Source organism: Penicillium antarcticum, assembly GCF_028974205.1.
Source record: "Penicillium antarcticum strain IBT 31339 chromosome Unknown utg000008l_segment0_segment0, whole genome shotgun sequence".
Classification (NCBI taxonomy): Eukaryota; Fungi; Ascomycota; class Eurotiomycetes; order Eurotiales; family Aspergillaceae; genus Penicillium; species Penicillium antarcticum.
In genome coordinates, this window is record NW_026695306.1 from 1 (window position 1) to 1,068,148 (window position 1,068,148).

Genomic DNA, 1,068,148 nt, shown 5'->3' on the forward strand with positions numbered 1-1,068,148 from the left:
CCCTAAACCCTAAAACCCTAAAACCCTAAGCCCTAAACCCTAAGCCCTAAGCCCTAAGCCCTAAGCCCTAAGCCTTGATTGCTATCACTACTACAACCCTTACCTCTTATACCGCTAGTCCTTAGCCTTCCACTACGATAACCCTCACCCTCTATACTATGATTTCTATATCTATCATACTCTCTCGTTAAATCCTATATACGCCTTTTCCAAATATCCTACACTAAACCTACCCTCTAAACCACTAAACCTTACCCTCTATACTACTAATCCTCACCCTCTACACCACTAGCCCTCACCCTCTACACTACTAACCTTACCCTTTATACTTATAACCCTTATCCTCTAAACCACTGATCCTTACCTTCTACACTCCTAACCCTCACCCTTTTACTACTACTTATACTCACTACTAAATTCTAACAGCCGTTACCCTTTATTACTTTTTTGACCTATTTATAATAACTCTCACCCTCTTCCGTTTACTACCCTATTACTACTTCTTATATAGCTACTATACTCTCTCTTTTATACCTTATAGCCGTCACTAGTTCTTTACTAATATTACTCCTCTCTGATTGCTGTCACTCCTTATATCTATCTCTTATTCTAATCCTCTACTTCTGCTACTTCTTTTTGATTGCCGTTACGCATTATATATATCTCGTATTCCAATCCACTACTACAACCCTTACCTTTTATACCGCTAACCCTTACCTCTATACCGTTGACCCTTACTCTCGAAACCACTGATCCTTACCCTCTACACTCCTAACCCTCACCCTCCACCACTAGCCCTTACCCTCCACCACTAGCCCTCACCCTCTACACTCCTAACCCTCACCCTTTTACTACTACTTATGCGCTTTTTCTAAACCTCTTATACTCACTACTAAATATTAACAGCCGTCACACTTTATTGCTTTTTTGACCTATTTATAATAACCCTTACCCTTACCCCTTGACTACTAACCCTCTCCTTTTGATTACGAACCCTTACCCCTTGACTACAAACCCTCACCCTTGACTACAAACCCTCACCCCTTGACTACAAACCCTCACCCCTTAACTACAAACCCTCACCCTCTACACTACTAATCGCTACTAATTGTTATCTCTTCTATAATAGTTCCTTATTCTTACTACTTATTTCTAATAGCCGGTACTATTTATATATATCTCATATTCTAGTCCTCTACTTCTACTACTTAATCCTAATAACTATCACTATATATATCTCGGATTCCAATCCTCTAATACTACTCCTCTCTAATTGCTATCACTATATATATCTCGTATCCCAATCCTCTAATACTACTCCTTTCTAATTGCTATCACTATATATATCTCGTATCCCAATCCTCTAATACTACTCCTTTCTAATTGCTATCACTATATATATATCTCTGATTCTAAGCCTATATATCTACTACTACTACCGTCCCTTTGCTATATTCCAATCCTCTAAACTATACCCTCTCGCCACGCTCGATCCACTGCTTTCGAACCCAAATATACTCGTGTACTAATTTCACCGTGTCTCCGTCATGCCGTGACCCCAAAAACCGTACAAGCCCATTCTCGTCATCGATATAAACCCCCTGCGTACGTAACCGGCGTGCCCATGCTTCCTTGATCTCCTCACTTCCCTCGCCGTACACCATAACAGCCAGCCCCGATAACAATAACCCCCGATAAACGCAATGCCCCTGGCTCCCTGGATTGATAAAACGGCTGCAAATCGTCTGCGGCATTCCACACCCGTAACAGCCACTAAATGCGGCAAATTTGATCTGCCGGCGTACCCGAATCCACCAGTTCTTGGCTGAATCCTGACTAGTTCGGGGCTAGATCCCACACTCGTACAAATCATGCCGGTCATCGAGTCCACGCTGCGTACAAAACCAGCATCGTTCATGCCATAACTAGGCCTACTATTGCAAAAACTCTAGTTCACTAGCAATGTCTTGATGGGCTTCCTGGTATACGACTCGGGCCGCCTGTCTCTCTCGGTCCTGGCGCTGGAAACGTTCAATAGCTTGTGTTGGCACGTAAGTTGACGCTGGCTGTATTGCTGCTGGCTGTATTGCTGCTGGCTGTATTGCTGCTGGCTGTATTGCTGCTGGCTGAATTGACTGCGTTGCCGCTGGCTGTATTGCTGTTGGCTGAATTAACTGTATTGCCGCTGGCTGAATTGACTGTATTGCCGTTGGCTGAATTGGCTGAATTGGCTGTATTGACGCTGGCTGAATTGACTGCGTTGCCACTAGCTGAATTGACTGCACTAGCTGACGGCGTATCACTGGCTAACGGCGTATCACTGGCTCAATACTCCGGCGATATATCGGACTAACGGATCCGACCTAGGATCGAAATCCAATAGATTCGCTATCACTTCGCTGGCCACTCGCTTCCGAATCGGCTGGAAACTGGCTCAGTTCTTCGACACCCTGACCTCTCTCCACGGAGCTATACTGGACGTCTTCCATGGGCTCCGTACATAATGCTTGCACGGGGGTCTCCGCTGACTGATTCAAAACATGGGACAAAACCATGGGATCCGATGCTGGAAATGGCCCATTCCTGTCACTCTCACGTTCACTGGCCATTTCACTGGCCATTTCACTGGCCATTTCACTAGCTATCTCACTAGCCGTTTCGCTCATCACTTCTTCATTGACTTGCCAGTTCTGATCACACTGATCACACTGCTGCTCCGTAGTATCACAATACTGCCGTACGTGGCCATCCAAATACTCATCCAATATCACCCGTCGGCAACATCCTTGATATATATATCGGTTCAGTCGGTCTTGCTCGACATCCGCCTTCACTGGGTCTTCGTGAATGGGATCCCACGTTGGCCGTTCAAACCCGTCGGGTTGGATGATAATGGCCTCACTACGTAGCCCGTCTCGGCCAGCCCGTCCGCTTTCTTGCGCGTAATCCAATAAACTCCGGGGAAGTCCAATGTGAATGATACTCCGAATATTGGGGATATCCACGCCCATTCCTAGCGCACTAGTCGCCACTACTACCCCCGTAGCATTGGCCTGAAAACGGGCAAGTACGCCCTTGCGGTCTAACGTGCGGCTGTGATATGCTTCACTGTTAATCAGCTGGGCCAGTTGCTCCACCGTCTTGGTGGTCGGCCCGTAAATCACAACTCGGCCTGTCTGCACACGCGCGCGCGTGATACGGTCTCTGATAAAGCTGGTCACGTCGGGGCTCTCGATCCAATCGTAGCTATTACGATATCGATTCGACAGCGTGGGCTGCCAGATCCGATATGCCACGTTTGTCCGATTCGTCCGCGCTCGAAACATATGGGCCTTCTCTCGCGTCGTCCGTAATCGCTGTAAAAGCTGATCCTCCGCGGTCGGTGGCAGCGTAGCGGTCAAGTATATCATCTGAGCCTGAGCCACGATTAAACGGCCTAGCTGGGCCATGGCGGGCCGGAAATTGGCCTGATCATTGAGCACCACGTGGCATTCGTCTATCACGATCCGATCAAGCCGATGGCCGAGACGCTGTCGATTCAAAAACGTCATAAAATCCTCTGTAATGGCCGATTCGGGTGTCACGAGTACGATGGATGCCTGATCGGCCGGCCGACGGCTCTCCCACTCTACGCACGAGATGCCGAGTCGCTGGCACCGCTGGACCATGTCTCCGCGTAATGCAATTAGCGGCACGACCACCACCGTCACCCCACGGGGGCTGATCCACGCGGGTAGCATGAATAGCAAGCTTTTGCCACCCCCTGTTGGTATCACTGCCACTACCGGACTCTGGCCCTGCTGAATAGCTTCTAACGCCGGTGCTTGCACCCCCCGAAGCCGCACCGCGCGATTCCCCATCATTCGTTGCATTTCGGGCTCTATAGCCGCCTGGGTTAGTTGCCATCGACGTTCTATACGGCCCATTTCGGCTTCTTTTTGCCACGGCGAAAACTGGCCCAGTCCTAATGCGCTCTCGGCACCCCCGTCATCCGTGGACACAAACCCTAAAAACCGATGCCAATCGGTGCTGCTAAGCCGAAACATCTCTCGCCGGTGGGCCGTCGTACCGGGCTGTTCGGTGATCCCACGGCCGTAAATCATGCCGGCCACGTGGGATGAATGGGCCGCTTGTAGATCGGCAATATGGCCCATCCATTGCTCCGCATTCATGCTCTCTTCGTCATCCTCTTGGGATGCCTCCGCTCGTACGTCCTGACGCGTGTTGTTCGGGAATACGCTAGATGGCCGCATAAACCGACGGCTAATGCCAATAGCAATATCACGATACGCGTTCAAATTGATGGCGTGCCCGTTGAGTCCAATGGTGGTTTCACGCTTTAGCACTTCACGGAGTCGTTCGGATGACCAATCCCGGCCAGTACTGGGGTCGGGGGACCATAAAAACGCCTGTCTCTGATGACTGATTGGAATTAGCATCGAAACGTGATATAACGGATCAGTGGCCAGTGGCCTAATAAACTCAGTATATATAATGGAAACCCAGTAATTCCGATATATAACGGATCCGTGGCCAGTTGCCCAATAAATCCGGTATATATAATGGAAACCCAGCAATTCCGATATATAACGGATCCGTGGCCAATGGACCACATGACTTACACTTCAATTTCGGAATGGCCCATCCTCCGCACCTTCTCTACGTACGCCTCCAATCTCTCGACAAACGGCAGTACTAGCCACAAATACCAGACCACTAATTCACCGACTTCTCGGGGTAAATACCGATGAATCACCTTGGTGTCATTCGATGCGTAAAACCCTTTGTGATACTGCGTCACAAATGCCACTAGCCCATCCTCGATGAAAATATTGCGATGGCCGCCGCTATTCGTATTATAATGTCGAATACTTAGTAGCTCTGGGGCACGTGCTGGCTGGCCCCCACTGATATGAACGGCAATAGCAAGCTTCTCCCGAAAATGGGCCACCCGTTGAAGATACACGTCAATCGCCGTCATTCGTAGCCGGCCTATATTGCTTTCAATAAAACGATGCCGTAGCGGTCCGTTTCGCACCTGATTCATCATCCATTCACTGCTAGCCACGGGCCACGGCGTACGGGTGTTATTCAAAAAACTCTATCCCTGGGCCGTCTCTGTGGGATCATCGCAGATATCCTGCCACGGAATCGCGGGAACTAACCTAGTCTCCGTGCTCAATAATAGCTCGTCACGGAGTATTTGCCGTGTCGAACTAATCAGCCCGTGGACGAAACCCCGGAAGTCCCCCATGGAAAAGTTGTATTGCTGATACAATAGCTAGTCTTGATTCATCCAGCCAACGTGGCCAGTTGTCGTGCTGTTATAATGGATCTTCAAGCCGTAAGTACGGAGATCTAACAGCTATTGCATCGGGCTATTCGTTCCACGGACCATAAATTGACTGACCATCTCAGCCACCCACTCACGAAATGACCGCTGGCCCTGCTGAGCCTGGCTGAATTGGACAAAATGGGATGACTGGGTCGATACTAGAACTGGGCTAGTCTCGAAATTGTAAAAGTCATCGTTGGATATCGGCGTCGGCGGCGTCAAAAATGCGAATTCAGGTGAATCTAGTGGACTTTCGGTATCCCATTCGCCCGCCATTTGATGCTCCGTAAGCTGAGACAGCATTGCCTCCGCTGTCGGATCTAGCTTCAACGCCTTATAGACCACCATAAACCGTGCGATCTTAATAAGCTTCGATAAAATGGGTGGATAGCTCTGCGCGGTACGCCAGCTAGCCTCGCCCTGACCAAGCACTGCCGTGGCACAAATCAGCGCACTTTCGTAGTCTTCCACCTTGGTCCGATGGTTCAGAAGCTCAATACAAAAGTCTAGACACGCGGTGTCAATGGGCGCTAGTTGAAACGGCGAGTTGCTATTGATGCGTCGATTCGCTATTGATTCGCTGGCGATTCGCTGACTATTATCATCTAAACCGGCCCTGTCGGAACTAGCACTGACTAGACTGGCTGGACTAGCTGGCGCGCTGAATCCTGGCTGGGCTAGTTTCCAAAGCGAATTCCACGCTAAACGCTGGCGTTTCGAAAACCGGTAATACGGACTAGCCCATTCGTGCGACGCCTGCGTACGTACGAAAAACATCAAGATTTGCTGCCATGGGATCGTATGTCTCTCGATATTCTCGGCATCTATGTACGCTTGCAATGGCTGATGCGGCAATCGGTCCCGCTCCGTACGGACGGCCTCGGTGCGAATGGAATGGCTAGTTTTCGTACAAATCAACTGGCTGATTCGGGCTACTGTAGCCATTGAATCCCAAATAGCGGAAGCAGCTAATTCGGTCGAATCGGCCGATTCGGTATCGGGTGCCATAACGCTGTCTCGCAAGTCTTGGGGGTCGATTCCACGTAGATACACGGCCCACTGGGTCCGTCGAAGCCATGGATTCGCGTCGTCACGCTGACTAGCCTCGATCAACTGGGGCTGTTCTTGTTTTTCGATGAATGCTTGTTCGATCTGATCCAAAACCTGATCACTGAGTACGGTCGGTGCCGATTCGGCCTCGGGGACTACCTCTGCTCCGACTATACGTACGCGGATATAATAAGACCCTGGCCCCTAGGCAAACGCGCGCTGGCATTGGACCGTAAGCGTAAACTGCTGAATCTGCTGCTCGGCGGCCGATGGCCCTGGCGGCTTTCTACCACCGCCATAGTTGATAGGTGCAGTCTAGCTATGTTGATCACGCCAGTGCTAGCGTATAGTCTTAACGGTTCGTCCGATAAACTGGCAAGCTAGGTCTTTTCTACACCAAAGACCGTCGGAGTAAACTGGTAGATTGGGGATTGGCTCGTCTATAATAGCGGGAACGTCCCACTCGATATATTGCTGAATACTGGGCCATTGCTATATCTAAGTGTAGATACTCTGTGCATTTGCGCTGTTTAAACGATGGTGTGATCCCCGGAGGTGTTGGGTAATAAACTGCGGCCTAACTACGACCTTGCATTTCTTACAAATGATGACTAGGGCAGTCGAAGGCTGGTGAAATATTTCGAGTTCCATGTTTAGTACTCGCAGAGATATTGTACGTAGATAGAATAGGTGAAATCGTGAAGACTGATCATCTGTATAAAGCCCCTGAATCACTGAATGGTCCGGTGTAAGATACGAATATAGCGTAATCTATTTAGTAGTGGCCGCCATACTTAAGGCTAATACAGTGCTTACGGTATTGACACCCGTCGGTCGCACCCCATCAAAATAATTTCCAATTCTTTGCCAACCAACCACACCCTATCTAGCGGTCCAATCGGGCTGTAATTCAAATGGGGGGTACTTTAGATACTATATTAGAACTGAGCAAATTCTGAGACTGATCGGTTCAAGCTTGGCAGCGGCAGTCGGGGGTAAGCCTAGTTCACCTGCAGTGGGGGGTCGGGCCCACTTTTCCTGCCATAGTTAAGAAATAACCCACACCTGCAGGGTGCCCCGACTGCCCCCCCCGTGGGATAGGGCTAAGAAGCGATTGTTTCCTACGGATGGTGCTATAGATAGCGCAGTAGCTTACGGTCTAGATATATGGCCACGCGATATATCAAAGGAATATAACCCGTGTACTATTTAGGCTGACTTTGGTAGGGACGGGTAGACCTTGACATTTCCCATGGGACGCCTCCCATAGGACTGTCCATGGGAATTCCCATGGGACTAATTTTGGTCCCATGGGAGTGGGTCCATGGGACTAAACATCTATAGGAAATTCCCATAGCGGGACTAGACTCCCGTGGGAACTCCCATGGGAGTTATGGGAATTCCCATAGGACTGTAAACAATGCAAATATGAGCTATCTCGTGACTTATATGAATTATGCATTTCTTGGCGGTTCTGAACGGTATTTCATTTACAATAGCTTTTTCTAAACGATAGATGATTTTGGACCAAGTAAAATTTGGATTCTTATATATATACAAAATCTTTATCTTCTCGCCTTGGCCGCTTCTGACCTCGATTTCTTGTTGCCATCCTTGTCTATGTATCATTTCCCACCGCGGGTTGGTTCTCCTTATTCTCCTTATTCTCCTTAGTATCTAATATAGACGTAGTGCTCTTTCGTCTCTTTCTAAGGACGCGTTCACTTAGTATTTGAATAACTAGTTGGGCTTATGTCTCGCTACTTGGCTCTTCCTTATCGTCACTAATCGTAGTCAGGATTTCCTATAGAAGCTCTTCCTCCCTATTCTCCTTATTAGCCTGCTTCTCTTCACGAGTATAGCCTCTATCACCTAATCCAATTTCGTCTTGTTTTATCTAGAAGTTCGAGATACAGCGAAATATCATTAGATCCTAGATAGTAGAAGCTTGAAGGGAGCCACGCCGATAATGGCATATATCACGGGCGGAGTTAAAAAGGCGCTTAACGCTAGCCCCTATGGCAGGAATTAAGAAAATATCCCGTGCTAGACTAGTAAGTGTAGGATATTGGTGTTAGTGAGAGCGCCAATAGTCATAGGGGTTAAGATCTTTCTGTCGTCCTATATAGAAGGTTAGACTATAAGCTTTGAAGCACTAAAGCGGGTATTTATACCAATATTTAGATAATCACTAAGCTCACTTTCAAAGCCGGATCTCTAGGGCTAATTTTGTAGAGATCGATCCTCGTTAAACAAAACATCAAAATAACTCGCTAGTTGACTTAAAGTATCTAGTGGCGAGGGTAGCGAGGGTAGTAGAGGAGACTCTTACTAATATTTAATTAGATACCGCCGTAGAGATTCTTTATACCTCCGACGCTATTCATAGTTATTGTTAGCCTAGTCTTTCTCTAAGAAGAATTCGAGCTTATATTCTAGGGCAAGAATTGTCCCAATCGCGAAAAGATAGCTATGAACTTGCTCTGTCTTATTGTAGTAGACAGATAACTTCTCCTTTCCTGCATAAAGGGCGTAGAGCATTGCTTTTTTCTAAGCCACCCTTTTCCGTTGAAGCTAACGAATTGACTTCTCAAAATGCTCAAAGAGTACGTTATATACCTTGAAGATATTGTAGATTGTGACATCTTTGATTTTTGATAGACCGGTTGTCTATTTGTAGAATGGCTATGTGATTTGGAGTAGACCTTGACATTTCCCATGGGACTAGCGAAAATCTAGTCCTATGTCTATAGGACTTAGTCCCATGGGAGTTCCTACAGAGGTCTAGTCCCGTGGACCCACTCCCATGGGAGTAAAAAAAAAAATTGGTCCCGCCATGGGAATTCCCGTGGGACTCCCATGGGACTAACAAAATTTCCTATCTATACATTATTTCCATAATAATAATGGATAAATTGCTGAGTTATTATAATAAAATACGGTAATTTAAAGGTGTTTTAGCGAGTATTGAGACTAACAAATATTTATTACTTTTGATATATTTTGACCATAGTTTTGTGATTATTTAGTATATCTTTAATTTAGAAAAAAGCTATTGTAAATAAAATACCGTTCGGAACCGCCAAGAAATGCATTATTTATACAAGTCACGAGATAGCTAATGTTTGCATTGTTTACAGTCCCATGGGAATTCCTATAACTCCCATGGGAGTTCCCACGGGGGTCTAGTCCCGCCATGGGAATTTCCTATAGATGTTTAGTCCCATGGACCCACTCCTATGGGACCAAAATTAGTCCCACGGGAATTCCTATGGACAGTCCCATGGGAGGCGTCCTATGGGAAATGTCAAGGTCTAATTTGGAGAAGGTAATCGATCTATCGCTATTCTTCTAAATCTAGTTTGAACCGAGGCTGGTTATGCTCGATATAGTATTTATCGAAGATCGATGTAAGACGTTTTGCTCGTCTTAACATAAGAAATATTGAGTTCTAGCGAGTTCGAATATCTTGTATTGGAATCAGCTTCGGCTCTTGTACTTAAAGGTTGAGAAAAGTATCACGGCGTTAGGGACTAGTATTAATAAAGATAGCAAGGCCACGAATCTATATATGATATATTAGAGAATAGTACCACGAATAGGTTTATTGAGATTTACCTTTGAAAGTGTGTACGAAATCCCTTACTATTGTTGGATAGCGCGGAGTGACTACTCTTGATCTTCTGACCATTGGCGGTCGGTCGTGTCATTTTTTGGGTTAACCTTTATTGAACTAAGGAGATCACGTAGGCTGAGTTAAATAACATACGCGAGGCAAGGAATCCGGACGATTGGTGTTTGATTAGGTATTTCAAGAGAGTTAATCGAATGTTGGATACTCTCAACTATAGTAGTGTTATTCGACGCATTATTAGTGGTTACTGCTAATACCCGATCAACAATACTATGCTTTTGGAGTAGTGCAAAAACCGTAGCACCAAGATTAGCACTAGAGTGTATTCTATGTAATAGCTCGAATCCGAGAAGGACTTCACGAAACTTCTAGTCACAATCAAGAAAGTACCTAGTGATAGCCATAAACGCCTATTAGAACGGTGATGTCTAGCAATCAAGCGCGATTAAGAGTTTTGCGCCTTGCGGTAGTGCCGATAGAACCTTTTCCTGGTCCTCCTTTACTATCGTGTAAAGTCGACGTCGTGCAGTTTTAGGTGAAAGTAGTTTAGGCTTTGAAGGGCAAAGCTAGGCTTCTACAATTAAATCTTCAAAATCATGATGCGCGAGGAATTGGAATAGAAGCGAGGATTTTGCAATTAATGTAACTTATATACGTTCCTACCGATCGATATCGAAGACCTTGCTTTTATTCGGGGTATATTGAGCCTATGGATAGAGATAATTATTTAGTAGTAGTTCTGAATAAGTAGGTAGTAGATTATTTATACCGCTGATTCTAACGATGTTTGGATATTCTGTTGCCTTAAGTTCTTCTTGGAAGTACGCTAATATAGGCCTACTACTTTATAACGCTTTATAGAATTGGTCCTATTTGAGGTTGACTAAGGATATAGAAATATCTTTCCACACTTCCGACATAAAACCTTTGGCTCACCGGTAATGAAATAGGCGACTTGGTCAAAATCGTCCTAAGTATCTAAGGTACGTTTCGTATCCTAGCGAATCCGTTTCTGTGTCTCCTCTACTTGTGTTTGTACCCACCATTGAACGAATTCGTCTTTATTTATTTCGGTTCGGATCACCTAGAATTGCTTATTCGGAGGCCCGCCACGCTCGAGAGCGAGAGGAGCGGAAATAGGGGTAATAAATTGAGACCTAGGTAAAGAGGTAGAAGTTCGCTAGCTATCAAAGGGTTCGTATATAAGGGATTGGTTATCTAAAAAGAGTAAGGTAAGATTAGGCGTATCGCTTAGGAGCTGCGAGAAAGGGCTAGCATTAGAAGACTGACTTAATTCAGATATATTAGCGTGAATGTAAGAACGTGAAGGATTATCTTACTAAGTAGAAATTGTAGTATACGACCGTAGAAGATGCGATAGGGGTATAGTCTCGGACTAAGAGAAGTGTTTAGATCTATTATACAATAAGTAACTACCCTATAGTAGACGATAGTCTAATTGGTAGATTGGATAGGATTTCCTATTAGTCCTATAGGAATTCCTATTAGTCCCGTGGGAATTCCTATAGAACTCCTGTTAGTCCTATAGGAAATTTTTACAGTCTAATTATCCGCTAACCATAACACTATAGAGTTTAAAATCAATGTTTTAAGTACTAGATCTTATAACTAACCGTAAGCCGCTATCTAGGGCTATATATAAAAGCTAGTAGTGAGTTGTAGAATAGTCGGATATAGATATCTCTATTACTCTATTAGGCAGAATAAAAAAGGCCTTGGATTCTGAAGAAAGTCAAAATCCCACCTTGGATATATATATATCGTGGTAGTGAGACTACTATATATATTACACTACCCTTCTAACTTCCTCACTTTCTGACTTACCTCAGAAATAGAGGCTACAAATAGTAAGGTACATATTTTGATTTTTAGACTTAGATCAGAATATAAGGTGCCTTCTACAATTAAAGGGAAATAGTTATGTTCGAGCTAGTGGCCCCTTGTTTTTCAATTTTTTTTGGTAGTTTACATCATTTTAGACTAGTTTTTCCGCAGCACCTATTAGTTATTTCCTAGAAGAAGAAATCAAGCGAGTCTTCTGTGCAAGAATCTGTATCGTGGGAATCTTCAAAAGAGGACTGGTCGTAGTCCGAGCCTAGATCGGAGAGGACGAGCTTCTCGAACGAAGAATAGGAGATAAGCCAATTATTAGAGGCCCTATCTCCACTAAAGTTAGCCTTGCGGGTCGATAGGTCATAGTCTTTTGATATATCGGGTGACTAGGTGCATAGACTGTTAGCTTTAGCGCCCTCTATAGCGCCATCTATAGGAAAAGCACGCTTCTTGCCCCTAGTGCTTGGCGTAGTAGACTCGGTTAAGGTTCGGGAAGCTTTAGACGAGTGGATCGGCACCCGCGGGGAGACACTATTAACCTCTATATAGTCAGTGTTAAAACACTGGCGGTCGGTGAAATGCACTAGTCCTAGGTTGTGATAGTCCTCGAACTCGGTTCGCGTAGCATAGCTTAGAGCGACGCCTAGTATATCACGAAGAAGTATCTTAGATAGCCGGGGGACGTTTAGTAGTTTAGCTTCAAGCTAACCAGCCTATGTTGCTTAGTCGAGGGGAGCGGGATTGCTGTCTTCGTCGGCCGAATTTTCCTTAGGCTGTGGCGATACCCACTAACTAGGGGGACTTTGGGTTTTGTGATAGATCGTATTGTGGAGTGTCTTAACGTATACCGCTAGACTATCCCGGAATTGGGCCGCAATTTGAGGAAGAACCTTCTTGGTATAGTTTGCTTCGATCCACCTCTGGATAGTGTGGTCTTGGAATAGTAGCTAGGTAGTCTGGGGGGTAGACTGTCCAAGGCGATAAACGCGCCCAATAGTCTGAAAAAGGGAATTGTAGTTAAGCGCGGGCTCAAACAGAACAACTCGGCTGTATTTGTGATGCATATTTAGGCTAGTTGACCCACAATTGTACGTCGTTAGGAGGACTTAGGCCGTCGAGGCGGCTTCTGTAAAGCGGGTCACAGCGGCCGTGCGTAGTTCAGTGGGCATACCTACGCGGATCTCCACAAAGTCGAGCGAAAGTGCGTCAAGGAACATTGACACAAGCTATATTGTCATAGGCTAGTTGCAAAACACCAAGAAGCGGGGGCGATCTCCCACTAGATTGAATGCACCCTCGGTGGCAAGAAGGTGTAACAGATAGCGTAGACGTGGGCTCTCGTGCGCGAGGTAGATGGCCTAGGCGGCACGACTAGTCGGTCTGAAGATGTCAGGGTTATAGGATCATGTGATAAGAGGAAAGGAAGTAATAAAGAAGAGAGTAAGAAGAATAAAGTGAGAGAGAAGAGTATAGTTGTTTATTTCAGTCGGGGTATCACTCTCTATTTATGTTATTTCCCCTAGGTGGCAAATGCTCTTGCCACCTAGTTGATTTATCAGCATTGGTAATTTGATTTATCAGCAGATGCTTCTAGTTCTTTCTATTAGCTTCTATTGCCGATAGTATCCGAAGGTATTCGGTTATAGCCGAGATCTCGGTTCTTATTGGTTCGGGATCTTATCTTATAGATAAGATCCACTATATTATAATTGGTCTTATAGGAAAAAGTGGCTTTTTCCTACCCTCCATTATAAAAAGGGTTCTTTTATAGTCGTATAGACTTCTTATATTGATAGTCGGCACTTGAGCACTGCGATCTTCACTTGTGCGTTCCCAGAACACTCCAAAACCATGGTCGGCACCCGTCGAAACATAGGTAGAAATGTCAGCCGACAGCGCGTTAGTAGGGTCATTGCGTAGAAACAGCTCTAGCTTGGGAGAAACGCTGAGGTGACATAGACGGCGGAAGATCGCCTAATCCATCGACTAGCCCGAATCCTGAGACTCCGGATTGCTGTCTTCGGGTTGAAAACTCTTGAGGCGCTTATGTAATAGATGATAGATCTTATTGTGGTTACGTTGCGCCTACGCGGTGTATCTTAGCTCTACCGTCTGCACGGTAAGCTCGGGAATCTCGGATCCAATATGCAAGGTAGCTCCGTTAGCACCGATCATCTGTTCGCCTATCTCCCTGCGAAGGCAACTGAGACGAAGGATAATTGGGAGAACCTAATATCCCTCGGTCGGGGTAAGGTGGGACTTCGTAGCAATTGACACTAGTCCTTTCGGGCTTAGGAGATAGTATAGTCGCTAGGCCGCCAAGGCTAGAACCTCTTTCTCCTAAGACCATAGGCGATACTAGGAAAGAAGGTCGTCGCAGTGGTTAGGTGGAGCCGTAGGTGGAAGCTTCGCCGGGGTTTCTTTGATACTAGCCCACTCCTCCTTCTAGAGAAGGCTAAGGTATCCTACAATATCTAGCGGCTTATTCCACATTGGAGTTGCCGTGAGAAACTAGATAGTATTGCGCTATAAGGCAGACACGCTCCGATGCTGGCGGGAAGAGATAGTTTTCACACGGTGTCTTTTATCGCAGATCACGCGTTCAAAGTGGAAATTCAATAGTGGCTAGAACTAACGGCGGACCTTCTTCTTCTGAGACTTTTCGAGAGCAGCCTCGGGATCTGACAAACCGGAGGTGTCGTTATCCTGCAGGACGGCAAGAACTTTAACTACTTCTTGGTAGGCAGACATCATAGGTGGAGTCCCTAGTAGAGAGCTAGGTAGAGAACTAGGCACTTGGTCGTTATCTTTATCTGCAATATCCAAGTTATCCTCATTCTAGTAGTCGTGGTCTAGCACCGCGGTATCCTTATTGTGATCCTGATTGACTCGCTTTAGAGTGGGTTTCGTGGTGCTATCCGGAAGTACCTCCATAAGTGTGCGTTTGGCCTATGTGGTGTATAAACTAAGAATGATAGTGCGGCTAGTAGCGGAATCATTGGTATCTATCAAGGCGAGCTCTTCGCGGAGACGAGTAAGGGTATTTAGCGTCTGCTTTTTGCGTATAGCATCGCCTATACGGCCAGTAAAACCGTGAAACACCTAGAGGGTAAACGCATTACCGAAGTGAGCTTGGATTTCGTTCGCCTATATATCGATTAACGAGGACGGCACTAGGATCAGAGTGGGTCGGAACGGAGCCGGATCGGCCTATGCGATTTGGTATTAGGAGGCCTGCCACACGAGAGATAAGGCTGTAAGTGTTTTGCCTAAGCCGTATATATCCGCTAGGATACCACCGGCCACTAGACTTGCTTCCTGGTCAAGCATCCACGATATAGCCGTGACTTGCTAAGGCATAAGAGTCGTAGGAGGCACTCTATACGTGTTCGGGGGGGCGATAAAGCCATCACTATTAGAATCAATCGAGATATAGGCATAGGCGAGACTATCCGTGAAGCTTCGCGGGGTAGCAGAGACGGTAAGACTTAAGCGTTGTTGATAGACCCACTCGGGTAGATCTAGGATCTATAGGGGGCGATCGTTATAACTAGTCTTTAGCTACCGGTCCCGGTAAGTGTGCTTCTCGGCGTTTTTATTGGCAATTTCGGCTAGTGCTTCGCTCGACGAGATTAGCTTATTGGCGGAAGGGGTTTTCAGATTAGCTAGGAGGTCCGATACCTAGGAAGTCTTGGTAGAGGGAGCCTAGTAAAGAACATATTTCTATGCCTATTTCCCCTTAGTGAGGGCGTGAATAAGGCTGTCACGGTTAGCGGGGATAAGTGGGGCTCGAGCCAATAAGCTTGTTATAGGGTGAGCTAATATATGGGCAATACTAGTGAGTAGGGATAGGTAAGGGGCGCCGTCGAAAAGGGTCATATCGAGGAGGTCGATATCTGGTGGAAAGGTGTCTTCGGTGTCAATAGGATCTATTTAAATGCTGTTAAGGATAATAGCGTTCTCCACACTTGATATAGTAGCTATAGTAGCTACGGTAGAAGTCGTGCTAGTCTAAAGTTTGGGCATAGCTGATTGCGAAGACTAGGGTACCGTGTTAATGTAATTCTTGTTCTTCTTGATGTTGTTTGCAAAGAAAATAAGAGTCTTCTATACATGTAGAACCTCTTTAGCGTCAAACGAGAAGGGGGATTTAGTGACCTAGGATACCTTAAATATATCGGTATTGCGGGTGCGCATCAATCGAACAATCTACTAAAGTGTGCGAATCTCGAAGAGGTAGGACGCATCGATATTGTGCTTTCTAACCGTGGGGCGCTAAAAGTCAGCGAGAGTAGGACTCTATTTTAGGGTATTATTAAAGGCGTGTTTGATGATAGAGAAGCGGATCTACTTCTAGCTAGCGGAGAGATTTGGATAATCAAAGGAGTTGGCACGATCAGCGGCGAATTGATCGATGATATCGCGAGAGTGTTTGAAATTTGGGTCGAGGCTATAGATTTTGTGCAGAGAGGCTGTAGTTAGGAAACCATAACAACTAGCAAGCTTTGAGGCTGAATTCTCGATAGCCGTGATAAAATCAGGAGCATAGTTGATATTACTAACTAGCTTAGAGCGGCGGGTTAAAGCCATAATAGTGTATAACGCGGGGAGATACAAGAAGGGTGATTCTAGTAGTCAAATAATAGAACGGCGATAGTGTTGGTAGTAAGGATGCTATAACGGTGTTAGTGATGATTCATAAAAAGCCTTGAATTCTAACGGCCGTCAAAGATGTAGGCTAAGGGATATCAAAGGTAGATAGGTAGGAAATAGCCTTAATTTCTGACGTCCGTCAGAAATATAGGCTAAGAGGATACTAATAGTGGGTAGGTAGGAAATAGCCTTAAATTCTGACAGACGTCAAAAAGGTAGACTAAGAGGTATCAAAGGTAGGTGGGTAGAAAGAGCCTCAAATTCTAACGGACGTCACGTACAGTAGTGATAAGGGTGGGGAAAATAGAAGATAAGGTTTGAAAAGGGGGAGGACTTCGTATATATACCTTCCAATCTAGCACTTATGAGGTTATTAACCTCTACAAGCTTACTTTCTGATGGACGTCAGAAAGTCTAGGTACGGGATGTTAGTCGATTTATGTCTTTAGTATAGTCTCTACACAAAAATATGCATATATATAGTATCCACAAAAGAAGTTTATTCAAGTTGGTTGCAGTGTGGTGTGCAATAAAACAGTGATAATATTAAAGACAATGTGTTAACAGTGCGATAAACTTGACCCTAACGACGACTTTGCAGTAGACTATAGAAGTTGGTCAAGCAGTTCTTGCCTTGGACCTTATCAACACGGAGCTTGACCTTGCGGAAAACATGATCCTCGTTATTCTAGAGATCGGCTAGGAGCCGGCGGCTCCGAGCCGCCGGTGCGGTTGACTAGAGTCTTGCCGCCTAGTAGCTCCTATTGAATTATAAAGAAGAGAGAATTAGAATAAGTGTTGCATTAGCCAATTTATATCGTTAGTGATATAATAATATTAGAGTAGGTTTACTTGATACTCAGAAAAGCTTCACTTTCTGATTTAAATTGAAGTTTCTTTCATATGGATGTCTCTATTTTAGCCCTCACTTTCTAAGATACGTTAGAAAATGTGATAGATTAGTATTAAGGATAGTTAGATAACGAATATTGATATTGGAATAGGTGTACTAGATACTCATAAAAGCTTCGCTTTCTGATTTAAATTGAAGGTTACTAGGTATAATATCTCTATGTCAGCCCTCACTTTCTAAGGTAAGTCAGAAAGTGTGAAAAAAATAGGATCAAGGTGACGAATGTTCATATTAAATGATACTGAAGCTATACTAAATAATCACAAAATTATGGTCGGAATGTATCAAAAATAATGAATACTTGGTTGGTTTGGATACTCGCTGAAACACCTTTAAATTACCGTATTCTATCATGATAACTCAGCGATTTATCCATCATTATTATGAAAATAATGTATAGATGGGAAATTTTTTTAGTCCCATGGGAGTCCCACGGGAATTCCCATGGCGGGACCAAATTTTTTTTTTACTCCCATGGGAGTGGGTCCACGGGACTAGACCTCTGTAGGAATTCCCATGGGACTAAGTCCCATGGACATGGGACTAGATTTTCGCTAGTCCCATGGGAAATGTCAAGGTCTATACAGAGGCATAGACAATATCAAGTTCCTAGTCAATAAGTAACAATATCTCTGATATTAATATACTTCTAAGACCTACTACCTCTATCTAGTCAAGACCGACTACTCTAGATAAACTCACAAGGTATCTTAGAAGTAGTAAGTTTAATATCCCTCTCTCCTATTGTATATTAAATCTTTGTTTTTGCTAATTTTATATCTCTCTAGGTACTGTCCAATCAACACCCCTAGTCTTCTAGAAGGCTTATAAGGCAGAGTATCCTATCTTAGCAAGCCTTACCCAAGATATCCTTACAACTCTAGCTAGCGGCTCTAGGGTAGAGAGACTTTTTAACTCTGCTCGGGATATATGCCACTATCGCCGGGGCTTATTAAGACCACAGACTATTTAGGACCTAATAATGTTTATGTGTACAACTAGATTTAATATATAGTCTAAGTAGCTTGCGCTAGTGGATAAGTTCCTCTCTACCCAAGAGAAGCATTCGAAGAAGGAGTAGGATAATACTAAGCAAGAGGATAAAGAGTTTGATCCTATTAGCGATAACGAGGAAGATCTTATAATAGAAACTTCTGCAGAAGTATCTATTAAGCAGCCTAGCCTACGAGCGCTAGGGAAGAGAAGGGCTATTGATAATGATAAGATCCCTCTACCTAATTTTGATATTCAGAGGCGTTCGTCAGGGCGTATTCCAAAGAGACTAAGACATAATACGGATTTTGTATATAATTAATAGATATAAAGGACAATTGATCCTTTTAACATAAATCATGCATATAAGTAATTTCTAGAAAAGTACTCAAAATTTCTGGAAAGAATACGTTTAGGCTACATATAACAAAGTATGACAGTAAAATACTAAAAAATACCAATAGATTCTTCATAAATTATGTAAATCACGGGGTTCTACATATTTGTCCCGTTTGTAGGACCGCAAGACCGGACCGGACCGCAGTGGTGCGGTCCTATAAAAGTTGGGACCGCCCAGCGGTCCTGATAGTAAGGACCAAGCCCTACATGGTCCGGTCCGGTCCGCGGTCTGGTCCGGTCCCTTGCGGTCCTTGCCGAGGTCTATTAGTATCGACCCGTCTGCTATGTCAGACTAGACTTCCGCAGAACCCAGCTCAACCCGGGCCCAACCCGGGCCCAACCCGGGCTGGGTTGGGTTCTGGGCCGGGTTCTCCAACCCAGTACTGGGCCCGGGTCGGGATTTCTGGCCCAGTGCTGGGCCCGGGCCCCTAGCTGGGTTCATAAACAATGCAAACATGTCAAGACTCGTGACTACATAACTTGTGCAGTTTTTGGCTGTATTTTTGGGTATTTGACTTGTAAGCAAGGCCTCTTTCTATAATCACTGTTTAATTTAATTGTACGTTTAATAGATTCCTAAGGCTACAGGGCTACAATTCTGACGGCCGTCAGAAAATAGGGTCATTAAGCTATATTGCTAGTTTTTTTGACGGCCGTCAGAATATAGGGTTATTTCGAGGCTTTTTTGAAGATCTATGAATTGGAGAGCTTTAATCGATTAACCAACTAATAGTACTCGAATATATCATTATCGCAATTCTTTCGCTTCCGTCCTGACGCACGTACTTGGGTGTTATTCACTGGCAATGGCACCTAGGGTTCACGTACAGTCGGCCCTTCAAATGCAGTCAATAAAGCTTTATCTAGCTCTGTCTCCTTATCAATTGAAGTCTCCTGTTCCTCGGTATCACTGATTGGCTCGATCTCAATGTCGTCGAGGTTATCATCCTTCTCTTCCTTTGCTGCTTCTAGCTCATCATAAGAGAAGAACTTCTCAAGAAGTCTCGCCTCTTGTTCTTCTATGTCAAACCTTGAGGTGCAAAGAAACATCATTAAATCCTCGATTGTATAAGACTTTATTCTTCCTCGACGGTAATGGCAGATATCCCGAGCAGTATTAAACAGCCGTTCAACGCCTGCCCCGGTTGCAGGGAAAGAGAGGATATCACGCGCAAGAGCAGCAATTGCTAGGAATCGCGCTTGGTTCTCTCGCTAGAACGTAAGAGGAGCAATTTGAATAGGATCTAATCCGAAGTTAGTTAGAATTCTGAAAGGCTTAGCTTAAACGTACCACTATCAAGATAACGAGTTATTTCATTAGTAGCTATGCTTCCCTAGGCATTGCTCCTATCTAGCATCGTATCAAGCTTCGATCCTAGCCGAGCTATCATTTGAGAGCTATCTAGTGACTGATTAAGGGCTGAAAGCTGTTCTTGATATAGAATTAGAGCTTCCTGGAAGGATGAGCGGTACGTGTCACGCCATTTCTGATCCTAGTCATTGGTAAGAAAGAACTTAAACTTGTTCACGAGCGCTAGCATTGTGCCGATTGCATAGATATATCCTCGAATATTATCGGTTTGGGAGTAGTACTTATTAAGCTTTAACCGACCAGCTTCAAGTGCGTGAAGCATCTATTTCTTCTATAGCATAGGCTTACGTCGTAGCTGCTTTATTGAACACTCAAGATGCTCAAAGAGTTTATTGTAGATCTTGAAGACGTAATACGTAGTAATATCTCGAGTCTTCGATAGCTAAGTTGTGTAGGCGAAAAATGGCTTAGTGATACAAAGAAGATAGTCAACTTGACGCCACTCGTCCTTATAGAGTAGCATCTCTTCGCAATCATACTCTGCACAAAATAGCGCAAAGATCGGACGTAGACGCTTTGCCCGACGTAGTATTAGAAAGGTTGAATTCCACCGAGTCCTTATATCTTAGATCGGTACTAGCTTCACGGTGCTTGTCTGGAGATTGTAAAATGTCTCCCGGCGCTAAGGGCTTGCGTTCACATAGATAGCAAGATAGCGGACCTTGTTCAATGTAAAGGATATCTCACGATTCCGATGCTGCGCATTTAAATAAGCTAATCTTGATTGCTTCTCTGTCTATTTTGTCTTAGTTAAGTCATTCAGTGGAACTGCTTTAATGCGATCAAGGAGCTGGTTTAGACTGAGTTAGATAACGTGAGCAAGGCATAGGATTCGAACAATGATAACACTATCTGATAGACCCTATTGGAGGGAATCAAATAATGTCTTATTGTTTGAAGCATTGTCCGTTGTTAACCCAAACACTCGGGCTTCAAGGTTATGCTCGATTAGAGTTTGAAGAAGAACATTGCTTAGATTCGCGCCTGTATGCGCACCGTAGAGAGGTTTGAACCTAAGTAGTACCTTACGATATACCCAATCAATATCTACAAAGTAGCCTGTGATTGCTATAAACGCCTGTGAGAATGGAGATGTCTAGCAATCAAGTGCAATTGAGATTTTCGAACCAATAGGCAGTGTTCGGAGCATCCGCTCTTGCCGATCTTTAACAATGCTCCCTAGTCGGCGACGAATTGTATTAGTAGATGGGATGATCGGAGGTGACGGAGCGGTACGAGCCCGAGAAATAAGACGCTGAAATGCTGGATGCTCAATAAGATGAAGTGGAAGCCGATTGAGTGTGATAAATTGTAGGATGTCTTCTTCCTAGGCTGCTTGCGAGAACGGTATTTCGATATCTTCCTAAGTTTAGTATTACTATTAGTAAATGAAATCGAATAAAAGGGTTACTCCGAACGTACTGCTTGCTTTAGAAATTTGGTAATCTGTGATTTCTTTGTATGTCCGCTCTTTAAATAAGCCGCTGTCTTGAGATGTCTCTGCATTGTCGATATGCCATGATATTGTATTTTACCTGTGGCCTTCGTATTGACTGTATTAGGGTGCTCAAGAATATTTCCACAACGTTGGCATATAACCTTTGGTGCACTATCTATACTATGAGCAACCTGATTGTAGTGGCTCCAAATCTCCGAATGGCGCGTTAAGTCCTAGACAATCTTGCTCTTCCTCCCAAAGTCGGTTTGTAGCCACTATTCTACCCATTCGTTATAGGTTATTTTATCGTAGAGAATAAACGCCTTCCTTCGGTCGGGTCTAACGCGTTGTAAGGAGGATAGGAGTATTGGCGGAATTGTCGGTCGGAGGAAGTCAGTGTCAAAGGGATCGATCGTATGCTGGCTGCTAGAGGGAGTCGCTAGGTGGTTTGATAGCGCAAGATAGCTGATATTATCTATATCGCCATCATAAAGAGAGGACGCGAAGTCAGACTGCTGGCTTTGTGACATGATAAATTGAACAAGTGTAAAGTAAGTGATAGAGGGGGAATAGAGGACTTACGGAGCAATAATATCTAATGACGGTGTGTAAATAAAGCAAACGCGATAGATCAATTTAGAAGAGGACCTTAAAACGTATCCGCGTGGTTTATTGGTTATATTACTCCACCTCCGTATCTATCTAGCCCAATAACCTAGTAAGAACCCAGAAAGCCTAGCAAGAACCTAGCAAAACCCCAGAAAGCCTAGCCAAAACCTAGAAAACCTAGCAAACCCCTAGTAAAAACCTAGCAAAAACCCAGAAAGCCTAATTCCCACCCTAGCTTCCACCTAAGATCGTCAAAAAGTTTTATCCTGCCTTACCTATCCGGGTTTATACAAGTACTTAAAAAGACCTGCAATCTATATAATCTTACTAGCTACTAGTCGAATATAGTGGAATAATAAAGAATATAATTAGTATATATGATATATAAGATTTAAAGTAACAATACCCGAATTCCATAGTGGTTTTTTCAAGCATTTATGGGTATGCAAACACTGTATATTGTGAAATATATATCCGCACACTATATATATTTACACCATGATTTCTGACGGCCGTCAGAAAACCTGTAGTGTCGCCTATAGAACTCATCTACGTATATCTAACATGAGGTCAATAAAAAGGTCATAAGTCAAACACTGTGAAAACCATAGCAAAGTCTGACCTTTCTGAGCCTAAAGAACCATAACTACTTATTTAAAATTGATTCTACGCGTTTATAGCTTTGAACACACTCTAGTTATACTAGAAAAGTATGGTGGTTCAAGGTATAGATCAAAACCGATGTAAAAAACAGTGAGTTATCTTGATGACTGAGCAGTTTTATGATTGAAATAATGCAAAAGTTGGGCCGAGTTGGGTCCAAACTGGGTTTACTGGGGGCCCAGTGCTGGGCCCGGGTTGGGCCCGGGTTAATGAAGTTCAACCCGGGCCCAGGCTGGGTTGGGTTCTGGGCCGGAACCTTGGGCCCAAAATGGGCTTTGCGGAAGTCTATGTCAGACTGCCATCGTGCCATCCCCATTTCAATGGTTTTTTTTTCCTGCCGCGTTATCTGCTTCCTACGGCAGACGATAGCGGCTATTGGCAAAACCGCCCCCCATGATCCAATAATATGTCGTTATCTGTACCCACATGTTTTAACCGCCAGCCTGACCGCTCAAACCCCGATCTACCATCAGCGAAATAACGTTGGGATGGATAAGTCGGGTCCTGTGTGAGGTATGCCCATGCCTTGGGTATCAAAGTATATCCTATAAATGGCTATAAGAGTAGGGGAACGATAGGTATTCTCCTTCCAAAACACTAAAGGCGGTATATCTATAGTGGCTTATATATACTCTTTGTCCATTGAAGTCTGTTTCTAACGTATCGCGCGCAAGCAGCTCTTTCCAGGAAATTGCTGGATTCTCTGCATTCCCAACGTGGACTGTCCTTTGAGCATCAACTATCTTTTGTCAAACTCACCGCGCTCTAGACGACATCTGACATATTGCTATTCCAATATACTAACTATGGTGGTTATGTCTTTATCAGGTCTCAATTCAGCAGGCGCTTTCTCTGGCGTTGTTCGTGTCCAATTGGCAGCGGAGCATAGATGATCGCATGAGCTCTAGTACAACGCCTCACGAAGAGCAATGGCCATCTCGTTGATCGCAGTAGTGAATTTTGATCTACGGGAGATTGGGGCTTTAGGGAGACTGGCTCGAGTATACCTTCGTAGCTACTGACGAGAGTTTACTCCGGGAGCCATCGCAATAAAATGGATTATCTCGACTAATTTCTTGGCTTGGAGTCCTGTAATAGTAAAAGGTCGCAGTTCACTTGCACTGAATCGGCACATATGGTCAATTAAGCCACTGTTATGCCAAGCCATTCTTTTCTCGGTAAATACGATCTAAAGCAAGAACAAAGACGAACGTACTACAAAAAGTAGGTCAATATTCCAAACACAAGCTCATTGGCGCCCCAATGTGAACGTAATCCCTAAGCCTTGGTGGCGTGCTCGGTAACGGCGAAGCTGTAGGAAGGCTTCATGTCGTCCTTGACAGGGTAGTAGTTGGCACCCTTAAGACGCATGTCACGGGCGTAGTACTCAAAATTCAAGGCGTTGTAGTTGATGTCAAGAGTCACAAAGCCGTTGGCGGCCTGGTTGGCGTCGGCACCGAGCCACTTGGCGTAGGGGCCGATAGGGACACCGTAGTTGCAGTCGCCGGCCTCGGCATAACCTGCGCCACCGGTGAGAACAAAGTCAGTGCCTTCGTACTGGTAATGAGCCATGCAATGATCATGACCGTTGACGACGACGCCATTGTTCTCGCGAACAATATCTATCAGGGGGGCCAGCTCAGTGTAGTTGGAAGAGGAGGAGATGTAACCGTGGTGAATCTGCAGGATCTTCCAGGTAGCGTCGGACTTAGCAAAAGACTCGCGCAAGAAGTCCACCTGCTTCTGGGTGTCCTTGTGGCAGGCGATCACATAGTCGGTGTTGTAGACGGAGGTGTCTTTCTGGTATTTTTCGATAAAGCAATCAGAGTCCACGACTACGAAGGTTGCAGTCCAGTTGGAGCCGGTCAGGTCGTAGGTGTAGTAGGGCAGATGCTCGTGTCCAAAATACCAACGATCATCGATCAAGGGAGCAATACGGGTTTGGAAGTCAACGCCGGCCTGGCCAGCGACGATGTCGTGGTTACCGAGAGCCTGGTACCAGGTCTTGTTGTCGAAGGCCTCGCCGACGTACATGTCAGCCCAGCCCTCGTAGAAGCGCTGGATACCCTCCGATGTGAAGTCGACACCGCTATCGTAGAAAGAGTCGCCGACGGAGATGAAGGCAGAGCAGTTCTTCTTGAGACAGACCTTCTCGATGTAGTGAGCCGTGCGGGCTATCACAGACGTTAGTATAGATGCACTGTTCCCTTTCCAAATTTTCTCCCTTTCCCTGGTTTTGAGGGGTCCTATAAGATATATGACTTACTCTCCTCAATGGTGGCATTGAAGATAGCCTGACGGTCACCGGCGTCGCAGTCATTCTGAAGCTGTCGGGGAATCTGCACGCCGTCAGCCTCCAGCTTCGACAAGGCGTTATTGCAGAAATCCAAAGGCAGAGGCTGCCAACCAGTCCAGCCGTAGTCTTGAATCCGTTAGTATTCTTGTTCAAGGATTTGATGTCCCAATTTTTAAAATAGCGAGTACTTACCACCGAGGATGCCCACGGTGAGGGTCTCAGCACCTTTGGGTACAACGATAGAGTTCGGGGCGGCAGCAGCACCCAGGGTCAGACCCAAAGTCAGGGCAACACGAGACATAAAAGGCATCTTGAATATGAGAAAAATAACAGACGAGATAGTTGAGTGCTCATATTTCTGCTGATCCCTTAGCTACTCGCCCATTATAAGGTGAATTTAGGGTCAGGCAGTCAGGAGACACGGAAAGTCACCCCGACAGGCTTCCAGAATCCAACCATAATATCGCAACGTGTCACGTTCTTGGTTCTTAATTCCTGATTTTTGTCGTGGACGGTAGACTCTGGATGCCATAAGCAAAAGCCTGAGTTCGCTTCTAAAAAGCTTCGCTGGTGCTGGAGCCAATGAGGGATCAAGATTTGCCGTTGAAACCGGGAAGTTCTGGGGCAGACTATCCATTTTGAGAGGTGCTCGGACAATACAATCTCCACCAGCGATGCTAGTCGTTCTATCGGAGACGAAGAGAATGAAGCCACGGCACTCGTTGACGGGAAATTGCTCGAACCCGAGATGCCAATGAAGCTTAGCATACCAAACCACGGGCATCAAGGCTTCCTTGACTGTCGGGTCTAATGAGATTAGTCACTTAGGCGACTCATAGGGTGGAGTTTGCACCAGTAAACAAGCTTGTCGTAGACTGCTATTTTCGCAGAGACCATTCAAATCCGCGGATCAGGAGCACGCGGTGAACCATGAATTAAACAGCCAATTAACAATGGCAAACGTCGACTCCTGTTGACTAAGCAGGATCCAGGAGCTAGGAAACTTACCGACAAAAGAGGGTCGCAATTTTACTAGCGCGCCCGAGGAATATTCAGCATCCATACTCGTAACTAAGCACAACCCTCATTTACTCTACATTTTCCATATTATATAAAATCCACTTTCTCAAATACTTATTGGCTATGCCCGTAGTCCGTACTATGACGACCACGTTCCGACAAAACCTCCTATCATTGGAAGGAAAGGTAGATTGAACTCCCTCAAGGTAACCCGGGAAAGTGAGTACCTCCGCGATAAAGAAATTGGTACATAGAGGTGATGTTGACACAAATGTGTGTTAATATATCTTATCGTACAGTACGGGTGAGGTGGTAGAAAAATCTCCGCGCTACAACTGTGAGACGCTAGTAAATCCCATTTACCGCCCGGCTATTAATTAGCGCTGGCAGCCAATTTTCGGGCCAAGCCTCTCGTCAGACAGATGGCGGACCCACCCATGGGGCCTCCCGAGCCTCTAACCACACTAACGCACGAATAGGCGCGATACACCGGGAGACGCTGAACCCAAGACCAGAGTCCGGACCAGAAGACAAGCACGAGTGGAAAGCGAGCAGACCCATGCGGCCCCGCAACGCGTGGAGCCGACCAAAACGGGGACCAGCAGCGGACGAGCGACAACGAAAGAGATTCGGCAGACCATTGAGCACTTGCAACGCATCTTTGAAGAGCAAACCACACTCATCCACGGCACCCAGGCCAGACTGAGAGAAGTGAAAAATAACCAGAATAAACTGCAAACCCATAATGAGAAGCTGCAAGAGGAGGTTCTAGCGCTACGGTCGCAGGTAGACGGACTGAACGCACCAGTAGATGAGAATTAATAAGCAGGGGTAATAATTCATACGCAGAGTCGACCCGCACTCAGATCCACAGTGCAGACTAATGCTCCAGCAGGTCACGTGATTGGACAGCACTCACAGCCCGAGCGAAGCAAGGGCAGAAAGCTTGTATACGTAAACCAGACTCAGCCATCCTGCTCTGTCCGGATCACGAGGTATTAGCCTCTTGAAACAGGTTAACCAAAAGCAAGCCTAGTACTGTAGCAGCCACTACCGACGAGAGTAGAGGATGCAGTACATTCCGCTGTGATCCTCACCCTTCAACTCTTCTTTGAAATTACCTGTAAGTATCCAGTGAGGAACTCATCTCTACCACCCATTCCTGGACAAGCAGAACCACTCAGGCTTCTCCGAACAGCAATTTCTATCTACTCATCATCGCGGATATCGATGACCGTCTGCTTCCATTTGCGAGCCGGGACATGACGCCGGAACAGAATGTCGATCTCACGGAAGGACCTGTGCTTCATCTCTGGAACCCAGATCCAAGACATGACGGTGCAGAAAAAGGCGGTCCCAGCCCAGACGTAGCCGCTCTTGCCACCCAGGTTCCACTTTTCAGTGTTGAGCATGTAGCTGGCAAGGAAGATGCAAGGAATATTGACCAGATAATAGGCACCTCGTCCAATACCGGTTGTCAGTGGCCTAAGACGAACGGAAGATGTCTCGCCGATGATGACCCATGAGGCAGGAGCGGGTCCCAAGCAGAATAGGACGGAGACGATCAAGCCAAGCGATGCTTGCGCATTGCTAGCCGCCTTACTTGCGCCACATGAAGCCGCAATACCGAGCGCAACCAAGAATGCGCAGTTGATGAATTGACCATAGACATAGAGGGTGCGTCGGCCGAGGTATGTGGTGAGGACCCAAGAGAGCATGACCATTATCCACTGGAGGGCAGAAGTGATGAGACCAAGTGCAAATGCGGTGTTGTCTGCCATGCCGGCCTCTGAGCTGGTGTTAGTCTGTTATGGGGTTGCAGGAAATGGCTCGACTCACGTTTGAAAAAGTAAACCGCTTGGTTAGCAATCAGATTGCCCGTCAGATTCTGAGATGCGTACACACCGCACACAATCAATGTGCGGTAGCGATCGGTACCTTTCCACAGTTCAGTGAGACTAGGCTTCTTCTCAGTCTTTTCGAGTTCGATCGTGCGACGCATCATTGCGACTGCGTCAGCGGGGTTATCATTTGCACTCGCGCGTCCAAGGCGTTTGACAGCCTTCTCTGCCTCAGCCAGACGCCCCTTTCGTACAAGCCACCAGGGCGACTCAGGCGCAAGGAAGAGTAGGATAGCGAGGGGGGTAGGAAAAATCCACTGAAGTGCAATGGGAACTCTGGGATGACTGTTAGTACAGTGCTCCTCGATGGCATCTATGGGAGCGGACGTACCTGTACGCTGAGGAGTCAGGCTTGGATTGGTAGTGGTAAGTGATACCGCCGACTATGATCGACCCAATCGCCCAGAACATCTGCAACATCTGCGTCGCTGGAGCTCTCAATCTCATTGGCACAATTTCGGCACAGTAGGCGGGTGCATTGGCAATGAAAATGCCCCACGGGATGCCTTCCAGGATCTGGGACGCGAAAAACATCCCCTGGCTGTTGCCGAAATAGAAGATGAAGATGAAGCCGTTCAAGAACATGAGACCGCCAATGGTTGCCCATCGATATCCAATCCAACTGGTGATGGGACCTGCGACGAATACACCGATGAAGGCACCGATTGGCCCGCTACACTGGAATGCTGACTGCCATGAAGCTTCGATAATCCACTCTTTATTTTTTTCGCTGTATACACCAAAATGCTCGGCGAATTGAGCTGTGGCTATGAACTGTCCCATTAAGAAAACACAATATGACTCCATGATCTATGGCAACGTTAGAGAAATGATCTGTCTATCAGGGGCAAGAGCTTACAATGGTGCATGACATCACGAATGCCCACCAGCTGGCAGCGGGATAAGCCTTGACAGCCTGGAGCACAGTCATATTATGTTCGGCCTCCTCGGCCTCAATGGCGCCCGCTCTGTCGTAGTCGACCTTCTCGCCGACATCGTAAAGAGGCCCGCCTATGGAAGTGGGCTGCGCCTCGACCTCCGACGCTGAGGTCTGTTTCTCTGTGATGTCACTATTCATGTTGACGATTTCTGAAAGAAACGGGTGAATGAAAGAGAGGCAGGCACGACTGGGGGTTTCAGATCTTTATACCTGCGACAACATGCTTGTGATGGTGATCCCGATCTTAGCTCGATTGGGTGGAGCTTGCTCCGGACCTTGACCTCCTCAACCCAACATCTCCACTCATAAAGGTCATTTTTCCGGGCACTACGGTAGCTGCGTCGCTTGATTATGGTGGGCTCTTGTCGAGCGAAGTAACCTGATAGGTACTAGCCGGGAGAAAACGTACTGGTTCCTTTGCGGGGTCTGCTGAAGTGGCAATTTGGTGGTAGGGTGTGGTGGTCTGCGTCTAGATGTGGCGTTCCATTCGCCGGAGAATTTCCTAATTTGGGTCGTAGGGGAGAGTTCAGAATCCTCCCTCCTTCAGCTAGTGCGAGGCTTGCCTGTGCGCCGTCCCAGGTTTTTCTTGTTGTGCACTCTGAAATCCGAACCTCCTGATACCCTACCAGGGTGGTTCAATTCTGTTGAGCCTATCATAATGAGCAAGTAAATTTAACCGAGGAGCTGGGAGAGAATAAGCGCTAATTATTAGTTAGCGCTGTGCTTGACTCCGGGTTTCGAGTACCATGGGCAAATCTTCAGTAAACGTGACCCATTCAGAATGTCTTCGAACGCTGGCCTACGAACATGAAGTCGGATGCTTATGATGCTTGATCTCTCTATCGCTGTAGAATACCATGCTCAGTGGGGGACAATTGGACGTGCAGGGTCCAAGATAAATATTATCGATCCTTAAAGAACCTGATGAATCCGAGAGTCAGACACGGCTCGGTGTTATCTCATCCGCGCGCTATGGGCTCAGCCAGTATTACCCCGGACGGTCATTACCCCGCGCCATGACCCCGGACGGACCCCGAATCTCCTCCAATGGAGAAAAGAAGAAATACCGAAATTGGATACTACAAAATATGAAATTAAATGAGAAGGGGCAGTACGGTATGTGTGTGTAGTTCATTTACCCTGACCCCTCGTCGAAGTTGAGACCTTGGATTGAGGTCCAAGTGTGATAGTCATTCTCTGACTATGCGAGTAGGCGCGGTAGCTGCCCTCTGCCCAGAGTGGTGATGCAGCAGCCTAATAGGCTGCCACTACGGAGTACTGTAGATCAGCCCATCTACTCATCTTCCCCAAGATCTATCAACTTCCCAAGTTTTCAGCTAACTAGCTTTTCATCAGACTTCCGTATGACCTAAGTTGGGTCGAAGGTCTCGACCCAAAACCCAACCCGGACCCAATACTGGGGCCCCAGTAAAACCCAATCTGGACCCAACTCGACCAAACTTTTGCGTACTTTTGATCTTAAAGCTGCTTGGTCATTAAAATAATATACTATTTCTTACTTCTGTTTTGGTTCATACCTTGAACCACTATACTTTCCTAGCATGGGCCCTTGGAAAAACGAGAAATATGTCTGCAATCTAAAACGGTAGTTCTTCCTTGTAGTTAATTACTTATTCAAACTTTAAGTTTAGGGTGAGAAAGTAGTGTTTTGGGGAGATTATATAGTTAGTCTTAATATTTGGGATAGGTAAGTTTGAAATGGACCTTGACCTTTCCCATGGGATGCCTCCCATGGGTAGACATCGCCAAAGCCCACGCCAACCCGAGCCCAACCCCACCCAACCCGCAAACGGGTTGGGCTTTGGGCCCAGTTTTTGAGCCCACGATGGGCTGTAGCTTTGCTTATGGGCGCGCGGGCCCACTGCGGGCCCCCTGTCATGACCACTGACTAACCAGTGAAAACTGGCCTGAGGCGTGAGTGCATGCCATCCACCGATGTATATACTCTACAACTCCATGCATTAAAATTTGCTAATCTCCCCCATAGGCTTTCAGTTTAGTCGCACACTTCAACTCCAAGAACAGTCAGACATCTCTGTGGCCAATAACTTAGCGAGATGGCGTCCAGTCCATTATAAAGCCTCCCATATTGGCTCCTCATGCAGAGCTACTATGCGACGCATGGAATAAGTTTATGCCACAACATGCCAGCGATTACATACCTCCGATTGTGAAACAAGCCGGGGCTACTGACAAATTAAACAGTTGTGGTACTCTTCATTTTTCCCCTCAGATTTACTGAGTATATAGCATCACCATCATGCTAAATTAGCGATTATCGCAGAAGGGCGTATACCAATTGGGGCCTTTTGAATTTGCAGTGACTTCCAAAAATCGGTGTCACCATCTACACTCTTCGGTTGTCTTTCGAGATCTAGTGGAAACCTCTTAGTCTATATTGGGATTGTTTCAAATGAATCATGTCCCCGAGACTGATCCATACAGTAAGCTAATAAAAAGTTTCAAGGCGTCAATTTGGTAGTTTCTAGGTGGAGAAGTCCATGCCGAAACCCGTAAAACCGCTTAGTTGGATGTTTGGCCAACTTTCAAATCTGGAAGGGGCTATATGTCACTCGCATTACACAATCCCAATTCTCTCACTCGCTTGCTGGCGTTCCGTGTAGAAAGACAATGGTAAACTACTTGAGGAATGTTCATAAAAGCTTCACAACGCCGTCTCTGCTTTAAGTTTCGTCATTTAATTTCGCTTATAAATTCTGGCCATAACAGAGGCGACTGCGAGGCCTACAGTGAGGGATACAATGATTATGATTCCTATACAGTGAATCTGAACAATGACTTGACCAGTATAGATATAACGCTGGGGAACGAAGGAGAAAACATATAGACGGTGTATATAAAACGGGTTGGGTTACATCCTTGGGACCAGCCCATGTTTATCCAGCGATGTGGCATGTGTTAGAAATACAATGTTGCTCTAACATTTCCAACCCTTTCAGCGCCTGTGGCACTTAGATAAACACCATCATTCCTCCGAATCCAATATTCAAAGGCAATAGGGAAACCAATCTCATCGTGCACTTCTCATTAAACAGGCTCTCGCTAGCTATGGGAATGTAATAAGTCTTCAATACCAACAACTGCTTGTGATACCCTTGTGAGTAACATTAGATTTTTTGTCATAAGTTGCTCCTCAGCTTAAGAAAGGCTAAGAGGCGGCAGATCATACACTCTTGTGGGAGGAACTGTCGAGGTCGAAGGCAATCTGTCAATATATTGATTTTCCACCAACGGGGATCGCAGCAACGCAAACCAAGTTTTGCAACCGTCCATTGACTGGTACCGGCCTAGCTCTGTAGCTACCTCTGTTACTAGCGCAGGAGACAGTAGATCCCCTCAAAGCATCATGGATGCTAGAACTCTAGGTTCATCTCCATTAAATGGGAAACAGAGAGCAGTCGAATCCTCGATTCTCCCACGAAAACTGGGGACTCAAGAGGTGAATTGGAAAAGCATTTCAAAAGCTGTAGAAATCAGCACAAAGATTATAAACAACACCATTCAATATCTACAGGCGATATTTGATTATATCTCATCTTTCGACATAATTTGCTCTAGGGGAATGGGCCATGATGCAACTCACCACATAATTGCTACTTAAGTATATACAAAGGTCTTACCGCGAGCAACGGAATGAAATCACATGCTGTTTCCGATTTCCTTTCTGCACAGACACTAGGAATACATGGGCCGGATTTAACCTGCCGCGGATGAGGAGCGGCTGTATGATTGAGAAATTCCTCCTTCTTCTTAGCTAAACTTTGTAGCATGACTAGCCATTGCAACAAGTTGAACATGGCCATGTAGGTCTCAAATGCAGAATTATCATATATTGAAGCAGCTTTGGGACTTCCTCCCAAGCGCTGAAGCAAAGCAACAGATATAGTATGGACAAAATATTAAGGTTCAATCGATTGAATATGACTAGGTGCTTGGAAGCGCCGTCGACCTCGAGCACCTCCTGGACAGCCAAGCTCGGAAGACGAAGGAGTTGTCACGAGAGGGAAAGAATCGCAACGGGGGCCTCAAATTAGCAATTGTCTTCCAAGCTCTTCGCCTGGAGAGTCCACGAGTGACCTGCATTGAGATTACGGCAGATAGAAATCGAGGGAGAGCGGCAGTTCTAGGTTCAATAATTGCGGCGGAATTTCTCTAGGCAGCGTATGTTCCTCTCAGAGAAGGGCAAACAAGGGGGAGGTAGGAAAAGCAAGCTCAGCAACAGGCACGGCTGGTATGCGAGCAAAATTAGCACGGTACGGACTAATTTGAGCTGCATGGTCGGTAGCTTCGGTAACACTTGTGGATTGTCGCCGTTGCCGATACTGTCGTTGAATCGTGCGAGCCTTGCGCCTCTGCTCCGCGGTCCATTGTATTTAGGGATGAGAAGCACAGGATCCACCCTCACAAAACAAAATCCAGAGGGTAAATGTAGGAGCAGCAGTGTATAAGTTCAGCTTGGACTAATCAAGGATACTAGGTTAAATAGATCAAAGAACAATCTCTGACCAAATTAATTTAAGCTAATAACAAGCAAAAGTGTTTAACTTGGCACCATTCCAAAAGCGGTTTACCTGTCGCCCGAAACCTTACCTTCAAAAAGTCCCTAACTTCGGTACCTTCGTTTGGCCCACCCAGAGATTTGGAGACGTTTCAACTGCGAATTCCGACTGCGCAGGCCTTTTCTGATTTCCGTACATGAGGTCAATTCACTGTGACCCCCTGATGTGTCTCTAGTTCTAGGCTCTAGCTCTAGTCATAAATTGCCCGTTAGATATGATCAAATGATTAGATTTAAACTCCTAGCGGCACCATAATCAGTACATTTCTTCCTCTTCATTGTCACTATAGTCACTAAAGTCGTCCGCTTTCCCAAGAGATAACACCATCTCTCTCCCACTATCACATCGCTTTTTCCAAATCATATTCTTGCCATCATCGCTCTGCGAATAGTGATTGGCACTTCCGTCTGAAACCTTCCGCTGCAAATCACGGAAGAAAGTCTCCGGAAGCGCAACCTCGACTTCAAGATCCTTGCGCATTCGCGAAGCAATCTCATCGATGGAACTGATAATTCTTTCTATCACGGCAGGATCTCGATCTTCACGGGCCTCGCTAGAGTGCAGAACCCCGAGGGAGATGTATGAATGACGCAGCGATGGAAAGCGGTTTTTCAAATTGAACCCAATTCTTTCAAGTCTCCGGTACGCCCAGTGTCGCGTCGCAAACTCCATAGCCCACTCAGGTAGGTTGAACAATTTCCCATCCATCATAACTTCTAGAGCTGGTATGTGAATCAGATGTTTTGCTGGCAGTACCACGTCTATATTCTCCAATAAATCTTCGTCATCGAGGAAAAAAATGTTGGTGGAGTAGAGAATGTGGGTACCCTCCATGTGTCTGGGCATTCGTTAAACCGAGAAGGGGGTGCTGTCAGTGGTTGTCAAGGACTTACCCAAGCCGAGAACTACAGAGCCAACCGATCACACCGAGCTGACCTGATCGGGGATGTGTGTCCTGAAGTGCAAGCCTGCAGTCGTCGTTGACTGGTTTTCGATTCGGGGGACGATCGCAAACACGACCGAACCATTCAAATCGATCGGGATTTCGTATAACATCCCCAACCAAAGCGTTTGCACTTCTTGCCCCGCCGGCAAGATGTAGATGAACTCTGCAGTCTCCAAATGCCTGACGGAGGATGCGCAGTCGTAATTCTGGAGGGAGGAGATAAAAAGGACTCTCTGCGACTGCTTCATAGAGATTCTCAGTTGAGAAGTCGCTTGGCTTGTGTTTGTGAAGTCTTTCCCAAAGCCATTTGCGGTCTCTTGGGCCGATGTTGTTGCCAAAGCGATAGTCGTCGGGGCTGGCCATGTTCCTAAAGAAACACCTGGAAGTTCTTCGTTAAGAAGCTTAATAAATCTCCTGGGAAATTTTCACGTCCGCGATCGCGTGGATGAAATCTCAACTTCCCGGCGCGGGAGTGTGTTCCACAGTGGGTCAAGGTTTGGGGCAACAAAACGCCGTGTTGGCCAGACTATACCCTATTGAAGGTTCAAGAGACACACGAAAGGCCTTCGAGCCGACAGGCAGCACATTTGAAAAAGTCAATTACTGATTCTGATGCATGGCTACTGTAAACAACTGATATCGATAAGATGGAAGAATAATGAATATATATCCAATGTCTATAGCCTAAGCTAGCTACATATTCAAACATTCGTGGTAGTGAGAATGTCATTTTAGTCCAGTATCAGTTCGTCACATATAGGACAATGGGACAGGCGCAAGTATCATGATTTCCGGGGGAAAAAGTGGTAAACGTAGGTGGTCAAACGGCCGATCAAGCTATAAACGCGGCGCCAAATTGCTCGCTATCCACGTACATTTTGTTTCGCATCGAGCTGGGCCTCTCAATCAACAAGCATCCGTCGTATGCCGAAATATTTATCTCTCTTCTCCCCTTTCCGTCTAGTGGATAGAGAAGTGAAAACCTCTAATATGTAGTTGAGAGAGACCCTCAGCGTGAGTCTCTTTCCACGACAGAACTGACTCAGCCACATCCGGAGCTGTTCCCAATAAGAGCCTAAATAATGTCGGGTTTGTTGAAGTGCTTGGTCAGATCACGCTCAGAACGATCATTGACTAACACAACAATCACTATGTTCATCGACCCTAACTCTCTTGTTAAGGGAGACTTTCTCTCGAAGGAGAATTTGAAGTTTCTGTTTTAGGAAAAACTGCCAGCTGACGGTCGGTGCTAATACTAGGCCTTCTTCGGTATCTTTGATCACAGCCTTGTTGTTAAGGGTGACTTGCCAACCTATAAAATAGTGGGTACGGCTTAGCGCATCCTTGTCGTAGATCTTGTCTTCTTCTTATTCAGGTTCCTGCAGCAGAGGTACAGTATTTGGTCGAGGCTGGCGTACGACGTTGAGCTCATCGTCAAGCAGGGTAGATGGGTAAGTACTACAGTTGGACTGTGTAGCATCAGTTTTCTTGTCTTTTTGAATAGGCCTTGAACGGGTTTGAAAATGTCTTGCTAGGGTATATCGTTTAAAGCTATTATATTTACTCGGCTAGTGGACTAGAGCCTGTTCAATTTGTTCGAGCTGTTAGGAAAGGTACATTCCCTGTCTTCATCCACAAAATGACTTAATACTTGGGGGCCAACATCGCAACGAAAATTCTAACCGTCGTCGTGAGCATCTTTTATATGGCTCCTTTTGTTCTTGAGTAGTACGGAAAGTGATATTGACAGTGAAGTAGGTGTGCTAATGAGAGATGGAAAGTGACCGACCAAATGGGTATGAAAATTGATGAGCCTGGGAATGAGTGAAGAACTGAAGGTAGGATGAGCCCAAATCCACGCCTTTCATGATTTGCATTTGCACCATCACTCACCTTGATGCTCACTCACGTTTATAGGCACCCCGATATGTGAGCGTTGTTGGGTCACAGGTGAAGCTCAGAGGTTGAAGGGTAGAGGTGTGATCACGAGTCAACGCTATGGAGCAATAATCTAGAACTTGTAAAGATATCGTGTCAATGCTTTGATGAACGCCACTACACTGGATGGAATAATTTTCACATGATTGAAATTTTCTCACAAATCAAACTGCTATGTAATCGTTGTTCGAAAGAAAAAAAGCAGTACGCCTCAATCGAAGAATCATATCTCAAGAGATTTCCATGGAGATCGATACTGCAGTACTGCTATCTGTATCTTTTTCAACCCTATAGACACTGCGAGTAGTAGTCATTCTGCTTCTGGCAGGTGTAAGGGCTGGAACAGGACGTAGCTCCGTTCCATCCAATGCCACCACATTGAGAATAGTGCTGAGCTACCGCTGTCGATCCAGACGCTGTTGTAGTGGCTGTAGTCTTAGTAGTTGTCGTACTTGTAGCTTTGGTTGCTGTGGCCGTAATAGTAGCAGTGGCAGTGGTTGTAGAAATCCCACCGGCTGAGCCTGGGAAGTACTTCTTGAGAAGGTCCATGTAATAGACATAAGCAGTTCCTGAAGGAGGCTCAAAACTATAAATATAGTTTCCCCACCAAGGGCCAGCAGCCCACCAAGTTGCACCGAGCCAAACGTCACTGTTTGCTTGCAGGTATTCGAGCATTCCAGTCACGGCACTTTGACAGACGGAATTAGCGCCTCCCGCAAACTCTCCAAGGAATGCCTTTTTTCCATTGTCTTTGAGCCATTTCGTCGCGGCGACAACACGCTCTTGGCCAATAGTTGAGCTAACACAAGTTTCTGAGGTGCCGGAGCCATCGGAGTCGAGATATTGGTGCATCTCATAGATGATCTTATCTTCCGGGTCTGTCAGATTCTTCATATTGTCATTGACGGTGGCCCATGTCCAAGCTCCGGTCCAAGAGTTCCCTTCCACAAATATGTACTGCGAGGTGGCACCAGCTGCTCGAATAGCGTCGATGGCGGCTTGATTGAGTTGTAGGACAAGCATTTGATCCTCCGAGTTGAATTCATTGTCTGAGAGGTTAGCGGAATTGACAAAAATTGAGAAAGTCCTCATTTACTTGTATCAAAAATGACTTTCTCGTTTGATGCAAATTCTGTCGCTAAAGTTTTCCAAAATGCCGCAAAATCACTTGTTGATGAAATGATGCTACCATAGCTAGAATCGAGTTATGTCAACAGCAACTTCATGGTTTGCGGACCATGGCAACTTACTAGCGCCCATAGTTGTGTGGATCAAGAACAGCGTAAGCACCAGTGGAGGTGATGTAGTTGACAGTCTATTTTATTTACCAAATATCAGCAAATATCAGCATTGTAGAAAGCCCGGCTCTGTATGTCGCCAAGATTTACGTACGTTTCTCAAGTCTGAAAGGTATGTTGCATCCATACTAGACGTCAGTGTTCCTGGAACTAATCTTTCCATAGCAAAAGCTACGCGGAAGATATTCATTCCATCACTACGTAGAGTCTGGATTGCTGACGTGGATGGCCACATATAATCTGTTCCCAGTACTCCTGGAAGATTCTGGTTTCCAAACTCTGCACCGGACTCATTGGATCCAAACCCTGCAGGATAATTGATCAATATGTGAGTCTGCCAGATGTGTATAATACTCATTACTCACAGAGGAAGGATGAAGCCCTTTTGACTAGTGATTTCCCAGGTGCGGCGAGCACAAGGCTAGCTATGCTCAGTGTAACAAACAGAGGTGTGAAATGCATCTTGTTCAGGAAATTGTGATTTGGTTTAACAAATTGGAAGAATCGATAACCCCAACTAAGTTATATCAACTTTTCTTGGAGACACGAACGGAAAGACTGTAGCTAGTTAATACAAATACCCTTCGCAAAGCCAGCCAATCGTTTAGTGTGCTGGGGTCAAAAAGGAACCCCGCATAGGGAATGATGCCCCAAGCAGCGTCTTCATAGACCCGTGCTTGCGGCCTATTCGGGCCGTCTACCGTAGATAATTCTAATTCAGAATACTTTTATGGTCATAAAATTTTTTTTTGATACGGAAGAAGAAAGGGACAAGGTGAACACCAATTTAGGCACGGCGTTGGAGTCCCTGGTGGCTGAAGAATCGGAAATTACTTATGCATGAAGGAGGGCACCACTCTAGGCGCTAGGTTCGACAGTGCGGCCGTGCAGAAATGTAAATGCGGGGATAAGCACGATTGGTGACTTACACCAGAAGCTAAGCGAAAGCGATCGCATCATTCTCGTGAGGCCATATCACAACAAACCGGACAAGACTGAGCTACTGTGTCCGTGATACGGTCAGTCACAATATGCTAATCTCGATGCATGGCTCTCATATCCCTCCTATTAATTATTGTTATTCATCTGCCAGTTACCATGTGCTGTTAGAATCTGACAGTAGCAAATGAAACGTTGGTGGTGGGTATCACTGTAGGAGAGGAATCCACATTACGACAGAAATATACAAGCTTCGCGCGCAATCTTGGCTAGAGGTTTGACTGATTTATCCAGGTGTTAAATAGCCTCCGCTTTACTATTGAACGAGCAAATTTTTGTCTAGTGTTCAGAGATAGACACCTAGTCATAGAATACCTAGGCTTAATCTAGGGGCCTAGCTCCTATGCATTGGTTGTGAATTTGATTGTGAATCTCAATGTAGCGGTTTCTTTTTCATGCGACCCTGATAGACAGTCATATGCAGCTTATATCCCCGAGAACGCATAGCCCCCTGCAGATTAAACGATCACGCACCTACTCTGCATGGAACTAACGCCCGTGTACGTCAGTAGGGTCCGGATATTGAGGTTTCTGTTTAGCGTGCAGAAAGGTCAAGCGACGTGGCTTGACTAGTCGGAGTATTCTCCGCATGGTGGCTATTGAATAATTTCTTTAGTGTGAACTAAGATATCGCCACAGGCGCCTGTTACTCTAGGGTCCATGTGAACTGCTCTGCAGAAGGCGTCTGGGTACATGGTATATGCATTAAGTTGGCGCATGGTACTACAGTAAGGTCGGAAAACCAGGCAATGAATGTTATTTTGATCTCAGTTGGGAAAGTTCATTTCACTATATTTGCAATTATCAACATAGATATGAGTATCATACATTGGAAGAAATTCATCATCACAAGCCATCCGAGAATCTTGGGCACAAATGTAATATAGGCAAATACGCATTCAATTCACTAACGCAGTAGAACTCATATGATCAACGAACTTAAATAAGCAATCTAACAAAGAGCGTAGCATAGGCTTTCCTTCGCGTGTTCTGTTCTGTTCTGTTCTGTTCCGGTTTCCTTTCCTCTCCCTCAAGCTTTTCTCCCTCAAGCTTTACACCAATGATCTACAAGCACTGAGAGTACCAATCGTTCTGCTTCTGACAGGTGTAGGGGCTGGCGCAAGTAGTCGCGCCAGTCCATCCATTTCCACCGCACTGCGCAAAGTGAGCAGCCCCAGTGGTGCTCGATCCTGCTGTGGTAGTTGTACTGGTAGCCTTTGTGGTAGTACTGGTTGTCTTTGTGGTGGTAGTACTGGTGGTCTTTGCGGTGGTAGTGGTTCCCGAGCCAGAGCTACCTGAGTTGTAGGTCGAGCCGATGGGACCGACCTTGATATTGGAGTAGATCACATAGGAGTTTGCGTTATTCTCCTCCACATCAGTGGGTTCACCAGAGGAGATGTCACAAGAACCGCGAGCAGCACCCGGAGTGGTAGACGAGGCAGTAGTTGGGTAGGTGCTATCGAGCCAGAGCATGTTGGCCGCGTGATCATCCCAAAGGCTCATCACAAGAACCATGCCTTCGGCAAGTCCGGCGCCCATGCCTGCAAGACCTCCGTGTTTGCTGAAAACGTCGGTATCTTTGAATGCGGTCTTCTGGGCAGAGCAGAAGGAATCGGTGATGGAGTTGCCAGTCACACCACTGATGGTAGACGATGACTGCGAAATGACCTTTCCATTTTGCACGTAGAGGCGCTTGATTTCTGAGAGGGTGCCTGAGGATGTGCCGTCGTTGGTGATGAACTGAGTCACCACCGTGAAGGGAGAAGTAGTGTCGACAATCTTGCTCGGGCCGTAGAAAGACTGGTTACCCATTCGGTACGGGTTGAAGTCACACCCATCTGGATCGCAAGTGCCAGCATAACGTTCAGCACTGTATGTGCCACCACAAGCATCACCTTCACATTTGACCTGAGTCGGGGTGTCGCATGGATGAGGCGTAACAGCATTTGAGATCGAGTTGGCTTCCCAAATGTCCATTTCGGCACAGCACGAGCCGTACTTGCCAGTGCCAGCATTGACATCATTGGAAGATGGCTCCCATCCTTCCACATTGGCGGCCCCGTCGATGAACTTGAGATCGCGCGGGCACTGGGAGTCACAATAACCAGTACCATATTTGGCGCCGGCTTTGTTGGCTGGGTGTTTCGCCATACCACCATCGGCGTCCATGGACACAAAGTAAAGGGCACCGTTCAGACCGCAAGGGAGGTGGGATACATCGACATCAAATGTGAACTCCTGGTTCAACAGCTGGAACATTTCATAGGAACTGTCATCCTCCATCAAGTAAAGACGAGAGCCAATGTTTTTCTGAGATGCCTGGGTGACAAAGTTCAGTCGCAAAGAACTACCGCTGGTGGTCACACCGTACGTTCCTGAGTAGTCGGCACCTTCCACGGCGCAATTTGTGGCGCAGGTTACATCGTCAGGGCAAATTGAAGTATCCCACGTATTGCCGTTGTAGCAGTTGGTGTATCCACTGGTGGAGTGAAGCCAACGCCAATTCGCGTCGATGACAACTTTGCCAGATTGCGAAGTGCAGCTGCCTCCGCTGGTGCACTTCTGCCAGGTCAAGGACGGATGGACTTCAGCGGTATTGGTGCCAACCTGCTGCGCCTTTGCAGTGCTTAGCAAGGCAGCGAGCAGTAGAGCATTCTTGTAGATCTTGAAGGAAATAGCAGATGCCATGATGTTCCGAGACGATTTTGGCTGCAATTGAAACTTGGAAGGTTGGGAAACGTTAGTGTGACCTGGATACAGGAGCCTTTTATATTCCACTGTGGGCTACACAACGTATGAACCTCGCCGATTGAAGATTATGCCACGGCTCGACGGCCCGGATGACCGCACGATGAGAGACTATCAAATTTCCTAATGGAGACATGCTTTGAGCACTCCGGGGACACGGAGGGACTTCCCCAGACCCCGCGAACGAGTGCTGGAGTGGGTTGAACTCATTTCCTGCAGGGGCACTTTCGGCCTCGGTTCTGGCTAAATAACAGTCAGCCATCTTGGGCACTGTTCTGACCCTGGGTAAGTCAGCTCACAATCACCAGATCGGCCGCCTAATCAGTTCCACACGCAGTAGCGGCTAAATAGTCAACCTTCCGGTTTGAGATGTGCCAAGGACTAAGTGTGCATCCAAGATATGACATCGTAGCATATCCGCATGCGGTATGTTTTCAAGATCCGTGACCAGGTAGTCACTGCCCCGGTTTCTGAGGGATATTGATCGCGGGGCAGTCAGCGTTCCAGTCGGTAATTTGGGTGGCGTTCACTGGCTCATAGGGGGTGCATTAGCGTAGTCAGGGGTATTAATTCGACAGTCGGGATTCATTGGTAAATGCCGAGAACAGTTCTGCCAATGTATCTGCACATCACAGGTTCAACGGGGGCAAGTGGCTGAAAGTCGCGTAGACTAGTGGCAGGAGGGGGTCAGGTGACGGGAGTTATCTATCTGCAGTGTGATGTAGGTGCTACAAACATGGTCACAGATGCAAGGAACGAGACGATGAAGAAGCCAAAGACATGAACAAAGACGAAGATGAAGATGAAGTTGAAGTCGAACAAATAAAGATGTCGAGTGGACCTCGGGTACGCCGATCTCCGATGACTCATCAGACACAAATTGCGGTTTCGAAGACAATTTGAGATCTCGTCTTTCTCGCTCTCCAATTTTACGGATTCAACACCGTCTCTTCTCAACATGGCTCCCAGTTTTATCCTTACTCTCTCCGGTCCTGACCGCGCCGGTATCGTCCACGCCGTTACTGCGTTCCTGGTGGAGAACAACCTCAACATCATCGACTCGTCGCAATTCGGTGACCCAGTCTCGCAGCGCTTCTTCATGCGCACTCAGTTCGCAGCTACTACCGATGAAGTTCCAGAACTCGGGAAGTTGCGCACTGCATTCCAGCCCACTGCGCAGTCCTTCTCCCTCGACTTCGAAATCAACCCCACCATGAAAAAGCCCCGCGTGCTGATCATGGTCTCTAAGATCGGCCACTGCCTGAACGATCTGCTCTTCCGTCAATCAACTGGTCAATTGAGCATTGAGGTTCCTCTGATCGTGTCCAACCACCCCGATTTCGCTACCCTCGCCGCCACATACAACGTTCCCTTCCACCATCTCCCCGTTACTGCGGATACCAAGTCCCAGCAGGAATCCCAGATTCTGGAGCTGGTGCGCGAGCACAACATTGACTTGATCGTGTTGGCCCGTTATATGCAGGTTTTGTCTCCTACGCTGTGCGCTGCCATGTCTGGACGCATCATCAACATCCACCACAGCTTCCTGCCCTCCTTCAAGGGAGCCAAGCCCTACCATCAGGCCTACGACCGTGGTGTCAAGATCATTGGTGCCACAGCTCACTTCGTCACAAGCGACCTTGATGAAGGCCCAATCATCGAGCAAAACGTTGTCCGGGTCAACCATGGCATGAGCCCCAAGGAGCTGACCCATGCCGGCAGTAACGTCGAGAGCAACGTTCTTGCCACTGCGGTGAAATATGTCACTGAGCGTCGAGTGATCTTGAACGGACACAAGACTGTTGTCTTCAACTAGAGCAACAATGGCTCACGAGCGAGCAATTTACCATGTAGATTTGGCCACGCATACTCCAAATCATTGAGTGACTTTTTCGTGATACCTGTATGGTCGCTATTATAGACGACTGGGACAGCTGGTGCCCACAGGGCATTCTGCGCCAGACACATTCAGATTCAAAAATAGAACAAAAGATTTCCACTTTCACTCTGGTTATAGTTGTATCGTCTTGGTATTGTTTGCTGGCGATATACTTGTCCTCGTTGTCACCAGATGAAAGACAGCAAGCTCGGTTGTGAATGTAGCTCAAGGCACAAGCTCCAGAGATCTCAGCTGAATCAAAAACACAATGGCTGCCTTGTGAAATGACTGATATTCTCTGTCGCGTGACTCAAACCGTTCACATGAGCTCGTAACATCAAAACATCCTCTCTCCCCCCCCCCCCACCTTCCCCCCAACCAAACCCTCCCTCTCTTCCTCCTCTCCTTCCTTCTACGACTCTGACCTCCTCGTCATGTCGTATTCTGTTGCCCCTCATCTCAAGTATTTCGCGGTGCGATTTGCGGACTTTGCGGATGCCCGTCCCGAATTTGACGCGTTCGGGGTGGGTGCCTACATTTTCTCCGGCGACCGCGTCCTTCTTCTTCAACGTGCACTCACAGACTCTATGCCTGGTTGCTGGGAGGGTCCGGGGGGTGCATCGGAGCCCCAAGACGATGGAACATTACTCGATGGAGTTGTACGAGAGGTACTGGAAGAGAGTGGGTTACATGTGACGCGTATCCTTGAGCTGGTCGCAGTCGATTGCTGGGAGCATCATCGCCGAAGTGGAGGCAAGATGCGGATCGCCAAATATTCATTCTTTGTCGAAGTTCGTGAAACGCGAAACTCGCTGGGGGAGCAGCTATCGCCACTGGAGGTCCCGGTACAACTGGCGGACACAGAGCATCATGCATTTGAATGGGCCACAGAGGAGGATGTCCGGCATTCTGTTGAATCACAAGGTCGATATAAGTTCCCTCTTCCTTCAATCGGGCATCAAGCCCAGAATATCCTGCGCGCTTTCGAACTCAGGCGACAAAACAGTGACTGAGAACATGTATAGCCTGTGGGGTTCCCTGGGGGTACTTTTTGTGTAGGCCTTTTTTGTGTTCCATTCTAGCATTTCAATTGACATCCATGTTTTAATCCGTGCCTCTCGTAGCTGCTTTGGAGCTGGATGAATTATATATTCCCAAATAGATCCCAAATAGATTGTGTCCGAAATGAGCTCTGAAACTGGATGTTTTGCTCCAGGACTACATGGATCACATACTGATTCAAGCTAGAAATTGCATCTATGTTACAGGCTTAGTGGCATACGAGGGTGCTTTCCGGTTCAAAAAGGTACATTAAGTAAATCCTATTCGTAGCTGGCATGATATGTACACACAAAGGTTTGACAAGAAGCTTGTCAGCAATAAAATATCTTTCAAGATTACTCCAGGAGGGAAGACTAAAGCACAGTATGTTCAAAACTTAACCTTTGCTGATCCAGAGCTCGAACCGCCGCCAGCGGACTTTGTCGACCTAGCTTTGATCGCCTCGAGCGGGACTTCGCCAGGAAAGGGTTTTCGGGCCCACACTCTTCGCCTGCAACGCAAGTCAGTGGTGTGATGAAAGAATACAAGGGTCAATCAACACTCACGTCTTATGATATGTGTGATAATGAGGGTTCTTCATTTCCGAGCGCATCTTAGCGCAGAAGACATGAACCTGCTCTTTCGTCCATGGCTCAGGCTCGCCGTATTTTGTCAGCAGCCACATACACCAGCCCTCTATGCCCGACATCCAGTGTTGGATGTTGACCATACCCGCCTCTTTGAACTTCTGGTCTCGCGGCCATGGGCCCAGGGGCCATTTGTAAACCTTTTCGTGGACGTCCACAAATCCTGCTTTCTTGATACTTTCGCCCATGGTCATGACAATATCACAGGGACGCCCAGCGCGTGCACCGCACGCTTCCATAAGCGGGCCCCAGTAAGCCAAATTGCTATCAGGGGGTAGACTTCCGTCATCGCTTTGAACAAATGGACCAGCTTCAACTTGCTCGATCCAACCTCCAGGGGCCATTTTCCTATCACGACGTTAAACAGGACAGATGCCACTGGAAAGACAAAACTTACTCAAAGCACTGTTGGTAGACCCGGTCCCATTCGCGCTGGTCAAAAGACCCTAGCATGTTCCGCATATGGATCAGGTCAAATTGTTCGCGCCAGGTCCAGTCTTCTAGAATGTCGTCGACTTCAATCACACAATTCGGTGGCATCCAAGTGACGGGGGGCGGGAAAAGATCCACTCCCCTCACGGTTGCATTCGGAAACATATCAGCGACATCGCTTGATAGCATTAGTTTGTGATTGATTTGTAGACGGAATTTCAACCTACATGGCCCACGTTCCCTTGCCAGTCCCGATATCAAGAACCTGCAAATACTTTTCTCGGTCTGCTCCAATCGGCGAGCGGAACAAAGGATTTTCTCGATCTGAATCCAAGATAAGATCCACGAGATGTCTGTAATGGTTAGCGGGCGAGCTCCATGCCGGGAGGGTAAACATACCCGGCTTCATAGGTCTCAAATTGTTGCTCATCAGATGGAATACTGCAAGAAGATCAGTTGCAATCCATGATCATGATTCGAAGTTCACATACAGATATTCTTTATCCGAAAGCGACTGATATCTATACATTTCGTTAGCAGATGAAGCCTCACCGCCTTGTGGTACTCACCGCCTTCCGTTGTCTATCAAACCGCGATAAATCGAAGACCCGATCGACGTGGTCTCCCTAATAACGCGTGAGCCCCTTTTTCTTCTTTTCTCCCTCTCCTTAACTCACGATTGCCAGTCATCGGGACTGTAGGTAGCATCTCGGGCATACAGATCCGGATCTACAGCGATGGCCTCCATTGCGAAAAGGTTGCAAGGAGAAGAAGGGTCAGGGATCGGGAGTTTATTTAATACAAAGACAGAGCGTTGACCCTGGCCCCGCACTCGACTTTTTCCCGCCTAAACCGAGCTGATTGGGCGCGGAAAAGTACACCCCCTCCACGCGGAAGACAATTGTCAACCCGTTATGCACCTGGCCAACCTTACGTCGCCCCACCCTGTCGCCCTTTTCCTTCAGGATTTCTGCTATTTTTACGTAGGCATATATCGGATTTTACACTGATCAAATACTCGATTTGTCTGTACGATTCGTAATCCCACCCTAGCCGCACCTGCATGGAACTGTCACGGGCCCGAACGCAATGGCAGACATGGGCCGCTTCTTCACCCTACGCCATGCAGCTTGTCAATTTTAGGTTGTATATCGGCCTACACGACGAACTTTTGGTCACTGACTCTTCGTCTTTTTGTTTGTTTGTCTTTTCTTATTCCTTTCCCTTGACGTCGCATTGAGTAACTCGTATTGCAACGACCGTAGAAGGCTTCGCATTTGCTGTTAAAATTCGAACTGGCATCGCCTTTTGGGGGATCTTGAAACAAGTGCCTTATCAATTATGGCTTACCCTACTTTCTCCATGTTAGTATGTTGGCCCAGTTCCTAACTAATCCGATCCATCAAAAGCATTAGGACAACGTTTTCAGTTGGTTGCACCGCTCAATTTAAGGTGACCCGCGGAGGGATACCGATATATATCTCAATCCATTTCAACCACGTAGTGCAGCGCTCGTTCTACTGTAGCTTGGCTTTCCTCATTGCACTCCTGCTAAATGGCTATGCTTGCCATGCGCACTAATTTCACATCCAATAAATTGAGTGTTCGAGCATGTTGTTGTTATGTTGCCGTGGCACTAGTTTACTGTAGTTTTTATGATTTTATGATGTTACCCATACCAATGATTTCATAAGCAGGGCACGCCTAACGCTCTCCCTCCTCCTCCCTCTTGTTTACATCTACAATACCTGACAATTGGTGTGCCGAGGCTCGGATATACATCTCCCGTCCAATAGAAGTTAGTAATGACGGTGGACAAAAGTACTCGGCCTATTCATAGCAGCGGATCACAAACTTACGTTCCGCTGGGGCTAGTGGCACAAACCCTCAAACACGATCACACAAAAAATACGATGCGTCAGGTTCAAATAGCTAAATGAAGCGACCCGCATAGTTCTCCTGCAGATCAGCGTCTTTTGCAGCACGGGCCTGCCGCAATGATGAACACACAAGTGTCATGTCAGGCAATTTGCATTACCTATTCAACTCCACCATCCGTTATGAAGAGTAACGTAAATGAATCGCCTGGCTCTGCATATTCGATATGGCAAAAGTACGATGAAACGGTTCCCTGACAGCCGAGAGTGCGCCTATGACCTGAGTACCCAGTAGACTTTTTATCACCTGCAAGTTTGGAAACAGTGTGATGAAGTGCAAGTTTGGAACAGTGTGATGAAGGCAGTTTCTCTGCCTATTTCTTCTTTTATTGATTTTTCCCCTCTCAGGAAAAAGTACCGCATTGACAGTGTCCTGGTTTATGGACGTGTAGAACCTTGCCAATTTCATCGCAATTGTTGTGGAAAAGGTAGACTCTGTGCTCTCTCATTATCTTGGTTGGGGCATCTCGTGACTACAGCTGCCACACAAACATGACTCATTTGTATATTTCATCGGCCCAGCCCCACGGCAAACATTGGTGACCATCACGCATTCAAACATTGTTGAAATTTTGCTCGAAGGAAAGTTACTTCGTACGTTTGGTAGAATTTCCGTTCAAAGTGTACGTATTGTCTGATTCGTAACCAGATCCGCAATGGCTTCCAAGCCAACAAAACACTGTTTTGCTACGCCCTCCCCCTACGAAGAGCAAATTGGATACTATCGAGCCGTCCGTCATGGGAACCATATTTTTGTTTCCGGGACAACCTCCGTCGACCTTCTTTCTTCCGTGAACACACCGAGAATATTGTTCCCAGGTGACGCCAAGCAGCAAACCCGCACTGCACTTCAAGAAAGCATCAACGCGATCCAAGGCCTAGGTGGTAAGGGCGTGGAAGATATAGTCCGTGTCAAAATGTATGTCGGTTGTCACGAAGATTGTGCGGCGGTCGGCGAAGGGTTTCGTGAGATATTAGGCAAGCAGAACCAAGGAAAATACGGTCTTGTAGGAGCAGCTGCCACTATGATTGTGGTCAACGGTGGTTTCATCAACAAAGATATGCTTGTCGAGGTCGAGGTTGATGCAATAGCTGGTTAAGGCTAATCAGACTGCCTGTACGACCCTGATTCGATCCAAATGTACTCGACAATCACATTGAATCCATCTAAGCATGTCTAGTGGAAAGTCTGAAGTGGATTGAGTCTACATAGAAATGTCTACCGATTATGAAATCATCAAACTAGAAAAAATAGTTCTCCAAGCTTATTCATGATCATCGTGTCCATGAAATGACAATTCTTATATGCTTCAGGATGTTCTTTCATCACAGTGAGTCATCCTCCGCATAAACTAGATCTAGGAACCCAGCCAGCACCGTATCAAATTTGCCAGGCAGATAAAATATTGTTCAAGTTGATCGAAACTGGAGGAGAGAAGCTGTCTGAAGCTAGGTTGCATTGGTTGCCTGGCTCCGATGAAATATTGAACCGTCACGTCATAAATAACACAAAAGGAAATGTTATGATATCTTTTCAGATTGCTTTCCAAATGGGTGTGTCCAGATAAACCTTGCTCAAAAGAGCTTTGACGCCTGGAAGGCTTCCCTTCTACACTTTTTCACCCCTTTTATTTCTAGCAGCATAAAGAAAGCACGCAAGCCTTTCACATTCATAGGAGCATCCTTTTCACGGACCGGTAGCTCTAGTGGGGTCCATCGACCGTTATCCTGCCGACCTATTGACAACGACTGGCTGGCAATAATGGATTGCGAAGAGTATCCAGCTGCTAGTGAAGTGGAAAGACTAACTTGGCTTAGCCATGGATAATACACAGTATAAACCTTCAAGGCTGGATCTGGGAAGCCTTTTTGTGAGTCAAATAGGTTTATTAAAGCAAGTTCATCTCACACTCTACTGATGGCGGACTGCCTCCAATATCATTACAAAATCACCGTGGTCACTCAGAGTGCAACATTCACGTGCTCAAACTGGGTGGTCTGTTTCCAACACCGTCAAAACACTTCGGCCAATTGCGAACCATTCACAATTTCTGATACTAAAATTAGTAAAGCATAAAGTTGTTGGAACCATCTTAGTTCAATGGCTGGTTTGAAAAAGGGATGATCTGTGCACTGAGGTCAGGGTCGTGGGAAAAGTCTTGGTCAAATGGCCACATGGGCCGGCGTATGCGATGATGCCCAAGCCGCGGTAGATCCTGATCGACACCACCCGGAGTGAGAGCAAGAATCCAGTCGGCTGCCATGTCGAACAATTCTGGTTCGAGGTATCCGATCTTCACGATGACGATATCTGATGTTCGAGGTCTCAAATCAAGCTCGAGAAAGTCCTTCTCGAGATGATATGGCTTCCGACGTCTGGTCAAGATCACATAGATATTTTGAACTTGCAGAACAGCTTCGACCTCGGCATGGATATCGCCATATTTGATCGAATGAACTTTTCCCGTCATGGTAACAGGCCCCGAGTGAATATTATCGACCAAAGCACCTGCGGTGACGGTCACCGTCGCACCAACTCCGGCATTCGCTATGATGGCCAAAGCCTCCGGCCCGGGAATACTTGCATATATTGCAGTTGGGCCGCCTTCCTGGCAAAATTCGGCTCGGCCTAGCAACTGGATCAGGCCATAAGTCACGTCCCCTGCTCCACCGGCGGTGGGGTTGTCCCCTGAGTCTGAAATGAAGAATGGCCTTGATGACGACAAGAGTGCCTTGTCAATAGAGCTCTGAAGAGATCCGCTTGGCGCCACAAAATGAAACTCTTTGTGTGACTCCCAGAAGAAGGAGGCAAGTCTCTTAGCTTGCGCAATTATGACGTCCTCAGCCCATCCAGTAACGACTACCACGGCGTGGTTGCGCGGTTCATCGGCCCAAGCATAACCAACCCATATGGCGGCATCTAAAACATCCTCCAGGGCTTCCACTTCAGGTATAAGAGCGTAGAGACTTTTTGCGGGCTCGATGCGAGTTGATGTCTGCTCTCCAGGCAGGAGGATTGGAATTGGAATCCATGCTTTCAATGGCCGTTTCAATCTGCCAGTGCGGGATCCCAGTACATTAACAAGGTTTCGGCAAGCGCGCTTTTTTGTTTCCCAAGCATCTTCATGAGGCGCCATGCGATAGCATGTAATCAGGTCGGTTTGATGTGCTAATTGGCGAGACACATTTCCGTGTAGGTCCATCGATGTCGATACCAGAACATCAGGGCCAATGACAACCCGAATGCGGCGGAGAAGCTCTGCTTCAACATCGGCCATGCCCTCAACGCACATTGCTCCATGAATATCAAACCACAGTCCGTCAATGGGTGTCGTGGCGACCAAGTCAGTCACGCGTGCAATAATCTCGCTGCATAATGATTCGAAATCAGCTTGTACCACGGTCCCTCCAGGAAGTGCATGACCGATAAGTAGACCTTTCCATTCTGCAGCCTCTGCAAGTGGAGTTCCGACATGAAGAAAAGGATACTTGTCGAGTATTTCTGTGCCCCGACGAGGATGAAAGTCTGCGGCCAGTGTCCGTGCTGGGGAGAAGGTGGAGGTTTCACAGGCGAGTCCTGCAATAGCAATGACTGGGCGCGACATGATAAAAGTGAGGACATGTAAATAGGCAAGTCACTGTAAAGTGGATGATATCGGGACGGTACCATGGGTTGCATCCACAAGTGGATACAATACGATACATGTATTGTACTCTGGCACGTGACCCCGGTGATGGTCTTGTGTGATCCCGGGGGCTTGGCAGGGTTGTTGGTCAGACTTTTGGATGCCTGGATGCTAAGGCATCTACTTGGGCAAGTGATATAGACCTACTTGGCAAGCCTGGCATGTCAGTTATGTAAGTAGGATTTATTTAAATAACTAGCTGGCAGCGGCCACATAATAAAAACCATGCGATCCACACAGTATCTCACTTGTCTGATGCTTCGGAAACAAGTCGAAAAATGATTTCTTGGCATTAATACCTGGGCCCTTCCTCACTAGAACTCCATGGGCTGACGCTGCTATCCGGAATCTTGGGATAAACTTGGGTTTTACTTCTTAATAAGATGATCATGGACGCATCGGATTCAGGAACAAGCACACGAGCCGCACACGAACCTCTACTTAAGTACTCAACATAAAAGACAATGTAGTTATTGGGAACCCTGTTGAAGCGTGAGCAAGCCGCAGCAGTATACGCTTTTTAAGCAGTGTTAACTCGACTATAACTGGAACTATCACATAAAGAAAATGTACGTGCCTCTCATATATGGAAACCTCAGCCTGTCCTCGATCTTTACCCCGTGGTTCATTGCCAGACCGTTGGAGATACGATCCATACTGTCACAAGTCGGACCCCCGTGGGAATAGTGGTGAGACGTCCACTCACGCGACCCCAGCTCGGAGTTAGCCTTGTCCGGTACAATTCAATTCGGAAAATAGAGGTCGCTCTCCCTCCATAGAGAGGTAAAGCATCCGTAGCGGCCATCATTCAAATAAAGCATATCTGGTAGCTTGATTTCAATACCAACCTGAGTCCCCCGCTCAATCACCCGACAGACCATGGTAAGGAACAGATGTGCGTAGAATCGTCCCGAATTTGCGATAAGAGTCACAAGAACTTCGCACAGCAGTCCTACAATTCTCTCGAAGTTGGGGTCATCAGCCGCCTCCAATGTCTAACAAGTGCATGTCAAATCCAAGAGCTTTCCCATTGTTGAAAACACACCTGAATTGCTGGACCGCGATGACGGCGTTGGGATCAGCCGCGCCTGCCTCTAAACATTGCTAGAAGGAATTAAATCTTCCTGTTGCATAGTTAATTCCTAGGGACATAACTACAGACACTGGTCACTTTCAGCCCCAAGCTTTGCGCCCTTCTCAGCAATGCCCACGTAGCCTCCATGAGAGTTCCGAATTTGGCACGCAGAGGGACCCTGGCAATCGGCTCCTGTGCATGAATACGCGATTTTGGGATTGACTTTCTGGATTTTGTGCAACTCATCGATACTAGCGTGGGTGCCGGCTTGTGGGTACGAGCAAAGATAATGCGTTTTGGATAGACTCCAATATCCAGGACTTGCTCAATCTCTGCGAGAGGTACAGTCAAAGTGGGCACCCATGTCTGCTAGCAACCCCAGAGGTCTTTGATATGATTTACAATTTACCGCGGGCTTTTGTAGCATCTGTATTCGTGAAGTCGAATTCAGGTTCACTGGCCGTAACAGGATTGCGTTCCAGGCAAGTTTTGTATTCTTAGACAGATGTTACACCAAAAGTTTTGATGACTGCATCAACGCAAATTGCCTACCAAATTGCCCTGCAGGTTGATTTCCATAGACGAGCTCAAGAATGTTTCAAGGATGCTATGCGAAAAGGAAGAAAAACATTTGGCCAGGGTCTCTTTCTTGCAACGTCCAGGCCGCTTACAATGGACTATACCTCATCCCAAACATACTATTCTTTGGGATTTCGTCAAGCATTGTGAGCGGTAGTAACATCGTACTCACTTATTCGCGAGCCTCCCGTTTACAATTGGACAGATGTCGCGCAACATGCTGGCTAGAATGAACCAATTTATGAGTCTGAAGTCGCGGTGTAGGGCTTCGAGATGAAATACAGCAAGCTATTGATACTATATGTTATGTATGCAATACGCGGCCCGGACCACTTTCTTCCGTTCCCCCGCCCTTCCCCTTCCTCCGTTCGAATACATTAAATGTGCAAACGTGTTTCCGCCATGAGTCCACGCATATCAGACAGCCTCCTGGAAATAGCGTGCTTTAACTACGAATCGGCCTTAGCTGCTGCGGAAGGCGGGGCAGATCGCATCGAGTGAGTATTTCATGCTTCATTTTCCACCTTTGATGGCCATGTCTGAATTTGACTAATCATAATCAAGATTATGCAAAGACTACACTTCCGGTGGCTTATCGCCTGACACTAAAACCCTCGAACAAATCAAGTCGCAAATAACAATCCCCATTTACGCGATGATTCGGCCACGGGCCGAAAATTTCTTCTATGATGAAGCAGAGTTTGAGTCAATGAAGATAACACTGAATAGTTTAAAAACCAGCGGAGCCGATGGCTTTGTCTTCGGTATTTTAAACCAATTTCCTCACAAAGCTTGCAATGGGACGGAACATTGGATCGATGTGTCCAGAAACAAAGCGCTTGTGCAATTAGCCGAAGGTCACCCTTGTACCTTTCATCGCGCGTTTGATGTTATCCCTGAAGCTCATTGGGCGACCGCGTTGGCGGACATCAAAGATTGTGGCTTTGCATCGCTCCTCACGAATGGAGGCCCATCGGGAATCAAAGCAGCTGAGTGCACTGATCAGTTGGCAAAGTTAGTGGCCTGGAAGCAAACTAGCGACCATCAAGCCATTTGTCCTGTTAAAATCATTGTTGGTGGTGGAGTGAGATCATCGAACATCGGCATGCTTCTTGAGGCGACAGGGGCTTCCGCATTTCACTCTGCCGCTCTCCTGGACTCAAACGGATTGGCCTCCAAGGATGAGGTGAGAAAGATGAAAGCCATGACAACAACGGTGGGAGGCTTATTGAACGAATGATTCGCCTCATAATGAACTGGTTTCTATGTCGCTTGACCAACCAAATAGTAGCATTGCGGTGTCTATATATTGTAGTGGTTACTCCCGTGACAGTATCATGTTAATGGCCTGAGGTATCATAAATGCCTTAGCAGACATGCAATCTTCTCCTGCATGGAGATCGCAGCATGATCCAACAACTTCAATATGACTACAGTTATTCACCAAACTCCTTGATTCATGATATAGCATCGGGCTCAGTGCGATTCACACCTTCAGAGAGTGCTCTCTACGTCTACATCAGGCCATGGGAGTGGTTGTGTGATTTCTTCGTTAGTATCGCCCCGTCTGCTATGCCAGACTGCCATCGTCTAGGTGCATCTCGAGTATAATGCCATAGTGCTGCCACTGCAGTTCTCAACCCTTGATCAGCTGGACTGCTCAATGTGGGCAGAGCCATTAATGAAATAGACTTTTCCTAACATGTGGACGCACTTGTATCGCAGTTTTAAATTATATACCCCGGCTGCAGATTTCGTAAACTCGGTCGCACATCGTAAAGATTTTGTGATTGATTGGAATTTAATGAAGTAGAAGATGTTCTAAAGATTGCGAAATTGAATGTTAAGGCATTCCTCAAATGAGCGGACATGTCGGAGATTTTACACTTGGTTCAGACTACCAGACCTATTGTAAACAAAAGTCGTCAAGGCTTAGGGACGAGCTCGAATCAGTCTTCTAGACATCTAGCCGTTGATGCAAGGGGCTGAACTACCAGGTGCTTAACCAAATATTTTGACTATCTACTCCATATCGACGCTAATTTTAGAGGAGGTATCTGGGCGCTTGGCTAAATGTTCAATCCATTCTTCAGTTATTTTGGGTCTTTCAGCGCCTTGTGATATTGAGCATGTCTCAGATTGAGCGCTATTCCAAACACCTCAGGTTTGGTGACCTAATAATACTGTAGACGTTATCATTCTTGTAGCGCCGGAGCGGTCAATATGGCGATGCTGAGATATGCGCTAGCCTGTAAAGGGTTGTCAGGTACGCGAGATGACGCAGATTAAACTTTTTTCCCCCGGAAACCGCGCGCCTAGCCATCTTTTCCGGACAATTCTCCACACTTGTCTGTTTCATTCAGAAGAGAGTGACAAGGTTCCTCTACTTCAAATTCAATATCTGCATATTCGTATTTAGTAAAAAAATAGAAAAAATAGATAAAAGATAAAAGACGGATGGTTTCCTCGTTTCGCTTTGTCCATCATATGGCTGAAAGCTGAATGAAATTAATGAGGATGATGTTTGAAAAGGAGAGGTTACCAACAAGAACACTATTTTCAATAGAGCTGCGCCCGTAAAGTGAGCCCCGGGCTGCACATGACCCTAGAGCCTGAGAGATCAAAGAGTCGGATTTTCTTTCATAATTTTGCTTACCGTCAAGGTGCGCACCATCCGCCTACGAGGACCTGAACATTGAGACGTGGCACTAATATATGAGAAATCGCTAATCTCTTATCGAAATGATCTCCTGTAGGTCGCCAAGGGTTGAATCAAATGAACGGAATTCAAACTAACATCATTTCTGACAGCGCCTCAAGATCATCGACCCATCGTCATCTCCGGTCCTTCAGGTGTCGGCAAAGGGACACTTGTTCAAAAGTTATTCGATAAACACCCTGGCACGTTTGGATTCACCGTATCCCACACGACGCGAAAACCGCGACTGGGCGAAGTGGAGGGCGTCGCTTACTTCTTCGTCTCTCTCTCCGAGTTTTCCTCCCTTTGCGCCCAAGGTGCTCTCATGGAGCACGCATATTTCAGTGGCAATTACTATGGCACGAGCAAGCAGAGCATTGACGATCAAGCTAGTAAAGGGTTAGTTGTGGTGCTAGACATCGAGATACAGGGCGTCAAGCAGATGAAGGCGAACCCCAGCATCGATGCGCGATGAGTTTTTATCAAACCACCGAGCCTTGAAGCTCTTGAGGCGCGTCTCAGGGCCCGCGGAACTGAGAACGAGGAGGACATTCAGAAGAGGCTCACCCAGGCTCAAGTCGAACTTGATTACGCCGACTCTCAGGGCAGTCATGATAAGATCATTGTCAACGATAGTATTGAATCGGCGTATGGGGAGCTTGATATGTTTGTGTTTGGATCAACATAGCGAGATAACACTGCAGATATTTTGCGATCAAATTATTAGGTTTCGACCCACCATGTCTCCTTACGTCTTGAATAACACATTGATCGAGTTGCAATTCGGAAAGCATGATTCTAAAGAGAGGCAAATAAGACACTATCAGCTTACCAATAATAAGAAGCGCCAGTCAGAGAAGCCAAGACGTTCTCGCAATCCGGCTCTGCCAGATATGAGTTTTCACCGAGTTTGATCACAAGGCTGTACCACCAAACGTCATCCTGTACGAATCTCAACGTAATAGTAGTCGGCATCTCGACTTATAAGTACTTTCTTCCATCTCTACAGGTCTCCTTGCTATGGTTTCCGAGTACATTTTGGTTTCGTTATGTGAATCGCTTTATCTAAAAATTGAATTGATAGCGCTGATGCAGGGAAATTTACAATTGCCGTATCTGAGATTTAGACGGTGGTCTTGTTTGGGCAAGTCTAACCAGATATATACATAAATACTCGGGATGGTTGATACCACTTTCTAGTCAGTATCACAATGATGGTAGTGGAGAGCTTAAAATACGGGTTGCGCAAGAATGCCATTTCGCCCAACACATACAATTCTTCAATTGAGTCTTTATTATGTGGTTTCTCCAGCGCTTCGAACTCCCCAGAAATACACCGAGTCATTTTCAAACGGGGATGCCCTTTGAAGAAAATTTGGGTAAGGATTGGCCTTCATTATTGCTGATATCTGGTTCAGTAGACGATATCAACGTTGGGGTATCGATATCCCTGTCTGTTCAACGCGCCAGGCCCACCCGAATATCGAGCCAGAGACGTGATTTGCTACTGACTGAAGAAGCCGGCATGCACCCGCTTGGGTCCATTTCAAATCGGAGATGATTCTCGAAGTGAGTTAGTGCGAATTAGCTTCTCCGAAATCCTCTTCACGCGCCCGTGGCGGGGGATATTGAGTTCTTTTGCATTTTGAAAAACGCATGGCTTTGGCCAATGATTTCTTGATGATATTGTTTTCTATTGGTTATTCTTCGCGTGTAGAGCATAAATTTTCAATGAGACAATAACATTGGAGGTCTCGTGTCTTTACTCACTTCTTGCTGTTCAATGTAATTGCTTGTCAAATGCTTGGTAAGCTTATCACTGGAAGATCCGTGATTATTTGGGCTGCAGTTGGCTAGGATGCACTGACCTGCAAGCCACAGTCACATCGAGCGTGCGTGGCTTATCGGCATTCATTCAATGCCCCTTTTGCAGCTGTAGATCGCTTCCAGATTGAAACTTTTGTGGCTTGTTCGATCCAATGGTCACATTATGCATTGATCACTATACAGTAGTACCTCTTCACCTCATTGAACAAGTATCACGACCTTATCACTCGGTTAGGGTCCGTCGGGAATCCGATATTGCGCAAGTTTCAATGTTGCCAGATGCACTACCGGGCTCTGGTCTTACCATGCTAAATCCCCACGGATATTAGGCATCTGTTAGCTTTATTACACCAAAAGCTTTCTTGACCAAAGAAACGCTAAAATTCATTTACACCAGTATATTTCACCACGGCCATAGATATTCTTGGTCCAAACTCAGCTGATGAAGACCAGTTTCTTTGCGCTCAAGTGACTGTGAACTCATTTAACCAGTTTATTACATAGAATATTTTCTTTTTAGCTGCGTCTAGTGTAAGTAACATCTAAGAAAATGCTCTATGTTAGTGGGAGTTTGTCTCAGGGGACTTTAAATAATGTGTTGCACGACTAAACGCTAAGCTCTTCCAAGACCCTATGTAGACCTTGCTCTTTGGGATCAAGCTTTGCAGAAATGGCTTATCCGTGCATAAATTGGCCTATATCATGCTATTGTTCTTAAAGTGAACTCTCGGTCTCCGACGGTGACGGATCATCCGAGTCTGTGTTTCTTACTTTTCTCGCAATGGCGATGTTGCATCGGCAAGAAACTCCGGAATTCCGGTATCCTGGTGTGTTAGATGAGATTCAATATTGCGTGAATGGACTTTATCCTATTGGCTTCAAAGAAAGTGATATCCATGTCGCAGAAGAGTGGAGGGGAAGCATATAAAGGACGTTGTCTGCTCACATATTCATCAATTCATCAGAGTCAGTTATCAATTCCTTCTTCATTGCCGCATCTTGCCTCGCATCTTGCTCGGTCCATTCAAGTTGAACATAATCATCACCATGAAGTTCTCAGCATTTGTCGGTACTGCCCTGCTCGCAACCTCTGTGGTTGCAGCCCCCCTCACCTCGGAACGTCAGGCACGCCAGGAAAGTCGCCGAGTTGCCAGAGCTTCAGGTCGCTCCAGTCACCCACCCTACAAGCCCGGTACATCTGAGGTGCTGCACTTGAATGAGACATCCAAGGCAGAGTATAGCACCAACTGGGCCGGCGCTGTTTTGATTGGTACGGGGTATAACTCTGTGACTGCGGAATTCACAGTTCCAACACCCAAGCTTCCCACTGGTGCCTCCTCGAGGAGCCAGTACTGTGCCTCTGCGTGGGTCGGAATTGATGGCGATACCTGCTCCACGGCCATTCTGCAGACTGGAATTGACTTTTGCATCCAAGGCAGTAGCGTGTCGTACGATGCGTGGTACGAATGGTATCCTGATTATGCCTATGACTTTTCTGGCATCTCAATCTCGGCTGGAAATGTGATTAAAATCACTGTCGATGCCTCCTCCAAGACTACTGGTACTGCCACCGTCGAAAATGTGTCCACTGGAAAGTCTGTCACCCACACCTTCAACGGTGGCGTTGACGGTGATCTCTGCGAGTACAATGCTGAGTGGATTGTGGAAGACTTTGAGAGCAACAGCTCTTTGGTGCCATTTGCCAATTTTGGTACTGTTAAATTTACAAATGCCGAAGCCACAACCGGTGGAAGTACCGTTGGTCCTTCTGGTGCTAGCATTCTCGATATCAAGCAGGGCAACTCGGTTCTGACATCGGCTTCCGTGTCTGGCAACAGTGTCACTGTCAGCTATGTCTAGATTCCTCAAATGAACGAACGCTAGCTAGGTTTCTCGGGTTGAATTGAGATTGCCGTGGTGGCTGAATATATCGTGTTCGAGTGTCATGGTGGAGAGTATTGGAATGATGAAGAGTTTTGCTAGAAAAATGAAAAGCGATTTTCACTGAAGTCGGCCGCCGTGACCTAATATTAGTATAACATGTATACCATTGAGCTTGACCGTAGACTATGTATACTTATTAAAATTACATTAACTATGCATGGTAGGCCCCTCTCTGGCCAACGAGGCTTGTTCTTGTTTCTTAATAGTGAGCTCAAGGTCCCCCTAATAATTTATGCAAAGATCCACACCTGTTCTGTTTGAGAATTTTCGGACATGTGTTCTAACACATCTAAAAAGTTCAAAGGCCAACGCTATGTGTTTGGTTTATCATAAAGCCAACTGGAGGTACCGCTAATATCACTGCGTACATAGTGGATGAGCCCATGCTTACTGGATCAAACCAAGGTGACGCCATTTTAATCTAACACCATGCCAAAATTACATTTTCTAAAAAAAGAAATCAATGAATAAGTGGTGAGACTTTCAGCGGGAGTCTAAGGTTGCTTTTTCAATTTACAGTAAAATAGCTGGTCCAATCATATGAGAAGATGTTCGTAACATAAGAGCGTCCGAAGAGATATTCCTGGAGGCCATCCATGTGGTGAGCCTTTGACCTGATAGCCCCGGGTTAGTTGACAGTATCTGTCTTCTCGACCCTATGACCGGAGAACAAGACTGGCTTTCCAGGATCATCGGGTATTTTGATCCATAAAATCGCCGTAGCGCATCGTGTAGCACATAATAACAAGCACCGTATCTCAAAATTGTGCAAATTTTGAGACCAATCATGGTTGATGAAAGTCGAGGGTGGTGGAACTTTTGCTTTCGGTAGTCAATAATACTGTCCGCCCGCTTCAAAACCTGAGGTTCAATGTTCTCGATTTCAGACTTTGTTCCCTTCTCCGTGATGTTTGCCGAAGAACCTATCGGAGGGAGTTCCTCTATTGGAGCCAGTCGGGATAATTCTTCCTGCAATGCACCACCATTGAACAACATTGCGATTGTTCCCTTAGCAACACACTGTTCTAACGTCTTGGGTGGGATCTTTCTTATAATGGGATGATTTGATCGGTAAGGGGCGATGACTCCAATGGGGACATCTAAATCTACGCCCACGAGCTTGACCATGCTGCTCGGGATTGGCGGAAGTGCATGGATGTCACAATGAAAAGCGTGACTGCCCGTCATTGCGTGTCGCTTGCATGGTTGACGTTGCTTTGAAAAAAAAAAACCGGTTCAAAGCCTCAGGGTCGATCGCGACAATTCCGTAGCCGACGTTGGCCGGAATTATTGCAATTCCACCCTGTTTGAGAACTTCAGATACCATCCTGGCATCATTTTTTGCATTGATATTTTGTTATTTCACTTCAAATTTGCAGGATTTGAACGTAAATTGGCAACTAAATGTAGGATCAGCTGTCTTTGCATGCAAGGAACAAACTTCGCAAGACATCCAGTTCCCCAAAATAAGTTTGCATACAGCAGAAGAGCCAGGCTACTTCAAACCAAAAACATGATGTTACCTGTCTATCAAGAAACGTAGCATCACTTCTCTGGGGTTATACAGTCTGTGTGACCGAAAGGAACAGTGACGAGAGAAGTCACGTAGCTCCTGTGCAAAAGAGCCAGATCAAGGACAAAAGCCGATTCTTAACCATATACCAACGAACAGGATTTGCCAACTTGAACACTTCTCAATGCGACTCTCGGTTTTTTTGAGAGCTAACCCAAAGACACCCATTACTCGATCCTCACATGCGAGTCATTTGAAAGAAACTCCCCACGACTTGCCCCCTGAGTATCCTCTAATTGTGATGCAGTGATATTCACTAATTCAGTAGGCCATACAGCATGCCAAACACCTCGGGCACGGATAGCATATTCATTGTCCTTGTCAAGGTTCATCGTTGGCAAGTTGATTGTGGTTTGCAAGGTTTGACGTGGCAGTAATTCCACCAGATCATCTCTAGAGGCAGGAAGCTTGCGTGATACTTTGATGACAGGAGCCGGTATTGTCTGATGTGTTTTTGTGTCCCAAATTTCAAAGATGCCTAGGACGCCGGCTTGCGGGTCTAACGGGGTAGCCCATTTGAGAAAGGTAACTGGGAAGTCCGCCGCATTGTGAACTGATGCTGTGATATGGATAGTGGGCGGTTCCTTGGCTCCTATCATTGGGGCCTGAGATGCCAATGTGACCTGCAAACTCAAGCATGAGTCCATGACGTGGTGTCACTCTATCGCGGAGAGGGAAGTGGTCGGACTGTTGATTCCTCGCAGTTATGGTAAAGAAGATGCAAGGTGAAGATTTTATTCGAAGAAAGAACGAAAGGTGAAACAAAACTATTGTACACAGGGTGAGCATGTTCCACATTAATGGAAAGTAGCCGCTCATCTATCCTTGCAGAATTTTATATAACCAATCAAATATAAATACCACGCCAAGTCTTCTCCTCATGGTGATCTCTGCCTCATCTTCACGGGCTCCGTCTCGCTCCCGTCTCTCCAAGGCTTGGCCTCCGAGTCATAATGTGTGGGGTTGCTCGACATACTGTAAAGCCAAGCCTCTGTTTGCTCTAAACAGTCATGCGACCGAGCTTTCTAATGGCTGAGACTAAGCATTCTATCTATAATCAAGACTACGGCGCCGTCTTGGGTTGTATCTTGGCACCGGAGTCCGGCGATGAATGCAGGGTCGATGGCTTGGCACGATATCACGAAGAGGAGAAGTATCATACAGTGAACATAGCTAGCTGAGGATTATTTTGCGGTATTCTGCGAAGTAAATATGTTTGTTTTTGCTTTTTTGGCGCAACAGGGATCTATATTGACTACTCATGTCTCTATTTTGTCCTCCGGTGGGCATAGTAAAGTATTTTGGCACTTAGAAGATAGTCCTGTAGGCCTCAAATACCTAATTTGTATGGCAACGAAAGGAGGGTTCTGTACATTCACACCCGGACTAAACAAGTAACGGTCTTATCTTTTTACCTTTTTCCTCAAACATGCCAAATGCCAGCACAGCCGACGGCGTTGCGTTTACTTCCCCTCAATCTCGATATACAGGTTGCTTTGCAAGGCCTATTGAAGATACGGGATTCCGCCGGGCCAAGAAGACAGTGTATATCGCATCTGCAGAGCGATAGCTATCTTGAAGAATCTAGGGCCAGTCAGAAGCCTTCCTCGTGGCTTCTGCATCCTGTTCAGGATTAGCCACGAGTGATCACGGCTGTTCAATGCTATGGAATACTACCTTCGGCCTTCCGCTATTGCAATGGTCAATCGCAATTATTGAGATATGCGGCAGGCATTCTGTGTTGTTATCAATGCCATATAGGTATAAGTATCAGCATAGTCCCCCCTCGTGATGAAGTTATCCAAGCATCGAAAGGCAATCGCAAGTCATCAGATTTTATATTCACCAATCAGCCATTGCTACCTACAATGCGTTTCGCTACACTGTCCACTGCTCTCCTGGGTCTTGCCCAATACGTGCACAGCTTACCAGTCGACGCTGATGGAGCATCTGTGCTTGATGTTGCATTGACTCACGTCAGTGACACTCGCATCAAGGCTGTGGTGAAGAATTCTGGCAAGGAGGATGTTACTTTTGTTCATCTGAACTTTTTCCGGGATAGTGCACCTGTGAAGAAGGTTGACGTCTTTCAAAATGGTATGTAAAGATTTCGAGCGAACTCATACACAATGCTAACTTTTGAACAGACGCGGAGATTACCTTTGAAGGAATCAAGCGCCGTTTCAGACTTGAGGGTCTCACCTCAGAAGCTCTTACCTCGCTTGCGGTAGGAGAGACCTTTGAGGATGAGTTTGACATTGCGAAGACCAGTGACCTCTCGACTGGAGGTCCACTGACATTGCGGTCGAGTGGACTTGTGCCAATCGTCACCAATGGCACAGTCACAGGATATGTGCCTTACCGCTCAAATGATCTCAAGATCGAGGTGGATGGTGTCAAGGCATCTCGTGTTTTGAAAGCTATCAAGCCTCTCGATCGACGCACAAGCGAAAGCTGCAGCGACTCCAGCAGGAAGTCTGCACTGGACAAAGCTCTGAGCAACACCGTATCATTGGCAAATGCTGCTGCCTCTGCTGCGCTCTCGGGGTCTGCTTCCAAGTTCAGCGAGTACTTCAAGACGACCTCCACCTCCACTCGCCAGGTCGTGGCCGCTCGGTTGAAGGCTGTTGCCAAGGAAGCTGCTTCCACTTCTTCGGGCTCGACTAGATACTATTGCACCGATGTGTATGGGTACTGTGAGAGTAACGTCCTCGCCTATACACTCCCGTCTCTGAACGTCATCGCCAACTGCGACATCTATTATTCCTACCTGCCGGCTTTGTCAAGTAGCTGTCATGCACAGGATCAGGCCACCACAACCTTGCATGAGTTCACCCATGCCCCAGGTGTCTACAGCCCTGGAACTGAGGACAATGGATACGGATATTCTGCTGCCACTGCTCTCTCGAGCAGCCGCGCCGTTTTGAACGCAGACTCGTATGCGTTGTACGCGAACGGTAAGTTATTGAATTACAGACTCCTTCGGGAAGACTGAGACTAACGAGCTTATAGCAATCTACCTTGGATGCTAATCGCCGGTCCTCAGGAAAGGGAGCCGCCCGTGGAAGACATTTGGGATCATCTGAGCCTGTGTCTTGGATTTGGTGTAAACAAGCTCGAAGTGATGTTGATGAGTTGAAGTTTGTAGCTATGACAATGAGAATTTGAAATTTTGATCGAACTTGTTGCTCAGTCGGAGAACTGTAGTAGGAGTCGTGGAATTGGGGAGCGTAGATCCACTTCGGGGTAATGTCGCCTAGTCTTGATGTTGTGCAGTTGTTAGATCTGAATAGCTGGGTATTAGCATGTATTCATCTAGTTTCAAGGCAGTCAATTCTAGGTTATCACGGCACCTTTCGAAGGATGTTGGAAATCACCATTCTGGCATCCACGATGTAAATCTGGCTCAATTGGGCCACATCCACATAATACCTTAAATGACTCAACGCCGCTCGAGAATGTACATCCAATGAAATATTTCCGGCACATAGGTCGAGGGGGTAGCGGGACCAGCAGGTGCCTTTAATGGGATACGGGCCTGAAGTGTCCAGTGGTCCGCTAAGTGATGAAGTCCATCGAAGCGTATAGTTGAGTATGAGAGGGCAATCCATCTCGAGCCCTTCTGGGTCAATGGGAAAAGCTGCAAGGCCAGTAGCTCGACGGGCTTCAGCGTGGTTGCAGCGTTCTTTAAAAGTATTTTTTGGACGGCAGGGCAGCTAGTCAAAAAGTCATTTTGACGTGACAATTGGTGGTCTTCGGACGTGGCTACAGCATCGCTAGTGCTTTTGTCGAGAATCACATCGAATGGAGCAAAGTCAGACAGAGTAGACACATCACTCCAGGACCGTAAATCGACACGTAACCAAGGCATGGCATGTGCCGATTCCTTATTACTTTCCAACTCTTTACCACGACGAACAGCTTCGATAGAAAAGTCAGCATTCTATCATAGACAATTAGTAAAGTACCGCAACACTGGACTTAATATTACCCACCACGATGCCATTGCCCTGCCATTTTCGCTCGATAAATCGGTCTCGTAGCTTATTTCCAAGTTCGGAAACACCAGGACCAAGGTGCAAGACACGAGGTTTCCTTATCATGTCCTTCTGGGGAACAATTCGGTTTTCTAAGTTTGATAGCACTGCATCTATGAGCGCTTCACCAGAGTTCAACCATTCACCCACATCAGAGCCTGTCGCAAAGCGGGTATCCCAAAATTCTGGGTCATCGTAGTCTGGGGCCCCCTTGAGCTTCGTTTGTATCCTCATCATCCTGGATCATGAAAGTCATGAGATAATGGGTTCGCAATGAAAGGACCAGATTTTGCTTGGCGGTCAGGGAAGCTGACTAGCGTATTCTGGCGGGGCGGCATGCCAAGACTCCGCCCAGCCAGAAACTATCGGAAAGCCAGTCGGGTACTCCAACCTGCACAATTGATCCGTCCTATTGACATTTCTTTTGGAAATTATTTGAGAAAAATCTCAATCGACTTGGCTTTGCATGTCACAGAAAATGAGGATAGATTTCTCCTGAGACAAAATTCTCCGGTTCTATGATATAGTTGCTACTATCGTGGCTGTAGGGTGTTTTGAGTAGAACCCCCATTATTGATACGCTAAATGTGATTTTATTGCAAGGCAGCAACCAACTCGTCCACGCTCTTCATCTGACGAGCATTGTTTTCTCCCACGTCCAATGCAACCAAGAACCGACTCACACAGTTGTACCCAGCGATACCAGTGGTAAGTTCCACAATCTCACGGTCATCATATCCGACTGTCTTCAATTCAGCAAATACCGCATCTTCCACAGTAATGGTCTGGGTCATTTGGTCGGTATAGCGCAAAACGGCCCGTTGCTGTGGAGTAAGCGCGCTCTTCTCGAGCTCAGCAGTGTCCCCCTTGGCGGTGGAAGGTAATGTGCGAGCAGCTTGCAATTCAGCGGGCTTAATACCACCCTTGAGAGCTAGCGGGGCGTGGGCATTCCATTCGTAGATAGCATTGTTAAGCACAGCGACCCGGCAAACAGCGAGCTCCATGACACCAGAATCGACAAGGGTGCGGGAGCGAATAGCTCCAATGAAGCTGTTCCAGCCATCAGCAACGGGTGGGCTATGAAGCAGAGACAGATCAAGTGGAATCAATGGGCGAGGGTTCCTGCGCTCAGCGATGCGGGCATAGGTGTCAACGGTTTCGGCCGAGGCATCGGCCGGCGGGGTGGAGGGGGCGTAGGGCAGACGCATGTTGCGGGTTTGATTGACAGATGTACGTGTATGTCTTAAAGAAGGATTATATAGCGACGCAATAGAACTGCGAAATATGCGCATGTTACTAGATCCGTAGACGGCATCTTGTCGATGTCATAACCGAGCGGGAGTAGATGGGGGAAAGATATTACCCGGTGTGGGGGAGGGTTTCTCCGGGACCGAACTATGTGAACTTGTACGTAGACCAGACGGTGTGAACTGTTAGAATTGCAGTTTGATACTACTGCGCTCTGTAGACATGCTCACAGACTGTAATCTGAATACAAGAAAATCTGAATATCAATTGCTCTCCTTGTAAGTTGTAAATTCTCTATCGGGTATATATCCTTCGTACTGAGTGTAGTCCATTGAATTTCGTAGACAGCAGATGGCCATTTTAATTCCATCTTAATAACCCCAGACCAACCCGACCAAACCATAAAAATAACGGAATCAAACCCGAGACCAACAATGGCAGTCAAACGTGTCGGCAGTGAGCAAAACACACTCCCGTTGCCGCCCCTCGATGCCGACCTCCCCGCATGCGGATAATTTACTTTTCAACTTCAATGCTTCGTCCATTTGCAACTGTTCCTCGTCGCGCATTCTCTGTCTCAGCCGCCAATATGAAGCACCACTTGATGGTCGGCACATGGACGAAACCCGGTCGCATCTATACCGTGCAATTCGATGACGAAGCCCTCACTCTGGAGCTGGTCAAAAAGACCGACATCCCCGAAGCCGAGCCAATCTCATGGATGACCTTCTCGCACGACAAGAAGGCCATCTATGGTGCTGCCATGAAGAAGTGGAACAGCTTCGCCGTCAACAGCCCCACTGACATTGTTCACCAAGTGTCGCACCCCGTCGCCGGCCACCGTACGTTTCCAAGTCCCTTGCAGATCCCCCGCTGACCTTCAGCAGCTCTCGCTCCCAGCAGCGAGACCAACACCCGTGCCATCTTCGTCCTCGCCGCCCACCAGCCCCCCTACAATGTCTACGGCAACCCCTTCTATAACTACGCCGGTTACGGCAACGTGTTCTCTGTCAATTCCGACGGAGCTCTGGACACCAATGTGCAGAACTACGAATATGACCCCAAGACCGGTATCCACGGCATGGTGTTCGACCCGACAGAGACCTACCTCTACTCGGCCGATTTGTCGGCCAACAAGATCTGGACGCATATCAAGGACCCCCAGACGGGTGAATTGACCCTCGTGGACTGCCTGGAAGCCCCCGACCCCGGTGATCATCCCCGCTGGGTCGAGATGCACCCCAGTGGCAAGTACCTGTATGCGCTGATGGAGGCCGGCAACCGCTTGGCCGTTTACGTGATCGATGAGCGCACCCACAAGCCAGTGTTCACTCACATCACTTACCCTCTGCTACCCTCTGGTGAGTGACATGACCGTTCCCACTCGCGACTTTGCTAACTCAATAGGCCTTCCTCCGCGCAACAAGTACCGTGGCGATGTCACCTTTTGCACCAAGAGCGGAGAATACCTCTTTGCGACCACTCGCTCCAACCACTTCGACGTGACCGGCTACATCACCGCATTCAAGCTTGGCCCACACGGCGAGATCGAGCGTCAGCTGTTCATTAACCCCACATCTACCAGTGGTGGTCACTCCAACGCAGTCAGCCCTTGCGACTTCAGCGACGAGTGGTTGGCGCTTTGCGATGACCAAGAAGGATTCGTGGAGATGTATCGCTGGCGTGATGAGAAGCTCGCACGCGTGGCGCGTGTGGATATTCCGGAGCAAGGATTTGGTATGAACGCGATCTGGTACGATTAAATGATAATGAACAAAATAGAAGTATATATTATAGCGTGTTGTATATTTATAAATGTAGGACAAATGTAGTATATCGTAGTCCATAGTAAAGAGTAGCGAGAGTATAGAAGTAGTGGGGGATGTCGGCAGTCGAGTTCGGTTGTGCTTTGCTTTCATCCGGAAAGGCAAATCCAATGCCGAACGATGACTTGATGGGATTATCTTACGAGTCCTGGTGTTTGGATTCTGTTTCTTGATTGATTCTTGACTCTGAACTCTTGACTCTTGACATCCTCACATCCATCATGCCTACTCCCGGTCTCCTCTACGTCACCATGCAGCCCAAGGGCTCGCTGCCAGACACTCAGTTCCACGACTGGTACAACACCGAGCATGGCCCTTTGCGTCTTCGTCTGCCCTTCGTTACCAATGGCTTCCGTTTTCGCGCGACCGATGGCGAGCAGCCCGAGTATGTGGCGCTGTACGATATCACCGACATGGACGAATTGACCCGCGAGACTTACTTGTCGCTGCGCACCAATCTGATCAAGACCGAGCGTGAGAAGAAGACCATGGCACAGATCGACGTGGGTCGCCTACTATACGACCTAGTGGACGAGCGCAGCAGCCCCAACTTCCGCCCGCTGGAGGACCAAGCCGACACAGATGCCGAAACCCGGGGCAGCGTTCTTGTCGCTGTCCGAGTTGCTACTGACCCCACCAAGGAAGCTGATCTGGAGCAATGGTATCGGGAGGAACACTTTGACATGCTCTCTCGTGTGCCTGGATGGCGTCGTAGTCGCCGCTTTGTTACTGCTGCTATTGATCCTGCTGCCCCGCGTGAGCACCTTGTCCTGCACGAGTATGCCCCGGTCAATGGCCTCGGAGGTGATGCCCACAAGGCTGCCATGAGCACCCCTTGGGGTGCTCGCCTCATGAGCGACGTGGTGACCTCCAAGAACCGCCGTGTGTATGAGTGGTACTATACGTTTGGCCCTGCTCCCCGTGAACTGACCTCGTTGGCTGCCCCGGATGTCGTTGGACCCTGGAACTCCAACGATGGTCGCACTCGTACATTCCCATCGTCTACCCGCCCAGCTGTCGAATCCTTCGTCACCACCGCTGATGGTGTCGAGATTCCTTACCGTCTGGAGGGTAGCACCGACCCCTACGCACCCGTTGTGGTGCTGAGCAACTCCATCCTCGTCAACTGGAGCATCTGGGACCGCTTCGTGGATGCCTTCTTCGCCCAGAAGCAGAACCAGCGCTACCGTATCGTGCGCTATCTCACCCGTGGTCGCCGCTCTGCAAGCGGCGAGCAGCCCGTCAACATTGATGTGCTAGCCTCTGACCTTGCCACCTTGCTGGAGGCCCTGCGTGTCCCTCCCAAAGCCGCCCGTTTGATCGGTGTCAGCCTGGGTGGTGTGACCGTACTCAACGCTTCTCTCCTCTATCCCGAGCGCGTTGGAGCCTTCATCGCCTGCGACACTAACTCTTCCGCTCCCGAGTCCAACCGCAAGGCCTGGGGTGACCGTGTCGCCATCTGTGAGAAGGAGGGCTCTGTGGACCCTGAAACCAAGGAGTCCATCGTCGGCGAAGAGCTGGCCGAGGTCACCACTCGCCGCTGGTTCGTGCCCGAGTCCTACAAGACCCAGCCTGAGGTTCTCGCCCCTGTCAAGGAGGCAGTGCGCACCAACAGCCTGAAGGGCTTCGCCCACAGTGTCCAAGCTCTCTGTGCCTACGATATCCGCGATCGCATGGCTTCTGCCACTGTGCCCGGTCTGTTTGTTGCTGGAGCCAACGACGGTGTCCTCCCCCAGACCATGCAGAAGATGGCCGCTGATCTGAAGGGCGGTGCTGAGCTCAAGATCATCGACCGTGCTGGTCACTTGCCTATGGTTGAACAGCCCCAGGCCTTTGCTGATGTTGTGACTGAGTTCCTGGCCAAGATTGATGGTTGATTGCATTTATATAAGTTCTCTATAGATATATTTGTCCCTTCAAAAGATTATATATTGGGAAATGACGGAATGTCTTTGATGACCATCCCTTGAGCATATTTACCTCCATTCCCTGTAGCATATTCTAGTTGTTCTGCGCAAGTGAAAGTTGACAGGTATTATCACCGCACAGCTTCATGTACAAATTGATTTCAGCGACTGGTTCATGTGCCAGATTACCCTGGATATCGAAACTGACGTGGAGAAGTGATCTGATCAGGTGGTCAGACAAAATAAACATCACTTCAGGTGAAGTCAACTGGTCAAGTGGGAGGTCGGGCGGACGACGGCGACCAACTGTGAAATACGCATCTTGCGGGGAAACACACTCTTCTTCGGAGCAACTCTCACGCACTTCCCTTCTCATCTTTCAATCACCATGCCAGACAGCAAGATCCCTCAGCCAGGGCCAGCTAAGCTGAAGCGCAATGCCGGCCCTGATGAGTGGCTGGAGGCCGCCAAGGACTGCAAGTACCTGTCAGAACCGCACATGAAGCAACTCTGTGAAATTGTCAAGGAATACATGATGGAAGGTAAGTGAGATCGTTCTTTGGCCTCATCTTACCGTACTGACATGTGCAGAATCCAATATTCAACCAGTCTCAACGCCGGTTACGGTTTGTGGTGACATTCACGGACAATTCTACGATCTGCTCGAACTGTTCCGTGTCTCTGGTGGCATGCCCGATGGCACTGAACTAGACTCCCCGAAAACCTCCCCCTCCGTGATCACATCCGCCGATATCGAACCTCCTTCCAGCATCACAGACCCAAAGATCCGCAAGAAGCTCCGTGGCCCTAGCGTGAGCTCCAAGGACGAGAAAGAGACGGGCGCACGAAGTCGATCAGCCAGTGATACTTCTGCGGACCTTCAATTGGACCGCAATTTTGTGTTCCTAGGAGATTATGTGGACCGTGGATACTTCAGTTTAGAGACTTTAACGCTTTTGCTCTGTTTGAAGGCGAAGTGAGCGATCCCCGGAAGTGTAGCAATAAGAGCACATCACTAACCTACTTTTGCTAGATATCCCGATCGAGTTACTTTGGTCCGAGGCAACCACGAGTCGCGACAAATCACCCAAGTCTACGGTTTCTACGAAGAATGTTTCCAAAAATATGGCAGTGCGTCAGTGTGGAAGGCATGCTGTCAGGTCTTTGATTTCATGACACTGGGCGCTATCATCGACGGCAAGGTGCTGTGTGTTCACGGTGGCCTGAGTCCCGAGATTCGGACACTGGACCAGGTTCGTGTGGTAGCACGCGCACAAGAGATTCCCCACGAAGGTGCATTCTGTGATCTGGTTTGGTCTGATCCAGATGACGTAGAGACATGGGCTGTGAGCCCCCGAGGAGCAGGTGAGGCTGAACATGGTTCCTTGATACGAGCACAGCTAACGATACTCAGGGTGGCTCTTTGGAGACCGAGTTGCGGACGAATTCTGTCATGTCAACGATCTCTCGCTGATCGCACGTGCACACCAACTCGTCAACGAAGGCTACAAATATCATTTCAACAACCAAAATGTCGTGACCGTGTGGAGTGCGCCGAATTACTGCTACCGGTGTGGTAACTTGGCCTCGGTCTGTGAGATTGGAGACGACCTCAAGCCCACCTTCAAACTGTTCAGCGCAGTCAGCGATGATCAGCGACATGTTCCGACCTCGCGGCCAGGCCGCAGCGAGTACTTCCTGTAAGATGAGCTGAGTTACCGGCGCTGGCGTTCAGGTATTTCGAGGGAGCATTATATAATGATTTAGACCAGACTTAATGATGCATACGCCTCTTGGGAAGGAAAGTATTGTCATATATGTACGGAGTAGGACGAATCAATACCTTTCACGAAATCAGCATAAGAAGAGAAGAGGCAAATGGCCGAGGTCGTGTCCGTTCCGAGCCCGGGATCAGTTCCGAACTTCGCGGGTTTCATCCCGAACTCCGCATAAAAGACCCCAGTATATGCACGCTGACCACACAAATCTTGACAGTTTGACATGGAGAAAGTCGACGTACTTATTTGTGGCAGCGGGTCTGCCGGTCTCTGTGCTGCTACTTGGCTTGCACGTTATGGCGTACGCTGCAAGGTATTGGAGCGGCGCGATGGCCCTATGAAAATGGGTCAGGCGGATGGCGTCCAATGCCGCACCGTGGAGATCTTTGAAAGCTTTGGAATCGGCGAAGAGCTTCTTCGTGAGGCTTACCATGTCCTAGAAGTCAACTTCTGGGCCGACAATGGTGCTGGCGTCATCAAACGGACTGGCCGAACAGCGGATACCCAGCCAGGTCTATCGCATCAGCCTCATGTTATTCTGAACCAAGCCCGAATCAACGGGCTTCTCATTGAGCTGATGCATCAATACAACAATCAGCAAATCGACTACGGGTATAATGTCACCGATGTTGAAGTGAACAGCGCCCTTGTTGCAGATCATGATGCCCATCCAATCAAAGTCACCGCAGAGAAGAATGGAAAGACAGAGACTTTTGCTGCAAAGTATGCCCTGGTAAGCATCTATTCATTTACTGTCCAATCTTTACTCTAACTCATTTGTAGGGCTGTGATGGTGCACACAGTGTTGTCCGCAAAGCTCTTGGATACAAGATGATTGGAGACAGCAGTGACGCCGTCTGGGGTGTCATGGACATGGTCCCACGAACAGATTTCCCTGATATTCGCAAGAAATCGACCATCAGATCTCAGGCTGGGAACATTCTGATCATCCCCCGCGAGGGTGAGAGCAACAACCTCACACGCTTCTATATTGAACTTGCCGCGGGAACCAACCCGAAAGAGGTGACCCTGGAGAATCTGCAGGCTCAGGCACAAAGTATTTTCCACCCATACAAGGTGGAGTTTGTCGAAACTGTTTGGTGGTCTGCCTATGCAATTGGTCAACGTCATGCCGATTTCTTCCACAAGGACAACCGAGTCTTTTTGGCCGGCGATGCTTGCCACACCCACTCTCCGAAAGCTGGACAAGGGATGAATGTCAGTCTTCAGGATGGCTATAACATCGGCTGGAAGCTTGGTGAAATCCTCACCGGTCTTGCTACGCCCTCCCTCCTGGAAACTTATGTCCTGGAACGCCAAAAGGTCGCCATTGATCTGATCAACTTCGATCGCTATTTCTCCAAAATATTTTCATCCGGAGCTGCAACCTCGCCTGCCGAATTTCAGGAGGGCTTTGTCAAGTCTGGTAGATATACGGCGGGTTTGACAGCAAAGTATGAGGTCTCGCCAATCACATCTGCATTGGAATCGGCCAAACTCGCCTCAAATGTGGTCGTTGGCATGCGACTGCCGAGTGCGCAGGTTGTGCGCTTCTGTGATTCCCAGCCCATGCAACTCATGAAGTGTCTCAAATCGGATGGCCGATGGCGCATCATGGCTTTTGTCGGTGATCTAGGGGTTTCAGAGAATCAATCGAAATTGAGCAAAGTATGCCTGTCTATTTCTTTCAATGTTGGCCACCGTCTAACTTTGCTTCTTTTCAGCTTGGTGATTACCTTTGCTCGGAGGAGGGGCCAATTCATACGTTCACACCCAAGAGTCAAAACATTGACAGCCTGATCGAGACTGTCGTAATTGGCCATGGGAAGCGCCACGAAATTGAACTTGAGCAGATTCCCGAGTGCTTCTATCCACTCTCTGGGAAGAACCAAACGAGAGGTATCCTTTTCTGACAAGACTACACCGGCCATTGCTGAACCCTTTCCAGATCTACACAAGATTTACTATGACGATGAAAGCTATAACCAAGGTCACGGCCATGCATACGAGTTCCTTGGGATTGATCCTACACAAGGTGCTATCATCATTGTTCGCCCTGATCAATGTACGTGATGCTTCACCGCAAATCAGCTTATAAACTAACAATCATGACTACCAGATGTGTCTGCCGTTATGAGACCTGCTGACTATATAGAGATCGGCAAGTTCTTTGCCGGATTCCTCAAAGCCCAAACGTAGGTTGGCACCTGCGGGCCTTTAAAGACAAATTAATCAACTGAATAATTTGTTATAGGGGCACTGATGCTAGATATCCATCCACTGGCCAATTTGGTAGCAGACTTTGATATGCCTTGCATGCATGGATAAATTGGAAGAAACTAGGGAGTTGTGACGGTGACTATCCTTTCGTAGCTTTGTGGGCACGGTGATGTACAAATCGTCGGAGTTCAGGATGAGAATTTCATTTTACCCAACCAAATCTATTCTATTCTCGAGTATATTACCTTCATCCGCAGGGGCAATGGCATTTATGATTATACTTGTGAAGTCATAATATAGTAAGCAATAATGCAGTCGTTGAACGCTGCTCACGGACTAAAATAAGATAAAAGAAAAAGGACATCAATTGAACACTGTGATAATACTATGGCCAGATGCCCCATCAAAGTAAGTATCGGAAGCTCTCGATCTCATGATCAGTCTTGTTGGACAGCTCGTCCTGCAACTCTTCTCCTTCGGTCATGTCTCTGGGTGAGCCGTAAAGTCTATCCCTTCGACGATTTTCATAAACATAAAAGACGTACAGGCAGATCAGGAAGAAGATTCCAAATGCAAGACCTGACATGGCTGCCTTGATTCCGGTCTTTTCATTATTAGCCATGAATTAAGAACAGGGATGGATACTGACTGACCTGGTAAGAAGGCTCTTCCGAAGGAATGAAGAACTGAGGACCGACAATGTTGCCAATACAATATGCTGCAAACATAAGAGAGCTGACAGTACTCTTCTTTGTAAATCCGGCCACGTTCGAACTAATCAGACTCAGTGATAGAGGGATATTGGCAGCAAAAACACTGCCGAGACAGAGCCCAGTCATCTTGCCCGCTCGGTTGTCAGCATCCAGCTTCCAGATAAGAATCATACCAATCATTGAGATTGCTGTGTTGATGATCATCATGATAATTCGACTCTTTGGAACGATAGAAGCGAATCCCGATGTAAGAATGAGAAAGACGAGCTGCGCACCACCAATTGGCATCTGAATAAGAAGGGACTCGAGATGACCGAATCCAAATCCGGAAATGATGATGGCAGAGAAGCTGGTTAGACCACCATTGCAGAAGTTGACACAAAGCGTGTAAAGCACGAGAAACCAAGTTTGGAGATCTTTGACTGCCATCCAAACCTGTCCCCATTTGAAATTACCTGCGTCCAGCACACCTGTCTTATTCTTCAGCGTTCTTTGTACAGCAATGGAACGCTCCTCTGGCTTGAGGAAGACTGCTTTGGCAGGCGAGTCTGGTAGTGCGAAGAACAAGACCAAAGCGTAGGCAGAGGTGACGGCGCCGAGAATAAGAAACAACAGTTGCCATTGGGCAATACTGGTGATGTGGATATTACCGATACCATATGCAATCAAGCCTCCCAGGAGCACAGCAATCGAATTGCCAAGGAACCAGGCTGCCTGTCTGGCTGGCTGTTCTGCTCGAGTATAGAACATACCGGTGATGAGAGCAAAGCCAGGAGCGATCGAAGCCTCTGAATTTTACGTCAGCCATGCCATAACGTGAGAGCAGATGAACATCATAGCGTACCTCCGACGCCCAGGAAGAATCGGGCTGCCATGAGCCCACCCCAGTTTGTGCAGGCCGCATGGCACATTAACACCCCACCCCAGACAAAGACTGCAATGCTGAGGTATTTTCCCAATGGAAGTCTGACAATCAGATACGAGCTAGGCCAACTCCACCCAAAATATCCAAAGTAGAAGATGGCCGATGCCCAGTTGTATTCGCTGCCTTTCAGGTTCTAATTGAGGGACACTGTTAGTATGTCATTCGGGCCATGCAAAGAACCACTGTATCACATATAACGTACCAAATCTTGTCGAAGGTTGAAAAGTGTTGCTTGGCTGATGGCCAACTTATCAATATACTGCAGCATATAGCATGCTCCCATGAGAGGGATTCTTAGATGGAAATGAGTACATTTTTCATTATCGGATAGAACGGAATACTCACAAAAACATGTCAATCTTCTTCAAGACCTTCTTCTCCATCTCAGGGTTTGTTTCAACCTCAAACACCTGACCAAAGTCTACATCGCGAGCGGCAGAGTTAGACTCATTCTTGAGCTTCCCTAGGTCGACTTCGACGCCTCCGGATGGCGGTTGTTGCTTTTCCATGATGAGATAAACTTTCAAGATAGAATATTGTGAAGATGAATCATGTAGAAGGTAGTCAGTACTTGTAAATAAAGTGTGCTATATCAGCGACAATTTGATTTGTTTCTTTCTATCACTTGGGGGTTTTTCAGGGGGACTATATCACTTTGGAGACCTAGGCCGAGCCCTAATCTCCCAAGCATGGCGGCATTGGTGGCGACGTATAGATCACGAGATTTTGTGATAGGGAAGTCCTCCGCCCTGATTTCCGCAATCATGAAGTTAAGATTAGCGATGATTACGTTGAGAAACTTCATTTCTCCTCTCATCCCAGGCGGGGTTTAGGCGATATCACCCGGCAGGAATGCACGGGCAGGATTGACGGCAATGCGAGGCGGCGGAAGACATTTCTAGATGCCGAAGTAACAATCTTCGTACAGGTAGATACTGAGTTCTGCCTATTGTACCCCTCGCTGTTTGTCAAGAATAAGACTTGATATCAATTGACCTGAAAGCTAAATATTAACCTCGAATCGGCTAGTATAGCGAATCAGCAGTCTTCATCGGCAACCCACTTTACCTATCTTTGGCCCGACGAGAGTAGACACATCGGATAGGAGACTTGGCGATTGATTAGCGACTAAAGACAGGTGGCAGGTCATTCCCCACACTCGCGAAACCTGGAGAAATCCATGTGTCAATAGATGATTGCCGATGGGCTATCCTTCATTGGCCAAGCACATCGCGGGAAGATACCGTTATTTCCGCTTCATACTTCCCCCTCTTGTTGGCATAGGTCTGTTCACAATTATGGTCTTGACAATAGGCTGGTATGATTCCACTCGTCTCGATAACCGCCTGAGCCTGTCGGCAAACGCCACACGAATACTACCTAACTGATTATCTTTTGTAATGAACAGCATATCATTAATGAAGGTCACATAAACGGCTACATCGGATGTCGTCTAGGAGAAGTCTGAGACCTTGGTCATAGTTAAAATATGGATTGTCCCTCATAATGAAGTCCCATCAAACAAACTTAGCAAGAGTGTAGGAAAACGTTCAACCCACCATGACTGTTACAGCAATCGATATCGAAGAAGTAAGGGTTTCAGTGGATGCTGCCCTCCAGGCACTTCAGAAGGAATTGCGAGGACTCAATCACCAGGTTTTTGATCCCCTTATGTTCCGCTTTCTGTCCATGTCTAACCTTGATCCGACCTTCAGATTTGGTCCAATCCCGAGCTTGCATATGAAGAGCACCTTGCTCACAATGCAATCTGCGATTTCCTCGAGTCCCAAGGCTTCTCTGTCACTCGTCACGCGTATGGCCTGGATACCTCCTTTGAGGCACTGAGCGGATCTGGTGGACGGTTGATCAACTTCAACGCCGAATACGATGCCTTACCGGACATCGGCCATGCATGCGGTCATAACCTGATCTCTACCAGCAGTATTGCAGCCTTTCTCGCTCTTTCGTTCGTATTGAAGAAATACGGAATCCCTGGTCGAGCTCAACTGCTGGGCACACCCGCTGAAGAGAATGGAGGTGGAAAGGCCAAGCTTATCGACGCTGGGGCCTACAAGGGAGTTGACATCTCTCTCATGGCGTAAGTGCCTGCGTTAGAACAGCACTGGAGTTATGATGTTCTAATTGTCATTGAAGTCATCCAGGTCCTCATAAAATGTATCCGGAGGAGGGGGCTTGCGATGGTATTGCTGGTACTTTGATGAATGCCCGCAAAAACGTTCACTGTAAGCTCCTTGACCTCTTTCTCATTCTATTAGGCTAAAAAGTGGATTTGATTGCAGGCGAATTTACAGGAAGAAATGCGCACGCTGGCGGTAACCCCTGGGAAGGAATTAATGCTCTTGATGCCCTAGTGTCATCCTATAACAATGTTGCAGTTCTGCGCCAGCAACTGCTTCCGGATCAGCGCATTCATTGTGCTTTCCTGGACACGCCCAAGGTTGCTAATGTGATTCCGGCATACACTAAGGCATTCTGGCAGGTTCGCAGCCCTACACTCAAGGGGCTCAACAGCCTGATTGGAAAGGTGCGCAACTGTATCGAAGCCGGCGCGCTTGCCACTGGTTGTGAAGTCACAATCGAAGAGTATGAATTCCCTGAAATCCAAAGAAGCGCCATTGGCTGATGAATCTGCTTCAAGGGATGAACTCTATACCGATGTCCGTCTAAACGACACTCTGTGCGAGCGATACTCGGCGCATATGGGACGATACAATCGCAAGGTACTCAAACGCCATGAGAAGGTTCTGACTGGATCCTCGGATATTGGTAGGTCACCCCCATAGAGTCCATTGAGCGTCCGGACTGACTTCAATAGGCAATGTCAGCTACGAGACTCCCACACTCCACACAATGTTCGCCATCCCGGCCCCTCCAACCTCATTCCCTCATCATCCGACGTTTGCTGCAGCGGCTGGAACGGATGATGCTCATGCCGAAGCAATTATTGTTGGAAAGTCCTTGGCGCTGATTGGGTGGGAGATGGTGGCTGAAGCGACCCTATTTGATACAGCGCAGCTACAATGGAGAGACGAGATTGCCAAGGAGTAAATATAGAAGTATATAAGGAAAGGTCAGGTATGCACAATATACAAAGATTGAAGAGTATGAAGTTGAATAAAATAAGGAGCTTAAATCGTGCACGTCATGAATGACTCAGCCTTCCCCGCGTTATCGGCCTTATCGGCTTCGGTACTTCTCAGACCCTCAATTCTTCCACCTTCACTTAACTTCATCCTTTTGTCGTGGAGGGGGGGACAGTCAATCCATGTCCTTGCAATCTGGGCGTAACGGCCCACGTTCGAAGAGTGGTGAGTCCCTTGTCCAGGTTTCTCTCAAAGCCGGCTAACCGCTTTCCCCCCGTAGGCTGTAGTACCTGCCGTCGGCGCAAAGTGAAATGCGGCGAAGAAAAACCAGTTTGTGGACGATGCTCCGCCTTACGGCTCAATTGCGAATGGGGCATTCCAGTCAAGCGTGGACGAAGCACACAGATCAGACATCTCGAACCGGCACCGAGTGCGCCCGATCAGTGGCCCTTGTCCAAGGTCGAAGATCTAGTCGATACCCAACCAGAACTCCTTTATACAAGCCCTTCACCAGTTTCTTGGTCAGGCGACTTTGTGCCCTTCGACACAACTCAATTGACACCCTTCCGTCCCAACCTCGTTCCGACCCCGATTTATCCGGCGTTGAATTTCAATAATGTGCCTTGCGCCAATTCCCTGGCGCTCAATACGCTCGATCTCCAGTACTTTCAGTACTTTCCTTCATCCTTCCTCGTTTATTACTATATGAAAGGTTGGAAGTGGAGCAGTTTTTGGTGAGTTTCTCCGTTGCAAGGCAAAGGGCTGCACGTTCTTGTCCTGCATTCGGAGTTGCGTCCTGCTAATGCAATGCACATTCTATAGTCATCTATATCAAGGCCCTGCCGCATCCAATAAGGTAATAATGCGGATGATCTTGGCTCTATCCGCATGTGACATGCATCGCAATGGCTTGGTTGTGCGTTCTCCGGGTCGACCAACAGCAGATGACCATGGACGATATCATTATAGTCTGGCAGTGAAAGAGTTTAGGCAACTTCTCGAGACACCGCGTCAAGTTTCTTTAGATGAGGTCGAGACAGTCTTTGCAACGGTCTTCTTGATGATAGCTTGGGAGTGGCAGTTTGGACACTCGGTGCGTCACGTAAGGCTAACTCCCTCTAGGACTTCACCATTCTCAATGATCTTTCGGCTGATACTCCCGTAGTTACAACTTCATCTCCAGGGTGTTCGCTCCCTTCTGGAAACACACCCTCAACTTTTCCGCATCAAAGATGTCAACGATATGTTTTTATCTCCTGGGCCTGGTAGCCCATCCGATGAGCCTGGAACCGTTGCCAAGGTGTCTTTTATCCCTGAGCAATTCTTACTGTGGATATTGTGAGTATGTCGAGCCCTGGATTTGGTTTACAGCACTCACATCACCCAGATATATCGACTCCAGCTGCCAGCCCATGGGTTTGACCGAGTCTTTAAATGATTATGTTGCAAAATCCGGGAATCCCGCTCTGCAGCCAGATCATCTGCACCGCTGCGCTCGTCTCTGGGGTAGGTGCTTTTGGGGCGAACAATATCCCGATGAGGAGGTCCTGGATGACATTGAGAACTACCGGGCCCTGGAACTGCTGCATGACGGATTCTGTCTACGTCATAGAACTTGGAAGGCTCTCGTGGACTCTGCGGCTGGTACCGCCGACTCTGCGGATGTCATATTCCGTGAAATCCTCACTATACGAGAAGTGAGTGCATATAAAATTCGAGAGTCTTGGTCTTGACTGATTGTGTTAGAAATTCTCCGACCTTTTCATCACTGCCAGATTTTCCGCCGGCGTCTCTGCTCGCCGGACGGTCAACACCGTCTATATGGCCGTCTCGACCTTCTACGCCCAGGTCATCCTCCACCGTCGCCTTCTTCGTGTAGACGCCTTTCCTGCGGCAATACACCAGCAGGCCACTGCAGGAATTGTAGATATTGCGCAAAAGCAGTTTCTAAGCGATCCCAACCTACTCAGGCGTCTACACTGGCCGTTACTGATGGCACTGATTGAGATCAACGACCCGACCCAACAAGCTTGGCTCCGGCAGCGCTTATGGGAACTACGCGAGTTTCATTCAGAATACGTGTGGGTGCATGATGTTGCCGAGCAGATCCTGGCTCAGCAAGATGTGAGCCAAGGCCGATATGTCAATTTGGCGGAATTATTACTGCAACGTTTTCATGCACAGTAAAGCACTTGAGCATATTTGTATATGTACGCAAATGTTTATAGATCAAAATTAATGTCTGATGTCCCAGTCTGCTGCGTGCAGCAGTTAGAGCAAACTCTTATTCTTCTCTACTTCTGCGTCGGAGGGGTTTTCCAAAAAGTAAGCATCGTAGGCTACTTCGCCCTTCTCTCTGGTCGCACGTCCAACAATGACACGATTGTTCATCCAGCGGTACCTTTCATGGCCAGTCTCAATCTTCACGTGTAGATGAAACCAGTACTGGCTGGGGTCCACCGGTCCGCCTTCCATTAGCGCCCGAAGCACTTCCGGGGGACCAGCTCTGGTGCCTTCCGTTCTGTTCTTGGTCAGCCTGTGGTCTTGGAGCCCCGGTATTTTCATTCAAAGAGATCCTACCGAATGTAAATATACGCCCCGTCATCACTTTTGATCATATAGTTGGTATTGACGTGTGTGGTCTGGTCCGCCTCAACCAACCTAGTCATTACATTAGAACATGTCTATAGTTCTGGGGTCATTGAACTCATACATGAAGTCTGCGCCTCCTGTAGGCACAACCTCGCCGTTGATGTACTTTCCCTTCACCGATCCAGACTTGATCGGAACACAACGCCTTCTTCCATAGGGGCCATTGCCGACCTCCATCGGCGGGTCTACCGCACAACGAAGAGTAAAGAGGTGGGTGAGCTTGGGTGGCGGTGACAGGGTTTCCATCGTGAATATCGAGATGTGTGAAGAAGAGAAGTTCCAAGTCGGGTGGGTATCGGGCTACGTCAAGCTTCTCTCCACTCTTCCCCATACCCCGGATATCTCGGCATTGCCCTAGTTTGATCTATAGATCGTGAGCTTGTATTTACTTCATCATCTGCCAAATTAGAAATATTGATTATAGTCATATTCTATGGATTTGATCTAGCATGATCAAACTGTTGCCTTGGTTTTTCCGGCTATGGGTATCTCAATTGGAGTCTTGTATCCACCAATATGCGAATTGATTTCAGCATTCTCTTATATTACTCGCTCCCTGAATACGAATGTCTAGAGGCCAACGCATGTAGGAATCGATGAGTTCTTAGACTCGAGTAAAAGCTCCAAACATCAAGTATCAAGGCAGATTCAGTCATGTGATGCTTTGTTTATGAAGAGATCAGACGAAGCTGCTACACTGACTGTCTTGCACGTCAGTCTGTATGTGGACGCTTCCTCGCTCTCCCTCTTCCTTTTCAGCTTAACCCACCCTCTCACTCATCACTGATCTCCTCTCCTCTCATTTTGGCGGCCCATTTGGGCCTTTTCTCATCTCTATCACTTCACGACTAGCCTGACTGATCTATCTCAGATTTACTTACACGCTTTCACAGGAATTCAGTTCATTGCAATGTATAATATCACATTGACCCGAATAACTAGCTGAGCTCGACTCCCTCAGTCTTCGCCAGACCCCAAATCACCATGGGTTCCAAGGGTCCGCGAGGTGCAACTTTACCCGGGCACGAAACAAACTGCGCCGAACCGCAGGCATTCGAGAACAGTAGTTCTCGGCGATGACTGTTCTCAATAGAATGCCTTCGATCGTTGTTAGCCACCCTGACGTTGCGAGACTCCTTTCGGACGAGATATTGGCTGTAGGCCATTGGAAACGCGAAATCGAGGAGGCCACAAAAACTTGCTCGCAGCAATGCATTTACTTTCGGAGGAGGAGATGTTATCCTTCATTCTCTATTATACAGATGAAATGTACCAATATGGTACCATCTACGAGGCTCCAAGTCCACCATTGTCGGCGGGCGATCTGTTGGGCGTGGACGTAGTGAAGGATCCGATCTAAGCTAAAAATGTTGGGAATCATGACTTACGATATTACATGAACATTGAATTGAATGCGAAGATTGCAAAGGCTGAAGACTCTTGACTTCAACAGTAGCGATTGTATAGATCTGTGAGGCTCTGATTGGTCGATCGAACATTGGGACCCCTGACATCACCGATTCACGGTGACATCAAGGGATGCGAACAAAATCTTGTAAATTTCACCATTTGCAAGTAACAACATGTCAAAGAAAATCGCTATTGTCGGGGCTGGTGCTGCGGGCATGTCCTGCGCTGCCACCTTGGCCAAGCATCCCGAGTTCTCAGTAACGCTGATCGACATCGAGTCGCATACCGGCGGACAGGCGACATCAATCCCACTAGATCAGTCTACCCACGGAGCGAGCTGGCTAAACGATGGCGTTCAAGGTGGTTCGCAAATCTTTCGGCACACTTTCCAATTTTTCCGTCGTTATGGTTACGAGCCCCAGCCGGTCAAGCTTCAAGTCGCGTTTGGTAAAGGGAAAAACTTCTGGACCAACGTGTTCCCAAGCCCATTGGTTGATCAGCACTCGGCAGAAATCAAGAAGCTCTCACGGGTGCTTACATGCATCAAGTATTTGATGCCTATTCTTGGCATCATGCCAGTGAAAACTATTTTGCGTCTATTTCGTTTTAGCACCGATTTCAGCAATAGGATGGTCTTGCCACTCCTGGCTCTGTTTCTTGGAACAGGGAATCAAACACCCAATGTCTCAAGTGTCCTGTTGGAGCGCCTCTTCAATGACCCGCAGATGAAGTTGTGGGAGTATGACCCGGATACACTATTGCCAAATCTCCCTCTCATGTATACGTTCCCAAACTTGAACAACTTTTACCGAGACTGGGCAGCAGACCTTCGCGCCAAAGGTGTTGATGTTCGACTCAATTGCGCTGTGACCATCTTTGAACGAAGCAAAAAGGGTATCGTACTGCAACTGCAAAGTCATGAAGACGGACAACCGACGGGGCAACCATTGACAGAATCATTCGATGATCTAGTCATGTGCTGCCCAGCAGACGAATCTAAGAAGCTCCTTGGTCAATTAGCGACCTGGCGCGAGAAGTATGTCCTGGGTGGAGTCAAGTTTTTCAACGACCTCACCATCACCCATTCCGACTCCAACTATTTCCAGCAGATCTTCGAGTCTCTGTATGATCCAAAGCTCAGTGCGAAGCCCACAACTCAGGAACGCAAAAATCAAATCGCGTTTGCCGAACAAGAGCCCCATAGCCAGAAGGATGGTTGGCTGGGATTCCGACCGATGTACTTCATGCATTCATACGAATCGGACCCTACAAAAATCGAAATGGGGTTCAATTGCAGTAACTACCAGCATCAGTTCCGTGAGGAACTGGGCGAAAACAACTCTCCTTTGCCTCAGGACCAACAGGTGTTCCAGACAATCTTCTTGGTACCAGCCCCTATCCCAATCTCAATTTCGGGATCTAGAAAAGTCCGCTAAGTTGACTGTGACTAGAATGATCAAGAGAAAGACCTTTGGACATGGAATGCCATTGATCCATCCAAAATAATATCGTATGTGGTCAATCTATTTGTCGAGACTTAGGCTGATTCACTTTGACAGACGGAAATGGTGGCATCAATTCGGCCATCGGTGGCAGCACTATCTCAGAGTTGTTCCAGGTATGGCGTTCATCAATGGCACTAATCGGACGCTATACGCAGGAAGTTGGACTATGGTGGTAAGTTTTGCCGGCTTGATAACTCCTTTTTTTCAGACCTAACGAATCACAATACAGAACATGCATGAGATTGCGTGTATCTCTGGCATTGCTGCTGCATACCGACTTGGCGCTACCTATGAACCTTTTGATGACTTTGCTGAGGACTTCTTTGCGAAGTACCTGCTTTTATGTCACGGAACCAGGTACAAGAAGGCCAAGCCGAAGAATGCATAGGCCAATTAGTCGAGTCGTGTCTAGATGGACCAGATTGAGAGCACCTTCTATATCATAGACAACTTATCGCAATAAGACATTTGAGCTGTTTCAACATTTAGGAAGATTCTATTCCATGCTATAGTGAATTGACATCCAGATAAATACGAAATGCTAACAGCTTGGCATTCGAACTTGACAATTCAGCGTTCTCTTGTCTCCTTGTCAGCAAGTACAACCTAAAATTAGTCCTCGGCAGGAAGGACTCCCTCGGCCTGCATTTGGAGGGCTACTTCATCAACATCCGCCCAGACTCTCAGCAAGTTGCCGCCTGCCACCTTGCTTGCATCCGCGTCGCTCACTCCTCGTTTCAACAGCTCTGCGATCAGACTTGGGAACCTGGAGACATCTTCGAGCCCACGAGGAACTGTCGGAATACCATCAAAGTCACTGCCGATTCCAACATGTCCAAACCCGACGAGCTTGCCAATGTGAATGATATGGTCAGCGATGCGTTCTAATGTGGCATGCTCAGTGTCCTCGTCGGGGATCCCGTCATCGCGATCAGAGAGCGTGCAGGAGATGAAGTCTGGCGAGAAATTGACCATGACTAAAGAGTTCTTTTCACGCACCAGCTCCAGGATGTCATCGGGCACGTTACGCGGGTGTGGGCAAAGTGCATAGGCGGAGCTGTGGCTGTATATCACTGGAGCACGACTACCGGCCCACTCGGACTTTCCAGCGCCCAAAACATCTCGCATGGTTTCTGCGCTCACGTGCGCCAGATCAACAATCATTCCGAGGCGGTTCATCTCCCCAACCAGCTTCTTGCCGTCCTCGCTGACACCGTGCCAAAGAGGTTCGGCCTTTTGGATACCCCCTGGGACTTCAAGAAGAGCGGCATCGGCATACCGGTTGTGGCAGTTGTGTGTCAAAGTTGCATAGGAGACACCCAGTTCATAAAAAATCCGAAGGTGCGCAAGGGAATTTCCGATGGAGTGCAGGCCCTCGATGCCCATGGGTGAAATGATCTTTCCTTCGCGGAAAGCTGACATGGCCGTGGTGCCATTTGGAGGCGTTGAGAAGATCTCAGGATAGGCTCGTTGAACACGCGACATGACATCCACCTGCTCCATTGTCTCACGCACACCTATAACTAGATGAGTATACCGCGTTACGGTCAGCCTGTGTTTCTCTTACTTGCTGCATAATTCTCGTCGGAGAAGTCGGCTCCATCGGCAGGGCATGGCACGAAGACACTCCAAAAGGTACCACCGACGCGACCCTGCTTCAGCCGAGGAATATCTACATGGCCGGGTAGCGTGCCCTTGACAAAGGCATCGGTGAAATTGCGATCATTGATGCGATTGTGGAAGACCTCCCGAACGAAAATGGGGAAATCATCATGGCCGTCTGTTTGATCGGTCAATGTTTATCATCCACGCGGATTCGATAGATACCTACCGATCAAGGGAGATTGTGAAAGAATTCGCTCCACTCGGTCCTCGATGCTAAGTGGAGGTGAACAACAAACATACGGCCAAGCAAACCAGCCAGTAGCTAAGGCTGTGCAGAACAGTATCCACCATCCTCGTCTGGGAGATTTACTCTGCGCATATCGCTGGTCTTCCAACTGGTTTTTATCCATGGTGAGTTGGGTGTTGGAGAGAGGAGAATGGTCCAGTTGGGGAAATTATCGATAAGCACGTTACGTCGCTTACAAACATTCATTACTTCGCCTTGAGGGAAACAACACGATTGAGACAATATCAAGTCTTTATAAACGGGTTTGACTCAAAGTGAGGAGTTCACTAAATATCCCCAAATTCTCCGAGATCTCTGTGGAACCAAAATGTTGGCTGTGCAGACATTGTCAGTGTATAACGAAGCATGATCAACATGGGAGTCAGAATGGATAGACTCGATGCGGTATTCGTTTATCATTTCAGTATGTTTCCTTCAAGTCATTTCGTCAGAATATGTCCTTTTCATAGCTGAATTGTATACTTTTTTACTTTGTACATCTCGAACCTTTGAAGGCTTGGCGGTCTCGATCACGTGTGCTACCCGCCTCAGGCTCTCCCGGTATAACAAGACCTTCGATCAGATGGGTCGTTTCTCGTTTTACATCACTCCTTTCTGGTTTTTCCCGCAACTCAGACCAGGATGACGCAGCCTGGAAAACCCAGAGCGGGTGTTCTTCAGATCCCCGTGGCGGCCACACAGAAGTCGGGCTCCGGAGCGCCTCCAAAGAAGGCTCCCAAACCCCCCGCTCCACGTTTGAAGCTCTTGATCCGACGTCTACCTCCAGGATTGACTCAAGCCGAGCTTGAGGCTGCTCTGGGAGACGAATGGAAGGCCGGTGCCGGAAAGGTCGACTGGCTTCAGTACAAACCTGGCAAAGTATCGAAAGAGTATGAGATTACTCCACCCACCTGTTATGATGATCATGACTGACAAAAGATCCCAAACAGTCCTGCCAAACCTTCCCGTCCCTCGCGAGCCTACATTCATGTCGTATCCACCGAACATGTCACAGCACTTTCGGACAAGGTACACCAGGAATCGTTCCAGGATGCCCGTCACACTTCCAACGATCCCATTCTGCTTGGACCTCCATCGCTGGAGTATGCAGCTTATGCCAAAACTCCCGGAAGTCGCTCTCGCAAGGATGCCCGCCAGGGCACGATTGATCAAGACTCAGACTTCATTGCGTTCCTCGAAAGCCTCACCCAGCCCATCACGAAGCCGGCCCCTGTCGATTCAATGGCTGATGTCGAAGAGAAGAAGAAGGATTCTGTTACAACTACCCCTTTGGTGCAATATATCAAGGATAAGAAAGCAAGCAAGTCGAAAGACGGTGGCTCCAAATCCTCCAAGCACAGCCGCGCGGAGAAGGAATCCAAGCAGGAGAAGGTCGTGGCGAAGAAGCTTTTGCAGCGGGCCGACAAGGAGACCAGCTTAAACTCCGAGAAGAAATCCCGGGGCGAGAGGACAAGCAAGGAATCTACGAAGACAACCAAACAAGCAGCCGCCAGTGCCAAGGCAGGTAAATCGGCTGCTACGGCAAGCGCTACGAAAGAAAATCCCCCGGCGTCAGAGCGCAAAAGAGAACGCGGAAATGTTGCGGCGGCTACTAAGATCCTTCAGCGCGATCTTGGAATTTCGACCTCTGGAGGCCGCCGGCGCGGCAAAGGTGGTGCCGGTGATACTGGTTCTCCCAAAAATGAAAGTTCTCGCGATTCCGCCGCTCCATCTACCGATGTTCCCAAGAAAGAGTTTGCCAAATCTGCCAAGAATGCTTCTTCTACAAAGCCCAAGGAGGAAACATCCTCGCGGGTATCCCAAGCCAGTCCTGCGCCGGCCACGAACCCACCTGCCAAATCCTCCAAGGGTACCAAAGCGAAACTGGCCGCCAGCCCTGCACCCACTGCTACACAAGCGTTCTTGAAGCACGCCAACCCTTCGCAGGGTGTCACTGAGGCACTCTTGGAGGTCGCATTCACCCCATTCGGAACAGTGACTAAGGTTGAGATTGACAAGAAGAAGGGATTCGGATACGTCAGCTTCGCTGGACCAGAGGGACTTCAGAAGGCCATTGCTGCCAGTCCCGTCTCAGTCGCCCAGAGTCAAGTGGTGGTGTTGGAGCGCAAAGCCAATCCCCATCCCAGTGCAGAGAAGTCTCGCAAGGGTCGCGACGCACCGGCACCCAGCGCCAATAAGGACAAGGCCAAGGCCGGTGAAGGAGGTGCCAACAATGCCGGGTCTTCACGTGGGTCTCGTGGAGGACGCGGATCGCGCAACAAGGGACCTAAGGGAGGTAACGGAGGCAGTGCAGCTCCAGAGAAGACAGGAGGACCGGAGGCCACCTGAGTACACTAGTAATTGTTTAGCGGTTTATGAGACATGAGATACCCGAGCAATGAAGAAATGCAATGCCCTACATGTGAGGAGACAAAACATTCCAAGTCCTTGTGTAATGCAATGTGCCAGGCACATTCACAGCGAGCAAACGTGACTTGACTAGCATTTCGAAGTGCAGGTCTAAGCGCTCGAGGACCAGGATCGACGGTGCGCAGATCAGTCCACGTGTGAATCACGTTATAGGGATTTACAATGGAAAAAGCTGCAGGTAGATAATTTGATTGAAGCTAACTGGACCCTCTCACATCTCACCATACCATCGACCAAAATGGAAGAGGACCTTTCAGACCTCCTCGACACCCACCAGGACCGACCGACCGAAGTCAGACGTCGAGACCAGGTCAAGATCATCACCACTCCCTGGACCGGAACACAGACACTGCGAACAGCACGCGTAACAGTCGAAGCGGGAGTAAAAAGGTTTCACTTTAGGGCATCGAGGACATAGCAGTCATCAGCAAGGGTGGAGATTCTGTGGCTCTTATAAAGAGCTTAGAAAGAGGACGTCTACTCTAAAGTGATTCTTTGAACTGTGGGAAGAGGTCAGTAACATGCTTAGAAGATATTCCCAGAGATTCCCGGAGATCTGTTTGGGAGGGGGGGGGGGGGGGAAAGAACATACGTAGAGTCGCTTGAAAAAAAGAAGAAGGGACGGGGAGGCAGCGGATATTTATATGGCTCAATGGCCACGCTAGTGCTAAGCGAGACTAGTGAGTCTTGGGCTGGTGTGTCTGGAATAGTGGGGACTTGACGGCAATCTGACCAATCACAGGCTATCATGAGCCTCAAGTGGATCTACAAACAGAGTTTTCATCTCGTTGCCGGGTCAAGATGATCTATCCGTTCTCATTACTTGATCATTTGCGCGTTTTTTTTTGTGTTAAATGGTCTAAGCTCGGTCTGAATTGCACACCGACGGTCCATTCTGACTTTTCCCACCAGGAGCGACGTTGATTGGTTGATTCAATAACCTTCGGTATACTTCGGTTTGCCGTCCTGCCGTATACATCAGTGTGGTGCTTGATATTTGATCGCTCTCAACAATAAGAGATGGAATTAAACAGTACGAAATTTAAGTTGATCTTGGTTAGACAATTGATCAAGAACAAAAAAAACCAGCTTTTGAGTTAAAAAATCATATGTCATAGACTTGGGCTAGAGATATATATCTGCACCTCAACATAACCGTACACCATCTTTTCACCAGGAATACATATTTTCGATTGATAATGTAGTCAAAACGGACCCTTGTAGCTAGAAAACAGTATTAGTATATTTTTCTGCATGAAATTTATCAAGAAAAGTGCTATCTCTGAATATTTGCATGTCGGAAAGTCTAGAAAACCCTATAAGTGACGGAAACAGCGTTTCAGCATGTGTTTAGACTTATTGTATATCGAACAGAGCATAAAAAACTAAATTCCGAACACTTTGATCCAACAATACACCATTTGCTACATGTTATCCGGTGCGTCTTCCGAATGTCGGGCCGCGCACACCCGCTCCCCGCTTATCCTGCGGGGATCTCCCCAGACTCCCTTCATCAATCATGGCGCGCCCTAAGGTCTTGCCTGCGAACCGTTTACGCGCTAATACTGCATGTACTGCTTGCCGCTCATCAAAAAAACGCTGCAGCGGCTCATTCCCATGCACTAATTGCATTAACAAAGGCCGCAGCCGAACGTGTACCCCGTTCAAGTCCTTGGATACTAGCCTTCGCAATCGCCCTGTGCATGCTTCAAGACCTGAAAGCAGTGACCGGCCGACATGGAGGGAAATAGAACCCGAAATGCAGAGCTCTGCAAGGTCACAGACACATGAGATCATCACCCCTAGGCGCGAGTCCGACACGTGGGAACCGGGTTCGCGCTCTCCCGAAGCTACACATCGGACTCATCCGCGGATGCTCCGCAACTTACAAGGAGAACGAGGTCTCGATACATACAATTGGACGTTTAGCTCATCTACTGACTTGGCTCGCAGTTTTTGTCGGAAAGGCTGCCTCTTTATCGTTCCTGCAGTTGCTGCGGGATACAGTCACCCAGCATATTGGGCCATCCCAATTTTCTCACAATGTCAGAAGTGAGGATATGTTAGAGACGGAGGCACATCATGATCTACTGAAGTTCTCCGAAGAACGTTGTAGCGTGGACGAGAAGCGCCAGTACATCCAGAACTATGAGGCAGCGGTAAGACAACCAATCTGTCTGCCAAATCACCTTCTAACAATCCCCTAGACAAGCGGCTTCGTGTATCTGGGATCTAGCGATGGTATTGTATTCACACTAACGGACTCAGTGGAGCCGAAAACCGACAAAGAAAAGACAAGAGCGGCCATTGTAGACCTGATGGTTGCTATCGGAGCTCAGACATGTCTGAATGAACCCGATACTGTGCAAGTGGAACGATTCTACTTTGCTCGCGGTCAAAGTAGGACATTTGCGAATTTTCTGGAAGACCCCAGCATGGATTTGATACGAGTCTTTCTATTGATGTCATTCTACATGCTCGGAGCATGCCGCCGGAACGCAGCCTTTATGTATTTGGGTGTCGCTTCACGCGCCGCAGTGGCTCTAGGCTTCCATGTAGACCCTTCAGGGTCAATGAGTCGCAATGAGCACTGTGAAAGGTGGGTTTGCTCCCCACAAGAAGTTTGACCGGGGCTGATGTAGAACAGATCACGATTATGGATGAGTCTATGCGTCCTTGATCTCATGGTCAGCTCAATACTTGGGCGTCCTTCCGCTATATCGCCTTTATTACCCGAGAATAGACAAAATGTCAGTCACGCAAGGACTGACTCCACTGCTACAGGTTTGGTGGCTTCGTATCATTTATCATTCATCCTGGACGAGATAGTCAACCGCTTATACAGCGGCAAGGCTGCATCTACAGAAACAGCAGATCTGCTGTTGGGAAAACTAAACTATTGGAGCGAAAATCTCCCGCACTCATTACGAACCATGTCTTTGGACCAAGAAGATGAGAGTGCCATTCGGAAGCATACAATTGGGAATATGCACGTAGCATGTTCGTATCACTTCGCTGTGATCTTAGTCACTCGACCCTTTCTCATATCAGCACTGAGTGTCCGGTTAGCCCGGTTGCACCAGAGCCTCTCAACTGGCGTGTCCAGTGAGCTCCCCGAAGAGGACTCAGCTCATTCCCGGCTAGCAGCTGCCTGTATTGACTCCGCTGTCTACATGCTACAGACATGTATGGAAGTCCTCCAGTCAGGGCTGCTTTTCCGTAACCAGTGTGTTCTAAAGTAGGCATCCCCCTACCTCCAAGCATTTGATCGAAAACTTACGGTAGCTGGCAGAGCCTTTGTTTTTGCCGCAGCTCTTGTACTCGGGTTCTCCATGTTTTCCGATCGTGATGTCGATGCAGAGATTGACGGTGCGTTCCGCGGTGCTCTTACTATCTTGCGCATGCTGGCTCCACAGTCTGCCCAGGCAGCGCACTACCTCGAGATTACAACTATGCTTGAGTCTGCCATCACTCAACAGCGCCAGCAACTTGCAGCCCATGCGCGACAGCGAAGGAGCCAATACGTGAACCGAATATTTAGCCTGAGTGAGAACCCAGCAACACCGCGAGATCAGCCGGAAAGTGCCGACCAAAAAGGAACCTCGACCCCACGATTCGCGCAAGGTGCGCCATACTCATGGTTACAGTCGGAGGATGGGACAGGTGCTGCCACACCCCTGCTTGATGGGACTTTACTCGAATGGGAGGGCATGGACTTGCCACTATGGGACAGTTTTCCATTTCTCACCGAAGCATCGATAATTTGACGTTGTATGAAGTATGTACGGATAAATAAGAGTTTGATGAACCGAGGCACGATCATGCTTAATTAGACCGCCCCCAAAACAGTGATGACCCAACAACTCTCTCAAACAGAGGACTTCACAACGGGCGACACAAATCCAGAAGGATAAAGGTTCGAAGTATCCCAGTAGAGTTGGTAGATATCGGTGACATTTGTCTCCTTGACACGGAAAGAATCGCTCAGAACACCACTCTCATCTTGCCACATGATATATCTGCCGTAGAAAAGGAAATCATCAACTACTGCGTCGCTGGGAGTCTCGATACCATTTCCAGTGAAGCCAACAGTGAGTATCTGGTTGGGAGTGGGACGGATATAGAAGGTCGTGTCATCATCCAGGGTGACATTCATGTTGGTGGCAGTAGCATATAGCCGGGTATCAGTGAAGATAACTAAAAGAGTTAACAGAGATTCTTGTTCAATAGAAGACTAAACCGAGAGTTATACAGGTAATGTCAGTAGTCACTGATCCCTCCCACTTGGAAGCGTCGCCAACATATGCAAGCCCTGATTGTTGAGTTAGATAGAAACCAGAACATTGGGATAGTGCTGAATACCATCAGAGTAAAAGACATTGACCCCTGATTCAGCGACACCGTAGGCAACAAGACTGAAAGAGCCCGATGGAGAGCGCTTTTCCAGCTTTTTAGACATGGAGGGCACAGCAATAGCATGTGTCGCCCAAGCTAGAGTGGCCGCGAAGAGATGGAACTTCATGGTTGGAATTTAGAATAGTCCGAATAGAATATGATAGGCATGACAGCGCTTGGTCAGTTGTCTTTATAACTTTGCGTACTGCATCAAACGATACATTCCACATGCGTTTGGATGATGACGCGGCCAGGCCTTGCGCTGTCGAAAGGCTGAAACTAATCCCAGCTAATGAGATTACCGCAATGAATCCTTCGACTTTGTTTCGGCTGGCGACCGAAGCTAAGGATTGAGGCGAGTTTGTGACATCTCATACTTTTACAATGACACTCGATGTACGCAATCTATGGCCCTCAGCGCGACCCACGTCCGAAATATACTTCCCATCGAGGCTATTTGTACCTTGGGAATAGAAGCAGGATAGGTGTTGCAGAGGAACTACGCTCGGAGTCCCAACAGAATGAGTAGAGCGTTGTAGAAGCGATTGGGTTATAGTGCTTAGAAAACCACAATAGGCCTAGGATGCCTTCTATTGGCTGAGTCACTTCGCAAGTGGTTATTTTCGAGGTCGAATAAGCAGTAAGTGCTTACTCTCCACCACGGCGCTGTAACCCCTCAAGTTTAGTTTCTCCGTATGATTGCCGATGTGAACGTGGCTGAAATTGCCACGAAGAGTTTCTTGGCACTGAGGAGTTAGACCAAATATTGATAATGAAGGATTATCTGGTCTTGACCGGAGCACCGGTGGTCTGATAGAACACACTGACTGACCCACAGACACTGCCTATCCACCGCAGGAAATAGACCAAATGCAACATTCCTAACACCATTTTTTAACCTGCTAGTGCACCTAATCAGTGGACTTGAATGCCCCTGTTTGATTCTAGGAATCAGTATCTCCGTTAACCACGAGGTGGAGGCTAGATTTTGCCCCGGCTTGTCCGAGGGGGAAAGGGAAGGGATTTCCCCTTGAAACACAGATGTGCTCGTGTCAGTCTCATTAGGGGTAGCAGAGAAAGTAATGTCTAATCCATATTTAAGTGTCCCAACTGCGCATTACGATAGGTACACAGAGCACTATGTCGAGCACGTTTCGAGTTCATACATCTGCGATGATCGTATTCGTACGTTAAGCAAGCAAATATCTGATAAAATCTAGGACGCAGGTTCTATTGACGGAAACAGTCCGCGCTGGAAGGATGAGGCGCCGTCCCACACATGATGGAATACAGAAGCAGACTTACGCACATGAAGGAAAATGTATGAATAAATCTCTACACGTAGAAATATAATCATCAGATGACGTTAATATATCGGAAGATTGATAAGGCCAAGTCTAATTAGTCGACTGGTAATGTAGGTATTGTTGTTAATTACATTGCTAGTCTTGCGGCTAGGATTCCGTTGGTTAAGCTGCTTAAGTAGCCAGTCAACCAACTACATATAAGAATTAAGTTATTTACGAACGAAAGATGGGGCTATTGAGCTAGGAAAAATGAAAAATGTGATTCAATTAAATTTAATTAGTAACATGTGAAATAAAATCACTTATAGAGACTGCTAGAAAGATAATGGTTAGCCTCTCTACTCCTGTTGTTAACGTTGACTGCCTTGGTGTGAGTGTGAAGACGCTCGAGGTCAGAGGCAACCTTGTGGTCTTCGGTCGAGGTGGTTCTAAGAGTAACGATCACGGAAGGAAGTACTGGCATTATAATTCTGCAGAGATTAAGGTCAGTAGATTTCACATTCTGGAACACTTCATTAGTGGCCATGATTTCATTCATCTCGCAGCGGACTTTTTCAAGCTGCTCCATGATCCTCAGACGATGATCCGGGAAATCATGGTGCTCTGGATTATGGAGACGACCTGGGTAGTGCCTCAGACTGTTGACATGACCTCCGTAGAGTATGCACGAAGTGATCATGTTTTGTCTTCATGGTTAGCTCTGATCCAGATATCGTGAACTAGGCTAGGTTAGTGTTTAACAGATGTTTTGAATGATATTTGAAAAGGCAATGGCAGTGAAGTAATTTATGCATTTCTAGCCAACGGATGGACTGGGATCACACTACTAAAGAGGACAGTAGGCATTGTGACATTGTTTGTGACATCCTTTGGCCAAATATTCTTTTTACTTTGTGGTTCAGGTGACAAAGTCAAGGCAAACTTACTAGCCCGTGCCGATAATGAACTGTTTGTGTTCTTTGTCAAGGCCACACAGAACAAAATCGAGGCAATGACATCGGAGTAAGGGTATAGAGATGATAGCGGACCGAAAATAAGCGTGCGCGGCCCGCTGTCGGTTCCGCCGAGTGCATCATCCGATCCGACATATAGATAAGTGATGAACACATAAGAACGTCTCGAGTCCAGCTGCATATCCTTACTTCACTTTCTATTGAGACTCTCACATCCAGTCCTCTATCTACCCTTTCTACTACCCCTTTCAGCTCACACACACAGCAAAATGTCAGGCTGGCGCAGTCTTAACGTCGGCGTTGTCGGCGGTGGCATTGGCGGCATGTGTGTCGCAGTTGCGCTCCGTCGCGCCGGACATCAAGTGACCATCTATGAGAAGTCTGATTTTGCAGGCGAGGTTGGAGCTTCAGTCTCATGCGCCGCCAACGGAACCCGTTGGCTTCACGAGTGGAACATCGATGTCGCCAAGGGTGATCCCGTCGTTTTGAAGAAGCTTATCAACCGTGACTGGAAAACCGGCGAGCCAGTCAGTGTCTACGACCTTGATGACTATGAGAAGCGCTGGGGATACGTCTACAACATGTTCCACCGACAATACATGCATGCCATGTTGAAGGATGCGGCCCTCGATGAAGGAGAAGGAACTCCAGCGACACTCAAAGTGAATCACCGCGTAAGTGACACTATATTTGACTAAAGCTTGACATATGTACTTATCCATCTTGCACATGTAGTGTCGCGATATCGATATGGAGACTGGCAAGATTATCTTCGAGCATGGAGAGAAAGCACAACACGATCTGATCATCGGCGCTGACGGAATCGGATCTGCCGTTCGTGGCATTCTTGGAATTACACCTGAAAAGCGCGCATCGGATCAAAGCTGCCTTCACACCAATGTCACCACCGAAGAAGCAATCCGACTCGGACTAGTTGACTACTCGAAGAACAGCGCATTGGAATACTGGGGCGGCCAAGAAGGAAAATGGGACAAGATCGTGCTATCTCCCTGCAACGGCGGCAAGCTCCTCTCATACTACTGCTTCTTCCCTCGCGAGCAAGGCGACTACTCAACACAGGCATGGGGTGCCGAGGACCGCCCAGTCGAGGAACTTCTCAACCCATATCCCTCCTTGGACCGTCAAGTCTTTGAGCACTTGAAGATCGGAACTGAGATCAAGCCATGGCGCCTCTGGGTCCACGACCCCTACCCTTACATCCAGCGCGGAAATGTCTGTCTCCTCGGTGATGCCGGACACCCCATGATGCCGCATCAGAGCCAGGGAGCTTGCATGGCTATTGAGGATGCCGCAGCTCTCGGGATTCTCTTCAACAAGCAGTACTTCAACGGAGATATTTCCCAAGCCTTGGCTGTTTATGAGGAAGTGCGTCTGCCCCGTGCTACAAGAGTGCAGGCCGCAGCAGCAAAGGCAGCATACAACATCAACGAGCGAATTGGTGAGTATCTTTGATCGCCGGGTGTGGTGCAGTATGCTGATGATTTATAGGATTCTCCGTCAATAAGGATATCCCCACATATAAAGTCGAGGACGCAAAAAAGGTTCTTACCATTGAAGAAATGAACGCGTGAGTCCCGTATACCCACATTGACCCGATCCCGAAACTAACAATGCAGTTATGACATGTACCGAGACATCGAAGAGAAGCTTGCAGCCAAGCGCGGGACAAGATATGCCGACAAGTTCATCTCCGGGCTCCCGATCGGACTAGAGCTACCAAACGGAATCACAATCGGCGAATCGAAGCTATGATTGGAGGTTTCATCTAGACCCTGAACCCATAGACACTCCTGCATTGACAAAGCTTGTACATACAGTTTGCATGAAACCATCAATACCCGAATGTATCATTCTGTTTCTTGTAATATTGCATATTAAGCCCCGTATGATGTGCGTGCCCCACGTCAATCATTCTAGAATAGAACAATGTCCATTTTATTGAGTGGTTTGATACCGAGTCTCTCGGGGTATCTTATCCCGACCGGGGTTCTTTAGCCCGGCGGGACACGCGAGAATGGTTCGCAATGAAATCCGACCCTACATGATCAGTATGAACAATTGTAATTGGTTGGATTCGGTGAGATTCAACAATGAAATGATATTATACGCTATCGAGGTCCAGCTTCCATGGATACATATACATTGTAGAAAGGGGCGCAACAGTACACGTTTACCCCGCCAATACTCCGTACTCCAGACTCTGTACTCTACAGCATACTACAAGAATACAATAGACAGGATCCAAGCCTTTCAATTTGTAGTATGTACAAAACGAACATTTCCAATCATGTATCATCAGTGCGTCGGTTTTTATTTAATTATTTTTTAAGTGTTTAACCGAAGAGGGCGTCACCTAGGCGGTAGTGAACCGTCTTAACCTGGGTGTAGTTCTCCAGAGCGTAGGAACCGAGCTCACGGCCAAGACCGGACTCCTTGAAGCCACCGAAGGGAGCCTGGTAGGAGATTAGGTTGTAGCTGTTGATCCAGACGGTACTGCATGAATGTTAGTATTGATCTTTGCAAAGAAGTAGACTTGTCACTTACCCTGCCTTGAGAGCGTTGGAAACACGGATGGCAGTGTTGACGTTCTTGGTGTGGACGGCAGCAGCCAGACCGTAGTTGGTGCTGTTACCAATGCGGATGGCATCGGCCTCATCCTTGAACTTGGTGACGGCAATGACGGGACCGAAGATCTCCTCCTGGGCGATCTTCATGTCTGGGGTAACATCAGTGAAGATGGTGGGCTGGATGAAGTAGCCCTCGCTACCGTGGCGCTCACCACCGACGGCGACGGTGGCACCCTCATCCTTGCCGTGCTTAATGTACTCCATAATACGGTCGAACTGGAGCTGAGAGACCTGAGGACCCTGGAAGGTGTCGCCCTCGAAGGGGTTGCCGAGCTTGTTCTGGGCAGCACGCTCCTTGAAGCGAGCGACGAACTTGTCGTGGATACCCTCCTGAACCAGCAGGCGAGAACCGGCACAGCAGCACTGGCCGTGGTTGAAGAAGATACCGAAGTTGGCCCAGGAGATGGCGTTGTCAATGTCAGCGTCATCGAAGACAATGTTGGGGGACTTGCCACCGAGCTCAAGAGTGACCTTCTTGAGGTTGGACTTGGCAGCGGCCTGCAGAATCATACGGCCAACAAGGGTAGAACCAGTGAAGGCAACCTTGTCAATGTCCATGTGGCTAGAGATGGCGGCACCGGCGACACGGCCGAAACCAGAGATGACGTTGATAACACCGGGGGGAAGCCAGCCTCAACAATGAGCTTAGAGGCGTAAAGACCAGACAGAGGAGTCTGCTCAGCGGTCTTAATGATGACGGTGTTACCGGCAGCAATGGCAGGACCAATCTTCCAGGCCCACATGAGGATGGGGAAGTTCCAGGGGATAATCTGACCGCAGACACCGACAGGCTCGTGGCGAGTGTAGGAGAGGGTCTCAGGGTTCGTGTCAATGGTCTGACCAGTGATCTTGTCAGCCCAGCCACCGTAATAGCGGAGACAGCCAGCAGCATTGGCGATATCAATCTTGGCCATGGTGACAGCCTTGCCGTTGTCTAGAGCCTCAATGGAGGCGAGGGTCTCCATATCACGCTCGAAGAGGTCGGCAAGCTTGGTGAGCATGCGGCCACGGTCTGAGGGGGTCACCTGTTTCCAGGGACCCTCGAAGGCGGCACGGGCAGCCTTGACGGCGACATCGACATCCTTCTCGGTAGCCTCGTGGACGGAGGTGATGGGCTTCTCGTCGGTAGGGTTGAGAGTCTCGAAGGTCTTGCCATCGACACCCTTAACGAACTCGTTGTTAATGAACCTGGCAGGTGTTAGTGAAGCTCCAAAAAGTGGGGGTGGGGTAGCTCACAAGCCGAGGGGCTGCTCATAGGTCACATTGGGAGTCTTGATGGTAGTGGAAAGCGACATGATGAAGATGGGAAAAGGGGTATCACTGAAGAAAAGAAGAGAAGGGGGAAGAAGAGAGTTATATAGGGACCAAAGGTGAAGTGGCAGGTCGAAGACTTGCGGGGTTGACGCCACTTGGAGCTGCCGTATTGTTGTATGCGAGCTGTATTGAAAATTACCTCGGGGTGATTACATCGCGAAATCCCGGTTTGATCACTTTCTCTCCTTTTCTCCCATTCTCTTTCTTTTGATATCGATTCCCTTCGCCAACATGTCTCCGATCTTGGCAACGTGCCCCAATGGAGCCCCAAAGGGGCCCCTCGGTCTGAGACCGACGCTATCCGCGTCAGACCCCGAGGGGGATTAGCTTCCCCGGGTCTATTTCTAAGCCGGGCATATATGTGAGTCTAATCCGAGTACCTTGAGCGGTCAGTAGGATGAAACAGCGTTACTATTGCCTCTTCGGGACAAGCTTGACGCTCCTTCGGGCCAAAGGGCGAAATGAGGGGCTGTGGGCCAAATGTGATCATCGTGATGTTAACACGGGCCAATATCTCCCCGGCGACGTAGTGGGGTGTACTGTATTGTATACATAGTTTGATCGGCCGAGACATCTTTAATAATTTATTTAGTGTGATTAGTCTACCAATATAAGTTATTGAAATCTTACTTTATGCTTATGCAGGTTGTAGGAACCACCTACGGAGGAGGTTGGAGATATAATCCGGTCACCTGACCCTATACTTGTAACTCTCGCCTATGTATAAATGAACCTTCCCCTTCTCAATAATGAGTCTGTCCAATCATCATGTTGCCTACTCAAAATGTTTCCTCGAACTCTATATGTATACACTTCGCGGAACCCCGCATCACAGCTTTCCGCGGGTTAAAAACCGTATCGGAAGATCGACGTGGCGCGCTCTGAGGTATTCCGCCACATTCTTTCCTAGAAAGTCGACTGTGGTAGTCACACCGACGCCTCGGTCTAGCAGATTGCGGAACAAGAAATGCACGGCATGCAGACTGGGTAACTCAAAGCGTTCAATGGCTAGGTCAGGTTGTTGGCGGCCCGTGTCTCCCAGTAGTACCTTCGCCGTATCTACAGACAGCAACACCCTTAGCCACTGATACTCATCGCGGTGCCGCACCCAGAAGCCGCAGTTGGCATCAGCCCCCTTGTCCCCTGAACGGGCATGTACAATCCAGCCAAGGGGACCGCGAGTTGTCGGCCCAAAGTCGCGGGCAAGGTCGACAGGCTTGTTAGTCTGTGTGACTGGCTGCGATGGCTGGCGTGCTGGGTAAGTCTTGGTGTTGGGTGGGGGTGGAATGTCCAGTGTCTGCGTAGATGCTGTCGGCTTCCAAGGCATGTGAACACGGTGCTGGACTGCGGACTGCGGCATTAAACTAACATAGTACTCGAAGACCGCACGGGGGAATCCCTGACGCATATCCAAGTGGAAGGTAGCACCAGGGTATCCTTGCATGATGTTATCCGAAATTGGCTTCAGGAAACGAGTGGGTGCAATGTCCTCTGCGCGTCGTGCCTGCACGACAATGCGCAAGGGGACGGTGGCGCGGTTCTGGTCGTGAGGATCGGGAAAAGCAGAGCCCAACAAGTCAAAGTTGAGAGATGTGTATTGATCTGAAAAGGGCGCCAGTTGTCGAACGATCTGTGCCTCCAGCATGCGTGCTTTGGCTTCAATATCCAGGCCAGTCAAGAACCACCATGCCTCAGCCTGGAACCCACCCCGTGCGGTGATACCGACCTTGGTGGTAGGCGGAGGAGGACTAGACCGAACTCCAAGGACAGCAACCCTGTTGACACCTCGCTTTTCGAAATAGATGCCATCGAGGACCGCTGTGACATCGGAATTGTAGTACCAAGGTCCTTGGATTTCATAGAGCAGCTGTGAAGTGCAAGTTTCAACAGTGACCGCGCCACCGGTAGAATGCGCTTGCTTGGTGATCACAACCTCGCCTTCGGCAGATATCTCAGCGATGGGATATCCAATGTTAGTCCAGGCATCTCCACCCGCTTGCTCCAGTGCTTTGAAACCTGTAAAGTTCCCACCACAAACGTAGTTGCTACATTCAATAAGATGCCCGGCCACAAAGGCGTTGGCTAGCTTGTCGAGGTCCTCGCGCTGCCACCCATGGTACCAATAAGCAGCCCCGATGACAGGCGAAGCATCAGAGACTCGTCCGCAGAGCACGATATCAGCACCCTCTGCGAATGCGGCTGCAATGCCTAGGCCGCCGAGGTAACACTGGGCATAAATCGGCTCAAATGACCAATCTGCCAATCGTTCGCCAGTGTAGATATTGCGGAACTCAGACCCAGAGGTCAGTCCTTTCTGGAGGCTAGTCAAGACTTCATCCCCAGAGACCCATGCGACCTATATAAATTAGCGGTTGATCATTACCACCATAGAGAGACATGACTAACCTTTAAATCCAGCTTCTTTGCTTGCACCATGCGCACCACCACCTCGTAGAGACCCTTCGTATCAGTGACTCCAGCATTGACCGCAAGCTTAATACCGTGCTTAGCCAAATCCTCCAGGGCCGGCTCAACAGCCTCCAGGAACGAAAGATCATAAGCAGGCTGCGAGCTGGTCTGGTCCACGCGCCGACCCGCAGCGGTGGCCATATTGTACTCGCTCATGAAGTCCGCAATGATCACATCGATTGGGTCAGTCGGATGGTGACGCGCGAAATCAGCAATCGCTTTGCGCCGGTCCGAGGTAGACCCAGAGGCACCTGGACGGTTAGTTGGTGTACATGTACATCGAAAATCCCGGAAACTGACCTGCAACACGAATAGATCGACCCTTGGTCATTTTGATCAACTTGTTGAACAAGTAGAAGTTACATGTCGGATCAAAAGTTACATGTCGGATCAAAAGTTACATGTCGGATCGAAAGAAGGGCAGGCACACCGCATGCGGCCGAGGTGACTTTGGTCCTCGGCTTGGAATGCGGGGAACAGTGAAGTACTCGGAGTAAATGAGATGCAGAATATATCTATACAAAGAATAAGCAAAGAAGCAAAGAATAAAAGAAGTTAGAATAAAACATACCGCAAATTACAGTACGATGTTCAAATCAGGTCTGTTCACCGCAGCGGCATCAAAGTGAATATCAATATGTTCCGAGTAACAGACAGCTACTCTGGCCTCATGGAATGATGTTTTGATTTGTCTTTCCAAAGTAGATAATATATGAAAGTGATTTGAGCAAGTGATTTGAGTGATTACTCTTATTAAATACAATTGGAAAAATATTGGAAGAAACGCTACTTATGCTGCACTGGGTTCCAGTAACTCCATACATGCAAAGCAAAAAAAAAATCACCTTCGTCGACGAGAATTAGTACTTGGCATTTCTTCAAAGGCATCGTCGTCATCGTCATCGTCATCATCATCAACACCATCGCTTATGACACTCAGGTTACGCGTGGAGCGACTTGGCCTCGATGACTGAGGTGCACTGGCCTGAGAACCAAAGTTCAACGTGCTTTGGGCCTTAGCTCGTGGCGCAGGAGCCCGACGAGAAGCACGGGTGCCAGCTGTAGCTGTGGATGGGGCTGGGGAAGCAGCAGCTCGCCCACGGCGCTGGGTAGTTGTCGTTGGTGCAGCCTTCCGCGACTTGGCAGTAGTAGATGGCTGTTTGACAAACAGCGCCTGGGAGTCATCATCATCATCATCATCTGAAATGAAATTGGCAGCGTGATCATCGTCATTGTCATCTAGCATGATCACATCTGATTCATCTTCCGAAACGATCTGCTTCTTGCGACCCTTGGTGGCTGCGGGTGTTGTCTTGGGCTTGGTGGTACGTGCAGTGGCTGCTGCACCGCGACCACGACCCCTGCCACGGCCACGACTGGGTGCGGCTGCAGCACGACCGCGAGCTGGGGCTGTACCATCTTCTCCAGCTTCCTCCTCGGCTGGGTCACCACCCTCGTTGTCAGAGTGAATCAGCGCACCAGGCTGATCCTCCCAGACACCATCAAACTCAGTATCCCAGCTGTCTGGCTTAGGCTTAAAACGCTTCTTGCCTCGAGTTCGCTTTTTCACGCCCTTGGAGAACATGTTCTCCATTTGACCGCGGTATTTTTCCATGGCGGTAGTCAATGAGCTATGTTCCTGCTCCTCATCATCCATACCATCGTCGTCACGATCCAAGGCTAGCAAATGTTTGACTTGACTCTCAAGGGATTCATTGACAAACATTTCCATCGCATGCTTGTCGTCCTTGTCGATAAACTGAGCAACGGCATCACCGAAAGAATTCTGCGGCAAAATACTCAATGACTGCGAAGAAAGGAACTCGCGCACAAGCTGCTCGACCTTCACAGTATCAAGTGCTGCCAGATGGGAGACAGCAGCTTCATCAATCGAGGTATCACCCTTGCGCGAAGTGGATGCTGTCTTCTTCTTCCGGTAAAATTGTACGACGTCATTTACGTTGGCCACCTTGCCCACGAAACGGTTTGAAAAGCGCTGCGGATTTTCACAGTCGTAGGTCCCTCCTTCCGGTGTGGATGTCTCGACACGTAGACGGATGAGAGGAAGGGGAGGCTGAGGTGCATCTTCGTCATCCTCATCCTCATCACGCTCGCCTTGTGCGTCAAGCCATTCGGCATTGGCTTCTTCAATTAATTCTTCCACAATGGACATAAGGAACCGTGTGACCTCCGTCCGGTTGTTTTCCTTGCGGGCAAGCTTCTGGGCATCTTTTTCCTCTGACATCACAATCTCGCGCATCACAAATGGCCGCACGGTCTTAAGCCGAATGGGCTCATTCTTGAACCTTCGGCCTGTAACGCTGAGTATGGAAACCTGTTTTGTCACGGCCTCTCCAGGTACCAGGGATGTAGCGACAGATGATCCTGGTTGCATAACGTGGAACTTCGTTTCAGGATTAAGCTTGGGATCAATTAGGCATTCATGCTCGTGCCCCCAGACAACCAGGTCGAGGAACTCCGGGAGGAAATTCTCGGGCAAGTAGCTGGTCTCGGTATGCGCATGGTGATTTTGGTGAACGGACATCAGATTGAACCAATCGTCCTTCTGAACAGATGGCTGGAAGAACTTGACCTTGCCATCACGGAATGTGCGAAATAGTCGCTCATCACGGACATTGCTCATCCCGTAGAGTGCCAGCTTTGTTCGACCCTTCTGTAACAGGACTGGTTTGATCTGAATGTTGTCTGATTCTGGAGTACGGCCATAGTAATTGAGAAGACCAGATACTTGCAGTAGATCCAGCGCAGCCAAGTGACCTTCTCCAGAGGGATCGTCATGATTGCCGTGGATGGAGAAAATGGGGATAGCCACATTCATATCCAGGTCTTCATAGTTGACATGGTTAAAAGCTCCCTGGAAGTTCTCACTAGCATCACTGAGCATCTCCAGCTCACAAGGCTTATCTCCAAAACAGTTCATACGGATTGACCGCATCACCTGGTACATAGATTTGCGCGACGGCTTGTTCTCATGGAACAGATCTCCTGCCAAGAGCACCATATCGACATCTCGTTCCTTGGCCAGGCACATTATCTCATGGAAACTCTTCCAGCTATCATCTCCACGGATGGGATCTCGCTCGTTATAACCAACATGATTGTCAGTGGAGATGAGGATGCGGATGGTTTCCGCCTCTGAGATATGTCAGTCGGTGTCCAGCATTCCCTCTATGATAACTTACCATTTACGGGCATATTCGAAGATAGAGTTCGCGTCTCATGCAGAACTGGCTGTAGGATATACCGAAGATGAGATATATACTACTTTGTAGATGGAGGAAGATTCATCAACACGACTTCACGTCACACTTGGCGATGCTTCGCGTCGTCACGTGTCAGACGCGTGAAAGTAGCGACCAACCAGCAATAAAACAAGACGTAAAGAGATATGAGTTTGATACTGAGAGAGAAAACAGGGGAAACAGCAGAGAAGAAGAGAAAAAAAGGGAAGAGATATGGCGAACGGAAAGGGAAGCAGAGCCGCATGGATGTGAATGTGCGGGATGGCCACTGCGCCTCGCCTTCCGCCTCTGCACCCGTTCATTCTCTTCTCTTCATCAACGCCCACACGCTTCGTACATTCTCCTCCTACCTTGTATCTTATTTTCTCGACTGATCCAGACTCTACTGGCTCAGTCGCTATTGCTCCAACCTTTCCTCAAGACCTTTTTATGCAACCAGAGCCTACTGCCGTATTTCAACGTGCGACCCCCGTTGACTCATCCCAAGTCGATCCCAGTCCCACCCAGCATGGACATGACCTCGATGACGCTCAAGTCTCTGACCTTCTCCAGCGAGAGAAGGCTACAGTCTCTGTGGATGTCTCCGACATGTCGGTCCAAGGTGAACAGCACGCGTCCGTGAATATCGACGGTCGCCCTGCCCCGCCCCCAGTCGATCGAGTGAGTCAGTATGAGAACGCTGGAACTCCCGGGACTCCCCCTATGCAACAAGAAGAACTTGCATTCCAGGTAGTGGCTTCCAACGGCCAGTCGCAAGGATCTCTTGAGACCTTCCCCAATGGTAGGTCCTTCTCAACCCCGCAGCGCATTGCTTTCTGACCTCCATCGCCAGAGGTCCTCACTCATATCCTCTCGCACCTTCCTCCGCAGTCCTTGTCGGCTATCACCCTGGTGTCTCGTCGATTCCATGCACTAGTCACAACGCCACACGCCTGGAGGATCGCCTTTTCGCGTTTCTTCCCGGGGCCGCAGGCTGTAGAGGATGATCGTCATACCACGATCAACGATGAAGACTTGCTGTCGGACCGGCGGTACTTCTCAAGGCTAACTGCACTGGCATCTTGGCGCAGCGAATACATTTTACGCACCCGCTTGATGCGATCTTTATCCCGAGGCAAACCTGCGCAGTTCGAGCCGCCTAAGAGGAATGGCACCGTACGAACGGCGAGTGCTCGTCATGGGAGCGCGATAGCGACATACACTTCGAATCTGCTCTTCCCAGTTAGCCACATCCACGGATCTTTCAGCCCGGATAAGGACCCCCACTTCATTCATGGCGCTGCTGAGCAAGGCATCGCATCTGCAAGCGATCCCTCGACAATTAAAGTCGGCACCTGGGGTGTTTCCGATCACCAGATGTTCCGTCACTTTGCGGACCTATTCCCTGCAGAAGCACAGTATGGCCTGGGAGCCGGCGACGTGGTTGGTCTGCCCAACGTGATGGATGTCAGCCAGTTATATGGTATGGTCTATGGCGAAGCCTGTCCGCAGGGACGCAGCTACTTCATTTCAACGACGGAACAGCGTGGTCGGTTCCTGGTGCCTTCAGAATTGGGTTCCCATCCAAAGCTTGGAATACCTGCGGTGAACATGATTACCCATGCTGTTTGCTCAGTTTGGATTGCCAAATCCTCTCGCATTCTCAAGATGACAGAGGGGCTCGTCGGAACGATGTCTGGTTCATCCTCCGGGGTGCTTACAGCGTATTCTCTGGGTCCTAATCCGACTTACGAAAAGCGATATGAACGAGGTCAGCCGACTGCTAAATGGGTATTAAGTCCTGGTGTTCCTATCATTGGAATCGCCGTAGATGAACAATATTCGACCAAGCGCCATTTAGAAAGACGTATTTGGGCTGTTGCTCTAAATGCTTTGGGAGAGATCTTCCATCTGACTGAACTTCCTCGGCAGCCGAATGTCCCTTTTACCGCCAAACTCGATGCTGAGCAACTTGACGAGCTAGCTTGGAAGACTGGCAGAAGTGCGCGCTGGGAATTGGTCGAAGCAAGCAGACGTGTGGCACGCCCAGACCCCTTCAACCGTGAACTTGTTGATGGCAGCTACAGTCCGCGCTCATCCTCCGATTCCATGGCCCTTAACGAACATCAGATTGCGGCTGAAACAAAGGAGATTGAAAAGTTTCTTTCGTTCAAACCTAAGCACTTCCGCAAAGTCTGTGAAAGCTGGAATATGCAACGCGAACTTGAGGTGGACTTTGCTGGTGGTGATGGTCGTGGGGCTGGCGAGTCGGTTATTGTCATTGCGCGTGGTTCAGGTGAGGACGAACAGGCATCGATCAAGCGATTCATGCGCTCTCCCCCAAAACTCGATTCTGCCTCATTCACACCAGAGTCTCGTCCTCTCGCTACGCCGCCACCGCCGTCACTTTTTGGTGGCCCAACATCGACTTCGCCGGTCAACAGTGTCCCTTCTTCTCGATCTTCCAGCCGAGAGGCCCTATCGACTTCTACAAGCTATGAATGGCGCCTATCAGAGTTCGTCTTCGGCGATTGCAAATCTGTGGAAGTCAGTACCACCGCACTGGATACTTCCGACTTTGCGAACATCACGGCGGAAGAAGACCCTCTTTTAGCAATGTCTGGGAGCTCTCACTCGTCTGCGACTTCTTCGCCAATGCTGCCTCACATGGACCAACCGCGCTCCAGTCTCGATGTTCCTGGACAACGCGCTCGATATCTCGCAATTGGAACCAATAGTGGAATGCTCTTTGTCTGGAACATTCGTGCACCAGCAGCACCATCTACTGAGATCATTAATTCCATATCTCCTCTGCGCATTATCCAAACGGAGTCGCCTCAAGTGTCTTGCCTGGCCGTCACCTCGTTGTACCTGGTACACGGTGGCAATGATGGCCTCGTGCAAGCCTGGGATCCTTTGGCGTCTTCCACCAGGCCGATTCGAACGATCAACTCCCGCTTCTCATCCCGCGCCCGTCGTCGTCTTGTACAAGCCGAGGCATCTGTCCTAGGCGTTGGCAACAATTTCTACGCCACGGGAGCCATTTGCCTTGATACAGATCCTACTGTTCTACGTGGAATGGTTTCGCTGGGCACACACTTGCGCTACTGGTCATACAGTTCTTCTTCGGCTGATCAATACAAAACCAGCAAGCGTCGCCTGCGTCGCTTAATGCGCGGTAACAACGGCACCCCCGAAGGTCAACGTTTCAACAACAGTGGCCGTGGTGCAATCCAGGACTACATCGAAGACGAACGTGTGGAAATGGAACGACAGAAGATCGCGGATGAGAAGGAGCGAGCCCATCTGAGTCAGCGTTTCGGTGTGGATCTGCTGGGGCCAGATGTTGACGAGGAGCAGCTCTTGCTCTATGCCCAACTTCTGAGTCAAGAGGCTTACTCGGGCGACGCCACCAAGAGCGATGAAAATGCAGCAGTTTCTAGCTCGGTCACAAGTGGCTCCTTCCCAGATATTGTTGGTCCCGGTTCCTTTGGCCCTGGCGAGATCTCATCCTCTTCATCCCCCTACCAAGATGCGGTTGATGACAATGATGACGATGAACTGGCCGAGGCAATTCGTCGCAGTCTGCTCGAAGAACAGGATGCTCCTCCGCCATTTGATCTCACGTCCTCTATTCCCATCAAGTACGCGAAAGGAATGCAACCACGCCAACCATCGCCTCGGCCCCATGAGGCCGAGGGCAGTAGACAGCAAGAGATCGATGATCTGGAATTTGCCATTCAGCTTAGCTTGGCCGAAGGCAAAAGTCGGGAGGAGGAAAAGGAGTGGGAAGAGTTCCCATCCCTCGCACCGCCTGTGTCGACCTCGCCATCGGGTAAGGGCAAGGGGAAAGCCAGAGCCGTTTGGGATTGATTTGAGGATCGTGTGCCATTTTGAATTTGTGTGGTTTAGACTTTGTGTGGTTTATTGTGTGATTTTCGGTGCTCCGATTTGGATTTTAATAGTTGGGAACATTCTATTGCAATTCTGTCAAGTTTGTTAAACATTCAAGCATCCTGCATGATGATATAGAGGAACCTTTGCATGTCCCCAGGATCCTCCGGGAAACGCAAATCTCACCCTAGCATCCCCCTTCGTGAACCCTATAGCCCACTCCACGTTGATCTTCAATATTTTCATTCCGAATCCCAGTGACATCACACGGGAGGCCGGACTCTCGCGATCCCGCACCAGAAGATGAGCTCTTCCGCGCCGGTCTCCAAGTCCGCCGCGAAGTCCTAGGCGATGACTATGTGAACAAAGCCATCCTAGAGCCAAATGGCTTCACGGAACTTCTCCAGGATCTCGTAACTAAAGTAGCATGGGCCATGGTCTGGACAAGGCCCGGCTTATGTCGAGCCACGCGAACCATGCTCACCATTGCACCATTGAGTGCGCTTAATCGCCTGGATGAACTCGCTCTACATCTTCGAGGCGCACTCAGAAATGGAGTCACCAAAGCCGAGAACCAGGAGGTTATGCTTCATACGTCCATGTACGCTGGTATGCCTGTCGCAGTGTCGTCGTTTAAGCTCGCCGATCGGGCTTTGAAGGAGATGGAAAATGAGCCAAAGAGGTGTTCTAAGCTTTAAAATGGCCGCGACAGGCTTAAAAGCATAGGCTACATACTCTGTACATCTATGGCTATATCTATTAGAGATGTTCTGAATGTTGGCGGGATCCGACTTTGACCATCTCAATGAATCAGCCTCAAGAACTTCCTAGAATGCAATTTTTCACACTCGCAGCATTGACGAACACATTTTGTGACTAGACCAATGAGAGCTACATCAAGATAATCGACTCAGTAAGCTTTATATTTCTATTACCCGATGTCTAGCGACGATGATCTTGCGTCATAGAGGATACCTGTGAACCAAGGCTAGACCTAAGTATCAACTGACATACCAGGCCCAGTAAGTGAAGCCGAATAGTTCTGGGACGGTAGTCGACGGTGGCCTAGTTCTGGAGTTGTGTCTTTGCCGTTCATTCGGTCAAACTCCACGGGGAGCAACTGGAAGAGATCTTCAACTAATCTCCAAAAATGAATCCCACTCTCCTATCGGCTGATATCTGGGACTGTCTCTTCGAAAGGAAGGAAAAGTCTTTCCAGACAACCATGGTATGTACATCCCTCAGTAGTTGTCAGGGCATGCTAATCCGAGATAGTCATCTTCAAACCCGGTTGGGATATACGCACCTATAGCGGTTTTCGCTCTGGTGAGCTGAGCTTTGGTGCCAATTTACAATGCACATTGGGATGGAAGAAGGACGATGTTCTTTTAGTATTTTCCCTCAGTCATATTTATATACGAGCTGTACACTGGGGCTGTCTTGGGCTGGAGGCGTTGTCTCACCTGCCAACCCGACATATACTACAAAGAGGCTACTGTATCAGCTTGCTGATAGTGGATCAAAGGCACTGGTTGTTCACTCTTCACTCATCAAGGTTGCAACTGCTGCTGTGCGATAGGTTGGATTGCCTGTGTCGAATATATGGGTCGCTGGCGCCCAACCTTCAAGAACAACAGGACCGCAGCTTTTCGATCTATCCTTGAGAACAAAGAAGCTGGAACCATACGCCCCAGAATTGACTGTCACAGATACAGGACTCTTGGTCTACTCATCGGGAACAACTGGACGGCCCAAGAGTGCAACGGTCACTCATACCAATGTGACACTGCACAGACAAGTTGATGGACCATATATGGGCTGGAGAAAGACCGAATTCTTGCAGTCTTGCCAACCTTCATATCTCTAGTATGTCAACCTGCGATTGGATTGTCTTCTTTGGACCCTGACCAGTCTAACGGTATACAGATCTTGTATGTCTGCGCCGACAACCATAATGAGGAAATACTCCATCGCGGGTTTCCTCCGCGATGTATACAAAGAGTCCATAACCACGGTTTACCTTGCTCTCCCAGACACCTGGCCAAAGATCTAGCAATGACACGAGCTCGCCTATCATCCCTGTGAATGGTGACATCAGGTGGAGCACCCCTGCCTCCAGACCTGATTCGCGCGGTATATGATCGACTGAAGATCCCAGTTCGCCAAGCATTCAGATTGACAGAATCGAACTCGCCGAGCCATGTCCAGGTGATACATCAATATCAAAAGCATTTACGCTCCGGCTAACCCCGTCAAACAGGATGAGGTAAATGGAACTATGCAATGAGATCTAACGAGCCACCATTACCCACGGTCGAGGTAAAACTCCTCAATGAATCAGGAGACGAAGTCCAAGGTAAAGGCGAGCAGAGACTTCGTAGGTGTATAAATTGAGTTGATGAGGATCCTAAGGGACCCTCTAGCAAGATCCTTAAGCGTGTTCTGAGACAACGGGCTGAAGGGGCTGACCAAGGAAAGGTAAATTGGGGCTGCTGTTTACGAAGATCGATCATCCAAGCTATGATTCGAGCATAAAAGGTCATAATGGGAAAAACGCGCATTAGAATACATAATGCTACCTTGCCATGCTATGCTAGGAATTCCTTCCAATCTATGCGGGCGGGTTAAAAAACAACAGAACAATAGACATGAATTGTTCAAAAGGGTAAAATAATCATGTGAGAATACCAAATGAATCACAAGAAAACGCGGATGCGAGTGAACAATGGTCAGGAAAAGAAGTAAAGCCTTGAAGCTTATATCAGCTCCTTGGTCGTCTCAAAAGCCAAAAAGAGAGAGAAAAAATTGATGCAACACATCTAAGTGATTACAGAAGGGAAGCAAGGAGCATGAAGATGCCACCCATGCCACCGAAGACGACCGAGGGGGAGCCGCCGTTGATAGAGGCGGCGTTGGTGGAGGTCGAGGTACCGGAAGCGCTGGAGCCGGAAGAGCTGCTGGAGCCGGAGGTAGAAGAGGGAGTGTTGGCACCGGACTTCACCTCGAACTTGACACCGGTGACTTCCTTGCCGTTGTGGTCGTAGACCTTCTGGGGAATGGTGGTGCTGGAGACAGAGACCAGCTTACCGACGGGAGCATCGGGGAGACCGTTCTTGATGTAGTCAGAGACCTTGGAGGGCACCTCGGGGAGATCCCAGGCGTTGTAGAAGGACTTGTGGGTGACGAGATCAGCACTGCACTCCTCGGCCTTGACACTAGTCTGGCTAGAGTTGCTGGAGGTGATGCGGTCCATGTCGAGCTGGCCGAGCTGGTCCTGGAAGTTGGCGTAGTCGATGAGCATGGTGATGGTGTCGCTGTCGTTGACGCTGACCAGACCGTACTCGTTATCCTCCTGGGTCCACTCGTAGACAAGACCACCGGAGAAGGCCTGGGTCATCTCCTCACCGTAGAGGGCCTGGACCTCGGTGAAGACACGGGGCTTGACTTCGTTGCAGCCGTACTCGGAGAAGAAGACGGGGATGGTGGCGTTGGAGAAATCATCGGTGAGAACGTCGTAGCCACTGGCTTTGTAAGAAGACTTGCCGCACCAGGAGTAAGAGTTGAGACCGAAGAAGTCAGCACGGGAAGAGGTCGAGTTCTTGAGGTCACACTCGAAGTAGTGAACGGTGTCCATGAGAATATCACGGATGTCGGCAGCGGAGTAACCAACGGGAATGGCGCGGTCAGAGTTCTTGGCGATGTAGTCCTTCATGTCACGAACAACAGCGCGCATGTACTTGGGAGCAGTGTAGGTAGCATCCTCGTTGATAACCTCGTTTCCGGCGAAGAAACCGAGAAGGTTGTCGTAGTTCTTGAAGCCCTCGATGATACCGAAGACCTGCTTGTAGTAGATAGCGCTGTAGGTGGTCCAGGGAGCGCTGCGGTCGAGATAACCACCCTGCAGAGGGTTGCTGACATCGAGAATCATGTAGATACCGGCGGCGTTGAAGATGGAAGCGCACTCATCGTGGTTCAGGCTGGGCTCGAGGTTGTAGACACGGATAGTGTTGATCTATAAGATATGAGTTGCTGAGTCGCATACAAAGAAGCATTTCAACTTACACCCAGGCGCTGCATGAGCGCGGCATCGCGCATACAGACCTTGCCATCGCTCAGAGGGTCGAGCTTCGCAGTGAAGCCAGAGGAACCACCGGGCTGGTAGTCGACACCAATGATCTGGAAGCGATCACCGTTGTCGGAGTTGACGAAGTCCTGTCTGGTCAGCTTATGCGAAGGCTGATCGCGGGGTATCGCTTACCTTTCCCTTAACCTCGAGAGGTGTAAGAGCCAGCGCAGAGCCTGCGAGGGCGAGGACAGAAGAGAAGAGCTGAGAGTAAGACTAGATAAAGCATTAGTCCGAGTTCCAAGTGCACTTAATCAATTCATGCGACAATGCGACACTCACAAGCATGGTGTTGAGGTATAAAACGAGGGAACTGCGCCAGGCGCGGAAGTATAGAAGTAGCGAACGTGAAACACCAAAGAGCTTTGAAGAAAGAAAGAAAGAGAGGAAATCAGCATTAAAAAGATGAACCCAGGATCAGCTGTCTCAAATGTCTATTGTGGACCCGATAAAGACCCAAGCCACTGAACAATGGAATAGGGGGCGCGTTAGGGGTCTTAGGGTCTTGAGAGTCACTTAGGGCCTCTAGCGGGGTTTGCTGCATTCCCTAATTTCTTGTTTCAGGCTTTTGATACCTGCTGATTAATTTGAATCAATTTACATCATACGTCTATTTGAAAGGGATATTGTAGCGCTTCTCCTTTCCGATTTTCCCGTCAGAAATTTCAACCAAATTTCCACTGAAACCAAACCCCCGCCAAGTGGACGAACTCGCGGGAATTGCCGCCAAGTCCCCGCCAAGGTACGTTCCTCCGCTGGCCAACGCTGGGCCAAGCTGTGTTGCCAGAGGAGCCCAATAGCGGAAGTCGTTCTTCACGCCACAACACTGCCACGGTCTTGGAGTAGGCGCTCGAATTAATTGTCTGCTATTCAGGGGCCACTCCAGAAATATCTTCTTAGCGAGCCCATGTGCTCATCCAAAGCTCTCTTGGACATAACCCAGAGATGACAGAGAGAGATAGACTCCGCCAAGTCTGCAAATTCCCTAGATGTATCACAGAGTGAGAACTTAGGGCTGGAGGTTTGTCCTTTCTGCCATGTCTTCCATATGAAGTTCAACTACTGCAGTCCTTCTTGCTCATACCTCAATTGGTCCAACCTGCGACCGAATATTTATAGATCATCGGACTATCATAAACAGGAAATTAGGTATATGGGAGACCCACCATTTGAGTCACTAGTGACCTTTAATTCATCCTTGTCTCCATTCTTCTCCCTTTTCGCTCTTGCCTCCCTGACTTTGAAACTTATGGACGCAAGAGCAAGGGTTTGGATGATCAAAAATTCCTTTCGAGTCCTCCCCTGCAGCTCAAACACATCATGATTTTGACCGCTCTGTGATTGCTGCATGGGGTATTCCAGACCCCATCATGGTGGACTTGGGTGTTTCAATATCCAAGATTGCCTACCCTTTGTCCGTGTTCTCGGCAGATATAGGGTAGACTACTTCCCGGGGAATATGATCGGTAGTCTGACACATCTTTACCTGTTATTGTCTGCCATCAAATATGTGACTCGAACCCAGATACGTATCACACTTGACAGAGAATCGTTATTTTTGAAGTCACAGTCGTTGCTATTTATCGGTTCGAGCGCTTTTTTGAGAGACTAAAGTGCGAATATGACCAGGAGAGAAATCGACATCACGCACAAAACGCGGATTGAGATGATACAGTAGCTTGATCAAGCAATCCCATCATACCCCAGACCTAGTAGAGACAATCTAAGCCATTGAACATGATAAACCCTTTGTCAATTTCTCTTTTCCCGACAATAATTGAGTTCATCACAAGTTGAATGCTAGAAACTAGTGGGGTGCAGCATAGGGCCAGATAACTATAGCTTAGAGAGCCCAAGAAGCATATGTTGGAGGATGATAGCCCTGGTTTGTCCGTTTGATGATACTTTATAGCCATCGAATTTTCTTTATAAGATATCAATCCAACCCGTTTAGTTCCCACGGAGGATTTCAGGGCTATAAGTCTAAAGTCATTTGGTGTACATGCTTAAGACGAGGAATTGAGACTGTTGTGTTGATCTGATTTGATACTTCCCCTATCCCCACCCGATCTCGTCATCGCAGCCCCGATATTGCTAATCTTCTTTACTTTTCTGGTGTTTTAATCCGATGTTTCTGTTGGGGGAAACAGAAGTATGACTTCATCCTGAAATAATCATTTACTCGGCCGACTGCCATGTGGTTTTCATCGCGTGCAGCCGGATGTTGTGCTACAGGAACTTTATATACTTTCTCCGCAATGTCTTCTTTCGCGTTCTCGCGCTCTCTTCCCAAATATGGTACTGGCTATCAAGGCTATTATGGCTTCGGTATCTGGAAAATACGAGGGTGACCCCAATGTCAAGAATGAGGTGAGCTGCTCTCCTTCCTCAAGCAGCGTCGCCGAGGCCGTGGGTATCAACGAGAAGGCATGGCTACGGAAACTTGACTATCATCTTCTCCCACCCCTCACACTACTGTATTTGCTCTCTCTTCTAGATCGCAGCAATGTGGGAAATGCGCGGCTCGAAGGAATGGCGGATGATATCCACATGTGTATGTTATATACTGTCTTCCCTATCCCAATATGGACCTAACCTATGTCATTTATATAGCCGGAAATCAATACCTAACCGGCTTGACACTATACTTCATTGGATATGTCCTCTTTGAGCTACCCTGCAACGTCGTTCTTAAGAATACCACCCCGAGACAGTGGCTCCCAACATTGACTCTCGTCTGGGGCGTGGTCGCGACTCTGCTGGGAATTGTACAAATTTATCCGGGATATTTGGCATCAAGATTTTTTCTTGGTGTGGCAGAAAGTGGCCTCTTCCCAGGCGTTGTCTTCTATCTATCCATGTGGTACAAGCGCAATGAGCAGCATTATCGAGTAGCCCTATTTTTCAGTGCTGCCTCGCTGGCAGGCGCCTTTGGTGGTATTCTAGCTTGGGTTAGTTTATCTCATACCCAACCGAAGAAAAAGCTAACGTATCTTTAGGCAATTGCTCATATGGAAGGTGTTGGCGGGAGTACATGATCAATCATTTTTGCTATGGTACAATGAACTAACATCTGATAAAGGGCCTAAATGGATGGCGCTGGATTTTCATTCTGGTACGGCTCTAAATTGAAGCTTCATATGTTCCATACCAATGGCTTTTTTTCGGTTTAGGAAGGGCTGTTGACTGTTGTTGTTTCCATACTCGCCTACTTCTGGGTATACAACTATCCATCCACAGCCGAATTTCTGGCAGAGGAAGAGCGACAATTTATCCAATTTCGTCTGAAGAATGACAGTGATGCGACCTTTAATGAAAAGTTTACCTGGTCTGCAGTGCTAGATGCGTTCAAAGACCCCAAGGTTTGGCTTTACGGGTTAGGGTTCCATACCATGTCGCTCCCCCTATACACCCTCTCACTCTTCTTGGTAAATACCCGCTCTCCTATACTGTAAGTCAAGTACTGAATTTTTCTCAGCCCACAATCATCAAGGAATTAGGGTTCTCCGCCGCGAAGGCCCAACTACTTTCTGTACCGCCATACGCAGTCGCATTCGTACTCACTATCGGCGTTGCAATTGCTTCTGAAAATACTCGCATCCGTGCACCATTTATCATGGGTTCATCTGCTCTTGGATGTATCGGATATATCCTTCTGCTGTCACAACATCGCGCTGGCGTATCTTACCTAGGAATTATATTTGCGGCGGCAGGCATTTATCCAGCTGTCGCAATTGTACTGTCTTGGCCTGCCAACAATATATCTGGCCAAACAAAAAGATGCATTGCAAATGCCCTCCAGATCTCAATTGGTAATTTGGGGGCCGTTCTTGGAACGCAGCTCTATCGGACTGAGTCTGCGCCACGATATTTCCTGGGCCATGATGTGTTGACCTACCGATTTATATCCATATTGGTATAGCGCTAACAATATTTTCTCTTCAGGCTTCGCATTGGGCTATCTTGTAGTAAATATTGTCGTTGTTGGGATCTTATGGTTAGTTCTTCGACGAGAAAACGCCGAAAAGGAGCGCGCCAGAGAAGCGCAGGGCCTGACACCGTTGATGGGAGATGTCGGTGATGCTGAGGGAGATTTTCAGGGAGACAAGGATTCGCGATGGGTGTTCCAAACGTGAAACTTATCCTGTCAGATATCTATTTACAGTCCATACTTTCTCGCAATTTGAGGTCAACACTACGCCCGACTATTAGAACGCCCGACTATTAGATTGACAACCTCTGTCCAGCTATAGACTACCTTGCAAATACCGAGATTAGCGAAGTACTTAATCTCCAAAAAAGAACAAAATCCTCTGAGCGAATGAAACAGAGCATGTGAATATCCTCGGCTAGCGGAAAGTATTTAGGATCCAAAATGGGAGTGTCTTCGTTCTTTCTGTCTATAAAGAACGCAATTCAGGTGCTCTCTAATACATAAATTATGAAATGTAACATTGGAAATTCCATAAGTCTTCTAAAATACAAGTTGTTGAGGGGGGATTCACACCGAAATATCTTACTCCACAAGGTCTTCAGCAGGGTTCGCACCAGCGCGAGAGGGGGGACCGTCCAAAGCAATGAGCTCAGCAAGGACTTCAAGGGTTTCCTTGGGAACGGTCTGTATTGGGCATCTGTCAGTCGTGTTCTCGCAGATTGAAGGATGAAAGCTTCGAGGCTGTGGATCGGATAACGCACCTTGTCATAAATTCCAATGAGATCAGCGGGCTGGGGGTAGACCTTCAATGCCTTCCAGAAGGCGACTGCGGCCTCGACCTTGTTGTTGCCTGAGGGAGCGAAAGTGTTAGCAATTGACCTCCAGCATGCGCCATTAAATTAGATGCAAAGTGGCAAGTGAACGTACCATCAGCACAGAGCCCTTCACCCATGGCTACTTGTTGCATGAAGAATGACTGCGAAAGTGTAAGCTAAGTTTCATACGGAACCCGCAAGCGTATACTAACCTCCTTCTCTTCAAGGTCAGTGGGCCATCCATCCTCCTTGGCCTTAGCAAGGGCCTTCTTAATCTCATCCTTCTGTGCGCCCTCGGCGGCAGCTTCTTGCTCCTTCACAACCTTCTCGATGACCTTGTTCTTCTTATTGATGGACTTGCGGAAGGTAACGTCGGTGCGGCGGCGGTGATCAAAATAGACGGCGTAGGCTGTCAGAATAGAACGGTTAGTAGTGAATTAGGTCCCAGGCGACATCAGATCGATCCATACCAACGAGTCCAGTCAAGACTGTGCCGGCAACAATCGCAGTGTTACGGAAGGCCATTGTGAAAGCGGGTAGGCGGAGAGGGTAAAGCGGAAGGGTTTCGAGTCTAAGTCACGAGTATGTGGGACTTGGGAGGATGGATAGTCTGGACAGAGTCTAAAGGAGAGACTCAACGAAAGCGATGATGGAGTTGACGTGTTGGATCGCGTCTTAGGCCGATGAAAATGTTTAACCTCCGGGACCAGCGCTGACTAAGCCCGAAAGTGACCTCACTCCCTTTCCTGCCAGATCACTCCGTTGACAACACTCTTCACGATGGAGGGCCGAGGATTGACTTTGCGAAGTAAATCTCGCCGGCAGCGGCCTCAGATCAGTGCTCCTAAGCCTATCTCCGGGCCATTGCCTGCGAATACCAGGTCACCCGAGTCCAGCCAGGCCGATGTCCCCTCTACTCGAGAGCGGGCACCCCCAAACGATGCGACTTCGGATTTAGTGAAACGACGATACTCGACGCGATTCAACAATGTGCCTGAGTTCGATGCCGGTGCTCCCCCTGTTCCGGCACTCCCAACACAGATGCCTGGAGGGTTCGGCCTACCTCCACAAGCTGTGCTGAGACAACCATCCCCAGCCGATCCCAATTCCCCGGTGCCGAAAGTAGATCTCAATGTGCTACGAGACCCCAGTCTTCCAGTTGATCGATGTTGGTAATTTTTGTCCGTTGCACCTGCATTGAAGCTAATTAGGGGACTTTAGATGTCGCCAGCCTTCTCGCCAACGCGTCCGAGGAAGACATCCAGAAATACCAAGAAAGTCTGCGCAAAGTCAAGAACCGAACCTCTACCGACTTGCAACAGAATGTCTACCAGAACCGCACTCAATTCATAAAGATCAGTAAAGAGGCCGAGAAGCTCAAGGATGAAATGCGGACTCTTCGTACCCTCATGGCGGAGCTTACAACGGCGCTGGGACAAACAAGCGTGGGAAATACACCAAACCCTATGTCCCCAGTCGAGGACTCTTTCCCAAAGCGCAATGCCAACCGTAGTTCGGTCGCCAACTTGGAGAGCATGTGGAGTGTGCAGCTCCAGACCCTATGGAAGACGGTTGAAGGATCGCAGAAGTTCCTACCCGCGGTGCCCGGACGGCACATTGTCCTAGAGACAGGCAACTGGGCTGAGCTGGACTCAGCCACGTGGAAACCGAGACGGCCTGTCCACCTGGTGCTATTAAATGACCATCTCCTTGTAGCAGCGAAGAAGCGCAAGCGAGTCGACCAAAGCCACCCTCACCATCGCGGGCCCGTTCCAACAAAGCTAGTAGCGGAAGACTGTTGGCCTCTACAGGACATCGACATGATCGATCTTGGGGCTAATTTGGGAACTGGAGAAGCACGTGAAGAAGCTTTAGACCGGGGCATTGGTAATGCCATTACCATCCGAGTTGGGTCATCCAAGCCCTTCACTTACAGAAATGATAAGCGCGATCCGTCGTTCAAACAAGAATTGCTGGCAACCTTCCGCAAAACCGTCGAGGATCTACGCCGTAACTTGCGATCGGAGACTGAGGCGGCCAGCAAGCCTTTGGAAGGATATGGATACCTCGCTGGCCGACACCTTTCGCATTCACAAAAGGCAGAGTCATTCGACCTTCCGGATTCCACCAGGGACAAGTCTGATTTGCGAATCGACGTGGATGGTAAACAACAGAACCTCCGGTGGGTGGAAGGACAGGTAGATGAGCTTGATATCGATATCGCTTTACAGCGATTCGAGGCATCTGTGGCCAGCATCGAAAGGTTACGGAAACTGGCCAAGGGACTGAAGGGCAACACTATCGCACAAGATGTCATCAATGTCAAGGTTGATGGACGAGCAACTCGATTGGGTGGCATTCTCTCACGGGCGCTCGTGGACAAGCATTCTTTCCCAGCGGCAACCAAAACCCATGTCAGTTGGTTGACCCGCTTAGGGTTTGAGGATCAGGCGCGCGAGACTTATCTGAAAGCTCGCTCCGACGTGATTGCTCAGCGCATCCGGTATGTTATTTCTACTTTCTATCTACTGCTGGTTTGATATGCTAAATCCTATGACAGAGCTTGCATTTTCGAGGGTGATCTTCCTCTATACATCTTCCAGATTTCCTACGTCTACTTCACTCTCATCAAGAATACCATTGGCATTTACCAGCAATGCTTCCCTAGCGTCATGAGCAGTTCTTGTATCCGATGGGCTAAGCATCATCTGGATGGATTCAATGCTCTGCTTAGTCGACAGCTCAGCAGCGTGCAGCGGGGCACCTCTGTCTGGCAAAAGTGCCTCGACATAGTGCACGAGCATGCAGCTCTCTTGATGGAAGTCGGTGTGGATTTTACGGACTTGGTGGCTCGAGGGTTGGAGGAGAATGGCGAGGGTTCGCCTGACGGGCCTCGCACCGTTCAGCCAGGAGAGCTAGCGCAAGCACCCTCTCCAGCTACCATGATCTAGACTATAATAGGACGTTAAATTGCGAATTAACGACGTGTTTTCAACTTACTATCACCCTCGCATGAAAGATCTTGGGCGAGGCTCAGGTGTCACGGGGCCAGGCCACGGAATTCGGAGATAAGACATAAGCCCGAGGGCATCTATTACCTACACCTCCTTGCGCAACAATCCTTAGACATCATTGCATTAACGATGAAAGTGATTCTCACAGGTTCAACTGGCTTTGTTGGTGGCGAGGTCCTCTCCCAATGTCTACAACATCCCGCCATCACCTCTATCGTAGCGCTAAGCCGTCGTGACTTGCCAGCACACGAAAAGCTCCAAGTCGCGATAGTTGAGGATTTCCTGACCTATCCAAACTCAGTCCGAGAGAAAATCCAGGATGCTGATGCATGCATTTGGTACGATAGGCATAGGGACTCTGTCACGAATCAATCTCATTGAGACCAGACTAACCCCTTGTTGCAGGACACTGGGCAAGGCTCGCATACCCGATAACGACACAGCTCGGCGCGTGAGCATAGACTATACCTTGACTGCAGCCCGAGTCTTCCAAGACACCTGCCAGAAGCCATTCCGTTTCATATACTGTAGCGGGGCGGCAGCAGAGAGAGACCAGACCAAGCCGCTGTGGTTCATGCAGGATTATCGACGCATTAGGGTAAAAAGCACTCTTGTCTGGAGATGGGAATCAACGATTAGGCTAACAAATAACAGGGTCAAGTCGAAACTGAAACCCTGGATTTCGCTCGTGATCACACTGGTTTTGAGGCGCATATTATGCGACCTGCTATGATTTTGACGCGAGATATGAGTCTGCAAAGACTTGTCTTTAGTCTTGGGCCTTCTATCAAGGTTGATGATCTTGCTCGTACTATGTTGGATTTGGCGCTGAATGGTGGACCGAAGAATATATGGGAAAATGCTGATATGAACCAAAGGGATGATAGCTAGAGAGGCCCGAGAGAGGATGGAAGATAATGCCATAGGCTCTGATAATGGTATACTTCCTTGATCTTAGTATGCTTAGATCCTGGGTTGTATATGATCTTTGCATTTCTTTATACTTCTTAGTATACGCCAAGCTTTGGCCAAGGTCGAGTATATCCACGTAGTTCGATACAAGGGATTTCAATGGGCCTTGTTTATGGTTTATATATATTCCGGAAGCACCAGTTTGAGTTGTATCTCTTTGAAACAATCAACTTACAACGTTTATCTTCACATATATCTACGTGTAGGTAGTCAGTCGCATCGAATAAGCCGGAAATTACTCCACATCGGCAGTTCTCCGCACCGGCTAAATGTTGTAAGGGGTCAGATTCTTGTCTTTCCTCCTCCTCTTCTTCTTCTTCTTCCTCTTCAATTCTATACTATCTTAAGTCACTCTTTGGATCTTTCGCAATCAGCAGAGAACAACACATTTCACCTCTCCCCATGCCGATACCCACTCTGCCCCTCTTCGCCGCGGCAGAACAGCATGCGCGCGACGACCCCAACAAAATCGCGGTCATCGACGCCACGAAACAAGAATCCTTTACATTCGTTCAATTGCTAGCCGATGCTGCAGCATTAAGGAAGCGCATGGTTGAACAATTGGGTCTGACTGAGGACCTGGACGAGCGGCGCATTGCATTCTTAGTCCCCAATGGGTATGATTACGTCGTCACGCAATGGGCTGTGTGGGCAGCAGGAGGTGTCTGTGTTCCTCTATGTGCGTATTGAAGACTTTAATATGGAATCACTTGGCTGACCTTTTCGATTAGGCACAAGTCACCCAGTGAAGGAGCTGTTATATACCGTCGATGATTCGGACCCCTCGTTGGTTATTGTTCACCCAGCTTTCGAGAAGATGGCACCAGCATTGCGCGAGGGATGCACTACCGACATTCCATTCATGGGCCTTGAGCCATTAAGTCGCAACGATGCACCGACTATGCCATCCTTCTCTCCACCTTTTGCCCTTACCCGTCGCGCTCTGATGATCTATACTTCCGGAACCACCTCAAACCCGAAGGGCTGCGTCACCACCCACGAGAATATCACTTTTCAGGCAAACTGTCTGGTCAAGGCTTGGGAATATAGCCCCTCAGACCGTCTCATTCATGTGCTGCCGCTCCACCACGTCCACGGTATTATCAATGGTCTAGCCGCCAGTTTCTTGAGTGGTACCATTGTCGAGATGCACCCAAAGTTTGACCCAAAAGTGATCTGGGAGCGGTGGCAGGAGGGCGGCTCAACTTTGTTCATGGCAGTTCCGACCATCTATTCCCGCCTGAATGATTTTTTCGATACTCATATTCGCGGCACTGAACACGAGAGTGCCGCACGGGCTGGAGCTCGCGCTCTCCGACTGGTGGTCAGCGGATCTGCAGCCCTCCCCACTCCTATCAAGTCGAAATTTGCCGAGATATCTGGCCAGATATTGCTAGAGCGATATGGAATGACCGAGATCGGCATGGCTCTCAGCTGCGGGCTTGAGGTTGAAAAGCGAGTTGATGGCAGCGTTGGATGGCCTTTGCCCGGTGTCGAGGTCCGATTGACCGAAAAAGAAACAGGCAAGACCGTTGAAGGCGTGGACGAAGATGGCATGATCGAGATCAAGGGTGGGAATGTTTTCCGCGAGTATTGGCGCAAGTCCGAGGCAACTTCCTCGGAGTTCACAGCAGATGGCTGGTTCAAGACCGGCGATGTCGCCAGACGGGATTCCACTGGCGCATACTTTATCCAAGGCCGTGCTTCTGTTGATCTGATCAAATCCGGCGGTTACAAAATCTCCGCGTTGGAAGTTGAGCGCAAGATGCTCGCTTTGGATGAAATCCAGGAAGTGGCAGTCGTTGGTCTCGCAGATCAAGAATGGGGCCAGCGAGTCGCAGCAGTCGTCAAGTTCCGCTACGGAGTAAGTTGACATGATCTTAAAGATCACAGATTTGTTTTGCTAATACATATGCAGGCTGTACCTGTCGAGCTTCCGGCCCTCCGTGCGAGCCTCAAGAATGAGATGGCCCCTTATAAAATTCCCACTGTCTTGAAGGTTGTGGATGGAATCGAGCGCAATGCTATGGGCAAGGTCAATAAGAAAGCCATTGTGCAAAAGTACTGGCCAGACAAGGCATAAATCATGCGATGAATGAATGAATGAGAGATGAGTGAGGCCCTGTGGATGGGACTGGTTTGGACATGAATTAGCGAAGACACATATAGAGCACTACACGTTTTACATCGAACATAGATCAGATGATATCTTTGTGCTTATGACTCAAACGAAATACGTCAAGATTACAGAACGGTCGCGAATCACCTGTACAAATCGAGCTTCTATTCCGGCCTGAGACATGATATCCAAATTCCTCGCCTCTTCATGCAGATGTGGTGTTCCCGAACTGAGTCGCGTTCCAATCGGACGCAAACTAATCGGAAGGTCAATTACCGTGTTCGCTATAACAGTGAAAAGAGATCTGCACATCTTACATTCCAAGCATCAATCCGCAGCAAGCTAATGTTTTTGTTGGTTGTCTGATTCGATGTCAGAATGCCAATAGCTGGATCGAACTGTATTAGACGGAGATACGGCGATTGACTTCGTGTGCGATACTCACCCACCACACTGTTCAACCAATAATACTTTGGACTTCCAGTCTCAAAGATAAGACGCAAGTGCAAATGATCATCAGGGGCCTTAGGACCAGCAGTCTGGAGGAAGATATCGGCCCCATCATCGGTACGAAAGTTATACCGAGTATCCGCAGAAAAGATATTGGTTTGGGGATCAACGAGGCCCCAATCAGCACCGACATCGAGAATCTTGCCTAGGTAGAGACAAATCATGTTAGATCACCACTGATATAGACTTGGAGTTGGGATCATACCGGAAAGATGAGGGCCGCTGAAGTTTCCACCGACGATGGGAATTGACTTCCGAATTCCATGGGGTCCAGCAGAGGTAGACATCAGATTAGAATCACACTCTACAAATGCTGTGTAAAGAAATGAGAGCTTGGGCACAGCGGGGACTGAAGTCGTAGCAATTCCGGTAGCATGAGAAACATGTAGCTAGAGCAAGCATGCTAGTAGCCCATCCCTGGGAAGAGACAGGGTGCAACATTATGGTTCATGATATATCAAATCTGTGGTTTTTCTTTCAATGATTGAACCAGTAGGAAAAGAAGTCCTGTACACTGGAACGGAGGCAATAGTTGTATAGCCGGGTATACTTCGGATAATCCGATCCATCTGCCGAATCCCCGCCTTTTCCACGCCTCAGTACGTCGAGGATTAACAGGAAATACTCGAATTGACCTGTTTCCCCAGAGAAATCAACAGGGTTGTGACTGGTAATGTCTGAGATTGTACCTAGGCTGAGCTGTTCACTTGCCGTTTTCCCCTGCCGATGGCGATCTGCAATACTCTCTGAGTGCCAGTACATCAACTATTCTTTTTAATTGTAAGTGGAATGCAACGGTATTTATTTTTGATGTTTGATTGTAATTCTAGTTGAGGAAGGCAAGAAAATAGAAAGAACGGGACATTCTGCATCCTAACTACGGCAGGATATGGCTTTGTGTAGTGTCTGTTAAAACCTCGCGCTGGACCTAAATACTAAGGTCCTCCTCATCAGCTTGCAGATTATCGCCAAAGAGTACTGTAACTTGCAATAAAGATTTGTGAGCTATCTCTGGTACGACAAAAAAAAAAAAAAAAAAAAAAAAAAAACAAGAAAACTCCAGCAGCCACGCAGAATTAGCTAAAGAACAGGAGGAATGTGCTCCTAACTGATAGAGACAAGCATCCGAGGAACGACTACTCTAATGATGAAGTTAGCCGGCTAGTTGTTTGAGGTTGCAAGACTGACACTGTTTACTGGCCTGGAGCTTGGAAAGACCTCAGCAGGTAGAACCCAGGCGAGAGGGTCATATGAGATGGCATAGCCGAACACATAGATATTGAAATGGGTGGCACATACTGGAATATCAAAAATTCGTAAAATTGATTCAGACACAGCTGATCGAAACTGATATAAAATGTCATGCAAATAAATCGCCCAAAAGAAAGACATGCCAAAAACACAAAAAAAAAAAGAGAAAACGCCAAGCCAAATCCAAAACACACGCCACGCAAAACACGACACACAGAACACACACATAACACACACATATAAAACCATAAAATATAAAATATTGACATACAGAGGAGTTCATGATAAGGAGATTCATCTAAATCTATACAGCTACGGGCATAAAACTTTTCAAAAACATAACGAAAAAAAAAAAGGAAAACATGTCTTGCGTGATCAAATGCATGGCGCTTTTGAATGCCCAATCCCCAGAAAATTATAGTGGCAGTGGATATTCAAGTTCTCATGCCAGGACCAGAGCGAGCAGGGCCATGCGGCAGTAAAGGCCGTAGCGCATCTGAGAAGAAGTTAGTATATAATCTTGTGAAGGGGGCGAATTGAAACATACCTGGCGGAAGTAAGCAGCCCGCTGGTCGAAGTCGACCTCCTCAGCGATCTCGGCGTTGCGAGGCAGAGGGTGCATGACGACCATGTGGCCCTTGGCGTGCTTAAGCAGAGCGTTGTCAATGACGAAGCTGTTCTTAAGAGCCTCGTACTGGGCGAGATCGGCGAAACGCTCCTTCTGGACACGAGTGGAGTACAGAATGTCAGAGCGGGCAACGATCTCAGGAGTCAGCTCCTCCGACTCAAGGACCAACTGTCCGGAAGTAATGATCTGCTGGCGGACCTCCTCGGGAAGAGCAAGAGCCTTGGGGGCGACCAGCTGGATGCGGACATCGTAGAACTGGAGGAGCTTGATGAGGGAGTGGACGGGGCGGCCGTACTTGAGGTCACCAGTGAAGGTGATGGTCAAGCCGGTGACGGTACCGAGCTCCTCACGGATGGTAAACAGGTCCAGGAAGGCCTGGGTGGGGTGCTCGAGGGAGCCGTTACCACCGTTGATGACAGGGACCTGGGAGAACTTGGCCGCGATCTCAGTGCTGCTGGCGTCGGGGTGACGCAAAACAATGGCATCGCCGTAGCAGCCGAGGGTGCGGATGGTGTCCTGGAGAGTCTCGCCCTTCTTGGTGGAAGAGTGCTCGGTCGAGATGGCGATGGTACGTCCACCGAGGCGCTGCATGGCAGCGTCGAACGAGGCCGAGGTGCGGGTCGAGGGCTCGTAGAAGAGAGTAGTCAGGACACGGCCCTTGAGGATGTCAAGGACACCCTGGCGCTGAACACCGAGACGCATCTCCTGGGCGACAGTGAACAGCAAGTGCAGGTCAGCACGAGTGAACTGGTTCACGGACAGGACGTGCTTGCCGCGGATCTTGGAGCGCGAGAGCAGGTCGGCCATGTTGGAAGAACCCTGGGACGAGGGGTAGAGAGGGGGTCCAAGTTCACCAATGGCAGGCACGGTGTTGTCCATGTTCTTCTGGCGGCGGCCAGGGGTGCCAGAAAGAGACTGGTGACGGTCGAGGGAGCTCTCAGGGCGAACCATGGGGGTCATCGCAGGCGAGGCAGGAAGGATGCGGTGGGCAGACATATCGGTACCTTTGATAGCATCCTTGATGATCTCGCCATCGAGGCAAGAAGTCTTGCCCTGGAAGATAACACGCTGGACGGAGCCACGCATCACCTTGCCGTTGAAGGGAGAGCTGGCATCGGGGCTCTGGAAGACGTATGGGCGGTCAACCTCGATCTCGAGGGAGCTGTCAGCCTGGTCGTGCAGCTCGAAGATCTTCTTGGGGTTCTCGTAGAGGCGAGCGGTGATGTCCTCAACGGTCAGACGGCCCTCAGCGACGGCAGTGAACAGGAGAGGAAGTGACTCCGCAATACCAGTCTCGGGGGTTGCGGCCTTGCCAGCAAGCTGGAAGGGGATGCTGCCAATCGAGAAGACATCGATGGTGCTCATGTGGTCCCACAGTGATTTCTGGTCCTCAACGGTAGGCAGGAAGCTGGAGGCCGGGTAGTCCTTCTGAGAAAGGAAGAGGCAGTAGATGGAGACATCGCAGGTCACCTTCAGGCCCTTTTCCTTGCTCAGAGCAATGAGGGTAATGTCCTCCTTGGAAGTCACGTTCAGAACGTGAATGTTGCGACCGTGGAGACTGGCCAACAACAGAATGGAGGCAAGGTCAGTGCTCTTGGCATCGGTGATCAGAGGCTTGCTCGAGGGCCAGGCGCTGAAGTGGTTGGTGACAGTGGCGACCTTGTTGATGTTGCCAGAGAGGTGGTTGAAGGGGATGAACAGAGATCCAACCTCACCGGTCACCTGGATGATCTGATCCGAGTTGGTGGCGGTGGCAGCGACGGAGAGGTTGAAGTCACAGAGAGACTTGTCCTGGGCGTTCTTCTGGACAATCTTCAGGTCGCTGGCCTGGGTGACTGAGGTGTCAACGCCAACGGGCATCACACGGATCATGCTGAAACCACCTGCGAGCGAGGCCTTGGAGACAGCCTCGAAGTCGTTGGAACCAGCAGAGACCAGGTTGGGGACAAAGGCCGCAATGTTGATCAGACCGGGCAGAACAACAGTGCGGTGGCTGGTCTGGAAATCAGCGGTGATGATGTTCAAAGGGAAGTGGCGAGCAATGGCCTCAATCAGGATCTTGGCGTTCTTGACGTTGGTGACCAGAGGAGTCTGGTAGTCAACAGCCATACGACGAGTGCGGTAACCCTTGGACATGTAGTTGGCAGGGCGACGGAAGCGGTTGTTCGATGGCAAGTTGACGTACAAGTCAATCAGGTTGTTGGACAAGTGCTGAGTGAGAGAGTACTCGGACTTCATGTCCTCTTCCTCGTGATCGGGAAGGTGCTCGAGGTACTTGACAGTCACACCGTGCTCCTTCAGGAAATCAGCAGTACCAGCGGTGGCAAACAAGTTGTAACCGAGCTGGGAGAGCTTCTGAATGGAAGGCAGCATCTCCATCTTCTCCTTGTAGGCACCAATGGAGAACAGGATGTTGCGACGGGGCAGCTTGAATCCGGTGGACAGCAGGGCCTTGAGGTAGGCCTCGTATTTGTCACGACCGAACGAAGCGACCTCACCAGTGGAAGCCATCTCGACACCCAGAACGGGGTCAGCGCCGGAGAGACGGGAGAACGAGAACTGAGGAACCTTCACACCAACGTAGTCCTTGGGGACGTTGACAGGGGGGTACTCCTGGAAGGGAGCACCGATCATGGCCTTGGTGGCCATCTCGATCAGGTCGACACCCATAACCTTGGACACGAAGGGGAACGAACGCGAGGCACGAACGTTGCACTCAATGACCTTGATGTCGTTGTCCTTGGCAATGAACTGGATGTTGTAAGGGCCGGTCACGTTGAGGGCGTTTCCAATCTTGCGGGTGGCCTCAACAATACGACGGACAGTCTCCTCGCTAAGATCCTGGGGAGGCAGGATCAGTGTAGCGTCACCAGAGTGAACACCGGCGTTCTCGACGTGCTCAGAGATGAAGTGACCAACCATGACACCATTAAGGGCAACAGCGTCCATCTCAATCTCCTTGGCGTTCTCGATGTACTTGGTGATAACAACGGGGTGCTCACGCGAGACATCGGCAGCTTGGCCGAGATAGCTGGCGAGATCGTGCTCGGAGTAGACAGTGTTCATGGCAGCACCAGACAGGACATAGGAAGGACGGACCAGCACAGGGTATCCGACCTTGTCACAGAAACCGCGGGCTTCTTCGATGGAGGTGAGTTCCTTCCAGGCGGGCTGATCGACCTCGATACGGTCCAACATACGGGAGAACTTGTAACGGTTCTCGGCACCGTCGATCATCTCAGGAGAGGTACCAAGGATGTTGACGTTGAGGCGGTGCAGGGGCAGAGCGATGTTGTTAGGGGTCTGTCCTCCCATAGACATGATAACACCGCTGGAGGTTTCCAACTGGTAGATGTCGAGCACAGTCTCGAGGTTGATGTTCTCGAAGTACAAGCGGTCGGCCTCATCGTAATCGGTACTGACAGTCTCAGGGTTGTAGTTGACCATGATAGTCTTGTGGCCTTGCTCACGGAGAGTACGGATAGTGCGCACAGAACACCAATCGAACTCGACGGAGGAACCGATACGGTAGACACCAGAGCCCAGAACCATAATGCCGTGATCGTCGAACGACAGATCGTGCTCGGATGCATTGTAGGTGAGGTAAAGGTAGTTGGTCACAGCGGGGAACTCAGCGGCGACAGTGTCGATCTGCTTGACAATAGGCATGATACCAGCCTCAACACGCATACGGCGGACAGCCAGCTCGTTGGAGTCCAGGAAGTTGGCGAGCTGGCGATCGGAGAAACCGAGCTGCTTAGCCTGGCGGATCATAGGCACAGGCACAGAGGTAGCGTTGAAGGTGGACATGGACTTGCCGAAGTCGTTCAAGCCCTTGAGGCGAGAGAGGAACCACTTGTCGATGTTAGTGAGCTTCCAGATGTCATCAACGGTGTAGCCAGCAGCCATGGCGTTGGCAATGGCGAACAGACGCTGGTCGGAAGGAGTCTGAAGCTCGGCGTCGATGGACATAAGGGCATCAGTGGCGCTGAAACCAAGGTTGTGGAAATCAACGGAACGGATGGCCTTTTGAATGGCTTCTTCGAAGGTTCGGCCAATGCTCATGACTTCACCAACACTCTTCATGGAAGAACCGAGCTGGGTGGAGACACGAGTGAACTTCTTCAGATCCCAGCGGGGAATCTTGACCACACAGTAATCGAGTGAGGGCTCGAAGCAAGCACAGGTGGACTTGGTGACCGAGTTCTTGATCTCGTTCAGAGGAATACCGAGACCCAACTTGGCAGCGATAAACGCAAGAGGGTAACCGGTAGCCTTAGAGGCCAGAGCCGAGGAACGAGACAGACGGGCGTTGACCTCGATAATGCAGTACTCCCGGGAGAAGGGGTTGAGGGCGTACTGGATGTTACATTCACCGACAACCCCGAGGTGTCGAATGACGTTAACAGCGGTGGTACGCAACATGTTGTAGTCCTCGTCGGAAAGAGTCTGAGAAGGAGCCACGACAATGGAGTCACCAGTGTGGATACCAAGGGGATCGAAGTTCTCCATGTTACAGACAGTGATACAGTTGTCCTGGGCATCACGAACAACCTCGTATTCGACCTCCTTCCAGCCCTTCATACTGCGCTCAATCAGAACTTGGGGACTGACAGCCAGGGCCTTGGTGCAGAGCTCCTTCAGTTCATCCATGTTGTTGGCGAAACCAGATCCGAGACCACCAAGAGCGTAGGCAGCACGAACAATAACGGGGAATCCAATGGCCTCAACGACCTGGAGAGACTCCTCAAGGGTGGAAGCGGAGGCAGATTTGGCACACTTCTCGTTGATGGAGTCCATGCTACGGGCGAACAGCTCACGATCCTCAGTGGTAATGATGGTGTCAATGGGGGTACCGAGAACCTGAACGCCGAGCCCCTCGAACTCATCCTTGAGCTGGATACCAACAGAGAGGGCAGTCTGACCACCGAAAGTGACGTAAATAGCATCAGGACGCTCGTGCTTGATGACCTTGCGGACAAAGTCGGCGTTGACGGGCAGGAAGTAGACCTTGTCAGCCAGACCCTTGGAAGTCTGAATGGTGGCAATGTTGGGGTTGATCAGGATAGTGTAGATACCCTCTTCCTTCAGAGCCTTGATGGCTTGACTGCCGGAGTAATCAAACTCTCCAGCCTGGCCAATGCTGAGACCACCGGAACCGAGAACCAGGACCTTCTTGACCGAGACACGGGGAGCAGCAAGGACGTTGTCGGCCTTGGCGCCACCGGGGAAAGAAACGGGCAAGTTGAGAGCCTCGGGAGAGGCAATGGTAGACTGGATAGTGTTGATGAAGACATCGAACAGGTACTCGGTGTCGCGGGGACCGGGGGTGCTCTCGGGGTGGAATTGCACACTGAAGAAGGGACGGCTGGTGTGACGAATACCCTCGTTGCTGCCATCGTTGGCGTTGACAAACAGCTCCTCCCAGCCGTTCTTGAGGCTGCTGGCGTCCACGGCGTAACCGTGGTTCTGAGAAGTGATGTGACACTTGCCGGAGAGCATGCTTGTACAGGGAATGTTGTGACCGCGGTTACCGAACTTCATCTTGGAAGTCTGGGCGCCGACGGAGCGGGCAATCAACTGGTGACCCAAGCAGATACCGAAAACGGGTGTGCGGGCATCCTCGAACATCTTGGCGAGGTTCTTGATGGTGACCTCCAAGGTGGCAGGGTCACCGGGACCGTTGGACACAAACAGACCGTCGAAGTCCTTTCCAGCGAGAGTAGGGAAATCGTAGTCCCAAGGGACAACCAAGACTTCCACACCGCGGGAAAGCAGACAACGCAGCTGGTTGTACTTCATACCAACATCCAAACAGAGCACACGGACTCCACGGCCTGAGGGGTGCTTGAGGGCGATGTTCTCGGGTGGTGTGAATAGGCGGGGCTCGCGGATGGAGACTGTAGTTTAAGAAAGATACAGTCAGAAAGCCAATTCTTGTTTCCTCGCAACTTAACCTGGTAGGTCACTCACCCTCAGCCACGAGGTTCTTTGTGTTGGGGTCGACCCATTCGGTCTCCTCGAAGTGGGACTTCCAGTTGGCACCGGCGATGCCAGCGGCATCGGCGGCACCATCCTTTTGCAGCAGCATGCGACCCAGCATACTACCGGTCTGACGCAGGCGCTTGGTGAGAGCACGAGTGTCAACACCGTGCATGGCAGGAACACCCTGCTCCTTGAGCCATTGACCGAGCGAGGTCTTGGCCAAGAAGTGCGAGTAGTCCTCGCCGGCGTAGGCTGCCACCACCAAGCCGGCAACGTGGATCTGGTTGGACTCGAAGTGCTTGGGGAGGTCCTTCAGGAGCTCATCCATCTCATCCTGTGCGGGGACACCGTAGTTACCCACAAGTGGGAAAGTGATAACCAGGATCTGACCGCGGTATGAGGGATCGGTGATGGACTCGGGGTAACCGACCATACCGGTCTGGAAGACCAATTCACCAGAAATGCTTTTCTCGGCACCAAAGTTGTAACCCTGGTAGACTGTGCCATCGGCCAACTCGAGGGAAGTCATGCGGCCGCTGCCACCCCGGACCGGGATGGAGGCAGGCTTGATCACTGTACCGCGGACAGAATCCATGATGGGCAGAGAGTCTTGGTATGCAACAGGTCCTCCCAGCTTGGGACTAGTAGGCAAAATTGTGTCGTCGAGGGAATTGGCGTGGGACATGGCAATTGGAGGGGACAAGTCCTCTCGAGGACGAAATTCGTGAAAGCAGGTCCTAATTCAGCATTCGCTATAGGAGAGGAACTTTTGGAGTAAACAGAAAAAAAGAAATCGCAAAAAAGGAGTATAGATAAAAAGAGTAGTGCTGCAACCAGCTGGTTGGAGGAGGAAGAGAAGAAATCTCGGCAGAAAATATTTTCATGCATTTTGAGCCCCACTTCTGTTTTCGGTACATTTCACCGCAGAGATTTCTGGTATGTCATAGTCCACTACTTAGTACTGTTGTTACTTACATTCTGCCTATTTGGCTAGTATTCTAGTATTCTATATGGTATCATAACAGACATTTTCTTGTTCACCCAAAAGTCCCTAGCTTAAGCTACCTGCATGCATATGATATATTCCTAGGCGGTGGGCCGATAACAGTATCAGCCCTGTTTGATATTAATTAACGGCGATTTATAGTGGAATTAGTCAGTGAACACCGTGAATACATGGTGCTATAAGCATACAGCCAGTCGACTATTGACAGCTAATCTCCAAGTTTAGATATATCAACTGTCCTAGGAGGTGGCAATTTGAGTTACCGGTATTGCCCGTCCCACCTGCACGCGTGATCGAAGTTAGATGTACTCAAAAACCAGTATATGCGACAATTGACAGGCAAATCACACATTCTTCACTACAAAAAAACCGTGCTACTGAAATCTGTACTATGACGTGGGGGAACACAGCACTAAGATAGCTCCGACTAGATCCCGCTTTTTGTCTCAACTTCAACCTCATATCTTCGACTGTACTGTGTTTTTCTTTTTTTCTCTTTCTTTTCTCACACTAGCCTCCGTGATGCTCTAACGCTCCTCTCCCTTGATTTACCTCGGTTATGCAAACCCTGACCACCGCCTACCACCATGTTCGCGTCGCTGCTGCGTCCCAAACGCCAACGCGATCAGGTTGATCAGTCGCCTTTTTCAACCCCTTCTCCATGGTATCGTGGCCCGCGCGATGACCCCCGACGTGTCAACAGGTCCGGCGATAGTAGCGAGGATGATGCGCCGGAGCTTCATGGGATCGATGAAGAAGACATGGACGAGGACTGGGACGGAGAGGAAGAGGAAGATGGCCCACTCGAGTCAACACCTCTCTTGCCCATGTTCTCTGCGTCGCATCTCGGTACCAAATCTCCCTGCTGAATGCCCAAGCCTATATTAACAATGTTCGATGACTAGACGCGCTGCCCGTTTACAACATCACTCATGCCATCCGTCCATTGATTGCCTCTCGATGCGAAACAACCTTGACATGGGATCAATTACGTTCGCCGCAGGTGTCCCAGTTCCTGATCAAGCCGATACTGCAGAAGATTATGTCAACTCAGTTTTCACGCGCGACACTCTACGCACTGATGGCCAATTGTCTACAATTTGAGAAGGAAATGCATCTGAGTCCGGGGAATAGCGGGGCAAATCAGACACGGGCCATGGTGAGCGAACTATTGGCGATCAAACTGCTCAGGGAATATTCGACGCGTGAGTTGATTGATGCGTTGTCGTATGAGTTCTATCCGCTCCAAGGCCAAGACTCTTCCACTGCATTGGCACCCGGTCCCCAGAGAAAACGGGTAGTTGTTGCCCGCGTCTCTTGTCTAGAGGTGGCTATTCGCGCACAGGCTAAACGGTTTTTGGCCCATCCTGTGGTTGTGCAGCAATTGGAAGCTATTTGGGCTGGAACAGTTGTCTTTCACTCGGCTGCCGACAACTTACATCGCCGTGTGAATAGGAACCGAGGAGATATGGACTATGGAACATCAATAGACCAGAATGGAACCCTCGGAACAACACCAAGCAATGGAACCCTTCGACGCTCAGTGTCTCTTTACAACCCCCGTGATGCATCTCTGTTCAAGTTGTCACGGTTGCGAGTGCCACGCTATCGACAATTTCTTTCCACCTTGTCCTATGCAGTGCTCTTAGGGCTGTTTCTAGCTGTGCTGGAACAGCGCAGCCGTAGAATCACATCACTCGAGGTTGTGTTTTGGTTCTGGAGTACCGGCTTCATGCTTGACGAAATTGTGGGATTCAATGAACAGGGATTCAGCCTCTATTTAATGAGTTTTTGGAATCTTTTCGACTTGGGCATCCTGCTATTGCTTTTCGCGTATTATTGTTTGCGGATCTACGGATCATTCTTGACCTACCCTAGAAGCCAACTGGTCACAGACCAAGCTGTAAGTATCGCCATGCTTCTACTCATCCTGCCTCCATACTAACTGATTCAGTTCGATGTTCTTGCGGCCACGGCACCCTTGCTATTCCCTCGGTTGTTCTCCATCTTGGACCATTATCGCTACTTCTCGCAACTGCTGATTGCGTTCCGAATCATGGCATCTGATCTGATTGCAGTCTTTGTCCTCATCGTCATTGCCTGTTCTGGGTTTTTTGTCGCATTCTTAAGCTTTGGTGACAGCAATTCCCCAAAAGTGGTGGCATATGGTTTGTTCCAAATGTTGATGGGCTTTACACCTACTGCATGGGCAATGTGGGATGAGTACAATTTCTTAGGAAAGGCGATCCTAACGGTTTTCCTATTTATTTGTCATTTCGTCGTCGTCACGATCTTGATTACTGTTCTGACCAACTCCTTCATGAGGATTGTCCAAAATGCCAATCAAGAACACCAATTCCTGTTTGCCGTCAACACCATCTCGATGGTCAAGTCCGATGCCTTGTTCTCCTATGTGGCACCGGCAAATGTCATCGCCTGGCTGGTGACACCGTTCCGATACTTAATGCCTTTCCGGGAGTTCATTCGGCTGAACCGGACCATTATCAAGATCACCCACCTACCCATTCTCTTTACAATTTTCCTCTATGAGAAGACGATTCTTAGTGCGCAATTTATTCAGCCGATGGATCTTATTGAGCCGACATCACCAAATGTGACTTCAGCTCCCAAGCAATGGGGGCCTAGTCGATTCCGCGGGTTTAGCAGCAGGGTATCACGTATGGTACGAGCACCATCAGTGGCCACTTTCCAGAAAGATCAAGCATTAGAAGAAGTGTTCCGACGGCCATACAGTGACGATCGAATTCGACGTCCACCAAGTACTGTGCACGAACGCCAGACCGACAATGTCATCAAAGACTGGATGCAGGAAGTTGGTTCTGGGCCAGCCAACGGCCCTGATGAGCAAGATTCTGTCGTGGTGGACCATCTTGAGAGGGACCCACGACGACCCAAGCTTCCCTTCCGCAGTCAATTGACCTCTCGCCCTCGCAACTTTACAGAAACGACCCGGTCAGTGGCCTCAAATCCCGAAGACCGAACAAGTCGGATCGCAAGTCCAATGATTCGGCCTCGGCGCACAAGACTTGGCTCACCCAGTCACAAACGAGCGCCCTCGCACCATACGGATATGGAGGGCGATGATGAGTTGACCAGCAATGATGGAGACTCAAATGACGACAAACACTCGGCCCCAGGATATATCGGTAACACTCTGGATCAGGCCGAAGCCTCCGAAAAACCTTCGCCTAAGTTCTACAGCTCTCGCCCGTCTACCGCAAGGATGATTTCTCGCCGCAACAGTCCGACCAGACGTCCCAGACACAATCGCAATGCTTCTGGTGTCACCATGCTGTACAACCCGGTAGGATCCCCGAACGAAGAGACCGATGGCCAGACTACACCTCCACGACCCAACGCAGACTCCTCCGACGAGGAGCGTATGCCTGTTGTCTCTGCTTCAATGGACCAGGGCACCATGAAACGACACATCCTGGACGTTTCTCGGCCTCGAAACTCCCCCCTCGCACTCAATCAGATGTCCGTCCCAGAACTGGACAGCATCTATCTATCTGATCGACAAACAGTGGCACAGCCTCGCTCCTCTCTGCTTTTTGATCTCGGTTCTGACCTCGGCGACAACAAGGCAGTAGCAGGCGGCTTAAGCGGTTTCCCTGGTGCAGTCCCATCCAGCTTCCAAACACAGATGGGTTTCGCTGCAGGATTGCGTCGCGATATTCCAAACCAAACCCAAGACATGCTCAGCAAGCTAGTTTTAGCTCGCATGAACAACATCGAAGAAGGATTTCGTGAAGTCATCAAAGAAGTCAAAGATCTCCGCCGCAGCGAATCTAGTCGCAGCCCCAGCCGACCGGATGAAGCTCGCGGAGCAGCTCGTGAGAAAAAGAAGCGTGGGGATAAGAAGAAGCGGAGTCATCCCTCACCTGGAAGCTGGGCCGGCAGTGGTGGAGAGCCCTCGAAGGGCGATGGACCGGGCGATGACACATTGCCATCTACATAATTGTGCATTACGCTTTGCTTTTTCGTGACACCTTGTACAAACCTGTATAGTGTGGAGGGGCTTTTTGATTTCTGATACCTGGCGCTTTAGCTTTACCGCAGATACCATCTCATCCAGCATACATAACGCGAGACCACATTCACTGGTTATGTTCAATTCCGGTTCCAATGAGGTATTTGAATACAAAGGATCAAGGAAACAAGACACTGCTCGGCCTCAAGAAAGGGATATCAAGTTCCCCCGAGGAACCGTTTCGGAAGAATCACTTGTACAACAGAGCTTAGACTTTATGCAGTGCAACAGAACCTTGTCGAGCATGTGGGGATGAGACAATGCATTGTTCACACATTTTGCATACTCTCCACACGAGGGACGTGTTTTTCGGTGCTCTGTGCCATCATTGCAGCTTGGTGGCTAACCGACTATTTGATTGAAGAGTTTGCCACTGAGTGGTTCTTGGTCACATTTGGCATGACTGTTTATAAAGGTAAAGACTTTCAGTTGAAAAGGCAATTGCTTACCGATTCTTCCAATGGAGCAAGTTGGCCATCCTCGGGGCCAAGTAAAGTGGAACGTGTTCTGGGCATCTTCTGGGCATCTTCTGGGCATGACATCGTGATAAAGACCCACGCCACCAAGCCCTATGCAAATCACGCCAGTTGGTAGCAGAAAATCATCATTCTTTTACCATCCGCATTTTAATATATTTTAAGAGGGTTACATCTATCTTGATCACCGGAAGTTACTCTCAAAATCCGTATAGCAAGCCCGAAAGCCCAGTGCTGATGTCACCGACTCGCCGCACGTGACATCCGAAGTGGAATAGCCAAGATGCCCAGAAGTCTCGGCTTTGAGAAGTTTTCTGTGCCTAATTTCTTGTTTTCGATTCTTGTTTCTCTCAATCCTCAACTGAGTTGAACAAGTGGCCTCGTGATGGCTGGTGGTTTCCTTGCGTACCACGAACCTGGTAGTAAGTACAGCCATCACCCCAAGACCCCCGATACGACTTACTCAAACAGAAATTAGTTGTCGAGATCCTAATCATTATCTCGTTCTTTTTCTTCTTATCTCTGGCTGAATATGTCTCTGCTAAGATCATTCGTGCCGGTATCATTGGCCAAATAGCTGTCGGTATTATCTATGGAAAGCCTCTGGCAAATATCCTGGAGATGCCATGGCAGGAAACATTCCTCGCCGTTGGTTATGTTGGCTTGATTTTGATCATCTTCGAGGGTAAACAATCCTCCTATGTCAATTATTGAGCTGCTGCTAATCTTTTTTTTTTTTTTTTTTTTGGTAGGTGGACTCACTGTTCGACTTGACCTCATGAAACAAAACTTCCTTGTCAGTTGTCTCGGAGCTGCAACAGGTGTTTGTTTCCCCATTGGGCTATCTTACCTGCTTTTGTATCTTGGATATGGATATGGTAAGTCGAATGGTTCTTTTTTGTGGTGTTTACTCAACTGATTGTATAAAAGGCGCAGTCGAAACATTCATCATTGGAGCCGCATTATCTGCGACTTCCCTAGGTATGCCATGCCATCCACTTCTGATCGAGATTTTGGTACATTCGGATGCTAACAGGGTATATCAGGAACTACTTTTGCTGTGATTTCGTCGGCTGCCAAGTCCATAGATCTTTCTCAGACTAAAGTAGGGTCAATTCTTGTCAGTGCTGCTGTAATCGATGATGTTGTGGGCCTTGTTCTATCCAGGTAAGTCATCTCTGACTATTTCGGTTTTTCTTGTTAGCATTTCTGGTGCTAATATACTCCCCAACAGTATTATCAGTCAATTGCGTGAACTCTCTGGTCCCGGCGCAGGCGATGTCAATCTTGGTTGGATAATTGGTCGCCCAATCGTGGCTTCTTTTGCCATGGCTGTTCTTACTCCCATTCTCACCAAATGGTTCTTTGCGCCTGTGTTTCGACGATGGATTGAACATTCTTTTGCGAAATACGACCACATTTCTAACTTCATCTTAATGGTCTTGGTGCTATCGGCATTTATCAGTATCGCTGCATACGCGGGCACCTCGGTTCTATTCGGCGCTTTTCTTGCGGGCACATTCCTTACCTACTTGCCGAGCAAGCACCCCGAAGGCCCTTTCGTTGTTCTAAATCGCGAGGAGGGGGAACGCGAAGCTAACAAAAGCCCTACCTTTGTCCACACCTTTGAATGCTATCTTCTGGATGTTCAGAAGTACCTCATGGAACCTCTTTTCTTTGCTAGTATTGGATTTGCAATTCCATTCGTGTCACTATGGACAGGTGAAAGGATATGGAAAGGCATCCTATACACGCTTCTTATGATGTTTGCCAAGGTAAGCTAACTTTATTTTCGGTGCGTTATAGAATCCAGGTTAACAATGTATGCAGTTCGTGGTTGGCGTATGGGTTCCTCTCTGGAAGTTCCTAACACCATCAAAGACAAAGCAAGGTCCCAAAGAGAAAGTCAATCTCCGCGAACAAGCAGATAATTCTACTGAAGTCGAGAAGAGCAAACATGGCTACGGTGCCGCATCTCTTGCTGGATTATTGCTCGGCTCAGCCATGGTGGCGCGTGGGGAGATTGGCCTTTTGATCATTGAGATTGGCTACAATGAAACACCGTACGTGACTGAGGAGGGCTTTATCACTGCCATCTGGGCAATCCTGCTAAACACCATCGTCGGACCTGTCGTCGTAGGTTGTCTTGTCAAATTCTATGGCAAGAAGATTGGAGAGGGTGAATGGGGATTACAGCGGACAGAAATAACGCGAACAGAAGACGACCATCCTGTATAACATACGAGGCTTTAGGCACTCGCGTCTCGGTCTGATGGTCAAATTAGAGAATGCAAGGTCAAGTACAATGAACAGCAACTTGATCAAAATCATGTTCAATAGATCTATGAAGCCAAATTTTGCTAGTTCGTATGATAGCGTTTGATCACAGGTGTTTGTCGGAATTGCCTTCTTCTCCGGTTTGGATCTTCCTCGGTATCGTCTTCCACCAGGCGTTCGCTCGGGAGTACAATGGCACGATCAAGCTTGTATGGCAGTCCTCGGTGACGGCCTCGAATCATCATCGCACAAACAACAAGCTTGCTAAAGACCGTGAACTTGCCACTGAGGGATGTGTTCACTGTCGGATACCCAAGACTTAAGCCGACATTTCCACTGTGAGAAGGTCAGATAAAATTGGAATTACTGTTCAACTGACATGTCAAAAAGAAGGCACTTACTAGGCTGAGACTACCTCGAAGAAAACCGAGAAGACTGAAAAGGCCTAGAAACCATAGGTTAGCAGTCTGGTCACATCGAAAATTAGTGACAACTTACAGGAATCGAGTTGTCTGAAATCTTTCCTGCTTCGGCAATTGTGATCAAAAAGACCCCAATGAAGATGTACCATAAGTCAAAGGTGAGCTGATTCCGAATATGGGCCATGATATAGGATTGACCGTTCGTTTCATCCACGTCGTTTTCTTTAATGTACACCCCCAGGGTCGTTTCTTCGTAGATGTTCGATGCTCTCACGCTAATAGCGATAGGGAAAATGGCCACATACATCATGACCACAAGGCTGAACTGAACACCAGGGCTGACATCCGCCAAATTGAAGGTAGATGTACCTGTATGTCTTGAAGATGCCGATTGGAAGATGGCAGCGAGAACGCGGGGCCCAGCAGCAAGATTGTTCACCGCGGGATTATTCAGATCCAAAACGATAATCAAGAGAACGTCAACAAAATTCATTGCGAACAAGATCCCAAAAAGAATCCATGTGGGCCGACTTGGAAACAGCAGTGTGTAGCATCGTCGTGGGTGATCAAGCAAAAAGCTGAGCGTCTCTTTCATCGATGACTTCTCCGGGCAAAGTTTGTACATGATCCAGATCACAAGTCGTAGCAGACATGGGTAGCAGGTGTTTCCGGCATATGCAAGGAAGCTCATGACAATCAGTGGAAACGTTGCATCTTGAAAGGAAATCATCGAGTCTGGTGTCAGGGTGAAGCCGAGATTGTTCACCATTGTTTGAGCGGAGTAGAATCCCCTAGATCGCGACTATGTTCAGCAAGGTTGTTGGTGTTCAAGGGGAACAGGTACACTAACCACCACACATCACCTTGTCCACATTCAGCGAGGTACTCGCGATACTTCGGATCGGCATGCTGAATCCATCCCACAAGACATATAGCACCGAAAAGGTGTATCCCGATGAAGTAGGCCGTGACAATTTTGAACAAGAGTTTCAAACTCCGGTACTCAATCCCTCCGAGTCTCTCCCGGTCTTCAGTAGTCAAATTGTAAAACTGTGAGTTCCGGCCCATGGATGCTTGCGAGGAGATATTGGGAAGTGCCAACGCTTTGTAGGATGGTTTCTCTTGGGGTGATCGTTTTTGGGGCTTTGTATCAAAGCCTTCCGATCCACCAGGACGAAACATTATCGAAACAACACGCTCAAGCTGGCGTGTGGTGGATGTGATCGTACTGGCGGTTCTCTGGAAGGATGATGGCCTGGGGATATTTGAGTCTGTTGGTCTCAGTTTCATTGACACTGCATCATCTATACATTTGTTAGGATCGATAGTGTGCGAGAACAGACGGATAGCTCACCACCGTCGTTGGTTTCATTCTCGATTTCCACAATGGGACTCCCTAATTTTGAAATTAGAGCTCGGTACGGGTATTGAATATCATTTCAAACTTGCCTCGGTCACGTTTCCATGGAGGAGGGATGTAGAGGGCCTTAGTTGGTCCATCATAATCCGGGACATCATCCCCAAACTGGATAGTTCTTGTAGCAGGTGGAGAGGCGGTTTGAGCTCCATCATCTCGCTTGATGTTTTGCGGCTTGTGTCTATCATTGATGAGCAGCTCGTCGAGAAAGGGACATGGGGCACATAAGTAGCACTGACTTTGTGTTTTTTTGGTTCTCGGAATCCAAAGCAGTCTCCTTTGCGTGTTCTTCAGTGGTATCATAGCGAGACTCGGGCTGTCTCTTGTTGTGTACGCCTTGCGTCTTGTGTGCCTCCGCTTCCACGTCGATGCTGGGGTTTCGACCTCTGGGTGCTTCGGGTCTCAGAAGCGATGAGGCTATAATATTCATCAAAGTATCAGTATTCAATCAGTCAGTTTATTCGGTTTGGGTTAGGTCGTCCTACAGACAGATCGGAGGTGCTTCTCAAACCAGTGAAGTCGCACGACGACCACAATGATATTGACGAACCCTAAGTTGCCCAGGATTGGAATCAGGTAGAGATAGACCTGCTGGTATGTTTTGAGATCTTTGATATCAATACTAAGCTAGTATGTCAGATCGGCCATTCAGTATTCCCTTTGGTTTGGGGTTATGAAACGAACGTGTTGAGCCCCGACTCTGTAGAAGCGCTTGCGCCGAAGAAGAAGGCATCTATTGCCTTCAAGTTCCCATAAGGATAGATAATAACCAAGCTAAGAACGCTCAAGGTAATTATCCATGCATCTGGCGATTTCACGAGTAAGCACAAAAGCAAAAATTATTTTCAACGCCGATAGGCTGTACGAACAATGCAGAACAAGGAAGTTGACTGTGGGCTTCCACATGGCGGGCGTAGAGTTGGAAAGAATGCGCAAGGGGTTGGATGGACGCATGATCCCTTTTATATAATTTTCATCGCACAAAATCTACATGATTATGGTGACATAGGGTGCTGTTTGTGGGGGCTAAGCCACTGCGCGATATATCTACACAAATCAAACCGACCTTGCTACACTTTGGGTCCTGATACCACTGTGCTAACTGATACGTTACAATGAAAAGTTCGATAAGTTATCACCCACGAGTTATTGCCATCTTAGTGTGTATGTCAAATGTGGGTGACAACGTTAATCTTGATTGATACCTTGGTTACATGGTTGGAGATCTATGCAGGCATTCATTCTAGTCATGCAATATGCATGTACACATCTGTAGCTAATTTATTGCAATGCATGATAGTTTTCCAACTGGTATTTTGTGACTCTTATCTGTAAAATCAAATTTCCTTCGCACATTAGCTATTAGGAGAGCTCTTGAATGTGCCGATGCGCGATATTTCTCGACCAATCACTGCCGCTTAGCTATCCGCAACGCCTCCCGCTAGCAACTGCTCTGGTTTTTTATTTTCAGCAGGGAATTCATAAATTTCATTTACAATCTACGGAGGCTGGTCAGAGAATAAAGTTAATGGACTGTGGAAAGAACATGGCATTGAGCCTGTTTTGATTCTGGTACATTTTGATCTAGAGAGAAATGAGAGCTTTATCATCACTTTCCACTAGATTGACGTAGGCCTGAGTTGGTTTCTACATCGCCTTCGCCTTTTTCAACGATTCTACTCTACTTTTCCGGGAATTCATTTGCTCTTCTTGCTATTGTCCATTGCCAACAGCAGGATATACTATCCTCGACCAATCAGAGCTCTTGTGCTAACCCCTGGTTGATGACTCAGCTTTCCGCCGGCGACCTCCAGGGCATCAGGTACTCTTTCAGGCATCGAATGACTTGAGATATTCAGAGCAGAAGGGTACTCTAGACTCTGCTTGGAAATCGCTGGCTTTTTTTGATCCCCCGCCGTCCATCTCTTCTCCACCCCAACTCCAAGTCTCAGAATCCCGCCCACTGACATCATATCATGGCTTCATCCTCGAAGACGAGCTCTTTGCTCTAGTGAGTCCTACCAGTTGGATTGGCAGGTTTCATGTCCATTTGCCAAACTAACCATGCTATCTTGCTTTTAGCTCCTGCATCGCTCATCGAACCACCATCCTGGCTGAGCACTCCTCGCCAGGCGCATCATCAACCTCCGCTTCGTCCCTGGCCTCCATTATCCTCCCAAAGATCACCCATGACAAACCCCAGAAGCTTACTTTCACTCATGAGCGTCTCTTTGTCCACTACATCGCCGACTCGCCAAAAGCAGGTGACGATAGCAATCGCTCGGAGCAAAGCTCGCAGGCACCCCTGAGCTTCCTGGTAGTCGCGTCCGCCGAGCAAGGCCGCCGAATCCCTTTCGCCTATCTTCTGGAAATGAAGCGCAACTTCCTGTCCCGCTACCCACCCTCCACCACAGAATTCTCCTCGCTCCCAGCATACGGCTGTGCCGCCTTCAACGGCGAGCTCCGCTCTCTTCTGCAGACATACAACACAGCTCCTCCAGCCGACTCACTTGCCTCGGCTAAGCGCGAAATTGATAGCGTGCGTGACATTATGACTGAAAATATCGAGCGGGTTCTAGAACGAGGAGAGCGCATCGACTTACTCGTCGACAAGACAGACCGGCTTGGTGGGAGTGCACATGATTTTAGAATGCGCAGCCGGGGGTTGCGGAGACGGATGTGGTGGAAGAACACCAAGCTGATGATTATGATTGTTGTTGTGATTATCTTCTTGCTCTATATCTTTATTGGGATGGGATGCGGGCTTCCTGCATGGGGAAAATGTGTTGGGCACAAGCAATAAGCGATGAACAGGTTATTTTCGCTGGTTTAAAGTCCAATTTTCTTCAGCTGGCTGTTTCAAATTTTCACCAAGTGCATTCTTGATTCTCGATTCTTCGGGCCTACTTCGATTGCCTGAGTTTCTCATGAGATACGATACCGTGTTTTCTGCTTTTTCTTGCATATTTGCTCTATCTGGTACCTTTGATATGTATATTAAAGCCATTTCCTCGTACCACGTTGTGATTGTGATACATTTGAATGCACTTTGTATAGTTGCAATTTGGTTGAAACGGTATACTGGTAGAGTGCATTCATGGCTTTGCTGGAGGAGTGCAATTTTGAGATCGAACAGAGAGTATAAGCCTGAGAAGGTAGGGAGTATTAGATATAAGTATTCAATCTTGCAATATCCGTTTCTGTGGACCCTAGTACCCAAGGCTGCTAACAATCAAGTATCTATGCCATTTGTCTCATAGTTCGTGTGGTTTCGGTTCTCTACATGACAAAATCGCAAATTATTTACGGGCGAGTGGCTGTTAGGTGACAGATAAAAGTTCTTACAGGTGGACTCATTCGGTTGCTATCTCAAGCCTGATATATAACCTGGAATCAACCGGATGTGACATCCACATTCTGATCTTACACCAAACATGACCAGGAACCTTCATTGAGAAAGACACAAAATTGATCAATAGGTTCTCTTGACCCGAAAGTGCCGCATTCTTATTTTGTCCCCACTGGTGCTAGGTTTCAAAGTACACCAATTTGGCATATTGGCAGCGGGCGAGACCCTTTAGGTTAATCATCATTTCCCCATGTTTGCCCCTCAACTGAATTAACCTCTAACCGGTTGGAGCCTTTTGGCCGATCCACCACGGACTGTGTATTAAATTCCCATTGAGTTGTGATCCACACGTTAAGCCGGACGACGAGGCCAACTGCTCATACAGCGAAGACGTACGAAAAGCGGGATGTGTTATCTCAACGATGATTGGATTGACGTGATAGTTTGATAATCCTGATACCCTCCAGCAATGAACAGATCTACAGCTTACATACTATACTCCATCTTGGAGAATCATATACCTCACTTTCAAACCCACTGCGTCCTTGCCATAAGGCTCAGAGTGAGTCTGCAAGCGAGACAGAACGATCCAGCTTCCCAGAAAGTTCTGCAATTCTCTCTACGCCGTTCGTTTACCTCGCCAACCATAGAGTCCGTCCCTAAGGAGCGGGATTGATGAGGAGATAATCTGGCGATACTTGCGGTTCAAGTGAAAGTTTGGAAACGGAAGCACATAAAGTGTCGCTACGAAATCGGAGCGTATAAAAGATCAAACGAGCCGATTGAACACGAAACGAAAGAGTGGTTGAGATCGTAGTGTAGCATTCGACGAAAGATCCTATATGCACATGGAAAGTGAGGAAAGAACGCCAGCCTTGCAGAACAAACTGCGAGTACCAACTCCAGATAGAAAAACAAAAAGAAATTTTTCATTTTTCATTCATCACAATGCACCTGGTTTCATTGGTATATCCTGATGATTGCAGGTTGGACCTCCTTTTCTTGGAGTTCCTTTTTGCACCCGCGCGGTCAAACCGCCATTGCAACATGAACCTAAACCCTACACATAAATCCTTTAAGCGGACTTGTTCTTGACGGCCTCACGACCCTTGGCGGAGCGAGCGAGGATCTCCTCACGGTCCTTGTCGAGGTGGAGCTTGGTGATGACGACGTTGGAGGCGGAGATACCGAGGGGAACGCTCTGGCCGTTGGACTTGTCGCGGACAACACGCTCAACGTGGATAACCCACTTGAGACGGTAGACGGAGGTGATCTTGCCCTCACGGCCCTTGTTGGAGCCACGGACAATGGTGACCTCGTCGTCCTTGCGGATGGGGATGGAGCGGACCTGTCACAAGGTGCTGGTTAGTTTCGGTTCCCTGAGAAGGGGTGTCCCATATCTGATTTCACAAGTGAAAATTCAGACTGGCCGGACCCGAATATGGCAAAATGGAAAAGACGTTTGGTGTGTACGTACTCCGTACTTCTCGCGAAGCTCCTTGGACAGGCTGGCGCTCATGATACGGCGGCGCTCGCTGGAGGGGGCCTGGAAGTGAGCCTTGCGGGACTTGCTCCGCGAAGAGGCGAGGGCTGTGAACATCCATCAGTATTGGGAATTGGCGAAAATCGACAAGGCGAGCGCAAAGCGAATAGGTACACACCTTGGTTGATAACAGTCATCTTGACGGAGCCTCCTGAAGGTGTCGTGAATGGGCGGGTTGTCGTTGGTCGAGGAGAAGGAAATCTTTTGTGGTGGCCGAATATTGGATGTGGGTTGTGCGTCACATGATGCTCCGCTTAGGCTAGGGCTGCAAGTTGGACTGTGATTGGCTGGGAAGATTGGCCCACTTGGACGCGCTTTCACTGCGGTCTTGGCTTACCGCGGTCTGTTTGGACTGCAGATTTGGACTTGAATAGGCTACAAGTCTGAAGGTCTTTCAGAGGGTTTTTTTTCGAGGTATCTTTGAAGATCTCCTTGGAGGGTCTTCTTAGATAGCTTCCATTCTATCCAAACACTCATATCGCCATACCCTACCCAGCCCATTTGATGCGTGCCAACTCTAAAATCTCCCTAGAACCTCAGCGATGTGATACTAGTCTGAAATGGCCAACGGAGACATGGATGGAGTAGATTGGCCGCAGAACTTTCTTTCGAGCGACCAAGCCAATGCCTACCAGAGCGCCAATCAGAACCAAGGTGTCTACGATGCATATCAACATCCTGCTTTCGACGATGCGGCTCAAGCTACGTATATGTACCACCAGTCGCACTCACGGAACCCGGTCTCCTACCTAAAGGCTTCAAACCCTGCAGTTCCGTCGAGGCCAAGCGCGCGACCTACTCCCCCCTCACAACCTATCAACTCCAACAACATCAAGTGGCGTTCCTACCAACACATGATCGGACAGCAAAATCAGCGCACAGTACCACTGCAGTCCTCAGACCCCGACAGTCGCCAACCAAATCCGAGTAATCAGACTTGGTCTGCTCTTGCCGGACAACCGAGTCAACAACAATATCGGCCGACGGCAACACAGGGTTCAGGCTACGAGCGTCCTCAGGCCACTCCGAATAATCAGAATGGACCGATATTCAATCAACATCCGGATCAACAACAGCGGTCGACAGCAACACAACAAAGCTCTCAGAATGCGTGTCAACAGCCGATTTCAAATAACCAGAGCCGATCTGTTTATAATCAACAAAATTCACATGTTTATTCACAGCCATCGAACAACCAGAACTGGCCTCATGATGACCAAAATAGACCCCAGCCACAGTCAGCCATCTCAGACTTGTCGCTCTCACACCAAGCAACCAACTTTATTGACTTGACAAGATCTTCAATCCCCGGAAATGCTCCAAGTTCAGTTGCCAAGCTGGCTCCGATGGTATCACAGCCAAGCACGACTAGCAATAAACACGCTTTTTATCCTTTGCCTGCTCCTGGGTATCATCAGCAGACTCGAGGTCCTCAGACTTCAACGCAGGATGATATTCAGGGCCAACCGCCTGCAAAGATACGGCGCTTAGATAACGGGACTGCTCATGTTGAGTCTGACCAACCGGCACCAGTCAAGTTCAATCAGCCGCCAACCCCGTCCTACCCGCCAACTAACCCGCCGTCATATGCACCTTCAAATTCGCCTGCGCCGATCCAAAACAAGCCAGTCAATCCTTCAATTGAGACGGCTCCCAACGTGCGACCTGCATATAAACCTAACCGCAAGGCAATCAAGAATCGTGATGACCTGGTGAGGCCAATTCGCATGAGTGATGCATTGGTAAAAGTATCATATGACCCTGCTACAATTGCGCGCGATATCCTTATCGCCGCCGGAAAACATCCCAAAATGAAGGGACTGAACCATCACCTACACACATTGAGGGCTAATATTCCTCAAGTGGATCTCAATTCAGACCTGGCAACCTTTCGCTGGGACCTGGTGGATGTTGAACAGAAACCCAGCGCTCTTCCTCCTGCAAAACCTGCTGTTGTTAATGCAAGACCTGCCCCGGCAGCTTCTGTTCCATCACAGTACCATGTTTCTCCTTCTGTCCCTATTACCTCAGCAAGCACCACTCCAGCAGGCTCCATTCCCCAATGGCAGCATATGTATACATATGGGCCTCCTAATATACAAGGGCCTATTCAATCGCAGGGACCGGTTTCTCTGGCACTTTCTGGTCATCCACGGCATTCTGGGCCTCCGCCAAGCTTTGCTACTCCATCAAGTTATGATCCTCCGTCGGGCTTTATTCCTACAAGACACGTCCCTCCCCCACGGCTCTTTAACCAGAGATCTGTTCCTTCAGCGATTTCCGCTCTTCCTGGAGGTTCTGTTCCTGGTAAGGCCATTCCTCCACCTGGTGCTATTCCTCCTGTGAGGACCATTTCTCCACTAGAGCCTACACAGAGAGATGTGCCTTTGACAAGCTCTGTGCTTCCATCGAGCTCTGTGCCTCCACAGGGCTCTGCTCCGCCATCAATTCCTACTCCTACACAGAAGGCCGTTGAAGGGCCTAGCGCGCCACGTGACCCCAACCCTTCACATGATCAGAATAGTTCCCCGCACGTGCCTAGGATCACCGCCTACTCTCCACATGACACACCGTCAACGCGTTCTGCCAGAATTGACGCGCGCGCCCCTCCCGGTGGGTTAAGCTCTTGGGGAACTTTACCCTTCCAACCCCCAACGTACCATTCTCCAAAACGTGCGACAGATCCTTCCAAGTTCCCCTCTGGACTTCCTCGTCTTGATCCAGCTCCAGAACCCTTCGTCTTATCCGACCCACACCCAACTGTTTCACACTCGCCACATACAGAAACAACCAACCCACCTACTCCCACCGGGCAGACTCCCAAGGCCACGCCCAAATTAGGCAAAGGTCCGCGTACCACTAAACCGAATAAAGCCAAACCTACCAACCCGGTCGCACCTAATCAACCTGCTCCGGTGGAGGTAGCTATTGTGACGCCCAAGGCGACTACATCTAAGACTTCATCGAAGGCTACACCGACTTCGGTCACTACTTCCAGCCAGAAGACCAATCCCAAGCTATCCTGCCCACAAGTTGTGATACCGCCGTCGCCAGATAAAATGCAACCAAAGCGAAAGCCCGGTCGACCTCCCAGGGCCAAAGGTGGATCCGCAATGATTGAGGTTGCGATTCCCCTCACACAACCCGTTAATTACCCAATCTTCCACTGCCAATGGGAAGATTGTGTTGCTGAACTTCACAACCTGGACGTACTGCGGTCCCATGTGTCCAAAGTGCACATCCCTTACCACCTCCAGTGCAAGTGGAAAGACTGCGAGGATAAGGAATTTCGGGCTGCTCAACGTCTATTTGAACACATGGCAGAGACTCATTTTGCCAAAATGGCCTGGGAACTTGGCGACGGGCCGACAGTGCCCAAAACCGGTGATTCTGCACAGGCTAGCATCAATGTGACCGATCCGAGTGCGCGCAAAGGAACCATGGCCTTGCCTGTTGATGAACATCAAGTAAAGGCTTTCAGCAAAGCCCACGGGACGTCAACCGAGAAATTGAAGGCTCGCGATTTGTTTCAAGCTGGTCAGCAGTGGAAAAAGAGGACGGGACCAGCTCTAGGACCGAGTGACAGCCCTTCCTCCACACCTGACCGACAAGTCAACCTTGACTGCGATGAGGTGTGCTACATCAGCAGCGACTGAGTTCCAATCTGAGATACCCTTGATTTTCATTTTCATTTTCGGGCATTGCATGAGGTGTGGCGTTGATTAAGTTTACAATTGAATGACGCTTTATGATTTACATGTCCTTCAGGTTCGGTTACACTGACGAGTTTACTAAAGCATTCAAGTCATGACAAAGGCGGTTGCCAATTGCTGGATGAACTTTAATTGTAGTGTACAATTGGCTTGTGCCTGACTCGCTGGTAACGTAAAACAAATGTAGACAATGGTATCTTGATTCTCTGTCCTCCCTTCAGCCCAATTCGTATTCATGCAGTGTCTGCGGACGCCAGCGGCGCAGAGTTCTCAGTCTTCTGGTTCACGGCATCGGTAGGCTCGTCCTCGGTGGCATTGACGTCGAGGAAGTGGTATAGAACGATCATCATCATGGCGCAGGAGCCAAGGAAGATGGCGAGGCGGTAAAGGTCGTCGTCGGAGATCATTATGAAAGAGGGATTCGCAGGGGTGCAGATAGACGGGTCAAAAAATGTCGTTGATTGCGAGACCAAATTACGGTGGCCGAGAGACAAAGGATTGAGTCGGAGAAGACACGTCGGCCAATAGTTCGGGTGACGCAACACAAGGTAGCTTGGGGATCAAGTCTCAGAAGCAAGCTAATTGCTTTTTCTCGGGTTGAAAATGGATCAATGGAGAAGCAAACGGGACTTAGAAGAGTAGAGGCAGAGTCCGAAGGAGTCAATGAGGGAGAGAGTCGGAGACGGAGAGAAGGGAAGTTGATAAGATCCGGCAAAGTGTATTGGTATGGTAAAGGGTACTTATTAGCTCGTGTATTGTAATTATGTATGGTAACACCGAAACGCCAAGTCACAAGATCCCCGCTGCGTTTGATCTCAACGGTCTCCTTCCTTCTCGTCTCTCTTCCCCTAATCTTCCTTTTCCCTTTCCCTCTCCCTTTCCCCCTTTCATGCTCCCACCATGACTGAACAGACTTCGGGGAAACCAAATGGTCCCTCACCATTAGCGTGTTTGCCGTGCCGCCACAAACATCTCAAATGTGATGGCAAGATACCCACTTGCGGTCGTTGCGAAGTCAATGGCCAGCCTTACCAGTGCGAGTACACCAAATCTCGAAGAGGCTACAAGGGTCCTTCCAAAAAGCGTCGCGCCAACCCAGATTCCCCAGAGCAGTTGCCGATGGATCCCGGCATGGTCAACCCCGTGGATTGGAAGAACATGCAGACAGGCTATGGCTATGCGCCAGCCGTCCCGTTCCCCTCGTCCAGGTCAAACAGCCCCGGCTTTTACGATCTCTCGATGTCAATGCCGCAATCTGCTCGCCCAGTCAGCGGCCCGTTAACTCCGGATTCCTCCTCATCCGTTGGTAGCAGCGATGCCTACTTGATCGATATATACTATAATTATTTCCACGCCGCACATCCAATCCTGCCACCCCATCGGTACCTTAATCGCATTTATGTTCCCGTATATTTGGAACAGGTGATGAAGTTCGTGGGCTCCCACTTCACCTCGGCGGCCTCGAGCGAGACATACCGCCAGACAGTGGTTTCAGTGGTGCGAGAGCAGGACCCCACTGTGGAAAAGGTCCAAGCACTGCTCCTGCTGGCAATTGTACTGCACTCGCGCAATGAGCGTTCTGAGGCTGGCGAGTGTCTTGCCTCCGCAGTGGACCTGGCTTTCGAAATTGGCCTGCACCAGCAAACCTTCGCGTTGATTGCCAGCAACGGTGACCCGATTCGGGCTGAGTCTCTGCGACGTACCTGGTGGGATCTGTTCGTCATTGAAGGTCTGCTGACTGCCCTTGGTGTACAAGCTGAGTTCCGGACCAATTCAGTCCCGCTCGAAGTGCCACTTCCTTGTGAAGAGCGCATCTATCAAGATTGTCTGTTTCCTCCACCATCTCCGACCATTGAGCAATTCGATCAGCGTGTATTTGCAGACGAGGAGTTACATTTCTCTTCATACTGCTACCGAATCGAAGCCATCCGGATTCTTGGTCGCGTGGTCGCGATACAGAGCATGACCGAGGGTCAGCAGGATCATGTGGAAGCTATTGATGCGCGTATTGGTAGCTGGGGCCACCACTTACCGGAGTCCAAGGAAGAGCTTTTGCGCCCGGACGGCACAGTTGATGAGATCATGTTCCAAGCGACCATGATCTTGAACGGCGCATCGATCTATCTGAACTTCCCCCGATCCGACCTTCTCTCATCTCCCGCGGTTGCCACAGCCGTCATCTGTGGTAGTTCTGGACCCATCAGTGTGCCCGCATTCTCCCATAACGAGCATGCCATGAAAGCAGCCAAGGCAGCCCGGGAATTATCTCGGCTGGCCTCATTCCGTCTACCAGTTATCAAGCACACTCCATTCTTCATCTGTGCCCTTACGCTCAGCTCCATCGTTCAATTGGCCGCTTGCTCCGTCAAGGCCGGTCAGATGCCCGACCCCAGCCGCGACCGTCTTACATTAACAATCGGCGTGTTCAAATCGCTGGCTCGTACTTGGGCCATCTCGCAGTCGATTATGAGGCAGATCAAAGCCGTTTCGCGAGATGTCATGGAGATGGGTCTTCGTCCGACAATGGCGATGGACTCGCTTTATCTGACCACGATGCTGGATAATAGTCAATTCTGGGTTGATCAGGGCCCGAGCTGAAGAAGTGAAGATATCACCCATCTCGATCTTCTGGTCTACTCTTCGTTGTCCCCAGACCTCTATTTTCACAGCTTGGTGTAGCACCCACCCAGATCATCAGTGCTGAATGTGCCTTGGGACAATTACATGCGCTCAGGTTGCTGCTGGGCTGTCCCCCGCCTGATCCCTTCCTGCAGACCCCGGTTCCCACAGCATGGGGCCCATTGGGTATAAATCTGACTCCGACGCTGACCGGGATCTTCTGAGCATGGTGCGTGGTCTGCATGCAGTGCCGCCCCATCTACTGGAGTCAGATGGCATTGGCTTCCTGGGAGCTTTCATTGGATGATCCGACATATGTGAAGAATATAAATACTAATCATGAAACTAATCATGAAAATACTCATTCAAACCCTCTTACCACAGCCAGGCTTACTATTCCAACCTATAGATTGGCTTAGCATTATAGATTTAGGGCTATACACATATCCATATGCAGTGTAGATCAAACGCCTGTTTACACCCCTGACTTACTGGCCTCGAGGACGATAGATGGCAATGATTCCACAGACGGCCATACAAATATCAAAACATCCCACGATTGGGAAACAACACTCCTATTTCTGCTGACTGAAATGACGAAGAAACTTCAACCGCACCATAGCACGTATAAGATCCTCATCAGTATTGATCGCCTTGTTCTCCGGTCCACCAGGCATAAGCGACATCAGCTCCTTCACCTCCTTCAACTCCAAGTCCAGTATCTCCTTGGTATTATATTCGGGATGTGTAATCTCACAGGAAGTTAGGACTCCTACAACAGAGAGAAATGATTAGCTCACATCCGTAAGTTCGGCGGATCTAGTGTGATCTCACGATCTAGTTTCACAAGGTGCTCGTTGGCATCCACAATTGCAGCCCATAAAGCGCAGACTTCAGCCATGTTTCCGAATGTTTCGTTACGGACCCAGCCTAGGAAACTGTTGAGGATATTTGATCCTGGATATGTTAGTCTTTGTTGGAAGCTGAATGTTGGAAGACCCTATACCTCTCTCGCCTGATGCGACTTGGAATACGGCGGGGACTTCATTTATAGCACGTTGGTAGTTCATTTTTTTTTTGACTCAAAAGAATAGAAATGCCACAGAGAAAAGAAGAGACTAGGCCTGCGAAATGGTCGAAACTGTCAACCACTACCAGCCTTTGGCTTTATGTATGCTGCACGGTAGTTTTACTCAGAAGCTAGCGTTACTGGCGCGAACATAGCGCCAGGGTTGTCTATACAAGTCTATTCCGGGAACAAAGAACTCGCAACCGAACAGGTTAAATACCCAACCCCTTCAAACATACCGTCGGTTTCGAGCCCTGGAATCCAACACGAGAACAAAGAAATCACATCCATGTGGTCGGATTACATGGGGGAACAAAGAGGACGACGAGTTCCAGTCTCGAATCAAATGAGACCAGGCTGCGCAGAAGAAAAAAGAATGGGAACTCCTAATACCAAGGCTAAGTCAATAAGTGTACCCTCGCCTACACATGGTTCATCTCGTCTTTCTTCCACGATCGGCCTACGATCATTAACTACCTTCCCCAGAGAGATCTTTTGCAATGTCTCCAATCACCGAAGAATCTCTGAACTTCGTGAACCACATGGAGAATGTCCCAGCGCCGTATCATCATGCCCAGATGGCATATAGCAGAGATGGTAGGCTCAAACCTCAATCACCATCTCCCCTGATATTGACAGCAAATAGGTCTATCCTGTGCAATGATAGCCTGGATGCTAGACATCGACACACGAGCAACAACAAAGAAGCGCGAGTTCCAACGCACATATCAAAAGCTCTGCCTACGCATCAAACACCTGGAGGGCGAGTCTACCATCCACCTTCCCAGGTATCATATCAAACCCTAACACCATATAGCAATAATGAAAAACAACAAAATAAGATGCACCTCATACACCGCCGACGAAGTCGTCCGAAACATCAATCAAGCGAGACAAAACTTCAGATCCCAAGTCGAGGCCAACTTTATGGATAATGCGCCCTTCCCAATCACGGCACCTATTGATCACGAGACCGAGCTAAATAATACGGTTCCCGATGCGCAGACTTTTGAGCGTAAACTTCATCAATTCGAGATGTTGCGGTATATGGAGAGGTTTGATTTGGAGGCTTGGAAAGACGTTGAGGCTACGCCGAGGGGGAGTAAACTTAGTATTAAGTCGAGGTCATTTTGAGTGTTTGAATGGTTTATGCTGCAAAGGCCTCATGTTTCTATGATGTTTCTATGCTTTTATATGAACGGGCGCGGGTCGAAGCAAATTGGGTGGGATTAAGTCTGATATGGAGTTTGAGAAAGCGAGACAACCGGCAGATTTTAATTCTATTGTATGTTCAATGACGTTCCATATGTACAACACACGCAGACATGCAGATATGTAGACATGCAGCTGTAAATGTGCGTTGGTTCGTCTCGAGGAGGACAGTTCGCAAGTGGAATCCGAAACGGAACTCTGCTCGGCCATCTCTCCGAATCTTCGGCTTTCCTGCGTCTTCACCTTGTCAATTCGCATATGATAATTGCGGTGGAAAAGTATCACGCACAAATCGTCTACTGCTCCGTACTTCACTTCCACTCGCATATCTCGCGTATCTCGCATTGTGATAGCCGAGTACACAAGCACCATCGGAGACGCTCCGTATAGATCGGTGGGAAACAACTACCAAGGCAGATCCTGTACTTTCGCCCTGTGAAGCTGTAAATTAAGACGCTTCGCTATCGTACAGATTCGTGCCTTATACTTCGCATCCCATGTCCACGATATCAATATCACTATGGAGTCAGCGACGCAAGTCAGCATGGCCGACAAGCCAGCCAGCTTAGCTGTCAACCTTGTCTCCATGCCAGACGACCTCTTGACTGGGACAAATACTCCGGGGTCAATCATGCCAGGGACACATTCTCCAGGAACAAGCACTCCGTCCAACCTGGTAACCTGGGATGGACCAAACGACCCCGGAAATCCCCAGAACTGGCCGCGGTCAACAAAACTCCTCAGATCTGCAGCACCACTAGCGGTGATCTTCTCAATAGCCTTCACATCCAGCATATTCGGTTCCTCATCAAGCATCACAGCAAAGGAATATGGCGTATCAGAAGAAGTAATGAGCCTGGGCGTAGCCCTCTTCGTCGCAGGCTTCGCCGTCGGCCCACTCATCTTCGCACCCATGGCAGAAGTAGTAGGCAACGCACCCCCAATGGCCATCGCCCTAGCCGGCTGCGCCATCTTCCAAATCCCACTCGCGCTAGCCAAAGGTGTAGCCACAATCCTCGTCAGTCGCTTCCTAGCAGGAACCTTCGGCGCCGGGGGGTTAGCAGTGGGATCAGGCATCCTGGCCGACATCTACGGTCCGATCACACGAGGCGTGGCAGTCGGCATGTCCGCAACGATCATGAATCTGGGCAGCATAATCGGGCCAATCGTAGGCGCACACATAGTCGACCGATACGGCTGGCGCTGGACAGCATGGACAACACTCATCCTCTGCTGCGCAGTCGGCATACTATGCATACTCCTCCTCCGCGAATCATCCCACAACCGCATTCTCATGCGTCGCGCTGCCCGTCTGCGCCGCGAAACAGGAAATGAGAAACTGCGCGCACAGGCTGAGATGGCATCTCTAGACCCGAAAGTCTTGCTGCGGAAGTACTGCACGAAACCAGTGAAGATGTTCATCCAGGAACCGATTCTGATCGTCATGACTACCTACCTGACACTGGTATACGGCTCCTTATATCTATCCTACCAGCTCTTCCCACGCCAATTTCAAAGCCGAGGGTGGAGCAAGCCGGCTGCCACGCTTCCATTTATAGCCGTTGGTCTGGGCGTATTGACAGCGCTGGGACTGTTCTCGACGTTCACGATGACAGTGTATAAGCGGCGGTGGATGGCTGCACATAAAAGCAAAAGTTCGGGAGAATCTCAATCTGGCACATCTGTTCGTATTGCTCCCGAGGGTCGATTGCCGCCTATGGTATTTGGTGCTGTCTTGCTGCCGCCGGCTTTGTTGTGGTTTGGGTGGACGGGGAATACGCATTGGATTGCGCAGGTGATTGCATGTTATGCGATTGGCCTGGCGTTGCAGATTATCTTCATCAGTGGTATTGTGTACATTGTAGATGTGTACCTGCTCAATACTGTGTCTGCCATTAGCATTCATGTCATGGTGCGGAGTCTGGTGTCGGCTACGTTTCCACTGTTCGAGGGACCGATTTATGAGACATTGCATATAAACTGGTCGGCGACGCTGTTGGCTGGGTTGTCGGCTATTATCATGGTGTCTCCGATATTGTTGATCATTTTTGGATCTCGCATTCGAAGTTGGAGTCGGTTTTCTGTTGGGGGGGGGGGGGGGGGGGGGGATATAGAACATAAACCTTAGAACTTAGATGGGAACATAAAAGCAAGGTTCATTCGAAGAAGTCTAATGTGCTGCCTCCCAAGCGTAAGATCCAGGGGGTATCTTGAATGCGGTGATGTATGAGACGGGCAAAGGGGATATCGCAGGCTATGTCAACATGTGTTAAAGAGAGAATATGAGCGCCAAATAATGAAAGAGAAAGCCAAAACTCCTTGCCTTATGCTCGTATCGGCATCGTCAATATCTAGAAGAAATGAAGAAAAAGATCATGAGACCCTCAAATAAGAAAGAAATGGACCAAGAAATTCTAGTTGCTATGACCACTGCTCATTTCCCGCATTTCCTGCAGGGCAACAGCTCGGCGCGCAACCACGTCTTCTCGACGGACCACGTTGCGCAGTGCTTCGCTGGCTTGGATCAGGCCATCAATGCTGATCGCGTGGTTGGTCATCTGGTGGTTGATATATGTGTATAGCGCAGCGGGCGTCGAGCAAGTCGTCAACAATTGCTGCTCGTTGAGTTTAAGGAGAGCGAGTGCAACTTGGAAAAGGAATGTGCTTCCACCTCCGCTGCCAGAAGCGTCTTCGGTCACCTGGGGGGTCTTGTCATTGCTTTCCTTCGTATTGGCAGTGGGACCAGGGCCGTTGACAGCGCTGGTCACATTGAGACATAGGACAACGTCCCATACGCGATACAGCGCCTCTGCGGAGAGACAGTCTGTGAAGACTGAGAGGAACCATTGGAAGGTGAGCGCCTCTAGTTCGATGCCCAGTTCTTCCAGATGAGCTGAAAGTCTGGGAAGTAGCTCCGAGATGTACTGTCGCAAGACAACTTGATCAGCTCGTGAGGCCAGCAATCCATGATCATAGTAGTGCTGGGGTAGAATAATTTCGATCATCGAAGTCAGAATCCAGAATGCATCTTCAGCAGTCGGCATGATGAGCAGCAGAGATCCGGCTATAAGGTTCATGCCTTGACAGTAGCCGACTTCAGGGTTACGACGTGAGTACGCAAGCAACACCTCTTTGAGTTTGCCAACACCAGGACCCTTGCGGAAAAAGACATTGTCGGTAAGAGTGCGACGGATATCCATGTCAATCTGTGATATAACAGACGGGTCAGGCTCTGACCCACCAACATCATGGACAAGGTCATCATAGTACCCGGGGATTCGCATGGCAGAAGCGCCGCTGCATTCTGACCAAGTTTTGGCGCGAAGGGCGACTGGGATACCGCCGAGTACGAGCAGCCGGAATTCGCGCCACTTTGCTCGACCAACCTTGCCCTTGTTGCCCAGGCCGGCAATTCCCACAACCTCGCCATCTGCAAGCGAGGCCTCGGGAGTATCAACGGCAGCTACAGAACGTTCAGGTGCGGCTGCTGCTGCTGCCTCGCCTTCTTTTCGGCGTTCTGCGCGCACCTTGCGGAGGAATTCGTTCCACCGCACGGTTCGGTCGCGCTGCAGCGTATCATGGAGCTCTGTCAGTTGTTCTAACAATAGCTTCACTGGCTCAGTCTCCGAAATTGAGATCTTGGCAGCCATGTCATTTGCTTGATCAGATGATAGACCCGCGAACTCGGGGCTGTCAGCTGTGATGGCCGAGGTAGAAGCCGATGGCTGTCCGACAGAGCCAACAGATAAGGACCCATCTTTGTCAACAGAGACAGATGAGCTGTGGGGGCGATTTTCTCCGGCGGTGGTCAAGGAAATAATTGGACCGGCGGAGGGCGTATGGGAAAGAAGTTCTGTTGGGCGGGATGGAATCCTCAAGTAGTCCTGCCAACGGCGGATGGAAATCGCTCCACTCTCAGGATCGTCTGGTGAAGTGGGAGAAGAGGGTGTTGTTTCAGGGGCTCTCTGCGTGAGGCTTCGGACATCAGGATCATCTTCTGGATCCGACACATCAGTCCGTAGGGTACCAAGAGTCTCGCCAATACTCAAGCGATGACCACTACTCTTGGATGTGTTGGCTTCCCTTTGACGCTTCTTCCGACGTTGATCATAGATGAACCCAAAGCGGTCTGTAAGAAATTCACCTGACTGAGAGTTGTTGTAAACAGGCGTGAGTGTGGGAGGCTTTGACTCCATGGGCAGGATGGCATCCATCTCAACGGGTCCAAGGTTTGTAGAGCTTCGGTCTGTGGTCTCAGATGCTACACCTTGCGAGATGCTGCCTGCTGGATTTCGTCGCGAGGCAGGAGGGCCCATTTTTCCTTGGACACTAACTCCACTGGCAGAGCGAGCTGAAGGCACACTGACATTGCTATTGATTCTTTTCAATGCAGCCACTGCCGACATCCCGCCTTTGCCCGAAAGAGTAGACGGAGCGCTTCGGTCCCCGCCTGGAACTTTAGACATTGGTTTGGTTTGATTGGCCTCCGAATCACTTGCATCCTTGCTTGCCTGAGAATTCCCAGCAAATAACTTGACAGTCCACGAGCCGATTGACCGCGAGGATTGGCGCGAGTGCGTGCTTGCATCGTCGCCGGTCACTGACGGGCTAGCAATCCGCTTTGCTGGTCCACCAACCCGTGTTAAAGCATCGGGTGGCTGGAAAAGCTGCTCATCAAGAGCTTTGCGCCGCGAGGGATTGCTGGGCACTCGAAGGCGCTCAGTCTCTTCATCCTCATGCTCCCCAACATCGCTCATGATGCTGCTGGCACGACTCGTTTTGCGACTGGTGTTGGTCGAGCCAAAGATGTACTCTTGCCAGCCGCGAATTGAGCTCTGACGCTTCCGGGTGGTGTCGTTGCCGTCAATCCCACGGCCATCAGCCTCCGCTCGCTGAGCCCGGATTGTAGCTTGAAGATCAGACCGAGCTTCTGATTTGTCAAAGGGCCGCGAGCCCACAGTGTCCTGCATGGCTTGAGACATCAGCCCATTCAACCCGGAGGAGGCCTGGCCAGCATGATCACTACTGTGAGTGCTTTCCCCATCCGATATACGATCTCCAGGTGAATTTTCCAGCTGATACAATCGGCGCTCAATATCCTGGTTGCTGACAGAGACCTCCCGGAGCATTCTCTTCAGCTCTCGCTCCCTTGCATCAGCGCGTTGGCGGAGAGCCGAGATCTCAGCATCCCGCTGAGCCAGGTCGCGCGCGAACTGTCTCACCATCTTCACAGCGCCTGTACTAGCAACAAGACGCTCAATATGCGCATCATCGGCCAAATGCAAGGCTCCTGGGATATCCTGAGTCAGGACGGAGTCGGCGAATAGGGCAGATCGACCCGACTTGTGAGAGGCTCCAGTTGTTAGCTTCGCCAATGTTGCTTTCCGTCCCCGACCACTCCCATTGGCCTCCTCGCCATCTTCGCCAGATAACAAAGTATTTGTCAAACCACGGGTGAGGGTAGTGGCTTTATCGGGTGGTGAAAGGGAAGGAAATGAGGTCAGATCCGTGGTTGTGTTCGAGGAGCCGGAGTGGCGTTTCTGGGCTTTGGCACGAACCATCTTAGCATTTCGACTCCTGCTTGAGGCGCTGGAGGCTTGCGATGACGACCGCCGCTGGGGCTGGTCGGACTCTGCCATGACTCAACGACCGGGCAATGGCGTGGACGGAGAAATCGTCGGGTAATGACTTCATGAAGGCTTTCCGCAGGTTTGTTCAAGGGTGGATTAAAGGCGTTCGAGCTAAAATAGATAGTCGACTAGCTGCTGACAGTTTGGCACTTCCCTGTCGCGCGTCCTTGGCGATCCCTTGAAACCGGTGGATCGGTGGAATGAAGGGAGATCGACGCGATTTGAAAGGAGAAGAAATGTCAACCCTGCAAGCCCTGAAATCCAAGGTGGCCAAAGGTGCACAAAGAGTTGCTATTTTTGCTTTCTTTGAAACACACAAAGCTGTTGATGGCCTGGGCACATGACGTTACTGGTCATGTGACTGTGTTGGTCCACGTGACTGTCTGCCTCGGCTCTCCGCATAGCCGACGCAGTGGGGAAGCTGAGCTCGTATAAGTTACAGCTAGCTGCTATACTTGCATGTAATTGATTTAGTTTCTATTCTCTGTTCCATTGTCTTCGATATTGCAAAATAAATATCATGTCTGCAGCAGCAAAGCAACGTCTCCAAGCCCTCAGCAAGCAACTTGTCGAGGGCATCCCCTTCGAGGGTACATTTGAGGACATTCCCAGGATTCGCCATATTGCTGGAGATTCAGCTGGACCGTAAGTAGCTTGGGTTCATGGTCAATATATGTATTAGCTAGTCTGCGCATGAACTTTTTCAATTCGTCATTCTATCTCAGTTATAACTAACATTGATACTTGCAGCCGAACACAGGACAAGGTTGTCATCGTGACCGGTGGGTTTCATTAGTGTCATTCTAAGGTATATTGACTAATAAAAATATAGGTGCCAACTCACCCAACGGTATTGGCCGCGCCAGCGCACACCAATTCGCCAACAATGGCGCCAAAGCAGTCTACCTCTGTGATTACAGCGACACCCACCTGGCAACTCACAAGCGCGAGATGGAGTCCCTCTACCCGAATGTTGACGTCCACGTACGGTCATTTGATGCCGCAGACGAAAAGGCCTTGACAGCAGTCATCGACGAAGCGGTAGCCAGATACGGCCGACTGGACATCTTCTTTGCCAATGCAGGCATCGTCGGCCAACCGAAGCTCTTCACCGATATCGACGGCGACAACTTTATGAGAACCATGAGAACAAATGCACTCGGGTATGCTTACCCCATTTTGTTACGAAAACAAATTAAACTAACTTCCACCAGCGTCTTCCTAGCAGCCAAACACGCAGCCCCAGCAATGAAAGTAACATCCGCAACAAAACCCTACCCAAGCGGCTCAATCATCGGAACAGCATCCGTAGCAGGCCTCCGCTCAAATGCCGGCTCAACAGACTACTCGGCCTCAAAAGCAGCAGTAGTCTCAATCGCCCAAACAGTCTCGTACCAACTCGCGGGAACGGGCATCCGCATTAACGCCATCTGCCCGGGCTTGATCGAGACAGGCATGACACAGACTGTATTTGACCGAGCGCGGGAACGCGGCACTGAGCGGAAGATTGGACAGTTGAATCCCATGCAGCGGGGTGCTGTTGCTGATGAGGTTGCTCGTGTTGCACTGTTCCTTGGGTCTGATGAGGCTTCTTATGTTAATGGGCAGGCTTGGGCAGTTTGTGGTGGGCTGAGTGCTGGACATCCTGTTGTTCCTGGAAAGCTTGCATAAGTACTTCATAGCATAGGCACAGCGGAGCAATATACATGATATCGGAAGATACATTTTCTGAGTGGAAGACCTAGTATAGCTGAAGAATGTAAAGAAAGTCAATTCACAGAATCCATTTTCGAGTAACAGGGAACTATATAACCCTGAGCAACTATGAGATCAGTCCAGATCAAGGACTGTAGACAAGGAGAAAGTGCATGACAGACACAAAAAGGAAATCTCATCCGCGACAGTATGCGGACGGCGAGTGCAGAGTGGGTGGCTCTCTCGACAACACGAGAATGAGCGAGTAAAAACAATAAAAAATAAGAAAATCAAGCCGATCCATCCCAGACGGCACGACGATAAATAATAGACAGTAGAATCCCGGGTAAAAAAGCCATGGTAAAGACAAAAATGACCAGAATTATGGGACAAGAAGACAGAGAGATGGTCGGAGGATATAAGGGAGTATCAAAAGAAATCGACACGACGAAGCGAAGCAGTAAAAAAAGAAAGAAATAGAGAAGAGCTACGCCAGACAACCAGAGCGCAAGTGCGTATTCAAGATACAGCACAGTGAAGGAGTAAAAAAGGGAATGGGCCACGCCAGGCAGAAGAAACAGGGAATGGACAGAGGGGAGAAAAGAAAACCAAAACAAACAAGGTCGTCTCAGTCAAGCCGTTGCATCATCTAAGCTTATATAGATAGCTGATGGAACCTAGGAGATGACCCGAGCGGTGTTTGGTCGCATGAGGTCCTCGCTAGCCTGCTTGGACAGAGTGCCAGGCTCGGTCTGCTGGTCATCGACATTCTCCATCTCGTGGGCATGTTCGTCGTCATCCTCGACGATACGAGTAGGGATGTCGCCCGGTCCGTACTGCTGACTTGAGCGCTCGGGGAAAGTCGAGCTGCTCACCATGGACATAGAGGTGCTGGAGCGGTTGTGGACCAGATCCGGGGTCGGGGGGATACTGGAGTGACGGTTATCCGGGTGGAGGGAGTTGTTGTCGATGTCGCTCATTTCGCTGGCGGCACGGGTGGAGCGGCCCTCCTGGGTGTCGTAGTCGGAGCCAAGACGGTCGGAGGACTGGAGCTTACCCTCCTCGTCATCTTCGGCGTCCTGGGCGAGGTGGAGACCCTCGACGGCGGCGGCACACTGGTCGCTGATGCTGCGGATGATGTCCGCGATAGCATCGGTCTTGTCGCGTAGGTAGCGGTCTGCGACATCTGTAATGCTCAAACGAGCAAGGGTCTTGTGGTCCTTGCCGAGGTTCAGCAAATGCTGCTCTAGAGCAGGGTTCATGTCATTTACCAGAGATTTTTGACCATTGACCTCCTCTGTCTTGACGGGCTCCTTGGGCTTGGGAGTCTCTGCCTTGCGCTCCTCAGGAGCGTCTTCGTAACCCTGCTCGACCATTTCAGTAATCTCTGATGTGCTGCTGATGGAGCGTACGATGTGCTCCATGTGGTGGCTCTGGCCGTTGATGAGGCTGCGCAGGTGAAGAACCACGCGCTGGGCGTCCTCGCGCTCACGGGAGAGAGTTGAGTTAGTGTGAGTGAGGGCGGAGATCTCCTTCTGGTTGCGCTTGCGCTCACGCTCGAGCTCTTCGGCAATCTCCTGCTGGAGAACGAGGGCCTCGAGGGCGTCGTCACGCTGCTTCTCAGTACCAGACAGACGAAGAGTGAGACGAGCCACATCGTCTTTCTGTTGGTCAATGAGACCAGTGAGGCGACGGTTCTCACGCTTGTGGTTCTCGATCTTGACCTTGAGCTCCGTGGTCTCCTTGGTGAGCTGCTCAGCAAAGGCCTGGAACTTGAGGAACTGCTGCTTCCAGGTCTCGAGCTCCTCGACAAGGAAGTTGTTGCGCTTGGTAACCTTGCTAAGCTCGGTGTCCATTCTTCCCTTGAGATTGATAAAGTCTTGCCAGGCCTCCATGGCGTCCCGGGAATATTGGTTGCGCTCGCGGACAATCTCGTTGAGGTGACGCATCGAGACCTTGGTCATCAAGGGCTTCTTTACGGAGCCACCGAAGATGGCCTTCATACCGGTGTTGCGACCCTATAAGGAGTTAGTTTAAACTGCAGTTAGTTCAACATTCAAGAGCAAACATACCAGCTTCTCACACACATGGTCCATGACACTCATGACGGCATCCTGGTTCCACCATTGGGGCTCCTGGATGCTCTCGACCTCGCCGCGCATGACGATAATCTGACCAGCGGGGATGAGCTTACCCCCAGCGTAGGCAGTGCGCAGGTGAGTAGGCACGCCGGAAGGCGAGACATCACCGTTCAAGGATTGAGTCATGCGGTTGATGAACTTGGTGCGCTGACCCTGGTTCAGCACATTGGGCGGGCTGGAGGTCAGAACGAAGTTACGGTCGAGATCGACAACGAGGGCGTCAGATGGAGCGTTGAACAGAGTACGGCACTCGGCGGTGACACCCAAAATGTAAGGACCGGGCTCCTGGACAAGCTCCTTGACGTGACGAGCGTGCACAACGGGCACGTACAGGCCGCTCCACTCGTAGACACGAACACAGTAGCGAATGGTTTCGGCAGCCACGGTCAGCATCGCAGGGTAGTGAGAGACGAAGATTATACGGCGAGTAGGGGAGACAGCAGCCTCAATGACTCCTACGATGTTGGGGATCGACAGACAGGTGAACAGGGGCCACATGGAGAAGTTCTGGAATCCAGTCGGCGAAGAGGGGAATTGGTAGCAAAGAGCGTAGTCCTTCATATCGATGCGAACCAAGTCGTTGAGACGCGGGGCCGGGAAGCTGAGAATACGCGAGACCTCCTCGGCGTGGAACAGGTTTGTGGCCTTGTTCCAGTGAATCCACATACCGCGGAGGTAATCACCCAGTAGGTCGTACAGGGGGTAGCGAGAGAGGAAACTCAAGCAGTAAGGAATCCAGTAAGTCTCATCGGGGTTGTCGTAGAAGTCCGGCTCCGTCTTCTTGCGCAGCTCGCGAATAGTCTCCGCGCGCTTCTCGTCCGCACGGGACCAGACGCGCAGCGCGATACCGTACAAAGTGTGAGAAGAGTCCTGCTGCAGCACGAACGCGTGGTGTGCACAGTGAGGCTGGCTCTTACCAGTGCAGATCTCCACGTCGTGAGGGAAACATGCCCGCATGGCCGAGTGCAGGGCTCGGGCAATCTCATTGTCCTGCTCTAGTCGGGGGCTGCTTCCCAGAATCTCGGGCAGCCAGAATTGACCGACAGCTCCCTTCATATGGCCAATCTTACCCTGTTCTGGGGCTGGGGCCTTGACCCATTGTGAGGGTTCGCGCCCGACACCGCAGACCATATAGGCATGGGTGAGTGTTTTCGGTGTTCGCTGGGCGGGCTTGATGTTGAGAGTAGACGGAATGGGTTGAGTGATGCGAGAGTGCAGCGACGACGTGCGGCTGGGAACGACCAGCGAATTTTCCCCTTCACCGCGTGTCGAAGGCCTATCCCGGGTGGAAGGCCGGACAAAAGAGCCATGGTCGCGCATTGAGTGGCCCATTGTGTGTGTTTATATGGGGGTATATGGGTATATGGGGGGATTGGAGGAGACTCCTAAGAGTCGAAAGCACTGCTCGAGTGCAATTTAAAGGAAGGATTTACCCAGAAAGAGAGGCAATAGTTAAGAGAGTGTAGAGATAGGAATCCGACGTGTGAAAGGCAAAGAGGAGGTTTAGGGGGTTAGGAGTGCGCTAAATCCAAAGGGGGAGAACTGCCTCCACTTTAATTTCTTCTTTTTCTTTACTTTACTTGTACTGTACATGAACTCGGACTATTTTTCTATTTTGCTGCAGGGTTCTATCCCTCTGTTCTGCTACTGTGTCAGTGCATCTACGTGATAGATGCCCGTGCAGTTCACCAGTTCACCGTTAGCCGTTGACCGCTGGTTGTTTCGTCCCCATGTTCTTCCTCACATCTGATATGTCCATTTTTATGTTTTCTACTGGTGTTTCACCTGAACTCTTTCTTTGTTTCCTATTTCCTGATAATAGCATTCATTCGGACAAATATCCAAGCCTCCAAGTCCAAGTCTGGACCTTCTGCAGTACAACATAATGCAGGTTCAACCTACATGTATAGTGTTTCACTGCGAGCTGCTAGGAGCCTCTACGCGTACCACCCCCAACTGACAAATACTACTGGGTCAGGATCGAGGCGTGCAGTGCCGATCGCAAGATTTCATTTGGAAACCGATCATATCCCGTCCCGTCCAGGTGTTGTTATTGGTGTCTGCCACAGTCTCCCAGCCCCCACTGCAAGAGATTTGTGTTCGATCTTATGCAGTGTCTGCTTACCCCTGAATTGCTAAATTGCTGGAATGTATCATGAAACAAGCAGTACAGTAGCATTCTGTCTATGTCCAGGCCCAGTGTCATGTCAACTTCGTTCCAGGGCTTTTTCTTCCCGTGACTCCACTGCTGTCAACCCGTCAAACCTACCATACTTAGTCTCGCCTAAATACACTGCTGAACACGAACGGTCCAGATACGATACTTAATCCGACACTATTTCGGTGTCTCCGATAGTTCTCCTCCGTGCTGAGACCTTTAATATACATAAGGGATAAAATTGAATTCTATTAATGATTATTATCCAACAACGTATTACCCCTTAACTATCACCTCCATAGTATATTAAGGAAGCATGAACTTCCGTTCCGAACACCCCATTGAACTCAACAGGAAGATGAAGCTGTCGATCGTTCGGTCCACCCGTCCAGTGTTTCGCCTGAGTGGAGAAGAATCCACTGGCTGGACAGGGGTACCCGGTACCTTGGTCTCTGCCCTGACTGTCGCGTGGGCCGAAGTACCCGGTACAAGCCGGTTGGTTTTTGTCGGAGCTATTTGGCTGCTGTGGAGGTGTTCGGCAGTGATGTTCATGTCTATCCGAATTTTGGAGGTAATACAGGCTACGTTTCTGGTGAAGTTCGATTTTTTGTTCCATGATTCATGCTTGTATAACACTGTAATGTACAGTAGTCGTGAATATATATCCCTCCGTAACGAATGCAGTCTCGACTCTTATTTCTTGCTTGAAACCTAAAGACGAACACTCTTGAGATAGTCATATTCAAAACTCTGTACAGTCCTAGACACACCTAGGAGAAAATGTAAACCATCCCTGCCCGATCCACACTAACAATCATTCCATACGGCACCCGCAAAACCGCCACATCCTGAACAATATCCAAATGACTCTTAAGAAGCATCTGCTGCTGGAGACTAATAACCGTACTACGCGGGGGTCTCGGACTAGCCTTCTTAGCATCACGAAAAGTACTAGCAGAGGGCAGATGCTCCGTTGTAACAAGGAGACTGGGGCCCGGCTGGGATTGCTCATAGTGTGGTTTGCCACTGGCACTACCATCCGAGACAACGTCAAGACCACTGACGATCGATGACAGATCTGGTCGAGCGAGGTCCCAGAAGCGGATTTTGCGGTCGCATCCTGCGGTGATTATGTACCCGCACTTGGTGCTAGAGTCTTTGTCTTCGTCCGGAGCATTGAGTCCAGCGGCGAACGCCCAGATGCCCAGCCGATCGCCTGCGGGGTTATTATTCGTGGGGATCCCTGCATCTGCGCCGGTCTTCGCGAACCGACTTAGCATCCCCTCCGGGCGGTCGCCGTCCACGCGCCAGGCTTCGTAGTCGGCTAGCGTGATGCGGGATGGATGATGGGGCCGGGAGGGGTGGTGGCCTCCGTTGGGGGAATTGGCGCTGCCTAGTGGGGTGGCCTGGTAGACTTCGCGACAGCGGAACTTCTCGATGTCCCAGACGGTGATTTCATTGCCGTGACTGCCACTGCACGAGACACAGACCCAGCGGCCACGAGCCTTGGTTGGGTGGACCTGGATTCGGTTGATGGCGCCCCAGCCTGGTAAGCCCCAGGCCTTCAGCCGCACGCGAAAGCGCAGATCCCAGAGGTCCAGAATCCCGTGGGTTGTGCCGACCAATAGCCAGTGGTGTCTGCGATCGCAGCAAAAGGTGGTTAATGTGCCGTGGTGGACTGGGTTCTCTAGTGTGTAGATCGGCAACATGGTCTTCATGTCCAGCGCGAGGATACGGCTGGTGTTGGTCGCCACAAGTAAAGTGGACTGCCCCTCATCGCGGAAGTGCTCTATCCAGACAGCATACTCAGTTGATCCATCTTGCGCGACAGGCAATTGGTATTCGCGAACGAGTTGAAGCTTGCCATACCGGACAGCCGTCTGGCCGACTTTCTGATAATCGACTCGAACGGCATGGATGCTGCCATCAGTAGCCGCACTGATAAAGGTGTAGGTATTCTCTACAAAGGTCAAAGCCTTGACACGTGAGCCTGTTGCGTGACGATGAGTTTGACGAGATCGAGGGGTCAAGTTTCTCTCGAGGCGAGTTGTGTCCCAGATCTTCACGGTGCTATCATCAGAAGCAGTTGCAAAGAAGGAGTGGTCCGGGGCGACAACGACCCGATTGATTGCCGCGCTGTGTTCACCGAATGTCACGATGAGATTACCCTCCGGTTTCCAGACCTTATTTGGCTCTTGGTCGGCAGCGCTGCGAATGGGTAGCCGGGTATCCAGTTCCTTCACATACGGACCCAGGTCAAACAGGTCTGTTGGGTAGTTCTCTGCAAAGATATTGTCTAGCAGTCGTAGAACCGCAGGATCATTGCCCTGATATGAATGGTTGGGTCGATATTTCTGTGACGGGAGTTGAGCGGCCTTGCGCTCATCTGAAAGTAAAGATGTCGCTGGCTGGGGAGTTTTTCCTCGATGAACCGGTGCATCTACCTTACCGAAGGCATTAGCAGAGCTTGTGCCGGTTTCTGCGAAGGCTTTGGCAGTGTCCTTGCGATTCAGCAGGTTGATTGCGCTGGACTTTTTGCTAACCCGATCAGACAGGCTTCTCAATTCCGGGGTATCAGCTCTAGTGGGTGTTGAAGAGTCGTCTGCGTCCGGGCTTTGACGATGGGTGGAATGTCTGCGATCAACATCCGAGCCCGGGGGAGATAATGGACGAGATGATGTGCCAGCGGCGGGCGAAGATGCCAATGGAGATGACGATAGCGAAGAAGAATCATGTCCATCCAGAATAGGAATGCCCGAGGGTCGTCTTGTCTCTCTATGAGCTTGGCTCTTGGAACGTAAGTGCTTACGCTGGGTACTGGGCGCTCGTTCAATAGTTGTAGAGGCATCGAGTAAAGCATCTGCGATAGTTCTCGGTCTCGTATCGTCGGCATGGCCATCATTTCTGTCCAGGGACGCTCTCCGAGGCGAATCGGGTATTTCCTTGTCAAAGAACACGGTTTGAAGTTTGACTTGTTGTTGAGTCAAACTGACAATGTCATTTATCGGCAGACTCGACTGGGCATCAGATTCTCTCGAGTGCCGTAACGAGACTCTCCAAATGTAGTCCTTGAGAGCGACCAATTTAAATTCATCTTCGGAACCCATACCAATGTTTCTCAACCGGGTTAGCCATTGTTCGTCTTCATCGTTCCTTGACTGTGCAGCCATCGTCAAGGAAGGATTTCGCTGTCCAACACGAGAACTAAAAGCCCCAGGCTCGGATAGGCCGAACATGCCATCCCTGGTTGTTGACTTCCAGAATACACCTCTGTCGGACTTGAGGGCCCAGAAGAAAGCAGTCTCGTAAACACTTCGCGGCATTGGTCGCTTGAGTGAACCAAGAATTTTGGCTTCTGAAAAGTCGATGATTTTGATTTTGAGGAAAGGTCGGAGGAGGGGTGCCAATATAGAATGAATGTCTGCTATCGACAGGAACTTGGCCGAATTGACTACAAGGTTCACAGTTGCCTCTCGGATCCAGATATTTGGATGTACCAGGAACCCAACGGTGGTATGTAGGAGATCCCATGTTGTTGAACGCTGGAACAAGCCGAGATCAGCCATCGCTGCTAGAGAGCGAATCACTCTTTCCACGACAAATTCCTCCGGTTCGGTCAAGGATTGAACCATGAGTGGCAAAATGTATAGCTCAAGATTGATTGTTCCCACATATGCCGCGACACCAACCACGGCTTTGAAAAAGGCACACTTTAATATCCAATCGGGATCGTTTAGGTACGTGTTCAAGTGACTGAGAACGACCTCATTCGCTTTGAGGTTGCCAAAGAAAACACACAAACTTGACACAGAGCCTAGGAAAGCCCGCCGAACCGATGCATCTGTATCTGTCAACAGAGCCTTTGTATGAACTTCAAAGTATTCTAAGAGATCGATCCGAGCCACGTCGTAAAGATTGTGATATGTTGCATCTTCAGTCCATCGTGGCTCAAATCCGACAGGTATCAAAGCTGCTAGACGTGTATCTGAGCGTAACGCCTGGATCATATCTAGAAACCGCAACGAGGACTGGGCCAAAGACGCAATGCACGAAGCATATGCGGCGCGGACCATGGCACTTGGATTTGTAGGCGATGTTGCAACAAATGGCTGAAGCCTTGGGAAGATGTATTCGGAAAACAAGTAGGCGTTGACTGGGGAAACTACTTGGACCATTTCCAGTAGTTTTGTTAGGGTGCGGATTGCTGCAACCCTGACAGTGTCAGTTCGATCGGTCAGGAGAATCATGACGTGGGGAAGAACTCGGTCCAATTTGGCTTCATCTGACAACCTTTCTGCGAACGCCAGAAGAATGTCGCAGGCCTGGACCCGAGCTGACGCCTTGGATGTATTTCGCAAATTGGAGACTACGAGAGTGAGGAAAATCAGAACACCTTCGTCGGTCTGTGAAGGCCGTTTTGATACCTGGGTGTCACCGTCGGGTAGGTCATGCCTCACAGGGAGAGTGTTTCCTGTCAGCCTGGAGACTGGGGGATTGGACGAAGTACCGGGACGGGCATTTGAACCAAGAAAGTACGAGATCTTATCAAAATCCAAGTAGACTCGCTCAATTCTTTCATCCGCCTCGCCTCTGTTGGCTGATTCTGTGTCCACATCCGTTCGCCCGGAAGAAGGATCTGTCATGAGAGACATGTATTGATGGAGAAAACTGTAAAAGTATTCTGGGAAGGCCTTTCTTTTCCAGAAATTGAGATACTCATCAGCAGAATATCGGGACTCTGGTTCAAGTTGGATCATGTGTAGGATCAATTCTCGAATTTCCGGGTCTTCGATTTTTGCCAGCTGGCTGTGCTGTGGGCTGTATTCTCCTTTGCGGTACTTGTACATTTGGCTCAGATTAAAGATCGGTGACTCAAGGAAGAGTTCTGCAATGACACACCCGGCACTGAAGATATCCATGGCCCAGTTGACACCGCTATCGCTAGGCTCTTCTCCGGCGATGCAGAATCGCTCGGGAGCCAAGTAACAGGTTCGTCTTCCAGAAATGTCAAAGAAAAAAGAGAAATCAGCTGGGTTGTCCTCTGGTAGAAATGTTGGTTTGAAAGATGATGAGAAATCGGAAAGGTAAAGCCAATTCCAGGCCGTTACCAGGACGTTTTCTGTCTTGATATCGCCATGGTAGATGTCCAATGAATGACAATCCCGAAGAGCACATAGCAGCTGAAATGCAATCCACTTTTTCTCAATGTGCTCTAAGAATGGACGTGTGCTGAGCGACTGTTAGACTTGGGTTGCAGAGAACAAAGCGACAGGCATACCTCATTCGATCATATAGAGAGCTGTGGATATACTGGCGCACAAGGTATCCACTCGTGCTGGTCTCAAGAACCCTCTGATAGCTCAATGCATTTGGCACGTCCAATAGTAATTTGCGTTCCCCTGGGCTGAATGTTAGAATATCGAACCGATGAAGAGGGGTCAAAACATACTGGTAATGGCTTTAATGTATGGCTCCAGCTCCATCGTTGGAAAAGGTTTCATGATGACTTTGATAAAAACCAAGCCATTCTGTTGTCTCGCTCGAATGCTCTTCATAAACCTGCCCCCACCCATGGACTTCTCATACACCAAGTCGGACAGCTCCGGTACATCGATTCCCGCCGACCCCGCCGACAGGGTTGTGAGGGAGTAGCCTTGTCCCATTTCGACTGTCCCTCATCTCCTGTAGAGACTGTAAAGACAAATAAGACAAATATTCGAGGGACACCCGGTGTAGAGACTTGCGATAAGGAAGCTGAGGCTATGAAGTCACTGGACGCGTCAACACGTGATAAAAAGGCGGTCAGCGATGCCGACAGCTCTCAGCTCATTCCTGGACTTCTTCCTGGGAACAATTCTTTCTTTGGGTTTAATACCTGAAGGGCTCTGTTGTTGCAATGATTTGTGTGCGCGCCAATTGAACATTCACCGACATGAGCCTCTCATCGGAGATACCTCGGTCTTGACACCGACATACAATTCTGCCCACAACAAAAGCAATATAAAGACACGCTTGGCAGACTGCCTGAACAGCTATTTGAGAAGCAGGCTAAGAGAGATAGTAATTACAAGGCGATAGGTATGTATTGATTCTTTTACATCTGATGATCCTGGGGGATCCGCTAACCGTTGAAGTGGAGATTCACGCTGTCAACGATGGAACCACATACAGTCAACATGGATCATACTGAGATTCCGATCATCGACACCGATGAATCTCTTTTTGATGTTCTGCCTAAGCTGTTCAAGTGAGTTCTATCTATTTGTCTCTACAGCAAGACTAACAAATCCATACAGCTTCATTAGCATGGCTGTGGGCGACATGGCATATACATTTGAGCAAATGCTGTACGGCTCCCAAGGGCACCGTCTCAGACAGCTAGTTCATGCTTTAGCCGAAGATAGCCATAACCCATTTATCATTGTGGCTTTGATGTAAGCTGCGCATCCATGGATTTGCCAAGCTTGTGGTGCTAATGAATGCAGGATCCTGAAATGGGAATTTGACACTGCCATCGAGGACGACTGGGGTCTCAATGAGAGCAGAGGTGCAGCATGTGAGTTCGTTGCTTGGCAATTCTTGTGTCATCTGAACCAGCATGAGACAATAGAGTTCTTGCTGGAGGAGCTTCCGATCCCACGCCGCAATTCTGCAAACTCCTTTGAAACAGAGGCAGGTGTGACATCTCGAGGTGGCACACAAACCAGCGAAAACGAGACCACGCCCCTTTTAAGCTCATTCTCTTTGAGTCGTCTTTTCAGTGGTAGGACGAACGAAGTCGGGTCTCCGGGGAACTCACAGGGCACAAACTCGCAGGACGAGACCTACGCTGCCCAGAGATATTCCCAATTTTTCGGATTGAATGCATTGGAGATCGCAACCATTGCCCACGCAAAGCGATTTCTAAGCCAACGAGTTGTTCAGCGGGTTGTTAATGATATCTGGAAAGGGGAGATAGTGTTCTGGGATTCTTTGACAGTGCATTCGACCAAGAAACCCCAACTTTTCAACAGAAGGTAATATTTCACACTTCGAATATTGACTTCGGCAGAGATGCTGACATACTTTTAGAACAGCAGATCCGTACTCACGCTTGAGGGTGCCCATTTACCGCAAAATTTTCGAGGCAGCTTTTTTCGTCTCATTTCTTTTCCTCTACTACGCCGTCCTTGTTGAGAGGAAGCAACATGCCGTTGGTGTTTTCGAGGCTGTGATGTACGTGTGGATTGTTGCCTTTGCGTATGACGAGCTGAGTGGGATCATCGATGCCGGAGTCATTTTTTACCAAATGGATTTCTGGAGCCTGTGGAATATCAGTATTATTGGAGTCGGAATGGCATTTGTCATAACCCGTGAGTCATTCGTTAGAATCTGCCTTGCGGCTCTTCACTCAGGTCAGTCGATGAGCGGCTAACGAGGACGCCACAGGAGTCATTGGGCTAGTCAAGGGTGACAACTCCATGATTGAACTATCATTTGACATTTTATCTCTGGAGGCTCTGTTTCTCGTGCCAAGGCATGTTATTCGTGGAGCATGCATGGTGGCGACAGGGCTGACCGGATGAACAGGATCTGCTCCCTCGTGAGCTTGAACTCATACTTCGGCAGTCTAGTAAGTGGATTCTGCATGAAACACATTTCTCGAGAAAGGTCAACTGATTGTGGCTGTGAATAGATACCGGTATTGAAGGAGATGGTACGGTGATCTCTCTAGGCTTCGAGCCCAAGGCTGACCACCGAGTGTTTCAGACGAAAGCGTTCTTTAGATTCTTTCCTGTGGTGATAGTTTTGTATATTGGTAAGTGTGGCTTAGCAGATGCAATCCCCGAAAGAGCCACGTCTAATGGACTGTAGGGTTCTTGACGACATTTACCATGCTCGCCCGTGACCGCTTGTCTCTCGATACAATGTCACATTTATTAGTGAAGGTGTTCTTTGGGTATGGCGGTGACATAACCCCTGTTACGCCCGTTTTTTACTAACATCTATTGCAGTTCAAGCGTTCTTGGCTTGGTGGGTGCTTAGCTTTTATGATCCTTTGAGGATGTGCACTGACGGTGGCTGAATTGATTGGATATTAGGACACCGCGTCTGAAGTAAGTCTGCGCACTAGGCGGCTGTTATGCAGTCCAAATCACAATATCCCCGAGATTGGCAAAATGGTTGGCTGTCGCGTTTAGTTGACTGACACACTAAAATTTAGATCTCCCCAATCTTCGGCTACGGCTTGATGTGAGCTTCCTTTGATCTTATTACGAAACCTCGCATAGTCGCATACGTTTTCAATCACGTTCTATGCGTGTGACGTTCGGCCCCAGTTATGCATGGCGTTGAGTTCCTCGGACAGGGCAACGCAGTGTTCTAGACGGTGGTAGATGCAGCATTTACTGACGGATATTGTTTGCAGGCTTATTTTCGCATTGATGACCAATACACTCATTCTCTCATCCTTGATCAGTTTGATGAGTATGAGCCTTGAAGGGGTATGTTCTCTCCGCGGACCGTGGGAGCCACCATTGACTTGTGCCAGGTAATGCGTCATGCCCGAGAAGAATATCTCTTTCAGTGAGTATACACCCCAGTCACCCTGATTTTAGAGAAACAGGGCACTGCCTCCATGAGAATTTCATTCCGCTGATGCACCAATCAGGTTGGCGATCTATGTTTTGGAAAGCAGTAATTCTCGACGACTGACATACTTCATGCCACCCCTGGTCAGTTAGCGTCTGATCCTTCAATGAAATGTTTCTTTGTGTGTTCTGAAATGCTTCCATGCTAATGCCCGGCAGAATCTAATTCCCCTGCTTTGTATCCGCCCCATGCGAATTTTCTTGTCTGCGGGAACTGTTCGCCGCGTGCGCATTGTCTTACTTCGGGCCACGCATCTTCCCTTTGTCGCGTTGATATGGGCATATGAGTCGAAGTGGCAACAGCCGCGGCGACACAACAGTCGGCTGCCCCCAATGTCGGCACGCGCCTATCGTACTTCTGCAAACGAGGCGACTGTGTCTAGGTGCCAGGACCCACACCACCCCTCCGTAAGGACAGTTGAAACAAGTCTGGGCCCTGGAAAAGAACGCAGTGTGGATCAGCAAGCCGCGCGTGAATCTGGCATGGAGCAGAGGCAATCACAATTTACGGACTTGATCGACACGATAGAACGATTACGAGCTCAAGTGGATGCAATTGCCGCACGACAAAACTAATTCAGGGGTCAAATGACTAGTGACTTCGCGCCGAAGTGCGCAAACAGCGCGGCAGGAGGGGTCACTTCCCTGGCGCTTAGGGCCACGCACGCCCCCCTGCAGCACCGGACTAGCGCTAGTTGGCTTCGCGGGCTTAGTTGCGGGTTTAGTGGCACCCTGACAACTCGAAAACCGTTCGAGATGAGCATATCAATGCCCTGGACGAATGAGACGAGTCGATCATTTCAGGCGCTTTTTCTGTTTTCGTTTTTTTCTTTTCTTTTTATTATTTCCCCCCTGTCGTGTTTCGGATCCGACTCCTTCCTTTTTATTACATCCATACTGTACAGTCTGGGAGAAGCAAGTAAATAGACGACATAGATCATGTTCCCTGGAGCATCATTTCCTTTGGAGCTAATGTGGAGTTGCGCTATGGTATACATGAAGCCGAAGGGATCGAGCGGTACGGGTTCGGAAAGTCAGACCCGCATACCGTTATGGTCACGATGGTCATGATGCCAATAGTTACGAGAGGCATTGCCAATTCGGGCACGATGTGATCAACTTCATTATCTGCTGGGCTCTTCATACATGTACATGTCCTGCGGCTGTGTTCATCAGTGGTCAACAAACCCTGGCATGCACGTCGCCAAGCTAACAGCCAGAACCTCGGGCTCTTTTCATGCTTCTGTATGGCTACTGCCTGCATGGGACACGTCGCGGTTGGGCAGACCAGCCTAACGGTGGTGAAAGGGATGGTTAGTCTGTCCCAGGGCAATCGTTATGCATCTATGGCATATCAGTCTACAGCCAGTTGCCCCCTTGTGAGGCTATGATCGTTCTATGACATAGTCTCTCTATATTGATCTCCGGCGCTAATCCTCTGGTGTGTAAGGACACACTGTGCAGACCTGGGCAATCGATCTGGTCCGGATTAGCCCCGGTCGTTACCTCCCCCCACCCTTTCTTCTTCCACTGCAATTACAGACCCTTTTTTCTCTCTCAAATCTGCCTTGTCTATTGAGGCGTCAGGTCATCAAGTCTTCACTGATTGTCGGTGTCGATGCGGCGCAAACTCTTCTCCAATGAATCCATACCCCAATCGGTATCCTCTCAGCCACCGTCCATGTATGCTGCCGCTGTTAACCAACAGCGAGGCTGTTGACTTAAAACAAAGGCTTTGCTATATATACTCCCTATCGCCAAACTTTCTTCACTCCGATATAGACTAGCTTTGGCTGGCTTTGTCTAATTCTTGTTACCGTTGTTGGCAGCTATCAACATGGATCGGACCCATCCAGTTCATCATGTCTTTGTCTCGCGACCCGAGGGTACACAGTCTCTCGAAACCTCGTCGGCATACTCGTCCCCGGTCTCGACAATAGGATCCCAAGGAGGCTTTTCGCCAATCGGCTTAGGGATCTCCAATTGTGGCATTGAGAATGCCTTCGGCCAAGTGAGGCTCTATGCCCCATCCATGCCTGTCCCACCTGCAGGTCCATCACAACTAGTTCCTGAAGCGACCCCCTACGATTTTCAATTCAAAGTTGATGACGACCGCTCCGAATACGCAATCTACAATAAACTCGCAGATGCCTCGGAGTCTTCACTTGGCGTCTACAACCCAACAGCCATGAGCGCGTCCTCTAGTTACGATTCCGTGGAACTAGATACTCGCCAGTGTACATTTCCGTCCGACGTTTACTCTTGGATCCAAACGCCTTGCTCGGCACCAATAACCCCATCAGAGCTTGTCCCCACTGTTGGTAGCGGAACTGGACAATGGGACCAGAGTCTATTCTCCGCTACATGCGCCCCAGTCAACATGCCCATTATGCCAGTCACCGATACCATCTACCCCGCGATGCAAGAGGACATGTCATTCGGGAGTGCCTCTGGACGGAACATGACCCCAGAGCGAGTCATGACTCAGTCCCGAACAGCATCCCCTGGTAGGACAGAAACGGATTCAAAATCGGTCAAAGGAAGTCGTTCTCCCCGCAGCAAACTTATCTCTGCCAGTGGTCTCCAGTGTCCGATATGTGGTTCGAAATTCACTCGGCGCTCCAACTGTAAAGAACATCAAAAGGCACACGATCCTAGTTGGAAGACGAAACACCCGTGCAAAGAATGTGGCAAGACATTTGGCAGGATGTCAGATCTGAAAAGGCACCTAAACAATGTGAGTCAAACGGCATTTTTACCCACGAGCAGTCACTAATAAGTACAGGTCCATTTAGGGATCCGCCGACGGAATTGAAGCAACCACTGGACGACATGGATGACAGAATATACCTAGCTTATACAATATGTAACACCTCGTTTTCTCTGATCCTCTTTTACCCCCTCAACGTAGGACCCTTCACTAAACCCCCTTCACCCCCGGCCCTTTTTTCCTAGTCTCCCCCTTAACATATCACGTGAACCTCTAGAAATACAAATCAAGAAATATATTAGTAATAAATGTGATAGAAAGTTGGACTGGGGATATAGGAATTGCCCTTTAGCCTGGGCTCCCTATAGCTATCATGCCACCGAAGATCCCTCTTTTCATTCTGTCTCTTTATCTTTCAGCATCGCTGCACGCCTATAAATTGGCCTGCTGAAACACTCCGTTTGTCTACGGCATGGCACCTCCTTTGTATCTTCTTGTGACCCCGGAGGAGCTGCTTTTGTTGGTCTGCTTAGGGGGAACCACTCTTGACCCGAAAGAAGTGCTCCTGTGATCCACATTGTTATTCAATCATTGGCTGCTCAATCTCTGAACACCCTCTTCGTCCCCAGCTCAGGATGCAAACGGAATACAGCATCCACTTGTGACCTTGCAGCCTTGAGATTCTCTTCTCTCTGTGCACGATGCATAATAACAAATCTCTCATGGACGCCTCTGAAGTGGAATGCTGATTGGAAAAGCAGTCTCTTTCCAGAGTCACTTCGCAACGTCGACCCTGTAAGTGGGAGATATCGGGAGATTTCTCTTTGCTTGATCGCTTTCGCTTTCTGCCACACCGTCATGATTCCATCCGGAAATATCGGCCATAAACCAAGGGCGGTGGATGACAGCTGGGAGTTGTGATATAGGCATCCAATCCCAGTCTATAACCCTATAATTGATTCATGTTAGCCAAAGGGCTTGACATCAAAGGGCTTTTGATACTGGCCCTGTCAAGTGAAAGTCATCGTCAATCATCATGTGATGTGCGTTCAAATCTCATGGGCAAAGCCGAAGCCAAAGTAACTATCGAATTCGGCAAACTTTGGAATCATAGATCGCATAATCAGATAGTCAATAGCATCATTCCTTCTAGTAGTGCCATTTAGAGTCCGTCAAAGACCTCGATCTAAGCTATTCGTGAGCCAGGTAGAGTAAAGAGAAGTTTTGTCTGGGACAGGAGGAATAGCAGTAGTCCATAGTTGCAATTGAAGCTCTGCAAGGTCACCCAGAAGGTGTTGCCGCTTAAATGAAGGAATTTGGAGACTCCAGATTCCTAGTAGATTTCCACTGCCCCAGTCTGAGTATAGCACAGGGTATTCTGGGTTGACTTAAAGGTTAGGTGCTTTCATCTCCGCGTGTTGTTTTTTTAGTCGGCTAAAACTATCGAGAGGCATTCAGTTCGGATTTCCAGTTGTTGAGATCGAGGTTTACTCATGCTGCCCACCGTACAGAGTCTTTGAAGATGATCTTGAATACGCGGTGTGAGCCACCATAGTATGGACTTCCATCGGCAGACTAACATGGAATTACTTGACGAAGACGGCTAGCTAGCCTCGGAAAGTATATCAGGTGAGGCTATCATGGAGCTCAATATAAAGTACAACAGGTAGATGCCAGAAATAGTGCTACAGTACTGAGGTGTGAACACCCCAAGACTGAGGGCATCAGGATGACTAACCATGCCGGGCTTACAAGGATATAAAATAATATAGGTCCACAGCACCGAGTCATTTCAAATATTGATTCACGAATTTATCGAAACTGCTGTTCAAATCTGAAGAAATGCGGTATTGCCAGTTCATCTCGCTCACCAAGTATCAACCGAGGAACCTAGGCAGCAGGCAACTCAGCCCGGAGGAAAGACAAAAGAGATCCATGGAACGAATTCAAGAAGCGCATGAATGGCAAAAATCGGGGTATTTGCACCGCATCAACGCCAGTTTCACTGTCTCGCAGTTCTTCAAGGCCTAGCAAGGCGAGAGTCATACGCAACAAGAGATTCAGCCCTCTCAGCAGAGTAAGGAACATCATAATGTAAAGCCCCCAGGGCATTAAACATGCGAATAAAAAGGCCAGTGTCACGGTCCATATGAACAACAAGATCATCAGCCTGAACCTCACGGCCAAGGAAGTCGTTAACGGTATGAGCATTAGCATCATAGAACTGACGGGGAGTCCCAGCATAAACACGAATGGTGATGGGAACTTCTGTGAAGCAGTCGCACAAATCACCCAGGGTAGCAGGGTCGGTGGTCCATCCATCCCACCCGTTGAGTACGATGATGCATTCCTTCATGTTGGCACGGGCTTCCTCCAGCACCGCCCATATGTAATGAGAGATCTTGGAGCCGCGGGAGATCTTAGCGTTGGGTTTATGGACGATTGTCTGCATCTTCAAAGGGCGGCACCCCAGCACACCGTATCTCTTGCGGTGCTCAGCGGCGATCAAGATTAGGGTGGAGCGGAGGTATTCGTGCATTTGGACCTCGGTCAGAGTGGTGCCGAGACCTCGGGCGTAGGGATGGTCATTGAGATCGCTAGCCCTGGCCATGAAGAGGACCACAGGGCCGGCGGGGAGGGTTGGGTCACCCTCCATGTTGACGATTGGGGTTTGTTTGTCGAAGAGGAGTTGTGGTTTCGGAGAAAGTGAGGATAAGAGAAAATGAAAGAGGAAGGGAAAGCGTTGAAAGGGCAAAAACGCATTTTATATTGATTTTTGTACCTTCTGCGTTTGGGACGATTTATGTTCAGTTGGGAATCGTGTGATAGTCAACGCTGTCCACCTAGCTCTAGGCTACGAGCAGAGCACATGTGCCTCAGACTACGAGTAGCAATGATGTTTACCATCTGACTGGACCTCAACACAAAAGGCTAGGAAGTTCACATACAATGCATTGATTGATGTCCTGTGGGACACTATAGAAAATGAAGAATATCAAAACAGGCCATGTGATATCTATCGTTTCTTGATGCTGACATCGATCTTTCCAATGCCCCAAGCAGCAACAAAGACTGTCAGCAGACCGGCAAAGATGGTGAAAGGCTTGCGGAGGGCATCCATCATGGTGTGGGTGTAGGTAACCACCAACTTAGCATCACGGGCTTCATCAGTCAGACTGTCAACCTCCAGGGTCAAGGTAGTCCGGCCCAGAGTATCCATGTAGGTCTTGAGGGAGCTCAAGCTAGCGTGGATCTGGTTTGCACCAGGAAGACCGTTGCTGGTAGCACCCTCGATGATCTCGAAGCGGACGTTGTGAGCACCCTCGGGAAGAACAACGCGCACGACAACACGCTCATACTGGATACCTTCCGCCATCTTAGGGCCCTCGATCAGAGGGACCTTGAGAACGTGGGAGTCGGAGTTGACACCGGCAGCAAGACGCAGGAATGAGGAGAGATCGTTGTTCCAGCCAACGCGGAAGCTGTAGTTCCAGCCACCGAAGATGGGGTAGCGGGGCTTCAGCTCCAGGTTAGCGGCGTTCTTACCCTTGCTAGGACGGTAGCGGCTAGTTGACACATTGCCAATGTCGTCAATAAAGTAGGGGTCAACAGAGCCGGGCTGGAGAGGGTAGGTGAGCTCGCGCAAAGCCGAGCTGGGCGCCTTCTGGTAGGCGGCCATGGTCCATTCAACACGCGAGAACTGGTTGGCGAGTTGCGAGCCGTTGTTGCGCAGCCAGTATCGTTCCTCTGTGGCAAGGTTTCCACCCCATTGCGAGACCTCCAAGTCGCGCTCCAAGAGGTTGACGGTGATGACGGGGTTGGTGAATTCGTAGCGGACGCTGACAGGGTACTCGGTTCCCGGGGCCAGCTTAGCTGTGTCGTAAGGGCCGTAAGTGTAGGTTGCACCCTTGCGCTCGGGATCTGAGCCTGATTTGAGGCCACCGGTGGTAGTATAGTCAGGCACGTTGGTGCTGGGGAACTTCAGCTTGGTCTTCTGGGTGACTGTTGTGTAGGCGCTTGGGGTATAGGCGGAGAAAGAATAGGTAAGGAATTGCTTTTCGCTTTGCTGAATGGTTGCAGGAAGCGGGCTGAGAGCAGAGAGGACCGAGTATGAGATACCAAGGGTGATCTGGGCCTTGGGGGCCAATGGCTCTGGAAGGTGAACCACGAAGTACTGGTTGCCGCTGTTTCGACTGTTAGCTCATGGACCATCAATTGCATGCCATTGAGCCTCCAATTGATACTCACCTGGAAGATACAGCCTCAGTTGTATCGACCTCAAAGCGTCCCTGCTCTGGAACCTTCTTGTCCCTCACTTCGAAAGCTCCAACCTGGTCAAACACCTCTGAAGGGAAGGGAACATAGTAGTCGGTCTGGGGCTGCTTGTCGATATTTTCCACCACAACGTTGATAGTTTCGCGCACAAAGCCTTTCTCCAAGTTGGTATTCCGGACCAGGTTTGTGTTCTTGAAGACCTGTGGGGGCTTGAAGTCGGAGGGAAGATCCAGTCGACTCGGCGTGGTGAGGTCGGACGCGGCACACAGGCTAGGCGCAAGAAGCCCGAGCACCGTGGCGGTGAAAAACCTCATGTTGACTACCCGACAATGATGTTTGCAAAAAGCAGGGTATTCAGGCGTGAACGTGAGTTGGCGATGGAGGACGTGAAGCTGATGAGGTGTCCCCAATGTATACGTACGGTGGCCGTAGCGGCCATCGCGCGCACTCCGGCGCTTATCGATAACAGCTTCTCCTCTTCTACTTTGTCGACTTTCTTCTTCTTCTGTCTCTGTTTTGTTTCTGTTTCTTGCTCTTCTTGCTTTGCAGAGCTTTTATTCCTGCATTGCATCGGGTATCATGCTGTCAAACACAATGCTCGCTTCGCGGGCTGTCTTCAAGTCCAAACTTGTTAGAGGAGTACGACTGTCGCGTGCTCGTTACCATGACTTCGCCCAGAGCAAGTTCTTTAGGGTGTCAGAAGAGGTACGAGATGCAGTTGCTACAGGGAAACCAGTTGTGTCCCTTGAGACAACCATCTATACACATGGTGAGTCCCTACATGTCCTAGAGATGGGCATCTCCCGCTCAAAAGCGGGGAAACATTGGCTGATCACCTGCAGGCTTCCCATATCCCGATAACATTGCTCTTGCTGCGTTGCTGGAGTCTGCTGTCAGGGCTAATGGTGGTGTTCCTGCAACTATTGGCATCGTCGGTGGTGTGGCCAAGGTTGGTCTCAATGCGGAAGAAATGATCGAGCTGGCCTCGACTGCGGAGAAGAAGAGTGCTTTGAAAGTGTCTCGCAGGGACTTGGGATATATTTGTGGCTTGGTACGTTTCTTCCCTCATATGTAGAAAGCCTGAACTAATCCTGGTTAGGGTCTGGCTGGCAAGAAATTGCACGGCGGTACCACGATCTCTGGCACTATGATTCTCTCAGAGCTAGCTGGCATCAAGATCTTTGGTACCGGTGGACTAGGTAACTTTCACCTTCAAGGTCAATCAATGATATCTAACCATTCTCAGGTGGCGTTCATCGCGGAGGAGAAAACTCCATGGACATTTCTGGTAGGAATGCGCACGATCATCCTAAGACCCAATACTGACATAACGTGTAGCTGATCTTACCGAGCTGGGACGAACCCCGGTGACAGTCATTAGCTCGGGTTGCAAAAGTTTCTTGGACATTCCTCGAACTCTGGAATACCTCGAGACGGAAGGCGTTTGTGTTGGTACCTTTGCAGATGGCCGAGAGGGCCCTGTCGATTTCCCTGCCTTCTACACCCGTGAGAGTGGAATTCGCAGCCCAAAAGTTATCCAAAATGAAGCCGAAGCTGCTGCTATTGTTTGTAAGTATGCGTTTCATTTGAAGGTGCTCAAATCTGTTAACGGAATATATAGATGCCCAGTCCAAGCTCCCACTATCCTCTGGGATTCATTTCGCCAACCCTGTTCCTCTGGAATACTCAATCCCCAAGGCTGACATGGATTCTGTCATTGAGGAGGCTGTTCGTCTCGCCGACGTAGAGGGCTACCACGGCAGTGACAACACACCCTTTGTACTCAGCAAGATCAAGGAACTGAGCGGTGGAAAGAGTGTAGTGGCAAACCGTGCTCTGATCGAGTCCAATGCCAAACGTGCAACCCTTGTAGCCGTGGAACTTGCCAAACTCGAACAGTCTGATCGAGCAGAGGATCGGTGAGTTAATGTCTAGCCACGAGATATGAGATACGCGAAACAATCAATGCTAAGTTCGGATATCTTCTTCCCTATAGACACATGCCAGCAATGCCAGGCGTAGTCTCGCCAGCTGCAGATATCTCTGCAGCGGACACTCCCAAACACATCAATTCAGCCCCGACCCCAATCGAAAACGCAGATGTCATCGTCGCCGGCTCCCTCGCCATCGACCTATCCTGCGACTACACCCCCTTCGGCGACGAACTAACCCAAGTCGCACCGGTCCCGCATACCTCCAACCCAGCAGTAATAGCCCAAAGTCTCGGCGGCGTCGGCCACAACGTCGCTGTAGCAGCCAACTACGTCGGCAGTTCAGTGATCTTCTGCAGCGTGGTCGCAGACGACCTAAGCGGACGCGCCGCCCTCTCGGCCCTGGAAAAAGAAGGCCTAAGCACGATAGGTGTATCCATCCTTCCCGCAACACCAGGTACGCGCACAGCACAATACATCGCCATAAACGACATCAAAAAGGACCTGCTAGTAGCCATGGCAGACATGGGCATCGTCGAACTCCCCGAATCCCAACTGGACTTTAACGGATTTTGGGAGCCGCTCATCGAGCGCACGAAGCCAAAATGGGTCGTTGTTGACGCGAACTGGCGTCCGGAGGTGATGGCAAAGTGGAGCGCCGTTGCACGCAAGCACGGAGCCCGCGTGGCATTCGAGCCCGTCTCCACGGCCAAGGCGCGTCGTCTTTTCGGCGGCGATGCGAGTGGCACTGGTGCTGCCATCGGACCTAAGCACACTGTACCTGATAATGTCATCAGCATGGCTTGCCCGAATAAACTAGAGCTGGCTGCTATGTTCACCGCTGCACGCGAGGCACAGTTATTCGAGTCGACCGGGTGGTGGCATGTCATCGATTCAATGAACATGAGTCCAGCAGGATCACGAGAGCGACTCGTACAGTTGACTTCGCCAACACTAGTGGACGAGGGTCTTCCACAACAGACTATCCAGCTGCTTCCGTTCATTCCTTGTATTATTACGAAGCTTGGTGGCGCGGGTGCTCTTCTCACGCAGCTTTTGCCGCCAGGCGATCCTCGTCTTACGGATCCGGAGTCTGCGCCCTATATTCTGGCACGCTCGCATGTTGAATCGGATGTGCCGTTCGGAGGTGTTTATATGCGGCTGTTCTCTCCAGCTACTATTCTTGGTGCACAGGATATTGTTAGTGTCAACGCGGCTGGTGATACCTTGCTTGGTGTTGTGGTGGCTGGTCTGGCGAAGGGTGAGACTGCGCGTATTGAGGATATCATCCCTATTGCTCAAGAGGCAAGTCGGAAGACACTTGCTAGTGCCGGGGGGTTAGCAAGGATCTAAGGGAGTTGCGGGCTACATTAGGGCTGTAGGAGTAGCTAGTCTGTATGCATATACTTGATAGCGTTTTTATATATTTCAAAAGGAAAAGTCATCTAACTGAGGTTTGAACTTATTCAATCTGGATCAAAAGAGTTTATTTAATATGGGCTAATTAATCTGGATATCATTAAACTGGAACAGGCTGAACTGCCCGCGGCAGAAGCCCCGGATCCAACATTCCAGCTTGTACCAGCACGCTGGCCTGATCCCAGTATATGCTCTGGCGCGTAATCTGGCCTGCACAGAAACTTGCAACCACAATGACTATGACTTGGATATCTCGACCTGTAGGCGCAATACCAGGTAACAACCAGGGTATTTCAGCAGTATGGCGACAAGAAAACTGGATCTCATCAACAATCCGATCAGATCCCACAGTCCTAGTTAAAAGACGAATCTTTTGATCCTCGGGACCATTAGGAATAAAAGTCTGAGCAAAGAAAGATTTCAGACTCGATATATCAGAAGCTAAACCCGTCAGCGTAGCCCTAACCAAAGAGGAAAACCAAAACCCACCACCGGCAAACGTAGGAAGACAAGTAACAGCCGACTCTCCAACAGGACAGCCGACCTCACCAGCATGACTAGCAGCAAGTAGCTCAACGGGCTTCTCGACGACCCGCTGATCCCCGAACCGTCGCTCATCGGCCTCAGCACAAATCCGATCCCAATATTCCTCCCAAACAGTTTCAATATCAACAACCGCCCAATGACCCCCAACCCCAAAAGACCTCTTCAAACAACCAAGCACCCGACTCCAAGCCAACTGCGACCCAACCTCATCCTCGTATGTGATATCCATATCCTCATCCTCCTCTCCAAACCTCTCATCCCCAATCTCCTTCTCTGCGAAACCAGCTGTACACCCAGGATACGAGTAGACGTGACATCTATGCCGTTTCTTATATGTGACATCCCCCTCCGAAGCACTGAGGTGAATCCAAGGCCACAGGGCGCAGGGTTGGACTTTCGGTCCCGGCATGTGGACCTGGATAGGGAGGAAGGTGGTCTTGGGACCAGCCTCAAAGATAGTCGAGGTATCTGAGCATCCCGGTGGTTCACAATTTTCTTTCCGTTTGTATGTGTATTGGTCTGACGAAGGGAGGGGGTAATATGCTATCAAAGCACATAGACGTGGGAAGGGGTTTGTATTGCTTATTGTCTGGTGGTGCGCGGATAGAAGAAGGTAAGCTGGTCGGTGGTATGCTACATAACAAAAAGTAAGCATGTCTAATCTCCAATTGGGTAAACCCGAAAGGCATATACCGGCAATCGCAAACCGCTCCCCGGTCTCAAGCTCATCTTCTTCCAGACGGATGACATTCTCAAGAGCTTTACGGTCCTTGTCTAGATCCCCACAGCCCGTGAAAGGAACATAAGTCACATCAAAGCCCTCAGCTTGGAAGCGCTGAATGACATGCGGATCGAATTGCACCGTATCAGAGACGATGATGAGATATCTGTGCCAAGGATCTTCATAGCGCCGGCCGCACCTGCCGGAACTTGTACTGACCGTTCGCTGTAAGCCATGTGGATGAGATACAGCGGAATTGGGTCCTGCAGTCTCGGCTCGGTCTACCTGGTTGCTGCCGGAGCTCTGGGCTCGGCGTCGGGTGAAGCGGTGGAAGACGTTTACCATTGTGGTGATGCAACAGTGTTGGGGGTATATTGAGGATGATGATTGACAGGACGCTCAGCCCTACTCAAGGCTGAAAGAAAAGTCCTGGTATTACATAGGTCAAGTAGGGAAAATGAATGCCTGGGATGCCAATGTGCCAATGCTTAGGGTTTTTTGGTGTGACGTCGACGAATGTCACATTCCGATAAGATAGCAGAATGCGGAAGGATAGCTTCAGTTTTATATTAGAATAGGTATGTAAGTATGCAGGGATAGTGAATATCTATTCTATTACTAGAAACAATGCAGTCTCTTTTTTCTTGCTATGTTCAATGGCACCGGGTCCATCCATCACTCAAAACTCACCAACCAACCTCGATCTTCAGCAACCTTCCCAGTCGCCTTCCCGTCATCAACAATATAACACTTATAAGAATCACGCAATAAGCTCTCGCGCGCAACTTCACAATCAATCCGAATATCTTCAACAAGCGCCTCCAGCGAAACATAATCAAACTCGGGACGAATATAACCCAAAATCAAGAGATTGAGCTTCGTTTGGTAGAAATCTGGCAAGCGATTGAACTTAGTCTGGCCCTCAGCTGCAGCTGTAGGCGATGGTTCAGTGAGAGGGGGCATGATATGGATTTCCTAGACTAGGTCAGCAATGTATCCAGAAAACCAAGGCAATATAAACAAATCACTGAATAAAACAGCAACCAGAATAGAACAAGTGTGTATAGCGTACCACTGAGCGCACGGTATTCTTGTAGAAAGGGTTATATCCAATGCTCAGAACCGCGGGCAGAATAACAGCCTCGGAAGTCGAGGACTCATGTTGATATGTCTTAGGGTCTAGCGCGACAACACCATAGTAGACGCCCGATGTCAACTCGGGATGCTTTTCGGAGAGATCGTCGGCGGGGATATTGGCAGTTGGAATTCCTAGCTTGTGGTTGGAGTAAGAGTAAGCTATATGGTCAATACAATAGGTGTGACCAATCGTATCCTATGCGCCAAGCGCGCTGGGACAGCGGATAGGAAGGCAATATCTTGTCACATACGTCTTTGCTGCCACGGCCGAATCCTTTAATCACTGGCCCTGACAATCGAACGGGGTAGGGTGTCTCTGGGCCTGCATCAGGTCCGGCAACGGGGTCGCGCGGCTTGTCGGGGCGCATGGTGGATTGTGTCGGATAGGGATAGATAAGATGGTATTCAGGAGGTCGGAACAGAGATGAGGTTGTGTTTGACTGATTGTATTTGTGTCAATGAGTGAGACTTGTTAAGGTAACATCGAGTGACTGATTAATATGGTGGGGTTATCGTGATAAGGACTTGTTGGCCTTATTTGTCAGGTGTCGACTATCTCGTCTTCCTTTGGATTCTATAGAGTCACGTATACTCTAGAGATAAGTCTTGTCTAACTACTCACTACTTGATCAAGCTTAAGCCTGAGGTCACAAGTGACCTCACTCAATATCATGGCATTAATGCTCCTTACAGTAATCCTATCCCGGAGATAACATTTTCCCTTTTGAGCGCCGCAAGAAGACAGAAAGAAAGCATATCGACATCCCCAGGAATGAGTTCCAGAGGCTCAAACAAACATATATACGGGAATAAAGAACAAGACAAACCCCCTAGACAAGAGCCGGACGAAAGAAGAAAACCGGGATCGGGGGAATCATACAGTCCCAGGGTCTGGAAATATGTACCGGAGTAAAACAAGAAATGTGCAAAGAAAGACAGGCGTAAAGTGACAAATTTGTCGAGGGTATGAAAGTCTGAAAGTAACAGAAGCGACAAAACCGATAATAGACAAGAAATCAAATGCAGGGTAAGAACTAAAGAGATTAGCATCACATCACACAAGCCACACCACCTATGGATGGACTCACATTCATCACAATAAGCATCGGAATATCGAACACATCTCGCTTGACTGTCCAGCAGTACGCGCATTCGACCTTTCCATCCTTGAACCCAAGCTGGTTCATACCAGCCTCACCGGCAATACCACCCTTGCGGAGATGGCTATTCCACTTGCCATGATCATCAGACTGGGCACCGTCCATATCCTCCTTGGTCTTATATTTAAGTAGCTTGCACTTCGTCATGACACTACCACGAGAGTCACCAAATGCCAGACGGGCAAAGTCCTCATAGAACTCAACGACGCTGTCGTCGTCGAGGAGTTCAGCCAGGAAAACTGGCTGCGGGCGTCCGCCTTGGTTCTCTAATGTTGAGCTGCGCGGTGTGAAGCTGCCGCGGGATGTTGTCCCGGATTGTGGCACACCTGATCCGCCCGTGTTAACATTGAGGTTGGCTTCTTTGCCAAGGAGCACGTCTTTCTTCCAGCCGGTCAGGATGCTGAATTCTTTGCCTACGGCGGCGATCTCGCCGGTGCGTCGGCAGACGATGGTCGGTGTACCGCATGCATTGATGAAGTCTTCGTATTCCCAGAGTGTGCGTTGGAAGCACTTCTCCATGAAGATGAGATCATCGCGATTAAGAGTTTTAGTAGTTGCGATAAAGGAAGGTCGAATAGATGCGAGGGCCTTGGCGATGCGCACGGTTTTTTGTGGTGTGAAACGCCGTTGTATGAAAGCAGTGAGATTGTGGAAACCACTGGTGTAAGCATATGGCTCCTTGACACTCTCGTATATTGACGAAGGATTACGTTGACGCCGTTTAGAGCCGATCTGCAGGTTCGGGTGTTTCAGGATCGAAGCGGAAGTCACCTGGCGTTGTCCATTGGGCGCCAGGCTGTTAGACTTGGAAGGAACATTGTTGAACGTGCCATCCTCAAAGCCAGTTGCAATGTTCGGACTTTGGGCCGAGCCAGGGCTGGTAAAGTTGGCAGGGCCACTCTCGATGGCAAATGCATGTGGTGCATTTGCTTTCATATGTTCGGGGAGCATGCCGTTCTGGCCATACACACCGCCAACATTCACATGTTGACCCGAGGCCGGACCAGTCGACCATTCGTTTAGGAGAGGGTCGCCAAACATGAATGGCTGTTGATTCCCCGGGCTTTCCCCAAATCCAGGAGCTGGTGTGGAGAACTGGGCTGATCCACTGCGGCCGATCGATCCTCGCTGCCCTGCGGAATCAGTCGGAGAGTCTCCAGCCCCAGTGGCCATGTGGCCGAGCATGCCAAATTCCAAAGCGCCATAACGGTTCTCGAAGTTCATGCTTGATAGGTCGAAGTTAAAGAGCGCGGGATCGCTAGGGTCGAAGAATGGTCCTGCAAAGGGATTCGGGTTCTGGGGTTGATTGGCATCCCCAGGGAGAGCGGTATTGGGAGTTGGTTGCTGGTTCACGGTGGATGAATGACTAGGAGTGCGGCCATTGGTGCTGGTCTTCATGTTGAAGGTAGGCGACACGGGGGATTGTGTGGTGAAAGGACTTTGACTCAGAGGAGGATCTTGGTATACATTGTAACCGGGTTGTGGCGGCGTCGGGTAGAAGTTGTTATTGGAAGGATTCGTTTGCTGTTGGTTCGAGCTTGTTACGTTCGAGCCATTTCTAGAGGGCAGATTATTGCGGAGAGTGTTGTTGTATAGGTTGTTGCCACTCACGGCTGGCATGAGTGCTCCATCTGGAGCATCGTGGAGGTACTTGGCCTTCTTGCGAACGCCGTCATGGCATGCGTCTTGAAGGCCACGCTTTATACAGCGTTGACACGGTCGTTCGTCGCCTAAAACACCAAAGATTAGCGACTTGTCCGATATCGGCTCTCAATCTATCATACCGCATGTCAAATGAGCCCGCTGGCATGCAAAGCAAGCTCGGCGGGCCTTCTTTCGTCGCGGTCGCGACGGGTCCTTGGCATTGGCAGCTTTGCGGCTCTCCGCCTTGCTATCGCCATTAGACTTGGACTTTACAGAATCCATATGCTCGGAATATTCGGTGACATCAGCGGAGTCGCGATCCCCGAGGTCTCCTACGGGGGAGCCGTTCTTAGCATCCACGTTCATTTCAGCATGTATCCCGAGGTGGTTGTTTCGTGAAAATCGTCCCAAGAGTGACGACTACCTATATCTCAATGCGCGTCAGCCACTTCCACTGCTAATGGTGTTGATCTGGATGAACAAGACGTGGTGGCGACAATACCGATAGCATCCGCGCTTCGATCTCGGCGGACGAGCGGATCCACGTGCGCGATATCCTGCCCGAGTGTAAGACGCAAGAACCACGATCGCACGGTGCAAATCGATCCTGTTGAATCTGCGAAACCACTTAGGTCTCCTCTCGGTCCGGTCCTCGACTCCTATAATCGCGCGGCTGCGACGCTGGCAGTTGAATCGGGGGAGGAATCGGCAGAACGGCGAGTCGAGTCACGGATGTAACGGGGGACAATCGACAGGGAATGCGAAAGAACGACGATCTGACACATTGAAGGATTCTCAAGGAATGCGAGAAATTGGCGCAAGCTGACAGAAAATGCCGCAACGGTTGGAGTGGAGAGAAGCTGCGGGGGAGGCAATACAGAGACAAGCTCTCCGTATAGACGTATACCGATCTGAAACGGATCTCTAAATCGGATCACAGAACCGAGAGAATGAGGAGAAAAGAAAGACAGTTCAACGTATGCGCGGGGGAAGCGGATGACTCTGTTCCCGTGACTGGGGTCAGTTCAATTGTCAAAGCGACAAGGTGGAATTAAATGTGATTTTTCGTGATTTAGTGTCGTTTCGCACTTTCGAACCCCCCAGGGCTGAATATACTTCGTAATAGCCACCTTTTTACCTAATTAATATGTAATTTATGTTGCTACCCAACCTAGCCCGCAAGGTAGACTACTCTAACACGTCCATAAACATATAATATGTACTGTAATTGTATATAATAGATGCTGTAGACCATGTATGGACTATCTCCTCACATGCTGACGTTTGGCAGTTCGGCCACTGGACGAGAGCCGGCAGTCAGCCCGATGGTAATACCGTTACCGTTATTTTGCCGGAAACGGGTAATTCTGGCGCGTCAAACAGTCTCTAATTGGTCGATTTACAATACATAGATCGCAATACCAGCCGGAAGACTGTAACCCCGCGAGGCAATAACGCACGTGCAGAGGACGATTGTATAGCCGGACGACGACATGATACACTTCTACTTCTTTAAACAGTACTTGCATTCTTCACGGTATGCCGAATTGTATCTCCACTTCAGACTTTTCAACTCATACTTTTCATCCCGGAATCCCCCTCCGGTCCCGTTTTGTTCCGAGGCTGGGAGCTGCCGAGGCTAGAACGCAGCTTGGACCAGTATATCATGTCCGAAAGGAGAGAGACAATGATGTTTGGTTGCGGAAGATTGCCTGTGAAGAGAATCCAAGACCACATGATGCTCGTATCCTTCGCAACTGGCCCGACTGGGGTGGCCGGAGAATTGAAGTTGGGGCTGAGCTTGAGTGTTGCAATGCGGTATGGACCTGATATAGTATTTCTAGTTCAGGGTCTGGGGATGGATATCAAAAGTGTGGTAGTCTATTTCCGTAAACCCTACCTGCGTATACAAATAGAAGTGGACCCATAAGAAAGTACATCCTTGCTTCGCATACGTATGCATTCTTATTGTCTGCATTACTTTTCCAACTGCAGGCGGTACAGCAGCTATGTCGTTGGGTCTTCTACCTAGTATTCCGGTCTAGCTGCTGACCCTTCTATCTCCAGTGGTCAGAAGTCATGGGATGCGAGAAGTGCCCACGACACATATCCAGGCGAGACTGGCAAAGTGTTGAGATCCAATGGCACCGAGGATAAACCTGTGGCTGCCCTCGTCAAGGTGATTCAGCCAGCAACTAACCTGAATCGAGAGATGCGTACTGAATCAATCTCGTCTATCTTCGCCATTTTGATTATTTTAGCTATTATTGTAGATGTATATCACACCTGCGACGTTGCGAACCGGCTCTTCTTTCGGATCTGGCTGCCATATTTATAAAAGAGATACCTAGCATGGATGTTAGTTAACTCATTCTACCTTTCGATTGCCTGCCATGCAGGTGGAATATCAGACTTCCATGCTTGGGGCAACCTCACTCGAGGCCATGATGCAGGGGGAAAGTAAATAAATGGGTCATAGCGCAGACAATCAAGGTGTAGTTCATAGTCGAATTGACACTTACGGGAATGGAGTCATGACAAGGGTTAAAAACGCTAGCAAGGAAGTCGCCCAGTGATATCCGAGATTGTTATACACTGCATGGCCGTTAGCTATTATCTTTACTGGGAGTTGGAGCTTTCCGATGCTTGAACGCTACAAGTGGGTTGTTCAACGTATGCATCAACCCGCAGCTGGAACTGCATGCAGAGCACGGATACTCAAGTAGTCGCAGCATGGAGGCATTGCAGGCAAACTTACTTTGGATTCCAAACAGAGGGAAGATACCTCCAAAAGACGACCGAGTGAAGCTGTTCGCTGCCAGAGCACTGGCGGCAAAGGTTGGATATGCATCGACCAGGAATGTAAAGATCCCCGAGTAAACCAAGATGGTTCTAGTAACACGAGTTAGTATCACAGGATTAGAATTACACAGGTCAGGTGAGAATGACTGACCCTGCTCCAAAAACTCCACTGCCAATGATGGGTGCAATCCAATGTACGTCAGGGTAAATTGTCCAAGCAAAGATGAATAGACCTATTGTGACCAAGGGTCCACCCAGAATGGCTTCACACTATCAGCCACTATTCTTCAGATCATCCGCGGGAAACTTACCTGGGGGGAGCCGCCACTCCGGCTGGAAGTCATCGGTCTTGTTTGTGGCTTTCTCATGGTTGCGCTCCAGGCGAATATAATTCCGGCGCCAGATTGGATCTGACAGAATGGCAAATACCATACCAACAAACAGGCCAAGGAAACACAAGCCTCGTTGCCAGATGTCCAGTCCATAGACGTTGGAAAAGACTAGCTGGAATGCTCCAAAGAAGAGGTACAGAATACCCAGCAGAATGGCCGAAAAAATACAAAGGCACAGACACATCGGCTCCAATGCCAATAAAAGAATTGGGCGATACATAGATCGCAGGACAGTCTGCGCCACGCTGCGTTGTAGCTTTTCGATCGGAGCTTTCCATCGGTCATCTCCGGTTTCCTTGCGGAGCCTTTGGGCCTTGCGCCTCAAAAGTCTAAACTTATCAGCATTTCGTTTCAACCATTTAGGGCTTGACATACACTGGGTGGTAAGTCTCCGGGACAAGGAAGATCATTGAGACTAGCAAGACACCAGTCCAAATCAGGAGCACATAGAAAGTCCAACGCCTGTCAGTCATGTTAGCTGCAACCTTGACAAGATTTGGGTTAAAGGCATACCATGTGGTAAAAGCATTGATGAAACCACCAACACTGGATACTGTTAGTTATGCTGATATTATGGCAAACAGAGGTTGACTCACAGAGGACCGACTTCGGGTCCAATGAATGGACTCGCTGTATAAAGCATCATGGGGAAAGCAAGCTCATGGCGATCAAACATATCGCCCACAGTGCCACCAGCGACACTCAAGAATGCACTACCGGACAATCCATTGAAGAAACGAGAGACAAGCATTGTTGCAGTGTTCTTGGCCACGGCACATGGAATTAGCCAGATGAGGAATAGCGAAAATGAAACGATATAGATGTTTCGTCGGCCATAGAACTAAACAGAATCAGTTACTCAAGTCCCTCAAAGAAAATATTCTCTAACAAACCTCAGATAGGGGACTCAAGAACAGCGGACCAACTCCTAAATCGCAATGGTCAGCTCATACTTCAGCAACAACCAACCTCGCACACGAACCAAGACCCCAAATGAAAAACGACAAGCCAAGAGTCGCAACCTCTTGCGAACACCCGAACTCATCCATTAACTGCGCATATGTCGTCGTATACATAGACGAAGTACAAGTCCTATACCAAGATCAGCAACCCGCGCAGACACACTGAATATAGGAGTCCAAACTCACACACAAAGCGATCCCATCGAAACAATCATAGTAACCATCCACCTCCGTGCAGTACTCATATTCCGCGGATTCAAAGGATCACCCGCATCCCATCCAACTGTAAAAGAGTCGTCCTCATTGGCAGCTTCATCAGCCTCAACATCATTCCCACCAATGCTAACACCATCATTAAGCGACCAACTACGCTCCAGCGGTTTCGAAGCATTAGACTTCTGCTTCTGCAATGGCGCACTGCGTTTCTCATCTGCCGCCGCGGTAATAGGAGCGAAAGTCATATCATCCGAACTGGCACGCTCTATTTCAGCGCTTTTATCGCTAGATGCACGTTCCGAGTCCATATTGATTTCTTTCTCTTCAGACGTTGAAGACAGAGGCGGGTCTGTGCTCCGGGACATGGCGGACAAACGGGCCTTGTTTGTTAGGATGAGATCATCTGCGATATGCGATAATTGGGATTTTTGGTGCTTCGATTGATGATCGATTGATGATCGATTGATGGATTAAATGGTAAGACTATGCGCCTGAGTCATTGTTCGGGGTTAAGATGTCAGGGGATGAATGTGTTTCTAATCGGAGGTGTAAGTGGCCGAGCTGATCAATCACGGCAATCTAGCCGTGAAACTACGGAGAGGCAATTCCGAGTTTTCGGAGAAGCCGAATATCATTCCGATTCTTTCGCCTATACATCTTGGGGTTTATTGGGATTTAATTTACTCTTCACAATTGATCACTTTACTACTTCCTGACCATGTATACATTTACTGAGATCAATAATGCGCCAAGGCCTGACACACGTGGCGGTGAATTCTCCGATAACGTGCAGGTCCACTACCACTTTGGGACTCCGAAGTACTGTATACCGATATTGCAACGAGATATTGATATGTTCAATTAAGCTATTTCAAACGCAATCATATCGCTCAATGAACAATTGTCCCAAAAACTACCCAAAATCCCATTCTCCTAGCACTCCGAACCAAAACACCTGATAGTCAATGCTATCCCAAAGCCAATAACCAACCCATGAGCCATGCCAAAGTGAGCTGTACAAGAAGAAAATACGCCGGTAAATCCCAGAATCTTTGATCAAAGGACTGCTTTACAGAGCCTGGCTCAGTTGGCTCATAGCACCAGCGGCGTTCTCCTCAGCCCAAGATCCCCAGAGGTTCTGCTTGCCACGAATGGCGAGGGGACCACCGATAGACTTGGAGCCCTGGTCAACCTTGACAGCATCCTTGGTGGCCAGGACTAAGACCTCGAAGAACATCTTGGTGGCATCGGCCTTGCTGGAGCGCTGCTCAGGTAGAAGGTCCTGGAACATGACGCTCTTGTTCTGCGAGGACTCAGCATCGCCGAGCTTCTCACGGAGGATGTGGACAGCGTGCTTGGTGCCCATGGAGACAGGCTCGGTGTCAATAGGGTGGGCGATGGTATCGTCCAACTCTTCGAGCTGGTCCATGTTGTCATCCTCGCTCAAGTGGAGCTCCTGCTGGTCATCACCAGGGAATTGAATCTCGGAGTGCTGATTGAGAGTGGTGTCGAGAGCAATACCCTCGTCAACGGGGACAATAGCTTCATCCTCACCAAGTTCGAGGGCAGGAACATCAGCGCCAGCGGCCTCCATGTCAGAGATGCCGCTGTCACGCTTGCGCTTCAGCTCACCAGCTTTCTTGACCGAGTCCAAAGACAGCAATCCGCGCAGCTCAGGAGCCCATCCACGCCCGCGGTCCTCACCAAACACACTGGACACGAAGTTGCCGTTTTGCTGGCGGGTCATAAGAGCGAGCAGAACGGGGTCACGAGGCAAGAAAGTGGCAGGCTTCATGATGGAAGAGCGATCATTCTGCTGCTCTCTGATGTCTTTACTAGAAATGGCAACCGAGCTGTCCAGTTCCATAAACTTCTGGCGCTTAGCACGATGAGCGTGCTCGTTAGTAACGACCTCAGTAGTGGCAGACTCTTCACGGTTGAACTCTTCCTCCAGCTGGTTCATCTGGTCAGAACCGGCATCCGAAAGAGGGCTTTCCGAGTCACGTTCAAATCGGCTTTCGGTGGCGCGAGGGGTTTCGCCGCCAAAGTCGTTTTCATCGGCAAGATCCATTCCACCGTCCGGGATCAGGTCATTCAAATTGTCGTGGCCATCGTCGAGATCCATCTTGTCCATGCCATCATCCTCTCCAATGTCGAGGTCCAAATCGGCGCCGTCATTGAACTTGCCGGCGTCGCTGAACAGGTCCTCCTCAACAGGACGAGGAGCCGGGGCGTCTCGACCAACTTCCATAGTCGGGTCGTTTCCAAGAGGCAATTCATCCTCACCAAAGTCAAGGTCAACCAGGGAAGGGTCTTCGAGGCGTGCGGGTTCCTGAGAGACAGATCGGCGGAAGCTGCTGTCGGGGAGGAGGTTGTCACCTCCAAAATCCATGGCGCCAGGGCGCTTGGCAGCGGGCTCCAGGTCGAGGGTTTGAGGGAAGAGCAGAGACGTATCGAGGTTGGTGAAGAGATCAGATTCAGTAAGCACATCAGGAAGGGTGATGCCACCCGGCGCGACAACAGTGGAAGTCAGGTCATTGTTGTTCGTGAGGCGGAAGGCCTGATATGGGTTAGCATGACTCGTGGAAGTGCGTCGAGGAACACACCATCTTAATTTTCATCAAAGCTTCATTGCAATCATCAAGGAGGTAGCGAGCTTTGCGGCTGTAGATGCGAACAACACCCAAGAGCAACTGTCCACTCAATCGCAAGGCCATGGGGGCCTGGCCCTGGTCGACAATGGCATTGACACTGCTCTCGATATCGGACTGCAGGATGTGCGACTTGGAGAGTTTGCGTTCGATATTCGCCGACAACCAAACGCGAGCCAGTGGCCCGGTTTTCGACAGAAGGGTCTCGGAATAGAACATGGTCTGTGACGCACTGGATACAATACAGAGACAACAGGTGGTTCACCAAGCCCAAAAAAAAGCAGAACCCGCCCGGCGCGGGGATAAGGCGTAACAGGGTGACGCGCTGGACCGGGAAAACAATTGACTCGGCGATGACACGCACGCAGTTTCAGATAACGCGGATAGATATACAATCAAACGAGTAGTAAATCACCGAATCGCGTGAAACGACATCGAAGTCAAGTATAAGAGGGGCGCGCGAGGGATAACGTGAGTTGGCAGAGAAACCAAAAGGAACGGGAGAAGCGCGTGGGAATCAGGCGTCAACGGATTCCTGCTGACTCAGGAATTGAGGGGGCTGGAATGTGGTCATGTGATATTATCCAGTGTATTTCTCAGGCATGAATTCATGCCTCACATTAGTCTTCATACGGCACCGGATTAACTGCTCATCCGGTATAACTAAGCCGCAACGGGTAAAGCATCAGCATGGCCTTAGCCTGTTGGAGAGGACTCGAGCTGTGAACGTAGTCGTTTTGCGATTTGGTTCTCAGCAAACAGATCATCTGGCAGTTCCCTGGTTTTTCCTGCCCTACACTGCTAGTCCCCTGTCGTTACACTTGCGCCTCCACTCTTGTCGGTCTAGCCCCGTTTCAAGCTGCTGCCAGATCGCATCTAACGTGGCCTACCGCAGAACCAATTCTCATCGAGACGGGATGAGAACCCATTTCCGACATACCTAAAGCGCTATACTATCTCTTTTCTTTCATATTACAAAGCATGAGAAATGTCAAGGTCAGCGACACCTTCATTACCTTTGCATAATGCATCCAACGACTCCTTACGACCTCCCTCAACCAACCCTATGAGCGGCCGGCCAAATGCCCCGTCATCGGTAAGTATGCAGTAACGTTCTCTGCATGACATTTACATCTGACATTGCTTGTGGTCGTTATACAATTACTAACAAATGGTTCCCTATCCCCAGACCTCCACCTCAACATATTCGTGGCTCGAGCCTCATGAAACCGCCGAGCGACTACGGACCTCCCTTTTACACGGCCTGACCCCCGCCGAGGCAGAAGTCCGGTTTGCACGCGATGGACCGAATGAGCTTCCCCATGAAGAGCCAGAACCGCTCTGGCTGCGGTTCCTCAAGCAGTTCCAGGAGACGCTCATTCTTCTCCTGCTCGCCTCTGCGGGGATATCATTCTTGATGGGAAACCTCGATGATGCTATCAGTATTACACTCGCGGTGACAATCGTTGTAACAGTTGGCTTTGTTCAAGAGTACCGGTCGGAGAAGTCCTTGGAGGCATTGAGCCGCTTGGTCCCCCATTTCGCTCATTTGATCCGCGACCTGCCTACTGCAACATACGCGGGAGCTGAAAATGGCGGTTCACCATCCCCAGAGTCTGGGGACGAACTGCAGGAAATCCGAAGCAAGAGTCCAGGTTCGGCGGGTGCCGCGATCAAGGCGTCTTCGACCGTTCCTGCGACCGAGCTAGTGCCTGGAGACCTTGTCCTTTTTACTACTGGAGACCGCATCCCCGCCGATATTCGAATCACCGCCGCTACAGACTTGAGCATCGACGAATCGAACTTGACTGGTGAGAACGAACCTGTGTCGAAGTATGCGGAAGCTCTGCGCACCTCATCCAGTGGACTTGCCCCGGCGAATGCGCCAAATCCGCCTCGATCTCCGTTCTACGATGCACCTGCTACCGGGGCTGTTGGTGCTGACATTCGTTTGAATGAGCAGCATAACATTGCATTCATGGGCACATTGGTTCGCTCGGGCTACGGTCAGGGTATCGTTATTTCGACAGGTGCGAAGACAGAGTTTGGCAGTATTTCAATTTCCTTGCAGGAGATTGAAAGTCCTCGAACACCTTTGCAACTGTCTATGGATCGTTTGGGTCAGGAACTAAGCTACATCTCCTTTGGTGTCATTGGATTGATTGTGGTAATTGGTCTTTTGCAAGGTCGCAAACTGCTCGAGATGTTCACTATTGGCGTTTCGCTGGCAGTTGCTGCCATTCCTGAGGGATTGCCTATCATTGTTACTGTTACTCTGGCTCTTGGAGTTCTGCGCATGGCTAAGAGAGGAGCTATCATGCGGAGGCTCCCTAGTGTTGAAACCCTTGGTTCTGTCAATGTTGTCTGCTCTGACAAGACCGGAACTCTCACCCTCAACCACATGACTGTGACCAAAATGTGGCATTTCGACTGCGCGGAACCATTTGACATGCACAAAGACGCAGCCTCGGTGGTGACTCCTGGTCCAGCAGCGCAAACTATCCTTCGTGTTGGAAATATTGCCAACAACTCGCGGTTGTCGCGAATTCATGCCAACTCTCCAGCCACCGCCTCTTCTGCCGCAGTGCTTTCGTCTACTGTCGATAGTGACTCTGCTGCCGCTAAAAGTAGATGGGTGGGTCAACCTACCGATGTGGCTATCCTGGATCTACTGGACAACTTAGGAGAGGATGATGTGCGTGATCGTATCAGTGCTCGCGTTCACGAAACACCTTTCAGTTCTGAGCGTAAATGGATGGGTGTGGTGATTGGTAGTTCAGGTGAATCCTATGGCAACTCCCATGTTGCCTATATTAAGGGTGCCCTCGAACAGGTTCTGGCACGATCGGACACTTATCTTACGAAGGATGGCCGTGAGGTCATTCTGGATGAACCCCGGCGCAGAATCATCCGTGACGCGGCAGATAGCATGGCAGCTGAGGGTCTGAGAGTCCTCGCTTTCGCCAGTGGAGCTGTACGAGACACCTCCAGGGGTAGCAGAAGCTTCGGCAGCCGCTCCGGCACACCTACGTCGAAGCCAAGCCCGGTTGACGAAGATGATCGATACAACAGTTTGGTTTTTGCTGGACTAGTCGGTATGAACGATCCCCCACGCAAGGATGTCCACAAATCTATTCGACGTTTGATGTCCGGCGGTGTTAGAGTCATCATGATTACTGGTGATGCTGAGACAACCGCTGTGGCGATTGCGTCCAAGTTGGGCATGCCAATCAACAAGTCTCCTAACTCACGTTCTGTCATCCGAGGTGATGAACTCGACCGCATGACTGCTGCCGAACTTGCTCAGGCGATCTCAACTGTCTCCATCTTCGCCCGTACAAGCCCCGATCACAAGATGAAGATTGTGCATGCACTTCAATCTCGCGGCGATGTGGTTGCCATGACTGGTGATGGTGTCAATGATGCACCTGCTCTCAAGAAGGCCGATATTGGTATCTCGATGGGCAAGCTTGGCACCGATGTTGCCAAGGAAGCCGCAGATATGATTCTCACCGACGATGATTTCTCGACCATCCTTCGGGCGATTGAACAGGGCAAGGGCATTTTCTATAACATTCAAAACTTCATTACGTTCCAGCTTAGCACCAGTGTGGCTGCACTCAGTCTCGTACTGCTGAGCACGGCTCTCGGGTTCAAGAACCCGCTGAATGCCATGCAGATCTTGTGGATCAATATTCTGATGGATGGCCCACCCGCCCAGTCTCTAGGAGTTGAGCCAGTCGACCCAACAATCATGAACCGCCCACCCCGACCCAAGACAGCCCGCGTCCTTACAAGACCTCTGATCCAACGAGTCCTCACCTCGGCCATGGTAATCATGATCGGAACACTATCAATCTACATTCACGAAATGGGCGACATCGACGACGGCTCACCAGTCGACAAGCGGTCCCGTATCGTCACAGCCCATGATACCACCATGACATTCACCTGCTTCGTCCTCTTCGACATGTTCAACGCCCTAACCTGCCGTAGCGAAGGCAAATCTATCCTCCGCGGCGAGATGCCGCTCTTCGGGAACAAGATGTTCAACTACGCCGTTCTGGGCTCCCTAGCCGGTCAGGCCTGTGTTATCTACCTACCATTCCTGCAGCGCATTTTCCAAACGGAACCTCTTGCCTTTGGTTCGCTGGTGAAGCTTGTTTTCATTACTAGTTCTGTGTTCTGGGTCGATGAGGGTCGCAAGTATCTGCATGCTATCCGTCGTCGCCGTGGTGTGGGCTCTGGTTATAGTGTCAATGTTTAATGTTGTGTGTATGTTTGGATGTTTGGTTTCCGGTCACATAGACTTGTTGAGGCTGGCATATGTAGTTTATCATATTCGATTGATATCCCTATATACATAATAGAGTCTTCCGTGCATTTCTTTTACACTGTAGTCAGTCACCTTGGACGCGAGGGAATAAGCTTGATGTGTATCTTCTGGTATTCGACGCGGGCCATTCTGGGGAGCTCGGCAAGGGAAACAGCCCTATTTGCCTAATGACTTGCCCAAAAAAAACCACCAGTCCTTTGACTATGTAGTGATAGTGTTAGTGTGTTTCAGGCATCATTAAACTATGTGTGATCCAATGGTACCTGATCCAGCGAGGCACGCATTCAGACCAGTCTAGAATCCGCCTCTCATATATGACCATGATCCTATTTATGGGTGCTATACATCTTTTCAGCCGCAAAATGCCATGGAAGCTGTTCTAAACTCGGCCCAGTGGTCTCATTCTCTGGTGACGGAGATATTGGCAGATGGACTTCGGCAATTTAACCTCTGTGCTCTCTTGTCTCAACAATTTCCGGCGGTGGTAGTGATGGGACATTTGATGTACCCATTGCCTATTTCGAATCATGTCATATCTGTTCACGTTACACAGACTATCCAATTCATACTTTCGGGTAGTACAGGTGTATGACGGGTGTGTTTCTCTGGAGTGAAGTAATTCTCGGTGTGGGCAGGACCATACAAGTAATCTTTGAACTTCAACAAAGGAATTGGACAAAGAATCGTGCGACTATACAATGCCCTCGACCGATTTACCCCGACCAAAAAAATGAGGAGAACATTATATCGCTATATTAGGGATAAGGATGTGATAAAAAACAAAAAAAATTGACCGACGCAGGGGTCGAACCTGCAATCTCTTGATTCGTAGTCAAGCGCCTTGCCATTGGGCCAGCCGGCCTACTTGTTGAATTAAGTGGTCCATAAGTGCTATAAGAGCAAGAACAAAGTGGAGCAAGCTAGGTCAGCTAGTCCTGCTTCTTACCGAGCAGCCATCTTGGCTTAACATTGGAACAGGGTTTATTAGATGATCTACAATCATTGAAACATAATTTCATGTCTAATGGCTCAGGTCTATTCGTTTTGCCTCGAAATTCGAGTTGCCACCCAGGCTAGACAAAGTTAGCATGGTTCGTTCCGGGGATATATATAACCAAAGACACCACATAGATGCGGTTGCGCCACCCGAACCCCTAGGATCGAGACTTGAATGTACATGTGCCCCATTGTTATTCAGAGTCCACATGGTAAACAACTAGCACATAGACTAGAAAAACTAGATGCACTGGAGAAATTAGAAAACGAATGCTATTTTTACCTGCATAAACAAAAATATCGATTGGATCTGGCCAGAGGCTGAAGACCCAGTCCCGCGGGGGCGGATCACTGAGCCTAGCGCCAGTTGAAGTGACACTACTGCAGAGTAATTTGTGTCAAAACCAGCGGAATGTTCCTATCATTCCGGACAGTGTCAACAATGACGAGGAATCTACAGCTATAATTATATCTGTCTGAAACAGTCTCAGTCTGCTACAAGCACAGAACACAGAGCAGAGAGAGTATAGATAGGGTAGACACTCCGGCACCGGTGCCCCGAGTTCGGGCAACCACTCGGGATCGGGAATATTCGGGAAGTGAGGCAAAACACCTTATCTGTCGCCAATCGTTGACTCACTTGGATATCTATACACTAGTCCACATGCGGAAAGGCTTGGCGTCCAGCGGGACCCACATGGTGCCAGTGGCAACAACTGCTTTATCTGCAGCCAATGAGAGCCCAGAGATTCGAGCGTCAGCGGTCCAATTGCTGGTGGCGGATAGAAATTCGAGGTCGAATATCCGCGTTGGGACAGAAGTGGGAGATAAGTGCCTGTATACTCCGTCGCTCCTCCGTAGCCATCAGGACTCGAGGATAGGGAAAGGGTACCTGCATATGTAGTTGGGAAGATAAGCTATCTATAGGAATATCCAATATTGAATCTATATATACTAGGTAGACCCTATATGTCTTGAAAGGGAACCCACTCCCCTGACACTGCCCCAGGAACTCTTCCCCGGAGTGTAGGTCACTGCCGAGAAGTGCAGGTCACCGGAGTGATCAATTGGGCAAGGCATCATACGAGAACTGCCGGCCAGCTTGGCTACCCAGCTGCCTCGGGAATTACCACCGCAATACGAAGACTCGCCACATTTCCAATAACTCAGGCTTACGGCCATTGAAGCCGAGGTGAGCACGTTGCTACCAACAGTACAGGTACAGTCATATGTTATAGGGATTCCTATACAAGGGAGAAAGGAAAGGGGATCATCAAGGCGGTGATTGGCCGTGTGGACTGATTATCCCATTGCTATTGTCACAATCTCTGACTACACCACTTTTCCCGACTTTCTCCTGTTTAACCGCGCCAACCTTGATAGTTTATACGTACCTCACAAATCTACTGCCTATTCTCTCTATCTTTTCTTTTCTTTTTTCCCTGATTTCCCTCTTACATTTGATTGCATCCAATTCGATAAGGTGGGGACTGTCGATCCGACTTATCACTGAACTTTCGGTCTCTCCACGCTTCCAGATTTCCTTATAATCCGTGGCGAACTTTTTCTTTCCACTATTTCTCTCCTCCTCACCTAACACTCGGTCGTTTCTCACCAATTCGTGAGACACCAGATCTCACGATGTCGTTCAACGGGAAAGCTCCATACGCCCCCGACTACGCGTCTTACAACTGGGTTGGCGCTCCCGCAAACTACGACCTCTCAACTAACACCGACCTGGGCGGCGATTCCCGTATGCAACTCCTGTCATTCTAGTCAGCCTCTTTCTAACCACATATTTTGCACAGGAATTGAAAATGTCAACAAATGGTTCCAATCTGGTGACCAGGCCTACATCATCGTGGCCTCGGCCATGGTTATGGTCATGATTCCCGGTCTCGGCTTTTTGTACTCCGGTTTGGCTCGCAGAAAGTCCGCCCTCAGTATGATCTGGGCCTGTATGGCTTCTTTCTCTGTCGTGACCTTTCAGTGGTACTTCTGGGGTTACTCGCTCGCCTTCTCGCCGACCGCTACCAATGGATATATCGGCAACCTACGCAACTTTGGGTTGATGAAGACTCTGGCTGATCCTAGTCCGGGCTCGCCCTTGGTGCCAAACTTGCTATACGCCTTCTACCAGATGCAGTTCTGTGGCGTGACTGCTGCAATTGTCATGGGAGCAGTTGCCGAACGCGGTCGCCTTCTTCCCGCCATGGTCTTCACCTTCATCTGGGCTACAATCGTCTACTGCCCCTTGGCCTGCTGGGCCTGGAACGTCAACGGATGGGCTTACAAGTACGGTGTCATGGACTACGCCGGTGGTGGTCCCGTCGAAATTGGATCCGGTTTCACAGCTCTGGCCTATTCGATGGTTCTCGGTCGCCGACAGGAACGCATGATGCTCAACTTCCGCCCTCACAACGTCTCGCTCATTCTTCTCGGTACCGTTTTCCTCTGGTTCGGCTGGCTCGGATTCAACGGTGGTTCTTCCTTCGGTGCTAACCTGCGTGCTACCATGGCTTCCTGGAACACCAACCTGACTGCCGCCTTTGCAGCCATCACCTGGGTTCTGCTCGATTGGCGTCTGGCTCGCAAGTGGTCGATGGTCGGCTGGTGTTCCGGAACCATCTCTGGATTGGTCGCAGCCACTCCTGCCTCTGGATTCATCTCCCCGTGGGCTAGTGTGATTCTCGGGGTTGTCACCGGCATTGTTTGCAATTACTCCACTAAGATCAAGTTCTGGATCCGCATCGACGACTCTATGGATGTGTTGGCTGAGCACGGTATCGCTGGTATCGTCGGACTAATTTTCAACGCCCTTTTCGGTGACGACGCCATCGTCGGCCTGGACGGCGTCAACACCGGCACCGGTGTCGGCGGTTGGGTCATCCACAACTACAAGCAGCTCTACATCCAGATTGCCTACATCGTCGCAACCGCCTCCTATGCCTTTGTCATGTCCGCCATCATCGCCTATGGCATCAACGCCATCCCCGGTCTCAACCTGCGCGCCAGCGAGGAAGCCGAACTCCTCGGTATGGACGACGACCAGCTGGGCGAGTTCGCCTACGACTACGTCGAGGTCCGTCGCGACTACCTCGCCTGGACCCCTCAGAACCACGACCAGCTCGAAGACGGCCACCAGATCCCCGCCGCCCAGCGCTACGGTATTGGCGAGCACAGTGAGATGATGCTCGGTAGCCCCCCGCGCGAGATGATGCTCAATGGACACTCGCCTAACGGTGAGATCTCTCACAGCAGCCACGGCGGCAGTGAGGGTGACATGGCCATGCATGAAGTCAAGATTGCGCCCGCTCCTCGCCAAGTCGCTGAGCAGCATCCTCCTGACACGAACCCAACTGGCGAAGTGCCGGTGTTGAGGCCTGTTGATGAGAAGACTGAGAACTAATCTCTTCATCGCATTCCGTCTTGGCTTTCCAATTCGCCACCATTCAGCAACTTTTGTTTTGTTCGCCTCTTTATTCGATATCCCTTGAGCGTGTTTCTTTCTGCGATTAAAAGCCTGGGGCTTTTTTCATCTCAATTATTCTGGTTTTATCCCTCGACACTACATCTTACCATCTCTTTACCTCGGGCCTCACCTCTTTTCATCCGTTCCTACCTCACACTACCATCTTATCCCTACAACATGCACTACTACAACATACCATACTCCCATCCGCGAATACACCTGCTTCCTTGGGAAAAGCAACTCGATTTTTGGCTTTTGATTTTTGGTTTAATGGGCCTGGCGTTTTATCGTTGGGCTTTGGGATATTAAACTAGGTTGGATCTGTACATAAACTGCGACTTTTTGTAAGCGTGAGCTTACGATATTATTTATCATTTACACTACACTTCTTCTCTTCTGTAAATTCCAAGTTACAACTTTACGTGTACAAGTTTTGCTCTCACATATCAATGGAAAGAGTGTTGTAGATATCATTGTGAAGAAGAATACATGGCACGGATGCATGGCACACAGCCGAGCTCACATTCTACGATGAATACGTCTACACACACAATTTACTAACGCCCGGCGGCTAAGCCAAAGGGCATCCATCACTAATTACAGACGTTCTTTTGGCACAGTTGTGCAATCATTGATAATTGGAGCAGCAGTAAATTAATATTCGTATCAAGCCTATCTATTGTACAGAAAGCAAATCATTGCACCGCTTCGATTCCAAGCCACATGAGCCTCGCAGAAAGGCCCGTCACGTTTATGCCACGGCGGCGATGTTATTGTCGATGAAACGATCCGCCTCTCTCTTCAGCATCAAGATACAACTCGCCACACAGAAAGCCTCTACACCCTCAGCGCCGGCATGCTTCTCATCCTCCCACATGCGCAGATCCATCACCAAGCGACCGCCATTACCGCCGGAGTACCTGACCGAGCCGGGGGTGCGGAATTGGTCGTTTCGAATCAGCTGAGCGATTCTGGCGCCGCTCTTGGTCTTGGTGCCGTCCGGTAGTACGCTGCGATCCATGCGCTCCAGAATAAGAAGCGAATCTGCGTTCCATGCTTTTCTTTCTTCCCGACTACCGTAGCGCCACTCGAATTTGCCAAGCGACGTGTCGAACACCTGCGCACGGCTAATCATTGACCGGCTTTTGACGTCGACCAATTCTCCCCTCAACGTATCGTCGTCTATGGCCTGCTCAACCGAAACGCTGGCGTCGCGGGGTAGGATGCGCATTCTGGGGTGTCTTCCCGGGCCCCAACGATAAACGGTTGAAACGAGAGCATTCTGACGTGGATCGGATGGGCGCACCAACGCGCACGAGTTGGAACTGCGCTTGAGGCGGATAGAGGTGTACTTTTCCTGCATGGGGGCTCCGGATTCCACGCCGTAGACGGAAATGTTCTCCAGCGTTTTACTGCCGCTGAGGGCCTGGTTGGTGCTGTATCCAATGGCTTCTACCTGAAGCTCGCTGGTGGCGAGAAAGCCGTCGGGGAAGGAGGATTGGCTGCTCGCGTAGTCGGATGCAACAACCTCCTGGTACTCGGGGGAGACTGGGACGTCCAGTCACCGGTTGCCTTGGAAGGGCTCGCCCTTGCCTTTCGTGAACATGTCAATATATCCATTGTGTTTGGTTCTTGACGTTTGGAGTTTGGATGGTTGAATATTGAGGTGTGTCGCGGAATAAAAGCCTGGTAAAAGAGCCAGTGCGACTTTGGAGGAAGTGCCACTTGAATGTGCGAATTTCCCTGCACTGATATATGTCCACAGATATATGCATGTATGTGTGTATTTTTGCGACGCTCAAGATGATGGCATGTTTCGTGCTGCGTTGAGTGAGCTGCTGCGCCATGTCGCGGTGACCATTGATAGGGTTCAGTGGCGCCAGAGGCGGGAAAGCGACCACTCACGTCTTGCATACGCTACTTGAATGTAGTTAGCTCAGAGCCCCTGTTGCTGCGGACTGCCAGGGGGCTTAGCCGTGTGTCGGAAAGGCACCTCGACTCTTGCTGCAACTTTCCCTAAAAGGGTATCATCTGGCGCTCAAGGGATCTGCGGCTGTGTCGCCGATCGAGGCAATGCTGTGCCAGCATCGGGCCCACAGAAGCTTCAATCGAAGACTGGTGAATAGCCCTAAGCACCGCCGCGCTGCGCATACGAACCGGCGAGCACAGAGGCGCTACGTAGTACATTAATCGCGGGAGCTAATTGTCCATCTCCAGTGAGACCCAGTCTCTCTTCAACTGATCACGGTTCACTATGCAGTCGGCAATTGCGTCTAATTTTGATACGTGATGAGACAATAAACAATAGCAATACAACGCATAGAACCATATGACTCTCTCACTCCAAGGACTAAATCACCTCCTTACCATCCCTCTCACTCTCACTCTCTCTTCAGCCCCAAGCTTGTCAACCACCTCGGCAGCCTCGCCACCTCGCAGAACCTCATCCCACTCATCCTCATCCATACTCATAACAAGGGTCATTTGCACACAACGAGCAAAGACCTCACGATGGCGATACCGTCCCGGCGCACCGGCAACATATCCCACATCAACAGCAGCACTAACCAGACCGGCGATATCACGCTCAAGTCTTGCCGCGCCCAGGGGATTGATCCTCGAATGGTAAGAGTATAACCTCTTCTCGAGGAGGCGGGCTAGATATGCGATGGTAACTACTAGTACGCGGTCAAAGGCCGTGGGGGTCAGGATACGGGCTAGTGGGACCAGCAGGTCAGACCAGGAAGCTGTGAAGCGGGGCTTGACTATTTCCTTCGAGGAAGAACCATCGTCCATGTGGGTATGGGATGAAGGATCGTTGTCTGGGGTTGGGTGGTATTCAATGTCGCGGAACGCATCTGCCAGAATTGGGCGGAGACGAGGTTTGATGACATTGTTGAAGATTACTTGGATGCCGTCATTGAGGAGGTCTGTGACTTTGCTTTCGAAGGACTGTGCGAGGGAGTGGAGGGTTCCGGCGACGCGGGTGGCAGACGAGCGAGCCGGGAAGATCGACAGGAGGTGGTCGGTTGCGAGGGTGGACCTGTCGATTGTGTCGAGTTCGGTGTAGACTGGGAGTTGTTTTGAGCCCGTGTTGTTTTGCACAATGCGGCGGATGTAGTCCACTCCCAGGTCGAGGTTGTTGATTTGGACGAGGAACGAGATGATGATTTGTTCCGGGGGACTGCCACCGTGGGCTGGGGCACGAGGATAGCATTCGTCGCGCATTTTACGCTGGGTCATGCCAATGAAGTCGGAGCCGAGGACGCGTGATAGAGTTGGGATGACGTTTGTCACGACTGCTTCTTGCGAGGTGGAGATGGATTGCTGGATGACCTTGTTGACAATGTACATGATGTCGTCGACAGCCGAGGTGATGTGTGGCGGATCTGCCTTGAGGGGACGCTGGGGATTCAAGGTAAGGCCTGAAGGGGACTCGTCCAGCTGGAAGGCCTTCTCCACAGACCGGCGGAAGAAGAAGGTTGTCATTGCGTTGAAGGGAGCCACCAGGCGGTCGTTGACCTTGTGCGCCAGAGGTGATTCTCGCAAGAAGTCAGGCAGAGTGAATCTGTTTTCGTCATTTTCATCCTCCATATCCGTAGTCTAAAACTGTCAGTGATGATTTTATATCCAAAGGTAACAGCACGTACATTGCACTTATCAGCCAGGAACCGACAGTAGAGTGACCACCGGCTCAGCATGATCCCCATTTCGTTCAAAACCCCGTCGATCTCTTTCATGTCTACTCCCTCTTCTTCTGCAGCAGTCGCCTGGGCCGGTGAGCTTGGGTGAGGGGGGGCCAGGACGCTGTGCGGGCAGGAAGCTCTGAACCAAGAAAGTGAAAGCGTAGGATTTGATGTCCATCAGCTTGCGGTCGATATGGCGTTCATCGCCCCAAGTGTCAAGGATGATACCACCTTGAACATCAGCCTCGATCTGCAGCCGTTCAATGACCCGTCCCATCTTGTGTGGACCGTAGTGATGCTCGACGAGTCCACCGTGACCCTCAACAATCTGAGCGATATGCTCAAACAGCCGAGAGAAAGCATTGGCATAGAAGAATCCATCCTTAGTCTGAACACCTCCAGTAGCTCCATTGAGATTGGCCCGAGCCTTGGCCGCCACACCCTGGCAAACATAGCGACCATAGACATCAAGTCCAACCTCCGAACGGCCAATAAGAGGGAACAGCTTAAAGAAACGAGTAATCTTGGCACTGTCATTCTCCTTGACAGCCTTCTCAAACTCACGCAGGAACAGCCCACACAGCGACTCGGCAGCATTATCCAGCGTGACACTCGGTGGGTCAGGCACCTCGGCTGTAGGAACCATCTCCGCAGCAAAAGCACCATTGACGACCTCAGCTGGAATCTGCGCAGCGCGGTGTAGATAACTGGCAGCTTTCTCCCAGTCCTGAGGCGCACCCATAGACCCAGCCACACCCAACGCACAAGCCTTGAGCTCGGCAACCTGCTCAACAACCTCCAGTGTAGCCTTAACCCGAGCTTGTTCAAGATCCAATCGGCGGACAGCGCTGGAGATGCGGTCGGCGGTACCAGCGGCTTCGGAGAGCATCCCATGGCTAATGGACCGGGTAGTACTGGCATGTGTACCGATATTGGCGCGCATTAGATCCAGCCGGCCCAATTCCCGGGAGAGATCTTTCTGCGATGTGACCAGGGCATCGAGGCGGGCTGTCACGGAGGCTTCCTGGGTGTGGAGGTGGGACAATGTGGCTTTGATTTCGGCGACGGAGCTGGCGTTGAAGATGTCGGGGGCAGTTGAGGCGTCTGTCGATGAGACAGGACTCAATGGCGGGCGATGCCCGTTGGTAGCAGCCATGCTGGGCATACCCAAGGGTAGCTTGTTGATGCCAAATACGCCAGACGTAGGGGCTCCGCGGGCGGTGAGCGGAATATCAAGTGTGACAAAGAAGAGAGATGAGAACGTTCTTGACTTGATCTCTTTCCGCTCTCTGTTTCTTTTGTTTCTTTGTCTTTGTCTCTTTAGTTTGCCTATTTCTCTTTGTTTTCTAATTCGGCGAATCAACACGACTTCATTTCGTTTCCCCCCACGCTCTATCAGTTTCACTTTTTTTTTTTTTTTTTTGTGAAGCTCTTGTCTTTTGAACATCCCCATTTCTCGGAGGCAGAGACCGAGACATATCTGTCCTTCATCCTATCATCATTGGACGCCGCAGAAACCGCTAACCCCGGTGCTTTGCGATGGGCAACGAAGAGTCGACCATGGATGCTTCGACTTCCCCCTCTGTTCTAGAGGCGCGCACAGTTGAGGCTGTGGTCAAATACGTCAAGGAGCACGATGTGAAGCGTGTTGTGGTGATGGCAAGTGCTGAATATCTGATGCCACTGCAAAGCTAACAATGCACAGGTTGGAGCGGGCATCAGTACCTCAGCAGGCATCCCGGATTTCCGCTCTCCGGATACTGGAATCTATGCCAACCTGGCTTTCCTGGACCTACCAGAGCCCGAGGATGTCTTTGACATCAGCTTTTTCAGGGAAAACCCCAAGCCATTCTACGCCTTGGCGCAGGAGCTGTACCCTGGTCGCTTTCGCCCAACCATCGCTCACTCTTTTATTAAGCTGCTCTACGACAAGGGCATCTTATTGAAGCATTTTAGCCAGAACATTGACTGCCTTGAACGCCAGGCTGGTGTTCCAGGCGATGTGATCATCGAGGCCCACGGCAGTTTCGCGTCACAGCGCTGCATTGACTGCAAGGAGCCATACCCCGACGCTGATATGCACGAGAAAGTCTCCAAGCAAGAGGTCGCACACTGCGCTTCCTGCAACGGCCTTGTCAAACCCGACATCGTGTTCTTCGGCGAAGCTCTACCCCGGGCTTTCTTTGATCATGCCGATAAGGTTAAGGAAGCCGATCTTTGCATTGTCATGGGAACCAGCTTGTCTGTTCACCCATTTGCCAGTCTCCCCGGACTGTGCACGGATAACACACCTCGCGTGCTGATCAATATGGAGCAGGTGGGCGGCCTCGGCTCACGAAAGGATGATGTATTACTCCTCGGTGACTGTGATACTGGCGTTCGCAAGCTTGCCAAAGCCCTGGGGTGGGAAGAAGAGTTGGAGACTCTGTGGGAGGGGACCAAGCTCGAAGTCGAGGAAGAGCAGACTATTCCCCAGACGCGGGACGAGCGCCTGCAGGACGAAGTGGATCGGCTGACAGAAGAAGTTGACCGAACTCTGGGGTTGACTGATGCATATCAGAGCAAAGTCCGTGAGAGGCTGGAATCACACGACGCACACCGCCAGTCGGGCCTCGCACATGTATTTCCCCATTTGGCTTGAGACTTACGATTTGATGATTGATGAGGACGGAGTTTGAATAGAGTATTCCAATATCACCAATACCACCACTACTATCAATACTACAACTGTTGTCTGTTGACTGGTGACTATAAAGTGGGTTATGCAAGCCACGCCAAGACATATCCTGTTTGGCGATCATTTGAAGTCATAGACAGGTCAATACGCCAATATTGCCAATTTTGGCTGGCTTGGGGAAATTTGTCATTGTAATTCAGCCAGAAAGATACATAGTCCATTTTCCGTCGACTCAGCTCGTATAAATAACCCGAGAATACCCCAATTGCAAGTGAAACGGTGAATTGACTTTGTTTCGCCCACCGCAGCCAAATCAAGCAAGGCTCACCTTGCCCCACGTCCGTCATCACCCCTCAGGACTCTTTTCTTCTTCCTTCTTACTTCCTCTCATCTTCTAAGATTTCTATACAATTCACCATGGTTGGACTCGGACCTAAACAGCCACCCTCCCGCAAGGGTGAGGCTCTCTCCATCCCTGTGCCTATCGTGTACTAATTATGTGGTACAGGGTCCATGCAGGAGCTGCCCCAGAACCTTCTGGGGCCCATCAAGGACTTCGAGAAGGCCTTTACTGTCGATACTGCCAAGCTGAAGGAGGTTGTGAACCACTTCGTCAAGGAGCTCGAGAAGGGTGAGCTGATCCGCAGCTCCCGGCCAACGTCATAGCTAACAATCGCAGGTCTGACCGTTGAGGGCGGCAACATTGTGAGACGATACCCCCCCCCCCGAAATCATGAATTCAGACTAACTAGTTAGCCCATGAATGTCACCTGGGTTATGGGCTTCCCCGACGGCGAAGAGCAAGGCACCTACCTCGCCCTCGACATGGGCGGCACCAACCTCCGTGTTTGCGAGATTACCCTAACCAAGGAGAAGGGCGCCTTCGATATCACACAATCCAAGTACAAGATGCCCGAGGAGCTCCGTACCGGTACCGCTGAGGAGTTGTGGGAATACATCGCCGACTGCTTGCAACAGTTCATCGAGACCCACCACGGTGGTCAGGAGCTCGCCAAGCTACCTCTCGGTTTCACCTTCTCCTACCCTGCCACCCAGGAGTACGTCGACCACGGTATCCTGCAGCGCTGGACCAAGGGCTTCGACATTGATGGCGTTGAGGGTCAGGATGTTGTTCCTCCTCTCGAGGCCATCCTCAAGAAGCGCGTATGTATCCCATCTCTCATCATGGTGCATAGATAGAGCTAACCGCTTACAGGGTCTCCCCATTAAAGTTGCTGCCCTCATCAACGACACCACCGGTACTCTCATTGCCTCTGCCTACACTGATACCGACATGAAGATTGGTTGCATCTTCGGTACCGGAGTCAACGCCGCCTACATGGAGAACGTTGGCTCCGTGCCCAAGCTCGCCCACATGAACCTCCCCGCCGACATGCCCATAGCTATCAACTGCGAGTACGGCGCCTTCGACAACGAGCACGTCGTCCTCCCTCTGACTAAGTACGATGAGATCATCGACCGCGACTCTCCCCGTCCCGGCCAGCAAGCCTTCGAGAAGATGACCGCCGGTCTCTACCTCGGTGAGATCTTCCGTCTTTCCCTGGTCGACCTCCTCGACAGCCACCCCGGCCTCATCTTTAACAACCAGGATGTCTCCAAGTTGCGCAAGCCCTACCTCTTGGACGCCTCCTTCCTCGCCGCCATCGAGGAGGACCCTTATGAGAACTTGTCCGAGACCCTGGACCTCTTCGAGCGCACCCTCAACATCCGCCCCACCGTCCCCGAGCTGGAGATGCTCCGCCGTCTCGCTGAGCTGATCGGTACCCGTGCTGCCCGCCTGTCCGCTTGCGGTGTCGCTGCCATCTGCACCAAGAAGAACATCGACTCCTGCCACGTCGGTGCCGACGGCTCCGTCTTCACCAAGTACCCCCATTTCAAGGCCCGCGGTGCCCAGGCTCTGCGCGAGATCCTCAACTGGGCTCCTAACGAGAAGGACAAGGTCGACATCCTGGCCGCCGAGGATGGTTCCGGTGTCGGTGCCGCCCTGATTGCCGCTTTGACCCTCAAGCGCGTCAAGGCCGGCAACCTGGCTGGTATTCGTAACATGGAAGACATGAAGACCCTGCTTTAAGCGGGTGTAATGTTTTTTTTTGGTTCCACCCCTGAAATCTCTTGCGATAAATGACTCCCTATTGGGATGGAGTATTTTTTTTTTTTGAACGTTTGTTATGCCACTGGATGGGGTTTTGATGGATTATGATTATCGCTTGTTGGCCTTGGTCAATAGAATATAGGTGTGTTGGTGGTACCTATCAGTACATACCGAAACAATAAATGCACCTACGGGCTACTATCCCCTAGAAATACTCTTGAAGAGACAGGTAATGTTGGAACTAGAAGATATTGTCCCATGAACCATGTTTTCACCTTTTAACAAGCAGAACTGTCTCAATAGACTCGATAGAACTAAGAGATTACCAGCTTAGATTTTACACTATTCTCTACTATCATTTGTGAGAATATAAGAATCAACGCATTCGGCAGAAAACTCATCACCAACAAAATGCAAGACATGAAAGCCCTGCTCCATTAAATTCCCGAATCCTCCTGATCAATATTGTAAGTGGCATCATAAGTCTTCCACGCCGCACAATGTTCCCGCAAGGCATCAAAACCAATCAAAGGTTCAATCTCCTCCTCCCTTTCCAGGAACTGCAACGCAAAGCCCTCATCAGTATGCCACCCATTATGACAATGCATCAACCAAGCCCCAGGATTATCCGTCTCAAACCCAATAAGCAAATAGCCATTACCAAACAGCAAAGCCGTATCTCTCCGTGGGGGATTGTTAGTATTCACACTCCCATCCCACGGATTGGAACCCTGCGCCAAAACAAAGAAATCATGCCCATGCAAATGTATCGGATGCGTAACGGGAATCGAAGTATTGATCATGAGATATACCCATTCATGGGCAACAGGCAGGGTGATCAACCCACTCGACTCACTGTAGTCAGTCTGGTTATTGAAAACCTGCAGCAGGGTTGGGTCTTCCCAAAAGACTTGCATCGTCGTGCTGTTGAGGTACCAGCGGAAGAGGTTCGCCGAGTTACGGCCTACCGTGACATCTGTCATGTTGCTCCAGTCTGCAGCTGAAACGGTCTTGGACACATAGGGGACTAGGTTGGCGGCGGACTCGTCCAAGCAGCCGTCGTCGAAGTTCCAGGCGTTTGTTGTTGGTTCTTTGGCTTTTTTGTTGTAGTGCATAATTCCTCTGATGTTGTCTGGGTTGGCATTTTCTGAGCATGCTTCTTGGGGGATTGCGCGCATCCAGAATGATTCGGCGACTTTGCGTTGGTTTGCTGTTACAATTACGTCGTAACGTTGGCCTGGAGGGGCTTAGTAAATTGTCAAGTAGAAATGCCGGTGAGGCAGAAGAGACTTACCCATTCCGATGTCGATGTAGTTGGTGGTGAATGGGTTGATAGGCACAAAGTCGGCCGAAATGACAGTCAAAGTATGATTGTCAACCATAAATTTCCAGTGCGTGTCAACAGCAGAATTGACAATTCTGAGTCTGTACGAAGAGCCCCTCTCAACTCTCATTGTAAAGCGCTCACCAGTTGCAGTGGAACCATTGCCATAGACATTAGTCCCGTTAAGCAGGCCAGTATCCAAAATTGGCGGACCAACAGCCTGAGCATACGAGTAAAGCTCATCAACAGTGCGATGAGACCAATCCGTCAAGAACAAATTGCCCATATCCACATCATAATTAGCCGTAGCAGGCCCATTGATCACAATACCACCAAAGACACCCTCCCAAGCCTGAAGACCAATATGAGAATGATACCAAGAAGAGCCATACTGCACAGCCTGCCATTTATAGGTCATAGTATCACCAGGAGCAGTGGGACACTGGGTAATAGACACAACACCGTCCTGACCATTGGTATAGTTCTGACGAATACCATGCCAGTGAATACTGGTTCCATTCATGGATGTGTGCAAGTTATTAGTGACATGCACGACGACCCAATCGCCCCAATCTGCGATGATTGTCGGGCCTGGAATTGACCCGTTGATGGCCATTACTGGACGGCTGAAGCCATCTGGCGCGGCGGTCAGATCGTCCAGTGTCAGCCAGTACTCACGGGTTACGCCTGTATCTGGCACGACCTCGGTGTAGTCGGTGCTGATGTCATGCTTGCACCATTTGGATCTGTTGCTGGCTTTGTTGCCGGCACAGGGTGCTCCTGTTGGCTTGCTAACCTTGGTGGTTGTGGTTGTGGTTGTGGTTTTGGTCTTGGTGCTTGTGCTTGTAGTTGTGGTAGTTGTCTTTGCCTTGGTTATCTTGGTCATAGCTGTGGTGGTTGTTGTCTTGTGGTTTGCAACTGCGGCTGCATGTTGCTCAACAGAGATGGTGGCAGCAGCAGCTGTCAAACCAAATGCAACGAAAAGAAGGGGTTGGAGCTTCATGGTTGCTGTATACACCCAATTGGGGTATGACACACTATTATTGTTTGAACAGAAAAGAATGAGATGTATATAAACTCAATGCATATAGCAAAGGCAGACGAAGCAAAATGACTCCACGATATACTAGGAAACGACGGAAGCTTGGTGACAAGAGGCCAAGAACTATATCCCGTAGTTAAGCCATGTGGTTATATGTAAGACTCTCTCAGCACCGCACAGGTGGAAAATCATGCCAAGGGTAAAGGTCCGTCTTCCAATTTCACAAGGTGACCTCCATCTGGAGCTCGCTAGGATATGCCGGTCAGCCCTACTGGCATGGCCAAGATAGACAAGATGTCAAGCTACAGATGCCGAGCCAACGGAGGAATTGCGATGATAGGCCACAAGTTCCAGCCCGAATCCCAATCTATGTGTCTATACTACTGCAACTAAAGAGCACCGTTTCCAGCTAGTATTGCGGCGACCCAGTCAAGGATGGGACGATAGTCGGCTCCGAATGCTTCTCAATTGTCGGATTGGAGAAGTTGCAGCAGCGCTTATGGTACCACCCGGGCTTTGACTCCTCGTATATGAGTAGACTGCATCTCATATTCGTATCAGTAGAGCTAGAAGTGGTGGCAGTCTCCAACAGTGAAACTAGGGCTGAGTCTGATAGTGCCGAGAAAACACGAGTGGACCAATAGCGCAGATTTGATATTGCCAGAAGCGTACTTCTCCTCGCTCAAAATTGGTCAGATTGACTTCTATAGTTTGCATTATGGTTATCTCCCCGAGTGGCCGCCGCGCCCGCTTCGTGTTGGGGTACCTTTGCAGACTCTCTTTATACGAGCTGCAGCAAGCCTACGACGTGTAAGGTACAGGAGCTGAAGGGCCTTACTGAAACCCGCATAATTCTCCTTGCTGGGTCAGGTGCGCATACAGAATTCGGATAATGTTGCGAGTCAACGCTGACGCAGAACATGCATTATGGGATTGCATCTGACTTTGGGGGTGCTTTGTGGGTTGCTTTCAGAGTGGAATAGTCGGGATTTGAACATTGACATGATAAGAACAGCCAGGGCACCTCTGATATGATCAGGGGTGATTACATTTACTATGTGATATCTTGGCGACGGTTCGCATAATTTGGGTAGTAGGTCAACTTGTTCCAGTCCAGATCTAAAATGGGGCTTAGATCGCGTGGAAAAAGGAAGCAATTTAGCAGAAGCGAAACACGATTTCATTGGAGAGGTCACTTGAGCGCTCAATGTCTGCCTATCTACATTCATTTATATCTCTTTTGCTATACCACGGGCATTCCCTCATACTCGATCTATAAGTCTTGCAGCGCATAAACCCCTGAAGAATTGCTATATCTCTACTCTGTTTTGTATCATTTTCCATTTGCAAAATGCCCTTACTCTCTATTCTTTGTCTCTTTCTAGCCTCCGCGATGGTCTGCGTTACACAACCGCTAGAGGTGCGACAATCGACTAGTTCCTTCGGTCTGTATGCGTACGGCGAAGGCATCAGCGGATTGCCGGTTTACTACAAAGATGGTAGCTTATGCCTTTTGTTCCAGCTTATCTTCATGACTCAGGAGCTGTCTGATTCTTGATCTTTTCACAGGTACTGCTCAGGTTGTGGATTCATCCAAGGTCGACACATCTGCATTGACCCAGGTCTACTGTAAGCCCAACTTCTTCCCCTCACATGAAAAATCCAGAAGATCATAATGGTAATTTCATACTTTCATAGTCACCGCTTCCGACAGTTCTTCGAGTACCTGGGTAGCACATCCTGGTTCCAGTGACACTACCGCCGTCGCCAGCTCTGCCCCCTTCACGACCAACTTGATCTACCTCGCTCAAGGCTTAACGGCAAACCCGGTCAGATTCACTGGAACATCCGAGTCTGCACAGTCAGGTAAGCTCACTGACGTGTGGTCTCTGTACGGCAATTATGTCCTCGTCAGAGTAAGTGGGGCCAACTTCTACGCCAAATCGACCGGCACGGACGGCTTATATTCCCTGCTCTGGAGTACTTCGGCGGAAGCTATGTCAGACACTATCTCGCTGACTCTGCGGACTATCGAGCCGGCGACACAGTCCGTGCTGAGCTGAGCGAGTACGGGCGGGAAGGATTTGGGCGAGATGTGCTGACGAGCCGAGTCGAGTTTTGCAGTAGCTTGATCTTGTATGTATGTGCTGGTAAAGAGGCTCGGCTCGATCTACCTTAATTTGGGTTCGATAAGAATGTTCCGCATGTGGTAACTCGTTCCTGTTGTATCCTTCCCTGTTGGGCATCCTGCTAATATTGATTCTTGAGGCATTGATATGATGATTGAGGATTTTGCAAGACTTTCTTCTGCTTTTCATTCCCTTATCTCATTTTCTCTATTTTGGTTCGTCTCAATCGCATTGCTATTCATTTTATGTTTAGTCTTGAGCCAAGCAAGCAAAGCATTGTAAGTCTTACGTATGCCTGCATGGTTAGTATATCTCACATGAAGGATCCTTAATCAAATTGTCCGGCGAAGATTCAAATTTCTCTACAATTCTTGAGTGATAGCCAACATATGTCAACTCCGAAGTTCGGCTTGGTCTTTTCTGCAAGTGGGGCCACGAATCTGAGGGGGGCCAGATCTGGCTTAGCGTTGAGATCTAGGCCGCGATCAATGAACCATGGTTTAGCCGAGATCCTAAAGTATGTATCAACGTCCCGAGGCAAGTACATACTCATTGGTTTGCCTCATAGTTCCGACCCAATGGAGCTAGCGAAGTGGAAATAACTGCATAATCATAATGGCACTCCAATCACTTTGCCAATGAAGTAAGTTGTATAGCCAGACATGGCCTTTTACGAGCACACCACACCTCCGCCGGTCAAAACACCATCGAAAGTTGATAGGGCAGATATTCAATGGAAGCTCGAGCCCCTGCGGGATTGGACCATCTTCTTCGGACAGATATACCGAGCCTATGCCAGGACGCCGGTGGACGAATAGGTCCGAAAGGACCTAGAGGGCGGCAAGCTATCTGGACCAACGGCCCATCTACACCGGTATATGTTGAGTATGTCAAAGTCGAGCAGGGCCCAAAGATGTTACTATGTTACTATATTCATAGGTCACAAGTCCTTTAGCTACCCCACCTTCATGTGATCTGGATTGTCAATTGTCGTCAGGAAAGAGGGGGAGTAACAAAGTAGATTGAACACAATGCATGAGACGATATGCTTGTTTCGAGGATTTCGTGTAGAGCTTTTCCAATACTTCGTAGTACTGCGTATGAATTGTCACCCTCACCATCCAAAAAATGTGAATTAGGCCAGGAAGGCACAATCTAATGTCTAAGTAATATTTCCAACAATAGATGCCATTAGTAGATAGTTTTCTGAATAGAAAGCTCAACATCAAAATTGCTACAAAACTAGATTCGGTATAGTATATTCGTGAGAGAAAATGAAGATTATATCAAACAAATGAAGCACAGGTAAAGCAGGAAACGCCTGATGGTTATACGCAACGCAACCTAAGGCGAAAAAAGGAATGCCCAACACCCATTAGCAAGCAAAGTGTTGGTTGTGGAGTGGCACCAGGAAAGGAAACACAGAATCCAGAGAAGATGGAATAGAATAAGGAATGCACTAGACCAGAGTGAAAAAAAAGAAGCTGGAATCACACAGCAAGGCGAAAAGCCAGATCAAACAAGGAAAATAAACCTGATGCAAAGAGCATTGATATCAAAAGCCAAACTCCCCAAGTCTCCGAGACTCAGAAAACGCCAAACTCAAATAACATGAAAAAATTACCATTGAAAACACCGAATCTCCTTCCCAATCCTTGGTAAACTGATACCCCTAGTAATCCATTGCCTTGACCGAAAAGAAAAAAAAGAAAAGAAAAAGAAAAAAAAAAAATAAGATAAACAGGAAAACATCCCCTGCTTCCTGTCTCCTGTACCAGAACACAAAAGTGAGTCCCGCTAGCAATAGATCCCTGTTGACTTATTGACTCAAACGCGTGTCGATCGTTTCCGCAGACCAAATTCCTGCTCCTGAAGCTCTCGGATTAAACGGAGACTTTCCTCGTCTGCGTCTTCATCTCCGGTAATATGCTGGATATGCTTGTGCTGACGAGGGGACAGTGAGGTGGGGGCGTGGCGATTGAAATGTTTTTCGTACATTGGAGAGCTCTTCTTCGCATGAGAGGAAGAAGGGCGCGATGAAGGCTTTCTTGCCGACTGTGGAGGGGCAGGGGTTGTCTTGCGTACGCCAATTGTGGAAGATGTTGCTCGCCGGACGGGTTTGGAAACCCGAGAGGCAGTATTGTCAGGCGCATATCGATCAACGTGTCGAGGCTGGCGAGAGGAATGCCGAGAGCTGGAATTTGGTGTGTGAAGCGCAGTTGACGTCTCACCTTCCACGGACTGAACGGCATCCCCCTCTTGAATCACATCCATTTCATCGACCAGCGACGTAGGCGGCGAGACCAATGACGTGGCTGGCTTGGACGACGAAACCGAAATGGAGTTCAGGTCCTTTGTGTCCCCAGAGTCGGGCTGGAAAGCAGGCGGTGATGCATACAAAGCCTCACCTTGAGAGACATCGTCTGACTTGAATTGAGGATTGCTGGGGTTGGCGTGGTTGACTGGTTCCTCATCATAAGCATCTGTGAACTCCGGTTGCCTTATGGATTCTCCATCATGATGATTGTAGAAGACAGCTGGCCGTGCCATAGGGGATGTGCTCTCCTGCTTTGTTTTCTTGGCTGATGCAGGTACTCCATCATCTTCAGCAGGACGTGCTCGCTTTGCGGAAGCATTCGCACGAGGCTTGGAACGCTCTTGGGCCTTGATAGGATCTATGCGACCATATTCATCATGAATGCAACGACGCTAGTCTCATGTTAGCAGCTGAAATCGGAACAAAAGAAGACCTCGGTATACGCGAGGAACCACATACCTTGCTCTTCCGACAATCATCACATGCTTTGCTACGGCCCTTCTTTCCACCGGCTCCATCAGGACTCAAATCCATGAGCCGGTTGGCAGCAGCCGTGGAGTTACTCATTACCGCAGATTGGAATCTGGCAGAGTTCTCGAATCGATCCATGTCAACAAGATGATTATTGCTCTGAAATCCAGTCTGGGATGCAATCGCTGCTAGAGAGTTCAATGCAGAGACAGCATCCTGAGCAAGAGAAGATGGCGTGCTCACCCCAGAGCCAGGTGTAAACGTATTGACTGTGACTTGTCCATTAAGCATCATATCGCCTGGCTCATCCTTGTGACGGCATCGAATCCGTCGCTTGCGACATGCATCACAAGCAACACGCTTTGGACCAAGACCAGAGCCTCGTTGCACCGCCCGGGTTTTGGGAGTAGCAAGCTCTTTCATAGTAATATCTGGAGCATGATTGAACGGCGCCGGTGTTGAGCTCTCGTCTGACGGCCCATCCGATGGCACATAGAGACCACTGCTGGATGCGGGATTTGGAGCCACGGAGACCTCATCCGAGGGCCACTGGACCGCTTGTCTTTCAGCATAGGTGCGTTGATTGTCCATGTTGCGATCAGATCGGCGGCTGGGTCGACCTGCCGGCTTCTTCTCCGTAACTAAGACCTTGGGATTGCTTTCAATGACACCAGGCCTAGTCCAGAGGGGTGCTTTCTCGTTACCACGCTTCCATGCCACCCACATTCCGAAATGTCTGATAACATCCACGGGATCTCCGACAACCTTTGGAATAGAACGTCGGACCGCATTGCGAGCATCAACGGTGACTCCTCCATCGACAGTATAGCCGCCTGCAATGAGCGCAGTCCGCAGCAGATACCGAGTCAGCTCAGGTAGACCTTCCAATTCGGCTTGCGAATAGAAACGGGCATTGTGATGGGAAGAGCCACGAGGTTCCTGGTTGGCACGCTCTCCGAATTCGTAGTAAATTGGATGTTGGCGGTGAAACCGATAGTGCTCATCTTGGATAAAAGAGTTCACCACATGTTGTGGAATAGGGTCATCTTCCAGGTACTTCAGAGCCGTATACCACTGGATCTTTTGGAAAAAGGGGTATCGGAATTTCCTGGGCACTTTCGTGTCCTTTTCGATACCAAGAATCTTAATTTGCATCCCGTAATTCAGTCTGGTCAAAAAATTCCCACCGATGACCAAGCTATTTTCAGGAGTCCAAACTGCGTGAATCCAGCCTGACGGAATCAACATGGTGTCTCCTTCCGACAGATCCACGCGGTAGCACTCCTTGGTTTGATTGCCAAGGAAGATCGAATCTTGGGCGGGAGAGTTGCACCACTCTTCATATTTCTTGAGGTGTTTGTCTTTAGGAGGAATGAAGAAGAAAGTCTTCTTGCCCTTCAAGATATGATAGTAGACTGAAGATCCACCGAAGTCGATGTGGAAGTCAGTGTAGCAGTCGGCAACAGACATCAGACAGTAGAACTGAACCTTGGGGTAGTCCCCGACGGCCTGCAGTTCCTCTGGCCATACAGAATCCTGCAGATCTAGGTCACGCACAACCTTAGGTCGCTTAATGAGTCTGCCCAATTTGCTTTGGGATACCTCGAGACTGATAACATTCCTGACAGGCTTTTCCAGCTCGGTGCTTTCGTAGTAATCGGCCCATTTCTGCATGTTCCACCTCTTGTCCTCTCCTTGTTGAGACTTGACATCGATGACCTCAACTCTCTCTTCGGGACCGTAGAGTTCGGCGACGGCACGAACAGTGAGGCCTTTGGGGATGACCATATCCAGGAGATCTTGGCCACAATCAGCTGTTTCTTGAACGTGGGTATCCTGCTCTGGGTGATTGTCGAGTAGCTCATCGAACATCTCTTGCGATGTAGCCTCTTCAACCAAAGATTCGAAGTCCGGGATTCCCGAGGAAACAGGCTCGGTGGTGTTCCAGCAAGCGGGAATCACGATTGGTTCCGTCCAACCGTTTCCTCGTTCAAAATATTCCGCAGTAACCAACTCGGGCTTCATGCGAGGGAATTTTTCTGGCTGGAAGCGAATCTTGCCTTGGCGAATTGGCTCGAGGTAGTGGTGCTCCAGTGAGTCGCTGGCCGCCTTGACAAGGCCTTGGTTGAGGCCCGCATAGTCAATGGCCGTGCGAGCCCGCGAGGACTTGCGCACGAATGTTGTTTGGCCATAAATTGAGCGGCACGGTCGACAAATAAATTTATCAACGGTACGAACTTCCCGGTCACTCTTGAAGCCAGCGCAAACAATATGGAACCATCGTTTGCATCCATCACAGCTGATCCATGTGTCTTCCTCTTGTTCTTCCGTTTCGACTGGAATACGAACCATATTACATGCAGCACAGCTTGCTTGTGTAGTTTCACCTTCCTCTTCCACTTTTGGCGGCACAGCCAATGATTTTGAAGTCTGAGGCTCAAGGACACCGGCGGGTTTAAACCCCACATGCCCAGCATGAGTTTCATCAGCTGGAGGATGCCAGTTGTTGCCTTCATTTTCATCTTCCCAGACAATAGGCGGGAGGGTACCTGCGCTGGTAGTTGGTCGAACACCTCGGATCACAGGACGGGAAATGAAGGCTGATCCGTCTGAACGTGAACGCATACGGGATGTGGGAACATGATCTTCGGTATCATCGCCTTTCAAATCACCTTGTCCCGGATATCCAACGCTAGCAAACCCCACTCGAGCTTGACGAATCGCATCGCCGTGGTGGTAGGACTCGTCAATGCTGACTCTCTTCGTCGAGTTACTCGGGTGAAAGTTTGTGGGCCGCGCAAGGTTGAGGAGAAGCTCCGCATCCGTTGTCATACTGTCAAATATGGGATGTGGGTTTTCCGAAGGCATTCCTGGTCGAGGGCGATGGGGCGAAGGATTTCTTGCCGACCGTGCACGCTTGGCCGGCCGTTCGGAGTCGGCAGATTCATGAGGAAATAGTGGCACGGCTGATCGGAAGCTGGGGGAGGGCGGATTTTGAGGGAGTGGTGCAAAGGTGGGACTCGTTGCGAGAGCGATCGTCGCAAGCGTGTCGATGGTCGAGTTTGATCGGCCGTGCCCTGTCCGAGGTTGTGAATTGTTTTCAGTGGCAGTTCGGTTGTGATTTGATGCACGCTGTTCGAAATCAAGGCTTGCGGCTCGAGGGCCACTGCGGCCGGTCAAGAAGGAATGAGATTCGGTGGTTGTGGATGGAGTGATAGGTTCAACGGCGCGTAGCGGAGGGGACGGAGTGCGGTACTGCGGCGGGCGACCGCCGATGGGGCTCGCGAAAGAGGCCGCGCTCATCATCTTTGCGGCCCAGGATTGTATCGGTCAGAGATGAGATGAAGGATTGGTGGTGCGAAAAGTTGCGCTTGCGGTAGGTGGGTGCAAAGCGGGGATGCAGACCACACGGGCTAGCGAGAGGCCGCAGAAGGGAATGTCATTCCTGGCAGAAGAACATGCGCAGGAGAGACCGATCGCGAGATGGGAGCTTGATATTGATGGCGGATTGAGGCCGGAGGAAGTGTTCGCTGAGGTCGAGTCGCGGAGCACTGCGTTGAGGGGGTTTCGAGCGGGAGGACAAAGGCGCCGAGAGTCGCGCCGCAACCTGCGGGCAGGTAGGGAGGAAGGTGAGATGAAATCCAGTAGCCAGGAATCGATTCCTGCCAACTGGATCAAAAGTAAGAAGTATGCGAATGGATAAAGCGCCAGATGAGATGAGCGCGCGGTGTTGAAGGAGGAAGCCGGAGCCGAGTAGAGTAGCAACTTTTGGTATGCACGCGGTCCGTCTCCAACGCTACATCAGCCAGTTGAGTTGTAGCTCTTAGATGAGGGTTGAAGAGATGATTAGAGAGTAGTTATTACTCTAATTACTTTTGTAACCAAGTCTACTTGCTCAAATCTCAACTTCTCCAAGCTATTGCGCTGAGAGCCTGCCAATACCGCCCGGTACTGTCACGTGCCGGATTCGGCAGCTTCCACCCGCTATATAAGTCACATGATCCGTCACGTACTGTCAGCCACAACTGCCACTAACCAGGATAAGTAAGCGCCAAGCCAAACCTCGTGGTTCGTTCTTGCGTCGCTGTCGTCTGTTCCTCTCTCTTATTCTAACACCAATCGATACCTTGCGTATCTTTTCTTTCTACTCTAATTCAACATCTATCCCACTTCTCTCTCGCCCTGAGAATGAGCCGCAAGCTCGCCCCCGAAGCCAATCGGTACGTGAGGTTACTTTTTCATGCCCCTCCCGAAGCCGGCATGCCAGACACTGCGCATGGAATAGCTGCTAACCCGAGTCTCTTCCTTAACAGGATTCTCTTCGCCAAGAACCTCAAGTACGTTTTCCGTCAATCGCCGCTTTGCTTCGGCGTGTTCCCCGAGATTTCAGCCCTACAACCTGTCATCTACAATCGTGATCAAACAGTGATAAGACTGTGATCAGTCCGTAGCAGAATCGCTAACCTTCCGCCATCAGCTACAACGTAACAGCAGAACAGCTGTTTGACCTTTTCGGCAAATTCGGGCCCATTCGGTAATACTTCCCCAATCTCGTCTCCTAGCTCCATCTAACGCTTTTCACTTGCAGCCAAATCCGCCAAGGTATCGCCAACAACTCCAAGGGCACTGCATTCGTGGTATACGAAGACGTTCACGACGCCAAACAGGCATGCGATAAGCTGAACGGCTTCAATTTCCAGAACCGTTACTTGGTTGGTACGTGTTACACATGGGTCATCCAATTATCCACGATCGCACAGAGATGACTGACTTTCGGGCTTTTAGTATTGTACCACCAGCCAGAGAAGATGCTGCGCACGAAAGAGGACCTCTCGGAGAGGCAAGATAACCTAGAACGGCTCAAACAGCAACACGGGATAGAATGATGTGACGACTTTCTTCTCATGATGCCCTGCTCGCACTTCGCTGCGCATGGTGTTGCAACGACTCTACTCGATTGCGGCTTGGTTGAGGGGTTTCCGGCGTTTTTATTCCCTGGGTTTCTTTTCTATTTTCAGAGGGTATGGTGGGAGGCGGGCTCTGGTCATGTATTAAACCAGATTGATGCGAGAAACACACCCCGCGAGATTTGATTTCTTCTCTGTTCATTCTTCTTACTTTACTATTATTCTTTCCCAATCCGACCCTCTTTGCTCTACCGGCTTCTATCAGGAGCTTCCCGGCGCGGACAGCTTACCTGGGATATGATCGACCTGTGATACGGTCAACCCCAGTCATCCTAGAAGTTTCGAGCTGTCACCGGCAGTATGAAATCTCCAAGTATGTTGGCCGTTGAGCTGTCAAATTGAGCCCTGGGCTTTGGATCTGTAAATCAGCGTCTAAATAGGTAAGGCTGGTACAGGACTGGGGCAGCAGTATCCACCCTGATACACGAGGACCCTCGAGACTCAATAAGCGATATAAAGTGAAGGCAGCACGCTTGGGGCTAAAACAGCTGCCTAAAAAGTGCATTCAAGATTGCCAAGGCTGTAAAAATAAAAGAAATATCAGCCTCATCCCGCTGCGGGGGCACCCTGCCACCGCCCCAGGGCGCAGTAACCTCAGTAACCTCACTTCACCTCATTGGAAAAGTGGTCCCTATTCTTTTTATCTTATAACTTTTTAACTTGCTACTATCTCTACCCCTTGCGCTTATACTGTCTTTTCGAGGTCATGCGTATGACGCTTAGTCGCCTCCTTTGATAAGCCTATGCGCCAGCTGGACCCTTATTCGACCCTGGTTTCCGCACATGACGCATTTCTTTTGATATCCCCCGCCATCTTCTTTTTGGCTGAATGATGGAAGACGCGACTGCTACCCTGGCTACGATAGCCACATCCACCTTGATCGCTGCTACGGCCAATCTCGCCTCTTACGGTACCGCCTCTCCGACGCCATCAGACATGCACACATTATATTATCATGGATCAACCTCGGGAGAGGATCCAGACGAGGGAGGGGGGAATGCAAGTTGCTTGGTCCGTTCTCTGTATTTGTGCAGGTTGCGCTCGGAGGACTTGCGCTATTATCTCTGGTCTTCAAGAGATGGAGAGAACGGCCCCAGCGACCACTCAAGGTGTGGGCCTTTGATGTATCAAAGCAGGTTTTCGGGTCGGTGATGCTTCACATGGCAAACCTGCTCATGTCTATGTTTTCTGCTGGCCAGCTTGAGATACAGAAGCAGTATAAGCCGAATCCCTGCTCGTTCTACCTGCTGAACCTGGGTATTGATGTGAGTCTTGATACTGCTTATCTATGAGGACCGCAGGCTAACTATGTCGACAGACTACTCTCGGTATCCCGATTCTGATTCTGATTCTCCGCGTTCTCAACTATCTCGCCTCCTACACAATACTCGCCAACCCGCCAGAATCAATAGAGTCAGGAAACTATGGTCACCCTCCGCGCGCCACATGGTGGCTCAAACAGTCCATTGTCTACTTTATGGGACTATTCGGCATGAAGATATGTGTATTCTTCATCATTCAGCTCTTGCCTTTCATCGTCAAGTTTGGCGACTGGGCGTTGCGATGGACAGAGGGAAACACAGCCGTTCAAATCTTCTTCGTGATGCTTCTTTTCCCAGTCATCATGAATGCGATTCAATACTACATCATTGACATATTCATCAAGAAACCGATCTCACATGGCATGTACACGACCGACGGCATGAGTGGAGATTCGACCGCTGCCGACGATGCTCAGCGCCGGGAGGCCCTCCTCGATGGCCTGGACGAGTCATATTCAACTGACTCAGATGACGAGTCGCCAATACTGTCTAAACCAAAGGCTACTGTGCATAGTGTGAAGGAGTCGGAGGACCAGCTTACAGAGGATCAATCATCTGTTCCTCCATATGAACCTACCAGCTCGAGTAGTAGTCGTGTCGACCCTGACTCAAAACCTAGTGTTACACACCATTGAACAGCTTGCTTGAGATGCGCCAGAGCCTTGGGGCTTGGATCTCGACTCTTAACATATCTTTGATGACTTTGAACGTGTATACGATTTGCTTCGAATACGAATTCGATTTATAGTTTCTTTCTGTATGGATTATCCCAATTAAATTTCCGGAACTACTTATCAAACCTGACCCGTATAGCTCAATTAAGAAAACAGCCAATTAAGAACTAAAAATACAATATCAGTCGACACCTGAAAGTACTCGCATTGTAACTTACTGCAGGCAGCCAAATGGAAGTACATAGACCGCCTGTTATACCGCTCTATTCTGCCACCATTGGAAAAATCAAAGAAGAAAAATATTCTAGCTCCGCCTTAGGATCGCGAACAGCATACAATTGCTTAATTGTATCCAAATATTCTCGCCTGGCCGACCCTGCAAAGACCTGCATTCAAATTGCAGTACTTTGCATACCAGCCACCATGCCTAAAACAGGGCTGAAGGAAAAGACCAAGCGGTCGACCAAGCAGGCTTCGCTCGAGACAGCCAAGTTCCGCCCGGAAGATTCAGATGTCGACATGAATGACGAAACAAGCTCTGATGAGGAGAGTGAGGCTGAGAAGGATGAGGCCGAGAAGAAGCTTGAGCGCATGCTCTTCGGTGACGATGAGGGGTTCATGGGTGCATTGAAGAACCAACAAGCCCGTGAGGCCGGCATGGCTCTTACTCTGCACAGCGACGATGAAAGTGGAGCCGATGAAGATGCTGAAGAAGACCAAGAAGCCATTGATGGAATGGCCGACTCAGACGTATGCGATTGTTCCGCTTTACCAAAGCTTTAAACTAACATCTGTTTGATCTAGCTTTTCTTCCTTGACTCCGGTGCCCCCGCCACCACAGATATCACTCCCTCCGAAACCTCTGATGCCGAAGAAGAGGATGAAGAAGAAGCCGAGGCCGCCGTGTGGTACGACAGTGACGACGACCGCCTCGCCGTATCGCTAGCAAGCCAGGCCCGCCTGCGCAAACTGCGCACCACCGAATCGGAAGATGTAGTCAGCGGCAAGGAATACATTCGACGCCTGCGCAGACAGTTCCAGCAACTGCACCCCACACCCGAGTGGGCTACCCCCGAGCTCGCATCGAAGCGCCGCAAAACCGACTCAGACCCGGAAAGCGATATGGAGTCGGACGATGACAACGAGCAGCTGTCTACGCAGCCCTTGGCCAAGATCCTCCAGAATGCCTCCGACCTAACCCGCATAGAAGACAGTGCAAAGTCAGGCAGCAAGCGCAAGTTGCGCCAGGAGGTCCTGGACATCCAGAGACTGAAGGACGTCGGCAAAGCGCAACCAGTAAGCACCTCAACCTCAAACCAACCACCAGATAAGCTAACATAAACCAGTCCTCCGTCGACTCTTTGACCTTCCACCCTCACTACCCCCTCTTGCTCTCCTCCGGACCAGCCTCAACCCTCTTCCTGCACCACATCTCCCCCTCCGCACCCGCACCAAACCCCCTCCTAACCTCCCTGCACATCAAGCGCACACCAATCCACACATCAGCCTTCGCCCCACCAACAGGCAACAAGATCTTTGCCTCTGGTCGTCGCCGCTACTTCCACATCTGGGATCTGGACACAGGAAAAGTGGACAAAGTAAATGGCTCCTCAGACCGCAAAAACGAACAAAAATCTATGGAACGTTTCAAGCTCTCGCCCTGCGGCCGGTACATCGGCCTAGTCGGCACATCCCGCAAAGGAGGCGGCCTAATCAATATCCTCGACGCAAACACAGCGCAATGGACCGCACAAGTACGGGTCGACGGCCGCGGCGGCGTAGCTGATTTCGCCTGGTGGTCCGACGGCGAGGGAATGACAGTAGCAAGCAAGAATGGAGAAGTATCAGAATGGGACGGACGACTCGGCCGGGTCGTCGCGCGCTGGGTTGACGCCGGTGCAGTGGGCACAACAGTATTGGCGCTGGGCGGACGATCAGGCCGTACCCATTTTGGCGGTGATCGCTGGGTCGCGATTGGGTCCTCTAGTGGTATTGTCAATATCTACGATCGACGCGAATGGGCCGCGGCGTATGCCAATGCTTCTGCTGCGGAGCGTGAGGATGCCGCTCAGGTTGGAATCCCGCGTGCGCCTATGCCTACGCGTGTTTTGGATCAGCTTACTACGCCAATCAGCCATCTTGTTTTTGCGCCAGATGGGCAGATGATGGCTATGGGTAGTCGGTGGAAGCGTGATGCTCTTAGACTTGGTATGTTTCTGTTATCTTCGTTTCGATTGATTGATTGGCTTGCTAACTGGTTTTCAGTTCACCTTCCTACTTGCACCGTTTACCGTAATTGGCCTACTTCTAACACGCCTCTTGGTCGGATTTCCTCTGTGGCTATCTCGCCTAACGGAGAACAGCTGGCTGTTGCTAATGAGCAGGGCAATATCCGTATGTGGGAGATTCGGGGGTAGAGTTTACATGTGTATGTAATCTAAAATATAAGTTCAAGTTTTGTCATTATCCGTGGTGCTTGCGTCATTGTAGATTGAGCTACTTTCCAAGTATGAGTTAGGGCTGATATATAGTGTCGAACATCCTCGGTTTGAACATGATTCAGAATAGTACCTTGATTGACTTGAAATACAATAAAGATCAAGACTTTGTAGCAAGGAAGACGAACACATATCTGAAATTGCTGATGACTGTCTAGCAAAGGTGAAAAAACACGCAACGCCAAATAAAACCCGAAGAAAAAAGACCAAGCAAGGGAATCTGGGAATGGAGATGAAAGATCAAAAGGAAAGCCAGTAACACGCCACATCACATGCAAGTCGTGTTGAAATCAGATCAAGAGTCATGGTATCGTTCGTAAGGAGAAGTCTATACTGTTGGCCTTTGGTCAAGGGGCTCAGTAACATAAAGGGGGTATATAGGGGAGATGTAAAGAAGCAGAGAAACATGACGAGTGAAGAGTGAGAGATATCTAGCAGAAGAATCTCCAGTAGATCTAGGCTGGATATAGATGAGTGAGTTGTAAGGGTATGGTTCAAGTGTAGGTGATGGAATAACGTGCCATTGATAGCTGGACCATTCATCAATAATCAGTCTCCTGGCCCGCTAGACCCCCAGCGCTGTGGACGCTTTCCCTGTTCGACGTAGTTCTTGATAATGCAGGGAGCGCGATCAGGGCCTTGGCAAACCTTATGGCGGTTGAGATGCTTGAACCGGGGCCCTGTCGGGCCATTGACATAGTGATATTGGCCAGCAAATCGATATTGGCGGGGGTCACTTAAGTGATAAAACTTATCACCCCAGTGGCCTTTGAAATAGAACCATTCTGTCGGAGCAGAGGGACTGAAGGTAGAGGCTCGCAGATTATCTTCGTCGAAATCATAAGTGTAGGCATGTGAATTGAGTAGAGGATCCCATAGTGGGCCGCGGTCTGTCACATCGTGGAGGAGGCCCCAGGGTAGAATGTACTCATGTACCCCGGTCGTGGCATACATAGCGTGACTGCCCTCGGCGGAGTAAATGACCGGCTGCAAGGGATGTTAGGTTTATATGGATAAATACCCGTGATACTTACTCGTTGCCCGATCTTTTCCACTGCTTCATAGCTATATGCTTCTCCGCCTTGGTGAGCACTGAAGAAGAGGGATTTTGGTTTGCCATTGTAGAATCGGACCAGGCAATGTTCCCAATCGCCGACGTGGTTCCCAAAGCGCACATTGGCGACGGTGTTGCCGAGGTTGAAACTGTAGAAGTAGAACCAGAAGGCATCGATGATCCCATTGCCTTTGTCCATCACGACCAGGATTGCAGGGGCATCACTTCGACCGCCAGCCCCCTCATCCCGGATCTCCTTGCCGCCGTATCGTTTGCGAAGCTCCTCCTTGAATATGCGCTGCGCTTCGTGGTGCTGATCTGGGGTATCATCCGTCGGAATCGTGCCCGGTTGAGTGAAATCGTACCACTGGGCACGATCTTCCTTGGTATCACCAGGGATGTCCCCGTCCACCCGTCCATCCCAATCGGACCACGATTCCTGTTTGCCTCCCCCCTGGGGTATATTTCTCTCGCCCTCCAACCACGGCGGCCGACTCTGCACATCATCATTGCTGGTCAAGTAGACCGGCCAGCCCTTTTCCCACTGATTCAGATCATCCAAGTTGCTGAGAGTAGGATGATCCCAATGGGCATGAATGGGAGTATAATTGAGCGAGGGAGTGGTGTGATGCAGATGCTCAGCAATATCGCCAGGCCAAAACTGCTCGCCAGAATAAAGATGCACGAGTGGGGCGTAGTGGAAAACAAAGTCGGGGATCTGCCGAGCCCGCAGTTCAGCGTCCCCGCGCCAAAATGACCGCCAGCGATCAGACTTCGAGTCCGTCCAGCCTGCAGGATCGCGCTGTCCAAATGTGCCCTTGGCAATTTGTAGATGTGCCGCGCCGCACACACCCAGCCATCGACATGCCTTGCGGTCGAACCAGGACTGTGAACTCGCAATCCAGTGCTGCTCGTCCCGGTCTTCCGCATACCACACAAACGCCGCAGGTCTAGTGATATGGGCTATGCTGTTGATGGAGACATAGGCGATCAGGGTGAGGAGCAGGGCAATAATTGCCTTGGCCTTCCGGGTCATCTGCTGGATTGAGCCGACATAAGACTGTGGCCGTCAACAAGTTAAGATCGAGGCCAAGGGCTCAATGGTGGGGAAATCAGAGAAGGGCAGGGCACACTATATAAAGAGCAAAACTAAGCACACCAAAGAGAAAAACTTAGACAGTCAAAGGGTCCAGAACAGCAGACCGGGAACGTGCGGAAATACAAAAGGCAATAGGCCCGCGACTGCATATGCTTATCCGCCCAAAGCCGGTGGGTTTCAATGCGAGTGGGTTGAGAGCCATAAGGCTGAAATATGCGAACTCCTTGGTATTTGTCTCTACGAGGCGATTATTTGAGGGACAGCCCTACTGCAAACAGAAGCAATTGGCATGTATTTCTTACATTTGCCACATCACTGACTTGGTTATTTATTGACAGGCCAGGGGAGTTCTCACCGCTTGCAGCTGACTCCGATCTTATCTCCGTCCACGGGGTTTGGCAATCATTCATCCCTTCCTTCATCATGGACTCGGATTCAGAATATGAGTATGAGTATGGGACTGAGACAGAGGTAATCAATTTCATTTTGTTGTCAAATTACTTGCTTACCCTTCACCACAGTCCTTCTATCTCAACCTGGACTTGACCTCCCACCACGGCGCATTACGACCACCTCGCCGTCGCGACAAATCCTCCGCCGCGAATACAGACGACAATGGCTTTAGCAACCAAGAAGCCTTTACCCCGATCGACACTACCGAGAGGGGTGTCCTCCCAGATGAGCGAATCCAGATTCTCGGTCTGCACACGTGCAACCCAGTGGTATCGTACTACAACCAAATCTTCAGCTGCTCCTGGGCGGACCAGATCGGCACCGAACTAGTCTTCGCCAACCCCGACACAGACCCTGATATGGATAGCCACCCCACAGAGCCGTTGCACCGTGGACCCTCCTACGAGCTTATCGCCGCCAACAGCGCAAAGATCATCGGTCGCAAAGCCACACTTATCACAAGCTCCAAGGGAACGGACCCAAACCTAAACCTGGCTACATCTGCAGAGGCGTCCTCTCAGGGTCCAGCATCCCAAGGCGTGCCCCGACGAGCCGCACCGACGCACCAGACACACTTTATTCAACGACTGCAGGAGATCAAGTCGGCCAAGGGAGAGTCGGATCCTGTCCGTACGGTCATGAGTCAAAAGCGCAACGTGAACATTGGCGACCGGGTGAGTGGCTGGGCTCGTACCGAAGCGCAGATGGCTGAGATTGACCGACTCAACCAACGTGCTCTCCAGGGAGACCCAGAGGCTCAGGCGACCCTGGAGCAGCTGATCCAGGAACTTAACGCGTCTGAGAGTTCTGAATCAGATGGGTCTGGTGATGAGAGCTCTGCATCTTGAGCGCAGATCGACTTTAAGCGAACAGATCTAGACTCTGTCTAGATCGATATCAAGAGACAATACAGAGTATTGTCACGGGTGTTGTCGCTGAAACTGAACAACAGCTCGGCTCCTCGGGGGTGACCGTCTGACCCGATATTCCAAGCATTCGTCCCACGGAAGCCCGGCGTGGAGCACGTCAACCTTACTCCGTCCACGGATATCGGTTATCCTTGATATCCACGCTATGATTTCATAGCCCGTAGAGAATTGCCGGTGAACCGAGGGCACTAACTCGAAAGAGAGATATGCTCCATCTTCAAACGTACGGAGTTCGGAGTAGAGCGGTTCACCAAAGAATAAAGAGACATCAACATCCATCAAGAGCAATCTACAAGAATAACACATTTACATTAAATCTCCAGGTGCTGTGTATCATGCAAGCGCAGGTACCCCGATGCCGAGAACTCCCTACAGACCCCACAACCACGCGAACAGTGCTGGACCCTGTCAACTTAGCATGTTAGCTCTTGTAGCTTCCCGACTAAAATCGTAACAATGAACTCATACCCCCTATAGCCGACCGGTAACGTCATGCCTAACTCAATGCATGGTTACTATCCCTGATCTCGTCTATAATCCCCGATGAAGGCAAACACTATCCCACCCTCGAGTCCGATACACTCTCTGTTTGTTCCAATCATGTTTTTCTCTCTTTCTTTCTTAGAGGTTATTCTCCCGAAACGAGCTCTTGTAGACTTGTTGCGTTCCTTGAAGATGTGACGTCGTGATCGACGCAATCCTCACACGAGTAGATCTCGTTGTTGGGTTTAGGGAAGGTCATTCGTTCTGTACAAACGATGGAGTAGAGGTACTTGTATATGGTACTTTGGGTGTACGTAATACTTGACATCGGTGCAGGTGGTATGCAGCAGGGGGCCTGAGTATGTGTGCTTTGTGTGTCAGATTGCTGTCAGATTACATTAAGTGTTCAGGATAAAGACTAAGTCACCCTACAGCGTAGAAAGAGAATCTTACTGGGATTACAGACAGAAGAGTAAATATAATAATATTCCAATTATGATAATACGTAGAGAGTATCAACTATTCCATTTCAAAGAAACCCGGGGGATTCAGATAAACACCAGAGACTCCCCAGACTTTTTGAATTCCCCAGCCATAGAGAAAGATAAACCAGGGAGATAAATGTTCACGCCGCCATGCACTCGCTAAATCCAACCGGCGACATAAACAAAGACAACACAAAATCAGAAAAAGACATAGGCTAAAGACATCGCACATGTCAAGGACATGAAATGAAACAAGTCAACATCGAGACTTCACTGCATAATATATAACAGCATTCGACACCAACGAACGACCAAAAACAAGTAGAAAGATGTTGATACAAACCCCAAACCCGAGAACAGCAACAACAGTAAGAGAGAGGAGAATGATATCTACTCCAGACTCAAACTGGGAATATCGGCAAAAGACCCTTTCTTACTCCCCTTGGCAAAAGCGACAGGCGAAGGAGGAGGTGCAGGAGGCATACCGTCCACGAGGGTGGAGCGGGTCTTTTCTGGCTTTTGGCTTGAGGCTGTCATCATAGCGCGGGAGATATCTTGCGGGAAGAAAGCTGGAGGCATGACGGGAGTAGCGGTTTTGGTTGAGACGGAGGCCATGGTATTGTTTTGGAAATGTTAAGAGGTGTGGTGAGGTGTGGTGAGGTGTGGATATGAGGATAGATATCTTGTAGAGAGGTGGGTTTGGATGGTGGTGTAAGGTAGGAGTAATAAATTGTCCGTCGAGAGCAGGTGGATGATTAAATATAAAGCCGGACCGAGCCAACAGCACTTTTATACAGAAGGTATAGTATGTAGAGTTGAAAAACCGATATGCCGGGCGTGATGGTAAAGCGTGACCGAACAACCTCGGTAGAAAGTGTGGCAGAAGCTTGACGTAGAGTAGATCTTTGCGGGTATGAGCTGGATTCACGAGATCGAATTAGCATCTGATGTGATATGTACAGCTTTTGTACTTGTCTGGCATATGCTTCGTGTTTGGAGGCAAAAGTTCCGAACTTGCCCGAGCAGGACCCGATTCTCGGTGGATCGGATCGGAGGCGATGTGTGTGGGTATGGGTGAATGGAGATGGAGTAGGAGATGCTTACTCACGTGGAATTAGAATTGATCTCGGATTGATTTGGGTGGGAAAGTGAATGGGTGTTTGTGTTGGTGTGAAGTATGTGGATAGTGAAGCTGTATAGACCGTGGTATAGACGTATAGCGTATAGACTGACTTGGACAAGTCGATAGTTTGGTGAAAATAATAAACGGAAGATGAAATTGAGAAAAGAGAGGACCGGGTAGTTATATCTTCAGGAGAGTATATAAATAAGACAAAAAAGCCAGTGTGGAGGTACATGCCTGGGGAAGTATCCAGTACATACCTGGGGCCAGACCCATGGCCTCGTAGATCTTCCCGCCAAGCCCAATCGCCTCATTCTAAATCTCCCACAGGACCCAATAATTCATGAAAGTAGGGGAACATTCTCCATCGGAATTGCGGGAGCCCAACCCGGAGCCTGTCGGGGAGAAAAGGGGTCTGACGCGTTAGTGTGGGGATTGGGCTAGGGATCAAATCGATTCACTACATTTACAGCTTACTTTAGCCGGCTGAAGCGGCAAGGTATTGGAACTAGGAGAACTAGCAAGCAATATGTCTTGGGTATTCCTTTCTTCTAGTGCTTCTACTCCGTTGTTAGTGCTTCTATGGAAACCCGGGGTCAACCTCGGCATGGATACGGCGATCTTTTCTCGAACAAATGGAGGCCCGGCAACCAGTCTGTCGGATACACTTCCCCATCTGTTGCGGTGTAGAGAAGTGGCGAGAGTTTTTTCGTCTGCAATACTCTCTTCCGCGGTATCAACCCGTCTTTACCCACCGCTGTTTCGGATTAATTTTTTGAAACCGAAAACCGGGAGATGCGCGATGATCCAGTCGATCGTCCCGAAAATTGAGATAGTCGGATACAGATCATTCGTTTAAAAGGGTGATACTATACCCTATACAAGTCGAAGTATACGGAGTACGGAAAACACGCTCCACCCGGGCACACACACACACACACACACACACACACACACGTTCGATGACTATTGTAGAAATTGATATAGTAACACAGCAGACGCCACGAATCAAACACAGGATTAGCCATACTGTACTCTGGTATCCCATCACAAGCAGAAGTGGGACGCCAGGGGCCGAAACAGTCTGGGGCGCATATATTCTTTGAAAGGACAGGGATAAAGAGTCCGGGGATTAACTTTTGCCAATGTTTCCTTTCTGTATTCCCTTGATCGTCCTTGATAATATTCAATATTCAGGGGCGCCCTTAGCGAAAGCGATACATACGTTAAGCGAACTCTCAAACAAAGACAAAAGTACCCCAACCCACCTGCAAATGCAAGCGCTGGAGGCTGATCGACAAGTAGAGTCTGAAAAACTCCACCATTCTTCCCCCGGATTCAAGGGGTATATATGGATAGACTCCTCTATTATTCCCTATGCACTCTGCCACCTACGTAGGAGGATCCGGGGGGAAGGGGGGACTCCATTCCTTCGATAACAACGTTACCATCTACAGTTCCAGTTTGTTGGGGCGCATACCTCGGGAATGGCCCCTTTGCTTCCACTTCCAATTCTGGATTATTGATACTGCATGGTAGTACCTATGCATTTGGATGTATGCGTACGCCACTACTGAAATACAAATCAAGCACAAAGATAGATCCAAAGATAAAGAAAATATTCTAATGTTGGGCCCGGGGCACTCGATTACCTCGCGCATGACTCTCTGACTTGTCTTCTACACCGCTCGTTTCAGCAATCTGGGGAGAAGTGAGAAGGGGAAAAGTGGTGAGTTGTCTTATGTCTCTATGCCCATGTGGCGCCAACTGGCTGGTGGATTCGTCAGGTACACGAATGTACAACACAGCATCCATGCATGATTATCAATGCTGACCATGTACCGGTACTTGGTAATTGTTTGCTGTAGAGGTAAGTGATCCCAACGGTTAACTTCGATCGTGCCTGGTTTGGGTGCATAATGTGATTGCATGGGTTTGCTGCATCCTGCACGGAATTTCTGGGTTTCGTGTTAGGTTGAGACAGATAACAGGACTGGACTTGGGGTTGTTCATGGGTACGTGGACTGGTACTACCCCTACCCTCCACGCCCGGACTGCGATCGAGCGCAGGGCTGGTCGATGTAGGGGATACTTGTGGGATCGAGACCCGATGATCAAGGGCTGTGTTGGGGACCTCGGGAGGGTGTCCGATCTACCATCTGCAGATTGTGGTTGATGTGCTTCTGCACTTGTGGTTGCACATGTGCTGTAGATGTTACAGTTTTAGCTGATAGCTGATAGCTGATTCTGCTTGTGTACCCAAGATGATTTCAGGAACAGCCTCGCAAGCTGAGGTGCTGAAGATTTTATTTGTCCAACGTATACAGTAGATTGTGCTTGGATCGGGATTGGCCCAGATCCTGCGATCCTATCTCAAGTATCGAGTACTCCTAGCGCTCCCGATGATGTCGAGATATCCCATACTTGTGTTTGTGTAGATAGAGATCCAAGTCGGGATGTCTTTCCTAAAGAGGGCAACGAGACCAACATATTGGCCTGAACCCTTAGGCTGCAAGTAACCTCAGGCCCAAGTCACGGGAGTGATTACCTCATCTCGGATGCATCTGCCAATCGCACGCCCGCCGAGAGTCCGCAATCACGTAAAGCCCCGCCGGATAACTTGGATTGCGTGAAAAATGTGCAATTCACGTTGGAGATAGACTCCGTATATTGGGCCAGATGCGCTATTTCTAGCGAATAACATTGCGTGACCATCAAAACGTGCAGGGCTTGGATCTCAAGGGCAGGGCCATGCCGGTTCAATACCCCGCAAGTCGACGATCCAGGTACCAGAGCCCCTCCGGTTGGAGATTTTCTTCTGTCACCGGCCCGGTGATAGGGCCAGACTGGAAAGTCTTGGTAATAGTTGAGCATACCCCAAGGCGAGAATCCCCCGGACTGGACATTTCAACCAGTGAGAGGCAAAGCGAGAATCCGGGGATTGATCAATAACCTTGTGAAATGAGGCATTTAGGATACATTGTACGTGATATTGAAAGTCTGAGGCAATTGAGTGGATTTATGACACATTGCATTCCACGATATTCCAAGAACATCATAGTATGTGCTTTGACGAGGCGACTGCTTTGTATAGAACACTCAGGTGATCTGGCTTGGACTCTAATTTTCAGTGTCACCTGCCCGGTTGCCCCTGTAGAAGCAACTAAAATCTCAGCCACGTTCCAGAATTGAGGCAATTGTTTCGGCCCGCATGACGCATTGCTATCTTGTTCGGCTCGGAGGGCATTTGGCTTCCAATGAGAGTGGCGTATGTCGCCGGGCTTTAGTCAAGTTGAGTGGAGCAGAAGTCGAGACGCTGGTTGAACCGCCTAGCGTCGGTGATGACAGAGTGGACCGAGTAAGAATAGCAGAATCAAGTTTGACTATAAAAAGATCAGGGTTCCCCGGATTTTCTTCAAATCATCATTTCAGTTTCTGTCTTCCATGGCGACAGTCGATTCTCAGTAAGTAAAGTTGTTGAAGGGTCGGAGTGTCGTCCCTTGCTTCAATCCTTATCTCCAGAGATAACCACATGCCCCACGTGAGCTCTTTACTAACTCTTTACTTCTACTAGACTTCTTCGTCTTTACTTTACATGTTAAGAGATCACTCTCAGCATGTCTTCTCCTATTTCTACCCCACAATCTGAAGCTGGTTTGCCCTCGCGGCCCCTTCCTCAGGCTTTTGTTAGCCAAGATGGAAGCTCCGGCGCCGGCACTCCCATTGGTTTCCAGCGCTACCCTCCTCACAACAAGCACTTGGACCACGCCGTTGGAAATTCTCTGCGTCAGCCATCACCACAGCCTACCCACCTCGGTATTCCCGGTACCCCTCAGCACCGTGTGCTGTCTGAAGAGGACCCGGGCTACATTGCCGCTACCTTCGAGGGCAAGCAGAAGCAGATGGAACAAGGTCAGTAGAAATACTCAAGTTGATTGCAAACGAATATAGCTAATTCCGAGTAGTCATGCTTCAATTGGAAGAGAAGGGTTTCTTCCCCAGTGACTTCATCGAGTCCGAAACTACCTGGTTCTACAACAAGCTTGGCATCGACGATACCTACTTCCAGACCGAAACCGTGCCTGCCATTGTGACCCAAATCCTCTCCCTCTACGCCGCCAAGGTGGCTGCCTATGCTCGGGATGATAGACAGCTGGAGATCCGTCTGGACAAGGAGGCCGAGGACCACGCTGTGTACATTGATACCAGCCGGCCCGGTATCTCCACCGTTGATGGCCCTCGTTACGAGCAGCGCATCGACGAGAAGTACGTCAACCACTCTAAGGGTGCCAACAGCTACCGTGTCGAGACGTTCCGTTCGCCCAGCACTCTTCCTGGCAATGACGGCCAACAGCTGCGCTGCTACTTCGTCTACAAGTGTCAGTTTGTGAACCCTAACCCTTCACCAAATGAGACCGACATCGAGATCATTGGTGAGAAGCGGTTCCTGCAAAAGGCCACCCCCAACACCAAGGCGGTTTACCAGGAGATCATCACTACGGCTGTCGGCCGGTCCGGACCCGTCATCGAGATGTTCGAGATCGAGGGCAGCCGCGAGAAGCGTCTGGTCATTGCCTACCGCCAGGGTTCCGCCATGGGTCTCTTCAGTGCTCTCTCGGATCTGTACCACTACTACCGCTTGACTAGCTCCCGGAAGTACCTGGAGAACTTCTCCAACGGTATCACCGTTATCTCGCTGTACCTCCGACCCTCAGCCGACTCTGGTGTCTCGGCCAAGTTCCCTCCCATCGAGGCCGCCATCCGCCAGATTATGAAGGAGGTCTCCCTTCTTTACTGTATTCCCCAGAACCGCTTCCAGGGTCACTTTGCTACGGGCCGGCTCAGCTTGCAAGAGACTATCTACGCTCACTCCGCGTGGGTCTTTGTGCAGCAGTTCCTCAACCGTCTGGGATCAGAGTACACTTCGTTGTCTGCTCTTCTGGATAACAACAACAGTGTTCATGCAGAACTTCTGTCGAAGATCAAGAAGCGTCTTCGTACCGAGACTTTCACTGCCGACTACATTTTCGAGATCATTAACAAATACCCCGAGCTCATCCACAAGCTCTACCTTGACTTTGCCAACACTCACTACGTTCAGACCCAGGGCCCTACTGGCGATGACTTCCTTCCTACCCTCAGTTACCTCCGTCTTCAGGTTGACGAGGTCCTTGATGGTGCCAAGCTCAAGCAGCTGATCCGCGGCACTGCTGTCAACGAGCACGACGAGATGGTTATGAACTCTTTCCGCGTGTTCAACTCCTCTATTCTCAAGACCAACTTCTTCACCCCCACCAAGGTGGCCCTCAGTTTCCGCTTGAAGCCGGACTTCTTGCCTGAACACGAATACCCCCAGCCCCTGTACGGTATGTTCTTGGTCATCAGCTCCGAGTTCCGCGGTTTCCACCTGCGCTTCCGTGATATTGCTCGTGGTGGTATTCGTATCGTCAAGAGTCGGAATGGTGAAGCATACAACATCAACGCCCGCTCGCTGTTCGACGAGAACTACAACTTGGCCAACACCCAGCAGCGCAAGAACAAGGACATCCCCGAAGGCGGTGCTAAGGGTGTCATCCTCTTGGACGCTGACCACCAAGACAAGGCGCGGGTTGCCTTCGAGAAGTACATCGACAGTATTCTTGATTTGCTCCTGCCCCCTGTTAGCCCCGGTATCAAGGACCCCATCGTTGACTTGCACGGAAAGGATGAAATCCTCTTCATGGGTCCCGATGAGAACACTGCCGAGCTCGTCAACTGGGCTACCGAGCACGCTCGCAACCGTGGCGCTCCTTGGTGGAAGTCGTTCTTCACTGGCAAGAGCCCCAAGCTGGGCGGAATTCCCCACGACACCTACGGCATGACCACCCTATCGGTCCGCCAGTATGTCCTTGGTATCTACCGCAAGCTCAACATCGACCCTGCCACTATGCTCAAGCTGCAGACTGGTGGTCCCGATGGTGATCTTGGATCCAACGAGATTCTGCTCTCCAACGAGAAGTACGCCGCTATCGTCGACGGCGCTGGTGTCATCTATGATCCCAACGGTCTGAACCACGAGGAGCTTCTCCGTCTGGCCAAGAAGCGCGCCATGATCTCCGAGTTCGACATGACTAAGTTGTCCTCCGATGGTTACCGTGTCCTGGTTGACGAGAAGAACGTCAAGCTCCCCAGCGGCGAGGTTGTCCACAACGGTATGATCTTCCGTAACACATACCACCTCCGCTCGCAGGAGAATTTCGACATGTTCGTGCCTTGCGGTGGCCGTCCCGAGTCCATCGACCTGTCCACCGTCAACAAGCTCATTAAGGACAACAAGTCCATTGTTCCCTTCATCGTCGAAGGTGCCAACCTGTTCATGACCCAGGACGCCAAGCTGCGCCTTGAGAAGGCCGGCTGTATCCTGTACAAGGACGCCTCCGCCAACAAGGGTGGTGTTACCTCATCTTCCCTGGAAGTCCTCGCCTCGCTGTCCTTCAACGACTCCGAGTTCGTCGAGAACATGTGCATCCGCGAGGACGGCACTGTCCCCGATTTCTACCAGGCCTACGTCAAGGAAGTCCAGGAAGTCATCAAGCAAAACGCCGCTCTCGAGTTTGAGGCTATCTGGCGCGAACACGAGCAGACCGGTGTGCTGCGCAGTGTTCTGAGTGACCGTCTCAGTATCGCCATCACCAGGCTCGACGAGGAGCTCCAACAGACCGAGCTCTGGGACAACGTTGCTCTCCGCCGCTCAGTTCTCGGTGATGCTCTGCCCCGTCTGCTTCTTGGTAAGATTGGTCTCGAGACCATCCTGGAGCGCGTAAGTTCCCATTCCCTCTACATTTGACCCCATTGAATGATTACTAACATCTACCAGGTTCCTGAGAACTACCTCCGCGCCATCTTCGGTTCTTACCTGGCCAGCCGCTTCGTCTACGAATACGGCAACCAGCCCAGCCAGTTCTCCTTCTTTGACTTCATGACCAAGCGCCTGGCCCAGATTCAGTCTTAAACCTGAATGTTGGATCTAGAAAACAAAATTCCCCCTATGCCTGTCGTTGATTTTGCGTTTTATTTTTCCACTTTGGATAACTCGTCTCTTGCATGATATATATCTTAATCCGGAACGAAAAGAAGTAATTTGTTCCTTGACGAATGTATGGTTAGAAAAGTTCTGGTGATGTTGTGGTTTGGAGGGTGAAGAAAGAGATGAGAGTATTTCGGGCAATTGGTCCTAGAAATGGATTATTTATTGGCTTTTGGATATGAAAGTTAAGGTAGTTGTAGAGCACTCAGTAGTTTCAACAATTTGATGTCACAGAGGAATCTAGTTATCGTTCGATCTCGGTGGCCTTTTGGAGTTAAAAGGTCTTCACCTCCAGTTGTCGCGGCAGTAGGCCGGCAGTATGTTTCCGTTGTAATGATCTACATAGCATCTATAACGATGTGTTCAGCAGGCCCAAATACAGAAGAGGCATTTCGTTCAATAAATCAGGCGCTCTGTACCGAGAGGCCTTGTTAAAGCAACCCTTCATATTACACTCACACTCCGATATCATCGCAGTATCCTATCCATAAACATGGGTCTTGTTGGTAAGTCCACCCTGGAAAAAGCTTAAATACTCAGTTTAATCCGATTGTACAGACTTCTTCGAAGGCGACGAGTTCCAAATCTCGTTTCCCGAAGTAGAATTTGGCGAAGAAGATCAGTGGGCTGTCGCTTTCAAAGCCCCTAAAATGTATGATCAACGTTGCGAAGATCGTGATATGTCAGTCTTTTTCCTGGTCTCAGTAAAGAATTGAGTAAACCTAGAACATCAATCTTAGGCAAACCAGATCCCAAAGAATAGGCAAGGGCTCTTTTGACGGCTGGCACGAGCGCCTACACTGATCGCTGGATTGAAACCAAGGGCCTTGGCTATTTGGACTCAGGCAAGGCGAAGGATGATTTCAATAAGAAGGTAGATGAAGCATTCGAGCTAGCTGAAGAACATGACAATTAAATGGAGTGGCAGCTTCGTCTTTAATCTTGGCTGTTTATAGTGCTTGCTGCTTTCTACCACTCGTAGGGAGAGGTCCGTGTCGATTGAAGTGGTTCATGTGTACAAAATAAGTAACTTTAAGCCTGTTAGTTTTATAACATGAAGATATTACCGCGCCTAGTCTAAATCTAGTCCGAATGATCTGTAGTTCCATAACCGTCTATATCTCATCCCACATGTAATCATAAAAGCCCATTGGCAAACAAATGCTATATTTCCAGTCCCTCAAACATTGCCCTTGTAACCCAGGAAGGGACTCTTCTTTCCAGGTGACTTGCCCTTAAAAGCGGTTTCTATCTCAGGGAATGTGCGACCTTTGGTCTCGTGCATGTAAAGGATGCCAACAACCGCAGTGATAATACTACACCCACCCCACAAAAAATAGGCACCGTAACTACTCTTCGCAAGTAAAATTGGCGTAGTCAACGCAACCAAGAAATTGCACAACCAATTGCTCGAATGGCCAAGTGTCGTAGCTGATGCCCGTGTTCGTTGGGGTTGGATCTCAGCCGCGTACACTTTGACGGCAATACCCCAAGAGACAGAGTAAAGAGCGGCAAACAGGAAGATGCAGACAATCACAACCCAGCGACCAGCGCCGGTAGATTGATGGACGGCATTCCCAGCATACAGGCCACCCATCAGGAACATTAGAACGGCTTGCCCGATGCCGCCGTAGACAATGCTGCTTCGGCGGCCCCATCCATCGGCGTAGATCAGACCTGGGACAGTCACAGCGAAGATGACGATGGCTGAAACACCGGAGGCTAGGAAACTTGCTTCTGACGAGGCGAGGCCTGCTTTTTGGAAGAGTTCAGGGGCATACTATCGGGTTCTGGTCAGCTTATGTTCGTGACAAAGTATGGCATTGGACATACGTAGAGGACTCCGTCGATGCCACTCATTTGCTGCATGCCCATCAAGAAGACAGCAAGGAAAGTCCTGCCTCTCACATCCTTGGAGAAGACATCCATAAGTTTCTCCATCGTGGTCTGGCCATCCTGTTCACTTTCAGTGCCAGGCTCAATTTCCGTTGTCTGCACTGAAACTTCAACCTTCTCACGGTCCGCATGAGTAACGCCCAACTTATCCCAAGCCTCTTCAGCCATAGCATAGCGACCTTGAAGACCAAGCCACTGCGGTGACTCAGGCAAGAAAATCAAAGAAAGACCGCAAAGAATCATGGAAAAGGCAGAAAGAAGAACGAAGGGCATCCGCCATGAAAGCGAAGACTGGATATTCGAAGTTCCATAACAAACAAAGTAGCCCACAACCAATCCAAGTGTTGTAGCCAGCTGAGGACCAGTAGTCAAAGCACCTCTAGTGCGTATCGGTGAAATCTCACAAATCAGAACAACAAGGTTCCCAAGGAAAAGACCCTCCCCGAGACCTTCAACAATACGACCAACGATGAACATGGACAGCTGAACAGCACCTGCTTCAATCGCGGCTCCAATACCGAATATGAAAACCCCGATACTGATTCCCTTTGGTCGGCCTAGCCGGTCGGCAACGTAGCCAGCAAAGAAGGAAGAGAGAGCCGCTGGAATCAAGATACAGGAGACGATCAGGCCGTGGATTGTTGAGTTTTCACTACCGCCGAATTTTGCTTTGAAGTCTGTCATGTCGGTGACTGGGCCGATGATTCCCGTGTCCATTCCGAAGAGGACGCCATTTGCTGAACAGAGAATGCAGGCTAATAGGTATCTTGGTGGAGTTTTGAAGTGGATTGGGAAAAATCCCATTTTGGCAGGAGTTAGGGCTTGCGGGTGAGTCAGGCAAGGTACTCAATAGCTTTCTTCAGATGCTTCGGAGGTTTGATCTGATGTATTTGAAGGATACTGGAATGCAATTAGAGACTTCAAGAATGGCAAGAGTGATTATTATAAGAAAGCGTGGGATGAAAAATCTTCTGGAAGTTCCCTAAATACTCCGGTAGTACATGTAAATGCCCCACGTGGCAGTCTTATCTACTGGACATGCATGGAGCATGAAGTATGGAGCAGGTGAAGCGACCTGAGAGCTCATCACTTGGTTCTGATGTGTTGTCATTCTTGCTTCTAGATCTATGCAAAATCCCCTGTACAACGATCAATCAGAACTCAAAATAGCAACATGTACTCGGTTTCAGGAACACACTGGCTAAAACTTCGCAGGGCTGTCCCAGGAAATGGGTTTCCGGGGTGTCGAATTCCTCACGGCCCGAGTTGGGAGGAAAGCGAACCGAGTCTTTTGTGGGCCATTTTCGCGTCGTTTGCTATCCCGGGCGATTCATTGGATCCACTATGGCTGTTAGGCTTGTACCTAGTGTTCTTTTGAATTGAGCCGGGCAGATCTTTGAAAATTTCGATTTGATGCAGATTAGATGGCGCTTATAATTCCCAAAAAAGGGCAAGGAGCCGAGTCTGGCAGTTATAGCCAAATTGTCTTATTCAGTGCGATTCAAATATGTGATTGCATAGAGTTCGCGTACTACGACTAAAATCTTCATGTTCTTGAAGCCAAATTTTAGAAAAATAACCGTTAGTTATGCCGTGATCCAAATGTTTTGAATACGGTATAGAAAATCGATTGGAAATGCTTTGGGTAATATGTACTCATCTCCTGCTATAATCATCTAGTTTTGGATCACTCAGTCTCGCTAATCAAGTGAGCGTCCAGACCTGTCGGCCTGTCCTCTTTGGAACTTGTGTTTCCCGTTTCCTTCAAGTGAGCGTTTTCTCCATTTGAGTCCTCTGTGAATTCGAACTTTCGCCATTCGCAATTTTTCCAACCAGTACCTAAGACAACATCATTAGTAGCTGCCATGTAAAGCTTGCTCAAAATATAAAGATGCACACATACAGTGAACTGTATCATAATCAGCCCAGTCCTCCATGAGATAGTGCAAAAACCCACCATGAGTCACCAGAGCAATATGTTCCTCAGGTCGATTCCAAAGCCATTTCCGCAAATCAGCAGCACGCTTGCGGATAGCGGAAAGCGTGTGGGCATATAGCCCAGCCTATGTAAGGGATTGAAATTAGTTGTAGCTCATGCCGAAACAAGTACCAGCAAGTACCTTGGAGTTCCACGTTTGATCGACTAAAGTGGCATCCAATCGACTAAGCTCAAAACCAGGCGCAGCTTCAGCAATCAATTTTGGAGCTTGCAATTTGACGTGCTCCTCATCCCAGCCATGATTACAGTTAAGTCCGCTGATCTCTTGGGCGCCAGGGACGAGAATGAACAGCAATTGGCGCTTCTCCAATTCTGGTCCGAATACCCAAGCTGCTGTTTGAATGGTTCGCTGAAGAGGAGATGCAAGGACAGCAGAGATGTCTTTTGAGAACGGAAATTCCTCTCGAAGTTGAAGGCATTCGTCTTTGCCCGTTGCGGTTAGCAATGGATCGCGTAGGTGACTTGAATTCTGTGAGAGTTATGAGAAAAGCATTTTCCACAAAGGTGACGGGATTAGACGTACATTGACATTGTGCTCGCCTTGCCCGTGGCGGATCAGGTATAGAGTTGGTGGCATTGAAGCAGATTGTATGTTCAACTGATCAGAGGATTTGAGCTTACCTTGGAAACTAAATAGAAAAAGGGATTAATGCTTGAATGTAAAGGCTATTATGATTTGTTCTGTCTATAGAATCTTCATTCGGCTCAGTGTCCGCATTTCGTAGGTCTTGCTCATAGAGCGAAGCCGGGCCGAGCATCTTTCTCAGGAACTATATACTACACTCCTATACGGAGTACTCCGTGTACGGCTACGACATGGAACATGGCAATTAAAGCGACAACACCTAGCCACATCTATGTAGAGATTTCGCATTGATTCCACACCAAAATGGGAAATGTTGCCGAGCCGCCACAAGTGGGACCTCAAAACGTCACCCAATTCACCTTCAGGAACAGAACAAAATGGAACTTCAAGTTTGAGCCGATTATAGTATTGTTTCCGAGCATCTACCGACAAAGGAGAAATGCGTTCTTATACAGGCTGGTACGTGCATACGATCTGAATAAAGGTGCAATCGGCTAATTGTCCGTGATAGCCTCACATGCAGAGGTCGCAAATTGAAATGCGATGAAGCCAAGCCAATCTGTGGCCCCTGCAATAAGGCAAGTCGGGAATGCAAGTTTGATCAGCGATGTATCTTCCGTAGTCAAACTTTCTCGACGCCGAAGCCTAGACATAAACGCAGAGCTGGCTCGCGGGGCAACGATACTTCAAATGTGCTCGATGAAGGTCAAACCTGGGTTGAGGTACCGCATGATCGTTAGTTTCCAGCTAAAGCCGACACGAGCACTCACTAATTCAAGGGCAGTTACCTTTATCCAAATAGATGATCCATGGTCGCCCGATGGTGCACATGTTCTACATGAGCCCTGTGAAGACCGAGAAGAAGAAACCTCCTCTGTGCAGCAACATACAGACCCAAGGGTCAATTTTGGCCTTGACAAGCAGCCTCCTAAATCATCTACCGATAACTCTCTTCAGTCCACCCCTATATGGCACACGCCAGTCCCGGAAGTAATCGCAGATACCCCGGATAGTGTCCGCCTCTCAATCCCAAGACCTCAGAGATCTGGAAAAGATGTTGACCACAATGTGGTTATCTCTTACATGTTGCGACATTTCAAGGAAGGACCGGGCCAGTGGTAAGTGATCGTGGACAATGAATGGAAATAGTCACTCATAAAAGCTAGGATGGACCTTTTTGATACCACAGCATACTTCTCATCCAAAGTGCCCGTGATAGCAGCTGTGCGGCCTCTGCTAAAATCTGCAGTCTGCGCTCTCTCGGCCAAGCACCTACAACATCTTTATCATATCTCGGACGGCATCGACCGCAACAGTTATATTCTTTCGCTGGCAGACGAAGAGACTTGGCATTACCAGTCAGCAAAGCACTACGATCAAGCATTAGGATATTTGAAAACCGCAATCGATCTCGAAACTTATAATGACAGTCCCTCCGAAAAGGAAGAAATGTTGGCTGCTGTGGCAATCTTATGTCTCTACGAATTGATGGATGCACCTGGTACTTCTTGGAGAGCTCATCTCAGCGCCCTACCTCTGTTCAACGAAACTTCTGCCTCGATGCCCGTCCACTCCTCGGTTATCATTCCTAGGACGGCAATCAAGGGGCCGATTTTTTGGAGTCTTGCAAGGCAAGACCTGCTATGTGCTTGTAAGCCTGGAAATGGGAAAGGTCTCAGAAAAGTGCTAACGATACTAGTTATAAGCGAGACCTCAACCCGTCTTGATCTAAAAGACATGCGTCTATGGCAAAATGCCGGCCTAATCACAAATGAACACGGAACCTTGTTACCTTCCACCGCAATAAGCCCATTGGACGTCCAAAATTATTCAGGAATTGAAGAAGACATGAAAGCCAACGAACTCACCTGGCTCCTTGGAAAGATTGCAAACCACCTGATCATGGGAGACACAGTCACTTTGGAAGACTTTGTGTTGCCACGTGAACAACGAGCCTACCTTGGCCTAAATCAGCAGCACCTGCTCGACCGCTGGAATCTGCTTATGTCCGAGCTAGAACAGTGGTACGACTGCCTCCCGTTAACATTCACAGAAGCTGCACGGACAAGGGCAGAGGGTAGCACCGATCCACGACACAAACTCTCCCTGGAAGCCTTCGAACAAATCTGGTTCAATTTACCGTTATGTGCTGCAACAATCCAAAGTTATCATCAAGCTAGGATTCTATTATTAGTCAATCAGCCACAGCAGTCAACGGCAATTCAATCAACTGTGTCCTCGCGGCTGAGGGCATATCGAAGTGCGCTGAAACAGGCCCTATTCCATGCACGGGAGATCTGTGGCATTAATCTCGCGAATCCAACAGATCCTGTACGAATTAATTCGGTGCAGGCTTTGTTTGTTGCTGGGCAGGTGTTTCAAGGGCGACGGGAGCAAGATGCCGTTCTGGAGATACTTGCTGGCATCGAGAGGGATTTAGGTTGGACAACTCAATTCCATGCTGCTAAGCTGGTTGATGAATGGGGGAGGGGAGGGGATGATAGTCATGGGCTTGGCCGGGGTGGGCGTGGATACAGGGATGATTGGATGACTCCATAGATGAAGTTTATGATGAATGATATACTGGCATGTATTCATTGAGGCAAGAATCAATTGAGTAATATATTTATTTCAAATGAGAGTCTATCTAGTCGAGTAAAAAGGGTTGTAACCATTTTTCAATTTTGGGACATTTTATACTTTGGATGCAGACTGAAACTTACAACGCTTTCCGCTCAATCTTCTTATGAGCTTGAGCATGCTCCGCCTAGCCTATAGCCTCAAAGAGATCAGCGATGGCGTTGGAGACATACGTATCATAGTCTTAATCACGGTCAGATACAGCTTCGGCGCGACGCTAGAATCCTTAGGCGACATCTCCCAGTTGATTTGAATGCGGTTGGACTCTCTTTGCTCCCCGCCAGGTAGTTCATTTGAATAGATGGCATCCCACATCTCGGAGACAATTTGGAATCCCTTGTCAACCTCAGGCTCACAGAGGCGCCCCTAAGCCTTCGGTCTGCAAAGAGTATGCCTCGTAGCATGTTTTGTAAGTCCTAGGGTAGATATAGAATGGCTGATGTACGCGTTCGCTAGGCCTCTAAGCGCTCATTGAGCATTGTTTAGGAGTAGAATAATAAGAAGGCGTGACCCTCAGCACGTTCATGAAGCGGCCACACTCGGGTTGGGGAAACACCACTAACAGAAGTCCATTATATACATCGACATGTTGACATATGCGACACTCCAAATATACTCTGCACAAAAATATGGCGCCAAGAAAACAACCAACAATTCCAACATTGTTCAATGATCACACTTTGTTGTCCATTACAACTATATCCGGCGCACCCGAAACCCCACGTCAACCGGCATTCAGTTCTTCGCCTCCACGATTCTTCACAATACCTTCGAGACGAAGCAAGGGATCTTCCCTTTTAACAAGTAAAAAAAAAACCTGTACCCCACAGCTTAATGCCCCGACAAACATATCCCCTCACACCCCCCACAACTCCAATAGCGCTATGCCCCAATAACCTCCTCTCTCCACCACCAGACCGCCTAATCAACACCCCAACAACCCTCTCAATAACCCGCGAAACCCCAGGCCGAACGTTCACTGTCCATCTCGTCCGCGCGCACGAACCCCTTGATAGTCCAGACCGACACACGTTGCTCTACACCGTATCGGGGAAACCATGGCCGCACACGCAACACCGTCAGATATGTGATGCGGATGGGGTGCCGATTCTTGAGCTTAGACGCGTTTGGATTGGATCTCGGAGGTGGGCTGTGCGGTGTCCTGGTGGTAGAGCGGACTTACTTGAGGCTTCTATGCCTTGGTCTGGAAGTGGGAGTGGGAGTGGAAGTGCTGGTTTTAGATTTGATGTGAGGTTCTGGAATGTGCTTGGGACCGAAGCTTCAGACATGGGATTGCATGCACATTCATCTGATCCGGTATCTGATCCCGTGTCTACTGTGGATTCTGGGTCTTTACGCGGTCTTGGTGACGAGCCGCCGCCCTATGCTTCTGTTGCTGGCGATATAGAAGAAGAAGATCACGGCGAAGCGAACGAAGTCTGGAGAAACGAAAAAGGCGACTCATTTCCTAATCCAGAAGACGAACTAGGTCCGGAACCAACGCCACAGGTTGGAAAGGACCAAGACTCGCACACTGTCCTCCCATCTTATGCCTCTGTCCGCAGGAACTCGCCAAATTCCATGAGAGATCTCCTTGATGCTATAGAGCCACCGAATGAGCCAGCCCCAGCCGTACCATCTTCATCTTCATTCCAGGCTCCAAATTTAATCTCTGCTGGCACTCCAACCGGCTCAAAAGTTGATCTCAAAGTGATACAGCTCCAGGCATCCGGGATAGGCGTGATGATGGAGGACCAAAAGATCATCCATATAGCGAGGCATAATATTATAGACTATGGCAAATCGGGAATCAAGTCGAAATGGGAGGCTGAAGTTGCCGAGAGAGTGGATTTACTGCTGGTGAGTTTTATATTTCCTTTGTGTTTCTGTTAAATGCTAACTTGATATAGGCGGTGAATATTGTACTGATCATGGCAAACTCGGCATAGGCCTCTAATGAATAGGAACGTATAATGCTTTTCATAAATATAAGTATTATATTCCTCATTTGTTGTAGTGCATACACGTCTCTGATATGACATCCGAACTGCCGAGGCCATAGTATAAAATTGAAATATACGCTTGGAGCTGAATATATAGATCTAGATTCCTAATGCTATGCCGAGTGCTAAATCCCTATCGCCTTTTTAATCTCGTTCTAGACGGAGTGGGAACCATAACCGTCCTAAATAAAGACACTTCCGAGAATTGCCTTTCCTGTCAATAAAGTGGGACTATGGCCCACTTCGCGCCGAGGTAATAATAGCCCGAGGCGCAGTCCAGACTATGGAAAATTTCTGCAGGTCAAGTGGTCGGGAATAAATTCATTTTATAGAGGTTTGGGGACTAGTTTGAGAATACGTGCTGATGTGTGCATGTATGGCATGAGGCCAGTAAAGGCGAGATCAACGAGGAACCGGTTAGCGCGGGCTAGTGGCTGGGGGAGAAGCTTGTTTTTTTATGAAGATATGATATAATTCATAATGCATGCATGGCCTTTGGCCTCTGATCTCCTATCCGTTCTTTGTTGCTGTGCTCCTAATTCCAGCTTGGTATAGTTCCATGGGCCGGCATCAAATTCTGTTTCAGGACCAATAACCTCGCCCATTTCTCAATTTCTCAATGATGGCCACGTTTCGGATCCGGCAACTGACGCGTTCCCCTGGATATGACCTCAATCTGCATTAGCGACGTGGGTCCGGTAAGTTGGAGACAGCGCGGGTGAAGGACCGGGGATCCTCATCTTAGAAAAAGAACGTCCTTCCCCCTTGCTCGTGCCTCAAGAATATGAAGTGTCACTGTCCGTGGGGTGTTTTGACCGTTGCATGTTGGGCTTCCTGTCGTGCGAGTCTAGGGTTTGCTAAGAGATATCTTCCCCTGAGTGTCAAACCCATCAACTGTCTAAAAAGGTAGCTTTATTTCCGGCTACTTCCGGCAGGGCCCAATTTTGCAGTTTTAATTGCGCGAAATGTCGAATGCGCAGGAGAACTTTTCATCTATGCCTCCCCACTCCTCTGAGGATGAGGAGAGAGACCGCGAGGGTCACGGCCACCTTGGTGATCATGGCGACAATATGACTAATTCAGAGACTCTTTGCCAAAAAGAGGACAGTGAGAACGTTTCGAGTATCTCGGATTACTCGCATAGATAATAAGGAAATGGGTGGTATAAAAGGATTTGAGACCTCTAGTACGACGACCCTCTTGTTCAAGTTACGCAGCAACAATGCAGAATACAATACGATATGGAGCATCACAGCGTCAAAATAGCACCACAAAATGCAATCCAAGCAGGCAAATCGGCAAGAGCCATCCTAACTCGATGAACACTCAACCACCTCTCCATATCAACCGTAGCACCAACCCCACTCTCCCCCTGATCCTCCTTCACGGCAGAATCCTCAAAGATCCTCTGCACCGGCCCGGCGACAAAAGGCACAAAAGCGAGGTGCCCAATAGCACCCACAAGACCAACCCAGTAAAAGAAAGTAGTCTGCAATGGGCGACTCTGAGAGGGACGATATCTATTCATGAATAGCGTTGCAGCAGCCGAGGAGATCGTGCTCATATTTAATGCGAGAACGGTCCATACGCTTCGTTTGAAGACTCGCTCAAACCAGGTTGGGAGGATTGTGTCTGAGGGTTGGCGGATTGATGGTGTTAGGAAGGCATTGAATGTAATGTGTTCTAGTATCGCGTGTGCGAGGGTTCCGGTGCTTGTTGCTAGTGGGATTGTTTGGAGGAGGATTTGTGGGTTGAAGATGAGTCCTGACGCCATTTTTGCTGTGGATGAGTTTGTTAGGGGAGGGGATTTTGGTGATATATAAAATGGGGGTTCATGCAAAAATGGGCTGATGTCGGGGATTAGTTGGGCTTGGGGGCCAAGCTCGGGCCCCTTTTTCCGAGGATCGTGGTTAGTTGCATTTTAGAGAATAGCTGGGAATGAGGGTTCTATCCTACGATATCAAATTAGTGTCCAAGAGGGATCCTTCAAACCCATTATCTACATATTTTGCTACAATTGATGCCGGAGAATACAAAACAACATCTATGGGTAGAAGCAATAATTGCATGATCCATATCCTATACATTGGGGTACGCGGTGTCGAATTATACATATACTAAACCACCACCTCATTGATGATGCCATCGAACTTGAGTCCTTCTTCGTGCTCAGTGCGATTCGTCTTAACCAGATGTTCCCAGAGCTCGGGATACTTCTGGATTGCCCACTTCTCAACCTCATCCTTCCAGTACTGATACGGGATTGCGTTGTAGAAAAGTCCGATACTAAGATTATATTAGCGGGGCTCACAAGTTATGAATCACAAAGTAGTACTCACGTATTACTGGTTGGAAGGATTCCGACCTCGGCTTCCATGTTGTCGATGGCCTCGGTTGCCAGATCGAATTCGCACTGTGCTGCCACGGCTTCCATGTATGCCGAGTAAAGCGGGCGATCAAGGGTGATATCTAGCTTCTTGACTTTGGAAATCATTTTCAAGGCTTCTTGAGCACCAGTGTGGTGCTTCTCGCAGACCTTGAAGAATATTCTGATAGTGTGGCGAGTAGGACCTTGTTCAGACTGAAGAATTTGTCTGAAAATATCCATACTCTTCTCTGGCATTTCGCATGCAGTATAGGCCATCATTAGGCCATTCAGAATTCTGGTAGTCAGGTCAACTTCAGTGTCTAGCTTAAGCATGTTGTGCACAAGTTCCAGGTTGGTGGCATCGGCCGTGCGAGATAGTCCTTGGAAGCAACGGGCGTAGGTGTCTGGTCTGGGGCGACGGGGCCATTCCTCCGCCTGGCGCATATGTCCAAATACCTGGACGGCAAGATCACTGCGCTCGCGTTCGAAGAAAGAGGACATGATCTTGGTTCGCATCGGGACACCGGTCTCTGGGAATGCAATTTTCAGAAGCTCATATACGTTCCATGCCTCTGTATCGGACTGACTCATGTCCAGAATGAAGTCTGTGAGCGCGGATCGAACCCACATTTTCATTTCATCGTCGTAGTCTCCCAGCCTTGGACGTAAGAGATCTGAGACAGCCTCCAAGTCGTGGCGATAGAGAAGTAGGTGTGTCAATGCGGCAACGGTCTTGGGATCAAGACGAACATTGTCCTGGAAGAGAGGGTCGAGGAGGGATGAAATTTGTTGGAACAAAGCGTCTTTTTCCTCGGAGCGGCAAAGCATCGTGATCAATTTGTTGGCAAGGGGTAGATTTCCAGTTGTGAGGGAGTTCGGGTCGACCTTCTCCTCCAAAAGCTTCAAGGTTTCCTTGACATCACCAGCCTGGATGCGGGATTCCAATTGCAAAGTGTAAGTGTGCTCATCCGGCGTGAGGGCCCATTGTTCTGCCAGCTTCATGAATTCGGCAGCCAATTGGGGTCTCTCGAAAACATTGGCAAACTGAAGCAAATCATTCACAGCTTCAATTGTGATGGATGACTCGAGTCCGGGGTTCTTTGCAAGCCATGTGTCAACCTTCATTGCAATACTAGAAGCGTCGCTCTCCTGTGCTGCTTCCCAGAGCAGCATGATCCTCGCAGTTTCCGGGCTGGGATCACGGGGCAGAGTCTCGTAAATGGTTGAAGCCCATTCAAGTTGAGACTTAAAGATACAATACTTGATGACAGCCTCTTTTGCAGCCAGGGAAGGTTCGGGTTGGTCGGAGATCGAGAAATTGTAGACAGTCTGGACTGCATGAAGCTGGTCCTGGTCAATGAGGAATATGAGCAGTTCAAGATGAGAATTGCTGTCAAACTTGTTGCCATGTTTCTCGAATTCCTCGACGATTCTCCGGACCGGCCGCAGATCGTCTTTCAGGGCAAATCCCTTAAGCACAGTGAGCCAAGGCGATGGTTTGGCGTTGCGCAATTGGCCCATATACTTCAGCACTGTATGTCTCGCTTCTTCGGGGTTTCCATTCATGGCTGTGAGATTAACGTAGAGAATAATAGCTTCTCTGCTAATCTTGTTCGCGCCAAATCCATGATCCGCGCAGAGTTCATTATATGCGAATCGGCCGAGGCGCAGGACAGTCTCGCGAGCCTCCTGAGGAATTTCACATTCATTGAGCACATACAGCATCTTCTCAAGGTTCTCAATTGAAAAGACATTCTGATACTCGTCTTCTTCCAGCTCGGGTTGTTGCTTCTTCAAATGTTTCCACGTGATGTTCAGGTGGCGAGCTTGGAAAAGATTGATAGTTCCTGGTGTTTCGAGTCGTGTAGCAAAGAATACTTCAAATGCCTTTGCGAGGACGTCATTGGGAGGGGGTCTGCTTCTATCGACGAGAGACCTCATCAAATCCGCCATTGGCTTCAGGCCTTTCTCGGAGGGTAGCGTGGTCGACTGTCCCTCGGAGTTTTGGGACAGATTAAAGGCGAAGAGTGTGCGTCGTGACATATGCGGCAGACCTGGGAGAGGACCTCGTACACGTAGAGGAGCTATGGTATGTAGCAGACGGTACCGACGGCATTGCGAGAAACGAAGCGGTTCATTGTTGATGAGTGCCTGGAAGACCCGTCTGGTGAGATGGGACTGCATGATGAAATGAGAGCAGAGCTCGAAGCTCAAGTCGAATCAGGAGAATTGGTGTCAATGGAAGAGGTCGCGACGCGGAGAGATCTGGAGTTTGCTAGGCGGAAGAAGTCTTGGCGAAAAAAGATCTCAACTCCGCGTTGATCCCGGACTCCCTGCAGCCAACGTCTATCGTCGAGGATTCAGTCAAGATGTCGTTGAATCTCTTTTCGTTGTCTTTATTGCGCAATGTCGCCACTACCGCAAATGTCGGTCTTTCGATCAGTCGCTCCAGCTCAACTGCAGCCATGAGCGCCTTCACTTCGCAGCGCAACACAGGCTCACAGGGTAAGTGTCACCCGACAGTACAGATCTACTGTTGATATCTCACAAATTGGATATTGGAAGAACTGGGTCAATATGAGAACGGCCGCTGACGTGTTGCGATAGGCTCCAATGTGCTCCAGCGACGCCGTCTACCCAGCCGTCTGAAGTACCTCGAGGACCAGAAGGTGCAGGGTGAGAGCCGCGCTCTCGAACGATTCCAGTCTCGCGAATTCAAGGCCGGAGACATTTACGCCCCTCACGATCTGAGCCCAGCAGAGATGAAAAAATGGGGAAAGCGCAAGAGCCCTCACTCGGACGCTTTCGACGCATTGAACTTGAACCCTCTCGACATGTACAAGGTATGGTTCCTGACTATCCAGATATCCTCCGATCACCTTTGCAGATGCAACATATTCATCATATCCATATGACGAACATTGGCTGACGCGTTCCTCTGAACAGAACTTCGCCGTTATGTCCGAATATATGACCTCAATGGGCCGCATTAAGCCTCGATCCGAAACTGGTCTGCGACCTGTCAACCAGCGCAAGTTGGCCAAGGCCTTGCGACGAGCTATTGGCATGGGTCTCATGCCCAGTGTTCACCGACACCCTGAGATCATTGCATCCGAGATGCGGGCACGTATGGAGGGCCCTGGTGGCTTCTTCTGATTTGAATATATCATTTTGGGGGCCTGGGATAGATCTTGGTAGAAGATGTTCTTGTATAAGTACAGGCCGGTGCCTGATTGAAGGGGCACTTCGTGTATTATTACTCTTAGCGCTATGCATTTATTTCTGAGTTATTTCAATCTTGTATGGCATGCCACATAGATCGTAGATGTTGTACTGCACTCTGCATTTACTACAGACAAAAAGGCTGAGACGTGGCTGGTGTTCCCCGCTAAGTGGCCGGGTACGTCAGTCGATAAACACCCTCCCCTCCTCAAACACTCCCAGAGTGCACCTCAGCAATGTCACTTACGAACGGTGAGATCCTGCAATCCTTATTTAGTGTCTTACCGTCCTGACATTCTCTAAGAGTCCATCTGGGCTGCGAGCCCCTCCACCGCCCGCGGCCAGCCCACGCAGCTTTCCTCCGATGCCAAAGGCGAGCGATTGGCCTATGCTGTATGTCTTTCAACCTGACAGCCCACTACAATGGAATTGTATAGATCTGACAATATCTACTACAGTCCAACAAATCGATCTTCCTGCGTTCAATTGACGACCCCGCCGTCGCTAGGCAGTACACCGAGCACAAGGCCCAGACAACAGTTGCACGTTTCGCCCCATCTGGTTTCTACGTTGCCAGTGGTGATGCTGCTGGAATTGTGAGAGTTTGGGACTGTGTCGGCGAAGGAATCACGAAGGGCGAATATAGCATTGTCAATGGACGCATCAATGATCTAGCCTGGGACGGTGACTCTCAGCGCATAATTGCTGTCGGTGATGGCAAGCAGCGATATGGACACTGCATCACCTGGGACAGTGGAAACACTGTTGGCGAGATCCACGGCCACACGCAACAACTCAACACTGTGTCCATTAGGCAACAGAGGCCTCTGCGTGCTGCCACTGCTGGCGACGACCGAAAGACGGTCTTCTACCACGGAGCGCCTTTCAAGTTCAACATGGGAATTGCCGACAAGCACTCCAACTACATCTACGGAGTTCAATTTAGTCCAGATGGCTCGCACTTGGTCAGTGTTGGCGCAGACCGCAAGATCTGGCTCTACGATGGCAAGACCGGTGAGACCAAGGGCCAGGTTGGTGAAGGCGAACACAATGGCAGTATTTTTGGTGTCTCTTGGGCCAAGGACTCCCGAAAGTTCGTAACCGCAAGTGCCGATCGGACTGTTAAGATCTGGGATGTCGAAGCTGGCAAGGCAACCCAGACCTGGACTTTGGGAGAGGAGGGTGCTATGGCTGTTCGCGACCACCAGGTTGGCGTTGTTTGGCCCCCTGGAAGAAGCGATGACTTGCTCATTAGTTTGTCGCTCAGTGGCGACCTCAACTATCTGGTCGAAGGTACTCCCAAGCCCCGCCAGGTTATCTCTGGACACCAGAAGAGTATCACCTCCTTGAACCAGACCACTGTGGACAATAAGGAAACTCTTTGGACAGGTAGTTTCGACGGAAGAGTGTGCAATTGGGACGTGGCCACCGGCACCGCCGAGGAGATCGAGGGAGAGGGTCACCCCGGTTACGTTGCCGGGCTTGCGACGACATCAGAGGGATCTGGTAGAATTTACAGTGTCGGCTGGGACGACACCATCCGCTCTGTCGATGTTGCCGCCAAGACCTACACCGGTAGCGCTTCGAAGCTTAACGGACAGCCAAAGGGCGTTGCGGCTGGTGACGTGACCGTCCTGGTCGGTGAGAGTGAAGCTGTCGAGATCTTCCAGGATGGGAAAAAGACTGGAGAATATAAGACCGACTTCCCTGCTACCACTGTCGCGGCGCACGGCTCCATGGCAGCAGTCGGAGGCGAGAATGGATCAGTTCAGATCTGTGCCATCTCCAGCTCTCGACTTTCTCCCCGAGCGGACATCAATGCCTCTCGCAACCCGATTTCTTCCCTTGCCTTCTCTCCAGATGCCTCTCACCTGGCAGTCGGTGACTTGCGGGGACGTGTCCTGGTTTTCAAGGTCTCAGATGGCAGTCTGGTTACTGACCGCTGGACAGCACACACCGCACGAATCACATCCCTTGCCTGGAACCCAGCGGGCACACACGTTGTGAGTGGATCACTAGACACAAACATCTTCGTTTGGAGCCTGGCCAAGCCTGGCGACTGGATTGAGCTGCAGAATGCTCACAAGGAAGGTGTTCATGGAGTCGCTTGGGTCGAAGGAGGCGTGAAGATCGTCTCTGTCGGTGCTGACGCTGCGGTGAAGAAGTGGAAAGTGGAAGGCCTGCAATAGAGTGTGTATTCGCTAAGAATAAATTACCAAAGCCGGATTCATCTCAACTCCGAGCCAGTTTGAGATAAAGCGTTTAATGTCAGGCATAGAATTGGGCAGAGTAAACAGTGCGTGGCGGTGACAAACGGGAGGTGGCCGTAAACATTGTTCCAATCGTAGCCAGCCAACAAATTGACCTGCATAGCTCTGCGTGCCTCCGCTCAACTTTCTGACGTTTCGAGTCCCCAGAAAACAATCTCTTCTCCGCCATGAGGCTCGTACAATGAGTTTGCGCCAAGTCAGTGACGTGAGAACCTGAAGATGCCGTCTGGAAGCTCAAGCTCAAGCTCGCGCCGCTTGCGCCCTACAGTATGCACTCACATTCTCTCCCGTGTGGAATCTTCAAGACCCGCTTACATCCGCCGAAGCTGCGCCAGGCGACCTTTGTGCTCCCAAAAACAGGCCAGCGCCTCAGAGGCCTCGTGAACCTCCGCAATTCCACGCCAACCGACGAACACGATGAACGGCGCGGACTCCTCACGAACGAGATTCAGACACACTACGATGGGTACATCCCAAGGATCTCGCGTTACATGCACGATAAATGGGATCAGGCGAACCAATTTTGGAGGTCAGAGCTGGGGATTGGAGTGCTCAAGTACAGTCTCGCATATTTCATCGGTTCTCTTGCAACGTTCATCCCTGCAGTCTCAGCGTTGCTTGGACACCAAGATGGGAAACATATGGTGGCTACGGTCACTGTATATTTTCACCCGGCCAGGTCCCAGGGTGGCATGTTCAAGGCCTTGATCTGCGCGTTCCTGGCGTTCTGCTATTCCTCCGTACTGACCATCACGAGTATGTTCGTGGAAATGTTTTTCCAAGATACACTTCACCGGCCTGTCCTTGGCCATGCTGTGGTTCTGATTGTTTTCTGCGGTGGTGGACTAGGTTTCGTCGGCTGGACCAAGCAACGGCTCGGTGATCCTTTGGTGAATGTTGCTTGCTCACTCACTGCGCTTTCAACAATTACTGTTTTGACTAAAGAGGGCGCCGTGCAAAGCGGTGATCTTTCTCTTGCGAAGATCTTCCAGGTCCTAAAGATGGTCCTGATGGGCGTGGTAGCTGTCATGGCTGTGTCTTACTTCATCTTCCCCATTTCAGCGCGAAGGAAGCTGCGCGCGAACCTCGTCACTGTAACTGATACGTTGGCCATCATGCTGGCTATCATTACGGAGAGCTTCTTAAGCGGTTCTGAGGAAGAGCTTAAATCGGCCGAGTTTGTCGATGCAGAAGCTAGACACCGGAAGGCCTACGGACAGCTTGACAAGCTTGTCCGAGAAGCTAAACTGGAGCATTATGTCTTTGGCACCGAGAAAGAGTACAGACTTGAGAAAAAGCTCGTACGCTGGGTGCAAGATATCACACACAATATGGGAGGGTTGCGCAATGCAGCGTCCCTCCAGTTCAGTTTGATCCGCGAAACCATTGCCCGTGAGTCTAGCTCCGTGGATGATCAACAGGTTAGCTCGGCCCGTGACTACTTCACGCCAATTGAGCGATCGTGGTCATTCCCTGACGGGTCGTTCTTGGAGCCTATCGTTGAGCGACCAGAGGAGGAATTGTCTCCCAGCGGCTCCACGTGTTCTCGTCAAGGTGAAAGCGCCCAGGCGACACCCAGGCCATCACTACTCCCAGCGGATGTTTTTACAATTTTCATCTCGCACTTGGGACCATCGATGGTAAGTTGGAAAGCCAAAGTATTCCTTGTACAAAAGCTGACTGGATGAAGCGATCGTTGGCATTTACATTGAAAGAAATATTCAAGGAGATCCCATTCGGGCCTGCTCCGAACTACAAGGTCTCGGTGAATGGGCGGCTGCGGATCAGCCTTGATCGAGCTTTAGAGCTCTACAAAGATTCACGCCAAAGGACACTCGAATCTCTATACCAGCAGAAAGAAACGATGAACATGAAGACCCACGAAGCGGAGGCTGACCTTGAGGAAGTCTCAGCAAGTTGCGGTCATTTCAGCTTTTCCCTCCTTGAATTTGGAGAACAGCTCCAAGAGATGCTGGCTATCTTGGATGAGCTGCAGCTCGAAGTTGAGGAGCGGCCTCATGGACGGTCCTGGTCCTGGCTTAAAATCTGGCAATGGTCAAAAAGCACAAAGGCCGCCAAAATAGGTGCTTTTGGTGCTGGTGAGCCTACGCAACACGCCATAAGCTCTTTGAACATTAAATTGACCCTCGCAGAACAGGATTCCATTGCCCATACAAATAATCATATCAACCACCGTCGTCATGCATCCGACGGACTGATCCCACACGACAGAGTGCCTATTAACATTCAGGCCCACAAAGCACCCTCTTCAGGAGAAACAACGAAACAAAGACTCGGCTACCGCATATGGAAAGCCCTTGGTTTTATCCGAAGAGATGACACAAAGTACGCGATCAAGGTCGGAGCAGGAGCAGCTCTTTACGCCTTACCAGCGTTTTTACCCTCAACTCGTCCTTTCTATACACACTGGCGAGGAGAGTGGGGTTTGCTGTCCTACATGTTGGTTTGCTCAATGACAATCGGTGCTTCGAATACGACGGGCTATGCTCGTTTTCTCGGTACCTGCCTGGGGGCAGTCTGTGCTATCGTAGCATGGGAGGTAACGTCAGGAAACGTATTTGGCCTTGCATTTCTAGGATGGCTTATGGCTATCTGGACTGGATATATCACCATTGTTCGAGGCAATGGTCCGATGGGCCGGTTCATCATGCTCACCTACAACCTTTCCGTGCTATATGGCTACTCTCTTGCCCAAAAGGAAGCAAACAATGATGAAGATGAGGGCGGTGTGAACCCCATTATGAGTGAAATCGCCCTTCATCGTGTTGTTGCTGTCCTGTCAGGCTGCATTTGGGGAATCATCATAACTCGCATGATCTGGCCCATTAGCGCAAGGCATAGACTGAAGGAAAGCCTGAGTCTTCTATGGCTGCACCTGAGTCTCGTTTGGAAGCGGGATCCCCTTTCAACCATGGCTCAAGAGGGGAAGAATGTTGTTTATATGACTCCGCGAGAGAAGCTCGAGATCGAGCGATTCTTAGCCCGCTTGGAATCTCTTCAAGGTGCAGCTGGTTCCGAGTTTGAGCTGAAAAGTGCATTCCCCGAAGCTTCGTATGCCAACATCGTTCGCCGCACCCGCATAATGGTGAACTCATTCCATACCATGAACATTGAGTTGATGAAGAATGATCCTGCTACTGAAGGCGAGATCAGTCTTCTTCGATACACCGCAGCAGAGCGACAGCAGCTCTCTGCTCGCATCAGTCATCTATTATCAGGTACGTTTCTACGAGCTGCCTGTATCTCGTGATTACGTACCCTGCTAAGCAATCTTTCAGTCATGGCTTCATCGATGAAGCTTGAATACCCCTTGAGCGATGTGCTTCCTAGCATTGAACATGCCCGTGACCGGTTGCTAGCTCGCATCTATCGCTATCGTCTGGACTATGAAGTATCGCAGCAGACCACAGATGAAGACTGTTCTTTGCTCTATGCCTACAGTGAGTTCAAACTTTTTATTCGTTCAATTCATCTCTGACTGTTATATCTAGTCCTTGTGACTGGCCAACTGTCAAACGAGATCATGGAGATCATTGCGGAGATCGGACAACTCTTTGGTGTATTGAGTGAAGACGTAGTGCAGCTAGCTTGAAGCGTATTATGCGTCTGTTCAGAAAATCTTTTCAAAATGCAATTGATATCGACTCGATCTACACTGTAGATGCCAAGACCGTGGAGATCAATGCGGAGATTGAGTAGCTTGGGGTATTGAGTGAAGATACATTGTAGCTGGCTTGTGACTCTATTCAGAAACCCATTGAGAAAACTTCTCGATAAGGCCATTGACAGAACATTAAGGCGATGTTCAATGTAAAATATAGGCTGAGTTCGGCGCAGGTCGATGTATCCGTTTCTGGCGGGGAACTCGCAACTCGGAACCTCCCTTCCACCCAAACCCATCGCCATCTCTTTCACCTCATCGATTTCCATCGTCTATTCCTCGGTTACTTGTATGAAACTATCGTCTCTTCAATTCTACCCGATTTGATCACAGGAATCCTCCTTGATGAAGGCGTAGGTGCCGATATACCCTGCCCTTCGGCGTAGCCCGTCGCGCTCTCCAACCATGCAGATCGATCCGGCCGCCCTGAGTCGGAGTGACTCTGCATCGAATAACAAAGGCGCTGCGCCAAACGGTGCGGCATCAATCAAGACATCCCGAGCTTTGATATCTGTGCCGCGGCTGGACCTGGAGCATGCCTACACGGACCTGAAGGCCGCCATCGGAGACAAGTGGAGCGAATACAAGGAGTCCACGGCCCTTTTCCTACTAGGTATGAGCTGGATTGCATTGGATGTCTGGCCAGAGAACAATATCCGAAGCGCTGTGAAGACTGTTCCTTTTCTCCCCGCGAATTGGACCTGATTAGCTGACCTCCTGACCTCTTGCCCGATTCTAGGACATTACAATCAGAACGAATACGCATCGCGAGTCGACTATTTCCTATGCGCAGATCCGAAAAATGAACATCTACACAACAATTTTGTATGCGCGCTCATCGGAAACCTCACACGCGACCTCCCCGATCATGGCGTCGCAAATTGGGTATCGGCCAACGATAAGCCATCGGCCGTCTCGAAACCCGTCTCCGGAGATGCTGCGGAACAAAGGTTGAAGACCGAGGTCATGCAACTACCTCCGAGGGACCGCCGGCGCATCAAGGCAATCACCGAGGTAGGTGTTCGCGACAGCGATATCTTCGCACTCACCAGCAGCTGACAAGTCAACTAGCGCGAGAACTACGAGACATTGCCCACGGAGCTCGAGCAATCCCATCTGGTCAAGCAAATCAAACTACCCAGTCAGGTACCCGCAAGTGCAGGCGGGCTGAACAAAACCAGTAAGGCACCGCCACTCCCCTATCGGACAGGATACCGTCTTCGTGCCCGTGGACATCCCTCTTCCAACAACAGGCCCTAACAATTTTCCTTCACTCTAGACTGGGAACTGGAAATCCGGAAACGATATGCCCAACCCCTCGCTGCAGAAACCGGCGAATTCCCCGACGCCGAATCAATCTATTCACGAATGGTCCCCATATGTTACGAAGAATCCCTCCCCAGTGGTGCTGGTCTCCCTTGTGCTGAATTTATGGCCATTGCGACGGAAACATTTGTCAAAGAAGTTTTGTCCGCGGTCTTCTCACGCACACGTTCGAACGGTCCATCGGGTACAATCAACAACATGATGATGCGCAAATATCGACAACAACTTGAAATGGAAGAACTTGCATACACACGTGGTGAAATTGCGAAAGATGCTGCGACAGGCTTGCTACCTGTTGAGGCACGTGAGGCCAAGCTTCGGAGACCTCTAGGCGTCAGAGACCTGCGGCTCACTCTGGAGCTGGGCGGCGGTGTTCTTGGTCATATGCCACTCATAGTGGATCAAATCATGGGCGGATACTTTGAAGACGAGCTCGAAACAGAGAAACAAGATCGGTTGGAGAACGGAGTTGAACTGCATGAGGATATCAAAGAACCCGCAGAAGACGAGATGGACCTGGACGAAGACGAATCTCTCCTGGACTGGGAAGGAGGCGGTGTTGGTGACCGAGACCAGCTGAGCTCATTGCTTGACGAGTGTCTGTCCATGGCCGCGTGAGAATTTTATACCCCCTTTTTCCCTTTTTCCATTTCTCTTTGTTTTCATACCTGCTGTCACATTACATTTTTCTTTCTTCGTTTTTGTTCTGTTCCCGGTCTGGAGGAAGGAAGGCTCACGGCGTCTAGGTACTACTGAGGGAGGCTGTCACCGTTGTGGCGCCGCATGATTTGCATATGGATTCGGAGTTTGAAGATATGTCTTTGCGATCCGTTCTCGAATGTCTCTGTCTTGTCCTACTATTCCCACACATTCCTCTGTATCTCGGTCGCTTTCAAGACGACTTGGCGATGTATAATATCACACTTCCTATCGAAAGGGCAAGGCAGAGCTGTTGAGACAGGGAAAAGCTCGAGGAGGCAAGAGAAAAAAAAACCGAAACAATAGCCATTCCCCCCTGCTGGGGGTAGGAGGTCAAGCTTGTTCGATACCCATGCATTCCATTCGTTTACTACATTTCTTTCATCCACGTTAAGGGCTGCTAAATAGTCCACTTCCCATCAAATCTGTTAATTGATTGTCGTCTGGACATAAGAGAAGGGCTATCTGGACAAAGTGTAGACCTAGCGAATCGCCCAATCCGCATCGAACGCATCTTGGACCTTCTTCGCTACACCATCATGCGGAGAGGATCTTCCCCGCCGCACATGTCATACCCCTAGCGGATGCGAGACATTGCAAGTAAGCATCCTCACTTCCAGCAGCAGCATTCAGGCCAGCAGTGAGGTTATATGCCCGTAGCGCTGTCTCGATGCTGAATCCACTATGGAAAGAAGGACAAACATAGGACACATTGCCTAGAAGGATTAGCAATCGAATCAATTCAGTGTACTTACATTGATCGGTAGATCCGAGAGTGGATTTCTCCAAGTCACCTTCGACCTCTGTGTCAAAGCTGGCCATTTCGTCAGCGTAGAGTCAGCAAATGGCCTGTTTTAGCCTCGGATCTGCGTATTCGAAGATTCTATGGATCAATCAATCAAGCAATCAAAGTTCTATTGAGCTGTTGGAGCCTATCTAGTATTGAATAGCTATGCAGGTGCTTCTTTCCAGTTGAAGCAAGAACTCGTGTCCCGTGCGCCTGATCATGCTCCAGTACAGAACTTGAGCTGGTCCTCGAAGCGAGAGAGAGCACTGGCCCTACATGTGAAGTCAAACCCATAATCTCAGTAAACAAGAAGCTAGTACGAATGAGAGTCTCAGCGCTGTAAGCCTCTAAGTACAAAATGAATGCGTGGATGCACCGTCCACCTCCCCTGTCCTCACCTCACATCCCATATAAACACCTCTCGATCTAGATGCCAGCCAATTCCTGCTACAGCAAGATCAAACCCTGTTCTTCGGCGTCCTCACTTCAGCCTCAATTGCTGATTATCGTTCGTCAGGCCGAGCGTGGGCTTGAGCCCCGTCCGGCAGCGCGTATTCGAATAGCACATCGAGGTTCTCTCCTCCCTCGACGGTGTTAGCAAGCATTGGGTAGTGCCCAGCGTCTTCGGGACCATGCCTGCCGAAAAATTATGAAAATCCACTGTTCTAATCAGTATGCAAGCCCATGAGACAGAAAGAAAGAGTATGACTACTTACCCTCCATGGTGCGATTGAGTTGTCGATGTGGCCAATTTCATATGCTAGCAGACCACCAATGACTGACGCACTCTACAACCTGGACACCATCGCTGTCGAATCAGTATTACATTCACAGGACATACTATTCTCAAGCAACTCGCGCAGCTTATCTCTGGAAGTAGGACTCATTGCGCGCTTCATCATATTCCTGATGGGAACGGATGTCCAGGTTGCTTTTGAAGGATGTGGTAGGGACCTAGCAAACTATCTGTACTCCAATGGCCTCTACCGAAGAATACTCTCATCGCAGTGGTGTGTCTAAGAATAATTTTGGGGATCCTCCTATCCGGACTCTGAGCTTCATCGGGAGATATTGAAGTCTCTATATCCTAGCAGATGGGTTTCGAGATTTCCGTCATAATTTAAGCGGCAACTGAACTCGGCCGGTCGTCACAAGGGTTTTATCTGTCGAGATTTCAAGATAGAGAGGAATATCCAAGAGGTAGAGAATGTAAGTCCCTTGGATTCCCTTTCCTTCGTTCAATGACCTTTGTCGATTCACTACTTGTTCAATATCACTTCCTCCTTTCATCTCACATTCCAGCTTACCCGTTCTTTAGGAATACAGCGCCATCATTCGATTGGCAAACTCAACCCAGGCGCGCAGATCATATGCAAAAGAGAGTGCCGATACTGCATTACCTTACCTTCATTTCATACAGATCTATTATTTCCGCACAACCATCGACGATTATGGTCAACAATGTCCACCCTATATAGTCAGTGCAATATCAACGATACTGAATATTGCGCACAGGGCGTTTACATCAGGCCAAGAGCGCACAAATGATCTGCTTGAGCCCCCCCCCCCCCCCCCCTGTTTATTGTGGGAATAGAAACTAAGGATAGGATTCATTTGGACTGGATTCTGAAAAGGCCACCAACAGCGCAGTACTCATCTGCGCTTCGACACACCAACCTCGCTCAGCATCAGACGGGAAGAAGGCTTGCCATTTCCGAAATTCAGTATCAGCTGCGAAGTCCCGATAAGCAACGCGGATACCTTGCAAGATGTAACTAAATCAAGTCATTGTCCTGCTGTTCTGTTAGCTAGGAGAGCCAGCCAACTAGAGATAAAGGCCGTTGTAGCACGATAATTGCGGTGGCTATCCTTTAGAATTTGAGCCACTTGATAATACGTATAGCGAATGGCTGCTCTTTCACTCAGAGCCAACTGTCTGCTATCTGTCCAAGGTGGTCTAGACATTATTTATTTGACCTTCATGAAAATTATGCGAACATTTGGCAGCCTCATAGATTGAACATTGGCGAATAGACTCAATGATTGGGTGGGATAGCCGATGTCTTCTTGCCTCGGCTAAGCTGGTTTGTCCGTGTACTACAATCTTCATCTGATCGATATAAATGTCCATGTCATAACGGTATTCATGTCTTACCACAAAATCGGGCATCTTATTATGTCTAGTCTATTTAAACAAGCCCAGATGCCGGTTTGTGATTGGATTGCACTGACCATGGTTCAAGGGCGAAGAGCAGAACATCCCTCTCTAACCCAAGCCTGGGGTTTTAAGTTTCCAAATCCTGTCACTAGATGTGTATACTTGTTAATTGGCTTGAGATATGATAGCTTTATCGTGTGATACAGCCAATTCGAGTGGCATGGCAGTGCCGCCATTTTGCATACAGTGAAGAGCTAATTCTCTGCTACTTAATAGGATAGTGCTGTTAGATGTGAATTGGTCGGTCTCTGCAGTACAGGCTCATTTATACTGGAACACATTCTATGATGTTGGAGAAAATCGCTTTTGTCGCTAAAGAAAAGTACTTTTTCATGAACCTAAGGTTTTTCCTTGATGCCCAATCTTCAATCTGCATGGCCCAACGCTTTAAGCCCGGTGCATCCAGTGGTGCGCGAGTGAAAGATTTGTAAATCTGTATTTTATCACCCAGGAGTACCGGTGGACCAGCGTTATTGTGTGAGCTTCGAATTAATGCTATATCCTCGCAACAGTGCCAACGGTAAACACTTTTCGCTGGAGGGGTGGGACCACAGTAGGGATATCCCCAGAGCTCCCAGCAAGACGGGCCCCGGCGCATTTGCAATGCACTCGGGGCATACTTGGCTCCTTAGAAGTATATCACGTTTGGGATCGAACCGGCGTGATCCAAGTTGATCGGTCTTCGGGGATGAGGTTTTGGAAGGTGACTGAACTACTTCTCAGGAGAAAGAAATAGATATCACGGTTGTGAGTAATGGCAAATCAATGACAGTCGATTGGACCTTTGTTTCTCCCACAGTACCTCACAGTTTGACCTGGAACCGCGGATGAGTGCGAATCTGCGCCCCATACTTCCAGAAGAGAAAAGGCACAGAGCACATCGCTAACGCAATGAATGCCAAGAGAGAGTTGCCCCATCCCAGTCCCAATGCAGCATACATCGATGGCCCAGCCAGAGGCAGCAGTGCTCCAACTAACGAGCGCAGCGCCGTGTTAGCTGCCGTGACAGATGCAGCATAGCGCAGGTATGAGTCAACCAGGTATGTACTGGCACACATAAAGACTGTCATCAGACCAACAGCAAACACGCCAGTACCAATAATGGGCACAATCCAGTGGACACCCGCCTGGGCTGACCAGCCATACCAGAATAAGCCTACAGGCATAAACCAGCAGCCGACCATCATGGGTAGCAGACGAGATTCAGGCGTGAAGCAACCCCGATGGATATGGTTCGCAGCGATGCGATTGGCCACAGCGCCAGTGACGACCAAACCCAGCATACTCCCGATACCAAAGCCCAGAAACGCCAGCCCCGAAATTCCATGAGAGAAGCCGTATTTTTCTTCGACAATGGAGGAAATTGTGGTGAACATGAGGTAGAGATAGCCGTATGTGGTGGCGGCGAACAGAGCCATGAGGAACACGATGGGTGAGCCGAAGAGCAGCTTCAGCGGGCGAGCCAGCGCCGAGAAAAACAGCTTCGAGTCAAGTTTGCCTTTGTCATGGATTGATCGGAGGTCGAGATTTCCTGTGGATTTGCGCAGACGAGCAGCCTTGCGCTCAAGGACGACGGGACCATAGGATTCACGATACCAGATGATAGTCAGGATCATCATCGCGCCAGTCTATCCCTTGTCAGTTATGCCTGGAAAAGAGGGAAACATGGACATACCACAATGGCAATAACCCAGAACACCCAGCGCCAGCCTTCGGCTTCGGCCAAAAAGCCGCCAGCGACGGGGCCAACGACCGGACCGAGGATGGGGCCCATAGCCCAGATGGCCATGATACCAGCTCGCTTCTCCTTGGGCACCATATCGGCGACGGTACCAGAACCAATAGTAAGCGGACAAACACCTGCCATTCCAGCAAGTAAGCGAAAGACGATGAGCTGCGGCATAGTTTGAGCGACGGCGCAGGCGATGGTGAAAATGAGGAAGAGCAGATTGCAACTGTGGTAAAGCGCTACACGGCCATAGATCTCAGAGAGAGGAGCGATGAGAAATGGACCGAAGCAGTAGCCCAAGATGTAGACGGAGACGACGAAGGAACCCAACATGCTGCTTGTGACGTTGAATTCTTTCATGACATCGCTGACTCCTGGTGTGAACATTGATGAAGCTAGAGGACTACCTAGGTGTTGTGGTTAGAGTAGTTCGACTCAAAGTGCTAATATAACTCACGTAATGAAGGTATTGAATGCCATCAAGACTAGTTGGCGACCTTTTTTCCATGTGGGCCAATTGAATGGATTCTCTGTATCATCTGGGCCGTCGAAATCGACGAGATTGGAGTCCTGTTTGACCTCCTCATCTCGAGGGATGATTTGTTTCTCGATGTCGGCCATTGTGTATTGAATATTGAAGTCAAAGACCATGGCGACATAGCTAGACATATATAGAAAACCGGGTACCGGCACGACTTCGGCTGTTGTATACATTTACTCCGACAGATTCTCCACCAGCCTATCATTCGACCAATCGCCGACTTTTCTGGAGCAGATTGTGGCTTATGCTCGATTTTATACAGACTTATACGAAGAACTCTGGCCCCTTTCTAGAATTTTCATATTAGTATCCATATTTGGATGCTAGAAGGCTCTAGGCTTGTTGATGTCTAATATATACCGGAAAATGCCACTTGAACTCTCTTTTGGTCTGATTTAGGGCTTCCGTTTCTTGATGACTAAAATCGAGCACGCCCTTGACTTGATTAGAGCAACTGTGACCTTTATCCTAATCGGGGACCTGGAGCCATCATTCAAATTGATCCCAAAATGCTAAGGGCTTTGGTAGTATTGTCAGGTTTCGAAATTATGTTGGTCTTCCTCCAGCTCTGCGTTGACACGGGCGAGGTCTTGCAGTGAATCGGCCCCAGCGACAGTATAACACCATTTTAAAGAAAGAGCATGTTTAATATCATAACAGATCACGTCGATATGCGTCATGCTGTGTATATGATTTAGTGCGTACCGCACCATATCCTGTTCGCAGGTATCAGATCCAGTTCGCAACGCTTTTTTCACGAAATTTGCAAGGTCATTGCTAAATTGCGCCCTCACAACTGCAATTCTATCTGCCAATGCTATCAAGGTACCTATTCACTTGAAACTACGTTCAACTTGACCGTGCAAATCATGTTCTGACCTCACCAGAATGTCACCCGCTAATACGAATTGCACAATTGCAGTTTGTACTGGATCTCTAGGAAAGTATTGCGCATCAAATACGCCAATGACTCTCCGTTAGAATTCTGGAACACGATATCCTCTCCTTTGGCTATCCACACTCAGCTCTTGCTACCAAGGCGAATCCCGTCGGGTACACTCCTTCTGGCCACACCAAAAATCCGTCTCTTGATCGGTATTTCTATATCACAGGTGAGCCCACCTCAACAGGAAGCCCCCCATGCGCCGGTATTATGTTCGCGGCCAAAACCTGGGACCCACAACGTCTTCTGATCATTAAATGGACGGACGCCGTTTGCCATTGGGAGCTCTGTTCGGCTGATCACTGGGAGTGGGACCTTTTTCGAAACGCCACAGACCTTAGGGTAGACGACATTTGGAGGCTGCCACGCTTTTGGTAAAAGGTAGGATGGTGAGGAATAGGAAAGAAATATTTGACCCGGGCTGCGTGATCCAGGCCAAACCCTCAATGGAAACAAACTTGAGGCCAAAGTATTAGTTCATCATTGTCTCAATATGGCCATTGTCAGGATTGACTGATACGAACTCGCCGAGCCAATTTCGAGAGTCGTCACGAAGGCAGGTGAATACACACGACCCTTGTGAAGTACCCAAGATTGGGATTTTCCAGAGCTTCGGGAGAAGTCAAACTCTTGATCGTATTGTGTCGGTCCGTCGATTATCAATGTTCTGTACCACACCTCATTGCGATCTTTTATCCAGACGCCTGCTTCAGTGGCGAAACTTGCCTAGCGCTCTCATACCAACTTGATAGTCGGGTTTGGTCCAATGATTGCGAGAAACTCATCGTCATGTAAGATAAACGGCATATCTGTGGCTAGATGCAGTACAGAATTGATGGTCGTATTCGTTGTGTTGGTTCCATTGACAAAACTGTAGGAAAGATCGCCCATGAAGGGTGAGGGGAGCAGATAAGTGTACTCATCGGGGATAGACGCAATAGCCCTGGTGCTCAATGCAGAACACAGCAGCATTGGCAAGAGGTAGAAAGCAAAGAGATAGTAGACGCGATGCCAATTCATGGCGGTTGATTGACGTGACCATAAATGGAACGACCTTTGTGAGGACATGAAATACGAACACTTCAAATGTTGCGAAGATCTCTCTTGGCATAGCAGAAATCGGATTACAAGATATTGAGTAACGACCTGCCTGTGCGCTTTTCCCGCGCGCCGTTGCAATATCAAGCAACCTTGGCGTATGCTTGGCTCGGTAGACAATATTGATTGGCACGGAGAATAGAAGAGGGCACGAAGGCAAGTTGCTTACTCTGTACATGTCATTCGTGGATAATCGTTGACACATACCAAATGGGTTAGCTCAAAGCCCTAGTTGGAATTGCAGATCAGTACATATATTTCCCAGCATCTAGAGTCGGCCCTTGGATTGTCTGGCAGATCAACCAGGCTGTGACGCGGCATATTCCATCATCTAGGTGAAAACCACTGGCTGTTCGTCGCTACGTCGTTGTCGCCCGGAGTTAGCATGCAATCCCCGCTATGCTGACCAGTGGAGCTTGCGTAGGAGCAATCCACAGCTTGACCATGTTCTATGATTCGGAGCTAGAAATATTCGCTTCACGAGAGTAATGTACTTAGATTGTTGAACTATCCACGTCATGTTCAGTTCTCAGTGTTCATGTTCACGTTCACCTAAAATGAGCAAGATGGGAGTTTCTCGGGGAAATACACTCAAATAAATGTCTATACTTCCATAAAGCTTCTCAAACTACTTCCGATACAAGTGAGTTTTAAATCTGCCTGGCCATACTTTTGATTGTCCCCAACTGATACTTGTTTTGCCGAAAAGGGAATGTCATTCAATTGATATCAATCAGAATTCGGTAGGCTCCGTCATGAAACTCAGCTTTATTTTCATTTAGCAATCGAGCAACGAAAATTTATCTGCTAGATTCAAGCGTATTCTAACAGGATGCCCGGGCAATTGACACCACGAGAATATGCACCAATCTGTTCAAGGTAGCCTTGATCAGTGCGGGAGCATACACACGTTATTATTGACATAAGGGTTGCGCGCGTTTAGACTTACCCTATGAACGACAATGGGAAAAGCTCTTGCTAGAATTCATTTTACCGCTAGAGTTCTTCATGCTTATAGAAAATCAATTGTCAGACAACAAGGACTGCACATTATGGCTCATCGAATGGCCAAGATCTTTTATAACTAGGTACACATCGGGGGCCTGTAGGTGGAGAAAGCGAGATACAAGGCGATCAAAGTGAATACAATATCATATAGAGCGATGGTCGAGATGAGCGTAAAAAGTATGCCAGGTCGCATCTATTCATGCAGTGCCCAGAATATGGAACGGATTGCCTGATAGAGGCTTATAACCCATGTTTTAACTTAATCTTTAATACGAGGAATCCCGGTCTTTTTCAAGTTTTTCATGTTAGTCTCCATATTCAAATAATGGCAGACACTAAACTCTTCATATCTGATACATGCATGCAGGTAAACGTTTCAATTCCTTGGGCTCTATGCGCCCATAACGCCTCTGGAAGTCCAAAACAGCTATCAAAACAACATATCAGCTAACTGATGGTATTCGCGACAAGCTTGAGGATTTCTTCGGTAGATCTGTAAGCATTAGTCGGGTCCTTCGCAATGGACTGCCAGATCTCGCCATGCTTGGGTTCCATCGACACGCACTTGGAGACGACATCTGATCGTTTCTCCTCTGTGCCATGCTGCATAAGGAACTTGTAATACCAAGCCCAGCCATCACCGTAATCGCTATCGGCAACAATGGCTTTCTCAAACCAGGTCATAGCCTTGTCCAGTCGACGCTCGCCCCAGAAGATGCGGGCTACAGTGATGAACAAGATGGGGTCGTTCTCAACCTTCTTAATAGCCTCCAAACTGCGAGCCTTGCGCTGGGCCCGGGGCTCGAGGTGCCAGATGCTCTCGCTCCATAAGAGACCTGATGTGGGGACTTCTTGGATGGCACGCGCCATGAGGACCTTAGCCTGGGCAATGTTGTTGGCGCGACGTTCAACGCGCACACTCTCAGTCCAGAGCTCGGCGCTCTTGGGTACAGCCAGGCGAGCACGATCAAGAACAGATCGAGCCCGGACGACGGCACCAGCTTTTTCTTCCAAGCGGGATGCGAGAAGCCAGAGCGCAACAGACTTGGAGCAGGCCCGGGTACCTGTTCCATATGCCTCTCGTGCTTGTGGGAACTTGTTCTGTGCTTCGTATAGCTGGCCCTTGATCATCCAGAGCTTATCGGCCTTTGGGAATAGCTGCAAACCTTGATTGACCAGGTCGAGGGCATCGTCAGTGTTGCCAAGCTGACGCTCGAAAGCAACACTCTTGACCCAGACACGATCTGTGCCTGCCTCGCGACGAGCGGTGGCAAGAAGCTCTCTAGCCTGGTCGGTCTGCTGGGCGTCGGCCTCGAGCTTGACAGCAGCCAGCCAGATGTCTTCGTTGTTGGGGTTTTGGTTGAAAGCGCGTCCAAGGACTCGGCGTGCGTCGTCGATCTCGCCGGACTGCCACTTTTCCTTGGCGAGCTGGAGCCAGAGCTCTTCGCTCCGAGGGCAAGCCTCGACGGCTTTCTCGAGGACCTGCCAGAGCGCTTCTTTGGTGCCGTGATTACGCTCCAAGTCTGCTGCTGCCAGCCAGATTGATCGGCGGTTGACAAAGACTCGCAAGGCGTAGGCGTAGATGGCCCGAGCAGTCTCATATCTACCACGCGCAATACTGGACTTCGCATCATCCATCCAGATATCCTTCCGGTCATCATCCTCATCCAGTCCCCACCCGAGCGTCTCTTGGATGATACCGCCACAGGTGAGAACAGCACCTTCCGCTTCACACTTTTCAGCTTCCGTGATCCATTCTTCTCTCTTCAGCATAGCATTTTCGCGAGCCAAAGCCTGGATAGCACGTTTCATAACATTGACCTTGGCAAAAGTACCCATCTGTTCCTGGAGTCGAGCTGCGGCAATCCAAATTTCATAGCTGGTAGGGACAGCCTTGCGAGCAGCGTTCAAGACCTTCTGTGCGGCATCTGGTGTCTCCAGGCGAGCAAGGGCAAGCCACAACTCGACTGATAGAGGGATCATCTCAACAGCCTTGGCCAGGAGTAGACGCGCATCAGCGGGATCTTCTTCCAGGTTGACGGCTTCCTTCCAAATCTGAACAGATTGAGGGATGTGCAAAATGGCCTGTCTAAGCACGTTCTTCTTGGCACGAGTGTCGGTTTCTAATTTCATGGCCTCAGTCCAAAGTCTCGTAGACCGGTCATTGTTCTTGATGGCGTTTGCTGCAATGACCTTGGCATTGTGGCCTTCATTGAGTCGAATATTCTCCAGCCAAGCGTCTTCGCTCTTGGGGCAAAGCTCACATCCCTTAGCGATGAGGTTTCTGGCGGCCACGATCCTGCCAGCGAGCTCCTCAAGGCGGGCGAGTGCAATCCAACCAGGAGCGTGCTTCGGGTTGGTCTTGGTGACGGATTCCAACAAAGTTCGAACTCGCTTGATATCACCGACCTCAACTTCACCGGCTTTGACTTCGGACTGTGTCAAGCTAGTTAGGTATCCCTTAGGGTCGATATTGGTAGCACTTCCTGATGATGTATCGGCAGATGATCCCAGCGCAGCCTGGTCAAGTCGGACCTTCAGCACTTTATCGCGCGCCGCACCAATGTCTGCGAAGTTTGTCATGGTGCCATCGGCTTCTCCGTCACCGCCATCAGGTTGCGTTCCATCGTCGGCGACTGATGTATCGTATTGGGCCGAGTCTCGAGCGCCAGCGATGACACTATCCGGAACGGCATAGAAACGCTGTCTGAGGTTCTGCTTCTCTCGTCGATTCTTGCCCGTCAAATCACCAACCTCGGGGAGGTTGGCCCAATCTTCTTCGGACACCGAAGCGAGGGTTCGTTTCAAATCGGCGAATTGTTGTTGGATCTTTGGGTTTTTGCGATTGTAGTCTTCTTCTTCGAGTTTTTCTCGGGCTTCCCTGTAGGTGGCGAGCGATTCAAGTCGGTACTCTGTCCAAACAACCGGGGCTAACCCGATGAACAAATGGTTTGAAGGGAAGATTATGGGGTAAGACTAACCTGCGAGCTTTCCGACGCCTATCCATCTTCTCATCTACCTCTTGGTAAATGCGATCTGCCTCATCGTCCTCTTGATCGAACTGTCCGTATGCGAACAGTCCGACCTCGTTCTCAGGATCCTGGAAGCGCTCATCGTCTTCTTCCTTCTCGTCTTCTTTCCCTCCTTTCTCGCGTGACTGGTTTCCGTAGGCAGTGGGTGCAGCGGCTCCTAGTTGCTGTGCCCTCTTGTTTAGAGCAGCTTGGATTTGTTCAGGTGTAGGGCCTTCGCGCGCCGGGCCAAGATCGGAGCGAGTGGTGAAACCGGTCGCACCACGACCAAGACCAGCAACATAGTTTTCAGGCGCCTGCTGGCTTAAGAAATCTTTTCGTCCGGACGCCATGTTGGGCACGACAAGCTCAGGAAGCTCGAGGTCAACGGCGAAGGAAAGGCGGGCATGAGAAAAGTTAATCCGGCGCCGGCAATCTTATCGGCCAAAAAAAGTTGCCCACATTGAAGTCGATGCGCAAGACTTCTTCTTTCCCTCATACCTGAATCCTTGAGGTTGTTCCTTTCAAAATGCCTAAAGTCGTGAGACAGAAGCGTAACAACGCTTCACAGGGTCTTTCAGATGCTGCCGCCAAGACCAAAGCTGCTCACAGCATCTTCAAGATGAACACTGATATTGGCCAGCACGTTCTGAAGAACCCTGGTATTGCAGGTAGGCTTCTCTCTGTCTGCATCATGTTTGCTGTGGCTAATGATTGACTGTATAGCTGCTATTGTGGAAAAGGCAGAGCTCAAGCAGAGCGACGTGAGTACTCGAGGCGATAGACTGAACTTCAAACACTGACGCTATACAATCTCCAGATCGTCCTTGAAATTGGTCCCGGAACTGGTAACTTGACAGCCAAGATTCTCGAAAAGGCGAAGAAGTGCATCGCCGTGGAATTGGATCCTCGTATGGCTGCTGAAGTCACCAAGCGTTTCCAATCCACCCCATACCAAAAGCGCCTGGATGTTATTCTTGGAGACGTGATGAAGACGGAGCTCCCATATTTCGACGTCTGCATCAGTAATACCCCCTACCAGGTATGTACAGCCCAATTTTGCAAGGGTCACGACTGTTCTAACGCAATATAGATCTCCTCTCCTCTCACATTCAAGCTTCTGGCTACATCTCCGGCTCCTCGCAGCTGTATTCTCATGTGTGTTACTGCCAACGCCCTCTTGCACAAGCTATTTTTATCATTGAGATCTAACACGACTCTCATACAGGTTCCAACGTGAATTCGCTCTGCGATTATTCGCTAAGCCCGGCGACAAGCTCTACAGTCGACTTTCTGTCAACGCGCAAATGTGGGCCAAGATCGACCACATCATGAAGGTCGGTAAGAACAACTTCAAGCCCCCACCCCAGGTCGAGTCCAGTGTCATCCGAATGGTTCCCAAGAACCCACGGCCACAGATCAACTACGAGGAATGGGACGGTTTGCTGCGCATTGTTTTCGTGCGTAAGAACAAGACCCTCCGGTCTAGTTTCATTGGTACCATGAGCATCATGGATATGCTAGAAGGAAACTACCGAACGTGGTGTGCGCAAAACGACATCCCCGTTGAGGATGGCCCGGCCGAGGTCGCCAACGACGATGCGATGGTAATGGATATGGGCGAAGAACAGGAGCAGGCTCCTGAGGAGCCCGCCGACGAGGTTATGGACATGGACGATGACGATGTCCCTGACTTCTTCAAGGAAGAGACCAACGCTCGCATTGAAGCAGCGCTTAAGAACGGAGCGTCGCGCAAGAAGCGAGGCAAGGTTGCGGAGCTCGTCCGTGAAAAGGTGCGCCAGGTCTTGGAGGATGACACTAACCTCGGCGAGAAGCGTGCCAGAATGTGTGACGAGAATGATTTCTTGAAGTTGCTGTGGGCATTCAACCAAAAGGGGATTCATTTCAATTGAGCGAAGCAACATGTCTCTGCCCCGAAACATCGATGATGAAGCCGGGAATTTGGATGATGAATTATGATTACTATCAATAAAAGATACCATTTTCAGCAGGTACATCCCCAGCAGGCCGAAGATGAGCGCGTGAGTCTTGGAACAGGCTCTGCCAGATGAATGCCTCGCTGAGTAAGAGCTCAATGTCTTTCTCAGTCCAGTCCTTCGTAGGCAATGCTTGGAGGAACATCATAACCTCCTACATTGATGTTAATATCTCAGGAGGTTGGCCATACAGATGAGCGTTCGTACCTGGAAATCCATCTTGACTAATTGATCCGTCCACTTGACCAAAAATGCGGCGCAGACATAAAGGTGGAATCGTGAGAAGCCCTGCTCCTCGGCCTGTGATGATGATGGTCGTTAGGCCTTACAGTTAAGCAGCCACGGAGGAATGGGAACGTACCATATAAGTATCCCACATGCGTATCGTGTTTTTGATGCTCATTTCCCGCATGAGCAAGCAGTTCATCCATCGGAAACTAAATTGCATAAACTCCACGCCCTCTTGTTCCAAGTGCTTGGCGAGTGTCGAGTCAATGCGCATTGTCAAGTCCCGTAGCGCCCTAACCTGTCGATGAATACCGGGCTGAGCATAAATGTAGTTGTCCTGGATTCCATCCAAAAGCTTTGTGAGACACCAGAAAGTGTCGGCTTCCACCGCATCTAGCACGCTTCGGGGCAACTGGCCGGGATCCATGCCTTGTTCAATATTCAAATCCGTGATGTAAACACCTAAGAAGACCTGCCAGAATGGGGTCACTAGGTCGTTTATACCTTGAACGTAGCCACTTGCCGGATGACGTATAGCCCAGACGTAGAGGATACGTTCCAATGAACGCTGAGTGGCTTCATATCCATATAAAGGAATATGGGGACTGGTACGCGGAACATCAATACTGATCTGATGCCAAACTGCTTCATCCAGTCCTCTGCCACGACCCTTTGTTGAATCAGGCGGTTTTGTGGAGCTTGCTCCACTGCCTCGCTCAAAGGCCTGTCGAACTCCATCAAGGTATTCTTTGCGCTTCCGCTCTAGCGTGGAGATACGGCGCTCGCTATTTGTAGGTAAATATCCCAGCAGAAGTTGCCAGGTCATTGGCCGGACTTCTTCTGGGACACCTGACCAAGCGAGGTTCCGCAACTCAGTTGGAGATACCGTGCTTGCCTGTAGGATGCGCTTGAACTTGTTGATTCGTGTAATGCGACTAGAGTAGATATCTCTTTCTTTCGGCGTTGCATTTGTGGGTGGTGGGGAGTGATTTATGAGGTTCAAGGCGTTGGCTGGATCTAGGGCTAGTTAGCACGACCCCGTCTTTTTACCACAGCCATACGTACCTTGCAGGATGTCCTTGTATTGAGGCCGGAGGATCTTGCCCTCTCCCTTCCGCGCGGTTGGATACATTGGTGCACCACGCTCTTCCGCAATGTCTGCACTATCGGCTCGGCTTCTGTTATGCGAGGCCAATCCATATCCAAGTGTTGAGAGATTGCCTCCAGCCCCGCCACCAGTATCCAGGTTCTTGGGTTTTAACGGCGCAGATCGTTTCCTTCTCATACTAGCAAGGCTCGGAAGGCCGAATTCATCTTCATCGTCGTCGTAAACAATCTCATCATCATCATCATCATCATCTTCATCATCTTCAGTGGGGTCGCGACTCCACTCATCCACCCCTTGGGTCATAATTCCAGGATAGGGTTGACGTGGAGGCGATGCGACAACGTTTCCTGGTCTCCGGTTCAATTGCGATGCAACATTCGTAGCCGATGACTTCGGCGGGGTTTTAGGGCGTGAGTGGGATGATGTAGCTCTGCCAAGAAGACACTTTGTCAATCATTATTTCCGGTGGAATTGTAAGGCGCGCAGGGGTACACACTGCACAAGATTGGCATGGGAGTATGAGGCGCCAACAACGGTATTCGGTCCGTATATCTTCGATCCCTGGTTTAGAGAGGTGTTTCGGCTTGCCCAGAAAGGTGATTCTGTACGTCTAAAAAGATGGTCAGCATTGCATGCGCTTTATAGCTTGTGTACAGCTGCAGGATAGATAATGCCAGGCTTGCGACTTACTCCGAATTGTCTGTCCAGTTGGAAAGGAGACTATGTGAGCTAAACTGTGACTGAAATGCAAGGGGACAAGCACTCACCAACCTGGACCATTTCCTTGGATATAGTTAGCTTCAAATGACAGCAATGAAGTGCAAGATCAATACAAGCAGGCATAGAACACTAACCTGCCCTTTTTTGTTCGCCATGATGGGGATTCAAAGTGATCGTGATCTCATGGGGCTAATAGACGTGCGGGGTGGCGCTGCAGCCAGGCCATATAGGAGCTCAACAGATTAGAACAGCATTGTAGAGCATGTCAATAGTAAGAGAAAGTAAATCAAAAGCAAGCGGACAGTCTGACCATAACTGACAAGATGCGCTCAAGTTCAACCGTTGCCAACTTTCAAGTCGGGGTCATCCTTGTTAGTCAGCGCACCTCATCCCTTGAAGTTCTTCACTTGCACGGGTTTCCGCTCCCTCACTCCTCAGACTTCGATTTTTGTGCTTTGAGCACTTATCTCAGTTCGCAGTTCTTACTCAATCGCTAATCATGGCTGACCCTGAGGATGGCGAAGATCTTTTCGCGGATCTGTATGTCTTCCATTTCGTTTATACTTCGCGAAGCCCTCAATTCTAACGCTTCACAGTTACGATGCCGATGAATCGACCACTCGCACTACCTCCGCTGTTGAGGCTCCCAAGCCTGCTGCGCAAGAGGAGGCCCCTCCCGCCCCTGCTATGAATTCCGATTTGGACTTTGCGCCCGCCCCCGTCGAGACCCAGGATTCGCACAATGGCGGCCAGGCCAACTATGACACCGGCTACCAAAATGGCCACGGAAATGCCTACGGTGCTCCTGTTCATGCTCAGGCACCCCCTCCTGAGCCCGAGTCTCAAGGAACTGGAATCAAAGAAGACGGGTAAGTCGACTGACCCTTCCATACCCCATTTTTCGAACCATGTATCAATTGCTTGCGCCTCTTTGACATTGGGCTGTGCTTTGCTGGCAATTACTATCGGTCGCCACTGCTATTCACGGGTTTGAAAATGTCATGGACCCTGGGAGACGAGTCCCTTGCTAAGAAAGTGCCTCGCTTGAGAGGTTGTTGAAAAGAGATGACATTGGGCCTTTTGATATGGCAGAAATTTATGGAGGGAGCAAAACTGGGCTCGGTTATCGATCAGCATGTTTATTCGGGGAGAATCATGACGGCCCTCAACATTTCGAATCACCCAGCCCTGGGCACCTCGATATCTGCATTCCGCAGAGGCAAAACATCTCGAAGTCCTGGACAACAAATGCAAGAACACACCCACGGATCTTTATCAAGCGATTATATATAGTACACCCGATACTATATAGCTTCTTGTCGGTATACCTTGATAGAGCAGAGCAAGAAGTAGCTACACTGTCAGAGGGAAGATTATCAAGCCCTATCTACTTAGCTTTGCACTTTGTTAGACAAGGCAGTGGGTTTCCAGGATTCCCAGATCAGACAGACAGACAGTGACAATTCACTTTTTACGACTGAACTACTTGCGCCTCTACGCTATTCATCTTCGCCCGGTTCGAGCCAGAAAGAGGAGGACGCAGGCTTTCAGTCTTGGCTCATGTAAACCAATGGGCTTCTCGTTAAATCCTATGGGAGATCAGCTTGGTCGGATTGAACGTATACTGGGGAATCAGGCCGCAACAGTGATCCTGTGAAGGACTTGCCTTGGACTTGCCCTGACAAGACTACGGCATTTGCATTAGCTGTACTCGTGGATAGCAGCATAGCACCGCCAGCCCAATTAGCCAGGACACGCTTGCAACTTTGATCTTGTTTCACTTGCTTTTGTCTATGCACATCGATTCTTTAGGGGACCGCTAATCATTATGGATAGGAAAATGTTCATTGGAGGTTTGAACTGGGAGACTACCGACCGTATGAGCATTTTGATTACCGCGCGAAAATTTTCTGACGTTTGTTCTAGAGTCTCTGCGTGATTATTTCTCTGAGTTCGGTGAGGTCCAGGAATGCACCGTCATGCGCGACAGCGCCACCGGTCGCTCTCGTGGTTTTGGTTTCTTGACCTTCCGCGACCCAAAGACTGTCAATACTGTTATGGTCAAGGAGCACTACCTGGATGGCAAGATTGTAAGACTTCCGCGCTGTATTTTTTTTAGTGCGGTCACTAACAGCAATTGAAGATTGATCCCAAGCGTGCTATCCCACGTGATGAGCAGGAAAAGACGAGCAAGATCTTTGTTGGTGGTGTCAGCCAGGAGGCTACCGAGCAGGACTTTAAGCAATTCTTCATGCAGTTCGGACGAGTTGTCGACGCTACCCTCATGATCGACAAGGACACTGGTCGTCCCCGTGGATTCGGATTTGTGACTTTCGACAGCGAAGCCGCAGTGGAGAACGCTCTTTCTCGTCCTCTCGAGATTCTCGGCAAGCCCATTGAGGTGAAGAAGGCTCAGCCCCGTGGCAATCTGCGCGACGATGATGACCGACGTGGCGGCCGCCGTGGTGGATACCGCGACATGAACCAAACCGACGGACCAGGCCAACAGCAAGGTGGACAGCAAGGACCCGCCAGTGGCATGACCCCTCAGATGATGGCCCAATACTGGCAACGTATGCAGCAATACTTCGCCATGATGCAGCAACAGATGGTCGCCAACCAGGGCGGTGGCATGCCCAACATGAACATGGGCGCTATGAACCCAGCCATGATGCAGCAGATGCAGCAGATGCAACAAATGAGACAGATGCAGATGGGTAACCAGCAGCAGGGCAGCATGAGCCCCAACCCTCAGAGCCCTGGCTCCCAGCAGCAGATGCCAAACATGGGTGCCATGATGCAGAGCCAGCCTAGCAACGGCGGCAGTGACAGCGCCAGTCCCGGCCCCAACGCCGCCGGCATGGCCGGAAACTTCAACAACAACGCCAACCGCCAGACCGGCCCAGGTTACAACGCCCACGAGCAGATCGCCTTCGAGCAGCAGAAGTACGAGCAGCAACAAGTTCGGCGCACTATGGACCCCCGAGGATACTCCCCTTACCAGCAGCAAGGCGGCCCCACCTCTTGGGAAGGCATGTACGACGAAGTACCCCAGCCAAACATCCCCACTGGACCTGCAGGTATGAGACGCGTCGGAAGTTCTGGTAGTGGTATGTGGTTCTTTCGAGGCTCGACATAGCATATACCCCTTTCGATCCCAACTCCGTCTTTCTCGCAAAACTAATCAAAACATCAATAGGATCCACCCCCCAGCCCCAGGGCACCGCACCCGCCAATGCTCCCACTGGACCCCGCAATGCAGGCAAGCCCGGTGCCAACTACCGTGGCGGCGGTCGTGGAGGTCACCGTGGCTTCCACCCATACCAGCGTTAAGCCACTCAACATGTATCAATGTAAATGTTGCTTGTGCCACTTGTGTCTCTTTTCTTTTCAATCTCTGTGTTTTTCTACGTCTTTTTTTACCTGGGGCCTGGCTTCGCTTGTAACAAGAGAGGGAATGGTTAGGTGATCTGTAATATGTGATCTAATGATTGTAGCTCAACGTTCGGTTTTGAGCTTGCTTAGACACTTTCTTTTTTTCAATTTTTCTTTTTTTTTTTTTCATGTGCACCCAGTCCTGTAATGACATATGTTCACTTGATTTAGTACACGTAGCTTGCTAGGGTTCTTTAGCCTTGGTGAGATAAGTCAGTTCCATGGAGGGCGTAGTATATAGTGATAAACGATATAGGGACACTCGAAGCAGACCACCTACTTACTGCCTTGAATATTTACGGTTGCTATTCGGCGTCCTTGCGAAATGCCAGTATATCAAGGAATCCTGTCGATCCTTTGAAATTGCTCCATCATCTACCATTTACTACCCTGACTTCCAAGATGGCTCAGGCAAAGAAGCTTGACACTTTGCCATCTTTAACCGACCGACTCAAGCTCGCTTGGGAATCATTGTCACCCGAAAAGCCAACAGCTGGGCTATCCTAGGCTCGAGGTGTGTCGGTTGGACGTAGATGCGCCGTGGGCTACGCACCGATCGCATCGTCAACTTGTTTTTTAAGTGACAGATCTGTCGCAAACGCCTCTTTGATAGCGGCGGAGAGGAAGTGTGGCTGAGAGGGGAGGGAGTTGGCGAAAACTAGGATTCAAAGAATGGCGACGGGGAACATTCTTCCCTTGATGCGTAGACAAAGAACCACAAGGCAAGCTTGACCTAGGTTCCTCTAATAGCGAGTTCTAGTTCATATCATAACTTGCCGGGAAATAAATGGTAGTAGACTTGATTTATATCGCTGTTGTAAGTTGGTCGCTCTTATAATATGAGGATTCATCTTGGGTGCTATTCATCTATGGTGAAAATGGTCTCAAATTCACATATGCTTACAGTATGGAGGAAGTAATGCAGGGATTTAGGAGGGGCATGGAGTTGTCGATATCAATCGTATCAAAATTTCAGGTAATTTACGGGAGTCCTCATTATGTGATTATCCTGACAAGACCGAACGATATTTTAAAAACCTCTCCTCAAACCCGCCCATTCTACAGTGGTATTCCACCGGCACACACCGTTCCACATCACAACGATCAGCCTAATGACCGTATCCGTATCTCGACCACCCACGGCACTGTCGCCGCCAGGGCTGTCTCATTTCATGGATAACTGCTCAACGGCGTCAACCCTCTTCAACTAGCACAGAATGGCCTGTATTACAAGCCACTCGGGTTGGACAACCGAGCTGCATGCTGATTTGCCTGTGGAACAACAATCCAGGCATGAAACTGAAAACTAATGGCAAATAGGGTCTCTTTTGATAATGCTAAGACCCTGAAGCCGAAAGCCAACTTCATTAACGGAAAGTGCCTTGGAGGACTATTTGCGTGGGCACTGGACGAGGGTGGCCCCGGTTCTCTTGGTAATCCAAATGACCTTGGTCCATCTGATACCTCAATGACAGGTGCAAATATAGACGGCGGCAGCGATTGAGCTGGGGATCCTTATATTAGAGCTCTGTATATGACTGTATTCACTGTAATCTCACAATATTATTGAAAACATTATCCTACAGCCTGAAATGTAAACTTCAATGATGACGATGTCAAATTATCGTCACGTGATACGACGTGCCCTTATATCGACATGCTCACTCGCTCTCTCTTACGCATAAATAATATGTCGTCCTTGAATAAGGCTTGGTTTGGCCTAGTATTATTGCATGGATTGCTAGATTACTCAATTTCGGGGCTATGATTACAGCTCTTGGGTTGAGCGGTTACTATCATCACTTTTCTATAACCAATTAATCTGTCTGGATGTTAATGAGAGTAAAGCTAGTTTCTAGGCAATTTGTTATAAGATCCATCAGTCGCAATGCTTGAGGATATATAAACTTAGAGAAAAGGAGAACACAGTATAACATTAGCGTCAATGTATTCAACAATCCATAGAGATGGGCAATACTACCAAGCAAGTTAGAACCATACGACGACACATCTAGGAAAGAAGCTCATAAATTGTAAACTGAAATAAAAGAGTGATAAATAAAGAACGAGGTATGTATGGACAAACGCAATATCAAAGAAAGAATGGAATGATATCACAAGAATATGGAAAAAGACAAGATATAAGGCCCAACCGCCATTTCAATCACGCTAAAAACCGTCAAAAAATGAAAAAGAAAGTGCTCGATCGCTCGGTCTAAGAATATATAGGTAGGCAAGAATGTCGAGAAAAAGGTGTAAACAAGAAACAAGGCAAGTCCGCGTGATGCCTTAGAGTTTTTTTTTTTTGGTTGTTCTGTTTTGTTCGTTTTTAATATGCCATACCATAGCCAGGCTGTGTGGGATGACGGCCTTCGATAGAGCTGCGTGAATGGCTGCTGTCGCGGCTTGAGCTGCGAGCATGCGATACACCATAGTCGTTTCTGACCAACCCATCGTGGCTGCTGTTTGACCTTGTTCGGCGGGGTGCGTCGCGGTAAGGCGCGTATGGGGCGTTGAAGTTGAAGTTGCTCATCTCGGCATATTCCTTGCGCTTGGGGTGCTCCATGAGGAGGGATTCTCGGGCGTCCAGAGGGGTGAGGTCGTCGAGGTCGCGGTTTGCTTTTTCTATAGGAGGCATATGTTAGCATGTTTATGTGACATGTAGGGATATGTGAGAATGAGAAACTTACCAGCTTCTCTTCTGCGTCGGGCATGAGGGTTCTCGCGGCAGCAGGTGATGATAGCGTTGACTGCGATGAGGATGGCGAGGACGGCAGTAAGGGTGGACTGCACGACAATGAGGACAATACCGGTGACGGTTTTGGTGGTTTGGGAAAGGCCAAGTTCCTCAACGAAAACAAGAACACAACAAATGGACAGGACACGGACGACCTGGACGGCGATGTTGATTCCCATGGAAGACTTGGTAGCGTATGGGCGGTTCCAGACAAGGATGATCAGAAGGATGGCTTCGCAGACCAGTTGGCCTGCACTTTGCGCCAGACCGTGGCCCTCGGCTCCGGCGATGATACAGCCCTTTGCCAAGGCGTAGATGATGACCGGGATAAAAATCCACCAGAAGTCCTTCTTATAGTTGTCGTAGAACAGACTATACTTCTTCCAGGTCTCCTTGTTTTCGTACAAGCTGTCGGCATCGCCCTCGGCCTTCTTGTACTTGCGAGCCATGTATACGATGCGAATAGCGAAAAAGAGGAGGACAGAGGTGAAGACAGCTAGGGTAATAGCTGCTAGGAGCTTTGCTGCCCACGAGTCACCGTTTCGCAGTTGATAGACACAGTAAAGCACCCAGATGCTGTAGAGCACAAGAATCATGTTGGTGATTGTACGCGCCATCAAGCCCCAGTAGTCCTTGCGGAAGTCGGAAAGTTTATTGGGGAAAGTGCCATACAGCGCCCACAGTTCAAGAATGACCTTGACAAGAAGGATACCGACGATGACCACAGCAACAACAATGGCGAAAATGAGAAGAACGGTCATGAAGATATTGGCAGAAGGAATCATGAGTTCTTCGGAGAGCTTTTTCAAACTGTTAACTGTCGAGCTAATGCCATCGTCACTAGTTGAAGAGCTGTTTGAGACGCTCGCATCAGACGATGTGTCAACCGAGCGAGCTACAAATTCACCAAAATGAATCGCATATTCCAAGCTCCGTTTGGTGGTGTTACTCGATGACCCGCTGCTTGTCAGACTAGCGTTCTTCAGGAAGACATAGCTCTCCTCAGTCAAATTGCCGCCGGTCGACTTCCGGAAGCTGTCAATGGAGTTTTGCATACCGGACCAAGGTATCAAACCAGTACTCCACATGAAGTTCTTGGAGAAGCTGCTGTAAACAGTCGGATAGCTGACACTTAGCATGCCGTTGGTGGCCATGGAATGGAACCAGCCCATTACATCACCGAACCCAGGGCTAGCCGACGGTGCTCCAGCAGCTCCAGCAGAGCCAATGGCGGAGATACCAGTCAGCGCCAGAGCACCAGCTGCAATACCAGCAGAAACATAGGAAACGGCCTTGACGTCAGTACTGTGACCGTTGGACAAGTCCGATTCGACACAAGCCACATTCGAAGTGTCGTTTGATGTCAGAACCAGCTTGGCCTGACCGTCCAAGTCAGGCATTTGGAACGCGATAGCCGGGATTTGGCTTGCATATTGGGAGGGAACCTCCCATGTTCCCTGGGCCTGGAATCCCTGCTTGGGGACAGGGCAGAGCTGAGACACATGGATTTCCGTACCACATGGGTCGAATTCTTTGCTGTAGAGGTTGTTGCCGTAGGCAGTGACAGACAAGGTCGCTGTCACATACTGTTCTTTGGCGCTGGTACCAGCCACGTCAAAGGTAACAATTTGCGAGGAGCGAGAGTAAGAGACGTCCAATTTCGTGACTTTGATGGTGGAATCTTGCATACACAGGTCGAAACCGTTGGTGGACAGGGTATCGCCTGCAAGAGCCTGAGGCACCACAGCCAAGCCCAGCAGAGCCCAAATGAAGTTCCGCATGTTGGCAATATAGATGAACTACAAAATACCAACAGGGCGCGTATTCATAAGGATATAGGGATCGAAAATCGAGAATCGAGGGTCGAAAACAGTAGCGATTGGATTATAACGGTGGGTATATCGGTCAGGGCAGGATCAACCTGCGCGAGAAAAGCAACAAGAAATGAGCTGTATGTGGTCGGATAGAGCGCCCGATAGATAAAGACACTGGTTAGTCGACCAGAGGCGAGAGATTGTAAACAAGAGGATGAAGAGAGTGAAATCCCCAGAAACGCAGAAACATGAGAGAGGGAGGGAAGTCTCGACCGCGAGACTTCCCAGGGCTGGAGATTTGAGGAGCCCCCTGAATTTACGATTGGCCGCGTTTCAGAGTCTAGACCTGCCCTACGGCTTGTTCTATATCTGTTTTTCTTCCAGTATGATTTATTCGACTATTGCTAGTATTTATGCCAATTTAAATTCTCATTTCCCATACAATTGACCTTATTACACTGGGAATAGGAGTAAACAATGAAGCTATTGCAATTTAAGCAAACTCTCCATCCGTGGGAACAGTGTTGCCCTAAGACAAATTGGGGAATGAGATCCACATTAACATTACGCCACAGGAGATGCCACTATTGTCTCTAGTCCTGTCGAATTGGTCACTGATTTTTGTGCATATCCGTCCCTTTTTACACGTATCTATGTCCCTACGTGTTTGGAATGACGTTGCCCAGGGATGTCCAACCGATTCCCAAGATTTACGGGCTCGCCACACTGCCGATCGGTGATCCTCCAAGCTCTAGATGTACAGTGGACCCCTTACAGCTCGGGTCACATCTTGTTCCTGGTGAAAATCCTCTTGCCAAAGTCCAGACATACTATTAGCATGCACAAATCAAACTGGAATTTCACAGAATTGAATTATGTGAAAAGTGTGAATTGAGACAATTAGCCTCTGGTGGGCGCTATTCTATCCTATCATCAATGTGAGACAGGCCAAGCGCTCGGTGCCCCATCTGACAGATATCTATTTACAGTGCGAAGCTGAACCTATAGCACACGATCAATGATGATCACTGCCACCCATGGCGCTTGCATATAAGTGCCTGTCCATACATATTCCAGTATTTACAAGTACCCAGCCTGTGGCTGGTGATCAGCGAGACAACTGTGCAGACATTTCTTCAGAGGGTCAGTTCGGGTTTCAGAATTATTATCAGAGCAAACCCTTTACTAAAAGGTGGGTACATGGGGGTCTGTACTTTAATGAAGGAGTGGCATAATAAATTGTAGCCGAGTTTCTACGTGACAGGTATATTTCAACACAGCTATGTCAAGGGTACGGTAATTCAGGGTAGCAGATCTAACTTTAGGTGAGCCACAGGATCATCCGCTGATCTTTTGAACGAGAAAATGTATAGTAACAGTGAACCTAGGAGATATACTCCGAGACCCGAAATAGAACAAGGGCAATGGCAGAAAAGCCAGCTGTGTGCCGCGTTGCTACACCGCCTGATATTTTAGACTCAATGCCAAGGCTCATACTTAGATACAGTATGTTCATTGCTAGGCAGCTTACGATAACATCAATGGCTTGGGAGGAGCTGGGCAAAGCCCAAGAAACCCGAGAAGTCAGCTCGTCGAGAGGCTCAAATAAGGTGGGGCTAAAATTATAGGGGTCTCTGCATGAACCATGGTTGAACGGATATTTCTAGTGCTTATGTGACTGCATATGCATTGAATGAATTTGTTATGTTCAAATCCTGGCTAACTGAAATATAAGGGTATAGTATATCATGAAAGAAGAGAGAGAGAGACTCGGGGCTTACCGGCAATCAGACAACTTACGGTGTGCCCATTCGTATGCTCCAAATTTGAGTTGAAAGGTAAGAATATTCAATTCGCTCAATGTATCTGGCAAATTGCAATGCAACACAGAATTCAATCAGAGATCATAATTTTCCGTAACAGCCGTAGGCCGAAAGACAGATGGATAAACAAATGGTCCATTAGAGGACTACTCCAGACGCCAGGGTATTTCCTATTCCCGAAAAGCCAGTCGCCATGCACAAAGAAAGAAAATCGTAAGAGTAACCACAAGGATAAGCTCATGTCATCGTCACATCCTCCGCCGGGGTGGCGGCAGTAGAGGGCAGGCCAGAGGCATCGGTCATAGCATTGTCACCATCTGCATCATCTGCAGGGGTACTGCCGTCCCGCATGTTAGAGTCAGCAGAAGTCGCATCTCCTGCAGGGTCCGAGCCATCTTCAGACACCTCCTCGAACAAGCGAACTGTTTTGTCCATTCCACAGCTCACAATCATGCGCTTGCCGTGCAAAGTGCCAGCGTGGACACCGAGAACAACTCCTTCGTGAACATCGATGCGCTGTAGGATCTGCTTGCTCACAATATCCCAGAATATGATAGCGCCGTCCTCGCTGCCGCTGACAGCGAATGCCAGTGGCGGGTCATACTTGATGCTGGGTGATCCATAGATACCAAAGCATCCGGACAAGCTGTACTTGTTGTTAACGTGTCCCTGGAAGGTCTTGATAACACGACTCTCGAGGTAACTCCACATGCGGATACAGCCATCCAGAGTCCAGGCCAGTACATAGTGACCATTGGGGGAGAACTTCACACACGTAGCAGGAGGGTTGTCTTCCATGACCAGGGTACGAAGACACTGGCCACTGATAGTGTCCCATATACGAATGAGGCCATCCAAGGCGCATGAAACGATAAGAGTTCCGTCATGAACAACATCAATGCCAGCAACAGGGTCGGAGTGAGCTGGGAGGGAGCGCATAACTGATCCTCTGCGGACATCCCACATGAATACGGCTTCATCGTAGGAACCGCTGACAAGAATGTTTCCCTTGGGTGTAAATGCAATTTGATACACATAGTTGTGGTGGCCGTTGAAAATCCGGGGGTGGGCTCTCAGCTGTAGGACAATATCAGAATCAGTTCAACAGATGCATCGCAAGTAAATTTCTTACAGTTTTGACATTCCAGAAACGGATTGTCTTATCATCACTGCCAGTCGCGATCCATTGGCCATCCGGGGTCCACGCAAGTGTCGAGATACCTGCGAGGTGGCCTTCGAAGGTGTGAATGAGTCTGCCAGTGGCAGTGTCCCAGACCTTGAGATCCGAATCGGCACCTATAATGCGCAGGTCGGTCAATTGATTCTACCGTCGGCGGGTTTGATGCAACATACCTGCACTCGCAATCATAGTACAATCCGGTGAGAACTGAACAGCAGACACTCCACGGATGTGGCTGCGCATAACAAACTTCTCCTTGTAATTCAAGTGGTCGGGCTTGGGAGGCGGCGGGGGAGGTACCGGGGTAGCAGAACGGTCAGACCAGGCGTCGGCGTCGCCGGGGACCTCTTGTTCATGAGTGCTTTCCATATCTTCATCGACGAGCTCCTCTGAGCTCTCCTGGGGCTCGCTGACACGGCGGGCAGGGCGGACGGGTGAACGGCTGCGGCGACGGGTGCGCGAGGTGCGCCAGTACTCATTGGCGTCAACAGCCAGCTCGTCGGTACTCTCTGACTCACTGTATCGGCGGTCCTGTTGCTGAGGGCGCTGTGGAGTGAATCCCTTTTGAATCGTCCAGCTGGCTCTGCGGCGCTCAGCTTCATCATGTTCGGAGCCCGCTGCGAGTTCATCGGAGGACGATTCAGCGGGGGAGATGGCGCGAGGGTCGCGACGCCGAGGACGAGCCTTGGTTTTGTCCATTTTCAAGGATTGATGCTCGGCGCATCCAATAAATAAAGGCGAGTCGAGGCAGTGGTGCAAGCAATTGCTTCGCGTTGCGATGGGAAGAAAATCATTCGAACGCGTGGTGCGTAATAGGAAGGCGGTAGGTATACTGCCAGAGGGCGGTGGGAGCATGGGTATCAGATTGCGTCATAGGGATCTATAAGTCACTGGGTTAGAGACTTGGACACCGTCCTAATGCTGGTAACAATGGAGAGAAGACCCAAGACACAGATAATGTGCTGCATCTTTAATACCAAGGTTTAGTGTTTTCTTGGAAACTAGAGATCGGGCGCATCAGATCACTTTGACCTTCCCTTCAACCACTTTGGTCGCCCTGAAAGGCCTTCCCAAAATATTTCAAAAATAAGATGGTTATGATCTAGGCTTACCTTTTCTGTGGAGATGTTTTGATGAAACTAAAACCTACAGGCCATGAACAACATGGTTTTTTATCGGAAAAGTTGATCACTGGGTAATACGCATGTGTAAAGGAACCCTATTGATCATTTTAAGGACAACTAAAATCTCCTCGAAAAACATCGGCCTGTATTCATAGTGATACCACGTTGGTCTTTTTTTCTTTTCTTTTATCCGCCTTTGTCGTGGTTGTGTTGCTGTAGTTTCATAGAAGTTCGAAATATATATGTGCAGTACAAGAATTATCTAATGATATGATAGAAAAAGATGATTGCCATGTCCAACTCCTGATGCTAAGTTAGATATTACTAATAGTTATACTCGTTATTCAGACGTCCACTCCGTCTATTATAATGAAATTCAGGACTCGAATCCATTTCTATACACCACATCACATGACCGTAACGCTTAAGACCAAAATTACATCATGTCGAATCAACAACTTTCTACTCGACAACGTGAAGCTCACCACAGTCAATTCCAGGCCCAATGGCCCCATTTATTCCACCAGAGGCCCCTTCAAGCATTCGAATCCTTACTCTCAACTGCTGGGGCCTCAAGTACATCGCCAAGTACCGCAATGAACGCATGTCAGAGATCGGACGGCAACTGGCATTAGCCAGCCCGCCGCCGGAGATAGTTGGACTACAAGAATGTTGGACACAGGAGGACTTCGAAAGCATCCGTGACCAGACTCGACACATCCTACCTTACGGAAAATTCTATTACGGGGGCATATTTGGTGCTGGATTGGCCATTCTGTCAAAATGGCCGATTGAGGAGAGCAGCATGTTTGGGTACCCGTTGAACGGCCGACCAACAGCGTTTTTCCGAGGAGACTGGTTCGTTGGAAAAGGCGTCGCAAGCGCGAGAGTTCGATTTGGCCCTGGTATTGCAGATGTTGCAGAAGTGTTCTGTACACACTTGCATGCCCCGTACGAGCGCGAACCGAACGACTCCTATCTATGCCACCGGACCGCTCAAGCATGGGAGATTTCAAAGTTGATGCGCGGGGCTGCAGAACGTGGCCACCTTGTCATTGGTCTAGGCGACTTTAATATGCTGCCCTCTTCCTTCGCCCACCGTCTCATCACAGCCCAGAGCCCCGTCCGTGACGTCTGGCGCGTACTCCACCCAGACTCTTCCCTCGCAGCAGCAATTAATCCCATCGAAAAGGCACGAGGCCTGCCCATTCCTTCCGCCGAGTTTAACCTCACCGAGAATGGAGCTACATGCGACGGCTCCTACAATACCTGGCGCTGGACCGAGGCCATGCGCAAGCGTCTCGACAAGGGCGAGGAGATTGTCATCGACAAAGACACCCCAGATCCCCGTGGAAAGCGTCTCGACTATATCTTCGTCGGCGATGGTGGCTACCCGCCTGCTTTCCCACCTTCTCGCTGGTCCGTCGAGTCAGCCCAGATCGCCATGACCCAGCGTCATCCTAAACTAGGATGCTCTCTGAGCGACCACTTCGCTGTCGAGGCTGTAATCACTCGAGCTTCGAACAACTACCCTCCCACCCAGTCCAGCGATGACATGCCAGCGGATCCTGACTCTCCCACCCTCCATAAAACAACCTCAAAACAAGTCTCCCCCAACGCCGCTCTCTCCCCAGACACGTATGACCACATCATCGATATGACGCATACATATGTACGCCGTGAACGGTCTCAACGCCGCTGGCGCATGGCGCACTTCATTGCGTCTATTGTGATTACCATTGGATGCATGGTCGGTGTCTGGTGGGTTGGCAGCCGCACATACATTGGCTTTATCCTCATTCTAGTAAGCACTCTCAACTTTGGTGCTGGAATTTTGGATGGCCTGATTGGCGGTTTGTTCATGTCGAGTGAATTGCGTGCTTTGAAGGAGTTTGAATGGGAGGTCAGGAATGCCAGAAGCTTGGTGGTTGCTGCTGAGGGCGGTGCTCCTTCGGAAGGCACGGAGAGCAAGAAGGACGATTGATCGACGTACGCACTTTTTGCGTCGTAAAAGAGAAGGATTGTGCTATATGCTGTATCCATTAGTTTGAAGTTGATACTATTTACGAAGTTTGTACATACTATTCCAGCCAGTTGTACTGCAAACGGCCAAAACTAATCCATAATGTTGAACCAAGTCATTTACTTATTACTTTCTACATTTTGAGAGTGTTGTGCACAAACGAGTGTGGAGTGCATTTGCTAAATAGTCATCATCAGAGCTAAATGAACGTCCACCAAAACCATAATCATAAGCAAGCATAAAAGACAAAACGAGTGGACCGACAGGAGGTACGATTTTACTCAGCACACTCGCGCTTGCGGGCGTCGAAGACACTCAAAGTCTCCTCGGCAGCCTTCACACCGCTCATAACCATGGCACCGAAAGTAGGGCCCATACGGTTGAAGCCATCGATCTCAGACAGCTCCATACCACCAATGATGAGACCCTTAGCAACCTCACGGGTGTTCTTGACAATAGCGTCCTCGGCGGCGTTCATGTCAAGACCACGCATGCCACCGAGCTTCTCGATGGAGTTCATGGAGACCAGACGCTTAGCACAGAAAGCACCGAACGGACCATCGTGGCCGGTGGTACTGACGATGATCGGGGCGTTGATGGTGTTAGGGTCCATGCACGAGTGGTCGTCGTGGTGGAGGGTGACGAGGGTCCAGTTTACCACGACACCGGCGAGACGGACGTTGTCGCCGTCACGGCGGGTGATCAGGTCCTCAACGCAGGTGGCGTTGAAGAGCTTGACGTTGGGGAAGGACAGGACCTTTGACAGGAGAGTCGAGGTGAACTGGGCGGCGTGCTTGACGACCACGAAGTTGGGGTTGTTGGGCTCCTCCTCGAAAGGGACGCCGAGCTCGGTCAGGAATGCATCGGCGGGTCGGCGGAGGACCATAGCGGAGAAGAGCTGGCCACCCAACCAGGCACCACCACCTATAGAGGATGTTAGTTGAGGTAGATGTGGCTTCCATGTAAGCAAGACTAACCAGGCGACACGGAAGCCTCCAGAATGGCAATCTTCAGGTCTGGACGGGCCTTGGCCAGCACGTAGGCAGTGCTCAGACCACAGGAACCAGCACCGACGATGACAACATCGCTCTCGGCATAGTTATCGAGGTCCTGGAAGTAACGCCGAGTCATGGCACGCGAGACTTGGCTCTCGCGGATAGGAGCGAACTTGAACTCATCCCATTTGCCGCCGAACTGTTCCAGAAGCTTGGACTGGCCCTGACCGGTCAAGGTGGTGGTCACAGTCTCAGGGACGTTGACCTTACCCTTGATGCCGGTAGGGGCAACAGCGGGCTCAAAGATAGCAGCGGGAGGAGACATAATGGGTTAGGGATCAAGTCGAAGTTTTGACTTGAAGCCTTTGTTAGTTTGACTACTCAAGTGGGGGAAGAAGGGGAGAGTCATGATCCTTTCGCTGGTATTATCCAGATCAAGTTGACGCCGTATAATCTCAGAACGAACCTGCACCGATGATGACCGTTCATCTAGACATGATCTGGATGAAAGGATGCACCACCGACACAGGAACGAACACCGGCCCATGCTCAAGAGTTACCTGAGATACCTTGACCCCAGAGGGATAACGAGCCCAGCCAAAGATTATCCATGGCTCCCAAAGGAAGGGCAGTATGTACTTGTCCGTTTGGGATCTATATGAAAGTCAGCTCTGAAGGGGAGAAGGAAACAAGTAAATGGCGGATAATTACTGTTGTAGTTTTGTCAATGTAGATTGATGATGATGAAGAGAAGAAGAAAGAGGAAGATGAGGAGGGGCAGCTCGACTTTATACTCAGACCGACCCCACCATTGTAACGTCATACATGAGTACGTACTTCCCGTTTCGTGTTGATCTCTCGCCGCTTTTTGCTCTGCGTACAGTTGGGCACGGACCGGATAACCCTAACCTCAAAAGTATATAAATCTCAGTTGCAGAGATGCCTGAATGGGTTGTGCTTGGTAGAAATGACACTACTAAGGCAGCGATCATAATTGCTTTACGCGGTCTTACGCATAGTCTCGCACTGGAGCAACGGAAAATCATGTCTGAGCATGCCACACATGTGTTACTCTCATAGTAACCTGGTGAGGATGCGACAGCTACAACCGAGACTAGGAAACATAGCTACGTGGAATTACTGTACCAGATTGCCCAATTCACCTTGACTGGAAGCATCGACTCGGACTAATTGATCTTACATTTTACAACCATGTGCTTCCTTTCTTACGACAGAAATCGCTAGAGAGTTCTTGCACTAAAATGTTGGGTTTTCTCGTCACAGTCACTTTAATGCCATCTACGCAGAAGCTTTGGGGGTTCATTCATAGGCATATACTTCAAGCCATTCATCAACTGTAACCAAGCTCGGGACTTGCTTCTATACAGCACTACATATTTTCTCATCAAATAATAATTCCATAAGGCGTTCTAGGTTTCGAGGTAGGCAGTCTGAGGTCTACTTAACGAAGCCCAAAAGCGGCAGCAATAGAATACAACAAAGTACCAAGTGTAATACATTAACAATCCGACTCTCCCCGCCGGTGAGCATCTCAACTGCAGATCCAACGGACTAATGACGTTCCACGCTGTTCTGGCTCTGTTTGGCTTCATCGTGAGTGGACCGGGGCAGAAGGCTCCGGGCGCGCTGCCATGCCCCACGGGCAGTCAAGAGTATATATACAGTATCAGATGAAGAAGACACACATGAAGAGAGATAGTTCCATGATATAGGTGAGAGTATATAAACTCAATTGATTAACAATTCGTTTGCGAGATCGACAATGTCAAGTTTGGACAGTATAGATTTCAGTGTTGGTGCGCTTAGGAAACGGCGATCGCGGAGAGGGCCAAAGCAAACCTTAAGAGCAAATTAAGCGATCCACTTGTTTCTGTTACGCTCAAGTCGGAGGGCATCGGAGAGTTAGCTGGTTAGACAGATTATAATCAGTGACTACATGCACGCATGACCTTGTTCAGCATGAAAATCTGGAGCTTCCTGACATCATACATGTATCAATCATCAATGCTTCAAGCAGAGGTATATATGAAGCTATCCTATCAACTATGAAGAAAAACGGACTATACTGGAATCAGTATAATCCCCCTGTACTCCGATCACAACACGTAACGGTAATTAGCACCGTAATTATCCTCCGCGACATCCACCGATTTCGCCGGCACTTCCTCAATGCGGGGCCCATACTTCTTGTCAAGGCATTTGTTCTCCCACGCAAGGAGAACACGCAGACACAAAGCCAGGAATGTCGTGAAGAACATGAACCCTGCGCAGATTGCCATGCCCTTGACAAAGCGTGGAGCCTCCTCATCTGGGAAGATGTTTGTTCCTAAGAAGGGACCACATTGGCCGACTATGTTGAGTAGGATGATGCCTCCTCCACGGCGAGTATCGGATCCTTGATTATCTGTAATTGATTCCGTCAGTTGATTTGTTCCCATGTCTCTTCCAAGAGGTGAATGCCTTGGCAACGCCCCATTTATGAGACAGCTCTGGAACCTTGGAAGAATGAAGAAGGATGACTCACTCAAAACCCAAGGCAGGATATTGGCAATCGAGGGGAAGATCCCACAGGCCGCTAAGAAAACACCGAAATATCGGACACCCACTGATGTGCACGTAGCGCAGAGGATGTACCCCACGCCACCAACCAGTGATAACGCAGCGATCATGAGTCCACGCTGCTGAAGACGATCCGCCACCCAGGTCGTCGCGATCGTCACCAGGAATGATGCAAAGAACGGAGGCGCGGTGAGACCCTGGGCATTGATTGCTGTGAAGCCCATTTCCCTAAGGATAGTAGGCAAGAACACAGGCAGGGACGAGAAGCTCACATTGCAGCTGAAGTACATCAACTAGTTATTATTAGCACAGGATATTCTATTTCGCAAAGAGATAAGCTTTGCACTCACTGCTGTAAGCCATGCTTTCACGTCAAGAAGCGTTGCAGCCAATTCCTTCCATTTGACTCTACCCTCGCGATCAGGTTGACCGGATTGCTGCAGCGAACGAGCACGGGCAACAGCCTTCTCTTCCTCAGTAAGGAACTTGGCATCCAGTGGACTATCCGGGACAAAAAACCAAGCCAAAATAGCAGCAGCACAGACCGGGGCACCCTCGACCAAGAACAACAACCGCCAATTGGCAATTGAAGCATGACCCGAGGTGATACCGTAAGCCAAAGCACCCGCGAAGGTATTCGCCAGCGGGGCCGCCGACAAGAACATACCGCATCGCAGACCCAGCTCATGGCGCCGATAGAAGAATGATAATAGGTATGGAACACCAGGACCGAAGCCGGCCTCGAAGACGCCCATTAGAAATCGGAGGGCCATCATGCCTTGCCAGTTCTTAACCGCTGCCTGGCATGTTGCGACCAAACCCCTATCATCGCATCGTCAGTTTAAAATATCTTCCATAACTGTTCATGGAGGCATACCAGGAGAACACGACGAAAGCTGCCCATTGGTGTGGCTTGACGATTTTCCACATCAGAGCTTGGAATTCAAAGACTGTGTATGAGATGTAGAAGATAGTCAAGAGCCACGCGTAGCTCTTCCCCGTTAGACCAAGGTCCTCTTCCATGCCGGCGATTTTCGCATTGCTATACATCTCATCAGTTTTCGCTCTTCGGGTATATAATTATGGGACCGAGTCAACGAACCCGATATTACTTCGATCGAGGAATGCGAGAAGGTCTAGAAACGCAGATTATGGTCAGCGCACAATTCCAATTGACTAGCCATCTTGGCAATATAATTTGGAGCTTGAAAGGGAAGCCATACAGAAAAATCCCATCAAAGTAGGAACGCGCAAGTCCAATTTCCTCACCACACGACGCTCAAGCTCCGGATCGATGGCTGGGATATCAATAGTCGCCGTAGGTGGTTGTTCGACATGAGCCGGGACAGTACTTTTCTCAATATCTTCATCAGGAGCCGTCTGAATGACGTCCTCGGGCAATTCAGCCTTCCCGAAGAACCCCATGTTGATATAGTGTAGAAAGGATGCGCAGAAGAGGAGTGAAAGAACTTAGGGGGAACTGGGGGGAATAGCTAGAACGACCATGTGGACTATGCGGGGTGTGTGAAAAAAGAGCCCATGATCGGCAGAGACACATCGCATGGCTGGTTACATGAGGTTCTAAGTAAAATGATTGGATGGGACGCATGAATTGGAGTAGATTATTGGCCGCATCGGCACTTGGTCAAGCTCTGATTCTCCGAGATGAAGTGGAGAATGGGGAAAATGCGGAGGATTTGGCAAAGCTTAGGTGGAGCTGAGTCACTCGTTCTCTTTCTCTTTCTTTTTCTTTGTCGGTGTGTTATAAGAGGGCTGTTTCCTATGCAAATTGTATGGCCCAATTAAAACTTCACTACTTTCTTCACTACCCTAGAGACTATTTAAGATACAAGTTGGAAAAGACTAGTGCGATGAAGACATCACAGATCGCAACTAATAGAAGCAATAGTCAATTACTTTCATATTACATGCAATGAATAAATCACGAGTCTTCTGAATGGAATAACTAACTTAGTAATCAACTAATAATAAGTTGGTGCCTGAATAGTCGGGTGCTCTGCATTTGAGGTCTCTATTGAATGCCGTATCAAAAATCTCCCGCGTCAGGTCGCGTTGTCCGCTATCCGCTGTCCGCCTCTCCAGCGCCTTCCACTCCACCCCAATTCCTTTGTCCGCCCCATTCAATCTAGCAAATATCCTCTTGATTTGGGCCATCTGATATTCAAGATGGATGACCCCGCCGCTCGCATCCCGGGGCAGCTGGTATGACCTCCCATCCTACTCCAACTCCCCATTGCGCAATTGGTCAAGCTAACAATTACTGTCGCAACCATGATAGCTCCCCCATATGCACCTAATCTCGCGCAATCGCTACCCTAGCATGCATATGATGCCCACGGAAACTGCCGTGGAGTATCTGACAAGCGCACCCAGGATATGCCAAACCCAGCCCATGCATTGGACCTTCTTGGAGGCTCCTCCCGATGGAACTGTCATGCTCACTTGGCAGCCACTTGCTCACTTGGGCAACAACTTTGCCAGTGATGGCTATGTCTGGGCTGATGCTGAGCAGGCCTTCACCTTTGAAGCTCGCGGTTATGTATGACACTCCCCTATGCACCGCTTCCCATCTGAATCGCCTCCTAATATAACTTGATATAGACCGTCGAAATGTATCTCCAACGCTGCGGTCTCCACCCTCCAAATGAGCCCATGGCCACCCACTGTCGTAAGCGCTATCGCATTACTTCATGCAAAGTGCCGAACGCTCCCCAGCCTGATCCATCGCTATGGATTGTTCATTACTCTCGCGCTGCGCCAACAGACCACATCCCTGGAAACCGGGTTCCAGTGACACCTCAGATTCAGGCCACAATGGCTCAGCGACGATTCCTTCAAAGTCAGGGACAGCTGGCCCGCAAGGACTTTTTGCTCCATGATCGCAATAGCTGGCCCACTATCAACTTCCCCCAGATGGCTCCCCAGGGCTTTGCCCAATCCCCGGCTCCCTACCCCGGCCATCCTCAGCAAAGACCTGGCTTCTATCCTCAGGGCCACCCAGGCGCAATGGCTGCTGGAGTTCCTGTTGCCAAAGGGCCGCGCGGACACCGTGCTCCTTCTGCTGCTATGGGCGCCGCGACTGCTGATTTCGCCATTGAAGACGAGGACGTGTCCAGTGGCGACACTATGGATCTCCTGACACCCCGTGAAGTGAGCAAGATGCGTTATCAGCAGCACCACGAGTGGATGGAGGAGATCTTCGCATCACCTTATGCTATCACACAGATCACTCCCGTTTCGCTTGGCTTGGGCCGAAAGGGAGAGCTGGAGTCTCTGACAGCAGGCTTCTTTGATGCCCCTGTTGGAACATCTGGCGGTGAAGGCGAAGAAGCAGGCGACGGCCAACCGGCCAACAAGATGGAGCCCGCTAAAGCCGAAGAATTTGCCGAGCGTGTTTCCAAGAAGGTCGCTGATATGACAGCCGAGATCGAAAAGATGAAGAAGCAACACGCGCGCCGCATGCAGCGCTTCAACCGTACTTCATTACTCAAAGATGCTGAAATCCGCCTTCGGGAGTCTGCTGCTGACCCGACTGAGAAGGGCCCGGAGATTTGGCGACTGGAGGGCCGTGTTGTCATTCCCACGGAAGATGAACCTCCCCAGCTTGACTACGTTGAGGACAAAGCTAAATACAAGGTTGACGACATTGTTCGGGAAGTTGAGACTGCCTGGAAGAAGCAGATTGTATCTGAACCCAAGGTCTCTTGTGTTGAAAAGGGTGGCTTGCTTGAAAAGATTGAACCCGAACACAAAGAGGAGCCTGACTCATTCACCAATGACATGGTCATGGACCACGACGATGCCCATCTTCTGAATCAGTTTGGCAGCCCCGGTATCGGTGGCACAGGAATGTCCAGTGTTTCTGTCAATGGGCAACCAATCCCCGCTGGCATTTCAGCCGATATTGACATGGATTTGGGTGACCAACTCCACGGTGCTCCTAACGGCGAAGCCAACGAATGGGTGATGGTAAATGAGCAGAAAGACCACGGTCCAGTGGGTGGAGAGTTCGACTTCACCAACATTGACAGCGCGGGTGATGCTTTGGCGGCTTATAGCGAACAGAACGACGGGCTGGATCTTCCTGATCTGGACAACTCGGCGTTCGGAGACGCATTCCATGCGTCGGATAATGAACATTCGCACAACCCTGATGCGGATGAAATGTCATAAAGTGGCCAGTACCTCTCGACTGAGGCGCTTTTTTAATGAATGATTCCGCGGATCATGAATCTTTCAGGTGTTGCGGGTTCTATCTCTATTCAACTGCGGTTATGGGGTTCGGATTTCATGCAGGTTCTTTGCTTTACGGTGTAAAATAAGATTGCCCAAGGGAACTTCCTTTGGTACTTCGAGTTTCATTTTTCTCGAGCTTGTGATGGGCGATGGGATGTTTAATTATCATATCCCTATTTTATGATACTGCCTTTTCTCAACCTTATCTTCAATTTCTGTACTCTGTAAAACTAGAAAGCAAGGGGCTTCCCACTTATTAGGTGTGATCTATGAGTCTTTAGCTGGGGAAGAGATGAAGATGGCTTGTTTCCCGATTAGGCAGGACCCGTGGACTTCAGAGCCTAACGAAGACACACATTGTCATGTCGGATCAAATTAGCCTTTGCGACATCGAAATTCCTGCCAATTGGGTCTTTGCCCTAATCCTCAAGTATCATGACATCCATGACCGTGGCACTTTGATATCGGGAAGCCGAGAGTGGAGTATGACGATCAACCGGTCAGTCGACAGTTCTCAGACCCTAATGACCAGTTACCAGCAATTCACACTAAATCTCTATGTATGACACTACTCTTTTCTGCAATCGGAAAAGATGTCAACTTCCGCGCATCCCGTCATGACGTCAACCGGGACTACACTTCCTATGGGGAAGAAGGAATAGGGTTCGAGCATCGTCATCTACAGGAAGCCGCCTGCTGTACTTCTTTCCTCCTCATTTTCTCTCCTACATACCTCATATTCCTTTTCCACATAGGCACTTTGAGAAGTTATTGAGTATTCCACAATGTATGTCGTCCGCTATCTCTGTACACATTATAGCTAACAACTCCAGGAACCGTAACCTCTCATTCCGATCGCGCAAAGAACCCCCTGCCAACCGGCACCGGTTCAGCATCTCGACTTTCCGCGGGATGCAAGCGCCCGAGCTGAGCAAGAAGATGACCAAGCTGATCAAGAACGAGAACTCAGCCATCGGCGCTCACGAAGCCGCCGGCCGCGAGCGCAGCTCGATCGCCGGCCAGCTCTCTGAATGGGGCGAGGCTACTGACGATGACAACGTCTCCGACATTTCCGACAAGCTCGGCGTGATGCTCGCTGAGATTGGCGAGCAAGAAGACGTTTTCGCGCAGAATCTCGAGGACTACCGCACTATCTTGAAGCAAATTCGTGACATGGAAGCGTCTGTGCAGCCATCCCGCGACCAGCGCCAGAAGGTCACCGATGAGATCGCCAAGCTGAAGTACAAGGATCCTTCGAGCCCTCGTCTGGTTACCCTTGAGCATGAGCTTGTTCGTGCTGAGGCTCAGAACTTGGTTGCCGAGGCCCAGCTGTCCAATATCGTACGTCACCATTCTGATCTTTTTTTATGTTATACAGTCAGATGGAAAGTATAGTTGCTTACCATTTTTCATCTGTAGACGAGACAAAAGCTGAAGGAGGCCTATGATATCCACCTCGCTGCTGTGATCGAGCGCTCTGAGAAGCAGACCATCCTTGCTCGCCATGCTCGTCGTCTCCTCAACTACATTGATGATAGCCCCGTTGTGCCTGGCGATGCGCGCCAAGCATACGACCATGAACTCGAGGCACGCCAGATTCTCGAGGATGCCGAGAACGATCTCCGCGCATGGGAGCCCAGCGTTGAGCCCATTGAGTCTTCTGCGGCCCGTGAGTCTCGCAAGAACAGCTACAGCAACAATGTCAATGGACTCAACGGCGTCGAAGAGAATGACCAGGAATCGGATGTTCTGGAGCAGACCTCTGCGATGGAGACCGGCGGTGTCACTGCCCCCGTGGATAGCGGCGCACCACCAGCAAAGATGATGGTTGAAGCTGTGTAGTGGACAGACTCTCGAGGTCCGATTCAGTGGGCCACTGTTTAGTTTGTGGACATACTGTAATGCTGTGTAAACTCAACTCTTCTCTCAGATTGGGCCGGGGCAAGGGTTTTCGGACCGGCGTTGGACATGCGGGACTATACTAGGAAATATGCAAATTGTGCATGATAAGTGGTTTAGTTATTAATTGTCAATTGTATCTTTCAAGTTGTTTTCTTCTTCCAAGTTTGTCTGTTCTCTATAGTGGCTGCACGTGACCGCAGGCGCCAGAGTGACGCGGAAACCCGAGCTCCAGCGGAGCTTCAACCATCGCCGTCTCACCACACTTCCTTTGTCTTTCCAGCATATTTTCTCTACCGTCTTATTCCATCCCATACAACACATCATGGATAAGCTCGTCGCTCAATATTCGCGCCCTCCCCATCAGAATGAGCTCTACAACGAGCAAGAACAGGAGGACCTCTCTGCGAGCGTCCCTCCTCTCTCGCTGAAGTTCTCCCTTCCTCCCGTCGATAACGTGAGTTTCAAATGAATCTATAGCAGATTCTTCATGGCTCAGATGGCGCTTTGATCGAGAGATGTTCCTCTATCCTGACGTCAAGACAACCTGCGGCGCCATCGTAGCTGTCCGAGATTCACAGCCTACCTTTCCTCTCATTGATGCAAGTAGAACCATGTGCTAATTCTTAATCCTCGTCTAGCGATCTGCTTTCCTGCGTGCCATGACCGATGACCACTCCAACCCCAGCTGCCCCATCAAGCTCGCCCACGGAACAACAACCCTCGCCTTCCGATTCCAGGGTGGTATCGTACGTTCCCCTTTGCCTCCATAATACCCGGTATCTATGACTTTGGGTTCAGTTGTACTGAATTATATCTTGGTTAGATTGTGTGTACCGATTCTCGAGCTACAGCCGGCAACTGGATTGCCAGTCAGACAGTCAAAAAGGTTATTCCCGTATCGCGGTTGAGCCGAGGTGAAGACAAGCCTTCAAATGACCCCACGCCAGGTCTTCTGGGAACGATGGCCGGTGGTGCTGCTGTAAGTTGGATTGAGTGATGGTAGGTGATAGGCTGGGCTGATGTTTTGAATAGGATTGTCAATATTGGTTGCGGTATTTGAGTCAGCAATGCACTCTGCATGGTAAGCAGGAGCTTTCTCCCGCCGAAGAAGAAGTTTGCTGATGAGTTCTCAGAAATCCGACACAAGCGCCGTATCACTGTTGCGGCTGCCTCGAAGATTCTCGCCAACCTCACCTACGCTTACAAGGGATACGGACTTAGCATGGGAACCATGTTAGCAGGAGTACGTTGCATACACTATAGTGAAACTGAACTGAGACTAATGATTCCCAGGTGACGCCCCAAGAAGGACCCGCTCTCTACTACATCGACTCCGATGGCACTCGCCTCCCCGGTAACCTGTTCTGTGTTGGATCTGGTCAGACTTTCGCCTATGGTGTGCTGGATGCCGAGTACCGTTACGATTTGACTGAGCAGGAGGCATTGAACCTGGGTCGCCGATCCATTCTGGCTGCTATGCACCGTGATGCCTACTCCGGTGGTTTCATTAACTTGTACCATGTTAAGGAAGAAGGATGGGTGCACCACGGCTTCGATGACATGAACCCTATCTTCTGGAAGACGAAGCTCGACAAGGGCGAGTTCTCCAACGTTACGTCTGAGCTGTGAGCGAAAGGAATGTGTGTAATATTGATATCGATATGTCATTGAATTGGATTATGCTAGGTTATGGGATTCACTGTGCAGTTAGACATGATACATCTGCTCAATATTTCTGATTCTGGTATATAAAAGTAGCGGGCTTCCTGCAACGGCTAAACAGCCAACTGCGAAGCAACCTCGATATGTGAAAACCTCGCCCGAATGACCCGAAACTTATCCAACAGAATATTCTTCGACATGACCTGCAAATTATGAAACGAAAGAACAACACCCTGCATGAAAACAATATCATCAATGCGACAAGTCGTCTCCTCACGCGTCGCCTGCGGAACATGAATCACAACATCAGCAATGGTATTAATAATCTCCAACAGCTTGCTAATCATCGACGAGCCATGCACGCGAATAGTATTCTGCGAGATCTTAGTCAAAAACCCCCTGAGCTGACTAGACAACTGCAAAGGCATTTCCAGCTCCAAAGAAGGACACGAAGCATGACTAGACAACAAACAATTCGACATGGCCATCTGCCAAAGCAAAGTCCGCATCCACTGCCTCGTAACAACAAGATCAGCCTGCTGAAGCTCACTCAAGGTTGAAACCTCCAATTCCCAAAGCTTATCATCAAGCTCACGATGCTTAGCCTCCACCCAAGACGCAGTAACCTGCGACCGATCCCCAATCCAAAGACTAATAAACGAAGCATCAAGCATACAAAACGTCTTGATAACCTGCGTCCAGCCTTGCTGGATACCAACGCCAAGCGAAAGCGAGACAGGATCTTCCTCGGGGAACTGCGCGTGCGGAGGCAATGTCACAGGCGAGAAGTATACAATCGACATGAAACGCTCGTGGATGAAACATTGCCAGTAGAGACGTTGGCGGCGAGCGCGCTCTGTTATGTCCAGGTCGGAGAGGTTGGTTGTTTTGTCTACGCCTAGGATTTGGATCATTGTTATTGCTTCGCGGAGGTAGAAGAAGCCTAGGTCGTAGTGGCCCTGGCTCATCGAGCACATTTGGATGAAGATGCTTGTCATGGCGCGTAGGATTGAGGGGCGGAAGCCTATTGAGAGTGGTTGTTGGGATTCCACTGATTGGCGGAGGAGTTCGGAGATTTGCGTTGATGTTGATGTTGTTGAGGGTGGTGAAGCACAGTGGGATTGGGATGCCCGTGTTAAGTCCAGTGTTACTGCTGTGAAGGCGTAGACGAAGGCTGCATGTTCTCTTTCTGTGTCCATCTTGTTGATGGAATGGCGGACTTCCGTGTCCGTTATTATTGGGCTGAAAGGGTATACGTAGGTCATGTAGTCTGGGATCAGACTTGTGAAGTATGAGGGTGGGAGTCGGGAGGTTGTCAGGGGTAGTAGTGGTGTTACGTTTGTGGTTTTTGGCGTGCCACTTTTGTAACTTGATATCACTGCACCTCGACGCAGAGCATTTTTTCTTGACCGCGCTGAGTGATTCTCTGTGTAGGTGCAGAGGAGGTCCAGATGTTCACATTGTTGGCAGCGATGTTGGCCATTGCAGCGGACTTTACGGCGGTTGCAGGCATCGCATGCTTTGGGCACGCGCTGAGATCTCGGACTGGCCATAAATTTCGTAGAGACTTGAGAGTCAAGGTGAAGATGAATCTCCCCCGCGTTTGAAGTTGATGTCTTGGCATTTTATACTGTTTTGGCGTAGTTCGGAGCCTCCTCCGCAAGTTTGTTCCATGTGAATTGAATTTATCCAATAATATGGTGAGATCGCTTATTAAGACTTGGACTGAAATTAATAGTATATGTACGTCGGATCATTTTGGCCCTAGTCAAAGAGTGTGGTCAGTACAAGCGGTGCATACAGTCAGGCCATAGGTCCTTTCAACCCCCCCTCCCTGTCTTTATATGACCGAAGATGATTGGGCCGGAGTCCTCGAGAATCTAAACTAAGAGTGGCCAAAAAAAAACAGAGGTAGAATTAGGACATAATTAACAAATAGAACGGTTTACCGATAGAGACTATCAAAAACTTCAAGGGGGCCCTGTTGTAGATCGAGATATACATTGCATCTATCTATGCGGTAAGCTATAAATGTAAGACAATATAATCCCATGTGCAGTCCCATGTGCAGTTATATAGCCGAAAGGTAGTGTATCCAGCTCTAAATCAAAATCACCCTTCCTTCAAACGCGTGTAATTCCTCACTAGGATCTTTGACATTACCAACCAACAACTCCCACTTATCACCCTTCAATGTATCCGGGTTCTCAAACTTCTGTGGCTTATCTGAGAAATTCAGAACCACCAATAAGCTGTTATTCTGACCCTTCTTGGTATATGTAAAGACGCTCTGGTTCGGCTCGTCGACGATCTCAAATTCTCCAAAGACCATGGCGTCGGCATACTCCTTGCGTAGTCTGGTCATCTGTTTCCAGAATGATAGAACGGAGGCATTATCGACCTCCTGAAGCTTCACATTAAGCTCGGGATAGTTGTCGTGCGGACGCATCCACGGCTTCGCGGAGGAAGAAGGCGAAAAGCCTGCGTTGGCGTCAGCGCTCCATTGCATGGGAAGTCGAGAGTGATCCCGAGCCAGGTGTTGCAAGGAAGCCATTGCATTTGACAATTCGACGGGGTCATTATTCGTGATATTGCTGGTCATCTGATAGTAGTTGGTGCTATCGATGTCTTTGTATTCGTCAATTGTCCATTCCTTCGGGGCGTTGACCATTCCAATCTCCTGGCCCTGGTAGATGAATTGAGTACCAGAAAGAGTACTTTGCATCATGGATAGCATCTTTGCAGAACGCACCCGTAGCTCAGGTGTCTTGTCCGAACCAAAGCGTGTGACCGACCGGCCCTGGTCGTGGTTTTCCATAAACACCGTCGTCCAGGCATCGGTGCCTTTGATGATATCCTGGGTGCTCTTCACTGCTGATTTCAAGTCTCGTAGTGTCCAGCCAGGGAAGTTAGTAAGGAACTTGTAGTCTTTGCCCATGCCCAGATCCACAAGGTCAAATTGAAAGACCATGCTCAATTGCTTTTCAGCTGCTGAGACATAGCGAAGCACACCATCCAGTGTATGTGTATTGGGACACTCCCCAACAGTCATGGCATCATACTTGGAAAGGACATCGTTCATCTCACGAAGGTACTCATGAATGCGAGGACCGTTGCAGAACTGCGAGAAGGCAACCTGCGTGTCGGATTTCGGGTCAAGAACTGGCGCATCAGCAAGACCAGGCTGCTTGCTGTACATATTGACCGTGTCAACACGGAATCCATCAACCCCCTTCTTCAACCAGAACTCCATCGCAGACTCATAGATTGCCCGACGAGTCACGGCATTCTCCCAGTTGACATCGGGTTGCTCAACGCAAAACAGGTGGAGGTAGTACTCCTCCGTGGTCTCATCCCATTCCCATGCAGGACCACCAAAGATACTGCGCCAGTTATTGGGAGGTTGACGCTTTTCGTTGGCATCATACTTTGCCGGTCTCCAGATGTACCAGTCACGCTTTGGGTTGGTCTTTGAAGAACGGGACTCTTGAAACCACTTGTGCTGGTCGGAGGTGTGGTTGACCACCAAGTCGAGAATGATACGTAGTCCTCGCTCGTGGCATGCATCGATGAGAACTTCCATATCTCCCACGGTTCCGTAGGGCTCATACACCTTCTCATAGTCGGCCACATCGTAGCCCATGTCAATCTGGGGACTGTCATACATGGGACATAGCCAAATCACATCAACGCCGAGACTTGTGATGTAGTCAAGGGATGAAATGATGCCTGGGATGTCGCCAATGCCATCATTGTTGGAATCTTTGAAGCTGGCAGGGTAGATTTGGTAGATAATGGAGTTCTTCCACCATTTTTCACCCACTCGAGCTGGAGACATGGTCTTTGGAGGCAGCGAGGTGAAAAGAAGAATAACACGACGGAATTGGAAAAGAAGAACTGTTCAATGAAAGGACAGGCAAGCTATATACCCCAAGCAGAACCTGTTTCAGATCATCAGTGCACCATGGATGATCGAGTCCAGAGCCCTGCGAGGTCATGCTGTAGGGACGGCATATACTGTGATTGACTTGATGTCGGCCCGAGTTAGCGAATTGATTCCACTCGACTGCATGCGGGGGGGTTATCAGGCGAATGGGGGCTGGTGAGTCGTGTCGTTGGCGAGTAACTCCGAGATTGCCCCAGAATTATATCAAAACCTGGAGAACTCTTCAGACTCGGCCATCTTTGACGCTTCAAATTGACATTTAGACTCTGCAGAAGACGTTCGATGAGGGGGAAAGGCGTATGTCGGCCCGACGGTTTGCCAATGAGACGGCGGTGTCATGTCCCCTCTCTCTAGCCCCTTTTGGGAGAAGTTGCAGCCCTTCACTCAACACAAAACACCAAGTGGCCACAACTGGTTCAAGATGTCTGTCTCCTTGCCATTCCGGCCCGACATCAGTCTAATCATTCAGTTCCCTCAGACCCCACGAATCCGGGGGTTAGTGGGCTGATCACCGAACAATCTGGGGAAAACTCTCTCTGCGCCACCGGCCTCGCTTGAAAAGTGGTCTCAGCAGCCAATAGAGTCCCCGGCCCTATGCTCGCTCAGTATGGACTGCCCCAGAAAGCCGTTAGACAACTTGCACATAAATGCCCAGGGATTCCCCACACGAATAGCTTATATTCTATTCATCTCAACAGCCAGACAGTGACACAAATCCAACATCGTCATTGAGAATCCAACAATGGCTTCTGAAAAGAAAGCCATGGCCGAACATGTCGAGAAAGAGACCTCGATCGACCATGCATCCCACTCCGAGGTCGACCAGACCGACCTCAAGACAAGCAATGAAGCCCACGCAGCAATCGAAAAAGAACACAACATGACCCCCTTGCAAGCCGTGAAAATCTACCCCAAAGCAGTTGGCTGGTCCCTCCTCCTATCCTGCGCCATCATCATGGAAGGCTACGATGTAGTCCTTCTAAACTCATTCCTCGGCTTCCCCGCCTTCAACGAGAAATACGGAAACCTCATGTCGGACGGGACCTACGGTCTAACCGCATCCTGGCAAGCAGGCCTAAACAATGCCATGGCCTGCGGTCAGATCATAGGTCTCTTCCTCAACGGTATCGTCTCCGAACGCTACGGCTACCGCAAAACCCTCATGGCCTGCCTCGCATCAACAGTCGGCTTCGTCTTCATCCTCTTCTTCGCACCAAACATCTCAACCCTGGTCGCCGGGGAACTCCTCATGGGTATTCCCCTTGGCGTTTACCAAACCCTTACCGTAACCTACGCCTCTGAAGTCTGCCCAGTCGCTCTGCGCGCCTATCTGACCACATACGTCAACCTCTGCTGGGTTTTCGGTCAGCTCATTGCCAGCGGCGTCCTGAAAGGCCTAGCAACACGTACGGACCAATGGGCCTACCGCATCCCGTTCGCCATCCAATGGGTATGGCCCGTTCCAATTTTCATCGGTGTATACCTCGCACCTGAGAGTCCATGGTGGCTGGTCCGCAAGGACAGACGCGAAGACGCAGTCAAGTCCCTGAAGCGTCTCACAAAAGCAAACAGTCCTGGTTTCAGTGCCGAGGAAACAGCCTCAATGATCATCTACACCGATGCTCTCGAGAAGCGCGTCGAGACTGGTACCTCGTACCTAGACTGTTTCAAAGGTATTGACCGCCGCCGCACGGAAATCGCATGCTGCGTCTGGGCCGCGCAGAGTCTCTGCGGTGCAGGACTAATGGGCTACTCAACGGTCTTTTACCAGCGTGCCGGACTGGCAGTTTCGCAATCATTCACAATGTCCCTGGTACAATATGCCATCGGAGTGATTGGAACACTCAGTTCATGGATCTTGATGACCTACTTCGGTCGACGAACCCTCTACGTAGGCGGACTATTTCTGCTTGCAATTGTCCTACTGGTAATCGGCTTTGTATCAATTGCACCATCAACATCAGCGATATCCTGGGCGACGGGCTCAATGCTGCTCGTTTATACATTCATTTACGACTCGACTGTTGGACCAGTTTGTTTCTCGCTTGTGTCTGAGATGCCGTCGTCTAGACTGCGGACGAAGTCGATTGTTTTGGCGAGGAATGTTTATAACATTTTCAATCTTGTTACTGGAATTATTATTCCTTACATGCTTAATGTTGATGCTTGGAATTGGAGGGGGAAGTCTGGTTTCTTCTGGGGTGCGCTTTGTATTATTTGTCTTGTTTGGGCTTTCTTTAGGCTCCCTGAGCCTAAGGGTCGATCTTATGCTGAGTTGGATATTCTGTTTGAGAATCGTGTTCCTACTAGGCAGTTTGCTACTGCTAAGACTGGATTGGTTCAAGAGGATTTTAAAGGGGATGGGTCTGCATGAGGGCTTATTTTTACAAATTGTTATATTGGATCTAGTATTGGCCATGTCAATTGATAATCTATCTTGTTATAATAAGATATTATAGTACACTGCGTACCAGCTGCTAATTCCTTGAGCAGTCTTAGTCTATTTGCTGAATCCGCTTTGACTGGGTTATAACAGCTTCTATTCTAAGAAAACTGGTATGACCGGTCTACTAGAATGGCTCTTTTGAACACTTGATTCTGTTGTATGCTGTTCGTACACGAAGAAATATTTGCAATAAAGAAACAAAAGCATCCGAGTATAATCATTAAAAAAAAGACCAGGTATACGCCACCTATGACAATCAAGCAAAAAAGAACATTGATTTTTTACTCCAGCCAGAGAGAGAGGCTGGTGTATCAGTTATCCACCCAGAACTTCATGCGGATACCCATAGCAGCCAGCTCAACATCCAAGTAGCGGAGGACACCAGGCACAGCAACAATAGTGACATTGTCACCGCCAACGAAGCGCTGGCCATTTCCATCCTCCCAGATCTCAGCACGGGAGTCATCGAAGACAGCCTCACGGGCACAACGACGACAACGCACAACACCAGCCACACCACCAACAGCACCGACAGCACCGGCAGAGTGAGAGTGACTCTGCTGGTTAGGCGCGGCCTTAGCCGCGGCAGCAGCAGCACCAGGGTTAATAGCCGCACGAGAACGGGAAGAACCAGAGACAGCAACTTGGGTGGACAGGAAAGAACCACAAGAGCGACAGATCCAGGTATGCTGGGCGTCGGAGCAGTTCATCAGACGATCTTGAAGGAGGAAGGCGGCACCGTGAGCAATCAGGGAATCACGCTCCATCTCTCCGACACGGATACCACCACCCTTGGCACGACCCTTCACGGGCTGGCCGGTGAGGGCGTTGACGGGACCGGTAGTACGCACTTGGAACTTGTCGTTCACCATGTGACGCAGACGCTGGTAGTAGACGAGACCCATGTAGATGTCGGCGGAGAACTCGCGACCTGTGATTCCACTGTACAAGGGCTCGTTTCCGTAGTAGTTGTAGCCTGCTTTGCGGAGCTGCTCACCGAAGTAGTCGGTTGCGGTGTTTTCTTCGGAGAATTGGAAGGGTGTTGAGTCTTGAGGGAGACCGTGCATGGCACCGGCCTTACCGGCCATAGACTCAATCATCTGGGCGATTGTCATACCTAAGTTTTGTTAGAGATGATTTAGAGCGATGTGTGATGAGGAACTTACGAGATGGGAAAGCGTGAGGGTTGATGATCAGATCGGGCTGCATGCCGCTTTCGGAGAAGGGCATGTCGACCGCAGGCCACAACTGTGACAAGACACCCTTCTGACCGTGACGAGAGGAGAACTTGTCACCAATGACGGGCTTACGGGGAATGCGGTACTTGACACTGAGAGATTGCATGGGCTCGTTGCCGTTCTCAGATCCCATGATACGAATGCTGTCGATATATCCCTCCTCGGCATCCTTGTACTTCATGTAGTGAGTGATACCGTCAACGTTGACAAACGAGTCAGAGGCAGGATCGAAGCGGACGTTGTGCCAGGCGGCGACCTTGTCACCCTCCTTGACGCGGGCACCCAAGTGAGGAAGTCCATCCTCGTCGAGGATGGCGCGCACCTGCTCCTTGATCTCGTCGCCGGGAGCGAAACCAAACAGCTTGGTGACATCGCGCTTGGACTTGCTGCGCTTGGAGTCGCCCTCAGCCAAAGTGTGAACCTTGGTCTTGTAGACTGTACCGTGACCGAAGCCGCGCTCGTGAGCAGACTTGTTGATAATCATGGCGTCGTCCATGTCGTATCCGGTGTAAGAGATGATAGCAACAACCGCGTTCATGCCGTTGGGGAAGTTGTCCAGACCGTAGGCGTTGTACAGAGGTGGGCGGACAATTGGCGTTTGACCAGTCTGAATACGGTACAGCTTGTTGTCTGTACGGTATGCGATGGAGGTACCCGGTGTACCCATGGTCTGTTTGCTCATCTGACACTGGTACATGTTACGGGGAGATTGGTTGTAGTCGGAGAAGGGGGTCATGTTGGCGACAATCGACAGGATGTTGGTCGGGGTGAACTCGATGTGTGTTGAGAGACCAGGGATCAGATCAGACTCAACACAGGCAATCTCCATGAAAGGCTGCTCGAATGGACCCACGTAATCTAATTTGTCGGAAGCCAGATACTTGACAGGCCGGTACATTCTTGCGGACTGAGAGAACATGTAAACACCCGGGTATTGTCCACCGGCGGAGTTAGGGACGTATCCAACTTCCAATTCACGGGGGATATTGTGCTTTCCTTCGACCTTCCAGTGACGGACAGTGTCGGCGATTCTCTGGGCTTGCTTAGGGGAACAGTACCCGATAATACGGCCATCCAATTGCACTACCACACTTTCGTCAATTGCCACAGAGGACTCGGACCGGATACCAAGCTGGACCAAAAGTCGGGGGAGATGGGAGACTTCCAAATCACCTGTAGAAATCAAACACTTGTGCGCCAAATGGTTAAGCAGACCACAAGGCGATCCATCAGGGGTGTGCACAGGACAAAGGAAGCCCCAACTCTCTGGTAGCAGCTTACGGACGGTAGTAGTCTTCAATTGGGCGAAGAAACTACCACGGTGAATCATGCGGAAGTGACTGATGAAACGATAGAAGTTGATCTTCTCGGCAATAACGGTATAACCGGAGGTCTGTTGCAAATCAAGACCAGTAGGACTGACCAAGTTACCGGTGGAAAGGAAGTATTCGAGCGCATTACCAATGTTCTCGTTGGATCGTTTCACGATCTTGGACAGGAAGTCACGCTCGAATGCGGAGTCTGTGAATTTGGCGCCGTTGTTGCGAATAGACCAGTCTCTGGCGATAGGTCCGAATGATCGAATCCATTCCTCGATACGCTCCTTGAGGATCATACCGTACAGGAATCCACCAAGCAGAATTTCCTGGTTGGAGACGGCATCGGGGTTGTCAGGAGCACAGTCACCTGCAACGGTGGAGTACAATTTCCGGATCATGAAGGTGATCATCTTGAACTTGTCCCAGTCTTGAGACTCGGTGACATTCTCGTTTCCAAGGTGAGGGAGAACGACCTTGCGGAGGAACTCTGTGCCAACCTCCTCATCGGGCATGTCTGCAGGAACACTGAGAACAGGGCGGAAAGCCTTACCCAAGTGGGAGCGGCAGTCGTACTGGCTATGCTTCTGGTAGGCGTGGTAAGTTCTCAGGAGAAGCTCGACTCGGTCAGTGACGAAGGTGTTTTTCATGCCCTTGGACTGGGCACCACCGACGATAGATTCGAAGATTTCGCGGTCGTTAGTCTCGGCGAGGGCCTTGAGAATCATCATCACGGGAATGAGATATTCGTTCTTGCGCCATGAGAAACGGAAGGTGACGTTTCCATCGGAGAGGTAGTGGAGCACATTGGTCTGCGAAGTCTGATCGGGACGAACTGAACGTATTTGAACACCGAACTTTGTGTAAGACTGACCACGCTTCACGAATGAACCACGAATAATGGACATGGGGAAGTTGCGCTTGCCGACGATCAGCATACGAATCAGCTTCTCGTTACCGTTAACAATGTAAAAACCACCGAGTTCCTCGGATTCCTCCTTGTGGCGCACAAGCTCCTCGGGAGTGGCCTTCTCAAGGTGACACCGGTTGGTGCGCACCATGATGGGGACATTACCGAGCTCACGAACAGACTCCATCCAGTCGCCGTTGTTGACCTGGTACTCAAGACGAGCACGGAGCTTACCACGGTATGTCGCATGGCGCTCTCGGCATTCTGAGGGGTAGATTTCACGGTTGCGGGTTGCGAACTTGTTTGTGGGGGGCAGGGTGGGCTTTTCGAGGAAGATTTCGCGCACGCGAACGTTCAAGCGGTTGCGCTTGGGTGGGCGGAGACCCTCGGCCTGACGGGCCTTCTTCTGTTCGTATGTCTCGAGCTCTCCATCGAGGAAAGTCTTGGTGCCGATATCCCTCAATCCTGCCTCCATAATCTTGCTATCCTCGAAGAGAGCATTGAAAGAATCGATATGCGGCCGAATCGACTCGGCCAGCGACGGGTAGGCAGTTTGATCCGTGGGGGGATTTTGGAACAAGTTCTCCCGTCGCAGGGTGTCGTATTCCACCGACCACTTGGTGTCTGTGGCGGTAGGAGCCATGGTGGAAATTCGCAGCTCTTGGCTGGTATGGTATAGATAAAAACCTTGCAAAGGTCACGATAATGGGGGAGATGGTAAAAAAGTATCAGGGGAGCAGTTCCGCAGTCTCCCAAGAGTATAAAATGCTTGAACCCAAGGGGATTGAACCGACAATGGCAGCTGCCAGACGACAGAGAGACTAGTCCGTTCTGCTTGGGGAAATTTTTCGAGGTGGAACCCATTATCTTCACGTGGTGATATGAAATGTGGCCTTACAGTTCAGGTCACACTACCCGTGACATCAATACTAACGTTAACTTAGTCTCCTCGTGTTCCTTGCCTTTGGATTCATGTGCCTGCTTATGTATAACTTAGTTTATTTTCCTTCAAGTCTTAAAGCGCCCGTATTTTCTCAGCCCCATATAAATTTAAAATTTATACTAAAGATAAATGACGAAATAAGAAAATATGCCTAAGCGCCTGAAGTTTTCACCCGCGGGCGGTTATGTCCAAACCTCATCGGCCTCGACCCCACCTCTTTCATAAGCCTCTCCGCTGCTGGCAGCTGAGCTTGTTTGGTTTACTTCTCTTTCTTTTTTTTGTATTTCACCATGGCTGCCATTTTCCGCACTATCTATGACTGGCTCCTGAGGGTATTCTGGTAAGTGGCCGGCCCGTCCCAGAAGCCTTAACATGCTAAGTATTCAGGGCCACGGAGATGGATGTCACCATGATCGGCCTCCAGAATGCCGGCAAGTCCTCCCTGCTGCGTGTATTGGCGGTATGTCATCCCTCATTCTAATCTGAAAAGATCCCATATATGTTCCGTCCGAACAGACTTGCTGACCGGTGCGCAGGGTGGCGAGTTCACTGTCGAGTAAGTGATAATCATCCCAACCTGTCAGCTGTATCTCATCACAGTTTACTTGACAGCTCGATCCCAACAATCGGCTTCAACACGAAAAGAGTCCAAAAGGGCCATGTGACCCTGAAATGGTATGTCCCTCCACCCCCAACAACCGACATCACTAATCTCCCTCTCAAGCTGGGATCTCGGTGGCCAGCCCCGGTTCAGGCCGATGTGGGAACGGTATTGCCGAGGCGTCAACGCGATCGTGTAAGAGCCCGTATCTATTAGTAGCTCCCGGGCCTCCCCAGACACACTGACGCAAAAGATACAGGTACATCGTGGACGCAGCAGACCGAGCCGCACTACCTGTAGCGACAGAAGAGCTGCACGACCTAATGAAGAAGCCCACGCTGGACAGTATCCCGCTACTAGTCCTCGGGAACAAGTCCGATCTCCCGGATAAGTTATCCGTGGATGAGCTGATTGAAGCGATGGACCTGAAATCAGTCACTCATCGCGAAGTAAGCTGCTATGGAATTAGTGCCAAGGAAGAGACCAATCTTGATGCTGTTCTGCATTGGTTGATTCATCGGGCTAGTCGATGAAGAGCCGGGTTGTTTGGGGGTCAGCTTTCTATATTCTGGACTTTTTTCGACTCACGATATCCCTCTTGTACGTTATGCGCTTTTGATGTCTTGCATTTTTGGATTGTTTTCATATCTTGTAGACTCTAGCGTGATTCTGTTTGATTTTGATTATGATTTTTCTGGCTTGCAGCGGTTATAACGATTTTGACAATGTAGTCTGGTTCTTTGTGATTTGCATGTTGATAATGATACACGTTGGCCATGTTTCTCGTTCTGCTTCGGATTGAAGTCTGAGGGGAGTAGAAGGGGAAATTGACAGATAAATAAGTTGAAACACGGGCCACCCTGCATGGATGCGCTGGCAGCCAGCGCATAAGCACATAGACGTTAACGTATATGCCTCGGAGGGACCCCGTCTCTACACATGCTACGCAATATCACGTTTTTTTTCAAATGAGAAATCAAATGGCATTAGTCGTACACAAAAATATCTAAGATCGGTTTTGTTGGCCAGAGCAAGTGTGCCCATCCTGTCGCGCCCTAGATAGCGCAAGAACGCCCGTAAACATCAAATCAAACCAGATTAACAGGACTAAGATGTGAAAAGGTGAGCTTATTTGCAACGCTTCTCCACGATGTTAGGTCCATGTTCCTCGTACTCCTTCTTGGAGATCCACATCTGGTGGAAGGTTCCCAGGCTGGCCAAGATACTTCCTCCGATCCAAGATCCGAAGCGACGCTCTGAGGTGTTACCAGGGGCGGTAACACGAACTCGGGGGCCAGGGAACATCTGCATCAGCTCATGGTTCAAACGGTCTGTAAAGCCATAGAGCAAGCTTGAGCCGCCGGTCACAACGACATTGGCCAGCAAGTGGGGACGGATATCCACATCAACGCCAGCCAAAGAGGCCTTGATAAGTTCTGGGATGGTTTGGGCGGGAGTAGGGGGAGCGAAAGAAGATTCGGGATCGGGAATGGCAGCCTTGGCATCGAACAGCGATTCCACCACGCGGAAGCGCTCGACACCAAACACCTGGTTGTATCCATCGGGGAACTCGAAGGGACGGCCGGGCGAGGTACGGGCCATATCCTCGTTGGAAACGCCCGTGGGTCCAAGGGCAGAGAGTCTGGTTGGCCCGGGCCACACCTGAACGACACATTCTTTGAACTCGCCGAGTGTACGCTCCTCGAGAAGGGCGCGGTATGACGCATCAGGTGCCTTGTCGGCAGGGAAAGTTTTGTATTTCGCCTGGGGAGCTTGACCAGCTTCGACGGCAGCCTTTGCGCTGATAAGGTAGTGTGGCGTAATTGTAATCGGTTGCGGAGAGTTAGATTTGAACAATGCGTTGATCTGCGACGAAATGTAGTCACCTCCAAACGGAGAGTGTTGCACACCACGTTTCAGGATCATACCGTCGTGGATCGGAGTAATGGAGATGTTAGAAGCGCCAATGTCGACAACGAGGGCAGAAGCCTTGCCAGAAGCAAAACTACAAACAAGTCAGCGAATAACCAGCACAGCAAATAGAGTTGATACATACGCAGCAAGAACACCTGTGCGCGCCAGGTAAAAGGCTGGGGTATCCCATTTCTCCATTGCGATTTCAATGGTCTTCTCACGCGCCTTGGCCGGGTTCCATCCAGGCTCCGTCATCAACAATGGGCTGTCCGAGAGAGGCTTCTCCTCCGACTCCACCTCCATCTCTGTTGGGAGCTCTTCGCTAGGAATGTCGTTCAATCCATTCTGGAAAGGGTTGCCCGGTTTCGTTCCGGTGAGTCGCGAAGTGAATGAGTGCTCCCACACCTTCTCTGCCATATCCCAATCCTCGACGATTCCGTCCTTGTTGATAGGGTTGTGGATGGACAGACCAGGTCGCGGGGTAACGAAGATATCATCGCCGTAGATGAGCTTTTCTTGTCCGTCGGCGTTGTACTTTCCGTAGTAGGTGGGGATCAGTGACTTGGGAGCATCTTCACCTGCGAAGCCTGCGCGAGTGGTTGCGTATCCTGGGTCCAGGACAATTGCGGACACCTCGTCTATAAACATGGGATTAGCATCTTGTGGGGCGGTGCTTGACCAATTATCCAGATCGCAATCGGCGCAATTGACGGGCCATTTGAATCACGTACCTCCGCCATACTCGGCAGCTTGAGGTGGGTTGGAAGGGTTCATTGCGTTTGCGCAGGGATGTTGAGGGCTTTGGTCGCGGTCACGGTTGTCTTATGCAACAATATTATACGAAAGGTCCAAAGGGTCGTTCGCATGCGAAAGCGACGAACAATGGAAGGGGCTGGTTTGAGGCAGGGAAGGGCCGTCTTTTGCGGTTGTTAACTTCCACTGTCTTGTCAATTGGCATCACCCGAGAGCTTAGTCATCTGTATCAACCACGTGACTCTACATCAGCTTCAATGTTTGCCATTCATTCAAAGATATTGCATAAACTGCGCTAATTTGGCTGTCAAGTCCTCGGGTAAATGCTGTAGGCTTAGTTGCATATATTTTATGCTGTTGGTATTCCATGAGCCAATATCTGAACTCATTACATATATATTTACTCCATTAGGACAAAACCAAGAATAAGTAATTCAACTTGTAGATTTGATATTCTTACCAAAGAATGCTATTTAGAAAGAGAGCATAAAATATATGGAATAACGGAATCAGTCGGACGAGCTAAGTCATCGGTTCTAGCAAAGCAGCCATTTCCCAGGACAAGACCAGCAAGGCATATCTGAGTCCACCAATAACCCGGAAGTTTTGCCATGTCTGTAAATAGTCTCCATGAATCTAGTATGTGGTTGACAGGGAATCAAAAATTATGTAATATCATGATGGTATCTTGTAGGTATTAAGTTTTAAAAAATACATGCCACATCAGAGACATTAGAATCATACAAGGGCTCGTTCGCCCGCAAGGACCATGAAAATCATTTGTGTCCTGGTTTCGTCTGTGTTTCCCGCATAGCAGCTCTGGCACTCCGACTGCCTCCCAGCTTTGGTCCACGAGGCCCCTCAGCAACCTTGGGTGCTGGTTTTGCCGTCCGGCGACGGGTCTGAATCGCATCCATAAAGTCACGTCGGAATTGCTCAGCAATTCGATCATCAGCAGCTTGGTCATCGAACTGTGTTTCGTCCTCGGGATCATCATAGACATCCACTATAGAGGTACGAGTTAGCAAAAGATACTCCACAATTCAGAGTGCCACATACATTTGCTTTCGCGTAGAACTTCCTCCACAAGGCGATCTCTTTCAATGTCCGCATCTGCCCTCTGCTTGCGGTTCCGCCAAGGCTTTCCATCCGGACCAGAGCGACACGTCCCTGGGGCTGTGGTTTCTCCCGGTGCCGGTTCATCTTCATCTCCTGCAAGTTTCCGAGTCGCAGCTTCTGTCCGCGCAATGTTTCGCAATGTTGCTTCCTGACCGAGATCGATTTCATGAAGTTTGCCAAGTGATGCAGGTTCGCGTTGTTTATGACCGGACACTGATAACCCGCCAGCTGTTTGTTCATGGTTTGATTGACTGGCATCTGCATTCTCTGCCTGGAGTTCAGGTTGGTAGCGCTTGGCCATTTCAGAATCTATGTATGCCATCCTTATCTCGTTAGCCCACATCGAACAAATCGGATATCAATTGTAGCAAGGGTTCATACATGTGCCTGTCAACATCCACAGTCTGGCCGGTATACCCTGTGAACCGTTCATTCATAGCTTGGATCTTCTCTTGGTCGGGATCACCAGATACCGGCCCGAGGGCCTGCTTTCGTGTTTGTTCATCTCCTACTCGCGATGTGGTAGAGAACCCAATCCCACCCTTCCGAACTGGACGTAAGCGCCGGGTTGCTGCAGTTTTCGTGGTACTGGGTGCATCGTCCTGCGATTGCCTGTCGGGACCTAAGTTGTTTTGGTTTGCGGGACTGGACGCTAGATCGGCATCGGATGCTTCTGGTGTTTCATGATCGGGACGCCGGCGCGTAAACTTGCGCTTTTTTGCTGGGCGAAAGAGGGACTCATACACAACATCTTGTTCTGGATCCATTGTGGATTGTGGCACAAACTTGGGGAGGCGACAAAGGCAAGATTCCCGGAAAGCAATGTGAGGTCATTGGGAAGAAAGTTTGTTATTGGTTCAATTACAGACCGCTCTACTATTCTGCCCGTCTGGTATCAGATGGATTCGGTTGATGATTGGCCAATTTATATGCGACTACCTTCATTCCACAGATGCTATCTGTGACAGCAGAATGGACAAGCCTTTATGTTGCATATAGGAGAGGCCTGCTACGTGCCACTATACTGGAACCCTAGTGGGGCGCCCGTTTGAGCCTCTTATAAAGGCGCTCAGCCTCATCCTTGGTTAGGTGCTTGTTGAGATGCCTCCTAGTTGGTGTCTAATAGATAAAGCTCCACTATGTGCCCTAAGACTTGAGGCATTGATGTCCTAGTTCGAGGTTCCATCCAGACTGAAGTCAATACCCAAACACGCGCACACGCAAGCTGGAAGTCCAGCCTCGTTGACAAATAATTCAATCTTGTGATATGACTATGCGTGGCCAGATATAATCTACCTGGGTTCAACTTACAAGATTTTCAATGCTGGCAATTGAGACTTTTGGATGGGTAACCCATGGTGGGAATAAGGGACGACTACGAGGTATACATATATGCGACTTGGTCACGGTCAGGTAGCTGCGACGACGACCTCGTCCCTGACCTACTATTTAAATATGCCAGAAAGATTCTTGCCTATTACTGTCTATTTTAAAACTGTGCTTCGGAGTCTACGGATAATTTCTATGACTTCAAGGTTATGGTTCGAAGATTAGCTAGGCTGAAACATGCCCAGAACTTTCTATTCGAGACCAAGATTCAATAAAGAGCTTAAGCCCAGCATATATTCACCCCAAGTTAATCATAGACTATTCACACACATGAATGTCAAAGATGCGATCAGTATAGCGTTTGTCGACTGACCTAGATCTTCAGATCACTACTGTCATATGCCAACCACTTTTTGTTTAATTACAATTTTTGGTAATAGAATTGCACCTCCAGGATGTCACCTCGTTGGTAATATACGAATTGTATATACGCGCTTTGCTAGGCACCGTCTTCCTACGCGGTGATTGAAAAAAAAATTTGAACCAGTCATGAATCAAAGTCATAAGACGAGTCGACATTGAAGTCCACCATTTGAAAGATATTGATATATTGGATGCTTTGGTAACGCATGAGACGATTTTATTTTGTAAAGCACCAAGGGGAATTGCTTAATAGTGGCAATAGGTTTCGGATTGTCTCGAGTTTGAATAGTTGCAAGGATACTTAGGTTTTGTCAACATACGGCCATAAACTTAAACCTTGCTCCACACTGCTCTAATCATACTAGCATTAGAGCTAGAGTTCAGGCCCGCGACACATTTAGTTATACGCATTCTGGCAGTGTACACCATCACTATCCTAAGGACCAAAGAGGTCCTACTACCTCTAGCATACGCACGCCAAGATACTACGAATGTGCGGCCCAAGCTGCCCACCCCTGGAAGGATTAAGAGTACGGATAATATCGGAGACATTTCTGGATAGTCACGAGTTCAAACCTGTATCGGGAAACCATTTTCCAACATGTTCTCAGCCCGAAGTAGCCCAGTAACGAAGGCTCAACAAGGAAATTGTGCCGGCACTTTTTCTCTTTCTCTTTCTCTCGTTCTAGCTCTCCCTTCATCTTGGCAGGATAATGCCGTGAAAAAAGAAGACTTCATTCAATATATGTGGACAAGAGGCGTATGTGAAATTCGCCTGTCTTGACAGGCGCCGAAATCATTGTGCCGAAGAATTACTTCCAATCCAAGGCTGCAAACCGCGAGAGAATGCCAAGAATAGACACGTTGGACTTTACATGTATGGCTATACCTACTTAGGCAGGCTCTTTGGGAAAGTAGAAGCCGGGGTATCTGAAAGAATAATGCATTCAATTGGACTTATGCTCACCCTTGCACCGACGCGTAGACAATATAAACTGAAACCGAAAAGTCTCGAACTTCGAAAAATGGCCATCTTATCGACGCCGTCTCCGCATGTTAAAAAAAACCCTTTTTGTTTCTGATATCCACTCGCCTCCGCGCTTAGAAGACATCGCACGTCATGTTGGCTTAGGCCCAGGGTCTCCCGAAGGGTGATGTCGGAAGCTCAGCTCCAGATGTATTAGATTGATACGATAATTGGCTTAGAATCCCATTGAGTGACTAGATGAGCGGGAATACGTAGGTTAAAGGAATGGAACCCGAAAATAACCCGGGGAACTCGGCGGGCTGGGGCAATCAAAATGTCGAAGGCAAGCCCCGTGGGGGCCAGGATCAACATTTGCGGAGATCGGACATTTGGAGACTCGGGATGAAGCGAACATTGGCAATGTCTTGGTATCGCTCAAGGAGGTACTAGGATTGGAACAAAGCGAAGTGATGTGGCTTGAAATATTTTCAAGCTTTAAGCCCTGGTGAGTGTGGTACGGTAAAGGCGGTGACACGATTCGGGCCGGAAGAATCGGAGTTCGAACCCAAACTTCAATATCACAATGGTAAGCCGAGATACAGCTATGGCATTGACAGGTCGTAAAGGGGACCAGTGTTCTATCGCGACATCAACCTGGGGCCCCGGGATGTACCCCATCTCCGAATCTCCAAATCCTCAAGTCTCCACTTGAGATGAGGTGGGTGACTCGAGACGGACACCTGTTTCGTTTGCGCAATTCGATTACCCAACCTCATGCCATTCGCTATTACCAATCACTATCATTTCTCACACACGGAAAGTGACCGAGCCGGTGGGGATTTTGTAGGGCTTTAAGCCAAGCCGCCAAGCGCGTCTACGTTGTCTGGGGCGCAGGCACACCGAAATCAAGCCGGAGACAAGCCTTGAGAGCCTCCGATATTTGGCCCGAGCTAGGCAATGACCGACCGAAACCCCACGCTTGACGCCGAGAGCCAAGACACAAGCTGCGTTTCCCCGGCATACGATGTGGTCAACGGAGAATATTTTCCACCTGTATCCCGGGCCCCCTCCTCAAGGAGATGTTAAGGAACCTATGCGGGATACCTCCGATTCTCGCAAGATGATTTGACCGAGATCAGCCCTCCACACCCCTGATTCTCGGTCCCAACCCGTAGATCAGGCGGTATGTTGGCTCGGGAGTGGCAAACCGGCCCAGTTCTCACCGGGGATCAAAAACTTTACCGTGGAGTCGGCGCTGTGACCGAGTCACAGTCCAGTTTTCAAAACCTGACGAGCAGCAATGGCTAAATTGATCCACTGTGGACTTCGTCCTCCCACGGCCAGAAATTACAACGATTACATGATGCGGGGTCTCCACGGCACCAGCAAGGAAAAAGGGTATAAACCTGTAGGCGAGACCTGCCTTGCCTGCCCTCGATTATTTTCCCTACCAGAGTGACTTTACTATACTCAGCTCTCCATCTCGGTCATGTTGTTTCGAGGTAAAGCCCTGCGCGTAGCGCAGGCGTTGCTTATCGTTGCACCCGCCTTCATTGTTTTCGGTTATAACCAGTCTGGCTTGGGACCTCTCGCTACCCTCCAGAGCTGGGTGAAGGTGTTTCCCGAAATTGACACCATCGACACCGAGGGTGCTGTGCGTGCCACAAACTCTACAAAGAAAGGTGCTGTTATTGCATCCTTCCAACTAGGTGCTCTTGTTGGAGCTCTATCTTGTACATGGTTCGGTGAGCGTCTCGGTCGCCGCTGGACTATCTTCTTGGGTGCTATTCTCACTATCATCGGCCAAGTGCTGCAGACCGCAGCCTATGGTATTCCTCAATTCGTCGTCGGCCGTGTTATTCTCGGATTTGGTGTTGGTCAATTCAGTGTTGCCGTCCCTGTATGGCAGTCTGAGTGTACATCAGCCAAACATCGTGGACAGCACGTTGTCGTGGATGGTATTTGTATTTGTTTAGGTTATGCCCTATGTAATTGGATCGACTTTGGTCTTAGCAAGATCGACGGTTCATTGGAATGGCGTGTCCCACTGGCCATCTCTTTCTTCTTCTCTCTTGTTGTCCTTGTCTCGGTCTTCCTCCTCCCCGAGTCTCCTCGCTGGCTCGTGCGCGTTGGCCGCATTGACGAAGCCACCCATAGTCTGGCTGCCTATAAAGGTTTGTCCGACGACGACGAGGCCGTTCGTGTTGAGATCTCCGGTATCGAGACCTCCCTCGAGGTTTCTGTCGACAGTGCCTCACTCATGGACATCTTCAGCTTCAGCAAGCCGGACGAAGAGCGTCTGCTATATCGATTCTGCCTCTGTGTTGCATTACAGTTCTTCCAGCAGATGTGTGGTGGTAACCTGATTTCCACCTACGTGTCAACTATCTTCGAAGAGAACCTCCACATGGACAGCGACTTGGCTCGTATCCTGTCCTCGTGCGCGATGACCTGGAAGTTCCTGTGCAGTTTCATTGCCTTCTTCGCCATTGACCGTCTCGGTCGCCGAAAGATCTTCATGATATCCGGTGCTGGTATGTCTGTCTGCATGATGGTTCTCGCCATCACCAACAGCTTTGGCCAGAACCACACTGCCTCGATTGTGTCGGCGGTGTTCATTTTCCTATTCAACTCCTTCTACCCCGTTGGATTCCTTGGTGGTAACTTCCTCTACTGTACCGAAGTTGCTCCTATGCGTCTTCGTGTCGCCATGTCCGCTATATCTACTGCGAACCATTGGCTGTGGAACTTTGTGGTTGTCATGATCACCCCCGTCGCTCTAGACACCATCGGTTATCAATACTACATTGTGTACACCGTTATATCTGCCTTTATCCCTATCTCGGTCTACCATTGGAAACAGAGTAGCAAAAACCCGAATTTCCTCCGACCTGTCGGTAGCATGGTGCTCCCAATCAAGCTCTAGCGCCGCTTTACCAATCATGCCCGCCATAGAGAGCGGCACATACTTCCTCGCCAGACAATCATGAGGCCCCGCCCCGAACACAAGCCAGTTCTTAGTCTTGGACTCGGCATCCCCGGATATCCAACGCTCCGGATCGAACGTGTCGGGGTTGGGGTAGACATTCGGGTCGTGCAGGGCAGGGTAACAAGACGGGATGATCATCGACCCCTTGGGGACAGTGTAGGAAGGTGTTACGGGGAAGTTCTTCGTTGCTAGATAGGGGACGAAGATGACGGGTGGTCGGTGGCGGAGGAGTTCTTTGATTACTGCGTTCGTGTAAGTTAGGGACTCTAACATGGGCAGGTTGAAGGGTTTGGTCTTGTCGCCGTCTCTTGCTGCGAGATTCTCTTCGCGGAGTCGGTTGAGCACGTCTGGGCGTTGGGCGAGGATTTGGAAGAGCCATGTTGTTGCGCTGCTTGAGGCATCTTGCGATGCGAAGAGGAAGGTGAAGAGTGTTTCACCAATTTCCTCGTTCGTAAATTCGCGGATCATGTTCGTTGGCTTTTCGGCGTCTGTTTCACCTGCGGCCAATTTCTCTTGGTATTCTTTCGATTTAATCATGTGCAGTACCCAGTGGTCAACGATGCATGTGGGTGTTGCACCTGTTGCCATATTTGTCTTGCATACTGCTGCGCATTTTGCAAATTCGGCGTGCACTGCATCCGCTGTTCGCTTTCCTAGCCAGGGCTTGGTGAAAGGGATGTATAGTGATAGCGGAACATTGACTAGTTCCAGGGCAGCAGTCGCAAGGTAGAAGTCGTCTGCGATCTTCTTCACCGCGGCTTGGGAGATATAGTCACCGAAGAACGTCCGCAAGGAAAGAGCACAGTTGATCTCGCGGAACATGGACATGAAAGGAAGTGCCTGTCCCTTGCTCGCATCACTAGTGGCGACGAATTTGTCGAAGTAGTCGGATAACACCTTTTCTTGTACCGGGAGGTAGGTGGAAATGGCCCGGTTTGTAAACAGAGGCGTCAAACCTCGTCTGTACTCCGCGTGTGCCTTTCCTTGGAGGAATACCCATGCTTGATGGCCGAGGATATCTTTCGCAATCGGTACAATGCATGGTTCGGCGTAGGAGGGTGATTTGAAGACCTTGTGGGCGATGTCCCGGTCGGAGGCTAGTACGACAAACCTGTAATTGAACATGTCAGTACATGCAACGGTATATGATTGCTCTCCATTTAAATTGAAGTTGTGACAAATCTTACTTATGGAAGACAGATACACAACTCAATGGACCACTAGCCCACTGTTCAAGATATGCCTCGAACTTCGGATGGAGTGCCTGGATGAACGGACCCATGAGTGGGATCTTGAGGGGAGGCCCAGCAATAGAGCCTTTCCGTTTGATATACATCACTAGAAATATCAGCTGGCTGACTTTACCACTTGAAGGAAATATCCGAAATTACCTTGGTCGTAGACTAACACGGCAAGTAGAAAGGTCAAGATATATTGCAAGGTAGACCACCCTGTAAGAGAGCTCAACCAGCTTTCGACATGATGAGATGGATTAAGAAGTAACGTCTCTGACCCAAGCTGGGTTATCGAACTGTTAGAGATATCAGAATCCATCTTGGAGACCTTGGACTCTTCTGAAAGATACGGGAGTAGAGAAAAAAAAGGGTGACAGACCGGCAGCAATTGAACTAAATAAGATGGAGTCCCCTAGCATGTTAGTACGGGCACAAGAGTGAGGATTCCTACAAAAGAGAGACAATGACTGCTCGTTGTATGGCCCCATTGCAGTCCGACCATGTAGGGCTTGTCCTAATTAGGACTAGACTCCGATGTCAATCGGGATCTAGTCCTTTTTAGGTTAGTGGATGTTTGGCAAGTATATGCCGGTGTGTTGCACTGCGAATTCTGATAGGTACGAAATGTTGCTAAGAGGAAATTAGGATCCAAGTCAAAGCTCCCTTTTAGACATGCGGAATGTTTTCTTTTAAGATTTGTTAATTTATTGCTCCGGAAAATCCGACGCGTGAAACACCTCGATGGCAAAGGCGGTGTGCTATAGGCTGGGCAATCTATTCCGCTGACACTCCTGATTTTAATGGCTCGATCCCACGAAGTCTCGTAGCTTCAATATGCCCCAATCGCTTCGCCGAAGTTGTGCGGCTTGTGCTAAAGCAAAACACAGCTGCGACCTCCGTGCCCCTCGCTGCTCTCGCTGTATTAAACGTAAAGTCCAGTGTGTTTATGCAAACATACCATGGACCGTTACGGCAACGCCCGGTCTGGACGACAGACTAGCCAGTGCTCTCAATACAACCAGCAGTTTGAACTGCAGGTTTGGGTCTATCGATCCATTTGATTCATATCCTCAGACTAGACTTCCCCGAGTCCAGGTCCAACGCCTCATCCATAGCTGTACGTATGTCTCTAATCCACGTCGATCAATACTGAGACTTCATGTACAGTCCTCCATAAAATCGCATTTCAGTACTACCCGCTTGACCTGAACGCAACTTCAAATCCATTCCTCATTTCCTGGTGGCCACTGGCTCTGGGTGACCCAGCCTTGTTTCACGTTTCGCTGCAGACGGCATGTCTCGACGAGGAGCTTCTTGCCCAAAAGGGCTTTCAGTCTTCTGAAATACTCATGGCAGACTCCGTGTCTCTACTCAGATCCAAAATCGACGATATGTCCCTTGCCGTTCAAGACGGGACTATGAACTCCGTCATCACCCTGGCCACGATCGAAGTGAGATGCTCAACGCTTTACTAATTTCTTTGAACCGACTACTGATCATCAGTTTCTTCAGTTTGGGAAAGGAAACACGGAATTCAGTGAAATGCACGTGAATGGGGTTAGGAGACTAGTAAACATGAGAGGCGGCATCAATTCAGTGAGACAAACCAGTCCACTGACCGCCCGAATGATTAGCTGGTAAGATGGCATTTTCCCAAAAGCTGGGCTTGCTACTGATGTTCTTCCAGGGTATCTATGCTTATAATGGGTCATCCCCAATTCGCGACCCAGGATGACACCGGCATTGGAGATGGCATACCCCCCATTCCTGAATGGCAGCTGGGCTCGACCGCTCTATCCGAGAACCTTTATGATATCAGCGACCTCAACATTGGCGAAGAAGTCAACAATGTATTTATCCGTCTCCGCAACGTCTTTCAATGGGCTCAGCAGATACCATTAACAAGTACCAGGCTTCATGATCTCACCTGCTTTGTCGTACATCGACTGTTACTGTCAGCACCAGGCACAGACACAGCAAACTCATCCCCCATAACTGAACGCATTCGCTACGCCATGATACTTTATATGTTCCTCGTTCAAGGACCGACGTATTACTCGCATGCAGTAATTATGAACACCATCGTCACTCGGCTGCTGGGTCATCTAAATCAACTTGAATCGACACATCGGGTATATGATTCACTCGATATCTGGGTTCTTTCAATTGGTATGGTCGCATCAACTGGTACAGCGAACTACCCATGGTTTATGGAGCGGGCGGGCGTATTGAGCGTTTCTCTACGGCTGGATAATTGCGATGACATTCTCTTTCACATAAAGAGAGTCCTTTGGCTGGAGATATTGCAAGGCGAAAAACTGTTTCGGCCTCATTGGGACACGGTATTTGGCGATAAAAGTCCGCTCGACTCGTCAATCTATGCAATTTGTGCCTTATCCAGCCGTACTTTACCGAGCTGAGCTGAGCAAATCACGCAATCTAACATCGTGATCAAGTTCTTTGTCCAATCAGACAAAGGGTAGAACCTGATGCTTGGCAAGGATGTTTATTTGATGGTTCCCTTTGAGGGAAAAGAACGCCAATCAGATAACCTGTGCCCTTCACCGAGAGTCAGGTTCGGGCAATATCTCTGACCTCATGTGATTCCAAATGCCCGACCAGTGGACCCTGTCGGAAGCCAGGATGCAACCCACCAAATCAATATCGAAGTGTAGGGTCGAAAACCACATGGCCTCAGGGCACGCCATGGGCTCCGCGATGGCATGGGCTCCGGGTTGCATGCGAACAACATCTTTCCGCTTTTCAACATGGCATCGTGACCCCCTGCACGTTAGTTGCTTTCAAGTCTCTAGCGGCTATTCGTGGCACGAGGAAGGAATTTCCAGACAGCCACCAAGCCATACGGAAGGACCTCCGAACAGGCGCGATATCCATTCCAGTGAACTTCTAGAATCTCGACTTTGTGGCTGGAATGCGGGGTCTTGAATGTAGGGCGCTACATGCAAAGAAATGAGGAGCCTTAGTGGCCACCCATTGAATGGGCTGAAAGAGATTCAGAAAATGCTTCTCGCGTCAAGGGAGACCACAACAATGATCATTTGTCTTTTCACATCGCAAACCTCATATGAGCTATTTGATTCACCCGAGGGTCTCGATAATGGGCATAGAAGAGGTGAAGGAGATGGAAAGGAGAGGCCAACTTATGGCTCAAACAATGCCTGAAATGATATACCCATTTCCACGACTTCGTATGGAAATAATCTAATACTCCACAGCATTTTAAACAGTTCCGTGGCCCCTGTTGTAAAGCAACGCGTTGCATACCCTAAGAAAAAGTGGCTTTCAATCCTAACGGAGGCGTCCAGTTCACGCGGGGTTTGCAATGCAATAGAGAGATGGCGCGATAAGGAAACGCTTTCCAGCCGAAATGGCTTGATAGAGTGAGCGATAAGACCACCTCAAACACACCAATGCAAGGTCAATGTAATTTTATACCTCGCGTCGATTGTCTCTGAAATCGACGGTCGCACCCGGGCGCGGGGAAGGTTACAGTGGAAGCATGGCGAATCCTGGCGTTATCGTTTATCTGAATAGAGACCTAAGACCAAGAATTCTAATCACTTGGCTTTTCTTTGGGGGACGAATAGAAATCGCCAGAATGTTGGCCCTAGTTTAAGTGTGGCGCTGGCCCGACGGAGCAATCTTTATACTCCGTCCCGCATGGACGGGGTTTCCAGGTGGCATTGAATCGGACAGTATATTCTAGAAGATAGGTAATCGACTTGAGCTAATTTGATCAACACTTTCTGTGTTTAATTGGCCTACTGGTCTCGTTCAAAATGCCCCGGTCTCATCTATGAGGACCGAATTAAAGGTTGGGGCCGAGTACCAAGCGCCGCCTTACCTTCAACGCCACAGGTTAGCACCAGCGTCTAGCGCCGAAGTACGCTAACCCGCTAAATTGTGGCAAAGATACGCTCAAATATTGTATGCGTTATCGCTGCAATCGGAAACATCATATTGGTTTACACCCATAAAAAAAGCGAGATAAACCGTAGGGCTTGGAAACCGCGGGGCTGGACAGGGGCCAAACTGCAATAGATCCGTGTAAGAATTTATCTCCTGAGACATTTCATAATATTGACCTTCCAAAGTGGGTAAGCGTGATGGCCTCATTTTGGTCCTTTGTGGTATCAGCCTGGTTCATATAAGAAGCACGAGGAAGTATCAGTCCGAAATGCATTCTCGAGTTCTCTGGACACAGTAACTGAACATGTCACCAGTCCTTGCCGAGTCTACGGGCATAAGCCTGTCAGACTCCCAGGATTCTGTTCAGGAGAAGAAGACCGCTGTCACTGTCGCTACTGGGGACCCGTCAAAAGACAGTGAGAATGACATTAGCGGCCAAGATGAAAGCGACAATGAGAATGCAATTATAGTTACTGGTGCAGATGCCTCTCTGCATTTGCTACCACTACGAGATGACTTTGACAGTGTTTTGACTTTTCGAAGTATCCTCCTGGCCTCCGGTCTGGCTTGTTTCCAGGCTGTGATGTATCAGATTTATCAAGTGAATGAACCTTGTTTTCCGTTATAACCCCCGAAGTTTCTGACAGAGTTTCCCAGTTTAAACCTACTGCCATCACTATCCAAGGAACCTTCATCGTCCTCATCGCTTACTTCTTGGGAAATGCCTGGGCGAAGTTCCTCCCCCGCGGCGATAAGTACGAGGCTCGCTGGAGGGAAACAGGTGGCCACGGACAATTGCCCTTGTGGATTAGAGCTCTCAAGGTTCTCAATAATGGAGAATGGAGTCTAAAGGAGCATTCAATTTGTGCAATCACTGCAACCTCGGCCTCAAATGCTGCTGCATCCACGACAGTCTTTGCGGCGCAAGATCTTTTCTACAACGTTCCCCTTAGTGCGACTACTGTCATTTTGAGCACTATCTCTATTGGTCTGTTTGGGTATGGTCTCTGCGGGATTATGCGTCCCATCGCTGTGTGGCACGTTGAGGCTGTTTACTGGAGTACTTTGCCGACTGTAAAGACCCTCCAGGGTCTTCATTGGCAACAAGTGAAGAACTCAAAGCCACTCAGATACTTCTGGTATGCCTTCTCAGGAATGGCTATCTATGAGGTTATTCCTGCCTACATCTTTCCGTGGCTGAATTCTGTCTCTATTCCGGTAAGTGGCATCAAAATCAGTCCAAATGGTCCGTTTTGCGCTGTTCTAATATATCTACAGTGTCTGGCCGCACAAAAGGCAACCGGTAGCAAGGGCGCCGTACTCAACAATATCTTCGGTGGCTCTACCACAAATCAGGGCCTCGGTCTCTTTTCTCTTTCTTTCGATTGGCAGTATGTAAGTAACATCTTGCACGGCTCTGTTTTGACACAACAACAAAGCTGACACCTGCAGATCACGTCCTTTCAAACATCCCTCCCTTTCAAGCTGCAGCTTCACCAGGCCATAGGTATTGGCAGCTGTTTCATTGTCATGATCGGAATATATTATGGAAATGGTTGGAATGCGCAGTCGCTGCCTTTCATGTCAACGAAGTTGCACATGGCCAACGGTACCACCTACCCGACAACGGAAGTATTCCCCGGTGGTATTCTTGACGAAGCCAAGTTGTTTGAATTCGGTTTGCCGAAGCTTACAGGAACATTTGCCTTTGCCCTGTTTATGGCAAATGCTGCAGTATGTTTTACTATCGCATATCCTGTTTACACACTGACCATGCTCTAGATCGGCGCTCTAATTGTTCATTGTATTCTCTTCTGGGGCAAGGACATTAAAAAGGCATACCAAAGTGCCAGACAAGGAAGATATGACGACCGCCATCATACGTACATGATGAACCACTACAAGGAAGTACCGTGGTGGTGGTATGCTTTGATTCTTGTGGGCAGCTTTGTCCTAGGTATCATTGTGGTCACAAAAGAGCACGTTACTCTGCCTGTGTGGGCATACGTGGTTGCCTTAATTGTTGGAATCATCATTTCACCTTTCGTGAGTACCATGCACAGCTTTTATTGGCTTCCTCTGACAAGAATTTTCTCTAGAGTACCATCCTGTATTCCCGTTATGGCAATGGAATCGCTACCAACAACCTGTCAAAGATGTTAGCAGGGCTCATGATCCCTGGACGTCCAGTCGGCAACATGTATTTTGCTGCTTGGTCGCACAATGTTATTAGCAATGCAGTCAATCTGTCAAATGATCTGAAGATGGGTGAATATCGTAAGTGGTCTCTGCGTTCGACTTTGATTCTAGTCTTGAGCTGACATTGATTTCTACTCAGTCAAAATCCCTCCCCGAATTATGTTCATCACCCAAATCTACGGCACAATTCTTGGTGGCTTCATCAACTACGCCATTATGATTTCCATCGTGTCAAGTAACCGAGAACTTCTCACCGAGGGCAACGGAAATGCCTCCTGGAGTGGTGCGACTATTCAAGCTTTCAACAGCAATGCAACGTCGTGGGCTCTTGCGTCATATCTATACAGGTCTGGACGTCAGTACTCCATGGTACCTATTGGCATAGCCATTGGCGGAGCAGCTGTAATTGCTCATCGCATCTTTTATCAGGTATGGAGTTCCTCAACCAAATCTCTCACACATTGAAAGCTGATGCATGTTCACTGTCTAGTTTGTACCAAAGATTGGGAAATTTGATATCGCAGAGATCAACATGGCACAATTCATTCAATATGCTGGATACATCCCATATAACCAAAGTCAGACCTGTGTGCTCTTCAGTTGGATTCTCAGCGGCATGTATGTTCAGTACTATCTCCGGAACTACAAGCCCCGCGTCTTCAAGGATTATTCATACCTCATCACTGGTGCATTTGATGGTGCCAGTCTGACAATTCTCTTCATTCTTTCATTCGCTGTCTTTGGAGCTGGTGGAATATCCCATCCATTCCCAACGTGGTGGGGGAATAATGACCAAGGCAACTACGATTGGTGTCCGGTGGAGTAGTGAGAGAGCGGTGGATAGGGCAGTGGGTCGATCTTGACGGAGCTGGTGATGCATCGATTCATTACGGCGATCTTATATACAATCAAACAGATCGACGGTGCGTTTGATAAGCCCATAGTTTTTACGGAGACGTTCGTTCTTCAACCTATTCCGGACCAACTCGGTGGATTCTTTATCTATTGCCAGATCTTTAGATTGATTTTGGCATAGGCAAGATAATTGCTCCGTCAGTTACGAATGTTCTTATCAATATTGGTATAGCACAGAAGTCTTCAACCGCATCATGAAGGGCTGGATGGATTTGGCAGTTTTAATTCTATTATACCAGTTATCTCATCATATATGACTTTGTTTGAATCCTCGCATTAGATTTGGCGCTTGAGGTTTGGACCGTAGACGTCGTTATGGGAGGACGAGGAGTATTGAGATTTTGATAAAAAGCTTAAGAAGTCTACTATGAATGAAATTATATTGGAGCCAAAAGCCATAGCAGAAATTCGTGGTCTAAGATCAGGACTTCTGTCATCTTCTAGCAAATTTTCCAAACTTTTACGGGCTTTGAACTTTGTACACGTGGTAGTTATCGCTTTGAGTCACCAACGGTCTATCCCTCGCCCCTGCAGTTTTGAAAAGCTCCAATCGTAGGACCAATAATAGACCAAGGTTGCCTGCCCCTCAGGCCATCAAAGAACGCCAGTTTCTGCCAAGTGCCTCCATTCCCAATCAAATCATTCTTATGTCGCACGGTCGGGACCAAGCCACGTTCCTACAAATGGGGACCAGCCCAATAACATGACATTTTCGAAAGGAAAAAGAAAAAAAAACATCATCATATTAATGGTGATTATCAATATGGAATCTTCTCTACGAGTGGATCGCAGTTTCGTGCAAAAGATCTGGACAGAGATCAATCACCGTATCAAGTCTCATACTCTGCTCTTTTTTCTCTTTCTGAGTTTATAGTATAGCTATCGAGGTTTGAACTACGGATTCCATGTAAAGGTGGACTTGAATGCAGGTGCGATCACAATATCGAAGATCGCGGGGTTTATTTGAAAGCCTGCACATTTTGTGGAGGCTGACTGGCGAGGAGTATAGAAGATAGGCTACTCATGCAACTAATAAATAGCTCAATGCTGGAGGCCAATTGCGTAGCAAGATGCGTATTGTTTCCGTGTACTCAACTACTACCAATGCTAAGACCAAGAGATCAATATAGGATGCAAGAGGTATACGTGCGATATTGAGCCACATCCAGTAGTCGTATGTATATTATTTCTCATCGTTCAATTTGAATTGGAAAAACATTGTTGACATAATTCATTGTGCCAGGGGGAGTCAGGGGAGAGCCAGGGGCCATCGCTTGCGATATAATACATTCTTAGGCGCAATCAGGGCGCAATCATAAATAACACCAATGGCAGGGAGCGATGGCGCACTTTCAGTGTCTGAGAGCAATGGGAAACAAAGAAACTGTGTCGCTTGGAGAAATCCTAATCTCCTAGGACTTCTAGCGTCGTAGTAGGGTCTTGTCAGATTAATTCCCGCGAATTAGCGACGACGGGAATTAGCGCTACACGAGGAGGACAGCATCTTCGAGTTAATAATTGGCGATAGAAATTGACGGCGCGATATGTTCTTTGTTTGGATTTCTAGCTCAAATTCCTCGAGGTCGAAATGCATAGCGGCCGGTCCTGCCTTCCTGGGAATTCTACGAAAATCATAAAAGCTACACGTTTCCTGTAGAATTCAAGTCATTCTTCATTATTAATTCACTGTTATTATTCCCATTATGCGATTATCGTGGGTCTTGTCGATTCTAGCTCTTGGTGCTAATGCCCAAAAAGCATCAGAATGTCCCCTTCAAGGGCCAGCATTCCCGGCACCCACTGCCCTGTCAAAATCCAGGGTCTTCCTCAAGGCGGCAGAAAGTCTAACCTTGCACCTCAAGGAGGCGATTCATAATGGAAGCCTCCCATCCACCTCATTCTCGGTGCAAGTTTTCAGCGGCCAAGAGAGTCATTCAGCGTTTACTTTTTCGCATACGGATGATGGAGTTGCAAACGGCTCAGTAGGTGTTCAAGAAGTGACTGAAGACTCTATTTTTCGCATTGGCAGCATATCAAAATTGTGGACTATGTTCCTTTACATGACCTTGGATGGAACAAAATACTTCCACCATCGCGTGTCCAAATACGTTCCTGAACTGCAAACCAATCACAAAGAACAGCAAAATGCAATTGACCATGTACAATGGCATGACGTGACCATCAGTGAGCTGGCCAGCCACCAGGCTGGTATTTTAAGAGACTGTGAGTTGTTGAACATGCAATGTGATCTGTAGACTAACGAATCGCAGATGCATTCGGAGACCTCGGGTTCCAGTCGACTACCCTCCAAGCGCTGGGATTACCCGCCCTCCCTAAATCCGACCAACTTACCTGTGGAAGTACCGTTGCGTGTGATAGAAAGGGTGAGTGCTTGATCCACCTGCTGTTATCATGCGTGATTGACTGATGCACTATTATCAGAATTCTTTGAAGGCGTGCTCAAAGCGCGTGAGTAAATAATATCGCGTGGATTCTGACCTTAGTCTAATGGGGCATTCGCTATAGATCCACTCACTTCAAACTCTCACACACCTATCTACTCTAACGCAGGCTACCAAATTCTTGGATATGCATTGGAGGCCATTGCCAAGGCTGACTTCGAAGACATCTTGATTGATCGTCTGATCAAGCCACTCAACCTGACTCGGTCTGGGCTTCAACCAAAGCCTGAATTTGGGGTTATTCCTTCCAACGAGACTTACAGTTGGTTCAATCATACGGTTGGTGACGAAAACCCGTAAGTACCCAAGCAGAGCGTAGTGCGCAAATAACTTACCCTTTACTAGGGCTGGGGGGGTGTTCTCGTCTTCAAAAGACATGGCAACCGTTGGTCGGGCTATACTTTCAAGTGCGCTGGTTAAGCCTGCCATCACAAGAAGATGGCTAAAGCCTGCCACACATACCTCCTCCTTACAACACTCCGTTGGAGCACCATGGGAGATTTATTCTTTCTCGACAGATGATCGTCGAGTTGACATATATAGCAAAGCTGGGGATATTGGAGTCTACTCAAGCTTTATGGGTCTTTCTCCGGACTATAATGCCGGGTTTACCATTCTACTTGCTGGTAATAGCAACCCGCACCAGCTGACGGCGAATGTTGCCGAAATGATTGCAGACATTGTGCTCCCAGCGCTCGAAGAAACTGCCAAAAGTCAAGCGGCGCAAAGATTTGCGGGGACCTATTTTGTGGCGCACGATGGTTCCAACTCTTCGATTACCATCACGGCTGATGATGGCCCGGGGCTGAAGATCACTGAGTGGACTAGCAACTCGGTAGATATGCTTGAAAGCCTGATGTCATTGCAAGGGTTGACCGACCGTTCGAAGCTAAACATCCGTCTACAACCGAATGGTCTACAGACAGCCGGACGAATCGCGTTCTCGGCTGTCAACCTTGTTGCTAACCCGGCAATAAATGGTGGACCCATTGTCGGCTCATGTTTGTCCTGGATCCTCCTTGATTCATTTGTATACGGCAACATTGGCCTCACAGAGTTCGAGTTTGAGCTGGATAACAACGGATATGCCGCAGCCATATCCCCCCGCGCACTACGCATTACTATGACTCGGGCCTAGCGTGCTAATGGCCAAGGTCGGATTGGGTTACGTGTAATGCATGTTATTTCTCAAATCTTGTTCTGAGAGACCGTGGTGATAGTAAATAAGAAAGAATGAAGAAAAATGTTACAGTGTTGTGATTCAAAGTGAGGATTAGAGCGATCGAATCTGACAGAAGGTCTGTCTGCTTGAAAGGTCAAACAAGGGTTACTTCGATAATACAGTAGTAGGCTGACATGAAGTATCTCATATGCAAGGGTCACGAGACTGAATTTAGTGTTTCACTTTTCTCTCCACCCATGGATGCAGTTTAAGCATATTCGAGCCTAACCTAAGCCCACTAATTTGAGATTTGTTCCTCCTAGATTCATGGAATTTGACGTAATTCTTTGGCATGAGTGCAAATTCGACTAACTGACATTCGCGGATGAGAGCTTAGTCGGCTGTAGGAGAGGTCCCCACATACTGACTGACCGGTCGGCCCGGAAGACTGGACTATTATGGGGTCAGTGCCGACAGTTTAAAGTGGAAATCTGGTTCGAGGGTATGATGTCAGCTATACGGAGTAGGCACTATTATTCCGGCTTCTAGAAACGTGGAATGTGGGGTGACCCCAGACGGCATTAGTATACTAACTCCATGTGTGCGCATAAGGCTACGTGGTTATGACGCGCAACTATTGCGATAAATTCACATTTGTGCCGACATCACAGGAAGGGGAGGTCTGTATAAGAGAACGCCAAGTAACGCCAACCCCGGCCAAGGAAGGTTGTGGGTAGCTAAGACGGCAAGTCTGAATGGAGAGCAGGTTCGGATAGTGAACGGCATCGGAAGGAAACAGCCAGACCCGGTCGGTCCCATCACGAATCGACACCGAAGGCTTCGGGCCCGAGACCGGTAATATCTTGGCGGCTATTGGCTGTTTGACACAGGCCAAGTCAGAGTTGAACCACGTCCCTACGTGCTATGGAGTTACTATCAGATTTTTTTCTAAGTCTTATGAGTTTTTAGCTGATTGAAGCCATTCCGTTCTGTGGACAGGTGTGAGTACAGTCCCCACCAGTCACTAATGGGAAGTTATCAAACCAAGCAAGGGCCCCTATTGATGCTGGCCGCTATACTTGCCTGAAAGAATTAAAGGCATGCCAGTGGCACCTAGGCCATTCCGGACTTGGGAGGTGATGAGCAGACAACAACGCTCGGACTTTAAAAGGGTCTGGCTTACGGCCGATCAATGCTAAGCGAATTCAGTTTATGCCCGGGGATCTCCCGAGCTAGCCTCATTGTGGTTGGCCCGAGTGGTCCCTTTTTGTCCTCGTCGTTTATGGCGCATAATCAATCATGTATGACTTCATTTCCTGCTTTCATGCCCGTGCGACTCATAGTGAGCACGTTCTATTGAGATACAATGTGACATATGATCAGAAATCAATTCCGAATATGATGCCCTTGAAAACAATGAACACTCTAGCTGGTCGCCGGCGAGCTAGTCCAGGATTTTGATCGCGCAAAGAGACTAAGATGAATACAGAGTTATCGGCTATGTTTCTCAACCCGGTATTGACGTCAGCGTAGAACTCGGCTGTGGGGCACGCCAAGGAAGCATAGCAATCCCTTGTTCGGTGATCGCCCTTGGCATGATATGACGTAGAACTTGCTGAACAGGAGCCAAGTCTAACGAACATCAACTTGTCCCTTATTCTTAGCACCTCAAATGTCACTTGAACTTCTGCTCGAGATCTTCGTATAAATCTTAGCGCTATCTAGCAGTAGATCCCGAACAGCCACCCTTTCATTTTTATGCATAGTTACGCCAGGGGGACCCACTATTTGAACTGTGTCGATCCACTATAAATCAGGTTTGAGAGGCAAAGTGAAAACCGAAACCAAAATTCGAGCGCGTGTTGTCCGAGGTAACATGCAAATTCTGCGCAGATATAACAGCTGGGGAAGGTCCACAAAATTTTCTCCTTTGTTCAACTCCTTGTTTGCTCCATCCGCAATCCCCCGCATACCAGGATGTCTCCCCCAGAGCAACAAGAAGGTCAGCCTCAAGCTGCCCACGAAGAGAGCAGACCAGTCTCTGCCAATCCCAATGGCACCGACAGCGACTCTAGCGAGCCCGTCGATATCTCCGCAGAGCTCGCCGAGAAGCCAAGTGAGCGCTCGGACGGAAAGCGCGAGCTCAAGGAACAGGATTGCTACGAAATCCTAGGCTACTCATGGCCGCGATGGAAGAAATGGACTTACCTCGCTGCGGTCGCGTTCGTCCAGGTTTCTATGAACTTCAACACCTCGGTCTTCCCCAATGCTATCAAGCCCCTTTCGAAAGCCTTCAACATCAGCAACCAACATGCCCGAACTGGTCAGATGGCCTACCTGGTTACTTACTCAATTGGTTGTGAGCTTTGGGCGCCTTGGAGTGAGGAGTTTGGTCGCTGGCCTATCCTCCAGCTCTCGATGTTCTTGATTAACATCTGGCAAATTCCTGCGGGACTTGCTCCCAACTGGGGAACTGTTGTCGTCGCCCGTGCATTGGTCAGTATTTTCCAAAATTATCACATTGGAATGATGAACTGACTCTGGATATAGGGTGGTATTTCTACTGCTGGTGGTAGTGTTACTCTCGGTCTGATTGCCGATATTTACGAACCTGAAACGCAACAATTTCCTCTCGCCTTTATTGTCTTGTCCTCTTGTATCGGTACAAGTATCGGTGGTGTGATTGGTGGACCCATTGAGCGATGTAAGACACTTCTATACGACTTTCCTTCAGGCTGTGAGATATATACTAATTCATTTATTAGTCCTTGATTGGCAATGGTTCTTCTGGATCCAGCTCATCTTTGGCGCTGTCACCCAAGCCATCATCTTCTTCATGCCCGAGAGTCGGTCGACTATCATTATGGATAAGGAGGCCAAGCGTCGCCGTAAGACAGGTGAAGACCCCAACATTTATGGCCCCAACGAGCTCAAGACTCCTCGTATCTCTTTGAAGGAAGCCGGCAAGATCTGGATGCGTCCTTTCTACATGCTTCTGAAGGAGCCTATTGTGCTCTGCCTGTCTCTCCTGTCTGGTTTCTCCGATGCTCTGATTTTCACCTTCCTCGAAAGTTTTGCTATTGTGTACGAGAAGGGATGGGGCTTCGGAATTCTTGGTCAAGCCTGGGCTGTTATTCCCATCAACGCTGCTTATTTCATCGGTTACTTCAGTTACTTCCCTTGGTTCTTCCGGGACCAGACACTTCGTCTCAGACACGGTGATGCGGCTATTCCTCCCGAGCGCCGTCTCAAGTGGCTCCTATTCCTTGCCCCACTCGAGCCTATTGGTCTGATGGGCTTTGCTTGGACATCCTTGGGACAAGAGTACAACGTGCATTGGATTGGATCCATGATCTTCTCTGCATGTGTCGGTATTGCCAACTACGCCATTTACCTGTCCTCGGTGGATTACATGGTCGCTTCTTATGGTGTCTACTCTGCGTCTGCGACCGGTGGTAATGCCTTTGCTCGTGACCTTCTGGCTGGTATCTCCGCCATGTATGCGACGCCCATGTACGAGAACATTGGCGACAAATTCCATGTGGAATATGCCAGTACCATTCTTGCCTGTCTGTCCTGTCTTGTTGTTCTTCCCATCTACGTCTTCTACTGGAAGGGACCTCAAATTCGCGCAAGGAGTAAGTTCGCTTCTACCCTTGCCAACGACCGGGCGCAAAACCAGGGCCGTCGTGTCAGCAAGATCAGCCACGAGCCTTGATTTGCGAGTATGAACATTCATATGCATATGAGAGAGTTGTGATTCAATGCGTGTATATTTGTCTGCATATCTGTATATATGACCCCTCACGAGTTGGACGGATAATTTCTTCATGGTTGCCTTTATGTCAACCCCATGGGGTTTTAATTCATGTTGAATTTTGATTTACCTTATATACCGCCGTAATTGTCAGTCCATCTGATTGCTACCTTATCACTAAAGTCTGGGGCTACTAGACTGATGGTATCATCCAAGGGCTTTCTTGTATTGACCGGTTAGGCTTGGGTTTCCTATATTTAGGTAGTTTTGAGTTACATTTATGTGATCCTCTCATATTGATTATCTTTGCTATCCCACAGTAAGGCAGAAGAGATTATCGGAACCCCCCAAAGACGTCACCATCGGCCCCTTTAAGGCATGTAAGCCTATCTGCAGCCACAATGGACGCTAGCATGGATCTAGCAGGGATGTGCACTTATACTAATTCCACGCTCTGTCTCCCTAGTTTTAAGTAATCCCCTCGCCCGCGCCTTCGACCTTTCTGATTGCTACCACCGACACGATGATTACCAGCACGATTGAGATTGCCGCTCCTCCCGCGAAAGTTCGTGATATTGTATGTTGCGGCCCAGTGTGAAGTCGTGGCCAAAATGAGGCACTAATCCACCTCCGATCGCAGTTGCTTAATTTCTCGGCATATCCCGAGTGGCACACGGAATGGCTGAAGGAGATCAAGGTCCAGGACAGCAACAAGACCCCCCAAACGCTCAGCGACGGAGATAAGATCCAAGTCAACATTGAAAACTTCAAGTTCGTGGCTGATGTCAAGGTAAACAATCGAATTTCAACCCATAACCACGAAAAATATGCTGAAGATTACTTTTCAGGAGAACACTGAGAACATATTCTCTTGGCAGGGCCCGCCTGTCTTCACCATTGCTGGTCTGCATAAATTCCACATTGAGCCAGCTGACGATGGTGCATCCACTGTTTTTACCCAGACTGAGGATCTCAAGGGTCTTCTTGCATTCATCATGAGCCCTTCGCTGCTTGGAAAGAAAATGGCTGCCCATTTCGACATCTTCCACCGGGATCTTAAAGCTCGGGCCGAGCAAGCCTAATTTTGGGGACAATCTTGGATGGGGCCATTTGCTTATAGGCACGGCTTCGTCGATTTATATGCACGCACTGCTATTTTGTTTTCTATGACCTTTATATATCCTGCCCCTTTTATTGTTCAAGTATCGTGAAATGGAAAATGAATAATCTATGCGCCTATTCCGAACCAACCTCCCTGTGTTTATCCGTAAACTCGATCCACGAAACATACGCTTTTCGTATCCGGTAAATGTCTCTAGACTGAATTCGCCAACCAAGCAGCTGTTAAGTCGCGCAGTGCTCGACGAGAAGAGGGAGAACGTGAGCAAAAGTTATTACAGTCTTCAGGATGGCCGCCCGGTTTACACTGCATTCACCTCTGCCAAGCTTCGTTATCTGTCAGAGTGAAGCCCAATTGTTTCAGATACACGAAGCTGTGCGCTCGCAGATCATACATGATGTAGATCGTCCACTACTAGTACTGATCTGACCTAATCGTTATTTTCTTTCGTATCTTTGCTGTATTAGAGCTTCTAAAGCCTAGCATCGACACCATCCTCCAGCTTATCGGTGGCGTCTGAAGTTCCAATCTTGGTAGGAACCCATCCAGGATGCACAGAGGTGACCGAGGTGCTCTTGAACCGCCTCGCCACCGCATTAGCAAGAAGCATGACATGGAACTTCGAATCGCAGTAGGCTGGGAAATCCTTGAATTCGGTTTCCCCGCGCTCAAACCAGAATATATCCTTCAAGTCCGTATTAGCCTCTCTGTGTAGGACAGAAGCAATAAAGGTAAGTCGTTTGGGGGGTGTCAAGAGACAGGTAAGAATATAAGGTGCGAGAATATTCACGAAAACCATAGCTGGCACGCCAGTATCTGGCGTCTTGCGGAATGGTCCGTAGAGTAATCCGGCATTAAGAATGACAGAGTCGAAGGCACCAATCGTGTTTGCTTCCTCGGCCATTTTGCGCGTCTCTATCACGCTTGTCAAGTCTGCAATCAGGACGCCAGCGGCTCCAGGGCATTTTGCCTTGGCATAATCTGCGCGCACTTGGTTACGCGCATGAAGATAGACTGTGTGACCTCGCTGAACCAGCTGACGGGCAGCCTCAAGGCCAAAGCCATCCGTAGAGCCTGTTATCAGAACACGGACCATTCTTTAGCAAACGGTACAGTTGAGATGAGAATAGTGGTAGAAAGATGTATCTGCAAGGGCCTCAACAACAGGGCTGACAAAGGAACTTGATTGGGGCGAACTCGCGTCCAATTCTGTGAAAGAATATATTGCAAAATGTGGAAAATTCTCAATGGAAAAAGAAAGACTTGCTCATTGACAAGTGGAGGAAATGGGCTTCATAAGTTTAGGTCGGTGGAAGGGGGCAGAATAGAGAATTGGCCCCCATCGGGGAGGTTTTTAGGAGCAGGGTGAGACATTAATCACGCAATCTGTCTCCGGTCCATTCGAAAGATCCCGGCTGTATGTGGCCGGACAAAAAGACATCTGAATTGTGGTTTTATACCCGAATCAATCACATTTCCTTACTAGGCTTTTCTCACCCGTCCCCTTCAATAACGGCCAGACACGATACGATTTGGAAGAAAAAGAAGGCTTCCCCGTCGATGGGCTGCCACTGATTATCTCTCCGTATGATATCATGCAGCAAAACGTCGGGATTCGGAGACGGTTGTAGGTGCCGCAGAAATTGGGTGTCATGCTGGTAATGAATCTGAGACGGCCCTTGAACCCAGGTATTTAATGTTTTACTAAATTCGTTTCTATGATCGGCGAGAGCGAGCCACTTTATTTTCGGATATTTCTCTCGGATCACCGCTAACATCTCCTGATAGGAAAAGTAAACAATCTCTGGTGAGGTCAATATTTGGGGCTGCGACGACAGGTCCACCCCGTCCTTGGGCATGCAGTACAAATTCCGCAGATTGCAGTACGAATTCCGCAGATTGCAGCGTTCCGTAACACTGATCCGTAGGTAGTCATGCTGGTGATGAAGTTTACCCGTGAGAAATTCCGAGAAAGGCTTGATGGTAGGTTCGTCAAAGGATCGCTGACGCCAGGATGTCTAAGGAGGGGTACTGGTCAGATTACGTGATTGCCAAGGGGGTTCATAAGGACCTACAGAAAGTACCTCACTTGGTATCTAATGCAGAAGAGGTTTTGATAGTGCGATGAGCCCGAAGATTCTGAGATAGCCGAAGTAGGGATACTGTTCGCTTCGTGAATTGATGCTGGCCCATAGTTGAAAGAAGGGGTTTCTTTATCCGAAACGAGATAAGTTACTGATAGAAGTAGAAATGATCGCAGCCCAAGCAATTCTCAGCATAACGAGGTCTGAGCGCAATTCCAACGCATCATGCACTTGTTATTCCAACCGGACGTCAAAGCTAGATTACATTTCTGCTGAACAACAGATTAGTTAATGTCCAATCATTGGCACCCTTTGTACTTCTCAAAATTGTTGTATAATGAGCCACCAATCACAACTAGGACGGTATCAAGACCCTAGAATAAATCAATCGGTCTGAAGAAGCGATTTGTTCTTCGTCCGCCCTCAGCAAAAAGCTGCGGCTTAATCACAAGCGGTGAATTCCTCTTGGATGGAAGATACCCAACAGAATTTGTCAATAGTCCTTCACATTATTCTGAGAGCAAGGGGTTTCCATATCCATGCCAGATAGAATCATTTCGAGGAATTAAGTTTCAAAAAGGTCAAGATACTAGCTGGGGCTTCCTCCACCTCGCGTCACCTAAATGAACGGGATTTACCTGTCAAAGCCGATCTCTGCTTAGTATCTCGAAAAGTTGGGTACTTGTTTGATTTTTGTTTGATTTTTAATGTATCCTTTATTTTCATTCTTATCTTTCAGGCATAATTCTTGGATTGACATGCACCAGTATTGTGGACTAGTTCGAGTAAAGTCATGAGGTCATGGCAATACTTAAACATCATTCCTAGGCCACCGCACGAATCTCACTGGATGTGGTCTAAATCTGCACCGGAACGAATTCCTATGTGCCGCTAGGGGTACCTACCGGAATTTCCCACTCCCAAAAACGTAGCATGACTGACATAAGAAGCTATTGGGCACCCCTTAGATGATTGCCTCTCAGCCAAAAGACCACGATAACATTCACAATATCGTACGGCTTGTGATACATTCTACTTTACTATTGATCCACCATGGAGTTGTCAGCTGAACTGGATACCACCAATCGTCCTGATGAGTGGAAGATTGAACAGGGCATGGCCGGCGACAAGCTGCCTATCCTGGACCAATCTGAAAGTGAAACTGTCCACCTTTACCCTCCCCCGGTGTCAAAATTGATGAAAGATGAAGAGGCGATCGCATCGGTGGGTGATCGCGCCAAGCTTTTCACCCGCGAGCGTGATGGTTGGAAAGGGTATTGCTGGCCCAATCACATAAAACACCATTCTCGTGACCATTAAGCTAATATATTGTATGGGAATATAGATACGTAGAGTGGGAAAACTACCCCGAGAAAAAGGCCAAAGCGAAAAAGATCCTCAACTCGCAGACATTCGACCCATGCCCTGATTTCCAGTTCGGACCAATCCCAGGGACCAACCCCGTTCTTCCGGGCGATGATTTCAAGGAGTGGCATGCTGCACTCGGAGGTGAACTCGCCACTGTTGCAGATGATTCCTGGAGGTGCGTTCTTCGTGAGAAACATGCAGATATGCTGCATCTCCTTCAGTTCCCTTACAATGGGGAGCCGCCCAAACGCCTGGTCACCTCGAAAGCGATCACCCCAAATCCACTCCATTTCGTCAGAAATCACGGCGGCATTCCTATTATAGACAAGGAAAAGTGGGATCTGTCGCTAGATGGGCTGGTGAATCACCCAAAGACTTATAAGTTCCATGATCTCATGGATGAGACTAAGTTCCCGCGCATGGAGAAGACGGTCACTATGCAGTGCTCCGGAACTCGTCGCATTGAACAAATTTCCTTATATGGTGGTCAAGGAGATGAGGTTCCCCAAGCACCGTGGGCTGAGGGTGCTATTGGGACAGCTCGGTACGTCGGTATCAGCTTGAAGAAGCTGATCAAGGACTGTGGTGGTCTCGTCAAGCCTGCGAAACATCTCGAACTTTATGGCGCTGAGACCTACGTCAAAGATCTTGAAGTAGGAAACTATGTTGTCAGCGTCCCATGGTCTAAAGTGAAGGCCAATGAGGTTATCCTAGCCTGGGAGATGAACGGTCAACCTCTACCCAAGATCCATGGATATCCGTTACGGGTGGTGGTATTAGGATATATTGGAGCTCGAAGCGTCAAATGGCTTTACCGCATCAAGGCAATTGAGAATCCATCCAGCGCCCCGGTTCAGAGCAGGGAATACCTGTACTTCAACCAACAGGTTGGCAAGTACAATCTGCGACCCACAGATGGCATCCAGATCCAAGAAATGCCAGTCAGCTCGGCTATCATGAGCCCATGGACAAAACAAGCGGTCGTGCACACAGGCAAGATTCGATGCAAGGGCTGGGCCTACTCTGGTGGTGGTCGATGGCCTGAGAGAGTCGAATTGTCCGCAGATGGCGGTTTCAGCTGGTACGATGTGCCGCCAGAGCGTCTGTCCAAGAAAGGAAAATGGACCTGGCGCACCTGGGAATTCGACCTACCTTGTGATGTCGAAGGATGGATTGAGATTGTCTGCCGATGCTGGGATAACTCCCTCAACACACAGCCGCTCAATGTTCGCGCGGCGTGGAACTGGGGTCTGCATGTTACTTCTTCGGCTCATCGTATCAAGGTATATAGCATCAACAAAAGCCGGGAGCTTACGAGGAAGCGGTTGGATAAGTATGAGCAGCTCGGTATCCCTTTGGCTCCTCTCACTCGCTATGAGAATGTCTCGGGTCAGACACCTGAGGAGTACGAGCAGTATTGGAAAGAGCATGATCCACGGGATGTCGATGAATAGTTCTTCTCAACTGCAATTGTTTGACTATGCCTGAACAATTGACTGAAGGACTCTGGTGACACGATAATACCTGTGAGAACCTCCAATTTGTGAGCTAAGAGGAGTTAGAACGGAATGTCGTCGAACTCACAAAAAGCACGATGATCAAAGAGACATATCCAGCAGCCATTTTTAGGTATCTCTCTATCCTGAGCAGCCCCCAGAAGAAGATACACAATGACCAACAAGAACTGGGCTGGAATAGTTCTGCCGTTCACAATTCTCTCTCTCGCTATTTTCGAAGATATAGAGCCATAAAATTGTGCAAATATACGCCAAAATGGTAGCACCAAGACTGAATTTGGAAGGCAGGATGCTCGGGGCAATAAAATGGGATGAAGTTCTCATATCTAAAACGTGAACTCCTTGAGTTTGCTACTAAGAACTATATAATGCGACTGTATCTGGTCGATGAAATGAAGCAAAGACTTCTGCTCATGCTTGGAGAAGAATAGCGGGAGAATCATGTGGTGAGTTCACAAAACCCTTCAGCTAAAGAGATGGGACAAGGAATGGGGTTTTTTTTTTTTTTTTTTTGGTTTTACTCTCGAACTGGTCAACATTTCTTGTGTTGCTTCCAGCGTAGGCATTCCTTCTAGTGCAGGCATATCTCTCTCTGCCGATTGATATATACGCTGCATAATCGGCCTCATCTAGTACAAGAATAAAATTTGAAACTAAAGTAACATTCATCGCTATACAGCATTCCAAGAAAAGTGGACATCTAAGCGTAAACCTCATAATCTGTACATAAAAAACAGGCTACACATGCAAGTTCTCTTCAAGCCGAAACAGGGGTAATAGTAGTAGTCTCCTTCAGATCCCGACTGCTAAAACCAACCCGGAGAGTGAACTCGCCCTGAGGAATGAGCCACTTCTGTGTGATGACATCCCAGTAACTCAAATCACGACGCATCAACTCAAAGCTGACATCACGCGACTGACCAGGAGCCAGGGAGACCTTCTCAAAGCCGCGCAGCTGCTTGATTGGTGTTCCCTCAGGGGCACTGTCAGGGAAAGTGACGTACAGCTGGGGAACGGTTGCGCCCTTGACGTCGCCGGAGTTGGCGACTGAGACGGTGACGTTGTAGAGGGTTTCCCAGAGGGCGGGGTTGCCACCTGGCCTGATAGGCCGCTCTTCGGGGATGGAGGTGATAGAGTCTGCGACGGCTTCGGCTTTGATGTCGGAGATGTTGAAGGTGGTATATGAGAGACCAAAGCCGAATTCGTATTGAACGGAGATATTCTGGGCGTCGAAGTAGCGGTAGTCAATTTCGAGCTTCTCGTCGAACCAGGATTGCCAGTCATCCGCGCCCTTGGTGGATACACCGGTGGTGGGAGGGGCGTTGTAGTCGCTGCCGTTCTTGGCGATTGTGTAAGGCAAGTGGCCGGCGGGGTTGACGTCTCCGTAGAGGACGTCGACAATGGAGTTGCCGGATTCCTGGCCGGGGTAGTGGGCAGCGAGGATGGCAGTGACATTGGGGTTGCTGGCGAAGGGGAGAGTGTTGATGCCGGAGGAATGCGTGACGACGACAGTGTTGTTGCAGGACTTGGCGACAGCCTCAACGACGGCGTTGCCCTCGTAGTCGATGGTCAGGTGCTCGCGGTCAGCACCTTCTTCGGCCCAGGTCTTGAGGAACACAAGGCAGACATCCGGGGTGGAAGTCCAGAAGCTGCTGACAGTGGCGGTGGCAATATCGGTGTTGTTCAACCAGTACTGAACAAGCGACTTGTCTTCCTTAGCGCGAGACTTGACAGCCTCCAGAGGGGAGACCAGGTATGTGAAGCGTCCAGTTCCTGAGCCACCACCGGCACCGAGAGTACCATACTCGAAAGTAGCTTCGTTGACAGGACCCATGGTGTTCTCACCAGCATCGTTACCAAAGACAGCGATGCTCTTAGGAGCATTCAGAGGGAGAGCACTGTTCTCGTTCTTGAGCAAAACAGTTGCCTCAGCTGCGAGGTTGCGGATCAACTTATGGTGGTTTCCACGGACATCACGGCTTCGCTCGCCAGTAAGGTTGAACTCGCGCAACCAGGTCGAACGAGGCGAGAAAGTGTTGAGATCGGCAGAGGAAGGATCCACACTGGGGAAACCCTCATCCTGGCCGAGCCAGTAGTAGGGTGTCATGATACGAAGAATCATATCATTCACACGAGACTCATCCACGGTTCCGTTCTGGACAGCATAGGTAACATTCTTTCCGAAGAAGGAGCCGGCTTCAGGGACCTTGCCATAGGCGCCGAGACCACCGGGCATGTTCATATCAAGACCACCCTCGATAGAGGCAACTCCCGAGTGAGTACCACCCCAGTCAGACATAACGTAACCCTGGAAGCCAAGCTCCTCCTTGAGCAACCCATTGAGGGCCTTGGAGTTCTCGCAGGCATAGGAGCCGTTAAGGCGCTGATATGAGCACATGAAACTGGCAGCTCTGGCGCGGACTGCGTTAGCAAACGGCCACAGGTATAGTTCATGCATGGTTCGGTCATCAATGTTAGAGGAGACGGCCTCCTGAATGACATCTGTAAGTGTGCCATTGGAGTCGTAGGTAGGGTTGCGCTGTGTCTCTTGCTCGTTACCGATGAAGTGCTTTGCGGTGGCTTGCACGCCGGCATCTTGGTGGCCACGGATAGTTCGCTCCATGGCAACACCTGTCAGGTAGGGATCAGCCGCGAAGCCTTCCCAGTTTCGGCCTGCGTAGGCAGAACGTCCGAGAGGACCAGCCACGGGACTGAGGGCAATATGAGCACCCTTGGCCTTGAACTCTTGGCCCATGGCATATCCACGTTTGTAAAGCAGATCTCTATCCCAGGTGGATGCGACGGTTACACCGGCGGCGAAGACACTGGCATAATCGGCTACTCGGATGGCCAAGGGACCGTCCTGCAAGCAAAGACCGGGGAAGCCCAGACGGGGGATGGCGACAATGTTTCCCACACAGGGGCCTGGCTGGCCGGTGACCATATCAGCTTTTTCCCCGATAGTCAATTTGGCTACGAATTCTTGAGCTCTGGAGAAGGCTTCATCCCAGCCGCCTGATCCGGTAGCATTGGCTATAGTTCGTGTTAGCATGCACGATTGAAATGGGGATTGACTAAGAAGAACATACGTGAAGGAAGGACGGCAGGAGAGTGCCCGTAGGGGCCCAAGATGGTGGTGTTCTTGGGCTGAACATAACTGAAAGCATCCTCACTTCGAGATGTCCCATCGAATGATTGGCCGTTAACCACTGTGGCAGCCAACAGGGCCGAGAGCATAAGTTGACTGATGGCCATTGTGTCGATACTGCTTGCTGAAGAGGGGATTCATATCGGGGATCAACAGTACTACTTATAGTCTCAGTCTGTATCAAAAGTAAAGAGGGAAATTCGACTGCCGGAGTTCTGCCGTAATTTGGTCCGGGGTTCTACCGGGCAATTTCTTAGCGTGGGGACCCCACAATCTCACATTCCCCCCAACAATCTGGGGATACATGCACACTGTCTCCTGCATGCAATCCCCATATATGACGCATTAGTGCCTTTCTCTTCGGTTCTGGCGTCCCTGAGCCATCGGTCCAGGCGGTTGCCAAGTGCTGGCCACTCACTTCGTCGGCTACCCGGACTTCGACCCCGTGAGGCATTTTAAACGATCACCATCTTGGCACCTGCAATAAGCTAGCCGTGGTCTTATTCCGAGAACTTGATCGAGGAGAAAAACGCTAGTAATTGCCAAGGAACGTAATTTGTGTGCACTCCGGCATTACTTCGGATGTCATGCCAAAGTTTCTGAGCGCCACCAGGTCACTGCGGGGAATATCACGACTCGTAGCAAATTCATTTGACGGCCCGATCTCGGATTGCCTCCGTAGAGTCATTTCTCAGTGGCCGGAAACGCCGTTTCCCACCGAAATTGACCACTCTCGCGGATTTTGAGCACGGTTCTTCGGTGTCGGATACCTTCATCGCCGGTGACCTAACTGCACTTGGACAGTCTACCGAGAAATAATCTCGGCATGTCGCAGCAACGTCTAAAGTTGAATAATTAGAGATGGAGAGTATGAAACAATCACACCCCCACAAAACCATTGCTGTTGAGATTGTCACATATCAAGGGACCAGCAATCAGTGTTTTCTCCCGCAACTTCTGTCTCCATCTAATCAAGGTTCACTTTCTTACATTGATCCTCTCTGTTTACGGATCTAGGTGCTATCCCATCGGGTTCGAGTAGATGGATTTCGGGTTCTCGACTGTGGGGAGTTAAATTAGTGAACTTGTACACGCGGCATAGATCACCCTAATTTCCGGCATCGAGGTCATCACCAGACCGTGTCTTCTCGGCACTGCATGCCCCGACGTGTTGTGGTGGGGGCTAGCAAAGAAGTTGCGGAGAAGTTGTAAATAGCGTGATTGTTGGCAACATTGAGTGTGGGACAATAGTGGGTATTGTGTTAGAAATTTCATGTTCAGGCACTGTTGGAACGTAGAGGGTCTTCCTGGCGAAATAAGAAAGCATTTCGGTATTGAGACCTTCCTTTGGCGGAAGAAGCGAATATGTGGGGAAGGTAGGTGGGGGTCGGTCCGGTTCGTCCAGATAATGTAGACATAGAAGAGCATTTACCACAGTGCTGGCACCTAAGCTCCATGATTTCTCCCATTTAAACAGTCGAATGATGTGTGATATCGGTATGTTCAGACAGCCAGGGTAAAATATGGTTCATGTCTCCCTTGGTAGGACAAGCAAGGTCAAACTCACATGACACATAAAGAAGCGGAATTATTATAGAAAGGTTTAAATTAACCCGTGTTAGTAGCCCGGCCGAATTCGCATATGGCCCTGGCCGGTATCGCTGGGACTCTGGAAAGCGAGGTAGGCTGCTTCGCCGTGGTCAGCATTGCTCCAGAAGTCAGGCCAAAGACTACAAAGCAGAGAACGCTAGAAAGCATGAATGTAGTGACAAACTCATGAAGACTCATGTTCGAGAGAAACTCGGGTGTTGTGAACAAATATCAAAAAAGAGCAGGCAAGGAGACATGGCTTGGAGCAAGAAGTCGAGACTGAGCCATTCTGGCTTTTTCTTTTTCTTTCTTTTTTTTTTTTTTTTTTGCTTGCTATAATGGGCAAGTTCATCACTTTGAAAGAATCCTGTTGCCACAAATTTTTGAAAATAATGGTGTTATAGTGGTGGTACAAATCTAATAGTAAGATATAGATATATAAGGGGACGAATTGTCGTTCAGCAGCGAGTCGATCTGCTCCACAAGTTGTTATTGCTCAGTTTTTCGTCTTGATCAAGCCCTTAATCTTCTGAATAAGCTCCTGAGTACCGTAAGGCTTGTGAATGATGTCATCCATTCCAGCACTCATCATTTCCTCTTGTTGCGCCTCCCTCACATTCGCTGTCACGCCGAGCACTGGAACATGCCCTCCAGTCTCCTTTTCAATGTCACGAATGACTTTCGTTGCCGAGTTGCCATCCATCACAGGCATCTGTTGGTCCATAAGGATACAGTCAAATGCAGTGTTCTGGCTCATATCGAGTGCCTGCTGGCCGTTGCATGCCTCAGTGATAACAAATCCCTGTGCAGTCAATTTGCGCGACACGATTCTCCTATTGATGAAGTTGTCTTCGACAAGAAGAATGCGCTCGCCGGAGCCTTCTTTCTCCATGTCGAAATCACCTGGTGTTCTTAAATCATCACGACTTAACTGATCATCGTAGACCTCACGCGCGATATTCTGTGTCCGTGTTGTTCTTTCGTCATCTGGCGCGCCCGTTTCTGCCTCTGCAACCTTACCGACTGGAGGATTTTCAGAGATGTCAGGTTCTTCGGTAGATTCGTTGACTCCGTTCATTTCATTGCCGAGCATTTGAATGTCTGAAGATAACTTGTCCAGCTCGGAAGCATGAAGCTTGCCGTGACCTTCCTCAGTTGTGTCGGTTGTCCGGCGGACCTTGAAAAAGAAGCCGAAAGTACTTCCGTGTGCTTCCTTCGAGCTGACTCCGATCTCGCCTCCATGTAAATGGCAGAGTTGCCTGCACACGTTGAGACCGAGCCCAGAGCCACCGTAGATACTCTCAGTTCTGGGAGTGGCTTGATTGAAGCGCTCGAACAGTCGCTTCTGGGCCTGGTCCGTTATCCCGATACCGGAGTCCTTGACGGCAACCATGATATATACAAATTCACCCTCTCCCCACTCGGGTGTGTTTGTTGCGTCTTTGCGGAGTGCTGCTTCACCAGAATCAAAAAAGACGACATTTGGAGGGTAGGAGGAAGGGCGGTCGATGGCAGCTCCCATGGAGACTCGCAGGGTTCGTTCATTTCCAGATTTGGCGGTGAATTTGATGGCATTTGAGAGAATATTAATGAGCACCTGGCCCATGCGATCAAGATCAGCCATGACCCAGTCAATCCCGCAGTTGCCATACGAGACATCAACCTTGTATTCAAACTTGATTCTCTGTTTTCTAATTTCGGGTCGGAAAATGGAGAGTGGAGTGGTCAGGTGTCTTTTCGGTTGAACTTTGTGGGGAGACAAGGAAAGCATAGAGGCGTCGAGTTTGGAGAAGGTGAGAACATCGTTGACGATTTTCTTTTGGTGCGTGATGCAAAGACTAATAGTCTCGGTAGCTTCGGTGATGTCAGATAATGAAATATCCTGTCCCTTCTTCTTATATATTGCTTCCTGAATGTCTTCCGTGCAATGAAGTATGGCGGAGAGGGGGTTTCGAATTTCGTGACTGATCATATCGATAAACCGCTCTTGTTGCTTCTTGCGATCCTGTGCCTCCCGCGCAGCCTGCCTCTGGACAAGCTCAGCCTTCTTCTCAGGTGTGATATCCGCGATTGTACAGATGAATAGTCCATCCTCGCTCAAGCCGAAGCACTGCACATCTTCGTTGTCCAACGGTTCCAATGTCATGACGCACCACATCGAATCCGGGTTATGGCTATGGTATTCGATCCGCAGGGGCTTTTTTGATTTGGCAACTTCTTGGTACTCAGTGGAAACTCGTTCATAGTCATCTGTATGAACCGATTGCAGCCAGCATTCGGAGAAGTTCGCGCTCGCACATGGTATCAACCTTCGGAATCGACGGTTTACGGAGATCAGTTCGTATCGATGGTTTAGGATGGCGACCCCGTTCGGGAGAATATCGGCCAGCTGTTGTGCCGTAACATTTCGATCGAAGTTGAACGTCATTGATTGTCTCGGAGATAACGGATCGTGCTTCTTGTAGGGATGAGGCGAGACCGTTGCTGTCAGGTCTTAGATGGCCTAGTATATACTGCCCTCAAAAGATACAGCTGACTCGCATTTCAGGCAGAATGGCAGTCCGTGGACGGTAACCGAGTTCGAGTTGAGGTTCTCAACCGGGACGACAAAATGGGAAGTATGACTTCAGGATTAATTGTATCACAGTCTCATTCCAAAGATTCACAAATTTACAGGAGGTGACTTTAGAGGTCGTGGGGATATACTATGGTCGCTTGACTCCCCTCCGAGTTTGTCTTATACGTCATTAATGTGGAGTTTGAGACTTCGATGAACTTCCAATTGCACTTCTGGATGTAGAGCTCCATGAGTTGTTATTGGACGGGAAAATTAGCCTGAGTGCCCAATAATTCAGGCAGACAGTATGACGTCAGTGTACCACTCCGCTTTCGGCAATTTGTTCTGTTTGCCTCGTTCCTGACCCTGGCCATTCTCAGCCATCGCACGCTGCAGTACTACTCTCCTTTTCCTTCCAGTCCAGACTCTTTTGATGCTCTGTTTCATTGTTGTGCCACTCATGCATCAGGTATATGTGAGTCTAGCCCAAGAATTTAGTTAGCCCTCGGGCATTCCGGTATGAGACCCATTTGGGCCTGAATGAATGTTTCTCCTAGGGAGGAATATTTGCCAAGTATCATTCTTGAGACATCTCGTAGGGAGAAAGCAGACCAAATGAGCAATTAATGCACTATGCTTGCACCACAAGACTCAAAAACCCACCGTATGACTCAATTCCCGACATGAGAAGTGTGCCTGGGGTTTGAGATTTCCTTGCACGTCTTATCATATCTTCTCTCGCGATTAATCTGCTTTGGTTGAGTTGTACGTCCCTACATGTCTGAGCGACTTGTGGTGTACCACTTGACAGTGAGAGTCTTGATCGTCGAATGGGAATTTGAAGCCTCCACTCGTGGGTGGAGTAAGTCGGGAAGAGGGCGGGGGGTGAATGTTGGACCCTGAAACAGTCTTGAACTAATTTCAATCCTACCAAGCTTGTGACCTCGCGCAACCAGTATCATAGTATGTATTTCAGCCTTGGGGATAGGAGTGAAATACTAATGGGTTCTCTTAGCAGCAAGAGGAAGATGGAACATTGCTTGCGCAGAGTGGCTGATATTTTGACAGCGATATTCTAGACTGCATGATAAACAGAGCCCAAATTGAGATTACCGGAGCCCAAAATTAGTGTCAGTGAGCCACGTACATTGATTGCTACGGTGAGGCATTTGTCGAAATCATAAGAGTCTCGAATCTATATTTTGAGCAACAAAATACCCTCGCCGATGATCACCGACTTCCATTGCTTGCGAGGTAAGCGCTGAAATGCGAAACATGTTGAAACTGCAGGACAAATGCACTTCGTGCATATGCTTATGCAACGTGATAGCCCGTGAAGCGTATCGCAGGTTAGTATTGGCGAACTGTGTTCAGGGCAAGGCTCAGTCCACAGATCTATGCACCTTAGACAAGTATTTGACAGATGAGGTGAGTATTCGACATAGTTCTAAGATCTACGGTTGAAGATCAAAGACCCAATATAATATTCTCACGGAATGGTGCTTAGATCTCGCAATAATTGCCGATCCTCGGGCGGTTGCGGATCATTTGGTCTAGGCTTTGATTGCGTTCGGCAGTTTGGCAAAGCTATATAGAAGGTTCCCTCAAAATATAGACCTGAGTGAGGCTTCTCTGGGTTGTTTCAGAGCTGTTATTACTATGACAAAAGTCAGAGCATTCAGACATTATCGATAGCTATGCACAGCCAGTGGGGCATCAGCCGTCGGTCCACCTCAATGCAGAATTTAGGAGGGCTGTGCGCAAACTGCTAAACGCAAAATCGGAAAGACCTTGATTGATCGGAATTTTTGAGAGCGGAGCAGACAGTACTCCACTAGCCCAGGAGAAGAGTGATCTAGAAGTCTGCCAGGGGCGACACGTCTGGGATGAGCTGTCGAGACGGGAAGAAAAATCAGCGTGGCGAATCCCGTCGAATCTTTACTTACAAACCAAAGATTAGTTATTTCAAATTTCGAGCTATTGAATCGAACACAATGAACAGGAGAAAAAGAAAATAGATTTTAAGACACATACAGAGTCAGCATAGTTGAGCATATTTTTTCGTACTTGTAAATGCTTACGGAGGTAGAAGCCCTAGGAATTTGGCGATGTGCGGGTAATTTAGCCCTACCACCGGGATCCCGGACCACAAGAGTTCGGCCCGATAACATAACGCTCGGGTGCCGCAAACTAAGTTTTTTAGGGTAACCCTACAGTCAAGACACTATGTCAATAGCATTTCTGATGCATCGGTTCATATTCGTAAGCTTTAAGCTACAGATAACCTCGATGCGAGCACAAGAATTGGGCTGAACATACACAATGCGTTATCAATGCACGTTTTTTTAGCCCAATCCATAGATTTATCTCGCATGTGTGAGCGACGGCTAACCAGTGGATCATCTTATCCACTCCCCGTGGGTCGTCATCTTCTCAAAATGGTAACCCGAGTATCTTGCTCCAGTTTAAGATGTTTCTCAAAAGGGTAATCCGAACAACTTCAATCCACTTTTTAAATTGGAGCGATTGAAGATTTTGATTTTTTCGACTATAGTAGATCCTATATTAGTATGGGAGTAGATGCCAGTGCTACCCAGCACATCCGTTTTCATCTTCATTCAATTTTCACATCCATAATGGGCATTGTTGACTATTTCAGTCGACCGCGTGGCCACCAGGCACAAGATGGTGATGGTACTATCACCCCAAGCGAGCCTAAAGTAATTGAGCCTACCATTATCTCCAGTCCTGAATCTTCCGGCACTGCTACACCTGCGCTTATGCTTCCCTCTCCTGCTGGCAGTGAGGACCCTCTTATCTTTGAAAACATCCCACACCAATTTGGTCGTCTCGGTTCTTGGAGAGGATGTTTGATCTTGCTTGTCACTTCCGGATCTCAATTCCTCGATAATGTATTCATGACAAGCGCCAACATTGCTTTGTCGTCAATCCAGCAAGATTTCAAGGTTTCCAGCACCGACCTGCAGTGGATGATTTCTGCATACACTTTGACATTCGGTGGCTTCCTTCTGCTTGCTGGCGCTTTATCTGACCGGTATATCTTTCTGTCTTTCTATTTCTCAGTAGAATATTCCTTTTACTGACTACCACAGATACGGTCGAAAGAAAATCCTCTGTATCGGTCTCGCCTGGCTATCTATTTGGACCCTGGCCATTGGATTCGGTCAGTCCTTCATTCAACTAACAGTCTTCCGTGGAGTTCAGGGAATCGGAGCAGCACTTACTGTCCCATCTGCTATTGGAATCATCAGCTCCTACTTCAGCGGTGTCGACCGCACCCGTGCCCTGTCAATCTATGGAGCATCTGGCACCCTGGGATTCTGCACTGGGCTCATTTTCGGTGGTTTCCTGACTTCCTCCTTGGGATGGCGGTACATCTTTTATCTGATCGTCATCATCACTGGCTCATTGGGGATTCTTGGCTTCATTGTCCTGCCTAGCGATGTTCCCTCTCAAAAGAAACACGAGCGTATGGACTATGTTGGCGCGGTGATGTCTACTGCTGGCCTCATCCTGCTTCAATTCGTCCTCTCAAGTGGCGGTACCTACGGTTGGGATCAGCCATTTATCATTGTGTTATTGATCATCGCTGTGGGTCTTCTGGTTGGATTCACCATCCTCGAGAAATATATCAGCAACCCCATCATGCCATTGTCCTTGTGGAAGATTCGCAACTTCGCTGGCCTCTGGGTTATTGGTTTCAGTAAGTCCCTTCATACATCAACTTTATGCCTGGGCATCGCTAACAATCACTAGCTGGCTATGGTACCTACCAGAACGTTATCTATTACATTGTCCTTATCGCGCAAGAAGTTGACAAGCTTAACGCTGGCGATACTGCCCTTCGATTCTTGCCCATGGGAGCCATTGGATTCATTGTCTCCCTCGGCACAGGCAAACTTCTGGAATACATGAATGGAAAGCACCTCCTCATCGTTGGTCTGGTTCTAGCTGTGGTCGCTCCCATCTCCAGTGCTTTAACTTCGAGCCCGGAAACAAACTTGTATGTAAATCTACATTGTTTGTGAAAGAGATATATTAACGGTCGCAGCTGGCTCAATGTTCTTCCCACATCACTTATCAGTATCTCGTCAGTCTCATTCATCTTCGTGACGACTAGCACTGTGGTGCTTACGAGTGTACCCGTCGAAGTCAAGAGCTTGGCTGGCGGAATGGTCAGTTCTCTTATTCTCGATAATTTTGAATGCAAGTTACTGACAATGTGAAACAGCTCAACACTGCATTCCAAATTGGCTCCGGAGTCGCATTGGCCATTTCCGCTGCCGTCACCGACGCAGTTGATATCCAGAAAGGACATAGTCTCGCAGAGCAGTACGCTACCGGCCTCTGGTGCTCTGTCGGACTCGCTGGCTTTGGACTCATAATCGGATTCCTTGCAGTTCGACAGAAGGGCATTGGTCCGAAAGACAGACTCGGGGCCGGCCCAGTCGCTATCTAATATCGTTTCAATGGCTTTTTAGATGCATATTCATAGATTTTAGACGATAGATTATTTGTTTTTGTGGTGCCCCGTCATGTGGACTTGTCGCGGATCAGCGTTTGTTAGGAAGGAAAGGCGGATTCAGCATGCGGTGTCGTTTTAATATCATTATCAATTGCTCTTTTTACTTGGACAGTGACCGTTTGATTCTCCCGATGAAGTAGTTCAATACGTCCATGTACAATCTATTTGAAAAATTCAGACAGAGTCCTTACTCCACTTCCACCGTGCCTGAATTTGCCTTCCCTAAAAGAAGAACAGAAAAGGAACAGTGATCAATAAGGCAGCAAAACATCCAAAAATCGTGGTACCCCACACAACGCCAATATCACGATGCATAAGCATGATGGATAATGGGAATGCACTTTCAGACATGGGCCTTACGAATGTATTGGAAGCCACAGCACTGGTACTAAATCGTGTGATAATGTCGACCAACTAGTTAATTGCAGCCTGGAAGATACTCATAAATATAAATCCGGTCAGACCAATACCTATAATTAAAGGCGAATAGTTGATTTTAGGTGACGATGTCACTACCAGGAAAAGCCTGAAAGTAGTTTCCAGAGTGAAGCTTAAATTTCAATAAAAATAACGAGACCAACCGTAAAAGAAACCCCTCCTACCATCATGGGTGACAGACCTGCTTCTGGAACTGGTCTGTTGCCATTCGCCTTGAACTGTTCGAAATAATATTTGGTGTTATAAATTTTGACGCCGGCCGCAAAGAAGATTCTAATCAGCAGGGAGATGAAAGGAAGACTGCCAAGAACAGGGCGCCAATGATGAACTTGCTAGAGTTCCAAAAGTTCCAGGTAAGAAAAAACTTATGTGAGCACAGTCCGGATGTCTTTTGCTGTGGGTCTTTTGAATGAGAAAATGGCAGCAACGAAGTAAAGCTGTATATAGTCAGACTTTTGAAACGATACACCATTCAGAAAGACGGGGAAAGCCTACTAGGATAACCACCCCCCTTACGACCGTATATTTCACTCAGAGGTGCCCAGACCAAGGACCCGAGTCTGAACCCGAACTTGAGCATACTGATACCGGACGCTGCAACCTCGTCGCTAACCTGGATCTTCTTCGAAACTTGTACCAGCACTGAAGCGTGAATGGCCGGTACGAAGGTTATCCAACAGGTAGTGAATCTGTACAATACTGCTGTGGTGACTTTCTTGCAAAATGGCCAATTCATGGGACGGTAGGGGCCATCTTTGCCGTCGAAGTCAACTAAGACTGTCTGTGGTATTGCATCATATAGAAGGGGATGAGATAGGTTCTTGTGTTCCAGTTTTGATTGGCTTTCTAGGACTTTTTGGTGCTCAATGGACAACTTGTTGGCACTATCTTCAGATGCAGAGGCTGATGAAGGGCTGTATTGTATCTCCGTGGCGAAAATATGGCTGAGCAGTTAGATGCTGAAACATCTGGTATCAATCCTGTGAGAGATTTAACAGACGCAACTGAGTGAAATTGATCGAAGTGCTGTCTCAGGAGCCTGAATGATTATCTCACAGCCTCGCCAAATAATGTTTACCTTGATTCGATGAGAGCAATAAAACAAATGTGTACCAAAGTGTCTCCCAAATTATGCCCAGCCAATTTTTTAGTACTGTTTGTTTCGCGGACCCATAATCAGAAAAGAGAAGCTTTGATCAAAAAGTAGAAATACGGGGAGAGACAACCTCTGAAATTTGAAAACATGGTGCTCATTCACACATATTGGGTGGCCATTCTTGGCTACCAGCAAAGCTTCACTTTTAGATAGGACGTTAGTTTTTGCACGAATAGCCAATAGACGCAATAATCTCTTTTTACTTCGTATTACAGTAGCCTGAAGAAACCTCAACTTTCGATGTAGTCTTCCATTTAAAGCTATCCGTCAAACCTTCTGGGATACCTTTTTTTCCTAATCGGGACTAGTGATTAGCCGGAGATGACCGGAATTCCTCGACAAGGTGAACGGCATGATAGAATGGAGTTTGTATTTATTGTGTTTAAGTTTTCGCTGTCCTGATCTTCTGACCACGCTGAAAAAAATAGTTGTTAGTATTTGACTACGAGGTTTTTTACTTTCGGGTACTACAGGAAAGGGGCTGGCGTATCATTCCATCTGAAATTCCTCGCCCCTTGGCAGCCATATATAACCAATCAGGTGCAAACCTTTGAGCTTTGATACCCTACTTCCTAAGGTAAAGCTCGGTTCAATTTGCGTTTTAGTTCCGGCCAGATTAAGGTTGCAGGGTTGTTCGAACCTAGACAGGGGTAGACCCGTTAGTCTACCATGGTTGAACTCTTCGTAGCTTCTATTCAATAGTGGCGCCCTTGAACAAACTTTCATAGGTTCTCGCCTTCGAACATAAGTTTCATATCTTACGTGCATAACCTTAACACTGCTCTATCAGTCTAAAACTATCAAAGCCCCGGGTGACTCCAGTATCAAATTCAACCCCTGCGGAGGATAACTTTTCTCTAGCTTCTAGCCATTTTGACAAGGCCCCTTGCTTGGTACTTGAATGCCTGTCAGCTCCCCGCGCTCATGCCCGTGGCGAACAGAAACAAGCAGTCCAGGCCCCTTTTCATTTTCTGGTCACTAATCGTGTCTCCTCCATTTGTCTCCTTTTAGACATTCTTAGACTTAATCACAAGTGCCACCCAATTTGGCTTTTCTGCGCCGGACAGGTATGTCTCCGAGTCGCCTGGCCTTCGAGTGCCCTGGCCAGATTGGTCCAGGCCTACATGTTTTCTTTTTGGACATCCACGCTTTTGTCATTACCTCGCTGAGGGAATATTGTGCAAAAGACACGGAATGCTCGTACGCCCGCCCCAGCAAGCCGCGTTAGCCGGATTTCATGCACTTTCCGATGTCTTAAATATCGGAAAATTCACTGATCTGACAGCGATTTATACTGTGATTTCCACTGAAAACATCCTCATCGCGTGGATCATTGTCGATCACGCCGATCTTGCACTTGTCAATCTAGTGACGCGTACCTTATATCTACCAGGCGTACCAATGACACGATATCTTGGCCTTAGGGGCAATAGCCTCAATATTGCAGCAATACTGGGTGTTCTTATGCCTGGAATTCTCACAGTTGGCTACAATGCCTCATCACTCGGAGGTGTCCTAACTCAAAACAACTTCGAAGCCCAGTTCCCGGAGATCGATATCGTCAATGCCGAGAACCAGTCGCAAGCATCAAAGCTCCAAGGCACTGTTGTAGCTGCCTACACAATTGGAGGATTTCTGGGAACACTATCCTGTATCTGGGTTGGTGACAAGTTTGGCCGTCGCCGCACCATTATGGCGGGGTCGATTATGCAAGTGATTGGGTCTATTCTCATGGCTGCTGCATGGTCACTCGCTCACTTGCTTGTTTCCCGGATAGTCCTTGGTTTTGGTACGGGCATTCTTCTTGCCACAATTCCTCTTTGGCAATCTGAGATCTCCCCAGCCGAGAAACGTGGTGCACATGTCGGCATGAAAGGAATTTTTAGCGGGCTTGGATGCGCTCTTGCTCTATTTCTGGACTTTGGGATGTCTTTCACTCGTGGAAGTGTTGCCTGGAGATTCCCATTTGGCTTTGTGGTGTTGCTTTCCCTTGCTATTTTTGGCTTCATCATCCTGCTTCCGGAGTCCCCTCGGTGGTTGATCAGAGAAGGCCGCATCTCTGAGGCGAGCGAAGTTCTAGCGGCTTTGGAAGACACTTGCGTTGATGACCTATCCGTTGAAACAAAGATCAAAGATGTTCAAATGTCTCTTGAGCTGTCTGGCAAACCGTCCATCGGGCAATTCTTCCACATGGGTCCCCAAAGAACCTTTCATCGGGCTATACTTGCTGGTATGGTCATGCTGTTTCTGCAACTTACAGGTTCCACTGTGACCACCTTTTACAGTACGTATATATGCCTTGAAAATTTTATAAATGGAACAGTTCGGCTAATTCTATACGCGTTCAGCAACTGCGATTTTCGAAAAGAATCTCTCACTTGGTAATTCAACATCTACCGTTCTTGCGGCGGTTTACCAGCTTGTTGGCCCAATTGGAGGTACCTTTTGCGTTCTCAAAATTGAAGGCTTTGGTCGGCGGGTCCTACTGCTAGGCAGTGCAATCGGAAATGCTGTGTGCTTGGCCATGGTAGCCGGTCTTGGAACCCAAAGCGAGAACCCGCTCGCAATGCGCGGTGCCGTCTTTTTCATTTTCCTCTTCCATTTCAGTTATATCATCGGGTTTGGTGCGATACCATATCTCTACGCCACAGAGATTGCACCCTTGCATCTCAGAACGACTATCAACAGCTTCAGCATCAGCATTTCCTGGGCCGTCAGCATCCTCATCACTAATGTCACGCCACTCGCCTTCAATACTATGGGGCAGACATACTTCGTGATATTTGCAGGATTCAATGCGGCTATGGTTCCTATAATCTACTACATGTTTCCAGAGACTGCAGGACGCAGCCTTGAGGAAATGGACAAGATCTTTGCCCTCTCTAGGGGCATGTTTGATGTTGTGAAAGTGGCCAGGCTTCTCCCCCATGGGCAGCCAAGCGATCTTTCTATTGAGAAGGATCTTGTATCCGAACTCAAATATCCAGAACTTCAGCTCCGGGAGGTTCACTCAGTTTGACACTATCCTTGACAGAATCGGAAGAGGTACATAATGCCTTATGAAGCAATGAGGAACACATTAAGATATGAAATTCTAGAAATGCTACTGGTTGTATCAATGTCACATTTCTTCCTAGTTGAATCAATTGATGATGAAAGATTATCAATCTCCACAGCTTCCACCGGAGTTACTCCCTTTCAGGGTAGTAGCATTCCAGAGCCCGGGGCATATGTACCGCCAGTTTCCACCGGATGGGATCGCCAGGCTTCATATAGACATTCGCTTTGCACCGAAAGCATGAGATCAAAGAATCGATCAAAGATCCTTTCGGGTCGGACTGTCTGTTTCCCGGAGAAAATAAAGCTGAATTTTTGATACGATCAATGATGACCAACTTCAATAACTTGTTGGACATAAACTGGTTCAGAAATCTTGCTTGATTCCGACTTTTGTCAATCTACACGAGTTGATAATTCCATCGTCAATCGATATCTCGTATACAATGCAGTCAAATTCACTCTAACACGGATTGCCCGTTTTCCCCCGGGAACAGAATAGGCCGACTGCGTTCTAAATGCTACAATTTTGAAAGATCTCTGAAAATGGGTACCATGGCGTACCTGATTCGGCTTTGTCACCTTCCTGCTTTCGTGAAAGAAATCTCTCGCACTTTTCTTGGTTACTTTGGAACTTTGCCGCAATGCTTTCATGAAGAGGTCTGAAAAAGCAGGTTACAAAAGGTAGCTTCGAATATGTCGGGGAGGGGGGAGGCAATGATGCGGGACTCACGTTTCAGGATGCCTCTGGCGCTCCTATCGAAAGCAAGTCCTCATTGCGATACTCTATCGGACCCATCACGATTTCCTGCTCAATATCACTATGATGATTGGTGCTAATATCTATTTCACATGTGAGTGCGACACCCTCATGCTGAGCCTGACATCGCCAAGCATCATCTATTATGGCTAGTAGTTGTTCCATTGGCTTCAGCGGACAATATGCAGGCAATGTGAGCTTCTGGTACGCTACATATGCTGCTGCAGGTATTAGAATATGAGTGAATTCTTGTCCCTAACGACCTGCTTAGGAGTCACGAGGGCTGCAGGTGGGACACGATCTTAATAAAGAGCGGGTAGATCCTTGACTTTGGGCGCCGATAAGAATTGCCACATCCTCTCTCTCTCCGGGCCCACTTAAACCCCAAGATCCGTGGTATCTATGTGCAAAATGTTTCTTGGACATCTCCTCTGCATGCTTTTTTGAAGAGGATCAGAAATTTCAAACCCCCACAACAGTGAATAAGCTAGTGGTTACCCAACCAACTACTAACTTACCGGTGTGTGGCTTGCATGAGGCCGATAGTCGAGTAGGTTCACCTGGATAAGTTGAGATTGAGAGCTACTTTGCGGTCGCACGACCAGGAGTGAAAAAGTGAGTCTTTTATTGACGTAGTGGGCATCAAGGCGAGAACCCCATAAGTTGCGCGACTACCGCACTATAGTGACATTGTAGCTTCCTCACTTCGTAGCATAGTGCTACAAAGAGATAGGGAACAATTTTCACCGTGCGCGTAGCGTGGCAGTGCAATTAAAGCTTTGGATTCTGGAGTGGGTCAAAGCCTTGGTTAGCGATTAATTTTGCACAGAGGAAAATATTATCATGCGGCTTAGAGGGGCCTCTTCTGGGCATGCATATCTAGCAAGGGCTTGAAGGGTATGAGAATGTGGATAAGGGCCATTCTCAATCGATGGTAGTGATAGGGTGCCACGTCTATCCCGTGTCTCTAGCGGATCATCGTAAGCCGCTAGCCCGCAATTAGCTCCATTCGCTGCCAAAAGGACAGGCAAAATTCATGCCTATCGGGCTTCGTGCAGGGATTCTTAGCGTGGCAACCGTGCGATTTCGGAAAAATTGCCAATCAAGGCAAATGCTATAGACTACTAAAGTAGCGTGCTTAGCAATTGGGAATACCTAGTGAAAAGACGGTCTAAACTGGTCCCACATATAAAAATTCAGGTTCTCCCTCAAGGTGACTGACCGATCTCTGTTACTTTTCAAGATGAATTTTATCGTTTTGTTGAGTTTAACGCTGGGATTCACTGTCATCTATGCTGCTCTTAACTCAAGGCGTAGAAAGTCACAGCGGCTGCCCCCGGGGCCCGCGCCGATGCCTATCGTGGGCAACGTAAAGGATCTTCCACCCAGTGGCAAACAGGACTGGGTACACTGGTTGAAGCACAAATGTACCTACGGTAAGCTGATCCACGAAAATCTATGTTGCCGAGGACACACTAATTCCAAATCCCTGACATATTTGTAGGCCCAATTAGCTCGATCACAGTATTGGGACAAACTATCGTGATCGTAAACAACTCGAAAATCGCACTGGACTTGCTGACAAAACGTTCATCTATTTATTCGTCGCGTCCCAGAATGACCTTCGCGTCTGAAATGTGAGACTTGAGCCACAGAAAATGAGGGAACATTGTTAATTCATTTCTTCGTTAGGGTGGGATGGGAAAATGGACTTGCATTCCAAGGGTACACCGAGCGATTCCGCGCCTATCGCAAAGCCATTCAGCCAAACTTTGGCTCGGACTCAGCAGTTGCGCAGTATACGCCCCTGCAAGAAGTGGAAACCCGCCGATTTCTTTTCCGCGTGCTGCAAGATCCTACAAATCTTTTGCAGCATGTCCAAACGTGTGTTTCATCCCGAGTCCAAACTTTTATACGACCGGAGCCCTGACACAGATCACAGTGAGGCCGGAGCCGTGATTCTTAATATCGCCTACGGCTACAGAGTGGAGCCTTTTGGTCGAGACCACTTGGTCCATATCACCAACGAGGCCCTCGATGAATTTGGCAAAGCTACGGTACCTGGTGCCTGGCTTGTGGATATCATCCCCGCATGTATGCTATCATCAATCTTCGCAGTCCAAAGTTCCTGTAACTAACCCGAACAGTGAAATATGTTCCCAGCTGGTTCCCAGGAGCTGGTTTCAAGCGGACTGCCAAGCTTTGGAGGGAGCATCTTGTCGGTATTGCCGACAGACCCTATGAATTTGTGAAGCAACAAATCGAGAGTGGAAAGTACACGCCGTCCTATCTTGGTGATATGCTTAAGGACGGTTTCCCTGAACCGGGGTCGGAGAAGGAACTGGTCGCGAAATGGACCTCGGCCTCGCTCTATACTGGTGGCGCAGACACTGTACGTTATCTGCAGCCGTTTCTTGAACATTGCTAATAGATACAGACCGTCTCTTCTATCAACTGCTTCTTCCTCGCCATGGCTTTATTCCCAGACGTCCAGCGTAAGGCACAAGAGGAAATTGAGCGTGTGGTCGGACAGAATCGCCTTCCAAATGTGACGGATCGTGCAAACCTCCCTTATATCAACGCCGTGGTGAAGGAGGTTCTCCGCTGGCATCCTGTCGCCCCAATGGGTCTTCCGCATATGTCGAGCGTCGATGATAACTACGATAACTACTTTATTCCGAAGGATTCTATCATTTTACCCAACATCTGGTAAGATACCCACTACCCCCAATGTGTGCCAAGGTCTAATTGATCATGAAAAGGGCTATGATGCACGATCCTGATGTCTACCCGGACCCCATGGAATTCCAGCCCGACCGTTTCCTCGGCGAATATCCCGCGCCAGACCCCAAAGTCATTGCCTTTGGATTCGGACGTCGCGTTTGTCCTGGTCGTTTCTTGGCCGATAAAACGGTATTCCTGACTGTGGCCCAATCTCTTGCGGTTTTCGATATCAGCAAGCCTGTACAAAGTGGTGTGGGTGTCACGACACCGCACTTCGATCCTGGCGTTATCAGCCACCCTTCCCCTTTCCAGTGTGAGATCAAACCTCGCACTCCAGAACTTGAGGCTCTCATTCTGTCTGTTGAGCAGGATCATCCTTGGGAGAAGAGTGGTGCGGCTGATTTACAGAAAGTTGGGTATTGAACAATAGGCTGCAGCTATCAATCAATCAATCAAAGTTCTATTAGCCTGTTGCAGCAGATATTACCTTTGGCGTATCATCATATTTCTCTGGCGACCCGCATGATGAGGGCATAGACGGGAGCGAACGAAACATCCGGCGATCTCTCAGGACGGGTAGCTTGTTTAGCAGCGTCTGGACCTTGGATGAAACCTCGCTGGTTGTGGATGGAGAATGGGGAGACTGTACGCTTCTTTTCCCATTTGCTGTCTATGAGGCAAAAAAGAACCAGTCATCGGAGATCACTGTGAGAATGCAACTGAAGCTAGCATTCAATGCTTATCCCCAGATGCTGGATAAACTAGTTCGACAACCTGGAAAGATGGACGAGTATCATTCTCCTTCATCGGCCGCATTTCCTATTTTCGGATTTACATTTAGTGGAAGTACCTGGCGAATAAATGTGGGTTATCTGCCAAATTACGTCACGGATGACTCCGAGGACGATCCATTGTTCGACGAAGATAGTGTGGGTACTGAATCTACTCTTCTGCAAAGAACCAATTCAGCTGATAATCCGCCTCTAGCATATGAAACTGATCTTGTGGGGCAATTTTTCCTGTCGCCGGGATGCTGGGGAGCTTCTAGCTATGGTAGACCAAATCTATGAGTACGCACTTACCACCCATCGTTCTTTTGTCGCCCATCATCTCAAAGTATGGGAAAGGTTCACCAATCCTCGGCAGATTATGTGTCGTGAGAGCCCCCACAACTCCATTTCGCCAACCCAGGAGAGAGAGCTTGAAGACTGGTATTCAATCAAATGCAATGGTACCCAGGTCAGCAAACTGCTGAAGGAGGAAAGAAAGCGCGGTGTCTTACGGATGATGATACCAAGCCAACCACTCTCGAGGCCCGGCTGAAAACATGGGACAAAAGGAGGTCGAGTTTGACAAGTGCAAGCATCCGTCGACGAGTGAGACCGCAAATAGCCATAAAAGCAAAGTCGAATTAGACCTTGACATTTCCCTCGGGACTCCCACCATGGGACTGTCCAAGGGCTCCTATAGGACTAAATTTTGGTCCCGTGAGAGTGAGACCACAGAACTAGACATCTATGGGAATTTCCACGGCTCTCGGTGGCCCATCACTAAGTTGCGGCCCCTCAATTAGTTGGCAGCTACAGGGATGGTAACATTTGTCTTAGGGCAAATCCTTTAGTGGTCTTAAGTTGCTTCGGAGTTTTCTTGAAGTCACCTAACTATAGTGGATGTATCTTACTCAGGCTTTAATTTAGCTCCTATGTGACTCCGAATCTCTTTTGTGGTTTTCTCGGATTTGAATTCTATTCTACCTTGTTCCGCTATCCGATTTTTGCAGAAATCGGTAGTCAGGTTTCATACTCATAGTGTTAATCACTACGTAACCTTTAGTAGGTTAGTGGGGTATATATCATGTAACCCGCCCTATTTATCTCCCTTCCTCCTCCACTTACTTTTCTTCTTCTCTAGTACCGAAAATATATGGTTTTCACACCAACCGTTTTCTACCTTATACACTCATGACCCACACTACTATTCACTACCACCTCTACTACGTCCCCAGTTCATTTATACTTGTCGTTCTTAAGCAGTGGAATCTACGTGCCTCAGCTGTGAGGTTATTCAAGATTAGCTGCTGCATCCCGAACCAACTCACCTTGCTACACGCCGCACTTCACTCGTCGACTCTTTTTCTTACCATCATCCATGAAAGTGACACCCATGTCATTAATGACAGCTGATAAGATGTCCTGGTCTTGCTTGCCTGCAGAGATCCGGGTTCTGGTCCTAGAAGCCTTACTGCAGGATGATGGCTGTAGCCTGGCTGGCTTCGCTATAGTGTCTCGAGAGTGGCAGATGACTATTGAGCTGCACAACTTCGCCCATATCAACCTCACACTGTCACGCCTCGCAGATTTCGGTCCAATGATTCACCGCAATCGGGCTCTTGTACGCTATATATGGCTTTGCTTGGAACTCCAAGAATATGATTGTACCCAATGTTCACCTCATGGTCTGGAAATGATGGGGATCAGCAGCACAGATAATACCCTAATTACCACAGCCTTCCAGGATTTGTTCTCAATGCTCAGCACATGGGAACCAAATAGCAACTTGCTGCTTGATATCAGTGTTCACTCTCCTAGTGACTCCGAGCACTGGTTCAAATATCTAACCTTTGAGCCTGATATCACCTCTGATGAGTGTGGTTTGGGTCAATACACTGAGCAGTCAATACAGGCCAAATTAATGACCACCAGCATGGTTGGATTGCTGGGAGTCAAAATTCGACTCCATCTAAAGCTGGTATCCACAAGGTTTTCGATGAAATCATGGGTGAAGGACCCTTTAATAGTGGTGAAGAGGAAGACCAGTGGTGGCAGCAACTACCGTTAGTCCCAGAAGTAACAGGTGTGCTTCTACGTCAACAGAACTGCCAACGGTGGAAGCCAACTGCATTAGCACAGATGTTTGCCCGTTTCCCCAGACTCCAGGAGATTTGCTACGAGCCTTGGAGAGAATGGTGTGATATCCAGCAGGAGTGGACAGATCAATGTAAGTACCGCTATTCCAGCTCATAATTCTCTACCATATATACGTTTATTGCTGTATTACTTATCACGGATCTAGCTTTCCGATCACTTTTGAATCGCTCGCTACTAGTAAGCTACGAAGACTCATACTCTTCGAGAATTTCGCTCAACAGTACGCGATACCTTTTATGGGTGGTTTTAGCGGTTGCAGTTCAATTAGCATCCCGACCTCTGATGTCAGCTACGCAGTTGCCAAAGCCAGTCTCAAACTTGAGTGCCTCTCAGCATCATTTATTGTGGGTACCAGCTATTTCTTCAATGCCTGTGACCCTCATTGGAAGTGGCCCAACATGACTTCACTTACGCTGACTTCTCATCTGCTCACACCTGATGAGAGCCTAATTGAGATTGATAACATGCTCCAGAAAGCGGCAGCAGTGGCCATGAAAATGCCAAATCTTACATCAATGGAGATATGGAATGGACGAGAGGGATTGGCAATGCTCTTCAGATACCAGCCAATTGGGGAAGGGCAGCCTGCTGTGTTAACCTGGAGAGGAACATGGCAATTCACCCTGCGAGCTCCTATTGTTCAGGCTTGGGAAGCTGTGGCGCTGAAGCATTGTATTCACAAATCTATTATTGTCGAGGAGGTGCTGGACGCTGGTGTTGTTGTCAAGTCTCATGGTGATGCAATCCACCATTTGAAGTTTTTAAATCTTGTGATTCGCCCCGTTTCGTTGCACCAGATTCGGATGGAGCACAGAATTCGCGAGGGAGTACATGACTAATGGCACATTTTCTGTTATCAAGTAACAAATTTTAGGAATCGATCGCTCGCCTCTCGCTTCCCGAGCTGGAAGGGGTTCCGTACATAGCTCTTGTATATAGTTGATTGCTAAAGAGGAACCCCCCCCCAACATGGGCAATAACACTAATGAATTATCTGTGTATCGGTCCATGTCCGGTACCTTCTTTTCCAGTCTACCAATTATCTCCCATCTGCGCCGACAGGGTTGCTATGTTCCGTACCGCTAACGACTGACCATCGTTCTACCCACAGCCCATCATGCTCCCATAACGCATGACCGATGGGACTAGACGTACGCAAGGGGAAACCGAGGGGAATGAAGTGATAGATGAAATGATGATCATGGGCGCTCATGGCGATAAATAAAGGAGAGAGAATGATGATAGAAAGTGGGAATGGATGACGATGAAGAGAGGAGATGAAGTGTTCGGAGATGGCTTAAGAGTCAAGCCCGAGATAGATGCCGAAGTCCGATGGACCTGAATCCTCAAAGTCCGCTTGGGAGGAAACTTGGAAGTCGAATGGGAGGTTTGACAAATTAGGGCGACGGGAATACGACTCGAGGTTAGCCATTTGGGTAACTCACTTCAGCGTGGGTCCACTGCCTACTAACCCCGTCGCTTATCCCCGAACTATGGAAAGAAAGAGTATATCAATCGACACATTTTGGACTTTCTGATCTTGTATCCAACCAGTTCTATCATCTAGATCAACGAAGATTACTCAAGCTTCCAAATCAGATCTACTTCTTGCGATCGGTCTTAAGAAATACGTAATGTCCGCCCCTCTTGAGAGAGTTGCTATCGTCGGTGTAAGTGCGCTGCTTGATCTCTCTTTCACACTATTTCTGACATATTTTAGGCCACCGGTCGCATCGGAGGTGCCTTTGCTGAAGCACTGGTTAAGACGGGGAAGCACACGGTCACAGCCTTAACCCGCCCTGGTGGCAAAGGCAAGATCCCAGACGGTGTCGACTCCGTTGAGGTGAACTACGACGACCAAGCATCAATCATCGAACCTCTCAAAGGCCAGCAGTTCCTCATCATCACCCTCGCCGTGAGCGCTCCTGATGATCTTCATGCCCGAATTGCTGCCGCTGCAGGCAAGGCTGGAGTCCCCTACATCATGCCCAATGTCTTTGGGTATCCCATCGACCCCAAAGAAGTGAAAGATGAAGACCGGTACAGTCAGTTGATCTTGAGCCGAATTGGCGATGTCGAGAAGACCAACTTCTCCTCCACAATCAAGATGTCTTGTGGGTTTTGGTACGAATGGAGCTTGGCGCTGGGCAACCAGTGGTTCGGCTTTAGCATCAAGGACCGTAAGATCACCTTCTTTGACGATGGCAAGCGAACTATTACAGTCAGCACGTGGGACCAATGTGGTCGGGCGTTGGCAGCGCTGTTGAGCCTCCCCGAATCTGATGGGCCCACCTCTGTTGCTAGCTTCAAAAACAAGGATGTTCTCATCAAAAGCTTCCGTGTTTCCCAGCGCGACATGCTCGATAGCCTCCATCGAGTACTGGGTACGACAGATGCGGATTGGAAAATTGAATATGAGCCTACTGCAAAGCGCATGCAGGATGGGGCCGAGGAAATGAAGAATGGCGTTTTTACTGGTTTCCCTAAGATGCTTTATGGTGGCGTATTCTTGACTAGCAGCCAGTTCAGTGATTACGCAGCTACCATGCCTTTGGCGAATGAAGTGCTAGGCTTACCCACGGAGGATTTGGATGAGGCGACGAAGAGGACGGTCGATATGGTCGAGAGTGGCTGGAGACCCTTTCCTCAACTTTAATAGAGGCGGTGCAAGAATTTGAGAAGTGATTCGGATTTGTTGTGGTCAAGCTCTGTATATTATCTATTGCCATGGGATTTTCGCAGGCAGAATGCTATAACAATGGAGAATCTGACAGAGTACTGAGACATTAGTCGTTCGCAGCAATTGTAATTGATCATTGATGAGGACTAACTCAATGAACACCTTAGATTTCAACCAGAGAATGGAAGCATCCGGTGTTCTTAGTGTGAGCATGGGATCGGGGCTCTCTCTTAGTCCGTCGCTTGGTGGGGGTTTCAGTCCGTGGTGGGATTGACGAAAGGCTGGTGGCATATTTAGCGACGGCGAAAGCAGTGGCCTTTGAATTGATCAAGAATGCCTCATGGTTAAGATTGGTGGTGTTGTCCCCGGCAGCATGATAATTCACATCGTAGGAGACATTTGCTTGACCTCCGAAAAGCTTTGCCTCCTCGACGGTCTTGATACCCTCCGCGCCTGTGAAAATACCACCGGCAGGAATACCACGAGAGATGAAACCATCGTAGTCGGAGCGGCCATCAAACGCGGTTGGAATATATGCCAGCTTCTTTGATTTGAAATAGTTCTGGAACAGGGCCTCGATCTCGGCAGAGCCTGCTGGCCCGGTCTGGTTGAAGGCGTCTCCGTCGCCATCATAAATCATGAGCGCATAGTTGGGTGAAGCAATCATGTCGAAGTTGAGGTAGAGCCTTATTTTCGCTAGTTCCGCAGAGCTCAGGTGTGAAGTATAGTATTCGCTCCCTAACAAGCCGAACTCTTCACCAGTCCAGAAGCAGAACCTCACGGCATTCTTCACAGAGAATTTGGTCAACGCCTTTGCAACCACGAGGTTACTGATGATCCCAGAGCCATCATCGTTGATTCCCGGGCCGGCTTCGACTGAGTCGGTGTGACCTCCCAATGAAACAACGTTATTATGATCACCACCTTTTGTCTCTGCAATCACGTTGAAGGTCGTGCGGTTCTCGACTTTACTATCAATCTCAAGAGATAGAGTCACAACACCGCTGGCTGCCGCACTGAGCAGAGTCTCGCCGTTGGCCTGGGAGATGCCTCCAATTGCAGCATACGCATCGGATACTCCACCCAAAGTTCCACTCAGAGAGCCTGCAGCGTTATTGTAAATAATCACTGCAGCTGCATTCGCCGTACCAGCCAGCGTCGCCTTCTCTGCGAAAGTGCATTCTCCACGCTGGACCAGGGCGATCTTACCAGCCACCTCGGTTGGGTAGTCCGATGCAGTACACCCGACGTTTGAAACCACAGCCACCTCTGCAGTAATATCAACGCTGGGGCTGTATGTCATCGAGGTAATCTCAATGGAGTCGCCGTTGAAAGAAAGAGAGGCTTCTGCGCTGGTCCATGTGTGGATCTGTGGTTGCTTGTATACATCATAATACCCGGTCTTCTTCAACTCGCGGTAGAGGAAGTCAACAGTATCATTGTGTGCCTTGCCACCAAAGACCCGGTTTCGCTCAGGATGCGCGTAAGCAAAGTCCTCGAGCTTTTGCGTGCCCTTCAGAAGGTCTTTCAGCCGGATCTCAGAGGAGAGTTTATCCTGTTAAGTCAGACTATCTGGCGGCGACGATGGAGACAAGCCATGTGTGCATACCGGTGAAACAAGGTGCTTTGGCCGGTTAGCCAAGACCACAGAGATGTAGTTCAGCAAAAGAAACAACTTCATCGTTAATCACTGCAGGATCTGTTATCCCTTCATAGCCAGCGGCAAGAAGGGGATTCTTATACCCATGCCGCGGGCTATCGGTGTCTACCTGCATCACGCGATAACAAAAGCAATGGTGTGTGATTGGCACGGTCCTGATGGAAAACCAAGAGGCTGCCTGTTCTTGGCAGAAGAGGAGGCAATTTCATAGGGCCGGCTGGTGTCCGCAGCCAAAAGCTCAGGCGGGACTCCGACGGTACTTTGGAATGTGAGGGCTGAGGTTACAGTGCCAAGTACGGTCTTCCGCTGCTTGGCGTTAGAAGAAGGGCAATTAAGGTGGCAAGATAGTCGGGACAAGTAATACTGGTGCGGGGTTGAGTTCAGTGCCCTGACTCTAAATTGTTCTCGAGCAGCATACATCAGCAGTTCCCATAACTGAACAGGTAGCGCCATCTGAACCAACCTCCAAGATAGACTGCATCAACACAGAATCTAGGCCCGAGGCAGGTTGTGGATATCGGCTACTTTAAAAACGGCTTATCATCCAAATGGATAAGCTTAAGTGTAGATTGAGCTTGGTTGGTGCCATGGGTGATTTCGCCATTAGTAGATTAGCTCGAGGGGGAATGTTGGGACGTGCACTCGTGGCAGGTAATAAACAAACACAATCCGGTATTGCAACAGACAAACGCCAAGACATCGGGGTTTGCCTAGGACTATGCTCTGAGCAGATTAGTGACTCTTGTACTGAGCAATCATGAATAATACTCTAAAAAAGGATCATATCCTAAAGGCGAAGTATTAGAATGTCTGAGTTATCATAAAATATTCATGATTTTCTGTTTCTTTTTTATGCTGAACGATGCTCATCTTAGTAGTTCTTTTTGATGGTGGGTGTTCAGACATATATTGTGAGCCATGAAACAGAAATACTCAGAGCACAAGAAGAATAGCAATATCTAAGGAAAGTATTTTATAATATACGATACCTCATTTCCAGGCTTTTTGATCAATGAAACAGGAAATATATAGAGCCTCAACGACGATGTAGACTCTAAAGAATTGGACGTCAGCAGGATGTTACATTAAGTTGCAATTGGAGCGTTCTTCCAATTGAAAGGAAGGATTGAGGCTCACATTGTCTTCATTCGGAATGGTTTTTGGCAAAGTAAAATTAGTCGCTTATATTAACGAAGTCCTTTGCACATATTCAGTGTCAGCTGCAAAAGAGTAGCAAGTTATCCGGGAATATACTGTTTGTCGCAAATCGATGTCTTGTAATTGACAGTTGCTGGTCACTGCGGAGGCGCGGTCAAAGCGCCGCTAGCCAGCAACACCACGAGCTCGCTTCATATTTGTGTTCTTATGAACATTCTGAGCATTCCACAGGCTTTGAATTCTCCCGTAGCTTTGTTTAGACCACTGAGGAAGGATAACTTCAATAATGGTTTTGAGTTATTCCGATGATTCTGACTAAAGACAAAGTAATTACAATACATGTTACTGACAAGCAAAGCGTTTCATTCACCTTCTCCTTTCAAATCTTCTTCCTCTTTTCCTCATTTCCCTCGTCTTCTTCGCTGTCTTCTTCTCCGTCTTCTTCTTCTCCTTCCTCATCTTGTCCTCCGTCACTTTTTTGTGTTTCCTCCGGGAGAATATCTTCCTCCGCCGTCGCCCTCATCCTCTCATTGCGTCTGCGATTGGCCCAACTATACATGCTCCAATTCTGCAAAAAGACCGATGCCCCTCTACTCTCGATACATATCACCGGCTGACCATGCCTTAGACTGAACCAGACCCGATCGTTCATATCCAGAGCTGCTGCCGTCCCAAGTAGACATATCCAAGTGTGTGCTTCGGGGGCCGTTCTCACCCAGGTATCCATGCTCCCCCGTGATAACGCATATTTCAGCTTCCGAACGAGGTGTTGAAGAACAGTCATACTAAATGAGGCAACATACTCGTCGTCAAGAAAGAAATACCAGAATATTAAGGCCGCAGTCTGACAAGCCTTCGTTATTGCGTCGGCGTCTGACTTGATGGACCCATCATCAGTATTTTCCTGAGTTTGTTGGTAATCTATGGACAAAGAAAAATCTTCCATTTTCGCTGTCCATTTGGCTCGAATGTCCACGGCACCAGGACCGTCCGGCAAAACATGAGTGATGAAGTCAATATGTTCAAAGATCTCGATTACTTCGTGAGAGAGGTTGTAGTAACCTCCCTCTCTATTTGCTGCTCGACGGAGGACGGCAGATGTGAAATATGTTGGAGGCATGAGAGGGGTGGGAGGGATATTCAAGAAAGGTATCTCGAGCGCCGAGTCCATGATGATGGCCTCGGTGAGAACGCATCTATGACCAAGAAAGAAGATGAGATACTATTCTTCGCTAACGATTGATCTGATCGAGACTATACGCACACTGTGATAAGTCCTGAGAGAAACGCGCCCAGGGCAAGATGCTCGAGACCCCCTTGTACTTTGATCATTTGCATCAATGCCATCTTATGCATTTTGGATAACCCTTTGTCGCCAAGAAGGGCCTAATTTAATCAGAAAGTGCTCAAATACTAGGAACTACAGCAACTTACTTACCGAGAAGAAAACTAATGGTGCAATACAAGCCATGAGAGACTCGCTGAACATCGCTTCCGAGTCATTTATTCTCTCCTGAAGTAATTGAAGTGCGATTGTGTGGTGGTATAGTGTCATGTTCTTATTTTTGACTCCTCGGAATGCGTCTAAGTGGGCTGATGCAGCATAAAGGGTGGTGTGGAGCGCACAAGGGTCGGACAGGGCTTGTTGAATCCACGACGCTCTTAGAAGCCATGCAAGACTACTACCATCAACAGGGAGCGGTTCCATTCCAAAAGTTTCAATAACTACCGAACCCACCTTCAGTATACACCCCAAAGCGGAATTTCGGAGGGTGTACGTACAAGAGTGAATAAGCATAGGCATATGAGGCCGTGACTCAACTGGCAACGGCACTGTGACATCTACCCGGCTGATCTTAAGCGAACGAAGGAATGAAGCACCGGGGCTATTCAGCACAAGAGCCTGCTTAGGATAGACACAGTCTGTGTTTTGTCTACCAGATTCTGTCAGTCGTTTGGGTACGTTGGGAGCTTCCCACCGGGCAGTGATACCTTGAGCATCGGTTGCAAGTCGGCAATATTTTGTCACACTTTCTCTTTTTTGCGCGGCACTGAAGACATGCCCCGACAACCTTCACTGCATCCGAGGTTAATGTGAGAATTGCTGTCTGACTGATACTGTACTGCGGGTACATAGATCCATCTAGGCCTCGGTCTGTTATAAAACGTCGCCTGGGAGAGCGGCTAACGCTCTGCTGTGCCGGCATGGTGGAGGATGGTGCATACCAACATTGTCGCTTTTGCCTATCAAGGTCAGCCTGGACATAGAGCCAGCCAACACGATCAGGGCACTCACTTGACACAGGCTGAGCATAAAGGAAGAAGACGATCACATTTTCTCTTTTTCTGGGCGCACGATAAGCAAGCATGACCAGCCCGAAGGGTCATCTCGAGCACAGCAAACGCGGGTTGGATTTGGAGATAGCAGATCTTCGAAATGCCGATGTATACACATGCATGTTACGGGTAGAGCGTTTGAATGTTCAGCAGAATATACCAGCAGGGCATACCCAGAACCGAGATTACTCGATAAACACCCTTTCCATCATCCCTTCAGATGCAGATTTTGACCCTTTTCCCCCCTGACCGATTAAACTTCTGTCGATTGCCGTGTCCAGTTCGGTTAACAGATACCCCCGCCGCTAACCTGATCTGGCTATTGTAAGTCCGCCAAAAGGATCACATTCAAACCGAGCTAATCTTATGAGCCAGTTTGTTGCATTACACTTACAATGTAATGCACTTGATATACTTCTAAAATCCTTCTTAAGTCCAGGGCTCTTTGATAATTTTGTGACGTGAGAAGGGACAACGTCCAAGATTAGGGCTGACAGTTTCCCCAGCCGAAGGAGGTTAACGACCTCTTACCGGTGCATAGATCTCAGTCAGAATTTGTTGAATTCGGCCGCTGATCATAGAATAATGCCAACCCTGAAGTAAATTTGGCACAAGGACAGAATAATTTGGATTGCGGTAGGTTCGTTTCAACCGCCAGGCTTCTAAAACTGCAATTCAAATAATCAGAATCTACGACTCCATGATCTCTCCTGCATATTTCTGAGACTAAATACTTCATATAAATAATTTTCATCGAGATGCTCGTACCTAACAACGGGTCATTGGACAACAGGAGCTTGCTCACAACATGGTCACCAAGGTCAGATTTTAGAGAGCATAGCACATTTGATCCAGGAAAAAAACGTAGATCTTATCACACGGGCCAGGGTTTTTTTAAAAAGACACATTGAAAGAGGAATCCAAGCACTAAAAGTTTACGTGCAAAATGACGCGTCCTCATCCTCGACGAGTCTCACATTCTCACTACCTCGGATAGTAACCTCAAGTTCCCCAAGAAATGATCTCGCCAATCATGAAGGCATCACACTCTATCCCGAGGACTCGTATATTAATTGTACGTTTGGTATCTATCGGTGTAATAAATCTTTGAGTGAAGTCATGTCTCGTTCATTTTTCATGCCTCGTACTAGATATGTGTCCGTTTGACTATGTCTGCAATCGGACACAGCCGATGATGTAAACGCGAACACACCCTCACTTTGAAATTGCCTTTGAAGAGCTCAAGACTGGCGGTTTATATATTGAATTGATATTTGAGCCGCTCGTATGCCATGAAACTAGTGGCAACCATTGGAACTACTTTGATATATCCAATGCTCAATCCAACCCAGAACCCCCGAAACCCCCTTTCTGACCAGATCTTTTGGCAAGTTCTTGCAATCCCTGTACCTCCCTCGCCCTGCATTGCCCCGCTAGCTTGTATGCGGCGCCGAATAACCTCAAGGGGGTATGAAGTAGTCTGAGCAATCGTGCCAGCGAGCGCCCCAGCCGTTAATTGTGCCCCAATTTTAAGTGGAGGACGTTGTGATACCCCGTCTTCGGTAATCTGTGCGACTGTGGTGTGCTTGGCAAGCTCAGGGCGCCGTAGCCAATCACTCACAGTGTCATGGGTGAAAAAGGACATCCCAGCGTAAGGAAGCATTCCGAGCATGGTCGGACTAAAGCCACGGTAAAAGTTGCAGAGCTTGGATAAAGGGAGCACTTTCTCAATGGCATTAGAAAGCGTAGTGTTGATTCCTCTTACTGCAATACCATGGGATTGCAGAGCACCATTTTGTTCGTGGTATATCTGACGGCAAATGCTCTTCAAGGATGATCGATGTGATCGACTCTCAATGGCTAACCGTACTCGCACAAGATCAAGCGGGTAAGTGAAGAAAACGGACGTAGCACCGGAAAAACTGCCGGATAAAAATCGACGGAGCGGTGTCTCTTTTTCAGGCGATGAGATAAAGAGAGCTCGCATCTGTTCATACATCAGAAAATTGATGGCCGCGTAAGGGAACTTCTGGAGGAGGGTCGCGGAATGCCCCTTGAACAAGCCTCTGAATCCCTCATGACTGTTGATTGATGAAAGAGCAGACACAAAGCCTTTCCAGCTGCCAATGTATCTCTCGTACGCGGGAGTTGATGTCTGGAACAGAATCTTGACGCGATCAAGTGGTGCAACTATCGTTTTTGCCTATCAAAACTGTCAATATTTGTTTTAGGCAATCCGGGTTACATTTGACCCACTGCACATCCCGCCAGTCCTCCAGCTAATCCGCTCTTTAGCACATATTCGAGGCTTCGCTTGTTTTTGGCTTTGCCCTGTATTCCTTGCTCGGCCTTTAAAGTCATAGCCAGCACCCCTCGCCCTACCACGCAGTCAGGGTCACGCGAGGTCGTGATAGATGAAGCAGGGATATCGGGAGAATTCGCGTAGTCAACAAAATCTACGGAGTACACCGCCTTGGCGTAGAAGTCAGATTACCTTTAGTTTGGGGCCAAAGCTTGCCAAGGAATGTGTTATGATTTATCTCCGGTGCGCAATGGCTTATCTCCGGGTCTGCCTCGGTCAACGGCGTTTGTTTCGCGCTCAATCGAAGAGATTTAAATTGTTCCCAGAGAAAAAGAATGAACATTCCTTTTCTTTCGAATATACTTTCAATTATCTTTAGAAGTCCGTGATAGGCTTTTTATTCGCTTGGAATTTGATTTGAACTATGAACGGGAAAGATCCCACTCATTAAAGGTGCTTTTTCAACGCACTTCTTAATCGAGGAGAAGACCTTCAAACATTCAATTGCATAATAAGAAATGCGCTATTTGGTCTAGGTGTTGGGTCTTTGCGATTTATGTGGAGCGATGTTCACCGACGGGAGTAAATATTTTCTAGAACTGGATCTAGCCACTTAATCATATTCCAACCAATAAAACGTGAGTCACCACCCGTCCACGATCAAGTGCTCCATCGCAGAATATCTCATCGAAAAATTTGACGCGGAAAGCACCTGAAATACACGACCCTGTCCGAGCACTACCATCTCAAGCAGTGGCTGGTTTTCAAAGTTTCTGGCCAGGCACCTTACTACCGCCAGGCGTCCTGGTTTATCAAGATGCAAACCGAAAGGATCCAGGGTGCCATTGACCGGTACCATAATGAAATCTATCGTGTGTGCATTGTTCTAGAGTCTGCGCTCAAGTATCGCGACTGGCTTGTCGGCGATATGTGCACCTACGCTGATCTTTACTTTATCACCTGGCAGCGTTTGGTCCCTACAGATATTGGCAGGGATATCTCTGCAAAGTCCCCTCTTGTGGATGCGTGGATGAAGCGGATGGAAGCTCGGCCCTGTCAAGAGGGTCTATGCAGACCAGGATCGTGCCATTGCTGACAGTGAACAGAGTAAAGATATTGTGCTTACATGTCAATGTTTCCACAAGATCAGTGTAATTAGACCGCAAGAGCATACAGCTGAACATAAACCGCCAATGAAATGTTGGTGATCCAGTGGCCACGCAGTGATTATGCCTAAGGAAATCGACCTTAAAATACTTCTCGCATTGGGCCTGCGGCTTACTCGCTTGGCGTATGCAGCCTCACTGTCAAGGAGAACGGCTTTCCATATCCCGAATGTGGTAAGATCTTGATTTGAGTCTGGAACCAGTTGACTTCATGACGTTCAAATCCTGTATATGCATGCTATTCCGTAAAGGACCGAGTCGCGTGCCCCGGTTTGTTAAAACGGTCAGCAGGATCTGTATCTTGGAATGTCGAAGGATCGAACTCAACATCAGAAAAGGGAATGAATATCAGACTCAAGTATCTGGTTGGCAAGAAAAAGAACTGCTCGTTGATGTGGACTAATTGAAAAACTCTTTACTGGATAACAAAATGTAACTAAGGATAGCTACGCCCAGTGGGACGCCTGACAATATAGGTACTGTACCACTGTCCTAGCAAGAAGTAGTGGAGATTGGACTGCTCTACCAAGCAAATCTAACAGAACATAGCATTGTAATGTTTAGTAGCTACGAGGAAATTTTTTTCAAGTATTGAGAAAAGCGTGTCCCGTTCGCTCCGCTTCGCAGTTACTTGGACTTTTGGCCAATAGGCTTGCCTCAATATCTCTGACACAACAGAGCGATTGAAGTCATTTTTAAACTTGAAACCGAGGACGGTGGCCGCTTAGAATAACGATATTGCCGTCGTTATCGATTAGGTGACTTCGTTCATAGTGTCGGGTTTTGTTTACGCCGTGTTCATCCTGGTTGCCCAAGTCAACGAAACTGCCAGATTGCATAATGATCAGTATTTTACTCGGATTAGGTATAGAACAGATGATAATATGGCCAGAAAAGAAGTAAATGCTCGTATTTGCGCAGCTTGATGAGAGCGACTGAGAATTATGCATCAGGCCCACTGCGGGTCGGGACGGGACGAAGGTCAGTACTATGGCGGGGAGAGGTCTGTTTGCCACTCAGGTTTTCTGAAGTTCATGCAGAGATCATCCTTCAGGAAACCTGATATTGATCACCGTGCGAGATGTTGTCGTTTACGTAAATGGACCCCTAGCTGGACCCCTAATCGGCCCATGAGTTGCTTAAGCGTCAGAGGGAAGGCGTTGTACTTTTGTAGCTTGTCCAAACACAGACCTGAAAAAAAAAAATATCTTCTAACCTATGAGCTGGTTCTTCAACTTGGGGGCTATGCAGCATCAGCGGATTAGGCGATGCAATGTAACCTCAATCTAGGTGCAGGTCAATGTGAGCCAGTCAGTCAATAGCTTCAATGTATGAATTCACTTCCTAGGCGTCCAACTCTGAGAGACTCCATTCTACATACCATGCTACAAAGATACTCAAGGTAATTGCTGTAGTCTTGAAAAGGGGTATAAATACATCAAGACCTACCCTCCAGAAAGTCGTATTCTCAAACATCAAGCTTTGCTGAACAATCAAATCTTCGAAAAGAACGCCTTTAGCAACATGAAGTTCACCGCACTCCTCTTCACTCTCATGGCTGCTGCCACCGTCAGTGCTTCACCGGCCGACGACCCACAAATTCTGGACGTTTGTGGCTCCGGCTACGGTGGTGACCAAAGACGTACAAACAGTGGTTGCCAATCTTCAAACGGAGACCGACACTTTTGTGGTTGTGACAGGACCGGCGTGGTACGCTCGGCATATCTATATTAAAACGTAAGATCATGTTTGCTAACATGCTTTTTCTACGAAAAGGTCGAGTGCAAGGGTGGAAAGTGGACGGAGATCCAAGACTGCCACAAGAGCTCCTGCCACGGTAGCAACCAAGGTGGAGCCGTCTGCTAAATGGAGAGAAACAAGTTTATTGAATGTTGTTTTGGGGTGGGGATTTTGCCAGTCTCTTGCCGGAATGCTCGAGGGCAGATGAGGGATTCAACATCTACCAATCTGCTCTCCTGTCTCTGGAAATATGTTTAGTGCCTGAGCTTGATCAAATTCTTACTTGTCGCTCGTTACTCATGATTTTGTTTACCTGGAAACAATGATGGAAGTCGTCAAATACTGCGAAATGCTCTCATAGTATTCCTATTCCCTGATACATGATTAGTGGATTCAAGCCATCTATCTGTATTTTGCTTCTTTCTCGGGCTCGAGGAATTAGTAAAACATTTTTCATGAAATTTAATGTTTCTGTTGATGCATGCTTGACAGGAAGCTGAGATAACGTAAGAATCGCATGGTTTTCATTATGCTTCGTGGCCGCTATTTAAACGTCTAATTACATAAGCCACTTGTCTAGTCCTGGCAATTGGATGCCTCAGGAATGAGGCAGCAAGCTGACTGATAACCTTGGCAAGGGCTCGGGACCTCAACGCGTGTCGTATTTGATCACGTGAAGGCCAAATGGCAGGAGTAAAATGAAAACAAAAACTCAACTCCAGAAATCACGACATAAGCGGAAGTCAAAGTTCTTTGACAATTATGGTGGAACTCCATTTTACTGTGGTAAAACCAAGCCTTCATCAGTAATTGCTTTTACTGACCATCTGCTTCCACCACGGGACGGGGGAAATACCATCTGGAGGTTTGTGCATGGAAAATGGCACCTGAATAATGTTTCAACTTCAAAGCTGACTCACTCAAGGCTTTCACGAATGGCATACGCAAGCTTGTCAGAAGAAGAAGACAATGCCTTCAGTCTTAATATACGTAGGCAGTGCATATATGTAATCACAACGAGCTAAACACGTACATCAGGGCTCTCATTAGTGGGGTATTGTATGTGTAGCTATACATATGTTAACCCCAGATCTAGGTGGAGAAAGGTTGTTATCACGCACCTTGTCAGCCGTGAAGCTAAAGGTGGGGGTCATTGATGTTTAATTCACAGCCAAACCCAATCCCCCAAGATTTTTCTCACCTTTGGCCTAGATTCGTTCTTGAATTTCTCAGCATTGCTTGTCGAGGCTTTTCTTGTAAGAGTGGGACACACACTCCCGTCTCTATCGTATCTGTTACGCGCCGTCACACCGGCTAAATTTGAGCACCAAGAGGACTTCCCTTGTCTTTACCTAACTCGCGTGTGATGAGAAGAGGACGAGCTGCGCATTTATCGAATAAACAGTCCAAAACGAGCAAAGCACGTTCCTGTGAGGCTTGTCGGCGGTTGAAAACGCGATGTGAGACGAACGGATCTGATCGATGCCATCGTTGTGATGTGCTCCGGTAAGAAGGATGCCCAGAAACTGCTTCATCTGGTCAAGGCTCTGAAAACTTGCTTTTTGCTTTTTCAGGATCGAATGCTCTCTCCAAGCCATGGCCAGCAAACATCACTCCTCGAGTCTAAGAGAACCTGCATCTACATTGAGCTCCAATGATTATAATACCCGGTGAGCTCATTGATGACTTGACAACATGATTATTTAAACGTTAGCTCATGATAAAGGCTTCGCGCTGTCGAAAACACTCTAATGCAGCTACAAGCGTCAATATCTGCTAGCAGCCCAGCAATCTCCCACGAGAAAGCCGAGGTAAGTCCCACGGAATGGTAAGACGAATAAGACAGCTAATCGTCAACTTGAGAACCATTTATCAAGTGTGGAGCGAACAGCTCGTGATGCGCCCATGAGTCTAATTCAGGAAATCAGAGACAACATCACCTACGAAAACCAATCCAACACCGAAGACTGTACGGAAGATATGAGATTCCAGGGCATTGTCTCCGAAGATCGGACACAGGCACTTCTGGAAGAGTAATTGTCGTTCTATGGGTTTCGTCAACGTGTTTTCTGACATTACATGTTTAGGTTTTTCAAGTTGTCGAGTCGATGGCTATTCATGAGTACCGATCCTGTCCAACTACGCACCAAGTCGCCACTCCTTTACGGAACTTGTCTTCTAGGTGGTCTTCGTGCGATTCCAGCTTTACATGGATCCGAAATACATCAAGCATTGTATCGCCATGTTCACGGACTCTTGGGCCAAACTCATCTATCTTCCGCTAGCTCGCTGGATACGATCCAGTCAATGTTCATTCTTTCTATGTGGGACCTGCGACCCACTCTGGGTCATGAGCATGGGAATTCATGGCTGTTAAGCGGAACAGCCGGAATGCGAGTGATGATGACGACTTCTTTCGAGCAACTGTTGAAGCCAAATAGCAGCGAACAAGAAGCTCGAGCACAGGAACTGATGCGTACCTGGAACTTGATTTGTCTCTGCCAGCTACAGTAAGTTAATTACCTTTTTGACCCGTTTAAATTCTTGTCTTGGTTGTTCTCTTATTCGTCGCTGTTTTCAAAAAATGCAATCCCTAACTGGCACGCAGGTTCTCTGTCGGTTCTGGTCGTCCGCCAGTTATCTCCGGTCAGTACTTTGACGAATGCGTTAAAGTTCTTGGATTCTCGTCATATAGTGCGCGCGATGAGCTTGTACTAGCTGGTGTCAGATTGTATCAAGTCCTTTGGGGATTGATGAGTTCAGATGGCATTCAAAAGACAAGCCCTATTTGGCCAGAGATTGATAGTTTGCAAAAATCCCAAGAGAATATCTACAGTGCGTGTGTCATCTTGAACTTCAATCTGACCTTTGCTCATATTGAATCCAGAGCTTGACTCCTCTGAACCCCTTCGCTTTGCATATTCTTGTGCCTATTTGATGCTGGCGCGTCGGACGCTCCAACACATAAATCACACCGAATCCAGCCAATGGGATAACCCCGGAGTATCATTTCAGACATCTGCAGTCCAGTTTATTGAGTGTTCAATTCATCACTCTATTCAAATACTGAACCTCTTCCTATCCATGTCGGAATTGACCGCTTACATCCACCCTGCCTATGAGAATCTTCTATGCTCCTTCGCAATGGTAACATTAGCCGAGTTCGTCACTCATCTAGCTGATGTTGGTCAAACAATGCTTCTGATGGAACAAGCCTTTTCACATATCCAATGTGTGAGCAAGACAGAGCCAGTGAGTCGATGGTGTCTCAATATCATAAAGCGACATTTCGTGGAGCATCATGGCCCAGTCCATTCTGGACTGGTTGGAGCAAATGGATCGGAAACATTGATATCGCAATCGGTTCAAGATTTCTCGGAGCCTTGGGATGATAATGAGTGGAGTATCCAACAAGAGTTTCCGTCGCTTGAAGACATGCTCTTTGGGAACGTTATTTGATAGAAAGCCTATTGACAACCTTTGTCATATACACCACTGCTTGCCAACTTCAACTGTGCAAATAAAAGCAAAAAGCGCCCTTAAGCGTGATTCCTCAGTCTGATACCCGCATAGCACTCTTTGGGTTTCTTAGAAAACCCCTCGTGAGACTCCATCGTCGGTTGGTACAAAGCAAACTCATATCGATGAAACAGAGTCCCAATAATCAGTTGCAGCTCCATGATAGCAACATTCTGCCCAACACATGCTCGAGGACCATATGAAAATGGATTGAACGCGATCTTCTGTTGGGGAGTAAGATTCAACCAGCGATCAGGTTTGAATTCGTCAACATCATCGCCCCAGACTTCCTTCATATGATGAATTGTATATGATGGCACTGAAAGAATCGTTCCAGGTGGTAAGTGAAAGCCTTCAAATTCAACACCTGCACATGAATCAGCTATCAGACGCGGTAGACCGATAGCCGAGGTCGAATGCAGGCGCATTCCTTCGTCAATGCATCTGCGCAAGAAGGGAAGGTCTTTGACTTGTGAGTAATTCACAATATCTGCGTCAGAACCAATTGCTTGATTGAGCTCTGTTTGTAACCGAGGGATTATTGTGTTTGGTGCGTTGCGTTCCCCGTCAAGTATCCAGTAGAAAATACCACAGGATGTGTTAGAGACCGTATCAGAGCCAGCGATCAGTTGCGTCAGTGCCTCTGCAATGAGCTCATCCCGACCCATAGGTTGTCCATTTGCATCTTTAGCTTGCAGCAAACGCGACAGGATATCATTGCGAGAGTCTGCGATCCCTTTCTCTGCAGCATCCAACCGAGATGCAACAGCAGCGATAGCAATTCCAGTGAGATTCTCCACTGCCGCGACTCCCTTTGTAAAGAATGGATCGGGGAGATATCTCGCCCATGGCCGCAATGCCGGAAGAAGACCTAAAGTTGAAGAGATCTCACCACGTCGATTGATAGCCTCAACCGCCGACGCGTAGGAAACAGGCCCTCCTTCCACAAGTTGTGTCTGAGTCTCGTCTTTTCCCCGGTTGACCATGCCAAACGGAGATCCAAATGCCAAGTCTCCGATAATGTCAAATGCAAGATAGCTAAACCAAGGCATCGCATTGAATCGGCCGAATTCCTCCTCATTGATTTGGGGTCGAGATGCGGCGATCCGGTCCAATTGTACAATCCAACGCCGCAAATTATCAGCCATGTGCGGTTCAAAATCCGCAACTGATCTTGGTGAAAAGGCATGGGAGATGATCTTTCGCTTGCGTGTATGCTCTGCTCGATCGCGTACGTTGAACATGCCTGGTGTTCGTGCGACAAATGCTTCGTAGTAATAACTGAGGTTGTTGTGTTAATGACCGTCGCTCAACATATCAGGCTCATCTCACATACTCTTTCAAAAACCCATTTCCGTGTCCGTAAACAATATTGAGTGCAGATTCATCTGCAATGGACACATGGTTGAACCCTATACGCACAACCTTGCCGTATTTTCGGTGTGCCGAGTCTACCGCGGCGTATTTCTGGCCACGTCGGGCACTTGATCCGACCCAAATATTGCTGAATTTGGCAATAAAGGGCCCCGGGACAAGGTGTAATGAGCGATACGTCACGTAGTAGGGATAAATGTAATAAGTGGATAGCCACAGCGGAATGATCCCAACAATGGTCCATGGCGAAAGTAAAAGATGAAACAAGGCCATCTGGAAGAGACGTAATGAACTAGGAACTGATTCAACAGGAACACGAAAAGGAATCACCATTCCTGATCTCATTCTGTATGTTTAAATGTATTCCAGAACACTGGGCACAGTTCCTATCACTCCGACGGAGGACATGCAACACCGTCGGAGACGAGATAAATGGCCATAATTGGGGTTGGTTGATGTGCAGTTAACGTAGAACCCCGCAAAATGGAAGATAAAGCAATCAGAAGTTGTAAGGATGGAATAGACCTATCTTTATTGGGCTTAGATGTACCTTATTCGGATTTCTTGACCTTTTGACGGCTCTTCGATCAAATCCGAAAGATTCTCCCCACTGAGGACTCCCCATTGTTGTACCGCGTAGGAGGTTATAGTGCCTTCTTCTAGCTGTGGTCAAATTTGGCTTGGTTCTAGTCTTTATTGCCCGTGGTGTAGTCCTCTGCGACCGGATGTCGCTTTGTGCACACTATGTCTCCAATCGCGTAACATACGGACGTAGGAAGACTCGGTGTTACCTATTCGTGATCAAAGAGTACTCGACCCTTCAATCAGTCTACCGGAATCACATTTCGTCTTCCAAAAAAAAAGAGAGGCTGATTAGGTATACAATAGCAAACCTTGACCTATGCTTTAGATATTTTTTGTAGCGTGACTGTTTTCTGTTATAAATTATATGACATGATGATTTCTAAAATTCACACATTTACCCTAAGAATCCCAAATCTATCACTAGAACACCAAATATCCTCACTTCTCAATCCAACAGCGACAACATGAAGATCCCTCATATCCAACGCGACAATGGGAAATAAACTCTCCAGGAGGCCTTCAATGGCAACATTGAAATACCCTTTGAAGTCCTGCCCGGCAATATCCTCTTCTTCGTCTACAGGTGGCAAAGTCCCAGTAAAAGAAGCAATAGTAACAACAAACGGTATCCTAGACCGTTCGCGACGGGGCGCAGAGGACGGCAAAGGCGACTCTAGAACAGATTTTAAAGCCGGTCGGGTAATAGCCAAGCAGACACTATGATTCAAGCCTCGAGATGGGGACATTTCCCTGTATCGTCTATTTCTCTCGATATCAGTCTTGCATTTCGACAAAGTGACAGTTCCGCAGAAAGGAAAGATCACTATAACAACTTACGTAGCTATTTCTGCCGGAGATGCCCCATCCAAAGCGGGATCCTCAACCCACTGAAACCGAATCAGGTCAATAGCTTTATCAACGCGCGGGTCATTGCCACGAAGTGGGGCAAGGAGATCATCCATAATCTCGTCCCAGCGCAGTCGGCATCGTTGCCATTCGTCCTCATGTTCAGGGCCATAAGCTGTTGTGCGGAAGATGACGAAGCCCCATTCTTTCCAGGGAAGGTTGAATCGGAAGACTTTATCGAGGATATTGATGAAGGGGGCCATGATGTATTGGACGAATCGCTCCTCCTCGGTCATTTCGGTTGATTGTGGATCTGTGGTCATGTTGATTGTGGTTATCGAGAGGAATTGGCAGCAGTGGTGTTATTTGTTGGATTCAATATGACTTTATGTTTTGAGGGTCGTGTTAGACATGAAGTTGGAGTTAGGAGACAGGACGTCTGCGGATAATTTTGTCTAGGCTGACGTTAGGCCTGAGGCCGCTAGAAAATAAAGTTTTGAACTGGATGTATTTACATCAAGACCTCATTTGAATAAATGTTGATTCCCAGATATTCTTCCTGGATCTTGGCTAGTTGGGGATTATATCCCATTGTTCAGTCGTGGTGAATCACATTGGTCACGCTGTAGCACCTCGGGTATTTCAAAGTCTTGATCACCATACCATGTCTATGTAGACTATTGAGTAGAGTGTATTTATCAAGTCCATTGTCCTTGATGCAATACCATCATAAAATCTCAACCATGAGCTCACTTTCTGCCTTGGAGTCTCGGCCGGATGATCGTCCCCAACGTCATTGTAACCCTGATTTGAACACCAATTCACACAATGCCCCAATGAAACCCAATACAAAACCATTGGCCATTCTGCAAGACTATGAGAGGAAGTAATTCAAAATAAATCGGAGTTTGGATATTTGCGTGTACTCCTAGAAAATATGAACAGAAATTCATAAAAGAACCCACAAGACGACCTCGCGCCACTAGATCCGAGGAAGATAACAAATAAAAATCCAACCTATAATATCGCTTTTCGTCACATTCGTTTGCACCTTACTTACACTCATACTCTAGTTAGAGGTAGAAGTGTAAGCAACACCAGCCTCGTTGAGAGCGCTGTTGGAGAGCAGGTAGTTCTCAGCACACATGAAGTAAGAGTAGCGAGTGACACCAGCCTGCGAATCCAACCAAGGGATAACCTCGTTCAGGAAAGCAGTGGTAGTAGCCAGATCAGCAGAACCGTTGGCATCAGCAGCGAGAGCGAATTCAGTGATCCAGACCTCGGAGAGGTTGTGGTTGCTAGCAGTGCTGATAGCCTCGGTGACGAAAGACTTGAACTCATCGGCAGTGTTGCCATACCAGTGGACGGCCATGCCGGTGATGCCACAGCTGGAGCAGGAGTCCATGAAGGAGTTCATCCAGGAGAGACCCTGGCCGTCGCTGGTGGAGGAGCTGGTGGCGGGGGTGATGAGCTTGGCCTGGCCAGAGTACGGGGTGATGTAGGTCTGGTAGTAGCTGGCGGCATCGGAGGGGCTCATGTTGGCCTGGGACGCGATGTCGGGCTCGTTGAAACCGAGGATGTAGTTGCTGCCGCTGGACAGAACGGTCTCGATGGTGGTGACCCAGCCGCTAAAGTCCCTAGCGCCCCAGAGCATGGGGATGAACTCGACATCGCTGGGAAGGGATCCGGAGAGGGATCCGGCCCAGTTGTAGGCCCACGAGATGGTGTTGCTGCTGCTCAGAGCGGAGACGGTGGTGATGTCGTTGTAGGCGGCACCACGCTTGCTGGAGCTGCTGCGCTTAGCCTGCTGCTGCTGCACTGGGGCGGCGATGGCAGAGGTAGCAACGAGGCCGGCGGTGAAGAGCTTGGTGAAGGAGACCATTTTGAAGATTGAAGAAGTCACAAAGAAGTGGACTCTGTGGCTAGATAAGAGAGTGAAAGAGAAGCCTGTTCTCGTAAAGAATGTATAAAGCGTGAGCTTGAAAGAAAGTGAGGACTTCGACCGTGCACGGCACAGGTGATAGACCAAAAAGCAAAGTAGAATGAAGGACTGTGGATGAAGAGAGAGCAGAAGAAGAAGGAAATGAACGAGGCGAGGAGAGGGTTTAAATGCTTTCAGTGGCACAATGCATGTCAAAGCTACCATTCAATGCGTCGGGCTGGAACAATTTGAGCCACACAGTAGATTTCTTCAAGTGGAGTGAATGGGACAATTGCCATTGGACATTCGGGTGTCATGCGTGGTGGCCATATATCATAACCATGTATTCTGTCAGGGCAGCAATGCCTGCAGGCTCTCATTGGCAGTGAGGACCAGGGGGAGGCGAAGGATGGGGGAGCCGGTATGGGACGGTTGGCAGCCACAGGAACCACGGTGATTGGGTTGAACCGAGCGTTCTGCGCATTTCCAATGAGAATGAGTGTGCAGACGCCAGAAAGAGAGAGATTCGCATCTCGTCTTACTCCACAGCCAAGATCGTAGTCCGCTTCTAGTTCACTCCACAAGAGCCTGGACCGCAATGGAGTATCTGTTACATCGATTTTCATTGTCCGATAGTCCAGTCCAATTTTGGGGAGACGCCAGAGTCATTTAGAAACTCCATGGTGTTTGACAAAGCGCCAACGAGTCGATGGGCGTCAAGAAAGGTTATCCATAATTGACTTACCCCTGACAGGAACAAAACGAGAGAATGAATATCACACTTGAAGTGGAGAATATGAACCACGGTTGTGCTTGCGTAGACAGTGGATGTCCATGCAGTTACAACGCAATTCCCTGGTTGCCGGTCAGGGCATCATATCTGATTGGTTGATCCGGGATACATCATAGCTGGATCCCCGAGCAGCCAATCACAATACTTATCTTTTGATCTAACCCTAGGTACAATTAATGAAATAAACATTACACACTACACTAGGTCTCACTAATTTTTGAGGGTTACATTATTGAGCCCTAGAGAGATAATGAAGAACTACGACTCCGGAATGGTCGTGTATATCCGCCAGATCGCATTTCAAATATGACACACCGCACAAGCGCCACAATGGATCACTAACAACCACTCAAAGCGATTCGGGACAACTACCGATCGACGTGTTTCACTAAGGATCAGCCTTCATCTTTTCCCAGTCCCTCCTTGCTGGATCAACCGGGGCCAGTTCCTGGGCGTTTGAAACCAACCTCTCTCAGCCCCTGCCGATCGATGGAACCGCCCCAGCAAGAGGGTAAAAACGGCGTGACAAGCCTTACCGGACTTTCTACCGGTGTTTCTGCTCGGTCTATCACCTTCTAGCCTTCGGTGGAGTTCTAGCGTTCTTTGGTGGTCTCTGCTATTCGCCGGTGTTGACCAAATGAAGACGCTGGGCAATGGAGGCGTGCAAGATTCTTTTTTACCGGGCTTTTTTCTTGTGCCGCCGAGATCTCGTGTTGGAATCCTTTGAATGGGGACTGAATGTATTCCCGGGTTCCCGATAGGTGGGCCTCCGAAGTACAGGTATGATGTGGTTATAGTATGGCAGACAGTAAACCAAATCTCGGTTCGCGATTAGAATCTCAATCTCAGTGAATAATAGTGTACTCCCCGGGTTTGCCATGTTCTTTGGGTTTCCAGCACTCGCATTTTCAGCATTTTCAGGAACCCGCCACAAATTTATGAGATCACAACTCAGTAACCCCACCTCATTCGGATACTATTCCGAACAAATGCTGCGAGTCTTGATGGTTCTTGTTCTCTGAAACATGAAACACACTATAGTCCTTTGTCTGTATTCCCTGCAGTCCACGTGGATGTAGACGTAGGCAAGGACGAACCATGATGTCTAATTTGACCCGTATCAACCCTATAATTGCCGAAAGAATTTTTGTCGAATTATAAAGTCCGAAAATGAAAACATCATTAGCCTTGGGTTGTGCTGCTTCAATTACTAACGTGGCTCTGCACTCGCCTCCCACTAGCGCCCACGTCATCCGACAATTCGCTTCACGGAAGTGAACGGAGAGCACTTTCTACGTTCTCAACCAACTCCTTTCGGTGTTCCATTTCCATGCAGTTTTAAATATCCAAAATTCCTCAAAGCCCCGAATAGTCGAATAGTCGAATAGCCCCCGAGCTTCCAGACACATGCACTGACACTATTGAGCACCATTTTTAGATTAGCACCGCGCGGCCTATAGCCTTGTCCAAAGACGCCTATGGCACCACTTTCCACATCATCGGGCAATGCGACTTTATTGCATATCTGTCAAAGGTACGGTCGCCGATACGAAGACTGGAAAGTCGCTGTCGTTGTCACTGTCGTCGACTAAATCGAAACCGTGCCAGCGCATGATGTGGCAATGAGTGATTGCTTTGTCGCCCGATCTTATCACCAGGTCTTTGTCGCTGTCTCATACTTTTAATACTTTTTTTCGGCTCTTGAAACAGAGACAGATGTATACATCATAAATTGGGGCCAATAATGCAGGATTGGGGCGGGTGTCGTTCTTGTCCTCGACCTCGGTGCCGGGGACCAGGCTACTATGGGCTACACTTGCCTACGCTTGGTCTGTGTCCTGCATATATTGATTGTTATTCTAATTATAGGTCTTGAGGAGCTATTGCCTAGCTATTCTCCGAAAATACCTTCCTGCTCGGCTTCGCCGTAGGATGGATCCTGATGTGGTCTTTTGGGCTAAATTCCTCGAGCCGGTGCTTCAAATAAATGTAACAGGGGCAATTCTTGACTTTGGGGGGTCATTCAAGACTGCTTTTGCTCCAACTGTTTCTCTTGGATAGTATGGCGTCCTAGACTCGGAGTCTTCGTTCTTTTGTTCCATGCCCCATACTTTATCAGCTATTGTCATTCAACATCCTGAGATATCATATCCTACTTAATACTCAAAGATCTTTTTTCGAATTTAAGATCTTCATTTCGAAGCATGAGATCTCAGAATATGTTCCTCTCTGCCTAGATCTACACTTAGTGGTCCGCCGCAGGCAGTGTCCCCAATTGTAGCCCAACCTCTCATATCAAACATGTCTATAAAACAGCAATCTTGAACCTGACCGTATTTCAGTAGACAATATACATCTCCACATATGTACTCCCAGCAACAAATACACTACCGCATTGAGCGAACCGACACTGAGTTTATACCTCGCCCAATCAGAAATACTGCCCATAATCAGCCATAATAGGAAGGCGGTGATACCGATGATGTAAATTATTCCCTCTCCACATCATCATAGCTCGACCTGCATAGCTCTCTGCAACAACTCTCTCCACACATCTGAACATTCATTCACTTGTTACTCAACAACAATGCTTTCCCGCGCAGCCCCCAGAGCTATGCTCGTCACTCTGCGCCCATCCATCCGCACAACAGCACCTACCAGCTCAGCACTGCTCTCGCAAACCCGCCCCCTCCGTCCCAACTCCGGGTCACAATTCACACGCTTTTTCCAATCTTCTCCGGTCATTCGCAAGGGCATCCACCCTGAATCTCAAGACCCTCCTGCTCCTAACCCTCAATCTGCACCCGTTGCCGGTGCCGCTGCTCATATCACTGAGCCATCGCCGTTGACAGCTGAGGAGTACTACGAGTACTCCGAACATTATTTCAATGTGCTTCTAGCCGAGGTGGAGAAGTCACAGGAGGAGGGTTCCGATGTGGAGGCCGAGTACAGTGTATGTTTTCTATTGCAATTACCCAAACCGGTATCCCGAATACATTATCTACCTTCATTCCACCATCCCCTCTCCCCTCATTTACCAAACTCCCAGCTCAAACTAACACCTCCACAAAAGGCCGGCGTCCTCAACATCTCGGTCCCAGCAATTGGCACCTACGTGCTAAACAAGCAACCACCAAACAAGCAAATTTGGCTCAGCTCCCCGATTTCCGGACCAAAGCGGTACGACTGGATCGTCGAAGGCGACTATATGCACGAGAAGCAGGATTCGCGACCCTTCGTCAATGGACAATGGATTTACTTGCGTGATGGATCGAATCTGACTGACCTGCTCAACTCGGAGTTGACGTTGCATTTGCCTAAGGACATCTACAGTGAGGTTATTGAGTAGATTTTTCGTGCTAGGCATTTACCTTGGGAAATTAATTAGCATTCAGGCAAGATTATGATAGGTGGGCTTTGGTCTGCTTTGTTGTCTTTTGTTACATAACATATTGTATGTCTAGATTTATCGCAATGCGATTGCATTTGTGTGGCTTCTTCGGTGTGATTTCCTGTATGAACAAAAGACATCCACTACCAGATAAAAAGAAGAGCTCTGAGATATGCTAACGTATGTATGAACAGTGGGTATCATTGAATGCAACAGCCGGGTATAAATTAGTCTCATGTCCATACATGCCGAGAATGCGAAGGAATAATACAGATATATCCCGTTCAAAAGAAGGGTAAAACAGATGATCAAATTTGCTTGTTGTTTGTCTGTCTAAAACAGACACAGAACAGCCAAAAGACAGTCTCAGATCGAGTATGAAACCATGTCTCATGTGTTGTCATGTATATCCACGCCCTCGGCGCAAGACTCGACTGAGACAACGTCGACGGTATCCGAGGCAACGTCGGGTATGCAATCACGGTGGGAAGATTCAGGCAGGATAAGAATGTCTGCTGTATATGTATTCATTTCGACAAGAGTCGGGTGCACGGCGGGTGTGCTTGGCGCAGGATTTTGAACCGCTGCGCAAAGGCCATGTTCACAGTGCTGAGTCGCATCTAGCAGATTTAGCAGGCAATGCACTCAGCACCATCCATACCATCACCGATGACGACAGCCGAGGGTGTTTGCGGTCGATCGAATGCCCGATGTCCTTTGCGCCGAAAGGATTAACCTGCAAGTCGCAGCCGACCCGGAAAAGCGCCGACAGTCGATAACCATCGTAGTCGCGGGTGTTGTCGCCACGTCCCCAGCTATATCCTGCACAGGGTCTCCCCATACCTGTCATAAAGCTTGCGCCAGCCAGCTCACGAAGCTTTAGGAAGATCGGCCTACCAACCAAAGATTAGCCAGGAGCTACGGCTACCCAAATCAAAAAGTATCATACCTCGTCAAAGATAACCCGAATCATCAGGCTACAAGAAGGACAAACACCAATATCCTCCCCATCCCTCAAATCATCAATAGCAATCTCGAAGCGATCGCCACACGGGCATGGATAAGTGTAGATCTGGAGGTTTGGATCGAAGGTCATATCCTCGATTTCGATTTCGTCGTAGATGTTTAGTCCTTCGTCGGCCATTTTGAAATCGTGGATGAAAAGAGTCGAAGTGTGGCGAAATGATCGTATTGAAGTCCGTGAATTCGATATTGACTCTTTTTTGGTGGCGTGGAAAAGTTTGGATGGTCATGTGATCACGGGGATAAGGCGGGGTTTAGATCTGTGTACTTCCATCTTCGTTCTTCGTTTCCACTATATGTCTTCTATGAAGATTCATTGTGAACGCGGTGTATTGAGTGTAATCGTAAATGAGCGAATTATTTTGGGAATGTCTATTAGTTAAATATTCGAGGAACAAAACGAACGGCATATGAAGAGGAACTCGCCGAGTAGGGATGTATGCTTGGACTACTGCCCAGGCTGAATAGCCTATATAGATGTAAGCTATTGGTCCCTGTATATCTTACTGGCCTCTGATTTCAATCATGCTATCCCCACTACGTACGTATGTACGCAACTGAGCTCTGGATACATGTACCTGGCACGCAAATATGCATCATTCGCCAAGCCGGGCGATTTCCATCTTGACGGTTTGGACGTCTCTTGCGAGAGCTCCATACTGGCGAGCAATCTCCGCCAGAGTACCTCCATCCGCAGGAATATCTCCAGCTGACCCAGACACCTCCTTATCTCCATACGTCTTCAACTCCTCAATCGCCATCTCACGCGAATCGTCCAACCGCTCCTTCGTCTGCCTCAGATGCAGCTTATACCTCGTAAGCGCAGCAATAGTCTCAGGCGTATAGATAGTAGCCGCAATCTCAAGTCTCATGACCCTGCAACAAAACACCGCGTTAGCAAATCCCAAATCAACAGTAGAAGATCAATCAAAGGAAGGGAACAACATACTCCAATTTCCCCTCAATGCCTTGCGCAACCGTCGCTAAGTGATCAGCCTTGGCCCTAGTAGCCCTAGCCAAAGCCCCATGCTTCGCCCGTTCAAGGATAACAACTGTCCTCTCCAGCACCTTCGCGCGCACAGCAACAACCCCTGCCGCCGTAGCAGCCAGTTCCCTCCGCGCCTCAGGCAACTGAGACAGTTGGATCTTGCGTAGCGCGCGAAGCCGCTTCCCTAGTTGCTCTGAGAGGAGTGGGACAGGTGCCATAGACGTCCGGACGCGACGGTCACGGGCTCGAGCGCGGGCATTGTGATTTGGATGTGATGGGGCGGATGCCCCTGACCCTGAAGCTGGGTCTTGGTCTGTGGGGGAGTCGGCTGTTGCGGCTAGGGCACGGGCATCATGGAGGGATGCGGAGAGGAGAGTTGTAAATGGTAAAATGAAGGCTGGGATGCTAGAATAAAAGGTTTCGAAGTCGGCGGCTAGGAGGGAGAGTACTTCGTCCTGTTTTGTGTCTGTGTTTTGATCTTCGGGGTCTGGTTTTGGCGTGTCGAGTTCCAGAGCGCTGCGGGGGGTTTCGAGGTAGAGGGTTACTATTGCGAGGTTATCGTGGCACTAGATTTTCGTCCATTGTGAGTCCGTGTCTGGTGTTGTTTGCGCGGGGCTGTATCGTACTGACCTCCGCGGGTAGGCCGCTGTCTGGGGCAAATGCTAGCTGGCGTAGTGTTCGCTCTTTGATCCGTTTCTTTGCGCTTTGGGTTTGGCATTGTTTTAAGTCCTGGTGGGCGAGTGTTAGAGGCTTGGGTTCATGGTGAGACTCGAACTGATCTCTGGTGCGTCGGCGACTTACTTCCACAACAGCTGTGCGCGCTGAAGTTGCGCTTTGGGAACGCGTTGAGCCATCTGGATCGAGAAGATTCTTCGTTAAGTTTTCATATAGTCGTTTGAATTGAGGATTGTGCTCAAGAATGGAGGGGTCGCAGGGAGGAATCATGTTGATGTTGCTGGAAGGGGGAGGTCACCGCCGGAAGAGAGCCGCGCCAATTATAGAGCAGGCTGCATACAACTACAGATTTATACACAATAGAGTTATATGAATTACAAGGTAGAGTACATATTCAGTTTGCATTTGCGCGTTTCTTTCGTAATCATACAAGATGAAGCTCGAAATCGAGTTTCGGGTCAACTCCCGTTTTCCACCTGCAACCTCGGAGAAAAGAAAAAAAGCGGCCTCATCCACCAGGAGTGAAGTGACCATTTTGGAGATAAATTGTGCACTGGGGCATTGGGGAAAGTTCAATCCAGTAAATGGAAAATGGTTCGGGGAAATTTGAGCAAGAGGTTCAACGGAAACAGAACCTTGCCGAATCCAGGGTTTCAAAGTATGTACAGACGTTGTCGGTGAGTTGCAGAACAAGTCACCAATTTCAGTGTGATTGAGAAAGAAGGGGAAATATCAGAAAAGCACAGGGGAAATCGACGCTTAGAACGCAAATCAACGAAAGGCCACCTTTGACGGGAAAGAATGGCAAGGTTTGACGGAGTATCTACTCCTCCTCGCTCTCTTCCTCGGAGGAGTCCGAATCATCGTCGCTGCTTTCATTGTGTTCAACCGAAGGCATGGGCTCAGGGGAGTGGCCGCCACCACCCTGGAACCGGGAAAGATTGTTCTGGAGCATGTTAATCTGAGCCTCCTGCTCAAACTTGCTCATTGGTTTGTTCTTCTTGGGCTTGGGCTGCGCAACGTTGCTGCTGGCAGGGGTGTACTCCTCTTCGAGGTCATCGCCGAGACCAGGCACGTTCTTCTTGACAAAGCTCAGGAGCAAGAAGAGGACGTTGTTAGGAAGCTCATCAATGTCGAGCTCAATCTCGGCTTCGTTGGTACCCTAATGATGAATTAGTAAATTGTAAAAGACGCGAACATGTCCATGAAACTTACCTTGAGTTGAGGAACATTGTTCTGGATCAGCTGCAGGGCATCCTGCATCTTCTTGTCTGGAAGACTACTGATGCCCTGGGAGATGAGCTGCTTTTCAGCGTAGGTGACAGGGCGAGTGCGTTCGGGCTTAGCACTCTTGACCTTCTTGTCCCGCTTTCCGGAGGTGCTCTTGCGGGAATCTTTCTTGGATGACTTTGCCTTTCCAGCCTTCTTAGACGATGGGGGTGTCTTCTTCTTCTTATTGGTAATAGCCTCAACCTGGCGGGACATCTCAGCGATCTGCTTCTGGAGCAAAGTAAGTTTCTCGTCATCTTCCTCGCTCTCCTCTGCATCCTCGTCACTATCCTCATCGGAGTAATCGCTGTTCTGCTCTTGTTGGGGTTCGTGCGCATCGAGATAATCCGACTTCTGGGCCCACTTCTGGTTGAAGATCTCTTCGGCTCGCTGGCCGCACACATAGGTGGGATCACCAGGAATGTTGAATCGGAAGCAATTCTTAAAAATGAGGCGAACATCGGTTTCAAACTCCTTGGCGTTCTCGTATTGACCAGTCTTCAACTTGGACTGGACGGTGGACAGATCCATGGGCTTCTTGATCACGCTGTGATAAGTGGGGATGTTCAGAGCCACTGGGTCGACCGGGTAGTAGAATGGCATGATCCAGTTGTAGTGCTTCTGTTTGTACAGCTCATCCATAACTTCCTGGCAGAAACGAAGCTCCCACTGGAACTTCTTCTTCTTGGGCTTGGTTGAGTAGGGCAGATCGCGCTTCGGGGGGTGGATCGAGCGCTTTGGGCGACCATCAGGGTTAGAAGAATCACGGCGAATGACAGGCAGTCCCTCTGGTCCCAGTGCAAAGGTCTGAGCCTGGGGAGACGCAGCCTTGGTGCTTCCCAGCGAAGTCCGGGGCTCCCGGCGGGCAGCCGAGGTCTTCTCAGTCAGCTTCTTGGGCTTCTTTTCTTCGACGTCTTCGGGCTTGGGGCAATTGGCCATGAGCTTCTCAAAGGTCCCCTTCAGCTTGATACCCTCTTGAGTGACCAGGTGGTCAGGGCCATTGAAGATGGTCGTGTTTTGGACCATGAGAGCAAAGTCCTCCAAGACAGCCTGGGGGGAGGAATATTGGCTAGTCTTCAATTTCCTGTCCATGGTTTGCAGGTCCATGGGTTGGGTGATAATAGTGTGATACTGCGGGATATTCAATTTGATGGGATCCACAGGCTCGCGGTAGAAGCGCGAGTCGTGCAGGCGCTTAAGGTTGGTGAGAGTCTTGGAGATGAATCTGTGTTGCATCTTAGTGAGTCCATTCTGGCCGGTGTAAGTGGAACCTTGGGATTGGGAGTCGGCGGGAGCCTTGGTTGTAGTGGTTGGAGTGTGGAAATCGGAGGCCTTGAACTCTAGCGGTCCAGTGTCCTCGCCATCAACCTTGGTGCGCTTTGCGGCTGGCTCCTCGCTGAGGTCCGCGTCGCGTTGTCTGGAGATTTTGGAAGGAGACATCGGAGGTTCCGGCGCATCCTTCATCTCCTGGTCGGCGGGCGCAGCTGGATGAGAAGGGTGGGTAAGATCCGGGGTAGGGTGGTGAGGAAGTTCGGTCTTCACAGCAGTTGAGACACTCTGTGGGGTATCGACAGCCATTTTGTCACTCGCGCCGTCAGTCGCACCAGTGGTGGGCGCAGCAGCTGGAACCTGTAGAGTGGGAGAAGCGGCCTTCTCAGTACCGACATCGGCGGCAGGAGGAGCTGCAGGAGCTGTGTCCTGAGACAACACTGGATCCTTGCTGTCAGTCTGCTGGGTCTCCGCGGGAGTGGCAGATTCGGCAGTAGGTGTCTTGTCCTCTTGTGAGGCGTGGTCGGCAGGCGCAGGGGCGGGGGATTTAGGAGGGGATGCAGCGGTGCTTGTGCCGTTGGTAATTGATGGCGCGGGACCGTGGCCGTTCAGCGCAGGAGATTTGGCCTCGGTATTGGCGGCGCTATCGGATTTGGGGACTACTGCATCTTGGACACTGCGCACATGTCAGGTCAGGTTAAATTAAAACAAATCGCTTTCAAATCGCTTTGAAGGCGCTTCTGAGGAGCTTACCTGGCAGGCGCGACATCAGGCGCAGAGAGACCAGTGGGAGACGGAGGAAGCTGTGGCTTGTCCTCCATTGGAACTGGAGGTGCCTCGGGAGGCGGAGTCGCCATTGAGGTCGCGTTGGATGAAGAATACGAGGGAGGCAAGTGAGACGGTGGGAGGTGGAAGAGGTGAGAGTCGCGTTGTTTGGAAAACGAGTGACCAACCGAATGCGCTATCACACTTTGACCTCGAGCGCGTCACAATTTGATAAGATGATCAAGCGTGTCGAGCTGGAATCGAAGTGATTTGATATGGAGCTAAAAGACGGGAAATAGAAAGAGTGGAGAATGCGATCGGAGAGGAATTTATACTGCCAAGAAGGCGGTATGGGATGAATCACGTGAGTTGAGAAGTGAAGCGTGCCTGAGGCCAAGTGAAAATAATTATGGGGTAATAAATAATAAAAAAGATGTTTTAAAAAAAAAAAGGGGGGTGACGCGAAGACGCGTTTGTTATGTTTGAGGGAAGGGGCGGTCAGAGGAGAATAAAAATAGGAGAACCAGGAAGCAGAAAAATGCTCGGGGGAAGAATCCTTAAGTACAAACGGCCGCCTTGCTCTTGTCCTGCCAGTTCCACCAGCCACACTAGTCCGGATTCTCCTACCTTTCCCCCTTGTTGATTGGTTCTGTTCCCACCCCTGATTGGACTGGATTTTCTTCTTTTCTTTTCTTTTCTTTCCCTTACTATGCCAGGAATGATGCTGATTTGTTATTTTTCAATATATCGGAGTGTCATTGGGATATTCTTTTCTTTTCACTTTTTTTTCCTTCTTCGTTCAGGGTTTTGATGTCCCAAGTCCATGGGTCACGGATGACTCATAACCCTAGGGTTCTGGCCGATTCCGGGTGATCGATCGAGCCCGACGTCACCACTGCACGTGACCATAAGTACACGTATATTTAGCTGGCCGACTACTGAGTAGTGATTACTACACAGTTTATGTTCTATACTTCAGGGGTTCCCAATCGGCTCTTTGCCTTTCGACTGCCAATAAGATATGCTGCACCTGGACCCTTACAGATTAGGCAGAGGCACGTCTATCACATGATTCGCGCGTCCGACCCTGCTACATTTGGCGTCTAATATTCGCCCAATGATGTTTCACCCTACTACAAGTATGGTTTCTTAGTGCCTGATACTTTTAAATGGCTCGGGCTTGTTTGAAGTGCACCCAGTCGACCCATCTGTCTGGCTTCGTTTTGATTCGAACCAAGCTTCCTTACCTGTACATAGTGTCCCGTCGCTCTACTCAACCTTTTTGATTCTTCCATACACATTCTGGGCCTCCGTTGGGTGTACGAAATTCTGTTGTGCAACCTAAGAGCAATAGTTGGTTCGAAATCAAGTGACCTCCAAGCAAGTAAGGTTGATAATAGGCACCAAGATATTCCACGATAAGCAGGTTATCAGTTAATGCGTACAGTAGATCGCTTCATTGTGGAAAGCCATATGGTTGCGGGAAAGGAGTTCGTCCGTCTGGTGGAGATATACTAGTCGATCCACGGATATGGAGATCACTGATATTGTATCTCTGTACATATTTATAGAGGGATAAGCCACACTGATACAGGCACAACATATTATACTTCAAGGTGGAACACTAGTTCAAGGTTACTCTAACTCATGTAAGGGTCTGTTAGCTATAATGTCAAATGCATTTCATAGGGATATACCCAAAACAAAAATAGATTCGGCAGACGAAAGATACAACCTCCTCACTGGTAACTGTCAACGCATCAAACGCTAAACTTGTCTCCCGACTAGCTGACCCCACGACCGTTTGCTCTTGTTCCTTCGAGCATTTTGGCTACATATTACCGAATACCACAGCATTATCGATCCTGAACAGACACGCTCTTTTCAAAGTGCATCTCATCATCAAAATCATCTCATCCTACTATTATACTAAGTAAACGACTAACTCTACACATACAAGTTACCATACAAAGTTGAGCCTCGAGTTCTGACTAAGTATACCTCGATGCCGCCTATACCATTTCGGGACTAGCGTCTCCAGTCTCCACCCGAACATTTTTTTTTCCTTGTCGGCATCAACTGCGCAACCAACCTCAACCCCAACTGTTTTCTTTAGGGGAGAAAAATACGGTCATTTTAGGAATCTGCTGTCTTTCTTTTGACTGGGTTCATTGAATTAATTCAACCAAGCCTCAGCCCCGAGGTCAAAAGACTATCGCCAAGATGGGAAAGAAGTCGTCTCGCCCGTCGAGCAAGGTCGCCTCGGCCGCCGCATCGCCAGCAGGCGGTCTGATGCAAGCTGGAACCAAGTCGTCTATCTTACGAGCTGCTTTCTCGCCGTCGGAGTACCAATTGGCCCTGTTTGCGTCCGTCATTCAAGGTCTCGATGCGCAGCATATCCGAATTCACGACACAAACACAGGACGTCTCCAGTGTGAGCATGCTTTAGGGCCGAAGGAAACAATCACTTCTCTGGATTGGGGATACTACGGTGGCTCTGGAAAGGGCCGTGACCTGTCCAAGAAGAAGCGGAAGCGTGGCTCCGATGTCAACGGAGCTATCGATGGCCTGGACCAGGGTGATATCGTGGTCGCATTCGGTACAAGCACATCGGACATCCGCATGTACTCGCCCGCCGAGGACAAGATTGTCGGAACTCTGACCGGTGCACATGACAAGGGAATCAAAGATTTCAAGTTCACAGCCGACCGCCCTGGCCAAGAGGCATGGAGTATCGGCGGTGATAACAAGCTAGTCCAGTGGGACCTGCGCACCGGACAAAGCATCAAGTAAGATTGTATCTCCGTGAAATAATTGGGATTCTGAACTAATCATATGCTAGGACCATTCACCTCCCTGCATCCTCCGTCTTCTCTGCTCTCTCCCGCCCTGTTCCCTCGAGCCTCCCTCTTATCTGCGCATCCCAAGCCCCGTACTTAATAGATGCCGAAAACGCCGACGAGTCTCCAGTCCAGTTCCCTGCTATGCGCAACACCATCCACACTGTCGTCTCCTCCTCTACAGTTTCTGCCGGCGAGGGTTCTTTCCTCGCCTCCGATGGTGACCGCTTCATCAACGTCTTTGATGCCGCTACTCAGAAGCTTGTTCGGAATCTTGTCGCTGAACAGGAAGTTTCGTCCATTTCCCTGCACACTGATGGCAATGCCACCCCGGAGAAGCAAATTCTTGCTGCCATCACCGAGGATGGCACTATTGAACTTTTCTCGAAGCCTTTTGTCCAGCCTCAGAATGCGCCCGCCGCCAGCGCCAAGGCTAGCCGCAAGCAGATGACCCAAAAGGCGAACGCAGCTCTCAAGATCACACATAACGCATCTTCGAGCGCCTGTGTACCAGTTGTTTCTACCATTTTCCAGGGCCCCAACCTTGTTGTTGCATACTCTGAGGGTGGTGTGGTCCCCGTTTTTGAGCGCGTCAAGCTCATCGATGAGACCTCTGAAGAGCTCGCCTTTACTGGAACCAAGTCTGTCGTGAAGACCAAGTCCAGCTCAGCACTTTCCTCGGTCACCACAAATGGTGCCAAGGACTCTGGCGAGAGCCGTGTTGATGAGAGCCGCATGGTCGTGGAACAAGGCAACCTGGTCGATAACGATGTGGAGATGGAGGATACCCGGCAAGACGCCGATTCCGAGTCTGACAGCGAGGAGGACTCTGACGACGAGGACAATAAGAAGTCCAAGGCTTCTACCGAAAAGAAGACTAAGCCCGCCAAGCAGGCCGTGGCAGCTGAGGATGTTGAGATGCAAAACGCATCCGAATCCGAGGAAGGGGAGGAGGAGGAAGGCGCCGAGCCATCATTTGGAGAGCTTCTCCGTGCCAATTCCGGCCAAGAAGTTGATGTTGAGGCCGAGCTTGAGGACGATGTTCTGATGGGCGCATTGGTTCCTGGCAAGCCCAAGGCTGCCGTGCAACAGATTCCCACTGGTGTTTCGCTCTCAACCGTCCTCACTCAATCCCTCAAGACCAACGATGCTGGTATGCTCGAGTCTTGCTTCCACACCAGTGACACCACCATCATCCGCACTACCATCCAGCGTCTCGATTCTTCTCTCGCTGCCAACCTGCTCCAGAAGCTCGCTGAACGCCTCGCCTCTCGGCCCGGTCGCTACGGCCACCTTCTCGTGTGGGTGCAGTGGACCTGTGTCGCCCACGGCGGTGCCTTGGCCGGTCACCCCGAACTGCTGAAACGCATGGCCACTCTTTATAAGGTTATGGACCAGCGCTCCTCGAGCCTGCCTTCCCTGCTCCTGCTCAAGGGTAAGCTTGACATGCTCGATGCTCAATTGGGCCTGCGTCAAGCGATCCGTGGCGGAGACGAGGGTATGGACAGCGAGGACGAGGAGAACGTCATCTACGTCGAGGGCCAGGACGACCTCGAGGACAGCGAGACTGAAGCCAAGACCCCCCGCACAAAGTCAATACGCGACCAGGTATACGATGAGGACGAGTCCATGATGAACGGCATGGACGACTCCGAGGATGAGGAGGATGGCAGTGACGACGAGGACGACGACGAAGAGCCCGTTCTGGACATTGAGGCCGCAGAGTCCGTCGGCTCCTCTGATGCCGAGGAGTCGCTCGAGGAGAACGAGGATGATGACGATGACGAGGTTGACAGCGATGGCTCAATGGTTGACTTCATCGCCGATACCGAGGACGACGAGTCTGACGACGGCGCACAGGCAGCCCCGCCACCAAAGAAGAGCAAGACATCCAGCAAGAAGAGCAAGGGTGGCAAGAAATAAGCGTGTCTTCACTGTACGAATTTAGAGATGGAAGGGTAACGGTCTTCAAAAGAACATATTCATTTTTTATCGATGCATCCGACCAACTTGGTCTGCATTTCCTTTTCTTGTTTTATCTATTATCCACTGCTTTGATATCTATGCGTCTACCGAGCGCCTCTGCGTCTCTATCAACCATTTCTATTCAATTGATCGTCTTCAATCTCTTCAACATTCTCGATCTAGCTCGATATCGAGGTATGATTGCTTAGTCCAGCAACTCATCTCCCTGACACGCTCCTCCATGCAGCACGTGATGATTAGGAATTCCATCTTCCCCAAGAGGAATCTGCAAAGCAACAGTCCGCTCTTTAGAAGGGTAAACAGTATAGTGACCCAAGGCACTGACATCAGCAGTATCAAGCGCTAGAAGTGCACCATTCTTCCCACCCTCAATCCAAGCCTCGGCGGTCGAGTTGGGCAGAGTGATATGCGCCAAGCCAGAAAGGAAGACAACCCATCTATAAACATGATCAGCACAGAACAGGCTCAGCCAAACAATACATCCACCAATGCAACCACCAAATCAACCATGAAGAGAAAGAAAAGAAAGGCTCACTGCAAAGCAGGCGCATTATGCCGACCCCCATCAAATCCTGCCGCAATAGCCGTGAAGGAAGCATTTCCAGTCGCAACCCCCATATCCAAAACCGAAGAGCCCGACGTGCCGGCCTGCGCCGAAGTCTCAAAACCAGGCTGAAGAGCCCAGCATTCTAGCGTGGAGCGGTTGTGGCGCGCGCCGAGTACTGTTACGTTCAGTGTGGAGCCGAGGGTTGGATCGGCTTGGCTGGCGGTTGATAGGGCTGGGAGAGTTAAGAGAAGGGTTAGGGAGAGGGGGGAGAGGTGCATTTTGGAGGTCTGATGGGAGAATCAAGGGTAGGATTGGAATTGGAGCTGAAATTGGGGGGAGTGGAATAGCTAGATTCGGGTTGTTGGAGCTTGGTCGATGGTGTGGAGTGCGATCTGCGGTTTTGGGATCTTTGGCTGGTGCTTGGTGAAGACGCTAATGTATGTTGTTGAGATATTGGATTCGTGCAGAATTGGTGGAATGTGGATTTGTTGGTTTGTTACGGTAGAATATGCCTGAGCTAGGTTGGTGTGTTGTTTACTTCGCGGGATTCTGTGTTTTTATGTTTTGGGTGCACTAGCTATACTTGAAATTGTGTATATATAATCTGGTGTTAGATATAGACATTGCTCTGTGTTTTTTATATCGTGTGAGGATCGAAACCCTTACATTCCAATACACTTAGGCGGGAATATATACTCTCCATCCAGACCTTCTTGTACTTGTATATCGCTACAGTAACATGAAGAACAGTGTTCCCTCCTGCATGAGATGCACCAGTATATCATGCAACAATTACGTACTGCACGACATCTAGTGAACGGAAATTATTTCCCACTGGTTACAGAGCTGTCGAAACACACACGTAGTGAAAGAAAGTAGGTTCATTCACCGGAATATAAAGAGATAATCCTCATAGCACCCAGTCTCTACGGCAAAGCTTGTAAAAATATAGGCTGCCAATGATAGTGTTGTCTCCCAACGAAAGGAGAAAAAGTACTAGCGAATGACTTCCTCACCAGACTTCTCAATGCCCTCCGCGCCCTCAAGAATATCACTGCCCCCAAAAAGCCCACAAACGGAGCTAGTGCTTATCCTGCTTCCAGTCCAGACCTCGTGAAACTTGACAGTCTGATCACTAGACGCCACAATGATACACCCCTCTTCCATGGTTCTTGTACACCACATTCCACCTTCTTTCTCCTTTGGACTCACTATCCGGGGCTCGGTCCTGTGCCCGCGAGATCGAGGAGGTCGAGTCGGAGATCGTGACCGACTCAAAGAAGGTGACTGTGAGGAGGATGGACTAACTTGTCTACCAAAGGCAAAATCCGGTGGATGATGGAGTCTTCCTGGGTATCGCACTGCCCACAAGGCTCGTCCGCAATCGCTACTAGTAGGTGGATCAGATCCATCCCAGCTGGCCCCATAGGGACCCCAGGGAATGACAGCGACCTGTGCGCAGCTGGGCCAGGCAAAGACGGCAATTCGGAAAGGATGATCGGGCTGCGAGTAGCCAAAAGTAGCAGCAATCTCGCGCCGAGTTTGGCTCCAGATCAGACTGGTGACTTGTGCAAATACGCTGATAGTTGCTAGACAGGCTCCGCTCCGTGTGTGATAGAAGTGGATGGCGCGATCATTCGTGCCTCCCCCGGTTGCGAGAAGAGATGGCTGCCATGGCGCAAAAGCAATTGCCTTGACAGCCGCCGAATGTAGCAGGCGATGCTTTTGACGATTGAAAGGGACCAGAACTGTGCGTCCACTTCCAGAAATCAGTGTCCCCGCATTGCTCAACAGTGGAGTTCTGACTGGAGGTTTAATAAGAGGTTTGACCCATGATGGGAGAAAGTGATTTATAGCAGGCCGTCTGTGGAATAGCCGTCTTGTAGCTGTACCCAGGGCGAGATAGGGGAAGGCGCCAAGGCTGAACTGACTTGGAGAATCAAGCGGCGTCACGGGTGAGCCTGCATCGAAAGGCTGTACTGGAACGATCTCGCCCATTTCAAACAAAAGACAGCTATTGTCATTACCGCCCGTGGCGAGGTATCTGTCATCGGGTGACCAGGCCAGTCCACAGATCTGCTGGGTATGGGCACAAATTTTAGCAAGTAGAGTCATGGATCCATTCCATTTCCACTCTTCTCGGTTTTCGGCGTCAGGCCACTCAACCGAGTAGTACCAAACGTTGCCGAAGTCATCACCAGCGGCTAGCTCTTCAGTCTCGACTTCTCGATGGATGAATCGCTCTGAATGTCTCCGAGATGTCTTTTGCTTGAATGCCACGCATGAAATACTGTTGGGGTGGCTGATCTCGAATCGAATATCCGCCTCATATGTACTCCACAAAGAGAGTTGACCAGACCGACGAGCCACCGCAAGGATGCTTCTCCCACCAATATCAGACGAAAATGACAAAGAAGTCACATAGTTTGAGTGGTGCAAGTCTGGAAAGGGCGGATAATCTACCCCTCGGCCTTCTGACCAAAGAAAGACCTGATGCCCAAGGCCTACTGCCAGGATGCCAGATGTAAATGAGTATGCCAGTGTACTGCAGTAAAAGTCATCTCGAAGAAAGGGAGCATCCAGTATGCGGAAGGGCTTCGGTGGAACGACCTCTTTTTTATCACGGACTGTAGGCCCTGTGATCAATTGCAATGTTAGTTTTGCCTGTAATTAGTATTTGCTATAGGAGAGTTTGTGAATTTTGCTTATTCCGTTCCCAAGTATGGGCTATTATGTTATAACATGAATGTTCCTGTTAAGTGGTAGTATGTCCCGAAGTGACGAGGGCTCGGGGATGGCAATTGCAAGTGCATCGCTTACAATGTTGCCTTTCCACTTTCTTCCAAGCACTATCCTTCCAAACGAACGGAGAGAGCCTTTCGTAGTGCAGAGACGCTGGACTGAGTGGCACCTCGAAACATGGTTGGGTAGTACCGAGCAATCTGGTGATTGGATCTATATCCAATGCAAGCGCAAGCCTCGATTCATGCCTTTCCTCTTCGTCAGGCGTCGGCTTTTTCGGCAGAAATCTGGCCACATAGTTTGGTGCAGCTGGTCCATGGCCCGTGGCGATGGATGTATCGCCTGGGGCTGTGGAAAGGGGACCTCCACGGACTGCAGATGCTCCACCCACGTTCCAAACTGCGCCAGCACTGACTTGTCTCAATGTTGCATCCGGAATATTGCTCCCTGAAAATGCAATTCCGTTGACAAGATTGGGTCGTTGACGAGGAACCTGCTGCAATCGGGTTGGTTGCTGCGGTCTGGAGACAATTGGAAGTCTGCGTGTATTTGGTGGCAGAAACGGGTCATTACCCGGTGGGCATCTTCGTAAAAGTTTCTCCCGAGGTGAAAGACGAAGCGGATGTTTGGCCACGCGGAATGCTGCTGAGCTAGACTCCGCAAAGTCTCGCTTAGGGATGAATCTATCTGGCGAAATTGAGCCACCGAAGGGACTTCGCACTGCTGGTGAATTTGAAGCACATCTAACTCTGCTGCGTCCTCTCTCGGGAGACGATACTCGATTTTCCTTGAAACGAGGAGCAGGTATGGCAAAGACCGGGGCTATTGTTTTGGACAACAATGGAGAAGTAGGTGTTTCAAAGAATGGCAGATTTAGCGTGGCAGATTCGGTTAGCCTGATCGACCCGTTGTCCCTGGAGGACTCAGATCGAGAATGTGAAATTAACAGGTTAGTGTGAGTGCCTGGAGAGGGTTCCAGGAAGGATTGACATGGCGAATCCACCATAGTTTGGATGAAGATGGATAAGTAGGATAATTAACGACCTTAAGCTAGGAAATGAGTGTATTAGAAGGCCTCTTCCAAGGCACAATAAAAGAGAAATGGCGATGAAGCAGTTGAAGTACAAAAGTAGAAAGAGACCGCCTGGTCACGTGATCAAACAGTGAGATTATATAATCCGTGACGAGTTCCGCCTGAGGCAGCACATGATTCGCTCTGCGACATAGATGGGACTAACCACACAACTTCATACTTTGCTCATTTCTTGATATTAAAGTTGAACAGTATTGAAAATGCCCAGCGTGCGCTCATCCACCCTATATATACTGTGACACTGGGCTAATGATCCTAGCATGGTGTCCCGCGGTACAAACCCGTTGAGAAGTCACCTGAAGCACGACAACAAGAGCAGGAGAAGATAGCAAAATACCAAGATCTCGAGCACTTAGTCTCCAAAAAGGTGCCTATCTATCACACACCGGGAACGAAGCAAGACTGACAATATAAGGTGGCCGAGCAAGAATACACAATCGACACATTGCAGAAGATCTCTGAGCTACTGTCCAGCAACCCGGAATATTATACGGCCTGGAACTATCGCCGGAAGGTCCTGCAGCACCAGTTTTCTCAAGCAGGAAAATCAGATGAGGCTCCTGATACAATCACACAGTTGATCAAGAACGATCTACTATTCCTGCTGCCCCTCCTCCGTAGCTTTCCCAAATGCTACTGGATCTGGAACTACCGTCTCTGGCTGCTAGATGAGGCACGTCGCTTACTATCTCTCCCAGAAGCTCGGCAAATCTGGCAAGAAGAGCTCGCCCTTGTGGGCAAAATGTTGACCTTCGACAGTCGAAACTTCCACGGGTGGGGGTACAGGCGCTTCGTGGTTGAGACACTGAAGGAGCTTGGCACTGCAGAAGAAGCAAAGAACATGACCCAGAAGGAATTCGAGTATGCAAAGAAGATGATCGGCGCAAATCTTTCCAACTTTTCCGCGTGGCATTACCGAACCAAGCTTATCCAGGGGCTTCTGGATGAGCAAGGAGCCAGCAATGACGATCGAAGAAAGATGCTAGACGATGGTTGGTCGATCGATTACCAGAATGCAGGATGGGATGCTAATGAATTTATAGAGCTATCACTGATCCACCAGGCTTTTATCGACCCTTATGACCAGTCGCTTTGGTTTTATCACCAGAATCTCATGAGTGTGTTTGACCCGTCGATGGCTGAACGCACTATGGCGCCAAACCTGAGTGCCTCCGACCGGTTGGAGTATATCAGAAATGAGATTGAGGAGCTTCAGGAGATGTTGGATGGGGCTGAAGACTGCAAATACATCTACCAGGCCTTGATCGACTGCACCCTTCTTGCATCTAAAGTGGAAGGCAACTTATCACAGGAAGACCGAGATCAAATTCTGAGCTGGCTCTTAGAAGTGAAGAAATTGGACCCATTGCGACGCGAACGATGGCTTGATTTTGAAAGGGGCCTACAGGGGTCATGAATCTGACCACAGTAAAGTATTAGACCATATCTATACGAGATTAGATGCTTTATCTGTTCCCTAACTTGAAATCTCTTCGCCTCTCTTGTCCATTTTCGAGTGGTTCGGGCGAATCAGCCAGATCTGACCCCTGTACAAAGGAGCTATACAGTAGATGTGGTTGTTTTTACATGCCCCTTGACCCCTTTTATTAGATCGTGCCACCTAAACCCAGGAATTTAATAGCATTACAAGATAAGACATAACATAGTGTATTTCGAATGAAATAACTGAATGTAAATGTATGCACATTCCAACGTCCGATCGACAGCTCCGCATTTCTCGGGCGCCAATCAGCATTTGTGTACTTGGCCTCGAATTCACTTGAAACTGACAACCCAAATTCCCTCCACTTCACTTCATTCCTCCTACACACCTCTGAGCGAGTTGAGCCTCCGTTTCAGTCCTATGGGTTACATCTTCTGATTGTGAGGTCACCGTCTCGAGAAAGAGCTATATCCGAGATGTCTACCAACAACCACAGTCCAACTGAATACGAAGGGGTGAGTGATTCATGAGTATCCTCATTTATCTTGGCATGAGCTTATCTACCATTTCTATAGGAGTCATTCGACAACGCCCTCGAAACTGCCCAAATCCAGGAGAACCTCAATGTCGACATCCCCAAGTCCACCTCCACGCGATCGTTAACCGACAGTCCACCAATCGGCACAGTTACATCTCCGGACACGACGGAGAAACCTCCGTTGTCTTCTGAATCGCAGGACGAGAAGAAGAACGAGGGTGTCGATCAGAGTGGCGAGGAGGGCCAAAACGACAACAAGAAGAATAATAAGAAGAGGAACAAGAACAAGAAACAGGGGAAGAACAAGGACGAAGCAATTGATGGGAATGAAACCAACGATGACGCAAACACCGTGACAGATGAGACCAACGATGCGGACATGCCGGAGCAAGAATCCGGGGTTGCTCAAACCGAGGTCGGAGAGGTAGACAATCAGGTGGAACGCGATGAGATGGCTCCCCAAAAGTCACCTCTACTTACATCCCACCGACTCTCAACTGCGTCGTCGCTGGACGAAGTCAACCTGATGAACACCAAGGAAGATGAATCGTCAAACAAGGGGCCAAGCTCAGGAGACAAGATGAACTCCCCGCCGGTACCTCCCAAGGACGACACAGCCCCAAGCTCCGGCTTGATGGGATTGTCAGGAAGTCTTCCTTCGCTGCCATGGGGAGCACCTCCAGTAAACAAGAATCCTCCTCCCGCACCGCCACCGCCTCCTACTCGCAAGCCCAGCGGCCCATTTGCATGGTTCTCTCGAAGCTCGAGCGGACCAAAGGACGTCAAATCGCCTCAATCGGCCGCTAGCCGACGAAACACTGCGACATCCGTATCGACCCTCGCCAGCAACCTTGAAGGTGGCGACGACGTGTCGAGCGTCGGCTCCAAGAAGCCGAGAAGGAACAGCTTAAAGGATCAATTTAAGATGTTGCGCTTGCGCGAGGAGAACCATGTGCCCGAAGTCGACGAGACGAGCTTGCGATCTGGCAGCATCAGCCATGCTGGAGCCAGTCCCCCGATCATTCGCGAGGAAGGAGAAGACGGCATCCTAAGCGCTCCAGAAGAGCCTCTATCAGCAACATCACCTTCAACACTGCATCCTCGAAAGGGATCTGTATCTGATGCTTCTACACCGGTCGATTGGGAGATGTGGCAGCAGCTCGTGAACAACGGAGCTCAAGCACTCGCCAGCTCCGAGGAATTGAATGCAGCCATCAAGCGTGGTATCCCACAAACGATTCGAGGAGTGATTTGGCAGATTTTGGCCGATTGCCAGCCCGCCGAATTGGAGGATGTGTACCGAGAGCTTGTGGGACGGGGAACAACACAAGATAAGGACGGACGAACATTAACAGGCGCCGAAACCACGTCCTCGCGTTCGTCAGTTCGCTCTGAGTCTGGGTCACGGTCGAGCAGCGCTGCTCCTAGCCCATCCCACGAAGCGGACCCTGATAAAATGGCCAAGGACCAGGCTGCCAGCGAGGCCGAGCGAGCCAAGAAGGCCAAGAGCGACGTCGTTGCCTTGCAGAAGCTAGAAAAGGCCATTCGGCGGGATCTGGGTGCTCGCACAAGCTATGCGAAGTATTTCGTGTCGCAGGGTAGTCAGGAGGGTCTCTTTGGGTTGTGCAAGGCGTACGCTTTGTATGATGAAGGTGTTGGATATGCGCAAGGCATGAACTTTATTGCTATGCCCTTGTTGTTCAACGTGAGTACCGTTGGTTTGAGTATCGTTGGGATTGCTGACTAACACGATATACAGATGGACGAGGTTGATGCCTTTGCAATGCTCGTAAAGCTGATGAATAAGTACTCTCTGCGAGATATGTTCATTCAGGATATGCCCGGGCTTCACCGTAGCCTGTACCAATTCGAGCGACTCTTGGAAGACCTGGAGCCTGCTCTTTACTGCCACCTCCGGCGCCGCGGAGTACCTCCCCAGCTCTATGCCACGCAATGGTTCTTGACGCTGTTCGCCTACCGATTCCCACTGCAGCTGGTTCTCCGCATCTACGATTTGATCTTTGAAGAAGGGCTGGAAAGCACAATCCTCAAGTTCGGCATTGCAATCATGAAGCGAAATGCCGAGACTCTCCTCGAGATGAAGGATATGAGTGTGCTCACTACATTTTTGAAAGAGCGTCTCTTCGACGCATACCTTGACAAACAGCCATCTACCTCATCGATCCTGGAATCAGGCTTCTTCGGCAGTTCCGGTGCTGCTGACAAGGAGGTCTACCGGTCCGATATCCTGGTACAAGATGCCTGTGAAATCCCCCCTCACTCCCGAGATGCTTGCCACATACACTATCGAATGGGAAGAGAAGACACGCACCGAAAAGGAACGTGAAGTCGAGCTTGAACATCTCCGACACACAGTCAGCACACAAGGCGCACGTGTCCGACTCCTGGAAGAACGCGCCGAAGCATCTGATAAGGAACATGTGCAGCTAGCCTCGGAGCTGGTGCACGTCAAGGTAGAAAACGAGGAGCTGCGCGACCTCACTGATGCCTTGAAGCTACAAGTCGGCGAGCTCAAGAACGTGGTCGACAAACAGCCCGCCGAAGTGGAGGAGAAACTCCGGATGGAAATGGAGCGGATCATGAAGCGCAACATCGAAGTGCAAAACGAGAACCGCGCTATGGAGGAATCAATGTGCGAGATGGAGAAGGAGTTAGTAACGACGAAGATGAAGTGGGCAGAGGTAAAAGAGCATCCCATCCTCACTACATGGAACCTGACACCTAACATTAATCAACTCCACAGATCTCCGAGAACCACGAGACCCTGCGCCAAAAGTGGAGCGACCTACGCCGCGCCCTCGACTAATACCTTCACTTCATTCCTCCCCTCACCGGATAAGAACCGGATCTGTATATTTGCAAATGTCCACTTGACGGAGGGTCTGCGATCCCATCTAGTCGACATTTGACCTCGTCTTACTGTATGGGCCGGATTGTCTTGCTGCCTTTGCCTGTTACCCATTCTGTACGTTGCTTCTCGTTTTGAGCCAATGTTATGATTTGCGTACACTCCCCTGTTTTATCACCACTTTGGCTTCCACTTCCATTTCCACGTTCCTGTTCTCCAAGTCCAGCATGCCATTTCTAGACGGCATCGGTGTTTCTGTGTGTGTAATCATGTCATGCTTTAGTGTCTTGTATGTCCATGTATACCCAAGTAACATTAGGGCTGGGCCGGGTGAGGCGGACATACTTGATGTATGCAGTGTACATCAATTGATAGTTTTATCCCTTTCCTTCTCTTCATCGTCTGCCTTGTCTTCAAGAGTCCTGGTAGCACGTCTATCCTCTACGATTGCTACGATTGCTACAACACGCGTACAATCCCTACCCAACCCAAGAAAATAAAGAAGTAGAAAATAAAGAAGTAGAAAATAAAGAAGAAAATAAAGAAGAAGAAGAAGAAGAAGAAGAAGAAGAAGAAGAAGAAGAAGAAGAAGAAGAAGAAGAAGAAGAAGAAGAAGAAGAAGAGAAATGTAACAATTCAAATCAAATCAATTACAAGACAGACTCATAAAAACTCGTCAAAACATCCTCCTTGACAGGCCCAGCAACAGCCTTAAGCGCCTTATGAGCCTCACACTCAACATCATAATATTTCATATCCTCCATCGAAGCAAAAGTAGTCTTCACAGAGAGATTGAAGCCCTTATTCCTGGGGTCCGGGAAGGACGCGCCAGCTGCCGCAGCGAGGATGTATGGCTTGCCGTCCTAGACAGAAATATCCGTTAATACCCGTTCGGCTGGCATCGGATCCCGCTCAAGCAGAAGTGAGGAGGTAGCTAAGTGGGTGTTAACTGGTAATATGTACATACCTTCGTGGCAGTCTTCGCAAGAACCTTGTACTGCTCCAGGACACGGTCCCGATCTGCCTCGTTGGGGATCTTGAAGAGGGTGATTCGTTCGATGGGCGCCATTGTAAATGGGGAAGTGTGCAGAGATCGGGGGTGCAGGGTCCAGATTGTTGTAGAGAGGCGGGATATGGACATGGGGATGGCGGGCTTTAAGTAGAAGTCCGAGGTCTAGGGCGGGGAATTACGTGGAGAGACGGAGGGGATGTTTCTATTCGGCTCGGATGTGTTCTCGGATTGGTTGGATGTGTATGAGGGTTATGGTATGTTGGATTACTGATTCGCTGTTTCTATTGTAGTGACTTCTCACTGTTTCTGCTCTCAATTGAGGGCATATTTTTGTTGTAATGCTTGAAGATAGCGCGGAATGTGTATGTTGGAGAGCGCATAATTCCGCACGGGGGTGAGATTAAATCCGAGGGCGGAATTGCTTCGGATATCTTGATTTATACTTCATTTTCCATACTTCATACTCTATACAGTTCGATTTTAGATCCAATATAGATCCTTGGTATAGTCTGCACTTGATGCAAGATCACGAATTCACACGCAACGCCTGCTCCCTCTCAAACGCTTCAGACAAGCTCTTGAAATTGCCAGCTCCAAAGCCATCAAACGAATTTCGCTGGATGACCTCCGTAAACACCGTCGGTCGATCTCCAACATGCTTAGTGAAGATCTGAAGCAAATAGCCACGTTCGTCGAAATCATGCCCATCAACAGCAACAATGCGCGGCTCAGCAATAGCCCCCGCGCCTTTCTCCACAGCCCGCCTGCAAACAGCATCGATATCACCCGCAACCCGAAACGCAACATCCTTAACCCCATCGCCATGCGTGGAGGGATACTCATGGGTCTCAGCTAACGTGACGCGCTCGTCATCCGAAGCGCAGCGCAAAACGTTGTCAGCCACATCCCGCGGTGGACTACATATCGGTCCCGTGAGAATGAATGTCGCAGCCCCGTTGGACACGACATAGCTGACCACATATGGAGACCCGTTCTCCGGATCCCGATATGCTACGGTTCGAAAACCCATGCGCGTGACCCAGTATGAGGCAGCTTATTTTGGATTCCCGACATACCAGTGGATATGGTCGAAGCCGATGTATTCAGGACCCAGTTTGGGAGTGATGATACCTTCGTTTTGGGAAATTGTCATTGTTGCGGTTGTTCAGGATGTAGGTTTTCGTCCATCCAGTTCGAAGGCAGGTCAACGGGAGTGGAATTGCGGTCTGAGTATTTATGCGCAATTTGATGTGGGCGGCTTGTTTCAGAGGGAAACCTTGGAAGGAGGAAAGTAGATTGATGGCATCTCTGTCAGACGTGTCACATTCTTTGCCCTGCAGCTTTGGATGGAGTGTTTTTCTATCTGATTGCAGGCATGAGGCAATGTTGAAGTCATCCATGCACGTCTGTGAACATGGACCCCTCCAGTAACCTTTGAAATCGTTGCCCAAGAGGGGGTAAATGCTGTTGATCCTCGTAGGAAAAGAATAGGGCGTTATGGCTCTGCCCGAGTTCTCTAATCGAGGGTTGAGGCAAAGGACAGCCAGGCTCTGTGGCTTCAACACCAGGATAAGGAACACCCCCAGATCCCTTCCTTCTGCACTTTGTGTACCCTAACGGATTGAAGATGTAATCTCAATCCAATCCCAAAAATCCACACAGTCCTCAAACATCATTAACAGGCTCAGGTCGGCTCTTGAAGAAAATCTTATACCGCACAATCTCAACAACCTCCAATTCCTCCCCACCCCCCTCGCCCTGATGTCTCTGCAAAACAGCAATAGGACGGGGCAATTTCTTCACTTCACCAGTCATACGCTGGTACCGGCCAACATAGAGATACGCGCGCTTCATCCATTTCGTGTCATCCGGGTTGTGCACGGAGTAGTCCGGGAACATGAGTTTTCCAATTGGGGTTTCGAAAGTTGATGCTGGGTTCGGGGCATTGGGATTGGGGCTGTCGGTCATTTCATCTTCGTTTGAGGTGGGGACATTGATTGTGCCTTGGAGTTCGAGGATGGCCAGGCCTGTTGGGGTTTGGAGGAGCGATGGGAGGGGGTTTGGGAGGGTTTGGGAGTTTGGTGCTTTTGCTCTTGATGAGCCTGAGGAGGGATGGAGTTTTATCGAAGGCATTTTGGGTTGGTTTTGTGTGTTGGACCGTTGACCTGTTGGAGTGTGATTAGTGAAGAGTAAAGTGGTGAGGCGCGTCGGGTCGCGTTTCGGTCTCCACTGCTTATCGGAGTATCGATGCGACTTGAGTATATGCGCTACTCTAGGCATTTTACACTACTTGTACTCTGAAATTAGAGTGATATGGGGTATGTAGGTTTTGATTATTGAAAACTAACCGCCTTTTACACCTCGTAATTCTCTGCACTGAGCCAATGTGTAAGAGGTCAAGCAGTCCAGGGTCGATACATGGGTGACCAGGTTGAATTGAAGCCAACAGATTTTGAGCAGCATGGACTTGGACGACGGGAGCGTGGGGTGAGGGCATTGAGCTATTCCCGGAGTTTGACTTGCACCCGCTGCAGAGCGACACTAATGTTCCGGGACATCCATCTCATCTAGCATAGATGGAGATGAGTCTATTTGTCAACTGAGGCAACAAGGCCAAAGTAGGCTTGACGGATGGGGCATTGATAGTGCCAGACAATAGCTGAGGTTGACAAGGGGTAGCGCTTGTGAAAAAGGCTTGGGATTGAAGCACACATAACTTGGGTGCTTGGTTAGGTAGAAGCTGTATATAGATCAGTCAAGGTTCTTCAATTGCCAGATCAAAACCACATACCTGCTTTCTTCAAAGAGATTACTCAACACTTGGTGCAGACACGTAACCGGCGGTTGATCAAGACATGCTATGCTTATAGCAAGAATCTTCCAAGTTCTGCAGACCCTTGATAGCCTCATTGGCCATATCATCAGCAGTCCCAGCTGGACCCTGCAATTTGCCATAACGGAGATCACTCATATCCCCAACAGTAGTAGTAAGTTGAGCCAAGATCCCCGCCGCCTCTCGGTCAATGGCAGCAATTTCCTGCTCAATATTGGTGCTAGCAGTCTCCATTGCAGCCAGCAAGCTATCCACCGAGTGATAATCTTCCGGTGCGGCAGACTGCGTCTGACCAAACAGATGAAGATCCATGTCGACCTCGCGCTGCTCATTGTTACTCGAGACCTCGACTCCAGTGGCAAGATAGGCTTTGCGTAGCTCAGCTTTCTGCTTGTCACTTTGCTTGATTTCATTGTCAATGTTTTCATTGACTCTGTCCATATCCTGTTCGCGAACTTGTTGTAGCTCCCGGTACAGGGTCCTGATGTGCGGGTGATTGCGAAGGCGCTTTGGAAAGAGTTCTGTGAACTTCTGCAGCGACATCATTGTCGGCAGCGGTGCTGGCGAGAGCAGGAAGTTGCTCAAGATGGACTCTTCTGTTGGTGCCATGATGACTGGAAGTTTCTTCTTGTTCTTGATTAGAGCAGTATTGAAGTCTGAACACGCGCACCACAGTTGACGCGAATAAGATTTCACGTGCAAAATGGGCAATACGATCAATGGAACATCAATCGTATAGATCGAAGAATGAAGTTATCGTGACAAGCGTAGAAAGTCGAGATGGATGCGCGTCGATGGTTGAGCGTTCCCGCCTTTTTCTTCAAGGGGTCGCGTTTCCTCTTCCAATCTCCTCGCGACATCGTCAGCCTCATTTCCCTCTCCCACCTAATCATCTTCTCTAACTTTGAGCTGGTCTCTGGTAGGACACGGATTGTGCACTACATTTTGACTTAATTTGTATCGACATCTTGCTCTACAATTGTCACCGCACCTGTTCTCTTCTTTTTGAACACGCAACGACCAATCAATCTCTAAAATTAAACAGAAAGTGCGTCTACGGATTTAGGCCATAGCAAGCTTTGACCGCCAGCTTCCACTTACTTTCCTGTGAGATCATCGCGAGATTTGCGCGAGAAGGCGAGCGTTTCTATTTCGCGAGCATTCGACCTCAGGGCTCGGAATCATCGCATAGATCGCCTGCACCTCCAACCCTTCTATCTTCTTTCTAATTCATTTACCATGGTTGTTTCCATGTATTCCAAGGACGAGAAGGTCCTTTGCTTCCATCATGACATCCTCTACGATGCCAAAATCCTGGATGTCCGCCACAAGGACCCCAACGACAAGAAAAGTGCCTTTGAGTACCAAGTCCACTATAAAGGATGGAAGAACACGTAAGTCTGACTGTCTCATCTGAAGTGCTCTCTGAATGTCCATCAACGGTCGTGGCTGTCGAGCCTGTCGAGCCTGTCAAGCCTGTTGCGCATGTCGTCGCCACGCGGGATGACCTGGAGACCTTGACCTCGATCTATATCCGCTCCATCCCATGGGCAGCCCCCTGCCTCTATCTACGTGGAGCATGCTTCCAGATACATTTCTATGTATATGACAAGCTCAGTAACTGGGATCATCATACTGACATTGACTAGATGGGATGACTGGGTCCTAGAAGACCGTCTGCGCAAGCACACAGAAGACAACCGTGAGCTAGCCAACAACCTACGCCGCGAAGCCGAAGCATCAATCCGCCAAAAGTCCACCAAGGCAAGCGCAAAGAAGCGCGCCGCTTCCGACCGTAGCTCTGTGCGCGACAGCGAAGAACGTGGCAACTCGGTGCCGGGCCGTGGCACGAAGCGAGCTCGCGACAATGACATCGAAAAGGTAAGAAAAAACTACTCCAATCAAAGCTGACTCCATAAGAAAAACAAAAGATCTCTTAAACTTTGAAGTCCGACGGCTAACAGCCCCCCCCAGGAAGAAAGCTTCCACATGCGCCCCTCAGTCCGCATCGTGATGCCAGACAATCTCAAGTCCCTCCTAGTCGATGACTGGGAACAAGTAACCAAAAACCAATGCGTGGTCTCGCTTCCATCCCAGAGCCCCGTCCGCCAGATCCTAAAGGACTGGTACGAGGAAGAGCAGCCGAAGCGAACCAGCTCAGCAGCCGACCAGGACGTGCTTGAGGAAGTGATTGCAGGACTCCATGAGTATTTCGACAAGTGTCTTGATAAGATCCTCTTGTACCGCCACGAGCGCGCGCAGTACCGCGGTCTGCGGAAGAAGTTCGAGGCTGTCACCGGGGAGTTGGCTAATAAGGGACCTATTGATGTCTACGGTGCCGAGCACTTGATCCGTCTTTTCAGTAAGTTTGCCTGTTTAATTCGAGTCTTTTGTAATTTCCCGCTTAGATTGGTTGGGTTCCTTTTTCTTTTGGATTTTTTGCTAATCTTCTTTTCTTTGGTAGGCACCATGCCTGAGCTCATTGCTCAGACAAACATGGATATGCAGGCAACTAACCGTCTGCGTGAAGAGATTTCTAAGCTTGCCATGTGGTTGAGCAAGCATTCTGAGAAGTACTTCACCACACAATATTTGCCGGCGGAGGAGACTCACTGAGTTCTGGGTTTGATGTTTTTGCTTCATGATGGAGGGTGACTTTCGCGACAATTGATATCAGTTTGAATTGATTATTTAGATTTCAGCATTCAATTTTCTTTTTACTTCTTCGCCAGACAGCCGAGGTTTGGATCTTCTTCTTTGATTGTCGTATTTTCGGAATTCGTCACTTCTGTTCGTAGCGACGGAAGGTGTAGATAGGAAACAACCTTGAATGGATAAGAATCAGGCAAACGCACTATTCATCTACACAATGAAGAAAATATCCAACATCAAGAAGGAAACGTACGTATTCTCAACTGGATGTCTCAATGAAAACGTAATGAAGCCACCACGACCATCACAGAGCCAGAGATCAAGACCTTTCCCCTCAAATACAGTATCTCGAATGCAAAAAAATCCAATCCCACACAATACACAACTAAAAGAATTCACAATATCCACAACCCAGCTAAGCAACAAGCTGCCTAGCATCATCAACAGCACACCTAGCCGCTTTCTTAAGCTCACTCTTCCACTCGGCCTCACGCCATTTAGCCCAAGTACTCAGTCCCTCCGGCGGCTGAATACTCAAAGTATCATACCCCTGCCTGATAATCCGATGAACCTCGCGCGGACTGAGATTCTTCTTCCGAATAGAAGGCAAAGGCACAGAAGCCGGTTCATCGGGCTTAGGACTTGCAGCAGCAGCAGCCGCCGCCGCATCACCGCCCTCCGAATGGAAAAGCAGGGTATAGAAATGCGTCGAGACAGATTGGAGTGTATCAATAGCTGCAACAGTCTGTTCGACACCGGGCTCGGCCCTGGATGTGCTTGAACTGGTGAAAGCATACGCAGCGCGGAACTTGGAGATGATGGGACCTGTTTCGACGAGTTTGTAGAAGAGGTCGTCATAGGAAGATGGGTCTGGGAGGAAGGTGTCGCCGCCTGAGACGCAGAAGGCGATTAGATCGGCCAGAGAAGATGTTAGGGTTTGGATCTTTGGGTTGGTTGTTAGGTCGCTTGCGTAGGTTGTTAGGAAGCGCATTAGAGAAAGAAGGGTGCGCCAGAGTTCGGACCAGTGGTATGTTAGTCTGATTTTGTTTTTTGAGAGGTGGGTTAGGAGCCGGAGGGTTATTGCGATTGCGTGGCTGGATTTGTTAGTTTTTGCAAACAGGGGCATGGAGAAGGTGTGTTCACCTATAGAGATTGACGTCCAGACGTCGACGGAGGTTGTGGGTGATTGTATCGATCATGATGTCGAATATGATTGTTGCTAGGACTCTATCTCCGCTGACTAGAGGGAGGTAGGGCTGTTTCTGTCTGCATATGCGGACTTTTCGTTTGCCATCTTCGTTGCAAATGTGTTTGCAGATTGTTGGGTCCTCGACTAATATGCGCAGAGTAAATAGGGTGAGTTCGGCGTAATGTCCAACCCGTGGGGATCGGTACGCATGTTGCAAAAGATATGAGGTCAATGAGAGGAAGCTCGAGAATGGCGATTCTTCCTCGTTCTTCTCGGCTTTCGAATGAACAAGATGGTAGCCGAATAGCTTGTTGGCGTTTGTGAAGTCGTATGTTGCCATGAGAATTGCGGCTTCTTGGGCAGGACTGGTATGATGTTAGTCAAGAATAGCAAGTGATATTCGGAGAAGACTTGCAGTTCAGCGAAAATTGCCTTCGCTTCTTCCGCGGTAGGAGGATTGGCCTTTTCTCTGGCACCGGGTGCAAAGGCTCGCAATCCAAAGAAGATCAATGTATTGGTCAAGTTCCAGCCCTCTGGGATGTCATCCTGTACGGCAATGTAGCCGTTACGCAGACCGCCACAGGCGAGGCCGACGCCTTTGGCAATCTTTTCAATGCTTGACTCGTTGACAAAGTCGTCAAGTCGAAGCTGGTAGGGATTTTGGAACTCAAACTTGTTGTAATTTGCCAATAATCCCAAAAGAAGAAATGGGTCAAAGACTCGCATTGGGGTATCAGATTCGGATACATACTAAGTGCTGTTAGTGATCCATTATAATAAGAATGGAGAGACTAAGTACCTTCATCAGTGATGGGAAAAGATCTCTGTGCGTGAGATAGGATACCAGGCTGGTTTTGTAGGCCCCGCTGGTCATTGCGACGGCTGTCCTGATGGCTTTGGGCCGCACATCGACTAACAAAGTTAGTTTCATATATTCAAAATCACATCAGACAGGAAGCTCACAGCTTTTGCCACTGCGGATAATCCCATCCAAGACGGCCACAAAGTCGGAGATGACATGGTCCACTTCGTCGAGTCCTGCAAGAACGGTGATGACATCTGAGCTAGGGTTTGTGTACTTCTTGCCCAGGATACTGGTCAAGAAAATTGTCAAGGTCTAGAAAATTGAGTTAGAGCGCCCCTTTAAACATTCCATCAAGGACACTCACATCCAATGCATAAGAATCCGCAGGGGCAACCCCTGCAGCTGCCTCGCGAATGGCACGGGTGAATAGCAGCTGAGTTTGAGTCTAAACATTGAGTTAGCCAGGTAATCTCCGTGGCAATGGGTGCAGCTTGCCTGTAAGCTTAATATATCATCTGGACTCAAATGGTCTAGAATGGCATGCAGTTGGTTCCGATCCGGGGGGAGCAAGAAGAACTCCCTCCAGAAGCCCTCAGAAGGGTCTAAGTCGTCTGCATTCTAATTATCAGGGCTGAGTTAGTATTGCAACTCAATTGATGTTCTGGAGTTCATACTTTGAAGAGGTTCTCATAGAGCTGCACAATCTTAGGCTTGAAGGACTCAGGTCGACTCTGCAGGGTCAAGGGAGAAGCTTCCATGGTTCAAACAGAGACACGGGTGATCTGCAGTTGAATCACCAGCATCGGCAGAAAAGAGGTTAAATTGCAGAGTCGAGGTCTATTCACGAGCTTGGAGTTCATTGAGCAACCGTCTTGGGCACCAGCCACTTTGTCAGCAGATCCAGCCACATGTCCTTTCTACATTGATACTTGGCATTTACGAGTGTTATAAGAGGTTTGAATGTAAAAATCTAGTATGACGGTCTAGGGGCATGTCTGGATAATCGTCATATGCACTTTGATGCCAATCCCCGCCACTTAGCTGCATTTGGAGCCCTTGGGGGCTCATGAGGGGTGAGCCAGGCACTCCGAAGAACGGAATGCCCTGTGCCTGGTGATGACTCAGCTTCCGAAAAACGCAGAGTCACTCTCACCTGATATATTATGATCTCACAGCAAGTAAGAGGTAAGATATGAAATGTAGCCAGCCGAGCCCTCCAAGGTTGTCGTACTGTCAAGGTCCCCACGGCTGAGTCAAACATTAAGAGAAAAAGAGCAAGGCGAACAGTGGCGCCATTGTGTGTAGAAACATCTCAATGCTTATTGGTCGGTTCTGCGTCATGCAACTGGTTTAGGTAATCCACCCGGGGCCACGGGGGATTCTCAAAACAGTCAGAGATTCTTCTTTCAACTTTGGTCTTTCACACTACCACATCCACCTTTACTTTCATACAGTATCCTATGAGTTTATAGCATTTCTCTCTGAGACGCTTTCTCTCTTCACATTGCTCCGAAATCATGAGCTTCCACACCATGCAGCGCTCAGTGACATCATCCGCCACACTCCTCCGACGGGCAAAGCCCTCGGCTGGACACCTGCGGACTTTCTCATCATACGGAAATGCACACCTCTCCTCCAAGCGGGACATGCAGACTGCAACAGCTTACCGTCCTCACACCCTTCCCTCCTCTTTCCCGCCTCCCCGAAGTAGCGGTGGCGCCGACACTTCCATCTCCGCTGAATTCCCTCCCTCCGACTCAAAATCATCTCAGACTACCTTTCAGAACGGTGCATCACCCAATGTGAGCCTTCGGGAAGGTGAAGCGCAAAAATCGAAACCCACCTCCGCTTCCCCGAAGACTTCCCCGAAACCCCGTCGGCCACTTCGGCCAAGGAAGGCAGCTATGAAATTGTCCGCGGTGGCCACTGAGCAACTTCGGAAATTGATGGCCCAGCCTGAACCCAAGTTTATTCGGGTCGGTGTCAAGAACAGGGGCTGCTCTGGTCTTGCTTACCACCTGGAGTATGTGGAAAAGCCGGGCAAGTTCGACGAAGTCGTTGAACAGGACGGTGTCAAGGTCCTCATTGACAGCAAGGCCCTTTTCAGCATCATTGGCAGTGAAATGGACTGGCATGAGGATAAGCTGAGCCGACGCTTCGTTTTCCGCAACCCCAACATCAGTAAGTGGCCCGTGCATCTGCCATCCCATCATTTTCAGTACTAACCTATCACCATAGAAGAAGAATGTGGATGCGGTGAATCCTTCATGGTCTAAGCCTTCATACATGTTTCTTTTACGGGTTCCTCGGCGTCTTCTTACCAGTGCATCGGATGGCGTTTTCAAAGGGGGTTGGGATACAATCACTCTTTTATTTCAGTACATACGCTTGATACCAGTCGATACATTTCACGTTTCCATTTATTTCGGCATTCTCTCTTTCACATTTCAATGGCTCTGGCTTGATTCGGGTACTAGCGGGCTTTTTCATAGAGACAGGCTCCATCGCTATTGTTTTCTTTTGTTGCTGGACATTCTTTCGAATCCTGCCACAACAGCCATCGGATATCACTAGATATCTTTATGTACAACGCATAGATTAGTCTTAGGACAATGATGACATGTCATATACACCTGTTACATCCCACCTTTATCTGATCTAGATGATCAATCTGATGGACTCGATAATAGGCAAAAAAGAGGCCAAAGAGAAAAACAAAGTAGGTACCGTAGGCAATATCAAGAGTCGTATAGTCGCTCTGCAGCTTTCGTATAGAATCGTCCAGTAATTTATGGCATGATGCACACTTATGACCTCGGTTCAAAATTCCCATACTGTACCTCAATACGTCATCTCTGGTAGATCTATTCACTTTCAATGTCCAAACTATATTTATATCTGAAACAACAGCTTATACTGGTCTAGGTATCACATGACGTGATATTCTGGGGTCCGAGGCGCGGAATGGGGTAATCACCGCATCTCCAACATCAATTACAACCGCATCCACCACAAATACATTCTACGGTCTATCTACATGACTGACATCCGACTACCATGGCTTCACCATTCCTATCCCCCTACACATCAAGCGACAAACCCACAGACCTCCTAATAACAGTCCGCTTCTCCGCCTCGATCCCCGATCTCCAACTCGACGTACCAGACCCGGAAATTACAACAGGCGCAGGTCTCAAACAATTAATCCGCGCCGAGCTGCCCCCAGATCTCTCACCACACCGTCTCCGTCTCATCTACGCTGGCCGGGGTCTAGAAGATACAACCGCCTTAACAGTCTCACTCAAGCTCCCGCCATCCCCAAGCCGCAGTCCAGGCTCTATATCAGAAACAGAAGAACAAAGCGAAGCCACAACCGACAGTGTCAAAGGCAAGCAGCCCCTACGAGACACACGACCGCGACTTTACATCCACTGCTCAATAGGCGATATCGCACTCTCCGAATCGGACCTAGCAAATGAAGCAGGAGTAGCCTCAACACACCTCCTCCAAGAAAAGAAAAAGAAAGCCTCAAAAGATGCAGTCTCAACTCTCTTCCCGCGCTCCGGCCAATCCAACCTCCAATCCAACTCCAACTCCCAACCCACACAAACCAACACAACAACCCCCGCACCACGCGGCTTCGACCGCCTCCTAAGCGCAGGCTTCACAAGCTCAGAAGTAACAGCCCTGCGCTCCCAATTCCTGGCCGTGCAATCCGTCTCCCACACGCGCGATACAATGCCCACAGGGGATCAATTACGCGATTTGGAAGATAGATGGATGGACGAGGGGTCGACGGCGGCGGGTGTGGCGGGTGGTAGTGGAGGGGGTGTAGCTGGAGGAGATGATGATGGGAGTATTGGGGCTGGGTCGCGCGGGGCGATGGATGATATGTTGTGGGGAGCTGTTATGGGGTTCTTTTGGCCTGTTGGGTGTGCTATGTGGTTGAGGAGGGAGGAGGGGGTTTGGAGTTGGAGGAAGGGGGTTGCTGTTTTTGTGGGGGTTGTTGTTAATGCTGCTTTTGGGATGATGAGGATTATGGGGTAGAAGAGGTGTATAAGGGGATCTGTGGATAGGTTGTTCTTATATTTTGGTTTTGTGTTTACTATGAGATACCCCCATTTGAAATTATTATATTAGGTTATGCAATGGTCATCAGTTCTTTCGCACATCCATATTTATATGACCTGGATCTTTAATTTGAGGCTTCGAAAATAGATAAAGAGAGGCGGAAAAGAGAGGGCAAATGTGTATGGACTGTCCGAAACTGAATGGCACTTGTTCTGTTGCATGGACTTGAAGTGTTGTCACTTGGTTTAGATATCGAGTGTTGAGCTAGAGACCAGGCAGTGAAGCTGTATCAAGTCTCGCCGAATGCTATCATACAAATGGCAAAGATGCGACAAAGACAAAAGAGTCTCGCATAGAAGAGAAAGAGACATAAACATAAAAAACACCAGTATACAAAACGCCAGCTTAACCCCAACGCTAATGGAATTTGCTGTAAATAACGGCGAAAATCAACAGCACCAAGACAGTAATGATAGCAATAGTAATCATCCGATTCGTAGCCATCCTACGTGGACTCGGCGTCAGCAACATGCAACAAGATCAATCAGGGAAGGGCGAACAGGGAGTCAGTACCTACGGGCCATGCCCCTCAAAGTCTTGATACTAGTATCAACATAACCCTCACTCTGCTGCAGATTGTTGCGCGCATTAGTGATCTGCTCGCGCTGCTCGTACAGCGTGCCGAGCGTGCCGCGCGCAACATCCTCTGTATCAAGCGCCATGCGCTGACTCTGCTGCAAGCGGGCAGAGCTGCGTTCTAGCCTGTCCGTCCCGGAGAGCAACTGCTGTCTTTGTTCGAGGTGCTCATCCTGCGGCTCGTCGGTGTACCTATCTCCGAAGAGGGCCTGTCGATCATCCGAGAGGGACTTGAGCTTGCGCTTAACTTCGTCGATGTCTGTTGAGTAGTTGCGGAAACGGACGTTTACTTTTGACCGGGCTGATGAGGGGATGTTCTGCTTCTCCATGCGTAGTTGGTCGAGCTATTGGGGGGCGGGTCAGTTAGCTTTCCGGCTTCGTTTTTGGTCCACTGGGACTTGTTCCCTTGCGGCGCATGAGTGCCTTCCTCGGGTACTGTGCACTCACCAGTTCTGTCGCTTCGTCGAGGACTTGCTCTGCATTGGCGATTGCGGATTTCCGTTGCTCGCCGCTTGCCTCGGCGATCTGGTCCAGCTTCTGGTTCAGGTCGGCTTGCACCAGCTTCAGCTCGTTTTCGTAGCTGGCGAACATCTCTGAGCCGGCGTCTGTATCCATGGTGTTTGCCATAATGATTGTGAAATATGTGTCGGGAGAACAAAGGTGTCAACGTGGTTGATGTTGATGAAGGCTCCACCTTTATCTGGGGGGCGGGTGACTTTCAATAGCGCTGAGTGGCGGTTCGGTCAAACGTGCCAAGACTGCCCTTGGTGATAACAGAGTGAACAATGGCTTTCGCAAAGAACTAGAAGCAAAAGACTCAAATTGGAAGAAATATCAATGCGATAGGATTAGTTGGGACAGGAACGGGTGATGATGCCGAGTCACACGTGATCCCGATTTGGGTTGCATCGAATAATCTCTACTTTTCTATGTGCTATCCGACTACGTCGAGTAAAGAAATAAGTAAAATGAAATTTGATACATAGCATTAGCGTAAACCAGGCCCACAAAGCAATTCGCCTTTTCCATAAACATCCAACATACCCCAACGGTATACAAGATCATAGAACTTCAAATGTGACAGCCAGTCATGACAGGAACTTGTCGCTATCCTGGCCGACAATGATAGCACTTCGCTTGGCATCCAGGAAAAGATCCTCACACTCAGCAACATCAGCCTCCTCGATGCCACCGGGGCGGCCGTTGACGCGCGCAAGAATGCTGGCGGGGGTCAACAGCTGCAGAGCGTAACGCAAGCTGACCTTGCTGCCATGTTCGGAGACCTTGTTGAGGGCAGGTTCGGTGATATTGAGACCCTCAATCTTGGCGCGCAGGCGGATGATGGTCTTAATCTCATCAGGGGTGTAGGGGTTGGTGGGGATGATGAGAAGGCGGGCAAGGAGATCGGGAGGAATGCCGTGGGCAGCGCTGATATCGTCGGTGCCACGGATGACTGTGTGGCCACGGTTGGAGGCAAGAATGACGATCGGGGAGATGGTCGATTCAAGAGCACGGTTCAAATATGTGAAGCACTCAATGTCGAGCATGTGAACCTGAATGTTGTTAGCTACAGTTTACGATGAATAAAAGATATTGGCTTACCTCGTCAATGAACAAAACACCAGGAACCAACTCGGCGACACCCTGGTCAATGTACCGGTTGACAACCTTGTTGATCTCCTGGCGTAGTTTGTCCGTAATTTCCGTCTTCTTAGGCTTCATCAGCTGGCCCATCATGCTCATCACATCCTGACCACCCTGTGGCCGGGCGTTGGCCATATCGAGATCGTGAAGAGTCACATCCTGGACAATCTCCTTCTTCTTGTGGACCTCGCCCTTGGGAACAGGCACATACTCCTCTGCCTCGAGATCGAATTCAGTCGCATAGGCATCGGATCGGCCGACACGCTTGCATGCGCCGGTGTTAGCTTCAATGTAAATGACATCTCCGACGGTAACACGCTCCTTCTGGATGGCCTCATAGATGCTAGGATCCAGGCGGAGCTTCTTGCTGCCCTTGGCGGACTTCAGACCGATGACCAGGTGGCTAATTGTGCGTCCATATCCACCCAGAGGGTTCTCGGTCTCTTCGGGGGTAAGTTCGGTCACTTCACCCTCGTACACTTCCTTGGTTTCGCGAACACGGAGACCTATCATGGTTAGCCTGCTATCCATACTCGCTCGGCCTTGTCGCATTCATACCGATAGCTCTCCGGAAGTTCTCCATCAATGCCTCGGTCTTCTTGACCTCTGCGGAGTAAATTTCGCTGCCGACGATGGGACAAAAAGGAACCTTGGTTCCCAGCTCCTGTGATACAGCAAGAGCCAGAGCAGTCTTTCCGGTACCGGGGCCACCAGCAAGCAGAACAGCACGTCCAGCCATCTTTCTCGCCTTGATCAAGTCCACCACAATACCGCATGCCTGTATCGATCGATAGGGTTAGCTATCTTTCCTGCACCAAAGCCAATGAATCCAGTATTGCTTCCTTACCTCACGGGCAGCTGCTTGTCCCACGAATCCATCTGCAGAGGTTTCCGAAGTACCATCAGAGCGCAATCCAAGGCCCCGAATGTGTGTATGCGCCGCGGTTCTGTTCTCGCGCGAGTTGCCCTTAACTTCACTGATCTGAACCATGATTGGGAGAGGTGTGACCGCGTGAAGCCACAGGTATCAGCGAAAGTTGAATCAATGGGTTGAAAAGTCGAAAAGGAACGAAAAGCAAAGCTTCGAAGAAACAAGACAGATAGAAAAGGGAGGTAACGCGATGAATCTCAGAGGGACATGCTTCTGGCCGAAATTCGCGAGCAAGGGATCGTCAAATGAGAGAGCCGCGCCAAAGGCGGTGAACCACCCCAAATTCTTCCCTGGCTTCACTTCATCTCCGCTTGTTGTCCGACGGCTTATTGCACTCTCGACGACCCAGAGTTCAATCTCCGATCACAATGGCAGGCCTACTACCACGATCTGCCATGGTGGCCCCATTCTCCCTGGCCGCGGCCTTCCGAAGCCTTTCCATCGCCGCTCCAAAGCGAGCTTTCTCAACGACACCAGCAACGCAATCAGTCCCCAAATTGCCTGAAGATGCCCCCGTCTACCCCTACGGCCCCAACCGATGGTACAAGCAGTCCAACAGCGGTCTCTACGGCGGAGCCATGATCCGATTCGGTAACAAGATCTCCAAGGGTCGCAACGAAGGCAAGACACGACGAAGCTGGAAGCCCAACGTTCGCCGGAAGAAGATTCCCAGTGAAGCACTCGGCGAAGAACTGTTCATCAAGGTCACTCGACGCTCATTGCGCTCAATCCAAAAGGCAGGCGGTCTAGACAACTACCTGCTCTCTGATCGCCCGCGACGTCTCAAGGAGCTGGGTCCGTTCGGTTGGAGCCTCCGACACCAGGTCATGCAGACGCCATCTATCCAGGCACGTTTCGATGCGGAGCGCGCCCAACGGAACATTCCCAAACCTCCCACTTTTGAGGAGTTCCTCGCGAGCAAGAAGACGGAAATGGAGCAGAAGATGAAGGACTTGGATATTGATGCCCTGACCAAGCCTCGTCCTTTCGGTCGTCAGTTCAACAACGTGCGCACGAAGGAGTAAGCTGGACGGCAGACGATTGAGTTGATTCCTCGCATGTCGGGAATGGATAGGCGCTTGTATCATTATCCTAAAGAGCGGCGGATGATTTCTTGAGCACCACGAATTTTGTCATCTTCGCCCTATTCATTTCTAAGAAAATGATGGTGAGAAAGATTTCGCCTGGGTGCAGTGTTTTTTTTATTTGAATTTGCATATTGGGTCTTCTATGTACTTATACTCCAATCTTACATCGTGTTTACTATTAAGACCGTGATCAGCTCCAGGCCATACCTAATACTTGGATTATATTGAATATTGCTGCAGCCTTCTGCTTGCAAGCATGTCAAAACTCAGCAGACCCGAAAAGAAGAGGAAACATCAAAGTCTCATCATCAACCCCAAATCCACCCCTAATCCCACCCTCGAGCGGATCATACCCCGGAACATCAACAGCAACGGGCGCAGCATGACCAGTCCCCCGAAAGAAGGGACACTCAACAGAACACAAATGACCCCGAAACCCACCAGACAAAACCTGATGGTGCGGCTCGGCAAAACCACTAGGGAAATCCTCCGTAACCATCTCACGAATCATCCGCAAAACTCCTCGATGCATGATAATGGACGTAAGTAAAGGCATCTGGGACTTAATGTATGAAGCAGCCTCCACCGAGATTCGTCTCGGTGCATCATCAACGACCATTCCATACACTGGGATTTCCCGTGCTAATGTATCAAACACATCACGCAAAGGCTCAGCTTGGGTCCATCGCTCGGCGAGAATAGCTAGTGCGGTTGAACAGGCTCGTAGTGCTTCGGGGACTTCGCGAGATTTATATGCTGGTGTTTGGTGTTGGAGTGGTGTAGCCCAGAAGCAGTAGAGGAGTGTTATCCCTACGGCAACTTGGCTTAGAAGCTTGATGCAATAATTAGCATATGTAAGAAGGGAGGGATATGGTATCTAGTACATACGCCGGGCCATAATTGAGCTGTCTGTCGATCTTTCTGAAAAGTCCTGAATGTCAAGACAATCTGAACACAAGCCGGGACGGAACGGTCTCCAAAGCCGTCGCAGACGTTTTCTTTCGTGGGCTGGTGTAATAAGAGGATGGTATAGTTGTATGCCATACCGACCCATCGGTCACTCGTGTAGCTTTTCGATGCTACATCGCTCAGTAGACGGAGTTGGGATCTCCAGGCATCTAATTCTCCGAGCATGTGCTCTCGCCATGTTGTTGAGGTGTTTATCTCTTCAAAGTCAGACCGCATCATTGTACTGATGATGCGGGATTGGATTCGCCTACATCGGAATAGATGTAGAGCGGGTGAGACGTGGGTTTTCTGGGATGGTGTTTCTATTCGGACGCAGCTGTCGTCTGAGCCGTGGCGGTGGAGGTCTGCGTCTCCGACGTCTGAAAAGAGCTGTCGTTGTTAATTCAATGAAAGAGCCACATTGAAAGAGCCATAGGGGATAGGGATTATGACGGTACCTCCACGCTGATATGCTCGTCGACGATATTGTTTGGGATATGATAGATCCAACTGATAAATCGATCCAGAGCATAGGCAGACCAGAATACTCGACGGCGGGTTTGGACCTCCAATGAAAATACTGGATTCGGGACTTTCGGCTCGCTCTCAAATAGGTGGAGCTGGGCCATGACACAGTACCTCATCGTTGCGGATACCATGGTGATGATCATTTGCGATGAGGGTGAGTGAAGTGCATGTAGTGTTAGGAGTAGATACGCTTGTGCATGCAGGATTAGATCAGGCTGCGCGAAGACGTAGCCGAGGTATTGCAAAGCAGTATTATATAAAGACTGAGCAGTCAGGTCTTGCTCTTAGTTCTTTCGGCTTATATAATTCGCACTTACCTGAGACGTGGCGATATCACTTTCTGACACTCGAGGCGTCAAAAGTAGGGCAACAGCATGCACCTAAGAGGATATTAGTATAATTGGATATGGAAATAACCCCAACATACTATGGTAATGAAATAATCCTTCCATAGACCTTGCTGATGCCTAACCCTATCCAGATGTGAATGAGCCTTCCACGACTCATACCAGCCAAGGAATGTATCGCGATGAAGGAAAGGATATCGTGGGTTGACTCTCTCGAGGTAAATATGAACCAGTCGATCAGATGCTTCCCTTGAAAGGCTGATTGGACGATCTGATTGGGATATCTGATCTGTGAAAGGAGATGGTATGCTGACGTCCGGGGTTTTAGTCTGTGCAGCAGAAGATACATAAGAATTGGAGTTTGCCAGTGTGGCTAGTATACCGATCAACAAGCTTGAGTGCCCGCATTGGCCTTGTGGAGGCGGTAATGTCTCTCTCGCATTCGAGGATGGTAACGGTGGTGTCTGGCGTGGGCCAGTGGATGCTGGGAGAGGAACCTGAGCCGCTTGGGGATTTGAAGATGATCCATATTGGGACAAATTTTGATATAGTCGCCGTCTTGAAGCACGAGGATCAATGTCTGATTCTGGCTCTGAAATTGCGCGCTCGAATGTCCTCTTATTCGACAAAGACCCATCGTTTCTCGAGCGTGGAGTGTCCTGCGCTATTCCCTGTCGGCTGACTGGGGAAGTATGCTCTGATACCCGTCCTGCCTGGGATTCGAGATCCATGATCCTCTCCTCGAGTGCTTTGGCATATCTATAAACAGATTAGTAGTAAATTCCGCAACAGACTGGTGGATCTTACTCGGCACTGACACGAGCCCTGCGTGTCACCGGATCAGTCGATATACATTCTATCAGATATCAGAGAAGTGCTAATTCCTCTTGCATAGTAGAGAATCACCTTCGCCCGCCGTTGCACAGTTCTCACAGGGTCTGTTGCCAGTACACTAAACAGGTTAGTCCGCAATGGCATCCTGCAGTCAAATAAGCTTACTCTTTGCTTCCGAGAGCGACACCTTTGACAGGCCAATGGTTTCTGTCTCTTGGCTGAATGATCTCCCTCCATCGGCACTTGTCGGCATCGAAGTAGATGCATCGGAGAATGACATCCGACTTTTCTAGAGTATGAGTGCACGTGACGATGACTCTTAACAAACTATTAAGGAAAGTAGACGACAGACTTTCTTCTTGCTGTTTCAAGCGTTCTCTCTCAGATAGTTGGTATTCCAATAACACAGAGCGCTCTACTCAAGCATCTAAACTCCATGTCCGAGTGCCAAGAGTAAAGTGCCGAATAGTCAGTCTATCGGCGTCTAAAAGTCCGTCGGGGGTTAGATGTCCGACAAGAACCCCGGATTAAGTACTTAACAGATGAACCGTTATAAAGGATAAAATATCTTCGCCTCTTTCTCTCTCCTGCCTCCAAATCCTTACTCTAACAGAATCAAACAATGCCTCAAAAGATCACCGTCGCAGTGGCGCAAGCCCGCACACTCTCTACACTAGAGACAACTCTAAATGCCCTGAAGCAAGTGACTCAACACGCAGCTTCAAAGGGAGTACACCTCCTCCTCTTCCCAGAAGCCTACCTAGGAGGGTATCCCCGCACCTGTGATTTTGGCACAGCAGTAGGCGCCCGTGAACCACATGGTCGCGATCAATTCCTGGAATATTTCCGCTCCGCAGTCGACCTGGGCGATACACCTACTGGAGCTGGTGATGACTGGGTTGAGCGGAAACTACCAGTGGCAAAAGGGCGGGATTATCGAGGTGATGGAACTAGAGAGTTTCTTGAGAAGGTGGCGCGCGAGACTGGAGTGTTCATTGCTACTGGGTTGATTGAACGGGCTGGAGGCAGTTTGTATTGTTCCGCTTTGTATGTCGATCCCGTGCGGGGTGTGTTGGGGAAGAGGAGGAAGGTTATGCCCGTATGTGACCCCCTTGTTGTTGTCTTTTTTTGTTTTTTTTGTTTTTGATGATATTTGGGAGACTGACAGTTACTTGGTACTGGAAAAGACTGCCTCGGAGCGTCTTGTTTGGGCACAGGGTTCGCCTTCCACCCTCAAGGCTATTACCACTGAGCTGAATGGTGTCAAGCTTACCATTGCTGCTGCGATCTGCTGGGAGAGCTTCATGCCCATGCTTCGGCAGAGTCTTTATTCGCAGAATGTGAATCTCTACCTCGCGCCCACGGCTGATAGTCGTGATACTTGGTTGCCTCTTATGCGCACGATTGGTGGCGAAGGTCGCACCTTTGTGCTCTCCTGCAACCAGTGTGTGCGCTATAACGAGCTTCCTTCTTGGATTACCCAGCAGGGCAATGCTTCCAAGGGTAAGACACACCGGTTCTCCAGATAACTTGTAACACGAACCTGACTGTCTCTAGACATCCCCGATCACTATATTTCGCGCGGTGGCTCTTGCATCGTGGGACCCCTCGGCGAAGTCGTGTCCGAGCCCATTTGGGAGGTCTCCACTGATGACGCCGACGGTTCAAAGATTGGAGATGGGCTTGTGATCTCCGAGATTGACCTCGAAGATTGTGAGCGTGGTAGACTTGATCTGGATGTCGCGGGAAGCTATTCGCGAAATGACGCGTTCAAGCTGTCGGTTGAGGGATTGGATCTGAATCCTCCTCCGTTCTAGACGTGTGGGGCCTCGGGCTTATATAGTCCTGTATGCGTTTTTATATAAAATTCCAAATCTGTATATGTTCTATTTTAACGTTCTTGGGTTTTCGAAAGATAAGTTAAAACCTTAGCAAGTTTAAAATCATAAGTGTGAGTCGTAATTCGATATGAAGCCAGGAACGCGATGGATATATATAGAGGGACACAGGTGCACTGTATACCTCAAATTGAAAATGATAATCAATGTAATCTCATTTGATTTCCGAGTATAAAAAGATAACACAAGTAATAAGCCAATCAGTCATAAACCCTGAATCAATTACTCTCTGGATGCAGATGGAAGCCCGTTGGAATGCAAGTGACGCATTCGGAGGGAAGCTCGGAACGGGATCAACTTCGGGATGATCTCCCTCCTTCACACTCCAACATCTCCAACTCAAGTCAACAGTATTATGATTTGAACCTGATACTTGATTACCCTTCCAGTCTGGCACTGGGGAGAATGCAATTCGCCGTACCTCCGCGGAGGAGTCCGCTCCCAATCGCACGATCATCGCGAACACCCTACCGAAGAAAGCAGCTCAAGACAATCGCTATCTTCAGCTTCGCAATCCTCTCCCTCCTCTACCTCTTACACCACTTCTTCTCCTCAATCTCGACATCCGTCGCCGCATCAGCAGGCACGTCAGGCGTTGTCATCGTCACACTACTTGATCGCAAACAATTCAGTGAGAGCTATGTGAAGAAGATCATCGCAAACCGGGAAGATTATGCAAAGCGCCACGGTACATATCCTAACCCTCAAACAAAAACTAAACTAACTCCACACACAGGGTATACAACCTTCTTCGCCAACACAGCCGACTACACCGAAGCAATCGGCGACGCCCCACAAAGCTGGACCATAGTTCCAGCAGTGCGCCACGCACTAGCAACACACCCCAAAGCAGCATACATCTTCCACCTAAGCCCGCACTCCCTAATCATGAACCCGAGCAAATCACTCAAATCCCTTATCCTCGAGCAAGGCCGGTTGGAATCGCTCATGTTGAAGGATACACCCGTCGTCCCACCAGACAGTATCATCAAAACATTCACACATCTCCAAGAAAAGGACGTGGATCTGATCCTCACGCAAGACAAGGAGGATCTCAACCCTGGCAGCTTCATCCTCCGGAATGGAGAGTTCGCTAGATTCTTCCTTGATATTTGGTTTGATCCGTTGTATCGCAATTATAATTTCGCCAAGGCGGAGATTCATGGGTTGGTATGTTTATCTCGCTTTCCTGTGGTGGTGTGTTAGAGATTGTTGGCTGACTTGGGGCTTGCTATTTAGGATCATATCATGCAATGGCACCCAACTGTCCTTGCCCGCACTGCCTTGGTACCTCAGCGAACATTGAGTTCGTATGGAAAGGATTCCCCGGCTGCGTCGTTGGATGGGGTCTACCAGGATGGTGATCTTGTTGTTCATTTCCAGGGCTGTGAGGATGCCGAAAAGGGCCGTGATTGCGTGTCCGAATTCGAGCCGTATTATAAGTTATGGCTTAAGAAGGTTAAGAGTGACTAGACTCATTGTCTTGACTTTTGATTCTTGACTTTTGACTCGCTTGCTTGCATGATGGAATATGAGTGGCGTCTGGGATAGATGGGATTGTATTGATAAACTAGACTGTTTGATTATTTGTAGGATTGGCGTTTGTGGGATATTTCTTGTATAATGTTCCGGGTTTTGTCGCCATTTGGTCGAGGGCTTCAACATATAGCGGTTGTCTTTGCTTTTACATTGCATATGGTCGAATGGTGCACTATTATCATTTTCACTATTTGCTATGTTCCCTATTTTGGAGTAATACATTGCTTGATGTTATCAGCAATTGGTAAATAAATCTTTTCTCGTGACCATCGATGTCGATCGATAGCCTGCTTGAGAGATGACCATCTCTCGAGTCCTCAATTAAGACACTTTGATGCCTTATTCCGGTCCACAAAACTCAACTCGACCTCTCATCACAATGCCACAGACATTAACCATTGACCTTGGAAGCCACTAAAGAAGGCCAGGCAGGATAACACAGCGCTTCTTCTTATACTTATCACCAAACTCCTTGCGATAGCGCTTCTCCTTCTTCAAAGCCCAGCCCCACATCTGCAACCCACCAACCAGGATAAAGAACAATACACTCCAGTTGCACTGACTGACAAGGTAAACACCAATCCAAGCCATAATCTCAAAGAAGTAGTTGGGGCAAGTGACCCAGTTGAAACCAAATCCAGAAGGAATACCACGCTCAGTTGTACCCTCACGACGAAGGTTCCGCAGAATCAAGTGCGCATTCAAGTTAGCCAGCTGACTGAAAGAGAACAGACCCAGACCAGCATACACAAGAGCATCGTTGGGTGAGTCAGTCGCAGCAGACGAATCCGGGCGGAAGACCCAGTAGGAGATGTTGAAGCCGGCCAGGGCCCAGTAGTGGGCGCTGTTCTTGACGATGTTGCGGGCGGGCATGGTTGCGTTGCTGAAGCGATGGACGAAGAGGGTTTCGAACTCGCGCTTGAGGAAGTGGGCGGTTAGGAGGGCGCAAACGAGGAGCTGCACGTCTGTTGGTTCCGGAAGGGGCTTGTCATAGTTAAAGTACAGGAGGGGGCGGAGGGGGAAGAGGAAGAGCGCGGGGATCAGGAGGGGGCCTAGGTATTCGATGATGAAGACTGTGCGCCAGGCAATCTGGGGGCCTGTTTTATTGGACGATCGGTTAGCTTTTTTTCGGGTTGTTGAGTTCGGGGGGTTGTTTGATCTCTAGAGACCGCGGGGCATGGGTATGGGCATGGGGACGCACCGAGATCCTTGACGTGAATGACGCTGGAGTTGCGCAGGCCTGTTTCGTCAATGGTGGTACCGTTCGAGTTTGGTACCACGCTGCGGTCGCTACCCTTGGTGATTCTCATCCGGTGGATTGAGCATCCGGAGGCTGCGGAGAGCGCGGTATGCAGTTCTTCTGTCGAGGCATTGAGACTGATCTCAACCTCCTTGGGGAGCTTGCGGATGGGTTTGCCTGTATAAGAATTAGCTATGTGCTTTGGGCGCTCTCGGTTGTTTCGTAGAGCTTTGGGAAATAAATAGGAGCTTGCTTTGCGTACCCCTCGGCTCAACGGTGAGCGTGATGTTCGACATGACGGATGGTTTAGTCCAAGCTACTGTAAGACTTGAAATATGATGCTAGATCAAGCCAAATCAACTTGCTCAGGTTGCAATTGCACTGGAAATTGTGCAGTCCCAACATACTCGGCAATGGGACCTCGGCCGACATCACGTGTAGACACCTGAGGCCAATAAACTAAAAGTCTTGGCAGCTGACTGAAGAGAACAGCCTTGTGCACAGGTCCACAGGTGGGAACAGGTGGACATTTGTATTGTCGCACAATTGTTACTTAGTTCACGCATGGCTCGATTTAGTCTTTCAGATAAACTCGGAGTACGAGGGCCATGCGACTGAAATAAGTAGCTCAGATGGGCATGCCTCCTTTCTCCCAGGTTTGAGGCTCCGTCAGCTGGCCCCCAAAGTACTTTTTACAGATGCACTACGGGACAATGGCAGTGCACAGCTGAAGACTAGTTCAACGGGCAACTCCTATCAAATCAGAGGCAAACGATATCAATGGACGGCCCCGCTGGGTCTCAGCTCGAACGGCTAGTCCGGCCGACATCGCCAATCAACGCCTCATCCGTGACAATTCCTGGTCTTTTCCAATCAAATTTAGTCTGACTGTGATTATGAACACCTTTTTCTTTTCTCTTCCCCCCCCCCTAAGAGGCTATAGTTAGCCTGCGGAGCCGAGACTCATGCATCGCATATCTCCGGGTCTGTTTAGCCGCCATCAACACTCCAATCACATAGTTCAGACCATATCGTGTCAAGAGACAAATGCATGTTGCTCCCACACTAGGCCCTCGTATTTGATTCTCGAGCCGTCAATGGCTCGTGAATACCAATAGGGATCTGACAGGGACATAGAATTCACGACTCAGCAATGTCTCATTGCTCAACGGTGGGGCGTTCGTCTGTCATCTCAGAGCTAGAATGCGCTAAGAATGACCATGGAGGCACGGCTGGCCTCATGTGGGTGAGTTCAGCCGTACTGCTCGGCTGATGGGCTTGCGATTACTCTGCTTTTTTGTTTATATTCTGTCACATTCCCCCCGAGGAATCGCATGTTACTTTAATGCTTGACTTCTTCTACCTCTTATTTTGTCTGTCGGTGGTGCTCTTACTCTGCTGTCTCTTTCCCGTGTACATCATTGCAACGCTACCCAAGTAGTTCCTCACGACATTTGCTAGTCCCCTGCACGTGGTAATAGGCTTCTTAATTTTCACATTCCCTTTCATCCTTTACATCGCTTCACACACACACACACACATTGAACCCCAAACTAACTCATTGCAGTTATCACCCGACCCTCTCGCACTGCTCTTCTTATCCTGTACTATATATTCTCTCAATTGAAATGGGCGAGAAAGACTTTGCCAATGGCAACAAGATTGCCCAGGTCGAGCAAGTCGTGGCAGCTGCCTTGAGGCCACTGCCTACCCAGACCGGTGATGGCAGCTACATCCAAGCGCCAACCGTGACAGGTCTCGCCAAGGACCTGCTCCATCTTGACCTGAAAGATGCCAAAACCCTGGCAGAGGTCGCCAAAACAGCCGTCACTGGCGAGGCTGTCAATGACAGAGACTACATCATGGAGCGTGTGATCCAAGTTTGTCAACCCACAAAAGATTGACGAGAATAAACTAACCATTTACAGCTTGCTGCTGGCTTGCCCGCTACATCTCGGAACGGCAAGGAGCTGACCAACACCTTCTTGAACCAGCTGTGGGGGGATTTGGAACACCCGCCTATTTCGTAAGTTGATTCACTTGGACCAAATGATCGTGGGTACTGACCATCAATAGCTACCTTGGGCGTGATTCTGCATACCGCAAAGCTGATGGATCTGGAAACGTATGATTTACCAACCTTGAGCCTCATGAACCCAGCTAACCCAACCTAGAATCCTTTCTGGCCCCAAATTGGATCTGCTGGTACCCACTATGCCCGGTCTGTTCGACCAAAGACCATGCAGCCAGCTGCTCTTCCAGAGGCAGAGGCCCTGTTTGATAGTCTCTTGGCCCGCAAGGAGTTCAAAGAGCACCCGAACAAGATTTCCAGCGTGCTGTTCTACCTTGCTTCTATCATTATCCACGGTATGTGAACTTGGTCTGTTGGGCGATGAATGGTGAAACTGACAGCAATAAGACCTGTTCCAGACCGATCCCAGGGACCAGACAAAATCACTGTGTTCTTCATATCTTGACCTGGCTCCCCTTTATGGAAATAACCAGACGGAGCAGGATGCAGTCAGAACCTTCAAGGATGGAAAGCTGAAGCCAGATTCCTTTTCTACAAAGCGGATTCTCGGATTTCCACCTGGCGTCGGTGTCCTTCTCATTATGTTCAACCGATTTCACAACTCTGTTGCCACACAGTTGGCGGCCATCAACGAAGGTGGTCGGTTCACAAAGCCCGATGTGTCCAACACTCAGGCCCTTGCTACGTGGGAGAACGACCTCTTCCAAACAGCACGCTTGGTCACTTGTGGACTTTATGTTAACATCATTTTGAAGGATTACGTCCGAACCATTCTTAATGTTAATCGGACCGACAGTGTGTGGAGTCTGGACCCTCGCGCAGATATCAAAGATAGCTTGCTTGGCGATGCTGCTGCCCAGGCTACTGGAAATCAAACATCGGCCGAGTTCAACTTGGTTTATCGCTGGCACTCATGTATCTCGGCTAGGGACCAGAAGTGGTCAGAAGATCTCTACAAAGAGTTGTTCCAAGGCCAGGACCCAAGCACAATCTCCATGCAGGAATTCACTGGAGGTCTCAGACAATGGGAGACAAAGCTTCCAGCCGATCCCCAGGAACGCCCGTTCGCTGGACTGAAACGCCAAACAAGTGGGTTGTTCGACGACAATGACCTGGTCAAAATCTTCCAGGAGAGTGTCGAAGATCCCGCTGGAGCGTTTGGTTCTCTTAATGTTCCCGAGGTTTTCAGAAGCATTGAGGTCCTCGGCATCAAGCAAGCCCGTTCTTGGAATCTGGCTACCCTGAATGAGTTCCGCCAATACTTCAATTTGGCTCCATATCAAACCTTTGAAGAGATCAACTCCGATCCGTACATTGCTGATCAGCTTAGACACTTCTACGACCACCCTGATCTCGTCGAGCTGTACCCAGGGCTGATTGTGGAAGAAACCAAGCAGCCCATGGCTCCGGGCAGCGGTCTATGCACCAACTTCACCACCTCTAGGGCTATTCTTTCGGACGCAGTTGCTCTCGTCCGGGGCGATCGCTTCTATACTGTTGACTTCACCCCGAAGCATCTCACAAACTGGGCCTTCAACGAGATCAACCATGATAACTCCATTGATGGTGGTCAAGTCTTCTACAAGCTGGCCCTGAAGGCGTTCCCCAACCACATCCGAGGCGACTCGGTTTATGCCCACTTCCCCATGGTAGTGCCTGATGAGAACTACAAGATCCTGAGCAGCCTTGGCACGGTCAAGTCTTACAGCTTCGACCGGCCTTTCTACAGGGCTCCGGCCCTCTTCATCAACTCTCACTCTGCTTGTGAAACCATCATCAAAGACCAAGAGAATTTCAAGGTTGTATGGGGCGAGAAGATTCAGTTCCTCATGGAGAATAGCGGCCAACCCTATGGTCGAGCCTTTGCCTTGTCGGGTGATCTTCCTCCCAATGCAGGCTCGCGGAAGATGCTCACCGCTGCACTGTACCGGGATAAGTGGGAATCTGAAGTACGATCCTTCTATGAGGATATTACTCTAAAACTTCTGGAGCGCAACTCATACAAGGTCGCTGGCGTCAACCAAGTTGATATCGTCCGCGATGTTGCCACTCTCGCTCAAGTCAACTTCTGTTCCAGCGTTTTCTCCTTGTCCCTGAAGACAGAATCAAACCCACGAGGTGTGTTCAGCGAGCAGGAACTGTACCAGATCATGGCTGTAATCTTTGCCTCCATCTTCTATGATGTCGACGTCTCTAAGTCTTTCCAGCTTTGCCAGACTGCCCGCAAGGTTGCGCAACAGTTAGGTGAACTGACGTTGGCTAATGTCGAGCTTGTCTCCAAGAGTGGCTTTATCTCTGCCGTGGTCAGCCGCCTCCACCGCCACGATATCCTGAGTGAATATGGTGTTCATATGATCCAGCGCCTGCTTGACAGTGGTCTGCCGGTTAAGGATATTGTGTGGTCACACATTCTCCCCACCGCTGGTGCAATCGTTGCCAACCAAGGCCAGCTCTTCTCCCAGTGTCTTGACTACTATCTCTCTGATGAAGCGGCCGAACACCTTCTTGAGATCCAGCGCTTGTCCCGAGAGGACACCCCCGAGGCTGATGAGATCCTCGTGCGATAGTAAGTCCTCTGATCTTTTCACCCCAAGGATACACCATACTGACTGCATCCAGCTTCATGGAAGGTGCTAGACTGCGTTGCTCTGTTGCATTGCCTCGCATCGTGTCAAAGCCAACCACCGTTGAAGACAACGGCCAGTTCGTCAACCTGAAGGCCGGCCAGGAGGTCATCTGTAACTTGGTAAGTCCTTGCCATCTCCTCGACTGACCCCCATACATGCCAGCATTCGGATCTAACAAATCTCAAATTATAGGTTGTCGCAGGCCGTGACCCTGTCGCCTTCCCCGACCCTGACAAGGTCCGTCTTGATCGTGACATGAGCCTGTACACCCACTTTGGCTTTGGTCCCCACCAATGCATCGGAGTTAGGATGTGCCCGATTGCGATGTCTACCATGCTGAAGGTTCTGGGTAAGTTGGACAACCTCCGTCGGGCTCCTGGCCAACAAGGTCACCTGAAGAGGCTCGACGGTCTTGGTGGAATCGCCATGTACATGGATGCTCAGCACAGTAGCTTTTCTCCATTCCCCATGACCATGAAGGTTCAGTGGGACGGAAATCTGCCTACCAGAAGTGAGTAAAAGAGATTGACTTGCACTGATTTGTGTACGAAGAGCGAAGGTGTTTTATCTGTATGGTGTGATGTATTGTTTCTGGGCGTTATTTTAGCCTGATTTTGGCAAATATTTTTTTTCAAATCTGATACCTAATTGAGTCAAAAGCCGAAATAATCAAGTGGTAGTCCTTAAACCTCAATGCTGTAGAAGATAAAAAATCGAATTGACATCATATGTAAAACAAGAGACCCTCAGGCACGAGAAGTGCTGCCTGAGGCCCAGCGGGGGGAATCAGCCAGAGCCGCCCTTCCATCTGCCGGACCAGCTCCATTCAATCTTCCCTTTGGTCTTCCTTTTTCTCTTCTCTTCTATCTTCACCTTTCCCTTTTGACCTCCTTGGATATAGTATCTGCGTCAGAACTTCAGGGCCAACGACCTGCACCCGTTTTCCCTGACAGCTTTGACCAACCGATATCTCATCCTTCAGCTCTCAGATTTGAGCTCTCTCCAAATCGCCAGCTCCCCCACGATTGAACAATAAATTCAACCCAGATTCCCGCCGGTTGAAATTATCTATCTGACCGACTATTGACCGTGGGTCTTTCGTGTTGATTCCATTCGCTTTTCGTTAAGGCAGAGCGGCACCAAAAACGTCATAAGGCATTCTCGCGCTTGCTTCCGCGACACTGGTCTTCACGACCTGCCCACCCCACCTTCTAGGGGATAAGCCTCCTGGAATATCAACACTCCCTCATGTGTGACTGTTGATTCGATAGTTATCATGGGGAGAATTAAGAAGGTAGCCAGCCAAAAGCATGAGGCTACAATCGTGAGTTACCCTACGGTAGCCTGATGTGCAACCCAACTAAAAAATTTTCTTCTCTCTACAGTCACCTTTTTTGCAAGAATTCATAGGTCGTGCTACGAGTCTTCCTATTTCCGAGCTCCCGTCCCTTTTCAACACATTCCCGAAGCTATGGCCATTCCCGCGCGGTGATCTCTACCACTGGATCAATGTATTGGACCGGTTCGACGAGATTCTGGCCTCGGCCGTCGAGAAATACTTCCTCAACACTGGTCCCCAGACTCAGTCATTCACTCGGAGTGTTTTGGAGGATTCATACTCGGCCGATGAGAGCAAACAGCCGACAGAGGGAGTTGATGCCAAGTTGAATGCTCTGGGATACGGCCCCGACGGAGACCGAGAGCTTCTGGAAGCAATTCTGGAATTCTCACGTCTTTTGCTGGAGAAATGTGGTAACCGCAGTCTCTACAGCAGCAGCGATCGCCTGGGTGACTTGTTGAACACAACTTCTTTGTCTCTTCTCCAGTCTACCTTGCGCCTCTCTCTTTGCCTAGCTCAAAGATATCACTCCCGCCAGCGTGGCGCTCACCAGCAGTCAGTTTTGCAATCTCACTATGCTCTTGACCTTGAAAAGTTGCAGAAGATCGCCGCACCTTTCCCACGTCCATTCCTCGCTGGTAAAGCGCAGCCCACCTCTTCTCCTGCCGTTTCCGCCAAGGGCAAGGAGAAGGCCGTTCAAACGAAGATCAATGCAAATGAATTGGTTTCTCTTGTGCGTGACAGCGAGGGTTGGGAGGAATGGGCCGATGTTCGCGTTCTCTATTATCCCTCTGGGTCATCTGAACAGACGAGAACGACATCCGAATATGGTCAGACCGAACATGGCTCACACATCCCAACTACACCCACTCCCTTGCGACGGAGTGCAACACATCCCGCTTCTCAATTGAGCCGCACCGATGATTCACCAGCTGCCCCAGCCACAGGAGGGAAGGCAGATGAGGCAACTCGTGGGGGCAAGGTCCTAGAACTCACCTACTCAAAGGTCTCTTCTGCGAAGTTGGAGGACCTTCTTGCAGCTAACCTCCCCCACCTGCCCCTTGAGTCAAAATATGAACTGCTTCACAAACTCCGAGTTGCTCAGGCATTGACAGGCTCTCGTGCCACTCGCGAACAGATTCTATCCATCAAGGCGCTGGCTGTGACCAATCTGGCCCATGTTCAGCCAGAGAGCTCTTTTCAACAAAAAGTTCTTCAATATGATATGGAACAACCGAAACGCCTTCAGCTTGCTTACCAGCTGGCCGAACTGGTTCATCTCGGTGCTAGTGGTGACCTCGAGGTCTCCCGACTTGTACAGACTTTGGCGATCCAGACACTGGACTCATTGGCGAAGCACAAGTCTCGCGCCGTCGATGTCTGTGCAGCTTTGAGTGTCAACGTCAACCACGGTGTCCTCATGTTCTTGACCCGAAAAATGGTCAATGAACTTAGCGCAGAGGGCGAGGACACTGATGCTGCATACTATGACGAATGGCGTGATGCTTTGCTTGCACTCCTGCGCACTCTTCCAAGCTCAAGCACACGTACACCAGACACACTGGTTGCAGCTGGTTTGATCCCCATGTTTGTCGACATCCTAAATCTGCGAAACGAGAAATCGCGCCGCGTGTATTCCCGTATTATGGAGTTTCTTGATACCTTCGTGCATGCCGTCCGGGATGCCCTGGGAACATTGACAACCTCCAAGGGCTTTGACGCCATGTCTGATCTGATTGACTACGAAACCAAAACCGCCTTTGAAAAGGTCAACCGTGGCGAGGGATTCCCTGCTCAGTACAAGAACCCATCGGTTGATTATCAAATTCCGTACTTCCAACAGCAGACCCTGCGTTGGATGTTCCGTTTCGTCAACCACATCATGCAGCACAATGGTGGAGGCTTCGATCGTGTGCTCCGCAACCTGATCGACTCCCCTCAACTGCTGACTTCTCTCCGCCTTGTGTTCGAAAATGCGCGCGTCTTCGGTTCGCATGTATGGAGTACTGCTGTCAACATCCTCAGCAGCTTCATTCACAATGAGCCCACCAGCTATGCCGTCATTGCCGAGGCTGGTCTCAGCAAGAGTCTTCTCGCTGCTGTTATGGGCCGTGAACTCCAGGTTGACGAAAAGCCTCCTGCCGTGGAGCCCGAGGGTTCCGCAGCGGCAGGCGACTCTGCTTCTCAGCCGCCCACCGCTGAAGCTGCTTCCCAGTCCGAGGATAAGAAGAAGGACCGCGAATATGCTCTTGTCAGGCCGAAGGGTACTCCTCTTGCCCCTGGCATTATGTCCGCAGCCGATGCTCTTGCTTGCATTCCCTCTGCATTTGGAGCCATATGTCTGAACTCCTCCGGTTTGGACCTTTTCCAGTCTTCCGACGCCCTTGAAAGCTTCTTCGAGATCTTTGAGAATCCTGATCACGTCAAATGCTTGAAGGACGACCCCGAACTTGTCCGTTCTCTAGGCACAACTTTTGATGAGCTTGTTCGACACCACCCGGCATTGAAGACCTCTATCATGTCTGCCGTTCTCGTCATGGCTGCCCGTGTCAATGTTCTTGGTCGCACTAAGGCCTGGGAGCAGGGAATGGGAACCAAGATGTGGACTCAGGATGCTGATGGCACCAAGCGCCTTTCCGGAGATATCTTCTCGTTGTTCCGCGAAATCGGCACACCCGCTGATGCATCCGTTGATGACCCTGCAACCTTGGGTGCTCCTCTGCTCAATTCCCACGACCTCCCCAATGGCGCCAAGTTGGTCGTTGGTGACCTGAGTCATGTCCTTCCTTCGCCTGGTCCCGATTTCGAGCCTCAAGACAAGGATGAGCATGGTCTTACTGCCACTGATTACTTGTTCCCGGCTATGCGTTTCCTGGGTGCTTTCTTCGAGAACCAGATTAACTGTACTGCCTTCATCCAAGCTGGTGGTGCAGAGTTCCTTTTGGATCTCGCAACCCTCCAAAGCTTGGCGTTCGATTTCCACAACACCAATGCTAACCAGGAGATCACCGTGCTTGTTCACATGCTTGCGGAGACAAAGCCTCACCTTATCCTCCCTTCTCTCCTTCGCCGCGCCCAGTCCGCAGTGGAGAATCTTTCCGCCTTCTGGACTGCACCTAGCGGATCTGGATTTTTTACGTCGTTGATTAAGCCAGCGGACTCAAAGGACCCAGCTCTGGAACCTACCGCCGCTGCTCAGTCTGGAACATTCTTTGTCAGACATTTGAATGCCGTTCTTCTCCTGACTGATGTCCTTCGTGAGACCTTCGCGTTGCCCTTGTACCAAACCCGACCTGGCCAAAACACTTCCATCTTCAGCCAAGTCAACCTCGCGGATCAATATTGTATTCTGATCAACTCGCTGAGCAACCTTCTTGCTTCTTGCGTGTGGGAAGGCATTCTGCTGGAAAAGAACATCCCCGAGAAGTGGCTCAAGGCTACACAGGCCAATGCTGATAAGTCCGCCTCTGGGAAGTCCAAGACTACTCCCCAAGAGCCCCCAGCAACCCCTGGTACTGATTCTCGACCCCAAAGTTCCAGTGCTGCAGAGGCAGGCGCCCCAGCTCAATCAGGCCAGGAGCCCAAGGAAGACGACACTCCCGTTGACGAGGAAAACGTCAACTTCAAGAATGCTCGCACACTTCGCTACCTACTCAGTGCTTTGCCCGCTTCAATCACAGGATTCTTGCACAACCTCGGACTTGGCCTTATCGGCAAGCGCCGCATGGATCCTCTCCAGAAGCAGAGACAGAATGGTACCTTGGTTGCGGAGGCCATCGCTGAGGGTGTTCTTCGTCAGTTAGAGTTTGAGCCTGCGAACTCCAGTGACAGCCCCAAGCATCGTTTCGCCTATCTGATTGTCGTCCTGTCCCACTTCTCTCATCTTCTTTACGAAATTCCCACAGAGCGTCCCAGCTCAAACTACTTGACATCGGTCCTAATTGCCTTCAAAAAGAACAACGGTCTCAAAGTGTTGAAAGACATTTGTGACGTTTTCCTGAACGACATCAAGTCCCTTCCCTCTCCCGAATCCATTCCCGACGAGGACAAAGAGCTTGCTAACCGGCTTGCATCGGGATATGGTGGAATCAAGATTATTCTTGGGCTTTTCGCGGACCTGACTACTGGAAAGTACATTGTGGACTCTAGCCAGACACAAGCCTTGACCAGTCACCCCGAGCGCGACCGTGACCGCCCTGAATACTTCCAACCAGGTCAATTCCTGATTGAGCTTCGTATGGAAATTTTGCCCTTGGCTCAGGATATGTGGAATTCGGACTTTGCTACCCAGTCGTCGAGTCCTATCGTCAGATTGTTGATTGACATTCTGCGGGCATCTTTGGATGGTGAATACGAAGTCAATGTCATGAAAAGATCAGAGGTGCGGCCTGTTTTGGCAGAGGCACCCAGGAAGCCTTTCGTTGTCCACAAAGACCGAGCACACACCCTGGTCGAGAAAGGATTCAAGGATGTTGACCTCAACAAAGAAGCCCTCTATCGTTGCAACAATGTCTTGAATGCGGCCGAAGAATACTGCAAGGCACAGAGCTGGATCCGAAACCCTCCTAGGGTTCATCCGAACCCCAATGATATCCAAACTGGTACGCCTGAGGTCGCTCCTGGTGTTGACCCCCTTGAGGATCCTGGCCTTGGAGATGGGATCTCGCCTTTCGCCGGCGGCGACCTGTCTCGCTCTGCTCTGACCATGCTTCTGGCCCAAGCGACCGGTGGGCCATTGCCCGAGTCGATGCGCCGCATTGATGGAATGGTGACTGGAAGAGATGCGGATGCTGACCGGCCAGCTGGAAGCATTGGCAGAATCCTCGATGGAAATGACATGGAAAGTGAAGATCGCGCCGGGTCATCGAACCAGAGTGCACCCGAGACTCGCCCTACCGAGGGAAACTCCTCAGAAGAACAACCAGCAGTCCAACACCGCCAGGTCATCACCATCGAAGATCTTGAAGATGAGAGGGAGAAAATTCGGTCCAATCTTATTGAGCGGGCCCTGGACATCCTCAACGAACATCATGATGTCTCCTTCGAGTTGTCTGATCTGATCTCGTCAGCCATCAGAAAGCACCCAGAGCCTGAGAGTTTCCGCCGAGACATTGGAGAGACCCTTGTGCAATCCTTGGTTTCCCTGCAGATGGAGAACTTCCAGACAGCTGGCAAAAAGATTGCCGCCTATGCCCACATCCTAGCTTTAACTCTTCAAGATCGTGAGATGTACACCGCAACTCTCGAAGAGCTTAAGGATTGCTTCTCGACTTTCCTCGGATTCATCAAACTCCCAACACCCGAGAAGGCCGACCAGGAATCATTCCCTTGGGTTGGACATGTTCTGCTCATCCTTGAGAAGCTGCTGTCTGATGACTGCCAGCCACCCCAGATCTCCTGGACCCAACCAACAAGCGTGGACGATCTCGTTGGCAACGATGAGCCCGCCAAACTCGAAGAGCCCCTTGTGTCAGCCGATGAAAAGACCCAGCTCTTTGAAGCTCTTGTTGAGATCCTACCCCGAGTGGGCAAGGATGACACACTGGCCCTGTCTATTTGCCGTGTTCTTGTCATTCTTACTCGTCAGCGTAGCATCGCTGCCCGCTTTGGCGAGAAGCGTAACCTCCAACGCCTCTTTGTCATGGTCAAGCAGCTTTCAAGTGCTACCAACGACAAGCTGCAAAGCGCGTTCATGCTGATCCTCCGCCACATTGTTGAAGATGAAGCTACCATTCGCCAGATCATGCGGAGTGAGATTGTTGCCAACTTTGAGTCCAAGACTTCACGCCAGGTTGACACTACTGGATACGTGCGCCAGATGTATCACCTTGTGCTAAGAGCTCCTGATATATTTGTGGAGGTGACCAATGAGAAGCTGCGGTTGCTACGCTTCGACCCTCATTCTCGCCCGCAAGTTCTTGGACTCAAGGCCGACAAAGAACGTCAAGATCGCGTGCGTCAAGCCAAGAAGCCGGAAGAGAACAAGCCCGAGTCATCTGAGACAGGTGAGGCCGCTTCTACCGAGGACAAGGACACTGAGAAGGACAAGAGCAAGACCCCAGCCAAGAGTACAGAGATGAAGGCGCCTGTTGTGGAGAACCCAGACGGTGTCATTCACTACCTGCTGTCCGAGCTCTTGTCCTACAAGGACGTGGATGACAAGGAGTCTGCCCTTGAATACTCGGAGCAGCCCGCTGACCAGCAGTCCGACACTCAAACCGACGTTGAGATGGCTGGAGATGAACCCACCCCCTCCGTTTCTAGCACCGCTGAAGCACAACCCACTCGCGGCTCGAAGAAGGGAGAGAAGCCCCAATTCAAGGCAGATGAACACCCGATCTACATTTACCGCTGTCTGCTCCTTCAGTGTCTCACTGAGCTTCTCTCTTCCTACAATCGGACCAAGGTTGAGTTCATCAACTTCTCTCGCAAAGCCGATCCTTTGGCCACTACACCTTCCAAGCCCCGGTCTGGCATTCTCAACTACTTGCTGAACGCTCTTGTTCCTCTTGGTACCATGGAACATGATGAAACCTTGACATTCAAGAAGCGCAGCATCACATCTACATGGACTATGCAGGTACTCGTTGCTCTTTGCACCAAGACTGGTGAGTTTGGTGGTGTTGGCCGACGCCGCACTGAGCCCAAGTATGAAGAAGACGAGCCGGAGCTTGCTTTTGTCCGCCGCTTTGTGCTGGAGCATGCTCTCCGGTCCTACAAGGACGCAATGGCTTCAACTGAGCCCCTGGACGCCAAGTACTCCAAGCTCATGTCTCTCGCCGACCTCTTTGATAAGATGCTCAGTGGCTACTCTTTCACCAACGATGCAGGCTTCCCAACCTCCACCAGACAGCTTGCAAAGACTATGTTCGAGAAACACTTCATCCCCGCCCTTACTGCTTCGGTTGCCGATGTTGACTTGAACTTCCCGTCATCAAAGCGTGTCATCAAGTATATTCTTCGTCCATTGAACAAGCTTACTCAAACTGCCGTTCTTCTGAGCGAGAATTCCGATATCTCTTCTTCCCTTGGCGAAACTGAGGACGATGAGATCTCTTCGGCAACCTCCGTTTCTGACATGGAAGATGAACGTGAGGAAACCCCCGATCTTTTCCGCCACTCCACTCTCGGTATGCTAGAGCCTCGCCACGAGGAAGAGACCAGCAGCGAGGAGTCCGAGGGAGAAGACGAGGACATGTACGAAGACGAATATGAAGAGGAGATGGACTACGATGAAGACATGCCCGAGGATGATGGCGAAGTCGTCAGTGACGAAGACGACGATGGCGTTGGTCCAATCGAAGGCCTCTCTGGTGATGCGGTTGAAGTCATTCTCGACGAAGATGATGATGATGAGGATGACGACGATGAAGACGACGACCACTCGGACATGGATGACGACATGTACGCTGATGAAATCCCTGGAGACCGCGACAATGAAAGTCTCGAAGACGGAGAGGAAGATGAATGGGAGAGCGAGGAGATGACTGAAGACGAAGAAGAGGTTGAAATGATGAACCAGTACGAGGATGAGATGGCCGATATGAGACAAAACCGTGGTCACGGTGATGAACACCGCATTGGCGACCTCTTCCGCGCCCTCAACGAGGCTGCTGGAGGCGTTGATGACCTCCACGGAGACGGTCTCGGCGGTGACATTCACGAAGAAATTCTCGATGACCTCGACGAAGATGGTGCGCCACCCCTTCCTAATACAGGACCCCCTATTGTAGAATCCCTATCTGCAGGATTCCCAAATGCAGGACCTCCCATAGCCTCCGCTACAGCCGTCACTGCATTGAATTCTGCAGTCATCCCTGCTCTACACCAACTTTCAACACTGTTGCTGACCACCCATCTAGTTGAGGATGAAGACGAAATGGACGAAATTGAAGAAGACATCGACGGTTTCGACGGTGAGGAAGGATCCTACGGTGATATGGAAGGTAACGCAGCATGGCTCAGACTCTTCCCGGATACTTTGCTAAATTCCTTCGCAGACGACGATCTTCTTGAGCCATGGGGATGGGAAGGCGATGAGCCTCCTATGCCTCGGGCAGGACACCACCACCATCGTTTCCGTGGCGGTGCACCCCCAGCCTGGGCTGCTGTTACTGAAATCATGCCCGGCCGCGGCTCCGGCCTCGTCCCTATCCAGCCTTACCAGCGTGTCCACCGAACCCAGATGCCCTCGCGTGGTGACAATGACGGAACTAACCCCCTACTTGTTCGAACTGATCGCCCAGAAACCGCCGTTCCATCCCGTGGACCCAATGCTGACCCCTTCGGTGATTGGGGCCAGTCCATGGATCAAGCTGGTGGCCGAGTTGTTGCAATGGACAGCCCCATCAGTTTCATGAACGCCATCATGCAGGCTATCGGCGGACAAGCCGCTCCTGGTTTCGGTGTGGTTACTCGTCCAGACGGTATCCATGTCCATGTTGACAGGCGTGCAGTCCTACCCGGCCGCATTCAAGACATGCTTGGAATTCCACGCGGATCAGGCCCTCCAGCTCGCACTCGTGGCGACGACCCCCACACTGCCGTCAAGTTTGGTCTTGGTACCACCCGAACCCGCTGGCAAGAGGAGGCTCGCATTCTCTTCAGCAGCCAGTATGTTGAGAGAACTCAGCGTATCGTCAACTCCATCATGAAGTCCCTCGTTCCTGCTTCAATGGTTGAGGAAAAGATCCGCAACAAGCAGATGGAAGAGGAGCGCAAACGCATTCTGGAAGAGCGCGCCCAGAAAGATCGCGAAGAGCGCGAAGCCAAGCGAAAGTTCGAGGAAGAAAATGCTCGCCTCGAAGCCGAGAGGCAACAACAGGAAGCTGAGCGTCAAGCTGAACGCCAAGCCGCTCAAGTCGATGAGCCCATGGAGGATGTCCAGCCAACTGATCCTCCTGCTGAGGCCGCCCCAACTGCTCCCGCTGACGCCCAGCCCGAAGCCCAGCCGGCCGAGCCTGCTCCTCGGGTTCACACCAACATTAGAGGCCGCCAGCTCGATATCACCGGTCTCGAAATTGACCCCGAGTATTTGGAGGCTCTGCCCGAGGAACTCCGCGAGGAGGTCATTATGCAGCAACTTGCCGAACAGCGATCCCAAGCTGCCGCCGCTGGTGAGGAGCCTACTGAAATCAATCAAGAATTCCTGGAGGCTTTGCCTGCGGAGATCCGTGAGGAACTTCTGCAGCAAGAAGCTGCCGATCGTCGCCGACGTGAACGTGATGCTGCCCGCCGACAGGCCCAGTCTGCTGGTGCTGGTGCTGGTGGTGCAGCTCCTCCTCCTGCTCACGCCGAAGACATGGACGCTGCTAGTTTCCTTGCTACCCTCGATCCTTCATTGCGCCAGGCCGTCCTTGCCGATCAGCCAGAGGATGTTCTTGCAACTCTGGGTCCTGAGTACTTGACCGAGGCTCGCGCTATGGGTGGCGGTGGCCGACGCATGGCCCAGTTCGGTGACATGAGCGCCGTCGACCGACAGAGAAATGAGCCTTCCGGAGACCAGGAGCCAAAGAAACAGCAGAGACGTCAAATTGTTCAGATGCTCGACAAGGCTGGTGTTGCAACCCTCCTTCGACTGATGTTCATGCCTCTCCATGGTAATGCTCGCCATCAATTGAACGACATTCTTCACAATGTTTGTGAGAACCGCCAGAACCGCAGTGAGGTTATCAGCCTTCTTCTGTCGGTTTTGCAGGATGGCAGTGTTGATTCTACCGCCATTGAACGCAGCTTCTCTCACCTTTCCCTGCGTGCAAAGGCACCAGGAGCACCAAAGACACCCCAGGCTGTCAAGCGGAACATGGCTATTCAGACTTCTTCCAGTGTTAGCAGTGATGTGACCCCGATCATGGTCATCCAACAATGTCTTGGAACACTCTCGTTCCTGTCGCAGTTCAACCCTCACATTGCTTGGTTCTTCTTGACTGAGCATGACTCCGCCTCATCTGCTAAGCTGAAGGCATTCCGCAAGGGCAAGGGCAAGGAGAACAGAGCTAACAAGTTCGCCCTGAATGCTCTGCTCTCTCTCTTGGATCGCAAGTTGATCATGGAAAGCCCTAACTGCATGGAGCAACTGTCTAGTCTTCTTAGCAGTATCACTCAGCCACTTACTGTCCTCCTTCGCCGCGAGAAGGAGCGTCAAGAAGAGAAGGGCAAGAAGCCTGAGGAGGCGCCGGTCGAAGGTTCTATTGAAGAGCCTGCTCAAGTTGATGACTCTGGCATGGATACATCTATGACCGATGCCCCCCTGCCCACCGTGGAGACCACTGAGATCACTGGCCAGGAGACTACCGAGGGCGGAGAAGATGAAGACAAGAAGCCCGCCGAGGATGAGAAGCGCAAGAAGCGTTCCATTGAGCCTCCTGTCGTTCCTGACCACAACTTCCGTCTGGTTGTTCACATTCTTGCTGCTCGCGAATGCAACGGCAAGACGTTCCGCGATACCCTTTCTACCATCAACAACCTTTCTGCTGTTCCCGGAGCTCGTGATGTGATCGGCAATGAACTGGTCGCTCAAGCACAGGCTCTCAGTGATACCATCTTGGGTGATCTGGAAGATCTCCTCCCTCACATTCACCAGGCCAAGACTGGCACCGACATGCAAGGTCTGGCTCTGGCCAAGTTCTCGCCCGCTAGTTCAGACCAGGCGAAGCTTTTGCGTATTCTGACGGCTCTCGACTATCTATTTGATCCCACTCGAGTCGATAAGTCCAAGGGTACTGAGCCCGAGTCTGCTCCCAAGGAGGATGTGCTCAAGAGACTTTACGAGAGCGCAACCTTTGGCCCCCTGTGGACTAAGCTCAGTGACTGCTTGACTGTCATCCGGCAAAAGGAGAACATGCTGAATGTGGCTACTATTCTCCTACCTCTCATCGAAGCACTGATGGTTGTCTGCAAGAACACTACACTTAAAGATCAGCCCCTGTCTCGCGGCAGTCGTGAACTGTCTGTGAACAGCGCGCCGGCCGACAATGGCCTCAGCATGGAGAACCTCTTCTTCAAGTTCACCGAGGAGCACCGCAAGATCCTCAATGAGCTTGTCCGCCAGAATCCTCGTCTGATGAGCGGCACATTCTCTTTGCTGGTCAAGAACCCCAAGGTTCTGGAATTCGACAACAAGCGCAACTACTTCACCCGTCGTGTCCACTCCCGTGGTGCCGAGCCTCGTCACCCTCATCCTCCTCTCCAGCTTTCCGTACGGAGAGACCAAGTCTTCCTCGACTCTTTCAAGTCCTTGTACTTCAAGAGCGCGGATGAGCTGAAGTATGGCAAATTGAATGTGCGATTCCACGGCGAGGAAGGTGTCGATGCTGGTGGTGTTACCAGAGAATGGTTCCAGGTTCTTGCCCGTGGCATGTTCAATCCTAACTACGCTTTGTTTATTCCCGTTGCTTCCGACCGAACCACATTCCACCCCAACCGTCTCAGTGGCGTCAACTCTGAACATCTCATGTTCTTCAAGTTTATTGGACGCATCATCGGTAAGGCCTTGTACGAAGGCCGTGTTCTCGACTGTCACTTCAGCCGAGCTGTCTATAAGAACATCCTTTCTCGATCTGTGTCCATCAAGGACATGGAGACTCTCGACCTGGACTACTACAAGTCACTCCTCTGGATGCTGGAGAATGACATTACCGATATCATCACCGAGACTTTCGCCATTGAAACCGATGACTTTGGTGAGAAGCAAGTTATTGATCTGATCCCCGGTGGTCGCGATATCCCTGTCACCCAGGAGAACAAGGAGCAATATGTCCAGCGCGTCGTTGAGTACCGTCTGGTGGAGTCTGTCCGCGAACAGCTAGACAACTTCCTGAAAGGCTTCCATGAGATTATCCCCCGAGACCTGATCTCCATCTTCAACGAACAGGAGCTGGAACTTCTGATTTCCGGTCTTCCTGAGATCGACGTTGACGAGTGGAAGAACAACACCGAGTACCACAACTATTCCGCCTCGTCGTCGCAGATCCAATGGTTCTGGCGTGCCGTTCGCTCATTCGACAAGGAAGAGCGTGCCAAGCTTCTCCAGTTCGTCACTGGAACCAGTAAGGTTCCTCTCAATGGTTTCAAGGAGCTTGAGGGTATGAACGGTGTGAGCAAGTTTAACATTCACCGCGACTATGGCAACAAGGATCGCCTTCCCAGCTCGCACACATGCTTTAACCGTAAGTTTACTCCACCCCATTATTACGTGCAATTACTAATGTCTATTACAGAACTAGATCTTCCTGAATATGAAAGCTACGAGGATCTACGCCAACGTCTCTATACGGCCATGACTGCCGGAAGCGAGTACTTCGGATTTGCATAAACTGGTTTTCAGGTGCTCGACATGACGATGGTTTCCAGCGAAAGCATTCCATGGCGTTTCTCTTAATTCTTATGGGAATCTTTTTACTGGGGATGGATGAGGAGGGTATGGAAAGATGCTGGCATAGGCCCGTGTGGAGGAATTTCTTTATGAGAAGATGAAAAACAGAGACTTCAGAGGATTCGGTTGAAGTGCAGGTCAACCTTGTCTTTTTTGGAGATTCTCTCTTATGTCTGTACTTAGATTGCTGCATGTTTATCTCGTTTTTGTAATGACTTTACAAAAATTCCTTTTCTCTGTGTACCTCCACAAGTAACTTAGTACCGGTAGATATCGGACGTAATCACAGGCGGTGAGCCCGTCACGGGACTGCAAAAAGTCATGCGGGGCCGTGAGGCGGAAACGATTTTTTGAGCCGAACACGGTCATCGCGGAGAAGAGTGTGTTTGTGCTTCCTTGAATTGAAGATCTTTCTCTCTCTATCTCAGAGGACCCATCCTGCAATATGTCGACCAACTCCATCAAGCTCTTGACTGGCAACAGTCACCCGGAGCTTGCCAACCTCGTTGCTGATCGGTATGTAACTTGCAGAAAGTGTACCCAATGTCAGCCAACTAACCTTGAAATAGTCTCGGCATTGAGTTGACCAAGATTATGGTCCTGCAATACTCCAACCAGGAGACCAGTGTTACAATCGGTGAAAGTGTGCGAGACGAAGATGGTACAGACATCCCACTTTTATCCCACCTTAACTGAAGGATCCCGACTCACATGTATATGGTATGGCGCAGTCTTTATTCTTCAATCGACGAAACCCAACGACATCAATGACGGACTCATGGAGCTCCTGATCATGATCAACGCATGCAAGACTGCCTCCGCCCGCCGCATCACTGCCGTCATCCCCAACTTCCCCTACGCCCGCCAAGATAAGAAGGACAAGAGTCGTGCTCCCATTACCGCCAAGCTCATGGCCAACATGCTCCAGACTGCTGGCTGCAACCATGTCATCACCATGGATCTCCACGCCAGTCAGATCCAGGGCTTCTTCAATGTCCCCGTTGACAACCTGTACGCCGAGCCCAGTATGCTCAAGTGGATTCGCGAGAACCTGGATGTCAGCAACTGTGTTATCGTCAGTCCTGATGCTGGTGGTGCTAAGCGGTAAGTATATTCAGAATTGATAGGTCTGGACCGGAGACAGTACGGGGACTAATGTGGATTGCTTCTAGTGCTACTGCCATTGCCGATCGTCTGGACCTGCAATTCGCTCTCATTCACAAGGAACGTGCCCGTCCCAACGAGGTCTCGCGCATGGTCCTTGTCGGTAACGTCAAGGACAAGGTTGCCATCATTGTCGACGATATGGCCGACACCTGCGGTACGCTCGCCAAGGCTGCCGACACCGTCATGCAGCATGGTGCTCTCGAGGTCAACGCCATTGTTGTCCACGGTATCCTGTCCGGCAAGGCCATCGAGAACCTGAACGGCAGCTGCCTCAAGCGGTATGTTCACACTTCAGTCCCAAGTCAACCAGTAATATACATAGCTAACATTTCATAGCATCATCGTGAGCAACACTGTTCCTCTGGGTGACAAGCAGGAGCGCTGCGATAAGATTAAGACCATTGATATCAGCCCTACATTGGCCGAGGCATGCCGGCGTACACACAACGGCGAGTCGGTCAGCTTCCTGTTCTCGCACACCGTGGGGTAAATCACAAGTCCATGAGACACAAATGAATGATTCCATCAATACCAAGACGGAGGATCAGTCCACGGGTGCTTTGGTGCTTCTATTGAATGTGCACTAAACCGTGGGGTGAGCGGGAAACAAAAAATACGATTTTTATGACCCTTTTTTATTAGCCCAACGAGGATTTTAGTCCCCGAGTGTTTTATTATTGTTCTACTATGCTTTTCCCTTTTTGTTCCTTTCGAAGAGAGGCCGGCTTTCAATGCTGGTTGTGTCTTTTCTAGCAGAGGTTGGTTGTCCGTGGGGTTCAAACGCATTTTGCATCTGTTGTACTTGGTACTTTGTGCAGGCTCTGTTATTATGGGTTTCGGTCAGATCAAAGAGACCTCGCTGGTCATTTACTTTTGAAAAAGATATGGCGTATAACTCTTGAATTGCCGTATGTCTGTAATAGTGTTGGAAGTCATCATTTGATACAACACGTGATTGGTATAAAACCCCAGGCGCCCAGGCGAAGACTTGACTGATGACGATGATAACATGATGATTGTTGTGGGGGAATTAGAGTGCGTATATTACTAAACTAGTGTATGCCATAGGCAAGTAGCACCATGCCGAAGTGGATTCGCACAAACAAGTTACGACCAATGTATACAATGCATACGAGACTACGCAGACTCTAATCTACTCATTTGCACAGCAAAGTCGAGCAGAACAAGAATTGACAGAACAGATATTGAAATTTGCATGCACTCCATTCAAAGAAAAAGGGTTGTCAAAAAAGGTAGGTTCAACACAGATATTGCATCGCCACTCCCGAGGCCCGAAATCACCGTAGCCAAACACAAGGGAGTATCAATCATTCGCCTGCTTTGTACGTTTTGAAACCTGTTCCCCGTCTCTTTTGTGTCCCTTTTCTTTTTATCAGACATGTCACCTTCGCGCCCCTGAGAGTGACTTCGTTTTTTGTGAATCTCCCTCATATCATCCCAGAGACGTGAAGCTCCTCCATTAAACCCCATCGCCGCAGAACGAAATCATAAAACCGCGGGTGTGGAAGTTTACTTCCGCATGGAGGAAGCCCTCCGCTTGCGGAGCTCGTCACGCTTGGCCTTCTCCTCGTGGACACGGCCGGCAAGGAGCTTGGCGTAGTCGTTGCTAGTAGATGTTAGTTTCAGTATACCCAGTGAACGAAGGGAGGGAATCTTACGCAGCATCGCGGGCAGCCTCAGCGCGGCGGCGCTTGATGGCAACGCGTTGGCGCTTGCGCTGGAGACGCTGGGGAGTAACCAGACGCTGGATCTTGGGGGCCTTGGTGTAGTCCTGCTTGCCCTCCTTGGTGACGGTACGGCGGATGACGAACTTGCGGACGTCGTCCTTCTTGTCGAGACCGAAGAAGCGACGGATCTTGGTGGCACGCTTGGGGCCGAGACGCTTGGGGACAACGGTGTCGGTCAGGCCGGGGAGCTCGCCCTCGCCCTGCTTGACGATGGAGAGAGCAAGGACGGCAAGGTCCTGACCGGTGATGGCACCACGGACGGACTTGCGCTTGCGCTCACCGGTACGGCGGGGGCGGTAGCAGCTGTGGCCGTCGGCGAGGAGCAGACGGGTACGGGTGGGAAGGAGAACTGTAGAGAACCGATGAGTATGATGCGTTTATGGTGTGTTCCTGGGGATGATAATTTTTTGTTATTTCCCCAGGTGTTGTGCGGTCGTGTACGTACCACCCTGCTTCATAGGGAAACCTATAATTTGATTGTCAGCAATTTGATTCTTGTGTGCATCCAGTCTCGAGGAATCCAGAGACAGGGGAGTGGTTGCGTACCCTGCTTGTCGTTACCACCGGTAATCTTGAAGAGGTAACCCTTGAACTCATCGCCGAGAGCATCGCCGGCAACCTATTCGAAAATAAATCCCAATTAGCCTGTTGTTCTCCATCGTGTGCGTGTATTCTTTTTCAAGATTCCAAGTTGGTCGTCGTGTCGGGGAATGGGATGGGGAGTGCTGACTTCGGTGCCCATGCGCTTCTCCATGAAGGGACGGAGCTTGCGCTCATCGTCGATCTCGATGATTTTCTGCGACCCATTGGCCGGGAAGGAGATGTTGAGCTTCATCTTGACGGAGGCGGCGCGGTCAAGACGGTAGCGCGGGTGTTTGTCGACGGATGAGGTTGTCGTCGAAGGGATCTGTATTGTGGATTTTTTTAGTTCGGCGGCTTTAGCGAGCGATTGTGGGCGGGTCACGTGTAGAAGTACAGTCACGTGGGTATAGGGCTTGTGTCGCTTGCTGGTCATGTGATGAGTCATGTGACAAATACCGATGGTTGTCTTTCCTTCGACATTTCAAACTCTCTGGTTGCAACAATCATCACAGGTGGAACAAGGTGGAATAACCCACGATTGCCTCCATGTAGGAGTCTTGATCTCGATTTAGATTTCAACTAATATGAATGCTAACAACAGATCTGTAATTACCAAGCATTGTCAACTATCACCATTATTCACGGCTAGATACTGACACAGTGATCTTCGACCAAACGCCATCACCTCTTTTTGATATATCTTACGCAATTTCTTTTTTTTGGACTGAGACCGACTAGGTCGTCAAGCGGAATGAATGTGTGTTTCGGCTATGACGGTGTCCAGCCGAGACATAGACAGATATTGAGCTTGGGCATCCGTACATGGTCTCGAAGTTGACTTACATTGTTCGGAGAGCTACACGACCGAAGAAGAGTTTTGGGTGTCCAAAGCGGCAGTGAACCCTAATTAGCCTTAATCCTGGCAGGACACTTTGTTTCCTCATCAAGATCGCATATCTATACTTTTCGGGGTAACAGTATACAGTTGGTATAGGAAAGGCCATGAATTATACATATCCCTCCATCCCATACAGCCCATTGTGATTCTTATTCAATGTCTTGGCAGTCGCATCTCGTACAGTTTGCTACATCAGACCAATAATTCGCAGGATCAGCCACAAAATACCAGGTGGAATGCCAGATGCGAGACATACCAATGTAGCTTTAGGTTCAGCCAGTTCAGACCCAGAGTTCAATCCCCACTGTTGAGAATAATCAAGAGCAGACAATTATCGGAGCAAGCAATAGTGGCACCCGTCTAGACGCTTAGACGTCCAAATTAAGCCGGCGCACGCGATGATTTGCCCGTTCGAAGCTTAGTCCAATCTACTTCGCCCTAGCCACGCGGCCATACATTCGCATCTGTTCAACATTAGCGGCAGAGTTATTTCCTCTAACAACATTGTATATTATCCGCATTGGACACAATTGAATCTTAAATCTGTTCCATTCTATTTCAGTGGCCCCGCCACCTCCGAATTTGCCGGCTCTTCGATTCCGAGTGGAGCATCTCGTCGTAATCTCTGGACGATCCTCAGCAAAGCTTGATCATCTTTTCTCCGCAGAGATTGAACTGGAGAAGGCGATCTGTCGCATTGCATATCACATCATTGAAAGTATAGGTCTTCACCTGTCATCGGAGGCCTGGTGGCGATTTCCTTTAACCTCCGACCAAGACCCACAAGATATAAGAGACCAGAGACGACACTTCCGGCTGGCCCTAGGTGTCTCATCTAAGATGGTCCGCCTTTTCACCCGATTCTACGCCCTATCCGCAGTCGCAGCATGCACAATTCTACCAACGGCCTGGTTCTTAACATCCCGCCGCTTCCCCGACATCATTCCCCTAGCATCCGGGCAATTCGAAGCAGCCGCCACATTCGATCAGCGACTAGTTGTCTTTGGAGACGCATGGAGCGACAATGAAACAAATGAGCCAGTGGGCAAAGTATGGACAGACTGGCTCTGTTCAATGGTAAGACAAAAACCAAACCCAGAACCCAGAACCCAGAACCCCATGTCTCGGGGAGCAATGAAACACCATCCGTGAATAATATAGCATGTCTGACCCTTCACAGTTCACCTGCCACCAAGAGAATCTAGCCCAAACAGCCAACCCTCTCCTCCGAGGCAAAAACGTCGGCGCTGTAGTCGACAACTCAGAACTCGAACCTCTAGACCGCCTGTCTCAAATCCGTCTCACAGACTTCAAGTCCCAGCTCGCAGCATGGCTAGCAGCCGAGTCGCGCGCCACAACCGGACTCACCAGCGAAGACATGCGCACGCGCCAAGAAGCTACTATTTTTGTGGTTTCCTTTGGCGTGTGGGATATCTGGAGTTTGATTAACAAGGACTACGACACAGCCAAGGAATCAGTGGAACGACGTATCGCGACGATCATCGCACAGCTTGATATTCTTGCTGGGCATTGGGATTCCGAGTCTGAGCTTAAGGTCATCTTGACGCAGGCGGTTGATGTGACTTTCTTACCCGGCTATGAATCTGCCGCTGGCTACAAGGATACCGTGAAGATGGTGGAGCTATGGAATAACAGGTTGCGCGAAGCAGCGAAGGCGTGGGAAGGTGGGCCTGTGTACCTGTTTGATATGAATGGGTGGATGGTCGATCGGATTCGGGATTGGCAGCTCTACGCGGCCGGTATTGAAGAGGAGAATGGGCTTGGGAAGAACGAGCAAGGCTGGACGAATGTCGTGGAGCCGTGTATCGAAAGCGGGTTCCGGGTCATGATGTCAAAGGGAAAGAAGGAGTGTGAAGAACCTGATCGGTACTTGTTCTGGTAAGTGATGTTTCCACATTTCCTTGGAAAGATCGGCATGATCAAATGCCTTTTTGTGCTGACCGGGACTAACATCTGAGTATCAGGGACGAGATGCATTTGGGTCCTGAGGCTCACCGGCTTCTGGCTACGGAGGTCTACTCTGGGATTGGGGGATTGTTGAATGCATCGCGCCACACCCGGGGGTTTGCATAGACATTGTCCAGGCTTTACAAATACCAAGCAGAAGAAAAAAGAAAAGAAAGTGAATATGACGTCTCACAAGGGGTCTGTAAGCCCGTACCCGTTCAAACGACGACTATACTTGATGCGGATATGGCCATGTTCCAGAGAGAGTGGGTCTTTTCTTGGAAGGACACGGTAGTATGCCCAACAGGAATACAGATCCTGAAAAGTTCGCCAGGGGAAAGGTGGTATTGTTGAAGTTACAGTGGAGACGGTCGCGATCAAGGTATATACTCCGTGTACACGGAGTACAATAGCTCAAGTTTGAACAAAGCGATATAAATGAATAAAATAAAATAAACCCAGACTAAGCTAAACCAAACTGAACTGAACTAAACAGATAAATCACAATAAAATAATTGTTTGCCGCCATGTTTGCGCATTTCTTTGTGACGGGGAACCAGCAATGGCTCCCGACCAATAACATCAAGTGATGAACAGCCCGATCAAGCGGGTCGCCGCATCCGGAGACAAAGAAAACAATAAGTCTAGCGTCGCCCTAATTTTGAAGGTTACAGGTCTGTTGAGATCACGGATGACACCTACGTATAGTATAGAATAATCGAAGTAATGGTGGTAGTTAGTACCTAGCAGTTAGGTGGTAGTGGTAGTATAGTGATAAATTATAACCCTAACTCACCAACTCATCTAGATCTCAATCGCATATCTCGGTTGGCTCGGTCAGAATAGCAACTGCAGTCTGGAGCTATTGTCAAAGAACAAGCCACGAACAGGGATTCTGGGGGATAAGCCAACAAAGACTCCAAACGCCCATATACCTCGCTTTGTCTGTCCCTGGGGGGATTGCTCTGGATTTATTTATTTGACTCTCTTCTTTGTTTCGCCCTTTCTCCCTTGTATTTCTGACGACTCCTTTCCACCATATTATCTCGGCCTTCTCTTTCATCGTTTAAACTTTTGGTTGCCTTCTTTGAGATTTCCGTAGCCCTTTCATTGAGAGGGCTCCCTCCCCCTTCCAAACTATTAAATGTCTTACGATCGAGTGCTTCCCAATCCCGTTGCTCTCCGCTATGAGTCTGCCCAAGTCTCTTTGCCCAGACCGAGCGACTTACTCGATCACAAAGTCATGAACGGCGATTTCAAGTCTATGGGCCGGTATCCAGATGGTCCGGTCGGGGATGCACGATATACTGATATCAAGTCGAATGGTGTTTTACAGACCCATCAGCATTTAGCTGTACTGAATAGTGCCAAAGATTCTCTGAATGGCTCTGTCAAGCCCCCGGGCCCAATGATCTCGACGAAAGAGTTGGCTCTCCGGGACCGATCTGATCGATCATCGTCGTCATCAGCCAGCAGTTCCAGCCCTGGCAAGTCACAGAAAGAGAGAGCTATGCAGTTCTGCCTCTGCCAGCCGGATCCGAAGATCCCCCGGCCTCGTAATGGTGAGTCGATATTGTCCGCGCCTTCAGACCTTGGCAAGTCTTTTTCGATTGTTTCCTTTTGGTCTTGAGGCCAGGTCTGATCTGTCGAACCCCGTTGAACGTGGCTAATGTGGTTAAAGCATTTATCCTATATCGTCAGCACTATCAGGCCATGGTTGTGGCTCACAACCCTGGTCTGGCAAATCCTGAAATCTCCAAGATTATTGGAGAGCAATGGCGGTCTCTGTCCGGAGATGACAAGAGTAAATGGAAGGCACTTGCCGAGGTAAGACAGCCACTTCTTTGTATGATTCCAGAACTGACAAAAAAAACCCCAGGAAGAAAAAGCTCGTCATCAGCAGCAGTACCCCGACTATCGATACCAGCCTCGACGATATGGCCGGGATGGTAATGCACGAAACGCTGCATCCGGGATTGGTCACAATCCAACAGGCTCGTCCACCTGTAACCGATGCGGTGGTCGTCTTATGAATGCACCCGCTTCGCCCATGACTCCCTTTACGCCGAGCAGTACCACCGCTGGTCCTGGATATAGATCATCCAGTTTCTCAGCTGCCTCACCACACCCTAATACGATACCAAGAAGTCGAGAGAAAGACTCACATCCAGTGCAAAAGCCCGTCAAGATGGATCAAAGTGACTCACGGTCTCGCCCGAGGCAATGGGAAGAACACGGTGGTCGCTCCCCTCCAGAGAACAAGCGCCGCAGGATATCCCACGCCCATCCCCCAGCACACGCCCCATTCAAGCCAAGCTTACACTCCTACCGAGACCGGAGCCCCGAGTCTCCAATGACTCCATGGAGTGCTCGGCCAGACATGGCACCACGTCACCTCCCCATGCTTCAACCCTCACGCCAGTATAGCAGCATCCCAGGCACACCGCACCCAGACCCAAGTCTGAAACTCCCACCACTCCAAACAGCAACAACACCAATCATGGCCCCAATGACGCCCTTCCCGCAAGAAGACACCAGCGTTGAAGCCACAGTCATGACAATTCCCTACCTGAACAAGATCAAAGTCCTCGCCAAGATCTCCCCACCCCTGGTCCCCTCCTTCCGCGAAGGCTTCCCACCAGCCCGCGGCCCGGTCATCGCCATCGACGGCCAAGACCCAGACCTCGTCCAATCAGCCCTCGAGTATCTAGACAACCTCCTAAAAAAGGAATCCAAGTACCAGGTCCGCGTCTTCGACGGCCCAGAGATAAAAGCACCACGTCCGACCTCCGCCGACGCAAGCCAAGGCCAAATGGGCGATGCAACAGTCGACTACCTCAACACCATCTCCGCCTGGCACCGCATCTCAGACGAAGTAGTCGGTTTTGTCAAATCGGTCTCAAGAGCCGGCTCCGTTGAGGCCCACTCAATATCCACTGACGAAGAATCCGGTCCCAACGTCTCACCCAGAACCCTCATCCCAAAGACAGCAGACCTTCAAATTGAATCACCCGTCCAATCCAGCGACCATGGCTCAGAGGGCAGCGTCGTCTCAGCCGCTACGGCAAGTAGTCATTACTCTGTGCCTATTGCGCTGGTACCACGCTACCAGCTCACAACAGCTGATGCGTTCGCGTGCTCAACACCCATTGGTGATTCCTATGCACCGCTTGATCACTGGCAGTGGATGGCGTCGCTATGGCGGGCATGTGTTGGGCCTGATATCACGGTTTATGTACGTGAGTGTAGGAAGGAGGAGATTGATCGCATGGGGGCAGTTGAGGTGCGATTGCAGGATGCGCGTACAGTTGTGCTGCGGAAGGACAAGGGGAGGGATATTGAGGACAAGGTTCTTCGGCGCATGGGCTTTGAGATTGAGGACTTTTTGACCCAGTGAGCGTGAGCGTCTGCTTGGGAGATTGTAATGCTTTGTGATAGATACTTAGATCATTGAGATTGAGGTATTCAAATATTGTGTCATTGAGCCTGTAGTGAGTAGATATACTAATGGTAAATGAGCAAACAAGAGAGTATGTGAGGTCTAAAGAGATCAAGATGCAAAAATGTAAGGAGTTAAGCACGAGCCCCAACTCTCCACTTTCCGCTTTCTCCACCCCCAGAAGGCGGTGACGTTTCTGCCATCTCCAATTATCCGCCGTCAATGTCTCCAACGTCTCTCATTTGAGAAAGTCTCGAATCGTCCGAGAGACGATGCAAGCCACAGCTCCAAGGAGCATGGCAAGTCCACCATCAGGGCTTCCCCACCTGTCCCTGGCACCGTGCAGTCCACCTCGAGCCGGCACCGGAGATCCACCGAACAATATCCCGCGTGAAGCCCAAAGAGCCGCTTACAACTGCACACCCGAAATTCCCGATTCATACATCCCAATTGGAGTCTTATGGAAAACAACAGCAGAGAATGAATACCCCGTGTCAGAGTTAGCTCTGCTACAAGCACATGACTGGATCCAGACCAAGCCCCGAAATGAAAATACACAGATCTTCATCTTACCAGACGACGCCAAACGCGGGACGATCTCGCGCTCGAGCAATAAACTTAGAGCCGCACTGAAAATAATTATGTCCAAAATTGATACCACCCGGTCAGCATGGAATGGCGTTTCCTGTTCTCCCAGCTCGGTTTCCAGTCCATCTGATAGCGCCGAGGATGAGTCGCTCTGGTATATCTTCAATACCCTGCAGAATCCAAACCCGCAGGTGAGCATCATGCGAGATCCGCATGCGCGCCAGGCTATGGAGGATCTGTTGGATGGTGAAGATGCCCTTTTGGGTCTTAAGACTGCGCTTTATCCTTATCAGCGCAGGTCGGCTGCTGCGATGGTCCAGCGTGAGGCGCAGCCTGCGATGGTCCTTGATCCGAGATTGCAGGCCTGGAAATGTCCTGACGGTTCAGATTTCTACTACGATAAGGAGGATGGGAGTATTGTCAAGGAGAAGCGGATGTATTCAGAGGCTTGTGGGGGTGGGTTGTGTCTTCGTGGTGTCAATATTGGTTCCTCAATTGTGTATATACTAACTTCATAATAGGAATACTTGCAGAAACAATGGGCTGCGGCAAGACTCTGATCAGTCTTGCCGTTATATTGGCTACTCGTGGCCACTTCCCTCAAATTCCCATCAAGTACCAAGCGACCGACATTCAGCCGACAAGGAAGGAGACTGGGTCTCTGATGGAAATGGCGGCTGCAACTGCTGGCCGGTTATCCGTACCCTGGAAACCGTTTTTTGAGAGTCTTGCTTCTCAGGGGGAACACTATGACCGATGCATCAAGGCTTGCAAAGATCACTGTGGCTCCTACGAGATCCCACCTCATCAGACTCGCTATCAAGGCCGCAACAGTTCCTCTTATCCCCGACCACCAGCGCAGCGCATTTTTCTTTGCTCCGGTACTATCATTGTCGTTCCACCTAACTTGGTTGATCACTGGGAGCGTGAAATTGCCACTCATACCGTCGGCCTGAAAGTGCTGATTCTACGAACACCATCAGATCTGACACCTTCGGTCGAGGAACTTCAGAACCTTGATATTATTCTCTTTTCCAAATCCCGCTTCGAAAGGGAAGTGGGAGAGCCAGTTCACAAACGTCGCATGATCATGCAGCCCGCCCAAACCGAATCAACCCTTCTTAAGCTCCACTGGTTGCGAGTCATCGTCGATGAGGGACACAATGTTGCCGGCCATGGGTCAAATATGGTCCATATGCTCAAACAGCTCCACTTTGAACGCCGCTGGATTATCTCTGGAACGCCTTCCACCGGGCTCTATGGAGTAGAAGTGAGCCTTGCCTCACAGGAAGCGAACACAAGTGATACAGAATCGCCCGAGGAGATCACAGCTGCAGTGTTAAAAAGTCGCAAGAAGACAGGGAATGCGGCCGATAATGAGCTGAAAGATTTGGACAGGATGCGTCGCATCGTTATCGAGTTTCTTGATCTCAAACCCTGGTCTAATTCACGTGCCGATGATCCTGCAGATTGGACAACGTACATCAAACCCATGGGGGCAGATGGACAACGCCGCAAGTCGCCATCTCTGCGTGCGACTTTGCAAAGCTTAGTCGTGCGGCATCAGCTTCACAAAGTGGATCGGGAGATCACTCTCCCCAAACTCTACAACAAGGTAGTCTATTTGGAACCAACATTCCACGATAAACTTTCCATCAACTTGTTCCTGTTCGGTCTTGCAGTCAACGCGATCACTTCTGAGAGACAAGGGCCGGACTACATGTTTGGCAAGGAGAATCGCAAGCATCTTAATCAAGTGATTAGCAATTTGCGCCAGGCTGGCTTCTGGTGGGCTGGCTCTAGCGATGTTCAGGATACAGCCAAGCATGCCCTCGGCTACTTAGAGAAGAACTATGACAAGATGACACCAGCGGATATCAACCAATTGACCCAAGGACTTGTCATCGCAGAAAAAGCAATCAATTCCCCCAACTGGCATGGGTTCAAGAAATACCACGAGCTCGGTGTCTTCGTGCAAGATTTCCCAGAGCACGCTCGCAGTCTTTGGGCTCTTGACTCAGCAAGTGCAGACCATGAACCACTTCTCCTCGGCATCACTCAAGCCCGCCATGCCCAGCAATACGTCACCAAGCACCTCCGCTTCCGGGACCCTGCCGAAGGTCTGCCAGGTGCTGGTATCAAAGTCCGCCGAGAACTTATCGAGCGTGACGAGAAAGCCGCACCCAGAGGGGCCCCAGAGGGAGCCAAACCAGCCCCGGGCCAGCTAGTCCACAGCGCGAAACCTCCAAGCAACAAATCGCCCAAGAAGACATTCACGCAGAACAAATTCCACTCTTTACCCGAGACGTCCCCTCTGAAGAAAACCAAATTGGTCGGGGTATCCTCCGCAAAACTCCGCTACCTCCTCGACGAAGTACACAAAGTGCACAAAACCGAGAAAACAATCATCTTCTACGACAACCCGAACACAGCATTCTGGATCGCCGAAGGTCTAGAGCTAACAGCGATAGACTACCGCATCTACGCCTCTACGTTGAAACCGGAATTGCGAACGAGCTACCTCAAGCTCTTCCGGGAATCCGAAGAGGTCCGCGTCCTCCTTATGGACCTCCGCCAAGCCTCCCACGGCTTACATATTGCCCAAGCATCCCGCGTATTCATCGTCAACCCAATCTGGCAACCGAATGTGGAAAGTCAGGCGATTAAGCGTGCCCACCGCATCGGGCAGACTCGGCCTGTCTATGTGGAGACCCTTGTGCTACGGAACACGCTCGAAGATCGCATGTTGCGACGCCGGAAAGAGATGTCCGAGGCGGAGATGCAGAACGCCGAGAAGAGTCTCTTGGATGATTTGGCAATGGCTGATATTATTCAGCATGAGCCGTTCTTGGAAATGGGAGAGGAGGGGCTCGACGCTATTGCACCACTTCAATGTCAGACTGGTTTCTTTGATGCGCATCGCTTGCCTATTCCTGATGATGAGGGGGTTGCAATGCGTAGTCCGTCTAAACGGAGGCATTTGGAGGGTCTGGAGGATATCGGAGCTGATTCTGACGTGGATGTTGGGGCGAGGGGAGTTGTTCGGCCGGTTGGGCCTTCTGTGCCTAAAAGGCCTCGCATTGGGTTTGCGGAGGGTGTGCATGCTCGTGGTGTTGGTGCTGATGCTCGAGCAGATGCGGGGGGAGATGTGCCGCCAGGTGAGCTTCCTGTGCCTAGTCGGCCTCGTATTGGGTTTGTAGTGGATGTACAGGTTCTCGGTGATGCTGTTGAGCGATCGCCTACTCGTTCTCCAAAGATTGAGAGTGGAGATGATGCTGGTGGTAGACGTGTTTCCCCGTTCGGGCCATGATATATATCGTGGTCCTGTTGCATAGTTTTGCGAACTAGCGAGGTGTTGGGGGTTTCTTTTTCATGTACACTACAACATACCATATAGTTTCCATGGTTTCCAGATTCTTCATGCAAGAAATAGAACAAAGAAATAACCAAAAAGTACATCAGCTTCACTATCACATTTCTATACTTCGCTCAACCAAAGATAAGATAAACGATAAGAGATAAGAGCAAACAAACCCCTCCAACCTCAGCTCTCGACAGTTCTAACCCTCAATTCAGTTCTTCCAGAAACACCATGAACCAAGAACCGCCCCAAAAGGCAACTATAATCGGAATATCAGGCCCATCAAGCAGCGGCAAAACAACCCTAGCCCGCCTCCTCCAGCGCATCTTCTGCGGGGTGAATCTGACAGCCAATGGCGATGTCAACCTAAACACCTTTATAATCCATGAAGATGATTTTTATTTCCCGGATGATCAGTACGGATACCTTCTCCTATCCAACCTCGCCCTCTCCGTTCCCATACATTCCCTAACCCCAGCTCCCCCCCACCATCAACCACCAAAACCAAACAAATAGACTAATCCCCCATCCCAAGAATCCCAACAGTAACCCTCCCCTCAGGAAAACAAATCCAAGACTGGGACACAGCAAGCGCAATCGACATCCCCTTCCTCTCAAAAGCATTAACATACGTCCGCGAAAACGGAACCCTACCACCCCGACTCCGCAGCAAAGAAGATCAAAATGACGAAGGAGAGAGCGGGATTGACGATAGTGTTGTGTTTGAGCTGAGGGATATTGTCACTCAAGCACTATCATCATCTTTTTTAGAAGGAGGGATAATGCAAACAGTCGCATTCCTGGAAGGATTCCTCCTTTTCAGCCCGCCAGACACCACAAACAACCCACAGGAAAAGAGTAAGGAGCATCACATCCTCCGCCCAGTCCACAACGCCATAAACCTACACCTTTTCTTACCGGCGCCATATGAACTTGTGAAAGCGAGGCGGGAGGGGAGGAGTGGGTATGTGACCATTGGCCCTGCGCCTGATGTGTCTGATTCTACGAATACCGTGAAGCATGAGACTGGGTCTGGTGATATCGATCTTGAAGGTGAAGATGATCGTCCGCCGCAAAACTTTTGGACGGATCCGCCGGGGTATGTTGATGATATTGTTTGGCCTAGGTATGTGGGTGATCATCGCTGGTTGCTTGTTGCCGATGAGGGAGGGGATGGGGGTGGGTCTGGGGATGAGCTTGGGGATTTGGTGAAGAGGGTTGGGGATGGGAGAAGGGTTAGGAGGGATGTTGGGGTTGAGGTTGCGCCAGGGTGTGGAGAGGAGGGGATGGAGGTTGTGCTTAGGTGGGCTGTTGAGTTGATTTTGGGGTATTTGGCGAAGGGGAAGACCATGTAAGATTTGTGATTTACGTTGGAGATTATGAGAATATTTCTTTCTTGCATTAGTGGCATCTGTTTCTGCTCGAGTTTGCTGGCTTTCGTTCCTTCTGTGTTAATGATGCTATTTGCTTTCCTACTCTGGATATCGGATACCCTCAGTTCTTCTCAAATTGGTCCTCTCCATCCCAGGAGATAGTCCACGCGATCACGCATGGACAATAGAGAGGAGATGGTTGGCCCAGTCTTTGTCTGAGTTGGCTCAGGCTGAACAGTCTTTGAATCGACTGTCTCCGACTCAATGAACTCTGTCTTAAAGTCTTCCACCTGTAATGTTTCCATCACTGGCCATTCTTGAGGAGCGAAATTCACTGAAGCAGCCGGTATGTCGGGGAAAGACCGTTGGTGTAGGCAGTGAAGAGTGTAACCGCCGCTGATTGGAGACAGGAAGCCAGGGCTTTTCCGCAGGGAGCACGAGTAAATGATAGTGAGAGATGCCATAATGACGATCAGCTGGAAAATAAACGAGGTGATATCCCATATAACCCACAAGCCCTGCACAATACGAGATGAGTTTGGTTTCTTGTGCTCGACAAATCTAACCACAGGCTCACGATGAGGCACAACATCCTGGATAACAGGGTTGGCCTCCTCGACCTCCTCGACCTCGCTGCTTTCGGGCTTAATCTGAGCAAACTCAAGTTGAAGTTTCATCTCTGCCTCATTGGCCAACGAGGTGGTCTTGATCTGTGGCGTCCAGCTGACGGCTGCGTGGTATGGCAAACTGGTTTCCCAGGCCAGCATAAACATACTCAGACACGAACGGGGGCATGTGACGCGGACCTGACAGTTTCCAACGCACATATCGGTACATGTATCTAGCTTAATAGTCTGGAGACTTGTTTGATCCGGTAGGAGAGTGCCGGTGTACACGCCGTCTGGGCCACCATGAATATAGAGATTGAAGCTGCACTTTTCCGCCCAAAAGTCGCGTTGAATCAATTCGATGGAGCACATGGCACGGTAGCTGACAATGTAGGACAATGGATCAATATCATTCTCCTTCACTTCGCTCTGGATGAGATGGTTGACCTTGAAGTCCTTGAGGAAACCGTAGAACTGGGCGTCGCAAACTCGAAACGGGACGACGAGTCTCTGCGTCACCATGAACTGGGCAATCAGGTAATTTTCAGCTACCTTATTTCGCTTGAATCCAGTGGTGCGGAATTCAATTCCTTGGCCAAGAGGAGTTCGGAAATACAGATATCCATACTCATCGGGACGAAGTCGAGGCAGTCCAGTTAGAACCACCTCCCACCAATCCTTTTGTCCCTGCCTCACTTGGAGGGAAACAGTGACTGACAACTGGTATATGGCAGGCGAGAGTGTAAGAGAGGTTTGCACGTAAAGAAGATTGCCGATTATGATGAGCTGGGCTCCTGCGTTGGAATCGGGTACGGGTGAGATTCGTGGAGTGAACAGTCGAGCCAAAGGGACTCCGTAGGCATCCCCATCTTCGTGACCGGATGAGCCGTCGGATCCATAAGTAACAGCGCTGTCTTGCTTCCCACCGAAACGTGAAGAGTTTCCGGGTGAAACAATAGTGGAGAAGGCATCTAGCTTTTGCTCTTTCTCGTCAGCCAGTGGAGTGCGCGTGGAGTAGTCCTTGTCATGAGGCCCAAGAGAGGCCCACGCATCGAAGACACCCTCTTCATCATCCTGTTGAGCATCTTCCTCAGGAGCATCTTCTCTAGGCAAAACCTCATCCCAGAACCAAGGCCGCCTCTGAAATGGAGCACCACCCTCATGCCGACGAAACTCCGCCGCAGAAACAGGAGCCGAATCAGTTGGCAACGGGACATTCTCAGGCAAGACACCAATATCATCAAGACTAGCCTGACGAGGAATGCGAATAGGCCGAGGAAGACGCGAGGGAGAACTATTGTAGCTGTTATCACTGGGAACCTGAGCCACAAACACATCCACCGAAGGCACTGAAGGTCTCGGCGACGCTCGTTCCGGCTTAACAGGCCTATGTCCATCACCATCACCATCATACCTCACATCACGATCCTCGTCAGGAATAGAATCAGGAAGCGAAGCAGCTTTAGCCGTACGCTTACGTGAATTTGGCAACTTGGAGGGTGTCAAAAAATCCGAGAGACTTGTATTGGCCTGGGTATAGAGGACGCCAATATCAACCGGTTTGGTGAGTTCTGGCAATTCAGGACTGAGAATGAGGCTTTCTGCACCGGAGAATGCACCACTGTCGCCATCTCTATCGAAGAGCCTGTCAAACTTGGAGCTGGATTTGGAGTCTGATTCCGCTTTCTTGCCTTTGCCTTTGCCTTTTTGCTTGGCTGGATGGGTGGGTGTTACTGGGGAATCTGTGAATGGGCGCGTGGTATCGGAAGCGCCATCTGCGCGTGCGCCTGTATCTGCATCGGTGCGTTTGCTTTCGCTCTTTGGGTTATTCTTTGGGACGATGGAGAATGTTGGTCCGCCTATCATGTACGGAGAGTGGATGTTGAAGACTGGCAGGCGGATGTTTGGGGTACACCAGGCCTGAGATGGAAGTGATTGAATTAGTGACTGCTCGCGTGATCCTGGGTTAGTGGTCAGTGGTCAGCGGTGGCGGCTTACCTCGATGGCGATGGAGACGTCCACTGCATCATTCGGGTCTCCTGTCCAGTCGCACCAGATGTCCAGGTTGCTGAAGGGACTTGTCCCAACGGCTGCGGGTGCATTGTTCATCGTTGAAGTGGAAGGATGTAGTATCAATGATCTGATGGATGAGTTCAAGGACTAGAATCAGTGTAACAAGAGCGAGGGCTATGAGAATCTTGGTCTCATGTATCAAAGTCTCACGGCTCGGATTCATGGTAGAGTAAGGTTGGTGAGATGAAAGGGTGAAAGAGGAGAAGAAGAGAGGGGAGAAAGTGAAGTAAACAAACGCAGAGAGAAAGAGAAGGAGAGAAAGAGAAGGAGAGAAAGAGAAGGAGAGAAAGAGAAGGAGAGAAAGAGAAGGAGAGAAAGAGAAGGAGCGAACGAGAAGGAGCGAAAGAGCGAGAGAAAGAATACGGAAAGAGCGAACATATAAAAATAAGCCATTGCATTTCCTCCTCATACATCGTCAATTAAAAGAAGACCCAAGGGGTTGTAAGGAAAGAGGTATATACAAGAAGGGCTTAAGAATAGAGCTCTCCAACCCAAAAAAAGACCTCCCCTTTTATATCCGCCAGCGCCTGTAACAAACCATAAAACATAATAAAACACTCTAAAAAAGCCAGAACCTCAAGTAATCATTGAGGTGTTACATTCGCAGAGTCGGGATCAAAGGCTGCTGGGCCGGCCACGGAGCCAAAACGATCGACCATTTGAGAAGGAAGAATAGGGGTGGTCGCTTCTGGAGGTTGCTCAAAATAACCTCGAGATCCATTCCCCATGTCGCGATTGCGCTGCAACGGAGGAAGAATAGTAGAGCTAGCGGGAGGGTATCCGGTCCGGGCGTATCCCTGAGCCATCATCGCTCCAGTCGAATCCGGAGTCTGTCTCAAGACCACCTTTAGCTGGGTACTCACTGGTTCGCAGAGGGGTGTCGTACAGGAGTGCCAGGCTGGTTCATTGCCATCAGTTGTCCCACAGCGGCCTGCTGGCTGGATCGGCTTTGACCGGAAGGATCGGGCATCTGAGCCATTGGGGCTGACGGTTGCATACCGGAGTACATCTGGGAGGGGGTTAGTGAATGGTAGATCTAACGAGCTTCTGATACGGACCCCGTAGTCAGGCACCACCTGGCCCACCCCACCCACCTGCCCTGCGTAGGACGGCATGGCTTGCGTGGGATACGTTCCTGGTTGACCCGCGTAGATGGCCGTTGCTGGCTGGCCGTACGCATCCATCTGGCGAGCCATCCGACCATCTGCGTCGTAGATGCCCTGTCTGCCATAATCGACCGAAGTGCGGTGACGCTTGACTGGAGGCGCACCGTAGTACGTGTAGTCGCGGGCTGCCGCTGGATAGCCACCATAGCCAGTGGTAGGAGGAATTGGCACAGCCTGACGCTCCGGCGATCGAGGAGGAATGCTTTGGTGGAAGTCATCCGGTCGTGGAGCCGAGCGTTTCCTGGAAGCTGTCAGCTGCCTCAATTCTCAACGGGGTTTCAACAGGGTCTGCCACGCACATCATAGTCCTGGGCTCCTTGCGAATACGCAATTTGACACCTTGGTCCGCAAAGGACCGGGAAAGGAACGTTGACTCCATCATTCCTGGGAAGCTCTTTGGAGGAGACACTGCAAGCCTGGTCAGCTCCCATTGCGCCACTCTTGCAGAACTGATCTTACCTGTGAACCGTTCGGAAATGATGGTCTTCAAATAGGTAACTTGTGATCTGGCAGCTAGTTAGCTTTCGTCTGAATCCTGTTCCCGACCGTGCAACTCACTTGCGCATTTCGAACAAGGTGAACTTGAGGCGAAAGTCGCCCTCAATCTTCACTGAAAGATCGCCAAAGACGAAGAACCCTCCATCTGCAGACGTCAGCGAAGCTCTCTCATCCTCAGAACAGTACTCACCGCTATTGTCCACATCCTTCAGCCGGTGAAGGGACGATACCAGGGTTCCTGCCAAAGCAGTCGAAGGTGCTACAGGCACCGGATGATCTTCAGTGGCATCGTACAAGCTGCAGCACATGAAATAATACGGGCTTTGCAGGTAATGCCTTTTGCGAGTTAGCCAGCTCTTTTCCCCACCGTTGAATGGGCACTTACTGTGCGAGGTAAGTACCCTCCTCTCGCACCCGGAGCTGAACAATCGGAGGCGGATCGATCGGTTTGCGCTCTTGAAGCTATTAACCACGCGTCCCAGCCAGATTCCACGAGCTTCACGTACCTTTCTCCTTGCCCCCCGCCACGCGGGCCCGATTGGGCTGCTGACGAATGGTCAAGTCAAAGTCAGAACTGGTGTTCAACATAGTCAGTGGGAAGCCCTGGACCACAGCGTAAGAGTTGCGACCCTTTCAAAAGAGGCGGGCAAGAACGAACCTCTGGGCTTCGCGCGAGAGAGAGGAGTCGCTATATGTCGCACTCATCAAGACGAGGAGGGGCAGACGGTTAGAAAGGCGGAGAGTACCCAGCAAAGTTCCAGGTTAGGTGAACCACCGGATAGTGCGGCGAAGGAGAGACCAGGCAATGGTGATCTGTGGTTTACAAGAAGAAAGAGAAGAGATCTGGGTTGGACCAGGATAAATCTCAAGTTGGCTCGTAGAGATAAGGAGTGGAAGGTAGAGTGGTAATAGCTGTGGGGGTGGGTTAAATTATTGCAGCCAATGTTGGAAATGAAGGTGGGAGAGAAAGAGAGTGTGAGGTTGAAGAGACGAAAACGGCCAAGTGGTGTCGTCAGTTTGCAAGCGGAAACCAAAACCTTGTGATACTCTCAGTTAGAAATGGAAGAAATAGTTTGGTCTTTAAGCCCATTAAGTGCCCCGAAAAAAATTCAAAAAAATTCATTGGACCACAAGCGCCCGAATCTTCCAGTCAGGAACAAATCAGATGGGAGAATCGACTATTTCTGAGCGCACATAAAAAAAATAAGAAACCAACTAACCGGAAGTGAATGGAAAAAAAATCCAGTAAAATCGCTAAAATTCCCAAAGAATAAATGAATATTCTTCACCAATTCAAATCCCAAGGTAATATCCAAGGTAGCAGTGAAGGACAGCTGAAGTGGAGTCCCAAGACCGTTGGGAGGAAAAGACTTAAGGAAAAAAAAAAGTGGAAAGGGTTCAGCTGTCCACGGGAGGCAAATGACGATCCGGATGATGCGCACATCCAGTCCTTTCTCTTCGTTTTCTGCTCTCCAGGAACCCACTACCCACAAGGTTGGCGGCTATGCAGGTGATTAGACCCGGTTTTCTTGGCTTAAACGCCAGGACTCGGGGTCCGCGTCTATGTGGATATATCATTGAGAGCCCCCAGGGAACTAGTGAAGAGTTAGCTCTTTGGTTTCTATAGATCGGAGAGCGGCAGTTGAAGCCGCGCAGGATCCATGGATGGCAAAGTTCTTATGTCATCACTTGGATCCCGTGCTCAAGACTTCCGAAAGGGGAACACCACTCCACAAGCAACAGGGCAACATGGACATGGATATGTACAGGGGAAATACCTTTCAAAGAGCGACGCTCTCCGGCGCTTATGGATGAGGCTTGTGGGATTGTCGCCTTTAAGCCTCAATTGCGGGGTTAAGCGCGTGAATCGACGTGACCGGTGAGACCCAGGCCAACTGAATCAATGACTTAGAATAGTCGCGCGTTTCGAGATCAGACCTCGCTGAATGCGCAAGCGCTAGAGAAGACAATTCTTAGTGCACACAGCCCCAGAACCCGCGCACCGAAGCGCGACGCGACCGAGAGCGCAAACCGACGTTAATCCAACTGGCAAAGCGATACATGCCGTGTCATGGCGAGACGAGAAGAAGTGTCAAAGGTCAAAGTCAAGTCAAGTCGAGATAAGAATCGAGGCGAAGGAACAAAGAAATAAGGAGAAAAACCCGCACTGCAGGCCGGACGCACGGCGTTTTAGGGGGGCCACGACAGAGGTGAGCTGAGATGCGTCACATTAGCATCTAGCCATGCAGGTGGATAATCGGGCTGCAAGCTACTGCAAGTCGAGCCACACTGGTCGCTGGTTGGATCGCTGGAATCCTCAAAGCTATGACCTGGGTGCAGTAACACGGCGCGATCGGGCAGCGTGCATCTGCATTCAACAAATGAATAAAGCATGGCCTGGTGGGGCATGCTAGGGCGCGCTGCAGATCGGGCGTTCGTCAATGTTGGGGTTATGGACTACGGGCCTCGCTGTGCGCCACAATGTACCCTTGATCCTGCGGCTGAGGATATACGGTGGGAGTGGGTTTGCGCAAATCCTTGCAAACCTTTGCAAATTCCGGGCATTAATACTTGGGCAATGCATCTTATATTCCCAGAACTTTGCATCCAAGAGTTGGGACTCGGTCATCGTGGAGGGGATGCATGTCAAGTATCTCCATATCCATATATGGATAGTATCATGCAAGGGTATAGCGAATCAGATGCACAAAAGTCCCGACTGACATCAAAGCATTGGCCAGATGGGTCCCGAGATCTAAGTCAGCAACGTGAACTTCTGCGATTGGCCACCTCCAAGCCGGGAAAAAGGAGCTGAAAAAGAGAACAAATTCAGGCAATCGCTGGGTCTATCCTGTTCCTGAGAATGGGCCGAGACACTACCTAGGTAGAGGTAGAGATGCACATCATTATGCGATAAGCTGGACGCTGGACCTGTCACTTTGTTTGACTTTCGGGACTCGGTTCCGGAGGGAAGTGTGAACATGGGAAAAAGCCATGGAAAGCCATTCCGAGGACTAAAGACTCATGATGCGGTCATCAAACTCCATGTATTGAGAGGAAACAACCGGGCTAAGCAGCAGGGAAGGAAGGAAGAAAAGAAGAAAAGAAAGTTCCAGTGCGAAGATCGAAAAAAAGAGCGACCAAAAAGGAAGCGAAATTTCGAATTTTTTTCCCTTTTAAAAGTACAACGCACCCTGCATAACCCACTGCGGTCCCCAACTGGAAAACCGGGAACCCGTTAGTGTCCTGGTACACAGGGACAGAGACTAGTCTTGACAGGGTCTACGGCTATACGTGGAGACCTCAAACCCTGAAGAAATCAGGTAAATCAAGGAAAGAGAGAGAAAAAAAAAGGAGGGCGAGGGGAGCGGTATGGGGCGGGAGAGGGAAAAATTTAGGAGCCGGATAACAAACAAAAGAGGCGCATGTTTGACAGCGGCATACTCCATTCAGAACCAAAAGAAGTTGGGGCTATACAATTATGCTTAAATGGCATTCCGCTTGGGTTCCATGGTTGTGTCCTGACAGCTCTGTTGCTTTGACCGCCGATCTTGTCGATCTAAGCTTTCGAATTCTGAGTAACTGTACGGAGAATATGATATCATTTATTACTGTACTCTTTACAGAGTACAAACAAATCTGATCTGTACTCCTATATCCCCGGTTGTAGCCACTCTGTCCCGTGAACAAATATCAGAGTCACCTTCCTAAAAAGGGTTGGGCTAGGAATTCTCCGAACACGGTGGGACTAAGCCTCATCTCATCAAATAACTTAATATGTCCGTATTCCGCAAAGTGAAAAGTACTGTGTCCCAGCGAACTGAGCTACAGAATGTAACATTAATAACAAACCATATGCAATAAACAATAAACAAATGATATCAACCCAAAGACCCAAAATGCGTAACCAGACATGATCTCACATCTCGAATGCATACTAGCAAATAGCATATTCCCCTCGATAGAATACATCAGATAAGCCGCAGATCAACCACGCCCTCGGGTCCAACAATTGACTTTTTTTTCTCGTATTTCCTGCAGGTGCACATGGCCCTGTTGGACTGTGCTGACGTGGATTAGGGGCGTGTGTGGGAGCCTTAGTTCAGCAAGGGCCTTCTCTTTGTCAATTGTCATAGCGTTTCCCCACTATGATGTTCATGTGCCCTAAGACAAATAACTTATGGGTTACTTATACTAGAAGAAGAGAATCTATGTAGTCATTATAGGTGTGTGCTACTGTGCTACTATTCCACTGTGTTTATATCATATGCTGTTCTAATTGAGGTTCATTTAGATTTTCATTTTTGAGGAGGTCTTCTATACTACACAGCAATCTTAAAAGATGAGTCTGTACAAGCCTCGGCACGAGTCCTGCATGCATTTCACATGTCTTACTATAATATGCTTCTCTCGCTCCGTACATGTATATGTACTGAATACAGACTTTAACAACTGTACCTCGCGCCCTGAATCTGACATGTCATAAACCTACCTACCGTAGGTGTGACGCGATATTCAACTTGATGACACGCGACAGTGAATTACCGGTTAACTACATCACGTTACTGTATATCACGAATATGATCACGATACGTATTTGCAAGTTCCGAAGTGAGAAGGAAAGACTACCAGCAATTGATACATTGACACGGATGCTAATCACACACTGTACTAATTTCTCGCAACTAGATAGAAAAGAGAACACGAAGCAGAAAATAAGGGAGAAAAAAAAAAAAAAAAAAAAGAACTCCAGACACCCCCGCCCTGCTCCTTGCTGGATGAAATCCTCGAAAAGCAACTAGTAGAAAACGAAGGGGATCGACGACGTAACAGTGAGATCACGCGACCCATTGATATCGATAATCAACCCCTTTGAAGGAGCCACGTAAGACAACGTAGCCAGTATTCGACGCAAAAAGAAAAGAAAAGCGGAATAAGAGATTAAATCGACCGGTGGAATAGGAATGGGATATTGCAAGATCCGAAGACAAGACACGAAGGAAAATAAGAGGTGGAATGGAATGGGAACAGTGAGAGCAGAGCAATAAAGAACCAAATCCCATCATACAAACGCCCTGTCCACATGCGTAACACTTTGCAGGCAAAATCATCTTAATCACACTCGCAACCGCGAATCATAAAACAAACGCTCGAATCAATCCCAGAAGTGGTCATTATGTCTGCATCACGACGTCACCGTCTACTTCGTACTCGGCGTCCGCGTCTGCATCTGAGTCGGCGTCGATGCCGTTTGTGTTGACGGTTTTGGCGCCTTCGCCTTTGCCTTCTGATTTAGAGGCAGAGCCTGGTTCGGCGGGGACCATGACTTGGACTTTTTCGACGAGGGCCTTGCGGTTGACTGATCGTGGTGTTTTGGAGTTGTCATTTGCCCGGTGGGATCGGAGGGAAATGGCTGTCTCTGGAGACCGAGAGGGGTGTTTCATCTTCTTTTCGGGTGTCTTCAGGGGCTCGCTGTTCTCCTGGACATCGGCTGATTTGATGCCGTTGGTCTTGGGAGTTGCATCGGCGAGAGTGTCGCCATTTGCAAGTTCTGTTTCGACGGTTACATCGGCGTCTGGTACAGGGGTATCGTCGACTTCACCATCGGCGTCGGCATCTTCGTCAATCACGGCTTCATCGGCATCTTCTTCGACTACTTGACCTTGTTCCAATCCCAGAGCATTGATGTGGGTAGGAGTTGCATCGGCAGCGGGTGATTCCGCAACAATGGAGCTCCGGCCGCGGCGGACGCTGCCTCCTGGTGTGAACATTGCTAGTGCAGATGGCCGTCGAGGGGTGTTGCGACCACTGTTACGAGCAATCGAAGGCGTCAGGGATGCGCGATAGTTATCCTTTTTGGTACTGCCAAATGGACGGCCAGGCTTGCGTTTGGGTGCTACAGCAAGGACGGGAGGCCAGAGCTCAAACCGAGAGGGTGGGATTCCAGCTGCAGGGTTAACAAGCGGGGGTTCAGAGTGGCCCGCTGCGTGATGATGAGTGCCACTGTGTTGGAGAGCCATGGTGGAAGGCGGTCCAGCAGGCTCATCAAGTGCGTTCGGACCGGATCCATTCAAAATTGGGACATCTTCATCCTCGACCTCTTCATCTTCGTCAGGGTCATCTCTTTGGGCCACGGCATGTAGAGGAGCACGATCGAAGTGTGACTGGTTGCTACGGCCCATGATGTAAGGTGTCCAGAGAAGGGCATCTTCGTTCAGTTGAACGTAACCCTTGCTCTCCCAACCGCTGATTACCTCGTCGTAATACTTGTGGTCGAGTCGGATTGCGTAAGTCTTAGTGATAGGATCCCGCACAAGAGCCCGTAGCCCTTCGAGAGCAGAAACGATATCATCTGCCGTCATTCCGGTCAGATCAGATAGATCTGCAATGCTAACAGGCGTCTTCAGATCGCGAAGCTGGTAAGACAAGATGAGTCGCCAGTAGTTTCGGTAAGAGACCAAACCCATGTCAGAGAGTGGTTTCTCAGGAGATCCGTTCTTGCCTTCAATGCGAGTGAGTAGGTAAGAGAAGTCAATAAGAAGGTTTCCATAGCCTTTTCGCTGATGGATAGGTAGGGTGAGAATGCAGGAGACATTGTTTGCTGAGCTTGGACGCTTTTCTTTACTGAAGTAGCCAACAAAATGGCAACCTAAATCGTCGTACTCGGTCATGACATAGAATAGGAAGGGTTCGACATCGTAGTAAAGAGTCTTCGAGCCAAGGAAGAGCTTGGCGAGAAGGCAAAGGTTTTGACAGTAGACGGGGTTCTTTCGCCCATCGACCTCGAAAATTGAGATCGATCCATCGCGGTAAATCTCGTCCCCAGGAGGGTGCTTGGCAGGACACTTGAGCTTGTGGCGCCAGGCGACATAGTCCGAGTTCATGTACTTCAGACAGAACTCGCAAATGTACAGAACACGATTGCGACTGTATTCTTCCGGATAAGGCGCAGCGTACCACGTTTCGATCTCATAGCCGCCAAAGTTGATGTATTTGATCTTTGACGGAGGACCAGACACCTTTTGCGAGGCATGTGGTGTGTGCTCGCCATTGAGCTCAGCCTCTCTGACCTTCTGTTGCCATTCATCTTCTGCTTTCAGGCGAGCCTGTTCGAATCGTTCGCGATCGAACTGTGTGGGGAGTGTTTTGGAGGTGTCTTGCTCGACCTCGTTTAGGATGCCCCCATATGGTTTGGACTTGGGGTCATCGGTTTCTCGGTCGAACAAAGTGATGGTGTTATAGGATACAGGGGGGAGCGGAACAAAGTGAGCTTGGGGTTCTGGAGGCACGACTGGTGGCTTTGGGGCCTTCTTCTTCTTGCGCTGTGGTCGGGCCTGGGCGCCTGTGATTTTAGACATTCTGGCTTCGTCAAGTCGGAACCCGACGATCAATTTACCAAACTGCCTTGCTACCACGCGGCAGTGTTCTCGATCCAGAGCACGCGTGCGTCTAACACGAACAGAACGCGTCTGAGCAGGAGAGTGAAGATCGACCTCGGCAGCATCAATAGCACCATCAAGGGAAGTGCCGTTCAACCCAGGACGCTCGCCACGGAATGATGTTTGACGCAACCTTTTCCGAAGAACAGGTACGTGTTCTTCGGCCTCAACTGAAGATGCCTTACGTTTGCGTAGCGACCGAGAGCTGTTTAGCATTTCATCATTTACGCCCGTTTCGAAGATCGAGTGAAACCCTTCGTCATGTGTGCCGGCGTGTGCAGGTAGAAGCTCTTTGGGAAGAATCGAGGCTTTCCGTTCTGGCACCTCGCTCTCTAACGGGTCCGGTTGTAAATTATCACGAACGCACGTGAGACATCTCCACGGATCTGGATTTCGCGATGTCAGTTGCCGGGGTTCTCGATGGCAGTAAAGTCCATCCCAACTGGACGTTTGACGTACCTTCAGAATCATCAAACGCTTCTTGCTCACGAGCACACTGGCGATGGGCTAGAGATGTTTAGTCAGTAACGGCCGGTAATCAAAGAAGGGGGTTTCCTCCGGCAAACACAACATACAGTGATCACCACAGACAATGCAAGTTAACCATTCCTCGAAATCTTCACTTGGATCGTGTTCTTCGTCTTGACTGCAAAACCTATTGGTCCGTCAGTACCTGCATACTTAGCTGCGTTGCCTGGACCTATCCACTTACACGCAATTTGCGCGACTGCGTATATCAGCCTCTCCATCTTCATGATCATTGCTCTCTGCCTCCCAGTCTTCCGCTTCTGATTCGTGATCAGTGGACTCGGGTTCTGATGCGTCACGGTCGTTGTCTTCAAACACGGGGTCGGCATCCGCATCGGCTGTCTCAGACTCCGCATAGTCTTCTTCTGATGGTGCATCCTCATTGGGAAGCTTGACAGCACCAACAGGCTCTGCCTCATCATTGTCGCCACCATCTCCATTCAGACCGTTGGCGCCAGCACTTCCGTCCGCAGCTTCGTCTGGTCCATCTTCATCGGCCTCTCCGGTGTATGCTCGGTGAACAGCATCTTGGAGCTGTTGGTCCATCTCATAGAGGTCGGTTTCTTCCTCTCCCTCCGCATCGAGATCGCTGTCGGCCGGGTCCACAGGCGGGTGGATTTTGCCCGGTTCATCGTTTGCTGGCGGCATTGTCGCCGCCATAGTATATGTTACCGCGACAGCCAGGTTGAGCGCAGTCCTATAGTATGTGCCTGAGTGGTACAGATCCTTGGTAATAGAAGCTCAAACCGATCCGGTTACAGGAGCACCCCGCTGACGTCGGCGCTGATCCGGGGGTGCATCTGGATCCAACACGAGATTTGCGGCGTACTCAGATGGTGCCAAAGATGTTCAGAAGCACGAATATCGATCGGGATTGACCCTCAAAGTCGCAGGGCGCAAAGTGGGAGCTAGACAAACAAGAGATGTCAGTCCGCCGCTGGAGGTGGCTCGAGCATCGCAAACGCGTGTCGCAAATCGGAGAAAACTCACCACAAAGAAAATCAGTCGAATCTTTGAATTAAAAGCGTACCAGACGCGTCGAAGGACAGTCCACACACCGGGGCCTGTCTCTTTAGCAATCGAATGCGATTCGCAGCGGCCATCACGCCCCTTGTCCTGCCTGAGTGTCGTTGCAGCTTGATGACTCAGCGCGGCTAAACTACTTTGGGTGGAGGAGACCTCAAGCCCGTCGCCGTGCGAAGAGACACTCACCTCCACACTCTCCGCGATTTGTCCACTCTGCTCAATCCGTGAGAGACTTCGCGGCTCTTGAATTTACGCCTACATACCCTTCCGCTCAATCGCTCTCCTCCGAACCACACATCATGGGTGTTCCTTTCGAGGCCTTGCTTCCCTATGGAATCATTATCGGCGTGCGTATCATTGGTCAATCCCTCTTGGGCTACAATTAACCAATGCCACAGATGTTTGGCGTGACCGGCTACGGTCTTCACTACGTCAAGCGCTTCGCCAACGATGGCAAGAAGACACGCTGGAATCGTGACCTGTGGGACAGAGTGAGTCTTCCATGTCGGCTGCGGTCGGAACTTACCTAGAATGTTTGCTAACACTTTCACAGCAAAGTACGTTATGACCGAATCATTGATCCAGACTACTCAAACTCCTCGAAGAACCTGCAAACTGACAATTCGCGAATAGTGATGGAGCGAGACCAGAGAATCACAGGCGCATTCCGGGGACAATCCAGCAATCACCAAGCACCCCCCGGATTCGACGTCAGCAACCCGTGGAAGGTACGGAACGAACTAGTCCCCAATTTCTCGAACGCGCTAACTCGGAGTACAGATGGAGAAGCGGATTTACTAGACTCAAAATTGCAACCTTGTTTCCCACCATTACGCTCTATGCCTGCGCCTTCATTTCTTCCGTGATCATACATATCCACTGCAATTTATCTAGAAACGCTGTATCATATCCTATTCACATTTGAATTTCCCAGTAGTCCACCAAAGGTCTATTTGAGCTGCGAGGACAAGTTCCGAATGCCTTGAATCTCACTCGCGCGAAGGTGCATATCAAAGTACTTGGCCAAAGCCTCAATCCGGTCTTCTTCGTTCTGCATCACCTTCAACACCTCTGTCTGCCCGTGCATTCTTTGCTTAACTTCTTTCCCCGCCATGATGCATTGTCCTACGATCTCTTTCCCACTTTCGTCCATGAGGAACCGCACACAGATAAATCTCTGGGTGAACCAACTGGTTCGATTCTTGCTGACGGAGAAGTTCATGACACCAAAATCCTGAGGCAAGAATTCCTGTTCGGAAAAGCAGATCTGGGACAGCCAAGAGCTCTCGGGTTTGTATCTTGTTTGGTAGATCCAGACCTTCTGGGTTGGATCGGTGAATTCGATGAGGTTTTCCTTGACCAAACGCATCTCAGATGGCGCAATATGCGTGGCAGTAGCACCCTCCTCCAGCGGCAGTGGGGAAGTAGCACCGTTATTCCCAAAGCCGACATCAACCTATCTGGTCAGTGTAGCTCAGGAGTAAATTTAGGATATCGTCACGTACCATGTACCTCTTCCCGTCAATATTGACAATCAGAATCATATGCGCCCTTCACCAAAACAGTCAGCCCATCTTATGCATCCATTCGCACCAAACATCAAGACTCACACAGAAAAGAACAACCCATTATCAACACCCGTCTCGGCAGCATGAGCAACTCGACCAGCAGTAGGATAAACGAAATACCCCAAAGACCGTAAGATGACAAGGAACAGTCCCGTATTCTCCATGCAATACCCATCAAGCCGTCTCTCAACCATCTTCTCAAAGAGGCTCTCAGGGTCCAATGAAATAGTATGATGGCGCGAATAATGCAATTCCGAATTTCCCCAAGGAATAGCAGTCAGGTGGCGCCGCTGGAGATCACACAGTGTGGCATAGGCATCTTTCTCTATATTCCGGCGGACATGCTGGAGAAGATCTGTCTCTGCTCCTGTGGACTTGGAGTATGCAATGCGTTGGAGGTATGTTTCCAGTTGGTTCTCGGTGTATGTTGGTTTTGTTGCCATGTTGCTGGTTATTGCTCTAGATGCGATATATACAAATCTAAAGATTGCATGAATAGATAAGAATGAGTAACCTGAGAACCTGAGAGCCTGAGAACCTGGAGAGAAGTCGGAATTATTCCACGTGTGGATATAGTGGATGACCAATTTCTCTCCCCACACGGCATTTGGTTGCCACGACCAGCCGAGTCGAGATCTAGCAGATCTAACAGATCTTATACTGTGATATTATTGATACTTGACATTGTTGAGGGGCTCACCAATCATCTGATAGCCCGGCATATATCGTTCCTGCAGAGACCTGCATTGTCGGATCATCCTCGGCTATACCACGTCCGCGGGGAACCCCGCGATCCTCTATAGGTTTAGCTATGTAGGATGTATGCTATATAGCATTGAATTCCAAAACATAAAAACATAAATTCTAGATACAACCAGTTTCAATCAGTAGTCTGTACTATGTAACGCCATGTTCGGCAACCCCAGATCAACCGATGATGTATTTATCCGATATCCGGACGTGCGGACATGTGCTCGACGTTATTCCCCGATACTTTCCTTGATACTTACATATTCCTTCATATGACTTGTAGAGCATTTATCTATTCATACGTCAACTAACCATACTATTAACATCACCCTCACACTTTCACTCTGCGCACTATACACAATGGCCACGCTGAAAGAGCAACTTGCGACTCTGGTCGAGAATTACTCGGCTTGTGATGTACGTCGGACGAAGCCCGTTTCACATCTAGCAATATATCTAATACAGCAATATCGCAGGTATCAGACGCCTTGGTAAAACTCCAAAACACACCACCAGGAAGCACAGCAAGAGCAGGGTACCTCGCAGACCTAGGTAAACCACCTAACCCACCATGCAACCCCTCCAAAACCAGCCAAGAATTGAACATACTAAGAAATAAGTATAGTCCCATTCTCCCCAATAACAGGCCGAAACAACACAACCCCCAAAATCGCCGCCCCAGCGACAACATTCAAATTCATCCCAAAGAATTCCACCCCACCAAGTATAGCAACAGACCAACGCTCAAAACACGGCTTCGAAGCCGGCAAGCACTGGGTTGACCATGTAGGCGAATACGCGGCGGCAGACCCATCAGGCGCCGGGTCCATTGTCGTTATTGAACAGCCTGATGATCAGTTCTGTGCTGTTACTGGTGGTATTATGGCGACGAGGATGGTTGCTGTTGGGATTATGGCGACTGTGGTTGGTGGGAGAGTTAGGGACTTGGGGGAGCTGAGGGAGACTGGACTTCCGGTTTGTTCTATTCTTTTTCTGATCTGGGGTGATGCAGAAGATGGGTTGCTAATTGTTTTTTATAATGGGGCAGATTTGGGCAAGGGCTACGTCGACTGTTGGGACTAATGCTGAGGCGAAGGCTGGGGCTCGTGATGTGCCAGTTTCTATTGGTGGTGTTACTGTTTCGCCGGTGAGTTTTTATCTTTCCTTACATGGGAGTAATAATATGGTGTGTTTAGCTGATTATACGATAGGGTGATATTATCTTCTGTGATCCTTTGGAAGGTGTCGTTGCCATCCCTCGTGAATTGCTGGGCCAGGTGCTTGAGATCATGCCCAAGTTGATCGCGATGGATGACCAGGCTAAGGAAGCTGTTGCCAAGGGTATGAGTGTTACGGATGCATTCAAGAAGTTTCGTTCAGCATTGTGATTTATCACGGTGGTTGATGTGCTATATTGGGGAGACGTATGGCATATAAGCGTACTCTATACTCTATTCCTATTGCACCTAATGCACCTAGTAAATCTTCTAGTAAGCTACTGTTTTGTCTCAAAGAGACAGGATAAGCGCGTAGATAAAGTAGAGGTAAAGTCCAATCTCGTGGTATTCAATACATGACAAGAAATCCTTGTGTACAAGGGAAAGAAAACGTAAAATGCCAAATCGCTAGTTCAATGTACAATCGAAAGCATATGCTTCATTTATTCCGCAACCCAGACAGCGGCCATACCCATACCGGTACCGACACACATGCTGGTGACACCAATCTTCTTGTTTGTCCGCTTCAACTCAGTGAGCAGAGTGCTGACCTGGCGGGAACCAGTGCAGCCAAGAGGGTGACCGAAAGCGATCGCACCACCCTTGGGGTTGATCTTCTCTGCGGGAATGCCAAGCTCGTTGACACACCAGACGCACTGGGAGGCGAAGGCCTCGTTGATCTCGTAGATGTCGACATCGTCCTTGGTGATGCCGGCCTTCTCCAGAGCAACGGGAATGGCCTTCCAGGGGCCAACACCCATGAGGAGAGGCTTGACACCGACGACGCTGGCGGCAACGTACTTGCCGATGATCTTCTGGCCCAGACGCTCGGCGGTGGAGCGCTTCATGAGGACGACGGCGGCGGCACCGTCGGAGATCTGGGAGGCGTTACCGGCGTGGATGGAGCCGTCCTTGGCGAAGGCGGGCTTGATCTTGCCCAGGGACTCGGCGGTGATACCCTCACGGATACCGTCGTCGGCCTTCACGGTGATGGTCTTCTCCTCGCCGGTCTTGGGGTCGGTCCACTTCACGTCCAGAGGGGCGATCTCCTCGTTGAAGAGACCAGCCTTCTGGGCCTTGAGGGCCTTTTGGTATGAGTTGGCGGCGAAAGCGTCCTGGGCCGCACGGCTCACACCACGGTCCTTGGCCATGTTTTCGGACAGGACACCCATGGGAACCTTGCAATTGGCAGACTCGGGGTGGTTCTCGAGGAGGTCGGAGAATTCAGTCACGGCACCGGGCCTATAAAAAATGTTAGACAGGATTCAAAAAAAAAAAAAAAAATCGGACTCTACATACCCATATTGAGAGGACATGCTCTCAACACCAGCACCGATACCAACATCGATCATGCCAGACTGGATACCGTTGGCAATATCGGCGATGGCCTGGAGACCACTGGAGCACTGACGGTTCAGACTCTTGACAGCAGTGGTCTCGGGGAAGCCAGCCACGAGAGCAGCGGCACGGAACTCAGTAGCACCACCACCGGGAGGCAGGACGGAGCCAACAGCGATATCCTCAACAGCCTTGGGGTCGAGACCACTCTTGTCAAGGACAGCCTTGAAGACACCAGCGAGCAGATCAGCAGCAGCGGTATCCTTGAAGCCACCCTTACCACCCTTGGTGAGGGCCGTTCGCAGAGCACATGTCACGACAATGTCATCGGGGTGCTTCTCGGTGAGGGCGGCGGCTCCCTTCTTTCCGAAGTGGGAGGAAACCTGGTTCAGGCGTTGCTGAGCTAGATTCTGAGGTTAGCATACTTGTACTTCTGCACCAGCTCATCGCAACGGCCACCAAACCCCATATTCAGTCGAGTACGGTGTGGCTTGCACATGCTACATACCGGAAGACATGACGTCAATATAGGATGGAGAGGGGAGGGGGAGTATGGGGTTGAAGGAAAGGAGTCAGATGGAGTTTCAGAAGCTAGTGAAAGCCGGGGAAACCGTTCCTTTATAAAAGTTGAGTGAGATCGGTGATACTTCCCCTTTGAATGGCCGTTGCTGGCCGCAATCGCATATCCGTGAAAGTACCGAGGTCCATTTGGCCGCATCATCATTGATCCGGACAGAGTCACGGGATCCCCGAGCCACATGTGAATTGCATGTGCAACAACGTCATTCACTCGGTTATACTCTTTATGTATCAGGTAGTTATGTATGTCAAGTATACAATGCACGGGGTGATCAGTAATCAGAGGTACAGTGTTGACTATATACGGAGGACCTCTACATGTATACTTGTATCTTTGTGGGGAAGCTCGGCTGTCATCTGGTAATCTACTCTAGTTCAAATCGTTACTTTCCTTTTTTGTTTTGTGTCTGACAAGAAAACCTCGGGTTTATCACAGAGACTGTAAAAGTTTATAAACTGTTGAGGGCTGTCATGTGCTAATATCAAAAATGTTTACCAGTTTTGCATGCCCAGGATCACGCGCGACATCGTAAACCCTTCATCATCTAATTTAGTCCATTATGGACAGGGCTCAGATTTGCCCTAATAGACACAGCTTCGCATACTAACCTACTACTGTGATTTTATTAGGCTTGACACCACATTCGTTTCATTGTTCTAAATTTGCCGTCGCCTATGCAGAGACTGGCGTCAGCATTCCTTATTGGATGTCCTGGGGACAGATTGGATCTAACTTGCACTGATCAATTCTATTCTAGTACGCCGGCCTTGCAGAAGTACGATGCTAGAACACAGGGCGGCGGGGCTGGGGGGAAACTACCCATTGCAAAACGATGGCTAATGCAGCTCTGCAGAGCTCGGCGCTTACATCGAAGCCGAGCTTGAAATGAGCGTCAAGACGCTTGCCAGGCCAGAACAGCTCATAAAGACAAGAAAGACACAGTGTTATATCCCCCAGTCTTTTTAAAGGATTTTTCTCCAATTAATTCATAACTCAACCCTTCACCATGTCGGGTGTCGACATGCAACTCGATATGAGTACACTCTCACTCGCCGGCTTGGGAACCTTCTCAAATGTACTCTCAGTACTTTCAGCAGACGACATTCAACCCAGTGCAATGCTCCAGCTCGAACAACTGGGCTCAGCCTTCCCAATCAGTGGGCCACTCATGACTCGTATCCCCGACCAACTTCAACGGTGTGCAAGCACACGCCTAGATCGGCTTGGTGTGATGATCGGCTGGCGCAAAGGGGACGCAGCTTCACTGATGGCCCAGTCTACTGGAGGTCAAGCCATTTCGCTACTTGCAACCTGCCTGGAGAACATCTATGGAAATGCCACTGCGGGCTCGATTTTCTACCATCTTTCAAAGACTTTGCTGCCGAGCTCTGTTCGTCTCAGTAGCCCCAAGCAATTGATGCAGGCCACTAATATCCTTGCGAATAAACTTGGTGTTATTGGTTTCGGAACACATCTCGCAAAACATGTGTATCGTATCCACGAGGCGTACCGGCATCTACAAGAGAGAGCACCGACAAGTCTCTTGGCATCGCTGAGCCCCGATGGTATGAGTGAAATATTGTCAAAGTTCTCACAGGCTCTCAGAAAAGAGCGATCCATTGTTTGTGTTCGTGGATGTGCGAGCATGGGGTATATCTTCGCTCTCGCGGTGACGATGTTTCCAGATGATTGTATTGTTACTGTCGAGTCTTTGATCATCCATCAAGGATCTCGCTCCTCATCCATATGCATTGATATCACTGATCATCTGGGCGAGAAATTTCTCCAGACCGAGGTCAAGGGTAAAATCGATTCATTTTCAGATATCCGAGTCTTGCCTGGAAAACCGTCATCTTCGCTCAAATTTGTCTACCCAGGTTACTTGGCTGCGTACATGCAAATTCACTTACAGGAGATGGGCGTGGTCTGTTTGCACGTTGCTATAGAAGCAATGGGAGCCTGTATTCTATCACTTTCTGATCTGGTTCACGTCACCATTGGAGAGCGTGCCGGTGATCAGCCAATGGTCTCAGTCCATCTTTTCAGTCAGGTCTTCGGCGAATTTCCTCGAGTAGCTCTACACCAGCGCTGCGAAGAGGCTTTGGGAGTGACATTGCCGCTGAGGTGGCCTTCATTCTCGAAAACATTTACAACACTCCAGCATGTCCTAGCAAGGTCAAATGGAGTTGACCAAATCTCGCAGCTAGCCGATAATATAAGCCGCTATTGTGACCCGTCAACACTTCTTCTTCGGATTATAGATGAGGGTATTGCTAGCCTCGCCGTTCATATCCACGGGGGCGCTGTCTGGCAGGAGCGCTCTGATCCCAGAGTTTGGAGTCCATCCACCAAGATACAGAAGCAGGTTGCGAAGATCATCATTCCGCCTCAGGGGGTGTTGTCTCAGCTGTTCTCTTGGAATGATGTAGATCTGGTTGTCAAGTCAGATGGCACGACAACATTGGTCCCAGCCGGTATCTCCCAGATGGGTAGTGATCTCTCTGGTTATAGGGGTCTTGAACTCTTCGACGGCGTTATTTACCACGACAATCGATATCACACTGACATATATACCGAAATCCCTTATAACAACCTGTCTCGGTCCCTGAATGAACAATTTCGTGCTCCTAGCAGCGAGATCTACCCTACGATGGAGGGCGTTCATTCAGATCTATCTCTGACCCTCTCAGAACAAGTACGCGGCCTTGCATTGGAGTGCTCTGTCCAAGTTTCAGGCCAGCGTCACTTGATCAATCTACGAGAATGTGTAGATCACTTATTCGGCCTCTTCAACGCAAATCCATGTAGACATACAAAGAAGACTCAACTCAAACAGGAATATGTGGGAATGATTCAAACGAACTCCATCCTAGAACCAGATGCACGGCAAGGGGACCAAATCTCAATAGTCCAAACAGCAGGCAATCCAACAGCGCAATTCCTCTCCCTAACAAAATGGGACCCAGCCCTCCTCTGCCACAAAAGCTGCCTGAATTGCGCTTACGAACAAGCCCGTGATAAAGAGATCTACAAGATCATCGTCGCATGAAACGAATTTCGGTTACTGTTTACTTTCTATTTTACTTTACTGTTTCTCCAGCGGGCCGAGCCCCATAGCGCAATTGACCAAATTCCGATATCCGATTATCCCAAACAAAAAAAGTAATTATACCCAAAAGGTCCCAAAGTACCCAACCCAACGCTATGTTTACCCCTTTTTAACCCAAGGTGTAATCGGCGATGAAAGCCCGCTACCAGCGCCGGGCTCCCTCGAAACCGTCACGTTAGTCGTATGCATAACCTGAATACCACCACCCCCATCCCCATCCGCATCCCCATCGCCACTTCCACAATTCGACAAATCCCGCCGTAGATGTAGATTCTCCTGCGACTCGGAAACATTCGGACTACCAAGCGGAATAGCATCATCATCAAGCTGAGACCAAGTCGTCTCAGGATTCTTGTGCTGCCGTTTCATCCACGGTTTCGTAAAGCCGCCAGAACCAGAAGCAGGACCAGACCTCGGACCGGATGAGTTCTCGTAGGATGGATCGCTGTTCTTAGCGCGGCTGTCGCCGAGGGCGCGCTTGACTCTGCTGGGTAGACCGGATTCCATGATCATTTTTGAGAGGCAGGGAACGCTGAAGATGAAGAAGCCGCAGGTCATTTCGCCGCAAGCCCAGAAGAGGAGTGGGCCTATTAGGTACATGCTGTCTGATTCGTTGGCGAAGGTTACTGTGTGTGAGAGGCGGAAGCAGGCTGCTACTGAGGCGCTGGGGTTTGTGAGTTTTGTGGTACGGCTTGGGGAGATGGTTGGAAAGGGGGTTACTGACAGTATACCGACGCCGAAGATGATGGATACACCTAGCTTCTTTTGCCAGCTCATCTGTAAACCCCAGATTATCTTTTGTGGGAGGATGAACATCAGGATATCGGATATAACCTGGATGCTAGCAGATGCAAGCATGACTTTTGGGAGGGAATAGCATTTGCTAGGTAGGTAGAACAGCCAGATCGCTTCGTGGGGAGTGCATTGCATGTTCAGGAGGATGATGCAGGAGATTCCCCAGGTGCACTGGATGAAACTGACGAACATGCATCCCCACCAGAAGAGGTTCCTCGACCGGTCAACGGCGACGAAGACTCTACACCAATCGATCAGGATGGCGGTCTTGATTAACGGGAGGACTGCTGAGTAGCTGCAACCATAGACGAGAATGAGCTGGTCAGGTGGTTGTTAGTTTTTGTCAGTTGTTATTGCGAAAGAGTCGATCTTACATAAAGAGGTCGGATGAGGTCTTTGTTGGTGAGGTTCCATGTGTGCACGTAGTAACCGGGAGTTGAGATTAGGGCATAGCCAGCGTAAGCTGTACCCCAGTAAGCTCCCTATTAGAGTGATACGGATTAGATTGAGATCTCTGGCGCTAGACTGAACAACAACATACGTATGCACAAATCATCATCACTGCCAAGAAGAAACCAGATCAGCAAGTGTCTTTCATGCATAATGGGGAAATACTCATCGACTGACCTTCTTCGATGCGAATCCTCTTGTCGAGCCATAATCGAGCATAGACACGCAGGAAAAGACATAGCGTCGCCACAACCATACAAAACGTTGTCACAACCCAGGCGAGAGTGTTCTTATTAGGCGGATTATCGAAGTCAGCTGTAACACCAGATGGTGGCGCAAGAGCCGGTGCAGCCAGCACTTTGGCCAGGGCTTCCTGCGACAACATGGAGGCCAATATCTGAACTCGCACGAAACACACGAACACACTGGGGAACAGGGGGTCACTGTCACAGATGGGGGATATTCATATAATAACCCAACTGTCAGAGTCTGACAGATCCATAAGGTCGCGTCGATCAGGTCAAAATCGGTCGATCTGCCAGACTTCACGTCACAAAATTGAGTTTGATTATAGCCCCATTTCCCGCGAGCTTTCCAGCCAGACGATATCAAATCACATTGTTCAGCAGTCCTGCATGGCAAAGATCATCAGCTCACATATTGATCCGGAACATCTTCGGTGGATGTATGGAGTCCAAGCCACAAGGATCAAGCTAAAGCGTCAGGGGACGACGCTAGTGGCCCGAAGAAACAACCCGCGGCTTGGCTGTGATTTGACGAGTTTGGAATCTGATGCAGGGAGTCCACGAAAAGAAAATAAAAATATTGTGGACAATGCACCGGGGTTGATAGAGATCATTTTGGGGTCGACGCCCTCGCGGCACAACGGGTGTGTTTAGGCCTCTGCCGACCTGTCACTTCTGTCACTTGAACTCTCTTCGATGGACCCAGCGCCCACGTAAAGGCGTAAAGGCGTAAATAAGATGCTGTGCCGTCTTAGGCCTCGTGGTTTCCACCGGGGAACGTAAGCCGTCACACTATACTCAACAAGGCAGGGAGGGGTCGGGGGGCCATCCGTGATATCTGGCTAGTCTTTATATGGTCATTGGTGTGACAGGCTCAGGGGAGCTGTCGACTATTTCCTTTCGCCGCCTCGTATTCTTCGTCTTTCAGTCGCGATCATGGCTGCTAGTGAGTATCGATTCACGGACTGCAAGCCTGAAACCGATCACTGACATGCGATCAATAGACACAGATACAACGCATAATGAGTTCCCCGCGCGAGTCGACCTCCTCGATATGCTGGCGCAACAGCCACTTCCCCTCCTCGCCCCCGGGCTGATGGATCCAAGTTCGATGGCCGGCGATGAGCCAACGAAACAAGCTCAGCTCGTGTTGGATCGCCTCAATGCTGCGGTTGCTGGGAATGACGCCGAAGCTATCGAGAGCTGTTTCGTCGCGGACAATGCGTATTGGAAGGATCAGTTGGCACTGACCTACCACCTTCGTACCTTCAGGACACCCGGTGTGATTGCGGCTAGTCTGTTGGAAACGAACAGACTGAGAGCCATTAAGGGTGGCATAGCAGTCAATGGTGCTGCTATGTTCATGCCTGCTACACCTGTTCTTGTGAGCGGTCTAGACGTATAGATGTGGTATCCGATAAAGTGTTGCTGACTCTTGCAGCAATTCATTGACTGTGGAATCACTTTCCAAACTGGCTCGCCAGTGGCGACATGCAGCGGAAAGGTGGTGCTTTTGCCGATCAAAAGCGCCAATGGGAGTATTGAATGGAAGATCTGGGTTCTGAGCACTATTCTTGAAAGCCTGGATTTGCAGAAGGAGGAGGAAACCTTGCTTCAGTTGCCTGGAAGACAGCTCGATGGCACTGAGGATGTGGAGACCGATGTCTTTATAATCGGCGGTGGAAATGCGTAAGACGACTACCAAGTCCGTAAAACGACCTGACTAACCTAATCCGATGATACAGTGCTGTCGCCCTCGCTGCGCGCCTCAAGGCTCTGAGGGTCGAAAGCGTCATGGCTGAACGCAATGCTCGGCCAGGCGACAACTGGGCCCTCCGTTATGACAGCATGCGATTCCACATCCCGACGACGTTCTGTCAATTGCCCTATATGAGTAAGTTGTACCTGTCTTCAACACGAGGCACACTGACAGTCAAACCAGACTATGAGAAGAAACCCGACCTTCTCTCTCGAGAAGACTTAGCGTCGCAAGTACGACGATACGTAGCAACGTTCAACCTGAACATGATCACCTCGGCCCAGATCCAATCGACCCAATACAATCGATCAACCAAGCAATGGCTCATCAAGTTCCAGACACCCGCTGGCCAGCGCACAGTTATCTCCAAGCATGTTGTCATGGCCACAGGCGTCGGATCTCAAAAGTTGCACCTCCCATCGATAGCAGACAAACATCTATACAAGGGTATTAGCATGCACTCAGTACAATACAAAAACGCCGAACAGCTGAAAGCAAAGGGAGCTAGAGTAAGCCCCAAACCCATTCCAACACCCCCCAACCCGTCTGAGATCCATATAGCAACTGGTATTAACTGAACAACCCCCCATCACAGTCCGCCCTAATCATCGGCTCAGCAAACACAGCCTTCGACGTGCTAGAAGACTGCCACGCCGCAGACCTCAAAACAACAATGAACGTCCGCTCCCCAACATACGTTGTCCCACTCGACTATGTCTGCCACCCAATGAGTCTAGGAGCGTATGACGCAGGCGTGGACTTTGCGGACAATCTCTTCATGACACTCCCAACAGCCATAGACGCCCAACTAGCCCGCAACCTCTTCGCGCACTTCGCGTCTGAAGAACCGGATCGCTATAAAGCGCTGGCGGAAGCGGGATTCCCTGTTTTGGATAGCGGTAACCCCAATTGTGCGCTTATGCAGAATCTCCTTGAGCGGGGTGGGGGGCATTATGTTGATGTTGGTGGTTCCAAATTGGTGGAGGAGGGTCAGGTTGAGATTAAGGCATTGGTTGAGCCAGTCGCGTATACCGAGACTGGGCTGCGGTTCTCGGATGGAAGTTGTGTTGATGCTGATGCCGTGATTTGGTGTACTGGATTCGCGGATAAGAATGTTCGTGACGCTGCTCTTGAGATCTTGGGTGGTTCTGAAGATCAGGGTCAGAATAGTGAGGGTGAAGATGGGAAGCTGTTTGGTCCTGAGATTGCCTCTCGTCTTGATGCGACTTGGGGTGTTGATTCTGAAGGTGAGATTCGAGGTCTTTGGAAGAGGCAGTCGCGACTTGAGAATCTCTGGGTTATGGGTGGTTATACTCAGCAGCATCGCTGGCATTCGCGGACTTTGGCGCTTCAAATCAAGGCTGCGTTGGAGGGTGTGTTGCCCCCGGCGTATCGGGAGACTCCTAGTCCTGCTGTCACATCGCGTTGTGTTATTTCTTGATGTTGTGTTTGATGCTTAATGCTTGATGTTTGATGCTTCTAACGTGAAATTGAATATTGTCTACAAGGCTCATGATGTATTCTTGTTTGCCCTCCTTTGGCCACTTTTGTCACCTCTTGCCTATCTTCTAGTTGGACTAATTGCCAAGATCATACGAAATTAGGTGTGAGAGAAGTTCTGTTGCATACTCGATGTAGTCTATTTTTAGTGGGTGAGATCCACCAACTCATCTTTCCATCTCAAGTGACAAGTATCACTTCACAATGTCTACGGTCGCAGACATCAATCTCATCTCTGAGTTCCTCAGTGACAACCAGCAAGATCTCTTGCCGGCCGACTGCATCGTGATCTGCGCATCAGCAGTCCTCCACAGTGCCGAAGTCCTCTTCAGCACTCTGCAGCAACAACCATCTCTCACCAAAGCCCTGGTGCTCTGCGGTGGAATCGGCCACTCAACCAAGCTGCTCTATGATGCTGTGAAAGCCCATCCTACATTTTCTCGCATTGCCGATGAAATCCAAAATCTCCCAGAAGCAAAAGTCCTAGAAAGAATCTTGGACGTGTTCTACGACCGATCTCTCATCACCAAAGAGGGATGTCGCATCCTTCTAGAGCCCAACTCGACAAACTGCGGACAAAATGCATCTTTCTGTCACAAGGTCCTTGATGAAGCGGGCCTCCAAGCTCCGAGGACGTGTATTGTCATTCAAGATCCGACGATGATGCTCAGGACTAAAGCTTCGTTCCAAAAGACATACGAAGATGTGCAGTCCCCGACTTCGATTACTAGCTGTCCGGTCTTTGTGCCGCGCATGCAATTATCTCAGGACGGTACTCTAGAATTATGCCCTGTCTCGACAACCTGTGAACAATGGTCCAAAGATCGATTCTTGGAGTTGATTATGGGGGAAATTCCCAGATTGAGGGATGATAAAGACGGCTACGGGCCCCAGGGACGAGGATTTATTCCTCATGTTGATATTCCAGATGATGTTGAAGCCGCTTGGTCTCGATTGGAGATTATGGTAAAGAGATCTAGATAGCATAATAGCATAGCTCAAACGTGTCACGAAGTGGAAGTGTAAAGCGTAGATGGAGATAGGCGGAGAAGCCGATCAAATTATTCTCCGCGCGGCCTCCAACTTCACGCCACCAACCTACAGAAAACAGGGTCTCTCTCCACCGTAACCCTCCTCATGTTCCGACAAGCATTAACAGCCACCTCTTCGGTGCGCTGCATCCCATCGAGCGCAATCGCATCCGCCTCAAAATTTCCAACCAGCCGCGCACCATGGCACCTCGTACGAGACCCCAAGTCACCCAAACCACCCTCACCCAAACCCCAAAACCCTTATTCTTAGCCTCTACAATACGCAACACACAAACTCCTCCAATAAAAACAGCACTAACCAAATCCCAGACCACAACCCTCCAACCCCCAACGCAGCGCACCTTCACAACAACATCACCAACACCCTTCAAACCAACCCTCTCAACGCAAGAATCCCCCTTCCGAATGTCAACAACAAAACCAACAAACACCGCACCCCCCTCCTTCGACGACATCTACTACAGCCCTTACCAACCAAAGCGCCAATGGCCACCAGACATGTCCAAGCTCTCCCCGAAACACCAATTCCGCCTCGAGCGCAAGTACCGTCGGCGTGCGGCGCTCAAGTATGCCCGTCCTAAGTTTATGAAGGCTGTTACTCTGGGACAGTGGGTTGTTATTGGATGTGAGTATCGCTTTTTGCTCTTGAGCATTGGGGTTATGAGATATGAGATTTGAGATATGAGGTTTGATGGGAAGCATACAGGCTAATGTGTTGTTCAATCGATAGTCGTTCTCATCTATGCTGTTCTATTTATGGAATGGCAAACTGAGAATACGCCTTTCCATGGGGTATGTACTTCACATATACAAACCATGTACAATAATGCTAATGCTTGTTACAGATTCGAGAGGCTTTCTTCGACGGGCTTAAGGCTATTTTCTCTGCGCCGCCGGCTCCGGAGCCTAAGAGGGAACGGAATGAGTGAAGTGGCCATCTTGTTGCATGTGAAGTGAGGTAAGGTGGAGTGAGGTTGACAGCGTCCTTGTATATTGATCTCTGGCATTGGCAATATTTGTATAATATGGAGATAGATTCCCAACTTGTATGTTAGTACGGTACCCTTGAGGTGTTTCACGAGGGAGTAAATGGACAGTATATGACAGTCAAAGAAGTAGAGAGAAATGCAACTAGATTCAAGCAACAGGCACCTACGCTACCTACCAAGCTGACGGAAAAAGTAAAAGTAAAGAAAAAGCAGTGACTATTCATTCAATTCTCATATCTGTCGTTTTGTCATGAGGAAATCCAGTCGGATGAACAGGCGTCGCTGTACCCATGGAGAGAGAACAGAGCAAGAAGCAGGGCAACCAAACAGGAATAGAAATCATACAGATCCCATCTGGCTTCGCCTGCCCAAAATCTTGCTCCATTCTCCCCCCTCGCCTGTGCCAATATGAGGCTTCTTTACATCATGTCCGCAGGACTTCTCTGGACAAGCAAAAAAAAAAAAAATAACAAAAAAGGAAATGCAGTAACAAGAGACCAATAACACCAAGAATGCCAGAAACGCCTATCGAAGCAACATCGAAGCAACAGGCCGTGAAAGACACATAACGCACAACTCCGAAAGTCAGGAAGATCAAGATAAACAGAAGCCAGCAAGGTAAGATAAGATGAGAGGGGGCAGGAGCTGCCCGAACGCCGGGTCATGATAACGTGTAAAGGCAAAGAAAAGGGTTAGGAAATAATGACAAAGAGGAATGGAAATTCGTTAAAATGGGAAACCGGGGGTTGCGCACCCGGTTTCTTAGAGCCAGCTGCGCAGGTCGCTTGACGGAGTTGACGGGCCTGGAGCTGGACGGTTGTCAGAGAAGTCCAGGGCTAGCTCGAGCTTGGGTGGTCGTTCGTCGACTAGGCCCTTCCTTGGGCTTCCTGGGGCTGACTTCTTTGGAGATTTGGTTGGGGAGCCGGGTTCGCCTGCCCGAGGCGGGCCTTCGCGCACGAAGGTGTAGGGCCATCCATCATCTGCGGCGGCGGCAACCCATGTGCGCAGGCAGTCGTGTACGGAGGAGTAGAACTTCTCCTTGCAGGTGCGCAGGCTGCCACCCATGACTTTCTCGAAGCCGGAGGAGCGGAGCTCAGCGCGGAGTTGGTTACGCTCGTCTGGGGTGGGAAGCGAGGCAATCAGGCCATTCACAAGATCGAGGTGTGCGGCGAGGTAGTTGGTTGCATCCCACTCCACTCCACCAACATATGGAGCAGCTGGGACTGGAGGACGAGGGGGTGGGAAGTGACGTTCAACATAAGGGCGAGTATCTTCTGGTGATTTTTCACCGAAAACGTCCTCAGTCTTGGGAAGTTGAACGACATTCAGATGGTGAAGGAAGATCCAGAATACCTCCTTGGTAACGTTGGTGACTTCCTTGCACCACACACGGTATGGCCGCGATTGGTAGATATTAGCGATGAAAGAGAGCGGCTGGTTGTCTTCTGGTGGCGCAGGGTCCTGCAGGTAGCCGAGGATCTGCCTGGTGCGCTTGACTGCCATTTCACCAGCAGGGGCGGTAGATAGCTGGGTGAACAGGAGATTGGCGATAATACCTCGAGTGGTGAACTCGCTAGGTCCCTTCTTTTCCTCGTCAAATACCATCTTCAGCAAGGCCGGGAACAGTTCATCTTCAATCGAAGAAAGATGAGCCAGTGCGACAGATGTGGTGCAAAGAGCCTTCAAACAAAGCAATGCCTCGTGCAGAAGTGTATCCTCGTGGTCCTCTCTGTGACAGTGTTAGTGGCAAGTTTAATAAGACAGCCATAAGAATACGCACCTCCAGGTCATGTTCATAATGCGGTAGAGGAGCTGCACGATCTCATCCATGCCTCCTTCGATGATGAAGCCATTAACCCAGTTGACGGTCTCGTTACGAAGAAGAAGGCGCAATTTATGCACCTTGCCAACTTCAACCATCTCCGGTTTCTGGATCTCTCGTAGATAGTGCACAAAGTCAGAGGGATCAGCCGCAGTATCAACAGCAGCTGCCTCCGAAAGGGATGCAGTGGAGGCCGCAGCTGAGAGTGTTGTGTAAACACCAACAGGCTGGGACAGATCTACCGATTTCGGGCGACGGTTCGAAGCTTCACTATCGCGTCGTAGTTTCTTACCAGGCGAAGATGGACCTTTGGTCAGCGTGAAGCCACGGCTTCTAGACCGTGAGCGCGAGCCCTTCCGGTCTTGAGTTGGGCCATCCTGTGACTCCTTTCCACGGCCGCGACGACTGTCACCGGTTCCGGCGCTGAGAGGAGTGTTCTCCGTTCGATCTTTCTGAATAAAGTCCGCCTTGATGTTGGTGTCAAGTGAGCGCATCTTGTCTCGCATGTTATGGGGAATGTTTCTCGCATCCTGGTTATGTGTTAGCGCGACCATCATAGTACACTTTTGCATGACATAGACTTACCAGCAACTTTTCGAATTCACTCTCGAGGTCCTTCGAGTTCAGGTGCTGATGCACATCAGCATCCCGCTCCTTCGCGTTGAATGCGGAGATAGCTGCCTGCACGCGAGACAACCGCTTGGGCTCCTCTTTAGTCGGGGAAGCTGCTTTCCGAGGACTTGGAGGTCCTCGACTCTTGGTGGAAACGTTATCATATTGCGCAGCAGGCTCGTTTTCCCTCGATGTTGCGCGCTGCAGACCAAAGAGGTCCTTCACTTTCCGATTGCCGGTGAGAATATCTGACTTCGGGCGAGGCTTCGCGTCGCTGCCTTTCGCGATAGATGGTTGATGGTAGTCATAGAAGTTCCGTTGCTGCGACGGACCGTACCCTTTCGGTGTGTAGAGGGAGACCTCCTCGGCCACAGTCCGTTGGGTGTCGGTGGTCGAGGTTGGCCTCAGTCGACCGGGCTCTCTATGGACGGATGCTGAGTCTTGCGGCCCATCCCCACCCCACATTGGGGACGGCATATTATCGATAAGGTCGGTTGGGCTGCGGTTCTCCTTGTCGCGAGACTGCTTAGATCCATCGCCCTTGCGCCCACGTTGGGATCGCTTGAGAATGGCTGAGAGACTGGTTGATGATTTAGCCTTCTTGGGAGACAGCCCCTCTCCTTCACCAGTTGGCTCCTCTGGTTTGCCATCCTTCCGCTCCATGTAGCTTCTCAACGACTTCAGAGAGACGGCACTCTTGGTCTTCTTATGCATGGGCCCTTTGGGCATCTTGTCCACCTTTGGAACAGGTACTCCGTTATCCCCCGCATCTCGGTTTGGGATGATCTCACTCAACGGGTGGCAGCCGCCATGCAGAGTCGGCTCGTCACCAAAAGGATAAGTGTTCTCGGATGGCTTGCTTCGCTGCAGAGGTCGCGGGGCAACGGCATCATCGGCTGATTGGTTTCGTTTATGGGTTTTGGGCGACATTATGGCCCGGAACATGGATGTCTTGCCGGGTGATCGGTTCGCATCATCGAAGATCTGGGGACCGGAGGCACTGGCAGCCATTGCTATCCTCTTTGACCAGCAACTGCAGAAGTTAGCAAAGAAACCAGACGGCCAGACGGGTAGTTGCAGGACTCACGGGATGGGAAACACACGCAAGAAAGGGCAACGCGGGAGAAAAAAAGAAAACACAAAGTGGAATAAAAGCAGGGGCCTGTGGGGGATATGAAGAGTTCCGTCATCGACCATCAAGATGGTCCTCGAACTAGGCCAAGCCGATCACTGGGGTTGGAGTAAACAACGTGCGGATAGGCAGGTTGCGAGGGGCAACGCGTCGGCGGTGAACGCGGATTTGGCCATGTCATATTCCATGTCATCTTGCATTTGCATGTCAATATGGGAGTAGACGATAATTGACTGTATCATGCTTAGTTGCATATAATCCTTGCAGGTGGTTGAGATGTTTGTGTTTGGCCGAATGCGGCATTATATATACTGAGTACTCTATGAGGGAACATATACAAACTATACCATGCAGCACATTATAAAACCACATTGCGTTAGTAGTTACTATGCACATATACGCTATAGTTCCTCTTTTTGAGTCTAAATACCCCACTGGTTATTCAATCAAGTGAGCACATAATGGTCACAAGACCAAGTACAACTCGCCTTTCCTGTTTCCCGGTGGATGACTCGGCCAACACACCCCTACTCCATGCATGTACATAAACAATGCCGGGAAACCCCTCAGTTCCAGATCTTCTATCATGCACACTGTACATGTCCGGGTCTTTACCGGACTCCTGTGTCGGTGAATCGTGGAATTCGCCGATCCACACTTGAGCCGTTTGCGCTCTTCGCTCTTCCGGCATCAGGACAAACAAGTTCAAGGCGAAGATAAGTGAACATCGCTATTGCAATGCTCATCAAATTATACTAACGCTATCACATTAACGTGAACTACATGTCCATGCATGCACAGTGCCTGTATAGACCCAGACGGGAACGACACCGGGCGCATTCGGGGTTCCCCAACAAGGTTAACGCGGATTCTCGTGTGGCTCCGATGAACCGGCCGTCACCCGATCAAAGCCAGAAAACAAGCTTCTTGTCCCTCAGATCTTGATCTTCATCTTCATCTTCATCTTCATCCCCATCCAGCATGAATTGCCCCTCGCGGACAGACGATACGCTGCAGAATCCAAGCTGGAATCAGAGCCCACCGCCATTCAGTCCAGACACCACAACTCGGAATGACTTCAATGGTCTAGCCAATTCCCGGGTTCATCGCAGACATGCCAACTCTGCCAATGCAGCAGGGGAGGATACGTTATCCATTGATGAGAGACCGCACAGTGTGCACGGTCGGGATCCCGAAAAAGAAAAGGTCCCCAGTGGCGAAGTGACCACTGCTCTCTCGGGAGGTGATTCACCCCTGAGGACCAGCGGATCACCTCGCCGTCCTTTCTTAAATTATTTCAAAGATTCGTCTTTGAACTGTGCCCGCAGCTTGGTCAAGTTCGGCCGTTTCATTGGGCCTGGTTTCCTCATTGCTGTTGCTTATATCGACCCGGGGAATTACGCCACTGATGTCGCTGCTGGTGCAGATTTCAAGTATGCTTTGCTGTTTATCGTCCTTGTTTCCAACCTTTTTGCTATTCTGCTTCAGTCCCTGTGCATCAAGCTGGGCTCTGTGACTGGCCTCAACTTGGCCGAGAACTGTCGAGCTCACCTGCCCAGATGGATGGTGATTATTCTTTACATGCTGTCCGAGGCGGCCATTGTTGCTACTGATATTGCTGAGGTTGTTGGATCGGCGATTGCCTTAAATTTGCTTTTGAATATACCCTTGGTGGCTGGATGTGCCATCACCTTGGTTGATGTTCTTTTTATTCTCATCTTTTATCGTCCCAATGGGGCGATGTGGGGCCTACGATTGTTCGAGTTCTTCGTCATGGCGTTGGTCTTAGGTGTTGTTGTTTGCTTCTGCATTCAACTTTCTCTCGTTCAGGATCAGTCTGTCGGTGAAGTCTTCCGGGGTTATCTACCTTCCTCGGCCATCGTTCAATCAGAAGGGTACGCATCACTTCTTTGTCTTACGAAGGCCACCACTAACATATGTCTAGTCTCTACCAGAGTTGTGGAATCCTTGGCGCCACCGTGATGCCACACTCCCTTTTCCTGGGAAGTGGAGTGGTCCAATCTCGTCTGAAAGACTTCGACGTCACAGCCGGTTACGTGGAGGCTACAGTTCCACTGGGCAGCACTGGCGGCGAAGTTGAGTACCGTCCTTCGATTCATGCCATCCGGGGTTGTATGAAATACTCGATCATTGAGCTCGCTCTTTCACTTTTCACTTTTGCACTGTTCGTCAACAGCGCCATTCTCATTGTTGCGGGAGCTGCTCTATACCAAGTCCCTGGCGGTGCCGATGCCGACCTCTTCGGTATTCACAAACTACTCTCTTCGTCAATCGCACCAGCCGCCGGATTAGTCTTTGCTTTGGCTTTGCTGTTGTCGGGTATTTCAGCTGGAATCGTTTGCACGATTGCTGGACAAATGGTCAGCGAGGGAATGCTCAACTGGACTATTCGACCTTGGCTTCGAAGGCTCATCACTCGCTCTATCAGTATCATTCCCAGTATTATCATTGCTGGGGCTGTTGGAAAGGACGGTCTGAACAAGACTCTGACTGCGAGCCAGGTTGTTCTGAGTGTAATCCTGCCATTTGTTTCTGCTCCCTTGATCTGGTTCACCTGTCTCAATCGCTACATGACTGTTAAGACCGAAGAACCAAGTGAAACAGAAGGTGAAGTTTATGTAGCTGAAGTTCCCATGCGGAACAATCTTGTTACTTCGGTCATTTCGGTCATTGTGTGGGTTATCATCGTTGTGATGAACGTGGCCCTGCTGGTTCTACTGGGCATGGGCAAGGCATCTTAATCAGGATGAATGTTCCATCATTCTAAGCCAGACTGTGAATCCTCTGCCTTACTAAACCAAAACTCCAGTCCAACAATTCAATATAGTTCATATGGGCGCTTGAATAATAGTGATCACATAGTGCAAGCTAAAGAACCACCCAATAAACTCCACTGCCAGAATCCAGATAGACGTAAAAGCACGCTGCACGCTGTAAACAACTACCCAAGCCCCCCAGCAGCCTCCTTGACCTTAGTCTGCTCAGGGGGCTCATCGATGAACGTCGGCGGCGCAACCTCATCCTGCAAGAAACTAGGCATAGCACTCTCACCCATCCCACTCTCAAACATAGACTCCTCACCAAGGGCCTCAAGCTCAGCATCCAACTCAGCCTCATCAACATCCTCAGGAACATCATAGGAACGTGAGATACTCTCGTTAATCTCATTCCCAACCTCCATCAGATCAGCCATCTCATCCTGCATCTGCTCGATCTTATCGATATCGACTTTGCCATACTGCTTTTTCAATTCCTTCGTCGTAGTCTTCATTGCGTCCACAGTCGTCATGACGTTCTTAAGATTATCCTGCATCATGCCTGCCTGCTCCATGTTCCAGCTTTGTTGGGAGAGCTGGTCGCGCTGAGATTCGTATTGTTTGCGGCGTTGGAGGACTTTCAGGGCTTTCTGGCGTAGCGCGTTTTTGCCAGGTCCGTCGCGCATCTTGGCGATCTTCGATTGGTAGGTTTGTAGTTCCGAGTTTAATGCTGCTAGTTTCACGTCTATGCTTGATACTCGGGTGTCGACCTGGTTGTGTTGTTAGTGGGGGTTGGAAGGAGGGGTGTGGCTTGGATTGGGGAATGGGGGATGTCTTCGTACATTGGAGATGGCGCCTTCTAGAGACGGCTTGGGGGCCGTACTCTTTGTGCCGAACAGTCGATTCATGGTGGCTTGGGGATTGTAGATGTTGGGATTGGAGGGTGCGGGTTGGATGCAGAAGTGTGGCCAAAGCTTGGGATCGCGATCGGTGGGCCAAGAGGGTACAGTACCCGAATGCTGAGCCAAACGGGGAACAATAGCTTAATGATGAGTGCAGTGTATAACGTTATGTATGTGTTTAATGCGGAGCAACGTCAGTGGGGGCCTAAGGCCCAAGGCATTACACGTGATGTTTCAGCTTCAGGCTTCAACAACTGACCAACGTCAGATGATTTCTCTTCGTCAGCTGAATTTACAGCGTAAGATCAACGTGGGACAAGACCCGGCAGGTATTGGGTACTTTCTTCAGCACACAACTCTGGCGGGGAGGGGCTGTACCTAGTACCCACTGCCATGATGCAGTCCTGCAGACCCCGAGATCAAAATGTAATGTCACAGAGTAAGTCATAGAATCAGAGACAAAGTTAGATGTCAGCTCTACAGTAGACAAAGTACGTATAGACCATGTTGGAGATTACTTATAGTCATATCAAGTTAGTTCGTGGTCCCGCACTGTGTGTGTTCCGCCCTCGGGGATCAGTAATCGATCACAGCTTCACCTCTTTCCTCCTCCTCACTTCCCATGGACAGGTGTTGAGTCGCCAGTCCAGCCTATTTTGAGTCTACTCATTTTGACTCTCCAACTACTATCGCCATTTCTTCCTATTTCCCGTCCCCCCTCAAACCCACAGGGAGGTCTCAATTTCTCTCTTTCTTCGTCACTCCCTCATTGCTCAAGGTTGAAGGTAGGTATGAACTATCAAGGGTGCTGGCTCTAGACCCAGCGCCTTGCAATTCCCTGGTCTAGTCCCTCGCATTCCGATATCGTCGCAGCCATCCCGTGAGGTCCAGCCTCACCGGGGTACACCTCATCGGGATTGCAGGTGATGCAGGTGATGCAGGCATCTGAACCCGATCGCTGATCTCTCTCCCTCACACAGCGCTAGATCGCCTCAATCTCCTTTCCTTTCGCAACTTCCATTGCTAGTCCCTTCTAGGTGACGGCCCCCGACATACCCCACTCGACCTGCGCGACCTGGCCTCTGTGTGTGGACACCACGCTTACCGGTGTATCGCCCTGTCGCGCAACTCCTGAGAACGCCGTCCGTCAGCCCCTTGTACCATAGATCGCTCCGTTACGACACCTCGGAGACGAACGAAACGAAACGAAATCATTCCATGAATCATTGTCCTCGGCGATATACTCCATCATGTTTTGGCGCTTTGGGGGATATGCGAGTATCTCCACCATCGATACCCTGCTCGACAAGCCCGATGTCACGCTCGAGGATCTCCTGGATGAGCCGGAGATCATTCAAGAACTGAAACAGCTTAATACAAAACTCATAGAATACCTGCGCGAGGATCATGTCTTGAAACGCCTTATGGACTATGTGACCGCGCCCAGTCTTGTGAATGATGACGAAGACGACGAAGACGATTCCAACGCGAAAGATGCTTCCAAGAAGGATGTCGATGCGACGGAGGAGACTGATGCCGAGAAAGAGGAGAAGGTGTCGGATCCGTTGAAGGGTGTTCTTGATCAAGAGGATCTGGACAAGGTTGAGAAGAATCGCTTGAAGCATGCCTACATTGCTTGTGAGGTTCTCTCATCAGAGACATGGTCCATTCTCGAATCAATAATGGCCAACCCTGGGTATTTGCGAGACTTCTGGGGCTTCCTGCGACGAACCCCGCCTCTTGATTCTCTACAGGCAAGTTATTTCACGAAAGTAAACGAGACCCTGCTTGATAAAAAGACCGAGGAGATGCTCGAGTTCCTCAAGTCACTTGATGGAATTGTTCCCGCACTGTTGCAGCACGTTGATAACCCGATGGTCATGGATCTTCTCCTGAAGATCATCAGTCTGGAAAAGGCTGAGGGTGGCCAGGGAACCGTCGACTGGCTCAAGTCCCAGGATCTCATTCCTACTCTTCTCTCATTCCTGTCACCTGAACGTCCGGCCTCTGTGCAAACCTCTGCGGGCGACTTCCTCAAAGCAATCATCACCATCTCAGCGAACGCAAGCCCGAATGACCAGTCATGTATTGGTCCCAATAGCTTAACGCGCCAACTTGTCTCGGCACAATGCGTGCAACAGCTGATTGATGCAATGCTCAAGGGTGGAAACCCGTTGACTGTGGGTGTTGGTATTGTTATTGAGGTGATCCGCAAGAACAACTCTGATTACGACCCTGAGAGCCTTGGCGGACCCGATGCCATGCTCACCACTTATGACCCCATCTACCTGGGAACATTGCTGCGCCTCTTTGCTCAACACATCCCCCAATTCATGGCTCTCATCCAGAGCTCCACATACACAATTCACGATGGCACGAAGCTCAAGACCGTTGACCGCGGCAAATTGAGCTCTGCATGGGGTGCCAAGATTGAACCTCTTGGGTTTGATCGATTCAAGACGTGCGAGTTGATGGCGGAGTTGCTCCACTGCAGTAACATGGGTCTTTTGAATGAGCCCGGCAGTGATGAGTACATCCGGCAAAGAGACGATGAGCGCGAGAGGTTGATTCGCGAGGGAGTCTTTGATCCTCACCACGATGAGCATTCTGCTGTTGATTATAATGATACCACGGCCGATTTCACAAACGCATCTGCCTTTGAGTCTGGATCTCCAGAGGACATCAAGATTACAGAGGCACCCAATGCGGGTGAAGAGGAAGGCTTCGAAGATGTCGGTGCATCCGATGTTCTGGTAGACGAGAAGCCTGCCGATAACACCGTCGACGCGGTCTCGGAGCCCAAAGAAACAGTCGAAAAAGTGACTAGCACTGAGGAACCCAAGACAGAAAAGGAGTCCTCCGAAGGAAAGACAACGGATGAGCCGCAGACCTCGAGCGAATCTACCGACCCATCATCACCCTCCATTGGTCTTCCTGACCAGGTCGATAGCATCAAGCTCGACAATGAGCCTCAAGGTGAACAGGAAATATCTGCAAGCGATAACAAGCGGCCCGAGGCCGAGGCCTCGCGCCCTGAAGACGTGCCGCCTCCTCTCTTCTCCTCCAATGAACAACCCGCAGAGTCAACCGAAGTTCCTGCCGCTGAAACTGTCCAAGCACAAAGCACTGCCAATGACGGCGGTGACGAGGACTCAGCTGAGCAATACATCCAACTTGATACCGACGGTCAACCTGTCGTTGGTGATTACTTGAAGATAATGTTTGTAGAGAACAAGGTTGTCCCAACAATTCTGGTTAGTATTTCTTATCTTTGACGACGATGTCGCAGTGCTAATTGAGTTAAGGGATTTTTCTTCCGCTTCCCATGGAACAACTTCCTTCACAATGTTGTCTACGATGTAATTCAACAAGTCTTCAATGGACCCATGGAGCGCGGCTACAACCGTGCTCTTGCCGTTGATGTCTTTGACACTGGTCGCATCACCACCGCAATTATCGAAGGCCAGAAGCGCAGCGACGAGACCCAGCGCACCAAGCAGATTCGTCTTGGTTATATGGGCCACCTCACCCTCGTTGCAGAGGAGGTTGTCAAGTTCAGCGAGCGACACCCACCAGAGCTGCTTTCGCGATCTGTCATGGAGAGCGTGCTGAACCCAGACTGGATCGACTACGTTGAACAGACTCTTTCCGAAACCCGGGAGCGTGACAATGCCATTCTCGGCGGTGTCCGCCCCGACATGTCCGTCGGGCCTCGCCAGACCAGCCTGAACAATACCAGCTCGAACCAAGGCTTCTCGAGCTCTTCTGCCCTGGCAGATGCAGGCTTGAATGGAGGGATTGGAGGTTCAACCTTCCAAAGCTTCGACCTCAGCAACCACGGAAGCGTGTCCGGTGGAGCATTTGGTGGTGGCGGCACATCCCTATTGAGTGGCTTTGCTAGCTCAAGTGATGATGATGAAGATGAAGAAATGGAGGACCAGGACGACAGAGACGCCGGCAATGCCGATCAAGATACTGACAATGTGGGTAACCCTTTCTCGAACGATATGACGATGCGCGATGCGTAACGGATCTCGTGTGCATACCTTCCCTTACCCCGTGTCCGGACATTTGTCGATGAAATTCAGCATGGAACCTACATAAATCGAACGGAACTACAGGGGGCGACCCATCAGACATTTACATGGTTGACCAACAATCTTCATGCATTGGATGGACGTCGACCTCCTGTACTCCTGTTCTGATATTACCTATTTGGTTATACTTTGTACTTTCGTGTTTCTGAACGGGACTGTTCTCCAGCCCGCATATTCTCAACATCATCTTCGAGCTGCATCTTGTCAATTTTTCAACAATGTTCACCATTCATTTGTCTTCGATTTTCTCTGCATCATATCTCCCCGTTTACTTGTTTCCATGCTGAACCGGTACTGGTATCACTCAGTTGCCGTCAACACACGCAGGCTATCAAGCGTTTTGTATCTTTGCTAACCTGATTTACTAGGTGTCATCAAACTCAGCCAGCCAGCCTATTCCTATCCTACCCCCACCACCAGCCCCCTTGAGCCTCGGTCCATCCCGGGCTCGTCGCCAACTAGCAGCACGCCTCGCAGCCCAGAAAGAAAAATCCGAAAACCAAGAAGGTGACAACGAATCCAGAGGCGAAGAGAATGACGACCACGAATCAGACTGGCCAACAAACCCCTTCGTAATCGCCGGCATCGACGATGACGCCGAGGGCGGCAACTCAGCCTTCCCAAACAGTGACTTCGGTTCAGCAAACGTCAAGCACTCTCCGACATTCCCAGACTCAGGATTTAGCCCCCCAGACTCCCTATCAACCAATTCATCCGAGGACGAAGGCGACGGCCACGCTGCCTCAGTAAGACGCCAAGTCCGCGTCCCACTCGAAGTCGAAGACGATGACGACGATGAGATGGGCGAAATGGTAGGACCGAGTAGTCTGGGGATGATCGACTCCGATGACGAAGACGAAGCTATCATCAACGAATCTCTCGGATATTCCAACCTCTCCGGTCCAGGCAGGTACAGTGGATTCCGCCGGTCCAGGGCTGTAAGCTCGCATTACGACGATGAGCAAAACGACAGCAGTGACGGCGAGGACGATGGCCTAGTGGAGATCCTAGTCCCCGGTCGGAAATCCTCGACTTCGAATTAACGTCAGCTTTAACGTTATCGGTTAGCGTGGTCGTGGGCCTTGTCTTCAATGCTATTGCATGTTACGCTGCATGTCCAGGTAGAGCGTTGATGCCTCTTTCTCTTCTTATTTAATTCTCGATATTGTGCTACGGGGACTTCGACAATCCAGATGCCTTGGTGGCATGGCGTTTGTATATACACTTTTCCCATCGATTCTTGAGTTTGTTTGTTCCGCATGGAGAATTCTTTTCTTTTTTCTTATTTTTGATCTGGTCTTCTTTTGCGTCTTTTGCATGTATTTCCTTTGTTCCTTGGGAAAGGCTTACGAGCCTATGGCTTTTGATCTGGGGGTTGTGGTGGTTGTCTGTGTACGATAGTTGTGTGAATTGATGTTTTTGTTTGATTTTGGTTGAGTGTCGTGTAGAGTAGAGTTATGATAGTTCCGATGTGAGTACTGAGTATAATTGTCTCTTTTGGTTGTATTCTAGACCCCTTTGCACAATTAATAGCCAAAGCAACAACCACAATTACAGCCTTACTACCATCTGCTCAGACACTGAATACTCAATACCTGTCTGCAGTTGACCTCCACGAAATCTATGCAAATCGACGTCGGACAAAAAAGCGGGCCCCACCATCCCGCATCAATTCTTTTCTCACTTCAATATAATCTCCATTGAATAGCCACCTGCAACACATCTGCAACAGGCAATCATCTATTTCAAGTCATTGCAATACACTCGCCAATCTGGAAAGATGGCGATCCCCTCCGAGTAAGTATTGCAACCCGCTACGTCATTGCGCAAACCTCAATATAAAAATCACACTAACCAACTGCCACAGATCAGTCGACCCATCACTAAAAGCCCACACAGAGCTAGTAAACTGGTTCACCCAACATGGCGGCAAAGTAGACAAAAGCGTGCGCATAGCCACAGACGCCTCGCGCGGCGTCCACCTACAAGTGAAAAAGGACTGGCCAGCGCCAATTTCAAAGGAAACACGAGTAATCAACACTCCGATCAATGTGTCGATGTCCTGGTTCAATGCAATGAACTACAGTTCTCAGCGAGGCTCGTTCCCCAATCATGGTGTTGAGTTCTCGCGTTCTTGGATGGAGAGTGTTGGCCCCGAGGAGACTTCTGCGTTCTTTCTTATGGGCCAGTATTTGAGAGGCGAGGAGGGGTTTTGGTACCCATACCTTTGTACGTTGCCTCAGCCTGGGCAGTTGAGTACGCCGCTTTTCTTTGATGGGGAGGATGTCGATTGGGTTGTTGGCACTGGTGTTCCTGAGGCTGCTACTGAGAGGATTCGGATTTGGGTTGAGAAGTATGATCGGGCCATTGAGGAGCTTGAGGACATTGGGTTTGAGGGTGTTGAGTTGTTTACTTGGTGAGTGTCTTCATACGGTTTGGATTGTTGGAATGTGGTATGCTGAATTGGTTAGGGAATTGTATCTCTGGGCTTCGACTATTATTACCTCCAGAGCTTTCTCGGCGAAGGTTTTGTCTGGGGCTGTTCAGCCTGATGATCTCCCCGATGATGGTGTCTCGGTCTTGCTTCCGCTTATTGATTTACCTAACCATCGGCCGATGGCTAAGGTTGAATGGCGGGCAGGTGATGCAGATATTGGACTTCTTGTGCTTGAGGATGTTGCACCAGGCGAGGAAATTTCCAATAACTATGGTCCCCGCAATAATGAACAATGTGAGTGTTCTGCTTGTATACTTCGAGTCTGCAATTGGACTAACTACGAAAAGTGTTGATCAACTATGGGTTCTGTCTCACAAATAACCCAACCGACTACCGCATTGTCCAACTGGGCGTGAAGCCCGACAGCCCACTCAGCAAGGCCAAGGCCCAGCAAATTGAGATGTTCCCAGAATTGGCCAAAGTCACGGAAAACCACTATTACATCTTCAATCCAAACTACCCTCTCCTGGGCCCGGACACAGCCATGGAACACTCTATATTCTCACCGGCATTGTTCAATGCCCTGACAATCATGGAATCCAATCCACGCGAACGCAAGATGCTCGAAATCACAGAGGCCTCTATTCGCATCACTCCAGCCTACGGAAACGGCCATTGTATCTACGCGGCACTGGCCCAGATGAGCTTCGAGCTGATGGCCCACGCAATCAATCTAAAGGCCAGCGCAGAGGATCTCCCCTCGCAACCAAAGACACTGAACCAGACCCATGCAAAGGTCTACCGAGACAGTCTCATCACGATAGACGAATCTGCCTTGATCATAGCACTATGGACCATCTCCCGTGGTCGTGCTCACGAACGCGGCTCGAGCTGGGAAGATACCAAGGCTTTGATAGCTGAGCATGACGCTCGCATCCCAGCAGGTCTTCTCCCAGACGATGTCATTTCACGGATCCGCGTACGCATCCTCGAGCGTCCATCTATTATCACTAAGAATGGAGAGTTGTTCCGATTAGTTGAGATGTTCAACCTCCTCCCAGCAGAGATGCAAAGTCCAGCTCAGTCATGCTTCAACCGCATTTTGCAAACCACAGGCCCTGAAGTTCCGACTATGCCAGTGGACCCGACAAATCTATTCGCCACGTTGATTTGCTTGTTTGTTGCAACTTACAATTCGCCCGAAGCACGATCGAAATTACCATCGCGTGTTACTCGGTGGTTGGCGTTCTTGCTTGAGAATTATCCTTTGGCTATGGATACAGTTAACGACGTTCACCCTGATCTTGAAAAGTCCAGGGATACGCTTCGCTTGTTCCAGGAGTATATCAGTGCGGCACAGCCAGGCCAGTGCGCATATATGGATGGTGTCGATTGGCTTTCTGAGAACAGCGGGTGGCTGAGCCCGGAGTGGATACAGTGGTCTTGGACAGTAGCAAGCTCGGAAATGGTCATGCTTCCGCTTGAGCCATTGCAGATTCTGAAGATGGATGGGCCTCTGCGTTTGAACAAGCAACCTGTTCTTTATATCCCCCAAGAGGAGTAGATCTGATAGAATACAGCCTTTTTACACTCTCAATTAATTGTTTTTGAACAATCACAATTCAAAGCACCTGAAAATGAGCATATAAGAGGCAAAACCCGAGAGACCAAAGTAGGGCAACAACAATGCATGAAGCAGTACACTCGGTTTGAGGGCTCCATGGAGAAAATATCCAATGCTTTGACATTGACACTGAATACAAACTTAGCGTTTTTGTTTTATATAAGCAAATTAGGGGGATTGAATGATTTCAATTGCAGTGCCATTATAGGCCCGGCTTAGTTTTATACCCCGAAATGGTTAGCGTATATTCCTTAAACGGCATATTGATGCCCTATTTGTGAGGCTACAATACCGTCATCAGCGAATCGCGAGCCACTGACTCAGCATAAATCACGTGTGGGGCTACTGACCAATAAAATCCCGCGTAAAGGCGGATCATTCAGCAAGCGCAGGAATTGCCGTGAGCTCCACGACTCCCTTCCCTCTCCCTCCACGACCCTTGACCCTCACCACGAATTGTCAATTCCCGCCGTCATCATGATATCTCGAGCGGCGGCTCCCTCCACCTCCTCCCTTTCCCACCTCTCGACCCGCTCCCTCCGCGCCCAGGGAGCGGCCGCCCGCTCCTTCGCAACCGTATCGGAAGCACCCCCCGTGAAGCACTATGGCGGACTCCAGGATCAAGATCGGATCTTCACCAACTTGTACGGACACCATGGAGCGGATCTGAAGTCAGCAATGAAGTATGGTGACTGGTACCGCACCAAGGATATGGTTCTGAAGGGTGATGATTGGGTGGGTTGTCGCACAATTGACGGACTGGGAATATCAATTGCTAATTGTCCGCATAGCTCATCTCCGAGATCAAGGCATCTGGCCTCCGTGGCCGTGGTGGTGCTGGTTTCCCCTCAGGATTGAAATACGTAAGTGGCATGCCCGCGATTTGGTGAAATGCGAGTGTTTGGGGTCAACCGGGCTAACCCGCTACTCGACAGTCTTTCATGAACTTCAAGGATTGGGACAAGGACCCCCGCCCCCGTTACCTGGTCGTCAACGCTGATGAGGGTGAGCCTGGTACCTGCAAGGACCGAGAGATCATGCGCAAGGACCCCCAGAAGCTGATCGAGGGTTGCTTGGTTGTGGGACGTGCCATGAACGCCAACGCCGCCTACATTTACATTCGTGGTGAGTTCTACCACGAGGCCGCTGTCCTTCAGCGGGCTATCAACGAGGCCTACGAGGCTGGCCTGATCGGCAAGAACGCGTGCGGTACCGGTTACGACTTTGACGTCTATATTCACCGCGGGATGGGCGCTTACATCTGTGGTGAGGAGACCTCCCTCATTGAGTCCATCGAAGGCAAGGCTGGCAAGCCCCGTCTCAAGCCTCCATTCCCCGCTGCGGTCGGTCTGTTCGGTTGCCCCAGCACAGTCACCAACGTCGAGACCGTCGCCGTCACCCCCACAATCATGCGCCGTGGTGCCAACTGGTTCTCTTCCTTCGGTCGTGAGCGTAACGCCGGTACCAAGCTGTTCTGTATCTCCGGTCACGTCAACAACCCCGTCACAGTTGAGGAGGAGATGTCCATCTCCCTGCGCGAACTGATCGAGAAGCACTGTGGAGGTGTCCGCGGTGGCTGGGACAACCTGCTCGCCGTCATCCCCGGTGGTTCTTCCACCCCGGTGATCCCCAAGTCCGTCGCCGACAACCAGCTCATGGATTTCGACGCCCTCAAGGACTCCCAGACCGGTCTCGGCACAGCTGCCGTTATCGTCATGGACAAGTCCACAGATATCGTCCGCTCCATCTCCCGTCTGTCATCCTTCTACAAGCACGAGTCCTGTGGTCAGTGCACTCCCTGCCGTGAGGGCAGCAAGTGGACCATGCAGATGATGCAGCGTATGGAGACCGGTAACGCCCGCGAGCGTGAGATCGACATGCTCCAGGAGCTCACCAAGCAGGTCGAGGGTCACACCATCTGCGCTCTGGGTGAGGCCTTCGCCTGGCCCATCCAGGGTCTGATCCGCCACTTCCGTCCCGAGCTGGAGGCCCGCATCCGTGACTACCAGAAGGAGCTCGGCGCTGCCCCCTACGCCGGTGGCTGGCACCCCAACAGCCGTGCGGAGGGCAAGCTGATCTCCCCTGGCATGTAAACGCACCACTCCTCACCTCTTCCCTTTTCCCTCCACATCTTTTCCCTTTTTGTCATCCCAAAAAGAAGCAGGAACTGGTCCCGGGATGATTTCACATTCTAGACCTCCTTTATATTTCCCCTTCCCTGGCCGGTAATCTCTTTTTTTGTTTCTCCGTCTGGTCCGGCTGGGGAGGGAGGTGTTTCTCTTTTCTTTACTCTGCTCGATCCCCTCGTGTTCTCCTGTCGCGTCTAGGTTTCTCTTTCTCTGTACAGTCGGTAGCAAATTTGATGCATTTGATGTCTTCATTCCTTCATTCGGTTTGAGTAAAGTACACTTTTCCTCCGCTCGTAACATGATTATTCCCGTTCCTGTTCCTTTTCACGGTGATGTTTGAATACAAAGGCACAACAGAACAAAGCTTTCCGACCTTTATTTCAAGCGAGTCTTAGCCTCAGCAACGGTCACCGTCTGAGGATTAACAACAACTTCCTGGACATGGTTGTCCTTGTCAAGCTGCTGCTCATCATTATCGTCACATTCGACCGGGAGATCTCCAGCCTCCTTCCCCCTCTTCTTGCGCTCAATCTTGAGCAGCCTCTTCTCTCTCCACCCCATTCCATACACGCACTCAATCCAGAGCAAGGGTATCCCAGCGGCCATAACCAAGCCCAGGAAGATGAAGCACCAGCCCCATCCCATTCCACTAAGCATCTGGTTGATGACCGCAGCACCGACAGCACCGAGACAGCAACGAACAAGATTGCACGCTGCCGCAGCTGTGGCAGGTCTGTCTGAGAAAAGATCGACAAGAAGAGTATTAAGACAATTCAAGGATGCAACGAAGCAGAATCCAATGATGAACTGCAACACGAGGGGTACGGCCAGGTGTACCCTCTGCTGCAAGACCCAGCCATACGGGATGAAAGCTGCAATGCCGACGGCCATGACAGGAAAGACGGTATGTAGACGGGCACGCTCGATTGGGAAATTGCGTAGATTGTCGCCTTTCTGACGATCCACGGGGAGGCCGGTCTTTTCGGCTGTGCGCTTGTAGCTCCAGTCGATTACTTTCCCGTATAGCACTGCGCCGAGGCAAGAACTTACGCCGAAGGGTCTGTTTTGCGAATGTTGGTGAGCTGTGGAACTGAGTGAACTGGAGATGGGAGACTTACAAGAAGCAGAGACCGATTTGAAGCTCGTTGAATCCGTACAAGGGACCGAACAGGTTCGGGGTGCTGGTTAGCAAGGCAATATTTGCGAACATCACGAACCCGACGTATGAGATGATGATGAGGGCATCCCATTCAAGAAGAATGACGATTGAATGGAGTGGGTTGGGGAACTTCAGCTTCGTCTGCCGGGGCTGTTGTCCAGACTGTTGAGATCCTTCCCCGGTATGCTGTTGCTCATCCGATCTTTTCTGCAGACGATGTATTCTGGTCGAGAACCATTGAAGCACAGACATGCGCCACCACTCAGCTGGCACCTCGCTCCCGTTACCAACAATCTTACGCGCTGTCTCAGGCATGGCAATCACAAAAAAGATCAAATACCCACCACTGATGACAACCAGGAACCAGAAGACACTTCGCCAGCCAAGGAACTTGGCCAAAAGACCACCGATAACAGGACCCAGAGCCGGCGCAATCATCACACCAGCTGCCATGGGACCGATATACTTCCCTCGCTCAGCTGTTGTCGCCATGTCCGCTACAACCCCATACCCGAAGGCCACGGTGCCGCTGCTTCCTGCACTCTGAATACAGCGCAGTACCATCAAAGCTGCGAAGCTGTCCTGCAGAGCGAGTCCAATGTTGGCGGCGGTGTAGACGACGAAGGCAATGATATAGGCTGGGCGTCTTCCTCCCGTGTCAGCAAATGTACCCATGAAAGCTGGAGCCAGACCCTGAAGAATCATGTATGTTGTGATGGTGAGATTGATCAGTGCGGGAGTCAGCTGGTAGTTCTTTACCAAGGTTGGCATGACGGGGTAGTAGATTTGGCCGGAGAGAGGGGAGAAAAAGGATGCCAGAGAGACCATGGTCACAATGAATAGCTTTTGGCGCTTGCTGAAGGCAGAGAATAGGGTCTGAGGGTCTAAGGAGGCTGGTGCCACGGTTGTCTCGAGCTGAGCTTCTGAGACGGGTTCAATCGACGGTTCATAGGCGTCGTTCTCACTAGGAGGAAGCGCATCTGTAGCAGCTATTGGCTCTTTGTCCTGGCCATTCTCAGTAGGACTCGGTTGCATGTGACTCTCCAGAGCTAGATCATCCACCGAGTCTGCTCCGGCTGTTGTCGAATCCTCCTGACTTGCCTCGGCGATGCGCTCCAGCGCTATCTGTTTGGAAGCCATTGGGAAGATTGAAAGGTATGTTCCCAAGTCAATACCGGAAGATATCTAGATCAACGAAGGAAAACGAAGAAAAAGAGAGGAAAATAAAAGAGATGAAGAAAAAAGGAAAGTCCAGTATCGTTCCTACCATGTGCCAACACCGTGTGCTTCCCCTTCTCAATTTGTACAACTGTGACTTGACATTCTTCATAAATCTATCTTGTTTCTCACATGTGCTTATTTTCAATGCACCACTTCAAATGTGCAAACATCCTCCAGTTATACATCTTCAGCAGCAGATTTCCCAACGATAGTATCAAGATGCCCATAACCCTCAGCCAAAAACCGACGATAAAAGCTCTCTCCAAATCGTCGGCGCAGCAACTCATAGTCCTTGAGGGTCGACTGCGGATCGAAGACTTGATTGCCTGTACCGGAAACAAAAAGAATGGGCAGTCCCTCTAACCGTTGCAGATTTTCGTCTGTCAAAAGAGAGCGCGAGTCATTGTCCATGCAGATGCCTCGCGTGCCCATACCGACAACATGCTCCATCAGTTTTGTATGAGTACCCGCAAAGAACTGATGAATATTATCATGAAGGGCAGCGTCCAGATTGTCATGATTCCAAAGCAGGCCAAACGCAAAAGAAGTCCGATGACAAGCAGTGGAAGTACACAGATCTCGCGGATGCCCGACAGGATAGAAGCGCAGGAGAATATCAAGCAGCCGTTGGAACAGAGCACTCCCAGCGTTGCTAATTATTGGGAAATAATTACCCGCGAGGAGCTTATAAAGCTGAATCAAAAGCGTGGTTCTTCCTTTGAGTGAGTTCCAGTACCCAAAGACTTGATTCATGAAGACGGAGTTTGCAGTGATGCCGAGGAGGTCGCTGCTGGAAATAGTCCCGTCTAGAAGTCCCATACAGAGAGCTACCGAGCCCTGACAGTGAGATATCACATATGGCTTATTTGGTTCTATCTCACGGATGTATTTGATGGCGGCTGCAACGTCCAGGCGACAGTCGAAGATGGTGGCGTCCTGGGCGACGATGGGATCACAGCCCCAGCGAGGAGTTAGGGTGTAGCAGCGGTGTCCACGTTGCGTGAAGTAGTCTATCATGTTGCAACGTAGAAATGGCAATGCGTACAGATTGTGTATTGCGCCGATGCCAGTTATTCCAGGGAGAAGCAGGACCGGGGGAAAATTGGCGTCTCTTGGCTCGTGATTTCCTTGTTGAAGAAGCGGATCGTATACCTCGAGCAGAGTCGGCACACCATCCGAGGCACTTATTTTGCTAATCAATGAGGGATTCGGGCTCTTTTTGATCGGATCCAGAGGTGAAGTTCGAGGGAAGCGAACGGGAACAAATGGCATGAAGAAAAAGAGGCTGACATGATATAGAAAAGACAACAAAAAAGCTAATAGAGCGAGAAAGGAGCTTCTGTCAACAACTTTGGTCCGGAACGTTCTAATTTGCTTTGTGAACTCTGGTAATGAGATATGAAGGGCACCACTCCCAGCCTGTGTCCCATCCGGTCGAGTGATATTCACATTCACTGTCGTTGTCGCCTTCCATGTCTTTTTGACTGAGAAAGCAATCGAGGAATTGAGAATTTTGTGTCCTTCTAGATAATATTCCAGATCCTCAACTGAAAGGAGCTTCATGTAGTATGAAATGGTACACTCGGCACCTGCTCCTCCTGTAAAGAAATCAACTGTCCCCTTGATAACCCTCAGTGTATTCCGAGACAACGCATGACAAGAGACTGTTCCAGTGCATACTCCTTGGTATCGCGAGGGAGACCTTTGAGCCTTGATCTGGCAGATGTCTATAGTTAGAAACATGCGCATTGCGCAGGATGAGCCTTTGCCGATACTCTCAGAAAGTGCACAGCTCTTCAATCCTGGTGTCATACTTATATGTCCAGATAGAGTCTCCGTGAACTGCCATCCGATGGATTGAGGATTTTCATTCATGAGCTCTTGATAAACCTCGCCATTGCGAGTCATTTGTGGATTGCTGGAAGCATCTAAAGGACCGTTTTCGGTTTGATCGATGATCAATCCAGACTTCTCGGCGATTAAGCTGATGGATCGCTCTGAGAGAGCAGATATTGTTGCCAAAGGGTTGACACATGTTACGTCAGTATAAGATGATGATCATATAGCAGGTGTCATGAATGCCCTGTCATGCATTGCTTTTTTCTTATTTTCAAGTGCTTCGAGGTGATCACATAGAGCATATGAAGTTGGGTAATTCTTAGACTTACCAAGAGCCGTGGGTAAGATGGAGGCATCACAACACACGAGATCTTTGTATACCTCGTCACCAGGGCCAGGGCCAGCGAAGACCTGCCCAAGATGATTTGTCACCCCTCCGTGTGCCGTACCATCACTGCTCATGTTGGCACCTCCTATAAGGTGCACTGTAACCTCTTCTTGGTGACGGCCTTGACTCAAATGTGAGAACAGCTTTGAGAGACTTGAATATGATAAACGCATACCATAGAAATATGAGAACCCCATGTCTGCCCCTGTGTGAGCAAATAATCTTTTGACCATCCTCTTCATCGGCGTGAAATGCTCAGTCCGACCTTCTGCTGGCCCTCGCAAGCGTAGTGTATCATTCTCCAGAGTCAATGTGATCTCATTGCTATCATGAGACATGACAAGATATGTTGAAGTTCGCTGGAGAGATCCGCCACGTGCATAGGGACCGAGCAGGAGAGACTTAAAAGCAGCCATAGACTTTGATATCCCAACCCTAGGATTCGACAGGAAAGAAAAAGCTTGTGACTTTACGGTCTGTATTGTCAGCATTGCCAGGATGACCGGATTGAAGGTCTCAGGTATGCAGCCATCTTGAATCACGTATTTAGAAAGAGGATTGATCAGAGGATCAACTCCTCGGATATCAATCATGCAAGTGACCGTTGGACCAGGTGGACTTGATGCTCGCGAAGAGTCACCAGCTATTCCATTGACATCGACTCTTCCATTGTACCCTGTCTCAATCAGCCATGGAAACTTCGACTTGGTAGTTTCCATACCAAATACCAAATGATCACCATTCCCAGAGAGATTGCGTCCCACCAGGGGAGACATACTCAAACCACGTTTCCTTGACCGAAGCAAGATCTCAGTTGTACCTAAAGCCCCAGCTCCCAGGAAACAAAATTCCTTCTAAGAGAACGAGTGCTTGAGTATACGAATCCTCATTTTGTATGAAAAGGGAATACGTACTGCTTTCACCCAAAAGAGTTGCTCCTCGAAATGATCTGCAAAGACCGACCTTCCATTCCCATGCCAGGCAAAGAAGATAACATACCCACCTCCCTCCGTTTTCTCAATGAACCGCACCTCACATCCACAAAACATCTCAGCACCCCAATTCCATGCATCAGCCAGATAACTAGTCGCCACGGTATTTTTCGAACCATCATTCAGACCAGTACATTCATGTCCTGATCCGCGATTTGGGTGCATGGAAACACCAGCCTTGTTGCGGCCGCTGTGAAAGAATGTGGTAAGTGGTGCACGATAGAAGTGATGTTCTTGACCTAGCCACTTTGAACCATCTCGTAGGTGCTCTAATTTAGCGGGAATTGGATAGTCCTCTGGATATATGGACGGTTGCAGCATCATTTCTGCGTGTGAATAATCTTCTTCGATTAGCTGCCGATATACCCACCCTGCGCAATTTGCATATTTGTCAACTGGGAGTAATGTCTTACATTTATCAAGTCCTGACGGATTCTCCCGAATCTGTGATGGCCAGGAACTCGTCATTAGTGTCCCTTTATCGGCCCTGAGGAAGACACCGCAATTGATCAGAGATGTTCCTCCAAGTCCTATATGAGACCATCTTATTAGATGTTTGATAGCTGCGATTGGATATTACTTACCATGAGCAGCGAAAGTATGTTGCCCATCTCCAAGAAACAACTGAAAAAGCTTTGTAGGATCATGAGGTGAAAGCCATTTCGTGATGAATGCATTCTTCACAGAACTGCTCGAAATGTTCATGTCCTTCATGCACTGTGAGAACGTTTGTGGAAATGAACCAGCTGCATCGAATTATTAGATTGACCAGTTCATCAGAATAGAAAAAGATAAGAAATCACACATCTTCGTTCCCAACCAAGTTCCAAAACAGCAACACTCTTCCCAGCACGCGCCATTCGACTCGCTGCCACACCAGCTCCATATCCAGATCCAATGATCACGACATCATACTCTAATTTGATAAACTCAAATGGACGGCTTAGAACTGGGTAATCATCGGTCCTCGATTTAGAACTCGACATTGTCTCTTCTCGACTGTTGCTAGAATCTATCTGTTTCTCGCGAAAAAGGTCAAGTAGACAACCAAAAGTATATCAAGTCTCACGACAAAAAAAAAAAAAGAAGTGGCGATACTCAACTATAAGCGAAAGCAGAAGTCAAGCCAGAAAAAGCTTGCAACGCCAACACCCAGGATAGAACCCCCCCCCCCCCCCCAAAAAAGCGAAAGCGGGATTCGATTCGTGTACTAGTCCTAAAGCCCTAACGCCAACGAACAAGGCTTGATACGAGCCGTGCATGGCGCCAATCCGAAAACAACCAAATCCCCAACCGGAAGCAAGGCGGATAGATTTGAAGTTCATAATTGGATTTATGTATTGGCCGGTGGTGGCAATGTGCAGCCAGTCGACCCAGACTGGCATGGATGGAAGTATAAATTCCAGATATGGAAGTGTTGCCCAATAATTGCATACCTTGCTTTTGCCAGTGAGCCTAGTTGGTCGTGCCACACGGCAGGGGATGACTGTACTTGGGATATCGGTGTTGATTCGTTGTGGACGTTGAGTTCTGTAGCTTATGGTGGGGTGTGGGGAAGGTGTGTGCATTTTTTGATTTTGTAGTATCATTCTACTTTCTAACACATTGTACCGAGCTTTGCTGTTTAGCTGTAACCTTGGTTGTTTCGTCGCTATTGGGCAGGAATGTTTCTACTAGGCCTGCCTACTATATCAAAGCATGGATATTGAATATCGTTAGGACCCGTCGGTTTCTGCGGCGTCGCCAGAGCGACGATTTGTTGGAAGAGACCGGTAGGCCATGGTGGATGAACAGAGGCGAGGGAAGGTTTGTTCCCCGCTCGAAACGACAGAGAAGGTATACTTGAGCACATATCGATGTCGGGTGTCATGAGGAGGTCATCGAAAATGGCCACCAAGAACCTGACGAACAAGGCGCGTGTTGGGTAGGGTATCATTTTAGCCGAGGTGTTGTCTTAATCGTATACTTGATTGACTAGGATACCTGTGTTGTCTATATGAGTGAATGATGAAGCATGTGTTATGGCATTTACGGGAACTCTACGCAGGAAGAACTCGCGCTATGAACTACATTTGGAAGAAGCATGGGCATGGATGAGCAATCTAGTCGTAATTGACTGGTGCATACCACTACGCACTACGCACTACACGGTCTAGACCAGACCAAAAAGGAGCCAAATGGAATATGCAGAGAATAAAATAAGGCAATAGGGTGTAATAGAATACAGGTCATGGGAACCATACATAAGAACAAGGGAAGAACTCAGCGAAAAATCGAGGAACAAAAGAGAATAAAAAGGAAGATAGGGCAAAACAATGCCTTTGAAATATGCTAGATGCAAACATGTCAACTCCTTCCATTCTCATCTTTCGTTTTTCTCTTTTTGACTTGTGTTTTTGGAATTATGTTTCAACTTCTCAATGGCCACCTGCCATAATCACGCCGTAGTAGCGGCGGCTCATTTCTGCTGTTTGGGCGATGCGTGCATCGCCTGTAAGGGGGAGGCCAAGGAGCATGGATGATTCAACGAATTGGACATCCTCGTGTGTAATCCAGCCTGTGACTGCGCGGCTCATCTCCTTGAACGCGACGCGCTCTTCCAATCCCTCCATTCCGGATCCTTCAATGCGATCGCTCATTGTAACGAGGGCATTAACAAGGCGATTCAGACGGGTTGCGTCGCGTCGACCGCTGGGGGCAGTCACCAAACGCAGGAAATCTTCGTAAACGCCGCCGCCGGAAGCCCAGCCGCGCATCTTGCGTTCAGGTCCATCACCGAAGCCTGAGACCAGAGTCTCCAGAGTGCTGTAGTCACCCTCGATGATGGCGGAGGGGGCGACGATGCGACAGAAGGTGGCGTGGGCGTCGTTCCAATGTTTGCCGTGAATGAGACAGTCGACTTCGCGAGCAGCGTCGCCAATGTCGCGGGCGTAGAGGGCCTTGGCGACCCAGATCCAGGCCTCGGGGAGTTGGAGGTCTGAGACGAGGTAGTGCCATGCCGGGTCAACAGAGCCGTCGGCGGTGAGGGGCTCCGGGAGTTGGGCGGCGGAGCGGGCGAGGGTCTCTTGCACGGCGCGCTTGCGGTCATTGGCCTGGGAAAGGTGCAGAAGGACGAACAGGGCTTGCTTGAGATCTCCGCTTGCACTGAGTTCTGAGGAAAAGTCCCAGACGAGATGGTCGGCCTGGTGCTGGTTGACCGTGATCGCAGAGCTTTGTCCGACAGTCGCAGCAAGAACGTGGTGAAGCTGGAATGAGAGACGATTCGAGAGACGGTCACCGGAGACAGTTTCAGGGAGGAGAGCAGCAGGGAATTCGATAGACTGGGTCTTCAGTCCCTGGGTGGCAGAGTAGGCCTTGAGCAGAACCCAAAGTGGAGATTCATGACCAAGAGTATCAGAGCCAGGCTGGGGGACAGCACGAGGACTAGCTTCATGCGAAGGATGAGGGAAGGCCTGTTCCTGTCCGGTAGCCAGGTCCTCAAGGTATTTGGCAACAGCAGCTTCAATAGGCTGATCCTCCGTAGTGCAGTACCACAAGCGAAGACCAAAGGCCTGGAACCAGTTTAGATCGAAGCGCTCGGTGAAGCCGAAGCTGGAAGCACGGTCCTCAAGGGCACCGCCGGTCTTGCCCTCACTGCGGAGAGCATTTCCAGCAACCAGTTCGTAGAGAGCTCGCACAGGTTCACTCATTTCCGAAAGCACATTATTCTGGCGCCACATCTCAATCTGGTTCGCGATGTCGGCTTGGGAGGTAGCATCGCGGCCAATCTGTGCCACCACAGTAGCCAGATGTGGGTTTTGACTCTCCACCAAAGTGGTGCACGCTTCTTGAACTCGGTGGGCGCACATCAAATGGACAGCGCGCTCAACAGGTGATCGGATCATATCGAGGTTGGGGTTCTTCTCGCGGATGACGCCCTCCAAGAAACGAGTGAGACGATCCTTCTTGATACGGTGGGCAAACTTCTGCTGGAGTTTTGGTGGGACACCAGCTGAAATGTCATCTTCGATATCATCGTTGAACAGAATGTTGAGGAGTTGCCACACCAGGGCCTCATCCTCAGATTGGGAACGGCTGGAAGGAGACAAGGGGAACTGCCAAAGCTCGGGACTAGCCATACGAACGAGAGGGGTGCCATCGACACGTTGGATTGTAGATTGTTGTCGCTGGACGTCAAGCATCTCCTTTGCCTATATTGCGATCAGTATCTAGTCTGATTAAAAGAGTAAGAGAAAAGTAAACATACCTCGCTAGTTTTGTTGTAAGTCATGACTGCAACGTCTCCTCCTTCGCTGAAAACAGTAAAGTTCTCCTTCCAGGTCTGAGACACTTCTGAGATAGTTTCCTGCATATCGGTCTTTCCGCAGACAAGAGTGTCTTGGGGGCCCCAGCGCGGTTTGAAAGAGTCATGGAAGGCAATATCGATGTCGGACATTTCAGTTGCATCACCGGCGAAGGTTTTGGGTTGTTTGTTGTATGGCCACTGCAAGAAAGAGAGAATATTTTAGCTCAGTTACTGTCACATTGAGTCAACTATATGGGGGTGGACGTTATCGTGATAGATACATGTTGAGAGGGAACAAAGGAAATGACAAAGGAAATAACTATCAGTATGAACATAAGAAAGGAGTTCTAACCTCAATGCCTTTGGACTGTGCCTTGGCAGGCTTCAGCGGAGAAGGAGCAGCTCTCCTGCCCGGCTGTTGAAACAGAGAGTTCATCAGGTCAATGCTATTAGAGAAGCCCTTCTTGGGAGAAGCTGTCGCAGTGTTCGAGAGAGATTCGTCTTCAGCGAGGTCACGATCCATAAAGGCATTCGCCTGCATTTCACGCAACGCGTCGCGGTTCTGCTTGCGAGGACTAATGGTGCGCTGCAATTGCTCAGCCCAGTCGCCACTGAGATCAAGCTGAGGCTTAGCAGGGCTGCCGAAGTGTCTCATAGGGTGAGTGGTATCCAAGGCACCGTTAGTACCCTGGTAGTGGTCCCGCTCCACGGTACGATGAGGAGTGGGAAAGGCACCAGCCATATCCATTTCATCTGCCTCATCTGATCCAACTACCGAATCGCCAGATTGCTGGCTTTCGGTGACGACGTCGTCGTCTTGCTCAGTAGTCGAACCCGTGGAGCCTTCCTCTAAAAAAGACTCCGTCTCGCCCTCGGAAAGCATGTCATCATCCTCCGCAGCCATGGCCTGGCTACCAAAAGAGCCGGGAACAACCTTGCGCTTCTTAAAGTCAAAAGTATCGTCGTCGACACCGACCATGGAGCCAACGAAGGATTCATCGATGGAGAAAGTGGTGGACTGCTCGAAGCTCGCGGGGTGATCGTAGTGAGCCTTGGGGGTAGGATGGTCAGGTCCGGCGGCACTCATAGTGCTTTGGTCAAGACTCTCACCTTCCTCGTCCTCATCATAGTCAAGTCCGTAGGTAGTGAAGTGAGGAACCTTGAAAACCCAGGTACCGGTCTCAGTCTCGTAATTGACAAACTCAGTATCGCCGACTTTCTGGAGACGATCAATGTGCTTGTCGAAGAGAGGGCCGCTAGTGACAGGAGAGTTGCTCTTCCTGTCTCTGCCACGGGGCCAGGAGTTCTCGATGCGCAGAGTAGAAGGCACGTTCAGTCCCTTGCCCATGGGGGGCTTGATGGACTCATCGGGGTAGACGGTGATCTTGCGAAGGCCGATGTTGACAATGTTATCAAACAAGTGATCCACGTCAATGGTACTCAGATCAACCTCGCCATTGAAAGTGACGGATCCGCAGTTCTGACGTCCGACAGTGAAGTCGACGACGTGCTTCAGCTGCTCGCGGCTCATCTTGCTAAGTGAAGCGCGAGAAGGCTCCATCCAGTACTCACCGGGCTTGGGGTCACCACCAGGAATGAAGGTCAGACGCTTGACAGTAGCGCCGTTAGTAGTAGCTGGACCGTTCTCGGGGACAATGGCGAGATCGCGGCTGACAGACTTCATTTCAGGACGACCAGAGGCAGTGACCTCAACACCGTTCAGGCTTCCACTCTTACGGACAGAGCGAAGGAAACCGAGCTCCTCGGCAGTGGGCTCGGGACTTTTGGGCTCGACGGGGACGATCTCGGAACCAGTGGGACCAGGAGAGGTGGAATCAAAGCTGACCTTCTTCTTCAACTTGTCAGAGTCATCTCCGTTGGTGATGGGTGCAGGGCTCGCAGGCTTCTCGAAGAGATCGGATCTCAGACCACGATTGATGGTAAGACGCTTCAAGCCGCTTCCACTACGGGTGCTACCCGGCTGCAAAGCACCGGGAGAAAGGACACTGCTTGACTCTGGGTCAAAGGTATTGCGAAGGTTGCTGGTGGAGTAGCTCTTGCTGAAGGTGCGACCCATGCTACCACCATTGAGACTGCCACGGAGACTGTTGCTTCCGCCACCCAAGAGGCTGTTGCCCAAGCCAGATGGAGTACCGGTGACGCTAGAAGGTGAACCATAGGTGGAGTAAGAGAAACCGTATCCACGCTTGGGGGGCGTGATAATACGACTGTTGGAAGTCGAGGTGGCCTTGTACATGGGCAGCGGAGCTCGCTGCTTCTGTCTCATGCTAGAGGACAATGGGGTAGCGAGGGGACCAGGAGACGCGCCATTTGGTGCAGGGAGACCGGAGAAGATCGACTGACTTCCGTAAGGGTTTCCGTCGAGAAGAGAAGCCTGGAAACTTCCAGGGGCCGGTTGAGATTGCTGCCCGGACTGCGAGTTTCCGAGGAGACTGCCGCCGAGGCCACCAGTCTGTTGTTGTTGAGGCTGACCGCCGCCGAACATTGAGCCGCCGGTACCAGTAGTGCTCTGACCACCACCGAACATGCTTCCTCCAGCGCCGCTGTTTCCAAAGAGACCACCGGGCTTTTGCTGTTGCTGCTGGTTCTGAGTGTTGCCGAACAAGCCACCTCCGGTGCCAGTGCTTTGCTGAGGCTGAGTGTTACCAAAGCCTCCGAATCCGCCTCCAGTGGTGTTGGTAGCAGAGGACCCGAAGAGGCCACCGGGCTTCTGCTGCTGCTGGTTCTGTCCGCCAAACAGCCCGCCGCTAGTGCCGGTTTGCTGTTGTTGCTGCTGTCCACCAAAGAGACCACCACCCTGTTGTTGAGGCTGTTGCTGCTGGGTGTTACCAAACAGCCCGCCGCCACCTGTGCTGCCGGTAGCACCGCCTAGGAGGCCAGTGCCAGTCGACGGCTGCTGAGTACTTGTGCCGAAGCCACCACCACCCCCGAACAATCCCTTGTTTTGAGTCTGATTCTGGGTCTGTTGGTTTGCGCCACCGAAGCCTCCGAAGGCACTTGTTCCTTGCTGCTGAGTGTTTGCGCCGCCGAAGGGGGATGCAGTAGCAGTGGAAGCTCCGAATGGGTTTGCAGCAGTGGTAGTTTGGGTGCTTCCGGCCCCGAAGCCACCGAAACCACCGGTTCCAGTGTTCGTGGCACCGAAGGCAGGCTTGGCCTGCTGATTGTTGTTACCGAAGAGAGAGCTACCAGTGTTTCCGAACCCTCCAGTTCCGGAACCAGTGCCAGCATTGGCGCCGAACCCGCCAGTGGTTTGAGTGGAGTTGCCGAACATGCCGCCTCCCGAAGTGGCAGGAGTGGTCGTGTTGGAGGCACCGCCGAACAAGGAGTTTGCTGGTTTAGCTCCTCCGAACAAGGGGTTGGAGTTAGCGGCACCGAATCCTGTGCCTGTAGTTGGGGTTGATCCAAAGGCAGATGGTGCGCTTGTAGCAGCGCCGCCGAATGGAGTGGTGCTTGCACCGAATCCGCCGGTTGTGTTGGTTTGAGGCTGAGCACCGAATCCACTGCCACCAAATGCAGAGTTGCCGAAGGCACCAGCTTGTCCACTTCCGTTGCCAAATCGGCGTCCCTGTTGATAATCTGCTAGGCGTAGTTCCTCGAAAGAAAATTTGTTGTATGGTTGCTGAAAAACGATACTTTGGTAATGGTTTGTAGCGCTCGAGGTGGTATCCTTCTCGGTGAAGGCGTTGAATGGGGTGCTGGCTGTGCCTTCACAGGCACCAGTGCCGCCCTGGAAAGCAGAGCCGGAGCCGCCGAAGCCTGTAGCTGGGGCAGCAGTGTTGGTCGCAGTCGATCCGAAACCACCAGTAGCTCCACCAAATCCAGAGGCCGTAGTTGAAGCACCGAATCCAGTCGCAGGTTTGGCAGCACCGAAGAGTCCTCCGCCAGTGTTTGTGTTTGCATTTGCGCCGAAGCCGGTGCCGGTGGCGGATGATCCGAATCCTGTGCCGGTACCACCGAAGCCAGTGGTGGCAGGAGTGCTTTGAGCGCCTCCAAAAATAGATCCACCGGTGGTGTTATTGGAAGCACCAAATCCGGTAGTGGTGCGGTTTTGACCGCCGAAGAGAGAATTAGGTTGGGTTTGGGTATTAGCTCCGAATCCTGAGAAAAAAGAAAAAAAGGTCAGTAAATGTCAACAAACGTCCATTCCTGCGATAAGAGAAAAGTTTGAAAAACAAAAGAACGGTGTTCCCATGTGATCCAGCGAATGTCCAGAAGAGTCGCTATATGGTCGAGTCCAGTAGAATCCAGGATCACTCATTCGGAAGAAATGAGTGTGGAATCCACGTGTGAGACCGGTACAAGGCTTCTCAATCGCGAGTCGACGTGATGCGGCGAAGGACCTCTCAAATGAATCCGGAAGGAACAGAATCGCAAAGCTCTCGAGGAGCACGTACCTCCGCCGGTGCCGGAAGAAGCTCCGAATCCAGTAGATGTGTTTGTTGAGCCACCAAAGGCAGGCGTGGTGCTGGCGCCAAAAGCGCTAGGGGTTGAGCCAAAACCTAGATAGCGGGAGTGATCGTGGTCAGAGGGACTGCGATTCAAGCTGTTTCTAGCTTTCCTTATCTTGTCGGGCTGTCGCTGGGTGTGCCGAATGGCGCGCACCATCTCGCTGTCGGTAGCACGACGAATCTCATATTCGGGAGACATGCTATTCGCGCGCGGGATACCGCCGTAGTACGACATGAGGAGCAGCGGTTGTTGTTGAGATAAAGAGAAACCGAGGATGGGAGTACGAGGGGGGAGAACGACAAGTTCGAGAAGGCAAGAAGGGGACGATTTATGGGCAGCATTAAGAATTAAAAAACCTACCTCCACCAGTGCTGGCATTGGCCCCGAAGCCTGTGCCTGTGCCAAAGCTGCTGCTTTGGTTGTTCTGACCGAACCCTCCACTTCCAAATCCGAAGGTCGACATTATGTCGGTTGGAAATTGTGGGTGTTCACGCAGTCATAGGTCGATTTCGAATCTGAGGCGAAAGCGAAGGCGGTCGAAGTTGTGGAAGGAGCGCGTGTGATGAAGTCTGAGAGGAGGAGAGGACGCGACAGAAAAGAGAGGATTTGCTGGCCAGGCAGAGCGATTATGTCAGCCCCGGGCCACGATGCTCCGTCACGTGATGCTAGCTGCCTAAAACGGCAGTCCAATGAATGCTTCAATAGGAGATGTCACGAGCTATTGACGGTTATTCTGGTAGAGAAATGACTCATTGATCTTAGATGCAGCTTGATAATGTAATTTTGAAGTAAGATTACGAGTTTTACGAAAATGAAACGGCGAAATAGTATTGTTGCGACAAACACGAGATCTATACAACGGTCTCCGCCTTCGTTCCGCCCTATAGTTACGCAACCATCCACGTTCCTACCAAAATGGAGCAATATGAACGCAGGTAACCTGGCTACAAGAAGATATTTCAAATGTCCTTTTCATCTCTCAAAAGAGTTCAGGGCCCCCAATGTCGCAATGTTGCTCAGTCGTTCGCCTTTCTGTCGAACAATTGCTATTGTCAGAGTGGTCACAATTGCCCTCCGTAACCCGATATGCATGCAATACAGGCCATTGTCTCCGGCTTGAATTAGGCACTAAAGACTTGACCCGAGAATGATCGCTTTACAGTCAGGGACGGTCCTCTTCCTATTGTAGTTCACCGTCAAGCTCTTGTGTCAAGTCAAGGGCTGAGCTCGGGAGCTATATACCAGGTAGGGTCCACCCCCAACGGTTTTTGCTATATTGTTATGCCAAGATCTAATTGTATTAAAATGGCCAGTCATTAGGTCGAGCTTGCATTTGCACTGATATTTTCCTTTCGGAAGCACATAGTTAGTTGGTTGCTTGGTTTGAAATATATATTTTGGTGCTGTTGAAGAAGTTTCCATAGTGTGAACGTTTGCCCTGCGGACACGCTGACAGAACCATATTAAACAAAGAAATCAATCAAAAGAACAGGTTCAACTCTTCGCCTGCTAAAGTTTCCCCAAAAGATCCAACCCTGGAACAAATGAAACAAGGCTGTAAGCTTGATCCAGCAACCTAATCTAGGGGCACACACTACAAACAAACCAGCTCACTCAATTCCAAAGACATCCCTTCGAATTCAGGCTACAACCCTACAAAAAGAACCAAATATCCAAAGCAAGATACTATTCACAACGCTTCGGAGCAGATAAGGGAATCTCAAATACAGAAGACAAGGAATCGGAAAAATAAGAGAAAAAAAGGAACCAACTACCCCGACATTTCCAGGTCCAGGAAAGGGAAAGGGGGCGCAAGTCAAAAAGCCAACTATCAGATCCATAGAACGATAGCACAACGTATGATGAGAAACAACACTTTTCTCCAAATGATATGTTTCCACTAGAAAATTTCACCCACGTTCATTATCATCAAAATCGTAGACTTGTACTTTACTTCTGGCGGGCGGCGTGGACTGTGGCGATGATTGTGTCCACGACACTGGGGTCGGAGAGCTGAAAGGTTATTAGTTTTTGGTTTATGAGAGAGATGGGGGAATTGGTAGACTTACCGTCGAGGTATCACCAAGACTGTCCTCCTCGCCACTGAGAATCTTCCGCAGGATACGGCGCATGATCTTTCCACTGCGGGTCTTGGGGAGGTCATCTACGACGAAGACGGCCTTGGGGGCGGCGAAGGGTCCAATGGACTTGCGGACTTGCATGGAGAGATCCTTGCGAACCTGGTCGTTTGTCTCGTTGCCATCTTTGAGGGCGACGAAGGCGTTGACAGCCTGGCCGGTCAACTCATCGGCGATACCGACGACAGCAGCCTCGGCAACCATGGCTGTTCACAGTTAGCTTGGGGTCCATGGGCAGGTAGTTTGTGGTATACTTACGGTGCTCGAGGAGGGCGGCCTCAATCTCGGCGGTGGAGAGACGGTGGCCGGAGACGTTGACGACATCGTCGACACGGCCACGGATCCAGTAGTAACCGTCGTGATCACGACCGGCACCATCTCCGGTGAACTGATACCTGTCAGTCTGATTGCTTCAATGTTGGAATGCAGATACATACGTAGTAACCCTTGTAGACGTTCAAGTACGTGTCCATGTAACGCTTGTGGGCACCCCAGACAGTGCGGGCCATACTGGGCCATGGCTGCTTGAAGGCAAGGACACCCTCGACATCATTACCAAGGATCTCCTCTCCGGAGACAGGGTCGATAATAGCGGGCTCAATACCGAAGAAGGGTAACGAAGCACTACCGGGCTTGGTAGGGGTGATACCACCAAGGGGAGTAATAACGTTAGAACCGGTCTCAGTTTGCCAGTATGTCTGTAATCCAAAAAAAATTAGCAATTGTTCCAAAAACCGCAGAGATGAGACGAACATCGCAGATGTGGGCTTCTTCCTTTCCGACAGCCTCGAAGTACCACTTCCAAACCTCAGCGGCAATGGGCTCTCCGACGGAACCAAGAACACGCAGGCTCTTCATCTTGTGGTGGATGTGCTCACCACCGGCGCGCTTCAGCAGACGCAGGGCGGTAGGGGCAACGTAGAACTGGGTGACGTCGTACTTGTCGATGACATCCCAGTAGCGAGAGAAGTCAGGGTACGCAGGGGTACTTTCGAACACGACGGTGGCGCAACCAAGCAGGAGAGGAGCGTAAACGACGTAAGTGTGTCCGGTAATCCAGCCGACATCACCACCGCAGAAGTAGCGGTCATCATCATGAATATCAAAGACGTATTTTCCGGTCAGGGCGGCACCGAGAAGGTAGCCAGCAGTGGTGTGCATCACACCCTTGGGCTTACCGGTCGAGCCGGAGGTGTAGAGAAGGAACAGAGGGTCCTCGGAGCTGACGGGCTCGGGGGCGAGATAGTTGGGGTACTTCTCGACCTCCTCGTGCCACCAGATATCACGACCGGGGGTCCAGGGGACCTCAGCGCCAGTGCGCTTGTAGACGAGAACCGTTGTAACGTCGGGGCACTGCTTCATAGCCTCATCGACAATGCGCTTTGTGCCAATGACCTTGCCACCGCGCTTACCCTCGTCGGTGGTGATGACCACCTTGGAGGAAGCGTCGAGGACACGGTCACGGAGAGAGTCTGAGGAGAAACCAGCAAAGACAACGGAGTGCACAGCACCGATACGGGAACAAGCAAGGAAAGCAATAACAGCCTCGGGAATCATGGGGAGGTAGATTCCAACGGTGTCACCCTTCTTGACACCGCGCTCCTTGAGAGTCCAGGCGACGCGGGAGACCTCGCGCATGAGCTCGCCGTATGTGATCTTGCGGCCCTCATTGGGCTCGTCGGCCTCGTAAATAATGGCCACCTTGTCGGGGTTCTTGAGAGCGTGGCGATCCACGCAGTTGTATGAGGCGTTCAAGCGACCCTCGACGAACCAGGCATTATCGCCGTTCTCGAAAGAGCCGTGGTGCGTGGTTTCGAAGTCCTTGTCGAAGGTGAGGAGCTCGCGGGCCATGCGGGCCCAGAAGGTGTGGGGGCTCTGGATTGATTCATCGTAGAGCTTCTGGTACTCGGCCATGTCCTTAAGGTGGGTTCCGGTGGGATGCTTCTGGTGGAATGCCTTGGGCACGTGGAAAGTGTCGACCTCGTGGGCCTCGAGCACCTGCATCGATTGTTAGCTAATCCTGCAGGGCTGCGAGCAAAGCTCAGCACGAGACCAAAGGACTTACCACGGAGGGCTTGGGCGGCGCAACTGGGCCGTCCGACATGATTGCGATTCTCCGGGGGTATCAAGGAGAAGACTGACGAAAGTTAGAAATGAAGACAGAAAGAAAAAAGAAAAAGAAAGGCTCACACAGGGGGGTATTAATGTAAAGTAAAGAAAAGAGTCTGAGAGCGGGGGATGGGCCATTATGTATTTCCCCGGGTGGAGCGGTCCCAATGCGGCCTTGTAAAATACCACTCTAAACCCATTTTACCTGGAACTGCTTACCCTGCTTCCGGTACCATTACTTTCCAACCCATTCAATTCACCATTCACCCACCATTCACCACCCACCATTAACCAATACAATTACAGAGCACGCCAAGGCTTGGGTTTGGGTTCGGTCATGCGGGGGTTGACATCCTTCCGTTGCTCCGGGGAAATGCCCCTCCACGAAAATCATGTCAATTGGGATCAACCGACCCCTGTTCCCGTACCCTTTGACCGAACCCCGCCTAGGGACATCGTGCCGACTCTAGTAATACGGATTGCATATACGGATTGCAGGGCTAGATCCTTTTCCGTCTCGAGGGATGCGCGTACATGTACATGCCCAGGTGTACCTATAGTTGCCTGGTTTTCCGTACTATGTACTCTATCCCTCGAAGATCCCTGCAAGATCACAGAGATCACAGAGATCTCAAGTCTCAGATTCTCAGATCTACAGGTTCTGGAAATAGCTGTGTCATGAGGTATATGATGTCAACATTGAAGCTAAACGTCAACCTTGGAACTGTATGTTCAAGCTGGGAGGCGGACCGATGCCTCCTTGGAGAATAGTGCCGCCACTCATCACTCATCTGCCTCACAATGGAAGTTTATTGATTCTTGGCATTTTACAAGCTACAGACAAGCCATGACAAGGTGGTTATTTATTTCAGTTCACTTGCATTGTGGATAGCCTGGTTTGGATTGTGGGGAGTGTGGGACAACGCCTGTCTCGCTAATTTGTTTCCTCTTTTTCTAACAAAAAAACGTGCTATACCATTATAGCGCACTGGGGACAGAAACAATAGCGAAATAAGCACCGTACCTGGTTAACTTAAGCATAAATCCTCTGTTTCCCCTGAATGGTATATGTTGCATCCGACTGTCACCTAAGCCCCTCCTTATTGCGACTGCAACTGCAACGCGAAGATCAGACACGGCAAAGAACACACCGAGCAACACCGCGCATATGCAGAAGAAAAGAAAAGGTTGAACTAATGCACTTCAGCTCCACCTCTCCCACTTCGCGTCCCAACAAAAAAGGGCCATGCAGCTTGACCTAACCGACCTAGGAAGATTTTCCAGCCGACAGCGTGTACACTGTACAGCCAATACCAGCGGGATGAACCCGAAGATCCCCACCGGCCCAAAGTCCGACACAATTGTGGGATTGTGAACCATTCTTTGAGATGTTGAGTGGCCGAGAAAATACCGTGTTATGTCCAGCTTATGCCCAGGTCATGTCCAGATTTTGTCCCAATTGTCTGAAGCCGAAGGATCGACACTGGATAAATAATGTTCCGCGCCGGTCCTTTGAGACATTGGCCATTTCAGCATCCTTGTCCAGGGCCGACCTGGGAGACTGATTCGGGATGGCGGATCTTCGGAAGATCTGAGATATATCGGGGGCCGTCGCAATGCCGACCCGACATGGACAGTCCGTTGATTGACCCGGCTGCTCGACTCGACCTTGTCGGCCTCGAGTGAATCTGTGAATCAAAACCGAGATGGCATTCGATTTGCTTGTAGAGACTGGGATCGGATTCTGTCAGACGCCCATCATCCTTGGAAATCTGGAAGAAACATTCGAAGTAGGTCTTGCCCGGCATGTCAGATCTCAGCCTGGCGATAACAGGTTCATTGCGCAGGAAGCACGGCTTCAATATTCCAGTAGATGCATCTCAACATCATGCGTAGCTTGCGTTTTCAGTTGCGCCTGTCCGTGTCCCCGGGAGATCTCCCGATACTCCCCAGATTTTTCACTCTCCGGCCAACCATCCAACAGGGCAGAGTCAAAGAAGACGGATGAAGGGGGCAGTCCGAAGCCGCGGGTAGAAACACACTTCCAGCATCCTTCATCTCGGTTCGACATCAAATCTCGGGACTGCAAGAAATGACGTTCAACCCGATAGAACTCTTGAGAACCTTGGGACGGTCGGTTAGGGCTCGGAAAGGCCAACTTCCATATCGGACGAGCGGGGTATCCCATGAGCCTCGGTGAGGAAACATAGTATTTCGTGAATTACCTACATAGGGTAGGTATTCTTCTGGTCCCATTGACTGGCTCGGGTTAGTAAACCCGTGAGCTGATTCGGTTCAGGTCATTCCTTGAGGCCCAAGTTCCATTTCATCAACTGCGATTTGTAATGTCATGAAATGATTCGGTTCAGTTTGACCCTTGATGCCGTTACGAGAAGATTTTCCTTGCCCGGCAAGCAGTCAGGGGTTGTAAGCTTATGATCTGATTCGGCTCAAGTCGTTCCTTGAGGCTGTCACCAGATATACCCAATTCTTTGGCCAAGAAAGTCCAGGTTGGTAAAGCTATGAACTGATTCGGACCAACTAATTCCTTGATGTTTCCAGAAGGCGCGGGGTGTTATCAGTCATCGTAGTCAGCTATCAATATTCACCGCTAATGACAATGAAAAGATAAACAATTTGACCTCGCTCAATGGCCAGTATATCGTTCTATCAATTCAATTCATGTAATCAAAATGGGTGTCAGCGATGAAGTCGAAATGTCCAGCGAAGTGGTTGACACGAGACCCCTATCTGACAGCACCGATTTATCGGACGAAGACTACCCAGAAGGAGGTCTAAAAGCCTGGTCTGTTGTTCTTGGAGCATGGTGTGCAATGGTACCTTCGATGGGACTGTTGAATAGTCTCGGTGTTCTACAAGCCTGGACGAGCACACACCAGTTGAAGGATTACTCCGAATCCAGTATTGGTTGGATTTTTGGCTCTTATGGATTCTTTCTATACATCGCCGGAGCGCAAACTGGTATGTACACACACCATATATAGGCAGGATGATGCTCACCATGTATAGGTCCGATCTTCGATACCTACGGTTCAAAATTCGTGATCATTCCAGGATCAATCGGGATAGTGCTTTCCATGGTGTGTTTCAGTCTCAGCGAAGGTCACTCCATCCAAAAGCCACCGAATCAAATACGTTACAAGCTAACCACCAAACAGAATACTACCAAATTTTCCTCTCCTTCAGCGTCCTCGGCGGCCTATCAGCCTGCACACTCTTCACACCTGCAATCTCAACAGTAGGCCACTGGTTCAACCTCCGCCGCGGCTGGGCAACAGGCGTAGCGTGCACAGCGGGAGGAATCGGTGGCGTGCTATTCCCCCTGATAATCCTCTACGCAGCACCCAGGATCGGGTTCCCATGGGCAATCCGGATTATCGCTCTTATTTCTGCGATATTATGTGTGTGCGCGTGTCTATTGCTCAAGACACGACTGCCGCCGAATAAGAAGGCTGGGGCTTCGGTTGATTTCCGTGCGTTGAGGGATCTCAAGTATGCTTCTACGACTGCTGCGGTGTTCCTTGTTGAATTTGCGGTTTTCATTCCTATCACTTATATCGCTTCTTATGCTATTTCTGTTGGGGTGGATGATACAATGTCTTATCTGCTGATTCCGTTTTTGAATGTTGGCGCTATACCGGGTCGATTTCTGCCTGGGTTGGTAGCTGATCGGGTTGGTAGGTTTAATGTGATGGTGTTGACATCTTTGATCTGTTCGATACTCACGTTAGCGCTGTGGACGAAGGCTGGTGATGATCTGACAGCGGTTGTTTGTTATGCTGTTTCCTTTGGATTTTGGAGTGGTGCTGCTATTAGTCTTACTCCTGTTTGTATCTCGCAGGTTTGTGCTACTGATGATTATGGGAAGCGGACTGGGACGACGTTTACTATCAGTAGTGTTGGGACTCTTGTTGGGATTCCGATTGCTGGAGCTATTTTGGAGAGCGATGGTGGTGAATATGGGGGGCTGATTGTCTTTGGTGGTGTGCTTTATTTAGCGGCTACTGTTGCGTTTGTTATTGCGAGGGGGATTTGTGTTGGATGGTCTTTTGGTGTTAAGTTCTAAATGATGTGAAGATAGAAGGGCAAAGAAAGAAAGAATGAATGGAAGGAATAAACAGGCTTCCATGGGATTGACTTAACGTACCGTCATCATCAATGCAAGTGTCCATGTGGACAGATTTGCTCTCGGGCGACTCTCATGCGACACAGCCTCGCAATGGACTCAATTAGGTAACATTATTTAGCTCAATACGACATAGCTATGCATTGACATGCTCAATGAGGCAATTTGGCGCTATAAATACGCAGCCACACGTAGCTAGATGGCCACTCATGGGGCTCAAGTTGAATCGGTGAACGTAGTTCGAATCTGAATACCCAGGAAACAAGCTCCATCCATCATCTGAACATGTAGATCAAGAAATATTCTACCAACCATTGTGACCAGACAGTATGAGATCTACCAAGATTGTGCGGTAGTTGAAGGACTTCGCCGTCCGCCGATATTCTCCGCCGGGAATCTATACGATGTGTCAGGTCAACATGCAGATCGGAATATGACACCCGAGGTCAGTCGCGAAGGATCGAATATAAAAAGGAGACATTTCCCCAGGGTTTCAAACATCGAGAATCTCAAGAAAACATCCAAGAGTCTCTCTGTTTCGTGTCAAGCATACGATTCAAACCAATCTCAAGCCAATCGCATCAGATCATAAAAGATCCAAGAACAAACCTCAAGATGTCGGGCAAAGAAATTAGCAACAACATCAAGACAAAGGTCCGATCCATTCTGTCAACCGACGGTGATGCTAGATCGAGAACAAGCAATGAATCGAGAACATATCCGTAAGGTGTTCTCCGTTGTGTGACGTCATTTCCTCTGACCTCGCCGCAGTAATTCCAGAATGACTTGTTATACTACTTCTGCTCCTTATAACGGTATACTCCGACCTTGTGTGGCCTTGTTCGGAGATATTAACTGCTACCAGGAGATCAATGTTTTGGTTCTTGTTGCCGGGGTAAAGGGTATGCTCGGTAGGGAGTTTGGGATCTTTTGATTTACTTTAACTTTTGCTTTTTACTTTTGTTTTTGGTTGTCCGATATTGGTGTTGAAAGATACCCTTTCCCACAGGCTCTCAAGGGGGGATTTTGGGGTCTTGTCCGGGGTGCATGTATTTGGTTTAGTTTGTGCCTACACACATTCGCTGCTTATGCCGTGAGGTAGCCATGAGCTCTAGGTCATGACAAACCTGATCACTGAGATCTTCGGCAATAATGCTGATGCGACTTCACAGAGCCGTTGGTAAACTATGAAAGATATATCATTTTTCATGATAAAAACAGCTTTGCGCAAATTTGAATTTTTCCTTTGCATTTATTTCGGAATACAATATGCGTGTATCTCGGAGACAAGGTTTCTTTTCCCGAAAAGAGATTCAAGACGGTCTTTCCACCCTTGCTGTCCTTGTTATTATTTGCTCATGCCTGCAAAGGGGCTTCTTGTCGCACGGCGATGTCCTAATTCGACAGGCCAGGGCTTTGCTCGGACATCCATTCCCCATATTCCCTTCGCATTGATCATCAAACGGTCGTGGATCAATTATTCAGCCGCGAATCCCGCCAAGTACGCTTTCAGCGACTGTCGGTGCCTCAGATTCAGATTCAATCCATCTTGGTCTCGTGTATGGTGGCCCGCGAGTTCAGTTGAGCCTGGAAGCTTTCCGTCTTCCTCTGAAATGACCGCATCTTCAATGGACTAGAGCGCAAGGGAACTTGCACATTAATAAGCCGAGGCCTTTTGGCTTTGGGATTCAAGCGAAGCAAGTGTGATATTCTCAATCCACTCATGGATATCCTCCGTGTACGTCGACAAGCCTTTGTCGAGGGAGAATACCTTCCGATCATGCCAGTCTGAGTCAATAAGGTACGAGACATATTTCAACAGCTCCCAAGCGCGGTTGAGATGCTCCTGCTTACCATCCATTCTAGATGGTCCGAACTGGGGAAAGGTGGAATCAAATTGTAAGTCGTCTTGCTTTGTGCAGACCAGCCCAAACTTGGCCTTGAAATTTTCGCGGGATTCAAGATTCTTCGCCTTCCGCTCGGCGGATGACTGGGCTTGGTAGATATCGAAATACATCGGCAAGTGAAGCAAGCACCAAGCCATCCTCTTGGACCGTATTATCTCATTGCTATTGTCCCATTCATCCCCCATGGGCCATTCTCTCTCTGGGTTGACAATGGCCTTGATTCTTTCACGGGTAATCGGCGAATGCATGATCTCGAATGAGTGTGTTTTTTCAGTATCCCCTCTAAGTGGGTGGAAAACAGTCAAGATATCGAGGACTGGCCAGGAGATTGCCAAAAACCGAAGTTCGGCGATAAGGACAAGGCCCAGATAATCTGCGAGCTTGGTTTCATCGCTCTCGGGGCACTTCACCCATTCCTTGACACAGGAGTTAATGTTCAGCGCGAATTGAAAGTTGGCGGGCTTTCCGTATGCTTTGCTCTTGGCAACTCTTCCACCAGAAACTGGGACAAGGCCTAGAGGAGAGATTGACAAAAGTCCAGAGCTGGGAACCTCGTCACCTCCCTAGATTTTGTATTAGTTTGTTCATATTGTGAAAGCTTTGTCTTGGGCGTACCATGACGTTCTTGGGAAGTGAAGGAGCCATTTGCACGGAGGAACGAGACAGTCGATTGCTCTGAGACAAAAGACGAGAAGGCACCCTAGTAGATGAGAGATAATGTCAGCAAAATGCGTCGAGGATTAGAGAAGAGAAAGTGGGATTTGGACGGGAGGAGCAGCTCACAGTACGATTGACTGGACAGAGAAACGTTGAACCAGATAGACAGCAGTAGGGGGGCCCAAGCTACCAGATGTGATACTGAGGAGAGCCGAATATCTCCCGTGGGAGAGGAGAAGACGAGCTCAAACGACCAAGAAAGACTATCAGGTGAGCGTGTCCTGCTGATGGGAGATGGGAGAAGAGAACGCGAGAAAATAAGAGCCCTTGGGCGAGATGACTGACTTGTTTAAATTGATAGAGAGAGACGTCTAAGTTGGCACCTGCTACCAGTAGACGTCTTTAATCCCGGTACAGGTTCGCAGAGTTGCCGTGACAAGAGCGCCATGCACGAGTCGAACGTCAGAACAGCACCTAGTTGCAATCTGAAAGATTGAATGGCTTATACAGCTTTCTACCATGATAGTTCTGGTTGTATATTGCCTCACTCAGAGATAACAACAACTCAACACGCGTATGGTCTGGTTCTCTTGTCGCTGTAAGGGTGTGTAGAGAGTTCTCGAATATCTTAGCATCATTGCAAATTCTGAATTGTTAGTATGCATCATTCAGCCAAAGAATATATTCATGGCGTTAGAAGCACGTTTACACAAGGTTTTCATTGTCTTTTGGGGTTGGGATCTATGATGTGTTTTATACTCCCACACTCGCTCGGCGTACATAACTCCATAACACGACTAACATACAGTGAACAACGCATCCATTCTCATGACTAAGTGCCAGCTTCGCTTCTCCATACATTTCTCTTACTTGTATCAAAATTGTTCTCAAATGCGAAGTGTGTAGTTATCTGGGGCAGATTGTCTTGGCAGAAAGAATCTTAGGGGTTGTAGATGTCGCGGGAAGGCGCCGTTTCCCGCCATGAGCCGCCAACCTGACATCGGCCGTAGTCCACCCCATACTTTGGCTAATAATCTCAAACGTTCCGGTTACCATTGGATTAACATTTTCTTACCTCGATACCCACAGCTGTTCAAGGAAGGCGCTGCCAGAACTATATATCAGTCCACCCTAGTATCCCTTGATACACTGCCATTACCGACCTGGCTACTGTATCGAAAATCTCTATATAAGCCCTTGGTGTGCTAAGCCTGGCATCTTTCAAATATCAAAAATTTCCAAAATTCACTTTTTGGCACAATGTACAGCACAAAAGGCGCAACCCGCGTCCTGTTCTCCAACACACGGCGATTCTCGACTGGCACCCAACTTAGAGCCCCCTCAGGCCTCAAGATCAACCCCGATAGATTATGGAACACACTACACGAGACCTGCGAATGGGGTGCTGCTCACCGCTATAACGAGTATGTCTCAACCTGCCTCTGATAAACCAAGACTTTCGATCTAACTGCCAGCAGTGGCCCAACCGACACGGGTATGGCTCGTCTAACCCTCACGGACGAGGATGCCAGTGTGCGCAAATGGTTTGCCACGGAAGTCCAGAAGCTGGGATGTGCTCTTGTCGTTGACCAGATGGGCAACATGTTCGCGCGTCAGTCAGGTCGGCTGAACTCACCCGCTCCCATGATCGCAATGGGAAGTCATCTGGATACCCAGCCTCGTGGCGGTCGGTATGATGGTATTCTTGGTGTTATGGCTGCATTGGAAGTTTTGCGGACCATGAAGGAAAGCGGATTCCAGACTAACTATGACATCGGGATAGTTAATTGGACGAAGTATGTGCTAGCTCACCGCGTGAAAGTAAAATGCTTTCGCTAACAGCGTTCTACAGCGAAGAGGGAGCGCGGTTCCCTAAGTCCATGTGCTCTTCAGGTGTCTGGGCTGGAGCAATCCCTATCCAAGAAGCTTGGGACCTACGTGATATTCACGATTCCAGCGTGACCCTGCGGTCCGAGCTTGAACGACATGGATATCTCGGCGACATTACTTGCTCTAGCGATCCGACGACCGGATACCCCCTCGGAGCTCATTTTGAATTGCACATTGAACAGGGACCGATTTTACCAGAGACCGGTCGATCAATCGGTGTTGTTCGTGGTGCTCAAGGCTATAGATGGTTGACCATGACCGTGCACGGAAAGGATGCTCACACTGGAACAACGCCTTTCAGTGCTCGCCAAGACCCATTGCTCGCATCCTCTAGAATGATTGCTGCTTCACACGATATTGCCAAGAAGCACAATGCGCTGGCTTCTACTGGCATTATCAGAGTTCCTTCAAACGCCTCCACTAACACCGTCTCATCGCAAGTGACCTTCACACTGGATATCCGCCACCCGCAAGACAGTGTGGTGCATGCTGTGCAGGATGAATGCCTTAAGGCCTTTGATACTATTGCATCACAGGACGGAAAGGGTGTTTCGTTTGACTGGACATTAGACACTGACTCTCCGGCTGTCAAGTTCGATGACAACTGTGTGGCATCCATCCAGGCTGCTGCGGACCAGCTGGTTGGCCGTGAGAAGTCTATGCTCATGACTAGTGGTGCAGGTCATGACACTGTCTATACCAGCAAGCATTGTCCCTCGGCCATGATCTTTGTTCCTTGCAAGGATGGAGTCAGCCACCACCCCGCTGAATATTGCAGCCCGCAAGACTGGTAGGTTCATTCCAACATTTGTATTGGATGTAGAGTCTAACTTTTGCAGTGCTCTCGGAACCCAGGCACTTCTCGAGGCCGTTGTGCATTACGATCAATTCCGGGCGGAGAGTGAAGGACCGAAATAGTCAGTAATGTACTTTGAGCATCAAAAGTTTTATCTAGACTTCTCTGCGTGTACAGCTTATACAATCCTATTATATTTTCCCCCCCCCCCAATATCTGGCGACCCAATTCATCGATCCATGCAAAGCCCCAGAAAATCCACTAGATGCTCTGCGCCCAAGGGTATTGTCAGCCGACATTTGCAACTAAGGTTTGACCATATCATGTTATTGACACGATGCAAAAATATAAATTACAGGGCGTCAATGTTAGCAGAAGGCGTCCCCAGCAACTGTAGATTTTGATGCCCCACCGGACCCATGTCGCCAGAAGGCGCGGCATCCCCAGAACACCCCCAGGAGAAAGATTACAAGAAGGCCATATAAAATGTAATAAATAAGTAGAAAAGCCCCCATTAAACAAATCACAACAATCAACATACACGCTCAAAATGACATCGCGACGACCAATCTACTACAACCCCGCAGCCTTGAACGAGCGCATCACCTCCCCTCGAATAGAAGGTCTCCAAGCCTTCCACCAATCTTTCCCAGACTATGCCCCAACACCACTAGTTCAACTCCCACAGCTAGCAGCCGAGCTAGGTGTTCGAAATGTCCTTGTCAAAGACGAGAGTAACCGCTTCGGACTACCATCATTCAAAGTACTAGGCGCGTCATGGGGATGTTTCCGCGCTATTGCGGCGAAGTTGGGCTTGCCTGCTACAGTCTCGCTTAAAGACCTTTCAATCCAAGCTAAGGCAGAATCAATTGTCCTGACGACTGCTACTATGGGAAACCACGGCCGCGCAGTCGCGTTCATGGCTCGACTTCTCGGGATTGAGGCTCGGATCTTTGTTCCTGAGTGTATGGACCAGGGTACTCGAGACCTGATTTCTGGAGAAGGGGCCAGGATTATTGTTGTGACGGGTAATTATGACAAGGCTGTTCAGAGTGCTTTGGATGAATCGCGTTTGAAAGAGGGTGTCCTTCTTATCCAGGACACTGCGTTTGAAGGGTATGAGGATGTTCCAGCTTGGATTGTGGAGGGGTATTCGACTATGCTGAATGAGGTTCACGATGGTCTTGCTGAGCTTGATCTCATTGGCAATGTAATGATTAGTCCTGCTGGCGTGGGAAGTCTCGCGCATGCGGTGGCTAAGCATTGCAAGTCGCAGAGTTTGCCTTTGTCTATGGTTGCTGTGGAGCCTGATACTGCTGCTTGTTTGTCTTCTAGCTTGGCTGCTGGTAAGATGGTTACTACGCAGAGCTCGGAGACTATCATGGATGGCATGGATTGTGGTACTGTTTCTTCTACTGCTTGGCCGGATTTGCAGCGTCTAGTCGATGCTTGTGTCAGTGTCTCGTCGTATGAGGCACACTGTGCAGTGCAGTATTTGACATCGAACTCTGTGGCAGCTGGTCCTTGTGGAGGTGCGTCGTTGGCTGCACTGCGTCATCTGGCGAAGGAGGAATCTGCAATTTTGAACAAGGATTCCGTCGTTGTCCTTCTCAGCACTGAGGGTGCGCGTCAATATTCGATTCCCAGAGATGTGTCTGTCGAAGATGCAGTGGGCTTGACGCAAACCCTCACCCAGATCAACTCCTCCAACCCTACCTTGTCTCTCACGGATGGAGTAGGCGAAACCGAAATTGCAAACTGGCTGGCCTCCTGGTTTGCCCACCGTGATATTGAATACCACTGGATCGAAAAGGTCACAGGACGGCCATCTATTGTTGGTGTCTTGCGTGGCAGTGAAGACGGCAAATCCCTCATGTTCAACGGCCACACAGACACCGTCAGCTTATCCAGCTACGAGGCGGATCCCCTCTCGGGCTCCATTCAAATTAGAGATGGCAAAGAAGCTGTCCTTGGAAGAGGATCTTTGGATATGAAGGGTGGTCTCGCCGCAGCACTAGCAGCACTAGCAGCAACAAAAGCCACGGGCCGTGTTCCTCGTGGCGACATCATTATTGCTGCAGTCTCAGACGAGGAAGATGCCTCTCAAGGAACCCAAGAGGTGATCGAAGCCGGCTGGCGCGCCGATGCTGCCGTTCTCCCAGAACCGACTCAAGCTGGCATTATCACTACCCACAAGGGCTTTATCTGGGTTGAGGTTGATATTCTAGGAGTTGCAGAGCACGGCTCCGATCCTTCAGAGGGAGAAGATGCAATTCTGTACGCCGGATCATTTCTCCAGGCATTAGAGAAATACCAGTCTCAACTCCGCATCGATGAAGCTCTCGGTCAGGCATCACTGCATTGTGGGTTGATTCGTGGCGGCGAGGAACCATCGTCATATCCGGATAAGTGCACCATCACAGTGGAGTTCCGTACCGTGCCTGCTCAAACGGAGGAGTCAATCTTGAATGATATGGGCAAGTTGTTGAAAAGTATTGCTGAGCAAAATGCTCGAGTCAGATATGCCCAGCCTCGAATTACCATGTCGCGTCCTACACAGAAGATACCTGTTGATCATCCTTTCGTGCGGCAGAGTCTGGCAACTGCATCTTCTGTGCTAAAAAGCGAGCCAGTTGTCAAGTGTGGACCTTTCTGGACTGATGCGGCTTTGCTTGGTGCTGTTGGTATTCCTTCTATTGTGTGGGGTCCTGCCGGAGATGGCTTGCATGCTAAGGAAGAATGGGTTGAGGTTGAGAGCCTGAGACAGTTTGAGAAGGTCTTCACGCAGTTGGTACAAGACTTTTGCTATTGAGTGATTTGTACATATATGTATATAGACAAATAACTTCAGTTGGATCGAATGATATAAATTTTGTTACAGATCTCTGGTAGACATCGGTGATAATTTGATAGCAGGCTCAACGTCTGCGTAAACACAGGAGAGCTTTTTCTCCAAGATATGCAAAATCAAATGCCAAGTATGACCTATTGCTATACCGGATGACACAGTCTGCCGTATCTTCGAAAGGTGTCACTTTAGCTGCCTCTAGCTGAAAGTCAGCGCAACGGTATCAGTAACCGTGATTGTGGGACCACAGGCAGGCTTAGTAGAAGCAGCCAGCCTATGTTCCCCATTCCGACTGCTCTTCGATATGTTCACCCCCCGCGTGTTCCCATGATGCTAGAGAACATTAAAGATCAAATGGGTCATGTTGGCGTTTGGAATGGATATATATTTGATGTGAAAGGGGATTTTCCCTGCCCTCGTCTTTTGTTAAGCTGCCAGACTCGTATCTATAGAAGGTTTTCATTCAGGTCACCACCAAACAACGTGGTATGTACCGGCTCAGGGGACTTATCTAGCGTGGAGAGATGGACATGATCTCTGCCACCGAAGCTCTTTGTCATTATATTCAGTCTGGTATAGTGAGTGGCAGCCTTTGTTAGCGTTTTGGACATTTTAGCGTTTCCCAATTGCTGATGAAGTTAAGAGGTTGATATCAATTTCTTGACAGGCAGGTGTTTGCATTCATTTCTATATTAGTTAAAGAAACTATTATTGCCTGAAAATACACCAAATGCGAAGTTAGTAGACGACGTAGAGTGGAAAGTGTGCATGGCCACGGAAGAGATCTTATCGGCACGGGACTGGATCGACGTCGAGACATCTTTGCCTTCCTCATCATCCCACTTCCACCCACATCTACACCTCACGACATTTTCAACTCAAATCTGGGATTTGTCACAGTAACTCCACAATGTCCGAAGAATCCCCAGCTCAAAGATCGGCCCGCCTGCGGCGTGAGCGCCGCGAGGCCAAGATCAAGGAAGGAGGGTCAGCACGCCTGGACAAGATCACCAGTCTGAGCGGACGCACACCACAATCCGGTACGAAATAAAAAGCCCTCCATCATATTCGCGCTAAATCTCGCACCCTGCGACATCAAAGCCTCAAAACCATCACGGACCCAGCTAATCTCAACCCCAAAACAGAACGGGAAGAAGCCTCCCCATCACCATCCCCCCAACCCTCAATCGGCGCCTCGCCATCCCCAGCGCCCCCAATGCCCCAATTCCGCGCGTCGCCATCCCCACAGACAGAAATGCAATCGCCCGAGGACCAACGCGCCCAACAAGAAGCTTTCCTCGCCATGCTCCAACAATCCGCCCAGAACCAAGCCCAAGGCCAACAACCCGACAGCCAAGCCCGAGCCCTCCAAGCACAGCAAGACGCCTTCCGCGCACTGCTGCGCCAATCAGCACCAGAGCAAGGACAGGAACAAGGACAAGGCTTCGGCCCACAAGGCAATGACGCCGAAGACCCCACTATCAAACTCCTCAACTCCCTCCTGGGCGCTATGCCCGGTGGTGATCCTAACACGCCGCCCGGTGCACCACCACCTGCTGGCGCAGCCCCAGGTCCTGGGTCCTCGCTTGCGGCTATGGCTACTATGGCGGGTGTACCGCCCTTCCTGGCTAATATGCTTGGTGGAGCAGCTGCGCCGACGGAGGCGGAGGCCAAGAGTACTCGGATCTGGAAGACGCTGCATACTGTTTTTGCGTTGGCTGTTTCGTTCTACTTGCTTTTCCTGATTGGGACTTCTGTGTCGTTGTTTGGAAGTCCGCCGCCGAAGCCTGCGACTGCTCAGAATCCATTTGCTATCTTCGTTACGGGTGAATTGCTCTTGACTGGAGGGAAGGTTTTGTTCGGTGGGAAATCGGGCGGAATAGGGATGGCTGTACAGCTTGGCAAGGATATCATTCGCGATGGGAAACTTCTGCTGTTTGTACTGGGGCTTGCGTCTTGGTACCAGCCCGAATGGCAAGCTTCGGTATCAGCATAGGATACTGGTTTTAGTTTGATTATAATATGAGCATTTTCATGGCATTTACTAAAGCATTCATTATTTCATCATTCGTATCTAAACGTAACACAAAACAATTCTCTGCCTACATTTAAGTAGGCGAGTTCAGCGCACGCTCAGAAGGCAGTATTGCATTCCGCAAGACACCCATAGCCATTGAATCCAGTCCCCATTCCCCTTCCCACTGAAACATCCTCGAACGATTCTTAAAGTGCTCAGCCAGATGATCAGCTCTCGCCGTCCAGCTCGAAAGCCGACATCCACAGAAACCACAGCTACTCTCGACATTGCCGCCTGAACCGCTCCAGACATCAAGATTAGAAACGGGCATTTTCGTACAACTGTGAAACTTGCGAAGATGCTGCCACAGATAATCCTTCCGGCTGAACAATCGTTCAGCCACGGGTTTTTCGGTACAAATGTGGAATTCATGTTCTTCCATATGGGCCGGCAAGGGATATACGACATCGCAGACTGGGCATTCAGAGGGATTGAGATCGAATGATTGTTGGAGGTCGTTGAGGTTTGGTGTACAAATCCAAGCATCAAGAGTCAGATGAACGCTCTTCTCATGGCGAGTCCAGTCATGCTTCTTCTTGAAAGATCGTATGCAGAATGTGCACTGGTAGATATTGTTTTCCGAAGCGCCCTGTGACCGTTCTTTGATGCGTCTTGGTTTACTTTGTTTCGGGAGGAGGGGGAATGGCAATCCTGTATCACCGGAGGAATGATAGCTCCACGCTGAAGAGCCACTGTCAGACGTCTCTGATGCTCTGCTCCCGATGCTGGAAACGGAAGATGCAAGGTGTGAAGAGCTTTCGTCGAAATTCAGGAAATCCATGGCGGAGCTGTCAAGTTTGAATGGATCGATTGTACCATCTGATTCTATCAAATCGGAGCCAGAGGCGATGGCGTTCTGAATTGCTGCTTCAGGGACGGGCTCGTCTTCTGGTGGTGATGCTTGCCATCGTTCCATGGGCGTCATGGCGGGTAATGTGCTGGTTATCATTGGAGAGCCTGCGCGGGTACGAGAACGCGAGGCTAGCCCTGATGATTGAATTTTCTGCTTTTGGCGACGACGGGCGTTTGCGAACCAGGTTGAGATTCGTTTTTGAGAGAAGCCTGTGTCTGTGGACAGTTGGTTCTTTTGTGCGTCGGTTGGGTAGGGATGTTCCTGGTTTTGGTAGAACCATTCTCGGAGGACTCGGGCTCCTTTTCGGATGAATTGCTTTGGTTCTCTCCGATCGCCTCCATCTGTTTTGTTGAGATGGATGGCGGACGATATATTTCCATCTTCTGGCACGCCGTGCAAATGTCCTAGAACCGGGGTCATGGTTTCAAACCCAGCTGGGAAGCGTTTCTCCCCTTTGGCGAGACTGCATTCTCGGAACAAAGCAACACAGCTTGAACATGAGGTCTTTGGATTCGGGTTCGCTTCCGTGGTCCGGATAATTAAACATTGCAGTTTGTGTCTGCGACAATGACTGCATGGGACGGCGGGACGGTATGCTCCATCTAGCCACTGTGAGACATTGTTCAAATTTTGCTGCGGTAAGAACTGTCCGGTCCAATTTGCTGGCAGAGGTGAAACGCCGTCGGTTAGACCACCCGAGAGTCGTGGTTCACCGTGATCTTGATGCTCAAATTGCCGATCTGATATTGGTGACTCATGACTTATCCACTGTGCCCACTCCAGATCACTGGGGTCTGAGGGATGAAGATAGAAGTCATTAAAGGCATTTGGATCGAAGGCTGGATCATTCGGTTGCCAATGATCTTGCTCAGCAGTCGGTAATATGGATTCTAGTCCCGATTCCTCGACAGAATGTGGCAACGGCGGCCATGTCGAGGAGTCGATGAGCTGCTGTGGATTCATGCCATATAAAGATGAGCAGAGTTACCAGATGGTTTGCTGTAAGCCCACTCCTTGAAATGTATAGAATCAAGCCTAGAATCTATCGAGCCTGTGAGCGTGCCTCCATTTCAGATGTTCGAATTGCGGGTCTTAAGACCTAGTCCACATTCGGCTAGTTCAAATCGCTCCTTCCAAAGACATCGATTACTAATAGGATTACTAATAAGATATGAGTCATGTGATCATCGGGCCCATGAGCTCCGGAGATCGTCGCACCTGCCCACTTGGGCAGGTCAATGTTTGCTTGGCATCTGCGAGGCCCGCTTTTCATGCATGAACTGAGAGATAACTTGGCGTTTCTATACGCAGTGACACATTATACTTGCTATCTACCCCGGAAATATGTTGCCTTTTATGGGGATGGCATGATTCATGCAGTTTGTTTCAGCCTTATCGAATAAACATTTGTGAAGGTTTTACTCATGGTTCATGCGGAGCCCGAGAAGGCCGGTGTCTTCAGATGCATGAAAGATTTAGGAGGCTGAACTATAAGATTCATGTCCCTTGATACAGCAGTCAATATCCGTGGATTGTACTGAGATTCCCTGCTCGTATGATTCGTTCAACTATAAGAGAAAACCTTCGGCATGAAAATCCAAACAGTGATTCTCAAACGCCTCCGAGAAAATTCAACACCAAACCAGACTTTTTACCGACCTTTCCGGATGATATCGTGCCGGAACAGTGACCTTGATGCTGATAGGACACAAAGAACGACCTAGCGACTTTCCTTGTCCAGCCACAGGCTTATCATCATTAAGGTTATCGCGCATCAAAGATAAAATGAATCAAAATCAGCACGTGTCACACGGAAACTAAAACCAAACAGGAAGAATTGAACTTCTAGAAGAACCGTGGAAGAAACCAGCTGTCACGCATAACGGCACGAAGCGAAAGTTTATGAGAAGACGCGCACGCTGTCCAACTGCAGTACAGCGTCCATACTGTACTCCGTAGAATGGGAAATATTAGCGCCGTTATTATGGAGTGGTGCCTAAATTAACTGGTGGACACTCCGGAGTTCTCTCTCAACTCCCCAGTCTGGTGGGGCTCGTTTGAGTTGCCACCCCTGCATGGCCGGTGAAGGCAAAATTTTTTAAGTTGGGGCGTAGAAGGCCGAGCCGAAGCCCGGGCCGCCGGTGAAGAGTTTAACGCATGTTCAACATTCTACGTGTATACTGTACAGAGCAAATTGAGTGAAATACCCCAGATCCAAATGAATAAATAGATTAACCATAAGCGGCGATCACTCAGAGTCATGATCATACAACAATTAGGTTTGGGAGTTGGGGAACGTTACAGCCGGCCAGTTTCTATCACCAATTTTAATGAGTCAGCAGCCCATTCCCGCCAACTTGATTGGTCAGTCCGCCGGACTCGGACCGAAGTATAACAACGATTGGACCAGGCATCGTCCGCATCGGGGCTTTGGTGGGTTTCCTGTGGATCGATATGCCCATGGGGCAAAATCGGCACGCGAACAATAAGATGGCCAGATTCCCTTCCTTCCTGGATCGATTCCTTTACTCTCCCCTCAATTCCTCACCTCTCACACACCTCCCCTCTTCAACAAGTCAAACATGGAGGTGACACCCGCACCACCTGCTTATGAGCAGGACAAGATTGCTGAGAGGTATGACCAGCCTCAATTCGAAGAGGAAGGTCAGCTTAAGGGCGAGGTTCATGATGCCTTTGGTAACGAGGAGTACGCCGAAATCAAGTACAAGACTTTGAAGTGGTGGTACGTATCATTCCTGACTCGATCTTTTACTGGAGATTCTGACGCGTGATATCAGGCAATGCGGTCTGCTCATGATCTGTGAGTCAGTGTCGCTGGGTGTGCTGTCGCTGCCCTCGGCTGTCGCTACCCTGGGTCTTGTCCCAGGTGTGATCCTCATTGTTGGCCTCGGTCTTCTCGCTACCTACACTGGCTACAATATCGGCCTATTTCGTGAACGGTACCCTCACATTCAGAACCTCGGTGACGCCGGTGAGATTCTGCTGGGCAAGTTCGGCCGCGAACTCTTCGGTATCGGTCAATTCCTCTTCTGTATCTTCGTCATGGGCAGCCATATCCTCACTTTCCGCGTCATGATGAACACCATTACCAACCACGGCGCCTGCTCCATCGTGTTCTCTGTTGTCGGCATGGTTCTCTCTCTCGCCCTCTCCATCCCCCGTACCATGAAGGGAATGACCTGGATCTCCTTCGCCTCCTTCCTTAGTATCTTCTCCGCCGTTGTGATCACCATGATCTCCGTGGGTGTTGAAAGCCACCCCGGCCGCATCATCCAGGCCACTGTCGAAAACGACCTCTACACAGCCTTCCAGGCCGTCTCGAACATCGTCTTCGCCTACTGTGCTCATGTCGCCTTCTTCGGTCTGATCGCGGAGATGGAGTCCCCTCAAGACTTTAAGAAGTCACTCTTCATGCTCCAGAGCTTCGAAATCTCCCTCTACCTCACTGCTGCCGTCGTCATCTACTACTACATCGGCACAGACGTGCACTCCCCAGCCCTGACCTCCGCTGGTCCCCTGATGAGCAAGGTCGCCTACGGTATCGCCATCCCCACCATCGTCGGCGCAGGTGTCGTCAACGGCCACATCGGACTGAAGTACATCTACTTCCGCCTCGGTGCCAAGTCCGGTTTGATCCACCAGAACAACTGGCGCGCCATCGGTCTCTGGATCGGCCTGGGAGTCTCCTGCTGGGTCGTTGCCTGGATCATTGCCGAGGCTATCCCCGTTTTCAGTGACCTGAACGGTCTTATCAGTGCCCTCTTCGCTTCGTGGTTCTCTTACGGTCTGTCCGGTATCTACTGGCTGCACCTGAACAAGGGTGCATGGTTCTCTTCGCCTCGCAAGATCGCGCTTACCATTCTGAACGTCTTCATTGCTCTGTTCGGTCTGATTCTGTGTGTTCTTGGTCTCTATGCTTCTGGTACTGCTATCCACAATGATACCAGCAATGCCAGTTTCACCTGTGCTAACACTGACACTTGATTGAGTGTTGGTGGTTGTCTTTTCATTTTGCATTATTCACGTTTTACTAGCATTGTACATAATCGCATATAGAACATGCCTGGGCGCACTGGTTGGCTCTAGAACATAACGCATATCATTACATATATTAAGAAATATTGTTTATTCTCAATTTCTATATTCCACGAGTTAAGACAAGCGTTCACATTTGAGCATGCAAAAGGTATTCTTTGCACGGATGACAATGAGCATGAAATGAAAGGCCGCTTAGACTGCTAGGGTTGCTTAAAATATGCAAATTCTATCAAAAAAGCACAGTGTTGTCTGATCCCGTTGTTTTTTCTGCTCGATATTGTGCTGTCTTCGAGTAAACGGCGGTATGTGCTTGTGTTAGCTGGATAGACGAAGTAGTGAACCGATCATTGCAATACAAGGGTTCTGACCTGCCTTAAGTGAATGGTAGACCCTGTTCAACCAAGTCACGTTGATTTACCGCTCCATCTTCGATCTGGCATGGGACCAACGACAAAGTGGATAAGAATGGCTTTCTCTGGCAAGGTCAACGCTACTGATCTACTGTCCTTGCCTCAAGTTCCCTGAGAAAAGTTCAGGGATTGCAGTACGAACCGAGTACTTTCCGCGCCCCTACTACACATTGTTTTCCTGTGTCTCGTTTCAATTCTAGATGACCAGCCAAAGGCTCGATTTGCGAGACTCTCGTAATCGTCGCGTGGGCTAGCTAAAAGAAAGGCTAAAGCAGAGGTGAGGGGTTTGCTACTAGGAGAAAACGGAGCCAACCCTATGGTTAAAATAAGTGCTATGTTCCAACCCCGCCATTAAGTTAGATAAGGCTCAACTTCGTTCCGCTCTCCATCGCCATGGCCAGGAATGTAATCATCTGCAGTAGAATTACCCTGGTTTGATGAATAAAGGGGAGCTCTAGATATTTCCGCTAGTGGAGTCGTCTTCGAGTAATCCGTAATAAGACGGGGCTTCCGTTTCTCTTAGTGACGCATCTGGTCCAACTCTTGAAGGTATGTCGTATGCTGGGGGGGGGGGGTTTACCAGACTCTCGGATTATTACTATCCCTCTTCCCTCTTTTCATGTGGCTTCCTGGCTAGGGGCGTCTTTCCGTCGATAATTCTCTTGTTTATAACAATGGGTGGTCAAAAGTGCCTAGGTAACACGTTGTAATGAGCAAGAGAAATATAGACGAAAAGACTCGACCCGCCCGACAGTAGGGATCGAAATTCACGGGAAAGTGTAATTCGTCCGGTCAATTTGTACACAAATTACGTGACTACCATGGGTTGTCCGTTATCCCAATAGATCACCCATACGACCTTGTTCATGGAACAAGGTCCCGGGGACTCTAAGTGCTACATTTTCTTATGCTCGAGATAAGAGATCATGCAAATCTGGTTCTGGTTTCAACCAAGAGATTTACTACCGGATGAAAATAATTTGCTGGCACCGCTTACCTGGACGTTCATGCGGGGCGGAACTTGGTCTAATTCCTTCGGAGAGTACATCAAAGATGAAAGGCGTCAATGGGGGTTGGTCATGTGGGATGCTGCTCAATTTGACAACACAGAGCGCAAAGAAGATCTCTCGAATATTGTCGAAGAGCTTGGTGATCCGAGAGAGATCCATGAGTACATGGTCGATGCGTGAAATAGCATCGACCTCTGACGCAGATTGTAAGATGACTCGTGAAGCTTGACAGCGCACATGGATATAGCCACATTATCTTGATCAATAACACGTTCAATCTTCTGAGCAAACCGCGCTATACAATAATGATAGGCAGTAGTTGTGACGTGTTATCCAAAATGGGTAGCTAGGGACTAGATATAGCATGCAGTTCCGAGCCCAAACCATCACGTAGTCATGACCTGTACTCCGATGGCTTGGTCTGCCCTGATAGGTGCCAACGAATCTATGCAATATCGTTTCATGCAGAGTCGATGCATCCAAAGAAGTTAATGTGTACAACTTGCTGTGGCAGATACGTGTGCGAGACTTCACATGTAAGCGGGGGTCCAGGCAGCTTCACGCAGGTCAGACATATAAATGCTGTTTGTCGCACCACCTCGATGGTATGGTCCCTCTAGCATCTATCTCTCTTATCAGGCCTCAATCTCTAGCCTCTCAAACATGCCTTGTCCCTACTGTAAGAGAATCCACTGCGAATGCGGTTCTGATTCCAGCGATTCATCTGATGAGGATTGCCCCGACGAGTAAACATATGACCGGTACATACCTTTCTCTCCCATTTTTGCTTTGATTTGTCTCGAGTTTCGCAATTACTGTGCGCTGGGCTGAGAAGTCACAGGATCCCATGGGCGAAACGGGTCAGCCGACTCTATACGTGGACCTCTCCACAACGAAGAAATGCTTTCGCAATGGACTTGATGAATAATTTTGTTATGATTGGGTGTATGCTATAGTGAGGATTTCGAGTACGACTCCCGATGGGATGAAAAATGAGACAAATATATGTTTCGACACGCTCCATGAATTTCAGTCCGCCAAGCTCCAATTATATATTTCGCAAATCGACCCTGACAATTAAATCTCAACGTGAGGTTCAAATCAATAAGTGATCGTCACATTCTTGTTCAGATACTTCGCATCCAGGTGCAAGACAAGATTCTCAGCCAGCCATCTCCCCGCATCCTCTCTGGAGATAGTATAACCAGTAACCTTGGACTCAACACCCGTTTTGGGATCTTCAATGCCAACTCGAATAGTCTTGTCCGACTCCCCATCAACCAAGTGACTGGCACGCATGATCGTAAATGACTCCCCGCTCTGCGCGAATCGATCTTCCATGACCACCTTGTCAGCGCCCGGAACACGGACGAACATAGCGTAAACGGGAATCATGACAAAAGGGATATCGCGACCAAACCGCGAGAAACCGGCTGTCCCGCAAGCAATGATATGCGGGCTGCCGGTGATGCCTTTGCTTCGGAGATCAGCGAGCGAGTCGAGGATGGCGGCTGCGCCTTTCTTGCAGACATCTGGATCGTCGACGCCGAGACCAGAGGGCTTCGCGCCGATGGTGGTTACAATAGCGTCGACGATGGAGCCGGCTTCGGTTTGAAGGCACCTGGACACGGCAGTGACATCGTGCGCATTCCCTTCAATAACTTTGAGGTTCGGTGTTGACTCTATTGGGAGGATAGCTGTGAGTTTGGAGGGATTCCGGCAAAGAGCTATGCACGGATGTCCAGCGGCAAGGGTGTGCTTCAAGGCGGAGAGCCCGACGCCGGTGCTGGCGCCTAGGAAAGCGACGACTTTGGTGTTGGAAGTCATTGTTTTGGGTGGCTGGTGGATGTTCAGGTAAGGGGGTGCTATGTTGATACAGTAGCGTGAATCCTTTTAAGAACTTTGATTTGAAAGATACGGAAGTAGTATATTGCAGATGTAAGCTGAGAAGTCTTTGAGACCGGATCGCGGTGCTCTTTAATACATAATTTGGCTGATGTGAAGTCAAGAAGTTCAAGCGACACAATGCCGAAGGGCGCGAACTTTCACGACAGCGAGCATCTTTGGTTGACAATGCAGTCAGCATCTCTCGCCCGTTTCTCGCTCGACACACGGGGGCCAAATCTGCTGAAAGGCGAAGAGGCGGAAATGGGCGTCTCTCGTTGGTTGTCGCACCCGCTATGCCCGATCCAGACCGTCAACCTTCACACTCCGAGTCATCGTTCAACCAGCATCAGGCGACAGGATAACGCGACCGGGGTTAGTCGCCATCTGAAGAAGCTTAACGGAGTCTCTCGTTAGGATGTCCGAAGAAATGCCCAATACTGGGGCTGAGGGGACTTCAGCCACTTTCGCGTCGGCCTCGGATGCCGAGAAAAGCGCGAGATTCGACACCTCAGGCCGAAATGCAGCTGCACCAAAGCCGCGCAGCTGTGTGGTATGCCGAAGTCGCAAAGTCCGCTGCGACAAGCGGGCGCCCTGCTCAAACTGTCGTCGCGCAAATATTGCGTGTGTCTTTCCTTCTTCTGATCGTCCACCGAGGTGGGCCCGTCGCCTCGATCATTTCAACGGAGCGTTATCGAACCCACAGGCGTCGCATGAAGCCGGGGCGATCGCTGATGAAGTGATGGAAAGACTTCGAACCTTGGAGAGCCTGGTAAAAGATCTCACTGGTCAATTGGAGCAGGCAAAGTCAGCCACGGGAGGGTCGTCAGGTGTTGGCTCGCCTGAAAGCTCCACGCATGCTCGAGAGTCTGCGCAGCCACCGCATATATCCCCTGCTGGGGCACAAGATGTGCAGAAAACGTTTGGAAGACTGGTACTCCGCAATGCCACCCAAAGCCGCTATATAAGCAGTGGATTCTGGTCACGGGTCAATGACGAGGTAAGCCTGATTCGTGCTGTGATGATTTATGAAACGCGAGCTGATTGTCTGTTTAGATCAATGGCCTGAAGATGGACATTCACAGTCTACCCTTGGGAGTCTCTGATACATCGGATGACGAGGAGTCGCCGGGAAAGGCCCCGTCTACGCAGGAGCTTGAACAGACGCCTTCGGACCGTCACGCATTCTTGTTTGGTCACAACTTGAACACATTTTCTCCCAATATCACAAACCTTCATCCGTTACCATCACAGATCCCCTTCTTGCTGGATGTGTTCGCTGAAAATGTGAATATCATCCTCCAAATTGTTCACCTTCCCACCATAAAGGCAATAGTTCGTGATCGGCGCAACCGTGAACCGAAGGAACTCACTCCAGCCAACGAAGCATTAATGTTCTCGATTTACTATGCCGCCGTAACATCTATGGAGGAAGACGATGTACGTTGGGGAACTGGAGCAAATGATGGACACATGAAACTTACCTTTGGGTGCATTTAGGTTATGATGAACTTCGGAGCCCCCAAGACTGAACTCAATCTCAAATACCGCCAAGGTTTTGAGCATGCTCTTGCTAAGGCCGATTTTCTCAACGTACCCGACCTAGTATTGGTCCAAGCATTCGCCATCTTTATTGCTCTTGTTCGCCGACACGACAGTCCAAGGTTTGTATGGATGATGACGGGTCTAGCTATCCGGATGGGACAAGCTCTGGGACTACACAGAGATGGATCGAACTTTGCACATCTGGAACCATATGAAGTTGAGATGAGGCGGCGAACATGGTGGGTGCTATGCCTATTGGACGTGAGAGCATCCGAAAATCAAGGGTCCGACTACACCATCACAAATGCTAGTTTTGACACCAAACTACCAATGAACATCAATGATGCTGACATTGCTCCGGGATCGAAAAAAGTGCCGCAAGAGCACTATGGTTTGACCGACATGTCAGTTGCGCGTGTCACCTTTGGGATATGCCAGGTCACAATGCAGATGATGTCCCACGGCTTCAAGGACAAGGCACCGAGCCTGGATGAACAGAGCCGCCTATTGCATCAAATTTACCAGACCCTTGAAGAAAACTTTCTACAATATTCAACTGACTCTGTAAACATCACATATTGGGTGATAGTTATCGTGGCGCGCCTTACCATGGCCAAGATGACCTTGCTTATCTATTTGCCTCTGCTTTTTTCTGCTGTCGAGGATGAACTTGCCGGAGAGCTCCGGACAAAATTCTTGATATCGGCAATTGAAGTTGCAGAATACAATCATGCTCTGAACAACGAAGAATTGTGTCGCCACTGGCGATGGGCGTTTCAGACCTACACACATTGGTACTCCATTGTCTACATGATGATTGAGATCTCGCGGCGCCCATGGTCGCCCATTTCCGAGAGAGCTTGGGTGGCTCTTCACAGCGTTTGGCTTATCCCCAATCAGTCCCAAATGAACAAAAGCCTCAGAATCTGGGTTCCGCTGCGAAAGCTCATGAGCAAAGCAAGACAACACCGAGACATGGAGTTCGAACGCTTGAAAACTGACTATCTCGCTGCCGAGCAGCTAAAGAGGGAGTACCGAGATCTACCATTGCCCTCGAGTACCGGGCCGTTCCCACCCGGGTCCAACTCGGCAGATCTGTTCCTTGAGCGATGGCGCCAGCTTGCTTCAAACACAGTCAACGGGATTGATAAAAATCCACGGCTTAGCTCTTATAGCCTGCCCCAAACAAGTTCGGAGTCCATAGCCGCTGCTCAACGCGCTGATTCCAGTTCCGGACTAACCCTTGAGCCAGATTGTCTTGGTAGTGGCACTTACTATGCCGAGAAAGCTGTGCCAGGTACCACCTCTCATGGACTCACTCCGGACATGTTGCAAGATACAAACATGGGGACTGAAGCTGAGCAGCATACTGTCTGGGCGCACAGCTCATTTACACTGCCCGAACAAGTGGCAGCGGGTGCGGAACAGAACATTAATCCTTGGCTTTGGTCCGATGGACATGCAACTTCCGAGTCTGGAAACTTCCATGCAGACACGGTTGATATGAATATTGATATTGATGGAGAAGTAAACTGGTATAACTGGGTCGAATCCGCACAGGAGATGGGTTTGGACGGAGAACCTGGTCGTCGCTAATAAACTACAATTCTCTTGCCTCTTTTCTTTCAACCTAAAATGTATGTGCATTGTCTGCCTTGTCGATCATACTGGCTGCAAACAACTCCATGCATCAAGCATGCATCATGGTCAACCAGGGAACTGAAAGCCTTATCTATTTCGGGCCGACCCACGTGGGGGCCCGCCCTAGGAAAATAGGGGTTTGTCAAGGTCGCACAGCCATCCTGTGCCGCAGTTCAGATTGACTGCAAAAAAAAAAGGAACAACCTAAACAGACTCGATTGTGTTACGATCAAGGCTAGATCCGCTAAATGTTCTCGCGTCAGACGCCACTAATCACGGATTGGTCATGCACTCCTGAACATGCAAGCCACCACCTGAAAATGGCAATGATTAGTCTCTCGATCCGGAATGGTGTGCTCAGTTCTCGTATCAGCCCAAAATGGCCCCCATGCGACAAATTATAGCTCTGCGCTAGACATCCTCGTCGCCCAGGTGTCAAATGCATCAGCCTCAGATGTGTCAGCAGGATAAGGAGGCTTACTTTTTCTGCACCTATTTTGAGCAGCCCCCCGGAATATTTTGAATCTTCGTCTTGAATTTTGCGAAACTTACGAGATCTCGCGGGACTCGTCCCTGTGTATTATCATGGAGATGAGGCGGGGCACAACCCAGCTTATTTCCCTCACGGGAGTAGCTGTTTTAGTCTGTGTTTGGTATCTGCATAAGCGTCAATTGTCGCGTGAAAGTACGCGCAGGGACCTTCAGCCAAAGATATCAGCACAAAAGAAATCGGTATGGGGAATGTTAATTCCAAAATTGACGCGCAATCTAACATCCGCACAGAAAGTTGGAAACCGACCCGCATTGGACATTCTTTATCCAAACTCGGATAGCCCCAACGCGGAAGATGCAGAAATAGAGTAAGTTTCTTAAGAAAATCAACCATATCTTAATTTGCTGATATGACTTGAAGCATCGTCGCAGTCCATGGCCTTGGCTCCAATGTGGATTGGTCGTGGACCTGGAAAGATGACACCCAGATAGTGGACGGCAAGCCACGCCTCGTGAACTGGTTGAGTGACAATAACATGTTACCAAAAAAAGTGCCTAGGGCACGAGTTCTGGCCTACAACTACGAGTCGAGATGGCATCTTGATGCTGCCACGACTCGGCTCCAGGTTTGCGGTAAACACCTGGCTGAAGCGATTCATGAGTTCCGAGAAGATTCTAGTGATAGACCGCTCATATTTATCGGACACAGTCTGGGTGGAAACGTCATTCAACACGTAAGTGGAACTCTTTGTGCCTGTCATACATCTCCTGATCAAATTTACAGGCTCTTTTGTACGCAGAAACCGAGCAAAGTTTGAAATACTTAGTCGAGCTTACCGTCGGACTTATATTTTTGGGATGTCCTTTCAAAGGCTCAAAGATTCAGCAGCTGGCAACTGTAGTCATCCAGTCTTTGAAGCTAGCTGGAGCCGACGAGGGAATTAATGGATACCTCGGATACGGTAGCACTGTTCTGCTAGACAAGGTCGATAGCTTCCAGCGACTCATGGAAAGAAATTCGATCCCTTTCTGCGCATTTATTGAGCAAAGAAAAACAGACTATGGGAACAAAATTTACATCCCAGGACTTATCAAAGATCTGGTATTTTTTCAATGCAATTTTGCTGCCCGCCCAACAAAGCTAACTATATGAAAGGTTGTTAATGAAGAGTCTGCTGGTGCGTTGGGCCCACACAAAGTTCACTTGAACACGGATCATTTCAAAATCAACAAGTACTCTGGCCCGCAAGATCGTTCATTCTTGAGTGTCTCGGCGAAGATAACCGAAATGTACAAAGGCTGGCGACCATTAATTGCAAGCAGAATGTCCGGACCCGAATCTGGCGTACAGAGAAAGCTTAAATTCAACAAAGAGCGACACGAACGCATTGTGAATTTCCTGGCAAAGTTCGACTTTTCGGCGCGATATAGCGATGTCTTTCTCAACAGGCACAAGAATACCGGGCAATGGATCTTGGAGACCGAGAGCTTCCAGCAGTGGCTATTAACTGCCGGGAAAACACTTTGGTGTCCCGGAATACCTGGAGCAGGAAAGACCACCCTCTTTGCAATTGCCGTCAATTATCTTCAAGAAAGGTTCTACAAAAAGGAAGACGCGATTCTTTTTGCATTTTGCGACTACAAAGACCGCTTGAATCAAACTGCACACAATATTTTGCTCTCGCTGTGGAGGCAACTTATGCAAAATCGCATCCTCACCGAGGCTGAATGTGAACGACTCGAGACTACGTATCTTAAGAGAGCCGTGATTCCAACAACAGACACCGTATTGAACATGTTATCGGATGAAATGAGCAAGTACTCCCGGGTATTCATCATGTTGGATGCCCTTGATGAACTCACGACCGAATCTCGCGATGAACTCCTGTATCTTATTTCAAACCTGCCCAAAAACAAAAAATTGTTGGTCACATCCCGTGTTCCAAAAGAGAAGACTTCACCTTTCAGCGATGTTCCTCAATTGGAGATTCGAGCCAAGGAAACGGATCTCACAGAGTACATCGATGGCCGGCTACAATCTAGCAGACTTGCCTCGAAGCTGATGCACAACAACAAGCTCAAACGTGACATCAAGGATACGGTCATAAAGAAAGCAAACGGAATGTGAGTAGCATTCAGCTTCAACACAGAAGTTTGACTCTGACAAGGTGCATTAGGTTCCTCCTTGTTAAGCTTCATCTCAACGCCCTTGCAGACCAGCACACTACAAAGGGTATCCATGCTAGCTTGAGACGCTTACCAGAGGGTGAAAACGCCATTTCAAGAACATACGAAGACGCGATTTCTCGTATCTCTGATCAGCCACAGAAAGATCGGGAACTTGGCGAGATGATCATTCTGTGGATCACCCATGCCCAACGACCCTTGAGCCTGAAGGATTTACAGTATGCCTTGACTCTACAGGAAGGCGATGATGAAATCGACCCTCAGGATTTGATTCCAGGAGAGTTATTAACTTCAACTTGCGCTGGCCTCGTTACCATCGAGGATGTGTCAGGCAGAATCCAATTTACCCACTCCACTGCCCAGGAATACCTCGACTCAATCAAATCCGCCAAGTTTCCTAGTGCCGATGCTTACATTGCCAAGCGTTGCATTCAATATCTCTCGTTGTCCATGTTTTGCACAGATACCAAGGAGATTCACACGACAGGCTTCTTTAAGACTATTGCCAAATTCCCATTCCTGGAATACGCAGCACTTCATTGGGGGCTACATGCGAAAAAGGCCGACGATAACGAAACAAAAAATACGATCACAAAAGCAGTTCAGTCATTTTTCAACCTCAAGCTGCAGTCTATCTTCGCGGTGCGCACTTTGCTGTGCGGGATTGCCGGTGTCGACGGGGCTGAAATGGGAGACAAGTTGGCGAGGACTGAGCGATCTATCAAGCTGGTCAACATTGCGGCATACTTTGGACTGGATTTTCTGATTGCAAACCTCGTAGTCAAAAGATCCGAAGTTATTGTTGAATCATTTGATGATTTCGTCGGCAATGTCTTGCACTGGGCAGCCTTCGGCCAGCATGACACCACGCTGGCGTTACTTCTGAATCAGCCGTCTATATCCCAAATGCTGAATCAGAAGGGATATTCGCAGTTTACTCCCCTGCACATGGCTTTGGTTCACAGGCGCGACCATTCGGCCGAGATCCTGTTGGACCATGGAGCCGATGTTACAGCGAGGGCGCATTTTGACCATACGCCTTTGCTCATTGCAGCATTAAACGGCAATGGAGCGATGATTCCGAAAATTCTCTCAAAGGACAAAGGAATTGACACCCTGTTGGTCCAGGCACACGGAGGAACTACACCCTTCCGTGCTGCTGCAGGGTTGGGACACAAGGATGCGATGGTTGAACTCTTGCGTGCCCTAGACAGTTACGAGCTAAGTGAAGACCTTGACGAGCTCAGGGACGACTTTGGAAGAAATCCACTTCACATGGCCGCGGAACATGGTTATCTCAACATCTGTGAGGTTCTTCTCAAGTCAAAGTACGGACCTCAACTTGCTATCAGCGTGGACTGGTGGGGTGCCCCTCCAGTAGCCTTGTCAATTCTTCATGGTCATGTCCAGGTCACGGAAACGTTCCTCACCTGGAATGACGGCGCCCTAATGAAAGGCGAAGAAGGATTTGTTTCAGACGCTTTGCTGATGGCTGCGAGATGGGGACAACCCTTCGTTGTTGACATGCTCTTGAAACGTCATCCAGAAAGCTATTTGATGGATTTCCAGAGCCAGACAGTCCTCCATCATGCTGCTTTTAGCGGTTCTTTGGATACCGTGAAAATTGTTCTGAGGCATTCCGGGGGACGCGACATGTTGGAGGTGAGGGACAAAACTGGAAACACAGCTCTACTTGGAGCGTGTCGTAGAGGCCTTGCTGAGATTGTGGAATACCTGATTATGCATGGGGCCATGATGGACACCAAGAATGATAATGAAGAAACAGCTCTTCATCATGCCTGCGAAACAAATGTTCAGCAAGTTATCACAATTCTTCTACAGTCTGGCATCGATTCCGAGGCTAAGAGATCTGATGGACAAACGGCACTCGATGTTGCGATTGTAAACGATGCGTTAGAAGCGATTCAAGTGCTCCTGAACGCAGGAATCCACGTCCCAGAAGGCATCACTATCCCTGAGATCCCGCCTTGGAGAAACATTGCAATGGTAAAAGAATACCATCCTGAGACACCAAAAGACCAATTCGAAGCATATTTCTATCTCAAAATGGCCGCATCTGGGAAGCTGTCGTCTTCTTTACTCTCGCACATTTTTGATCTCGCTGAATACTGGCTAGTGAGTGAGACTGAGCGAGTCGAATCAAAGTGTGCTGCAAGACAACATGGCGATACAATGGTCTACCTACGCAGTGCCCCAATATTCGGAAATCTACACCACCCTGTCCGACGAATCGACTACGAAGTTATTAGCCACGACCAAGGTTATAGCGGGGATAGCCACCTGCATGGACAATACGATGGCTCATATACATGGTTCGATGCAAGCCGCGAATGCAGTCCGGGCCCATTCGAACAAGCAGCCCGCCGGATTCCTGGACCAGAAATCTTGCGAAATGTTCATGCAAGTTACGCCTGGCACAAACATCGTGTTATTTGGTGCTCGACTACTGGCGAAAGCTATCTCCACGTGCGCACAGATAAAGAAACAAAAGAAGAGATTGAAGAGCCTGTTGCAACGGTTCGCTACGATCACCGGCAGCCAAAACCAGTGCCTCTCAAGTGGATATCTGAGATCAACCCTGGAGATCGGCTGGTCATGAACGCCATAGCTATGTTTCCAGGGTGGGAGAATCATATTCAGAGAGCCAAGGCCATTATACATACAAGCTGCCTTAAGGCTAGTGCGCAAACATGAGATTGGCCCAATGTACATTAATATGACAGACAAATGAGAACCCAGGAAACCATCTGCCTCTCCGCCATCAGCCTTCTTCCCTATCTTTCCTAGGTTAGCGCACTCACTACTGAGATCTGATTTGCAACAGATGACCAGTCAGACCTTGAATTGAATACAGACTGCGCACCTTCAGGCCATTACGATCGAGGGATATTTTGTTTGAATAGAGAGTTGTAGTCAGGGGCCCGAGGAGTATGGCGATGCGTTGGTGAAATCCGACTCACTGAAGACTGTTCTCTACTGACACCTGGAATGCAGCATGCAGTGAAATCCATGTGACAATAAATTAAGAAACAGGTTCGTTCCGACTTGCATAAAGCAAGGGCTTCCTGCGTATACATCAGGGGTCACAATCCTGTTCTCGGTGCTATGAAGTATTGGACAAGTCCTTTTCCATCATCCAAATGAGTGTACAATTTTATGCATTACTTGTGACCGAACTTAGGCTCTCTTTTTCGCCTCTTTTCCACCGATTTTCAAGTACATCGGGGAAGTCCTTCTCATATATATACGGAATTGTGAAAATGCTTGCCATTAGCAGTACAAAAATTCAAACACCTTTCTTGCTGAAAGCCATTAAACGCCACTTGTAATTGCTTTCTCAAAAAAACCCACTTCGGAGGGAGCATTCAGGAAGAGATTTCTGCGGCGTCCGCGGCGTGAGATCTATTACAAGAGACGTAGTCTAGAGCCAAAGCTTGACTTACAACTTGTCTCTTTTTTTGTTGCAGACTCAATCCAATTGCGGGACCTGGCTAGGCTGGCAAGCATGGCTCCTGACAATGTAGAGACAATCACGGGGATGGGAATATGGAACTTGGCGGCGGTCCTCGTTGAGATTCATTCTCTATCACTCTCTTCTGGAGCTTTGAACTGTTCGTGTAAAGGCCTAGTCAGCCAACAACACCCTCACTGGGCATTCGGCTTGAACCATGCAATCAATCGGTATAGTGGGATCGCATAGCATATGAGCTTGGACCGGTCAGCCCGCGCGGTGCTCAGGTTGTTCTTCCTCCTCTTTTCTTTTTCTTCAGGCGATAGTGTGTTGATTTTGATTAGTAGCAACCCTTCTCCTTGAGGAACAATGCCTCCTTGCGTGTTGGAGGAGGCGGGGGAACTCGCGGCCACCGGGAACAGAAGAGGTCTAATATGTTATAGAAGCACTGGTTAGCGTTACACCTGTGATTGGAGAATTGAAGAGATGCGATGCCATGATGTTCAATCCAAGGCAGAGTGTTGGAAATCCGATCCACACGGGTCGGAACCCGAGACGACATGAGCCAAGGCGTTCTCGACAAATGCGATCAGAAACTTCAAGATCAGGTCCTTAGAAGCTAACAATAGGTTCTACCCCTTCGTGATATTATCAACGCGCCGTTTGACCCCATCCACGCGTCCAAACGGCCCTGGCCAGCAAAGACCTCTCTCTCGTACCATTCCCGTCCGTGTGCGTTGCAAAGAGAGGTGTAGGAGGTATCAGTGTCTTGAGCCGTGAGATCATTTTCTCAGCAACGGAGAGTAACGATGCCCTTCAGATGATCGAGGTTGTCCCCCACTGACATGTAGCTCTTTTGAGTGTCTGCAGTTTTCTCGGGAAATTCGCCTGGCCATCTCTCCTTTCCTCGCTCACATACACTGTGTTTTCCTTGTGCTATTCGACTCGCCACGAAACCACCACCATAGCCGGAGCTTATCACGACCACGTCATAAGAGTCTCGCATCAACTCGACAGGTGATGAGATACAGCCGAATTGACCATTGTTCAATCCGGTGCTTTTTGGCTCTACAATTCTCTCTATATGATCGCCGTTTGAATAATGACTTTGCTACTATTTGAGAAGCTGGGTTGGTAATACCGTTCTCATTCTTACCGTTTGGAGGTGTAAGATCGTCCACTGAATTGCGCTGTGATGACCGCGGTCACTTTGACAGAGATGCAATCAAATCTTTGGGAACGAGAGTGACTCAGTGACAGTTATCTTTGGACTTTAAGTAATGGGTCCCGACAGTTTCAAGATGCTCGTGTTCAGGCACATTGGCCTTGGAACGATTACGGCGGAAATGACATTCCAGGGCGTCCTATTCGGAGTCTACGCTTATCTTTGGAACTCGGTTTTCGTTGGCTTCGTTGAGGCTTAGTGCAATCCCGAAATCATTTTTTCACGGTCGGGGGCCTCGTCTGAGCGATTTGAACAGCCTCAGCCAATTGCCAAGCAATAATCATGGCTATACGAGGTGATCTGTCCAATGACCCAACAAGGGATCAGACTTTGTCTGGTCCGAAATACTGGCAGCTGAAAATGTCCTCAGCTTGGGTGTACCAGAGGATAAGAGCATGTGAAAATATGCTCCAGACTTGAGGCCCGAAGTCTTGGATCATAGCCATGGCTGAAGTACACCATCCCCACTGTACACTTGGTCGGTTGAGGATGCCACCTCGGACTTTGGTTTTGATCAACCCGTCATTGACGCCCTCGTATTCCTAATCTAAGCAAAGTATCCATGATGCTTGCGGTACTCTCGGCCCTCTAATCTTTTCTTCTGGGCCGCCGGAGTGGCCGCGAACTGATAGGACATGCTATTTTCTGATCCTGATAATATAAATATGGCATAGTTTCCGTGAAGACCGCAGAAAAGAAGACCTGAGTACCCCAGCAAACACTTGCTCAACATGCCGAATAAATCTGCGGAAGTCGTGAGCCCCCAGGTTGGTGAAGATTTGGAGGAGGTACCGAGGTATACGGGGTCACCATGGCGTTTGTTCCTCTCTGATGTCCAGCTTTTCTTTCGCAATATACTGTACCTCCCCTGCATATTCCTACCCGTCGCACCATGGCCGTCTGGCCCTTTGGATGAGTTATATCCTTCGCTGGCTAATGTTTTGGACATTATTCTGCACTTCATTCTGTTTTTTGTGCAGCTGGGATTCCTGATCTCACTACCTTTTTTGATTTATATCCCGTTTTCACTGTTTGTGTCGTATGTCGTTGGTGTTATTTTTCTGAACCTGTTGGTATGTGAGCTCCTCAATCGAGGAATTCCGAAAGATGGTCTCAAGTCAACCGAAGACGACCACTCACGAAGCTGGAGACAACATGATGACGAGTATTGGATTTTCTTGAATGGAATCTGTGTCGGGTTTGTCCCCCTTATCATTACACTTGCACTGTTGAGATCTGTACTAACCATGTTGTGCAGAAAGAACTGGCTGCAAAACAATGTTGACCGTCTTTCCCGCACGTTTCATCGTCCAATCATTGGCGTTCACAATAGAACGTAAGAATATGATGTTATAATGGAAGAAACTTTTCTAACGCCACCTAGATCCGGGGTGGTATTCGACATCATTCAATGCCTCATTCAAAGATCCCTGCTTTTTGCTACATCCGATGTCAGAGAGTGCTATATTTTGGTAAAGAAGGCACTATATAGAAAGGGAGTGAAGAAGGTAATACTCATACTGCACTCCCAAGGTGGAATTGAGGGCGGCATGATTGTGGACTGGCTTCTCAATGAGGTACCCCAAGACCTTTTGCAATATCTCGAGGTCTATACATTCGGAAATATCGCGAACCATTTCAACAACCCCTATCGTGATGCCATATCCCACGCGTCCGCCTCTGGTTCTCTGCAAAATGGAGAGTCTTCCAGCAGACCTCACAATCGTGCTATATCGCATGTGGAACACTATGCGAACAGTTACGATTTCGCCTGTAGATTTGGTGTACTCCACTTCACTAAGCAAGTCCCCAAGGATCATCTCGAGAACCGATTTATGGGCAAAGTGTTTGTTAATCCAAGAGCTGGACACCAGTTGAATCAACACTACTTGGATAGCATGTTCCCCCTGGACCCAACAAACCGATTTACAAGAGATCCCAAAGAGGACGACTTCATGAATTTGAATGTCACCATACATTCGCCACAAGAAAAGCAGAAGAAGTCACATGGTGTACGTCCGGAAATTGCCGTTGAAAGGCATGATCCTACGGGGGCCTGTGATCTTTCTCGGGAGGCTCCAAACGGAGCGAGGCCGACATCGAAAGTGAAGATCCGAGATCTCAGCAGATTGTGGCTGTATTGCAACGGCGGTCGTCCGGCCTAATATTGGATATTGAATCAGCTTTCTGCGAATCGAGGCCTTCTTCAGCATAGTTGTTACATGAGACAGGCCAGTCTTTGTTATCAACGTGGATGTTGCACGTAATACCTTCGCTGGAGCCTAAAAAAAACTCCTTACACTTTGAACTTACTCCTGAGTGGAGCATGGTAACTAGGTACAACGGTGGCCAAAAATCCTTTCCCACCTCCCACACTTAGGTGATATGCATGGCTCCCCGAGGCACTTAAAATTGGTCAAAAAAGAGGTGTAAAAAGAGGCGAAAGAAGAGAGGCTCACTATGGAATGGCCCCCTCGCTTCGAGAAATTTGTACAGAACCTTTCCAATATTTAAATATGAACAGACTTATGGTCCCTGTTGTGGATATCCAAGTTCTAAAGAGAACGGCCCGAGCTGCCAGGGTGTCGGCGAGTCTTTGGCCGTGACCCACCTAACTGTCGTGTCCTTGTCTGCCTGGGAGCGACCTCCGTTGTCAAATTGTCGTTAAATGCTGTCTATTAAATACCAAGTATTTATGGGTCATAAGTCCTTTGATATCCCTAGCTTTATCCTGACATAGATAATTCTTCTGGAGTTCTCGAAAGTAGGTACAACGCAGAGGCGGAAAATAATGTATATGTTGAAATGGGGATGGCACGATGGCAGTCTGACATAGCAGACGGGTCGATACTAACGAAGAGATCACACAACCGCTCCCATGGCCTGATGTAGACGTAGAGGGCAGACCCTGAAGGTGCAAATCGTACTGAGCCTGATGCTATATCATGAATCAAGAAGTTTTGTGAATAACTGTAGTCATATTGAGGTTGTTCGATCATGCCAAGCTCCCCCTGTAGGAGAAGACTGCATGTCTGCTAAGGCATTCGTGATACCTCGGGCCGCTAACATGCTACTGTCATGGGATTCACCACTACAATATATACATAAATCGGGACTTCTTATTTGGCCGCGACTCAACCACCGACGCAGCAAAAGATCGACCTTCCGCCCATGCTACAGCATCTTGCCTTGTAGTCATGACGCTAGTTCTTCATGTTGAGTATCATGTAACCGAAACAAGAAAGAAGCCTCACGCGATAAGAGTGCGCATAATCTGAATCTGATTGTAGCTGCCTTTCTGGCACTCAGTTCGAGGCTAAGGATAGGAGATGATCACATTTGGGCACTGTTGATTTTCTGTCGCTTGCAGCGCTTTTGAGAGTAATGCCACGGACTGCTGATTTGGATTCTGAATTATTTCTCTGAATTGTATCCTATTCCTGGAACTTGGATCCCTCATGCTAGTCGGCATAGGTGTATTTACTGTAAAATATGCCCCTCCCCCTCCGCTCCTGTCCTAAAGTGTTTGGGGGTTTTCGCTCACAGAACAACTGGGAAGATTCAGGTATCTCTTAATTAGCTATGCTTGAAACGCAACTCTGTGACGATATTCCTGGGGCTAGTATCGTCTGAATTTGAGCCGAATACGTCTGCTGGGGGTTTTGATGTTCTTATAATAATTAACTCTTGCTACAATCTTTGCCAATCTATATAGCTTATTTCATCTCCCGGTAACTAGCTCTGTCACTTGGATAATTTTAGCTGGCCTTATTGTTTCTGTGGTCTGAAAAGGTGGTTGCAATGCAACCTGGAGAGGGTTGAATGGAAAAACACTGGGCGAGGCATATGCAAGTTCAATTCAGATGAGGTATAGCCAGTGACAGGGTATCTATTAGCACTGAATCATCCTTCTGGGCAGTGATTTGCAACTTTTAAACGAAAAGTAACGGTATGTAGCTAGAGTAGTTGTACAGCCCCCCACTTACATGCAGAACTTCCTATTATGTTGAGTGATGACCACTCAGCAAATGCATGCACCCTGCAACGGCAACGTCATTCACTTTAAATACTTTTAGATCCAATCATTTTCTATGTAAATATAGCTCTGCAACATGACCCCTCTTTTCGGCGAGATTTATAATAGTCCGATCAACTACGCGGCCCCCTCCCGTACCTTAAATTTTCGAACCGCTCTTTGAAATCCTCAACCCAATTTACTGCCTTCAATGTTTCTATTTAGCCTGTTACTTGGGGCTGTGGGATTTTGTGTCATAGCCATATTGCGTGGTCGTCAAAAGCCAACTCTGCCCCTTCCTCCAGGCCCTCGACGAAAGTTCATCACCGGAAACCTAAGCGATCTCCCGAGTCCAGGCCAACAGGATTGGTTTCATTGGGCAAAGCACAAGGAGCTCTATGGTAAGAGCCTATCAAGTTTGATAGAACAGACAAGTCTCTAACACTTACTCGTCTCATACCAGGGCCTATAAGTTCACTCACTGTTCTCGGAAGACATATCATCATTCTCAACGATGCTAAACTGGCTACGCAGCTGCTAGAAAAGCGTTCTTCCATTCACTCATCACGCCCCGATCAGACGTTTCCCGAACTGTAAGCAAGTTAGGAACTAGATCTGGACCGGCAGTTGACTTTTCCAGGTCTGGCTGGGACAAGGTTCTTGGGGCTGCGAAGAACCCAGACTACGTCCGGAAGACTCGCAAATACCTAAGTCGGGAGATAGGATCGAACAAGAATGTCTCACGTTTTGAGGATATCCAAACAACAGAAGTTGGTCGATTCCTGCTCAGGGTGTTTGATGAGCCAGAGAAGCTTCAGCAGCACATTCGCAAGTAAGAGCATTGTCTGGAATGTACCACTTTTCTCATAGAGGATGCTCATATACTACAGAGAAGCTGGTGCAGTTGTCTTGAAAATGGCCTACGGTTATACAATTGAGCCTCATGACAGCGATCCGCTGGTAGATTTGGCCGATAAAGGAATGGAGGATTTTTCTTTCGCCTTGCTCCCAGCCACGTGGGCCGTCGAATTTTTACCAATACGTAAATATTTATCTTCAAGCAAACCCTCGCAGAACCTGAGATTGGTGACCTGACTTTGATCCCAGTGAGACATTTGCCTGCCTGGTTCCCTGGGGCAAATTTTGCGAAGACCGCCAAAGCCTACAAAGTGAGAGCTGCAGCATTCAGTGATATTCCATACGCGTTTGTCCGGGATCAAATGGAGAAGGGTACTTTCGTCCCATCTTTTCTATCCAATCTGTTGCAAGAACACCCAGTGAAGCCTGGTACCGAGGACGAGACCATTATCAAATGGTCAGCGGGCTCTCTCTACGCTGGTGGAGCAGATACAGTAAGTAAGCGCCACCGTTTCTGCTGAAAAGCTTCAAGAATATTGACCATATAAAAGACTGTCTCTGCCATCGCAAGTTTCTTTCTCGCAATGGCACTTTTCCCTGAAGTACAACGTAGGGCCCAGCAGGAACTTGACACCGTTGTTGGCACTGATCGGCTACCACAATTCCGAGATCGAGAGGATCTTATCTATATCAACGCACTGATTAAAGAGGTACTCCGGTGGAACCCAGTTGTTCCTGTGAACTTGGCACATGCCCCGACTCAAGATGATACGTGCGAAGGATATCTTATTCCCAAGGGATCATCGGTCATTGCGAATATTTGGTAAATTATTCTCAAGATTACATGCAGTCCATGACTTACTGACCACTGTTCAATACAAAGGGCATTTACACATGATGTTCTTGTTTACAATGATCCCATGGAATTCAAACCAGAACGCTTCCTAGACTCTCCTGACGGCTCTCCACCAGAGCGAGACCCACATATGCTTGTGTTTGGATATGGTCGTCGAGCCTGTCCCGGTCGCACTTTAGCCGACGCAAACGTATTTCTCACAGTCGCGCAGTCCCTGGCTGTCTTTAATATCGCAAAGCCGATTCGAAATGGTCAAGTCGAGGAGCTCTCGGTTGATTATCTCCCAGGTGTGATCAGTCATCCTACTCCATTCACGCTATCTATCAAGCCTCGGAGTATGGCGCACCAAGAACTCATTCAATCACTAGGGGAGCTCTATCCTTGGGGTGAGAGCGACGCGCAGAGTCTGGCCAGTCATAAGACTTGATTTGCATGTTTTAACAGATCTTGTTGTGTGAACATGATGTGCTGAAAAGGTCTTGTTCATGAAAGCCATTGCGGATTATTAGTGCCAGAAATTACAAATTAGCTGCAGCAACATAAAGTGAGATTGCATCTGGAAATGGATTTCAATAGGACTAGAGCTTACGGGGATAAGAGGAAAGTGAAAGTGAAAAAAAACTTCAAAGAAATTTTGAGTATAGGTAACCACACGAACAATATAAGCAGAGATGTATCTAAAAATCATTCTGAAGCTGGACTCACGCAGCTACTTGAGCCGTTTGCAGTGAAGTATTCAATCGGAAACTGTTGTCCACGGGCGAGTCTGCGGGAGAAGGGATAGCACTGGCAGTCTTGTCAAAGGGTCCACCAAGAGCCATAAGTACCTGCTCCTTAGTTGCATCACCAAGTCCGGCAGCCTTTAAGGTCCTTCCGTGTTCAAAGTAGTCAAACCCACTAACAACGGAAGCCATTTCGATGAGGGCCCTGATGGTAGGTGAAGTCAGACCACACTTGAGACCAAGCTCATACCAGGGAACCATTCCATAGAGGATATCCTCTAATAGGTAACGGTGCTTCAGGGTGCTTGGGGAGCTTTTGGTCTTGTTGTGGATTACAGAGCCAACAGCGAAATCATGGTAGTCACTGTACTCCCGGTCGTTGCTATAGTTTTGGTTCATGTATGTCGTGATGGGAACAAGGTCAAGGTCGTAAGCGTGTGCGATCGCCAGACGCTCCTTGTCAATCTTTTCAGTCACACGAGAGACAGATGGTGACATTCCCTGGGCATAGAAGTAGAAATCACCCTTGGTAGCCTCGATCCAGCCCGCGTTCATGAGTGCTGCTGGGCAGTGCACGACTGGATTGATGTTGTTCAATCCCACTTCGAGCAAGTTCTGGCACCACACCAGCTTCTGTGAAAAGATGGACTCGACCTGGCGTCGCAGACGAAGTTCTGCATCAGCGTTGAGGCGCTCGACTTGTGTGGTTGGTGGCTCCGCCCAGATGGCCAGGCTCTTCTTGACTCCCTTGACGAAGACTGTGTCGCCTGTGATACGGGTGGCGTAGGGGGAGATATCGGTTTCGAGGATGGCATGGGCGTTGACTTTTTGGCGAGCAGAGAGGTAGAAGAAGTTGCCGACGTTGATGATAAGGGTGTGGTTGTGCAAGTCAAATTGGCTCAGGAGGTGCAAGATAGTATCTTGTCCATACGATGGCACTGTAGTCACGATGAACTGAGAGTGACGGATAGCAAGGTACATATCACTAGTAGTCTTGATCTGGAATCTTCCAGTGACACCTCCGCTTGAGTTCAGCCACCCATCATTGTTTTCGATCATTGTAGTTCCGCCACGGTGATCAGGATGACCATACAACATGACTGACTTTCCACGGCTCGCCAAGTCCGCGGCAAAAGCACAACCACAAGGGCCCGCCCCAATGACAGTGACAGCTGAGACAGTATCCAGGGTTTGAGCAGCCATATTGTGTTAGTCTGAAGCTTGTTGCGTATTTTTGGTCTCTGGATGGAAGCTGAAGAGAATATGTTGTTTTGTAAATGGTATTCGGAACTTTTTGTCTGCCTGAATAGATTGGAGGAGAGATGTCGGTTTAAGTATTTCTCGCCGTGGAGCAATGGATCTATACGAACATTCAGCTCCGTATAATATTGTTGGGAACCGAAGGCAACAATTAGTCCCGCAATCTCTTGCCAACTCTCGCTATACCTCGAACATAGCAAAGATCGTCACAATGAAGCTTTATAGAGGCTTGCGTCATGCCAATCCTCTTGGCGAGAACCCTGAGTGTTCTTCACGTGTCGGCTGTCGCAGGTCTATGGCAGCAGATGAGTCCACGATCTTCATGGCGTGATCTGATACGCTGTTACAATTGTGTTTCCGTAGAATGAATGAGTGCGGATCATTCCCAAAACGTCGAAGTTGCGTTGAGACAGTTTCTATTCAGGGGACTTATTGGCTATATACTAAGAATTCATTACACAATTGATTCGCAGATCACCGAGAAAATGAGTCGATCATATGATAAAGCACATAATCAACGATCAGGAGCGCAAATTTTGAGTTTGATGCAAACTTTTACCTTGTTTGCCAATGGGGTCTTCAGGCTTTTTTCCTTCATGGGAAATGTATGCGGTATACGATGGGCGTTGAGGCTGATTGGTGCATGGCAGGGGTCTAGCACTTATTAGCTCATCTGGCTTAGTGCAGGGAAAGTGTGGGCCGAACGGTGAGCTTTTATCAATCGATCTGATAATCATTATATAAAGTCGGTGCTAGAATATTGCACTACATAGTACAAGCAATGAGGCGGGTAGATCAGGGCGGAACAAGCATCAAGTGGGCCACTAATATCAGGCCCTCCCAGCCACGAGTCTTCAGGGTCCCCCGATGACGGCCCTGCAGATCTCCATGCTCTAGCGGCTGACACCAACCGAGTCCAACGAGATCCCGATGTCTCCGTAAGCCCGTCTCCGTGCCGAAAGACGCGCACGCTGTAGTTTAACCGCGGCTAACCAACATTCTGGGAGTAATGATTTTCTCCTGTCTGGATAATTTTTGAGCACGTTGTCGATCACTATGTCGGGACTTTGTGAAAATCACATCATCAACATCTTTCTAACTATTGTAGTGGAACCGTTAGGCCGAATTCTACGTCAGCGTTTTCCTTTCCCCTTCTGATGTTTTCTTTTTTTTTTTCCGACGTATTTTTCACGAAGAACAAATGGAAGATGGAAAAAGGGGCACAGGAACCTAATTGCCATAGAAATTTCCCGGTTCACTCTTTTCCAGTCTGTGTGCCACATCGCAATCCATTCGGTTGACAATGAATTCAGACACGACTCTTTCAGAGATTCCCCGACCATACAGCTGTTTTAGCAAAGGAAAAAAGAGATACATTGTCTCTACAGCGGCTGGAGCTGGCCTATTCTCGTCTCTATCAGCGCAGATTTACTTCCCGGCCCTGAATACGTTAGCTGATGATCTGAATGTGTCTGCCTCCCTGATCAACCTGACTGTCACGAGTTACATGGTATGTAGGCCCTATAAAACATTTTGATATTTGCAAATAAAAGCTAACGACTCGTTTCGCCCGGGTAGATCTTTCAAGGCATTGCTCCCATGTTTATTGGCGACTTTGCAGACAGAACAGGCCGTCGACCCGCGTATATTATTTGCTTCATTATTTACATCGCCTCAAACATTGGTCTCGCTTTACAAGACAGCTATGCTGCTCTCATTGTGCTACGATGCTTGCAGAGCTCCGGTATTAGCAGTAGCGTTGCGCTATCTGCAGCCACCGTTGCCGATATTAGCACCAAAAAAGAGCGAGGATCGATGATGGGTTTCGTCATGGCAGGGAACTTTATGGGACCTGCAATCGGACCCATTATAGGTGGTCTGCTGGCTCAATATCTGGGCTGGCGATCTATATTCTGGTTTCTGACCATCGCTTCTGGTGTCTTTTTGCTCCCTCTTGTGATGTTCCTCCCCGAGACAGCGCGAAATGTCGTCGGCGATGGTTCTGTCCCAGCACAGCCATGGAATCGACCATGCATTCAATATTTCTATCGCCGGGGCTCAAGTAAAGATGCCGCATCTTCTAAGGCCTCCGATGAACGTCCAGATAGCAATGACTCGGACAAGAAAATCGAGCACAAGCTTCAATTCCCTAATCCACTCAAGCCTCTCAAACTTGTGTGCCATGTTAACTCTATCATTATCCTGCTGGTCACCGGGGTTATAATGGGTGGAAACATGACTGTTCTGTCGTCCATCACGGAGATATACACCGCACAATATGGTCTGGATGAGCTTGAGATCGGTCTCTGTTATATCACGCTAGGCACTGGATCCATCGTGGCCTCAGTTGTGACAGGCAGACTACTCGACTGGAATTATCGTCGCATGGGCTCGAAAAGGGCCGTCGAATCTACCCCCGGGCAGACATCGGAGGATCAGGTCCCAGTCGAGAAGGCTCGAAGCATGGTCACCATCCCACTTGTTGTCCTAGGAAGTGTGACCGTGCTGGCCTTCGGATGGGTGCTCAAGTATGGCGAGCCCTTGGCAGCCCCTGAAGTTCTTCTTTTCTTCGTCGGAGTCGGTCAGACAGGTGGATTTATTTCCACTTCTACCCTTTTGGTCGATCTGCACACATCAAACCCCGCCGCTGCGACCGCCGCTAACAATATGGTCCGATCGTTCTTCTCTGCTGGTGCATCTGCTGCAATTGATCCAATGTTAAGTGCAATGGGTCGTGGCTGGGCATTTACCCTTGTTGCCTTCATTCTGCTTGGTACTATTCCATTCCTGTTGTTACTGTGCGGAATGTGGCGCCAAGACAAGGACCCTGAGTCGAGGTCGGAGGAGTAAAAATATCTTAATAGAATAAAAAGATACTACTATAGATGACCGGGTAGATGGAGGCAAACAGAAGACAGACTTGAAAGTCAATGGAAGCTATAGATGACTTTCATTATCAATCTAAGCACAACATGCTCCTTTCGCAGCCTTACATGATTAAGCCACCATCTTTGAACAACCACAAGCTGAGGCAGTTGAAATGGTCAAAAATGTTGTGTAGCAAGAACAGTACAACTCCCTAATGTTTTATCAGCTTTCTTTGAACGTTATGCAGGCTACTAATTCCTTTTGCGGATTCCACTCGACGAGCTTTACCTTTGAGGGAAAAGATGGTGTCTTCGATACTTCCTCAGGGAGCAGTTAAACTTTCTCTGCCGAAACTTTGACTCTGAACCTCATCTACCCTATTATGACTATCTGTCTCTCTTCCATCTCACTCAAGCTTCCTTTTAGTTTATTTTGCTGAGACTTGCAATTTCCTAAAATCAAATATCAGCTGGTCAGCCATCTCGCACAACCTGATCTACGGCACCCATCATTAACACTAAGAAACGCATTTTCTCTACTGACATATTACCAGGCCAGGAGTCCAAGCGAACCAATAAGGATGTAATGCCTTTGCATGATTCTTTGGGGATATCATTGAATGTCATTTGAATATCGTGAAGTTTTCTTCTCTCCCTTTTCTGGTGGGAGAGATAATTACGACATGCATCTACCAATATTGGAAATTGGTCCCTAGCCTGCGCCTGTTCACATATCTTTAGTGTGGCGTTTGGAACATGCCATGATGAGCTGTCAATGAACAGGATCACGATGATCAAAATTCCCATGCCTCATCGTGTCATTGAACAAGGATCATGACAATCCGGTAGTACAAACCGGGGAGGCGTTCAGGTCATCCCAACGAACGTCAAGGTTCGGCGGTTGACCCTAGTTCCCGACTCTTTTACTCTACTCCCTCTGTTCTGTATAGCTGAGAACATCTTGATTGATATATATATGCATTCTCTGTGACTTGACCTATTGACCTATGGATTCAGCTCCCCATTCAGCTTCCTGTGATCGTGATCCACTTCGGCCCGATGATCTACCGCGGAAGAAGATCCGAAAGAGACCCGCAGTTTTTGGGAGTATATAGAGCTCCTTGACATCGGTAAGGTTCATCTGACGAGTCTCCGGATAAACATAGTAAAGTGCAATGCAGCTTTGTTTCTGATGGCGACCCCAGAGTGTCTTGCCTGGCTCTGTCTGTCGTAGCCAAGATCTCTCTGAAACCCAGAAATCTCCCGACGTTGACTGTATCTCACTGAATAATTGAATGGTTCGTGTGGAATCCATCTTTGAGAAACTCTTACTGCGAGTGGACTCTTCTGATGTCTTCGATCCGAAGCTGGAAGACGCAACTATCAGTTCAATTACGACTCCTCGGGCCATGGTTCCCATCCAGGATAATGCCCCAATCTTCTCCTTGTTCAGTAACTACAAGATCTGTATCCCAGTATAGGATAGGACTTATTATTTTTATCTTGCAAGACTTGCGCTGACTTTTCTACTTAGCTCGAATTTCGCCAAACAGATGCTGTCTCACCCCCGTCCACCAAACCTAGTCCGACCAACCGGGAATTGTCAATTATTTGTCGAAAGCTCATATTCCTCGTGCCATCTCCCAATACTCTTCGACTTATTTCTGATACTGATAAGATTGTCTGGTGGGTTACCCGGCCCAAGCTCTTCGAGGAATGCGCGGACCTATTTAAACCCAAATCCCGTGTATACCCTTTCCAAGACTCACCCGGATTTGATAACAAAACCCTGCCTCTATATCGCGCGCCTCCAACTACTGCCTTCGGGCTATAATCTTGCAGGTCTCGGCCTCTCATCAACACCAAAAGTTAATGTCGAAAAAACCTTGTCCCTGGTGGCAGGATTGTTAATTGCTGGCGACACCATTTTGTTCAACATTGATGGAATTGAAGCTTTGTGTCTGTACTGTGAAATATGGATGATGGGAGGAAATATGAGAAGTGCTTGGCTATTGAATCACCGTGTCTTGGAAATCTGTCAGATTCTTGCGTTCCACAGGCCTCCCAAATCCAGTTCACTCCGGCCGACAGAATTAGCACCCAGACAACTCTTACGCTGTTGATAGGGTTATGGCCTGTTTAGAGGATCTGTCAAACAACGACCCTACAGAAAGAATTGCAAGTTGAGGGTTCCATATTTACAAACCCTCAGAGAGGTAGCGAAAGGGAACGGCCATCCGGGATATCCTTCAGTTGACCCAAATGCTTCTGAGGATGAACGACCCAGCCAGGTATGCCATTGCTTATTTTGGAACGATCTACCTCGAACGTCGCATACCACTGACCCCTGCCGCAAAGCCTCAATGCACCTCCGCCTCCAATGACAATGCCTAAGCCGAATGTTGACTCACAGGTTCCATCGTCGGCGTGGATGAGTCTCATTCTAGATGATCCGCTAGCCCAGTCGACGAATCTGGACGCCTGGTCAAGTCACAGTTCTGTTTTAGACCCAACCGCCGAATTCTGGGCTCTAAATTCTGAATTCAACTTGCAACCACATTGCATGGGTTTCTTTAGCGATGACTGGGGCATGAGCTATATCCGAACTAAAGCTCCCCTTGTCCTCACCAATTTTGTGTGTCTTCCACCTTTATATCTCGTGGTCTGAAACATTGAAATACTTCGGCGGTTATCTCTTGGCATTTTCTTGTTGGGATATCTTGAATCTTAGATGATTGGGGAGGCACTAGTTCGTGGGAGTTGAAATGAAACACTAGCGCTATTCAAAATTAATCTCGAGGTGCATTCAATAATCTTTCCTGGGTCTTTTAAGGCACTATGCCCCGTCACTCTTCAAATATTGGCATATTAGTCGCCTTTGAAGGTAAACATGATATTGTACATTTGTTTTTCGTGTACCCCTTTCCTGTATCTCTTTTCTTATCGTCAGCTCCTATTTGAAGACCATCCCAAATAGAAACTAATTCACAATGATTCAACATCAATCCTTCTTCCAACCATCTATCAACCGGCTAAGCTTCCCACGCAGCTTTTCCTCTTGGCCTTCAGTGTGAAGGCTCTTATCTCTCCTTTGCTTGTCGAAAAGTGCAACAAAGCTGCTCAAGGCTATCAGGTTAAACTCATCACCATATGAAGCAACCATCTCCAGTATACCACAAGTAATTGAATCAGACGTCTTCTCATGAACAACAGCAACGGCGTTACCCGTCTCTTCGTCCAACAAAACAAGGCTTGAAGTTTTGATCCACTTGAAGGAGTGTGATATTTTTGTTGTGGAATGCTCGTCATTTATCCCTGGAGGGGGTTCGATCATCGCCGCGAAGCGATATTGCACTTCGCTAGGGGCATCGCAAGTCGATTTGGACCACCATGCAACAAGCATCTTCCTATGAGATTGATGTGACTTATTTGGCGCTTTGAAAAATGCGGTATCACACTCGATAGAGCTTGTCTTCGCTCCATATCTGCACTCAGCGATCTCTCGTCCGGGCATTCTGTTGCCCTTGTATATGGTGAGTTCTGGTTTTGTGATCTGATTTTTGTGGACTTCAATGTAGAACGCGAGTTTTTGATCTTCAGAAATCACTTGATAGTCGTTTATTGGACGATTGATAAGATAGAGAACCGATTTCGCTTTTGGTGTTGCTACCGTCCCAGCTGTCAATGGATCATTGGCTTGGTATGGAGGTAGAGATCCATTGGTGCCGCTCATTGTGAAGGGTTATCGATCGACTGTGGTCATATTCAGATGCGCAGCAGAAAAAATCGCACGCTTGCAAGTGTTTACACATTACGAGCTGTCTCTATCTCTATATACACTGCTTTTTCATCGGGGCTTGTTGTGACTCAACCAAAACAACGCCAATAGTGCCCCAAACCTTATTTGGATCCCGAGTCATTCGACTTAATCACGAGTTACGCCCCGTGCTTAAGGCAGACACTGGCTTGATATAGGGCGTGCGGGCACCCAATGTGGCTAGCTCCCCACATTCTCCCTGATCAGACATGTGTCAACCACGCATTTCGGAAACTCTAATTGGTCGCGTCTCAGTGCTCCGCCCATCAGGTGCAAACGAGGGAAAACATCAATGTCTGAGTTGTTGACGAATAAATGATTGTTTATGCCTTAGATCAAACAGGCTAGCATATTTTTCTAGTAGAGTGTAGGATCAAGGTCTTGGTGTTTTCAAATATTTGGAATGGTCAATATAACTCCACAGATATATACATCCTGTCCATAAGTATACAGATACAATCTCTGATCTTACCCAATCTATAAATGGCAAGTTAAAAGCAATGAGTCATGCGGACAAGAGTACCCCTGTGAATCAATTGTGAAATAAACAGTCAAGGTCACCTATACTTCGATCAAGAGTGTGTTCCAGGAAAAGCAACCAACTTCAGGAATCTGAAGCTGGGGTTGCATATTTGCTTGAAGTCGATGATTTTCGAATGGCCATTTGGATCGGAGATCACTTTCAGTTGAACCAGTCGTCCACTCAGAAATACCTACAGAGCAGCCTGACTCTGGTTTTGCTTGTTGGTGCCTGGTGGTCAGCCCACACGACCGACTTTCGGTGTCAACATCAATGATATCTTGATTTACTGGACTCCTCATAAAAGCAAGTCACCCTGCCACACAAGCAAAATAAGGGAAAACACACAGCATAGTTTATTTGTCGGTCAATTGATCTGCGACCACGAGATCTGATTCATACATATAGCTGGGTTCGCATCGATCGAGACACAAACATGGGGACTCATTCGACGCAAGTCCGTTGATTTACACCTCAAAAGACAGTTATTAGCTCAGAAAATCAATTTGGTTTCAAGATATACTTCTATAGTTGGCAAGGGGCGCCTTGGCAGAGGATGATTGAAGTCATTGATTATCACGATCCCCTATGACATCATCATAGGATGCGCTATCACATCGATTGACGATCGGTTTTTGCGCACTCGAACTAAGAAGAATGTAGCTCCTCCTAGATTAGATGGCCTGTTTTATATATTATCCGTTCATGTGGGAAAAGTAGCCAGTATCTTTAGGCCGCAAGCTAAAAAAACATCTGGATCGGGGTCAACGCCAAGACTAGATGCCAACTCAATTAACAAAGAAAGACAGCAAATCCTGGCCAGGCCAATCAATTGTGGAGTAAAAAAGTCGATCTCAGCTCAAGTCACAAATAGATGGGCGGTCGAGCTGTTACTATCGTCATACCATTTCCCGGGTTGAACCGATGACGTAGCCCTGGGGAAAGCTCCTGGCCCGCATCATCCCTCTTGTGTCTTGTTATTCATCCTCTGCAAATTATTTTGATCTATTCCTCTGGCTCCAGGGGCTGGCTTTGAAGGCATCTCATCTCCAACATTTACATTTACCCGCCCTTGAGCTACGATCAACCTGACGAAATCCACATCGCAGAACGCCCGCCCACCATGGCAGGCCAGGAATCGAAGGCTCCTCAGAGCCGGCGAGTCGGAGACCATTGGAGTGGCGCCAATCCTATCCCCACCATCCACCACTTCATGGAAAATATTGACGCCGAGAAGAAGGAACGGGATCACAGAATTGACGAAGAAAATCGGATCAAGAAGGAAGAAGCTGCTCGCAAAAAGGCAGCAGAGAATTCGGAGGAGAAGCCTGAGGCGACAGATGGAGATGTTGTCGCTCACAAGGCACGCGAAGTCTCACAGGCCAAGGTGCGCACTGTGACCGATCCGACTACGGGTAAGGATATCGGTGTGGAGGATCAAGATGAGACATCTATGGATACTGTCAAAAACCCTATGGTATGAGCAGGACCTTCTTCAGCTTTGTATATTTTATACTGATGGATTAACAGTTGACTGTCCCGAACGCCAATATTGGAAAGCCTACGGTAAGTCCCCCTGGTATGACAATATTGGCATCAAAACTAACAAACATAGAACGGAGTCCAAACTAGCGCCGACCAAGAGCTTCCAGAATATAAAGAAAGTCAAGATATTACAGCTCCTCCCGATCCAATTGCTGAAGGCACCACCTCCGATGTTCCCATTCGAGGAGAAAAGACGAACGTTCTGTTCCACCCTACACCAACAGTCTCCTACAAGCCTATGTTTGATAATATTGAGAAACGCGCTACAGCACTCTGTATTGGAATTCCCGTTGCCATCATTATTCTGGGTCGGACGTTTGGAGGTTCTCTTTGGGGACTGGTTCCCTTGGCCTTCTGTGTTACGAGCGGCGTGTGGTTATGGATGCAGGAAGTTATCCGGAGTGGTCGAGATATGGAGTGGAGTAGTGAGCAGCTCCGTGGTCAGATGGTGAGTTCTCCTTCATTTGTGCCTTATCAGAAACCATAGTATTGACAGTCAATTAGGCTACTGCGAACCTGCTCCCCGAGTCTGTGGAGTGGATGAACAGTTTCCTCGGTGTTGTATGGGGATTGGTTAACCCAGAAATGCTGACTCCCATGGCCGACACTATTGAAGACATCATGCAAGTGTCTGCACCCAAGGTTGTCGAGAACGTTCGAATCGCAGAAATCGACCAAGGAAACAACCCACTTCGGATCCTGAGCATGCGAGCTCTTCCCGATGAGCATGTTCAAGAATTGAAGGACAACATCCACGAAGAAAACATGAAGAACAAAGATCCACAGGAGGCCGCTGCTGCGGAGGAAGGAGGCAGTTATTACAACATGGAAGCCTCCTTCGCCTACCATGCAAAGCCATCCTCCCAAAATGCCTCATCCAAGGCACGCAACATGCACATGCAACTTGTATTCTATCTGGGTATCCGAGGACTCTTCGGTGTCCCTTTCCCTGTCTTTGTGGAGCTGATTGAGTTAGTCGGAACCGTCCGCATGCGCTTCCAAATGATGCCTGAAGCTCCCTTCATGAAGGATGTTACTTTCACCTTGGTCGGTATTCCCCATGTCAAGGCGGGCTGTATGCCTATGCTGCGAAAGGGAGTCAATGTTCTCAACCTCCCTCTCATCTCAAACTTTGTCAACTCCGCCATTGGCACTGCATGCGCCATGTTCGCAGCTCCCAAGTCCATGACCATGGATCTTGGTATGATGCTGAAGGGCGATGATATCCACAAGGATACTCTGGCTCTCGGTGTGATGTGGATTCGCATTCACCGCGCAGCCGGTTTGAGTAAGCAAGATACCCGTGGCAGCGAGGGCGGTGGCAGTGACCCATACATCAACCTCTCCTTCTCAAAGTATGGCAAGCCCATGTATTGTACTCGTGTCATTACGGACGACCTTAACCCTATGTGGGAAGAGACTGCTGCTCTCCTCGTGACACCTGAGTTGATCAAGGCAAACGAGAACCTGAGCATCGAGCTTTGGGATTCGGACCGTAACACCGCGGACGATATCGTTGGAAAGATTGAGCTGCCAATTCGTGAGATGATTCAGCACCCCGGCCGGATGTACCCCCAGGTATCGAAGCTTCAAGGTATGGACGAGGGCAGTGAGATGCCTGGCCAGCTGCATTGGGAGGTTGGATACTTCGGGAAGCCCAAACTGCGCCCCGAGCTCCGAAGCGATGGTAAGAAGAAGGATCTACCCGAGAATCTCAAGGGTGATCCCACCTTCGAAGACGAGAAGGGTGCTATCAATAACGAAGAAGAAGATGCTGTTATGCACACGCCACCCGATCCTATCTGGCCCAGTGGTATCGCACACATTGTTGTGCACCAGATTGTGAACCTTCAGATTGCGAACATCAAGGGTAGTGACGGTAACCGCAAAGGCAAGGAATATGAGCCTGCGAAGCCTTATGGCGAGAACACGGAAGAGCAGGGAGATGATCTGCCCACCAGCTACTGCAAGGTTCTGCTGAACGATCAATTGGTACGTAATTATAGATGCTCGCCATATATGACTTGACATGCTTACCAATATTCCAGGTCTATCGCACTCGTGCCAAGGCTGTGAGTTCCAAGCCAATTTTCAACGCTGGTACTGAGCGCTTTGTTCGTGACTGGCGCTCTGCTGTGGTAACTGTGACCGTTCGGGATCAACGCTACCGTGAACATGATCCTATCCTGGGTGTTGTTCCCATCAAACTTTCCGACATCCTCCAAACTAGCTCCCAGGTCACCCGTTGGTACCCACTGGATGGAGGTATCGGGTTCGGGCGTATCCGTATCTCTATTCTCTTCCGTCACGTTGAGACCAAGCTCCCACCCAACATGCTTGGATGGGATGTCGGAACTTTTGAATTCGCCGGACAGAAAGTCACTGCCAAGGACTATGGTAAACACACTAAGATCAAGTTGCGCACCGGTGGCAGCACTGGCAAGATCCCACGACACAAATGCCACTTGGATGGAAGCGATGCTACATTCGACACCTCTGATGAGACATTCCGGGATTCGCTCCGTATGCCAGTCAAGCATCGTTACCGTTCCCCTGTCGTCTTTGAATTCCATAGCCAGGGAAAGCGCGGCTCCGTGGCCTACGCCGTCCTGTGGCTCCAACATCTCGTCGACAATGAAGAAACCGACATCGACATTCCTATTTGGACAACCAAGATGGGTGCCCGTCTCACTCAGAATTATGTTACTGAGCAGAACTGGCGTGCCAAGCAGGTTCCAGGCCTCGAAGACCTGACTGAAGTAGGACGTCTGCAGTTCCGCTGCAAGTTCTCCCCAGGGATCGATGAATCCCACGAGCGCTTTGTGGTTGACAATGATTCACGCGAGACCTTTGAGACTTGGGAGGCGTGCATGGCACAGGGTGTCCGCTCTCGCAGCGTCGAAATCGAAGTACCTGCCGAAGTCCAAGAAAAGCACGAACAATCTCTGATCGACGGACGCGACGTATTGAAGCAGGCATCGCCCGCCGAGCGTCGGAAGTGGATTTCGAACGATGGCTCAGACTGGAGTGGTGCTTTTGGCCATGACCCACGTGCGTACACCGATTCTATCGGACGCAAGGTCGCCGAGCCAGGACGTGACTCGCCTCCCCACGACCCTGTCACCCCACCTCCATTGAAGGGACAGCCTTCCTCTAAGCCAAATATTGAGGAACAGGATCATACCTCTCCCGCGTCGGATGATGATACCTCTGACTCGGAGAGCCAGGAGTCGTCTTTGTCCCAGGGACCCTCAATTCTCAGTGGTAGTGCCAGCAGCAGCAAGGGCAATGCCGGGGCTTCTTCTTCGATGAGTAGCAGCCAGATCAACAAGGCAAACAAGCGTAGTGAGCAACGGCAACAGCGTGGTATGATGCAATGGCGCCCCGCTCGGAATGCTGCATTCGCTAAGGATGAGGCCAAGTTTGCGTTGCGGAAGATCAAGAAGAAGATCGGTGCCGGCGACCTCACGGGTCGCGAGCCTGATGTTGAGACGGAGACTTAACGAAGAATGACTTGTTTCGGGGCTGGAGTTTGGGGTACTTTTTATCGAGTTCACTTTCCTGTATATTAAAATGTCATTTTCATTTAGCTTTGAACAAAACTGATTCTGATAAAAGATATCGAGCCGTCATACAACATAGATACAATTCGCCTGATCACATTACTGTACACACAAGTCCTGCTGCAACAGCTAACTTCCCGTTAGTACCTTTTTCCAATTGCCCTTTTGGATGAGATATCACTTACCTCTCAGCAACCATACCAGATGCCACACCAGACGCAACGCCACCAACCGCACCCTTGAAAAGCTCGCCTTTCCGCCCATTGAACTGTTTATGAGCATCCTGAGCCTGTTCAACCTTGCGGGCATTCTTGACTTCTGTCTCGCGTTGTTCAACTTCATGGCCACTCCTCTCTCGTTGGTGACTATTGTTCGACCGCCGTGCCATATCTCTGCGCATTTCCTCGAACAATTGCTCCATATATTGCAGCTTCTTCTCTTTTGCCGCAAGCTCATGTCGAATTTCCCGGGCTATCATCTCACGTTGCATATCTCCAGGTGAGGCACAGTCCTTCTCTTGAAGGCTTTGCCGCCGAGCAACATCCCTGCGATCCTGTTCCATTTTTTCTTCGTTGTTGCGTAGTTCCTTCTCTCTTTCCACGAGCTTCTCTTTCGTTTTGGCAATTTGTTGCTCGTAATTCTTTGCTTCTGCTTCAACGAGAATTTTGACCTGGAGATCTTGAGCTTGTTGATCCACATCCCTGCGAGTTTCGTCCAGAGGCGCCTCCGTATCACGTAGTTCGTCTTCTTTGACGGCAATCTGCTTCCGGAATTGCTTGTCCATCTGCTCGAGTCTTTCCTTCCAAATCTTCTCCTCCCTGTGATGCAAATCTTGCATTGAATTTCTCAATGTATGTTTCTCTTGCTCAGACTTCCTCAGCTGTTTCTCAATATCATCCTTAAGCTCTTTTAGATTGGCGGCATATGCAGAATTCGTCTTGGCCAGCTCCCGCTTCATCTCTGCCTCTATCCTATGCAGGTCCTCTTCATATTCTCGTCTAGCTTCATGCATATCTCTTGCAACCGCAATACCCGCCTCCGTCTCACCAAGAGCCTTTCGTTCCTCAATGATCTCGCGTTGAAGCCGAAGTACCTTCGGAGCCCGTTGATCAGACTGGTCAACGAGATACGACACGATATCACGCGCGGAATCTATCTCGTCGATAGAATCTTTGATCCCTTTCTTGTTATAACGAAAAACAGCCGCTCCACGCGAGACAAGAGCACCAAAAAATCGCTGGTCACGCACAAGCTCAGCCTGTCGCTTCTTTAGCGCATGCTTCTCCCCACACAAAGCTGTAGTAGATTCAGGCCACATGGTCGTGGCGATGGCAAGATTATCGTAACAGTCATATCCACACATAGCTTTCATCATATCAATATTGCGCAGGGTGGACCCTGACATCCGATTACAGCTGATTGGATGTAGCATTATGATGCCGTGGATACGCACGCCGTTTGCATATGATGCGCCGAGATAGCTGGCGAGTATGCTTAGAGTATCAATGTCCGAGCGATCGGTATCGTTAAAGCCTGGTGTATCAATCAGGTAGATCCGCAGGTAATTCATTTTGAAGTCAAAGACATCTATTGAGTCGGTACCTAGAGTCTCTTATTAACGATCGAAGCTCAAACATGCGAGCCATTCCACTTGCAGGAGTACAGGCCATGGCCAACAGTGACCTCTTTCCCAGTGCATCGAAAAATGAAGGTGCTTTTGCCGGACCCTGTCATCCCCATCACAAGGATGAACCTGTTGTTTGGGTCTGGTTTGATGAGGCCGGTAAATACTGAGAAACGCCGAGCCTGATCGGCCAACTGCCCAGCTGCGGATTTGATATCCATGACCGCTGGAATTCGTATATCGGGTATTAACAAAGATGAGTGGGAAGGTGATGTGAATGTGCCCAAGAAATACGGTTTGGACTTTTCAAAAATTGTGAATCCTCATATGAAAGCCCCAACCCTTCTAGGAAAGTTGCAAATGAGCACAAAGTCCAACCCGCTGAGCCTCAGTGCTCCGCCCTTCCCCAAAGTCAAGATAAGGCGATCATATCAACAATAGGCTCTAAATCCCGAACGTCCTGCTGGGCTGATTTGTTCATCCAAAGAGGCTTATTTCCACAGAGACCAGCCTATCAATTCCTGCGCTAAGTGGCTCTTTGGCCTTGTGGCGTCTACGCAATTGATACTGTCATTACCTCGGCGCCTAGGTGCGAGATATCGCTGGCAGTGGCGCAGTCACGCATGGACTAGTGCTTTACAGAATCCTTGAAGTGAGGGTGTCATTTCATGCATTATTTGTGCTCTTATCCTCTATTTTTTCACCTTTTCCTTCACTTCTTTTTTATACATTTCTCAACTGCCTCCGATGGGCCATGCAGATCCTATAAACGCGGGAGTGTGATTTCCGAGGTCGTGCACTTTGACAGTTTAAACTAATGCAACTGGATGAGGGGGCTCGAGCATGCGTTATTTCGCCTTGTCAGTGAGGCTTGAAATGATTCAATCTCTTAGTATAATTCCTCTGGCTGGTATTTGGGCAAAAGAAGGCTACGAAGTGAATTTTATCTCATCGCATCTTTGAGAATTGTTCAGTTTCGACATCGACATATTAATTATACTGTGCAATTAATGGAACCACTTGGTAGGTTTGACTCTTATCATTGCAAGGACCAGCAACTAACTCGATTCATAGTGATAAGAGGTAGGAATAGGCATGGCAATCCATATCAATCAGTGGACTTTCGAGGTGGTCGCGCCCCAGGGTAAGCAGCTTCTTATCCAGAAATGGAAGTATTCAATTATATGATACTAAAACTCAGACTCAAGGCCAAATGATGTTTTTATCGCGGTGATGGGAGTAACAGGATCCGGTAAAAGTTCCTTCATCTCACTATGCGCAAGAAAGCGAGTCGAAATCGGCCACACACTAGGAGCCCGTGAGTCTAGCTCGACCCCTGAACATCAGATATCAACAGTATCTAACAAGATGCAGGCGCATCCGTCGTCGACGTCTACGCCTACGAGCTACCAGACCGCACAGTATACCTCATCGACACACCGGGCTTCGACAAGAGTCTGGATCGGTGACTGACTCATTGTGACTGTCTAGTCAGATGACCGTCCCAAGGATGCGAAAGGGATCAGGGATGCTAGCAGCCATCAGCGACGGAGAATCCCACGGAGGAGCATTAGCATGGATTGCCCGCTACAACGATGGGACTTGGGGTGAGAAATGAATCCAGGGATGACCACTTCATTATTTCTGATGATCAAATAGACACCAGCGAAGGCCTGCTAGAGCGGTATGAACATCTAGGCGAGCAGATCACATCTCGAGGCTTCCAGAAACTCGAGATGTGCGTTCTCGGACCAGGCAATGCATACTACGCCCGGTGGCAAGATGGTAGTTGGGCCTGTCATGGAGAAAGCGAATACAGAAACGCGATCAGGACGTACAGCAGCATAGACGATGGGTCGACGATCTTAAATCTGGCTCTTGGGTACGGGGGCTCATATGTGATTTCCTATGGGCGCCGTGATGATATGCGGAGGATCAAATCTGTTTGGAATCTGTGCGGGCACTATGAGCATCTTGCGAAATTCTTGGAAAATAACCACGATATAAGCATTGCGGTAAGTTTCCCGGTTGATTGTGGGGAGAGGAATCTGACATTAGCAGGCTCTTGCGCTTGATCCGACGACTAACACATCTTATGTTATCATCTTCGAAGAGACTAATAGTGTTGGCAGATGGCACACACGATGGTATGGGATCCGAAGATTGGAAAAGCCCGTTCGAGACTGGTGGCATAAAGCAGGATAAGTGTGGAGTTGTTTTGTTTGTTTCCACTGTGGCACTTATAGATCTCACCCATGGTCGGGTAGTTTTGTCTTACTCTTGCAGAGATGTGAGACTGGTGAAATCGTGTTCCTTAAGATCGTGGATATAATACTAAAGAAACATCAAATGCTAAAAAAAACCTCCTAGCCAAAGAGAGCAAATGCACTCCAAAACAGAAAACCAACCCGCGCCTCTATATGACAAGAAACATGATTCGTAAATGATATGTGCGTCACCATTAAGCATCAGGGAAAAAATGGTAGCCAAGAAAACAACCCATGTCGCAAATTTATTGATGACCGGAGTTAGCGGATGTCTCAGAGAGCCCCAACTCCGATGGGGGCGATAAAGATTGCACAGAATCATCTGCCCGATTTGAGTCACTCCCCACCGGACCCAAAGTCCACTTCCACTCCCGACGGCGCTTTAATCGACCTTGGTGAGGTGTCTGGGGCGTAGACGCGGCATACGGATCAGCCTCAAACCCATCCAGCAAAGCTACCGCCCGAACCTGGCGCTCTATACGAAGCGTGCGCCGTTTCTTGCGCTCCTCCTTCGTGAGTGAGATATTATTATCGCGCGCTCCTTCGTCAGCGCTAGTGTCATCGCCCGAGGCGCTCTCGGACAATGACGTACTAGAATCCGAATCGCTATTTTTTTCGTCTTCGTTTTCGGGGCTGGGGCCGGGGCCGGTTTCAAGTGGGGTCTTGTCTGCCTCGTTTTGGACCGTCTCCGCCCGGAGGAGATCTAGATGTTGGGCCGTGTAGCGTTCGGTGCGGATCTCTTCTTCCAGTGGGCACCGGTAGCTGACTTGTTTCTTTGCTGGGAAGAAGACTCGGCGGGTGCCTGCGTTGTGTCCATTGCCGCCCGCAGAAATGGAGCCTCGGCGCCTTGAGGCTGAGTCGAGTGGGGAGTTGCGTAAGATGCTGCGGACGCCAAGAGGGAGTTGGTAGGGATTGCGGTAGTTGAAGACATTATTGGGGTGGGTGACGTAGGGTGAGGTCGGTTTGGGGTTGAACCGGGAGGATTTCACGGGAGAGCTGGTGGCGGAGGAGGGGGATGCGACATCGTAGGCATTCTTGAAGGTGTTGCGGACGGTGGGAGAGGATGTTGGTGCCGCTGCGAAGGAGAACGATAGGCCGGTTGTTGAGCTGCCAAATGTGCGAGGGAGAGCAGTGGTTTGAAGGGTGAGTTTGGGTCGTGATGTTATCGTAGTTGCGTCTGTCGGAGGCGATAGACAAGACATGATGGATTACAGCATGAAGGAGAGTTGTCAAGAAGATCAAGAGTGTCAAAAGAAAGAAAAAAGAGCCAGTGGCGGGGTTGAACTAAGAATAGAGGAGGTTGGCGCTTGCGATCAGCACTTTATGATGTGATGGGAGATGCAGGATGTCACTCTACTGCATTCCAACCCCTAAATTCTGAGATGTAAGGTAACTTCGAAGAGTCAAAGTAACTCTGTGTTCATGGAGAGGACTTTAATATTAAGATCTACATCTAAAGAGATTTACTGATTCCAGAATGATTCCAGACTCTTGTGGAGGCCGAACTATCGACGCCACAACCAGACTATGTCTTTGCCGCTCTAAATCTGGCTGAATCTGGCTGAATCTGGCTGAATCTGTGCAGTCACAGTAGTCACACCAGTGTATTGTAGTTAACTTAACTTAATCTATCTTTGAGACATTGTCCTCCGTGCATCGACATGTACTTGCAATCCACGTTCTATTAAAAGATCGGTGGGTCTGGCGATCATGACTGTAGGTTACCTGCATTGCGAACGGTGGCGAATATGCTAAATATGGTATAGTACAGATTGTTGTTTAAATGGGCTTACAATCTTGGTGTGTGCTTCCACCTAGAATTTGACCATTATATTAGCCTAGACTTCGCTTTGCTTAACGTTGTTCTGGTTGTAGGCAGACATCTATATTCCGTTTCCATCATGATGTCGCATTGAGGGCCTCCCTACCACGTGGAAGTTCCCCTAGTGCCGAAATCCATCAAGACATTGATAACCTCCGTTGTTTCAATTTTGCAGGCAATCTCATTTGGGATTATGCCAAAGCGCAAAATTTTATCGCATATTTCTAAAGCCGTTGGCCAGAGCTTTTTCAGCGCTTCTCAGTCATTCCCAATGATGGCGCTGGATACAAGAAGCTGAGAAAGAAAGCGATCTGGGGTCTCCATGTTATCAATGAACTCCAACTTATGCGGTTCTTTGTCGGAGATTTCCTGGAATCCGCCTAGGCAAAGCGGATGAAACATGTCTTTGTTATTGGTTGCTGATCGCAACAGCATGAATTGCACAACATCTTCGCGTAGCGAGTCCTTTTTCTTCTTTGGTTTTTCCCACCATTCTAGGACATGTGTTGCTTCACGTACTATTCACCAGTCGTACCCTCAAGATATCCTTTCAATGACCATGTATTCACTACTTCTTGGCAAATCGGTAGTAGGATCTCGGCGGGCAAGTGTTTTTAGTACAACTTTTCACATTTTACCCACACCGATATAAGTCCCCATCTCCATACAACGTATCATAGACTGAGTTGTCCAAAAGACCAAAAATGACAAATTGACTCCAACAGGTATGTATGTACACTATCGTAAAGCTCCAGTTTCTATTTTAAGCAAGCGCCACACAAACACCCGTGCCACATCCACTAGCCACAGTGGCGGCCTGTTCCTGGCTCGACAGCTGCTGAGTACAATGCAACTGTTCAGCCTCAGACACATCTCAGCCCATCCGATAACTCCACTGATGGACCTAGATCATTTCAGGGTCCATGGCTGTACCCCCACGAAACGACGGTCGGGTCATTCTCCACCTTGTGAGTGTTTTTGTTTTCGCCATCGGAGCCAAGCTCATCGTGTCTAGGATTATGACTGCTTCTATGCATCAGTCTTTGAGGTTGAGCAGCCAGCACTGAGATCTCTGCCACTGGCTGTTCAGCAGAAACAGATTGTCGTAACATGCAACTACGAAGCCCGACGGCGGGGGTTGCATAAATTGCAACTCATCAAGGATGCCAAGCGTATCTGTCCCGATGTGGTCATTGTCTTGGGCGAGGACTTGACCAAATTTAGGAATGCATCGAAGGAGTTGTACTTAATTGTTCGGTCCTTCATTTGGGGTGGACGTGTTGAAAAGCTGGGGTTTGATGAGCTTTTTCTAGATGTCACTGAAATGATTGATTACAACACCGGCGTCTTGAATCCGAATGACTTGTCGAACTCGTTTTTTGTTCTTGATCGGAAAGACCCTACTGTCGGCTTTGCTTATGATGCCACTCGATACCAGGGATTGACCTTTCCGGCGACAGAGGCTGCGCCTATAGCTCAAAAGGATCCATTTTCTCTAGAAATGAGGCTGCTTGTTGCTTCTCATTTTCAATGGTTCTTGAGAAGTCATATGGAACATGAGATTGGCTTCACGGCTACGGGTGGAATTTCAACATCTAAACTGCTGGCAAAGTTAGTTGGCAATGTCCACAAACCCAACGGACAAACCACACTTCTGCCGCCATACACGGCGGCGGGGGATAACCCCAGCAATGTCACCCATTTCATGGATGACCATGAGATTCGGAAAATTCCTGGAATTGGCTCACGGGTTGCCGAGAGACTGAAGGCTCATATCTCAGGGGCAGAATCCGTGGACGAGAAGATCACTGTCCGAGATATCCGCCAGCTCCCGGGAATGGGGCCACCCTTGCTGGAAAAGATCCTTGGCGGACCAGGCTCAGCGAAAGGGGTCGGGACGCGCATGTGGAGCATTCTGCACGGGGTGGACAATACAGATGTGCTCGAGGGCCGAGACGTGCCCACCCAAATCAGTATCGAAGATTCCTACGGCCGGCTTGATACCCTGGAGAGCGTGAGGCGAGAGCTGGTCACACTTTCACGAAGCCTAATACGTCGCATTAGGACAGATTTACTTGAGAGGAGTGACGAGAGCACTCCCCAAGGGAGATGGCTTGCTCACCCTCGTACTCTGCGACTATCGACGCGGCCAAGGCCTCCGCCAGATATGGACACTACCCGTGCATACAATTTCAATCGCATTTCCCGGTCAGCACCTTTGCCATCTTTCATGTTCAGCCTGGATGAGAATATCGATGCCTTGGCTGAAAGACTAGTCAAAGAAAGCCTCTTGATTATGTTCCGAAAACTGCACCCTGAAAAAGCCGGTTGGAATCTCAGTCTGATGAATGTTGCGGTAACCAATATGGTTGAGACAGCCGGCGATCAGAAGCAAAGCAGTGGACGGGACATTAGCAAGATGTTTCGACAGCAGGAGACCGTGCTTAAAGACTGGACGGTTCAGGAACCTGAATCCCCGTCGGTATCTGTCCAGGCTTCCCGAGCTCCTATTGGCGGTTCGCCTGGGACTGAGCCACAGTCTGCCGAGGCCGAGGATGGCTGGGATGATGGCGACGAAGATGAACCGCTGGCTAGCAGTGGTGTTCTCTGCCCTATCTGCGGGGCATGCATACCTCATTTCGCACAGGTGGCACATGAGACGTATCATTCTGCTCCAGAGTAGTCTACGACCGTGGCGAGAATAGTCATTTCAAACGACACTTTCTACCAGGTCGTTTATCGTCATTCATGTTTCACTGTGTATACATTTGCCCCTTGGGCTCCGACACACAGTACTACCCATATGTCAAAATTATGCACACTGCAATGAGAGTCACAATATATTTCTGGCCTTACCAAGTGGTGGATTTAATAACCGGTTGGCGCCTTGGCTTGCAGCCATTGACGCGTACTCATTTGAACTATTGAATGCTGTGAATAGTGTAATTCGTATTCCTTATGAAAATATATTTGTACCTGAGGTTCCAGGGTTGCAATAGATGTGGCGTTGTCTCCCGTGACTACAACATCTTCCGAATGCAAATGTGAATCTAAGCCCTGCAGAGGGTTAAGCGCCAAGGGCATAGGCAGCATCATTAGAACAATCGAATGAAAATAGCCCACTCCACTTTAGTCGCTCAATCAGAACATGCGAGAGATGTTTCAGCCCGCCGTGCCAAGCCAAGGTCTCCGGGGCCCGTCACGGCCATTGGATTCCTCAGACCTTGGCAAACGGCTGTGTCGAACCCTTTGTGATCCCTCTGACTTCTTCATCTTCCAGTCACTCGTTCTGATATTCAAGTCATCTTTCTTTTGAGTTGACGCTCGTTGACCTGAGGTGGACCCGATCCCTTTCCCCATGATTGTCAGCCAGGACCCTTGAATCTCTTATCAGCCTCAAAAGACCCTGGACCCTCAGACCCTGGGCCTGAACTGCGATGAGGTTCTCCCAAACAATTCTGCCCTTGATAGGCGCAGTATCGTCGCTCTTTCAACAGACATACGGTACCGTCTCCTCTTTTGTCCGTTGCTGTGGCAGCGCTAACTCTCAACAGCACGGTCACAAGCCTCTGAGGCTATTCGCCATGTTACGCCAGTCGATAATGCCATCATCCGTACCCCCTCACACCAAATAGACCATCTGTCCAGCTTCGATGTTACCTTCAACCTACACCAAGATGGCAAGCGGATAAAGCTAGAACTCGAACCGAACCACGATATCCTCGCCGACGATGCTTACGTGCAATACCTAGGCATTGATGGTACGATCAAACATGGTGAACCGATCCAGCGACACGAACACAAGGTGTTCAAAGGCCGCGCACTGGTAGGATCAGGTACAGGGAGGTGGACGCCCGTTGGTTGGGCCAGAATCACCGTTAAAAGGGATGGCCAGGATCCCCTCTTCGAAGGTGCCTTCAGCATCGACCATGACAAGCACCACATTGAACTGCAGTCGAACTATATGCACAAGAAGCGCCCGATTGATGCCGATATTGAGCCGAGGGGCGGAGAGTTTATGCTCGTCTACCGAGACTCAGACATGTTCCAGTACACACACAATGAGCTGAAGCGGTCGCTTGACTCCTCCTCTCCCACTGGCTGTGGGTCAGATACTCTCGACTACAATGCCGATCTATCCAATTCTATCTTCCCATACGGCGTCGACGCATCTGACGGGCAGTGGGGTGTTGCCTCGCTGAACTCGCTGTTCGGCCTGAGCAAGCGTCAATCAGACACCAGCGGCGTGTCCGGAAACACGGGCGGTGTTAACCTGCAAACGACTATCGGTGATACCAGCGGTTGTCCCAACACGAAGAAGGTCGCTCTGATCGGAATTGCGGGTGATTGTGCATTGACCGAATCATTTAAGTCTAACAATGACACCCCCAAGGCCGCTGCTAAGGATTGGATCATTAATGTTGTCAACACGGCATCCAGCCTTTACGAAGAGTCTTTCAATGTGTCGATTGGCCTGCGAAACTTGACACTTTCCGAGACGGGCTGCACCTCTACAGGTGCTTCTGGTACGCCGTGGAACGTCGGTTGCGACAGCGGCAATGTTACCTGGCGTCTCAATGAATTCTCCAAGTGGCGTGCTCAAAATGCCGATAGCAATGCTTATTGGACTCTTATGACTGATTGCCCGACAGATAGCGAAGTTGGCGTCTCCTGGATGGGTCGGTTGTGTTCATCTGACTTGACCACCGCTGGTGACAGTTCTGTTACCGGTGCCAATGTTGTTGTTCGCAATTCTGGTTCCTCCTGGCAGGTTTTTGCTCACGAGACTGGTCATACCTTTGGTGCTGTTCACGACTGTGATTCGCAGACATGTGGTAAGAAATTGCAGGATTCATCTCAATGTTGTCCGCTGTCCTCGTCAACTTGCGATGCTGGTGCGAAGTATATCATGAACCCATATGCTAGCAACAGTATGACCAAGTTTTCAGAATGCACCATCGGTAACATATGTTCCGCCATCGGCAGAAACAGCATCAAGTCCTCTTGTCTCTCGGACAACAAGGGCGTCGTGACCATCAGTGGCAGCCAGTGTGGTAACGGTATAGTCGAATCCGGCGAAGACTGCGACTGCGGTGGCGAAGAGGGCTGCAGCGACAACTCCTGCTGCGATGCATCAACCTGCAAGTTCAAGGACAATGCTGTCTGCGATGACTCCAACGAGAGCTGCTGTTCCAACTGTCAATTCTCTTCAGCTGATACTGTCTGCCGCGCTAGCACAGGCGTATGCGATATCGAAGAAAAGTGCAGTGGAAACTCCCCCTCCTGCCCGGACGACAAGTACAAGGATGACGGCTCATCCTGTGGCGACAAGAGCCAGGGCCTCAGCTGCGCCAGCGGCCAGTGCACCAGCCGTGACTACCAATGCCGAACAGTCGTCGGCTCCCTTCTAAACACAAACGACACCTGGGCCTGTGAAAACACCCAAGACCCATCCTGCACTCTAGTCTGCGGCGCCCCCTCAATTGCCCACTCCTACGGCACAACACCCTGCATCAGGATGAACCAGAACTACCTCGACGGCACACCCTGCGACTCAGGCGGCCGCTGCAGATCGGGCCAATGCGAGGGCTCCTCAGCCCTAGGCTGGATAAAGCAACACGAGAAACTGGTGATCGGCGTCTGCGTCGGCGGCGGTACGCTTGTCCTCCTCGCCCTCTTCTTCTGCATATACAGTCGCTGCCGCCGCAGCGCCGCCCAGCGCAAGATGCGCAAGGCTATCCCCCCCGGTACATACAGGCGGTACAATGGACCCCAGCCCTCTGCCCGTCCACCCCAGATGAACCAGTGGCATGGTGTGCCCAATGGTGGGTATCAGAATGTTCCCCCGCCTGGTCCGCCTATGTATCAGAATATGCCACCGTCAGGCCCGCCACCGCGCTATGCTTGATTGCATCTCTTCGTTGTTTTCATATTTCAGTTTTTATGGGTTTAATATGAGCATCTGATCTTACTGCACTTGCATTCGGCCCCGTGGGGGCTTTTGTTTCGTTTGATTCTGGGGTTGTTGTTTGGCGTCAATGCGGATGAATAGTGCGGGCCTTGTTTATGATCGGTCCTTACATTGGCAGGTTGGATTTGGACATTCATTTTAGCTGTGGGATTGGATTTGGATTTGTATGGATTATCATCTCGTTAGATACAGTGCGAGGGACATGGATCTACAGCACCTAACTCATGTCAATTGACAACCTTGTACATGTAGTAGTAGTAATTCTCGGCTGAAGATCTTGAATCATGGGAGGATATCCATTCGAAATGCGATGCAAACCCAATCGATACTGTAAGAAGAGTAGGACAGCATATTCCAAAAAGAAGCGATACAAACAAAACAGAAGCAGGAATACAGTACTGAAAAAATGACCTAACACCAAGGAAACCCATGCACACCCAACGACAGAGCCAGAGAGAGAGAGAAGACCCCCAAGCTCAAGCCTATTGCCAACAAATCCCAACAAAAGCCTCACGAGTAACACCACCAACCCCCTCAAGATCAAACTCCTCAATCATAGCGCGTAACTCTTCCTCCTCAAGCCCTGTCTCACCCAATTCTCGGGCAACACGTCTCAAATCCTCAAGATCAATGAAGCCCTTAGCCCCCTCATCGAACAATTCAAAAGCGCGCAGGATCTCATCACGTGGATCCCGCTCAAGAATCTTCAACGCGGTGACAGCCTGGAAAGAAGATAACGGCATAAGCAGGTTGGACGGGTGTTGCGGGTTCGAGACGGGGCCCTTGTTTGACTGTGCGGCTTGCGGGTTTTGGGATTGGCCCGCGGCTTGTTGAGCTTGTACTTGCGGGCGTGGTACGCCGTATGTTGTTAGGAGAGAGATAAGCTCTTGTTTGCTTAGGGTGAATCCTAGAGCGCGGAAGGCGACGCGGAGTTCGTGGTAGTCTAGGTGGCGGTCGCGGTCGAGGTCGAAGAGGGTGAACTGGTGTTGGGTTTGTTAGCTTTATATGGGTGGTGGTTTGGGGGTGTCCAGCTTGGCTCTGGATCTGAAATGGATGGTGTGCCATCTCCAGTTGAATGAAGGTGGAGGGCAATCAAGCCATGAACATGAACAGCAAGACTTTGGGGATCCTTACCGCTTCATTAATCTCCTCCCTCTGCTCCTCGGTCAAACGATTAAGCGGATTAGCATCCTGCGCAGGCCCGTGAGACTGCGCGTTCGTAGCGGGCTGCGCATTCTGCTGATTTTGCTTGGGGCCATCGGCGAAATCACCAGTATTGGGATTGGCGAGGCCGCGATGCCGGGAGAACGATGAGGCGCTGAAGGGCATGGCGTTCGCGTTGACTGAGCGGTCGGGCATTTTCGTGCCAGCGTACGAGCGCGACGCGAAAGGTTGGCCGGAGGCCATGGCCAGTGGGTGGTGTTCAGATTTATTGGAAACAAGGATTGGGGATCGCCAGCATTGTAGAGGGGCTTGATGCTCTTGGGATGGAGTTGGGGTGTTGGGCGGTGGGAGGATTCTTGAGACGCGACGCGGGCGGAATGGACGCCCAATGCCGCCCGGTGTTTTTCTTTTTCTTCTATTTTAGGGGTTTTATGTTTAGGATCATTTTTGGGAGTTATATGATTTGGTTAACTCAGGTTATTGACATGAATGTATTGAATGAGTGATCAGCAATTGGGGTATCAACTATAGCAAAGCTTCCCATGTTCCTTGCGCCTGACTCCTTTCAGCACATGTATGCCATAATAAACACAGTGAAAATCCAAGAATAAATCACAACCACTTCGGTTACAGCAAGGCGTATGACAATCGAAGACAGAGAAAAAAAACAAAACAAACAAGCTTAAGTTGTGCTTGGACTTCAAGAGCAACAGCACTTGCCAGGGGAACATTCAGTGAAATGATGGCAACATCCTTCAGTGCCCTCCTCATGATAACAGGTGAAATTGCAACAGCTGCAAGAAGATGAGCCGCCACCGGATTCAATGGTCTTGAAAATATCATCAACTTCCCACTCCATACTCGGGTCAGCCCCGCGGTCTTCGAATCTAGTATCTGGCAGATCAGGTAGAGTCTCAGTTGAGTCCGTACTTTTCAGGGTTTCCAAAGAGCCCGAACGGGAGAGTATGCCGGCACCAAAGATTTGATCGGTATCTTGGAGCATATAGAGTGGGCCATTCAAGTACAAGTCTGCGAACGATGCACCGAGGAGACCGTCTTGTGCCATGGGGAAGGGTGTGGCAAATGAGGCACTCATTGTTACCAGTGCCTGAGCAGCATTCAAGAACACAGGAGATGCCGAGGAAGGAAAGTCATCAAACAAGAATGAAGCCATTGCGTAGCATGACTCTGGGGGACGATGGGGTTTCCCAAGGTCAGATGTTTCCCGTGAAAAGGCCATATCGAAGGATGGAGAAGGTAATTTCGGGATTTTCTTGTCGAAAACATCTTTGATATCGCATATTTTCATATACTCATCCGTGGGATAGGTATAATCCAATACGGATTTGATGACATCGCACATCTTGCGTATCTGACAGTCGTCACCAATAATTCTCTTGATGACTGGGTCGTCTCGCACCCTGGAGACCCCGTCCGCAGTTCGCTTATAGAGTGTCCAAGCGACAAAGATAGGATGAAGCTCCTGCTCCTTGCTCTGTTCCCAAGCCAACCTAGGCTTATGATATAGGGAAGCATATATGTCACAGCAGAGTTTCCAAGATCTGTTGGCTAGCCGTCTCACGCAGCGGACCAAGATCACAAACACAAGAAGCCTTCCAGACGCAACATCAGCTGCTTGTGCAAAGATGCGAGAACTTACCATACATCGGGTGACGATGAACAGCTTTGTCATTCCGGTGGCCGTTTCAACAAGTGAGTTGCTGGAGTATGAAGCTTCCAGTCCAGACAATTCAATACAACCAAGACAGTCGATAGCAATGTCAATAAATGAATCGATGACTTCTTGTTGTCGCATCAGGTTGTATCTGGATTCGGTGAAAATCCAAGTCCGAGATCCAAAAGTATCTTTTCGACAGATTCTCAAAGCCCCGTAGAACATGTCTGTCGTCGCGAATACGACGCGTTCCATTTCCTTCAACGCACACCACCCTTCCTTGGATGGTAAGTTTATGGCACCAAGCATGTACAGCTGCTCCGGTCCTCGAATGCAGATATGCCCCTTGAGATATGCCCCTTGCCACTTACGCAGTGACTGCATGAGCTGCAGGGCTCACATTTCTTCTTAGATCGCACGCACCACATACACGAACCACCGCACTTTCCTCTTTTTGGTTCTGTATCTGGGCCTGGGTGCGAGTGATCCTTTCGAGGGGAAACCTTTCAGGGCTGACCGGGTCCACTCGGATGAAATTGTAGGGTCCGGTGGGAGGAACCAAGGGTTGGTGGTTCATGGGTGAGATATGGCGTAAATCTACCAGCTGTTGCACAAACGGGAGCTGCTGCTTGGGCAATAGTTGCTGCATGAGCGGTAGCTGCTGCATGGGTGATGAGCAATACAAAGGTACCGCGCAGTCCATGACCCGTGAGTGATACTCAGGCCCAAGCATGAGAAGGGAGTCGGATGCCATCGCCGTATGGGAATACGCGCACAACAGTCCTCCTTCGACAGGCTTTGGCTGAGATAGATCTAAGACCGATGGAGCTTGACCCGGAACTAGGAGAGGAGCGAGCAGTGGAAGCGGTTGCTGAAATGATGATATTAATACTGATCATACATAATGTGATACCCCCTCGAGTAGATGATGAAAAGGATCAAACTCACGCTCATAACAGGGGTTGATATTTCAACACGTCTGCGCTTTAGGGGGCGAGGGGTATATGCCAGCCACTCTTGACCTACAGCATTTGCAGCCTGAGTTGCCATGGTTGCGCGTGGGTATGATAAGGCTAGATGAAAAGGAGAGAAAATTCTCAATAGCAAGGTAGAAAAGAATGAGGATAAATTGAGGATAGATCGAGGATGGGCTAAGTAAGATGATCCTCTTTGTAAATGACCAAGAATGAAGAAAGAAGTGTGAAAGAGCTTTCGAAGTATAAGATTCCAGGCCTGAGGAGTCACTGGCGCAGAAGCAAGTACGACAGAGTCATGTCATGGTTCCTGTCATTTATAGTTCCAAATAGGCCAAGTAAGGGCCATGCGTGGCGTATAATTTGTACTCATAAGGTATGATTTATACATGGGCGGTGAGGTTCATACCTCAGGCCATATGGATATCATTGTATTGAAGTATGACTCCATAGAATGAAGAACAATGAGTACAATCAGCCTCTTTTGGAAGTGTTCAAATCCCGGTCTCTCTGAGTGCCCAAGTCCAAGTCTTCTAAGAAGGTGCGACCAAGCAGCTGTTCTGGTAAATACTCTTGCCGTACCTTACCGTCGACATAATTTGGATTGTACTTGTACTCTGCACCATACCCCATCTCCTTCATGAGTTTGGTTGGGGCATTTCTCAGATGAACAGGAACAGGCAGGCCGGCGATCCCAGGTTCGTTTAATGCGGCAAAGACATTGTTCAAGCCACGATACGCGCGAGTACTCTTCTTTGAAAGTGCCATCGCCACGGTGGCATGCGCCAGGTTGATCCGTGCCTCTGGAAGACCGATCTTTTCGACAGCCGCATGGGTGGAGGTGGCCAGTGTTAACATTGTGTTGTCAGCTAGGCCAATGTCCTCCGAAGCGACGACGATCAACCGCCGAGCGATGTACAGAGGGTCTTCGCCCGACTGAATCATGCGAGCGAGGTAATACAGAGCGGCGTCGGGATCACTGCCTCGGATGGACTTGTGAAAGGCGGAGATGGTGTCATAATGCTGGTCTCCAGCACGGTCATACACCAGAGTCTTAGTTAAGGACTTCTTCAGATCTTCTTTGCTCATACCGGGCCGTTTGGACAGGTCCATGGCGAGCTCCAACAGATTGAGAGATGTACGAGCATCTCCATCGGCAAACTTAGCCAGATATTGGATCAGTTCCTCATCAACCAGGTCAGAGGGTGAATAACTTGGGCCTTCCACGCGGAGAGCGCGATGCAGAATGGAGTTGATATCTTCGTCAGTGAGCTTTGCAAGAGTGAAGGTACGGCATCGTGAGAGCAGCGCATTCTGCACTTTGAACGACGGATTCTCGGTGGTTGCTCCAATCAGGGTGACTTGGCCACTCTCTACAGGACCTAGGAAGACATCTTGTTGTGATTTGGAGAACCGGTGAATTTCATCACAGAAAATTATCGTTTTGCGGCCAGTCAGGCCAAGCTCACTGCGAGCCTCGCCGAATATCTTCTTGCACTCTGCGACGCCGCTACTTGTGCTGTTGATTTCCACGAAGCGGCTACCCACCAATGAGGCAATGACTCGGGCAATCGTCGTCTTACCTGTCCCTGCACTGCCCCATAAGATCATGCTTGGGACTCTATCTTGTTCGATGAGCCCACGCAGGACACCATTCGGGCCAACAAGCTCTTGGCCGCACACTTCATCCAGAGTCTTGGGCCGCATACGCTCGGCTAATGGTGCAGCTTTGTGGAAAGCATTGACCTTGGGGCGCTTGGCCTGTGGTTCCTGCGATTCGCCATTTGTTTGCTTCGGCCCACGTTCCGGTGTCTCCTCCTGGACGAATGATCTCTTGCCGTTGAGAGGTCGCGGGGTTGCTGTTGGACGTGATGGTGACTCTTTCGTGATAGTTGACTGTGCGGAGGCCTTGCGCGCGGATGCAGGCTGGAATATGCTTGGAACCGGGCCCTTCTGGGAGGACGACGCATCTCCCGGAGAGGAGGAGGGTTCTTCAATGAAGCTTTGGCAGCCAGAGTCTATGTGGTCGTTGATCTTCAGCTGCGAGACAGTTTTCTCACATATTGGACAGGAAACCATGATGTCAAGGTTTGTGGGAAGCTTCGAGAGTAGTTGTCAAGTACGCTATCTCCGAGAGTTGGAGACGCGTTATGCACGCGCCTGGAATTAGTAATGTCAGCTAATGTCAACGCCTTGGTGCCTGAACGTCAAATGAACATCCAATTAGTTCAAATTCGCCGTATATACGATTTCTCTCAATTTGAGTAATACCATGAAAACTTGATGTAGTTGTAGCTGTCACAGTATCAAGTGGCATTCGGCATGTTTCCCGAGGCCCAATCCGAGCACGCCATTTGCGGGCAACTTCGACGACTTCAACTTCCTTCTCTTCTCTTCAACTGTCATGATTCCACGTTCAGCTCTCCTCGCTTCTCTCGCCCAGTTCAAGAAATCTACCGTATCTCTTTTGCCCACCTTACCCTTACCCCGCCTAACTCGTTTCGGCGCAAGACCGATGTCGGCAACAGCTTCGCGACCCGACCCATTCCGCCCCGCTGCACGGGTTGCAGGACAACGACAAGATGTGTGGTATGGCATGGCATATGTGGAGCTACAGGAGAAATACTGAATGCAGATTCCAGGTCTGTCGTCAATGAGGCCGCTGCAGCTTCACCTGTTCAGCCGATCGTGAACATGGGCCAAGGGTTCTTGTGAGTCACCAAGATGTCAATGTCGCATTACTACAGGGAACGAATGTTGACAAACAACTGCTGTGTACAGTGGCTACAACCCTCCCAAGTTCGCTCTCGATGCCGCAAAGGATGCGCTGGACCGAGTCGAATGCAACCAATACTCCCCCACCAAGGTGGGACATGTCCATTGCCCCCGCGCAAACCGTACAGCATACTCACAGCATATAGGGTCGCCCTCGCCTCAGGCAAGCCATTGCAGACGCATACTCCCCTTTCTTCGGAAAGACTATCAACCCCGATACCGAGGTCTCGATCACAACAGGCGCAAATGAAGGTGAGCAATTGACGTCCGCTACACATACGGCTTGGGGCACAGACGCTGATACAGGATGAACAGGCATGCTCAGTGCCTTCATGGGCTTCATTGAGCCTGGCGATGAAGTCATCATCTTCGAGCCCTTCTTTGACCAGTACGATACCCCGCATTATAAGAGGATCGGCAGCTGCTAACTATGCGAACAGGTACATCAGTAACATTGAGATGCCTGGTGGCACTATCCGATATGTGCCTCTTCAGCCACCTAAGGATGGTGCTACCCGAACCTCTCCTGCATCGGAGTGGACTATCAACTTCGAGGAGCTTGAGAAGGCCATCAATCCCAAGACTAGGATGATTGTCTTGAACTCTCCGTGAGCAACCATGATCCTTGGTCTGAGAATTTTGCTGACATGTAAACAGTCACAACCCCGTCGGCAAGGTCTTCTCGCGCGAGGAGCTCGAGCGCATTGGTGACCTTTGCGTCAAGCACAACCTTATTATCCTGTCTGATGAAGTCTATGACCGTCTGTTTTACGTTCCATTCACCAGAATTGCTACCCTCTCTCCCCAGCTGTACGAGCGCACTTTGACCGTGGGCTCTGCCGGCAAGGCCTTCTACGCCACTGGCTGGCGTGTCGGCTACCTGATTGGACCCGAGCATCTGATCAAGTACGTTGCTGGTGCGCACACCCGCATCTGCTACAGCAGTGTTTCTCCTCTTCAGGAAGCCGCAGCTGTCGCCTTTGAGCAGGCCGAGAAGGAGGGCTTCTGGGATGAGAGCCGAAACGACATGAAGAACAAGATCTCCCGTTTCTGCGAGGTCTTCGATGAGCTTGGTATCCCGGTAAGTGACTATCTAGTCTACGGGTCTCCTCTTCATTCCAACCACTGACATGTGCCGCTCACAGTACTCTGACCCCGAGGGTGGGTACTTCGTCCTGGCCAACATGGCCTCCGTCAAGCTCCCAGCTGACTACCCCTTCCCACCACACGTTGCCAACCGTCCTCGTGATTTCAAGCTCTGCTGGTTCCTCATCCAAGAGGTCGGCGTTGCTGCTATCCCCCCGACTGAGTTCTACACTGATGCCAACTCTCATATTGCTGAGGACTATCTCCGCTTTGCTGTTTGCAAGAACGATGATGTTCTTGAGACTGCCAAGGAACGCCTCAGGGGGCTCAAGAAGTACATCACTCAGTAAACCAATCAATTATCTAAAATGCTGGGATGCTGGGGTACATGCTGAATGGTATAGATGTGCTGTTATGACGATATGTAGAACGATGAATATAAACATGCAGATCTATCACCCATTTAGTCTACTACTCACACTCTTCGGCTTTTCCCCTTTGGAGTGAAATGTACAATAGCGGTCATCGATAAAGTTATGATGCTTGGCCAGTGGAGAGTGGAGTCAAGCGCAAAATAGAAGCGCTTGACCAAATACAGTCCCCGCTATAATCATTTGTTTATCTCCCTTTTTTCTGTTGTCTGTCCTTCTTCCTCTCATCTACTTTGCCATGGCATACAGCAAATTTCGGCAACCACGCTTTTGAGTTCGAGTTCTTGGGTCTTGAATTCCAGCCCACCTTCCATGAAGATGGAGCTCCGTAGATCCCGAACTAGGTCTCTTGTCCAAAGTTTTGCAAAACAACAATGTCAAATATCCGCACCGTTACAATAACAATCCCAACACAAGTCTTTCAGAAAACATACGACCTCCCAGGCTATCATCCATTCGACGTCGCAGTATGTGGCAGTTTCGACGCAGTCAAAGCCCTCCTGAGAATCTATATAGCAGATCCAACGCTCCCAGAGCCCATTGACGTCTATCTCGTGCGCATTCCCTGCTCTCCGATGAACCGGGCCTGCGTAGCCGCAGCCAGGCAATCAACGCTCTGGTTACTAGACCACGATCCACCGCTGGAGACCTTGCATGGCGGGAGTCCCACGGGGAACTCCACGGTCTAGCTATAATTATGACCGCTGAGATAGTATACAAGTTACGGAGAGAAGAGTTAGCAATCCAGTGATACCATTATAACCCAATTAGGGCCATGCTGTTGGCTGTTAGCCTAGAGGGAGAGGTCACTTGTTCTTATAGAGACGCGCACGTATATATAGAAATGGGGATGGCACGATGGCAGTCTGACATAGCAGACGGGTCGAAGGCATCTTCAAATAAGTCAGAGCAAACAGTGATATCCCACCAATAAGAAGATAGAGTTACCCCTACATTATCGGCGTAGTCGAACGGTACGAACACAAGAGGTGATCACTTTCCCCTTTTGGAGCGTCTTGCTTCGGCGACCTTTCGTTTTTAGAAGATGCTGCTTCTTAAGACGGCATGGAGGGATCCATCTGCTTCGTCGTTCTGGAATGGGAATAGTGAACTTGCCTCTTGAAGCGTGACACATGAATTAAAGAGGGGTTGGAAGCCCCTGAATGACTGTGTACAGTGTGACATTATTGGTTCCAAAGGTCAAGCCCGTTCTATCGTTGCTGAAGGCAACGTCATCCTTTTCATATGTAACGGAAATCTGGCGGTACAACAATTTATGGGTAACCTCCGTGGTATTGCACTCTCTCTCTCTCTCTCTCAACTCTCTAACAAAAATGACAAAACCGCGAATTTAAGCAATCTGTGCGGTAACATGGACTTTTGTATGGTATGTCTGGTACCAGAGGTCACATGGTTTTATGGGGTTAAATACCGTGTCGCAACCATGTAAATATTCGACCTTGATTTTCGTCCGGTATATTGTTGGTGTTTTGGGAACGGTGAGACAATGCTCTAGGTCGTTTATAGAATCGCGTGCTTTCAAAGATAGAGACAAATCATGAATGTTCGGAGGGGAATTTGACTTGACTCCCGCTGGATGCGACCGACTAGCTTCTGAGTTAGGATTGTGAAAATTAGCACGGAGCTGAATGTCGGAGCAAAAGACTGGGCGAGGTAGTGCGGCCAAGGAGTCTTCTCTTTCGTGTTTACGGCGCGGATATTTATGATGCTAAGTACCATACCACCAAACTCCTGAGGAGGGCTTCTCGTAACTATTCTAGGCTTTAGCGTTGACTCCGCGGTATTGTTGTTTTGGTATTTGAATTTATGTCATTTCAGTGGTTGAGATATGAGGAACGGTATTTTATGAAATTAGCTTACATGACCTGCCTCACTTATATATATGAAGGGCCGTGGCCTTCTGACTGTGAACGAGTTATTCATACTTTCAAGAAAATTATTTTCCGTCACACTATTATCCTCTACTTGCTGATACTATGACTTCGTAAGTTGAGAAAGTCCAAGCTTCTTATTTCCATTCCTATTACTAATCGACAGGGGCGATCTCTTTAGTATTCCCTCAGCACAGTTTATTGCCTTAACCCAGAGAAGTGGGAAGCTTAGCGAGGAAGAGATAGAAAGCGTCTTTAATCAACTTGCGCCTCTGAAACCCGAAGCACTACACGGGGCGTGGGGAGGTGGCGGGTTTGATACTGGCCACCTAGCCCATTCCCAACTGCAGGATGTGAAATGGTGCGGCAAAACGTTTCATTCGGCCGATTCTGTGGACCCCGTCATTATTATGAAAGATGGGAAGAGGGTGTGTGAGGAGACATGGGGCCATGCTCGAGTAGGGAGCCACTCAACTTTTGCATATGCTTCAAATCAGTTTTGTGCTAACAAGACCCCGTTGATAGCTTCGCGAGGTGAAATTTCGTGGCATTGTTTCCGCTGCGATGATATATGACAACCATCCAATCATTGATCACTTCAGAGAGGTCAACGAGAACATGGTCGCCGGGGCAATGGACACTAATCAATTTGGAGAAACTGGCACTTACTACTTTTATTTGAAAAAGTAAGTCGCTACAATGGGAAATCCCATAGCGGGACCAAATTCTTTTTTTAGTCCCATGGGAGTGGGTCCGCGGGATTAGACCTCGGTAGGATTCCCATGGGACTAGCCAAAATCTAGTCCCATGGGAAATGTCAAGGTCTATAACCCAAGTTGGGGCCCCAGACCAGAATCCGGGCCAGCCCGGGTTAGGTTGGGCTCTACGGAAGTCTAATAACTGATCATTACGAGGTATTTTTGTTCATTCAAGGAACCGAGTAAGCGGGAGCAATATGTCAAGTCTAGCTAATGATCACTTCCATGATCTGTGATAGTCAGGGGATTTCCATCGTTCGCAAGTATCTGTTCCAAATCATATCCGATCGCTAAGCCGTTACCCTGCTCCTCCGCCTCGCGAAAGCCTGGCGCATAATCATCTACTAGATCGACCTCATCCCCTCGGTAGATTTCCACGAGGGGCCGTCGCATATCGACTCTAAGGACCGATTAATATATACTATCTCGTAACCAAGAATAGACAGACTCACGGCTCATCCTCCAAGATCTCTCTTGGATCTACATTTTTATCGCGGTCTTGGTATATTACCCGTGACTCGATGTAAATTAGCGCCTGCTCTATTGGGACCTGATTTCCCGGACCGATTTCACAATAAAAGTGGGCGAATTCCTCCATCATCATTTGAGCCCGGTAGGCTTTCGTGTAGATACCGTTCGTTGAGAATTCAACCCAAAGCCCCAGTCCGGTCTCAAGGGTCCGGTCATCGATAATGAGCTTGGCATAGCAGTCCCGGAAAAACACCGTTCCATCGAGCGCCATATGCATATCAAGGAAGTTGGGTCGCGCGACACTGATAGAAGTTGAATGTCTCGAGAATATCCCGTTGATTATCTTCCAAGGGGAGAAACATTATCATTTCGTCTGCTAGAAATCCCCAACCTTCTTCCCATGGGAATAAACCCAAGATACACTTGGCTAGCAGGGCTTCTTTCTCGCGGGTCAATTCGGTGGTGCAGAAGTAGACCATGCAGAAATTTTAAACGTCAGTTCCTCTCAAGTTTTGGTCCTATACCTATATTAGAATCGCAAGTCAAATAGTAGAAGATATTTCATACTACCAGTTCGGGACCTTCAAAAAACCTAGGCTCGTCCTCTAGTGCTCGGGATTGATAGCTCTGTCTTGGCGTTAGTGGAGAAATAAGCATTCTTCCAGATTAAAGACGTACATCGCGAAATTGTTGGTCTGCTGTTGCCCACCGTTCGATCAAAGCTTGTTTCTGTTGATCCGCTGCGTTGCCGCCGACCCACTGGTCACGAACAAAATGCCTCCATGCACGAGAGGCGGCATCAAAATTCGCCGGGGCCACGGGCTCTTCGTGTCGGCGAATAAAGGCGGGGATGCCTCTAGGCCAGTGGCTGTGCGATCGTATTAGGGACATGATCGAATGGTGGCATTTCCAAAGGTTGCAAAGAAGTGAGGAATACGAGGGACGGGTGTGTATTTAAATTGGATGAGGCCTTTACATGCGTCATTGGATTCACCACTACAATACATATCATATGTCACAGCATCTTGCGACTTATAAATAATTTCCACTTCCACAAGAGTCCATAACGCCACCAAGCGCGAAACAACAGCATGTAAGCCGAAGATATACCTGCGCATAGTCCGGCTTCAATGAAGTTCAAGTTCTAGATTTACATACATCAAGGCAACCGTTTGGTGGGTCGCAGAGCCTCAGCCCGGAGAAGGCGGCTCCGGGTGGAGCTAGACCATGCTAGGGAAAGTTACAGAGGTTCTCGATTTTGAGCCTGAATGCAACTTTGCATATAGCCGAGCTGGTCCGAGAGCCTCTAGACAATTGCGCTTTACGGTTTGCACAGAATGACCCGGCAAGCATTTGCTGACAAACAAAACCCATAGTGGCCTCAGCATACATGTAAGTCTTTTTCCGCCCCCAGCTGCAAGCCCTGCCAAGCCCAAATGATGTTGCAGCTACTGCAACAGAAATTGAGAGAATTCTGTACTTCACTGCCAATACAGACAAAAAGAAGCTCTGATTGTGGTCTATTGCTGGAACAAGATGAATATGTCCTGCTTTTGTTTTGAGATTTCCCAGTTCTTTGATCCCCGGCGTTCAATGAATGCCTCAAACACTAGAATGGGGTCAATGCGCTAATTAGGCAACTAAACCAAAAAAAGAAATCATGTCTCAGGCTGAGCAAACGCTAAACGAAGTTGAGCCAGTCTGCTATACGAACTTTTCCGCTACCTCTACTAGTGATCTCGCAGCCGCATGTTAGCTTTGTTCTGAGCTCCGCCATAGCGAGTCACGATCCAATCAGAGATGACTGAAGTGTGACTCAAGCCCATGGAAGAGCAGCCAAGAGGTTAACTTAGAGCTAATGTTGCCTCAATTTCCGCTCGCCATTAAGCGAACACAAGGATACATGATTAGTCTGGCCCCCTGATTTAAAAAGGGCAGGTGCCCAATTTGAACCGTCATCTGCATTTCTCCTTTGCAAGCGTATACCCCCGGAAAAAAAAAATAACTCCTCCCAACATGCGCACCTCAATTTTCCTCGCCGCAGCCTTAGCTGGCATCGCCAACGCCAAAGACTCCTCTTCTAGCACAATCGTCGGCTACTTCATCCCATCCTGGGCTCCAACCACCCAACTAGGCGGCCAAACAAGCACGGCAGCCAGCCTAGCAGGCATTAACGCCGAGGCAGCAACCTACCACGTCGGCTGTGTGAAGGACGCCCCGAAATCCGACTGCAACTACCCAAAGTCCTGGACAATCATCCAAGGCGCCTCGACAGTCAGCGTGACCGGCGAATACATTTATTCGACAACCGACAATTCTCAAAACTATGATATCACCGTCACGCAGTCTTGGGAGTGCTCGCTCAAAGCTTCTACTGAGTCAGCTAGCTGTACTATGAGCATTGGCATGGATGGGTCTTTGGACGGTGGGAAGTATCAGTCTTCTTCTTCTACCGCTGCGACGTATACCACTGCGCCTATCAGTGACACGTATTATAAGTTGACTGTTACTGGTGGTATCGATTCTTATACCGCTCCTGAAGCTACCAAGACTCCTGGTGCTGCTGCTGCTGGGCCTGCTGCTGCTTTTGTTACCGCTGGCCCCATGGTTGCTGCGGCTGTCGTTGCTTTACTGTGATCATGTTAAATATCCCATGTGGATTCTAATGAATACTTCTTCCTGACTTCCATACTCACCGGTACTCTGGCAGGGTGAAGGACCCGTCGAGGAAAAAATCTTGTATCATGCACTATCTTATATACCAAGCTCTATGTAAGGAACAATTTGCTGTAGCGATTTCCTCATGACGTTTTCACCAATGACTTAGCAGTTTAAAATTAAGTAAACAAATTGACATTCTCCGAACAGATTCTGGTAAAGATGAGGCCGATCATGAGGCTCATCTTCAACCTCAAACAGAGCCGAGGTCACCGATCTTCTATTTCTTGGCAATGTCGACTTTATACTTGCGTATACGTACTTCACATGTACAAACTACAATGAATGAAGACGATGGAATCAAAACCGGGCCACAGCCGCGGTACTCTTTGTTCAATTGAAGAACAAAGTTGGGGCATCACTTCGCCAACTTTTGTTTCCCTGCACATTGAGGCGTACAGGTACTTCAACATATAACTATTTACAAAAAAGGGCATCCTGGAAACCCGGCGGGGCTCATACACACAAGACCAGCACTAGAAGTAGTTCGCAACCACCCCCCAGGAATCAGGACCCCGATACAGGCCATATCCACCACACCACCCACCATCCTCCATCCTCCACCCTCCACACCTACCATTCTTATGGAGCACCGAGCCCATCCCAGCCTGCGCCCCGGTGCCAACAACACCAGCCCGCATTTCGGACACCCTCAAAACCAACACCATGGACTCGTGCCACCACATTTCTGACCGTAGGGTGGTAGGTTCGGTGTGCTCGAAGAGCCACGCAAGAGGCCTCTTCGTCATCGCACAGTCCGCCGATACCTCGTCCCACCTCTAGGTTCTTTTCTTGAAATCTTTGGTCTGGTGGCAAACAGAATCTATGGGTTGCTTCATCATAGGGTTTCAGGTCGGATCCATCCCACTCATGTTCCCGAACATCATGGCGGCAGAGTTGACCGCGAGGGAGGACGAACCCCATCTCGCGTTCAAGTTGCTCAACCAAGGTGTTCCCCACCCTGCGATTCCAAAGGTTTTTTAATCGCATCCAGCCCCGGATTAACCGGTAAATAACGCCAACGAGCCCACGATATTCAACCCCCCCTGAAAGACAGTTAGTGGATAGTTCACACAAACCGGCAGAGTGACAGGAAAGAAAAAAATATATGAAAGCTATGATGTGAAAGAGCGGATAAACTTACCAAATAGGCACATCGCCAACAGCCGACGGAAGCGATCTTTCCATAAGGGGTCGTCAAATCGTACCACGATATCGATATGGATTGAACAAGGGGGCCCGTGGCTGGCTGGAGCGCCAAACATTCGTGGAAGGAAAGGATCAAAATCCGCGAAGACGAAATAATCGCCCTGATTGGATGCGGAACTGAACCACAGCGCCTGACGATGATGTTCAGGGCTGTCCAAACCGTGAACATTGTGCAGCATGGGTGGACCCACGAGAATCTGCAAAGGAACCGGACCTGCCTGGCACTGGTATGTGAGAGTAGACTCACCACAATGTTCCCAGTGCATTACGGCATCATCCCACATATGCCTTTTGCCGCAGTAAAGAACCGTTGAAAAGGGTCCGCACTTAGGGCAGACAACACTCATTTCGTCCATAAGACTACAGAGCTTCCCACACCCCATGAATGCACAAGAATATGAGATCTCGGCAAGGGTTGGGACTCTGCCTACTTCAGAAATGAGGTCATCACCCTGCTGCATGGCTTTAGGGGATCCGGATTCCTCGGTGATTGTCGCGAGGGGTGAGTGGTGACCTTCTCCGCCATTGTCCGAAGGTGAACCAGTACCAGACATATGACCAAGTCTGTAAGAGATGTACTGATTGTCCTCCTTTGGATTCTTGTTCTTCATGAGACGGGTGCCACACGCGGAGCAGACTGAGTCCTGGACATCAATCTTTGCGAATTCCTCCTTGTCAGCTGAAAACCCCCTCTCAATCAGGTCAAAGGACAAGGCAGAGTCGGCCCCAAGGGACGAACGTGTGTTTCTCTGGAGCCCCTCGAACAGGCCTGGAGAATGAATTAGTATTCGTAAGCAAGTGAAAGAGATCTAATCCAATGTACATACCCAGTCTGACCGCATCGGCGGACTCCTCGCGAGGAAACTCCACGGCAATGGCCACCAAGCGGTAGTTGGTGTAGTCCTCGGGGTCTAAATGAGATAATGGAGTCAGTAAAATGAGCTTGTAGTGAGGATGTACGGGCATCAGTTAAACTCACCAGAGAAACACAGCCCGTCCCTTCCCGAAACAGGGAACCGAAGCTCACACTCAACCTCCATTGTTGGCGAAGTGAGAATCGGTTGATCACTAGGTGAGGCCAATTGCTCTGACTCTTCGCGCACATCCCCTTTCTCAGCCTCATCTCTACCCGATGGAGAAGTGATGACAGGAAAGAGAGGAGAGCTAGGGGAAGACGTCGGAGGTGAGAAGTGAGATCGGGCTGTCTCGGATGACAGTATATTGGTGGCCCGCAAAACAGTGGGAATAAGAGGTATCACGGGTACAGGGACTGTGAGCTTGCGGACGGTGGTTAGTCGTCGCCCAGTCAGAGCAATTGGATTACTCTTTTGAATTTGTACACGGTGAAAGGAGTCACCACGTAAGGCTGGACCCGGAGTATCTGCTTTGTCTTGAAGTGCAGTATCACCGCCATCACCGAACGTGAGCTCCGCCATCAAACCCTCAGTGCTTTTTTCAACGCCGGCATCGAGGTTAGAAACACTCTCCGCCAACGCCGCTTGACGGTCCACCACTTTCGAATGCTCCCCCTGACCTTCTGGGGCCTCCGAAGAGAAATTTTCAGGCTTCTGGGGACTGATGCTGTGCGCAGTGCTGGGGGTGTTTGTGGTCGACATCTTGCCAAACAGATCATTGCTTGCGCCGCCAGCCTTCTCCGCCATCCACTTTGTGCAAAGCCAGATACGAATTGGTACAGCCATGGCCTCTCCATATTCGGTCTATATATCGTAAATGTTAGTATTCATCTTGTGAGGCCTGTTTGCATGGGAGAATCTACCAGGTTTGACTGGGCAACACCACGGAAGTTGACATTGTCTTTGTTGATTGTGACGATGACTTGCTCATCCTTGTGAAGAGGTTTCATTGGCAGAAACTTGTATTTCAGCAGGGCAGGACTTTTGTCGTCGGTCATGGTATTGACATGACAACCAAAGACCGTGAATGAGTTGGACCACTTGTCGGCGCCCTTCTTCTTCGACTTCATGGTCTTGCTGACAGCATCCTTTCCCACGATGACCTCGGACATTCCGAGATCCTCAGGCGCTAGAAAAATGTCGGCCAGGTTATCACACAGTCCATCCATTCCGAAGGGATAGTCGTTCTTGATAACGAAAGTCACAACCATGTCCTGGTCCGTGAGTTCAAGCTGAAAGCCTCCTTTGGGGCAAACCTTGTTGGTTGTGCGCAGGTCGAAAGTGTACTGGTCCGACTTCCAGTTTGCGATGCGGAGTTCCATGACACCATTGCCAAGCTCATTTCTGGAGGACGCACTGTGGTAAGGATATCCGATCCCCTTCAGGATATTCTCGAGCTTCACCACCTTCAGCTCCTTCGGTCGGAGAGGGAGAGACATGGCTAGCTGGGTGATGCCCGATAGCACTGAAAATAAGATGGAATTATACTAATTGTCAGTCACTGTCTTTTCCATGAGGTTTCGGTCTCATAGACTCACGATGTGATGGAAGTTGCAACTCAAGCCTCAAACGGGACTCTCTGGAAAGCTTGATTAGCTCTCCCTATGGCCAATATCTGTCAGTATTATCGGCAAAAAAGTCAAAGCCACAAAGGCTCACGATGTCATGGAAGCCTCAACCTGAACATCAGGGCCGCATTTTCTGTTTTCCATGTCAATCAGTCCCTTGTTGATCGTCAAAGCAAATCGTGCGTTACATACTTGGCTTCAAATGTGAAGCGATGGCCAAGTGCTTTTCCTCGATCGCAGAATGATTATGTCTGCCCGCTGCTTTGCCTGTTAGCTCTGTTCTAGGACTTGTTATTCTGGTCCGACATGAGCAGACCAGAAGTGTGAATGTGGGACCATACAAGATGACTTGCATGAGAGCAGACACAGGTCTCACAGAGGTTCATGAAGAGGAATGACTGCAGGTTATGGGTATGAGGAGTGACCAGTGGTTCGAATTCACGATGCAGGAAGAGTTGCGAATACTCACAACTCTCGAGAGAATGGCTTTGCAGGGCACTGGATCAGCTCAAAGAACTTTGCATGTCTTGGTGACGATGCAAAAGATGGAAGGTTGATACATGAGCTGATGGAAGATGAAAGAGATGGAAAGGGAATAGAGGATGGTGGGGATGGTCAAGAGGCTTCCCTTTACTCGATTTGGAAGCTTCGACTCAATCAAACGGGGAGGAACGTTCCAGATATTCGCCACCCGACCTGCAGTCAAATGCGGAACTACTTCCGTTATCAAGCGCGTCCAAAGAGGCGCCTGTGGTGGTTTTAACCTGAAATGTTCAGTCTGAGCGCGACTGGTTTAATCATGCGGAGGTACAATAGCAAGAAGTATCGTGAATTGGGATAATTGATTCGGAGACCAAGAAGTTTGAACCTTTCGCAAGTTCCGAAATACGTAGCACGATAGTATGGGCAAGACGGTGTATAATTCGAGTCTCATGCATTAACCCTAGTTGAATCGCCGACATAAGCATTGGGCTCGCGAGACTACTCAAGCAGTAACTTCGTACTTGTTTATGGGGGAACACCCTAGTATCCTGAAACAAGTAGAACCGAGATAATTATAACTTATCTTTCATATATGCTTTAACTTTCTATGTGATTTTTTGAGCTATTTTCCTAAAAGTTGAAACAAATTTCTCGAGTTCCTCATGGCCCTACAAAACGCATCGGGTAACTCCATGACATAAACAACAATCATGCATGGATTCTCTACAGAAGACATGAAGGTTCACTTCTAACAGCAATTGAGATGCAAAGTTATTCGGGAAGATTGCCTCGCTTTGGGAACTCCTAAGGCATGTCGTTGTGTCTGCAATTAGGGTGTGTATCGTCACGTGAAACTCGATACAACGGTTCATGTGAAGACCACGTGATGGGTTTGTTTTGGCGCCGGTGATAGCGACTCGACTGGATTCTTGACACTCCTTCAGCGTGCTTGATCTGTTTGGTTTTTGTTTCTTCGACTTTTCAAATAAGCCCCTTTCAAATACAACTACAAGGTCTTCCACGAACCGAAATACTCCAGCGGAAAATGCCGGCCTGCACTCGAAACTGCGAGTCTGTGAATGGTTTCACACCAAGTCACCGAGTGGTAGGCAACTACAAAACATCCATATTGCTGGCCTTGTCTAAGCAAAAATGCAACTACCTAAATTATACACGGCTTGAATGCTTTCTGTAAACAAGTAATCAATGTTCGAGGTGGGAGCTGTGACGATGCAGCTATTGGCTCTCAAGTCACAAGCGGCTAAGCGCCCACGGCAGCTATACTTGTCTATTTCTGTTACCCCGGCGCTTTGGACAACAACATCAGCCAGTAACATTCTTTGCTGGTACCTGAAACAATCTCTCGTACAGATCCTCTGTCTTCAGGCTTTATTTTTATGTTTCCTTTGTTTCGACATGATCATGGTTCACTCTGACTGGCTGTTCCACCTTCACGGGGTTGACAACCGCTTCTTTATTTAACAAAATTACTTTTCTGGCAATGTCTTCTGCCGCCCAGAATGTTTTACGGCTGACAGTTTAGGTTCTCCGGCTGCTATATTTGACAGCTCTTTGTTCCATGTTTTATTCTGATTCTATTGTTCTCCTTTCGCCGCCCATTCTATTCATCTATTGATCTCCCATTCGCCTACCCCAGTAAGACATTATATACACCATGTTCTGCTGCTAGACTGGCCCTTACCTTTCTTTTCTTTTGCTTTCTTCACTCTCGACGATACCCTGTTTTGATGCAACACCTGCATAATCTTTCTTGAGTTCGATTCTAGTCCCAAGTCCTTGTGCAGATCTTCGCTGGACGAGATCACACCAAAAGCCATCACCAAATTCAATAATTTTGCATCAAAGTCAACGAAGATGCTATTTTCTCAGTCAGGAAGAACTATATTTCCTCTGCTCCCGCCGTACGGGGCTCACGACTCCAGCACAGGCCGCATAATCCCTCTTCATCCAGACGGTCTCACTCCTTACCTTGGCCTGCGGGCTCGACTATCCCAAGTATGGATCAACCGATGGACTATACTCCTGCTGCTTGTTCTCGTTCGACTTTTGATTGCAGTCGGCTCCTTGCAATCGGATATGGCATCCGCCAAGCGAGAGTCTTTGTCTGCGTGCACTTCAGTCGAATCTATGGGTAGTGCAATGGCCTCAATGCCCCACTATCTTTCCACTGGCGTCAACAAGCTGACAGCTTCTGCTGTCGATGATGCAGTTGATGCCCTGAAGACCATGTTGTTACTCACCATTACGGCACTTGGTGAAATCATCTATTTCGTCCTCAACATGATGTACTCGACCTATGCATGTCTCATTGCCGTTGCTGTCAATGGAACAATTAAAGCTGGTATTGAAGTCATCGAGTCAGCCACAACTTGGATCAATGGGACCCTCGTGGGAATCGGCGAAAGCATTGAGGACACTGTTGACGAATACCAGAGCGGACTGGACAAATTTATCGAAAAGTTCAATACTGTCGCTACCTATTTCGATAAGGACTTTGACAAGATTGATCTCAATAGCACAATCGATAAATTGGAAAACCTGTCATTGCCGTCTTCTGTCAACGACACAATCTCGAAGATAGACGAGCTTGTCCTGCCCGATTTCACAACCCTTCAGGCAGATGCCAAAAAGCTCATCATGCTGCCCTTCAACGAGCTCCGCGACCTGGTCAATGATACTTTGGGCGCATACAAGTTTGACTCTTCTGCTCTTTCAATCCCCGCAAAGAAGCAGTTGACATTCTGCGATGGAAACAGCGGAATCAACGATTTCTTTGACGGCATCACCAGCATGGCTATAACAGCACGCAAGATCTTCATCGCCGTTCTTCTCATTGTGGCAATTCTGGTCTGTATTCCAATTGCATGGCAAGAGATTCGACGATGGCGCTCAATGAAAGAGCGCTCTCAATTGGTCCGCAAGGAGGCACACGACCCAATGGACGTTGTATACATCGTCTCGCGGCCGTACACAGCAGCTGCAGGTATCAAGGCTGCAAGCCATTTCAGCAACAGCCGTCGCCAAATCCTCGTTCGATGGGCTGTCGCATACGCGACATCTCTACCCGCATTGTTTGTGCTGGCCCTTGCATTGGCAGCACTATTCGCATGCTTCTGCCAGTGGTTGCTTCTCCACCAGATCAAGCAAACCGTCCCCGAACTGAGTGCTGAAGTAGGCGAATTCGCAGATAAAGTCGTGGGCGCCTTGCAGAACTCCTCAGCTGAATGGGCCAATGATGCCAACGCTGCCATAGGCAAGGTCGACAGTGGTCTCAACGATGACGTCTTTGGCTGGGTCAATAAGACAGCAGGATACATCAATGGAACCCTCAACTTCTTCATTACAAACACATCCGACACCCTGAACTCGACATTCTCAGGCACAGTCCTCCAAGGCCCGGTTAACGACCTCTACTACTGCCTCGTTAAACTGAAAGCCGAATCAATGCAAAAGGGTCTAGACTGGGTAGTCGACCACGCCCACATATCCCTCCCCACATTCCCAAACGACACATTCTCCGCCGGAGCCTCAGACAGCATAAACAGCACCTCAAATCCATCAGACAGTTTCCTCGCCGACGCAGGCGACGAAACATCCAATAAGATAACCGAAGTCGTCATCCGCGTCGTCAACAAGCTCGAAAGCGCAGTGCGCATCGAAGCAATCATCGCAACATGCATCCTCCTAGTCTGGGTCTTGATCGCTCTTATCGGAATTAGCCGCGCGATGCTCTTATTCTGGGGTCGGGAGAAGCCTCGTGGGGAGGGCGGCCAGGGTCATATTCTTGATCCTGTTTCTCATGGTCCGCATGGTCATGGTACTCAGCCTGGTCGTAACTCGAATGTGTTTGATGAGGTTCCACTTACTGCTATGCCGCGGAGTATGAATGCTGATGGTCATGTTGCTCCAGAGTATACGGCTGCTTCGGCTAGTTCGGTGCCTGGGGCTGGTGGGCATGGCTATGGGGATGAAAAGGTTGGGTTTGCTGGGCAGAGGAATTATGGGAATGCGTTGCAGGTTGATGCTGGGCCTGATTTGAGGGGGAGCTTTCATGTTGAGTATGACGTGAAGCGATGAGGAAGGGTTTTCTCTCGTGGATCTCCTGGCTCAAGGTCTTGTTCTTTTTGTTCTTTTTGTATCATCGCATCCTTAGGAGTATTTGGGTGTATACTCAATGTGGGGCTGGCGTTGTATTATAGTGATTCCCAGCAACGAGGCAGTTTAACTTGAAGGAAATCAAATATCGTTTTAGACAGAATGATAACAGTACTTACTGTAGACGTCATACTCCAATATAACCTTTACATCAATATTTTATTTTACGAAGTGATCAAAACGAAGACAGGATGTATGCAGTCTCTCATAATAACAAAGCCAAAATGCAATATCCTCATACAAATAACAAATCATAAAGTCGTTTCGTTTAAATAGCAACAAAGAAACTCTTCTCCCCCTCTTTAGGTTGAACCCTAGCACGTTCAATAATCGGATCAGCACAACTAATGCGAATCCTCTCAGGAGTAGCCGGACTCTCGAGATGCAGCACATCAGTAACATTCCACTGCTTACGCGCAGCCTTCAAGGCATCACGTATAGCAAAGAAGACAGCAGCACCCATGAACAGCGGCGGTTCACCGACACCACGCGAGCGCTGGATAGTCCGCAGATTCTCCCACGTCACATCCTTAAGTAAACTGACATTGAAGATCTGCGGGATATCACGGAAGCCAGGGATCTTGTAGTTACCTGGTCCCCTGGTGAAGATCTGGCCGGAGGCGCGGTGCCAGAGACTTTCTTCCGTGGTGAAGAGACCCTGGCCTTGAATGTAGGCGCCTTCGACTTGGCCATAGTCGATTGAGGGGTTGATAGTGCGTCCGACGTCCATCTTAAGGTCTGCACGGAGGGGCGTCCAATCTCCTGTTAGTGTGTCGATTTGGACTTCGGCGGCTGTTACACCTTGTGTGAAGTAGAAGAACATCTGGCCGCTGTTTTCGCCCCATACATAGCCGATGTCTGGGGTACGGTAGTATCCTTGTGCTGAGAGATTGACGCGATCGAAATAGGCTGCATGCGCGAGGTCTTTCAATGGGGCGTTCGGCATCTTCTCGCGGTAGGGACGAAGGCGCTCGTTAAGTTGTTCACAGGCATTGAAAATGGCGTATCCGTTTAGATCGGAACTTGCTGAAGCCGCTGTGGAGGATGTGTTGGCTACTGTGTTTGTTGCTGTCTCGGAGATGAAAACGCTTGATTGCGGGACCTGTAATGCTTCGGCGGCAATCATGGTCATCTTTGTATGTAGACCTTGGCCCATTTCGACACCGCCGTGTGCCACAAGGACACTGCCGTCGTGATAGATGTGGACCAGGGCACCTGCTTGGTTCAGGAAAAGGGCTGTGAAGGAGATACCGAACTTGGTGGGCACGATTGCCATTCCACGTTTAGACCACTTGTGCTGTGCATTATATTCTTCAACAGCCTTTCGACGGTCATTGTAAGAGCTTTCCTCCATAACTTGCTTGTACATGAGCGGTACGTGCCAGTCCTTAAGAGGCTGGTGGAAATGTGTTGTTTCATCCGGCTGGTACATGTTAATTGCACGCACATGTTCAGCAGTCATGCCCAAATGATCGGCAATCTCTTCGATGTAGCACTCGGCGAAAAAAAGACCTTGTGGTCCACCAAATCCACGGAAAGCAGTGTTCGACACGGTATTGGTCTTGCAGATCCGGCCACGAACATTAACATTCGGAATTTTGTACACGCCATCAATGTGTGACAGGCTTCGTTCAACGACGGCGCCGGAAAGATCTTGTGTGTGGCCTCCGTTGGCAAAGACGTCGGCATCGAGGGCAAGGAGCTTTCCTTCCTTGCTCACTCCAACCTTCCAATGGCAAAGGAAGGGGTGACGCTGACCAGAAGTCAGGATATCCTCATCACGGTTTAGCATGCATCGGACGGGTCGTCGAGTCTTTGCTGCGGCAGTAGCGCACAATCCAGCCAGCTGGACAGATCGTGTTTCCTTGCCACCGAAACCACCACCAAGACGTTTCACGCGCGAGACAACCTTGTTTGCGGCGACACCTGTGACCTGGGCGACATAGGCTTGTCTGTAAAAAGAGTTAGTTCAGTATCATATTAAGCAGAGCACCGTGAACTCACGTCTCAGTAGGGTTCTGAGTACCACTCCAAATCTCCATTTGACCATCCTCTGGTAATGGTATAGCCACACAAGCCTGGGTTTCCAAGTAGAAATGCTCTTGGCCACCCATGCGCGAAACACCAGTGAAGACATGGTCAGCATTCTTGAAAGCTTCCTCAGTATCGCCACATTTAATGTAGCGGTAGTGCTCGAAGTAAGATTCGGCTTCAATGGCCTCTTCCATGGTAAGAATAGCAGGCAGGTCTTCATACTCCACCTTGACAGCCCTCATACCTTCCTCGGCAATCTTTGCTGAAGTAGCCAGGATCAAACCAATGGGCTGACCAGCTGTTGTAACCTCGTCCACGGCAAAGAAGAGCTCATCAGACTTGGGGGCTCCCCACCAGTTTGCTTGTGGGTTGGGAAGATCCGTGTGGTCCACGTAGTCCGCAACGCCTGGAATATCCAATGCAGCAGAAGCATCCACACTGAGGATTTTGGCGTGGGCCTTAGTAGACAGAACCATGCATGCAAACAGCTCATTTTGTTGCACTGGGATATCATCGGTGTATTGAGCCTCTCCAGTAGATTGCTTCAAGGCTGCGACATGGGGAGTTGCTCGTCCGAGGATCTTCTGCTGATAAGCGACTGAAGACTCGTGATCTTTCGCTCCCGAAGAAATGGCTCGTTCGATTTCAGCCACAACGTCTGGGTCTAAGTCTGAACTCTTAACCTCAAGTCCTGAAAGAACATCGTAGTAAAATCGATAGAAGAAGCCCATGGCCAAAGACTTGCGGTAGCTAGCCATGCCACCAGGAACACCGAATGGCAAATTGAAGTCTTGCTCCAATGCACTCATCACGCCCTCAAGTGTTCCGGGGTTCGTGAACTTCTTGCCAATCAAGAACTCCTGGGCGTTCTTTGCTGACACCGTCATAGCTGCCATGCCACCAAAAACGAGGTTGGCACTGACAACATCGTTGGTCTCAGACAGGGTCACACGCAATGCGGAGTTGACAATTGCGATATCATCGTCCTTGCGCTTAGCCTGCTTGTAGGCTCGCATATGTTCACCATGCTTCTGTGCAGCTGGAATGCGTAGGCTGGCGATAATTGCATTTGGAGCGAGGGCAGTCTTTCTGTACCCTTGGAAGAACTCAGTCATGGGAATCTCAGTCTCGCCCTCGAGCGACTTCGCCACGAGAATAGTGTTAGTAGCCACCAAAACAGGGTTGAGATCTGAGATGGGCGAAGCAGTAGCCAGGTTACCAGCCGGAGAAGCGACATTGCGAATTTGTCGTCCAGCGAAATACATCAGCTGCTTCTTGATCGCTTTGAATGGCTGACCCCGAGCATCGCCATATTTCTCGACTGCTTGGTCACAGATATGCTCAAGATCAGTCAAAGACACGTTGGCACCAATTTCCAGGTAATCATCGTGCAAGGTGAATTGCCTCAGTTCAGGAATGTCTCCCAAGTAAACAGAGGCTGCATAACGCATAGCCTTGAACTTGATCTCAATCTGTGTTTCGGTACTTCCGCCGATCAATTTAGCCTCCGGATGGATGTTCTTGATCTGCAACAATTGATCCACAGTCACCGGCCGGTACCACTTCTTCTTTTTGTTGCCATATGCTAACGGGCGATATTCGTGTTTGCGCAAAGCAGCAGGGAAAATCAACTCCGTGTCAGGACTGTATGGCTTGAAGTTTGGTGCAGGGAATTTGTAATCGACTGTTTCGATTTCGTTGCCGTTCGAGGGTCCTTTACAACAGCCACCTGAGCCATTCTTCTCCATACAGCAACCTGAGCCTCCATTGGCAGAGGCTTTGCCGCAGTTGTTTTTCGTGTTGAAACTTTGGGCGGCGTCGAGAATTGGTCGGTAGCCGGTGCATCGACACAGGTTTCCATCGAATGCTTCTTCAACATCGTGTTCCGATGGGGATGGGTTATTTCGGAGCAGGGCATAAAGGGACTTGAAATGGTCAGTTTTAACGAACATTACGTGGCAATATAGTAGGCCGAGGAGTCGCATGGACGTACCATCACAATTCCTGGAGTGCAGAAACCACATTGACTTCCATTGCCGACCGCAATTCGCTGCTGGATTGCATGGGGATCCTTAACGTTTCCAATGCCTTCAACTGTAATGATGTGTTTACCGTCAATACTGACTAGCGGAGCGATGCAGGCATTCACAGAGGCGTGGTAGATCTTCTTCGTTGTGGGATTGATATGAGAAACGACCTGTTAGACAATTGACCTTTAGATCAGTCTATTCCGAGACAAGAGTCTGCATTCGATATTTGAATCGAAACTCACCACAGTGCAAGCACCACAGCCTCCCTCAGCACAGCCAAGCTTGGTTCCTGTCAACCCAATACCCCGCAGGTATTCGAGAAGAGTGACTTCAGGGTTGACAGTGTCCACGGCGACCTTGGTGCCGTTAAGATAGAATCGAATTGTATCATCCCAGTCATGGGTCAGTGCAGCCAAGCTGGAGACCTTGCCAGCCGCGACCGCGGAGTCCGTTTCGAGGATTCCCGGCGCCATAGTGTTGTTATCAGGATGTGGCAAAAGCTAGAAACAAACAAACTTTGTTTCAAGGGCGACTCTGGCAGTACATCTCGGGTTTTTATAAAGAGGAGGCTCCGCAAAGACTTGCCTAAAGCTCTTAGCAAGATGAGGTTACAGAAAGTCAGAAATACGAGAGGGGAAGTCCAAACGACAAGGTGAGGGCGAGTATCATGTGCTCTTCCACCCCGACTTTGTTATCTTGCGGGGATCGCCACTGTCCGATTGCTCCTCCGGCTTGGCGCCCTATCATCGTGCCCTGATTACTTTCGCCTCCACTTGTTTTTGCCAAATTGGTGAAATTTCTATATATCCTTTGCGCCAATACAAAAAATATGCAAGAATACATACATGCTCATGTCCGCGAGCCAGCAAATGATCTCTCTTCTTCCTCCCACTTCTGGCGCTCAACGACGCTTCGGGCCCTTTAGTTTTGATTAGCAGATGAAATTGAAGAGTAGAGGTAAGAGGTAGTTTACTTACCGGTAAGCCTTAACGAAACGCCAGACCTCAGTGTCTGCAAGGTTCCAAGCCTCGACAATATCCTTGATGTTGATGCGGTTAGTCTCCTTGTCTTTAATAGTATCCCGAGCCTTCTGAATCAGCTCATATTCGATGCCAACTCCCTGCTCGCTCGGAGTCCGATCCTGCGCGCTTTTCGCGGTGTGCTGGTCATTCTCGGTGGCAGGGTCAATCTTGCCTCCGCGAGGAATCTTGAATCCAAACTGCCATTCAAACTCATCAAGAAGTTCGGCAGGAAGTGTTTGGCCAGCCTCCGCGGGGAGAGATTCCACGGTCATCCACAGAGAAGTGCCAACGGCATCCTCGCCAGCGACAACCTGCTTGAAGACGACTCCACGGTAGGAAGCACCCAGTTCCGGTCCAAGGTCCTCCTTGGTCACCTCCGACAGCCAAGCGTCACGCTCGGTTTCTCGGCGAATCTGGGGAATTGTAATCACATCCGACTTCTTTTGCAAGCTGACCAGAGTGTAAGGGTGAGGAAGCGTGCCGATGGTGAAGAGGAAGGTGGTGTTTTTGTAAGTCGGGGGTTGGCTGATGCGCATAGGCGACTTCGCAGAGTGACAAGAGCGGCAATCGGGAAGGTTGGGTGGGCAAGAGTCGGGAATCGGTGACTCGGGGCACTGAATAAGCGCCTTGGCCAAGCGGAGGGCAGGCTCCACTAGGGCAGTGGTGTGCTGGGGGAACGGTTTCAGCACAGCCAACCCCGCTGGGAAGGAGTTCTGGAAGGTGTTATGCAGATGCGAATTGATCAGCTGCACCAAAGCAAGTTGACCAGCCGCAGGGTTCTGGCCCATCTTCTCGTGCACGCTCGCGTAATGCGAGGTAATGGCCGCGGATTTGTAGAAGGCCAAAGCATTAGGTTGTTCAACCTTGAAAAGCTCTGGGGCAATCAAGTCCACAAAAGACGAGGTCTTATCCTCGAGCTTCTTGACTGCGGCCTCAACTGCCTCGTCGATCCGCGACTTATCCGCTGAGTAAAGGGCATTCTTGATATTTTCAAATCTTGTGATCAACTCTGGCATGCTACCCCGGCGGAGGTACGACAGCATCGGGTCATCATATCGCGCCATGGGGAAGCAATGGAAATCCGCAAGCATACCGGTTCCCATGTGTCCCCAGGCAAGCCAACCGAACACCTCATTTTCAACCTTAGGCGCAAGTTTCAGCCTCTGCACAATCTCGTAGTTGGGATTCTTCATCGCGTCTCCCGGGGTCAACACCACGGGCCGGAATCCTTGCGCGAACCACGCCCGACGCCATGCGAGAAGCAATTCCGCATCTGCACTCTGCACGTCCTTGAGATCCCTCCCATTGGCCTTGTTCGGGTTAAATTTCGTGTTATAGTAGGTGTAGATTGGGCGGCGTTCGCGAAGGGGAGGGAGGACAGAGCGATTCTCATCCAAGGTGATGGCGGAAGAGAATGGGTTCAACCATTCCAGGGTGCTGTACCATTTCGACTCGCCGTGGGTGCTGTTGTTCTGTTCCTCGGGCTGCTCGTGCGAAGGAGGGCGGAAGGACGGTAGGTGGAAGTTGCTTAATGATGGTAGTTTTGGTCTGGGCACATACTTGGCTGCGCCTGTGACCTCTTCCTCGGCGGTGGCATCAGGGACCGGGGATGACGAGAAAATAAATAGCAAAAGTGCCACAAAAACGATGACGGACAACAAAGCCGTACTCCGATGAGGAATCATCTTTTCCACATTCACACCAACAGACCTATATCAAGGCCTGTTAAGAATTGGATAAAAACACGTCAGGAACCGCGAGGCTACTCCTGAGAGTCCACCTTGAACGGGATCGGAGCCAATCAATCGAGGCTTGGCAGAGATGACGATGATATTAGGCCGACACAAGCACAATCCAATTTGAATGCTGAAGTTCAACAATTCCAGCACCTTGTTATTAACAAGGAAGCTCTAGCAATGTCAACAACAAGTCCACAGGTCACTCAAGGATGGGATGACTTTCTTGTAAGCCTGAGGCTGTGTGATGACTCAGCAAACTTTAATTACCTCACGTCATCAAGTATAAAATGCATATGATGCAGTGAAGTAGTAGCTAGTCTTTATAGTCTGTACGCTCTGATATATTCTTTTAATTGATGCCAATACAATCAAAGAGTAGCTGATTATATCAGGTAGACGTACGAGGTGTACGCAAGCAATATATCCTGGATATGTCTGCTAGCTCCAACATGTATATTGAGACAACACAGTCTATCACAGATATACAAGAGCTCCGTACGGCTCTATTAGTTTACCTTCTCTATCATTCTTTCAATATGCACAGAACAAGATGCTATACTTCGTACTCCATACTGAATGAAGGCGGTGAACCAAGCAATTTATTGTGGAGGACAGTCCCAACCAATCAACGGCTGAATGCATGGTGATCGCGGCGAAATCGGACTTTTCACCCCTCGGATATGGGGGGGTAATTTGACTCATCTTGTCTTTTTCAATTTCCAAATATTTTGACATACTGCAATCATGGCTGTGGGAATGGCCTCATTGCAGGACCGCCTGGAGACATGGGCGCAAAGGTTGAACAACCTGACTGTCTCTCCATTGACTCGTGACTATCCCGATACACAGAAGCCCGATAGTAAGAGAGCTATCGAGGCCTTTGAGTCTCTCCGACTCTCCAAGGAGACCCAATTGCAACTTCAGAAGTTGTCCGGATCATCATCTGGTTTCACTGTTTTCCTAACTGCCTTCGTCATTCTGGTGGCCCGTTTGACAGGTGATGAGGACATCGCTGTGGGGACAAGCTCGGAGGAGGATGGTCGTCCATTCGTCATCCGAGTGCCCATTGATGCCTCGGAGACCTTTGTTCAGCTCTACAATAAAGTAGACAAGGTATGTATAGCCGTAATAAGATCTTGAAATAACCACTAATAGCTTCGTAGGCATTCAAGGAAGGTAGCTCTCAGATCGTGCCCTTGGGCAGCCTTCGCACATACATGCAGGAGAAGTCCAAGTCAGAACGTATTCCCATCCTCTTCCGATTTGCCGCATACGATGCGCCAGCCGCCTCTCAAGATTACCCTGCGAACACCTTCGAGACTACGGATTTGGTCGTCAATGTTGCACCGGGCAACCTGTCGGATGGTTCGGCACCAGAAGTCGAGCTGGGTGCATACTACAACCAGCGTCTCTTTTCGAGTGTTCGCATTGCGTTCATTCTCAAGCAGCTCGCAGGTATCGCTCGCAATGCTGCTGCCAACCCAGAGGAGGCTATCGGGCGTATTGACTTGATGACCGAAGACCAACGCGCTCTTTTGCCCGACCCTACCTCCAACTTGAACTGGTCCAAGTTCCGTGGTGCTATCCACGACATCTTTTCCGCCAATGCTGAAAAACACCCCGAGAAGCTGTGTGTCGTTGAGACCCAATCGACCAACTCTCCTCACCGCGAGTTCACCTACCGCCAGATCAATGAGGCTTCTAACATTCTCGGTCACCACCTGGTGCAATCTGGTATTCAGAAGGGTGAGGTTGTTATGGTCTACGCTTACCGTGGTGTTGACCTGGTCGTTGCTGTTATGGGTATCTTGAAGGCCGGTGCGACATTCTCCGTCATCGACCCTGCCTACCCACCAGAGCGCCAGAACATCTACCTCGACGTTGCCCGTCCTCGCGCTTTGGTGAATATTGCAAAGGCTACCATTGATGCAGGCGAGCTTTCAGACATTGTCCGTACTTTCATCAACGAGAACTTGGAACTCCGCACTGAGATTCCTGCTCTTGCCCTGCTCAATGATGGAACTCTTGCCGGTGGATCCGTCAACGGCCAGGATGTCTTCGCCAATGAAGTCGCACTGAAGTCCAAGCCCGTTGGTATTGTTGTTGGCCCTGACTCTACCCCCACTCTGTCCTTCACCTCTGGCTCCGAAGGTCGGCCGAAGGGTGTTCGTGGCCGTCACTTCTCCCTGGCCTACTACTTCCCTTGGATGTCCGAGACCTTTAAGCTCACCCCTGATGAGAAGTTCACCATGCTCAGCGGTATTGCTCACGACCCCATCCAAAGAGATATTTTCACCCCCCTGTTCTTGGGTGCTCAGCTCTTGGTCCCTGCTCGCGAGGATATCCAGAACGAGAAGCTCGCCGAGTGGATGCAGAAGTACGGTGCTACTATCACTCACCTGACCCCTGCCATGGGTCAAATTCTTGTGGGCGGTGCCTCAGCTCAATTCCCGGCTCTTCACCACGCTTTCTTCGTCGGTGACATTTTGATCAAGCGTGACTGCCGTTCGCTCCAGGGTCTTGCCCCCAACGTGAACATTGTTAACATGTACGGAACGACTGAGACCCAGCGTGCCGTCAGTTACTTTGAAATCCCAAGCTACTCTAGCCACGAAGGTTACTTGGACACCATGAAGGATGTCATTCCTGCTGGCCGTGGAATGTTGGACGTTCAAATGCTTGTTGTTAACCGCTTTGACCCCAGACGTATATGTGCTGTTGGCGAAGTCGGTGAGATCTACGTCCGTGCTGCCGGTCTCGCTGAGGGCTACCTTGGCTCCGCTGATCTAAACGCTAAGAAGTTCCTCACCAATTGGTTTGTCAAGCCCGAGGTTTGGATTGAACAGGACAAGGCCGAGTCGAAGAACGAGCCATGGCGCGAGTTCTACGTCGGTCCTCGCGATCGTCTGTACCGCAGCGGTGATCTGGGCCGTTATACCCCCTCTGGTGATGTTGAGTGCTCCGGTCGCGCTGACGACCAGGTCAAGATTCGCGGTTTCCGTATCGAGCTTGGAGAGATTGACACTCACCTTTCTCGCCACCCTCTGGTTCGTGAGAACGTTACCCTGGTGCGGAGAGATAAGTTCGAAGAGCCTACTCTGGTCAGTTACTTTGTGCCTGATATGAGCAAGTGGGCTTCTTGGCTCGAGACCAAGGGCCTCCAGGATGATGATTCTGCTGAGGGTATGGTTGGACTGCTTCGTCGCTTCCGTCCTCTTCGTGATGATGCTCGCGAACACCTTCGCAGCAAGCTCCCCACATACGCTGTGCCCACTGTCATAATTCCTCTCAAGCGTATGCCTTTGAACCCCAACGGCAAGATTGACAAGCCTGCGCTTCCCTTCCCCGACACCGCTGAGCTGAGCGCTGCTGCACCCCGCCGCCGCTCCTCCGCCATGCAGGCCCTTTCTGAGACCGAGCTGGCTCTTGCTCAGATCTGGGCTAAGCTCATTCCCAATGTGACTGCTCGCATGATCGGAGCGGATGACTCCTTCTTTGACATTGGTGGTCACAGTATTGTGGCCCAGCAAATGTTCTTCGACCTTCGTCGTAAGTGGCGTGGAATCGATATCAGCATGAACGCCATCTTCCGTAGTCCAACCCTCAAGGGCTTTGCCGGTGAGATCGATCGCTTGCTAGCTCTTGAGTCTTTCGCTACCAGTGATGAAAAGACTCTTGCCGGAGCCGTGGAGGCTGCCAACGAGCCTGATGATGAGTACTCTAAGGATGCTCGCCAGCTTGTAGATGAGCTGCCCAAGTCTTTCCCTGTTCGTACCGAGTCCATGCTTGCCACTGAGCCCACAGTCTTCCTTACTGGAGCTACTGGTTTCCTCGGAGCGCACATCCTCCGCGATCTTCTTATGCGTAAGGAGCCTGTCACCAAGGTCGTTGCTCTCGTTCGTGCCAAGAGCGAGGAGCAGGCTCTCGAGCGTCTTCGTTCTACTTGCCGCGCATATGGCTTCTGGGATGAGGCATGGACTGCCAGGCTTCAGGCGCTGTGTGGTGACCTCGGAACCCCCCAGTTCGGTCTCACCCAGGTTGTTTGGGATGATCTCACCAACCGTGTCGATGCCGTGATCCACAACGGTGCTCTTGTCCACTGGGTCTACCCCTACACCACCCTCCGTCCCGCCAACGTCCTGGGTACCATTGATGCCCTGAAGCTGTGCGGCAGTGGAAAGGCGAAGCAACTCGCATTTGTCAGTTCCACCAGTGCCCTGGACAAGGACCACTTCGTCGAGGAATCTGAACGTATCATCGCTGCTGGTGGTAATGGTATCAGTGAGGAAGACGATATGGAGGGCAGCAGCGTCGGTCTTGGAACAGGTTACGGCCAGAGCAAGTGGGCCGGTGAACACCTCGTCCGTGAGGCTGGTCGCAGAGGCCTCAGGGGTACCATCATTCGTTCCGGATACGTTCTGGGTGACTCGCAGACTGGTACTACCAACACTGACGATTTCCTCATCCGAATGCTCAAGGGTTGCATCCAGCTGAATGCCCGTCCCAACATCCACAACACGGTGAACATGGTCCCAGTCGACCATGTGGCCCGTATTGTTATCGCCACTGCCTTCAACCCCCCTCGCGAAGCTGTCAACGTTGCCCACGTTACTGGACACCCCCGCCTGCGTTTCAACCAATTCCTTGGTGCGCTCGAGCTCTACGGATACAATGTCCCCCAGGTTGACTACGTGCCTTGGTCCACTTCCCTCGAGCAATACGTCAATGATGGCCAACACAATGACAAGGACTCCCAGCATGCCCTGTAAGTTTTCCTCTCCTGGAATCATCATTTGAAGTCACTAATTGTTTTTTAGCATGCCTCTCTACCACTTCGTCACTGCTGACCTGCCCTCCAACACCAAGGCTCCTGAGCTGGATGACAGGAACGCGGCCGCTGCCCTACTTGCGGATGCGGCCTGGTCTGGTATTGATGCATCAGCTGGAGCTGGTGTAACCGAGGAATTGGTTGGCCTGTACGCCTCGTACTTGGTGCAGACTGGCTTCCTCCCAGCGCCTACTGTCGCTGGAGCCCGTCCTCTGCCTACTGCCCAACTCAGTGAGGAACAGCGCAAGACCTTGCTGAGCATTGGCGGCCGTGGCAGTGCTGCTTGAAAATAAAACAAAATCTTCTATATCTGTTTCGGAGCATTATGATTCTCATGTGATTGCATTTGTATTTAAAAGAATGAGAGACGCTTATGCCTATGGCTTGACCCTGCGTATAGATAAAGTAGGAGTAGAAAACTGCCGGTTCGCCGATCTTCCCGCTCTCCCCTCGGGACTCAACGTTTTGCTCACTCCACACCGGCTGCCCCTCGTGTCTTTTCGGTATTTATATAGACTTTGCTGTATCCCTCTTTCTCTCCATTCTCTATTCTCTCATCGCATTCTATATCATGGCTTCTGAAGGTACGTGAGTGCGAATCTCTGTTTTTTGCGTCTTTCTTGGCAAACTTCTTCCCATCCCCATCAATTTTTTTCCCGCACCTTCTCTCCTGTCCCGAGTCAATTTAAGACCTTTCAATCAATCCGTTGAGTCTTGGTGAGAAGTGACGGTTGTTGGGATCTCTTGCCTCCCTATTCCTCTCACTCTCACTGCACCTCCCCGCGGACACTCGCGACTCGTCACATCCCACCTCTCTCTCTCTCCCTCTCATTCTCTCTCTCTCTCTCTTCCCCCCATGACTTTCACGAGGCTTGCCGGGCAAACCGGTTTCATTGCGCGTGCAGCGGGGATAGCAAGTGACTCATCGAGTTACGTGCTCAAGACTCGCTTGCGAGTATCCCCGACGAGTTTCCCGGCGCCTCGCACCGTCCCCTTCTCGACCTCCACTCCCCTCCGATGTGCCAATCACAAAAGCAGCGGCGCAGAAACACCAAGCGCGAACACGCCCGATGCCAAGTCTCAGACTGACGCTGGGGACCACACAGATCGGTACGCAGCAGCGCTGCGCAACAACAAGGAGTGGGCAGCCCAGACAGCGCGCGAGCACCCGGATCTCTTCCCAACCCTCGCGACCGGGCAAACTCCCCAGATTTTGTGGATCGGATGCTCCGACTCCCGCTGCCCAGAGACAACCTTCCTGGGCCTGAAGCCCGGTGATGTCTTCGTGCACCGCAACATCGCCAATGTCCTCCACCCTGGTGATCTTAGCTCGGCCGCCGCCATCGAGTATGCCGTGCAGTACCTGCGCGTGAAGCACGTCATCGTGTGTGGGCACACCGCTTGCGGTGGTGTCGCGGCTGCCATGGGCAACAAGAACCTTGGAATTCTGGACCCCTGGCTGTTGCCTCTGCGTCAGCTGCGCGAGCGCAATCTCGAGTTGCTGCAGACCCTGTCTCCCGATGAGGCAGCCATGAAGTTGGCCGAGCTGAACGTCCGCGAGGGTCTGAACATCGTCAAGCAGAAGGGTGTTGTTCTGAACGCCATTCAGGAGCGTGGACTCGAGCTCCACGGACTGATTTACGACGTCGGTTCGGGCGTTCTCAGCGAGCTGGACACCCAAGATTCGGAGGAGGTGATCAGGGCTCGTTTGACCGCTTTCAAGACCGAGTGAGCGTGAAAGCTTGGGATTGGGATTGGCCTATAGGTCCAGGCAACAATATCATCCGTTGAGAAGCAACATATTTTGGACTAGATAGCGCAAAATGACGATTTCATGAAATATTCAAACATTCTACCAAAAAAAAAAAAAAAGCTCGGGGACCTTCGAGGTAATACCCCTCCGAAATCGTATGGCATGATGTGTGGATCTGACCCCAGCACACATCTCCGTCTAAGTGGCCCATCACCACCGAATAAACCCAATCAACTTGAAACATGAATCTACTGCATATTATGGGGACTGGCCTGGAAACGTTGGTTGCGGCTCTTTTTGACTTTTGACTTGTGCATAAGAGTCATCGCAGCCTCGTCGTCGCCTCACTTTACCCGGGTATCTTTGCTCCTTTCGTTCCCCGAACAGCATAGGCAACAGTCTCATGCATGTCTGCCTTCGGATTCTAGTCTAGATGTAAACATGATGTAAACACTAGGTGAGTAATATTGCTAGGCAGTCAGCATATATTTGCTCTCTATATAAACTCCCTTTCCAGATAGATTGAATTGAGTATACTTCCTCCTTCTCTCTAGAAAGAAAGGATCGCTCACACTATATAGGTATGCTTTGAGCTCAAGACCGTATCAGACCGTCGTGTTCTTCTCTTGCTCACCCTACACCACAGTGTTTCTTTCGTCTATATCTATACATCCGTCCCTGTTTTCTTTTCCCACTTTTCAATTCCTTCACCTCAGTTCAAATCATAAAAAACCTCAAAATGGCGGTCACAAATGATATAGAGACAAAGGACGTCGAGACCAACGGCACTGAGACGAATGGCAACGGAGAAACACCGGTCTACGAACCGGTCGGTACAATCTGCGACGTTCGAAATCTATACCAAACCAAACCCGACGAAAACGAAAAAACATCATGGAGCAAAGAAATGCCAACAGACCTACCGGAACCAGCCGAAGACGCCGAGTCCGCCCAATACGTACTCCTAGTCCGCAAAACAAAATGCTACGATGGACGCAAAAGCCTCCAAATGCACTCCATCGTGATCCAAAGCGAGCCCTTGAAAAAGTTCCTAGGAAAAGCCCTAGGCAACTACCCGGGCGTGACAACCAGCCTCGAACGCCTCGAATTCGAAGCTCCTTTCAAGCCAATCGTCCATCGCTGGAAGGATATCACCAAAGCCCGTGATGAAGAGTCAGACCCAACAACCAAAGCGCACGTCGATCTCTTCTACAGAATCATGAACGAAGAATTGAAAGAAGTCATTGACCGTATGAACGACCTCGTCGCTAACGGCGTCATCACCTTCGACCTCGTATGGACGATCCTGGAACCAGAAGATGTGGTCATCTCTTCGCGCGGCGGATCACTACGCGCATACCAATTCTCTTCGCTGGTACCCACGCGCTGCGGATGGGCTGCAAGCGTGAACTACGTTGAATTCGACGGCTCGGATTTCGGCTTCAAGAGTGATGGTTTCAGCATTAATGCGTTCAATGGTACGGTGCCTATTACCTCTTTGTCCATTTGCCCGTTGAAACACCACAAAGACAAAGATGCTATCCGAGGCATGCTGATCGCACGTGGAAAACGCTGGGAAGAGCATAAGGGGTACCACTACAAGGCGTACGAAGGAGCGGCTGTCAGTCGCACCTGGGATGATCGCAACGGCGAAGAAAAGGAGACAAAGTACTTCGTAAAGAGTCGGGTTATTATTGATGCGGAGGGATACAATATCTTCCATCCCAGCACGTCTGTCCATACCAGTCATGATATCGGGAAGGAACTGGAAAGTGATGAGCAGCGGCTTTTTGCTACGCCTTGGTTGCATGGATATTCGCTTAAGGATAAGGAGTGGCTTGGGTTCCATCTGGAGCTGACGAAGGAGATTGAATGGGACGATGATGCGTTCAAATCCCTTGTTTTGCCAGCTGAGCAGGAGAACCTCAAGGATGTCATTCTTGCTGTTGCCAAGGCTCAATCTAAGAAGTTGGATAGCTTTGACGATGTTGTGCAGGGTAAGGGTCGCGGTATTATCATGCAGCTTGCTGGTCCGCCTGGTGTTGGTAAGACTCTTACTGCGGAGAGTGTGGCTGAAGTTATGAAGGTGCCGCTGTATGTTATGAGTGCTGGGGACTTGGGGATGTCTGCCGACTCAGTGGAAAGCAGCCTCAAGGATATACTACGCATGGTCCCCAAGTGGGGAGCTGTATTATTGCTTGATGAAGCTGATGTTTTCATGGAGGCTCGTGATGCGACTGATCTTGCGAGGAACGAGCTTGTTTCGATCTTTTTGCGCATGCTTGAGTACTACGAGGTAAGCTTACACACACACAAACACAAGGACAAGGTGAAATTTGAACATAAACCGGGTTTACTAACTTGATTTCACCTCAGGGCATCCTTTTCCTAACAACCAACCGTGCCCAAAACATCGACCCAGCATTCGAATCTCGAATCCACATTTCCCTTCATTACAAAGATCTGGATTCAAACTCCCGCCGGCATATCTGGGCCCAGTTCCTGGGTCGGTCGGCTAATACTGATGCTTTCACTGATGAGCAGCTTGATCAGGTGGCTGAGGTTGCTTTGAACGGTCGCCAAATAAAGAATGTGATCAAGACTGCTGGACTGCTTGCTTGGGCCCAGGAAGGTGATCTTAAGTACGATCATGTCAAGACTGTCCTCGCGCTAAGGGATTTATCTAAATAAGGTGTCCAACAGTGGTGGGTGGAGGATTTCGGAGGTTGATGATTATGATTACGATATTGCTATTTTTGGATATTTTTGAATTATATTTCACGTTGTTTTGTTGCGATCATGTTTATGTGCATGTACAATGCGCTGCATGTACTCCGTAGTCATACATGGATAGTCCGCCTGGGCACCATGTGTGATGGAACGTGAGGGCTACCTTCATATAATCTAAATGGCCAACTCGAGGCTCTCGAGAACGTGCAAGATAGAAATTGAAAAAGAGAAGGTCTACTAGACAAAAAATCAAATATCAACAGTATACTTGCCCTGAGGCTTTCGTATAGAAGGTGTCTCACCTACTAGTTCATAACACCGTGTACTATGCATATATTATGACACTTGTTGTATTCAAGTTAGGCAGCAGTCCACAGAAAGACTTGGCGTCTTCCTATGATTAATTTAGCATGATCTCATCCATGTACATCTAGAGGGCACATGTAGCCCTCTAGATCCCTGATCAACCCTCTGTGGGAACGTCGCATAGACCCAGAACGACTATCACTCACCCTTCCAGTATTGGTCTTCCTCCAGCTAAACATATCTCAGCTCTCATCAATTTGTAACAGTGAGACAACCACGTCATGTCTCGCATCTCGCTACCCGAGTACGAAAGTACGAAAGCGAAGCGTTAAACCCCAGCCAAGACCACCAATTGAAGCCAGCCGCGAGACACACTAGGCAGATGGACCAGACCAATCACATCAACACATTATAGCCCCCAACAAGCCACCCAGGGGCCGTCAACTCCAACCGTATTGGACCAGAACTGCGACAGGGGTCTGTTCCAATATCCGAGAGGCTCCGCGGGTCCACTCCGCCGCAATTTTACATGGCCCCTGGACGATGCATCTCAACCTTTGCTCATAAGGCTGTGCCGATCAGGATTAACCGGCAATATGGAGTTGGAGTTGGAGTTGTGCACAACCCCTACAGAGTACGCGCTCGGATTGGCCTTGTCTTGTCCACTCCGGCCCTCCGATGCGCTCTAGCATAGAACTATTATACAGATGTGGCGCCCTGTCACAACTCCGATCGCCTGTGGAGCACGCGAGCAGTCAAATTCTCAGTCTCACGCTCTGACTTTATCTCCTTTTCACTCTCTCTCTCTCTCTCTCTCACTCTCTCTCATTTTCTATCCTAGCGGCTTGTGATCAGTCCCCCATGTTGGTCACTGGCAGACCAGGATGATTTCCACGCGCTTCCACCATCCCCAACGCTTAATCTTAGCTGTCTTGGTGCTGTCGGGTCTCTGTTCCAAATTATTGCACATATACCAACACCGCTCGTTGCCCCTATATCTGCTCGCGTTATATTTCCCTACTTTCTTTATCGAAGAGGCTTTTCTCTTTGGCTTAGTATGGCTTTTATTGTATACAACCTCCGGTCGGTGGTCGGTGGCTGCAATTGTCATCTCCGCTATTCTCGCGTTCGTTTACCGTTCCTCTTTTAGTCCAATTACCAAGCGCGATTGTATTAATGCATAACCTCCAGATTGACTGATCTAGTAGCAACGGCATCGCAGGTCAGTTTCTATTCTTCAACCGGAAGCGAGATTCGATGGGATGCTGCCCGCTCGGTGGGTGCCAGTCGCCAAGGAATGAAATTGATCTTGAGTGGCATGGCGACTATGGTCGCCGCGGCGACTGTTATCGGCGTTGCATCGTGGCTTTCGGCCCAGGGAATCTGGACTTTGATGAGCCGGTGGCTATGCGCCTTGTTGAATATTAGAGGCGACACCAAGACAACGCCTGCGCAACAGTCTGGGCCTTCGGATTTGAGGAGTCTATACTACAATAGATCTCGCTTTTGGACGCTTGTTGGATGTGGTGTGACTCTCGGATTGTGGCTCATTCGACCGGCTATACCGTATAATCATATGACCGGGGCACTTCCGTTCGTCATGCTTGGTGAAGGCTCTCGTGCCCGTCAAATTACTGTCGGCTCGTTCCCTCTGCCGGAATTATTGGGTCCGGAATTCCACGAAGCTGCCAATGGCCATTATAAAGGATGGGCGCCGACAATGGACGACGAGGGTAATCGGGGGTACGGCAAAGATAAGCCTGCTTGGGCGCAGGGTCCTTTGCCTCTCGCGTTCGAGAGATGGATTGTCAATTCTGAAGCTAAGTTGACTGGGGTTACGGATACATCTCGAACGCAGATTTTCGAAAAAGAGAATCCTGGCAACCGGAATAAGACGATCGAACCACGACAATACTTCTATAACCCTAGCCAGGATCCCATGCGCATCACCAACCTCGATCTGGGTCCACTTGAACCTCTGCAGGAGGCATTGAAAGACCATGCCATCCCGATCAACCATATCGTCTTTGTGTTTTTGGAAAGTGGCCGGAAGGATCTTTTCCCTCTGAAGACCGACTCTCGTCTTTACGAACAGATCCGTGAAACATACGACATCTACTCGGATGAAGATGTAGAGGATTTACATGACAAGCTGTCTTTGATCACTCCATTCGCAGAAATGCTCACTGGAGAAGAATCCGGGTTTGGTCAATCTAAAGGTATAGACACGGAACGCGGAGGTATCAGCTTCGACGGGATATTGTCTGGGAGCAGTCTCAGCGCCAAATCTCGTCTCGTCAACTACTGCGGTCTAGGTCCATTACCGGTGGACTTTATGCACGAGAATGATATCATTCCCTATCAGCCGTGTCTGATGCACATTATGGATCTATTCAATCAGCGCAAAAACGCCTCATCCCGCTCTGAAAATTCCACCAATGATCCCCGCGAGCGTGAATGGCAGACCCTTTACGCGCAGTCTGTTACTGGAGGTTTCCAGGACCAAACTGAGCTCATGGACTTGCTTGGTTTCAATCAATCCTTGTACTCCGAAGACATCGACTTTGACAATGCGAAGTATTACCACGATGACATGGAGAAGATTAACTACTTCGGGTACGTTATTGCTCCCGTGATCCCGCTCGCTTGTCTATACTAACGCCATTCAGCTACGCCGAAACCGAAATCGGTCCTTACATCAGAGACATGATCAACGAGACCCTGTCTCAGAATAAGAGACTCTTCCTCTCCCATTTTACCAGTACCACCCACCACCCCTGGGGTACGCCCGAAGGCTACCGCCGCGAAAATTACTTCGGAAACAAACAACACTCACAGCACGAAGCAATGGACAACTTCCTCAACGCAAACAGCTTCGTCGACGCCTGGCTCGAAGAGCTAATGGAAATGCTCACGGAAGCCGGCATCGCCAACGAAACCCTAACAGTCTTCGTTGGAGATCAGTATGCCAACCCGTAACCCCTAACTAATTTCAACACCAAAGCTAACGCCAAACCAGCGGCCAAGCCTTCCGAGAAGACAGCCCAGTGACAGGAACCTACCAAAACCCCCACATATCCAACTTCCGCGTGCCACTCCTATTCCACCACCCCCTCCTACCACGCTTACACCTCAACGTGAACGGCAGCGCCATGTCAATCCTCCCAACAATCCTCGACCTCCTAATAACAACATCCTCCCTAAACGAAGCAGACACGACAATCGCCCAAGATCTAATAAACGAATACGAAGGCCAATCCCTCATCCGCCCATACCGCACTTCCCACAACGGCCGCGAAGCATGGAACATGGGCGTTATCAATGCCGGCGGGACGATACTTAGCGTTGGATCGGCTGCTGTGCCGTGGCGGTTGAATCTGCCGTTGAGTAACGATTTCGAGTATCGATTTACAGACTTGCAGAGCGATCCGTTTGAGTTGAAGCCTGCTACGGCTTGGTCTATGGGAGGTCTTGCTGCGGAGGTTTATTCCAGGTTTGGGGCTGAGGCTGTGGATTGGATGATGAAGGCGGAGAAGGTTGGGCTTTGGTGGGTTACTGAGCGGAAGAAGTTGTGGAATTATGAGGATGAGGAGGAATAGTTGTTCTGTCTTGCTGGTTCACTGCTGGCTGTGGATCTTTATTGGATTGTTTTGATGGTTGTGTATTGTATGATTATAGGGTTTGGGTTGTTTGACCTGTTGTATATAAAGACACGAATAACATGACTGTTGCTCTATCATCTATTCTTGGTGCTTCTATATTTCTTGAATGAGATACTGTTGGTCGACATGCTCGTAGATTAACAACGGGGTAATCAAGTATGAAATGACAGGAATACGGCCCGTTTGGTTTATATTCCCACCCGTATATATATCTGACACCCGATTTCAGATTTGAGCAATACCAGAGCAGAGGTTGATTTGCTACAGTTTCTGACTTTGCATTTATCAGAAATCTAAACAAATCTGACGAATTACACCGGAGCAAGACAAACTTCGAAGATTGTACCAAAGATGGCGGGATCCAAGCCACCAAAACCACGCCACAAAGCTTGCTCCGGCCGCAGATCACAATGCCATTAATGAAAGAGCCAAGAAACGGAATGGCATTGTACAAGGCTATCCCATCGAGTGCCCAGGTAAAACCGTGGTGCAATCCCTCTAAAATCCAGGGGCTTCCGAACGCCGATGCAGGAACCAAACCCAACCCAATATCTGGAACAAGAAGTAAAAATCAAGATAAGAAACGCAGCAGAGACCCATAAAATTCCCAAGACGGGGTTGGGTGTTTTGCTATTGGTTGACGGAAGCAGCTCCGTTGACCAGAGGAATGTAACTATACTGGCTGGAATGTGACCTTGGATAGAGTCATGATGTCGGAGGTGTGCTTTGCAAACTACTCCCGTTGCCACTTGTAGGTGACTTTGATCTTAAATTGGGGTTATTGGTTGCATTTGGTTGGGTAATTCTTGTTTCTTTGGAAGGAGCTTCTACGTAGGAGATGTGTTCACCCTGGTATACGTCGAGGTTTTTGTAGTAGATCTCGACTGTTCTTCGGCCATTTGACATCACAAGACCTATTATTCAAGAACTCGAAATTTAGATGATAACTAGACTACAGCTTGTACCTGAACTCTAGATTCCCCTGATCTGGTGGACCCCAGAGTTTTTCCCCATGTGGTAAGATCCACCTGTCAAAGTGCTACATGTACATGCACCAAGAATAGACACAGATCGTGTAGAACCTTGGAACCTGGCAAAGGATATCCAAGGATCCGACTTTTCTGAAAGACAATGTAACCGTTGAGCTCTGGTTTGGGGCTCAGTTGTCCTATATTATCGAGACAATTGCTCTGTTGGACTTTCAATCACTCCATTTGATCATTTCTATCCATTGAGACTCAAATCCTCCGGTTTCCGCCAAATTTGACTCTTCATTCGCCTATACTCATTGCCCAAATGCGTTTTATCACCACCAGCCTGCCTTTGGTGCTGGCTACATCCGCAGCCCTCGCCGCCGCTCAAAGCGCAACAATCACAGCCCCAAGCGGCAATGAGCAATGCACTGCTGTGCCGTAAGTACTCAATAACCCGAAAATTCGAAATGACAAGCATGCACTAACCCATCGAAGAATCGTCCAGAAATGTATCGCGATAATGCAAAAAGGACTCGACAAATGCGCTAAGGATGACTGGGACTGCAAGTGTTCAGGCGCAGCCAACATCTTCGGGTAAGGAGAACGACCATCAGCACACTCCCCCTCCATCTGATAGTTACATGAAATGCTGACATACTCCAAAGCTGTTATGCAGACTGCATCGGCGAAGACCGCGTCTCAGCCGAACTCCTCAGCGAACACGACTGCCGCACAGCCAACGCATATGACAAAGGACTATCCACTGTGGATGATGTATGGACAACCCCCAGTCCCAATGCTGTCGAGGCTACACCTACAGAAGCCTCTGCCGCTTCCGAGGTTACAAGTACCAGTGAGCCGACGAAGACTTTGAGTGAGGAGAAAGCGGCGGCGGAGACGTCGAAGGGTGCTGCAGCTGGGAGACCTGTTGGGAGCTGGTTGGCTCTTGTGGGACTTGGACTTGGTGTTGCTTTCTGATTTATGTTATCTTTTGGATTTGGGTGTTTGTTTTAATATATCATCATGGAGTATCGCATTAGAGCTGGGTAATTTGGGTTGGGTTTAGATTGTCTGGTTTGGTCTCTGAGGTACCCTAGCCCCGAGAGTTAGAAGCCCCTGCTACTCTTGGAATATGATAGCCGTTTTGTTCGTTGAGTCTTTTGATTTATAGATGGAATGCGCTTTATCTCAACTCTACTTTGAAGCTCGGGCATGGTCACGTGATCCAATTGCCTACATGAATACACGCCAAAGTATTTGCTTCTGGTCAAACCATAGAAACAAGAAGCTCAAACAGATTTATAAACAGTGAGGAGAATTAACCTCTGATACTGTTGAAGGGTCCACTAGACGAAGGGTTTTGGCAAATATAAACTCTGAAACCAAATCCATCGCGCTGACGAGGCCTCTGACAGAACGGTCCACAGATTAACAAGTCTGAGAGCTCCGTTTCCACCCCCTGCATTGCGCCCAATGATACCTGGTGCTTGACCGTACGCTGTCCGTTATTGGCCCCTCGGGCGCCAGGGTCCTGAATGCTTAGATCCGCAAGCCTCTTGCCCATCTAAGCCTTTCACCTCCTGTCTCCCTTCTTCCCCAATGTTGTTCCTTGTCACTCATCAGAACCATGCTGCCTTTCAGCGTCTTACTGGTATGGTTATGCCAGACTGTGCTGGCACAGTACTCCAGTGATGACCTCTTTTCCTTCGTTACGGTTGGTCGCGATTCCCAATCCCACCATTTGACTCCTCGCTAACACCGTGCTCAATCTGCAGCTCCCCGACGTAAGGGCAGTGAAATTCAACATCAAATACCACAATCGCGAGCGCGTCAGTCCCGGGTACTGGTTTGTCTCGCCGTACCTACACATCGACCCCGATCCACCGAGTAGTTTGTACGAACAATACCAGATCGGTCCGCACATCTACGATGACGAAGGGGTGCGTTGTTAGTTTCGCTGGACAGATCTATTTACTAACTATAATATCTTATAGCGCCTCGTCTGGACCGGCTCGCAACAGTTCGACAACCGCAATGTCTTCGATTTCAAGGTTACCAACAGCCTCGGCCCCGACCCACACCTCTCTATGGTGTTGCAACACTCGTGGGATGGAGGAGAGGATTCTGGATTTGGAATTGTCTTGAGAAACGACTATGAACAAGACCGGAAGCTTCCTTTGCGACGCGACCTGGGTATTTTCGACATTCACGAGTTCAACATTCGCCCCGATGGCAAGTCCGCGCTGCTCTCCATCTACCTCTCCCACGAAATCACCCTTGAGGAATACGGTCGGCCCGGTGAGCCTACCTGGCTCGAGACTGGTGGCTTTGCCGAGATCGATATGAGAACAGCGGAGGTGATCCAGTGGTGGGATTCATTCAATCGGATTACTCTTCGGGAGACTGTGCATTACGGCCCGGCCTCCCCAGCGGAAGCACACCCAGGTTGGGATTATGTGCATATCAACTCGGTTGATAAGAATGATGCTGGTGACTACCTGATCTCGGCACGATTTACCAACACCATATATATGATCTCTGGTATCAACGGAGACATTATGTGGCGACTGGGTGGAGCTTATACTAATTTCCAGCAAGACTTTGTCTTCTCCAAGCAGCATGACGCGAAATTCGTGGAGTCGAATGGAACACACCATATCATCTCTTTCTTGAATAACGCTTCCGACGAGGAATTTAACGAGGAGAACATGTCGTCGTCTATGTTTGTGGAACTGGACACTGGCGCAAACCCAATGACCGCCCATGTTATCCGACGTTACAACCGCCCTGACCGCGAGCTCTCGAGGCTGCGTGGAAACACCCAGCTGCTTCCTAATGACAATGTGTTCAGCTGCTGGAGCAAGGCAGGCTATATCTCCGAACATGCAGCTGACGGAGAGCTCTTGTTTACTGCCAACTTCACTTCTCCCCGCTACTCAAGCTACCGAGGATACAAATTCGAGTTTACTGGTCGTCCCAAAAACCCGCCCGATGTGGTGGCCTCGGTGTCTGGCACCGACGAGACAAACATGGTGACCTCTTTCTGGGTCAGCTGGAACGGAGCCACAGATGTCGCGACATGGAACTTCTACGCACAAGCATCTGAATTCCATGTCCCCGTGCTCATCGGATCAACCCCCAAATTCGACTTTGAAACCATGTTCGTTGCAGCCGGTTACCTCGACTGGGTATCCGTCGTGGCCCTAGATGCCAACGGCACAGCCCTCGGCAAGTCCGCGGTCCATCGTACCAAGTACCCGAACTGGAACTCAGTCGGATACAAAGGAAAGTCGACCTCGCCCCGACCCAACGATCCCTCAATTATCTACCAAGCAAGCGACAAGGTCGGCGGCGACAACGTCATGGACGAGGCTGGCCGTACATCCTCCGATGCAATGGACGCCCAAACCCAAAAGACCATCCAAGTCCTCAACCACTCTTACGAGGCTATTCGCAGCATTGGCGGGACGTTCGCTTTCATTTTACTTTTTTGCTTGTTCTTTAGTGTTTTGGCATGTTACATGGTTATTCGCGGCTGGCGGGTCCGGCTCTACCAGCGTCTCAAGATGGAGGATAGATACCCCGAGGAACAGGCGCATCTGCGGTCTATGCATCATGAGGATTGATATGTTCAAAAACTAGCATGTTTGCATCATTTTCGGGCGTTTTATATATGATGTTTATTTGGGGAATGGGAGTTGCCCATTGTGTATATAGTACTGGGAACTGGGTCATGATTACCCGAGGGATTTTGGTAATTTCACTATATTAGATCACATCAGATCTACAACGGGAGAAATAGGTCTTTTGAGACCCCCTGCTTTGTATGATCTAATTATTTCATCCACGGAACTCGGAAAGGGGCTTAAAAAAAAAAAAAAAAAGGCGAAGAAAGAGGTGGAGAAAAAGAAGCTAAGTTAGAGCACAAAGAGTGTATAAAATAAGACACTCGCCTCGAGGACCTTGGAGCGAAACCATCTATTAAACCACTGCCCTGTTAACGTATTTATGATTCAATTGTCCCTCGGGTATAATGTTGGGAAGAATCTCGGGAAAGATCAACCTATGAGGCTCCCCGCACTAGCAGGGGTTGGCTGATGCTAAATTCACCCACTCCACATGCTTGTATACTTCAAGCAAATATGGCAGCCCGTGCAGTGCTGGAACAATTGTGACACAAGGCGAATGAGGAGACACAAATGTCAGCCTACCAAGTGGAAAATGGAATTGAAGCGCCCGGTGTCTATTTTTGCAGTTCCAGAACCTCCGGCGTACTAAACTGGCCCACAATCAGATCTGGAATATCTCCGAATCTTTGGCAGACTTGTAAAACACCCCGCACGACAAAATGGACGGCGTTTTACCCCAAAAGAGATGCGTACCCCTCGTGTCTGGCCCACAAATGTTACTTGAGAAGAATTCAAGCAAGGGGATTATCGGGTTTCGGGAATAAATGTGGCAATATTCCCGAGAAAATTATTCCCGAAGATTCTTTATATTTAGTCACCGTGACTCAGTGGCGGTGTCTTTGTTTCTCTTTAAAGCTTTATTACAATTGTCTGTTATTGTTCTCGTCCAATTTCACGCCCCAATTGATATCAATTGATACCCACCATGCCCTCAACCAGCTTATGCCAAGACGAGGCGTGCCCGCCATACAGCCTGATGGACGACTACAGCGAAGGAGCACACCCCCAAATTCTAGAAGCTCTCCTACGAACAAACTCCACACAACAAGCCACCTACGGCACAGATGAATACAGCAACAATGCTCGACAATTGATCCGAAACAAGATCGGCTGCGCGGAAGACGAAGCCGATATCTTTTTTGTTCCCAGTGGCACATCCGCAAACCTTATTTCAATCGCCAGCTGTTTAAGACCTTATGAAGCCGTTATTACTCTCGAGTCGGGACATATTGCGTGCAAAGAAGCCGGTGCAATCGAGGCAACCGGACACAAGCTTATTCTCGTTCCTGCCGTCGACGGCAAGATGACACCCACGAATCTCCAAAAAGCCATTCAGCAGAATCAATTCTTCCCTCATATGGCCAAGCCCCGCCTGCTTTATATCTCCAATGCTTCCGAGACTGGAACTGTTTACACGAAACGCGAGCTTAGCAATTTGTCCGCCATTTGTAAGCAGTCAAATCTCCTGCTTCTCATGGATGGAGCTCGAATCGGAACGGCGCTTTGCTCTGTTAAGAATGATCTCACTATGCGTGATATCTTTGAGATGACGGATATTTTTTGGATTGGTGGAACTAAAGCGGGTGCCCTGATGGGAGAGGCTATCGTCGTCAAGCAGCACCTGGCTGAGGGCTTCGTCTTCCACCTCAAGCAGCATGGTGCCCTGCTGGCCAAGGGACGGATCCTGGGAGTTCAGTTCATGGAGCTGTTCAAGTCGGATTTGTTTTTCACGTTGGCTACGCATGCCAACGAGATGGCGCAGAAGATCTCGATGAATCTTGAGAATCTTGGTTATAAGCTCGCTGCAGATACGGAGACAAATCAGGTGTTTGTGATTCTTCCCCAGGAACTGGTTCGGAGACTGCTGGACAGATTCCGTTTCTATGTCTGGGAGCAGCTTGAGGATGGCAATGCGGTCGTTCGTCTTGTGACCTCTTGGGCGACGGATGAGCTGCAGATTGACAAGTTCAATGCGTGGTTGCAGCAGTGGACTGTGGCGACTAAGTGATCTGCCACTTATCCATTGCTGATGAATGGATTATTAGAATAGACGCATTAATATTTAATATAAACACGAAGTTAAGATCAATCTCAAATTCTCGACATTGGTCCGATCACCTGATCACCCTAACCATATTCGGAAGTTGCGTTATGTCCCGGAGCTTAACTTTCACTTCCTCGCGAGTTTGCCTGCTCCTTTATTCGTCAAAATTAGACTAAATTAATCATAATGGTTCTATTGCGCTCCTACATTGATCCGGCGCGCTTGGCTTCCTGATAAACCCGATATATGGCCGTGACTTCTTCATCTACCCCAGGTCACCCCACTCGAGTATAAACTCGATGAGGCTATCAATATCATGTGATGCTTGTCGGTTAGTGTAACCAGATAATTCCAGCACAAGTTCTGTTTTGACCAATCGCCAGCCAAGCAAAAGTCAAATGCGTGCATGAAGGACAACCGCCCTGTCAACGCTGTCAAAAGACCAAGAACCAAGGATGCAGCCTTTCAGACCCGCGTGTCGGAAGACAGAGCACGAGAAAGAGCACCGTCTCATCAACAAGTCCAAGAAAGCGCAAGGCCTCATCGACTCTGTCGCCAGTCCTCAGGAATGCAAATCGGGTCACCCCCCAGAATGCCACAGCTCCAGATACCGATAACCCGATCACAGCATTGTCACCAGCAATCGTAATCAGCGCGGTAGAAACCTACAGAAAGAAGTTCCCCATCGCCAACTTTCTGCACTACCCTTCTCTGATTTCCGACATATCCGCCAACGTCCACTCTGTGGATCCCGTTTTCGTTGCCTCGGTTCTGTCATTGTGCGTGCGGTTCATGAGCAGCGATGAACTTAAAGACGAAGAAATGTACGCCGACTATGCGCGCAAAAACCTAGCTCAGCGGGTTCTCGAAGCCCCGTCGCTTTATCTTGCCCAGTCACTGGTGATGATCTCTTTCTATGAATGGGGGACTGGACGTCCATATCAAGCTTGGATGTACAGTGGTATGTCAGAATCGCATGGATTCAGATACTGTATTGTATAGACTGGTCACTGACAAGTCACAGGAATGGCAACCTACATGATTCAATCACTTCTCAAAATGGCAGATGACAGCATGGAACACAACCCGCAGGAATTCCATGCATCCCAAACACAATATGAACAACTCGTCCGGACGTACTGGTGCTGTTTCGCGCAAGATTGTGAACTGAGTTCCGGGGCACGGCAGCATTTCGCTCTTTCATTCTCTCAAATCTCTGTACCCCTCCCAATTAGCGATCGGGATTTTACTTTCAATCAAACGCCCGCTAGCAGGTTAATGCCCGCTGATATGAACAAAGGGTGTGCATTAGCGAGGGATTTGACAATTGAGCACGGTCTCACGATTGTGACGAGAGGATTTGACATTTTTGTTCGGATTTTGAGATTTGCGAATGAACATCGACGCGCGCTGGCTTCCATGTCGGATGATTCCGCCACATCGCCACTGCTTCTGACTTGGCAGGGACTAAAGGAGGAACTGGATGAGTGGAGATTCCTTCAGGATAGGACTGTTCGATATCCTGATACTAGTGTTCAATCGCATGTGGCACTTGGATACGGGGAGTTGTTCGCATATATCAATCTGGTGTATTGCATGAGGTATGCATACCCTCTTCCAAATCTGTTACTCGATACTGATATGTCTGAAGCATATTATTCCTCCATCGTGATCGCTTCTTATCGAATCTTAAACCTCACGCAGACGTATTCCACGACACAAACGATGAAATCCAAGGCGAGCCAGATACAATCAAACAGCTCTTCGAAGCAGCCCAACAGATCGGAGGGATTCTCTCTGCCCTCGACGACTCAGGCGCACCGGTGATATCACCATACTCAGGCTTCAGCGTCTTCGTCGCCGCCCACATCAACATGTACGGAACAATCGCTCCACAACGATACCCCGGTGGACCGGAAAGAGCCGAAGAAGAAAAGGGCAAGAACCTTGTCTATCTCGGACGATTAAGCAAGCTCTGGCCGGTTGGTCGCAGCTGGGTAAGAGCTCCCTTCTTCAGAACCATCCATCCAAGCTGACAACAATGATAAAAAAAAAAGTGGCGAACAGTCCAAGAAGCAAACCGCTTCTACGAAACCGTCAAGAACAACCAAACAACCACAACAGCCAACCCAGACTCCGGAATGCACAGTCCACGCCGCTTCGCACTAGCAGGAACGCTAGATGAATACGGCGATATTAGATCACGACCAAATACAACCAAAGACACCCACGCGCATAGGAATCGAGCAGCGACTACCGACTCAGGCGACACGCATAGCTCTCACCCTGCTGGACGGACATCTTCGTCGCCTGGTTTAACGGGTGACACCGCTAATTCTAATTTGGATAATGCTTCGATAGCCCATCATGATTTTGAGACCGATATGTTTCAATGGCCTTTTATTGATGCTTCTTGGTCTACCGGGTTTGATGCCGGGCTGGATGGGCTTTGGTATAATTCTGGGCTTTTTGACCCGAATCCGTCATTGAGATGAGTTGCATGAATCTGTTTGCGGTGCTATAGCATATCAACCAATTTCTTCATGAAATTTTCGAAACTAGTGTATTCTTTAATCCATCATTTGTGCCCTTCTTTGGCATATCTGTTTTTCACCTCTTTTTTGCCCATTTTCGAGTTCTTCTCACGACAAATGAGTTCCCATACACCATAAAACTCAGCTCCTAGACCACTAGGACGAGGTCGTAGCGGCACTCTCCAGGCTATTCCTTCCCACCGTTTGTATTCTTAGTTGATTTCCCTCTTCGTGCTTCTTATGTTGCAAATTTCATCAGTCAATCCTTCTAAGCTTCAGGGCTAACGTTAGATTAACGAGAGGTAGATGCAGGAAGCGTGAGCTGAGTGGACTGGATCACCACCCGGACTCGTAGGCGTCGGATTCCTATCAGGTATTTGGTTGTTCCGTCGTTTTACCGCTATTGCAATATAAAAACTCTTTTTATTGTCCTTTTTGACCTAACTCGACTTATTAATATTTAAACCAGAAGTGCGGATAGAGGTGAGGATATAGATGAAGCATTGTTTGATAGAGTTATATAGACATCTGATTGGCCGATATACTACCTATCACAGAGCCCACCATTGGCCGGTCAGACGAGGATGTTAAGCTTATTCCCGCACGATCAAATAACCCATGGAACCTTCCACCTTCCTTCTCTGCAAGGCTGTCTTAAGCATAAATCCAATAATCTCAACCTCGGCACAGAGATTGAGTGATCGAGTCACGCAAACATGATGTCTACATTCAACCAAACCCAAACAATTCAATATCAAATACGAAAAACTCGGATAAGATCCATCTATTAATCTAGAATTCATTATAGATATACAAAGAAAAAGGGTATATACAACCAAGAGAACAGGCAAAAAAAAAAAAAAAAAAAGAACGCAACAAGGCTAGGGCGGGCCCAACTCTTGTAAAATACTATCAATACACATGCACGTCAAGGGTCATGGTCATGAAGTCTCAATAGTCTGAGAAACAGCGACCGTCTTCCGAATTCCATCTTCGGGGTTATAAGAAGACTCGCTAGCCTCGGGCGCGCCAGCGAAGGAAATCAGATGACTCTGGTCACCGAATGCGGTGGCCTTGTCCCATTCCGAGGCGACCTTTGACGGGGCGGATTTGCGTTCGCGTTCGCTGAGCGCCATGTTCGAGCTGTGTTGGTAGTATTTGTCGGAGACGGTCTTTTTGTAGTAGGCGAGTAGGACGTTGAGGATTGGGAGACAGGCGCAGATTAGGCCGACGCCTCCTTCGGCGTTTCTGTTGCGTGTTAGATGCTGTTTGGAATGGATGGATGGATGGATGGATGGATGGATGGATGGATGGATGGATGGATGGAATGGAATGTGGATAGAGTTGAAAGGGGCGGAACTTGAGGTGACATACCCAGACAAGATAACTCGAACGAACATCAGACTCATATCGCTCGAATTACCATCCTTCAGCACGAGGACCAGACGGTACAGACTGAACCCAGTAGCCAAACCGCCGGCACCGAGAAGACCCATAACGCGCAGCTTTCGGTTGCGCGACATTTGCAGCGACCACGTGAGCGGCAGGGGGAGGATGAGAATGATGATATCGCTAACTACAGAGATAACCGAGTCGGCGATTAGTGCGGCTGTTTGATCGAGACAGGAGCCGCCTTCCACTGGACCCAGCCAGTACATTGGGATCGGGTCACACATGCGGATCTTGATGATGAGGGCGACGATGTAGTAGCAGCAGAGACAGCCGAGGAAGATGTAGATGAACCAGACTTTGCCGCGGTAAGGAGAGAAGATGCGGGTGAGGATTGAGAGAAGGGCGATTTTGACGAAGAGAGCCATTGGGCAGTAAAGGATTGTTGCGATGTAGCAAAACTTTTTGAATTGGATTTTGGTGGCGTCGTCCAGTTCATCGAAGTGATAGCCGCCGCCATGTTGGCCGACTGAGGTTGTTAGAGGATTTGTATAGAGGGGGGAAATGGAATGGTTGTACGTACTGACGATACCGATTGCGCAGTATCCCATGAACAATAGCTACGCCATGTTAGTCTCAAAGATGCCGAGGTCCAGCCGAGTTTCGTTGAACATACCCATGCTATGGTGCAGCCATCTTAAAAAGAGGTTAGAAGAGGCAAGGGGTAGGGAGTGGTGACCAGAACATACAATCTTCAACCCCTAACGATTGCTTGAATCGGAGTCGAGTGTAAAAGCGCAACCCGACGAAAAGAGTGACGACCGGAATACAGAGACATTGTGTGACGAGATTGATTGTGTTGAGGACATCCGTAGGCTGATCAGACATGATGGGCTAGAGAACGAAGAGAGTCATCACCCCGGGGAGGTGATGAGATAAAGAACTAAGGGACGGTTCATGCAACGCATGAAACTTGGGTGAAAAGGGCAGCTGAAGCCCCGAGGGCGATCCCCAGTGGAGACTGGAAGGCTATCGATCCGTGGCGTTACGCTATGGACAGACCTGATTGATCGGGGAAGTGAGGCAGTTCCCACCACGGAATAGAAGTCTACGCCGTGTCCGCCCCAATAGATCGAATAGTTCTTGATGAAATCTAGCTAATTCTCCACTACAGTAACGCACCGGAGGCCCGAGCCACTCTTGTCGTTTTAGCCGACCCTAAAAATGTGCACTCGATCGTCAGTCCGTTGTTTCGACCATTTGACAACTGGGGAATAGTCAAACCCTATGTTTTTCGTAGCCGAGCTGACACTTTTGACACTTTTCAGATGAACGGTCTCCATAGTACCGTTTCGATTCCCCCTTGTTCCCTGTTGCATACTCCGTACTCCGTACATAATATAGAATGACTATTCACCAACTCAGCGGCAAAGACTCCGGTCTATTCCGTCCCCTGACTATCTCCAATGGCAAAATCACCCTGCAACATCGTGTGGTTCATGCGCCTCTGACCCGCAACCGTGGCGAGCCATTGAAACCCTCCACCCCAGAGAATCCCAATCGAATCTGGATCCCCGGGGACCTGATGGTGGAGTATTACTCCCAGCGGGCAACACAGGGTGGCTTGATGATATCCGAGGGAATCCCACCATCACTGGAGGTACGTGGTATAAGCCGTCAAGCTGTCAACCCTAAATCAGCCCCCAAAAGAGCCAAAATAAAAGCCAAAATCACGCCATGGTAGCCTGTTTCTCATTTCCGCACTGTTCGCGTCTCCATATCGCAAAGTTTAACACAATTTTCCTCAGAGCAATGGCATGCCCGGGGTTCCCGGGCTCTTCATCCCCGAACAGGCCCGCGGCTGGAAACGCGTTGTCGACGCCGTGCATAGCAAGGGAGGCATTATTTTCTGCCAGCTGTGGCACGCTGGACGAGCGACAATCCCACAGATGACAGGGTCGCCCGCAGTGTGTCCATCGGCGAGTGTGTGGGATTCCCCATCGGAGTGTTATTCGCACCCGCCCGAGGGCTCCACCTCGCCCGTGCCATACGCGAAACATCCACCGGTCGAAATGACAGTGGAACACATCCAGACGACTATCGCCGATTATTGTGCAGCTGCCAAGACTGCCTTGGAAATTGGCTTCGATGGTGTTGAAATCCATGCTGGTAATGGCTATCTGCCTGAGCAGTTCCTTAGCTCTAACATCAATAAGCGAGGGGATGACTATGGTGGCTCCCCCGAGAAGAGATGCCAGTTTGTTTTTGAGCTGATGAGTGCGGTTGCTAAGACGGTTGGCGAGGAGAATTTGTCGATTCGTCTCTCGCCGTTTGGTTTATTTAATCAGGCGCGGGGTGAGCAGCGCGTGGAGACTTGGTCGCATCTATGTGAGGGCTTGAAGAAGTCTTTGCCGAAGATGTCCTATGTCAGCTTTATTGAGCCGGTATGTTCTCCCTCTTTACGTCTGTCTGACCACCACTCACCGAGTCAGCGCTACGAGCAAATCTTCGACGTCGAAACAAAGGACAAGTTCCTCGAGAGCTGGGGTCTGTCAGACGTGACCCTCGATCGCTTCCGTGCGATCTTCGGCTCCACCCCCTTCTTCTCCGGTGGTGGCTGGAACGAAGAGAATTCATGGGGAGTCGTTGAGTCCGGCAAGTATGATGGTATGATCTATGGCCGGTACTTCATAAGCAACCCGGATTTTGTGCGCCGATTGAAGGAGAAGTTGCCCTTGACTCCTTACGACCGAACCCGCTTCTATGGTCCGTTTGAGGATAATGCTTTCCACTACATCGATTACCCGACTGTGGAGCAGCAGAACTAGGGCAATACAATAGAGATGGAGATAGAGATAGCTCCGTCCTGTACATAGTTGGGTGGCATTGTTCTCACATCTGGTCGGGATACTTTTCACCACGTTCACCACGAATTGAAGTTGGAATGATCAGCGCTGATGTTGGATACTTTTGTCCAATCAATTCAATAGCTTATACATCGATTAACATCTACACTTACATATTGCTGCTTTTCTCAACTATCGTCCCCTAGGCTGCGGGGTGGAACTCACAAGCAAGGGGGCCAAAAGGTCTCGAACTCCGAACTATTTTCCGGCCCCAAGATCATGATTGCTTACCACACTCTCGGGACCTATGCTACATTTACAGTAAATTGCACGAGTGAGGCTGATCCTGACCCAATGATGATCTACAGTATTAACTAATTTTTGGGGTGCGTGTGCTTTGTACTTTGACCTAGGCGATATTGAGATCGTCCTGCAGGCTGTGTTCGCCAAGTGCGGGTATTTCGGACATACACGCGTTTCCATAGACGTTATCGCCGCCTTTTTGCGGCTATGTATGCCAGTGTGAAAGAGGGTTTCATAGAGTACTCCGTGCTGGGCTGTCTCATCTCTGTATGGTATTATGTTCAGGCTGACTATTGAAAGTTGGGAAACAGGGCTGAGCTGGGGCCGAGACAATGCATGCTTTCATCCGAAATATGGTTGACTCAATTTTGCTTGATTACCTTGGGGACAGCTCGCGGAGATATCTCGGAAGGAGAAAAACCTGAGGCAGGACAAGGCAAATGGAAGGCCCAGAACTCATTTGACCACCTCAATTTAGGTGTTACAGACCTAGAGAGTCACGTCATGGTGCCACGGGCAACGGAGATGTGGACATGCTTAAGTTTTTTCCAGGTCAATTCTTCAAATGTCGACAGCGTTATCGAGATTCCCTCTATAACAGCTCCTAGTAAGACTGCCTTCTCCATAACGAATCTATATTCACAGCCGCTAAGGGTGCATGTTTACAATAAAAGAATATGTCCACCTCATTTCATATTTTTATTTGTTCTCATTATATCAAACAAAGATTTAGGAAACAGGAAAGTGAGACTAAAGACGCAGAACTGGCAGATATATATCTGTGGTGAAATGGATTACAATCGATGAGGGAGATAACACAAATTACTCTGTCCCGTCGCTCCCAGATGAGAGGATGAAGACCTTGTATATGCATGAAGAAAACGATCTCACCGTGTAAAGGACCCATGAAGGACCCGTGAAGGAGCATCACCAGTGGTGCCGTGTTATTTATGCACATCCGAAGCCCCATCCTTTCATCACAAAGGGATACAGAGAAAGCATGTCAGTGAGAAAGACTTAAAAGATGACTAGGGAAAGGCATAGAGACTGATTGGAGAGAAGGATCTCCAGGAGAAAGAAACGCTTTTAATTGCTCTCTGACGTTTGCTATCATTCAGATAATCAGTAATCACGGGACAATTACGAAAAAACTTCCTTTTTTGAAACAATGAAGATAAGTCAAAAGAAATGGCTGGCTAGCTTGTCTCTCTATATTATGACCCCTGAGTCAAACACAATAAGCGAATCTAGGATGGTTATTCAGAGAATGCGCGCGAAAACCCACCACGTGAGCGTGGAGCCAGGTATGCTTAGCAGAGGCACAGGAGAACGAAGACCGAGGCAGCAATTGCTAGCCATCGCTAACCCCATATTATATTTGAGCAATCAAGCCATGCGCTTATTCACAACTTTAATTCAATCGCCGACGGCTGTTACTTCTCGGCGTAAGATCATCCGAGACCCCGCCGGCCCCTCCGCCGCAGTACTTACAAGTTTATCAGTAACGCCCAAGTCCTGGAGATGGCAAAACTATAGCATCCGTGCAAAATGATTTCAGTAGAAGAACAAAAAGTATGTGATTCGGCCAAGTCCCAAATCAAGTATTGACATATCATACTCGAAATAGACCATCAACGAGCTCCAGGCGAATTGGGTCTGGATTCCAAATTGGCTTGATTTTTCGGACCAGAACACTGCTGGCAAGATTGTTCACTTCAGTCGCTCAGTCAATTTGCCTTCGCGACCGAAGCAGTCACTCCTTCATTTCTCAGCTGACACCCGATACAAGCTCTACGTCAATGACCAACATGTTGCGGTTGGACCGGCTAGAAGCAGTCCCTTGATTTGGTACTATGATACACTGGATATTGCGCCCTATCTGAAAGAAGGTCACAATGAGATCCGATTCGTGGTCGTTCGATATTTCGCGGCATCGAGGAGTGCGATGCCTTTCGAGCGGACTGCTCTTCCGGGATTGACTGTCACCGGAAACATCAAAACTGACACCGAAGTCATTGATCTGAAGTCTACAGGAGATTGGGTGGCGTGTGTAGAGGAGAGCATCCAATTCCCAACGGGGCTGCCTGATGATGTGTTTCTCCATGTAAGAGTTTGTTCTCGAATGCAAGTTTGGCCCTTTACTAATTTGTGTACAGATCAGCGAGCGCATTAAGCCAACAGAGCCCAGTGCTTCAGTAAATCCATTTGCATACAACATGAAGACATTGAATGGTGACATTCCACCCTGGAATTTGCGCCCGCGCTCTATACCGATGCCCGAGTCAGAGGCAATCGCTGTCAGCACCGTAAGGGCGTGTAAGAGCACCGTCGACACTGAGAACTGGACAGCCTTTCTCTCTAAACAGAGTCAACTCACTCTTCCTGCAAATTCGGCCCATACACTCGAGGTTCAGGCCGATGTCCACTCAACTGCATTTCTCCGGTGGGCGTTCAAAGCAATCAAACACCCATCTCAAATCCAACTGCGGGTCACATACTCAGAAGGATATGAACTGGAGCCTCGGTCCTATCCGTTCTTCCGGTCCAAGGCTGATCGGCTGGATGCAACCGTTGGCCATATCATAGGCCCATATGATGAGGTTACCCTCGACCTTCCTGATACCCAGAGCGTCATCTATGAGCCCTTCTGGTTCCGCACTTTCCGTCTGATGCAGATTGAGATCACTGTTGGACCTGAGCCAGTTGAATTAGTCTCGTTCGATGCGACTCAGGTCAACTATCCCATGGCAGTCAAGGCAAGTTGGAAGCAGCCTGGTGATCAACAGAGCGAGGATATCTGGGATGTGTCCATCCGGACTATGCGCAACTGCATGTTCGATGGGTATTCCGATTGTCCATTCTACGAACAACTGCAGTAGGTTCCATCCAAAACCTCAGATGATCTCCGACTAACATACCTCGATAGATACTCCGGAGACAGTCGTTCAGTCGGCCTATTCCACTACCTCTTATCCGGCGACGATCGTCTCATGCGACAAGCCATCGCAAACTTCGCTGCTTCAGTAACACCACTAGGCCTGACCCAGTCTAGGTTCCCCTCGCACGTTCCGCAAGTTATTGCAGGTTTCTCCCTCTATTGGATCTTGTCAGTCTGCGACCATCACCTCTTCTTCGGCGATACACCCTACGCTCGTTCATTCATCCCTCGCATCGATGGAATTCTTGACTTCTTCGACGCTCACGTGGACGAACTGGGACTTATCAGTGGGCTTCCCGAGGTGGTGTGGCAATATGTCGACTGGGTGACAACTTGGGGCGCAACAGACGAGCATCCCGACAAGGGCGTTCCTACTTCGGGGCGAAAGACCAATCGACATACATACTTCAGCATGCTATATGCGTGGGTTCTCCAGAAAGTTGCCAGACTCGTGCGTGATGTTGGACGACCGGGACATGCGGCTGAGTACGAGGCCCGCGCTGCATCACTTCTACTGGCCATTCGAGAGAATTGCTATGATGGGTCATTCTTCACAGATTCGACAGTCGATGTAGCCGATGAACAGTCATATTCCCAGCATTGCCAGATCTTTGCAGTTATCTGTGGAGTGATAAAGTCCGAGGAAGAGGCCCGACGAATCTTAACCGAATCTTTCACGAACGATCGCTTCTCGAAGTGCTCATATATGATGCGCTTCTATGCTTTCCGGGCACTGGCACTAGCTGGAGAAGATCTTTACGACTCATTCTGGGAGCCTATGTGGGTACCCTGGCGTGGGATGCTTGCTAACAATCTTTCAACTTGGGAAGAAGATGATGTTAGACAACGCTCTGACTGTCACGCCTGGGGAAGTGTACCGATCTATGAGTATTGTACTGAGTTGGCGGGTGTACATCCCGTTGCTTCGGGGTCTTCGAAGATATCCTTCAAGCCTCGGCTTCGACTGACCAAGGATTTGGAGGCCAAGGTTGCTGTAGGAAAGGATAATCTCGCAAGCATCTCATGGACGACTGGTTCTGATGGTGAGAAGATCGTGGAACTGAAACTCGAAAAAGCCGTTGAGGTTGTGAGCCAGCTACCAGGAGGGAAGAACGAGGAGCATGGTATTGTGGATTATATTAGATTGTCATATCGGCTCGAATAGGAAATCCAGGGTATCAAACAAGTCAAATAGTTAAATGCTTTAGCTTTTCTCAAAGCGTATCTAAGCCACTGGGACACGTTTTTATATCAACAGCTTAGTATTCCTAATAATTGCAACGAATTGCAATACATTATCAAAATGCCATATTAGCCTAAAGAGGAAGTCCGGGGTAGCAAACAACTCAATACTTTCAAACATATTATACTCTAATCCACAAGTAACGCAATTCAACATAATTGAAACGCCTATTGATCAATAGTGATTGATTTTTATACTCTTTACATGTTCAAATCAAGCAGTGACAACCATCTCATGCTCCTGGCGCTGTTCATTCGAGCGCATCTCCACCTCAGTGAGATATCCCTTGAACTTGCGAAGGTTGATCTTCTTCTCAAACCTTGAGGCCCCAAAATATTAGTTTCGGTTTCAAACAAGATAAATAATCATCGGGATATAGGAGTTGACTCACATCTCATCAATCTCAGCAGGTGTGCGACGCGTCACCTCGGGAAGAATGAACCAAGCGACAATCACAGCAATTGTACCCATGCCAGCAAAGCTGTTTGTGAGAAATTCGATTAGCAGAAGCTCTTCCGGCAAGCGTGACCGAAGCCAAGTGAACCTACAAAAACCCGGTCTTCACACCCCAGCTAGACACAGGAGCATTGTTGATCATCAACGGCGTGCAGAAGCTGAACATGATGGCGACGGCATTCGAAGATGCCAGAGCCAGTCCGGCTGTTTTAGCACGCAGGCGCTGTTGCGGTACTTCAGCGGCGTAGGCATATCCGATAGCCGATGCACCCGTTGTTGAGAGAGTAGCCAAGCAAGCGAAGAAAATCTAGGTTATCTGGTTAGTTGTACCTCTAAAAAAATGTCGCTACCAATAGTTTGAAGACTTACTAGCAGGGAGCTTGTCGACGGTTTGGTATAATCAAAGCATCCAATGATTCCAAGACATAGAACTGACACCGTTGTAACCGCATATGGATAGATGGTCAAGGGACGACGTCCAAGCTTGTCGGTAGTCACAGCGGTCATGATCATAGACAGAAGCTGAACACAGGACAGGATGACAGTGACCATGAATGGATCCTTGCTGCCAGCATATTGGACTGTAACATTGTTAGGTTGTAGAGGAAAAGGATCAAGTGACGCTTTCTTACAGAAATAGGTAGCGTAGGTGTTGAACACCGACAAGCCAACAAACTGCTGAGCGATCTTTGGCCAAGCTGCAATGACGAACCGAATACGGTTGCGGCCTTGGAAGACAGCCCACATTCCCTCCTCCGAGTTGCGCTCTGCAAGAATTCGCTCTTCTGTGACTGTAGCGGTCATGATTTCCTAATTAGGGTAATTAGCAACTTGATTGGGATATTAGAAAGAGGGGCCATACAATCTGCCCATCAACACTGTATCCATCTACCTTGCCATTGCACCTGTTCAAGACTTTGGCCGCTTGATCAATCTTGCCTTTGCTCACGAGCCACCAGGGCGATTCGGGCATAAGGATGAAGATGATCGCAATAACGCCGATCATAGCCCACTGATTGCGATATAATTAGCTTGCTGAGAGAAGAAACGAGAGGGGCGGCGCGCTAATCGGTCAACACACCTGAGTATAGATAGGAACTCGGAAGTCATAAGGATCATGGGCACTAAGCTCCTTCAGAGCAACCGAGGCAAAGATTTGGCCCACGACAAACCAGCTGGAGACAGTCAGAGTATGTATAACCTCTTTTGGAGAGAAGACTTACAAACTGTATGCGTTGATGTAGAAACCCCGCAGTTGGGTCGGTGCGATCTCAGACAAGTACAGCGGCAAGGTAGACTGGAGCATTCCAACACCCATGCCAGAAAAGAGCTTTGCTGCAAGCCAGTGATCCCATCTTGTTGCAAAGGACTCAATAAAGACGCTAATCACGAGGTCGACCCAGATGATATAGAACGCGACTTTGCGACCGAATCTCTCGGTGGCATATTGGAGGAGCTGGTGCGAAGTCAGATAGAATGCCAGGCATATGAGATCAGAGAATGGTACTTACAATTTGGCCAACTGTTTGACCAGCTGATTGAATTCCTCCCCACGCAGAAATGTATTTGCCAGCGATGATGGACGTTCCCGGAGATGCCATTTGTCGGATGAATCCTTTGTTGGAGACGATACCGCCATTCAAGTTGATCTCTTATCGGAACATGTTAGCTCTTGCTCCATGTCAACAGTTCAAAAAGAACAAGAAGCTTACGATAGCCGTCAAGAGATGCACTGAATGCGGCAGTCATGGCAATCAACGACACAGTCTTGAATCGCAACACACACTGCCAAATACCAAGGTCGTCTTCGCGAGACCGCATGACGGTTCCCATATTTTTCGTTGGTAACTCATCTTTCTGGTCCGGCGTTACATCCTCGATGTTCTCGACATTTTCCTTGGAAATATCCATCGTGGACAAGGAAGCACGGTATAGGAGCCTACAGGGTTGGAGCGATTTGAAATCGGTGTTCAAAAATGAGAATGAGAATGAGAATGATCTTTATATTCCTCAGACTTTGACGGACATTATCACACTAGCAATGGCTGGCTTACAGGCTCAAACCTATTGGGCTTCGGTTCTACAAACGACAAGGGATGAGAATGCGGGGAGATCCGGGGCCCCATTGCTCGGTTTCACACCTTCCAGGAGGCGAAAGTCAACTTGCCCAAGGATGAGTTTGAAGGCGGAGTCTGGGGACTGGTTCAGTTGCCGATTCATTCAAGAAAAGGCTTACATTGGTGTATTTCAGCAACAGTGGCTGGCCTGGCTTCTGAAGGAGCGTGCTAGTGGACGCCAAGCAACGCGCGGCAACTGCTTCGCTAGCGATTACCCCGAAGCCAGCCACTAGTAGCTGAACATATCCGTTGCGGAGAATCAAGCCCCAAGATTTGAGATGGCCAAATGAGACAAGGCTCCAACCGAAACTGCTCATTTTCGGCAGTTTTCGAAGACTGCAGGCTCCGATACGAGACGACAGAATTTTCGGGAAGATGTCTGATTATGTTCCATTCTCTATAACCCAGCCATTCATTCAGAAACACTGATTTCACATAAATGCGTGGTGTCAATTGAAGTGCAATAAATTCCAGCCCTAAGCATTGCTAAGCTCTAACAAGATAATCTCCGGCGGCGCCGGCGGGGACTCGGCCCACCACCAAGAAACCCCATCCCACATCCACCATCCTTGGTAGTCCTTGGTAGTCCCCGACAAATACTCTCTTCTTGGAAGATCAAGCCTAAACACTACAGGTATACCAACAAAGCCTCCGAGGCCGCAACAGCAAAAGTGGCCGTCCCACCAGAAACAGTGACAGTCTCTACAGTCTCAGTACCCTGAATCACACAAGTCCCATTGGTGAAAGTCCGACCAGCAACGGTCGGGTTCGAGCCTTGGTCAACACGAGATGTAGCATAAGGGGCAGTCAACCGTTTCGCAGTGACACTGGAAGAAGAAAGACCAGACAGCGTGTATGTCTGCGAGGAACGGGTGCCACTAGTGTAGTAATCGGAGTTGTAAAGAAGAGCTCGGACAGGAGCTCCGGATTTGTAAATAGCATAGGCGGCGTATGCACTATCTTGGCTATCCAGCGGCGCAATCTGGTCGGCGTTCGCCAATGCCATTGTGGCGAAATAAGCTCCGTAGTACGGGGAGCCCATACTGTAACGGCCCCACCAGCAGTATTGGCCTAGGAAGTCAGATGATGCATGGATTTGGGAGGATTCTTATGGACACTTACAGTTTCCAACAGTGCCCTGGTGGAAATAAAGGGCATCTGTGCCCATGAGAACGGTTTGCATGACATAGTCCAGGATCCAGAGGGCCGCGCCGAAAGTCGGGCTAATGCCACCTCCGCCTTGTGTAGCTGCAATATGTGTCAGCGTCTTATTCAGAAATCTCCGATGGTAAGAACATACCGGAATTAGTCTCGCCAAAGATGTGAGGCTTGCCCTTGGTAGCAGCAGCAGCAGCCTCAGCAGCGTAAGGCTCAATCTGAGACGCAATAGCACTGTGGCCCATGAGCTTGGCGAGGTCGTAGTTACCAGACGACTGGGGATAGTTGTGAGAGCAGTAGTCCTTGACATAATCATTTGCATCGCCCTCCGTTGCGGTAAGCCCGACAAGGCTCATGGGAGAAGTACCAAAGTAGACACCTGCCGAAATGATATCGGACGCAGAGAGATTGCCGCATACAGCATCTTGCCAGCTCACTTGCGAGGCTTCGTCCGCTGCCGCTGTCCAGGATGCGCCATTTGCAATGGGGTCGCTGGAAGTGAAGACTTCAGATGATAAATTAGTATGGTGGTACTTCTGACAAGAGTAATATGTATGCGATGTTGTTGAACTCACAGTTTGGCTCATTTCCAAGCTCAATGGAATAGAGGTTATCCATCTTGCTCTGGACAAGGAGCGCAGCCGAGATGGTGTTGGAAATATCATCCAGGCGACGATTCAGTCCGATGATAACCTTTCCCGCATATGTAGCAGCCAGGGAGATAAAAGATGGACCGTAAGTCAATGTTTGGGGCGCATCGCCTGGACTGGCCACTGTGTAGGTGACTGCCTCGGTTGAGGATGCATCATATGTAGCACGATCCCTGTATGATATTAGTGGGGTTCTAATCTGAACAAGAAGCTATTCCTACTGAGTAGTTCCTCCAATCCGCACAGGTGGCCATGTTCCTGTCAAGTCTTTCATATTCTGCAAACATGTCGCTGTCGCATCGACTCCTTGGAAGTACTCGGGAAATGCGAAAAATTCCAGACTATAGAATGAGTATGTTGCGACTGTAAAGGGACATTCAGACTCACGAGACACCAACAGGCGCAGCAGATATCTGCCCACTGGAGTTCGACGGCGGGGATGTCGGCACATTGAAGCTCAAGCCCGCAGCCGAAACTGCAAGACCCAAAAGCGATGCTGAGATAGGAAGCAAGCCAGCCATTTCTGTTGGATATACAATGATTGACTCTAAAGTATCTTGCGAAGATAGCGAAAAATTTGTTCCAACTGACCGAGGAACTAATCTCTTAAGTACAGGCGGCTGTAATACAATGCAGCCTCTTCAGGAGACAATCCGGGGAACCCCAGACTCAGCCACTGACTCCACGAGGTGGTTACATTCTTCATACAAAATGATGTCTGGATCTAAATATTCCGTCTCATATGTGGTCAGCACCCTTTTCCTATCGAGTTTAGCGCGCACGCGGTCTAAACCTTGATATAGTGACCGAACAAGGTCGGCGACTGACGGACTACATTAGCCCGAGCTCTGTATCATGAGATCTCAAAAGCTCTGAGACATAGCTATGGATCATCCTTCAGTTTTGCGGAGATAGCCCGAGAGCCGGCCGATCCGCCGTGCTTTGTACTCCTAGATTTAAGATTCATACCCCGACAGTACCAAAATCGCGCGCTTGCAGAACGTTGTCATTTTTTCCGTAGTCCTCAGCTGCGTTAGTGTGTGAGTTTTTGGCTCTTGTTGACTTGACCCCGCGAGACATTCTAGATACACTATTCCCAAAGAGGAATGGTGTACCATGCCGCGACCGGAAAGACCGAGCCTATCTTGAAGAGTCATCCATCAAGTCAAGCCCGATATGAAGTCATGCATGTTCGTGACTGGTAATCCCAACAAGGTGATCGAGGTCAACGCCATACTTGGTGGTGCAATCCCCGTTCAACCCCTTACCTTGGATTTTCCCGAGATCCAAGGAACATTGGAAGAAATCGCGGCCGACAAATGTCGACGCGCCGCTGAGATTGTAAGAGACTTCGACTCGACTTCAAGGTAGTATGGATTGAACTTAACAAAAAAGGTCAATGGACCGGTGTTGGTAGAAGACTCGGCCCTGGAGTTCAACGCGATGAATGGGTTGCCAGGCCCTTATGTGTAAGTGATAAGTGATCTCGAATTGCTCAGCAGGGATCTAGTATTCCCGTACTAACACGACGTCTGTAAGAAAATATTTTCTCGAGTCATTAGCAAATGACGGTCTCAATAAGCTCTTGTTTGCCTACGAGGACAAAAGTGCAGAAGCTGTATGCACGTTTGCATTTTCCTCTGGACCAGCAATGGAACCACTGATCTTCCAGGGGAGGCTGAAGGTGAATTAAACATCGATCTCGGATTGTGGATTCCGCTGATCAGCAAACAGGGGGAAATTGTCCCTGCTCGTGGTCCACCCAGGTTTGGTGAGTATCGTCCAAGTAGTGACATTCCAGTCGAATCATCACTCACCGAGAAACAGGTTGGGAACCGATTTTCGAACACGAAGGAGAGACATTAGCTGAAATGGAGCATGACAAGAAGGTACCATGAATTGATGTCGCCTCTCGCGCATGATGCTAACACCGGCTAGAATGCACTCTCACACCGGTACCAAGCACTGCACAAGTTCCAGCAGTGGCTAGCCCAGGGCGATAACCGATCATTATATTTCGAAAGCAAACAAGAAATGCGATCTGTGATATCGAAACATAGTCTGTATAGATGATCGACATAGGGTTTCCCCGCGTACTCGGGGATTGTTTCCCTGTCTCACAAGGGGAATATTTCCCGTCCCTGCTGAGACCTCACATTGGCGACTGACATGGCCTGGGAAAATTTAAGGGCTTTCTATTGGATGGTTAGATGAGCGATTCGAACCTTGGGGAAATCGATATAGAGAGAAACAAGCGCCTAACGAGTGGATGGTGGGATATCTTGCCTTCGGGCAAATTTACTCCCAACCCCAAGGCAAGATGGAGGGTACCAAGTTACTTGATGTGTTACATGAGACAATCATATTTAAAGCATCTCCATATGCCCTCACTGATCACATTCAAGCAATTTCACTTTAATACTTCTTCGTTTGAGACGAGCGAGCCCAGAGCAGGACTTGTTAATTCTGTCTCAAAGTATTTCGCTTTCTGGCCCACTAAACACATAGCTCCCAATATGTGGTTTCTCTTTGCCGCTGCGCCCTACGCAGCTGGGCTTGTTTTCTTCCTCTTTGTATACTTCCTTGCAGTTCCTTATATTGAATACCTTCAAGATCCCAAGGGTATATATTGGACATCCTCCTCAAAGCACCAATAATATCCTTACTAACTTGGCACAGGTCTAAGAAAATACCCTAACCTCTCTCCCTTCTCCGGATTCTCAGCAATTCCATTCATGCTGCTCGCCGGTCGCGGATTTCGATCAATGGAATTGATGGAGTTGCACAAAAAGAACCCAGTCATCCGGACAGGGCCTAACCAACTATCCTACGGTGACGTTCGCGCCATCAAGGACATCTATGGCCACAACACCAAGTGTACAAAAGACCCCTCCTACGTCATCACAGCTGGAACCCATTACAACCTAGCAGATGTCGTCGACAAGCCAGACCACGCTCGCAAGCGCAAGGTCCTGTCCTCTGCCTATGCCCTGAAGAACCTCGAGACCTGGGAATACAAAGTGACAGACAAGGTTCAGCGGATGTTCAAGCACTTCGATGAAGTCTGCACTGCACCTGCCTCAGAGGACGTCGCATCAGGCAAAGTCGCACCAGCCAACAAAGACCTTACACTGAACTTCCGAGCCTGGGCCAACTTCTTCACCCTCGACGCCATCGCCGACATCGGTTTATCAGAGAAACTTGGCTTCCTAGACCAAGGCTCAGACATGTGCGTCGCAGAACGCAAGGACGGTTCCACATACGAGACCAGCCTCCGCGACGCCCTCTACCCAACCGCCCGCAAGCAATCTTACATCTTGTGGGACTACGGCTGGTACCCATTGCTCAACAAGCTAGTCAACATAATCCCATTCTTCGGACGAATGCAAACTTCAGCAGACAACTGGGAAAACATCATGTGGCGCCGCGGCAGCGAGAGACTACGCCGGTACGAAGCCGGCGAAAAGTTGGAAGACTTCTTCCAGGCGTTGATGGAAGACAAGAATGGAAGTCCCAACAACCTCGAATGGGGCGAAGTCGTTGCCGAGTGCAACATCATGATGAATGCTGGTAGCGTTACCACTGCCATCGCCATCTCCAATGTGTTGTACCAGCTCATTCGCAACCCCGAGACACTAGCCAAACTCCGCGAGGAACTCGATGCGATCCTGGACGAAGATGAGATCGTCGTGGACTATGATAAGGTCAAGCACCTGCCCTACCTGCGCGCTTGTCTCGATGAATCCCTTCGCATCTTCCCTCCTACCTCTCACGGTCTTCCTCGCGCGACACCGGCCGAGGGTACCAATATTCTTGGCGAGTGGGTTGCCGGTGATACATCCGTTAGCATGTCTGCCTTGGTGGCACACCGCGACGAGGGCGTCTTTCCCAATGCCGACCAGTACATTCCCGAGCGGTGGTTGGGTGAAGAAGGTAAGGCATTGCAGCCCTACCTGGTTGCATTCTCTGCTGGTGCGCGTTCCTGCATTGGTCGCAATATCTCCTACCTCGAGCAGACGAAGGCTATTGCTTCCATTGTACATCGATATGACTTCGCGCTGGCCTACCCTGGTTGGGAGTTGCAGAGGGAGGAGACTATGAATTTGATTCTGGGCGATATGCCTGTCAAAATCTGGCGGAGGGATATGGAGGCTACTGAAGCATAGATATTTTACTCGGAGATTTTGGACTTGTATCTTCATATTTAGACAACTTTTGATGATTTTCTTTCGCATTGATGATTATTCTTTCTTTCATGTTCGGTCTTTTTACTCCCTTTTAGTTTTGATCGTTTGGATGCTTCAAACTGTCAAGTCCTGATCCGCATACACTTGCTTCTTCAATTTTCTTCCCTAGTATGGATGAAATAGACCCTGTAAGATAATTAAGTCATTCTTGGCCATAGGTATCACATACCAGACAGTGATCCCCAGGTCTCGGTATGCTTCCGTCGAGACATCGAGAGCCTCGTAGAACCCAAAGTCCAACCCCGTGGTCCGTTCACTAACCTGGGGTCAACAAGTTTCACACACAGACGATGACCGAAGCTCATGTAAATCCCATCTGCAACCGAATCTTGGATCCTGACACATGCAGAGGCTGAGGTATAGGTTAAGCAAAAAGAGAAACATTCCCCCTGTGGGGTGACTCTCCCGAAGCCAAAAGACCGGGGCAATTACCCCGCAAACCCAACTTCACTAAACGGGCGTCATTTCCACATCGGCGAGAATCAACAGATTTGGAAAGTGGATGTTTCCTCCGCACCTTCACTTGGATCCCCACGTCTCTGTATTTCTTGTCTCAACGTGGCAATTGCTGCTCTATGTGGTTGCATACTCTCGTCATACGTGGCGTTTTTGGCTTCTGGCCCATTTCCCCATATTGTCCCTGCTGATCTGGTGCGGTGAATATCTCCCTATTTGCGCGTGAGGTTATATTTATCTTGAATGTGTGTGGGGAAATGGGCCATCTTTGTAGTAGTATTGCCCGCTTTTTCCTATGGCAGATCTAGATTTCCTAACTTGGAGACTACCTTTGCCACAGACTCCACGACTCCACGCTTTGAACAGTGCGGGTATTTTCCCCTAAAATTCGACTGCATAGACGATGAGCCTATTTTATGACCACTGTCTCCCCGGATTTCGTTCACCATTTGACAATCTCTTGTGCTGATTCCATTTCCACCTCAACCGAGTCTTCTCTATGTATACTCTCTAGGACTCGACCTTCCTTTTCTTTTGATCATTTGATAACCCATATACTTCTCAACACAATGTCAGCCTTCTCGCAGCTCAACATTCCCCAAGAGCTCCTACAGGGGCTTTCCAAGTACGCAACCCCAACCGGTATAGTCGACTATACCGTCCTCGCTATCCTAGGCGGAGTCAGCGCAGGATACCTGTCGCGCGGCCTGCTATGGGACAAGCCAGACCCATATCACCACCTCTGGTTCGAAAGACCCCAGCTCAAGAAGGGCGGACAACTCGGCTCCGCAAACAGAGAGACTAGGAACATCGCACAGAAGTTGGAAGAAACAGGGAAGAATGTTGTTGTTTTCTGGGGATCCCAGTCTGGCACCGCAGAGGGCTTTGCTCATCGTCTTGCGCGAGAGATCTCCATTCGCTGGGGTCAAGAGGCTATGACGGCTGATCTGTCGGACTATGATCCTGTCACGATTGGTGAGATCCCCAATGCTAAGCTGGCTATCTTTGTTCTTTCGACATATGGAGAGGGTGATCCCAGTGACAACACTGCCGAATTTTGGAGCTGGATCTCGAAGGCTAGTGACGTGTCGTTGGCGAATTTGCGGTATGCTGCTTTTGGTTTGGGTAATACTAACTATCAGTTCTATAACCGTGTTGTCGATGTTGTTGTTGAGGGTCTGGAGAAGTTTGGCGCCCAAGCTCTCATGCCTGTTGGAAAGGCAAATGATGCTGAGGGTGCCACTGAGGAGGACTTTATGTCTTGGAAGGAGATTCTGTTGAAGATCTTCAAAGAGAAGCTGGGCTTCCAAGAGGCAGAGGCTAAATTCATTCCGAGCCTGAAAGTCGAGGAAGATGAATCACTCGAACCAATCGACCTGCATCATGGCGAGCCCAATAACCGCAACGAGGCCCCCAAGGCCGCTGCTCATTCCTCGGCCATTCGTACACTAAGCATCTCCGAGTCTAGAGAGCTCTTCACTGCATCCGACAGAAACTGCCTCCACATGGACATCGACCTGAGTAGCCAACCGGAACTGAGCTACAAGACCGGAGACCACCTCGCCATCTGGCCAGGCAACCCAGACATCGAAGTCGAACGCCTCCTCGACGTCCTGGGCATCTCATCTCGTCGCAACACCCCTCTAAGCATCAAAGCTCTAGACCCAGCAACAAAGATTACAATCCCAACCCCAACCAGCACCATCGCCCTCTGCCGCTACTACCTCGAGATCTGCGCCCCAGTAAACCGCGACAACGTCTGCGACCTCGGCCAATTCGCCCCAACACCAGAAGCAAAAGCCTACCTCCTAAATCTGGGCAAACACAAAAACACCTACACCACCTTCATCAACCACACACACATCAACCTAGGTCGCCTCCTACATCTAGCATGTCCCGAAAAACCTTGGTCTGACCTCCCCCTCTCCTACCTAGTCGAAACCCTCCCGCACATAAAACCACGCTTCTACTCCATCTCCTCATCGAGCGTCGTCTCACCACGCAAACCATCCATCACAGCAATTGTTTCCACAGCCCCCGTCCCAGAAAACCCCAACGAACTAATCCACGGCGTCACATCCAACTACCTCCTCGCCATTTCCCAACAAGCCCGTTCCCTGCCCCACCCAGGAGGCATCACATACCACCTCAATGGACCGGGCGATGCACTCCAGGGCGGGAAGGTCTTTGCCCATATCCGTCGCAGCAAGTTCAAGTTACCCATTACGGGCAAGACGCCGCTGGTGATGGTTGCTGCGGGTACGGGTCTCGCGCCTTTCCGTGCGTTCCTCTCTGAGCGCTGCCAGGTTTTGAAAATTGGGAAGGAGGTTGGACCGATGATTCTCTTCTTCGGATGTCGGAATCCGAATGAGGATTATATTTATCGTGAGGAGTTGGAAGAGATGCAGCTGGCTCTTGGGGAACGGTTGAGGATTGCTACTGCGTTCTCTAGGCTTGAGGGGTCGCCAAGGCAGTATGTTCAGGATCGGGTTGCGGAGCTTGGAAAGGATGTTGTGAAGCTTCTTGATGAAGGGGGTAACTTTTATGTTTGTGGAAGGGCTTGCATGGCGAGGGAGGTTGAGAAGGCTGTTGGGGGGACTATGCGCGCTGTTAAGGGGTGGAATGATAATGAGGTTAATAGCTGGAGCAAGGCTATTAAGAAGAAGAATAAGTGGCAGGAAGATGTTTGGGGATAGGTCAGATAAGGACGGTGTGACGATTTTGTTTTGAGTCCATGTTTATATCTCGCTTTCTTTCTATATAATCTAATGCGAATTAGATAGCTTCAATGAGTTTGATGATTTATAGGCTCCCAAGTCAACTGCAAATAACACCAACCGGCCACTCAATATGACAATGGAACTCAGGCACTAACGACCTCTGAATGCCAGCAATAACATGCCGGTCCCAGCCGGTCATAAGCCATGAAGAGCCCATAAACTTCAAAAGAACACACCAATAAGAAACAACAATCAAGGCAAACGGATCCTTACTCTCTAGTAACCCAATAAATTCCTCAGGCCGCCGATAAATCCACCCAACGACAACATGCATCAGATTAGCACCATCCTTCCCAGCACTCCGAATACAATAAGCCTCATCAAAAATTTCAGCCAAGTTCACAAGCGCGTCAACATAGATCTCACAGGCAGGCGTCTCACCAACCTGCACCTCAATAAACCGTTGCACATCTTCAATATGAGACCGGTGCAGTCTCAGCTCATCTTGAAATTCAGGACTAACACCGGCAATACTCGGATCTGGTTGAACAGCCAAAACACCACTAAATATCTTATCATGGCTCGACATCAGGATCAAGCGCACGCCTCGCATGAGAACGAGCCATTCTGCTTTTCCTGTTTCGCTGAAGATGAGGTATTCACCAGTTCGAGGACCGTGTCCGAAATAGACAAAGCAGATCATTACCGCGGACATGTAGATCAGTTGGCAGTTTTCTTCGTTTAGACTTGAGAGGATGGCTGTTACGGATCGGATGCCGAATGTGAAGTGGCTGTCGGCTTGGAGGATGTATTGGTCTTTTTTTTCTGGGTGGAGATGGGCTAGGTGTAGAGCTGCTAGTGTGAGGATTAGGTGGAAGATTGAGGGCGTTGAGAAGCCCCATTGAGGCAGGTGGTGTTGCCAGATGCGGTTTTTGTCTGTTGCTTGGTCGGCTAGGGTGCGGTATGTTTCTGTGACGAAGTGATGGAAGAGGCGTAGGTCCGTGAAGGTGATGGTTTCTTTGGGGGTTTGGTTGTTGGGCTGGATTTCTGTGGAGATTGTTTGGGTGGATGGTTGGATTGCTTCATCTGGTGTTGGTTCTTTGGGTTGGTATTTCGAGGGTTTGAATCTGAATCGCCCTTTTGGACCTTGTGATGAAACAGACGGGGATGGTGCTGAGGATGGCGAGGCTGATAACGCTGCTTCAGCTTGCTGAAAGTCGCATTCAATGGAATGGTGGACACATTTTGAGCACGCAGGCTTCTTTTCATCACACTGTGAGTTGTTAGAGAAGCTCTCTTGAATGTTTTCACCATCTATTTTCCGTGTCTGCGGAGGAGCCAAACACATAAACAAGCGAAGATGTCTTAGCAGGCTAGAACTCTTGCTCTTTTTCATCTCTATCTGGTTCATCTGTGGCAATGGGACTGAGGAAGAAGGTATGCGGATGCTGACAACAAGACCGCGGGATAACCTACTTTTATACGTCTCCTCTTGCAGTTTCCACATCCCGCACGAGACTTGTGATGTGATTTCCGCGATCGAATCATGTTCGGCGTGCTTTCCTTCCTGGAGCGAGTCTTCATAGAGAGATGTCGTACTCGGGTTCTTTTTTGCCGTTTTGGGATGAGAAGTTGGAATATGACGTAAGCTGTGCAAAATAGATTCCACGTGATCGGGAACTACGCGCGTAGAGTAGATCAAGATTGGAAATAAGTGAAACCTGAAAGACAAAGGGTTCTGTGAAGTAAGTAGCAGAAAGCTTGAAAACTCTGGTAAAATCTACAGCACAACGTGCCGACCCTATTTTAGCTGAAAGGGGCTTTCATCCCCTTTATATGTCTGCCTACGCGATCTTCTGTTTCAGACTAAAAGTAGAAAGCTTTACCGTGGCACTTATAGTCGGGGTACTGTTCTAACTAACGTGGTTGGCAAAAACTGGTTACGCCTGCATGGTTCGCTTCATGTGCAATATTTCTGAAGAACTTTAACGGTATGGATGGAATATATTGGAACGTTTCTCATGTCCGTATCTGCTTGCCTCTAACAAACTACTTTGCCAAAAGAGGGCCTGTGTGCCATCAGCCAGGCCACTTTGCGAAAATCAAGACGGCCCTGGTCTTGCTTGTCGAGGCTAAAGACTGAAGCTGATATTAGTTTTTTTATTATTATTATTGGTTCTTCCGCTATTTTTTTCTCTTTTTGTTGATTAGAGGAGCAATCTATCAACTGAGGTAGAAGCACATGAGGTTTCTCGGTTTCTTCAACATTATATATGTTTTACACATGTGTTAGGCTACGTATGCTGTTCCTACTGTGGAATATGAATATCCTACTGATTCTGGTCGAGAGTTCTCGTGTCCTGTTTCAGCCCTATAGACCCAATCCAGAGACCTGCAGAAAGAACAGAGCGTGTATGTATATTTGGCCTATCAGATCCCACGGAAACCCTGCATGAGAGGTTGATTCCGACTCAAGCCAACGGAGAGACCGATCTGCAAAGCCAGTAGCTGAGCGCCTCCATTTAATCAATGCGATATGTATAACTCTACTGCCAATTTATAAAAGGTCAGTTCTTCACAATTTTTCAGGAGTATTTGCAGACCATTGTCATACAAGCATATACATCAAGGACAGCGAGTCAATTGAACCAGTAGTAAAACACCAGTTTCTCGATTGTTGTCTGTCGCTCCAGGAGTTGCCGGTGGAGCTGAGATGCCAGACACCAGCATGCACACCTGATAAGTTGGCCTGCAGAGTAAAGCAGTTCCCTGCAAGCAAAGCCTGCACTGGACTCAATCAAAATCAACAAAACGATTGACGTGTTGTCAAGTTATCAAGCTAACATCCATCAACGTGCCCGTGGGCCACTCCCATCCCATGTATGAAACACCACAACACTCTCTCACTTCTCTTCTTAGATCTTCCTCCTGCAACCATGGAGCTACCCGATATCACTCCAAGCGCATTCATCGCCCGTCAACTGAAAATCATCGTCATCGGCGCTGGGTAAGTGAAATGCCAGATGGCTCGAGTGAACCTTCATTCTAACAACAGCAGCATCTCCGGAATCCAATTTGCGCACGATGCAGTCGCATCACTCTCAGCGCTGGATCTCGAGATTTACGACCGAAACCCTTGCCTAGGCGGGACGTGGTATGAGAATCGGTATCCTGGGTATGCATCCATCTGCATCAGATAAGACCTCACTAATAACGTAGCTGCACATGCGACGTCCCCTCGCATACGTACCAGTTCAGCTGGGCGCCAAACCCGCTCTGGTCCTCGCTTTATCCTCCCGCGCCGGAGATTCACCGGTACTTGCAAGATGTGGCGGACAACCACAACCTGTGCCGGTTCATGACTTTCAGCACGGAGTGCATCTCAGCGGAATGGGATGAGGGCTTGTCCAAATGGCAGGTTATCCTACGCAATGTGAGCACCAATAAGGAGAGGACCGTTTGGTCTGATGTTTTCATCTATGCTGTGGGCCGGCTGAATAACTACAAGTTTCCTGATATCCTTGGCCGGGACAAGTTCCAGGGTGTGCAGGTGCATACTGCCAGCTGGCCCGTTGAAACTGAGGTTAAGGATAAGCGAGTGGTTGTTATTGGCAATGGTGCCAGTGCGGTTCAATGCGTGGCTTCTTTGCAGCCTGGTAAGCAGCTGAAACGTCTGTCCAATCACGCAACATACTAACCGAGTTTGGGGGTAAAGTTGTCTCTAGCATTGTCAACATTGCTCGAGGCGCAACGTGGATTGTTCCGCATGTCTTTTCTGGGGATGGGGCTATTCAGCGTCATTGTGAGTCCCTTCCCGGTGGCTTTCCTCGGAAGGATAGGGTGGAGGCGTCCAAGGGTGCTTTTGCAAAGTACTGACGCTGTGACAGACACAGCAGAGCAAAGGTACACCTTCAAAACTAATCCAGGTCAATACTATGATGACCGCATCAAACTGGAGAAACTGCTGGCAGCAGGCTTCCCAGGCCTCTGGAAAGGGACCAAGTCCCAAGCCAAATTCTCAGTATTAGCTCAAGCATTCATGAAAGCCAAGATCACAGAGCCAGAATTGTTGAACGCAATTCTCCCAGAATTTGAAGCTGGCTGTCGTCGGTTCACTCCCGGTGGCCATTATCTGGATGCGCTGCAGAAGCCTAATGCTCTCTACGTGAAGGACTCCATTGCCGAACTGACAGAGAATAGCCTCATCGCCAAATCAGGCAAGGAACTCCCCTGTGATCTCCTGGTTTATGCCACTGGCTTTGAGCCATATCAGCCGCGTTTCCCAGTCATCGGTCGTGATGGACGCACTTTGACAGCGGAGTGGGGACACAGTGGTCCTTGCGAGAGTTACATGGCTGCGATGGTTGCTGGATATCCCAATCTCTTTGGTAAGTATTCATCCTCTCTATGCTACTGTCATGGCCTCTGCTAACGAGACTATCAGTATTCAACCCACCAATCTGCCCCGTCAATGGATCAGCAATTCCAGGCATCGAACGAGCAAGCAACTACATGACCCGAATCCTCTCCCGACTCCAAACAGACAGCCTGCGATCAGTATGCGTGACCGAGCAGGCCCAGCGGGAATTCAATGACTGGGTTCAATCACGAATGCCACACATGGTCTGGTCAGGACCATGTAACTCCTGGTGTAAACAAGCCCACCCTTCCACCCTCTAGAACCAACTGACTCAGCTCATACAGACAAGAACGAGAATGGAAAAGTCATCGTGCCCTGGCCAGGCACAGTTTTCCACTACTACGCCGCAACAGAGATAATCCGCTGGGAGGACTTCGACTTGGTCTACCAGAACGCAAGAGACAAATACGGCAGTTTCGGAAATGGAGTGACAGCAGTGGGATTTGTGCCTGATCAATTTCCTTGGGTTCATCGTCCTATCGCCTTTTTCTCACAGACACAGACCGAGAAAGCAGAGCCAGCTCCAACACTTATCCCAAGCAACCTGTGGCACGGAATGAGTCAATTCCTCCAGCTGCTGGGCGCATGGGTATTCTAGTGATCCAAGCTTTATGAAGACGTGTATGGATAGTTGCAAGTCACACAATTCACAGATTGACAAATACCCTCCGCATTTGTGTGAGTACAACATAAAATTTTAATCCCAGGTTTAACATCCGATCTTCTCGGCCGATCGACGCAGTTCAGTGGCGGACGGAAAGCCAACCGGGAGCTCATCGGTTAACAGAGGCCCGCTTGTTGATTTCGGCAATTCTACACGACACCAAGAAGTGGACATTAAATTGAGTCACGTATTCTCACTGCCAAGTATATATTCTTCTTCTCTTCCAAGCTCCCTACCGGTATCAACTAGTCGTGCACAATGTGAGTTTCCCCGGCTGGTTGTATACGTTGTATATTCCCCCTCATCGGGCCTGACGTCATATCTAAACTGCACTATAACGTGAAGCTCAATTGAACTGACAAGTATACAGAAACAGTGATCTGATATTATTCACAATGGCCGAAACCAAGATGGAATACGTCCGGTACAAACACTATTCCCGCCAATATCAATGAATAGAAAACAGAACATACTAACAACGTCAATTAGCCTCGGAAACTCGGGACTAAAAATCTCAAAGATTATCCTGGGAACAATGGGCTACGGCAGCAAAGACTGGCAAGACTGGGTCCTGAACGAAGAAGACGCTCTGCCATTGATCGAGCACGCCTACAAGCGCGGCATCAACACCTGGGACACCGTGCGTCCCTCTCCCTGGATCTCAATCACGCAGCCCATACTAAAATTCAAGCTCAGGCGGACGTCTACTCCCACGGACGATCCGAAGAAATTCTCGGCAAAGCCCTGACAAAGTACCAAATCCCGCGCAACCGTGTGGTTATCATGACAAAGTGTTTCTTCGGCGTCGACGACGAAGGCAAATACCCACCGATCAGTGCATCCGGCCGAAACGACAACGACTTCGTCAACCGCGTAGGCCTATCGCGCAAACACATCTTCGATGCGGTGGACGCGAGCGTCGCCCGTCTAGGCACGTATATTGATGTGCTCCAGATTCATCGTCTTGATCGGGAGACGCCCCGTGAGGAGATTATGAAGGCTCTTAATGATGTTGTTGATAGTGGGAAGGTGAGGTATATTGGTGCTAGTTCGGTATGCATAATAATCCACATAAATATGGAGAGGGGCGTGTTTTCTAATGGTATTGATAGATGGCCGCCTGGGAATTCCAATCCCTCCAAAACATCGCCGCCAACCATGGCTGGCACAAATTCATCAGCATGCAAAACTACCACAACCTCCTGGCCCGCGAAGAGGAGCGCGAGATGATCCCGTACTGCCAAGACGCGGGCGTGGGAATTATCCCCTGGTCGCCAATTGCGCGAGGCGCGCTGGCTCGGCCGTATGATTCTCGTGGCACGGTGCGTGAAAACACGGATGGGGCGTTGAAGATGTTTGTGCGGGCTCGCGAGAGTGAGGCTGATAAGGCTATTATTGGGCGTGTCGAGGAGATTGCTAAGAAAAAGGGATTGAGTATGGCTCAGGTTGCTATTGCTTGGTCGCTTTCTCATGCTGGGGAGAATCCTATTCTTGGATTGCATAGTGTCGATCGGATTGATGAGGCTGTTGAAAGTATTGGGGTTACGTTGAGTGGGGAGGAGGTTGCTTATCTTGAGGAGCCTTATGTTCCTAGGGCTATTACTGCTCTTGAGAGGTAAATTGGGTTTGTGTAGGTTGTACCTCTAGGCTACAATTGAATAGTCGAGAATAAGATTGTTGGCTTGTGGATGTCTTTTGAGTGTGTTGTAGTTTCTCGATAGAAAACATGAGGAATGAGAAGTCTTTTTGAAGCCTCATAGTTGGAGGCTGAGTACTTCTACGTGACTTAGTGCGACTGATAGCTGAAGACATCGATAATTGGGTATTTTATTCATGTTCATCATGATGGTAAGATGGCTAGCGATGTACACGAAACAAGATCGAAGCATACACATATCGACTATGGAGAGACAATAAGACATGCGCCATGAGCACATGGGACATGGCAAGATAAGGAAGAAAAACCGGAACGAATATGCGAATATGCATGATGCTAGTTGGGATGCGACAGGAGTTGAGTCGACAAATGGGGAATAGGGAAAGGAAAGGGAATCGAAAAGAATTCAACAAGTATCCGTGCCAGACGGCTCGCTGTGTTGAATGGATGAGAACGCCCTTGGATGCTATGCTTTGGGATGACGTGTGGACTGGCCACCGTTGGGGTATGTAGAAAGAATGGAGGTCAATGGTTATCGTGTTTTCGGCTGAACATGTTGAAGAAGGTACTGAGACGGTGGCGACGTTTGAGTTTTGGGGTTGAATCGACTGCTTCTGGTTTGGGGGGTTCGGGCTTCTCTTTTCGATAGGTTTTCTGTGCTTGACGAGGGGTTGAAGCCGAAATGTCTTTGTCGGGTCCCGTAGATGTTGTGTTTTCCTTCTCCGGCTTGAGATTAGGAGCTTTCGACCGGGGAGGCGCTTCAGACGACTCTTCTGATGAAGAGGAATTCTGACGTATTGATGCAGGACGAGAGCGGGAAACGACAATGTCGCGACCATGCTCGCCCGTGGTGAACATGCTGTGTCGGTTTAGTCGGGTACTCAATCCCGAGGCAGAGCGTCGTTTGGCTCGCTCCATGAATGCGGCACCAGTCGAGTTTGAGCGCTTAGACAGGCTTCCAAATTGCTTGTCATCCGCCGCAGCTGCCGTATTGGAACGTCGAACACTTGAGATTGACATGCAGCGCTTGCCGCTGGATCCCTTTGTGGGGCTGGCTTCGTCATTGTCAGGGAAAGCATCGTGCTCATTCCTGGCTACTGTTGGAGAAGCATTTCTTGAAGATGACGGAGACACGACTGATCTTGCGCCGGAGGAAACCAAGTCGTCATAGCTGAAGTTGTGGGACCATCCCTCGCGGAAGGCGACCCAGATGCCGGTGGTGATGATCAGAGTTCGCAGTCCATCATCAAGTGTGACAATATTCGCGTCGAGGGGTGTGTCATCCGAGGCATCGCTCACTACGGACATAGCTGAAGTCGGAGTCGCAGGGCCAGTACCGGTCCGGGTGGTCATAGAGTACTCATCGTGCACTTCCAACTGATTGCGAGTCATGGAAGCAATGACAGGATGTCGGCGGGTAGTCGGGTCGATAACGCTAAAGGTGAATCGCTTGCCTTCGTCGCGGGAGTTCATTTCCGCCGGCGCAGTCATCCGACGGTTCCTCCCACCGCGTAAAGCCCATCGCATAACCTGCGGGCCATTCTCGGTCTGCGCAACAAACTCGTATGAACCACTTGGAAGGGGGGTTGCCTCCCAGACCGGTCCAAAGTTCAAACAGATCTCTGCCTTTCCTTTCAACCGAGCATCTTCTTGTGTCCTTTGACAGATGGTCGCCACGACCTCGCGATGGTCTTCAGCCTCGTCTTCTGAGCTGGCTTGTTTCTCGGGGATGCTGGTGACCGTTCGCTCGTATTGTTCACTGATAACGACAATTAAATCATACGGACCCAGTCCGTTTCTGGTGCGATAGATGGCAGGGAACTTGCGAGCCAGAAGGGGCAGGTATGAAGTCGACGGGAGGATGTCGACGACTGGCAGCGGCCGAGGTGTCTGCGACACCTGCTGCAGCTGTAAGAGGAGCTTAGGGCGAAATCGTAACCGTTTGTGACGAGCATGCGAGGCAGGATGAGCGAACTGGTAGGAAGTCTTGAGCCGCGTGGACTTCCGGCCAGATGTTGCACGGCTGGTACGAGGTCTAACGGGAAGCTGCTGTGGTTGTGATGCTTCCCCTTCGCTCTCTGCGGACTCGACCGGACTCATGCCCATGGCAGATGTGAGTCCCGAAATTAGCCCGGGACACGTCTCAGAAGCATCGGATTGTTTAGGCTTGTAAAAGGTGTTCAGCAATGGAAACGCTGACAAGGAGAACACTGGAGAGTTGACAGGAGGACTCGGATCATTTGTGTGGGCAGCTGCGGCGTCCGCTGTAAGGCCAAGATTCAACAGCATTCTTGAGCCCTAGCGGAGCCACATTGGAGTAGGTGCCAAGTTGTTTAGGTGAGGTATTCACGACATAGACCGGATTTCAACGCGTCAGCTGCGGGGAAAGTTCAGCCCAGACGTGTGTGGAGAGGAAAGTCCAGTTCGAGTCCAAAAATGAAGGAAAAAGCAAAATGAGGGAATGAAATGTATAGTCAAAGTGACACCTGCACTCAGATGTGAGGCTGGCTGATGCAAGGGGTAATATGATATTTACAAAGGAGAGAGCCAGAGACTGTACAGTGGGCGGTCAGCCTTATAGAAAAACCAGCAAAAGGCGCCTCAGTGGATCGGATCGTGAATAATGCAATTTGTGCCAACGGGATCGGCCTCGTACGGTCTCCGACTCATCCGGTTCCGCGGTGATCATTTTGCGAGCCTCCGAGGTCCGGGACGTCATGGTTACAAGGATTGTTGACTGGCTTCTTGGCAAGACCCATAAGCTATATGATTGAGGCAAATCCACGACTTTGAGAATTCTCATTTGTGCGAGTCAACGTTATACAAAGTGGGGATTTCCCGTTGTCACGCTCAGAGCAGACTTTTCCTCCCGAGGTATATATCGTGCCAAACCTTCATCTTCGGACGAATAGGTGCGCCGTGTCCACCTCCATCTCGGCATCGGTCTCGGCCACGGACATTACGTTGACTAAACTCCCCGGTCTGCCCATGCTACAAAGAACCGATATTTGCTTTGAGATAGAGTATTCTAGATTTCTGCTCAATGGGGCATGTTTCAAAGTGAGAATTGAGACTTCACAAAGGGAGAAATATAGCGATGGTCACGTGTGGCCATAGAGTTGATCTCCTATACTCCAACAGTACTCTGTACATGTAGCTTGCTCATGCAACTTAAGTTAATGATCACCTTAGCTTCGATCTAGGGGTAATCCTAGCTCCTTGTGGCGACCCAATAGTAAAGCATAAGGCTGAACGGATTTCCAAGGATCAGAAAGAAGTTTACCTGTTTCACTGTTGCCGAGGCTATTCCAAATGCGTCACAGTCATTGGATCTCCGGCCGTGACATCCGCTGACTAACTATGCACCCCTTTATGCCGAATCAACTTCTTCACTAGGACACCTATCCGCATTGGGAAGTTCCTCGGTCCTTATTCCTTAGTTCTGGGGCACAATGGCTTCAGCTCAGCCGACTCAAAGACCACCTCCCCTGTACGCCAAACTCCTGCGCTTGGACAACCCCATTCGCAGCTTGACAGTAGCCTTCTGGCTATGGAAGGCTGTGTTATACTTTGTTGTCGCCTACTGTCCAGGGGTGGGCTATGACACCTCCACCTCTTTGATATCGTATGCCGCCAGCCCAACGGTCGGCCAGTCAGAGGCACTCTCGGGACCCCTGAAATTCGCCAGATGGGATGCGATCTACTTCCTTGATATTGCTGAAAAGGGATACATTTATGAGCAAGAATGGGCCTTCGGCTGGGGTTACACTAAGCTTCTGTCTCTTTTCGTATCTGGTACATCCCTTCGTATCCCAAAGATATCAATTGGCAGGACTGATCACATTGAGTAGGCATCCAGCTCTCGGGCGGGAACACTGGGCCACACACCACTGCAGTGGTGGGAGTGGCTCTGTCCCATGTTGCCCATTATTTGTCCGTGTTGTCACTCTATCGCCTGTCAGCGAATATATTTGGCCATGCAACAGCTGCCCAGCATCTCATCTGCTTTTTGTCCGCAGCTTTGCACATTATCTCGCCAGCAGGCGCGTTTCTGTCCGCGCCATATGGAGAGTCGATCGTCTCTTTCCTCAACATGACCGGCTTCTACCTTTACTCGTCGTCTCTTATTGCTGAGCGCAATGGAGCAACTGGTCTGCGAGACTTCAGGGTCCTCACCTCTGCAGTTCTCTTTGCAGTGGCTACCATGGTCCGCAGTAATGGTGTTCTGAGTGGGTTCCTCTTCGCCTACGATGCGGTGATACTGTGTTGGAAGACCCTGATCCAGGGACCTACGCTGCACAACATGATTCGTTTGGCAGTTATCATTCTCGGCGGTTCGATCGTTGCATCTGGGATGGTCATTCCGCAATTCTTGGCTTACCGCATGTACTGCCTGTCCGAGACTGATCTTCAGCCATGGTGCGAGTGGGCGATGCCAAGTATCTACGGCTGGGTCCAGAATCACTATTGGTAACTAGAGATTCTCCAGTAGTCGTTGACCTTGGTTTACTAACTTCTTTCTAGGGATGTCGGGTTCCTGCGATATTGGACCATCTCCAACCTCCCCCTTTTCTTGCTGGCCGGGCCAATGCTGGCTGTCTTATGTCGATCCGCTGCATGGGGGTTGCAGAGCCCTTCTTCCTCGTCAACCAGCCCCGGGTCCATGCTCACTCGGCTAGCAGTTCCCCAGGGTCTGTTGGCCGTCATGGCATTTACTAGCTATCACGTGCAGATCATCAACCGTATCTCGTCGGGATATCCTCTGTGGTATTGGTTCCTAGTTACCAGTGCTGTGGACACCGCCTCGAGTTCGCCCAAGCTGAGCCGCACGCTTGTGATCGCCGTATACAGCATGGTGGCTTATGCAATGATCCAAGGGGTTCTATTCGGTTCTTTCTTACCCCCGGCTTGAGGGGCTATGATTAATGAACTACAGTGGCAATCTAATTAGGTGGCTTAACCTTTTTTGTCATTGAGGAGTGCCACAAGCCTATCTGCGTCTATCTCCGAGCTTCTAAAAGTCGGATGACTCATGCTTAACAACGACATATGAAAATATTCTGTCATTTAAATATCGAACTCTGTATAATATTACCAGGTCTTTACTCTGTACACAAGCAGTGCTATTTCACATAGTTTAGATGATATACCCGTGTTGGCTACGTAAGAACTGGCCAAGACCCTTGAAATACAGACGTCCCGGTTGGGCTGCTTGCGTACGTTGTCTGCCTAAGAGTCAGGTGCCGTCCAAAATTATAAAGACATCAAATAGAATACCTAGCAACTACAATATCTCAGACCTTCAAATGAATTGTAACCAATTCTTGTGTTTCCACTCTTGAGCTGTTACTGTAGAATTATGTCATCACAACCTCAACTTCTCATCTCCTTGAAGCTCTGAGCTTTTGATCTTCCTGTTCTCCTCTTTCCCTTCGCCATTTACAACTCTAAAAGAACCGGCCAGATTAAGACCTTTCACGATAATCCGAGCCTATCCATCCCCTGGTTTCGCTTCACCTGCGCAGCCTGCAACATAGTCTCCGGTTCCAGATCCGCACATATTTTAGGAGAAGCTTGACTTTATCCAAGTACGCCATTTCAAAGATCTTATTGTGATTTGAGAGACTTTGGTGAAACATCGGGGTTGCTGACGTATTGCCAGAGCTCACCCGACGGCAACGGCCACTCCTCACCTCACCTCCACCATTCCTCTCCCTACCTCTTCCATCCGACTATGGACGCCTCAACCCCCAAGGCGATTCTCACATCCGACAATTTCCATCATGCACTAGATCTTTCACGGGCTACCTCACCCGGTGGTGAGCCCGCCGCCGTGAATTGCGAAGGCAAGCCCATAGCCCGCGTGCGACCCCGAACCTACCCATACTTCAAATACCTCCCCTACGAGCTGGAAAATGAGACCGAAAGAGATCAAAATCTGCGAGAGATCTTAGATCAGCTTTACATTGCCGTCGAGGCTGGCGACTTCAGCCCCGGAGCAGTGCACTGGACACGCGAGCTTCGCGGCTGGCTGTCGCTGAAGTTTGATCCAACCCGCAAGGAGCGCATCAACCTGGTGAAATTGTACTATGAGCTCGCTCTGGCTCCTGGTATTGACCCCACGGTCGCCGAGCGATTCGCGAGCATGTTCATGTTCCTCACCAAGTAAGCTCATCTCCATGTGCTAATGCAGGACTAATGCGGCTGCTAATCTGGAATCTGGAATGTAGGCGCAAGCACTATCTAAGACCGGTGAAGGACTTGGTGTTAGACTGGAAGCCCCTTTACAAAGAGCTCAAGGCTTTCGTCCTGCCCACCGAATCGGGCCTCGTTCACTCGACCAATTTGAAGCGCAATGTCAAGACATTGACCAAGCTATGCGCCTTCGCCCAATTGTTCATCGATCCTTCTGAGCTTCCCGCTATGCTTGAGGAGTTCTTGCCGCATTATACCACGTCTTTCTCTGAAGGCGCTTTTGTTGTAGCAGGGCTCATTAATTTGCTGCTTCCGACATCGCCGCCTCCCGGATCACGACCGGACCTCCTACCGCAGACACATTTGCCTACACATTTCCATCTATGGTCGTTGGTTGGTCGCTCGAAGACGTTTGATACGACCTATTTGGATTACCTTTCCCGGTTGGCCAGAGATTCTTTGCCGGCCGCTAATATTCCATTCTCTGAGCATGGTATCTTCACAAAGGAGCAGTCTGCTCTTATTTTCACGGCGATCCTGAGGCTGTTGGAGATCCCTGTTGGTCAGTCAACTTCTCCATACAGTGCCCTGGTAGATATTTCATCCGGCCTGGGTATAATGCTAGATAGAGATTCGCGGAAGCATCCAGTCGCCCACCACATTGCTCGATGGATTGTGATGTCGCTTTCCCCTGCTTGCGTGGATTCGGAAGACTCTATCCTTTCACAGTTGGAGGGACTCATCCAAGCTGTTGAGACCTTCTTCCATCCTTCGAACTCTGGTGGTTGGACGAAGACTCTATCGCAGCTAGTGTATTACTTGACTGACTTCTTCGTGATGCGTTGGAACCGCGAACAGAGTGAGGAAATGGACATCCCAGCAGAGCGCCGTCTGACTGAGCCCCTCAAGCGTCGTTTCGTGCTTTGCATCCGGGATGTGATCTTCATGGGTATTTATGCCAAAAGTGGAACTGCGATGACCTTCTCTCTTTCGACTCTGCAGGGTCTGGCCTACCTGGAACCGCATTTAATTCTTCCTGGAGCTTTGCAGAGAATTTACCCTGCGCTGCAAGGGCTGGTTGAGGTTCACCGAACCACTTCTTCTCTTCGTGCTATGCAGGTGCTTTCTCGTATTATTACTCGCACCAAGGGCTATCGTTGCCATATGACTACGTTGCTCGGACTTGCGCTTCCTGGTATTGATGCCAATGATCTCGAGAAGTCACTTCATGCTTTGTCCTTCATCCAATCAGCATGTTATAACATCCCCATGGTGGACTTGACCCAAGGACGCGAGGATGTCAACTGCAATATGCTTGCCATGCAATGGATCTCTGGCGAGATGGAGAGAATGGAAGAGCAAGGAGCAGACATCAAGCTAGATTACGATACAGAGCTGGATGATGAGACCGAAGAAATGATTCTGCGATCTTCAACATGCGGTTTCGGCGACTTCACGATATCTTTTTTGGGTCGTGTATTCACCCTATTGGAGAACCTGCCCGATGTCTCCAGGGTACGGAACGGTTCCCCCGAAGAGAACATTGTGAACACTCTCCCTGCTACCTTCATGCCTTTGCTTGCCTCACTGTCTCCCGAGTATTACGATATCGCTCTCAGCAAGATTGTCGATTTCGTCTCGAACCATGTCATCCACCAGGCCCGTGATGCAATGGCCTTCATTTGCAATGCTCTTTGCAAGGTCAATCCCGAGAAGGCTCTCAAGCGTTTCATCCCGGTGTTGACTCAAGCAATTCGCACTGAGATTGAGGACAATGGTGCTGGATCGACCAGAACCACTGGTACAGATGTCTTGCCTCGTGACCGTGGTTTAGTCTGGAATGTCAGTATGCTCAGCATGTGTGTGGTACACGTCGGAAGCGCTGTGATTGGCCACCGCCAAGAGCTTTTCGATATTGCAGTCTACATGCAGCAGAAGTGCCGCGGTATTCCTACGGTCCACATCTCCAACTTCATCCACCACCTCTTGCTCAACTTGACTGGAACTTATACCAATGATTTCTCTCTCTACGAGCCTTCAGTTGCCGCGGAAGGTATCGAGCCTAAGCTTTGGAGCTACAAGCCCGATATCCACAACCTCAACATCAAGTGGCATGTGCCGAAGCACGAAGAGATCGAGTTTGCTGTGGACGTCTTCAAAAGCCAGGCGGAGTCTGCCTTGAAGCACTTGTCCTCGCTGACACACGAGACATCAAGTGTCAAACGTGACGGAAGTGGTAAAGATTGGTCAGATGATGTTACTCGAAACCTTGTGCTTCTGCGACTCGTCCTGTCTGGAATCTCTGTCCTCTTCGATCCTAAGGCCGCGTCTACTACAACACAACAAGCCACAAGTGCTACCTCCGGGGATGTTGAGATGGCAGATGCAGCTTCAAATGGCGTCGAGGAAGACGCTGATGCCACTTTGGACAACTCTGACGACGCAACCATCAGACAGGCATTCGCTTACCCAACTGGGTATTCCCTCAAAGAGGGCGACCCCTTGTACACCACCATTCACGAAATTCGTGAGCGAACTGGCTGGGTCTTGCATGAGGTACATCGGTTCTTGAGTGATAAGCAGGAGGATGATGTTCCTTGCTTCGGTGCTCTTTACTCCGCTTACCGGTCATGGTTTGTCGATGTGGGCATTGAGAGGTCCGCCCACGTTCTCGACCGCGTCACTCGGCTTCTAGCCGCAGATATTCATCCTTACAAGATGAGTGGTATCCGCAAGGACTACCCCAGACCCCTTCTTATCCGCAGAGCCAACGTCTACCATCTTCAACGTCTGCGTCACAATGCGTCTCCTCGTCCTAGATCTAAGCTTGATGAGGTTCTCCTTCTCGATCTGGCTGAATCTTGCGTCTCTCTGTACACAGAGACCCGCCGCAACGCTCAGAACGCAGGAGAATCTGCACTCAAGGCCGTCTACGGCGGTAGACTGCTCGTGATCCCACCTCTGCTGAAGGCACTGCAGAAGGGTGTGAAGGAGAATGACCATGCCCGCATCAAGGGTGCTCTCTTCTCCTTGCTCCTGAGTAGCGTCGCCAAAATTGTCGGGCGCCATTGGAAGTATGCGCCAACATTGATCAAGACATTCATCGACGCTAGCGCCGTTGATAAGCCTTCCGTGCAGAAGATCTGCTCCACCGCCGTATTCCAGGTCATGGACTACGGTCGTGCTATGGAGCGAATGGCTATCCTAGACCAAGGCATTGTGGAAGCAATTGCCCCCTCTGGAGATTTCGGCGACCAGATCGAGAAGAAGCGTGTGGTTATTAATAAGAAGCGTGCTGCCATCGAAAAGAAAAAGGCCGACTTGGCCGAAGAGCTGGTGAACCTGGCTCGGGTATCGCACTGGAAGATTGCCAGTCGTGCCGCCACCATCGTTATCACCATGGGTCTCCGCTTCGACTATATTGCCAGCGACAACCTCATCGAACTGATGACACTTGGTTCTATTGACGATCACCCTGGCTTGCGAGGCATGTACTCCCAGGCTCTCATTGCGCTGTTCACAATGATTGATGTTCGTGCCATCTGCACTCACGAGTACAAGAACTACATCCTTGGCCACCAACGTTTCCCGTCCAAGATCAAGGTGGCAACAAAGCCCTACGAGGAAGGATATACTGAAGAGTACTTATCTAGCTTCGCAAAGCCCGAGGCCGAGTATTATGTTGATCACGACTTCCCTGGTTGGCTCGTGTGGGGCAAGTCTATGCCTGCTTACAAGTCCAATGTGGCACGAGATATAGAGTACGATGAGGTCGAGTGGAACATCCGCACAAAGATGGGCAAGCTGTTTACTCGCGAGTGGTTCTCTAAGTTCTTCATGTACCTGAAGCAGGAGCCGCGAGACCCATCTGCTGATAAGTTCCGCATGTCTGCTGCGATGATGCTTCTCTACGCATTTGAACTTATGATCCGGGATGAGCTTACAGCAGTTACATTCGAGGAAATCCAGGAAGAGATCAAGGTCGTCTTCGAAGACGGAAGTGACAAGCACCAGCACCGTGCTACTGCTGAAATCCTTGGCGCTCTGATCTCCTCCGTAACGGATACCAGCGTGGACAAGCGGACAAAGGTCTGGGAATATGCTTTCCCTATCGTGAGGAAGATCTTCACCGATGGTCTCACCCCTGAGAACTCTGGTTACTGGACAACCTTCCTCCACATGATCCTGCAATGTCGTGATCCTCGTCGAGCCTGGCCTTTGGTTGACTGGCTCTCTGGTTTCCGTCTGGACATGTCCACCAATGCTGCCTTCAAGGAGAGTTCCAAGATTAACCTTTTGCATCAGTGCATCATCGATGCTGGTTGGCACTTCCAGCTGGAGAAACCAATTGTGGAAGACTTCCTTGCTCATCTCGATCATCCTTACAAGGGCGTCCGTGAAGCCATGGGACAGACGCTTGCAACTATATACCGTACGAGGTACCACGAGTCATACCCCGATCTCAAGCATCTGCTCGAGGCACAAAAGTCGTCCTCGTCTGTTGGCACATACCCCTACCTGCCCACCGACGAGTTCTCGAAGATGGTCCGTGGAGTCTTCACGCAGATTGAAGAATGGCGCAAAGCCAGAACCCCTGGCCAGCAGACACCATCATCCTACACCTCTGGTAGTAAGACTGTCCTCCTTTGGCTGGATTCGACTCTGTCTTCTCACGAGTGCACCCAACTCGTCCCATTCTTCCCTGATGTGTTCACCGCGCAACTCCTGCACATGATGGACGTAAAGGAAGACCCAGAGCTCCAATCCCTCGCATACCACGTCTTCCGACACCTCCCCAACATCCCATACCCAGCCGAGAAAGGCTCCGAATTCATCCAATCTCTCATCCGCATAGGACAAACATCCCCCTCATGGCACCAGCGTCTCCGCGTCATGATCAACATCCAGATCATCTACTTCCGCCGTCTGTTCCTTCTCGATCCCGCCGACCGCGACAAACTCTTCGAATGCATCGCCTCCATGCTCGAAGACCCGCAGCACGAAGTCCGGGCCGGTGCCTCGGCTACCTTGTCCGGCATGGTTCGCTGCTCTCCAATCTTCCTGCGAGAGAAGATGGTCAAGCGCTTCCATGATCGCTTCACAAAGGTCCTAGTCGAGAACCCTCTTCCCAAAAAACCAAAGAACTTCCGCTCTGGAATCTCCTCCGCCGTCTCCTCAGGCGCCGGCACTCCAACCCCAGAACACAACCGACTCATTATTGTTCGCCACGGTGCCGTCCTCGGTCTTGGAGCTTTGATCCAGGCTTTCCCATACAACAGTCCTCCTCCTCACTGGATGCCCGAGGCTTTGACGTCGCTCAGTATTCGTGCCGCCAATGATCCCGGCATCGTCGGATCAAGTGTCAAGTCCATTATCAGTGAGTTCAAGAAGACTCGTCAAGATACTTGGCATATCGACGCAAAGGTTAGTTTAGTAATCCCCATTCATCACTCTATACTGGGATTCCTCCCTTCTTTTTATCGCAAGTATCTAACATGCTTTTCAGGCCTTCACTTCGGATCAACTCGAGGATCTATCGGGTGTTCTATGGAAGAGCTACTTTGCTTAGATGTGAGGTGTGATTGGTGCTATATGGATAGGAATGTTGTTCATTCCTTTTGGTTAGGCTGTCTTGATAGCAATGTTATTAATCACCATTCAACATGTACATATTGTCGCTCTAGGAACCTGGTTCGTGGAAGTTCTTAGTCCTGGAATTGAAGACTTCTGTAATTCTTATTGGTTTTCTGGTGGATTTAAAATTCGAAATACAACAGTGGTTGTAAGTCTGTTCACATTGCCCTAAAGCATTAGACAGTCTACACGAACACCTCGAAACAAATGTACTATATTATGCATTATTCTGTCTTAACTTGGCCTCTCTTCTGTATTCTCTTTTTTGTCATTTCAGGAGCTTTGGATCGATCATCCAGATCATTTAGCGGTGGGGGTTGTGAAGGATTTATGGCCACTATTCTAATACACCTTTTGCCTGTGGATCGGGGGTCTCCTACTTAAAACCTTGTAGTATTCCACTGCTTTTGAGGCTTTCAATTGATTTATAAAGCTGGCAATAGATGACGTCTGGTTATTACAAAATCTTTTTTCAAGTGCAGCTGTGCCAGATATATATATACATCGAGTTGCCAACATTTTAAACAGCAAACTGAGTGGCACTCCACAAGTATCAAGCAACACATATAATCCTATAAAAATCCAGCTAAAGCACGCCTTTCAAACTATTGAGACATATCTCGGAAATCTGATACACTTTGACGCACCGTGTATCACAGCATGAATCCGGTATGACAAGTGTGCAGTTCATAGAGACAAACACCCGAAAGAGAACAAATTACGAGCTTAGATGCTTCGTGCTGCATTAGTATTTCCATTGGAAGTGAAATAAATATCTAGTTCCAACAAGACATTACGCGGTCCTTCGTCGAAGATGGAGTCAACAACGCGTAGTGATGACATCGTACGCACCAAACCCTAGCCCCGTCCCAAAGTTATCAATCAAATCCCGAGAGCTTGAGATTTCGATGGTCACTGTGAACATGCTGAGATTCATCTCCACGCTCTAGATTGTCTACACTGACACGGCTTTAGAACGTGGTCTCACCAAAGCATGCCCTCGCTCTCTTTCTCTTTCAAGACCTAAACCTGGACGCAGAACAACCACAATGAAGATATATCCAAGAAACAGAGCACAGTCAACATTCCGACTGAGATCAAACACTGTCTTCTGGTCTCGCCGATGGATCTGGTTCCGCTGGCTAGGATATCTAACCTGTCTGGTCACCGTCTTCCGCGTCTACTCATATCTCGCCCAGAACCCAGAGACGAATCTACTCCGGACCCCTTTCAATTCTTTTTATCTGCCGGGCATCCTTCAACCGGGCCAGTATCAGCAAATCTTAGGTTTTGCGCCTGCGACAGATGACGTGCCATATGAGGACCCCGATGTGGATGAGATGGGAATGGTGCATGACCGGAGGTTTGAGATCCAATAATCCTACAATTGAATCGCATGGAAGTTAATCTAAGATATTGGTCTTCCCAGAGATAAGCAATTTTACCTCGGTGGTACTCTCACCCTAACAAGTATCAAATCCGTCAACCCGTCGCACCCAGTCCCGTTCATCTACGACCCATACCCAGCATACAACAGTCGAAAATGGAAAACGCAATACCACGGCCAATTCCAACCATGCATGGGTCCGCGAGGCCATTTCCTCGACCGCAAACGACCAGAAGATATGGTCCAAGTCTACAAAGGTCAACAAACCGGGTTTCCCGAACCGAAATTTGGATCGTACGAGGCAATGGAGCTAGACGGCGAAGTCTGCACAGATCGCTACTCCCGCTTTGGAGCATATGGTTTTGATGAACATGGCGAAGATGAATTGTCTGGTTTCTCACGGCCACCCGCTGTACCCTGGTATCGCGTTGATTGGCACAAATTGCAATCTCAATGTCTGGAACGGAATGCTGGGCGGTATAAGACGAGTGATGTGTTGAACATTTCTATGCAGAGTCCGCTGGCTTTTGATCTTCCTGATACTCCTCATAAGACGTGGGGCTCGCCTCCTATTTCGGCGTCGAATGTGAAGCAGTACCATCCTCGTACCGCGCTGCTGATCAGGGCTTGGAATGGGCTGAATTGGAAGCCGCATCATCGGGAATATCTGCGTGCGCTGATTATGGAGCTTTCCTTGCATTCTGGTGGGGAGTATCAGATCTTTCTTTTGATTCATGTTAAAGATGATGAGATGCCTATTTTCTCGGATGCTAAGACGATCAATCGGCTTAAGAGTTCTATTCCCGAGGAATTTCGGAGTATGACTCTGTTCTTCAATAACAAACTCTTGGAGGCTTGGTATCCGAAGATAGAAGAACACAGGTGAATTATTCCTTCGAGTACGGGAACTTGGAAGATCTACTTGTTGACATAACATCCAGTCCCCAGCTTCAACACCACCAACCACTGCAGATATTCGCCCAGTTATATCCCAACTTCGACTACTATTGGCAACTCGAAATGGACGGTCGACACACAGGACACATCTATCACTTCCTCAAACAATCAATCTCATTCGCAAGAGCCCAACCACGAAAATACCTCTGGGAACGAAACGCCTACTTCTACACCCCCGGCGCACACGGCAACTGGAGCGAGTTTACCTCGATGGTCGACAAAAGTCTACAAGGCCTCTCAAGCCAAACAGTTTGGGGCCCAGTATCCGGCACAGGAATCAGACCACTAGGCCCAGACCCGCCAGTCCCACACCCAGACTACGACAACTACACCTGGGGCGTAGGCGAAGAAGCAGACTTCATAACCTTCCTCCCAATCTTCAATCCAAAAGACACAGAATGGACATTCCCCAACAAAATCTGGAACTTCAAATACGACGACGAAACGCCGCGCCGTGCAGCTGTTATCACAATGGGCCGGTACTCGAAACGGCTGCTCGATTTGATCCATTATGCACAGGCGACGAAGGGACTGGGTCTAGCTTCCGAGATGACTGGCGCGTCGTGGTCGCTTTTCCATGGTCTTAAGGCTGTGTATGTTCCGCATCCTATCTATGCTGATGGTCTGTGGACCCCGCAGGAACTGGCGCGCATTTATAACCCTGGCACGCCAGAGAATATTAATGGGGGGCCGGATAGTATTTGGAATTTTGGTCATGTTTTTGATCATATTACTTATCGGCTTTCGTATATGTTTACCACGCATAGTGCTGAGGATTTGTATAGACGTTGGTTAGGGTTTCGAACTGCAGAGCATGAGGGTGGGAAGATGGTGAGTTTGTTGAATCAAGTGTTGCTTCTTTGGATGGCTTGCTGATGTTTGCTTCTCTGTAGTTGTATGAGGATCGCTTTGGGAGGCATTGTTTTCCGTCTATGTTTCTACATACGATTAAGAATACTGCTCGTGAGATCGGACAAGACAGGGCTGTTCCGTGATGTACTCGAGGTTGATGGTCTTCGTCGAATGTTGACTGTCTATTGCTTTTGGTGATGTGGAGGACGAGATACACATTTGGGACATATTGACATTTTAATATTCAATCAAGATGAGATAATAGCAATGTGAGAATGTTGATGCTGACAGTAACACTACCTGGACATGAGCAGCAACCCAAAATAGAACCAGGTTCATTTGTGCACTGTCCGTAAAATAAATAGGAATTGCTGCGGCAAGAATCGAACGCTAGCGAGTTTGAGAGACGTCAGATTTCCCCTTTGGGAAACGAACATGTTATGATGGCAAAAAAGGGACTAGAACCTAACCCAGAGATCCCTGTGGTCTAGTCGGTTCGGCTGGAACACCGGTGCACCCCCTCCCCATTCTCTCCTGTACTTCCTTCTTCTGCACCCCGAGCTGTGGACCGATCCACAGTTTCGAAGGGATTCCGAGGTGGAGGTAGAAGCCAGGGGGCTCCTGTAGCAAGTAGTGAAAGACTTGCCTACCTACCTGAACGCCATCCACGCGGTGGTTAAATTTAACGGTCTGCTCCAAAATTGTCTGCTTTTTTTGTTTGGCTTCTGCTTTTCATGCAGCTTGAGTTCACTGTTCAAGGTTCGTTCGCCTGGCCAAACATTTCAATGTTTGTTTACCTCTGGGGTCCACCAACTTTGATACTGCGCACTGACCTCACCCGTCCACGGCCCGGTCCCGTACCACCACACCACTTTCGTGCAGGGATCACAGTCCAATACCCTGCCATTCATAGACTCTGCTTAAAAATTGATGAATTCTTCGGGTTGATACCACAACAATTAGAATGATGATTGGTGATGATGGTGAGGCAGGGTAGATCCGTGGGCATCGAAGGCCATGGCGGTCTTAACAGCAGTAGCAAGACATGGGTGGGCAATGATGGGGACCTGGAATAACGGTGAATGGTTATGTGCAATGTGGATGGTGAGCAATCCGCATGGCGAACATAGAGAAAATAAGCACAATTGCACAGGAGATCGGGAAAGCATAACCTGGTTTGTTTTCTACAGTACCCATGTGCCAAGTATGTATTTTCGCGATCTTTCTTCGATCATGATGATCATCCAGACCTCCTAGAGTCCAGATACAAAGCAGTAAAACTTGTGTGTATCATTGGAACCGGACTTATCCATGTAGAGAACTAGACTATTTTGAAAAACTTTTGGTTCAAGATTCTTCAATTGATCACCCTGGGTGAAATCATGCAATGCTAGTGAAAGTTACTAATAGACTGCCACACTGGCCATGCAAGGTAAAGATGGTAGGCATGTAAGAACCCGGAAAGATGAGAAAGAATAAGCCAGGCATGTCTCTGGACGCAAAGTAAGATAAGAAATACATCATTAGAAAGATCAAGGACCCATCGTATGCATAGGACATGGAAGGGAATGGGCGGGTGGTAGGAAGAAGAATAATAATCATCGGGACGCCCAGGGAGCCCATGGGAGACGAGAAGAGAAAAGCAAATATCATGCAGGATGCGAGTAGAAAGTCATCATTAAATAATTGCACCATTCATGTTTTTCATCAGAGCATTGAGGGTTCGCGTCCAGCGCGGGCGATGGAAAGATACCCAGGTAAAGTTAGTCGAGCGCCAGTATTTAAAATCTGTAGAGCTATAGTCCCTGAAAGAACTGACATGCCTCAATGAGCTCCTCGTCATCACAGGCGAAATCCCATCCCACAATGCGCGGGTCGACACTGGCGCAAATGATCTTTCGCGCATCGAACTGGAGTTTGAATACTCTTGCAGTGGGGGTCGGAAGGAGTGGTTGTCTCCGTGCGTGGACATGGTGATGATGGTGGTGGGCGGGAGGAGGGTTGGGTGCCTGTCCGAGTGTACCAGCCGGAGGAGCTGGATTGGCGTTGGCATTGTTCTGGTTGGCAGGTGCAGCTTGAGCTGTGTTGTTCCCACCATTTTGTCCTGTCTGTGGAAGTGTCATCAATACCTGTGCTGCTTGCAGCTGTTGAGCCTGAGCCGCGACAGTAGTCCGTGCTACTTGGCTGAGGTTCCCACGAGCGGCGTTGGTAACGGCATCCGCTTGCCGCAGTTGGTGGGCCATTGTCCACCTGCCATCACGATCTTTGTGCCAGATCAAGATTGTCTCGTCATAGGACCCTGATACGATGCGGGCCCAGCTGCTACCTCCACCGCCAGGGGGGATCTTTGCTCCGAGAGCGGTGATGTCTCGAGGGTCTCGAGATCCTGCGGTGTTGACTCGATGGCCAGTGCGTCGTTGTTCCCGAGCACCCAGGTCAACAGACTCCCCGGCTGCTTGAGCGGCGAAAAACTCATTTTCCACTGCTTGCGCTTCTTCTCGCAGGGTTTCATCGGCTCCGGGGCGGTCACCAAAACCTGCTTGAAGGGTGCGAACAAGGTTACTGTGACCGCGCAGACACGCCACCTCTGCCCCAGAAACATGATCATAGATGCGGACTGTGTTGTCATTGCTGCCACTGATGATCCTTCGGCTGTCGAATTCAACACATGCGATACCTTTCTCGTGACCCATCAGAGTCTTCAGACAGGCACCATTGCGAATACTCCAGACCTTGATCATGCGATCACCAGACGCAGTCACAATCTCATCGCCGTGGATTTGCATCGCATTGACCGCAGCTCCGTGTCCTTCCACGGTCATAAGCAATGAATAAGGCTGCAAAGCTTTGATTTGTCCATTGGCAATGCCAGCCTCCAGCATGTTTGGTGTGATATCGGTGAGATCGATAATGTGCGAAGGGTAGGTTGGACCTCCGCCTCGGCAGATACGCGGGTAGTCCTTGTCATTCGGCAAGAGCTCCTTGCGGTTCCAAACCTTGACTGTCCGGTCCTTGGAGCAAGTGACCAGGAATCGACTATCGAACTTCAGGTTCAGGACCGAGTCTGCGTGTGCCTTGGTTATCTGGTGAATCTTTTCTCCAGTTGAGAATTTCCATACAATGACGGTCTTGTCGCTGCTACCAGAGATGATGACATCTTCCTCGGGGCTGGGATCGAATTGAAGACAAAGAACAGACTTTGCGTGGCCGATTAACGGGGCGTGCCATAAGCGCTTGGTATCCAGATTCCAGACACGGACTGTCTTGTCTCGGCTCCCACTGACCAGCCATCTTCCTTCAAATTGGATCGCATAGACACATTCTCGGTGTGCTTCTTCTGGGTGAGATGGATCGGGAAGCTGGAAATTGGTGTATCGCCCTTGATGCCAGTTCTTTTCGAGCCGTCTTCGTTGCTTGTACAGATGGGACCAGTTGACTTTGACGCTTCCATTGGGAGCACGTGTGATAAGGGACGATTGCAGAGGTGGATATAGCGATGGGGTAAATTGGAGAGAAGGGGTGGGCGGGGTGTGATTCGAACTGGCCAGCGAAGGAGCAGCTTGGTCGTCGTCGGTCATGTAGTGATCACCCTCATTGTCGGCCACTGCGGGTGAAAAATTGAGCCCAGCGACTCTTTGTTCTTCGGTGCTTCGTGAAGAGAGCCAGGTTGGGGGTACGCGCTTTTTGTGCTTAGGCTCCCCAATGTCTGGTTCGTTGTGTCGCAGGCGAGACTTTCGGGACTGGGGAGAGATGGGTTCGGACTGCTCCTGTTCGAAAGCACGAATCGCCCGCACATCCATGCGCCATCCTTCGTTGATGTAGAGAAATCGCCATAGTCCCGAGTCTAGAATCCGTTCACGCCACGCGCGGGACGAGAGCGAGCAGTTCAGGAGCGTTTGAGGGTCGAGGTAGGAGAAGATTTCCCATGTGAGTTCAGGAGGTAGTTTGACAACGGGGTCCATGTGAAGAATTGGATTGAGTCGTTCGACTACTGCGGCGATGCTTGAGGTACGTAGGGATCGGAGGAGGCTGTACGCGAGCTCTGTGAGGGGAGGACTTTGGTCAGCAAGAACAAAGTAACTGGGAAGGCGAAGGCGACAAGCTGGCAATGCGCGTTTCCCAGCTGTGGCAATAAGGGGACAGATATGTGAATAAAATGCAATTCTCACCAGCTCTGCCGGCCTCGCTCTGAGCAAGCACCCAGTTTGGGAGCATCATAACATTGTCCGCGCCCTGGTCCTTCTCTGCTTGGCTTCGAGTCTCATCGGAGTATCCTTCGTCGAGCTTGAAAGAGGGCGACAGAGAGGGCGCAGGGAAGTCGCCGACAGTAGTCTGCAATCGCAGGGTCGGGGATGTTCGAGCATCGGGCATAGAATCACCCTCCATTGATGCGGTTCCGAGGGTTTGCGCCGTGGTGATGGGTCAAACACCAGGAGCGGTGACTTTGCGCAAACCGATAGCAAGCCGTTCACAAATACCAGTATGATTTCAGGGAATGAGGGTTGTCCCCGAGAGGATGAATGTGAGAGGAAGGTTGAATGGGTTGGCCACTCTTTTGCATGTCACGTCACGCCCACGGGATCCACATAGAAGTTCTAGTTATAAGCACGCAAACTACTACCATATATTACCATTTATAACCTTAAGCTCACTAAATCAATATTGCAAAATTATGAAGGCACAGGAATGGGCAATGTTGCCCCTGGGTCACGTGTGTCGGGCATTATATAAAGATGCAGTCAAGAAGTATTAAGTCATAAGTTAAGGTAGATCTTCAGTATTGCAAAATTCATTGCGAGAAATGGGAAATGGGAAAGGTGATAACTATTTTACTATATTCTGCAGGTGGTAATATATACATATATACATCTCGCCCACAGAGGCGGGCTACTATGATCGCGAACCATCGACGCCAAAAAACAACCTATTTCAGGCAAAAATCATAGGGTGTAGTACATAGAATGTACAGTAGACTGCATATATGCCTGTCAGATCGAGAATACTCCATACAGTAAAGTACACTGCCAGCTGTCGAACTCCCCTCAATCTAACCTGCATAGCTAGGGCCTATGGCCATGGGCCTGGCCAAGCATCATGCCCCATAGTCTCAGTATAAGTCACTCGAAGATATACATCATACAGCAGACACAACTTACCCCCAGAATGTACAGCTGTCCAAGTGTCCAAATGTCTCTACTTTATACTCCAAGGTGTCAACTGCCCCTCTCCACATCCCACCGCCCGATGGAACACACGCTAAACCTCTTGGGGCAACTGAACAGACTCCTTCGGCTCACCCTCTCTCCTTTCTCCGTTTCTACCATCAGCAGAACCGCCGTTCATCTGTTGTGTTGGCTAGTGTCACTTTATTTCTTTGCCTCGATATCACTGTCCGGTCGAGCCCTTGTTTCTGATTTCCATATCCCCTTGGCGCCCCCTTTTTCCCTTGCCCGCCCCCCCGAGTCCTAGTGACTGACCTTCGAGGTGTTCCTCCGAACTTTCTTTCATCTTTGATCTGACTCGCTTGCCCGGCTGCAGCGAGACTTCAGCTCGAATCTTAAATCCCCATCGATTGGGGTTGGCTGCAGGTCGGAATATATCCCTCGAACCCCTCCTTTTCCGCCAGAGAGGGACGGTGCCCCCGAATTTGATATCCGAGTCGTCGGTTCATAACTATACACATATATACCTGGTGCTTGTTCGAAACTGCTTCGCCCAGTACACATTTCACGCGTTGACTGGAGAGCTAGTCGCCTTGGATTTCGAAACTGGACTGCGCCCACACCCACCCGGGGAATCCATGATCGTCATCTCCCATCTCCCGACGCTTGTCGCTCCCTCCGAACGCACCCTTCGCGGGTCTGCTGTGCAGATTCAAAATTGAGACTGGCTGGTCTAACTCATATATACTTCGCCCTCGAGGACATTCGATATGATCGATTCCGCAGCGATGAGCGGCGCGCCGGTCGCCGAGGATAACATCATCAATCGGCGGGGTGGTGAATCGATCTACCAGAGCTGTGTCAATTTAAGGAGGAGGCTCTCTGAGGTCCCTAATTTCGAGTCATACCTGCAAGAGATGGATGACGATGATCGCATCAGAGGGAACACTGATCCGGTATCATCATTGTGGAACTGCCTGCGGAATGGCTATCCACTGTTGAGTATCTACAATGCCTCTGGTCCCGATGAAAAGCTGGAAATCAACCCGGAGAAGGTGACCGAAGGCAAACGCCCCAAGGCCGCAACATTCAAGTTCCTACAGGCCTGCTTGCAGGACCTGGCGTTCCCCCAGCAAGATTGCTTCTTGATCACTGATCTCTATGGCGAGAGCACAACGGGTTTCATTAAAGTGATCAAGATGGTCAACCGCGTGGTGGACATCCTGGAGATGCAAGGTCAATTGAAGCAATCGGAAGCCACAGAGACCCCTACGGGTGCCAAGGCAACCGGTAAGCTTACCACACGAGAGCACATTCTGAAGGAGCTTTTGGAAACGGAGCGCGACTATGTTCATCACCTGCAAAATCTCCAGGCGCTTAAAAAGGAACTAGAGGAGACAGGTGCTTTGACAGGTGATGCGAGCCATCAGATTTTCCTCAACTTGAACAACTTGCTAGACTTTGCACAACGATTCCTCATTCGTATGGAGCAACACTACGCACTGCCCGAAGAAATGCAGAACTGGGGCCAGCTATTCTTTTCGCACGAAGAAGCATTCCGGCAGTATGAACCTTTTATTGCCAACCAGATGCGTTGTGACGATGCCTGTCTCAAGGATTGGGACAAGATCAGGAGTGCGCCACGCTCTGTTGATCTGCAACAAATGGTTGCGCAGCCGAAGACGCTCAACGGGTTCTTTGTTAAGCCCTTCCAGCGATTGACTCGCTACCCGCTTATGCTTTCGGTAAGTTGACTCATCGGATGCTCTTCTGAATTGAAGTACTAATGTGATTTCTTTCCAATTCAGGAACTACGCAAACAATTAGAAGACCCGCAACTTCAGGGCGATATCACCCACGCAATTGACACTATTCAGAATGTGCTGGACTTTGCGAACGAGGCGATCCATAAAGAACATCTGGCCGCAGCCGTCGTTGATCTCTCTGAGCGTGTGGATGACTGGAAGGCATTGAAGATGGACTCTTTCGGGGACCTTCTTCGATTTGGCACATTCCAAGTAGTCAAGGGAGACAGTGGCAAGGATAACGAAAGAGAGGTATGTTATCTTCTATTATCGTATAGCCGTTTGTGGAGTAACTTGCTAACATGACTCAGTATCATATTTATCTGTTTGAACGAATTCTTCTTTGCTGCAAAGACATCAACCCCAACAAGCAAAAGACCAAACTCATGATGCAAAAGGACAAGCCGTCTCTCAACGCGAAAGGAAAGGCTCGTCTTCAGTTGAAGGGACGAATCTACATGGCCAACGTCACGGATATCGTCTGCCTTCAGAAGCCCGGTCTCTACCGTATCCAGATCTTTTGGAAGGGTGACCCCGGTGTTGTTGACAATTTCATCATTCGTTATTCGAATGAAGACACAATGCGCAATTGGTACAAGGATATTGATACCCAGCGAGCAATTCAAGCCGAGCGACGGAATCTTCGGAACACCGGTACCTCGGACAGCGAGTTCACATACATGGAGGGTATGGCCCACATGCCCAACCCGTATCAACAAGAGTACGACACTGATGACGCCAACGGCAAAGACCCTTACTATTCTGAGTTCCCTATGAGCCGAAATGCATCTAGTACTAGTCTGAGGACCCGGTCCGCCACCGGTGGCAGCACCAACTCTGTCCCTCATCCAAATGGCCGATCCCGCTACACTGGATCGACAGATCCCACACTCTCGGTGCACACTCAGTTCTCCGGAAATGGAAATATGTCACCTGGCGATCGCGGAATGACTTCTTACTTCTCTCCTACGACGGAGACTCCATCTACAAGATCGAGTTCCCAGTCAGGATTCTCATTCGGACGCCAGAATACCAATTCCACAACACCATCCACTGTTTGGAATGAAGAGTCAAATAGATACACAGCGCCGGCCCTGTCTCGTGTAGCGTCGCGGGAAGGCTCAACCTCTGGGGGATACTTTCCGCCACAGCCTAATGGTCGAGGTGCCCAGCGCCCATCTTTGCCTCCGCTCTCGGGGCCCCAGTCTGCCAATGGCATGGCGCAGAGGATGCGTTCGGCTAGTAGTCCTGATATTCACCACCACAACAATGCACCTCCCGGGTCTCAACGGTATATGGGAGTGCACACGATGCAGACGGTCGACAATGTCCCGGTCCCTCCGATCCCTGCGCACATGGCCAACATGAAAGCGCCAGTCAACCGAAGCCAGAACAGTTCGCCCACCAACACTCAGCTCCCCATCCGTACCCAGCCACATCTCCACACCACGCACTTCAACGAACCAGAATATCACGAAGGACGCAACTCCGGGCAACTCTCCGATCATGCCACCTCGCCTCTGACCCAAGAGCCCGACGAAGGAGACTCATACATGCCGACCCAGCTCAAGGCCAAGGTCAACTTTGATGACAACTATGTGACCCTGGTGATTGCAACCAACATTCTTTTCCGTTCGCTGACGGACCGCGTGGATGCCAAACTGGCTCGTTTCACTGACCGATCGATCGGAAACAAAACCGTTCGATTGCGTTACCGCGATGAGGATGGAGATTTCGTCACCATTGATAGCGATGAGGCGGTTCAACTCGCATTCATGGAGTGGCGTGAACAACATCGAGACATGCTGGCCAAGGGCCTGGTAGGAGAGATTCAGCTCTACTGTCAGGTGGTCGACTAGTTGACTCTCTCGCGCCTTTCTCCCATTCGTCATGAAATAATACCCTATACTTTGCGAGGATCGTATTGATTCCTACCTTTAACAATTTGCATCGCCTGTGGCTCCCATACCTTTCCCATCTTCTAGGTTGACTTAAGACTGAGCAGCTGCTCTCGGGGAGATACTTCTTTCTATCCCCCCATTTGTGACTTCCGAGCTGGTTGTGGCATTCGGGTTGTCCCCATGAGCATCTGCATAATGATTTGATTTACGGCATGAAGGTCATAGCGAGGTGGAGGGACCTCCGGGAAGACCTGCATCGTTTGAATTTGCGCTCTTTATGTGAAAGTTAATTGTTCTCTTCACCTGCTCTCCATGTCCACGAACGTATGAAGCCCTTTACATGATGTATGCATATCGATTTGTACTTTCTGGCCTGCATTATCACGAATTCAATAAAAGACTTTCCGTATTTGACTACTCGATCGGGATGCCGTAGCCGGGTTGCCGAGACAGGGGGAACTTTAGCTACAGCTATAGCTAAATCTGTAACGAGAAAGCGGCAGTTGAAGCTTCAGGGGATGATCAACAAACAATAATAGACTACTTGGCCTGTTGCCCTGCGCTATTAATGTCTGAGACGCGTGGAGGGTTCTGGCATCCGAATGAGGGATTATTGGTGTAAACGTCGGTGATCCCGTCGAATCGTCGGTCAGGATTTTGGCAGTGATAATTTTTATAAAACGGGGGGTTCAGCCGTTGGGCACACACTTTTCCTCCCGCATATCTTCTTTTCTAGAAGAAATTAAGAAGAATATAGGATATCACCACCTGCATCTCATCTCTTATCACAAGCTGCCAAGAATGTCGTTCTCCGGCCGCCGCCTGAGCCTCCTGCGCCCCGCTGACAACCGCCGCTTCTCAGCAAGCAAGCAGCTGTCAACCAACGGTGCGTACATATCTCCCTGACGAAAAACAGCTTTCCATCTTCTGACAGCCACCAGAAATCCACTCTGAGACCCATCGCCAATTCCGCGCTGCGCACGAAGGTCACCGTCCCCACGCCGGCCTCGACGCCTCCCGTGCCTCGACCGGTGTCGTCTGGTGTACAGAGCGAGCCGCCGAGCATGGCTACGCCGAAGACCCCTCCGGCTGGGCCAACCTAGGCCAGGGAGCCCCCGAGGCTGACGACGAGATCGAAGGTAGCTTCCCGCGCCCGACGTCGATCCCCATCACCTCCGCTGCTCGGGAGTACGGTCCGACCGCTGGTATCAAGCCGTTGCGCGCGGCCGTTGCTCGTCTGTACAATGACCACTACCGCCAGGGCAAGGAGAGCCAGTACACCTGGGAGAATGTCTGCATTGTGCCCGGTGGTCGTGCGGGTTTGATCCGTATTGCTGCTATCTTGGGTAACTCGTATCTGTCGTTCCCTATTCCCGATTACTCTGCGTACTCGGAGATGTTGACGCTGTTCAAGAACGTGAGTTGAGCTTGGATTGCGAGCCGTTGACTGTTAGGTTGATAGCTTGTCAGGAGGTATCGTTGCTAACCTTTGGCAGATTGCTCCCATTCCCATTCCTCTCTCCCAAGAAGACCACTACCACATCCATCCCAACAAGATCGCCGAGGAAATCGCTCGTGGTACTCAAGTGCTGCTGACTTCCAACCCCCGTAACCCTACTGGCCACTTCGTGTCGCACGAGGAGCTGGTTGAAATTCAGGACCTCTGCCGTGACCGCGCAACTCTCATCTTGGACGAATTCTACGGCGGATACAACTACACAACAGACTGCGATGGCTCAACCATCAGTGGTGCCGCGAACGTTATTGACGTCGACAAGGATGGTGAGTTCCCATGGCCCCAGAGTTGTATGCTCATGTCCACTAACCACCGCAGACGTCCTCCTCATCGACGGTCTGACCAAGCGCTTCCGTCTCCCAGGCTGGCGTATCGCCTGGGTTGTCGGACCCAAGGAGTTCGTCGACGCACTCGGCTCCGCAGGCTCCTACCTGGACGGCGGAGCCAACGTGCCCTTCCAAGAAGCTGCCATTCCAATGTTGGAGCCGGACCTGGTGCGCGCAGAGATGAAGGCCCTGCAATCGCACTTCATCGAGAAGCGCGACTACGTCCTGAAGCGTCTGTATGATATCGGCTTCCGCGTCCAGGACGTGCCCCAGGCGACCTTCTACATCTGGCTGGACCTGACCTCCCTCGACCCTCCCCTGCCCCCTCAGGCCAATATCTCCGACGGACTGAACTTCTTCAACGCCCTGCTGACCGAGAAGGTCATTGTCGTGCCTGGTATCTTCTTCGATTTGAACCCAGCTAAGCGTCGTGATCTCTTCGACAGCCCATGTCACCACTTTGTGCGTTTGAGTTACGGTCCGAAGATGGATGTTCTCAAGATGGGTCTGGATGGCATTGAGCGGGTTATTAACCGTGCTCGTGAGGTTGCCCAGCCGAAGTGGGAGGATGAGGTTGCCGTTGCTGATGATTAGATGAGATTTATGAAGTGGATTCGGTCGGTTCTATTGGTTGATAGAACTGAACTGGACTTGGAAATGGCTCTTTCTAGCGCGTGACGCATATAGAATGTTGTCGCATTGGATTGTACATTGGATTGCTACATACCTGCACACTGTAGATATTGAAAGCCAGTTGACAACTATAACACGAACACTTTGCTATACTATAGTCCCTCTCGAGCATGAAGCCATAAAGCACCGGAGCATGAACTCTACTTGCCTGCCGTACCTGCATCAAACAAGGCAATGGCTTCTATGCTTGCCCCGTCAACCCCATCTACACAGCATAGTATACCCTTCCTCGCACGCATAACCTCAGATCCATACTCCGGCCATCGGCTCAAACATAGCCCGCCACCCACCCATACCTGTAGATGTACAAGGTACAGCCTATTCTTGGCAAATGGCCACATCCATCGGCGTTGTCCGACACACGCCACCCAAAATAGCCGAGCTACATGTACATACAATACACGAATCAACAGAATCAAGATACATTGGAATCTACAATTCCAAAAATCCTTGCCTGATGGAGTATATGTACATGTACATGTACAAATACAAGTACACAGGTACACAAGTGTTGGTACCGGCTCAAGCTCCAACGCGACCGATACACGAGTCGTACAGCCACAACAGATACAGACTGAACTGCGACACTAATAACAACCCACAACACCGACACCAACAGTCAACCAGGATCTCGGGTCCATGAATCAGGAATGATATTCAACTATATCTAAAGACCAGTATGCAAGAAATCCGCGTCTCGTCTAAAATTTCTTAAACGGGTTTAGCGCCATCCGGGGGAATAGCAGGGGGGAGGTGGGGGGGGGGGGACCGCATTTTTTCCTTTGGAGATCCAGTGATATGGATGGAGTGACATTTGCAGAGATTGTGATTGGCATTTGGGCGTGGTTTATGTTTATGAAGACTGGTACGGTTCCACTTTGAATGGATACTCACTTTCGGAGTACCTGTTGTAAAACGGGTGGTGTTGTGTACTGTGCCTGATACACTGTTACAGATCACACAGCGATCCGCTTAACTCTATAGGGAGGTCGACACACGTCAATTCCAGGAGTATTATTTTGGGATCCTTCGTTGGTGGCTCTTTGTTTCTACTACGTTACTGTAGAGTACAGTAGTTTCCAGTGCAGGCAAGTGGATGTCTGATTCAGATATGGAGCCTTTGACTGGGTCACCGTTGCAATATACTATACTACATTGTGGATTGGAGGTGGTCGTACCTGGAACTAAATGTGGTTCTGGTCCCAGACTAACTTCTTATTCTGGGTATTAGCCCGGGTCTGGATGTGCATCTGGATTCGGATCTGGATCTGGCTCGGGGTCTAGTGGATGGGGTTTATGATACACCAGCCTCGCTCTAATATACCGAAGAAAAGATTACCTCCAACAAAAAAGAAAGTCGATCTTGCCGTTCAACGATCTAGACCGGGGATGAGGGGAGTGGGGGCACAGAATACCAGAATGCCGGTATGGATGGATGGGGGAGGAATGGGGCGCTTTTGGACGGGATCTGATCTTCAGAGTTTGGGTGACACAGCGGATACAGTGTACGGCGGAGTATAGACCAGATGCGAAAGCAAGAAACCAAGCCAAGACAAGGGATAGTGGCAGCGGGTGGCAGTGACAGGGGCAAGAGAAAAGTGACAGTTGAAACCATGCCACATGTGGACCAGGGATCAAAGTTTGAAGACACTTTTCTCCCCACTCAACAGCCGAGCAACACGATGTGGTAATTTGCCTGGCTCGGCAGGATTGGACGTGACGGGCTGAGCCGCTACATTGGCGAGATGGGCGGTTGTACGCGGGCGTCGATCGCTCGTATTTAGTTGCCTTCTGGCAGATGGGCAGTTTCAACAACGGTCAAACACAGCGGATATTGGGCTGTCTCAAAATTAGGCATGGAAATAGATCTGGGCTTGGATCTGGGCCTGGAATGGGAAGCGCAATGGCCTCGAGGTGATCGGTGTGGACTCCATTCCACAAAGCTTGTTTCGCGCCGGTTCGGACTAACACCAAAGAAGGATATGGTCATATATTAGACGGGATGGGATCACTGGTGACTACAGTAAGGGCACTTTGTACTATACACACACTTCAGTGCCGTAGAATCGAGTAAAACAAAGGAATAAGTACTGTGACAGGAACTGGATGTTACAGTGTAAAAGAGTGTAAAGGCGTGTAAATACCGGGATCCAGTGGGTCCCCGGGAACGGTCCAGTAGCGTACTCCACAATTAGACACCGGTACGGGGTATTACCAGTACACGGAGCTCCCAAGGCCCAAGCTCCATCTAATTCAAAGCTTACAATTGGCGGCTTTTGGGGCTTTAGAGGTCCAAACTTTTGAGTTTATCTAATTTGACAGATCGTCAGATAAATAGCATCGGATTTTACTCCGCTACACTATGTGCATGTAATGTATTTCCCCTGTCGTGTGACTGTATACGAGCAGATCGCCAGTGTCTATCAGTTCAGAACTAGTACTAGTCCTATACTTCGTAGTACTTATATTGTTTTTTCGAAGTGCATACCCGTTTGGGAGGTTGTACCTGTACCTGTACCTACAAAACAGAACTACCAGAATTAAAAGTAAAAGATGGAGACATCGGGCTCCATCGCGGCAGGCAATAACATGGCTGTTCGTGTTCTCCACCTCGCGCCAACACCAGCGGCTATACAGCCCGGCGCCTAGGGACGGTTGGTTTGCAGGAAATAACAAATCGCGGCGAGCTTTATCTCCGAGATACGAAAGTGGCAGAGACAGTGTCGTCATTTTCTCAGCCAAGCTCCCTATTCCATCTTAGTCATTCTGATCTTGATACTTGCATAGTAGTCCATATCCATAGTTTGTAGTGAATGTCTCAACTACAATAGCTACACCGTGACCGAATTATATCAAAGCGCATTGAGTATACGATCCACTGGCGCTCAATACTGTAGTAAACTTGCAAGATTCCATCGCAATCACGATAATCACGATAGAAATTTGCACATCTCATCTCCATCTCAAACAGGGGCCATCCCTGACAGTTCACAAACCAAGATGCATGGACCAGCAAGGAAAACATCTCCCGACCATTCAGAACAGGAAAAGACCCAGCGGGTCTCGGTCCCGGGTCTCGGGTGTCTACTGCCCCCTTAGATCGCCGTTGGCATTATCCCCACAGAGAAGCTCGCTTGGAGAGCTGAATGTAATGTCGCAGGCCGAATACTAGCGGGTAATCAACCCAAAACGGAAACATGTAGCGCGTACGGAGTAGTTCGGTGCACGTTGGAGATAGCCGATAATCGATCAGCGATTATTCGTTCGGTTTTGTGTACTCTGTAAGCGATGTTAATCTAACTCCGTCCATATTACGGTACCCTGAGTTACAGCTGTACTCTCTTCTGGATGGTTGAAAATAACATGAACTTATATTTGGAAGTAATTGTGAATTGTACGCTATGTTTTCTGTTTCGTATTACATGTCCACGGTGTGTTGTCATTGGTTTGAAGTTTTCCTAGGTACGTAAGTGAAGGTGAACTACGCGACTAGACGGGGCTTGGCTTGGGGGCCAGAAATTCACGGTCTTTTTACCTCGGTTCAAGTGTTCACGGTCGGGTTTCGTGATTTGCTTGTTGATAATGCAATTGTTTGTTAGTATTTGTTACTCACTCGTACTTGGTTATCTCTAAGCGGGTTGTTCATTTCTCTATACAGCAGTACTGTAGGCTGCATGTATACTTGATCTCGGCACCCTTCCCAGAAGTGTAGGACCCAGGATCCATTCTAGTGATCTTCCTATCAGTCGGAACTACATTTGTCGGTGTCGGCTCAGTCAAACGGGGGCGGCCCCCGTCGCAGACGCCACTTTATGATTTGACAGAGCGATTGGGTAGGCATTTCCCTAAATAATTTCTCAGTAATTTCACCAAGCCCCTGTGAATAGTGGCAGAGCTGAGATCTATCAGATCGGAAAGTCCGACGGAGACAATATAGTTCACGAAGTAGAGTAGAGAGCAGAGGGTGTCAGGAAGTCAAGTCCGGAGTATGGAACTGGAACTGATCCGAGCATCGATCTTCCGTTTCACATGAGTGACTTGCATGCGGGGAGCCCCATCCTGTAAGGCGTAGACCAAGAGCAGAGGCGTGTGTGTCCACTTACGTAGGTACTCCAAGGCTGTGTGATCCCGTAGTGTTTTAGTGGCCGAGAATCACGCCGACAACCCGGCTCTTCCGAAGTCCCATCTTGTCTCTATCCTTGTGTGTGTTGAGCGATTTATTTTTGCTGGCATGCCCTCACTGAGAATCATCCCGGGAACATCGCGTCACCCCTGTACACACACTACAGATCGAAAACCTAGGTCTCGGCAGGCCAGCCGCAACTCCGACGAGTCCGCGTTGATTCGCAGTTCCATCAATCCCGTACATGCAAATGCAGAAAGCTAAAGACAATAAAATACAAAAAGCGAAGATCAATCTGTATCCCGGCGGAAATGTTGTCCGATTCGCCTTAGACAGTGTTTCATGGCTACAGTAGTGAACATGGCTGAAAAAAACCGGTTCTGAGGTGCAGCTTTAGAGGAAATTGCCCCCCTTTGGTTTTCGATTTCATTTCCAATTCCAATTCCAATTCCAATTTCAATTCCAATTCCATTCATTTCTATTTCAAGGTCATATTTCATTTCTACGATACAATACTACGGACAAATATAGCAAATTAATCTATTCTCACTATCTCTTCTACTAATGACCAAACACCCGAACCCGTATACAAACCAAACTAAACCTACACACCATTAATGGCGTATCTCACAAAGTACCGGCTTATCTTATATTATTTCCCTTTGCCATGAGCTACTGTACTGACCTTAACGGAGTACGGAGAGTCGCACGCGCGATTAGTGCGATTCGCGACTAGTGGCGATGTGTTTGACCTGAGTGCAACATCCTGCTAGGGTAAATACAGTGATCAGCGGGTGTGCAATAGAGAAACTAGTATATTAGGGTGTCTAGTGTCTTAACCAAGAAAATTCACCTGGTGATCAGTGATCAGTAACCGGGATTAGGGATTGATTATTATTAGTCGACCGGGATAAACTCTGCGAGACAGGGCACATCATGTATGTCTCTGAGAGGGATCAAGGAAATTGAAATTGAGATTACTGTTGCATCAGCAAACCGGGATGGCGAAGCGAATGCGAGAGAATCCTAGACAATTGACAGTGAATGTGAATGTGACTGCAACTGGGACCTGGGTATGCGACGGCGATGGTGGACCATCCAACCAAAAGCGATGTTTGCCTGATGATCCCTGGAAGAAGAAGAAGAAGACGACGAAAAAGAAAGAAAAAAAAAAGAAAAAAGATAAGTGATCCTCTCTATAGTACAGAGTATACATGACAGTTCTCTCTCCTCCGTCAATTAAATCAAATCAAGTCTCGCCCCCAAAATTGCCCCTTTAATACTGTGCCAACCAAACAGAGCTCATTGGACAAATATGAAGATTGTTCGTTACAGCAACGCCATCCAGAATAAAAACAATAAAATGCAGAGGTATCAGGTACACATGCAAGCCGTAAAGCCAGGGTAATCGCCGAGCAGGTCTAGAAGCGGAAGCGAAAACGAGCAAATGAGAAAGTCGCTCTTTTTTAGCGAGACAGGGTTGCACTCCTCTGGGATTTCTTGGCCCTTGGTTTTCTCGGAGGCTTCTAGAGGGAATGGGGCCACCGTAGGGAGGCGAAAGAAAACCCAAACAAATTAGAATGGAATAGAATAATAATAACTAACTCCTGTCTAGATGCTCAAGCCAGAGGCTAGAAGCCTGGAAGACTTGTAAGACTAAAAAAGCCCTGAGTGGGAAATGGTAAGCCACGAGTCATGCATGCTTTGCATTATTGCTGGAATGTGGTTATTTTTCACCGTGGCCATCCGCTTTACGCAGCTAAGATTGTTTTGCATGGAATAGTGGGGGGGGGGGGGCTTGTTTGGGGGGATACTACGTTAAATCTAGTGTCTGTCTAGTGGTCTGCCCAAGTGGATATGGATAACGCGGGATTATGCTTGCTAATCATAGAGGATGGGCTGTAGGGATTGTAAAAGTAGAAACTCGAGGATTGTCCCGGGGCTAGCCAATAAGAAGCACCGACACATCGCAGTAATATTCCTGGGAAATACCTACTAGTGCAAGACAATCCAAATATGGGCTTGGGTATTCGTATCATCATGGGCAATATCGGGATAGATTTGCGGAATAGAAATTTGAGTAATATGCGGGAAAAATCATAAATCTTTCGGTGAAAATAGACGACCAATCCAGAGGGAATAATAACAGATAGCGGGAAAAAGATTAAACACATCCCATGTCAGGTATCAAGGCAGAATATCAACGCCGTTTCCTCCCTTTTAAAACAATGTATGGAAAAGATCAAGATCAAGTAGGCCGTAAGGGAGAATCCATCCAGCGCCCTGAAGTATAGAAGAAATATAGAGAGAGAGTGAGCGCGCGATCCAATACAGAATAGATGCGAATGTCCGATTCCAAGGAACAACAATATCAAAAACAAATAAGAGGTCGTGACGGGCATAAAACACGCATTTCGCATATCAGTCTATGCAAAGTCTCCTCTTAGCCTACTCCCAGAAAACCCCAGTCAGTCCCCTCAGGTTGATTCAAGAGCCGGGGGCCTGGGGGTTTATACGCATAGTTTGGATGGTACGAAACCATCATTGGCTGTTCCTGCGGCATTTGATGGCCCGGATAGGGTTGTTGTTGGTACTCCGCCGGGATGTAGTTCGTCCGTGGGTTGGGGTCATAGCGCTGTTGGTGTTGCTGCTGCTGCTGTTGTTGTTGTTGTTGTTGTTGTTGCTGCTGTTGCTGGAGTATTTGCTGCATATATTGTTGCTGTTGCTGGTGATGGTGGTGGTGCTGCTGGTGCGGGTGATGCTGTTGGTGTTGTATGCTCATCGGCGAGCTAACGGGGATATTCTGAGCCACGATCGGAGGAGCAGCTTCGTGGACTGGCACCGTGCCCATGGGAACGCTCTGCGGCGAATAGAACTCGTGGCTGGAAGTTGCCGATTGTGCGTAATATGGTTGCTGAGCGAGCATGTATTGATCGTTTGGGATTGTCGCGGGCACGGACACCGGCGTTTGGTGGTGGTAGGAGTTCTCCGAAGTCGCATCCTCCGACGATGGCCGAGTCATGGCGCCTGGAGGGTGAGACCGATGTTGGTGCTTTGTGAGAGTGGTTTTGCGACAAAAGCTACTTCAGTCAGACGATTTGTCTTTCACCACTTCCGGGTTACTTACCTCCGTTCGCAGGCTGGCTCTTGGCAAATATACGGCCGCTTGCCCGTGTGGATTCGGCGATGGCGGGCCAGACTCGATGACTGCAAATAGTATCAGTAAATGCGCAGATCCACCTTGTGCCAAGTCCCTTACGTCTGAGAATGCTTTCTGGCAGCCTTCATGGTCACAAACGTGGGGCTTTTCGCCTGTGTGAGTCCTCGAGTGTACGGTCAAGGCACTGCGCTGAATGAAACTCTTATTGCAATCTGCTACAGTGCATTGATAAGGACGTTCATTGGTATGGATGCGATAATGTCGACAGAGATCCGACTTGCGATTGAAGGACTGCCTAAGATTAGGAGGGGAAGGTCAAACAAATAAGCAGTACTCACCTTGTTACAGTCACCCCATGTGCAGTTAAAATCGCGGCCGCTACCAGGAGCCATGATGGGAGAAGAGTGAGAGAGATGGGGGGGGGGAGGAAAGAAAAGAGAATCCTGGTCAGGCAGGATGGATAGCCGGGATGTGTCGAGCCCGCATAATATAGGAATATACGAGAGGGGGAGCCTCAATCTGGAGAGACTGAGAAGGGGAAAAACGGCGCGGATAATACCGTATATAAGAAGTACAGGGTACCAAGTAAAATAGGAAAATAGTAATAAAGTCAGTAAAGTAAAAGTAATAAAACCTGAAAATAAAAAGGAAATTAAGAGGGGTAATTTATTTTTAGTGGTAAACCCCCACATTACAGTACCATACGAGCCCCTTTGGATATTTTGACTTGACCACTCACATCGGGCTTTTCTAGTTCGGTGAGAGAATCAGTCTATACCTGACTAGGACATGATATCATATCTCTCTATATGTGTATATGATCTGGTAGTTTCCCACTCAAACTATAAGTATAGGTAGAACCGAGGGAACATAAACCAGCAGAAAAATCAATAAAAAGAACATGAAAGTAAAGAAGCCAACACCCCAAAGAGCGGAATCACTGCAAGGGATGTATGACGCGGCATCACTCTGCAGCTATGGAGTAGACTCGGAGTAATGAAGCCGGCACAAGATCAGGTACCCCAGCTTCCCATTTCACGGGTACGGCTTGCTCGTCCACCCCGAACCCGTCCAAGGCTCCGGGTACCCCATCTGCCATAAGGTTGGGGCTGTTCCCGTCTCTCCACAGTCTATACAAATGCCGCGGAGATGAGATGTTGTACATTACAGATCTACAGGGTGCACACATCGCCATGGACAGCTCGACTGTACATTTCTCCAAATCCTTGGTGCTATTCTGTTCCATCAGCGCGATAGACTTTCAACTCGATTATACTCTCGGCCATTTCATTCGTTGATCATGCACACTACACTAGAGTGCCACATCCCTGGGTTGTGAGAACAAGGGGCTTCGCTTCTTCTTCTTCTTCTTCTTTTTCTTCTTCACCGTATAACGTCCAGCAATCAGATTTGCTTTTTCTTACCAAAGACGTAGGTGGCATCACTAGGTTGCGTTACGTCCAAGTCCATCCTGCCGCCACATTTAAAGTCTGTTTGGAAGGTCAGGCAGAAGCAAAATGCACGGTACTTTTCTTTGCCTTTTCTAGTTTTCTCATACTACAGTGTACAGAGGTACACACTGTGGCAAATCCTATGCTTGATAATCGGAATCATGGAACATCTCATTCACGAGGGTTCGGATAGCCTCGGTTAGCCCGGGCGAACTAGTTGGCTATACGGAGATACCGGCTTTGATCTGCAACCATGCGGTGAGAACCCGAGGTACGCTACTATAGAAACGGTTTATCGTCATGGGCTGAATAGCACAAGCAAATCAGGTATATCCCACAGTAGCAAATATTCATAAATAAGTAGCGCCCTTTGGTCTCTCCTGAATGTGGCGATCCACTAGAATAATCTTAAACAGCGATCGTCTGATCCCACAACCTTATTAGCCCGTCGATGTCGAGTATACGCCACGAGGAATGCAGAAAGAGGGAGGTGGATAATCTACGCAATAGGACTGGCCTAAGGCTCCGTTGCCTTTTTCGTGATCGACAACGCTGTCTACTTCGACAACTTTCCCGAGTGGCCTGCCTATTCGACCCTCATTGCCACAGCTGGGAGTGGCGATCGCTGTTTCAAGATCCAATAGACCTCCCCGGACGATCCAAAACTCGACTCGATGATGGACCCTCTGTACGAGGTGAAAGTGAAAAGCATGTGCATTTGTTTCGAGGACCACACAAAACCCTCTACTCAAACGATGGATGCCCGCCCACATCAGCCATTTAGCTCATCGGACATATCCCGGAAGAAGGAAAAAAAGAAAAGTAGTGAAAATAAATAGATAAATAAAAATTCGAGTATTCCGTAATAAACTCATTTCAAGGCCAGCTATTGTCCAATCTAGCTTGCACAGCCCATCGGCCATCTTCGGCCCCCTTTCTAGCCTTTCGAAATCGGGGTCCAGAATCTCGCAGACGCGTGATGGACAAACCTTGGAAGTGAATCCCGTCAAGTAGAGGTGTGAGATTGCAGTCCGCTGATCCACTCCTTAGGCGAGAGGTAGAGAGAGATAAAATGCAGCTCTAATCGGGGACTGCTCACTAGATTGCACGCTAGATGAAACGGTACTCTCTCCGCAGAGCTATCCTTGTCGATCGCCTCGGTATATGACCTAGCTCGGTTAAACGGAACTACTGATACTGATACTGATACTGATACTGATACCTTGCATATTCATGTATGTGCATGTAGATAGGGAAAAAGCCATTGCATGGAATAAGTGGATGTGTTGTGGATGTAGCTGCCGAGCTTGACGCGGATGCATGAGAAAACTGGTGTGCAGGTTTGGTTGAATAGAGAATATGTTACCTATACATGTGTGGCTTTGTAACTTATGTGTACTATACAATGCTGTAGACATCGACCCAAGGAGCTGGATAAATGTCCTATTTATTTAGACCTTTCATTTACCGCGGAGAAGATGTCCGGACAAGGATCTGGGGCCAACTGTCCGATCAGTAGAGAGCTCTCGTTTACGTGGCGAGACTGTGTAAACACTAAGGCTTTCCAAGTGAACCTGCAGGACAATAGAGTTCCTAGAGGAAGCTCTCTCCCTCTCTCTACCCCGCATTTTGGGCTGACTTGGCGAGTGATTCAGATTGGAAGTATCAAGTACAATGTATACTATACAATGATAAAGGCTGGACACATATGTCATGCTATTGTTTCTTAAGGTTGTTATCCGGCATTCCCATGTCCTTCATGTGAAGCAACAATGGGAGACATTTTCTAGCCATACATAACCCCAGGATCGCTAACTTGCATGTACTGTCTACCCACATGTTCCGAAAAGCCACACCAAATTAATCTCCGACGCGCGCATGGCGACGGCACTAATGTGAGCTCCGGATGACTATCGCCCAGGGTGACCAGTGACAAGTGACGAGTGACGAGTGGCAAGTGACCAAGCTGACTGGGTTTCTGTCGATTGTGTGAATATTTGCGTCTCCTTCTTCATTAAGGAGAAGCAGTAGAATGCCAATCACGCTCTCCTTGACTGGCTAGCCGAAGAACATGTTCTAAGTTCACATAGAATAAGCGAAGACGATCTATTGTCTATCTCTGCCCTGTGCAATCGTCACGGAAATGAAATTCATCGCATTTACTCGTCGGTTAGGCGTCTCTCGAAGTGTCGGTCAGCAATACTTCCTCCTATCAGTAGACAGAAGACACGACAGGGTCTTGGGGCTGAGGTCAAACAAGCCACCGTTTCTCGCCCCTTGCAGGCATTGGCTCTCCATTCATATTTTAGTTCAGATAGAGTAAGAAAAGAGGTAAGAAAGAGAAAGAGATGCAAACCTACCCCCTATCAAAACCAAAACCAAAGCCAGTCATTTCCTGGTACGCCTCCTTGCTGCATACTAGTCAAATCAACATTATCTCCATATCTGACACCAACAGCACAGCACAAAAAAAAAAAAAAAAAAAAAAAAAAAAAAACAGGGATATCATCCCGTCAACCCAAATCCCGCAAGCAGACACTAAACACCAACTGCCAAATGCATACCCAAATCCGCGTCACTCGCTCTACACTTCCCTTCCTTGGCGAAGCCCTAGAATAGTTCTCTATCCTGAGCAATCACCGTCTCACGTTACTCCACACCAAGCCCAGTGGATCCCAAACCCTCAAGGGCCGATGGCTGATGGCTGATGGCTGATGGCGGCTGATGGGCTTGGCTTTTCGTTCCCCCTTTCCATCATCTGACCCCCCCTCTTACTACCTGACTAATCGACGTGCAATATGACGTTTTAACCTGCTGCTGGGTCTAAAAATGGTGATGGCTTCATCGTTATCCACGCAGGGCCGGCTCGGCAGTCGGGTACGCATGCACGCCAACGACTAACGTGGCGATAGCACGGCCCAGTATCGTCTCCTTGCGTTTGGATGTGTATTTCCTTGTTTCGTTTGTTTTGTGGGGTGCATGGAAGGGGTAGAGGGGTATGGTATGGGTATGGTTATCGGGATCGGTGTGGGTGTGGGTATGGGTTTATGCCTAGGTGGGCATGTCATGGTCTGATCTTATGTGGGATGGTTTTGTACTAAAGTCGGTAAAGTCCGAGATGTGCTCATTACGGTCTCAAGGCGGGTTGTAGGTCTGACTATGGCATAGCTAGGCATAGCTGGGCATAAGCGGGTTTGTGGCTTGGCTGGAATTTGGATAAGTGCGTTTCTACTGCTGGGTCTCATATAGACTCGATTCAGGGAATGCCAGGTTTGTCTGATACAAATTGTCTTCTGACTCTGGCTTTGATCTTGGGTAAAAGACCCGAATGGAGAGGATGCGGTGTTGGGATACATATGAATGCATAGATCATAGCGCAACATGGAAGTTATACCCGATGTATATATCAAGACATACACGATATGTACATCAACATCAACAAACCCATATCTTCGAGAATGAGAATGAACTTGAACAACTTTACCAGCTCGTCACACCACGCTCTCGGTCAAAACCAGCCCGCAACTGTGAATCAGGCTTGAGCAACTTACCCTGGAGAACAGTATACTTGACAATGTTCTCACACTCTTCAGGCCGCACACGCGCAAGCCAGATACCCTGCGCAGCACCCTCGTCCTCACGATCCACACCCTCAACTGGCTCACGCTTGTACCAATCAAAGTCCCGGCGACGGTACACAATCACATTGGCAGAGTATTTGTGTCCACCAACATGACTAATAAAGTAGATACCCACACCGCCGGGTCTTTGGTCGTCCATATCACGGTATAACCCGAGCGGCCGCAGGTGACGCTCGAATTCCTTTCTGAGGAGTGGTGCGGATTGGCCGCAGCGGGCGTCGCGCGTGCGCTGTGAGCAGAGGAGGACTACTGCTGCGTGTGGGCATGGGTGGGAGCGGAGAGATGTGATGGATGTCGTAGATGGGTGTGGCAGTTTAGTTTGTTCGGCCGAGCTGTCGGGTGAGGCTGGAGGCGAGGGTACCAGTGGTGCTTCGCCTAGTGGTGTTGTGGTAGTCAAGGATTTGTTGACGAAGTTCTCAATCAGGTCTGGAACCAGTTGCGGCGTGACATGCTCTACAACGGTGAAGCTGGGCAGGAGGAGGACGTTTGTTGGTTGTTTCCCTTTTTCTTCGAAGTGGTATTCGTCTGGAACGGGCATGTTCGATGCTGATAGCTTGAGCCTCTGTTTCATCACTGTTAGCTGGTGTTTTGCAATACGGTTTATGCGCTCTGGCTCTAGGCTCTGGCAAGCAAGAGCCTCAGCTGCCTGGCTGTTTCTCATACCCCATTGCTTGGTTCCAGCCCTCCCTTCTCAATTGCTTCCATGACACTTCCCTCCTCGTCTGCCACATCTCTGACCCAATCTGATTTGCCGGTTGCGACGAGCAAGTGCGTTGCCCACCCATTGACCTGCCCGTATAGTTCGTCTTGGTGATCAATGTCGAATTTGGCGGGGTATTTGACCGTGCATGTAGCACAATCGTGCAAGCAGTCGTCTCCGTCTACAGCTGGATCGACAGTTGCAAACAACTTGTCGCTGGATGCGACTTTCTGGAATCCCTCTGCGGCGAGGGCATTGTCGCCCACCGCGTCGGTCGTGGCATCGGTCTTGGAGGAGGCGAGGGAGGCGTTCGAGGAGTTGAAAAGGGAGGATGTCCCTCGACGGAAGAGATGCATTTTTACAGACCACAGAGCGAAAGAGCACAAATTACGGAATGAGAAGGAAGTGTCTGCAATGACGCGTATGGCACTGTGATCTTATCAATCATTTTGCAGCTTTTGCCAAGCATCGGAATGTTTTCCGTCTGACTAAGCCCCCACATTTTCCGGTCAAATGCCGTCCACTTGCCGGTTCTATGAACTAATATACAGGTCGTGCATGGGATGTCGTCAATGCCTACGTCCAGCGTAGTCAATGGTGTATGGTAGATCTGTAAGGTCTCGTGGTTGTGACAGGCGAATGACACTACCCGCCGAGCTGCCAGACTGGCACGATTGAGCGCGTCGGAGGGACCTTGTAGAAGGCGTGCGGAAACGACCTTGTCCCATGTAGGAGCCGCTTTCAATTGACATACCCGAGTGAGGGCTTTGCATTGCGGGTGCAGTGTCATACCCAGACTGGGTTTCCCAAGTGGACGCATTGGATGGGCGGAGGCTGTTATTGCGCATTAGTCTCGAAGACCGCGCGTACGCAGAATTGTCGACAGTATCCGTCTCGCCCTCTTCGTCTGAAGGCCCGATGATAGATTCAGAATAAGCTTGTCGGAAGCTTGCACTGTCATAAATTTCGTCTAGGATCGGCGCTGCAAGAGTCGTCATTCCTCTCAGAATCTCAGCAAAGAGATGCATGAGATCACGAAACTCAGCCTCATGTAGGTCCCGTGATGAGAATCGTGCATGTTCGTAAAGCGCGAGAAATTCAGCCCCTAATTCGGGAGGGTAGATTACTCCCAGGGATGTGAGGTGCCGAATGTACTCCCTCAGCCCCATAGAGGCGGGGCGCTGCAACACCTCCACAACCCGCGTATCTGGCAGAGAATGCGTCGTAAGATCGCCCGACGGGCCAAAGGGGTCTTGGGGAGGCGATAACGAGTCGGCCGGAGCAAGGGACACAGCTTTAGCTTCAATCAAGCTAGGTAATTCCTGAATGACCGTGCGATATGGCAAATCGGGCAGATCTGGCGAGGCCGGCGAAGACCAGCCGGGGTGCTCGACATGGCCCCACGGGGGCCGTTCGGAGTCAATCAGAAGCTCTTGGTGGTTTTGGAAGTTGTCCTCGTCGGCTGCAATATCGCGTGGACGCGCCTGGTATGCGATCACCGCGCTACGGGCGAGACCTTCTTTGACCAGTCGTCTGACGCTCCGGTTCACATCTTCCTTCTCCACGGGAATCCAGGCTTTCGGGATGCCGGTGAGTGTGTTGCGATTTGTGTAAATGCGCGTCGAATAAATGAGAACTGCGAAAAGAAAAGTAATTACGTATGCGCCGGTGATGAAGAAAATGTTGGTGAGTCGGTCTGTTTCGTAGCATTGGTAGATGGCGTCGGCCGGGGTGAGGAGGATAAGGCAGAAGAGGATGAGGGCGAAAAAGAAGAATCCGGTCGTATTGAGAAACCGCTCGAGTCTGACTGCCATGACCGCGTGCCGAATGCACGGCAGGTGACACTTAGCAGAGCTCAGCCATGCGAAGAAATGAAGGAGAGAATGACGAAGCACAACAGTTCGGTACTCCGTAGTTGCGATAAGGATAAGATCACGTGCAATATATTGTTGTACACACCCCTGGTGTTTCCCGACTGAACTCACCTTTTGTTAGTCGATGGTACTAGGTAAACTTTGAGACCAACTTCCTCTCGCATATCGCATTTACTAGCAACTCACACGCTAGCTTTGTGCCGCTGAATTTTCTTCAATTGAAGATTTGTTGCACGACCCCTGTCGCCGCGATAAAAAAAAAGTGCCAACACTAAAAACACATCAAATCATGGAAAAGGAGACTTCTAGCGAGACAGCAGATATGCTGTATATTCTGGTAACAGGAGCAAACAGGTAATACTCGATTGAACCTTTACCACAAAGATCAAGCCCTAACATCCCTCAGTGGCCTCGGATTCTCAATATGCTGCCGCCTCGCCGATGAATTCCTCGCCTCGCACCCAAAATCCCAATGCCTCACAATAATATTCACAACCCGAAGTGCGCGCAAAGCAGAAGACACCCGACGCAGACTGGAAGCCCACCTCCATTCAAATGCGCCCTCTGCCTCCGCCGCAGCACGCGTACACTTCAGAAACGAAAGCGTCGACCTCGGCAACCTCCTCTCGGTGCGCGAACTATCCCGCAAACTAATCCGCACCCTCCCAAGACTCGACACTATCATCCTCAATGCCGGCCTAGGCGGGTGGTCGGGAATCGACTGGCCCGCCGCAATCTGGGGTGTGTGCACCGACCTAGTCCACCAAGTAACATGGCCGTCGTACAAACTCGCACCCATCGGCGTACTCACCGACAAGCAAACAAAGATCCCCGATGAACCGCCCCTCGGATCTGTATTCTGTGCAAACGTCTTTGGTCATTACATGCTGGCGCACAATGTGACACCGCTGCTGAAGCGCGCGCGCATTCACGGGCCCGGGCGTGTTGTCTGGTGCTCTAGTAATGAGGCTACGACGAAGATGTTCAATGTGGATGATATCCAGGCCTTGAAGTCGTCTACCCCGTACGAGTCTTCCAAGGCTCTTACTGATATCCTGGCTTTGACCTCTGATCTGGAGAGTACGGCCCCGTGGGCTGTCGATAGCTTCTTGCAGTCTGAGACGGAGGCTGAGACGCATGCTATTCATACCGATCCGCCTACTGCATTGCCGCGCTCTTATCTTTCTCATCCTGGAATCTGTGCTACGGCTATTATCCCTCTTGCGCTTCCGCTTGTCTATTGCATGGTTATTGCTTTCTGGCTTGCGCGTATGCTCGGCTCGCCGTGGCATAACCTGTCGACTTATCTTGGTGCTTGTGCGCCTGTTTTCCTAGCTCTGCGGACGCAGGATGAAGTTGAGGCTGCTGAGGCGCCGTATCGCCTGTTTGATGGTGGCCATGTGAAATGGGGCTCGTCTTGCACGCGGTCTGGTGTTGATAGTATTGCTTCTACTGAGCTTGATGGATGGGGGCATGGAGGTGTTGTTGGAACTTTTGTTACTGAGGGTGATCGGGTCCGACGTCGTAAGCGTGGCGCCGTGGACTTGACTAGGGAGCAGAAGGTTGAGTTTGAGGGACTCGGGCGCCAGTGTTGGAAGAAGATGGAGGAACTGCGCATTCAATGGGATGAGATCCTTGATCGGGCTGAGGCTAGCTCATAGGTGACTTGACTAGCCAGGCATAACATGGTGTTGGCAGAGGAAGGACTGTCGTCTGCAGAATGGTAGATGACATACTACATTAATATCTGCATGTAATAAACTAGTGTACACATAATACAACGGGTAATCTATGATGAACGCGATGCAACCGTCAATGGCCAAGTAAGGCAAAAACAATGCACATACATGATACTCGCTTCGAATTTCCAATAAACTGTTCAGTAGCATTTAGTATACATTTATGACAAGATCTACGAAGGACAATATAATACGATAATCCATACGGAGTACATTGAAAACTAAAGGAGTTGCATCTTTTTTTGTTTTGACATCCGCCTCCCATTATGTACATCAACAGAACCCGCCCACGCGCATGATCTCATTAAAATAGATATGGCATGATTTCCTTGTCCACAAATTGCTAAAAACCAGCAGAGAGAAAAGAATAATTGGAAAAGAACAAATGTGTGGTCAACAACGCAAGGAAGCGGGAATGATGTGATGAAACCTCAATATGTTGCAATAAAACGGGGATAGCTTAGAACAGGTTGAAAGAATAAGAAAAAGAGGGAGAAGACTAAAAGGGGTAATTTCTTGCAAAAAAAGGCCGATATCGCAGGCTTCCACCATCTAGGTTTCTGAATGTATCGATCATCGGGAGACGAAAGGAAGGATATTGCGAGGGCAATGAGCGCCAACGGGGAAAGGCAAGCCGGCAACGGCAACAGAAGAGAAGATAACGCAGAAAACGACTCCGGTTCTATGCAACGAGGCGGAAAGGGTGGTATCGGCAGAAGGGGGTGAAGGGAGGATGAGGGGAGGTATTTAGGGCATAGCGACGTGATTGAAGGGGAGAAATTACATGATGATTGCGGGAACTAGAAACAAGGTTAATTCAGGTCTAAATATATCCCAAAGCCAAGACTTACCATCAATGTTCTGCTTGATGCTCTTGTGGGGCAGAACCGAGCCACCGTTGACATAGATCTCGTCGGCGATGGTAACATCGTCTCCGAGAACGGTGACGTTCTCAAGACGAGCCCAGCGGCCAACGGAGCTGTTCCAGCCAACAATGGTGGACTTGATCCAGGCATGATCCTTGACCTTGCAGTTCTCCATCACAACACAGCGCTGCAGACGGACACCATCGCCGATCACGACGTTAGGACCAATGACAACGTTAGGGCCGATGCGACAGTTCTTGCCGATCTTGGCAGAGGGGTCGACCATGACATTGCCACCGTGCACGTAGGACTCGGAATGCGGGGCAAGAAGCTTGGGGTTGCGCTTAGCCAGGGAGGTGAGGTACAGGCAGGTACCGGTGAGGAAGTCCTTGGGCTGACCAACATCCATCCAGAAGCCTTCGAGATCGAAAGAGTGGAGCTGGCCCTCCTTACAGATGGCGGGGAAGGTCTCCTGCTCGATGGAGGTAGGACGCAGCTCAATGCGCTTCAGGACACTGGGGTTGAGAATGTAGATTCCAGCATTGATACGGTTGCCAACGAATTCGACGGGCTTCTCGACGAAACGGTCGATGCGGGAGGCGTGGTTGGGCTTGTGAACAACAACACCGTACTTGGAGGGCTCGTCAACCTTGGTGACGACAATGGTACCTTCATCGCCGTGCTTCTTGTGGAAATCGGCGAGGTCCTTGAAAGGGTAGTCGCAAATGACATCGGAGTTCAACACGAAGAAAGGCGAGTCGTCCTTGCCCAGGATCTTCTCCGCCAGCTTGAGCGGGCCAGCCGTACCCAGCGGTTCGGACTCCACAGAGAACTCAATGTTCACACCGTATTCCTCCTCATATTTCTTGAGAGCCGCAACCATAACATCGGGGCGGTAGTTGACAGCAAGCACAATATCGGTGACACCAGCAGCAGCCAAGCTCTCGACTTGGTGCAGGATCATAGGACGGTTTCCGAACTCAACAAGGGGCTTAGGCAGAGTGAGAGTCTAGATTATAGCATTAGCATTATAGACCAGATCAAAAGTCATAACTTTTCCGACCGGAGGGGAGGTCAATGGGATGGGAGATCGACGACTTACCAGAGGACGCAGACGGGTCCCGAACCCTCCAACAAGAATGAGAGCTATTGAGAGTCAGTGCTGAGCGTGGGGAAGCATTGTATAGAGCCATACCCTTCATATTGATTTGGTAGTGAAGATGAAATTAGAAAGATAGGTGGAGGCAATGCAAAAGGAGAGACTCAGTATTTAGGGAACACCTGGCCGTTGATGGATTTATTTTCGTCCAAGTGGGGGCACGTGAGCGGTGATTGGAGGGGCTCTGTTTGCGGGAAAAGGGGCAGTCCGTACGGAGTATAGATGTGTACGGCTTCACGTTTTATGCTGAATTCGGGTCTACATTCTTCAATTATGAAATTTCTTGCACTTGTTTGATATTTATTTCAGTAATGTATTCATTGTCTGTTGCATGTTGCATGTTGCATGTGTGAGGAATTCCGCGTGCAGCATGTATAGATCTCCTGAGGTCTCAGCCTTTAGCTCAGCCTCGGGCTACACATCCAATCTTATTGCGTGGCTAGCACCGGACCCCAAACCAGATTCATTCCAACAGGTCATGAGGTATCGCCCCTGAGGTGGAGTCTCCCGTCCTGATACATATCCAAGTGAGTTACGAGTACATGTATAACACTATTGAACATAACTTGCAAGTTAGATGCCTGTCCAAGTGAGCCCTCAATTAGACACAGTAATATAATAATCTACTACAAAAATGAATATAAAGATGAATACAAAGAGTCAATTACTGTGTGTCCGGAGGCAGTCGCCCACGTGTTCCAAGCATTCCACCGCCTGCCGCATCCGTCACGAATCGAAGCATCCACTCTCGTACTCTGCGAGTCTTTTGTAGTGCAGCATCCTGAACGTTACTCTGGATGCTCTCATAGAATCCTACTGCATCCGTCACATCAACTGCTTCGCGGTGTAAGAGCTCAACAGTAGTCACCCCTCGCAGACTTTGTCCGTACACCTGGCTTTGGAATGTGCTCAGTCCAACATGACGCAGTAGGACAATATCGCGGGGACGAAGGCCTGCCAGTGATCGAGCCAGCTCTGTTTCACTGTTGGCATTGGTGGATGAGTTACCAGGTTTGATCCAAAAGTTGACTCCAAATCCAGTCCTTGTCTCATCGGCAACGACGAGCTCGATAATGTCCAATTCGATTTTCCATTGCCGTGTAACCACGCGGCGTGGGGGATGAGCAGCCAGGACCCCCACGGTCAGGTTCACAGTCATGGTTTGTGGTGCAATGGACTGGATGTACTTCGCCGTAGGAAGGTCGTGCAGATCGCGGAGGGGTCCAGGGATGTGAAGTATGCGTGGTGACCTCGGGACTTCGTTGTCATACGTAGACGTAGTCACACTGTCCTCCCCCAAACTGCTCTCTTGCGTCGAGTCTGCTATCTCTAACTCTGAAGCAGACACCTCGGAGGTTTCATGGACCAGAAAAGAATGCCGGTAGAATTTCGAGAGATCGGAATCTGGTGCAACATCCAGCTGATCGGAGACGAGAAATAACGGGTTCACATGCTCCTGGTAGGGAACATTGAGATCGTGGATTGATGGCAGTGCTCTCCATTTGGCCCGGTAAGATTCCTCTACAGTTAACCGACGATATGGATGAGTTTCCTCGAAGGGGTGTATAGCGTTGTTGAGAAGGTCGTCGTTGTCCCAATTTAGACTGCTTGAAAGAGGGGATCCCACCAAGAAGATATTTCTTTTAGTCATTGTAGGAAATCATGAGGTCCTCCAAAATGGGCCAAGATGAGGTGAAGAATGAGATGTCAAAGTAGGGTGAAAACTGTGTATAATGGGTACACTGGCTTCATGTCCAACACTTTTATGGCACTGTGTAAGTGTAGCTGATACAAGGCAATGGAGAAGTCTTGAATAAACTCATAGAGGAAATAGTTCATAGCTTTGTTCAGGCAAGGGCAACCCAAAGATAGGATATGATCACATAGTGAGACAAAGAGGTCAAGAAACGTCAAGTTTGGATTTTTGAACCACGGACTGAGCTCATCTATAGCGTCTCTTGGGAAGTCAACTGTCTGTCACGTCTTCTTCTCTCAATCCTTGGGTGATAATAACTTGCAAGCTAGAGACGAGAACTAGCATCTTCACAACTCTTTCGAAGCTATATCAAAAATGACGTGGTTGGTCGAGGGTTATATCGGACCGCCACGTGATCACTACGGAGTCCGATTGGGGCACTGTGGCAATGGCCTTTCGCCGCATCAAACATCACATCCACTCTTTCGTCAGCGATGGCATGCTCTTTTATTAGAGTCTAACGGATATCGACTTTCTACATTTGACTCAGGGGAGCAGACCCTCATCTTCGCACGCGGCCGAGTGCCGCTGTACATCGGACAGTCATGGCTTTCCAAGCCCCAATTCCCGTAAGTGCTATCACGTCCTTTGCGAATATCCCACTAACGACAGCTATTCTCTTCCAGAATATTACAGCTGTGACAACGGAGCTCTGGCCTTCGATGTCTAATTTCCTAGCCGCTCCCTTCAGACAGACCGGGCGAACTCCGACAGCTCACGTCAGCGAGCCTCTCCAGCGGAGTTCTGCTGGACAACAGAATGTGGTGGTACGGCATACTCCTAACACGTGTGAATGTTCCGGATACTAATGAAGATAGACCTCTCAGCGTGTTCCGCTGCCAGATTGCCTGGAAACCGCTTCCATTGACACGTTGAGAGCAGAGGTCATTAGCCGGCCCGCGCAACGTGCATGGTCATCATTGTTGAGCACAAGTATGTCGACCTACTCTGTCAGAACGTGTTGGAAGTATCAATCTAACCCGGATTTGCCTTAGACAGCCCAATCCGAACCGTATCCTTTGCGCCAACTCATACTCTCCCCGGTGCTCGTTCCTATTCGACTCTGTCCCCCTTCCGTCTCAACTCTCTACGACCTGCCCCGAGGCTCAATGGTGTCTCCAAGCTCCAGCAGCAACGATTCCTGTTTGGAGGATCTGGAGGATCCTCGCACTATATGCTAGCCCAGAAGGAAAAGATCGCGAACAATAGTCCCAGCAACACCAGTGCCCAAAATGCTTTTTACCAGGCTCTCCTCCGTGCCAACATGCCCGCAATTGTTCTCGAGCGACACCGAAGTGGATACTATGCTAGCGATGGCGCAACCGATGCGTTGCTCCAGCAGGCTCAAGCGCGCATCGGTGGCGACGGAGCTTTCGCCGGACAACACGGAAACCTTAGCCCAGAACAGCTTCAGGCGGTTGGCCAAGCAGTCGCCGCTCGGAGTACTGGCAGTCAAATTGGAATGTCAACTCGGCAAAATGGCACCGGTGCTAAGGAGGCTCCTCTCTACGTTGTGGTTGACGAGTCTCTGGGAAGCACTGTGTTCCGCTGGGTCAAGTTTTTGCTCATCTTCGGTTTCTTCACTTATATCTCTCTGGTCACGGTCACTATCTTGGTTGAAACTACTGGTGTTTTGAAGAACGTCCGCGGCGCTCAAGACAAGGAAGCTCAGCCTCAACAGCAAACCGCCCGCTTCACTGATGTGCACGGTTGTGACGAGGCTAAGGACGAACTGCAAGAGCTCGTGGAATTCCTCATCAACCCGGAACGTTTCTCCTCCCTCGGTGGTAAGCTTCCCAAGGGTGTTCTCCTGGTCGGCCCTCCTGGTACTGGTAAGACCCTGCTTGCACGTGCTGTTGCTGGTGAAGCAGGTGTTCCGTTCTTCTACATGTCTGGATCTGAATTCGACGAAGTCTACGTCGGTGTCGGTGCGAAGCGAGTCCGTGATCTATTTGCTCAGGCTCGTGGCAAGTCTCCCGCTATCATCTTCATCGATGAACTGGATGCGATAGGTGCCAAGCGAAACGAGCGCGATGCTGCCTACGTGAAGCAGACGCTCAATCAGCTTCTCACTGAACTTGACGGTTTCTCTCAGAGCAGTGGTGTTATCATCATTGGTGCGACCAACTACCCACAGCTGCTGGACAAGGCCTTGACTCGCCCTGGTCGATTTGATCGTAAGGTCGTTGTCGATCTGCCCGACGTCCGTGGCCGTATGGACATTCTGAGACACCACATGAAGGAGATTCAATTCGGTAACGATGTCGACATTGGTGTTATTGCGCGTGGTACTCCCGGCTTCTCTGGTGCTGACCTTGAGAACCTGGTAAATCAGGCCGCGATCCACGCCAGTCGTGACCGCAAGAGCAAGGTTGGCTCATTTGACTTTGATTACGCCAAGGACAAGATCATGATGGGTGCTGAGGCTCGCAGCCGTATCATCCAAGACAAGGACAAACTCTTGACTGCTTACCACGAGGCTGGTCACGCCTTGGTTGCTCACTTCACATCTTCTTCTACCCCACTCTATAAGATAACCATTGTTCCCCGTGGTATGGCTCTGGGTATCACCCACTTCCTGCCGGAGATGGACACAGTCTCCAGGAACTACACGGAATACTTGGCAGATATTGCCGTCTCGATGGGCGGCAAGGCTGCTGAGGAATTGGTTTTCGGTCACGACAATGTCACCAGTGGTATCTCAGCTGTAAGTCACAGCATCTCACCAATTATATCGTCAATACTAACACCTTCTAGGATATCCAAAGCGCCACCGAGACAGCGTTCACGCTCATCACCCGATTCGGATACTCCAAGAAACTAGGCAATGTTGACCTCTCAACCAACTACGACAGCCTGTCATCCGAAACCAAGCAAGAAATTGAGGGCGAAGTGCGCCGACTCGTAGAGGAAGCCCGTGACCGCGCAACCACCATCCTAACCGAGAAGCGCAACGAGCTCGAGCTCCTTACCAAGGCGCTGATCGAGTACGAGACGCTCACGAAGGAGGAGATGGAACAAGTGCTGAAAGGAGAGAAGATCAAGAAGCTAGCGTCATCGCCACGGGCTCCAGTCAAGCTTCCCGATGCCTTGCAGTCGACCAATATCAACCCATCTGCGGCCACAGGTCCCCCAACTGCCACCGAATAAGCCTTCTGTCTTTCTACTCTCTATTCCCTTCTCCTCTCCGGGATTGTTTGATTATGTCTTCTTGTTTTCTTGCTGGCTCTACGAAAACCACCTATGCTTTGTGTCTCTATCGTGCATCCCCGGATCGTTCGGGCGTCTTTATTGAAAATACCATTTTTCCTTGGTTCTCTCTTCTATATCTTGTTCCTCAATCTGACGTCTTCTGGTTGGTTTGGGTTTATCTTGCTGTCTTGCGGGTAATATCATTCTGGCTTGAACGGATCTGTGCTGTACATATTCTGTACGTGTATGTCATACTATTATTGATTGTACTGGTCGATGTAGCTGTAGGACTATTTCTCCACAGTATACACTCTCTCATCTCCCGAACCCCATCATAAGACGTTTCTTCTTTTCTCTCACTACCAGCACTCATTCCCCAGTGCGACGCTTGAGAATTGGCTTCGGCACTTCTTTGCGCCGCGTCCATCCATGCCACAACTACCAAGGTGACCGCAAAATCGCCAAGTCGAGTCGAGAGTACGTCGCCTTCTGTTGCGAGACAGATTGGACGAATCCTCGACTTCATACTAAGGAGAATGACAATTTGTGATTATGGTGGTGTACAAGGTGGATCTGTGGGCATCTTAAGACCACAGCAGTCCTTAAAGTGGCAAGACAAGGTAGACAAGATGGTGATATGCACGGCAAACTTGACAAATCGACATGGGGAACATAGAGAAAGAATATGCACAAGCACGGCAGATCGGGGCCTAAGGAAGCTGGACAGCATGAACAAGGGGTATTTTCTACAGACGGTGGCTGAAAACGAGCCAGTGGACAGAGAATCTGCATAGTCACTAATAAAGCAATCATTAAAGACCAATAATATAAACAAACGTAAACTAAGTACATTACCAATCCAAAAGAACTAACTGGCCTGACTCGGGAATCCATCATCCGCGGCACGCGCGGGCCCCGAGACCCTTCACGTCTTGGCTTATTGCAAGGCTCGCGTCGAAAAGCACATGAATATAAAGGGACTATCAGCTCAAGGAGCAACAAAATGGAATTCAAATCACTTCAAAAACCCCCCTTATCACGACGAAAAAACCAAAAGACCCAAATATGGATTCAATCCCGATATCCCATATCTACTATCCACCTGGGATATCCCTACCGCATTACACACCCAATGAAAGCAGCGTGCTGTCACTAATCACTCGATTTGGTCTGCAATGGTTATTCGTTCTCTGCGCCTCATTCTTCTTCATTGGTCGTCTACGGCCGACTGTGTGCTTGTCGGATCGGATTGCGTTTACTTGGATGTGTTTGAGTATGTATATATTCTTGTCTTGATTATTACTATTTCCTCTATTCTGTTCCCTGTTACCATGATGAAAACATGAATAGCCAAGGAATAACAAAAACACCATCTAATATCAACTATCAACAGCGGGATTCATCCACCTCTTCTTCGAGGCCCACTTCGTCATAAACCACAAATCACTGGCTGGCGGCCAATCCCTCTTCTCGCAATTATGGAAGGAATACTCGCTTTCTGATTCGCGCTATTTGACTTCGGATGCTTTTTTGATTTCTATGGAGGCTGTTACGGCGGTATGTACACAAGCATCTACATGGAATCTGCATCGAAAGATGACCGCGTGCTTGATCTTAGTTTTGATCTTGATCTTTCTTCATTCCTGTGAGCCACATTCTAACGGTATGTTTCTCTTCTACACAGTTCGCATGGGGTCCTCTAGCATTTATAATAGCATACTGCATCGCCGTCCAACATCCAATCCGACATGCTTTGCAGATTATCATCTCGACTGGTCAGGTTTACGGTGACGTGCTTTACTATGCTACCAGCCTGCTGGATGAATCGTATTGTCGGCCTGAGGGGTATTACTTCTGGTTTTATTATTTCTTTTTTAATTTTATTTGGATGGTTGTTGGTTGTTGTGAGTATTGCTCAGATCATTCTATGGAATGGTTCCAAGGTTATTTTGGGTGAGTGTTAACTGACGTGTTTTAGATTATGTTAAGGATAGTGTTGTTGAGATTTGGGGTGGGTTTGAGAGGCTTCAGAACCTTGAGCTTGAGAGGAAGAGGAAGGAGTGAATTTACAATGGGTTTGTTGGGATGGGAGGGTTGTATACTATGCAGGGTTAGAGATGCTGGAATGTGGATCGAGACCTGGATGACTACAGTCAGTGAAGCATACGGTCAGCAATCTTTGTGAAGCATTGCGCAATAATCTATTGCTATCAGACTTTATGTGTACTATAGTTGCTATGGTAATAAAGTGACATTGCCAAATATAAATGGACTCGATTACAAAATCAGGGTGGTGGGATATATATGTGCACAGTCGACATGACACAGGGTCAACTATCGGTTCTTCAATACTGAAGAGAGAAAACAAAACAAATCTCATCAGAGATAGCAAGCAACATACCCTGTCCTACCCCACCATAAAATCCCTACCAAGCAATCCCCATATCCATCCATATCAACCAAACCACAGGCCCCAAACCCAAAATAGAAACAACCCTAAACGAACCACGGACCGAGAAGCCCAGTCCCAAACTCTAGAGATGACTTCATCGCATCCTCAGGCACTGCTGAAGTCATAGTTCGAGCACGAAGCATGATCCTACGGGCGTTGCTGTAATAACCTTGATTGGGTTACCCCACTGGTATGATGTCATTTATTGATTTGATTTTGGATCTTGACTGGGATTGAATTGTGATGCCTTATTTCTTGTTTTGCGATTTGGATTATAGAGATGTACTCTGTACTCTGTAGCGTATATGTAATGGTTGTGTTGTTTAGTGGGTAGTTGATGAGGTTGAGTTAGAGTTTGGGTTGGAGGGGTATGTGCTTTGTATTTGGGGTTTGGTGGTAGGGTATGTTTCATTGTCTCGAGAACGATTGTCACGGTGTTTATATAGAGATGATATTAAATGATAGAGATGTTAGAGATGATTTGAAATGTTTTTGGCTTCATTTTCCCACAGAACGGTAGGTATATACACATGCTAAGCCAACAACATCTTCCAAAGGAAGAGTAGTCAACAGCGTAATGAAAAAGAAAGATGAAAAAAAAAAAAATGAAATAAGATTTCCAGCTCAGCCCCTCATATCCACGCTGGAAAGAAAAGACGACTCCCATCATAATTCATGAAATGAAGGGGAGGAAGGGGTAGGGGTAGGGCGGTGCACTGGCGTGATGAACTCACGCCTATTAGGACGGACTTTCTAATCAGGGAGGCTCTCTAATATATGTATATAAAAAAAGGGAAACGTGGGGTTTGTGTCCAGATCCCCTCTCCCCGAAAAATGGATAATCATTATCCGGGTTTGTCAAAGAAAGAATATGCGCGGTTGTCCGGTGGTATGGTATGGTTCTGGTCTTGATGAAAACGCCCCTCTTTCTCAATTCTCCCTCTCGCTTCTCTCACGTAGAGTCGTATGCTGGCATGCGAAGCACGAACTCGGTTCCGGTGTCGATGACAGGCCGGTTGGCGGCGTCATCTCAATGAATATTTGTAGAAATGTGGTTTATTCGTCGTCATCTTCATCGTGTTCCATACGGTCCTCGTCGTTCATCCAGCCGCGGGACATTTCGACCGCCTTGGACCACTTTTTATACATGCGCCCGCTGGCTTTGGGTGTCATCTGGGGTGTGAAGGATGCCCGGTTTGCGCGGTTCATGTGCTTGAGCTCGGAGAAGTCTTTCCAAATGTCGACGGCGAAGCCTGCGGCGATGGCGGCTCCGAGGGCAGTGGTTTCGTGCATTGAGGGGCGCTCAACGGGAATTTGAATGATATCGGCTTGAGTCTAAGCAGAACAGGGTTAGCGATATTAAATCTAATTGTTGGCGAGATTGTATACGTACCTGCATGCAAACGTCGGAATTACTCATACCGCCATCTACGGCCAATTCCGTCAGACTCTTGCCACTGTCCATTGCCATAGCATCGAGGATGGCCTTTGTTTGGAAACAGGCTGCTTCCATGGTAGCACGGGCAATGTGTCCTTTTTGTGTGTGGGCAGTGATACCCCCTAGACAAAGTTAGTGGAAAATATTGTAATCACGACCGAGGACAACTTACAGATAGTTCCTTGGGCATCATCGATCCAGTAAGGAGCAAAGAGACCACTGAAAGCGGTAACGAAAATGCAACCTCCGTTATCCGGTACGCTGGCAGCCAAATCACTGACCTTCCGCGAGTCACGGAAGAAACCGAGGTTGTTCATTAGGAAGGACACACCGCTACCCGCCACCGCTACACTGCCTTCCAATGCATAGACAGGTTTGCGATCTCGACCCAGTTGGAAACCGACAGTGCCCAACAGGCCGTGTTTCGAAATCACAGGCTTATCACCCACGTTGTAGAGAAGGAAGCAACCTGTGCCGTATGTGTTCTTGGCCATTCCAGGCGTGAATGCACAGTGACCGACCAACGCTGAAGCTTGGTCACCCAGACAACTGGTGATGCGGACACCATCCAACGGCCCCTCAACGATCCGACCAAAGCCCTCGGGGTCAGCCGAGGGAAGAATTTCTGGGAGACGGATCTTAGTCTTGTCAATGTCGAAGAATTTTAACAACCGATCGTCATATTTGAGGGTTTCAAGGTTCATGAACATGGTCCGCGAGGCATTGGTCACATCAGTAACCAGACGCTTGTTCTGGGGACCACCGTTGAGATTGTAAATGAGCCAGGAGTCGACGGTTCCGAATGCAGCCCGACCGTCGTCATATGCGGACTTGACGTCGGGGAGATGGTCGAGCATCCATCGTAGTGTGACCGAGGAGGGGTATGTAGAGAGAGGGAGACCGCAAATGTTGGCAAGCTCGTCCGCGCCGGGCTTTGCCTTGAGTTCACGGACCAGGTTGACAGTGCGGGTGTCGGTCCACGTGATAGCGTTGTGCAAGGGTTCGCCTGTTTCCCAGTCCCAAACCAATGCAGTCTCTCGTTGACTGGTGATGCCAACTGCTTCGATGTCGGATGCGTCGTGGCCAGCAGCAAGGAAGGACTTCATGGCTTCTTCCATACAAATGTAGACCGATTCAACCAATTCGTAAGGGTCTTGTTCGTGCCATCTGTGGGGTGCGGGGCAAGTCAATCCTGGGGTCTGAGAGTTGCGAAGGAAGTCTCAACACCTACCCTGGGTGCTCGTGAATCTGACGGAACTCGGTTTGATACTTGGCGACCGGCACGCCTGTGCAGTCGAAGATGATGAATCGAGTACTCGTCGTACCCTGATCAATGGTACCAATAAACCGGTTCTTCAGATCACCAGGAATCTTATCCTCATTCTGCAACAGAGAACGGTCTCCATCGTCCTGCTGCTTTGGTCGGTAGTCGAGACTGGAACGTCGATGGTGCCCTTCTTGGGGAAGCTGTGCTTCAGAAAGCTCGAAATCTCCCGCGGGCTCAGAGTCCCCGTCAACGCTATCGTAGTCCAGTTCGAAAGGGTTCCGCATGATGGATGTGAAATTAAGACAAGGGAGAAAAGGCGAGCAAGTTTACGCCAGGGATTTTAAGGGAGGGGAAGAGAACTACGAGGTGGCGGTGATATATGGGGGGGGGGGACCACAGCGTTGGCAGAAAAGTGGACCGTGACGTACCGGTGACCGGGCAACTTTGGGTGTGGTTTGGCGGTCACCAAGTGGCGTATGGGAGTAGAGTTAGAGGGAGAGGTGGTGTAGTTGTAGAGATGAAGAATGAAAGAAAAGAAGATATAGAAAAAGGGAGAAAGAGGGAGCTCTCCCACTTATCCAAAGGGGTGGGCCTAAGGAGGGGAGCCACAAATCCGGTTCGGGGTTTTTTTCTGATCAGAAGACCTCGTCACTCCCCACTCTATACTTCTCCAGCTATACATATAATCAATCAACTTACCCCTTGATGATTCCCCTATTGCTGGACTTTATATATGCTTATATTTTGCTATACCTACACTATAGACTACTCGCCAGACTACTCCAGCTATAAGTTACTCCATACTCCATACCTCCACTCGTAGATCGAACACATGACACGATCCATTTTTCCTAGTTCTAGAACCCCCTTATTTTAGCCCTGAGATATTACTTCCGATTTATGGAGAAATGCTGGAAAAATTAATTATTGATTTTTAGAGTAAGCCTACTGTAAGTCTAGGTCCCAGTCCCTAGATTCTCGGATTCTAGTCGAGGCCAAGAACACCCCCCTGGGGAAGAACCCCTCGGTAGGGTTGACTGAGCATAACACGGGCAGTACTACATGTACTGTATGTATAGCATTGGCAATATTGTGTATTCCAAGACCTTGGCCACTTATTTGATGACGTTTCCATCCCCCAGCCCGTACCAGGTTCCCCAGTCTGGAGAACCGGTCTTGCCAATGATTCATTGCCCTATAAGAAGCCACAACGCTCTAACGCGTGGAGGGGATCTGTCTGCCAGGGACAGGGACGTGCGAGCTCAGTAGATCACGCGAAGACGCAACAACCCCCACTCGGCAAAAAAGGAATTCCACTGGAAAAATAAAAGAAGGGAAAAAGAATGGAAATGGTTGATTTCAAATGGGAGTTCGTCGATCTATTCCTGCGCTGCTGGTTCTGTACCATGCAGGTTTTCTCGCTTTACCTTCCCGAAGTAGATATCTATCTCTGCTGTACTTATACCTACAGTATACTGGACTATGTTGGACTGGACTGAAGAATGTCTTTGGTCAAAAGTACTCTTTTCTGATTTGTGTCTGTATCCAGGGATGTACTAGTGTCTCCATAGTCAATCTCTAGTTGGGATATTTTCGGCACCCCGTGATCCCCGGGCCTCCAGGCCGTTATTCTGATTTTTTTTTTCTTTCCCTCTCCCTTGCCTGGGGGAAAGTCGGAGACCCGACGCCGATCTGCGGCAACCCGGTCTCTTGTGACCTGGTCGATCATTAACTCTCCCCTTTTCAGGTACTCCTGCAGATGTGAGATTGGGTGCCAAGCACGTGTTACTCTAGGGTCTGTGAATATACTTTCCACCTACAACATTCCAAGATTACCTTTATATCTTATCTCGGGTCTCAAACGTAGACTCAAAAAAACATTGCGACTTGGTCTCCAGCTATGGACACTCCAATTAACAAAAGAAAAATTTCAGTGGCCGCCCTAGTGCGTTCTGCGTATATTCTACAGGAAATCACGGGTAATGCAAACAGAGGTTCTGTCTCGGGGAATCGAGCCCCCCTTCACCTTGTCAAAAGGCAATTTAGTCGGTCTCCTCGATCTCACCGCGGCGGCGAGCGTCAGCCTCCTCCTTCTCCTTCTTCTGGAGGAAGATCAGAGCGTTGATCTTGTCCTTGATGGTGTGCTCGGAAACAATGGTCTGCTGGATCTGCTCACGGCCGATCAAGGTGGCGACAATGCTGGCACCGACCACAAAGGTCAGGACGAAGCGGTACATGCCGTACCAGTGGGGAGCACGGCCGGCAGCGGCGGCACGGGCGTCGTTGTAGTACAGGAAGGTGAAGGCGAGGAACTGGCTGATCAGGGCGTACTCAACGGGGAACAGCAGCGTAGGCCAGGCCACAGCGGGGGCGATGACACCGGCAGCGTAGCGGCGGTAGCCGAACTTGCCGCCGTAGCCAGCCCACTCGAGACCCCAGTGGATGGCACCGAGGAAGGAGAGGATCTAACCACAGCGGGTGATTAGCAAATATGCAAACTTAGAGGGGCTAGACTCAAGGTCGTAGTTGGACTTACAACGGCACCGTATCCAACCTGAATGGGCTCAAGCATGTGGAGCATCAGCTCAGCAGACTGGCCGGAGAAGATGAGACCGTCACCATGAGCAGCAGCGCGGTTGATCTCGTAAGAGAGGTAGACGGTCTGCAGGGAGGTGGCCAGGTAGGGGACCACACCGGCCATACCAAGGTAGAGAGCCTCCTTGGGGACGTGGCTCAGGCTGAAGGTCTCGCCGATGACTTTCTATACTGGGAGTCAGTATCCATAAATCCAATGGTCGTCGCTTGACATGAATTCAAAGGTACGTACAGCCTCGGAACGCATACCCGCCATCACATCGATGTCATCCTCATCCTTGCCCTGTCATACGATTAGCCATTGAACCCCGCTGTGAATCACAATTCATAACCGGATTCTTACGTGGGCGGAGGAAGAAGAGAAGCGAACGAGAGCGGTGGTAACGGGCTTGTGAGCAGCAAGCGCGAAGCTCGGCGCGGAAGGACGGATCGCATTGCGGGCAGACGAGGTCATCTGAGCCTTGCAGATCTGGTTGCCCAGAGAAGAGCGAGCCACAGAGGCATTGGAGCTCGAGAGGGCGCGGAGCGCAGAGCGGGCAGCGAAGTTGCGGTACAGCATGGCGGGGATACAGCTTTTCGTGGTCGTCGGGTTAGCAAGATCGGAGCAAGAAAAGCCTCGGGTCCGGCCGGATTGCAGAGTCAACTCACCCAATTGGACTTGTAAAAAGCTGGCAAGAGGTTTTGAGAGTGGAGATGAGGGTATACACCCGGAAAATGACTTGGTCTCAAAGTCGAGGGCGTAGGTTTTCCGGGAGGGAGCAAATAAGAATATCCAGAAATGAAGTGACCGAGTGATGAGGTGTGGTCTGCTTTCGGGCGGACCGTAGCGACCCGAACTGCAAAGATAATGGCCTGAGGCGGAAGTTCCTAAGAGCTCCGTGCACTGGCACGTGATGTCCCAGCACGGGGGGCTGCGCCCTAGCTGACTCAGCAGAAGTTGGCAGGGAACTACGTCACCTTTGGGGTAAACAAGTGTATCCATTACAGTACAGAGAGAGGTACGAGCAGGGGTTCTTTTGCTGCGAAGCGTATGTTCTAGGCAGCTTTAACGCTATAATAATTACTGTAGTCTTGGCCCCCTACTGGTAAGAGCTAGGAAGCCTGAGTATTGTGTACCATCAAAGTACTTTGGCAGGGCGGAACTCATAGCCGTGGTTGGCGTAACTAGTTGTACCCCGTCTGTACCGAGTACCTCCATACCTTTGCGTAACGGATAGCCTTCCTCTTTGCTCTACCGTTTGGATACCCAACCTCACTCTTTTATTATAACGGTCCTTTTATCACATTCGATTGATATACCTGGCCTTCGACCATCCAATACCGATCACCGCTCTTGGAGGGGTTTGTTCCTCGGTATCGCGTGCCCAGCCCGCTCTGGATGGCTTGATTGTTCCCCCGTGTGCCAGGGTTCTCAAAAGTGACGACGTAAGGACCTCACCGAAGAGACAACTCTCCGCCAACTTGAATTCATTGCTGACTCTCCAGCTGCCCTGGATCTCAGACTATCATCAAATTCCCGACCCACGCCATTGAAGCGACATCCGCGCCGGCCATAGTGCCATTCCACCGGGCCCGGTCTACGGCCGCACGTCACAACAATGTTGGAAGGAGTGGTCGCTAATCTACTTAACCGATTCCTTGGGATATACGTTAAGAACTTCGATGCGAAGCAGCTCAACATCGGAATCTGGTCGGGCGACGTCAAACTACGGAATCTCGAGCTGCGCCGCGAAGCGCTCGACCAGCTCCGCCTCCCTCTAAACGTCGTCGAAGGTCACCTCGGCGAGCTCACATTATCGATCCCCTGGTCTAATCTACGAGGAAAGCCGGTGAAGGTCGATATCGAAGATGTCTATTTGCTCGCAGCACCAAGAGAAGATGCGGACTACGATCCGGAGGAAGAGGAGCGGAGAGCGAATGTTCTCAAGATGGAGCGGATCGAGAGTGCTGAACTTTTGCGCGAGCGCAATGCAGAAGGCATGAGCCAGGAGGAGCAGCGCCGGAACCAGAGCTTCACACAGAGCATGATCACAGCCGTGGTGGACAACCTGCAGATCTCCATTAAGAATGTGCATTTCCGCTACGAGGACTCGATCGCTTCACCTGGACACCCGTTCGCTGTTGGTGTGACCCTGAAAGAGCTCAGTGCTGTCAGTACCGACGGGGATTGGAACCCGACCTTTATTCAATCAGACTCCAATGTCACCCATAAGCTGGCTGTTCTTGGAGCGCTGTCCGTATATTGGAATACAGATGCCACGCTCCTCGGAACCGGACGAGGCTCTGATATCGGTGCAGAAGCTCAAGGCATCAGCCGCGAAGAGTTGATGGAGAAGCTCAGAAGTGCGATAGATGCGGACGAGGGAAATCAGTTCATGCTTCGTCCCGTAAGTGGTCGTGCTGGTCTTGAAATGGACAAATCTGGCAAGCATGATCGTCCTGCCATCAAAGCGCGATTGCTTTTCGATGAACTTGGTTTTGTCCTGGACGATAATCAATACCGCGATGCGCTGATGTTGGTCGACCTCTTCCATTACTTTATTCGCCATCAAGAGTACAAGAAGATCCAACCCAAGGTCTCACCAAAAGAAAACCCCCGTGCATGGATGAGATTTGCTGGAGAGGCTGTGCTCAGCAAGATCCACGAGCGCAACAGACGCTGGACCTGGGGCTACATCAAGGAACGCAGGGATGATCGTATCGCGTACATCGCTTTGTTCAAGAAGAAAAAGAAGGAAGAACCCTTCACACCAGACGATACCAAGGAAATGGAGAGACTTGAGACGAAGCTCAGCTACGAGGATATCCGCTTCTGGCGATCACTTGCACGCAACCAATTACGAAAAGAGAACGTGGGCGTCAAGAAGCCCGCAGAACAACAATCATGGTCCGATTGGCTCTGGGGTGCCAAGAAGGAGGAGTCTGAGGAGGCTGCTATGACTGATGAACAACGACAGGAGTTGTACAACGCCATCGACTGGGATGAAAAGAAAGCCATTACCGAAAGCGTTGATGTACCACGTGAATGGGTTAAGCTCCAAGTCAATTGGAGTCTGAGAGCTGGCAGCTTCACCCTCAAAAAAGACCCCCATGGTGCGGCCAATGAAGTCATGAAGCTAGTATTCGACAACTTCCGAGCCAAGGCTCTTCAACGCCATGACTCCTATCTCCTTGACGTAGACCTTGGAGGATTGAAGATGTACGATGGTACCACCCCCGGAACTCTCTACCCACAGATTGTCAAGGTCAAAGATTCTCTCCCCGAACCAAAAGTACAGGAGGCAAGCGAAGATGACGATGACCTTGCCTCTCAAGCAAGCGCAGATGACCTCGAAGACGAAGACAGTCTGTTCCATCTGCAGCTTGAGAAGAACCCACTTGATAGCGACGCAGATTCAGCGGTCAAGGTTAAGCTCAAAAGTATTGAGGTCATTTACAACCCCAGATTCCTTGTTGGCATCGTCAAATTCTTCGAGCCACCTGAAAGACACATGGAGTCTATTGGTGCTCTGTTAGACACTGCAGGAGCCACCGTGGAAGGTCTGCGACAGCAAACCCGGGCCGGGTTAGAGTTTGCCCTTGAAGAGCACAAGAAAGTAGACGCCCAATTCGACATTCATGCACCCCTGATCATCGTCCCAGAGAGCATCACACAACCAAGTTCACTTTGCTTGATTGTCGACGCAGGTCACGCTAGTGTCAACAGTGAACTTGTCGACCGCCAGGCCATGCGAGACCTCCAGTCCAAACAAAAGCGGCAATACGAAGAGGAAGACTACAAACAACTCGAACATCTTCTGTACGATCGATTCCTAATCAAACTAGATTCCACACAAGTCCTCATTGGACCTGGCGTTGATGCAACCAAAGCACAACTGAACACCAATGTGGAATCCAGAAACTTTCATATCATCGACCGTATCAATGTCGATTTCGCCTTGGAGATGTGTATCGTGCCAAAGGTGACCCAGCTCACCCGCACACGTATTTCTGGACATCTACCAGAACTACATGCATCCATGTCAGATACCAAATACAAGGGTCTGATGAAACTGATCGATATTGCGATCCCCCAATTCGATGCAGGCAGCACTTCCTCTGACCCCAAGACTGCAGCTGCGGCCAAAGAAGATGCAGCCACACGAGCTAGATCAGCATCTTTCCATTCGTCGGCTCTTCGCGACCTTCCAGTTGTCGATGATGACGACGAAGCTGAAATGGCCATTGAGCAGTCTAAGAAGACCGTGGATACTCCCACCAACATTCATCGCCGAGATTTCGAGTTCAAATTCACGGTTGGTCGTCTTCGTGGTTCGCTCTCTCGCTCTGACCCCCATGATCCACAGAAGGATCATTTGCTGGTTGAATTGGTCGCTGAAGGGTTCGAGTTGGACTTCTACATGCGTCCCTATGACATGGTTGCTGAAGTTGTCCTGAAATCGTTGAGCGTGGATGATTACATCGAAGAAAATCCCCTTCCTGAGTTTAAGAGGATCATCTCGTCGAAGGGCTTCGATGCCGATGAAGATAAGGATCTCTTCCAGCTGAAGATGGTCCGGGTCAAGCCCGAGTCACCTGAGTTCGAATCAACGTACGAAGGTGTTGCTATGAACCTTGACATATCAGTTTCAACCATTAATCTTGTCGTGACGAGAAAGACTCTTCTCACGCTCTTGGACTTCATCCTCCTTACATTTACCAATCCCCAACAACCGGCCAACCAAAGCCCGGATGCAGAAAAAGCCATCGAAGGAACGCCCGCAGTGGAAGAAAAACCTCAGCCGGCTGGGAAACTTCGCATCAGGGCTAACCTGAAGAGTATTGCACTTATCCTCAACAACGATGGTGTCCGCTTGGCAACATTAAGTCTCCATACTGCCGATGTTGGAATCTTTCTCGTGGGTGCTTCTATGCTCATTCAGTCTCGAATCGGCAGTTTGACCCTGGTTGATGATGTAAACCTGGGCGCTGCAGAGGATTCTGATATTCGACGCCTCCTGACAATCGAAGGAGACAACTTCGCCGACTTCAAATATGAGACCTTTGACCCCGAAAGCGATACCTATCCCGGTTATGATTCTGAGGTCTATCTGCGGTCTGGTTCGATCAAGATCAACTTCTTGGAGGAGCCTTACCGGAAGATCATCAACTTCCTCGTCAAATTCGGCAAAATGCAGGCCATTTTCAATGCTGCTCGCCAGGCTGCCGCCAACCAGGCCAATTCATTGCAAGAGAATGCTTCGCGGATGCGACTTGATGTTGTTGTCAAGACCCCCATTGTGGTATTCCCACGCGCCATGATGGATGATCGCCCTCGAGACACGATCACTGCTCATCTTGGTGAGATCTATGCCAAGAACGAGTTCGTCCCTATGGACGAAGCAAAGGACAGCCCTGCTGTCAACGTGATCTCTACTGGTGTTCGGAATATTCGCCTCACCTCTAAATTCCATTTTGGGGATGGTACAGCCGAAGAGCTTGAGATGATTCAAAAGGTTAATCTCGACTTCAGTATCTGTTACTTGGAGCACCAGGCAAACAACCCCCGCCCGGATATGGAAATTGAGGGTTCTTTGTCCCCGATTAATCTTCGAATCTCCCAGAGCCAGCTTAAGTTCTTGCTCGAGTTGTCCAAGACGATACCAGGTGCCTTTGCCACCGACGCTGAGCAACAAGAGCTTGAGGCTATGGAGTCTCTGCCTTCTTCGGTGACTGAGCCCACGAGGGAGGCTACTTCGAAGGCCGTCCAGACACAGCAGGGACCAGAAGGACCGTCTACCAATGATAATGAGACCAAAGAGACATGGGTCCGACTGGACATGATTTTCAAGGTCGACAGTGTTGGGCTAGAGCTTATCCTCGCAAATGATAACCAACCTGTTGGCCGCCTTGAGGACTCGAGTCTATCCAAATTCTCGCTAAATGACACCAGAGTCAAGCTGCGTATGTTGACAGATGGCTCATTGGAGTCTGAGCTCCTCATCCATTCGTTCTCAATCCGCGATAGCCGCAAGCAGGATTCCAACAAGTTCAGAAACATTATGTCATTGATCAACAATGATGTTCAGCAGCAATTCATGGCGAGCGTCTCGATGTCTGGAGGAGCAGAGAAGCATCTCATCGCCATGTTGACAATTGACAGCCCTCGCATTATGTTTGCATTGGACTATCTGTCAGCTTTGCAGTCATTCAGCCAATCTGCATTTGCCTCCGAAGAACCAGCAGAGATCGTGGAGGAAGAGAGCGAGACACCTGAGGAGTCTGAGACAGGCTCCGTCACCGTTGCAAGCTCTGATAAGGCTGTTACCGAGGCTCCTTCTGGCGAGGCCGCAGGAGGGTCAATGACTGTTTCGTTCCGGGTGAACCTCGTCGATGCCCAAGTTATCATGGTGGCCAATCCTACCATTCCCCACTCTGAGGCTATCGTTCTTGGTACCAAGGAGGTCCTTATTTCCCACCAGAATGTCTCAACTTTACAGATCCAGAAGGTTGGCATGTTCTTGTGCCGCATGGATAAGTTTGAGACGTCTCGTCTCCGAATTTTGGATGACTTCACGCTTGAGATGTCTGTCGATAGCAGATCACAAGAAAAGGGATCTGCCTTGACTTCCATTGAAGTGCATCTTGAGCCTTTGGTTCTTCGTTTGTCTTTGCGTGATATTTTGATGGCCATTCAAATTGTCAACAAGGCTTCCGAGATGCGGGCCCAGAATGCCCAGCAGATCGAAGGCGGAGAAGCGAAGAAGCTTCCTGATGCCAAGAGCACTAGAGCACGCTCTGCTAGCAAGACATCCATGACCGTAGCCAACAGGACCCGGCGTCTGAGCCAGGCTGGCGGACATTACGATCAAGCAGCCACACCGCGAAGCTCGGTTGTCCTGAAGCGCGAGGAGCTGTCAGCCAAGATCGACGGTGTTCGAGTCATTCTGATTGGCGATCTGCATGATCTGCCATTGCTCGACTGGAGCGTTAAGAAGTTCAATGTTGATGTGCGCGACTGGTCGTCCACTCTTAACGCCGATACCAACTTTGAGACGTTCTTGAATGTGTACAACTTCTCAAAGTCGGCATGGGAGCCACTGATCGAGCCCTGGCAACTTGGTTTCCATATGGCCAAGGAGGTCAACCCGGATATCTTCTCGATCGATGCATACTCTCACAAGACTATGGAGCTCACCGTGACGTCTGCTACCATTGCACTCGCCTCTAAATCCTTCCAATTCCTTTCTACCGACGAGGATGTGCTTTCCAAACCCAGAGGCGCAGATGCTCCATACAGAATCCGTAACTACACTGGCTTCGATCTCCGTGTTTGGGCTGATGTTAACGCTGGAGAGGATGGCCCGGCAGCGAAGTTGACCGACGGAGAGGAATCGCCATGGCGATTTGAAGACTCCACTGCCATCCGTGAGACATTGACACCAGAAGGCCACGGTGGAGTTGTTGGCGTTAAGCTGGAGGGAAGTGGATTCGATAGTATCAGCCGCATTCCTGTGGTTCGCGAAGGCGAGACTGTATATGCCCTCAAGCCGAAACAGGAGAATGTCCTTCACCGGTTGCTCGTGGAGGTCAAACTGGGACAAGACAACGTGAAGTATATCACCTTCCGCTCGCCGCTTCTCATCGAGAACAACACACAGATCCCTGTCGAACTGGGTGTCTTCAGCCCTGGAGAAGGTCACTTGTTGAAGATTGAGAAGATCTTGCCCGGTGATGCTCGACCGGCACCTGTTGGATCAGCCTATCTTCACTCTGTCGTCATTCGACCTGATCAGGGCTTCGGATATGACTGGTCAAATGAACAACTATTCTGGAAGGACCTCATTCGTCGTCCCACGCGAACAGTCAAATGTGTTAGTGAAAGTGGACAACAGGCTCCGCCATTCTACTTCCAAGTCAATGCCACCTATGACAGCAAGAATTCGCTGACCGGAGTGTATCCCTACATGAGGGTCCGGATCTTTGCTCCTGTGGAAATTCAGAACCTGCTGCCGTACGATTTCAAGTACCGCATCTATGACAAGAACACCAAGAAGGATTGGACAAACTTCCTGCGAAAGGGTGGAGTGAGCCCAGTTCATGTTGTGGAGCTATCTCATCTTCTCTTGCTCAGCATTGATTTGGAGGATACGGTCTTCCGCCAAAGCGAATTCGCTATTGTCAACGGCAATGCCCATGACTACCGTAGAGAGCACACCTTGTCTCTCAAGGATGAACGAGGTCTTCAGCTGAAGTTGCAGCTTCACTACTTCAACATCCCCAACAGTGGCGGTGCTTTCAAGGTTTCTGTGTACAGTCCATATCTTGTTCTGAACAAGACCGGTCTTCCTATGGACATTCAGAGCAAGGCATTCCTCCAGTCGGCAAGAAATGCCGCTGGCCAAGGACTCAGAGTCGATCCCAGAGAGGGCGGTCGTGCGCTGCCATACATGTATTCCTATGCCAACGAGGATCAACGAAACCGATCTATCATGAAGGTCGGCGATTCCGCATGGAGCAAGCCACAGAGTTTCGAAGCCATCGGTAGTACCTTCGAGGTCGTCTTCCCCGACCGCCAAGGCAGATCCGAGTTCCATTCCGGTGTCTCTGTTGCCGAAGGCGAGGGCAAGTACAAGCTGACAAAGGTGGTTACCCTCGCCCCGAGATTCATTTTGAAGAGCAAGCTTAACGAGGATTTGTTGGTGCGCGAGCCGGGTTCGTCCAACGTTCTCCAGATCCAGAGTGGCGAGTTGGTTCCACTTCACTTCCTCCGCCAAGTCGCAGAGAAGCAGCTTTGCCTCTGTTTCCCAGGTGTCAACAACCAGTGGTCTTCCCCGTTCAACATTGCAGACGTTGGCACGGTCCACGTCAAGTTGGCCAAGGCTAATCAGCGACAGAAGCTGATCAAGGCTGATATCATCATGGAAGGAGCAACTCTCTTCTTGCACTTCAGTTTCGAATCTCGTAACTGGCCATTCTCGATGCGTAATGAAAGTGACACCGAGTTCATCTTCTACCAAGCCAACCCCAACGTGGAAGATGACGAAGATGACCAAACGAGCGGTTGGAGACCTATCCGATACCGCATTCCACCGCGCAGTATCATGCCTTACGCATGGGATTACCCAGCGACGAAGAACAAGTCGCTTGTGTTGACCTGCCAGGGCAAGGAGCGACACATCAAGCTTGCTGAAATTGGTAACCTGATCCCAATGCGGATTCCGCCGTCACAGCCTGGTGGGTACCAGAAGATTATCGATATCAACATTGCTGCCGATGGTCCCACTCAGACTCTTGTGCTGTCCAATTTCAAGCCCTCAAAGAGTATGTACAAGCAACAAAGAGGCCAGTCTTCGCAGACCGGTACGGGTACTGGATTCGAGGTCAAGGAAATGAACTCGGATGTCAATTTCAAGGCCCAGCTTCGTCTTGGTGGAATTGGTATCTCTTTGATCAACCAGAACCTGAAGGAGCTGCTCTATCTCACCTTCCGCGAGATTGAGATCAAGTTCAGGGAGTCGAGATTGTATCAGACTCTCAACACTACGATCAAGTGGATCCAGATCGATAATCAGCTCTATGGAGGCATCTTCCCCATCTTGCTTTACCCCAGTGTTGTTCCAAAGACTGGCAAGGAGATGGAGGCACACCCAATTTTCCATGCAATGGTTACCCGGGTCAAGGACGACTCCTATGGTGTCCTGTACATCAAGTATGCTACGCTTCTCCTGCAGCAAATGACTCTCGAACTGGATGAAGACTTCGTCTTTGCCATGCTTGACTTTGTCAAGATCCCCGGTGCATCATGGACCGAAGAGCAAGAGGGCAAACTGTGCGACGAAGACCTCAACATCCCAGAGCCTCAACAGGCAGACAATGGTCAGGATGTGTACTTTGAGCTTTTGCACCTCCAGCCTATGCAAATGGACATTTCGTTCATGCGCACTGAGCGTGTCAACGTGGAGGACGCCATGCAGCCTTCTAACCCATTGATGTTCTTCGTCAATGTGATGACAATGTCGATGGGCAATGTCAACGATGCCCCCGTCCGGCTCAATGCCCTGATGCTCGAGAATGCCCGTGTTTCCTTCCCCAGACTGGTCGGCAACATCCGCGCGCACTACACTCAAGAATTCCTGCGCCAGATCCACATCATTCTCGGCTCGGCTGATTTCCTGGGTAATCCTGTCGGGTTATTCAACAACGTCAGTTCCGGTGTTGCTGCCATCTTCTACGAGCCATACCAAGGTTTGGTCATGACGGATCGACCCCAAGAACTTGGCATTGGTATCGCCAAGGGTGCTACGAGCTTCGTCAAGAAATCTGTCTTTGGTTTCTCCGATAGTATGGCTAAGCTCACTGGAAGTATGTCCAAGGGTCTCGCAGCCGCTACCCTCGATAAAGAGTTCCAAACTCAGCGACGGATGTCCAAGGTCCGCAATCGTCCAAAGCACGCGCTGTACGGAATCACGGCTGGTGGTAATGCCTTTGCCACCAGCTTGGCCAGTGGTATCGGTGGTTTGGCACGCCATCCATTGCAGGGCGCCGAGAAGGAAGGTATCCAAGGATTTTTCAAGGGTGTTGGAAAGGGCGTTCTTGGACTGGCTACCAAGCCGGCAATTGGCGCTTTCGACCTTGCCTCTAGTAGGTCAACTCACATTCTTCATTTGATGTTCGCAACTAACAGGTTTTCTTCGCAGACCTTGCCGAAGGTGTCCGCAACACCACTACCGTCTTCGACGCCGAGGGTCTTGATCGCGTTCGACTGACCCGTTTCATTGGCACTGACGGCATCGTCCGCCCCTACTCCCAGCGGGAAGCCCTCGGCCAATTCTGGCTGAAGACGACCGACGACGGCAAGTACTTCAACGAGGATTACATCGCCCATCTGGAACTTCCCGGCCGAGACATGCTAGTCCTATTGACCTACGCGAGCATCATGCTCGTTCGCACAAAGAAGCTCTACACAGAGTGGGACATCCGTCTTACAGACATTCAGACCATTTCCAAGGAGCGCACGGGAATGAGCATTACTCTCAAGGGAGGTGCTAATGGACCTTTCATCCCGGTCCAGGACGAGAGTTCACGGAACTGGCTGTATAGACAGATTGCTGTCGGTGAGTACCCTACCACTGCACTGCATGCATGATCCAAGCTAACTGGTCCCTTTTCTAGCGGTCAATGCTTTCAACGAGAAATATAATGCTCGGGGATAGAGAATGAGAGGTATCCGTATGGGTTTTCTAATGATATCATGAGATGACATGCTTTCATTTTTCATTTTTGGGCGGGACTATGGAGTGACTAAGAGCATATATCGAAGGATTGCTCTTGCGCTTCGTTTCCCGTCTATTCACGTACATAACTTGCTTAATGTTTTCGTTCCGTCCTGTTTGGCCTTGATTGCTTTTTTGTACAAAGCGCTGAATGACTTTATTTTAATTGTGATTGTTGTAGAGTAGAAATTGAATCCATTGCCAAATGCTTTGATTGGAAATGCAATCAAACTAATCCTATGCTTCGGCAAGTGGGACCGAATACGAGAACTGACACCTGAGTCATCTGGAGCTATATCCCGCTCGTAACCGTCAGAACTCCCATAGGTTCTCTTATAAACCCATATTCCCTGGTTTCTGATTCAAGTCGACTTCACCTTGACAAGTCCCCTCATCATGGCTACCCAATTCCCAGACTACCACCTCGTCGGGCTCTACACCCGGTACTCCAGTAAGTCCACCAAACCCAACCCTATGAATCACCACTAAGGAAAACCAAAAGGTTGGACAGCCCGCGTGGAAGCCGTACTGGAATACTTCAAGATCCCCCACACACACCAGTTCATCAAACTCTCCGAGGTATCCCAATACACCCAACTCATCCCGAACATCTAGCACATGAATCCCATACTCACGAACCAACCTAACCACGAACCCAATCCAAATAGACAAAAGCCCACTCCCCAACCGGCCTAGTCCCAATCCTGCACATCAAATCCCTAAACACAACAATAACAGACAGCCTCTCAATCTGCGAATTCCTAGCAGAATCACACCCAGACCTCCCCCTCTGGCCAAAAGACCGCAAATTACGCGCCCTGGCCCGCTCCGCGGCGTCACAGATGCATTCCGGCTTCGCTGTGTTGCGGAATACGTTTCATACGAACTTTCTCGCGCGGTATACGGGTAATGTGCCTATTTCCAGTGATGCAGTTGCCGAGATAGAGAAGATGTTTGGGATCTGGGAGGCTGCTAGGACTGTTACTAAGGAGAGACTTGCTGAACTTGGGGAAGTTGATGAAGGGTTCTTGTTTGGGGGGTTTAGTATTGCTGATGCTTTCTTTTGGCCGATTCTTTGGGTATGTCCGTCCCTTCTTGTTTGCCTCCCCCTTGGTGGTGGGTTGCTGACTTGGTTGCCATTTAGCGATTCCGCTCCTACGGTGTTCCTTTGGATACTGCCGGACCTGATGCTCTTGCTTGGATGGAGAAGATGTGGAATGATCCTGTTTTTAGGGCTTTGGGGGATCGGTATTATGGTCAGGCTAAGGATCCTGAGTCGCAGATTGCTCATTATGATGATATCTACCGGGGTAGGGAGGATATCCAATATAGTCTCTTCCCGCAAGATTGGGCTTTTTCTTTCCTGGGAAGTGAGAGGGATTTCCATGTTTCCATGTGATTTTGGATTAATTACTGATTCTATAGTTCAAGTTGTTAATGGCATACATAAGTTTCACAGGAGAAGCCATGCATGTGATATTATGTTATGAATAGTAAGCAAAGTATCGTGTACAGCTCTGGGGGTTGTATGTACACTGAGGTCAAATCACAGGGGGGGGCTCCAATAATGATGTGCAAGCAATAGACAGTCAGTGCATGAGACGGAGAGAATGTATCACGGGCAGAATTCGACGTATAGGAAAACAAACTCAACCATACTATACAACGGCAGGGTTAACAAGAGTAGGGAACATAATACCATACAAGGAAGAGACCCAAGACTGTAGACCGTGGAATCCAGTCCGTTCATCTCCCTCGGGTGGTTCTGGTTCATTCTGAAATTCCACAGGCGAGACCTGGCTCCGAGCAGTGGCATATGTATTTCGATAACTCACCACGTCGAGAGTCTCATTCGCTTCCTCGTTATCAGTGCTGCCCAGACAGCAGCTTTGACATATTTGGGCTTTGACCCAAGACAGGGCATTTGAGCATGTCGAAATGCCAGCATTCGGTTCGTCGTCCCCGCCACCTCGGACGGCCATTATGAGGACGGATTGGAGATGTGAGGGGTTTGATGGTTGATGATCTCCGATTACCCTTGTCTCAAGGACGGAAATTTCAACTGGCACTGCAGATGTAGCACTTCTGGGTGATCCATCCAGACCATACAGATTCTGTGGCAGTCGAAGAAGTGCGGAGGGTCTAGGCTGCCCCGGTCGACGGATCGTAAGAGGAGGTGGGTCCGAAGGAAGAGGAGCACCGCGAGATAATAGTCGGCGTCTGTGCGAAGAACGAGCCTGAACAGGTCTGCTAGAGCGACGAGAAGTCTCCTTCACATACGCAGCCTCAATATCAGCCTCGTGACCTTGATAAACAGCAGCAGGACTCGCAACAGGAAGAAAGCGCTCATGAAACGGATGTTCATTCAATTGGCGCGCGACATTCATTCCATGGCCACTCTGTCGATACGGAAACCGACCTTGCACAAGGGTTCCGTCTTCAGCTCTTCCAATTCCAACGACAGAATGCTGATTGATTCGCGACGTCGGAGGAGATAAACCGAAGAATCGTCTCAGGCTGTCAATGTAAGAACTGGTCCGTTCATCCCCATACCCAGCATCTCTACCCAAGCGTGGACTATTCTCTCGGGCCATGAACCGGGCAGAGTAACACATGGCCTCGGGGGTACCGAACGACGGAAGACCAGGAGGTGTAGGCGATCTTTCCGGTGGAGGGTATCGAGGTTGAGCAGGTGCCACCGCAACACCCATATTCGCCGGCCACCGTGGTCTGTGAGAGTGGTTGTCATTCGCCCCGAGTGAAACAGCCTTACGATGTGACCGGCGAGAAGTTGAGGCTCGCTGTGTGGTAGATTCATTCAACGACGGCTTGAACCGGCGTGGAGTCTGCCCATATTGCTCCGATAACATTTTCGACCGATGTCCTATTCTCTTTGCTATCCGCGCTGGTCTCCCTCGCTTTGTTGGATCGCCCGAGGGGCAAGGGCCGTCTTGTGAACCCGTTGGAACGAACATAGCCATGTTCTCTGCCAGACCTTGTTCGTGGGCGGGATTTTGGTGAGTAAGAGAGGCGTCGAAGCGAGAGTGGGATTCAATCGGGGTGTGGACTCTGCTGGCGTTGTATATGTTTCTGTCATCACTTTGCATAGACCCTGACGAATCGAGATTATCGTATGACGGTGAGAGGGAGTCTGAATCTCGAAGTCGGTTTCCGTGCCGGAGACTCTGTGATGCCGAGAAAAACTGGGAGGGTGGATTACTGCATTGGTAGACTTTTCCTCGACGTTGGATCGCAGTCATCTTGAGGGCCAAAGAGCGAAACCCAGTATAGAAATATAGACAATATGCATACGAGAGAGGCGGGAGCAAGATTGACTGAAAAGGGACCGTGATTTCCTATCCTTCATCGTGCCTGCCAAATGCGAATATTATACACAACAGTCTATATGTACACTTCTCTTCAAACGCTCAAATCCCGAAATGTAGAATGTCATGATCATAACGGAGTACCGCCGGAGCTGGGCATCTTGCCCGTCACCTGCGCATGCTCCTTTCTTAGGGCTCGCAGCAATCCCTCGATTCTGCGACGCTCTTCTTGTTCGGCCTGGAGAGAGTGAGTCAACTGAGACATGGAATACGTTGGAAGAAACTCACCCTCAAAATCTTCATATTCTCGTTACGTGTGTCACGCATCATCTTCTTGAACTCGTTCTTGAGAACCATTGTAGATGTCGTCTCGGAAGCACCATCACGACCCACAGATGTGGGACTACTCAAGTTCATCCAGCTAATACGTTCTTCTGCGAGTTGGGTCTCCAGCTGCTCGCAGCGGTCCCGGAGACTATCGATGAAGCTTTCAAAGCGCTCACGTTCCTTCTCGAATTCAATGCTGGCCTTGGTCATGGCTTCATAGTCATCAATGGTCTCGCGAAGCTCCCTTTCGAGGGTATCTGCCCGTTGCTGGAGATCGCCGCCTCCGCGCTGGCTCTTGAGTAAAGCGAGTTCCTCAGTGAGCTCAATGTTTCGAGTAACTAGAGCATCGTTCTCCTTCTGAACACTGGGATTGGAGGCAACCTCAGCAGCACGCTCAGCCCGAGTGCCATATGCACCATCCAGCTCTGCCTTGACCATAGTAAGTTCAGTGGTGACCCGCACAATCTCGCCTTCGAGCTCGGTCATCTCATTCTGCAGGCGAGTTGTGTTGGCGTCTGATTGCGCACGCTGATCATCGGCCTCCTTAACACGGGCATCGGATTGGTTACGGATTTGTTCGATGGCGGCTTCGAGCTGGGCGACCTCTTGCTCTGCGCGCTCGCGAGCTTCCAGTGCTTCTCCGTCTCTAGAGGTGTCATTCTGCATCGATCCGATGATGTCTTCCAGACGCTTCACCTCGCTCTCTGCGCGCTCACGAGCCTCTCTAGCGTCCTCAGCCTGGGCAACGGAGTCGCGCTTCATGGATTCCATGACGACCTGTAGACGAGTGACCTCACTTTCTGCATGGTCACGGGCATTTCTGATGTCTTCATGCTGGACAGCAGTGTCATTCTGCAGCGAGTCAATGATGTCCTCAAGACGCTTGACCTCGCTTTCCGCGTGGTCACGAGACTCCTTGATCTCTTTGGTTTGAGCATCGCTATCATTTTGCATCGACTCAATGACAACCTGCAGGCGAGTCACCTCGCTTTCGGCATGATCGCGCGCGATTATAGCCTCAGAGTGAGCAGCAGACTCGGTCTGCATAGATTCGATGACATCCTGCAGACGCTTCACCTCGCTCTCTGCGCGGTAAAGCGATTCCTTCATCTCTTCAGTCTGGGCAGAATGTTTGTGCTGCATCGTTTGGATAACAGTTTCTAGTCGCTCCACTTCTTCTTCGGCACGGTCACGAGCATCGCTGACCTCCTTAGACTTCGCACCGGTATCCTTCTGTAGCGTTTCAACGAGGATGGCGAGACGTTGGACTTCGCCTTCTGCGCGGTCGCGAGCATCACTAACTTCCAAGGCTCGAGCCTCAGTGTCTCTCTCTAGAGATTCAATTTCACCCTGCAGACGCTTGACCTCAGCCTCGGCGTGATCCTGGGCATCGCGAGCTTCACTGACTTCGTTGATCCTGGCATCAGATTCAAGATGCAACGAGTTGACAACACTCTGCAAGCGCGCAACCTCACCCTCAGTCTGAACAAGAGCAGCCTTTGCTTCTTCTTGAGAAGAGCCACTGTGGCGCATGGCTTCGAGCTGTTCCAGAACCAGAGCCAGCTCCTCGCGGTTGGCATTCCCCTCGCGCTCGGAGACTTCCAGGTCCCTGCGCACGTGGGTCAACTGCTCAGTCAAATCACCGATATGGGCATCTCGCTCAGCATCTGACTTGGAGTTAAGCTCGCGCTGCTGTTGGATTTGGGTTGTGAGGATGCTCTTCTGCTCCAACACGCCATCTACCCGGCTCTCCAGACCATCAACACCAGTTTGAAGGTAAGAGAGTTGCTCCTCTAGTCCATCACCATGGTTGGCATCAGGAGGCGGAGGCAATGTCGGTGAACGTGTCAAGCCAAACCGATCAACGATAGTCTGCACCCGGTTGTTGATCTCGGTGAGTTTGGTCTTCCAGGCGCTTTCGGCCTCTGGAGTGACCTCGCTCACAGCCACAGGAGCTGGAGCTTCGGTTCCCGTGTGCAATACAAGATTGTTCATACCATTCTGGATGTATGCCAGGTGCGCATCGACTGTTGCTGTGGGATTGACCGGGTCGCCATTCGCAGCTGGGTGAGGCGGAGGGTCGATGAATTCACCGGGGTTGGACTGGATCATCATATCGTGCATACGTTCACTGAGTTCCTCCAGTCGTCTCTCGGTCGCCTGCATGGCTTCAGTATTCATGGCCGCAGCGGCATTCGTCTCAATTCTGCCGTGCACGCCAAAGCTATCCAAATGTTCGGTCGTCCGGTAAAGACTGCGATCGTCGAATTCGTGTGCGTCGTAAATACTTTCTGAACCACCCAGAGCAGGGTTCTTCGGTCCCTTCTTCAGACCCTTGTGTGTCATCTGCAGCACACCTGCGGTATGCTCCAGCAAACGCTGGTTGATCTTCTGAGATCTCGTTTCCAGCTTCCACAGCTCCTGCGCTAGCTCTTCACATTTCCGCTGGCTCACCGCGAGCTCTGAATCACTCTTGTCCAGCGCCTCCGAAGTACCACTCCGTCCGAAAATACTGCGACTCCGCCGGTGTGTGGTTCCATTCGCGCCGTACTCGCCGCTACTCCGCGGACTGGGCGGGCTGTAAAGTCGGCCGAGCGATTGAGCAGCATCGCGGAGTTTCGTTTCCAGCGCTAATTTCCGCTTCGTGCCTTCGATGCGACTGGAAAGTACTGTCTTTTCCCTTTTCAATTCCTCCACCTCGTCAAAGGACAGCACTTCATAGTTCACACTATCTCCGATGGCGGTCTCGGTCAACAAGTACATTGTCACGGGGTCGTTGGCATGCAAGAGAGCCGAGCTGCGCGGGTGGGACGGGTTGAGCTGTAAGTAAAGCGAACACAATTAGCCGGAATCGCTCTTTGGGATTGGATCTGCCTGTTCTATCCTGTCCTGTCTCAACCTACCGGGTTATACCGCGACCGGTCATCATGCTGGGGGTCTAGAGCATCCCGATACCCATCAACAAGCGACGTGCCATGAACCGGTGCCGGGGCGTCGGAGGCGGTCATGGTGGATAGGTATCGAGGGTCTCCATAGGAAGACTGACTGTCGCGGATACTGTTCATGGTGGACCACTTCAATGATCAATAGTGTGTGGTTCGGTTCGGGGAGGGGGTTCAGGGACAGGGGCCGCGCATTATGGGGTTTCAGGCGCCAAAGTCTGTTGCGTCGCAGGTTGGTGGAAAAGAAAAAGACAGTGATCAGAATAAGGAGAGGTGGAGCGGACTCTCAGTTTAGCGCAGTTAAAAGATGGCGGGGAGTGAAGGAGAGGATCTGCATTTCAGCCACGGCAAATTTTGGATGTGTTCGGAGAATTGAAGTGATGGATCAACTCAGGTTCATTGTAATATAAGTCAACTTAGCTAAGTTCGACATGTAAGATGGGCTGAAAGTATACAGGAGAAATAAAAGCTTCGTATTCGTACCCCTGAAGAATGCAAGCGGAGCCACTCCGTATCAAGAATATCCATGGATGGTTTGTTTCAAGGAACGACTGGAGAGTTCCCCACTATAAACATCAAGACAAATGCATAACGGACTTTATATTCGCTTATATCGGCATTTCTGCTATCTTCCGGTCACGAATTCAATTAGTCTGCTCCCAAAGCGCAACTCCGCACATGGCAGCCCTGTAGGGTACCTATCGGTACTCACAGAGTGCAACGTCATAGTATGACGATCGATGTATCACCAGGTACCCAATTCAGGTTACCTCGGATCCTTCACTATCGGAATTGACAGAAGCCCCGCTAGAGCCAAGATGCAACACTTGGCTTTTCTTTGGTTCATTTATCTCTCGCGTGCCCATGGCTTCTCTTTTTCCCCCCAGACATGTCTGTTCCCACTGATGTCGAGGCCGTCGCGCCTGTGTACAAAGTGTACAAGCGACGGTTCTGGGGCTTGGCTCAGTTGGTCTTGCTGAATATCGTTGTTAGTTGGGATGTATGTCCATGTCCATGTCCAAAATACCCACTTGCGTGCGCATAGATCGCGATCGCCGTTGCTAACTCTACTCACAGTGGTTAACTTTCTCATCTATATCGACTACGGCGGCGGAATACTTCGATGTATCCGAAAGCGCTATCAACTGGATGAGCACCGGCTATCTCTTCGCATTCTGCGTTGTCAGCCCGTAAGTATAAAAGTGGATTTCACAGTTTCATCCCGAGCTGATCTGATCTGATCTGATCTGATCTAACCGTGATACAGCCTGGTCATCTGGATCTTAAACAAAGGCGGTCCAAAACCAGCCATCGTAACGACAGCAGCCCTGCTGCTAGTCGGCAACTGGCTCAGATATGCCGGCACAAAAGCAAATGGCGGTATCTTTGGACTAGCAATGTTCGGCCAGATCCTCATCGGATTCGCGCAGCCCTTCTGTCTCTGCGCACCGACACGATATAGCGAACTCTGGTTCTCAGATCGCGGCCGAACAAGCGCAACAGCAGTCGCCAGTCTGGCGAATCCGCTCGGAGCAGCAATAGGCCAGCTGGTCGATTCGGAATGGGCGACCAACCCCTCCGATATACCAAATATGGTGTTGTACATCTCCATTATTGTACGTGTCACCCACCTGCCAATACCAGCCTATACCAACCCACCGCAACCCAACAACTAACCACCACCACCACACCCCCAACAGTCCAGCGTCGCAGCAATCCCATCCTTCTTCCTGCCCAGCAGACCTCCAACACCAGCCAGCGCCTCCAGCTCCAATATGGACCAAACCCCCCTCCTATCAGCAACGAAACAACTAATAAGCACCTGGGAATTCTGGCAAATCCTCCTCCCCTTCTCAATATACGTAGGCTTCTTCAACAGCATAAGCAGCCTCCTAAACCAAATCCTCAGTCCGCACGGCTTCACCGAAACAGAAGCCGGCATCGCCGGCGCAATCCTAATAGTCGTGGGCCTAATCACAGCAGCCATCCTCTCTCCCCTAACAGACCGCTTCAAGCACTACCTGGGCAGCATTCGCGTCCTGGTGCCGATCATTGCAGCCACGTATATCGGGCTTATTTTCGCTCCTGGGAGTGGCGCGGGGATTGCGCCTTCGTATGTTGTTTGTGCGTTGCTTGGTGCATCTTCTTTTGCGCTTTTGCCGATTGTTTTGGAGTTTTTGGCGGAGATTACTTATCCGCTTTCGCCTGAGATTGGGAGTACGATTTGTTGGACTGGGGGGCAGTTGCTGGGTGCTTGTTTTATTCTTATTCAGGATGCGTTGAAGATGGGGAGTCATGCGAGGGTTCCTGGGGATATGCGGAATGCGTTGATCTTTGCGGCCGTTGTCTCTGTTGCTGTTGCGCCTTTCCCGCTGACTATTGGGTTGTTTGGGAGGGTTGTTGAAAGGAAGAGGTGGATTGTTGATTCTGGGATTGAGTTGAGGAATAGTGGGGATGAGGAGAGATCGAAGAAGGTTGATAAAATTGACTCGGTTGATTCTGGGGGTTCTGCTGATTCTGGTGGCTCTGGTGCTTCTGCCAGGGATACGACGACTCTTTTACGCTGATGTTTTGTGCTACTGGACTATAAGCGAGTTTTTCGTCTCTTTGCTCCTTTGGTGATGTTTTTCTTTTGAAGGCTTTTGCCATGGACCTAACCGAGATATATACCCTTGATCTTACCGGATCGAGTTGTGTGGCCCTCCCTATGACTGCGATGTCTATGCGATGCCCTCCATCTATCATTATTAGCGAATTGTCATCATTTTTTCCAATGAGCCAATTGATGAACATAACCATAAGTTATAATACTGGGTCCTTTCACGATCTGCTGCACCAGAGCACAGCGCATGCGAAATACATCGTATATGCTATTACTATGGCTTGCGTAAGGTCTCATACCTGCCGGCATGAGTGTTCACCTCACTCATAGTTCATCTTTGGGCAGTGAACAGTGGCGTCGCCCACACCTCGTCCTTTGCTTGAGCACAGATACCTTTATCTGCCAACTCTACTCGTCTTCCTTTATATTCCAGTCCTGGCCAATCGTACGGGAGAGACTGGCTGCAGGCAGAAGGCTTCGACAACAATGTCTGTTTATTAAAGATCTCCGCGCTAACAGAAAGAGGATACTTGACAAAAGGTGCTGACAATGTCATGATATACCACTTTCCTGCTTGTAATGTTCCTGTTACTCTAAGGAGAGGGCCCCGATCTCGCGGGGCGAAACCACCATGCATCGGTGGACACCCAGCAGTCAGAAATGATAGCTGAGCTGTTCATCGAGCTTTGCAAGACCCCACACCAGCAGGTGTCCGAAATTGGCCATCTAGGGTTGGGGGCTCAAGTTCGTTAACCTGGGTTCGTGGAAAAGGCAGTGAGCATTGGAGGATTTCTGCCGATTGGACAAAAGGCGAGGCTTTCGTGATAAGGGTTTGAATGAGTTCTGTACATAGAAGCAGCAGACCTAGAACTTCGCAACCTAAATACGACATCGGATACTAATACTTCAACGTATATCCCCCGCACATGCCTATACTAGTGTAGTTGCTTGCTGGCCACTGATGGAGCCGTGCCCACCACGGCTTAGACAGTCTGACGGACTCGCGCATGGATACTGAGTCTTTTCCCTTTTCACAAGCCGGACATAATCTACGAGAAGGTCAAGGAAAGGAGGACGAGCTGCATTAGAATCAAGTATCCTTTGTTTCTGCAAGTTGTATGTCCTAACACGATGTATAGGATGTGAGGACGCTTCCTTTTGACACGAAGGTGCAGAAAGCAACTAGCTAGACAGGTATCGGGTATCGTACTGCTCTTACTCGCCTCGACTACAGACAATTGCATCTACGCTTGGTTCCTGTGCGTCCTCTCCCTCCCGGTTCGGCAGTAGACGGCAAGTCAGGAGAGCCAGACGATGTTGCAGAAGAGGACGTATGGTTCTAGACGATAGTGAATGAATAGCCCATTTCCAACAAGGGAATTGATAAGCATGCAACAGTAGTGCAATCAACTATATCACGCGTTGCATCGGAAGTATACCAGACTAAGAGACGAGTGCCAATCAAGACAGATGAGATTCGTTTTAAAACAAGAGAGTAAAGAAAAATCAAAAGCACAGTTCGAACAGGCGGAAGACCAGCTATCTGTACATGCAAGACAGGGAGAAAAGGGTCAATGATCTATTATTCGTTTCCTCCGGGCCCTTCCTCCCTGCCTTGAAAACACAATATAATATGCGCACACATACACGAGGAAAGAATAGATGAAGAGGGAACACGTTCTTGATCAATCCTGCGTTCTCAATCCAAGGCAAGCCGCCAGGCTATCGGTATCCAAATGCCGTGGCGGCCATCAGAAAAACGGGATTGGGTTTTTGGGTCGGCGTGTCTATGGATTTTCTCGTATCGAGGGCGCGGAGAGCGAGGTGCGTCACCGGATCGATGCGGGAAACTATTCGGGCGCCGATGCAAACGTGGGTGAGACGTTTACTTGAGCTCCCTCCAGAGCTTGGGGGCAGCACAGGCGGTGGCGCAGTGGGTGAGGTGGAAGACTGGGGTGGTGTTAGTCGCACAACCGAGAATCAATGATAGACAATTCGAAGTGTGTCCGGCTTCATCGTTTGATCAGCTCTGATCACTGTTGGTACTTACACTCCTCAACACAGTCCTCCTTGGGACCCTTGTAGTCCTCATCCTCCTCCTGGCGGGTGACGCGCTCAACGCACTCGTCGAAGTGGTGCTTGTAGGGAGCGCACTGGGCGGAGTTGGCGCACTCTGCAGAAACAAGTCAGTTGCTGATCGAGATCAATGCAGATGTTGTTTCGACGTGATTGCAATGCCATTGGTGCTGTACGATGCAGGCGCTGATCCTGACACATAAGATGAAGGGTGCGACCAATTGCCCATTAAGCGCGATCGCAGGGCAATAAATATGGGCAATGCATCGGAAAACAACAACTGAATGAGCATGGAGTCACTCACCCTCCTCGAGCTTGGGCTTGATGTCCTCAGGCTCCTCTTCCTCTTCCTCTTCTTCCTCCTCTTCCTCCTCGGCCTCAGCCTCGGCCTCCTCTTCCTCGGGGGCCTCCTCGGAAGACTCCTCAGCGGGGGTCTCCTCGGCGGATTCGGACTCGGTGTTCTCCTCGGTCTTGTCGGAGGACTCGTCCTGGGTGGTTTCGGGTTCCTGGGCGGGAGCCTCAGCCTGGGCCTCGGCGAAGCCCAGGGAGGAGACGACCTCAGAGAAAAAGTCGGAGAGACCCATTGTGATGAATTGAACGACGGTGACCGGGGGGTCTTGGGTGTGGGGGGTGGGATTGAAGGGGGTACGGAATTGAGGGAGGTTGTTGGTTTTGCCCAAGCTGCTTCTTTCGGACTGGAAAATCGGAAAGCCCCGGCCGCTGAGAGACGCCAATTATGCCGCACGTGATTGGTCGATGGGTAGTCCAGACATTTTGACTATATAACGTTGTTTAATTCTATTTTTTTATATTTGATATTGATTTTACAGCCTATAATGCATTCAAAGATACTTGAATACTTCATATAGGCACTGGTGAAGACTGGTGGGGGCAGATGTGGCATCCAAGTGCGTCGCACCGCTTTCGTTTCGTTAACTTAACTGACTGATCATATCGTACATGTATGAAATAGGAGATTTTAGAAGTTGAAAGATTTCATAGGTTCATAAAATGAGATGATTTCCGGCTTCACATCCCAACATCTCATAAGAGAATCAGCTGGTTCGCCGTAACCGCGCCTCCAGCTCATCTGCGACACTCTGTGATTGCACTGCCTCATAACATGGAGGCGGTTCCACGGGCTCGGTGCCTGCATCGGATACCCGGCTGCTTGTAGGCTCTGTGGGTAGTTCACTGGGAACAGCGCTGGTCTGCGTTGCGTTAGGTGGCGCCTCGTACGCGGGCAACTCTTCCAGGTGGACAGCAGAGAGATCCACGTTTCGCTGGCCGCGGGTGCCTTCACTGCCATTTTCGACGGCCTGTTCAAGTCGCTCCTTGATGCGCTCAAAGTTAGTATGGAAATCAAATGCTCCCCCTTCCTTGAAGGTCACTTTCAGCTGCACGGCTGGCAGGGATGGTGAAATGCCTCCTCCTGATACGGGCTGTACCAGTGCTGTCCATACATTTGGACCGAAGAATGGAGCTGATACATGAGAATCCTTGACACTCAGAAGTGGTGATGAGAAGGACTGGAAATCATTTGTTCGGCTTGCCGGGAGATAGACGACCTGGTCAAAGTTGAGAGAAGCTCATTATATATGTCTGGACTGTACTAACTCTTTGGTTGGTGAGATGAATGCAGCCTGCGCTGCTTTGGACTGAAAGCTTCTCTGCGCCTTTGTATCCGGATGGCGGGGTTAGGGATACACTGGTGCGGGGAGGCGAGGAATATATTAAACGTTCGTTGGGAAGGCGGACAAAGCCTTCCTGGTCATGAAGCATTACCCAGCTAGAGAATCAGTTAGTCTTCATGCTTCCATACCTGAGAAGGGACCGTACTTGAGAGACATGATGTGCTATCATGCCAAGAAGTTGGGATCAGATAGATCAGAGGCAGAACAGGTGACCTCGGACTTCAAATCAAAAACTGCCAAATCACCAAAGACCGGAGAAAGTCAAGAAGTCAAAGATGAAGTTGGGGCGGGGCAGGCGGGGAGGTCCTGCAGGGGAAACGTGAACTTCGATTTCTTTGTAGATCAAAGGGTTTGTCTTCTCCACTGCATTAAGCTTATACAGAACGCATTTCGGCTTGGCCTGGTCGATCCGCTACTGCATACGCTTTGATCACAAGGATATTCTCCCAACAGAACTTGCATAGACGTTGGGATGAGGGGCAAATCTGGGGTTGTAGATGTGATGTATTGAGTATTGAGTATCTTGAGGCTACGAAGTGACCAGCAGCAGACCAAGTGGCATGGCCTGTGCACTGTTCCAGTCTCAGGCCACTCGAACGGTCTCATATACCTATATTTTGAGCTTCAACAGTAATTCAAGTGGAAGTACAAAAGCATTCGTATTGCAAAAGAACCTGTTCTAGAAGCGTCCGAGCCCGCGCTAAAAGCCAACTTCCGGTTTCGAAAAACTTCCGCTTCTCACTCCCCTTGATCTCGTGCTCACTGTCTACTATATTTCATACGGTAGCTGGGAGTGAACAGAAGCTGTCCAGGTATGTTTCTAGCTCTTCCGAGCTATTCCAAGCTCATCCGGTGCGGCTACTCATATTGCTAGGGACTTCATGTCGACATCATAAGGCACCACTCTTATCGCCGAACCGGGCCACTACAACATGGGAGACAAAGGACCCTACATTCCACCCCTCGTCGGGTGGATGTACGATCTGGTCCTGTGGACTTTCTCTGTGCTGATTGATCTCTTCTTCCGCGAAGTGCACCCCCGGGGATCATGGAAGATCCCTCGACGTGGTCCCATCATTCTGGTGGCCGCGCCCCATGCCAACCAGGTAAGCCGCCCAGCTTCCGAGACACATATAAGATGCTGACGGGGTCGCGCAGTTTGTTGATTCTCTAGTTTTGATGCGCGTCATTCGCAGCGAAGCCCATCGTCGAATCTCATGGCTCATCGCCGACAAGTCCTTCCGGCGCAAGTTTATCGGATTCCTTGCACGAGGCATTGGAACACTCCCCGTGGCACGTGCCATGGACAACTTGAAACCTGGCACTGGCACCATCTATCTCCCTGACCCGATCAACGAACCCACTCTGCTACGCGGTGTCGGAACGAACTTTGAAGGGCCCGGCTTCGAGAAGGACGGGACTATCGCGTTACCCACGATCAACGGAACATCACACAGTACTGCTATTGCGGAGGTCCGCGGACCTGAGGAATTGGTTCTCAAGAAACCATTCAAACACAGGGACGCGTTGGGTCAGCTTACTGGGCGCAAGGACATTGGCAGTGATGGAAAGTTCTCCGGCGACGCGTCCGAGCAGAACCCTGAGTTCAAGGGCACCAAATTCAAGGTTGCCCCTCATGTCGATCAAACCGCGGTTTACCAGGCAGTCTTCAAGCGACTTGGTGCTGGAGGCTGTGTTGGTATCTTCCCCGAGGGTGGAAGCCACGATCGCACTACACTGCTTCCTTTGAAAGGTAAGCTCTATTGGTTATGCGCGGTGTGACTTCTTGCTGACATTATATAGCTGGTGTGGCTCTGATGGCTCTTGGCACACTGGCAGAGAACCCGGACTGTGGCTTGAAGATCGTTCCTTGTGGTATGAACTATTTCCATGCTCACAAGTTCCGTTCCCGTGCTGTTATTGAGTTCGGTACTCCAATCGATGTCCCACGGGAATTGGTGGAGCAGTTCAAGCAAGGCGAACGACGAGAGTCTGTTGGTGCTTTGCTGGACATTATCTATGGAAGTCTCGTCTCTGTCACTGTCACCAGTCCCGATTATGAAACTCTGATGGTAAGCCTCGCACCGATTTCAGATATGTACTTCGGCTCACAAATGATAGGTTATTCAAGCGGCCCGTCGTTTGTACAACACCAAGGGCAAAAAGCTCCCTCTTCCCAGGGTCGTGGAACTGAACCGTCGCCTTGTGAAGGGATACGCCCACTTTAAGGATGACCCCCGAATCGTTGATCTGCGCAAGTCTATTGTAGGTTACAACAAACAACTTCGCATCCTCGGAATCCGTGATCACCAAGTTGCCTATGCCAAGTTCTCTATCCTTCAGGTGGTGGCCACATTGCTTTATCGCTTGGGCAAACTAGCCCTTCTGACAATTGGAACACTGCCTGGTTTCCTCCTGTTTACCCCCGTTTTCATCGCAACCAAGTATCTTTCTGCAAAGAAGTCCAAGGAAGCCTTAGCTGCTTCTACTGTGAAACTTCAAGGCCGGGATGTCATGGCTACATGGAAGCTTCTTATTGCCCTTGCATTTGCCCCTGCTCTCTACGCCTTTTACACTGCGGCTTTCACTTATTGGACCTACTGGAACCGAGTCCAAGGGTTCGTCCCAGACTGGGTGCCACTTTGGTCTGTGGTGATGATCGGCATGATTCTTTTCCCCACAATCACATTTGCGGCTCTGCGCATTGGTGAGGTGGGTATGGATATCATCAAGTCGCTCCGCCCGCTTGTCCTGTCCTTGAACCCGTCGTCAGCCAACACTCTGGTGAGACTCCGTGAAAGACGCGCTGCGCTCGCTCAACAAGTGACCGATGCAATCAACACCATGGGTCCTGAGTTGTTCCCCGACTTCGATGCCTCTCGGATTGTCACGGACCCGTTCCGAGACGAAGACTCGGAATCCAAGGAGCACGGACTGCCGGAGATCAGAAGAACCAGTGTCTCGGAAGCGGGCGAGGGAATGCCTACATCGGAGCCCTTGCCTCGTAACGAGTCCTTCCACAATTTGGCTAACATTGGCTTTTTCTCTACACGGCCTCCTAGCCGTGATCATAGCCGCAGCAGCTCTGCCAGCGGCCGACCCGGGTCTCGACACGGGCTGAAGCCGCTGAGCCCTCTCACCCAAAAGGATCCGCTTGAGGATGTCAGTTCACGTATCCGGGATGCTATGAGAGAACGTGGAGAGCGCCGTCGCCGTCGCAGTGAAGATGGAAGCTGGGATATGGCTAGCTCTGGTCCTGGCACACCCTCCAGTGCCGATGAGTACCGAAAAGACCTGTGAACTACCAGTATAACTGTTTTCCATCATGCACATCATAGCGGCGTCTGTTGTCAAATTGTGTGCATTTGCTGTGTTTATGTACTCGTGCAAGATATCCTCTTTGTTAATGAATGTTTTGACCCTATTCAATCCAATGTAGATATAGATACGCCTGGCCAACACGAGATGCCAAGATACTGGGTATCTCGGCACTAATGCAGGCGGTGATCTCAACAAATCGTAAACTCGACTTGTGGCAGATATCTCCGCATAACTTGCCACGTCCGAGAACAGCCTTGAGCAGGGGCCAAAAAGCCCAGAACAGGAAAACTAAAAAAAAAACAGTGCAGCCTAGCATCGCCTCACATGCAGTTCAAACCTCCTCGGTTTCGCATCGCAGCTTATTTCTTTTCTCTTAAATAATTGAACACGTTGCCTTTGACCGAGTCCACCCAGCCGCTAACCGTGCACTTTCTGCCTCACTCCGATCTCCCCATTCAACTCCCCCGACTTCTCCAGAGAGTCTGGAAATCAAGTCTGCGGGATTCATCTCGAATTACATCATGGCGGGTTCAATGCATATGTCGCGACTGCGGAACTGGTTTCTCGCCTCTCCGCCTGTTGAGTTCGCCATCACGAACCTGAAGGACCTGCTGATCGGCGCGCTCCAGCAGGGCCCTATCCCTCAGCATGTGGCCTTTGTTATGGATGGGAACAGGAGATTCGCCCGCTCTCATGGAATCGAAACAGTGGAGGGACACAACTTGGGATTTGAGGCTTTGGCAAGGGTGAGTTGCGACCTTCCACTTGACAACTCGACTCTTGAGGCAGGGCCCCTACCTCGTGATCTGATACTAACGACTACTTATTTCAGATCCTCGAAGTCTGTTACAAAAGTGGTGTAAAGGTAGTGACGATCTACGCCTTCAGCATCGAGAACTTCAAACGGTCGAAATTCGAGGTGGATGCGCTTATGGAAATGGCCAAGGTGAAGCTGTCACAGATGGCCCAGCATGGCGACCTGCTAGATCGATATGGCGCCAAGGTCCGCGTCCTGGGCCGCCTTGATCTCCTTAAGCCCGATGTCCTGGCTGCTGTCAATAGAGCCGTCGACCTGACTAGCCGCAACGGAGACCGCGTCCTGAACATCTGCTTCCCCTACACCTCCCGCGACGAAATCACCACCGCCATCCGTGACACAGTCGACGACTATAGTAAGCCGATCCCAAACGCCCGCTCCGCAGCCGCCGCATCCCGAACACCCTTCTCGGAATCCCATATTGCACATAATATCCGCGCGCAGACGCTCAGCTCGAAAACACACGATACACCCAGCGACTCGGAATCCACATCTGGATCCTCGGCCCAGGATGACGATTCAGTTACTCGAAACGACCGCACTAACCGTGTCTATGAGTCCGGTTCCTCCTTCTCATCCTCCACAACCCTCCACCTGGGAGGCCAACAAGAGCCTCACAAGGGCTCACCACAGACTGCCGCGGCGGAATCAGACAGCCCAGTCTATATCTCCCCTGAAACAATCTCCCGCCAAACCCTCAACGACCGCATGTTGACCAAGGGCACACCACCCCTCGACATCCTAATCCGTACATCGGGCGTGGAACGCTTAAGCGACTTCATGCTCTGGCAAACACACGAAAACACAGAAATTGTCTTCCTGGATGTAATGTGGCCGGAATTCGACCTGTGGCATTTCCTGCCCGTGATGCTCGGCTGGCAGCGACGGATCTCCAAGTCGCGGCAGGACCCTGATGCAGAGGGCAACTTTGCTGGTGATAGTCCTGAGTCTAGTGAGGAAGACCTCGATGCTATGCTGTTGCGCCAAGGTGGCAAGGATAAAGGCATCTAGATATATACCCATACCCTGAGTTTGACTTTCTTTCTTTCTTTCTTTGCCTCTTTTTTATAATCTATAACTTGTTGTCTTTTCAGCATCTTGCGGCGTTTTGCGGTATTACACTTCGGCATATCCTTATCCTTGTTGGATATTGACATCCCATACATACCTTTTTGTATTGATCTATAGAAGATATGTACTTCTAATCATGATGGCCATATATGGACTTAAGAGTTGATTGCCGTAGGCGATGGTAAATTTGCTATTTTATAGGAACCAGAACTTTTACTATCCGTTCATTCCGATGCCCACATCTTTCACAGACCGGGTTGGCTTCCAAACCGAACTTGTAGCAGCAAAGTATACTTCAGGCTGTTTTCTACCCTTACATCTAGCTATCTAGGTAGTCATAATTTCCCACCGCATGCAGAAATGTATCTCCAGACGCGGGTAACAAACTTAGTTAATCAAGCAAGTATGTTTGCTAGATTAAGTGACGAGGTAAAACTTGCATGAAAAGGCATTTCAATTACAGCCACAAGTAAGAATATTCCATCCAAAAACTGCTTATTTCTCTTCTTTTTCCATCTCCGTTCAACCCACGTCTCTTTCTCTATATATCTATAGCCGTCCTCATCCATGTCTGCACACCTACAATGCAAGAGCCAACCCTTCGGGCTTCCGCCCGACGTAGTAGCTTGGAATGACTCATGGGCTTCTTTGTCCGGTTCCTGACTGAGTTTATTGAGCAAGCTGGTAACCATGGCTAGACACCATGTCCTTGTTTCTGGTAATAGTTCATCCAAGTGCTAAATTGTTGGACTCACAGTTGACAAGTTCTATGAAGTTCGAATGTATAGATACAGACCCGCACGGCCCCTCACCCGATATCGGGGCACGTGACAGGTGAGTCACCCGCACATCGGGGAAGAAGAGGAGGGGTGGTTCAGTATGTGAATTCTCCAATCACCTCTATTATAATCAATTGAGTCAAAATGGTCAAGCAAATCGCCGGTTCCAAGGCCCTTCTTCTGGGTTCGGGTTTCGGTAAGCCTCTTCTATCTACTTCCAGGTCCAATGCGCAATGGCCGGAGTGCCCCGCATCGGCTTGCTATTGGCATGAAGTCGCTAACTGTTGACTTTGGATAGTTACCAAGCCCACTGTTGAGGTTCTCAGCAAGGCTGATGTCGAGGTTACTGTTGGTAAGTAATTCGGAGAACATTCATGGCATCAATGGAAGAAGAACACTCACTGACCATGTCGTAAACAGCTTGCCGTACCCTCGAGAGCGCTAAGGAGCTCGCCTCAGGCTTCAAGAACGCCAAGGCTATTGCCCTTGATGTTAACGACGATGCTGCCCTTGACAAGGCCCTCGAGCAGGCCGATGTTGCCATCTCCCTGATCCCTTACACCTTCCACGCCCAGGTCATCAAGTCTGCCATCCGCACCAAGACCAATGTCGTCACCACATCCTACGTCTCCCCCGCCATGATGGAGCTCGATGAGGAGTGCAAGAAGGCCGGTATCACTGTCATGAACGAGATCGGTCTTGACCCTGTAAGTACATAATTATGCCCGATATATTTGAAACACTGCTAACTCATTCTAGGGCCTGTAAGAAAACCACACAATGATATAACCCTGACAGACGCTAACATTTCACAGTGACCACCTCTACGCTGTTAAGGCTATCAACGAGGTCCACGCCGCTGGCGGCAAGGTCACCGGCTTTGTCTCCTTCTGTGGTGGTCTCCCCGCCCCCGAGTGCTCCAACAACCCTCTGGGCTACAAGTTCTCCTGGTCCAGCCGTGGTGTACTCCTCGCTCTCCGCAACGCTGCGAAGATCTACCAGGGTGGTAAGATCGTCAGCATTGACGGCCCCGAGCTGATGGCCGCCGCCAAGCCCTTCTTCATCTACCCCGGCTTCGCGTTCGTCGGATACCCCAACCGTGACTCCACTCCCTTCCGCGAGCGTTACGAGATCCCCGAGGCCCAGACCGTCGTCCGCGGTACCCTCCGTTACCAGGGCTTCCCCGAGATGATCAAGGTCCTCGTCGACACCGGCTTCCTCAGCGACGCCCCCAGCAAGGTCTTCGAGACCGCTACCTCCTGGAAGGAGGCCACCAAGCAGGTCCTCGGCGCCACCTCTTCCTCCGAGCACGACCTCCAGGCCGCCGTCGCTTCCAAGACCAGCTTCCCCAACAACGAGGAGCGTGACCGCCTCCTCTCCGGTCTCCGCTGGATCGGTCTCTTCTCCGACGAGCAGACCACTCCCCGCGGCAACGCCCTTGACACCCTCTGCGCTACCCTTGAGAAGAAGATGCAGTACGGTCCCGAGGAGCGTGATCTCGTCATGCTCCAGCACAAGTTCGAGATTGAGAACAAGGACGGTTCCAAGGAGACCCGCACCTCTACTCTCTGCGAGTACGGTAACCCCGCCGGTTACTCCGCCATGGCCAAGCTTGTCGGTGTTCCCTGCGGTGTCGCTGTTAAGCAGGTTCTCGATGGTACCATCAGCCAGACTGGTGTCCTTGCTCCTATGAACATGGAGATCTGTGCTCCTCTTATCAAGACCCTCAAGGAGGACTACGGCATTGAGCTCATTGAGCGCACTCTGTAAGAGTGTAGTCGGATGTAAGAAATATCTGGCTAGTAAAAATTGTTTAGGAATGAAATAGACGACGAATGACAATGCAATGTGCTTGGACTTCTAAAAAAATTGACTTATGTAGAGTTGAAGCATATTGACTATAACAGAGGTCATTAGTTCTTTGACGCTCCTACTTGATGAACCTACCATTTCGAACCACTACAACGTGAGGCACTTAAAAAAGAGGTAAAAAGAGTTGAAGAAGAGAGGCTAAAGTAGGGCAAAGAATTTCGTCTAGAAAACAGTTAATGCTTAATTAGCGGCATTGTATACAATATTACGGCCCCGGCTGTACTAGGAGACTAGCATGTCGCACCCGGACAACATATGTACATATACACACCGAGGGAAACGTGCACTGAGTATATGCTTGTGAACTCCATGAAATATATAGCACATGTCCGAGTTTTCTTTATTGAATGCCTAGTTTTCAATTTTTTTTTCCTTCAGTGATAGTCGGTTTACATGTTTGAAGTTGGGTATCAATCATCGCTAATTTCAAGCAACCACCACTTCTATCTTGTTCCCGTGTTGGGCGAGGGCCTCTATTAGTCGAGTATATCCTAGGAACTTGGTGGGGCGTGACTTTGCCAGCTCTGCCTCTCGAAATAGGGGTTGCCGTAACAAAGTAGACCTTAAAAACATGGGTTGAAAAAGGGAAGAGTCCCGAGAGAGCAAATAGAGCGCATTTGCCAAGACTTTGTGGATCCATGGTTCGAGACTCGGCCATTTTTGACGTAATTGATCCTATCGCGGGTATTTTCACCTTGTAATTTGCCACTTCACTCCTGCTCCCTTTCAAGGACCAGGGCAGATATAGCTGTTCAATCTTGCTTGAGGGGACTGTCTCGGAATGGCCAGCTCTCCAGAACTCGATGGTGACCGTCGCGCGCGGGAATTGTATCATTATTTTCAGCCTGACAACCCGGCGCTGCTTCCGACTGACGAATGCTCTACTGCCAAATCTTCGAACAAAGTCAGTCCCAATTTGGTGTTAACTGCTTTGGCTCAACTTGCGGCGATAAAGTTGGGGGCTCAGCGGGCCATCATCAGGTATGTTCCACTGCGAAGTGGAGGAGTCTGGGGAGTCTGTGGAGTTTATAACCGTCGTTTTCGGCGGATTCTTGACAAATTGGGGGCTGTTGCAGATCATTGCTAAAACTTGAAATAGTTTGATAGACAGGGAAACGCTCTATGTCGCTGCCGAAGCATCGCAGTCGTTAAATCTAGGCAGAACTGATGTCTATGGCGATGATGGGGATGGTCTCTGGATGGGCTGCGGGCATGGCCCTGTCGCGGGCACTTTATGCGAGGTGATAATTTATGATATGCGTTCTATCATCAATCATTATGCTGATTCATCTCTTGGCAGAAAACCATCACTTTGAAGTCCACTTCCAAGGAAAAATACCCATTCTTTGTCGTGAATGATCTAAAAAATCATCCTACTTTTCGCGACATACCCTGTGTGGCTGGGCCTCCTCACTTCCGCTATTATGCAGGGACCCCATTAATGACCAGAAACGGAATCAACATTGGCAGTTTATATGTGATTGATCCTCGGCCTGACCTGTCTTTGACCGACTCCCACAAAGAAACCCTTGGGACTATAGCAGATGCTGTCATCGATTACATGGAAGCGTCGCGCCACTCACTAGAAGCAAAGCGCTTTAGCAAACTACTTTCCGGACTGAACTCATTTGTACAAGGAGAAAGCAGCTTTGAAACCTCTCAGAGACCAGCATATCAGAGCCTTGGCCTGTCGAGCCAGGATTCTTTACTTACACCGAGTCCGCATCCAAACTTGGAGCGCGAGCTTAATGCTTCATATTTTACGGCCAGCAGCATAAACCTATTAGTGCGTTCGCCAAATCAAATAAACAGTATCGCCGAGGATGTATCGTCCAGTTTTGACCCCTCCGCGCCTCTAGGGCGCGAACTTCCAAACCCACAAACACCAAAGTCACCACAAGGCCAGACTAGAGACAGGACACAACAGACGTTTCAACGTGCTGCCAATCTCATGCGGCAGAGTCTAGATCTAGGGAAAGACGGCGGCATCGTCATCTTCGATGCAAGCGAACGCGCCGAGCTTGACTCTAACAATATTCTGGACCAGGAGCAAGGCCAGAAACGAAAACTGGCCAATATTCGGGCGATGTCAGAAACAGAATCTCACGTCAGTAACGGGGTGTCCCATCCAGCTCCAGCCCCACAGATAGATCTATACTTTGCCCGCCGAATGCTGCACCGTTACCGACGCGGTGGGCTTTGGTATTTCCACCAAGACGGAACGGCCTTTTCTTCCGATGAAGATACAGCCAGTACAGGGAGTCAGAAAGACGCACTTGGGCTTCCTCCACCGCTGTCTGCGCACCCACAGTCAACCGGTCCACTACGTGAGAAGGATCTAAATGCCTTGAAGCAATATTTCCCCAATGCAACAAGAATAATCTTCGTTCCACTCTGGGACTCCCTTAATTCTAGATGGTTTGGTGGCTGCTTCGGTTGGAGTTGCCTGGAAAACCGCGTCTTTAGTGCCCATGTTGAGCTTGGTGGACTATTCGGGTTGGGCTCATCCTTGATGGTCGAGTACAGCCGTATTCAAAGTCAAGAGTCTAACAAGAAAAAGGATGACTTCATCAGTACCATTTCGTGAGTGACAGATTCCCATTCTCATTCTCATTCTCTTTGCTCTTCACGCTATATCATGGATGTATCTGACAAGAATAATATTAAAGACACGAACTACGCAGTCCGCTCCATGGAATTTTAGCTGCCAATGAATTTCTAGCCGAGTATGTCGAGTCAGAATTCGCACGGAGACTACTTGATACTATTCGTGCCTGTGGCCAAACTCTGCTTGATACCTTCGAGCAGATTCTAGATTTTACCAAAATCAATTCCTTTGAGAGCAAGCGACACCGATCCCGTCCAGGTTCTCCTCGTTCAAAGACCGATCAGGAGTCTAGCAATGAGAATCCAAAAGCGCAGCTATTGCGTATTCTCAAATTGGTCGATGTCGTCGCAATCATTGAAGATGTCATCGAGAGTGTCTATTCGGGACATATGTTGTCGAACGCCATGGTGAATGGCAGCAGGGAACCTGGGAAATGGTCATCGGGTTCAACGGCATACTGTAACGGGACAACAGAAGTTTCTAACACTGCAAAAATTGACGTTTCAATTGATGCTGCACCCCAAGACTGGGAGTTCGTACTAGAATCAGGGGCATTACGACGTGTTGTTATGAATGTCGTCGGAAATGCGTTGAAATACACCCAGCAAGGAACTGTTTCTCTTCGTCTTGAAATACAACGAAAAGCCAAAGGATCCAATCGCCAGACATCGCCCGATACCATTGATTCCCCGGTACTCGTTCTAACAGTCTCCGACACGGGACAAGGCATCTCAGACGAATACCTTCGTTCCAAAATCTTCACGCCATTTTCACAGGAAGACGCCTTGTCTCCGGGAACAGGGCTTGGCCTTGCACTCGTCCGTGACATCCTTCGGTCTCTTGGTGGTAACATCTCAATCAAAAGTCAGCTTGGGGTTGGCACAACCGTAAAGATGACCTTCCCCCTTGCAGAACCTCAACACCATGAGCAGATTGAAGCCCACTCATCGATTTCTGATCCTTTACCACGTCCATCAGATCTTATCAAACGAGTGAGGACAGAACTTGAAGGGAAGGCTCTGCGGTTCATCACTGTCCAAGATCCACCATCCAGCATGCCTCCTTCAAATCATATGATCAGACATTACCTGACAGAGTGGTTTGGAATGAAGATCGAAAAAAGCGAGTCCTCAAAGCCCGTTAATCTAGTAGTCGTCGATGAGCGTCACTTGAATCTTGTCGAGAATGCACAAAGTCAAGCTTTAATTCTTGTCTTATGTCATCGAGCATCTCGTGCGCGCTCAACGATGACTGCAGCGAACATGCTATCTTCCAACACGGTATGGCTTAATCTTCCGTGTGGTCCTCATCAACTAGCCCGGACGCTGCTTGACTCTGTCAAAAACATTGCGTTAACCCAAAATCCCGGACTGCACAAAGACTTACATAATGTACCCACAACGCATCTATCTGAGCCTGAGCAGGCCTCAAAACAGTCCATATTGCCCGATGCGCATGAAAAAGCACTTAATCTGGCGCAAGTCACAGTGCGCTCTGTGCCAGACCCTGAGTTCGGCACCGAAATAACGCAACATCGGCACATCACAACACACAATCCGACGCACAGTCTACCATCGACGAAAGGCGATTCCATAGCTAAGGTTACGCATGGTATTAGCCGCACTCACATTTCACCAACTACCGAGACAAAGGATGGCATCAAGATCCTTTTGGTGGATGATAACGCAATCAACCTCGCTCTTCTCGAGAAATACATATCCCGAATAAAGCCACAAATCCTAGACACAGCCATGAATGGAGAAGAAGCCATCAAGGCAGTACAGAACATGTCTAGTGGCTATAAATACATTTTCATGGGTGAGTCTTTCTATCTCCCACATCGATTAATTTCGGCGCCATGCTAATATGAGTACAATCAGACATGTCTATGCCGGTCATTGACGGGTTCGAAGCAACACGGGCAATTAGATCAATAGAAGCAGCGCGAGGAGAGAAATCGCCGGCCACCATCATTGCGCTTACTGCTCTTGGATCTGATGAGCATATCAAGAACGCTTATGCAGCTGGTGTCAACGTTTTCCTTGCGAAGCCGATTTCTTTCAAGATCATTTTGGGACTGGTTGATGAGTGAAAGAAACTTCAGTCATAAGAAACTATCGTTGGTTTCGACACCAATAACGATTTGCGCTACTTTGATGAGTTTGCTTCGTGTGTTCGTGGACATGGACAGGTGATTTAGGGCATTGAACATCTATAACGCATTATTCCAGTCAGAAAAGATTTAATTACTTGCCTTGGTGCCCACACATCGCCTTGCTTCACCCTACGAACGAAATAGGCAAGGGCAATACCACGAAGACATGAACGTGTTAGGACATGTGGCTTCAATGTGGCACACATGCTTTGCATCTGCACCATATGTACTCACAAACCTAGCAGCACTCTAATAGCAATCCCCCACCACCTTGGATCGGACTGGTCAAATTACTGTGCAGTTGCCACCTAGGACCTCCCCTCGAGCATCCCAAACCCCAAACCCACGCGTCAGTCCAAGGAGCGCTTGACGGGCTATCTGAAGAATTGATCTTGGAGTTCCACCCTAGCGCCCAGACATGTACATAAATCTGGAGTATAGCCCGTCCTCATTCTAGGGAGGTCAAGGGTGTGAAGTACGCCCCCTCCCTCCCTGGACAGCTGCAGTAACGTAATCCACGACCATGTGGTCCAGCTACAACACCACCTGAGAAATTGAGATTTCATGATCATACATCTCAACAAACAATCCTTTCTATGATTCGAAATGTAAGACTAGTATATTACCATGTTAAGCATAGGTAGCTATATCAGTTATGTATGGAGTGAATCAAAGTTGACGATATTACCCTAAAATACGTCGCATTTTTACCTTTTGGTCTACAACTCTATATAACTGGACAGTGAGGTCTCAAAATAGTCTAAGGTGTGTGAGACATAACTTAATTGAACCCTTACTTGTAGTGTTTTCGCAAAGTTAAATTTACTATTAGACTTTGAATGTAGGAGTTAAGGATTGTAATTTATCGACTTCAAGGCGTGTAATCAGCAGGACCACTCGCCCGCGTGGGCCACTGGGTGGTGGAATACGTTACTTACTTGCACACATTGTATGTTTTATTCACTCGGATTTTTATTGTAATCCTAGTCAAAAGGCTTCAAGCGTGCGTCTGATTCAGCAGTACTGTGTACTGCACCTCATGATCTTCATGATCAATAATTTATCGCGGATGATTTCGGCGATCGACGGGATCTACACTTCGAATTTTCAGTGACCTCGATTCATTCATGTTCAACCATCGTAGCGTGTCACTTGCTACTACATCAGAGGACGATGGATACTATAATCCGGTATATACTCAGCCTTTTTGTTCTAGGAGGATTCCTTTCTGGCCATGCCAAGATTTCAGCTTGATGTCCTGTAGGATGGATCATTGGTGATCTCACTGTCGATCCATTTTGCATTCCCTAGTCAAGATTTATAGTGCAAGGAGATCTTCATAATGAGTCGTCGTGGATCCACCTACTATAGCTTGGCTGCATATGAGCCCTCACCCTAATTGGCAATGTCTCCCCAGGTTGCTAGCTGGCCCCGGCCTGAGAATCAAGTTGTGATCAAAGTGGACATGTATATAATTCTCAGGGACATCGCTGTCCTCTAAAAGCATCTTTCTCATTTCAACCGTTTCTTTATCCTACCAAGGCCTCGAGCCGAAGTCCCAAAAAATGCATTCTTCTATCCTCTTCGCCGCTTTCTTCGCCACTCGCTAGTGTCATCCCTAGAGACGCACCTGAGCACTCGGAACTTTTCACCGACAAATAGAGAGCAGAATATCGCGACTGCCTCCACACGAATCGTGAAGAGATCAAAGGGTTAGTTGAAGCTGTTCTCGAGTATATCGTCGACGACAAGCCCAACCAGGACCAACAAGATTTGATGGATTCCTACCTCATTCAACAGGTATAAAATTTCCCTTGCCATGTAGAGGTAAGTTTTGTGACCAACAGTACTCACACTGCCTTCTATTGCAGAATCGTGATAGGTGCAATGGTATTCTAGGCGTTTAAGACTAGATCGCAAGCGATGAAGCCCGTGTTCGGACCGCAAGATGCCGAATGCATCGGACCGAAACCTTGTCAATTTACTGGCTGAAGTCCATACTTTGATGTATTGTGAGAGTATCGAGAGCATGGAGCACCATCTGCCAATGTTGCATTCGGGGGATCCAAGCGGCGTCGACTTATCAATACACAGCTTCAAAGTATCATATTCAAATCAAGTCGAGCCTCTCGGACGAAAGCTTAATCTTCACCACGTCAGAATGCTAGTCATGGCAAGGTGGCTTCTATAGATGTTGCAGGTGTTTATCTACGAGTATTTATTTCCTGGTAGCAAGCTCTATGGCCCTGATTCACAGTATTTCTCGACGATATGCGGGCTTGGCAATCAGTAATTCTCACCAAGGCGGACAAATCCAGTCTTAATTGACTCCCTCACTCAGCTGTTCAGCGCATCCAATTTGAAGCTACTCTTCAGTCAATCCCATCTTCTAGATTTCAGACTAAATCAGTGTCATACATGACAGCGATTAATTTGATTTGTTTAGATCAAATCCCGTGTAGAGTTGTGCTGATCGTTGCTTGACAATATTTTCTTTGCAATTGGTGACATTCACAATTTACCACGCCTGTCTAAATTAATTTCCGGATCCTCTCAGGTGCTTCAGATGTCATCTGCCTTGATAACTTCAGGCTTTTTGAAGAGATCTGTGCATGGTTTCACGACATTAGGCTGAAGTCAGGCTGGGCCCCTATTGGGTAGGCCACAGTGCGTGCGAAATCGGCCGTTGGAGAATCCAGCGAATCATCACTTGGAGTTTCATACGCCCATGTGCCAAGAACCAGATTCAATCTGGAATACATTGTCTGTTTAAAGTCAAATATGATGCGATGAAGATCTTCCTTGAGGCCCTTCTCCAGAGTCTGAGCACAGACTCATCTCATGGCTACAACAGGGAATTCCTAAGTACATATGACAATCTATGACATAACACATATCCGAAAGCGAAAGGAACAGCAGGCTATGTGCTCGCTGTCGTATAATGATTGACGTTAGTCTGCATTTGGTCGCGATGTTTGGGGAGAGCAAGATCTTAGGGCTTTCTGGACCACAACTTATATAAAGGCATCTGACCATCCCAAGTAGCAAATTTTGAACCAAGAAAGATCCAACCGCTCTTATACCAATAAATCTATTCTGTCTCATCATGCCTCCCAGAAGCCCTTTGGCTGCTCCTTCTAGGGCTATAACCTCTCTCCGTCCTGGTATTTTATCTTCGGTCTCAAAATCTACCAGTAGAGCCTTGAATCCAATAGAGAGGTTCTCTCATCGGAGATCTATCCACACCGAAGATGGACTGACACAGAAGGTCCAAGCCACTCTGGAGAATCGTCGCGAAAAAGGGAGATTAATCGAGCCGGCAAATCCACAGCAGACCGCGCATATGGTGGACTTCGGTTCGAATGATACCCTTTCCCTAGCCTCGTCCGGGGTTCTGCGTACAGCGTTTCTTGATGAACTTGCCAATCATCCCCATTTTGAGGTTGGTAGTAAATCCACGCGGATATTTGAAGGGTCTACCCAGTACCTTCTGGACCTGGAAGACCATATGGCCCAGTTCCATCGAGCAGAATCGGCACTGTTTTTTCCGTCTGGCTATGAGGCCAATATGGCTATATGGTCAACTATTCCGCAGCCTGGTGATGTTGTGGTTTACGACGAGTACATCCATGCCAGTATCCATGACGGAATGCGCAATGGGAGAGCAATGACTCGAATGTTCGCCCATAACAGCTGCAAGTCCCTTCGAGAGTGTCTCTTGGACATACGTCAGGAGTTTCCAACTGTGGCGAATGGGGAACAAACGGTATTCATTGCTCTTGAGTCATTCTACAGCATGGATGCCGATATGGCACCTGTCCATGAAATGGTAAAGTTGGCAAAAGAGATCCTACCCCAAGGTGATGTAGCCTTTTCTATTGATGAAGCCCATTCAAATGGCTTGATCGGTGAAAACGGATCAGGATTTATCTGTCATTACGGCCTCGAGGACGAGTTTGCCATCAGACTGCACACGTGTGGTAAGGGGCTCGGCTCAACTGGAGGTAAGTTTGCCAAACAAGCTCTGTTGAAGAAGTCATCTTTTGGTACCAGAGTTTCTAATCCACCGTTAGCTGCTGTACTTGCCAACCCCTCCATCCGCTCCTATCTGATCAACTATGCGAGAGGCCTGATTTTCTCTACTGCTCCCGCATTTCCATCGTTGGCGGCTGTAAAGGCAGGATACACCGTTCTAGCTAGCAAGGAAGGCGAAAATGTTAGTTTACAAAGTGACAAAGGTTGAAGATAAGAGACGTTGTACTAACAGATAACCAGCGTCGAATTCGTCTGCACAATAACATTCGCCATTTCTATGAAACGCTCACTGGTCATTCCGAATGGGCAAAATGTGTATTCGGTGGAATTATCAGCCTCCATACCGAGAAGACCTGGGATGCAGAGTCATTCAATGCCCCAATTATCCCACTCGTCACGGAACTTGGACAAGCAGTCAGCCTGGCCAAGAAATTACAGAAATCCGGTTATCAGGTCAATCCTGTGTTCTACCCTCTCGTGCCTCGAGACAAGGAGCGAGTCAGGCTGGTCATTCATGCAGACAATACAGTGGCCCAGATTGAGGGGGCCGTAAACGTAATCATGGAATGGTCGTCGGAACGTTCAGGGGGCCAGTTTGGGAAATCAGCCAGTCTTGTGTCCGATGAAGACATGTATCAAAACACAGCCTTTTCTGATTAAGGCTTGCCTGATTAGCCACAAAAGATTGGGAATCTTTGAGTACCAACCGAAACCCAGCTTTCGGGTGTTTGCTATGTGGCCTAGCTGTTCAAGACCATTACGTGGTCATTTGAAAGGGACCATTAGGCGCCATTTTTTATGATTCTTGGACTGATGCTTCAAAAGTGGACAGAAATGAAGTTGAATTTTCGGGTTAAATTGCTCTATAATTTATGCGTTTGTATCCACGCAACATAGGTCCCGCAAATCCAAGGGTCCGTTTTATAGCCCAGCGGGACCTTCCCCAGACGCCACCTTGGTGTGTGGAATAAGCTCCTTCGAATCAGTGATAGAGACTGAGCTTGGAATAAAAGACACTTTTGAGCTACCATGTCCATTGCGTACAGCGGTTCAACACGCAAATAGTATGGCCTCTTTTCATAATCAAGTTACAGAGCTAATGGGAGAGAATCTCCCATTCTCCAACCATTTCCATAGCTGAACATTGCTTTTTGCTGTCTGTCCTCTCTTTTATATATTTCTATCATCCGTATTCACACTTCTTAAACCCGGCCTGAGATCCATCCCCTGTCCCATCATCGCTCGGTTCTAGCCCCTTTACCGTCCATGGAAGATCGCCAAAGGGGACGCGCCAGAATTTTATTGGAGGCTTCACGAAAATAATGGATAAATCGTTCGGATCGGCCCAAAGACTTTCAGTCTCTCGGATGCAAAGGCTCTACCTATTGCATACGGCATTGGTAGCAAATATCTTAAGGTAGGGTCCACTCATCCATCAATGTCAGATTTACCCCTTTCTTTTCAGTACCCATTCTATGATACATTTTGCCCTTCTTATAAGGTGAAACAATGCCTAGCATGTTATCTGCTCGTGACCCAGTTTAGCACCAGGCCTTACGCCGACTGTTGCGCAGAAATTCTCCATGTCATTAATCAAATCCCTCGACGTGCGGATGCCCTCTTGCGCAAGAGCAAAATGGAGGACTACTAGAATGTCGCCATATATTATTACAGTATCACTAAAACATTCACTACAATTTGACGGGGAATCTAACTGAAAGTTTTAGGATAGACTTTAACACTTTTGAAACCGATTGAAATGAAGCTATGTTATGAACAATTGACATGACATATGACCTGATGCCACTAGTTGAATGGATTGTCATTGTTTTCCAAGCACCTGAGCAAGACCGGATGTGGCTTTGGCCAAGTCGGCCTTGGTATTGCATGCCGCAAAAATGAAACGATCCATTCTCACAATCACATACCGCTTAGCGCCAACGCTCTTCCACATGAGGTTCTCATCATACCCTCGAGGTACTGGGCGATCAGTGCAGAGTGAGGATTGCGCGAACTCATCACCCGTGGCGGTGCGAAATACCCGACCCCACCTATCATCCTGCTTATAGGTTGAACAACTGGTGTTTGGAGCACGAGGAACAAAGAAGACAGTATCTTCCGCGGACAGCAATCCCGTTCGATAGGTATCGTTAAGCTCTTCTGACACAGCGTCCATCTCATCGAGACCATTCAGCAACACGACGAGGTGAAATATCTTCCCCCTCGAGAAAATGACATCGTCCGTGAACTGCACAGTTGCATATGGAGCCAGTCCAATGCAATATGTCTGTGGGAAGCAGAGCCCGCCATCATACTCTGGCATAAACGGCATTCCTGCTGAATGCGTGTACCGAATCGGACCGTCAGATCGCGGGCCCTGTTCAAGCCAGTGTTTCCAGCTGGGGAACAGCTGGAGGAACCACATACCCCAATCGCGGATGAGGGTGTGCTGGAGATTTTTCCCGTTCACCATGTCACCGTTTCGGATAGTAGAGGCTAGTGATTTGTCAAGTTGTTGTTTTCGTTCCAGATACCAACCGGTGAACAGGCTTTCATAATCCACTTGGGGAGATGAGCAAGCAATACTGAGGCGCCAAGCCAGTGCAATGGCGTCTCGGAACCCAGATGTAATTCCTTGTCCTCCGACTAGATAGATTTGTTAAATGGGCGGAATAACAATCATCAAATGCGATCGACTTACACGGTGGAAATACGTGAGCTGCATCGCCACACAGAATCACTCGTCCAAGAGCCCATTTATTGCAACTCCTCGCAGAGAATCGAAAGGGTCTCGATCGCAAGACCTCAATACAGTCCTCCGGGAACTGGACATCCTCAATGAGTCTGCGTACGCTGTCAGTCCAATGAAAACAATCACAGATCCTATAATATCTCATAACATACCCATAGCAACTACCAGCATGCGTCAGGTACGGGAAAACGACTTCTTTGATTTTTTCCCACGCAGCCATTTCCGTGCCATTCTCATCGGCCGTAATGACAAACTCAAAGCGCCAGAGTCGGTCTTCTGGGCGTCCAAACCGACCACATACAGCCGGACGATCCGGGTTGCAGAGGAATCGGAAATCGGCGGGGAAAAAGAAATCGTATACATCTTCCGGTGTATATCCAAGATCCCACAGTGGAAATGAGGGGTGTGTCTCCTTTGTCGGAAGACGCATTTTCCAGTTGAGAGCCACCCAAGTCTCCTCGTATCTGGACCTAGACGAAAGTTAGGGGATCGTAGATTGCTTGGTGATAGGCAATAGCTGCTTACTTCCCGGCCCACTCCAATTTGATACCCTTTGACTCTAGGTACTTCTTTCGTGTGAAACCTGTCTTTCCATCTGCTGCAGCCAAGAATCGGGCTCGGATTCCTTTTTCGGTGCCGGATCCATCTGTGTAGGTCACATATACCCAGTTCGCATCTTCTTTGATAGAGGTCAATGTGCAACTGGTTCGCAATTGGGCCTTATCGGACCGTTCCACGGCTGATCGGAGATATTTCTCCAGAACTGGCTGCTTGTGAGCAAGAACGCCGACATGGCCTGTATTTCCTTCGCTCTGTGCGTTATCAGTAGCTGTCCATCAACAAAGCTAGATGCACTTACAGAAGCTGTATCAAAATGAAGGAAAGGTTTGGCGTGTAAGTTCTGCTGCCCATCACTGATGAACCGAACCTTGGAAATGCCTAGATAAGAACAATCAGCTCAAAAGAATTTTCAGCATGTGAATGACTGTTTCAGTACTAACAAGACCCAATCTTCGTGAAGATGTGCTCGTAAAGTCCGAGCCCTTGCATGAACCGGATTCCGTCATCATCAAGAGCAATCCCACGCGGATCTGTGGTTATAGTCGGCTCTTTCTCGAGTACAACATTTTGAACACCCAGTTTCCCCAAATACGCCGACAGCATAGCTCCGGTAGGGCCACAACCGCATATCAACACGTCTGTGGTCTCCCATACTTGTTGAGAAGGCATTTTACCATCCGTGACAGTAATGGTTCTTGGGTAATGACAGTCCTAACCAGATAAACGACTGGTCATTAGAGTATGTAAGTTACTCAGATGAAGGTGATCCAAATTTATTGATCTAGTTAAGGGATATCCGAAATGTGGGGTCTATGTATTCGGCTCACATACTTAGGCCCCTCCGGCACACATAATTAGGCCCCTCCTTCACGCCGAGAACATATTCACATCGGTTGCATGATCAGCATATATCCGAGCATGAAATTCAGCGGTCGCAGTGGCAAGAGTGGATCTCGGATGTAGGGTGTTTTCTTATACCCGAATGTCGAATTTCTGACAATCTTAGGTATTGTAGTAGTGGAACCAGTGACAGTAGCCCATCAGTGGCCTGAGGTATCACAAACGCTTCATCAGATATACAGTCTTCTCACACAAGAGAGAGAATCATCATACAGCCATCCAATATGACTACATTTTTCACCAGACTTCTTGATTCATGATATAGCATCAGGCTCAGTACGATCTACGCCTTCAGAGACTACTTTCTACGTCTACTTCAGGCCATGGGAGTGGATTCTGTGTGATATTTTCGTTGGTGTTGACCCGTCTGCTATGCCAGACTGCCATCGTGCTCACTTAAAGCAACAAAAATAGACGACCTGTTCTGCTATATGTATAAGGAAATTCACAACCCCTTATCATTGACTCAAAAATAGCTAGTACCTGAAAGAGACTACAAAAGCGAAGCAAAAGTACAAAGTAAACTACTGCAAGAAGCTCGCCGGCACCTCAGGTCCCCACACAGCAAGAGACTCACTCCCAGCTTGCACATGCCCAATTGGCGTATCCTCATTCACCAAATCACCATCGGCGTAATGCTCAACCATGTTGCCAGTAGTATCCCACCAATAATCGAAGATCTGCGATCCAAGAACATGACGGCCGATTCCCCAGACAGATTTGTATCCCTTCTGAGCAAGCCATTGGTGGCCTAGATGTTGGGTGTCGTAATCATCCACCTCGAAGGAACAGTGGTGGACATGTGCAGCACCGGGATTTGCACTCAAGAAAAACGAGTGGTGATCTGTGAGAGAGCTGCCCAGATCTATGTGGGCGAACATGCTCACGGTTATCTTCTGGCCGTCCTTTTCGATGTATAGCAGGTCGGTAGGGACAATATTGAAGGTTGAAGTGTAGAACTCGACTTGTGCTTCAAACTTTTGTGTGCATAATCCGAAATGACCGAGCTTGAAAAGGTCAGTATAAATTAGTTTTATTGGTATGAATTCCGACATACTTTGTGGACAGCTGCTGGGCCTGGCTCAAACCGGTTAAATTCACGACGGCGGGCTTTTTCTCCGGTGTAATTCAATACGACCTTCTCAGGATGCTCGACCTGTACATCTAGAGGCTTTTGTCCGAAAACCAAGTTTATGGGGAACCCTTCGGGGTCGGTAATGGTCACTAGAGAACCGCCACCTGGTGCGTCGCCAAGATCCTGGACTGCACCGGCTGTTGGCAGACTCGCTGCTCTAAGGAAACAAGAGATGTCAAACGCATGTTTCTCCCAACAAGGTCAAATTTACTCACTGGTTGAAGTCTCGTTGGCTCAAAGCCTCAAAGGTGCCCCCTAGGAACTGCTTCGGTCCTTTCCGCGCATAGTAGACGTATTGATCAGATCCGTATCCCCGGTACCAAATCTCATCATCGGTTTTCTTTGCAACTTGCATTCCAAAATCTAGATTTGTCAGCTAACACTGACCAAGTAACGGGATGCTTAATATACCGGTCATGAATTGATGGATCTCTTCAAGGTCAGGGTGTTGGTATCGCATGTGGGACAGCTTTTTGACATGAATGCGGTTATCAGGGTTGATCTTTCGCTTCTCAATCCAGGCTTTTTGTGTTTCACTTTCTTCTCCAACGGCGACCACATCGGGGACTGTGGCGCCACTATTGGGCTTGATTTGGCTGGCTTCCATGTTGGACATTGTAAACTCCGTGGTGACTGAATCAGAAGTTATTCGTGGTATGCTACCAGGTAGCAGTGGGGTTAATAGTCTTATATGTGTTAAGACTTCCCCCTTCCCCACTTATAGTTTGGTGTGCGCTTGGTGTCAGGATTGATCCCACATGTGCAGAGAGAGCATAAGCCCCACCGCTGCCTCTATATATTCTATCCCAAACGCTTAGGATTACAAGGGACATAACTCGATATTGATTTGAAATGTCTGCATTCACCAAACTCGTCCGGTTCTCGGCTGGCTCGCGAACTTACTATGGAGATCTCGTGGCCTCTGTCAACGGGAAGTATACTGTGCGGAAACTGAATGGGTCTCCTTTCACCAAACTGGAAACTACAGAGGAGACTGTACAGGTTGAAACAGTAGGTTCAACTCCCAGAGACTCAAGTATAAATTTGACCGTTTTCAAGCTCGAGTGTCCCTTGGAAAGTGTTCCAATCATCATGTGTATTGGATTGAATTACAACCAACACGCGAAGGAGGCCAATGTTAGTATTGAGTAGACCCATTCTCAACTAATAGCCACTAAATTTGGAAAATAGCTCCCTGTCCCTACCTACCCGGTCATTTTCACCAAGCCCGCAGACGCACTTGCCGGACCCTTTGAAACAATTGACATCCACCCAGATGCGCGTGAGCTTCTCGACTACGAGGGCGAATTGACCATCGTGATCAGCAAAGATGCTAAAAACGTGTCGGAGGAAGATGCACTGGACTATGTTTTGGGCTACACAGCTGGAAACGATCTGTCCGCTCGGAATTTCCAGCGACCCGAAGCCTCGGGTGGTCAGTTCTGCTACGCCAAATCGTTCGATAAATTTGCGCCAATTGGCCATGCGATCGTGGCGGCACGCGAAATACCAGATCCCCAGGTATTAAATCTGACCACCAAGGTTAACGGCGTTGTCAAGCAAGAGACCAGCACCGGTGATATGATCTGGAGTGTTCGTCAGCTCATCAGTCACCTTTCCCGTGGTACGACGCTCCGAAAGGGGACCTTGGTTATGACTGGGACTCCATCCGGTGTAGGTTATTTCCGTAAGGAGTTCCTTACCCATGGAGATATTGTCGAGGTGGAGATTGAAGGAGTTGGAGCAACCAAAAACCGAGTTCAGCACTGAATGACATAAACCCCGCAAGATAGATCCCACATATTCAACGTCGCTCCTTTTTGTTCACCTTTCTATACATAGCTCGGTACGAGACTCTGCAATATCCATTGCATGATAATTAGTCTAACTCTATCTCCTACCGCCCTGCATTTTATTGGCTGTAATTTCGTGACATTGAAATATTGGGGGGGCGGGGTTCGCCACGACAGCGGGAGGAATATGCTTTCGCCAAACCTCCTATGGACACATCCCCCTCAATCCATGGAGTCTACCGGTAACGACAAATGTGCGATATGCCGCAAAATGTATCAACGTCCTGGTCAAGAATGACGGACTCAGGCTTCAAGGCCCAGCGCAGGCGCAAGACCTCCCAGGAAGAACGGATTTGTCCCGTCTGCACTCGGGCATTCAAGAAAGCGGAGCATCTGGCCCGGCACCTCCGGTCTCACACCAAAGAGCGACCTTTCAATTGCCCTTTGTGTCACAAAGTATTTGCCCGCCAGTAAGTCACTCGAAGATACATAGGGGCTTGTCAAGGCCAGCACTGATGCTGTGAAGGGATACTTTGCTGCGACATTCAAGGTCTCACCCCACTATCAATGAGGGATGTGAAGTGTCAAAGATGAAAGGACCAGTTGGGGACGATGATGAGCAGAACAGAAGCGATGAGCATTTGATGACCCAACCTCGCATGGAGTTGATAGCTCCGGACCAAATGGAACCCGGGTTGATGACAGGGAACATGCTAGCTCCCTTGTCCCCATCTCATAGTACACCAATTGATCAGCAGCCCCCCATGATTCCTGCCCCTGGAGATGGTTTACAGAATAGTCAAATGACGCCCCTGACGTCCTTATTCTCTTTGGAAACGGGTGATGATTGGCGCGGGAGCTCACAATCCGCCTTGTGGGATTGCCAGCCTGACCAAGATTGGGATGCCCTATTGACTGGAGAACTCTTTGATCTGGATGCTGTTAACATGACCCTTCTCAATGAAGCATCGGAGCATTTCCCTGCATTGCAGACGCCACCAGAAATACCCGCCGGTCGACCCCAGCGTCTCGGCCAAACTTGTGACGAGCATGTGGGCCAACGTCAGTATGATAGTTTACTCCAACGTAAATGGCATACATTTTGCGAGTTTGTTTCATCCTCGGGTCAGATGACCCCTGTGGTGCACCAGGAGGGCCATGATATAAACGATGCTTACCGGGAAAGACTCGCGGAACGTCTGCAGCCATCAGTGCCATCTGGAATCCTGCCATCTACCACATTTCTTGTATTTTCGGTCTTTCCTTTGTCGCTGACTCGATTTGTTGACTTATCAATAGGACCTTTGCATTCAAACTTACTTTTCAAAATTCCACGCTCTATTCCCGGTTGTGCATATGCCCACATTCCGGCCCGGCATCCAAAATTCGATACTGCTTCTTTCGATATGCTCTATAGGCAGTCTGTTCATTGGATCTACCCGTGCACTAGCTCACGGAGTTAGCATGTTCGAGCGGCTCAACAAAGCCATACTTGCATCGGTATTCTGCCCAAGAAATGAACGTGACCGAATTCGCTAACTGTTGCAGTGGGACACTTACCTTTCCACACCAGGGTACACATCCACAATAGCACTGCAAGCTTCACTTATCGGTCAAACGTTTGGCCTACTAGTGGGGGTATGTGCATCTTTCATTGCCTCTTTACCTCGATTCCCCATTGAAGATATAATCTATCAAACTAACTTTTTACCCGGAACCTAGCGACCGAAAGACCTGTTTGGGATTGAAATATTCCATGGGAGTTTGATTGCTGTAAGTATTCAAACAAGAAGAACTTGTGATTTTGATCTGACAGCATAAAGTGGGCTCGCAAAGCCAAGCTGTTTCATTCAAGACATGCAGACAGCAACATCCTCGACCTAGATGGCGACGAGTTACAAGATGCTTGGAGTTCATGGATCAAAACCGAGGTGAACATGCGGTATGCGGTATTAATGTGCCCTAACAGTGATCTTATATGCCAACTAAAATTCACAGAATTGTCCTCGGCCTCCACATTCACGACGCCGAACTCGCACGGATTCATCACCACGAACCCCTTCTTCGCCACTCCCTCAGCCGATTACCTCAAATATCATCAAACGAGCTCTTCGCAGCATCAACAGCTATCCACTGGAAATCACTAATGGCAGAGAACCAGTCCCGACAGCCAACAACCTCCTGCTCCCAACAATCCTCAGCGAACACCCGATCCCGATCCCAATCCCGGTTTCATAACAATCCCACCTCCACACCCGGCGACTTTGCTCTGAGCGGAATGCTAGAATCAATCAGCGCATTATCCAGTGAAGGCAACACCTCAATAACAGAATGCCGTGCCCTCCTAACAACCTGGCACGTGGACTACGCACCCAAAGCCCAAAGCAAGCCATCCTGGCGAAATCTGATGATTCTTTGGCACTCAATATTCATAGCCTTACACGCAGACTTCAACGCGATAGAAATAGCCTGTGACCGGGACGGCCACGAAGCAGCACAAAAATCCAGCCCCTACGTGCGATCATGGGTCCGCTCAGCCGACGCAAAACGATGTATCCTTCACGCCATGCTCATCCAGAAGAACTTCGAGTCGCTCCCCGCTGGTGCCGAGTCGGCAATTCATGTCCCACTTTGCTTGTACTACTGTGGTCTTGTTTGGGCTTGTTTTGCGTGTTTCAGCGACAAGGATGAAGAGCCTGTCACTGTTGATAGCACGGATAATTTTCATTTTGAGGAGTTGTTGTTGGAAGGTATTGATGGCGTTGGTATATTGCCTGAACAATCAAGTGTGCTATTGCCGAGAAGGTTGGCTTTGGGGTCGTTGTTTCGTATTATTGATTTGTTGCAGAGGGTTAGTCATTGGAGGATCTCGCAGAGTTTGGCTTCGACGCTGTTGGCGATTGTTGACGAAACGCAAGATTTGTTTTAACATCCCATGATAGGTCTCCAAATGTTACCTACTTACCATCTTGCATGTTCCAATGATTTTCAATGATTTTTATAGTAGCTTGAAAAGATGCAACGCTTGTCGGTCATCCGTCGTGTTTCTCACGCGACATGTGGAACTGTATAGGTTGCGGTGGACAACAGAGATAGCAATTTCATGGAGTCAGAGGATATCGGATGAGACAGTCGTCTTATATTATTTTATAGACGAGTACTATCTCTATTTCTAATGGCTGTCGCCGACCCAAAGGAGCGAGTGATATGGAATGTGGGGCTTATCCCATCCAAACCAACGTTGCAGGCCAATGTACTTAAGAATGATACCCCGAAATTCAAAACTCTGCAAAAATGAAAGACGCACCATCGATACAAACTGCAAACCCAAAGATGGCCTCTAAATCAAGCAAAAGACGAGGCAGAATAGCAGGGAAACCAGCATGCAGTGCCTGTCATGCTCGCAAGAGGCGATGTGACATGGCCCCGCCGCGTACCCAATGCACTTATTGTCGCAAAAGGGGGGAAATATGCTCGCCTAGGGCCTCTAATAAAAGGTACGGGTTCCAGATCGATGTATTGTAAGCGATTGCTGGTCAAAATTCAATAACTTACAAGAGCCCCGCTAGTCGAGCGTCTCACTATGCCAACGATGGCAACAGCTTCGAGCTATCATATCAAATGTTGAACCTACCTCTACCACAAGGAATCGACCATGAAGTGCCGCGATGGAGTGCACTTTATTCATTCTATTCTGAGATTCGACGATTATTGCCTCCGCCGGGAAAGGACAATCGCGATTCGGACCACGATGAATCTTCATTAGCCGACCAACCCAAGAATGTCTCAGGCCTATATAGATTGTTTGAAGGGGATAGGACCACCAATCAGGAGCACCAACCAGATCTGCGATATGAGACCATTTCACAGCTTGGAGGCTCCCGTATACCAGGTTCTCACTCTTTCTCGCCCTCACAATTTCAAGCAGAGTCAGGCCAAGGTGCACGGTTGTGCAAGTCTGGCTCTCAATTTTTCTCAATGCAGCAGGGCGAGGTTGAATGCCCAGGCGATGGAGAACTGGGCAGTGATATTTTCATGAATGATCTTGACCAATTGCTTGTATTCTAATTATTCATTGCAATAGTAATGTGATTCTCCTATGAATAGAGAATTATGGATTATTTGCTTCAGTGCAGCCATTGTGACGATTTGCGTCCCGATGCGCCTCCCTGCAACCATTTGCGCTATTGGAACAAGCACTCATCGTTTCTAGGGGCCTCCCGCCTACCCCGCAAGGGAGGTGGTCCCTATACAATATAGGGCCCGCATTAGCACATGACTCCCCACTTATCTAGAGACCAGAATGTCTCCGAAAACTATCTATTATTCCCCCCCATGACCGAAGAAAGAAATTATTGTCGAGGCGGCTGTCATCTATGTGCAAAGGGGTTATAACGAGTGTGATGCCTGTGATGATGTGGTAACTAAGGGCAAGCCAACTAAGCCCTAACTCCACATAATATCAGAAAGTGGGGAGTTTGAGAAGCAGAGAGGGATCATTCCAGCAGCATTGAAGTTTGTGGGTGCTGTAAACATGGGTCAAGCCCCAGCTGCCTGCCTGCTCCCCACATTTGGTTGCATGGACCAGAGCTCCTTTGTCGACTCTCTTGGGTCCAAATGCGGAATGATGTAATGATACACGTGATATTGATCCACGGTGCTTCAGCCGCCAGGTGCTCTTGCAGTGGGCCATCTTCCCCATCTGTGTCCACATTTACCTGAGGGGTTAATGCTAGATGTCTGCAACTCATTCAAGAACAAAAATGTCCAGGAATGGCGGAATGGAACTTTGAGGGGTTTCATATTCTTTATCTCAATTAAACGCACTTTAAAGTGCAGTCAATTGCGACCTCAGTTATAAAGTTATCCCAGACTGTTTTTAATTCGCGGACACAAGTCGTTTTAGCTGACTGTGGCATCATTTCAACAGAACCGTCGTCATAGTCATTTTATACTGCTAATGAGTCCTCGTTATAGTACCGTGATAGTGAATGGAACTAGGTACTCTTCAATTGTTCATCTGGTCCCACTGCCAAGACGCGCTAGTCTGTTTTCGACCTAGATACGGAATATCTTTAGTCCTGTACTACTCGGTTAGAATACGAGGCTATGTCCCTTCACCTCACGGGCAATCGAAAGGAATCAAAATATGCCTCAGTAATGTAAAGATGAGACTGTGAGTGGAATTAAAGACACTATAGAGTCTGAATAGGAGAGGGTATCCAAAACGGGGGTCAAAAAGACAGACTGGGAGGCGTTTGGAGGAAGGAACGGAAAATGAAGACCCGACAAGTCAATCAAAATTGCCTTGAAAACTTTGGGGCTTAAAGTTGATGAGACCGAGAATGGTTTAGTTCAGTTTATTGTTACAGATTCGAAATAGGAAAACCCAAGGCGACCCTCTCGAGCAATTTTGACTACGTCATGACTTCACCTTTATGTACGTATGGCCACCAAAATAGTCAAGTCACCCATCTTTCAAAAACTGCCTTTTAAATTGATAGTGGCTACAAACATCTTTCAATGGCGTCTCAAGGTGCGCCTCAGCACCTACCACCCCCAGGCTTTGACTTATTAAGACACTTGGCCATCATCACGGAAAGCATTGCAACAAATTTACAACGAAATCGACTAAATAGGATATCCGTTCGAAAGATACTTCACAAGTACGCTCTTCGGGCGGAGTCGGACGGTCGACTCCTCCACGCCGCAAGGGTCAACGAGTGTGTTGATCATGCCTCATTTCTGGCCTACGCCCATCTAGAGCTATTATCATGGCTGGTGAAGAAAAACTACAATCTCGAGTCGACGGCAGTAAAATGGTATAGCTACAAAAAGCTCCTTCCTAAAAACCAACTACCTTTATTTTTCATTCCTCGACAGACAGCAGAGCTTCGCAAGTTGATGCGCAAAATCGAGAAGGAAGCGGAATCTACATATGCGGATCTTTATGCTAATAATGTGAGTTGGAACCGGTTTGACCTTAAAGAGATACACATTGACTGATTATTCATAGGTCCCAATCCCACCTACAACCATCAAATATCGAAAAGTCCCAATTCCTTCACCCAGAGTTCATCCTCCGCAATGTATGAAAACATACTCCCACATGCCAAGTTAGCCAGCCTTGCTAATCTCAGATTGATCAGCTTTTGAAGCCTTCCTTCATCGAGGCTCCGTTCTTAGGCAGCAATTAAGCTGGCCTGCCACTCAGTATTTCGGGGAAGTCGGAGGTGACATTGTAATTAAATAAATAATGTATGGGCATTGGAAGTGGAAGAGAAAAATTCACAAGAGCTTGATAATAAATTACTTCGAAGCAATGGGGTCTTTGCTATATAATGTTATGAAAAGATACTAGATGTAGCGCAATTCGAATGCCGGGTTTGGGATTGGGGTTGAGCAAAGTAAGACGAGTGCGGAAGTATAACCGATTTACAAAAATACTGCATTTTGTTACGGGTATTGAGGGTGTTTTACATTCAAGGTATCTGCCATTCTATGTGGAAAGAACCTTAATATACCGGTTTGTATTCAGTCACCGCTAGACATTGTCCTGTCGAGAATGCTTGGCCTGCAGATTCTCGACTGGGGCATCGACTCCATAGTTCATAACACTCTTCAAATCACCCAAGAAGATACATGCTAAGATAGCTACCACGCCAAAAGGCGCTGCTATAATGAAGACAATCCTAACTCCATCTGCGTAAGCCTGCTTGAGGGCCATGACCCCCGCCTCAATAATGTGGGAACTGACGCCAGCAACTTTCTGGAGAGCCGCAGTATCTTCAGATGTGAGAGCTTTGATAAAGCCAACGAGAGAAGATTTAGGAAGTCCTGCCTCTAGAGCGGCTTTGGCTGTGTATGTAGGGATATACTTCTCCAGTCTGCTATTCATAGCCGCAGAAGCGATAGCTGTAAATACAGCCGCAGCGACAGCCCGAGAGCATGTAGTTGCAGCCGTGGCTGTGGCAATGAGATGATGTGGGACCGACAGCTGAACTCCGGCGATAATTAGAATGAGTGGCGCACCAAACCCGAGACCTGTTAGAGCAGCGAATGCAAGGGCGTTGAAGTCATTGCCAGGCTGAATAGTTGTTAGTCCCACAATACCACCTGTTAATATGACAAATCCGGCAATCATGGGAAATCGGATAGTTCGAAATTTGACGCTTGCGTATCCGTATACCAAAGTGCTCAAAGCTGAGGCAATCCAATATGGTTGTTGTCGGGCAGCATTGAGGAATGGGTCTGTTTCAAACAAAGTTTTTGTTCTATTAAGACCAATTGTTAGTATATTAAGAGAGGTTGCCTTCGAAGAAAGTTATACTCACAAGACTGGATAAAAGATGACAAATGCAAAGAGCAGAACACCCTCGATAAAGATAAGACCAATGCAGATTCCGAAAGTACGGCCACCGTGGTTTGGACCTTTAAACAGGTCATGGTGAAGAATGCCAGTTGTGGTAAATCTCCACTCATAAATACCAAAAGCAATCAAGGCGAGAATCCCGATAATCAAGGTCGCCAATACCGTGGCACTGGCCCATGGATACAGACCACCGCCCAGATTAAGGCCAGTCAGTAGCAGTGTTAGCCCTGCTGTAAGTAAGAACATTCCGGGAATATCCAACCGGCCGAGCTTCTCATAGAACGACAGGTGATCTAAGCGAGTGTGTCGCTTCGGTGGTCTGTAACCAACAAAAAGACAGACTGCAGTCATTCCCCAGAGAGCCATCTGAATCCACTGAAAGTCTGTCAGATAACTTTAAATTGCAGAAAAAGATACGGGAAATCTCACGTAAAAGTAACGCCAGCCGGTGTGCGGGTTCTTCTTGGTCAACGACCCAATAATCAAAGGTCCTGCACAAGCACCTAGAGCAGCCGCAATATTCATGAAAGCCTGAGCCACTATATGATAGCTCATTAGAGATTCATAGCATCAACCTTTGTCAGATCGTAAACATACTAGGTCTCCACTTTCGTGGGATAATCTCACTGGGGATACAGTATGCCAAGGGTACCGTAGCAAACCCGAACCCGATCAGGACTTGGGCTGCAATCAGGCGATATATACTGCCTGAACCAGGTGCGATTGCACATCCAATGAATGATATAATAGCTGGAACAACCAGGAGTACTTTGCGGGCTTGGAAGGTGTCCGACGCGGAGGAAATGAGAGGAGCGAGCACCGCTTGAACAAGCGAGAGGGAATTTGGCACCCATGTCCCGTTGAGTGTATCATTGAGGTCCTTTTCGATATAGGACAGCTTTTGAGAAAAATTTTCAGCATGTCAATGTCAAAAAATGTAGGGTTAAGAACGTCATTGGCATACACCTGACGGTGGCCCCAGAAGAGCGAAGACTTGGACCAGGTTGAGAAGAAACATGGCAGCCAACGCGATATATGTCTGCGCATGAAGTTCGGGCTCCTCATCATTTTCATACGTCAGGTCTTCATTGGAGGGTTTTTCAACTCGCTCAACATGCTTGAACTGTTGTAGTCCCTTTTGCTGACCCAATGGGTCGGAGGAGTCATGAATCACAGTGGAAGAAGACATTTGGAATTAGCAACAATCAAGTTGAAAAAAAAAATCGATCATAAAGAAGAAGTGCGAGATTCGCTTTAGATATAGCACATCTAAGTTTCCGCTTGGTTCCCCCCATTCCCCGGATTCCCCGGATTTACCGCGGGTCGGGACCTAACAATGCGGGGCCCCGCCTTATGTCTACAGTCTTTCCATCCCCACAAATTAGATGTGGCAACCATCTGTTTGCTAGTGGCAATCCGTCCGTCTTCGATGCTTTTAAGGATTTCATGGTTCCTTTTCTGGGTCAAAGAAACTCAATTCCCCATTCACACCCCCGACTGGCGAGTATATTATGGAACAACTTGCGGACAAGGTCATACCGATAGATGTGAAGCACCGCTACCATGAATTTATAAGACACAGCAGAATTCTCGCTCATTTGTTTCCTGACACAGGTCGAGCAACCTCTCAACCAGACTCGAGAAAGCACACCACAGCATACCACTGATAGCTACATCGGCGTAGTCTAACCGTAAAGCAACGACCAGAGATACAGCTATCCAAGGTACAGTTGCACATTGGCTGTCACGTTTATAGGTTAATTGCCATGGAGATTATGGTCCTTGAATTAATCATATGGTGTGTCAATCCACCCGCCAAAGCCCCAGGGCTATCAGTGCATCTGGTGCAGCAGGCGACAACAGGATTCATAAATGAGATCAACACAGAAACTAAGACACGTGTCATTTAAAGATCTACTACCCTAGAATCAAGAGCAATCTCCTGGCCAGGATTGAAATGGGTATTTCTGACTATATGCAGTGCCTCATTTTGTTTGTGCATGAGAGTCATGCCGGAAACTGCACTGGGTTAAATTGCCCAGCGGCCATGCATGCACTCAGCCAGCCCTGTTTTACCTGCAGAATAATAACCCTGCCCAAGCACAGGACCACCTGTTTCATTTTCTTTAGCCTACCAATGAGAGTATACGATCGGGATCGAAAGACAAGGCGATCAAAAAAGTAAAAATCTCAGCTATACCTATGTAAGACTCACCTATCACATTTGTGCGTATACAGGTTTCACTTCATGCGTCTCGCAAAATAAATCCACTCAACAAAATATCTCTCGGGTGCACAAGAAATCTTGGCGATGCGATTACCTTAATTTCTGACATGAAATGACAATTCTGAGAACATAAATTCTCAGCCCTCCTCTCTGTACGTTGACATGCAAAACACTACCCATTTGCAACCACATAATGATAGTTCCAGAGCCTTCACCGATAGCTCAGGATTCCTCTTGCGTTGACAGTAAGATGCAATGGGCTCAGGATGGCACAGCTCAAATCTCTAGTCAGCTCAAGAGCGGCTACAATCATACGGTGTCAGCTATGTGGCAAGCAGAGCGGCAAATTCACAAAGTGAGAACACCAGTACAAGTTTTCAATTACTTTATATGCTAATCACACATGCAGTCAATGTTCATCTATCCTGTTTTCTTGTCTGCCGATCCAAACATGGAAGAGCCTATTCCAGGCCTTCCTGGCCAGTACATACGAGGACTGAACAAACTGTTACCTTTTCTATCCGAATTGGTCTTGAAGGGTCTTCACTCAGTAATTTTATTCGGCACTTTGCTCAATATTCACACAAAAGACAACATCGGCTCGATGGCAGACAGTATTGATGGTCCTATCAGACCCGCCATTCCACCCATTCGCCAAGCCTTTCCCGAGCTATATGTTATTGCAGATGTAAGTCTTTGTGAATATACGGACCACGGACACAGCTCAGTGCTCTTCGAAGACGGCACGGTAGACAATGAGGCAACCATCGCGCGCGTCTCCAATATGGCACTGTCTTTCGCCCGGGCCGGTGCCAACTGCGTCGCTCCATCAGACATGAGTGACGGTCGTATCCGCGCAATCAAACTCAAGCTCATCGAGGCCCGACTCGAAGGAAAAGTCGCCATTATGTCGTATTCTGCAAAATATGCCAGTTGTCTCTACGGACCTTTCCGTGAGGCTGTCTCGTCAAAACTTGTTACCGATGAGCACAAGCGCTACTTGTTGCCGCCTCCCGCTCGTAAACTGGCTCATAAGGCCATGCTCCGCGACATGAATGAGGGCTCTGATATGATCATTGTCAAGCCAGGCTGGGCTGATATAATTAGCGATGCCAAAGGTATATCTAACGTGCCAGTCGTAGCCATGCAAGTATCTGGCGAATTCGCCATGATTCATGCAGCTGCCAGTGCTGGTGTTTTTGACCTGGAGACCATGGCTCTTGAGACAACCGAGGTTATTGCTCGCGCCGGGGCTGATGCTATTATCAGTTATTTTACTCCGGGCTTTCTAGAATGGTTGGGTTGAGATTGGAACAATGTCCCCATGCAAGAAGACGCCAGAAATGAGTCCTTGTTTTCATTCTTATACTCTAGTTGGATTTCAATACTATTAGCCATTTGCATATCTATCAACGGTATTCATGAAAGTATCTCTTGGTAACTGAACTCAAATACCGCTATCATAGGCGTGGTCGGTATGGTTTCTGGGCAACAACCCTCATCAATGTCAACGGTGGAGATTTTCCCTCTGCACAAAGACGCCGATGCTGCTCGATCAACGTCTGAGCTTGTTTCGATGCCGCTGCCTCGTCGGCGACCTGCTTAGATCGCCACAAAAGATTCGCATACAACGTTGCAATTATTGCGGCTAGCCTGCTCTCTGTCTCAAGGCGGAGATCACTATTTGAGTCTGAGCGATAATGTAGTCTCACGACATTCCAGAACCCAGCCGCGGTGCATTCTTCAAAAACTTTGGCTGATGCCGCAAAGCATTTACCCTCGGCTTTCAATGAAAAGTCGAAGCACCGGCGTATCTCCCGAATGACAGCGTTGTCTGGTGATAGGTATGTTTCTTCGTCAATTTCCTCCCATTGAAGAAAACCACCGGGCTCTTCAGGAGGGGAAGGATAGGTGATTAGTGTTCATGGTAGCAAGATTGAGTGATCATTGGGCGATACTTAGGATGGCAGATAGGTTTGATATTGCGGCTTTGTAGTCGGCTTCATCAATTGCAGCTACAAGCAGACGGACGTGGACCAGATCATACCGATTCCAGTGTTCTTCGGGAAATGGCAATGTTATGTCCTGGGCAGAAAATTTGAGATTTCCCGTATCATCAGGGAATTGATCCGCGGAGATGTCAAAACCGTGGTAGTAACAGTTGGTGTTTGTCTTGTTCAATCCTTTCGAAACATCCTTCAGCCAGATACTTGTCATAAATGCATAAATTAGTCTTCGTATTATAAGAGGTCGACAGCAGACTTACCCGGTTCCAGTACCCACGTCTGCAACAGAAAATATACCGTCTTTGGGAATTGAGGGGTGGATGAGGATGTTTCCGGTCACTTTGGATAACAGGCTGTGCTGTGCGTCGAGTCTGGAGGGTTAATTGGCAGTTTTGATTAGACATATTGCAATTAGGCTGGACCTGGGAGCTCTGGCTGACCGCTCTGATTCTTTTTTATCTCTGCCAAAAACATATTTATCCCGAGTAACGGTCATTGTGATTTGTGCGAACTTTTGGTCTGGATGACGAGATGATCAATCAAGATAACGAAGATGATGTGAGTTCTAGATGCTTGGATTTCCTACTGAACATTCAAGAAAAACAGGACATTTTATCTTTCTTTGGCACCGAGGCACGAGGCGTGTATGAAAGCCAACCACGCTCACGCATTTCACCTAGATCTCTCTGATCTTTAGTTAAGAACCAATCATAAGTCATTATTTAAGCCCAAAAAAAATAAAGGAGGTTCACAGCACGACAATCGATGACAGGAATACAATAATGCGGTGAGCAGGAGAAACGGTCAAAATAAGCGGCGCACTGCAAGTGGCGCTGGGCGCGGTCTGGCTTAGCTGAAACGCATTAAACCCCTGGTATACTTCATGAGAGCACAAACATGCAGGAATATCTGCGACACGTAGAACACAGATCAGCTGCCCCACTCTTTTTGATGCTTCCGTGGACGAGGCCTGCAAGACTAGATTGTGGCTATTTGCCTTTTTCTTCTGTATGCTTCACCGAGCGGTGACGGGGCTGTTTGAGCACTGCCGCTCGGCTCAACGCGACACGCCGAATTCTCACCATCACTCTCATGGAAAATACCACAACTCCCTGGGTGAAATTATGCATACTGAGCAGAAGACTACAAGGGCGTTGCGGGCTGCTTGATCGGCTAGGGCTGGATGGCGACCGACGGGCAAAAGCATAGTGGGCTAGTCCCCATTGCCCCGGCACCGAGCACCCGTGGAGGACTTCATAGAAGCGGCAGTGGCGGCCTATCTCAGTCTGCCATGTCATACAGTTGCCAGACCTGGGCCAAGCGGAATGCTGAATGTGACAAATTGGCCCCGATTTGTTCTCGATGCCGCAAGGGTGGCTACCAGTGCACCTACCAAGTACCTCAGCCACGGACTCGAATAAGAAAATTTGAGCGACGAGATGTTTGAAAGACTGGCCCGGTATGAGTCTATTCTACAGCAAAATGGGCTGCTGAACGCTGAGATATCAACCGTCGAAGAGACGCACCTCGGGATTCGGCATCGGGTATCAGGCCTGGAGCGCCAAAAACCGGTAAACTTTTGCCTGGCCAGGGAGGATTAAGATATATCGACAGCCATATGTAGTACAATGTTGGAGAGCATGAGATTCAACACATGTCTGATGATGAGGATGAGGATGACATAGCCTTTGGCGATATCCGTATCGCTGGACGTGTCACACCAGATCCGTTGACGGGCGTGTTCATAGGCTTGCCACAAAGCCTTCTTCGGTATCATCTGAGCCATAGAGATGCCATGTTTCTATGGAATACGCATATTGAAAACGTGGAGCCTCTCTGCAAAGTTGTACATATTCCATCAACCGGCAAAATGATTGACTTAGTTTCGCAACGTCCTGGAATGTCATCGAAACCTAATGATTGTGTGTTGTCGGCAATATACAACGCCGCGGTCTTTTGAATGTCGGAGGAAGGATGTAATACTCAATTCGGACAGACGCGCTCTACGTTGATGCAACGGCTCCACTTTGCCACGCGGCAAGCTCTTGTGAATGCATCGTTTCTCAAGACAACCGAAATCTCTGTACTGCAAGCTCTTTGCCTCTTTCTTCTGTCCAGCCGTGAGGTGTCATAGTGTTGACGTTGGCAGCGAAGCGGCGGCGCTCCAGCGACGGTTCTTCAATTTCGCCAAATGTTGGACATCATGGTGGAGTCGACCGACAGTGGATCTGTCGCAGTACCTAATGTGTTCCCGTTGTCCGGGGATCGATTTATGTTCGGAAATGCTGTGGGACACAGATATATATTTATATTATCGAAATCGGGGGGCCCCAGGCTTTGCCTGCGAGGGCGGAGCCTGACACTACAGCACGAAATGAGTATTATTTTACGCAACGTGATGATTTTTTATGTGATAAAAAGGGATTGACAAAAAACCCAAGGTGGTGTGTTCTTTCACCTGACGAAGAAGAGATAAGATAACGAAGGTCGAACGGGGAGCGTTCGAAGAGGGAACATGATTGGAGCAAACTTTTTGGAAGAGAGTGCCCCACTCTCTACTATAACATTGCCCCAAAAAGTTGAGCCTGAGTCTCAACGTAATTTCCCAATTAGGGGGAATATAGGGAATATTGGGGGACCCCCGACGATAGGAGGAATCAGCGCTAGCACGGAAGTCTACGCATGAAGGTAATCGTGCTATTTAAGCAAGCCGTGCTTGCTTCACGAAGACGACGACACAAAAAGATCCAAATCCATTGGTTTCTATGCCGTCTTAGGTTAAAGCGCGTAGAGCACCGCGCAGCTAGAAGCAATCACTTGCTTCTCTTTCATAATTAGTCGACAGCCGTCCACATTGGCAAATAAGCTGCCAAACAACCTATTTTCTGAGTAACACCATCCGGTGAGGTGTGCTACACCTCTGACACTATCAGCTCGTGAATAGTGCCTATTTTAGAAACGTTCTTCTTAAACTGAACGCAAAATGTATTGTTCATCTACGATCCGCACATACTGGATCCTGACGGGGATCGCGGCCTCCATAGGCCAACGCATAGGTCTCCACCGGGACGGAGAGAAGCTGGGCCTGCCACCATTTGATGTGGAGATAAGGCAACGGTTATGTTACCAGATTGTTCCGCTGTATGGTAGAGCGAGCCAATTTGCCGGTATTGGCTTTCTCAGTCTGCCTGAATCATAGGATACTCAGCCACCCTTGAACATCAATGATGAACAGATTTGGCCACAAATTACAGAAAAACCAGTGATTTTCCGTCTGGCGCGCGCACACATTGGAAAATCCCTAGCCAGATCAGGACAGCCAATCAACGGTACAGCCCCTTGGAACTTCGCAGATCAACACGGAGCGGAGAAGGTACTGAGCACAACAGAAAGCGAGATCGAAGAAAAGTTCATCCGCTATTGTGAAGCGTTGTTGACCCACTGCACTTTCTCACTAACGGTCTTCTTCAGTCGTTTTTGATAACTATGTGCCTCAAAATCTGCCTTCCGAAAGTCAGAGATCAGACTGTCACCGACAAAGAGCGGAAGGAGCTCTTCCAGCTCGCGCAAAGTCTTTGGACACTGATGCGGCAGTTCATGCCTGCAGAGGTACCATCAGGTATCAGTGGCACATGTTACCATACTTTTTTTGGGGGGCGCTTGATTCCTTCATTCTTATCCTGACTACGTTGGCGAAAAGACGTGATTTGCTATCCCTTGGAGAAATCGATGCTGCTTGGGCAAGTATCGCACAAAACCACCGGACACGATAAAATCTTCAACAGCAAGCAAGTGCTGCATGTGGCACTTCGGCGTCTTGCTCTGAAGGCTTGGGATACTTCCCGTCTGAGCGGTGGTGCCCGGAGCCAGATTTTGTCTGCACCTTGCGAAATTTGATAGAAAGAAGAGAGAAGAGACAAGATAAAGGAGGCAACTTGAAATATTTCACCGATGCGGCATCATCACACCCATTCTCTGCAAGTGATGCCAATACATCACTCGACAGTCTGTCGGAGAGCATTGGTTTCGAAGCGGGTCCCAATTCCGAGATCAATGTAGACGATTGGATATTTTAGGATCAATTGATGCAGGATCACCAAGCACAAGGCAGGTAGCAATGACTGAATTCTTGAAACAACAAACTATACTCAACCCAAAAAAAGCATTGGTCCGTGACAGCTGTGAGTGGTCCATTGCTCGGGCCTGCGTCTTTCAGCCAATCAACCGCTGTGTTATCTCGGGTCTCTCACCGTTCTGATGCCTGGGTGAATCTCTTGCGTGGTGCTATGTAATGTAGAATTTTTTTCTAATCATTGTGATTGAAATAAATGTATTTAGACGCAAAGTTGTCTCACCTCATCGCCAACCCATAATGTCAAACCTGAGAGTTTTGATCGTGGGCGCATCCATTACAGGCCCAACAGCAGCCTACTGGTTTGCCAAAATGGGTGCAAAAATAACAGTCATCGAACTGTTCCCACAAATGCGAACCAGCGGGCAAAACATCAATATCCGGACGACCGGTGTTTCGGTGATGCGGAGAATGCCCGGAATGAAGGAAGCCGTGCGAGCCAAAATCGTGCCCATGGAAGGCATCAGCATTGTACGTGAGAATGGCCGACCTTACGGCACCATGAAAGCCACCGGAAACCACGATCAACAATCGCTTGTCTCCGAGTATGAGATTCTCCGTGGTGATCTGGCGCACATTCTCTTCGACCTGACGAAGGACCATGAGGCTATCAATTATGTTTTCGCCGAGCAAATTGCTTCTATGCAGCAAGATGAACATCGCAATGGGCCTGTTACCATCGACTTCATGAACGGAACTCCGTCCTCGCAGTATGTTCTCGTTGTCGCCTGTGATGGAATAGGCTGTGGTGTACGAGACTATATCCACCCGGTGAATGCTTTAATAGCTTTATTTTCCATAAAGAAGGACCTTCTTGACGATCACCAGATAGGCGAGGGATACAGCGCCATTCGTTGGAGGACGCACCATTTGTATTGGCCCCGATGCCACTAGTGGCAATCGCGTGACGTTGATAGGAATGAGCCCACCCAGCGGTCACGACTCTGTCCTCCAATTTCGCAAGGCGAACAAACTCGGCACCGAGGAACTGAAGATTTTTCTCGCTCGGCATTACAAAGGCGCAGGCTGGAAATCTGACCAAGTCATGCAGGGTATGACGGAAGCAGAGGACTTCTACGCCAGTGAAATGCTCCTAATCAAAAGTGCAAATTTATACAAGGGACGCTTTGCGTTAGTCGGCGATGCAGGCTACGCAACTGGCCCCACAGGCACAGCCACCAGGTTAGCCATGGCTAGCGCCTATATGTTGGCGGGCGAGATCAACAAGCATCGAGGCAATCTTGCTGCCGAGCTGAAAGGGTACGAAGAGCAGATGCGTCCTCTTATCAACGGGATGCAACGGATTCCACCCCTTGTTCCGATGTTGATTGGCACTCAGACGACTTAGGGGATCTTGTTGCGAAATTCTATTTTTGAATTTATTTGTTGGAGCAGAATTCTGCTCCAACAAATCAATATTTTTCATCGTAGAAAAAGGAAAGCAATGACAGCAGTTGAAATAGCAACTGAAATACCCATCGTGGTTCTCGAGTTGACAGTGTAATAAATGCACAGACCAACTAGGGCGGTGTAGAAATTCTCCCTTGTATCCGACAACAACGATATAAAATTGATCATGTCTACCAGTCGAGGTGTAATCCACACCCTTGTGGAATTGATCCGCAAAACTATAAATCGGGATCCTCTTTTCTTTGTCAACTCCGGACTTTTTGTGGTCGGTCTGATCACTTCCCTGCGCTCTGCTGGGCACGTACTATACAACTATGCAGAAAACATATGCCTCTCAACAGTACACGTAAGAGCAGAGGATCCCCTTTACAATGATATCATCCGCTGGATGAATGACCATGTATTTCGAAATCGCAACTTTCTCTCCGTCCTGGCACAAACAACCAACAATTCCGACTCCGACAAGACTCTAATCCGGTCTCCGCCGCTGGATTCCGACAAGCTGATCAGCTACCGACAGGTAGAAGACAATTCAATTTTGGAATTGAAGCCCTTCCACGGATCCCGTTTCTTCCGCTTCAAGCAGACATGGATGCTTTTTAGCCATGCAGCGAGTAGTCCTGACAGTATCCGTCCTCCGCAATTGGATATGAACACCCCCTTGAAACTGCAGTGTCTCAGTCTGTCACTTTCACCGATGAAAAAATTCCTGGACGAAGTTCGCGCCTACAGTCGTACAGTTTCGGTGTCTAGTATCACTATTTACCGCACGACGGCTTATTCCCAAGGCATCATCCGTTGGAGTTCCGTTGCTTCACGTCCATCCAGAGATATTTCTACTGTTATTCTTGATAAGCACAAGAAACAGGCTCTTTTACGAGATATCAACGAGTACCTCCATCCACATACGAGGCAATGGTATGCCAACCACGGCATCCCGTATCGGCGTGGATATCTGTTTTCCGGGCCTCCGGGAACAGGCAAGACGAGCCTCGCTTCTGCAATTGCAGGCGTCTTCGGTCTGGACATATATGTCTTGAGCTTGCTCGATCCAACAATGACAGAATCGCACTTCACCAGTCTGTTTTCCGAGGTGCCTGCGCGGTGTGTGGTGCTGTTGGAGGATGTCGATGCCGCAGGGCTGAACAGAGATGACTCCGATTCCGGTCAAAATTCCACTTCAAGATCGCCGAGCAAAACACCAAACACATCTGTTTCTCTATCTGGGTTGCTCAATGCCATTGATGGGGTCTCGTCTCATGAGGGCCGCATATTGATTATGACGACGAATGCGCCGCAGCAGTTGGATCGCGCGCTGATTCGACCTGGTCGTGTGGATATTCATGTTCGCTTTGAGCTCCCTTCGCAAGAGGAGCTGCGGGATCTCTTTTTAAGCTTGTATAGTGACATGTACCAGAATGTGGACTTTTCGTTGGGAGAGCAAAAGAGGGAGATGACAAGGATGAACGAGATGGCAGTACATTTTGCGGGGTGTCTACCCGAGAGGCAGTTTAGTCTTGCGGAGATACAGGGCTTCCTTCTGCAATATAAACGCCAGCCGGAAGGGGCTTGTGACAATGTTAGAAGTTGGGTGGAGGAGATGGAATATGGAGAAATGCAGGAAGGAGTCGCCGTTGGAAGGATTTAAAGGCGAGTCCCTCTGGTATTATTGACCCAGTGCGGCTCAACACCCAGAGTCAGAGGTGTTGGGTCATTGTACAACACTAGTGCATGTAAAATAGTTTGTAAATTACTCTACCTATGTACATCTATATTGCAGAATGGAGGTCTTGGTTGGGAAATAGGATAACAAGCAGTAAATCTACGTCCAGAATCCTATTTGTCAACGATGCAAACTCAACCCTATGAGACCCAGGAATGATGGTGTCCGGTTTTCCTCCGTTGCCAACAGGATCAACAACATCAACCCTCCAGGGTGGCTTTTTCACAGTGAGTTTAGCATATTCTTCTAGACTTTCACAAATCCACTATTCAATGCAGCCACCCTAATACTAGAATCGATAGGAATCACTGATCGCTGTATTGTCGTGTCATTCACTAAAACGAAAGGCAAATTGGTCAGTCCAGCTCTCCCCTGGTTGATGACTCAAGAATAACTCCTTATCAGTGACATTGACTTCAATATCAGGTCTATCCACAAGTTTGTAAGAGAGGCTTCATTGATCGTGGAAATATGCCTCCCTCCGGATCATTATCATCTTAATCCCACTGATCATAATCGTGACAACGACGATATAGTCGAGAATTCAAAAATAAAGAGCAAAGCTCCGTATCATAGTTGTTTTTTCCTCTGTAAGGACTATCTCGTCATCCTCGTTGGTTACGTCATTGTAGGTTACCTTCATCATGACCGTAATCTTTTCCCCCCAAATCATTTGGAACAACTTTCTAGAGACACGCTAAGACAAGGCGTCCCGGCGCTATAAATAAGTCCAATAAGTCAGTAGATATAGAAAGCGAGATTTCAGCTATTCGGATATCCTATATTCGCCAACATTGGCTAAGAAGAAGCTCATCAAAATACGCATCCTGACCTTTAACTTCAAAGTCTCGGGAGGTAAGAGCTTATGGTTTCCTTCAAGTTTTTTCAGACCTTCTGGCATGTGTTAGAAGAGCATAAATCCCGAAGATCCCGATGCATCACACAACACGATCTTGCAGAAATGCAGCTAAACATCGTATGGGCCGATATTCTCTATTTGGAGTTTACAGTGTAAACACCAGAAGTCTTTGATTGATAACCACGCCAAATCGTGGTCAGTAACCACTAGAAGAAAATTACACGATAAAATCACCCTGACTGGTTGCAACAGAGCACGCTGGGAGACAAAGTCTTCTTTTGGAAAGAACCAGGATGATCTTGATTGCATAGACCAGGGTAGTAGGAGAATACGCATATAAGCAGCTACAATGTAACCTACACTTAGTGCTGCAACATGGGCAGCTCTCGGGCTCTAGCTCTACTTGGCCTTTTACAACTCACAACATAATAGGGGTGAACGTCTTTGCTCACATCACCAGTGAGCGAGGGTTGGGCCGAATAATGATAAATGATACCGTTACATATCATGGAGAGAAGCAAGTAGCAAGAGGCAAGTTCGGCACAGCTGGAGCTGTTACGACTGAAAATAACTATTTTGTCTCAAGAGAATGAATGGAAAATCAATTGGGATAGAGCAAGACAAACAAAGCCAGACTATAAACAGAACAAATGGATGGGTTATGTAAAGATGGAGGCAAGAGGCTCCATTGCAATCTCTCAGGCCAGGGACGTTTCGGCCCTATATCGCAGAAGGTAACCAAGATCGTTTGCCATCATCTTTACTAGCTCAATGTCGTTCCCTGTGCCTTAGCATTCGAACTCCACTTTGCATTGGGAGCCAGTGGCGATGCCAACACCGTAGAACTCAGAGTCATGTTTAGGCTCCAAACCTTCGATATGAGTCTGAGTACCGTAAGCACCATGGCATTCTCTAAAAGAAAGAGAAGAAGGTCAGATCAAAGTCACTCGTTAAGTCAAATGTATCAAAAGATGATCGGCGTACTTAAACTTGGTGAGATTACAGCTGGCCGCCCATGCGAATTTGTCTGTCAGTCCGTCTCCTTCAATGTAAAGGAGGTCGGTGCAGGCATTGCTGTCGGTTGAACCGATCTCGTTTCCATCAGGATCGTATAGGTGAACACTGTTGCTCACTCCTTGGGGACCGAGTCCTACAACAGAGTTGTCTGCCATGGCGCCGACAGCAGAGCATGTCTTTGCTAGGGTGGTTGGAAGGATAGTTGCTACCAACAAGGCGGGAACGATAGACTTGAACATGTTGATAGAATATATATGGCAGTGGATTTGAAGAGGTTTCCTCGGTATGGATGTTCGGTGAAGATGAGATGAATAGGAAACGATCCATGACTTGGGGGATAGTGCCTTTAAATATCTTTACGGCCTGACTATAAATAATGATTCAAATCTGTATTCAGCAGTTGCAAGGCAGCTAGAGCCTTAGTAAATAATGTGATGTCAGTCCAGACCTCTCTGGCTTACTACATGTGTAGTGATCGTTCCTTCAATCGATCAAATCCACTTTTAGAAATGGAGATCGCTGCCCCTTGGGTTACTTTGGAGCTTGGCATTATATGGCCCCTCAATCCCTCCAGGGAGTCGCTTAGAGAGTTCGTTATGACGCAATAGCGACATTAGAAACGCTACTGAATGAAGACGCTGTGCTTGAATTCATTTCCTCAATGCTAGCATGTCTTATAAAATCGACCCTAGGCTGCCTTTAGTAGAAACTAAAATAGAGACTCAAAAGTAGACCAATTCCAGTTTCTGTTTTTCTGAGAATTGTTTTAATTCAAGTGCATCAAATTGGCTTGCTGCGTGTTCAAGTCAATGAATAGGGGGCGGATTGATGTCTACATTGCCGTTACATAAGAGATTGTTCGCTTTAGTTACCATCTTAGAAAATGTAAAGGCAAGATTTACGCAACAAATGGCCCCCTGTTTACAGTGTCATGTGTATACCCTATGTCTTGAGCCCCACATCTATAGCCCCATATGCATAGCCCCTGCGGTTCTGATCCAATATGACGAACGCCAAGGTTTGTTATTTTTGTTTCAAGGTCATTATCAGTTGTGGAATCATGGGAGCTAGATCCAGGATAGGCTAACCTTCAGAATACACCGCACAAACAATAATATTGGCGATAGGCTAAAGTGCAAACAGCCACGCCATGATCATATGACAGAATTGTACCTGTAAATGCTTATCATGTCAAGGTTACCAAGCTGACTCTGCGATATGCAAGCTCCACAATCCGAGCCCGATCTAGAGTGGGTAAATGACTACGGAGTGGAGGAAAGAAATCAGGCCGCAGGAGAAGTGTCATTTCATTTCATATTGGACAAGAGCCTGCTTTGCTTCTAAAGCTAGTTACTCTAGTGTTTTAAATTCATAGGTTGAATACAGAGATTGTTAATATTCCAGATATAAGACCTTACTCTTCTCCGGTCCGGCGACTGTGCCTTGCTGTAGACTCCGTGTCATAATACGTAAATCTCGGATTAGCCTTACTTGGCCATTTTGCATTTCAGCCCCATCGTTCAGCCCAAGTAGTGATGTAACCGTATAGGGAACGGAAGCGTGCTAATAAGGGTGCGGAGATCACATGCAGCGTTGATTGGGCGAACATCTCACATACCAGAATAGGCTAGCGCATTCTAGCTCAGCCCTACATGTTGCGTGTCTGACTGGCCACTTCCTTTGCATCTCACTCCACATCTGGGGAAGAGCTGGTAGGCTGGCTGGGTTAGGTCCTGGGTCAGAACCATCGACCCAAAGTAGGTCATGCAGAAGTCCAGTGGGACCCCGGTGTTGTGGTTGCTTTTGATGACGGAGAAGTATTTGATCCTTTATACTCCGCCAATGAATAGTAGTTGGGGTTTTCCACTAGCGAAACCTGATTTGTTTCATGTGTTTATGTTTTTTCTTAGAGATTCTCAATTCAGAGAACTGTATATGCTGCATCGCTTGTTTTTTACAAGCATGGAATCCCGGGTTTCATTTGTTCAACTATTGCAGTATGATCCGCAATAGAACTCAGGGCAAAAATTTATCGATTTTCTACTAAGATATACTCATTTCGGCACGGTCGCCCATCAGTGTCCAATAGGTCCCACAGCACCCGGGTCCAGCATTTCATCTATCCCGGACAGGTATCATACTGGTCAATAAGCGGCCATGCTTCAATGACCTTGACATACCGCACTATTAGGTCTTCACGGTACCTAATCTCCTGCGCCAGGGCCTTTGCCGATGTACCTAGCAGCGTCTGGAGACATTCATCATCAATGACTACACATTCGGTATTTGTTGAAGCGATCACGTTGGCAAGGTGCAGAGGGCAAACGACGCTATAGCTTTAAGACACACTATGTAAAAGCCCTCGTCCTATACGTTGAGCAAGAAGGAGTCCTCGAGACCTATGATGATATACCCGATAGGCTTCGCGAGAATCTGTATGCTGAGGAGAACCAATGGCTTAAAAAACGGATGAAAGTATAAGAAAACCGTGGAAGTCTGTATCTGTTGGGTACAGCAATGTTCCAGTGCCAATGATTTCATCCCGCCACCACCATCAGCCCCATGTTCTCTTCATCACACCATTCAACAACCAATGTCGGAAGCAAACGGCGGTGACACCCCGGGCCGTACTTCAATCGAAAACCAATTGTTTCTTGTGTCCTTATACGCTTTCAACTAGCCCTGCAAGCCTTAACGAGAAGACCATAATCAGATGCTACCGCCCCAAGGGCTCCAAGTATCCGATCTCGGGTTGTCAGCATGCCAATTTCTTGTGTCTGTCGGATGTATCTGAGACCTATTGGAACAAACCCTAAGACCACAGCTGTAAGGCCGAGCTAGACGAAATATGGGTAGAAGATCGCAGGGAGATATAGACTATAAGTCGCGATGATATTAGGGCCCATTCCAGAGTAGGCTTTGAGAGCATATTGGTCAGGACTATCGCTCGACTGCACAGCGATGTTTATAATAGCGGGAAATCCCCCTGGGAATGGGTACTTTTCGAAGTAATGGACAAGTAAGGCGAGGAAATTGGCTATCAGAAGTTTTTGAGGCATAAGAAGAGTTTGACGATTACCACGATAGTACCTAATCATGATAATGCTAGATGTGACACCAAGGTCATACCAATGGTAGATGATTAGGTCTATCATGATGGTAATCTATGAAGTCGTATCTGTATGTCCTTAGCAAAGGCCCTTCTGGGTCGATCATTGTATGGGAAGAGAATGACATTCAGAAGTCTGTGATAGAGAAATAGCGAGTGCTTGCAGGTTCCCGTGCTGTAATTCAAGGCTTACCATACCGTCAATCCAATTGTACCCGGGGAGAGACAACAAAATATTAATGGATTAAGTTCTGACAGTCAGTCGATACTTCACACAAGTCCGGATCGAGTTACTACCTCTGACAAATTTGCGGTGAGTAGCCCTGTTCTTCTATCGGCGGTCGGACTTATTTTCCCGCGAGGTTAGAAACACAGTAGCCAGTGTTACCAGACTGAAGAATTTTGCCACTGAATCAATCCAACCTCAGGCGTCATATTCCTTGATAATTGTGGTAGAAAATGGTGTGGGAGGAACACGTACATTAAGTCCTTAAACGAGCCACCCATATTAACATCGTGTTTAGAGGTCCACGATAACTCCATCCGGAATAAATACGACGACTTTACGAAGCGTACGTCACACCGGTCATTAACTACGCTTCGGCTGTCTAGCATAATCCACTTCAAGACAAGACCTATCTACGGTACCTACGTTCTGTAGCACTTCTATAGCCATCGTTCTCGGCAAGTAGCAAAAAAACAATGGATAATGTCTAAATTCAGGTTGGGAGAATGATTCATAACAGCGAATCGCAGATGAAGCTAACATGTTGAATATGTGAAACTAAATGGTAATGGAAGGTGCAAACGAGCTTCAACATTCAAATTGAGGATCATATTTATGTTGCTATACATACTTGATTTCCTCCGCCCCTATGCATTTGAAACCGGATGTAACAGCAATTCGTAATTTTCCTTTGCTACTTCACAGAAATTATCTCGTGTATAATCGTCCTATCCTCACGCTTTCAGACTTTCAAACCAAGTGCTTCTTCATGAACTCCGCAACATCCTTCACAGCAGGCCCCACATAGGCTTCGTTATCATAAAAGTCCATATGAGCTCCATTAGGAACGATGTTCTTCTGAGTCGCGCCGCCAATTAGCTTATCCAGCTTCTCAGTATGCCACAGAGATCCAGCGTCTGAGCCAGCGATGAGCAGAACAGGCTGCTTGAGGAAAACATCCGCAAGATGGAAAGCGTCGAAGGTGAGCACGCGGGGGAAGCTAAGATATAGCATCTTATTTTCAGCACGGGGATGCTGTGCCCGCGGCGTAAGATAATAGTCACTAGCCTCCCTCATGTCTCGAGGGGTCTTGTCGTCAGGTTGAGGAGGCACATATGGCGCACTAGCACGCTCAGCACCTTTCGCCTCGGCTGTAATCTGGGCTGCCGCTGCACGCAAAGAGTCGACTTTGTTGGATACGTCCTCATCGCCATCCCAGCCTTGCCGCGCGGAGTCCCCGATGTTTACCATGCTCACTGTTGCAGCAGCCTTCAGTCGATGGTCCCCCTTAGCGGCGGCTATGGCGTAGCCGCCGCCAGCGCAGATGCCCAGGACACCGATCTTCTCCGAGTCCACGGAGTCGAGGCTCTGAAGATAATCGATCGCGGCGTAGACATCGCTCACACGTTCGTTTGGATCTTCAAGAAAATGAGGTTCTCCTCCACTAGCACCCTGGAAGGCTGCATCATAGACGAGCGTCGTAAATCCGGCTTCGGAAAGTCTCTTCGCGTATGTTCCTGCAGTTTGTTCTTTGACACCGCCGCCAGGGTGAACTATAACAAGGCCCGTTGTTTTACCAGACTCTCTAACAGGGTTAAAGAGAAGGCCCGCGAGACTGGAAGAGCCTTTTTTGATGGAGACTTTGGACATTGGGCAGGTGAATTTAGCTGAATGAGGTTGGGGCTTTTGAAGTGGTACTCGAAGAACAATTGATCATTCAAAAAGGTGGACAATGTTTGGTTCTTATGTTTTCTATGAGATCACTGAACAGCGGTCGTTTGAACGATCGGCCGATTCTCTTCGGGGCCGAAAAGATTTCGGTCGAAACGGGATTATCGAACTCATGACGTCATCGTAATATGCATATGGAAGTATCTTATTCTTTTCGTACCGGATCATACTCAATGTCTTTGTCATCATTTTTTGTTCTGCTGCAAATGAAGTGTCTTAGTGGGGGATTAAGTTTACCCTTTCTGCAGCACCGTGTACTCATTATTTTCTGCCCGAAAGCATTTCGGTTTTCCGATAGCCTTCGGACTTCACTACATCAGGACGTACATTTTTCTCTCATACCTCTGAACCTATAAAACGCGTAGGAAATCTCATCTTCAATTATTCCACAAGATATAGTGAACATTGTCTTATCACAAACTACTACCATGTCTACAATCAAGGCTGTCAACATCCCAAACATTGCTTGGGGGACTGCCGCCAACATTCTTTTCCCACCTAACTTTGACGAGAACAAAAAGTACCCGGCCGTCGTGTCTGCTCACCCTATCGGGTCCTGCAAGGAGCAAACATCGGGTAATATCTATGGGAAGTCAATGGCGGACGCAGGCTTCGTGGTCGTAGCCTTTGATGCGTCTTTCCAAGGTGCTTCAGGCGGCGAGCCCCGCTTCATTGAGAACCCCGAATTTCGCGTCTCCGACTTTCGCTTTGTGGCCGACTACATCCAGACGCTGCCTTATGTCGATGCTAAGCGGATTGGCGTGCTCGGTATCTGTGGTGGAGGCGGCTACGCGATCAATGCAGCTATGACAGATTACCGCTTCAAGTGTTGCGTTGGCATCACGCCGGTGAATTTTGGCCGCCTTTCCCGAGAAGCTTTCGGCAACTTCGATCCCGCTGCTTCTCTCGAGAAGATGGCGGAACAGCGTACCCTTGAGGCACAGGGTGCTGAACGCCTCGTCCTCAATCTACTCCCTTCAACCGTCGAGGAGGCCAAGAAATCGACTACGGATATCGACGTCATCGAGGCAACCGAATATTACAAGACTCGGCGCGGCCAGGAGCCTAACGGCTGCACCAGCGGTCTGTTTTCGTTCAATAGTGCCGCCCTCGGGTGGGATGCCTTCAATCACGCGGAGGTGCTCATGACAAAGCCCCTCATGGTGGTCGTCGGTGACAAGCCCGGGAGCTTTGGCGCCTACCGCGACGCTCAGGAGATTCATGGTCGGGCAGGCTCTAAGGAGAAGCATATTGTCGTTCTGCCTGGAATTTCACACTACATGCTCTACGACAAGACCGAGGCCGTCAAGCCCGCGCTCGACCAAGTTCTACCTTTCTTTAAGAAGCACCTTGGCGAAGCCAGGTAGATACAGAAATTATGTGCCTAAAGAAGGGTATCTAGTAATGAATGGTTCAATGAACAATGTTATTCATAGAAAATGTCTTCTAGAATGTACACAGCCGAAACCTCGGTTCGGATATTTCGGTGGAGAGTAAAAGGTATCCTTGTGCTTTATCAGGTAGACGTCCTGTCAATCAGGTGAAGTGTAAAGATAATAAATTGTCAAATAATAGCAAGAGAAAGGATTACTTAAATACAACATTGATTTCTTGAGAAGCAGAAATTCTTTTTTGAATAACTTTGTCTTTTATACTGCAGATGAGCGGTAATGAGAGGGTAATATAAAAGTTATAGTATTAACGGAACGAACATAATGAATGTGCACAAAGATGATACAATGTATTGACGTTCTTATGATCATACTACTTGTTGACGTATAATGATAGTCATAGTGTCTGCAAACATCGACGTTTGGTCGACGGATCAGTATTGAAATGAGGTTATGACGAAGGTTATCCGTTACACTAACCACATATCCTTATAAACTCGGATAGAGTTAAGACGAGCGGCGATCCCGCGACCCGGGGTGATTCTTAGCTAGATCTCACCAATTAAATTACGCACTCGACCTTCTTACCCTTAGCGGCGCGACCACAAAGCGGCGAATGGCTGTTTCCGTACTAGGCTAGACCAAATCGTTAGCCAACATAGACATTCGGCGTGTAGCTTATATACAGTCAATATTCGGGTAGGTGCACGAGAAGAAGTTTAGGGTGAGAACCACTCCAGCGTCGCGCGACCGGGAGCGAGAAGGGTAAGTGCTCTGTAGACGGGGTGAGAATCAGAGTGAGAATCACGAATACTGCCCTACCGAATACTTTACCCTAAAGATTTTTCTTCTGCTAGGCCATGCTTCGACTTGGTCATTATTGACTTTGCTCTTTGCCTCATAGTACCTAACCTAAAACAGCCCTGCGCAACCCGTGGACAAAGGGTATGCTCTGATCCACATAATTGGCAGTACCTCAGTACGTACGGTAATGATGAATGGTATTCAAACAGATATTGTATCGGGGCTGCATGGGCTATGTCTGTAGAACTATTCGCTTGCAAACAAACCAAGCAAATTAGCTTGCAGGTGATTCGGTCATTGGGAGAAATCATTTTATCCATGCGCACTTCTGCTCAACTTCCTGCTCAGCGAGCAGACGGACTCATTCTTGATTGAAGGCCTGGGAATACTGATGCATTGGTAAATGAACGTGATCTTAAGGAATTTGATTGTCTAAGCAACCGAGCTGAAACCTGTGGTTTTGATTTCCCGTATTGTCTTCTGGTGAAAGCAATGCCGCTCAACGAACAGTACATTTGCTGATGTCACCGCACTTGATGGTCAGAAGAAAATTGATGATTGATCAATGGTGAACGTTAGGTAGCGCCAGTAGAGTGCAGATTGAGTTTGATATCATCTCGCTCTCGCTCTCGCTACAACTGTCTAGGCAAAATTTGGGTCCCGACTTGAGAATCCTAGCCGCCGTCATCCACAAGTGATCTTCCTAGATATAGCTCAGAGATCGTGAGCCAGATCAAAGATTAAATCATAATGGACTAGTATTTCCTGCTATATTGCAGTCGTCATAGACTTTATTATTACCATTATGTCAGGCAATGTCTCAACAGTCTATATATCTCGAAGTCCTGCTTTTTGTGAACAATTCTATTATTCCAGACAAAAGCTGTTACCTCTTATTTTAAAAGTAATATCGCAATTTTTCAAGATGCGCGGAAAAGTATCTTTTGAAGAAGCCTACGAAATTCCGGCTCTGGCCGACTCAAGTCGCGATCAAGCCGCTCTGTATATTGCTCCTAAAGACCTCGAGCGGTATCTAAGTCAGATCAAGCAGCCCACCGGCGAGCGTCTTGATTTATCCAACCAGCACGGCATTGGATACACGATTTCTTCATTGACGGTCCCGGGCTGCCAAGGCATTACAGACAAAGCTAAGGCGGAAAAGCATGCCCGTGATGCAAATGACTGGATCGCCAAAGAAATCAAGGCGTACCCTGACCGGATGGGCGCGTTTGCTGCGCTTTCAATGCACGATCCTGCCCAGGCGGCGCAAGAGCTCGAACGTTGCGTGAAACAGTATGGATTTCACGGAGCTCTTGTGAACAACTGGCAGCATGCGGGAGCAGATGGAGAAACGTATCTTTTCTATGATCAGCCTGAATATGACGTCTTTTGGAAAAAATGTGTGGAGTTGGATGTACCTTTCTACCTCCACCCGGCGGCACCGATGGGGAACCATTTCAAACAGTTCTATGAGCAAAGAAGATATTTGGTTGGACCCCCAGAGTCATTTGCTATCGACGTCTCGCTGCATGTTCTGGGGTTGATAACCAACGGAGTTTTCGATCGTCACCCTAAGCTGAAACTCATTGTGGGCCACTTGGGCGAGCGTATGCCCCAGGACTTCTGGCGCACGAACCATTGGCTAAGAGATGTTGAAAGACCACTGGCTGAGTCACGAGGCGATGTCATGTGCAAGCAAGATCTTGTTTACTACTTCAAGAACAACATCTACCTTACGACTAGTGGCCACTTTTCAACTGAGACGGTCAAGTTTGTCTGTGACTATGTGGGCGCCGATAGGATCCTTTTTTCGGTTGATTCACCCTACGAGAAGATTCAGGATGGTGCATCTTGGTATGACAATGACAAGGAGAATCTGTCGAAGGCTCTTGGTGGAGCGGACAACTACGCTAAAGTTGGAAGAGAGAATGCGAAGAATTTGTTCAAGTTGGGTACGTATCACGACTCGACTGCTTAAAATGCTGGGGAAATTTTGGGTGAGAATCTCTTGGTAGATATAGTAATGATACAATTTGGAAAATTGCAGCCAGATGTTTGTAGAAAAAGTCGTCGTGAATATGCGGCTATGTCCCGCAAGTACTCGTTGCAAGGCGATGCATCGCTAATACTGTCTTTTTAGTTATTGCTTATAATATTGAGGTTCAATTGCAAAGACCAAGCCATACTCTATTGGTCCACCCATTGTGCTGGAGAATATTTATCATACTGTGATCGTATTCTCGGTAGGTTACATAACAGCATATATATCTCACAATACATTTCGAAGTCCTAAATCTTGCTGGATCAAACATGGACTAGCGTGTTTCAAGATGAGTTCGAGAAAGAATAGAAGAGGGTAAGGTCTTTGAAGTCCCCATTTAGTGTCAGAGCATGGTGAAACCACTTTTTTTTCCTTCAGCGGCCGTTTACAGATGTGAATTGTTTTTTATGAGATTCATTGTTTGCAGATTTCAGATCCCGGCAATAAATGGCCCGCATTGGGAAATTGACTAAGCTTACAAGCATATCCTTACTTGATCTCCTCAACTGAAAGATTGAAGCTCATGTCTTCGAGATATTTACAGCGTTAAAAGTTGCGGGAAAACAGGGCCTTCTCTCTTTGCGTGGCCAGTTCATAGTAGGGCAAAATGCTCAAATCAGACCTGAATGCTGATCTCGTTCCCATAACTCTGAAAAGAAAAAAAGTCTGACATTGATAGTAGAATAGGATAGTAGAGAAGAATCAGATTGTTGAAAAGCAAAGGTCTATCAGGGCCCCAGCGAGAGGACTTTAGACGGGATTATTTGACTGAGAGCTACCTGACCCGGACAACCTTAAAAAGATTATCTGGAAGATCGATCTTCATTGACGCACTTCTGGTACAGTAACTCAAGTGTATACTTACTTAGCATGTTCACCTAGTCTTTACCAAGCACAACACTCGGGATTAGCCCAAGTTGCAATGGAGACGTGCATTACACGCACGTGCCGTCAGGAACAAACTTACCGAAGCTCGTTAGCTGGTCCCTCCGGAGATACTGAGCTAGCTCTCACTTAGAGGGGCCCACAGAAGGGATCCAACAACGAAGCCGATGATATTGACACGATCAATCCAGAATCCGCTCGCACTGCCTTGGTGAACGGCTTGAATGAAACCTGGTGGATAAGTCGGTAACCCGTTAATTCTTCCACATTCCTCTACTAACAGCAAAAAATATAGACAATGAGTCTTTATCAAAGCATCGGACACAGTGCATTTGACCTGGCTATGGTCGTCTAGGGGCAAACTCATCTCATTGGGAAGGCTCTCCGTGCCGTGACACCACTTATGCCTGGGTAAACTCTTCAGGTACCTGATCCTCTGCGTTTCTACGGAATCGACGAATTGGAGAAAGGGTTCAGGATATTGCAAGGAGGAAAAAGCTCTGGAAAAGTCGTTTTTTGAGATACGCTACTACGATTTCATTGATGTATGCTTCTCTCCTTTCTCCGAATACTTCGGTCTCTTGCTAGCCGGTGATAGATCCTTACCTTGTTTCGAGCACCTCATACTTTCGATCCCAATACCACTTATATTATTTCTGGAGGTCTAGCAGGAATTGGAAAAAGTATTGTTTGCTGGGTCGTCTCTTGTAGAGCTCGGTATTTGCTTCTGCTGTCTCGGTCGGGGGCTTATAGTCGCTAAAGGATGGTTTTTATACGTGAGCTGGCTAGCTATTACGTCAAATCTTAGGCTCCTACTTGTGACACCACAATCGCTCAATACTAGAGGCTGTCCTAGGAGATATGTCGTTTACTATGCCCCTAATCAAGGGGTTTATCTAAGCCACACATGTTCTCCGGGTAAGTACTATATCACCTACCTTAGTATTTCAATTAGCTCAATAAACGATACTAGGATACAATATTCTAGCAGAAGACTTATTCGCAATAGGTTCAACCAACAGCCCCTAACATTGCGAGAACCTAAAACTATATCGGCTCCTACCCTCTAACCTTTAGTTCTTTATTATGCTCTCCTCTATCTCAAGTATTATAGGCAATAGAGGCAGAGGCCAAGCAAACTATGCTATAGCAAATTGTTTTATAGACGTACTAGTTTATCACTAGGTATCGCACGGGGAGAATCCTACTTCCTTGAACTTAGGTTGTTTTTCTTTGCACCGAGCTAGTTGCGCAATTTTCGCCCTTGAAAGACCGCTACACTTGTAATATGCCGTTCGTTCCCGTCATGGAGGTGGAGATTCACGCACTTCTGTCTCTTTATTTGGATCTATGCGCGCTCCGATGGAATGGAAAAGGCTGTCAAACAATCATTACCGTGACGAATTCTAAGGATGTGTACAAGCGCAACCCAGACGCTATATATTGGCTCGAGAAACCTACTTTCCGTCAGATCCTTGACCACGCAGAAAGTGCCGAGGGAGGCTCAAATAACCAGCTCTCTAGTAGTCAAGTCGGCAAGAGTCTTTCATGCGCGGATTCAAATGAGGTAGCGGGTTCAACTGTCACTGACTTACTCATCACCAAGCTATCAAAGACCCCGGGCTTCCAAAAGAGGATATACATAGAGAGAGATCACTGCATAGCTATAGAATTGATTTTCTGATCTCAGAAGAGCTTCGAATGGATCTTCAAAGAGCTAGATGTTGAGGTCGCAATCTTCGACATGCTCGGCGGCACCACCATTGCCGCGGTTGGCAAAACATTTGCCAATCGGGAAAGTAAAAGAATTGCTCTCGGTAGCCATGTGTAATGCTTAAATCGCGTTAACTACTCAGGAGAGAGGCGTTCAATGTATCCCAATGCATTTTTATGTTGACGATACGACTAAGGAAAGTACGACAAAGATGCTCAACATTAATTGATACGAAGAAACGAGAACTTGATAGTCATAAAAATTGGACTAGGAATATTCAAATACTCAAACGAAAAACACTCCCCAAGCTATCTCGGTTCAATACTCCGACTCTTCCTAGTAAGAGGTCGATCATGTTGAATGCTTCGACCGGTTCGACAATGTTGGATTGCCACCATCAAAGGATATTTCATTTCTTGTCTCTGCACATGCACTTCTGAGCATCCCAATCCTTACAATTGGGATCCTTTGGGCACTGCGGTTGATCTTTGCAGATGCATTTTTCAAAATCCCAGTCCTTGCACTTAGGATCCTTCGGGCATTGCGATTGATCTTTGCACATGCACTTTTCAAAATCCCAGTCCTTGCACTTAGGATCCTTCGGGCATTGCGGTTGATCTTTGCACATGCACTTTTCAAAATCCCAGTCCTTGCACTTAGGATCCTTCGGGCATTGCGGTTGATCTTTGCACATGCACTTTTCAAAATCCCAGTCCTTGCACTTAGGATCCTTCGGGCATTGCGATTGATCTTTGCACATGCACTTTTCAAAATCCCAGTCCTTGCACTTAGGATCCTTCGGGCATTGCGGTTGATCTTTGCACATGCACTTTTCATAATCCCAGTCCTTGCACTTAGGATCCTTAGGGCAATGCTGATCTTTGCACATGCACTTCTGGGCGTCCCAATCCTTACAATTGGGGTCCTTCGGGCATTGCGGTTGATCCTTGCACACGCACTTGTTCCAGTCCCAATCCTTGCACTTAGGGTCTTTGACGCAGGGTTTATCGTTACAAATGCATTTGTTCCAATCCCAGTCTTTGCAGTTCCAGTCCTTTCGGTCACAATGCTTGTCGTTACAGGCGCATTTTTTCCAGTCCCAATCTCTGCACTTGAAATCTTTGTGGCACACCTGCTTGTCGTTACAGAGGCACTTGTTCCAGTCCCAATCCTTGCATTTCGGGTCTTTCTGGCAGTGCTTGTCTTTACAGACGCATTTGTTCCAGTCCCAGTCCTTGCAGTTCCAGTCCTTTCGGTCACAATGCTTGTCGTTACAGGCGCATTTTTTCCAGTCCCAATCCTTGCATTTCGGGTCTTTCTGGCAGTGCTTGTCTTTACAGACGCATTTCTTCCAGTCCCAATCTCTGCACTTAGGATCTTTGTGGCACACCTGCTTGTCGTTGCAGATACATTTGCCCCAATCCCAATTTTTGCACTGCCAATCTTTGCGATCACAATGCTTGTCGTTGCAGATACACTTGTCCCAGTTCCAATCCCTGCATTTCACATCTTTCTGGCAGTGTTTATTGTTGCACACACACTTGTTCCAGTCCCAGTTCTTACACTGCCAGTCCTTTCGGTCACAATGGTTGTTTCGAGCTGTGTTGGTTAGTAAAAATATGGTACGCTCTGCTGCTGAAAACACACCTTGAAGAGCACTTGGATCGGCCGGTGCGGCGAAGACGTCAGTTCCTGACAGCAGCAGGAGAAAAACGCCTGTAACAATGCCTTGGATCTTCATCGTAGGTAGAAGACCGGCTAACAGCCAGGCTCAGACTCAGCCAAGTTGAGTGTAAAGGAACCTTGAAAGATACAATATAGTGCAGTCCTGAAAGATTCTCGATGATTGATGATGAGGAATATTCTGAGATCGAAATTGGCTGAGGAAACAAGGGCTTTTTATATTCGGACTCCATGATCAATTGAGCAGTTTGTTCTTCGTATCTCAAGAGACAAAAGCCCCTATACGATGCGAGCGACGAATTACTGTTTAAGGATGAGTTCATTCTAGACCTTGAGTGGCGTGACTCTAAATTTGTAAATGATCTCTATACTCTCATGGACTTGACAGTCATTTTCTGGCAATCATGATGTAAAGCGATCCAATCGGTTATGCGAACCTATTCACAGACACACGCCTTCTTTTTCCTACCACTCACAGACCAGTATCCGTGACCGAGAGCGAGGGATCAGATCGCTTTGAACAATGCTTCCTCGAAGTCTATCTCGTGGCTGCTATGTGGAGCATGGACCTCGATGAATCAATGAGATCCATCTCACATCATGGTCTCAAAAGACCTTCTGGCGGCCGCCATCCGAAATTACGAGATTATCGTGCTGGTTCCAGCTGAGATGCAGGCATCTAAAAAGAGTACTTGAGCCAAAATGGGTATTTTTCAATACATTTAGAAAGATCTAGGGCAAGATCATGAGCAACAGTGGTTCCGTAAGAACGTTGAGATACCTTGACCTTGTGGGCGATGCCAAGACCGCGATCGATGCCAAGCCCACCACGGAACGAACCCACTCCGAGGAAATCCTTGTCACGCCCAAGAAGTCGATCACCTCGTATTGACAACCATTGAGGCCGAGCATGTCTATACTTTAAGGGGATCTATTATTACATCTTTGACTTTTAAAGTGATCCAGCGCCTCGGAGAGTACCATCACCTGCAAACCCATAAAATGCACATAGTGATCAACACACAACCCCGGAAGGTATACAGGATAATCATTGGGTACTCGGAAGAAGAATAGAGAAGCTCACTTGATCGATGACTACACTATGTTTCTTTTGGCTCTTGGTTCACATCAATGCAAGTTGATGGGTTCAATGAGTTTGCCACGAGATTTTGAGTTCAGGCAAGATCCTTTTAGGGTGAGAGCTAGTAGGGTCGTGGATCAATGTTGACGAGCCTCTTCATTCCATGTTTATTTTGTCTCAGGGAGCCGAAACTTTGTTGACAGGGCTGGACTCGTATTGCGACCTACCTTGGTTATGAGAGGTTCTTGTTGTCTTTGGAACACGGTAGCGGAGCTGAAGCTGCCCAAGGCTTATTATATGTGAAGGAGAGTATGAAACATAGCCATTCACCACTTGAAATCAACACGACTTGGTGGAGGGTGTAAGAAATGTATAATTTGCTTCTGATAACTGATTCTGTGCGTGATGAATTCGATAGTTGGTGTTATTTTTTTGGGATGAGAGACCCGCATTGGAACATATCGGTCGAAAACTCCTGACGTAAGGGCGCAAGGGGCAGGAAAACAAGATTTACAAAGCAAGTGTCGGAATCTGGGGTATGTCTGGACCCTCATGCAGGGTCCTACAACAGCTTACGTGACGCCACGCTTCGGGTGTGACCAGTGATGACTTCAAGACCAGTAATGAGCTACAGTTGGTATACGGCGTTTTCGTTTCATTTAGATCCTGCTTTGTTATTCCCCGGATTAGTCACATCGGTAAGGGTCTCGATCTAACTGGCTTATCTGTTCAACGGCATGTGCTGTCCAAATTGAGGAAGAATAAGAGAAGAATTAACCATACCAGGTCGAAAATGTTTCGCTCTAGGCACATAGCTCCATGTCACAATTCCCCCGAGCTCACTTCGTATTGCTTTCAAGACATGGGATGGAGACAGTTCATGCATACATGTCCATGCTCGCTTCGGGTGAACATAAGCGATCGATGATTGTGATCACAACTAAACCCTTGGAGCGTCACGAGGTCATGCATCGGGGTCAGGGAAGTGAAGGCTAAAATTGCACAATAGTGCTGCAGATCTAAATCAATCTACAGGGACTCATTATGGCTAAATCTGACCTGGAAGATGTTGTTCTGGTTTAAATTGGCTCGTTCTTGAGCCTCTGTCTCGCTTGGCAACTAAAACCTCTCACTTTTTAACATAATGTAATTCCATGGGATAAATCACTACCATTTCGTATTTTTAGCCATGGGCGGGCAATTCGCTCAAAGAAAAAGGCATCTACGCTTTGCATGTGTCGTGCTGATTTAGACTTTTTGCAATCCAATTTGGTCCAGGACACTTTGACAAGTACATCGCAAGCGATTAAGAAGTAGTTGTCATACATCGGTCTAGTCTCAAGAGCAATAATCAACACTCTAAAAATCCTATTTGCGGTTATTTAGCCATTTCAACGGCTTTCTATGCTAAAGAATAGACTTTGCTTGTTTAGCTCGATCCACGGTTCGTCAACCGGACACCGTCCCCGGGTGGACGCCATTTCATTCCGCGTGCTTGGCAACCCAAATCGGATCAGGTGCTAAAATTAGCTATTCACACTAGATCGAGGGTGATTTCACTATATCATTGGATGTTGCGGGTAAGTACAGTGTCCAGTAGCTATGGAGGTGGATTCAAGGTCGTCGATGATATTTACCTCATGAGAGAAAAGTTTCCTATCTGAATGAATGGGGGAACTGCTATCGATGTTATAATACTAGCTTGTGTTCAAGTACTTTGCACGTTCTACACGGTGAAATAATTCAAAGTCAAAAGAAAGACGATGGAAAATGACGTATATCTCACTCTACAGTGCATACGATACTGTTACAATTTTGTCTGAAACTTGCTCAATGAGAGGGAGAAAACAAAGTCAATTTGAGGCTGGCGCATAGGAAAGCTCATGCAAGCTTGCGGCTCTCCCTGTTTCACTTGCTAAGGGCTTCGGAGATGGCCAATGTTTGCGCTTCGTGGGCATTTGCAGTCACTCAGTCTATGTTCAACTGGAGAAATTGTATGATGATCAAGGACAACCAACACAAAGATGCACAATATAGCACGCTTTCATGCATACGGGTCAAATGATGTACAAAACCAATGCCAGATCACAGAACAAAAAGAGCGGCAGCAACTCCGGCACCACCAAGCACGACTCCCTTAGCCGTAGCGACCGGCATAGCCGCATTCGTAGTTGGAGTCACAGAGGTCGATGCGGTACTGGAGCTTGAGCCAGAGGTTGCGCTCAATCCAGAGCCTGTGTCGGTGCTTGTGCTTGTGCTAGTAGAGGTCGCCTCATTGGTCGAAGGTCTTGTGTTGGTAGCAACAGCCGCCGCCGATGCCGAAGAGACTTGATCCGAATAGTCACTAGCCGTGAAAGGAACCAACTTGAAGCAATAGTCCGCTCCAGCCCATTCCTCCTCAAGTGACGTTGCAGTTTTTGTGGCAGTAGATGTGGTTTCCGTTTTGGGCGTCGAATCAACGACACAGCAGAAAGCATCCGCGTCAACAATTCTCATGTAGCCATAGCAGCAGCGCGTTCCTTTATATGTATTTGAGTACCAGTTTTGCGGGCAATCACTCGTCGTCGTGGTAGCGGCGAATGAGGGGGTGGCCGCGAGAGAGAGAATTGCTGGAAGAAGGAGAGATTTGAGAGATAACATTTTTGTGCTAAAGGATGAGACAAGGATACAGCCAAAAGGGGTGAAGATATGAAATCTAGGGAGTCCGCTAGTTTTTATGGAGGAAATGTATGCCAAGGAGCCGGGGTTCAGTTACCGAACACAAAGATGAAATAAGTGTCGTTCTGATTGGAATACTAACACCAAGCGCTTTCCTAAACAAGGAAACTAAAAGTCAATAGCGTGGAACCGAGACATAAGGGCTATCCAATCGGAATGGCAGGTAATTAAAACTGGGGAAGCGCGTGGGGGCCGCATTCACTTGGCTGTCCGAACTGCTCAGCAGAACTTCTGTACGTCGCAAGTGCTATTAACCAGTTGATCCTCTGCTCGCAGCTCTGATAAATTAAGGGGTGTCAGGATGATAAACCTGGGAGCATAAGTGTTGTCTGAGTGGTCGGATTCATGTACAAAGTACTATCTCCTAGCTAATGTACAGTAGCCGCCCTACTAATGCAAACCAATGTTTCATATGCCGAGGTAGCAGGGAGTCAGAAAGTGTTAAAGGCGGCATGCCGCCTGCAACTCTTCAATTTAACAGACAAACACAGCATGAGATCAAAGCCACAGCCTGCAACTGTACACGACGTAGATGACGACGACAACCCCATTCTGCATCGGAAAAGCTCAGCAGATCGAATTGGGAAGAAACGGTCATCCCCAAAACAAAGCAAGCAATTCCATGACTTTGGCTCGGATTGCGTTATCGGCGAATCGATATGCAGAGGCTCGATTGCAGAATTGGTGCAATGCCGCGGTCAGAGTATCGGAGTCCCCCTTACTATCTTCACTCGAAGTCAAGACACTAGCCCGGAGCGTAACGAGGTGCCAGGCTATAAATTCAGGAAAATTTTCGTTTCTGGTAGGTTGTTTTTTTATCGCAGGAGAATGGAAATAGCTAATCGTTGACGAATAGACGACCCGAGTATTCTGAATGCTAAAGCGACATACGATGGGGGTCGTTTAGCCCCAATTACGGTATTCATCGCTAAATTGGACGAAGAGCAATCCAATCCCAGTATATACATCGAGCAGCGCGTATTTCAGAGTGGACGTGAGAAGATCATAATTCATGAACTCCAATTTAGGGGCAAGGTCCAGGTCGAAAAGGAATACATCTTTAAAGGATGCGGTGATGAAGATTTACACCTTGGAAAGCGTGATCTCAGACTCAGGATACAAACAGTAAGTCAATCGAATACTGTCATTTGCCGTTTTTGGGGGATGCGCTAAATCGCATCTAGCTTGAAGAGGAAGTCTTCGAGGGTTACATGCGTCGTGCAAGTTACTATGGCTATGATACGAAAGATTGCATCTGGCTCAATAAACATACTGTGAGCAGTGGACTTGCCCATACTGTCCAGCGTTATGACGGATCAACCCCCTATCGTATATCGTTCAACGCCGATGATCTTAAAATTCTTCGAGATGCAAAGCTCAAGGGACCAAACTCGACGAATGACCCGTTTTATGAGGGATTGGAGCTTCTGAGGATACGTTTCAAAGGGCAGGGGGAGCCTACAGAGGACAACGGGCACAAAGGTGATCTTGATCTGCGGGTTATGTACAAGACTGCCTCCTAGACCAGTAGAGTTCGTGTATCTGAGGCTGTTTGTGTGATTTCCAGAATTTTTCGCTAGTATTTTCAACAAAGAATTCAAGAGCGCTCGTTCAATGTCTAAGCCGTAGTAGGCGCCGCGAAAATCAAGGGCATACAGCAGAGGTCATCTGTTCACGGAACCATCAAGGATTAGATAACTTCTATAATTGCTAAATCTTCCAAACAAAAAGTGTGCTATTTGATGCATGCTTTGTGCATTCCTTTTCCACCTTTTTTTTGGCTCATTGTTGAGTGCCTTAGGCTCATCTAGATCAGCCAAGGGCGGGGTTGTGAAAGGACTCATGGGCTCTGCTGTGGCTGAATCAAACATAATCTTATCTTCATTATCATAGACATAACACCATCTATCGTAGCATCATAGTGCCCAGACCCAACAAGAGTGCAACCGGGCCACGGGTGAAAAAAAAAAAGTGAAATATAAAGAAACACGAACTGTAAACAACATGGTAAATCTAGAAGGTCTTGCGGTCTTGCGGTTTTATCTGTAGCCAACTCATGTAGCCATAAGAAGAAAGACATCGAATGCATTGATTTGTGCTTTTCATGCCACCGGTAATATATCATGCAGTCGATCAGAGAATAGTGCCAAACCTATAGCAAAGAGAAGAACAAGCGCCGTTAGTAACTGATTCCATGGCCAAGACGATGTGGGAGGATAAGATCTGTAGACAGGGCCGCGGATTGGCAAAGATGTCCAGGAAAAAAACGAGGGAAGATCCCATCGATTCATGGAAGAAAGGAGGCAAGGGGAAGGGAAGAGGTTACATACCCGAAAGTCTGCTTAATGCTGCGAACATAGTACATGTCCCAGTTCTGCTTGGTGACATCTTCCTGACCAACAGGAACGCCAGACCAAGTAACACGCATCTGAGTAACACCGTCGATATCATTCTGGTCGAAGTTGATCTCCTGCGAACTGAAGTGACCCTCGGGCCACTGAGCCAGACGCCACTTCTGGACAATCTGCTTGGGCTCGTTGAGAGTCACGAACTCGCCGGTGACGTTGCCGTCGAAGATGGCGAACTTGCCGCCAACCTTGGCGCCCTCGAACTGGCGGGGAGGACCACGTGTGAAGGCAGCAATACGCTGGGGGTCGGTAAAGGTGCTGTAGAGCTCGCCAGCTGTGGTGCGGAACTCATCAGAGGCAGTCACGGTGGTGGTGTTCACGGCGACCTTGCCGGTCTTGGAGGTTGTGGTAGCCTGAGCGGTGGAGGCCTCGACGGGCTTGGTTTGGGGGTGGACAGAAGCCTTAGGGAAGCCGCTGGAAGGGTTGACGCCGGGAGCGTGCTGGAGGTCCTTGGCGTGCTCGGTGATGAGGGCGTTGGTGAACTTGCCCAGGGTAGAACGGAGTTGGGCGACGAGCTTTGTGCGCACCAGGTCCTTTACGGGCTGCTTGGAATTGGAGTCGGCGTGGTTTTCGATCTCAAACTGTTTTACGGGTTAGTTTTACGGGGGAATTGTCTTGGGAGACGGGGACAATGAACGTACGACGTACTCGTCTTCCTCGGTATCGTGGGCTACCTCGGGGATGCGAATGGTGCCGCTGACATCCTCAGCATCCTTGGTCTTACCTGTGGAAGCGTCTCAGCTGCCAGGTCCAGGAAAATAAATTGGTATTGGACTACAAACCTGAATATTCTAGCGACAGCTTGACATCGAAAAGAGTGATGACCTTGCCCTTGCGCTGGCTGACATCTACGTCGCCATCCATGGACAACAGCTTGTCTACTTTGGCTGACACGCCCCCTTCTTCGACACTGATACCGACCAGGTTCTGCTGCAAGTATTCCTTGGCCCAGCCCGAGGCATCCTTGTTGACCCAGTGCCAGTTGTTGGGGTTGTGAAGAACCATGATGAATTGAAGCTAGGGGAAAGAAAAAAAAATCTGATTTGGGGGTTGAGAGGCAAGATCCTCCTTTTTTATTCTGTGTGAATGCTTTTTATCGCGAATAGGGGAAGATTCTGTTGGAAACTCATGTTAGCCATGAACATATTTTTTCATGAGAAAAATTGCATGTGGGAAAGCCATTGTCAGGACCGGGGCGTATGTTCCCGGACGAAAAAGCGTTGTCCGCAAATAAGATGGTTTAAACCACCTATCTCAGACTGGTGCCAGCTGATGTCTCTTCATATGAGGCCAATTGGAAAATTTCGAGCTCGAGGGGCAGATTGAAATTTTGCCACCTCTCACTAGAGTGAAAGGAATTCAGGGGGGAAAACATGGTTGACACTCACAGTTGACGGTATATCAAGTCCAGAATCAGGGACTTGCGGAATAAGAAGAAAGAGAAAAGAAAATGAAGAGCGGAGGGGGAAGAAGCTATTTGAGCGCGGAAGACTCTAGAAGGTGCACGTGACTGTGGGTCCGCATTATTCACTATCGCCATCTATCACTTTCCAGAGTTATCAAGTTAGTTATGTCCAGATATTGAATCTTGTATATTTAGATCCGAATCCCTGAAGACCAGTCCAAAGCCAGAAAATCAGGTGTGCAGGCACTGCCAGAATCACCCGATCTATAACGAACGAATGGGGATATCACATAAACCAATAGCATAAAAAACACTCTATTCCTCCAATTGCTCCAATTCCTCCCATCCATCTTCACTCACAAGCTGCTCCTTCACACGCTCTCGGAGTCCCACGATCTGACTCCCCAGCGCCTCGGTCCATTGACCCTCAACAGTAGCAACCTTGTCCTTGAGATCCGTCGTAAGAGCCAGCTCTTCATCAGCACGAGTCATCTCCATCTCGCGACGCACATCCTCTTCCGTCTCTCCCCTTTTGATGCGCTCCGCTTCAAGGAGATTGCGGTTCGCTCGCATAACAGCAGACCGCACCTCATGCAAAAGACAGAGCAGATTCGTCTGCGACTCGATGAACTGGTAACTCGACTTCTCGGCATGCGATAGCAGCGTGTAGAGATACTGGAGCGGGTGAGAGTGGTAGCTCGGGTTCTCGTCGTATTCGTCTGCCGGGATCTGCACTTGGAAACCGCGCAGTTCCTCAGGAACCTGCTGCACAAGCGCCAAGAGCGATGGGGCAATATCCCAGAATGCGGATAGTTGCACCTCCACACCTCGCACAACGTTCTGCTCAATGACATTCAAGAATGATTCCAGTCGGGAAAGCGATTCGTTCTCATGCTCTACCCGTCTGTCCAGTGCATCCTGGGCAAAGAACGCTTGTGTCTCGCGCAGCTTGTCTTCGTTCTTGTTCTGTTTATATGGCAGGAGTGCGACAGCTTTGTACTTGTCATCGCGGTCACTGACCAGATCGAACAATTCGCGGTGAAGCAACTCGCGGGCTTCGAAGAGCCACTTTAGCTGTGTCAGCTTCTCTAAGAGTTCGGGTTTTTCGTCGCCTTCTTCTTGTGTTGAGTCTGGTGTATCACGTTGGGCGTCGTCGAACAGCACGCTGCTCAATTTGTCGATGCCTGCTGTTGCTCTGCTGATTCTGTCGGCAAGTATGACATGCATGGGCTTCAAAACAGTCTCTTGGTACGTATCAAGCTGACGTTTCACCATCGCTCTTTCACGTTCATTCTCCGCGACGATCATTGCTGCCTCGGCCTCGGCTGCCTCAGCGAATGTGAGACTTCCTTCTTGGATCTGGCTTTGGATATTGGACTTGAAGTGTCGATGACCTTCGTCGACTTGTATTTGATGTTCCTGAAGCATCCGTTCCACGTCGGCCTTGTATCGGTGCCGTGTGGTTTTTATCTCAGTCAGATCGGTGATGGACCGCACTGTAGTCCGATGAGTAACGAGGTCTGGGTGACTGTTATTCACAGCAGGATGATGGCGAGGATAGGGCGGAGGCAATGTAATCAAGCGCGAAACGTCCAATCTACGGCTTTCCGGATACTGATATCCAGTACTGGTAGAGTTTGCAGGAGAGCCTTCATGCCATCCGACTTTCTCGGGTGGATACTCATCAGGGCCATATTCCGTGTTCCCGTAATTCATGCTCACATCTTTGGGTTGTGAAGGCGTCAACTCCTGGTCCCACTGCATCGCCTCTCGAGGCAAGCCCATGTACTTGGACTCCCGCTTGGATCTTTGAACTCTCCTCTCCGCGCCCTCGCTGCTAGAACCAGTCTTTGACTCCCACCAGCGGCTTGGTGCACGACCCCGAGAGCTCATCTCATCATTGCTCATGTTGAGACTAGCGATCGGTGACAGACAAGGCTGGTAGTTATTCCACCACGCAGACTCAGGCCGACCAGCTCGGTTGGATGGGATATCCAACTTTGGCTGGGGCTTAGTCTTTGATGGCTGAATGACGGGCAGTTCGAAGAGATTCCGGCGCACATCATCCACCTGGAAAGTCTCCCAGACCTTTGCATATCGCTGGCGCCGGATCTGAGACTCGGCGAGGATATAATCCGCAAAAATCTTGAGCGCTTCAGTCTCATCTACAGTGCTGGATTCTTTCTCGATGAAAGCCCTGTGTCGTTCCATGGCATCTTGCAAGAAAGTAGGGTCTTGTTTGATAACCGCTTCCATTGATGCCTGCTGTGTTTGCTGCACAGGAGTACGACGCGGTGACAAAGGCTTCATCATTGACACAGCATCGTTGGGCATATGAAGAATGTGCGAGAGAGGGCGGTCCTCTGCTCCTCGTGACGGAGCACGAGAACGAGAGCGCGGCCTGACCTCCTTCCCAGAGTTCAGTGGAGGAGTCGGTAGAGCCTTGGGTGGAATCGCTTGGCTTGCCTCTTTAGGATATCCGGAAGATCCCTCTCCGTTTGGTGAGAAGGGAGGAGTGTGTGCAAATGCCGCAGAGGGACCAGCGCCAGCAGAACTGGGTTCTTGTCTTGGGGTACCGTAAGACGATTGATCCGAGAAGAGACCAGTGGAGCCCGCTCGGGACCGTGAGGTTTGTTGACCCTCCGAGCCAATGCTGCGTGTAGTGCGAGGGGTTTGTCTAGAGGATTTCGGATGCTGAGTTTGATCCGGGCTGGCGTTTTGGTCATGGATAATGAGATTTGATGGTTTGATCTGCTCAAGAGCATCGGCCCACGGGTTGCCACTCGTGGATACTGCACTAGTAACATCTTCATAGACCTGGCTTTGACGGTTTCGTCGTTCGATCCGCCTTTCACGGATGCCCTTTGCGCTTGGGTCACGCACTGCTGAACTGCGGAAAAGACCTCCACTCCCGGGTGTCCGTTGGTTGGCTGTATTATGAGGATCGTTTTCTGACGGCTCTGGTGCTTTAGCTGCTTTTGCTGTATCGACATACAAGGGCTCCGTTGGTCGACTGTTCAGATATCCCTCGTCGATCCAGTCTGCTGGTGTAGGCGGGATACTTCCAAGTCCTGTTCCTAACACTGGTGGTGCTCTCCTCGCCCGACCAGCAGAAGCAGACCCTTGAGGTGTTCTCATGGATGATTCTGACGAGCCACTCACACTAACGGATCTTGTGGTGGGAGGAGGTCCTGGAGGTGGTGGTGGGAGTGGCATACCAGGTTCCCAATTGTTATTCATTGATGGTGATCGATTCCTCGTCTGACTTCCCGCCCTCGATGATCCCGCACTATTCGGTACTGCCCCGGCAGATGCGGCTCTTCGAGATGCAGGAGGTCGAGACGGTGTCTCTAAGTGGGCCGGCGTCACAGAGATTTGCTCATTATAACCCTGGTCATATGAAGACATTCTGGGTCTATGATTTGGTGTAGCATTATAAGGCACACCTTGGTACTCAGATCGGTTTTGGGAGACAGACCTACCCCCTGGGTGTCCCTGTGGTGGAGGGGGAGGAGGCAGAGACTGGCGATGAGCCTCCGCGTTAGATGGGTATACCATGGATAGAGGCCGTGGGCGGTTCGCACGCCGTTGGTATTGAGCCGGCATATCAAAATCACCTTCTCTCGCGTTAGGTGGAGAAGGTGTTGCAGTATATTGAGGGTTGGCTGGACCAATAAAGTCTTGCGGTACTCGATTTTGGTTGCTGGGTGGTGAATATGGTGGTGGTGGTGGAGATACCGGAACTTCTACCAAGCATTAATAACGTTTCAACTTCTTGGTATAGCCCAATATAGTACAAGGACTAGAGGATATACTAACCTGGGTTATTACTCCTCTGCGGCGTCACCCGATGCATAGCTCCGGGTTGAAGATAGCCCTGGGTCGAAGGCCTACCAGGAGGCCCCCAGTCTTGAGGGTTGTACGGTACATTGTATGCATTCCTCGACGCCATCGACGGTGATGAGACCGACCTCCCGTTGATAGGCGACGGAACACAAGGCGACTGGCCGTGTGTAAAAGGGCTCGAAAGCGAAGTAGATGATAAAGGCGTTGGTGTGAGCCCCAGACCTGCCCCAGGGCCCTGATACTGAGGACCGCTCAAAGACGTAGTCAACAACGGCGGCTGTACGGCATGCTCTCGACGGCCTGGTGATTGCTGATTACTCGGACTACCAGCAGTCGACGACCAGCCGGGATAATGGTTGCTCAACGGCTGCTCGTCGGCGGCATAATTTGAACCCAACCAACTAGAAATGGACGATCAGTATGGAGTCGTCTCGTAATGTAGCCAGGGCATAAGAGGGTTTCAGAAACAGAAACACTGGCAAATAGCTAATGCGCACCTATTCATACTGGGCTGTGCAGCCTTTCTAGGAAGCAACCCGATCCGAAGCCATGGTCGCCGCGCGCCTGGATGGAAGAGAGAGAGTATCGAAAGCCCAGCAGGATTGTGAGAAGGGAAAGCTATTGGCCACCGGTCAGGCGAGACGCTAAAATGTTTCTATTCTTTGCTACAGCTTGGTGGAGGGCTGGCTTGCCTAGGCAGGAGAAATTCATCGTTTACGGCGTCATAGGGCCAATGAGTGAAGACCCAGTGGTGTGGTGCGCTATGGACTAAAAGGAATCTATATTTGGAACCGAAGCAGAAGGAAGGGATGCAGGGTGATAGAGAGGCCGGAATTGTTATGCGGTTTGGAGGTTCTCATCACATATGGCCCGTGCTCGGCGCTTATAGTTGGCTGTGACAGGCTGGTGTTGGTGTCTCCGCACATTCTCCAGCAAACCAAAGCCAAGAGATCGGAGAACACGGGATTTAACACGGGATTTATCAGCTCCTGGGGATGCAGGGGTGTCCGAAAATAAAGACCAACTGGGGCCATGGTTTGTTTCAAGCTAATCAAGAGACTTATGTTGGGATCAAGGTTCGGGGGTTTCTCAAATCATTCTTATTGGTATTCTCGAGCATAAACTCCTAGCTACTGCAGACTTATAAATAAGTCCTGGAGATGATCGGCCACGTGCTTCGGCCGACATAAGACCGTCGGATGCGACATGGGTATAAACCTGTTCTTTAATCGATATTAGTTTCATGGCTAATAACGATAGCAAGAGAGATGTGTGTAGAGGGTTTTCAGATCAATGCCTTGTCACAGGCGATAGTCATCAATATAAATCCTTATGTTGACCGTCGTGATAATGTTGTAATGATTCATCATTAAAAGATGGGGAAGGGATGAAAGAAGCAAGGATGTCTTACCGAACAGAGACCAGGTCGCCAATAGCGTCTGTGGAATTAGTGTTCTCAAAGTGTGTGTTTCTGTTCTATGCGAGATACATCAGCATCTTGTACTGACTGAACGTGGCAGCAGTCAAAAGGCTTGAGACGAATCAGGCAGGACGGTTCTCGTCTTCACCAGCAAGCTGGCTCGGACATATGCTTGTCTTTGTTTGTGTCGTTTCATCATAAAAGGCTGGAGAGGGAGAGAGGCGAGGCGTACATACACCTTAGGTCTGACCAAATACTCAAAAGAGTCCATGAGGGAAAAAATCTGTCTTCAAAGAATCATTAGCACAAGCCAACAAATTTTGATGAATGAATAATGTGTAGAGGTGAATGTCAGAAAGGCATGAATGGTTATTTAAAAAGATGTGTCAGCATCGAAAACTCGAATCAGACTCGTCATCTAAAAGGGTATCATCATAGAAGGTGGGTGGTGGAGATTAAAAAAAGACAAGTTCGCCTACCTTCTACAATTACAATTTGCTCTCAATCGAAAAGAAAGAAATCGCTTCTATTCAACTGATTAGTGACTGTCACGAAACCATCTCACGAATCGGTGAATATATGACATGTCTCAGTGGGCGAGGTTTTCTAGGCCTGCCGCAAAATAGGCATATCCGTCATGACCGAACATCTTTTGATGCCGTCGGAGCCCAGTGCCGTTTCATCTTCGGACATATGGTGGGGAAGGTGAGGTGTCTTAGGCTTACCATTTGAGCCAGCAGCGCAGATACCTAAGGGTCTTCTGAAACATTAGCATATGATCGGAAAAATTCTTCAGGATGCAAATGTGAAGTTGTGGTAAGGATCAGTAATAGCCATTAGTTATCATCAACGACCCGAAGGTCTGAGACGGTAATTTCCAGCGTATATAATACGTGTGCGTTCATCATGATAAGAGGTGTTGGTGGGAAGAAGAGGGTAGTGCTCACCATCTGCGCTTTTGGTGGGATAGTAAGCTGCAAAAATTGGGGTTTTATTTTCACAAAATAAAAATACTAGAAAGGCGGGTTAGCTCAGTCCAATTAAAGCTTGTGCGATAATTCAAAGCATTGATGTGATATCAGCCTGACGTGCAATAACATGAGTTTCACTTCCCGTAGGATCAAAGACTCTAGTTTGTATTTGGTTATAGGTATCATCATGTTGGGTGCTCGAGGGTCGAGGAGAGGGAGACGAGAACGAACCATTTTTGCAAATCCTGCCGAGCCATTGTTGGTTAGTGGGAAAAAAGCCATTGCAATGTGTTTATTGTTGGCCAAAGGCCAACGGTCGACTCGAGTCACCCTTCAGAAGAAGCATTGATCATGCTGAAGGATGAGCATAGGATGGAGGAAAGAGAAGAAGTGAAAACACAAATTTGAACTTTTTTCAAGCTCCTCCGGCGCGGAACCACGTACAGCCGGGGTTAGGCTGTATTGGGACTAGTGCCACACAGGCGAGTTTCGCTTACGTCATGTGCCCCAACCGCCTCGAAATGGATGGAATATCGCCAATGAGGAAACAGTATGGAAAATGGGTTAGAAGATAACAATAGTTGCTCTAGTTTGCGTTGGTCGAATACATACTTACAATATACCCTTCATCTTGAAGATGAGCACTTTTGTCCAATGTATATCTACACCAAAGTAATACCAAAGCTGAAGATTTCCATGAAAAAGTGGCAAGTTTTGATCTATTATTCTTTCATTAATTGTGGTGGTCAGCCCATCTAACCAGCTTTCTGATATATCTCAAACGATTTGAAGTCCTATGGTGCTCTATGACCGAGACCTTTTCTGCTCACGGGCCCAGAACTGCTGCAAAACTACCAACATAACAATCATACACACATCAAGCGCAATAGTCCAATTGTACCCAATGAGATACCTAGGCGCATCCACCGTCCTCCAAACACTAGAAGAAGAAGAAAAGTCAGCAAATCTCAACAATGACCATTCCCAAATCAGCAACTCACAAGATCGGAATCCAAGCCCCGAAGGTATTTTCAATGGTATTCATAGCACTGATAACAATAGCCCACTCTTCAGCGCTATGTGCACAGATCTCATTAGCCCAGGTAAAGATGATATAAAGCAATGCCACCCGCAGTCCCAGACAAGAAAAATCCAAAAATTTCAAGCCAACGGGGACATTCCAGATCGCAAGAACAATGCAAGTGAAGATATTCAGCACGGCTGTTGTAGCAATTAGACTGGGCTTTGCGTCATAGATATCCGAAAACCCCGCGCAAATCACAGATGCAACGATTGTAACTGCCGGCGAGACCGTGGGTGATCATGTTGATATTCTCAACTGAGCAGCCCTCTGCTTTGAGCCATAGTGAAAGACCACTATTCGAAGATACACCGTCGGCTTGAGAGAAGAAGAATGCAAAGGCAACTAGAACCCACAGTCTCCAGCCTTTGAGAATTTGAAAGACCTTCGATTTGGTAAATGGTTGGCGAGCCTCGCGGTGTTCAGATGCCATGCGTTCTTGCGCGAGACGGATCTCGTGTTCGCCGAGGAAGCGGGATGTGCATTTATCTGGTGTGCTTGGAAGAAGACAGAGACTGAGGAATGCAATGGGGATTGTGCAGGCAAAGCCTTTGTCTGAATATTAGCCATGTTCTAGTAGGAGACATGCCCATGCATAGATGTATCCACTCACAGATGATTTGTAGCCATCTCCATCCCTTAATTCTATATCGACCATCTAGTCTGGCGTATGCGCCTGTTTGAACGTATCCAGAGCTCATGCTGCCAACCTAGCTTGCAATAAAGAAGATGGCACCGCGGCGTGATAGTTCTGAGCGTTTGTATCAACTTCCAAGGTACCATTCCACAGCCGAGAAGAAGAAGCCACCAAGCGTCCCCACAAAGAAGCGCAGGGCGTAGAGCCTAGTGACGTTACTTGCCTTGTATTGTGCCAAGGTCAAGACTCCCCAGATTAGGTCGGCTGCTGGGAGGAAATAGTTGACCGGGCAGCGGGTCATCTATGGACTTCCAATTAGCAACCTAGGAGCCTATCCATAGGTTGGCTGATAAATAGATACGAACCATGAGCGTCAGAGATTTGCCTGGTAATAAAGCCAACCCTAAATCCGCCAGCGCTGTAGATCCCACATGGCTGAAAGTCCAGAAATCGCATACATGTATACAGTTTGTAGGTAGTTCAGCTGGTTCCCATACAGCTTCAAATCCTCCTTTATTCCGCTCACATATGCGGTACTCGTTGCGGACGAATGAAGGACCTTAGCCCAATACGCCAGGAAGACGAAGACAATGATCAATCCATCGAGCTTGAGGATCAGTTTTCGCTCAGTAGGTGTATCTATCGGCGCGAACCAGTCGTGCATGTGGGACGCTTCATCTCCTTTTTTTTTTTTTTTTTTTTTTTCTTTGAAGTATTCCCTAACCGAGAGGTGCAGGAATTGCCACAGGAGACAGACCGTGTTTTATGTACTGCGATTGTAATGGGTAGGGCCTTGCATAAAGTTGGACAACACAGGCAACTTGGGGATCCTTTCCTCGACTACCTCGATAAAGGAGAACAGTGTATTGAATACTAATGTTCCGAAGTTTGAAAAAGGCTATACTTTGAGGTAATCCACAGAGATCCATTCATGTAGCGTCGTGTAGGAATGACTGTATGCCAAAACTCAGCCTTCAAGATTGATAAAATCTGTACTCACACTTTTGCTGTACTATGTTATCCCAGAAAGAATCATATTGATATAGTGTTGCGTGCAACGGCGTTGGAATAAGGTTTCTAGGCTAGACGTAAATCCTGTTTTCGTTGTGTGAACATCTTGGTACCAGGATTCTTTACTAAACCTAGGAGATTTATGTACCTCTCCAAGTACGCTGAGATATGACACAGTAACCCATCTATAGACTCAATCTGCATGTGGCGATAACTAGCGCCTCCCAAGCGTTAGCTACAGCGCCGGAGTGGCCCTACGCTGTTTCCAGATGCTGAAGCCAACAACACCTTAATGAACCCCAATCTTGATCCATCAGGGCACGATATCGCAGTTTTTTGCTATCCAGGAGGGAGACGTTACAAGATAATATTTTAATAGGATTGAATCATTGTTTTGGCTCCAAGATTGCGCTAGCAATGAGCCTAGCATTTGCAACATACATTTCGATTGAAGAAGATAGAAAGATAATTGAATAATTTTTGTAATTCCTTTTATTTCCGAGATGAAGTATCATAAAACGCTTAAAACAACAAGACCGCAAGACAAGATGTCAAGACACCAAACCACAAAACTCCGACCAGCTAACTCACTAATCCAAAAGAAAGGTTAATGAATAAAAGCTTAAGAGGGTAAAAAAGGGCCAAGCTATCCCGGCATCCAAAAGAATCAGAAAACATCTAGATGAGACGCTTATTTGTGGTACTTGTTGTACATATCAATGACCTTCTGGACCTCGTCCTTCGAGCCAAGGAAGACACCGCTCTTATCGTGAATGTTCTCAGGAACAACCTCCATAAGGCGCTCCATGCGAGAGTTGACAGCCAGACCACCAGCGTTCTCGAAGAGCATGGCCATGGGCGCACACTCGTACAAGATACGGAGCTTGCCCTTGGGGCTCTTGGAGTCGGCAGGGTAGGCGAACATACCACCGTAGAGGAGGGTACGGTAGGCATCAGCAACCATGCTACCAATGTAACGGGCGCTGTAAGGTTTCTTGCCCTCGCCGGGGTACTTAAGGCTGTGAAAGTACGCGTTGCACCACTCATCCCAGTACATGCTGTTACCCTCGTTGACGGAGTAGATGGAGCGGCTGGGGGGCATCTGCATGTTGGGGTGGGTGAGAATGAACTCGCCGAGGGAGTTCTCGAGGGTGAAGCCGTTGACGCCACCGCCGCGCATGGTGATGACCAGCTGGGCGGAGGCACCGTACATGGTGAAGCCGGAGGCGACGAGGCTAGTACCTGGGTGCAGGAGATCCTCGGGGCCGACGGACTTGTTGGGGCCGAGGACCTCGTCGGGGAGCTGGAAGATACCGAAGATAGTGCCGACGGAGACACCGGCGTCCAGGTTGGAGGAGCCGTCAATGGGGTCGCAGACGACGGCGTAGCGGGCATCGGGGTGCTCGTCGAACTTGATCACCTCTTCCTCTTCTTCTGAGACGACGATGCGGCACTTGCCGGAGCCGCGCATGGCGGAAATGAAGATGTCATTGCCGATCACGTCTAGCTTCTTCTGGTCGTCACCGGTTGTGTTGGAGGAACCGGCCAGACCGGTCAAGTTGATCAGAGAGGCACGACGGATGTAGTAGGCGATAGACTTGAAAGAAAATTGGAGGGCATGGCACAGAAGAGTGAAGTCACCGGAAGCTTCAGGGTACTTGATCTGCTCTTCCGTGAAGAAACGGGAGAGTGTGACAATGTCGGTGTTAATGTTCTCCTGTCCGACGGGGGGTGCGCCTGAGGCCATTTTGAGGGGTATAGATGGGGGAAGTGGGGATGGTTTGGTGGAAGAGTTGTAAATTAGGATGCAATTGGGATGAACTGAATTGAGGGCTTAAGTAGCACTGTGGCAAGCTTCAAACAAGAATCTTAGAAATAAAAAGTTGTAAGTGGACCGTAACGTCAGAGGGGAATCAAGGTAGAAGTAGTCTGGGGGAGTGACCTCAGTCCCGACTACCGCCTGGTTTTCGTCATTCTGCCCCGCGTGACCCTCCGAGCCCCCTCGCCCGGTTTTCCCCCCTACTGAAGCCGGGAATCCCCGTGCGATATCTATATAAATTTACTGGAAAGTGGCCAGGTTTAATTGCTGATCATGTATTTTCATATCCCATAGTAGCCCATAGCCTAGCAATTTTCCCGAGTTACACCTTGAACATACACATGCAAATATACCCAATTGACGGTCTAGATTCTTCCGGTCTCTCCCTTGCCCGAGTCGGCCTCGGGATCAGCAACGGAAGAATGAATTCCCTATTCCCCACTCATAGTCATGCGGACTTGAAAAGATCCAGATTTAGGTAATGCGATCAAGAGTATTGAGGCTATCTAGGGCTAAAAATAATAGTCCAGGGGGATCTACGGGGCATTGTATCAGGTGGAACTTAACAATGTATATTTTAGACCCTTTACATTACAAAGAAAAGTGGGAAGAAATCCCGCATGTGAAAAAAGCTATCTAATCGACAGGATCATCCTCGAGGAGAGTCTTGAAGCTGAACGGCATGAAGGGAATACCCTCGCCGACAAAGTGCTTACTCATAGACTCGACCCAGTGCAGACGGAGTGAGTGCAACATGGCACTGGTTCCCTCCATCACACAGAGAATGGCAATTGTCAGCACAAACCAAAGATAGAAGCTGACAACAATCATGATAACTCGCATGACGGGGCTCTCCTGGTCGAAGGCACCACCAATGGTCATGGTCCAGAGAACGATTGACAGCTGCTGGTGAGCGAGTGACAAGGCCCACAGACGAAGGTAGGAGGCCGTGTGAGAGATACAGTTAAGACAGAATTCGATGGTGTGGATAACCTGGTGGATCATGACTTCGCCAAACTCAAACTCCTCATGCTCTTCACCCTCGTGGATATCCTGAGCGATCATGGCGACAGCCTCTCCATCACTGGCAAGGCTGTCACGGTTGCCGAGGCCGCCGTCCAAATCATCGTCTTCGAGAGCACTAACCCGGGATTGCTCGCCAAGGCCACGGTAACCAAGAGCGCGAGACTTGTTGTGCTCATGGCGGAGCCAGAACGGCTTGAGGAAGAGCATGATAGGCACCTGGGCCACGGCAAGTAGGAGCAACATAACCTGTACAGTTGCCTGTCCAGGATAGAGCTGTTCTTCAACAGTACCGGGGCTCAGGAACATGAAGATGAGCATGTTGAGGAGACCTGGGGGATTAACACCCTTCTCTCCCCAGTTAACGGACCATTTGTAGAGCACGGTAAGGACGAGGTAACCAAAGATGGACTGGAAGAAAAGCATGCCAGGAATAAAGTTGCCCCAGATGTCAACCTTGGACTTGAAGTGTCGTCCATTGACGTACTGCAGGCAAAGTGCGTAGGTCATGTGGCACCAACCGAGGAGAACACTCATCTTCATCTTCATACTGTTGGAGAAGAGCAAAGAGTTGTCTGCTTCATGCCAGTTCCAATCCAAACCGAAGGGGAAACGATATCCTTCTTTCAAGGTCGCTTCGACCATTTGGCCGCGCTGGATTTCCTCTGGCCACTGCCACTGACTGGGGAAAACAGTAAAGGATTTCGAGAAGATATCGTTGTAGATAAATCCAGTATAAATCGAGAAAAGACCCATCATCAACATGACATATCGTCCGTAGAAGGCCATATACATCAGCTCATCCAGCTTAGCCCGGTGCAACTTCTTTTCCCAGAAAATCATAGCAGATGCGGCCATGGTCATCAGGAGGCCGTGACCGCAGTCACCGAACATGACAGCAAACATGAAGGGGAAAGTAACAACCGCGTACAAGCCAGGGTTGACCTCCTTGTACTTGGGGATGCCATAAGCGTTCATGATGGTCTGGAATGCTTCGGTGAACTTGTTGGTCCTAACATAAGTAGGAGGAGTCTTGTTGGTGCGGATCTGATTAACAATCGTGGGGACAGTGAGACCGGCACGGTCATTGACATCCTGAAGAGTAGACTTGATCAAAGCAAGGGAGTTTGTCGGGCACCATGCCTCGGCGATCAGCGTCTTCCGTGCTTGATCGTACGAGAACTTGTTCAATGTATCGTAAACGGCTTTCTCTTTCTTGACAATAATCATCCAAGCGGCGAGAGAACGAGAAATCTGTCTGAGTTCCGCATCAAGAGTGTTCTTGGTGTTGTTCAGAACGTTGCCAACGTCTCCCAAACGAGTGTTGACTTCATGGATCTGGTCCCTGCGCAGCTCGCTGTTCTCGTCAACACCGTACAAGGATGCGTTGAGCGACTCGGAGATCTTGCGAATCTTAGCAAGGATGTTCTTTCCGTGAGCGAAGATAACAAAGACATTCTTGTGGATCTCCTCGTTGGTGACGGGGTCGATGATAGGCTCCGGGATCTCGGACTGGTTCATGTAAAGGTTACCACGGAGAGTACGCCAGAGGATACGCTCAAAGGCTCCGATACGGTCTCGGGGGATGACACCAGCCACGAAGCCAATGTTCATCTCGGAGAAGCTCTGCTGGCCGTGGGTGTCCCCGTTCTGGCGAGGGGCATGCTGCTCAACGTCGCGGAGCAAAGGAGCTTCGTCGTTATCGAAGGATTGGCGGATATCTTCCGTTTGAGTGTGGGCGCGATCGAAAAAGCCACCGGCCTCTCTGAGTACCCAACGCCATTCGCTAAGCTCGACTTCGCGCTTCTTCAGGGTCTCGTAGCTATCGTTCAAGGAGACGATTCGCTGCTCGAGGCTCTCGCTGCGATCGGCCAACTCGTCAATCTCGGAGGCCAAGGGAGCAGCCAATGTATCGGAGAACTCAGAAGAAGATCTCATGGGAATAGCGGCCTTGTCCATTTGCAAATGGAAGTAACCTATCAAATTAGAACATTGTCGACTTGAATAATTGGGTAGACGTACGGAGCTGTCTCTCAACATTATCCAGGCGACGAATCTCCTTGGTAAAGGTGCGTTGGAAAGCGTTGGTGTCCGGGTTCAACTAAAACAGATCAGCGGGGACATCAGAGCAAAGCCATCTGCACCACTTACATCACGGAACTGAACCTGACCGACTTCACCCAAGGCGCTCACAACCTCTCTTCCGATTTCGTTGGCAATATAGAGCTGTGTCAAGCTCATATCCGCCGAGCGGAAAAAGGTGTCCTGCGGAGCCATGATGGAAAGGAGGCTACCAGGAGCCGTATCGTTTCACCAAGGGGCAGGAGGGAAATAAAAGAGAGACTTAGTTAGGTCAACAAATTCGAAGAAAGACACGAGTCTCCGTGTCTGTTATTGCAAGAGTCCTGACGGCTCTCCTTGGGTACTGCCTGTTCTCGCGGTGGCTCGGGTCAAGTTGGCCGCTTTGATCGCACGTGATCTTGAAACGTCAATTGATGACATAATGTGAATATGATGACAAAGAAATTGTTAAGTTAGTTATATCAACAGCAAATGCAAGGTTATCAATCGGAAAGTATATGGCTACTCTCTCCATGCTTTAAAGGATGCCTTGAAGATCATAGAGAAGTGGTTCAGTAAATTTATTTTCAACTACAAATACCAAATCTTTTCAATTTTCTATCCCAATCTAAGTAAGCATCGTACTGTGATAAACTGCTTCTCGCTCAGATTGTCTTTCAAGTTCTTGGTTTTAATTGTCCTTATCTTGTTCTTCTGCTTTGGTCCGCATAGTATGCGTTCTAATTTTCTCCTCTCGTCGCAAGCAGTTCGCATGTCGGAGTCGTCTTCCAAGGTCCATCTCAGATAGATCCTCAGGCGCCAGAACGAATTCGTTGTTGGCTTCCTTCTGGATTTCCACTTAGGAGATATTCTCGGACCCCAAGTCGAATCTTTTCCTGATCCTAGTTTCGACCGTTTCCTCAAATCCCATCTCAAAGAGATCCTCGGACTCCATGTCGGTTTCATCGCCAGTGTCCTTCAGCAAATCTGCCTCCAAGCTGTTCCCCTTCACGCTCAATGACCTTAACAGGAACGTTCTCTTTGATCGGAGTGACACTAACTCCCTTCATGGCCTTGATCACTTCTCTGACATCGGCCTCCGAATCCATCAAGTCGGTATCAATACGGGCTTGGGGATCCTCAGTAGCCTTTCCGCCAAGGGAGTCAAGCAGGGAATCCTCCACAGCCCTGGTCTTGTTATTTAATTTATGTGATTTGTCGTTCAACTTGGTGGTTTTGCCCAAGAGGACTGTTCTGCCTGTTTTGGCCCGCGGGAGCTCATTGCAATTAGACTTCATTTCATTGAAATTTTCTTCCGGTTGCTTAATCTAGATTAGTTCCAATGAGATTTGATATCTTGTACCCTTTTAGCGAGGGCATACATATCCCGAGCTTCACAATTTGTGCGCTCGAAGTTAAACCAGATACAGTTTGCACATGTGCCGAACGTGACCACTGGTGTGTGAAAACATCCTTCGAAGGGGCCTTTGTCAGGTTCACATCTCGAGCAAGGTCTATCGGTAGCATCTCCAACAGCTTGAACCAGTGATGCCCTCAGGCATCTCCGGTCACTTATCATCCTTCACTTTATTTCCGCTTCCGGGAGCTTGCGCGGTATAGGCTCTCGCGGCGGATTATGTGCTGTAGCAAGATCTGAACTGCCCCGACGACATGTTGTGGTCAAATTTCATGATAAGCTTCTGCAAACCTCTATAAGTAATCAAGAATTATGAGTCCCAACTTGGACAAAAGAGTGAACGGCTTGACCCACATCGTTGTCTTGGAAAGTTCGAAGGCAGTTTTCGTTGCAGACGCTGATGATAATGAATGTATGTTAGGCAGAATTTGTGGTGAGGAAAGAAAGAGAGAAAGGAAAGAAGGATTCTTTCATGGTATATATACGGCTAGAAATGACTGCACAGTACAATTGTCCTGGAAGTCGCTTGGTATTCACAACAAGACGCAATATCACTGTAAACACAATACCCCGGGTTTCCACATTAGTTTCCTGTTCTGTCCACTCAGATAAGTGGTATCTCTAATCTGAAAAGGGCAGCCACTTCCTCCTCAAGAGCCAATTCATCATACATAACAAATCCAGATCTTTGCAACACTTTAACACTACCCACATTATCCTTATTGCATGCCGCAAACAATCTCTCTTTCGGTACCTTTAATTCAAGTCCCTCTGATATCCTCCTTGGAAGCTTACACCACTGATCAACAATCGCAGTAACAGCCTCGGTGGCATATCCCTTCCCCCAGAAGTCAGGATGGAGAGTGTATCCAATAGACGGGGCTGGGACAAGAGAATTGACTCCAGCAGCACCAATCACTCTTCCTGATGGATCATTCAAGCAGATAATGGCAAAAAAAAATTGTCGTCCAATTGTGCCTGATGCGTCTGGTGTTGTGAATGTCTTTTTAGCGATTAGAGTTTCAGACTCTGAAATATATTGGTGAGGAGTCTTTTGTCGACTAAAGAATGGTCAGTTATATCGTCTCCTTCTCGGGCTGTTGCGATCTTCATCTGAGGATTTGTCTTACAGCCAGTCTGCCACTTCTTGTCGACGTCTAAAATCGAAGATTGCAGGGGCATCCGCCATGGTTATGGGTCGAAGATACAATCTTTTTGTATTTATAGATTCTGCATTTTTGGGGACTATCACCGTGGTAACTTGGTCGGGATATAGACTCATGTTGGTAGGCAGCTATACTCAGGCTGGTCGGTGCTGGCGCAATGGATGTTGAGGGCAGGCAATACCATCCATGAGTCATGTCTAGCGGGTTTTTAACCCCGGGCCAAAGTACTACACTACATATTCGGCCACTTATTTCCATGCATAATTATCAATGTGATAAATGAATCGGACTCATTGCAAGAAAATTTGGAGTTTTCTATTGTAATGCTTGTCTCCGTGGTGAATGCGGTATATATTTATAGATCTCGAACCTAACCCACGAGGACGACTTGAATATACCACAACCAGATCGTACCATTGCAAATTAATCAATTATTGACGGATTTATTGAAAAGAGAGTAAATATCAATAATCGTAGAGGATATTCATGAAAAAAAGAAGTGTAACCCCCAACTCCAGATACACAACGGTCCAGTATTCACCCGTGGATGGTATCCATCAGCACACACAAGAATCACAAGCAATGTGGTATCACTCAAGCACCACCATCCCTCTTAGCATATTCCTCCTCCATGCGCTCCTCATACAAGCGATCCGCTTCCTCGCGCGTCAAAGCACGACCACCCTCTCCATTCTGCGCCGACGAATCGGACGAAGCGGGCGCACTGGTAGATGTGAAGTAGGTCGCATTCGAACCTTGTTCCGTGGAGGAATGCGAGTGTCCATTTGTAGTAGAGCTTGTGTCATTTGCTTCGTTTTGCTTGTCGAAGAGCTCGGCGGTTGGGACAGGCATGTTGGGTGTGGATGTGCGAATGTGTTTGGTGATGGATGGTATGGGGTATGTGGGATGCGGTATATGGTTTAGAGGATGGGGGGATGTGAGGGTTCGTAGGACGAGGGTTCTTGAAAGTGCACGGTAGATCCTGGTGATCAGCTCAATTGAAGCTGTGGCTTGATAGTGGGCTGTTGCTTCAATTATAGCTGTGAGTGGATTCAGAGCTCTCGCCACAGTTGTGGCGAGGCGGGTGTTGAGTCAGACGTCATGTCAACACGGCATCGCCCGATGGAGCGGGAGACAGGCTACATCGTAGATTCAGGAACATGAGAGCTGGGATTCTGGATGGCTACGAGATGGACATGAGGTCTTTCAGATTGATCAAGTTTTGTTGCGCCTGACACCAGGCTTCTCGCGACGGAATTGTGACGCGACATTGTGAGCTTCAAAACAAACCGTCCGGCGGAGGGAACAGCGTAGTATCCTACTCGGGATCAGTATTGCAGTATGGTTTACGCGAGATCTACGAGTCCTCTTCTCCAAACATGAGCCACTGGCCCGATGAGTGATGAAAAGAAAGAATCCACGAATGGAGAGTGCCAAAGAATACGCCTGTCAATGACCCGAAAGCCATTGAACAGACTGTTCCGCCGCGCTGTGCAATGCAGGGACCAGACTGTGGTGAGCCGCCTTCATGATCGCAGCCACCCAAACAAGGTAAGTATGAAGAAGAAAGAAAAGAGGAGGAAAAGTGGCGAGACTGGCGAGTATATATGCTGGTGTGGAATGACGCTAGTCCCAAAGAGGGAAGAACAAAAGCTAAGCGAGAAGCTATGCTGGACGTTGATTGGTCGACAACCGAGTATTGACTCCCTTGCTTGACACCTCAGATGCCCAGTAGGTACCTGGCTACGGTGGTCTGCCTTGCATTTTGCATGTCATTTTTCCTGCCTAACCGTCCTACAGGACACATGGTTGAAATATTGTCTACAAGATCGTGAGCACAGTCGCCAAAATAGTCAATAATCGATCCTCCTCGCAAACCACTCGACTCCTCAATTGCCAGACTCCATCACCAAGCTTATGTGGATCCCCACCCCTGGACAACTTTGTATTGTGGTCCTCCGTAGCATCTGAAAAACAGAACCATCGAAACTTCGTATCTGTCCTGAATCGGGATATCGTCCGTCGGGAGTTTTGCTCTGTTCCGAAAAGAACAGTCATGGAAAGAGGACACAGTAGCATCCAGGCAGAAACCCACTCTTAATCTCTCTCATGCTAATATTAAACAAGCGCGCATCTTCATCAAAGTGTGCCATGGTTAAGGACCTCCTGAGGCCTTGTCTAGTTGCACGCTAGAGGGAACGGGGTGCTTCGGAGAGCGCTTGATGCTCGGGAAATACGACCCCCTGTTCACCGCATGTCAAGCCCGTGCTTGGCGAATTAATGTACAGTTGCCTTGATTTTTCTATTTGTTTTCTTTCTAGTCTTGCATCGCTAGTTTTTTCTTTCTTTTATATTTCTCTAGCAGGATGCATCATGTATGTCCAGGGACAGTAGTTTCGTCCAAGAAACCATGTCCATGTCCACGTCCATGTACCTGAACCTCAACACCACGATGGGAGCATGGACCACAGGGTACAGTACATGTACATCCCGAAAAAAAGGCGGAAAAGAGACTCTCTAGTCGCCGCTAACGTTACTGCACGCATGGCACTTGCATGGTGTCAAAGTTTGCGGCATCAAGAGAAGAAAGATCAACAAACATTAGCCTGTAGGATCGACGATGGCCAGTGAGTCTGTGGCCAGTCAGCAGAGGCAGCAGAATCAAGGCCCAGACTTGAGCCACTGGTGGCCTGGCGACCGCAAAAAAAGGGCGGAAACGGCAGGATTGGCAAAAGATGAGTCTTGGCCCTAACGGGTGGAAAAGGGGCTCATGATAGGGTGTGATGTGTCTCCGAGCCAGGGAGTGGATCACCCGTGTGGCCATCATTACTAGAAATGCTCCGGAGGCCGTAGTCTGGCAGAATGTGTCGGGACCGTATGTTGATCGGTCTGATAGTCGTTGCAGATCAGAGACATAGTGTGCTGTAACGGCGGGAGACGGCAGAACTGTCTCTCCTGGCGTATAGGTGTGTACTATAACGGGAATCCCATGCAGACTCTGTGTATATTGAGGTCTTGGTTACTGTTTTGTTCTGGTGATTGTATGAGTCACCCAAAACACAGGACAAAGCTCTTTGATTCGAAGTTTCTGGATAGGGCTGGCCAGCCCCCTATTCGTTGAGTCATGGAACCAGCGTTATTAGTCTAGTGGGGCCCTTCGTACTTTTTTTTTGAGCATTTGACCCAGGACTATAAAGAGAAAAGGGGCTTAATTAGGGGCATTTAGAGTACAGTGCTTTATTGCGCGAATTAGAAAAGAAGAACATTCTATGAAATGATGCGAGTATCACGTAAAAAGAGGGAATCCTGAAAAAGTTTCTTTGAGTATCATGGGATCCTTGCATGATCCATGATACGCCGATAGGGCAACTTATTTCCCCAAATGCACAGAAAGGAGGGGTTGTACTACTGCTGGTTGGTCGAGGGATGCCACGCCAGAGTCTGATTTCAGAGGGTCATGGGGTCTCAAGATTGCAGTGATAACCAACCATTCTGCAGAACCTAAAGATGGGCATCACGGAGTTCTTCCTAGGATCATGAAACACGAAAATGACAGGTTTCTGGTGGGGGTGATTACAGGGATGGCCTTACAGTACAGGTAGGACCTCCAAAGGGATACAATATACTGATAGCCATTCCGAGGGAGAGCCTGTCAAGTTTGAATGCGGATTAATATCAAAGTCCACAATCGCCCGCCTCCGTTCATTTGAAAATACGAATGGCGATTTCATCGGCCCCCTTGACCCGTGTAACAGGCAACTATGTAGGAAGGCGATGTGGAACGAATGCCAACGGGGGAGGTGGCCCACCGAATCGTAAAAACCTCCTTTCGGGCAGGAAGTATGGAATCATCCACTCATATAAATCTATTGTGCCAGATGACCTGATGCCGAGAACCCCGCCATGACGATTAGATGTATATAATTTATCTAATCGGCGCAGCGGATTGATGAAGGTGTTAGACAACATTCTTAGAAACGCCTTGTTGCATGTTAAATGGATCTTAATTTGCTGTCATATCGGTAGGAGGTTCCGAGCTGCACGGGTAAATTAGGGGAGGCCATACCGGGGCCGTTCAACCTGCATGGACGATCTATGGTGTGATACTGGTTTCACGACTTAGCCAAGGTAGAGAAGAGTTTTCATCCCAATCAATATCCAGCTAAATTCAGTTAGACCATATGTTCTAGCGTCAGACTAGACAAAGAATATCGGATTCGTGTATAGATGGGTAGATGGCTTATGTTTCACAACCACAGAGAAGTTAGACTGAACGGTACTGATTACAGCAGTACAGATATCATGAGATGAACGATAGTATTCTGTGCGGTTGAAACAGGATCCAGTTCTAACTACTGTACAGAGTATAGATAATAAAAATGAAAATGAAAAGTAAAAAAATAAAATAAAATAAAATAACCCCTGAGAGTTACATAATCAGCCCCACCGTCTGGGCTCCCTGCAGGTCCTTTCCCCTTTGGGAGGCGCAAGCGCCGTCTCTTCTTTTCCTCCCTTTTCTCTCCTTCTTCTTCCCTTTCTCATACCCCCCCCCCTTTCTGACTTCGTGATACCCGAGCTCTTCTTGTAGCTCTTATTTCTTTTGCTTTCCTTTGAGATACCCAATACCCCAAACCGCTTTTTCTACGAAGCTCTGCTTCTTTAATTTATACCCCAACCAACTTCGGTTTAATACTTCTAATCATGTCTGAAGCCCCCAAGACTATTGAGGAGACCCCCGCGGTCGTCCCTGCTGTTGAGACCGCCGTCGAGACTCCTGCTGAGACCACCGAGGCTCCCAAGGAGACTGCCGCTGAGCCTACCGAGGCCACTGCTACTCCCGCTGCTGAGGAGACCACCGAGGCTGCTGAGCCGGCCAAGGAGGAGGTGAAGCCCGCCAGCGAGGGAACTCTCGGCTACAAGGCCCCCGGTCTTGTCAAGTAAGTTGCGCCTGAATGCGCCGACACGGAAACGCGAGCTAACATGCTTGTTTTAGGGGATTCCGTTTCGCCAAGCGCCACTTCTACTTCAGCGAGGAGGCTGTTGAGAGCAAGAACCTCTCCGTTTTCCACCAGAACGAGAAGCCCGCAGTCGCCAACCCCACCGCTGCCTGGGCCAGCCAGACTGGCAAGGGTCTTCTTTTCTTCACCAAGCGCGCTGAGGACAAGGCCACCCCCGCTGGCATCTTCAACCTCGTAAGTACACACGAGACTGGAATTCGATAAGATCGAAACTGACATGTAAAAAGGCCGAGGTCTCTGACGTGACCAAGGAGGGCTCCAGCGAGTTCCTCTTCAAGGTTGGTGGCCAGAAGCACACCTTCCAGGCTTCCAGTGCCGCTGAGCGTGACAGCTGGGTTGCCGCCATCGAGGCCAAGTCCACCGAGGCCAAGGCCGAGAAGGAGACCATCACCTCCAGCGAGGGCTACAAGGCTGAGCTCGAGAAGCTGACCAAGCCCGCCGTCGCTGTTGCCGCCGCCAAGAAGCCCGAGGAGAAGAAGGCTGAGGAGAAGAAGGAGGATACCCCCGCTGAGGCTGCTGAGCCTGCCAAGGAGGAGCCCAAGGAAGAGAAGAAGGAAGAGAAGGCCGCTGCCAAGAGCCGCTCCCAGTCTCGCAAGCGCACCAGCATCTTCGGTTCCCTTCTCGGAAAGAAGGACGCCGAGGAAAAGAAGGAGGAGAAGGTCGAGGACAAGAAGGAGGAGACTCCTGCTGCCGTTGAGGAGGCCAAGGTTGAGGAGCCTGCGACTGAGGTCGCTACTGAGACCCCTGTCGCTGCCACTACTGAGTCCACTGAGACTCCTGCTGAGGCTATCGAGACCACCGAGGCTGTTGCCCCTGCTGAGGCCACTGAGGCCGTCAAGGAAGAGCCCAAGGAGGAGAAGAAAGAGGACAAGAAGGAAGAGAAGAAGTCCAAGCGCGCTTCCATCTTCGGCAACTTCTTCCAGAAGGTCGCCAGCCCCTCCCAGGAGAAGACCGAGAAGGAGGCTACGGTCCCCGCTACTGAGGAGACCGCTGTCGCCAGCACTGCTCCCCAGCTCGAGAACCCCGTCGAGGAGGCGGCGGTCAAGCCCATTGAGCCGGAGAGCGTGACTGCTCCCGCCGAGGCCGAGGCCCCCAAGGAGGCCGCTGCTGAGACTCCCACCGCTGAGGCCTCCACCCCCAAGGAGAAGCGCCGCACTTCTTTCTTCGGTAACCTGGGTATGAAGAAGGAGAAGAAGGCCGACTCTGACAACGAGGGCACCGACGGTGAGACCAAGGAGACCAAGGCTAAGTCAAACAAGCTCGGCGGTCTCTTCCGCAAGCCCTCCAAGGCTGTCAAGCTCGACAAGGAGGAGGTTGCTGCCGCTGAGACTGAGGCCAAGACCGACAAGGCTGAGGAGACCCCCGCTGTCCCCGCCAAGGACACTGAGGAGACCCCGGCTGCTGTCGAGGAGGCCCCTAAGCCCGTCGAGGAGGCCACTGAGGAGGCCAAGAATGTCAACGTCCCCGCATCCACCCCCGTTCAGGCTGCTGCATGAACTGAGACTCCTCGGAGACGTGTCGTGGAGTTTGAAAGATGGTGGGACATGTCCTACCCACCCACGGCCCACGATATTCCTGACGGCCTCGTCCGCTGAGACCTGAAGGTGCAGATTTGATACCATTTCGCTCCGTTGCTGTTTTATTTTGTTTTTGCTCGCCACTGTCATCATCGCAGCACCCTACGCCTTATATTTCGCGAGGTCTGAGATGGTGACAATGAGATACCCGCTGTCGATTTTTAATCTCTTTTCTCTAAAAAATAATACCATCGGCGCCAACGACGCCAGCAGCCTATCGCGACTGCTGTCCATTCCTTTTACGACTTGCAAACCGCGTCTGTGACTTTTACTCGCGATGTGCTTATGCATTACGCGGTGTGTCGCCCGACTAGATTGATACCACTGCCGTTTTTGGTTTCTTGCTTTCGTGTTCGATACCCTGTGGGGATGATGGGTGATCTTTTTGGCCTTGTTGTGCGGATTTGGATCTTGTCGCGTCGACTCGCTTCTTTTCTTCCTGCGGCCCCCAGATTGTTGCCTCTAATGTTGTCTACCGTTGCACCTGTTCCTCGCGGTTGGTTTATTTCCCGCCCCTGGAGGTGGCACGCCTTGCGATAGGTAATACTTAATAGAATCTCTCAGTTTTGTTTTAGATATTTTCCTAGTAAGCCTTCACCGTACAGATGGTAGTTTCATTCTCGACATGAAGTTGGTCGGATAACCTTCGTCTCGAGTCGACAGTCGATATTATTGTTGACATTGATATCACCGTCGACGGGTATACCCGTGATCATATATGGGTCTAATGCAACCTCTGTGGGAACCCACTGCAGGGCCCAATGCAAGCAATACGGCAGTCGATCCTTTAGTGACTCCATCGAGATGCGTTGTATGTTACCTAACCGTTCAGCTTCGAGACCAATGAGGGCCATGTATGTGCAAGTTGTAGTTATGTACTTGCTATGCCTCCAACTATCCGGCCGCGAGCATGACATCTGATATGTTCTTTTGATCTGTTATGTCTGCCTGCTTCGGGGTTTCCCCCTTGAGCTCTTTCGTTTGTTGCGCAGTGGTTAAACTAGGAGAAGATACACCGACAGCCAGTCATATATTGAAGACCCCACTGGAGGGACTTTTTGTCCATTCGATCTGACATGTACCAGTCGACAGGCTCCTGGATTACTGATCCTAAAGCCACGTGTACATGTGTCTGTGCTCGCAGCAGGCGCAGTATGAGCCAGCCTGGGCATCCCAGAACTTGATGGTCATATTTTGCTGGACGAGAGCTTATCTCAGTTTCTGAAGGGCCAAAACGGCCACGGCTCTTTTGATACTATGGGCTGCGGCGACTCCGTCTCTAGGTCGCCCAAGCCTTCCTTAGTACTGTATATACATAGCATATTAAAATTCCTCTCCATAAGAACCCTCCCAAAGACTAACTAGTACTGTTAACCGCCTTAGAAGGTATTTAGCTATCATAAAGTTCCTCTACCTGCGTAATATCTTCAACAAACGTAGCGCCATACTCTTTCATCATCTGTATCTTCTCCTCCATATTCATCGCTAAACTCATTCTCCCAAAACCTCTTGGCATTTGCCTAGCACTCCCAAACCTCAACACCCACACACCCGCTCCATCCGTCGGCCAACCACACACTAGCACCTTTGCTTCTTCCTCTGTGGCCTCCCTCGCGCCTAACTCCACCTCGATCCAATACTCTTTACTCGGCCACAACGTCGCACCAGTCCGTCGCATAAGATTACAGAATCTGTCTTCTTCGTCGGCACTAGGTGAGCGCTGCGATACATGAAAGCGGGAGAGCGATAGGAAAAGCATATCGAGAAGGTCAGCCTCTTTGATAAGAATCCCACCCGTGGAGGGGTAGCCGTAGACAATACATCCTAGGGTGCCGAACTCGGTCCGTTCCGTCGTCGATAGAGGAGGGCTTCTAGGGCATGGGCCGCGCTGTGAGCGGTCGTCCAGTACTGTTCGTTGATGAAAGATAGGCAGAAGATTTAGAAAGTAAGAGATGATGGCGACGAGCATGCTGCTGAACCTCATGTCTCTATAAGGCTACAAACAGGAAAAGACCGATGTTGTGTATCACATGACTCGACCTCAGAAGCTCATGAGCGCGCTCCCGGGGTCATGCAGATGACCGTTTAGGTATTGTTCTGTTGTTCTGCCGAGGCCTGAGTTATGAACGCTGTCGCTAGGACAGAGTCCAAAAGGCTCTAGCATGGATGGGGAATGGTGGAGAATGCGATTTGAGGCGAAATATTGCTGATTGGATGGGAGGATTAGACGGATTCGCTTCGGGTAGGGCCTCTTAGACCCAGCGCTACAATACACCTGTGTGGAAAAGAGCAAGGGGTTGCACCATAGCATTCTTGGGATATGAAGGGGGATAGTTGGGTTGCCTAATTGTCTTACAGTTGAAGTTGTATGGAGTCCATCAGTACCACCAACCCGATGGTTAGATCCAGGCCATCCAATATACCCGGCCAACTGGACAAGGAATGCGATTTAGATTTTGATGACTATGGCCAGCTTGAGGACGGCATATAGAACTGCCATTAAATCAACTGCTCAAGTGCCGCACCTGCCTATAGCCCTTTCATGGACATCAATTACCGAATAGATCGAAGCCTGAAGAGGGTTCTGGGTTATAGAAGTACGGTACGAGATTGACGTATCATGGGCGATGAATAGTTCGTACAAAAGAGAGTTTGGAGATCCACTGTACCACAGTGGCTTTTGGACAATGTAGTGAAACATAATAAAAAACCAAAATAAAATAAAAGTGGCTGAATGTGGCAATATAATTGCATACAATTGGATCCCTCGTATAAAGCTACAGAACAAGCATATGCATGGTCATGCCAATTAGAAATCCGGTCGATAGCGGGCTCCCGATTCGGCACCGGTCCGGTTCCTGCCCATAGCCAGCAAGCGTCCACAAAACACGAAACACGAAACACGAAACACGAGTTAGTGGGAAAAGTAACTGCTCAATTGGGGGCTAAACCGCGAGGGCTGGTCTCGCCAAGGACTTAGCTCCAGGAACGAGGCCTGAACCAGAAAGCGTAACCGATGTTTCTTTGAAACATCAAAAGCCTGCCATTGAATCCCACCGAGGTTCCCTCAGCATATGTAGGGTGTGAAATTGCAGACCGGAGTTAATAACATCAACTCCGGATCCGAGAATGTCAAAGTCAATTTTACGCCCTTCGGCAAGGCTAAGAGAAAAGCGGACTCTCTATAGGACACGGGCCATGGACACAGCCCGCCGCGGGGACACAATTGGGAAAAGATCGGTGGAGCCTTATCTGTAGAGCGTCATTCCGGATACGTTAGGGTAAGCCCGACTTCCTTGATTCTCAGTAAGCACACAGAGGGGACAATAATGAGACAATTATATAGAGTAGTCTGTTTGGAATAGAGCTGAATTGAGAATATACAAGATCATTCATGGGAGAGAGATTATAGGGATCAGTGGAGTACTTGGTAGATACCTCTGATGCATGCAAGAAATGCAGGACGCGCAGGTATCCAGATGTATCCAGGATGGATGCCTTGGAATCGTCGCCAGTGAACCAATCAGAGGGGCACCCTCACCTGTGACTCACACCCCGTGACCTGCCCACCAGTCAGCCCCGTGCGGCTCTGGCCCCCGATTGGTCAGCACCGCACACTGAGCCCGAAACGCTTAAGAAGTGCCTGAGTTCCCGCGAGTGCCTGAATTTTTCTTTCTTTTCTCATACCCGTTTCTTCCTTTACATCCCACAATTCACACCCAACCGCCAAATTGCCATCTGACTACAACTACACTCAATCTACATACAGCCAAAATGGGTGTCTTCTAAACTCCCCCTCTCGCGCTAGCCAGTCTTTCTCAACAGAGAACGACATTATCTTTCCAACCGGAACCCAACCCTTTTCCTCAACAATTCACCCCTCAGAGTCTCCTGTTCCAGGATCTCTGAACTTCAGCATCGCTTCGCGTAGCTCAAGTTCTTCCCACAACAACGCTTCCCCGTTCGACTTTTCGTCGTTCACCACGGATTACCAACAGCAACCATGGCTTCCTTCGCCCCCGCACACCCAGCCCTTGGCTTCCAATCAGAACAACAACAGCAACAGCAACAACAGTGCCCGAGAGGACTTTGTGCTCTATCCTTCCGCTCCCAGACCGCAGCCTCGCAGAGACTCGCGTGCTCCGACCGTGAACACAACCCTTAGACCGTCTGCTCTCCAGCCTTTTCTGGCGCAGAACATTTCTCGACGAAACTCCTTCAATCTGCAGTTGCACCGACACCTTCAGCAGCAGCTCTCTGGCTCTCCTGTTCCAGATCCCAGAGTGACCCAGCTTGCCCGGTCTCCCTCTTATTGGTCCCACCCCACGTTTAAGCACAGCCGTCATCACGCGGCTTCTGTGCCTTCCAATTCTCCACACACCAACCGTCCGCCGATACCGCTTTTCAACGGTCAGGCCCCGAACCAACAGTACAACACTCAAACATATCGCCGCATCATGTCTACTCCCAATTTCCTGGAAGGTAATTTACCATACGTCTCACCTTACTCAAGCGACTCCATCGCTAACTTTGCCCAAGCCCCTCACGACGACCTTTTCGGTCTTCCCTCTGCCGGTTTCCACGGCATGGATTCTCCCCTCGCTTTTGAATCTATCCCCATGGGTGACGATGAGCTCTTCTCCGGTCCTCCTGGCACCATCTCTCCCAAGGACCTCATGATGGACAGCTCCGTTCCCCCCTCCGGCACATTCACCGATCTGAGCACTCCATCCTTCGAGTCGCCCGGTAACTTTTCTCAGAACACCTCCCCCATGTTCACCGACATGGATTTGGTGGGCCACGAGGAATGGCCATCTCTCTTTGACGGCTCAGAGCACATGAACGCCTTCGACGTCGCTTCCCTCGACGTCGCGGCCGTTCTTGCCGCCGAACAGCCCAAGAAGCCTTCTCTCCGTGTCTCAGTCGCTCCTTCGTCCCCTGCCTCGCCTGCGCTGAAGCGCTCTTCTCCTGCTCGGTCGTCGCCTGTTCCCGCCTCCGGTGGTGTCAGGCACTCCAGCATCTCTGGAGTCGGCGCCCGCTCGCGCAAGAACCTGTCTCCCGTTGAGTTCGACCCCAGCGATCCCATCGCTGCCAAGCGTGCCCGTAACACCGAGGCCGCTCGCAAGTCTCGAGCAAAGAAGATGGAGCGCCAGGCCGTTTCCGAGCGCCAAATCGAGGAGCTCAGGGACATCATTGCCGCTCGTGACGATGAGATTGCCCGGCTCAAGGCTCAACTTCAAATCCAAAACACCTTCCAGTGATCATGATGCATCACTTTCCTTTTCCAAAATATGTTTACCTGTTTCTTGTCTTTTCGATTTTGGTTCATGCCGACCCGTTTGGGGTTCTGTGGTGGGCGCGGGTGATGGGTTAAGCCTAGCCTCGACGTCTCACCGAGATACCAGTTTGCTTTTCATCTGGATCTCTAAAAGTTTGAGACGGTCATCATACACGTCCTTGTGTTCTTTCTTTTCTTATTCAGTCTGACTGTCTTTGCTATTATTATCTTTTTCAACCGCTCTCGGTTTTCTTGTTCAGCCGGTTCTGATTGTCTCCCTCACTTCTAGGTGTTGGGATTGACTCGTGGCTCTTAATATGGTATTTGCTTTTGATTGAATCAATTCTCTGCTTTATTATTACACCCTGGTATCATCGTTCTCTCGTAAATATCTTTCCCGTAGATCTAGTACCTTTGGCGAGTTACCTTCTGCGAAATCCATACAACATGAGTAGTATTCGTCATGTGGATGACCAGGCAGGAGTTGACCTGCAGGGCTTTGATATTCGCAACCTTGAATCCAAAATATCTAGGTTAGAGATTCTTATTTGGCTTGACCAAGTACGAACTCTTCTATTCCAGATCGTCGACTTCTCAACCCGAGAAACCATACTAAAGAAGAGGCCTGATCAAGAAGGCCGGAATCTAAATTTCGTCTTCCTTTTTTCTATACGCCCGAAGCTCCAGCAATGACCCTAACAATTATACTCTGCATGTATTCCTTCCTACTACAGAGGAAACGAAATATTGCCTTATAGACTACGATGACAGGCTTCCATAAGAGAGGTCTCCCCCTTTTTATTTTTTCTTTCTCCTTCCTCTTACCTCTCGAAGACAATCTTAGAAGTCTATCAAACGCGCCTCCTCTCTCTTCCCTTCTTCCTCCGCTTCTTCCCTCCGCATCTATACAAGTCACTTCCTGTCCTCTTTCTTTTCCTTCTTCTTTCCTCGGCTACTTTCTCATCATCAAATCAACCGAAAACCTCTTGTCGACACTTTGCTTTGCACTACTATCTCTTTCCCAGTCCTCAACTAAGTACATATCCCCCTCCACAAATGATGGTTCTGACTAAAGTTGTATGTTTTGTTGAATAGGCCATGGACATTTCGGTGCTCTATTCTGAGCCTGGTCGGACCGTCAACAGTCGCGACTTTTTTAACCTTTTATCTTGCAGAGCCTGTTTTCTAAGTCCGGTTAACAATACCCCCCTAGACCACTAGCAACACCGAACAGGCGACTTGCCTGCGCAGACGAAAAGGAACGCTGAGAATTCATCTTGGGACGCGAAACCGTTTCCAAAACGCTGCTAGGTCGGACCAAATCAGCTTCAATCAATCGCCTTGTACGCCCATTGCTCAACTATTTAGCACTGTTCCGCCGTGAGAAAGTCCAAGGTCAATATCCACATGAAAAATTAGATTCTCGATTATATCTTGGGTCACAAGCCTCGGTTCAGGGTTAGAATTGATCAACGACAATGATTGTCAGAAAGGTCAATCCAAGGGAAAGAGAACCAAAATGGAAGCACTCAAGAGACTAACCAGACCTGGTGTTGGATTGATGGATTCTCGCTTGTTGAAAGTTTAGGTTAAAAAGACAAAACAAATCTTTCATACAGGCCATTTAGTGTAGGTATCGTGATGAACATTGAGTCAAGTCAGAATTCTACAATTGGTTAACCTACTCGAACAAATCATATCCCCAGTAATCGCGCGAGGAGATATAACTCATCCTTTCAAAAACAGGTCTATGGGTATGTGTATGTGTATGTGCATGTGCATAAGGGTGTACAAGGGACCATGAAACAGAACCAGATCAGACTTGCCTTTATAGACCTCATCAACTCCTCCAACTTCCCTAGTCCACAACAGCCCCAAACCATCCATCCACACCCACAAAGAACCCTCCTCACAAGATCCACGAAGCTACCATAGAAGAACACGAACATCACTCATACCTCTTCCTACTACACCCTGCCCGATATCTTTCAGTATGAGCCCCACGCTGGCAGGACAGCTGTTGCTCTATGGCTGAACAAAAAAGGACAGAGAGAGCAGAGTGAGGGGGATATGAGGCGTTTGTGTTTCTGGTGTGGCGTGCTTTGTGGGTTGTGAGATGGGGATGTGGGCGTTTGTGAACTTCTTTTGAGTTGAGGTGTTGTGGGTGGGGGTGTTGAGTTCATTTCGGAAGTATCTGTTTCTATGTTGTGTCATCATCAAAGGTGGTTCATGGCGTTGAGGGTCATGCGGAGAAGAAAAGGAAGAGATTGCAGAAGAGAGGGAGATGGGAGAAGAGAGTAGGAGAAAAGAGATAGAAAAGGAAAAAGGAAAAGGGATTCAAGGAGGTAGCTAAGGGTGTGGAAGGGAGAGAGGGAGTGAGAGGGTAGGACTGGGAAAGAGAATAGACAAGGCAGGTGCAATTCAGCTCAAGGCATCCGTGCCTTTCGATCTGCCCGTTTCCATCTTCGCCGTCCTCGCCCCAAACTGAATAGCTCTCTTCTTCTCACGAGAAACCTTTGACAAGCCTAGCCGAAGGGCAACAAGCCGCAACGCCAATTTCTCAGAATCGATATCAGCTGTCGCCTCAGTCTTAGGAAGTCCAAAACCGCATTTTACCCACACCGGGGCTTGCGACACCCACGCCACGAACTCTTCGTCCAGATACGGAAATCGAGTTTCCCGACCCCAGTGAGAGAGGACGCGGTCATCGCGGCCGAGATTCCTCGAGCCAAGACGGCTGACGTCAAGGTTGATCTCGGCGATGAGGTCTTGGAATCCGCCGCGGGTGAAAGCAACACCATGACGGCCATAGCCTGCGAAGAGCTCATCTGCCCCGAGGCCCGAGAGGAGAACGCGTGCGGATGTTGTGTAAGGTAATGGTTGTGACTGCGGGTCGGCTGAGCTGGTTTGGCTTGTTCCTTGCCCACGAGATGCGAAGTACAAGGCACATGCGATGGATTGGTCCATTTCGGTGTTGTGGGGTCTCATTAGGCGCTTTACTTGCTCGCGGTGTTGGAGAGTTTCAGAATAGGGGATATCAATGGCAATGAATCGCCAGGTACGCCCAGGACATGTTTTTTGGAGTTCAATATGTGCCGAACGGCCGGTCATTCGGTCTGGGCAGTTTTCGTAGATTGAGAGTGATGGTGATGACGAGTTTTGTGGGGTGGCTTTTGCAGCAGCTGCCACCCTAGGGTTTTCAAATGCCACATTGAGGAGGTCAATTGGCTCTTCGAGGGGAATGATGTCGTGAGAGAGTCTTGCGAGGAGTGTGCAGTCCAGGCCACCGGAGAAAAGGACCGCGGTTTTCGCGGTCTTGCCTGGAAGGTAGTTTGGTGGCTCTGGCACGTTCTGTATCCTCAGCTCCAGGGACTGGCGTAGCATTGAATCAAGCTCCTCGACGAATGGAGAGTCTGTTGTCAGTGCAGGGGGCTGCTCTGTGGGCAGAGATGTGTTCATTGGAGAAATTGGTTTTCTCTGTATCCCGTCAGTTGTTGCACCTTTATGTCAATTATGGACACGTACAATATGACCTGCAACTGATGAAGCATCTGAGCTCCACGGCAAGGTCTGAATATGGCACAACTCCGTGGGAGAAACCGGAGAATCTTCAGTGCGTTCGAGATTAATCGTATAAACGCCTTCCGTTCCCACCTCCTTGAAGCAAGAAATTGATGAGCTATCGCAAATGCTGCAGATCTTCAGGTTGCCATGTTCATCAATCCCCTCGAGAAGGGATCTTCTTCCCAGGCAATCCCTGCTGTAGAAGAGTCTTGAGTGAACTGCATCGTAGAACACAAAGGCGAATGGCCCAGAAAGACTTCCAATAGCTGCAGCCATTCGTTCGATAGCATCGCTGGATTCACATTGAACTGCCTGCAGAAATAAGTTGAACACGCGCTCTGTATCGTTTCCTTGGACGCGCTCCCCACTGATCTTCCAGGCTTCTCCGTTCCAGCAGAGCACAGACTGGGTGGTGGGGTCTACGATTGGCTGAGTGTACACATGGTCACCTCTCAATGAAAGGACTGTCGACGTGAAGGTAAGATAATAGGAAAGGGGTGGAGCTGACCCATCCTGAGCCTTGATATCTTTTTGTAACGTGTGAGTTTTGTAGCTGTCTGGCCCTCGCTGTTTGAGCAGATCGCAAGTCTCCTGTGTTGGTGGCGTCAAGCTTGATGGGCTCAACGAAAAGAAAATCCCACACATTGTGGTGACAGGGCGAGGAAGGATCATTGTTTGGAGTTGGGGATGGACTGCTTTTTATGGCTTGTTGCCTCAGGCCGCAACTTAGTCATTCCTCTCAACCTCCAAAATGTATAGCTGGTTCATTGGACAATATACAGGACACAGAGTATTATCCGGAGCTAATTTTCTCAAAGAAGAACCTGCATCGCCGTCATTTACATATCAACACGTGGAGTTGACACCTGACATCCCAGGCGCAAATCGGTTGAATGATGATCCGCGCATCAACATGAGCCTCATGATAGCGCATGTTCGTCGTCTTTAAAAGCCCCTGAAACACACCCCTTTTTTGCCCTGGCGCACATGAAGACCACAGATGTCGGCCTCAGACCTCTCGATGTCTCAGCCCCCCGAGACGAGGGACCTCCATAATAACGAAGATGTTGAGACGCCCGTAGCCGCTACTTTGACCGATCTCTCCGCCCAAACACAGGAGGAAACCTCGAAGCCAGATAACAACCAAACCGGCGAAATGGGTCATGAAAAGGCAAAAGAGCCACTGGTATTAGTTGACCCCTCCGATTCCGCTCCGAAATCTTCGACAACAGCTCCCCAGCCCTCATCACTACTTGATCAAGAGCCACTTGCGGGGCAGATGGAAAGCCTGTCGATCTCAGGAAATACGGTGCCAGACCAGTCACCCAGCGCGAATGCTCCTCCTCCACCTACTCCTCCCGAAAAAGACGATGTTTACCTCAACTCAGCCTCCGCGGCTCCTGCGCGAACACTTCCGCCTATCGATACAAGCTCCGCCGGTCCCGAGAAAGAGCTCCCAGATGTGCCTGGCCGGAATGATACAGAGACAAATCAGGCTGGTCAAGGCGAAGAAGCTCGAGAGGATAATGATTCTCAGCCAGAGATTCAAAATATTATGGGGCAATTCCAAGACCCCGCGCGAAGCTTCGACCAACAAGAAATTATGTCTCCGCGACTCGAACTTGCTGATCAGTTCCGCGGTCCCGGCTATTTCCCGCCGCGCAAGTCGAGTCTTGATCCTGCGCCCCAGGCTGAATCTGCAACTTCTCCTATAGGTACATCGCCAGAGAGCCAGGCATTACCCAAAGTATCCCACAAGTCTGTTGCTCATGACGAGTCGATGTCAACTCGGCGGTCGTCTACCTCCACCGTTCCACCGATGCCGGAACCTGAATCAGACAAGCCCTTTGACTTCCACCGGTTCCTCGAACAACTGCGTCACCGTACTGCCGACCCGGTGGCTAAGTTCTTACGCTCATTCCTTATGGAGTTTGGAAAGAAGCAATGGATGGTCCATGAACAGGTCAAAATTATCAGTGATTTCTTGACATTTATTACGAATAAAATGGCGGTATGCGAAATATGGCGGGATGTGTCAGATAGCGAGTTCGACAACGCCAAAGAAGGCATGGAGAAGCTTGTTATGAACCGTTTGTACTCCCAGACTTTCGCGCCAGCCATCCCGGCCCCCCAACAATACCCAGAAGCGCAAGCCGGAGCCGACGGAGAGAGCTTGAGCGGCTTCATGGGCCCTGGCGTCGAGGCCAGCACCAAGAGGACATCGAACGAGATGATATCCTGGCCCAGAAGATTCGCATCTATGGGTGGGTAAGTGAAACACATCTCGATATTCCACCTGTGAGCGGCGGTGGACGTCGCTTCTTGAATTTAGCGCAGCAAGGTATGTATACATCTTGAATTCTCCAGGCTTATCTGACTTGCTTCATAGAATTATCAAAAATTAACGGCTACCGGGCTCCCCGAGATAAGGTGATCTGCATCCTGAATTGCTGTAAGGTCATCTTTGGTCTTTTGAAGAATACTAAAAAGGCCGATACATCCGCCGACTCTTTCATCCCTCTCTTGATCTATGTTGTTTTGCATGCAAACCCGGATCATCTCGTCTCCAACATCCAATACATTCTACGTTTCCGCAACCAAGACAAACTCGGCGGGGAAGCAGGATACTACCTGTCGTCTTTAGTATGTCTTCACCCCATATAGACCACTTTGGTCTGCTATACGGCCTATCAAGCTGACTTGTTCCAGTCTGGAGCCATCCAATTCATCGAGACACTCGACCGCACCAGTCTTACCGTTAGAGACGAAGAATTCGAAACCAACGTCGAGGCTGCAGTCTCTGCCATCGCAGAACAAAACCGTGAATCAGAAACCTTACAAGAAAAAGCCTCAACCCAACCCCCCTCCCAACCTCAAGCCGGCCCAAGCCGCAAAGACGCCCCCCAGTTCAGTAGCGACGACGACACTTCCGCCCCCGTCGCAGGATTACTCCGCACCATTCAAAAGCCTCTCTCCACAATCGGTCGCATCTTCTCCGATGACGGTGATGCCGGCCCTTCAGCCCAAGACCGACCTCAACCCGTTCCCACCCCTCAGCCTGGAGTCGCTCCACCCCGACTCACCCCTAACGTCTACCAACCCCCGCGCACAAGCAGCGAGGAACGCCGTCGGTCCGGCGACGAGCGCTCCGGCCCTATCCGCCACGGCAGCGGAGCATCTGCTAAAAAGAACTTAACCCGTGTGCTCGATGCCCAGGACGCGGCAGCCCGCCAGGCTAGCGCCGAGGATGCCGAAGCGCGCCGTATCCAGCGCAAAGAACATAATAATGTTGTCGAGACGCTGTCCAACATGTTCCCCAACCTGGACAAGGATGTCATCGACGATGTCGTTAAGATCAAACAGGGCAGGTAAGTGCTCTACTTGCACCTCAGGAACATCCCGTTAGATCTAAGTTAACCCATGACAGGGTTGGTCTCGCCGTGGATGCATGCCTTGCTCTCAGTGCCGAGTAATATATAGAATCTTGCATTTCTTGCTTCGGAAAATCATCTCACGAACAGCGGCAGTATCTTTTTTTTTTTCAGATTCAGATGAATTAGCGCAGCGCGAATAAGTAATGGCTTTTCATACTGAACGTACTCCTTATACAGTAGTAACGTGTTGGTTGTAGATGTCCTGATACCCACCATTTCAGAAAAAGGGTAATAATGAATTGAATAACTAAATATAGAAGAACAAATACTAAGAGCATGGCAAATACCAATAGTCTGTATTGAAAGCTGATTACTGCAGTCCATAACTCTGGTGAATCGGCAGTTGAGTAGCGCAAACTCCCAAGATCCTCGGCTCCCCGCAAAAAGACCGCGGCCTCTCTCCCGGAAATTTATTGAACCAAATCCCCATACTTCTGGGAACTTACAGAGTATACGCCTCGCTGTCTCTGTCTCTGTCTCTCTCTTCACTCTCGGACATTGTCCACCATGTCCTCCCCCTTCCGCATCGTCGAACATGTCATACCAAGTCAACACATCAGGGAATACCCCGGCGCCACAGCCAACGAACAGGAAGAATCCCTGCAACTAGCCGTGAAACAATACATTCCCCTCGATAATCCCAACCCGAGACCAGGCGACGTGACCATCCTCGCTGCGCACGCGAATGGCTTCCCCAAGGTGTGGAACAAAATGCCGAGGTCCAGCTCCGACCCGCTCCCGGAGCTGCGCGTCGCATTGTAATATGCGAAAATGTCGGTTGATGATGTACTAACCATTTTCTCAGGAGCTGTATGAACCTCTCTGGGAGGAAATCCACGCGCGGTCGCAGCAGAATGGTTTCCGCATTCGCAGTATCTGGATGGCTGATGTCGCGCAAGAAGGCGAGAGCAGTGTGATCAATGAAGACACGCTGGGAAATGATCGTATGCGACCTGACTCCATATGGCACGAAGACTCTCATGCTTATTAGACCGCAGCTAGCTGGTTCGATCACCCGCGCGATCTGCTCCATCTGGTCAATGTCAAGAGGGCAGAAATGCCCCGGCCCATCGTCGGCATTGGACACAGCATGGGCGGTGCTCATCTGTAAGTCCAACCCAGCATTTTAAACCAGCGCAATATATAACTAATCAAACCCCAGCACGCAACTCTGCCTAATGCACCCCCGTCTCATCCACACCCTAGTCCTCCTAGACCCAGTGATCCAACGCCAAACAACCCAACTAGACGGCCTAAGCCTGCTCAAGAGCAAGCGCGAAATAGCCAAAACAACCCAACTATCCACGCACCGGCGCGAGATCTGGCCCTCCCGCCAAGCAGCACTAGAAAGCTTCCAACGAAGCCCCTTCTACAAAACCTGGAACCCACGCGTGCTGGACCGCTGGGTAAAATATGGTCTCCGGGATCTCCCAACAGCAATCCACCCACTGCCCCCAAACGCAGACAAATCCAATCCTCCCGTAACCCTCCGCACACCCCTGCATCAAGAAGTCTTCACCTTCTCCCGCCCCAATTACACCCACATCCCAGGCAGCCCAGACCCCGTCAACCGCGTCACACACCCAGATCTGGACGCCGACCATCCAGACACATATCCATTCTACAGACCCGAGCCTGCGCGGATCTTCGCTCAACTCCCGCATCTGCGTCCGAGTGTACTTTACATCTTCGCCGGGAAAAGTGATATGTGTCTGCCACCTATGCGGGCTGATAAGTTGGCTAACACGGGCACTGGGCTTGGGGGCAGTGGAGGTGTTGCAGCTGGGCGGGTTAGGGATGTTTTCCTGGAGGAGTTTGGGCATTTGCTTGCTCAAGAAGCTGTGGATGAGTGTGCTGATGCTGCTGTTGCTTGGCTTGCTCCTGAGTTGGGACGCTGGAGAGATGAGGAGGAGCAGTTCCGGGCCGGTTGGGAGCGGAAGTCCAAGATTGAGAAGGTTACTGTTGATAAAGAGTGGTTGGACAGGGTCCCTGCCCCTGTTCGGAGGGCTAAGAAGGTTGAGGCGAAGCTTTAAGGGGGGAAACATCATGAGCCTGTGACGCTTGCTCTTCTTCTCTGCTTATTCTCCTGATATTTTCTTGCCTTCATACCCCGGGTTGGACTGGACCATGCATGCATGATACGGCGGAGTATGCCACATCTTCATCTACACTAGCACCCACGTACATACCTCATCTAGAACTTGAAACCAGGATGTGGATCGTGAGACATTTTCTATTGCACTTCATATCCTACGAATGACACTGAATGAAAACTCCCCAAGTCCAACCCGACTCCCATATATAGCAACGACCCCATCACGCCTCAGTTAACAATGTATTTCTAAGCACCAAAAGCGAAAGCAAAAAAAAAAAAAAAAAAAAAAAAAGGAAACTTCCGTCTCAGGGACGAATCGAGAACGCCAAGAATTGAAACGATCAAAAAGTGCCCCGAGTCTCACAGCAAAAGGGATTGAGATAGACAGGAAGGAGCGTGGTATCTAGTTCATGTTCATTTGCAAAATTGTGGTATATCGCTCCCAGGCATAGGCGCTGAAGTGAGCCAAATACACCGACGGGAAAGCAGGAGAGGGGGAGACACTGAAAAAAATCTGGGCCTTTTCAGATTGACTTTTTGTCCTGGGTGATAGTGTCAGCGGTGCGGACCACTTCGGGAATATGCCAGAAGCGCGCCCAGCGCAGTTGGTATTCGTCCTGGCGGCCGTTAAGACAATGGCGGAGCCAGATGCCCCAGATGATATAGAGATAAGCGCCTAGTCCAGTCATGACGTGCCTGTATGAAAGTCATTAGCGGGATGCCCGATGATGCCAGTCTACGAGGACAATAAAAGTGTAAGCTAAAACATACCACCAACCGTGACCCTCCAAGATAAGACCCCAAGGCAAGCCAACCTGGTGACGCAGCCGCCGAACCTGAGAGCAGAAAAGATTATCCAAGTTCCAGATTGCGAAACCGCCTAGGAACATGACCAGTCCATAGCAAACCATGAACCACATGGTATTGAGGGTCTTCTGATCGCGCACGTTCTCGTAGTGCTGGCGCTCCTTGGTAGGCACAGGGAGACCCTTCATCTGACGCTCTAGGCGGTCTTCCTCAGTTGAGTGGCGCCACTTTGGTCGGAGGGTTACTTCCATGGTGTGCATACTCCGGAACACCACGACGATCGTTAATAGGGCGTAGGCATTCTGGTGGAAGACTGGGTCTTGGAGGTAGTGGTAGTATAGAGTGATGAAGATGGCAAGGCCGGTTAGGGAAAGGGCGAGCCAGACTCGGAGGATTACTGAGCGCGAGTAGGAAAATGAGGCGTAGACCATGAGACAGGTCGTGTATATCATGGAGAGCTCGTCGACTAGTTGCATAGGGTCTGATGGGGCTGGTTAGCTTGGTTCTTTGATGTATGCCCTGCCTTATAATTGTCGCGGTTTGACTTAAATTCTTGGGCTGTGGGGAACTTGCATTTCAGGGTTGAATGGAAGAGGAAGCTTCCTGTGCCGACTACTAGGTAGCCTAGCAGCGAGACGATGAAGATCTGGTCATGTCCATTGCGAATACAGCTGCGGATGCCCTTGAATCCAAGCCACATGAACATCAGATTTGTGAGGGTGTTGACAATCTCAGCGGAGTATTCGGTAGCATAGTAGTCCTGGGAGTATTTGTTAGCTATGGCTCATCGGTGTCCCGCCATCTATCGCATAACTTACCTCTTCGCACCAGTTCAAGGTGGAGGTAACAGGCTCCCAGTACCCATCCTTTGCAGGAGGATATGGGAAATGAGGTAGATACCGAGCCATCAGGGTTATCAGGCCTGTCTCAGTTGGTATTTGGGGGAAAAGTGAGGTTGAAGGGAAAACAAGACATGACGTCGATTATCACCCCCCAAATTGGCGCTAACTGATTGGTTGCCCGAGTCCGCGCCATGCCGGGGCTGTTTGCGGCGTTTCTCTTTTTCTTTTTTTGTTGTTTTATGTTGTTTGTTTTCGTTTTACTTGTGTTTTGTTTATCTTGCGATTGATATCTATTGTTATGCTATATGCAGGACTATAAACATAGACATAGGCATAGGCACAAGGATAGACAGACATAGATCTAGCCGCATGTCTGAACATTGGTGCCTAATTTAAGTGGACGGTGGCATGTTATATAACAATCAGTTATGCAATTTGGTTGTGCCACTCAATTTCATGCATTTGCAAGTGCATAAGGGCATCTCTGTTTAGTTAGCGTTATGTACTTCTGTATAGCAAACGGCAGCGGTGAATGCGGCGGTGAGGCTTATCAGTTGCAGATCCCGATGACTTCACTCCGAGCCTCTTTTTTCCGAGGTTCACAACAATTGCTTCGTATTTTTCCCTCCAAGTCATTCCCAGGTGGAATGCAGGCTATTATCTGACTGTGACGATTGTGGTCTGGGGAATTCTTCGCTGTTTTGCTCTTGCTGTTTTGAGAATTTTTTACGCATCCGGCTATCACCATCCCGCCTCGCATACACGACTCGCACCTTCGATCTGGCATCGAATCCCCTATCCTCAGCCTAATCATCGCTGCTGTTAAACTACTACGGGTCGTTTGTGGCTCCTGCACAATGTCGAACAACGGCGCGGTAGCAGTGCCGCAGGTGAAAACCAGCCCCTCAACAAGTATGCCTCGGTCAAATCTCAATGGCTTCTCCTGCTAACTGTGTATTGTTGCAGCATCCAAAACTCCATTCCACTTTGCCGCAGGACTTTGCTCTGGGCTCACCTCTTCCATCCTCCTCCAACCCGCCGATCTGCTCAAAACTCGAGTCCAGCAATCCCAGGGTGCCTCCCTCCTTCCAACCCTGAAAGCAATTATCTCCTCTCCAAACCCAATTCGTGGACTATGGCGTGGTACACTCCCCTCAGCCCTCCGGACAGGCTTCGGGTCCGCCCTCTACTTCACCAGTCTCAACGCACTGCGCCAAGCCGTAGCGCAGACCAACCCAATGGCCCTGGCCAGTCCCGCAAACTCCGCCAAATCCTCCTCCGTTCTTCCTAAACTCTCAAATACAGCAAATCTAGCCACCGGAGCTGTTGCAAGAGTAGCCGCAGGCTTTGTAATGATGCCCGTGACTGTCCTCAAAGTTCGCTATGAATCCGACTACTACGCATACCGGAGTTTACTAGGCGCAGGACGAGATATTGTCCGAACGGAAGGTCTACGGGGCCTATTCGCAGGATTTGGCGCTACAGCCGCCCGTGACGCCCCATATGCAGGCCTCTACGTCCTATTCTACGAACAACTCAAGCGCCGCTTCTCCGTGATGGCCAACAAATCCACCAACAATGAGACACCAACCACAACGGTGTCCTCCTCCTCAATCAACTTCGCCTCCGGTGCAGCAGCCGCCGGTATGGCAACCGCCATCACCAACCCCTTCGACGCTGTCAAAACCCGCCTGCAGTTAATGCCAGCCAAATATGGCAACATGGTGCATGCCACGCGGCTGATGCTGCAGGAAGATGGCATGCGCAGTCTCTTTGGTGGCCTCGGTCTCCGCATGGCCCGCAAAGCGATTAGCTCGGCGCTTGCCTGGACCGTCTATGAGGAGCTTATCCTGCGCGCTGAGAAGCGTCTGGAGAGGAATCACAAGATGGGTCTTTAGGCTTGTGTTTTGTCTGTCCTTATATTTACTTCTCCTGTATACATACTCATCCCACTTTTTGTATAATAGCCTAGAATCGAAAGCACTGGTCTGCGTCCGTGCCCGGATGCGCATGTGCATGCCTTGCATTAGGCTTAGTCCAATGGGAATTCTAGAGATGGAGATTGATGGACTGCTTTGCATGTTGTTTATCAATTCTCCGACTCCACTTGAAGCCTTCAATGTTGCATTCATATTGGGGAGTTCCCAGTTGCTACTGTGCTCAACTTCTACTTGTATAAAACCCGAGAACGTCACCAAACTGTTTATTGACAGGCAAGGTTGACCGGATACATAGAATTGAGCAGCGATAAGTGAGACTGACAGAGAGAAGAAAAGACGGGAAAAAACCGAGTCATAAGCTCATGTCGCGTTACTGTACTACCACATGTTCTGTGACGTAAGAAAAGAAACATGACCAGAAATAGAAACAAAGCGCAACGCAAAATAATTTCAACCACAAGCAATCGCATCAATCGTGATCAAGCCAAATCCCAAAAACACAGAGGCAAGACAGTGCGTAAATCAACAAGCATCAATCGTATCAAACTCTAAATGGACACTCATGCGAAGACGCGCAGTCGGCCCTTAGGGCTCTTTTTCCGAACGAGGAACATCTTGTCCTTGTTGCGGTCGTTGACTCTCAGTTCAGTCATCGAGTGGGAGGTCTGAGCGATGACTCTTTGGTTCTCCTTCTGGTGACGGATGCGGATAGTGTGAGCAAAGAGCTCCTCTTGAAGGTCCTCGTTGATCCATTTTTTGATGATGATGTATTCGGAATCGTGCTGCTGAGGGTTATTATATTGTGACGGATACAATTGATATTTCTCTTACCTCGTCCCAGTCCCAGGGCAGTCCGTAAGCGAGCAAGGTCTCCGGCAGCAAGTGCTTGCGATGAACCTGATAGACAATTAGTCAAATCCCCAAGTAGAGGTTGGAAGATGCATACCTTGATCCAAGTAGCCTTCTCCTTCTCCTCCTTCTTCTCTTCCTTTTTGTCCTCTTTCTTCTCTTCCTTCTTCTCCTTCTTCTCCTCCTTGTTCTTCTTCTTGAGAATAGCCTCAATCTCCTCCTCAGTATACCCAAACTCAATGCGCAGCCGATCACGGAACTCCTTGTCCTTCCGCGCAGCCTCCTCCCTCTGCCTCTGCTTCATCCTCTCCTGCTCAAGCTTCCACTCCTCAACCGCAGCAGCCTTCATCGCCATCTCCTTAGCCCTCTTCTCCGCATCCTCCCTCGCCTGCCTAGCCTCCTCCTCCTTAATCTGCCTCACAAGCTCATCTCTCTCCTCTTTCTCCTCCTGCAACCTCGCAATCTCCTTCAACTTCTCCTCCCGCACAAGCCGACTCCTCTCCTCCTTCTCCTCCTGCAACCTCGCAATCTCCTTCAACCTCTCCTCCTTCAGCTTATGCTTAACCTCCTCCTCCTCAGCAGCAGCCCGCTGCGCCTCCTCAAACCTCTTCAACTTAAGCCTCTCCTCCGCCTCCCGCTGACTAGTCTCATCCCGATACTTCCGTTCATAGCGATCAAGCTTCCTCAACCGATCCCTCATCTCAGCCTCATAAGCCTCCTCCTCATGCAGCCGCCACGCCTCCCTCGGATCAATCTGCGGCTGCGGCTGCGGCGCCGGCACCGGTGCAGGTGCAGGTCGCTCCTTATGCGCGCGCTCATGCGTGCGCGCAAGCTCCCTCTCCAACCGCTCAATTTCCAGCTGATGTTTCCAGAGATCCATATCCTGGCGTATATCATTCCGCTCCAGCGAGTGCTGGTTAGCGACTAGCTCATGGTCACGGTGGAAATGCATCGGCGAGGCATCGCGCGAGACGCTGCTGTAGCTGCGCTCGCGGGAGTGGTGGTGCGCGTGGGCCGGCACTTGCACGGCTGGGGCTGGGGGTGGCGGGGCTTGCGGGACTTGCAGGATGTCTTCGTCGTGGAAATGGTTGCCGTTGTGCTCGCTGACGCGGTGTTGGACCCGGCGCGATGAAGGCTTGTTCTCGCTGCGTTGGGCTTGGTCGTTGAAGATCATTACGGTTGGGTTTTGGGGTGGGTCGCGCTCGCGTCTGCGGCCGCCTGTTGAGGCCGACCGGTGCATTCGTGTTGGTTGCGCTGGTGCTAGAAAGGTCTTCACTTCTGGGTGGGCGTGATGGTGGCGTGAGGTTGAGCGTTGGCGGATGTGGGTTCGTCGTCCGGGGCGTCGGAGGGAGACGTCTGTCTCTGAGAACTCCGAGTCCTCGGAGGTGTACTCGTCGTCCCAGACATCCACGGGCATTTTGGGTGGTTGTGAGGTTGTTGGTTGGGGGTGTAGATTGGGCCCGATGGAGGGGGCCGGGGGGTGTAGTCCGATATAGAGGGAAATGAAAGAAGAGTAAGGGTGAGATGAAAATCGAAAGTTAGAAAATAGAAAATCAACTAGAGCAGAGGGGCCAAAAGTGCGTCTATACGAGAGGCTTATCGGGCGGGGGAGGGGCTGGGAAGAAAAGAAGAGGGAAATAGTCAGGAGAACAGGTATTTATTGAGCTCTATATGCATTTCAGCCTCAGGGATCTTACATGTCCTCGATTTCGAATCCGTTCTATTCTATACCCTCGACCGTATTCCTATTCCCTCGCCATTCACTCTATTACCCCTACTATTACCCGATTTCCCTCCGTCTCTCACTGTTCCTTACACACACCTTCACCCATTCTCCCAGGGTTCTCCCACAAGATATCATCATAGAGGCCCACTTGAAGCCCACTCCAACGCCCTATCACCCCTTCTAGACCGCAAATTACAAAACCCCACCTACAAAAATAGGCCCGCCCCCCAACTCAGAATGCATCTCAAATCCTAATGCCCAGTGGTGCCCAGTAGAATATGAACTTATCGCGCGCGTCTTTGAATAGTGTGGACGATCCAGAGATCTAGATTTGCGTTCTGTTCGTGGGTTGTGTTTCGTCTCGTTCCTACCCAAGCGCCGACCCTGGCCCTGGCCGCCCCGGCTCTTAGTCTGGCTCCTAGTCTGACTTTGACTCCCGACAGGGCGTAAGCGCCTAATTACTGGATAGGTCGGGCACCAAGGGGTTGTTTCATCTTCAGTTGGATAGTATTCTAGTGATGCAGTATATAGATCTGGAATGTGAATGGAATGGAATGTGAACCCGTGGATTAGTCGGGTGTTCCCGTGAGTGACCCATGGGCACATGATGGCCACCTCGTGCCCAACAGAGCCCTATCAATGACTTCTTCAAGTCTAACTCGGGCAGGGAACATACTGTAGACGAGACAAAGATCTCACTAAGGTCTCACTTCTCAAGCATACCATACACATCCACACCTTATACCAACAACAGGTCAGCCACAATCCGCTCAATGATCTGTGGTACAGTATACATGGACATTCTGTGTACCGGCATGGCAAGAAAAAGTACCGCGCCACGCTACCTAGGCACATTCACATCTCGTGCTAGACCAGATCCCCTCCTAGGGAGACGGTAAAGACACTAACAATTTATCCCGTGTACCCACTACCTTACTATCCATGCACTATACAAGTCCATACATACAGAACTCACCACAATAATACTCCGTACAAATAAATCAGTTACACCACACACGGTGTCAGTGCATACAACATTCCCGGATTCCAGGCGAGAGTGTGTGTGTGTAAGTACGTCATTTTTAATATATGCACGGGTTGTGGGACTCCATTTGGCCGGTGACGGTAGCCCTACTTTTTGTGACTTGGGGATGACGTTAATGGCGTTCAGTGCAGGGATTTGGTTATACGTGAGTTTGTCTAGATGATCTTGTTGGTAGAGTATGATGTTTTGTGTATTTGGTTCGGTTATATTATTGGTGTACAGAGTAATTTCTTTTTTTTGCTCGGTTATCATGTCCTGGCCGGGTTAAGTATTAATGGCTTGTATTGATGTCGAATATATCGTCTGTGATCTGAAAACTTGATTGAGCGCTCTTTGACATTTCTCCTTGCATTGATTGTTGCTGCATTTTGATAAGACCTTATCAGCCCCACTGTGCTGCTTTAAGGATGCAACTAGTACATGTCAAATGTGAGGCTATTTTGTTGTCTGTGGGACAGTTATTTCATAGACTTGGGCATAGAGTCCAAGTATCATGTTTACGACTTTGCGTCGAATGTGCCAACATCGCGTCCCGATCTAAACATGAGCATTCAACGTGTATGCCATCCTACAGTCGATCGACATTATCTTGATATCAGATCGACAATGATAGAACAAATATGGAGACATTATCTGAAGATAGACTCGGTAGATAGCCTATCTAGATATTGTAAAAGAGATAGGATATCAAGTACACCTCTCCTCTTTCATCAAACACATTGCATCAAAGAATAAACTCCTGGGTATCCAAGTCACAGCCTGCAGCTCAAGTATACATGTGTAGAACCAGCCCAGCCGGACATAGAAGGGCGGCCATCAGTACCCTAGATGTCTCCGGGTATCCATTCCCAAGATGACATCTTCTCCATCTCCATTTTTGGTGTCGTAGGCCGACAAGAAGACAAACAGACACTCCTGTCGACCGTCCTTCAGCTTGGGGCCATTGGAATCGCCAAGCCCCTGGTAGAAAGATACCCTTAATAATATGCGCTCCTATCAGGCGCATCACACCTGTTTTCCTTCATTCTTATCATCCAATCATATCCCTTCACGCCCGACCTCCAGACTTGAGGATCTGCTCAAGGTTCTCCCGGGATTTCTGATGCGTCGTCTCATGGTACTGGAGCTTCTTCTCCAGATTCGTAATCTCAGAGGCAGCCTCGCCGCTCTCGCGTGTAAGGCGCTTGTTAATGGTATCGATGGGGACATTAACAAACCTGAGCAGGGTTCAACGTCAGTCTCACATCCAAGTAGATAATCAGTAGAAGCGACACAATTGGGTGAATGTCTTGAACCCCGAGATCGACAATCAAGAAAGAAGAGGAAAAAAAGTCACAAAAAAAAAAAAAAAAAAAACCACCCCAAAACAAAACACAGCAAAACAGAAATAGCAGGAGCTTACATCTTGCCAACACCCTCATATACTTTTGTCTCGGATGGCAAGTCGGACAACTCCTTCGATGTAAGCTGCAACATACGGATATCGCGCTGCTTGGCTGTCATGTGGGCCTTGGTGAGTCCGATTTGTTGCTGCGAAGCGATAGCGCGACTTTCGATCTCCGAGAGGAGCTGTAGTGAGACTGGTTAGCGCCTCTGCACGGATTATACGGATTGTACAATTTTAAGAGCTGGGATTTTTGGCGCGTCTCCGAGATGAGATCAGAGGCTGAGACCGATTCTCGGCGCCCCCTGATCCAATCGTGGGCCTGCTTCTGTACAGGGACGCTGAGGGGTATTTCGTTCGACACGCACCTTCTGGAGAGCTTCGTTTGGGATCGACATATTGGATATGTGGGTGTTGCGTTGGAGCTTGGGTGTGGTTGAGGGGTAGGGTGGAGGGGTGCGGAGGTTGTAGCGAGATTTATCTTTTTGAAACCGAGGTGGTGGAGATGGGATTAGGATAAATGATGATCGGCTGAGTTCAGGTTCGTGTGAGAGACTGTTTCAACTAGGTGTCACCACGCAATGTCTTAACAGAGTCAGTGAACTTGTTGCTTGGGGTCTGATGAAGGCGGTGGCCGAGAGGGCGGTGAACAGCGGGCCTTTGGGCTCGAAGTATACGAGTTGTGTTGACTTCACCATCTATTTGATTATTCTATTGAGGATTTGTTTCTTGGAATAACTTGGAACGGATATTTGACAAGTAAAGCAAATTCGCGATAAAAAGCAGATTACCACCCTGTCATCATTCTCCGACATCAGAAATCTAAAACTAAAAACCAGACGGCCCCCAGTTTCGTACTTGATCAACGATCAACAACAAAAATCAACATGATAGTTCCCCAAAGAGACAAACAAGGTAACATGGCACACACGAGAAAAAGAAAGTCGAAAAAGACGAAGCAATGAAATCCTCCTTGAGGCTCAAACTCAGACGCCCAACTCCATACCACCTAAGCTTTTGTTGTCCAGCCCAACGGCATGGCCAGCTCTTATGCTCTTCTAAGCGAGGAGTGCAGCAGTAAGAAACAATGAGCATAATCAGTTGAGCGAGTGGACATATGAAAGCTCTTGTCCAAAGAAGGAGTGAGCAGAACAATGGGGCTTAGTAGTTTTGGGCTGGGGCCTCGCCGCACCATATATCAAACTCGCTATGAATAGTATCAGTCATGCCAGGATGCTCGCGTTGCAAGTCCCATGTTTGGTCCCGAGCATCGGTGTTGTGCATGCTGGGGAGGTAGGCGGAGACCATATGAGGGTTTTGGTATGGGGCCGGGCTGGCAGTCATGGGTGGGGCTGCTGTGCCGGGGAAGTAGTTTGTGGTGGTGTCCTCGCCCCAGTTTGGGTATGATGAGATACCAGAGGCGAAGGCAGCTCCGGTCATGTTGGGGAGCCCGACAGCTTCAGTGCCATTGGGGTACACGAGCAGCGCCGGGTCCATGTGGGGGGCTGCGTGCGTAGATTGCGGCTGGAGCAGCTCGTGATGTGAGGCACCGGGGAGACCAGCGAGCGAGGAACCGTATTGGGTGTCCTGCTGGATTGGGGGGCTGGCTGCGCGGAAGTGGTCTTCCTCCATGTGGGTCATGCCATGGAATGAGTTGGACTGCATTGACAGGCCAGTGGGGTGGCTTGTGTTGGACCAGGAGGAGCTGATGTAGTTGGGCATGGACATGCCGTGCTCGGGGGTTCCGTATGGTGAGGGATCCCGGCTAATGTCGAAGTAGCTCTCTTCAAAACTCTGGTTGCGGGAGTGTGCAAATGATGGCCCTGGTGTCATTCTGGAAACTGTTGAGCCAACTTCACTCTCAAAATCCGAGCAGAATCCCTCCTCGAGGACGTGAGATTGTAAATGAGAAGATTCTTCATCTCGCCGGCTGACAATCTGACCTTGCTTGTTTGGGGAGAACTTGTATTCCGGGTGGGTTGCGGCGTGAGCATCGCGCTCAAGCTTGGCCAAGTCTTCATACTTTTTGCGGATATCATGCGGCTCCAACTTCCAGCCTTGACCCGCAATCCTGGAGACGACCTGATGGTTGGTCACCCCGACGAGCTTCTTGGTTCGTTCTGAGTATGCCGAGCGATAGAGCATGAAGGAGTTCATTGGCCGGGAGATCCTTCCCTTGGCCTTGGCTTCTTTCCTGCGAATCTCAGCAGGTCGGGCAACCCACGCGTCCATATCCTTGATTGGAACATCATAGTCTTCGGTAAGTTTGCTGATAGCCTCCTCAATCTTCAAGCCAGGTTCAGACAGAGTGCTTCTGGTACGGTTGCGCCGTTGTTGTTTTGCCTTGCCTGCTGGTGCACGGCGGCGAGGTGGAGTGGGCAATCCCATAAACTGTTCATCTGCTCCTGTAGGAGGTGTGTTTACCTGAGGACCAGGAATCATCATCTTTTGCAAAATCGGATCAGTTTGGCGAACCGGGTATTGCTGGGAAGAAGACTTACCATCTGAGGCGGAATAGTTTGAGGGAAAGTATTGGCGTTGAAGGTTGAAGGAGAGCCATATTGCTGTGGAGATTAGCAAGTTTGTCAACAACATAGAATAATAGACTCACCATGCCATGGGCCATGGTCCCGTTGAAATCATTAGAAGCCACGTTCATGCCTCTGTACATAGGCGGGTAACCTCCGCGGCCATCGAAGGGCTCTTCTATAAGGGAGGTCCCATCTGTTGACTGGGGAGGTGAAGGGGGAACAGGTGTTATCAAATTCATTGTTGTGGAGGTCTGGGAGACCCTAGATTGAGATTGGAAGCTGTTGCAGACTGGATATCCAGCGACAAGGAAAAGCCAGAAAAGGATGCCAGAAAGAGGAAAGAAGTGGAAGAGAAGTAGAATAAGATATGCTGTCGTGCTACCCTGACGATGGGCGGTTTTGCGTATGTGGTACTCCTGAAAGAGCGGGTCTCAAACAGAACTGCAGTGATGCCGGAAAGTGAGACAAACAGCGTAACCCAATTGGATAGTCAGAGTGTGTGAATGTATAAGCAGGATGAAGAGGGAGATCGGTGGAGCAGTGTCAAAGAAGTAGAAGACAGAAAGCCATAGACTTGAAGATTGGAAGACGGGCGGGTCTCGAACTAAATAAGAGAGGCGAAGATGGAGAGGGGAGAAGCAGATATGCAAACAGCGAAGCAGAGGCTGAAACTGACTCAAGAAGAAGGCCTGGAATACAATACGTCTGGTGTCGATATATTTCGCCTGGTCGCTGGTTTATTTTATTTTGTTTCTTTTTTACCCGACTTTATTTTTATTTTTGATATTATTATTTTTTCTATTCTTTTTTTTTTTTTTTTTTTAATTCTAAATCTTGGAAGTTCTTGTCGCAGATTAGCTTCTTTGTCCTAGTCAAAACATTCTATTCTCATTGGCTTGAGACGCAGATTTTCCATTCGCCTTCCATGGGTCATAGTTCATCTATAGATCCCCTGGTCACGTTTGTGCAGTGCGCAGCAACATCTCAAACAGCTGTCTTTGTGCCAAAATTGGCGAGCACAGGGTCTGGTCGCAAGAATAGATGGAGGACAAGTAGACAGTGCACCGGATATCCTGAAGCCCACATGGGATCAGACATGGTATGCTCTGGGCCATGCCACTGGCGGGGCGCAGACCATGGCACCGTAAAAACTTTCCAGTCGCATGATACCCGGGGATTTCCTGGGACAGATGGAAATGGGAAGGAGAGAATACTGGGGTAAGGGGTGCTAGATGGGTCGGGTGTTGCTATCCAAGCTCGGTCATAGAAGCTCTGGTTGGTTCATTCTCGTTTTCCTTTTTGGGATTTGCCTTTTCCCCATTTTTCCTTATTTTCTGTGCATATCCAACTGCCACTGTGCAACGGAAGCAATTATGAATATATATGGAATACTCCAGAAAGAAGCACGCCTACATTTGCATTTGGAATTCAGCCTCAACAAGAGCTCCGGTGTTCAAGGATTCTACAGTAGAACGTCGGTGTATTAGATTGGATGGACACGGGTAACTTTGGGGGCTTAAGCTCAGCCCTGCAAGAATTTTAACGGCTATACTACCTAGATACTAAGTGCATGACAATACCAAAACCTCTCCACTCTCCAGTCTCTGGGATGGCCTGACATCTGCACGAGGGGGATCATTATCAACTTCCCCGCCGAGCATTCGGTGGACCCATCGATCTCGAAAGTATCCAAGATAGATTCAACTCAACCATGGAATGGCATCGAGAAATAGGAAACAGTCTAGATCTGAGAGCCAGGGATTCGGGGAGCTCTGGGTTTGGAACTCAAGAATGAAATACAGTTACATGTAGCTCGGAACCTGGAAGCCTACAATGCCGGGGACGAAGACTTATGCCTCCCCTAGAAACTTCCCGTCTATCTCGGCTTTAGTCGAGTAGATCCTAAGGGAGCGTCGGTTCAGACTGTCGCGCCACCTGAGTGATTGGCGGGGGCCGGTTGATGTATCCGGTCGAGTCTGGTCGGTGTCTTGGCAGACTAAGCTCCTTTGGATCGGAGCGTGACCTCCGATACCCTAGTTTGTCCAACAGGGTTTCCCCCATGGGCCCCGTTCCATAGGATTCTACTTTTTGACTTTGGTCTCGGGAGTGCCGATCTATATGACGGTTCCAGTTTGTGCTTGCCCCAATGAACGCATGAAGCATTTGGAAGGTGTACTCAACCACATCTATCCAATTCTATCCATAACAGCGGCTCGCGCTTACGCCACTAAGGTTTAGCGTCTGTCTACTCCTTTGTTGACAGGGGGAATCGCGGAGACAGAACGCCTCCGCAGATCAGATCCATGACCTGAGGCATGCATCTTCTTTGACGGGGTCTTGATCGGGGGGCTCAAGCGGTTCAAGAATGACAGCTGCAGGGACTTGTCGCCCCGACAATGCGGTGAGAGCCCATCTAACCCCTGTGTTTCCTAGTAATGAACCATAATTCTCTCAACGCCCATGTCATCTTACCCTGTTGTGCGCAGGTACGGCTGGCCACGTTTTCTACCCTCGTCGGGCTTGGCCATGCGATTTCCCTTTGTTTGACCCTGCAAGTTGGCTTCGTCGGGGATCTCTTGAGAACCCCGGACCATACAGAACGACTATCAATTGCCGAAAAGTTGGAGAGCGTTGAACTGCATGAACTGTAATGCGCTATACAAGTGCTGTGGCAATTCCCCCTTGAGGGCTGACAGAATGCGACTTGCGTCTGCAGGTCCATGTGGTTGACTGCTGTATCAAAGGAGTTCATTCAGGCCGACTCATTGAGCTTATCTTTCTTTTTATTTATTTGTGGGGTCGCCCCCAAGTGCTCCTGTCAGCACTCTGTTAGATGTGTGGGTATCTACAAGTCTGGGGGTCAGCATGAATGCACATAAATCTCAATTTCGGATTATCAAAATTACTTCGTAGTACTCCGCAAAAGGTGGAATATTTCACCCTCCGCCGACTCGGTGGACAGTCCATATCAAGGGTCTGTATTTCAATTCAACATGCCCGCTCCCGAATGTTGAGCTGTCGATTTACCCATTTGCACAGAGTTCTCTTTCCGGAAAACGGTGCTCTAGGTTGATTACCAAGGATCAGGAAGCGGACCCCACCTGGAGTCGGTGATCACAAAAGTATAATACGATCATCCGCCGAGACGGTGGAATCCCACCTGAGAGTCAAGCAGTAATTCATACCAAACTCAATAATAGTTATCCTCGTATTCGATTCATTCAAATGAATGCACAGCCCTCTAAGATTGGACAGCCGCGATAACAGCCCTTGCATGCTTTCCAAAAAATAAAAAAGTGGAAACACGATTGACAGCAAGGATCTCCGCTCAGGGCCCTTTCCTGCCCTTCTAGAAGGCGTTGGAGGCTCAGCGCCATGCCGAAAAAGGGCAATAGAGAAGAAATTCCAACGCTACATCAAGCCATCGGGTCTTCTGACTCGCGTTCTTTGGGCACCGCCCTGATCGCCGCAGTTTAAAACAGCTGCGGTTCATGAAAACACCTCCTTGCCCAGATCGCCCGGTCTGGCAGGTCTAGAGATAACTACGTTTCAGCGTGTTTCGAGTTGTTCATTGTTGATGCTATTCTCATCGACCCGACGGGAGGGTTAGAGATGAACAAGAGTCGTTATAATTGGGACGATCCAATCTAGATTGCATCAAAGAAAACAGAACAAACTGAAGAGATATGAACGAATCAATCCTCTGTTCATGCGAATCCACCCAAACTAACCCCCTAAGTCACTAACTCACTTCCAATGATGCCTGTCTAACCTCTGGTCCCCGATGCACCGCTTTGATGAACGCCGGCTCTGCAGGGGTACCGGTTGGTCCGGCAAAGAGAGGGTTATTTATTGTCACAATCTGCCGCGATATCCCCAACGCAAGTCAAAAAGCTCAACACACCCATGAGACAAGCCCATCTGTCGCAATCCCGGTATACCACGCCCTGCTCAGCGTGGCCAGGTCGGGGATCAAATCATCCAAGCTAAATTGGGGAGAAAAGATAGAGATGGGCAGAAAGGGCGAGGAGCGGGATGGAAAGACATGGGGTTGACAGGCCTACCAGGGAAATTCACGCAAACAAGGATCGTCCATCGACATCACAGTGATGTCTTCAAGCCCGATTGACCTCAAATTACCCTATCAGATCCCTGACCAAGCAGACGGCGGTAAAGAGGCAATAGTCAGCGTCGGCGATCAAAGCCATAGATACGTTCAGACCGCTATACGGGACATGTATCGCGAGGCACCAGCTGCACAACTACGGCCGTCTCATGGTGAACCAACCAGGGATGTGGACGCTGCTAAGCTCGAAAGGGGAAATTGGCAGCGATAATCGATGGCGAGCAGTGCATGCCAACGTTATCATCCAACAACTAACACTGGTCGGGATTGGGTAGGCGATCAACGGGTTTCCCTGCCATACTATAATGCGTCGAGATGCGATGCTGCAGTGCCGCAATGTAGTTTAGCGGGGATGTTTCTTATTGACCGGGTTTCTTGTCCAAACGCCAAATTCACTTGTCATTCTGGACCATGCTGTTTCCGGTTCTACCATGTATATAACATGGCTGTATGTTTTGTTTTGTTTTTTGGTTGTTGTTTTTTGGTCGGTGGCCACTAGCTCTGAATAGCGTCAGTAATGGGTATTGATCTTCATATCGTCGAGATTCCAGTGTATTTTCCCCACTTTGGGTTTTTTGATCTCGAGGGGCGAGTCGTGTTCGCATTTGTCGTTGGCATAATTCGAAGTACGCTCCGTCGAGGCTCGAATGTGTCGAACCCGACAGCCTCATTATTTGGAGGAATCGTAGTATATTGGGAGGTTGAGGCTTCAGTCGCCTGTATTGGCTGTCTTCGGGTAATGTTATGACAGAGGTCATATTGGGCACCGAAACTATCCTTCATTAACCTATCTCGGTAAGTTTGGAGCAAGAGCAATCCCATCAGAACGGGCTCCCCGAAAATCCCTTCCAGCCTTCCAGGCCGAAACTATCCTTCACTTGCCTATTTCGGCGGCATTTGGAGAGTCTAAGGGGATGGCATATGCACAGATATCAGTGTCAGTGCCGAAATGCAAATGCCCAGAAGTAAAAGATCGAGTGGAAAGTTAAACTCCAGATCCAGCGGATCTGGATGTGTCACATCCCCCGTCCAAAAGGAGACCGGAGTTCAGGACTCGGAGTATACGAGGGTAGACATGATTCATGTATCCCAACTATATCCGAAATAAATGCAAAGCTAATGAGTGCCAGAATACGAACTACGACCCGAGCCAAATTGCGAACTACAGATTGACCATTGATCTACTAGCTTATAGCCGACAAGCGAAGGCAACGTGACGCGGCACGGTACAACGGGGCCGTCGGTGGCCGCATCGGCGTTCGTATCGGCCGAGCTCATCGGAAGATTGGCCAGCTCGAGCGAGATCCCTGCAAGCAGCGCGCTAGTCGCTGCGTCACCAGCATGAGAGGACGGTCACCTGAAATCCGACACTCGAAATCCGGGGACCCATGGGCAAGGCTGACAGGGAGGGAAGTCCTGCCGCGTACAGTACATGTACATGTGCATGTGCATGTGGACATACAGCATTGGTTAGCCCTACAGAGCACAGAGCGCGCCGGATCTGCAGATAGAGTTACTCGAACCAGATCAAGAACGGGCAAGGTCTGAGCTTCTTCGATTCAGGGGCCCCGGAGACACTCGGCCTTGGAGGATCGGAGGTCGGTGGCGTGGGTAGATCGTATCTATCCAGAGTAGATGCGGTACAGTACTCCATACTTGTGTGATAGTGGTGGTCATCACATCCAACGGCAGCCGAGAGTCCCCGCTTCGCCCGGTCATGAGGCACTGGACGGGGGATTACCGGGGGTCTGGATGTATAGTGTGTTCATCTCTATGTTGGCGGTAGGGAGGAATGCGATCTCTGCGTATGCGCCACGAAAAGTCAATGACTGGTTCATCACGCACATCCCGGTTGGCTCTTGAGCGGATTGGAGGTCTCTTCTCCACTTCTAGTTACGCCGGCTACGTCCGGGAGTTGGGGAGTTGGGGTGGGGATGGAGCGGCGGGAGATTTGCGGAGCACGGTCTTATAATGAGATGTATAGTATGTAGGTACGTTGGTATGTTGGTGTGTTGAATATGAGATATAAAATCTTCGGTCTAGCCTGAGGTAGAAGCGATCCTTTGCTATGCAGGGTCCATCGAGGGGGCAAACGACGATCTCAGACACGAAGGAAATTGTCCCGTAGTCCCTCCTGAGGTTGAACTTCAAACCGTGACATATTGGAAAAGAAATCCTCGGAAACGCGGGAAGCGAATACTATACGACTGGCCGGGCCAACGTCCAGAACTCCGCAGATGGAAATGAACAGATATGGAAAATAAGCGTGTAGATGAGCTGCATGTGTGGAGAATATCGGATCGTGTCTGCTGATGAGCCTAATTGCATCGGAGATTGCAGATCCAATGAGTTTAGCTTCTTTTACAAATCCTCTAGGCGCCGTAAACACCGATGCATACGGTACGGACAGTTCGGATTGTTTCCCCCTTCGAGGTTAGCATGCCTATTCCCAGTGAGCAGTGGAGCTTCATATCCCATTTCCTCGCTCGGTGGCTCATCGCGCGCAAGTCTTGACTCTCTGCTCCGCTGTATGACCGGTAAAATCAACGCGCCAGTTCAGGGATCAGCCAATGGTCCTTGCACCTGTCAAGTGATTATGTTGTTGCCTATCGTTTCGATTCCTTTGGATCCACCGATCTACCTCTGGAAGACCGTGTTCTAAGTGGGCGAAAGGGAATGACCTACAGAACTATCGACTGTTGAATCCGGAGCTGGAAACGAGGTTCGGCATGAGTCTACTGTATCTGGATCTGTCTTGTCTCTCGTATTCTTGATTTTGCTTCTTTTCTATATGTTTGACTTGGGTTTAATCTCATTTAATGTATTTTTCAGATACGTCTACTTCGGGGCTTGACTCTTACCTGACGGGATAGGCGGCAGACGGTGTGTACCTTTGCAGCCCAGCACCAACGGTAGTGTTAGTGCTTGATCTACATCGATCGCGTCAAATTAGCTCCACGCAAGTTGACTGCGCCGCATGTCCAGCCCGACAAAACAAGTCTAGGGCCGTATTTCTGCTCGAATATGACTCGTTCCAGCGATGGGTTTTATGATGTTAGCGCGCTCGATTTAACGTCGGGCATCTGCCGCCAGGGAACCTACCAGGCTAAGCTGAAATCGTAGACAGTATTCTCTTGTGGCGACGGTCTAGGACAGGAAGGGGAGGTTCTTGATCTCGGTGCTTTCCCCCTGGTCATGGTGGTTATTCTTCCCGTGCTACTGTATCATTGTCTTAGTAAATGAACGGCGAGAGCTGGAACTAGAGCTCGGCTACCGCGCTGGACTTCGGCTGGGCACTGAGGTGGGCATTGCAGCTGTAGGGATGCATGCCGTTCTTGTTATCAGCTGATTTAGTTCTGTGCTGGGCATTGTACATTCTGGGAGGTAGGTGCAGTATGCCGTTGGGAGTATTTTTCCTTTGAGTGTGTTGGCGTGTGTTGGCATAATGCGATTATACTATTGGGTGGTATGTTTCAAACTACAGTATATTAGATGTAGCACTATACAGGTAGTCTTGGATCCGATTTGTTATAGATTTCTCTTCGGAGCCGCAACTATACAGTCACCATATGTATCTTGCCTACACTCATAACACCACACCCGTAGAAGAACACAAAATTGCAATCAAATAAATTGTCTATTAAAATACACATGCCCTAGTCCCCCAAAACAACTGGCAACCAGGACCAGAGCTAGACCATCTCAAAAACGCCACTCGAGTCCCCCCACCCCCATCTTGATGCATTGTAAAGAGAACAAATCAAATAAAAAGAATAAATTCAAACGCCATTCCATCAACAACCCCTCACAGGGCCCAACTACCCCAAGAGAATGCCTTTCAGAATTCAGAATCCCCCAATATGGGGAAGCCCTGACACCGAAGGAGAAAATTCGTTATCAAAACACAGGTACACCGAGAAGCCAGTCTGCAATAAGAAGAACTTTTGGAAAAGACAGGGTAGAGCACAATTGCTTGCAGATCCAAGTCAAATGGTTCATTTCATGCTATTGGTGAGGTTGGATTCTTGAGGTGTCGTCTCATGGATATAATATCCGGATGGATACCATTCGCGCTCACAACCGTTTTGTAAAAAAGCTAGAATAGACGTCAAAAGCAACTGGAAAGCACAGGCCTCTTCTAAGGACGAATTGTGAAACCACTAGCAGGGAATAGACTAATCCTCACTGTTGTACTTCACTGTTGTACACTGTTGTACAGATCTCTTACTGACCATGGCCATTGCTTCCACGCTGAGGCGAGGGAACCGGATCAGGGTACTGAGAAACAGCACCAGAGCCCAGAGGAGGAATGCGGTTTAGCGATGGTGACGACATCAGATGCTGACCATTGGTATAGCCATGAGCGTGGTGTAGCCTTGAGGCATTCTCTCTCTGGCGGCGTTCTTCCTGCTCAGGAGTCATGCATTTCACAGGAGGAGGAATAGGAGCATCCGGGGAGCTGCGGCCCATGAGCTTGGGGCTCGGCTCCAATCGGCGTATTGGCGGTAGTATAGGAGCACCTGCCATGCTACCAGAAGTCACCGGTCGAGGAGACTGCTTGGTTGGACTGATTCCTGACATCAGGCCGTGGGAGCTCTGGGGAGGTGAGGAGTGGTTGCCGTTGGGCGTCGCGGCAGAGAAAGATGGGTAGTTGTGAGACATTGCCGAGATGTTGGTGACGCCATGGCCAGACTGGGGGCGTGGAGTCGCATGGGTATCATAGGAATTCCACGGAGATGAGGCGTGAGGAGCAACAAGAGGGAAACCAGCGAGAGGGCCAACATCGGGGTTACCTTGTGTAGGCGACATGGATGGCTGGTTCTGAACGGGACTCTGGTTAGAGTGAGAGGATGAGGGTCGTACGGATTGGAACGATCCGATGGGAGGAAGGTGAGGTGCCGCGTTCATAGGCGGCAGGTGATGTTGGGCAGAGCTAGGTCGGGGGTTCTGTTCCGTAGAATGTAGCAGACCATTCATACCCTTGGGAGGAGAAAATGGAGGACGGGGAGGGCTTGACGAAGGCAAAGGTGTCTGATTTGTGTGATGGGCCGGACGCTGAGGCGAGGGAGGAGGATAGAAATGACCATGGTTTAGAGTAGGCGGAAGAGAAGGCTGCGTCCTTGGGAGATCATTCTGGATGTTGGAAAGAGCTGTATGGGATTTCTTCACGGGCGAAGGTGGCACCTGGTCATCTTCAACCTTCATCTTACGCTTATTGCCGATAGTGGGAGAAGCTGATGGAGATGCCGAAGCGCTGACGCGGAATTTCAGGGGTGGAAGCTTGGGCTTGTTGGCGTCTTGTTCCTTCTGCTTGCAATCGTGGCAAACAAACTGGAAGTCGTCTTTTTCGGCGGCTTGTTGAGAAATACCGAGGCACTTGCTATGCTGCCACACATTGCAATTCTCGCAGGCCACGCTGTGGCTCCCGTCATCCTGTGAAACAGTCAGCCCCAGATCACTACCTAGGTGTCCATGTCAAAGAGTTGAACTCACCAAATTCTCCCCGTACACTCCACAGCCAGAGCAATCAAAGATCCACTGGTCATCCTGAGAAAGTTCCGCCAAGTTCTTCTGCGACTTCTCCAGCTCAGCCTTGAGGTTTCGAGCAGAGGCCCTGCTTTCGCCCTTTTCAAGCTTCTCCTGCTCCTCGGCGATGCGCTCAAGCTCTGCTTCGTGCAGAATGCGCTTCTGCTCACGGTCCTTGATGCGCTGCTCGCGAGTCATCATGCGAGATTGACGGTCGTCCTCGAATTGGCTATGCTTGGCCTGTTCCCTACGAGCCTCAGCCAGGTCATGGTCATGTTTCCGAGCAGCTTCTTCGGCTTCTCGTTCATGTCGCTCCTGTTCCTGCTTAGCAGCAAGTCGGCTGGACCGCTTGGCACCCGCGACAAGCTGTAAGCTCAGGAGTTCCTTGTCACGCTTGGCGCGCTTGCGCTGAGACGCCTCCTCAGCCTTTTCCAAGATAGGCAAGATGTGATCCTCAACACTAGACCGAAGGGCCTTCTCATCCGCATCCTTAGTCTTCTGGAGCGGCTCCAAGAAAGCCTGATACTCCTCGAGGGTAACAGCAAGACACTCCCACTTGAAGGGATCCGCAGCAAAGGCCGCAGCAGGATCATCATCAATCGTATCCTTATTCTCCTCGTCGGATCCTTCTTCCGCAGCCGCCGTGGACGCACGCTTGGACGCCCTCGACGATCGAGAAGATTTACCCTTCGCCTTCTTCTTAGGACGCTGAACGGGCGGAGGCGCAGGACGATCGGTGCGGCGGTACAAACGATTATCATCTAAAACGTAGTATGAACGGCCTTCACGATCCCAACCAAACTCCTCAATGCGCTAGCAGATGTCAGCAAGCGATCCTCAGATCTCAATTCCAAAAGACCATCAACTCACCCATTCCAGCTGATCAGTCTCTCGCTTCTCGGGCATCTTGTCGCGAATACGGTCTGCATTCCAAAAAGTCCAAGTGCTCAACGCATGAAGAACACGAAGCTTAAGGAAAACATCAAAATCCATAAACTTCTTCGGCTCCTCATCGTATCCAAAGGGATTCGTAGTATTGGGTGCTTTCGCATTGTACTGGCGGCGAGTATACTCGTCGAAATTCTCATACCTGCCAGCGAAGCCAGAGTCAGCTCCAATCCCACCCAAAACTAGTATTGCCAAAGAAATAGAACGAAGTATACATACGTGAGGCCGCGATGCGACGAGATCCACTTCAGCAAACACAATCCAATTTCCAAAAGCTTATGAGAAGGTTCCGGTTTAAGGCATTCGGCTTCGAGATCCTGTAAACGAGAGAAGGGCAAGTTGTCAGCCTCTTTCCGACCGGACGAAGGACATCGCTATAAAGCGATCTATCAAATGCGACAAGAGATTCAACTTCCCCCATGCGATGTGAACGTGTAGCACCTACCTCGATCTCAAATTCCTCGTCTATCTTCATCACCTGCCCGAAGATGGCGATGTACTGCATGAGACTTGCAAATTCCCAGGTACTCCTTATCTGGGTGAGCAGGCTCTGCTCCTCTGGAGCGTCTTGGTCCATGGGGATGGCTTCGGAGCGGGTGCGCTTTCGCGATCCCATCGCGGCGGGACAGCCGTAGGGCTGGGGTTCTTGGGTGGTCGGCTGGGGGTACTTCACGGGAGTGATATTTGGTTGATAGCAAAAGCCGTGGAGGAGGTTACGCTCGTAAAATGGGTCGTGCGAAATGCCAGAATTATCTGTATGTAGGGCGGATAGTCATAGGCTCTTTTTTTTGGGAGGCAATGCGGATGGCGAGGCGCGTCGAGAACTGGGTCACGTGAGTGTCGCGTTTGGAAGTCGGTGGCTGTCAGGGGATTCTCGTGATTTTAGGGTATTTTATACTAATTGAGAGTTAAAGGATCAATGAGATTGTCTGGAAGAATTGCTAGGTTCTGTATTTAAGCTGGAATACCTCCTATGTCGAAGTGTTGAACTTCGAGCGCAGTTCTAACATCATATTGCTATGCCTTTTAGCCGCAATGGTGACGAAAGTACACCTGAGTGGACATGAAGATAGCTTAAATTCTGCCGCCAATCATCCAATGGATAAGGGAGAACAATACCATTGTTCTCAAAGAATACTATAGAAGATAAATTCATTCATGTTTTAAAAACACTCGCGTATACACAGACAAGACAGAAAAGAAAAGCAGACGCCTGGATCTTTGGTATCTCTCGCTCAAAGGTCTATCTCACACAGAGCAGTTGAACCTTGTCAAAGACAAGGAGAAAATGCACACAGACGACAGCGCCGACCAGAATTCGCGCCACCCGACAGTAACAGCGTCTGAAACACGATCAGAGAATGAAAAGACAGAATAACATATTTCCTCAAAGCACAATGCAAACAAAAAAATAAGAAGCAAAGATAGAAAAAGAAAAAAGACACAAGAATACATTAGACCCCGGTCACGCATACATATCACCGAACCCTTAAGTGACCCAATATAAATGTGGTGAAAAGAGAAACAACCAAGAATGAAGAGAAAACAAATGGTGGACCCGATGCCCTCAATCGACGACATATCTCACGCGTTGGATCCAGCCGGTTCTTCACCCACACTTTGCGCCTTGTGACCGTTAATCGCCAGTAGCCTTTCCCATGCATATCATAAGGTGGAATATTTCGGGGAGAAAGAAACAGATGCTTTTCGTATTTTACATGGCTGGCGGAGCTCCCTCCGAGATGTTGTCGGACAGGTTGATGAGGAGCTGAGCCAGGCAGCGCTTGGTGGCTGCGTCGTCGCGGAGGACCGAGGAAAAAGTGGCATCCCGAAGAGGCTCGGGGAGACATTGCCGCAGAGCCTCTCTGGCCCGGCTGTTGTCGCTCAATCTAGAGAAGTGTTAGGAGTGTTGGAAGAGCGAGAGGGAAAGACATACCGAAGGAAACAGCGCACGACGTGCTTGAGCAGGCGGACCGTCTGTTGCTCGACAAGCTGGGTGACCATGTTGCTGAGAACAGTGCCCACTGCGTAGAACCTCTCGTATGTGGCGCAAATGTAGCCCAAACCCACGTCATCGAGGAGGATTTTCTGTACAATGAAAATTGCGACAGTCTTACTCAGCTCCGATCCAGTCTCCATGATACGAAGGCAGAGAGGGATGATCTCGGTTGTGAGGAGGAAGTTGATCACATCGGACGAGTCATTTTTCACCAATGCGCCGATAACGCCAAGCGACGTTAGTCTGAGGTATTCGAAGGGGCGGGACTTGGAGGTGGTGTTGAGGAAGGGGTAGAGGAACAGAGGGATGTGAGCTGCACGAAAACAATTAGTATGCACATTCGCATACATCAACGTAGATATCGCTCACCATTCAAGAAAAGAGTACGGGTTTCGTTATGGGATGCGACACATTGCAAAAGCGCCAGCGCATTGCAGACTCGATTTGAAGCGGCAGCCGTCAGCTGAGAAGGGTTCAAAAGCGGATAGACCGAGATGATTTCCTGTAGGAGCGCAGTCATGACACCTGCAAATTGCCGACCGTTAGTTTCCGTAGACAAGGATGGATAGGCATAGACATAGGCCCAAGCGAAATCGGAACCAACCAAAAGAGTGCCAGATGACCAGGGCCAGTTCGGGGACTTGTTCGCGCTTCTTGCTCAGTTCCATCAAAGCAGCTTCCCTGCGAGTGGGATCCAACAGTTCGGCGACCCAAATGAAGACCTTGCGATTCTCCTCGCTGATCCCACCGTCCATGACGGAGACCGAATTCGAAAGACCCTCTCCGCCCATGCCGCCGGCGCCGCCGGCTCCCTGTGCGGAATTACCAGCGCCGTTGCCATTCATGGCGAGACGGCCATAGTGTTGTTGCTGCGCGGCGGCGGCAGCAGCCTGCACTTGGGCGTGCTGCTGGGCGACTAGGGAAGCGTGCTGTTGCTGCGACTGGTGTGGGTGCGGCTGGGCCTGGTGGTGCTGTTGCTGTTGCTGTTGTTGTTGTTGATGCTGAAGCCATGAGGGATCAGCCTGAGGATACTGATGCTGATGAGAGAAAACGTGTTGCTGGCTCTGCGCTTGGAGCATAGTGGTCGGTGATGAGTCGGGGACTCGTAATACTCCGAAGGATCTCAAAAGCGGCGAAGGGCAGAAGAATCTCTAAAGGTATATGAAGTAGAGATATAGCGTCAGGAGATTAATCCCGAAACTAAAATCATTGATGATGCGAGGCTGAAGTGAGAAATAAGGTGAGGGAGGGAGAGAAAGAGAAGTTCGGAAGTGAAGGCGGGGAGAAGTCCCGTAACGCTTTGTGTGGCCGCTTCTTGGAGATCTCCATCCCCAAGTTTTTCCCTCACTGCATCTACCTATTCAATTATTTGAAACCCAATCCTCTACGCGCTTGTACCGCAGATTGCCTTATCCTAGCAGAGCACATTGTACCTGCAAGGCCGCTCTGCAGCTGTTTGCACTCTGCAGCCTTGATTCCATGTGCAAGCTAGCTACTTACAGATATCTAATGCCGGTGCCCGACTCTTCAACACCCGAGAGGGCCAATTTTAAGAGCAGCTGGTCAATGCAATACTGTCCACTGACCACTGCCAATCATCTCATTCAAATTCACTCATATTATCATGTCCAGTTTGTGCTCATAATGTCATATGTACATCGCAACGTGCTGTCGACAGGGAAGAAAATCTCACATCCAACTGTCTCGTATCAACATCGAAAAAAGCAATCATACCATCCAGTCCAAATTAAAAAAAAAAACAAAAAAAACAAAGAAAAAAGACAAAAACATCAGGTAAGTCGTGGTGATACATGTCACGTTTTAACATCAGCGCCATAAATGCATGACCGAAATATCGGCCAAAAAAAGGGAAGAAAAGCAGGGGAAAAAGAGGTCATGGTCCCTGTTCATATCAGACGGAGATATCCATCAACCACGGCCTGAGCGAGTGCGCGATCGTCGTGATCGTCGTGTATCGCGAGTCCGCCGGTCTGAACTAGCACTACCTATGAGGATTGTCAGCAAAGATCGTTCATCAGAATGGAGGGCAGACGTACTATTCGTGTAATAGTCAGAATAGTAATAGTACGAGCTGGGGTATGAAGATTCCGTCTTATCATCATCGTGATCTCTATCCTTGCGTCTCTTTAATCCCAGACAGAGAGCAAGAGCACCGAGAACAATGGCGATAGTGCCCCAGCCAAATTTGGACTTCTTCTCGCTGACTTCACTACCGCCATGAGGTCTGCTTCCGAACCACGTCCGGCCCGCAGGAGGAGGTCGACTACCGTGCGAGTGGTGCGAGTGTCGTTCTTCAACATATGTCGTCTCTCTCTTACGACGCTTGCCGCACCCGAGCGCTGCAAGTAAGCCATCGATGGCACCCTTGAAACACAGACAGGCGCAAAGGAGCAGCAACAAGATCACACCGGCGATCGTGCCAATGACGATTCCTGCAATTGCACCACCGCTCAATCCTCCGCCACTGTTTGCAGCCTTGACGCCGATCAAATCTGCCCCGTCTGTTCCGACAGGTGCGGTGAAGCCTTCGGTTGTGGTGGGTGCCGATGTCTGCGTTACGGTGCTGGCGCCGTTGCTCGTCTGTCGGACTCCGGGTGTAGCCTCTGCGCCTGATTCTGTGGCAGTAATCGCAACCGAGGAACTCTCTGCAACACATTCGCCGTTATCGCACTCCTGCGCAGCCTCGCAACATCTCGTACCGCACTTCGTTTCGCCGAGGTCGACTCTGCAGGTGCCTGTGCTGGTCGCTGCGGCGATCTGGCTACTCCATACTGAGGTGATGGTTGATTTGTCGGTTTCGGTAAGCGTGTAGATGGTGGTGAAGTATTGGTAGCTCCCACTGCCACTATCCGCACAGACGGCTTGGTTGTCACTGTTGGTTGTGCATGTTTGTCCGGTTTCACAGCAAAGCCAGTCGTTGTAGCCACAGGGGTTTGCGCAGCTGCTCCTTTCGAGGAGAGTTTCCTCCAGTGCAAGCGGGGTTGCGGTCGTCAATAGCGAGTGGGTGAGAAGTAGGGCTAGCGTTGAGAGCGGGATGGATAAAGAGCGCATGGCGAACAACGAGCGAAGCAATGCTCGCAGATATTTGAGTTAGGCCCAGTGAATATCTGCAATCTCGAGGGTTTTCGTTTGTGTTGAGCGGAGGTGCTCAGCACTAGTAATGTTGTCTCACCCGGTATACAGTACTTGAGCGGTCTTCCGTACGGAGATCCGCTATTCAAGCCAACGGGGAGATCTTGAATGTTAAAGATGGAATGTGGGCAAAGAATGGAAGAAGAGAAGAGAAGATCGAGCACAGAATAATAGAACACAGTCACAAAGTAGGTCCCCAGCCTCCAGGGCCCTACCCAACCACCCGATTTACAACGCCTCACCCAACCCGACCGTCTTTCAACCGGAGGCTGGGGTTTCGGAAATAACGTGTCCAATCCAATTAATTGACTGCTCTTATTCGTGAGATACTAACTCTACTCAGGAAACAAGGCCTGAAAGTCGCTCTCGTGCATCATCTCAACGACGATCGACGCAGTAGATGCAAGATTCCCCACTGCACAGCAATCAGATCGACACCGCCATTCTACTCTTCGACTCTAGCGTCTGTTCAAAACATCATGCCCAATGTTTTAACCCAATGACTCAGTCCAGTCTCATAAACCAGGCCAATTCAATTCCTCTATGGTCAATTCCGAGCCCAATGACTCTCAAGCCCGACGATCCGACACCTTGTACCTGCAGCCAAATTCCAAATGCTCAAGCATGGGCCTGTAATGACTCCAATGTCAAGAATAAACACGAAAAAAAAAAGAAATATACACAAAACCCTTCATCAATATCCATCACATCATATAAACATGCCCGCAAACCCAACAGCAAGCCCTAACACAAGATCCGTCAGACTAGTAGTCCTCACAGAAGCCGCATTATCACTAGTATCAGACCCAGACCCCCCAGTCTGCGTAGCCACAGAACCACAATAACCAAGATTAATCCCATGACAAGCCTCAACACTCAAACTCGAGCAAATAGAAGTAGCCTGCGACGCAGCCGTAACAGCCTGAACCGTCTTCCCCGCCCCATCAGTATTCCCAATCGTAACCGCATACCGCCCCATCAACGCCCCAGTACACTGCGTATACTCAGACTGACAGACGGAGTAGTAACTGGAACAAGACTGCGGATTATTAAACGCAGTCGGCACAGCGATAAACGGATAAGCGCCGTCGATCGTCGAGTCCGTTGCTGACGTTCCCTCGCTCGTCGCGGTCGCCGATGCAGTCTGCGGGAACATGAAGCTCGTTCCTGTCCCTGTCGTTGCGGTTGTTGTGCCTGTTAGACTTCCTGTGCAGCTTGCGCCGGTCGCGCAGCAGGCGATGTTGTTGGCCGCATCTTTTGAGCAGTTCGTGCCTTGTTTACAGCATGCGTTTGAGTTGCCCAGGTCTGTGCAGGGGTTGTAGCCTGAGGGGCAGTTGCTGTCATCGTCTGCTCGGCGGAGGAGGCGGAGGACGTCGAAGGCCCGTTTGTTCGTTTCGGCGTTTGTTGCTGGTGTGAAGGGTTCTGTTGGGGTTGTGTGGGCGATTGGGAAGAATGCGGCTGTTATCCAGATCCACTGGGGAGTCCGCATTCTTGTGATCGGGTCGGAATGGTTTTGTTGGATTGTCTTGAGGGTTTTCGTTTCGTCGTTGGGTGTTATCGGGTGGCTGGACTCGGGTGTCAACAGACTACTCAAACGAGTAAGATTAGCGTTGGAGTCACGGAACAGAGTTAAAGATCGAGGTGTTTAAGGGTTGAAACTTACTGTACTTTGTGAATATGAAATATGATAAGGTCAATGTGAAAGGGTAGAATGATGTAGTTTCACATCTCCACTGGGAATGCCCTAGCAACCGCAGCCCGACCCGTGTCCACCTGGGCACAATGGCCTTTCTTCCCAACGCTTCACCGCATACATTGTTCTCGAAAATCCGAATGGCTGGGTTTAGTTAATTGTCGACTCTGCATATTTTGAAATGATCCCTCCACTTCATGTTCTCGCCCTAACCCGAGTCCCTTGCCAGCTGTGGCTTGCTTGCCCGGCTATTTCACCCCACGTACTCCAGCTTGAGGGGAGTTTCTATTCCAAAAATATGTGTACCGTATCGTGGGCGATGAGTTTTGGATAGACATCTTGGACTCATTCATAAGCTATGTCACTAGATATAGAGATCATCCTAGATGTAGGTCTAAACATAACTTCAAGGTCTAAGTTACACCGAAGGCAGACAATTCCATTCTTATACATTCCTATAAACACTCTAGACATTTGATTTCATAACCAGTGACACAAAGCCGCGATTGGACAAACAAAACGCCGAATGTCTAAGATCCGAAGGGTCTCACCCAAGATCTACGAGTCCCCTCCCAATCATCCCCTCCAGATACGCTTAATCCGACCCACCACCCTAGTACGGAATACTCCGTATCAGAATATCAAACATCAGAAGCCATATCTCATAGACAATGGCATCCACAGAATCCATCTCCAGCATCCCCATCGTGGACTTTTCCAAATGGAACATAATCGATACAGCCTGTCAGCAAGTCGCACAGGAAATTGTCACCGCTTGCAAGAAGGTGGGGTTTGTGTACATCACCAACCACTCACTACCAGAGACAATGTTAGACGAAGCATTCCACTGGTCAAAGCGATTCTTCAAGCTGGCACAGGATAAAAAACTCAAGGCGCCTCATCCGCCAGGTTGGGATGTACACCGGGGGTACTCGTGGCCCGGGCTGGAGAAGGTGTCACAGGCTATGAGTGGTAGGGATGATGGAGATGTGTCTGGACAGTTGAGGGAGATACCGGATATCAAAGTGAGATCAGCTATCTGATATGTTCTATCGCCTGCATGTGCCTGATATTCGATATCGATATGGATATCTCTTCTCTCTATTTGATTTGACCAAAAACTAACCAAAAGCAGGAAAGCTATGACATAGGCAGCGATGAAAACAAACCCCAACCAAACCAATGGCTACCAGAAGAAGTACTGCCAGGATTCAAAGAGTTTATGCTACGCTTCTACTGGAAATGCTCCCTCGTGGGAGGCGAGATCTTGCAAGCACTCGCCATAGGTCTGGACCTAGACCAGAATCACCTCCTAGCCAAACATTCAGGCCACAATAATCAACTCCGTCTCCTACACTATCCACCAATCCCAGCTGAAAAACTCGAATCAAACCGCGCAACTAGATGTCCTGCTCATACAGACTGGAGCTCGGTAACGATTTTATTCCAAGATGACTGTGGCGGCCTATAAGTAGAGGATATCACTTCACCTAGATCATACATCCCCGCGGCACCTATTAAGAACGCAATTGTGATGAATTTGGGGGATTTGCTACAGATGTGGAGTAATGGTTTGTGTTTCGTTTGCTCGCATGGTCACATGTGTAAGTTCTATTTTAGGTGCATGCTGACTCGAGTATAGATACCCTTCGGTCTACGAATCATCGAGTCACTTTGCCGCCTCTTGAAGATAGGTTTGAGGGTGTACAACGTATGACTCGGAGGAGGTTTTCTATTCCTTATTTTATGGCGCCGGATCCTGATGAGGTTATTGAGTGTATTCCTTCTTGTATGCGGGATGGTTTGCCTGCTAAGTATCGGCCTATTACTCAGGCTGGGTATAACCAGATGAGGGCTTCTATGCAGTATTAGTTTTATTGTTTATACTGGTGTGTTCGTAGATCTGAAATTTGTTGATCTTGCATTTTCTATTCCCTTTCAAACTGGGTTTCCCTCAATACTCTTGAATAAAATTTCTTCCAATAAGTCATAATCATTGATCATCATCTTTCTTCTCCATATCTATTCCATGCCCGGGCATGGATCTCGCCAAGCGCCGATCCCTGACTAAGAAAAGTCTTGGCATCGAAATGGAAAGTCGCGTACCTCACCAGGACCCAGATCGCGTAGCAACAATGTACGGCGAACTCGGCAACAAACTGGTAAGTCAAAATCTTCTCAAGCCCCTCAATAATTCCAATCTACGCTCCCCTCCACCCCCCCAAATGTCATAGAAATAACCACAAAGAAAACTAACCAACCCCTCCGAAAGGTCCAACACGCCAAACGCACCCAATCCCTCGCCCACCTCCCACCCTATCAAACCGAAATAGTACGCGCGGTAACCCGCGAAGTGCGTGATCTAGACCGTGATGTCACCCGCCTCCTAGCTCCATTCGAAGGCGCCTTCAATCCATCCGCCGACCCAGCAGTCGCCTGCGCACTACTAGTTGACCACCTCTGCATGCGCCGCAACAAGCGCTGTCTACTAGCCTACCACCGCGTGCGCACAGAGAAACTTGAAGAGCTATGCTGGCTTGGTGTTGATATTCTTGAGCAGCAGCAGCAACAGCATGCTGAGGGTGGTGGAAAAGGTGGGAGTGGGAATGGGGCCAATGGTGGAGCTACGATGACCGCGCTTGGGGGTGAGGGTGGACATAGCTCCCTTAGTCCTGAGGAGGAGGAGTATTTTCGGTTATATGGGGATATGCTTGCCGCGTATAAGGGGCAGTGGACTGATGTTGATTTGACGGGGACGTTGGAGCCGCCTAGGGATTTGTTTATTGATGTCAGGGTTTTGAAGGATGCTGGGGAGATTCAGACGGAGTATGGGTATGTTTCTTCCTTGACGTTATTTCCTTTTGTCCGTTCCTATTGGGGGTTTTTGGGGACGTTGATGGTTGATGTTTTGGCTTTATGGTGTGCTTTGCTTTACTTTGCTAACATTTCTTTCTTAGGGTTATCAACTTGACGAAGAATAGTCAACTCTATGTTCGACAGGGTGATGTAGAGAGGTTGATCTCTCAAGGATTCTTGGAGCGATTGAGCTGAATATACGGAATAATTCGGGGACGTGGGCGTTGGCTATGGAGAGCATGTACATTGAGATACCCCGCCGTTAGCGTCTGAGCTAACGGCCCCAATCGATTTTCTGCATTCAATAGGTGGGATGAGTATACGACATGACTCGAGTAACATTGTCAACCTTGGGAGATGCCCCCAAGGTTGTGATGTGTAAGACGATAGGGTCGTCATGCATCTGCTGGGAGCTATGAAGATCATGGCGCCATTGAACGTCGGTACTTTTAGCCAGTTAAGCTGTAGGACGTAACGCTTATGCATATGCAACTGCCGATCCATGCACGTCTAGGCAGCGTGTCCGACAACGGAGGAGCGATTTGCTGCAGGCCAATATAATTAGAACCAACCACAGAGTTAGATATAAGTAAGTTCAGTAAAGTACCAATAGACAGATAGAAAAAGAACATGGATGTTTACGTAGAACGGTCTATCTGCACGGCCCATCCCACCAGTCCGCATCGGGTTAGCCCCGCAGATAAGAGCTTTAGTCAAAACTCCGAGTTCTTTTTATCTTTGCTAATTGGAGTTGATAAGTCACTGCCTTGTTCTAGTGCCTGGTCTTGCTCGCTTTTTCTCCTGTTCTCTTTGTACCTCGACTCCCACCATGTTCGTGGCCCACTAATCGATTTATCCTCCGAAAAGGTTCCCGGTTGGACAATTGCGCGATGGGCGTGCTGCAACCACGACGTCGCGACTCTCGCGCATCTGTCTTGTCTCGCAACCTGATGTTCGACCGTGATCCGAGTATGGCTCTGTCACCAGAGTCACTGGTGGAACATGCAAACCTGGCCAGTTCACCTGGCCCAATAGGTGCCGAAGCCTCCAGTTACAGTGGATCAAGACGAACCCCAAGTCGATCATTCTACCACCGGTCGTTTAACAGCAAGAATATGGGTGGGTCCCTGTGTAGCTTCCTGACCGCGCGATAGACTACTGACAACACATACTTAGATCCGGCACATTATGCCTCAGATGGTCTCCGGGACCAGACCGCCGAGCTCGCAACGTACGGCCTGTCACTGAACAAAAAGTCTGTCTTGCGGGACCCCCCCGGCCTCCCGCCTGGCCTAGATATATTCCACGGCAGTCAGCATTCGACCGGTTTCTCCCAGGATGAAGCCTCCAGTTCTCATACTGCCCTGGAGGAGGCGTTGGATCCTGGTTCTGCCTCTGTTGACCCTGCATCGGCCTCTTCGGCTCTCACGGAGATGATTCGTCGTCCTTCTGCTGTGGTTGATGATGAGATCACGCCATCTGCTAATGAGGAGGTGTCGTTCCCACCGCCGCCTACTATCTATGAAGCACCCGAACGAGATACGGAACACACGTCACTATTATCGAAGTCACGGTCTAAGTCTACACAGAATTATGGAAGTGCTGGCGATATTGAGAATCAGGGAGATGTCACTCCGTCTCCAAACTTCTTGACGAAGGGCTTTTTTTCAGTGGCCAAATACTGCAGGGCTCTGGCTAGCCCGAAGTCATGGGATAGGCGTACTATTTGGCAGGAAGCTGTAGTCCGTCCAGCTAGTCTGGTACCAGCTGTACTGCTAGGGCTTCTACTGAACATTTTGGACGCGTTGTCATATGGAATGATCTTGTTCCCTCTTGGAGAACCGCTATTTTCCCACTTAGGAACCGATGGTATTTCGATGTTTTACGTCAGTACCATTATTTCCCAAGTCGTCTTTTCCTGTGGAGGATCGATCTTCAAAGGAGGAATTGGAAGCGAGATGATCGAAGTAGTACCCTTCTTCCACCAGATGGCTTTCACAATCATGAACTCGATTGGCAAAGACAACCCCAAATCCGTCATTGCAACCACCATCCTAGCCTTCTCTGTCAGTTCAATCTTGACCGGCTTGGTATTCTTCTTGATGGGTGTATGCGGGCTGGGCTCGCTCATCGGTTTCTTCCCTCGCCACATTTTGATCGGCTGTATCGGTGGCGTTGGCTACTTCCTTCTGGCAACTGGAGTTGAGGTCTCGGCTCGACTTCCCGGGACGCTGGAGTATAATCTTCAGACACTCCAGAAACTGTTCCATCTTGATACTTTCCCGCTTTGGATCGTTCCTCTGTCTCTTGCAATTTGTCTCCTTGTCTTGAAGCGGTTCGTTCGCTCGAACTTCTTGGTCGGGGGCTACTTCATTGCAGTCGCGGCTATTTTCTATATTGTAATTTTGAGTGCTAGGATCTCTATGGTTGCCTTGCATAAAAATGGTTGGGTATTTGACGCTCCGTCTTCCAACAACCCTTGGTATCATTTCTATACACTTTATGGTAAGTGAAATTTGGTCTCTTTTTGAGAAACCGCATGTTGATTATTCTAGATCTCTCTGCGGTCAGTTGGACTGCCTTTGGCGAGACGATTCCAGCCATGTTCGCACTGACCTTCTTTGGTGTGCTCCATGTGCCCATCAACGTTCCCGCTTTGGGAATCTCTACTGGCGAGGACAATCTCAACGTTGATAGAGAACTCATGGCTCACGGTGTGACCAATGCTCTTTCTGGATTCGCAGGAAGTATTCAAAATTACCTTGTTTACACAAACAGTCTTCTCTTCATTGCAAGCGGCGGAGAATCTCGCTTGGCAGGGTTGATGCTGGCTGGAGCTACAGCAGGTATCATGATCATTGGTCCTGTCATTATTGGATATATTCCTGTGATGGTTGTGGGTGCCTTGATCTTCTTGTTGGGTATTGAGTTGTTGCAGGAAGCCTTGGTGGATACCTGGGGAAAGCTTACTCGGCTTGAATACTTGACTGTTGTCATTATTGTCGTCACCATGGGTGCTTGGGACTTTGTGGTTGGAATCTTCGTTGGAATCATTTTGGCATGCGTGAACTTCGTCGTTCAGACTTCCCGCAAATCCGCCATTCGAGCCACGTTCTCCGGCGAGACTGCTGGATCGACAGTCCGGCGACCTCCCATTCAGCAGCAATTTTTGCACGAAGCTGGACAGCAGACATTGATCATCAAGCTTGGTGGCTATCTCTTCTTCGGAACCATCGTTAATGTTGAGAATACCATGCGAGGTCTCATCGAAGAAGAAGCATTCGACCGACGTCCTATCCGCTTCCTCATCCTCGACTTCTCCCGAGTCTATGGTCTCGACTTCTCAGCAGCAGAAGCCTTCACTCGCATCAACCGCGTCCTCAAGAAGCGCAACGTGCAAACAGCCATCTCGGGCCTGAACGTCGAAGGCGACGTAGGCAAGAGTCTCCAAAACGTCGGACTCTTCGAAGCCGAATCCGGCGTATCAATCTTCGAAGACCTAAACTCAGCCCTCGAATTCTGCGAGAACGACTACCTGAAAGTCTTCTACAGCCGCCAAGAAGCCCTGCTAACCCCCACCGAACCCTCGACACCCTCAACCCTCCTCCAAGTCCCGGTCCCGGTCCCCCAACCCTCAACCCTATCCGACACAATCGTCAGCTCTCCACGAGGCCAATACCTGCAACGAGTAGCAACAACCACAATCCGCGAACACGAAACAGCAATGATGGTCTCCCCAGCCTGGTCAGCAATGCGCCAACCTCTTCCCCTTCTCCTCCAAACCTTCCACGGCCTCTCGACACAAAATGAAGACTTCTGGTTCCCTGCCTGCCCCTACTTCACGCGCGAGTCCTACCCAGCAGGTCAAGTCCTCTACCACGAAGGTGACGCCCCGCGCGCCTTCTACCTGCTCGAATCGGGCATGTTGCGCGCGGGCTACGATCTCCCCCAGGGCCGCTACTTCGAACTCATTGTCGCTGGTCGACCGTGTGGCGAGTTGCCTTTTTTTAGTGATACCCGCCGCACGGCGACCGTTAAGGCTGAGCGCGATTGTGTGGCTTGGTGTTTGACTGGTTCACAGTGGAAAATTATGCAGGAGAAGGAGCCTCGTATTGCGAGGGAGTTGTTGACTGTTAGTTTGAAGTTGACTACTGAGCGGATGGATTCTATTACATCGTGAGTATTCGTTTTTGTTCTCCCGTTATTACTGTGGTTACAGTTGCTAATTACTTTCTTTACAGCTATGTCCTTACCATGGCGGCTTAGCCTCAAACCCTACGTTCAAATCCGACCCCTCCTGTTCTATTGCTTTCCACTTTTCCCGTCCCATTTTTGTATCAATCAGTCTTGGCGGCTATCTGAGCGAGTCGTTTCTCTAGTGTTGATATACCCGGGTTTCTTTTAGTTTTTGGTTATGATTGTCCTGTCTTAATCCATTGTTTATATAGCTGTTCTTTTTGGCATATAGCATCATTATGCGTACTCTACATACAGAATGCATACGCGGAATTCAAGCTGGTCTATAATATCTATCTCTGATGAAATATTCAAAGCAAGAGTCTTGAGTCAAGGGCATCATTTGTACAGTGGTGTGATGGTCCTTCTCTCTTTCATAAAGATCATTTTTCTGGTTCTGCACAAGCTTGAATGGCTACTCTCGATTGGTAGTTATCACAGGCCTTCTCATTCAACACTTGGGACTATATTCTGAAGTAATTCTCGATTGCTGCTTTATGTTTGCTATTACTATAAGAGCCAAGTATCCAAAGATAAGTATATCTCTACGTAGCCTGTTTCTTCTTCCCCTCATTTTACTTCTTCATCTTCACCATAAGTACACTCTCCCCATTCCATCCCTTTCTTATCTTCATTTGTATTTCATACACGAAACATCTTTATCGTCATGAAAACCAAAAATAAGCTCTCCAAGAGTGACTTTGCGGTTTCTGATACATGGATGTGCGGTACAATTGTGAAAAGTCTCAAGAATTTTGAGGGATATGTAGTTGAGATGCAAGATGGTAACTGTATGTTAACGTTAAACATATTAGGCCTTTCTGACACAAAGGCTGAAGAGTTGGGGTATGGAGGATGGGGGTTTTGTTGAATAGATTGACATCTGCAATTTTGGGCAATACAATAGTCAATTGAAACTGTGGAGCTTATGGCAAACTCTCTTGAAAGATATAATGATTTATTTACGTCCTTCGGTTCTGATTTGATTAGAGAGAGGTCGCCTAACTAGAAGCCCTAATATATGGAATACGGGGTTTTACAGTCCGAATAAAGATATGTGCATTATAGCATTAGTAGAACGAATTCCATGGTTATTATTGAGTGAATAGCTAATTGGTGTCAAAAACAACCAGATTGAGTTCTAGAATTTCGAACATAGTACCAGTCACCAGTATACAGGTCACGATGAGGTTATTGATGGAGCTAGTCCCCACAGTACACAGTATGTTCAGTTGTATACAGCGAACAGAGCTACAATGATATAGCTTGAGTGCCACAAATCATAGAAGATTACAATAACATACAATAACATATCTCAATAAACTCGGTTAGCACTTATTCACCCTCTGCCACTCTACCAGCACCCCGCGGTTGCTCACGTGACCGGGCGTTTTCCCACGCGTGTGCGGCGCGTCCCCAATCACCGATCGTTTCGACCTTCTGAACACAACTGCCTATCCACACCCTATCACTTACTCCATAACAACGCGCCCACTCTGGCCATGACTCTTGAAAACCAAGAGCCTCGGCTCTTCGACCAGTGTTGCCTCTGCATTGTATGCTCGAAAGATCTCTCCCGAGAGGCCGCGGAGCAGGTATGTGTTGGCACACCACTCGCGCATGACGCATTCAGCTAACAAGTCTAATTGCTAGCTTGCTACATCCCTTGAAGAGCACGGCGGCGAGCCTTTGATTGTCCAACCCGGGGCCGAGGTCCCTAATGTGGCTAGGTTCAGCCATCTGATCTCCAACACAATCGATTTTGAAGCCTATGATACTACCTGTGATGCGCTGATCCCCGTGGTAAAGCCGCAGTGGGTAAGCAACTCACTGGCAAAGAAGAAGCTAGCCAACCCTCGTCAATACAGTCCCGATCCTCGTCTCTTTATGAACGACGTTGTGGTTACCTGCGGTGACATACCGGAAGGGGATAAGGATGCGATTATCGGTGGTGTGGTCGCTAAGGGCGGACTATACAGTCCGCGAATTTCTCATATGGTTACTCACCTGGTGGATCTCACGGCCGACTCGGATAAGGCGCGCATGGCCCTGGCCAAGAAATTGAATGTGAAGATCGTTCTACCGCATTGGTGAGTATGTTGCTACTGGGTCACCAGGAAACCCGCTAATTCAAACCCAATAGGTTCGATGACTGCCTAAAACTTGGTCGGCGCATCGATGAGCGTCCCTATACCCTTCCAGACCCGGAGATCCTGCACGTAGGAGCTGATACCCCGATTCCACCGCAAGACAATAAAGACTTAGTTGGCGCATCGACGACTAATCCAACGAAACTGCCAACGCCATCCGCCTTGGCGTATAACAACGGGCAGCGGAGTGTTTTTGAGGGCAAAACCATCGTGCTATCTCCGGATCTAGGAATTGGTTCGCATTTGCAAGAGTCGATTGAAGCCGTTCTGAAGCAGGGCGGTGCCCAAGTCACATCAAATATTGATACTGCGGACATGTTGATCTGTCGGTACCGAGAAGGCTTTGCGTACCGCACGGCATCGCGGCTCAATTTAGATGTTGGAAATCTCGCCTGGCTTTACAGGCTCATGACATTTAACACATATACATCGCCTCTCAGGCGACTCTTGCACTACCCCGTCTCTCGTACGGGTATTCCTGGATTCCAAGGACTGAAGATCAGTCTGTCCAATTATGTTGGTGAAGCAAGGATTTACTTGGAAAACTTGATTGCAGCCGCAGGTGCGGAATGTACAAAAACTTTGAAGCAGGAAAATACCCATTTAATTACCGCCCATGGCACAAGTGAGAAGTGCAATGCCGCCAAGGAATGGGGCCTCGAAGTCGTCAATCATTTGTGGCTGGAAGACAGCTATGCCAAATGGAAGCTGCAACCCGCCTCAGACCCGCGCTACAGCCACTTCCCTCTGCGAACCAATCTTGGAGAAGTTGCAGGTCAGACTCGACTTGACCGCAACGTTCTTGAGCGAATCTTCTTTCAATCTGAGGACACTGCCCCAAGCCCACGGCGCGCAATGCACAGCAAGGATCAGAACATGCTTTCTGTACAAGCTCCCCCCGAGAAAAAAAGGAAAATTATCGATGATGCTTCTGAGGCCTCGCATGGCACCCCGCAGACTGCTGGCAAGTCAAGTCGGTCCATCCAGACTCCTGCACGGTCTCGCATTATGTCCGAGGGCAAGGAAAACGAGACACCATCTTCGACTAGCAGTCGCAAGTCGAAGGACGCAGCAACAGCCCGACTGCATGAGATAGCTCCAGATATTGCGTTGTATGAAAAAGAGAAGAAGCGCGTGGGTGGTGTGATCTACGGGGGAAGACGCAAGTCAGATGAGCACCGGGGTCAGGAGAAGGAAAAGGAAAGCAAGAAGCGAACATCGGTTGAAGCTGAAGACGAGAGTGATGTTGACCAAGCGGTAGAGCCAAAACGGCAGAAGAAGTCACGGCCACCAATTTCCATGCACCTCTTAATTACTGGCTACCAGAAGTGGATTGGGAAGGGTAATGAGAAGAAAGAGGATGCAGACAAGGTTTGTTGGCTTTTGCACATATAGATTGGCATAGAAACTAACACCTGGACAGCGAACCCTCCGAGAACTCGGTATTATGGTCGTACAGGATGCTCGACGATGCACACATCTTGCAGCGCCGTCGATTTTACGAACCACGAAATTCGTCAATGCACTCGCATATGCACCGATAATTGTGAGCACGGACTTTATTACGAGTTGCCTAAAGAAGGACGAGCTACTTGACCCCTCCGATTTTCCCTTGGTGGACACAGAGGCCGAAAAGAAGTACAATTTCTCCCTTTCTTCCGTCACAGCAAACGCCAAGAAGAACAAGAACAAAATGCTGCAAGGGTATCGCATTTACTGTGTGGAGGACATCCGTGGTGGCTTCGATGCGTTCAAATCCATTGTTGAAGCGAATGGAGGTGAATGCATGCTCTTCCGTGGCCGTCTGCCCCTAGCGAATCCTTCTCGGCGGGAGGATAGCGATGATGAAAGTGAAGCAGATGACGAGCCCGCTCGCCACGAGGTCTTCCTCCTCAGCAGTGCCGGAGCTAAACACGGTCGGGTCTGGCCTCGATTCCGTCAGGTGGCAGGCGATATTCAAAAGTCCCCACGGATCGTCCGAGTTGACTGGCTGCTTGATATGGCCATGTCACAGGAGACACGCTCCGCCGATGAATACGAGTTGACCGAGGATATGATTGATAACACGGATGAGTAGGTTGGTGTCTTGGGTATCAATCCCACATCTGCTATCCATCTAGGGCATTGGCCTAGAGTATTGGCTCTGTGTATAAGTATGGAGTGTCGACGGCGCAGTTTGATAAGCCTTTTGAGCCAGCCCTTGGAATGGGCTTTGTTTTTTTCACGAATAGCCATGATTCATCTCATAGAGAAATCCCAGCATACTCATTTTGGGCCCTTTAGAAGAACTTGACACCCTCCTGCCCCTCACCACCAAAGATCTGAGCCTTGCCCCGCTTGACAAGGACATTCAGCGAGCGCAGCATGACATCTGTATCCATGCCGTGGAACTCTGCGAGACCAAATTAGCAAACATCCAAACAACCGCAAACAATAACAGCAACATACCCTGCGACGCTGTGCCCTCCCCCTGAATCAACTCATAAACCGTCAAAACAGACCCTCGCTGCCCAGTCCCCTCAACCCACTCAACCAACAGATCAGCCCACTCCTCAGGCCTCTTCCACCAAATCCAAGCAACAGCCCGCGGTCCCTGGCCCTGCGCACCCCCCATAACACCTGAGGACAAACCACCGCCCGCATCAGGAATCCACTCCGCGCGCCTGCCACCACCGCCCTCTTCCTCGCTCTTGGTCATCCAGTCTACGACAGCACGTGCTTCCCGGATATCGAGACGCTTGCGCAGAGTTGCGTTAAAGAAGAGTGGTGATTCAACTGCTTCTATGAGCGAGAGACGATATTGGCGATGGTGTCGACACCAGGATTGGATTAGATCGGACCATTTCCTCAGCTGGTCTTGTCGGGTTGTTGTGTTTGGTTGCGGGGTGAAGAAGGGGGGCCAGTTGTGTTCGCGGGGGAAGGGGAAGGGGAGGGTCATGTTGAGAGAGTATGTAGAGGCGTAGACAGAGTGCAGGCAAGTAAAGAATGAAGAAAGACACAAGTCGCAGAATATGGCAGAGAGTACACTGTCAAGCGGAATAGAGTCGAGAGGTTGGAGAGGTGGAGCCAATCGGAGCGGGGAATGATTTTCTTCAATTTTGCTTCTTCAACTTCACTTCTTCGACTCTTCCACACTCGACACGAACAATGGCCGAACAAGTCCCAACAAAGCGCCAAAAGCGCGAGGAATACCGTCGCGGTATCCAGGCCCAGCAAGAAACCGAAGATGGCTCTGTCGTCAAGATGCCGCAGAAGAAATTCTTCCGTCAGCGCGCGCATGCGAATCCCTTCTCAGACCACAATTTGAACTAGTATGTCTTCCCTTTCGCATTCAAATCTGAACTTGAAGCGAAGCTTTGCAGAATCGGAGCTTTATTTGCGACAATATACCCCGGCATGCGATCATGACGTGAGCTGAGAGCTAACACAATTTCACCTTATAGCCCTATCAGCCCCGCGCATATGGATTGGTCTTCTCACTACCCTGCATACGTGGACCCGGATACCCTCAAGACAAATTTGGCCGGTGCTCGCCAATTGACTAAGAATGTCGAGGTTGTGGATATTGGCTGTGGCTTCGGTGGATTGCTTGTTGGGCTGGCGCCTTTGCTGCCGGATACTCTGATGGTTGGTGAGTACTACAGGGCGAACAAATGAACTGCCTCTCCCAATTATATAGCTTCTATCCTAAAGAAGTGCACAAGACCAAGGCTAACCAAAACAAAGGCATGGAAATTCGGACCCAAGTCCTCGAGTACCTAACATCTCGCATTCACGCCCTCCGCACCCAACAACAAAACTTAAAGAACAAAGCCGCAAAGCCAACCAGCACAGAAGCACCAGAATCTACAGAACAACCCACAGAAATGGACACAAGCGACGATAAAGCCCCAGTCCCAGCAACAGACGACGATATCGGCACAACAAAGATCTTCCCCGGAAACTTCGAAAACATCACCGCAATCCGCGCAAACACGATGAAATTCCTGCCAAACTTCTTCGGCCGCCACCAACTCTCCAAAATCTTCGTCTGCTTCCCAGACCCGCACTTCAAAGCGCGCAAGCACAAAGCGCGCATTATTTCCGAGTCCCTCAATGCCGAGTATGCGTATGCACTCCGCCCTGGTGGCTTGCTATACACCATTACCGATGTGGAGGAGTACCATCATTGGGTTCTGAGGCATTTCCAGCGCCAGCCTGAGGACGCGGAGAAGACAGAGGGTGAGGCGGTGCATGCGCCTGGCATTAAGGATATCTGGGAGCGGGTCTCAGATGAGGATCTTGCGGCTGATCCTTGTGTGCGGGTTATGCAGTTTGAGACTGAGGAGTCGAAGAAGGTTACGAGGAATAATGGCAAGAAGTTTGTTGCTGTTTTCAGGCGGTTGGCTGATCCTGAGTGGTCTTCCTCTTAATCCTTGGGAGTGAAGGTGAGAAGTACATGCGAAAGACGCTGCTTGTATTTAGAATCATTGATGTTATTTCAATGATAATCAGAAAAGAGGTGTTTGGGGCGTTTATTGAATCAACTTTCAAAATGCATTGCAAACATTTATATCAATACCAATCATACTCCAACTTCGTGCTAACAGTCTTTCGCTTGCATGCTAGAAATAGAAAAAAAAACTCCAAAAGAAAAGTGAAATGAAGAATACACGCCGAGAAATGTAGTGATGCAACAAGAAAACACCGAAATCAAGCGTGAACCTATCATAAAACAATAGTCTCGTTAAAAACATCGTGGTCGTAGCCAACAGTCGACAGATGGCGCAGAGATCCTAACGCATTCTAGGCGCCTTCAAACGAATAGCCTCACATCTCTCGCAGATAGCAAGTTGCACAGGGCCACCGATGATACGGCCCTTAGTTGTGCGCTTTGGTTCGCCTTCACGAACGAAGAAGCGGCCCTCGGGTCCAAAGCCGTCGCCACACTCATGGCAGCTGAAACAGCGCTCGTGCCATTGTCCACCAATTGCGGTGATGACAACTTCGTCCATGACATGCTGCTTGCAGCCCAGGCAGCGGGGTGCAGTGCGGCGTGAGTGACACTGGAGACACCAAGCGAAGCCGTCCTTTTCCACAAAGGGGGTTGTGGAGTTGAAGGGCTGTGAGGTGGTGTGTTAGCTACACATATTCCAAGGATACGACAGAAAAGGGATTGAAAACATACATCACCGCACTCGGCGCAGAAGAAGTGGCCAACATGCCATTCAGCACCGCATGCCACAACAACTTCTCCCTCGATAGGTGTCTTGCAGCTCTTGCAGCGTGGGCTGAACATTTCGTGGAAATCGAGGTGGCAGTAGAACCGTGGGACGCGGGCCTCATGGTCGTTGACTTCTGTTGCTAGTCTCTCATCTCTGCTGGACTCAGGTTCTTGGTAAAAGGCCACGCATTCGAGGGCAGTGTGGCAGTGGAAGCAAGTAAAGCACTCTGGGTGGAATCGGCATCCACCGGCGGTCACGATCTTGCCTGAAATTGGGTGAGAGCACAGCTCACAGCTTGCAGTTGGGACTCCTGATCGTGTATACGGCGAATGCCATCGGTTTTGCATTTCATTTCCTGGTTGTCCGGGGAATCCCTGCTTGGTCGGGCTGGTTCTGGTTGGCTGGGGCATTGGCCGTGAGGGCTTGCTCTGGTGTTGGCTGGGTGCTTCTATCTCAGAGATAGTTGGTACTTTGATATCCGGGACGTTAATGACGGGAATAGGAGGAGCTTCAGAAACTTCAATAGAAGGTGCCGAGACCTCAATTGCTGGTGCCGGCACTTCGATAACTGGTGGACGCTCCGGTCTTGGCTGGTCGGTTGGCTTCCAGGTTTGGTCAAAGCTGACGATTGGACGCCCAACTCGGTCACTGACAGCTGAAGGCATAGGCAACTTCTCACTCCGGTCTCCTCGTCTCTTGCTAGTTGCTGCACGGATATCATCACCCCGAATCTCTCTTCCATCTTTGGTCGGAACGGGTTCAGTCTCTTCAGGGGGCGGAGTGGCTTCATTTCGTGTATAGCCAGCATTGCGAGACTGGCTGGGAGGGTTCTTGTGGATTTCACGCTTTTCAAAGCGCGAAATTTTATCCAACATAGGGGTACTGTTAGTACCTCTGTTCTGCAACCAGGGAAGAGGTTTGGGGTTGCGCCCAAGGGCGTTGCGAGGCTTGTTTTTCAGAGCCGATGAGTCAGACTTAGAGAAATCGGATTTCTCTTCCTGCTTTTGAGTACTGGAAGGCTCTTCATATATTTGGTCGCTGGGATTTCTAAAAATTCCCCTGGAAGAATCACCGCTGACAGTCCGTCCTCTCGGCGCAGCCTCTGGGACCGGGGGCTCCTCGTCAGGCAGTTTAAAGTTAACCTTAAGATTCTTCTTCGTGGGACCGGCCAAGGATGATCGTTTTCGGAGTGACTCGGGACTGCATTGACCGTCTGAAGAACCACTCGAGCCTGTCGACTGGCTAAATCTATGGGTTGAGTCGTGACCTCGAGAACCGTTCCGGACGGGACTCTGGCTACGCCTGTTGGCATCGGGGTTCTGGTATGGCGCGTAGGGGTTCTTGAAGGCTACACCAGGGTTCTGGTGCATCCAAACCAGCTCGGTTGCCTCGTCCTGCGCGGCTTGATGGACATGAATCTCGTCGTGTACATCCATTTCCTGCAAAGCATGTCGTAGTGACCGTGCCTCTTCCTTCTCGTGTCGCCGCTGGCCGTTTTCACGATATGAAGGTGCCGGAGATGCTGGGACTGTATGGGTGTGGATCTGTGCTGGGAACACGTTCTTTCGAATCGAGTGCGTGCGGGGCTCCTGGGCTAACGGACGGCCCATTGCACCGCTGCCGGGGACATGAGAGGCTGCTCGGCGATGGGACATTGCACTTTCGGAACGCGGTTGGTCCTTGATGTCATCTTCATCTGGGGAACGCATTGAGAGGGCCGAGGAGGCTCTCGCAGGAAGGTTGCCTGGTATATCTGTAGTTGATGCCGCTGATTTGCCTGGATATGGGCGCGATCCAGTCGGACGCGCTGGACGGTTTGCCCGCAGGTCTTTCAAATATGTTGCTGTTGAGACGCGTATCAGCTCTGATCGGCGACGCGAACGGATGGCCACTCACCAACTTGATCATTGGACATGAAGGATGGACCGGGAGGGGAGACCTTCCGTTGAGTAGTATGTTTGTGCATGGTCTAAGTGATTGCAAGGATGTGTAGGGTAATGAAATACAAAATAAGCTACAGGATCGAGGTTAAACGGGACTAAGATGAGAACAGCCTAGTCGATCTATGATAGACGGTCTGAGTTGGCGTCATATGAGTTGTTCATCGCTCCCCACTCCCCAAACAAACACGGTCGCGAGGCAACGCGATGAGTCATCCTGGGCCACTTTGGAATAGGGCTTAGGGTTTGACCACGTGGTAAATTCAAGCCCTTGTAAGACTGTATAACTATAAATATATAGATCGAGAAGATCTAAAGTAAAGCCTCACAGATCCTCGAGTAATAAGCTCCATGTATATACAATCACGAACCCATCCCCCACTCAACACCCACGGCTCCAATCCTGAGACCCTCTCGGCTCTCCGCATCGGCTCCTCGGCACAAGTCTACCCCACAGCTAACTTAACACTTCAAAGGATCCCTGCAAGCTGCACTTCGGAAGCAAAGTAGTCACCGTTGCCATATCTCAACGGTCTAGGCTGTGCTTATTGGTCCAATATCGCCGAGTCCTGCAGTCGACAAAGCACGAAGCCCCCGGACATCTTTCCTCGATCCGAAAAGGGTAACGCTCTTAAATTCGGCATATAGTCCGATGCCGCTAATTATCCTTATCACTGAATCCTTTCTTTTTTTCTTCGCTGTTCAAATTTAACATATCTCCATCTCTCAACAACCTCCATGTCTTGACAAAAGCGGACATCTGGTTTCGGGCTCATGTTGAGAAAGACTCGATCATATTAAAGAAGATCCACAAGCCGGATTTGGTCTTTGCCAGCATGGCAGATAATGCCCCAATCGATATAATCCGATCACACCAAGACGATCTGGATCGAGAGAGTGCCAAGCAAGAGCAGAGGCTGAACCCGCAGTCAGAGCAGCCAGCCGAGGCCGACGAAGATGAGAAATACAAGCGCGACGTGCCCCCAGATGGTGGATATGGCTGGGTCTGTGTCGCCTGTGTTTTCTGGATTAATGCGCATACCTGGGGTATCAACAGCGTACATCAAGCAACTTATTTTTCCCTCTCCAGTCACTAACATTATATACAGAGTTACGGTGTCTTCCTCAGCTATTATCTCTCACATAACGTATTCCCAAACACATCAGCCCTATCATACGCCTTTACTGGCGGGCTGAGTATCTCATGCGCTCTTCTAGTGGCACCGCTAGCCACACGTTTCATTCATATGTGGGGTACACGATTCGTGCTAAACCTAGGCGTATTCTTCGAAACACTCTCATTGATCGGCTCCTCATTCGCAACTCAAAAATGGCACATCTTCCTCAGCCAGGGTGTTTGTTTCGGCTGGGGCATGGGCTTCCTCTTCGTTGGCAGCGTCGGCATCGCCCCGCAATGGTTTGAGAAGCGTCGCAGTGTAGCGATGGGAATCACGGCAGCCGGGTCTGGACTCGGTGGTTTGATATATTCGCTCTCAGTTGGTGCTATCATCCCACGCTACGGACTGGCCTGGGCTTTCCGGATTCTCGGCATCATCTCTTGTGTCGTGAATCTGGTTTGCTGCAATCTTCTCCGAGATCGGAACAAGGCTGTTGGCAGTCGATTCACAGCTTTCCATTTACCTCTTCTGCGCCGTCCTGAATTCCTGCTCTTTTTGGGATGGGGTGTTTTCAGTATGCTAGGATATGTGGCTCTGATCTTCAGTGTTGCCAACTTTGCTCTCTCTGTTGGTTTGTCCTCGCACCAGGGCAGTATTGTCTCTGCCTTGCTCAATCTTGGGCAGGGTCTTGGTCGTCCGTGTGTTGGCATGTTCAGTGATCGACTTGGTCGGATCAATATTGCGACTTTCTTGACTTTCATCTGCGGTTTGTTCTGTCTCGTCATTTGGATCTTTGCTGATAGCATGGGCGTCGTTTGTTTCTTCGCTGTACTTGTTGGCACCGTTTCTGGCACCTACTGGGCCACCGTTTCCCCTGTTCTTGCAGAGATCATCGGCATCAGAGATCTTCCCTCTGGATTGAGCATTACCTGGCTCATGCTTGTTCCTCCGTGTACCGTCTCCGAGGCTATTGCCCTCGAACTTCGCAGCGATGTCACTGGAGGCGGCACTTCCTATCTGCGGGTTCAGATATTCACCGGTTTTATGTATGTTGGCGCCTCCTTGTGCTTGTGGGTTGTCCGTGGTTGGAAGGTTGGCGAGTTGGAGCGTGCAGCAAAATGTGATACCCAGACACGTGAGACTTCATTGACTGAAAATAGTGGGAGTGAGAAGCAAGATCGCCCTGCAAGTGTCTCCTTGGGTTCGGCAACAGCAGTGGAAGATATCAACTTATGGGCTTCGGTCAATTTGGTCAGGAGGATGGTTGCATTCAAGCGTGTCTGAAGTCATCCATGGCTATGATCGAAGTGGAGAAACAGAATATCAAAAGCGGAAACCCACCTTCCAAATCAAAAACGCAACCATGAACATATTTGATGAGAAGAGAAGATATCCAGTGTAAACAATAATCCATCATTCATTTGAGTAAAACACCATTTTGTTGAAGATTCAATCTACATAACTAGTTGGAATTTGGCCTTTGGCCTATGCCTCGATAACCATGATCCGGACCCTTCTCTTTCCGGCACCACGACCTTCTTCCTTGACGGAGCTGACATTGACACGAACGCGCTGGAAGAGCTCGACAGTGACACCACGTTCCTTCTCAGGGTGGCCCTTCTCGCCCACGCGAAGAGTGTACTCCTCGCTATCAAAGTCAGTGGTGCGATGGGGTGCGAGCTCTCGTCTTTCGGCAACGGAACGAGATCCAGATTCGCCGGGCAGAACAAAGTCCTCCAGACGAACGACGCCTTCAATACCGAAGCGGGGAACGAAAATAACGACACCGTTCTCGAAGACACGCATAACGTAGCCGTCTTCCTCGATGCCGGAATCTTTACCTGCTGCAGCGACCTTCTCGCCACGGGCCTTGAGAGCTTGACCAACGTAGTACTCGATACTGGCACGGCCGGCAAACTGGGCATTGCGGTGGCGAACGTTGATGTTACGGCAAATGTCCTCCAGCTTGCTGCGAGTGCTGACACCCTCGATGACAGCGTGTCCATCCTCGCCTTCATAACCAATGGCGGAAGCCAGTTGTCTATGGACGAGTAGATCGGCATAACGACGAATGGGAGAAGTGAAATGAGTGTAGATGGGGGAGGCAAGACCGTAATGACGGAACTCGGATTCGGCATGCGCACCTGCGCAGAAGTACTCGGCAGAGGTCATGCAACGAGTCGCCAAGATACGAACAAGAGTATTAAAGAAGGGGTTCTTGGGGTCGACACAGCGATCCAGGGAGTCAGCCAAAGCTCTTGAGCTGGAGACATCAAGTTCCATGTTTCGCTTTTTGGAAAGTTGGTTAGTGAGGTCCTCGAAGTTCTGCGGCGGGGGCGTAGCGTGTCGGCGCAGTAAGGCAGTCTGTGAGAAGGCCTCATAGACCTTGGAGCCGACAGTGATGTTGGCGAGAAGCATGAACTCTTCAACCAAGCTGTTGGTCTCGAGCATGGCCTTGGTCTTGACATCTGTCAAAGGATCACCCACTTCATCACCTTCGGTCTCGATGCGAACTTCAGGAGAGGCAAGGTTCAGAGCGCCAGCATCCATACGCTTCTGGCGAAGAACCTTGGAGAACTTCAAGAGATTGCGCATGCTGTCGGTAAGCTCGTCCTTCTGTGACTTATCGTCGATACGCAATTGGGCTTGCTCGTAACTAAATGCTTCCCGGGAGCGAATGACAGACTTGGTGAAGTCGGAAGACACAATTTCGGCCTCGGGAGTCATCTCCCACAGGACTGAGAAGGCATAGCGTTCAACGTAGGGTTTGAGGGAGCACAGGTCTGTGCCAAGAAGATGCGGCAGCATGTCAATACGCTTGTCCACGAGGTAAACGGTAGTACCGCGAACACTGGCCTCAAGATCCATTGGGTTGTTGGGCTTAACGAAGTGCGACACATCTGCAATGTGGACACCAACTTCAAAGTTTCCATTTGGCAGTTGACGCGCGTGGAGTGCGTCGTCAATATCCTGACAGCCGGGAGGATCGATACTGCAAATCAGCAGGTCACGAAGATCTCTCCGGCCATTCCAACCCTTGTCCTCCTTCGACGCAGGAACCTTCCAATCGTGTCCTTCAGACGGGAGACAGTCCAGAACGGACTTGGGGAACGGCTTATACTGCACGTCATATTCCAGCAGCAGAGCCTCGGTTTCAGCACCCTTAGTCTCAAGCTCACCCAGGGATCGAATGAAGTGACCAGTAGGGTATCGGGAGTCCCGATCCCAAGCATCGATGGTGACGAGAATACGCTGACCGAGCAGATCGGCAGCTTGTCTGGTTCGTACCCTGATCTTCGGAATCCGCTTGTCCATTGGCAACAAGAAGACATTTTGTTGTCGTCGACCTGATGCAGCTTGGGAGCCGGTAGAACCAGAGTCGACGTGGCCAACGTATTGGCGCCAGCTGCGCTTGATAACACCAACAACCTTGGCGGTGGGTTGAGGCTTGCCTTCTGCATTCTTGCCGTGGGCCTTCTTCACCTCTTCCTGGAGAGCTTTGCGTTCCTTTTCCGTAACCACAGCCTCATTTTCTTCACTATCAGGGTTGTCGTTCCGGGTCACAGCTTCCTCGTCCATGATCTTGGTCGAGGGCATCTTCCACTGGTCTTGTGGCAAGATTTCAACCACAACAGAGTCTCCCGAGATTGCGCGGTTGCTGTTGTCGCGGCCCAAAATGAGAAGCGGCTTATCAAAAGCGGACGTCTTGACGGAGCCTTCCAGATAGTTATAGGGTGAAACGTTGTAGATACCTTGGTGCAATGTCCCTGCGCGGAGGCCAGTCGTGAGTTTGGACATGGAAAAGTACTCGGGATAGAAAAGGTCTCCACGAGCTGCCTCCTTTGCATCCCGCGCATCCTTTGAGTCGCTGATCATGTCCAACAAGAACTCTGAACCTTCCAAACCGGTGACGTAGTCGGATAGTGACAAGGCTGTAACATTCTCTTCCTTCGCCTTCCGAAGATTCTCCTTATCATCGGTGATGACCACAATAGTTGGCATCGTCTTCTCCTTCTTCGCCTTCTTTGCCGACTGTTGTAAATGGGTTCCATACCAGCTGGCTACCGTGCGCACAGCGCGATCGTTCCTGTCATTGATAGATTCCTCCAGGCCTCTACGAACATGAGTCTCACGGCGGAACTCATTGAAGAAGAGGTAATAGCGCTTCTCGTCTGACTTGATTAAAGCTAGAAGACGGTTGTAGAGTGGTAGTGATCTGTTTCTCAACTCTTCGAGGACGGTCTGAAGAATGATCACATCGTAGAAAGCACCAGTGTGCTCAAAGAGGTCCATTCCATTAAGAAGCGCATTTGTATCGGGAAGAAGGTAGTGGCCTTTGGAGAATGCCTTCGTGCCGGCGGGGCGATCGGACAGGATGAACGGCGCAACTGTTTCGCATTAGTCGATCGATTCACCACAAGCAGACAACCCGAGCCTTACTGTTTCCATTGGCATCGGCAGGGGCAATCTTGGGGCATTGCGAGCAGAGCTTCGAAGAGCAAGGAATGTCTTCTCTCAAGTAAAGCTCGCGAACAATCTTTTGCACTTTTCCACTTCTTGTGGATCGCACGTAGACCTTGCTGGTAACGTTCGCAGCTTGCGGGTTGGTAGACGTATCTCTCCGTAAGCTCTTCATGGCGATAGAAATCTGCCTTTCGAGACAGTGGCTCAGTCAAAACCTCTGAAATATTGAGGTGAGAGTCTTTGCGGAAGGTTATCGGGGATCGCGATAGCTGAGTCAGCGCATATCATCGTTGACGTTCCTACAACGCTTGCAAAGGTGTTAAGATGATTTTGAACACGGGGAGTTTAAATTGAGATTATGACCAACAAGGCACATCTGGCAAGTTTGCTAATAAAAGTACTTCATAAAATTGCTGTAGAGAGATCTTTATAGTATGCTGAATCACGTGGCACCCATACGATAAGGCGTGACTCGATGGACTATTGTCAACACCGTCTGCTTGTTACAATAAAACTACATCTCGTGAAAATATACGCATATCGGAATCCTTCGGTCTAGTAGGCATGGTTCTCGCAGTATGTTTGTCATCAGTCGAGAGTGAGGCTAGCTTACTGACCAAGTTGATCGTGAGATAGGCCGTGGGGCAGCTCTGCTCAACTGCTAACATAGCGTCGAATCTGGCTCAATGTCAAGTCCTAGTTCAAAAGGCAGCAGCAGCAGGTGCTAAGGTAGATTCCAATTTAGGATACTGCCACGTTTCTTCATTTTGACTCAACTACTAGGTCTTGTTTCTCCCCGAGGCGTCGGACTATATCGCATCTTCACCAGAGCAATCCTATGATCTCGCTAAGTCTCAAGAGTGCGCCGACTTTGTTTCAGCTTTACGGAAAGATGCTGAGAAACGCAACTTGCACATTAATGTCGGGATTCATGAAATAGCTTCTGAGACCAGACTCAAGAATTCATTGATCTGGATTGATAACAAGGGAGCCATCACCCAAAAATACCAGAAGATTCACCTTTTTGATGTTGATATCAAAGATGGACCTACCCTTAAAGAAAGCGCGTAAGTTCTTTCCAGAGGTCGAACGATCGATAGACAGTGCGCTAACTGCTTGAAGGAACGTCCAGCCGGGGCACCAGATCCCCAAACCATTTGAGACACCTATCGGGCGTGTTGGCCTAAGCATATGTTTTGATGTTAGTCCTGTCTTCCATGTGTCTCCCCGCGATTCAATTTTCTAATGATGCCCGTTTGGGGTTTGCAGTTACGGTTTCCGGAGATCAGTCTGGCTTTGAGGCGACAGAATGCCGAAATCATTACATACCCATCAGCATTTACAGTGCCGACAGGAAAAGCTCACTGGGAACCCCTGCTACGAGCAAGAGCCATTGAGACGCAATCATTCGTGATAGCAGCGGCCCAGGCAGGTCCTCACAACGAAAAAAGAAAAAGCTATGGTCATTCGATCATCGTCAATCCGTGGGGTGAAGTTTTAGTGAAGCTCGGAGGTGAGCACGAAGAACCACAGATTGCGATAGCCGATGTTGATCTCAATCTTGTGGCGAAGATTCGGCGAGAAATGCCCTTGCTTCGAAGGAACGACCTCTACCCAGAACTTTGATAGCTTCACATAAGCAACCAGACAATTGCTACTGGGGGATGCCCCTCAGATCAACCCTTATAATCAGCAGCCTTCATGGCGCTCGAATTTAATCGTTCTTATCATTTACCGAATGCGAATTATAGCAGATTTGTTATCAAAGCACCTATACCAACATAACGAAACAGTTTGGAGAAAGTATCAAGTAGGGAACAAATGAAAATGAATAAGCATGCAAAAAACCTGTCTAAAATGAGACCGGAACATCATATCTGCCTTCGCAGGTAGTACAGGCATAAACCGAAAGTGTCCTTTTCAGATCTCTATATGTACAGCGTACAGATTCAGCGTTTATTTCTTGACCTTGTCGGGGTCCTCCAGGATACCCTCGGCCTCCAGCCTCCGGCGGGCCTCCTCAAGAGCCCAAGTTTGTATGCTATCGCAATTGTCAGTATTCCAACTGTGAGATAGATCCACCTGCGGCGACGCGCGAGGTAGCGGTGAGGTTGTACTTACGAAGTATCGGGCTTAAAGACATATGCGACACCAGCAACCAAGAAGCTTCCAATGAATCCGTAGTACCAGATATTCTCCCAGCCTTCCTTCTCGTATTTCTGGCCGGGCTTCAGGCCGAACAGATAGCCGGTGGGAGGGTCATAGTGATCGCCGTGGTCGGCACCGCCACGGACAACGGAACGGGTTGAGAAAGCCTGAGCGGTCTGGGGCTGGCGCAGAAGGCAGCGCGCGCGCAGCATGTGGGTGATTGGCCGAGCAGGCATGTTGAGGATGGGGGTGAGAGTCGAGGGGCGATCGCAGAAACACGGGCGTATGATTAAATTGGTCGGTGACACACGGGCTAGAGTAGTCGCCTTGTCAATTCGAGTGGCAAGGACAATCTCAATTGATGTTGTGCCTCTTGCAGGGGAGTGGAGGGGTGGTTCGGCGTTGATGTTGAAGCCGTAAAAGGCCGGAAGCTGTTCAGTCATTGCACTAGTCTGCTTTGGGCGATTTTCCTGTCCGCCTTTACGCCTGATATTTTAGGCATACTTATTGCCTTGTAGACAAGGTGTCAGCACTTGACGCGCGACGCGTGCTTATCGCATCTCACCCCGTTTCCCCCCATGCTGCGAGGGTGCTGGACTTGATTCGAAGTCTCCGTGTACGAGTGGCATCATACATATTATCTGCATCAGTACATCTCTCCCCATGGCTGGTGAACCTTCGTTTCTAACATTGTTCTGCTAAAGCTTCCAGCGGAATGTATTATTACCATTTTTGAACGCGTCATTGGATATTTCTAAACCGAGGCAATGGCGACCAACAATTCATACCCAATTTCGTCGAATTCACGAACAAAGTTAAATGCCTTTCGCTACAAAGACGAAGACGACAACACAAGCAAAGACGGGACAAAACCAGCTCATGGGAACAAGGAAAATCAGAAATCGTGGTCCAACGGGGTGGTAGAGCCGATGCAGACATCACCAGACAAAAGCAATCCTCAGGCTACTCAAGCACCAGCTCCAAAGTTCGAACTCCAAGAGGTGAAACCGATCAAGGAATGTCCTCAGACCCCGGGAAACAGGATACCTCTGGCGGATTTGATCAGCAATGCCGAGGATTCTTTCGATCCTGCTCCAGGTCCTGAAGTGACTCCAGTTGAGCATGTCATTTGGCAGCATGTCCCTGCCAGCTCAAATCCAGATAACTCATCGCAAACGCCCGCAGGTCGTCGAAGGAAGCGACGACTCAGTTCTTCTCCGAACGGTTCTCCCTCCAATGCGAATTCCAAAAAACACCCAAAGGAGCCTCTCGATCTGCAGTCAATACAAGCACTATTCAAAACACCACAACACGATATGGCAGCTGAGTTGTGGAACAACTATGTGGATAAAAACATGGTCGATGGTGCTGAAGATCTTCCTCCGCCTCGTCTCGCCAACCTGCTTTCCTCTTCACCCCAGACGCCTGGCTCCGGCAGGACAAGTCGAGATTCCTCGGGTCTAAGACGTTCAATCAGTTGTGCTGCTGAGTTTCCCACATCTCGAGCGAAGAGACGACGGTTCAACAGACAAGACGGAGGTGGTGCTAATCGCGGCATATTTCAGCGAACGAGCAGCAATGTCCTTGAGTCTGGAAAGCCCAAAGCTTCTAGGATCAGCTATCTCATGGAGAAGATCGAGAAATCAATACACCTGGCTCCGGTCGACGCAAATCCACCTGGTTCATCGCCTCTTCGGCAACACATGGATGCGCGAAGGTGTCGTTCGTCTTCTCCAACAAAAGATCGCAAAGCCCTCGAAGATCTTGCGGAAACCAATGAATCTCCATGTGTTGCACCGGTCGATAAAGGAAGGCCTGGTCAAATGCCCGTGCTTCAAGAATCGTCTTCAGACTTTGGAGACGATGATCTTGATCAAGATCTCATCGACTTGGCTGATGCTTCAGCGGATCCCTTTGTTGATACAGTACGACCAACAATCGGGTTTGATACTCTAGGCTCTTCAAGCTGGGCCGCTCTCGCCGCTGAGAAATCTCGCTCCTGGCAGCCAAGGGAGAATGCAATGCTCGACAGCGAACCTCCCTCCACCTCTCACAACCTTACGAATAATGAAACAAAACGTGATGAATTCGATGACTTTGATGACGACTATGATGATCTGCCGGACAATTTGCAAGAAATCCTAGCAAAATGTGATAAAAAGCTGGACCAAGCAAACATGACCACTGGCGAACCTAAGAAGTCAGATACAACGAATGCCCCCGTGGGTCCTGCGTCTATCAAAGCCCCCACAACGACGGGTGTCGGAGACGAGGCTGCGTCATCCGATGATGAGTTTGACGATGATTTTGATTTAGAGGCTATCGAGCAGACTATGAAGCAGGCAGGGGAAGGTAAACCAGCTCATGTTTGTCGCTCTTAGTGGTTTTACTTTCTATATATATGCTAAGACATGAAAAAATTAGAACCTTAAAGATCGACAAGCTATCAAACGTTACCAAGTCATTGACATCGCGGAGGGCACATATGTCAACCCCAAAGGGCGTACTCAATCCGAGCAGGTACGATGCCTTGCCCTTCTTCAAACTAGACCTCCCCGCTGACCCTAAGAATAGGATTTGCTAGTCGAAGACGAGAAAACACGAGACCGCAAGGTCATCATCCTGCGAGAAACATGGTTTGATACTCCTTGCACCAAGGACTCATACATCCATCTGGTCGGAGACTTCAACTCTGCCGGCCAGTGCATCGTGGACAACGCCAACAATATGGTCATCCTTCATCCCGATCATCTTATCTCTGCGACGGTTGTGGCAGACTCAGTCGAATGCCAACGACGAGCTGTTCTCCAAGATCGAGTCAAGGTCATCGCAGCGCTCGAGAGACCACAGGCATTCGGTGTATTCTTTCACGAGATCTTCCAAGAAGCTCTGAAATTGAACCAATGGGATATGGATTCTATGAAAACTTTGGTCGAAACTGTCATGGGGAGACATGTTGAAGATCTGTACTCGATCCAGATGAGCATACCCGAAGCTGTTGAATATCTCATGAGCAAAATGCCTGGTGTTCTTGCTTGGGCAGATACATTCCTTCATCTGAAGCCGCAGGTATGTCTCGAGAATATCTCAATTGGGTACAACTTCTGCTAATTTAAATGACAGGCCACCTCCATGGTTGAGGACCGGAATAGCTCCAAGCTTAATTTAAGCATTAACAAGCTACTTGAGGTGGAGGAGCACATCTGGTCTCCGATGTACGGTCTCAAAGGAAACATAGATGCGACGGTGCAAGTCGCTTGTCGCGAGCAAGGAATTAATAAGAACCTGGTTGTTCCTCTTGAACTCAAGACTGGGCGGAGAGATACGAACCAGGCACACAGAGCTCAAACAGCACTTTACACCTTGCTCCTATCTGATCGCTATGGTAAGTCATCAAATGCGCACACTGAATTGCCATTGGCTAGTCACTAATTGTTACAGATGTCGATGTCACCTTTGGACTTCTTTACTATCTTGAGGTGTCAAGGACACTCAGCATCCGCGGAATTCGACATGAACTTCTCCAAATGCTCCAGGTGCGAAATCGGCTGGCAGGGTATATCCGCGAAAGAGATGTTCTTCCACCGATGCTGAAGAAGGCACGCAAATGTAGCAGATGTTATGCAAAGACCCCTTGCCTCATTTACCACAAGCTTGCTGAAGATGGCGATGGCGAGACCAGTGGACTTGCCGAAGACTTTGACGTGTCTGTCGGTCATCTGAACAACGGTGATCGTGACTTTTTCCGGAAGTGGGATGAACTTCTTACCAAAGAAGAAGGGAATCTGGTCAAGTTCCGACGAGAACTTTGGACATTGTTGAGCCACGAGCGTGAAGCTCTCGGTCGATGCTTCGGTAATGTCGTTCTTGATACCAAGTCTCCCTACGAGGAAAACACTGGTGCGAAGATCAATCGCTACCACTACACATTCAACAAAAGACAACCAGCCCCTGGTTTTTCTTTTACGGAATCACAGATTTCCATTGGTGAGCCGATTGTTGTTTCTGACGAAAACGGTCACTTTGCCCTCGCGAACGGATATGTGGTGCAAGCCAGTTCCTTGCATATCAAGGTTGCGGTTGACCGTAAACTTCACAATGCGAGGTCACGAACAGCTGGATTTGATGCTGCTACAAATCAATCATTCAAGGGGATAATGGAGATCGGGACAACAGAGCCCGCTGTTCTCGAGGATTCAGATGAGCAAGTTGTTTACCGAATCGACAAAGACGAGTTTAGCAACGGCATGGCCATTGTCCGAAACAATCTTATCTGCATGATGGACAAAGACCTAATCCAAGCCAAAGAAATGCGGCGACTCATCATTCAGGGGGAAGCCCCTGCTTTCAAGACTTCATCATCTGCCTACCCGATCTCAGATCCCGAAAGCCTCAATGTTGATCAAAGACAAGCTATTGACAAAGTTATGGGTGCCAAAGATTATGCTCTCGTCCTCGGTATGCCCGGGACTGGAAAGACAACTACCATTTCTCACATCATTCGGGCCCTTGTTGCACAGGGTAAGAGTGTTCTTCTCACGTCTTACACACATACTGCAGTCGACAATATTCTGCTGAAGATCAAGGATGACAACATCCGTGTCCTGCGTATTGGTGCCACCACCAAAATCCATCCAGATGTTCAAGACTTTGCGGATCTTGCCGCAATTCCGAAAGCAACTATCGAAGAGCTCAAGGATTCGTATGAGAAGCCGCAGGTCGTGGCCACTACATGCCTAGGAGTCAACCACAACATCTTCAACCAGCGCATCTTTGACTACTGCATCGTCGATGAGGCTTCACAAATTACGCTTCCGGTCTGTCTGGGCCCAATTCGAATGGCAAGGACTTTCATTCTTGTCGGTGACCACTACCAATTGCCGCCCCTAGTGCAGGACAAGGCCGCTCAAGAAGGGGGCCTGGATGTCAGTCTCTTCAAACTGCTGTCAGACGCACAACCAGATTCGGTCGTCAATCTTGAGCACCAGTATCGCATGTGCGAAGAGATCATGTTACTCTCCAACACTCTTATCTACTCGGGTCGCCTTAAGTGCGGCACACCCAAAGTAGCTGCCCGTTCCTTGGATCTGCCCAACATCAACGCCCTGGATCAATTCCACGTCAAGGACTTAGGCCATTCTCCATCGCAAAAGGACATCTGTCTGGGCAACCCACATACTCCCTGTTGGATACGAGATCTCCTATTACCATCAGCAAAGACCCGTCTGGTTAACACTGATTCCATCGGTCCAACAGCCCTCGAAATAGCACAGGGTAACCGAGTCGTGAACCACATGGAAGTCTTCCTCTGTGCCCAACTCGTCGAATCATTCATCGCTTGTGGCATTCCCGCCCGAAACATCGGCGTGATAACCTTCTACCGCAGCCAACTCTCACTACTCCGCCAAAGTCTACGCCATCACATCCCGGACCTGGAAATGCACACAACAGACAAATTCCAAGGCCGAGACAAAGAAGTCATAATCCTTAGCTGCGTCCGCAGCAACACAGAAAACAACGTTGGCGAGCTCCTTCGCGACTGGCGCCGTGTCAACGTCGCCTTCACCCGCGCTCAAACCAAACTCCTCGTCGTCGGCAGCAGATCCACCCTCCGCGACGGTAACGACTTACTCTGCAAATACGTCCGTCTAGTCGAGAGCAAAGGATGGGTCTACAACCTCCCCGGCACAGCACTAGACAAGCACGTCTTTCCATCCTTCATCTCACAATCCCAACTTATGTCCCCTGGTGCTCCCGGCTCTTCAAAGAGCAAGAAGGCGAAAACAAGTCCAACAAACACGAAGAATTCCCCCGCTTCTCGTTCTTCCTGTGAACCATTGAATCCACTCGGCTCCCGACAACAAGACAAGGGTCTACGGAAACCTGCCAAGACAGGTGCTAAACTATTCAATGGTACCAACGTTGTTGGGAATCGACCTATCCTTCGGGATATCGTGAACGACCTCACGGGTTAGCGCTAGTGCTATCATGATATCTGCACACATCATTCATCGCGAATTTTGTTTCTACAATCATCTTCAAGGCGAATCGGTTTGGGGCATTTTCATTCTTATTTTTCGCGGCTTGGATATGCGCTGGTGCACTTACTGTCATAGTATCTTGGTGTTTGGAATTGACGGTTATGCTATTGGGCATCCTGTACCTTTGTCTTTCTGGTTGTTCTATTTGGTACATTTCGGCCCGTTGGTTCTTAGGCTTTTTGAATGGATGTGATTTGTACACGTTTGATCTCTATTCTTCCTTTTTAGAGCTTCTGCCTTATCTAGTCAAACTATTCCAGTGTAGTTTCAATAATTCATGAGGTGCGGCTGCTCTGGCACCTGTCTAGTCATAGCAAAAGGTTCTCCGTGGTTACCCAGTCACCACCATTCCCTGACAGGCAGCAAGCATTTCATTCAGACTTTTCACATTATCTAGAGAGTTGTTCTTTGCTTCGTCTCATGCCAGAGTACACGAAAATCAGAACTTGCCTCAGCGTCAAAGATGGCATTGGATCAGCGAAAGGCCAGGAGAACATGGGCAGTTCAGACATGAAAAGCAAGAGCCTCCTACATGAGAGCAAAGAATGAATATCAGACAGCCTACATTAAAGAGATTGATGGATAAATATGTATTTAGCAAGTAGGCAACAAAAGTCCTATGTAGACACCATATGTGCGGTCGAAAGCCCCGTAGACTTTCCATAAAAATTGAACAGAAAGTCTCAAAAAGAATAAAAATAAAAATAAAACCCGGTAATTGCAAAAGAAACCATACCCCGTCCCCGCAATACAAAGAAGTAGAAAAAAGTCCTGAATGCTCCATCCTCCTTGTAACCTGAGAAAAAAACACTGTGTCATAGTCTGAGAGCTGTGCGGGCTTTCTTGCCCTCGGATCCGCCTAAGTAGATCCTTCTCTTCTCCTTGGGTTTTGGTACGAACCATCGGCCATGGTTTTTGGGATTGGCCACGAAGTGGTCGGGCACGACGTTGTCCACGAATTCAAAGCTCCGCTTGCTGGAAGGTACTGGAGAAGACGAGAACTGCATGCGATCGATAGGCAAATTTTGGCCGGCTGCAAATTTGAATGCCGGAGCGGAAACATCAGACTGATATTGTTGCGCAGAAGGTGGGGGAATATGGGCAGCCTGGCCAAGAGGAACAGCTTGTAGTTGTTTATTTGGGTACTGGGTACCATAAGCCAGTCCGGCTCGATGGGCGGCCTGGTTTGGTGGAGCGACCTGCATCTGCTGGGGAGGATAGACCAATTGAGACATTTGGGGCGACAGGTCTGACTGGGATAGCTGACTGTACTGAAGTGGCTGGTTTGACTGGGTCAGCAAGGGCGACCGCTGGTATTGCTGTTGCTGGCAAATCTGATTCTGGTGCTGAAAACATCGTACTTGCTGATCCTGTGCCATCTGTTGCTGAGCCGGCTGAAGTGCTTGCATCGACCGAGGCAGTTGCTGCTGGGGGTTCCGTCGGAGGGCTTGTTGCTGGTAAGCCTGTTGCAGTTGTAGCGTGTGTGTATCTTGTTCTATCTGCCGCTGAGCCGCCTGAGCTGCTTGTGTCTGAGGTGACACGGGTGACATCAGGTAGTGCCGTTGTGGGTTGGCTAGGGGCATATTGGATAGGCGCTGTTCGTCTTCCACCTTGTGCGGAGCGTACATGAATGTCTGGGTTGACTGCTGAAGCTGTTTCTGGTAGGCCATTTGCAAAAACTCTGCATGTCTCTCGTCTTCGGTCAATTGCTGAGATGCTTGGACTGTCTGCATCAACTGGAGTTGTTGCTGGCGAGCCTGTTGCAATTGCTGTAGGTAACTTGCGCGTCCAGCTTCTCTGTTAAAAGAATCGGACGACTGGATTAACGAGGGTGGTTGGGTTGCCTGGGATAGCTGGTTGTAGTCGTGTGGCTGCTGCTGCCCAGCCTGATTCAAGTGCAGTTCCCGATTGATCTGTTCCTGGCGGTGGTTGTTTTGGAACATCTGATTCATTCTCCTCAACTGCTGCTGCCGATTCCCATAGATGCTCTGCTGTCCCGGGTATTTCTGCTCGTATAGTTGCTTTTGTGTCTCAAGAGACATTGGCGTCGTGGAATTGAGTTGAACGTCCGGAGGAGCCCGTTGGGGGGGTTTAAAAACAACATCATTTTCTGACGCTGGAGGAGTAGGTGCGATCCTGCGAAGCATTCGAGGTGAGGGGCTCTTCGGGGTGGAGTATCGCTTTGGGGTCCTTGCTCGAGGCTTGCGTTGGGCTGATGCCGTCGTTTGTGTGTGCTTTTTTGTAGAATTGGCTGACCCATTGGCAACTAAAGCATTTGATTTCGCCATCGGTACGATGGTTGCCCTCTTTGTCCCACTTGCCGTGTTGTCGGCGGTCTGAGTAGTCGGTTTGGGTGGGCTGTCAGTCAGGTCGATTGCTTCGACAGAATAGGGAGGGGATATGATTACAGGCCGATTGATACGTCCGAAAGATGAGGTAGGGGCAGCGTTTAGTATCTGGCAGGCCATTTGAACTGAGAAATTGTCCCTGGTTGGAGCTGGAGTGAACATATCAACGATCGGATGATCAGCAGTTGGGACAGAGTCGGTTACCTCGGCCAAGCTGGTGGCAGGGCGGATTGCGGTTTGAGTGGGTGCCTCATTGAAAGGATGGCCATCGCTTGCGAAAGAGCAGTCTGTATCCAGGGCAGAAATGGCCGCAGTCACGTCGGCGTCAGTATCGTTCAGAAGTGCTATGAACTCAGGCTCAAAAATGGTGTTGTGAAACTCCTGTGCCGCGGCTGGGTCGCAAGTATATGGAGAATCTTCACAGAAGTGGCTTGGAAGGACATTTGGATTGGTAAAGGAGGTGTCTGAGACGGAAGCCATGGGGGAATTGAGTTCCAAATGATCGGTGTTTCGGCGGGCAGGAAACGGGTTCCGGTCTCTGGCAGCAGGGCGGATGGCATCAGGAAATGGCCAGTCCCACTTGACACGACCGTTCAGGGGCGACTCAAGTGACGCTTTGTAGACAAAATTATCGGTGAGTCCAGCTTTCGCTTCAGCTTGATTGCGCTTGTTGCTCAGCATGTAGTCGACGATATTCTTCACATGGGTCTGATTGGAGGAACACATGATGAATAACTGATGGGATGAATGATGGAAGATGGAATGAGTGATAGAAGACGAAATGAATGTAGAGGAATTGATTTCGGAGAGATGTGATGAGTTGAAGAGAGATGCACAGCTGCCTGTGTCAAAAGCTGAGTCACAGAGAGCAAATAGATGTGGTAGGTACAAGAATGATATGAATCTCGCGACAAATAACGCTGATTGGCAGCAAAATAAGCAAGACGGATGTAAGATGATGGAGAGAGGTAGGATAGATGGGACGAAAAAGGAAGAAAGATGGAAGATAAGAGAGGAGAGAATAGGAAGTCACACTTTCTGCCCCCAGAGGCAGCCAACCCGTGGATGAAGCCTTAGAACGTCAGTTTTCGGTCACGGATGCTCCCACCAATTCCCACAAGACGGCCAACCCGTTTTCTTCCGGTAGAACCATCAAAGTGAACCCGTCTCTGCCCTCCACAGCTTCTTTTCCAAGCGTTGATACCGCAAGAGAGAACCAAGATTCGTCTTGAGTATGGTGGCTATCCAAGGATAAAGTTAGCTTTGTACCAAGCTTCATTGATTGAAAGAATAAGTCAGTTAGAACTTACCGTAGAGCTAAGAACAGTTCCATAACCCAGCGTGATGAGATAAAGCCGTGCCATTTGACGCTGATTAGGCTGCAAGGTTCACAGTTCTCTGGAACAGAGTAACGGCTCAGGTACGGATCGACGTCATCTTCCCCAGACACACGGGGTGAGTTTATCTGAACCATGGCAATCCATTCCAGGAGAGAACCCAGTTGCTCCTGCAGTCCGCCTTCCGGCGTATTATCGATGTCTTGCGCGATTGCGCTAGGTGACGGAGTGAGGATCTGTCGGTGCTCAGACTCCGATGGCTCACACGTCATCATTTGAGGACGAAGCTTATGGATTGGTCTCGTGGCTATTCCATCCCTTGTTAGCTTATTTCTTGGGTCTGCTTTGTCTGGGTAGAGATTGATATACTTTGGTCCGTGCCAGGGGTACTCTGTAGATCATAAAAGAGCCATGCCACCGACTGAGTCAGAACGTTGGCAAAGGCCCAAACGATCCTTTCAAAGCCTTTCTTGCCATGTAGCATTGAGGGCAGTCGAAAGTTCAGCTCGACCACTGACGACATAATTAGTAAGCGTGGATTGCACATCTGTGATATTATACTGACAGAATCTTTCTTTTGCGTGTTTCCTGCCGCCGCTGCGGAAAGGTTTGCCAGTGAGACCTGTTCGTTCATAGATTTCCTTTCCAAGCTCCATTCGGAGAACTCCTGGTGAAACAAAATTAGACATTCATGTCGACAGAGAAGAGACCTAGGGGCAGCTTCAAAGGGGAACAAACCGTCTCGGAGCGTGAACACATTATCAGATCCCGAACGGCCTTCGGATATCATCAGAATATTTCCTATATTTCAAGTCAGATTATGACTCCAGATAGATTGACGAGATTGGATAGCGATCTAAATCCGAGGGCTGCAGCCTTTGGAGAAACCCAGATGGAAGCGGGCCCTTGGCCTCCAAGGACCGAGCTGGAGGCGTATGTACCTGACTTGATATAGGTATTGAAGAAAGCATGCTCGAGTAGAGCAGAAGGGGCCATGAACACTCGTGCATATTGAGGTTTCTGCAGCTTGGTTTTCAACGAGGACTCGATCTTCGAGTAGACCCCCTTCGGCATGATAGCCTCAACCTGTGTCGAACATCAGTCAACCGGCCATTTTCCTGTGGAGCCAATGATTACCAACCGAGTGTGCGAATGCATGGTTCTGAATTGTAGAAAAAGGCGCCCTTTTGCTTGGAATTTGCTTTGGGTCGATGAACGCCGGCAAGCGGGTGATGGTCGTGAAGCACTTTTCGCGACACGACGCGTCGTCTTCCTGGTCGAACATGACTGAAGAGCTCAACTGCTTTGCAAGATATTCAATATTTGGTGATTGTATCCCAGCGTGGACTCAGACTGAGCTTGACAATTTTTCCAACGGGTGAGGTTTGATTAAGCTCGGGGGCTTATCGGACCCATAAGACTGCAGCAATCGAAGCTCCCATTCGTCAGTCTGACAACTATACACTACATAAGGTATATTGTAGATGTAGATGCGATATGTTTTACAACTGAGGCATGAAAGTGATAGTCTAAGGATGAACTTGGATATAGGGACGAGAATCACCTTGAGTTACCTGTAGTCGAACGGTCTTGAAAGTATCACATTCTTCTGCACCATCATGGGGCATTGACAAAGCGTTGCTCAACACGTATTTTGATTTATTTTACCGCCGAATGACATACCTATATTCTTCGTCGGTCTCATATACTCGGTGATGCGTGCTCCAATAACGGACTCCTTCCTGTGAAGCTAAGGTGACTAAAGGTTTCTTTGAACAGCTGAATATTGACGAAAATTCCATAGATCATTCAGCATCTACATATATAAAACCAGTCAAAGATTCTCGCTTGAAAATACATTTATAGGATGTTCTTTAGAGGCAATGATATATTGATGAAACCCAGCGACGTTCAAGATCTGAAAGTTGTGATTAAATAACGAGTACCTAGGTAATTCATTGCCTAAGCTATGAATTTGAGCAATGGTCACCCAAATGTGGAAGGTGCAGCGTCCAAGGTGAGCCTGAGATTCCCGTGAGGTTCCTCCCCACCGACGATTTCCGCTTGTTCCGCCCTACACCGCCCACTTGCCATGGCAAACCTCGTGGATCATCGTCAGGCAGTATCGGAGCGCCTAAAGGCGGTCTCCGAACACTCAACCACCACCTTATCTCAGTTAGACAACTCTCGTGCTTCCGGGTTTAAGATCATACGTCCTCAGCCAGCTGACTCCTTTCCTGAAATTAACACTGCGGATGAGGAACCTACATTCCACAGTCAATTGAAGGCGGATCAATCCAAACCGCCAAAAATGGCTCCTCCGCGTCGCGATCTCCTCCATAAGGACCACTTTTCCTTCGTGTTTGGGGGCGCAAAGACCCAGAACTACTATGACCCTGCTGCCAAAGGCCCAGGGTCTCACACGTAAGTTGCATCTCAACGCATCAAGCTATGCGCACATACTGACCGCCATCTGAAATCACAGTATCCGAACACTCGCCTGGAACCCCACCGGCCAGCTAATTGCTACGGGCTCAGCAGATCGCACCCTAAGAATCTGGAATCCCGAACGCCCCAATGTCCGCTACTCAACCGAATTGCGCGGCCACACCGCCGGAATCGAGAAAGTCCTCTTCAACCCAGTCCGCGACGCAGAGTTAGCAAGTTGCTCGACAGACGGCACAGTACGCTTCTGGGACGTCCGCTCCAAGACCTGCGTCAGCAAGCTAGACATCGGCGGAGAAGCATTCACTCTCTCCTGGTCCGCGGATGGCACGACAATGATCGTCGGCACAAAGGTAAACACAGAAACCGAACCCCAGAGTCGGGTCCCAGAAAGCAACAAGGCCCTAACACACCCCTCAACCAGGACGACACTCTGATCCCCATCTCGATCGAAAGCCCCTCCACACCAACCGCCCATCCAGACGGCGCAAACGCTCTCAACCTCCCGGCCTCAGTAGGCACAACGACCTACACAGCCCTCGCTCCCCACCCCCAACCCGTCCAGACAAACGCAACTACTTTCGACTGGCGCATGGCAACCCCTGAACGCCCTCAGCAGCAGTTCTTCACCACGACCGGCGAAGGAAAGGTCAAAATCCTTTCCTATCCCTCCTTGAACGTCCTGTACACCATAAACGCCCACACATCCGCCTGCAATGCCGTCGCTCTCGCGCCTACAGGTCGTTACCTCGCAATCGGCGCTAGCGATGCTCTCATCTCCCTCTGGGATACAACTGACTGGATCTGCCAGCGCACATTGTCAAGTGAGAATGGCGGCGCCATCCGTGGTGTGAGCTGGAGTTTCGATGGCCGCTATATCTGTGGTGCATGTGATGAGATTGGGTGTGGTGGGAATGGTCTTGAGATCTTCCATGCTGAGTCGGGTGATAGCATTTACACTATTCCTACTGCAGGTGCTAATGCTGGTGTTTCTGCTGTTGCTTGGCATCCTTCGCGTTACTGGTTGGCTTATTCGACTACTACTGATGGTCCTGGTCATTCCAGCTCGGGTGGTTTGAAGATTGTTGGTGCTGCTGGTGGCGGACTCTGAATCTTGATTTTGCATCTTTGATCTTTGAACTTTGAGCGTCATTTGAGCAGCTCTTTTCTCTGGTGCTTTTCTATTTTCTCTATGTGAGGTCTTTCGTGTTGTACGATTACATTAAGCATTATCATGAATGGATGTTACGAACTATAAATATTAGTATTTGAGTTTGGTGCGTAGGATATTGTTTATTTAGTTTGATATTGTGGTTATATGATTCTTGATGTAGATTCCTTAGATTGAAAAGTCAAGTTCATGTACCTAGTATAATAGTTTAAGATATCCCATAGTAGAGAGTCCAGAGTTCCGCCCCAGAAATAGACCGTTTATCATGTTATCATGTTATCATTCAGGAGCATGTAGTAGCTCAAAAAAACATCGCGGTGAGAAGAGATTTTTCTCAAAAGAGGACGTAGGTTCATAGTCTATTCATCGGTCCTTGAAAATTGGCAAGGTAGATGCGAGGGAGATTAAGGAGCTCAGTTGATCCCGGAATCATTGTGAGTTAGGATTCGAATTTGAAATTACTCGAGGACTGATACCTATGTATGGCAATCCTGAGCCGATGCAGAAGGACCCGTGTACACACATATTCAGAATGGCATAGAAGGCGATCAATCGTCTGAGCTACACATGAAAGCTCGAGGTCATGATTCTGAACGTGCCTTGTTGTTCTGAGTAGGACGACATAGTTCTCCTGGTTGACAAATCACACTGAGGCTTGATCGGAGACTTAGATCATGAATGGTTCATGTAATGCTTGAACATGTCCTGCTTTCAAGATTGCCGCCAACTCTCCCAGCTAGGAGTAACGCCATTCTCGCCGAGAATCTGCGCCCATTGAGCCTCAGTCAAAGCCCCGACATTTAAGTTGCTAAAGTCGGCAGCACCCGTTTCTTGACTTGGAGTTGGCAAGTCCCAAACAGGGGGTATGGAGAACGGATTCGATGTGTCCGTAGGCATGGCCGGGCTGCCAGAATTGTTTTGATAAGCCCGAGCAAGTAAGGCATTGATATCAGGTGCTTGTGAGCTAATATCTCCGGGAGACATGTGAATTGCATTCATCTTATTGAATGATTGGGTTGATTCCTGGTTGGGATACGTTGGACCTGATTTTGGTTGCTGTCTGCCAGGTGATGGGTTGTCGACCCCGTTTATTGAGTAGGAGGTGTTGGAGGAAGAGTTCAGGGTTGAAGGTGTGGGGTGGTCAGAAGGTGGGTTGTTTCTCTCGCTGAGAGTGCCGAAGTCTGGGGAAAAGTCCATGTCTAAATCGAGTTTGCTCCCTGAGCCGGGTTGCTCGTTGATCTGGCTTGTGGTCTGGGTAGCAGGGGTGAATAGGTTATGTATATTTTCGTCGGTGGACGAGGCCATTGTATCCCTCTGTCGGCTAGGGAGGGAGGTTGTCGTGCCAGTATTCATGTGCTGGCGTTTATTTGCATGGCCAGTACTGTGTTGCGGTGACTCTTCCATCGTGCCAGCCGTTTGTGTTTGGCGGAGGTTATAAATGGGGGAGCACTCGACTGCGTCGTTGCAGAAGTTTTGCTACGAAGAAAAAGCGAGATTAGCTTGGTCTAGAGACGAGAAACAACGTCAAAAAAATGAAACTTACGTGTACTGCCATTACCTGTGAAGCACGGACACTTTCTTTCTGTCGGTCGTCCAACGCGCGAATACCAGTTCCATCGAGATCAACGTCCAATTGGACGAGGAAGGACTCGGTCAAGGGATTCTTGTTTTTCATGGCGTTCAGAGCGGAGACAACGAATTGTAGTGAAGAGTGAACACTCGAATCCTCCGGTCGAGATTTGAGATACTGCACGAAGACTCGTGCCGCAATGTAGAGACAGAAAGATATGAATGGGTTCAGCTGCAGCAATCTATCAGTTCCACTTCCAAGCATACAAGCTAAACCAAGACTTACGCTTGTCAAATCGACATGGCTGATCATCTTCATGATGCTCGAAATTTGATTGGCGGCCACAAGACATCTTCGCTTGCTCTCGATCGTGATCTGGTTCGGCATCTTGTTCTTTTCGGTTTTGAAAATTGCCGCTTGGTGGAGACAAATGGTTGAAGTATGAATGCTCATGTTGGCAAAGATGACATTCACATCTGACATGCCACTTGGAAGGCGAAGATGATCGGGTAATGACAGAGCAATGTGCAAAAGAATATTATCATGGCTTCTGTGTCGTTTCCAAAACTCTCCGTTGAGGTCATGGTCGTTGTCGTTTGGCCGTGGCCGATGGATATGGACGAGATTACGACCGAAGAGGCTGGTCAGGACCACCACGCAGGCGAACGGAGACAAGGTAGCAACGCCCTCGCCGGCAATGATATCACTTAGACGAAGTGTTCGTTGCGGCTTGCTCTTTAGAAACGAATCCTCAGAAGCAGGGAGGTTTGTCATAATCTACTTGATATCAGCTTCCACGTTCCAAATTAGAAAGACGTAGAGTGAAGCGAGATACTCACATCGTCTTCGTCTATGAGAAGCGGCCAACCAGTTCCAACACTGGCATACCGGTCTGTCGCAAAAGCACCCCAAAACACTCTCCTACGTTCTTCACGCTCTGTCCAATCTCTTGGTGGTGAAATAGACTGTTTGACATCGAGACCAACGCCATCAAGCCGGTTCAATCCAAGCATCAGTGCCAGTCGTGCCGCTTTACCAACGCTTAACCATGCTCGTGGGAAGAAAATCATTCGGAACTCATATGTCCCGATCAAAATCCAAGTTTGGCAATGCGCCAGACTGACGACACTCTCTCCAAACCCTTTCATCTCGTCCGCTTCGGCATATTTCCGCGCGCGCTGGTAGAAATGGCTGTGTAGGAAAAAGTACTTGTCACTGGCAGATGCAGCATGACACCACATAATGTAGCGCAGGCATATAGGCGGCCGCATATGAGGGGCGAGGTTCAGACTTGCAAAGTACCGTGGGCGATGAATGATGGGCAGCATTTGGTAGACCTTCTCGAAGAATATAGCGTCCCTGGAAAGTGATTTTGTATTAGACAGAAGTTGGAGTATAGAGCAGCATGTAGCACATACAGTTCGTCAATCACATCCTGTGAAGGGAGGGGCTCCTCCAATCCCAAAGCGATCAAATCCCACTGGGTCTGGGGATCACTGCCGGTGTTGGCTATGGGAGGATACATTGTTTGGCCCGACTGAATTGCGTCAGGCGGATTCGACGGTTGGAAAGGACCATTCATGTCACCTCCCAACCCCGAGAGGTCAGGCAAGGCCAGTACAGATTCATCGTTGATGGGTGCGCCAAATGAATTTTCCACCGGTTGAGGCGGGGAGGTTCGTTGAGGAGGTTCGGGGTCTTGGCCTTTGAGGAGAGTCTCAACTTGAGCTGAAATAGTAACAATAGTTCAGTATAGTTCGGGGGAAGTAGCAGTATTCGCGACTGTTATCGGCTTTCGTACCTAATCGAGCTTCGAGCTGCTTAACATATCCCCGCTTTGGGCCACTCTTCTTGCGCACTTCATCATAAGAGCAGTCATGTCCTAAGCGCGAACATGTTCCACAACTCGGTCGTCTCCCGTCGCATCTCAGTTTCCTCCTCCGACACACGACACATGCGATGCGCTTCGGGCGCGGGACAAAGTTGCCTTCTCCAGTGCTTTCGACAGCACCATTCTCTGCGGATCCGAATCCCATCTGTGAAGAACCAGATTCGGTAGCGTACTGCGACGGGTGGAGGCCAAAATTAGACGGCGGGAGTGCCGCCATGGCGTGGTGGCACGATTTAGCGGCTGAGTAATTCGAAGTTGGTGAGGCCAACGGCCTGTGTTTTATCGCGGAGAACTTTCAGGTGACGCGTAGATGGTCAACCCAAGACGTCGAGCTAGCAAGAGCTAGCAAATGCTCATTACCGAAACTGTCAGGGTGGATGGGAAAGGACAAAGTTCTATGGATGACGGCGGGACTTCGTATCAGGAGAGGCTGAGGTTTCCTCCGCCCCCGACTCTTTTACCAGATGGCTCCCCCTTTTTTATTTTTCGATCGGGTTCCAATGAAAACCATGGGAAGAAACTAAAATGTTTAGCTTTCAAAGGACGTTGACACCGATCGGCAGGCCACGCATCAAGGAGCTGCCTGGAGGCTTGGCAGACGTCTGGGGATCTATGCCCGCCGATCAGGGTTTAGAGGCACTAGACACATGATACGGATATGCAATTGAAGAGTTCATAAGTCTATTTTCTTTCGCTTTGAATGTATATCGCATTGGGCCATCGTACTGTACAGTGCCCATCGCCCAAGTTTCAACCAGACAGATGTGCAGAACCAAAATATTCAAAAATAGCGCATGATGGAAGAATAGTACACATGGAGTGTCAAAAAAACAGGGAAAGATATCGTACAGTCATCCTTTGCGCAGTGAGGATGAGGTATAGAAGGAAGTAAGGGGAAATATTTCAGAACATGATGGAGTGACCACCTTGACAACTCGAAATCATCTCTAGTTGTAACCACGACGACGCTGGCCTTGGTTGCGAGGTCTGGCGTGCACAACTGCCTTGTTGATCTTCCACTTGGGGCGGGTCTTGTATCCAGATTTGGTCTGGAGAAGAGATAGAGTTAGTAGCTGGAAGTCTAGCAAGGTGCCACGAAAGACAATACATACCGGAATACCCCAAGGACTCTTCGGGTCGATGTTACCCTTGGACTTACCACGACCACCACCATGAGGGTGGTCCATGGCGTTCATGGCCAAACCACGAACTGTAGGACGAATGTTGCGCCAACGGGAACGACCAGCTTTTCCGAGCTGGGTGTAGTGGTAGTTCGGGTTGCTGGTGATACCGATAGTAGCGCAGCAGTCCTTGTGAATAAGGCGAACTTCGCCACTTGAAAGACGAACAGTGATGTGCTGAGCCAGACGCTCCTGCTTCTGCTGTTCGCGCTGAGACAGCTTCTTCTCGACCTTGGCTTCTTCCGTTGCGTTTTCAGCCAATGGCTCCTCCTCTAGGATGGTTTTCTGGCGCGAGTCACTACCCTTGGCAACAACTGTGGCATAAGTTCCGGCACTGCGGCAGATTTGACCACCCTTTCCAGGTTTCAATCCGACGTTGAAGATGAGAGTTCCGACGGGGATCATGTGCAATGGCAAACAGTTTCCTCTCCAGGCAGTTCTGGCAGCAAGGACACCAGGATCAACGGCACCACCCATGCTGTTCCATAGGTCTTGGGGAATTCCAGGCAGATAACTCTGAACGACGTCGCCAGCCCGCATGCCGTCGGCCGCGAGAATATAGCTCAACTTTCCAGTTTCCTTGCTGCGAGTGAGAGCAATATGTGCACTGCGACCAGGGTCATACTCGATTCGCTCGACGGCTTGAGGTCCGGGGTCCATGCGGAGGAAATCGACGGTTCGGATACGACGCTTAGCACCACCACCATGATGGCGAACAGTCACTCGACCGGAGTTGTTACGACCACCCTTAGCCTGACCACGCTTAGGGAATGTTAACTTGTGGACGGGACGGCCCTTCCACAGATGGTCATTGACCGGTCGTCGCAAATGTCTCACACCGGGGGTACGTGGAGTGTAGGTGCGCAACACAACACCAGAGTCGTCGCGGCTGGGAGGAGGAGCAAAAGAAGTGTTTGGGTCGATAAAGGAGGAGACCGATGCAGCGGGCTTGTCGGCAGGCTTTTCAATTTCATTGATGACTGTCGAGTATCCGCGGACAGGTGTAGGTAGAGAGGGCAGACACCTGAAGGGCAGCCGAATGCCCCGTAGGGCAATTCGGGTCTGAAGCATCATTGGCAGGGAAGGAACTTCAATGAAGAAGAACCAGTTTAAGCCAAGAAAGTATTGGTATGAGGACACCGAGGTGAAGGAAATCGGGCGACGAAGACCTAGTTGCTGCTCCACGCTGCATTGGTCTCCAACAAAAAGTTCGGACTGGTCAGGTGATCTACGTGCACGGCCACAAAGACTGCCACAGTGGCTGACCAGCGCAGGTGACATTTGTTCTGTTGGACCATACCGCCTTCCTATTTGACATTGTGACTAAGTCGTTGCCCGGCAACCACGTGTTTATGCTCGCGCCCTCACTGAAAGGCCGCGCCCTCGCGTATCCACCGTTACGGACGTAATTTCAACCCTCAACGCCTTATTTCTCCCTACATTGCTGGATCTACTTCCTTCATCCTATCTCAACTCCCCTTTTCTATGTCTATCTTTCTGCTCTCATTGCTCATCTCATTTTCTTCTTAAAAGAAAGGGCTCGAATATCAATTCCCTGATACACGCGACTGAGCTGTGGGGCGTCTTGGAGGTACCTGTTTTCGCGCTAACACAGTAGGGCCAAACATCGCCTTGCCCTCTCAAGTTCTTCCTTTTCCTTCATCATTCCAGTTAAAGATACCCTTCACTCTTCACCCCCACTCCCCCATCCTCTTTTTATCGCGTGCGGATTCCTATCGTACAGCTTGCCCAAGTTATTCTCCTACGTTTGATACCTCTTTTCCCCGAATCGCGCGACATTTGACCAACCGAACCGGGGTTCGTCGTGGGTCCAGTCACACGTCAACATAGTTTTGGATTGGACGTGGCTTGTCAACATCAACAACCTCATCTGAAAAGCTGCAGCCGACTGGCCTCGTAGTCCTTTCAGACTAATCGCATATTCACGCGTGGTACGTGCACCTTGAACTCGAGTCTCTGGTATGAGGACTCCACCGTGGTATTGCTGGATGGAATGCTGACCTGATTGCCTTGGCAGGACAAGATTATATTCCTGTCCTTTTCCATTCCCCCTACGCGTTCTTTTTCTTCTCCTCTTCACGATGCCTCAGGTGAGCACTCTTTAAACCCGAGGAAAACGCGTCTTATATCTTTGTTATTATACCTTAATACTTAATCACGACAATTGGGTACATCTGGCGAGTTTCCTGGACACCAACTGACTCCACTTTAGGCTCGCAGCCTTCGTACCAGAGGGACGATGAACGAGAACGATGAGAACGGGCCGTCCGCACGCGTGACGCGGGCCAAGACTGCTGCCCTTACCACCGATATCTCTGTTGAGGGAGCGAAGAAGGCCTTGCAGACCAAGAAGACCACAACCACCGCTACTGGACCTACACGTCGGCGGGCTGCTCTGGGTGACGTCAGCAATGTCAACAAGACTGAAGGAGTGGAGGCGAAGGATGGGAAGAAGCCAGCTGCCAAGGGTCTGGCGTCGAAGTCAACTGTCCAGACTGGTGGGGTCCAGAAGCTCAGCCGCAGCAACACATCACGAACTTCCGCACTTCGTCGTCGCGACCCGAACCCCAAGAATGCTACCGCTACCGGACCCCAGAAGCGCCCCAACCCCAAGGCCCCACTAGAGGAGACTTCACAACCCGAGGGGCCTCCTCGCAAGAAGGCAGAGATTGAGCAAAAGGCAGAGCAGAAAGCGGAGGTTGTGCAAGAGAAGCCAGCTGCTGCTCAGCCTTCTACCAAGGAGCCTTCTACCAAGGAGCTCATCGAAGCTGGTGTGCAGGATCTTGACACGGAGGATTTGGATGACCCGTTGATGGCTGCTGAATACGTGGTTGAGATCTTCGATTATCTCAAGGACCTCGAGGTCATTACCTTGCCCAACCCTGATTACATCGACCACCAACCCGATCTCGAATGGAAGATGCGCGGTATTCTCGTCGACTGGCTGATTGAGGTTCACACTCGCTTCCGTCTCCTCCCTGAAACTCTTTTCCTCGCTGTCAACATTATCGATCGTTTCCTTTCCGCTGAGGTTGTTGCTCTCGACCGTCTGCAGCTTGTCGGTGTCACCGCCATGTTCATTGCCTCCAAGTATGAGGAAGTTCTCTCTCCTCACGTCGCCAACTTTAGCCACGTCGCCGACGAGACCTTTTCGGATAAGGAAATTCTCGACGCCGAACGCCATGTGCTTGCCACTCTCGAGTACAACATGAGCTTCCCCAACCCTATGAACTTCCTGCGACGTATCTCCAAGGCCGACAACTATGACATTCAAACCCGTACTCTGGGCAAGTACCTCATGGAGATTAGTCTCCTTGACCACCGTTTCATGGGATTCCCTCAGAGCCACATTTCCGCCGCCGCGATGTACCTTGCCCGTCTCATCTTGGAGCGTGGACCCTGGGTATGTTCATTTATCACTTGTTTCTCTTATGTTTCTCTCAACTGACTCGTATTAGGATGCCACCCTTGCTCACTACTCCGGATATACAGAGGAGGAGATCGACCCTGTCTTCCAGCTGATGGTTGACTATCTCCACCGCCCTGTCTCCCACGAAGCCTTCTTCAAGAAGTATGCTAGCAAGAAGTTCCTGAAGGGTAAGAAGCCGCATTCATTCTCGCGTTTCTCATTACTAACAGTTGTCTAGCTTCTATCTTGACGCGTCAATGGGCCAAGAAGTACCACCACCTGTACGTCGACAACACCGAATCGCATAGCTACGCCAAGGACGAGCAGTAATTGTACCATTTACGATGTGATATCACCCTGTTCGCCTACGTCGTTGTCTTTCATGATGTTCCAAGGCCCTCGCGACGACGCGGACAGGCAACTCGAGTTCCTACATATGTTGGCATTTCATTGTGCTGGTATCAAATACCTCTGCATATTCTTACGACGACTTGATATTAAATTTGTTCACTACCGCATTTGTCTTCTGTGATGGGGGTGTTCGGCGCACTCTGTGCTATTGTTTGTTTTCTTAAATCATTTTGACTTCGGCCTGCTTGTTTTCCGTGCATGGGCGTTTGTCTACCGCCCTGATACCTTTACATTCTCGTCATTCGTGTTGCAGGCGTCGGGCTTTTATTCTTTTCATTCGAATCGCAATTTTAACTGGATCGCACTTTGCGGTCCATATTCTTCAGGTTAGATACTTCTTGCCTTGGGACCATACTTTGTTTCTCATTCAAGCTATCGTGGCTTATGCGTTTTTGGTATTGGAGATTGGATTTTGAACCCATGCTGAACATGGTGTCTTAGTGGAGGTTTTTATTCATGGACTGGAAGATTCAAACTGGGTACGGAAGCTGGGCCTTCCAGGCAAAGGGCATGGATACTAGGTGGGGAGGTAATCATTGGCTCTGTTTTGATCAAAATAGCTGGATTTCTGGATGCGTGTGTATGGTTACTTAACTGCAACTTGTTTCTTTTCTTTCATATTTGGGTGTACATAGGCGTTTTCCTTGAGCGCTCATGAAATACCAGTTCGAGACTCCGTACTATCTGGTAGTTGGATTAAGCTTAGCCGAGGTTGGACTTCACTTCCGGACTGGTCAACTCCGTCGTAACCTCCACCCGTATGTCGCCCTTGAATTATCCAACGTTCTCGATTTTCAAGTAGCATATTCGGAATCTCCTCACCAGAGTGAATATATTCCGCAACCCTCTCTCTTCTTTATGAGCGACCATCCAAAACACTTCATCAACTGCGCACATTATATCCAGGAACATCCCCAGCATCCATCTCACCAAGCACATCAAATCCATTTCAAAGTATTAAATGGACTCACACGCACCTCCACCATGCCCCTTCTGCAAAATCGCAGCAACATACCCCCCAACCGCCTTCCACGATCCATCCTCAAACCCAACACCAACAACAGACGAAATAATATCCCACATAGTCCTCTCAACAGAGCATATCGTGGCATTCCTGGATATAATGCCCCTAACCCGAGGCCATGTTCTCGTCGCGCCGAGACATCATTATCAGATGTTGGGTGATATGGGCGTCATGGTTGGACAGGAGGTATGTACATGTACTTATCCAGCTATGCACCTTTGCCTCATTGAGGAATTGGTTTATTCATATCCATATCCACATGTTTCGTTACTTACAGTTGTTACCTGGGTTCACGTTTAGATGGGTAAATGGCTCCCGATCCTGTCAAGGGTCGTCACGAAGACAGTCTTTGGGGATGATCCGGATAGGCATTGGAATGTTGTGCAGAATAATGGTATGTGCATACCCGGACTCTTTTTCTGCTCTTCTTCTCTGGTCCTTTTTTTTTTACGATACATGTACAAGGAGAGGGGGTCTCGTCTTCTCCATTCCTTTGGGGGTTGAGATTGTGGGGTGGCTGTTAGGGGTGTCATTCTTGTCTATTGAGATGAAGATTGACATTGGGATTTGCCCTAGTTCATGCACATGCTATCTATCTATTGTACATGTTGCATCCGTCCAAACATACAAAAAGAAAAGGAGAAATGCGAAGAAAAGAGACAGAAGCAGAAGAGAACAACCAGCTAACCTATCTACAGGAGAAAGAGCAGCACAAGTCGTGCCCCATGTCCACTTCCATATTATTCCCCGCCCTGCAACAGGCACCAATCAGAGAACAAGCTTTGCTATGTTTGGTCGTGGGCAGAGAGAGGAATTGGATGATGACGAGGGTGAGGTTCTGGCCCGTGAGCTGAGACTTGAGCTTGTTGAGGAGGTTAAGCGGATTCAGAGGGATGAGGGTGTGGATCTGGCGCAGGAGTTGGTTCTGGATGCGGGCTCAAGAGGGAAACTGTGAATTGTTCTTTTTTTTTTTTTTTCTTTTTTTCTTTTGCTTTATGCAATCAAGCGCGATGTGGCACATCTATTTTTCTTTTCAGTTGCTTTGCATTCGTGTCCCTTTTGTCGGGATCCCTTTTTTGATATATTGATCTTCTATTTTGGCTTTTCTAGCCTGCCGATACGGCTTCCTTGTTCATTTGCGAAATCATTGGTTTCATGGTGTCGTTTCGTTGTCTTTCTCAGCTTTGAGAACGTGTCCTCGGTTCATAAACTATGGTTCAATGGGTTAGTCAATCGATCACGGGCTTGGTATCTCTCATGCAGTACATACCGTTCGTCGGAACAGATTGAGATCATCGGCTCTATGTCCCTGGTCATCAGTCTTGGTGCGACCCAACGTGACATCTGACTTTTCTCCCTCGGGTAGGCGGCGATATGTAATGAGTCGACGAGACCCTTTGGTGTACATTGTTAGCCACACTTATAGAGACAAGCTGAGAGCGTTATCCGTAGGAACACTTACAATTATTGAACGACTGAACAGAGACACTAACAACCTCCAGGTCCTCGTGCATAGGAACGGGGAACTCAACGGCCTCGTCATTAGTGGTTGGCATCCACATGGCAAGGCGTCCATTTGTCACTAAGCTTCGCACCGCGAAGTTAAGGATATCTTTCTGCAATGCCTCAAACCCATAAGGCTTTTTGGGAGGGACATATCCAGGTCGACTGTATGAAGAGTAAGCTTCATGTATCCTATCCTCTGGAGAATCCAGCAGTATCGGAGAAAAGGGTAATACATACAGATGAGCAGGAACACCATCAATAATGACATTTACTGCGGGCTTTCCATGGCGATTTCCCAGGACTCGAAGTCCCTCGCGAATACCATATGGTGGGTCACAGACAATGCCATCGAGGAACTGAGGACGCCGGAGAGGAGTGTTTGTCAAATCTGAAGTGAAACAATCCACAAATTTGCTGGGCATCTCGTATTGCTTGTAGTTCTCGTACACGCCCAGCTTCGCAGCTTCTTTGCCGCGGAAACTGCGGCCATCGATGTCAGCGCCCATACTCAAGGCTCCGAAATGCGAAGCACAAACGATAAAGCTACCAGTTCCGACGAAGGGGTCAAAGAACAGTTTTCCAGGACCGGCAAGTGCCATGTTGGCTGTAACTAGGCTCAATTCCGCATCCATGGAGGTCGTGCTGATATAGTCGCGTTTTTTGAGATCGTACTTGAGGACAGTATCGCGACAGCTGTCACAGATCTTTCGTCCAAGAAAGATCTTCCTTGGCTTTTCAACTGGTGCAACTTTCAGTACACTCTGTTCAACGTCGTCGATGTACTCTTCCATCACGAAGAACTGTTGTTCGGCGTTCTTTAGATTGACCGGGCCCTTGAAACCCGTGTATGTGAATGATGTCAGGATCTCTCTCTTGGATGTCGAGCTTGAGTTGCATTTTCCACCGAAGTACTCGAGCCTGAAAGCGAACTCGGAGTGCTCGAAGTCTTTCCAACGGTGCTGGCTTCGTTGCGGAACGTCTGCATGTAATTCTTCATAGTTGGTACCTTGGCCCCAGAGCTCGAAGACATCTCTGATAAGGATGCTACGCTTGGCAATGGTGCGCATTGCTTCTTCATTTGGCGCTCTCACGACGCAGTATGGTGACTATTGGTCATGTCAGTACAGTCCTTTAAGCTGTGGCGCAGAAATGCAAGGGGCAGGGTAGGTCATCTTTGCCATGGATATTGAAGACAAAACGAATGCCATCAGTTTTAATAATATAGGAGGGTAAACGTACAAATTCATAATAGCTGAGAATCTCAATGTCAACGCCTGCAAGTGTGGCACAGGCATGGATTTCTGGCAGTCGGAAGGTCTCATGCGTCTGAGCGAACCGGACTAGGTAGTCCATGATGGGCATTCCGAAGATCTGCCTGTTTGAATGCTAGAAATTCCTTGTCCTGGTGTGGTGGTTCACGCAATTGGTGTCGATGGCGGGGTGTTTGCGGGTTGAGATTTTTTTTTATCGGGCTCCAAAATATACTCCGGGATTCCCAAAGTCTGGCGCCTCCCACTATCTATATTTCTCTATTTTCGAAAAGATAAAAATTTAAGCATTTATTCTTGTATTTGGAGGGTCTAGGATGGAAAACAATGGAAGGCAAGTATATACCGAGTAAATAGGATCTGAGAAAAAAAAATTGTACAAAACAACGACTGATCGAGCTAGAGACAACAGAAAACATGATCTATTCAAACTCGGACAGAAAAAACCAAATCTGATGAGACATCAACGCATCCAGCTATGAACATGAACCCAAAATACGCCATCCGTCAAGAAAGGAGCAAGACATGCCCAAAACTCCGCCCCTATGCACCAGCTACTTTAAAAACATGTCGTGATTCATATCCTTCCACTGTGGTGATATCAACTTTCTCGTCATCGGGGATCATATGATGTTTCAAATCCCAACCAGCACGACGAGAAAGTTCTGATACTACCACATCGCAATCACCCAAGAGATCAATATCGAAGTCAGTGTGCGAAACCGGCTACATTCGAGGTTAGCGTTGAAGAGGTGAAAGGTCAACGGGGTAACTAACAGTCCGCGATATGTAGATCTGTGGCACATTCCGTGGCAGAATCCCGGGCACTTCTGCCACGGGAGCGACCTTTAATGAGGTTCCAATCACGATGACTAGATCTGCCTTTTCCCGGTCTTGGTGAATCAACCGTTCGCCAAACTCATCGGGGAGATCCTCGCCGAAGAAAGTGATATCCGGCTACGAAATCAGTCAGTATGATAGAAAGTGAGAATCGAATCCAATCAAAACAAACCTTCATCACTCCAGGAGTGGGAATCTCATAGTCGTCCTCATCAGAACTGTCATCTGAGACCTTGCGGTCTTTCTGCTGACCATTGGAGCTCCGCTTGCGCTTCAGTCCCTGAGATTTGAGCGAATCTTCTGCAATTACCTTCTTACAGGCGGTGCACTCTGGAACGTTCCCTTCTTTGATCTCACCAAAAATCTCATCGCCAGTGACCTTGAACTTACACTTCACACAGGTTGCAGTCGCAAAGGATCCATGACACTGTACAATCTTCTCTGGAAGGACACCTGCATTTGCTTCGATGTTGTCGATGTTCTGTGTGTAGTTGGTCAACAGCTTCCCCTTGTCTTGGAGAAGCCGAATGAAGCCATGAGTAGGTGACCACTTCTTCTCGGTGGGAAGGATGTCCTTCGCAATGGAAAAGAAGATCTTAGGGTCTTCCCGAAAAACGGAAATATCAAAAACTTCTTGGGGGTCACTTAGACCCAGATGTTCCAGTTTTGAATAGAGACCGGTATCTTTAGAACGGAAATCGGGGATGCCGAGACTCGTCGAGATCTGAATAATTCCAAAATCAGTATTTGTATGTTATGAATCTCCGTCATGCGCCTGGATGTGACACCTACACCTGCGCCTGTTAAAACGATGATATTCCTGGATTCACGAAGCAACCGAACAGCATCGTCGATAGAGTTGTACTGGGGCAGCTTGGGGCGCCGAGAGAATTCGCGCGAGATCGCGATCGCCAAAAGAGAATGATAAGCCTCATCTGGGGCGCCCTCCAGGAATGCTGGGGGAACGATTCCAAACGCCGTGCATAGCTTCTTGGCCGTGACGGTTTCGCGAACGATGGTCTCTTCCACGAACGCGGCCTTGCCGATCGCATGCAGGCGCTTTCGATATCCAAGCGCTTCCTCTAGGGTACAGGCATCGGGAACTGTGACCGGCGAACGTGTTAGCCGGTGTCTCATTCTGGTCTGAGCGGGGATGTCCGGGGTAAGAGGGGTGGGTATAGTTACATACCGAGTCCGTCGCGGATCTGATCATCGCGGAGGATTTGGATGGCGTCGTCGGCATTAGAAAGGGTGTCCCAGTCCTCTGAGTCATCGCTGTCCGTTTCGTAAGTGGACGGGATGTCTTCCAGCGCGCGCTCCTCCGCGCTCATGGCCAACTGGTCCATGTCCACTGCCTCCACTTCGACCACGGGAGTTTTCAACGAGTCCTCTCCGCTTGGGGCTGGTACCAAATCCATCTTTTGGAGTTTGAGATGCCAGCCTCGGAGTCAGTTCTTTCGATCTTGCGCTGGCAAAAATTCGGGCATCTGCACTTTCGGAGACAACTTAATCCGGGCCGATGAATGGTGGCGATATCAGGATCTGATTTGTTCGGAGACAAAGAATATGAAAGAACTACTGCTGTGGTGGTATCAAAGAACATGTACATCATTTCATGTCGTGACTTATGGTATCTAAGAATCCGCCATCTCGTCGTCGGAGTCGATTTCAATCTCCTCATCTGAGTTCTCGCCTTCTGCCTCGCCCTCGGCTTCACTGTCATCGTCGTCCTCTCCAATTTCCTTGTTCATCTCCTGTACAAGTTCCAAGGCATGGTCGCGGAGTCGGTCGTCCTCGTACTGAAGTAGATCGTAGAGCTTCAAGGCTTGCTTGAGCCACTCGCGACTAGCAGCGAGCGATGCATAGCGCGGGGACTCAGCAAGTTCCTCGGGGGTCGCATCCTTCGGAGCCTGTTGCTTTTCTGCCAGCAGGAAGAGACACCAGCCTCCAAGGTAGTACGCCTCCACACTCTGGTCGTCCTCCAGAATTAGACGCTCGAGAACTTCCAGCGCCTCAAACTCCATAGTAACCTCCATGAGGAGTCGTGCAAGACTGATGCGCAATGCGTAATCAGGGACCTTGGGGTCCTCTGGGGCCAGATCCTTCCATAACGCCATACTGCGAGTGAGCGCAGCTTGCGCATCTTCAGTTCGAAGCTGTGATATCCGGATAGAGGCCAGAGTCTGTAGCACCTCTGGTGCTTCAGGTGTAACCAGAAGAGCTTCTGTGATGAGTGCTTCGCAACGAGCTTCGGCGTCCTCTTCCCAACTAATCATAACATTAGCGATGCCCTCGACATGGGGTCATACGGCAGGAAACTTACGAAAGATCGGTCATGTAAGTCTCGGCAACAGCACAGAGAGCATTGGACATCTTCGCCCTCTTCTGTTCAAGATCTGCAACCTCTGCTGGTGATGTCTTACCCTCAAGACCCTGAATAGTCTGTCTGAGGGATGACACGCCCATTTCGAACCACAGGACACTGTCCTTACCACCCTGCTCACTCAATTGCGCAAGCCAAAGGAACTTCTCAGCACCACCTCCTTCAGATTCCGGTATCGAGCCATTCTGATCCAGCTGAACAGCTTGCAAAAAGCAGTTTCTAGCAGTGTCGATATCGCCAAGCTCGACGTTGATTTCTCCGAGCAAGTTGATCGCGGGGAGCTGTGCGGGTGTGTTTTCAGCGCTCAATTCGAGAGCCTGCTGTGCGGTGATAAGCGCCTCATCAGCTCGTCCGGTCTGCAAGAGGATCGTGGCTTGGTCGACGAGCGTCGAGGGATCTTGGGCCATTTTGCCTTTGGAAATCGAGCCACCAGGGCCGAGGACGGACTTTTCGCGGGGCTTGGAGGACTTATTCTTTTGCGGTCTGGGTTTTCCCATGGCAGGATTATCGCGTAATGTAGTAAGAATATGTTATATCGTCAAGTCAAGTATTCGGTAATGTAAGGTGCAAGTGGAAGTAAAAAAAGTTGAAGCTCTGAGCCAAAATTTTGGAGTGTTTGACGGGTTTGCATGTGGGACTGCAATATTGGCACGCTTCATTTGTATCCGATCTTTCTTTTGGCTGCGATACTATTCCAATATCTCAAAGTCTTCTTCAGAAAGCTATTGGGCCTGTCGCTTGATAGCATTGCTCTTGTCTTCTGGTTTCTCCCCAAAATCCGCACTCGCCCACATCAGTACCCCTCCACTCCGCGGGCGGATCAGAAGCCATGGGCCGCGAAGACCAGATCGAAGAGCGCGAGGTGCTCGACTCAATTTTCCCCGATGAAATCACAGGTTAGTAATTAGTAAAGCCTGCCGAGGGCATATAGCAATCTTTTCCTTGATGTTTTCAGACATTGACATCCGGTACCTAGACATATCCGAAACCTCATACCGAGTATCCATATCTCTCGACGTCCCCGAATATGATGGCGATGAATCAGAAATGCCAGTGATAATCCTGGAAGTCTCATACCCGGAAGCATATCCCGATGTTGCACCGGATCTCAACATCTCTTCTCCACACGATGCCCCGAAGCACCCCCGGCTAGATGTCCAGGAAGACCGGGACCAGCTACTGCAGAGCCTTGAACCCACCATTGAAGAGAACATGGGAATGGCAATGGTATTCACTCTCGTTAGCGCACTCAAAGAAAACGCCGAGACTCTCGTTACCGAACGGGCAAATGAAGCTCAAGCTGAGAAGGATAAGGTGGCCGCCAAGAGGGAAGAGGAGGAGAACCGCAAGTTCCACGGCACACCTGTCACCATTGAGTCGTTCTTGGAGTGGAGTACCAAGTTCAAGAAGGAGATTGAGGACGAGGAGACACGGTTACGTGAGGAGAAGGAGGCAGACGACAAGAAGAAGAAGACTACGGTGAAGGAGGAGAAAAAGCTCACAGGGCGACAACTTTGGGAGAAGGGTCTTGTTGGCAAGGGTGATTATGATGAGGATGAGGATGATTCTATGCCGGCCGTTGATAAGCTGAAAGTGGCTGCATGAATTGATCCATAGAGATGTTTATGACCTCCCCTTACTTCATGAAAATATTCAACCGTTTGCATTATTGTTAGATATATTGACTAGGCTGTAGAGCCCATATGATGGGTATGAGAAGAAATATACAAATGGAGTCCGCTTGGACTTATAATACAAGTAATGTTAGTTCTCGAACACAGGAAGACAAAGTGCTCAAGACGGCGGCAGTATCACGGGTCATTCTTGTGGAGAAGTTAATGGCAAGCATTCCGGGATACCACACTATAGTTAAATAATCAGAGTCCCAGGATGCAATGGCTGATGATGCCATGATCAAGGGATAAGACTCATCCAAGGTTGCATGGCTGATTGTAACGCCGTTGGAAGTCTCGATCGACTGCTAGTATCGTATTCCGGCGTAGGGTGATGACCGAGAAGGCGATGATATCTGGCCTGAAGGCGGTTGGCACGAAGAGATAGACAATGACCATGTTTCTGTTTCCCAGGTATCGTGACAAAAGCAACCCCAGAAGAGCCAGAGTTGGGTAGAGATACATGGCAATTTATACTACGATTGTATCAGTGCTTTGGCTGATTTTGAATTGCTTCCTGTCTTTGCCTTGCTTCTTCTTCGGCCAAAGCTCTTTCGGCCAACACGACGCGCCACATACTCTCTGCATTCTCTTTGTTCTTCATATCCCAACGTATGACCTTGTCACAGACATCGTCTAGAGACTCTTGAACAGGCTGAACCCAGGTAGATCGCTCTCTGGTCTGGGTCATGCGGTCCCATTCGTCTTCGTCTTTGGCGAACAGTATATCGAGTTGTAGCCTCTCCCGACGCATAATCCAGACCCAGCGGTTATGTAACTTTTTGCGTAGTGTGTCGCTAAGGTTTCTCGGTTGTGGCTTCTTGAAGCGCAGGAGTGGGATTCCGCGCGCATTCACGAGGACTGGGACTTTCCGTATTTTGTCCCCGAGGGACCCCAGCGGCCGAGGACGGGATAGAACTGGTGTAGCATTTGGATGCCGTCGTGCAGTCTCTTGCTGATAGCGGATTGACTCTGCCTTTCGAGCCTTCTTGTCCGACAAGGGTTTGACAGGCTTTACGGACCCAGACTTCCTTTGCATTGCGGCATGTTTTTCTTTTTGTGACTTGTGTTGAGCAAGAAGAGTTGTTATCTGATGTGTATCGCGGCGATTGCCCCCAGATGCAGAGGATAAGAGATCTAGAGCCTGATGCAATATAGTCATTAAAAAAAGCTCAGATGCACAGTATTCGATGCGCGTACCTCATAGCCTGCCTTCAGTGCATTGGTTGTCTGAGAAGGGCTCTGTAATTTTTGGAATCGTCGAAATTTTTTTTTCACAAGAGACCTGCTCTCACCCTGCCATGATGTAGTATTGGTTGCAGGACATTGCCGGAGAAGCGCTCGATAGAGCGCAAAACCTATCAGAGGGCAGATCGTCAGTCAAGCTGTAGAACAGAGGAGCAGGATGGGCCTACAAGCAAAGCGATGAGCACTAGAATGACTTGGCACCAATACCTTATGCATTCCAGCGTATATGCACAGGTGACAGAGTATTGAAGTTCCCAATGACATGTGACCCCCCCCCCCCCCCCCAAAACGGGAAGATCAGTAATTTAGATCACGTGATACCACTGGGTATATATACCCGCTGCTCCCCCCCAATCTTCCTCTTCTTTTCTTTCTTCCTTAGCTCTCTTTGCCTATTGGCTTAGATCAAGTGTAGTATCTGTTCTTTTCAGTTTAATCTCTGAAAGTTTCCTCTTGGAAACACTTTGATTATTCTCATTTTTGGATCCCGCAACTTGACCTCTGTGCTTGCGCATGTCTCGTTGCACTGTGTCATCGGGCTTACACTACCCCCGATCGACGCGAACCTTTTTCATCAACTGTTCGGCTTGTCCGGGCGCTTGGAGAAGAAGTCACTGTTGCGCTGTTCTATATGCCTGACGCGTAGTTGTATGTCTTGTGGGTGATGTCGGTTTGTTGACTGGCCCCACGCGATGCTATTCTTAGGTTGGACTTTGGCTCTAGCACCTCGCCGTCGCCTCCCTTTGTGCGATAATACATTTCCTGGGTACAGGATGAATCCAAACCCGGTTCACCATCTACTCACAGAATTTTCAAGCTTCTTTCAACCCATCAAACCCGTGGATCAAATCCGCAATGTGCCTCCACTCCAGGAGACTACGATCAAATCTGCGTCAAGGTATGGGATCAGTCCTTTACCAGACCATGAAACCGAAACGGCTTGAAAGCCCCAGTAAAACACCCTCTCGTCAAATACGCCCTTTAATTTCCGCGAACACTCGGTGGACCACAGGAACTCTCAATCTATCGTTGTCTAGGGTGTCCCCTTCTGCACACTTTGCAGTCCTCATCATCCTGCGATTCTGCATTGCCTATGGCTCAACTGCCATCCTTACCATCAATAGTGCCATTGTCATCATCGGCTTTACCCCGGTGCCAGCGCCAGCGCGACGCCTGTCAACAACTTGATACGTTATTTATTGACGCCGCAGATGTCACCTCGTCAGCCTCTCATCGATGGCATCTTGCTCAGTGGACATCCGTTCTGCTTGCGGTTATTACTATCGCCATGGTCTAAATGGCTAAAGGTTATCCTGCTTCCAAGATCCAGTCTTGAGGCTATGGCTGCAATGAAGTTGGCAAAATTGTGTCCAATGCTGTGGTTTCAATAAACAGATGGCTCTCGAGATCTAACCCGGAAAGCAGGCATTTCGTGGCCTTCCACCAGCCAGCTCCAGCATCTGCCTTTCGCTCATCGGTCCCAGTCCTTCATCGCCACCCATTCGCAAGCTTCTGGCGGTAATCTGTGATCATTTCGGGAGTCACGGCGCTTCCTCCGCAAACAACAATCACTACCCGACTATCCGGTGTGAGGTCTGGCATGACTTCCTTGAGCCTGTCTAACCCCACTTGAACACTTATTCCGCAAGCCAACTCGACCTCCAATCGCAGCTCGTCGCACAAACGCACAACGCCCCTCGCAGCGTCAGCGTCGGTACCTACCACACTAATAACCTCGACACCGGGCGGAGGGGATTGTGCGTTTTTGAACGTCTGCGGTGCCACGCAGAGTGCACCTAAGGTGATTGCCTGGGATGTAATTGCAGGCAGAGTGTACAAAGAACCATGGCGAAGCGAATGCGCCAGCGCATCTGCTCCAGCTGTTTCAACAGCAATGACCCGAACCGCTTTCTTGGAAGGCATTGTCGATCGATCAGTTGGCAAATGCCTCTCAAGGCCACCAACAATTCCGTTCAGAAGACCACCACCACCAACGCTGCAGATAATCGCATCTGCCGGGAAAGAACAAAAAGTATCGGCTTTGCCGCAACACCCTGGAGGTAATTGCCGAACCATCTCATCAACCATAGTCCCCGCACCTCGCCAGATGTCAGGGTGATTGAATGGAGGAATATAGATGTTCCTGGTCAAAGAATCTGGCTTGGTGTCTTCATTCTCGATGAAGGTTTCCCGCAGATGGGCGTCAGCTTCGAACCAACTGGCCCCTTGGCGAATAACATCCGAAGCCCCTGCAGCGCGTAGTTTTTCGACCATCATAGGACTCGCGCTAAGGGGCACAACAACAGTACAGGCACAACCGAGATCCCGAGAGGCGACGACTGCTGCGAGTCCCGCATTGCCTGCCGAGGAGCTGAAGAAGTGCAGGGTCTTGCCATTGTTTGATGGGTCAGCAAGAGATGTCAGGACCAAGTTTCCAATGCCCCTAAAGCAGAATTAATTCTGTGTTAGATCAATGTTTGACATCGCGCCACACGGAATGCTAAACTCACCGTGATTTGAACGACCCAGACGGTTGCAGGGACTCTATTTTGAGGAAGATTCGACTATATTCACTCTTAGCTTCCGGGGCTTTCACTAATGAGGATCAAAGCCGAATCTTACCATCCAGCTGCCTTCGAAAGTGTCGCCGACTCGATCAACGGCGTTTCAATCCAGGGTTTCTTCAGTTCGTGTCCCGCGTCGAAATGCCCCATCCTGGAAGGATTCGAAAGAAAAATGCAAGAACTCTCAATAAAATCTTGTATAGGTAGAAATATGAAGTCTGTTTGAGTTTGGCAAGGGCAAACAGCAATTTATATTGGGAAATATCAGTCAAGCCCCTTAGAACTCTTATCGTTCGATGTCATCCCGACGCCCTTCATTTGACACTTCGGGTACTTGGAGGCGAATATCCATCACGTGCTCCAAGAATATAAATTATCGGTTCCTCATGCCTACATGAATGCGAACTCTTGTACTTTGCATCAATTTAATTACTTACCACCGAGATGAAACACACTAGTTACGACTGTGTGCCTGTTGACAGTCGAGGACACCGCGTGGATATATATATTGATCAATTACCCACCCCTCTAGAGTTGTCGATGAGTAAGGGAGATCATTTGATATTCTTATATGCAGCGCCTGTCACAATGCTCGGGGTCATAAAAAACTTTTCATGAATACTGAGTCAAAAGATAAGAATCGAGAGCTGGTCTCCAAAGAAACCTGATGCATTCATGCAGTGACTGTACACGCTCTAGTAGGGTCATGGAAGAATAGAAAAAGCTAGTGAATTAGATGGAAGCCGAACCTGATACTCGTAAATCTGACTGCGCCATCTGAGAAGATGTCCGATCAGAAATTCGAGCCTTCTGGGGGCTGCGGCAACTTCTTATGTTGCGGCAAGGCCATGTACCTAGACAATGGTCAACACACGACACCAATCTACCGAGTTCCAAATTGTACTTACCGTCTCAATTCAATCAGGACAGTCTCCATGGTGAAGTCGCGCTTCCACTGAGCAAGGGTAGGGAGCTTTGAGGGGTCGACCTGCAACATGATAATTCAGCGATGACGCTCTTGTGTCTTGGCGCGCATTATCATACCTTGCCGGAGCTGGGGTCAACACAGGGGATGTTGACGCGAGAGACGAATTGAATGGTGGGAGGGTTATCGGGGTAGTCGGGTCCGCAGTGGATGTTTACGCTGTATATGCGATTCTCGTGGACGCTCTAAGTGTTGATTAGCATTGGGCTAATCGCGGGGAGGCAAAGCAGGACTAACGTGAGGTGGGCCGAGTATGGTACCGTTCCAGTTGCTCATCATCATATCCTCGCCATCGGCGAGACCGTAGGAGCAGGCATCTGCGACCAAGGAACATGCGTCAGTATTTCGTGATCGGACATCTTCGGAGATTGTAGGATTCAATCGCACCTGCACTCAGACCCTTCTCTCCTTTGTCGAGCTCCTCCAGGAGTCTGAAGTTTCGTGGGACCTTCGCAGACATGGCGAGCACAAAGCAATGATTCAGTGTCTATAGACTTTACAAGAGGTGATAAAGGCACAAGAGGGATGTTGCAGGAGGGGCATGGCGCGTGGGCGGTGAGCATGACATCACGTGCGATAAGCCGTATCTGAGGCTTGGCGCTGGCTGGAGATGCCACGCCTTGTTGTTCCCATCGTGGGCTTGTCGATATAGGAGAGATCGCAGCCATTGCAGCTCAAATTAATTATATGATCCGGCTATAAAGCCCCAACTTGTGTTGTTTGTCTGGCGTACAAACATCGAGCTATCAACTCACACCCGAAAGTCTCCCTATATTGTTGACGTCGGGACCTCGGGCTTTAGCTAATGCTGGCCATGCGTTGATGTACCTATCTTGTATCAGAGATGTCCTCCCAATTTTTGCAAACTGAAATTACCAACCTGATCCAGGAGTCCCGAAGAAAAAACACTGATCTCCGGAATGTTAGTCTTTCACCTCCAGGCAGATATCCTTGACATCAAACTGACCATATATACACGACAGGCCGCCGAACAGTCGCTGAATGAGCTCAAGGCTCTGCCATCAACATCCGAGGCACAGATTGCAGCTGGTTGGTCTTTTGTAAATGCTATTTTGGCTCCGCACTGCTAATTGTCTATTAGACCTTGTTCGCAAACCCAAGTTTGTCGAGCCTTTTATCATTGCATGCCATACTAAGCACGCGAAGCTTGCCGGTATTGGTGTTATCTGCCTACAGAGACTCATTGCGTCTCGTTCATTGCCTTCAATTCGTCTTAAAGATGTCCTCGGAGGGTTGAGGGAGACAACGAGCTTAAGTACATAAAATGACATCAACCAACACCTTGATACAGCGCTAACATATTACAGGCCTCGATATTCAACTGAAGATTCTGCAGTCTTTACCTTCTCTCCTGCAGTACTATTCCAATGACCTGAGTGGGGAACTTCTCGCGAATACATTGGAAATTTGTGCCACATTACAAGCGAGCAAAACAATTGCAGTTTCCAGTACTGCTGCGGCCACCCTTCAGCAACTAGTGGTGTCGACTTTTGAAAGAGTCTCGAGTGAAGACAGTCAGTTATGCTTCTGAATATTTCTCACGGATTGAGCTAATCATCTTGCAGAGCTCCCCAATGATGCAAAGATCACCACAACCATTAAAGTAGATGGCCAGTCGATCGATGTCGGCATTTTCGGCTATGATGCATTACAGGTAAGTCTGCATTCTATTACCAGCCCTGTCTCGCGCTAACCCCAAGTTCTAGGTATTGGATGATCTCTGCCGTTTAATTGATGGAGAGCAACTGCAATTTTTGCGCACCCGAACCCTGTCTCCGCCTTTTGTACTGGAGCTCATCGAGAGCATTCTCCTGAACAGTGGTCGCCTCTTTGTTGGACATCCCGAACTTTCGCAAGTGCTGCGTGTTCGGTTATTGCCATTGGCTGTCCGTTGCCTATCCGAGAGATATTCATTTGCCCAGACTGTCCGGGTGGCCAGAATACTTCTCCTACTTCTTAAGCGGCACATGTCGCTTTTAACCGCAGAATGTGAGATGGCTTTGAGCCTGATCACTCATCTTCTTGAACCGGATGGAACGGCTCCCTGGAAGCGACTTCTGTGTATGGAGGTCTTCCGAGGATTGTACTCGGAGCCAGGAGCTGTGCGACTCATCTACACACTCTACGATGGAGAAGAAGGTAGAAAGAACATTCTCCGCGATCATATGGCCGCGCTCGTCCGGCTGGCTTCAGAAAAACCCGCATTGATTGGAGTCAGCAATCAATCAACAGTACCTTCGCGTGCAGACCATAATAGATCAATCACCGAGGATCAGATAACCCTCGAAACCGGTGGTGTTGCTGGTGTCATTGGGTCAACTGTTCCTCCTAGCGAGACAAAGGTACCTGGGATCAGCACCCAGTGGAGTATTGTTCGGACGCCGTATATCGAGCTTCTTGATAAGACAGATCCGCCTCCCCCTCCGGATACCTACATTTACAGTCTTGTTCTTAACTGTATCAGCAATTTTGCGGAAGGGCTTGCCAAGTTCATTCTTCCCCTTACAGTCCCGGATCTAAAGCAAAGACGCAAGAACCGACTTCTGAGCCCCACTGAAGGCCCTGACTCCGCCCGATCTTCGCATGAATTCACAACAGGAGAAAGCTTGCGAGCACAGTCCACCTCACCTACGAAGAGGTCGCATGTTCCAATCAACCCTTTGGAGTTGCAGTCTCATATTCAATACTCCGCAATCAAGACTTGTGCAGGGATTATAGAAAATTGCTGGCCGGCTGTCCTCGCGGCATGCTCTACTTTCTTGCGCGCATCACTAGATGACGAGTACTACCACAATCTCGTTCGCGCCTTCCAGAAGCTGGCTCACGTGGCGGGCCTTATGAGACTATCAGTGCCACGAGATGCCTTTTTAACCACCCTTGGAAAGGCCGCGATGCCTGCAAGTGGTGGTGGCCACAAGTCACAAAATTCAATTTCTACCGGCCCTCAACAGATTGATTCGCCTCAAAAGAAACGAAAAAGCCTTGACATGGCACGCTCTGGCTCCATGGATGCCACAGGAGCAGGTGCCAGCGACGGTCGTCCCGTGTCCCTGAGCACACGAAACCTGCTTTGCCTGCGGGCATTGCTCAATCTCGGAATTGCTTTGGGACCCACCTTAGATCAGCCGGCCTGGTCCATTGTTTTTGAGACACTTCAATACACTGGACTTGTGATTGGGATGTCTTCCAGTGCAATGGTCAAATCTGCCAGTGGCGGAGAGACCTCGGCAGTCCCAGGAAATGACGTCCCAACAGCTAATCTGGGGACCGAGGTGATTGCCGTACAGGCTGCTTCTAGCAAGCTGCTTGAAAGCACCAGCGATTTCCCGAGTGCATCCTTCGAGGAAATCTTACTTGCTCTGTTGAACCTGTCGGCATTTACAGAGCAGCGCCACCATGAAGATCCCGCAACGCAAGTATCACAAATCCCCAGCTCGCCGCAGTCGTCCAAAGGACCTGGGCGCCTGCACCAAGGTTCTCGACGTGTGTCGCACACTGTGGGAAAATCAAGAATGCAAGACGAGGAGCTGAAGTTCGTGCTGGAGAAAGGGAATGAACTAGCCAGGGCAAATCTCTCGAGACTATGTTCGCTTGACGAAGATGACAACAAAGCCTGGCGGCTTCTGACACAAAGTTTCATTGCTGCATCCACCAATACTGCTATCAGCCCCAATCTCCGCCTACAGGCAAATGCAATTGTGACTTCGCTTGTCTATCTGACAATGAAACAGAGAGACGAAGACGACGAGAAAGTCTACAATCAGGTCCAGACCAGGAATTTGCAGACATTGAAGGACCAAGTGACCTCACTCTACTCCTCAGACATGCACACGTCCAAGTCTTTGCCAATCACGATTATTGAAATCCATGAGCAGAGCTTGGAGGTGTTGAGGAACATCTTGGAACAGTATGCTGAAACTTTGGTGGATGGATGGCATTTGATCTTTGATATGATATCGGGTGTCTTCCAAAATCTTCCGCAACCTGAAGCTGGTGAGCAACCTTCCACAAGGCTAGAGCGCAGGGCATCAGGTCTTCCAGCCGGCCCTCGTCTAGTCAGAGCTGCCTACAAGTCACTGCATCTCGTTGCCTCCGACTTCCTTTCTCTGCTTCCGGCACCGTGTCTCTACAGTTTAGTGAACGCATTTTCCAGCTTTGCATCACAGACTCAGGACTTCAACATCTCCCTTACCACTACCTCTTTCTTCTGGAACGTCTCGGACTTCCTGCAGGGCCAGATCGCGGAGTTCTCCATTGGCCATGTTGATGCTTCCGTTAATGAAGAACAGTTAGCCAAATTAGCCCGGGATCAGGACCCTGCTGTCTCCCGGAACTCTCTTTGGCTGTTGTTGTTGCTTCGCATTGTTGATATCACAACAGACAGCCGACCAGAGATCCGAAACAGCGCAGTGCACACCCTTTTGCGGATTTTCGATGCCTACGGACAACAGCTCTTACCTAAAGCGTGGCGTCTCTGCTTGAACATGGTTCTTTTCAAAATGGTTGAGAGCATCCAGGCAACAGTGATCCAGGCCAAGAATAAGCAGAGCAGTACGAAATCAGATGATTTCAAGTCATGGGTTGACACAACAGTTGTAATGATCAAAGGATCATCGAGTCTGATCACAAACTTCTTTGAAACGCTCGTGCAGGACGAGAAGTTTGACCAGTCTTGGAAACGGTTCCTAAAGTACTTGCAAGGTTTGGTTGACTTGCAAATCCCGGAGTTCAGCGAAGCCACATTCTCTGGCCTTTCAGCGATCCTGCTTCGGGTGAAAAATGCCGGCGAGCTTAGCAACGATGCGCTCGAGTGTGCATGGCTTCTTTGGGCCGATGGCCATCCGGCTGCCGACGAAAATGTGCTTGATCTGGAACAATCCAATCAAGATGCCGCACTGGCGTACCTTCAAACATTCCAGCAAATTTACCACCTCTACAGAGACCAATTGACCACGGAACACATTGAAAAGGTGCTTGCCCACTTCCGCCTACTTGTGTGGAACTCGATCTCACCGCGCTACACTTTGGACATCGACCGACCTTCAGCCGTGCAAGCGCTCGTCATTAATTGCATCAAAAGTCTATGCCTAGAGAAAGAGGACTCTCAGCCAGTCATTCTCTTGTGCCTCGCCGAACTATCCGATTCACCCCTCTCAAAATGGAGCCCCGGCAACGATACCAGGAAACCTGCCTTTGTAGCATTCTCCAAGAACATCATCGACCTAATGGGCTGGTATGTCGCCGAATTCGGCATCAAACGAGACGTCTTCACAAATGGCGCACTCGCAACGGCACTCAAGCACCTCAGCGCTCTGATCAGCCAAAAATACACATGGCAAGGAAAAGACCGCGAGCCCTACCTCTGGCAAAAAGCAACAACGGCCTCCCTAAACATCCTCCAAGTAGCAGTGCCCTACGTGGAAAAGCAATACAAACCAACCAACAAAACCGAAACAGCCGACTTCTGGCACCGCATCGTCGAAACCACAAACGGAATCGTCTCCGCCCACGGCTACCAAGCCCAGAACCTCCAAAAAGCAAGAATAACAACAGACGAATCCTTCGACATAACCTCATTCACCCGCCTAAAAACCCTCATCCTCCCCTCCCTCGGCAACAAAGCAATCAAAGACTCCATCCGCCGAGACTTTGCCCGAGCCCTCTTCAACTCGTCCTTCATCTACGCCCCCCTCCGTTTCGACATCTCAACCAAACTCAACGACACCCAAAGTGGAAGAGAAACGCAAAACCCTTTGGTAAACTTCTACACCGTCCGCCCAGGCCGAACCTTTGACCCCCTCCCAACCCTCCGCCCAAACATGGCCTACAGTCTAATCGACTCACTCTTCGAACTAGCCGCTCACCCACAAGGACAAAATGCAGATGCAGAAGCAGAAACCCTCCTCGCACGCGCTATCTCTCCATACCTCCTCCTCCGCACTGCTGTCTCGCTTAAATCTTACATCGCAGACCAGCCACTGCGAGGTCTAATGCCGCAGCCTACGCCTGCGCGTAAGGCTTTGTTACATCTTCTTGTGAAGTTGGCTGAGTTGGAGAGTGAGCCTTCTGCTATTCCTGATCCGCCGGCGTTGAGGACTCTTTCGGTTGGCGGTGGTGACGCTGGTGGTCATTGTCGGAAGCATCTGGAGTGGGTTTATCCCCTTGTTGTTAGGGCTGTGCAGGTTGCTGGGAAGGAGAGGGATGATGGGCTGGTTTTGGGGGCTTTGGGGAGGGTTTTGGAGTGTGTTCAGGGGTAGATATGGCTTAGTTGTTTGGTGGATTGATGGGTTAATGGATTGAGTGAGTGAGTGAGTTGATGATTGGGTTGGTTGTTGTGATGGAGATTGGATGTGGTGGCGGTTATTTTGCTGTAAGATTGTTCACTCTTGTATGTCTACCGTGTACCGTTTACATGGTGATTGACGTATGTACCTAGACACTGTATTTTTCTTTTATGTCTTAGAACTACCGGGTTTTCCGAGGGATCATATCCAGAACTGAAGAAGTTCAAACCCAATATTTTGTCACAGTAGTCGAGGTCATATTGTGATGCGTTGAAAAGGGACTGTAGACTACAGAATAATATCGTGACACTGCCTTGATAGTGGCCAAGGACCGAACGTACAGACAGAGAAAGTAGTGTAGTGGTAACGGCAGTAGAGGGAGGAAAGTAAACAGAGACGGAGGCGGGTATAGAAGAACAGATCCCCAAGTACCAAGAACTAAAAGACGCAAGTGATAATGAGAACAATCTATGCAGCAGACGCGGGGACAGGCTGGGATTGCGGAGCCTGTTGAGCCTCCTGCCGAAGAGGCGTGGGGATTTCTCTGCCAGGACCGGCAGTAGCAGAGCCAGGTGGAAGAGCAGGCTGCTGACGCTGTTGTTCGAGCAGCATCTGTTGCTGGATTTGTTGCTGCTGGGCGATTTGGGCATTCGGGGCGATTTCGGGAGCTTGGCGATAGAGCGCAATTTCGGACTGTTTGAAGTAGCGACGGGCATCTGTGGTTGGGTTAGTATATTGAATTGATTGTATACGGAGTAAGTGGGCGTGTATGGTAAAGCAGTGGAGCCGATGCCAATACCAGTTTAGCGTGGGGGTGGCAATGCACTCGAAGGCAACTCGGCAATATGAGACCGGCCCGACGTGTTTCACTTGGGCAATTTCAAGCAATTTCAATTGCCGTCGGTTATTGCAGTCATTCCAGGCAGGGATTTGGTCGGTCTTTTGCGTCTCTGCAACCCCGCATAGGGTGCGTCATGGACTATTGCGGGGATGATGCAGGGGTATATGGAGCTCAACGTACCTTCATCGATCAGTACCAGGCTCAGGTAGTACCTCGTCGAGTACTTCTTGTTGACATCTCGGAAAGTGGGCGTCAAGTCAAAGCCACCAAGGAACAACCGGATTGGAATGGTTTCACCTGTGGACAATCAGCTATGTTCGAAACAGACCTTATACCGGCCAATCTCAGAGAATTGCAAATTGCAGCTTGATTCTCGTTGGGTCTCAGGTGGGTGATATTGATATTACCTCTCGATGGCGAACCGTCCATAATCTGCATAATAGTCAGCAACCGCAAAGCAACAGATAAGCAGTAACAACTGTTCCCCAGCACATACCTCAAAGCGAACCAACGTCTCACTCTCGTTATATTGATTTGGCGGTGATCCAGTCGTCTCTCGTCGAATGATAGACAACTCCATATGTTTGATCTTAAGCCGCACGAGCAAGAAATAAATGCGACCAACAATCACATCCTTGAGATGATACTTGGATTTGGAGTATTCGAATTCAATATGTAGGCAGTCCTCGATACCAACATCCATCTTGATGGGGCTGTTGTTTTCTGGGGGCATGCGGTACGAGTAAACCCAGAGATCCTTCTCACGAACAACATCCGCCATGCGCCGTGAGACCGTCACGCGAACAAAGTAGCGCAGCTTGACGTTGATACCATTGTAGGATTCGTATTGCTTCTCCACGTTCTTGAAGTTGAAAGGGAAAGTCTGCGGGTGCAGCAGCTCGCCAGGCGCAGCGAGTTCCTGAACAAGGGAAAGGAATTCGTAGTGGTTGCCTCGGTCGTAGAACATCTCTGTGTATGCTCGTGTTAGTTTGTTTCCACCGTTCGTTATCCACGGGGGATGCCGGACGCACCAATCGTGCCGATAAATTGCACCTTGATGCCTGTGTGCTCCAACCGCTTGCCATCCTTTGGTCTGATTGTCACAGCACCCTTTACGGACTCGCCGTCCATGTACAGAGGGACCCGCTCGCGGCGGCCCTTGTCGAGCTTGACATCGACGGTCTGGCGCTCATCGAGATCTTCGAGGACGACATCGATGTCGACCGGGGTGGAGAAGAATAGGGATGCCATGGTGAGAGGGAATTGAGCCAGATGCAGCTCACGAATCAAGTAGCTTGATGATCTGGAGCTGTCGCGCGGTGGCCTGGAGTGCGGTCTGCTTATGTAACACCGCCCCGCACATGTTGAGGCCTTGCATTGCAGGCTAATATGGCAGTAAACTTACGCTTGATGTTTTTTTTTTTTTTTTTGGGATATACTTTGAGATTTAGCCAAATACTATTCAATGGTGTAGCTTTTCATTCGTACTTCTTTATAGCTTCTTTTCTTGGTATTCCAGGTTCACCGCATGATCTACAAACTACCCGTAGGCTCGTGTACTCTAATGCTACCGGCTGCACTTCAGACACGTCAGATCCACTGCATAGAGAGGTATACTGTAAATGGCAATTCCCACCGATTGGACCTGCAGTTCATTCTTGTGAGGCATCATACAAACCAGCCAAACGGAGCACTCTCCCACATACCCCAGATCAGGAAAACGGCGGCGTCGGAATCCGCTTCCCGTCAAGGGGCAGCACGGTCTCCCCCTCCAAGGACGGTCTGATACTCACCCAGCAAGGGATTGATTCGTTTACCCCGCAGGAACCTTTCTTCCCCGGATATTGAGTGCAAATTAGCTGGTCAGACTCTGGTCAGACGGCTATCAGGGGCCTTGTCGGTGTGACTGTGCTCCGGGGAACTGCATCCCCCCCCCCTCTTCCCTGTCCTATCGGAAGAGTGTATAATCCCCGGAATATTGGTGTCCCCTGTGTTTCACGAGGATCCCACGGGACTGAGTCTCGGCAATCCGTGTGTGGTATCGGGTGGATGTATGCTACAGAGTGTGGGGGTTCGGTGTCAAGGACAGATACTCGGGGGAAACATCGGTGTTTCGGCACGGGACAGAGTAGGGATTGCAGAGGACAGAGAAGAGAAAGTGGACAGAAATGTGGGCAAAACGTGGGAGAGAAGCAGGGAAGAAGTGAAGAGCCAAAGCAGCGGTGTCTTAGCGTGGGGGTGCGTATTGTAATACGTGACATCATACAGATATTCTGTGTAGAGTGTAGATTCTATGTGAATAGGATGGTCAATTGGCTATTCTAATTAGCACATTGGAAACATGCCAGAGATATACCCGAAGTCTACCAATAGTATAGTATGACCTACAAGGATGCATCGTATAAGATCGGCTCATCCCCCACTCGGCTTCTGCTGGATTCTTTTTTCCCCACGACCCACCGTCATACTTAAAAGTTGCTTTTCAGCCTGGCGCGCGAGGCCTCCTTTTCTTTCTTCATTTCTTCATTTCTGACTTTTCCTCTCTTCTTTACTTCTCTACGTCTCTACTCTGTCTCTCTCTTCCAATCTCCAAGTCCAACTGTATACTCCAATCCGTTCTGGGTATCACTACGTCGTCATACATCTACCGGCCCAGCCGAATTTCCCTGGAATCAAACCTCAGGTCCTCATTTCCCACGAACACATCCCTCCTCCTGACACCATGCTCTCCGCCGGGGAACGCCCCCAGCCTCCACACGCTCCTAAAGTAAACTCGACCTCAGTGCCCGTGAGCAAGGCGCACATCATGCCCGATCTCACCAACGGAGCCTCCCTGCATGAGCCCAAGAATGCGAATGCGCAAACGCAACATATCTGGGTAGTAACCGGGCCAGCAGGGTGTGGAAAGAGCACAGCAGGCAACGTACTGCGCAAGCACCTAGGCGTTCCATTCCTAGAAGGCGACGACGTAAGTACAAGCGCATTGCATGTCATACGAACCCCAGCCCAACCCAGCCCATTCCAATCCATTGCGCCAACACCCGTCCCTCAAAAGCCACCAATACCAACCAAATTACTAACGAATCAACCCCAATAGTATCACCCAGCAGCAAACAAAGAAAAAATGGGCCAAGGCATCCCCTTAACAGACGAAGACCGCTGGGACTGGCTCATTTCCCTCCGCCAAGCCGCAATCGAAGCCCTCTCCCCCAGCGAAGCAAACAACAACCACCCCCCAGCCGGCGTGGTCGTGGCCTGCTCAGCACTGAAACAAAAGTACCGCGATGTGATGCGCGTTGCCGCCTACGGCTCGCCCAATGTGCAGATCCACTTCGTTTACCTGAAGCTCGATGAGAAGGTCCTTTTTCAGCGGGTTACGCAGCGCCAGTCGCACTATATGAAGAGTAGTATGGTGCAGTCACAACTTGCGGCGCTTGAGGAGCCCAAGGGCGAGTGGGATGCTATCACGATTAATGTTGAGGGGTCTATGGAGGATGTGCAGAGGAATGTTATTCAGGCTGTTTCCGAGAAGCTTGCGGAGTATGAATGAATGGGTTTGGGCGATACTTTGATTGCATGGAGGATGAGGACTTTAGCATTTTCTTTTGCGTCTTTGTTTCATGTTTGTTTTGTTTTGATCGTGTCTTGTTGATCCTCTCCTCGGTGTTTGGTGTTGACTGGCTTGGTTTTGTGGCCGGTCTGTTTTAGATTTGGCGTTTTAAGAGCTTACTTCAAGCTTCTCTTTTGGTTTCTGATATATCATGTGTCTTTTTGACCTGTCGTGTGATATCAATTGAATTGTCTATATCAATTTTATTGTTCTTATCGGCTTCCATCTTTTGCCAAGCATAGGTATCAACTGCATTCCGTAGTTCTGGCAGCTTACTGGTATAAGGGAACAAAAGCCAGATATAATAATGTATCAATATTTATCTCATTCCATATGTTTTCATGCCATACATACATGCATCCATGCAACACACCCATGAAATAAACATCTAGATGCAATATTTAACTAGAAGAATGATCTAATCACCGCAAATTCAATAGCATAAGCTCAGGCGACTCAACCAGCTCCCGAACCCGATTACCCATGCGAGCCATAGTCGCCCCATCAATAACACGGTGATCCGCACTCCAACTAAAGTTAACCATATCTCCCCGCGTGACCTGGCCAGCCTCATCAAAGACCGGAACAGCCCTCGACCGACCAACACCAAGAATAGCAACCTCAGTGGGCACAATGACCGGCGCGACGTATGTCCCGCCGATATTCCCGATATTCGAAACGGTGATTGTTCCTCCGCTTAGATCGGCGGGTGTCAATTTCCCACTCTTGCCGAGGGCGCTGAGACGAGCAATCTCGGCGGCAATATCGAGGATGGAGCGGCTGGCGACGTCCTTTATGTTCGGGACGATTAGTCCATTCGGAGTATCCATTGCAATGCCGATATTGTGCTTAGCGCGCATAACTAGCTTTGGCTTGCTAGGATCGCTGACATCGACCTTTGCGTTGAGTATTGGATAATCTGCAAGAGCCAAGGAGACGGCCTTAACAACGAAGGGGAGGAAAGTTATTTTCTGGGGGTCGCGGGAGTCGCCGGCGAGTTTCTTGCGCATGGCTGTGATGTCGTTGACTTTAAGTTCGTCTGCGTAGAGGAAGTGAGGGGTGTTCAGGGATCGGGTCATTGTCTTGAACATTTGTGATTGGATCGGAGTCAGGTTGGAAATTGACTCTATTTGTCTTGTGTCTGGTGACACAGAGGCTTGGAGAGGGATTTGGGCTGTCCCAACCGGTGAGTCTCTTTCTGCGACGAAGTCAAGCACATCTTGTTTCATTACTCGGCCGTCTTTGCCGGTTCCGTTTACTTGGATGATGTCCACGCCATGGCTTTTCAGTAGGCCGCGTACTGCTGGCACGGCGAGGCTTGCGTGCTTTGATTTGGGTGCTACCTCTACCTCCGAGATTATGGGCGGAGGAGCTATATGGGAGGATTCAGCTGCTTGGGTTGCAGCTACAGCGAGATCTGGGGCTGGTGGATCCGCACTAGGCTCGTGCGGAGGGTTATCGTCGGGGTATTTTCCATCTTCGACTTCAATATCACAGAGTGCCTGACGATTTTATTAGCCAGATAGTCACATAGGTATGCAATTTGAAATGTGTGACATACTCTCCCCGTGGGTACTGTGTCATCAGCTTCAAAATGAAGCTTCTTAATAACACCCTCATATCTCGATGTAATCTATGCTTGTTAACTACCACAGTAGTAGACAATTGACACTGAAACAACTCACATCATCAACAGCCTTATCAGACTGATACTGACATAGAGGCTTCCACTCTTCAATATGTGCCCCCTCCTCCACATACCACTGAATGATCTGGACCTCGGTGATACCTAGCAACGATAAGCAATCTAAATTGAGGCATGAGACAGGTCCCAAGTGCTCCATACCTTCACCAACATCCTTCAACACTTGTGACTTAATCCCCCATAACAGCGAGCTGGCATGGAACCTCCGAGACAACAGCGGCGGTAGGGTGGAGCGAATGCGGAGGTGATTCTGGGGTAGACAAGGCCGAAAGTTGCGGGGGAGAATTCCCCCACTGCGCCGGAAGCTCATTCTCAAAGAGCCGGGGTGTAGAATGGAACACACAGGAGGTAGGAAAGATGTTGAGAAATTACAGGAGCAAGAGCATCGAGTCCCTTTATTCAATCGAGCGTTCTGCCCGCCGATGCTAACCGATGCTACCCACGTGATCTCCCCGCATTCCGAAGTATACTGACGTTACGGGATATCTAGCCACATTTAATGAGCAGTAAAATATGAAATGTACACTTCATTGTCGCTCTAATAGTGAAGATACTACATGAGGTTAATTGGGTACTCAAATGGAAAATTTAGAGAAAGAATTGCAAATTTGGAGAACCTTGGAAGTCCAAGGCCTACGGATATCCACCTAGACAGTTATCCTGCCGTGTCTAACCCAGCTCCAAGTTTACAGTCAACCCCGGGTCTCCCTCGGTCAATTAGCCCGTATTCGCAATTGGAAAATCGCCAATCATTTTCTTCTCCATTCTGCTTAGTGCTCAGACCCAGAAGGGGTGGATCCAAAAGAGCCCGAACTCTTCTTTGGCAACTTTTTGCTCTGGCTTGAGCTTCAGCCGCTTCGGCCGCTCTTCGAAAATTGTTTTTAAGCTTTGATGGACGAGGGTCAGACTGGCAGCCGTAGTGCCAAACTCGATCATCGGCATGAGTCTAATATATTGTCAAAATTATCCAGCTCAAAAGCTAATGACTCCCGATAACTCACTTCTTGAGAAGCCCTTTCGCATCGATAAACAGCCATCGAGTGTCCCAAATCCTAATCATATCTGGCGATTGTGCACTTCGGCCCAAAGAAGAGTTTCCCTTCGGCAAGTATCGCATTGTTACCGGCATATGGGACCTCAGACTCAGCTCTCCTTCCATATGGTGTATCTCAAGTACTGCATCCATAAATAGAGGGATAAGGGTTGCATGAGGATTTTTGTATTTGAATATACGTATATAATATAAATTTGCGAAGGAGAGAACAGACTGTGAAGCTCTCATCCAAAGAGGATTACTGAAACCTTGGAAGAAATAACTAATCTTCATTGTGGAGAAGACTGGTGCTATTGCTCAGCTTGGCAAAGGCAATCTGGATTGAGGCTTGATAGTAGTTCATTGGAACAATTAAAAACCACTCGATCGCTAATGGGGGCGTAAGGCTCCCCAGGAGACGATTTGGTACTATAGTGAATTAATTCCCAATCTATTGTTCGGAATTTTGACATGGAGTATTACTCTGTATCTTTAAATTGAGCAAACGATTCATTTACTCTGCCTTTTGGGCGATCGTCTTGATCAGGTCTTGCACCTTCCCCAGCTTCCATTCTTCCAGACCCAAAAGGGGATTATCATCCCTTTCCCAGGGGTGGGCAAGGGCTTCAGTGGCCAGACAGTATTGGATTTGTACCACAAAAGTGGAATCACTAATGTTGCCGGTCTGAAGATCCGACAACGCCTTCTGCAAAAGAGGTTCCATGTCATTATACGTAGTTGTCCACTCCTCACTGCCCAAAGCCTGTTTTGCGGTATCGAATAGTTCATTGTGCGACATGAACACGGAGTGAATATAAACAGGGCGGTTCCGAGTTTCTTCGGGATGTAAAAGCACGTTTGCAGTTGCTTTTCCAACATCCTCCAATGTCGTCCATGGAACAACATTATTTCCATCACCAAAGATCCAAGCAGACTTTTCTTTGAAGTTCAAACCGGAAAAGCCAGTGGAGAGACCCCAGTCAAGGAAAGCACCATTTGCTACCAGAGTGTAAGTCAAGCGGTTTTCAGCTGCTTGTTTCTTGACGGCCTCATAAGAAACCTTCTTTCGACCAAAAACAGGCATGTTGTGAACGCCTGGGATTTCAGGATCGAGGCCAAAGTCACTGGTTATACTAAATCAAAAGTTAGTCAATCATGAGTTGCGATCAAATCTTTGGGCTCACGGACAAGCGATAAACGCCAGCATTGGCTGCCGCTTTAACAAGTCGGAGTGGCGTGTCGATCTCGGGCGAGAAAGTGGTATCAATCACTGCGTCCTGTCCGGCTATAGCAGCAGACAATGACTCCACAGAAGTGAAGTCAACAATTTTAACGCTAGCAGCAGCGGGGAAGGGCTTAGAACTGCGAGCAAGCACCGTTACATTGAACTTCAGATCTAGCAATGCATCGAGTACTCGAGCTCCGACATTCCCACTAGCCTAATGGGTTGTTAATCTAGGCTGTGCATTGAGTCTCCTTTTGGATACATACCCCAGCAAGAGCCACATTCTTGATCGTGGATGTCATTTCCTTTGCAGTGGAATTGTTTGGATTATGGCTTTGAGAAGATTGAAGGGGAACAGTCACTGACGTAGGAATTGGGGCATATTTAAAATGAGTGAGGGGATTTGGCGGTAACTCTCCGAGCCTCGGGAACCCACAGGGGATCGAAGCTTCAGATTTGCTATTGGTTCTCTACTCGACGGCGATGTCTATTTGGACACGCATGACCCGGGGGCGAAAGGCGGGCTTTATCGGAGACCGAGAATAGATAGACAAGATATCATGTTGCACAAGTATTTTCGGAATTGCTGTATTAATCCGATATGAAGTTTTACCTTGGGTTGCATGCTCGTTGTCTGCCTTCGGTCTCCGAACTAAAACCGATCGTCCCAAACCGGTTATCTCCGTGCATCCCGTTGATTGGAGGCGGGAAATGAAAGCTTGGTCAATTCATATGACGTATTATAAAACCGGCGGACTGTTCTACTGCAATAAATTCGTGATTGCATGTCGGTCAAGTCTTGAATTCAATTGGGTTTGACTACATCAGATTATTAGTACAATGTCTGAATCAACCATTGTTCTCATCACTGGTAAGGTCTCTGTTACTTCAGGTAATTTCATAGTTCTCACTCCACATAGGTGCCAATCAAGGCATTGGGTATGCAACGACAAAGACCATTGCATTCCAGCCAGGCTATCATGTAATAATGGCCTGCCGAAATCTTTCCAAGGGACATGAGGCATGTTCCCAGCTTGAAGCTACCGCCATGAAAGGAGCACTTTCTGTTGTCCAACTGGATGTTGAAAATGATACCTCAATCTCCAAGGCTGTCGAAAGCGTTTCGAACAAGTTTGGCCGAATCGATGTTTTTATCAGTAATGCAGGCTCACTTTCCACAGATGCTTCCGGACGGGATAAAATCGGGAAAATATTCTCAACGAACGTCTTCGGCGCGATGCTTGCTACAGAAGCTTTCATTCCCCTTCTGCTGAAGTCCAAACAGCCATATCTCATTCAAATCTCAAGTGCACTGGGCTCGCTAGCACTTGCATCCGATCCGAAGAACGTGAAAAGCGCCGAGACGTGGGATGAATACCGGATGAGCAAGGCTGCATTGAATATGATGACCATTCAAATGCACAAACGACTCAAAGACCAGACTGTCCGCGTTTTTGCGTTTTGCCCGGGACTTGTGCGATCGAACCTGAGGGGTGCCTCTGAAGACGCGGTGACTGCTCAAGGTAATGCCGGCGATCCCATGGTATCAGCGAACGCACTGTTGGAGATTATAGAGGGACAGAGGGATGAGGATGTCGGCAAATTTGTTCACAAAGACGGATGTTACCCCTGGTAGTTCATTCTCAATTAACACTCGTGTTTCATTTTCATCTGTCTCCCCGGACCCTGCGCCCCACTTAGATATCGGATCGCTCGCTCCGGATCCACCGGGCCCGATACAGTAGTCCTGCGGGCCGAGACCTGATTCAACGAGGTGCGGTATAGTTATTAGACTTGATTTCGTCAAATTCAAGGACTCCACTAAGTTAGGCTCCTTGCTATCAATAGCCCTTCGTTTTCTCCCCCCGATTTGTGTGCTATTATGGGCCATATTTCATATACACTAACTAATATTCCATAGTTTAAGGATTACACAGTAAGACTTAGGTGTCCTCGGTCAATCAGAATTATAGGTGGGGTGGAAACGTCTGGAAAATTAGGGCATGCTTAGTCAGAAATTAGTCTCGCCAAGGGTCCATCGCGATGGACAAACACACCAGGATCGACGGCGAGGGATAAATGATGCCTCGACAGTTGCGATCGGCCCGTAAGGAGACCTCAGCATCTGAGCTGGATAGGCCTCGTCCCCAGAATGGAATCTATGAGCCGGTCCGTTTCGTCGCGTCCGCGTCGACCCCTCCCGAGCAAGCCATCGTCAGGTCACATCTGCCAGGGCTGGACGAGGGCGATCTTCGGATTTTGCGCAAAAAGCAGAATCGACTGCGGAAATCGGCTTTTCTGACCGCAAGAGCTACCTTGGAAATTAGCCGCCAAGCATCACGAGCACTGGCATCCACGCTGATCTTTGCTCAGCACGAAGCTGGCACCGCCGTATGTATCGAGTCGCGCGGCTGGATTCTGACTTGTGCGCACTGTTTTGGCGAGACCTCTGAAGAATGGAATTCAGAGCGTCTAAAGTGGCTACTCTATTACAATGGACTCGCGGTTCAGGTCGAATGTCGGGCGTGGGATGAACGCCGTGATCTGGCTCTGGCTAAAATTGTTCAAATCGAGATCCTAGATGAGCTATGCAGAGGCCCGGTAGCCCCTATTTTCTCCTATGTTCCTATCGCTAAATCAATGTCTTTCTCCTCTCCAATATTTTGTATCGGGCAACCGGGCGCAGACGATCTTGAGTCAGTCTCTCTGCGCAAGACTGCTTATGATTTATTTGAACTCTCTGAGGGTCGAATATGTGGCATGTTAGCTGGTGCAGATCCGCAGGATAACTCAGAGATTGGTACTCTCAAACACACCGCCTGGACTTACTGGGGCCATTCTGGCGCACCGCTTCTACGAAGGTCGGACGGTGCCTTGCTGGGTCTACATTCCTCATGGGACGATACCACGACGATGCGTCATGGAGTGCCTCTGGCTGCTATCCGGTCATTTATTACAGAAAACCTCCCGATCGACTCGGTAGATTCCACAGTGTCCGAGGCTAGCGAGGATCTACAGGATATCATTGTGATTGATGGGGTAGATTGACTAGTGGGCAAGTATTCAAGTGACCCTCATCATAACTCCTAGACATAGTATATTTCAATCCAATTGAGTGCACAGCAACATAATGTTGGAAAAAAGACAGCGTGTTTCAATATGTCGGCAGCTCGCTCTGTGCAATGAGCCATTCCGTAGCCGAGATCATTTGACGCAGCTCGGGTCCTGCCCGCGGAATATCATTTCCAGCAGTATACCCCAAAACCCATTGTTTTCCCGAGGTACAAAAATTGGACCAACAAGCAGGTATCTTGAACTGCAGGGAGGTCATCTGTTCCGCGTATATGAAGACTAGAGACAGGTAGACGAGTGGCGCAAATCTCACCAGCGGGAATCACTCTTCCTCGCTGGAGGTATATATATCATCAAGCGGAATAGACCTACTGCCAGTCCATTGGATTCAAGAAAGCGGGACTGCTCGCCTTTTTGAGTCCTTTGACAAGTTGATTTCGGGGTTGTCGTTTGAATGGTATGTTTCGCTACACTTCAAACGAGTCTACCGTTAACGGCAAGTTCTTAGTTTATCATATTTCCCCGCCGTGTTATGGCTAATGGCATTCTATTTTCTGTCTTTCAAGTGCTTTATCAGGACTATCTAACTCAGTCTTCCCATCAAATACACATATTTCGCTTTTTCCTCTACAGGGAAAAACAGCATGATTCCAATCACAAGTATGCCTATGAGCGTTGATACCCCGAGAGCCAAACTACTGTTCACGGGCAGCCTTGGTCGCTCTTTGAACTGTGTTATTTTTAAATCCGACAATCAGCTAAGATCCAGAACGTAGATTAGGTTGACTGTCAGCGATACGCTTACCTGATAGACCCAATCAGTATTATCACCAAGGTGAGTTGAGTACCACATCGTGAAAGAACTCCAAGGATATGAGAACCAATTCTTTCCCGTCTTCTTGTCAATGTACCACTAAACCATCATTAGTACCTGCACCAACCACAAATACTACACGGATAGGTATTGAAACTTACACTGCTGCACTGGTCGCTGAAAACAGTCTTGCCTATAGCAGCGTGAATCTGTTGATGATACTGCCGCTCACTGGATTCCTTCACTTCAACGTAAGAGGCTTGATTATGAATGACAGGCTTTGCTACTTGGATGATGAGATCGATAAAACTGTATTTGTTAGTTTTACTCTGACTCGACCCGCTTGAGGCATCTTTCAATTGACTTACTTTTCAACTGCAAGGAGTGTCGATGTGTGCCCCCGCCCAGAGTGAGGGCCCAGAATGTAAAAGAAATTTGGGAATCCAGCCATAGCTACCGTTTTAAAGGCTTCAAAGGTTCCATATTTCTCCCTATGCTGCGCACGACTGAGTCCGTTTCGGCCTATCAACTTGCTGTCGTATTGCGCGAGGGCGAAGCCTGTGGCTAACACCTTGAATGTGGAATCTTATCAGCATCCTAACGTAGAACATGGGTATATATATTGTATGCTTACAATGATATCGGCGGGGTGTATCTGCCCGGACTTCGTGAGAACTGATTCTCGCTGGAGTGAGACAACGGGATCATCTGTCAGATGAACATTCTCCCGATTCAAAATGGCAATGTACTTGTCGTTGTCAAATACCCTCCGCTGGAACCAAAATTCAGCAAAAGAACTATATTATAACAAGGGCAGTATCAGTGAATACGTACCTTGCATCCAAGGTCGAACTTGGGTATCAGTAATTCCCAGTACTTCTCTAGTGAAATTGTGAGACAACTGTTGGCATGGGACAACACGTGGGGCTCACCTGGTGCCGTTGACTGAACATAGTGAACACTTCTCTCATGTGCGGATTGTCTTCGTTTGGCCCCATCTTTGGTGAGGTTAAATTGAGGGCCAGAGGTTTCTAGATACAAGAACACGATGGCCCGCAGTATTTGGAGAATGATTGGAGCGTACTGGAAGAGCGTCATCCAGATTTGAGGTATCGGCATGTCTTGACTCGGCATATAATGCTGCGGTGTCTATTATCTTTCAGCCGAGGAGACCAACAAGAGGGTAGAAGGGAACGAGGCCCTACACGAATAAATTGTGTGATGGACTTTGCATCTTGCGCAATGTTTGGGATCAGTTGTGACGCTGAAGCTATATTGCAGAAGATTGAGTTAATATCAAACGCGAGATTTGAATGAATAGCTTGACTTACAGCCGTTGCCAATCACCACTACATTCTTGTTTTTCATAGAAAGATCATTCTTCCACTTCGCTGTATGAATGATGTCTCCCTCGAATCTTTCAATGCCATCCAACTGGAACTTGTTAGGAACTGTAAGCCCACCAACAGCTGATACAAGCAAGGAGCATTGCTGCTGAAAGATTTTCCCGGTAGAAAGGTCTTTCAGTTTAACTAGCCAGGTGCTGGAAGCCTCCTGCCAATGTGCTTCTTCCCAATCAACGTGACACACAAAGTGTCGGGCGACATCAAAGTGATCAGCCACACTATTGAAATAGTTTAATATTTCTTTCTGTTTTGGAAAAGCTTTCGTGAAGTTCGGGTTGGGAGCAAACGACAGGCTATAAAAGACAGCGGGAATGTCCACCCCACATCCAGGATCTGGGAATAGCTTAGGAAGGACTGGAGCCAAAAGATTGAGCGCAGAGACTACTCACACTGATTTGCCCACCAAGTACCGCCACCTTTAGCAGCTCGGTCGTAGATGACAAAGTCATCGCAGTTAAGTTTTGTCTTCAGCTGGCACCCCATTGCCAGCCCAGAGAAGCCACCGCCAATTACCATGATTTTAACAAACGGTAAAGACGTAGATTCCATGTTGAGAGAGCCAACAAATTTAAAAATGGACTATAAGTTGGAAAATTGAGTAACGTTGCTTGGTAGATAGATTTCCTTTCAGTGTTGGTGCCAACTCTGCTAATATAGCTTTCCATATTCACACTTGGCCCTCCCTTCTCCAATCAGGGATGGGCGATAGATCATTACCCGGTGAGGATCAATGCGGAATTTTTGCCTCCAAATCAATATTTGGATTTCCCGTTTCCCTCTTCTCTGGCCAATGTTCTCCAGTGGTCAGAGTATGCCATCCCATTGTCCTACCCTTGATTATGCACGTATGTTTCCAAAGTAAACGCGGGATGAGAATGTGGATAGCACATACATCTCGTGCTTCCAAGGAATCTACATATGATTTGATGCATGAGTCAGGGCCATGTTGTGTTGTATACTTTCCTATATTCTGATAAGGTGGGTCCCACCCTCCATTGTGCATGCATGTCTCCAAACTGAATGCTGTGTGATACCGACGATTTTTTATGTATCATATCATTTCCAGTAAGTGGCTACGTGGCGAAATGTATGAATCAGATCCAAGTTGAAGTGTTGTTCAAGAATCCACTGTTATATATTATACTAATAGGTGAGCCATTTGGCACCTTGATTATCACACCCTTAACTACTCTTTTGGAGAAAATCTGCCGTACTATTCTCCAACATGTTTTCCAAATCCAACAACGCAGCAACTTTGGGTGTTGGAAGCATTATGGGCTTCCTGCTATTACCTCATACGCTTCGCCAGCCATGGGTCAAATCTTTCTGTTACCTCCTCGTCGGTACATTAATTTTGAACAATTCTCAGATTGATTGGACCAAGGTTAGTCTGGCCATGTTTTCTTTGAGCATGTTGGCGATCTTAGGAGCTGGATCAGCCTGGATGCTCATGGCAGCCTATTTCCGACGCCAGTTGGTCCTCATGGGTGATCAAAACGGCGGCAAAGCAAACGACTTCATTGGCCGACCTCTTCTCTTTCCAACCAAACTGTCCCATTCTCGTATGTTTCCTGAAAGATATAACTATTGGTATAGCTATTTTGTTGTTGGCATACCGGTGGGGCTTAGCGGGCATATCGGATCTGTGCTATCGATAGATGAAACCCGGTCAGACGAGGGTGGAGTGGTAACGCAAAGCGCCTCTCGCAGCTGCTGGTTCACGATAGATCATCGGTACTACCTGGATCACGGGGACAATCCAAGGGGTCTAGAGGGAAAGCTTCACGCGTTCCTACAATCCAAGGTATGATCCACCTTTTCCAGTTTCCTGCCAAAATAAGAGTGAGAGGGGTTTCTGATCTTGCATACAGGGCGAGAACCCAATCCAATGGCCATATGCATATATGATCAGCACGCCACACTTTTTGTGGTCTACCAAGAATACAGTCTCCTGGTTTTTCCTGTATTCAGATAGTAGGGCACTTGATGCTATGGTGTTGGAGATCAATAACTCTTTTGGGGAAAAGAAGCTGGTCTTCTTCCGCTTCAGTCCTTTTGGCCAAGAGATCGAGCAGCGTGAGGAACCAGACAACGTGGACAGCGCCATAGCTACCACCAATGAAGGACCGCAGTCAATGAACTTCCTTCAATCAAGGTCCAAATTCAAGACTTATAAAGCAAAATGGGACAAGGACATGTTCATTTCTCCCTTTGAAAAGGTAGAAGGCTACCTGGTCACTAGTTGCGATGATCCATGCAATTCTGTCTCGGGCAACAAGGGGCCTTTCAATACCAACTCGACACTCTTCTCTCCGGACGGAAAGCCAAAATTGATCAGTCGAGTATTCTCCTGGGGACAGCCAATTGATCCGCTATCTGATTCAGCCGGGAAGCTTATCAAATTCCTTGCGGGATGGTGCTTTGTCGGAGCGTTAACAAAATTCCGGATTCTTCACCAGGCGTTTCGTGTTTGGTCCCGCGGCAACCTAACTTATCTGCAGAAGCCAGAGGTCAGAAAAGAGAACATTTCTCGTATCGGGACAGAAGTTGAAAGGTTGGTGGCCAAGTGACGTCTCACGCAGTCACTTACCATTGAGATTAACATTCACGGTTAGATCTTTCGAGTCTTACTTTCGCATGTATATCTCTTTTCTTGCAGCAAATACTCCATTCCCATTGCAGATCACCTACAAGCCCTCTGCTTCTCCTACTCTGTGCCCCGAGGAGTTTTATTCCATATCGGCAAAGTCAGAGACGACAGAGATGCAGAAACTCACTATTCAAGTTCTGACTCCGGGTGTTTACATCGCTATATTGGGCCACACTAATGCAGCACAAGGTTTTGATGCTCAGATTCAACCCTCGCCAGTTCCAGCGGATAACTCATCCAACTCTCTCTGGGTTTCTGATAGGCCCCTTATAGAGCAACTCCTTGCGTGTGCCGATTCAGCCACTTCTGCACCAGAAATCTCTCTCACGTGGGGACACAGAAGTAGAAAATGGCTGATCACCTGGCTCCGGAAGTCAAAATCCACCGAACTGACTTTTGTGGATCGATTTGTGTATCGCCGCCTATGTGCAAACATGCAGAGAGATTATCAATATCGGATGATTCGGCTTCTTCTCCCTCACCGGTTCGGGCTTCTGGCCTCCGACGGTATGCTTTTCGCGTACAACGCCATCGGACGGGTGATCATTGCATGCTTAGGGCTGCGATTGGCTTATCGAAGTAACATCGTCTCGCACTTCGCGAAACTTGAGGACCTTTCAATCGCTTTGAGCGTATGCATGTTGCTATATGGAACTTGGAAGTTGGGTAGCTCTTACTAGATAACCCGTGAGAGTTGTGACAGTTTAATTCAGCGAAGAGCTCTCTATGGAAACTGAGATAGACTCGGGATTTTGGTTGAAAGACTTGCGGGATACAAATTGAGCAAGGAGAGGCACAATATAGAATATACAGAATAGCTATGGTTGACAAAGACTACACAACACTGTGTTAGAATCGCAAATTTTGGCATTTTAACCATCAAATTACGCGAGTCGGCTCATTTGGAATCACTCAAAATGTAAGCAACGCTTACTCCTTGAAGCCAAGTCAAATGCATGTCTTATCTTAGCTTGATGCCCAAGTCTACTGAATATAATGATAATCACAAGAATTTGAATGTACAATCATATATGTTGCATATACAGCACCTTGCATCTGCATCGGTGTCTCTATTGATGTCCAAGTCTGTTTGGGAAAAAAAGGAAAGAAAAAGATTGACGAAGATGCGACTAAATCGTCCGATCAAATAAAAATTGAGACGTCGACCAACATGATCAATCTTGTCTACCTTTGTAAGCTCGGTGAAGAAATAGGCTGCATAGCACTTTTTTTGGCAGTGGTTCATGTGGCACACGCTAATGCGTGAACTGGCGATCTGCATCATTCATACTAAAGGCGGCATACACGCGAAATTCTTGATGCAGGTTGACTATCTAAGGTTTTTGGCTATCTTGAGTAACAAAGATATCGGGCTTATATTCCCTGACGCATATAAATCCGAAAAAAGAAAAGATACACTGGAACACCTAGCGTCGTATTCAAGTCTGGCTTCATGCACTGATATTCAATCCTCTTTTTTTTTTCAATTCGTCATCTAGCACACACCCACTATCTTTATGTGTCACCCACCATCTTCGAGTGCATTTCGCATCTTGTTGATCATTGGGGATATGGTAGAACTGCCAACATGGGAGCGTTCAGTATCCCTAGATACGTAATTTTGAAGTCAGAAGAACCAGCCTATATAAATAAGATGACTAATACTGATGTTCTTGAATTAATATTTTGCTGGAAACTCCTTTAGCGCACGATCTAAGAAAGGTTCAAAGCAACAAGAACCGGCGCAGCAAATCACCGTACGATGTGAATGTAAGGCTTCCAACAGCACGGAAGCAAATAGATATCTCTTGAAGAAAATGAGCTTGCCAGTTTATCGCGCTACATCCAGGATAAGGCTCAACAAAAACAGGAAAGCCTAAAGGGTCTGGAAAAGGCTATCCTTGAATCTTGCTTCATGCCTTCGCTACGAGCTATGCTGTTATTTCGAGACATTGCCTATGCTCTAACTTTTGTCATTCCTGCCTCATACCTTTATCATCTTCCGTATTCGGGTATGCGTGTGGCAGCCTGACTACTGTACGGATTTTCCCAGGGATGTGTAAGGCGTTGGCCTCTGGATTCTGGTTCGTGAATGTGGCCATGATGCATTTTTCTCTCCTCGCAAGGTCAACAATCTTGTTGTCCAGGCTCTTCATTCTGTTTTACATTTCCCCTACTTCTCTTGGAAGATTAACCACGCTTGTCACCATCGATCTACTGGCCATATGGAAAAGCATACCGTTTTTGTTCCTTCCACGAAAGAGGAGTACAGCTTAAAGACCCCAAAGGCTGAAGGCGTTCATGAGCTTCGGGAAGATGCTCACTTGATGACTGCCCTGCGCCTTTCAGGTCATCAGCTGTTGGGGTTTCTCATGTATTTACTCATCAACATCAGTGCGGGGAGTGGCAGCATTCCTCCCACCAAGGCTGGCTTGGGCAGTTTTGCCAGTCATCTCTATCCACTGGGGAACCTTTTTATTTCCTCGCAAAAGGTTAAGGTCGTGGTGTCTGGTCTCAGTATTGCTACCATGGTGCACCCCCTGGCTTTGGTGGGCCAAAGAATAGGCTGGGGAAATGTTCTGCTCTTCTATTTCCTGCCGTATGTGTGGGTCAATCACTGGATTGGTAAGACATCACGCTGATGGTATCATTATAATTTCTTGCTTGACCTTGACTTCTAGTCGTCATTACATATTTGCTCCACACTCACCCCTCAGTTCCCCATTATGGGGCAGAAAGTTGGATATACACCAAGAGAGCACTGGCTATGGTTGACCGAAGCTTAGGGTTCATTGGTCGTCACTTCTTTCATGAAATCGTTGATTTTCACCTCATCCATCAACTGCTCCCTAAAATCCCTTTCTATAAGGCCGAAGAAGAAACTTAAGCTACTCGAAAAGTTCTCGTTTCTCTGTATCAGGAGCAAAAGATCGAGAAGTTCTATTACCCACTCGTTCCAACATTCTCAACTTGCAAGTTTGTATCGTTGCATCAACATGAGGATGTTGTTGTTCACTGAGAAATTTCCAAAGGTTGAACATGAGGTTTTGCCTTCTTTCTAGATCACTGGACGGTGAATTACATGTCCGATACCTTGAGCCCAAGCTGTTGATCTCATCAATGAGTGCCTTTAAAATCGCCCATCGGAAACTCATAAGTCAATTGTACTCTTCCAAGATGAAACCTCCTCAATGAAAGGTTATTAATAGGGTCATGCTAAAAAGGACACCACCCACTTTTTTATCAGGCTAGCTATGTTAGCGCTAAGCCTAGTATTTCATTTTCCAAGATCAATTAATAATTGTATAACTTGATTGTTTTTAGAAAATAGTGAAAATATATGAAGTTTGCCAATTTTCCTAAGAGTTTATTACATTTAAAATATGCTATAGGGATCCTCCTAAATAAAACTCAACATAGAATAGTAAGACTTCTTAGCTTTTGTAGAAATTTTGAAACAAATACTTTTCCCTACTTTGGACTAGAATAACCAGAAAGAGTGACTTAATTTCAGTAGGGACTTACACATAAAACAGAAGTACCTTATCTTTTTATGTGGAACAATAGCTATATAGTCATGAATCAATGTTGAAAATTAAAATTGAAATACTAGACTTACCGCTATTCTGCTTAGTTTGATATATGAAAAAGTGAGTGGGATGTCCCTTTAGCACTTGGGGGTGTCCATTTAGCACTGTCCTATCAATATAGAGTCTTCTCTTTGAATCTTTTCTTTCTCATCGTTGTAAAATCGATATTTTACTCCTGTTTCTTCTTTCTGAGATAGGGTTCTGTTTGGAAGGAATGGATGTTTAGGCAGGAGGATCTTGACTGATACATACCGTGTCAAATCCTGTACGTGCAAAAGCCGTACTTAGGACACCATCAAAGCTAAGTCATAAAATAAAGGGTTGCATAATGAGATGATGTAATAAGCAGCCACTGCCGATGGTACACATTAATGATTATCAGATGCGACTCGTCCCTGTCATCATGTTAAGTCCGAACGAATAACGTGTTAGCCTCGCCAAACTCGGGCTCAATTTAGCCATGCAGACCGAGCTACCCTTGAATTGCAGGTCCACTTAGTTGCAAATAAGGAGGGTGCCTTGCAGGAAGTCGCGGCAATGTCCAGTACCTGACCGCGTGTCCGGTGGGGCGTGAGTTTAAACCGAAGATCATCGCCGACTTGCCCGATTTAGAAACTGAGGCCGACTATGCAAGCCCCGAAGTGTATGTATCCTTCAGTGTGACTTGGTGTTTAAACGGTCATTATATTGTGCACATTGTACCATATACAAACTATATAAAGAGGTCATCCCTAAACACCTGGTAGCATTCCCCAGGCCTTTACATTCAAATCCTCCTGCCTTTGTGATTGACAATGGCACCACTCCTTTCCAAGGCTCTTGCATCCCTGGCGCTGGGCGCCACTGTCACTCAAGCTCAACTTTGGGACAAGACCATCCAAACCAGCTATGGCCCAGTCGAGGGTTTTGAGTACTTCAACCAGACCACGCTCGACAAATACTTCAACGGCACTGAGTCCAATGTGGCTGCCTTCCTGGGCATCCCATTCGCCGCCGATACTGGATATCAAAATCGCTGGAAGGCACCACAGCCTCGAGAGTCATGGAATGAGACTCTTCAGGCCAAGAACTTCGGCCCTGCCTGTCCTACCAGCTCGTCTTCTGATATCAGCGAGGACTGTCTCAGTCTGAACATCTGGACCAACGCCAAATCGGCAAGTGACAAGCTTCCAGTCATGGTTTGGAATCAGGGCTCCGATGAGACTAGCAAGAACACCTGGTGGTACGGTGGTGGTATGGCTCTGAAGGATGTCATTCTCATCACCTTCAACCGCCGAGACGATGCATTCGGCTACCTTGCTTCTCCCGAGCTCAACGAGGAAGGCCTTGAGGCATTTGGTCACAAGACTTCCGGCAACTACGGTATTCTTGACCAACTCGAGGTTCTCAAGTGGGTGCAGAAGAACATTGCCAACTTTGGTGGTGACCCAGACCGTGTCGTCGTTGCCGGTCAATCTTTCGGCTCTTCTCAGGTCTACCATGCTGTCAACAGCCCTCTCTTCACCGGCTACTTCCATGGCGGTATCTCTGAGTCTGGCATCAGATACCCTTACGATACCCTTCTCGCTGGTCTGGCGACCTCTTATGTGAACATGTCTACTGCCATCACCAATGGTGCGAGCTACATCAAGGCTCACAATGTCTCGACCATTGAGCAGATGCGTACCCTCTCTATGGAAGAGTTGATTGTTGGCGCCTCGGACCGCGTTGGAAACAATTCCATCTGGTGGGTTACCGCGCTCTCGGCCGGCTATCCTCTCATCTTCAAGCCCGTTCTCGACGGCTACGTACTTCCCTCTACATATCTCGAGACTCTGAAGAATGGCCCTGCCAATGATGTCCCCGTCATCACGGGTAATACCAAGGATGAATCTGGTGCTTCTACCACAACCGACTACACCCCGGAAGAATACAAGTACTACTGTACCTTGAAGTACGGCAGCCTCTCGGAGCGCTACTTCAAGCTCTACCCAAGCTACAACAACGAGACCATCGCTTCTCATGCCTGGAATGCGGCTGCTCGCGATACTTCTCTCGTCGGCTCATGGGCCTATGCTACAGACTGGTACAAGGCTGCATCTTCGGACTTTTACACCTACTACTGGACCCACGCACCCCCGGGCCAGAGCCAGGGTGCTTTCCATCAGTCTGAGATCATGTATGCCCTCAACGCTCTCTACGCCAACGATGAGACCTACCCCTTCACCAAGATCGATTACGAGATCCAAGAGAGGATGTCTGCCTACTGGGCCAACTTTGCGAAGACTCTCAACCCTAACAAGGGCGGTTCCTACACTGGAAGTCGCTTGTTGCCCCGTTGGACTCCTAACAGTGCCAATGGTACTCAGGTTGTTATGGAACTTGGTAACCAGTTCAAGAATGTGCCCATTGCTAAGCCTCAGCAGGTGGAGCTTCTCATGGACTACTTCCACCAGCAGGTTCCTTACTAAAGAGTATATTATTTTGGCTCTGGGACTGTTTGACTTTTTACAATATGGTTCCTGACTGATTCGAGTCGGTAGATACTTTTGGTTCCTGCATATAGTTCTGTCGTCGTATCAAAAATTATGCGATCTTTGGTACAGATTCCGGGCAAGAACCTTATCTGAATCAATGACTTCACCAATTCTTACATGTAATAACCAGTAAACCCCTCGATGGATAACAATTATCAGGCTGGTTTCTTCAGATTTCTTTTTTTTTTTTTTTTTTTTTTTGTTTTCGGTATGGCATCAAACCCGAGGGGGATCGAAACTTCTCAGGTCACTAGAGACTAGAGCTAACAGGGCTGAACTAATGTACGACATGCGCCAATTATTCCCAAAAGGCGTCTGCCTGGAGAATCTCCGCCTGCCCTCTAGACTTCCTCACGAATCAGCGTTGTGCGCCAAGATCAACAATTCTCCTATCGGAGATCGCCCGCTGATCACAGATGGAGGGGTAATCCACTTCGATCTCTCCCCAGGCAACATTCAATTGATCAGAGGCTTCTCATTCAAACTGATCTTCCCCAATCAAGAGATCTTGAGATCATTCACAATTCACCATGGTTGCCGAGCACCTCACCCTCCGCAACAACACCTCCACGCCAATTGTCCTGAAGCGCATTGAGCGCTTCCAGGCAGAGGAAAAGTCATTCGGTGCCAGCGCCTTCACCACCCTGGCTTCCAACCTGACCCAGGTCTTGACCAACCAAACCCGCAACGCATCCGTTGCCGTCATCAACCATGACAGCCGTCCCTTCAACGAGAAGGACGTGGACATCTACCTGGAGCCATTCGAAACAAAGAAGACAGACCTCCGTTCCTTCATTGACTCGGACAAAGAGCGCATGCGTCTAATCTTCGAAGTCGAAGGCCAAAGATATCAAATCCAAACTCCGGTCCCAACAGAGGAATCAGCAACCATGAAAGCCATAAGCGAGAACCCCAAGTTCCAGTTCACAGGCGTGTTCGTAACCCTGGAATCACACCTAGCAATCTTCTCCTCGGCAAACCTCAATGCCTGGATGCGCGAACTCCGCGACGACACCCTCACCTCAGCCCTCTCAATCCCAGGCACACACAACTCCCCAACCTGCCACATCGCACCACCTTCAGTACGCTGCCAGGCCGTAAGCCCGCGCGAGCAACTCGAGAACGGCGTTCGCTTCTTTGATATCCGCGTGCAGCCCCAATGCCCAGAAGACCCAGGCCGCGACGAGCTCATTCTCGTGCACAGCGTATTCCCCATCTCTCTAACAGGAAACAAGTACTTCCGCGATTTGATGCGCGAAGTGAACGAATTCCTGGAACGTAACCCATCCGAGACACTCATCATCTCCGTGAAGCGCGAAGGACCCGGCAATGCAACCGACGAGCAGCTCTCACGCATCTTGCACGACCACTACGCTCGTCCCGACAGTCGATGGTGGGTGCGACCCAAGATCCCGACGCTTGGCGAAGCACGCGGCAAGGTCATCCTCCTGCGCCGGTTTAACCTGCCGGAGAACCTGAAGGGTGAGCATGGTGGTAATGGATGGGGAATCGATGCGGCGGCGTGGGCAGACAACACTGCACACGCAATGTGCCCCAGTGGCCAGCTCTGTATTCAGGATTTCTATGAGGTTATGGAGAAACCGAGTATCGAGCAGAAGATCAAGTATGTCTCCGAGCATGTTGATCGGGCCAGTTGCTGTTGCTATCCGTTTGGGGTTCAGCCTGATGCGCATGCGACACGCGCGTTCCCTTACTACATCAATTTCTTGAGTGCTAGTAACTTCTGGAAGACGAATACTTGGCCTGAAAAGGTTGCTGCAAAGGTAAACCCTGCTATTGTGGATTATCTCTGTCGACGGAAGAGGGATGGGGATAAGGATTGCGCGACTGGTATTCTTGTTACGGACTGGGTTGGTCTGGATGGGAATTGGGATCTTGTGCGTTGCATTGTTGGTATGAATGCCAAGCTGCGTTTGAGACAGCAGTAGATTATGGACATACATTGGGAGGGATTGTTACTTTCATGCGTGGTTTGGTCGTTTACATATTAGGGTTCGATGGGAAATGGGTTCTTGTAGTTTGGACAGAAAATACGATTTCTTCAAAAATAATTTCTCGCAAGTATACATTCATCCAAGAGCAGAAAATGGGGCCTTGATGAAACGCAGGAATATGATCTATTATACAGGAATGACACAAAGATACCATGACCAAATTAAGATGACTCGCTCTTGTCGCCTTCCGGTCCCTTCTCCTCCTCTTCTAGAACACTGCGGCGACTCTCCATGGTGAAGTAGAGGCTCTTTCCAGCTCCCTCCAGGGTGGAGGCAACGCTGGAGCTCATGCTCTGCAAGGCTGTAACAAGCTGGGAGCGGAGACCATCCATGCCACCCTCGATGCTGCCAACCCACTTGGTCTGGTCAATATCGAAGACCTGGTTATCGACACGAGCGGCGAGCAAGTTGATCTTGCGGAGACCGTTCTGGACGATAGGGTCGTGGTAATCGGGGTTAGCCTTGCGGGTAGGAGCAGGGAAGCCGGCCTCCTTGGGGGTGAGGATGGACAGCGCGGCCTTCATGTGCTCAGGTGAAACATTGGGGATGGAAAGAACAGCAACAGGTCCGATAAGGAGAGTCGAAAGGTCGTGCTTGCCCTTGAGGTTCTTCACTGCGGCGTGGGCAGTGCGCGACAGATCGTGTGTCAGGGCAGGGTCGTCCTTGGAGCCGGAAACCGCAGGGAGCTCGGCGGAGGTTTGCGTGACGGGGTCAATGGCACTTGGGGGGCGTCCTGATGCCAGAGAGGCCTCGCTAGGCTTGAAGTAATCGACAATGCGCAGAGCCACCTCGAAGATGCTGGTCTGGATGGTCTGGATTTTAATGTAAGGAGCAAGAGGAGGAGCTGTCCGGCCCTCGGCGGCGATCTTGTCGTCCACCTTTTTCAAGGCATTGGTGAGTTCTCGTCGAATGGCAGCCCATTCCATGGACTTCAAGTTGTTGTGTTGGAACAGCACGATGAGAGGAGACGTGCGGAGGAGGGAGGTGTATGACCGCAGGAGCTGCGACCGGCGGTATTCGGGGTTGCGATGGGAAGGTGGCTGGCTAGGAGGGAATCTGGACATGGGAGCTGGCGAGTGTCTCATCTGGTCAATGGGAGCTGCGGGCGTAACAGCTGGGGCCGCGGTACTTGCGCTCCTAGCGATGCGGAGTTCATATTGGCAAACAGGGAATTGGCGTCGAACCGACGAGAGCCTTAACCGAGGGGGCATTGTGAATATATTGGATTTGAATGGCAATTGAACCACCCAATGCCTGAACAGTTGTCAAAAAGGTGATGTTGGACGAGACAGCCTCGGGAACTGCACAGCGTAGTGATATTTTTCGAATCCCAATATGGTAAAGCGTGATCGATGGCGGTGAGCTGTTCTGCCGGGTGCATACATCCAGCTCTTGGTGGGGTTTTGACTCATTAGATTGTTTGCTTTTGTCAACACATATTGGGACTTCTGTTACTCCCTTGAGGATATCTATTAATCACAAGTTCTCATTATGGAGATCATTGAACCAACTGCACCAAAGCGCCCCGATCCGATCTCAATCTCCCCGCTACTTCAGCGACTGGCCTACCCCCCCACAGCAGACCTTCGAGTAAGCGCAGAGAAGATTGCCGAGGTCGGCGCGGATGAGATTGCTGCAGCTTTTGCATTGATCTTCGAGGATCGACTGTCTCATGTTCAGACTGCTGCACTCTTGACCTTGCTCCACTCAACCGGCAAAGACCGGGATCCTGCGGTAATTGCGAAATGTTCTCAAGGTATGCGAGATGCAGCTTGCCAGGTCGAAAAGGGCGCTATGAAGAAGATTATCAAGGCTCGTGGGAGAAAAGAAGGAAACTATCAAGGTGGATTGGTATGACTACCTGCTCCTCGTTACTATTGACCCGACGGCAATAACTAACTTCACTTGATGTCCAGTGTGATATTGTCGGAACTGGCGGAGATTCTCACTCTACTTTCAACATTTCTACAACCTCGTCAATTGTTGCATCGCCACTCTTGATGACCGCCAAACATGGCAACCGTGCCCAGACCTCGTTCTCTGGATCTGCGGATGTTCTCCAGTCCATTGTGCCTATTGCACCCAACATTGATGCCGTAAACGCCGAGAATCTGCACAAGGTGTATGAGAAGACTAACTATTCGTTCCTTTTTGCCCCCAACTTCCACCCTGGGATGATGCATGCCAACCCGGTTCGCCGCGGCCTTGGTCTCCGAACTATCTTTAACCTTATGGGTCCCTTGGCAAACCCTATTGACTGGGCAATCGAAGCTCGTGTCGTCGGTGTAGCTTATCAGAGTCTTGGTCCTGTTTTTGTCGAAGCTCTCAGACAAAGTGGCGCGAAAAAGGCTCTCGTTGTCTGTGGCCAAGAGGACATGGACGAGATTAGCTGTGCCGGTCCAACCAACTGCTGGAGACTTTCTGAATACCCCAACCCTGCCTACAAGGAGTCAGATGACGGAGATGATTCGAGTGACGAGGAAGACCACAACCCTCGTACGCTGGTGAAGCTCGATACTTTCCAGCTTACGCCGTCAGACTTCGGTCTCCCTAGTCACCCTCTGTCCTCTGTGTACGGACGCAAGATGCCTAAGGATAACGCTGCCAAGCTCATGAGCATCCTCCGCAACGAGCTTCCACGGGGCGACCCCATTCTGGAGTTCGTTTTCATGAACGTTGCAGCTCTCCTAGTTACCTCCGGTGTCTGTGAAGCCAATACTAGCAACATGGGCCCTGGCGATGATGGCAAGGTCATTACCGAGCGTGGTCCTGGAGGCGGACGTTGGAAGGAAGGTGTCCGCCGTGCCCGCTGGGCAATTGAGAGCGGCGAGTCTTTGAAGTGCCTGGAGCAGTTCATTGAGGTCAGCAACTTGCTTTGAAAACCTTCCATTCATTTCGGATTTAGTGTTTTGATTGTATTTGGGGGAGCTTTCGGGTCAGGTTTCGGTTCAGCTTTTGTATGGAGTGCATCTACCTCATGTTCGGGTATTCAAAACTGTTTTATTTTAGGAGTTTGATGGAAAATAATCTTTTCTTCTTCTCTGAAAGCAATGATCATTGGTCGATTCTAAGCGACAAAGCTTAGATCGGTTTTATTTACGAGTCCATGTCCTGGTTGGACAACGCGGCCAGGGCAACGCATCCTCGCAGTCCAAGAGCAGAGCAAAAAAAGGAAAACAAGTGTCTGCGTTGATGTAGTAGACCCCAATGCGCCATTCAAATGCATAATTCGTCAAAATCAAGATATCCTCGGGCCAATTTCTCCAACTCCGCACCAGTCCCTGAGACTTCCCCCATCCAGGGCCATTCGCTTCAAATCGAGAACAGGCAAAGCATTTACCGAGCCTGGAACTGGACCATACTATCAAAAGCAAGAATGTCAGCTTAAGCACTTGTGAACGAGGACTGCAGAAGAAAAAGCTTACCGCTTCGTCCGTTCCTTGTACAGCACACGGTGACCACAGTCCTTGCAGCGGATCTGGTCGCCACGTTTGAGAGGGACGCGGGCAGAGCACTCGCCGCAGAGGTACACGACGGAGGGGCTGTCGATGTTCATGGCGCTGCCGTATCCGGCCTGGGTATCGAAGGCGTTCTGGCCGCCCATCGAGGGGACCTGGTAAGCTTCGCGAGACATCGTTTGTGTATGTGTGGGGCAATGTGTGAGGATATCGGCTTGCTGCGATTTGACAATCCCGTAGGAGGTAGGATGTGAGGTGCGAGTATGGAGTGCTGGATCGTGAGACTTGGATTCTTTTTCTTTTCGGGGCGGGATATTAGGTGATTAGTCAGATATAAAATGTACAGATTAGTCACCGATGTGGCCCGTGCTCGACATGCGGGCACGAAGTATAGCCTTCAATCAATCAATCAATCAATCAAAGTTCTATTAACCTGTTGCAGCCTATCTAGTATCGAATAGCTATGCAGGCGCTTCTTTCCAGTTGAAGCAAGAACTCGTGTCCCGTACGCCTGATCATGCTCCAGTACAGAAAAATAGGCTGGTCTCGAAGCGAGAGAGAGCACCAGCCCTACATGTAAATCAAAACCGTGAACCCAAAAACCCCAATACAAATGAGAGTCTCAGTGCTGTAAGCCGCTGAGTATAAAATGAATGCGTGGATGCACCATCCACCTCCCCTGTCCTTATCTCACATCCTATATAAACTCCTCTCGATCTCGATGACAGTCAATTCTTGCTGCAGCAAGATCAAACCCCGTTCTCCGACATCCTTACTTTAGCCTTAATTGCTGATTATTGTTGGTCGGGCCGGGCGTAGGCTGTGATCCGCTCCGGTACCGTGTATTCGAATAGCTAGCTAAGGCTCTCTCCTTCCTCAAACGCTATATTAGCAAGCGGTGGTAAGTACCTAGCGTCTTCGGGACTCTGCTCTATAACCTTAGTAGGGTCTCTAGATTCGTTATTAGACTCTTCCTACTAAGTATATTGAAACTGAGCAAGTAGGCCGGTTTGATATATGAATTTGGCGACGTAGCGGATCGCTAGCGGGTCTGACACTAAAGTATTATAGTTAGTAGGGTTAGGAACCCCTACCTAAAATAGTTTATCAAAAAGCTCTCTTCTTAGACCACTAAAGGTCTAGCATTAAAGCAAGACGTGCTTCGGGGTCTAAGAGCCTTCTCCATACGGGCATTTGTCCGAATCCGCTATATTGATCTTGTACAAGAAGTGTCGCAACGTAATGCGCATTGAGCGCATCTATATTATGATCGATAAGCGGGGTTTGGACAGTCCTTCGTATAAACGTAGGACCTTCTTATTCGGCCATTCTACCAAGCGCTTTGTCGGCTGGGCAGTCCTCTCCGCATCCCACTGCTTCCGCCAGCGGTCCTGAATGCGGGCCCGAACCATGCGCTTGGCAGCGGCGGCAAGTCGGATCGTCGGTTTATCCGCTCCGGCCCCTCCGTCGGTCGCTGGCTGCCAGTTTCGCACTGCTATCGGCAACTTCATTGCCAGGCACCCGAAGTATAGCCTTGCTTTGAAGATTCGATTTCTTTTTTGTCTTTCTTTCTGTGAATTACGAAAAGCCTCGATGAAGTAGATTTCTATAATTGAAACCTGCTATTGTGATATTTGCAATCACCAAGGCTAGCTTCTTGGTAATAAACTGCCAAAACTCCAAAAGCCAACCTCATATATCGTCGCCCATGATCCTCAAATGTAAGAATCTGGTATCTTCCCTGGGCATATGCAATCATAATTTGAGAAAAATTTCAACGCCATGCAAATAAACATAGATCAAATAACCTCCATGCTATACAAGAAAATGCAAACATAAGGTTTTACCAACCACCACCAATCTTGCCAGCTAGTTCAACGACACGAGTCGTATCATTAGCAGGCGTTTGGTCCTTGCCAACGTCACTTTCAACCTTGCGGTATGTAGTGTATACGAGCTTAGAAAGTGGGATATTCATGAATTGGGACCAGCGACGTAGGCCTTCATGGATCTTAGCTTCCTTTCCAGCTACTGAAACCTGCTGCGACTGTGGTTCCGCCTCGGGCTCAAAATCCGATTCCATGGAATAATATGCCTCATCAACGCGCGCGAGCCATGCGCGCTGCTCGTGGGGCGATGCCTTGACAATCGCACCTGTTTCCTCATCTTGGGTGGGGGCGACGGCTTCTCTGGCGTCCTCCACTCGAATCTGACCACCGCCATTCGTGCAACCACCTGGGCAGGCCATTACTTCAACATAGGCGTAATCAGATCCAGAGCTGCCTGTGGAGGCAGCATTGCGTGACATGGGCTGGCGCCGACCTGCGGCGGGTTTGACGGCGGGCTTTGCACCAGGAAGTCTCGACACCCGCGCAGGTTTGAGCTTCCGGACAAGGTTTTGGATATTTCGGAAGCCGTAATAGCGAGCTGCCTTCAAGATCGGCTGGTTTTCTTGGGACATGAGAACATACTCTACAACGTCAACATTGCGCCCACGATTGACCACAAGTTCACTGCCAGGGTTGCGGGATTGGAAGTTCATGAGAACATGGTGCAGATAGCCTCCAGAGGTGCCCGTAGCAAGAGATTGTTCGGTCCGAGAAAGTTTGAAGGAAATGAAGGATTCGAGTGTTTTCTCGGGGAATGGCGGGGTAAAGGATGCTGGCAAAGCTTGCAAGGGCAACTTTGGCAGGGAGAATCCTCGAGCGGAAGCTAGAGATAGGAGCTCACGGGCAGTGATGACACAGTCTACGTCACGGACAGGCTGTGCGTCAGAGCCTATTTCATCTCCGTTTCGCCATGACACATCTGTGAGCTCTTCTCGACTAGCTTCCAGCTTCTTATCAAAGCAAGGCATAACTGCCAAATGCCAGATTTGAGAGGGGTGGACCCCGAGAGACTTGCTTAGGACGGTCTTGAGAAACGTTCCCGATAAAGCCTGCGGTGACTTGAGTCGGGACAGATGCGGAAGTATAAACGGATGTGTCTTCTCGGCATAGCAAATCCATCCAGGGCATGCGGATGACAGGATGGGCCGCTTCGGAAGAGAGTCATCCGATTGACTGGTCGAGTCTCTCGAGATGAGCGAGTCCGACACCTCATCTGCGGTAAGAACCAGGACGGCCTCTCGCATGACATTTGTGTCTACAACCCATGTAAAGCCGCTGCCATTCTTGCCTCCCCCCGCAAGCCCTGCGGGCCACTAAGTAATTGGTCGATCATGTACCCCGCCTCTTTCTCCGATATACCATATGTTGTCGCCAAGCTTGCTCTAACCTGTGGGCTCACACTGGCCACGAAAATCTTTCTCTCGCCAAATTCACCGGCATTGTTCGCCACCTTTCCATTGTGTCCATGCGTCAGAGGAATTTCCGGGTATGCATCGAGCGTGTTAAGAACCTCAGTATGAGACTGAAGGGAAATCAAGACTGCCTCCGCGGATGTAACACAGCCAGAGCAAGCAAGGCAGTCAGTCAGAGAAATCTGCGCGGGAGGTAGTTCTTCTGGTTGAACTTTGTCTTCGGTAGTTACTTCATAGGCGTTCTATGCTTCAAGGTTAGCCAAGATACGCTCAAGATACACTAGGAAAGGGTTGGACCAGCGCGAAATGAAACTTACCTCCGAATTTTTTGTGTCTTTTTGTGGAAGTGTCTCAACTGGCTTGATACACGCGACCCCCGGCGAAATGAAATCATTCAGATCGTCTGCCGAAAGGATCGCGCTCATTGTGGCGGGGTACCGCTTTGAGCAAGATAGATCTTGAACAAAAAAGAAGGAAAAAATGCGCTATTTTGAGAACGAGCAACTTTGTGCAGGATCAAAGATTGAAAGTGAGCAAGCAAAATTAGAATAGACCGCATTATTAACCATCGAATATTGAGCCAACGGCGTTGCGCGCTTTGTCATCGGTGGCGAGATCGGAGATAACCTTGGGGCCTCACCGCCGCGGTTCTGCCCATTTCCGAAGTATACAATGTCGCTTTCCTTTCAAGCTTCTTTGATCTCATTGTTCAGTTATATCATTGTTCGAGTCACTTGTTCTTTCAATAAAATGGGTTTAAATCTCTATAAAGAGGATTCTGCGTCCTTGTCCGCAATACAATACTTTCCCACTATACTTTCACATTCATCTAAACCTTATTACATGGAGCATGGACGACACAAGCATCCAACTGCGAGCTCCTCAGCTCAAGTACAGCTATTCTTTGAGTAGCAAGTCCTCAAGCACAAATATCAGCAGGTATACTAGCCATCGAGTTCGAAGCCGCGGGAACGGCGTACAGAAATTCAACAACAGGCGCAAATTCACGAGTGGGCAGCGAGATCGCCAAGTGACACGCGCACCGAAATTGAGACCTTTTAGCTGGCGAGGTCGAGGTGGAAGTTACGGTCGAAGGAGAGGAGAAGATTCATGGACTGTCTCAATGCAGAATTCACCCAATCTCAGACGTCTTTCTGACTATCTTTCGAAGGCCTCAATTTCAGGCCCCCTTGATCTCACAGTCTACCCCGCCACCTTACCAGATATTGAAATGCGGAAACCCAGTTCCTACTTCCAACCTGGTCCCAGAGGAGGCGCCCCAAGTAAGAAGGAACCTGCGACTGCTCACAAAGTCGGAGGCGTTAATTCCCGTATAGCCAAGCTGCGGCATATACCAAACATCGGGAATACGGGCAGGGCGCAGATAGCCAAGGATGCAAAAAGGGAAATTCCAAGAATCCTGCTCTCAGCGGGTGCTGCTGGCAGGCTTGGTTACAAAGTTAGCCCGGACATGGTTCCTCCTCTGACCTCTGATATGGAAGAATTTTCCGATCTACCTACTCGGGTGGTGGTCGTAAAGGGAGATACATATGATGTTGCCATCGCGCTCCATAACTCCCGCAAAATTATGGAACATGATGATCCTATGCCAGTCTGTGTTCTCAATTTTGCAAATGCTGGAATTATCGGCGGAGGCTGGTTAGATGGCCACCCTTCCCAGGAGGAGCAACTTTGCTACCGAAGCACCCTCAGCGCAACTCTCTTGCCCCGACTATACCCTATGGGAGCTAAGGAATGCATTTACTCGCCTCAAGTTTCAATCTTCCGGGAGAATGAGAAGCGAGGGTATATCTGGATGTGGCCGAACGCACTAGACCCACTCCCAGTAGTCAGCGTCATTAGCATGGCTGCTCCAAAACACCCATTAATCACTGCGGACATGAAGTATCAGAATGTAACTGATCGCAACTTTATGAAAGATAAGATCCGCATCATCCTACGCACAGCAGCACATAATCGCCATCAGCGCCTGGTTCTGGGAGCCCTTGGCTGTGGCGCGCTTGGTCATCCTAGACAAGATGCGGCTGATTGTTGGAAAGAGATCCTCAGGGAGGACGAGTTTCAGGGATTCTTTGAGCTGATTGTCTTCGCCATCTTTGATCCAGGCAACACAGATGGCAACTTTCCAGTCTTTTACGAGACTCTGCATGACATGGAAATGTATCAAGATGCTGTCCAGTGAGTTTTGTTGATCGATTTATATTTTTGTACACTGATTGCTACTTCACTTTGATTCACTTTTGCGAAGAAGCATTTACGAAGGAGCATTTACGAGTAGTTAGCGTGGATTGCTTAATGACTTTTCATGAACTTGGTTACTCTTGCTACAAGTAAACAAGACGCTTTGAAGTAATCTAAACGTAATACAAACTCAGAATGATCAAATGTTTTGATCTATATGTTCTCCTTCTCTCAATGGTATACAAAATGGCAAGTTGAATCAGATTTCATGAAAAGAAGTGCATGTATCATACAAGTAAATTCTTTTACTTCATACGGGTAGATCGTCTTCTACCCACTGTAGCTGGTTTCGTCTCCTCCTCCTCCTCCTCCTCCTCTTCAACCTCCTCTTTCTTCACGGCTGGTCTCTTTTGCTTGAGTGACCCTCGTTTCTTACCCTTCGGAGCATCTTCTGCTTCTGAACCCTCTTCCTTTTTCGGAGCAGCACGTTTACGTCCAGATGTAGCTGGCGTTCCATTTGTAGCATCCTCGTCGATTTCCTTGGCGACGGCACCGGTCTTATTCTGTACAGCTGGAACAACGGCACTGGTCCGACCTCCGACTGTAAGGAAAGTGATTTTATCGCCGTTTGGAAGGACTGCTGGCGCGTTCTTCTTTCCCTTGCCCCACCGATGTTTGAAAAGCCAGTGATCAGGGAACTTCTCTGAATCTGCCAATACACCAATTGAGGTAGAGCAAACATAGTGGATAGAAGAGTGTAGCGCTTTGATTTGATCGTCGTTCAAAGTATTGCTGTATTGCTCTGGGTGTATCTTGGCATGATACAGAATTTCATCACTGAAGAATATTAGCATGAGTATAAAAATGACACATTTAACCGAATAACTCACCCCATCCAATTCCCAATTCCGCTAATATTAGCCTGATCCAGCAAAAGAGCTTTGATAGGCACTTTCTTCTTCCTCAGCTTCTCCATCAACCAAGCCTCATTGACAATATCTTTATCGGTAACTGGATCAGGGCCATTCTCCTTCAGTGGGGTGTAGTTCCGAATCTCATCAGCCGGACAATCAACAAGCCTGATGCGACCAAGTCTACGGGCATCAACGAATGCAGCCTCGGTTTTGAGCTCATCACTGGTCTCCATCAAGAACTTCCAGTACTTAGGAGGCCATTCCTTATCAGCGGGCTTGTCACTTCTGTAGTAGTATGTGTCGGCATCTTTGATCTTTAACCACCCAGCCATTCCGAAGTGCATCACGGCGTGTGGTGGTGAAGACATTGTAATCCAGAAATATTTCCCTTGCTGGCCGGCTCCCACAATTTTCTTCCCTTGCATTGCTTGTTGGAATTCAGAGGCACTTGTGCCGACTTTTCCGAATACAATCGTGTCATCTTGGGCTTGGACTTTGGACAGCGTCTTCCCAACCAAGTGTTGGCGAATGAAATGCACGATGCGGTGGATTTCCGCGAGCTCAGGCATCTTGGGGTAGAAATTCAAATGGAAAAGATAACTGTAGATGTGAGAAATGACATGTACAAATGGTTTTTCTGAAAGGCGTTATGGTGTAAACAGCTGATGCGATGGTTCAGTATATGCTATAAGAAGGGTCGCGTCTTAATTGACAGGGCGCGAATTCACGCGCCGCAATCACAGGCTTACTAATATCTCGAGAGCCTGCGGTGTTCGAGTACATAATTATTCTTTTGAAACCTAGGATTCGATTTTTCGGTAATTTATGTTGCTAGTATTAGACAGTACGTTATGATTAGCTTTTATCAATTTCCGATTGATTCTACCGGGGCAGTATCGGCATGCCGATTGTAAGGCCGACTTCCGGTTAATGATCCCGAAGCACCGAACAAGTATTTGCATTCATGTATTTCGAGGATCCATTATTGAATATTGGTTAGCTCTTTGCTCATTCTTTATGCTGGTTATTGCTCAAGCTTATGCAGGCATACAGAAAAAGAAGCAAGATGAGTTGATTTGCTGTCCTGGCCAGATAAGTACATCCATACAGTTGTTAAAGCAGAATGTAAACTAGATCATGATGACTATGTAAACTGAATATAGTATGTATACTTCTTTTTTTCTGCTCTGGATCAATAGGACTTTCTTGTCTTTTGCTCCTTTGTCTTTGGGGCTCCCAGGAATGAAGTCTAGACATAGATCTGGTATAGCTCTCACAAATACACTTACCCTAATTTTAGAGCTCTACTTATATAGAACGTCTTGGTATGCCTTTTATTACTAGTATTTGGCCAGATAGCTCAGTTTAAACTGGCTGCTTCTAGATATGCTGTGTCAGTGCTGAATCATGAATACTGAATACTGCTTGAGAACCGGAATTATAGTAACTCCGAGTAAGAGGATTACTAATGATGAGCATAGCATAAACAGCAAGAATTAACAAGTAATAAATGACAGAGATTTCAACGCCCTTATTGGCTGAGCAAGTTACGGAAGACAGCAAGTTCCAACACTGTTGTCAGTGCTGCATTCATGAATACGGCTTGAGAACCGGAATTATAGTAACTCCGAATGAGCGGATTACTAATAATGAGCATAGCATAAATAGCAAGAAATAGCAAGTAATAAATGAGAGATTTGAATGCCGTTATTGGCTGAGCAAGTTACGGATGACAGCAAGTTCCAACAACTGTATTTTGCCTCAGGCATTAACATATAATACGCTAGACCTAAAATGGCCTAATGCAGTGGACCTCTGGGCGAGCTTGGACTGACGATGCTCTCCGTCACAAGTCGCCAATCCATTTCTATTACACCGGACAACGCTCTGTGAACACATTGCGACTTTGATTATACAAGTTACTCTGACATATATCAAAAAATATCGTCTTCAAACTGGAGTGGTTTTGGATCAAGTCAAATCGAGAATCTGGGGAGGAAGCTCGCAGCAGAATGTCACAGGTCTCATCAACGGAGGCTCCGGCGCTCACTCCTCGGTTTTGTTTCGACGAGAGGCTACTCAGAGGTTCGTTAGAAGCGATATCCCACGCTCAACATGGATTAACATCTTCGTATCTGCTCAGATTTTCTCCGACTTTCGAGATCGACGATCGACGATTCGATAACACAGAACATCAATGCGTTGATCACACCAGCTAAGGAGGGTTTTGACCCGTCATCAACAGCAGTGCGACAGACCGACTCTCGATCCAGAAGAACCATCGACCCTGCCGCCTGCCAGGGCTTCAAGGAAAATGTGCTATTTCCGTCATGGCAAACAAGATCAGATGTCTTAAACTACTGCGCCGGTGTGGCTACGAGTCCCGACCCGGATGATCCGGATCTGATCCTTCGACAGACGGAATCCGCGCAAGATCGGGAACGAGTGGTTGATGAGCGCTTAGACCCATACTCTGGTCGGTTCTTCCCTCGCGAAGCAAGGACCGAGTCGTTGGCAAATTTGATTCGAAATGAGCGCACCATCGAAGAAATCATACGAGCCCGGACATGGGGCATGGTTTCCGAAAAATGCAGTGGCTCTACGCCGTGGCAGGAAGCTCTCGACAGTTGGCGCCATGATCGTCAGAAATAGGTATGGCAGGTCCGTATCTCACTGCACCCGAGATGGTCTGTTGAACCCTCGACCTAGACCTAAGTCTCATCTCCACTTGTACATTACTTTATAGCTATGAATTTCATGGCTTCTGCCGTTCAAATCATGTATAAAATGCATAGCCCACGGTGGATGGATGGCCCTGGCGGTGCTTCATTACGAAAGTAAATCAGGTCTTATACTCAGCATATGATCATATGGCATAGTTTTTGACGCTGACTATGTAAAGAAACATTTTTTTCCAAAATGTGCTTTCCAAAAATACTCCCTTGTAAGCTTATACTTTCAGGCAATGGATATTGGATATAATGCTTTAAGCTATATGCCAAAAAAACGTGACGATCTACTGACTAGCTATAATAAATTCAACAGGCAGATAAAAAGTATATGCCGTCAATTCTCTGTCAATTTTGTCCCTCTATAAAGTCGAAGGTGAACAAACGCAGGGCTATCTCTTATCGGTCTGTTCATTCTGCCAGGTCGGACTCGGAGAAGTCGTCCCCCGCACACTTCGTTTCCACCCTCGCACACAGGTCCTCCATCAGCATCGCCCACCATGCCGCAACCATTGAACTCCAAGGATCAGTCCTTGTTTCGTCAAGTGGTTCGCCACTTTGAGATGAAGCAGTACAAGAAAGGTACGCCCCTCCCGCCCTAAGTTTGCTGCTGTCTAACCACGTCGCTCTTCAATAGGCATCAAAACGGCAGAACAGGTTCTTCGCAAGAACCCTACCCATGGTGACACCCAGGCAATGAAGGCTCTCAACATGAGCCAGATCGGACAATCGGAGGAGGCCTTTGCGCTCGCCAAGGAGGCTCTTCGAAACGACATGAAGTCGCATATCACCTGGCACGTCTATGGGTTGCTGTACCGCCAAGAAAAGAACTACGAGGAGGCCATCAAGGCTTACCGATTTGCTCTGCGCCTTGAGCCCGAATCGCAACCCATTCAACGTGATCTCGCGCTGCTCCAGATGCAGATGCGGGACTACCAGGGATACATTCAGAGCCGCAGTGCCATGCTGCAAGCTCGCCCCGGATTTCGTCAGAACTGGACCGCTCTCGCGATTGCCCACCACTTGGCCGGAGATTTCGAGGAAGCCGAAAAGGTTTTGACGACTTACGAGGACACATTGAAGGGCACAACACCACCTGTCGCCGATATGGAAAACTCAGAGGCTATTCTGTACAAGAACTCGATCATCGCGGAGTCTGGAAACCTCGAGAGAGCTTTGGAGCATCTTGAGGCCGTTGGGTACCGGTGTACCGATGTGCTCGCAGTAATGGAGATGAAGGCGGATTATCTTTTGCGACTGGACCGCAAGGCCGAGGCCGAGGCGGCCTATACAGCACTCCTGGAGCGCAACCCGGACAACTCGATTTATTATAATGGTTTGATCCTGGCCAAGGCCATCCCGGAAACCGATCACAAGGCATTGAAGGCCCTGTACGATGAGTGGGTTCAGAAGAACCCCCGTTGTGACGCTGCTCGTCGCATTCCCCTCGACTTCCTAGAAGGCGAGGAATTCAAGCAGGCCGCGGACGCCTACCTGCAGCGCATGCTGAAAAAGGGCGTTCCTTCATTATTCGTCAACATCAAGCACCTCTATACCAACCCAACCAAGCGTGAAGTTGTACAGGAACTAGTGGAAAGCTACGTCTCTCAGGCAAGCTCGGAGTCCAATGGCTCCGCCGAGTCCAAGGGCGAGAACGAGTTCTTGTCATGCACTTACTACTTCCTAGCTCAACACTATAACTACCACCTCAGCCGCAACCTCGCCAAGGCTATGGAGAATGTTGACAAGGCCATCGAACAGTCACCCAAGGCTGTGGAGTATCAGATGACCAAGGCGCGCATCTGGAAGCACTACGGCAACTCGGCCAAAGCGGCAGAAGAGATGGAGAAGGCTCGCCTGTTGGACGAGAAGGATCGCCACATCAACACCAAGGCTGCCAAGTATGCGCTCCGCAACAATGAAAATGAAAAGGGACTGGATCTCATGAGCAAATTCACTCGCAATGAGACCGTCGGTGGCACATTGGGCGATCTCCACGAGATGCAGTGCACCTGGTTCTTGACCGAGGATGCCGAGGCATTCCTCCGACAGAAGAAGCTTGGCCTTGCCCTGAAGCGCTTCCACTCCGTTTATAACATCTTCGATACCTGGCAAGAAGATCAGTTCGACTTCCACAGCTTCTCTCTCCGCAAGGGTATGATCAGGGCCTACGTGGACATGGTCCGCTGGGAAGACCGCCTGCGTGAACACCCCTTCTACACCAGAATCGCGCTTGGCGCTGTCAAGGCCCACTTGCTTCTCCACGATCAGCCCGATCTTGTCCACGGACCCATGCCCAGTGGTGCCAATGGACTCGATTCTACTGATGAGAATGAGCGAAAGAAGGCCCTCAAGAAGGCCAAGAAAGAGCAGCAACGTTTGGAGAAGATTGAATCTGACAAGCGCGAGGCAAGAAAGGCCGCCGCTGCTAACGCCAAGAGCGTTGATGGCGAAACAAAGAAGGAGGACCCTGACCCTCTGGGCAACACTTTGGTCCAGACCCAGGACCCCCTGAAGGACGTCATGAAGTTCCTGACCCCACTGCTCGAATTCGGCACTAAAAACATTGAGGCCCAATGTCTTGGTTTCGAGGTCTACCTCCGAAAGAGTAAGTTCTAACCACCATGATCCAGATTGGGCTTAAGTACCTGAAAATTAACAAACTCACAGACAAGCACCTCCTTGCCGTCAAATGCCTCTCCGCTGCTCACGCTATTGACCCCTCAAACCCCACTCTTCACCTTCAATTGCTTCGCTTCCGCAAGGCCCTGGACAACCTTTCCGAGCCTCTCCCCGAGCAGGCTGCTGAGGCCGTCAACGCCGAGTTCGAGAAGCTGCTCCCCAAGTCTCAGAAGCTTGAGGAATGGAACGAGTCCTACCTTTCCTCCAACAAAGGGAATGTCGCTCACGTACAGGCCGCCCTCTCCGGACGCCACCTCTTGAAGCCAGAGTCCAAGTTGCAGTGCGAGAAGGAGCTCCTTGCCACCCTTGATGCTCCTGAGATCACTATCGACGAGGCTGTTATTGCCATTGACTTGTTGAACAAGTGGGGCAGTGACAAGACCGCTTACGCTGAGAAGGCCAGCAAGAAGTGGCCCGAGTCTTCCGTCTTCCAGTTGAACTGAACTGATTGGAGGTCGACCATTACATGGCACTCATCTCCCGCAAGTGACATCCAAGCTTCGACGATAACCTACGCAGCGATGGACACACTAGCGAGAAGGATTTGAATATGGAATGTGGCATGTGGAATGAGAAAAAAAGGTGCAAACATAGACAAAGACCGGGGAGAGAGATGATCTTGCAATATACTCCAACTGACTCAAATGTCTGAAAGTATACAAACACAAAAAGGACTCAATGTACCAGTATCTATTTCAAGGTAGTTACCAATCTACCAAGATCAAACAATGTTTCCTTGACAATGTACATTTCTAAATCAACATTGACACAAACATAAAAGCGCCTTTAATGTACAAGCCGAGGGGGGAGTCAGGATATGCAAAAACAACAAAAGAAAACACACAAGCCGTGCTCCAAATGCCAGCGAAGAAAGAAAGAATCCCATCCATGGATCCCATAAACCGTTCTATTAAATGAAACAAAATTTCATACCATCAAGATCAAGGCGAAAATATGTTTGAAACATCTGCTTTTGCCTTTTTTCACTGTCCATCCTCTCCGTCAATGTTACCCAGAATCGGCTTGCGCTTCAGGGCCTCCTCGCTTTCGCCGTAGCCGTAGTCGATCCACATGCGCTTCCAGAAAGGAACGGGAACGGGACGCTCCTCGCCAAGAATATACTCCTGCTGCTCGGCAATGCGCTGAGCACGGCCGTCATCCTCGGGCGAGAGAACGGCACGCTGCATGCGCGAGGCAATGCGGGGATCGAGGACAATGTCGTTGAGCCAGACACGCTCGCCTTCGCCTTCTTCGTGCTTGTGCACGGACTTGTGCCACTCCTTCTCGGCAGCCTCTAGGACGGTCTGTTGCTCGAAGTTGTTCGATGGGAGGTCCGTGAAAGAGCTGTCAGGGGATGGGGTAGAGTCAACACTTGCACCGGTGGTGTCGAAGTCAGGGCTGAGGACATCATCGCGGTATGGCCGGGCATTGGCTGCGAGGACAATGGCAGCAACATCGCGGCCGACGCTATCGGCAAGGTAGCGTTGTGTGAGGAACCGGTAAATTCGGATTGGGGTCTTGAGGAAGCCGAGAATGTGAGGGAATTCGACGGGGATGGAGCTGTCAAAGCTGTGGGGGAGGGTAGAGGGGAGGCTGGCGGACGAGTAGTCGGTGGGAGTGATATATGCGGGCGTAGGACCGACGGGCTTGGGCTTTTCTTCCTTCTCGGTCTCGGCGGCCTCGGGTGTGCCGTCCACGTTGATGCCCTCAACTGTCTCCGGGATCTCTTCGGGAGCTGAGGCAGGGGGTGGAGGTGGTGCGTCCAGCGGTCCGAGCCAACCCTCGTGCAATCCGCGAATATATTCCTTCCAGGTGTGTCTTCCAATCACGAGATCACCCTTGGGGCCGGGTTCATCGGAGATACCGATGCGTTCGCGCGTCTCGGCAACGATGGCCTCGACACCGGTTTCCTCGACGGCTGAGCTTGGCTCACCAGCCTTGCGACGCAGCTTGCGAATGTTCTCCGCCATGCCGGCACGCACGTCTCCCTCCCGTCGTCCTTCAACCACGGTGTAGTCCAACGCGGCGGCGACCAGGATTGGCTTGACGTATTCCTTGAAATGATCTCGGGCCACGCGCAAGCCATCTCCAGGTGGTGCAGCCAGGTAGACCGTCATTTTGCGGCGCATCTGGTCAATGGGTAGGGGATCGTTGGCAAGGTGAGCCACGAGCTCCGACCATTTTTGTTGCGCGCGGCGTTTCTCGCGGCGGTCGTAGATGAGAGCACCCGTGAATGACCCGGTGATTGTGAGAAAGATCATCCAGTTGCGGGAAGGCAGTTTGAAGCGCATGTTGGGCATGCCTGTTTATCGCGAACGTTAGCATCTTCGGCGGACAGAATCTGGGGAACAGCCCTACCCATCATTGCGAACACTGGGTTGGGTGGCTTCGGAGCCGCAGCGGGCTTGCTGGCGCCTGTGGCCGCAGCAGAAGTGGTTGGATCTGCCATTGAAACTTGATATTGGAGAGATTGAATGTTCACTCAAGACACGCAGTAAACCCCGGGACATGCTTGTTCGGGAAAAAAGTTGCCATCGGGGTTATGTTAGTCCGCTCACGTGAGCTATGGACAGACTCCCTCCGGCCGACTTCATCCTGGCCGATGCATGATACTTTCAATGTCGATCAGGCTGTCCTTGAACCCCTGGACTATAAACCCCTGGACTATACTTTTGTGCCTGTAGCTTCGTGGTGCAAGCTATGTGAGATCTGCCCAGTCCAGACTGAAATCCTCACGGCATCCAATACAACGTTCCGAACTCGCACGGAGCCTCGCATTCCTGTACAAGTACACAGTACATGCCCCTCCCCCTGGATTGTGCCATCCTTTGTGTCAGGACTCTACATTTGGAGGGGTGTTTGTTGTGGTATAGAATGTGTGAATATATGCCACAATCACACTGGATGGGGTATAGCTACCCGTAGCCCGTAGACCTTCGACATTGGCAATGAACCATCTCAGGAACTATTTAACCGCCTGCTCGTGTCTCCTAGAAACTCTTTGAAGTATCACAAACTCGCAGACCTTCGCGTTTCAGTTCAAATCGAACAAATCAAGTAAACCCGTCGCCTTGATTGGAGGGGCTAGATTGCCTCCTGAGCCACCGCTTCTTTACTCCCCGCCCTCTTTTCTTTCTTTCTCATCCACCTTTCTTCCCCGTCCTGTCAAGATGGATCCGAATAACAGGAACAACATGAACTACGGGTACAATGACCGTAACTACAATGGCAATTCCAACAACCGTGCCTATCCCACCACTCCCTCCGCGTTTCCCCAGCCCATCTATCAGACTCAGGGGGCTCAGGACTATGTCGATCCCTCTAACCCAGCTTATGCACCGGGATACTTCATGCCTCAGCCCTACCCACCACAGGTGCAGGCGCAGTATGCCCAGCAACAGCAACAGCAACAGCAACAGCAACAGCAACAGCAACAGCAACAGCAACAGCAACAGCAACAGCAACAGCAACAGCAGCAATATGCTCAGCAGCAAGCCTTGCAATCGCCCCAACCCGCCTACCAACAACGCATGGGCTACGCCAATGACGGTACCAATGGCTTGATTCAGCAATTTTCCAACCAGGACCTCAACGCAAACCGAGCAGGCTTTTTCAATCGGGCTGCATCGCCAGCTCAGCGGCCTCGCACCGCTGGTGGTTCTCCAGCCCAGGCCCCAGCCCAGGCTTCACACCTTATTCCTCCAGTGCCCCGCAGCCCTCGACCCCCCTCCGAGAATGAGGAACTGCAACGTTTCCCCGATCGATACTCAGAGAATGTGCACAAGCGGGGTAAGGCCGCGAAGGAGCTGGTGACTGTGTTCTTTCACGAGAACATTGAGCGGGCCCGTGACCGTAACATGCGGTAAGTGTTTACACGCGTGAAGATCTGCTTTGGTCTGACAATTACAGCTCGGCGGAACTCGACAAGACGATTCGTGACCCCAATCTTCCCCTTGACAAGAAGCGCCAGGATGCCGATGTTATCTCAAAAAGAGAATCCGACTTCCTTCGATTCCTACGTACCAAGGAGACTCCGAACAACTTCCAGACTATCAAGATTATTGGAAAGGGCGCCTTTGGTGAGGTCAAGCTCGTGCAGCGCAAGACCGATGGCAAGATCTACGCCCTCAAGTCTTTGATCAAGACGGAAATGTTCAAGAAGGACCAACTGGCTCACGTCCGTGCTGAGCGTGATATTTTGGCGGACTCAAAGGACAACCCTTGGCTGGTGAAGCTACACGCTTCGTTCCAGGACACTGCGTACCTTTATCTGCTGATGGAGTTCTTGCCCGGTGGTGATTTGATGACCATGTTGATCAAGTATGAGATCTTCTCCGAGGATATCACTCGCTTTTACATGGCCGAAGTTGTGATGGCCATAGAAGCTGTACACAAGCTTGGTTTCCTTCACCGGTTAGTGACCCGATGCGCAACCTGTTCAAATACGTACTGACAAGCGGATAGTGACATCAAACCCGACAACATCTTACTTGACCGCGGTGGTCATGTCAAGCTTACCGATTTCGGTCTTTCGACTGGAGGCAAAAAGACCCACGACAACGCTTACTACCAGAACCTTCTCAAAAACTCTACTTCCAAGGACCGGAACCGCAACTCTGGTTACTTTAATGATGCGATTAACCTCACGGTGTCCAACCGTGGGCAGATCAACACCTGGCGAAAGTCCCGTCGTGCGATGGCTTACTCGACTGTTGGAACTCCAGATTATATTGCGCCTGAAATCTTCAACGGCCAAGGATATACCTACCTTTGCGATTGGTGGTCCGTTGGTGCTATCATGTTCGAATGTCTGGTTGGCTGGCCTCCTTTCTGTGCTGAGGACACAACCGACACCTACCGGAAGATCGTCAACTGGAGAGAGTGCTTGTACTTCCCTGATGAGCTGGTTCTCTCGCGTGATTCCGAATCCTTGATCCGAAGGTAAGTTTTTTTTCCGAGGAAAAGATACCGGAATGTGTGTTAATATTTATAGCTTCCTTTGTGACCCCGACCACCGTATCGGCAGCGACGGTGGCCAGCATGGAGGAGCCTCACAGATCAAGAACCACCCCTTCTTCCGGGGAGTTGTCTGGGACCAACTGCGGAGCATTCGCGCTCCCTTCGAGCCCCGCCTCAGCTCCAACATCGATGTTTCATACTTCCCCATTGATGAGATTCCTCAGGAAGATACCAGCGCCATCCACCGTGCCCAGGCTCGTGCCATGCCGGACTCACAGGAAGCCGAGATGAGTTTGCCATTCATTGGTTACACCTACAAGGCTTTCAATGCCTTCCAAAGTAACTAGGCTTGCACATAATCCGAGAGTGATCGACTGGTGCTGGAAGATTTTAGGAAGCAGGCTGGGCTTGCATCCGTTTTTCAAGCATCCTGTCTTGTCGATCAGAGATATACTCGGTTTTGTTTTCATCTCTACACATTATCATTGAGCATATCAGCGCGAGGTTTTCCTGAATCATGACCCACTTTGGTTTCACTTGTTGATATCTAACGCCCTGCATTTTTCTTTCGAGGCTCGCATACTATTTTTCGGGGGTATCCTGCTAAGAGCAGTTCCTAGCTAGCGTTGATCTACAATGATAGGGTCCCCCGAGAGAACAAAGGGACTCTATTTTTAGGCGATATCCTGTTATTGTAGTGACTGTAGCCCCTGCGATCAGACTATGCCTACATGTAATATAAAGCAAGGATTTGAAGCCAGGAATAGGAACATGACTTCTCAAAACCTGGTCGTACAAGCAATGTTTTGGAAATATCTTGAAAGTATCCTTGATGGCATGGCCATCGTAAGTAGAATATCAATTGCCATAAAAGCCAATCGCTCGAGGTAAAAATTATGCACATGGAACCCCCAAACGCCTGGTCCTAATTCCCACCATAGAGATAGAGACAACGATCTTTTGTTGCCGAAGAGACAGTAGATAGCGAAGAAAAGAAATCAATCAATCCCGCATAGGCGCCAAACCAGGCACACCACTGAACCGCTCCTCACGCTCAGTCTTAAACATAATCTGCACCCAGAATTCCTTACTATCCTCATCAAACCAAGTCCAATACCGATCCTCGCGACGATCAATCTCCTTAGCCTGCAACTTGAACCCACAGCTCTGGTACGGCTCGGCCGCCACAACCAGATACTGATAATGACTATCAGGCTCCTCAATCTTCTGCTCAAAAGCAGACATGATACGGACACGGGGCACAACACCAGGTGTAATTTCCTGGTACTGCAACTGGAACAGCAAACCAAGCTGGCGGGTCAGGGGATCCTGAATCTTGGTGATTTTGTATCCGGGCCGGCCAATCTTGATCATCTGCTTCTTGACCTGCACGCCCATGACACCGGGCAGAGATGAAGGGTCCTGGTTCCGGCCTTCGCGCTGCTCGCGCGCGGCTCGGCGGGCGAGGTTCGTTTGGTGCTTTTTGCCTTGAGTGTGTGCCAGGTACGAGCCGTCATTTTGGTGGACTGTCAGGCAGAGTCGACATTCGAAGCTGCCTACGTGGTTCTTGAAGAAGTATGGGTCTTTGTCGAGATCGATTGATTCGAGCGCGAGCTTGCGCAGTCGCTCGCGACGGTCGGCGTTGGTTGCGGATTGGGAGGCGACGCCGCCGCCGCCGAATTTGGAGCCTGCGCGGTTCTGGTGTGGGTGTCAGCATGATATTTGCTGGGATGGGATAGCGGATGCATTTCACTGCTCTGGGTATTCAAGCGTGACTTACCTGGTAATCCATGATGTCGGCGCAGTCTTAAGAAAGTTGATGAAGATCAAATCGGCCCAGCTTCGAAGGGCCTGGAGATTAGGTAAGCGGGTCTTTTCCATCCATGGATATCACAGTAGAAAGCGGACTCTCCTAAACAAAAAGAGACCTCGGGTCTGCTAGAACTATGAGTGCCTCAATTGTAGGCCAACGTCGGTCATTCGATGGCCACTTGTGTACCATTCGCTACGTGGGCACTGTTCAAGGCACCACAGGCGACTGGTTGGGCGTTGAGTGGGACGACGCAATTCGGGGCAAGCATTCAGGAGAGCATAAAGGGATCAGATATTTCTCATGTAAGTTGGTATGACTTTATACAAAACAATTTGGCTAACTCGGTCTCAGGCAAAAGCAACAAGCCTACAGCGGGGTCTTTTGTTCGCCCCTCCAGGCCATCAGATCAACCCCGGAGCTTCCTTGAAGCTTTGAGGGAGAAGTACGCTTCTGAGTTTGAAGATCTCTCTTGCTTGAATATCAGCGAAGCATCTCGCAAGAAGGCAATTCAAATCAGCGGAAAAGTCGTTGAAGAAGTCGGCTTCGACAAGATCCGCAAGCAACTCGCGGAATTGAAAGAGCTGCGCATTGTCCTACTCGATGGCCTCCTAATTGCTGGCGTACTTCCATCCTATGACCAGGTACAGGATCAAGATGCAGCCCAAAAAATTGCAGAGACTTGTCCCAAGATCATTGAATTGGATCTCAGTCGAAGTTTGTTGAGCCGGTGGCGCGATGTTTGGGAGATTTGCAACCAACTTAAGCACCTGAAACGGTTGAAGTTGAAGTAAGTAATACCTTTATCATGTTAGTTCTTAGTATATCTAACCATACTATAGTGGAAACCGATTCCAAGCTTTGAATGATCTGATCTTTGAGGGGGTCACTGAACTACATCTAGAAGACACGCTGCTAAATTGGGATGAAGTATGCACCCCGCTCATCTATACAGGTCATGAGCTGACTATTGAAGATTGCTGCTGTCGCATCGCAATTCCCCGGCCTTACATCTCTCACGGCATCAGCAAATCAGCTCTCTGAGATAACCCGCCCACTCCCCAACACCATCACCACCTTGACCTTAGAGCACAACGAATTCACCTCAATATCAGCTCTCAGACATCTCGCCGCTCTCCCGAATCTGGAGCATCTCTCCGTCCGAGGAAGTGCTATTGACACCGTGAATAATGACACAACCCCCCTGGACTTCCAATTCCCCCAAACTCTCCGCTCCCTCGATCTATCCCGCAACAAAATAACCTCATGGACCTTCCTCAACCAACTCCCAACCCTCTTCCCAGGCCTAACAACCCTCCGAATCTCCGACAACCCCCTTTTCGACCAACCAACCCTCCCACAAACCATCACAGCAACAGAACCCTCAAAACCAATGACACTCGACGAAGCCTTCATGCTAACCCTCTCCCGCTTCCCGTCATCACTCACAACCCTAAACTACAGCATCATAAAACCAACCGACCGCTCAAACGCAGAGATGTACTATCTCTCCCTAATCGGCAAAGAACTTTCCGCAACAAGCGAAGCAGAAGAACCCGCCATCCTATCCACACACCCGCGCTACAGCGAGCTATGCGAATTATACACCGAACCTACCATCACCAGAGCTGTCATCTCTTCTTCCGGTTCAAGGGTCATCCACCCGCGCTCTGTAGCAGCACGATTGGTCAAAATGGCATTCCGTCTTTCCAAGAATAAGGAGGATATATCAGAAGTCCGCGTGAAAGAGATTCCTGGCTCTTTCGATACATACCAGGTCAAAGCTCTTGTCTCGCGGCTTTTTGGGCTTCCGGCGTTTGGGTTCAAGCTTGTTTGGCAGACGGATGAGTGGGATCCTGTTGAGAAAGAGAATGTCGAGGCCGTTGATTGGGATGACAGTGAAGATGAGGCTTTGGATGAGCAGGACATTGTTCTTCCGAAGCACGGTGGCCCTGATAGTGGGTTTGTGCGGCGGGAGGTTGAGTTGGTTGATTCGACAAGGGATATTGGGTTTCTGTTTCAGGGTGAAGAGGGAGAAGTTAGGGTTCGAGTTGAAGTGCCCTTCGAATCTACTTTTACGTCTTGATGAAGCATTTTCTACCTCTCCAACTGCATCTACACCTACATCTACGACAAATAAATGCACAGTATCAGAATATTTGACTCTTTTTTTGGCTGTTCGAAGTAACACATCTAGCCGTAGCTTAGACCTGTTACAGGGTATGGAACTCAGGCAAGATACAAAAATATTCACACAAGCAGGTGGAAGAAAAGGCCGATAAACGCCAAGGTGCTTTATTCGCTGCCCAGTCCCCCTAACCCCGATAGAAGCAAAATCGGAAACGGAAATTGAACCGTATCATTCGGTAGAAAAAAAACGTAACGCCTAAACCATGATGCTTTTTTCGCAAAAGAACAAGATATGAGCCCTGCAAGGCAGGAGCTGGATCGAATGTGTAACAACCGTAGCGGGGAAACACTTATGCAAAAGAGGATAGAAGAATAATGGTGATGGCAGGTAATCAATTACCCACGGGCAACCCACCACGAGCGAACTGCCATACAGCACACCCGCTTGTAGATTTGTGTTGTGCCCTTGCCCTCGGCTTCTTCTTCGAGGAACTTTTGCGCAACGAAGAGTTTGGTTCCTGCCTCTTTCTCGGTGGTGTAGCCGACCTTGGGCAAGCTGTTGGGGAAATCGGCCCAGCGCTGTCCAAGGTGACGTGCGACGGTGATGGAGTAGATGATGTCGCGGTTTTCATATGTATCCAACAATTGACGGCACCGACTCAGCGTGTCATCGATCTGCTTGGCCGAGCTTGCTTCATTGTCATAAAGCGTGAGGAATTCTCCGACCTGATCCCAGAAATCTAATTGGCGGCTCTGGAACTGATCCGGGCTGTTTGGGGGGTTGGCGGCATCCATGACGAGCTCCCGGGATAGGGGGTTTGAGTCCAGGTGGTTCCATGTGAGCAAGGCCTCGACGACGTTCAGCCGAGCGCATGCCACGCATAGGTTCCAGTCACGCCCGTGCTGTCCACTTTCTCCATCAGGCACCTGGCGACACAACGCCATACTCTTCCAGATAATAGAAGCCTCGAAGCTTTCTAGGCGAGCAAGTGTCTCGCCATCTTGAAGGTTCCATTCGTTGAAAGCATCAATCAACGCCGAATAATCAGCCATAAGCTGGGAGTCGGCCATGAGGAACGAAAGTGCCTTTTCTGAGTACCAACGAATTTCGAGAAGTTTGTCGATAGCAGGTGCATATGTAGCCAGGAAGACAGCCTGGATTTCTTCGAGACGACCAGGGGGTAGAGTTGTGACAGGGTGAGGGGGAGGAGGGGCAATTCCCCTCAGGGAGAAGAGGTCGTTGACATGGAGGTTTTTGGCTAGAATCAGCCGTTAGCTCACATCGAACCTGCAGGGGTCAGGCAAAACTCACCTTTGTATGAGGGCTCGCCCTGGGGACGTTGCACGGCGTTCTGCATGTCTGTATGATTTGTTTGGTCCAACGAAGGATCAAGGGTAGCTCCGTGCTCGTGGTGATCGGTAGAGGCCGAGGGTGACTCGGAGTGGAGAGAGGGCGCAAATGGTTGGGAAGAAGCGGGCATGTACCCTGGGGGCGCGGAAGGATAGGAAGGCGTTGTTGGTATGGTAGAAGGGCCCTGAGGGTTGACAACCAGCGAAGGAGGAGGATTAGGAGCTGGTTGGATAGCTGAAGGAGTTGATGCTTGGGTCCTAAACACAGGATCGTAGCCCAAACACTCGCGTTTGCTTTTGACGCAATTTCTGCACACGGGATGGGCTTCGTCGCACTGAAGAGAATTCAAGTTAGAGATGTCAAAGAAAAAAATGAGAGGCGCAAAAAGGCGAGTTGAGGTGGATTTGACAAAATCGAGGGCGGGGTGCGGGCACAAGCGAGACTCCGCCCCGCGAACTACAAACTTGCGAACTTGCGACTCACCTTGATTCTGCGTTTGCGACAGGTTAAACAGCCTGTTTTCGTGCGTCGCTTGACTTCTTTCTTGTGTCTATTGCCTGATAGCATCTTGTTAGGGTCCCCGGGTAGCTGGTACCGCATCTGCGCATTGCCCTGCCCCATGTTGGAGGGATATCCAGTCATGTAGCCCATGGATGCCATAGGAGGCATGTTGTTTGGGAGAGGTGATCCAATCGGTGCTTGAGGTACCTGTCCCTGGCCAGGGTTGTGGTACATGTCGGTGTTTTGGTAATGCTGAGGCTGTGCTTGAAACTGGTGCTGGGAATGCGCCTGTGAGGGCTGCTGTCCTTGAGGTTGAGCAGGACTGTGCGCATATTGATATGTGCCATTAGGCGGCTGGTAATGACCGCTATTTGTCTCGTGCTGATTCGTCTCGTGTCCAGTGTCCGGAAGACCCGAATGGGAATCGTGATGGTCCAGGTGGCTGTCGTCAAAGGAATGATCTCCATCCATTGTTGGAATATCGGTTCCAATAGCTGGTAAAGAGTGATCGAGCGAGGGCAAAGTTGTATCGATTGCTGGTAGTGATAGATCTTGGGCGCCAGATGAGCCGATTGGAGGTAATTCATCGAAGGAGTGCAATTCCGCATCGTCAAATCCATGCGATGTTTCCAGAGCCGGGAGGGACGAATCTATCGCAGGAAGCGATGATTCGATCGACGGCAATGTGACATCAGGCGCTGGCGCTTGAGCTGGCTGGCTGGCTTGTTCCGGGGGTTGATCTGTATTCACTGTTTCGGATGGACCTGTGGACGGGGCTGGTTCTGCGGGTTGTTCGAATGACGGTGGTAGTTCTTCACTTGGCTCTGCATAATGATTCGGTTCTGCCGAATGTGGCTCGCTTTGCGCTGGTGGTTGGGCTGCCTCCGCTGGCGCATTCGGTTCGGTCGGGGGGTTGGCCGATTCACCGGGAGGGACGCTTGAGTCCGTCGGCTCCGCCATGTTGAGCTTCGCAGCCTCCCAAAGAATAATGTAATTTCGTGGTTACGATCGGATAGAATGGTTGGGTCAAATTTGACAAGTAGACTCGAGGGTGACGACTCGAGGAAGGGTCGAGATTTCGAGGTCAAAGGTCGTCTGGTTTGTCGCTGAGCGAGAAATTCAAACCAGATCGGTCGAAGTGAGAGTTGGAAATCATTTATTCACTCGAACTGTGGGGTTCAGTATTGATTAGCCAATGTTCATTTGGTCAACAATGCCAGCGTTGAATCCCGCAACGAAGCACAACAATTTCCGACAAGAGAAGAAGCAGTGCCAGCCAAGGGAGCACAGCTAAAGAGCGACTCTTTGAACTGATTTTCTCTCTGCGCCGTGTCTCGTGTGGTAAAGATCCAATCAAGCCCAATCGACGGTGCAGACCATATGCAGGACAAAGTCCCAAGCGCAAGTGTAAAGACTCGGCGATATTGACCATAATAAAGACAATATGACACCCGCCTGAGCCACACGTTCAAGTATCCCGCTAGTCGGTCGAGTTTTGGTCCTTCGCATTCGAGATTTGGTCTGCCTCGAATCCAACGGCCTCTGCTCACAGCCCCCGCACAGTCTCGGGAAATGTCGCGAGGTAGATTTCAGACTTCAATGGCCTGTTTCAACGACAGAAATACCGAACAGCTTGTGGGACAGGGTGGTGTGAGGCTCCGGCGCGAGAGAGAATGGGTGCGCATGTCGACAACGACCAGGTGGATTGGCAGGACTGCGGGGGTGATGACAGTGAATTGCAAAGACTTACCAGGGCAATGTATTAATATTATAAGAACAAACCAAGCACTCGTAGCTGACAGTGCTGATCTGGTGGAGGTCAGGAAAAGCGCGAAAGAGGCTAAAGGAGCTTTCCTTTCCGGCGATGAAACTCTCCGCTCTTGCGATCGAGAAAAAAAATTATAGTGGCAACACCGCTTTTACCCCAACTTCATGCAGTGTTGATTATTTACTCGGTTTTGAATGCATTCCTGTTTCATCTTGGTTTCTTCTATTCTTATTATGTTCATTTTTAGACTTAAATGGCATTTTAATTGCATTTCAAGTATTGCCCTGTTATTCTGCTGCCCGTTTGATCTGTGGAAGCTGTGTATTGTCCTTCGATATCACAATATTGGTGCAATATCACAGATTCAAGGATTCACCCTTTCAGTCGATCTGTTCCTCGCTATAAGAAAGTGTTGTGACACCAAAATCACACTATTAAGAACACACTGTCATAAAGATTGACCCCTGGTAGTCACTTTGACTGGAGATCATATGATTGTTGCCAGGGTTTCACATCTAAATCGTCCTGTGGCTTCAGTCAAGTCCGCCAGCAGGAATAATTCATTGGTCAGTCTCGCTTTGTCTGGTACTTGAAACCAGTAGCAGGACTGTGGGCTATAGATCAATGGTACAGTCCAAATTCCATAGTTGATGATTGAGGGCGAGGGCAGGGACGGGTTTGTAAACTTGACAAAATGGGTTTAGCAAATTGCATCCTCTTTGAGACCATCATTTCCTCATTGTTTTAGGCTTGCGCTTCTTGAAAACAACTCCAGGTGTAGCGTCTTCGGTTTGTGGTTTCTCTTCTGTTGGTTCTGCAACCTGCAAAGGTTCCTCGGTCTTCACCTCGGTCTTCACCTCGGTCGCGGATTTCTCTTGAGTCTCCAGCTTGGTAGGCTCGTCTTCATTCTTAACAGACTTAGCAGTAGCATCGGCTTCTCCAGTGGTAGTATACTGTCCATCTAGTTCAACCTTTGGCGTGAAAGTTTTCGTTTTCTTGATGTCTTTAGTGGATGCAAACAGGTCATCCAGGTCCTCGTCATCCTGCGCGCCGGGATATTGCTTCGTCCTCGACCCCCAGCCCTTGTTCACGATTGGTTCTGGGGCATGTTCGTCCTCCTCCTCTTCCTCACCTTCGTGTTTGCGCTTGCGCACTCCAACTGACTTTGTAGGTCCATCTATTCCCTGCGTAGGCTCGATCTTTGTCTCGGACAAGGTCTGCCATTCTCCGGCCAAGGCCATGTCGCGGCGGAATTCTTCAGGAACAGCGACTCCCATTTCTGCGAGCTGTGCGATCTGTTTCTTTCGCTCCTCTAATGTAGCAGGGCGTTCTGCAGCCTTTGGCGCTGGCTGTGCGTTTCGTTTCCATGGTGGTGCGGCGTCCTTGTCCGACGCGGATCCGCCGCCGACAGCCTGTCGCAAGCGCTCAACTTCGCTTTTCGCGCGTTGTGAGTCTCTCTGTTGTTGTTCATTGTCCTTGTGGATTTGTCTGAGGAAGCGCTTGAGGCTGCCTTGATGTTTAGGGCTTGCTTCGTGTTGGGTCTTTTCGAAAGGTGTGTCGCGAATGAAGATCTTGCACTGTTTGCACCAGTGACATGGCTGTGGCCTTGTTAGCAAATACAAATAAGACAGCGATTAGTTAAAACTTACTGCTGATTTCCAATGTTCAGCCATGGCGGATTGTTGGTGAAAGTCAAGAAAAGATGGAGTGAGGTCTGATAAGATGGGAAGCTCCCAGTCTAGTCCCAAAGAGGGGAACCCCATGCCTTGTTAGGCTGTCAAGTCGTTGAACTACAACATCTCAACCTAGTATCACTCTATGTCTCTCAGAATCTTTATAATGTAGGGCATTCAGTCTAGCGATTGCATGCTAGAATACACAAGGTGGGCTCTCAAACTACATAATACCCCCAGGTCTATGAAAAACTTAACATAAAGTCTGGTCATCTATGGCAATGTTATACGTTTAGACAAATCAGAGTTATGTTTTCAAGCTCTACCATTTCCTATGCAGGGCTCGTGGGGTTATTCCAGCTTTTAGTGTCAAAAAGGTGAATCCAAAAGAACTATTACTGTATGCATCGACGTATCTAAGCTTCTGCAACCCCGTGGTATCTACAGATCAGCCTGTTCTGGAACCGGGCTCTTCAGCTTCCCAAATTGGATAGCCATGCTGATATTCTCAATAGCCCACTCTTCCATAGCGAGAAGGGTCTACCATAGTTAGCTTATGGCAACATCACAGAAATAGAAACATTAGATACTCACCTCACTAGTCCAAGTGCCCATATGAGGCACAAGCATCACATTCTGGTTGCTAAGAAGACCAGGGTGAATTGTAGGCTCCTCTTCGAACACATCGAGACCAGCTGAAAACACCTTGCCACTATCGAGGGCCTCAACCAAGGCAGCCTCATCCATGACAGCCCCACGAGCGGTGTTAACAACAACGACACCATCTTTCATCTTGGCGAGTTCGGCTCTGCTGATAATATGGCGAGTGTTTTTCTTCTATCGTCAGCATCACATATCTCAACCACAACTTCGACAACAACTTACATTCAACGGCAAGTTCAAACTGATCACATCACTGGAAGACAAAAGCACATCAAACGGCACATATTCAGCCCCATCAGACAGTTCATCGCTCAACTTGCGGCGATTATGGTAAACAACGTTCATCCCAAAGGCCTCAGCCTTCTTCTTCAGGTTGCGCCCAATACCACCCATTCCCAAAATACCAAGGACTTTTCCTTGAGGGTCATGACCGAGAGGTGGTGCAGGCTTTCCACGCCACCTTCCCTGGCGAAGGGCGTTCATGCCGGTGTTGAAGTTGCGCAGTGCGCCCAGAATCAGGAACATGTTTATATCGGCCGTGGCATCATCCACTGCGGTTGGGACATTGGAAACCCGGATTGGAGGGTTGCGGGTGCTGCATGCATGGACATCGATTTGGTCATATCCCGCTCCTGTAGAGGTACTAGATTAGCTTGTCCTTTGACAATTGTCTATAGAAGACGTACCACAATGCGCAATATATTTGAGCGAGCTTGGCAGTATATTCACAAGTTCTTCATCAACAAGCCCTGTCATCTTTCCGGAGAAGAACGTCCGATAGACCGCGACAACACCATCTAATTTGCCGTCTTTGCATTCTTGGATGAACTCTGCGCGGTTGGTTGCTATTGGCTCGACTAGGTCTGCTACTTCACCCAATGCGGTCCAGGCTGTAGAAGCACTGTTCCCGGGTTAGTAGGGAGTTATCAGTTCTGGGTGAGAAGTAGACGTACTGGTCAACACTTCCAAGGAGGAGAACTTTGGGCTTAGCACCGGTAGAGCTCATTGTGATTTTGCAGGGTTCTGTATGCAAGAAGACAATCAGTGAATCGAGGATGTAGAACGATGTAATATCGTTTTCATTCAACGCCCTCTGGATTGCCTCTCAATCATCCAATAACAAAATTTCAGGTGGAACTACCTGAGGCGCCTTTTCTTAATATGTCTCAACTCAGCGGAATATTATGCAAGTGATGCTTGTTTAGTTAGCCCGGTGAATTACCGAGAGAAGAACCGTCAATGGACGAGAAGGAAGACCAACTAAATGAACCATCGAAGAATAAGAAAGAAACCTATTGATAAGAGACATGAGCATCGGCCGAGAAATGTCCCCCGCCAGACTTATCGGCTTTCCCCGACGAACCTTAGATGACTTCGGAAAGTCGTCCGAGCTAAAGTCTTCCTAGATAGAGAAGTGCTATGCGGTTGCATGCGGAGTTTATCGGAAATACAATTTGATAGCTCTTTGGTGGCCCAATGGGGTTAGATATAGATTCGAATGCTGTTCAATTATACATAGAGCGAGCCAAACAACTTCAAGACCCTTCAACTAATACACGAGTCCAGTCGAACTTCCTCCATCGCTTTCTGAAACCGTCAATTCGGCGGTCACCACGGTTCCAGCGTCCCTGTCGCTTGATAACGTCCGGCGCAACATCCAGCATACCACCGATGATCTCTCGAGCAAAGAGATCACCCCGGGGCCAGCGAGAATCATCTTCCACAATATGGCCCAGGCCACCATCGAGTTCGAACCAGACGTGGAAATATGGCATCTCCTTAACTAGGCTTCGGCGGAATGCAGACCGGCCCATTCCTTGCTTTGATTTGGCCAGGGTATCAATAAGCTTGCGATGCTGCGACCATTCTGACTCTGCGCTGAGGATCGCCTCTTTGAAAAACGCGGGAGACGTTTCTCCAAGGCTGTAGGGCAATGGAACCACTTCCATAGATGCGTGTCGTTTGCGTTGTGGCTGGGCTGCGTTCTCGTAGAAGATTACATCGCGACCTTGGTCGTGGTACATGCGTGTGAGACTCTTCATGAAGTTGCGGATTTCTTCCCACTCATCGTCATCGCACTCCAATAGGTTAGTGCGATGTTGAATTGGTACGATGGTAGCACCGCCTTCGCTGATCTCGGGTTCGGTGGGAAGTGTGAGGAAGACTCTTGTCGCAAGGGACACCACTGGGGCAACTGGGGGTGTGCCCTTGTCTTCATTGTGACAAAGTGGGCAGTTGTCCAAGATCCGGTTCATCTTGTGGAAGTCGTTGATAGTCGTGTTTTTGAGGTCAATTTCAGATCGATGCATCCGCTTGGCGAGCTTGGACGCATTGTCATCCATGTACTCCAGGTCATTCTACAATTGGGTTAGTATGATAGGCGCAAAGAAAAGTAATAGACATACCTCGAACTTAGCATCGCGGCCGATTCGCTCTGCCAATCGTTGTCCTTCTCCGCCAGGTTGGCCACGGGTCTTGCGCTCTTCACGAACCATATCCTCGATACTCATGTCTTCGTTTGCTTCCACTTGGCCTCTTTCGCGGCCTCTCTTGGTGTCAATTGACTTAACCTCGTTCCTTGAGCCTGCCAACATTCGGTTCTCCATAACGCCAAGAACCACAACATCAGATTCTTTGCGGTTCGACATTGCCGCAGCCGCAGCATTGTATTTATTTTCAAGTTCGGGAGCTTCTGGACCACCCTTGAGCTTCGCCTTCATCATCTGAGCTTTCATGCGGTTCAATGCAGTCATATCAAGGGGCCTGGTTGTATTTGAAGGAGGCACGGTATCCATTTTCTTGCCTTGGCCCTCCGCTTGGAGCTCTTGCTCGGGATCACGGACATGCTCAAGAGGGCCTCGTTTAGCATCGATCTGAAGCTTTCTCTCTTGGAACAGTTCCCCGCTAGGCTTGTCCTTGCCAACGTAGGATTTGCCGTATGTTTTGCGACGTTCAACCTCGGTTTCTTCTTCCCGGGCGTCATCGAATGACCTGAGATCGCCAAACCGCTCAACAGCAATCTCATCTAAAGGTCGTCCGCTTTCCTCCGCCTCTCTGTACACTCCTTTAAGCTTCGTCATCCTCCACTGTGAGCCCGAGTCTCCAAAAGTGTAGTCGACCTCATGCTGGGCAGGCTCGTCCTCTATCTCCTCAACGGTCTTTCCGTCCGCGAGATCCCGTAGATGTTGATTCATCTCTTTGTTGTGGATCTTCAACTCATAGTCTGCTGAGAGCATTTTCGGTTTGTCTTCCACCTTTTGCGTATGATCTGGCCGACGAACGTATTCAACGTCAAGGGCGGAAGGAGCTTCCATCCAGGAGTCCCGCTTTAAGCTACTAGGTCCTTCCTGGACCACTGATTTGGCAGCAGAAGGCTCTCCCTCCTTGGATCGGTGTCGGCGCTTATGGTCGTGTTCGTCGCCTTGGTCGGTAGAATGACGCGAACGCTTGTGTCGGTGGCCATCATCGTCACGGTGCCGCGGCTCACGGCTTCGATCGCTGCCACGTTCCCGCGATCTCGAAGAATGTCGCCGATGATGGGATGAATAGTGAGAGCGGTGATGCCTCGAGCGGTCTTTGCTGTGGTCGCGGTCGCGGTCGCGGTCATCTCGATGGCGTCGCTCTCGATCGCTTCTTTCGTGTCGCCGGTCCCTACCCTCGGCCAATGACTTTTCAAAGTCTTCTAAAGTCATGGTGCTGGTGTGGAAAGGGGATGAAGCTAAGCAAAAAGCTGTGTTGGAATGACGTTTAAAGTGCCGGGCGGTCCACGCGCAGATCTTCCCCGCGACAAAAAGATTTCAGCAAAAAAAGAGCTTATCGTTCTTCACTTGCGCATCTCCGACACTTCCATCACACGTCTGCATTTTAACAGATATTGTATCACGACTGTTTTTATCGGGTCTTTCTACGTCAAATCCCATCAACATGCCGTCTCCAGTGTCCGTGGTCTGCGTGGGCATGGCAGGTTAGATGCAATTGCCCTTGACCAATTAACCTGCTAAGATCTAACCATTTTCAATGCAACAGGCTCAGGAAAGACGACATTTATGCAGAGAATCAACTCCCATCTTCACGAAAAGAATACGGTGCCATATGTCCTCAACCTCGACCCCGCGGTGCACTCTGTGCCCTTTGATAGCAACATTGATATCCGGGACTCGATCAACTACAAAGAAGTGATGAAGCAGTATAACCTTGGTCCCAATGGAGGTATTCTGACCTCTCTCAACCTCTTCGCCACCAAGGTCGACCAAATCATCTCTCTCCTCGAAAAGCGCACGGCTCCGAACCCCGAAAACCCTTCCGCAAAGCCCATCGAACACATTCTGGTCGACACCCCTGGCCAAATTGAAGTTTTCGTCTGGAGTGCCTCGGGTAGCATTCTTCTCGAGACTCTCGCGTCATCATTCCCCACAGTCATCGCCTATATCATCGACACACCCCGTGCCAGCTCTACCAGTACCTTTATGAGCAACATGCTTTACGCATGCAGTATCTTGTACAAGACCAAACTACCTATGATTCTGGTCTTCAACAAAACTGATGTTAAGGACGCTGAATTCGCCAAAGAATGGATGACAGACTTTGATATATTCCAGCAGGCTTTGCGACAGGAAGAGGAATCTGGAGCCTTCGGAACCGAAGGTGGTGCTGGTGGCTTCGGCTCTGGCAGTGGATACATGGGATCTTTGCTGAACAGCATGAGTCTGATGCTGGAGGAGTTCTACCGCCACTTAAGTGTTGTTGGAGTCAGCTCCATGACCGGCGACGGTGTTGACGAGTTCTTTGAGGCCGTGGAGACCAAGCGCCAGGAATTTGAGCGTGATTACAAGCCCGAGCTTGAGCGTAAAAAGAAGGAGCGGGAAGAGCAGAAGGAATCCCAGCGAGAGCTTGAACTTGGAAAGCTAATGAAGGATATGAGCGTCTCTGGATCTAGCGCACGCACACAGAAGGGCCCTAGCCACGAGCCTGAGACTGTCAGTGAGGCTGAGGATGATGAAGACAATATCATCAAGCGCGGTCTGGCTGATGGCGAGGCTGATAGCGATTATGAAGACTACGAGGGAGCTGATGCGGGCAACGATGAGGGTCTCTCCCAGCGTTACAAGGAGGCACTTTCTGGCTCTCAGAGCGCCCCTTCAAACCAGGACAACAGCTTCACAAGATATTTGCGCGCAAGTCAAATGGGTCAGTGAACAACCAGTCTCACGCAAAACAGAAGGCACGTTTAATGGGTTATCGATCTCATGGGCTTTTTCTATCTTTAGGCGTTTGTGGTCTTAAGAGGCGCTCTTCCTTGCATTTAAAACCATTCTATATATTTCATCAATCAAAAATACTTGATAGTTTTCCTTGTCATCGTAATTGGAGAATGAATCTAGTGCAAACAGGACAAACGGGATGTTTGATCTGACGTCACTTACATATAATGCTTCAGCCTTGCGAAGCTTCTCTTCTTGGTATTTACCTCAATCCCCTCAAGCTTCAAAGTTCTTGGAAAACTCAGCAAACTGTGCAAAATGGATGTGAGTCAATACTGTGCAGTTCAAGTTATACAAGACAGGCTTTGAATGAACAGGAACTAAAGACTGAAAGGTGTTTCACGCCTACACGTACTCGACGGCTGCATGGCTGTCGCTTCAAAGCCTACCCTTGATTGCTGGACCAAGCATGATAGTATCCATGCTACTGGATGAGACTCGACCCGCATCCTGTACGTCATCCAGAACTGTCCGAATGATGTCCATGTCATATCACAACGTTCATGTCAAAAGCCATTCTTGATCTATGTTAACCTTTTGCGCCATCAGCTATGGAGATCTACTTCGCCCGATGCCTCGGCCTCAGTCTTTTCACGATCACCGTCCTGACTGTGATGTTGACCGGTTCAATCCCTTTAACCTCTGATATCAAGGACTCTGTTGCGGCAGACGAGGATGACCCCAAGGCTCCATACGCCGTGCCAACTCTCATGGTGACGTCTGTTTACCACGCCGTGTGTGCATTCTATGCCTATACTTGGTATGTCGGCGGTGGACAGGGCGTTTTTGCCATTGCTGTGGCTGGGTCTTCGGGCCTTGCGGCTGTTGGGCTATGGTGTATGCTCTTTGCCAGCAGCAATGGCAAGATTAGTCGTCGCACAGGCGCAGACAAGAGAACGACAGGATTCCCTTTCAAGAACTCAGAGGCGGCGAAGAAACATGCAGGCAAGAAGGGCCTGTAGGCTTAGATTGAGCGGAGCCACCTATTGCTCTCAGCTATATTTGACTTTTACATTGAACGTGCAATAGCACGAAACAGATAGGCAATAATTGTATTCAAGCTCAAAGTCCAGAGTTGTCTCACAGTCGTTATGTGGTTATTTGCTTAGAGCAGCACGGAATGATCCGAGCTTTCCCCCACACCCAGCAACTCAGCAACTCCAACCCTCAAAAGCAGCATGCCGCTCCACCTTTCCAGGGACGAGATAGTCGCCCGCATGGCAATGTCCATGAACAACTCGCCCCTGAACAATCTTTTTGAGCCATTCCAGTACCGCCCCGATGTCGACCCCAACGCGACACGTCCCCACAGCTTCATCCGCCCTCAGCACGGCGCGGTGAATCATTTCCTAAGCACAACCCCAACCCACCATCAATCGCATGCCGATCGCCATGGAGCCAGCGCGGGCGCTACTCCACATTTACAACCGCAAGGCCAAGCCCCGGCTCGCATGAGCTTACAGCAATCGCGCGACTTCAACAATGGAATTGATGATAGCGCGCATCTAGCACAGATGCGAGAAGCCTTGCAGGACTCTCCCGCTGGGCAAATGATGCCACCGACAACACTATCGCAAAGCGTACTTGGGGTTGGGAATCCCAGTCCCAATGGCGCGCACTCGACGCAGAATAATAATGGACTGGTGATGCTCGAGTCACCGTCTCAATCATTTCAACCGGAATTTATAGCGCTAGATGTTGAGCCTATTGGACCGGTATCTTTCAGCACGACTTCTGAAGAAGCCGGTATGAAGATTGTTCCGGATGCTCCTAATCTGGAGTATTGGCGAAACAAGCTATTTAATGTTGATGAAATGATTACGTTGAGCGAGGAGGAGTATGGTCTTCAATGCGCGCCATGTATGGATGATATCACTGGGTACTGACTTGCTTCACTGTACAGGTTTCAGACTTATTTCCCGCACGTTGATAATGTGTACTCGCATCGCTCGACGCAACGGTACAAGAGTAGACCCTTTGTTTCTCATTACTGGGACTGTCGATTGAGAGGTCGACCGCCTGGTACGCCCAAGTCGGATAACCCAGAAAAGAAGAAGCGCAAGCGCACGGCTAGAGAGCGAGATCTTTGCCATGTCAAGATTAAAGTTGTTGAATACTTTCCGCAGATCGAGTCAAGTGCGGATATCATGCCTGTGGACTCGAGTCCTGCTCCTGTTTCTGCTCCTGCGCCTTCCGCGGCTCCAATTGCTGTTCCTGGTATATTTACATGGGCTTTGGACACCCCGGAAAGCACGAGAAAAAGCAGTGGGCAGGCGTTTCAAATGATCACTCCTAGTCACAGCCTTCCGCCTAATCATCCTGGTGCAAACGGGGCGAGATACTATACAATCCAACGAGTGAATGGCAACGGCGCCAATGGGAAGAATGACGGTGTGGCTGGTGGCCATCGACATACACTAGAAGAGAGCGACCGCGTCAAGAAAAATAGTGTGCAGCGATATCTGAATAGGGAAACTAAGGACAAAAGAAATAAAATGGTACGTTTGTTTGGGACTTAGACCTCCCCGCATACGTCACGTCACGGTCTTGACTTCATATGATATCCCCACATCAGCGTGTCACATTACACGGCAAGATTCCTGAAACTATTCCTCGATGCCCTAACATCCCATACAATAGGAACAAACCATGTCTTCAGGACGGAGCCAAAAGTCATACCATACAAAAGCGACAGGTCTGGCCGCTGAGACGGTGGACAAACACGCCGCCGAGTCTAATCTCAAGCTGTATGGAAGTTGTTTCTGGTGAGATGCCCCATGATTTACTGCGTGGATATATCTGACTCTGTTTGTCTGCAGCCCCTTTGTGCAGCGGGTATGGATTGCATTGGAGATGAAAGGTATCCCGTATCAGTACATTGAAGTGGACCCCTATCAAAAGCCCGATTCCCTGCTGGAGGTGAATCCAAGGGGACTTGTTCCAGCATTGCGACATGATGACTGGGGATGCTATGAGAGCAATGTGTTGTTGGAATATGTGAGGAGCCCTTAGATACTCGTATGCTAGTCCGCTCACTGAACCTTTCATAACAGCTCGAGGATTTGAACGCGGGGACTGCATTGCTACCGCGAGATGCGAAGCTGCGTGCTCACTGCCGACTGTGGGCAGACCATGTGAGTAGACAGCCATCCACGAATGTTTGTTTCGTTGAATCCCATCACTGATAACACTAGATCAATCGGCATATTGTGGCGAATTTCTATCGCGTCCTGCAAGAACAGAACGAGCAGACACAAGTCCAAAAGGCGCAAGATCTGCGAAGCTCAATCGAGCAATTGCTGGAAGCGGCACATCCCAAGGGTCCGTTCTTTCTGGGCGCGCAGATGAGTCTTGTGGATGTCCAAGCTGCGCCATGGATAATCCGGCTGAAAAGAGTCCTGAAGCCATACCGAGAATGGCCAGATGCCGAGGAGGGAAGTAGATTGGCGGCTTGGGTGGATGCAATTGAAAACGACCAGCATGTCCAGGCGACGACTAGCACGGACGAGCTGTACCTCGACAGTTACCAGCGCTATGCCCGTGAGTAGATCCTACTCCATTTCGACATCCAATGCCAGCTTGCTGACTCTCCCTCAGAAAACCGCCCAAACACATCTCAGGTCGCAAATGCAATCAACTCAGGAGAAGATCTCCCCTGAAATCAGGTGGTATAGACAACAATAGGGACGAAAAGTACATTAGCCAATTCGAGCACCTCTGTTGCCAAATTTGAATCCACCCCTTCCACTAGCATCAGGGCCTCGAGGAGCGCGCACAGGTTGCTGCGGCGGCGTATCAGAGCCAGACCGCTCAAGCTGCGGCCGGCCTCCTCCCCGTGAGAACGGAGTATTAGATTTGCCAGGACTAGACGGGTCGTAGAGATGTCTAGAAGACTTGTTGGAAGCGGACGAAGAATCTCTCTTCTCGCGAAGATCCCTGCCACCACCACGGCCCTTGCCCCTCCCTCTGCCCTCGCCAGAGTGATTCTGCCGAGGCGGAGTCGTACTCCCAGGCGAGGAGTTGCCAGAGACAGTCGCAGAGGAACTACCGAACAGTCGTTCGCGAACTTCTTCGTACTTGCGCTGCTTCTCTTCCCGGTTCTTGAGTGCGATGGCCTGGCGCTCTTCGGGTGTTGGCTCGGGCGGCTTGGTTTCGTCGTCTGAGTCGTCGTCGTCGTCTAGTCCGAGCTTATTGAGGCCGGCTGCTGCGGCGCTGACTCCGCCTGCGGAATTCTGTCTCGTTACTAGCTGTGGTTTCCGGCTAAGTAGTGTAACGGCCGGCTTGAAGTCCTGCTTGAGGGGTACCTCGGCGCGGGCTTCGACGAAGTGGAATGTTTCGGGGGATTCACTGGGGTTTGAATTAACGTGTGAAGGGTGAGGATCGGATCGTAAGGAATGCATACGCTTCAGCCCATAGTTGGCGATTGAATTCTGCTTGTTGCGCTCTGCGTTGCGCCTTGGTCACCTTTGACGAGACTTTCTTCTCTGGCGGGGTAGACGTTGGATCTAGTTTCTGTTGAGTAGCCATCAGTATGGAAATCTTGAAATGCAAGTTGTAGATGTCGCCTGGCGAATGCTGGCGAGTTGCACACAATCACATACATCGACTTGGTTTTCCCACGAATCCTCCCAGGCATCGGGAACATCGCCGGAGTTTGCGCTCATTGCACACTGACAGCACGTTCAAGCGGAAATGCGCAAGGAAGAAAAGATGAAGAATGATATGTAGAAAGTCTGAATGAAATGAATATGCAAGTGAACATCCAAAAGCGACGATAATTGTATGTTCAGTCTATAAAGAACGTAAAGGAAAGAAGAAAATTCACAAAATCCCGGGGCCACCGCCTGTCATCAACATCTCCCTCCGCCCACATATCTCCAACTACAAACAACACATCTGAATATCTACTCTGTGAATTCTTTATTCCTCATGGCTCTGGGTAAGTCCCCATTCCCTGCAACCCTACAAAGAAAGACGAAGGGCACAGTGGGCCCCGGTATCGATAGCGAAGCTCCCTACCCACCTACTTTCGGCCTCTCTCCCTTACTCTCTTCCTGCTACATCTTCACCTTCCATCATTAACACAACCATCAGATCCCAAAGACCCAGACGGCGACTCCGAAATGACCTCGTCAGTTGAATCCCTCCACAGCGGCCAAGGCGGCACTGGTGCCCTCACGCCTACTGGTATTGCCCAGGCTCCGGCTGGCGCAACGGAGCTCTCCCCGCCCGGCTCGCAGACACAACACTCGGCCGCTCCTTTTGCGGGTGCGCAAGCTTCAGTCGATGTGCGCAAAGCTTCTGTTGCGGATAAGGCCGGGGAATGGGAATCGGGTATTGCAGCTTGGAAATCGAAGCGCGCTCAGGATGATGTTCATCGGGCTATGGAGTTTGTTGTTGACCAGGATTTCAGCTTAGGTGCGTGAACATGTTCTGTTTCTCGAGAAGCCTCGAGTGCCGAGTGGTGTGTGCTAACTTCCTAATTACAGATGAATTTGGGGATCCGTTCGATGAACGTGACTTGGAAGAGAAGCTGTTCTGATGGGGACTTGCATCGACTTTTGCCCTTTGCTTGCTGGTAGCATATGACGAATAATGAGATACGACTCGAGACTTTTCTTTTCTTTTCATCCTTCCTGCGGAGTAGCAGCCGTTTGCCCCCGCCAATTTTGGTTGAACACATGACTCGATGGGAGCAAACGCTCTTGGTATAAATACCCTCGCTTCTCCTTCCGTTTCTTCTTCTTCTTTCTTTTTCTCTTCTTTAGTACCATTTCACCAGGAATCCGCGCTTCGTTGCTTGCTTCGGCAGGTCATGAGGAGTGTCTATGCCCCTCTCTCCTTGTGGGTTAGGACTCTGTGGTGTAGACGCATCTGCTCGATTCCAATATTGATATGAGAGCTTCTCTGGCTGCATCACCTCGCTGTACTCCGTTGTTTTTTGTTCTTTTCATGGAGGTGTCTGTATTGTGTTCGCCTAGAGTACTTACGGACGAAGCGACAAATGGAGATGTGGTTTATTTTCTGTCTCTCGACATTCATATAGCTTTTAGAATACGTGTTTTGTTGTCGTGTTTTCGTTTATTGTTGATATTTTGCTGTAGCTTCTACAGGCCGAACAGTTTTTCGAGGTTTTTTAGATTTCCGAAGTCCAGTTCAGTATGATAGAGATGGATATCAACAAAAATTATACATGCAGTAACCCGATGTAAACATCTGCCAAAGCAGATTCCCTTCAAAATGACGCTCGAACAGTACTATTAGAACCACAGTATATGTTAGATGCACACGAAGTATACACGTTTATGATCGTCAATTACCCGAGACTTGACCGCTACGTGGGCTCCCATGAGGCGTTGGCCAGGCAACGGGACAAAAGCATCAAAGCAAAGCCACAACGGCCAGTTTTATGACTTTTCACACACATCACTATTCGACATATGCTTAATCGAGGGGTTATATTCCCACTTGCATCCTTTGATTAGCATCACATATATGCGCCCTCGATAACTCGACTTAACTGAACATACACCCCCAAACCCAAATTCCAACGGTTTTTGACACATTCCACGCGTCAACAATGGAAAACATCCCTCCCTCGCAGGCGCAAGCTGGGTATGTGATTTCTCCTCTCTAGTTCTCGTTCCTACAATACCTGCTCCTTCAAACACAAGCGCGCCTGGGAAGCCCCTCCTTCAGGGGTCGTTCCCTCCTTGTTTTGATCAATATACACGAACCCGCCACATAACCGCAGCGCTGACAACAGCATTATATAGCGACGCCGCCAAGCCTGCTCCCGAAAGTTCTTTCAGCTTCACGCCTATCAAAGCTCTAGGCGCGCTACCACGTCTGTGGGATCGCAAGCCCTCTACTCCTATTCGGGCAGGCGACAAGACGCGCAAGTTGTGGAAGCGCATTCGCTTCCCCTTTAGTAATATGAACGCGACACAAAGTCGAGGCACGTCTATCGGCGCATCGAAAAATGCGGATTATCAGCGTGGCGTTAAGCGCCAGTGTGTTGACCCGACCCAGTCGGCAGAGCTCGAAACTGAGGCTGAACAACGTGGGCGGTCTTTCTTGGAGACCAAATGGGAAATGGAGGCATCTCGCAAGCGACGTGAGTATTTCTTTTTCCTTTCTATTTTCTTTTTTTAAAGGAGTTTATACATCTCTTCTGCAATGACCGTTTGGTGGGCTTCGTTCTGACAGTAATAGGCAAATTACCGGAATTCAATTTCGACATTCACGACGAGACCGCCCAGGGCATTTTCAATTTCGCTACTCAGGCCGAAGCTGCCAATAACGCTCGCCAAGATGCAGCTATAAACGCCTCGCCGCAACCACTCGGTCTGTTTGCGACCAAGACGCCTGTTTACAATGATGCCATGGACATGGGCCTCGACGGCGTGGCGTCGCCTAAGCCGACAGATACAGAGTCTGGACCGGTCCAGGAGACAGCTGCAGTGGTCGACAACGCAGCGCCCGCTGAGGCCGTCGACGACTTGACGCAAGAGCAGGAAGTCAAACTAGTGCGATCGGCACTGCGCAGCTCTCTGGACGGAGAGGATGCAGAGCTATTAAACGACTTCTTGTCGAGGGCCAAAGCGAAGCGTGCAGCTAAGGCGGCGCAGAACGATGTGGAAGTAACTGAGCAATCCTCCAGCCCAGAGGTGCCTGAGATCGAATGCTCAACCCCACGATCGCGTCGCGCGCTGGAGGAGCTGACTACAAATTCTCCTTCGCCTATTAAGCTGCAGATCTCGCCTAGCAAATTCAACATTGCCCGCGCCGAGGCCCAGGATGAGGTTGTCAAGGACCTTCAGGAAGAGACAGCCCCTGCAAGCCCTGCATGCCGTCGCAGCACTCGCGCCAAGGCCCCGTCCACAACTGCCCCTGCTGTGCGCAACACTATCGCGCTCCGCCGTGCTAAAGGAACGGAGTTCATTTTCCTGCAGCGCACCGAGGCCCAGGAGGTGGCTTTGGCTACGAAGCGCAACACCCGGCTGAACAAGGGCAAGTCTGTATTCCCTAATGTCGCTCTTGAAGCTCTGGCTCAGCAGCCAGAGGAGCCCGAAACCAATGACAAGCCTGCACGCTCAGACCAAAAGGGCCTTAGCAGCCGATCTACCAAGCGGAAGCAGGTGTCATGGAACGAGGAGCGCATGGCCGAGTATGAAGAATACAAGGACTTCACGGATGATCAAGAGGAGGAGGAGGGCGAGAGATGCACCAGTGACGTCGGCGCTACACCTCGCCGATCTAGCAAACGTTCGGAAAAGAGAGCTGCAGCCAGCGACAATAGCCGTAACCGGACAGAGTCAGAGACAGAGACTCGGGAGGTCGACGGTGGGCCGGACAGCGGCCCGACCGCCCCTACTGCATCCGCTACTGCACCCCCGCGCTCACGCCGGGTGAGGCGTTTGGGCGATTCGGGGGCTATGGGCTCTGGCACCCCAGTGAAGACTGGTCGCACAAGCAAGCCTTCTGCAGCCTCGGCGTCGACTGGCCCTTCCACACCAACCAAGGGTCGCCGCAAGCTTACGCCCAAGTCACCTAGCACGTCCATGCTCCCAGCACCAACCCAAAGTGGTATCCCGACTCGGAGCAACAAGGAGAAGAGCATGCTCCAGGCCAGCGCAGGGTGCACGCCCACCGCTCGCCGGGTCCGATCAAGAGCTTGATCGGGGTGTCTACTTCGTAGGCATTCAACTTGTCGCGTGCCGTCTTTCTTGATCCTCTCTATATATGCAGGGAGTTTGCTTGTGCTTAAGATACCAATTGCCCGTTTTGTACTGCTTCAGAATTCCTCTACGTATTTAATTCACAAATACCATTGAACCCTCGTGAAAACCATCCCCCTTCCCTTTCGATTTAGATAAGATCGTGTAGCACGGCCCAGCCGCCCTATGCAGAACTCATGCAGAATGACGTCTGTGCCGTTTACGCACGAACTTCAACTTCACTTTCGGGTTGTGCCCGGAGTACCATGCTCGGACTAGTCGTCCAATAGTCCCAAACCAAATCCAAGTACGGAAGGTTTTCCTACGTATCTTAAGCTCGGCTCGACATCCCGAATTTCAGTCCCAGCTTAGCCTAACCTAATGCTTCCTTGTATTCTGTACCCGTGTATGCACCTAGCCGCTTTGACTTGAGGGATATTGCAGGGCGGGCAGCGCGTTTGTGGTCTGTTCTCGGCGATGATCCCTCGTGTCAGAGAGGCTTGCCTTTTTGCATTTGTCGGCCCAATTGGAGGTGCTTATTGGGCCTTGCTGGCCCCTGCTGGCCCCTGCTGGCCCCTGCTGGGGTGCGTTGTGGCTTGGGACTTGTATGTATACCCGGTACAGTGCTGATCTTCAAGGTTTGCAAATTTCAAATTGTGCATGTCTATGTGTATCCATGTACGGAGGAGGTATGGCTGTCTGCATCGATCGGCGGATTTATATCTACAGTTATGTCTACTATATGTTCTTGACTAACTTAGTCCAGCCATGTCGATGTACTCAGCAACATTATGCACTATAATGCACCCCAAGTATAACTTCTTACCTGTCAAATGCAAATGCATGCTACTATACTCTGTACATGCACCAGCCTAGCCTCAAAGTATATCCCTAGCCTCCTGACTACCGAGTACCTAGTATAGACAACAGACGTCACCAGTCCCAACGCCAATCCCACTTCTACAACACAAAGAGAAACCGGTAACAACGACCCGGTCCAATATAATCCACCGAAGTTCCTCCCGGCCAACAATCGGGATCCCCGATCTAAACTCGGCATCGCAGCCTCTCAGAACCCGGGCTGGCGGCAAAAAAAAAAAAAAACCACGCAATCCAACGATCCAGAGTTTGGAGCGGGTAGCGTGTACGTCTGTGTTGTCCATTGGATTTAATGCCTCATGCGTACTACTGGATTCTAGTGTACATGGAGTAGGGAGAAAGTAACTGAAAGAAAACAGTAGGTGGACTACGGAGGGTCGTCCAATAGCAAGCAACGAAAGACAAACCAAGAGGATGGAATGCAACATGAGGTAAAGAGTAATATCAGGTACCAGGTACGAACTGTCCAACCATGGAATGCACTGTGTCCAAGTACCGAGTACATGGGCTCGCAAACAGGGCAACACTGTGCCCCTCCAACCCCTCCAAACCCCTCCAACACTAGCAACACTAACAACACTAACCACACTAGCTAACACGAACGAATACTCAAGTGTACACTAACACCAACTAATACACTGGAATCGGAAAAAGAAATAGATATTACCCCATTCGGCTCTCGGTGTTCCCATACCAAACACGGGCTAGCAACCCGACATCGCCCGGTGTTCGACTCTGCGCTGCACACTAGTCCCGAAAATGGTTAAGCGCGCGAGAATAGCTGAGCCTTCCGTGGCGCAGGGCCCTGCCACAGGATGACATCGTCTGCATCGGAGCACTCTGCTCCTTTTCTGTTGTGTCCGCTTTGTATGGTTAAGTTACTTGTACATGTACATGTATGGAATTACATAACTGCAGTTATTGGATGTGGTTTATGGCTTATGTTAGGGTTGGGTTGGCGGGTGTTACCCTGTTCCTTACCCCTTGCACCTTGCTTCCGGGTCCGGCTTTGACTCTGCATTCTGCATTTGATTGTCAGGTACGGTGTAACCCTATGTACATTGCTTGCCATTGACATTGACATTTATAATGAGGGCTGGAATTGGAATTGGAATTGGAATTGGAATTGGAATTGGAATTGGAATTGAGTATAATTGAGATTGGGGGTTTGGCCTTGAATTGAATTACAGATACATGTACTCCCATGTACTCCGTACATGGGAGCAAATGTAACATCTCGTACTCCGTAATCTTATTCCAGGTTTGTGATTGACTCTCACGTTATTAGACCCCTTCACCCTAGTGGATCCTGTAGCAGCCGGTGTGTGAAGGGGTGATTAGTTTGCGAAGCCCGTCGAATGACATCGTCGGGACCGCTTCTAACCTTCCAAGGTTGCCGAACTATACGAAATTTCGAAACTGAAACCACAAAACTACGGTAGAGAGAATGAGGCTTGTTTGAGATGTAGATGGTACTCCGTGTGCGGGAGGAGGTATATCCAATTCATCTAAAGTTCAACAGAGATCGTAGTCCGTTCATTACACATAGCCTCCCAAAATGGTCTTTTTTTTTAAAAAAATTTAGAGAGACAGACCCTTGGCAGTCTCCTCAGGCCAGACATCGTAACCGAAGGTATCCTTCATGTTAACGAAGCGGCAGTGACGGCCCTCGGCAACCTTGTTGACAGCAGCAAAGTCCTCATCGCTGAGCTCGATGGTCTTGAAGTTGGACTGGATACGCTTGGGGTTGGAGGACTTGGGGAGAACGCTGTAGCCACGGCGGAGACCCCAGGCAATGAGGACCTGAGCCAAGGTGTTGCCGCCCTTTTCGGCGACCTCGTTGAGGGTCTTGTTCTCGGCGACACGCTCACCGGTCGTGGGGACCTGGTTCTGCGAGCCCAGAGGGGAGTAGGCCTGGGGCAGGATGTTCTTGGAGAAGCAGTAGTTGACCAACTCGTCGTTGGGCAGGAAGGGGTGGATTTCAATCTGGTTGACCTGGGGCATGACCTTGGCGTACTTGGTCATGGCCTCGAGCTGGGGGATGGTCCAGTTGGACACACCAATGGCGCGGGCCTTGCCGTCGGCGTAGAGCTTCTCCATAGCGCGCCATGTCTCCTCGTGGTTCTCAGTGAGGTCCTTGAGGATGACGTACTGCACAGTGTGTTAATTGGTGCTCAGTACTCAATGCTCGGTGCTCGATGCTCGCGTGCTTACCTTTCCATCGGGGCCGATCTTGGGCTTCTCCTGGGTCTCCTTCTCGGCGGCAATGGGCCAGTGAATGAGGAAGAGGTCGACGTAGTCGAGCTTCATCCGCTGGAGGGAGTTCTCAACGGACCAGAGGACATCATCGTAACGGTGCAGGTGGTTCCAGACCTTGGTGGTCACAAAGATGTCCTCACGCTTGACGGAAGGGTTCTTGGCGAGGAAATCACGGATTCCATCACCCACCTCGTCTTCATTGAGGTAGAACCAGGCGCAATCCAGGTGGCGGTAGCCAGTCTCGAGGGCGCAGGTAACGGCGGCGTAGGTCTCGCCCTTGGAGCCCTCGCTGGCAAAGGTACCGAAACCAACAGCGGGGAGCTTAACTCCGTTGCTCAATGTGCAAGTCTTTCCGGAAGACATAGTGATAGTATAGATTGTAGATAGTAAACAGAAGATGAGGAGAAGAGAGGTTCTAAAGTACAGAGGTAGAACAGGAGTGGGGGGGGGGGAGAGCTCAAGCGATGACGAAGGTGGGGTGGAGGGGTAATTATAAAATAATTATCATAATTGATTTTATTTTCCGGTACTCTGTACTGCCTGTAATCGGCTAGCCACCAAAGCAAATTATGCATTCTACATGTAATTCATGTAGCATCCCCGTGTCGATCCTGAAGCATCAAGTGTACATGTAAATAATGTCACTCGAACTTGAGATAGAATAAGAATACATAAATACACGATACCATACCTGACCATACCGTAATTTTCACAATGACATCATCGAAACGGTTGACCCGCCCGATCGTCATCTTCCCATCTCCGGCCCACGAACTGCCTTCTCATCCAATCAATTTCAGACCTCACTTTTCCTTCTTCGGTGTGCTATGCCCAATCAACCGGTTGCTGTACTCCTTATCCCGTGTATCGGGTACTTGGTCTGACACTGTGTCAGCCACAATGACGCAGGTACTCTGTACATCCGTCTCGCACCATGGTCCACCCTAACGCAACCGCTATCTTGCAAAATGATGACGATAATTCCTAGGAATGATGATACCCGAGTGGATCCTTTGTAAATGGCATACCAATCTCGGTATTCTCCTGTTAAGGTGTATATATATGCTGAAGCCCGCTCCTGAACTTTTTTTTCTTATCCAGATTCATCCTCATTCTTCAATCCTTTCTTCCATTGAGTCCTGTGTCAGTGACTCTAAGTAGAAGCTTTCCTCTCTCTTCTACTTTTTTTTATACCAACCACCCCCACCATCATCATGCCTGGCTTCGACGATGCCGATCTGGCTCCCCAGGACCCCCGCCAGACCGATGCCCAGGGTGCTCTCTCTCCCCGGGACCAGCGTGCTGGCTCTGGCCTCGCCATTCCCTCGGATTCCGGCAACACTATCGAGATCCCCGCCACCCGCAGCGCCATCAGTGATGCGGCCTCGTTCATGCACAACCTGAGCTTGGCTCCTTCCATGAAGGATCGCCGTGGCTCCCGCAACTCCTTCGGCACATCTCTCCCCATTCCTCGCTCTCCTCGTCTCTCTCGTCTTTCTTCCGTGCAGAAGACCAGCCGTCCTTCCGTCTCTCGGGATATCCTGGCCTCCCAGGTCCAGGATATGTCCGCTGAGAAGGTTGCCAAGGCTAAGAACATGGCTTTCGCCTTTGACATCGACGGTGTGCTGGCACACGGTAACCACGCCATTGAGGAGGCCAAGGTTGCTCTCAAGATGCTCAACGGTGATAACGAGCTTGGCATCCGCATCCCCCACATTCTCCTGACCAACGGTGGTGGTAAGACTGAGGAGGCTCGCTGTACTCAGCTCAGCGAGATCCTCGAGCAGCCCATCTCTACCGACCAGTTCATCCAGTCTCACACTCCCATGCAGGCCTTGGCTGAGTACTATGAGACTGTCCTGGTCCTTGGTGGTGAGGGCTTCAAGATTCGCGAGGTTGCTGAGAACTACGGCTTCAAGCACGTCGTTCACCCCAAGGATCTCCTTGCCTGGGACCCCTCCATCTCTCCCTGGGCTACCCTCACCGAGGAGGAGCGCGCTCAGGCCAAGCCCCGCGACTTCTCCAAGGTCAAGTTCGACGCCATCATGGTCTTCGCCGACTCCCGTGACTACCAGACCGACTTCCAGGTCATCATGGATCTCCTCCTCGCCGAGGACGGCAAGCTCATGACCAAGGCCAAGGACCCCGTCGCCACCCGCATTCCCATTTACTTCTCCCAGGGTGATCTCCTCATGCCCACTGAGCACAAGGGTCTCCCCCGTCTCACCCAGGGTGCCTTCCGTATCTCCGTTGAGGCCCAGTACAAGACCCTTACCGGTGTTGATCTTGAGCGTGTCGTCTACGGTAAGCCCGAGCGTGCTACCTACACCTACGCCGACGAGGTCATGAAGTCCTGGATGGAGGAGCTTCACGGCGAGGCCCGCCTTCCCGAGAACATCTACATGGTCGGTGACAACCCCGCCTCCGACATCATCGGTGGAAACATGTACGGCTGGAACACCTGCCTTGTCCGCACCGGTGTTTTCCAGGGCGGTCCCGGCGAGAACGCCCCTGACAGCCCTGCCAACTTCGGTGTCTTTGACAACGTCCTCGAGGCTGTCAAGGCCGCCATCGCCAAGGAGCTCGGTGCCGACTTCCAGCTCAAGTGGAACCCCAAGGTCAACCCCGTTCTGCACGGTGAGGCCACCTCCGCCATTGAGTAAACAAGTCAAAAGACAAACACTCTTTGGGATCTCTTCTCACGCTGAAACGAAACTCAAAAACAATATGCTCTGCGAGGGCTCGAAGGATTTCCTTATATCTGTGGCGTTTTCCCTTTTGGATGTCATGTCATTTCATAGACTTCTCTTCTTCCCACCATCCTCTCCTGCATGTCCCCCTTTTGGCTTTTTCTTTTGGTTGAAACTGTGGGGCTCTGGGATCTAGGACTTCTGATATCCTTTGTCACGTCGCCCAGTCAGTCCAGCTCTGTCAATTTCAGTCTGGATTTGACTGCGACCTGAGAGAAGACCGAATCTACTTTTCCATTTCTACTTTTTGATCTGCAAAGTATGATCCGGTCGGTGGTTTCGAACTTCTGATTTTCTTCCCTCCATTTTTTTAGACTGGATTCTATTCCCATTTCATGTGCCATGACGCGAACAAGATTTCGCTTTTTTGTTTTGACTTTTTTCATATGCGTCTTTTTTCCGCATGCAGTTATATTCCCAAGACTGCTCAATACCATATGGCAATTTTTTTCCATTCTTGATCTGTGGCTTTACCGTAATTTTCTTCGTACTCTTTTGACGTTAGTCGTTGACGACATGGTGAAGTTTATCGGTCTTATCGGTGAACGTTATTCTATATACTGCCTTGCTTGTCTTTGCATGTCAATAATATCATACAAACATACAACCACATTTTACATTACAGGTTTATTGCACATACCCCGGTGTCCAAATAAGTAAATACTAATCTAGACCATAGGTCTCAGATATCCAGGCACCCAAGACAAGGAAAGAAGCCTTCTAGAATGCGGATTGCTAAGACATGGCAAAAGACAAAGACAAAAACAAAAAATAAACCTTAACTTTGTTTCTTATATGTAATTCTCCTCTGTAAAACTCAAGACAAGAAAAAAATAAGAAAAGAAAAGTATCAAGTGGCCAATATCCCGTGTTCCGCGCGGAATCCCGGGAGGCCGGGAACCAGACACGCCACGTCTTGTTTGACTGGACTGTTTGAGTTGGATGTTGACTCGGGTAAATACCGGTTCAATAAGGCTGTTTCCCATTCCTAGAAATAACAGCCAGGATGTCAATGGGAAACGTATGTACTTCTAAGGAACAGGTCTTATCTAGATCTGGACTGAATCTGAATCCGAGTCAAGATCAAGAGATAGAATTAGAACTACAGTAAAACACGTGTCTGTGATACCTGGGCGAATCTCCCAGAAACAAGGTTTCGGGTCTACTGTACAATCTACTTTGTACAAAATACTCCGTACATGTAAGCTAAGTCCAAGCGTGGTTTCTTTCGGATTTCACTTTGTTACAGTAGCCCGCTAATGCAGGGGATACTTTATACGGAGTACAGTACATGTATACAAGCTTTTGTTTGATACGTGTAGATACGACATCCTGGAAGATGAAAGGGTGCAGTGATGAGCTGGGACGGAGGTGTATTTTTACGTGTTTTTGAGGAGGCTGGCATTATTGTGTTTTATATAAAAGGAGATGTGATTCACTATACTTTAGGTCAGAGAAGGAGAGGGGGTTTTTTTTGTAGAGAGTTTCTCTATTATCTCTAGGAAGTTAGATTTGTTCTTGGGGTGGGTATGCATTGGACTATGTGCAATGTATATCAATCAGGGCGATTGTCGTTTTAGGAGGTATCCATCATCATATTCAATCTTTCAGGTAGATAATAATAATCAATCCCTGGAAGATAGAGCTTCTGGTTCTGTGAATATGCAATAGCTGAGATCGCCAGGAACAATGTTTAGATTAGAATATTTCATATACCTCATACCGCGTAGATGTTATGAAAGTCGACAACGTATACAAGGTAGACACATTCGGACATCAGTTGGAAAAACCCAGCCAACCCCCAGATACTTATATCAGCCCGTAACCAAGGCTATCGATATCGACGAATTATTGTATCGAAGAGACCTTGTCGACCTATAGGTCGCTCTAATCTATTGAGAGGTTGGAACTGTAGCACTCGACAGGGTCAGCGGAGTCCAAGCATCGAAATAACAAGGTATCGCGAGTGTCGTGCCGCACAAATTGCATATGATGGCAATTCTTCTCAGGATCTTCACAGAATTTCAACATTCCCAAGTAAGTTATGGGCTTGTCAGGTAATAGGAAACGCTTAAGATAACGATCATCATGAAAGGACACGTTGTAATAGTTCTCGCAACGTCAGATGCAGAAGAAAGAAAGATGTCCAACTCACAGTTCCACATTAACAGATCATGCACCATAGAATGATCTGCAGCGCTTGTTAGGTAGCATGGCAGAGATTGGGCGCCAAGATAACATAGAGCGCAAAACATTGGCGACGCAAAAGCAGAGCAAGGAGAAGGCGACTCCTGTCGAGTCCGCAATCCAGAGACCTTGGCAACACCACCTCCGCGGAAATATTGCATTTGCACTTCCGATCAAGGCTTGGCCGGCATGTTGTCCAACCCTCCCATGCCTCACCCCAATGATTATGGATAGCCGGCGGGGGATTGGTGACTCAAACGACGTCAATTAGGTGTAGCCTTGGGAATCGGGCTGTGCCACACTGGTTTCAGGTGGGGAACGAGAACTAAGCCTCGCCAATTCTGTTGCGCAAGTTGCACAAACATGCTGTGCGAGTTAGCGTCTGACTCTCGTTTGCCAGTACCAGGATGTAGGAATGTAGATATGGGCAATGAACATGTTTGAAGGGGAGAAAGCAAGTTCAGGAAAGAGGAAAGCAAGGTGGAGCATATTAAGCCATGTAAGAGCCATGGAGGGGCTTGGCTTGAACGATCGACTCGATCGTCATGCTTGGCTCGTCAGAGACTAGCGCGGAATAATGTCGGTGAAGGCAATGCTACTCCATGGAGATTCAAAGGCAGAGAAACAGAGGGTCCCGCACTAGACTAGTTAACTAGTTGACTAGATCAAGGAGGTGGAATGCTTGTAATAAAGAACACCGAATTGATCTTATGTCTGGTATGCAAGGGACACGGACCTCGTCAGGTGACAGCGTGTGTTGGAGTTCTCATTATGTAATGGCGCGTCTCCCCCGCATCCTCAGCGCAAATGGCGTTGGAGGTGCATTCGACGTGCATTGGATGAACAGGGATGAGGGGGTTTGTTAGGTAACTAGAACTCCGATGTCTGGGGAACTGTGAGCGGATGCATCGGATTTGCAATGATCGGCTGACCAGGTAACAAAGTACAAGTATTAAGCAACTGGATGGATGCAGCTGGGAACCTTGGAGAACATCTCGGAGGCGCTAAAAAGGTTTCGGATTATGTCATAGAATTGGAGTGTGTCTTGAATTTTACGAGCACTTCCTAACTACTCTGTAGATGGGCTGATTAGAAGCTAAGAATTATTTAACAATTACTCGTATTCGACAGACTTTCAATGTTATTTGTTGTCTGTCAAGTCTGGATCCGGCGAGTCCCATACTTTCCGCATGCATATAAAAAAAAGAATGGAACAAAGCCGCTCCAAAGAAAAAAGCAATCTGCAGGGGTAGCTTGGGGGACTAAACTAAAACTGAAAGGAGAGTCAGGATCAGGCTAGGATACTATAGTTGTATATAGTGTAGTGTACAATAATGAATCCAAATAAAATAAAATAAAATAAAATAACATCCGAACATAGGATCAACAGCTCAGATCCGCCACCTCAAGATTTAAAAAAAAAAAAAGTTCGCCCCATGTGGCTATGATCCCGTGCCTCTACTTCTCTACCTCTGACTCTTCAACTTCTACAAACCTCCAATCCTAAACCTCTGAAGCCAAACCAACTCCGATCGGAAGCTTAGCCGTGCAACAGCGGACCACGGGCATTCCGTGACTAACAGCTTCTCAATTTTTCCTCCCCCCGCCCCTCTACAAGCCCTAACACCCGTTATTCCACGGTGTTAATTCTCTTTCGATTGACCGGGCTCACTTTTCGCTCTTTTCTCTTCTCTGGAATCTGGGGAAGCTTTTTTTCTTTCTTAATTTCGGTAGAATTTTTTTTTTCTGTGGTCCACTCCAAGGTACCGACTAGTCCACTCTGTAGGGCCCTTTATAGAGGGCCTTACCCTCACCTCAACATGGCTTCCGTTACTTCCCCTTCGCACTCCAAGCCTCCTTTCCCACACCTCACTTCTATTCCTTGTGGTGACCACCATTACCACTCTCGCGACTCGTCTCCCTCGTCCTGCGGCACTCCCGACGGGTCCAGGTCCAGCAGCCAGCGCCGCACATCTTTCGGCTCGATCAAAGAAGACGTTGAAGACGGTACGTATAGCCATGTGCGAAATCAGACCAAAGACTGACGTGATTTGTGGGATTAGGAATTGCGCAATCGTTCGTGGACAGCCACCAAGCCCCATCTCCCCAAGAGCCCAAGGCCGAGCGCAAGGTCGAGCGTCCCGGCTTTGAGATGCAACAGGCCCCGGATTTCTGCTGCCCGTGTGGTGGATTCCTGGGGTGGAAGCAAATTCGACTGGGCGGTAAGAGCCTCAGCCGCAGCTACAGTGATCTCCGCGGATTAGGCCAGTTGCAGGCAAAGGGCTGGGCATGGGAATCGCATGATCATGACCACAAGCCGCAGGACCTAGCTCCTCCCAAGGAGCCTAAGGTAGTCGAGCTGCAGACCCCTCCTGGTACTTCACCTCTGGAAAGGCTCCCTCCAGAAGTCCTCGGTGAGTTGAGCTTCCCCATTCAGACCTTTTATATACTGACTTGTCTAGATCAAATCATCTCTAACCTGGCGCTGGATCTCCCACCCAATGGCTACACACCTCGCAACGTCGATTTGGTGTCATGCCTTCTCACTTCGCATACACTGCACGCGGCTACTCTCGGCGTGTTGTACAGGAACATGACTTTCCCGCACTCGATCATCTTCTCCAAGGCTCTCAACCATATGTCGCAGTACCCGGCTCTCGGCACACTTGTTCGCCGCCTGGATTTCTCGCACTTTACTTCCGTCGGATTAGGTCGCACCAAGCAGATGAACGCCGAAATCCAAAATTTGACCTCGCGCACCCTCTTGCAGTGCCTGGACCTCTTGCCCAACTTGAAGGAATGTTTACTGCAGGAACACCTCGAGGGCGATATTAGCGTGGATGTCATTCGGAAGTTGTTTATGGGATTGCCGAATTTGCGCGCTGTGGATTTCTGCGGTTGCTCCACTCAGTCTTTCTCCGCGGTCTTCCAAGAGGCCCTAGTCGGTGGACCCGCTTTGCCCATGACCATGCCTAACCTGAAACGGCTGTCGCTCCATGAATGCAGCACTATTCCCGCTCCGATGTTTGACCACCTTCTTTCGCGATTGGTCAACTTGACGCACCTCGATTTGACTCACACCCAAGTCAACGACTCTGCGCTCACTCTCATTCCTGAGACAGCTCGCATCTCCCACTTGAGCTTGTCTCGATGCACTCGCCTTCGTCCTTCGGCCTTGGTGGAGTTCTTGACCACCCACCCATCCGTCAATGAATCGCTTGTGTACCTGAACCTGTTGACTGACCCGACCCGTTTTCGCCTTCTGCAAGAGGAGGATGTCTCGGCACTGCTGCCCAAGCTTCCAGACACTCTCCGCTCCCTCAACCTGGGCGGTGCAAAGGTGACTTCGGACCACGTCCCATCCCTGGTCCCTCTGACCAAGCACCTGCATGAGTTGGGCCTGAGCTCAGCCGAGCTCTCGGTCCAAGATGTCAACTGCTTCTTCACCCGGTACCAGGACCCCGCAACAGGAAAGGAGAACAACGAGCCTAGCACTCTCTGCTACCTCGATCTCGCGAAGGTGCCTCAGATGACCATCGGAGCCATCTTTAACACGAGCACCTGCATGCTACTCTCGAACCTGAGCTACCCCCTGCAAGTCATCGAGTTCAGTGACAAGATCATCACACCTCTGCGCGAGCGAGCTAAGACCCAACGTGTCTCCGTCGGATGGACAGTCCGAGACCTGGGCCGACGTGGCTGGTATGTCCGTGACCCAGCATCTATCCCTGAGCAACCCCTCGACGATGGCGCACGCTACTGGAAGATGGGCGCGCGCTGGTGGGGAATGCGCAAGATTCCCATGGCAGTCGGCGACGTCGGCGGCCTCTACGGTCACTACATGTTCAAGAAATGATCTGCAATGGCTTGAGCGTTCTGTTCTAAAAGCGTGCTCGCTGGATCTTTATTTTTGCCGATACCCTTGGTTTCTCAGTTATTCTCGATTTTGCGTTTCCTATGGGAGGATTACTTCTGATCATGACTATTTCATTGCTATTTCATTGCTATTTCATTGCCTTTTTCATTGCTAATTTATTTTTTTATCCTGCTTTTTGACGATCATAAAGGTTGATATCCGGTCTATGCATGGCGGCGCGCAACATGGTTTACGAATTTCGGCATTCTGGCTCGGCTTTCGGGTTCGTGCTCTCCGTCGCGTCTATTTGATTTTGCATAGCATCGTGGGATCTCTTCAGCGGTGTCCTGGTTTTTTTTATGTTCATATGGTTTTGGCGTTGATGTACTTACGATATGAATTTCATCTCTGCTCATAAATTATTCTACTTTTCTCCCTTCTCCCTGTATGGATCATTGCCAAGATTGACAACCATGTCCAAGGGAAATAAGCTGCTATCCTTTTATACGTACAGTCAGTTTGACTCGGGAAGAATACAGCCAATAGAAAACTACACAGTAAGTTAAGTAAGCTTCAAAGAGTATCATCAAACAAACCCAAGTAAGTTTCCATTCGGACGAATGACGACAATACAAAAATGATCGCATAACCAGACAAATTCCCAACAAAGACATCTCTCAAGATAGAATCAACTGTACAACAAGAAAACCTACCTAACTAAACCCCCGTCAAACAAACCCCAAATAACTTAGGGCATTAATTCAAAGGTGATGCTTGGCATATGTCATGTGATACAGCCCAGAAGAGCCGCATACCCATCCATCACTTCCACCAGAAACAAAGACAACCCACAAGTTCACGCAACCCCCCCGGACCCTCCCTCAGCTCACACCACAGCCCTAGGGGAGATTTTCTTCTCATCCCGATGGGTGGTTCCAGTGTCTTCGCCTTGGACAGTGGAAGCTGTCAACACACGCGACGATGGCACCTCCGAGCGGAGCGGCTGCGTACAAGAAGACGGACGGCTCCTTGACCATATCGGCTGATGAGTATTCTGTAACATGGACGCCGCAGGCGGCTGGTGCGGTGCAGCCGATCACTATTCATGTGGCCAATATTTCCAGTGAGTTTGACTAAGTTGGGAGTTGAATTGCCTTGTCTTTCTGGAGTTGGCGTTGGCGTTGGCTAACCGCAGTCCAGATTTGCAGCAGACACCAGCTTCCAAACCGAAGGTTATGCTGAAGATCTTTGCTCGCGCCCCGGATTCTCCTGCCGATGCTACACCCGAAGCATATGTTTTCCAGTTTACCGGTGGGGCGGATGCCCGCCCGCAAGCTGATGCGATTAAGGAAACACTCAGTGCCCGGATAAATACGTTGAGATCGCAGACGCCATCGCAGACGCCGGGACCGACGCCGGGTGGGGGTGGTGGAGAGGGCGTGTCGGCGGCGATGGCAATCGCGAATGCCGTCACGTCGGCGGGGACCTCGAAGAATCCACTAGACGACGAGAACAAGCTCCGAACGAACGGCGAGCTACAGCAGTCATTGCTGAAAGCGGATTCAAATCTCCGTCGCATGTTCACCGAGGGATTGAATACCAAACCTGATGCGTTATCGTCTGGTCAGTTCATGTCACAGTTCTGGTCGACGCGGCTGCATCTGCTGCGCGCGCATGCTATTGAGCAGAGCCAGATGCGCGGATCTTATAATGTGCTTTCATCGCTGAAGCCAAGGGTTGAGGGGGATAATGTTACCCGGATGAATATTAGCAAGGAACAGATTGCGCTTATCTTCTCGCAGCATCCGCTTGTTAAGCGGGTCTATGATGAGATTGTTCCGAAGCTCAATGAGCAGCAGTTTTGGTCAAGGTTTTTTCAGAGTCGGCTTTTCAAAAAGCTTCGCGGAGAGCGCATTTCTGATGCTGATGCTACTGATGCTATTCTCGATAAGTATCTGAAGACGGACGAGTCTGCTGGGCCTGGGCGTGATGGGGGTATTCATCATTTCCTGGACCTTGCTGGTAATGAGGGCAATCATAGCCAGCGGCGTGGCAATCGACCTGATCTTGATATGAGACCGTCGGGTGTGGATAAGGTGCCTATCATCCGGACGTTGAATAGCCTGAGTGAGAAGATCATGGCCAATGTAGCACCATCCGATGGTGACATGAGTGCGCCGGTTGGGATGAATGAAGAGGCGTGGAAGAAGCTCCAGCTGCAGGATCTCCGTGGAGATGAAGAGCAGAGCAGGATTACATTGAACATCCGCGATCAGAGTCGATTCTTCTCCAATACACAAGAAGAAGACAAGAGCAAGCAGTTTGCCCAACAAGACCCGGACCAGCTCTTACAGACTCTTCGTATGGAGATCGCTCAAGATCTCCCAGTACAAGGAAACACTCAACTGCGCAAACTGGTGGACCCCGGCGATGATGAAGATGAAGAAATGGAAGATGCACCCGCTACCCAACGGCCGGTAGGCTCCTCCGCCGCCCTCCACGACTCCTTCGCGCAAATCCTGGAAGCCGTGCGCGATCGACGCGCCCAGCTAAACGAACAATCAACATCAGAGACCTTCGGCCTCTCAATAGCCCTCTTTGACCGGCTAACCCTGACACACGCCACAACCACAGAATTCCTACACCAATTCTGGCAGGCATACCTATCAGGCAACCCAGACCGCGCGGGCGAAATCGCATCTCTAGCTGAATCTCTCCAGCGAGCATCAGAGCGAATCAAAGCCGTTGCAAATGACGCAGAAGCCGATCGCAAGATCGAAGTCGACAAGTTAAGGCAGCATGCGCGCGAGGTATTCGAGCGTACTCAGCGCAAGATCCGGCCGAACCTTGAGGCTGTACAGGGTGGTCAGAAGGTCGTTAACCAACTCCTTGGTCCGACGCTGCATGCGCTGGATGTTGCGTTGAATAAGTACCAGGAGGAATTGGCCGAGCAGAATAAAGAGGCGGCTGCCATGCCTGCGTAGAGGTGGGATGGGATGAGATGCAAAAAGATCATCGGCGTTTTTGGCCATTGGTTGTATACTATAATACCTTGAATATCTTATACAAGCGAACAGAGAAGCATATCAAGCTGAAAAGACCATGCATGGATTGTAGATCGTAGAAAAATAAACTAAAACCTCGGCATGCCGAGGTACCCCAGACTTCGGTCCATCCAGCCAACTGTCCCCTCACCTTTCATCCACCGCACCGCCATCAACTACCTCAAAACCATCCGAATGAAACACCCACATACCCTATAAAATCCCCAATCTCGAGAATATCCCCCCGCCCTCCCTCAAAAAAAAGGGAGCAATCCTCAAAATGCTCACCTCCGGCCTAACAAACGCACCCCTAACAAAACTCCTCCTAATCTACACAATCGCCTCCTCAATCGCCCTTTCCCTCTTCGACATAAAACACCTCGTTTCAATCTCCATCTCGCCCCATTTCTGGCCCTACGCCCAATTCTGGCGCGCGGCAGTATGGCATCTTGTCGGCTTTGCCAATTCCACCGAGGCGCTCTTTGCCTCTATGCTTGTTTATCATTTGCGCGTTGTTGAGCGTGCTTGGGGGCAGAGGAAGATGGCTGTTAGTACTACATTCCCCTTGAATTCGATTGAATGACCTGGATCGGGGATGCGATGGATATGCGTACTAGTGATGCCGTGATGCTAATTCGAGATCCGTGATGCCTATAGACCTTCCTCCTAACAACCCTCCCATACACAACTCTCCTCCCACCCCTCCTCCTATCCCTCCTCATCCGCCCTCTCTCAATGAACAACCTGAACTACCTACCCTCCGGCCCGACGGCTATGATATTCGCGCTGTTGGCGCAATATCACGCGAGTATACCGCATACATACCGGTATCGGATTGGGACGACGACTACAGCGCCTACTGTCGCCAACAACGCCAACAACACCACAGACAGCGCCACAGAACCCGAAACTACAGAGCGACCTGCCGAGAACTCGGACCCCAAACCTCCCAAACCAAGTCTGACCCTCCTCTTCTCGGATAAATCGACAACTTACATCGTTGCTGCTCAGCTTGCGCTTTCTCAATTTCCGGCTATGCTCCTGCCCGCCGCGCTAGGGTGGATTGTTGGTTTTGCTTGGCGTGCGGAGATCTTGCCTGGTCTTTCGCCGGCTCTGAATGGGCTTAGGGTTCCTGCTTGGGTTGTTGGGGAGAGCGAGCGGAGGGGTGTTGCTGGTGGTGTTGGTGGGGAGAGGGAGAGATATGAGGATTTGAGGAGGAGGTTGGAGGGGGAGGCTGCTGCTTCGGCTGAGGCTTCTGGATTGGATGGCGGAGCGCAGGGTGTGCGGGTTGATAGACGGAGTGAGACTGCTGCTGTTGTTGATCGGTTGAGGGGGGATTGGTAGTTTCTTTTTGCATTGTTGGGGGGTTTTGTTAGATTAGTGGTCTATGTTCCAATTTTTACTTTTATCTATGCTATCTGGTATGGCAGATAATTTGTCCGGTCTTCGTAGTCATTTTATGTACAGTTTACTAGGTATGTATTATGCTATGGTGATGTACTACCTAGGCAGAACATATCATTAACAGAAGAAAGCCTTTGCCATCCAAGGAAACCTACAAAACCAGCCCAAATGCCAGAATGCCAGAATGGGATATCAAGGTATCAATTAGGGTTGAAGTCAAAATGGGGGGATCTAGAAGATGAACCATGACACCGCTAGAACAAGAATGCTCACTGTAGAGACAACAAAAGGTAAACCACCACATAAACACCATATCAGTCATATCTAATGCAAAGCTCCAGCTGTGCTCTGGAGAAATCACAACATGACCATCTCTATCAGCGGCCATTGCGACTCCGTCGCATATTCTCCTTACACTCATTGCAATACCATTTGACTGTAGAAGGTTAGCATCACAATTCGCAATAGTACACTGGAAGACATAAAACATACCATTCTTTCCAGGCGGTTTCGTCAGGCCTACACAAGACAGATGGAACCATTCGCGCGGACAGGCGTCATTGTCGCAAGCAACCATTTCACCGAAACTGATCTCGTTACAGTAACAGTATCGCGGCTCGCCCTCTTCGTCTTCGTCGTCGCCTTCGTGAAGGGACTCCTCGTCAGAGGGTATGACGGGTAGTGGTATGGGTTTCTTTTGTGTGCGCTTTGTCGAGGCCGGGTCTTGGCTCCGTGTTGGTCGTGCGCGTTGCTGGGTTGGTTCATATGTCGCAAGGACGGGTGTTGAGGTCTTTGATGTGCGTCCTTTGCTTGGTTCGTTTTCGCCAGAGTCTTTGCCGTCCAGTTCTTCGCGTTTGGATCCGGTCGGTACTGATGTTCGGGCGCTAGAGTCTTCGTACTCGCGATAGAAGTCTGTGGCAAGTTCGTGCTTAATTGTGCCGTCGCGGGGTATCGATTTCGAATCAAGGGTTTTGCCTGTAGAGCAATGGGATTAGTGGGTGGTGGCCTTGACGGGGAGGGGAGGTGTGATGACGTACTGTTGTTGGGCTGGCCAATGCGGTTTGAGGCTGAGGACGACGGCCTTTGTCGTGCATTGCTTGTTGACCCGACGTTTTGCTGATTCCGTGAAGATTGTGGCCTTGACGTGGGACCTGGGCTGGCTGCACCCCGCGGGGCATTAAAAGTTCCAACCAAAGGCGACGGGCCAAGGACAGGCGAACCGGCATTCGATGCATTGGCCCTGGAATAGCGTTAGTTTAGCGCAGTGCAAAGAAAAGGAGGACAAAACATACTTCTTGCGCGCAGCAGCAGTCGGATTCGGCGCGCGAGACCGCTTCTTCTCTGCGGGATCCTTGTTTGTAGCTCTCTGGCTCTGTGCACCACTAGCAGACCGTTCCATTGGAATACTCGTGTCTACAGGGAGTGCTGGGCGTTCCACTTTCCGACGCTTGGGCGCAGCGCTAGAATCAGCCGCATCTCCACCACGAGACCTCCCATTGTTGGTCTTGCGAGCACCGGAGCTCCGTGTTTCCTCATAATCTGCATCGACATGCGCACGACGTTGCTTCCGCGCCAATACAGCTTCACGCCGAGCCTCACTGCGGCTAGCGGCTTCAGCTTCGTGAAGTACGTGTGAGAGATCCTGTCTGTGGTTGACTGCTTCGCGACGGGGGCGCTCATTGGTGGCTGCCTTCGCGGTGGTCTTGTTGGAGTAGGCCCAGTGGGTCAGACTGCCCAAGCGAGCTTCTTCGCTGATCTCGCCTGCAATGTATGGGAATACGGTATCCAGTCGGACAACTTGGCGGTCCAATTCTTCGTTCGCGTTAGAGATGACATGGTTCTTTTCATCGGCAGTCATCATTAGATCGGAGAGACTCTGTCGTACGCGATCAAACAGAAGTCGGCGACTTTTGCTTTCGGACGACTCGGGGGCTTGAGAGAGATCCTGGCGCAAGAGAAACACCATTAGACCAAATATCCATGTAGATAAGTCAAACTTAGGACTGGACTTACTTGGGGCAATACATCCTCACGAACAACACCACCAACGATAGGCGCGGGATGAGGAGGGTGAACAACCGGCTGCGACTCGCAAGTATGCTCGAGAAGCTGGAGCAAATTTTCCTCGAGAGCCCATGCCTTCGCGTCAACTTCCTTTAATAAAGAGTTGTGACGTCTGAACTCGCGAGGAAGCGCAGTAATAGCGTCTGTAAAATGCGTGAGAGCAGGGTAGAAGCCGTGGGGAACAGGGGCCGTGGAAGGAATTTCAGCAGTTGAGCCTCGGCCGAACACGAAAGAGGATCGTCCGATGGTTTTGGAGGTTCGAGACGGGTTTGTTCGTGTCTGACGGGCTGACTGTCGTAGTCCCTGGCCCTGGGGGTTCATGGCTGACGATGAGACGGCAGACATCGTGAATGAGAAAGTTGGGACTGGGAGCTGCGCCGCTGAGAGGGATTCGGGGGTTCTAGCCCGATTTTAGGGCAGAGTGGGAAAAGACAGATAATCAATGGTAATCAGCGATGGCCCGTGAGCATTTGCAACAGCTAATACCTCATGTAACACTCGAGGGACATCAATGCAGAAGAACTGTCTCTGGCAAGTTTGAGTGCGGAGAAGAGCAATCGGATCAGGTGAGATGCGGCCTGTAGTATCAGGCATCATTTTGCTGAATCATCAGAGCCTCCAGGTGACGTCATTCCAGGTACGAAGTAAACAGTTGAGTCTGGAAAGAACATAGTCTGAATATGTGATCAGCTTATTATATGCCAGGGGGATCTCCTTCGATACTGTTGAGATGGAAGACCACTACTGTCTTAGGGCATCTTTTACGTCCACTAATTCGAGATACCCTTGTGCCATATAGGCTCTAGATTCTATAGGGACTCGTTGGCGATGATCTTTTATTGCTATCTTTTGTCACATATTGCACAATGGTGAAAATAACCTGTTATCTAGCCTAATTCAGAGCTAATCACATAATTTCTAGATTCAACACACCTGCTTTGTAACAGGCAAAGTAACTTCCGGTGTGATATGTTTCCTCCGCTTTTGCATGTTCAGACCTCTCCTCTACCCTTTGTTACCTGATTTCCATGGGCACCTCGGACACCGAGGACTGTGATAGCCACTCCAAAGCCAGCTATGGCCATGCTACACCACACACCAGATCTGTACTGCTGAGGCAAACTGTGTTCTCTGTTGGTGTTCAAAGATTGGACCATTAGCTCCCATGGTAAGTTGTTATGATATAGTTTCCATGCTATCTGCAAACTGTGTCTCTGCGAATTTTATTTGTCCTGTCTTTGGCAACCACCATCTGCCATTCGAGCTTTCAATCGCCGGTGGAACAAATGGTAATGCCACTCCCATTGCAGCACACACCCGGATAATCATTATCCCACTAACAATGAGAGCTTTACAAGGTTGATTGGAGATAAACGAAGTTGTCGTGGGGATCTGAGTACGCGATGAAATGCGACTCTCATAGTCTACAAACTATAAGAGCTTTCCACAGATATGTAGGTTCAGTAGAAGCATGCTGAGGAATCTTACATAGAAGGATGATTCGCCAGTGAAGACGCAGCGTGGTTCACCGATAGAGCCCTTTCAATTCAATTCGCTGTTTAAGTTGCGTCGACGCACGAAAAGAATACTTTTGCTTAAAGACGGTTGGAAACTAAATTCTCTGGACATTCGGGACCTCTATAAATGAACCTATCCCATTCCTACTTGTTGAATATTGTTTCAAGCCAGAAATCTCAAGTACAACTCCGTAGGCTAACATATTTTCAAAGAGCCAATTTTCCATACTGCCGACTGGCATTAGTGGTATATCATTTGCTATGCAAGTAAGCCATATATTTGTTGTTGTTCTTATCCTCCTTTCTGTTGCCTTCTACTTGTCGTTCCTTCAGCCAAACGCCAATCTATCTTGCAAAATCTATGTCTTCCAAAATTGCCCTGCTCAGCAGTGGCTACGAGATGCCTTTGACCGGGTATAGTCTCTGGGATGTGAGCAAGGCCGCCTGTGCCGATCAAGATTCCAAGGCTATCAAAGAAGGTTATTGATGCTTTGACGGTGCATGCGGTAGGTCTAATCTGTGGATGAATAGTCGATCCTGTGGATTGTTGGATAGTAATTCGCCACGAATAATCACTAATATAATGAAGCACGCAATCATGGGTGGACCTAATAGCAATAGCCTTGACGTTTTATAAGTTTTGGTTTGGGACATGACTATTACCGTGCTACAAGAGGCTGACTACGGACCATCAAATGAGGTTCATTCTCTCTGTCCCTCTCTTCTTAATGGGAAACTGCTGTTCTCTGTATCTAAGGAACAAGCCATCAAAATATGGAGCATCGAAACCGGCACCTGTTACCGCACACTCACGGGTCATTCTGGCTCTGTTTACTCCGTTGCAATTTCACCAAACGGCCGACTCCTGGCTTCAGGGGGCACTGACAATAATGCCATGCTTTGGGAGACATTAAAATTTACCTTGTGTTATACCCTGGGTCACTCAAGTTGGGTTCATCTGATGGCTTTCTCGCCTGATAGTAAGTTCTTGGTCACCAATTATGGCGGTGGAGTAAAGGTTTGGAACAATGCCACAGGTGCCTTACAGTGGTCTCAAGATGGTCGAAGTCATACGGAGCCCGTTTCGTGGCTTTTCCACCGGACAACCATTTGTTAGTCGCTGGGTCCAGAGATGATGTAATGCGACTCTGGATTACGGTCACTGAAGCCAACGGATTTAAAAATCCCCTTCTCATACACGTAGCCTAAGGGGGGGGGGGGGGTTCAGGCCCCAATCTCCGATAATGGGACAACCAGTCTCTGGAATTCTGACTTGCGAACACCACCGCAAGAACTTGAGCGCCATGTTTATGAAGACGTCGCTTGTTGCATGGCCCTTTCCTGCGATGGTAGTGTTCTAGCAATTGGCACCCTCGAGGGGGAAATTGAGATTTGGAATACAGCTACATCTACCCTATATCAAAATATACAGGGTAGTGGATTCCCTCAATCCGCTATGGCATTCTCTCACAGCACAATGCTACTCGCTAGTGGTGACCACAATATGAGCCTCGGGGATGTAGGCTCTGGCGCTCGGCGCCAGATTTACATAGGTCATCCCGAGAAGATTTGCTGTCTGGCATTTTTCTCCCAATGGCCAGATTCTCGTGAGCGGCTCAGATGATGAAACAGTCAAGATTTGGAGTACGAACGCAAACACTTTACGCAAAACCTTTACCGGACATTCAGGCTGTATACGGTCTCTAGCAATCTCTTCAAATGGCCAACTTTTGGCATCTGGATCGACCGATAAAACTGTCATACTATGGCACATAGCCACGGGGTCTCAACTTCACTCATTCGGGGGCCACTCTGATTGGTTCTTTTGCGTGGAATTTTCCTTATGCAACAGATATCTGGCATCTCTTTCGAGAGATCGGATGGCTATGCTTTGGAACATAATGCTTGGCAAAGTACACCATGTCTTGGAAGGTGTTCTACATGATTCTCTCTCTCTTCGCAATTTGATGCTAAGAGTCAGCCTTGCTCTGCAGAGTCAGTTGAATAAGTCTCAAGTAGATGTGGCAACTAATCACTAAGTTAGCTACTCTCACATTCGGTTAGCCTTAGTAGTCGGCAACTGTGGGGGGTTTCCATTTCCCTGCGGAAGCACCGAGATTAGGCTGGAAGGCCTCATCATCAATGATAGTGTAATTCAATATGACATCCCGACATAGAGACATAGAGACATTGAATTTGTGCACTAGTCTTGAAAAAAAGAAAATGAACAAATATCGGTAATCCAGCCACGATCTAGCCTAGTGGACCTGCTGACATAGTCACATGGATTTCCATTATAACGATACTATGCTCGTTCATGTACATGAAAGACTAAAAAGCCTGACATTGTCTGAAGATGATCGTCGCGATAGCCTTTGGTCTAACCGTTTTAGGCTTGGTTAGTCGCGGGTGCGGGTATATACTTAGTGTTTGATAGGCATACCCTAACAACCATGTAGACTGTACATTGGCACCCATTCAAGGACACAAAATCACTTATCTTTTTTTTGCCGTAATACTCTCCCTTGCTTTAAATTTTGCTAGTGTGCAACTATGTTTAGAGACCGAGATTTTTGTGTATCACAAACATCCGAGGCGATGAGCCACGCTCTCAAAAGCACGACCGCAGAGCCGGCAACAGCATCGGACTTGCATCATGTCGAATGTCGCGACCATTGTCAATCGAGTGCTGAGCTGGTGGGGACTGTACTAGCTCTTGATCTGGGCTTTGTGAGGCTGCGCCGTGCGGATCGCGAAGACTGGGACTCTCGCCTCGGCCTTTGGATCCCGAGGCTACGGAAGCGAGAAGATGAGATGCATTTTGAATAAAAGAAAGCATGGAAATGGGAACTAAATTGATGACAAATTTGCTTGTGTAAGGACGGAGCACCGTGCAATATCACAGCGTATTATCAATATCAAAAGTTTCCGATAGAAGTATGCCAAAACCTAACTTTACTTCCACGATCACCAAGGAAAGGATCCTGTGAACCACGGGAACTAAATTATATGGGTATTATGCTAGCATTAATATGATCACTGAGCGAAGGTCCCACTATTTACCACTAGGCGATAGCGATAACCAAGTCCTCTATGTCAGTACAGCCCTTGGGCACTTCTGGGCACAGCCGTTTAGTCTCTCTCTTGGCATAATGTACAATACCTTAGTAGTAGGTAAGACCGGTATACTACAGGCAGGGGACTTTAAAAGAGATGAATGATCAGGCAGTACGAAAAACGAGCAGGGCTCCGCGTAAATGAACTAGTGCCTTTATTTTACATAACTTAGATTCTAGGTATAGACGGGAGTCACCTGCGAGAAAGCAAGAATGACCCAATACAGAAAACCCAAGACACGGCGTATACACCACGAGAAAACGAAGAAAATCGATACAATAATGAAAAGAAAGGATGGTACAAAGTAAACAGACGCTAGCTCCTATAAGAACCGATGAGATAGGAAACCAAACTCAATACAGATGACAATGTGCGAGCACTTTCAACTTTATAGAGTTTAAATGAGACCGCTAAGAAGGACAGGCGTCTACTCGCCCTTCAGGTGGTCCTGGTGGATGGAGAAAGCATCCTCCAAGAACTCCTCCTCCTCCTTCAAGTGGACGGCCTTCAGACCAGTGGCGACGGAAGCGGAACCGGTACGACCAGCGTACAGAACGTGGCGGCGGTTGTGGTGCTCGGTGGCGTTGAGCAAGCTCTCGATACGGGGCTGGGCGTAAGACCAGGCACCGGCGTTGAGGGGCTCCTCCTGACACCAGACGATATCCTTGGCGTTGGGGTAGCTGTCAAGGTTCTCCTTGAGCTGAGCCCAAGGGAAGGGATGCAGCTGCTCAACACGGGTGATGGCAGTGTTGCGGATACCGTTGGCCTCGCGGTGCTTGAGAAGGGCAGCGTAGACCTGACCAGAGCAGAGAACGACACGCTCGATCTTCTCGGGCTCGTCAACGGTGGTACCGTGACCCTCTTCGGGGATGATCCACTGGAAGTGAGAGTCACCGCTCAGGGCCTCAATATCGGAGCGGGCAATGGGGTGACGCAGCAGAGCCTTGGAGAAGAAGATGACCAGAGGCTTACGGAACTGACGGTGGATCTGGCGACGGAGGATGTGGAACAAGTTGGCAGGAGTGGTCATGTTGACAATCTGCATGTTGCAGTCCTGGTGCTGGCGGTCGAGCTTATCAGCCGAAGGGAAGACACGGGGCTCCTCGTTGCAAAGCTGCAACCAACGCTCCATACGACCGGAAGAGTGCTCAGGACCCTGGCCATCGTAACCGTGAGGCATGGAGACAACCAGGCCAGAGCGCTGCAGCCACTTGGTCTCACCGGAGGCGATGAACTGATCAATGATACACTGAGCGTTGTTGGCAAAGTCACCGAATTGAGCCTCCCACATCACAAGAGCGTTGGGGGAGGTCAGAGAGTAACCGTACTCGAAACCGAGACTACATTAAAGGTCAGCATCGTTCCCGTTATGAAGGAATAATTTCAAAACTTACACGCCAAACTCGCTGAGAGACGAGTTGGAGATGACGAAGCTACCCTGCTTGTCGCTAATGTTTTGCAGGGGAGTATAGGTGCGCTCGGCATCCTGGTCGTGCAAGACGGCGTGACGCTGAGAGAAAGTACCACGCTCAACATCCTGGCCGGAAACACGGACGTGATAGCCCTCGTCGACGAGGGAACCGAAGGCAAGAGCCTCAGCTGTAGCCCAGTCGATGTTCTTACCCTCATCGACGGTCTTCTTGCGGTTGTTCAAAATACGCTTGAGGTTGCGGTGAAGGGTGAAGCCCTCAGGAACACCACTGCCGCTGACCTTGTCAGCGATGTGGGCAAGAGACTTCTCGCCAACAGCGGTAGGCAGGTGAGGCAGGACCTCGGTGGCCAACTCCTTGGGGGTCTTGAAGTTGTTCCAGGCGGAAGTCAGCCACTCCTTGCTGGTGGGCTGGTAGTCCTTGCTGCGGTCGAAGCTGTCTCCGAGCATGCCCCAGACCCACTTCTTGTGCTCGTCGATGTCTTCCTTGGTGAAAGAACCCTCAGCAATGAGCTTCTCAACGTACTTGTCAAGCTGAGCCTTCTGCTCGGCAATGCGCTTGTACATCAAAGGCTGAGTGAACGAGGGCTGGTCAGTCTCATTGTGACCCTGCTTACGGTAGCAGACCATGTCGATAACAACATCGCGCTTGAACTCGGCACGCCAATCAGCGGCGACCTGGCAGACGTAGTTGACAGCCTCGACATCGTCGGCGTTCACGTGGAAGACAGGAGCGTCGATGGACTTGGCGATGTCGGAACAGTAGGGGGTGGAACGAGAATAACGAGGATCAGTGGTGAAACCAATCTGGTTGTTCACAACAAGATGGATGGTACCACCGGTGGAGTAAGCGGGAAGAGAGTGGAATCCCATGGTCTCGTAGACGACACCCTGGCCGGCAAAGGCAGCGTCACCGTGGAGCAGGACACCCATGGCGGAGTCGTAATTGGTCTCGTCGTTGTTGTAGTGCTGGATAGCACGGGTCTTACCGAGAACGACGGGGTCCTCAGCCTCCAGATGGGAGGGATTGGCAACCAGAGACAGCTGCACCCGCTTACCGGAGGGAGTGGGACGCTCGAAGTTCATACCCAAGTGGTACTTGACATCACCGGAACCCTCATCGGAAGGCTCGGTGGAACCAGCGAACTCACTGAAAATAGATTCGTTGGGCTTGCGGACAACGTTGGACAGGACGTTGAGACGACCACGGTGAGGCATACCGATGACGATGTCCTTAATGCCGTAATCGACACTGCGGTCGATCAGGGCCTTCATACCGGGGACCAGGGTCTCACAACCCTCAAGACCGAAACGCTTGTCGTTGGGGAACTTTGTGGCGAGGAAAGACTCGAAGCTGGAACTCCAGATCAGACGGTCAAGGATGCGGCGCTTGTCGTCAACGGAGTAGTTGTAAGGCTGGGGGATCTCGAAGCGGTCACGGATCCACTCGCAGGGCTTACGGTCAGGGATGTGAATGTACTCAACACCGTAAGAACCGCAGTAGATCTTCTCACAGGCGTCAATGATCTCGCGCAGAGTCATCTTCTTGCGGCCGTCAACAGCGAAACGGGGCAGAATACCGGGTCCAAGAGCAAACTCCTGGTCCAGATCACGCTCAGTGAAACCGTAGTGGTCAAGCTCGAGCTCCTTGGGCTTGTCGTAGCCAAAGGCCTCGGCCTCTCCGCGGATACCGAGAGGGTCGATCTTAGCCTTGTGGTGGCCACGGGCCTGGTAAGCGCGCACCAACAACTGAACCTTCAAGTGGTTCGTCACGTCAGCGCCAGCGGCGAGACCCTCACCGGGCATATCTTGAGGGACACCTCCGGTGGGAGTTGGGACGAGGGTGGGAGGAGGAGTGAACGCCTGGGAGATAGGCATGTTACCATCCTCCATGTTCTTGAAGTAGGTCTGCCACGAGATGTGGACACTGGAAGGGTCGTTCTTCCATGCCAGGTACATCTCATCGACATAATTAGCGGTGTTTCCAGAGAGGAAGGAATCGTTGGGGTCCTATCCGCGTAAGGGCAAAGTTGCGCCGTCTCGTTAGTCGAATGTCCCATTTCTCGAATTTCTGGAATCGGGGACCAATATCGAATCGCTCGCGATTCTCACGGTTATTTTTGCTTACCACTCCCTGGGTCGTACTTTCCGCGGGGGCGGCATAGTATCTGGCACCGTTGAAAGCACGGTCGACAACAGCGAGAGGGCGACGGGCGCTCATGCTGAAGCCGGAGCTTTTTGATGAGCTACGGGCGCTCGAGGCGAGGTGGAAAGAGCGCCGGCATGCTGGGGAGGTCGCACCACGCAGCATACCGCTGTGGGTGGCCTTCAAAGCAGTGTTTCTAAACATTGCGGGATTTTTCTTGGATCGAGGGATCCAATGAAGTCCGGAAAATCGAGAAGAGGAAAGTAGATGGAAGATCGGAGGTTAAGACCCTGTAAGTCAAATTAGACGCCTAAGTGAGACGCGCTATAGGCAATAGTGTCAGCCGATATAACTGCCAGGGTGTTTGGTCTCTGCCGAGGAAACCGGGATACGGAGGAAAGGATGAACGAGAAGAGAGTACACGTACAAATTAACACAACAGGTGTCGACTAGTATTGCCGTAGCACCTGTAAGCAAGCTGAACTCATCAGAGAGCAAAAACTCTCTAATTGGGAAAGAAGTGGAGAGGAGAATGAAGATGCGAAAGAAGCAGAAAGCCACGCAAAGGAAGACAGCTGCCGAGAATGACGGTTCTCACGGCCGGCCTGAGGCTGGTGTGCCTTAGTCAGCCCGAGCCAGCCGATGAGACACGCCTGCGCCACAGTTGCCGGCTAAGGACTCCCGGTTAGCGGGTGTTTTCGGCCCAATTGCACTACTAGCGATTTCCATTACATATAGGCTTGAATTACTGTCCCTATACTCCGAAATCAAGAGCTTAATAGACTGAGAAGGTCAAATAACGCCATTATCTCCCATGTGCCATAGAAATTATAAGACTGAGTACTAGGGGTAAGTAGAGCTCAATAGCTAAATGCCTATTGGCTGTCAGACCATCAATATATATGTAGTCCTTCAGCCGAAGTGTGCGCCGTGGGCGAGCCATTCATTAGCTTACTATAGGTTATATGATATCCTATTGAATGCGAAGAAGCTCCACGGGCAGCATAAAGGAAGTCAGAACAAAGTCTCTACCCCTCGTAGATGCTTCTTAGTAACTAATTATTGGGAATAAAGTGTTACCGGCCCAGGTATTATACTAAGGGGTGTGGCTATTTGTAGAAGGAGCTTCCGATGCTCCCTATGATGTAATATATCGTCGAACTATGAATTGTCGATTGATTGAAGTTCATCATTGAACTAAACAGAATATGTAAGAACGAATTCATACCACACTCCACCTAATGAAGTTCTTGACCACCATGGCACAAAGTGAGCAGTCCCTTTGCAGCGTGCTTTCCTAAGGCATCAAGGGTATTCAGGCTCATCATTTCGAGCACACTGATATCAAATTCGAAAGTTGCTCTCCACCACTGTCTCACCTCAATTGCCACCAAAGAATCCATTCCCAGATCAGACAGCGAACATGACGTGTGCAGGTCTTCTTCTGGTTTCAACAGCAGACTAAACACCTTTTTCCCGATCTCAACAGCTAGAAGATGAATAGATTTTGGCTCATGCAGAAGAGAGGCATCCACCTTGGCCGCGGACATGAAGGACTTCAGGTAATTGCTGGAGGAAGAGTCTGATGCGGGAGCACTCCCTCCTGTATTGTGGAAAACTGCCATTCGGACATCTTTCCTGTAAATAGATCGGTTCTTGGGATTGCTCAGGGATACATTGGGTGCGTGGATACCAACACAAAAGCTGCTCAAAGCAGTAGATTGCGACCTGCCCGACGTCGAAGTCACGGCTAACTCTATCGCTTGAAGAAGCTCCCGGGGCGAAACTGTTTCACTAACAGTAACAAGATTCTTCAGATTCTGCTCAGCTGCATAGCCGACTTCCTCCACGGCACCGATCCCGATGGCACAGGCCGGTAGTCCCTGGTTCAAGCGGTACTGGGCGAACGCATCCATGAAAGTGTTGGCACCAGCATAATTCGTTTGACCAGGCTGCCCGAAGATACCAGAAATGGAGCTAAAAAGAACAAAAAAGTCAAGGTCCGCGTTAACGGACACGGAAGCATTGTGAAGGTTCCATGTTCCCTTGACCTTGGGGTTAACAGCCGTATTCCACTCATTCATTGTCATGCGAGTGAAAGCCTGGTCAGAAAGCACCATGGACATCTGCAAGATGCCTTTGAGCCGACCTTGAGCCTGTGCAACGGCTTTGTTCACATCGTCAATGTTTGACACGCTACCCTTAACAAAATCGGCCCTACATCTCATACTGGCAAGTTCTTGTGCAAACTCCTGATGTGTTTCGCTTGCACCCGCACTTCGGGAAAGAAAGATGAGGTGACGAGCTCCACGGTTCACCATCCACGTGGAAATAGCGCGACCCAAGCCCCCGAGGCCACCGACAAGCAGATATACACCTAAGCTGTCCAGTTGAGCGGGTTTGTTTCGCGGCTGAACATTTTCAGCAAGGACCTGGCCTGCAGCATTGCGTATAGACATAACAATCTTGCCTAAATGAACACCTTGCTGCATGTAACGGAAAGCATTGAGCATGGAATCTGCACCAAAGACGTTTATGGGTCGAATGGGATGTATGTGTCCACATTTGAGTAAGTCGACAGTTTTCTTGAGCAGTCTTCATGATACGTCAGTCATTAGGTGATCCATAGGCAATGAGTGACACTTACTGTTTTGTAATGTGCAGTCTTTTCACACCAATATGAGCCAAATCAACGCAGCAATAGCTACGGTTTTCTAGGAAGGGGCTCATGTCAAGCTTTCCAGAACCCATCAAATCCCGCTTACCAATCTCAACCAGTTTGCCAAACTCTGCAATACACTTCCAAGTAGCGTGTAATAGCTCTCCAGATAATGAGTTCAATGCCAGGTCGACACCTGCGCCGCTAGTCTCACGCATGATACCTTCGACAAATGATGTGCTGCGAGAGTCGAATATCCTGTTTCGAGGAAGACCATATGTATTCATGAGATAATGGACCTTCTCCTCGCTACCGACAGTTGCATAGACGTCGGCACCAACCATCTGGGCAAGTTGAATGGTCGCAATTCCAACACCGCCACAGGCACTGTGGATAAGAATGGACTAAATAAGAAGTAAACATTCAACTCCAAATTCGGAAGAATTAGAGAAAACGAACCTGTCCTTTCTTCAAGTTTCCAATTTCAAAGACCGAGTAAATCGATGTGGTAAACACGGTTGGCATGGTAGCCGCGTCCTCAAAGCTTAGGCATTTTGGAATCTTTTCACAGTTTTTTTCAGAGACGATCAGTCTCGTTCCACAGCCATTGGGACTCAAGACCATCACACGGTCACCGACCTTGAGATCGCTGTTATGGGAACCAGTGCGGCGAACAATACCGGCACCTTCAAGCCCAAAGTTGCTCTCTGTGGTCTCAATTATTCCCATGGCACATAGGACATCCTACAAATTAGATTAGCATTTCAATGCCATTCTTCTATGTCATTTTGGCCCACCTTGAAATTCAAGCCGGTTGCATATATCTCAACCTCCACTTCGTCGTCGCTTGGCGCTCCAATCTCCTGATACGCCCAGTGTAAGGCGCTGAGGTGACCAGGTCTTCTGGTACGAAGATGAACGCCGTCGCTTGAGCCCGATGTTAGGAGCTGGCCTTGAACTGAGAAGGGGTAAATCCGTCCAACATGAACAGTGTTGTCAACAATGGCGTATTCAAACTCGGGCTTTAGCATCTCGTCCTCTTGACGAAGTTGGAAACACTCAAAAACATCAATAATCTTATCGAGAGACGAGCTGACATTGTCAACCTCGCAGGTAGCAAAATCAATTAGCATCTCGGAGCGAATGGTTCTGGCAATGCCATTTATTTGACCAAATCGTGGGTCCTGGCACTGGATTTGTGAAAGACCGGTTATCCAAAAGATGCCACAGTTCTTCAAGCCCTCTATCAATGCCTGGAAAGAGCCAAAGCGCTCATCATTCATGTCTTCAAAAAAGGGGCCTTCGTCCTCAAGCAAGGCAATGACATTTTGCTCGATAGGAATGTGCATGTCTTGTAGCCCACAACAGTGAACTGTATAGCCCCTGCTCTCCAGGCGTTGAAGTATAGGGCCCGCACACTTTGACCCAGAATAGGTAAGAAGAGTAACAATTTTTCTAGGAGGTTGCTCGACCGCGGGTCTGGCCACAAGCACACCACTCATCTGATATGGTTCCGGCGAATCAAGAACTATGGCATCAGGGGCGCGAAATCCAGCAGCCTCCAGCTCTTTCGCCCACCGGTCGGGACTAATATATGGCTCGTCCTCTCGGTCATCGGCTTCGCCGTACCACCAGCCAGGTAGAGTGCCCCAGATGTAGTTGCTCCATTTGCTAGCCGTGCAGAGCTCTGTGAGTAGGAGGCGGCCATTGTGGGCGAGCAGTTTCTTGACATTGCTTAAGCTCTCATTCAGAGATTTTGTAGCATGAATGATATTGGCGGCCACGACAAGATCATACTTATTCCCATCGAAGCCCTGTTCAATGGGATCCTTAGTCACATCGAAAGTCGCGTAGTCGATGTTTGGATACGCACCGAAGCGCTCTCTAGCAGCAACGAAGAAGCCAGATGAAATGTCGGTATAGGTGTATTTTGAGTATAAGGCCTTGTCGCCAGGCATCAATTCTCTCAGAATCTTGGTAGTAGTACCCCCTGTTCCAGCGCCAATCTCAAGGACTCGAAGATTTGGCTTGCTGTGAGCCAGACGCCTCAAGAATTGCGACTGATCCGAGTGGTCCATGGCGACATAGAGATTTGACAGTGTATCATCTGAAACAAGGATATCCAGCGCCTCCACGTCGCCGATGAAGATTTTGTTGACATTGCGAAAGACCTTGTGAACGGCTACGGCAGCTTCCGCGAGCTCGGTTTGCGACAGTACTTCGACACTGTTTTGCACTCGCTGCTCAATGGCATGATTCTCAAGGGCCTCGAGGTCCTGGAGATCGACAGACTGGAGCTGGCGGTCGATCCAAGAGCGGTACTTGTGCATGTGGTGAATTGGTGTGTCCAATCCAGTAATGATTCTCTTCGTATACACCATACACATTTTTGTTAGCTGTGTGAGCATTGGCATTGAGTCACTGAGATCAATTGATGGCTTGATAAGAGTATTCGCGTCCAGAAAATCGATATGGGGGCCCCATTCAGTGCGAGCAAAACCGTCGCTTCCTTCATCAGAGCTCTGGTCATCTAAGGCGGAGAGTCTTGTTCCAGAAATGCTCATGACAATCTTTCCATTGGCGGCAACGCTCTGCCCGCTACCAATGATGGAGCCGTTTGGAGTGTAATGTGCTGCAGTGCGGACCTGAACATTCCCAAAGCAGCGTGATATACATATCTCTCCAATTTTGGTTGGAAGTACCATTTTTGTTATGGGATCACAATAGCCCTTGGAAGCAGCAACGGTGATCATTTGCAGTGAAGCGTCAATTACCGTTGGGTGTAGATGGTAGTCCTTGCTGTCGGCTTCTTTTGCAAGAACTTCCGATGTTGCATTCTGTGTAATAGTGTCTGACCGAACATCTTCAAGAAGTTTGAACGAGGGTCCAAAATTGAGCCCAGACTTCGCCATGGCCTTGTAGCAACGGCGGGTATTGACCTTGCGCACAAGAGAAGCTCTCTCTTCTGCAAGTCCAAAGTCTCCAATATGTGATCTGGCCTCGCCGGAGCAGTGCTTCTTCCAACTTGTCCCATTATGAGACGAAATAGAAAAGTCCCACCACTCACTATCAAGAGAGTCCGTCAAGCGATTGCGACGAAGTGCGGTCACAATCTCGACTGACTGACCGCTGTTAATGACAAGGGCAGTACTAACGAGAACATTCCGCAATTTGAATGACTCATTCACCCCGGTGATCTGTCGAACGGCTTCACCGGCCATTCCTGCATAGCCGGCAAAGGGAAAAACAATATCGTCGCCAACTTTGTGATCACAGATCCACGAGACATTGTTCAAATGAAGGACATTGCGGAACAGGACTTCATGTTCAGGACTTTCTAGTACTCGAAGACCCAGAAGCTCATGATGCGTGTGTTCGCGGTGCCGCCACTCTTTACTTAACCTGGACTCATACCAGAACTTCCTCGAGTGATCCCATGGGTATCTAGGCAGGTCTGGCAGGATTGAACCATTTTCGATCACTCTTTTGAAGTTGATGTCAGCATTTAGAACATGAAGATCTCCAATAGCTGCTAGGAATGACTCCACATCATTCTGTTTGCGACGCAATGCAGATGTATATGGACAAGTAGTGGAGTGCTGTGCCTGGATTTGCCGCAAAGGGCCAGCAAGGGCGGAGTGAGGGCCAACCTCGAGGAATACCATATTCGCCGCAATCTCGTGGTTGAGAATAGATGAGATCGCGGAGTGGAATAGTACCGGCGACTCCAAATTTTGCTTCCAGTATTTAGGACCGAGGCTTGAGGTTGGAGTGAGCAGCTTGCCTTCGACGGTGCTGAAAAACAACTTCTTGGGATCATTGGCTGATACTCCATGTTCAATGAGGGCATGATATTCATCGCTTATTTCACTCATGTGGTGAGAGTGGTATGCCTTGTCAACTTGCAACTTCCTTGTCAGGACATCAGGACGAGTCTCCTGGATATTGGCAACAATACTTTCAATAACATCGGTGTCACCGGCGAGGGTAACGCTCTGGGGCGAGTTTTCGCATGCAACACGCACACCGAGCTGGAGATATTGCTTAATCTCGGCGGTCCCCATCCCGATAGCTGCCATTGCTCCAGGTCTTGTCTGCAGCTTGGTAATCTGACCACGGTAGAAGGCAATTGTAATGGCTTCCTGGGCTGTGATTGCTTTAGCTGCATACGCAGCAGCTACTTCGCCACTGGAGTGGCCCACAACAGCGGTGGGCTGGATCCCAACAGAGGTGAAGGAATCAACCAGAGCGATTTGAATCGCCGTGCAAAGTGGTTGAGAAAACTCAGCCGAGTTGAGTCGACTGGCTTCGCTCTTCTTCTGAAGCTCTCCTTTAATAGTCCATTTCGGTGCAAGGGCAAGCGTCCGCAGGTATTCATCGAGGTACTCGATACTCTGATTGAAGACCGGATAAGTGGAACTTTCGATCATAAAACGTCCCATTTCTGGCCATTGAGCGCCCTGGCCCGTGAAAACCATGACGATGTTTGGCGGTTTCCCAGCATTTGACGACGTCGAGGTCGTGGCAGCACCGAAGGTGTTAACAACGGAGTATGCCCGGTGAGGCAAGTGCTCCCTCTTATTACTCAGCGTGAATGCAAGGTCACTAACTCTTTCAGGGTTTTTCTGGATGTACGTTTCGTAGGCGGTCTTCATGTTTTTCAGCGACTGGGCTGTGTTGGCAGAATAAACAAGCAATTGTGGTTCCGCAATAGGCCGCTTGAGAACAGGAGAGAGGCCGAAACTTTTAGCGGACTCGAGAATAACGTGGGCGTTGGTGCCTCCAATACCAAAGCCGTTCACGCTAATTCGCTCACGCTTTGCCGCAGGCCAAGGCGTTGGCTCCGTTGGAACAGAAAGTCCATAAGTATCCCATCCTATTTTCGGGTTGGGCTTGGTAAACTTGATGTTCGGAGGAATGATACGATTTTCCAACGCCAGTACTGACTTGATCAGCGACGTGAGACCCGAGGCTCCTTCAGC

The 1,068,148-nt window shown here is 49.3% G+C and overlaps 391 protein-coding genes across 391 annotated transcripts in view; 205 read left to right on the top strand and 186 right to left on the bottom strand.

The window, feature by feature from the left end:
• Positions 1-24,191: 24,191 nt before the first annotated feature.
• N7508_007548 (uncharacterized protein) lies at positions 24,192-25,519 on the bottom strand (the record flags this gene model as incomplete). Its single annotated transcript, XM_058465612.1, has 3 exons — positions 24,192-25,087; positions 25,180-25,335; positions 25,402-25,519. The coding sequence occupies 3 exons, from the start codon at positions 25,517-25,519 to the stop codon at positions 24,192-24,194; spliced, it is 1,170 nt and encodes a 389-aa protein (XP_058316940.1).
• Positions 25,520-27,437: 1,918 nt separating this feature from the next.
• On the bottom strand, positions 27,438-29,208 carry N7508_007549 (putative MFS maltose transporter; the record flags this gene model as incomplete). Its single annotated transcript, XM_058465613.1, has 4 exons — positions 27,438-28,018; positions 28,069-28,406; positions 28,462-28,940; positions 28,990-29,208. The coding sequence occupies 4 exons, from the start codon at positions 29,206-29,208 to the stop codon at positions 27,438-27,440; spliced, it is 1,617 nt and encodes a 538-aa protein (XP_058316941.1).
• A 4,718-nt stretch (positions 29,209-33,926) lies between these two features.
• N7508_007550 (uncharacterized protein) lies at positions 33,927-34,980 on the bottom strand (the record flags this gene model as incomplete). The annotated part of the gene is made up of 2 exons (XM_058465614.1): positions 33,927-34,509; positions 34,565-34,980. The coding sequence occupies 2 exons, from the start codon at positions 34,978-34,980 to the stop codon at positions 33,927-33,929; spliced, it is 999 nt and encodes a 332-aa protein (XP_058316942.1).
• Positions 34,981-36,843: 1,863 nt separating this feature from the next.
• egl2 (putative endoglucanase) lies at positions 36,844-38,315 on the bottom strand (the record flags this gene model as incomplete). The annotated part of the gene is made up of 5 exons (XM_058465615.1): positions 36,844-37,604; positions 37,652-37,749; positions 37,806-37,870; positions 37,948-38,159; positions 38,219-38,315. The coding sequence occupies 5 exons, from the start codon at positions 38,313-38,315 to the stop codon at positions 36,844-36,846; spliced, it is 1,233 nt and encodes a 410-aa protein (XP_058316943.1).
• A 1,602-nt stretch (positions 38,316-39,917) lies between these two features.
• On the bottom strand, positions 39,918-41,540 carry cbhB (putative 1,4-beta-D-glucan-cellobiohydrolyase; the record flags this gene model as incomplete). The annotated part of the gene is made up of 1 exon (XM_058465616.1): positions 39,918-41,540. One exon carries the CDS (start codon positions 41,538-41,540, stop codon positions 39,918-39,920), a length of 1,623 nt encoding a protein of 540 aa, XP_058316944.1.
• A 1,018-nt stretch (positions 41,541-42,558) lies between these two features.
• N7508_007553 (formyltetrahydrofolate deformylase) lies at positions 42,559-43,416 on the top strand (the record flags this gene model as incomplete). Its single annotated transcript, XM_058465617.1, has 1 exon — positions 42,559-43,416. The coding sequence occupies one exon, from the start codon at positions 42,559-42,561 to the stop codon at positions 43,414-43,416; it is 858 nt and encodes a 285-aa protein (XP_058316945.1).
• A 497-nt stretch (positions 43,417-43,913) lies between these two features.
• On the top strand, positions 43,914-44,492 carry N7508_007554 (NUDIX hydrolase; the record flags this gene model as incomplete). Its single annotated transcript, XM_058465618.1, has 1 exon — positions 43,914-44,492. One exon carries the CDS (start codon positions 43,914-43,916, stop codon positions 44,490-44,492), a length of 579 nt encoding a protein of 192 aa, XP_058316946.1.
• A 418-nt stretch (positions 44,493-44,910) lies between these two features.
• N7508_007555 (class I SAM-dependent methyltransferase) lies at positions 44,911-46,347 on the bottom strand (the record flags this gene model as incomplete). Its single annotated transcript, XM_058465619.1, has 8 exons — positions 44,911-45,031; positions 45,087-45,515; positions 45,565-45,777; positions 45,827-45,952; positions 45,999-46,040; positions 46,091-46,120; positions 46,169-46,225; positions 46,277-46,347. 8 exons carry the CDS (start codon positions 46,345-46,347, stop codon positions 44,911-44,913), a joined length of 1,089 nt encoding a protein of 362 aa, XP_058316947.1.
• Positions 46,348-48,192: 1,845 nt separating this feature from the next.
• Positions 48,193-48,636, top strand: N7508_007556 (YjgH family protein; the record flags this gene model as incomplete). Its single annotated transcript, XM_058465620.1, has 1 exon — positions 48,193-48,636. The coding sequence occupies one exon, from the start codon at positions 48,193-48,195 to the stop codon at positions 48,634-48,636; it is 444 nt and encodes a 147-aa protein (XP_058316948.1).
• A 993-nt stretch (positions 48,637-49,629) lies between these two features.
• N7508_007557 (M81 family metallopeptidase) lies at positions 49,630-51,141 on the bottom strand (the record flags this gene model as incomplete). Its single annotated transcript, XM_058465621.1, has 1 exon — positions 49,630-51,141. One exon carries the CDS (start codon positions 51,139-51,141, stop codon positions 49,630-49,632), a length of 1,512 nt encoding a protein of 503 aa, XP_058316949.1.
• Positions 51,142-53,278: 2,137 nt separating this feature from the next.
• Positions 53,279-54,116, top strand: N7508_007558 (copper homeostasis protein CutC; the record flags this gene model as incomplete). The annotated part of the gene is made up of 2 exons (XM_058465622.1): positions 53,279-53,373; positions 53,441-54,116. 2 exons carry the CDS (start codon positions 53,279-53,281, stop codon positions 54,114-54,116), a joined length of 771 nt encoding a protein of 256 aa, XP_058316950.1.
• Positions 54,117-55,618: 1,502 nt separating this feature from the next.
• N7508_007559 (uncharacterized protein) lies at positions 55,619-56,262 on the top strand (the record flags this gene model as incomplete). Its single annotated transcript, XM_058465623.1, has 3 exons — positions 55,619-55,628; positions 55,688-55,973; positions 56,097-56,262. 3 exons carry the CDS (start codon positions 55,619-55,621, stop codon positions 56,260-56,262), a joined length of 462 nt encoding a protein of 153 aa, XP_058316951.1.
• A 2,186-nt stretch (positions 56,263-58,448) lies between these two features.
• N7508_007560 (A4/G1 family peptidase) lies at positions 58,449-59,261 on the top strand (the record flags this gene model as incomplete). Its single annotated transcript, XM_058465624.1, has 1 exon — positions 58,449-59,261. One exon carries the CDS (start codon positions 58,449-58,451, stop codon positions 59,259-59,261), a length of 813 nt encoding a protein of 270 aa, XP_058316952.1.
• A 712-nt stretch (positions 59,262-59,973) lies between these two features.
• On the bottom strand, positions 59,974-60,473 carry N7508_007561 (uncharacterized protein; the record flags this gene model as incomplete). Its single annotated transcript, XM_058465625.1, has 2 exons — positions 59,974-60,001; positions 60,022-60,473. 2 exons carry the CDS (start codon positions 60,471-60,473, stop codon positions 59,974-59,976), a joined length of 480 nt encoding a protein of 159 aa, XP_058316953.1.
• Positions 60,474-61,085: 612 nt separating this feature from the next.
• Positions 61,086-61,565, bottom strand: N7508_007562 (uncharacterized protein; the record flags this gene model as incomplete). Its single annotated transcript, XM_058465626.1, has 1 exon — positions 61,086-61,565. The coding sequence occupies one exon, from the start codon at positions 61,563-61,565 to the stop codon at positions 61,086-61,088; it is 480 nt and encodes a 159-aa protein (XP_058316954.1).
• Positions 61,566-62,786: 1,221 nt separating this feature from the next.
• On the top strand, positions 62,787-63,950 carry mep20 (uncharacterized protein; the record flags this gene model as incomplete). The annotated part of the gene is made up of 3 exons (XM_058465627.1): positions 62,787-63,015; positions 63,066-63,875; positions 63,931-63,950. 3 exons carry the CDS (start codon positions 62,787-62,789, stop codon positions 63,948-63,950), a joined length of 1,059 nt encoding a protein of 352 aa, XP_058316955.1.
• Positions 63,951-64,360: 410 nt separating this feature from the next.
• Positions 64,361-65,192, bottom strand: N7508_007564 (uncharacterized protein; the record flags this gene model as incomplete). The annotated part of the gene is made up of 2 exons (XM_058465628.1): positions 64,361-64,861; positions 64,914-65,192. The coding sequence occupies 2 exons, from the start codon at positions 65,190-65,192 to the stop codon at positions 64,361-64,363; spliced, it is 780 nt and encodes a 259-aa protein (XP_058316956.1).
• Positions 65,193-65,548: 356 nt separating this feature from the next.
• On the bottom strand, positions 65,549-66,163 carry N7508_007565 (carboxymuconolactone decarboxylase family protein; the record flags this gene model as incomplete). The annotated part of the gene is made up of 1 exon (XM_058465629.1): positions 65,549-66,163. One exon carries the CDS (start codon positions 66,161-66,163, stop codon positions 65,549-65,551), a length of 615 nt encoding a protein of 204 aa, XP_058316957.1.
• Positions 66,164-66,792: 629 nt separating this feature from the next.
• N7508_007566 (lactonase family protein) lies at positions 66,793-67,966 on the top strand (the record flags this gene model as incomplete). The annotated part of the gene is made up of 3 exons (XM_058465630.1): positions 66,793-67,045; positions 67,091-67,564; positions 67,611-67,966. The coding sequence occupies 3 exons, from the start codon at positions 66,793-66,795 to the stop codon at positions 67,964-67,966; spliced, it is 1,083 nt and encodes a 360-aa protein (XP_058316958.1).
• Positions 67,967-68,250: 284 nt separating this feature from the next.
• N7508_007567 (putative alpha/beta hydrolase) lies at positions 68,251-69,906 on the top strand (the record flags this gene model as incomplete). Its single annotated transcript, XM_058465631.1, has 1 exon — positions 68,251-69,906. One exon carries the CDS (start codon positions 68,251-68,253, stop codon positions 69,904-69,906), a length of 1,656 nt encoding a protein of 551 aa, XP_058316959.1.
• Positions 69,907-70,324: 418 nt separating this feature from the next.
• On the top strand, positions 70,325-74,020 carry N7508_007568 (uncharacterized protein; the record flags this gene model as incomplete). Its single annotated transcript, XM_058465632.1, has 10 exons — positions 70,325-70,478; positions 70,528-70,912; positions 70,970-71,301; positions 71,351-71,636; positions 71,970-72,447; positions 72,498-73,382; positions 73,439-73,613; positions 73,663-73,779; positions 73,834-73,909; positions 73,969-74,020. 10 exons carry the CDS (start codon positions 70,325-70,327, stop codon positions 74,018-74,020), a joined length of 2,940 nt encoding a protein of 979 aa, XP_058316960.1.
• A 317-nt stretch (positions 74,021-74,337) lies between these two features.
• N7508_007569 (uncharacterized protein) lies at positions 74,338-76,081 on the bottom strand (the record flags this gene model as incomplete). The annotated part of the gene is made up of 5 exons (XM_058465633.1): positions 74,338-74,538; positions 74,588-75,435; positions 75,492-75,705; positions 75,775-75,865; positions 75,918-76,081. The coding sequence occupies 5 exons, from the start codon at positions 76,079-76,081 to the stop codon at positions 74,338-74,340; spliced, it is 1,518 nt and encodes a 505-aa protein (XP_058316961.1).
• A 1,051-nt stretch (positions 76,082-77,132) lies between these two features.
• On the top strand, positions 77,133-78,641 carry N7508_007570 (M20 family metallopeptidase; the record flags this gene model as incomplete). Its single annotated transcript, XM_058465634.1, has 6 exons — positions 77,133-77,228; positions 77,288-77,670; positions 77,727-77,815; positions 77,873-78,176; positions 78,232-78,359; positions 78,409-78,641. The coding sequence occupies 6 exons, from the start codon at positions 77,133-77,135 to the stop codon at positions 78,639-78,641; spliced, it is 1,233 nt and encodes a 410-aa protein (XP_058316962.1).
• Positions 78,642-78,858: 217 nt separating this feature from the next.
• Positions 78,859-80,863, top strand: N7508_007571 (Zn(II)2Cys6 transcription factor; the record flags this gene model as incomplete). The annotated part of the gene is made up of 6 exons (XM_058465635.1): positions 78,859-78,901; positions 78,957-79,410; positions 79,499-79,778; positions 79,842-80,014; positions 80,064-80,373; positions 80,423-80,863. The coding sequence occupies 6 exons, from the start codon at positions 78,859-78,861 to the stop codon at positions 80,861-80,863; spliced, it is 1,701 nt and encodes a 566-aa protein (XP_058316963.1).
• Positions 80,864-80,947: 84 nt separating this feature from the next.
• N7508_007572 (DUF3237 domain-containing protein) lies at positions 80,948-81,574 on the bottom strand (the record flags this gene model as incomplete). The annotated part of the gene is made up of 3 exons (XM_058465636.1): positions 80,948-81,197; positions 81,257-81,337; positions 81,390-81,574. 3 exons carry the CDS (start codon positions 81,572-81,574, stop codon positions 80,948-80,950), a joined length of 516 nt encoding a protein of 171 aa, XP_058316964.1.
• A 1,337-nt stretch (positions 81,575-82,911) lies between these two features.
• N7508_007573 (putative flavin-containing amine oxidasedehydrogenase) lies at positions 82,912-84,631 on the top strand (the record flags this gene model as incomplete). The annotated part of the gene is made up of 4 exons (XM_058465637.1): positions 82,912-84,123; positions 84,190-84,248; positions 84,298-84,415; positions 84,473-84,631. 4 exons carry the CDS (start codon positions 82,912-82,914, stop codon positions 84,629-84,631), a joined length of 1,548 nt encoding a protein of 515 aa, XP_058316965.1.
• A 224-nt stretch (positions 84,632-84,855) lies between these two features.
• On the bottom strand, positions 84,856-86,258 carry N7508_007574 (putative dipeptidase; the record flags this gene model as incomplete). The annotated part of the gene is made up of 3 exons (XM_058465638.1): positions 84,856-85,760; positions 85,811-86,023; positions 86,075-86,258. 3 exons carry the CDS (start codon positions 86,256-86,258, stop codon positions 84,856-84,858), a joined length of 1,302 nt encoding a protein of 433 aa, XP_058316966.1.
• Positions 86,259-86,776: 518 nt separating this feature from the next.
• N7508_007575 (putative nonsense-mediated mRNA decay protein Upf3) lies at positions 86,777-88,483 on the top strand (the record flags this gene model as incomplete). The annotated part of the gene is made up of 2 exons (XM_058465639.1): positions 86,777-87,024; positions 87,085-88,483. The coding sequence occupies 2 exons, from the start codon at positions 86,777-86,779 to the stop codon at positions 88,481-88,483; spliced, it is 1,647 nt and encodes a 548-aa protein (XP_058316967.1).
• Positions 88,484-88,802: 319 nt separating this feature from the next.
• Positions 88,803-88,982, top strand: N7508_007576 (Nucleic acid-binding OB-fold; the record flags this gene model as incomplete). Its single annotated transcript, XM_058465640.1, has 1 exon — positions 88,803-88,982. One exon carries the CDS (start codon positions 88,803-88,805, stop codon positions 88,980-88,982), a length of 180 nt encoding a protein of 59 aa, XP_058316968.1.
• Positions 88,983-90,323: 1,341 nt separating this feature from the next.
• On the top strand, positions 90,324-92,331 carry N7508_007577 (fungal specific transcription factor domain-containing protein; the record flags this gene model as incomplete). The annotated part of the gene is made up of 5 exons (XM_058465641.1): positions 90,324-90,465; positions 90,518-90,723; positions 90,772-91,163; positions 91,212-91,802; positions 91,857-92,331. 5 exons carry the CDS (start codon positions 90,324-90,326, stop codon positions 92,329-92,331), a joined length of 1,806 nt encoding a protein of 601 aa, XP_058316969.1.
• A 101-nt stretch (positions 92,332-92,432) lies between these two features.
• On the bottom strand, positions 92,433-93,086 carry N7508_007578 (uncharacterized protein; the record flags this gene model as incomplete). The annotated part of the gene is made up of 3 exons (XM_058465642.1): positions 92,433-92,761; positions 92,817-92,876; positions 92,927-93,086. 3 exons carry the CDS (start codon positions 93,084-93,086, stop codon positions 92,433-92,435), a joined length of 549 nt encoding a protein of 182 aa, XP_058316970.1.
• Positions 93,087-94,591: 1,505 nt separating this feature from the next.
• On the top strand, positions 94,592-94,989 carry N7508_007579 (uncharacterized protein; the record flags this gene model as incomplete). The annotated part of the gene is made up of 2 exons (XM_058465643.1): positions 94,592-94,926; positions 94,965-94,989. The coding sequence occupies 2 exons, from the start codon at positions 94,592-94,594 to the stop codon at positions 94,987-94,989; spliced, it is 360 nt and encodes a 119-aa protein (XP_058316971.1).
• Positions 94,990-95,488: 499 nt separating this feature from the next.
• On the top strand, positions 95,489-96,992 carry N7508_007580 (uncharacterized protein; the record flags this gene model as incomplete). Its single annotated transcript, XM_058465644.1, has 4 exons — positions 95,489-95,893; positions 95,955-96,678; positions 96,729-96,807; positions 96,857-96,992. The coding sequence occupies 4 exons, from the start codon at positions 95,489-95,491 to the stop codon at positions 96,990-96,992; spliced, it is 1,344 nt and encodes a 447-aa protein (XP_058316972.1).
• A 581-nt stretch (positions 96,993-97,573) lies between these two features.
• N7508_007581 (uncharacterized protein) lies at positions 97,574-99,162 on the bottom strand (the record flags this gene model as incomplete). The annotated part of the gene is made up of 4 exons (XM_058465645.1): positions 97,574-97,733; positions 97,785-98,429; positions 98,483-99,055; positions 99,104-99,162. The coding sequence occupies 4 exons, from the start codon at positions 99,160-99,162 to the stop codon at positions 97,574-97,576; spliced, it is 1,437 nt and encodes a 478-aa protein (XP_058316973.1).
• Positions 99,163-100,010: 848 nt separating this feature from the next.
• N7508_007582 (acyclic terpene utilization AtuA family protein) lies at positions 100,011-101,981 on the bottom strand (the record flags this gene model as incomplete). Its single annotated transcript, XM_058465646.1, has 3 exons — positions 100,011-101,537; positions 101,588-101,901; positions 101,951-101,981. The coding sequence occupies 3 exons, from the start codon at positions 101,979-101,981 to the stop codon at positions 100,011-100,013; spliced, it is 1,872 nt and encodes a 623-aa protein (XP_058316974.1).
• A 510-nt stretch (positions 101,982-102,491) lies between these two features.
• On the bottom strand, positions 102,492-104,866 carry N7508_007583 (MRX complex nuclease subunit; the record flags this gene model as incomplete). The annotated part of the gene is made up of 2 exons (XM_058465647.1): positions 102,492-104,806; positions 104,854-104,866. 2 exons carry the CDS (start codon positions 104,864-104,866, stop codon positions 102,492-102,494), a joined length of 2,328 nt encoding a protein of 775 aa, XP_058316975.1.
• Positions 104,867-105,155: 289 nt separating this feature from the next.
• Positions 105,156-109,484, top strand: N7508_007584 (F-box and WD domain protein; the record flags this gene model as incomplete). The annotated part of the gene is made up of 4 exons (XM_058465648.1): positions 105,156-105,246; positions 105,308-105,694; positions 105,746-108,727; positions 109,045-109,484. 4 exons carry the CDS (start codon positions 105,156-105,158, stop codon positions 109,482-109,484), a joined length of 3,900 nt encoding a protein of 1,299 aa, XP_058316976.1.
• A 2,129-nt stretch (positions 109,485-111,613) lies between these two features.
• On the bottom strand, positions 111,614-113,197 carry gel2 (1,3-beta-glucanosyltransferase gel2; the record flags this gene model as incomplete). The annotated part of the gene is made up of 4 exons (XM_058465649.1): positions 111,614-112,798; positions 112,849-112,998; positions 113,045-113,125; positions 113,192-113,197. The coding sequence occupies 4 exons, from the start codon at positions 113,195-113,197 to the stop codon at positions 111,614-111,616; spliced, it is 1,422 nt and encodes a 473-aa protein (XP_058316977.1).
• Positions 113,198-115,204: 2,007 nt separating this feature from the next.
• N7508_007586 (uncharacterized protein) lies at positions 115,205-117,045 on the top strand (the record flags this gene model as incomplete). Its single annotated transcript, XM_058465650.1, has 6 exons — positions 115,205-115,463; positions 115,523-115,860; positions 115,992-116,024; positions 116,083-116,337; positions 116,388-116,797; positions 116,832-117,045. 6 exons carry the CDS (start codon positions 115,205-115,207, stop codon positions 117,043-117,045), a joined length of 1,509 nt encoding a protein of 502 aa, XP_058316978.1.
• Positions 117,046-117,425: 380 nt separating this feature from the next.
• On the bottom strand, positions 117,426-118,183 carry N7508_007587 (TOM complex receptor protein TOM20; the record flags this gene model as incomplete). Its single annotated transcript, XM_058465651.1, has 5 exons — positions 117,426-117,527; positions 117,605-117,693; positions 117,771-117,819; positions 117,871-118,067; positions 118,129-118,183. The coding sequence occupies 5 exons, from the start codon at positions 118,181-118,183 to the stop codon at positions 117,426-117,428; spliced, it is 492 nt and encodes a 163-aa protein (XP_058316979.1).
• A 255-nt stretch (positions 118,184-118,438) lies between these two features.
• N7508_007588 (exocyst subunit EXO84) lies at positions 118,439-120,609 on the top strand (the record flags this gene model as incomplete). The annotated part of the gene is made up of 3 exons (XM_058465652.1): positions 118,439-118,826; positions 118,880-120,161; positions 120,219-120,609. 3 exons carry the CDS (start codon positions 118,439-118,441, stop codon positions 120,607-120,609), a joined length of 2,061 nt encoding a protein of 686 aa, XP_058316980.1.
• A 1,437-nt stretch (positions 120,610-122,046) lies between these two features.
• Positions 122,047-123,727, top strand: N7508_007589 (acyl-CoA synthetase; the record flags this gene model as incomplete). The annotated part of the gene is made up of 3 exons (XM_058465653.1): positions 122,047-122,323; positions 122,376-123,508; positions 123,563-123,727. 3 exons carry the CDS (start codon positions 122,047-122,049, stop codon positions 123,725-123,727), a joined length of 1,575 nt encoding a protein of 524 aa, XP_058316981.1.
• A 241-nt stretch (positions 123,728-123,968) lies between these two features.
• On the bottom strand, positions 123,969-124,560 carry N7508_007590 (DUF3237 domain-containing protein; the record flags this gene model as incomplete). The annotated part of the gene is made up of 4 exons (XM_058465654.1): positions 123,969-124,019; positions 124,081-124,151; positions 124,209-124,418; positions 124,479-124,560. 4 exons carry the CDS (start codon positions 124,558-124,560, stop codon positions 123,969-123,971), a joined length of 414 nt encoding a protein of 137 aa, XP_058316982.1.
• A 1,406-nt stretch (positions 124,561-125,966) lies between these two features.
• Positions 125,967-132,822, bottom strand: N7508_007591 (bifunctional carbamoylphosphate synthetase/aspartate transcarbamylase; the record flags this gene model as incomplete). Its single annotated transcript, XM_058465655.1, has 3 exons — positions 125,967-126,020; positions 126,072-132,052; positions 132,126-132,822. 3 exons carry the CDS (start codon positions 132,820-132,822, stop codon positions 125,967-125,969), a joined length of 6,732 nt encoding a protein of 2,243 aa, XP_058316983.1.
• A 908-nt stretch (positions 132,823-133,730) lies between these two features.
• Positions 133,731-137,125, top strand: N7508_007592 (uncharacterized protein; the record flags this gene model as incomplete). Its single annotated transcript, XM_058465656.1, has 3 exons — positions 133,731-133,992; positions 134,049-135,046; positions 135,098-137,125. The coding sequence occupies 3 exons, from the start codon at positions 133,731-133,733 to the stop codon at positions 137,123-137,125; spliced, it is 3,288 nt and encodes a 1,095-aa protein (XP_058316984.1).
• Positions 137,126-138,058: 933 nt separating this feature from the next.
• On the top strand, positions 138,059-139,911 carry N7508_007593 (cation:proton antiporter; the record flags this gene model as incomplete). Its single annotated transcript, XM_058465657.1, has 7 exons — positions 138,059-138,095; positions 138,152-138,358; positions 138,426-138,551; positions 138,604-138,654; positions 138,720-138,840; positions 138,908-139,448; positions 139,504-139,911. The coding sequence occupies 7 exons, from the start codon at positions 138,059-138,061 to the stop codon at positions 139,909-139,911; spliced, it is 1,491 nt and encodes a 496-aa protein (XP_058316985.1).
• A 122-nt stretch (positions 139,912-140,033) lies between these two features.
• Positions 140,034-142,695, bottom strand: N7508_007594 (potassium ion transporter; the record flags this gene model as incomplete). Its single annotated transcript, XM_058465658.1, has 10 exons — positions 140,034-140,286; positions 140,352-140,395; positions 140,449-141,163; positions 141,223-141,676; positions 141,727-141,768; positions 141,831-141,970; positions 142,029-142,206; positions 142,275-142,411; positions 142,474-142,594; positions 142,659-142,695. The coding sequence occupies 10 exons, from the start codon at positions 142,693-142,695 to the stop codon at positions 140,034-140,036; spliced, it is 2,121 nt and encodes a 706-aa protein (XP_058316986.1).
• Positions 142,696-143,765: 1,070 nt separating this feature from the next.
• Positions 143,766-144,592, top strand: N7508_007595 (synaptobrevin family protein; the record flags this gene model as incomplete). The annotated part of the gene is made up of 2 exons (XM_058465659.1): positions 143,766-143,800; positions 143,872-144,592. The coding sequence occupies 2 exons, from the start codon at positions 143,766-143,768 to the stop codon at positions 144,590-144,592; spliced, it is 756 nt and encodes a 251-aa protein (XP_058316987.1).
• A 1,605-nt stretch (positions 144,593-146,197) lies between these two features.
• On the bottom strand, positions 146,198-146,850 carry N7508_007596 (60S ribosomal protein uL24). The gene is made up of 3 exons (XM_058465660.1): positions 146,800-146,850; positions 146,616-146,728; positions 146,198-146,486 (listed from the first exon to the last, which is right to left on the bottom strand). Exons 1-3 carry the CDS (start codon positions 146,816-146,818, stop codon positions 146,214-146,216), a joined length of 405 nt encoding a protein of 134 aa, XP_058316988.1. The 5' UTR covers positions 146,819-146,850; the 3' UTR covers positions 146,198-146,213.
• A 391-nt stretch (positions 146,851-147,241) lies between these two features.
• On the top strand, positions 147,242-150,337 carry N7508_007597 (putative C2H2 finger domain protein; the record flags this gene model as incomplete). The annotated part of the gene is made up of 1 exon (XM_058465661.1): positions 147,242-150,337. The coding sequence occupies one exon, from the start codon at positions 147,242-147,244 to the stop codon at positions 150,335-150,337; it is 3,096 nt and encodes a 1,031-aa protein (XP_058316989.1).
• Positions 150,338-150,627: 290 nt separating this feature from the next.
• N7508_007598 (dolichyl-diphosphooligosaccharide--protein glycosyltransferase subunit 4) lies at positions 150,628-150,801 on the bottom strand (the record flags this gene model as incomplete). The annotated part of the gene is made up of 1 exon (XM_058465662.1): positions 150,628-150,801. One exon carries the CDS (start codon positions 150,799-150,801, stop codon positions 150,628-150,630), a length of 174 nt encoding a protein of 57 aa, XP_058316990.1.
• A 493-nt stretch (positions 150,802-151,294) lies between these two features.
• Positions 151,295-152,992, top strand: N7508_007599 (Zn(II)2Cys6 transcription factor; the record flags this gene model as incomplete). Its single annotated transcript, XM_058465663.1, has 1 exon — positions 151,295-152,992. The coding sequence occupies one exon, from the start codon at positions 151,295-151,297 to the stop codon at positions 152,990-152,992; it is 1,698 nt and encodes a 565-aa protein (XP_058316991.1).
• Positions 152,993-153,588: 596 nt separating this feature from the next.
• N7508_007600 (uncharacterized protein) lies at positions 153,589-154,083 on the bottom strand (the record flags this gene model as incomplete). Its single annotated transcript, XM_058465664.1, has 3 exons — positions 153,589-153,785; positions 153,848-153,970; positions 154,020-154,083. 3 exons carry the CDS (start codon positions 154,081-154,083, stop codon positions 153,589-153,591), a joined length of 384 nt encoding a protein of 127 aa, XP_058316992.1.
• A 499-nt stretch (positions 154,084-154,582) lies between these two features.
• N7508_007601 (uncharacterized protein) lies at positions 154,583-155,216 on the top strand (the record flags this gene model as incomplete). Its single annotated transcript, XM_058465665.1, has 3 exons — positions 154,583-154,679; positions 154,729-154,870; positions 154,925-155,216. The coding sequence occupies 3 exons, from the start codon at positions 154,583-154,585 to the stop codon at positions 155,214-155,216; spliced, it is 531 nt and encodes a 176-aa protein (XP_058316993.1).
• A 598-nt stretch (positions 155,217-155,814) lies between these two features.
• N7508_007602 (uncharacterized protein) lies at positions 155,815-157,422 on the top strand (the record flags this gene model as incomplete). Its single annotated transcript, XM_058465666.1, has 1 exon — positions 155,815-157,422. The coding sequence occupies one exon, from the start codon at positions 155,815-155,817 to the stop codon at positions 157,420-157,422; it is 1,608 nt and encodes a 535-aa protein (XP_058316994.1).
• A 286-nt stretch (positions 157,423-157,708) lies between these two features.
• Positions 157,709-160,933, bottom strand: N7508_007603 (uncharacterized protein; the record flags this gene model as incomplete). Its single annotated transcript, XM_058465667.1, has 1 exon — positions 157,709-160,933. One exon carries the CDS (start codon positions 160,931-160,933, stop codon positions 157,709-157,711), a length of 3,225 nt encoding a protein of 1,074 aa, XP_058316995.1.
• Positions 160,934-161,444: 511 nt separating this feature from the next.
• N7508_007604 (SDR family NAD(P)-dependent oxidoreductase) lies at positions 161,445-162,595 on the top strand (the record flags this gene model as incomplete). The annotated part of the gene is made up of 4 exons (XM_058465668.1): positions 161,445-161,569; positions 161,675-161,706; positions 161,757-162,087; positions 162,139-162,595. The coding sequence occupies 4 exons, from the start codon at positions 161,445-161,447 to the stop codon at positions 162,593-162,595; spliced, it is 945 nt and encodes a 314-aa protein (XP_058316996.1).
• Positions 162,596-163,296: 701 nt separating this feature from the next.
• Positions 163,297-166,092, bottom strand: N7508_007605 (DENN (AEX-3) domain protein; the record flags this gene model as incomplete). The annotated part of the gene is made up of 2 exons (XM_058465669.1): positions 163,297-164,637; positions 164,692-166,092. The coding sequence occupies 2 exons, from the start codon at positions 166,090-166,092 to the stop codon at positions 163,297-163,299; spliced, it is 2,742 nt and encodes a 913-aa protein (XP_058316997.1).
• A 1,596-nt stretch (positions 166,093-167,688) lies between these two features.
• Positions 167,689-172,581, bottom strand: N7508_007606 (ubiquitin-binding serine/threonine protein kinase VPS15; the record flags this gene model as incomplete). The annotated part of the gene is made up of 3 exons (XM_058465670.1): positions 167,689-172,147; positions 172,197-172,317; positions 172,368-172,581. 3 exons carry the CDS (start codon positions 172,579-172,581, stop codon positions 167,689-167,691), a joined length of 4,794 nt encoding a protein of 1,597 aa, XP_058316998.1.
• Positions 172,582-173,073: 492 nt separating this feature from the next.
• N7508_007607 (uncharacterized protein) lies at positions 173,074-176,124 on the top strand (the record flags this gene model as incomplete). Its single annotated transcript, XM_058465671.1, has 15 exons — positions 173,074-173,165; positions 173,215-173,352; positions 173,404-173,934; positions 173,990-174,270; positions 174,347-174,459; positions 174,527-174,530; positions 174,594-174,716; positions 174,773-174,857; positions 174,913-174,931; positions 175,000-175,014; positions 175,122-175,150; positions 175,326-175,401; positions 175,449-175,483; positions 175,569-175,632; positions 175,708-176,124. The coding sequence occupies 15 exons, from the start codon at positions 173,074-173,076 to the stop codon at positions 176,122-176,124; spliced, it is 2,022 nt and encodes a 673-aa protein (XP_058316999.1).
• A 1,261-nt stretch (positions 176,125-177,385) lies between these two features.
• On the top strand, positions 177,386-178,363 carry N7508_007608 (uncharacterized protein; the record flags this gene model as incomplete). Its single annotated transcript, XM_058465672.1, has 2 exons — positions 177,386-178,285; positions 178,334-178,363. 2 exons carry the CDS (start codon positions 177,386-177,388, stop codon positions 178,361-178,363), a joined length of 930 nt encoding a protein of 309 aa, XP_058317000.1.
• Positions 178,364-180,278: 1,915 nt separating this feature from the next.
• N7508_007609 (uncharacterized protein) lies at positions 180,279-180,914 on the bottom strand (the record flags this gene model as incomplete). Its single annotated transcript, XM_058465673.1, has 1 exon — positions 180,279-180,914. The coding sequence occupies one exon, from the start codon at positions 180,912-180,914 to the stop codon at positions 180,279-180,281; it is 636 nt and encodes a 211-aa protein (XP_058317001.1).
• A 360-nt stretch (positions 180,915-181,274) lies between these two features.
• On the bottom strand, positions 181,275-182,847 carry N7508_007610 (dolichyl-diphosphooligosaccharide--protein glycotransferase subunit OST1; the record flags this gene model as incomplete). The annotated part of the gene is made up of 2 exons (XM_058465674.1): positions 181,275-182,442; positions 182,507-182,847. 2 exons carry the CDS (start codon positions 182,845-182,847, stop codon positions 181,275-181,277), a joined length of 1,509 nt encoding a protein of 502 aa, XP_058317002.1.
• Positions 182,848-183,127: 280 nt separating this feature from the next.
• On the top strand, positions 183,128-185,817 carry N7508_007611 (pseudouridine-5'-phosphate glycosidase/carbohydrate kinase family protein; the record flags this gene model as incomplete). The annotated part of the gene is made up of 7 exons (XM_058465675.1): positions 183,128-183,302; positions 183,376-183,584; positions 183,633-183,732; positions 183,780-183,821; positions 183,872-184,102; positions 184,155-184,452; positions 184,530-185,817. 7 exons carry the CDS (start codon positions 183,128-183,130, stop codon positions 185,815-185,817), a joined length of 2,343 nt encoding a protein of 780 aa, XP_058317003.1.
• A 166-nt stretch (positions 185,818-185,983) lies between these two features.
• N7508_007612 (dienelactone hydrolase) lies at positions 185,984-187,495 on the bottom strand (the record flags this gene model as incomplete). Its single annotated transcript, XM_058465676.1, has 3 exons — positions 185,984-186,324; positions 186,373-187,062; positions 187,123-187,495. The coding sequence occupies 3 exons, from the start codon at positions 187,493-187,495 to the stop codon at positions 185,984-185,986; spliced, it is 1,404 nt and encodes a 467-aa protein (XP_058317004.1).
• A 330-nt stretch (positions 187,496-187,825) lies between these two features.
• On the bottom strand, positions 187,826-188,655 carry fmn1 (riboflavin kinase; the record flags this gene model as incomplete). The annotated part of the gene is made up of 3 exons (XM_058465677.1): positions 187,826-188,125; positions 188,223-188,483; positions 188,539-188,655. 3 exons carry the CDS (start codon positions 188,653-188,655, stop codon positions 187,826-187,828), a joined length of 678 nt encoding a protein of 225 aa, XP_058317005.1.
• A 681-nt stretch (positions 188,656-189,336) lies between these two features.
• Positions 189,337-191,457, bottom strand: N7508_007614 (Zn(II)2Cys6 transcription factor domain-containing protein; the record flags this gene model as incomplete). Its single annotated transcript, XM_058465678.1, has 2 exons — positions 189,337-191,177; positions 191,232-191,457. The coding sequence occupies 2 exons, from the start codon at positions 191,455-191,457 to the stop codon at positions 189,337-189,339; spliced, it is 2,067 nt and encodes a 688-aa protein (XP_058317006.1).
• Positions 191,458-193,371: 1,914 nt separating this feature from the next.
• Positions 193,372-195,828, bottom strand: N7508_007615 (MFS transporter; the record flags this gene model as incomplete). The annotated part of the gene is made up of 11 exons (XM_058465679.1): positions 193,372-193,438; positions 193,614-193,686; positions 193,850-193,983; positions 194,045-194,156; positions 194,205-194,614; positions 194,661-194,747; positions 194,799-194,831; positions 194,882-195,126; positions 195,179-195,213; positions 195,268-195,377; positions 195,434-195,828. 11 exons carry the CDS (start codon positions 195,826-195,828, stop codon positions 193,372-193,374), a joined length of 1,701 nt encoding a protein of 566 aa, XP_058317007.1.
• A 704-nt stretch (positions 195,829-196,532) lies between these two features.
• Positions 196,533-198,333, bottom strand: N7508_007616 (kleisin alpha; the record flags this gene model as incomplete). Its single annotated transcript, XM_058465680.1, has 2 exons — positions 196,533-198,023; positions 198,070-198,333. The coding sequence occupies 2 exons, from the start codon at positions 198,331-198,333 to the stop codon at positions 196,533-196,535; spliced, it is 1,755 nt and encodes a 584-aa protein (XP_058317008.1).
• A 769-nt stretch (positions 198,334-199,102) lies between these two features.
• pmr1 (Ca(2+)/Mn(2+)-transporting P-type ATPase PMR1) lies at positions 199,103-202,381 on the top strand (the record flags this gene model as incomplete). The annotated part of the gene is made up of 2 exons (XM_058465681.1): positions 199,103-199,210; positions 199,304-202,381. 2 exons carry the CDS (start codon positions 199,103-199,105, stop codon positions 202,379-202,381), a joined length of 3,186 nt encoding a protein of 1,061 aa, XP_058317009.1.
• Positions 202,382-205,087: 2,706 nt separating this feature from the next.
• N7508_007618 (ammonium transporter) lies at positions 205,088-206,855 on the top strand (the record flags this gene model as incomplete). The annotated part of the gene is made up of 2 exons (XM_058465682.1): positions 205,088-205,199; positions 205,255-206,855. 2 exons carry the CDS (start codon positions 205,088-205,090, stop codon positions 206,853-206,855), a joined length of 1,713 nt encoding a protein of 570 aa, XP_058317010.1.
• Positions 206,856-207,669: 814 nt separating this feature from the next.
• On the bottom strand, positions 207,670-211,760 carry N7508_007619 (Golgi transport complex subunit COG4; the record flags this gene model as incomplete). Its single annotated transcript, XM_058465683.1, has 4 exons — positions 207,670-208,449; positions 209,304-210,521; positions 210,569-210,688; positions 210,750-211,760. The coding sequence occupies 4 exons, from the start codon at positions 211,758-211,760 to the stop codon at positions 207,670-207,672; spliced, it is 3,129 nt and encodes a 1,042-aa protein (XP_058317011.1).
• A 383-nt stretch (positions 211,761-212,143) lies between these two features.
• Positions 212,144-213,245, top strand: N7508_007620 (SIR2 family NAD-dependent protein deacylase; the record flags this gene model as incomplete). Its single annotated transcript, XM_058465684.1, has 2 exons — positions 212,144-212,257; positions 212,310-213,245. 2 exons carry the CDS (start codon positions 212,144-212,146, stop codon positions 213,243-213,245), a joined length of 1,050 nt encoding a protein of 349 aa, XP_058317012.1.
• A 453-nt stretch (positions 213,246-213,698) lies between these two features.
• Positions 213,699-215,373, top strand: N7508_007621 (putative hexokinase Kxk; the record flags this gene model as incomplete). Its single annotated transcript, XM_058465685.1, has 5 exons — positions 213,699-213,738; positions 213,790-213,912; positions 213,961-213,986; positions 214,038-214,445; positions 214,498-215,373. 5 exons carry the CDS (start codon positions 213,699-213,701, stop codon positions 215,371-215,373), a joined length of 1,473 nt encoding a protein of 490 aa, XP_058317013.1.
• Positions 215,374-215,831: 458 nt separating this feature from the next.
• N7508_007622 (uncharacterized protein) lies at positions 215,832-217,721 on the bottom strand (the record flags this gene model as incomplete). Its single annotated transcript, XM_058465686.1, has 2 exons — positions 215,832-216,631; positions 216,689-217,721. 2 exons carry the CDS (start codon positions 217,719-217,721, stop codon positions 215,832-215,834), a joined length of 1,833 nt encoding a protein of 610 aa, XP_058317014.1.
• A 1,390-nt stretch (positions 217,722-219,111) lies between these two features.
• Positions 219,112-219,823, top strand: N7508_007623 (uncharacterized protein; the record flags this gene model as incomplete). Its single annotated transcript, XM_058465687.1, has 2 exons — positions 219,112-219,259; positions 219,459-219,823. 2 exons carry the CDS (start codon positions 219,112-219,114, stop codon positions 219,821-219,823), a joined length of 513 nt encoding a protein of 170 aa, XP_058317015.1.
• A 1,893-nt stretch (positions 219,824-221,716) lies between these two features.
• Positions 221,717-225,983, bottom strand: jhd1 ([Histone H3]-lysine-36 demethylase; the record flags this gene model as incomplete). The annotated part of the gene is made up of 2 exons (XM_058465688.1): positions 221,717-222,598; positions 222,666-225,983. 2 exons carry the CDS (start codon positions 225,981-225,983, stop codon positions 221,717-221,719), a joined length of 4,200 nt encoding a protein of 1,399 aa, XP_058317016.1.
• A 91-nt stretch (positions 225,984-226,074) lies between these two features.
• On the top strand, positions 226,075-226,380 carry N7508_007625 (uncharacterized protein; the record flags this gene model as incomplete). The annotated part of the gene is made up of 1 exon (XM_058465689.1): positions 226,075-226,380. One exon carries the CDS (start codon positions 226,075-226,077, stop codon positions 226,378-226,380), a length of 306 nt encoding a protein of 101 aa, XP_058317017.1.
• A 485-nt stretch (positions 226,381-226,865) lies between these two features.
• Positions 226,866-227,563, top strand: N7508_007626 (putative pre-mRNA branch site protein p14; the record flags this gene model as incomplete). The annotated part of the gene is made up of 5 exons (XM_058465690.1): positions 226,866-226,897; positions 226,991-227,014; positions 227,155-227,211; positions 227,266-227,393; positions 227,463-227,563. 5 exons carry the CDS (start codon positions 226,866-226,868, stop codon positions 227,561-227,563), a joined length of 342 nt encoding a protein of 113 aa, XP_058317018.1.
• A 913-nt stretch (positions 227,564-228,476) lies between these two features.
• On the top strand, positions 228,477-229,602 carry N7508_007627 (STIMATE family protein; the record flags this gene model as incomplete). Its single annotated transcript, XM_058465691.1, has 3 exons — positions 228,477-228,656; positions 228,680-228,910; positions 228,964-229,602. 3 exons carry the CDS (start codon positions 228,477-228,479, stop codon positions 229,600-229,602), a joined length of 1,050 nt encoding a protein of 349 aa, XP_058317019.1.
• Positions 229,603-230,064: 462 nt separating this feature from the next.
• N7508_007628 (WD40 repeat domain-containing protein) lies at positions 230,065-232,058 on the top strand (the record flags this gene model as incomplete). Its single annotated transcript, XM_058465692.1, has 4 exons — positions 230,065-230,391; positions 230,446-230,937; positions 230,988-231,849; positions 231,907-232,058. 4 exons carry the CDS (start codon positions 230,065-230,067, stop codon positions 232,056-232,058), a joined length of 1,833 nt encoding a protein of 610 aa, XP_058317020.1.
• Positions 232,059-232,688: 630 nt separating this feature from the next.
• On the bottom strand, positions 232,689-234,229 carry N7508_007629 (uncharacterized protein; the record flags this gene model as incomplete). The annotated part of the gene is made up of 2 exons (XM_058465693.1): positions 232,689-233,126; positions 233,174-234,229. The coding sequence occupies 2 exons, from the start codon at positions 234,227-234,229 to the stop codon at positions 232,689-232,691; spliced, it is 1,494 nt and encodes a 497-aa protein (XP_058317021.1).
• A 486-nt stretch (positions 234,230-234,715) lies between these two features.
• Positions 234,716-235,593, top strand: N7508_007630 (TFIIIC subunit 6 family protein; the record flags this gene model as incomplete). The annotated part of the gene is made up of 2 exons (XM_058465694.1): positions 234,716-234,763; positions 234,814-235,593. 2 exons carry the CDS (start codon positions 234,716-234,718, stop codon positions 235,591-235,593), a joined length of 828 nt encoding a protein of 275 aa, XP_058317022.1.
• A 1,439-nt stretch (positions 235,594-237,032) lies between these two features.
• On the bottom strand, positions 237,033-237,257 carry N7508_007631 (uncharacterized protein; the record flags this gene model as incomplete). The annotated part of the gene is made up of 1 exon (XM_058465695.1): positions 237,033-237,257. The coding sequence occupies one exon, from the start codon at positions 237,255-237,257 to the stop codon at positions 237,033-237,035; it is 225 nt and encodes a 74-aa protein (XP_058317023.1).
• Positions 237,258-241,382: 4,125 nt separating this feature from the next.
• N7508_007632 (glutamate dehydrogenase (NAD(+))) lies at positions 241,383-244,756 on the top strand (the record flags this gene model as incomplete). The annotated part of the gene is made up of 3 exons (XM_058465696.1): positions 241,383-241,677; positions 241,731-244,564; positions 244,622-244,756. 3 exons carry the CDS (start codon positions 241,383-241,385, stop codon positions 244,754-244,756), a joined length of 3,264 nt encoding a protein of 1,087 aa, XP_058317024.1.
• Positions 244,757-245,324: 568 nt separating this feature from the next.
• On the top strand, positions 245,325-245,747 carry N7508_007633 (uncharacterized protein; the record flags this gene model as incomplete). Its single annotated transcript, XM_058465697.1, has 3 exons — positions 245,325-245,337; positions 245,390-245,535; positions 245,595-245,747. The coding sequence occupies 3 exons, from the start codon at positions 245,325-245,327 to the stop codon at positions 245,745-245,747; spliced, it is 312 nt and encodes a 103-aa protein (XP_058317025.1).
• A 264-nt stretch (positions 245,748-246,011) lies between these two features.
• Positions 246,012-247,531, bottom strand: N7508_007634 (putative MFS sugar transporter; the record flags this gene model as incomplete). The annotated part of the gene is made up of 2 exons (XM_058465698.1): positions 246,012-246,611; positions 246,665-247,531. The coding sequence occupies 2 exons, from the start codon at positions 247,529-247,531 to the stop codon at positions 246,012-246,014; spliced, it is 1,467 nt and encodes a 488-aa protein (XP_058317026.1).
• Positions 247,532-248,414: 883 nt separating this feature from the next.
• N7508_007635 (histidine phosphatase family protein) lies at positions 248,415-249,303 on the bottom strand (the record flags this gene model as incomplete). The annotated part of the gene is made up of 4 exons (XM_058465699.1): positions 248,415-248,566; positions 248,631-248,790; positions 248,848-249,195; positions 249,250-249,303. The coding sequence occupies 4 exons, from the start codon at positions 249,301-249,303 to the stop codon at positions 248,415-248,417; spliced, it is 714 nt and encodes a 237-aa protein (XP_058317027.1).
• A 448-nt stretch (positions 249,304-249,751) lies between these two features.
• On the top strand, positions 249,752-251,871 carry N7508_007636 (Zn(II)2Cys6 transcription factor; the record flags this gene model as incomplete). The annotated part of the gene is made up of 5 exons (XM_058465700.1): positions 249,752-249,771; positions 249,824-250,047; positions 250,097-250,430; positions 250,479-250,963; positions 251,012-251,871. 5 exons carry the CDS (start codon positions 249,752-249,754, stop codon positions 251,869-251,871), a joined length of 1,923 nt encoding a protein of 640 aa, XP_058317028.1.
• Positions 251,872-252,786: 915 nt separating this feature from the next.
• On the top strand, positions 252,787-253,901 carry N7508_007637 (uncharacterized protein; the record flags this gene model as incomplete). Its single annotated transcript, XM_058465701.1, has 2 exons — positions 252,787-253,812; positions 253,863-253,901. 2 exons carry the CDS (start codon positions 252,787-252,789, stop codon positions 253,899-253,901), a joined length of 1,065 nt encoding a protein of 354 aa, XP_058317029.1.
• A 1,019-nt stretch (positions 253,902-254,920) lies between these two features.
• Positions 254,921-255,103, top strand: N7508_007638 (uncharacterized protein; the record flags this gene model as incomplete). Its single annotated transcript, XM_058465702.1, has 1 exon — positions 254,921-255,103. One exon carries the CDS (start codon positions 254,921-254,923, stop codon positions 255,101-255,103), a length of 183 nt encoding a protein of 60 aa, XP_058317030.1.
• Positions 255,104-255,204: 101 nt separating this feature from the next.
• N7508_007639 (putative integral membrane protein) lies at positions 255,205-255,729 on the bottom strand (the record flags this gene model as incomplete). The annotated part of the gene is made up of 1 exon (XM_058465703.1): positions 255,205-255,729. One exon carries the CDS (start codon positions 255,727-255,729, stop codon positions 255,205-255,207), a length of 525 nt encoding a protein of 174 aa, XP_058317031.1.
• A 343-nt stretch (positions 255,730-256,072) lies between these two features.
• On the bottom strand, positions 256,073-258,507 carry N7508_007640 (uncharacterized protein; the record flags this gene model as incomplete). The annotated part of the gene is made up of 2 exons (XM_058465704.1): positions 256,073-256,241; positions 256,295-258,507. The coding sequence occupies 2 exons, from the start codon at positions 258,505-258,507 to the stop codon at positions 256,073-256,075; spliced, it is 2,382 nt and encodes a 793-aa protein (XP_058317032.1).
• Positions 258,508-258,692: 185 nt separating this feature from the next.
• Positions 258,693-259,479, top strand: N7508_007641 (mitochondrial 37S ribosomal protein bS18m; the record flags this gene model as incomplete). Its single annotated transcript, XM_058465705.1, has 3 exons — positions 258,693-258,828; positions 258,931-259,166; positions 259,270-259,479. 3 exons carry the CDS (start codon positions 258,693-258,695, stop codon positions 259,477-259,479), a joined length of 582 nt encoding a protein of 193 aa, XP_058317033.1.
• Positions 259,480-259,781: 302 nt separating this feature from the next.
• N7508_007642 (WD40 repeat domain-containing protein) lies at positions 259,782-261,734 on the top strand (the record flags this gene model as incomplete). The annotated part of the gene is made up of 3 exons (XM_058465706.1): positions 259,782-259,797; positions 259,850-259,938; positions 260,004-261,734. 3 exons carry the CDS (start codon positions 259,782-259,784, stop codon positions 261,732-261,734), a joined length of 1,836 nt encoding a protein of 611 aa, XP_058317034.1.
• Positions 261,735-262,084: 350 nt separating this feature from the next.
• Positions 262,085-265,428, top strand: N7508_007643 (FUSC family protein; the record flags this gene model as incomplete). The annotated part of the gene is made up of 4 exons (XM_058465707.1): positions 262,085-263,455; positions 263,506-265,054; positions 265,115-265,276; positions 265,328-265,428. The coding sequence occupies 4 exons, from the start codon at positions 262,085-262,087 to the stop codon at positions 265,426-265,428; spliced, it is 3,183 nt and encodes a 1,060-aa protein (XP_058317035.1).
• Positions 265,429-265,902: 474 nt separating this feature from the next.
• N7508_007644 (TADA1 family protein) lies at positions 265,903-267,441 on the top strand (the record flags this gene model as incomplete). Its single annotated transcript, XM_058465708.1, has 4 exons — positions 265,903-266,110; positions 266,237-266,511; positions 266,569-266,725; positions 266,777-267,441. The coding sequence occupies 4 exons, from the start codon at positions 265,903-265,905 to the stop codon at positions 267,439-267,441; spliced, it is 1,305 nt and encodes a 434-aa protein (XP_058317036.1).
• Positions 267,442-268,004: 563 nt separating this feature from the next.
• On the bottom strand, positions 268,005-268,344 carry N7508_007645 (uncharacterized protein; the record flags this gene model as incomplete). Its single annotated transcript, XM_058465709.1, has 3 exons — positions 268,005-268,051; positions 268,098-268,238; positions 268,278-268,344. 3 exons carry the CDS (start codon positions 268,342-268,344, stop codon positions 268,005-268,007), a joined length of 255 nt encoding a protein of 84 aa, XP_058317037.1.
• A 2,986-nt stretch (positions 268,345-271,330) lies between these two features.
• N7508_007646 (MFS transporter) lies at positions 271,331-272,877 on the bottom strand (the record flags this gene model as incomplete). Its single annotated transcript, XM_058465710.1, has 3 exons — positions 271,331-272,155; positions 272,203-272,659; positions 272,714-272,877. The coding sequence occupies 3 exons, from the start codon at positions 272,875-272,877 to the stop codon at positions 271,331-271,333; spliced, it is 1,446 nt and encodes a 481-aa protein (XP_058317038.1).
• Positions 272,878-276,293: 3,416 nt separating this feature from the next.
• Positions 276,294-279,207, bottom strand: N7508_007647 (U4/U6-U5 snRNP complex subunit PRP6; the record flags this gene model as incomplete). The annotated part of the gene is made up of 2 exons (XM_058465711.1): positions 276,294-278,727; positions 278,828-279,207. 2 exons carry the CDS (start codon positions 279,205-279,207, stop codon positions 276,294-276,296), a joined length of 2,814 nt encoding a protein of 937 aa, XP_058317039.1.
• A 176-nt stretch (positions 279,208-279,383) lies between these two features.
• Positions 279,384-280,767, top strand: N7508_007648 (dimethyladenosine transferase; the record flags this gene model as incomplete). The annotated part of the gene is made up of 5 exons (XM_058465712.1): positions 279,384-279,525; positions 279,581-279,618; positions 279,675-279,896; positions 279,948-280,012; positions 280,083-280,767. 5 exons carry the CDS (start codon positions 279,384-279,386, stop codon positions 280,765-280,767), a joined length of 1,152 nt encoding a protein of 383 aa, XP_058317040.1.
• A 65-nt stretch (positions 280,768-280,832) lies between these two features.
• On the bottom strand, positions 280,833-283,062 carry N7508_007649 (GTPase-activating protein GYP1; the record flags this gene model as incomplete). Its single annotated transcript, XM_058465713.1, has 7 exons — positions 280,833-281,005; positions 281,059-281,151; positions 281,213-282,096; positions 282,145-282,617; positions 282,684-282,797; positions 282,878-282,921; positions 283,042-283,062. The coding sequence occupies 7 exons, from the start codon at positions 283,060-283,062 to the stop codon at positions 280,841-280,843; spliced, it is 1,794 nt and encodes a 597-aa protein (XP_058317041.1). The 3' UTR covers positions 280,833-280,840.
• Positions 283,063-283,406: 344 nt separating this feature from the next.
• N7508_007650 (uncharacterized protein) lies at positions 283,407-286,240 on the top strand (the record flags this gene model as incomplete). Its single annotated transcript, XM_058465714.1, has 6 exons — positions 283,407-283,447; positions 283,504-283,776; positions 284,744-284,784; positions 284,834-284,997; positions 285,051-286,017; positions 286,107-286,240. 6 exons carry the CDS (start codon positions 283,407-283,409, stop codon positions 286,238-286,240), a joined length of 1,620 nt encoding a protein of 539 aa, XP_058317042.1.
• A 2,431-nt stretch (positions 286,241-288,671) lies between these two features.
• Positions 288,672-290,860, bottom strand: N7508_007651 (transient receptor potential ion channel family protein; the record flags this gene model as incomplete). Its single annotated transcript, XM_058465715.1, has 2 exons — positions 288,672-288,967; positions 289,033-290,860. 2 exons carry the CDS (start codon positions 290,858-290,860, stop codon positions 288,672-288,674), a joined length of 2,124 nt encoding a protein of 707 aa, XP_058317043.1.
• A 2,093-nt stretch (positions 290,861-292,953) lies between these two features.
• On the bottom strand, positions 292,954-294,595 carry N7508_007652 (WD40 repeat domain-containing protein; the record flags this gene model as incomplete). Its single annotated transcript, XM_058465716.1, has 3 exons — positions 292,954-293,793; positions 293,849-294,012; positions 294,070-294,595. The coding sequence occupies 3 exons, from the start codon at positions 294,593-294,595 to the stop codon at positions 292,954-292,956; spliced, it is 1,530 nt and encodes a 509-aa protein (XP_058317044.1).
• Positions 294,596-295,525: 930 nt separating this feature from the next.
• N7508_007653 (inositol phosphosphingolipid phospholipase) lies at positions 295,526-297,004 on the top strand (the record flags this gene model as incomplete). The annotated part of the gene is made up of 1 exon (XM_058465717.1): positions 295,526-297,004. The coding sequence occupies one exon, from the start codon at positions 295,526-295,528 to the stop codon at positions 297,002-297,004; it is 1,479 nt and encodes a 492-aa protein (XP_058317045.1).
• A 316-nt stretch (positions 297,005-297,320) lies between these two features.
• thiA (thiamine thiazole synthase) lies at positions 297,321-298,363 on the bottom strand (the record flags this gene model as incomplete). Its single annotated transcript, XM_058465718.1, has 2 exons — positions 297,321-297,967; positions 298,021-298,363. 2 exons carry the CDS (start codon positions 298,361-298,363, stop codon positions 297,321-297,323), a joined length of 990 nt encoding a protein of 329 aa, XP_058317046.1.
• A 1,792-nt stretch (positions 298,364-300,155) lies between these two features.
• On the bottom strand, positions 300,156-302,043 carry N7508_007655 (putative MFS transporter; the record flags this gene model as incomplete). The annotated part of the gene is made up of 6 exons (XM_058465719.1): positions 300,156-300,463; positions 300,584-300,911; positions 300,969-301,440; positions 301,496-301,660; positions 301,721-301,754; positions 301,842-302,043. The coding sequence occupies 6 exons, from the start codon at positions 302,041-302,043 to the stop codon at positions 300,156-300,158; spliced, it is 1,509 nt and encodes a 502-aa protein (XP_058317047.1).
• A 762-nt stretch (positions 302,044-302,805) lies between these two features.
• Positions 302,806-304,812, top strand: N7508_007656 (uncharacterized protein; the record flags this gene model as incomplete). The annotated part of the gene is made up of 3 exons (XM_058465720.1): positions 302,806-302,841; positions 302,918-303,178; positions 303,241-304,812. The coding sequence occupies 3 exons, from the start codon at positions 302,806-302,808 to the stop codon at positions 304,810-304,812; spliced, it is 1,869 nt and encodes a 622-aa protein (XP_058317048.1).
• Positions 304,813-305,664: 852 nt separating this feature from the next.
• Positions 305,665-306,717, top strand: N7508_007657 (Eisosome component PIL1/LSP1 family protein; the record flags this gene model as incomplete). The annotated part of the gene is made up of 2 exons (XM_058465721.1): positions 305,665-306,216; positions 306,295-306,717. 2 exons carry the CDS (start codon positions 305,665-305,667, stop codon positions 306,715-306,717), a joined length of 975 nt encoding a protein of 324 aa, XP_058317049.1.
• Positions 306,718-307,061: 344 nt separating this feature from the next.
• On the top strand, positions 307,062-308,406 carry pre2 (proteasome core particle subunit beta 5; the record flags this gene model as incomplete). The annotated part of the gene is made up of 6 exons (XM_058465722.1): positions 307,062-307,231; positions 307,416-307,523; positions 307,601-307,756; positions 307,810-307,858; positions 307,911-308,020; positions 308,071-308,406. Exons 1-6 carry the CDS (start codon positions 307,100-307,102, stop codon positions 308,404-308,406), a joined length of 891 nt encoding a protein of 296 aa, XP_058317050.1. The 5' UTR covers positions 307,062-307,099.
• A 146-nt stretch (positions 308,407-308,552) lies between these two features.
• N7508_007659 (fungal specific transcription factor domain-containing protein) lies at positions 308,553-309,704 on the bottom strand (the record flags this gene model as incomplete). The annotated part of the gene is made up of 1 exon (XM_058465723.1): positions 308,553-309,704. One exon carries the CDS (start codon positions 309,702-309,704, stop codon positions 308,553-308,555), a length of 1,152 nt encoding a protein of 383 aa, XP_058317051.1.
• An 836-nt stretch (positions 309,705-310,540) lies between these two features.
• Positions 310,541-312,277, bottom strand: N7508_007660 (glycoside hydrolase family 13 protein; the record flags this gene model as incomplete). Its single annotated transcript, XM_058465724.1, has 1 exon — positions 310,541-312,277. The coding sequence occupies one exon, from the start codon at positions 312,275-312,277 to the stop codon at positions 310,541-310,543; it is 1,737 nt and encodes a 578-aa protein (XP_058317052.1).
• An 850-nt stretch (positions 312,278-313,127) lies between these two features.
• N7508_007661 (MFS maltose permease MalP) lies at positions 313,128-314,759 on the top strand (the record flags this gene model as incomplete). The annotated part of the gene is made up of 1 exon (XM_058465725.1): positions 313,128-314,759. The coding sequence occupies one exon, from the start codon at positions 313,128-313,130 to the stop codon at positions 314,757-314,759; it is 1,632 nt and encodes a 543-aa protein (XP_058317053.1).
• Positions 314,760-315,142: 383 nt separating this feature from the next.
• N7508_007662 (DNA-directed RNA polymerase I core subunit RPA135) lies at positions 315,143-318,938 on the bottom strand (the record flags this gene model as incomplete). The annotated part of the gene is made up of 2 exons (XM_058465726.1): positions 315,143-315,948; positions 315,998-318,938. The coding sequence occupies 2 exons, from the start codon at positions 318,936-318,938 to the stop codon at positions 315,143-315,145; spliced, it is 3,747 nt and encodes a 1,248-aa protein (XP_058317054.1).
• A 590-nt stretch (positions 318,939-319,528) lies between these two features.
• N7508_007663 (ADP-ribosylation factor-like protein) lies at positions 319,529-320,372 on the top strand (the record flags this gene model as incomplete). Its single annotated transcript, XM_058465727.1, has 6 exons — positions 319,529-319,578; positions 319,626-319,698; positions 319,775-319,794; positions 319,851-319,913; positions 319,963-320,034; positions 320,099-320,372. 6 exons carry the CDS (start codon positions 319,529-319,531, stop codon positions 320,370-320,372), a joined length of 552 nt encoding a protein of 183 aa, XP_058317055.1.
• A 595-nt stretch (positions 320,373-320,967) lies between these two features.
• N7508_007664 (actin family protein) lies at positions 320,968-322,527 on the bottom strand (the record flags this gene model as incomplete). The annotated part of the gene is made up of 3 exons (XM_058465728.1): positions 320,968-321,844; positions 321,896-322,391; positions 322,485-322,527. The coding sequence occupies 3 exons, from the start codon at positions 322,525-322,527 to the stop codon at positions 320,968-320,970; spliced, it is 1,416 nt and encodes a 471-aa protein (XP_058317056.1).
• A 755-nt stretch (positions 322,528-323,282) lies between these two features.
• Positions 323,283-324,392, bottom strand: N7508_007665 (telomere length and silencing 1 family protein; the record flags this gene model as incomplete). The annotated part of the gene is made up of 3 exons (XM_058465729.1): positions 323,283-323,512; positions 323,566-323,948; positions 324,007-324,392. The coding sequence occupies 3 exons, from the start codon at positions 324,390-324,392 to the stop codon at positions 323,283-323,285; spliced, it is 999 nt and encodes a 332-aa protein (XP_058317057.1).
• A 3,441-nt stretch (positions 324,393-327,833) lies between these two features.
• Positions 327,834-329,270, top strand: N7508_007666 (uncharacterized protein; the record flags this gene model as incomplete). Its single annotated transcript, XM_058465730.1, has 1 exon — positions 327,834-329,270. The coding sequence occupies one exon, from the start codon at positions 327,834-327,836 to the stop codon at positions 329,268-329,270; it is 1,437 nt and encodes a 478-aa protein (XP_058317058.1).
• Positions 329,271-329,361: 91 nt separating this feature from the next.
• On the bottom strand, positions 329,362-330,669 carry N7508_007667 (uncharacterized protein; the record flags this gene model as incomplete). The annotated part of the gene is made up of 3 exons (XM_058465731.1): positions 329,362-329,396; positions 329,456-330,444; positions 330,521-330,669. The coding sequence occupies 3 exons, from the start codon at positions 330,667-330,669 to the stop codon at positions 329,362-329,364; spliced, it is 1,173 nt and encodes a 390-aa protein (XP_058317059.1).
• A 733-nt stretch (positions 330,670-331,402) lies between these two features.
• N7508_007668 (Zn(II)2Cys6 transcription factor) lies at positions 331,403-332,988 on the top strand (the record flags this gene model as incomplete). Its single annotated transcript, XM_058465732.1, has 4 exons — positions 331,403-331,685; positions 331,736-332,019; positions 332,072-332,205; positions 332,256-332,988. The coding sequence occupies 4 exons, from the start codon at positions 331,403-331,405 to the stop codon at positions 332,986-332,988; spliced, it is 1,434 nt and encodes a 477-aa protein (XP_058317060.1).
• A 1,814-nt stretch (positions 332,989-334,802) lies between these two features.
• On the top strand, positions 334,803-337,523 carry N7508_007669 (OPT family oligopeptide transporter; the record flags this gene model as incomplete). The annotated part of the gene is made up of 8 exons (XM_058465733.1): positions 334,803-335,099; positions 335,156-335,716; positions 335,777-335,893; positions 335,951-336,232; positions 336,281-336,544; positions 336,598-336,775; positions 336,837-337,126; positions 337,188-337,523. The coding sequence occupies 8 exons, from the start codon at positions 334,803-334,805 to the stop codon at positions 337,521-337,523; spliced, it is 2,325 nt and encodes a 774-aa protein (XP_058317061.1).
• A 1,792-nt stretch (positions 337,524-339,315) lies between these two features.
• On the top strand, positions 339,316-341,212 carry N7508_007670 (serine hydrolase domain-containing protein; the record flags this gene model as incomplete). Its single annotated transcript, XM_058465734.1, has 5 exons — positions 339,316-339,835; positions 339,883-339,996; positions 340,055-340,081; positions 340,139-340,370; positions 340,420-341,212. The coding sequence occupies 5 exons, from the start codon at positions 339,316-339,318 to the stop codon at positions 341,210-341,212; spliced, it is 1,686 nt and encodes a 561-aa protein (XP_058317062.1).
• A 2,001-nt stretch (positions 341,213-343,213) lies between these two features.
• On the top strand, positions 343,214-344,954 carry N7508_007671 (uncharacterized protein; the record flags this gene model as incomplete). Its single annotated transcript, XM_058465735.1, has 3 exons — positions 343,214-343,732; positions 343,787-343,940; positions 344,002-344,954. The coding sequence occupies 3 exons, from the start codon at positions 343,214-343,216 to the stop codon at positions 344,952-344,954; spliced, it is 1,626 nt and encodes a 541-aa protein (XP_058317063.1).
• A 562-nt stretch (positions 344,955-345,516) lies between these two features.
• N7508_007672 (SRPBCC domain-containing protein) lies at positions 345,517-346,075 on the top strand (the record flags this gene model as incomplete). Its single annotated transcript, XM_058465736.1, has 3 exons — positions 345,517-345,570; positions 345,634-345,783; positions 345,842-346,075. The coding sequence occupies 3 exons, from the start codon at positions 345,517-345,519 to the stop codon at positions 346,073-346,075; spliced, it is 438 nt and encodes a 145-aa protein (XP_058317064.1).
• A 510-nt stretch (positions 346,076-346,585) lies between these two features.
• Positions 346,586-347,209, bottom strand: N7508_007673 (uncharacterized protein; the record flags this gene model as incomplete). Its single annotated transcript, XM_058465737.1, has 1 exon — positions 346,586-347,209. The coding sequence occupies one exon, from the start codon at positions 347,207-347,209 to the stop codon at positions 346,586-346,588; it is 624 nt and encodes a 207-aa protein (XP_058317065.1).
• A 2,041-nt stretch (positions 347,210-349,250) lies between these two features.
• Positions 349,251-351,019, top strand: N7508_007674 (sulfite oxidase; the record flags this gene model as incomplete). Its single annotated transcript, XM_058465738.1, has 2 exons — positions 349,251-349,471; positions 349,543-351,019. The coding sequence occupies 2 exons, from the start codon at positions 349,251-349,253 to the stop codon at positions 351,017-351,019; spliced, it is 1,698 nt and encodes a 565-aa protein (XP_058317066.1).
• An 820-nt stretch (positions 351,020-351,839) lies between these two features.
• N7508_007675 (beta-glucosidase) lies at positions 351,840-354,337 on the bottom strand (the record flags this gene model as incomplete). The annotated part of the gene is made up of 2 exons (XM_058465739.1): positions 351,840-354,115; positions 354,172-354,337. 2 exons carry the CDS (start codon positions 354,335-354,337, stop codon positions 351,840-351,842), a joined length of 2,442 nt encoding a protein of 813 aa, XP_058317067.1.
• Positions 354,338-356,316: 1,979 nt separating this feature from the next.
• On the bottom strand, positions 356,317-358,248 carry N7508_007676 (hybrid sensor histidine kinase/response regulator; the record flags this gene model as incomplete). The annotated part of the gene is made up of 1 exon (XM_058465740.1): positions 356,317-358,248. The coding sequence occupies one exon, from the start codon at positions 358,246-358,248 to the stop codon at positions 356,317-356,319; it is 1,932 nt and encodes a 643-aa protein (XP_058317068.1).
• A 2,765-nt stretch (positions 358,249-361,013) lies between these two features.
• N7508_007677 (uncharacterized protein) lies at positions 361,014-362,857 on the top strand (the record flags this gene model as incomplete). Its single annotated transcript, XM_058465741.1, has 5 exons — positions 361,014-361,432; positions 361,491-362,101; positions 362,155-362,401; positions 362,450-362,573; positions 362,630-362,857. 5 exons carry the CDS (start codon positions 361,014-361,016, stop codon positions 362,855-362,857), a joined length of 1,629 nt encoding a protein of 542 aa, XP_058317069.1.
• A 288-nt stretch (positions 362,858-363,145) lies between these two features.
• On the bottom strand, positions 363,146-364,262 carry N7508_007678 (MFS multidrug transporter; the record flags this gene model as incomplete). The annotated part of the gene is made up of 3 exons (XM_058465742.1): positions 363,146-363,337; positions 363,505-363,689; positions 363,857-364,262. Coding segments are annotated over 3 exons (783 nt in total), but the record flags the coding sequence as incomplete, so codon positions are not given.
• Positions 364,263-365,981: 1,719 nt separating this feature from the next.
• On the top strand, positions 365,982-367,536 carry N7508_007679 (uncharacterized protein; the record flags this gene model as incomplete). The annotated part of the gene is made up of 2 exons (XM_058465743.1): positions 365,982-366,801; positions 366,866-367,536. 2 exons carry the CDS (start codon positions 365,982-365,984, stop codon positions 367,534-367,536), a joined length of 1,491 nt encoding a protein of 496 aa, XP_058317071.1.
• Positions 367,537-369,577: 2,041 nt separating this feature from the next.
• N7508_007680 (cytochrome P450) lies at positions 369,578-372,128 on the top strand (the record flags this gene model as incomplete). The annotated part of the gene is made up of 8 exons (XM_058465744.1): positions 369,578-369,770; positions 369,839-369,971; positions 370,027-370,059; positions 370,133-370,428; positions 370,482-370,726; positions 370,772-371,043; positions 371,097-371,414; positions 371,630-372,128. The coding sequence occupies 8 exons, from the start codon at positions 369,578-369,580 to the stop codon at positions 372,126-372,128; spliced, it is 1,989 nt and encodes a 662-aa protein (XP_058317072.1).
• Positions 372,129-373,245: 1,117 nt separating this feature from the next.
• Positions 373,246-374,824, top strand: N7508_007681 (uncharacterized protein; the record flags this gene model as incomplete). Its single annotated transcript, XM_058465745.1, has 4 exons — positions 373,246-373,708; positions 373,741-374,055; positions 374,131-374,162; positions 374,207-374,824. The coding sequence occupies 4 exons, from the start codon at positions 373,246-373,248 to the stop codon at positions 374,822-374,824; spliced, it is 1,428 nt and encodes a 475-aa protein (XP_058317073.1).
• Positions 374,825-375,619: 795 nt separating this feature from the next.
• N7508_007682 (uncharacterized protein) lies at positions 375,620-376,641 on the top strand (the record flags this gene model as incomplete). Its single annotated transcript, XM_058465746.1, has 2 exons — positions 375,620-375,655; positions 375,706-376,641. The coding sequence occupies 2 exons, from the start codon at positions 375,620-375,622 to the stop codon at positions 376,639-376,641; spliced, it is 972 nt and encodes a 323-aa protein (XP_058317074.1).
• A 187-nt stretch (positions 376,642-376,828) lies between these two features.
• On the bottom strand, positions 376,829-378,346 carry N7508_007683 (M28 family metallopeptidase; the record flags this gene model as incomplete). The annotated part of the gene is made up of 2 exons (XM_058465747.1): positions 376,829-378,220; positions 378,275-378,346. The coding sequence occupies 2 exons, from the start codon at positions 378,344-378,346 to the stop codon at positions 376,829-376,831; spliced, it is 1,464 nt and encodes a 487-aa protein (XP_058317075.1).
• Positions 378,347-379,862: 1,516 nt separating this feature from the next.
• N7508_007684 (uncharacterized protein) lies at positions 379,863-384,181 on the bottom strand (the record flags this gene model as incomplete). Its single annotated transcript, XM_058465748.1, has 6 exons — positions 379,863-380,679; positions 380,748-380,869; positions 380,922-381,208; positions 381,266-381,406; positions 383,231-384,023; positions 384,077-384,181. 6 exons carry the CDS (start codon positions 384,179-384,181, stop codon positions 379,863-379,865), a joined length of 2,265 nt encoding a protein of 754 aa, XP_058317076.1.
• A 758-nt stretch (positions 384,182-384,939) lies between these two features.
• N7508_007685 (uncharacterized protein) lies at positions 384,940-385,218 on the top strand (the record flags this gene model as incomplete). Its single annotated transcript, XM_058465749.1, has 1 exon — positions 384,940-385,218. One exon carries the CDS (start codon positions 384,940-384,942, stop codon positions 385,216-385,218), a length of 279 nt encoding a protein of 92 aa, XP_058317077.1.
• A 1,594-nt stretch (positions 385,219-386,812) lies between these two features.
• N7508_007686 (DUF1962 domain-containing protein) lies at positions 386,813-387,154 on the top strand (the record flags this gene model as incomplete). Its single annotated transcript, XM_058465750.1, has 2 exons — positions 386,813-386,998; positions 387,065-387,154. 2 exons carry the CDS (start codon positions 386,813-386,815, stop codon positions 387,152-387,154), a joined length of 276 nt encoding a protein of 91 aa, XP_058317078.1.
• Positions 387,155-388,624: 1,470 nt separating this feature from the next.
• On the top strand, positions 388,625-390,487 carry N7508_007687 (fungal specific transcription factor domain-containing protein; the record flags this gene model as incomplete). The annotated part of the gene is made up of 6 exons (XM_058465751.1): positions 388,625-388,698; positions 388,786-388,839; positions 388,906-389,061; positions 389,116-389,538; positions 389,637-389,863; positions 389,916-390,487. The coding sequence occupies 6 exons, from the start codon at positions 388,625-388,627 to the stop codon at positions 390,485-390,487; spliced, it is 1,506 nt and encodes a 501-aa protein (XP_058317079.1).
• Positions 390,488-390,567: 80 nt separating this feature from the next.
• Positions 390,568-392,194, bottom strand: N7508_007688 (cytochrome P450; the record flags this gene model as incomplete). The annotated part of the gene is made up of 2 exons (XM_058465752.1): positions 390,568-391,828; positions 391,884-392,194. 2 exons carry the CDS (start codon positions 392,192-392,194, stop codon positions 390,568-390,570), a joined length of 1,572 nt encoding a protein of 523 aa, XP_058317080.1.
• Positions 392,195-392,892: 698 nt separating this feature from the next.
• On the bottom strand, positions 392,893-393,675 carry N7508_007689 (uncharacterized protein; the record flags this gene model as incomplete). Its single annotated transcript, XM_058465753.1, has 2 exons — positions 392,893-393,265; positions 393,344-393,675. The coding sequence occupies 2 exons, from the start codon at positions 393,673-393,675 to the stop codon at positions 392,893-392,895; spliced, it is 705 nt and encodes a 234-aa protein (XP_058317081.1).
• A 746-nt stretch (positions 393,676-394,421) lies between these two features.
• N7508_007690 (glycoside hydrolase family 128 protein) lies at positions 394,422-395,234 on the bottom strand (the record flags this gene model as incomplete). Its single annotated transcript, XM_058465754.1, has 1 exon — positions 394,422-395,234. The coding sequence occupies one exon, from the start codon at positions 395,232-395,234 to the stop codon at positions 394,422-394,424; it is 813 nt and encodes a 270-aa protein (XP_058317082.1).
• Positions 395,235-398,653: 3,419 nt separating this feature from the next.
• Positions 398,654-399,415, top strand: N7508_007691 (frataxin family protein; the record flags this gene model as incomplete). The annotated part of the gene is made up of 2 exons (XM_058465755.1): positions 398,654-399,019; positions 399,140-399,415. 2 exons carry the CDS (start codon positions 398,654-398,656, stop codon positions 399,413-399,415), a joined length of 642 nt encoding a protein of 213 aa, XP_058317083.1.
• Positions 399,416-400,326: 911 nt separating this feature from the next.
• dph3 (CSL family zinc fnger-containing protein) lies at positions 400,327-400,601 on the bottom strand (the record flags this gene model as incomplete). Its single annotated transcript, XM_058465756.1, has 2 exons — positions 400,327-400,350; positions 400,407-400,601. 2 exons carry the CDS (start codon positions 400,599-400,601, stop codon positions 400,327-400,329), a joined length of 219 nt encoding a protein of 72 aa, XP_058317084.1.
• A 475-nt stretch (positions 400,602-401,076) lies between these two features.
• N7508_007693 (uncharacterized protein) lies at positions 401,077-402,413 on the bottom strand (the record flags this gene model as incomplete). Its single annotated transcript, XM_058465757.1, has 4 exons — positions 401,077-401,356; positions 401,430-402,034; positions 402,099-402,197; positions 402,270-402,413. 4 exons carry the CDS (start codon positions 402,411-402,413, stop codon positions 401,077-401,079), a joined length of 1,128 nt encoding a protein of 375 aa, XP_058317085.1.
• Positions 402,414-402,966: 553 nt separating this feature from the next.
• Positions 402,967-405,538, bottom strand: N7508_007694 (putative transcription regulator BDF1; the record flags this gene model as incomplete). The annotated part of the gene is made up of 3 exons (XM_058465758.1): positions 402,967-403,305; positions 403,359-405,357; positions 405,435-405,538. The coding sequence occupies 3 exons, from the start codon at positions 405,536-405,538 to the stop codon at positions 402,967-402,969; spliced, it is 2,442 nt and encodes an 813-aa protein (XP_058317086.1).
• A 2,131-nt stretch (positions 405,539-407,669) lies between these two features.
• N7508_007695 (WD40 repeat domain-containing protein) lies at positions 407,670-410,209 on the top strand (the record flags this gene model as incomplete). The annotated part of the gene is made up of 2 exons (XM_058465759.1): positions 407,670-408,235; positions 408,289-410,209. 2 exons carry the CDS (start codon positions 407,670-407,672, stop codon positions 410,207-410,209), a joined length of 2,487 nt encoding a protein of 828 aa, XP_058317087.1.
• A 247-nt stretch (positions 410,210-410,456) lies between these two features.
• Positions 410,457-411,097, bottom strand: N7508_007696 (uncharacterized protein; the record flags this gene model as incomplete). The annotated part of the gene is made up of 2 exons (XM_058465760.1): positions 410,457-410,709; positions 410,808-411,097. The coding sequence occupies 2 exons, from the start codon at positions 411,095-411,097 to the stop codon at positions 410,457-410,459; spliced, it is 543 nt and encodes a 180-aa protein (XP_058317088.1).
• Positions 411,098-411,815: 718 nt separating this feature from the next.
• N7508_007697 (WD40 repeat domain-containing protein) lies at positions 411,816-414,567 on the bottom strand (the record flags this gene model as incomplete). Its single annotated transcript, XM_058465761.1, has 2 exons — positions 411,816-413,455; positions 413,640-414,567. The coding sequence occupies 2 exons, from the start codon at positions 414,565-414,567 to the stop codon at positions 411,816-411,818; spliced, it is 2,568 nt and encodes an 855-aa protein (XP_058317089.1).
• Positions 414,568-414,854: 287 nt separating this feature from the next.
• Positions 414,855-416,071, top strand: N7508_007698 (Rab geranylgeranyltransferase BET4; the record flags this gene model as incomplete). Its single annotated transcript, XM_058465762.1, has 4 exons — positions 414,855-414,863; positions 414,914-415,021; positions 415,070-415,646; positions 415,698-416,071. The coding sequence occupies 4 exons, from the start codon at positions 414,855-414,857 to the stop codon at positions 416,069-416,071; spliced, it is 1,068 nt and encodes a 355-aa protein (XP_058317090.1).
• A 503-nt stretch (positions 416,072-416,574) lies between these two features.
• N7508_007699 (putative GTPase activating protein (Gyp5)) lies at positions 416,575-419,463 on the top strand (the record flags this gene model as incomplete). Its single annotated transcript, XM_058465763.1, has 5 exons — positions 416,575-416,613; positions 416,674-418,341; positions 418,396-418,887; positions 418,925-419,338; positions 419,401-419,463. The coding sequence occupies 5 exons, from the start codon at positions 416,575-416,577 to the stop codon at positions 419,461-419,463; spliced, it is 2,676 nt and encodes an 891-aa protein (XP_058317091.1).
• A 692-nt stretch (positions 419,464-420,155) lies between these two features.
• Positions 420,156-420,574, bottom strand: N7508_007700 (Dabb family protein; the record flags this gene model as incomplete). Its single annotated transcript, XM_058465764.1, has 2 exons — positions 420,156-420,368; positions 420,473-420,574. The coding sequence occupies 2 exons, from the start codon at positions 420,572-420,574 to the stop codon at positions 420,156-420,158; spliced, it is 315 nt and encodes a 104-aa protein (XP_058317092.1).
• Positions 420,575-421,043: 469 nt separating this feature from the next.
• On the bottom strand, positions 421,044-421,670 carry N7508_007701 (uncharacterized protein; the record flags this gene model as incomplete). Its single annotated transcript, XM_058465765.1, has 2 exons — positions 421,044-421,488; positions 421,594-421,670. 2 exons carry the CDS (start codon positions 421,668-421,670, stop codon positions 421,044-421,046), a joined length of 522 nt encoding a protein of 173 aa, XP_058317093.1.
• Positions 421,671-422,182: 512 nt separating this feature from the next.
• On the bottom strand, positions 422,183-422,650 carry N7508_007702 (Ctf8 family protein; the record flags this gene model as incomplete). The annotated part of the gene is made up of 1 exon (XM_058465766.1): positions 422,183-422,650. One exon carries the CDS (start codon positions 422,648-422,650, stop codon positions 422,183-422,185), a length of 468 nt encoding a protein of 155 aa, XP_058317094.1.
• A 715-nt stretch (positions 422,651-423,365) lies between these two features.
• Positions 423,366-423,959, bottom strand: N7508_007703 (Cnl2/NKP2 family protein; the record flags this gene model as incomplete). Its single annotated transcript, XM_058465767.1, has 1 exon — positions 423,366-423,959. The coding sequence occupies one exon, from the start codon at positions 423,957-423,959 to the stop codon at positions 423,366-423,368; it is 594 nt and encodes a 197-aa protein (XP_058317095.1).
• A 630-nt stretch (positions 423,960-424,589) lies between these two features.
• N7508_007704 (uncharacterized protein) lies at positions 424,590-425,966 on the top strand (the record flags this gene model as incomplete). Its single annotated transcript, XM_058465768.1, has 4 exons — positions 424,590-424,744; positions 425,000-425,231; positions 425,325-425,712; positions 425,815-425,966. The coding sequence occupies 4 exons, from the start codon at positions 424,590-424,592 to the stop codon at positions 425,964-425,966; spliced, it is 927 nt and encodes a 308-aa protein (XP_058317096.1).
• Positions 425,967-426,417: 451 nt separating this feature from the next.
• On the bottom strand, positions 426,418-428,754 carry N7508_007705 (ARMH3 family protein; the record flags this gene model as incomplete). The annotated part of the gene is made up of 8 exons (XM_058465769.1): positions 426,418-427,096; positions 427,146-427,556; positions 427,607-427,941; positions 427,991-428,103; positions 428,155-428,308; positions 428,361-428,441; positions 428,492-428,614; positions 428,671-428,754. The coding sequence occupies 8 exons, from the start codon at positions 428,752-428,754 to the stop codon at positions 426,418-426,420; spliced, it is 1,980 nt and encodes a 659-aa protein (XP_058317097.1).
• Positions 428,755-429,513: 759 nt separating this feature from the next.
• Positions 429,514-430,272, top strand: isa1 (Fe-binding Fe/S cluster assembly protein ISA1; the record flags this gene model as incomplete). Its single annotated transcript, XM_058465770.1, has 2 exons — positions 429,514-430,177; positions 430,235-430,272. The coding sequence occupies 2 exons, from the start codon at positions 429,514-429,516 to the stop codon at positions 430,270-430,272; spliced, it is 702 nt and encodes a 233-aa protein (XP_058317098.1).
• Positions 430,273-431,053: 781 nt separating this feature from the next.
• N7508_007707 (DSC3 family protein) lies at positions 431,054-432,043 on the top strand (the record flags this gene model as incomplete). The annotated part of the gene is made up of 1 exon (XM_058465771.1): positions 431,054-432,043. One exon carries the CDS (start codon positions 431,054-431,056, stop codon positions 432,041-432,043), a length of 990 nt encoding a protein of 329 aa, XP_058317099.1.
• Positions 432,044-432,484: 441 nt separating this feature from the next.
• N7508_007708 (v-SNARE protein VTI1) lies at positions 432,485-433,330 on the bottom strand (the record flags this gene model as incomplete). Its single annotated transcript, XM_058465772.1, has 3 exons — positions 432,485-432,572; positions 432,641-433,047; positions 433,151-433,330. The coding sequence occupies 3 exons, from the start codon at positions 433,328-433,330 to the stop codon at positions 432,485-432,487; spliced, it is 675 nt and encodes a 224-aa protein (XP_058317100.1).
• A 461-nt stretch (positions 433,331-433,791) lies between these two features.
• rvb1 (RuvB family ATP-dependent DNA helicase pontin) lies at positions 433,792-435,365 on the bottom strand (the record flags this gene model as incomplete). Its single annotated transcript, XM_058465773.1, has 4 exons — positions 435,195-435,365; positions 434,906-435,125; positions 434,306-434,853; positions 433,792-434,256 (listed from the first exon to the last, which is right to left on the bottom strand). Exons 1-4 carry the CDS (start codon positions 435,336-435,338, stop codon positions 433,792-433,794), a joined length of 1,377 nt encoding a protein of 458 aa, XP_058317101.1. The 5' UTR covers positions 435,339-435,365.
• Positions 435,366-435,646: 281 nt separating this feature from the next.
• Positions 435,647-436,303, top strand: N7508_007710 (mitochondrial 54S ribosomal protein bL28m; the record flags this gene model as incomplete). The annotated part of the gene is made up of 1 exon (XM_058465774.1): positions 435,647-436,303. One exon carries the CDS (start codon positions 435,647-435,649, stop codon positions 436,301-436,303), a length of 657 nt encoding a protein of 218 aa, XP_058317102.1.
• A 322-nt stretch (positions 436,304-436,625) lies between these two features.
• Positions 436,626-439,276, bottom strand: N7508_007711 (fungal specific transcription factor domain-containing protein; the record flags this gene model as incomplete). Its single annotated transcript, XM_058465775.1, has 7 exons — positions 436,626-437,198; positions 437,255-437,704; positions 437,773-438,105; positions 438,160-438,222; positions 438,270-438,948; positions 438,997-439,045; positions 439,189-439,276. The coding sequence occupies 7 exons, from the start codon at positions 439,274-439,276 to the stop codon at positions 436,626-436,628; spliced, it is 2,235 nt and encodes a 744-aa protein (XP_058317103.1).
• A 369-nt stretch (positions 439,277-439,645) lies between these two features.
• N7508_007712 (nitrilase) lies at positions 439,646-440,840 on the top strand (the record flags this gene model as incomplete). Its single annotated transcript, XM_058465776.1, has 3 exons — positions 439,646-440,122; positions 440,211-440,526; positions 440,581-440,840. The coding sequence occupies 3 exons, from the start codon at positions 439,646-439,648 to the stop codon at positions 440,838-440,840; spliced, it is 1,053 nt and encodes a 350-aa protein (XP_058317104.1).
• Positions 440,841-441,176: 336 nt separating this feature from the next.
• N7508_007713 (putative alpha-1,6-mannosyltransferase subunit) lies at positions 441,177-442,394 on the top strand (the record flags this gene model as incomplete). Its single annotated transcript, XM_058465777.1, has 3 exons — positions 441,177-441,609; positions 441,658-442,091; positions 442,161-442,394. 3 exons carry the CDS (start codon positions 441,177-441,179, stop codon positions 442,392-442,394), a joined length of 1,101 nt encoding a protein of 366 aa, XP_058317105.1.
• Positions 442,395-442,874: 480 nt separating this feature from the next.
• Positions 442,875-443,996, bottom strand: N7508_007714 (trans-2-enoyl-CoA reductase (NADPH) TSC13; the record flags this gene model as incomplete). The annotated part of the gene is made up of 3 exons (XM_058465778.1): positions 442,875-443,557; positions 443,662-443,877; positions 443,963-443,996. The coding sequence occupies 3 exons, from the start codon at positions 443,994-443,996 to the stop codon at positions 442,875-442,877; spliced, it is 933 nt and encodes a 310-aa protein (XP_058317106.1).
• Positions 443,997-445,328: 1,332 nt separating this feature from the next.
• On the top strand, positions 445,329-448,878 carry N7508_007715 (peroxidase/cytochrome P450 family protein; the record flags this gene model as incomplete). Its single annotated transcript, XM_058465779.1, has 7 exons — positions 445,329-445,580; positions 445,629-445,726; positions 445,777-445,825; positions 445,875-446,067; positions 446,120-448,298; positions 448,352-448,478; positions 448,552-448,878. 7 exons carry the CDS (start codon positions 445,329-445,331, stop codon positions 448,876-448,878), a joined length of 3,225 nt encoding a protein of 1,074 aa, XP_058317107.1.
• A 757-nt stretch (positions 448,879-449,635) lies between these two features.
• Positions 449,636-462,011, top strand: tom1 (E3 ubiquitin-protein ligase TOM1; the record flags this gene model as incomplete). The annotated part of the gene is made up of 3 exons (XM_058465780.1): positions 449,636-449,683; positions 449,745-461,865; positions 461,917-462,011. The coding sequence occupies 3 exons, from the start codon at positions 449,636-449,638 to the stop codon at positions 462,009-462,011; spliced, it is 12,264 nt and encodes a 4,087-aa protein (XP_058317108.1).
• A 505-nt stretch (positions 462,012-462,516) lies between these two features.
• Positions 462,517-463,728, top strand: N7508_007717 (ribose-phosphate diphosphokinase; the record flags this gene model as incomplete). The annotated part of the gene is made up of 5 exons (XM_058465781.1): positions 462,517-462,587; positions 462,641-462,732; positions 462,803-463,175; positions 463,244-463,516; positions 463,575-463,728. The coding sequence occupies 5 exons, from the start codon at positions 462,517-462,519 to the stop codon at positions 463,726-463,728; spliced, it is 963 nt and encodes a 320-aa protein (XP_058317109.1).
• Positions 463,729-464,430: 702 nt separating this feature from the next.
• On the bottom strand, positions 464,431-466,001 carry N7508_007718 (40S ribosomal eS6 domain-containing protein; the record flags this gene model as incomplete). Its single annotated transcript, XM_058465782.1, has 5 exons — positions 464,431-464,865; positions 464,918-465,335; positions 465,432-465,452; positions 465,533-465,605; positions 465,717-466,001. The coding sequence occupies 5 exons, from the start codon at positions 465,999-466,001 to the stop codon at positions 464,769-464,771; spliced, it is 894 nt and encodes a 297-aa protein (XP_058317110.1). The 3' UTR covers positions 464,431-464,768.
• Positions 466,002-467,306: 1,305 nt separating this feature from the next.
• N7508_007719 (uncharacterized protein) lies at positions 467,307-468,369 on the top strand (the record flags this gene model as incomplete). Its single annotated transcript, XM_058465783.1, has 2 exons — positions 467,307-467,543; positions 467,647-468,369. The coding sequence occupies 2 exons, from the start codon at positions 467,307-467,309 to the stop codon at positions 468,367-468,369; spliced, it is 960 nt and encodes a 319-aa protein (XP_058317111.1).
• A 3,776-nt stretch (positions 468,370-472,145) lies between these two features.
• Positions 472,146-475,771, top strand: N7508_007720 (DEAD/DEAH box helicase; the record flags this gene model as incomplete). The annotated part of the gene is made up of 2 exons (XM_058465784.1): positions 472,146-472,917; positions 472,983-475,771. The coding sequence occupies 2 exons, from the start codon at positions 472,146-472,148 to the stop codon at positions 475,769-475,771; spliced, it is 3,561 nt and encodes a 1,186-aa protein (XP_058317112.1).
• A 282-nt stretch (positions 475,772-476,053) lies between these two features.
• On the top strand, positions 476,054-477,177 carry N7508_007721 (ribosylnicotinamide kinase; the record flags this gene model as incomplete). Its single annotated transcript, XM_058465785.1, has 2 exons — positions 476,054-476,238; positions 476,358-477,177. 2 exons carry the CDS (start codon positions 476,054-476,056, stop codon positions 477,175-477,177), a joined length of 1,005 nt encoding a protein of 334 aa, XP_058317113.1.
• A 149-nt stretch (positions 477,178-477,326) lies between these two features.
• Positions 477,327-479,912, bottom strand: N7508_007722 (uncharacterized protein; the record flags this gene model as incomplete). Its single annotated transcript, XM_058465786.1, has 2 exons — positions 477,327-479,723; positions 479,802-479,912. 2 exons carry the CDS (start codon positions 479,910-479,912, stop codon positions 477,327-477,329), a joined length of 2,508 nt encoding a protein of 835 aa, XP_058317114.1.
• A 548-nt stretch (positions 479,913-480,460) lies between these two features.
• Positions 480,461-482,245, bottom strand: vosA (the record flags this gene model as incomplete). Its single annotated transcript, XM_058465787.1, has 10 exons — positions 480,461-480,706; positions 480,763-480,885; positions 480,971-481,283; positions 481,342-481,450; positions 481,502-481,548; positions 481,601-481,685; positions 481,731-481,876; positions 481,926-481,995; positions 482,047-482,114; positions 482,199-482,245. 10 exons carry the CDS (start codon positions 482,243-482,245, stop codon positions 480,461-480,463), a joined length of 1,254 nt encoding a protein of 417 aa, XP_058317115.1.
• Positions 482,246-486,714: 4,469 nt separating this feature from the next.
• Positions 486,715-490,167, bottom strand: N7508_007724 (uncharacterized protein; the record flags this gene model as incomplete). Its single annotated transcript, XM_058465788.1, has 4 exons — positions 486,715-489,365; positions 489,439-489,486; positions 489,555-489,634; positions 489,692-490,167. The coding sequence occupies 4 exons, from the start codon at positions 490,165-490,167 to the stop codon at positions 486,715-486,717; spliced, it is 3,255 nt and encodes a 1,084-aa protein (XP_058317116.1).
• Positions 490,168-490,832: 665 nt separating this feature from the next.
• N7508_007725 (NADH dehydrogenase [ubiquinone] 1 alpha subcomplex subunit 1) lies at positions 490,833-491,334 on the top strand (the record flags this gene model as incomplete). The annotated part of the gene is made up of 5 exons (XM_058465789.1): positions 490,833-490,880; positions 490,932-491,024; positions 491,087-491,090; positions 491,167-491,261; positions 491,314-491,334. 5 exons carry the CDS (start codon positions 490,833-490,835, stop codon positions 491,332-491,334), a joined length of 261 nt encoding a protein of 86 aa, XP_058317117.1.
• A 148-nt stretch (positions 491,335-491,482) lies between these two features.
• N7508_007726 (arylamine N-acetyltransferase family protein) lies at positions 491,483-492,544 on the bottom strand (the record flags this gene model as incomplete). Its single annotated transcript, XM_058465790.1, has 3 exons — positions 491,483-491,989; positions 492,039-492,084; positions 492,144-492,544. 3 exons carry the CDS (start codon positions 492,542-492,544, stop codon positions 491,483-491,485), a joined length of 954 nt encoding a protein of 317 aa, XP_058317118.1.
• A 667-nt stretch (positions 492,545-493,211) lies between these two features.
• On the top strand, positions 493,212-494,239 carry N7508_007727 (RraA family protein; the record flags this gene model as incomplete). Its single annotated transcript, XM_058465791.1, has 5 exons — positions 493,212-493,268; positions 493,328-493,403; positions 493,477-493,826; positions 493,900-493,998; positions 494,063-494,239. The coding sequence occupies 5 exons, from the start codon at positions 493,212-493,214 to the stop codon at positions 494,237-494,239; spliced, it is 759 nt and encodes a 252-aa protein (XP_058317119.1).
• Positions 494,240-494,511: 272 nt separating this feature from the next.
• On the bottom strand, positions 494,512-495,924 carry N7508_007728 (3-ketoacyl-coA thiolase peroxisomal A precursor; the record flags this gene model as incomplete). Its single annotated transcript, XM_058465792.1, has 3 exons — positions 494,512-495,310; positions 495,368-495,809; positions 495,915-495,924. The coding sequence occupies 3 exons, from the start codon at positions 495,922-495,924 to the stop codon at positions 494,512-494,514; spliced, it is 1,251 nt and encodes a 416-aa protein (XP_058317120.1).
• A 1,068-nt stretch (positions 495,925-496,992) lies between these two features.
• Positions 496,993-499,035, top strand: N7508_007729 (uncharacterized protein; the record flags this gene model as incomplete). Its single annotated transcript, XM_058465793.1, has 1 exon — positions 496,993-499,035. The coding sequence occupies one exon, from the start codon at positions 496,993-496,995 to the stop codon at positions 499,033-499,035; it is 2,043 nt and encodes a 680-aa protein (XP_058317121.1).
• A 159-nt stretch (positions 499,036-499,194) lies between these two features.
• N7508_007730 (uncharacterized protein) lies at positions 499,195-500,725 on the bottom strand (the record flags this gene model as incomplete). The annotated part of the gene is made up of 4 exons (XM_058465794.1): positions 499,195-500,208; positions 500,265-500,372; positions 500,432-500,451; positions 500,518-500,725. 4 exons carry the CDS (start codon positions 500,723-500,725, stop codon positions 499,195-499,197), a joined length of 1,350 nt encoding a protein of 449 aa, XP_058317122.1.
• Positions 500,726-501,521: 796 nt separating this feature from the next.
• Positions 501,522-503,785, top strand: N7508_007731 (uncharacterized protein; the record flags this gene model as incomplete). Its single annotated transcript, XM_058465795.1, has 6 exons — positions 501,522-501,531; positions 501,590-501,969; positions 502,027-502,274; positions 502,331-502,479; positions 502,528-502,853; positions 502,940-503,785. 6 exons carry the CDS (start codon positions 501,522-501,524, stop codon positions 503,783-503,785), a joined length of 1,959 nt encoding a protein of 652 aa, XP_058317123.1.
• A 263-nt stretch (positions 503,786-504,048) lies between these two features.
• N7508_007732 (YdcF family protein) lies at positions 504,049-504,828 on the top strand (the record flags this gene model as incomplete). Its single annotated transcript, XM_058465796.1, has 1 exon — positions 504,049-504,828. The coding sequence occupies one exon, from the start codon at positions 504,049-504,051 to the stop codon at positions 504,826-504,828; it is 780 nt and encodes a 259-aa protein (XP_058317124.1).
• A 248-nt stretch (positions 504,829-505,076) lies between these two features.
• N7508_007733 (uncharacterized protein) lies at positions 505,077-505,825 on the top strand (the record flags this gene model as incomplete). Its single annotated transcript, XM_058465797.1, has 3 exons — positions 505,077-505,521; positions 505,627-505,688; positions 505,742-505,825. The coding sequence occupies 3 exons, from the start codon at positions 505,077-505,079 to the stop codon at positions 505,823-505,825; spliced, it is 591 nt and encodes a 196-aa protein (XP_058317125.1).
• An 822-nt stretch (positions 505,826-506,647) lies between these two features.
• On the bottom strand, positions 506,648-509,330 carry N7508_007734 (uncharacterized protein; the record flags this gene model as incomplete). Its single annotated transcript, XM_058465798.1, has 3 exons — positions 506,648-507,614; positions 507,666-508,237; positions 508,293-509,330. The coding sequence occupies 3 exons, from the start codon at positions 509,328-509,330 to the stop codon at positions 506,648-506,650; spliced, it is 2,577 nt and encodes an 858-aa protein (XP_058317126.1).
• A 1,102-nt stretch (positions 509,331-510,432) lies between these two features.
• N7508_007735 (NRAMP family metal ion transporter) lies at positions 510,433-512,213 on the top strand (the record flags this gene model as incomplete). Its single annotated transcript, XM_058465799.1, has 2 exons — positions 510,433-511,346; positions 511,397-512,213. The coding sequence occupies 2 exons, from the start codon at positions 510,433-510,435 to the stop codon at positions 512,211-512,213; spliced, it is 1,731 nt and encodes a 576-aa protein (XP_058317127.1).
• Positions 512,214-512,413: 200 nt separating this feature from the next.
• On the bottom strand, positions 512,414-513,136 carry N7508_007736 (putative SNF7 family protein (Cta1); the record flags this gene model as incomplete). Its single annotated transcript, XM_058465800.1, has 2 exons — positions 512,414-512,998; positions 513,071-513,136. 2 exons carry the CDS (start codon positions 513,134-513,136, stop codon positions 512,414-512,416), a joined length of 651 nt encoding a protein of 216 aa, XP_058317128.1.
• Positions 513,137-514,380: 1,244 nt separating this feature from the next.
• N7508_007737 (SAPS family protein) lies at positions 514,381-518,270 on the top strand (the record flags this gene model as incomplete). Its single annotated transcript, XM_058465801.1, has 3 exons — positions 514,381-516,384; positions 516,436-517,113; positions 517,596-518,270. The coding sequence occupies 3 exons, from the start codon at positions 514,381-514,383 to the stop codon at positions 518,268-518,270; spliced, it is 3,357 nt and encodes a 1,118-aa protein (XP_058317129.1).
• Positions 518,271-519,007: 737 nt separating this feature from the next.
• On the top strand, positions 519,008-523,381 carry N7508_007738 (NADH-ubiquinone oxidoreductase subunit; the record flags this gene model as incomplete). Its single annotated transcript, XM_058465802.1, has 7 exons — positions 519,008-519,024; positions 519,095-519,643; positions 519,699-519,958; positions 520,012-521,184; positions 521,590-522,023; positions 522,080-522,151; positions 522,224-523,381. The coding sequence occupies 7 exons, from the start codon at positions 519,008-519,010 to the stop codon at positions 523,379-523,381; spliced, it is 3,663 nt and encodes a 1,220-aa protein (XP_058317130.1).
• A 411-nt stretch (positions 523,382-523,792) lies between these two features.
• On the bottom strand, positions 523,793-525,716 carry N7508_007739 (putative MFS transporter; the record flags this gene model as incomplete). The annotated part of the gene is made up of 2 exons (XM_058465803.1): positions 523,793-524,477; positions 524,536-525,716. The coding sequence occupies 2 exons, from the start codon at positions 525,714-525,716 to the stop codon at positions 523,793-523,795; spliced, it is 1,866 nt and encodes a 621-aa protein (XP_058317131.1).
• A 258-nt stretch (positions 525,717-525,974) lies between these two features.
• N7508_007740 (uncharacterized protein) lies at positions 525,975-530,002 on the bottom strand (the record flags this gene model as incomplete). The annotated part of the gene is made up of 6 exons (XM_058465804.1): positions 525,975-527,794; positions 527,966-528,145; positions 528,200-528,878; positions 528,939-529,546; positions 529,601-529,762; positions 529,822-530,002. 6 exons carry the CDS (start codon positions 530,000-530,002, stop codon positions 525,975-525,977), a joined length of 3,630 nt encoding a protein of 1,209 aa, XP_058317132.1.
• Positions 530,003-531,433: 1,431 nt separating this feature from the next.
• N7508_007741 (uncharacterized protein) lies at positions 531,434-538,005 on the bottom strand (the record flags this gene model as incomplete). Its single annotated transcript, XM_058465805.1, has 4 exons — positions 531,434-533,206; positions 533,263-533,499; positions 533,654-537,420; positions 537,717-538,005. 4 exons carry the CDS (start codon positions 538,003-538,005, stop codon positions 531,434-531,436), a joined length of 6,066 nt encoding a protein of 2,021 aa, XP_058317133.1.
• Positions 538,006-539,721: 1,716 nt separating this feature from the next.
• Positions 539,722-542,013, bottom strand: N7508_007742 (acetate--CoA ligase; the record flags this gene model as incomplete). Its single annotated transcript, XM_058465806.1, has 6 exons — positions 539,722-539,784; positions 539,841-540,115; positions 540,168-540,297; positions 540,347-540,607; positions 540,663-541,907; positions 541,975-542,013. 6 exons carry the CDS (start codon positions 542,011-542,013, stop codon positions 539,722-539,724), a joined length of 2,013 nt encoding a protein of 670 aa, XP_058317134.1.
• Positions 542,014-544,711: 2,698 nt separating this feature from the next.
• N7508_007743 (putative oxalate/formate antiporter) lies at positions 544,712-546,105 on the top strand (the record flags this gene model as incomplete). Its single annotated transcript, XM_058465807.1, has 3 exons — positions 544,712-545,000; positions 545,049-545,141; positions 545,198-546,105. 3 exons carry the CDS (start codon positions 544,712-544,714, stop codon positions 546,103-546,105), a joined length of 1,290 nt encoding a protein of 429 aa, XP_058317135.1.
• Positions 546,106-547,822: 1,717 nt separating this feature from the next.
• On the bottom strand, positions 547,823-548,717 carry N7508_007744 (Helicase C-terminal; the record flags this gene model as incomplete). The annotated part of the gene is made up of 2 exons (XM_058465808.1): positions 547,823-548,635; positions 548,688-548,717. 2 exons carry the CDS (start codon positions 548,715-548,717, stop codon positions 547,823-547,825), a joined length of 843 nt encoding a protein of 280 aa, XP_058317136.1.
• A 1,272-nt stretch (positions 548,718-549,989) lies between these two features.
• Positions 549,990-551,537, top strand: N7508_007745 (M20 family metallo-hydrolase; the record flags this gene model as incomplete). Its single annotated transcript, XM_058465809.1, has 4 exons — positions 549,990-550,153; positions 550,208-550,525; positions 550,582-551,409; positions 551,459-551,537. The coding sequence occupies 4 exons, from the start codon at positions 549,990-549,992 to the stop codon at positions 551,535-551,537; spliced, it is 1,389 nt and encodes a 462-aa protein (XP_058317137.1).
• A 428-nt stretch (positions 551,538-551,965) lies between these two features.
• On the top strand, positions 551,966-554,227 carry N7508_007746 (putative diaminopropionate ammonia-lyase; the record flags this gene model as incomplete). The annotated part of the gene is made up of 1 exon (XM_058465810.1): positions 551,966-554,227. One exon carries the CDS (start codon positions 551,966-551,968, stop codon positions 554,225-554,227), a length of 2,262 nt encoding a protein of 753 aa, XP_058317138.1.
• Positions 554,228-555,173: 946 nt separating this feature from the next.
• Positions 555,174-556,259, top strand: N7508_007747 (uncharacterized protein; the record flags this gene model as incomplete). Its single annotated transcript, XM_058465811.1, has 2 exons — positions 555,174-555,303; positions 555,409-556,259. 2 exons carry the CDS (start codon positions 555,174-555,176, stop codon positions 556,257-556,259), a joined length of 981 nt encoding a protein of 326 aa, XP_058317139.1.
• Positions 556,260-556,371: 112 nt separating this feature from the next.
• On the bottom strand, positions 556,372-558,156 carry N7508_007748 (homeobox domain-containing protein; the record flags this gene model as incomplete). The annotated part of the gene is made up of 1 exon (XM_058465812.1): positions 556,372-558,156. One exon carries the CDS (start codon positions 558,154-558,156, stop codon positions 556,372-556,374), a length of 1,785 nt encoding a protein of 594 aa, XP_058317140.1.
• Positions 558,157-559,775: 1,619 nt separating this feature from the next.
• N7508_007749 (uncharacterized protein) lies at positions 559,776-561,198 on the top strand (the record flags this gene model as incomplete). Its single annotated transcript, XM_058465813.1, has 2 exons — positions 559,776-559,936; positions 559,992-561,198. 2 exons carry the CDS (start codon positions 559,776-559,778, stop codon positions 561,196-561,198), a joined length of 1,368 nt encoding a protein of 455 aa, XP_058317141.1.
• Positions 561,199-562,588: 1,390 nt separating this feature from the next.
• N7508_007750 (uncharacterized protein) lies at positions 562,589-562,852 on the top strand (the record flags this gene model as incomplete). Its single annotated transcript, XM_058465814.1, has 1 exon — positions 562,589-562,852. One exon carries the CDS (start codon positions 562,589-562,591, stop codon positions 562,850-562,852), a length of 264 nt encoding a protein of 87 aa, XP_058317142.1.
• A 921-nt stretch (positions 562,853-563,773) lies between these two features.
• On the bottom strand, positions 563,774-564,499 carry N7508_007751 (NAD(P)-dependent oxidoreductase; the record flags this gene model as incomplete). Its single annotated transcript, XM_058465815.1, has 1 exon — positions 563,774-564,499. The coding sequence occupies one exon, from the start codon at positions 564,497-564,499 to the stop codon at positions 563,774-563,776; it is 726 nt and encodes a 241-aa protein (XP_058317143.1).
• A 475-nt stretch (positions 564,500-564,974) lies between these two features.
• On the top strand, positions 564,975-567,697 carry N7508_007752 (uncharacterized protein; the record flags this gene model as incomplete). The annotated part of the gene is made up of 3 exons (XM_058465816.1): positions 564,975-565,556; positions 565,613-565,996; positions 566,057-567,697. 3 exons carry the CDS (start codon positions 564,975-564,977, stop codon positions 567,695-567,697), a joined length of 2,607 nt encoding a protein of 868 aa, XP_058317144.1.
• Positions 567,698-568,327: 630 nt separating this feature from the next.
• N7508_007753 (uncharacterized protein) lies at positions 568,328-573,136 on the top strand (the record flags this gene model as incomplete). The annotated part of the gene is made up of 6 exons (XM_058465817.1): positions 568,328-568,474; positions 568,526-568,602; positions 568,656-568,968; positions 569,019-569,336; positions 569,391-570,358; positions 570,412-573,136. 6 exons carry the CDS (start codon positions 568,328-568,330, stop codon positions 573,134-573,136), a joined length of 4,548 nt encoding a protein of 1,515 aa, XP_058317145.1.
• A 2,713-nt stretch (positions 573,137-575,849) lies between these two features.
• N7508_007754 (uncharacterized protein) lies at positions 575,850-577,283 on the top strand (the record flags this gene model as incomplete). The annotated part of the gene is made up of 3 exons (XM_058465818.1): positions 575,850-576,316; positions 576,377-576,454; positions 576,503-577,283. The coding sequence occupies 3 exons, from the start codon at positions 575,850-575,852 to the stop codon at positions 577,281-577,283; spliced, it is 1,326 nt and encodes a 441-aa protein (XP_058317146.1).
• A 2,061-nt stretch (positions 577,284-579,344) lies between these two features.
• On the top strand, positions 579,345-581,274 carry N7508_007755 (cytochrome P450; the record flags this gene model as incomplete). Its single annotated transcript, XM_058465819.1, has 7 exons — positions 579,345-579,534; positions 579,597-579,726; positions 579,774-579,965; positions 580,024-580,175; positions 580,241-580,485; positions 580,543-580,814; positions 580,875-581,274. The coding sequence occupies 7 exons, from the start codon at positions 579,345-579,347 to the stop codon at positions 581,272-581,274; spliced, it is 1,581 nt and encodes a 526-aa protein (XP_058317147.1).
• Positions 581,275-581,548: 274 nt separating this feature from the next.
• Positions 581,549-582,772, bottom strand: N7508_007756 (NAD/NADP octopine/nopaline dehydrogenase family protein; the record flags this gene model as incomplete). Its single annotated transcript, XM_058465820.1, has 1 exon — positions 581,549-582,772. The coding sequence occupies one exon, from the start codon at positions 582,770-582,772 to the stop codon at positions 581,549-581,551; it is 1,224 nt and encodes a 407-aa protein (XP_058317148.1).
• A 1,360-nt stretch (positions 582,773-584,132) lies between these two features.
• N7508_007757 (uncharacterized protein) lies at positions 584,133-585,679 on the top strand (the record flags this gene model as incomplete). The annotated part of the gene is made up of 2 exons (XM_058465821.1): positions 584,133-584,339; positions 584,408-585,679. The coding sequence occupies 2 exons, from the start codon at positions 584,133-584,135 to the stop codon at positions 585,677-585,679; spliced, it is 1,479 nt and encodes a 492-aa protein (XP_058317149.1).
• Positions 585,680-588,697: 3,018 nt separating this feature from the next.
• Positions 588,698-589,429, bottom strand: N7508_007758 (uncharacterized protein; the record flags this gene model as incomplete). The annotated part of the gene is made up of 1 exon (XM_058465822.1): positions 588,698-589,429. The coding sequence occupies one exon, from the start codon at positions 589,427-589,429 to the stop codon at positions 588,698-588,700; it is 732 nt and encodes a 243-aa protein (XP_058317150.1).
• Positions 589,430-591,156: 1,727 nt separating this feature from the next.
• N7508_007759 (C2 domain protein) lies at positions 591,157-595,081 on the top strand (the record flags this gene model as incomplete). The annotated part of the gene is made up of 5 exons (XM_058465823.1): positions 591,157-591,510; positions 591,564-591,599; positions 591,649-592,026; positions 592,083-593,570; positions 593,627-595,081. The coding sequence occupies 5 exons, from the start codon at positions 591,157-591,159 to the stop codon at positions 595,079-595,081; spliced, it is 3,711 nt and encodes a 1,236-aa protein (XP_058317151.1).
• A 241-nt stretch (positions 595,082-595,322) lies between these two features.
• N7508_007760 (uncharacterized protein) lies at positions 595,323-596,711 on the bottom strand (the record flags this gene model as incomplete). Its single annotated transcript, XM_058465824.1, has 1 exon — positions 595,323-596,711. One exon carries the CDS (start codon positions 596,709-596,711, stop codon positions 595,323-595,325), a length of 1,389 nt encoding a protein of 462 aa, XP_058317152.1.
• Positions 596,712-597,775: 1,064 nt separating this feature from the next.
• On the top strand, positions 597,776-598,970 carry N7508_007761 (uncharacterized protein; the record flags this gene model as incomplete). The annotated part of the gene is made up of 7 exons (XM_058465825.1): positions 597,776-597,788; positions 597,840-597,909; positions 597,974-598,083; positions 598,140-598,230; positions 598,275-598,372; positions 598,425-598,780; positions 598,827-598,970. 7 exons carry the CDS (start codon positions 597,776-597,778, stop codon positions 598,968-598,970), a joined length of 882 nt encoding a protein of 293 aa, XP_058317153.1.
• Positions 598,971-599,277: 307 nt separating this feature from the next.
• On the bottom strand, positions 599,278-600,234 carry N7508_007762 (uncharacterized protein; the record flags this gene model as incomplete). The annotated part of the gene is made up of 1 exon (XM_058465826.1): positions 599,278-600,234. The coding sequence occupies one exon, from the start codon at positions 600,232-600,234 to the stop codon at positions 599,278-599,280; it is 957 nt and encodes a 318-aa protein (XP_058317154.1).
• Positions 600,235-601,777: 1,543 nt separating this feature from the next.
• Positions 601,778-603,537, top strand: N7508_007763 (putative DNA polymerase iota; the record flags this gene model as incomplete). The annotated part of the gene is made up of 2 exons (XM_058465827.1): positions 601,778-601,822; positions 601,870-603,537. 2 exons carry the CDS (start codon positions 601,778-601,780, stop codon positions 603,535-603,537), a joined length of 1,713 nt encoding a protein of 570 aa, XP_058317155.1.
• Positions 603,538-604,291: 754 nt separating this feature from the next.
• On the top strand, positions 604,292-606,762 carry admB (uncharacterized protein; the record flags this gene model as incomplete). The annotated part of the gene is made up of 2 exons (XM_058465828.1): positions 604,292-604,358; positions 604,409-606,762. 2 exons carry the CDS (start codon positions 604,292-604,294, stop codon positions 606,760-606,762), a joined length of 2,421 nt encoding a protein of 806 aa, XP_058317156.1.
• A 545-nt stretch (positions 606,763-607,307) lies between these two features.
• On the bottom strand, positions 607,308-608,232 carry cdc31 (putative cell division control protein Cdc31; the record flags this gene model as incomplete). Its single annotated transcript, XM_058465829.1, has 2 exons — positions 607,308-607,805; positions 607,960-608,232. 2 exons carry the CDS (start codon positions 608,230-608,232, stop codon positions 607,308-607,310), a joined length of 771 nt encoding a protein of 256 aa, XP_058317157.1.
• A 457-nt stretch (positions 608,233-608,689) lies between these two features.
• On the bottom strand, positions 608,690-610,714 carry N7508_007766 (uncharacterized protein; the record flags this gene model as incomplete). Its single annotated transcript, XM_058465830.1, has 4 exons — positions 608,690-609,505; positions 609,650-610,051; positions 610,095-610,535; positions 610,613-610,714. The coding sequence occupies 4 exons, from the start codon at positions 610,712-610,714 to the stop codon at positions 608,690-608,692; spliced, it is 1,761 nt and encodes a 586-aa protein (XP_058317158.1).
• A 398-nt stretch (positions 610,715-611,112) lies between these two features.
• N7508_007767 (ssDNA-dependent ATPase MGS1) lies at positions 611,113-612,717 on the bottom strand (the record flags this gene model as incomplete). Its single annotated transcript, XM_058465831.1, has 1 exon — positions 611,113-612,717. One exon carries the CDS (start codon positions 612,715-612,717, stop codon positions 611,113-611,115), a length of 1,605 nt encoding a protein of 534 aa, XP_058317159.1.
• Positions 612,718-613,042: 325 nt separating this feature from the next.
• N7508_007768 (kynurenine--oxoglutarate transaminase) lies at positions 613,043-614,849 on the top strand (the record flags this gene model as incomplete). The annotated part of the gene is made up of 8 exons (XM_058465832.1): positions 613,043-613,227; positions 613,281-613,349; positions 613,420-613,504; positions 613,560-613,665; positions 613,729-613,801; positions 613,854-614,021; positions 614,071-614,494; positions 614,559-614,849. 8 exons carry the CDS (start codon positions 613,043-613,045, stop codon positions 614,847-614,849), a joined length of 1,401 nt encoding a protein of 466 aa, XP_058317160.1.
• A 2,078-nt stretch (positions 614,850-616,927) lies between these two features.
• N7508_007769 (uncharacterized protein) lies at positions 616,928-617,397 on the top strand (the record flags this gene model as incomplete). The annotated part of the gene is made up of 2 exons (XM_058465833.1): positions 616,928-616,935; positions 616,989-617,397. The coding sequence occupies 2 exons, from the start codon at positions 616,928-616,930 to the stop codon at positions 617,395-617,397; spliced, it is 417 nt and encodes a 138-aa protein (XP_058317161.1).
• Positions 617,398-617,790: 393 nt separating this feature from the next.
• N7508_007770 (uncharacterized protein) lies at positions 617,791-618,942 on the bottom strand (the record flags this gene model as incomplete). The annotated part of the gene is made up of 4 exons (XM_058465834.1): positions 617,791-617,980; positions 618,033-618,353; positions 618,644-618,678; positions 618,730-618,942. 4 exons carry the CDS (start codon positions 618,940-618,942, stop codon positions 617,791-617,793), a joined length of 759 nt encoding a protein of 252 aa, XP_058317162.1.
• Positions 618,943-620,067: 1,125 nt separating this feature from the next.
• N7508_007771 (uncharacterized protein) lies at positions 620,068-620,688 on the top strand (the record flags this gene model as incomplete). The annotated part of the gene is made up of 1 exon (XM_058465835.1): positions 620,068-620,688. The coding sequence occupies one exon, from the start codon at positions 620,068-620,070 to the stop codon at positions 620,686-620,688; it is 621 nt and encodes a 206-aa protein (XP_058317163.1).
• Positions 620,689-621,351: 663 nt separating this feature from the next.
• Positions 621,352-624,331, bottom strand: N7508_007772 (uncharacterized protein; the record flags this gene model as incomplete). The annotated part of the gene is made up of 5 exons (XM_058465836.1): positions 621,352-621,815; positions 621,914-622,747; positions 622,806-622,889; positions 622,958-623,696; positions 623,756-624,331. The coding sequence occupies 5 exons, from the start codon at positions 624,329-624,331 to the stop codon at positions 621,352-621,354; spliced, it is 2,697 nt and encodes an 898-aa protein (XP_058317164.1).
• A 2,709-nt stretch (positions 624,332-627,040) lies between these two features.
• prm1 (pheromone-regulated protein PRM1) lies at positions 627,041-629,041 on the top strand (the record flags this gene model as incomplete). The annotated part of the gene is made up of 1 exon (XM_058465837.1): positions 627,041-629,041. The coding sequence occupies one exon, from the start codon at positions 627,041-627,043 to the stop codon at positions 629,039-629,041; it is 2,001 nt and encodes a 666-aa protein (XP_058317165.1).
• A 346-nt stretch (positions 629,042-629,387) lies between these two features.
• N7508_007774 (putative xanthine dehydrogenase HxA) lies at positions 629,388-633,656 on the bottom strand (the record flags this gene model as incomplete). The annotated part of the gene is made up of 4 exons (XM_058465838.1): positions 629,388-631,071; positions 631,124-633,078; positions 633,147-633,350; positions 633,426-633,656. The coding sequence occupies 4 exons, from the start codon at positions 633,654-633,656 to the stop codon at positions 629,388-629,390; spliced, it is 4,074 nt and encodes a 1,357-aa protein (XP_058317166.1).
• A 376-nt stretch (positions 633,657-634,032) lies between these two features.
• N7508_007775 (uncharacterized protein) lies at positions 634,033-635,890 on the bottom strand (the record flags this gene model as incomplete). The annotated part of the gene is made up of 2 exons (XM_058465839.1): positions 634,033-634,102; positions 634,161-635,890. 2 exons carry the CDS (start codon positions 635,888-635,890, stop codon positions 634,033-634,035), a joined length of 1,800 nt encoding a protein of 599 aa, XP_058317167.1.
• A 798-nt stretch (positions 635,891-636,688) lies between these two features.
• aarA (L-aminoadipate-semialdehyde dehydrogenase) lies at positions 636,689-641,059 on the top strand (the record flags this gene model as incomplete). The annotated part of the gene is made up of 3 exons (XM_058465840.1): positions 636,689-637,057; positions 637,108-640,709; positions 640,762-641,059. 3 exons carry the CDS (start codon positions 636,689-636,691, stop codon positions 641,057-641,059), a joined length of 4,269 nt encoding a protein of 1,422 aa, XP_058317168.1.
• A 569-nt stretch (positions 641,060-641,628) lies between these two features.
• Positions 641,629-642,504, top strand: N7508_007777 (carbonic anhydrase; the record flags this gene model as incomplete). The annotated part of the gene is made up of 1 exon (XM_058465841.1): positions 641,629-642,504. The coding sequence occupies one exon, from the start codon at positions 641,629-641,631 to the stop codon at positions 642,502-642,504; it is 876 nt and encodes a 291-aa protein (XP_058317169.1).
• Positions 642,505-643,264: 760 nt separating this feature from the next.
• Positions 643,265-645,216, top strand: N7508_007778 (ATP-binding protein; the record flags this gene model as incomplete). The annotated part of the gene is made up of 2 exons (XM_058465842.1): positions 643,265-644,821; positions 644,902-645,216. The coding sequence occupies 2 exons, from the start codon at positions 643,265-643,267 to the stop codon at positions 645,214-645,216; spliced, it is 1,872 nt and encodes a 623-aa protein (XP_058317170.1).
• A 1,229-nt stretch (positions 645,217-646,445) lies between these two features.
• N7508_007779 (uncharacterized protein) lies at positions 646,446-649,160 on the top strand (the record flags this gene model as incomplete). The annotated part of the gene is made up of 4 exons (XM_058465843.1): positions 646,446-646,731; positions 646,770-648,177; positions 648,231-648,524; positions 648,581-649,160. The coding sequence occupies 4 exons, from the start codon at positions 646,446-646,448 to the stop codon at positions 649,158-649,160; spliced, it is 2,568 nt and encodes an 855-aa protein (XP_058317171.1).
• Positions 649,161-650,519: 1,359 nt separating this feature from the next.
• On the top strand, positions 650,520-651,175 carry N7508_007780 (GPI anchored serine-threonine rich protein; the record flags this gene model as incomplete). Its single annotated transcript, XM_058465844.1, has 3 exons — positions 650,520-650,635; positions 650,693-650,791; positions 650,863-651,175. The coding sequence occupies 3 exons, from the start codon at positions 650,520-650,522 to the stop codon at positions 651,173-651,175; spliced, it is 528 nt and encodes a 175-aa protein (XP_058317172.1).
• Positions 651,176-651,824: 649 nt separating this feature from the next.
• On the top strand, positions 651,825-653,823 carry N7508_007781 (uncharacterized protein; the record flags this gene model as incomplete). The annotated part of the gene is made up of 3 exons (XM_058465845.1): positions 651,825-651,911; positions 651,973-652,137; positions 652,192-653,823. 3 exons carry the CDS (start codon positions 651,825-651,827, stop codon positions 653,821-653,823), a joined length of 1,884 nt encoding a protein of 627 aa, XP_058317173.1.
• Positions 653,824-654,811: 988 nt separating this feature from the next.
• N7508_007782 (threonine aldolase family protein) lies at positions 654,812-655,894 on the top strand (the record flags this gene model as incomplete). The annotated part of the gene is made up of 1 exon (XM_058465846.1): positions 654,812-655,894. One exon carries the CDS (start codon positions 654,812-654,814, stop codon positions 655,892-655,894), a length of 1,083 nt encoding a protein of 360 aa, XP_058317174.1.
• A 335-nt stretch (positions 655,895-656,229) lies between these two features.
• On the top strand, positions 656,230-658,353 carry N7508_007783 (transcription factor domain-containing protein; the record flags this gene model as incomplete). Its single annotated transcript, XM_058465847.1, has 5 exons — positions 656,230-656,261; positions 656,314-656,891; positions 656,955-657,531; positions 657,582-657,927; positions 657,988-658,353. Coding segments are annotated over 5 exons (1,899 nt in total), but the record flags the coding sequence as incomplete, so codon positions are not given.
• A 1,052-nt stretch (positions 658,354-659,405) lies between these two features.
• N7508_007784 (uncharacterized protein) lies at positions 659,406-660,747 on the bottom strand (the record flags this gene model as incomplete). Its single annotated transcript, XM_058465848.1, has 5 exons — positions 659,406-659,712; positions 659,839-660,382; positions 660,437-660,473; positions 660,530-660,549; positions 660,603-660,747. Coding segments are annotated over 5 exons (1,053 nt in total), but the record flags the coding sequence as incomplete, so codon positions are not given.
• A 511-nt stretch (positions 660,748-661,258) lies between these two features.
• N7508_007785 (alkene reductase) lies at positions 661,259-662,681 on the top strand (the record flags this gene model as incomplete). Its single annotated transcript, XM_058465849.1, has 3 exons — positions 661,259-661,513; positions 661,662-662,297; positions 662,346-662,681. 3 exons carry the CDS (start codon positions 661,259-661,261, stop codon positions 662,679-662,681), a joined length of 1,227 nt encoding a protein of 408 aa, XP_058317177.1.
• A 1,869-nt stretch (positions 662,682-664,550) lies between these two features.
• On the top strand, positions 664,551-667,105 carry N7508_007786 (putative rhamnosidase B; the record flags this gene model as incomplete). Its single annotated transcript, XM_058465850.1, has 4 exons — positions 664,551-664,574; positions 664,630-665,106; positions 665,159-665,877; positions 665,929-667,105. The coding sequence occupies 4 exons, from the start codon at positions 664,551-664,553 to the stop codon at positions 667,103-667,105; spliced, it is 2,397 nt and encodes a 798-aa protein (XP_058317178.1).
• Positions 667,106-667,396: 291 nt separating this feature from the next.
• On the bottom strand, positions 667,397-669,550 carry N7508_007787 (uncharacterized protein; the record flags this gene model as incomplete). Its single annotated transcript, XM_058465851.1, has 10 exons — positions 667,397-667,502; positions 667,575-667,664; positions 667,732-667,946; positions 668,009-668,220; positions 668,272-668,449; positions 668,502-668,651; positions 668,721-668,814; positions 668,863-669,095; positions 669,151-669,290; positions 669,352-669,550. The coding sequence occupies 10 exons, from the start codon at positions 669,548-669,550 to the stop codon at positions 667,397-667,399; spliced, it is 1,617 nt and encodes a 538-aa protein (XP_058317179.1).
• A 130-nt stretch (positions 669,551-669,680) lies between these two features.
• Positions 669,681-669,989, top strand: N7508_007788 (uncharacterized protein; the record flags this gene model as incomplete). The annotated part of the gene is made up of 1 exon (XM_058465852.1): positions 669,681-669,989. The coding sequence occupies one exon, from the start codon at positions 669,681-669,683 to the stop codon at positions 669,987-669,989; it is 309 nt and encodes a 102-aa protein (XP_058317180.1).
• A 395-nt stretch (positions 669,990-670,384) lies between these two features.
• On the bottom strand, positions 670,385-672,085 carry N7508_007789 (glycosyl hydrolase family 79 C-terminal domain-containing protein; the record flags this gene model as incomplete). The annotated part of the gene is made up of 6 exons (XM_058465853.1): positions 670,385-670,827; positions 670,879-671,004; positions 671,057-671,419; positions 671,490-671,737; positions 671,786-671,905; positions 671,952-672,085. The coding sequence occupies 6 exons, from the start codon at positions 672,083-672,085 to the stop codon at positions 670,385-670,387; spliced, it is 1,434 nt and encodes a 477-aa protein (XP_058317181.1).
• Positions 672,086-672,740: 655 nt separating this feature from the next.
• Positions 672,741-673,037, top strand: N7508_007790 (non-canonical purine NTP pyrophosphatase; the record flags this gene model as incomplete). Its single annotated transcript, XM_058465854.1, has 2 exons — positions 672,741-672,905; positions 672,960-673,037. 2 exons carry the CDS (start codon positions 672,741-672,743, stop codon positions 673,035-673,037), a joined length of 243 nt encoding a protein of 80 aa, XP_058317182.1.
• Positions 673,038-674,080: 1,043 nt separating this feature from the next.
• N7508_007791 (cytochrome P450) lies at positions 674,081-675,730 on the top strand (the record flags this gene model as incomplete). The annotated part of the gene is made up of 2 exons (XM_058465855.1): positions 674,081-674,186; positions 674,244-675,730. 2 exons carry the CDS (start codon positions 674,081-674,083, stop codon positions 675,728-675,730), a joined length of 1,593 nt encoding a protein of 530 aa, XP_058317183.1.
• A 1,106-nt stretch (positions 675,731-676,836) lies between these two features.
• Positions 676,837-678,963, top strand: N7508_007792 (NADPH cytochrome P450 oxidoreductase family protein; the record flags this gene model as incomplete). The annotated part of the gene is made up of 1 exon (XM_058465856.1): positions 676,837-678,963. One exon carries the CDS (start codon positions 676,837-676,839, stop codon positions 678,961-678,963), a length of 2,127 nt encoding a protein of 708 aa, XP_058317184.1.
• A 121-nt stretch (positions 678,964-679,084) lies between these two features.
• On the bottom strand, positions 679,085-680,398 carry N7508_007793 (Zn(II)2Cys6 transcription factor domain-containing protein; the record flags this gene model as incomplete). Its single annotated transcript, XM_058465857.1, has 1 exon — positions 679,085-680,398. One exon carries the CDS (start codon positions 680,396-680,398, stop codon positions 679,085-679,087), a length of 1,314 nt encoding a protein of 437 aa, XP_058317185.1.
• Positions 680,399-681,923: 1,525 nt separating this feature from the next.
• On the top strand, positions 681,924-684,005 carry N7508_007794 (flavin-containing monooxygenase; the record flags this gene model as incomplete). The annotated part of the gene is made up of 7 exons (XM_058465858.1): positions 681,924-681,994; positions 682,046-682,162; positions 682,207-682,643; positions 682,703-682,789; positions 682,875-683,375; positions 683,432-683,638; positions 683,692-684,005. 7 exons carry the CDS (start codon positions 681,924-681,926, stop codon positions 684,003-684,005), a joined length of 1,734 nt encoding a protein of 577 aa, XP_058317186.1.
• A 461-nt stretch (positions 684,006-684,466) lies between these two features.
• N7508_007795 (aldo/keto reductase) lies at positions 684,467-685,690 on the top strand (the record flags this gene model as incomplete). The annotated part of the gene is made up of 4 exons (XM_058465859.1): positions 684,467-684,495; positions 684,561-684,711; positions 684,768-685,124; positions 685,184-685,690. The coding sequence occupies 4 exons, from the start codon at positions 684,467-684,469 to the stop codon at positions 685,688-685,690; spliced, it is 1,044 nt and encodes a 347-aa protein (XP_058317187.1).
• Positions 685,691-686,253: 563 nt separating this feature from the next.
• Positions 686,254-688,017, bottom strand: N7508_007796 (uncharacterized protein; the record flags this gene model as incomplete). The annotated part of the gene is made up of 1 exon (XM_058465860.1): positions 686,254-688,017. One exon carries the CDS (start codon positions 688,015-688,017, stop codon positions 686,254-686,256), a length of 1,764 nt encoding a protein of 587 aa, XP_058317188.1.
• A 1,163-nt stretch (positions 688,018-689,180) lies between these two features.
• On the top strand, positions 689,181-690,640 carry N7508_007797 (uncharacterized protein; the record flags this gene model as incomplete). The annotated part of the gene is made up of 3 exons (XM_058465861.1): positions 689,181-689,523; positions 689,580-690,198; positions 690,253-690,640. 3 exons carry the CDS (start codon positions 689,181-689,183, stop codon positions 690,638-690,640), a joined length of 1,350 nt encoding a protein of 449 aa, XP_058317189.1.
• Positions 690,641-691,462: 822 nt separating this feature from the next.
• On the top strand, positions 691,463-697,492 carry N7508_007798 (proteasome activator BLM10; the record flags this gene model as incomplete). Its single annotated transcript, XM_058465862.1, has 3 exons — positions 691,463-691,893; positions 691,959-697,347; positions 697,430-697,492. 3 exons carry the CDS (start codon positions 691,463-691,465, stop codon positions 697,490-697,492), a joined length of 5,883 nt encoding a protein of 1,960 aa, XP_058317190.1.
• A 1,114-nt stretch (positions 697,493-698,606) lies between these two features.
• Positions 698,607-700,896, top strand: N7508_007799 (DUF3405 domain-containing protein; the record flags this gene model as incomplete). The annotated part of the gene is made up of 4 exons (XM_058465863.1): positions 698,607-698,920; positions 698,987-699,826; positions 699,886-700,732; positions 700,795-700,896. 4 exons carry the CDS (start codon positions 698,607-698,609, stop codon positions 700,894-700,896), a joined length of 2,103 nt encoding a protein of 700 aa, XP_058317191.1.
• Positions 700,897-702,549: 1,653 nt separating this feature from the next.
• On the bottom strand, positions 702,550-705,139 carry N7508_007800 (F-box and WD domain protein; the record flags this gene model as incomplete). Its single annotated transcript, XM_058465864.1, has 2 exons — positions 702,550-704,855; positions 704,923-705,139. The coding sequence occupies 2 exons, from the start codon at positions 705,137-705,139 to the stop codon at positions 702,550-702,552; spliced, it is 2,523 nt and encodes an 840-aa protein (XP_058317192.1).
• Positions 705,140-706,685: 1,546 nt separating this feature from the next.
• Positions 706,686-709,579, top strand: N7508_007801 (Rho family guanine nucleotide exchange factor CDC24; the record flags this gene model as incomplete). Its single annotated transcript, XM_058465865.1, has 3 exons — positions 706,686-707,660; positions 707,724-707,972; positions 708,032-709,579. 3 exons carry the CDS (start codon positions 706,686-706,688, stop codon positions 709,577-709,579), a joined length of 2,772 nt encoding a protein of 923 aa, XP_058317193.1.
• An 843-nt stretch (positions 709,580-710,422) lies between these two features.
• N7508_007802 (pyridoxal phosphate-dependent aminotransferase) lies at positions 710,423-712,057 on the top strand (the record flags this gene model as incomplete). The annotated part of the gene is made up of 4 exons (XM_058465866.1): positions 710,423-710,507; positions 710,563-711,038; positions 711,118-711,403; positions 711,456-712,057. 4 exons carry the CDS (start codon positions 710,423-710,425, stop codon positions 712,055-712,057), a joined length of 1,449 nt encoding a protein of 482 aa, XP_058317194.1.
• Positions 712,058-718,722: 6,665 nt separating this feature from the next.
• On the bottom strand, positions 718,723-719,831 carry N7508_007803 (putative C2H2 finger domain protein; the record flags this gene model as incomplete). The annotated part of the gene is made up of 4 exons (XM_058465867.1): positions 718,723-719,359; positions 719,407-719,486; positions 719,539-719,730; positions 719,778-719,831. The coding sequence occupies 4 exons, from the start codon at positions 719,829-719,831 to the stop codon at positions 718,723-718,725; spliced, it is 963 nt and encodes a 320-aa protein (XP_058317195.1).
• Positions 719,832-724,370: 4,539 nt separating this feature from the next.
• Positions 724,371-725,587, bottom strand: N7508_007804 (sucrase/ferredoxin-like domain-containing protein; the record flags this gene model as incomplete). Its single annotated transcript, XM_058465868.1, has 2 exons — positions 724,371-725,093; positions 725,195-725,587. 2 exons carry the CDS (start codon positions 725,585-725,587, stop codon positions 724,371-724,373), a joined length of 1,116 nt encoding a protein of 371 aa, XP_058317196.1.
• A 213-nt stretch (positions 725,588-725,800) lies between these two features.
• N7508_007805 (uncharacterized protein) lies at positions 725,801-727,045 on the bottom strand (the record flags this gene model as incomplete). The annotated part of the gene is made up of 1 exon (XM_058465869.1): positions 725,801-727,045. The coding sequence occupies one exon, from the start codon at positions 727,043-727,045 to the stop codon at positions 725,801-725,803; it is 1,245 nt and encodes a 414-aa protein (XP_058317197.1).
• A 349-nt stretch (positions 727,046-727,394) lies between these two features.
• N7508_007806 (3-keto-steroid reductase) lies at positions 727,395-728,766 on the top strand (the record flags this gene model as incomplete). The annotated part of the gene is made up of 2 exons (XM_058465870.1): positions 727,395-727,459; positions 727,512-728,766. 2 exons carry the CDS (start codon positions 727,395-727,397, stop codon positions 728,764-728,766), a joined length of 1,320 nt encoding a protein of 439 aa, XP_058317198.1.
• An 858-nt stretch (positions 728,767-729,624) lies between these two features.
• N7508_007807 (mannose-1-phosphate guanyltransferase) lies at positions 729,625-730,912 on the bottom strand (the record flags this gene model as incomplete). The annotated part of the gene is made up of 4 exons (XM_058465871.1): positions 729,625-729,644; positions 729,696-730,719; positions 730,813-730,856; positions 730,906-730,912. The coding sequence occupies 4 exons, from the start codon at positions 730,910-730,912 to the stop codon at positions 729,625-729,627; spliced, it is 1,095 nt and encodes a 364-aa protein (XP_058317199.1).
• Positions 730,913-731,533: 621 nt separating this feature from the next.
• N7508_007808 (uncharacterized protein) lies at positions 731,534-732,520 on the bottom strand (the record flags this gene model as incomplete). The annotated part of the gene is made up of 1 exon (XM_058465872.1): positions 731,534-732,520. One exon carries the CDS (start codon positions 732,518-732,520, stop codon positions 731,534-731,536), a length of 987 nt encoding a protein of 328 aa, XP_058317200.1.
• Positions 732,521-733,170: 650 nt separating this feature from the next.
• Positions 733,171-735,775, top strand: N7508_007809 (i-AAA protease YME1; the record flags this gene model as incomplete). Its single annotated transcript, XM_058465873.1, has 5 exons — positions 733,171-733,194; positions 733,252-733,392; positions 733,444-733,558; positions 733,621-735,332; positions 735,383-735,775. 5 exons carry the CDS (start codon positions 733,171-733,173, stop codon positions 735,773-735,775), a joined length of 2,385 nt encoding a protein of 794 aa, XP_058317201.1.
• Positions 735,776-736,882: 1,107 nt separating this feature from the next.
• Positions 736,883-737,881, top strand: N7508_007810 (EXPERA domain-containing protein; the record flags this gene model as incomplete). Its single annotated transcript, XM_058465874.1, has 4 exons — positions 736,883-737,090; positions 737,211-737,374; positions 737,502-737,721; positions 737,796-737,881. 4 exons carry the CDS (start codon positions 736,883-736,885, stop codon positions 737,879-737,881), a joined length of 678 nt encoding a protein of 225 aa, XP_058317202.1.
• A 1,444-nt stretch (positions 737,882-739,325) lies between these two features.
• N7508_007811 (glycerol kinase) lies at positions 739,326-741,258 on the bottom strand (the record flags this gene model as incomplete). Its single annotated transcript, XM_058465875.1, has 4 exons — positions 739,326-739,604; positions 739,663-739,829; positions 739,880-740,874; positions 740,939-741,258. 4 exons carry the CDS (start codon positions 741,256-741,258, stop codon positions 739,326-739,328), a joined length of 1,761 nt encoding a protein of 586 aa, XP_058317203.1.
• A 1,758-nt stretch (positions 741,259-743,016) lies between these two features.
• On the bottom strand, positions 743,017-744,128 carry N7508_007812 (DUF3429 domain-containing protein; the record flags this gene model as incomplete). Its single annotated transcript, XM_058465876.1, has 4 exons — positions 743,017-743,439; positions 743,511-743,735; positions 743,802-743,852; positions 743,913-744,128. The coding sequence occupies 4 exons, from the start codon at positions 744,126-744,128 to the stop codon at positions 743,017-743,019; spliced, it is 915 nt and encodes a 304-aa protein (XP_058317204.1).
• A 1,039-nt stretch (positions 744,129-745,167) lies between these two features.
• Positions 745,168-754,764, top strand: N7508_007813 (membrane morphogenesis protein VPS13; the record flags this gene model as incomplete). Its single annotated transcript, XM_058465877.1, has 3 exons — positions 745,168-754,192; positions 754,249-754,665; positions 754,724-754,764. The coding sequence occupies 3 exons, from the start codon at positions 745,168-745,170 to the stop codon at positions 754,762-754,764; spliced, it is 9,483 nt and encodes a 3,160-aa protein (XP_058317205.1).
• A 456-nt stretch (positions 754,765-755,220) lies between these two features.
• N7508_007814 (glutathione S-transferase) lies at positions 755,221-756,223 on the top strand (the record flags this gene model as incomplete). Its single annotated transcript, XM_058465878.1, has 4 exons — positions 755,221-755,275; positions 755,327-755,403; positions 755,493-755,903; positions 755,969-756,223. The coding sequence occupies 4 exons, from the start codon at positions 755,221-755,223 to the stop codon at positions 756,221-756,223; spliced, it is 798 nt and encodes a 265-aa protein (XP_058317206.1).
• Positions 756,224-756,482: 259 nt separating this feature from the next.
• On the bottom strand, positions 756,483-758,084 carry N7508_007815 (uncharacterized protein; the record flags this gene model as incomplete). Its single annotated transcript, XM_058465879.1, has 1 exon — positions 756,483-758,084. One exon carries the CDS (start codon positions 758,082-758,084, stop codon positions 756,483-756,485), a length of 1,602 nt encoding a protein of 533 aa, XP_058317207.1.
• Positions 758,085-758,280: 196 nt separating this feature from the next.
• On the bottom strand, positions 758,281-761,542 carry N7508_007816 (involucrin repeat protein; the record flags this gene model as incomplete). The annotated part of the gene is made up of 3 exons (XM_058465880.1): positions 758,281-758,388; positions 758,439-761,297; positions 761,381-761,542. The coding sequence occupies 3 exons, from the start codon at positions 761,540-761,542 to the stop codon at positions 758,281-758,283; spliced, it is 3,129 nt and encodes a 1,042-aa protein (XP_058317208.1).
• A 766-nt stretch (positions 761,543-762,308) lies between these two features.
• N7508_007817 (putative cell surface receptor/MFS transporter (FLVCR)) lies at positions 762,309-763,986 on the top strand (the record flags this gene model as incomplete). The annotated part of the gene is made up of 4 exons (XM_058465881.1): positions 762,309-762,419; positions 762,497-762,609; positions 762,687-763,035; positions 763,120-763,986. 4 exons carry the CDS (start codon positions 762,309-762,311, stop codon positions 763,984-763,986), a joined length of 1,440 nt encoding a protein of 479 aa, XP_058317209.1.
• Positions 763,987-765,894: 1,908 nt separating this feature from the next.
• On the bottom strand, positions 765,895-766,681 carry N7508_007818 (cytochrome b-c1 complex subunit 6 family protein; the record flags this gene model as incomplete). Its single annotated transcript, XM_058465882.1, has 3 exons — positions 765,895-765,971; positions 766,072-766,194; positions 766,402-766,681. 3 exons carry the CDS (start codon positions 766,679-766,681, stop codon positions 765,907-765,909), a joined length of 468 nt encoding a protein of 155 aa, XP_058317210.1. The 3' UTR covers positions 765,895-765,906.
• A 471-nt stretch (positions 766,682-767,152) lies between these two features.
• Positions 767,153-767,947, bottom strand: N7508_007819 (GRAM domain-containing protein; the record flags this gene model as incomplete). The annotated part of the gene is made up of 3 exons (XM_058465883.1): positions 767,153-767,665; positions 767,715-767,886; positions 767,937-767,947. 3 exons carry the CDS (start codon positions 767,945-767,947, stop codon positions 767,153-767,155), a joined length of 696 nt encoding a protein of 231 aa, XP_058317211.1.
• Positions 767,948-768,723: 776 nt separating this feature from the next.
• On the top strand, positions 768,724-771,091 carry N7508_007820 (putative glycerol-3-phosphate acyltransferase Sct1; the record flags this gene model as incomplete). Its single annotated transcript, XM_058465884.1, has 4 exons — positions 768,724-768,897; positions 768,950-769,544; positions 769,595-769,863; positions 769,913-771,091. 4 exons carry the CDS (start codon positions 768,724-768,726, stop codon positions 771,089-771,091), a joined length of 2,217 nt encoding a protein of 738 aa, XP_058317212.1.
• Positions 771,092-771,633: 542 nt separating this feature from the next.
• N7508_007821 (undecaprenyl diphosphate synthase family protein) lies at positions 771,634-772,940 on the top strand (the record flags this gene model as incomplete). Its single annotated transcript, XM_058465885.1, has 2 exons — positions 771,634-771,858; positions 771,945-772,940. 2 exons carry the CDS (start codon positions 771,634-771,636, stop codon positions 772,938-772,940), a joined length of 1,221 nt encoding a protein of 406 aa, XP_058317213.1.
• A 983-nt stretch (positions 772,941-773,923) lies between these two features.
• Positions 773,924-775,549, top strand: lys9 (saccharopine dehydrogenase (NADP+, L-glutamate-forming); the record flags this gene model as incomplete). Its single annotated transcript, XM_058465886.1, has 5 exons — positions 773,924-773,975; positions 774,078-774,131; positions 774,200-774,486; positions 774,539-774,543; positions 774,595-775,549. The coding sequence occupies 5 exons, from the start codon at positions 773,924-773,926 to the stop codon at positions 775,547-775,549; spliced, it is 1,353 nt and encodes a 450-aa protein (XP_058317214.1).
• An 883-nt stretch (positions 775,550-776,432) lies between these two features.
• Positions 776,433-780,351, top strand: N7508_007823 (hybrid sensor histidine kinase/response regulator; the record flags this gene model as incomplete). The annotated part of the gene is made up of 5 exons (XM_058465887.1): positions 776,433-776,632; positions 776,751-776,892; positions 776,952-778,234; positions 778,321-780,077; positions 780,140-780,351. The coding sequence occupies 5 exons, from the start codon at positions 776,433-776,435 to the stop codon at positions 780,349-780,351; spliced, it is 3,594 nt and encodes a 1,197-aa protein (XP_058317215.1).
• A 3,406-nt stretch (positions 780,352-783,757) lies between these two features.
• On the top strand, positions 783,758-785,109 carry N7508_007824 (aminotransferase class I/II-fold pyridoxal phosphate-dependent enzyme; the record flags this gene model as incomplete). Its single annotated transcript, XM_058465888.1, has 3 exons — positions 783,758-784,418; positions 784,488-784,630; positions 784,690-785,109. The coding sequence occupies 3 exons, from the start codon at positions 783,758-783,760 to the stop codon at positions 785,107-785,109; spliced, it is 1,224 nt and encodes a 407-aa protein (XP_058317216.1).
• Positions 785,110-786,271: 1,162 nt separating this feature from the next.
• N7508_007825 (monooxygenase) lies at positions 786,272-788,431 on the bottom strand (the record flags this gene model as incomplete). Its single annotated transcript, XM_058465889.1, has 6 exons — positions 786,272-787,095; positions 787,151-787,293; positions 787,354-787,671; positions 787,727-788,013; positions 788,061-788,140; positions 788,203-788,431. 6 exons carry the CDS (start codon positions 788,429-788,431, stop codon positions 786,272-786,274), a joined length of 1,881 nt encoding a protein of 626 aa, XP_058317217.1.
• Positions 788,432-789,186: 755 nt separating this feature from the next.
• Positions 789,187-790,404, bottom strand: N7508_007826 (2,4,5-trihydroxytoluene oxygenase; the record flags this gene model as incomplete). Its single annotated transcript, XM_058465890.1, has 4 exons — positions 789,187-789,669; positions 789,720-789,954; positions 790,013-790,160; positions 790,209-790,404. 4 exons carry the CDS (start codon positions 790,402-790,404, stop codon positions 789,187-789,189), a joined length of 1,062 nt encoding a protein of 353 aa, XP_058317218.1.
• A 245-nt stretch (positions 790,405-790,649) lies between these two features.
• Positions 790,650-791,567, top strand: N7508_007827 (fumarylacetoacetate hydrolase family protein; the record flags this gene model as incomplete). The annotated part of the gene is made up of 3 exons (XM_058465891.1): positions 790,650-790,808; positions 790,857-790,934; positions 790,989-791,567. 3 exons carry the CDS (start codon positions 790,650-790,652, stop codon positions 791,565-791,567), a joined length of 816 nt encoding a protein of 271 aa, XP_058317219.1.
• A 613-nt stretch (positions 791,568-792,180) lies between these two features.
• On the top strand, positions 792,181-794,519 carry N7508_007828 (transcription factor domain-containing protein; the record flags this gene model as incomplete). Its single annotated transcript, XM_058465892.1, has 6 exons — positions 792,181-792,837; positions 792,890-793,090; positions 793,139-793,228; positions 793,313-793,363; positions 793,414-793,532; positions 793,589-794,519. 6 exons carry the CDS (start codon positions 792,181-792,183, stop codon positions 794,517-794,519), a joined length of 2,049 nt encoding a protein of 682 aa, XP_058317220.1.
• Positions 794,520-797,364: 2,845 nt separating this feature from the next.
• On the top strand, positions 797,365-797,787 carry N7508_007829 (uncharacterized protein; the record flags this gene model as incomplete). The annotated part of the gene is made up of 3 exons (XM_058465893.1): positions 797,365-797,412; positions 797,474-797,551; positions 797,731-797,787. 3 exons carry the CDS (start codon positions 797,365-797,367, stop codon positions 797,785-797,787), a joined length of 183 nt encoding a protein of 60 aa, XP_058317221.1.
• A 347-nt stretch (positions 797,788-798,134) lies between these two features.
• On the bottom strand, positions 798,135-800,151 carry N7508_007830 (trichothecene efflux pump; the record flags this gene model as incomplete). Its single annotated transcript, XM_058465894.1, has 5 exons — positions 798,135-798,864; positions 798,925-799,337; positions 799,392-799,501; positions 799,560-799,860; positions 799,927-800,151. The coding sequence occupies 5 exons, from the start codon at positions 800,149-800,151 to the stop codon at positions 798,135-798,137; spliced, it is 1,779 nt and encodes a 592-aa protein (XP_058317222.1).
• A 1,288-nt stretch (positions 800,152-801,439) lies between these two features.
• Positions 801,440-802,495, top strand: N7508_007831 (Porphobilinogen synthase; the record flags this gene model as incomplete). The annotated part of the gene is made up of 2 exons (XM_058465895.1): positions 801,440-801,544; positions 801,599-802,495. The coding sequence occupies 2 exons, from the start codon at positions 801,440-801,442 to the stop codon at positions 802,493-802,495; spliced, it is 1,002 nt and encodes a 333-aa protein (XP_058317223.1).
• Positions 802,496-802,649: 154 nt separating this feature from the next.
• On the bottom strand, positions 802,650-803,691 carry N7508_007832 (class I SAM-dependent methyltransferase; the record flags this gene model as incomplete). The annotated part of the gene is made up of 4 exons (XM_058465896.1): positions 802,650-803,080; positions 803,148-803,398; positions 803,456-803,566; positions 803,636-803,691. The coding sequence occupies 4 exons, from the start codon at positions 803,689-803,691 to the stop codon at positions 802,650-802,652; spliced, it is 849 nt and encodes a 282-aa protein (XP_058317224.1).
• Positions 803,692-804,378: 687 nt separating this feature from the next.
• Positions 804,379-805,155, top strand: N7508_007833 (Zn(II)2Cys6 transcription factor domain-containing protein; the record flags this gene model as incomplete). The annotated part of the gene is made up of 3 exons (XM_058465897.1): positions 804,379-804,636; positions 804,674-804,766; positions 804,820-805,155. The coding sequence occupies 3 exons, from the start codon at positions 804,379-804,381 to the stop codon at positions 805,153-805,155; spliced, it is 687 nt and encodes a 228-aa protein (XP_058317225.1).
• A 1,023-nt stretch (positions 805,156-806,178) lies between these two features.
• N7508_007834 (fungal specific transcription factor domain-containing protein) lies at positions 806,179-806,676 on the top strand (the record flags this gene model as incomplete). Its single annotated transcript, XM_058465898.1, has 2 exons — positions 806,179-806,377; positions 806,450-806,676. 2 exons carry the CDS (start codon positions 806,179-806,181, stop codon positions 806,674-806,676), a joined length of 426 nt encoding a protein of 141 aa, XP_058317226.1.
• Positions 806,677-806,681: 5 nt separating this feature from the next.
• On the top strand, positions 806,682-807,271 carry N7508_007835 (uncharacterized protein; the record flags this gene model as incomplete). Its single annotated transcript, XM_058465899.1, has 3 exons — positions 806,682-806,814; positions 806,896-807,070; positions 807,100-807,271. The coding sequence occupies 3 exons, from the start codon at positions 806,682-806,684 to the stop codon at positions 807,269-807,271; spliced, it is 480 nt and encodes a 159-aa protein (XP_058317227.1).
• Positions 807,272-807,567: 296 nt separating this feature from the next.
• N7508_007836 (uncharacterized protein) lies at positions 807,568-808,675 on the top strand (the record flags this gene model as incomplete). The annotated part of the gene is made up of 2 exons (XM_058465900.1): positions 807,568-808,098; positions 808,160-808,675. 2 exons carry the CDS (start codon positions 807,568-807,570, stop codon positions 808,673-808,675), a joined length of 1,047 nt encoding a protein of 348 aa, XP_058317228.1.
• A 228-nt stretch (positions 808,676-808,903) lies between these two features.
• Positions 808,904-810,385, top strand: N7508_007837 (BCS1 and AAA domain-containing protein; the record flags this gene model as incomplete). The annotated part of the gene is made up of 1 exon (XM_058465901.1): positions 808,904-810,385. The coding sequence occupies one exon, from the start codon at positions 808,904-808,906 to the stop codon at positions 810,383-810,385; it is 1,482 nt and encodes a 493-aa protein (XP_058317229.1).
• A 1,884-nt stretch (positions 810,386-812,269) lies between these two features.
• Positions 812,270-812,575, bottom strand: N7508_007838 (uncharacterized protein; the record flags this gene model as incomplete). Its single annotated transcript, XM_058465902.1, has 1 exon — positions 812,270-812,575. The coding sequence occupies one exon, from the start codon at positions 812,573-812,575 to the stop codon at positions 812,270-812,272; it is 306 nt and encodes a 101-aa protein (XP_058317230.1).
• Positions 812,576-816,421: 3,846 nt separating this feature from the next.
• On the bottom strand, positions 816,422-817,321 carry N7508_007839 (alpha/beta hydrolase; the record flags this gene model as incomplete). The annotated part of the gene is made up of 1 exon (XM_058465903.1): positions 816,422-817,321. One exon carries the CDS (start codon positions 817,319-817,321, stop codon positions 816,422-816,424), a length of 900 nt encoding a protein of 299 aa, XP_058317231.1.
• Positions 817,322-817,830: 509 nt separating this feature from the next.
• N7508_007840 (alpha/beta hydrolase) lies at positions 817,831-818,769 on the top strand (the record flags this gene model as incomplete). The annotated part of the gene is made up of 1 exon (XM_058465904.1): positions 817,831-818,769. One exon carries the CDS (start codon positions 817,831-817,833, stop codon positions 818,767-818,769), a length of 939 nt encoding a protein of 312 aa, XP_058317232.1.
• A 1,753-nt stretch (positions 818,770-820,522) lies between these two features.
• On the top strand, positions 820,523-821,575 carry N7508_007841 (amidohydrolase family protein; the record flags this gene model as incomplete). Its single annotated transcript, XM_058465905.1, has 1 exon — positions 820,523-821,575. One exon carries the CDS (start codon positions 820,523-820,525, stop codon positions 821,573-821,575), a length of 1,053 nt encoding a protein of 350 aa, XP_058317233.1.
• Positions 821,576-824,646: 3,071 nt separating this feature from the next.
• Positions 824,647-825,978, bottom strand: N7508_007842 (uncharacterized protein; the record flags this gene model as incomplete). Its single annotated transcript, XM_058465906.1, has 2 exons — positions 824,647-825,836; positions 825,885-825,978. The coding sequence occupies 2 exons, from the start codon at positions 825,976-825,978 to the stop codon at positions 824,647-824,649; spliced, it is 1,284 nt and encodes a 427-aa protein (XP_058317234.1).
• Positions 825,979-829,086: 3,108 nt separating this feature from the next.
• N7508_007843 (uncharacterized protein) lies at positions 829,087-829,641 on the bottom strand (the record flags this gene model as incomplete). Its single annotated transcript, XM_058465907.1, has 1 exon — positions 829,087-829,641. One exon carries the CDS (start codon positions 829,639-829,641, stop codon positions 829,087-829,089), a length of 555 nt encoding a protein of 184 aa, XP_058317235.1.
• Positions 829,642-830,211: 570 nt separating this feature from the next.
• On the top strand, positions 830,212-831,242 carry N7508_007844 (uncharacterized protein; the record flags this gene model as incomplete). The annotated part of the gene is made up of 3 exons (XM_058465908.1): positions 830,212-830,521; positions 830,576-830,844; positions 830,904-831,242. 3 exons carry the CDS (start codon positions 830,212-830,214, stop codon positions 831,240-831,242), a joined length of 918 nt encoding a protein of 305 aa, XP_058317236.1.
• Positions 831,243-831,852: 610 nt separating this feature from the next.
• Positions 831,853-833,132, bottom strand: N7508_007845 (AHA1 family protein; the record flags this gene model as incomplete). The annotated part of the gene is made up of 4 exons (XM_058465909.1): positions 831,853-831,871; positions 832,050-832,708; positions 832,769-832,851; positions 832,910-833,132. 4 exons carry the CDS (start codon positions 833,130-833,132, stop codon positions 831,853-831,855), a joined length of 984 nt encoding a protein of 327 aa, XP_058317237.1.
• A 715-nt stretch (positions 833,133-833,847) lies between these two features.
• N7508_007846 (uncharacterized protein) lies at positions 833,848-837,883 on the bottom strand (the record flags this gene model as incomplete). Its single annotated transcript, XM_058465910.1, has 3 exons — positions 833,848-837,278; positions 837,352-837,779; positions 837,876-837,883. 3 exons carry the CDS (start codon positions 837,881-837,883, stop codon positions 833,848-833,850), a joined length of 3,867 nt encoding a protein of 1,288 aa, XP_058317238.1.
• Positions 837,884-839,634: 1,751 nt separating this feature from the next.
• N7508_007847 (uncharacterized protein) lies at positions 839,635-840,003 on the bottom strand (the record flags this gene model as incomplete). The annotated part of the gene is made up of 2 exons (XM_058465911.1): positions 839,635-839,772; positions 839,887-840,003. The coding sequence occupies 2 exons, from the start codon at positions 840,001-840,003 to the stop codon at positions 839,635-839,637; spliced, it is 255 nt and encodes an 84-aa protein (XP_058317239.1).
• Positions 840,004-840,573: 570 nt separating this feature from the next.
• On the bottom strand, positions 840,574-841,551 carry N7508_007848 (uncharacterized protein; the record flags this gene model as incomplete). The annotated part of the gene is given in 4 exon segments (XM_058465912.1): positions 840,574-840,709; positions 840,771-841,068; positions 841,082-841,399; positions 841,464-841,551. The coding sequence occupies 4 exon segments, from the start codon at positions 841,549-841,551 to the stop codon at positions 840,574-840,576; spliced, it is 840 nt and encodes a 279-aa protein (XP_058317240.1).
• Positions 841,552-841,614: 63 nt separating this feature from the next.
• N7508_007849 (uncharacterized protein) lies at positions 841,615-842,151 on the bottom strand (the record flags this gene model as incomplete). Its single annotated transcript, XM_058465913.1, has 2 exons — positions 841,615-841,788; positions 842,014-842,151. 2 exons carry the CDS (start codon positions 842,149-842,151, stop codon positions 841,615-841,617), a joined length of 312 nt encoding a protein of 103 aa, XP_058317241.1.
• Positions 842,152-843,189: 1,038 nt separating this feature from the next.
• Positions 843,190-844,245, bottom strand: fbp1 (fructose 1,6-bisphosphate 1-phosphatase; the record flags this gene model as incomplete). The annotated part of the gene is made up of 1 exon (XM_058465914.1): positions 843,190-844,245. One exon carries the CDS (start codon positions 844,243-844,245, stop codon positions 843,190-843,192), a length of 1,056 nt encoding a protein of 351 aa, XP_058317242.1.
• Positions 844,246-844,953: 708 nt separating this feature from the next.
• Positions 844,954-847,617, bottom strand: N7508_007851 (H(+)-transporting V0 sector ATPase subunit a; the record flags this gene model as incomplete). The annotated part of the gene is made up of 3 exons (XM_058465915.1): positions 844,954-847,316; positions 847,363-847,441; positions 847,492-847,617. 3 exons carry the CDS (start codon positions 847,615-847,617, stop codon positions 844,954-844,956), a joined length of 2,568 nt encoding a protein of 855 aa, XP_058317243.1.
• Positions 847,618-848,363: 746 nt separating this feature from the next.
• N7508_007852 (GNAT family N-acetyltransferase) lies at positions 848,364-850,007 on the bottom strand (the record flags this gene model as incomplete). Its single annotated transcript, XM_058465916.1, has 3 exons — positions 848,364-848,659; positions 849,614-849,879; positions 849,949-850,007. The coding sequence occupies 3 exons, from the start codon at positions 850,005-850,007 to the stop codon at positions 848,364-848,366; spliced, it is 621 nt and encodes a 206-aa protein (XP_058317244.1).
• Positions 850,008-850,578: 571 nt separating this feature from the next.
• Positions 850,579-850,836, bottom strand: N7508_007853 (uncharacterized protein; the record flags this gene model as incomplete). The annotated part of the gene is made up of 1 exon (XM_058465917.1): positions 850,579-850,836. The coding sequence occupies one exon, from the start codon at positions 850,834-850,836 to the stop codon at positions 850,579-850,581; it is 258 nt and encodes an 85-aa protein (XP_058317245.1).
• A 3,849-nt stretch (positions 850,837-854,685) lies between these two features.
• N7508_007854 (uncharacterized protein) lies at positions 854,686-856,498 on the top strand (the record flags this gene model as incomplete). Its single annotated transcript, XM_058465918.1, has 3 exons — positions 854,686-854,921; positions 854,978-855,176; positions 855,230-856,498. 3 exons carry the CDS (start codon positions 854,686-854,688, stop codon positions 856,496-856,498), a joined length of 1,704 nt encoding a protein of 567 aa, XP_058317246.1.
• Positions 856,499-857,969: 1,471 nt separating this feature from the next.
• Positions 857,970-858,563, bottom strand: N7508_007855 (uncharacterized protein; the record flags this gene model as incomplete). Its single annotated transcript, XM_058465919.1, has 1 exon — positions 857,970-858,563. One exon carries the CDS (start codon positions 858,561-858,563, stop codon positions 857,970-857,972), a length of 594 nt encoding a protein of 197 aa, XP_058317247.1.
• Positions 858,564-860,353: 1,790 nt separating this feature from the next.
• cpcA (amino acid starvation-responsive transcription factor GCN4) lies at positions 860,354-861,840 on the top strand (the record flags this gene model as incomplete). The annotated part of the gene is made up of 3 exons (XM_058465920.1): positions 860,354-860,357; positions 860,405-861,061; positions 861,119-861,840. The coding sequence occupies 3 exons, from the start codon at positions 860,354-860,356 to the stop codon at positions 861,838-861,840; spliced, it is 1,383 nt and encodes a 460-aa protein (XP_058317248.1).
• Positions 861,841-864,278: 2,438 nt separating this feature from the next.
• On the bottom strand, positions 864,279-866,093 carry N7508_007857 (asparagine synthetase domain-containing protein; the record flags this gene model as incomplete). The annotated part of the gene is made up of 2 exons (XM_058465921.1): positions 864,279-865,334; positions 865,383-866,093. The coding sequence occupies 2 exons, from the start codon at positions 866,091-866,093 to the stop codon at positions 864,279-864,281; spliced, it is 1,767 nt and encodes a 588-aa protein (XP_058317249.1).
• Positions 866,094-866,421: 328 nt separating this feature from the next.
• Positions 866,422-868,894, top strand: N7508_007858 (guanine nucleotide exchange factor VPS9; the record flags this gene model as incomplete). Its single annotated transcript, XM_058465922.1, has 5 exons — positions 866,422-867,685; positions 867,754-867,762; positions 867,811-868,064; positions 868,131-868,789; positions 868,849-868,894. The coding sequence occupies 5 exons, from the start codon at positions 866,422-866,424 to the stop codon at positions 868,892-868,894; spliced, it is 2,232 nt and encodes a 743-aa protein (XP_058317250.1).
• A 468-nt stretch (positions 868,895-869,362) lies between these two features.
• On the top strand, positions 869,363-870,888 carry N7508_007859 (putative toxin biosynthesis protein; the record flags this gene model as incomplete). Its single annotated transcript, XM_058465923.1, has 4 exons — positions 869,363-869,554; positions 869,661-869,799; positions 869,854-869,962; positions 870,018-870,888. 4 exons carry the CDS (start codon positions 869,363-869,365, stop codon positions 870,886-870,888), a joined length of 1,311 nt encoding a protein of 436 aa, XP_058317251.1.
• Positions 870,889-871,474: 586 nt separating this feature from the next.
• N7508_007860 (ceramidase) lies at positions 871,475-872,665 on the bottom strand (the record flags this gene model as incomplete). Its single annotated transcript, XM_058465924.1, has 4 exons — positions 871,475-871,646; positions 871,722-872,238; positions 872,331-872,517; positions 872,576-872,665. 4 exons carry the CDS (start codon positions 872,663-872,665, stop codon positions 871,475-871,477), a joined length of 966 nt encoding a protein of 321 aa, XP_058317252.1.
• A 791-nt stretch (positions 872,666-873,456) lies between these two features.
• On the top strand, positions 873,457-874,497 carry N7508_007861 (putative mitochondrial carrier protein; the record flags this gene model as incomplete). The annotated part of the gene is made up of 2 exons (XM_058465925.1): positions 873,457-873,511; positions 873,566-874,497. The coding sequence occupies 2 exons, from the start codon at positions 873,457-873,459 to the stop codon at positions 874,495-874,497; spliced, it is 987 nt and encodes a 328-aa protein (XP_058317253.1).
• A 602-nt stretch (positions 874,498-875,099) lies between these two features.
• Positions 875,100-876,805, bottom strand: N7508_007862 (uncharacterized protein; the record flags this gene model as incomplete). The annotated part of the gene is made up of 3 exons (XM_058465926.1): positions 875,100-875,321; positions 875,371-875,436; positions 875,486-876,805. The coding sequence occupies 3 exons, from the start codon at positions 876,803-876,805 to the stop codon at positions 875,100-875,102; spliced, it is 1,608 nt and encodes a 535-aa protein (XP_058317254.1).
• A 2,402-nt stretch (positions 876,806-879,207) lies between these two features.
• N7508_007863 (putative prefoldin subunit 1) lies at positions 879,208-879,941 on the bottom strand (the record flags this gene model as incomplete). The annotated part of the gene is made up of 3 exons (XM_058465927.1): positions 879,208-879,376; positions 879,562-879,728; positions 879,912-879,941. 3 exons carry the CDS (start codon positions 879,939-879,941, stop codon positions 879,208-879,210), a joined length of 366 nt encoding a protein of 121 aa, XP_058317255.1.
• Positions 879,942-880,704: 763 nt separating this feature from the next.
• Positions 880,705-882,313, bottom strand: N7508_007864 (HMG-box domain-containing protein; the record flags this gene model as incomplete). The annotated part of the gene is made up of 3 exons (XM_058465928.1): positions 880,705-881,988; positions 882,045-882,107; positions 882,155-882,313. The coding sequence occupies 3 exons, from the start codon at positions 882,311-882,313 to the stop codon at positions 880,705-880,707; spliced, it is 1,506 nt and encodes a 501-aa protein (XP_058317256.1).
• Positions 882,314-890,424: 8,111 nt separating this feature from the next.
• On the bottom strand, positions 890,425-893,290 carry N7508_007865 (putative PHD finger domain protein; the record flags this gene model as incomplete). The annotated part of the gene is made up of 5 exons (XM_058465929.1): positions 890,425-891,633; positions 891,694-892,539; positions 892,597-892,816; positions 892,894-893,048; positions 893,120-893,290. 5 exons carry the CDS (start codon positions 893,288-893,290, stop codon positions 890,425-890,427), a joined length of 2,601 nt encoding a protein of 866 aa, XP_058317257.1.
• Positions 893,291-894,388: 1,098 nt separating this feature from the next.
• Positions 894,389-895,752, bottom strand: N7508_007866 (Rcd1-like cell differentiation family protein; the record flags this gene model as incomplete). Its single annotated transcript, XM_058465930.1, has 4 exons — positions 894,389-894,563; positions 894,611-894,986; positions 895,043-895,198; positions 895,278-895,752. 4 exons carry the CDS (start codon positions 895,750-895,752, stop codon positions 894,389-894,391), a joined length of 1,182 nt encoding a protein of 393 aa, XP_058317258.1.
• Positions 895,753-896,580: 828 nt separating this feature from the next.
• Positions 896,581-897,745, bottom strand: N7508_007867 (uncharacterized protein; the record flags this gene model as incomplete). The annotated part of the gene is made up of 2 exons (XM_058465931.1): positions 896,581-896,675; positions 896,731-897,745. 2 exons carry the CDS (start codon positions 897,743-897,745, stop codon positions 896,581-896,583), a joined length of 1,110 nt encoding a protein of 369 aa, XP_058317259.1.
• A 790-nt stretch (positions 897,746-898,535) lies between these two features.
• Positions 898,536-899,315, bottom strand: N7508_007868 (uncharacterized protein; the record flags this gene model as incomplete). Its single annotated transcript, XM_058465932.1, has 1 exon — positions 898,536-899,315. The coding sequence occupies one exon, from the start codon at positions 899,313-899,315 to the stop codon at positions 898,536-898,538; it is 780 nt and encodes a 259-aa protein (XP_058317260.1).
• An 875-nt stretch (positions 899,316-900,190) lies between these two features.
• N7508_007869 (uncharacterized protein) lies at positions 900,191-901,391 on the top strand (the record flags this gene model as incomplete). Its single annotated transcript, XM_058465933.1, has 3 exons — positions 900,191-900,544; positions 900,655-900,951; positions 901,140-901,391. 3 exons carry the CDS (start codon positions 900,191-900,193, stop codon positions 901,389-901,391), a joined length of 903 nt encoding a protein of 300 aa, XP_058317261.1.
• A 218-nt stretch (positions 901,392-901,609) lies between these two features.
• Positions 901,610-902,570, top strand: N7508_007870 (DNA replication protein PSF1; the record flags this gene model as incomplete). Its single annotated transcript, XM_058465934.1, has 3 exons — positions 901,610-901,681; positions 901,792-902,351; positions 902,477-902,570. 3 exons carry the CDS (start codon positions 901,610-901,612, stop codon positions 902,568-902,570), a joined length of 726 nt encoding a protein of 241 aa, XP_058317262.1.
• A 695-nt stretch (positions 902,571-903,265) lies between these two features.
• N7508_007871 (sulfate transporter family protein) lies at positions 903,266-906,641 on the top strand (the record flags this gene model as incomplete). The annotated part of the gene is made up of 4 exons (XM_058465935.1): positions 903,266-903,494; positions 903,552-904,880; positions 904,931-906,551; positions 906,617-906,641. 4 exons carry the CDS (start codon positions 903,266-903,268, stop codon positions 906,639-906,641), a joined length of 3,204 nt encoding a protein of 1,067 aa, XP_058317263.1.
• Positions 906,642-908,113: 1,472 nt separating this feature from the next.
• N7508_007872 (uncharacterized protein) lies at positions 908,114-910,838 on the top strand (the record flags this gene model as incomplete). The annotated part of the gene is made up of 4 exons (XM_058465936.1): positions 908,114-908,206; positions 908,265-908,701; positions 908,755-910,132; positions 910,185-910,838. The coding sequence occupies 4 exons, from the start codon at positions 908,114-908,116 to the stop codon at positions 910,836-910,838; spliced, it is 2,562 nt and encodes an 853-aa protein (XP_058317264.1).
• A 202-nt stretch (positions 910,839-911,040) lies between these two features.
• On the bottom strand, positions 911,041-911,699 carry N7508_007873 (ESCRT-II subunit protein VPS25; the record flags this gene model as incomplete). The annotated part of the gene is made up of 2 exons (XM_058465937.1): positions 911,041-911,153; positions 911,210-911,699. 2 exons carry the CDS (start codon positions 911,697-911,699, stop codon positions 911,041-911,043), a joined length of 603 nt encoding a protein of 200 aa, XP_058317265.1.
• Positions 911,700-911,908: 209 nt separating this feature from the next.
• On the top strand, positions 911,909-913,173 carry trm8 (tRNA (guanine46-N7)-methyltransferase; the record flags this gene model as incomplete). Its single annotated transcript, XM_058465938.1, has 3 exons — positions 911,909-912,072; positions 912,205-912,392; positions 912,455-913,173. The coding sequence occupies 3 exons, from the start codon at positions 911,909-911,911 to the stop codon at positions 913,171-913,173; spliced, it is 1,071 nt and encodes a 356-aa protein (XP_058317266.1).
• A 363-nt stretch (positions 913,174-913,536) lies between these two features.
• Positions 913,537-915,931, bottom strand: N7508_007875 (LIM domain protein; the record flags this gene model as incomplete). The annotated part of the gene is made up of 3 exons (XM_058465939.1): positions 913,537-913,863; positions 913,929-915,808; positions 915,862-915,931. 3 exons carry the CDS (start codon positions 915,929-915,931, stop codon positions 913,537-913,539), a joined length of 2,277 nt encoding a protein of 758 aa, XP_058317267.1.
• Positions 915,932-916,741: 810 nt separating this feature from the next.
• On the top strand, positions 916,742-918,307 carry N7508_007876 (MCT family MFS transporter; the record flags this gene model as incomplete). Its single annotated transcript, XM_058465940.1, has 2 exons — positions 916,742-916,963; positions 917,015-918,307. 2 exons carry the CDS (start codon positions 916,742-916,744, stop codon positions 918,305-918,307), a joined length of 1,515 nt encoding a protein of 504 aa, XP_058317268.1.
• A 201-nt stretch (positions 918,308-918,508) lies between these two features.
• Positions 918,509-921,659, bottom strand: N7508_007877 (exosome catalytic subunit DIS3; the record flags this gene model as incomplete). Its single annotated transcript, XM_058465941.1, has 2 exons — positions 918,509-921,411; positions 921,464-921,659. 2 exons carry the CDS (start codon positions 921,657-921,659, stop codon positions 918,509-918,511), a joined length of 3,099 nt encoding a protein of 1,032 aa, XP_058317269.1.
• A 392-nt stretch (positions 921,660-922,051) lies between these two features.
• On the top strand, positions 922,052-923,113 carry N7508_007878 (carbon-nitrogen hydrolase family protein; the record flags this gene model as incomplete). Its single annotated transcript, XM_058465942.1, has 5 exons — positions 922,052-922,063; positions 922,124-922,216; positions 922,271-922,554; positions 922,610-922,688; positions 922,757-923,113. 5 exons carry the CDS (start codon positions 922,052-922,054, stop codon positions 923,111-923,113), a joined length of 825 nt encoding a protein of 274 aa, XP_058317270.1.
• Positions 923,114-923,443: 330 nt separating this feature from the next.
• Positions 923,444-924,078, bottom strand: N7508_007879 (uncharacterized protein; the record flags this gene model as incomplete). The annotated part of the gene is made up of 2 exons (XM_058465943.1): positions 923,444-923,528; positions 923,609-924,078. The coding sequence occupies 2 exons, from the start codon at positions 924,076-924,078 to the stop codon at positions 923,444-923,446; spliced, it is 555 nt and encodes a 184-aa protein (XP_058317271.1).
• A 324-nt stretch (positions 924,079-924,402) lies between these two features.
• Positions 924,403-929,610, top strand: N7508_007880 (bifunctional ATP-dependent DNA helicase/ssDNA endodeoxyribonuclease DNA2; the record flags this gene model as incomplete). The annotated part of the gene is made up of 5 exons (XM_058465944.1): positions 924,403-926,001; positions 926,060-926,155; positions 926,210-926,704; positions 926,759-927,020; positions 927,077-929,610. The coding sequence occupies 5 exons, from the start codon at positions 924,403-924,405 to the stop codon at positions 929,608-929,610; spliced, it is 4,986 nt and encodes a 1,661-aa protein (XP_058317272.1).
• A 1,111-nt stretch (positions 929,611-930,721) lies between these two features.
• Positions 930,722-931,306, top strand: N7508_007881 (uncharacterized protein; the record flags this gene model as incomplete). Its single annotated transcript, XM_058465945.1, has 1 exon — positions 930,722-931,306. One exon carries the CDS (start codon positions 930,722-930,724, stop codon positions 931,304-931,306), a length of 585 nt encoding a protein of 194 aa, XP_058317273.1.
• Positions 931,307-933,105: 1,799 nt separating this feature from the next.
• N7508_007882 (ribonuclease P protein subunit p40) lies at positions 933,106-934,646 on the bottom strand (the record flags this gene model as incomplete). Its single annotated transcript, XM_058465946.1, has 7 exons — positions 933,106-933,265; positions 933,335-933,668; positions 933,731-933,874; positions 933,927-934,028; positions 934,100-934,162; positions 934,303-934,447; positions 934,503-934,646. The coding sequence occupies 7 exons, from the start codon at positions 934,644-934,646 to the stop codon at positions 933,106-933,108; spliced, it is 1,092 nt and encodes a 363-aa protein (XP_058317274.1).
• An 807-nt stretch (positions 934,647-935,453) lies between these two features.
• Positions 935,454-936,917, top strand: N7508_007883 (uncharacterized protein; the record flags this gene model as incomplete). Its single annotated transcript, XM_058465947.1, has 3 exons — positions 935,454-935,785; positions 935,847-936,159; positions 936,231-936,917. The coding sequence occupies 3 exons, from the start codon at positions 935,454-935,456 to the stop codon at positions 936,915-936,917; spliced, it is 1,332 nt and encodes a 443-aa protein (XP_058317275.1).
• Positions 936,918-937,688: 771 nt separating this feature from the next.
• Positions 937,689-940,655, bottom strand: N7508_007884 (putative C6 transcription factor Prf; the record flags this gene model as incomplete). Its single annotated transcript, XM_058465948.1, has 6 exons — positions 937,689-938,453; positions 938,521-938,778; positions 938,833-939,324; positions 939,387-939,906; positions 939,966-940,275; positions 940,349-940,655. The coding sequence occupies 6 exons, from the start codon at positions 940,653-940,655 to the stop codon at positions 937,689-937,691; spliced, it is 2,652 nt and encodes an 883-aa protein (XP_058317276.1).
• Positions 940,656-941,385: 730 nt separating this feature from the next.
• On the bottom strand, positions 941,386-942,690 carry N7508_007885 (mitochondrial 54S ribosomal protein uL2m; the record flags this gene model as incomplete). The annotated part of the gene is made up of 2 exons (XM_058465949.1): positions 941,386-941,487; positions 941,551-942,690. 2 exons carry the CDS (start codon positions 942,688-942,690, stop codon positions 941,386-941,388), a joined length of 1,242 nt encoding a protein of 413 aa, XP_058317277.1.
• Positions 942,691-943,721: 1,031 nt separating this feature from the next.
• On the top strand, positions 943,722-945,379 carry N7508_007886 (B-type cyclin nimE; the record flags this gene model as incomplete). The annotated part of the gene is made up of 4 exons (XM_058465950.1): positions 943,722-943,730; positions 943,853-945,043; positions 945,099-945,237; positions 945,288-945,379. 4 exons carry the CDS (start codon positions 943,722-943,724, stop codon positions 945,377-945,379), a joined length of 1,431 nt encoding a protein of 476 aa, XP_058317278.1.
• Positions 945,380-946,421: 1,042 nt separating this feature from the next.
• Positions 946,422-947,439, top strand: N7508_007887 (HIT family protein; the record flags this gene model as incomplete). Its single annotated transcript, XM_058465951.1, has 3 exons — positions 946,422-946,670; positions 946,785-946,878; positions 947,183-947,439. The coding sequence occupies 3 exons, from the start codon at positions 946,422-946,424 to the stop codon at positions 947,437-947,439; spliced, it is 600 nt and encodes a 199-aa protein (XP_058317279.1).
• Positions 947,440-947,637: 198 nt separating this feature from the next.
• Positions 947,638-949,352, bottom strand: N7508_007888 (tRNA (guanine-N2-)-methyltransferase; the record flags this gene model as incomplete). The annotated part of the gene is made up of 5 exons (XM_058465952.1): positions 947,638-947,694; positions 947,755-947,879; positions 947,947-948,152; positions 948,228-949,096; positions 949,230-949,352. The coding sequence occupies 5 exons, from the start codon at positions 949,350-949,352 to the stop codon at positions 947,638-947,640; spliced, it is 1,380 nt and encodes a 459-aa protein (XP_058317280.1).
• A 449-nt stretch (positions 949,353-949,801) lies between these two features.
• N7508_007889 (putative histone deacetylase SIR2) lies at positions 949,802-951,516 on the bottom strand (the record flags this gene model as incomplete). Its single annotated transcript, XM_058465953.1, has 5 exons — positions 949,802-949,984; positions 950,036-950,215; positions 950,271-950,822; positions 950,891-951,201; positions 951,288-951,516. The coding sequence occupies 5 exons, from the start codon at positions 951,514-951,516 to the stop codon at positions 949,802-949,804; spliced, it is 1,455 nt and encodes a 484-aa protein (XP_058317281.1).
• Positions 951,517-951,732: 216 nt separating this feature from the next.
• On the bottom strand, positions 951,733-952,978 carry N7508_007890 (ACL4 family protein; the record flags this gene model as incomplete). The annotated part of the gene is made up of 2 exons (XM_058465954.1): positions 951,733-952,366; positions 952,422-952,978. The coding sequence occupies 2 exons, from the start codon at positions 952,976-952,978 to the stop codon at positions 951,733-951,735; spliced, it is 1,191 nt and encodes a 396-aa protein (XP_058317282.1).
• A 300-nt stretch (positions 952,979-953,278) lies between these two features.
• Positions 953,279-954,086, top strand: N7508_007891 (RWD domain-containing protein; the record flags this gene model as incomplete). Its single annotated transcript, XM_058465955.1, has 2 exons — positions 953,279-953,377; positions 953,458-954,086. The coding sequence occupies exons 1-2, from the start codon at positions 953,311-953,313 to the stop codon at positions 954,084-954,086; spliced, it is 696 nt and encodes a 231-aa protein (XP_058317283.1). The 5' UTR covers positions 953,279-953,310.
• A 555-nt stretch (positions 954,087-954,641) lies between these two features.
• On the bottom strand, positions 954,642-955,618 carry N7508_007892 (LYR motif-containing protein; the record flags this gene model as incomplete). Its single annotated transcript, XM_058465956.1, has 3 exons — positions 954,642-955,298; positions 955,355-955,512; positions 955,570-955,618. 3 exons carry the CDS (start codon positions 955,616-955,618, stop codon positions 954,642-954,644), a joined length of 864 nt encoding a protein of 287 aa, XP_058317284.1.
• Positions 955,619-956,890: 1,272 nt separating this feature from the next.
• Positions 956,891-958,116, bottom strand: N7508_007893 (putative L-serine dehydratase; the record flags this gene model as incomplete). Its single annotated transcript, XM_058465957.1, has 3 exons — positions 956,891-957,845; positions 957,913-957,966; positions 958,025-958,116. The coding sequence occupies 3 exons, from the start codon at positions 958,114-958,116 to the stop codon at positions 956,891-956,893; spliced, it is 1,101 nt and encodes a 366-aa protein (XP_058317285.1).
• A 643-nt stretch (positions 958,117-958,759) lies between these two features.
• On the bottom strand, positions 958,760-959,411 carry N7508_007894 (E2 ubiquitin-conjugating protein MMS2; the record flags this gene model as incomplete). The annotated part of the gene is made up of 5 exons (XM_058465958.1): positions 958,760-958,820; positions 958,875-958,954; positions 959,011-959,136; positions 959,189-959,268; positions 959,339-959,411. 5 exons carry the CDS (start codon positions 959,409-959,411, stop codon positions 958,760-958,762), a joined length of 420 nt encoding a protein of 139 aa, XP_058317286.1.
• Positions 959,412-959,795: 384 nt separating this feature from the next.
• Positions 959,796-965,229, top strand: N7508_007895 (uncharacterized protein; the record flags this gene model as incomplete). Its single annotated transcript, XM_058465959.1, has 6 exons — positions 959,796-959,873; positions 959,935-960,001; positions 960,054-960,227; positions 960,280-960,486; positions 960,538-960,626; positions 960,679-965,229. The coding sequence occupies 6 exons, from the start codon at positions 959,796-959,798 to the stop codon at positions 965,227-965,229; spliced, it is 5,166 nt and encodes a 1,721-aa protein (XP_058317287.1).
• A 495-nt stretch (positions 965,230-965,724) lies between these two features.
• On the bottom strand, positions 965,725-967,348 carry N7508_007896 (vacuolar protein sorting-associated protein 26; the record flags this gene model as incomplete). The annotated part of the gene is made up of 5 exons (XM_058465960.1): positions 965,725-965,972; positions 966,278-966,394; positions 966,505-966,529; positions 966,594-967,066; positions 967,129-967,348. 5 exons carry the CDS (start codon positions 967,346-967,348, stop codon positions 965,725-965,727), a joined length of 1,083 nt encoding a protein of 360 aa, XP_058317288.1.
• A 1,471-nt stretch (positions 967,349-968,819) lies between these two features.
• Positions 968,820-969,647, top strand: N7508_007897 (gluconokinase; the record flags this gene model as incomplete). The annotated part of the gene is made up of 2 exons (XM_058465961.1): positions 968,820-969,065; positions 969,195-969,647. The coding sequence occupies 2 exons, from the start codon at positions 968,820-968,822 to the stop codon at positions 969,645-969,647; spliced, it is 699 nt and encodes a 232-aa protein (XP_058317289.1).
• Positions 969,648-970,129: 482 nt separating this feature from the next.
• Positions 970,130-971,722, bottom strand: N7508_007898 (uncharacterized protein; the record flags this gene model as incomplete). The annotated part of the gene is made up of 4 exons (XM_058465962.1): positions 970,130-971,209; positions 971,269-971,340; positions 971,393-971,496; positions 971,554-971,722. 4 exons carry the CDS (start codon positions 971,720-971,722, stop codon positions 970,130-970,132), a joined length of 1,425 nt encoding a protein of 474 aa, XP_058317290.1.
• A 467-nt stretch (positions 971,723-972,189) lies between these two features.
• Positions 972,190-972,472, bottom strand: N7508_007899 (uncharacterized protein; the record flags this gene model as incomplete). Its single annotated transcript, XM_058465963.1, has 2 exons — positions 972,190-972,358; positions 972,414-972,472. 2 exons carry the CDS (start codon positions 972,470-972,472, stop codon positions 972,190-972,192), a joined length of 228 nt encoding a protein of 75 aa, XP_058317291.1.
• Positions 972,473-972,959: 487 nt separating this feature from the next.
• N7508_007900 (aromatic alcohol reductase) lies at positions 972,960-973,972 on the bottom strand (the record flags this gene model as incomplete). The annotated part of the gene is made up of 3 exons (XM_058465964.1): positions 972,960-973,578; positions 973,634-973,884; positions 973,937-973,972. 3 exons carry the CDS (start codon positions 973,970-973,972, stop codon positions 972,960-972,962), a joined length of 906 nt encoding a protein of 301 aa, XP_058317292.1.
• A 538-nt stretch (positions 973,973-974,510) lies between these two features.
• On the top strand, positions 974,511-975,306 carry N7508_007901 (uncharacterized protein; the record flags this gene model as incomplete). The annotated part of the gene is made up of 2 exons (XM_058465965.1): positions 974,511-974,541; positions 974,591-975,306. The coding sequence occupies 2 exons, from the start codon at positions 974,511-974,513 to the stop codon at positions 975,304-975,306; spliced, it is 747 nt and encodes a 248-aa protein (XP_058317293.1).
• Positions 975,307-975,752: 446 nt separating this feature from the next.
• N7508_007902 (uncharacterized protein) lies at positions 975,753-976,718 on the top strand (the record flags this gene model as incomplete). The annotated part of the gene is made up of 1 exon (XM_058465966.1): positions 975,753-976,718. The coding sequence occupies one exon, from the start codon at positions 975,753-975,755 to the stop codon at positions 976,716-976,718; it is 966 nt and encodes a 321-aa protein (XP_058317294.1).
• A 726-nt stretch (positions 976,719-977,444) lies between these two features.
• N7508_007903 (flavin-containing monooxygenase) lies at positions 977,445-979,511 on the bottom strand (the record flags this gene model as incomplete). Its single annotated transcript, XM_058465967.1, has 9 exons — positions 977,445-977,465; positions 977,548-977,655; positions 977,718-977,865; positions 977,925-978,127; positions 978,191-978,328; positions 978,478-978,705; positions 978,762-978,826; positions 978,888-979,295; positions 979,352-979,511. 9 exons carry the CDS (start codon positions 979,509-979,511, stop codon positions 977,445-977,447), a joined length of 1,479 nt encoding a protein of 492 aa, XP_058317295.1.
• Positions 979,512-980,187: 676 nt separating this feature from the next.
• Positions 980,188-982,292, top strand: N7508_007904 (uncharacterized protein; the record flags this gene model as incomplete). Its single annotated transcript, XM_058465968.1, has 3 exons — positions 980,188-980,766; positions 980,834-981,516; positions 981,578-982,292. The coding sequence occupies 3 exons, from the start codon at positions 980,188-980,190 to the stop codon at positions 982,290-982,292; spliced, it is 1,977 nt and encodes a 658-aa protein (XP_058317296.1).
• Positions 982,293-983,319: 1,027 nt separating this feature from the next.
• On the top strand, positions 983,320-984,499 carry N7508_007905 (oleate delta-12 desaturase; the record flags this gene model as incomplete). Its single annotated transcript, XM_058465969.1, has 4 exons — positions 983,320-983,382; positions 983,414-983,624; positions 983,677-984,237; positions 984,294-984,499. Coding segments are annotated over 4 exons (1,041 nt in total), but the record flags the coding sequence as incomplete, so codon positions are not given.
• A 1,497-nt stretch (positions 984,500-985,996) lies between these two features.
• On the top strand, positions 985,997-987,652 carry N7508_007906 (carboxylesterase/lipase family protein; the record flags this gene model as incomplete). The annotated part of the gene is made up of 1 exon (XM_058465970.1): positions 985,997-987,652. One exon carries the CDS (start codon positions 985,997-985,999, stop codon positions 987,650-987,652), a length of 1,656 nt encoding a protein of 551 aa, XP_058317298.1.
• A 596-nt stretch (positions 987,653-988,248) lies between these two features.
• On the top strand, positions 988,249-989,667 carry N7508_007907 (phosphatidylinositol-specific phospholipase C; the record flags this gene model as incomplete). Its single annotated transcript, XM_058465971.1, has 1 exon — positions 988,249-989,667. The coding sequence occupies one exon, from the start codon at positions 988,249-988,251 to the stop codon at positions 989,665-989,667; it is 1,419 nt and encodes a 472-aa protein (XP_058317299.1).
• Positions 989,668-989,894: 227 nt separating this feature from the next.
• On the bottom strand, positions 989,895-990,944 carry N7508_007908 (mitochondrial 54S ribosomal protein uL10m; the record flags this gene model as incomplete). Its single annotated transcript, XM_058465972.1, has 1 exon — positions 989,895-990,944. The coding sequence occupies one exon, from the start codon at positions 990,942-990,944 to the stop codon at positions 989,895-989,897; it is 1,050 nt and encodes a 349-aa protein (XP_058317300.1).
• Positions 990,945-991,224: 280 nt separating this feature from the next.
• N7508_007909 (anthranilate phosphoribosyltransferase) lies at positions 991,225-992,612 on the top strand (the record flags this gene model as incomplete). Its single annotated transcript, XM_058465973.1, has 2 exons — positions 991,225-991,584; positions 991,650-992,612. 2 exons carry the CDS (start codon positions 991,225-991,227, stop codon positions 992,610-992,612), a joined length of 1,323 nt encoding a protein of 440 aa, XP_058317301.1.
• A 457-nt stretch (positions 992,613-993,069) lies between these two features.
• N7508_007910 (Rpo12/RPC10 RNA polymerase subunit family protein) lies at positions 993,070-993,367 on the bottom strand (the record flags this gene model as incomplete). The annotated part of the gene is made up of 2 exons (XM_058465974.1): positions 993,070-993,094; positions 993,159-993,367. 2 exons carry the CDS (start codon positions 993,365-993,367, stop codon positions 993,070-993,072), a joined length of 234 nt encoding a protein of 77 aa, XP_058317302.1.
• Positions 993,368-995,034: 1,667 nt separating this feature from the next.
• On the bottom strand, positions 995,035-996,917 carry nar1 (iron-sulfur cluster assembly protein NAR1; the record flags this gene model as incomplete). Its single annotated transcript, XM_058465975.1, has 3 exons — positions 995,035-996,383; positions 996,440-996,734; positions 996,810-996,917. The coding sequence occupies 3 exons, from the start codon at positions 996,915-996,917 to the stop codon at positions 995,035-995,037; spliced, it is 1,752 nt and encodes a 583-aa protein (XP_058317303.1).
• Positions 996,918-997,723: 806 nt separating this feature from the next.
• Positions 997,724-998,695, top strand: N7508_007912 (uncharacterized protein; the record flags this gene model as incomplete). The annotated part of the gene is made up of 1 exon (XM_058465976.1): positions 997,724-998,695. One exon carries the CDS (start codon positions 997,724-997,726, stop codon positions 998,693-998,695), a length of 972 nt encoding a protein of 323 aa, XP_058317304.1.
• A 304-nt stretch (positions 998,696-998,999) lies between these two features.
• Positions 999,000-1,000,177, bottom strand: N7508_007913 (putative formamidopyrimidine-DNA glycosylase; the record flags this gene model as incomplete). Its single annotated transcript, XM_058465977.1, has 2 exons — positions 999,000-999,531; positions 999,585-1,000,177. 2 exons carry the CDS (start codon positions 1,000,175-1,000,177, stop codon positions 999,000-999,002), a joined length of 1,125 nt encoding a protein of 374 aa, XP_058317305.1.
• Positions 1,000,178-1,001,620: 1,443 nt separating this feature from the next.
• On the top strand, positions 1,001,621-1,002,260 carry N7508_007914 (MIX23 family protein; the record flags this gene model as incomplete). Its single annotated transcript, XM_058465978.1, has 2 exons — positions 1,001,621-1,001,693; positions 1,001,752-1,002,260. The coding sequence occupies 2 exons, from the start codon at positions 1,001,621-1,001,623 to the stop codon at positions 1,002,258-1,002,260; spliced, it is 582 nt and encodes a 193-aa protein (XP_058317306.1).
• Positions 1,002,261-1,002,837: 577 nt separating this feature from the next.
• On the top strand, positions 1,002,838-1,005,462 carry N7508_007915 (peptide alpha-N-acetyltransferase complex A subunit NAT1; the record flags this gene model as incomplete). Its single annotated transcript, XM_058465979.1, has 3 exons — positions 1,002,838-1,002,919; positions 1,002,975-1,004,945; positions 1,005,008-1,005,462. The coding sequence occupies 3 exons, from the start codon at positions 1,002,838-1,002,840 to the stop codon at positions 1,005,460-1,005,462; spliced, it is 2,508 nt and encodes an 835-aa protein (XP_058317307.1).
• Positions 1,005,463-1,006,002: 540 nt separating this feature from the next.
• On the bottom strand, positions 1,006,003-1,007,468 carry N7508_007916 (Tim22-complex subunit TIM54; the record flags this gene model as incomplete). The annotated part of the gene is made up of 2 exons (XM_058465980.1): positions 1,006,003-1,007,321; positions 1,007,378-1,007,468. The coding sequence occupies 2 exons, from the start codon at positions 1,007,466-1,007,468 to the stop codon at positions 1,006,003-1,006,005; spliced, it is 1,410 nt and encodes a 469-aa protein (XP_058317308.1).
• Positions 1,007,469-1,008,189: 721 nt separating this feature from the next.
• N7508_007917 (uncharacterized protein) lies at positions 1,008,190-1,008,885 on the top strand (the record flags this gene model as incomplete). Its single annotated transcript, XM_058465981.1, has 1 exon — positions 1,008,190-1,008,885. The coding sequence occupies one exon, from the start codon at positions 1,008,190-1,008,192 to the stop codon at positions 1,008,883-1,008,885; it is 696 nt and encodes a 231-aa protein (XP_058317309.1).
• A 1,107-nt stretch (positions 1,008,886-1,009,992) lies between these two features.
• On the top strand, positions 1,009,993-1,010,325 carry N7508_007918 (uncharacterized protein; the record flags this gene model as incomplete). The annotated part of the gene is made up of 1 exon (XM_058465982.1): positions 1,009,993-1,010,325. One exon carries the CDS (start codon positions 1,009,993-1,009,995, stop codon positions 1,010,323-1,010,325), a length of 333 nt encoding a protein of 110 aa, XP_058317310.1.
• Positions 1,010,326-1,010,980: 655 nt separating this feature from the next.
• Positions 1,010,981-1,011,770, bottom strand: N7508_007919 (spliceosome assembly protein PRP11; the record flags this gene model as incomplete). The annotated part of the gene is made up of 2 exons (XM_058465983.1): positions 1,010,981-1,011,676; positions 1,011,759-1,011,770. 2 exons carry the CDS (start codon positions 1,011,768-1,011,770, stop codon positions 1,010,981-1,010,983), a joined length of 708 nt encoding a protein of 235 aa, XP_058317311.1.
• Positions 1,011,771-1,011,924: 154 nt separating this feature from the next.
• N7508_007920 (uncharacterized protein) lies at positions 1,011,925-1,013,874 on the top strand (the record flags this gene model as incomplete). Its single annotated transcript, XM_058465984.1, has 4 exons — positions 1,011,925-1,012,093; positions 1,012,143-1,012,578; positions 1,012,631-1,012,718; positions 1,012,765-1,013,874. The coding sequence occupies 4 exons, from the start codon at positions 1,011,925-1,011,927 to the stop codon at positions 1,013,872-1,013,874; spliced, it is 1,803 nt and encodes a 600-aa protein (XP_058317312.1).
• Positions 1,013,875-1,014,314: 440 nt separating this feature from the next.
• On the bottom strand, positions 1,014,315-1,016,730 carry N7508_007921 (putative C6 finger domain protein; the record flags this gene model as incomplete). Its single annotated transcript, XM_058465985.1, has 3 exons — positions 1,014,315-1,015,177; positions 1,015,231-1,015,603; positions 1,015,753-1,016,730. The coding sequence occupies 3 exons, from the start codon at positions 1,016,728-1,016,730 to the stop codon at positions 1,014,315-1,014,317; spliced, it is 2,214 nt and encodes a 737-aa protein (XP_058317313.1).
• A 1,536-nt stretch (positions 1,016,731-1,018,266) lies between these two features.
• N7508_007922 (putative formin binding protein) lies at positions 1,018,267-1,019,211 on the bottom strand (the record flags this gene model as incomplete). Its single annotated transcript, XM_058465986.1, has 2 exons — positions 1,018,267-1,019,136; positions 1,019,188-1,019,211. 2 exons carry the CDS (start codon positions 1,019,209-1,019,211, stop codon positions 1,018,267-1,018,269), a joined length of 894 nt encoding a protein of 297 aa, XP_058317314.1.
• A 441-nt stretch (positions 1,019,212-1,019,652) lies between these two features.
• Positions 1,019,653-1,020,880, bottom strand: N7508_007923 (D-mandelate dehydrogenase-like dehydrogenase; the record flags this gene model as incomplete). Its single annotated transcript, XM_058465987.1, has 5 exons — positions 1,019,653-1,019,751; positions 1,019,806-1,020,048; positions 1,020,097-1,020,506; positions 1,020,561-1,020,775; positions 1,020,828-1,020,880. 5 exons carry the CDS (start codon positions 1,020,878-1,020,880, stop codon positions 1,019,653-1,019,655), a joined length of 1,020 nt encoding a protein of 339 aa, XP_058317315.1.
• Positions 1,020,881-1,021,409: 529 nt separating this feature from the next.
• On the bottom strand, positions 1,021,410-1,023,566 carry N7508_007924 (putative cell cycle control protein (Cwf19); the record flags this gene model as incomplete). The annotated part of the gene is made up of 2 exons (XM_058465988.1): positions 1,021,410-1,022,231; positions 1,022,280-1,023,566. 2 exons carry the CDS (start codon positions 1,023,564-1,023,566, stop codon positions 1,021,410-1,021,412), a joined length of 2,109 nt encoding a protein of 702 aa, XP_058317316.1.
• A 232-nt stretch (positions 1,023,567-1,023,798) lies between these two features.
• On the top strand, positions 1,023,799-1,025,069 carry N7508_007925 (putative ATP binding protein; the record flags this gene model as incomplete). The annotated part of the gene is made up of 2 exons (XM_058465989.1): positions 1,023,799-1,023,838; positions 1,023,901-1,025,069. 2 exons carry the CDS (start codon positions 1,023,799-1,023,801, stop codon positions 1,025,067-1,025,069), a joined length of 1,209 nt encoding a protein of 402 aa, XP_058317317.1.
• Positions 1,025,070-1,025,393: 324 nt separating this feature from the next.
• On the top strand, positions 1,025,394-1,026,097 carry N7508_007926 (uncharacterized protein; the record flags this gene model as incomplete). The annotated part of the gene is made up of 3 exons (XM_058465990.1): positions 1,025,394-1,025,399; positions 1,025,470-1,025,587; positions 1,025,685-1,026,097. 3 exons carry the CDS (start codon positions 1,025,394-1,025,396, stop codon positions 1,026,095-1,026,097), a joined length of 537 nt encoding a protein of 178 aa, XP_058317318.1.
• A 216-nt stretch (positions 1,026,098-1,026,313) lies between these two features.
• N7508_007927 (glutathione S-transferase family protein) lies at positions 1,026,314-1,028,794 on the top strand (the record flags this gene model as incomplete). The annotated part of the gene is made up of 7 exons (XM_058465991.1): positions 1,026,314-1,026,972; positions 1,027,039-1,027,633; positions 1,027,776-1,027,900; positions 1,027,955-1,028,132; positions 1,028,189-1,028,269; positions 1,028,330-1,028,675; positions 1,028,733-1,028,794. The coding sequence occupies 7 exons, from the start codon at positions 1,026,314-1,026,316 to the stop codon at positions 1,028,792-1,028,794; spliced, it is 2,046 nt and encodes a 681-aa protein (XP_058317319.1).
• Positions 1,028,795-1,028,833: 39 nt separating this feature from the next.
• N7508_007928 (uncharacterized protein) lies at positions 1,028,834-1,029,799 on the bottom strand (the record flags this gene model as incomplete). The annotated part of the gene is made up of 3 exons (XM_058465992.1): positions 1,028,834-1,029,482; positions 1,029,538-1,029,647; positions 1,029,737-1,029,799. The coding sequence occupies 3 exons, from the start codon at positions 1,029,797-1,029,799 to the stop codon at positions 1,028,834-1,028,836; spliced, it is 822 nt and encodes a 273-aa protein (XP_058317320.1).
• Positions 1,029,800-1,030,064: 265 nt separating this feature from the next.
• Positions 1,030,065-1,030,677, top strand: N7508_007929 (uncharacterized protein; the record flags this gene model as incomplete). Its single annotated transcript, XM_058465993.1, has 3 exons — positions 1,030,065-1,030,074; positions 1,030,230-1,030,553; positions 1,030,625-1,030,677. 3 exons carry the CDS (start codon positions 1,030,065-1,030,067, stop codon positions 1,030,675-1,030,677), a joined length of 387 nt encoding a protein of 128 aa, XP_058317321.1.
• Positions 1,030,678-1,031,715: 1,038 nt separating this feature from the next.
• Positions 1,031,716-1,033,816, top strand: N7508_007930 (uncharacterized protein; the record flags this gene model as incomplete). Its single annotated transcript, XM_058465994.1, has 3 exons — positions 1,031,716-1,031,750; positions 1,031,912-1,032,252; positions 1,032,351-1,033,816. The coding sequence occupies 3 exons, from the start codon at positions 1,031,716-1,031,718 to the stop codon at positions 1,033,814-1,033,816; spliced, it is 1,842 nt and encodes a 613-aa protein (XP_058317322.1).
• A 2,499-nt stretch (positions 1,033,817-1,036,315) lies between these two features.
• On the bottom strand, positions 1,036,316-1,037,356 carry gldB (putative glycerol dehydrogenase (GldB); the record flags this gene model as incomplete). Its single annotated transcript, XM_058465995.1, has 2 exons — positions 1,036,316-1,036,885; positions 1,036,949-1,037,356. 2 exons carry the CDS (start codon positions 1,037,354-1,037,356, stop codon positions 1,036,316-1,036,318), a joined length of 978 nt encoding a protein of 325 aa, XP_058317323.1.
• Positions 1,037,357-1,038,207: 851 nt separating this feature from the next.
• N7508_007932 (phosphatidyl synthase) lies at positions 1,038,208-1,039,656 on the top strand (the record flags this gene model as incomplete). The annotated part of the gene is made up of 1 exon (XM_058465996.1): positions 1,038,208-1,039,656. The coding sequence occupies one exon, from the start codon at positions 1,038,208-1,038,210 to the stop codon at positions 1,039,654-1,039,656; it is 1,449 nt and encodes a 482-aa protein (XP_058317324.1).
• A 4,094-nt stretch (positions 1,039,657-1,043,750) lies between these two features.
• Positions 1,043,751-1,045,786, top strand: N7508_007933 (Leucine Rich Repeat domain protein; the record flags this gene model as incomplete). Its single annotated transcript, XM_058465997.1, has 3 exons — positions 1,043,751-1,043,937; positions 1,043,994-1,044,344; positions 1,044,393-1,045,786. The coding sequence occupies 3 exons, from the start codon at positions 1,043,751-1,043,753 to the stop codon at positions 1,045,784-1,045,786; spliced, it is 1,932 nt and encodes a 643-aa protein (XP_058317325.1).
• Positions 1,045,787-1,046,767: 981 nt separating this feature from the next.
• On the top strand, positions 1,046,768-1,048,770 carry N7508_007934 (TFIIH subunit TFB1 family protein; the record flags this gene model as incomplete). Its single annotated transcript, XM_058465998.1, has 2 exons — positions 1,046,768-1,046,909; positions 1,046,987-1,048,770. The coding sequence occupies 2 exons, from the start codon at positions 1,046,768-1,046,770 to the stop codon at positions 1,048,768-1,048,770; spliced, it is 1,926 nt and encodes a 641-aa protein (XP_058317326.1).
• Positions 1,048,771-1,049,110: 340 nt separating this feature from the next.
• dscB lies at positions 1,049,111-1,050,174 on the top strand (the record flags this gene model as incomplete). The annotated part of the gene is made up of 2 exons (XM_058465999.1): positions 1,049,111-1,049,377; positions 1,049,488-1,050,174. 2 exons carry the CDS (start codon positions 1,049,111-1,049,113, stop codon positions 1,050,172-1,050,174), a joined length of 954 nt encoding a protein of 317 aa, XP_058317327.1.
• Positions 1,050,175-1,050,611: 437 nt separating this feature from the next.
• N7508_007936 (putative PHD finger domain protein (Ing1)) lies at positions 1,050,612-1,052,643 on the bottom strand (the record flags this gene model as incomplete). Its single annotated transcript, XM_058466000.1, has 5 exons — positions 1,050,612-1,050,670; positions 1,050,727-1,051,209; positions 1,051,272-1,051,474; positions 1,051,527-1,052,179; positions 1,052,248-1,052,643. 5 exons carry the CDS (start codon positions 1,052,641-1,052,643, stop codon positions 1,050,612-1,050,614), a joined length of 1,794 nt encoding a protein of 597 aa, XP_058317328.1.
• A 4,716-nt stretch (positions 1,052,644-1,057,359) lies between these two features.
• Positions 1,057,360-1,060,740, bottom strand: kgd1 (alpha-ketoglutarate dehydrogenase KGD1; the record flags this gene model as incomplete). Its single annotated transcript, XM_058466001.1, has 3 exons — positions 1,060,490-1,060,740; positions 1,058,327-1,060,371; positions 1,057,360-1,058,272 (listed from the first exon to the last, which is right to left on the bottom strand). Exons 1-3 carry the CDS (start codon positions 1,060,709-1,060,711, stop codon positions 1,057,360-1,057,362), a joined length of 3,180 nt encoding a protein of 1,059 aa, XP_058317329.1. The 5' UTR covers positions 1,060,712-1,060,740.
• Positions 1,060,741-1,061,745: 1,005 nt separating this feature from the next.
• Positions 1,061,746-1,068,148, bottom strand: part of N7508_007938 (reducing polyketide synthase sphB) — a gene marked incomplete at both ends in the record, with an annotated part of 7,645 nt that continues 1,242 nt past the window's right edge. The window contains 4 exons of the mRNA XM_058466002.1: positions 1,061,746-1,063,025; positions 1,063,480-1,063,570; positions 1,063,626-1,063,910; positions 1,063,964-1,068,148. The exon at positions 1,063,964-1,068,148 is cut by the window's right edge and continues 544 nt beyond it. Coding sequence (XP_058317330.1) covers positions 1,061,746-1,063,025; positions 1,063,480-1,063,570; positions 1,063,626-1,063,910; positions 1,063,964-1,068,148 — 5,841 coding nt within the window. The remainder of the gene's footprint in view (positions 1,063,026-1,063,479; positions 1,063,571-1,063,625; positions 1,063,911-1,063,963) is intronic.

Coding starts and splice junctions, on each gene's coding strand:
- N7508_007596 (XM_058465660.1), bottom strand. Junction 146,487..146,615: donor AGCTTCGCGAGAAGTACGGA/GTACGTACACAC, acceptor ACCTTGTGACAG/GTCCGCTCCATCCCCATCCG.